This window comes from Ranitomeya variabilis, chromosome 3 (assembly GCF_051348905.1).
Source record: "Ranitomeya variabilis isolate aRanVar5 chromosome 3, aRanVar5.hap1, whole genome shotgun sequence".
NCBI lineage: Eukaryota > Metazoa > Chordata > Amphibia > Anura > Dendrobatidae > Ranitomeya > Ranitomeya variabilis.
In genome coordinates this window covers 27862321-28996434 of record NC_135234.1, presented here as the reverse complement: position 1 = coordinate 28996434, position 1134114 = coordinate 27862321, and the positions used below count along the sequence as shown (strand labels likewise).

Below are 1134114 nucleotides of genomic sequence, written 5' to 3'. Positions count from 1 at the left end.
TGATACATAGGAAATTGTGTTAGATAGCGGGCACCCTGGTCACATTGGTCCTGTGTTGCTGTTTTTTTTTATTTTCTAGATAGGTAGATAAATATTTTTCCCAACAGTGTGGACTTTTTTTGTCTTTATTGATGGAACTACAAGTATTATTCTTTCTTCCTCGGCTTTTTTTTTTCTTTTTTTAGTTTTTCTCTTAACGTCCACGTTCTCCATATGAGCGATCAGTTCTACATGAGCGTCCTTCACGTCCGTAGCCCAGAAGACCATCGACCTGCCCCTGGATACTTGTCTCTTTCTGCCAATATTTTGCATTGACCAAATTTTTCTTTTAACGAGATTGTTTTTTAATGATGCGGACATCTCTGACCTTTCACCGCGGGCTCTTAATCATCATGAGAAGAGGCAGGTCTCTGACATATATTGGGGATGGACTATCAATAATCTAATGTCTTCCTGTATTTCAGTAATGAATATTTCACATATTCAATGTTTCCAGGCATCTTAGCTAGAGATCAGTGGAGCGGTCAAAATTATAATTTGCCTGTTTTCATGGATTTTCCTGGGAAATCCAATTTGCAGAGCAATTATTCTCCATGAACTGAATGTCCCTTTAAACTATAACAACTAAAAATAAAAAAACTAATACTAACCTCACTGCTCACCTTTCCGGGCTGTCCGCTCCTCACCGTCTACCGACAGGGTCTTGTCATATCTTCTTATCACTGGCTCTCATGCTGAATCCTTGAATCTTCTTATTGCTGGGCCTGGACTTCCAGATCTGATGAGCCCAACAACGTTTATGCGCATTTGCACAAGGTCGCGGTGCTTGTTGTGACATCCTGATGTCTTGACCTTACGCTCACAGAACCGTCCTGGACATCATCAAAGCCTGAAGTCCCACTCCAGCACGAAGAGGCTTGGGGATAAGAAGATGAGCTGAGGACAGGAGACAGAGGAGTGAAAAGGCCGGAGAGGTGAGCACTGCAGCAAGGTGAACACCATTTTTCTGACTTTGTGCCCAAGCGAATTAGAGAAGATCTACATGTTGGATCTCTCGTACGTATATATTGCAATCATATTGTACCTGTTAGCAGGTGATGGTCAAATTAGTTTTTTTGTAGATAGATAGTAGTTATACAAAAGAAAAGTCAGCTCACCAACCTAACATTTGTGAAAATTACAGGATCTTATTAGACCATACAGGAGCTATTAACGTCCTTAATTTTGGACACACATTGAATTAGTGTTGCCTCTTTTCAGCATATGTACATGGAGATTTTTGGTAGAAACCTTGAGGAAAGAAAGGATGGAAAAGAAGGAAGCAAGGAAGGGAATGAAGGAAGGATGAAAGTTGGTGCGGCTCTGCCGGTTTAAGGTTGAATGTAGACTTAAATCCATCAAGTTCAACCTATAATCTAATATATTCATCTAGAGAAAGGGAAAAACCCCATGGAGCAAACACTAATAGTTCAATTTCAGGGGAAAAATTCCTTCCTGACTCCACATACGGCAATGAGACAAGTTCCCCCCATCTCAGAATCTAGAGAACTATATACCTGGCCACCAACATGAATGGTCAGCATATTATGTACTACATTGATCTGATCACAGACCAGTGCAGCGCCCCAGAGTCCTGGTCGTTGCAGTACTGTGGCTTCGCCACTAAGGGGAGCCATGGTGCGTTCGATGGCACTGAAGGAGTTCCTCTGATCAGGTATCACAGACACCAATATGTTTCACAGCAGGGCCTCCGGGGGGAGCTAAGGGTGCTATTCATTAGGCCACTCCCCACCATAGTGGGTAAACTGGGGGTCAGGCAGGAAGTTAGAGAGAACGCTGACTGGATTGAACGAAGCAACACCTAGTGAGAGAGGGTGTTGTGGAGGAAGAGACAGTAGGGTCTCTGCCAGGGGTGGGATCCTGGCAGAGGCTTGGCATTGAAAGAACGCAACGGGACCGTGCCTGCTCAGAATAGCGGCGGTGCCCTAAGAAAGGACTAGAAGCGAGATAGATTGTGCTGAGTGAGAAACGAGATCAAGCAGACGGAGAATACCAGCAGGGGTTTTGTTGAAAGAGGCAGCACCTTGCTGAGGCGCATTACCGGTGGCCGGAACGCCGAGGGAGTGGAATAATATACAGCTTTAAGCCATACTCCAAACAGCGGCAGGACAGTCAGTCTCAGGCGGGCTGTCTACCACATATCACCTATGAAGTCTTGGGGGGCAATTGCGGGAGAGGGGCGTCTCTAGGGTCCCGGAAGAACTCCAGGCCTACCTGACAAACGGGTGCCGTTCTTACTGTAACATCAGGAAGGGACGGAAGATTAGCAGAAGATCAGTTAATCGAGTTGTGAGGGAACTTAAGAAACAGACACAACAGTTGTGGGGTACTTTCCGTAAGCACAGCAGGGAAGGACTACAACACAAAGCGCTAAGAAGGAAGGCACTGATTTCCACCTGTGAGGAGAACTCTGGAGGTGCCATTGGACCGGCCGGACTTGCGCAGCCTGGTGGGCCAGATTCCGGACTGAGGACCAAGAGATCTCCAGTAAAGAGGTAAAGAGACTGCAACCTGGTGTCCTCGTTATTTACCGCGACCTGCACCCCACAACTGCACCGCTACACCACCGTTAACAGCACCTACTTCACCGGACGTCCCCCCACTGACGGACGGGGCCACGGACCGGGTCTAGCCACCGTGACAACCCCAGGACTGAGACCTAGAGGCCCGGCTCCGGGTACCCCTCGGCCCTGCGGCGGTGTGGGGGCGCTCCAACTTGGCGTCACGAACAGGATCTACTTAAGCCTGAAGAATCAGGTCATGTGTGCCTAGAGACTGTGATTTGTTGTGCATGAACTGTAGCTTTATTGAGAGACTGTGTGCTACCATTGACCAATAGAAGTTCCCGCCAAAAGCCGCCGCCATTGCTACTTTGGAGAAGAAGGAGGGCGTGCTATGGGAGGAGACTACCAGAATGGCGCGAGAAATGGATACCGCCCTCTGCGCTTCGGGCTGCAAGGAAATGACCTGCCCCAAAGCAGAGGACAACCTCCTGATTTGCAACAGCGGGAAGCGGGTGATGGAGAAGCCCGACCTCGGAGAAATGGCGGAGCCAGGTGCATGCACTGCCACCGACTATCAGGCAGCGATGATGAGCAGCGAATGCCTGAGCAAGGAAGGAGCGATCCCGGCCTGCCCTCCTTCACCAGAGACGGACCAGGAGCCTGCGGACCTGACAGCGGAGCTACGTCCACCAATCCCGACCTCGGAGTTAGAGGAGGAGGAACCACAGCGAGCGGGGCCGCATCCGGGGATCCCATTGGAGGAGCCGCGGTTCGGGCTGCGGCCGACTCCAGCGTCCTTGTTAGCGGACCGGATCGACATCGGTGGAACCACATCAGGCGTAGGTACGGAAGACACCCCTGCCTCCCCGCTCGGTCCAGCTCCCGCGACCGACCCTTCTCACAACAGTAGCCGCCTCTTCTTGGCGGGAATGGTGGCATCATCCTCCGAAGTGAAGAAAGGTCTGGTACCCCTGCCACCGACCGCAATGGGAGAGTTCCTAGATGTGAGTTCGGAGGGAGTGATTCTCCGGTGGGAGGTCCCCCGGATTCAGTCGAATGGGGTTTGGAGAAGAAGTCACGCCGTTGCCGTGCTCACTTGGGAACAATATAAACAGTGCCTGATTTCCCAATGGAAAGACTGGAAAGAGGTGGGACAAACCCCCGCTACATTAGCCGTGAACCAGGGTCTGAAGCCTGCACGGTCAGGAGATACCCGCCATCGGAGTGCCCGGGAAGAGTGTGCCCGCAACGTTCGCCGATGTGGATCTGAGAGAGTGTCATCTACTACCTCAGCTGCGACTGAACTAAATGTAGCGGAGCTTACCAACATTGCCACTGCCCATATTATTGCAGCAACTGAGCTGGCGGCTAGGATCCGTCTTCAGGTTCAGGCGTCAGGTGGTCTGACTGCACTGGGAAGACCCACCACGGGCACTGGCACCACAGTGGCCGGGGGGCAGGAGCCCAAGCCACCTGAGAAAGAGTAAACCTCGGAAACCTGAAAATGTAAATAGTTACTGTTTGTTCTTTTGTTCCTGTTGCTGCTAAACCCGTTCAGGGTAAACTTTAAAAAGGTGACCCCTTTGTTGACCCGGGGTCACTATTGTCGTTTTCCAGAAGTTTTGCACAAAGTGACACGAACTGCAGTAATCATGGACTGTGCATGATTCAAACTTTCCTGTAAATAGTTTGCACCTTCTTAAAGGTGCTTCCTACTGGTTTTAGTTAAAGACACTTTGCGAAGATGCCATTCCGGAGCTCTGGTATGGACTGGTAGGCTAAGAAGAAGAGCTACCTCAGAAAGACTTGATCTCCTCTTAAAGGGGAGGTGGGAATTGAACCTGAAAGTGATACTGTCTTGGAACAGTAATGTCATGATGATGCTTTGCAAGAAATGTAACCGTTTTACATGAAAAGTTATATGTGTTTAATATGTTTGAAATGTGAAGCTTGAATAATGTTCTTCAAAAGGAAAGATGCAGAAAGCCTGTTGAGGTAGACTAGAGTTCTGCATGGATAGAAACGTAAGAAAGTAATAATGAAGGTGAGGATAGAAGGTAAACCCTGCGTCCCCATAGAAAGTTAGTTCGTTACTAAGGACAGAAAGTAGACCCGTAGGGGTTAGTGAGTGAGTCCTTATAGGAGCCAGGCAGAGTGGGCTCCATGTTCTCAAACTGAAAGGAATGTTATGTCTATACTATGTATAGTAGAGAAAGGCAGTAGGCCCTGGCTGAACGGGGCGGTCCTGTAAAAGAAAGGAGAGGCAGTAGGTCTGGTGCCATAGGGACAGGCGGTCCTGCAGGTTCAAAAGTAGGAGAATGAAGAGTTACCTTGCCCTGTAATGTGATTATAGGAAGGCCTTTGGTAAACTAAGAGTGTATGTTTCTTAAAGGCAAAGTTAATTTATTGTTCCAGCATTTGCACTGAGTAGAATACCCGGTTGGGTAGCAGGAGTTATGTGTAGCCTGAAATTTACAATGTTGACTATGTTTGTAACGTTAAAGTGTCCTCACCTCCCATAAAGGGAAGCCTGTTCAAGTATACTTATTGTTTTGCACTCAACAAAATTGTATGTCTTTTTGCTAATCTGTATTGTTGTTTTTCTTCCCAGTCCCGGAGTACTGTGTTTAACCAGGGGGGAGTGCAGCGCCCCAGAGTCCTGGTCGTTGCAGTACTGTGGCTTCGCCACTAAGGGGAGCCATGGTGCGTTCGATGGCACTGAAGGAGTTCCTCTGATCAGGTATCACAGACACCAATATGTTTCACAGCAGGGCCTCCGGGGGGAGCTAAGGGTGCTATTCATTAGGCCACTCCCCACCATAGTGGGTAAACTGGGGGTCAGGCAGGAAGTTAGAGAGAACGCTGACTGGATTGAACGAAGCAACACCTAGTGAGAGAGGGTGTTGTGGAGGAAGAGACAGTAGGGTCTCTGCCAGGGGTGGGATCCTGGCAGAGGCTTGGCATTGAAAGAACGCAACGGGACCGTGCCTGCTCAGAATAGCGGCGGTGCCCTAAGAAAGGACTAGAAGCGAGATAGATTGTGCTGAGTGAGAAACGAGATCAAGCAGACGGAGAATACCAGCAGGGGTTTTGTTGAAAGAGGCAGCACCTTGCTGAGGCGCATTACCGGTGGCCGGAACGCCGAGGGAGTGGAATAATATACAGCTTTAAGCCATACTCCAAACAGCGGCAGGACAGTCAGTCTCAGGCGGGCTGTCTACCACATATCACCTATGAAGTCTTGGGGGGCAATTGCGGGAGAGGGGCGTCTCTAGGGTCCCGGAAGAACTCCAGGCCTACCTGACAAACGGGTGCCGTTCTTACTGTAACATCAGGAAGGGACGGAAGATTAGCAGAAGATCAGTTAATCGAGTTGTGAGGGAACTTAAGAAACAGACACAACAGTTGTGGGGTACTTTCCGTAAGCACAGCAGGGAAGGACTACAACACAAAGCGCTAAGAAGGAAGGCACTGATTTCCACCTGTGAGGAGAACTCTGGAGGTGCCATTGGACCGGCCGGACTTGCGCAGCCTGGTGGGCCAGATTCCGGACTGAGGACCAAGAGATCTCCAGTAAAGAGGTAAAGAGACTGCAACCTGGTGTCCTCGTTATTTACCGCGACCTGCACCCCACAACTGCACCGCTACACCACCGTTAACAGCACCTACTTCACCGGACGTCCCCCCACTGACGGACGGGGCCACGGACCGGGTCTAGCCACCGTGACAACCCCAGGACTGAGACCTAGAGGCCCGGCTCCGGGTACCCCTCGGCCCTGCGGCGGTGTGGGGGCGCTCCACCAGCTTCGGTATTATAAGGCTGTGTGCCCACGTTCTGGATTTTTCAAGTTTTTTTGCTATAAAAACGCAATAAAACCGCAAAAAAAAAACACACATTAAGCATCCTATTAAAAGAATGCAATCCGCATTGTGTATGCACATGCTGCGTTTTTTTACTGAGCGCATTCCCGAAAAAAACGCAGCATGTTCATTAATTTGTGGAATCGCGGGGATTCCGCACACATAGGAATGCATTGATCCGCTTACTTCTCGCATGGGGCTATGCCCACCATGCGGGAAGTAAGCGGATCATGTGCGGATGGTACCCAGGGTGGAGGAGAGGAGACCCTCCTCCACGGACTGGGCACCATATAATTGTTAAAAAAAAAAAAAAGAATTAAAATAAAAAATCGTGATATTCTCACCTTCCGATGGCCCCCGGAGTCTTCCCGCCTCTCAGCGGTTCACGCGGCAGCTGGGATGCTGTGTGCGAAGGACCTGCGATGACGTAGCGGTCATATGACCGTGACGCCATCCCAGGTCCTTTGCACACAGCATCCCAGCCACCGCGTGCACCGCTGAGGAGATCGGGTGACGTCGGAAGGTCAGAATAACTTTAATTATTTTTAACATTAGATCTTTTTACTATTGATGCTGCATAGGCAGCATCAATAGTAAAAAGTTGGTCACACTTGTCAAACACTATGTTTGACAGGAGTGACCAACCTGTCAATCAGTTTTCCAAGCGATGCTACAGATTGCTAGGAAAACGCTAGCATTCCGCAAGCTAATTATGCTTGTAAAACGCTAGTGGTTAGCGGGAATACGCATGCCAATTCCACATGCGATATACCCGCGGCAGAAGTTGCGGAATTGCCGTGGAAATTTCCGCGGCAATTTCGCAACGTGTGCACTTAGCCTAAAGGTTTGAATAAAAAACACGTTATCGGCGGCTTTCCTCACAGACACAGTGCCACCCTTGTCTGTAGGCGACGTTGGGTATTACAGTTTTTTTCTGTATAATTAATGCTGCCATAGCATACATAATGTAAGCTGTACACTGACACTAGAGCTGGGGTAACATCTTAAGAATTTCAGCAAATTAACTTTTAATTTAGTAAAATGGAAATACATCAATATTTAAAAATGTTACCGAAGAGCAAAGAATCTGCATAAAATAGAAGAGAGCGGGTCTTTGAATACATTTTTAATGGGGCATTCAGACCATACATTCATTGCATATCCACATGATACATGACATGTCTGTTAGGGGGGCATAGGCATGGGGGGTCCTGTGGCTTTGTGGTGTTTATGGGGTGAAGAGATGTTTGAGGTAAAGTTCTCCTTTAATTTCTGTTAGAAATGATTGTTTTTGTGGGTTTTGTATTTGGTTTTAGAGAGTGATAGTCATTTTTCAGTATTTCAGAACATACAGACCACAAAGAAATAAAATCACTTGGCTGCCATCTCTCGCCACATTCTCTGTGAGCCAAACAAAATAATACAAAAGGTCATCGTTCCAGGAAGACAGGGCCGCCTCGCTACGAGACGCCCGCTATTATCAATGCCTGACACATCAAATAGAAAAGCTGCTGAATTATCCCAAAAATGTCACCCCAGAACCGTCCCAATAATCGGGGCCGATCATGGCAACCAATCACAGCACAGCTTTCATTTTAGAAAAGCTGTTTAAAAAATGAAAACCGGACTCTGATTGGTTGCTAGGGGCAATAAAGACTTTATTTGCTTGAAGGCCTCAAATTTTATACGATTTAATAATTATGTGGGTTTAGGACACGCCGTCTGGTACGGACCAGAACATTTTGCTAAATCTTCCTCAATGTTTCAATATCAGATCTACAGTACATCTTTGCAATAGCACAAAGTTTTCACCACCAATTAGCCAGAACATTAAAACCTATTGTGTAGGTTCCTCTGCCATGATGGGGGAACGTGGTCTGGGCAATGTTTAGTACATGTCCCATCCCTAGGACACCAGGTTTCCAGCAGAGCATTGCTCATCACTCTGCCTCCACCAGTTTGTCCTCTTCGCATAGTGCACCCTGGTGCCATCTCTTTCCTGGCAATTGATGCACCCGGCCATCCACATGTCCCCCAGACCATGCCACCGTCTTCCATTGCTCCCTGGTGCAGCTCAGAAGCTCACGTGACCATTGTAGGTGGTTTAGGTGGTGGACAAAGGTCAGCATGGGGGCTTTGACTGTCCTGCAGCGACACAGCCCCATACACCGCAATAATTCATAGTAACTCCAGTAATTTGTGCTGCAATCTCTGTTCTGTGGGATTGGTCCAGTTGGGCTAGTGTTCACTCTCCAGATGCATCATCAAACCTTGGACACCCACCACAACCTTTCTTGGAATACTTTCGGTAGGTACTTAGCATTGCATATGGGAACAACAAACAAGAACACCTGTCATACAGAGGGAACACACAAGAACTTCCATACAGCGGAAACATTCTACAAGACCTGCCATATACCGGTGACGCCCCACAAGACCTGCCATATACCGGTGACACCCCACAAGACCTGCTTTATACCTGGTACACACCAGAAGTCCTGCTACAGTTTATATAGGGAACAGACCACCAAACCTGCCGTGTACTGGGAACAGCTGCTGCATACCAGGAGCACCCCACAGGACCGCTGTTTAGCGGTGACACCTGACAAGACATGCCATATACTGGGAACACACTATAAGACCTGCCATATATTGGGAACATCCCACAAGACCTGTTGTATACCAGGAACACCACACAAGACTCACCATATACCGAGAACCCATCACAAGACCTGACACATACAGTGAACACCTCACAAGACCCGCCATGTACAGGAAGCATCTGCACCTGTATACAGAGAAAACCCCCAGAAAATGTAATGTATAGTGGAAACATTCTACAAGACCTCCCATGCACTGGGGACACCTTACAAGACCTGCTGTACACCGTTAACACTCCACAAGACCTGCCATAAACCAGTAAGACCTCATAAAACTTGCCGCACACCGGGAACAGCCCACAAGACCTGCTATCTACCAGGAACACCTTACAAAGATCTGCTGTACAGGGAGCACACTATCACACTATAAGAATTACCATATACTGAGAAGACCACAGAAAGACCTGGTGTATAGCGAGAACACCCCACAAAGACCTGCTGTACACTGGAAACACCCTATCGGACCTGCCATATGGTGAGAACACTCCACAAGACCTTCTTACACCAGGAAACCCCTACAAGACCTGCTGTATAACAGGAACAGCTCACAAGACCTGCCGTATACTGGGAGCAGCGCACAAGACCTGCCGTGTACTGGTAACACCCCACAAGACCTGCCGCATACTGTGAACAGCCCACAAGACCTGCCGTATACCGGGAACAGCACTGTGAACAGCCCACAAGACCTGCCGTATACCGGGAACAGCCCACAAGACCTGTGTGGCACCCCCAGGAGTTCGGGTACCACAGTAGTGCTGCCTTCCTCTCGGGGAGGGTAGTGCTATGCCTGGAAACAAGAGGGATATCTTTGGCAGGTAAATCACACACACACAACACCTTCTGAATCCAGGCCAGGAGGGGGAGCTCAAAACCCTGTTTTAGGGCAGCTTCCCTGGATAAAGATCCTGGTTTGGAGGATTAGCTAGTTTAGTCTGGATCAGACAGTCTGCAGAGCAGACAGGAAAAGAGCAGAGGAGAGATTTCAGGGCTCAAGGAGGCTACAAGTGGGCCTCTGAGGAGCCAAAGCGCAGAAACCGGGTACCGGGAGCCCGAGGCTGTGGGAAGCTGCAAGCACCATAGCAGAACCGGAGGGCACAGAACTACACATGTACTGCCCAAATTAAGCCTGTGCTACAGCAGCACCCTGGAGCCTGGAGTCACCATGCAGAGAGCCCAGAAGGAATGGCTCAAGCTGCCTACCATACAGGTACCTGTCCCAGGACAGGGGAAAGAACCAGGACCTTGTTAGGACATTACAGAAAGCAAGGGACTATAGCAATTTCAGAGTGGAAGGCTCCCAACCTTACTTGCCAAGGGGATTCCACTTGTTTCCAGGCTGTCTGGACTCTTAATGTACCTGTTGCCGGTACCCTGGACTGTGGCCTGCCAACTACAGTAAACCAGGCAAAGACTCTACAACTTGTGTCCTTTACTCATTGACCGGCAAACACCATCATCACCATACTCTCTAGGACCCCTGATCTGCTGTATACCGGGAAAACTCCAAAAGACCTGCTGTACACTGGGAACAGCCCACAATACCTGCAGTACACCAGGAATATCCCTCAAGACCTGCTGTATAACAGGAACACCCAACAATACCCACCTTATAGCGGGAAAACCCCAAAGACCTGCCATATACCAGGAACATCCCACAAGTTCTACTGTATGCCAGGATAATCCCATAAGACTTGCTGTATATCAGGAACACCCCACAAGACTTTCCGTATACCAAGAAAACCCCATATGTCCTGCTGTATACTCGGAACACCCCACAAGCCCTAGTGCATACGAAATCATCCCAGAAGACCTGCCATATACAGGGAACACCACACAAGGCTTAATGTTTTAAATCAAGGTTTGAAGATGAGAGGCATGTAAACCTATGAAGCCCACCTAATCCCCCTCAAGGTAAATTTCATTTGAGTTGTTTGAGCTATTAGAGCCAGCAGAGGGCGCTCCTTCGTCCAGCGCCCATCATTGCTCTGCAGCTTTCCTTATTACTATTCAGTACACTGATCATTGGCGCTGGCATTGGCGTTTTTATTTCAGGACTGGCAATTTGTATAAAAAAAATTATAACAAAATAAAATAACCCGTCATCACGGAGCCATAATAACATATCTCACTGCTAAAGTCTACAAAGGTTCTTAAAAATTCTATTACAGCTCGTCAAAACTACCACCAGCGAGATAATTAGCCTTTGGATTTGATATAGGGCAATATGTGGCTATAATTGTGCCGGGTGACACTTTTGGAAATTTGTACAACAGAACTTTTCTCTTCCCTTTAATATTTCATAAAGTAATAACCTTCCTCGATTATTAGAGTCACCAGCAGCGGGAGAGCTATCAGATCGAGCATATGCCACGGCGCATGGGGGTCTGTATTTTTATAAATGGTCATAATATCTTTTTCTATTGAGCCGGACTATTCATCAGTTAAATGAAGTCCTTCACAATCCTCAGCACTATGCAAAAGAAGGAAAACTATACATTTTTTTCTATATACTATAGCTTGTGCTCATTTTAAAGTGAATGTTGAATACTAGACTGTATTTTGCCACAAAGGTCCATAATTCTGTGTTAATTATTATTTTTTGTATATCTTACATAGATATCAGGGTTCTTTTCCTTCCATAGAGTTAATTTATACATTTTGACTATTTTCTGCCACCAATAGAGGGAGCTGAGGAGCTTGCTGCATACTGTTTTTTACACAGAGCCCCATCATAAAGCAGAAAGCTCTTGAGCTCACTCTAGTGGTGACTATAGGTAGTTAGAATTTTACCATTTCCCTTTGTCTATATGCGGGATAGAGTTCTGCCTCACAAAATTTGGACTCCAACCACTATGACAATATAATAATAAATTAATCAGCACATAAAGACATCAAGGTAATATAAGGTTAGAATTCCGTTTACAGTTGCTCTAATTCCTTCACTTAAAGGGGCACTCCAATTAAAGGGCTGGTCCAAAACACAAATTATTTTAGTCCTAAATCTCTGTCTATCTAAAGTCATAATCTAAACTTTTTTCTATTACATTTTAATTAAAATCTCCTTATCCTTCCCTAACTACACTAACTGCTTTTTTTTTTTTACTTCTTCCTATGTGATGACCCTTCATTTCAGAATCCCAGTGCATGCTGGGATACCCACATAAAGCGTCATCAGGTGGCAGCCTCTGCTCCCTCTCTAAAATGAAGAGTCATCAGTGACTTTCATTTCAGGGGCTTCGCTAGTCTCTGCTCTACTGAGCATTCATTGGATGTCAATTCTGACATATGCTTGATAGATTGTTGTTACTGTGTGATATGCACAGTGACAGTGCACTCTATTTCTGGCTCATATCAGGAGAACAATATCTAGCATAGGCTACGTTCACATTTGCGTTGTGCGCCGCAGCGTCGGCGCCGCAGCGCACAACGCAAACAAAAACGCGGCAAAACGCACGCTAAAACGCTGCGTTTTGCGCCGCATGCGTCGTTTTTGGCCGCAAGTTGGACGCAAAAAAAATGCAACTTGATGCGTTTCTTGCGTCCAACGCTTGCGGCCATGCGGCGCTAAACGCAGCACAACGCATGTCCATGCGCCCCCATGTTAAATATAGGGGCGCATGACGCATGCGGCGCCGCTGCGGCGCCCGACGCTGCGGCGCTGACCGCAAATGTGAACGTAGCCATACAGAGACCAGCGCAATACCCACAAATGACGTCACTTGTAAGGGCGGTGCTGGTCTCCGCACACCAGTTTTTTTTTTTTTTACAAAATGCACTGACAGTGCACTCTATTGCCGCAATGTCACTTATTATCTGAGCCGACTGGAGAGCAAACTGTCACTATGCACTGAGAAGAACAGTGCACGGTGACAAAAAGAGCAGGAACTAACCCAGCCCTTGTGGAGGCGCTGTTGAGAAATTGAACGCTTGCTGATCAATTCCCTCACAAATTACAACTGATCACTAGGGGTCAGTAGACCATTTTTTTCAGCTTATTAATTGTAACAGCTTGTAGAAAAAAATAGATTGTCCAAATGAATAACCCTTCTAAGCCTTAATAATAAGTGTTCTTAAAGGGATAATGTAAGAAGATAAGAGTTACATATCACAGTACATTTCATGAGGCCTGGAATTGATGTCATATAGCCCTGTATCCTTGTTATTCCGAAGTGATGAAGGGACAGAGGAATAGATTCTCCGCTCACATAAACAACACCGTCAGTAAGCACAATCCGGCTCAGCGTGAACTTTCTGTCAGAAATTGCTAGAAGCCCAAAATGTCACTTTTTTCTCCCGGGAGGATCTGCCTCGAGATACAAGTTGCTCTCATCTTCTGACTTGTCAATGTCACAGGAAGGAAGAATCCTCCTTTCTTCTTAGTGCCATTACAGAAATCATTGCGCTGTCAACAATGGATTCCCAGGACCCCAGGACTCAGAGAACAAGAAGGAAAAAAATATCGAAAAATTCTAAATTAATTATAAAATCAGATACAAATGGATCAGAATAAAAAAAAAATAGAAATAAAATTTGCTAAAGTACTGTATATTAACCCCTTCCCTCTGCGAGTGTGTGCTGACGATGACTGAATCGTAACCCTTTAGCTATTTTTCATTTTTCCATCCTTTTCTTCCAAGAGTCATCTTTTTTTTAAATCTCTCCATAAACATAGCCGTGTGAGGGATCGTTCTTTGCGGGATGAGTCGCGGTTTTGAATGACATTATTCATTTTACTATATAACGTACTAAAAAAAAAAGAAAAAAAAATTACAAGCCTGGTGAAGAAAATAAGAATTCTGGTGTTTTTATTTTTCTGTTTATTTATTTATAATGCCTAGTTTATATAGCCCCGGCATATTTCGCAGTGCTTTACAGTCATCATCACTGTCCCCATTGGGGCACACTATTTAATTTCCCGATCAGTTGGAAATTGAAGTGAGGGAGGAAAATGGAGACCACGAATAAAATCCGAACAAACCCGCAGATACAAGGTTAATCTGTAGGATAATGGCATTGTCAAGGTATCTTTTGGCCGTACCCGGTAGAAAATTAACTACATTTCTCCAGAGAGCCGCCAGCTTTCAGTCATACAGGAGCGCCGGCACTGCTCCAGGTGACTGTAAGCACACTCCAAAACTTTGACTGACCGCCGGAACTGCAGACCCTGATGTCAGCCAAAGTGGAGGGGCAAATTTGCAACCACCGCTCACAGTATAGTGAATGTTGACTGTAGCTGCGCCGCCACGCCTGCATGACTGAAAGTCAGCAACTCCCAGAAGAAATAAAGTTCATTTTCTCTCGGGTGCCGCACTTTCAGTACAGCGGTCTGGCACGTTCTTAACACTATTAATCTTTTGATTAACCACATATCTCCAGGTCAATAGCTTTATCCGAGCTGATAGGTTCCAAGGCTTTATTGCAAGATAAATTACAAGTTCTACAACTTTTTAATATAATTTGTGCTTCAATTCCCTACTATTTTCAAAATATGAGTTTGTCGTCGATGAATGAGATCACTCATGAAGACAGCCATCTATCATTAAGATATGACACATATCATCGAAATATCAGGCCTCCTGAGGAGCCTAAGTGGGCGAAACGCGTTGAGGCGTCATTAAGCTATGGCGGGTGGAGAGTTACCGTTAACACGACCAGGGATGAGTATTGTTTTTCACCTATTCCACTGATTATTATCCTTCTATGCAGTGCTTGCTTGGCATTAGTACTGGGGGTACCTGCAGGAGACGTATACTGTCTAATCAATTATCAGGATAAAATAGAAGAGAGGTCTCCTTCTGAATGGTATAGGTTATTGGTTCCCTTTTGGGTCTATAAAGTGGAGTATTCAACAAATGCTTGATCTGTGTAAATCACTCTGGCTGAACTAGACGTGTTCATCAATGGAACGGTACTACATCCTGTATAAACCCGCCATGTGTTCATACCATGTTTTTATACTCACTGGGGACCTAGTATTTCCCTAGCTTAGAATTTCTCTGTATAGTGATAGAGGACCCTTTAGCCTGTGGGTAGGGGTCTCACTAGTGGCTGCAGGTCACATCAGGGCATGCAGGGTCAGCCATCGTTGAGCGGGGGCGCCACAACGATTCAACCCTTAGGGCGTCAACCTCCGCAGCCAGGTAGGGGTCTATACATAGCTTCTCGCTAGGGTCTTCTAGTAATCCCCTATAGGTTAAGGGTATTTGTTGGTTTTTTTGTGTTTGAGCACTTTCTGTGTCTTTTTTTGTTTCACTTTTGAGTTTGCCTTGGTTTTTAACAATAAAGTTTTTTAGTTAGGGCATTTCTACATGATTATTATTTAATTCCCCCGTGCTACAATATATTTATTCTTTTGAGCATTACACTCATGAAGACACAAAAATCCTCTACTGCCCCAGACTATTTAGCTCACAGAACATTGTCCAGACTTGATACTGATGTACTGGATTCCATCCTCTGAATCGAAACAAAAGTGTTCTCATTCACTGACAGATAACAAAAATCTTGAAAATAGTGAGAAACAGAAACACAAAATATGATAGAAAGTTCAGTTACTGAAGCGGCTGAATCCTGCCCCTGGGGCCCGGTGAGCAGAAGCAAAAAGAAAGGGGCCCAAAACTAACATGTGGCAGAATGGCTGGTGGTGCAAAGCTCACTAATACCAGCGTGGTCCTGTAAAAGGAGCCACCGAGGTAACAAGTCCATTCATGAAATTTCTTCGTTCCTGAATCTTCCTCCATCACCTGTGAGTAATATTATTGAGAAGGGGAAGGAACCGAAGCAACTCAGCCACTGAGTGGAGACCCCATAACATTACAGAGCGTGGGGCCGAGTGGTGAGGAGCGGAGGTTAGAAAACTCACCACCGCCCTGCTGAGTCCAGACCTCCTTTGATATTGTAGCATTGGCATCCCTGCATGTGTTGTGAATTTTGATTCTGGGCTCCCCCGGTGGCCGCTTGTGGAATTGGACTTGTCATCCTCTTTCCTGTTTCACCTGGTTCCATCAGTAGTGGGTGTCGCTATTTAAGCTCATTTCTCTGGTGGTTTCTTGCCGGTCAACAATGTTATCTGATGCCTCTCAGTGCTTGTTCCTGCTTCTAGACAACTACTAGATAAGTTGGACTTTTGTCCATGTTTTGTTTTGCCTATTTGTTCCAGTTCACAGCTGAAGTTTTGTTACTGTGTCTGGAAAGCTCTCGTTGATCAGGGATTGCTACTCTGGCGTTATGAGTTAATGCCAGAGTTTAAGGTAATCTCTGGATGGTGTTTTGTTAGTGTTTTTCTGCTGACCATGAAAGTATACTATCTGTCTTCTGCTATCTAGTAAGCGGACCTCAAATTTGCTAAGACTATTTTCCTGCTGCGTTTGTTGTTTCATCTGAACTCACCGTCATTATATGTGGGGGGCTACTGTCTTCTTTGGAATATTTCTCTAGAGGTGAGCCAGGTCTTATATTTCCCTCTGCTAGCTATTTAGGTCTTAGGCCAGAGCTGGGCATCTAGCGATAAATAGGAAATGCTACCTGGCTATTTCTAGTTGCGCGGCAGGCTTAGTTCATGGTCAGTATAGTTCCATCTTCCGAGAGCTTGTCCCTCTATAGGCTTGCTATGATCTCTGCCTGCAGAGATCATGACAGTTTGACCGGCCAATAAAGTGTTAAAGACCCAGGTTGAGAAAGGAGAGTTATAAGAAGTCTGCTGGAATTTTTTTTTTTTTTTTTTTTTTCCTCCAGTCTGCCTTGCTGCAGTCTTTTTTCTCTCTCTCCTCCTAATCTCTGTATGGCTCTGTGTGCACCTGACAATCATGGATCTCCAGAGTGTAACTGCGGGTTTGAATAATCTCATCACGAAAGTACAAAATTTACAAGATTTTGTGGTACATGCTCCGGTATCTGAGCCGAGAATTCCTTTGCCGGAGTTCTTCACAGGGAATAGAGCTAGCTTCCAGAATTTCCGAAATAATTGTAAGCTTTATTTGTCCCTGAAGTCTCGTTCAGCTGGAGACCCTGCTCAGCAGGTTAGGATTGTGATTTCCTTGCTCAGGGGTGACCCTCAAGATTGGGCCTTCTCATTGCCAGCAGGGGATCCTGCGTTACGCGATGTGGATGCGTTTTTTCTGGCCTTGGGCTTGCTTTATGAGGAACCTCATTTGGAACTTCAGGCAGAAAAAACTTTGATGGCACTATCTCAGGGGCAAGACGAAGCTGAAGTTTTCTGCCAAAAATTCCGTAAATGGTCTGTGCTTACTCAGTGGAATGAGTGCGCCTTGGCGGCAACTTTCAGAGAAGGTCTCTCTGATGCCGTTAAGGATGTTATGGTGGGGTTCCCTGTGCCTGCAGGTCTGAATGAGTCCATGACAATGGCTATTCAGATTGATAGGCGTCTGCGGGAGCGCAAACCGGTGCACCATCTGGCGGTGTCTATGGAAAAGACGCCAGAAAGTATGCAGTGTGATAGAATTCTGTCCAGGAGCGAGCGACAGAATTTTAGACGGAAGAATGGATTGTGTTTCTATTGTGGGGATTCTACTCATGTTATATCAGCATGCTCTAGGCGTACAAAGAAGCTTGATAAGTCTGTTTCCATTGGCACCATTCAGTCTAAGTTTATTTTGTCTGTAACCCTGATTTGCTCTTTGTCATCCATTGCCACGGACGCCTATGTTGACTCTGGCGCCGCTCTGAGTCTTATGGATTGGTCCTTTGCCAATCGTTGTGGTTTTGATTTAGAGCCTTTGGAGACTCTTATTCCTCTGAAGGGGATTGACTCCACCCCATTGGCTAATAATAAACCACAATACTGGACACAAGTAACCATGCGTATCAATCCGGATCACCAGGAGATTATTCGTTTCCTGGTGCTGTATAATTTACATGACGATTTGGTACTGGGATTGCCATGGTTGCAGTCTCACAACCCAGTCTTGGACTGGAGAGCAATGTCTGTGTTGAGCTGGGGATGTAAGGGTATTCATGGGGACTTACCTTTGGTTTCTATTTCGTCGTCCATTCCCTCTGAAGTCCCTGAGTTCCTCTCTGATTATCAAGACGTCTTTGACGAACCCAAGCTTGGGTCGTTACCTCCGCACCGTGAGTGCGATTGTGCCATAGATTTGATACCGGGTTGTAAATATCCAAAGGGTCGTTTGTTTAATCTGTCTGTGCCGGAACATGCTGCTATGCGGGAATATATAAAGGAGTCTTTGGAAAAGGGACATATTCGTCCATCTTCTTCTCCCTTGGGAGCTGGGTTTTTCTTTGTCTCAAAAAAAGACGGCTCTTTGAGACCATGTATTGATTATCGGCTTCTGAATAAGATCACTGTTAAGTATCAATACCCATTGCCATTGCTTACTGATTTGTTTGCTCGTATAGAGGGTGCTAAGTGGTTCTCTAAAATTGATCTTCGTGGGGCGTATAATTTGGTGCGGATCAGGCAGGGGGATGAGTGGAAGACCGCATTTAATACGCCCGAGGGCCACTTTGAGTATTTGGTCATGCCTTTTGGTCTTTCTAATGCCCCTTCAGTTTTCCAGTCTTTTATGCATGATATTTTCCGCGATTTTCTGGATAAATTTATGATAATATATCTGGATGATATTCTGATTTTTTCTGATGACTGGGACTCTCATGTCCAGCAGGTCAGGAGAGTTTTTCAGGTTCTGCGGTCTAATTCTTTATGTGTGAAGGGGTCTAAGTGCGTTTTTGGGGTCCAGAAAATTTCCTTTTTGGGGTATATTTTTTCTCCCTCTTCCATTGAGATGGATCCCGTCAAGGTGCAAGCTATTTGTGACTGGACTCAGCCCTCCTCTCTTAAGGGTCTTCAGAGATTTTTGGGCTTTGCCAACTTTTACCGCCGATTTATTGCTGGTTTTTCGGATGTCGTTAAACCACTGACTGATTTGACCAGACAAGGCGCTGATGTTGCTAATTGGTCCCCTCATGCTGTAGAGGCCTTTCAGGAGCTTAAGCGCCGTTTTGTCTCTGCCCCTGTGTTGCGTCAGCCTGATGTGAATCTGCCTTTTCAGGTTGAGGTTGACGCTTCGGAGATCGGAGCTGGGGCAGTGTTGTCGCAGAAAGGTTCCGACTGCTCCGTTATTAGGCCTTGTGCCTTCTTTTCTCGCAAATTTTCGCCCGCAGAGCGGAATTATGATGTTGGGAATCGGGAGCTTTTGGCCATGAAGTGGGCGTTTGAGGAGTGGCGCCATTGGCTCGAGGGGGCTAGGCATCAGGTGGTGGTATTGACTGACCACAAAAATTTGATTTATCTTGAGACTGCCAGACGCCTGAATCCTAGACAGGCGCGCTGGTCTTTATTTTTTTCTCGCTTTAATTTTGTGGTGTCATACCTACCGGGTTCTAAGAATGTTAAGGCAGATGCCCTTTCTAGGAGTTTTGACCCGGACTCTCCTGGTAATTCTGAACCCACAGGTATCCTTAGGGAGGGAGTAATTTTGTCGGCCGTTTCTCCTGATCTGCGGCGGTCCTTGCAAGAGTTTCAGGCGGATAGACCGGATCGTTGTCCGCCTGATAGACTGTTTGTTCCGGATGATTGGACCAGCAGAGTCATCTCTGAGGTACATTCTTCTGCATTGGCAGGTCATCCCGGAATTTTTGGTACCAGGGATTTGGTGGCAAGATCCTTCTGGTGGCCTTCCCTGTCACGAGATGTGCGAGTCTTTGTGCAGTCATGTGACGTTTGTGCTCGGGCCAAGTCTTGTAGTTCTCGGGCTAGCGGACTGCTGTTGCCCTTGCCTATTCCTAAGAGGCCTTGGACACACATCTCGATGGATTTTATTTCAGATCTGCCTGTTTCCCAGAAGATGTCTGTCATCTGGGTGGTCTGTGACCGTTTCTCTAAAATGGTCCATTTGGTTCCTCTGCCCAAGTTGCCTTCTTCTTCTGAGTTGGTTCCTCTGTTTTTTCAGAATGTTGTCCGATTGCACGGTATTCCTGAGAATATTGTTTCTGACAGAGGTACTCAATTTGTGTCTAGATTTTGGCGGGCATTCTGTGCTAGGATGGGCATAGATTTGTCTTTTTCATCTGCTTTTCACCCTCAGACTAATGGCCAGACCGAGCGGACTAATCAGACCCTTGAGACATATCTGAGGTGTTTTGTCTCTGCTGACCAGGATGATTGGGTTGCTTTTTTGCCATTGGCAGAGTTCGCCCTCAATAATCGGGCCAGCTCTTCCACCTTGGTGTCCCCGTTTTTCTGTAATTCGGGGTTTCACCCTCGATTTTCCTCCGGTCAGGTGGAATCCTCGGATTGTCCTGGAGTGGATGCGGTGGTGGAGAGATTGCATCACATCTGGGGGCAGGTTATGGACAATTTGAAGTTGTCCCAGGAGAAGACTCAGCGTTTTGCCAACCGTCATCGTCGTGTTGGTTCTCGGCTTTGTGTTGGAGATTTGGTGTGGTTGTCTTCTCGTTTTGTCCCTATGAGGGTCTCTTCTCCTAAGTTTAAACCTCGGTTCATCGGCCCTTATAGAATATTGGAGATTCTTAATCCTGTTTCTTTCCGTTTGGACCTCCCTGCGTCCTTTTCCATTCATAACGTTTTTCATCGGTCGTTATTGCGCAGGTATGAGGTACCTGTTGTACCTTCAGTTGAGCCTCCTGCTCCGGTGTTGGTTGAGGGTGAGTTGGAGTACGTTGTGGAGAAAATTTTGGACTCTCGTGTTTCCAGACGGAGACTCCAGTATCTGGTCAACTGGAAGGGTTACGGCCAGGAGGATAATTCTTGGGTCAATGCATCTGATGTTCATGCTTCTGATCTTGTTCGTGCCTTCCATAGGGCTCATCCTGGTCGCCCTGGTGGATCTGGTGAGGGTTCGGTGCCCCCTCCTTGAGGGGGGGGTACTGTTGTGAATTTTGATTCTGGGCTCCCCCGGTGGCCGCTTGTGGAATTGGACTTGTCATCCTCTTTCCTGTTTCACCTGGTTCCATCAGTAGTGGGTGTCGCTATTTAAGCTCATTTCTCTGGTGGTTTCTTGCCGGTCAACAATGTTATCTGATGCCTCTCAGTGCTTGTTCCTGCTTCTAGACAACTACTAGATAAGTTGGACTTTTGTCCATGTTTTGTTTTGCCTATTTGTTCCAGTTCACAGCTGAAGTTTTGTTACTGTGTCTGGAAAGCTCTCGTTGATCAGGGATTGCTACTCTGGCGTTATGAGTTAATGCCAGAGTTTAAGGTAATCTCTGGATGGTGTTTTGTTAGTGTTTTTCTGCTGACCATGAAAGTATACTATCTGTCTTCTGCTATCTAGTAAGCGGACCTCAAATTTGCTAAGACTATTTTCCTGCTGCGTTTGTTGTTTCATCTGAACTCACCGTCATTATATGTGGGGGGCTACTGTCTTCTTTTGAATATTTCTCTAGAGGTGAGCCAGGTCTTATATTTCCCTCTGCTAGCTATTTAGGTCTTAGGCCAGAGCTGGGCATCTAGCGATAAATAGGAAATGCTACCTGGCTATTTCTAGTTGCGCGGCAGGCTTAGTTCATGGTCAGTATAGTTCCATCTTCCGAGAGCTTGTCCCTCTATAGGCTTGCTATGATCTCTGCCTGCAGAGATCATGACATGCATGCTTCTGATCCTCCCCTCTGCCAGCAGGGATTCTGGCCCACTCGGTGCCATGACCCCTGTCTCACACTTCCTCCTCCTGCTGCTGCCCGTGGTCTGCGCATGGCTCGCAGAACACCAGGCACTGAGCTTAGGGTGCGCATTCTCCTGTCTCTTAAAGGGACAGCGTGCACCATCCTAAAGTGTCCTCAGCCAATGGCTGGAAGACACTTATTATTTAAGGCACCTCCACCTGTTGGGAGGTGCCTGAGCAACGTGTATGGAGCACCCGCTTGGACCGTGGGGTACTCGGTACCAGGCCGGTTCTGTTCTTAAAGGGGTGGTCACGGTGGCAGTGACCCGGTCCGTGGCCCTGGGCATCCAGTAAAAGCGGGTTAATGTGTAGTGGGAATAAAGTCTGATGTAGTAGTGTTCTTGACGCCACCTGTGGTTCTCATCCAAGGATGGCCGACACTGCTTAAAGGGGTCCTCTGGGGATGATGGTATTGCAGCTTAGATGGTACAGCTCCCCATAGGTAGAGCTTAGTCCCCAGGCTTCCCGGTGTAGTTGGTAAGGATAAGAGATGGTGAGGTGCAGGAAAGAACTAGAGGACACAAGGTTGCAGTCTCTTTACCTTTTACTGGTAGAATGCAGACACAGTCCAGAGTACAGGCAACAGGTGGTGGTGAGGTCTGTGCAGCCTGGAAGCGATTCAGAATCCCCCTAGCCAGGTGGGGTTGGAAGCTTTCCTTACTGCGTGAGCCTTTTTACTGGTGTCCCTTCTTGTGGTGACTACGGGTTCCATCTGCCGCTATGCCTTTGGATGTAATGGTGGCCAGGAGACTTGGAATCTCCTGCCCGCCGGTTTCTGCTGTGGGGCATACAGTTACCCCCACAACCTCGGGATTCCGGCCCCCAGTCTCTTGCGCTGATTCTGGAGTGAGCCCACTCGCAGCTCCACTCCCAGTATCTTTCCTCTCCTTTGCCTCTTCTCCCCTCACAGTCTCCTACAGACTGCTCTGTCTGGAGCTGCAGAACCGCATGTCTGCTCAGCTCTAGCTCTCCTCTTGACTCACTAGCTAACTTCTCCTCCAGCCAGAATATACCCGCTTGTTCTTGCTTGTTTCTGCATGTCCCTGCGTGTCCCTTTCAGCATCTGCCTGCCTGTATAGCTGTCAAACCTGCCTGCACCTGCTATGCCAGTCTGTATACCAGTCGTACCTGCCTGCACATGCCATGCCAGTCTGTATACAAGCCGTAGCTGCCTGCACTTGCCTTGCCTGTCTGCATACAAACCACACCTGCCTGTATACTTGTCGAACCTGCCTACACCTGCCGTGCCAGTCTGTATTCCATATTCCAGCCATCCCTACCAGTACCTGCCGTGCCTGTTACCACCTGCCTAGCCTTCCAGTATTCCTGCCATGCCTGCAAGAGCCAAATCTACCCATTCCTGGTCATTCCAACTACTGCCCCTTCGGTGGGTTATTTGCCATGTGTGTGAGGTCTGTCCTGGAGTAGCACCTGGCATCCATCCAGAGCCAAGTCTAACCCCACCATCAGGGGCTCTATTGAAGAGTCAGCTGTTCACCTAGTCATGCCCCTCCAGGTTCTAGTTGGTCCCATAACAGGTATTAACATCAGCACAAACACTGCGCCCCAGCCGGAAGCTTCGTGGCTGAGTAGTTACGTGCAGCCAAACATCACCAAGCACAATGCTGAGTGTCATGATCTCAATGGCAAGAGAACATAGCATAAGCATATATAGGAACTAGCTCTTGGAAGATGGGAACTGAGCTGACCATGAACTAAACCTAACGCACAACTAGCAGTGGCCGGGTAGCATGCCTACGTTGATTCTAGATGCCCAGCACCAGCCGGAGGACTAAATAAAGCTAGCAGAGGAAAATATTAGTCCTAGCTCACCTCTAGAGAAATACCCCGAAAGGAGACAGAGGTCCCCCACATGTATTGGCGGTGAGTAGAGATGAAATAACAAACGTAGTATGAAAATAGGTTTAGCAAATTTGAGGTCCACTTACTACATAGCAGAAGACAGAAAGGACACTTTCATGGTCAGCTGAAAACCCTATCAAAAACACCATCCAGAAATTACTTTAAAACTCTGGCATTAACTCATAACACCAGAGTGGCAATTCCTGTTCACAAGAGCTTTCCAGACACAGTAACGAAACTACAGCTGTGAACTGGAACAAAAATGCAAAAACAAACATGGACAAGAGTCCAACTTATCTAGTAGTTGTCTAGGAGCAGGAACAAGCACAGAGAGGCTTCTGATAACATTGTTGACCGGCAAGCAACTAACAGAGCAGCAAGGTTATATAGCGACTCCCACATCTTGATGGGAACAGGTGAACAGAGAAGATGAAGACACCAGTTCAATTCCACCAGTAGCCACCGGGGGAGCCCAGAATCCAAATTCACAACAGTACCCCCCCCTCAAGGAGGGGGCACCGAACCCTCACCAGAACCACCAGGGCGATCAGGATGGGCCCTATGAAAGGCACGAACCAGATCGGAGGCATGAACATCAGATGCATTCACCCAAGAATTATCCTCCTGGCCGTATCCCTTCCACTTGACCAGATACTGGAGTCTCCGTCTGGAAACACGAGAGTCCAAGATTTTCTCCACAACGTACTCCAACTCACCCTCAACCAACACCGGAGCAGGAGGCTCAACGGAAGGCACAACCGGTACCTCATACCTGCGCAATAATGACCGATGAAAAACGTTATGAATAGAAAAGGATGCAGGGAGGTCCAAACGGAAGGAAACAGGGTTAAGAATCTCCAATATCTTATACGGGCCGATAAACCGAGGCTTAAACTTAGGAGAAGAGACCCTCATAGGGACAAAACGAGAAGACAACCACACCAAATCCCCAACAGAAAGCCGAGGACCAACACGACGGTGGCGGTTGGCAAAAAGCTGAGTCTTCTCCTGGGACAACCTCAAATTGTCCACCACCTGCCCCCAGATCCGATGCAATCTCTCCACCACAGCATCCACTCCAGGACAATCCGAAGATTCCACCTGACCAGAGGAAAATCGAGGATGAAACCCCGAATTACAGAAAAACGGGGACACCAAAGTGGCAGAGCTGGCCCGATTATTGAGAGCGAACTCCGCCAATGGCAAAAAAGCAACCCAATCATCCTGGTCAGCAGACACAAAACACCTCAGATATGTCTCCAGGGTCTGATTAATCCGCTCGGTCTGGCCATTCGTCTGAGGATGGAAAGCGGACGAAAAAGATAAATCTATGCCCATCCTAGCACAGAATGCCCGCCAAAATCTAGACACGAATTGGGTCCCTCTGTCAGAAACGATATTCTCAGGAATACCATGCAAACGAACAACATTTTGAAAAAACAGAGGAACCAACTCGGAAGAAGAAGGTAACTTGGGCAGAGGAACCAAATGGACCATCTTAGAAAAACGGTCACACACCACCCAGATGACAGACATCTTCTGAGAAACAGGCAGATCTGAAATAAAATCCATCGAGATGTGCGTCCAAGGCCTCTTAGGAATAGGCAAGGGCAACAATAATCCACTAGCCCGAGAACAACAAGGCTTGGCCCGAGCACAAACGTCACAAGACTGCACAAAGCCTCGCACATCTCGTGACAGGGAAGGCCACCAGAAGGACCTTGCCACCAAATCCCTGGTACCAAAAATGCCAGGATGACCTGCCAACGCAGAAGAATGAACCTCAGAGATGACTCTACTGGTCCAATCATCAGGAACAAACAGTTTATCAGGTGGGCAACGATCAGGTCTATCCGCCTGAAACTCCTGCAAGGCCCGCCGCAGGTCTGGAGAAACGGCTGACAATACCACTCCATCCTTAAGGATACCTGTGGGCTCAGAGTTACCAGGCGAGTCAGGCTCAAAACTCCTAGAAAGGGCATCCGCCTTAACATTCTTAGAACCCGGTAGGTATGACACCACAAAATTAAACCGAGAGAAAAATAATGACCAGCGCGCCTGTCTAGGATTCAGGCGCCTGGCGGTCTCAAGATAAATCAAATTTTTGTGGTCAGTCAATACCACCACCTGATGTCTGGCCCCCTCAAGCCAATGGCGCCACTCCTCAAAAGCCCACTTCATGGCCAAAAGCTCCCGATTCCCAACATCATAATTCCGCTCAGCGGGCGAAAATTTACGGGAAAAGAAGGCACAAGGCCTCATCACGGAGCAGTCAGAACTTTTCTGCGACAACACTGCCCCAGCTCCGATCTCAGAAGCGTCGACCTCAACCTGAAAAGGTAGAGCAACATCAGGCTGACGCAACACAGGGGCAGAGGAAAAACGGCGCTTAAGCTCCCGAAAGGCCTCCACAGCATCAGGGGACCAATCAGCAACATCAGCACCCTTCTTAGTCAAATCGGTCAATGGCTTAGCAATATCCGAAAAACCAGCAATAAATCGACGATAAAAGTTAGCAAAGCCCAAAAATTTCTGAAGACTCTTAAGAGAAGAGGGCTGCGTCCAATCACAAATAGCTTGAACCTTGACAGGATCCATTTCAATGGAAGAGAGGGAAAAAATATATCCCAAAAAGGAAATCCTCTGTACCCCAAAAACACACTTAGAACCCTTCACACACAAAGAATTAGACCGCAAAACCTGAAAAACCCTCCTGACTTGCTGGACATGAGAGTCCCAGTCATCCGAAAAAATCAGAATATCATCCAGATACACAATCATAAATTTATCCAAATAATCGCGAAAAATATCATGCATAAAGGACTGGAAAACTGACGGAGCATTAGAAAGACCAAAAGGCATCACTAAATACTCAAAGTGGCCCTCGGGCGTATTAAATGCGGTTTTCCACTCATCCCCCTGCCTGATTCGCACCAAATTATACGCCCCACGAAGGTCAATCTTAGAGAACCACTTGGCCCCCTTTATGCGAGCAAACAAATCAGTCAGCAACGGCAATGGGTATTGATATTTAACAGTGATTTTATTCAAAAGCCGATAATCAATACATGGTCTCAAGGAGCCGTCTTTTTTTGACACAAAGAAAAAACCGGCTCCTAAGGGAGATGACGATGGACGAATATGTCCCTTTTCCAAGGACTCCTTTATATATTCTCGCATAGCAGCATGTTCAGGCACAGACAGATTAAATAAACGACCCTTTGGGTATTTACTACCCGGGATTAAATCTATGGCACAATCGCACTCTCGGTGCAGAGGTAACGAACCAAGCTTGGATTCTTCAAAGACGTCACGATAGTCAGACAGGAACTCAGGAATTTCAGAGGGAATGGATGATGAAATGGAAACCACAGGTACATCCCCATGAGCCCCCTTACATCCCCAGCTCAACACAGACATAGCTCTCCAGTCGAGGACTGGGTTGTGAGATTGCAGCCAAGGCAATCCTAGCACCAAATCATCATGTAGATTATACAGCACCAGAAAGCGAATAATCTCCTGGTGATCCGGATTAATACGCATAGTTACTTGTGTCCAGTATTGTGGTTTATTATTAGCCAATGGGGTGGAGTCAATCCCCTTCAGAGGAATAGGAGTCTCCAAAGGCTCTAAATCATACCCACAGCGTTTGGCAAAGGACCAATCCATAAGACTCAAAGCGGCGCCAGAGTCGACATAGGCGTCCGTGGTAATAGATGACAAAGAGCAAATCAGGGTCACAGATAGAATAAATTTAGACGGTAAGGTGCAAATGGAAACAGATTTACCAAGCTTTTTAGTGCGCTTAGAGCATGCTGATATAACATGAGTAGAATCACCACAATAGAAACACAACCCATTTTTCCGTCTAAAATTCTGCCGCTCGCTTCGGGACAGAATTCTATCACACTGCATACTCTCTGGCGACTTCTCAGTGGACACCGCCAGATGGTGCACTGGTTTGCGCTCCCGCAAACGCCTATCGATCTGAATAGCCATTGTCATGGACTCATTCAGACCCGCAGGCACAGGGAACCCCACCATAACATCCTTAATGGCATCAGAGAGACCCTCTCTGAAAGTCGCCGCCAGGGCGCACTCATTCCACTGAGTAAGCACAGACCATTTACGGAATCTTTGGCAGTAAATTTCCGCTTCATCTTGCCCCTGAGATAGGGACATCAAAGTTTTTTCTGCCTGAAGCTCCAAATGAGGTTCGTCATAAAGCAACCCCAAGGCCAGAAAAAACGCATCCACATTGAGCAACGCAGGATCCCCTGGTGTCAATGAAAAAGCCCAGTCTTGAGGGTCGCCCCGGAGCAAGGAAATCACAATCCTGACCTGCTGTGCAGGGTCTCCGGCAGAGCGAGATTTCAGGGACAAAAATAATTTGCAATTATTTCGAAAATTCTGAAACCCGGATCTATTCCCCGAGAAAAATTCCGGCAAAGGAATTCTCGGCTCAGATACAGGTGCATGACAAACAAAATCTTGCAAATTTTGTACCTTCGTGGCGAGATTATTCAAACCTGCAGTTACACTCTGAAGATCCATTACAAACAGGTGGACACAGAGCCATTCAAGGGTTAAGAGGAGGTAAGAAGCAGCTAGACAGCAATTAAGGGCTAGGCAGCAAAACTCTGAGGGGGAAAAAAAAAAAAAAAAAAAAAATTTCCCTTCAACACTTCTTTTTCTCCTGCTTCAGCCCAAACAATTAACACTTTGCCGGCCGGTCAAACTGTCATGATCTCAATGGCAAGAGAACATAGCATAAGCATATATAGGAACTAGCTCTTGGAAGATGGGAACTGAGCTGACCATGAACTAAACCTAACGCACAACTAGCAGTGGCCGGGTAGCATGCCTACGTTGATTCTAGATGCCCAGCACCAGCCGGAGGACTAAATAAAGCTAGCAGAGGAAAATATTAGTCCTAGCTCACCTCTAGAGAAATACCCCGAAAGGAGACAGAGGTCCCCCACATGTATTGGCGGTGAGTAGAGATGAAATAACAAACGTAGTATGAAAATAGGTTTAGCAAATTTGAGGTCCACTTACTACATAGCAGAAGACAGAAAGGACACTTTCATGGTCAGCTGAAAACCCTATCAAAAACACCATCCAGAAATTACTTTAAAACTCTGGCATTAACTCATAACACCAGAGTGGCAATTCCTGTTCACAAGAGCTTTCCAGACACAGTAACGAAACTACAGCTGTGAACTGGAACAAAAATGCAAAAACAAACATGGACAAGAGTCCAACTTATCTAGTAGTTGTCTAGGAGCAGGAACAAGCACAGAGAGGCTTCTGATAACATTGTTGACCGGCAAGCAACTAACAGAGCAGCAAGGTTATATAGCGACTCCCACATCTTGATGGGAACAGGTGAACAGAGAAGATGAAGACACCAGTTCAATTCCACCAGTAGCCACCGGGGGAGCCCAGAATCCAAATTCACAACAGCTGAGTGTCGGATGGAGTGGTGTAAAGCCACCACCACTAGACTCTGGAGGAGACGTGTTCTGTGCAGTGACGGATCACACTTCTCCATCTGCGCCTGATGGAGGAGTCTGGGTTCTGTGATTCCAGGAGGACATTACCCCCTGACTGCATCGTGCCCACTGTACTGATGGTGGAGGAGGATAATGATATGGGCTGTTATCAGGGGGCGCTGGTGGCCTCTTAGTTCCAGTGAAGGACATTCTTAATCTTCAGTACAAGACATAGCGAACAATTGCAGCTTCAGCTTTGTAGGAACAGTTTGAGGAAAATCCTTTTCTGTTCCCCATGACTGTGCCCAGTGCACAAGGACCAAATAGACATGGAGGGGGAGTTTGCCTTATAAATAGATAGATAGATATTAGAAAACAGATAATATATGATAGATGCTAGATAGATTATAGATAGATAATAGACAGATAGATATATACTGTAGATATATATATATATATATATATATATATATAATAGATAGATAATAGATAGATAGATCGTTAGATATATAGATATATATATATATATATATATGGAGCGGCCCCCAGACGCAGGACGACGGGGTACTCGGATCCGGGTCTCTCGGTTCTGAGGATGTCACGGTGGCCCGACCCGGTCCGTGGTCCTGCTAAGGGGCGCCCAATAAAAGGTGTAGGTGGTGGTGTAGGTCGCAGTAAATAACGAGGACACAGGGTTGCAGTCTCTTTACCTCTTTACTGAAGGCTTCGGCATCCGCAATCCAGAGCACCGCTAACAGGGCTGGCTGAGACTGGCCGGTCCGAAGGCACATCCAGAGTTCCCTTTGCAGGTGGAAATCAGTGCCTACCTACCAGCGCCTGGGTGTTGTAGTACCTCCCTGCTGAGCACCACGGGATAGTCCTCACAACTGTCGGGTATGTTTCTGATGTTCTTTCTCTCTCCGTCCCCCAGATGATATGGATAGGACGCACCCGTATGAAGGGGTAGGCCTGGAGTTATTTTATAGGGACCCTAGAGACGCCCCTCTCCCACAATTGCCTCCGTTGTCTTCCTTAGGTGATTTAGGTGAGGCAGCCAACCTATAATTAACTGTCCTGCCGTTGGTTTGAAGTAATGCTTAGAGCCCAATACTTCCTCGGCGTTCCGGCCACCGGCTACGCGCCTCAGTAGGATGTTGCCGATCTCGGGGCACGACTCCTACTGGTGTTTTCTCCTTTGTGCTGTGATCTTGTTTCTCACTTCTCCACAATATACTTCACTTCGTGTCCTTTCTTAAGATGCCACCGCAATGAAGTGCAGGCGTGGCTCCGTAACGATCTGTCCTTTCGCTAGGCCTCTGTCAGGATCCCACCCCTGACAGGGACCCCCCTGGATCTTCCCAAGTAACCTCTTCTCTCACTAGGTGTTACCTAGGCAAAACCCAGTCAGCTTCTCTCTAACTTCCTATCCAACCCCCAGTTTTACCAGAGTGTGAGGAGTGGCCTAATACATAGAACCCTTTGCTCCCCCTGGTGGCCGGAGTGTGAAGTGTAATGTGTGACTGTGATACCTGAAAACCAACAACCGAAAAAAACCTACCCCTTAAAAACATTAATCTTTATTAATATTCCAGTTTAATACAAACAAGTATCAAAAAATAACAATCCCAAAAAAACATCCCAATTAGGGGACCAAGATTCTGGGATTAGGGACTCCGCTTATCTAAATCTTGTATGTGTGCCAAAAATAACACAGTAGAAAAAATAAACAAAACGTGAAAAATAACACTAAAAAAACAAAAAAACATGAAAAAAACATAAAAAATCAAAATTGAATATAGTATGCCTGTATTGACCCTAGTATGCCCTAAGGTCTGATAACCTTCCTTGCAGCGGAGGTTGGCACCCTAGATGATCGATATGGCGCCCCCGCTCAACAGCGGCTGTCCCTTATTTCCCTAGGTGACCCCTACAATCTAAAAGCCAGACTGCGGAACCCAGTATCTTGATTCCTGCGTGTGGCTCTATGACCTATTATGGTGCAATAATCTAAAGTCCCCTGATGAACCCCCTGAATGAATAAAACGGGGGAGAAACGCGTCGGGACAGCGTGTACATGAGCCGATGGATTTATTTGGCGGCTATGAGGGAACATCTGAGGAACAAGGAGCTAAGTTGATAATTTGCATTGAGCTTTGTGTTATGATGCAATTGATGGCATACTAAACACTTGATTTGGTTAAGTGAGTGATGCACACAATATATGTATACCCCCAGTATGTATAAAGGAGGGAACTGGGAATGTGGATTTGAACTGCCTAAGTAACAAATAATAGATTTTTTTGTGGGGGGGCTATTCCCTATATGATGACTGATTAAGATATGAATATTTTCTCCTCTAATATACATATGAGGTTTTTCTAAAAATCTATGTTTGTACTTTGGATAAACTTGCATATCATAGGGGTGCTGGCTAGACATAGCTATTGCTAATATACATAGAATAACTTAGGTGCAGTTCTATATGGATCATTATACATCCACTACATAACGAATTTTAGGTCCTATATCAGGTTTATCATCTATTGGACCTAATAGTGTGTGGGATATTTGGTGCATCATTTAGCGGACCTAACAGTGTGTGGTACTATGGATCTGTATTGATCCATATTTGTGTGGTGTTCGTGTCTGTGGCTTTTAGATTGTAGGGGTCACCTAGGGAAATAAGGGACAGCCGCTGTTGAGCGGGGGCACCATATCGATCATCTAGGGTGCCAACCTCCGCTGCAAGGAAGGTTATCAGACCTTAGGGCATACTAGGGTCAATACAGGCATACTATATTCAATTTTGATTTTTTTATGTTTTTTTCATGTTTTTTGTTTTTTTAGTGTTATTTTTCACGTTTTGTTTATTTTTTCTACTGTGTTATTTTTGGCACACATACAAGATTTAGATAAGCGGAGTCCCTAATCCCAGAATCTTGGTCCCCTAATTGGGATGTTTTTTATAGGTATTTTTTGATACTTGTTTGTATTAAACTGGAATATTAATAAAGATTAATGTTTTTAAGGGGTAGGTTTTTTTCGGTTGTTGGTTTGCTGTAGACTCCCCTACTTCAATTGTTTAGACAGTTGGACTGTGATACCTGGTCAGGTGAACTCCTTTAGTGCCATCAGACGTACCATCACTCCCCTTAGTGGCGGAGCCACAGTACTGCAACGACCAGGACTCTGGGGCGCTGCACTCCCCCCCGGTTAAATCCAGTACTCCCGGACTGGGAAAGAAGAACAACAATACATGTTAGCAAAAGACATACAAAATTTTGAAATGTAATGAACAAGTAAATTTAACAGTGCTTCCCTTTATGGGAGGTGAGGACACTTGAACGTTACAAACAAAACATATTTACATAGTGCTTAAGATTTTAAATAACACTCATTAAATAACTGACTATAAATAACCTTTATTACCCAGCCGGGTATACTACTCACTATCTACTTAAGTGCAAACTTTTCTCGAACAATAATTTAACTTCTCCTTTAAGGGCGTAAGGCAGGAACCCACTAAAGGCATACTACAAAACTAAAAGTGCAAATCAACATTTTCCCGAGCTCTCTTTCTCCTATGCAGGACTCTCTCGTCTACCCCCACAGGCCTACTTCATCTTTCCTTGGCTCTCTATTATTAGTTCCGACAATCACTTTAGCTTCAATTTTATTCACATATTATTACCAACATTTCGACTCCTTATCACTATCTTACTACTATGTAAAACATTATTACTGCCCAACTTTCTTAAGGCAACATTATATCTCGGCTAATTGCAACAATAAACATTCCCTTTAAGAGGGACATCTCAAGTCTCTTTGAGGTAGTGCAACTCTCAAGCTGCAAGTCCGTTTAAAGCAAGAACTTCTGCGCTGTATTCAGGAACAGTCTCTCCAAAAAGCTCTTCTTTTTGTAAAACCAGTAAGGGGCACCTTTAAGAAGGTGCGAACTATATACAACACAGTTTGTGAACCATTCACCGTCCATGATTCGGCAGTCTTTTAAAACACTGATAAACTTGGTGCAAAACATAAAACAATAGGGATCCCGGGTAAACGAAGGGATCCCTTTAAGGATAACCCTAGTCGGGTTTTAGCAGCAACACAGCAGGAAGACAAACAGTTAACTATGTACAGTTGTTCCGGTTCTGAGGTTTATTCCTATGGCTGCAGCGGTTTCACCCTGCACACCCTCCTCCCTGGCCGGGAAAGGGCAGAGTCCGGGTTCTGCTCAGCTTGATCAGGGGCAGCGGTCGTTTCCGTTGCAGGCCTGGTCTTCTGGGCTTCCGGCGCTGCTAGGAGAGCAACGCACCGCTGAACATTCCGGGCCCACCAGGTGGTCCCCCTCTGATACCGATCATAAGTCACGGCGTCCCCTGGGCGCAGATCGCGGTCAGCATCCTCCTGACCGTAACAGGGTTCCACCTCACCTCTGTCAACGCGGACCCTCACAGGTAGTCCAATCTCCTGCACCAATCCCTCTCCTTCCCGGGGGTTGAAGGCCACAACGACTCCCCACTGCGGCGGGGAATCATCCACATCGTCCTGCAGATTAATCGAGGTCACGGGTCAGGGCTCTTTCCTCCACGCCGCCACCAGGCGCCGCCGGTGTTCCATCCAGGGCAGAATCTTCAGGTCCCACTCCCGCGGCTCACGACCTGGCGGTGGGGTCCATCGGTCCTCCGCGGTCGGAGCGGGTGAAGAGGGGAACGCGGGAGACAGGCGGATCTCAAGAGTGGGCTTCTTGACCGCACGCCAGCTGCCGGGCTTCGGCCGCGGCCACCCAGTCATCTGGCGACTGGCTGCTGGGCCTCCCCATGGGCAACTCTGCGAAGGTCAATCCCCTCAGCGATGGTGGATCCGGGTTCGCTTCTGGGGATGAGGCCTTGCGCCGGGCCGGAGTGTTCCCACGTGGCTGCCTGGAAGTCGCCATATCTGTCCCCTCTTCTGGGTCGTCTTCCCGCGTTCTCTTTCGGGGGCGGCCCCGTCACCATGGTCTCCACCCTCCATAGAGAATTAGGAGGCAGATCTCAGCTGCTGACGGACACGTCCTCAGGACGCAGAAATATTTAGACTGGGCGGCCATTGTCCTTCGCGCTCTTCAGTCTGTCCACGCCCACAAATCCACGCCCTTCTTCTTCTCCTGCGCTCCTCTTGGCGCTGTAATGGCGGCGGTTTTGGTGGGAATTAGCAACACACAGTCTTTGCACCAAATCACGGCTCAAGCACAATTCAATCACAGTTCCAAGGTACACATGACCTGATTCTTCAGGCTTAAGTAGATCCTGTTCGTGACGCCAAGTTGGAGCGGCCCCCAGACGCAGGACGACGGGGTACTCAGATCCGGGTCTCTCGGTTCTGAGGATGTCACGGTGGCCCGACCCGGTCCGTGGTCCTGCTAAGGGGCGCCCAATAAAAGGTGTAGGTGGTGGGGTAGGTCGCAGTAAATAACGAGGACACAGGGTTGCAGTCTCTTTACCTCTTTACTGAAGGCTTCAGCATCCACAGTCCAGAGCACTGTTAACAGGGCTGGCTGAGACCGGCCGGTCCGAAGGCACATCCAGAGTTCCCTTTGCAGGTGGAAATCAGTGCCTACCTACTAGCGCCTGGGTGTTGTAGTACTTCCCTGCTGAGCACCACGGGACAGTCCTCACAACTGTTGTGTATGTTTCTGATGTTCTTTCTCTCTCCGTCCCCCAGATGATATGGATAGGACGCACCCGTATGACGGCGTAGGCCTGGAGTTATTTTATAGGGACCCTAGAGACGCCCCTCTCCCACAATTGCCTCCGTTGTCTTCATTAGGTGATTTAGGTGAGGCAGCCAACCTAAAATTAACTGCCCTGCCGTTGGTTTGAAGTAATGCGTAGAGCCCAATACTTCCTCGGCGTTCCGGCCACCGGCTACGCGCCTCAGTAGGATGTTGCCGATCTCGGGGCACGACTCCTACTGGTTCTATCGCCTTTGTGCTGTGATCTCGTTTCTCACTTCTCCACAATATCCTTTGCTTCGTGTCCTTTCTTAAGATGCCGCCGCAATGAAGTGCAGGCGCGGCTCCGTAACGATCTGTCCTTTCGCTAGGCCTCTGTCAGGATCCCACCCCTGACAGGGACCCCCCTGGATCTTCCCAAGCAACGCTCTTCTCTCCCTAGATGTTACCTGGGCAAAACCCGGTCAGCTTCTCTCTAACTTCCTATCCAACCCCCAGTTTTACCAGAGTGTGAGGAGTGGCCTAATACAAAGAACCCTTTGCTCCCCCTGGTGGCCGGAGTGTGAAGTGTAATATGTGACTGTGATACCTGGTCAGGTGAACTCCTTTAGTGCCATCAGACGTGACATCACTCCCCTTAGTGGCGGAGCGACAGTACTGCAACGACCAGGACTCTGGGGCGCTGCATATATAATAGATAGATAATAGATAGATAGATAATAGATAGATGGATGGATAGATAGATAATAGATAGATTAGATAGATAGATAATAGATAGATGGATGGATAGATAGATAATAGATAGATAGATTAGATAGATAATAGATAGATAGATAGTGACGGATCAATGAGCAGTATATAGCCACCATATAACGTAACTAGCGGCCTCCGGCCGTCCATAGCCCACTGTGGTATCAGCTTGCACTGAGCGCAGCACCTGATACAGCCCCTGTAACCTTCCCCTATGGTGCCATTACAGGTATCACATTGTAGACAGGTTCCCGCCTGTAGTGTGATCCCGTGTGTAGCGTTTCTGTCATCTTAGGGGGATTGTGGCTGTGCTAACTACATTACCATATTCACCTCAGATGTTTAGTCGTCTCTTTCCTGCGGGGGGCTGTTATGACCCCAGTGGACAGGGTCTCAGAGGAACGTGTAAGTCTGCGAGATTCAAAAATCCAGCTCATAGGGCTGTGGTAACTGGGTTGACCAAATAGCTACTCCTAACGCCAACACTAGAAGTAGCCGGGGATCATGCCTACGGTGATCGCTAGATGACTCGCGCCAGCCGGAGAATCTAACTACCCCTAGGAGAAGAAAACAAAGACCTCTCTTGCCTCCAGAGAAAGGGACCCCAAAGCAAGATACAAGCCCCCCACAAATAATAACGGTGAGGTAAGAGGAAATGACAAACACAGAAATGAACCAGGTTCAGCAAAGAGAGGCCAGCTTACTAATAGCAGAATATAGCAAGATAACTTATCTGGTCAACAAAAACCCTATAAAAATCCACGCTGGAGATTCAAGAACCCCCGAACCGTCTAACGGTCCGGGGGGAGAACACCAGCCCCCTAGAGCTTCCAGCAAAGGTCAGGATACAGATTGGAACAAGCTGGACAAAAATACCAAACAAAACAAAAGCAAAAAGCAAGGAAGCAGACTTAGCTTGAGATACAGGAACCAGGATCATAGGACAAGAGCACAACAGATTAGCTCTGATTTCAACGATGCCAGGCATTGAACTGAAGGTCCAGGGAGCTTATATAGCAACGCCCCTGAACTAACGGCCCAGGTGAGGATATAGGAAAAGACAGAAGCTCCAGAGTCAAATCACTAATGACCACTAGAGGGAGCAAAAAGCAAAATCACAACAGTACCCCCCCTTAGTGCGGGGTCACCGAACCCTCACAACGACCACCAGGGCGATCAGGACGAGCGGCGTGAAAGGCACGAACTAAATCGGCCGCATGAACATCAGAGGCGACCACCCAGGAATTATCTTCCTGACCATAGCCCTTCCACTTGACCAGGTACTGAAGCCTCCGCCTGGAGAGACGAGAATCCAAGATCTTCTCCACCACGTACTCCAACTCGCCCTCAACCAACACCGGAGCAGGAGGCTCAGCAGAAGGAACCACAGGCACAACGTACCGCCGCAACAAGGACCTATGAAACACGTTGTGGATAGCAAACGACACAGGAAGATCCAGGCGAAAGGATACAGGATTAAGGATTTCCAATATCTTGTAAGGACCAATAAAACGAGGTTTAAATTTGGGAGAGGAAACCTTCATAGGAACAAAGCGGGAAGAAAGCCACACCAAATCCCCAACACGTAGTCGGGGACCTACACCGCGGCGGCGGTTGGCAAAGCGCTGAGCCCTCTCCTGTGACAACTTCAAGTTGTCCACCACAAGATTCCAGATCCGCTGCAACCTATCCACCACAGAATCCACCCCAGGGCAGTCAGAAGGTTCCACATGACCCGAAGAAAAACGAGGGTGGAAACCAGAGTTGCAGAAAAACGGCGAAACCAAGGTGGCGGAACTAGCCCGATTATTAAGCGCAAACTCAGCCAACGGCAAGAAGGTCACCCAATCGTCCTGATCAGCAGAGACAAAACACCTCAAATAAGCCTCCAAAGTCTGATTAGTTCGCTCCGTCTGTCCATTAGTCTGAGGATGGAAAGCAGACGAAAACGACAAGTCAATGCCCATCCTACTACAAAAGGATCGCCAGAATCTGGAAACGAACTGGGATCCTCTGTCTGACACAATATTCTCAGGGATGCCGTGCAAACGAACCACGTTCTGGAAAAACACAGGAACCAGATCGGAAGAGGAAGGCAGCTTAGGCAAAGGAACCAAATGGACCATCTTGGAGAAGCGATCACATATCACCCAGATAACAGACATGCCTTGAGACACCGGAAGATCAGAAATTAAATCCATGGAGATATGTGTCCAAGGTCTCTTAGGGACAGGCAAGGGCAAGAGCAACCCGCTGGCACGAGAACAGCAAGGCTTAGCTCGAGCACAAGTCCCACAGGACTGTACAAATGACCGCACATCCCTAGACAAGGAAGGCCACCAAAAGGATCTGGCCACCAGATCTCTGGTGCCAAAAATTCCTGGGTGACCTGCCAACACCGAGGAATGAACCTCGGAAATGACTCTGCTGGTCCACTTATCAGGCACAAACAGTCTGTCAGGTGGACAAGAATCAGGCCTATCAGCCTGAAATCTCTGCAACACACGTCGCAGATCTGGAGAAATAGCTGACAAGATAATACCATCCTTAAGAATACCAACAGGTTCAGCGACTCCAGGAGCATCAGGCACAAAGCTCCTGGAAAGAGCATCGGCCTTCACATTTTTTGAACCTGGTAAATACGAGACAACAAAGTCAAAACGGGAGAAAAACAATGACCAGCGGGCCTGTCTAGGATTCAGGCGTTTAGCAGACTCGAGATACATCAGATTTTTGTGATCAGTCAAGACCACCACACGATGCTTAGCACCCTCGAGCCAATGACGCCACTCCTCAAATGCCCATTTCATGGCCAACAACTCCCGATTGCCCACATCATAATTTCGCTCCGCAGGCGAAAACTTCCTAGAGAAAAAGGCGCAAGGTCTCATAACAGAGCAACCAGGGCCTCTCTGCGACAAAACGGCCCCTGCTCCAATCTCTGAAGCATCCACCTCAACCTGAAAGGGAAGCGAGACATCAGGCTGGCACAAAACAGGCGCCGAAGTAAACCGACGTTTCAACTCCTGGAAAGCCTCCACGGCGGCAGGAGCCCAATTAACCACATCGGAGCCCTTCTTGGTCATATCCGTCAAAGGTTTCACAATGCTAGAAAAGTTAGCGATAAAACGACTGTAGAAGTTAGCGAAACCCAAGAACTTCTGAAGACTCTTAACTGACGAGGGCTGAGTCCAATCAAGAATAGCTCGGACCTTGACTGGGTCCTTCTCCACAGCAGAAGGGGAAAAAATGAACCCCAAAAAGGGAACCTTCTGTACACCAAAAAGACACTTTGAGCCCTTGACAAACAAAGAATTTTCACGCAAAATTTTAAAGACCATCCTGACCTGCTCCACATGCGAGTCCCAATTATCAGAAAAAAACAGAATATCATCCAGATAAACGATCAAAAATTTATCCAGATAGTTCCGGAAAATGTCATGCATAAAGGACTGAAAAACTGAAGGGGCATTAGAGAGCCCAAAAGGCATCACCAAGTACTCAAAATGACCTTCGGGCGTATTGAATGCGGTTTTCCATTCATCCCCTTGCTTAATGCGCACAAGGTTGTACGCACCACGAAGGTCTATCTTGGTAAACCACTTGGCACCTTTAATCCGGGCAAACAAGTCAGACAACAGCGGCAAAGGATACTGAAATTTGACAGTGATCTTATTTAAAAGCCGATAGTCAATACAAGGCCTCAAAGATCCGTCCTTTTTAGCCACAAAAAAGAATCCCGCACCAAGAGGGGAAGAAGACGGACGGATGTGTCCTTTCTCCAGAGACTCCTTGATATATGAACGCATAGCGGTATGTTCAGGTATCGACAGATTAAACAGTCTTCCCTTAGGAAATTTACTGCCTGGAATCAAATCTATTGCACAGTCACATTCCCTATGAGGAGGCAATGCACTGGACCTGGACTCGCTAAAGACATCCTGATAATCAGACAAATACTCCGGAACTTCCGAAGGCGTAGAAGAAGCAATAGACACAGGCAGGGAATCCTCATGAATACCACGACAGCCCCAACTAGACACTGACATAGCCTTCCAGTCAAGGACTGGATTATGGGTCTGTAACCATGGCAGCCCCAAAACAACCAAATCATGCATTTTATGTAGAACGAGAAAACGTATCACCTCGCGGTGTTCAGGAGTCATGCACATGGTAACCTGTGTCCAATACTGCGGTTTATTTTCTGCTAATGGCGTAGCATCAATACCCCTAAGAGGGAAAAAAAAAACTCAAAATTTTCTTTCTTATAATCCCACTTCTGCAATGCATTAAACATTTAATACTGGCCTGGCATACTGTTATGACCCCAGTGGACAGGGTCTCAGAGGAACGTGTAAGTCTGCGAGATTCAAAAATCCAGCTCATAGGGCTGTGGTAACTGGGTTGACCAAATAGCTACTCCTAACGCCAACACTAGAAGTAGCCGGGGATCATGCCTACGGTGATCGCTAGATGACTCGCGCCAGCCGGAGAATCTAACTACCCCTAGGAGAAGAAAACAAAGACCTCTCTTGCCTCCAGAGAAAGGGACCCCAAAGCAAGATACAAGCCCCCCACAAATAATAACGGTGAGGTAAGAGGAAATGACAAACACAGAAATGAACCAGGTTCAGCAAAGAGAGGCCAGCTTACTAATAGCAGAATATAGCAAGATAACTTATCTGGTCAACAAAAACCCTATAAAAATCCACGCTGGAGATTCAAGAACCCCCGAACCGTCTAACGGTCCGGGGGAGAACACCAGCCCCCTAGAGCTTCCAGCAAAGGTCAGGATACAGATTGGAACAAGCTGGACAAAAATACCAAACAAAACAAAAGCAAAAAGCAAGGAAGCAGACTTAGCTTGAGATACAGGAACCAGGATCATAGGACAAGAGCACAACAGATTAGCTCTGATTTCAACGATGCCAGGCATTGAACTGAAGGTCCAGGGAGCTTATATAGCAACGCCCCTGAACTAACGGCCCAGGTGAGGATATAGGAAAAGACAGAAGCTCCAGAGTCAAATCACTAATGACCACTAGAGGGAGCAAAAAGCAAAATCACAACAGGGGGCGCTACAATTATCAGTGCTGATCACCTCTTATGATTCAAGAGTTCATATTCTATTTCATTTATTTCAGAACTATTTTCGCCATAGTCCTTAACTTCTGACTCTTCTACCACAACATTGTGGACGTCCTCCACTTCTTGAGGCCAAGGTCAGTCCATTATATGTATCTGTGCACACATTAGCTACACCTCAGTGCCCTTCATGACTTTTACAGGTTGTTCTTGAGAAACTTCTATTTTGGTTGTACTTCTTTATCTGTCAGTCCTCACTTAACAATTGTCCCCGGGGACATCCTGACCTTGCCTTAGGTCTATTAGTCTTAAAGGAAGGAATACTAAAGTCATTACATAGGTCTATACTGATGAGGAGCTTTCTGGAAGAAACAATAATGATCTGGGACTTCTGGTGGAGACGCATAGGTAGATATTATGCTAAAATCTCATACCTCACAACTTTAAAAGGTTTTGAAAATTGGCATTTTTTTAGAGTTAAGGCGCATCCTCAAAACTTCATAGTTAGTTCTCTTTGTGCATCCACAGAAATAGAGCCCCTAGTTAGTGAAAATCACACGGTTTGATACCACATTTATAGTCCATCACACAGCATGATGCCCCGTAGCGGCCCCACACACAGTAGAATGCCCCATAGACTCCCAACAAGCAATATGATGAAGCACAGTGGGGCCCACTGTATGATACCCCAAGGATGCCACCCATAATATGAAGCCTCTGTAGTGCCCAACTCAGCCATTGTTATGACCCTAGTGTCCCGCACACAGTATGATGCCAAACAATGCCTTTTCACGCAGTATGATACCCAAAGACGACCCGTGGAAGGACCCGTGGAAGCGCGGTAGTGCGAAACGGCCGTTGTCCGTCTTTTTTTCACATTCTCCCTGGCTAAAGCTATACATGTCCCAATAAAGGATTGATTTTATCAGGACCGGTGAGTGCATTCCATTTTTTTCTTTTGTGTTTGGACTTCCTATGTGGCTTTTGGATTTTGCACCCGAGTTTCCTGAATTTTGGGGAGATAGAAGCTAAACAGCTGAGGATGGCTTAAGGCAAGTGGGTCTCAGTATTGCAGTGGTGCGGATGTGCTGCTTTTCTTTTTATTGGACATTTCGGTACCACATTGCCAGCCCATTGACTTTTAACGAACATTGTGCAACGTTTATTTTCCCCTGTGGTGGCGCTGCAGGAAAATTGAGCACTTGTTTGCTTGAGGTTACACGTGATTGCGACAATCCCGGAGATAGGACAACCTGTAATCAAGGGGCCTGATTAAAGAGATTGCCCAAAGTGTTAAATCCCTACGTATACGTATAGATCCATCCGGTGAGCAAAGAGTGTCTATAACATATACAGCAGTATCAAATATGATTATGGCACTGCCAGCCTGCTGCATGTGAAGTCTACGGCAGAGGGTTCAGCATTAATCAACGCCATGATATAATGAATTGTGCTGGATTGTTACCTATGATAAAGGCGTATGCTGGGTACGGGGAGGATGGGCTGATGACTCTCTCACACACGGCTTGACATGACCTTGCAGAACTTGTGCTCTCTTTGTTTATCCTGTATCTGCTTGTGGTTTATGATATTAAGAGTAGTCCCCGAGGAGCGGCGTACAGAATACATTACCAGCCGGCATGAGCGGAATATAAATGTATGGTGGCGGTACAAGAAACTATCCGCAGCGGCTTAGACAAGCAGAGTGTAAACTATTATAGATTTTGCTGAAAAAAGGATGCGTCTGATTAACCCCTTATTGTCCGTTTGGAAGCCAGACAAGAGAGCATTAATTCACAATCCTGTAAATGTGGTATCACGTGGGCACTACTGTTGTGCCCATAGCAGTTCCCGAAAACCTTATATTGATGGCTGAACTTCTGTTGTGCCCATAGCAGTTCCCAAAAAGCTTATATTGATGGCTGAAGTTCTGTAACTGTCAGGATCAGAGAACGCCTGAAATACTTATCGATGACCTCATGTTTCTGCTGCTCCATACTGGCAGGTTGTTACCAAATAAGCAGCGCCCCATTGCTTCACATTTCGTCCCTGTGATGTAATCATTTGCCGCGCCATGTTAGGGCGGTCAGGGCAGGAGTCCTTGAGATCACCTGAAGCTGGATTTCCATGTTGCATGTCGTTTGGGCGTTTTATGTGCATGAGCAGCATTTTGTGCGGGTGTAAATGTGCTCCATAAAATGCGCCATTTTCTGTCTTTCATTATTTTTGTCCGAAAAATGTATAAACCTTGCCCACCTGAAGTTTGCATTTTTGGGGGCAGCTGTGGTGGGCACTAAACAATAATTAACTAACACAAAAAATATCAAAAATACATTGACAACTGACACCCCCCCCAAATGTATCAGCTAAGTATCCATGTATGTTATCAATAATCTGTAAAAAACAGTTTTCCGGCCACTTAATTTTGAGAAAAAACACTTCGAATGATGTAAAATAATAAAGGTAGTAGTAAATGATAGTAGTAAGTAAGAAGTAATTCCCTACTGCTCCCACCCCAGTGCTTCCTAGGTTCCTCACTGGTCTCTGTACTTCCCGTTCTGTCTGGATGCACACGTGACCGCTTTAGCCAATCACTGACTGCAGTGGTAATGTGCTGGTCACCTCTGTGCTCAGTGATTGGCTACAGACGTCACATATCTGTAGATGGAGCAGGGGGTACAGAGACCGGTGAGGAGACCGGAGATGTTTCCGAAAGGGAGTAGTTGGGGATCAGTAAGGTCACTGGTGGACACAGACAGCTGTGGACCCCTGAGCAAGAACAATATATGTTCCCATTGCAGACCAATAGTTCCATCTGGCCCCTCTTACCTCTAGGCCCCGTTGTGTGGCTGCACAGTTTGCACCAATTATCCATGGGTAAGCTGATTATTACTACTTCTTTTACTTATTTTAGGCTATACTGAGCCATTTTCTTTTACAAAAATGTGTGACTCCTTTAAAGGGAATCTGTCTACAGGTTTTTGCTGTGTAATATGTGAGCAGCATGATGTAGGGGCTGAGATGCTGATTCCAGCAATGTGTCACTTACTGGATTGTGTTTTGCTGTTTAAATAAAATCATTGTTTTGTCAGCAGGAGATTATCACTACAGGACTAGGTGTCTCGTGCCTTTCGGTCCAACCCCGCCCCCTTCACTGATACAGTACAGAAAGCAGCCAATCAGTGGTGTGGGCGGGGTTATACAGAGCTCAGCATTCTGAGCTCTGCTGGATCTGCAGCAGAGAAAACTGTGATTCTATCGCAACTGCTGCAGCCAGTAAACTAAGTGATGCATCATTGGAATCGTCGTCTCAGCTCCAACATCATTCTGCTGTCAGATCATATAGCAAAACTCTACTGACAGATTCCCTTTAAGATGAAATTCATTAAATTAAATTAAAAATCTGTATTAAAAAATAATATTTCACTTCTGGGAAGTCCCATGGGGAACATCCCCTTAAGTTTTACGTACCTGATGGCCACCATTCCAGAATTTGCTTACTGTCTGTAATTAGAGTACAAGTGAACCTGACATCAATTGTCGAGTATCCCTGCAGCGCCACCACAGGGGAAAAGAAGCATTACAGGTCTTTTTGAACTGGCTCGAGTGTCTGTGCTTCTCCTATGCTCCCTATAGCTGCACTGCAGGAAAGACCCCATAACGTTGGCTCTCCGCACCACTTAGTTACCTCTCAGAATGGTCATCAGTCCGGTCGGGTTTCCTCCCGGAGCAGATTTGTGGAGGGACTCACCATCTGCAGGAGCAGCTATATTATTAATGGCAATTTGCACTAAGAGGCGATGTCGACATGTCCCTCCACCTCCTTGAATAACACTCATCTTGAATATCACGTAATGTCATCTACATGAAATTTTATAACGACATTAACATTTTAGAGGGTGAAACTTTAAATCCGGCTCTCCTTAAATATTTTACGGAACAGGCAATTAAATGCCTCTGACCTTAAAAAACTGGATTTTTTTTTTAGCTTTTTCAGCCATTAGTTCCCCAAAAAGCACAGACCTGAAGAATTTGTGCAGTACCGTTACTAATTACATTACAGAAGACTTGAAAGCATCCGTCTATATATAAAGACATGGAGAAAAGTCGAGTTTGTCATGAAAAACATATCTCATTGCGCCGCGAACAAAAGGATTTGGAGGACACAACATGCCTGGCTATTCATGCTAATGACATCTCTGTAATACCTCCTTTCTCCTGTGGGGGCACTGCAGAGAAATTCTACACATTCTATCAGGTTCTTCTCTGTAAAATGCAAATTCTACACAAGTGTGAAGAGGGCAGGAAAATGTACCTTCACTATGTATGACACCAATCATCTGTGGGGCATTCCTTGAAGTTTCTCTGACTGTTCCTGGGTGGATAGCGATGGGGAACAAGTAGGGGTATGGGTGGATGCAGAGGCTCTGGAGCCTATGGAGGCCCCCAAAGGTCCTGTTGGCGATATGACTTGATGAATGCTATTAAGACCCAAAATAGTTGGAGATTTTGCACTGGGTCCCACCAGATTCATATTTTAACACTGGGTAAAGGGCTTAAAGTGTCCAAAAGTTGGGAGGTATGTAGCTAGCCCCTGACATTCGCCATAAAATCGGAGGTTGGCATTTGGGTTTTTTAAGCATCACCAATCGGCACAAGGATTAGTCCTCTATTGGGGTCCTTCCACATTTGGCTAACCAGTCTTCTCACTCCATGGAAATTCCTCTTAGCATGAAAATAGGGTTCCGTGAGATCAGCGGATCTGATGCGGACTTCAGTGGCAAAATCCATAAATCCAAAATCCTTAAAGGGTGACTCTCAAAATAGTAAGCTATCCCTGTGCTCGGCTTATTCCGATCATCCCATAGACGTTGCATGGAGCGGGATAAGCATTCTCGCTACATCCAAGATGGGGCTGTGCCGAGTCCAATTTCTAAGTTCCTGAGCCCCATTCCTGGGATCGCTGTAGACCCCATTGGGTGCACCCCGTTGATCACTAACTTATATATTAATTTTTCATAAAGCAATTTTGATTATTATGTAACACACTGAGTTTCAGCTTTTTCTCTCTAACGGGATCAATTTGATTCAATTCTGATATTTTTTATTAATTTTTTATATGATTTTTCGTTTGCAAAATACAAAGTGTTCTGGCTGGATACTACGGAGGGCACAATGGGGACCATGGAGCAAAAATGTCATTGGTCCTCAATACCTGCCACACCCTAGTTACATCCCTAGAGGGGACCTCAATCTATTAGAAGCACAAGATTGGACCACGTGGGGTTAACAACACCTTGTGGTCTTTTGAGTTGGGTAGTAAAAATAATAATTAAAAAAAAGTACAATCCTGTGAATGACTTTGCTGGCATCGATGCAGAGGGGGAGACGAGCCAGAAACCGCCGCCGTTTCACATGCATCAAATGTGCTTTCGAGAAAATCCATGGCAGGAAGACTACAGCTCAATTTAGACTCTGCTGTGCAGCAATATTGAGAGTGCTGATCCAGCGGCACGGACAGACACTTACTTATGTGATTAAATGGATGGCGGAGACCTTGATTCCGGGATTTACTTAGCGTATACAGCACATTGCTACAGGGGATTATAAATGGAGATGTAGCAGAGCTGAATGAGCTCACACTATATACACCTCTGATTCCAACCCATGGAATATATATCCAGCGGGTGAAATAAATATTGAACACGCCACCAATTTTCTAAGTAAATATATATCCAAAGGTGCTATTGAAATGAAATTCTCACCGGTTGTTGGTAACAACCCATCCAATCCACACAGGCAAATAAACCTGTGTGGACCATATATGTCCAAAAATCAAGTTACCGGTATATGTAATAATGAGAAGTGACACAGGGAAAAATTATTGAACACATGAAGAAAGAGAAGGTGCAAAAAGCCCTGGAAAGTCATGACAACAGCTGGTTCAACTGATGGTCTATAAAAAGGTGTCTCATTACCAAGGTGCCACACAAGAAACATCTCATGATGGGTAAGGCCATGTGCACATGCTGCGGATTCCATTGCGGAATTTTCCGCAGCGGATTTGATAAATCCGCAGTGAAAAACTGCTGCGCTTTTTACTGCGGATTTATCGCGGTTTCTTTTGCGGTTTCCTCTGCGGGTTTTCACCTGCAGATTTTTATTGGAGCAAGCGTAAACCCGCAGTGGAATCCGCACAAAGAATTGACATGCTGCGGAAAATAAACCGCTGCGTGTCCGCGCGTTTTTTTCCGCAGCATGTGCACTGCGGATTTAGTTTCCCATAGGTTTACATTGTACTGTAAACTCATGGGAAACCGCTGCGGATCCGCAGCTGCGGAAACGCTGCGGATCCGCAGCAAAATCCGCAGCGTGTGCACATACCCTAAAACCAGTGCGCTGTCTCAAGACTTTTGCAACCTTATTGTTGCAAAACATGCTGATTGCGTTGGTTACAGAAGAACTTCAAAATTACCGAAGGTTCCAATGAGCACTGTTGAGGCAATAATCCGGAAGTGGAAAGAATATAATTTCACCACGAACCGGCCACAATCAGGTGCTCCCCACAATATTTCAGATAGTGCAGTGAAAAGAATTATCAGGAGTTGTCCAAGAGCCAAGGACTACCTTGGCTACAGAAAGACCTGGAATCAGCAGGTACAATTGTTTCAAATAAAACTATAAGTAATGCACTCAGTCTGGCCATCACACAATACTCCATTGCTCAACGAAATTTAGGCAAGCCTGTGAAATACTGGGAGAACATAGACTAAAATTGAACTCTTTGGATGCCATATAACACACCATGTTTGGAGGTCAAAAGGCACTGCATATCAACCCAAAAACACCATACCAACAGTGAAGTTTGGAGGTGGGAACATCATGGTGTGGGGCTGTTTTTCAGCATGCAGCACCGGCAAACTTCATATAATTGAAGGAAAAATAAATGTACAAATGTAATGAGACATTCTTGATGGAAAACTGCTGCCATCTACCAGGATGATGAAGATTAAACGAGGGTGGACATTTTAGCAAGACAATGATCCCAAGACACAACCAAGGAAACTCTCAACTGGTTTCAGAGAAAGAAAATCAAGCTGCAAGAATGGTCAAGGCAATCACTGGACCTGAATCCAATAGAAAATGTATGGAAGGAAGTAAAGCTCAGTGTTCATATAAGGAGCCCACGGGACCTTCAGGATGTGCAGTGTTTGTGTGGAAGATGGGCCAAAATCACACCTGAGCAATGCCTGCGACTAGTTTCTCCATACAGTAGGCGTTTTGAGGCTGTCATCACCAACAAAGGGTTTTGTACGAAGTATTAAGCAAATTCAATAATTTTTCCCTGTATCATTTCACATTTTTAAACATAATTTATGGACATCAATGGTTTGATTTCTTTGACTGTGTGGATTGGATAGGTTTTTACCAGCATTTGGTGAGAATTTTATGTCAATAGCGCCTTTAGAAATATATGTACTTAGAAAATTGGTGAAGTGTTCAATACTTATATAACTCGCTCTATATTCTATACTATATTGGTACGATCACCAACTAGCTTCCCAATAAACCACGATAAACTAGCTGCCACCTCCAATAGTTTATACAGGCCGATTGGACACCTGTTACTAGCAGAGTATGGCTTCAGGGGTGCTGTTAACAGAGCAAGAGGAACTGAGCTATTCAACTTCATATATTTAATCCGGAAAAGTAGGCAGTGTTTATAAAAAATATACAAAGCTGTTACAAAATAGGACGAAAACAATACAGTATTTACAATTACATAGAAAAAAAGGATAACAAAAGAAAAGTACTAAACCTGTGTCATGGAAAAGGCTAAGAGCTTAGCGAAGGGAATAAATCCTCAGAACAACTCCTTAGACCAATGGACAGAACCACAGAACACTGTGGCAAATAACAAAAACCCAAATTATGATTTTTATTAGATCAAGGTTACACCCACATACCTCCCTTTGGTGAGTTCATATAGGAGCTGGTCATGGGATATGTTAGGTCTTTAGAAGATTATAAGATCCCCAAATTTCAGGATATCTTCAACTGTGGAGGTCCCAGGCGGAAGATATTGTTGTCATGTTTACTATCATGATTTTGCCTTTCTATAAGGATGAAACATGGCATGGATAGCATAATCTATCTGAACATATTAAGTTGGAGGTGTTCAGCCTTCCTTACAATGATGTGAGTGCATGCTAATGTTCATCCCTTTGCAACATCACTGAAAATATATCTCCCAGAAATATCAGATAGATGCAAACCCCAATATTCATCACTGGCCATTGGCTCCAGAGTGTCTGAGATAATTCCTTTGAACGGAGGAAGCCCCTGTGCTTCTCCGCCTATAATTATACAATTCCTTGACTTGGTTGCTGGTTCTCAGCAGGTCGCCTGTTGTAATTACCTGTTCACGACAGAAGGTTCTACTCTAATGGAGGTTGAAGTGTCAGTTCTTTCTCACTTCCCTAGATATAATTAATCCCATATGTTAAATGTGAGGGTAATATGTCCCCTCTCCAGAGATGTCTTTATGAATTTTACCATTTTTCTTTATGACATAATGTAACAGTACGGTGACAGGCGGCATCTTTTACTGATACTTTTTGCTGTTATGCCTAAGTGACTCTAAAATGAGGGTCATACATCAACAAAACAACTGTAACACCACTGTAATGTGTCAGCAGTGCAGGAAGATGTCGCTGATAATCATCACACGAATGATGGAGCATTCGGCAGCACAATGCCAATAGGCTGCACTAAAGGATCCGTAAGGTGCCCACTTGCCAGGGATTTTTATCATTTATCAGTCTTGAAGTTTAGTCCCGTTTCTGGTCCTGCCATTTTTATGCCGGAGGGCAGAAGTGGTCTGGACTAGTTCCAAGAAGTATGACGTCACCTAACAATCATCACTCTTTCTGCTAAGTACCATCCTACAATAATTTCCCCTCAATATAAAGCCTGTAGGAGGGAAGGCTTTGCATTCATGAAAATGAATTTGAATCTGTCACCAGGTTTTTGCCACCAATTCTGAGAGCAGCAAAACGTAGGGGCAGAGACCCTGATTCCAGTGATGTGTCACTTACTGGGCTGTTTACTGTAGTTTTTGTCAAATCAGCATTTTAACAGCAGAAGATTATCATTAGGGGACTAGTAAACCTGCTTCCAATTAGTCCAACCCCGCCCCCCCCCCCCCACCATTGATGGCAGTTTTCTGCCTATACACAGTGTACACAGAAAGCTGTCAATCATTGATGTGGGCGGGGTTATTCAGAGCTCAGCATTCAGAGAACTGCTACAGCTGCAGTAGAGAAAGTGGAGATTATCAAAACTGCTGCATGCAGCCCAGTAAATGATACATTGCTGGAATCAAAGTCTCTGCCCCTACAGCATGATTCTTGCACACGAGGTAGCAAAAACCTGCTGACAGATTCACTTTAAAGGAGAATTTATAATTTAACTGTACAATTCTCATAGGAAATCCTAATAGATAGTTTGCATAGAAAAACATTTACTGTTCCAAAAAATAACCCTGGCAAAAGCACAACCAGGAGGAGGCCAGCTGACAAATCGGCTCAGTGGCTATTCCATGGAAGAAAAAATACTGTATGATTTGACGTGGTGCCGGGAGAATCTTCCCTCACTACGTAGTCTGTGCCTGAGTGCTGCGCTCTGGAGCTGGGATACTCCACACTATAGAGAATTACCATAAAACAACGTGTAAAGGCACCTGCAGCACACGGCACAGCTCACACCAGCTGTACATATATAAGTATAAACAGGAGATACCCAGGTTATACCAGCTGTACATATATAAGTATAAACAGGAGATACCCAGGTTATACCAGCTGTACAGTACAGACCAAAAGTTTGGACACAGCTTCTCATTTAAAAATTTTTCTGTATTTTCATGACTATGAAAATTGTAAATTCACACTGAAGGCATCAAAACTATGAATTAACACATGTGGAATTATATACTTAACAAAAAAAGTGTGAAACAACTGAAAATATGTCTTATATTCTAGGTTCTTCAAAGTAGCCACCTTTTGCTTTGATGACTGCTTTGCACATTCTTGGCATTCTCTTGATGAGCTTCAAGAGGTAGTCACCGGGAATGGTTTTCACTTCACAGGTGTGCCCTGTCAGGTTTAATAAGTGGGATTTCTGGCCATATAAATGGGGTTGGGACCATCAGTTGTGTTGTGCAGAAGTCTGGTGGATACACAGCTGATAGTCCTACTGAATAGACTGTTAGAATTTGTATTATGGCAAGAAAAAAGCAGCTAAGTAAAGAAAAACGAGTGGCTATCATTACTTTAAGAAATGAAGGTCAGTCAGTCCGAAAAATTGGGAAAACTTTGAAAGTGTCTCCAAGTGCAGTGGCAAAAACCATCAAGCTATACAAAGAAACTGGCTCACATGAGGACCGCCCCAGGAAAGGAAGACCAAGAGTCACCTCTGCTTCTGAGGATAAGTTTATCCGAGTCACCAGCCTCAGAAATCGCAGGTTAACAGCAGCTCAGATCAGAGACCAGGTCAATGCCACACAGAGTTCTAGCAGCAGACACATCTCTACAACAACTGTTAAGAGGAGACTATGTGCAGCAGGCCTTCATGGTAAAATAGCTCCTAGGAAACCACTGCTAAGGACAGGCAACAAGCAGAAGAGACTTGTTTGGGCTAAAGAACACAAGGAATGGACATTAGACCAGTGGAAATCTGTGCTTTGGTCTGATGAGTCCAAATTTGAGATCTTTGGTTCCAACAACCGTGTGTTTGTGCGACGCAGAAAAGGTGAACGGATGGACTCTACATGCCTGGTTCCCACCGTGAAGCATGGAGGAGGAGGTGTGATGGTGTGGGGGTGCTTTGCTGGTGACACTGTCGGGGATTTATTCAAAATTGAAGGCATACTGAACCAGCATGGCTACCACAGCATCTTGCAGAGGCATGCTATTCCATCCGGTTTGTGTTTAGTTGGACCATCGTTTATTTTTCAACAGGACAATGACCCCAAACACACCTCCAGGCTGTGTAAGGGCTATTTGACCAAGAAGGAGAGTGATGGGGTGCTACGCCAGATGACCTTGCCTCCACAGTCACCAGACCTGAACCGAATCGAGATGGTTTGGGGTGAGCTGGACCGCGGAGTGAAGGCAAAAGGGCCAACAAGTGCTAAGCATCTCTGGGAACTCCTTCAAGATTGTTGGAAGACCATTCCCGGTGACTACCTCTTGAAGCTCATCAAGAGAATGCCAAGAGTGTGCAAAGCAGTCATCAAAACAAAAGGTGGCTACTTTGAAGAACCTAGAATATAAGACATATTTTAGGTTGTTTCACACTTTATTGTTAAGTATATAATTCCACATTTGCTAATTCATAATTTTGATGCCTTCAGTGTGAATGTACAATTTTCATAGTCATGAAAATACAGAAAAATCTTTAAATCCCCAACTGTGTCACCAGCAAAGCACCCCCACACCATCACACCTCCTCCTCCATGCTTCACGGTGGGAACCAGGAATGTAGAGTCCATCCATTCACCTTTTCTGCGTCACACAAAGACACGATGGTTGGAACCAAAAATCTCAAATTTGGACTCATCAGACCAAAGCACAGATTTCCACTGGTCTAATGTCCATCTAATGTGGTTTCCTAGCAGCTATTTTACCATGAAGGCCTGCTGCATAAAGTCTCCTCTTAACAGTTGTTGTAGAGATGTGTCTGCTGCTAGAACTCTGTGTGGCATTGACCTGGCCTCTAATCTGGGCTGCTGTTAACCTGCGATTTCTGAGGCTGGTGACTTGGATACACTTATCCTCAGAAGCAGAGGTGACTCTTGGTCTTCCTTTCCTGGGGCGGTCCTCATGTGAGCCAGTTTCTTTGTAGCGCTTGATGGTTTTTGCCACTGCACTTGGGGACACTTTCAAAGTTTTCCCAATTTTTCGGATTGACTGACCTTCATTTCTTAAAGTAATGATGACCACTCGTTTTTCTTTACTTAGCTGCTTTTTCTTGCCATAATACAAATTCTAACAGTCTATTCAGTAGGACTATCAGCTGTGTATCCACCAGACTTCTGCTCAACACAACTGATGGTCTCAACCCCATTCATAAGGCAAGAAATCCCACTTAGTAAACCTGACAGGGCACACCTGTGAAGTGAAAACCATTCCCGATGACTACCTTTTGAAGCTTATCAAGAGAATGCCAAGAGTGTGCAAACCAGTCATCAAAGCAAAAGGTGGCTACTTTGAAGAACCTAGAATATAAGACATGCTTTCAGTTGTTTCACACTTTTTTGTTAAGTATATAATTCCACATGTGTTAATTCATAGTTTTGATGCCTTCAGTGTGAATGTACAATTTTCATAGACATGAAAATACAGAAAAGTATTTAAATGAGAAGGTGTGTCCAAACTTTTGGTCTGTACTGTACATATACAGTTTAATATACAGGAGATGCTATGATCAGTGATTCCTCCTTTCGGGTGGCAGTGCCCGTGGTGCCTACAGTGCCGCTCACACGCCCAGGATTGCAGGTTTCCAGCACAGATGTGACGGATGTGACTGCCGCCGCTCCTGTTTATGAATCATCTTGTTACCGGCGTCCTGTGACCTTCTTATAAAGCTTTGGTATTTTGCTGAAACTTCTCTTTCTTTTCTGGAGCTTACGGTTCACGGTCACATCGTTTTTCCATTATCTCGCCCTTGGAGCGTGTGACTCATAATGCCACTTTTCTCTACGGCTTCGACTCTTACATATCTGAATTACTTACCTGTTTTGTATTATTGCAAGTCTAATAATTGTCTAGCACTGTAATTAGCAGTAGTGGTCGGACCTAGCGGGCGTTTTGCCCCCTTGCCTTTTTCTGAACTGGTCCTGCTGCCCATTGCAGGGTGATGCCTTTAATGTAAAGTGGAGGATAATCTGCTACCAGCCTCAATCGGGGGTCCAGAACTTGTCTCTCATTGGAAGGTGGGTTTTTGGCCAGGTTGTTTGCTTTTTTTTTTTTTTTTTTTCCATAACCACACCATGCCTCCTCCAGGGCGGGCCCATCCATGCCCTGTTTAGACCCCATGAAGGCTTATTTCAATCTTCACAAGGTATCACCTAGTTAAAACTTGCTTATTGCTTGGGGTCACAAACCTAAAGAACGTGGCCCATGCCTCTTTGGAGTGGAGCGGTGGCCGAGCACGTCTATCTATGAGATTCCAACAGGGTGCTCTGGAGGCTCGTTCTCGGAATAAATTGAAAACCCTTGCGATGATGGGAAGAACCCTTTGGGGGAACCTGGCTTTCTGGGAAGTTCTTCGAGTCTTCTACCCATCACAAGAGATTAACCAACGATATCAGGATTCTGAGAAGTCCCTATCTTCTCCTTTTTCTTTGGGCCTTCTGGAGAGTTGGCAAGTGTTCTTGTAGGCCCCACCATCTTCAATGCCGGCCTTACCTTGGATGCTGCCATTTGCGGTACCTTCTGCCTCCTCCCATATGACATCCTCCTGTCGTACAGTATATGATTGTGCATGGACCTGCTCCAGTGACATCTGCTTCTGCCACCACGGTACTGGTCATCAAGGACACATTATGGCCAACAGAAGTACTGGGCAGTACAGGCGCTTTCCAGCCAGAATTTCCGGTGTAGCTAGGACCTGTCGTGGTGCCCAGTCAGGTGTGTGCTGTCCAGCAGCTCTGCAGTAGGTACTGCTGCCTGGCCAGCCTTATTTGATACCTTTACTCACCCTGGACATACTCCATCCTCCTGGTTCTGACCTCAGCTCTCCTCCCGACATCATCCCTGTTTCCTGATTTTTGTTCTGTATCTGCCCTTTCTGGTTTTGACTCAGCTAGTCTGACTATGCCATCTTGGTCCACCAGCCAGCAGCTACTCCGTGGATGCAACCCAAGGGTCCCTGTTGAAAGTCCTTGTCCATGTATAGGAGGGTAAAGCGTGAAACCCAAGGTACCTGATGACATCGCAGGCAGTCGTCGGAGCAGAAGGTGCCAAGCATGACGGTGCATGAAGAGGACGATGATGGTCCTGTAAAGATCGGATCGAAGTGGGGTTGTGCGGCCAGACAGGTGAAGGATGGAAGAGTGGAACATTTTTAACCCTTTCCTGTCCCTTCATCATCTAGCAAAATGATGCCAAAAAATGTGGACTCGGTGAAATCCAAATTAAACGGATGTCAAAAACGGACCACCGTAGAGATCTAAAATCATCAGTTTTTTTGTGATTGTTTTATGTGCTTGCCTGAACCCGGCCTTAGAGGTGATGAAGCTGCACCTAGGGCATCTATTACCGCACTATACGTGCTGACGTCACACTGTATAGGGTCCATCTGTATGGAGCCGTGTATATAGAGATGGCTCAGCCCAGTGCGATGATGCAAATATGTAATTTCTCTGTGCGCCCACCCACTTGCGCTTCCTTTTTTACCCCTGCAGGATACAATTGCAGCTATTTTCACAGCTACTTCTATGCTACAAGCACTTCTTCCCCAGCTCAGCTGAGTCCTGTAATTCCACATTTCACCACTAGGTGTCCCCTTTGACTTTGCAATAAAAAGCCAAGACTAAGTGGCTGTCAGCTGCAGGACTCTTATTGGTCTGCTGGGCTGGTGATGCCACAGGGTAGCCCCTTTAAAGAGAAAAAGCTTTAGTACATTACAACAGCTCGAGCTGCGCGTCCTTCAGTGTAAAAACCAGCTGGAGACGTAAGGACTGTCATCTCAAAGCCACCATGAGCGAGGTAAGTGACCGCCACCAGGCGCAGGACTCTCCTCCGCAGTACTAAATAGCTGCAGCAATGCAACATTTTTCTGCAGGTGACAAAAGCCACCTGTGCTGTTTTTTTTTTTTTACTGTTTTCGACTTTTTGACTTTGGCGGTTTTACCTGCAGTCCTATGTAAACGATCATTTATGCACTAAATGACAAACTCAGCTCTGCTACATCTGACTTGCTGACGATACGGTAATTGTTTTCATGGCTTGCGTGCGCTCTTTTAGACCCGGGGACTTGTTGAAGACCTCATTTGCCTTGGCTGCACAATGATATCGGGATTTGCATGGAACCTCTGGAATTATGTGATGTAGAGAACGGCAGGTGTAAAGCTCGAGATGGCAGCGGAGGCGGCGCGCCTAAATATTTCATCAGTATTGATTTACATTCACAGGTAACAGGTCTCGTATTGATGCACGAAATGCAGAGAGAACGCTCTGAATATTTCATGAGACCCCCGGGGACCACCCCAGAGTAATGACATTATTTCTGAAGCAATTACACTTCTGGGGTTACGATACCATGTACATATATTATATACATCGCCCAATAAGACACCGCGCTGTGATGTCTGCAGGTTTCAGGAAACTTTATGTGTTGGAGGTAAAAAATAGTCATATCTGGAGATAAAGCTGCGGAGCCGAAATCCACAGACGTGTAACGTGTGTACTAATGACATAGGGTGCGAGACACTGACACTCAGGGTGCAGAATAGTGACACTTGTGGTATATGACACTGACAGTCAGGACCCAGAGAAATGACACTGACACTTGGGGTACAGGATACTGACACTTGGGGCATATAACACTGGGGGCACAGAGAAATGACACAGACACTCGGGGTACAGGATGGTTACACTGACACTCGGGGTACAGGATAGTTACACTGACACTCGGGGTACAGGATAATGACACTGACACTGGGGGTACAGGATAATGACACTGACACTCGGGGTACAGGATAATGACACTGACACTGGGGGTACAGGATAATTACACTGACACTCGGGGTACAGGATAATGACACTGACACTGGGGGTACAGGATAGTTACACTGACACTCGGGGTACAGGATAGTTACACTGACACTCGGGGTAAAGGATAGTTACAGTGAGACTCGGGGTACAGGATAATGACACTGACACTGGGGGTACAGGATAATGACACTGACACTGGGGTACAGGATAATGACACTGACACTCAGGGTACAGGATAATGACACTGACACTGGGGTACAGGATAATGACACTGGGGGTACAGGATAATGACACTGACACTGGGGTACAGGATAATGACACTGACACTCGGGGTACAGGATAATGACACTGACACTGGGGTACAGGATAATGACACTGACACTGGGGTACAGGATAATGACACTGACACTCGGGGTACAGGATAATGACACTGACACTGGGGTACAGGATAATGACACTGACACTGGGGGTACAGGATAATGACACTGACACTGGGGGTACAGGATAATGACACTGACACTGGGGGTACAGGATAATGACACTGACACTGGGGGTACAGGATAATGACACTGACACTGGGGGTACAGGATAATGACACTGACACTGGGGGTACAGGATAATGACACTGACACTGGGGGTACAGGATAATGACACTGACACTGGGGGTACAGGATAATGACACTGACACTCGGGGTACAGGATACTGACACTGACACTGGGGGTACAGGATAATGACACTGACACTGGGGGTACAGGATAATGACACTGACACTGGGGGTACAGGATAATGACACTGACACTGGGGGTACAGGATAATGACACTGACACTGGGGGTACAGGATAATGACACTGACACTGGGGGTACAGGATAATGACACTGACACTGGGGGTACAGGATAATGACACTGACACTGGGGGTACAGGATAATGACACTGACACTCGGGGTACAGGATACTGACACTGACACTGGGGGTACAGGATAATGACACTGACACTGGGGGTACAGGATAATGACACTGACACTGGGGTACAGGATAATGACACTGACACTCGGGGCACAGGATAATGACACGGACACTCGGGGTACAGGATAATGACACTGACACTCGGGGTACAGGATAATGACACTGACACTCGGGGTACAGGATAATGACGCTGACACTCGGGGTACAGGATAATGACACTAACACTCGGGGTACATGATAATGACACTGACACTGGGGGTACAGGATAATGACACTGACACTCGGGGTACAGGATAATGACACTGACACTCGGGGTACAGGATAATGACACTGACACTGGGGGTACAGGATAATGACACACACTCGGGGTACAGGATAATGACGCTGACACTGGGGGTACAGGATAATGACACTGACACTGGGGGTACAGGATAATGACACTGACACTGGGGGTACAGGATAATGACACTGACACTCGGGGTACAGGATAATGACACTGACACTGGGGGTACAGGATAATGACACTGACACTGGGGGTACAGGATAATGACACTGACACTCGGGGTACAGGATAATGACACTGACACTGGGGGTACAGGATAATGACACTGACACTCGGGGTACAGGATAATGACACTGACACTCGGGGTACAGGATAATGACACTGACACTGGGGGTACAGGATAATGACACTGACACTCGGGGCACAGGATAATGACACGGACACTCGGGGTACAGGATAGTTACACTGACACTCGGGGTACAGGACACTGACACTCGAGGTACAGGACACTGACACTCGGGGTACAGGACACTGACACTGACACTCGGGGTACAGGATAATGACACTGACACTCGGGGTACAGGATAATGACGCTGACACTCGGGGTACAGGATAGTTACACTGACACTCGGGGTACAGAATAGTTACACTGACACTCGGGGTACAGGACACTGACACTCGGGGTACAGGAAACTGACACTCGGGGTACAGGATAATGACACTGACACTGGGGGTACAGGATAATGACACTGACACTCGGGGTACAGGATAATGACACTGACACTGGGGGTACAGGACACTGACACTCGGGGTACAGGACACTGACACTCGGGGTACAGGACACTGACACGTGTGATATCCCAGGTGGCCTCGCTTATTTCTGCAGACGTCTCCCTCGATCACCGGATCGTTTCTCCCACAGTGATCCCAGGACCTTCTGGGTGGGGCAGTGGATGTGAGAATCCTCCTCCCCGCCGTCCCCCCGACAGTCTCTTTTATCCGCCACCTTTTATCTTTCCAGGATTTCCCATCCAAATTATGTTTTGAATGTAGAAATTTCTCTATTCAAATCAATTCCAGCGATTTCCATAAATTTCAATTAATGTCTGAGTTTTTCACGAGCCTTGAATGTCATTTCCATACTGGAGCGATCAATCAGCCCCCATTCGCTCCCTCCTGGATTTTTTTTCAGCTTTTCTTGACTAAACAACCGATGACAGGATGATGTATGAAGACTTTACCCGTCCAAACAAAAAGTTTATCGGTAGTTAAGGCGTCCTCATTAACACCCGCCTCCGGTTTGTGCTGAGATCAGCGCTCTGTTTTTTTGTCAATTTTTATCACCTGTCTCCTGAATTGATCTGTGAGGAACTCGCTGATCCATCTCCATCCAACACGTCTCATGGAGAATCAATTCTACCGTCCCTAAAAGGCAACCTCCAACTCCAAGTAGCCCCTACTGCCCATAGAAGGCTCAGATCTCAGCCTGGTGCCATAAAGAGGTTAAACAAGACAAAAAAATTTTTTTCCATAAAGGTGTTCCCCCATAAAAAGTCGATCACAATTCAAATTTTTTTGGGGAGAACCATCAGCAAGTGTTAATCTTCCCGTAACGCCCTCAAAGGGAAAATAAGGCATTACATCCTTCTTATTAATATCCTCAAGCTTCCCATGTTATTTATGGATATGCTGAGTCCTCCAAAGAGAAAGACATGTTATACTGTAGCTGTGATATCCAACATATGGCTCATCGGCTGTTGCAAAACTACAACTCCCAGCATACCCTGACAGACAAAAATTGGGACTGCTGCTTTAGAGTGTCTTTCTCACTAGAGGAACCCACATTTCCATGCATGATTTACATGCATAGTCCATTGTAATACTCATTTTCACCAGTGGAGGTGCTCAAGGGAAATTAAGCACTTGCCGCTACTGCAGATGAGGATCCATAAATTGGGACCTTTCTATATTGACTCCAAATACCATAACAGGGTATTTGTAAATGGGTTTTCAGAATCAAATAAATCCCTTTAAGGAAGACCTGTCAAAAGTGTCCAGATTTTACTCTTATTTTATTCGTATTGCTCCACTGAGTATTCCACTTTTTGTATTTTTAAATCCCCTATATGGTTCCAGAGATATGTGCCTTTTTATTTAGCACTAGTTTTTATGATCTTTACACAGGATCCTCTGGGGCGTGTCTTGGGCTTCTCTGAATAATTAACATGTGAGACACGCCCCATCACAATGTTTATGATGTTTTTAGCTCCGTCCACCAACGTGTTGGATTTTAGCAGACTGTTAAGGGTGTTTTATTGATTCATCACTGCTTTGGTGATAGACAACCTCCTGTTAAGAATATTGGAGATATAATTTCATTCAAATCATTTGTATCCTATCTGGCATGGGATTATAAAACCCCCTTCAGCCTGCAGCTATATGAGAACACCTAGCTCAGCAGGGGATCAAGCCTCAAAAGGCTGTGACTGACAGATCTCACACCTTTGAGCCAGCCAGCGCAGAGCAGGACAAAGGTTTGCCAAAGAAAATTCTAGAAACATAATTCCATAAGGGGTTATGGAGATACTATATGTCCTAGCTGTACATAGTGTACATTTTCGACATCTCTGGAATGGACTGACCACCTCCTAGGGTCTCAATCCATTCTAACACCCCAGGGAGGGGAGATACATAAAATGGCTAATAGGAACCAGATAGCAAATGTTTAGTCTCAATGTGTAGCAGGGACTCGGCCAGATCTGATGGCACTAAAACCATCCTAGAACTATCCATTAAAGACTTATGAATCATCTTAGGTTTTGGAGTTTTTAGCTACTAGAGACAATGGGAGGGGATTTAGGTTCAGCACAGAGACCATGAGGGGAGTAACCGAAAGGGGATAAAGGCTAGTGTAAGGCCATGTGGTCACTCTCTCTGTTATGCATGCGGTCCGCTTCTAAAGGGGGGTCACGTTGAATAAGGTACTGTGAAGGACCTAGGAGCACCTGGCAGCCCATGCCCCCCTGCGGCCCAGTGCACACATAGTCGAACATGAACCTGGAAATTGACATGATCCGTCTGCTTATATCTTTTTTCATACCACTATTGTATTTGCATATCTGTTCATTGTCTATGTATAACCATTGAGTATATAGTGTATTGTCTAATGTGCCCTTAAGGCAATTAAGTATATAATTTAACCTCTTTTATTTTGATCCACGAATCCAGACGTCCGTTTCTCGGTTTAACTTTCCATGCTACTGGGGTTGGTTTCTGACCCGATATAATCCCATTAGACAGGGTTTATATCTAACCAGTAACTGGTGCCAGTTCTACCAGACTGGCAGCGCTCTGTTTCAATGGTGCTAGTGAAAGCCTGTCAGGGTTGTGAGCGAGTGTGGTGCCACGACAGTGACTGCATGGGCCACATCCTCTCACTCTCTGTGTCTCCCAGGGCCTGTGTGGACAGTGGGCGTCTGTGTAAAACTGTACAAAGCTGACCTTGCTTGTCCCCAGACAGTGCAGAAAGTCACGTTGGTGAAAGTGGGGAAGCCGCATTACATGATCTGTCTGATGTAATAGTGACATCAGGTGGGGTGGCGAGGTGCGGTTTCATCACAACCCTCTTAAAAGAGGACTTGTTACAAGGTCAAAAATATCCAGGTTTTGCTCTTATTTTATTCTCGCTCCTCCCCTGAGTATTCTGCTTTTGGTTTCTTTTAAATCTAACTTACGGTTCCAGACATATTATCCTTTTTGTTTTGTGCTATTTTTTTATGGTCTCTGTAAGGGGGCGTAGATTACATGATTCTTTGGGGGAGTGCCTTTAGGCTGCTTTGCATAATTGCCTTGTGAGCCACGCCCCCTTGATGACGACCGTATAAATTATCACTGAGTAAAAAGACCATTATCTCTGGAACCGTCTGACAGACTTAAAAACAGCAAAAAGTGAAATATTCAGGGAAACAGCGGGATTAAGATAAGCGCAAAACCTGGTCACTTTTGACCCGGTGATAAGTCGCCTTTAAGACTCCCAAAAATGTTTCCAAATTACAACATCTGTTTACAAATAAGTGTAATAAGACGTTGTGACATGGATAAAAGGCTTATTCCCTTAACGAGCCAGTGTAAGCGGATTGGCGCCTGATCGTGGAGCATATGTCGGATGGGTTTTAACAGGCGTCGTTATAACGACCCGAGTGTCAGAACGATAATAACGAGCTGCGCTGCCTCCTCCTGATTAATGTACCTGCATAATATCAGACATTAATAGTCCACGTCTCCCGCTATGATGAGGACGTGTCACTTGATTAATGTCCTGGCTTCACTTTAAGTCCCCGTCTATGAATACTTTATTAGTGTCACATCGCGTTATTATTTACTATATTAAATCTTAATCAGATATAGCACAGCTGAGTTTGCTACATATACAGCACATAGTTTTGATTTTCATATCTAAATGGACCAAAAATTGACTCAGATTAATTTTCTTAATATATTTTTAGAAGGGCTTGAAGTTAGTTTTGCAGATACAAAATTCCAAATTTCCTGCATTGAAAAACAGAAAACTACAAAAATTCTGGCTACCTTCAGTCACCAATAGGGGGAGCTCAGGAGAGCACAGTATACAGCGGGCTCCCTCTAGTGGTGGCTGCATGCAGACACAATTTTGGCATTTATATCTATGATTTTGTTGGGGATTTGGAGCTCTGTGTCAAACAATGAGCTTTGTCCTTCATAAATATTTGTATATTAAGAAAATAAATTTTAAATTACAAATTAATTTCATAATGTAAATTAACCACGGTGTTTTTTTCCTGACACAGGGCTCCAATTCTTCTGCAAAGTCGTCGGGATAAATGCAAAAATTCGAATCACCTGCAGACACCACTAGGGGGAGCTTACAGTATATTGTGTTATTATGAGTGAGTATATTATATATCAGTTAGTTGCAGTGAGCTCCCCCTAGTGGTGGCTGGAAGCAGCTTCGATTGTATCATTTATCTCTAAGACTTTGCAGGGGATTCTGAGCTCAGTATTAAAAAAAAGCGAGCGCTGCTAATGATAAAATATGATATTGTGAAAGGGATTACCACAAAATTCATAAATATGTGCAGAGTAAATAATAATTATATCTGTATGGATATTTCCAATGCCGCAGCCATGGTGACTAGGGAAGGAAACTGCGTGTTCTCATTATCAGATCTGTATGTTCAGCTCGGGGTTCACATCAGGACGCGATTTTACACGATGCCTGTAAAACCATGAAGCGATTCTTTAACGGCTGCACATTATTAGGAGCAGCACTGGCAATGAGCGGGATTACGATTATTATCTCCATTATTACGGCCTGTGCAGCGTTTCTGCACTAATAATTCTGGAGATTGTCATTTTAGGGCATGCAATTCTGTATATAGCGATGGGGGCTAACTAAAAACGAGGAGATGGGAAGATGTCGGGAGGAATGTGTGAGCGAGCGCTGTAAGATACCGAAGAACTCCTGCTAGCCGACTGGGGAAATCACATCTGTTATACAAAAGCCCCACTCTCAAATCCTCATGTAATGTGTATATATATATATATATATATATATATATATATATATATATATATATATATATATATATATATATATATATATATATAAGCTCCATCCCCAATTACTTCATGGATAGGCTTCACCCTCAGATCTTTCATACATGAGCTCCATCCTCACATCTCTCATACATAAACTACACCCTGAGATGTCTCAAACACAATCTCCACCCTTAGATCTTTCCTATATAAGCTCCGCCCTCAGATCTCTCATACATGAGCTCCTCCCTCTGATCTTTCTTAAATGAGTTCCACCCTCAAATTTTTCATACATGAGCTCCGCCCTCGGCTGTTTCTTACATGAGCTCCTCCCTCTGATCTCTCTGCGCGTCACCCTCAGATTTTTCTTACATGATCTTCGCCCTCAGATCTTTTATATAAGAGCTCCTCCCTCTGATCTCTCATACAAGAGCTCCACCCTCAGATCTTTCATTCATGAGCTCCATCCTCAGACCTTTTATACATGATCTCCGCCCTCAGATTTTTCATACATGAGCTCCACCCTTAGACGTCTCATGCATAAGTTCCACCCTCAGATCTCTCATGCATAAGCTCCACCCTTAGATCTTTCATACATGAGCTCCACCCTTAGATCTCTCATGCATAAGCTCCACCCTTAGATATTTCATACATAAGCTCCACCCTTAGATCTTTCCTACATAAGCTCCACCCTTAGATCTTTCATACATAAGCTCCACCCTTAGATATTTCATACATAAGCTCCACCCTTAGATCTTTCCTACATAAGCTCCACCCTTAGATCTTTCCTACATAAGCTCCACCCTTAGATCTTTCCTACATAAGCTCCACCCTTAGATCTTTCATACATAAGCTCCACCCTTAGATATTTCATACATAAGCTCCACCCTTAGATCTTTCCTACATAAGCTCCACCCTTAGATCTTTCATACATGAGCTCCACCCTTAGATCTTTCATACATAAGCTCCACCCTTAGATCTTTCCTACATAAGCTCCACCCTTAGATCTTTCATACATGAGCTCCACCCTTAGATCTTTCATACATAAGCTCCACCCTTAGATCTTTCATTCATGAGCTCCACCCTTAGATCTTTCATACATGAGCTCCACCCTTAGATCTTTCATACATGAGCTCCACCCTTAGATCTTTCATACATAAGCTCCACCCTTAGATCTTTCCTACATAAGCTCCACCCTTAGATCTTTCATACATAAGCTCCACCCTTAGATCTTTCATACATGAGCTCCACCCTTAGATCTTTCATACATGAGCTCCACCCTTAGATATTTCATACATAAGCTCCACCCTTAGATCTTTCATACATGAGCTCCACCCTTAGATCTTTCATACATGAGCTCCACCCTTAGATCTTTCATACATAAGCTCCACCCTTAGATCTTTCATACATAAGCTCCACCCTTAGATATTTCATACATAAGCTCCACCCTTAGATCTTTCATACATGAGCTCCACCCTTAGATATTTCATACATAAGCTCCACCCTTAGATCTTTCCTACATAAGCTCCACCCTTAGATCTTTCATACATGAGCTCCACCCTTAGATCTTTCATACATGAGCTCCACCCTTAGATCTTTCATACATGAGCTCCACCCTTAAACTGTAAACCCAATTTAATTTTTTGCTTCATGAATCAGTAACACACATGAAGATAAACAACTTCGTCATAGATCTTATCAGAGAAATCTTCTTCTTTCTCCTCCCGGATTGACCTCACAATCTCAATTTATGGGTACAATCTGTATTCAGTGAAGACAGATTTCCCCATTACTGTGACAGGAAATGACAGTTGGTGCTCATAAAATTCTATGGAGGGGCTGGAGGCGGACACAGACCTTCTGCCGCAAGTTCTCCTGATATGACCGTTACTGTTCTCCATAGAACTTTATGAGCACCAACTGCCATCTCCTGTCTCAGTAATGGGAAAATCCGTGTTCACTGAAGACAGATTCTAACCGTGAATTGAGAATTTTGAGAAGGAAAGATCAGACCTGGAGGAGAAAGAAGCAGGTTTCTGTAACGAGGTATATTCCAAAGTTTCTTATTTTAACATGTACTATTCATATATAGAAAAAAAATAGATTGAACATGGAGCGCCAATGTACCCGCACTGCACGCCGTCTGTGCACCATCATATTAGTTCAGGAACATGAGCCCCCAGACATCATAAAGCATTATGGTCATTATGGGGTTAAACCCAACTGACACTTCCAACCCGGATACAGCCCTGGCCATTTCTCGCAGTCACTGCGCAGGTACAGCAGAGTTTAGTGCTGCAGGAGCTGCTCATTAATTACAATGTCATCCATCATAAGGAGGTGTAAATTACCTTACTGCACCGGCTTCTTACAAATTAGATTTCCCTCTGGTGCCGACAGTTTAGGCAGATGCTGTGGATGAAATGGCGCTTTTGCCTTTACTGCCTGGCAATGCTAATGGACGTTTATACCGTCAGGCAATGGCACTGTGGCACTGTCTGTGACTGATAAAGTTAAGGATCTGCAGCCAGGATTAATTATGGCTCTCCTCTCCGTACATGGCATATGTAGATCCCAAATACTGTGTTGCTTAACCTCTTACAATGTCTCAGAAATCAGAACACAAATCCTCAGCTTTTTAATATAGTTAAAAAAAAAATACAATTTTAGCTGCCTGCAGTCACCACTAGAGGGAGCCAAGTGCACACCGGGCATAAAGGAAACTTATTTCCAAGTACTAAATGATTGCCACCCCTCTATTAGTTCTCAGTTTTCTAAATATGTCCTCATATTACCACACGCAGCCTGGCATATAACAGAAACATGACTTCATAAATATCTTGCGGCCTTGTAGAGACATGGTGGCCATCCACCAACTATCCACTACTCCTTCCTTCTGGACCATCCAGGGTTGCATGGTACTCATCAGAAAACTAGACTGTTTTAGCATTAGTCTTCATGTACGTCTGAGCCCGCTGCAACCGTTTCTGCTTGTGACGGATAGTAGGTTTATGCACAACTGCAGCCTCTGGAGGGTCCTACACCATGAGGGTTATGGAACTGCAGAGGCACCAGCAGCTTCAAATACCTGTTTGCTGCTTTGTCATAATGGTATTTTAGCAGCCTGCTTTCTTAATCCGATGAATTTGTCTGGCAGGTAACTTACTCATTATGCCTTTATCTGCACAAACCAGTCTGTATCAGCCACAAATCTATTCACTCTATGATGATCACACTTAAGTTTTGGTGAAATATCTAATGATACCTTGTCCAATGCACTGCACTAATTGACACATTTTGGCAGCATAGTCCTTTTTCTTTCCCATATTGCTGGTACAACGGCATAGCCTAGTTGTTGCCACTTCATTGAACAGGGGAAAGTGAAATGCACCAGCCTTTAGGAAAATGGCAATACTACAAAGTTTACAGCTAGGTGTGGTTAGGGGATATCATCCATATCAGTCATGGATATAGTGGGTAGATAATCAGGCTGGCAGGAGGTGCCATAATATTAGTATGTGAGCCGAAGTGCCTGGTTTGCCAAGCTTCGGTGGGGGTATAAGGACACAATTGGAAAGGTTAGGGCTAATAACAGGTTGGAAGCGATTTAGTACTGGAAAACCTGAGGATATGTTCCATCTTAAAAGAACTTTCCACCAAACCTGGACTGACAGCACTGTGGAATGCAAGCTACAAGAGGTTTCTGTAATGACTCTCTGCTCTGCTCTACTCTACCTCCCCCCACACTGACTGCCATGAGAAGAAAGCTGGAAGTGTTTGTAATGAAACTCAGATCTGCTGTACTCTGCACAGTAGGTGCACAGAGCAGTGAGGAAAGCGGGGCTATGTGTCATTACATGTCTTACAAGACAAAGTCGGCTCTAAGCTTATCTATTGGGATGTTCTTCTTTTGTTTCTCTGCATGACGCTTCTTGCTTATGATTGGTCAATGTCAGGCATGGAAAAAGCACAAATTAGAATCTAAACTTAAGCTAATATCTCTACAATGGAGACAATTAAAACTATATTTTATTCAGCTATGAGTCCACACACAGCCTTGCCTATATACAATATGAGCCCCACATAGCCCCCTATATAGACACATCCTACATACATATATATGCAGTTGAAAGCAGAAGTTTCCATACACTATATAAAAAGACACATCTGCATGTTTTTCTCAACATCTGATATGAAATCAGAATAAACCTTTCCCGTTTTAGGTCAATTAGAATTGCCATAATTATTAATATTTGCCAAATGCCAGAATAATGATAGATAGAATGTTTTAAGTCATTTTTAATACTTACTGCAAGTCAAGTCAAAAGATGACAAACATTTGATTAGCATTTGGTACCATTGTCCTGAACGTGAATGACTTCGGTTAGATGTTAGGGGTTTCCTTCCAAAAGCTTCTCACAATAGTTGGTCGGAAATTGGGCCCATTCCCCCTGACAGAGCTGATGTAACTGATCTAGGTTTGTAGGTCGCCTTGCTCGCATCGGCCTTTTTAGCTTTACCCATGCCTGGACACCATAGTAGCAGACGCTCAGCTGTGAGAAGTAAGTGGGTTGTACAGGGTTTGTCTCTGAATGTTCCTGCTCAGTAAGAGCAAGAGATACTGGAAACTGTGGCAAATAGACATGCGTGACTTGTCACTAAGCTTATCCCTGCTGCTTATTTAGGCCAGAGCCTGGTGGAAGCTTTAAAGGGGTATTCCTAACTTATAAAATGATGGCATATGACTAGGATACACATGTGCTTAAAGGGGTTATCCAGGACATTTTTATTATTTAGCAGGCAGTCTGGCATACAGTGTGGGAAGTACTGTGTTAGGATTACTCTGTTTCTCCCCTTCATATATTACTTGTATACATGCCATCCTTTGCCAACCACTTTGGCTTCCATTGCTTTCAATGGACTTGTTGACTGTTTCCATTTCTGATAGTTTGTATCTTTCATCTGCTTTGTTTCTTCTGAATGAATGATTACTTTGCCACATTTTTTCTATGCAATGACCCACAACATGTTTTGAAAGTAAATGTTAATGGGGCTTAATGGTTGTCAGCTGTAATACCAGACACAACCTATAGATAATGGTGGCGCTCTTTTTGGAAAAATTGCAATTTCTGACCGGGAGATTTAAGTGGTATGGCATCAATTCAGGATTTTCTCAGTTTGTAGGGGGACCAAATAAAAAAAGTAATACAAAAGGTGTTCTACAATATTGAAACACTTATAAAAACAAATGAAAGTTTGAATCACCCAGTATAATAATAAAAAATAAAGAAGTTAAAAAAAAAGACAAAACACATTTGGAATCTACACGCCTGCAAAAGCCTATCAAAAGATAATGTGTTTTGGTTTTTTTTACCTTTAGGGTTAATTCCGGCTGTAAATCTCCCCTCCAACAAAAGTAAAAAATAAATAAACGCAATGAGAAAGTGATCAAAAAGAAAATGTCATAAGCCCCCCAAAATGGTATCAATAAAAATGTTATCTCGCCTCGCGAGAAACAATACGGGGCAAGACTCCACAGGCAGAAAGGTAAAAAGGGTAATGGCAGAAAATGGCGACACAAGTAAAAAAAAATAAAATTTACAAAGTTCTGAATTTTTTTTAAAGTCATTCCAAAAATACAACTCATCGGGTAAAAAAACAAGATTTCCTACGGCTGTATAGGTGGAAAAAATAAGAATGTTATGGGTCTTGGAAATACAGGAGGGAAAAACGAAAAAAAAAAAAAAGTGAAAAATTGGCATCAGCAGGAAGGAGTTAAGCCTCCTCTCTCCATTAACGGTGGGACTAGAAATCACAGAAAGATGTCAGACCAGGTTTTATTTCATAAAGGGCCAAGATCCAGTTTGATGCTCCAGACAGTGGCAAAGTGCATTGTTGGCGCTCCGCCCTGGCCCTTGCTGTCCCTCCCCATCCCCGGCTGCCCCGCCGTAGTGGAGGATACACTGACATATACGGCGTGTTTCCATCGGGATGCATGGGTCCATTATGTGGCTGCGGACTCCTCACAGCCAGACGCTAATGCACCTATGTATATATAAACATGTCAGGAGGATGATTCGTCTTGGGAACCGCACATTATCCTGCCAGTGATTCCTTAAACCTAACAAAGCCTTAAAAGCTTTGTATGAATGGTACATAATGTCTGGCGCCCGGTGTGCCATCCTTCTTAATGAACCGTACAGTCATCAAGAGGATCTTAAGATAAATGTGCCCTTGAAATGACGTTTCCTTCTACTCGGCAATATCCACACTAATTATTACTGTTCTTCATAGAGACAGATGTAGCAGAGCTGAATGCGTTCTTTAAACAAGGTGTACATCAATCCAAAATCTGTGCCCACTCGTGCCAGCTATAGCCGTATATCTCCAGCCTAAACCTTACATTATGTGTGATGGAGCTCTAGATAAGGGCCTACATAGGACCTACTGTCCAGATCTGCGCCTATTGCCCTTGACCTTGACTCTTTATCCCCATGTATTAAGCAGGTTGGGACCTTTAATGGTACCTGTCGTTTCAGGTAACTTTCCAGAAACATCTGTCCTGAGGATTGACACCATTTCTGGTCATTATATGACTTGTATCCAGCATTTTCTCCAGTTTTCCCCTCTCCTATCTCTGATTTCCAGTTGTCTCTGAGCTCCTGGGTGGAGACTACTTGATATAATGACTCCCATATACAGCACACACAAAGATGAGGGATTCCTGCTCTCCTGTCTCTATGTAGAACAAGTTCAGAAGCAGCAGCAGCAGCATGGAGGAAATTAAACAGAAGTACTGAGCAGTGTAGCTGTGAATCTAGCGATGGGAGAAGATAAAAACAGTTCCCGGAAAGCTACATTTCTGTCTCTGCCTGTCTCTCTTTTTCCTTCTACCCTTTCCATAGACTTCTGTCATGTTCTCAATGGCAAGAGAACATAGCATCAGCGTATATAGGAACTAGCTCTTGGAAGATGGGAACTGAGCTGACCATGAACTAAACCTAACACACAACTAGCAGTGGCCGGGTAGCATACCTACGTTGATTCTAGATGCCCAGCACCAGCCGGAGGACTAAATAATGCTAGCAGAGGAAAATATTAGTCCTAGCTCACCTCTAGAGAAATACCCCGAAAGGAGACAGAGGCCCCCCACATGTATTGGCGGTGAATTAAGATGAAATAACAAACGTAGTATGAAAATAGGTTTAGCAAATTTGAGGTCCACTTACTACATAGCAGAAGACAGAAAGGACACTTTCATGGTCAGCTGAAAACCCTATCAAAACACCATCCAGAAATTACTTTAAAACTCTGGCATTAACTCATAACACCAGAGTGGCAATTCCTGTTCACAAGAGCTTTCCAGACACAGTAACGAAACTACAGCTGTGAACTGGAACAAAAATGCAAAAACAAACATGGACAAGAGTCCAACTTATCTAGTAGTTGTCTAGGAGCAGGAACAAGCACAGAGAGGCTTCTGATAACATTGTTGACCGGCAAGCAACTAACAGAGTAGCAAGGTTATATAGCGACTCCCACATCTTGATGGGAACAGGTGAACAGAGAAGATGAAGACACCAGTTCAATTCCACCAGTAGCCACCGGGGGAGCCCAGAATCCAAATTCACAACAGTACCCCCCCCTCAAGGAGGGGGCACCGAACCCTCACCAGAACCACCAGGGCGATCAGGATGGGCCCTATGAAAGGCACGAACCAAATCAGAGGCATGAACATCAGATGCATTCACCCAAGAATTATCCTCCTGGCCGTATCCCTTCCACTTGACCAGATACTGGAGTCTCCGTCTGGAAACACGAGAGTCTAAGATTTTCTCCACAACGTACTCCAACTCACCCTCAACCAACACCGGAGCAGGAGGCTCAACGGAAGGCACAACCGGTACCTCATACCTGCGCAATAATGACCGATGAAAAACGTTATGAATAGAAAAGGATGCAGGGAGGTCCAAACGGAAGGAAACAGGGTTAAGAATCTCCAATATCTTATACGGGCCGATGAACCGAGGCTTAAACTTAGGAGAAGAGACCCTCATAGGGACAAAACGAGAAGACAACCACACCAAATCCCCAACACAAAGCCGAGGACCAACACGACGGTGGCGGTTGGCAAAAAGCTGAGTCTTCTCCTGGGACAACCTCAAATTGTCCACCACCTGCCCCCAGATCTGATGCAATCTCTCCACCACAGCATCCACTCCAGGACAATCCGAAGATTCCACCTGACCAGAGGAAAATCGAGGATGAAACCCCGAATTACAGAAAAACGGGGACACCAAAGTGGCAGAGCTGGCCCGATTATTGAGAGCGAACTCTGCCAATGGCAAAAAAGCAACCCAATCATCCTGGTCAGCAGACACAAAACACCTCAGATATGTCTCCAGGGTCTGATTAGTCCGCTCGGTCTGGCCATTCGTCTGAGGATGGAAAGCGGACGAAAAAGATAAATCTATGCCCATCCTAGCACAGAATGCCCGCCAAAATCTAGACACGAATTGGGTCCCTCTGTCAGAAATGATATTCTCAGGAATACCATGCAAACGAACAACATTCTGAAAAAACAGAGGAACCAACTCGGAAGAAGAAGGCAACTTGGGCAGAGGAACCAAATGGACCATCTTAGAGAAACGGTCACACACCACCCAGATGACAGACATCTTCTGAGAAACAGGCAGATCTGAAATAAAATCCATCGAGATGTGCGTCCAAGGCCTCTTAGGAATAGGCAAGGGCAACAATAATCCACTAGCCCGAGAACAACAAGGCTTGGCCCGAGCACAAACGTCACAAGACTGCACAAAGCCTCGCACATCTCGTGACAGGGAAGGCCACCAGAAGGACCTTGCCACCAAATCCCTGGTACCAAAAATGCCAGGATGACCTGCCAACGCAGAAGAATGAACCTCAGAGATGACTCTACTGGTCCAATCATCAGGAACAAACAGTTTATCAGGTGGGCAACGATCCGGTCTATCCGCCTGAAACTCCTGCAAGGCCCGCCGCAGGTCTGGAGAAACGGCTGACAATACCACTCCATCCTTAAGGATACCTGTGGGCTCAGAGTTACCAGGCGAGTCAGGCTCAAAACTCCTAGAAAGGGCATCCGCCTTAACATTCTTAGAACCCGGTAGGTATGACACCACAAAATTAAACCGAGAGAAAAATAATGACCAGCGCGCCTGTCTAGGATTCAGGCGCCTGGCGGTCTCAAGATAAATCAAATTTTTGTGATCAGTCAATACCACCACCTGATGTCTGGCCCCCTCAAGCCAATGGCGCCACTCCTCAAAAGCCCACTTCATGGCCAAAAGCTCCCGATTCCCAACATCATAATTCCGCTCAGCGGGCGAAAATTTACGGGAAAAGAAGGCACAAGGCCTCATCACGGAGCAGTCAGAACTTTTCTGCGACAACACTACCCCAGCTCCGATCTCAGAAGCGTCGACCTCAACCTGAAAAGGTAGAGCAACATCAGGCTGACGCAACACAGGGGCAGAGGAAAAACGGCGCTTAAGCTCCCGAAAGGCCTCCACAGCGTCAGGGGACCAATCAGCAACATCAGCACCCTTCTTAGTCAAATCGGTCAATGGCTTAGCAATATCCGAAAAACCAGCAATAAATCGACGATAAAAGTTAGCAAAGCCCAAAAATTTCTGAAGACTCTTAAGAGAAGAGGGCTGCGTCCAATCACAAATAGCTTGAACCTTGACAGGATCCATTTCAATGGAAGAGGGAGAAAAAATATATCCCAAAAAGGAAATTCTCTGTACCCCAAAAACACACTTAGAACCCTTCACACACAAAGAATTAGACCGCAAAACCTGGAAAACCCTCCTGACTTGCTGGACATGAGAGTCCCAGTCATCCGAAAAAATCAGAATATCATCCAGATACACAATCATAAATTTATCCAAATAATCGCGAAAAATATCATGCATAAAGGACTGGAAAACTGACGGAGCATTTGAAAGACCAAAAGGCATCACTAAATACTCAAAGTGGCCCTCGGGCGTATTAAATGCGGTCTTCCACTCATCCCCCTGCCTGATTCGCACCAAATTATACGCCCCACGAAGGTCAATCTTAGAGAACCACTTGGCCCCCTTTATGCGAGCAAACAAATCAGTCAGCAACGGCAATGGGTATTGATATTTAACAGTGATTTTGTTCAAAAGCCGATAATCGATACAAGGTCTCAAAGAGCCGTCTTTTTTTGACACAAAGAAAAAACCGGCTCCTAAGGGAGATGACGATGGACGAATATGTCCCTTTACATCCCCAGCTCAACATAAGACATAGCTCTCCAGTCGAGGACTGGGTTGTGAGATTGCAGCCAAGGCAATCCTAGCACCAAATCATCATGTAGATTATACAGCACCAGAAAGCGAATAATCTCCTGGTGATCCGGATTAATATGCATAGTTACTTGTGTCCAGTATTGTGGTTTATTATTAGCCAATGGGGTGGAGTCAATCCCCTTCAGAGGAATAGGAGTCTCCAAAGGCTCTAAATCATACCCACAGCGTTTGGCAAAGGACCAATCCATAAGACTCAAAGCGGCGCCAGAGTCGACATAGGCGTCCGTGGTAATAGATGACAAAGAGCAAATCAGGGTCACAGATAGAATAAACTTAGACGGTAAGGTGCAAATGGAAACAGATTTATCAAGCTTTTTAGTGCGCTTAGAGCATGCTGATATAACATGAGTAGAATCACCACAATAGAAACACAACCCATTTTTCCGTCTAAAATTCTGCCGCTCGCTTCGGGACAGAATTCTATCACACTGCATACTCTCTGGCGACTTCTCAGTGGACACCGCCAGATGGTGCACTGGTTTGCGCTCCCGCAAACGCCTATCGATCTGAATAGCCATTGTCATGGACTCATTCAGACCCGCAGGCACAGGGAACCCCACCATAACATCCTTAATGGCATCAGAGAGACCCTCTCTGAAAGTCGCCGCCAAGGCGCACTCATTCCACTGAGTAAGCACAGACCATTTACGGAATCTTTGGCAGTAAATTTCCGCTTCATCTTGCCCCTGAGATAGGGACATCAAAGTTTTTTCTGCCTGAAGCTCCAAATGAGGTTCGTCATAAAGCAACCCCAAGGCCAGAAAAAACGCATCCACATTGAGCAACGCAGGATCCCCTGGTGTCAATGAGAAAGCCCAGTCTTGAGGGTCGCCCCGGAGCAAGGAAATCACAATCCTGACCTGCTGTGCAGGGTCTCCGGCAGAGCGAAATTTCAGGGACAAAAATAATTTGCAATTATTTCGAAAATTCTGAAACCCAGATCTATTCCCCGAGAAAAATTCCGGCAAAGGAATTCTCGGCTCAGATACAGGTGCATGACAAACAAAGTCTTGCAAATTTTGTACCTTCGTGGCGAGATTATTCAAACCTGCAGTTACACTCTGAAGATCCATTACAAACAGGTGGACACAGAGCCATTCAAAGATTAGAAGGAGAAAAAAAAAAAAAAAAAATCTCAGCAGACTTCTTATTTCTCTCCTTTCTCAGCCAAGGATTTTAACCCTTTAGTGGTCCGGTCAAACTGTCATGTTCTCAATGGCAAGAGAACATAGCATCAGCGTATATAGGAACTAGCTCTTGGAAGATGGGAACTGAGCTGACCATGAACTAAACCTAACACACAACTAGCAGTGGCCGGGTAGCATACCTACGTTGATTCTAGATGCCCAGCACCAGCCGGAGGACTAAATAATGCTAGCAGAGGAAAATATTAGTCCTAGCTCACCTCTAGAGAAATACCCCGAAAGGAGACAGAGGCCCCCCACATGTATTGGCGGTGAATTAAGATGAAATAACAAACGTAGTATGAAAATAGGTTTAGCAAATTTGAGGTCCACTTACTACATAGCAGAAGACAGAAAGGACACTTTCATGGTCAGCTGAAAACCCTATCAAAACACCATCCAGAAATTACTTTAAAACTCTGGCATTAACTCATAACACCAGAGTGGCAATTCCTGTTCACAAGAGCTTTCCAGACACAGTAACGAAACTACAGCTGTGAACTGGAACAAAAATGCAAAAACAAACATGGACAAGAGTCCAACTTATCTAGTAGTTGTCTAGGAGCAGGAACAAGCACAGAGAGGCTTCTGATAACATTGTTGACCGGCAAGCAACTAACAGAGTAGCAAGGTTATATAGCGACTCCCACATCTTGATGGGAACAGGTGAACAGAGAAGATGAAGACACCAGTTCAATTCCACCAGTAGCCACCGGGGGAGCCCAGAATCCAAATTCACAACAGACTTCACTGTGCAGCTGTAATCTAATCTCTCATTGATCTGGCAGTTTGTCTTATTTTGACGCTGATGGATTTTATCAGTGTTTCAGAGTGAATAATGAAATCAGGAGGCAGAGGAGGAAAAGTAGCTCATAAGTGGAGAAAGAAGGATATTACAAAGTTTGTTTTATGTGCTTGTATTACTGATTTATGCAACGTTTGTTGCACCGACAGCAACTATTTCAATCCCGTGTGCTCTGGTTTGCCTGCAGTCCTATGTAACGCCGTTCATAATGCATCATGATATAATTGAGTTTACAATGAGTTATATCAGACGACAGATGAAGCTTTGTTTTTCAAGTTTCATCATTCTCAGATATTGACTTTGAAGATACTGTAACTCCCAGCTCCACTTCAGTAATAGACCTCTGACACTGTGCATGGGGAGGCTGGAAGAAGTCCTGTGGCTGCCATTATCCCGCTACAGTCTATAGAAAAGTTAGGACGCTTCTTGATAAAAAAAAAAGTTCATACTTGTTAATATTAGGAATACGATTTAAAGGATTATTCCCATAACAGAAAGTAATGTTATATTGTAAATGTCTTCTACTGATTGATGGGATCTGACCGTCAAGACCCCAAGGATAAAGGGGACACGGGATCAGCTCAACATTGCAGCCCCTATAAGTCTTTTCCTGTAACCACTCTTCTTATCACCATTAAGGAGGGGAAATGTAACACAATGACACACCCTACTACCACTACCTGTCCTCAACGAGCCCTACTACCACTACCTGCAGTCCATGAGCCCTACTACCACTACCTGTCCTCCATGAGCCCTGCTTCCACTGCCTGTCCTTAATGAGCCCTACTACCATTACCTGTCCTATACGAGCCCTACTACCATTACCTGTCCTCAACGAGTCCTACTACCATTACCTCTCCTCAATGAGCCCTACTACCATTACCTGTCCTACACAAGCCCTACTACCATTACCCATCCTACACGAGCCCTACTACCATTACCTGTCCTCAACAAGCCCTACTACCACTACCTGTCCTCCATGAGCCCTACTACCATTACCTGTCCTACACAAGCCCTACTACCATTACCCATCCTACACGAGCCCTACTACCATTACCTGTCCTCAATAAGCCCTACTACCACTACCTGTCCTCCATGAGCCCTACTACCATTACCTGTCCTACACAAGCCCTACTACCATTACCCATCCTACACGAGCCCTACTATCATTACCTGTCCTCAATGAGCCCTACTACCGTTACCTGTCCTCCATGAGCCCTACTACCATTATCCGTCCTCCATGAGCCCTACTACCATTACCTGTCCTCAATGACCCCTACTACCACTACCTGTACCTAATGAGCCCTACTACCATTACCTGTCCTACACGAGCCCTATTACCATTACCTGTCCTCAATGAAGCCTACTACCGTTACCTGTCCTTCGTGAGCCCTACTACAATTACTTGTCCTCCATGAGCCCTGCTACCATTTCCTGTCCTCCACAAGCCCTACTACCATGACCTGACCTCAATCAGGCCTACAACCATTACCTGTCCTCCATGAGCCCTACTACAATTACCTGTCCTTCATGAGCCTTACTACTATTACCTGTCCTCCATGAGCCCTACTACTATTACCTGTCCTCCATGAGCTCTACTAAAATTACCTGTCCTCAATGAGTCCTATTACCATTACCTGTCCTCTAAGGCACGGTTCACATTGCGTTGGTGCAGTCCGTTCAACGCATGCGTTAAACGGACTGCACCAATTCTAGTGCCTTCTAAAGATCGGGTTGTGCGATCCCGATAGCGCAGATGATCCACCTACGCTATCGGTGACGGACCCGGAAACGCTGCAGCCCGCATCCGAGGGTCCATCACAGAATGACAACACATCGCTAACGCATGACGATTATGACATGCGTTAGTGATGAGCTACATAGTGGCAGTCAATGGGTGCGCTAACACATCCATTACATAGCGTTAGTGCCGCTGTATAATGGATGCCGTCAGCGCATTGCCATTGACACAATGTGAACCTAGCCTAAGAGCCCTACTACCTTTACCTGTCATCCATGAACCCTACTAACATTCCCTGTCCTCCATGAGCCCTACCATCATTACCTATCCTCCATGAGCCCTACTAACATTTCCTGTCCTCCATGAGCTTTACTACCATTACTTGTACTCTATCAGCTCTTCTGTCATTCCCTGTCCTCCATGTGCCCTACTACCATGACACGTCCTCAATGAGCCTTACTACCATTCCCTGTCCTCCATGAGCCCTACTAACATTTCCTGTCCTCCATGAGCTTTACTACCATTACTTGTACTCTATGAGCTCTTCTGCCATTCCCTGTCCTCCATGAGCCCTACTACCATGACCTGTCCTCAATGAGCCTTACTACCATTACTTGTCCTCTATGAGCCCTACTATAATTTCCTGTCCTCCGTGAGCCCTACTACCATTACCTGTCTTCCATAAGCCCTACTACCATTCCCTGTCCTCCATGAGCCCTACTACCATTCCCTGACCTCCATGAGCCCTACTACCATTCCCTGTCCTCCATGAGCTCTACTACCATTACTTGTCCTCTATGAGCCCTATCATTTCCTGTCCTCCGTAAGCCACACTACCATTCCTTGTCCTTCATGAGCCCTTCTACCATTACCTGTCCTCTATGAGCCCTACTACCATAACCTGTCCTCCATGAGCCCTACTACCCTAATCTGTTCTCCATGAGCCCTACTACCGTTACCTATCCTCTATGAGCCCTACTACCATGACCTCTCCTCAATAAGCTCTACTACATTCCCTGTCCTTCATGAGCCCTACCTACCATTCCCTGTCCTCCATGAGCCCTACTATCATTCCCTGTCCTCATGAGCCCTACTACCATTACCTGCCCTCCATGAGCCTGTATTGCTAATCCCTATACTCCAAACCATCTAGACATAGAAATGTTTGCCTGTGGCTGGTGGCCACTTACATGTGGTTCCCATGGAGTAGAGCATGGTGCTGGAGCAGGAGCGAGCAGGTGCAGTGGTGCACTATGTAATCTGGTTCCCTCATATATCAGGAGAATACGGTTCCTTCATTCTTGTGTAAGACCGACAGAGCACTACTCTGATGAAACGCTGCCCCATTGTAGGCTACGAAGGATAGGTAATCAATATCGGATCGGTGGAGGTCAGACACCTGGCACACCGCCCGATCAGCTAACACCGAGGTGGTTGGATGTACACTGTATACCGATCTTGCAACAGCACAATTCCATGCACTGTGTTGTGGCCGTTATCGGGTACTGCATCTCAGCTCCTATTGAAGTGAATGTGATCTGAGCTCCTCTACCCAAGAACAGACACCACACAGTGTCCGGAGGTGTTGCCTTCTGTCTCCATCCACTGTGTGCTCCCGGAAGCTGCAGGACCTACAAACAGCTAATTGTGGGTGTGCTGGATGTCGGACCCCCACCAATCTGATATTAATGGGTTATTAATGTTAAGTCCTAGACGACATCTTCAACTTTTATGATGGACTAGAAAAAAGATGTGCACCCCTTCCCGAAAGGAAGAGTCACCACTTCACAATAGAGCAGGGCTCCAATAGAGGTCATCCTTCCACCACCTCCATATGTCATTTGATGAAAGATGAGATCTCGTTTAACCCCTTCTCAATGTAGGAGGTAATAGTACTTCCTATAGAGTATTCCCATGTATGGAGCAGGAGCAGGAGCTGAGCCGGCACCATACACGGTAGATGTCGGCTGTATTATACAGCCCGCACCTACTTCTAACAGCAGCGACTGGAGCTAGCTCAGATCGCTGGTGTCTAACTAATTAAATACTATTATCGATCACTGGCAGAGGCATTTAAATGGTCCAATTGCACATCCGTAAAAGTCCAATCTATCAAACTATAAGATGAATGAATCCGTATAAATCATGCCGTAAAGAAAGAAGAGACTTTCCGGATGCCGGCCATCTCTAAAAAAAAATGCAATAGAAAGTTATCAAAACGTCTTATGTACCCCAAAGTGGGACCAATGAAAAAAAAAAAACTACGCCGTCATAATGAATTTACGGGAAAATGGTGGTACAATCTATTTTTTAAAGGTTCTGCGTTCTTTTTAGAAATTTTCACATTTATCTTTAACATTTACATAAAAAAAACACAAAAGGTATACAAGTTTGGTACCAAACATTTTTACTACACGATGAATGCCGTGAAAATAAATAATGGTGGAATTGCTTTTTTTCCACCATTTTAATGCACATATATATATATATATATATATATATATATATATATATATATATATATATATATATATATATATATATATATATATATATATATATATATAATTTTTGTGTTTTCCAATAGATCTTACGGTAAAATTAGCGGTGCCATTCACAGCTATGGCTTATACGGCACTGATGATGAAATTCTCTATATAATGGGAGAAATTGAAAAAAAAAATGTTGTGGCTCTTGGAAGAAAGGGAGAAAATAAGACGAGGTGGTAAGGGGTTAAACACGCATTAGCCCCCTGCAGACGGGCACAAATGGACGTTGGCGCACACTTCCATGGGGTGATAATGGGGCAGTTTTGCAGCACTTCCATCACGGTGCTTGCAGAATCAGTGGAGACATGAGTCACTGGCGTACCGGTGCCATTTATCCTCGGCTTTAGGAGTTTTTTCGCATTTTCCTTAGTTATTCAGCGCCTGAATGATGCTAAATTGCCTCACAGCATGGACTCTGGGAGATCTATCGCTGCCGAGGACGCGGACTCTGAAAGGATGGAGGCTTTGTATGGGAATTAGCAGGGAAGGAGTCGTGCTGTCGCTCAGCGGCCGCTCGCACGGGAGGACGCAGAGCGGAGAACAGAATGTGACGGCTATAATGACAGCCAGGTCTCCAGCGTGGGACAGAGCGAGCGCGTCCGATGCCACACACCGTACCCTGATGGATGACGCATCATGACGGGATGTTCATTCACATTCCATGCTGTGATTCAGCCACACTTCTAAGTCACTCTGGCAAAAAAAAAAATGTGTAAAATTGCCTGTGGTGCATATACCAGTCTAGTATGACCCGATTACCTTACTCTGTAACTTGTTTTCCACTCTTTTTGAGCAGGAGGTTTTTCATCAGCATTCAGTCAGCACAATAGGTGCTGACGCTTCCTCTTATTGACTTCCCAACATGCACTGTTTCTGCGTTAGTCCAATGGTTTACCTGCCCTAAACTGAAAATCCTCCTGTTTATTATTCATTTATTTAATTTGATAGACAGGAAACCAAGAGCAGAGAGATCAAGAGTCCCCACACTTGCTGCACAGAGACCCTCTTCTTGTTTTCCGTCTCTGCTGCTAATGACAGATTACGCTTTACAACAGGCAGTGAACAGCGAGCGAGACGGAAGGGAGACACCTAGTGGTTGCATTGTGAATTGCTTCTTTGAGGGTCAGAAGTTGGCTGATAACAGTGAGCATTTAACACTAAAGATTGTATCCTGCTTAACCCTTTAAGTACCCGGATATTTTTTATTTTTAGATTTTGGTTTTTTTTCCCCTCTCCTTGTTCCAAGAGCTGTAACTTTTTTATTTTTCCATCGTCATAGCCGTATGGGAGCTTGTTTTTTTTTTTGCAGAACGAGTTTCAGGACTTGGACCTGCAATTTCTTTATTTTTGAAAGGGGATAACGGGATGATTAAAATTTTTTGATATTTTTTATTAAAACAAATATTTTGTTAGTCCCCTCAGGGGACTTGAAGTTGCTATTATTTGAGCAGTATATAGTGTAATTCATGGCCATAGGGTGAGGATTTAGATGGCAGCCATAGGAGCCTTCACTAAGCCCCCAGCTGCAATGATAACCCACCAGCTCCCTGAGATCAAGTCACGATCAGTGATTGACTGCGGTCAGATCAAAATAGTTAAACTGCAGCGATCAAACCAAGCTGGTGGCTGCAGGCTGGTGGCGGATATGTAAGATGGTCGTCATCTGTCTGGTGTGATGTCCTCTTCATACCGCCACTAGTGACCTATGATGAAAATGCATGTCATAGTTCATTAAGGCGTTAATTCTTGGGCATTTTTTTGTCCATTAAATGATTACAACTGATGGATCTTTGATTTTGCATCTTTTTTTTCCATCACAGATTTTCTGATACAGAGCTCCAAACCCCCTGCACACGCATAATTAAATGATAAAATTTGGCCTGGCTGCAGCCACCACAAGAGGGCGCTCACTGCTGCACGATACAGTCGCTTCAACTGTAGAAAAAATGTAGCAAGTGTCACAGTCTCTGATTGATCACTGATGGCCAGGCATCTTCCTAAGGCTACTTTCACACATCAGTTTTTTGCTGTCAGGCAGGATCCGTTGTTTTTGCAAAAAAACGGATCTGGTGCACAATGTGAAAAACTGATGCAACGGTTCCATTTTTTTGCTGGATTAGTTTTTGTGTTTTTGTTTTTTTCAATTAACCGGGGATACAGTTTGGATGAGAGCGAGAGAGACTTGGAATCTACAATTCCATTTCTGGGCATGTGCAGATTGGAAAAACGGAATCCGTCGCCGGAATCCGTCCATGATGGATTCCGGCGCCATAGGCTTCCATTACAAGAAAAGCCGGATGGCGCCGGATCAGGCGCTGTCCGTTTTTTCGTCGGACACAAAAAATGTTCATCTGTACGTTTTCTCCGGCCGCCGGATCAGGAATTTTTACCGGATCCGGCAAAACAACGGACAAAACGGAAGGCCATCAGGCGCAATCCGACGCTAATACAAGTCTATGGGGAAAAAACGGATTCGGCGGGGTCATTTGCGGGATCCGTTTTTTTTTCTAAATTCGCCTGATTGCGCCTGACGGCGAAAAACGGATGTGTGAAAGTAGCCAAAAGGAAGCTACTCAGTGGCGAGACTCTGAATTGTGGGGTTGTACCAGCTTCTCATCTAAGGATGGCCTGTGTCTGCAATCTCTCTTTCTCTTCCTTCTTCTTTCTTTCTCTTTTTCTCATTATTTTTCTCTCCATCTCTTTCTTTTTTCTCTTCCTTCCTCTTTCCCTCCCTCCATTTCTTTCTATCTCTTTATTCTTCTAGCTCTATTCATTCCTTCCATTTTCTTTCTTTTTTTATTTGTTTTATTTTTCTTCCTTCCTGCCTCCCTTTCTAGCTTTCTCCCTATAGCTTTCTTTCTTCTCTCTCTCTCTCCTCCATTCTTTCCTTTCTTGCTTCCTACCTTTCTCTTTTTCTCTCTCTATATATCTTTTTTCTTCTCTCGCTATTCCTTCCTTCCATTTTTCTTTCTTTTTTTTTCATTTGTTCTCTTTCTTTTTCTTTCTTCCTTCTTTCCTTCCTGCCTCCCTTTCTAGCTTTCTCCCTATATCTTTCTTCTCTCTCTCCTCCTTTCTTTCCTTTCTTCCTCCTACCTTTCTTTTTCTCTCTATATATTTTTTCTTCTCTATTTCTTCCTTCTATTTTTCTTTCTTTTTTATTTGTTTTCTTTCTTTCTTTTTTTCTTCCTTCTTTCCTTCCTGCCTCCCTTTCTAACTTTCTCCCTATAGTTCTTTCTTTCTTCTATCTCTCCTCCTTTCCTTTCTTCTTTCCTAACTTTCTTTTACTCTCTATATATTTTTTTCTTCTCTATTTCTTCCTTCCATTTCTCTCTCATTTTTCATTTGTTTTTTCTTTCTTTCTTTTTCTTCCTTCTCTCCTTCCTGCCTCCCTTTCTAGCCTTCTCCCTATAGCTTTCTTTCTTCTCTCTCTCCTCCTTTCTTTCCTTCCTGCCTCCCTTTCTAGCTTTCTCCCTATATCTTTCTTTCTTCTCTCTCTCCTCTGTTCTTTCCTTTCTTCCTTCCTACCTTTCTTTTTCTCTCTCTCTATATATTTTTTCTTCTCTCTCTATTTCTTCCTTCCATTTTTCTTTCTTTTTTTCATTTGTTCTCTTTCTTTCTTTGTTACTTCCTTCTTTACTTCCTGCCTCCCTTTCTAACTTTCTCCCTATTGCTCTTTCTTTCTTCTCTCTCCTCCTTTCTTTCCTTTCTTCCTTCCTACCTTTCTTTTTCTCTCTATATATAATTTTTTCTTCTCTATTTCTTCCTTCCATTTCTCTCTCATTTTTCATTTGTTCTCTTTCTTTCTTTTTCTTCCTTCTCTCCTTCCTGCCTCCCTTTCTAGCTTTCTCCCTATAGCTCTTTCTTTCTTCTCTCTCTCCTCCTTTCTTTCCTTTCTTCCTTCCTACCTTTTTTTTCTCTCTCCATGCAGAGCTGGGAAGGCGTGGAGACCCCTCTGTGGCCATTATGAAGGAGCCCCTTTGAGCTGTCATCCTGTGGGTTGATCTGCAGCATTGCCCTCATCATTGTCAGCCGTGTGCCCATAAATCTGTATACTGCGCCCCAACCTGCGGTAACTCACCTATTAAACATTAATGTGCCCGGGAGCAGGACACAGATGACGCTTCTTCCTACCAGCTAACAAAGCTGTTTATCCTTTCGTAATGTTACCCCATGGACGTTCCTCACTTCTGCAGCGCCAGTAATTGGGAGAAGTGTCTCTTCCGGCAGTGAGAAAGCATTCTTCAGGGGAATAGGGAGATTTCCACCCCCGTACACCTGTACTGAGGCTCCATCATCCTTTTTTTCCAGATCTCATACATTCGTTCCATCGGGGATACAGGAATAGTTCATGTTTCCTGTTCTATGTAACATGGAGATTGTTTATCATAGGAAACCACCTAAATAGTAATCCCACAATGTCTGGCCGTTAGTCTGCAGAGAACCCATGAAAACCTTCTCAAGATGAGCAAACGGACGACTCGCACAAACATTTGGTGGGTGACGGTCGGTCGCAGCCTGAATCATTTTATAACCAGTAAACATAGAAGCTTTCAAGTGTAATGGATGAGAAGGCTTGTAGTCAAACGCCAACAGTTGGGGCCCAGCGTGCAAGTCTGACTCTGCCAAAGCATGGCCAAGCCTCCTCCTCTCTGACCTAGGCCGTGACAAAAAAAACTAGGAAACAAATGGAAACTGACAAAGGGGAGGGAGTAAGGAAGAAATGAGCACCTACGGGACCCAACACCAGAGAGGCAGAGCCAGGTGTCTCGCTCTGTATCAATAGCCAGCGTAAGGTGGTGCAATAAAACATTATTATTATTATTATACCATTGGCCCAGCGTGGGGAGCCAAACTATCCTTTATAGGATAATCGTTTACAGCTGTATCACCCCTTAAAACTGCCTCCATGGTCAGGGTGTCAGGTAGTTCTCACCTCAATATGGCGCATTGCTGGGAGCTGTGGTGGGATGCAGGAGGGTCTTCCTCTTCTGCCAGGTATCGACTCGGGAAACTCGTGATCACAAGCCGTATACACTCACAAGAGATAAGGCTGGAACAATTAACAGGTTTATTTATAAAGCGGATAAATGGTGAATATGGTAAGGGGAATAGCAAGTAACAATAAAACAAATAGTATTACACAATCTACAAGTACAAATGCAAAATAGGGTTTGGCAGTTAACCTGAATATTAAGGATGACGCTTCCCCTTTAAATCGCAACAACCACACTCCTAACTAATACTGATTAAACTATAAATGGCTGCATCAATGGAAACAACACAGTTCAATGTTGGGGCCCAATTGTCGCCGGTGATGGTGCGCCGGCAGAGTCAATTGGTGCATGTAATGCCATAGGAACAAGATCCCCTCCACAGATGGTTCTACTATAACTCCAAGTGTATTGAACCACAAGTCCCAGCAATTCTCCCTTATAAATAGCTCTTATATAATTGTTCCCAGTTGAACCACAAGTCCCAGGCTGGCCATTGATACAGGCTGGTACATGTGGTGCTGATCCCACAAGATATTTAGGAAGTCGTCCTGACTTGCTATGTTATGTGGAGATGTAGAGTACAACTTTAAGCTTGCTGAGGGCCAGTACGAGACTCTACTGGCCCCCTTCCTCATCTGCCTTTTTTTCGAACTCCTGCTCTTTGGGCACTGGCGAGCCCCATGATTGGCACTGCCACAGACAAAACACTCATCTGATTTTGCATCTTGTACTCAACTATGGTCATCACTCATCAATTTCAAAGGTTGTTGTTGGCTCTTGAAAGTTCACTCAACAATTTGCTTTAGATGCCCTACCTCCATACCCTGGGCACTTAGGAGTTGGGCAATCTGTTCCCCTTGCTTCTCAATGACCTTCAGAATTTCTCCCTCTCGCTGGCTTGGCTTGGGATTCACAGTGACAGCAGCCACTTGCTTGGTCACTTGTTCTCTTGCTGCCTGGATGGCTGACTCTTGACACACTTACTTAAGTAGCTGATGGAAGGATCGGGGAATCTGCTCTTTGTCACAACACCTCAGTCGTTGAGCTGTTGAATCATGAGTCAGAGGTCCTTGTAGCACTTGATCCAGACAACACTGATCAACTTGTCCAGGACTACGGCTAAGTTCACACTTGCGTGTGGCTCGTCTGTGGATGGCTGCGTACGTCCTCCCTTAAGCTCTGCCAATGCTCTGCCTACTTCCGCATGCTTCCTGCGTACCTATCTTTAACATTGGGTACGCAGGGACATGCGTTGTATGCGGATGCGTGCAGATGCGGCGTTTTCAAGTGCCCGCCGACCGCACGGGAACGCAACTTTTTGCATTTTGCATTTTGGGCACGTCAAAACAACACATCCGCACACAATGCATGTCCCTGCATACTCAATGTTAAAGATAGGTATGCAAGACGATGCAGGACGCATGTGGAAATAGGCGGAGTGTAGGCAGAGCTGAAGGGAAGATGTTACGCAGCCATCCGCAGACCAGCCACATGCAAATGTGAACTTAGCCTAAGTCCGTCCTTGGTTAGTATATTCCATGCACCAACTTATCCAGTCAATAGAGGTAATCTGACATCTTCTCACCACAGGCCTGATAAGTGGTTCAGAGTTTATAAAGGAGATCCATGGCATCCTCTGGGGACTGAAAAGCATTTTCTAGAGTAGTCAGTTAACGCTCTGTAGAACCTCTTCATCATATGCATCAGTGAGTTCACCACATACTTCAAAACTTCGTTCTGCTGTGAAGCTCATCTCCCCACACCACATGGACACTTGTGCTGCAGTTGACATTTCCATAATGGCTGTACTTGTCTTGATGTCAGCAGTGCCTCCACTGTAACAACCCTTTAAGCTGCCTCTGTGGGAAGGGTGTTTGTTAGTTCTCACCTTAATATGGCGCAGTGACTCCACCCGAATCTTGCTGGGAGCTGTAGTGGGATGCAGGAGGGTCTTCCTTTTCTGCCAAGGGTCGACTCAGTAAACCCATGTCCACACTCCCTATACACTCACAAGAGATAAGGTTGGAACAATTAACAGGTTTATTTATAACGCGGATAAATGGTTAATACGGTAAGGGGGATAGCAAGTAACAATAAAACACATAGTATTACACAATCTACAAGTACAAATGTAATATAGGGCTTTGCAGTTAACCTAAATGTTAGTAATGACACATCCCCTTTAAATCGCAACAAGCTCACTCCAAACTTGTTACACTATGAATGGCTGCAACAATGGAAACAACACAGTTCAATGTTGGGGCCAGCTTGCCACAGGTGATGGCGCGCTGGCAGAGTCCATTGGTGCACACAAGTCCCAGCAAGCTACTCAGTCCTTGATGTGGCAGTTCTGTAGTCACACAGGGTTCCAATCTGGAACTTCAGGATTCAGTTGCTTAGTGATATAATGCAGAGTTCTTCTCCATGATGGGAAGCCAGAAGGAGTGGGCAACCCCGGGCAACCTGGCTGGTCTGTAGTAGTGCTCCAAGGCCTGTGCTCTAGCATGGAGCATAAGAACTATCAGTCTGCACACTGTGCTCTCCTTCTGGATACCTGCTGTCTCCTCTCAGTAATGGCTGACAACCCTCATGTCCTCTGGTACTGTCTCCTCCTCCCTTCTTCCGTCTCTTCTTGCTCAGCCAATCAGCCCTGCCCACTGCTGCTACTACTCCTCTTCCAGGTTGCCAAGGCAATGCAGCTAAGCAGGGATTACGCTGTCTGCTCCTATCAGACTCAGTTTCTCTGCACCAGTCTCCCCTTGCAGGGGTTACATAGGGGTTATGTCATCAGTGACGAAGCCTGGAAGATCACAAGATACATGGCTGGGTAGCTGATACTGGTGGTCCAGTGCTACTAGTTGGGGATCTGTTTGTTTTAGTGGGAGCGACATAGCAGTTACTGTAGTTTGAACTCTGATTCAGTTACTGGGAGTTTTGTGGTTATTATTGGTTGCCCCATATTTGCTACTGGGAGCTCTGTGGCTGTTATTGGAAGCTCTGTGGCTGTTACTGGGAGCTCTGTGGCTGTTACTGGGAGCTCTGTGGCTGATACTGGGAGCTTTGTGGCTGTTATTGGAAGCTCTGTGGCTGTTATTGGAAGCTCTGTGGCTGTTACTGGGAGCTCCGTGGCTGTTAATAGGAGCTCTGCAGCTGATACTGGGAGCTCCGTGGCTGTTATTGGAAGCTCCATGGCTGTTACTGGGAGCTCCGTGGCTGTTACTGGGAGCTCTGTGGCTGTTATTGGAAGCTCCGTGGCTGTTACTGGGAGCTCTGTCAAAGAGTTATATCACAATTTTGCTTTGTTGGAGGTCATAGAGCTTGGGCCAGTGGCGTAACTAGAGTCCAATGAGCCTCTGTGCAAAATTTGGACCTGTGCCACCCCTGCATGTTGGCCGGATGTATAGGTCCCTGTAGCATTCTAAATCCTATAAAGACATATGTGTTACCCCATTATGTAGTAATGTGCCCCATCCTGGTTCCCTTCCTAGCTTATATGTCCCCCATCCTGATATATATGTCCCCTTTCTTAGTATATATGTCTCCCTCCCTGGGTTCCTTCCTTTTAATATGTCTTCCATCCTGGTTCCCTTCCTGATATATGTTCCCAATCCTGGGCTCCTTCATGGTACATATGTCTCCCATCCTAGTGTATATGTCCCCCATTCTGAGCCCCTTCCTGATATATGTCCCCCATCCTGGGCCCCTTTTTAGTATATATGTTCTTCGTTCTGCCTCGGCATAAAAAAACCCCAGAAGAGCAAAAAAAAACAATTCTTCTCATCTTCCTCAGCTCCCTCAATGTGCCGCATCCTCTTCTGTAGCAGGAGCAGAGGCCGGCAGCTGACTTCAGTGTGCCTGCTTTGGTGTCACTTCCATGCAATGCCAATGTCTGGCACGCCAATGTCAGCTGCCCGTCACTCTCTGATTGGCTGATGTCATGTACGGCAGCCAGGGAGGGTCCCTCCTCTGCCATACTCTTCAGCTGAATGTCCGTCCTCGGACCCACAGTAGGCCCTGGGGTCAGCAGGCACTCCTCCACCTCCCGTCACGGTTGCACCCTCTTTGGCTGCGATCACTACTCCCCTGACTGGCACCCCACCAATCACTGGGACAAAATAACTTTTTAAAATGCAATGTCTTCTGCTTTTAGCTCAGATCGTACTTATCATAGAGGTAAATCACGAGACTGCGGTTGGGACCTTACGAGAGGAGGCCAATACTTGGTCATTTTATCGTTTTCATTAATAAATGGTGAGACGCTGCTGTCCTGGGAGCCAAAACCTAGAAAGTTTGATGTTTGTTATTGGGGCCCCTTCTCTTTTTGTGGACTCCACTGGTTTTAGCTCCAGTAATCTGCATTTTCTATGACTTTGTGGACAGTTCTTTTAACTCCAGCATTTGGGAGTAACAAATAAAGATGCTGAAGGCTCAAAAAGTCTAATAACTCTGCGTCTTTCTTTGCCCCTGGTGCCCAGCTGGCATTATCTCTGAATGACCTCCTGTTACTGGAGGAAGATGAGGCTCCTGAAGCTCAGATCTCCTGTCATCTTGCGCCCACTTCTTTTCCTGATCAGCAGCCCTTTCTCTTTGCTGCCAGCGCTTTGTTATGAAATATACCAGCTGATGCAATCTCCTCAATGGACGGCAGCGAGCCACAATGTGCCCTCGCTCTATCCATCTGACATGTGGATGCATTACTCTAGATAAGTAGATGGGCATCAAGGAGAGTGTGGGTTGGCTACAACCTCAAGCAAATGAAAAACCATACGACGACATCTCCATTATACTGAAAAAGGACTTTATCACCAAAACATCACATCAATATCCAAAGTGTGCACAAGAAAGTATTAAAAGTGGATAAAACCGGCACTGAGACACCTACATCGCAGAAAAGAAATATCACATGAAGGCTCAATAAGTCTATTTTGTTTGCCCCTGGTGCCCAGTATTATCTCTGAATGACCTCCTGTTATTGGAGGAAGATGTGGCCACTTTGCAGTAACTGGGAGCTCTGTAGTGTTACTTGGGACTCTGGAGCCATTACTTGAAGCTCTGGAGCTGTTGGTTAGGACTCTTCACAGTTACAGTGGGGAAAAAAAGTATTTAGTCAGCCACCAATTGTGCAAGTTCTCCCACTTAAAAAGATGAGAGAGGCCTGTAATTGACATCATAGGTAGACCACAACTATGAGAGTCAAAATGAGAAAATAAATCCAGAAAATCACCTTGTCTGATTTGGTAAGATTTATTTGCAAATTATGGTGGAAAGTAAGTATTTGGTCATTAACAAAAGTTCATCTCAATATTTTGTTCTATATCCTTTGTTGGCAATGACAGAGGTCAAACGTTTTCTGTAAGTCTTCACAAGGTTGGCACACACTGCTGGTGGTATGTTGGCCCATTCCTCCATGCAGATCTCCTCTAGAGCAGTGATGTTTTGGGCCTGTCGCTGGGCAACACGGATTTTCAACTCCCTCCAAAGGTTTTCTATGGGGTTGAGATCTGGAGACTGGCTAGGTCACTCCAGGACCTTGATATGCTTCTTATGAAGCCACTCCTTCGTTGCCCTGGCCGTGTGCTTGGAATCATTATCATGCTGAAAGACCCATCCACATTTCATCTTCAATTCCCTTGCTGATGGAAGGAGGTTTGCACTCAAAATCTCACGATACATGGCCCCATTCATTCTTTCATGTACATGGATCAGTCGTCCTGGTCCCTTTGCAGAGAAACAGACCCAAAGCATGATGTTGCCACCCCCATGCTTCACAGTAGGTGTGGTGTTCTTTGGATGCAACTCAGCATTCTGTCTCCTCCAAACACGATGAATTTTGTTTCTACCAAACAGTTCTACTTTGGTTTCATCAGACCATATGACATTCTCCCAATACTCTTCTGGACAATCCAAACACTCTCTAGCAAACTTCAGATGGGCCCGGACATGTACTGGCTTAAGCAGTGGGACATGTCTGGCACTGCAGGATTTGAGTCCCTGGTGACGTAGTGTGCTACTGATGGTAGTCCATGTTACGGTGGTCCCAGCTCCATGCAGAAGAAAAAAATTTGGCACTCTCAAATATCATGCAGAAATCAAGATTTAAAGTTTTATTATTGATCCACTGTTGCCAAAAAATCATTGACGTTTCAGCCAATACCTAGGCCTTCATCAGAACCATTTATCTTCAGTGTACATGGATCGCTTGATCAAGTGTTAAGCAAGTGATGTCGCATACTGGTGTACGTTGGGTAATGGCACTTGACGTGCAGGAGAAGGTAGAGACCTTTCCCAGCTCTATGCAGGTCATTCACTAGTTCCCCCCATGTGGTTCTGGGATTTTTGCTTATCATTCTTGTGATCATTTTGACCCAACAGGGTGAGATCTTGCGTGGAGCCCCAGATCAATGGAGATTATCAGTGGTCTTGTATGTGGAGCACCCCCAGACGCAGGGCCGCGGGGTACTCGGTACCGGGCTTCTCTGTCTCAGTTCTGGGGTTGTCACGGTGGCTAGACCCGGTCCGTGACCCTGCTAAGGGGCGTCCAATGAAAGTTGTAAGTGGTGGTGCAGGTCGCGAATGATAACGAGGACACAGGGTTGCAGTCTTTTTACCTCTTTACTGAAGGCTTCAAGGTCCTCAATCCAGAGCGCTGCTAACAGGGCTGGCTGAGACCGGCCGGTCCGATGGCACCTCCAGAGTTCCCTTTGCAGGTGGAAATCTGTGCCTACCTTGTAGCGCCTGTGTGTTGTAGTACTTCCCTGCTGAGCACCACGGGATAGTCCTCACAACTGTTGTGTCTGTTTCTGATGTTCCTTCCCACAACTTATATCTGTTCTGATGTTCTTCTCCGTCCCCCAGATGATATGGATAGGACACACCCGTATGACGGGTAGGCCTGGAGTTCTTCCGGGACCCTAGTGACGCCCCTCTCCCACAGTTGCCCCCTATGTCTGCTTAGGTGATTTAGGTGAGACAGCCAACCTATAATTAACTGTCCTGCTGTTGGTTTGAAGTAATGCTTGGAGCTTAATACGCTACGCGCCTCAATAGGATGTTGCCTCGATCTTACAGCACGACTCCTACTGGTGTTTTCCCCTTTTTGCTTTGATCTCGTTTCTCACTCTCCACAATAAACCTCGCTTCTTGTCCTTTCTTGAGATACCGCCGCGATGTAGTGCAGGCGCGGTTCCTTAACGTTCTTTCCTGTTCGCTAGGCCTCTGTCAGGATCCCACCCCTGACAGGGACCCCCCTGAATCTTCCCCTGCAACAGGATGTTGCCTGGTTCCAACCCAGTCAGCTTCTGTTCTAACTTTCTATCTAACCCCCAGTTTTACCAGATTGTGAGGAGTGGCCTAATACATAGCGCTCTTAGCTCCCCCTGGAGGCCAGACTATGAAGTGTATTGGTGTCTGTGATACCTGGTCAGGTGAACTCCTTCAGTGCCATCAGACGTACCATCACTCCCCTTAGCGGCGGATCATCAGTACTGCAACGACCAGGACTCTGGGGCGCTGCATATGTCTTCCATTTTCTTATTATTGCTCCCACAGTTGATTTCATCACACCAAGCTGCTTGACTATTGCAGATTCAGTCTTCCCACTGTGGTGCAGGGCTACAATTTTGTTTATGGTGTCCTTCGACAGCTCTTTGGTCTTCACCATAGTGGAGTTTGGAGTGTGACTGTTTGAGGTTGTGGACAGGTGACTTTTATGCTGATAACAAGGTACCATTACTACAGGTAATGAGTGGAGGACAGAGGAGCCTCTTAAAAAAGAGGTTACAGGTCTGTGAGAGCCAGAAATCTTGCATGTTTTTAGGTGACCAAATACTTATTTTCCACCATTATTTGCTAAATAAATCTTGCCAAATCAGACAAGGTGATTTTCTGGATTTGTTTTCTCATTTTGACTCTCATAGTTGTGGTCTACCTATGATGTCAATTACAGGCCTCTCTCATCTTTTAAGTGGGAGAATTTGCGCAATTAGTGGCTTACTAAATACTTTTTTCCCCACTGTACTTGGAGCTCTGGAGCCATTGCTGGGAGCTCTGTTGCTGCTATTAGGACTCTTTGCTGTTATCGGGAGCTCTGTAGATGTTACTTGGGGCTCTTTAGCTGCTACTTTGGACTCTGGAACCATTACTGGGAGTTCTGTGGCTGACACTTGGGGCTCTTTAACTGTTACTGGGTTCTCTGGAGCTATTACAGAGAGCTCTGTAGTTGTTACTTGGGGCACTGTAGCTGTTACTTAGGCCACTTTGTTGTTACTGGGTGCTCTGTAGTTGTTACTTTGGTCTCTTTTGTGGTTACTGGGAGCTCTGTAGCTGTTATTAGGACTCTTTGCTGTTATCAGGAGCTTTGTAGCTGTTACTTGGGACTTTTTAGCTGTCACTTGGGACTCTGGAGCCATTACTAAGAGCTATGTAGTTGCTTCTTAGGGCTCGATAGCTGTTACTGGGAGTTTTGGGGCCATAATTCAGCGCTGTATAGCTATTACTGGGAGCTCTGTAGCTGTTACTTTGAACTCTGGAGCCTTTACTGGAAGCTATGTAGCTGTTACTTGGGGTTCAGTAGCTGTTATTATGACTCTGCTGTTATTGGGAGTTCTGTAGCGGTTGCTTGGGACTCTAGCTGTTACTGGGAGCTCTGGAGCCATTACTGAGAGCTATGTAGTTACATAGTTACATAGTTACATAGTTATTGAGGTTGAAGGAAGACTTTAAGTCCATCTAGTTCAACCCATAGCCTAACCTAACATGCCCTAACATGTTGATCCAGAGGAAGGCAAAAAAAAGGCAAGTTGTTATTGGGAGTTATGTAGCTGTTACTGGGAGCTCTGGAGCAATTACCTTGTGCTATGTTATTTTACATGGACATCTGAATCTGCACACACATGGCCCTGAAAGTCAAGGGGCCACCCACATTGCAGAAAAGCAATATCACCTACTACAGGGGCGAAACGTCAAAATAAAAAAATAAATAAAACATATAATATACTATAATAACAAAATAGCAACAATTGACAATACGGAGTAACAATAAGAAAAAAGAAAATGCACATATCACTCCTGAACATGTATTATTATTATTTATTTCTATAGCACCATTGATTCCATGGTGCTGTACATGAGAAGGGGTTACATACAAATTACAGATATCACTTACAGTAAACAAACTAACAATGACAGACTGATACAGAGGGGAGAAGACCCTGCCCTTGCGGGCTTACATTCTGCAGGATTATGGGGAATGAGACAATAGGTTGAGGGTTGCAGGAGCTCCGGTGTTGGTGAGGCGGTAGCTTCGGTAGTGGTGAGGAGGCAGCGGGGTCAGTGCAGGCTGTAGGCTTTCCTGAAGAGATGGGTTTTCAGGTTCTGTCTGAAGGATCCGAATGTGGTTGATAGTCGGACGTGTTGGTGCAAAGAATTCCAGAGGATGGGGGATATTCAGGAGAAGTCTTGGAGGCGGTTGTTTGAGGAGCGAATAAGTGGGGAGGAGAGGAGGTCTTGGGAGGACCGAAGATTACGTGAGGGAAGATATCGGGAGATTAGTTCAGAGATATATGGAGGAGACAGGTTATGGATGGCTTTGTAGGTCAGTATTAGTAATTTGAACTGGATACGCTGAGGGAATGGGAGCCAGTGAAGAGATTTGCAGAGGGGGGAAGCGGAGAAGTAACGAGGAGAGAGATGAATTAGTCAGGCAGCAGAGTTAATGATGGACTGGAGAGGTGCAAGGGTGTTAGCAGGGAGGCCACAGAAAAGGATGTTGCAGTAGTTGAGGCGGGAGATGATGAGGGCATGCACAAGCATTTTAGTAGATAGACGGTTGAGGAAAGGATGGATTCTGGAGATATTTTTGAGTTGGAGGCGACAGGAGGTGGAAAGAGCTTGGATGTGTGGTTTGAAGGACAGGGCAAAGTCAAGGGTTACTCCAAGGCAGTGGACTTCCGGTACGGGGGAGAGCATGATGTCGTTAATTGCGATAGATAGGTCAGGTAAGGAACATCTATGAGATGGAGGAAAGATGATGAGTTCAGATTTGTCCACATTCAGTTTGAGGAAGCGAGAGGAGAAGAAGAAGGATATGGCTGATAGACACTCCGGGATTCTGGACAGCAGAGAGGTGATGTCTGGGCCAGAAAGGTAGATCTGAGTGTCATCAGCATAAAGGTGGTACTGGAATCCATGGGACTTTATGAGTTGTCCGAGGCCAAGTGTATAGATTGAGAAGAGTAGGGGTCCTATAACAGAGGCTTGGGGGACTCCAACAGAGAGAGGGTGGGATGAGGAGGTAGTCTGGGAGTGGGAGATGCTGAATGTGCGGTTGGAAAGGTATGAGGAGATCCAGGATAGGGCGAGGTCTTTGATGCCAAAGGAGGAGAGGATCGTAGTAGGAGGCTGTGGTCAACTGTGTCGAAAGCAGAGGACAGGTCTAGAAGGAGGAGTACAGAGTATTGTCTGTTAGCTTTGGCTGTAAGTAGGTCCTTAGTAATTTTGGTCAGGGCTGTCTCAGTTGAGTGATGGGGGCGGAAACCAGATTGTAGATTGTCAAAGAGCAAGTTAGATGAGAGGTGGGAGGAAAGTTCAGAGGTATGGAGTCCCAATGCTGGACTCTGAAGGTCTTCTGGACCTCTGTGGTGGGTTTCTAACAGGGTCAGTTGCTGTAACTACTGGAAAAGTGCTGGTGGCACACATGGGTATACAGTACCGCTGCCATATTTCTTCACGAGACAGCCACATGGTCAATAAAAGAATGTTAAAATGGAGCCTAATTAAGTCTCTTAAACTTTTTGAACTATTTTCTTATATTGTGTCACTTTACTGCTTTACATTACACTTTAGTTGCCGTTTGAATAATCAAAATAATTATTCTTGTTCCTTTTTCTTTTTCCGGATCTAGAGACAAAGTTCTGGAGCAACGAGTGTAAAAGACAAGAAATCAGGTGAAAATGGTAAGACTTTATGAATGATAGCTATGCCAACACCTAAAAAAATACCCCAAATGCTCGGGTTATTAAAGGGTAAAACTGAGCTTGTGCTGTCCCCATTCACTTTATGTAAACTTCTCAAAAAATTATCACGTAAATCCAGACATCGGATCCTGATGAAGGACAGATTAAAGTTGAAAATCTTTCCAGATATAAATTGTTCAATTCCTTATCAATGGTGAAAAGGAACCAAGATCAACTTTATCACAAATCACTCCAAATGTCAAAGTAGAAAATCAAAATTATAGAGGCATCCAATATTTTATAAAACCAACCCATAATGTGATCAATAGTGTGTATGGCCACCATGTGCCTGTACGCAACCCCGGCAATATCCAAACATGCTCCTGATGAGACGATGAATGGTTTCCTGGCCTTCTAATCCAAGACATGGATCAGGAAATAAGTGAGAACAGAGACAGTCTGTGGAGATACCTGGTACTGATATACAAGGTCCCAGAGTTTCTCAGGGAAACGTGAAGTCCGGTCAATGGCTTTATCATCCAGGAGCTGCGTACACACTCTGACCACATAAGGATGTCCTGTACCAGGAGGGACCCAGGGCCACTGCACCAGCGTCAGGTCTGATAATGGTTCTGAGCACATATCGGCGATTAGGATACTATTGTCCACAATGTGGACTTCTGCGTGACCTTCCAAGTATATGCTTTCCCAGGCCATCACCGACCTTCTGCCAAACCGATCATGGTGGATGATGTCGCAGGCAGCATTACATTCATCGCTTGTCTCCAGACTCTCTCACATGTGTCTCATGTGCTCAGTGTGACCCTGCTATCATCTGTGAAGAGGTTGGAGAACCAACGGTGGATCTGGTGATTCTGATGTTCTCTGGAAAATGCTGTTTCTGATGGTTTGGTCAGAATCGTGTACCCTTGAAGCCGCTGGAGATCCTATTGCCTCCTTGCACAAAGGAGAAGATACCGTCCCTCCTGCTGGTTTGTTGTTCTATGTCACTGTCCGGCTCTCCTCATGTAACAGTCGTGTCCTGGTATCTTCTCCATGCTCGAGACTGTGCTGGAAGACACAGAAAACCTTCTTGTGAGAGCACTTATGGATGTCCCAACCTGAAGGAACTGGACTACTTGTATAACCTACATGGGCAGCAGGTAACGTCTGATGCTACCAGTAGTGACAAATACAGTAGTAAACCGCAAAACTAGAGAAGACTCAGGAAGAATAAGCAGAAAAGTTGTCTACGGCCAACAGCTTACCTTTTTGGGGTTGCCTTGCTGTTCCTTGGTCAAAAAGATTCGCAGGACCCTAGTTCAAGCGTAGTGCTGATAGTTAGCGTCTGCCGGATCAGAACCTTGCATATGTACTGCTACCTGCCGGCATCCCCGGCACCTCTTTAATTAGTGGATAAGGCTTAACATCATCATTGCGGTGTGATACAGGTGCAATGTCGATGACCAATGAGAACAGGTGCCAAGGATGCCAACGGGTGGGAGGAGATTTGACTACCAAAGTGACCACGGGACCTGGATCCTGCAAATCCTTTTTGCTCAACTTTACTATTGATCAAAATTAAGATTGCCCGTGAAATTAACTGCGCAATCGTCTGCAATATACGGCGCCTCCATGCTCCGCTGACACCGCGCATTGTAAATAACGCCTGGATATAAAGGTCATATAGTAAAGGTGCAGCCCTTTAAGACCTGTATAATTGCTGAATGAGACAAGCTGCCAAGAGCAGGAGCACGCAGAGAAATGACCTGGCGCAGTGCCCGGGTAGCTGTTGCAGGAATCAATGCAAGACAAAGCTGCTGCTTGAGTAAGTAATCTCGCAGAGACGATAGTTAAATAATTATGAATTTGGCAGAGCTGAAGGAGCTACACCGGGAGCTACACCGCCACAGAGGAGGACGTGCGCTGAGAGCAAAGCACCGGCATGCTGCGCAGGATTAATATTCCTCCCATGGTGCTTTTCAATCGGCGCCTTTCCTAGAGATGAAAAGTTTTATTATCCCATTATGTAAACCTGAAAGCTAATATTTATGGCGGTCCGGGCGTCCATGTACGATGCGACAGAATGGAGGCTCATTGTAAGCGTCTCAAGTGAAATATGTTCATTTTCCAAAAAAGATTTATTATCCAGCTGTCACTTGGAAGCAGACTATTATGCTGTGCTGTTTTTTTTGTTTGTTTTTTTGTGGGCAGGTGGGGGTCCTAAATTTGTGATTTCATAAAGTGTGTATGTATATACTGTATATATATTAATGCCATACGGGGCATATATCATCATGTCATAAAGTAATATATAATTAGACCATATTGTGCATTTGTGGTTTTAATCTGACAAGAGCTATCATCTGGTTGGAGTTGTATTCTCTCCCCATGCTTTTGTGGGTTTCGTACGTGTATTGCGGTTTCCTTCCACATTCCTAAAATATACTATTCTTATGAAATTCACCAAGATGTTTGTGTGGCTAATGTAGAAAAATTGGATTGTGAGTTCCATTGGTAGCAGAGGCTAATGTGAATGGTTTGGGGAACAAGGTGAAATATAGCAGTTATATATACACACACATAAAAACTGTTGTCATACTGTGCATATAGAACCAAAACCACCAACAGTATATGAATGTATCACCAGAACCATCATCAGTAGTTGAATGCATCACCAGTACTATCATCAGTATGTACATGAATATAGCATCAAAACAGTAATCAGTACAGGAATACAGCACCAGAACCAGTCAGTACACAAATAAATTATCAGAACAATAATTTGTACATGAATACAGCACCAGAAACATTATCAGTACATGAATGTATCACCAGAAAGACCATCAGTACTTGAATGCATCACAAGTACTATCATCAGCACATGAATATAGCATCAAAACTAATCAGTACATGAATACGGCACCAGAATCAATGTCAGTACATGAGTAAATTATCAGAACAATAATCTGTACATGAATACAGCACTAAAACCATCATCAATACATGAGCACAATATAAGAAACACCATCAGTGTATGAATACATCACCAGAACCACCATCAGTAAATTAATACAGCACCAGAACCATCGGTGGCACATGAATCAGAACCACCATCAGTAATGGAATACAGAAACTATAACTACCATCAATGCAGGAATACAACACCAGAACTGCCATCATTCTAGGAATAAATAATCAGAAACACCATCATGAGTACAGCATCAGAACCAGCATCAATACATGAGTGCAGCACCAGAACTACCATCAGTATATAAATGCAGCACCAGAACCTCCATCAGTACAGGAATACAGCATCAGACCCACCATAACTTCAGGAACGGTATGAGAACCATTATAAGTTCATGAATTCAGGACCTGAACCATCATTGGTACATGAATACATATATACATGCAGTACATACATAGCCATACTGTGCCTTCTTGACACTGAACCTCCTTTTACTACCCCCCCTCTTTATGTTGTCTCTGTTCCCTACAGTCCCTTTGTAAGGTTCAAGCACGAACGCGGGATGAAGTGACGGACAGGAGGCAGAGCAAGGATTAACAGGTTTAATAACGGGAATACTCTTATACGCAGGGAGGTAAAGGGTTAAACAGGGATTAACAGTATAAATAGCAAAAGGATAAGATGAGGCAAAGAGCAACGATTCAGATAACAGCAGTTCGGTAGCACTTGTATCAGGAAGTCCTTTAACTGTAACTCCTGCTGTGAACTCAATAGCGCCGGCAACAGCTGCTGCGGTGTATCTTCCAAGGAGGTCCTGTATGCAACAAAACCCCGTCTTCTGGTGACAGCGGTCGGTCTGCGGCACCTTCCTCTGCTCCTAGTCCACATACTACTGTGGCTGGAGGAGCATAGGTCACGGTACTGTCTGAGCCCAATGTGACTCCACAACTATTCTTCACTGATGAAGTCAGGTCACAAGTGTCAGGGCAACTACTCGCTGCCAACGTCAGGGCGCAAGTGTCAGTTTCATATGCGGTCCCTTTTGGACAGCACGTGTGCGGTACTCACGGTCACGTAGTGTACGGCACACTGGCAGTCACAGGACACACACCGCACGTCCCGCTCTCCCTGGTCCCTGCTGCCTTTGCAGCGTTGAAGCGATGTCATCGACGTGATGAGGTGTCCTCCTGATTAGTGCTCCTCTGCACACCCAATGCCAAGGCTCATGTCTTCAATTACACTTAGCAATATCAAAAAGACCGTCCCACACCTCCAAACAGAACAAGACAAGTGTGAACAGGTGCGAGCTGAGACCACCAAGTCATTAAAGCTAAGAAAAAACAGCTGCACTCTGAAATGTTATAATATGCAAACAATGAATATATGAAACTGGATCTGCATTACTGCTATAGAGAATAAGTTAAAAATGACAATACTTGGTGAACAAATTTATCAATTCGTCAGAGCCCAACAGCCAGTGACAAGGCGTACCCCTAATACTTACATCTTAAAGAAGAGAATACAATGGAACGTAGAAACTGAGAACTGGATCTGCACCCTGTGGGCTACTGGTTCGCTAAACCGACTGTCATTGTAAGTACCGATTAGGGCGAAACGGTGAGAACTGACTGAATCGAAGCTCTGCCCGCACGCCTTCAAGCCTCAGGCATCACTCACTCTTTCTGGCCTCTCTTGGGTTTGACACTTCCACCTCCTAGACTCTTGCCAATTTTCATCTTTCTTTGGGTGTTTCGCGTATCTCGTTCTCAGGTCTCTCGCTTCTCTACAGCAGAGAACACCTTTTTTTCTCCCCTGCATGCGCTCTCTTTTCTGCAGGAATCTCTATTCTACGCCCTGCAGGCTCTCACTCAACAAGGGCGGCAAATCTTTCTCAACTACTGGCCCACCAGGGACCATCACATCTCCTATCCATAGTGTAACCTGGAGTGATGGACAGTCCTTAGGAATGTTCTCATAATTCAAGAGCTATTTCAGGTATTTTAGCTCCTTCCTGCTCCACATAACCTCTGAAACTGACCCCGACTGATGGGAAGCAGAGGCCTTTACCCTCTCTGACAAGTTGGGTGCATTCAGAGCCTGTCCATCGCCCGTCCGGTCACATGAAAAACTCAGGGCCGGTAACTCGTTGCTCACTAGTTTTACGGGCAACTCAAACCTCACCGCTAATGAGGTGTACTGTAGATGTTCCCAGAGCACCCATCTGGGAATACTCTCTGGAGCCACAAGGGGGCGACACCCATGACACCCTTCCAAATATTTTCCCAAAGAGTTTCACGCGCAGCACTAAATGCGGAGATTTGACTTCACATAATTGTAAAAAAAATTTAGTTATTTTGCAGTCTTCTTTATGTTTCCTACTTGTTTGGGTTGGAGTTACTTAAAACAAGTCTGTGCAGAATTGAGAGGCAGTCTGCTGTATTGCAGACATCTTCTTGTGACCATTGCATCACCTGTAATGATATACTGTAGTTCTCATGCTGTGGTCGAGCAGAGACAGAAAGACAAGAGTTTGCTAAGCAGAATACTAAATATATTGGGGGAGAGCTGCGAGCCGAGGAATAAATGAAGCCTCTGCAGTTACTGTAGTGGAGTGTGGACTGGGGGCAAATTAGGATTCGTCTGTCGCCTGTGAATGTTTGCAGTTTCCCGAAGAAATCTAAGCTACACGCTCGCCTAAATATGTAGCAGAACCCAACAGGCGGCGGAGAAGTCCCACAGGCTATTGATTCTTCCTGCTCTCAGACACGCAGCACATTGCGGAGCAGCGCGAGCGTGCAGGTAATGAGGAGCGGCTGAGAAGGTCACACCACTGCTTTTACATCGCGCTCTACAGCTTTCTTCAAGAGTCTTATTGATTGGTTTTATAATTCCTTCTATTTAACTCCAGATTCCACCCTGTAATATTTAGAACACAGGCGGAGAACTGAGTACAAGGTGAAATTTTACGGTTTTTTTCCGTGGGTAGATGAAACACTTGTTCTCACCGAATCTGAAACAACATTATTACTTCAACATTTTCATCCTTAGGGAGAGTTAAAAGTTCACCAGTGTGTACAGGATGGATTCATATAAAAGATAGTCACAGACATTACATTACTGATCCTGAGTTACATCCTATATTATACTCCAGAGCTGCACTCACTATTCTGCTGGTGCAGTCACTGTGTATATACATTACATTACTGATCCTGAGCTACATCCTGTATTATACCCCAGAGCTGCACTCACTATTCTGCTGGTGCAGTCACTGTGTACAGACATTACATTACTGATCCTGAGTTACATCCTATATTATACTCCAGAGCTGCACTCACTATTCTGCTGGTGCAGTCACTGTGTACATACATTACTGATCCTGAGTTACATCCTGTATTATACCCCAGAGGTGCACTCACTATTCTGCTGGTGCAGTCACTGTGTACATACATTACTGATCCTGAGTTACATCCTGTATTATACTCCAGAGCTGCACTCACTATTCTGCTGGTGCAGTCACTGTGTACATACATTACATTACTGATCCTGAGTTACATCCTGTATTATACTCCAGAGCTGCACTCGCTATTCTGCTGGTGCAGTCACTGTGTACATACATTACATTACTGATCCTGAGTTACATCCTGCATTATACCCCAGAGCTGCACTCACTAATCTGCTGGTGCAGTCACTGTGTACAGACATTACATTACTGATCCTGAGTTACATCCTGTATTATACCCCAGAGCTGCACTCACTATTCTGCTGGTGCAGTCACTGTGTACATACATTACGGATCCTGAGTTACATACTGTATTATACCCCAGAGCTGCACTCACTATTCTGCTGGTGCAGTCACTGTGAATATACATTACATTACTGTTCCTGAGCTACATCCTGTATTATACCCCAGAGCTGCACTCACTATTCTGCTGGTGCAGTCACTGTGTACATACATTACATTACTGATCCTGAGTTACATCCTGTATTATACTCCAGAGCTGCGCTCACTATGACTTAAATGAGTCATTAATATTTGCAGGGGCGGACACAGACAGCTTGGGGCCCCTGTGCAGGAAATGTGTCTGGGCCCCCTCCTTTTAAGGCAACAAAGAGGGATATATATATATACACACTCACTGGCCACTTTATTAGGTACACCTGTCCAACTTCTTGTTAACACTTAATTTCTAATCAGCCAATCACATGGCGGCAACTCAGTGCATTTAGGCATGTAGACATGGTCAAGACAATCTCCTGCAGTCAGTGGCGTAGGAAGGGGGGTGCGGGGGGTGCGGGGGGGGCGGGCCGCCCCGGGCCGCCCCGGGCGGCACAGTGCGGGGGGGCGGCACAATGTGGGGGTGAGTCAGTGGCGTATCTAGGGGGGAGCAGCCGGCAGGGGGGCGCAGTCGGGCCGCCTAAAGCGGCGGTCCGCAGTGTCTCCCCCGGCGGCTGCATTCTGCCACCCCCCCCGCACTGGGAGTCAGCTGTTCTCTGTGCCGACTGTCAAGCTGACAGCCGGCACAGAGAAGCTGCAGCGCGCCGGCTCCCAGTGTTCAATTGTACTCGTATCTGAGATGCGAGTACAATTGAAGCTCTGACTGCCGGGTCAGAGCGACACCAGCAGCGTGATCAGGTCATGTGATCACGCTGCTGACGTCACTCACCTGCGCGGCAGAAGCAGAGCAGGAGACACAGAGCGGTGGTAAGTGCTCCAGTGGAGCTGAAGACACCGAAGGTGCAGGGGGGGATTTACTGTAAGTGGGAATGGGGGTGCATACATTGGGGGGGGGGGGGGATTTACTGTGAGTGGATGGGGGGCATATATTGTGGGGGGGGGATTTACTGTGAGTGGATGGGGGGCATATATTGTGGGGGGGGGATTTACTGTGAGTGGGGATGGGGGCATATATTGTGGGGGGGATTTACTGTGAGTGGGGATGGGGGCATATATTGTGGGGGGGATTTACTGTGAGGGGATGGGGGGCATATATTGGGGGGATTTACTGTGAGGGGATGGGGGGCATATATTGTGGGGGGGATTTACTGTGAGTGGGGATGGGGGCATATATTGTGGGGGGGATTTAATGTGAGTGGGGATGGGGGGATATATTGTGGGGGGGATTTACTGTGACTGGGGGGGATTTAATGTGAGTGGGGATAGTGGGATATATTATTGGATTGGGGATTTACTGTGAGTGGAGATGGGGGGGATTTATTGTGGGGGGAGATTTAATGTGAGTGGAGATGGGGGATTGAATGTGTGTGGGGGGAGATTTGTCATGGGAATGGGGGGATTTAATGTGTGGGGGAGATCTGAGGACACAAAATGAAGAGCAAAGGGGGAGATGGGGGGCCATATATGAGGAAACAGTATGGGGGATGGGTGCAGACAGCTTGGGGTCAAACGGGGGAATGTATGCAGACACAGTATGAGTAGCGATGTGAAAAACGTATGTGGACAGAGTACGGGGAGTGAGGGTGTTGGGATGTGTGCATGCGTAGCATGGGAGACAGTGTAAGGGCACAGCCAGGAGGGAACAGTATACCAAGGAGGGGGAGTGTGATGAGAGAGTACAGTATAAATACTGGGCCCTATAGGGGGGACACAGTGTGAGAGGACAGTGTGAAGAGGGGGCCGGTATAGAAAGGAGAGGTCAGTGTGAAGAGCATGTACCATAAGAGGGACAGTGTGGGGGTCATATTTTGTGCAGACAATATAGTGAGGGGAAATTTTTCATTCAGGAGCATTATAATGACACTTGTATCTTTAAGGGCGTCATGTGGAGATTTTCTGCAAAAGAACAGAGAAGATGGAAGTCTGCAGAGATGGTTGTGGATGAGAAAACTCATCATGGGGTCTGGATAAGATGAAGAAAAGGAGAACGACTCCAGAGACGACGCCATCTATCAGGTACCTGGATGTAAATGTTATTTGTGATACTGACTAACTCTCATGTTTTTATTTATGTTAGGAGCATTAAAGGGGATGTCCAGGTTTGTGATGAGTCTGCAGTCATTCTTTGTGACTGCAGACTTCTGAGTTCTCACAGTGCGCCCTGCACACTGTCAGGATTCTCTGGTGCTGGCGATTTACATACATGCGGTCACGTGCTGACTAGACACGTGTGGCCTCACTCTATGAAAATGAACTGAGCGAGGCCAGGCACGTCTAGTCGGAATGTGGTCAGAAGTATACAAATCGCATGCTTGTGCTGACATGACTGTCCACCGGCCAGGGAGAATCCTAAAAGTGTGCAGTGCATTAGTTGTGAGAATTCAGAAGCTGCGATGTCAGGATTCAGCTCTGCAGGTTCCAGTCGTCGACACATGGACACGTCACTCATATGCGATTTTCATACTCATGGTCCTGTAACAACGAGCTTCTCTTCTGCTTCTCTCAGTTTTTCACTGAACATTGGTAGCTTAAGGGCGAGGAGCTCGTCGGTACATGACTAAGTGTGAAAATCGCATACGTTCTGGGGGGGGGGGCGCCAAACTCGGGAACAGCCCCGGGCGGCAAAAGCTCTAGCTACGCCCCTGCCTGCAGTTCAAACCGAGCATCAGTATGGGGAAGAAAGGTGATTTGAGTGCCTTTGAACGTGGCATGGTTGTTGGTGCCAGAAGGGCTGGTCTGAGTATTTCAGAAACTGCTGATCTACTGGGATTTTCACGCACAACCATCTCTAGGGTTTACAGAGAATGGTCCGAAAAAGAAAAAAAATCCAGTGAGCGGCAGTTCTGTGGGCGGAAATGCCTTGTTGATGCCAGAGGTCAGAGGAGAATGGGCAGACTGGTTCGAGCTGATAGAAAGGCAACAGTGACTCAAATCGCCACCCGTTACAACCAAGGTAGGCCTAAGAGCATCTCTGAACGCACAGTGCGTCGAACTTTGAGGCAGATGGGCTACAGCAGCAGAAGACCACACCGGGTACCACTCCTTTCAGCTAAGAACAGGAAACTGAGGCTACAATTTGCACAAGCTCATCGAAATTGGACAGTAGAAGATTGGAAAAACGTTGCTTGGTCTGATGAGTCTCGATTTCTGCTGCGACATTCGGATGGTAGGGTCAGAATTTGGCGTAAACAACATGAAAGCATGGATCCATCCTGCCTTGTATGGAGCATCTTTGGGATGTGCAGCCGACAAATCTGCGGCAACTGTGTGATGCCATCATGTCAATATGGACCAAAATCTCTGAGGAATGCTTCCAGCACCTTGTTGAATCTATGCCACGAAGAATTGAGGCAGTTCTGAAGGCAAAAAGGGGTCCAACCCGTTACTAGCATGGTGTACCTAATAAAGTGGCCGGTGAGTGTATATATATATATATATATATATATATATATATATATCCCTCTTTGTCGCCTTAAAATATATATACACACTAAGGGACTGTGCTATACACAAGTGAGTAAACTATATACTAAGGGACTGTGTTAAACATAATTGATAATAACGTCTTCCTCCACCTCCCTGTTCCTAAATCTATTATAAATCCCCTTTCCTCCCATCCCAATCCCCCACCCCTCATTGTCCTCCTCCCCCGAATCCCATTATTGCCCTCTCCCCCACCCCCATGATTGCCCTCTTCACCACCTCCATTATTGCTTTCTCCCCACCACCCTATTATTGCCCATTCACCACCTCCATCATTTCCTCCTCCCCCACCACCGCTATCATTGCCCTCTCCGTCAACCCAATCATTGCCTTCCGCCCCATCACCCCCATCATTGCCCTCTCCTCCACCTTCACACGCACAGACACACACAGCACCATTCACCTCTCTGCATACATACACACTCACTCACCTCTGTGCACGGTATCCTGAAGCCCCACCATCGCCGGCAGCTTCCGCTCTCGCACAGCCACGGCACTGAATGATGATGTCATTCAGCTGCTGCTGTGTGAGACAGGAAGCAGGACGGATCCATTCCCTGCAGCTCCACTCCCATTTTCTCCTGCAGGCAGCGGAGCTGCAGGGATTGCTCCCTGCCCGTTGCACATGATGGCAATCTGGCTAGGGGCCCCGCAGAGCTGGATAAACTGGCCAGAAAGCCCTCAATATTAGTCGCCCTACAGGCAGAGCCGGTTTTAGGCAAAGTGGGGCTCTAGGCAAAGTTTAACCCCTTCGCGACATGCGCCGTACATGTACTGCGCATGTCGCATCCCCTGCTTTGATGTGCGCTCCGGCGGTGAGCGCACATCAAAGTCGCGACATGTCAGCTGTTTTGAACAGCTGACATGTGCGCGCAATAGCGGCGGGTGAAATCGCTATTCACCCGCCGCTATTAACCTGTTAAATGCCGCTGTCAAACTCAGACAGCGGCATTTAACTACCGCATCCGGCCGGGCGGCCGGATATGACGTCATCGCCGACCCCCGTCACATGATCGGGGGTCGGCGATGAGTCAGGAAGGTAACCATAGAGGTCCTTGAGACCTCTATGGTTACTGATCGCCGGTGGCTGTGAGCGCCCCCCTGTGGTCGGCGCTCACAGCACACCTGCATTTGAGCTACATAACAGCGATCTGATGATCGCTGTTATGTAGCAGAGCCGATCGGGCTGTGCCTGCTTCTAGCCTCCCATGGAGGCTATAGAAGCATGGCAAAAGTGGGAAAAAAAAGTTTTTAAAAATGTGAAAAAAATATTAAAAATATAAAAGTTTAAATCACCCCCCTTTCGCCCCATCCTAAATAAAACAATAAAAAAAAAACAAAACCTACACATATTTGGTATAGCCGCGTTCAGAATCGCCCGATCTATCAATTAAAAAAAAGCATTAACCTGATCGCTAAACAGCGTAGCGAGAAAAAAATCCGAAACGCCAGAATTACGTTTTTTTGGTCGCCGCGACATTGCGTTAAAATGCAATAACGGGCGATCAAAAGAACATATCTGCGCCAAAATGGTATCATTAAAAACGCCAGCTCAGCACGCAAAAAATAAGCCCTCACCCGACCCCAGATCACGAAAAATGGAGACGTTACGGGTATTGGAAAATGGCACTTTTTTTTTTTTTTTTTTTTAAGCAAAGTTTGGAATTTTTTTTCACCACTTGGATAAAAAATAACCTGGTCATGTTAGGTGTCTATGAACTCGTAATGACCTAGAGAATCATAATGGCAGGTCAGTTTTAGCATTTAGTGAACCTAGCAAAATAGCCAAGCAAAAAACCAGTGTGGGATTGCACTTTTTTTGCAATTTCACCGCACTTGGAATTTTTTTCCCGTTTTCTAGTACACGACATGCTAAAACCAATGATGTCGTTCAAAAGTACAACTCGTCCCGCAAAAAATAAGCCCTCACATGGCCATATTGACAGAAAAATAAAAAAGTTATGGCTCTGGGAAGGAGGGGAGCGAAAAACGAAAACACAAAAACGAAAAAGGGCCGCGACTTGAAGGGGTTAAAATGGGGCCCCAAATGCTAACATATTGCACATCACACAGAAGCATTTCTGTTGTATTTACATGCGCTGAGTTCAGGCCGCTAAATGCGTGTAATCGACAATACTGAAGTTGTTCAACGCTTGTTTCCCGGACTCTTTCCACCAGCTGAGGAATAATGATGGGACAGAACAATCACTAATAAATCACTAACAGATCACCATACAGGATCATGTTATCAGCAGCACATCTTCAGTTTACACCGGCGATGTGCTGCTGAGAACAATGATTTCTGTTCTGGCATAAACAATCCAATCACTCGATGAATATGCAGCATTTTGCTTGTTTAGTATAATACACCCCATAGTCCACCATGTGTTATAATGTGCGCTACAGTCCTCCATATTGTAAGATGCACACCCTATAGTCCTCCATATAATATAATGTGCCCCATAGTCCTCCATATAGTATAATACACACCCCATAGTCCTCCATGTAGTATTATACACTTCCCATAGTCCTCCACATAGTATAATGCACTCCTCATAGTGCTCCATATAGTATAATGCACCGCCATAGTCATCCATGTAGTACAATTCACTTCCCATAGTATAATGCACCCTATAGTTCTCCATATAGTATAATGTATTCCCCATAGTCCTCGATACAGTATAATGCAGCCCACATATATTATAATGCAACCACCCCACAGAGTATAATCTAAACCTCCCATAGAATATAATGCAGCCCCACTCATATAGTATAATGTAGCCCCCTCCTAGAGTATGATGCAATCAGCCCACGCAGTATATAACACAGCCCACGCAGTATATAACACAGCCCATGCACTATATAACACAGCCCACGCACTATATAACACATCCACTTAGTATATAACAGCCCACATAGTATATAACAAAGCCCACGTAGTATATAACACAGCCCACTTAGTATATAACACAGCCCACGCACTATATAGCACAGCCCACGTACTATATAACACAGCCCACGTACTATATAACACAGCCACTTAGTATATAACAGCCCACGTAGTATATAACACAGCCCACGCAGTATGTCACGCAGCCCACGCAGTATATAACAGCCCATGCACTATATTACACAGCCCACGTACTATATAACACAGCCCACGTACTATATAACACAGCCCACATACTATATAACACAGCCACTTAGTATATAACAGCCCACGTAGTATATAACACAGCCCCCCACGTAGTATATTACACAGCCCACGTAGTATATAACACAGCCCACTTAGTATATAGCACAGCCACGTAGTATTTAGCACAGTCACTTAGTATATAACACAGCCCACGTAGTATATGGCACAGCCACTTAGTATATAACACAGCCACGTAGTATATAGCCCAGCCCACGTAGTATATAACACAGCCCACGTAGTATATAACACAGCCCACGCAGTATGTCACACAGCCCACGCAGTATATAACAGCCCATGCACTATATTACACAGCCCACGTACTATATAACACAGCCCACGTACTATATAACACAGCCCACATACTATATAACACAGCCACTTAGTATATAACAGCCCACGTAGTATATAACACAGCCCACGTAGTATATTACACAGCCCACGTAGTATATAACACAGCCCACTTAGTATATAACACAGCCCACGTAGTATATAACACAGCCCACTTAGTATATAACACAGCCCACGCACTATATAACACAGCCCACATACTATATAACACAGCCACTTAGTATATAGCCCAGCCCACGTAGTATATAACACAGCCCACGTAGTATATAGCACAGCCACTTAGTATATAACACAGCCCACGCAGTATATAACACAGCCCACATAGTATATAGCACAGCCACTGAGTATATAACACAGCCCACATAGTATAACACAGCCCACGTAGTATAACACAGCCCACGTAATATATAGCACAGCCACTTAGTATATAACACAGCCCACATAGTATTTAACACAGCCACGTAGTAAATAGCACAGCCACTTAGTATATAGCACAGCCCACGTAGTATAACACAGCCCACGTAATATATAGCACAGCCACTTAGTATATAACACAGCCCACATAGTATATAGCACAGCCACGTAGTATATAACACAGCCACGTAGTAAATAGCATAGCCACTTAGTATATAGCACAGCCCACGTACTAGTATACAGCACAGCCGGCATATTCCCCCCGAGAATGGCCCCACAGTCCAGTACTCACAGTTATAGAAAAAAAACACACTCCTCACCTCTCCTCGTGCCCGCACTGCTCCCTGCTCCTGTCTCAGCGGCTGCACTGCCTGGCACACAGTGAGTGCGCGATTACATCATCACGCATCAGCAGTGTCAGAGGCACAGCGGGGAATGATAGGAGAGGGAGCGTCATCTGACGCTCTCTCCTCCATCGTTGCTTTGGACTGTACCGGCAGACGCCGGTATAGTTTAATGCAGCAGCAGGGGGTCGGCGCTGGCGGCAGGCGGGCCCCCCTGCCTCACAGGGGCCCCATAGCAGCTGCGTGATGTGCCACTAGCTGGGGGAGCGGGGGCCCTAGGCAGCTGCCGGCCATGCCTGCAGGGGCCCCCCGGAGCTTCCGGGCCCCAGTGCAGCTGCACCGGTTGAACCGGCGGTATGTCCGCCCATGAACATTTGATCAGGACTGCGTTAATGTGCAGAGTTGGCCATTTACATTGGACTATGTTGGGGCAATGAGTAATATTATTGGGGGCCCAGATCAGCCCCTGATCCCTTCATTGACTGGTTGTCAGGTCCAGTTTCTCGGGTCTCCTTTTCTCCCTCGTTTCGCTCGCCTGTCTCTCTGGTCGCTCTGATCTGCCGCTGACAGGAGGAGACGTATTTCCTGTAATCCATCAGAGATGTTTTTATGTTTCCATGCAAATCTATTCAGATAGCAAAGAAAAGCTGAAATAAGACTGAGCGCTGGGAGCGGAGAATTTGGTTAAAGGAGCAGAACAGTTTCCATAAAATATCAAAGGTGTTCATTATAGCAGGAATGTAGCCATAATATGGCGGTATTATGATATCTGGCCACACATTGGAGGGCAGGTCTATTATTTGGGCAGTAATATCTGGGTGTTTTTGGTGGTATAGCTCTACATAACAATGTTATTTGAGCACTGGATTGGTTAGTGTGGAAACAATTGCAGCAAAACCTCAGCTGTTAGAAGACTAAAAGGAAACCTGTGAGAGCAGTTTAGCAACAGGAAAGTTGAAGAACAGACTGTAAAGGATGTGACCATCTGTGCAACCATTTTTTTCGATTGCTAAAGTCCATTTAAAATAATAATGAAACAAATTTAAAGAATTGTTTATTAAAAATGGCTTGCCGTTTTAGGTATGCAGCTACTATGCAGAGCTATGATTTGGTCCAAATTATAGACTACAAATAAATCAAGTGTTCATCCTGTAGTTACGGTATATGTTATTCCTTCCTCTTTGCTAATCTGCACATAGATGAAGAGGAGGAGGTAAAATCACTGCGGAATCAGACTGCATAGCTCTGCATAGGAGCTGTGTACAGAAAGTAAGAAAATGTAAAGTATAAAAATGCTTGGATCTTAGTTTTTACTTTAGATGCGCTGGGGGCAATAGAAAGCTCATTTTTCAGATTTGTCTGACTTGATAAAGGATAAAATTCTGGCTGCTTGAAGTCACCACTAGGGGGAGCTCACTGCATATGGATTTATACAGCTTGTATTGCACTATATGGGAACTGTATCTGCATGCCCTGAGCTCCCCCTAGTGGCGGGGGGCAGTACTATTATTTAGATTTTATATAGCACCATATAATTATTGCATATATATTGGTATTACTTCGGCACTATATGGTGGTTTATGTACAGGATATTGTTTTTATAATGTATGCTGGTGACGACACTATATGGTATTGTTATTTAGGCTACTATAGCTGCGGGTAGCTGTTGTCAAAGTGTCATGGGAATATGTTCAGTTATGACAGTGGTCCTCTAGTTGCCCCCTAGCAGGTGAGTTCCCTGCCTTTGGATGTATAGTTTCTGACATACCATCAGTGTCTGATTGATAGGAGTCTAACCAGTTACCCCCATCTTATAGGAGCGGCAGTGGCCGGAACAGGCCCCAAAGGCCATACTCGTGATCCCTTTAATGAAGTTGCCTGCCCTCCTTTTAACTTTACCTACTTTTCGAAACCTCATCAACTCTTCTTCTTAATGTTCTATAAGTGGGGGAAGAATAAAAAGTTGGAAATTATGGTAAAAATATGGTGTGTGACAGAATCTGTATCTCTACTGGTGCAAATCAGAATAATAAATTCCCTCGATTATGCTGTCACGCTGGTGGATTGTGGACCCACTGCGCCATGGGCCGGGCTTACCCTGGAATGGTGTGGCTATGCGGCTACTGGTTTTCACTAGAGCCCCTGATGGTGGAGTTTGGCTGGAACTTCAGGTAGCCGCCAGGTACCACTACCCCCGTACTGCAGCAGTTGGCCCCAAGGATCAGGATAGCAGTCATCGACTCGGTATCACAGATAGGACAGGATTCAGATAACTGTTAGAGCAGATATCGGAGCCGGTGCAGACAGAACAGGATCGGGCACAGAGAGAACAGGATGTTCAGCCGGAACGGATTTAGGATTTAGATTAGACAAATTCTGGATCACTGGTAGATAAAACAGGTACAGACAGGGGGGGTTCAGGACTCAGAATCCGGTACAGACAGGACGGGTTCAGGACTCAGAATCCGGTTCAGGCAGGACGGGCTTAAAAACAGGTTCAGACAGAACGGGTTCTAGAATTGGTTCTGGTTCAGACAGCACAGGTTTATTAACAGGGATCTGACCACAGACTAGTCGGTACAAACACAAACTAAGAACTAACATTGCTCAGGCACCTCCCTACAGGGGAGGGTGTCTTAAATACTTAATGCCTCCCAGCTATTGGCTGGGGTCATTTCCAGGAGTGCACATGCTGCCCCTTCATGAAGCAGAGAACGCAAGCCGCAGGAAGACCTGCGTGACGTGAGCAGACCCTGGGAGCAGGAAGCTATGGCAGGAGAAGGAGATGCCACCGACCGGCCGTGGCGGCAAGTATGTAGGCCTCCCTGCCAGGAGGGGTGAGAGGGACCATGCAAGGAGATTTGTGGTAGACAGGCTCACTCGGCTGCACACAGAGGTAGACACTTGTACACTGCAGCTTTAAGAACTTCCTTTAGTTTATTGTAGGCAGCATAAACCAAGGTGTAGTAAAGACCATACAGCCCTCTGGGCAAAACATGAAAACAAAACAAAATGGTGGCAGAACAAACACAGTCCTTCTGTGAGTGGGGTTCCTCAGTCTCGCGGCTGACAAAACACACACTGTTCTGGTTCACAAGTCCAAGCCACACTTTCCTGCAGTGCTCCCTCTCCAGGAATGCCCCTGAACACTGAATGCTCTGGCCTTCAGCCATTTAAGCCCAGACCTTGTGACTCTTCCATCATGTGACTGATCACATGATTTTGACATCACACAGGTCCTGTCAGGACTCTGCACGTGGTGATATGGTGGACCCCCTCCCACCCGCTCTATGGAGGTCCTCTAAAACCAGCCCATAACGTAACGCTCATTTCAACCTCTCAACACATAGTGTGCTGGAGGAAACTACTCTGCCTTTACATCACTAACGCCATCATGCGCAGTGATACGTATCTCCGAGGGGGTGGACTGTGACACAGAGATCTCTCTCCAATGAGAGGATGCTTGTATTATGCTCCACTCCCTCATATGATATTCACATTTGTTTCTTCTGGAGCGCAGTATGTGAAATCTCTGCTTGTAGTGCAACTGAGCTTATCTTTAGAGTCTTCTCTGGGAGCGTACGCTTTCACCCCACCCCTTCCTAGATGGTACCAATCACAGCTCAACTGCTGATCTATCAGTCTCAGACACTGCCATGCTGTGATTGGCAGCGAGTGAAGAGTGAAGACTCACGCCCCCAGAGAAGACTCTGATGAAACGTTCAAGCAAAGATTTCACATACTGCGCTCCAGAAGAAATAAATGTGAATATCTTGGCAAAAGAGCAACACAGCTCAAAACGGAAAAGAGCGTTCAAGGTATTTAATTAAATTATTTTGGGCAAGTGGCAGGTCCTCTTTAAACTGTCTTAAGCGAATCTCCTGAAATCTCCTGAAATTCATTTTAAGCAGAGTTGCTTGAATCAAAGCTGCTCTGAAAAAGCCCCCAAAGCTTAATAAACAGAGGATCGATAAAGGGCTTAAAATAATAAAAGATTATAATAACCTCTTCTTGGCCCACCCCAAACCTGTCCTGCTGCTGAAGGTCCCTGGTCCTTCACTCCCAACGGATGAGACTTACGACCGATCCAAAAACCAAGGGTGAAAAGGGAATCCGAAAACTAATCTGGGGCGAGCAGAGGACGGGGCTAGGAGCTGCGGTGGCAGGACTTCTCCCCATTGAAGGCACATGCATGCTCAGCTGAATGAGCGTGCACATGTAAGGGAAGTTTGTTGAAAAAAGATTCATCTGGGAAAAATTGAGTTCAAAGCTAAAAAGTAATTTCTGTCCCCTGTTAGTCTTTTTTATTCCTACGACCGTCAATATATTACGCTGAAAAGCATAAAATCTGTGTGCCTCGTACATCCGCTATTATACGCTCTTTAATAATCGCCTTACAGGGCCATTTTTCATATGTCAGGAGAAAATAATGCTGTTCTGTTAGATTATTACATGTGGTGAAAATAAATGAAGTAGTGGAGCAGAGATAAGAATATAATATTATTAGAGGCAAGGTCAGCGGGGAGAATGAATATATATATACAGTGCCGCCATTGTCAGGGGATAACCGCCACTCGTCATGATTGCAGGCAGCACAGTGTGCCGCAGCTCAGAGGCTTTTGAGTAGGGCTCAGTGTCAGACGGTGACCCATTTGGGGTAATATTAAATTCCGTGGTACTAGCGTAGTTAAAAAATTGAAGGATTATCGCTTGTGAAATGTTATCGTGTCCATATAAATGATAATCCGTCATGTTTAGCACCACTGAGGTTCAGGATTATTAGTAATTCTGGATTTATACTGTACTTTGGGACAAACCCCCAATGCATCACAGCCGACCCCGCTGAAATGGGCAAGAGTGAAAACCTGGCGCCCGAGCCTTTTGACAAATCCTAATATGTACATAGCAGTATTATTTAGCGGTTGTATGCGGTATTGTAATATATACAGGCAGCTATTTCGTCACTCTGTTGCAGAGACGGACATTGTAATAAGTCACCTTGGAACTGACTCTAATTTCTGAATGTCCTATCTAAAAATGTGGAGCCAAAAACCGGATCCTGTATTCTAGATGTGGCCTCACCAGTGATTTATAAAGGGGTAACAATACGTTGGGCTCATGGGATTTTATCTCTCTTTTTATACACCCTAAAATATTGTTGGCATTTGCGGCTGCTGCTTGACATTGAGTACCTTCTCCTGATCTGTAGTCCCAAGTATTCTCCCATCTAAGGCTGGTTTCACACTTGCGTTTTGATCTGCAGCGTTTTTTAAAAAAACGCATGTGGTGAAAAAACGCATGTAAACGCGGCAAAACGCCGCATTTTTTAGACGCATGCGTTTTTGCATGCAGAAAAAAAATGCGGCGTTTTGCGGCGTTTACATACGTTTTTTCCTGCGTTTGCGTTTTTTAAACGCATGATGAGAAGTGTGTGACAGCTGCCAATCATCAAAATCAACTAGAAAACCCACTAAAAACAGAAATAGCTAGGGTTAGTGTTAGGGTTAGGATCCCTAGTAACCCTAGGGATCCTAAGCCTAACCCTACCCCTAACCCTAACCCTAGGGACCTAACCCTAACCCTAACCCTAGGGATCCTAACCCTAACCCTAAGGGTTAGGATCGTAACCTGTTATGATCCCTAGCGGCTGAGGATCAATAAAAAACCCTTACAAAATATCCATCCTGAGATTTCAAGAACCCACACACCAACTAACGGTGTGTGGGGAGAAACTCAGCCCACTAGAGCAACCAGCAAGCGAGGGAATTACATTTTAGCAAGCTGGAACAGAAAACATGATACACACTGCTGATCAAAAAATGAGCAAACAAAACTTAGCTTATCCTGGATGGACTGGGAGCAAGGTAGTCAGAAGGAATCTGAGTAGCACTGATTACATCGACAGCCCAGCCGGCAACAAGTGGAAGTAAAACAGAGCTATATAGGAACCTCCCAGAGGATAACGAACCAGCTGATAGCCAGAGACCAGCAGGATAACAGGCAAAGCCACCAGGGGGAGCCCAAAGCAAAAGTCACACCATACCACCAGTGACCACAAGAGGGAGCCTGAACACAGAGTTCACAACAGTAACCCTAACCCTAAGGGTTAGGGTTAGGATCCATAGGGTTAGGGTTAGGGTTAGGATCCCTAGGGTTACTAGGGATCCTAACCTTAGGGTTAGGGTTAGGGTTAGGATCCCTAGTAACCCTAGGGTTAGGGTTAGGGTTTTCTTGTTTTTTCTTGTGGTTAGGGTTAGGGTTAGGGTAAGGGTCAGGGTTTTCTTGTTTTTTCTTGTGTTTAGGGTTAGGGTTAGGGTTTTCTTGTTTTTTCTTGTGGTTAGGGTTAGGGTTAGGGTAAGGGTTAGGGTTTTCTTGTTTTTTCTTGTGTTTAGGGTTAGGGTTAGGGTTTTCTTGTTTTTTCTTGTTTTTTCTTGTGTTTTTCTTGTGTTTTTCTATAAAAATGCATGCGTTTTTAACGCAAGCAAACGCATGCGTTTTTAAGCACATGCGTTTGCTTGCGTTAAAAACGCATGCATTTACATAGACAGCAATGCATTTTTTTGCCGCGAATAAACGCATGCGTTTTTTTGCGGCAAAAAAACGCCGCTAGAAATTGCTACAGGTTGCATTTCTGCAAATGAACGCACGCGTCAAAAAACGCATGCGTTGCCGAAAATGCATCAAAACGCAGGCTAAAAACCGCATGCATTTTTTAATGTTAAGTATAGAAAAAAACGCATGCGTTTTTTAGCGCTAAAACGCTGCAGATCAAAACGCAAGTGTGAAACCAGCCTAATGTATATGCAGCTATAGGATTGCTCGGTCTTCGGTGAATTACTCCACATTTATCTACATTAAATCTCATTTGCCAAGTGTTTGCCCATTCAGTCATCTTATCCAGATCGTTTTGCAATATTATAATGTCAAGGTCAGATTTTAATATCCCACATAGTTTGGTGTCATCAGCAAAGACGGACACTTTACTCTCAATCCCATCCATAAGGTCAATAATAAAGAGGTTAAAAAGAATCGGCCCCAGTACAGATCCCTGCGGTTCTCACTGCTCCAGTACAGATCCCTGCAGTCCCCACTACTCCCAGTACAGATCCCCTGCAGTCCCCACTGCTCCCAGTACTGCTCCCAGTACAGATCCCTGCAGTCCCCACTGCTCCCAGTACTGCTCCCAGTACAGATCCCTGCAGTCCCCACTGCTCCCAGTACTGATCCCTGCAGTCCCTACTGCTCCCAGTACAGATCCCTGCATTCCCCACTGCTCCCAGAACAGATCCCTGTAGTTCCGACTGCTCCAGTACAGATCCCTGCATTCCCCAGTTCATGCACCTAGCTCTCCAGCCTGCTCTCCTGCCTTGTCTGTCTATGAAGTGCATATAGTACATCATCCATCTTTTCACACAGACTTACCTCTACTCCTAGCTTCCACTTGGCATGTCTTTCAACTAATCCCAGCTTTACCCATCCCCCCCTCTACCCGTGTTATTTATGACCGTGTTTACTCTGGCTTGATTATATGCATCTGGTCCATTCTTAATTCTCTGACCAAGATGAACTGAGACCACTCCTCTCTGCGTCACACCTGAATGCACTTAGTTGTACATATATTGCATAGCACAAGTCTGCAATGACTTTAGTCCACTGTGTGATTCCTATAAGTGTGTCCTAGAAGTGTGAAGATTAATGTAGAATTAAAACCAGAATTGGAACTGAAGGGAACTGAAGGTAACTGGACACAGTCACTGTAAACAATGTTTCTGTTTGTTTTCACTTTCACCCCTATAATCCTTCACTTTCTGCTAATTCCCCTAATCCCTACACCTAGTAAGAAAATGTTCATCTCTTCCTCAATCCTCCCCATCCATCTCACCTCCTGCTCTGAACTGTTCCTCAACATACAATCCTCTGTCTCCAAGCACAGACAGCCCCCTCATGCCCTCTCCTGCTCCCACCTGCTAACACTTTCTCTGCTCCTTCTCACTGCTGGTGATATCTCTCCAAATCCTGGTCCTCCTCACCACATCCCCACAGTCAGTTCTACCTCCCATACACGCTCTATCACAAACTTCCGTAACCTCTCTAACCTTATACCGTTTTGCCCGGCCCCCACTTCCCAAGTCCCACTAACAGGAGCTCTATGAAACACTTGTTCTGTCTGCAACAAACTTTCCTTCCTCGCCATCACCGAAACCTGGCTCACCTCTTCTGACACAGCCTCTCCTGCTGCACTTTCGTATGGTGGCTTCCACCTTTCTCACACACCCCGCCCCTGCAGCAAGCATGGCGGAGGATTTGTTTTTCTCCTGTCAGATAACTGCTCCTTCACCCCAATCCCACTTCCACCCTCTGTTACCCTCCCTTCTTTTGAGGTGCACTCTGTGCGCATCTACTCCCCCTCCAACCTCCAACTGGCTGTCATTTACTGCCCCCCAGGGCCAGCCACCACCTTCTTTGACCACTTCACCACCTGGCTACTTCATTTCCTTTCTGCGGACATCCCCACTATCATCATGGGCGACTTCAACATCCCCATTGACACTTCCCTCTTAGCTGCCACTAAACTTCTATCTCTCACTTCCTCCTTCAGCCTCAATCAATGGTCTTCTGCAGCCACTCACAAAGATGGTCACAAACTGGACCTCATGTTCACCCGCCTCTGCTCCCTATCTAACCTCTCTAACTCTCCTCTTTCTGACCACAATCTACTCACATTCTCTTCCCTCTCCACTCCTTGTCTACAATCCCCACCCCACAAACTTGCACACCCTCGCAGAAATCTTAAACACCTCAATCTACACTCACTCTCTGAATCCCTCCTCCCTCTCACAGACATAAATTCCCTACACAATGCGGATGCTGCTGCCGCTCTATATAACACAACAATAGCTGTAGCTTTGGAATCTCTTGCCCCTCTCACACATACCAAAGCTTGCAAAATCGACAGACAGCCCTGGCACACCAGCCTGACCAAAGAACTGAGGCAAGCTTTCAGGGCTGCTGAGCGCAGATGGAAAAGATCCCACTCCAACGAGCACTTCATCGCATTCAAACAGTCCCTCACTACTTTCAAGACCACACTCGCCACAGCTAAACAAACCTACTTCTCATCTCTTATTTCCTCCCTGTCTCACATCCCTAAACAGTTATTCAACATCTTCAATTCTCTCCTCCCTCCCCACTCATCTCATCTGAAGACTTTGCCTCATTTTTCAAGCAGAAGATTGAGAACATCAGAGACAGTTTTAGTGGATAACCCCCAGAGCCCTTCTTCCCAACTTCTGTCACTAACAACTGGTGTTTTCCCCTCAAACTTTAAACATGCCTCAATCACACCTATCAAAAAGCCCTCTCTTGACCCATCTTCTGTATCTAGCTATCGCCCTATATCACTTCTCCCCTATGCCTCAAAACTGCTGGAATAGCACGTCCATCTTGAACTGTCCTCCCATCTATCTTCCTGCTCCCTCTTCGACCACTTACAATCAGGCTTCCGGTCACATCACTCCACTGAAACTGCCTTAACTAAGGTCACCAATGACCTATTAACTGCCAAGAGCAAGCCACACTACTCTATCCTCCTCCTCCTGGACCTGTCCTCTGCCTTTGACACAGTAGACCATTCCCTGGTGCTGGGGACCCTCTCATCCCTTGGCATCACAGACTTGGCCCTATCCTGGATCTCGTCATACCTAACTGACTGGACATTCAGCGTCTCCCACTCACACACCACCTCCTCACCTCGCCCCCTATCTGTCGGAGTCCCGCAAGGTTCAGTTCTAGGGCCCCTGCTCTTCTCCATTTACACCTTTGGCCTGGGACAGCTCATAGAATCTCATGGCTTTCAGTATCACCTCTATGCTGACGACACACAGATTTACATCTCTGGACCAGATATCTCCACCCTACTAACCAGAATCCCTCAATGTCTGTCCGCTATTTCATCCTTCTTCTCCGCTAGATTTCTAAAACTTAACATGGACAAAACAGAATTCATCGTCTTTCCCCAATCTCACGCGATCCCCCCAACGAACCTATCCATTACAGTAAACGGCTGCCCACTCTCCCCAGTCCCACAAGCTCGCTGTCTTGGGGTAATCCTTGACACTGATCTCTCCTTCAAACCACATATCCAAGCCCTTTCCACTTACTGCCATCTTCAACTCAAAAATATTTCGCGGATCCATACATTCCTAAACCAAGAATCTGCAAAAACCCTAGTCCATGCCCTCATCATCTCCCGCCTCGACTGCTGTAACCTCCTGCTCTGTGGCCTCCCCTCTAACACTCTCGCACCCCTCCAATCTATTCTAAACTCTGCTGCCCGACTAATCCACCTGTCCCCCTGCTATTCCCCAGCCTCTCCCCTCTGTCAATCCCTTCACTGGTTCCCCATTACCCAGAGACTCCAGTACAAAACCCTAACCATGACGTACAAAGCCATCCACAACCTGTCTCCTCCATACATCTGTGACCTCGTCTCCCGGTACTTACCTACACGCAACCTCCGATCCTCACAAGATCTCCTTCTCTACTCCCCTCTTATCTCCTCTTCCCACAATCGTATACAAGATTTCTCTCGCGTATCACCCCTACTCTGGAACTCTCTACCACAACATATCAGACTCTCGCCTACCATCGAAACCTTCAAAATAAGCCTGAAGACCCACCTCTTCCGACAAGCCTACAACCTGCAGTAACCACCGATCAACCAAACCGCTGCATGACCAGCTCTACCCTCGCCTACTGTATCCTCACCCATCCCTTGTAGATTGTGAGCCTTCGCGGGCAGGGTCCTCTCTCCTCCTGTACCAGTTGTGACTTGTATTGTTCAAGATTATTGTACTTGTTTTTATTATGTTTACCCCTCCTCAAATGTAAAGCACCATGGAATAAATGGCGCTATAATAATAAATAATAATTCCCAACTGCTCCCAGTACAGATCCCTGCAGTCCCTACTGCTGCCAGTACAGATCCCTGCAGTCCCCACTGCTCCCAGTACAGATCCCTGCAGTCCCCACTGCTCCCAGTACAGATCCCTGCAGTCCCTACTGCTCCCAGTAGAGATCCCTGCATTCCCCACTGCTCCCAGTACAGATCCCTGCAGTCCTCACTGCTCCCAGTACAGATCCCTGCAGTCCCCACTGCTCCCAGTACAGATCCCTGCAGTCCCTACTGCTCCCAGTAGAGATCCCTGCATTCCCCACTGCTCCCAGTACAGATCCCTGCAGTCCTCACTGCTCCCAGTACAGATCCCTGCAGTCCCCACTGCTCCCAGTACAGATCCCTGCAGTCCCTATTGTGCCTGTGGCTCACTTTTAGAGTTTCTGCCTTCCATACCACAAATCCTGGGTTTAAGTTCTGGCAATGATGATTAAAAAACAGGTAATTAATTTAAATGAAGGCATATACTGCGCACATTCAAATGTGAAAGGGTCCCCGGAGGACAAACCAGGGTGTCTCTCTGAATGGAAACAAAAAGTAACAGCCACCCTGACACGTTTCTCATCATTTATGCAAAATGAGAGCGTCTGTTTCTCCCACACCCTCCTTGGATGTTCATCAATCTCTCAGATATTTCGTTAAAATTACCTTTTATGTGTTAACATCAATCATTCGCAGATGATGGGGGGGATTGATCCTCCACCGTCTAGAAGAAGAAATTATTTCTCTCCTCTTCAGATAACCTTTTCAGATCTCAATCTACATTTTTAATCTGTGAAGGACAAGTTTATGATCTGACGTGATACATATATTAAGGGGTTTGAAGGTTTGTTTTTTTTGGTGGGTTAGGAGTGCTTCGAAATGCATGAATACTTTTTGAAAAAGGGAACAGTCAATAAGAAATGGCTCTATCTGGATTAGGTATGCTTGGGTATACTTCCATTTTATACTTCTTGACGAATTTTCCGAAAAGAATTGAATTGGTATGAGTTTGTAATATGGATTGGCACTCCCAGAATACCAAAAGATCCTTGTGTAGACCAAGGCTCTGGCTCAATAATAGTCATTAAAAATCCAGAAGAAAACAACCACAAATTGGAGGTGATCTTGGAGACAATCATTTACAACCAGAGTTTACATTTAAACGTAAATGATTCCTAAATAACTTACTGGATCTTATGCATAAGTCGCAATGATAACTAAGAAAGATCATGATGTAAATGCATATTGGGCGTGTTGAGGGTACAGTGGACTCATAAAACCCTAGTAAGACAATAACACGGCCCTACTTTATCTCCATGGACTTATGTAACACCCCAGGTTCCTGGTTGTTACAGTGACATTGCTTTCCTCACAGGGAGAGTGATGTCACTCTTGGAAGCGAGCAAGGATCCCTTTATTAGGTATTCACACTGTTCTGACTCCAGGCCAGAAGGGGGAGCTCTGAACTCAGTTTCAGGGGAGCGTCCCTAAATATAGATATATATTCTGGTCTGGAGGAGGAGTTAGTTCGTGAGAGGAGAGTGAGGAGTGAGGAAGGAGATCTGGGGCTGTGCAGCCACGAGAGGTGCTGCAGCTCCTGGGAAGAGCAAAGAGAAAGCAGAGCAGTCTGTAAAGAGACTGAGAGGGGAAGTGGAGCACAGGAGAGTGAAAAGCTGGAGGAAAGCTGCGACTGGGCTTCCTCCACTCTGAGCGAAGATACCGGTAGCCGGAAGACCGAGGTTGTGCAGTACTGTATGTCTCACAGCAGAAACCGGCGGCATGGCTGGACGTCAAGTCACCTGTCCACCATTGACATCCGAGGACACAGTAGCACATAGAGCCTGGGTCGTGAAAGAGATCCAGTAAAAAGGCTCGAGTTACCTGTCGTACCGGTAGTGTCCTACCAACAATTGGGACAGAGAGAATGTGAGGACCTTGTGAGAGGCCTAAGGCATCAAGGGACTACACCACAGCGCTAGAGGGAAGGCTTCCAACCCCACCTGGTAAAAGGGGTTACAGATTCGCTTCCAAGCCGGCCAGACCAAACCTGTACCTGTGATCCGGTACCCTGGACTGTGGCTGCCTGAACTCATCAATAAACTAGGTAAAGAGACTGCAACCCTGTGTCTTCCGTTTCTTTCTACATTGCCTACCACCTGTCCCAACTACACCGGGAGCCCTGGGGACCCAGCTTCACCTGTGGGAAGCCATACCATCCCTGCTTCCACAACATCACCCCAGAGGACCCCTTTTAGCCGTGTCGGTCGTGTGGGGTATAAAGGACCGGGTCCCGTACTTAAAGGGATGTGTCACAGCGGCCCTGGGTGCCCATCTTAAAGGAAAGGTCTTTAAAGGGGTGATATGAAATAAAGTTTGTTCGTGACGCCACCTGTGGTACTTGGTCAGTGGTGACCGATGCTGCTTAAAGGGGTCCTCTGGGGTGATGTATTGGCAGCAGGGATGGTATGGCTTCCCACAGGTGAAGCTGGGTCCCCAGGGCTCCCGATGTAGTTGGGACAGGTGGTAGGTGGTGTAGAAAGAAACGGAGGACACAGGGTTGCAGTCTCTTTACCTCTTTACTGGGTTTCAGGCAGCCACAGTCCAGGGTACCGGATCACAGGTACTGGTATGGTCCGGCCGGTTGGAAGCGAATCTGGAATCCCCCTTTACCAGGTGGAGTTGGAAGCCTTCCCTCTAGCGCTGTGGTGTAGTCCCTTGCTGCCTTAGGCCTCACACAAGGTCCTCACGTTTTCTCTCTGTCCCCCTTTAGGTAGGACATGACCCATACGACAGGTAGCTCGAACCTTTTTACAGGATCTCTATCACGACCCGGGCTCTACTTGCTACTGTATCCTCTGGCGTAAATGGTGGACAGGTGACTTGCAATCCAGCTGTCCCACGGATTTCAGCTGTGAGACATAGAGTACTTCACAACCTGTCTTCCGGCTACCGGTATCTGCTCAGCGTGGAGGAAGCTCAGTCGCAGCTTCACTCTCCAGCTCTCAACTCTCCTGCGCTCCACTTCCCCTTCACTGTCTCTACAAACTGTTCTGTTCTTGTACTTTCTAGGAGCTGCAGCACCTCTCATGGCTGCATGGCCCCCTCCTTCTGTCTGACTCTCACCGTCTGCTTCCTCTCTGTTCTGTTGCTCTGACAGACTGCCTGACTCCTCCCCAGACCAGAATATATATCTATATACAGGGAAGCTCCCCCCTTCTAGCCTGGAATCAGAACTGTGTTGCATGTATGTGAATACCTGATAAAGAGATCCTTTATCTCTTTCAAGGGTGACATCACTCTCCCTGGGAGGAAAGCAATGTCACTGTAACAACCAGGACCCTGGGGTGTGTGAGGCAGTGACCCCTGTTATAGCTAGGGGGCGTTGTTTGTGCATGCAGACGGATGAAGTCCATAGGTGTGCTTGGCAGTCATAGGTGTAGCAGTGATTGCAATGTGAGGTAGTGACTTGTGTCACAGGTAGGGGTCGCTGTGTGTTCTCCCCAGGTTGTGCATGCGGACGGATGAAGTCCATAGGTGTGCATGAGTCACGGATTTCCGGTCTGGGTTTTCCATGTAGCTGAAGGCCACAGGTTTATGTGTTAAAAGCCCTGCAGTAAGAGGTATGGGTGTGTCAGCCTGGTGTGTGCTGGTGTGCAGAGCAGAGGCCTGCAGAGCGCATAGATGCGGTAAAGTAGATGAAGAGCACAGCCCGAGGGTGTAGGTGTCCAAGAAGTAGGTGCCCAGACCTTGAATTGTAGTATAGGATATATTTGGCACACTCGTAGGGGTCTGATGCAAAAAGGTGTTTATTTTATACATACAGTATTTACACCATTCAAACGTTTCGGTCTACCAAGGACCTTCATCAGTGTGCTCTATAGAGAGCTGGAAAGGGTATTAAGCATAGACCCTTGAAAATACTATTGCATCAAATAAATAAGATAACAGGAAATCCTGAATAGAGGGCTCAAGACCAGCCGATCGAGCCTTGAGGAAGGCGATAGAGAGAAGGACGTGGTATCCACCGCAGGTCACAGGAGCTGGATGGCGGCCTCCATCCAGCTCCTGTGACCTGCGGTGGATACCACGTCCTTCTCTCTATCGCCTTCCTCAAGGCTCGATCGGCTGGTCTTGACTTGAGCCCTCTATTCAGGATTTCCTGTTATCCTATTTATTTGATGCAATAGTATTTTCAAGGGTCTATGCTTTTATACCCTTTCCAGCTCTCTATAGAGCACACTGATGAAGGTCCTTGGTAGACCGAAACGTTTGAATGGTGTAAATACTGTATGTATAAAATAAACACCTTTTTGCATCAGACCCCTACGAGTGTGCCAAGTATATCCTATACTGCAGAGCGCATAGAGGCACAGGCCAGCGGAGCCAGCACCCAGGGCAGCTGAATAGCCTGGCACCCGCAGCGTATACATCGATGCAAGTCTTCCATGGCACTGGTCTTGGATGTGGACAGTCCTGTGCCCGAAGGTGGATGTCCTGTGCCCGAAAGGGGACTAGCATGTGTAACGATTGCAGGTGGATATGGTGCCCGGCTGCTATCCGGAGGATATCCTGAACTGTGTACGGCTGTGTGAGTAAAGAGACTGTGATACAGCGATGCAGGACACCCATGAGAACTAGTCAGAGAGGGCTGGCGTGTGTAGTGTCTGCAACATATGAGGCTGTGTGTATGGAGACTGTAATATGGGCGTGCGGTCGCCCATGGAAACTGGACAAGAGAAGTCTGGCCTGTTTAGGGACTGTAAATCTAAAGCCATATGATATGTATTCTCACCTAGAGAAATTGCTTCTTATGGAAATTTTGACTTCTAGAGTCTGTGTGTGCCACTTTTGGCTTGTGCATGAGCTTCAATAAAAATAAAGGAACTTATTAAAAAATATATGTATCATTTGTAAACCTTGACCATGATTCCAGAAACACCTGTCCAAGTGTTGTGGCTGGTATTGCAGCTCCATTAAAGTGTAAAAAAAAAAGAAGCCATGTTTTTCTAATCTTGGACATTCCCTGTAAATGTAACCAAGAAGTGGAACACATAAACTAGTACAACACAACTATTTTGTAACTATTTTTAGTTTATTTCTTATAGCGACATAAATTAGAAGTAAGATTCTTCCCCATTTTTATTCTTCTGTGTGAAGCAAAATGATCCCCCCCACAGGCCACCGACAGATGACCCCCCCATCGCTTTCATTGCATTGCTTGCCCACAGCACTTCGAGAATGGCTGAGATAATGATTGTGAGGTCACTTTTCTTCATGGTAGTTGACATTATAGCATCATTAATCCTCACTTTTACCTTTGGATTTCAGCACATTAAACACATTTTTTCTTCCTCTGAACAGCACTTAATGTGGAAAAAAAAATAAATTATATTTTTTCACTGTTGGCTCCTTATCTACATTAGTATTTATAGCATCCAAGTTTTTTTATCTATTTTAATTTTAGTTTTTGTTTCTTTTTTTAAAGTTTTTTTTTCCAGGAGAGAGAAAAATTCCCAGGGATATCAAGTGCAACTTCACGCATCAATGTTCCTCTAATGTACCAGTCTGGGGTCTAGGAAAAAATAACAAACTGAAACCTGAAATTGGTTACAAAAAAAAAAAAAGCACCATTTTTGTTCATGGGTCTGAGACTAAACTGCAATCCCAGGCACTGCCTAGAAGCAAGAATGCTGTAGATAAGCCCCCGATGTAACCTGAAAGATAAGAAAAACGAGTTAGATTATACTCACCCAGGGGCGGTCCCGCTTCGGTTCGGGTCCAATGGGCGTCGCGGTCCGGTCCGGTCCGGGGCCTCCTATCTTCTTACGATGTCGTCCTCTTCTTGTCTTCACGCAGCGGCTCTGGCGCAGGCATACTTTATCTGTCCTGTTGAGGGCAGAGCAAAGTACTGCGGTGCGCAGGCGTCGGGAAAGGTCAGAGAAGGCCAGCGCCTGCGCACTGCAGTACTTTGCTCTGCCCCCAACAGGACAAATCAGTACGCCTGCGCCGGAGCCGCAACAGGAAGCAAAGAAGAGGACGTCATCGTAAGAAGATGGGAGACGCTGGAGTGGACAGCGACGCCCATCGGACCCGAACCGAACCAGGACCGCCCCTGGGTGAGTATAATCTAACTTGTTTTTCTTATCTTTCAGGATACATCGGGGGCTTGTCTACACCATTTCAGAATGCTGTAGATAAGCCCCTGGTGGCGGTGGCTTTAGCTTATAGGCGAAAAATGGGGTGACAGATTCCCTCTAACTAGTTTGTCACTTTTTAGTTATTTCTCCTATCACTTTTTAGCCATATTGTATAACCTTTCTGTTTTTCCATCAATGTCTTTTGTGGGCCGAGTCCCTCTTTAATTTCTATGTGCACTTACCTGCACTATGTGCTCCAGCCTGTAGCGCATGGTTTGATGCAACTGCAACTATCAGTGTTTCTGTAGGAAAAATGGCAAACTGAAACCCTAAGGCTATGCGGATTTTGATGCGTTTCTGCAGCGTTTATGGGCGCGCAGAGTTGCATCAAATCCGCAGTGTAGTACAGCAACAATGACAGTCAATGGGAATTTGAGAATTGCTGTGCACATGCTGCGGAAAAATCCGCGCGTATTCGCTGTGTTTTTTTTCCCCGCAGCATGTCAATTCTTTGTGCCGAAACGCAGCGTTTCTGCACCCATTGACTATACATTGAGTAAGGCAAATCCGCACTCAAAAACGCATGACAATCCGCAAGAAATGCGCATCAATTCCGCATTAAATCCACAAGCATTTTTGCCTGCATTTTCTGCCAAGAGATGCAGATTCTGTGCCGAAAATTCCGCAGGCCAATCCACAACGTGTGCACATTCTTTAAAGAAGTTATCCTCGATTGTTTTTCCCCAAAATACCACCATTTTTGTTGTGTGGTGAATGGTGCTAAGCTGCAATACCATGCACAACCTAGAGGGAAGAGTGGCGCTGTCTGAAAAAAATAGCTATCCTGTACATTTTTATATAAAATTTAAAAATAACAGATTTTTCTATACGGTTTCCATTATGATGCTGTTCCATTTTCCTTGTTATTATATATTTAGCATTTTTTATACAGTATTTATCTAATAATATTATCTATTAAGACTATATATTTTTATTTTTGCTGAATTTTTGAAATTTTAATCCTTTTTTAATGGAGATTTTCTAATATAATTTTTTTACATTAAATACTTAGTGCTAAGAAGATGGATCAGCATAATCGTACCCAGTATTGTGATAATGGCCTATTTTAGCCTTCGCGGCTTCTCGGTGTTCTGCCCCCAGAACTTGCGCAATCTTTCTCCGTCAGAAACATAAATCTATGTCCTTTTTATAAACTGAACTGAGGAGCAGGTGAGATTCTCAAGAAATTTAACAAAGCTTCTGCCATCCTCCTCCTCCTCCTCCGTCTATGCTCCATCATCCTGGAGGGAAGAAAGATCGAAGCCTCATATTTTCTGGTGCTGTCATTGTTCATTTTATCTCGGAGTTGGAAAAAAAAAAAGTAAACGGAATAATTTGCTGGAAGCAAAGTTGCAACTAATAACTGTGTGATGAAATTCTTCAGTTGTCACTGGATCTCGAAGTAAAAAAAAGAAGCTCCATAGAATAATTAGGAAGAACACCAAGAAGAAGATGTAGACCCATCGAGATGGTGGTTGTCATGAATCCCAATGGCTAGGGATAGCAAGGGACAAGCAAAGTAATACAAAATATCGGACGAGCTCTAGGGTGATGGAACCTGGGCTGACCACTGCCCTACGCCTGACAAACGCAACTAGAGATAGCCAGGGAGCGTGCCTACGTTGGTTCTAGACGCCACGCACCAGCCTAAGAGCTAACTAGTACTGCAGAGAAAATAAAGACCTCACTTGCCTCCAGAGGAATGAACCCCAAAAGGTATAGTTGCCCCCCACATGTATTGACGGTGAAATGAGAGGAAGGCACACACATAGAGATGATATATATAGGTTCAGCAAATTGAGGCCCGCTGTAAACTAGAAAGCAGAACGATACAAAAGGGGTCTGAGCGGTCAGCAAAAAACCCTAATCAAAAAACCATCCTGAGATTACAAGAACCCATGTGCCAACTCATGGCACATGGGGAGAACCTCAGTCCACTAGAGCTACCAGCTAGCATAGAGACATAATAAGCAAGCTGGACAAAAAAACCAACAACTGAAAATCAGCACTAAGCTTATCCTGAAAGATCTGGGAGCAGGTAGGCAGGAACCAAACAGAGCACATCTGAATACATTGATAGCCGGCAAGGGAATGACAGAAAGGCCAGGTAAAATAGGAAACACCCAGCCTCTGATGGACAGGTGGAAACCAAAGGCCGCAACCCACCAAAGTCACCCAGTACCAGCAGTAACCACCAGAGGGAGCCCACAAACAGAATCCACAACAGTACCCCCCCCTTGAGGAGGGGTCACCGAACCCTCACGAGAACCCCCAGGGCGATCAGGGTGAGCTCTATGGAAGGCGCGGACCAAATCAGTCGCATGAACATCGGAGGCGACCACCCAGGAATTATCCTCCTGACCATAACCCTTCCACTTAACCAAATACTGGAGTTTGCGTCTGGAAACACGAGAATCCAAGATCTTCTCAACAACATACTCCAATTCTCCCTCCACCAGCACCGGAGCAGGAGGCTCAACCGAAGGAACAACGGGCACCTCATACCTCCGCAACAACGACCGATGGAACACATTATGAATAGCAAACGATGCTGGGAGATCCAAACGAAAAGATACAGGGTTAAGAATCTCCGAGATCCTATAAGGACCGATGAACCGAGGCTTGAACTTAGGAGAAGAGACCTTCATAGGGACAAAACGAGAAGACAACCACACCAAATCCCCAACAAGAAGTCGGGGACCCACGCGGCGACGGCGATTAGCAAACTGCTGAGTCTTCTCCTGAGATAACTTCAAATTGTCCACCACCTGGTTCCAAATCTGATGCAGCCTGTCCACCACCACGTCCACTCCAGGACAATCCGAAGACTCCACCTGACCAGAGGAAAAACGAGGATGAAACCCCGAATTACAAAAAAAAGGAGAGACCAACGTGGCAGAACTAGCCCGATTATTAAGAGCAAATTCGGCCAGTGGCAAAAAAGCAACCCAGTCATCTTGATCAGCAGAAACAAAACACCTCAAATAAGTTTCCAAGGTCTGATTAGTTCGCTCCGTCTGGCCATTCGTCTGAGGATGGAATGCAGACGAGAAAGACAAATCAATGCCCATCTTGGCACAAAACGTCCGCCAAAATCTAGACACAAACTGGGATCCCCTGTCAGAAACGATATTCTCCGGAATCCCATGCAAACGAACCACGTTCTGAAAAAATAAAGGGACCAACTCAGAGGAGGAAGGCAACTTAGGCAAGGGCACCAAATGAACCATCTTAGAAAAGCGGTCACACACAACCCAGATAACGGACATTTTCTGTGAAACCGGGAGATCAGAAATAAAATCCATGGAAATGTGCGTCCAAGGCCTCTTCGGGATGGGCAAGGATAACAACAACCCACTGGCCCGAGAACAGCAAGGCTTAGCTCGAGCACACACTTCACAAGACTGCACAAAGGTACGCACATCCCTAGACAAGGAAGGCCACCAAAAAGACCTGGCCACCAAGTCTCTAGTACCAAATATTCCAGGATGACCAGCCAACACAGAAGAATGGACCTCGGAGATGACTCTACTGGTCCAATCATCCGGAACAAACAGTCTTTCTGGTGGACAACGATCCGGTTTATCCACCTGAAACTCCTGCAATGCACGTCGCAAGTCTGGGGATACGGCGGACAATATTACCCCATCCCTAAGGATACCAGTAGGCCCAGAGTCTCCAGGAGAGTCAGGCACAAAACTCCTGGAAAGAGCATCTGCCTTCACATTCTTTGAACCTGGCAGGTATGAAACCACGAAATTGAAATGAGAAAAAAACAACGACCAACGAGCCTGTCTAGGATTCAAACGCCTGGCAGACTCAAGGTAAATGAGATTCTTGTGATCAGTCAAGACCACCACACGATGTTTAGCACCCTCAAGCCAATGACGCCACTCCTCAAATGCCCACTTCATGGCCAAAAGCTCCCGATTACCCACATCATAATTGCGCTCGGTGGGCGAGAATTTTCTAGAGAAGAATGCACATGGCTTCATCACCGAGCCATTAGAACTTCTCTGTGACAAAACCGCCCCCGCTCCAATCTCGGAAGCATCAACCTCAACCTGAAAAGGAAGTGAAACATCTGGTTGACACAACACAGGAGCAGAAGAAAACCGGCGCTTAAGTTCCTGAAAGGCCTCCACGGCCGCAGGAGACCAATCAGCAACATCAGCACCCTTTTTAGTCAAATCAGTCAAAGGTTTAACAATACTGGAAAAATTAGCAATGAACCGACGATAAAAATTAGCAAACCCCAAGAACTTCTGAAGGCTCTTAACAGATGTAGGTTGTGTCCAGTCACAAATCGCCTGAACCTTGACGGGATCCATCTCAATAGTAGAAGGAGAAAAAATGTACCCCAAAAAAGAAATCTTCTGGACTCCGAAGAGACACTTTGAGCCCTTCACAAACAGAGAATTGGCCCGCAGAACCTGAAACACCTTCCTGACCTGTAGAACATGAGACTCCCAGTCATCAGAAAACACCAAAATATCATCCAAATACACAATCATAAACTTATCCAGATATTCACGGAAAATATTGTGCATAAAGGACTGAAAGACTGACGGAGCATTGGAGAGTCCAAAAGGCATTACCAAATACTCAAAATGGCCCTCAGGCGTATTAAATGCGGTTTTCCACTCATCACCCTGTTTTATCCGCACCAGATTATACGCACCGCGAAGATCTATCTTAGTGAACCACCTAGCCCCCTTAATGCGAGCAAACAAATCAGTCAATAATGGCAATGGATACTGATACTTGACTGTAATCTTATTCAGAAGGCGATAATCTATACAAGGCCTCAGGGAACCATCTTTTTTTGCCACGAAAAAAAAACCTGCTCCCAGAGGGGACGAAGATGGACGAATATGTCCCTTTTCCAAGGACTCCTTAATATAATTCCGCATAGCAGTATGCTCTGGCAGTGACAGATTAAATAAACGACCCTTAGGGAACTTACTGCCAGGAATCAATTCTATAGCACAGTCACAATCTCTATGCGGAGGGAGCGAATTGAGCTTAGGCTCCTCAAAAGCATCCCTATAGTCAGACAAAAACGCAGGGATCTCAGAAGGAGTAGATGAAGCGATTGAAATCGGAGGTGCATAATCATGAACCCCCTGACATCCCCAGCTTAACACAGACATTGTTTTCCAGTCCAGGACAGGATTATGAGTTTGTAACCATGGCAGACGAAGCACTAGTACATCATGTAAATTATACAGTACAAGGAAGCGAATCACCTCCTGATGAACGGGAGTCATGCGCATGGTCACTTGTGTCCAATACTGCGGTTTATTCATAGCCAATGGTGTAGAGTCAATTCCCTTCAGAGGAATAGGAACTTCCAGAGGTTCCAGACTAAAACCGCAGCGTTTAGCAAATGACCAATCCATAAGACTCAGGGCAGCGCCCGAATCCACATAGGCATCGACGGAAATGGAAGACAGTGAAAAAATCAGAGTCACAGACAAAATGAACTTAGGCTGCAGAGTACCAATGGCAAAAGATTTATCAACCCTTTTTGTGCGTTTAGAGCATGCTGATATAACATGAGCTGAATCACCACAATAAAAACACAATCCATTTTTCCGCCTATAATTTTGCCGTTCACTTCTGGACTGAATTCTATCACATTGCATAGTCTCAGGTGCCTGTTCAAAAGACACCGCCAACTGGTGCACGGGTTTGCGCTCCCGTAAACGCCGATCAATCTGAATGGCCATAGCCATCGACTCATTCAGACCTGTAGGCATAGGGAACCCCACCATAATATCCTTAATGGCCTCGGAAAGACCATTTCTGAAGTTTGCAGCCAGGGCGCACTCATTCCACTGAGTAAGCACCGACCATTTCCAAAATTTTTGACAATATATTTCCGCTTCATCATACCCCTGAGAGAGGGCTAATAAAGCCTTTTCAGCCTGAATCTCCAGGTTGGGTTCCTCATAGAGCAATCCCAATGCCAGAAAAAACGCATCCACATTGAGCAATGCAGGATCCCCTGGTGCCAATGCAAATGCCCAATTCTGAGGGTCGCCTCGCAGGAAAGATATTACAATCTTGACCTGTTGAGCAGGGTCTCCAGAGGAGCGAGATTTTAAAGAAAGAAACAATTTACAATTGTTCCTGAAATTCAGGAAGGTAGATCTATCTCCAGAAAAGAACTCTGGAATAGGAATTCTAGGTTCAGACATGGGAGTGTGAACAACAAAATCCTGTATGTTTTGAACTTTTGCCGCGAGATTACTCAGGCTGGAAGCCAAACTCTGGACATCCATGTTAAACAGCTAATATCAGAGCCATTCAAGGGTTAAGAGGAGGTAAGAAGCAGCTAGACAGCAATTAAGGGCTAGGCAGCAAAACTCTGAAGGAAAAAAAAAAAAAAAAATTTCCCTTAAACACTTCTTTTTCTCCTGCTTCAGCCCAAACAATTAACACTTTGTGGGCCGGCTATACTGTCATGAATCCCAATGGCTAGGGATAGCAAGGGACAAGCAAAGTAATACAAAATATCGGACGAGCTCTAGGGTGATGGAACCTGGGCTGACCGCTGCCCTACGCCTGACAAACGCAACTAGAGATAGCCAGGGAGCGTGCCTACGTTGGTTCTAGACGCCACGCACCAGCCTAAGAGCTAACTAGTACTGCAGAGAAAATAAAGACCTCACTTGCCTCCAGAGGAATGAACCCCAAAAGGTATAGTTGCCCCCCACATGTATTGACGGTGAAATGAGAGGAAGGCACACACATAGAGATGATATATATAGGTTCAGCAAATTGAGGCCCGCTGTAAACTAGAAAGCAGAACGATACAAAAGGGGTCTGAGCGGTCAGCAAAAAACCCTAATCAAAAAACCATCCTGAGATTACAAGAACCCATGTGCCAACTCATGGCACATGGGGAGAACCTCAGTCCACTAGAGCTACCAGCTAGCATAGAGACATAATAAGCAAGCTGGACAAAAAAACCAACAACTGAAAATCAGCACTAAGCTTATCCTGAAAGATCTGGGAGCAGGTAGGCAGGAACCAAACAGAGCACATCTGAATACATTGATAGCCGGCAAGGGAATGACAGAAAGGCCAGGTAAAATAGGAAACACCCAGCCTCTGATGGACAGGTGGAAACCAAAGGCCGCAACCCACCAAAGTCACCCAGTACCAGCAGTAACCACCAGAGGGAGCCCACAAACAGAATCCACAACAGGTGGTATGGGCATGATGGTGGGAGAGTTCTAGTCCTACTGTCCCTTTATAGGAAAAAGGATCAAAAGTCTTATACGTGATCAGTTGTATAGCTACAGTGGCATGTAAAATTTTGGGCACCCCTGGACCAAATTACTGTTATTGTGAACTGTTGTGCAAGTTGAAGATGAAATGATCTCTATAAAGTCTAAAGTTAAAGATATCACATTCCCTTTATGTTTTAGCTGCAACACAACCCCAAAGCATGATTGTTCCACCACCATGCTTAATGTCCTTTTCCTGAAATTCTATTTACTTTTTTCTCCACACCTACCTTTGATCATTGTGGCCAAAGATTTCTATTTTAACCTCATCGGTCCACAGGACTTGTTTCCAAAATACACCAGGCTTGTTTAGATGTTCTTTTGCATACTTCTGATGCTGAATTTTATGGTGAGAATGCAGGAGAGGTTTTCTTCTGATGACTTTTTTCTAAAGGCCATATTTGTGCAGGTTATCTCTGAATTGTAGAACAATGTATCAAAACTCCAGAATCTGTTAAATCTTTCTCTAAGGGTGCCCAAACCTTTGCATCAGCCCTTTTTCCTTTTTTATAATTTTTTTAAAATTACAAAAATGACAAAGTATATTTTATTTTATTTTGCCTAAAATACAAAATAAATGTGTTACCTTTAACTTTAGGCCTTTTAGAGATCATTTCATCTTCAACTTGATTAACTTCACATTGACAGTAATTTCGACCAGGGGTGCCCAAAGTTTTACATGCCACTGTAAAGGCGGGGGTGCGCATATTGTGGGGCCAATACTTAAGATCCTATGGGAACACGTGGCCCACATACGCAATTAGATGATGTGTCAAGTGCATCACGGCCATAGTGATTTGCATCCAGCCAATGACCTTTAATGGTCAGAAGCCAAAATTGCTCTCAAGACCATTACTCTTGGACAGTAAACGAATCTAGAACTTTTCAATCTTCATCTAGGGCATAGAAGTTGATAGTCTACGCTGAAGATCACCTCAAGTCCTTGGGGAGGAATGACAAGTCGTAGGATTATAGTTTTGTTTTAAGGAACTGTCAACCCCGTCAAACTTGTCTTTCCACCTGTCATCCAGTCATTAGGACTTACCAATCTGCCGATAGGACTTGTCGTTCTTCATCAAGGACCTTACACTGTGCCCCTAAGGCTTGTAACTCCATCTTTAGGATTTGTCTTTCCGCCCTTATTACTTCCCAATCCTACGGCTTGTTACTCTTCCCGAGGGCCTGTCATTCAGTCTTTCGGACTTGCCACTATGCCTCTAGGAATTCTCTTTCTTCTCCCCAGGACTAGTAACTTTGCAGCCAGGACTTGTCTTTCAGCTCTTAGGACTTTCTGCTCCCAGGACCTGGCACTCTGCACTTAGGACTTGTCACTACTCCTCTTGAGACTGTTGTTTTGCCCTCAGGCCATGATATATAATTCCCAGAACCAGCTGTTGTCGTTCTGATAATGTGCCATGTGTTGGTATTATCTCGGTAACATCTTTGTACATGGCTGCCTGCAGAATAACGATAATCGTTCAGCTTTTACTTGTAATTTTCTGCCTGGAAACTGTTGCTTTCTGATCGGATCTTTATCTCCGAGCGTCCCGTCCTGTCACTTCCACTCCACTGACATTTTGCTGCAGATGCGCTTTTCATGTGTTGAGCAGCTTCTCTGCGCTATAATGTGACATTCAAGCTCTGCAAAAGTCGTTCTTAATCCAGTGAATATGTAAAATGCTCTGCTGTAAAGACTCAGACCATGCTGATATAACCTGGGCATTTTCTGTATATAACTTTATCTATATAATATATGTACAGTTCATATAGGTTATGTATCTTCTTGTACATTGTGTATAGCCATGCTAGTATATACGTACAGCTGGTATAACCTGGGTATTGGGAGAGTGGGGGCATTTAGGAGAAATGTCAAACAGTAAATTCTTCTCCAGATGTGACCTACTGTAAGGGCATAGATATCAGCTTAGTACAGCTGGTGTAACCTGGGCATCTCCTCTACAGTGGTCTGTAAAATGTAGGGCACCCCTGGTCAAAATTACTGTTACTGTGAACAGTTAAGCAAGCTCAAGATGAAATGCTCTCTAAAAGGCGTAAAGTCACCGATGACACATTTCCTTTGTATTTTAGGCATATAATATTTATTTATATAAATATGTAAATATTTATTTAAATATTTATATAATTGCCTTGTAATATTTTCATTTCCTGTTCTGTCCAGATGTCACCGTATCCCAGAATTCCAAGCAGAGGAAGTTCACCAACCGCCATATTGGGACACCCAAGTGATGGGTGTCTCAATATGGAAACTGCTGCTGGTACCAACCTATTGCACGGTACCACCAGCGGAGCACCGTCGCACCACACACTCTATACGCCGTACGCCCCCCCACACACACTCTATACGCCGTATGCACCACACACACACACTCTATACGCCGTATGCACCACACACACACACACACACTCTATACGCCGTATGCACCACACACACACACTCTATATGCCGTACGCCCCCCCACACACACTCTATACGCCGTATGCACCACACACACACACAATCTATACGCCGTACGCACCACACACACACACTGTATATGTCGTATGCACCACACACACACACACACACTCTATACGCCGTATGCCCCCCCCCACACACTCTATACGCCGTATGCCCCCCCACACACACTCTATACGCCGTATGCACCACACACACAATCTATACGCCGTAGCACCACACACACACACTGTATACGTCGTATGCACCACACACACACACACACACACTCTATACGCCGTATGCACCACACACACACTCTATACGCCGTACGCCCCCCACACACACACTCTATACGCCGTACACACCACACACACACACACTCTATACGCCGTATGCACCACACACACACAATCTATACGCCGTACGCACCACACACACACACTGTATACGTCGTATGCACCACACACACACACACACACACTCTATACGCCGTACACACCACACACAGACTCTCACAATCTCACACTCACACAGCCTCTTGCGCGGTACCACCAGCGGAAGACCGTCGCAAACGCGCCGCCGCCGGGATCAGCCGAATGATTCACTGACTGCCGCCATGTTTGTACAGGAGGAGTGCATGCGCAGTTTTAATGTGATCGCCACTATCTGTCTGCACAAAGATGGCGGTGGTCTGATTTACTGCGCCTGCACGAATTACGCGCAGGTGCAGTGAATCATTCGGCTGATCCCGGCGGCAGATGCGGACGTGTCTACAGGCAGAGGAAGCCGGTCACATTAAAGGGGTTTTCCCACGAACGAAAGTTCATTTAAAAAATTGACTGTGTCTGACCGTGTACGGAGCATACCACATCTCCAGGGCAGGGGAGGAGGCAAAAGACAATACTGACATTACAGCAGGGGATCACAGTGGATTCATTTTGTGAGGTAAAACTATTTCACTGACTGTTTTTAAAAAATATTTTACCTCACAAAATGTATCCTGTGCGATCTCCTGCTGTAATGTCAGTATTGTCTTTAGCATCCTCCCCTGCCCTGGAGATGTGGTATGCTCCGTACACGGTCAGACACAGACAATTTTTAAAATGAACTTTTGTTCGTGGGAAAACCCCTTTAAAAAGCAAATATCAACGCCAACATGGCTCCTCCTAAAAAGTACGCCAATGACAATGAACGGAAAGCAGCAAAGGCACAACGTCGAAGACAACAAAGGGCAAATGAGACTCTTGAAGAGCAACAGCATCGCTGGGACAAAAACAATGCATATAAGCGTAGGCGTCAAGCCCATGAGTCCCCTGATGCAAAAGTCATTAGATTATCACAGGATGCCATTAGGCAACAACAGCGCTGCATGCCCGCCCCCACTGTGACATTACCACCCTCCTGATGCGATAGCATTGGGCCTCCATCTATTATATATATATATATATATATATATATATATATATATATATATATATATATATTCATATTCATCTTCTAGATTTAAAAATTTTAAAGAGGAAAATGGGGTTGATGCAAAAGGTTGGGCACCCTACATGGTTCGTACCTAGCTGAACCCCCTTTTGCAAGTATCACAGCTTGTAAATGCTTTTTGTAGGCCAACAAGAGTCTTTCATTTCTTGTTTGAGGGATTTTCATCCATTCTTCCTTGAAGAATTCTTCCAGTTCTTTTAGATTTCTGGGTTGTCTTGCATCCTCTGCTATGTTGAGGTCTAGACACAGATTTTCAATGATGCTCAGATCAGGGGACTGTGAGGGACATTGTAAAACCTTCAGTTTGCGCCTTTTGAGGTCGCCTATTGTGGATTGTGGCTTGTGTTTATGATCATTATCCTTTTATAGAAGCCATCCTCTTCCTCTTTCACCTTCAGCTTTTTTACAGATGGTGTTCAAGAATTTGTTGACATTTCATTGAATCCATTCTTCCCCGTACCCGTGAAGTGTTCCCCGTGCCATTGGCTGCAGCACAACCCGAAAGCATGATTGATCCACCCCCATGCTTAATGGTTGGTGAGATGTTCTTTTCCTGAAATTCTGTGCCATTTTTTCTCCACACAAACCTTTGATCATTGTAGCCACAGAGTTCTATTTTAACCTCATCAGTGCATAGAACTTGTTTCCAAAATGCATCATTCTTGTTTAGATGTTCTTTTGCATACTTCTGACTCTGAATTTTATGTTGAGAATGCAGGAGTGGTTTTCATCTGATGACTCTGCCATGAAGGCCATATTTGTGCAGGTGTCTCTGAACAGTAGAACAATGTACACTAATTCTGCTAAATCCTTCTGAAGGACTTTTGCAGTTAAGCAAGGGTTCTGATTTGCCTCTCTAGCAATGCAACGAGCAGCTCTCACTGAAATTTTGCTTGGTCTTCCAGACCTTATCTTGAAGCTCCACTGTTCCTGTTAACTGCCATTTCTTAGCTATATTTCGAATTAAGGAAAGAAAAACTTGAAAACACTTTGCTATCTTCTGATAGCCTTCTCCTGGATTGTGGTCCTCCACCATTTTCATTTTCAGAGTGCTAGACAGCTGCTTAGAAGAACCCATGGCTGCTGTTTTTTAGCACAAGGTTAGATGAGGCTGGATTTTATAAAGCTGGGAAATTTGCATCACCTGGCCTTTCCTAACAATGATAGTGAACAAGCCATAACCCTAACAGGCTAATTATGGTCTAAAACCTTGATAAAAGTAATCTGAGCAAATCTCAGAGGGTGCCCAAACTTTTGCATTGGCCCACTTGTCTTTTTGTAATTTTTTTTTAAAAAGTAAATTTTTCTTGTGTAAAATATAAAGGAAATGATTCATTTGTAACTTTAATTGTGTTTTAATTGTCATTTCATCTTCAACTTGTTTAACTGTTCACAATAACAGTAATTTTGACCAGGGGTATAACTATATACAGTGCCTTGAAAAAGTATTCATATACTGTGAACTTTTCCACATTTTTTTCAAGTAGGTCTAGCTCTGTGAGATTGGATGAAGAGCATCTGTAAATAGCAATTTTCAAGTTTCGCCACATATTCTCAATTATATTTCGGTCTGGACTGTGACTGGACCGTTCACACACAGGAATATGCTTTGATCTAAACCCTCCATTGTAGCTCTGTCAGGAAGTTTAGGGCCGTTTTCCTGCTGTAACGTAAATCTACACCACAGTCTCATGTACTTTACAACCTCCAACAGGTTTTACTCCAGTATTGCCCTGTATTTAGCTCCATCCATCTGCCCATCAACTATGACCATCTACTCTGTACCTGCTGAAGAAAAGCATCCCTACAGCATGATGCTGCCACCACCATATTGGACGGTGGGGATGGTGTTTTCAGGGTGATATTTAGTGTTATTTTTTGGCCACACATGGCGTTTTGTATTTAGCCCAAAAAGTTCTACTTTGGTCTCATCTGACCCGAGCACCTTCTTTCATATGCTCGCTCTGTCCACGGCATGGATTTTACAAACTGTAAGCAGGACTTCTTATGACTTACTTTGAAAACTGGCTTTCTTCTTGTCACTCTTCCATAAAGGCCAGATATGTAAAGTATATGAATAATAGTTGTCTTGTGGGCAGATTCTCCCACTTAAGCTGTGGATCTCTTCAGCTCCTCCAGAGTGACCATGGGCTTCTTGGCTGCTTCTCTAATTAGTGCGCTCCTTGCTTGGAATGTCCGTTTAGGTGGACAGCCGTGTCTTGGTAGGTTTGTAGATGTGTCATACTCCTTCCATTTTTGGATGATGGATTGAACAGTGGCTCCGTGAGTTGTTCAGACCTTGTACTATTTTGTTTATAACCTAACCCTGCTTTACTCTTCTTCACAACTTTATCCCTGACTTGTCTGGTGTGCTCCTTGGTTTTCATGACACTGCTTGAAGCCTAATGTTGTCAGACAAACCTTTGAGGCCTTCACAGAACAGCTGTACATATACTGAGAATAAATTACACAGGTGGACTCAATTTTACTAATTATGTGACTTCTGGAGTGTCACTCAGGATATTATTTAAGGGTATGAGACTACAGGGGGATGAATACAAATGCATGTCACAGTTTCCAGATTTATATTTTTAAAATATTTAGAAAAACGTGTATCATTTCCTTTACACGTCGCAAATAATTGCCACTTTGTGTTGATATGTCACATAAAACCACAATAAAGTATAATTAAGTTTGTGGCTGTAACATGAAAAATGTGGAAACGTTCACAGGGTATGCATACTGTTTCAAGGCACTGTAGGTACAGCTGGTATAACCTGGACATCTTCTGTATATAAAAATATATGTACAGCAGTATAACCTGGGAATCTTCTGTATATAATTATATATGTACAGCTGGTTTAACCTGGGAATCTCCTGTATATAATTATATATGTACAGCTGGTATAACCTGGGCACCTCCTGTATATAATTATATGTGTACAGCTGATATAGCCTGGGCATCTTCTGTATATAATTATATACAGTATGTACAGCTGGTATAACCTGGATATCTTCTGCATATAATTATATATGTACAGCTGGTATAACCTGGGAATCTCCTTGATATAATTCTATATATACAGCTGGTATAACCTTGGCATCTCATGTATATAATTCTATATGTACAGCTGGTGTAACCTGGACATCTTCTATATATATAATTGTCTAAGGGGTACTTCTGTCTTTCTGTCGGCAACTTCTGTCACGGAAATCCCGTGTCGCTGATTGGTCTCGCCAGCTGCCTGTCATGGCTGCCGCGACCAATCAGCGACGGCCACAGTCCGATTAGTCCCTCCCTACTCCCCTGCAGTCAGTGCCCGGCGCCCGCATACTCCCCTCCAGTCACCGCAAACACTGGGTTAATGCCAGTGGTAACGGACCGCGTTATGCTGCAGGTAACGCACTCCGTTATCACTGTTATTAACCCTGTGTGTCCCCAACTTTTTACTATTGATGCTGCCCATGCAGCATCAATAGTAAAAAGATGTAATGTTAAAAATTAATAAATAAAAACAAACAAACCTGCTATTCTCACCCTCCGTAGTCCGCCCAGGCGCGCTTGGCTGCCGCCATCTTCCGTTCCCAGAGATGCATTGCGAAATTACCCAGAAGACTTAGCGGTCTCGCGAGACCGCTAAATCATGTGGGTAATTTCGCAATGCATCCTGGGAACGGAAGATGGCAGCAGCCGCACACACATCGCCAGAGCTTCGCTGGATCCCGGCGGGTGAGTATATAACTATTTTCTATTTTAATTATTTTTTTAAACAGGGATTTGGTGCCCACACTGCTCTACACTACGTGGGCTGCGTTATATACTGCGTGGCTGCTATATACTACATAGCCAGTGTTAGATACTATGTGGGCTGTGTTTTGTACTGCGTGGGCTGTGCTATAAATTACGTGGCCAGTGTTATATACTGCGTGGCCTGTATTAACACATCGGGTATTCTACAATATGTATGTATGTATATAGCAGCCACATAGTATATAGCACAGGCCACGTACTATTTGTCTGCTATATGCTACGTGGCTCCTATATACTACGTGGCCTGTGCTATATACTATGTGGCTGCTATATACTACGTGGCCTGTGCTATATACTATGTGGCTGCTATATACATACATACATATTCTAGAATACCCGATGTGTTAATACAGGCCACCATCTAGTCTGTATATAATTATATATGTACAGCTGGTATAACCTGGGTATCTCCTGTATGTAATTATATATGTATAGCTGGTATAACATGGGTATCTTCTGTATATAATTATATATGTATAGCTGGTATAACCTGGGCATCTCCTGTATATAATTATATATATATGCAGCTGGTATAACCTGGGCATCTCCTGTATATAATGTTATATGTGTAACTAATAATAAAGTTCTGCATTGCCTGCAGCCAGGCTGGTATAACCTGAGTATTCAGCAATGCCTAAAATGGGGGTATTTAGGAGAAATGGCAAAACAGTAAATTCTTCTCCAGATGTGACTTAAGAGCAGAGATTACAGCTTTGTTCTTCTTTTCTCCTACCAGACGACCAGAAGAAAGTTCAGGAGGAGGACTTTGACATTGACATGGACGCCCCAGAAACAGAGAAAGCAGCTGTGGCAATACAGTCTCAGTTCAGAAAATTTCAAAAGAAGAAGCAGGGGGCAGATGACTCGTAGTACCTACCTCTCACCACTAGGGGAATAAGAAAACAAAGAAAATTTTATCTGAAAAAATATAACGGATAGAATGGTCGATCAGGAAATTCTGAATATATCGGGTGCATGTACAAAGGGGCTAACTATTTATAGTCTACTAGACACAATCACTGAGCGCTTCACTGCAGTCTGTTATCTAGGAACCGATTCAACTGTAACCTCCTATTTTATGTGATGTTATAATAAAACATGCTGAGATGAGAAGTGCAAACCCGTCTCAGTTGTGGTTATTTTTTTTTTCAGTATTTTGTGTATATTTCTAGGTAAGGAACCACTTGTATGAGGCTGAGACCACAATCAAGAAAGTATGAATGGTAAAGCTGTAAGGGGTCACGGCAAAAAAAGGGGCGACCCTCGTCTACGGCTGCCGATAACCCGCCATCCACCAAACTAAGACATGGCAGCTGTAATCTCTCATATTAAGCATTAATTTATTTAAAGAGGACCTGTCACTTATCATGAATATATTTTTTTTTAGCTGCCGCTGTTCTCCTGAATCCGGCCTTGTTGTTTTTTATTCCTGCTCCTCTCCGTTCCTGAGATATGGCCCCTACTTCCCATATATAAATCTGATCTTTTTTTTTTAGCCAAGAGGGTGTAGTCCTCAAGAAGATGCCCACAGAAAAAAATTGTACATGCCCACTTGGCTAAAAATAATAAATTAATTTATCGGGAAATACAATTTTCAGGTATGGAGAAGGTCAGGAACAAAAGAAAAACATCATCGGATTCAGCGGCATTTGGAGCAGGAAAAAGACAAATATTTATGGCAAGTGACAAGTCCTCTTTATTAGGTAGTCATGGGCAGTCCTCGCGGCTGTTCGACAGCAGCAACACATGCAGGGATTGCCTGTTTGTTAGACGATCCCTACAAGTGTTAAGGCAGTCGAACATGTGCGACGAAACATGCAGCCACGGGGACTTCAGTATATTTTTCGAGCACGTCGAAGTCGCTCGGTTAGCACCAGAGCATGCTCAGATAACACCTTACCCCAGCACATTCGCTCATGACTAGTGCAGACCCCAATTAGTATTCTGCGACCATTCCCCCACAGACCACATATTTTTGTACATGTCAACTCCCGGAGTCCATAAAGTCACGCTCTACTGCCTGAGCAAGGCACGGCCTTCTGGAGACCTCCCAATCAGTAACGATCCCTGAAGATTTTTTGTTCATGGTACTGAGATACTTAGTCTGGACACTGGGGTTCATTCTGATAACGAGCATTCAGGGTGCTGGAAAAAGGCCATGGTCTGTATAAGGGACATGGACAGTCTTTGTGCACCCCGCTCAGGGCTGTGGAGTCGGTAAGCCAAACCTCCGACTTCTCAATTTCCATGTCACCGACTCTGACTCCGACTCCACCAAAATGGGCTCCAACTCCACGACTCCAAATCCACAACACTGACAGGGCTGTGGAGTCAGTAAGCCAAACCTCCGACTCCAACTCCTCAATTTCCATGACACCGACTCCACCAAAATGGGCTCTGACTCCAACTCCATGACTGACTCCACAGGCCTGACCCCGCTCGGTAATCTCTGAGAAGACCATGTAAAAAAATGTCAAGTAAGCCTTCAATTCCAGATCTGTGATTCTTCAAAAGTACAACCTTTTTCGGGTGCACACCAAACGTACATCATAGGGTACAATATGAACATATAACATGCACCCTGTCCTGTGGCATGTATAGGGTGTAGAATCTAAAGTACATGTTCCCTATTGCAAAATCAGGACTGAGGCCTCACCACCCGGACCACGACCACACCGCGACCACACAATGTCAAATCGTCTCCAAACTTTGTTCTAAATGGGGTTCCACTGAAATCTTGAGGCTCCTTGTGTGAGAACCCGTGGAGCTTCACCTTCTGGGTGAGTTTTATGTCGCTAGACTGAAGTGTCCTAATATAACTTCAAACTTGCCAACGTTCCGAATGTCCAAAAAATGGGGGAGAGGGATCTCTTGAAGTCTTTGGGCGAGCATGACATTCTGCATCTTCCTAAATTCATAACTTGCTCTTATTCCGAATTATATCACATAGTTTTCTCTGTTCACAATCTAATGCCGCTATCACGAGTCCTATTAGCAGAAAGTGCCACACTGTGATACAGCTGAGACTGTCCATCACATAAGTAATATTTCAAGTAGCGACTTGCCCAATTATTATTTTCACATTGGGTGTGAAATGAATAGAAAATATGATAAAGCTGAAAATTAGTACAAAAAGTGCAAAATGAAGACTAAAATTCTGCATGTGCAAAGTTATTTAAATTTCCACCCAGAGGAAGAAGATGCTCAATATGGAACAATTATCTTTGAAAATAGTGTTCCCCTTCAAAGGGCATCGGTCAGTAGGATGAACCCTCCTAAGCGTCTACATGGGCATGTAGGTCAGAGGAAGCTGAATAACATGATAACTTTATCTCTGCAATCCGTTAATAATAATAATAATAATAATTTTATTTCTATAGCGCCAACATATTCCGCAGCACTTTACATTATAGAGGAGACTTGTATAGACAACAGACATTACAGCATAACAATAAACACATAGGTCAAAACAGATACCAAGAGGAATGAGGGCCCTGCTCCCAAGCTACAGTCTATGAGAAAATGGGGGAGACACAAGAGGTTGGTGGTAACAATTGCTTTCATTGTATGGTCCAGCCATCAATGTAATAAATAGGGTGTTCATGTAATGAATCAGAATGAATAAAAGTACATATACAGAGGGCTATTAAATGCATAAAGTGTCTGAGAACAGGAAACTGGGAACCTGGTTATGAAGAAAATTTGGAATGGGCAAGACAGGGATAGTTAGATAAGTGAGGTGGGGCAATAGACCAGTCTGAAGAAATTAGTTTTTAGGCCACGTTTAACACTATGGGTATTTGGGATTAATCGAATTATCCTGGGCAGTGCATTCCAGAGAATTGGCGCAGCAGCACGTGAGAAGTCTTGGAGACGGGAGTGGGAGGTTCAGATAATAAAGGATGTTAATCTTACGTTATTAGCAGAACGAAGGGCACGGGTAGGGTGGTAGACTGAGACGAGGGACGAGATGTAGGGTGGTGCTGAACCATAGAGTGCTTTGTGGGTGAGAGTGATAAGTTTATATTGAATTCCGGAGTGGATGGGTAACCAGTGCAATGACTGGCACAGGGTAGAGGCATCGGTGTAATGGTTGGTGAGGAATATAATCCTGGCTGCAGCATTCAGGATAGATTGGAGAGGGGAGGGTTTAGTAAGAGGGAGACTGATTAGTAGAGAGTTGCAATAGTCCAGACAAGAATAAATAAAAGCAACAGTACAGGTTTTTGCAGTGTCGAAAGTAAGAAAATGTTGAATTCTAGAAATGTTTTAAAGTTGTAGGTAACAAGAGCGAGCCAGTGATCAGATGTGGGGAGTTAAGGAAATATCTGAATCAAGTATTACTCCAAGACAGTGGGCTTGTTGCTGGCAAATAAAGGTGGAGCCACACATGGCAATGGCAATATTGGGCATAGGAAGGTTAGTGGAAGAGAAACACAAGGAGTTCAGATTTTCATAGGTTAAGTTTCAGATAGTGGGGGGACATGATGTTAGAGACAGCGGACAGACAATCACTGGTGTTTTGTATTTATGCAGCCATAATGTCAGGAGGTGCATAATTGGGTGTCATCAGCACTAAATCTACTGATTGTCCAATAGGGGCAGTATATAAGGAGAAGAGCAGGGGGCCTAGGACTAATCCCTGAGGAACCCCAACAGTAAGGGGAAAAGTAGAGGAAGAGGGGCCAGCAAAAGATACAGTGAAGGAGCAGTCAGAGAGGTAGGAGGATAACCAGGAGAGAACAGTGTCCTTGTGGCCGATAGAGCAGAGCATAGTGAGGAGCTGGTGATCCACAGTGTCGAATGCTGTGACACCCCAGGGTCCTGGTTGTCACAGTGGAATTGCTTTCCTAACGGGGAGAGTGATGTCAAGCTTGGAAGCAAGGGAAGATCTCTCCTATCACGTAACCACAAAGCACACAACATGTTCACACTCCAGGCCAGAAGGGGGAGCCCTGACCCAGTTTGTGGGTGGATCCCCTATATATATATTCTGGCAGAGTGTGTGAGAAGAAGGCCAGACAGCAGACTGGAGCAGTCTGAGGCAGAAAGCCAGAGAGCTGGAAAAGGCCAGAGAGGAGCTAGTCATGAAACTTCAGCCAAGGCGGAGCTGGTACACAAGGAGAATAGCTGAGCCAACGTGGGAGTCTGCAGCTCCTGGCAGAGAGAAGAAGGAAGGAAGGAAGAGAGCAGTATGAAGGACTGAAGGGGCCGTGCAGCCAAGAGGATCTGCAGCTCCTGGACAAAGAAACTAAGAAGTACGAACAGTGTGTAGTGAGCGTGCAGGAGAGCGAAGCACAGGAGAGAGACAACAGGGGAGGACAGCTGCGACTGGGCTACCTCCCTGGCAGAGCACAGACACAGTGGCATTGCTTTCCTCACGGGGAGAGTGATGTCAAGCTTAGAAGCAAGGGAAGATCTCTTCTATTGGGTATCCACAAAGCACACAACATGTTCACACTAGAGGCCAGAAGGTGGAGCCCTGACCCAGTTTGTGGGTGGCTCCCCTATATATATATTTTGGCTTGGAGGGAAAACAGTCAGTCTGTCAGAGGGACAGAGCAGAGTGAGTGAGAAGGACTGAAGGGGCCGTGCAGCCAAGAGGGGGCTGCAGCTCCTGGACAAAGAAACTGAGAATGATGAACAGCGTGTAGTGAGCATGCAGGAGAGCGAAGCACAGGAGAGAGACAACAGGGGAGGACAGCTGCGACTGGGCTACCTCCCTGGCAGAGCACAGACACTGGTAGCCAGAAGACTGAGGCTGTGAGGGACTCTAAGGCTTAAAGCAGAAACCGGCAGGACAGCTGGACTATACGTTACCTGTCCGCCCTAATACCCAGGAGACACAGTGGCGCATAGAGCCCGGGTCGTCATAGAGGCCCTCTAAAAAGGCTCTAGCCACATGTTATACGGGTTTGTGTCCCACCTTTATGGAGGACAGAGAGGACTGTGAGGACCTTGATAGAAGCCACAGGCAGCAAGAGACTACACCACAGCGCTGGTAGGAAGGCTTTCATCTCCACCTGATAAAGGGGACTCTGAACTTGCTTCCAAGCCAGCCGGACCCTGCCTGAACCTGTGATCTGGTGCCCTGGACTGTGGCTGCCTGAAGAATTCAGTAAACCAGGGAAATAGACTGCACACCTGTGTCCTCCGTTCTTTACTACACCACTCACCATCCTCATCTATAAACCAGGAGCCCTGGGGACATACTTCACCTGTGGGAAGTTCTACCATCTCGGCTGCCTTAACATCACCCCAGTGGACCCCTTTAAGCAGCGTCGATCCCCACTGACCGAATACCACAGGTGGCGTCACGAACACAAACTTTATTCAAAACGCCTTTAAGGATATTCCCTTTAACATGGGCGCCCAGGGCCACGGACCTGGTCGCTGCCACTGTGACATCCCCCTTTGAGTACCGGACCCGGTACCGAGTACCCCACGGCCCTGGCTGGCAATGCTGCAGAGAGATATGGGAGAATCAGATTTGATGTCTTATTCCAGAGAAATACACATTTTAAAATAGTGTAATACATTACATTACTGATCCTGTACTGATCCCGAGTTACATCCTGAATTATACCCCAGAGCTGCACTCACTATTCTGCTGGTGCAGTCACTGTGTACATATATTACAATACTGATCCTGAGTTACATCCTGTATTATACCCCAGAGCTGCACTCACTATTCTGCTGGTGCAGTTGAGTCACCCCACTGGCTAGGGGTACTCGATACCAGGTCCGGTGTTCACAGGGGGATGTCACGGTGGCTGCGACCCGGTCCGTGGCCCAGGGCGCCCATGTAAAAGGGAAAGTTCTTTAAGGGGAATGTTCGTGACACCACCTGTGGTATTCGTTCAGGGTGACCGACGCTGCTTTAAGGGGTCCGCTGGGGTGATGTTATGGCAGCTAGATGGTATACCTTCCCACAGGTGAAGTGTATCCCCAGGGCTTCCCAGTGTATAGGTGGTGAATGATGAATGGCGCAGTGAAGAACGAGGACAGAAGGTTGCAGCCTCTTTACCTTTAATGAAGACTTCAGCACCCACAGTCCAGGGCACCAGATCACAGGGCAGGCAGAATCCGGCCGGATTGGAGGCAAGTCCAGATTTCCCTTAGCCAGGTAGAAATCAGTAGCCCTTATGGCTTCACATAAGGGTCTCACAGATGTGGTGTTTCGCTCTCTCTGTCCCCCATATAGGATAGGACAATACCCGTATGACTGGTGTCTTGAGCCTGTTTATAGGGTCTCTTAGATAACCCGGCTCTGTAGATGTCACCGTGCCTCCTGGGTGTAAGTGCAGACAGGTAACCTGCAATTAGCTGTCCTTCCAGTCTCTGAAATAAGGCGTAGAGGTCCTTACTCCCTCGGTGTTCTAGCTACTGGTATGTTGCGCCTCAGAAGGTGACAGCTTGAGCGGGGCTGGTCCCCTTCTGGTATCCTCTCCTTTGCTTTGACTTCCTTCACGCTCGCTGCAATACAGTTCTGCCTTTCAATGTCTCTTTCCGGGAGCTGCAGCTCTGAGGGCATGCACAGCTCCTTTAACCTTCCATCCTCCTCAGACTCTGGTCTGGAACTTTCTAACAGAACTCCTGACTGGAGCTCTGTCAGGAAATGACTCCTGTCTGGAGCTAACTAGCTTTCCCTACAGACTACCAGTTATATATACTGTATATATGGGGAGTGTCCTAATTAATAGGAGCAGGAGCTCCCCCTGGTGGTCTGGAGTGTGAAATGTGTTACATGTTTGTGATATCTGGATGCAGTTATCCTTCTTTGCCTCCAAACGTAGCATCACTCTCCCCGAGAGGAAAGCAATGCCACTGCGATGAACAGGACCCTAGGGCGCCGCACTCCCCCCCGTTAAATCCAGTACTCCCAGACTGGGAAAAGAAAACAACAGTTACAGGTTAGCAAACAGACTTACACATTTTTGTAATGCTATAAAACAAATACTATATCTAAGGCTTCCCTTTATGGGAGGTGAGGTCACTTGAATGTTGCGTAACAAAACATATTTACATCGTATGCATACTTAATACTATTAACCACAGAAGGCAATATATTAACTAACTATTAAGTGCAAGTACCCTCTGAGGGTATTCTATCTCAAAGTTTTTCGTCCAACCCCCGTGAGTTACTTTATTCACTCCAGCTTATCAAAAGTACATCAGGATATCAACTCACTATCGCTATATTGAAACATCATTCTAACTGAATTCAAATTTTCGGCTTTCAATACAATTTACTATATTAGCTCTTTAATATATTTTAGCAAAGTGCAACTAGTAAACATTCCCTTTAAGGGTTTCAACAATATTCAAGTCCATTAAAACTTTAGAAACAGCAGCAATTATGCGAGGGACCCGTCATTAACCCTCAACATTGGTCTTGGGCGGGCTACAAGGCTTGTATCCAGTCCTGGAATCCTGGCGCGCCAGACGGGTTTTTCTTCTGGTCTCTGGAAAACAAAACATTTTCTAGCAACGTTAGAAACAGTCTCTCTAGAAGCAGTCTATTTAAAAGCTTCTTTTTGTAAAACCAGTAGGAAGCACTTTTAAGAAGGTGCAAACTATTTACAAGCAAAGTTCTGATCATGCACAGTCCATGATTCTCAGTTCCTTAAGGCAATTTGTGCAAATATGTGCAAAACATTGGATCCTCTTAAAACTGAGGACCCCTTTAAAGAATAACCCTGGTCAGGTTCAATAACCTTGTAACGGCAACAGTCCTTTTTAAACTTGCAGAAAATAACTATTTACAGTCTCTTAAAAAAAAATATATATATTTTTTTTAATTACTTTAGCAGTTCCGGAGGTAGTATTGGTGGAGGCAATCCCTTAGGATACAGGCGGCTACCAGGTACCACATATAGTGCATCTGCACTCCTGATAGGGGTCTGAGTACTCACAGTTCTTCGTGCCACAGCAGTTTGGGTACACTTAGAACACATGGTGACCGATGTAGGGGTCACCTGTTCTGGTGGAGGCGATGCTGGGTAGCACAGTGCCGCTGGTGGTAGTGGTTCTCTGTCGCATGGTGGTGATGTTGTAGCCTTAGATCCGCACTTGGAGACATGAAGAGCAAACCACCCTTTTTCCCCCCAATGGCGCGTGTACGTGACACGGTCACCAGGATAGAGATCCCTGTCCGGGTGTCCCTCCATTAGGTGTGCCTCCACGTCTCGCCTGTTGACAAAGATTTCGGAGTTGAGATCTAGTTCCTTGATAAAACCCAAGCCGGAGTTAAGGCAGAACACAACTACTGTCCCGTACCGCTGCGGGCCCCAGTCCTCGCGACCTATCTGCCGGGCCCGGGCTTTTCCAGCAAGTCTTTTTCACAAGCAGCCTGACGTTGGCGCTCTGCCTCCCTCTCCTTCTGCTCACGTCGGAGGGTCTTTTGGTGTTGGTATGCCTCTAGACTCACCACTTTGATCTTCTCCCCCTCTGGCTGGGCCTCCCCAGGGAACCCGATGAGGTCTGTAGTGGTGTGGGTCCACTTAAAGGTCACCCACTCCCCCTGTATGTCCACGTTCTTTCTGGCAAGTTGCAGTGGGGCATCTGAGGTTTCCAGGGATTTCCAGGGCCTCTCCCATTCCAGGCGGCTACACACCCGACCGGGTGGTGGTGGAGGGGTGTCAACTGCCACGAGTGGGGTCGGGTCGTCGGCTACCAGGGCAGGGTCAGTGGTCTTACCCGCTGCCGCGGCGTCTCCGGTGCCGGTCTCCTCCTCTGCAGGCTGGGGCTCCGGCGGCTAGATGCGTCGCTGTTCCTGGATGCTGGCGGCCGTGCAATACCATGAGCTCCGGAGCTGACAACACAGCTCTTCCACCTCCGCTCCAAGAACCTCCGGGTTCATGCAGCCTGGCAGGGTCTTGCTCTCCTCCCATTGGTCGGGACAGCTGTGGGTTTTCTCCCCCTCCTTCGGGTGACCTCCGCTCGCCATGTTGCTAACCAGGATTGTATCGACGTCTTTCTGTTGGTTTTGCTCCTCCTCTTCTGGAGGGCGGTTCCTTCTTCTCCCTCCACCATCCCAGACCAGGAGGCGGATCTATCTTGTTGATGAGTTATATCTCTCGGACATAGTAGTATCTGTAAGGGGCTGGTTCCACTTTTGCGGCGTTCTTCCAGGCTACGCCCACGATGACACACCCCACTCCTCCTGCACGCCACATGGTGCTGTAATGGCGGCGGTTTTGGCAGCAAATCACGATTCATTAGTCAAACAGTCTTTTAGCACAAATCACGGTTAGGCACAGTTCTGGCACAGTCTCTAGGCGCACATGACCCGATTTTTCAGGCCTTAGTAGATACTGTTCGTGACGCCAAGATGAGTCGCCCCACGGGCTAGGGGTACTCGGTACTGGGTGTTCACAGGGGGATGTCACGGTGGCTGCGACCTGGTCTGTGGCCCAGGGCGCCCATGTAAAAGGGAAAGGTCTTTAAGGGGAATGTTCGTGACGCCACCAGTGGTATTCGGTCAGGGTGACCGACGCTGCTTTAAGTGGTCCGCTGGGGTGATGTTATGGCAGCTAGATGGTATACCTTCCCACAGGTGAAGTGTATCCCCAGGGCTTCCCAGTGTATAGGTGGTGAATGATGAATGGCGCAGTGAAGAATCAGGGCACAAGGTTGCAGTCTCTTTACTTTTACTGAAGACTTCAGCATCCACAGTCCAGGGCACCAGATCACAGGGCAGGCAGAATCCGGACGGATTGGAGGCAAGTCCAGAGTTCCCTTATCCAGGTGGAAATCAGTAGAATTCCTTTGCGCTGCGGTGGTGTAGTCCCTTACTGCCTATGGCTTCACATAAGGGTCTCACAGATGTGGTGTTTCACTCTCTCTGTCCCCCAATATAGGATAGGACAATACCCGTATGACTGGTGACTTGAGCCTCTTTATAGGGTCTCTTAGATAACCCGGCTCTGTAGATGTCACTGTGCCTCCTGGGTGTAAGTGCAGACAGATAGCCTGCAATTAGCTGTCCTTCCGGTCTCTGAAATAAGGCGTAGAGGTCCTTACTCCTTCGGTGTTCCGGCTACCAGTATGTTGCGCCTCAGAAGGAGACAGCTTGAGAGGGGCTGGTCACCTTCTGGTATCCTCTCCTTTGCTTCGACTTCCTTCACACTCGCTGCAATACAGTTCTGCCTTTCAATGTCTCTTTCTGGGAGCTGCAGCTCTGAGGGCATGCACAGCTCCTTTAACCTTCCATCCTCCTCAGACTCTGGTCTGGAACTTTCTAACAGAACTCCTGACTGGAGCTCTGTCAGGAACTGACTCCTGTCTGGAACTAACTTTCCCTACAGACTACCAGTTATATATATGGAATGCCCCCAAGGGCTAGGGGTTACTCGGTACTAGGCCCTTCGGTTCTTGATGGGGATGTCACGGTGGCTGACCCGGTCCGTGGCCCTCGGGAGGTCCGTTCATAAAAGGGGGGAAAGGTCTTTAATGGGATAGTGTTCGTGATGCCACCTGTGGTATTCGGTCAGGGTGACCGACGCTGCTTAGGGGTCCGCTGGGGATGATGTGACGGTAGCTAGATGGTGTACCTTCCCACAGGCGAAGTGTATCCCCAGGGCTTCCTAGAGTGTACATGGTGGATGGTGTGAGGCGCAGTGAAGAACGATGGCACAAGGTTGCAGTCTCTTTACCTTTACTGAAGGCTTCAGCGTCCACTGTCCAGAGCACCAGACCACAGGGTAGGCAGAGTCCGGCCGGTCTGAAGGCAAATCCAGAGTCCCCCTTATCCAGGTGGAAATCAATAGCCCTCTAGCGCCTGAGTGTTGTAGTCCCTTCCTGCTGAGCTTCTCGGTAAGGTCCTCACAACTGATGTTGGTGTTCTAGATGTTATGTCTCTTTTTCTCTGTCCCCCTGATGGTAAGGATAGGACAAACCCATATGACTGATGGCCTGAGGCTTTTTACAGGGACTCTATCACGCCCCGGCCCCCACAAATTGCCACCGTGCCTCCTGGGTATATGTCGGGAAACTAATATGGAACTAGCTGTCCTGCCGGTCTCTGGAGCCAGGCTTAGAGACGATGACTCCCTCGGTGTTCCAGCTACCGGCTTCTGCGCCTCAGAAGGAAGCAGCCAGCTCCTGGCTGGTCTCCCTCTGATATTCCTTTCCTGTGTTATGACTTTGTTTCTCACTCTCAGCAAAGCAAATTCCCTTCAATGTCTCTTTCTTAGGATGCTGCCGCACATGGGGCAGGTGCAGCTCCGTGGCCTTCTGTCTAGGCCTCTGACAGGATCCCACCCCTGTCAGGGACCCACTACCCGAGAGGAGCTCAGATAGCAGCTTACTAGGTCTAGCCCAGCCAGCGTCGCCAGACTGGTGCTGTCTGGGTGAAACCAAGCTCACTTCTGCCTCACTTCCTGTCCAGACCACCAGTTTTACCTAATTGTGAGGAGTGCCCTAATAGATAGGAGCATGGCTCCCCCTGGTGAGCTGGAGTGTGAAGTGTGTTGTGTGGTTTGTGATACCTGGTAAAGAGATCGCCTTTATTGCCTTCAGACGTAATATCACTCCCCCTGGTGGAAGAACGACATTACTGCAACGACCAGGACTCTGGGGCGCTGCACTCCCCCCCTGTTAAATCCAGTACTCTCGGACTGGGAAAAGAAAACAATACATTAGCAAAAGACATGCAAATTTTTAAATGCTATAAAACAAATTAATATAACTGTGCTTCCCTTTATGGGACGTGAGGACACTTGAACGTTGCAAACGGGAACATATTTACATTTGCTTGCTTCATCTGAAAGTTACAGGTATACTATTTACTAAGTGCAAACTTTGGACTAACCAACTAACTTACTAACTCACTAGTTCACTAACCCTATGGGTTCACTTTATTGAATTGCAGAACAGTACATCATTTTAAACTATTTCTTATTCTACATACTATCGACTATGTAAACATTATTACTATCTCTATTTACTATATTACTCTATAATATATTAACTCTTTAGCAAAGTGCAATACTTTAACATTCCGTTTAAGAGGAAACTCAAGTCTTTTTCTGAGGTAGTACAACATATCAATCACATCATTAGTATTCAAGTCTACTTAAACGTGACGTGATGCGAGGGACCCATGATGAACCCCCAACGTTGGTCTTGGGTGGGCTACAAGACGTGTAATCCTGACCCGGAATTCTGCCACACCAACGGGTTTTTCTTCATGTCTGAAAGGCAAAGTTATTTTTACAGTAATATTAAGAGCAGTTTCTGTTAAGAGGCAGTCTCTGTAAAAGCCTTCTTTGTAAAACCAGTAGGAAGCACCTTTAGGAAGGTGCCAACTATTTACAAGGACAGTTTGTGATCATGCAACAGTCCATGATTCTGCAGTTCGTGGAAATAATAAGAAACTTGTGCAAAACATAGGATCCCTTTAAGCAGGGGATCCCTTTAAGAGTTAACCCTAAACGGGTTCAGTACTTGAAAGTAGCAGCAAAGAATAAACAAACTATTTACATTCTTTTCAGTGTTTTCGAGGCTTAGTTGGATGGCTTCCAGGGCTGCACCTGGCACATAATCCATCCTGGCCTGGGAAGGGTAGGGTCCAGGGTTACACCCGGTGCCAGATAAACCCCATTGGTCTGTCTCTCGTGAATTGCCACATCATGGGCAGCGATGGAAGTCTGCGTAGCTTGAGTATGGGCATTTGCTGCAGCAGAGGTAGTGGCTGCTACAGGGCCTATCAGCAGTTCCTCTGTCACCGGGACAGGGTCAGCGTTCTTACCTGCCACAGCAGTGTCTTCGGTGTCGGTTGGTTCTGCTGGCGGCGGCGCCTGCAGCGGTGCTGGCAGCGGCTCTTGTAGCGGTGCAGGGAGCAGTGTCGGTGGCGGTACCGGTGGGTCCTCTACAGGTGTCGTCCGGCATGCGGCCTTGGTGTTCACCCGCAGCTGCAGAAGCTGATCAATTAGCTCGTCCACTCTGGCCAGCAGGAAGTCAGCGCCAACTGTGGAGGCCTGCGGTGCCTCTCCGGGTGGCTGGGGGAGTTCTCGGCTCCGACCCCACGCTTCGGTTCCGGGCGGCTGGCCATGGCATCCTCCACGTGGCTGGCTTCTTCCTCGTCCTTTTCCCGCTCCCTTCTCCTGGGGCGGTTTCGCTTTCTTTGTCTCCGCCCGCCATTGAGGATCAGGAGGCGGATCTCGGCTGCTGACAGACACGTCCTTAAGGTACAGAGATATTTAGACTGGGCGGACATTATTTTTCGCGCTTCTCAGTTCGTTCCAGGCCCATGACGACACGCCCCTCTTCTTCTCCTGCGCTCCTCGTGGCGCTGTAATGGCGGCGGTTTTGGCAGGAATTTTTGTCGGTCATTTGCAAAATGAAGTCTTTTAGTAAATAACAGTTCAAATGCAATTCTGGCACAGTTCTTAGGCGCACAGGACCCGATTTTCAGGTTTAAGTAGATCCTGTTCGTGATGCCAAATTTGGAGCACCCCCAAGGGCTAGGGGTTACTCGGTACCAGGCCCTTCGGTTCTCGATGGGGATGTCACGGTGGCTGACCCGGTCCGTGGCCCTCGGGAGGTCCATTGATAAAAGGGGGGAAAGGTCTTTAAAGGGATAGTGTTTGTGACGCCACCTGTGGTATTCGGTCAGGGTGACCGACGCTGCTTAGGGGTCTGCTGGGGATGATGTGACGGCAGGTAGATGGTGTACCTTCCCACAGGCGAAGTGTATCTCCAAGGATTCCCAGAGTGTACATGGTGGATGGTGTTAGGCGCAGTGAAGAACGAGGACACAAGGTTGCAGTTTCTTTACCTTTACTGAAGGCTTCAGCGTCCACAGTCCAGAGCACCAGACCACAGGGTAGACAGAGTCCAGCCAGTCTGAAGGCAAATCCAGAGTCCCCTTTATCCAGGTGGAAATCAATAGCCTTCCTCTAGCGCCTGAGTGTTGTAGTCCCTTCCTGCTGAGCTTCTCGGTAAGGTCCTCACAACTGATGTTGGTGTTCTAGATGTTATGTCTCTTTTTCTCTGTCCCCCTGATGGTAAGGATAGGACAAACCCGTATGACTAATGGCCTGAGGCTTTTTACAGGGACTCTATCATGCCCCGGCCCCCACAAGTTGCCACCGTGCCTCCTGGGTATATGTCGGGCAACTAATATGGAACTAGCTGTCCTGCCGGTCTCTGGAGCCAGGCTTAGAGACGATGACTCCCTCGGTGTTCCGGCTACCGGCTTCTGCACCTCAGAAGGAAGCAGCCTGCTCCTGGCTGGTCTCTCTCTGATATTCCTCTCCTGTGCTATGACTTTGTTTCTCACTCTCAGCAAAGCAAATTCCCTTCAAAGTCTCTTTCTTAGGATGCTGCCGAACGTGGGGCAGGCGCAGCTCCGTGGCCTTCTGTCTAGGCCTCTGACAGGATCCCACCCCTGTCAGGGACCCACTACCCGAGAGGAGCTCAGGTAGCAGCTTACTAGGTCTAGCCCAGCCAGCGTCCGCCAGACTGGTGCTGCCTGGGTGAAACCCAGCTCGCTTCTGCCTCACTTCCTGTCCAGACCACCAGTTTTACCTAATTGTGAGGAGTGCCCTAATAGATAGGAGCATGGCTCCCCCTGGTGAGCTGGAGTGTGAAGTGTGTTGTGTGGTTTGTGATACCTGGTAAAGAGATCTCCTTTATTGCCTTCAGACGTAATATCACTCCCCCTGGTGGTCCTGCACTGATACTGAGTTACATCCTGTATTATACCCCAGAGTTCCACTCACTATTCTGCTGGTGCGGTCACTGTATACATACATTACATTGCTAATCCTGTACTGATCCTGAGTTACAAGAATGCAGCTCTGGGGTACAATACAGGATGTAATTCAGGATCAGTACAGGATCAGTGATGTAATGTATGTACACAGTGACTGCACCAGCAGAATAGTGAGTGCAGCTTTGGAGTATAATACAGGATATAACTCAGGATCAGTAATGTAATGTATGTACACAGTGACTGCACCAGCAGAATAGTGAGGGCAGCTCTGGGGTATAATACAGGATGTAACTCAGGATCAGTACAGGATCAGTAATGTAATGTATGTACACAGTGACTGCACCAGCAGAATAGTGAGTGCAGCTCTGGGGTATAATACAGGATGTAACTCAGGATCAGTAATGTAATGTATGTACACAGTGACTGCACCAGCAGAATAGTGAGTGCAGCTCTGGGGTATAATACAGGATGTAACTCAGGATCAGTAATGTAATGTATGTACACAGTGACTACACCAGCAGAATAGTGAGTGCAGCTCTGGGGTATAATACAGGATGTAACTCAGGATCAGTAATGTAATGTGTGTACACAGTGACTGCACCAGCAGAATAGTGAGTGCAGCTCTGGGGTATAATACAGGATGTAACTCAGGGTCAGTAATGTAATGTATGTACACAGTGACTGCACCAGCAGAATAGTGAGTGCAGCTCTGGAGTATAATATAGGATGTAACTCAGGATCAGTAATGTAATGTATGTACACAGTGACTGCACCAGCAGAATAGTGAGTGCAGCTCTGGGGTATAATACAGGATGTAACTCAGAATCTCAGATAAGTAACCCAATGTACTTACAAAGTGACTCTGCTTTTAATGCAAGTTATTTCTATATATAACTTGAAAGACGAACGTCCTTTTAATGCCGTCTTTAAGAACAATTCCTTTATTGTCCCGTCGTCTGATGTGAACGTGCAGTGAATCTTATTTGTGCCTGTCACTATGTCTGCCGTAGCCTTGCCCTGGGTCCTGGTAAAATGAATGAAAGATTGACGAGACGTTAGCACACATTGGTCGGCAGGATGCCAGCAGCTATTTCTGTCCTCATACTAACTTGGAGAGGCTGAGCCAGCCGGCAAACTTTAAATGAGTTTTAGTTGTAAAACCAGTGGAATATAATCTCACCTTCAGCTCTGCGGGTCCTAGCTCTGGAGCATTCTTCACCAGCGATAACGCTATGATCTTGTTTTGGGCTTAAATTCGTTTTCCTTGGAGTTTTCCTCTCCATACGCTCCTAAAGTCTTCAATGTATACCCTTATTAAAGGGGACAGATCACACTATTTTTTCTCTATATATTGGAGGAGAGCATGTCGCACAATTCTGATGGTTATTTGCAAAACGATAAAGGAAAATATAAAGGCAGCAATGACGTCAGTGCAGCATCTAATAGAACCATACTTGACAACTCTGATGGAATGTCCAGGAGGTTCCCAAAAATAGGGAAAACTTCCCAGACTCCCAGATAAGTTGTAGAATCTGTTGGTCAAAGACCACTTTCAATATTATTTGCATCCTCAAGAAACTGATCCAGCTGAGCCATCAGAGCCATCAGTTTAGACTACTTTCACACTAGCGTTTTTCTGTAGACGTCGAAATGCGTCGTTTTGTGAAAAAAACGCATCCTGCAAAATGCCCCGCAGGATGCGTTTTTTCCCATAGACTTGTATTGGCGACGCATTGTGACGGATTGTCATACGTCGTGTACGTCTTATGACGGATGCGTAGAAAATTGGCGACACGCCGTCTGCAAAAAACGTTGATTGTAACGTTTTTTGTCTCTGCCTAAAAAACGTGTCGCGACGCATCCTGCGGCATGCGTCGTTGGCTACAATGGAAGCCTACGGGCGCAGGATGCGTCGGGACACGTCGTACGACGCAATGCAGCGCTGCAATACGTTTTTTTACACTGAGCATGCTCAGAAGCAGGATTTTTTTGCCAATTGGCCAGACACCCCCAAATCTATATAAACCTGGCCTGGGCCTTCAACCCCACATATGCCAGCAAGAAGACCAAGAGAGAAGAAGCCTGCCACCAAGACTCCAGCCTGCCACAAGACTCCAGCCAGCCTGCCACAAGACTCCAGCCTGCCACAAGACTCCAGCCACCATAGAGCCAGTGTGAGTATTGCCATTTTTGTGTGCGTGTGCATTTGTGTCTGTATGATGTACTGACTACAGCAAGAGCTTAAAACCTGAATATAACCTGAGGCCTGCCATCGTCCTGCAACAGCCAGTGCCCTGCTAGAATCCAGATCCACCCTGAGGCCTGCCACTGTGAAGACATCCAGAGGACTGACAGCCTTTTTTACATGTGCGTGTGTGTATGCGTCTTGTGTTTGGGTCCGCCTGTGTGTCTTTGTGCATCTGTGTGTGTTTGCATAAAGCCTATGTGCTCTTGTGTGTTTGTGTGTGTGTGTGTGTATCTGTGTATTTTCGTACGGCTGTGTGCTTTTGTATGTATGTCTTCACCTGCCTGCACCTTATGCCTTCGCCAATCTTATGCCTGTTCATGTGCTATGCTTGTGTTATGACTGCGCCTGTGTGCTTTCAGGCATGTTTGTGCGTCTTGTTGATTGCATGTGCATTTGTAGCGCCCCCACTGCCGCAGGGCCGAGGGGTACCCGGTACCGGGCCTCTGAGTCTCTGCTCTGGGGTTGTCATGGTGGCTAGGCCCGGTCCGTGACCCTGCTGAGGGGCGCACAGTAAATAATAGATGTAGATGATGGTAGTGGTGGTGGTGGTGCGGTGCAGTAAATAACGAGGACACCAGGTTGCAGTCTCTTTACCTCTTTACTGGAGATCTCTGGGTCCTCAGTCCGGAATACGGTTCACCAGGCTGCGCAAGTCCGGCCGGTCCAATGGCACCTCCAGAGTTCTCTTTACAGGTGGAAATCTGTGCCTTCCTGCTAGCGCTATGTGTTGTGGTCCTCCCCTGCTGTGCTTACGGGATAGTACCCCACAACTGTTGTGTCTGTTTCTGATGTTCCCTCACAACTCGTTCGGATGATGTTCTTCTCCTCCGTCCCTCCCTGATGTTCTGGTTAGGACGGCACCCGTATGACGAGTAGGCTCGGAGCTCTTCCGGGACCCTAGAGTCGCCCCTCTCCTAGTGCGCCCCCCATGTCTTCATAGGTGATGTATGTGAGACAGCCCGCCTGAGACTGACTGTCCTGCCGTTGGTTTGAAGTATTGCTTGGAGCTAGATATATATATACTTCCTCGGCGTTCCGGCCGCCGGTTGTGCGCCTCAGTAGAATGTTGCCTCGGTCTTACAGCACGACTCCTACTGGTATTTCTCCTCTTGCTTTGATCTCGTTTCTCACTCAGCACAATATATCTCGCTTCTAATCCTTTCTTAGGGCACCGCCGCTATGCTGAGCAGGCACGGTCCCGTGACGTTCTTCCTTGTTGCCAGGCCTCTGTCAGGGTCCCAAACCTGACAGGGACCCTACCGAATCTTCCCCCACAACACCCTCTGCCACAAGGTGTTGCCTGGTTCCAACCCAGTCAGCTTTCTGACTAACTTCCTGCCTGACCCCCAGTTTTACCAGTATGTGAGGAGTGGCCTAGTGAATAGAACCCTTAGCTCCCCCTGGAGGCCCGACTGTGAAATGTATTGGTGTCTGTGATACCTGATCAGATGAACTCCTTCAGTGCCATCAGACATACCATAGCCCCCCTTAGCGGCGGAGCCACAGTACTGCAACGACCAGGACTCTGGGGCGCTGCACATTCGTCCATGCCTTTTGGTTAATTGCCTTTTTGGAGATGTATTTACTAAGTCTAGTGGTCTGTGCATCATGTGGTTTCAATGTGTGAGCGTGTGTCTTGTGTGTGTTTTTTCGATTTAAAATTATTTTTTTTTACTGGTGAAACCATTCTCAGCTGATGTACTTGTATTTAAAATAAAGAGCATTTTAGCTCCAATTGTGATGTTTAAAAAAAATAAAATAAAATAAAAATAATAAAATGTTTTTAAAAAAATGTCCGTAGTATCATTTCACAAAGGTAAATTTAAAACTTGTGTATGGTGTATGTACAAATGGTCACACCTGCAATAGAGAGTTGGTTGAGGGCTTATTTTTTAATAAAGGTGATACTTTAAAGGTATTTTGGGGGAGGTGATTTTTGAAAATAACATGTGGTAAATATATTTTTACATGGTGGGTTCACATTTCAATTTAATTTCTTTTTTTTTGTGTACATGGAAATGGTTAGGTGCACTTGTTTTGGGGTTTTGGTGTTCACCTTCATGAACATTTATCACATCATTTTAGCAGGGTGGTTATTGTTAAACATTACCTAGTTCGAGGGGTGGTCTAACTATAAATCCATTATACTTACAGCTACACCAGGGACCACAGCCACCGGCCATCACACAGGACCACAGGCACTGGCCATCACACAGGACCACAGGCACTGGCCATCACACAGGACCACAGGCACTGACCATCCCACAGGGACCACCTGTGTAATTTTTTCTAATTAAGTTTTGAAGACCCCAAATCTGCTACTTCAATGTGTAGAGCAGATTGCAAGTGTCTTTTAACTTACAGAGCCACCAGGACCACAGCCACCGGCTATCCCACCAGGACCACAGCCACCGGCTATCCCACCAGGACCACAGCCACCGGCTATCCCACCAGGACCACAGCCACCGGCTATCCCACCAGGACCACAGCCACTGGTTATCCCACCAGGACCACAGCCACCGGCTATCCCACCAGGACCACATTTCAAAGTCTTTAAAGGTAAGTTTTGAAGACCCCAAATCTGCTACTTCAATGTATAGAGCAGATTGCAAGTGTCTTTTAACTTACAGAGCCACCAGGACCACAGCCACCGGCTATCCCACCAGGACCACAGCCACCGGTCATCCCACCAGGACCACAGCCACCGGCTATCCCACCAGGACCACAGCCACCGGCTATCCCACCAGGACCACAGCCACCGGTCATCCCACCAGGACTACAGCCACCGGTGATCCTACAGCCACAATGTCCTCTTCTGACAGCCCTCCTCCACAGCAACAGCGTGTATCGGTAAGTTAACCGTTTTTTTTTTTCATGTACATTTTTGTTAATCACTACATGCATTATGTTTAAACAGGCAGCTGAATCAGATGAGGAGCTGTCAGAAGGGGACGAGACGGGTGGAGAGATGCAAGTGGAGGAGGAACCAAGTGTAAGTAGTGGTGAAACAGTTGCTTCGCACATCACACTGCACCAAACACAAAACAGATCTTCATACATAACTAAACACATAAAACATATGCCTACATTAAAGATAATTATTTTCCTTTATTTCAGTCTCCTGCTGCTGCTGCTGCTGGCCATTCAGCAAACCGTGAAGGTTCTCCCAGCCGCTCCCAGAGTCGACGTAATCGTCGCCGCGGTCGGCCATCAGTGAGTTGTTATTTTTTTGGATTCTATTGGTACTTCTGTGTTTCAGTGTACTAATTTTTTTGTTTTTCTTCTTTTTTTCAGTCTTCACAGCGTGCTCCCGCCGAAGACATGGACGACACCATAGATGTGGACCGCCTGATTGAGGAGGTTCGCGAGCGGGAGCCGCTGTGGAACATGGCTGGCCGCAGGCATGCTGACACCCATGTCACCCGTCGGCTCTGGGAGGAAGTATGCCAGAATGTGTTGCCGAGGTGGGAGGACCTTCATCCACAGCAGCAGAGCAGAGAATGTAAGTATTCACTTTTCAGTGATGTTTTGAGCTGAAAGTAATTTATTGAATTTAACAAATTTTTTTTCCTTTTCATTCTTGTCTTCACAGGTGGAAAGGTTAGGAAGCGGTGGTGGTCACTGAGGGATCGCTTCAAGAGGGAGTTTAACCAGGAGATGCAGGCCCCGAGTGGCTCAGCAGGAAGGAGGACGAAATACAAATATGGCATGGCCCTCTCCTTCCTCAGGCAAACCATGCTGAGTAGAGCGTAAGTATTCTACAGCCCACTAATAACCATGTTAACCTGTCTAACTTTGTTTGGTTTCAGTCAGGGCTTTTTCCTATCAATATATTGTTTTTGTTTTTTCTTTCACAGCACCTTTTCCAGCCATCGGGCGCCTGCATCTGCCTCGGCGGCCTCTGGAGCGATCTCTCAAGCGTCCGCCACCGAGGGCCACGTCGGTAGGCCCCACACCTCTGACCCCTCATCTGGCCCCTCTGTCCCCTCCACTTCATCTGCCCCAAGTTCTGGAGCATCATGGCAGCCTTCCTTACTCGAATCTGATGCTCAACAGTTAGCGTTCCCTTTACCCCACCCCTCTGATCCTGCCACCTCTAGACCACCATTAGGTTCGTGGCGGCAGTGACAGAGGGGTCAGGAAAGGAGCTATGCTCCTGAGTTCTTACATCTGAATGCAGCCTTCCAAAGCTGTTTCAAAATTTTGGGAGAGCAAGTGACTGCTGGTTTCAACATGGTGCAATCACGCATCAATGAAACAAGCCATGAAACCAGTAGTCGCTTGGATAGGCTGCATTCAGATGTAAGTCAATCTCCATCCAACCTTTTTTTTCAATCCATGCTCAGGAGCATGGAAAAGCTTTCTTTTGAGCAACAGATGCGGGTAATGAATAGCTGCCATGATGCTCTACTCAAGGTCCTCCACGAACCCCAAACTACCCCCACACCTCCCCACACAGCCATTTCATTTCCACCCCAGGCCCCATCTACACATTATGCCCCACCACAGTCCCCATCTACACATTATGCCCCACCCCAGGCCCCATCTACACATTATGCCCCACCCCAGGCCCCATTTCAACACCAGGCCCCCCATTACCAAAGCCACTCCCAATACCCACGGCAACCCCAATACCCAACCCAGTCCCAATACCCAACCCAGTCCCAATACCCAACCCAGTCCTAATTCCCATCCCGGCCCACAAACCAAATTCCTTCCCCACTCTTTTCTTCCTTGCCAAGCTTTCCTTCCCCATTAAGTATTCCCCCTACCCCAACACCACCCCCCTATGGTCAGCCTCCTGTTTTTACCCCCCCCTTCCACTGCACCCCAACCAAGTAGGCTTTCCCCACCTATCGACGTGGTCCAACCTTCCAGCCCCTCCTCCGCTAGTATCTCCACCCCACACTTTGAAAATTTATAAGTGTATAAGTGTATGTTACTTTTTATTTATAAAAACTTAATTATGTTACTTTTTTACCAACAAAAAAAAAAAAGTTTCCAAAAAAAATTAACAAAAATAAAATCCAGTTTGATTTAAAATCTACTCTTTGTGTATGTGCATTCATTGAGGTAATATGGTAACTTGAAAAAAGGTACAATAAAAATAAACACCACACGTTTGAAAGGTATAACAAATTGGGTTTATTCCCAAGAAAACCACACTTTTTTACTCTTTTTTTTTGAGGGGGGGGGTGATGTAAACACAATTTTTAAATATACAGAAAAACGGGAAACATAAAAACATGTCACACAATGGTGTCTTGCCATGGAACCCGCCCAACAGGTGACACAAAATAATCTGCAAACTGGTCCCTCATCCTGGTAACAGATCCTGTGGCGCGAACAGAGCTGCTGCGGTAATCCCACAAGGTTGTCTCCAATTCTTCGTCATCGACGGAAACAGGCTCTTTGGACAGTACAAAGTTATGGAGCACCACACAGGCCTTAACAACTTTGTCTATTGTTTTGGTGTTCAGTTTTATTGCAGTCAGCAGAACTCTCCACTTTGCCGTCAGTATGCCAAAAGCACACTCGACGACTCTTCTGGCTCTAGTAAGGCGGTAATTAAATAACCGTTTTGTACGGTTTAAGTCACGGCTACCATAAGGTTTGAGTAGGTGCAGCGATAGCTGAAAAGCCTCATCACCTACACATACATATTGCATGGGTGGTCCACTGGTTCCCGGGAGTGGTCTGGCTGGCGGGAAATCGTATGTCTCTCCATACAAGCAACGGCCCATTGGAGAGTTTTTAAAAACTTGAGAATCGTTGGACCGGCCATAGGCTCCTATGTCCACAGCCAGGAATTTGCAGTTGGTGTCTGCTATAGCCATGAGTACAATAGAGAAGTATTTCTTGTAGTTGTAGTATTCAGAGCCTGTTCCTGCCAGTTTAGCAATCCGTATGTGTTTCTGCAGCACCCCCACCGCTGCAGGGCCAAGGGGGTGCCCGGTACCGGGCCTCCGAGTCTCTGCTCTGGGGTTGTCACGGTGGCTAGGCCCGGTCCGTGACCCTGCTGGTGGGGAGGCGACGTGCAGTGAATGATAGACAAGGATGGTGATGCGGTGTAGTGCCAGACGCGGGTAAATAACGAGGACACCAGGTTGCAGTCTCTTTACCTCTTTACTGAACATCTCTGAGTCCTCAATCCGGAATATGGTTAACCAGGCTGCGCAAGTCCGGCCGGTCCAATGGCACCTCCAGAGTTCTCTTTGCAGGTGGAAATCTGTGCCTTCCTGCTAGCGCTATGTGTTGTGGTCCTTCCCTGCTGTGCTTACGGAAAGTCCCCACAACTGTTGTGTCTGTTTCTTAAGTTCCCTCACAACTCGTTCGGATGATGTTCTTTTCCTCCGTCCCTCCCTGATGTTCTGGTTAGGACGGCACCCGTATGACGAGTAGGCTCGGAGCTCTTCCGGGACCCTAGAGTCGCCCCTCTCCTAGTGCGCCCCCCATGTCTTCATAGGTGATGTATGTGAGAGAGCCCAACTGAGACTGACTGTCCTGCCGTTGGTTTGAAGTATTGCTTGGAGCTAGATATATAAATACTTCCTCGGCGTTCCGGCCGCCGGTTGTGCGCCTCAGTAGGATGTTGCCTCGGTCTTACAGCACGACTCCTACTGGTATTTCTCCTTGTTGCTTTGATCTCGTTTCTCACTCAGCACAATCTATCTCGCTTCCAATCCTTCCTTGGGCACCACCGCTATACTGAGCAGGCACGGTCCCGTTACGTTCTCTTTAATTGCCAGGCCTCTGTCAGGATCCCACCCCTGACAGGGACCCTACCGAATCTTCCCCCACAACACCCTCTGCCACAAGGTGTTGCCTGGTTCCAACCCAGTCAGCTTTCTCCCTAACTTCCTGCCTGACCCCCAGTTTTACCAGTATGTGAGGAGTGGCCTAATGAATAGAACCCTTAGCTCCCCCTGGAGGCCCGGCTGTGAAATGTATTGGTGTCTGTGATACCTGGTCAGATGAACTCCTTCAGTGCCATCAGACGTACCATAGCTCCCCTTAGCGGCGGAGCCACAGTACTGCAGCGACCAGGACTCTGGGGCGCTGCACTCCCCCCCGGTTAAATCCAGTACTCCTGGACTGGGAAGAAAACAACAATACAGGTTAGCAAAAAGACATACAATTTTGTTGAGTGTAATAACAATAAGTATACTTGAACAGAGCTTCCCTTTATGGGAGGTGAGGACACTTGAACATTACAAACTTGGTTAACCATTATAAATTACAGGCTATAAACAACTCCTGTTACCCATCCGGGTATTCTACTCCGTGCAAATTCTTTGAACAATAATTTAACATTGTCTTTAAGGACGTACACTCTGCCTCCACAAAAGACCTTCTTATAACACATTATAAGGCAATTAACTTCATTCTCCTTCTTTAAATCTGCAGGACTGCCTGTCCTAACGGCTCCAGACCTACTGCCTCTCCTTTCTGTACAGGACCGCCCCTTTCAGCCCGGGCCTACTGCCTTTTCAACTACTATACACAGTATAGAACATAACATTTACTTTCAGTTTGAAATCACTGAGCCATCCCTACGTGGCTCCTAAGAGAACTCTCTGACCAACCCGTACGGGTTCACTTTCTGTCCTCATTTTTCTATCAACATTACCAACCATTTCTTACAATCAACTAGTTGGATACATATAACTTTTACATGTAAGCATCATCATCATTTTCCTTTTGGTCAAGACATTATTGCTATCTATCTGTCTTAAAGCGATACCATTCTTTAAGTACACAAGTGAACATCCCCTTTAAGAGGGGACCAAGTCTTTATGAGGTAGCACATCTTCTCAAGCTACCAGTCCATACTCAGCAAAGGCTCCGGTGCGGTATCTTCGCAAAGAGTCCTTCTTTAAGTAAAACCAGTAGGAAGCACCTTTAAGAAGGTGCAAACTATTTACAAGCAGTTTGTATCATGCACTGTTCATGATTCCAGCAGTTCTTTTCAACAGGAAACAAAAAGTCGGAAAATAACCAAAAAGCAATAGGGATCCCCGGTCAACAAAGGGATCCCTTTAAGAGTAACCCTAAACGGGTTTTAGCAGCAAAATCAGGAAAGTTAAACAGTTAACTATTTACATTCTCATGGTATCGAGGTTTATCCTCATAGTAGGGTGCACGACATCAGCCGAAAGTGGACACCTCCTGACTGCGCAGGCCCCGGCCCCTGGTCCACGACTGATGCGGTGCCATTATCAGGAGCTGGTCCCTCGGACGTAGTCAGACCACCTGAGGTCTGGATTTGAAGGTGGACTCTAGCCGCCAACTCAGCTGCCGCAATAAGACGTACGGCGGCAATAGTAGTAAGGTCTGCCACGTCTGGTTCAATCCCAGTTGAAGTATCAGATGACGCCCCCTCAGGTTCACATCGGTGAACGTTCCGGGCGTACCATCCATGCGCATTCCGATGACAGGTGTAGGTCACCTGATCCCCCCTCTGCAACGGATCACCATCTCGACTGCAGCAGGGAGTCTTCACATTGTGACTAGTAACGAAGACATCAGTTGGTAGCCCCGGCTCCTGTATGGAGCCCCATCCCCTCTTCGGGTGGAAGGCCAACACAGTTCCCCGCTTTACCACGTCTTTCCTACCACGCGCAAGGGGTGGTTGTTGTACTCTCAGTGGGTCAGTTAATTTTGCCTGTTTTTGTCTTTTCCAATGTAGGATCAAACATTGTTTGTATTGTTCCCAGGTAAGCACAGCAAGGGTGAAACCTTCCTCCCGAGCCCCATCTGGCCCAATCCGGGGGGTGTCCCACTGGAGAATCACCCCGTCCGGGCCCACGTCTATGGGTTCTCCCATCCTGGTCGGCAGCGGTGGTACCAGCTTCCCCATTGCGCCGGGGGGTATCACCACTAGCTCTGCCGAGAGGAGGCAGCTTTTACTGGGGTGAGGGTCGGTCATGGGAGCGGGATCGAGCGGGGGAGCAGGGGCGTCCTCCATACCTGCGCCTGATGTGATTCCACCGATGTCGATCTGGTCCACTAACGAGGACACTGGAGTCGGCTGCAGCCCGGACCGTGGCTCCTCCATTGCGGTCTCCGAGGTCGGGATGGGTAGGCTCAGCTCCGTTGCCGGTCCCAGGGAATTCAGGTCGTCCCGCTGCAGCGGACGTGGGTCCGCCTCTGATGGAGGAGGGCAAGCCGGGATTGCTCCTTCCTCGTTCCGGCACTTGCTGTTCATCATCGCTGTCTGATGGTCGGTGGCAGTGCATGCATCTGACTCCGCCATTTCTCCGTGGCCGAGCTTCTCCGTCACCCGCTTCCCGCCGTTGCAAATCAGGGGGCGGTTCTCCTCTGCTGCTGGGTAGGTCGTCCTCTCGCAGCAGGAGTCGGAGGGGGCTGTCGCTACTTCTGGCGCCGCTTTGGTAGTCTCCTCCCATGGCACGCCCTTCTTCTTCCTCTGCGCTCCCTGTGGCGCTGCAATGGCGGCGACTTTTGGCGGGAAGTTTTGGCGGTAAATGGCGCAGCACAGTCCTTGCAATAAAGTACAATCCAAGCACAGTAAATCACAGTTCCAAGGCACACATGACCTGATTCTTCAGGCTTAAGTAGATCCTGTTCGTGACGCCAAGTTGCAGCACCCCCACCGCCGCAGGGCCAAGGGGGTGCCCGGTACCGGGCCTCCGAGTCTCTGCTCTGGGGTTGTCACGGTGGCTAGGCCTGGTCCGTGACCCTGCTGGTGGGGAGGCGACGTGCAGTGAATGATAGACAAGGATGGTGATGCGGTGTAGTGCCGGACGCGGGTAAATAACGAGGACACCAGGTTGCAGTCTCTTTACCTCTTTACTGAAGATCTCTGAGTCCTCAATCCGGAATACGGTTAACCAGGCTGCGCAAGTCCGGCCGGTCCAATGGCACCTCCAGAGTTCTCTTTGCAGGTGGAAATCTGTGCCTTCCTGCTAGCGCTATGTGTTGTGGTCCTTCCCTGCTGTGCTTACGGAAAGTCCCCACAACTGTTGTGTCTGTTTCTTAAGTTCCCTCACAACTCGTTCGGATGATGTTCTTCTCCTCCGTCCCTCCCTGATGTTCTGGTTAGGACGGCACCCGTATGACGAGTAGGCTCGGAGCTCTTCCGGGACCCTAGAGTCGCCCCTCTCCTAGTGCGCCCCCCATGTCTTCATAGGTGATGTATGTGAGACAGCCCGCCTGAGACTGACTGTCCTGCCGTTGGTTTGAAGTATTGCTTGGAGCTAGATATATAAATACTTCCTCGGCGTTCCGGCCGCCGGTTGTGCGCCTCAGTAGGATGTTGCCTCGGTCTTACAGCACGACTCCTACTGGTATTTCTCCTTGTTGCTTTGATCTCGTTTCTCACTCAGCACAATCTATCTCGCTTCCAATCCTTCCTTGGGCACCGCCGCTATGCTGAGCAGGCACGGTCCCGTTACGTTCTCTTTAATTGCCAGGCCTCTGTCAGGATCCCACCCCTGACAGGGACCCTACCGAATCTTCCCCCACAACACCCTCTGCCACAAGGTGTTGCCTGGTTCCAACCCAGTCAGCTTTCTCCCTAACTTCCTGCCTGACCCCCAGTTTTACCAGTATGTGAGGAGTGGCCTAATGAATAGAACCCTTAGCTCCCCCTGGAGGCCCGACCGTGAAATGTATTGGTGTCTGTGATACCTGATCAGATGAACTCCTTCAGTGCCATCAGACGTATCATAGCTCCCCTTAGCGGCGGAGCCACAGTACTGCAGCGACCAGGACTCTGGGGGCGCTGCACTTCCCATCGATGGCACCAACACAATTAGGGAAATGGCACATTTGCTCAAACTGTTCTGCACTTGTCAGCCAGATGTCCTTTGATGGTTGGGGGATATACTCCAGCTGTAAAGTGTCCCAAATAGCCCAACAGGTCTCCTTCACTATTCCGGAAATAGTGGAAATGCCAAGCCGGAATTGGTAATGGAGTGAAGTCAGAGATTCACCCGTAGCAAGGAAGCTGTAGAAAAAAAAAATATGTTAGAAAAAATTGCACAGACCAACATTTAAAATTTTTGGTTTCATGGTACAGTTTCAATAAATGGCACTGTGGACATTTTGGTTCTGTCAGGACGCACAATACAACCTGCATAAAACAGTGTAATGACCACAAACAAAAAAAAAATAACATGCTGCAGAAAATGCGACGCAATGTTTCAGCGTAGTGTTTTCTGCAGTATGTAATATCACATTACATATGTGCAATGACATAAAAAAAAAGTCTTACCGCAGGGTCACCATCAGCCGCTCCGCCGGTGTGATGGCAAGCCTCATCCGTGTGTCATGCTTTTGGATGACATCCTCTAGTTTTCCCAGCAAAAAATCGAAATGTTCCTTCTTCATCCGCACATAATTAAAAAATTTGTCTGGGTTGTGCCACAACTCCAGGTAGAGAGTGGACTGGACACCCCTGGTCATCCGCATTTCATTTATCGGATATATCCATAGTCGTCTCCGTCGACGTTGCTGCATCCTCCGTTTTTCTGCTGCCGCCTCCTTCTCCCGCACTATGATATCCAGGAGATTCGTCTCAAATATCACGTCAGTCACCACACTCGCAATCCTACCAAGTACACCTTCCATCTCTGCCACAAACTAAAACCCTCAAAGATGGGCTGTAAAAACAGTCACTACTGTATATAGTTTTCCATATTTTCCAGTAGCCAATCAAAATTTGGGAGCCTCCCATTCTAAAAACGAATCCGTCGTAAAAACGGATACAACGGATGGTAAAAACGGATGCAACGCATACAGTATTTCGACGGAACCGTTTAGCGCATTTGCGACGGATCCGTCGAAATGCTGTATGCGTTGCATCCGTTTTTCACTATTTTTAACGCATCCGTTTTTTACACAAAACGACGCATTTGGACGTCTACAGAAAAACACTAGTGTGAAAGTAGCCTTACCTGCTACACCACTGTGAGAAATGGGAAAATGGTATCTAATTAATATTTTGATATCTGATGGAATTCTCTATCAGATGCAGTTTGCCTAGGAATACTTGCTCCAAACTCAGCCCCCACCTTTGACATTCCCCAGACCAATGTTTGTTTTTTTAATTATCTGAAGCAAATAGGCCTTTGAAGTTCTCCCCAGGGGGGATGGGGGCAAAAAGCATAGACCCTGTGTCCCCAGCAATTATCACAGGGGTGTGAACTCTTGTGTAGGTACCAGCCAACTGGTTTCCTTTGTTTGAATCAGGCTGCCATGCAGACATTGTGGCACCACAGGTTCCAGGCTCACCAGCACAAGGCTCTGAGATATTGAACCTAGAAAATGACCTATAATAAAGGAATGCAATATATCTGAACCTAACCAAGCACATAATCTGCATTCCTTCCCCCACAAGCCCATACCATAAAGCCACCTATAGAACTCTGCATTATTGAGCTATAAAGCATAGCTAGCAGGAATTAAACACGGTAGCCATATTTGGTCTCACTGCACAGATAAAATCCAGCAGAACCCATTCGCGCTGCCGCCGTCTTATTTAGAGCTTCAGGTAGAAAGTTATGGGCACCTACGGTTAAGGACAGAAAACCATACTCTCAGATATGGGAGGAGAGAGGCTGCACAAGCCCAGGGGAGGGGGCAGCCTAGGGGATAATAGGCAGCTCCTCATTTTGGACTCAGTTTTTCTACTGGCAGGAGGCCTGTTACTTGACACAGCCAGGGAATCAACAAACAAAGAATTGGACCTGTGATACATCAGTGCCTAGCTGTGGTCACATGCTACATCACATGGTAATTGTAATCTATTTGTACCCTACCCTTGCACTACACTCCTGTCTGTATACTTGCATATTTGTTCATATATACAGTATGTCCCTATATCTTTCTAGTGCGCCTTTCGGCGATTATATATAAAATTAATAACAATAAATAATAATAATAATAATAATCTTGGGCTGCTCCTTTATCTCGAAATCCCCACGTCCGCATGCTTAGTTGGTTATTGTACGCTACCCAGGTTGGTTTCTGACCCGATATAAGCCTGTTGTTGGACAGGGCTTATATTGATCGAGGAAATGGTGGCAGCCTATCGTACCGTGATAGTAAGGAACTCTGACAGTGACGGCCAGGTTTACATATACAGTGGGGCAAAAAAGTATTTAGTCATTCAGCAATAGTGCAAGTTCCACCACTTAAAAAGATGAGAGGCGTCTGTAATTTACATCATAGGTAGACCTCAACTATGGGAGACAAACTGAGAAAAAAAAATCCAGAAAATCACATTGTCTGTTTTTTTATCATTTTATTTGCATATTATGGTGGAAAATAAGTATTTGGTCAGAAACAAACAATCAAGATTTCTGGCTCTCACAGACCTGTAACTTCTTCTTTAAGAGTCTCCTCTTTCCTCCACTCATTACCTGTAGTAATGGCACCTGTTTAAACTTGTTATCAGTATAAAAAGACACCTGTGCACACCCTCAAACAGTCTGACTCCAAACTCCACTATGGTGAAGACCAAAGAGCTGTCAAAGGACACCAGAAACAAAATTGTAGCCCTGCACCAGGCTGGGAAGACTGAATCTGCAATAGCCAACCAGCTTGGAGTGAAGAAATCAACAGTAGGAGCAATAATTAGAAAATGGAAGACATTCAAGACCACTGATAATCTCCCTCGATCTGGGGCTCCACGCAAAATCCCACCCCGTGGGGTCAGAATGATCACAAGAACGGTGAGCAAAAATCCCAGAACCACGCGGGGGGACCTAGTGAATGAACTGCAGAGAGCTGGGACCAATGTAACAAGGCCTACCATAAGTAACACACTACGCCACCATGGACTCAGATCCTGCAGTGCCAGACGTGTCCCACTGCTTAAGCCAGTACATGTCCGGGCCCATCTGAAGTTTGCTAGAGAGCATTTGGATGATCCAGAGGAGTTTTGGGAGAATGTCCTATGGTCTGATGAAACCAAACTGGAACTGTTTGGTAGAAACACAACTTGTCGTGTTTGGAGGAAAAAGAATACTGAGTTGCATCCATCAAACACCATACCTACTGTAAAGCATGGTGGTGGAAACATCATGCTTTGGGGCTGTTTCTCTGCAAAGGGGCCAGGACGACTGATCCGGGTACATGAAAGAATGAATGGGGCCATGTATCGTGAGATTTTGAGTGCAAACCTCCTTCCATCAGCAAGGACATTGAAGATGAAACGTGGCTGGGTCTTTCAACATGACAATGATCCAAAGCACACCGCCAGGGCAACGAAGGAGTGGCTTCGTAAGAAGCATTTCAAGGTCCTGGAGTGGCCTAGCCAGTCTCCAGATCTCAACCCTATAGAAAACCTTTGGAGGGAGTTGAAAGTCCGTGTTGCCAAGCGAAAAGCCAAAAACATCACTGCTCTAGAGGAGATCTGCATGGAGGAATGGGCCAACATACCAACAACAGTGTGTGGAAACCTTGTGAAGACTTACAGAAAACGTTTGACCTCTGTCATTGCCAACAAAGGATATATTACAAAGTATTGAGATGAAATTTTGTTTCTGACCAAATACTTATTTTCCACCATAATATGCAAATAAAATGATAAAAAAACAGACAATGTGATTTTCTGGATTTTTTTTTCTCAGTTTGTCTCCCATAGTTGAGGTCTACCTATGATGTAAATTACAGACGCCTCTCATCTTTTTAAGTGGTGGAACTTGCACTATTGCTGAATGACTAAATACTTTTTTGCCCCACTGTATATCCCCAGCCTGGACTTGTGATATATATCCTCCCTCACTGGGAGCTCCTCAATAACTCATACCTATAGAGGGAATCCTCTCCGACGACTATTTGCCCTCGGTGCAGTTTCCTGACAGACCTGGGGTAAGTGATGGTGCCAGAGAGCTGATCCCTGCTGGGCCATTCTCTTCCCTCCCCAGTGGTTAGTGAAATCAATATGCACCTTCTCCTGTACGATCCGTTACAGATATCTGTAACAAATATACAAGTATACAGTCAGGAGTGTAGAACAAGGGTAGGGTACAGATAGATTACAATTACTGTGTGATGTGACCACAGTGAGGCGCTGATGAATCACAGGTCCGATTCTTTATTATGAGATTCCCTGGCTGGGTCAGCTAACGGGCCTCCTGCCAGTAGAAAAAGTGAGTCTAGAATGAGGAGCTGCCTATTATCCCCTAGGCTGCCCCCTCCCACATGCTGAGCCTACCCCTGGGCTTGTGCAGCCTCTCTTCTCCCATATCTGAGAGTATGTTTTTCTGTCCAGAACCTTGGGTGCCCATAACTTTCCACTCGAAGCTCTAAATAAGACGGCAGCAGCGCCACTGGGATCTATCTGTGCAGGGAGTCCAAATATGGCTACCGTATATACCTGATAGCTATGCTTTATAACTCAAAAAGAGAGTTCTATAGGTGGCTTGATGGTATGGGCTTGTGGGGGAAGGAATGCAGATTCCGATTATGTGCTTGGCTAGATTCAGAGATATTGCATTCCTTTATTATAGCTCATTTTCTAGGTTCAATATCTCAGAGCCTTGTGCTGGTGAGCCTGGAACCTGTGGTGCCACAATGTCTGCTGTTGTGAATTCTGCTCTTGGGTTCCTGTTGTGAACTCCGTTTTCAGGCTCCCTCTTGTGGTCACAGATGGTATTGTGTGACTTTGGTTTTTTGGCTCCCCTTGGTGGTTTGGTTTATTATCCTGCGGGTCTGCTGGATCAGCTGCCTCGTTATTCACCAGGGAGGCTCCTATTTAGCTCTGCTTCACTTCCACTTGTTGCCGGCTGCCAATGTATTCAGTGCTGTTCTGGTTACTCCTGATTATCTCGTTTTCTGCCTCTTCAGGATAGGCTAAGTTCTGTTTGAATATTTTTTGCTCATCTGCCTGCAATATGATTTCTGTGTATGATAAGTCTAGTCCAGCTTGCTAATATGTGATTTCTTTTTGCTGGTAAGCTCTGGGGTGCGGAGTTGCTTCCCCTGCACCGTTGGTTGGTGCGGGGGCTCGAGCAGTCTCTGCGTGGATATTTTGAATAGGATTTTTGGGTAACGTTCCACGGCTGCCTGTGGTTGTTTGCGGATGGGATCGGGTTGCGGTCAGTCTAGTTGCCACTTCCCCGGAGCTAGTAGTCTGTTCGGTTGCTTGGCTGGTCCTACCTGCGGTCCTTGCCACTAGGATCATAACAGTACAGCCGGCCTATAAAGTGTTAATTGCATGGCAGAAGCAGGAGAAAAGAAGCTTGGAGATATATTTATTTATTTTTTTTGCTGCCGTGTGTCTAGCTGCTGTGTGTCTGGCTTCTCTCCTCCTCTTAATCTTGGTGTGGCTCTGAGTTCAGCTGCTGATATGGATATCCAGAGTTTAGCCTCCAGTGTGGATCATCTTGCTGCAAGGGTACAAAGTATTCAGGATTTTGTTGTGCACAGTCCTATGTCAGAGCCTAGAATACCTATTCCGGAGTTGTTTTCTGGAGATAGATCTAGGTTCCTGAATTTTAAGAACAATTGCAAGTTGTTTCTTTCTTTGAAACCTCGTTCCTCTGGGGATTCTGTTCAGCAAGTTAAGATTATTATTTCTTTCTTGCGTGGCGATCCTCAAGATTGGGCTTTCGCATTGGCTCCAGGGGATCCTGCATTGCTCAGTGTGGATGCGTTTTTTTCTGGCCCTTGGATTGCTCTATGAGGAACCTAATCTGGAGAACCAGGCTGAAAAAGCGTTGTTGGCCCTCTCTCAGGGGCAAGATGATGCAGAGGTGTACTGACAGAAATTTCGGAAATGGTCGGTGCTTACTCAATGGAATGAGTGTGCCCTGGCTGCAAATTTCAGAAAAGGTCTTTCTGAAGCCATTAAGAATGTCATGGTGGGGTTCCCTACGCCTGCAGGTCTGAATGAGTCAATGACTCTGGCCATTCAGATTGATCGGCGGTTGCGGGAGCGCAAACCTGTGCACCATTTGGTGGTGTCTTCTGAACAGACACCTGAGTCTATGCAATGTGATAGAATTCTGACCAGAAGTGAACGGCAAAATTATAGACGGCAAAATGGGTTGTGCTTTTACTGTGGTGACTCAGCTCATGTTATCTCAGCATGCTCTAAGCGCACAAAAAAGATTGATAAATCTGTCACCATCGGTACTTTACAGCCTAAGTTTATTTTGTCTGTTACCCTGATTTGTTCCCTGTCATCTTACCCGGTTATGGCTTTTGTGGATTCAGGTGCTGCCCTGAGTCTAATGGATTTGTCATTTGCCAGGCGCTGTGGTTTTGTTTTGGAGCCTTTAAAATTCCCTATTCCACTAAGGGGAATTGATGCTACACCATTGGCTACAAATAAACCTCAGTACTGGACACAAGTGACCATGTGCATGACTCCTGTTCATCAGGAGGTGATTCGCTTTCTTGTATTGCATAATTTGCATGATGTTGTCGTGTTGGGCCTGCCATGGTTGCAGAAGCAATGTCTGTGTCAAGTTGGGGTTGTCAGGGAATTCATGGCGACGCTCCTGTGGTGTCAATTGCTTCATTCACTCCTTCTGAGGTCCCTGCGTTTTTGTCAGATTACCAGGATGTATTTGATGAGCCCAAACTCAGTTCTTTACCTCCTCATAGGGATTGTGATTGTGCTATAAATTTGATTCCTGGTAGTAAGTTTCCTAAGGGACGACTTTTCAATTTGTCAGTGCCGGAGCATGCTGCTATGCGGAGTTATATAAAGGAGTCTTTGGAGAAAGGACTTATTCGCCCCTCCTCCTCCCCTCTTGGTGCGGGGTTCTTTTTTGTGGCTAAGAAGGATGGTTCCTTGAGACTTTGTATTGATTATCGCCTTCTAAACAAAATCACGGTCAAATTTCAGTATCCTTTGCCATTGTTATCTGATCTGTTTGCTCGCATTAGGGGGTCTAGTTGGTTCACCAAGATAGATCTTCGTGGTGCGTATAACCTTGTGCGTATTAAGCAGGGTGATGAATGGAAAACTGCATTTAATACGCCCGAAGGCCATTTTGAGTACTTGGTGATGCCTTTTGGACTTTCTAACGCTCCTTCTGTCTTTCAGTCCTTTATGCACGACATCTTCCGCGAATATATGGATAAATTTATGATTGTGTATCTGGATGATATTCTGGTTTTTTCGGATGATTGGGAGTCCCATGTTAAGCAGGTCAGGATGGTGTTTCAGGTCCTGCGTGCCAATGCTTTATTTGTGAAGGGCTCAAAATGTCTTTTTGGAGTCCAGAAGGTCTCTTTTTTGGGTTTCATTTTTTCTCCTTCTGCTATTGAGATGGACCCAGTCAAGGTTCAGGCTATTCATGACTGGACTCAGCCTACATCTGTTAAGAGTCTTCAGAAGTTCTTGGGTTTTGCTAATTTTTACCGTCGCTTCATCGCTAATTTTTCTGGTGTTGTAAGCCATTGACGGATTTGACCAAGAAGGGTTCTGATGTTACTAATTGGTCTCCTGCGGCTGTGGAGGCCTTTCGGGAGCTGAAGCGCCGGTTTTCTTCGGCTCTGGTCTTATGTCAGCCAGACGTCTCCCTTCCTTTCCAGGTCGAGGTTGATGCTTCTGAGATTGGAGCGGGGGCTGTTTTGTCGCAAAGAAGCTCTGATGGCTCTGTGATGAAGCCATGTGCTTTCTTTTCAAGAAAGTTTTCGCCTGCTGAGCGGATTTATGATGTTGGTAATCGGGAGTTGTTGGCTATGAAGTGGGCATTTGAGGAGTGGCGACATTGGCTCGAGGGAGCTAAGCATCGTGTGGTGGTCTTGACTGATCACAAGAATTTGATTTATCTCGAGTCGGCCAAGCGGCTGAATCCTAGACAGGCTCGTTGGTCGTTGTTTTTCTATCGTTTTGATTTCGTGGTCTCATACCTGCCTGGTTCGAAGAATGTGAAGGCTGATGCTCTTTCTAGGAGTTTTGTGCCTGACTCTCCTGGTGATTCAGAGCCAGCTGGTATCCTCAGAGAAGGGGTGATTTTGTCTGCCATCTCCCCAGATTTGCGACGAGTGCTGCAGGAGTTTCAGGCGGATAGACCTGACCGTTGTCCACCGGAGAGACTGTTTGTCCCGGATAGATGGACCAGCAGAGTTATTTCCGAGGTTCATTCTTCGGTGTTGGCAGGCCATCCTGGGATTTTTGGTACCAGAGATTTGGTGGCTAGGTCCTTCTGGTGGCCTTTCTTGTCGCGGGATGTGCGTTCCTTTGTGCAGTCCTGTGGGATTTGTGCTCGGGCTAAGCCTTGCTGTTCTCGTGCCAGTGGCTTGTTGTTGCCTTTGCCTGTCCCGAAGAGGCCTTGGACGCACATTTCCATGGATTTTATTTCAGATCTCCCGGTCTCTCAGAGAATGTCGGTCATTTGGGTGGTGTGTGATCGTTTTTCTAAAATGGTCCATTTGGTGCCCTTGCCTAAGTTGCCTTCCTCCTCGGAGTTGGTTCCTCTGTTTTTTCAAAATGTGGTTCGTTTGCACGGGATCCCTGAAAATATTGTTTCCGACAGAGGATCCCAGTTTGTGTCTAGATTTTGGCGGACCTTTTGTGCTAAGATGGGCATTAATTTGTCTTTTTCGTCGGCCTTCCATCCTCAGACGAATGGCCAAACCGAGCGCACTAATCAGACTTTGGAAACCTATTTAAGATGTTTTGTTTCTGCTGATCAGGACGACTGGGTGACTTTTTTGCCATTGGCCGAGTTTGCCCTTAATAATCGGGCTAGTTCTGCTACTTTGGTTTCGCCTTTTTTTTGTAATTCAGGGTTTCATCCTCGTTTTTCCTCGGGTCAGGTGGAGTCTTCTGACTGTCCTGGAGTGGATGTTGTGGTGGATAGGTTGCATCAGATTTGGAATCATGTGGTGGACAATTTGAAGCTGTCACAAGAGAAGGCTCAGCGCTTTGCCAACCGCCGTCGCTGTGTGGGTCCCCGACTTCGCGTTGGGGATTTGGTGTGGTTGTCTTCTCGCTTTGTTCCTATGAAGGTCTCCTCTCCTAAGTTTAAGCCTCGGTTTATCGGTCCTTATAAGATTTTGGAAGTCCTTAACCCTGTGTCATTTCGTTTGGACCTCCCGGGCCCCGGCATCGTTTGCTATTCATAATGTGTTCCATCGGTCGTTGTTGCGGAGGTATGTGGTGCCTGTGGTTCCTTCGGTTGAGCCTCCTGCCCCTGTGCTGGTTGAGGGAGAATTGGAATACGTGGTGGAGAAGATCTTGGATTCTCGTATTTCTAGACGGAGGCTTCAGTATTTGGTTAAGTGGTAAGGCTATGGTCAGGAGGATAATTCCTGGGTTGTCGCCTCTGATGTTCATGCGGCCGATTTGGTTCGTGCCTTCCATGTGGCTCACCCTGATCGCCCTGGGGGTTTTGATGAGGGTTCCGTGACCCCTCCTTAAGGGGGGGGGTACTGTTGTGAACTCCGTTTTCAGGCTCCCTCTTGTGGTCACAGATGGTATTGTGTGACTTTGGTTTTTTGGCTCCCCCTGGTGGTTTGGTTTATTATCCTGCGGGTCTGCTGGATCAGCTGCCTCGTTATTCACCAGGGAGGCTCCTATTTAGCTCTGCTTCACTTCCACTTGTTGCCGGCTGCCAATGTATTCAGTGCTGTTCTGGTTACTCCTGATTATCTTGTTTTCTGCCTCTTCAGGATAGGCTAAGTTCTGTTTGAATATTTTTTGCTCATCTGCTTGCAATATGATTTCTGTGTATGATGAGTCTAGTCCAGCTTGCTAATATGTGATTTCTTTTTGCTGGTAAGCTCTGGCGTGTGGAGTTGTTTCCCCCACACCGTTGGTTGGTGCGGGGGCTCGAGCAGTCTCTGCGTGGATATTTTGAATAGGATTTTTGGGTAACGTTCCACGGCTGCCTGTGGTTGTTTGCGGATGGGATCGGGTTGCGGTCAGTCTAGTTGCCACTTCCCCGGAGCTAGTAGTCTGTTCGGTTGCTTGGCTGGTCCTACCTGCGGTCCTTGCCACTAGGATCATAACAGGTTCCCTCCGGTGGTTGTTGGTAGTAATGCAGTTGTCCCTGGGTTGCAATCCTGGGCAGGTGTCCCTGCTGATTGCAGCTCTGACTGGGATATTTAGGTGTGCAGGATTCATTAGCCCTTGCCAGTTGTCCATTGTTCTTGGAGGTTTTGCATCTCTGTCTGGTTCCTCCTGCCTTGCTGCCAAATCAGCAAAGATAAGTGTCTGGTTTTGTTTCTGCAGCACACATGCTGTGTGCTTTACAATTCAGTACTATTCAATGTTTTTTCTTGTCCAGCTTAGACTGTGTTTGGATATTTCAGTCAAGTTGGATTCTCAGGAGATGCAGATATACATTCCATGTCTTTAGTTAGATGGTGGAATTTTTGTATCATCTGCTGTGGATATTTTTAGGGTTTTAATACTGACCGCTTAGTATTCTGTCCTATCCTTTTCTATTTAGCTAGCGTGGCCTCTTTTGCTAAATCCTGATTTCTGCCTGCGTGTGTCTTTCCTCTAATACTCACAGTCAATATTTGTGGGGGGCTGCCTATCCTTTGGGGTTCTGCTCTGAGGCAAGATAGAATTCCCATTTCCATCTATAGGGGTATTTAGTCCTCCGGCTGTGTCGAGGTGTCTAGGATGTGTTAGGTACACCCCACGGCTACTTCTAGTTGCGGTGACAGTTTAGGGTTTGCGGTCAGTACAGGTTCCACCTACTCCTGAGAAAGTCTCATGCGGCTCCAAGGTCACCGGATCATAACAGTACAACTGGCCAACAATGAGTTAAATGCATCTCAGAAGAAGGGAAGAAAGAGCCATTTTTTTTTCTGTAGCCTGCTTTGTCTTTTCTTCCCTCTTTTTCTCTGGGTGGCTGAGGAGTCTTGTGCTAGCATGTATGTTCAGGGATTAGCTTCTCGTGTAGACCAGCTTGCTGCTAGGGTACAGGGTATTTCTGATTATATTGTTCAGATTCCAGTTTCAGAGCCTAAGATTCCTACTCCTGATTTGTTTTTTGGGGACAGGTCCAAATTTTTGAGTTTTAAAAACAACTGTAAACTGTTTTTTCCTCTGAGACCTCGATCCTCTGGTGAATCCATTCAGCAGGTTAAAATTGTCATCTCCCTGCTGCGTGGCGATCCTCAGGATTGGTAGTCTTAGGCAAAATGAAGACCGCGCTCACGGGATATATTTAAAATGGTTTATTTTAGCCTACGCGTTTCAAGAGCGTTCCTGCTCTCTTCCTCAGGGCATGTAATACATAACACAATATGGAGTATATTTATAGAAAAGACAGGAAGGGGAGGGGCGACAATGCCCCTATATTATAGTACTTGAACTAGTTAAAAACATATATATATGGTAATACAAAGGCAATACACATTAATATCAATAACCTAAAACGAAAATTTATTAAAAAGACAAATAGAAACATGAAAAGATGAAAAAAATTATTAAAATAAATAAAAAATAAACTGGGAGCTGAGTATAAAAAGGCAGGGATCTCAGGTAGCACAACAAGTATTTGAACCAGGGACCCTTGTATGGTAATTCTATTATTTAAGCTCCTCAAGTCATTGGGCCACCGGTTCCTGATAGGTTAGAGGATGTCTGCTATTACATTTAGCCCTTCAGGTTCAAGGGAATTCAAGGTGTATATCCAATAAATTTCTTTCCTATTAAGTGACTGTGTACGATTAGAAACATGTGCAGGAACGTGATCAATGGGGTGAACATGAAATAATAAAGGATTACAATTATATTAAAACAGGTTATCTAAAACATTTATTTATTTATTAAAGAAATTTATTGGATATACACCTTGAATTCCCTTGAACCTGAAGGGCTAAATGTAATAGCAGACATCCTCTAACCTATCAGGAACCGGTGGCACAATGACTTGAGGAGCTTAAATAATAGAATTACCATACAAGGGTCCCTGGTTCGAATACTTGTTGTGCTACCTGAGATCCCTGCCTTTTTATACTCAGCTCCCAGTTTATTTTTTATTTATTTTAATAATTTTTTTCATCTGTTCATGTTTCTATTTGTCTTTTTAATAAATTTTCGTTTTAGGTTATTGATATTAATGTGTATTGCCTTTGTATTACCATATATATATGTTTTTAACTAGTTCAAGTACTATAATATAGGGGCATTGTCGCCCCTCCCCTTCCTGTCTTTTCTATAAATATACTCCATATTGTGTTATGTATTACATGCCCTGAGGAAGAGAGCAGGAACGCTCTTGAAACGCGTAGGCTAAAATAAACCATTTTAAATATATCCCGTGAGCGCGGTCTTCATTTTGCCTAAGACTACTACTCCCAACATCCTCCTGGATTTCTGTGGAGACCTGCTGCTACGGTTACACCCGCATGGGAGTTGTGACCCATTTTCACAACTGCAATAGGTGAGCATATTCCCTACCAAGTCTGTGTTTATCTATATACAGTGTGACACATTGGGGGCGCCTTGTGTTTTTTTTCTTTTGATCCTCAGGATTGGGCATTTTCCCTGGAATCTGGGAATCCGGCCTTGCTTAATGTTGACGCCTTTTTTCAGGCTTTAGGATTATTATATGATGAACCCAATTCTGTGGATCAAGCGGAGAAGACCTTGTTGGTCCTGTCTCAGAATCAAGAAGCGGCAGAATTGTATTGTCAGAAATTTAGAAAATGGTCTGTGTTGACTAAATGGAATGATGATGCTTTGGCGGCAATTTTCAGAAAGGGTCTTTCTGAATCCGTTAAAGATGTTATGGTGGGGTTTCCCACGCCTTTCGGTCTGAGTGATTCTATGTCTCTGGCCATTCAGATTGATCGGCGTTTGCGGGAGCGCAGAACTGTGCGCGCTGTGGCGTCGTCCTCAGAGCCAATTCCTGAGCCAATGCAGTGTGATAGGATTCTGTCTAGAACGGAACAACGGGGATTCAGACGTCAGAATAGGCTGTGTTTTTATTGTGGCGATGCTTCTCATGTCATTTCAGTCTGCCCTAAGCGAACAAAGAGGATCGCTAGTTCATTTACCATCAGTACTGTGCAACCTAAATTTTTATTATCTGTGTCCTTGATCTGCTCATTGTCATCATTTTCTCTCATGGCGCTTGTGGATTCAGGCGCCGCCTTGAACTTAATGGAGTTTGAGTTTGCCAGGCGTTGTGGTTTTCCCTTGCAGTTTTTACAGAATCCTAGTCCTTTAAGGGGCATTGATGCTACACCTTTGGCTAAAAATAAGCCCCAGTTCTGGACACAGGTGACCATGTGCATGGCGCCAGCCCATCAGGAAGATTGTCGATTTCTGGTGTTGCATAATTTACATGATGCTATCGTGCTGGGTTTTCCGTGGTTGCAGATACATAATCCTGTGTTGGATTGGAAGTCTATGTCTGTGACTAGTTGGGGATGTCAGGGGGTTCATAATGACGTTCCTTTGATGTCAATCTCCTCTTCTTCCACTTCTGAAATTCCAGAGTTTTTGTTTGATTTTCAGGATGTATTCGATGAGCCCAAGTCCAGTTCCCTTCCACCGCATAGGGACTGTGATTGTGCGATTGACTTGATTCCAGGCTGTAAGTTTCCTAAGGGGCGACTTTTCAACCTGTCTGTGCCTGAACATACCGCCATGCGGAGTTATGTTAAGGAGTCTTTGGAGAAAGGACATATTCGGCCATCTTCTTCACCGTTGGGAGCGGGATTTTTTTTTGTTGCTAAGAAGGATGGCTCCTTGAGACCCTGTATTGATTATCGCCTCTTGAATAAGATCACGGTCAAATTCCAATACCCTTTACCTCTGCTTTCCGATTTGTTTGCTAGGATTAAGGGGGCTAGTTGGTTTACGAAGATTGACCTTCAGGGGGCATATAATCTTGTTCGTATTAAGCAGGGTGATGAATGGAAAACTGCGTTTAATACGCCCGAAGGCCATTTTGAATACCTTGTGATGCCATTCGGGCTCTCTAATGCTCCATCTGTTTTTCAGTCCTTCATGCACGATATCTTCCGGACTTATCTTGATAAATTCATGATTGTATATTTGGATGACATTTTAATTTTTTCCGATGATTGGGAGTCTCATGTGAAACAGGTCAGGATGGTATTTCAGATCCTTCGTGATAATGCTTTGTTTGTGAAGGGGTCTAAGTGTCTCTTTGGAGTGCAGAAGGTTTCTTTTTTGGGCTTCATTTTTTCTCCCTCATCTATAGAGATGGATCCGGTTAAGGTTCAGGCCATTCATGATTGGATTCAACCCACATCTGTGAAGAGCCTTCAGAAGTTTTTGGGCTTTGCTAATTTTTATCGCCGTTTCATTGCTAACTTCTCCAGTGTGGTTAAACCCCTGACCGATTTGACGAAGAAAGGCGCTGATGTGACGAATTGGTCCTCTGCAGCTGTCTCTGCCTTTCAGGAGCTTAAACGCCGATTTACTTCTGCCCCGGTGTTGCGTCAACCGGATGTTTCTCTTCCGTTTCAGGTTGAGGTTGACGCTTCTGAGATTGGGGCAGGGGCCGTTTTGTCTCAGAGGGATCCTGTTGGTTCCTTGATGAAACCGTGTGCCTTCTTTTCCTGTAAGTTTTCGCCCGCTGAACGCAATTATGATGTCGGCAATCGGGAGTTGTTGGCTATGAAGTGGGCGTTTGAGGAGTGGAGACATTGGCTCGAGGGAGCTAAGCACCGTATTGTGGTCTTGACTGATCATAAAAATCTGATTTACCTTGAGTCTGCCAGGCGGCTGAATCCTAGACAGGCTCGATGGTCTTTGTTTTTTTCCCGTTTTGATTTCGTGGTCTCGTATCTTCCGGGTTCTAAGAATATTAAGGCTGATGCCCTCTCTAGGAGTTTTTTGCCTGATTCTCCTGAGGTCCTTGAAACCGTCGGCATTCTGAAAGAAGGGGTGGTCCTTTCTGCCATCTCCCCTGATTTACGACGGGTTCTTCAGGAATTTCAGGCTGACAAACCTGACCGCTGTCCAGTGGGGAAACTGTTTGTTCCTGATAGATGGACTAGTAGAGTGATTTCTGAGGTTCATTGTTCTGTGTTGGCTGGCCATCCTGGTATTTTTGGTACCAGAGATTTGGTTGGTAGGTCCTTTTGGTGGCCTTCTTTGTCACGTGATGTGCGTTCTTTTGTGCAGTCCTGTGGGACTTGTGCGCGGGCCAAGCCTTGTTGTTCCCGTGCTAGTGGGTTGCTTTTGCCTTTGCTGGTCCCTGAGACGCCCTGGATGCATATTTCTATGGATTTTATTTCTGATCTTCCGGTTTCCCAGAAGATGTCTGTCATCTGGGTGGTTTGTGACCGGTTCTCTAAGATGGTCCATTTGGTGCCTTTGCCTAAATTGCCTTCCTCTTCTGATTTGGTTCCGTTGTTTTTTCAGCATGTGGTTCGTTTGCATGGTATTCCGGAGAATATAGTGTCTGACAGAGGTTCCCAGTTTGTTTCTCGGTTTTGGCGGGCCTTTTGTGCTAAGCTGGGCATTGATTTGTCTTTTTCTTCTGCATTTCATCCTCAGACAAATGGCCAGACCGAGCGAACTAATCAGACTTTAGAAGCTTATCTGAGATGCTTTGTGTCTGCTGATCAGGATGATTGGGTGGCTTTCTTGCCATTGGCCGAGTTTGCCCTTAATAATCGGGCTAGTTCGGCTACCTTGGTTTCGCCCTTCTTTTGTAATTTTGGTTTTCATCCTCGTTTTTCTTCGGGGCAGGTTGAGCCTTCTGACTGTCCTGGTGTGGATTCTGTGGTTGACAGGTTGCAGCAGATTTGGGCTCATGTGGTGGACAATTTGGTATTGTCTCAGGAGGAGGCTCAACGTCTTGCTAACCGTCGTCGGTGTGTTGGTTCCCGGCTTCGGGTTGGGGATCTGGTCTGGTTGTCTTCCCGTCATGTTCCTATGAAGGTTTCTTCCCCTAAGTTTCAGCCTCGCTTTATTGGTCCTTATAGGATTTCTGAGATTATTAATCCGGTGTCTTTTCGATTGGCCCTTCCGGCTTCTTTTGCTATCCATAATGTCTTCCATAGATCTTTATTGCGGAAATATGTGGTGTCCGTTGTTCCCTCTGTTGATCCTCCGGCCCCTGTGTTGGTTGATGGGGAGTTGGAGTATGTGGTTGAGAAGATTTTGGATTCTCGCTTTTCGAGGCGGAGGCTTCAGTACCTTGTTAAATGGAAGGGTTATGGCCAGGAGGATAATTCTTGGGTTTTTGCCTCTGATGTCCATGCTGCTGATTTGGTCCGTGCCTTTCATCTGGCTCGTCCTGATCGGCCTGGGGGCTCTGGTGAGGGTTCGGTGACCCCTCCTCAAGGGGGGTACTGTTTTGAATTCTGCTCTTGGGTTCCCTCCGGTGGATGTTGGTAGTAATGCAGTTGTCCCTGGGTTGCAATCCTGGGCAGGTGTCCCTGCTGATTGCAGCTCTGACTGGGATATTTAGGTGTGCAGGATTCATTAGCCCTTGCCAGTTGTCCATTGTTCTTGGAGGTTTTGCATCTCTGTCTGGTTCCTCCTGCCCTGCTGCCAAATCAGCAAAGATAAGTGTCTGGTTTTGTTTCTGCAGCACACATGCTGTGTGCTTTACAATTCAGTACTATTCAATGTTTTTTCTTGTCCAGCTTAGACTGTGTTTGGATATTTCAGTCAAGTTGGATTCTCAGGAGATGCAGATATACATTCCATGTCTTTAGTTAGATGGTGGAATTTTTGTATCATCTGCTGTGGATATTTTTAGGGTTTTAATACTGACCGCTTAGTATTCTGTCCTATCCTTTTCTATTTAGCTAGCGTGGCCTCTTTTGCTAAATCCTGATTTCTGCCTGCGTGTGTCTTTCCTCTAATACTCACAGTCAATATTTGTGGGGGGCTGCCTATCCTTTGGGGTTCTGCTCTGAGGCAAGATAGAATTCCCATTTCCATCTATAGGGGTATTTAGTCCTCCGGCTGTGTCGAGGTGTCTAGGATGTGTTAGGTACACCCCACGGCTACTTCTAGTTGCGGTGACAGTTTAGGGTTTGCGGTCAGTACAGGTTCCACCTACTCCCGAGAAAGTCTCATGCGGCTCCAAGGTCACCGGATCATAACAGTCTGCATGACAGCGTGATTCAAATAAAGGAAGCCAGTTTGCTGGTACCTACGCAAGAGTTCACACCCCTGTGATAATTGCTGAGGACACAGGGTTTATGCTTTTTGGTCTCCCTGGGGAGATCTTCAAAGGCCTAATGGGCCCAGCTAATTAAAAAAAAATATTGGTCTGGGGGAACGCCAAAGGTGGGGGCTGAGTTTGGAGCAACTATTCCTGGGCCAAATTGCATCTGATAGAGAATTCCATCAGATATAAAAATGATATTAATTAGATACCATTTTCCCATTTCTCACAACCACAGACTGTGCTATGCCCAGAGTGTATGAAGAATGTGCATGGGTGTGGTCTGCAACAACGGCTGTGATTTGCAAAAGAGTAAATTTGCTCCCCAAACATTGCATTGCTGGCAGTTTTCAGAAGTTGTCAAATATGTATAAAACTATGTTTTATCACAAATGTATCAAAATGAAGCACTAAACTTAATGAATAGTCCTTGTTCTCAACAAATACAGTGGTAGGATAAGTATTTGACACACTGCTGATTTTGCAAGTTTTCCAACCTACAAAGAATGGAGAGGTCTGTAATTTTTATCGTAGGTACACTTCAACTGTGAGAGACAGAATCTAAAAATAAAGAACAGAAAATCAAATTATGTGATTCTTACATACCGTATACACTCGAGTATTAGCCGACCCGAGTATAAGCCAAGAAAACTGGGTAAGCTTATTGACTCGAGTATAAGCCGGGCATGCATTGTCCCCTCATCCCTGTCCTGCTATGTGTGGCTCCTCCCATCCTGTCCTGCTCTGTGTGTCTCCCCCTGTTGTATGCATGGCTCCCCCGGTCCCCTCATTGTATGCATGGCTCGGCTCCCCCGTCCCATCTTGTATGCATGGGTCAGCTCCCCCGTCCCATCCTTGTATGCATGGCTCGGCTCGGCTCCCCCCGTCATACTCACCCTCCTCGTGTCATCGCTGCACGTCCCTGCTTTTCCATTGTCCCTGTGCGGCAGCGCTTCCTGTGCTGAGCGGTCACTTGGTACAACTTATTAAGGTAATGAATATGTGCTCCACGCCTATGGGAGTGGAGACGCGTGCATAATCATTACCTTAATGAGCGGTACCACGTGACCGCTCAGCAGAGGAAGCGCTGCTTCGGGACAACGGAGATGCAGGGACATTCAGCAATGGCGCGAGGAGGGTGAGTATGATGTCACAGCCACCGGCTCCTGCCGCCGCTCCCCCCCTCCGGCTTTCTGGACCATGACTCGCGTAAAAGCCGAGGAGGGCGTTTTCAGCACAACAAATGTGCTGAAAATCTCGGCTTATACACGAGTATATACGGTAATTAAATTGCATTTTATTGCATGAAATAAGTATTTGATCACTGACCAACCAACCAGAATTCTGACTCTCACAGACTTGTTAGTTTTTCTGTAAGAAGCCTCCTACTCTGCACTCAATATCTGTATTAATTGCACCTGTTTGAACTCGTTACCTGTATTAAAGACAACTGTCCACACACTCAATCACAATCCACCCTGTCCACCATGGCCAAGACCAAAAAGCTGTCTAAAGATACCAGGGACAAATTTCAAAACCTGTACAAGACTTGGATGGGCTAAAGAATAATAGGCAAGCAGCATGGTGAGAAGGCAACAACTGTTGGAACAAGTATTAGAAAATGGTCTGGGGCTCCTTGCAAGATCTCGCCTCGTGGATAAGGATGATTCTGAGAAAAGTGTGGAATCAGTCCACGGGAGGACTTGGTCAATGACCTGAAGAGAGCTGGAACCAGTCTCAAACATTTTCCGGTAGTAACACACTATGCCGTCATGGATTAAAATCCTGCAGGGCACACAAGGTTCTCCTGCTCACACCAGCACATGTCCAGGCCGGTTTGAAGTTCGCCAATGACCATCTGGATGATCCAGAGGAGGCATGGAGGAAGGACATGTGGTCAGATGAGAACAAAATAGAACTTTTTGGTATTAACTCCACTCACCGAGGAAGAAGGATGAGTACAACCCCAAGAACATCATCCCAACCATGAAGCATGGTGGGGAAAACATCAAACTTTGGTGGTGCTTTTCTGCAAGGGGGACAGGTTTACTGCACACAGCTCTTATACAGAGTTATGTGTCATCTGATCCTACCGCTATAATTCTTTATATCTGTATCATATTTTTATGTCAGAGAGATGTAAGTTGCAGGTAGAAGAGAGCATGATGGTAGGATCAGACTACAAATGATTTGTTTGTAGTCTGTTACCATGGAGATACATAGGCCTGCATAGAGCTGGAGTCACAAAAGCGGGAAGAGATACTTTTTTGGGACTTGAAAGTTGCTTTATATTTCATTTTAGATGCATTGAAACAATGAAAATACAATGGCGAGTTTCTCAATCCTGTCTAACACTAAATCTGTTTTATTTTTAGCCATTAAAACCAAAAACAGCACAACTTTCAGGTCTTTGTAGATTCCTGAACATCAGCCACTGGGCTCCCTTCCCTGAGTCCCCAGTGTGAATGGAGTAGTAGTGCACATGCTTGACCTTCATTCACTCTCTGTAAGAAATTGCCACAAGTTTCCATCCATTTTAAAACCAGTGACTTTTCTTGTGCTGCACCAGTTCTCTGGGATGTGCTACCCTAGACAGTCAAATGAATTCCCAACATCCACGTTTTCAGTATATACTAAAAATACAACTTTAGTAAGTCCTTTCACACTTCTTAATCTAAAGTTTCAACTTAACCCCTTTATTTATCAGTCACGCCCATGCCATCCTATGTGCACGCCTATGCAGTGTGAATTGGGGCTAATATAAATAAAGGTGATAAATATTTATCATAGAGCTTCCATATACAGTAAATATATAGTATCATTATATATATATATTATGTAAAAATGTGAACAATCCACATAGTTACAGAAAATTGCTTTTCCAGCCTCTGGAAAATAACTTCTGAACAATTGTGAAGCTGATGCATCGGAGAATTAGATTTTGTTTTTATTGCGGCGTCAGATGAGAGAAAAATTCCCGAAGCTTCCTGCAGTATAAAATATGGACAATGCCATTAGTGAGACATAGAAATACACAATAACTTTTAGAGCGCTCTGTTCGGCACATTCAATTTTTATTTGTAAACCAGGTGCAATAAAAATGATTAGGATGACGCTTCTCGATACATCACCGCGCCGCTGCTCCACACAACATATAAATACAGAGATTTGTTAGTTTATACTACCCTTAAATAGAGAAATAAGTCTTGTTCCATCTCCTGTTGTCCGAAAAAAAAGGCAATTTGTCTCCCAAAACTGCTAATTGTGCTGCCATATGGGGACGAGTAATGTCTATACCAGTCAGCAGAGATAAGCGACAACATCGATAAACTGTGGAGTGGAGACGATTTTCCCAGTTATGAGACTCATCGCCAAGTGGATTTGCTGGAGAACTTAGGGCGCTCATACTGGTGTGCCACGAAGATGAAGGACAACTGGCAAAACCATAAATAAAATGACACCAACAACCCCCAGTTATGTTCTGAGAAAAAAAAGCACAAAAGTTTTCACTACGTTACTGGTGACGTACGCTCGGTCGGAGGGCAGTGAGGGCTACGGTTTTCCAAAATGATCGTAAGGTCCAACCCAGATTTTACTCGTCTTATGTGACGTCTTTTGCACAGGGCTTAATAAAGGAATTCATTTTATATTTCTTTTTAGTACCGGTGGAGGTAAAATTTGTAGTTTTTGCTAAATTTGCATAAACCGCATTGGGTGACACCACATTTGTAATGACCATTTTTTATTATCCATATTTTATTACATTTCGTTCCAAAATTACATGATTTTTTAAATATATTTTCTGTTCCTTTTTGTTTTTTTTTGGTAAAAGAATGCAGTCGTGTGATGTGACTGGGACACAGTACTTTACTATATTTTCCCCACTAATCGTTAAGTGAATGGGTGACCCTAATTAATCAAGATTCGCATGTGTGTAATTACCTTATTGTATCTTTTAAATGTTTTTCTTGCATTCATTGCGAAATATCATTAGCCATGATTAAGGGTACCGTCACACAGTGCCATTTTCATCGTTACGACGGCACGATCCGTGACGTCGCTGCGTCGTATGATTATCGCTCCAGCGTCGTAGACTGCGGTCACACTTTGCAATCACGGTGCTGGAGCGATGCCGAAGTCCCCGGGTAACCAGGGTAAACATCGGGTTACTAAGCACAGGGCTGCGCTTAGTAACCCGATGTTTACCCTGGTTACCAGCGTAAACGTAAAAAAAAACAAACAGTACATACTCACATTCCGGTGTCTGTCCCCGGCGTTCTGCTTCTCTCCACTGTGTAAGCGCCATAACCGGAAAGCAGAGAGGTGACGTCAGACGTCACCGCTGTGCTCGCTTTCCGGCCGGCAGGCGCTCACAGTGCAGAGAAGCTGAGACGCCGGAGGACAGACACCGGAATGTGAGTATGTACTGTTTGGTTTTTTTACGTTTACGCTGGTAACCAGGGTAAACATTGGGTTACTAAGCGCGGCCCTGCGCTTAGTTACCCGATGTTTACCCTGGTTACAAGCGAACACATCGCTGGATCGCTGTCACACACAATGATCCAGCGATGTCAGCGGGTGATCAAGCGACGAATGAAAGTTCCAAACGATCTGCTACGATTCTCAGCAGGGTCCCTTATCGCTGCTGCGTGTCAGACACTGCGATATCGTAACGATATCGCTAGAACGTCACGAATCGTACCGATGAAAATTTCACTGTGTGACGGTACCCTAAGAACCACTTAATAATAAATGTGTCGGCTTATAAGGCTAGTCCTAGTCTTTTTTTTACTTGGATGTTTAAACTTTTTTTTGTCATCTTGAATTCCCAGCTCATCTCCGAAGACGAGTGCTGGATCATCTTTTCTCCTATCCATATTGTCAGGGCCGGACTGGGCCTAAAATTCATCCCTGGCATTTGAAGTTACACAGGCCCACTTGTCACATGGTGACTGTATAATATCTTTGTACACTTGTAGGCAGGGCCGGTTTTAGGCAAAGTGGGGCTCTAGGCAAAGTTTAAAATGGGGCCCCAAATGCTAACATATTGCACATCACACAGAAGCATTTCGGTTTACAAGCGCTGAGTTCAGGCCGCTAAATGAGTTTGATCAACAATACTGAAGTTGTTCAACGCTTGTCTCCCGGCCTCTTTCCACCAGCTGAGGAATAATGATGGGACAGAACGATCACTAACAGATCACTAACCGATCCCCATACAGGATCATGTTATCAGCAGCAAATCTACAGTTTACACCGGCGATGCGCTGCTGAGAACAAGGATTTTTGTTCCAACAAAAACAATCTGAATATGCAGCATTTTACTTGTTTAGTAAAATACACCCCATAGTCCTCCATGTATTATAATGTGCACCACAGTCCTTCATATAGTATAATACACCCCTTATAGTACTCCATATATTAAAATACACTGCTCAGACCTCCATATAGTATAATACACTCCTCATAGTCCTCCATATAGCATAATACACTCCTCATAGTGCTCCATATAGTATAATGCACCGCCATAGTCATCCATGTAGTACAATTCACTTCCCATAGTATAATGCACCCCATAGTTCTTCATATAGTATAACGTATTCCCTATAGTCCTCAATACAATATAATGCAGCCCACATATAGTATAATGCAGCCACCACCCTACAGAATAAAATGCAGCCAACCCAGAGTATAATGCAGCCACCCCATAGAATATAATGCAGCCCCCCATAGAGTATGATGCAATCACCCCTCATAGAATATAAATATAATACTGCCCCCCATAGAATATAATGTAGCCCCAAATAGAATACAGCCCACCTCCACATAGAATATAATGCAGCCCCATCAAAGAGTATGATGCAATCATCCCTCATAAAATCTAATACAGCCCCCAATAGAATATAATACAGCCCACCTCTCCATAATATATAATGTAGCCCCCATAGAATATAATGCAGCCCCCCATAGTATATAAGACAGCCTCCCCCATAGAATATAATATACCCCCCATAGTATATAACACAACCTCCCCCATAGAATATAATATACCCCCGCAATAGTATATAACACAGCCACATAGTATATAACACGGCCTCCCCCATAGAATATAATATACCCCCCATAGTATATATCAAAGCCCGCATTGTATATAGCACAACTTGCATAGTATATAGCACAGCCTGCATAATATAGCACAGCCCGCGTAGTAGTATACAGCACAGCCCACACAGTAGTATATACAGCACAGCCCCCACAGTGGTATATACAGCACAGCCCGCACAGTAGTATATACAGCACAGCCCGCACAGTGGTATATACAGCACAGCCCTCACAGTGGTATATAGAGCACAGCCCCCACAGTGGTATATATAGCACAGCCCGCACAGGGGTATATAGAGCACAGCCCTCACAGTGGTATATAGAGCACAGCCCCCACAGTGGTATATATAGCACAGCCCACACAGTGGTATATAGAGCACAGCCAGCACAGGGATATATAGAGCACAGCCAACACAGTGGTATATAGAGCACAGCCAACACAGTGGTATATACAGCACAGCCCGCACAGTGGTATATAGAGCACAATGAAAAGAATAAATACTCGCACTGCTGCTTTTTGCGATCACCTAACGGCGTGCCACGATGCGCTGTACCAGCTCCTATTCCCACTACTCAATGCATGGGCTTATGGGGTGCTTCAACCAAAAGATATACATATGACCAAAGTAAAAAAGAAAAAATGGACAGCACTCACCATTCCCGATGCTTAAAAAGTCTTTATTAGAACACGGACACGGACAGGGAGAGCATGCTCTCCCTGTCCGTGTCCATGTTCTAATAAAGACTTTTTAAGCATCGGGAATGGTGAGTGCTGACCATTTTTTCTTTTTTACTTTGGTCGTATATAGAGCACAGCCCACACAGTGGTATATAGAGCACAGCCCGCACAGTGGTATATCCAGCACAGCCCGCACAGTGGTATATACAGCACAGCCCGCACAGTGGTATATACAGCACAGCCAACACAGTGGTATATACAGCACAGCCCGCACAGTGGTATATACAGCACAGCCCGCACAGTGGTATATACAGCACAGCCAACACAGTGGTATATAGAGCACAGCCCACATCTCATCTCTCCCCCCACCCCCCCGATAATGGCCCCACAGCCCAGTAAAAAAAAAAAAAACCTCTCCTCACCTTTCCTTTTGCCCGCGCTGCTCCTGGCTCCTGTCTCGGCGGCTGCAGTCTGCCCGGGACACAGCAGGTGCGCAATGATATGACGTCATCGCGCACCTGCAGTGTCCGAGGCAGAGCGGGGAATGATGGGAGAGGAAGCGTCTGTAGACGCTCTCTCCCTCCATCATTGCATTGAACTATACTGGCGTCATAGACGCCGGTATAGTTGAATGCGGCGGCGGCACTTGCGGGGGGAGAGGGGGGGTTTAAGAGTGCAGCGGCCCACTACTGGCACCGGCCCTTCTGGCATTTGCCAGAAGTGCCCGATGGCCAGTCTGGCCCTGCATATTGTGTAACTATGTTATGGCATCCATTAGTCACCTGGGATCCATAGCCATACACCATCTACTAGACCAGAGGTGTCAAACTGCATTCCTCGAGGGCTGCCAACAGGTCATGTTTTCAGGATTTCCTTGTATTGCACAGGTGATAATTTAATCACCTGCACAGAATGATTCCAGCACCTTGTGGAATGCTTAGGAAATCCTGAAAACATGACCTGTTGGCGGCCCTCGAGGAATGCAGTTTGACACCTCTGTACTAGACTATCCAATGGCATGAACTATTTGGGATATTTAAGTGAAGGGAGGTGAAATGGAAAATGTTCACCTTTTTTTTTCAGAAAAATAGTACCTTCTCAAACCACTTAGATGATAAGGTCACCATAGACCACAGTATCTAAAAGATAAGTGCCTAACATTGAAGAGGCTTCTGATAAAAAATGGGATCTTCTCCGATTCCTGGAAGAGATGGCTAAAGATGAGATAAATATTCCATTGTGTATTGAATAAATGTTGATTTTTTTTAGGAATTTGCTAAACAGGGTTTCATTTAAACAGCATGTGATTTGCTTTGCGTGAATCTTATAACATGGTGTCCACTATTTTAGACATTAAAAAAATTGAATCAGCCAGATAAAGTAAGACGTGACTGCAGGTATAGACAGGCAGGCTTCCCCATAATACTTTGTAGCAATTGCATCACATGGTATAGTACAGCCAATCCGAAGGGACTATCATTGCCTCTATAAAAGCTGAGGCATGGAATGCAGCAGCCATTTTATCGTGTTTCTTCATTATGAGAGGATGTCACAACTCAGACAAAGAGAGAAAAAGTCATAAAACACTGAATGTACATTACAGGTAGTGTGTAACAGCACAACAGTGACAAGGATTAGTGTGTAAGGACAAGAGACTAATATAGCTGTAACCAATAGATAAAAAGAGAGAGATAGGAGAGTCACTGTGCCTGTGAGACATGAGAATCACTTTGTCTGTGAGGCAGGAGATTCACTGTCTGTGATGCAGGAGAGTCACTGTGTGAGGCCGGAGAGTCACTGTGTGAGGCCAGAGAGTCACTGTGTGAGGCCAGAGAGTCACTGTGTGTGAGGCAGGAAAGTCACTGTGTCTGTGATGCAGGAGAGTCACTGTGTCTGTGAGGCAGGAGAATCACTGTCTGTGAGGCAGGAGAATCACTGTGTCTGTGATGCAGGAGAGTCACTGTGTGAGGCCGGAGAGTCACTGTGTGAGGCCAGAGAGTCACTGTGTCTGTGATGCAGGAGAGTCACTGTGTCTGTGAGGCAGGAGAATCACTGTCTGTGATGCAGGAGAGTCACTGTGTGAGGCCGGAGAGTCACTGTGTGAGGCCAGAGAGTCACTGTGTGAGGCCAGAGAGTCACTGTGTCTGTGATGCAGGAGAGTCACTGTGTCTGTGAGGCAGGAGAATCACTGTCTGTGATGCAGGAGAGTCACTGTGTGAGGCCGGAGAGTCACTGTGTGAGGCCGGAGAGTCACTGTGTGAGGCCGGAGAGTCACTGTGTGTGAGGCAGGAAAGTCACTGTGTCTGTGATGCAGGAGAGTCACTGTGTCTGTGAGGCAGGAGAATCACTGTCTGTGAGGCAGGAGAATCACTGTGTCTGTGATGCAGGAGAGTCACTGTGTCTGTGAGGCAGGAGAATCACTGTCTGTGAGGCAGGAGAATCACTGTGTCTGTGATGCAGGAGAGTCACTGTGTGAGGCCAGAGAGTCACTGTGTGAGGCCGGAGAGTCACTGTGTGTGAGGCAGGAAAGTCACTGTGTCTGTGAGGCAGGAAAGTCACTGTGTCTGTGAGGCAGGAGAATCACTGTCTGCGAGGCAGGAGAGTCACTGTCTGTGATGCAGGAGAGTCACTGTGTGAGGCCGGAGAGTCACTGTGTGAGGTCAGAGAGTCACTGTGTGTGAGGCAGGAAAGTCATTGTGTCTGTGAGGCAGGAGAGACTGTGTGAGATCAAGAGAGTCACTGTGTCCATAGCTACCAACTGTCCCAAATTCAGAGGGCCTGTCCCTATGTCAGAGCTCAGTCTCGCCACTTCAGGGCTTTATCCTAGCTTCTAATACTCACCCAACTTTCTCATCTCTCCATAGCTCCTCTGTGAGGGGTGGGCTGCATCTCTCTGCTCAGTGCATAAATTAAATTATATAGTTACCCCTTTTCTACTCCTGTGATCAGGTGGCGACTAGAACTCACATGTACATGTATTGAATTTGGTAATCTTGACATGTATTGCAGGCAGCGAACCCAGAGGCAGATTATAAATGCTCATAGAATACATCAGTGTATTTCTTTGTACTTGTAAACTGAAGTGAAGAAAAGTCAGATTTGTTTGTTCTTTTAAAACTACTGAAAAAATAAAAAAGCTATTACAAAAATGTCCTTTTCTCTTTTTGTGAATCTCTCTGGTACTCAAACCTATAACCTTCAACATTACAGGCAGGAGCTTAAGTTACTGAACCACAGGCTCCAGTGATGTATCAGGGAGAATTTTGTATACTTGATCTATAGTGCAGACCCTGACTCCATAGGCATATTGTGCTGATACATTGTACAATCTCCAGTAGCAACAATGATCTCCAATTCAGCACAGTGTCTCCAAGGAGCTAGGAAGCATAGCTTTCACTGGCAAGGAAGAGAAGGTCTGGCCAGGGTTTATAGGGAGAGGTAATGGCCAGATCAGAAGCAGCTGAAATGGAGCTGCAAGCTTCTGACCAGCATAGAAAGGGTCGGTAACCTCTTCAGCACCAAAGGAAACCAAATCCATATAATATGGGACACAAACACACAGGCTAAATATAAGATCTGTGATTCACAATACGTGATCTTCTATCCCCAGATCTCCTAGGAGGATATGACACACTCATGACAGTATTCCTACTTGCCTGGAATCTAGAAAGAGAGTAAAAGAGATTTTTTCTTCCTATAAAATTACTAAACTATGATGATAAACAATTACAATTATGTCAGTTTTAATTTGCTTTATTAAAAAATAATAAACCGCACAAATTAGCAAATAACATGGACATATTTGGTGACCCTGTAATCGTAATGACCCACACAACACAGTGATCAGAATATTTAGGGGGAAAGGTAAATCATGTAAAAATGTAGAAAATTGCATGATTGATATTCTTTTCTTTTTTAAGCCCAGAAAAAATAAGAAAGAAAATGTAACGCTGAGGCCACAGCATTCACATGAATGCAGTTTTTTTTCTACTGCTTTTTTTCTGCAGGTATCCAGACCATGTGATGCAATAACAATCTTCTCTGATTACGTGTTTGCTGCGTTTCATTAATGCGTGCGCCCTCATAATTGATGTGTTTTTGGTGGAGATGTAAATTTGTGTTTTTAATACAGAAAAACTTTCAGTCTGCACTTAAAAATGCAACGACATTTTTTGTTCCTTGCATTTTTCTCAGGCTCCACATGGAAGCCTATAGAGAAAAAAATGCACCAAAACCACAGAGTTCAGCAGCCTGTTTAGAAGCACTAAGGGCGGAGATTTCATGGAATTGTGTCCACTTTGCTTAGACATTTAGACCGTGTTCACATGTAGTGTAAATGCTGTGTATTTTCTGCAGCTTTTTTTCACATAAATTCTGCTGTTTAACTGTCCAAGAAAAGTGGATGTGATTTCGTGAAATCTGCACCCCCATGTGGTCTAAAGACGCTGCTGTACTGTGCGGTTTTGGCGCTTTTTTCCTCTGGAGCATACACATTTTTTTCTGTGGAGCTTAAAAAACCCCATGTAAAAAAAGTGCAGATACTTTTTTAAGTGCAGAATCAAAGCTTTTCTGAACAATAAAAAACACATTAAAACCGCGTCTTCTTATATGTACTAAAAAGGCACCAAATAAGGGGGAAAAGGCAGAAAAAAATGCAGCAATAATCAGATTGTTATTGTGTAGTTTGGTGCAAACATCTACAGAAAAACAAAAACACAGTATTTCTGTAACGTGTGAACACGGCCTTATAGACACCGAAAACCCAGATGTCAGATAGTGAAGCTACATCAAGATGAGAAAGTTCTGGCAGATTCAACTATGAATGGAAGAAAAGATAATAAATCCACAGGTCCCAACTAGAGATGAGCAGGAAGCACAGATGACTCCACGCAGGTCCTGGGTAATCAAAAGCTGCTCTGGGGACACCAGATGGTAAAAGATTCGTGTCCTCCTGTCCAGCCGCCAGGTAATCTCTTTATAATAATAATAATCTCTTTATTTATATAGCACCAACATATTCCGCAGCGCTTTACAGTTTGTACACATTATCATCGCTGTCCCTGATGAGGCTCACAATCTAAATTCCCTATCAGTATATCTTTGGAACCACTGACCTGCACGCTGAACCAATCCACTGATTTCTAGTCCAAACTGACCCAGATACAGCAGACATTCCGAGATTTGGTCTTTGGCGTCTGAATGTCCCTCGCTGCCAGGGGCGTAACTACCGCGGTCGCAGGGGTCGCAATTGCGACGGGGCCCGCAGTGCTTAGGGGCCCACCCAGTCCAGCAGACTGGGCGGGCTCCTAAGAACTCTAAGCTACAAAATGGGCCGCCGGCCCTTTAAATAATTCTTCCTTACAGGCCCTGCTGCGCGTGCACTCGCGATCACGGGTGGGACTGCACTTGACCCGCAGCAGAGCCCCTCCACCGCAGAGAGCCGCACACCACTACTATAGCTGCCACGGTAGATGCTAGAGTGTATGGGCTCCTTCCAGGTGTGACGTCATTTCCGGGGGCGTGTCCTATCGGGAGGGGGCGTGTCCTATCGGGAGGGGGCGTGTTCTCCAAGGCGGCAAAGGAAAGCAGCCTGACAGCTTGTGGACGCCATGGAGGTCAGTGGTTTCAGGGTGAAAAATGCTACTTGCCGATCGCTATTCGCTATTGGGGGGAGGCCCTGTGGTGGTCGACCTATTTGTCTGTGTGGGGAGTGACCAGTGGTGGGATTTTGGGGGGTGTTGCTGGCTATTGTGGGGGATCCCTGCGGTGGGATTTTGAGGGGCTCCGCTGCTGCTGCTGGCTATTGTGGGGGACCGCTGCGGTGTAGTTTTGGGGGGCTCCGCTGCTGCTGGCTATTGTGGGGGACCCCTGTGGTGGGGTTTTGGGGGGGCTCCGCTGCTGCTGACTATTGTGGGGGACCCCTGTGGTAGGATTTTGGGGGGCTCTGCTGCTGCTGGCTATTGTGGGGGATCCCAGCGGTGGGATTTGGGGGGGCTCCGCTGCTGCTGGCTATTGTGGGGGATCCCAGCGGTGGGATTTGGGGGGGCTCCGCTGCTGCTCGCTATTGTGGGGGACCCCTGTGGTGGGGTTTTGGGGGGCTCCGCTGCTGCTGGCTATTGTGGGGGACCCCTGCGGTGTAGTTTTGGGGGGCTCCGCTGCTGCTGGCTATTGTGGGGGACCCCTGTGGTGGGGTTTTGGGGGGCTCCGCTGCTGCCGGCTATTGTGGGGGATCCCTGCGGTGGGATTTTGGGGGGCTCCGCTGCTGCTGGCTATTGTGGGGGACCCCTGCGGTGGGGTTTTGGGGGGCTCCGCTGCTGCCGGCTATTGTGGGGGACCCCTGTGGTGGGGTTTTGGGGGGCTCCGCTGCTGCCGGCTATTGTGGGGGACCCCTGTGGTGGGGTTTTGGGGGGCTCTGCTGCTGTTGGCTATTGTGGGGGATCCCTGCGGTGGGATTTTGGGGGGCTCTGCTGCTGCTGGCTATTGTGGGGGATCCCTGCGGTGGGGTTTTGGTGGGCTCCGCTGCTGCTCGCTATTGTGGGGGACCCCTGTGGTGGGGTTTTGGTGGGCTCCGCTGCTGCTGGCTATTGTGGGGGGCCCCTGCGGTGGGATTTTGGGGGGCTCCGCTGCTGCTGGCTATTGTGGGGGGCCCCTGCGGTGGGATTTTGGGGGGCTCCGCTGCTGCTGGCTATTGTGGGGGACCCCTGCGGTGGGATTTTGGGAGGCTCCGCTGCTGCTGGCTATTGTGGGGGACCCCTGTGGTGGGCTTTTGGGGGGACCTGCTGCTGGCTATTGTGGGGGGCCCCTGCGGTGGGATTTTGGGGGGCTCCGCTGCTGCTGGCTATTGTGGGGGACCCCTGTGGTAGGATTTGGGGGGGCTCTGCTGCTGTTGGCTATTGTGGGGGATCCCTGCGGTGGGGTTTTGGTGGGCTCCGCTGCTGCTGGCTATTGTGGGGGACCCCTGTGGTAGGATTTTGGGGGGCTCTGCTGCTGTTGGCTATTGTGGGGGATCCCTGCGGTGGGGTTTTGGTGGGCTCCGCTGCTGCTCGCTATTGTGGGGGACCCCTGTGGTAGGATTTTGGGGGGCTCTGCTGCTGTTGGCTGTTGTGGGGGATCCCTGCGGTGGGGTTTTGGTGGGCTCCGCTGCTGCTGGCTATTGTGGGGGACCCCTGTGGTGGGGTTTTGGGGGGGCTCCGCTGCTGCTGACTATTGTGGGGGACCCCTGTGGTAGGATTTTGGGGGGCTCTGCTGCTGCTGGCTATTGTGGGGGATCCCAGTGGTGGGATTTGGGGGGCTCCGCTGCTGCTGGCTATTGTGGGGGACCCCTGCGGTGGGATTTTGGGGGGCTCCGCTGCTGCTGGCTATTGTGGGGGACCCCTGTGGTAGGATTTTGGGGGGCTCTGCTGCTGTTGGCTATTGTGGGGGATCCCTGCGGTGGGGTTTTGGTGGGCTCCGCTGCTGCTCGCTATTGTGGGGGACCCCTGTGGTGGGGTTTTGGTGGGCTCCGCTGCTGCTGGCTATTGTGGGGGACCCCTGCGGTGGGATTTTGGGGGGCTCCGCTGCTGCTGGCTATTGTGGGGGACCGCTGCGGTGTAGTTTTGGCGGGCTCCGCTGCTGCTGGCTATTGTGGGGGACCCCTGTGGTGGGGTTTTGGGGGGCTCCGCTGCTGCCGGCTATTGTGGGGGATCCCTGCGGTGGGATTTTGGGGGGCTCCGCTGCTGCTGGCTATTGTGGGGGACCCCTGTGGTAGGATTTTGGGGGGCTCTGCTGCTGTTGGCTATTGTGGGGGATCCCTGCGGTGGGGTTTTGGTGGGCTCCGCTGCTGCTCGCTATTGTGGGGGACCCCTGTGGTGGGGTTTTGGTGGGCTCCGCTGCTGCTGGCTATTGTGGGGGACCCCTGCGGTGGGATATTGTGGGGGACCGCTGCGGTGTAGTTTTGGGGGGCTCCGCTGCTGCTGGCTATTGTGGGAGACCCCTGTGGTGGGGTTTTGGTGGCCTCCGCTGCTGCTGGCTATTGTGGGGGACCCCTGTGGTGGGATTTTGGTGGGCTCCGCTGCTGCTGGCTATTGTGGGGGACCGCTGTGGTAGGATTTTGGGGGGCTCTGCTGCTGCTGGCTATTGTGGGGGATCCCTGCGGTGGGATTTTGGGGGGCTCCGCTGCTGCTGGCTATTGTGGGGGACCGCTGCGGTTTTGGGGGGCTCCGCTGCTGCTGGCTATTGTGGGGGACCCCTGCGGTGGGATTTTGGTGGGCTCCGCTGCTGCTGGCTATTGTGGGGAACCCCTGCGGTGGGATTTTGGGAGGCTCTGCTGCTGCTGGCTATTGTGGGGGACCCCTGCGGTGGGATTTTGGGAGGCTCCGCTGCTGCTGGCTATTGTGGGGGACCCCTGTGGTGGGCTTTTGGGGGGACCTGCTGCTGGCTATTGTGGGATTTTGTGGGGGGGGGGGACTGCTGCCGGCTGTTGTGGTGGACTTCTGTGGTAGGCGACCTGCTTGTGTGAGGGGGGCTGCAGGCTATTGGGGGACCCCTGACCTGCTTGTGGGGGGGTGACCTGCTGCATGCTATTGGGGGTGACCCATTTTAGTGGGGGGTGACCTGCTTGTGGGGGGGGGACCTGCTGCTGGCAATTGGGGGGACCCCTGTGGTGGGATTTAGGGGTGACCTGCTTATGGGGTGACTTGTTTGGGGTGGGAGACCTGCTGCTGGCTATTGGGGTGACCCCTATGGTGGGACCCCTGTGGTGTGATTTGGGGGCGACCTGTGTGCGGGGGACCCCTTTTAGTGAGGGTGGCCTGCTTATGGTTGGGTTTGGGGAGGCGACCTGCTTGTTGCGGGACCCCTTTTAGTGGGGGCGACCTGCTTGTGGAGGGGTGACCTGCTGATGGCTATTGATGGGCCCCTGTGGTGGAGTTTGGGGGTGACCTGCTGGCTATTGAGGGGGACCCCTGTGGTGGGGTTTGGAGGTGACGTGCTGCTTACGGGGTGGACCCCTTTTAGTGGGGGCGACCTGCTGCTGGCTATTGGGGAGACCCTGGTGGTGGGGTTTGAGGGCGACATGCTTGTGGTCGGGTTTTGGGAGGGCGTGACCTGCTGTCTATTGGGGGGGACCCTTGTGGTGGATGTGGGGGGAGACCTGCTGCAAGCTATTGGGGGACCCCTGTGGTGGGATGTGGGGGTGACCTGCTTGTGATGGGATGTGGGGAGGCGACCTGCATGTGAGGGGTGACCTGCTGCAGGCTATTTGGGGGACCCCTGTGGTCAGATTTGAGGGCGACCTGCTTGTGGGGAGGCGACCTGCTTGTCGTTGAATGTGGGGAGGCGACCTGCTTGTCGTTGAATGTGGGGAGGCGACCTGCTTGTCGTTGAATGTGGGGAGGCGACCTGCTTGTCGTTGAATGTGGGGAGGCGACCTGCTTGTCGTTGAATGTGGGGAGGCGACCTGCTGCTGGCTATTGGGGGGATCCCGTGGTGGGATTTGGGGATGACCTGCTGCTTACAGATGGAACCCTTTTATTGGGGGGTGACCTGCTGCTTACTGGGGGATCCCTTTTATTGGGGGGCGACCTACTTATGGGTTGGGTTTGGGGGGGGCTGAAGAGGGTTTAAGCTGGGTGGGGGGTGGACATCGAAGGGGGTGTGTGCTGGGTGGGGGGGGTCCACGTCCGATGGGTGTTGGACGTCCGATGGGGGTTTGTGGGGGTTGGACGTCCGAAGGGGGTGTGTGCTGGGTGGGGGGGTCCACGTCCGATGGGGGTTTGTGCTGGGTGGGGGGGGTCCACGTGTGATGGGGGTTTGTGCGGGGTGGGGGGTCTGCATCTGGGGGTTTCTGCTGGGTGGGGGGTTCCGCGTCCGGTGGGGGTTGTACGTCCGATGGGGGTTTGTGGGGGTTGGACGTCCGATGAGAGTTTAAGCTAGGGTGGCGTTCGATTGGAGGGGTTGTCTGATGGGATTTATGGTTGGGGCAGGGGGCGTCATATTTGGATTTACGCTTGAGGGGAGGGAATGTCTGGTGGGCTTTGGATTTATCCTGTGGGGGTCCGCTGGTTAATGTGAGGTGGATGTTTCTGACTGGGGGAGCGAGGTTATGCTGTGTGGCCCGCTGGTTAATGTGAGGTGGAGGTTTCTGACTGGGGGAGCGAGTTTATGCTGTGTGGCCATCTGGTTGATGTGGGGGGGGCTAATGCTTCATTGGGGTACACAAAAAAAATATGAGTGTATGCTGCTTATGCTATGCAAAAATTTTTTTGAGGTATTTCCCTGTAGAGTAGGCCACACCACCAACTGGCACGAAGCTAATCCTTTTTAGCTTAATGTCAGTAGGAGGCAGACATGGGTCTGGACCACCCAGCCCAGTTCTGACTTAGGTTTTGGGGGTTTTTTTTATTAACGATTTTCCTTTTTCTTTTCTTTTTTTTTTTTCAGATACGGCTTTTGAGGGCGACAGTGGAATTGCCACTCTAATCTCCCACCTAGAATTGTCACTACCGTATCATCTGTGGTCTACGAGGCAAGGCCCTAACACATCAAGAGTGTTTGTGGTTCCCCAGAGGACGGTCCATGCCACGAATCCCCCTACCCTCCGGCCCCCCCAGAGCCAGATAGAGTAGGGAGGGAAGACTAATCCGTTATGTGCCAGCCGCCGAAAGGTCTGCGTCCAGGTTATTCCATGCCCATCTTCATCATCGGTCTGTGAAGAATGATGTGTGATCTTCAGGACACATATATCCTACCAGGCAGTGAGGGGGCTACTTTAAAAAAAAAAATAAAAATGGACAGGACAAGTATGTCCTAGTTTGCCCCTGAGCAATATGGACGTCTCCTGGGGAAACCTTCCTATTCATGCAGCCTCCATGTTTTCCAGAGGCTCCTGTGACCCTGCTCTTAAAATATCCAGGCTTCGGTCTAGGACTTCTCTGGTGGCCGGTCCACACCGCCAGTGCCCTGAACAATCATGCACGCCAACTTTCTAGTGCGTCCTACTCTGCACCTATCAGTTTAAGAGTACTTCGCTTCTGCAACAGAGTACTAAAGTCTGCCTCCCAAGAGATCTGCTGTTCAATTTTGGTTGTCTTGGAAATGTTCTGTCCAAAAAACCGACGGGACAATTCTCCGACCCGCCAGGAAAAGACGAGACCTTCCTTTAAGCCCCCGTCTCACATAGCGAGATCGCTGCTGAGTCACAAGTTTTGTGACGCAACAGCGACCTCAGTAGCGATCTTGCTATGTGTGACACGTACCAGCGATCAGGCCCCTGCTGTGAGATCGCTGGTCGTGTCGGAATGGCCTGAACCATTTTTTGGTCGTTGAGGTCCCGCTGACATCGCTGAATCGGTGTGTGTGACACCGATCCAGCGATGTCTTCACTGGTAACCAGGGTAAACATCGGGTTACTAAGCGCAGGGCCGCGCTTAGTAACCCGATGTTTACCCTGGTTACCAGCGTAAATGTAAAAAAACAAACAGTACATACTCACCATCTGATGTCCGTCAGGTCCCTTGCCGTCTGCTTCCTGCTCTGACTGTGAGCGTCGGCCGTACAGTGAGAGCGCAGCACAGCAGTGACGTCACCGCTGCGCTCTGCTCTCACTGTACGGCGGCTCAGTCAGAGCAGGAAGCAGACGGCAAGGGACCTGACGGACATCAGATGGTGAGTATGTAGTGTTTGTTTTTTTTGGTAACCAGGGTAAACATCGGGTTACTAAGCGCGGCCCTGCGCTTAAGTAACCCGATGTTTACCCTGGTTACCCGGGTGCTGCAGGGGGACTTCGGCATCATTGAAGATAGTTTCAACAATGCCGAAGTCGTTCCCCCTGATCGTTGGTCGCTGGAGAGAGCGGTCTGTGTGACAGCTCCCCAGCGACCACACAACGACTTACCAACGATCACGGCTAGGTCGTATCGCTGGTCGTGATCTTTGGTAAATCGCTATGTGAGACGGGGCCTTTAGGCCAACCCCCTCCTGGCATCCATGAACCCACCAGCACTGGTCTGCTAGGCCTGGATCTAGCAGACTCTCTTCGACATGATGGGGTGTTCCCACCTTGGATGTTTCTCAGGGTCGGCTGCCATGTCCTTCACAATTCAAGGCCGGTATTATGATCTCTGGTCTGGGACACCGAAACCTCAGACATCGGAGGCAGGCCTGGAGGGAACAGAGCCACATACCAAACCGACAGTCCAGCCCGCATGCACCAACAGCATACTACAGTTTTAAAATACTTTAGAAATGCATAAAATGAAACAAGCAAAGGCATAAAGTTATTCAATGCAAAAAATGCAGTTTTATAAAATTGGAAATGTTTCTATATCTAATGGTAAAATGATATTTATCCAGTATTTCTATAAGTAAAAGTCTGAGATTTCTGTGGGAAATGGTAATTTGTTCCTCTTAAACCAGTTCTGAATGTAAATAAAACATTGCTCTGATGAAGTCTCCACATTGTATTTTTGCCTTTCATTTCATGCGCAGGGCAGGACAAGCCCATGATGTATCTGTGTTAAGGTACCTTCACATTAAGCGACGCTGCAGCGATAGCGACAACGATGCCGATCGCTGCAGCGTCGCTGTTTGATCGCTGGAGAGCTGTCACACAGACCGCTCTCCAGCGACCAACGATGCCGAGGTCCCCGGGTAACCAGGGTAAACATCGGGTTGCTAAGCGCAGGGCCGCGCTTAGTAACCCGATGTTTACCCTGGCTACCAGCGTAAAATTTAAAAAAAACAAACAGTACATACTTACATTCGCGTCCCCCGGCGTCCGCTTCCAGTACTGACTGAGCGCCGGCCCTAACAGCAGAGCTGTGCTGTACTTTCACTTTCACTTTACGGCGCTCAGTCAGTGTGGGAAGCGGACGCCGGGGGATGCGAAGGTGAGTATGTACTGTTTGTTTTTTTGCATTTTACACTGGTAACCAGGGTAAACATCGGGTTACTAAGCGCGGCCCTGTGTAAAACATCGCTGGTATCGTTGCTTTTGGTGTCAAACACGACGATACACGCCAGTCTGACGACCAAATAAAGTTCTGAACTTTGTTCAACGACCAGCGATATCACAGCAGGATCCTGATCGCTGCTGCGTGTCAAATATCGCTAGCCAGGACGCTGCAACGTCACATATCGCTAGCGATACCGTTTAGTGTGAAGGTACCTTAACACATGGAAGGTGCTATAATAACAGCCGTAGGCTGGTTTCACACCAGCGTTCGGCAGGGCTGCGGACGGCAGCCTTCTTCCTCCGTTAAGGCTACTTTCACACTAACGTCGCTTGCTGTACGTCTCAATGCGTCGTTTTGGAGAAAAAACGCATCCTGCAAAGTTGCCTGCATGATGCATTTTTTCTCCATAGACTTTCATTAGCAACACATCGGGACGGATTGCCACACGTCGCACACAGAAAAGGTGAACGGCTGGACTCTAAATGCCTGGTTTCCACCGTGAAGCATGGAGGAGGAGGTGTGATGGTGTGGGGGGCTTTGCTGGTGACACTGTTGGGGATTTATTCAAAATTGAAGGCATACTGAACCAGCATGGCTACCACAGCATCTTGCAGCGACATGCTATACCATCCGGTTTGCTTTTAGTTGGACCATCGTTTATTTTTCAACAGGACAATGACCCCAAACACACCTCCAGGCTGTGTAAGGGCTATTTGACCAAGAAGGAGAGTGATGGGGTGCTACGCCAGATGACCTGGCCTCCACAGTCACCAGACCTGAACCCAATCGAGATGGTTTGGGGTGAGCTGGACCGCAGAGTGAAGGCAAAAAGGGCCAACAAGTGCTAAGCACCTCTGGGAACTCCTTTAAGATTGTTGGAAGACCATTCCCAGTGACTACCTCTTGAAGCTCATCAAGAGACTGCCAAGAGTGTGCAAAGCAGTCATCAAAGCAAAAGGTGGCCACTTTGAAAAACCTAGAATATAAGACATATTTTCAGTTGCCTTACACTTTTATTAAGTGTATAATTCCACATAGTTTTGATGCCTTCAGTGTGAATGTACAGTTTTCATAGTCATAAAAATACAGAAAAATCTTTAAATGAGGTGTCTAAACATTTGGTCTGTACTGTCTGTGTGTATGTATGTGTGTGTATATGTATGTGTGTGTGTGTATATGTATTTGTGTGTATATATATATATATATATATATATATATATATATATATATAATATATTACACGGACAGCGGAATAGCTGATAGTTAATTTGTCGGCTTCTGTTAAATCATTGCAGAGGCTGACAGGATAGGAGACATGGTTTACATACGGTAAACCATTGCAGAACAGTTAGACTTATATAGGTCAGTGACTAATACGGTTAGTAGTGTGTGTGTGTGTGTGTAAAATTTGGGGCCTGTATGTATTTAATAATGTTTTCTCTTCGCCACGACAGCACCCACTTGAGAGAGGGGATCCGCCCCTAGGAACAGGAAACCCTACGGAGAGATAAAAGGGGCGGTCCCCCTCGCTCCCACAGTTGGTTTCCTGTTCCTACGGGAGACGCGTGGAGAGAAGAGGATACCCAGCCTGGATGCCGCTTGCGCGGTTTACCTTTATGGGACGGCAAGGGCTCCAGAAGCTGGAAGCAGCGTCGGGGGTCCTATGGTAGCTTCCCCCCTCTGCTGGCAGGTACCGTGAGGCCAGGTCCGGGGAGTCGCCTGGCTCACGAAAATTCACCCAGCCGACCTGCAGGGACCGAAACGCTGGGGTAAGGTGATCCTGCGGCGCCATCTCGGATGGTGCGCAGGCAGCGTGGGTCCGGTGTATTATCCCCCGGAAGCAGTACCGCAAACTTCCGGGGTGACTCAGGAGAGACGGCGCCTGCGCTGATGCTGGTGGCGGCGCAGGCGCATACAGAATGGCCGCAACCCGGATGTAGCAGTCACTTCCGGGTACGGCAGGAAGCAAGATGGCGGCCCCCATTAGAAAAGGACGCCGGCACTGATCCTCCGGCGTCCATCATGGCATCTCCACAGGACCCAGCGATGGCTTCATCCGAAGTCACCGCTATTACACCTGTCAGCCGCACAAGCAGCAGCCGCAGGTCTTCTTCTAAAAGCGCCAGAGAAAAAAAGTCGGGCCGGTCAGTTCCATCTGTGCCTCCGTCTCCTCCTCATCAGCCGGTATTGTAAAAAACAACCTCACTGGGTGAGTGTGTGTCTATGCCCTTTTACGCTGATTACACTTCCCCTCTGTGTCTATATTTCCTAGGCAAAAAGAACGGGGAAAACAAAACATATACAATGTGCGATATGCTCTCAGCCGCTCCCTGATAATTATTTAAAGAAACTGTGCCAACCTTGCATCGAATCCACCTTACGTGAGGAATCTTCAGTAAGGTCGGAAGATATTAGGAGTATGATTAGAGAAGAATTGCGGGCCTTCCAAAGCTCAGAAAAAATTCCCGAGAGTAGGAGAAAATATAATTCCCCTAGGTCTGAACAGTCCTCTGATATTGAAGATTCGGATGGTTCCCAAAAGATCATTTCCTCAGATGATGAGAGAGATACATGCTTTCCCACAGATAGTATCGATAATTTAGTAAGATCAGTTTGTAACACCATGGGTATTGAGGAAACAAAAACCCCTAAAACTCCACAGGACGTGATGTTTGCAGGCCTGTCAGAGAAGAAAAAACCTTCTTTTCCTGTGATTCCAGCAATAAAGAATGTAGTTAAAAAGGAGTGGGAAAGCCAGGGACAAAGAGGATTACCGTCTTCATCAAAAAGACGCTATCCCTTTAACGATGAAGATTTCTCCATATGGTTAAAAGCCCCGAAGGTGGATGCAGCAGTGGCCTCCACTTCTAGAAAATCTTTATTACCCGTGGAAGATTCCGGTTCCTTGCAAGACCCGCTTGACCGGAAGGCCGATACCCTCCTAAAGAGGGCATGGGAATCCTGTACTGGAGCCTTCAGGCCGGCTATATCAGCCACATGCACTGCCAGGTCCATGTTGGTCTGGTTGAACGATTTAGAAGAGGGATTAAAAAGCGGCCTTTCCCGAGATAGATTAATCTCTTCCTTGCCGTTAATTAGAGGAGCTACAGCCTTTTTAGCGGATTCCTCAGCTGATTCCATACGGCTAGCGGCCAAATCGGCAGGTCTGACTAACGCGGCTCGTCGAGCCTTATGGCTAAAGGGGTGGAAAGGAGATCCCCAAACAAAGTCTAAGTTATGCGGTCTTCCCTGCCAGGGGAGTACCTATTTGGTACTAAGTTAGACGAAATATTAACTAAAGCAGGTGAGAGGAAGAAGGGGTTCCCCAATAACACTTATCTTCCATCCTACAGGAGAGCGTTCCGAAAGCCCATGTTTAATAGGAAAAAGGACTATAAAAACCAAGACCGCTGGGCTAATAAAGACTTTAAACAGAAAGGAGCGTTCTTCGGAAAGCGTCCATTTAAGCCTGAGGATAAACCCCGGTAGGACAGATCTACCCGTTGGTGGTAGGTTGTCTTTCTTTTCGTCACAATGGCTGACAATAACTTCTAATCCGTGGGCAACTAGCCTTATTTCTACAGGTCTAAAATTGAAATTTGCCCGAGTCCCTCCGGACTCATTTCTATTGACTTCCTTAAGGTCTCAATCACAACAAGAGGCCTTGGAACAAGAAATAATAAATCTCCTGTCCAAAGGAGTACTAGTGGAAGTCCCTTTTCATCAAAGAGGAAGAGGTTTTTATTCCCCTTTATTTTTGATTCCGAAACCAGACGGATCGTTTAGAACAATAATTAACCTGAAAAGACTAAACGTCTTTCTAGAAAACCAAACCTTTAAAATGGAATCTATACGATCAACTATTAAGCTTCTGTTTCCCCATTGCTTTATGGCAGTGCTTGACCTTAAAGATGCGTATTATCATCTACCAATCTTCATTGAGCATCAGCAATTTCTTCGGGTGGCAGTTATGATGGGAGGTCAAGTAAGGCATTATCAATATACAGCAATGCCCTTTGGACTGTCGATAGCCCCGAGAGTCTTCACAAAATTAATGTCGGAAGTAATGTCATACTTGAGATTAAAAGACACACTTGTAATACCATATTTAGATGACCTTTTGATAGTGGGTAACTCCTTTTCCCAATGCCATCAGCGAGTACTTGATACAATTTCATCCCTGCAGGAATTAGGGTGGTTAGTAAACTGGGAAAAATCCAGATTATCCCCCACAACTCGACAAACATTTCTAGGCCTTATTCTAGACTCTACAAGTCAGAGGTGCTTTCTTCCTGACTCTAAACAAATAGCAATCATAAACAAAGTACAATCGGTGATTAATAACCCCCTAATTTCCCTAAGAGAAGGGATGTCCCTTCTGGGTTCTTTCACATCGTGTATCCCAGCTGTCCCATGGGCTCAATACCATAGTAGAAAATTACAGTACAACATTCTGCAACAAGAAGAGAGGTTACAAGGCCAATTAGATAGCAGATTATCTTTACCAACAGACGTGTTAAATTCCCTTACCTGGTGGTTAGATCACAATCATTTTACCAGTGGGGTTCCCTGGGTGATTAAACCTTCAAAAACAATCTTTACCGATGCCAGTCCTAGTGGTTGGGGAGCACACTTAGGAGATCAAATAGCTCAAGGTCTGTGGTCTCTTGAAGAATCGAACGATTCTTCTAATAAAAAAGAACTGAAGGCTATCTATTATGCCATATGTAAATTTCTTCCACAGCTACACGGAAAGCATACAAGAATCCTTTCAGACAACATGACAGCGGTGGCATACTTAAATCACCAAGGGGGAACGAGATCAGAAGCTCTCATGTTTATAGCTGGCAACATTCTATCCATAGCAGAGGAGCACCTTCTATCCTTGTCAGCACTGCACGTAAGAGGAGTCGACAATCCAAGAGCGGATTTCCTCAGCCGCCACACTCTTCGCCAAGGAGAGTGGGTTCTCAGCCGACGTATCTTTTTAATGATAGTCAAAAAATGGGGCACTCCCGAGATAGACCTTTTTGCGACGAGACGCAACAGACAAATCAAAAGGTTCGCTTCATTGTTCCGATCCGACAATCCAGATATCTTCGATGCTCTGCAAGTCCCATGGACATTCCAGAAAGCATATGCCTTTCCCCCTCTAATACTTCTTCCAACGGTAATCAGGAAGATAAGGGAGGACAGAGCAAACGTGATCTTAATAGCTCCGTTTTGGCCCAAGAGGCCATGGTTTTCCTGGCTGAGAGCCATGTCAATCTCAGACCCATGGATCCTTCCGGAGGATCAGGATCTGCTCTCTCAAGGCCCCTTCAACCACCCTCAGGTGAAGGGTCTGCGGTTGACAGCCTGGCATTTGAGAGGCAGCTGCTAAAAATGAGAGGGTTCTCTAACAAAGTAATTGACACTCTGCTACTGAGTAGGAAGAAATCCACCACATCCATTTATGTGAGAGTGTGGAAAAATTTTTTTAAACCTCTACCCAACAGCACTATCAAACAAAATTCATATCCCTATGATTCTAGAATTTCTTCAAAAAGGACGCGATTTAGGTCTGGCAGTCAGTACCTTAAAAGTACACATTTCTGCGCTTGGTGCTTTATATGGTCACGATATTGCAGGTGACAGGTGGGTAGCTAGATTTATCGCAGCTTGCCAAAGATCAGAAACAGTCCAAATTCCCCATGTACCACCTTGGGATGTTAATTTGGTCCTCGAAGCTCTGACAGACCACCCCTTTGAGCCACTACATTCAGCTCACATAAAACATGTCTCCATCAAGACAGCTCTCCTTGTTGCTTTGGTGTCAGCTAGAAGAGTAAGTGACATACAGGCATTATCGATAGATCCACCATTTATGTCTGTATATCCAGATAGAATTGTCCTGAAAACAGACCCTTCCTACTTGCCCAAAGTATGTACTAAATTTCATAGATCACAGGAAATTTTTCTTCCCTCCTTCTATGATAACCCTACGAATCAGGAAGAACAAAAATACCACACATTAGATGTGAGGAGAGCCATATTAGCCTATTTAGACAGAACTAGCACCTGGAGGAAGAGCAGGGCTCTCTTTATTTCCTTCCAGGGCCATAGGAAAGGAGATGGAATCACGAAGGGTACTTTATCTCGGTGGATTCGGGATGCAATATGTCTGGCCTATTCATCCAAAGGGGAGAACCCGCCTGAGACCGTAAAAGCACATTCCACTCGGGCGATAGCATCATCCTGGGCCGAGCGAGCGGAAGTTCCAATAGAACTGATATGTAAGGCCGCAACCTGGGCTTCTCCTACTACATTCTATAATCACTATAGATTGGATTTGTCTTCCTCATCTGACCTGTCCTTTGGTAGATCAGTTCTTAACACTGTGATCCCTCCCAAATGACTATCTCTGAAAGTCTCTCAAGTGGGTGCTGTCGTGGCGAAGAGAAAACACCGGATTACGTACCGGTAATGCTCTTTTATAGAGCCACGACAGCACCCCTTTACTTCCCACCCTATTAAGTTATTTTTATAAAAGCACGATTAAGGGTGTTTTTGGTTCTTATAGTTAGTCATACTAAATTAACTAATGATAATTGATGAAATCATAGTGCCTACTAAATCTGGTGGGCGGTTCCTCGCAATCTCTGTAACCCAACTGTGGGAGCGAGGGGGACCGCCCCTTTTATCTCTCCATAGGGTTTCCTGTTCCTAGGGGCGGATCCCCTCTCTCAAGTGGGTGCTGTCGTGGCTCTATAAAAGAGCATTACCGGTACGTAATCCGGTGTTTTCACTGAAAAAACTGGCGTGGGCTCCCGCACAATTTTCTGTGCCACAGAGGGAAAGCCAGTGACTGAGGACAGATATTATAGCCTAGAGAGGGACCATGGTTATTGCCACCCCAGAAAAGGTGCATCTGTAAGATGCGCCAATTCTGGCACTCAGCCTCTGTCTTCTCACTGCCCTGTAGCGGTGGCATATGGGGTAATAAGGGGTTAATGTCACCTTTGTATTGTAAGGTGACATTAGGCCAGCTTAGTAATGGAGAGATGTCTGATAGATGCCTCTCCATTACTAACCTGTGCGCTTGATGTTACTTGACAATAAAAAGGTGACATCAACCGCACAATTATGAACCCCTCTGCTACAGGGCAAGTGGGAAGAGCGAGGCTAAGTGCCGGAATTGGCACATCTATAAGATGCACCATTTCTGGGACGGCTGACAGCTGATGGTTTTTAGCCTGTGGGGCTGCCAATATCCATGGCCTCTTCACAGGCTATAAATATCAGCCTACAGCTGTCTGCCTAGCATTTGCTGGTTGGATTTTATGTCAATATTTTGTGTCCCCCTGTAAAATAGCCAGTAAAGGCTAAGCAAACAGCTGTGAGCTGATATTAATAGCCTGGGAACCTTTATGGGTATTGGTTCCTTTCCAGAATAGTAACATCAGCTGTCAGCTTTCCCACTGCTGGTTATGAAAATTATGCGGGAGCCCATGCAGGTTTTATTTTTTGAAAAATAAACATTGCATTTCACGCAGGTTTCTTAGTTGTTTTATTTACAGCATATGTAGGTTAATTATGTTAATGCTCCTACATGGGTGTGTATGTGTCTTTAGTTAATATTAATGAGGGTATCTCGTGAAGAGATTGAATAAGGAAATGCATCAAATTCCTTTATTTATTTTTTAATATATCTTTATTTAGCGCTCACGATTTACAGAAACGCATCAAATCCGCATAAAAAAGTACAGAATTTCCACTGCGTTTTCTTCTAAGAGACGCACTAACCATGCAGACATTTCCTCAAGCAAATCTGCAACGTGCGCACATAGCCTTAACCATTATGCGTCCATATTCATTAATGGAGAAGAAATTGGTGTGCACTAAGGTTGAAATAAGGCGAGGTGCAGGTGTAGAGGACTGGGATGTCCTAACACACTAAGATTAAATTTAATACACCGCACACTCTAAGTGTATCATTTGTGAAAAACTTGAAATTTATTGAAGTGCTATAGACATATCATTCATAAATGCAGAATGCGACCAGAAGTCAAACTGACAACGTTTCGACTCCTCCCGAGTCTTTATCAAATGGTCGCTTAGCAAGGTGAATAGTAGTATAGCATAAATAGTATCCTCGTAGCATAAAGAGTATCTTATAAAATGGTATTAATAATAGGCAGGTAGCCTTACGTTATGGTACCGCAAGTATAGTCTTTCAGAGTTGGTGGGAGTACTAAAAGTATTTTTGTAGCTCAAAGAATGCGATGTTCCTGTTGTGCCGTAAAGCGAATCCTGGCAGGCTCTGTGGGTAGTAAGAGGATTAGCCTCGTGTGGTATATGGACAGCAGATGGGTCTAACGTGACGTAGGTACTGCCTAGGACTACTGGTAGTGTGGGGCTATTTGTGAAGTTCCTCTGGCAATATTAGTAGATAGGTAGCAGCAGCTACCATGAAGCTGAAGACAGGGTACTTCTTTATAAGCAAGGCTCCACACAGGCTGTATGCGGCGGTAGCAAAGAGTGGGTTGCATAAATGGCAAAAGGGGCCATGGGTTGGAGACCTCAGGGTGCTGGGGTGTAGGCGGCGCTCCTGCCGTTACAGCAAGGCGCAGGAGCGCCGCCTACACCCCAGCACCCTAAGAGGTCTCCAACCCATGGCCCCTTTTGCCATTTATGCAACCCACTCTTTGCTACCGCCGCATACAGCCTGTGTGGAGCCTTGCTTATAAAGAAGTACCCTGTCTTCAGCTTCATGGTAGCTGCTGCTACCTATCTACTAATATTGCCAGAGGAACTTCACAAATAGCCCCACACTACCAGTAGTCCTAGGCAGTACCTACGTCACGTTAGACCCATCTGCTGTCCATATACCACACGAGGCTAATCCTCTTACTACCCACAGAGCCTGCCAGGATTCGCTTTACGGCACACCTGGAACATCGCATTCTTTGAGCTACAAAAATACTTTTAGTACTCCCACCAACTCTGAAAGACTATACTTGCGGTACCATAACGTAAGGCTACCTGCCTATTATTAATACCATTTTATAAGATACTCTTTATGCTACGATGATACTATTTATGCTATACTACTATTCACCTTGCTAAGCGACCATTTGATAAAGACTCGGGAGGAGTCGAAACGTTGTCAGTTTGACTTCTGGTCGAATTCTGCATTGTTGAATGATATGTCTATAGCACTTCAATAAATTTCAAGTTTTTCACAAATGATACACTTAGAGTGTGCGGTGTATTAAATTCATATTCATTAATGGCCGTCGCAGCAAGGCGCAGGAGCGCCGCTTACAACACAGCACCTCAAGAGGTCTCCTACCCACGGTTCATTTGCCGTCTATGCAATTGCCGCATACAGCCTGCGTGGAGCCCCATTTATGTCCCTTGTTTCCATTTTCTTATAGCTGCTGTCACTCACCTACTGGTATAACCAGAGGAATCCCAAAACAGCCTTATACCACCAGCAGTTCTAGGCCATATTAACGATACGTTGGACCTACCTGCGGTCCATACACCACACGAGGCTAAGTTTCTCATAGAGCCTACCAGGACTTGCTTCATGGCACAACAGAAATACTGCATTTTTTGAGTTACAAACGTACCACCTGGCAATCTCACCAACTCTGTAAGACCATACCTGCGGTACCATTAGGAAAGGCCACCTGCCTATTATTAATATCATTTTGCAAGATATTCTTTATACCACGAGGATACTATTTTTTGCTATACTACTATTCACCTTGCTAAGCGACCATTTTGATAAAGACTCGGGAGGAGTCGAAACGTTGTCAGATTGACTTCTGGTCGCACTTCGCATTGTTGAATGATATGTCTATAGCACCTCAATAAATTTCAAATTCTTCACAAGTGACATACTTAGAGTGTGCGGTGTATTATATTTAGTCATATTCATTAATGAGCAGAACCACGTGACCGCTGAACACAGGAAGAGCTGCCCGGAGACCATCGGACATGCAGGGACCGTGCCAGGAGCAGGTGAGTATGTGACAGCCGCCGCTTCCCCGCCGACAATGACTCGAGTATAAGCCGAGAGGGTCTCTTTCTGCCCAAAAAAAATTCGGCTTTTATGCGAGTACATACGGTACAGCACTCTAGAAGGGTGTGTATAAGGGCATATAGGTGCTGGTGGTACTATATATGGGGAAAACCTGGTGACAGGTTCCCTTTAAGAAACCTATGGAACTAGGTTAAAATTAGCATTTTTTTGGATGGTGAAAAACTTGTAATTTAAATATTGATGGTGGCTGAACTGCAGGTGGTCTGTGTCGCTTCATAAGTTTAAGGCCGGGGTCACACTAGCGTAGAATACGGATGAGCGCTATGTGAGAAAGCATCGCATGGCACTCGGACCAGTGTTAATCTATGGGGCAGATCACATCTGTGATTATTTTTTCATGCCAAATCAGCATACGAGAACAATTGCAGCATATATACCTGACAGGGGCCCATATAGTCTATATCTACAATAATATATACCTGACAGGGGCCCATACATTCTGATATCATCACTAATATACACTCACTGGCCACTTTATTAGGTACACCTGTCCAACTTCTTGTTAACACTTAATTTCTAATCAGCCAATCACATGGCGGCAACTCAGTGCATTTAGGCATGTAGACATGGTCAAGACAATCTCCTGCAGTTCAAACCGAGCATCAGTATGGGGAAGAAAGGTGATTTGAGTGCCTTTGAACGTGGCATGGTTGTTGGTGCCAGAAGGGCTGGTCTGAGTATTTCAGAAACTGCTGATCTACTGGGATTTTCATGCACAACCATCTCTAGGGTTTACAGAGAATGGTCCGAAAAAGAAAAAAAATCCAGTGAGCGGCAGTTCTGTGGGCGGAAATGCCTTGTTGATGCCAGAGGTCAGAGGAGAATGGGCAGACTGGTTCGAGCTGATAGAATGGCAACAGTGACTCAAATCGCCACCCGTTACAACCAAGGTAGGCCTAAGAGCATCTCTGAACGCACAGTGCGTCGAACTTTGAGGCAGATGGGCTACAGCAGCAGAAGACCACACCGGGTACCACTCCTTTCAGCTAAGAACAGGAAACTGAGGCTACAATTTGTACAAGCTCATCGAAATTGGACAGTAGAAGATTGGAAAAACGTTGCTTGGTCTGATGAGTCTCGATTTCTGCTGCGACATTCGGATGGTAGGGTCAGAATTTGGCGTAAACAACATGAAAGCATGGATCCATCCTGCCTTGTATGGAGCATCTTTGGGATGTGCAGCCGACAAATCTGCGGCAACTGTGTGATGCCATCATGTCAATATGGACCAAAATCTCTGAGGAATGCTTCCAGCACCTTGTTGAATCTATGCCACGAAGAATTGAGGCAGTTCTGAAGGCAAAAGGGGTCCAACCCGTTACTAGCATGGTGTACCTAATAAAGTGGCCGGTGAGTGTATACCTGACAGGGGCCCATACATTCTGATATCATCAGTAATATATACCTGACAGGGGCCCATACATTCTGATATCATCATTAATATATACCTGACAGGAGCCCATACATTCTGATATCATCAGTAATATATACCTGACAGGAGCCCATACATTCTGATACCATCACTAATATATACCTGACAGGAGCCCATACATTCTGATATCATCACTAATATATACCTGACAGGAGCCCATACATTCTGATATCATTACTAATATATACCTGACAGGAGCCCATACATTCTGATATCATCACTAATATATACCTGACAGGGGCCCATACATTCTGATACCATCACTAATATATACCTGACAGGGGCCCATACATTCTGATACCATCACTAATATATACCTGACAGGGGCCCATACATTCTGATACCATCACTAATATATACCTGACAGGGGCCCATACATTCTGATACCATCACTAATACATACCTGACAGAAGCCCATACATTCTGATATTATCACTAATATACACCTGACAGGAGCCCACACATTCTGATACCGTTAATGATATATATACCTGATAGGAGCCCATACATTCTGATATCATCGCTTATATATACCTGACAGGAGCCCGTACAGTCTACAGTATATCTATAGTAATATATACCTGACAGGAGCCCGTACAGTCTATATCTACAATAATATATACCTGACAGGAGCCCGTACAGTCTATATCTACAATAATATATACCTGACAGGAGCCCGTACAGTCTATATCTACAATAATATATGCCTGAAAGGAGGTTGTACAGTCTATATCTACAATAATATATACCAGGAAGGAGCCCATACACTCTAGCATCTTCAGTAGTGAGCCGGCTAGAGTGTATGGACTGCAGTCAGGGAACCAGGAAGGAGCCCATACAGTCTATATCTACAATAATATATACCTGACAGGAGCCCGTACAGTCTGTATCTACAATAATATATACCTGACAGGAGCCCGTACAGTCTATATCTACAATAATATATACCTGACAGGAGCCCGTACAGTCTGTATCTACAATAATATATACCTGACAGGAGCCCGTACAGTCTATATCTACAATAATATATACCTGACAGGAGCCCGTACAGTCTATATCTACAATAATATATGCCTGAAAGGAGGTTGTACAGTCTATATCTACAATAATATATACCAGGAAGGAGCCCATACACTCTAGCATCTTCAGTAGTGAGCCGGCTAGAGTGTATGGACTGCAGTCAGGGAACCAGGAAGGAGCCCATACAGTCTATATCTACAATAATATATACCTGACAGGAGCCCGTACAGTCTGTATCTACAATAATATATACCTGACAGGAGCCCGTACAGTCTGTATCTACAATAATATATATCTGACAGGAGCCCGTACAGTCTGTATCTACAATAATATATACCTGACAGGAGCCCGTACAGTCTGTATCTACAATAATATATATCTGACAGGAGTCCGTACAGTCTATATCTACAATAATATATATCTGACAGGAGCCCGTACAGTCTGTATCTACAATAATATATACCTGACAGGAGCCCGTACAGTCTATATCTACAATAATATATACCTGACAGGAGCCCGTACAGTCTGTATCTACAATAATATATACCTGACAGGAGACCGTACAGTCTATATCTACAATAATATATACCTGACAGGAGCCCGTACAGTCTATATCTACAATACTATATACCTGACAGGAGCCCGTACAGTCTATATCTACAATACTATATACCTGACAGGAGCCCGTACAGTCTATATCTACAATAATATATACCAGGAAGGAGCCCATACACTCTAGCATCTTCAGTAATGAGCCGGCTAGAGTGTATGGGCTGCAGTCAGGCACCTGGAAGGAGCCCATACACTCTAGCATCTTCAGTAGTGAGCCGGCTAGAGTGTATGGGCTGCAGTCAGGGAACCAGGAAGGAGCCCATACACTCTAGCATCTTCACAGTGAGCCGGCTAGAGTGTATGGGCTGCAGTCAGGACCTGGAAGGAGCCCATACACTCTAGGCTCAACCTAGCTGCCACTGCTCTGTGCGCACAGGACCTGTGATGAGGTCACAGGAGGGGAGGAGTTGGAGTCACATGATCAAGGGCTTCCGTGTAGTGCAGGACAGTAGTGCAGTGCTGTTTGTCATCATGCCGGAGGAGGGTAAGCTTTTGTGTGAGGTCAGGAGGGGTTTGGGTGGATGTAGCAGAGCAGTGTGTGCATGAGGTGTACAGAGCAGAGCCGTGTGTGTATGAGGTGTACGGAGCGGAGCCGTGTGTGTATGAGGTGTACGGAGCAGAGCCGGGTGTGTATGAGGTGTACGGAGCAGAGCCGGGTGTGCATGAGGTGTACGGAGCAGAGCCGGGTGTGCATGAGGTGTACGGAGCAGAGCCGGGTGTGCATGAGGTGTACGGAGCAGAGCCGGGTGTGCATGAGGTGTACGGAGCGGAGCCGGGTGTGCATGAGGTGTACGGAGCGGAGCCGGGTGTGCATGAGGTGTACGGAGCGGAGCCGGGTGTGCATGAGGTGTACGGAGCGGAGCCGGGTGTGCATGAGGTGTACGGAGCGGAGCCGTGTGTGTACGAGGTGTACGGAGCGGAGCCGTGTGTGTACGAGGTGTACGGAGCGGAGCCGGGGGTGTACGGAGCGGAGCCGGGTGTGTACGAGGTGTACGGAGCGGAGCCGTGTGTGTACGAGGTGTACGGAGCGGAGCCGGGTGTGTACGAGGTGTACGGAGCGGAGCCGGGTGTGTACGAGGTGTACGGAGCGGAGCCGTGTGTGTACGAGGTGTACGGAGCGGAGCCGTGTGTGTACGAGGTGTACGGAGCGGAGCCGTGTGTGTACGAGGTGTACGGAGCGGAGCCGTGTGTGTACGAGGTGTACGGAGCGGAGCCGGGGGTGTACGGAGCGGAGCCGTGTGTGTACGAGGTGTACGGAGCGGAGCCGTGTGTGTACGAGGTGTACGGAGCGGAGCCGTGTGTGTACGAGGTGTACGGAGCGGAGCCGGGTGTGTACGAGGTGTACGGAGCGGAGCCGGGTGTGTACGAGGTGTACGGAGCGGAGCCGTGTGTGTACGAGGTGTACGGAGCGGAGCCGTGTGTGTACGAGGTGTACGGAGCGGAGCCGTGTGTGTACGAGGTGTACGGAGCGGAGCCGTGTGTGTACGAGGTGTACGGAGCGGAGCCGTGTGTGTACGAGGTGTACGGAGCGGAGCCGTGTGTGTACGGAGCAGAGCCGTGTGTGTACGAGGTGTACGGAGCGGAGCCGTGTGTGTACGAGGTGTACGGAGCGGAGCCGTGTGTGTACGAGGTGTACGGAGCGGAGCCGTGTGTGTACGAGGTGTACGGAGCGGAGCCGGGGGTGTACGGAGCGGAGCCGGGTGTGTACGAGGTGTACGGAGCGGAGCCGTGTGTGTACGAGGTGTACGGAGTGGAGCCGTGTGTGTACGAGGTGTACGGAGCGGAGCCGTGTGTGTACGAGGTGTATGGAGCGGAGCCGTGTGTGTACGAGGTGTACGGAGCGGAGCCGTGTGTGTACGAGGTGTACGGAGCGGAGTCGGGGGTGTACGGAGCGGAGTCGGGTGTGTACGAGGTGTCGCATCTCTGCTTCAGGAAAATGGCCGCCGCGATCTCCATCTAGGCACGCGCGGCATCCTGCGGCCATTTTCCTGAAGCCGCGGCCAGCAGAGCGCCGCTTCTGCGCACGCGCGGCCAAAGGAAGATGGCCGCCCCCACCGATCACCAATGAAATGTCGCACATCACGCTATTTTCACTCCCCTGTGCAGTGGATTCGGGACCTTGGGCATGCGCACACCACTACGCCACCAACGGAAAACTAAGCAAGATCTGGGGGAAGACACCACGCCCATCTGACCAGACCAGCCTGATTGACAGGCGAAAACGACTACTTTGGTAACGTATTTCGGCAGCATAGGTGGGGAATCGGGGTCCACAAACTACACTATTGTAATGCACAGCTCAGGCCCTATTTAACAGTATTTTTATCTCATACGGAAAAAACGGGGTGACAGGTTCCCTTTAAGAGAAAGCCAAAATAACCCCGGGACAGAAGGCGAGAGCAGGGGGGAGGTGCGGGACAGAGCCGCTTTAGGCTAGTTTCACACTAGCGTTAACTGCAATACGCCGCAAATGCGTCATTTTGCCGAAAATACGCATCCAGCAAAAGTTCTTGCTGGATACGTTTTTTCGTCATAGACTAACATTAGCGACGCATTTGCGACGCATTGCCAAACGTCGCGTCCGTTTTGCGACGCTTGGGCGTGTGGTAGTGGACCGTCGGGAGAAAAAAACCTTACATGTAACGTTTTTTGCTCCCGACGGTCCACTTTTTCCGACTGCGCATGCGCGGCCGGAACTCCGCCCCCACCTCCCCGCACCTCACAATGGGGCAGCGGATGCGTGGGAAAAATGCATCCGCTGCCCCCGTTGTGCGGCGGAGACCACACTAGCGTCGGGAACGTCGGCCCGACGCACAGCGACGGGTTGTTCCCGACGCTAGTGTGAAACTAGCCTTAGTCAGGAGAAGCTGAGGAGCTGCAGCCGGTTTACATCAGCCACCCCTGTACCAGAGAGGAGATTGTGAGTTGTGTATATGAGCTGGTATCTCTGGTGTGTGTGTGTGTGTGTGGTATCTGTAGTGTGTGTGTGATAACTGTAGTATGTGTGTGATATCTGTAGTATGATGTGTGTGTGTGTGATATCTGTAGTGTGTGTATGTGTGTGTGTGATATCTGTAGTGTGTGTATGTGTGTGTGTGTGTGTGTGTGTGATATCTGTAGTGTGTGTGTGTGTGTTATCTGTAGTATGATGTGTGTGTGTGTGTGATATCTGTAGTATGTCTGTGTGTGTGTGTGATATCTGTAGTGTGTGTGTGTGATAACTGTAGTATGTGTGTGATATCTGTAATATGATGTGTGTGTGATATCTGTAGTATGATGTGTGTGTGTGTGATATCTGTAGTGTGTGTGTGATATCTGTAGTATGTGTGTGTGTGAGGCAGCGGCGTAACTACTACGGTCGCAGCTGCAAGCGGCTCTGGCAGGTCAGGGGGCCGTGAGTCCCCTTGAGCCTGTCTCCCTTATGCTTGTGTCCCCATGTGCCAGTCTCCCTTGCCCATTAGTCCCTGTGTGTCCCCATGTGCCTGTCTCCCTTGTCCCCGTGTGCCAGTCTCCCTTGCCCATTAGTCCCTGTGTGTCCCCTTGAGCCTGTCTCCCTTATGCTTGTGTCCCCGTGTGCCAGTCTCCCTTGCCCATTAGTCCCTGTGTGTCCCCATGTGCCTGTCTCCTATGTCCCCTTGTGCTTCTGTCAGTCTCCTTTGTCCCCTTGTGCTTGTGTCAGTCTCCTTTGCCCACTAGTCCCTGTGTGTCAGTCTCCCTTTCCCACTTGTCCCTGTGTGTCCCCTTGTGCTTGTATCCCTTGTCCCCTTGTGTCAGTCTCTTGCTCACTAGTCCCTATGTGTCCCCTTGTGCCTGTCTCCCTTGTCCCCTTGTGCTTGTCCCTTGTCCCCGTGTGTCAGTCTCCATTGCCCACTAGTCCCCTTGTATCAGTCTCCCTTGCCCACTATTCCCCGTGTGTCAGTCTCCCTTGCCCACTAGTCCGTGTCCCCGTGTGCCAGTCTCTCTTGTCCACTAGTCCCCGTGTGCCCTTTGTGTCAGTCTCCCTTGCCCACTTGTGTCAGTCTCCCTTGCCCACTAGACCCCTTGTATCCTTCTCCCCTGCCTCCTAGCCCCCATGTGTCCCCTAGTGCCTGTCTTCCTTGCCCCCTTGTTCCCTCTCCTCTGCCCCCTCGTCACCATTTGCTCGTGTCTTTGTCACTGCCCCTGTATGGAGGGGCTGCATTATACTATGAGGGGGGGGCTGCATTGTATTCTATGGGGCTTACATTGAATTTTATGGCGGGGGGGGCCCCATTTGGAAGTTCGCACCGGGGCCCATAACTTTGTAGTTACGCCACTGCTCGCTGCCAACTCCCCTCTGACATCTCCTCCTTCCAGGGCAGAAAAAGATGGTATACGGGTGTGGGTTGAGGTGTGGTCAGGAGCGTGGCTAAAATTTGTCGCAGCGCACTACATGCACAGCATAATCTGTCCCACTTTTCTTCAAAAGTTGGGAGGTATGCTGTGTCTGTGAGGCGGGAGAGTCACTGTGTCTGTGAAGCAGGAGAGTCACTGTGTCTGTGAGACAGGAGAATCACTGTGTCTGTGAGACAGGAGAATCACTGTGTCTATGAGGCAGGAAAGTCACGGTGCATGTGAGGCAGGAGAATCACTGTGTCAGTGAGGCAAGAGAGTAAATGTGTCTGTGAGGCAGGAGAGTCACTATGTCTATGAGGCAGGAAAGTCTCTGTATCTGTGAGGCAGGAGAGTCACTATGTCTGTGAGGCAGGAGAGTCACTGTGTCTGTGAGGTAAGAAAGTCACTGTCTGAGACAGGAGAGTCACTGTGTCTGAGGCAGGAGAGCCACTGTGTCTGTGAGACAGGAGAGTTACTGCGTCTGAGGCAGGAGAGTTACTGCATGTGTGAGCCAGGAGAGTCACTAAATCCGTGAGGAAGGAGAGTCACTGCATCTGGGAGGCAGGAGAGTCACTGTGTCTGAGGCAGGAGTCACTGCGTCTGTGAGACAGGAGAGTTACTGCGTCTGAGGCAGGAGAGTTACTGCATGTGTGAGCCAGGAGAGTCACTAAATCCGTGAGGAAGGAGAGTCACTGCATCTGGGAGGCAGGAGAGTCACTGTGTCTGTGAGGCAGGAAAGTCGGGATGTCTGTGAGGCAGGAGAGTTAACGTTTCTGTGAGGCAGGAGAGTTACTGTGTGTGAGGCAGGAGAGTCACTGTGTCTGTGAGGTAAGAAAGTCACTGTCTGAGACAGGAGAGTCACTGTGTCTGAGGCAGGAGAGCCACTGTGTCTGTGAGACAGGAGAGTTACTGCGTCTGAGGCAGGAGAGTTACTGCATGTGTGAGCCAGGAGAGTCACTAAATCCGTGAGGAAGGAGAGTCACTGCATCTGGGAGGCAGGAGAGTCACTGTGTCTGAGGCAGGAGTCACTGCGTCTGTGAGACAGGAGAGTTACTGCGTCTGAGGCAGGAGAGTTACTGCATGTGTGAGCCAGGAGAGTCACTAAATCCGTGAGGAAGGAGAGTCACTGCATCTGGGAGGCAGGAGAGTCACTGTGTCTGTGAGGCAGGAAAGTCGGGATGTCTGTGAGGCAGGAGAGTTAACGTTTCTGTGAGGCAGGAGAGTTACTGTGTGTGAGGCAGGAGAGTCACTGTGTCTGTGAGGCAGGAAAGTATCTATGAGGCAGGAGAGTCACTGTGTCTGTGAGGCAGGAGAGTCACTGTGTCTGTGAGGCAGGAAAGTCTCTGTGTGAGGCAGGAGAGTCACTGTGTCTGTGAGGCAGATGAGTTACTGTGTCTGTGAGGTAAGAGTCACTGACTGTGAGACAGGAGAATTACTGTGTCTATGAGGCAGGAGAGTCAGTGTGTCTGTGAGGCAGGAGAGTCACTGTGTCTGTGAGGCAGATGAGTTACTGTGTCTGTGAGGTAAGAGTCACTGACTGTGAGACAGGAGAATTACTGTGTCTATGAGGCAGGAGAGTCAGTGTGTCTGTGAGGCAGGAAAGTCACTGTAACTGTGAGGCAGGAGAATCACTGTGTCTGTGATTCATGAAAGTCTCTGTGCCTATGAGGCAGGAGAGTCACTGAGTCGATGAGGCAGGAAAGTCAGTGTGTCTGTGAGGCAGGAGAGTCACTGTGTCTGTGAGGCAGGAGAATCACTGTCGGAGGCAGGAGAGTCACTGTGTCTGTGAGGCAGGAGTCACTGTGTCTGTGAGGCAGATGAGTTACTGTGTCTGTGAGGCATGAAAGTCTCTGTGCCTATGAGGCAGGAGAGTCACTGTGTCTATGAGGCAGGAGAGTCAGTGTGTCTGTGAGGCAGGAGAATCACTGTGTCTGAGGCAGGAGAGTCAGTGTGTCTGTGAGGCAGGAGAGTCACTGTGTCTGTGAGCCATGAAAGTCTCTGTGCCTATGAGGCAGGAGAGTCACTGTGTCTATGAGGCAGGAGAGTCACTGTGTCTATGAGGCAGGAGAGTCAGTGTGTCTGTCAGGCAGGACAATCACTGTGTCTGAGGCAGGAGAGTCAGTATGTCTGTGAGGCAGGAGAGTCACTGTGTCTGTGAGGCAAGAGAGTCACTGCGTCAGGGCATAGGATGGACATGTAGCTGGCAGTTGCTGCTTCCTTGATCAGTATGGTTATAATGATGCTGCAATTCGATCAAACATCCACATATTTTCAGGACAATTGGGGACTTTGGAATACTTTCAATTGATGGCAAATCGATTAGCTACAAATCATAATAGTTGACTGAAAAATAAAAAATAAAAATCCGGATTTGAATTTCAAAAGATTTGCTACAGTTAGTAAATCTCCAGGGCACCACATAACCTCCTGGAAAGCTCCAAGCGCCATAGTCACCAATAGCATAATCAAGGGGCTGGAACCAAGGGATTACGGCAGATGACGGGTCAATATGTGGTTGACACAAGGAGAAGGCACAGGAACATATTTCAGGGTAATTTTTTTCTTATTTTTGGAGGAAGCAACCTTAGTATCATATATATTAATTCTCACATTAAACTATAGACGAACCTATTTAACACCAATTAGTGTTTCATTATAAAATTCATATAATGACTGCACATTATGAGATCAGTCAGGGAGATCGTGTCCCTTATGCCAAAGCAAACATTAGGCGAATCAGCCAAATATTGAACAGATCAGAGAGATTCCATCGCAGAGAAAACCTCCACCCAAACCCTAATTATGTCATTAACTTAATAACCGTAAAATATTCGCACTTCATTTCAAGCTTCCTGCACCCGAACGTCTGAAAATGATCTAACGTCCTGCAGTCTGGTGTGTGATATTAAAGTTTTAAAAGATGTGTTCATACAGAAAGGGGATATTTATTTTCTTTAGAAAACTTTACATAATTGTGTAAACCAAAACTAAAAGAAAACTGATCCTTTTAAGCCAAGCATGGGTCTGGTTCCTCTTGTTACTGGTGGTGGTAGCGTCGGTTGTCAAGAACCCCAATAAGCGGTGGACACAAAGCTGTGTATGTTCAAGGTGACTGACATAGGCGATCCTGTTCCTCTTGTGATGTTCAAGGTGACATCGGCGATGATGTTCCTCTCGTGATGTTCAAGGTGACATCGGCAATCCTGTTCCTCTCGCGATGTTCAAGGTGACATCGGCGATCCTGTTCCTCTCGCGATGTTCAAGGTGACATCGGCGATGATGTTCCTCTCGTGATGTTCAAGGTGACATTGGCGAGGCGATCCTGTTCCTCTCGCGATGTTCAAGGTGACATTGGCGATCCTGTTCCTCTCGCGATGTTCAAGGTGACATCGGCGATGATGTTCCTCTCGTGATGTTCAAGGTGACATTGGTGATCCTGTTCCTCTCGTGATGTTCAAGGTGACATTGGCGACCCTGTTCCTCTCGCGATGTTCAAGGTGACATCAGCGATGATGCTCCTCTCGTGATGTTCAAGGTGACATTGGCGATCCTGGTTCTCTCGTGAGGTTCAAGGTGACATTGGCGATCCTGTTCCTCTTTTGATGTTCAAGGTGACATCGGCGCTACCTTTCGTTTTGTGGTTGAATAGTGAAGCCCATGGTGAACCCCTTGGTGTTACAATAAAGAGAAAAACAGTAGGGCAGTTGTAGATCATGGATCAATCAGAACGCACTTTTCCTGGCTCAGAAACATCCTCTGTAATATACAGAGACACGGACTGAACAGTTACAACAGCAACAGATGTCTATGGATGGTGGTGTGCACTGCAGTATTACTTCACTGGACAGGCCTTACTTCGGGGATTTTGGGCATTTCCTCCCCGTTTCACTTCAATTATGCAGCTTCTTCTAGTAAAGCGTTCATCTCTCCTATCCCTGCAGCTTCATGTTCATCTCTATAGGGCTTCTCCACTGTGGGCTTTCTTATCCTCTGTACTAGCACAACTATATGCAGCTGGAAGTCAGGGGGGAAATTCAGTATCTTCCTCCAGGAGACGTGCTCAGGAAAGTTCAGCTACAAACTTTTCAGGCTTCTCAGTTTTTGTTAGAGTTTGCACCAGTCTACAAACTTCTCAATCTGCTCTCAACTTCCAACTTCTCATGAGCTCTAAAGTAGAGCTCTGGAGTATTTACAATCTTTGCTCCTCCCATCTTCCAGAATGTTCTGCATAAATTAGTTTTATGGCATTAACCCTGTATAACCTGAATTGTGTGCAAGAGTGCTTCATCTTTCTCCTTAAAGTAGCGAAAAACATCAATACAGTAAATTTACATAATAGTTAAGTAAGAACAGCGCAAATCACTCCTCTAAACTGTGCAAATTCTTAGGTACCTAAGTTCATTCAGTACTGGCACATGGTAGATAGAAAACTCAAATGTAGTCTCACATACCTTTCAATCTTCTCGGGTTCAGCGGGACTGTCCTGGATTTTGGGGGGCTGTCCTAGGAGGTCCGGGGTATATTCCAACTTCAACTGTATCTCTTTACTCAGAACACAATTGCAGTTGACTATAACAATGGAGCAAGGAGCCAACAAGTCCCAGCTACACCAATCCGTCTTGGTAGAAATTGGGGACATTATACTGTGTGTAGGGAGGGGAAATTAAGGGAATTATATTTGAGGGGGAATGTAGGGGCATTAGGCTAATTGTGGGGACTTTGAGGATATCAATTTGTGTGTGGGGGTATACACTGTGGGGTCATCTTTCTGTGTTGGGCGACTGAGGGTCTAGTGTAGGGGGCATCATACTGCGTGTGAAAGGCTGTGGGGCTTCATACTGTGTGTGTAAAGGAACTGTGGTGGGCATCATTCTGTGCTGGTTGGCTTGTAGGCCACGGTGGGGAGCATCATACTGTGTGTGGTGGAAAGTAACATAGTGCAACATACTGTGTGTGGGAGCATAGTATCTGAGGAGTGGCATTATAGGGGGGGCTACCATAGTGGCACCATACTGTGAGGTAACACTAATGGGCTTCACTAGAAGCAATATTTTTGTGTAGGTGCATATGAAGGAATTGGCAAGTTTTGGGAAGTGACTTAGACTAAAGTAGAAATTGCCACGCCACACTGTGTACCCCTTTCCTCTCTTTCAAAGTTGGGAGGTCTTCAATATTTTGGTTATTAATAATGTCCATGTCACAGGAAGATACAAATCCATTAAAAAAAAACGACTATACAGTAAATCTTACCAGATATCTCAGCTTCACAGTGTTTTGTGAGTGTAATTTTACACTTTTCAAACAATATGTTCTACATGTTACCGTTATCAATGAGGCTGCTGTGACTCGCTTCCTAGATGCCCCCTATTATACCTGTATCAAGCCCATTAGTGCCCTTAATCACTATAAATAGATCATGAAAAAAAAATGACTGTACCTCTTTCCAATCGTTTTTGGATGTACTGTAAGGTGCTTCGTTATACTTCCTTTATATCTGTAATGTTAAATTGCTACTTTATACATGTGTGGTCATACCTAAGGTTTTGTGTCATGTGCTGATGATGACCACTATGTCTTTATATCATTCACTTCCCTGGCTCACTGGTTTGCTTCCAATTCTGTAGGTTATATAGGATTTTATCCAATAAAATGCCCAAAAGTGCATAGAGATCCCACCCTAACGTTGTCTTATCCACAGACGCCCTATACCAGTTTACAGTTCCATTGAAATTTGTTCCCATCACTGTTTGTCGTATTTTTTTATTATTTTTTCTAATTGTGAGTATTTCCATATCAAAGGAACCTGAGTGTGGGGAGGATTGTCACATCCGACACAGCTGGAGACTGGTGGCTGTGTGAGGGACATTGACATGGTAACTGAGTGAGTGGGCTGCAAGAGAGCACAGATAGCCAGACAAGGGCAACTGCACAACATGGCTGCCAGGATGGGTGACTGTGAGGAGAGCAGTGGAAAGAGCTGTACTGCGTTGTGGGAGACACAGAGACCTGTCTTAGTGAAGGGTGTAATGCTCAGGAGACAGCCGGCAGCCTGTTACAAGCACAAGTACAAGCAGAGTGTCAGCCCATTGCTCTATACCAACTGTCTACCTCTGTTCCAGTGCCTGTAAGACTCGGTAACCAACAAGCCCATTGCCTCTCTTTGAGGAAACTGTTGATCTGTCCTTTGCTTGCAGAACCTCCCCTTCACGATGGACCATTGTATCCGCATCGCAAAAAGCTGCCATGCTTTCTAGCGCACGAAGGAAAATTTAAAGTGGCATCATCCTGCAAGAGGGCATGCCGTTCCCATAAGGCCTGTATAATAAAAATAGACAAGTAGCCATGGTCCCCGATGTGCCAGGTAAGCACCGTCTCACTAATTGTCAGCAAAATTCCCTCCTTACTGCCCGCCACAGTGACTGCAAACCCCCAAACGTCAGTAAGGTATGGGGAAAAAAAACTGCAACACTACTGCAATAAAAAGATGTACTGAGCAAGGTAACATTTCCACTGTAACTATGGAATCTGATTCTTCAGGAAGACTACAATACTCAGCATGCCCTGATAGTGCTGAGAATTAAGCTAGGTTCACACAAAGATTTTTTAGACATTTTAGAAGACTTCTTCAAGAATCGCTTGTTTTCTTGGGAGTTTTTGAAATAATTTTTCTATGGAAAATTGTGGGGAGCATTGTGTCGGAGTATAATGTGTGGGGGCATTGCAGGTGGGCTTTCAAAGTGGCGCTGTACTGTGTGGCAATGCACGGCGGTCGTTATCCTGAGGCGGGCTTCACTGGCGGCTTTCACTGCATACCACCTATAGAGAGAGGGCAGCGTCCAAGCAGAAGCCGCCGAAAGAATGAACGTCACTTCTATTAGCCGATCAAGGTGTCCTGAAATAAGATTAAAAAAAAGTGATATAAGATGAAACTTGTGCAGAGAAATGTCATTTGCACATTGCCGGGCATTACGTACATTTTATGGAGCGCTTTTTTCGGTGGATTCTGGGTAGAATCTGCCTGAAAAAGATGCACTGTGCACATCCCCTTAAATAGTTTTTATATTTTTCTCCTGATGCATTTTTTTGCAGTCTTTTGATTTGACAAAGTTTGCAGCGGATAGAATCAGGATCTTGACGTCCAGTTTCCAGAATCCTAGGAAGAGTCTCTGGAGCAGTTTTTAAGTATTTTTGAGCAGATTCACTCCAAAAAGTTCTTAAAAATAACTCCATGTGACCATTGCCATAGGTATTTCTGAAGTGACCATACATTTTAAAATCTTTCAACCCTTTTTCTTTCTTCTCAAGTCTAAAGAGAAAATGTAAAATGCAGAAAGAGTATTTTATGAAAGAAAGTGAGTGTCTCCGAGCCTCGTCAGCAGTCCTCATCCCTGTCCTTCACTTCTGCACAAAGGACATATCTGGACAGGTCGTGCCGTAGTGTGGTAACGACATCTCAGAGACGAATGGCTCTTCCTTTTCCCAGACATCAATGTCCTCAAAGATTAGATTTGTTTACAAAGAAATCTGCGGCGTCTCCTTAATTAATCCCCGCTGCTCCCTGTGATATAACGGTCAACATACATCAGCATTGTGTCTGCAAGTCTTACATCAGTAAGTCAATTTTTACTGTAGGTTTCATATTGAGGAGCAACTTCAGCCCAGGCACTACGCACTCTTAAAGGGATTGTTCATTATGTATAAAAGTGCTCCATTCAAGTGAATGAGCTCACTTACACATCCATTTTGAGTGACCAAACCTCTATGGCTAAGCCTACTGGCTGTCTTTTTTTGTAGGTGTTGACCCTTATGGTCTGATCTTCCTGAAGGTCTGGACTGGTGTTACTACCAGCTCTTTTGGCCTCCCTCATCTAGGGAAGCCAAACAATGACTTCTGCTACTGGTTGATACTGGGATGCCAGTCAAAGGTTGAAGTACTCTCACCAAAGGCCAGTGATCCCTTGGGGCCTTTGGACTCTGACACTTGGGGAAGTTTGCAGCAGATCTTCATCTTTTGGCCAGAACCTGCACCCTTTGTGTTTCGCACCTGGGGACCTAATTTACTTAGATGATTACTGGGGGCAGGTGACTTTGCCTTGGAAGATATCAAATGACCATGAGGCTTTTTTATACAAATATACAAATAGCAAGTAATTGCCAAGCCGTCAAGTGCCAAAGCAAGGTAGTCGTGGGCGAGCTGCTGCTCCCACGCATTCTGACACTGTACAGACAACACGTGTCCCCGTTACGGTGTGCTGCTGTGTCTTGGGTTCATCACACTTACTTCTGGCCTGCAGCTCTCCACTGGCTCCAGGTTTTTCTCTTCTGTAACCTTAGCAACAGTCAATCAAGGAGACACAGAATTCGTAAAAACAATCAAACTTTTTCTTGTCAACTGGCAGTTTTTGCAAACAGGTATAACGAGTTGTCGTGTTTCCCACAGGTACCGGACACAATTTCAGCCCTCGTTCTAGGTATGGGTAGAGGTCCTTTTTGCTATTTTCTCTAGCATTTGAACTCTTCTTCACGACTAGTAGTGCACCTGGATTAGAGTTTGAATTCATCTTTCCCTGTAGCTTCACATGTTGAGTGCTCGTCCAAGGTCCCTGACGTACATCATGAGGTTCCCAGACCAGCAGACGGATTCATACGGAAGGGTTCTTCGCCAAGAGTATTAGGCCCACATTGTCCCTAATAGCCTAGTGCCTGCAACTGCTGCTGTCACTTTTCACTACTACGCTCTACTGAACACTGCTTCCTGAACTTGGCACTAACTCTTAGTTCCCCCTCCTCAATTGTGTCCAGCCATTAACCCTCACACTGTCTCTATGCCTGCTGTGTTACTGGGCAAACTTCACCTTTCACCTACTTTCTACACGGTGACATTTTGCGACTGTTAGTACTCCCGCCAACAGGGAAATTAACACTTATCACAAAGAAACATATCAGGAACAAAACATTATTCAAGTCCTGCATATTCCTTATCACAGTAGCAGTAATGTCTTCATGGGGGAACACAGCAGCTGGTCCAGCTCCCTACATTTCCCCCTTCTATAATGATGGTCATCCTCAATCATCCAGATATCCTGCAAGACACCAACGTATAAAACCAAACAAAAAAAATTATTATTTTCTTCTCCAGAAGTCAGATGTTTTCTTTCCTGTTTCTGGAGCCAGGTACCACTTGGTTGGGACCCTAGAACCAAGTGTCCATGTCCATATTTGACAGAGGCCCACAGGCCAACACAGCAGCAACCCTTCCTGTCAAAGGACACAGTCCTCAAGGTTCTTGACATGGCTGGAACATCAGGTTGTCTGTTCCCACCTCCCCCAAACTTTGGCCCTTACGACCAGGACACAGTCCATGGGGTACAGTCCATTGTTCCCCATCAGTCCATGGGATGGGGACACAGTCCCTTTAGAACAAAGTCCATAGGAACATTGGGACAAAGGCCCCAACTGGTTGGGCTAGGCACTTTCGAAGGCTGTAAAACACTCTCACAATGTAAAGTTCCTCAACCAGCTGGGGGGCAATAAGCAAAAGGGCAAACCAATCTTCAGCCATCCGGGGTTAATACAGACCCACCTGGCCTTGATGATATGTTGAACAGTCCTTCCGGTTCCTTTTAGAAAAAAAACACAGGCCCTACGGCAACAATGTTACAAACCATCATTAAAAAAAAACAAAGGCAAGGTTCCTTAAACTTAATTTCCTGAGACTCGTCTAGTTTCCAGCCTTAAGATAGGGGTTCCTCGGAACTTGACCCCACAAAATAGCCAGCTGAACCAATCGACTAACTGCCACTGCCCAGAGGACACCTTAGTCACTGCTCAGGTACCTCCTGGAATTTCTCCATCTTTTTCGAGAATCCTCCTAGGCAGAATCAAACCACTTCCAGACAAAGTCATCACTGGAACTACCTTCATATCTGCATCAGGCCACAAGCCTGTAACTCTGCTGAACCCCGCATGGCTTGTGACAGGAACTTGTAACTCTCGGGATTACACCTTCTCTCTCGGTACCTGCGTCCCACCAGATGGGGAAGTGATAATTTCCTCCATGAAGTCATCATTTAGCCCCTGTCTCATGAGGGCCATCAACTTCCACATCCGACCACGGCCTCTTTCCCCTTTGGCACTGTCCAGCTTGGCCCTGACCACCCCTGCAATCAATTTAGCTCGTGTGGCAAGAGGTGCGCACACCAGGTTGGACTGCGGGACTTCTGGGTGTCTTTTTCTATTTCGGGCAACAAAACAGGCCGCTGTCCATGGCTCCGGCGCGGCGTCAATCCTTCCTAGCTATCCACCTGGTCTAACCTTCTTGTCCAGCATCTCCAGCAGCTGGCACACATGTTTTCACTAGGTGGAGTCCACCCTGACTCACCATAGCTCGGTTCATCAGCCTTATCAATCCCCGTTCGTGCCTTCTCTGGCACACTCTGATCTTCTCAGCAGTAGATGCAGTACTCATGGACCACCGGTACCATCTGCGTGGCCTCTCCATGGCCTCGTTCCAACGCTTTTTGGGCCTTCATTGCTGCCACGACAACGGGAGTTTTCTCTCCCTGAGCAGAGGGCATCTCTTCCTCTGCTTCCATTTCTTCTTCGTTAATGTCCGTATGACAGTCGTGGGGTATACTCGTGTCTCAATCACCATGTGACATCGTCGTTCAGGGCTTTCCGCTCAGCTTTTCACCTCTCATGTTCTTGAACAAAACTGTCTCCAATCGCTCTCTGACTATACATCTGGCTCCACCTCTTTCTGGAACGAACATTTTCATGATCTCGGGTGCTATTGGAGCGCCCCCACTGCCGCAGGGCCGAGGGGTACCCGGTACTGGGCCTCTCTGTCTCAGTTCTGGGGTTGTCACGGTGGCTAGACCCAGCCCGTGACCCTGCTGAGGGGCGTCCAGTGAAGGTGGAGAGTGATGATGTTGTGGTGTGGTGCAGGTCGCGGTGAATAAGCGAGGACACCAGGTTGCAGTCTATTTACCTCTTTACTGAAGGCTCAGGATCCTCAGTCCGAAATACGGTTAAATGGGCGGTGAGAGTCCGGCCGGTCCGATGGCACCTCCAGAGTTCCCTTTGCAGGTGGAAATCTGTGCCTACCTTCTAGCGCTTGTGTGTTGTGGTCCTCCCCTGCTGTACTTACGGGATAGTCCTCACAACTGTTGTGTCTGTTTCTGAAGTTCCCTCACAACTCGATTATGATGTTCTGCTTCGTCCCCCAGATGCTATGGCTAGGACGCACCCGTATGACGGGTAGGCTCAGAGGTCTTCCGGGACCCTAGAGTCGCCCCTCTCCAAATGTTGCCCCCTATGTCTTCTTAGGTGATTTGAGTGAGACAGCCCGCCTCTAACTGACTGTCCTGCCGTAGGTTTGAAGTAAGGCCTGGAGCTCTATACTTCCTCGGCGTTCCGGCCACCGGCTGCGCGCCTCAGTAGGATGTTGCCTCGACTTACAGCACGACTCCTACTGGTGTTTCTCCTTGTTGCCTTGATCTCGTTTCTCACTCAGCACAATAAACCTCGCTTCTTGTCCTTTCTTGGGGTACCGCCGCGATCAGGTGCAGGCGCGGTCCCGTAACGTTCTCTCTGTTCGCTAGGCCTCTGCCAGGATCCCACTCCTGACAAGGACCCCCCTGAGTCTCTCCCTGCAACACCCTCTGCCACAGGATGTTGCCTGTTCGATCCCCAGTCAGCTTCTCTCTAACTTCCTATCCAACCCCCAGTTTTACCAGATTGTGAGGAGTGGCCTAATACATAGCACCCTTAGCTCCCCCTGGAGGCCAGACTGTGAAGTGCATTGGTGTCTGTGATACCTGGTCAGGTGAACTCCTTCAGTGCCATCAGACATACCATGGCCCCCCTTAGCGGCAGAGCATCAGTACTGCAACGACCAGGACTCTGGGGCGCTGCACTCCCCCCCGGTTAAATCCAGTACTCCTGGACTGGGAAGAAACAACAATACATGTCAGCAAAAAGACGTACAATTTTTGAAATGCAATAAACAAGTAAACTTTTAACAGAGCTTCCCTTTATGGGAGGTGAGGACACTCGAACGTTACAAACATGGTTAAATACTTTTAAATAACATACTACAACTAACTTCTCTTACCCAACCGGGTATCCTACTAAGTGCAATTTCCGAACAATAATTTAACATTGCCTTTAAGGACGTACACACTGAATCCACTAAAGACCTTCTTATAAAACATTATAAGGCTAATCAACCTTTCTTCATTTTCCATCTTTATATCTGCAGGACCGCCTGTCTATCTGCCCCAGGCCTACTGCCTCTCGTTCTGTTGCAGGACCGCCCCTTTCCACCCGGGCCTTCTGCCTTTCTGCTACTATACACAGTATAGGACGTATCATCCATCTCTCAGTTCAAGATCACTGAGCCATCTCTGTATGGCTCTTAGGAGGACTCACCACTAACCCCTACGGGTTCACTTCCTGTCCTCATTTTCTAGCACATTATTAAACATTTTCTATTAAATAAAACATTAAACTTCCCTCATTACTTTCTTACTGACAGGTATGCAGGACGCTATGTCTACCCCTACGGGTCTGCTGCATCTTTCTTCTAGCTTTCACCTATGCAGGACTTTATGTCTACCCCTACGGGTCTACTGCACCTTTCCAATAATTACTTTATTTCAGAGCACATTATCAACATTTCTTATGATTGTCTAGCTGACTACATATAACTCACTATATCAAAACATTATCACTACTCGTTTAAGGCAACATTATGCGTTAAGTATGACAAGTCAACATTCCCTTTAAGAGGGAACCAAGTCTCTATGAGGTAGTGCAACTTTCTCAAGCTGCAAGTCCGTGTGCAGCAAGGACTCCGGTACTGCTTCCAGGAACAGTTTCTTCGCAAAGAGTCCTTTCTTTTGTAAAACCAGTAGAGGGCACCTTTAAGAAGGTGCAAACTATTTACAAAACAGTTTGTGAATCATTCACCGTCCATGATTCAGTAGTCTTTATAACATGGATGAATAGGGAGCAAAAAGGGAAATAAAAGCAAAAATAAAAGCAATAGGGATCCCGGGTAAACGAAGGGATCCCTTTAAGAATAACCCTAGTCGGGTTTAAGCAGCAAAAAGCAGGGAAACAAGCAGTTAACTATTTACATATCCATGGCATCGAGGTTTACTCTCGCTCTGGCGGCCGTAGCTCCGCATAGACCTCGCTCGGCAAGGCGATTGGCGAGATCGGGGCCTTTAAGAAGTGCTCCATACCCGTGGCCCGATCCCAGGGTGTAAGGCGCCGGAGTCTATAGGTCCCAGGGAGAGGGGGTACCGCGACGGGGCCTATCAGCAAGTCCTCTGCTGGCTGAGCAGGGTCATTCTTCATACCTGCTTCAGATGCGGTCCCTCCAGTGCCGATCTGCTCCGTCTCCGCTGGGGTCTGGAACGCTAGTTGCAGGGCCTCGCGCTGCGGTGTTGTCATCCCCGTTTGCAGCACCTCGCTTTCCGGCAGGGCCTTGCTTTCTGGCTTCGAAGCGCTGGAACTTCTTTCTTGCTCCGGACCAGATGAGGCTGCCAACAGACGTCTGATGAGGCTCCCGATGAAGGTCTTCTTCCACCCGGCCTCAGTGCTCAGCTGCGTCTGCCGGAGTTGGTCGCCGAGCTCATCCACTCCGGCCTGCAGGAAGTCAACATCAGTGGTGGAGGCCTGGTTGCGGTGCCCCTCCGGGTAGCTGGGGGAGTCCTCTGCTCCTACCCCACGCTCCGACTCCGGGTGGCTCGCCATGGCGTCCTCCATGTCGCTGACTCCTTCTTCCTGGTCCTTTTCCCTCTCTCTCCTTCGTGGGCGGTTTCGTTTTCTCTGCTTCCACCCACCATTGAGGATTAGGAGGCGGATCTCAGCTGCTGACGGACACGTCCTCACGGTGCTATAATACTTAGACTGGGCGGCCATTGTCTTTCGCGCTCTTCAGCTTGTCTACGCCCACTCCACGCCCTTCTTCTTCTCCTGCGCTCTCCTTAGCGCTGTAATGGCGGCGGTTTTGGCGGCAAGTGGCAATACACAGTCTTTGCAATAAGTCACAGCCCAAGCACAATAAATCACAGTTCCAAGGCACACATGACCTGATTCTTCAGGCTTAAGTAGATCCTGTTTGTGACGCCAAGTTGGAGCGCCCCCCACTGCCGCAGGGCCGAGGGGTACCCGGTACTCAGTAGGATGTTGCCTCGACTTACAGCACGACTCCTACTGGTGTTTCTCCTTGTTGCCTTGATCTCGTTTCTCACTCAGCAAAATAAACCTCGCTTCTTGTCCTTTCTTGGGGTACCGCCGTGATCAGGTGCAGGCGCGGTCCCGTAACGTTCTCTCTGTTCGCTAGGCCTCTGCCAGGATCCCACTCCTGACAAGGACCCCCCTGAGTCTCTCCCTGCAACACCCTCTGCCACAGGATGTTGCCTGTTCGATCCCCAGTCAGCTTCTCTCTAACTTCCTATCCAACCCCCAGTTTTACCAGATTGTGAGGAGTGGCCTAATACATAGCACCCTTAGCTCCCCCTGGAGGCCAGACTGTGAAGTGCATTGGTGTCTGTGATACCTGGTCAGGTGAACTCCTTCAGTGCCATCAGACGTACCATGGCCCCCCTTAGCGGCAGAGCATCAGTACTGCAACGACCAGGACTCTGGGGCGCTGCACTATTCACACCCATGATAGGCAGTTCTTCTTCTATTCACCGCCAGTGTCATCATCTCGTAATCCATGCTTCAGGCTGCCATCTTGGTCCGCATGCCTTCCAACACTCTTTCATCTGTACCATGGGTCGGCTCTTCCCTACTTTATTCATGCAAAGAACTAGCATCCTGCGGTCTACGCGAAATGTAAAGCGCCAAAGCAAAATAGTCATGGGCGAGCTGCTGCTCCCACTCTGTCTGGCACTTACAGACAACACTTGTCTCCATACCAGTGTACTGCTGTGTGAGAGGTGCATCACTTACTTCTGACCTGCAGGCCACCATTGGCTCCAGGTTTTTCTCTTCTGTAACCTTTGCAGCAATCAATCCAGGGGACATAGGATTTGAAAAAACAATCAAACTTTTACTTGACAACTGGCAGTCTTTACAAAACAGGCATAAAGGATACGGCCCAACGGGTTGTCGTCTTTCCCACAGGTACCGGACACAACTTCAGCCCTGGTTCTTGGAATGGGTAGAGTATCCCTCTTGCTGTTTTCTCTAGCATTAGGAATTCATCTCCACCACTAGCAGTGCACCCAGATTGCATCACCTTCTGCCTCTTAGAGTTTGAGTCCATTTTTCCCTGTAGCTTCACATGCTGAGTGCTTCCAAGGACCCTGAAGTCCATCTCGAGGTTCCCAGGCCCGCAGATAGATTCACATGAATCTTTTCGATCCACTGCTCCGAGTAATAGGCCCACGTTGTCCCTAACAACCTATTGCCTGCGATTGCTGCTGTCACTTTTTGCTACTATTCCTAACTGAACAATACTTCTTGAACTTGGCACTAACTCTCAGTTCCCCCTCCCTAATCTTGCCCGGTCATTAACCCTCACACTGTCTCTATGCCTGCTGTATTACTGGGCAAACTTTACCTTTCAATAGATAGTTAGTGGCGCTGGTATATACTGTAGCGGATTCAGCTGCAAATACGACAATAGCCACAAAATTGTCAAGAATGAATAGTATGTAGATAGTGATAAAAATATTTGCGCTAAGAATGCCTTCCTTAATGGGAGATCAAGAGTGTAAATAGACTTATTGGGATGTAGGACGATGCGGGCTCCTGCATTGTCCTACATCCCAATAGGTCTGTTTAGACTTTTGTTGTCCCATTAAGGAAGGCATACTTAGCGCAAATATTTTTATCACCATCTACAAACTTTACCTTTCACCTAAGTTCTAGACGGTGACATCTTGTGACCGTTAGTTAGTTAGATCTGCCGCCCACAGGGAAATTAACACTTATCACAAGGAAACATATCAGGAACAATACATTATTCACATTCTACATAATCTATACTACAGTAACATTGATGTCTTCAGGGGGGAAAAACGGTAGCTCGTCCATCTCCTTACAGAGCCTGTCTGCCAACCTTACCTATAGATTCCATCAGTGTTGTGGGGGGGCATTGAACTGTGGGAGAGAAAATAAAACTCTGAATTTTTATTATAAAATGAAAAATAAATTCATATGTAAAACCTCCATTAGGTTCCCTACTTCCAGGACCTCACTTTATAACATAGAGCAAGAATTGGGAATGTTCATGTGAATGGTCACCGTGTAATGCTACATTTTGGAAGTAGTGGCACCTGAAGAGATAATGAATCAACTTCCAATGACAATCATAACTGACCGCTGATGATTTCTGCAACCAAACCAGCAGTGACCGCCAGGCTATCCTGATAAGTAGCTTTCTTCTTAATCAGGAAGTTCTGCGACAACTTTAGGCAACCTAACTACAACACAATGTGATTGACATTTTAGCTTCAAGTTCATTTTGTTAAAGCAGTTCTGCAGCAGCTGAGGTTTACATTACACGGAAGGATTAGAATACAGGCTGGATTCTGATGTGTTAGCTTCTACAGTAATCGTTTTTTATTCTGTGTCATTACTTTTTTGAAAGAACTCAATTTTGAGGAAAAAACTAAAGAAAGGGTAAATTAATTGAATCTTCCTTAGGGAGATAGAATCCCAAAATAATCTACAGAGTGAGCCACCCTCCTCCAGGCTGTACAAACTTGCCCGCACAAAGCTCGTGATGGTGGTGACATCAAAGATCAGGTCATCCACTGTGGACACATAGATGGAGCCACTCGTCCTCCCAGCGCCAGGCTTGTCCTCCGCAGATCATTAGATGTTCCGGACGTTCTATTTTCAGATCCTTGAGGTTATAGGCGAAACCACGTATGGTTCCTTTATTGATCTGACACATAAACAAGAGACGAAATGTCACGTTCTTCATCGATTAAACCTTCAGATGTTAAAGGTCCATCCAGTGAGGAGTCTATGATCTTAAAGACACTGAGATACAGTAAATTCCATCTCCCATCTTTCCTAGTGGTAAATCCAAAAATCTTCTAGCATTTGTGGAGAAAGGCATAACACAACTAAGATGACGACATCGGTAATTCTCGCTTTTTAGCCCCCTAGGGTCCTGTACGCAAGATATGAAACTCTATGGCTTCCATCTTTAACCCCTTCACGACTAGAGGTATTTTTGATTTTTGCGTTTTTATTTTTTGGTCCTCTTCTTTCCAGAGCCATAACTTTTATATTTCTTGGTCAATATGGCTAGGTGAGGGCTTGTTTTTTGCGGGACGTGTAGTACTTTTGAACAACACCATTGGCTTTAACATTTTGTGTACTGGAAAATGGGAAAAAAAATTCCAAGTGCGGTGAAATTGCAAAAAAAGGGCAATGCCACAGTTGCCAGTATTTTGTTTTCTTTTTTACCAGGTTCCCTAAATGCAAAAACTGACCTGCCACTATGATTCTCCAGGTCATTACAAGTTCATAGGCACCAAACAGGCATAGTTCTTTTTTATTTAGGTGGTGAAAAAAAAATCCAAAGTTTGTTAAAAAAAAAACAAAAAAACGTCAGTTTCCGAGACCTGTAGCGTCTCCATTTTTCATGCTCTAAAGTTGGGTGAGGGCTTATTTTTTTGTGCATTAAGGTGATGTTTTTATTGATACCATTTTGGGGCAGAAACATTTTTATGATCGCCCGTTATTGCTTTTTATTGCAATATAGCAGCGACCAAACAAATTTAATTCTGACATTTTGATCTTTTTCTCGTTTAGCTATCAGGTTAATTTTTTTGTATTGATAGATCGGGCGATTCTGAAATTGTGTTTATTTGATTTTTTTATTGTTTTATTTTGAATGGGGTGACAGGCGGGTGATTTGAACTTTTATTTTTTTAATATTTTGAAAAACTTTTTTTTTTTTTACTTCTTGCATGCTTCAATAGTTGCCATGGGAGACTAGAAGCTGCATTTGTCCGATCGCCTCTGCAACACACAGGTGATGATCAGATCACCTGTGTGTAGCAGAAATGCTCACTTGCTATGAGCGTCGACCATTGGGCAGCACTCATAGCAATCCAGCTATGACAACCATAGAGGTCTGCTGGAGACCTCTGATTGTCATGCCGACCCATCGGCGATCATGTGTTGGGGTCACCGATGGGCGGGATTAGTGACATGCTTCTGGTAAGCGCGAGATAAATGCTGCTGTCAGAAATTAACAGCGTCATTTAACTAGTTAACAGCCAACGGGTGAATCGTGATTCCACCCGCGGCTGTCAGCTGTATATATCAACAGACAAGTGCCCAGAAAGATGCGGGCTCAGCGCCAGAGCCCGCACCAAACAGGGGGAGTCCGACATTGGCGTATTATTATACCCAATGTCAGAAAGAGGTTAATCTAAAGGGACGCTAAAGACAAAAAAAAAAACACACACTAAACCAATAAATGATTATGTATTTTCTGGCAATCCAAAGAATAAAAAGAGAATAAAATATATGTCATTCTGTTCATGAAAATAGTGAATGTAACATTCTCAAGGATTGCAAAACCATGGCAGTATTGTTTTACAAAAAGAGTCACTTGCCTACTGGTGGATTGCATCTGCTTTGGTGTCTCATGACAATTAAATATGATTGGGGCTGAGCTGTGATACTACACAAAACCTGTGGGCAATTGTGGTGCCATATTTTTCAAATCCTTTACAACTATATTTTGCAGATTGTGAGCCCTCGTGGACAGGGTCCTCTCTCCTCCCGTACCAGTTGTGACTTGTATTGTTCAAGATTATTGTACCTGTTTTTATTATGTATACCCCTCCTCACATGTAAAGCGCCATGGAATAAATGGTGCTATAATAATAAATGATAATAATATTGATAACTATTTAAGGGAAACTGGAATCTTCCTCATCCTACGGCAGCCTTTAGTTAGAATCGTAGCTAAGCCTCAAATGAGGCAGTGTTCCGGCTCTCTGCCATATCCCTCTATCTTAGCCAAGACAGAGGCTTGTTGGCACACCCTGGTAGTGACTGTAGGCAAAACAGTGATTGCCTGCTGGCCCAGTGAAGGAGACTGCTAGTTAAAATGATACAGGATGGTTGGGCCGTGTTACAGCTTTTCTATTGGGGTCTAGGAACTGCAGGATATGCCCCCGACCTCTCTGTACATGTTCAAAAAAAAAACAGTTGAAAAAGCCTCCTAGAGTGAAATGGAAAATAAAAGACTGTAAGGAGGGGACAGGAGGGGGATGCGGCTGCAGTTTTTCTCCCTTTGTGCTTAAGTATAGAGAAGACAGCTGGGCATGCCACGGAAGGAGATATCTGATTGGCTTATGCTCCTACCAGAGGCATAGCTAGGGGTTCAACTCAGGAGGGGGTCAAAACTTCTAAGCAGGTAGCCATGATTACAGCTATAGTAGCTGCCCCTAATAGTGGGTATTGGAGAACTTCAGCAGATAACCTCGCTGTTATTGAAAATAAATCTCTATACTAAGACCAGAACTGATATTACTGTCATATGGTGACTCTATAGGTTCCAGTTGGATGAACACATAGGTGGGCTGAGCTGCTGGAGTAAATTATTTCTTCAGAAAGGATGATAAGAATAAAGATATTTAATCCACAATGAGTTTCAACGCCGTACCAGCATCAGGTGATACAGAAAAGGGAACTATAAATACATAAATCATAAACTACAAATAGATGAAAAAAGGAGAAACTGTTGAAAAGAAAGTAGTAAAAAGATGATTGCAGGAAAAATGTGATTAGAAGAACCCAGGATGAGCGCGTGAATAAGAATCAGAAAGTAATGGCCGGAGCTGGAGCCGCCCCTCCCCCCGCGGCGTAAGGGTAGGCACATCATGACCATGGGATGGAGGGAGGGGTTAATGAGTAAGAGGTGGGGATAGAGGAAACTGTTAGTTTAACTAGGCAGTGGGGGGGGGGGTTGTTAGTTCCCGCTCTCCAGACAACAAGTGTGCACCTACCATGGCCACTCTGGACAGCATTCTGGAGAGCCTGAGATCCGCGGCAGCAGGGCACCCTCCAGGCTGGCTGGAAAGGCAGGTCGCTGGACTCATCGGGAGCGGAGGGTCGGCAGCAGCAGCGACGACGGCGGTGTCTCCGGTGAGGCGCGCGCGTCGGTCAAGGCCTCCGGACCGGCTGTCGCCCGACTCAGCTCCTCGGGCCCCCCGTCGGCGCAGGAGCCCCTCTAGGGACCCTCCAGGCAGGGCGCCTTTACACAGCAGCACCAGTAGGCCCCGGCCTGGGAGGAATCCTACTGCCAGGCGAGGTCCGGCGGCGGCTGCAAGGCCTTCACCTCGCGGCATTGCGGGGGCGGGGCCAGCGCGAGCCGGGCAGCGTCTGAGGCCTAGTACATCGGGGGGCCGCGGCGGGGATGCTCCTTCCACGCGGCCTGCCTTTGGCTCACCTGCAGCACGACGAGGGAGAGGAGCGTTGGCGGGTAGCCCTGCAGTTCCGGGTGTGGGGCTGGCCCCGGCAGCATCAGCAGGGTTTGCCCCTGCGGCTGGATCGATGGACACAGCGGCGGCCTCACACAGTGTGGATGGGGGCTCGGCCGTTTGGATGACAGACCAGCGCCAGCAAGCAGGGACGGTACAGACGGCGCTTTCTTCACCTCAGACTGGATCATCACAGCAAGACGCAACGCAGACTCCCATGCGGCAGTTGCCTCCTGGGGCATCACAGCTCCCCCGCAGCCTGGTGAGTGTTTGTCCATGTCTTTGCTACCTGTACAGTGTTTGCCGCCCTCGGTGCGTGTTGAGGCACAAGGGGGTTTGGCTACGGGTTTTGGGGATAGTGGCGTTGTCGGGGCTGATGTAGGGGGTGTCGGGGCGGTTTTAGAAAATGTGAGGGAGTTGTTGGTGCGGTTGGAAAGGGGAATGTGTGATCAACGGCATTTGGCGGCGTGGATGGGGTCGCAGAGGGTTACAGGTTCGAATCAAGCGGCGTCGGGCTCCTGGGCGCCGGTGTCGGTTTCGGTACAAACGGAGAAATAGAAGGAGTGTCGGGTCCATTTAGATGATAGGGCCCATGGGGAGGTATATGTTTGTTTTGAGGGCCCTTTGGGGGCGCATCTTAAGAAGGAGGTAAAAGAAAAGATCATGAAGGATGAGTATGTCGAAATTTTTTCGCTGCTCCCATTAGAAAAATTCAATTTAGACAAAGGGAAAAAGGAGGATAGTAAAAAGGAGGAGGAAGAAAAACGGAGGTGGCGTTTGATTCCTCAGACTTTCATAAATTGGCTGCAGGCGTTTGCTATTTTGGCGAGTGTGATTGGGGAGAAGGCGCCTGAGAATTGTTCGGGCCTTTTTTGCTACATGGACTCCATTGGAGAGGCGCATAGGGTTTATGGCGGACAGTCTTGGTTGAGGTACGATGAGCAATTCCGGCAGAGGAAGGCTATACGTCCAACGCTTCGATAGGATCAGAAGGATATTGGGCTTTGGCTGCGGGTAATGGCGCAGTACAAATTTTGCCATTCCTTTCAGGGGGGGGCCGGTAGTTCCGGTCAGAGTGGTCAATCCGGTTCGGCAGGTTCGGCTGGACAGTCCAGTCAGGCGGGGGGTCACAAAGCGGGCTTATGTTGGCAGTTTAACGACGGGCAATGTAAGTTCGGGGTTAACTGCAAATTCAAGCACTTGTGTTCACACTGCAGTGGCTCTTCCCATGGGGCCTCAAAATGTTTTAAAAAAGCCAAGTCCAAGCCAGGGTCAGGGAATTCTCAAGGGGGTGACGCCAGTGAGTCTGGAAAAGATGGCCCCCTTTCTAAATAGGTACCCCCTGAAGGAGGCGGCGGGGGTGCTACATCGAGGTTTTCGGGACGGTTTTGTTATTCCTGCCCCTTCGTTTGTGGTCCCTCAGACGCTTAAGAATTTGAGGTCGGCGGTGTTACATGGGGAGGTGGTTTCAGAGAAGTTGAGGAAAGAGGTTGCGTTGGGGAGGATGGCGGGCCCCTTTCTGTCTCCTCCGTTTGAGGATTTGGTTGTGTCACCTCTAGGTGTGGTTCCTAAGAAGGAAGCTGGTAAATTTCGTCTGATTCACCACTTGTCTTACCCGCGGGGGTTGTCCGTTAACGACGGTATTGCACCCGAGCTTTGCTCGGTGGTGTACGCGTCTTTTGATGAAGCTGTTGCGTGGGTTGGCAAGTTTGGTCGTGGGGCCTTGTTGGCCAAGACGGATATTGAAGCTGCGTTCAGGCTGTTGCCAGTTCATCCTGATAGTGTTAAGCTTTTGGGTTGTTTTTGGGAGGGGGGGGTTTTCGTAGATAGGTGTCTACCTATGGGTTGTTCCCTTTCTTGCGCTTTGTTTGAATTGTTTAGTTCGTTTTTGGAGTGGGCGGTTAAGGATGTTTCCGATTGCGATTCGGTGATACATTATCTGGATGATTTCCTATGTGTGGGCCCGGCTGGGTCAGATCGTTGTTCACGCCTCTTACGGGCTGTCGAATGGGTGTGTGAACGTTTCGGGGTTCCATTGGCCCCCAGGAAGACGGAAGGGCCGTGTACGTGCCTGAGTTTTTTGGGGATTGTCATTGATACGGTCGGGTGGGAGTTTAGGCTTCCCGTTGACAAGATTGAAGGATTGAAGGAAGATTTGGCTCGGGCCAGGCGTGTAAAGAAATTGACTTTGCGTGAATTGCAGTCGTTGTTGGGAAAACTCAACTTCGCGTGTCGGGTGATGCCAATGGGGAGAGTTTTTTCTAGAAGGTTGGCGAGGGCTACGGCCGGAGTCCGTGCGCCGCACCATTTTATTCGTTTGTCAGCGGAGTTGAAAGAAGATTTGGCGGTTTGGAGTTCCTTTTTGGGATCTTACAACTGTCGTTCCTTGTTTATGGAGGAAGCGGTGGACAATGATTCGTTGGATTTGTTTACGGACGCGGCAGGGGGCAGTGGTTTTGGGGCTTACTTCAAAGGGCAATGGTGTGCTGCACCCTGGCCGGCGGAGTGGGTTTCATCAGGGCTGGTTCGTAACATAGGGCTATTGGAAATTTTTCCGATCTTGGTGGCGGTTCAGTTGTGGAAGTAGGAATTTCGCGACAGGCGCATTCGCTTTAACTGTGATAACATGGGGGTGGTGTGTGCGGTGAATGGACTGACTGCTTCATCTCCACCTGTGGTTCGGGTTCTCAGGCGATTGGTCCTATCTTGTTTGGAGTTGAATTCACAAGTCACTGCGAAGCATGTGCCTGGGGCGAGGAATGCAATAGCTGATTCCCTTTCTCGTTTTCAGTTCGAGCGTTTCCGGTCTTTGGCTCCGGAAGCAGAAACCATCGGTTTGGATTGTCCAGCGGACCTTTGGCTCGTGGCATCGGGGATGCGGGAGACCTGATAAGATCGTCGTTGGCTCCAAGAACATGGGAGACTTATCAGTCGGTTTGGTCTTTTTGGGAAGGGGTCTTGGCATCGTGCCCTGGTGGTGCCACTGCCGATTATCAGGTAGGGTTTTTGTTGTCCTGGATTAGCCGTGGTTTTGATGAAGGTTGGTCGTGGGCGAAGGTGTCGCGTCTACTGTCTGCTTTGGCTTTTGGTTTCAAGCTGAGGGGGCAGTGTGATTTGACTAAAGCCTTCCTAGTGCGGCAAGCTGTAAAAGGTTTCAGGAGACAGCATGGTAGGTTGGATTCTCTGCGTCCTGTGTCTTTCGCGATGTTGGAGCGATTGGGTGTGATTTTGGGTGGCTGTTGTGGGTCGCTGTTTGAACGTCTTTTCAGCTTGGCTTTTTCGTGGGCATATTTTGGTGCAATGAGAATTAGTGAATTGGTGTCTCCTAATAAGAATACAGCTGGGGGAGTTTTGGCAAGGGATGTGCTCTTGGCCGAAGGACGTGTGGAGTTTTGGTTGCGTCGATCCAAGACGGATAAGGTAGGGCGCGGTAAGAAAATTGAGCTGGGTGAAGTAGCTGGTTCACTGATGTGCCCAGTTAGTTGTTTAAAAGGTTTTTGGGGGCTAGGGCCTCGCAGGGAAGGATCTTTACTTTGTCATGAGGACGGTTCGGCTTTGTCTAGATATCAGTTTCAGACGATTTTTAAGAGAGCGGTTGGTTTGTTGGGGTTGGATGATTCGCGTTTCACTCCTCATTCGTTTCGGATTGGGGCAGCTACGGATGCGGCCGCTGGAGGTTTGGATGCGGAGGCTATCAAGCGTATTGGGAGATGGAAGTCGAATAGATATCGAAGTTATGTTAGGTGTTAGGGGTGGTGTGCGTTTTTCATCCTGAAGGGGTGTGTTTAGGAAGCTGGCGGTTTCTTCATTGGTTGATTGACCTTTGTGTTTGTGTTTTTAGGTTCCTTATCGTTGTTGGTGTGGATTTTCGGCCATTCCTATGTGCATTGGGGAGCCCGACGCGCTGATGTACGGCCGGAGGGTAGACAGCTCGGTTTCGATCGATCGGTAGCGGTGGTCCGGTGGATCGGTTTTAGAGGTTTGGCCTGGAACAGGGTGCTGAAGGAGATCAATGCTGCGGTAGTTTTGGATAAGTCTCCGGATATCTTGGTGCTGCACGTGGGAGGAAATGACTTGGGTTCGCGCCCATTCAGAGAACTAATTAAAGACATCAAGCAGGACTTGTTGCGGTTGTGGCGGTTATATCCGGGGATATCAGTGGTTTGGTCGGAGATTGTACCGCGAAAACGGTGGAGGAACATGCGGTCATTAGATAAGCTTAATAACGCCAGAATTAAGGTTAACAGAGCGGTGTCCGCATTTGTGGCCAGGAATGGTGGAGTTGCCGTAAGGCATTTTGAGTTGGAGAAAGGTGACGGGGCATTCTGGCTTGCAGACGGTGTGCATCTGAATGCCGTTGGAATTGATTTTTGGGCACTTGGACTGCAAGAAGGTGTGGAGAAGGCCATAGCGTTTCGGAGTGGTGTGGTCTCGGGTCTTTAAGGTCTCAAAGTCCCTCGTTGTGGTGGCTGGGGGGAGTCCTTGGAGTTGAAGGAAATTGGGTTGGGGGGAGTCATTGGCTTATGGCTCCCCGGTATTTTGTGTTAAAACTGGTTTTGGATCTGGTGGCTTGGGGGGTTCCGGCGGGGGTAGTCGGTTCCCCAGGAATTTGTAACGTGAACAGGGAACCCTCCGGGGTTTTGGTGCTCCTGAGCCAGGCGGTATCGGCTGGGAGTAATTTGGTTTTGGTAACGTTCACGTTGTGTTGTGTTTTGATCACCAGATCCATGGGAGCTCCAAGGACCCCTCCTAGCTTATAAAGTTATTGGATGTTATTATTTATGATGTTTTGTTTGTATTTAAATAAAAAGGCTGCTGTGGCCGACATTATTCCAAAAGAATACGTAGTTGGAGTCGTTATTTAAGGGTAAGAGGGTATGGGTTACGGGGGAGGTGTTATCAATGGTAAGGGTTGCACCGTTTTATACCCCAACTGCTCGACATTACCAGGGTCAAGTGGTCATCAAACAGAGGAGCCACTAAGGTAGACAAGCTAGAGGCACAAAAAAACAAGCATACAGTTAAGTCCATATATATTTGGACAGAGACAACATTTTTCTAGTTTTGGTTATAGACATTACCACAATGAATTTTAAACAAACAATTCAGATGCAGTTGAAGTTCAGACTTTCAGCTTTCATTTGAGGGGATCCACATTAAATTTGGATGAAGAGTTTAGGAGTTTTATCTCCTTAACATGTGCCACCCTGTTTTTAAAGGGACCAAAAGTAATTGGACAATTGACTCCAAGGCTATTTCTTGGACGGTGTGGACAATCCCTTCGTTATGTCATTCTCAATTAAGCAGATAGAAGGCCTGGAGTCGATTTGAGGTGTGGTGCTTGCATTTAGAAGGTTTTGGTGTGAAGTAAACATTCGGTCAAAGGAGCTCTCCATGCAGGTGAAACAAGCCATCCTTAAGCTGCGAAAATAGAAAAAACCCATCTGTGAAATTGCTACAATATTAGGAGTGGCAAGATCTACAGTTTGGTACATCCTGAGAAAGAAAGAAAGCACTGGTGAACTCATCAATGCAAAAAGACCTGGGCGCCCACGGAAGACAACAGTGGTGGATGATCGCAGAATAATCTCCATGGTGAAGAGAAATCCCTTCACAACAGCCAACCAAGTGACCAACACTCTCCAGGAGGTCGGGGTATCAATATCCAAATCTACCATAAAGAGAAGACTGCATGAAAGTAAATACAGAGGGTTCACTGCACGGTGCAAGCCACTCATAAGCATCAAGAAGAAAAAGGCTAAAAAACATCCAAAAAAGCCAGCACAGTTCTGGAAGAACATTCTGTGGACAGATGAAACCAAGATCAACCTCTACCAGAATGATGGAAAGAGAAAAGTATGGGGAAGGCGTGGTACAGCTCATGATCCAAAGCATACCACATCATCTGTAAAAGACGGCAGAGGCAGTGTGATGGCTTGGGCATGCATGGCTGCCAGTGGCACTGGGTCGCTCGTGTTTATTGATGATGTGAAGGAACAGATGATTGGCCTCGGGGAGACCAAAACATCCAACACCGCGGAGACACCATCACGTGTTTCTCAACGCAGTGATCCAGAACACTGCCCCCATCCCTTATGGGAAATATGCAAATGCATGTAGGATAGCTGCGGAGACACCATCACGTGTTTCTCGACGCAAGCAGTGAATAGCCAGACCTTTCCCCGGGAGGGAACAACCACAGGAAGGGCAGCATCCAATAAAGGAAAACATCCAATACTGGAAAACCACCTATGCCAATCATGGTATCCATCCACAGACAGCTGTTTCGGGGTGTTTGCCCCTCATCAGTGTGGAGTAGGAATCTGGCTATTAGGAGCAGTGCCTAGTAAAAGGCTGTGAAGGAACAGATGATTGGCCTCAGGGAGACCAAAACATCCAACACCGCGGAGACACCATCACGTGTTTCTCAACGCAGTGATCCAGAACACTGCCCCCATATTGATGATGTGACACAGGACAGAAGCAGCCGAATGAATTCTGAGGTATTCAGAGCCGCCATACTGTGTGCTCAGATCCAGCCAAATGCAGCCAAACTGAGTGGTCGTCGTTTCATACTACAGATGGACAATGACCCAAAACATAAAGCCAAAGCAACCCAGGAGTTTATTAAAGCAAAGAAGTGGAATATTCTTGAATGGCCAAGTCAGTCACCTGATCTCAACCCAATTGAGCAGCATTTCACTTGTTAACCCCTTTACCCCCGAGGGTGGTTTGCACGTTAATGACCGGGCCAATTTTTACAATTCTGACCACTGTCTCTTTATGAGGTTATAACTCTAGAACGCTTCAATGGATCCTGCTGATTCTGACATTGTTTTCTTCTGACATATTGTACTTCATGATAGTGGTAAAATTTCTTTGCTATTACCTGCGTTTATTTGTGAAAAAAACGGAAATTTGGCAAAAATTTTGAAAATTTTGCAATTTTCCAACTTTGATTTTTTTATGCCCTTAAATCACACAAAATACTTAACAAGTAACATTTCCAACATGTCTACTTTACATCAGCACAATTTGGAACCAAATTTTTTTTTTTGTTAGGGAGTTAATAAGGGTTAAAATTTGACCAGCAATTTCTCATTTTTACAACACCATTTTTTTTTAGGGACCACATCACATTTGAAGTCATTTTGAGGGGTCTATATGATAGAAAATACCCAAGTTTGACACCATTCTAAAAACTGCACCCCTCAAGGTGCTCCAAACCACATTCAAGAAGACTATTAACCCTTCAGGTGTTTCACAGGAAGTTTTGGAATGTTTAAAAAAAAATTAACATTTAATTTTTTTTCACAAAAAATTTATTTCAGCTCCAATTTGTTTTATTTTACCAAGGGTAACAGGAGAAATTGGCCCCCAAAAGTTGTTGAGCAATTTGTCCTGAGTACGCTGATACCCCATACGTGGGGGTAAACCACTGTTTGGGCGCATGACAGAGCTCGAAAGGGAAGGAGCACCATTTGACTTTTCAATGCAAAATTGACTGGAATTGAGATAGGACGTCCGCGTTTGGAGAGCCCCTGATGTGCCTAAACATTGAAACCCCCACAAGTGACACCATTTTGGAAAGTAGACCCCCTACGGAACTTATCTAGATGTGTCGTGAGCACTTTGACCCACCAAATGCTTCACAGAAGTTCATAATGCAGGGCCGTAAAAATAAAAAAATCATATTTTTTCACAAAAATTATCTTTTTGCCCCCAATTTTTTATTTTCCCAAGGGTAACAGAAGAAATTGGACCCCAAAACTTGTTGTGCAATTTGTCCTGAGTACGCTGATACCCCATATGTGGGGGTAAACCACTGTTTGGGCAAACAGCTTAGCTCAGAAGGGAAGGAGCGCCATTTGACTTTTCAATGCAAAATTGACTGGAATTGAGATAGGATGCCATGTCGCGTTTGGAGAGCCCCTGATGTGCCTAAACATTGAAACTCCTCACAAGTGACACCATTTTGGAAAGTAGACCCCCTAAGGAACTTATCTAGATGTGTGGTAAGCACTTTGACCCACCAAGTGCTTCACAGAAGTTTATAACGCAGAGACTTGAAAATAAAAAATATTTTTTTCCACAAAAATTGTTTTTTTAGCCCCCAGTTTTGTATTTTCTCAAGGGTAACAGGAGAAATTGGACCCCAAAAGTTGTTGTCCAATTTGTCCTGAGTACGCTGATACCCCATATGTGGGGGAGAACCACCGTTTGGGCACATGGCAGAGCTTGGAAGGAAAGGAGCACTGTTTGGAATGCAGACTTAGATGGATTGGTCTGCAGGCGTCACATTGCGTTTGCAGAGCCCATAATGTACCTAAACAGTAGAAACCCCCCACAAGTGACCCTATATTGGAAACTAGACCCCCAAGGAACTTATCTAGATGTGTTGTGAGAACTTTGAACTCCCAAGTGTTTCACTACAGTTAATAACGCAGAGCCATGAAAATAAAAAAAATATTTTTTTTCCACAAAAGTTGTTGTTTAGCCCCCAATTTTGTATTTTCTCAAGGGTAACAGGAGAAATTGGACTCCAAAAGTTGTTGTCCAATGTGTCCTGAGTATGCTGATACCCCATATGTTGGGGTAAACCCCTGTTTGGGCGCATGGGAGAGCTCAGAAGAGAAGGAGCACTGTTTTACTTTTTCAACGCAGAATTGGCTGGAATTGAGATCGAACGTCATGTCTCGTTTGGAGAGCCCCTGATGTGGCTAAACAGTGGAAACCCCCAATTCTAACTGAAGCCCTAATCCAAACACACCCCTAACTCTAATCCCAACGGTAACCCTAACCACACCCCTAACCCTGACACACCCCTAACCCTAATCCCAACCCTAATACCAACCGTAAATGTAATCCAAACCCTAACCCTAACTTTAGCCCCAACCCTAACTTTAGCCCCAACCCTAACTTTAGCCCCAACCCTAAATGTAGCCCTAACCCTAACCCTATCCCTAACCCCAACCCCAACCCTAGCCCCAACCCTAACCCTAGCCCCAACCCTAACTTTAGCCCCCAACCCTAGCCCTAAACCTAACCCTAATGGGAAAATGGAAATATTTTTTTAAATTTTATTATTTTTCCCTAACTAAGGGGGTGATGAACGGGGGTTTGATTTACTTTTATAGCGGGTTTTTTAGTGGATTTTTATGATTGGCAGCTGTCACACACTAAAAGATGTTTTTATTGCAAAAAATAGTTTTTGCGTCTCCACATTTTGGTCCACAGAATGACCAAAAACCAGCTATTCATGAATTTGGGGGAGGCGTTTATACTGTTCCGCGTTTGGTAAAATTGATAAAGCAGTTTTATTCTTCGAGTCAGTACGATTACAGCAATACCTCATTTATATTATTTTTTTATGTCTTGGTGCTTTTATACAATAAAAACTATTTTATATAAAAAATAATTATTTTTACATCGCTTTATTCTAAGGACTATAACTTTTTTAGATTTTTGCTGATAACACTGTATGGCAGCTCATTTTTTGTGGGAGAAGATGACGTTTTCAGTGGTACCATGGATATTTATATCCTTTTTTTATTGCGTGTTATTCCACTTTTTGCTTGGCGGTATGATAATAAAGTGTTGTTTTTTGGCTCGTTTTTTATTTTACAGTGTTCACTGAAGGGGTTAACTAGTGGGTCAGTTTTATAGGCCGGGTCGTTACGGACGAGGCGATACTAAATATGTGTACTTTTATTGTTTTTGTTTTTTTATTTAGATAAAAAAGAAATAAAGAAATTAAAGATAAAGAAATATTGGAACAATATTTTTTTTTCTTTATTTAGGAATATTTTGTAAAAAAATTTTTTACACAAGTAAATATTTTTTTTTTTACGTTTTTACATTGCCCCGGGGGGGATATCACACTATAGTGTCAGATCGCTGATCTGACACTGCACAGCAATATAGTACGTCCAATGATAGATAGGGGTTAAAGTCTAAACTTCAGACAGAAAGGCCCACAAACAAACAGAAACTGAAAACCACCGCAGTGAAGGCCTGGCAGAGCATCAAAAAGGAGGAAACACAGCGTCTGGTGATGTCCAGGAGTTCAAGACTTCAGGCCGTCATTCCCAACGAAGGGTTTTCAGCCAAGTACTAGAAATTAACATTTTATTTAAAATTATTTAATGTGTCCAATTACTTTTGGTCCCTTTAAAAACAGGGTGGCACATATTAAGGAGCTGAAACTCCTAAACCCTTCATCCAATTTTAATGTGGTTACCCTCAAATGAAAGCTGAAACTCTGAACTTCAACTGCATCTGAATTGTTTAAAATTCATTGTGGTAATGTCTATAACCAAAATTAGAAAAATGTTGTCTCTGTCCAAATATATATGGACTTAAATGTATATGATTGGAGTGTGAGGTACAGGAGAAAAAGGATTGGAACTGAGGATGAGCCAGTGAAAAGCAGCCAGAAAGAACAAGGGGATGAGAATTGTGAAACAAGGAATAGGAGGAGAATTACAAGTGAAATAGAATGAGAAAAACTCACACAGGACTCTGTAGGTTTGGATTTCTTTTTCCCTTAATAATAAAGACCTTCATTAAGAACTTCATTTTGTGGTTACTGGTGTTTATCTTTGTCTAATATTTACATTTGATGGTGATCTGAAACATGTAAGTGTGACAAACATGCAAAGGAATAGGAAATCAGGAAGGGGGAAAACACTTTCACACAACTGTATCTGACTGTACCGTCCACATTTTACTGCAGTTCCTGCACAGTCCCCAACCTGCACAAACTCCTAATCTTGCCATCATCCCAATGCTGAATGTGTCCTTATTATTGCACCTGCAGTGTGGCAAAAAAACTGTGCAACTCTTAGTGACCCACATAATAAAACTCACCACTGTGCCCCTTATGTAGTACTAATGTCTCCATTTTGCCCTCTAGATGGTAAAGTTGCCCCCTAGAAAATATTAATGAACGGTGCAAGTTCCTTAGAAAATAGTGCCCACATTTTTCCCCCTAGAAAGTAATAATGCCCCTGTGCAAATTTGACGGTCACAATACCCTGAGCACCCCTATAGCAATAATTCTTAAGTTCGCACTTAAAATTTAATATCACAAGAGTCCCCACTACTTACACTAATAGTGTCCCTTGAGTCCCCATGTACAAGGCCGCTATGCACAGTATGATAACCTCTCATCTCTTTATACACAGTATAGGGCCCACAGTTCCCGTATATTCAGTATGATGCCCTCACAGATCCCCTATACAAAGTGTGATGACCCACAGTTCCCTATACATAGTATGATGGGCCTACAACTCCCCTATACAAGTATAATGCCCCCCACACTGTATAATGCACCCATAGCAGCCACCACACTGTATTAGGACTACACAGTAGCCCCCACACTATACAATGGCCCCCACAGTAGTCCCCACACTGTATGATGGAATATCACCCACAGAACAGAGAGTGGTACTGCAAGGAAATCATTTTTTCCAGCCCTACAACAGAGCTGAACTTTATTGACGATCTATACAACCCAATAAAGTTGAGTGGCAACTTCTCCGTGTGGCCTCCTGTGAGTGAGGAGCCTGGTTGACCACCCACTCTGACCCTTCATTAGCTACGCTACTGGCTCCTATATCTTACCAGGAAGCGCCTGCCCACTCAGCAATCATGATGAGGGTAAAAAGTGGCCATTTTTTAACTTATTAGCACCCAATTTTGTTTTAATCCACCTTATGGCTCCAGAGATATAAGGCTTTTCATTTACTACTGATTTTGGGGAGTTATTACCAAGCAGGCGTGGCTCAAAGTATAATTATGCAAAGCATCCTACAGACACGCCCCTGAGCATCCTAGGAACAATGCATCCTTAGAAAAGATGATAACAATCAACACTAACAGCAGCGGGATAAAATAAGAACAAAATAAGAACAAAAACTGTCCACTTTCGCCCCGGTGACTGGTCCTCTCTAACATCCCTTTAAGAAAAATATGTGTTTTCTGCATCTCATTGATACTTTATAGAATCTGTGCTCTGGGTGAATTATATAAACCTGTAGATTATTTTTCAATTCCTTGTCATCCTGAAGAAATTCCCCCTTCCCCACCAAGAGCCGCGATACAGAAGGTCAATGATTGGTCACAGGCCAGCACTCCCACTTCCGAACGGGATCTACGACTTTCAGCTCGAGAGGATACAGTCCAAACCCAGGCAAATAGAAATGCTAATTCATCGCTTCAGGAATAACTAATGAATGGCGCAGGCTGGCACTAAACGGTGGAGCAGGAGGTGATGCCAGTCAGGTGTTAAATTGTTTACTGGTTGCGAGTGTACGGCCGGTGGTGGCAATGAGGCCGCCTGATCTCGAGCTGCTTCCAAAGAGACTGGAACATTGCTTATAATAATTCCAGAGGGATGGATCACTCCGAAAAAAATAATTTCCATAATATGTTCATTGCAGCTGCTGGTTGATTGCGATTTAAATGCTATGAAATGAATGGAGTACAGGAAATGGATGTGTATTCCAAGGGTCCTACAAAAAAAAGCTGATTATTGGAAGTTTTACTGCTGGAACCTCCAGTGATCGATGGCGATCTGTAAAGACACTTAGCAGTAAGTGTTTAATTTCCCAACACTGCCCCCACAGGAGACGTTTGGCATTACACCGTCCTCTTCATGATTCATTTTTGCACCATTTTTCTGGAGTAAAAGTGGATCTAATAATGACTTTTATATCTTATAGATGTTGGCGAATCCTTCAGCTGCACTAAGAAAGTAGGCGATTATGGAAGTGGAGTACATTTCCATCATAATTTGTGCCGTACATTACCACGTATTTTCCCACCATACCCAGTCACACCCTTTCCGCAATTTTTCAAGAAGATGTTGGAGCTGCCCAATACTGTTTTAAAGACACAAAAAGTTGTACGTTTTTTTCACAATTGCCATTTGTGCAATAAATTTCCGACATTTTGTGAAGTTTTAAAGCCAGAAAACTGTCAGAAACAACTTGATGATTTGAGGATTTCGTATCCTATTCCATTTCCAGGGAGACTCCGATTTAGGGGCATTTTTTTGGTCTGTGCTAAATCCTATAAACAAGGTACAGAAACTGTTCCCGTTCTCCAGCCCTCCCATAGGTCCTCTTGGTCACTGCCTTCACCAGATTAAAGTTTTTTTTGGGGGGGTTACTTTGGGTCAAATAAAACAGTAACAGGTGGCCCGTATCACCCCATTGTGCTAGAGGGTTGGAGTCGGACACGGCTGGATTTTTACGGGACGACCTTTTCTATTTTGAATAACATCATTCAATATATGTATCAGCCCTGATAATGACATCACTCTACCCGGGGCTATGACATCACCAGTCCTGGTCTATGCACCCCTCTTATATGTGCCCAGGAAATGTGCAACATCTGGCTACCAATTAATAAAACCTAAAGAATTAAGACTCTACCGACCCCAGTGCTGAGGATTTCGCGCCCCCATTACCTGCAGATTTCCAGCAGTAGCTCCATTTACAATATATCTCAATCTGATTAAATTTTAAAGAGACCATTTCCATTTCTTGCCGACCTGTCACATTTATCACGGAGGGTCTCAGGCATTGACTCTGCTGGGCTTTTCCATGGCTAAAGGGGGAATCTCATCTATCAGTGGACAGCAGCATATAGCGGCATTACTTATTAAAATGGCCCCTCTGGGTGACGGTGTTTATCGTGGAACAATAAGAAGTTGCGGCTGATGAAAAACTTCTCCAACCATCTGTGTTTCTTTTTGTTACTGGGGAGAATGGTGCATGGCATGAGCCATGAGTGAAAATGTGCAACAGGCTCCCACCTACCATGTGCCATTTATAATACCTAGGTGTCCCACTCTCCATGCCTACTAGACCACATGGCAGCGCCATCACCTTACATATTTGCCATCTTTTTGTAAAGTCTTTCTGGAAAGGGCTAGGACATCCAGAGCAATGCCCCTGTATCCCAGGTTGTGCCCCTTCACAGAAGAAAAACCTTTATAAGATAACATGGTCTCAGAAGTGTTCAGAAAACCAGGAGACCTTTCTTTTTTCCGCGACCCTCCTGGACTCCTAATGTTCCATGATGTCCTTTTGAAATATTTTACAAATATTCTAGATTTTAGGATTTGCTTTTTGCTGGACAATTGGATGATTCCACAACCCTCAAATAAAATACAACATTCCAGTAATCGATCATCTAATGGTCCTAAGAGAGGTAATTTTCTTCCATACTTTGGTTGCATGGAAAACCAGGACTCAGGATCAGTTAAGTAGCTGTTTTGTTGGCCCTTTGTACCATGAGACCCCAAAGCTGAAAGTTGTAGCAAATATTACTAATTCCAAACAATGAAAGACTCCTCTTCTTTCATTTCATGTTTAAGAGGGTTCTTTATCAGGTTGATGGTGAACAATTTTGGCTGTTGTTTTATCGCCGCTCCTCTTCTGAGTAATCTATTTTTTTTTTTTTTAAATCCACCTTACGGTTCCAGAAATATTGGTCTTTTTATTTAGAATCTACTTTGTACAGTCTCTTTTAAGGGACGTTGTTCACACAACACGCCCATGAGGATCAATTGAGACACGCCCTCTTTGTAAAGACCATCAAAAATGAGCACTAGATATAGAAGGTCATGGAGCCATATGGAGGATGTAAAAAATAAAATAAAATGGAATACTCAAACAATATAAAAGCAAAGATTGGACACTTTGGATGTGATTTACCTGCAGCCACCACTAGGAGACCAGTGCACTCACATGTATACAGCTCCCAATATTGTGCTCCCTCTAGTGGTGGCTTCAATCAAACTGAATTTTATCATTTGATTTTTTTCCATCTGTTCTGAGTTTTTTTGTGGGTTCTTTAGGGATTTATTCTTCATAGGCAAACCAGTTATATCACAGAACCCATAGAAGATGAGGGACCACTAAGTTTTGGTCCCAACCCTGTTTACTACTGCATGGATAGGAAAAAAAAGGGTAAGGAATTGTCCGAAAAGGTCATAGAAAGATTGTGGAGTGGCACAAAATACCCTTCTGTCCAGGGTGACGACATAGGGCACCAATTTGATGCACGACCCTATGAATACCCTAGGGGCACTGTCTTTGTAAACATTGGTGAGTGCCACTCAGCATCTGTGAGCCATGTAGTAAACTTTATAATAAACTTTTTAGATATTTATTGATTTTCTAGGGGGGACTAGTCTGGGCTGTCAACGATATTTGGAGTAATTGATCTTGATTGGCTCAGATTCTAAAATAAAGTGAATTGTGAGCGGAAATCAATCCTCTAAATCTGCGCACACCCCGAAGAAGCCATTCTCAGAATTAGGATCAATGAGCTGTAATCAGGGTAATGCGCACACGTGAAGCGCGCAGCCGCCTAATGAAATAACGTCATTGCAGTGAAACATGGCACCAGCTCCGCGATTTGTTTTCCAGAGAATGATGTTCCTGACGTTACCGGTGTTTGACTTCAAGTCACGCACATTGTATAATTGGCAGACAGTATAGATTACATACAACATAAACCCGACAATAATAGGACTCGATTGTCAATATGGCCGCGCCATTCTTGTCAACAAGTCTTGATACATTTTATAAAAATTTCTATACAATTGCTTTTTTTCTTTTTTTATAAATTATAGATATAATCTGGCACCAAACTACTAAGATTTTTGTTTTATTTTTATATTCTTATCCGCCATGCTTTAAACTGCAGCATGACTTGTTTGAAACAAAGGCAAAGAAAAAAAAAAACAGATCAGAAAAATTACGCAGGTTGTAAACAATATTACCAACAAGGTCATTAAAATATTAAATAAAGAACAATAAGTGTTCCCAATGTACCCTGCATTTCTACACCCTTGGCACTACCCAAAACCACAGGAACACTTAAGTGGAAAGGAGGAGTGGGCACTGTGCAAAGCGGAGGATCCCTTAAAGTAAATGTGTATGGTGCCCCCATAACTGGGATGTATAATTACGGTAGTTTGCATTAAAGAATTTATTTGTTTAAAACAAGTCATCACTGATCGATGGGCTCCACAGTATCAGTTATAACGTATTGATTTCTTGGGTCCGACCATTGGAAGCCGCACTGATCGGAAGAATTTGGATATCGGAAATCGGTATCGGAATCCACATTTAAGTGTAAAATAAAGAATTAAAATAAAAAATATTGATATACTCACCTCTCCGGAGGCCCCTGGACATTGCCACTGGTAACCGGCAGCCTTCTTTGCTTAAAATGAGCGCGTTCAGGGCCTTCCATGACGTCACGGCTTCTGATTGGTCGCGGCTGCCCATGTGACCGCCACGCGACCAATCACAAGCCGTGACGTAATTCTCAGGTCCTAAATTCCTAATTCTAGGAACTTAGGACCTGAGAATTACGTCACAGCTTGTGATTGGTCGCGTGGCGGTCACATGGGCGTAAGGTCCAGGCTGCGTCGGAGAGGTGAGTATATCAATATTTTTTATTTTAATTCTTTATTTTACACATTAATATGGATCCCAGGGCCTGAAGGAGAGTTTCCTCTCCTTCAGACCCTGGGAACCATAGTATCCCATTGCACTGCATTGGGTTTCGTGTTTCGGCCGACCCCGACCCCGACTTTTTTATAGGATCGGCCGATTTCACTCGACCCGACTTTTGAGAAAGTCGGGTTTCGTGAAACCCGACCCGATCCTATAAAAATAAAAGTCGCTCAACCCTAGTCATTACAATGGAGCATGCGGGATAGGGCACAATAGGTTACAGTCTTTCCCACAGATACTGGACATAACTTCAGCCAGAGTTCTTGGTCTGAGTAGAGCATCCCTCTTGCTAACTCCTCTACCACTGGGAATTCTTCTTCCTGAAGGCAGAGCACCCAGATTCCATTACCTTCCTCCTCTAAGAGTCTGAGTCCATCTTCCCCTGCAGAATTAGTGCTCTCAAAGGCACAGACGTCCATCTCGAGGTCCCAGGCCTAACAGCCGGACTTGCCCAGAAGGGTTCTATGGCAATCCACTGCCCTGAGTAATAGGCTCATGTTGGCCCTAACAGCTCACTGCATATGACCACTGCTAGCACTTCACTACACTCCCTCTAACTGAACATGATACTTCCAGAAGTTGACAGTAACACTCAGTTACCCCTCCCCAATCTGGGCCATTACAGTTATCCCTGTTTAGGCAATACTACAGCACCAGGGTGATTTGCTTTCAGATAACATACATTATTATAAAATACATTTGTTCACTTGGGATATCAGAGAAAGGAACACCATCTTCACAACTCCCACAAATGTGTCACCAGGAAATTATCTATTGCTTGAATCAGACTTATGATTAATATATGCATTATTTTTTATTGTACTAATGTTTTGTTTTTCAATTTTTCATATCACTGTCGATATAAATTAAAAAAAATAAACTAGCAATTTCAATGCTGGCTACTATACCTAATACTAGACTCAAACTTCCTATTCTTTTCTACAGTGACATTGACAATAGAATTTAGAATGCTCTAATCTGGGCAAAGGTAATCGTACAGGGTGGGGGAGGAGGTGAGCTGTGACATCACCTATTGTGAATGGTGGATCCTGTGTTATCTACTGTATATAGAGGTGTTATCAGTCATTGTACAGGAGGAGGAGGTGAGCTGTGATATCACCTATTGTGAATGGTGGATCCTGTGTTATCTACTGTATATAGAGGTGTTATCAGTCATTGTACAGGAGGAGGAGGTGAGCTGTGACATCACCTATTGTGAATGGTGGATCCTGTGTTATCTACTGTATATAGAGGTGTTATCAGTCATTGTACAGGAGGAGGAGGAGAGCTGTGACATCACCTATTTTGAATGGTGGATCCTGTGTTATCTACTGTATATAGAGGTGTTATCAGTCATTGTACAGGAGGAGGAGGTGAGCTGTGACATCACCTATTGTGAATGGTGGATCCTGTGTTATCTACTGTATATAGAGGTGTTATCAGTCATTGTACAGGAGGAGGAGGTGAGCTGTGACATCCTCTATTGTGAATGGTGGATCCTGTGTTATCTGCTGTATATAGAGGTGATATCAGTCATTGTACAGGAGGAGGAGGTGAGCTGTGACATCTATTGTGAATGGTGGTTCCTGTGTTATCTACTGTATATAGAGGTGTTATCAGCCATTGTACACGAGAAGGAGGTGAGCTGTGACATCACCTATTGTGAATGGTGGATCCTGTGTTATCTACTGTATATAGAGGTGTTATCAGTCATTGTACAGGAGGAGGTGAGCTGTGACATCACCTATTGTGAATGGTGGATCCTGTGTTATCTACTGTATATAGAGTTATCAGTCATTGTACACGAGAAGGAGGTGAGCTGTGACATCACCTATTGTGAATGGTGGATCCTGTGTTATCTACTGTATATAGAGGTGTTATCAGTCATTGTACAGGAAGAGGTGAGCTGTGACATCACCTATTGTGAATGGTGGATCCTGTGTTATCTACTGTATATAGAGGTGTTATCAATCATTGTACAGGAAGAGGTGAGCTGTGACATCACCTATTGTGAATGGTGGATTCTGTTATCTACTGTATATAGAGGTGTTATCAATCATTATACAGGAGGAGGTGAGCTGTGACATCACCTATTGTGAATGGTGGATCCTGTGTTATCTACTATATATATAGAGAGAGGTGTTATCAGTCATTGTACAGGAGAAGAAGGTGAGCTGTGACATCACTTATTGTGAATGGTGGATCCTGTGTTATCTACTGTTTATAGAGGTGCTATCAGTCATTGTACAGGAGGAGGTGAACTGTGACATCACCTATTGTGAATGGTGGATCCTGTGTTATCTACTGTACATAGAGGTGTTAACAGTCATTGTACAGGATGAGGTGAGCTGTGACATCACCTATTGTGTATGGTGGATCCTGTGTTATCTACTGTATATAGAGGTGTTATCAGTCATTGTACAGGAGGAGGTGAGCTGTGACATCAGCTATTGTGAATGGTGGATCCTGTGTTATCTACTGTATATAGAGGTGTTATCAGTCATTGTACAGGAGGAGGAGGTGAGCTGTGACATCACCTATTGTGAATGGTGGATCCTGTGTTATCTACTGTATATAGAGGTGTTATCAGTCATTGTACAGGAGGAGGATGTGAGCTGTGACATCACCTATTGTGAATGGTGGATCCTGTGTTATCTACTATAGAGAGAGAGAGAGAGAGGTGTTATCAGTCATTGTACAGGAGGAGGAGGTGAGCTGTGACATCAACTATTGTGAATGGTGGATACTGTGCTATCTACTGTATATAGAGGTGTTATCAGTCATTGTACAGGAGGAGGAGGTGAGCTGTGACATCACCTATTGTGAATGGTGGATCCTGTGTTATCTACTATAGAGAGAGAGAGGTGTTATCAGTCATTGTACAGGAGGAGGAGGTGAGCTGTGACATCAACTATTGTGAATGGTGGATACTGTGTTATCTACTGTATATAGAGGTGTTATCAGTCATTGCACAGGAGGAGGAGGTGAGCTGTGACATCACCTATTGTGAATGGTGGATCCTGTGTTATCTACTGTATATAGAGGTGTTATCAGTCATTGTACAGGAGGAGGAGGTGAGCTGTGACATCAACTATTGTGAATGGTGGATACTGTGTTATCTACTGTATATAGAGGTGTTATCAGTCATTGTACAGGAGGAGGTGAGCTGTGACATCACCTATTGTGAATGATGGATCCTGTGTTATCCACTGTTTGTTTGTTTGTAGAGGTGTTGTAATTATCATTGTAATCTTGTCTTTGATGATAACGAGACTCTGAAAGTTTTTCTGCACGGAACAGGAAGTGAGACTCATATGAGTCCTACTGGCCAGCGTAAGAATTGCAAAATTTCAGTTTCTTTTTAATACAGTCTTTTGAATCAAAACAAAAAGATATATTCAGTATGAAAACTTGATTTAACAATAGACCATTTTCTGTTGACACATTCTCTTTAAGGACAAAGCTTGGGAGGCAAATACTTTTTCTTTTCTCACATATTTTTGCTATATTACTGTAGCTACCAAGGTGTGTGGATGACAATCCTCTTGTACGTGTGCAGCCTTACATGCCGATCAGTTGTGACTTCATTATCTTATGTTTTTCATGATGGACATCTTACCACAGACATTTCCCTTCTAGATTTGCTGATCTGATAGTTTCCTGTGAATGGAGCCTCTAACTTTACAGGGGGCACTGTGTCCTCTACAATATCAGTAATGGGGTCTGCAGGGAGCATCTGTTATTTCGGTGAAAAACTTGGAGCCAGGAGAAAGTTTTTCCAAGTTGAAAACTTTTCACGGTGCAGAGTATTAGAAGTTTGGGTTGTTGGTGTTTTTTTCCAGCATTTATTGCTCTCCCCTCAGCTTATCTGGATTATCAGTGACTCATGGTAGAATGATTTTCCTTCAGACTGCGCGCACCAGCGATAATTATTATAATTCACTATTTACATTGACTTTCTGCAAATTTCAGGGGGAATTATTCTCCTTACAGAGACCATCCAGGGTTATTGGCAATTCTCCATGGGAAGAATGAATCCATGGGCTAATTTGAATACAGTATCTGATTAAATGTCACGTCATATAGTAAGTATATTATAAAACTTTAACTCCTAAATGATTAGGTCAGCTTTTTTTTTTTTTTTTTTCATTTTTACCTCTTCACTTTTTAGTAGCCATAACTTTATTTATTGTTTCGCTGATGTGAATTTTGTTTTGTTTTATGCATGACAAATTGTATTATTTTTATTGTATTGTTTTTTACTTTTGTTTTGGGGAACATATAAAGTAGTGTAATATATATTTAATTTAAAGGAAAAATATATATATATTTTTTTGCATTTGGGACTTTTCAACTTTCTTTACTTTTTTTCCAAGATGTTTTATACATATAGATATTTTTGACATAATTTGTTCCCGAAGAGAACAATAAAGATCACTGGGGAGCATTTTTTCCCTTTATTGTTCATTTTTTCCACTGTAACCGGGTCATTATTAGGACTCCCAATTACAGGGGAAAACATCACCCTGCTGTGCCATACACAACTGGCAGCATTGATCTTGGTCTGCTACAACTCAGCAGCCCTGACGATGTTTCTGTGTACTACATAGCACTATTTAGCCATCAAAAGAGAAGACAGAAGTGGTAATAAACCACTTCTGTCTTCTCCCCATGGTCTCCAGCTGTGTTTGAGAGCTGGAGACTGGACCTGCTCCTGCTAGATTACCGGAGAAGCTTTAACTCTGCACCATAAATGTATCATAGTGCTGGGTTAAAGCCCAATACGAGTGCCATAAATTTGCAGTGCTTAGTAATTAATGGGTTAAAGTAAGCAGGATATACAGTGGGACCCCCAGTGATCAGCTGTGATCTGTGTAAAGAACCATGTCAGTGTTCATTTTTTTCCCACAGGGGAAATAAAGTATTGCATCGTGTGATCAATGGATCTAGACCTTCATAGAGACACACTGTCGTTCATTGCTCCTGGTGGACCTTAATGTAAAATTACATCTCAGAATTATTACTCATTAGTGGATCCTCCATTCTCCCAGTTAATTTGGCACGTTAGATGGGGAGTTGGAGCGCCCGCTAGGGCTGCTGGGTACTCGGGCAGGGTCGGACAGGTCTTCAGGAGGGTTGTAAAGGCAGCAGTGACCCGGTCCGTGGCCCTGGGTGACTAATAAAAATGATGAGGGAAAGTTTGTAGGGGATTTAACGTGACGCCACCTATGGTGTTCGGCAATGAGTGGCCGACGCTGCTTAAGGAGACCGCTGGGGTCGATGGTGACGCAGCTGGAATGTTTCTGCTCCCCACAGGTGGAGCGGGGCCCCAGGGCTACTGATATAATTTTGTAAGGAATCGTGGACATTGAGGTGCAGGACTGAGGGTGCGGGAAATGACTGGAGGACACAAGGATTGTAGTTTTCTTTACCTTTACTTGGTGGTAAAAGGTGCAGCCCGGGGCACGGATAACAGGTGATGATGGGGTCCGGGCAGCCTGGAAGCAATTTAGGATCCACCTAGCAAGCTGGGCTCGGAGGTCTTTCTTCTGTGCTGTTCTCTAGGTTCTTGCTGCCTGAAGCTCTGCACAAGTCCCTCTCCTGCGTGTTGCTTTTAACCTGTATGGCAGGCAGCGTGAGCCTTCCACGAGCACTGCCTTTTCACTGGCAGCCCCGGGCTCTTGGTCTGCTGTGGTGCCTCCAGATGTTTGGTGTGGCCAGGGAGCTTGCAGTTCCCTGCCTTCCAGATTCGTGTGTCAGGTCATACAACACCCTCACAGCCAAGGACTCTGGTGTCCTCTTTGTCAGTGGTCTGTTCTGGGATGAGCTTGGTCACAGCTCCACTCCCCAGGTTCTCCTCGACTTCTCTCCTCTCCTCTTAGACTCAGACTCAAACTAAACTCACTCCGCCTCCAGGCCAGAACTTATAGGGAAGCTCCCCTGAAATCGAGTGTTAGAGCACCCCATTTCTGGTCTGGAGTACGAAGGGTGTTGTATGCTAATGTTACCTGGTAAGGGAACCCCTCCTTGCTTCCAGGCATGACATCACCCCTGTGAGGGATGCAATGCCACTGTGGCAACCGGACTTCTGGGGTGCCACATTATGGAGTCTAGAGATTTTCCCTGTTCACTTTTAATAACCTCAAAAAGTTTTGGACTTTCCTGGTCGGATTTCCTAGTGGCAATTGGAAGTAATCGGAATAGTCATCGATTGGCATCAGTTAATGTCAAGACCTTGGCCATAGGACGTCACCAAGGAACTGGTCAAGGTGTAAAAAGCTGGAGGATGACATGGAAGCAGAATTAGATAATGAGTCAGGAGTGGACTTCAGGAGCAGAACAGCAAGAACCAAGCTACAAATCCAACAAAACAGACAGAAGCGATATCTAGGAGCCAAGTCAAGGTCAGAATCAGGAGTAAAAAGCCAAATAAAGGCTGTACCTTAAATTACAGATGAAGTGGGCAAGTTGGAGATCTTTTTAAATAGGACCCATGGTATCGGTGAGAACGTGGGGAAAACTGTAAAGGTGGGCAGCGAGGCAGAGGAGAACCACAACCAAGGGCAGCGGAAATCATTGGAGCAACTGGAGGGCACCTGACACGGTATTGGGAGAGTGGACACATATGCAATTTAATTTACATTAATATACATTATTTGAAGGAAGTACATTCAGAAATTGAAATTCCAAGGCCCCAGCGCAAAATTTGCAGCAGATCCCCCTCCTAACATGTGTCATTCATAGTGCTGGTGTGTTCTGATGTATCCAGGGCCCGGATGTGACCACGACCTCTGCTCATTCTTTAAACCTTTCGCTCTGGATGGGACAGGGGCGTCCGTTCGGAATTCCCACTGCTTCAATGCTTGGTACGTGCTGACCCTAGCAGCCCACTGCACTTGAACTTGTCATGGTACTTTCCTATCTAACCCACTATCAGGAAGTGCCCACTCTTCACTTGCACTAGTCCCCAACCACTGGGCTAGTTCTCTCCATTAACTATATCCTATCCTATGAATAAACCTAGTGTCCTTCCTTAACTTATTCTCCTAGTCTAATCCTGCTCTTACCCTACACTATGCACTACTCGCATTATGAATTAACTCTTTAGATTCTTACACGCTGTACATTACCATCATACAATATGATAGACGCGCATCACTATTCACATTACATATAAAGCTGCATAACACTGTACACATAGCGCGATTGTTGTCTTCAGGGGTGGAGCGCAAGCAGAACAGTCCATCACTCTTACAGCTCTATAGCTGCACCCCCGTTCAGCCTCTGTAGTAAGCATCGACTCTTAATATTATCAGGACTTGGCTTATTCTTCTTCGTAAATTTGGATCTCCAAACCAACAGGAAATAAGTTCCTTCATTATGACTAAATCAGCAAAGCAACAATTTTCCCAGTGGAATAATCAGATTTTTTTTGGCTAATTAATCATATCCTGGAGATAATTAGAGTTAATTATTCGGTCCCATTAACTGCTGGAGTGACCCGGGAGCTGGAAACATTGATGGAAGTCGGTGCCTTTCCAGTGTGCTGGGCACACACCATCTATAGCATACCCTTGTACCCTATATAATTCCATCTGCCAGTCACCCGTGGTACATAATGCTTATTTACCACCTCCGTGCTGCCTGTGGAGCTCGGCTTCGCACTCACACTGACTGCCATTGATTTGCTGTGGCTATAAAACTTGTATTTTTGGCAAGGTGCAAGTCAGGCATAAAACTGCTTTCTGTAAGAAATGTGGGAAGATCCGGTAAGAGATCCTGATGATAAATCTAGTAGGGAAAGTGCATTTATTCCTGAATCATTCTACAATACTGTATACTGCAAAGTATCTCCCTCTTGGGGGTCACCAGAGTAATATTTAGCCTCTAAATCCTGGTTCATGAATGCAGCTCCGGAAATGTAGTGAAGACCGACATACAAGCGGAGCAGAAGGAAAAGATGGGCATGGTCGATGTAACTGCATGGCGACAAACGTTGACTGACCACTTAATTAGAGACCCCCCAACCAGTCGCATGTTGAACTGCTTTTGGCCTTCAGAACAATAGGAACTCTTTTCGCAATTAATAGGTTCCACTAGGTGTTGAAGTAGTTCTGCTGGAATATTGGTCCACGTGATATACAAAAAATTGGCCTGCACTCTGTAATAATGCGGGGTGCTGGTGTAACGGACCAAAGGTCCAATATCCGTAGACTAAGATTCACTGCACACTCTTAGTGGAATATCTTTTGTCTTAAGATATTCCACTAAAGGTGTGCAGTGAATCTTAGTCTACGGATATTGGTCCACGTGAACTGAATAGCTTCTCACATTTACTACCAGAGATACTTGTCACGAGAGTGTTTCGTCCCCCTGGAAGACCTAGAGTTAGACGGTCATGTCGAGTAATGATTCGCAGGTCTTTTTTAGAGATGGTGTGATTTGTGTCTCATATTAAATGGATTGAGTTTCTTCTGGTGCTGAAGAGGTAAACGACCCTTTCTATGTTGGTCAGAAACATGCAGCTCTATTTCAGCTGCTTCTGATCTGGTCATTACGTTTTCCTGTTTAAACTGTTCAGACCTTCTTGTCCCTGCCTGTGAAAGATTTGTTTTCCTGTGATGTGTGCTAATGCTAAGTGGTTAGAGTAGAGTTGATGTAGAAGTGTTCAGTGGTTTGCTATAGTACCTGTGTGTGTTTTTCTCCTGGTCCCTGTTGCCATTTAGTTTATTCCTCACTGCCACTGGTTAGTGCTTTTTGAGGTTTTGTCTTTGTGTCTAGTTTACATTACATTTTATGTCCCAATGCCTCATGGGGTGGGGGAGAGGACAGATCAGGGTTTAACAGGAGCATAGTAAGGTAGGGACTCGGGCCTCTCTAACTTCAAGAGTATCCTGGGACAGGGATAGTTAGGGTCCCAGTTTCAGGGACAGTTTAAGGCCCCCCGTTCTTTACCAAAGACTGTCATAGCGTGACGCTACTAGCATGATCCAAGCAGCTGGTTTACCTTGTCCTGGAGAAGCTGCGAACTGTGAAGACCAAAAAAGCAAGAAAATTCACTGTTATGCTCCTGTAACTAATTTATGAGTATACGACCCTTGTGGCAGTGGCATTACTCGTCATCTACCAATAAGGATCATCAACAATGCTTAGATAAACCTTTTGGTCCAAATGTCCATCCACAGGTATCAGAGGAGCCAGGTTGTACCAAGAAATCAATCTCATGGGCACCATTACTCTGCCCAATCCTGTTTGTATGAAACATTAAACTTATGGAAGAATTTTGGCGCCGGCACTGAAAAATCCATTGTGCAAATAAGTAGCGTGCTGATATTGCACAGAAAAGCCATTGAATGACAGTGGGGCTAATGCTTGTGTGGATCTACATCACACCGGCGGCAGAAATGCATGTATTACACCGATCCACACATTACTCCCACATTGCTGCACTTATTTGCCACTTTTTTGCAAAATCACAGAAACAAAAAGCCTTGTTTTTACAACAATTTCCCCAAAATTTTTGCTCTAATGCTGCTGTTTTGATTTGACTTTGTAAAACCGCTGCAAAAATAAGCTGCATAGTGTGAATGTAGCCTTAGACTGCCCGGGCTCTTGCAGGAAAATAAATGTCAGGTTTGCAATCTGTACTGTATGTGTGAGCACAGCCATATCCTAGAAGGGAAAACAAGAAGACATTTTAGCTGGTAGATGGCTTATAAAATAACAGATCTGTATTCCGTATGTTATATATTCACTTATAGATGAAGCTATTTAGGGCAGCGCCGCTGATGACGGCATATTGTACATATTTATAATTAATCACCTCGTTGCTCATTTATTTTTTATTATATACATCATGAATCAATTCATCAATCTAAATCCTAATTACTTCTCTCCCGTAAAGAAAAAAAAACTGCTGACGTTCCATGCATTTCCTGGCAGTGCCTGTATTTTTATGTTTTGCATTGGATGACGGTATTAATGAGGTGGAGGATTAAAGTAGCGCTCTACACATACAGGACTGATTCTCGCCCCATAGCACATACATTATACCTTCTTATCACGTTTTCCCATATATATACTCTGCGTAATACTGCCATATAATACATTTCTTCTGTAATGGCCGCAACAAAGAAAATTCCTATTGCTAGAATTTTGATAAAAGTCAAGGACGTATGCTTATCAATGGGCCATCATCAGTAAAAAACAGAGATTATCTTAGGCTACTTTCACACATCAGCTTTTCAGTGTCAGGCTAAATCCGGCGAATGTTGGAAAAACTGGATCCGGCGCAGATTGTGAAAAACTGATGCGACGGATCCGTTTTTTTGACGGATCCGGCTAGCATATAAAGATTATTGGATAAAAAAAAAAAATTTGGAGCATGCTCAGTTTAAAAAACCGGATCAGGCCGCCGGATCCGCCTTTTTCCGGATCCGGCACCTTCCAGCTCCCATAGGCTTCCATTCTAGCAAACAGCCGGAAGCGCCGGATCCGGCGCTTCAGTCTTTTCCGCCAAAGACAAAAAACGCTGCTATGGATGTTTTTTTCAAGAAACCGGAAGCGGCAGATTTGCCGGATCCGGCGAAAACTGGACGAAACGCAATGTCATCCGATGCAATCCGGCACTAATACACGTCTATGGGAAAAAAACCTGATCCGGCGGGAACATTCGCCTGATCCGGTTTTTTGAAAATCAGCCGGATTTAGCCTGACACTTTCTGAAAACGTGATGTGTGAAAGTAGCCTTACTTAGGCGACCTCTTTAAGAGGAAGACATAAACATGAAATTATTCTGTAAGATTATATAATACTGCTACCAGGTATGTAGTTATTGGAGCTCAGGTAATATTTAATGCTAATGTATTCTCACTTCATCCTGTGGGTTTTACAAGTTTTATTACATGTAAAGAATCAAACTAAACTTTTCAAAATATAAAAAATTAAATATGGTAATATATGCAAATTGTCTCTTTAGAGAGGAATAGGACTGGAACTCTAGTGCCACCTATAGGAAGTAGCAATCCTACAAGTCATTATCGACCCTTTAACGAGCCTTGACATTATGGTGACATTTTTGCACACTCATTCTCACTCAGCGAGATTGGATGGAGATGTTTGTGAACAGCAATTTCCAAGTCTTGTCACAGATTCTCATGATATTTAGGTCTGGACGGTGACTGGGCCATTCACACACATGAATATGCTTTGATCTAAACTCTCCATTGTAGCTCTGACCGCATGTTTTTGGTCGTTTTGCTGCTGGAAGGAGAACCTCCGCCCTATTATCAAGTCTTTTGCAGCCTCTAAAAGGTATTCTTCTAGGAGTATCCTGTATTTAGCTCCATCCATCTTCCCATCAACTCTGTCCAGCTTCCCTGCCCCTGCTGAAGAAAAGCTGCCACCACCATGTTGCACAGTAGGGTGTTGTGATTTTGCTTTTTGCTCCCTCTAGTGGTCATTAGTGATTTGACTCTGGAGCGTCTGTCTTTTTCTATATCCTCACCTGGGCCGTTAGTTCAGGGGCGTTGCTATTTAAGCTCCCTGGACCTTCAGTTCAATGCCTGGCATCGTTGAAATCAGAGCTAATCTGTTGTGCTCTTGTCCTCTGATCCTGGTTCCTGTTTTTCAAGCTAAGTCTGCTTCTTTGCTTTTTGCTTTTGTTTTGTTTGGTATTTTTGTCCAGCTTGTTCCTATCTGTATCCTGACCTTTGCTGGAAGCTCTAGGGGGTTGGTGTTCTCCCCCCGGACCGTTAGACGGTTCGGGGGTTCTTGAATCTCCAGCGTGGATTTTTATAGGGTTTTTGTTGACCAGATAAGTTATCTTGCTATATTCTGCTATTAGTAAGCTGGCCTCTCTTTGCTGAACCTGGTTCATTTCTGTGTTTGTCATTTCCTCTTACCTCACCGTTATTATTTGTGGGGGGCTTGTATCTTGCTTTGGGGTCCCTTTCTCTGGAGGCAAGAGAGGTCTTTGTTTTCTTCTCCTAGGGGTAGTTAGATTCTCCGGCTGGCGCGAGTCATCTAGCGATCACCGTAGGCATGATCCCCGGCTACTTCTAGTGTTGGCGTTAGGAGTAGCTATTTGGTCAACCCAGTTACCACAGCCCTATGAGCTGGATTTTTGTATCTTGCAGACTTACACGTTCCTCTGAGACCCTGTCCACTGGGGTCATAACAGTATGCCAGGCCAGTATTAAATGTTTAATGCATTGCAGAAGTGGGATTATAAGAAAGAAAATTTTGAGGTTTTTTTTCCCTCTCTCATTTTTTTTTTTTTTTTTTTCCCCCTTTACCTCAGAGTGGCTTAAGCTTGCTGCAGACATGAATGTCCAGACCTTGATTACAAGTGTGGACCAGCTTGCCGCTCGTGTGCAGGGTATACAAGATTATGTTACCAGAAATCCTAGGTCTGAACCCAAGATTCCGATTCCTGAACTGTTTTCAGGAGACCGATTTAAGTTTATGAATTTCAGGAATAATTGTAAATTATTTTTGTCCCTGAAACCTTGTTCGTCTGGAGACTCTGCTCAACAAGTAAAAATTGTTATTTCATTCTTACGGGGTGACCCTCAGGATTGGGCTTTTTCGTTGGCGCCAGGAGATCCGGCATTGGCTGATATTGATGCGTTTTTTCTGGCGCTCGGTTTACTTTATGAGGAACCCAATCTTGAGATTCAGGCAGAGAAAGCCTTGCTGGCTATGTCTCAGGGCCAGGACGAGGCTGAGGTGTATTGCCAAAAATTTCGGAAATGGTCCGTGCTGACACATTGGAACGAGTGTGCACTGGCCGCTAATTTTAGAAATGGCCTTTCTGAGGCCATTAAGAATGTTATGGTGGGTTTTCCCATTCCCACAGGTCTGAATGATACCATGTCCCTGGCTATTCAAATTGACCGGCGGTTGCGGGAGCGCAAAACCGCAAATTCCCTCATGTTGTTGTCTGAACAGACACCTGATGTGATGCAATGTGATAGAAAAACCGCAAATTCTCTCATGGTGTTGTCTGAACGGGCACCTGATTTGATGCAATGTGATAGAATCCTGACTAGAAATGAGAGGAAAATTCATAGACGCCGGAATGGCTTGTGCTACTACTGTGGTGATTCTACACATGTTATCTCAGCATGCTCTAAACGTATATCTAAGGTTGTTAGTCCTGTCACCGTTGGTAATTTGCATCCTAAGTTTATTCTGTCTGTAACTTTGATTTGCTCACTGTCATCTTATCCTGTCATGGCGTTTGTAGATTCAGGTGCTGCCCTGAGTCTTATGGATCTCTCATTTGCTAAGCGCTGTGGTTTTATTCTTGAACCATTAGAAAATCCTATCCCTCTTAGGGGTATTGATGCTACGCCATTGGCAGAAAATAAGCCGCAGTATTGGACACAGGTTACCATGTGCATGACTCCTGAACACCGCGAGGTGATACGTTTTCTCGTTCTACATAAAATGCATGATTTGGTTGTTTTGGGGCTGCCATGGTTACAGACCCATAATCCAGTCCTTGACTGGAAGGCTATGTCAGTGTCTAGTTGGGGCTGTCGTGGTATTCATGAGGATTCCCTGCCTGTGTCTATTGCTTCTTCTACGCCTTCGGAAGTTCCGGAGTACTTGTCTGATTATCAGGATGTCTTTAGCGAGTCCAGGTCCAGTGCACTGCCTCCTCATAGGGAATGTGACTGTGCAATAGATTTGATTCCAGGCAGTAAATTTCCTAAGGGAAGACTGTTTAATCTGTCGATACCTGAACATACCGCTATGCGTTCATATATCAAGGAGTCTCTGGAGAAAGGACACATCCGTCCGTCTTCTTCCCCTCTTGGTGCGGGATTCTTTTTTGTGGCTAAAAAGGACGGATCTTTGAGGCCTTGTATTGACTATCGGCTTTTAAATAAGATCACTGTCAAATTTCAGTATCCTTTGCCGCTGTTGTCTGACTTGTTTGCCCGGATTAAAGGTGCCAAGTGGTTTACCAAGATAGACCTTCGTGGTGCGTACAACCTTGTGCGCATTAAGCAAGGGGATGAATGGAAAACCGCATTCAATACGCCCGAAGGTCATTTTGAGTACTTGGTGATGCCTTTTGGGCTCTCTAATGCCCCTTCAGTTTTTCAGTCCTTTATGCATGACATTTTCCGGAACTATCTGGATACATTTCTGATCGTTTATCTGGATGATACTCTGGTTTTTTCTGATAATTGGGACTCGCATGTGGAGCAGGTCAGGATGGTCTTTAAAATTTTGCGTGAAAATTCTTTGTTTGTCAAGGGCTCAAAGTGTCTTTTTGGTGTACAGAAGGTTCCCTTTTTGGGGTTCATTTTTTCCCCTTCTGCTGTGGAGATGGACCCAGTCAAGGTCCGAGCTATTCTTGATTGGACTCAGCCCTCGTCAGTTAAGAGTCTTCAGAAGTTCTTGGGTTTCGCTAACTTCTACCGTCGTTTTATCGCTAACTTTTCTAGCATTGTGAAACCTTTGACGGATATGACCAAGAAGGGCTCCGATGTGGTTAATTGGGCTCCTGCTGCCGTGGAGGCTTTCCAGGAGTTGAAACGTCGGTTTACTTCGGCGCCTGTTTTGTGCCAGCCTGATGTCTCGCTTCCCTTTCAAGTTGAGGTGGATGCTTCAGAGATTGGAGCAGGGGCCGTTTTGTCACAGAGAGGCCCTGGTTGCTCTGTTATGAGACCTTGCGCCTTTTTCTCTAGGAAGTTTTCGCCTGCGGAGCGAAATTATGATGTGGGCAATCGGGAGTTGTTGGCCATGAAATGGGCATTTGAGGAGTGGCGTCATTGGCTCGAGGGTGCTAAGCATCGTGTGGTGGTCTTGACTGATCACAAAAATCTGATGTATCTCGAGTCTGCTAAACGCCTGAATCCTAGACAGGCCCGCTGGTCATTGTTTTTCTCCCGTTTTGACTTTGTTGTCTCGTATTTACCAGGTTCAAAGAATGTGAAGGCCGATGCTCTTTCCAGGAGCTTTGTGCCTGATGCTCCTGGAGTCGCTGAACCTGTTGGTATTCTTAAGGATGGTATTATCTTGTCAGCTATTTCTCCAGATCTGCGACGTGTGTTGCAGAGATTTCAGGCTGATAGGCCTGATTCTTGTCCACCTGACAGACTGTTTGTGCCTGATAAGTGGACCAGCAGAGTCATTTCCGAGGTTCATTCCTCGGTGTTGGCAGGTCACCCAGGAATTTTTGGCACCAGAGATCTGGTGGCCAGATCCTTTTGGTGGCCTTCCTTGTCTAGGGATGTGCGGTCATTTGTACAGTCCTGTGGGACTTGTGCTCGAGCTAAGCCTTGCTGTTCTCGTGCCAGCGGGTTGCTCTTGCCCTTGCCTGTCCCTAAGAGACCTTGGACACATATCTCCATGGATTTCATTTCTGATCTTCCGGTGTCTCAGGGCATGTCTGTTATCTGGGTGATATGTGATCGCTTCTCCAAGATGGTCCATTTGGTTCCTTTGCCTAAGCTGCCTTCCTCTTCCGATCTGGTTCCTGTGTTTTTCCAGAACGTGGTTCGTTTGCACGGCATCCCTGAGAATATTGTGTCAGACAGAGGATCCCAGTTCGTTTCCAGATTCTGGCGATCCTTTTGTAGTAGGATGGGCATTGACTTGTCGTTTTCGTCTGCTTTCCATCCTCAGACTAATGGACAGACGGAGCGAACCAATCAGACTTTGGAGGCTTATTTGAGGTGTTTTGTCTCTGCTGATCAGGACGATTGGGTGACCTTCTTGCCGTTAGCTGAGTTTGCCCTTAATAATCGGGCTAGTTCCGCCACCTTGGTTTCGCCGTTTTTCTGCAACTCTGGTTTCCACCCTCGTTTTTCTTCGGGTCATGTGGAACCTTCTGACTGCCCTGGGGTGGATTCTGTGGTGGATAGGTTGCAGCGGATCTGGAATCTTGTGGTGGACAACTTGAAGTTGTCACAGGAGAGGGCTCAGCGCTTTGCCAACCGCCGCCGCGGTGTGGGTCCCCGACTACGTGTTGGGGATTTGGTGTGGCTTTCTTCCCGCTTTGTTCCTATGAAGGTTTCCTCTCCCAAATTTAAACCTCGTTTTATTAGTCCTTACAAGATATTGGAAATTCTTAATCCTGTATCCTTTCGCCTGGATCTTCCTGTGTCGTTTGCTATCCACAACGTGTTTCATAGGTCCTTGTTGCGGCGGTACGTTGTGCCTGTGGTTCCTTCTGCTGAGCCTCCTGCTCCGGTGTTGGTTGAGGGCGAGTTGGAGTACGTGGTGGAGAAGATCTTGGATTCTCGTCTCTCCAGGCGGAGGCTTCAGTACCTGGTCAAGTGGAAGGGCTATGGTCAGGAAGATAATTCCTGGGTGGTCGCCTCTGATGTTCATGCGGCCGATTTAGTTCGTGCCTTTCACGCCGCTCATCCTGATCGCCCTGGTGGTCGTGGTGAGGGTTCGGTGACCCCTCACTAAGGGGGGGGTACTGTTGTGATTTTGCTTTTTGCTCCCTCTAGTGGTCATTAGTGATTTGACTCTGGAGCGTCTGTCTTTTTCTATATCCTCACCTGGGCCGTTAGTTCAGGGGCGTTGCTATTTAAGCTCCCTGGACCTTCAGTTCAATGCCTGGCATCGTTGAAATCAGAGCTAATCTGTTGTGCTCTTGTCCTCTGATCCTGGTTCCTGTTTTTCAAGCTAAGTCTGCTTCTTTGCTTTTTGCTTTTGTTTTGTTTGGTATTTTTGTCCAGCTTGTTCCTATCTGTATCCTGACCTTTGCTGGAAGCTCTAGGGGGTTGGTGTTCTCCCCCCGGACCGTTAGACGGTTCGGGGGTTCTTGAATCTCCAGCGTGGATTTTTATAGGGTTTTTGTTGACCAGATAAGTTATCTTGCTATATTCTGCTATTAGTAAGCTGGCCTCTCTTTGCTGAACCTGGTTCATTTCTGTGTTTGTCATTTCCTCTTACCTCACCGTTATTATTTGTGGGGGGCTTGTATCTTGCTTTGGGGTCCCTTTCTCTGGAGGCAAGAGAGGTCTTTGTTTTCTTCTCCTAGGGGTAGTTAGATTCTCCGGCTGGCGCGAGTCATCTAGCGATCACCGTAGGCATGATCCCCGGCTACTTCTAGTGTTGGCGTTAGGAGTAGCTATTTGGTCAACCCAGTTACCACAGCCCTATGAGCTGGATTTTTGTATCTTGCAGACTTACACATTCCTCTGAGACCCTGTCCACTGGGGTCATAACAGTAGGGATGGTGTTTCCAGGGCGATGTCTAGTGTAGGTATTCCATCACACAGAGCGCTTTGTATTCAACCCAAAATGTGCTACTTTGGTCTCATCTGACCAGAGCACCATCTTTCACATGCTCGCTGTTTCCCCTACATGGCTTTTTGAAAAGTGCACATAAAACGTCTTATCACTTGCTTTCAAAAATATATCTAGTCATCAAAAAATAAAAATAATTAATCCAATTCGTAAACGACAGAAAAAAAAAATCAAAAACGCCAGAATTACGTTTCCTTTGGGAGCAGAAAAATTGCAATGCAATACAATAACTGGCGATCAAATCATCGTATCTACCAAAAAATGGAATCAATAAAAAAAGTCAGCTCGACACACACACAAAAAAAGCTCTCCCCAGCCCCAGATTCCAAAAAATAGGAAATTTGGAATTTTTTTCACCACTTAAATAAGATAGAACCTATACATGTTTGGTATCTACGTCCTCATACTGACCTGGAGAATCATAATGGCAGGTCAGTTTTAGTATTTAGTGAACATGGGAAAAAAAAAGAAAAAAGAATCCTGGCATTGAACTTTTTTTTTGCAATTTTACCACTTTTCCAGTACACTATATGGTAACATCAATGGTGTCGTTCAAAAGTACAACTCATCCTGCAAAAAATCAAGCCCTTACATGGCCATATTGACAGAAATATAAAAAAAAAAAGTTATGGCTCTGGGAAGAAGGGGAGCAAATCCCAAGGTTGTGGCAGGGTTAGAAAAACAATACACTACCAGGTCTGCCTTACTTAGCCACTTACTGGCTCGGGGTAATAAAGTGACCCTCCCCAAATATTTATTGTCTAGATAAAAGATTCCTACTTTTCAAGAGATTTGATAAACACCTTCTTTCAAGTTAAGGTTTCCATTATTGAACAGCTTGTGTTCTTGACCTTGATTTTTGTCTTCCGCCAGCCCTGACCTTTGCTTTTCTCACCACGTTGAACATAAATTTTTGCCCCTGAATTCAGACAGTTGACTATGCTCTGAACTACAAAGACGGTATCTGGACCATCCATCTGCTTTGCCTAAAATTCACCTGCTTCAAGGTAGCCCTCACTACAAACAGCCACATGTTGCTGCACTGTTGGAATTGTACTGTAATACTGTGTCAGTAATACGAGGAGCAAACAACCTTTATAATGTAATGTGCGGCTAGAGAACATACAATAATTATATCCGCTGTCGACTTTCCGTTTTAAGATTTTCCTTCTCGGTTTCTAATAAAATATCACATTCGATTTCCCTTCCAATGACTCTCACCTATAAGTATTACACTAAGATCACGCTGCCATTTCTCAGCAGACAGGATTACTTGTTACAACCCCGCAAAATTACTCAGAAACGGGTACAAACTCTCAGATCCATTTTATAAATATGAAAGTTATAAATTATCTTAATGGTCTGATAAACTGAGGATTGTCCGACGTGCTTAAAGGTAATTTCCATCTTAGTACATAATCCTGCACTCGTCCTGATCACAGCACGGGGTGGTGGTGGTGACCTCCTTTGCACCGCCAGACTCAATGACTTCAGACATGTGATGTTACAGCCGAAAGCCTTACAGGACGTGTCCAGAATTTCTCCTGCCATGGACAAACCTGAATCAGAGAGCTGAGCAGACGCTGCAAATTTAATGAAGGTGAATCAAGAGCTGCTAGCAAATTTCCAGTTCTTGCTATACAACATGTGGTGATTTCCTTAAATGCATGTATTTGTAGCTGAAAGTCATTTTTGTATCCCAAATTTTGCACCATTTATCTTCTATAGTCTGTGTTGCACTGTCTTTTGCTGGCTGTAGAATGAGTTAACTGAGAATCCATCAGTTTGCTAATTCTGACGATCAAAAAGGAGAGTTTCTAACTAAAATTTGGCTTCTTTAATCTGCTCTCAGCTGATTTATGACCACAAACCACATCAAAGTTGAAACAAAGAGCATGTAAAAGACAAAGTGTAAAATTATAATCAAAACAAATTGCAAAAAAGATTTTTAGTCCAAAATACATACATTTATGTAAACTAAAAAAATGTCTCCAGAAGTGGATAGCCCCGTTAAGGATGTATTAACACTACGAACACAGAAATGGCATTTATTTCAGTAAAAAGAGAAGTTACAGAGAGCAAAAGTAAGGAGAGCAGGAACTGGACATCTTTATGGAGCCGGCATAACTTTGTGATTAAATAATGGTTTCCTTCAAGGAAGAAATAACCAATTCTCACATTATCTGCTGAAAACCAGGAGAGAGATTAGCTGGACCCAGTAATCATCTGATCGCCACTCTGATTTCTTTTCAAAATGGTTTTGTGGTGGCAAAAAGTTGAAAATTATTGCACACGCCTCATTTTAACATTAATTTAACTTATGTCTTCCTTTTTCACTTTTAAAAATGGTTGTAAACCAGAGAGAGAACTTGGTCTCCCAGAGCCACCACAATGTTACTAATACTTCAGCCAGAAATTGGCACAATTTGTAATGCAAATCTGCACATAGCAGGTGTAATTTCTGGTATAACAAACAGAAAGTAAGGGCGGGTCTTTGTCTCTCTTTCAGGAAGTGTGGGCAGATCTTTGTCTCTCTACAGGAAGTGTGGGTTGATCTTTGTCTCTCTACAGTAAGTGTGGGCGGATCTTTGTCTCTCTACAGGAAATGTGGGCAGATCTTTGCCTCTCTGCAGGAAGTGTGGGCAGATGTTTGTCTCTCTACAGGAAGGGTGGGCGGATCTTTGCCTCTACAGGAAGTGTGGGCGTATCTTTGTCTCTCTACAAGAAGTTTTGGAAGATGTTTGTCTCTACAGGAAGGGTGGGAAGATCATTGTTTCTCTACAGGAATTGTGGGAGGATGTTTGTCTCTCTACAGGAAGTGTGGGTGTATCTTTGTCTCTACAGGAAGTGTGGGCAGATCTTTGTCTCTGTAGGAAGGGTGGGCGGATCTTTGTCTCTACAGGAAGTGTGGGCGGATCTTTGTCTCTACAGGAAGTGTGGGCGGATCTTTGTCTCTACAGGAAGTGTGGGCGGATCTTTGTCTCTACAGGAAGTGTGGGCGGATCTTTGTCTCTACAGGAAGTGTGGGCGGATCTTTGTCTCTACAGGAAGTGTGGGCGGATCTTTGTCTCTACAGGAAGGGTGGGCAGATCTTTGTATCTCTACATGAAGGGTGGGCAGATCTTTGTCTCTCCACAGGAAGGGTGGGTGGATCTTTGTCTCTACAGGAAGTTTGGGCTGATCTTTGTCTCTACAGGAAGGGTGGGAGGATTTTTGTCTCTGCAGGAAGTGTGGGCAGATCTTTGTCTCCACAGGAAATGGGGTGGGTCTTTGTCTCTTTACTGAAAGAGTGGGCTGGTTTTTGTCTTTCTACAGGAAGTGTGGGTCTTTTCACCTAGAGACTGTAAGGTTGGGTCTTGTCTTACTACAGGAAGTGGGAGCTGGTCTTTGCCTCTCTTCAGGAAGTGGGGGAGGTCTTTGTTGCTCTCTATAGAAGAGGGAGTCAATCTTTGTTTCTCTAGAAGAAGCAGGGGCAGGTCATTTTATCTCTACAAAAGTGGGGGCATGTCTTTGTCACTCTACAGTGAGTTTGAGTGAGTTTTATGTCTAGAAGTGGGAGATGATTTTTGTCTCTACAGGAAGTGGGGACATGTCTTTGTCTCTACAAATAAATGGGGCTGTTCCTTATCTCTCTACTGGAAGTGGGTGCGGGCATTTATCACTCTTGAGGCAGTGGGAGACAATCTTTGTCTCTACATGAAGTGGTCACAAGTCTTTGTCTGTCTACAGGAAGGATGGGTGGGTTTTTTCTCTATACACGGAGTAGAAGAGACTCTTTGTCTCTGTGCTCCTCCTCTCCTGTCAATCTGCATAAGGGCAACTCAGAACAGGCAAGTCATTGGACAATGCCAAGCATAAAGCATGCTGGGAAGTGAGAGAAAGAAAGTTTCAGCACCTATAGTGATGACAGAATGCTAATAAAGGAAAACCAGTCAGTGAAAAAGAGTGGATGGCAAGTTACAGAGCATGAGACTGTCACATCTCCACTAGGACCTGCCAATGCAACGTATGCTTCTGTCAACATTTACCATTGTATTCATTCTACAGACGGCGCTGGTGATGGAAGAGACGTTAGAATTAGAAGTTCTGGTAGCACACGCTCTGTCCAACCACTAAGATTAGGATGGCTGGGACCTGAAGTATTGTCCAGTCTGGCAGTATGGTTGTGTGTGCTGCCCAGCTAGAGTACTTAACTCCCTGCTTTAGCTTATTGAGAAACACCACACCCTAGTAAGGTTAAAGGGTGAAGGCTTGGTTTCCATCACACTGTGATTGATCGTGATTAAGGAAAGGGGCCCTGAACCATCCCTAGGACTGGGGTCCTAACTATCCCTGCTCCCAAAGGCACCTCTAAAGTTGAGGAAGTTTGGGTCAGCAGCCTTACTGTTCTCCTGTTATTCCTTAAGCTGTCCCCTCCCCCAGGAGGCCAGGGACAGAAATGCTAGTGTCTTATTCTGTTTGTTTTACTTGTTAACAGAAAGCAACAAATATACAAACACTCACCAAAGGTAGAGAGGAATATAAGCAAGGACAGGAATATACCAACCAAATGGGGACAATGAGGAAAGCATACATCCAAAAACAGCATGCAATAATCTTCAGTAGAAACGATCACCAATTCAGCACAGCATCTCCAAGGAGCTAGGAAGAAAAGGTTATACTGGCAAAGAAGAAAAGGTCTGGCCAGGTTTTATAGGAAGAGGTAATGACCAGATCAGAAGCAGCTGAAATGGAGCTGCAAGTTTCGGAGCAGCATAGAGTTGTTAACCTTTTCAGCATGAAAGGAAACCAAGACCATTTAATATGGGACACAAACACACAGGCTAACTGGAAGATCTGTGATTCACAATACGTAGTGATCTTCTAACCCCAGATCTCCCTGGAGGACATGACACGCTCGTGACAGGTTCCTCTGTTATCTGTCAGACGGAGTGGCTTCTGCCAAGTCTGTCCAAGGTGGCCTTTTGTGCCTGTGGCCTCTAACAAACATTACAGAGACTCGGCACAGGACCTGAAGATTTTAGACTGCTATGTACACCAAAAGCAATTTTATCTTGTTGTGGGGGACATGAGGAAGCAAGATAATTGAGAATATTGGCATTTCAGCTGATTGGGAAAGTGCCAATTATCAGTGTACCAGGTAAGTCCACTTTGTGGCCCAGTCTGTCATATATCTTGGACATAACTGCTGATACAGCAAACTACGGAAGCTCAGAAACGGGCATCAGCAGAATCAATGAATTAAGAAGTGTGGCGTATTGATCGGGACATCAATTGTCTGCGCTACTTCACTAAATCATTACAATTGCTACTGCTAAGTGCCAGCCCATGATCCATAGCTCATCCCTCAGCTTCCATCAATACGCTTTGGCTAAAATAAAGATTTTTCTAAATGAAGTTATTAATGAATTCATCTCAGAAATATGCATGTATAATTTCAGAACGGTTCCTCAGGCCAAATGCTCTTATAGGACGCTACCTAACCACATTTATATCAAGGGAGTATCCGATATGGGTTGAGGATAATTTGGACCCACGTACAATATATACATTTTGCTGTTAAATGTGTAGAAAACCATTGATTTTAGCAAGGAGATACAACATATACACTCACTGGCCACTTTATTAGGTACACCTGTCCAACTTCTTGTTAACACTTAATTTCTAATCAGCCAATCACATGGCGGCAACTCAGTGCATTTAGGCATGTAGACATGGTCAAGACAATCTCCTGCAGTTCAAACCGAGCATCAGTATGGGGAAGAAAGGTGATTTGAGTGCCTTTGAACGTGGCATGGTTGTTGGTGCCAGAAGGGCTGGTCTGAGTATTTCAGAAACTGCTGATCTACTGGGATTTTCACGCACAACCATCTCTAGGGTTTACAGAGAATGGTCCGAAAAAGAAAAAAAATCCAGTGAGCGGCAGTTCTGTGGGCGGAAATGCCTTGTTGATGCCAGAGGTCAGAGGAGAATGGGCAGACTGGTTCGAGCTGATAGAAAGGCAACAGTGACTCAAATCGCCACCCGTTACAACCAAGGTAGGCCTAAGAGCATCTCTGAACGCACAGTGCGTCGAACTTTGAGGCAGATGGGCTACAGCAGCAGAAGACCACACCGGGTACCACTCCTTTCAGCTAAGAACATGAAACTGAGGCTACAATTTGTACAAGCTCATCGAAATTGGACAGTAGAAGATTGGAAAAACGTTGCTTGGTCTGATGAGTCTCGATTTCTGCTGCGACATTCGGATGGTAGGGTCAGAATTTGGCGTAAACAACATGAAAGCATGGATCCATCCTGCCTTGTATGGAGCATCTTTGGGATGTGCAGCCGACAAATCTGCGGCAACTGTGTGATGCCATCATGTCAATATGGACCAAAATCTCTGAGGAATGCTTCCAGCACCTTGTTGAATCTATGCCACGAAGAATTGAGGCAGTTCTGAAGGCAAAAGGGGTCCAACCCGTTACTAGCATGGTGTACCTAATAAAGTGGCCGGTGAGTGTAATCTGAACAGGACTGGCAACATATTGGATTTTACCACAAACTGTCCTTCAATATCAAAACCAAACCAAACAGTGCCTCAGAACTACCATATGGTGTGATGACCATATAACACTATTATAACACATTATTCTGTGCACTGTACGGCGAAATTATTTGGATAATATTTGTGCACTTTATGGGATTCTAGGTAAGATGATTCTTTTGATTTTGCTTCTGTAATGTGTCATTTATTGTGGTGTAATCACTTCTGTCTTTGATCTGTAGCCTGAGCTAAGTTTCTGATCTGAGAATATTGTGCCCCTCGCATTCTGGATGTCCAGGGACCTTCAGTAAATGCTTTAATGGTGTAAAAACCTTTTTGATGCTCACTTTGAATCATTTTATAGGTAGTGATTCCATCCTGTAACATTTACTGCTCTGCTGAGACCCCCAATGATCCCTTAAGTAAAGAAGTAGATGCACAGGACTGGTCTAAGTGTCCCTTCAGCTCTGATGACCTTTTCCACTTCTTCAGCCCCTTCACGACTCAGCCATTTTCTTTATTTTCTGTTCCTCCAAGAGCTACAAGCTCTTAATTTTTCCATCCACATAGTCGTATGTGGACAAGCTGTAGTATTTAAATACATTTCACCATTTGTTTTAACATGTACTGAATGCTGGAAAAAATAATAAAGTAGCATGACATGGTAAAAAAATGCAATCCCACCATTTTTTAGGGGGGTTGTTTTTATGGCTTTCATTCTGCTGTAAAAATGACCCCACAACATGATTCTCAAGGTCAGTATAATTACAGCGATACCAAACCTGTATATTTTTTTTCAATTATACAAAAAAGAAGAAATTTGGTCTGTGTCACCATTTTCTGACATCCGTCACTTTTTTCCTTTTTCCTATTGATGGGTTTGTTTTTTTCACTGTACTTTGTGCCACTATGGGATACACGCACCTTTTGATCACTTTATATTGAATTTTTTTGGATTAGGTGCGGCTAGCAAAAAAACAGCAATTTAGGTGTTTCGATTTTATTTATTTACGGCATTTATTGTTCGGGTTAAATTGTTTCACATTTTGTTAGATTGCACTTTTATAAATGCAGAGAAAACAAATATTTTTATTATTTAAATTATGTTTATTTTTTTAAATTACTTTTTTGGATAGGGAAAAGTGAGGGGCGAATAAACATTTTTATTATCAAATTCACCAAATTGTATTTTTCAAAAAAGCTTTTTATACAATTATATAGAATATACGGCCATTATAAGGTTAATCGTGTAGAGCCCTTAGTTGGAAAATGTTAACACCAAAACAAGGACAGCCACTTACTTTTGATCTTATAGTGTTGAATGATGTAGAATAAACTGACTTCAAGGTTTCCTCTGGGTTCGCCGGTTTCTTCTCACACTTCCAAAACAATGAGAAGTTATTCTGGTTCCTATTACAGTTACAATATTCTTCATCTATTCTATCCATCTGATATTTATTATCTATCTCATATCTATTATCTACACACATGGCCACAATTGTTCGTACCTTCTGGTGAAGTAAGAAACATCACAATGAATGTCATTTTCTATGCAAATTTACTGAATTCTAATAAGAAGAATCAACCTTTACTTTTTTGCTTTTGAATTTTGGTTCAACAGAAAAATAAAAATAAAAATGAAAATTATAGTCCTTAAGTTAATATTTTGTTGCACAACCTTTTGAGGCAATCACTGCAAACAAACATCTTTTTCAGATGTGATGCCGCCTTCTCCAGACTAGATGTTTCAGCTTCTTCCTCACATGTTCAATAGGATTAAGATCAGGGCTCATAGAAGTCACTTCAGAGTAGTCCACTGCTTTGCCTTCAGCCATTCTTGGATGTTTTTAGCGGTTTTGGATCATTATCCTGTTTGAGGACCTATGACCTATGACTCAGACCCGAGCTTTCTGAGACTAGGCAGCACATTTTACTCCAGAATGACTTGATAGCCTTGAGGTTTCATTGTACCCTGCACAGATTCAAGACCCCCTGTGCCAGATGCACCAAAGCCACTCCAAAACATACCCGAGCCTCCTACAAGTGACTGTAGGCTTAATTTTTGCATCTGTGAACATGGAGTTGATGTGATGCCAAAAAGCTCCACTTTGTCTCCTCTGTCCACCGGACATTCTCCCAGTAGCTTTGTGGTTGGTCAATATGCATTTTGGCAACTTCCAGACTACGCGTCAAGCACGTGTGGATCGTGGACACACTGTGCTACAATCCAGGCTTACCTAGCAGAGGCGTAGCTAAGTGGCTACCTGTTTTTCGCTAGAGCTCCTGATGGAGTTAGGCTTCAGCTGCAGGTAGGCGCCAGATACCACTCCAAACAATCCCCGATTCTGCTGCTGCTGACCCAAGGGATTAGGATAACAGAATTGGACAAGCTCAGGGTCACTGGCAGGACAGGATTCGGACTCTGTTTAGACAACACAAGTTCTGGGTTATCGGGCAGAATGGACACTGACTCGGAGTCACAGACTGGACTGGATTCGGATACTTGAACAGGCTTCAACAGTACGGACTCTGGACGCTAATTAGAGGAGACACTGGTGCTGGTACTGTCAGAACGGTTTCAGGTTCAGGTACCACAGGTGCAGCTTCAGGGCTTAAAGGGAACCTGTCAGCAGGATTGTGCAACCTACAGTGTCAGGTCGGCACCGTTATACTGATTAAAATGATCCCTTGGTTGATGGAATTCGTCTTGTGGTTGCTCTTTAATCTTTATTTTCAGCTTTTAGTTAATGATATGCTCGTACTCCGGGGCGGCCTGTGGTGGTCTTCTTGTGGTGCTCTGATTAGGTATTCATAATGTAGACTGCTGACAGGTCACCGATCCCTCGGCGATCTCAGAGAGCTGCTACTGCGCATGATCGGGTGGCACCATCTTGAAGATTTTTTTCCTCTCCAGCCAGATGGCGCCACCAGAGCCTGCGCAATTGTAGCTATCGGATCTCTATACACACTGATAGATGCTACTGCGCAGGCGCCATCTTCAAAATATTTTTTTTTACACTTGCTCAATAACATTAAGAATACTTATTAACTGGACACTAAACTTGCGATTATGCTGCAGAGCAGGAGCCACGGCTGCCACCTGCCTGCAAAAGCGTTTTTTGTTTTTTTTTCTTCAGTATATACAGGTATTCATTAAGAAAAATAGGGGTGCAGGTCAGTGAGGGATCAGTGATCTGTCAGCAGTCTGCATTATGAATATATAATCAGGGCACCACATAAAGAGTCCTCCCACAGCCCCAACCCCGGGCACGAGCATATCATTAACTCAAAACTGAAAACAAAGATTAAACAACAACGACAAGATGGATTTCATCAACCAAAGTATCATTGTAATCAGTATAACGGCGCTGACCTGACACTGTAGGTTACTGTGCACTATCCTGCTGACAGGTTCCCTTTAAGTACCACGGGTGCAGCTTCAGGGTTCAGATACCCCGGGTGTGGCATCATGGTTCAGGTACTGCGGGTGAGGCTTTAGGGTTCAGGTACCATGGGGGTGCGGCTTCAGGGTTCAGGTACCGCCGGTGTGGCTTTAGGGTTCAGGTACCGCAGGTGTGGCTTTAGGGTACAGTTACCGTGGGTGTGGCTTTAGGGTTCAGGTACAGTTGGTATGGTTTCAAGATTCAGGTACCGCGGTTGCGGCTTCAGATGCCGCAGGAGCGATGTCTGAGTTCAAGTGCGGCTTTAGACTCAGGTACTGCAGGAGCGGTGACAGGATTTGGGTACCGTGGGTGGGGCTTCTGGCTCATGTACCGCTGGAGTGGTGTCAGGCTTCAAGTACCGCAGATGCAGCTTTAGGCTCAGGTACGGCAGGAGCGGTGTCAAGGTTCATGTACCGCAGGGAGCAGAGTCAGGTTCAGGTACCACAAGGAGCAGAGTCAGGTTCAGGTACCGCATGGAGCGGTAAGAGGCTCAAATACCACAGGGAGAAGAAAGGTACAGCAGGAAACAGAACAGATTCTGGGTTAAACAACAAGGGCAGACACAGGTCACGGACACAGGTTCAGGTACTAACAGAATAAGTACGGGAATAGGTTCAGGAACCTGACAACTAAGCAGGAACAAAGGCAAACGAATCACTAAGAAGGGCGTTGTACAGGCATCTCCTTACAGGGGAGTGTGCCTTAAATACTAGATGCCTCCCAGGTACTGGCTCGGGGAATTTCCCCTTTAATAATCGGAGAGAGTGCCGTTGGGAGACCTGCACAATGCCCACAGGCCCAAGGGAACCAGGAAATCGTGCAGGACACTGAGAGTCCGCTTAGCAGCCGGAACAGTGAGTATGTCGGCGTCCCTGCAAGGAGGAAGGAGAGGGATCATGCAGGGATACCCTCACAGCTTTACATTATGATTTGCTTTCAGCAGTGGTTTCTTTCTCGATCATCTTCAATGAAGTCCACTTTGGCCAAAACAGTTCTGGATGGTGCAATCTAACACTGACAGACCTTGACCTTGGAGTTCACCACTAATCTCTTTGGAAGTTGTTCTGGGCTCTTTGGCTACCATTTGTATTATCCATCTCTTCAATTTGTCATCAATTTTTCTTTTGTGGTGGTTGGCTACTGTCCAGGTAGGGTGGCTATCACCCCATAGACCTTAACCTACTGAATAATATGTGCACCTGTAGTAACAGAAACATCGAGCTGTTTAAAGATGGTCTTATTGCCTTTAACGTTAACATGTTTGTGTACAATTTTCTATCTAATCTCCTGAGACAACTCTCTCCTCAGCTTTCTTTGCTCCATGTTCAGTGTGGTGCACATCATGATAACAAACAGCACAATGACTACTTTTCACCCTGTAAATAGAAAGTCTGACTGATTATAAGTTTGTAGACACCTGTGATGTTAATTACAGGACATGCTTTAGTTTCACATGTCCCTATGGTAAAATTAGTTTTAACCCTTTCAATGTTTTTTTTTCTTACTTTAACAGAAGTGTACTAACAATTTTGCCCACGTGTGTATCTATCTTTCAATCTAATTTTCTATCTCTCTTGCTTTATATATTTCTGATATCTATCAAACTTATATCTAGGGTACATACATTGGTTTGAACTGATTAAATTTACTTTTATGTTTTTATTTCCCAAAGGAAGACATTCACCACACAAATAAAAAGTCATCACACCTTTAGCAAGTGAGAATTTCTCTTTTAATTATTAACTTAATTAGAATTGGAAAACTGAGGCAAAGATGGGCACGAGTTATAGTGAATCAGTGAATTATTGGACTGAGACTTAAATCCGATATTATTAAAAATTCCACAACTGACACATCCTGTCCCCCATCTAATACCTATTTCCCAATCACACAGTGAAAATTAGTAGGAAATCTAAGAATGTAAGAAAATGGCTGATATTTATGTCATATTACATTACTGTCATGTAATAAAATATAAAGGCATAGTGCATAGTGAGGCTTCAACAATGGGGAAACATAGCGGGAAAGATCCGATTGTGTCGCGGCACTCTGTGATGACCTTTACCCTTACTGGGTATAACCTAACCATAATTGGGGATGACAACATTTTACACCAATTTGACCTTGAGGGTTGAACATTTGTACAATCAATCATTGACATTTATTATAATTTTTTGGGGAAAATTTTAATTTTGTAAAAGGAAAAAAAATCACTTCCGACCCTCCTTAAATTTTTCATCGGAATTACAGTTACAAATGAACATACAAATACATTTAAAAGGTAATAATGCGAACCCAAACAGAAGATCACCAAACACTAGAGCTCCCAGGAGGCCCAAAAGGGAAAATGTTGTGCCATGGTGATGCGAATGAGCAAAGAATGATGGAGAGTGGAAGGTTGGGTGCAGTCGTTGACATCAAATTGCGCAACTGCTACCTTTGCCCCTTTAACTAGGACCCCAATTAAAGATGTTTGGCCAAAAAGGAACAAGGTCTCAGATTGAGGCAGAGAATTGACTGCATTTTCATCCAAAACTACAACCTTCACAAACTGGGAAATGGCCTTCTGAACTCTAGTGTATGGTTCACTTTACACATGTTGCTGACAGATCAAGGTGCGAAAGATTTTATCTTGCAAACATAGGACAGCATATTCCTTCCTTAGAGGGAAAAAAGTGAAAAAATATTGGAACCTCTAAGTGATTATAAAAGCAAAAAGTAAAGCAAAAAGCAAAGTAAAAAAAAAGAGTTAATAATAAACTTATATGAATAACATGTCTTTTTAATTAAATAAAATTATATTTGTCTCCGGTATCCGTGTATTTCCTATAAATATTTTAGGTGTCGGCCACAAGTTCCCTTGAGTCCTTTTGGTTCCTACTTTGGACCATGTCCACCCTATACTTAGATCACATTTTTCTTAAATATCCAAATAATTTGATCCTCTGAGTAGAAGCAGTAAGATGTAAAGCAGAGATGAGTGAATGGATTCAAGTTGAATAAAATTGACTGCAAATTTCACAAAAAAATTTAATTTGACAGATCCCAAATTTTGGGGCAATTTGGTTGACTTACCATTTGATTTACTAGCCCCCATTATGTTTGATGTTTTACAGAGATGAAATGCTTAAAAAAAACATTATGCTCATCTCATCCATCACCTGTCTTGGCACCTCAGATCCCCGGTTAGTCCTCTCTTGGCTCACTTCCTCCCACCAGCTCCGATCTTCTCTTCCATCATCATCCTTAGGCTACTTTCACACTAGCGTCGTGCACTGCACGTCGTTGCGGAGCACCGACGCAAGCTGTGAAAGCGCCGCACAACGGTGGCAGTGGATGCAGTTTTACAACGCATCCACTTCCCCATTGTGATGTGCGGGGGAGGGAGTTCCGGCCGCGCATGCGCGGTCGGAAAAGACGGTCACGACGCACAAAAAAAGTTACATGTAATGTTTTTTTGTGCCGACGGTCCGACGCAACCGAGTGAGACCTAGTTTAGCACCAAAAATTGAAGAAGGCTGAAGATGGAAGAGAAGACTCGAGGAGGCAGGAGGAATTGAGCCAGCGGAAAACTGAGGGGGGGGGGGGGGGGGGGGGGGGGATCTGTGTTGCCAGGGCATGTGAGGGACGATGTGAGTATAATATTTTTTAACCTCTCTGTTTATTATTATCTGGGGTCTGGAAATATCTCAGAGCATGATAAACGGATTTACCAGCAGTTTGATAGGTGTTGAGTTTGGTTGGGAAATTTGATTTAGGTCGAATTTATTCAAATGACTGGGGCGAATCCAATTTCTGTAAATTCACTCATCTCTACTGGTGAACACATACAAAATACAGGAAATGCAAAACAGTGTTACATTTAAAGTCCAACGAGACTTTGAAGGAGAAATATTTTGTTTTTAGATGCTTGTCAAAATTTTTGGTTTACAAATATAGGCCAAAATCATCAAGACCGGAGTTGGTCTTGATGAGGAGATGGCCTGGAGTCAGACGCTATTGATTCATGAAGAGGCGCACACCTCATAATGCATCAGGAGCTTCAGACAAGTGGTGAGCGCCTCCATGTGCGCCTCGCCACAAATACTACTCCAGTCCTTGCTGGAGAAAAATTCGTGGCTTAGCAACCACTGCCGTCAAGAAGTTGACCTTAAGTGGTCACCACGTCACCTTCCAACCACTTTGTCAGAGCTGGGCAAAAATGTCGTAAGAATGCCAAAAGACGCCAAATTTTAGTGCAGCTTGGAGTTGCATCAACATTTTGCAACTTTTAGGTCTGAATACTTGTGTAAAAGCTTTGATGAATACGGCCAATAGGTTTTCCTTCTAACATTGTTTACGGTACACAAAGGCTGTAGTGCGGTATTGTTCAGGGAATGTATTTTGATCAGGACTGATTTTGGAAAATAAAAGTTCAATTTAAAAAAAAAAATTGGAAAAAAAAGCTGTTTGTTGAACTAAAATTTTTTGAAGTGATTTAATAGTAAAATTAGGAATTATTACTTTTTAAATGTTACTATTATTTTATACATTTTTTTTTAATGAGGATTTGACAAATATGGTGGTAACTTACTAAGCCAAATGTGATATGCAAAAAAAAGGGGGAAAAAAGGAAAGATTAAATTTCTCCCTTATGAATTTATAAAAAAAAACATAGGCCCTGATTCATCAAGACCAAAAGTGGCAAAATTTGTGACTTTTTGAAGCAATTTCTGCCAAAATTGCTTTGATGAATCGGTCCCATAGCGTATATTATCGGTTTTATTTTCAAAAAAATTAAAAAAAAATGTGTCCCCTAAAAAATAAATAAAAATAATGGACAATTTGTATTTTTTTATGTTTTTGAAATGGAGACAATCCAGAAAGTTTACAGACACTGTACAATCCCACAGATAAACCGCATTTCAACACAAAGTACGTTATCAGACAAAATATAAAAAGAAGACATCTACTCTGTTACAAAAATATATATCCACTCATTGATGCCATAAGATCAAAAATGTTCACAGTCGTTAACTCAGCCGCCATAACTGATGTTTCAGATTGCACCGCAATTTGCAATAGTCAATATCTCCTCTATATATTTTTTTCCCAACAACCTAATTTGTGTTGCACCTTATAAGTATACAGGTATGTAAGGTTTTCTTAAAAAAATATCGAAAAATGTATGTTTATATGCAAAACACGGCCCAGACTGAAATGATCATTAGGACCTATTCAGCTTGAAACATATATACGGTACTTGTAAGAAAATAAAAGAAATAATTACTTTAAAAAATTTTTAATTACTTAAAAAATTAATTACGGTAGATAAACATTTCTGTATAAGATTTTATTGGCCTATTCTTTCACTCTACTCTTAAAGGATTGATGTTTGAAAGCAATGATATTTTTATGAGATAAAGTAAAAAATATATATCTGAAACAAAAAACAATTTTGTTTTTTTAGGTTTATCCAATTATACAAAAAAAAAAAAGTTTGAAAGTCATGTCAGGTACGGACTAGTTTTTTTCAGTATATAAAAAAAAAAAACAGTATAAAGTTAGGAGTTGTGCATTTATAATCAGACCAAAGTTTGTGTTTATTAATAATAAACATTGCCCAAAGAAACAAAAAAAACCTTAAAGGGGTATTCTAATCTCCAAGATCCTATCTCAATATGTAGTGGGTGTAATAATAATAATAATAGCAAATACCTCAAATTAGAAATGTAGTATAGTTCTTCTGATTTGCTACATCTTTCCTCATGTGTAAACATTGCAAGACCTTAGGTATCCATGGTTATGACCAAAAGCAACTAACTGTCATTTTATGAATTGTCGTAACCATGGATACCTAAGCTACTGCACTGTCCTGCACATGGGGTAAGTGACATTGTGAATCAGAAGAACTATGCTTCATGTATAATTGGAGGTATTTGCTAATATTGTTATTATTACACCTATTACATATTGGTTATTTGTTAATATTTTTATTATACCTATTACATACTAGGTATTTGCTAATATTATTATTATTACACCTATTATATACTGGGTATGTGCTAATATTATTATTATTATTATTATTATTAATAATAATAATAAACCTACTACATATTCGGATAGGATCTTGAAGATAGGAATACCCCTTTAACGTCAGGTTTATACGTGGAACGACTAGTCGATAACATGAGGATTCAAGAACCCCAAAAGAATGAGATTTTGAGAGTTCTCCCTTTTTCTGTGATTTCATATTGAAAGAGTTGGGGAAAAAAGAATCATCACAAAAAACACAACTGGGGCATGATCATGATACAAATACAGCAAAACAGTGGCCAAAAATGCAATTTGTAAAAGGGATTTTTTAAAAATAAAAATGGCACATTTGGCCAATGCAGTAAAAAAATAAATCTTCAATGTAAATCCGGCATAAGGCGACCAACTGAAATAGGGCTCCTGAATGGTGAAGTGACACATTGTTTGGTACCCGCTCCTGTTAAAGGGTGTAACAAAAATTTGCTAATTATCCGAACTGACAAGACAATTTTTCTGGTGTGAAAATATATTGGTATGTTACTTTTTTTTTTTTTAAAGGCAATAATTTATGACTCAATTCAATGGAAATTCAGCCGTATAACAGTGGACGGATTAGAATGATAATTTGATGTTTTTGATTTTTTTTTTTAATTATGGTAGGTAATTTCTAACTCTTCCCTTAATAGATTTGGTCCCCAATTGTAAAGTGCTATAGAAATAATAATAATTTGTATTATTTAATGAGCTTTTCTTGCCCATTTGACGTGAAACCTAGACCCATCCAAGAATCCTTTAGTAATCTGAAAGAATAGTTTAACCTACCACCAAAAACAAGTCAGCTAAGACTTGATATGTTTTTAGGATAAAAAAGGGGAACAAAAATAGTAAAATATATATAAAACTAAATATTTGCTACTTTTTAATCAAGTAAATTTAACTAAGAACTACGTAACAAAGATTTTTTTCTATTTCATTTGTTTTTTGTTTACTTATCCAATCAAATTATCTTCTGCAACATTATGAAAAAAAAGGTAAAAAAATAATAATTGTGAATAATTCTAGGTAAGCAAGCTTCAAATCTAAATGAGATGAGAACAGGTTTTTCCATCCAGCAGAGCGAATTAAATGCAAAAATTTCTCTATTGTGACTCTATTAAAATAGAAAAATTACTGACGCGTTTCGAGTTGACAAATTGGATGCTCAATTAGTAGAAACTGGCACTCATTTTAACAAAGTGTTAATTAGTTTATTTATTTATTTTTTATTATATCCTGGCGTAAATTGAACAGCTCGTTTAATGGTAAGAAAAAACAATTCTTACTTTATTATTGGGAATTTTACACCCGTGTGTGTCCGCACAGTGGCTGAATTTCCATTGAACAGTGTAACTCTGCAGTCGTTGGCTACATGTTGGGAGTGCACAGTATGTGGATCAGAGCCCTTATGCTTTGGATGATAGCCCTTCATCACATACCTGACTTTACATAAAGACGATGATGGAAATTTCACCTGATGAATAATAATAATTAAAAAAAAAAGAAAAAAAAAGGAGGTAATATTTCAAAATTGCTTTCTCAAAATCAGCATTCTACAAGGGTTGTGAGTTAGGAAAATGAAACTTATTTTAAAGCCTTGTATAGTGCATATTCTACCTATCGGTATGAAAGAAACTTCTAAAAAGAGTCATCTTGAGCCAGCAAATTATAGCAGGCTTCACAGCAGAAGGCAGAAGACCCTTTAGCTCTCAAAAGACAAGAATTTAACGAGTCAATTTGATAACTGAAATGAAAAAAAAAAATCTGCTTTGATAGAATTCCATGGAACAAAAACAAACAAAAAAAATAAATACCGGTAAATAAAGATTGCATGACGTTAATGATTTTTTCCCCCTTCATAGCTCTGAAATCTGGATTCTCGTTAGTTTGTATAATTAAGGGACGTTCAAGTAAAATGTTCTCATGCACCAGATTGTACAAAAAGATTTGGTACAAATGGAACTTAAAAAAAAAAAAGAACCCAAATTCATTCAAGAGTTTGACATCCGGGAAGAGGAGATGAATGTTTTTTTTTCTAGAGTGACCCAAAAGGAAAATTAAAAAAATAAGGAAAGAAACAAGAGTCTTTGCGCAGTTTTTGTATCATTTCAATGTTTTTGGCAATCTTTTTTTTTCTCTTTTCTTTAAATTATAAATGTTGGAATTCAGTAGAAAAAGGTAGCTTTGATTTGCATTTTGTTGTATCAGTATTTACAAGCTGTTTTCTTGCTGTTATACCAGGGTGTATGATTTTGTGTAAGGGTTATTTCCTTTCAAGTGGCCCCGGGAGTCCAGCAGTGATTCCTGTGAACTGCTTATTTTAGCTGCCTGTCCAAGCTCTGATGCCTCTCGTGGAGGCACCGGTGCAGCCGCCGCTGCCCCCGCACTGGGCTGCCACGACTGTACTTCACGTGCTGAAGGGTTTTCCATGGGTATTGGTTCCAAAACTGTGGGTCGCTTCAAGGTTCGGCTTTTCTGAGGTTCCAAGCAAGCCTGCCCTAAACCCAAGTCTCTGCTAGTTCCTGAAGCACCACGATTTAATAAAAAGTCCATTCTAAGGTACGGCGGCAAGTTCATCACATCACCTTAAGAAAAGGAAAAAAAAAACATAAAAAAATGTGAATGCATAATAAATGTGCAAGTAACAATACATTCAACAATCTAATAAAAACATGTATTTTTTTTAAGCAGTTTCTAAAATATTTTTTCTAGATACAGCTCCACAAGAGTCTGTAGGAGGTGTGTGGTATTGCAGATCAGTAAATCGGATATGTTATATAAAACCCATCTCTGAGGGTGGAGTTTGGGTGTAAAGGAACCACGATCCACCCAAAACTTAAAATAAATTTAGGACCCTCTCATATAAAGTGATCAACTCTTCCCATAAGGAGAGTAAAAAGAGAAACTCCTGCAAATTTACATTTTACACCTGACCAGAAATACTTACCAACAAGGAACTTCAAATTGAAGGCTCTACCTTGATGCAATCTTTTTGGAAAATATACATACACCTAAAAATTCACAAACATTCTGCTTCTAGTTACTACTACATGCGATCTTTTTGTTTTTTTTTAACCCCTTCATGACCCAGCCTATTTTGGCCTTAATGACCTTGCCATTTTTTGCAATTCTGACCAGTGTCCCTTTATGAGGTAATAACTCAGGAACGCTTCAACGGATCCTTGCGGTTCTGAGATTGTTTTTTCGTGACATATTGGGCTTCATGTTAGTGGTAAATTTAGGTCGATAATTTCTGAGTTTATTTGTGAAAAAAACGGAAATTTGGCGAAAAATTTGAAAATTTTGCAATTTTCACATTTTGAATTTTTATTCTGTTAAACCAGAGAGTTATGTGACACAAAATAGTTAATAAATAACGTTTCCCACATGTCTACTTTACATCAGCACAATTTTGGAAACAAATTTTTTTTTTGCTAGGAAGTTATAAGGGTTAAAATTTGACCAGTGATTTCTCATTTTTACAACAAAATTTACAAAACCATTTTTTTTAGGGACCACCTCACATTTGAAGTCAGTTTGAGGGTTCTACATGGCTGAAAATACCCAAAAGTGACACCATTCTAAAAACTGCACCCCTCAAGGTGCTCAAAACCACATTCAAGAAGTTTATTAACCCTTCAGGTGTTTCACAGCAGCAGAAGCAACATGGAAGTAAAAAATGAACATTTAACTTTTTAGTCACAAAAATTATCTTTTCGCAACAATTTTTTTATTTTCCCAAGGGTAAAAGGAGAAACTGGACCACGAATGTTGTTGTCCAATTTGTCCTGAGTACGCTGATACCTCATATGTGGGGGTAAACCACTGTTTGGGCGCACGGCAGGGCTCGGAAGGGAAGGAGCGCCATTTGACTTTTTGAATGAAAAATTGGCTCCAATCTTTAGCGGACACCATGTCGCGTTTGGAGAGCCCCCGTGTGCCTAAACATTGGAGCTCCCCCACAAGTGACCCCATTTTGGAAACTAGACCCCCCAAGGAACTTATCTAGAAGCATAGTGAGCACTTTAAACCCCCAGGTGCTTCACAAATTAATCCGTAAAAATGAAAAAGTACTTTTTTTTCACACAAAATTTCTTTTAGCCTCAATTTTTTCATTTTCACATGGGCAACAGGATAAAATGGATCCTAAAATTGGTTGGGCAATTTCTCCTGAGTACGCCAATACCCCATATGTGGGGGTAAACTACTGTTTGGGCACATGGTAAGGCTCGGAAGGGAAGGAACGCCATTTGACTTTTTGAATGAAAAATTATCTCCATCGTTAGCGGACACCATGTCAGGTTTGGAGAGGCCCTGTGTGCCTAAACATTGGAGCTCCCCCACAAGTGACCCCATTTTGGAAACTAGACCCCCCAAGGAACTTATCTAGATGCACAGTGAGCACTTTAAACCCCCAGGTGCTTCACAAATTAATCCGTAAAAATGAAAAAGTACTTTTTTTTCACACAAAATTTCTTTTAGCCTCAATTTTTTCATTTTCACATGGGCAACAGGATAAAATGGATCCTAAAATTTGTTGGGCAATTTCTCCTGAGTTCGCTGATACCTCATATGTGGGGGTAAACCACTGTTTGGGTGCACGGCAAGGCTCGGAAGGGAAGGCGCGACATTTGACTTTTTGAATGGAAAATTAGCTCCAATCGTTAGTGGACACCATGTCGCATTTGGAGAGCCCCTGTGTGCCTAAACATTGGAGCTCCCCTACAAGTGACCCCATTTTGGAAACTAGACCCCCCAAGAAACTAATCTAGATGCATAGTGAGCACTTTAAACCCCCAGGTGCTTCACAGAAGTTTATAACGCAGAGCCATGAAAATAAAAAATTTTCTTTCCTCAAAAATGATTTTTTAACCCACAATTTTTTATTTTCCCAAGGGTAACAGGAGAAATTGGACCCCAAAGTTGTTGTGCAGTTTCTCCTGAGTACGCTGATACCCCATATGTGGGGGTAAACCACTGTTTGGGCACATGCCGGGGCTCGGAAGGGAAGTAGTGACGATTTGGAATGCAGACTTTGATGGAATGGTCTGCAGGAATCATGTTACGTTTGCAGAGCCCCTGATGTGCCTAAACAGTAGAAACCCCCCACAAGTGACCCCATTTTGGAAACTAGACCCCCCAAGGAACTTATCTAGATGTGTGGTGAGCACGTTCAACCCCCAAGTGCTTCACAGAAGTTTACAACGCAGAGCCGTGAAAATAAAAAATCATTTTTCTTTCCTCAAAAAAGATGTTTTAGCAAGCAATTGTTTATTTTCACAAGGGTAACAGGAGAAATTGGACCCCAATATTTGTTGCCCAGTTTGCTGTGAGTACGCTGATACCTCATATGTGGGGGTAAACCACTGTTTGGGCGCACATCAGGGCTCGGAAGGGAAGTAGTGACATTTGAAATGCAGACTTTGATGGAATGGTCTGCGGGCGTCACGTTGCATTTGCAGAGCCCCTGATGTGCCTAAACAGTAGAAAGCCCCCCTAAGTGACCCCATTTTGGAAACTAGACCCCCAAAAGAACTTATCTAGATGTGTGGTGAGCACGTTCAACCCCCAAGTGCTTCACAGAAGTTTACAACGCAGAGCCGTGAAAATTAAAAATCATTTTTCTGTCCTCAAAAAAGATGTTTTAGCAAGCAATTTTTTTTTCACAAGGGTAGCAGGAGAAATTGGACCCCAACAGTTGTTGCCCAGTTTGTCCTGAGTACGCTGGTATCCCATATGTGGGGGTAAACCACTGATTGGGCGCACGTCGGGGCTTGGAAGGGAGGGCGCACCATTTGACTTTTTGAACGCAAGATTGGCTGGAATCAATGGTGGCGCCATGTTGCGTTTGGAGACCCCTGATGTGCCTAAACAGTGGAAACCCCTCAATTCTAACTTCAACACTAACCCCAACACACCCCTAACCCTAATCCCAACTGTAGCCATAACCCTAATCACAACCCTAACCCCAACACACCCCTAACCACAACCCTAACCCCAACACACCCGTAACCCTAAATCCAACCCTAACCCTAATCCTAATCCCAACCCTACCCACAACTGTAACCCCAACACAACCCTAACCCTATCCTTAACCCTAACCACAAGCCTAATCTTAACCCTATTTCCAACCCTAGCCCTAATTCCAACCCTAAGGGTACCGTCTCACATAACGATTTACCAACGATCACGACCAGCGATACGACCTGGCCGTGATCGTTGGAAAGTCGTTGTGTGGTCGCTGGGGAGCTGTCACACAGACCGCTCTCCAGCGACCAACGATGCCAAGGTCCTGGGTAACCAGGCTAAACATCGGGTTACTAAGCGCAGGGCCGTGCTTAGTAACCCGATGTTTATCGTGGTTACCAGCGTAAAAGTAAAAAAAAAATAAAACGTACATACTCACATTTCGGTGTCCTTCAGGTCCCTTGCCGTCTGCTTCCCGCTCTGACTGAGTGCCGCCGTACAGTGAGAGCAGAGCGCAGCGGTGACGTCACTGCTGTGCTGTGCTCTCACTTTCCGGCCGGCAGACAGTCAGAGCGGTGTTGTGGATTCTGTTTGTGGGCTCCCTCTGGTGGTTACTGCTGGTACTGGGTGACTTTGGTGGGTTGAGGCCTTTGGTTTCCACCTGTCCATCAGAGGCTGGGTGTTTCCTATTTTACCTGGCCTTTCTGTCATTCCCTTGCCGGCTATCAATGTATTCAGATGTGCTCTGTTTGGTTCCTGCCTACCTGCTCCCAGATCTTTCAGGATAAGCTAAGTGCTGATTTTCAGTTGTTTGGTTTTTTGTCCAGCTTGCTTATTATGTCTCTATGCTAGCTGGTAGCTCTAGTGGACTGAGGTTCTCCCCATGTGCCATGAGTTGGCACATGGGTTCTTGTAATCTCAGGATGGTTTTTTGATTAGGGTTTTTTGCTGACCGCTCAGACCCCTTTTGTATCGTTCTGCTTTCTAGTTTACAGCGGGCCTCAATTTGCTGAACCTATATATATCATCTCTATGTGCGTGCCTTCCTCTCATTTCACCGTCAATACATGTGGGGGGCAACTATACCTTTTGGGGTTCATTCCTCTGGAGGCAAGTGAGGTCTTATTTTCTCTGCAGTACTAGTTAGCTCTTAGGCTGGTGCGTGGCATCTAGAACCAACGTAGGCACGCTCCCTGGCTATCTCTAGTTGCGTTTGTCAGGCGTAGGGCAGCGGTCAGCCCAGGTTCCATCACCCTAGAGCTCGTCCGATATTTTGTATTACTTTGCTTGTCCCTTGCTATCCCTAGCCATTGGGATTCATGACAGTATAGCCGGCCCACAAAGTGTTAATTGTTTGGGCTGAAGCAGGAGAAAAAGAAGTGTTTAAGGGAATTTTTTTTTTTTTTCCCTTCAGAGTTTTGCTGCCTAGCCCTTAATTGCTGTCTAGCTGCTTCTTACCTCCTCTTAACCCTTGAATGGCTCTGATATTAGCTGTTTAACATGGATGTCCAGAGTTTGGCTTCCAGCCTGAGTAATCTCGCGGCAAAAGTTCAAAACATACAGGATTTTGTTGTTCACACTCCCATGTCTGAACCTAGAATTCCTATTCCAGAGTTCTTTTCTGGAGATAGATCTACCTTCCTGAATTTCAGGAACAATTGTAAATTGTTTCTTTCTTTAAAATCTCGCTCCTCTGGAGACCCTGCTCAACAGGTCAAGATTGTAATATCTTTCCTGCGGGGCGACCCTCAGAATTGGGCATTTGCATTGGCACCAGGGGATCCTGCATTGCTCAATGTGGATGCGTTTTTTCTGGCATTGGGATTGCTCTATGAGGAACCCAACCTGGAGATTCTGGCTGAAAAGGCTTTATTAGCCCTCTCTCAGGGGCATGATGAAGCGGAAATATATTGTCAAAAATTTCGGAAATGGTCGGTGCTTACTCAGTGGAATGAGTGCGCCCTGGCTGCAAACTTCAGAAATGGTCTTTCCGAGGCCATTAAGGATATTATGGTGGGGTTCCCTACGCCTACAGGTCTGAATGAGTCGATGGCTATGGCCATTCAGATTGATCGGCGTTTACAGGAGCGCAAACCCGTGCACCAGTTGGCGGTGTCTTCTGAACAGGCACCTGAGACTATGCAATGTGATAGAATTCAGTCCAGAAGTGAACGGCAAAATTATAGGCGGAAAAATGGATTGTGTTTTTATTGTGGTGATTCAGCTCATGTTATATCAGCATGCTCTAAACGCACAAAAAGGGTTGATAAATCTTTTGCCATTGGTACTCTGCAGCCTAAGTTCATTTTGTCTGTGACTCTGATTTTTTCACTGTCTTCCATTTCCGTCGATGCCTATGTGGATTCAGGCGCTGCCCTGAGTCTTATGGATTGGTCATTTGCTAAACGCTGCGGTTTTAGTCTGGAGCCTCTGGAAGTTCCTATCCCTCTGAAGGGAATTGACTCTACACCATTGGCTATGAATAAGCCGCAGTATTGGACACAAGTGACCATGCGCATGACTCCCGTTCATCAGGAGGTGATTCGCTTCCTTGTACTGTATAATTTACATGATGTACTAGTGCTTGGTCTGCCATGGTTACAAACTCATAATCCTGTCCTGGACCGGAAAACAATGTCTGTGTTAAGCTGGGGATGTCAGGGGGTTCATGATTATGCACCTCCGATTTCAATCGCTTCATCTACTCCTTCTGAGATCCCTGCGTTTTTGTCTGACTATAGGGATGTTTTTGAGGAGCCTAAGCTCAATTCGCTCCCTCCTCATAGAGATTGTGACTGTGCTATAGAATTGATTCCTGGCAGTAAGTTCCCTAAGGGTCGTTTATTTAATCTGTCACTGCCAGAGCATACTGCTATGCGGAATTATATTAAGGAGTCCTTGGAAAAGGGACATATTCGTCCATCCTTGTCCCCTCTGGGAGCAGGTTTTTTTTTTCGTGGCAAAAAAAGATGGTTCCCTGAGGCCTTGTATAGATTATCGCCTTCTGAATAAGATTACAGTCAAATATCAGTATCCACTGCCATTATTGACTGATTTGTTTTCTCGCATTAAGGGGGCTAGGTGGTTCACTAAGATAGATCTTCGCGGTGCGTATAATCTGGTGCGGATAAAACAGGGTGACGAGTGGAAAACCGCATTTAATACGCCTGAGGGCCATTTTGAGTATTTGGTAATGCCTTTTGGACTCTCCAATGCTCCGTCAGTCTTTCAGTCCTTTATGCACAATATTTTCCGTGAATATCTGGATAAGTTTATGATTGTGTATTTGGATGATATTTTGGTGTTTTCTGATGACTGGGAGTCTCATGTTTTACAGGTCAGGAAGGTGTTTCAGGTTCTGCGGGCCAATTCTCTGTTTGTGAAGGGCTCAAAGTGTCTCTTCGGAGTCCAGAAGATTTCTTTTTTGGGGTACATTTTTTCTCCTTCTACTATTGAGATGGATCCCGTCAAGGTTCAGGCGATTTGTGACTGGACACAACCTACATCTGTTAAGAGCCTTCAGAAGTTCTTGGGGTTTGCTAATTTTTATCGTCGGTTCATTGCTAATTTTTCCAGTATTGTTAAACCTTTGACTGATTTGACTAAAAAGGGTGCTGATGTTGCTGATTGGTCTCCTGCGGCCGTGGAGGCCTTTCAGGAACTTAAGCGCCGGTTTTCTTCTGCTCCTGTGTTGTGTCAACCAGATGTTTCACTTCCTTTTCAGGTTGAGGTTGATGCTTCCGAGATTGGAGCGGGGGCGGTTTTGTCACAGAGAAGTTCTAATGGCTCGGTGATGAAGCCATGTGCATTCTTCTCTAGAAAATTCTCGCCCGCCGAGCGCAATTATGATGTGGGTAATCGGGAGCTTTTGGCCATGAAGTGGGCATTTGAGGAGTGGCGTCATTGGCTTGAGGGTGCTAAACATCGTGTGGTGGTCTTGACTGATCACAAGAATCTCATTTACCTTGAGTCTGCCAGGCGTTTGAATCCTAGACAGGCTCGTTGGTCGTTGTTTTTTTCTCGTTTCAATTTCGTGGTTTCATACCTGCCAGGTTCAAAGAATGTGAAGGCAGATGCTCTTTCCAGGAGTTTTGTGCCTGACTCTCCTGGAGACTCTGGGCCTACTGGTATCCTTAGGGATGGGGTAATATTGTCCGCCGTATCCCCAGACTTGCGACGTGCATTGCAGGAGTTTCAGGTGGATAAACCGGATCGTTGTCCACCAGAAAGACTGTTTGTTCCGGATGATTGGACCAGTAGAGTCATCTCCGAGGTCCATTCTTCTGTGTTGGCTGGTCATCCTGGAATATTTGGTACTAGAGACTTGGTGGCCAGGTCTTTTTGGTGGCCTTCCTTGTCTAGGGATGTGCATACCTTTGTGCAGTCTTGTGAAGTGTGTGCTCGAGCTAAGCCTTGCTGTTCTCGGGCCAGTGGGTTGTTGTTATCCTTGCCCATCCCGAAGAGGCCTTGGACGCACATTTCCATGGATTTTATTTCTGATCTCCCGGTTTCACAGAAAATGTCCGTTATCTGGGTGGTGTGTGACCGCTTTTCTAAGATGGTTCATTTGGTGCCCTTGCCTAAGTTGCCTTCCTCCTCTGAGTTGGTCCCTTTATTTTTTCAGAACGTGGTTCGTTTGCATGGGATTCCGGAGAATATCGTTTCTGACAGGGGATCCCAGTTTGTGTCTAGATTTTGGCGGACGTTTTGTGCCAAGATGGGCATTGATTTGTCTTTCTCGTCTGCATTCCATCCTCAGACGAATGGCCAGACGGAGCGAACTAATCAGACCTTGGAAACTTATTTGAGGTGTTTTGTTTCTGCTGATCAAGATGACTGGGTTGCTTTTTTGCCGCTGGCCGAATTTGCTCTTAATAATCGGGCTAGTTCTGCCACGTTGGTCTCTCCTTTTTTTTGTAATTCGGGGTTTCATCCTCGTTTTTCCTCTGGTCAGGTGGAGTCTTCGGATTGTCCTGGAGTGGACGTGGTGGTGGACAGGCTACATCAGATTTGGAATCAGGTGGTGGACAATTTGAAGTTATCTCAGGAGAAGACTCAGCAGTTTGCTAATCGCCGTCGCCGCGTGGGTCCCCGACTTCTTGTTGGGGATTTGGTGTGGTTGTCTTCTCGTTTTGTCCCTATGAAGGTCTCTTCTCCTAAGTTCAAGCCTCGGTTCATCGGTCCTTATAGGATCTCGGAGATTCTTAACCCTGTATCTTTTCGTTTGGATCTCTCAGCATCGTTTGCTATTCATAATGTGTTCCATCGGTCGTTGTTGCGGAGGTATGAGGTGCCCGTTTTTCCTTCGGTTGAGCCTCCTGCTCCGGTGCTGGTGGAGGGAGAATTGGAGTATGTTGTTGAGAAGATCTTGGATTCTCGTGTTTCCAGACGCAAACTCCAGTATTTGGTTAAGTGGAAGGGTTATGGTCAGGAGGATAATTCCTGGGTGGTCGCCTCCGATGTTCATGCGACTGATTTGGTCCGCACCTTCCATAGAGCTCACCCTGATCGCCCTGGGGGTTCTCGTGAGGGTTCGGTGACCCCTCCTCAAGGGGGGGGTACTGTTGTGGATTCTGTTTGTGGGCTCCCTCTGGTGGTTACTGCTGGTACTGGGTGACTTTGGTGGGTTGAGGCCTTTGGTTTCCACCTGTCCATCAGAGGCTGGGTGTTTCCTATTTTACCTGGCCTTTCTGTCATTCCCTTGCCGGCTATCAATGTATTCAGATGTGCTCTGTTTGGTTCCTGCCTACCTGCTCCCAGATCTTTCAGGATAAGCTAAGTGCTGATTTTCAGTTGTTTGGTTTTTTGTCCAGCTTGCTTATTATGTCTCTATGCTAGCTGGTAGCTCTAGTGGACTGAGGTTCTCCCCATGTGCCATGAGTTGGCACATGGGTTCTTGTAATCTCAGGATGGTTTTTTGATTAGGGTTTTTTGCTGACCGCTCAGACCCCTTTTGTATCGTTCTGCTTTCTAGTTTACAGCGGGCCTCAATTTGCTGAACCTATATATATCATCTCTATGTGCGTGCCTTCCTCTCATTTCACCGTCAATACATGTGGGGGGCAACTATACCTTTTGGGGTTCATTCCTCTGGAGGCAAGTGAGGTCTTATTTTCTCTGCAGTACTAGTTAGCTCTTAGGCTGGTGCGTGGCGTCTAGAACCAACGTAGGCACGCTCCCTGGCTATCTCTAGTTGCGTTTGTCAGGCGTAGGGCAGCGGTCAGCCCAGGTTCCATCACCCTAGAGCTCGTCCGATATTTTGTATTACTTTGCTTGTCCCTTGCTATCCCTAGCCATTGGGATTCATGACAGAGCGGGAAGCAGACGGCAAGGGACCTGAAGGACACCGAAATGTGAGTATGTACGGTTTTTTTTTTTTTTTACTTTTACGCTGGTAACCATGGTAAACATCGGGTTACTAAGCGCGGCCCTGCGCTTAGTAACCCGATGTTTACCCTGGTTACAAGCGAACGCATCGCTGGATCGCTGTCACAACGATCCAGCGATGACAGCGGGAGATCCAGCGACGAAATAAAGTTCCAAACGATCTGCTACGACGTACGATTCTCAGCAGGGTCCCTGATCGCTGCTGCGTGTCAGACACAGCGATATCGTATGGATATCGCTGGAACGTCATGGATCGTACCGTCGTAGCGATCAAAGTGCCACTGTGAGACGGTACCCTAACTCTAATTCCAACCCTAACCCTAAGGGTATGTGCCCACGTTGCGGATTCGTGTGAGATTTTTCTGCACGATTTTTGAAAAATCTGCAGGTAAAAGGCACTGCGTTTTACCTGCAGATTTACAGCAGATTTCCAGTGTTTTTTTGTGCGGATTTCACCTGCGGATTCCTATTGAGGAACAGGTGTAAAACGCTGTGGAATCCGCACAAAGAATTGACATGCTGCAGAAAATACAACGCAGCGTTTCTGCATGGAATTTTTCGCACCATGGACACAGCGGATTTGGTTTTCCATAGGTGTACATGGTACTGTAAACCTGATGGAAAACTGCAACGAATTCGCAGCGGCCAATCCGCTGCGGATCCGCAGCCAAATCCGCTGCGGATCCGCAGCGGATCCGCGGCCAATCCGCTGCGGATCCGCGGCCAATCCGCTGCGGATCCACAGCCAAATCCGCACATGCCATAACCCTAACCCTAACCCTACCCGTAACCCTAACCCTACCCCTAACCCTACCCCTAGTTCTAACCCTAACCCTAGTGGAAAACGAAAAAAAAAAATAAAAATATTTTCTTTATTTTATTATTCTCCCTACCTATGGGGGTGATAAAGGGGGGGGGGGGTATTTATTATTTTTTTTATTTTGATCGCTGTGATAGAACCTACCACAGCAATCAAAATGTACTTGTAAGGAATCTGCCGGCTGGCAGATTCGGCGGGCGCACTGAGCATGCGCCCGCCATTTTCCAAGATGGCGGCGCCCAGCGAGGAGACGTCCGGACACCGGGAGGATCGGTAAGTATGAAGGGGTGGTGGGGGGGTGGATCGGAGCACAGGGGGGGTGATCGGAGCACAGGGGGGGTGATCGGACCACAGGGGGGAGCGGACAGGAGGACGGAGGGGACCGGACCCCATAACGGAGCACTGGGGGGGCGATCGGTGGGGTGGGGGTCACTTCAGGTTTTCCAGCCATGGCCGATGATATTGCAGCATCGGCCATGGCTGGATTGTAATATTTCACCTGTTTTTTAGGTGAAATATTACAAATCGCTCTGATTGGCAGTTTCACTTTCAACAGCCAATCAGAGCGATCGTAGCCACGGGGGGGTGAAGCCACCCCCCCTGGGCTGAAGCACCACTCCCCCTGTCTCTGCAGATCGGGTAAAATGAGAGTTAACCCCTTCACCCGATCTGCAGGGACGCGATCATTCCATGACGCATACGCTGCGTCATAGGTCGCATTGGCACCGACTTTCATGACGCAGCGTATGCGTCAAAAGTCGTGAAGGGGTTAAGACATGTGGCTTTCTTATTTTACACGGATTGCCCACTTTTAGAAAAGGTTCGGCTAAAAAAAACCAACAATCCGCACTGTACTCACCTTCCAGGGGTCTACCGCCGCTGCTCCCAATGTCTGAGATTGGCTGCGTTGATGTCATGGCAGCCAATAAGTGAGGAGGTTCTGTCTCACTGATTGGCTACTGTCGATGTGACATCAGCGCCACAGCCAAGACCAGAACCGGAAATAAGTAGTGGAAACCCTTATTTTATTTTTTTTTACCAAACTAAAGCCAAGGCAGAACATTGTCTGAAAATGGACAACCCCTTTTGAGACCTGTGGAAAGGTAAGACAAAATGTTATCAATCTTTACTTGGGGCAAAAAAGACCCAGACCCACCATGGATTTTAGAGGGTACAAACAAATCATAAAATCCACTGTGGTTCGGGTCACTTTAGGCCAAGAGGGTCTGGGTCTAGCGGCTCTATATTATTAATTGAAACCAGTCTTATAGTTTTGTGAACTCTGGAAACATTGATTTATTTTTATTTTATGAACAATAAACCGTAATGGGCCAACCTATAACATTTTCAGTACAGCAGAGCAAACAGGTCCTGTGGCCACATCGGCAGTTGCTGGCCTCCAAACCAGAGCCCTGAGAACCTCCTCCTCCCTTCCCAAGGCCCCAACGCGTGTTCTGATTAGCAGCCCGATACGATGTCATCACATGGGTGACATCGCACTGTGCGTTTTCATTTGGAGAGACATGCGAGATGCCGGCAGCTAGGAGGAGGTTTACAATGCTCTTGGTCCGGGCGACTACAGATGTGGATGCTGGACCAGAGTCCTTGCAAATCTTTACGCTCAACTCTAGTAAAAACAAGTATTCCCCTTCCTCTACTTTCTGTACTTTTTCCTAATTCTATAGACCTACTCCCGACCATAAAGATAAGCAACACAGGGATGGCTTAAAAACATCAACGTCCCAGTGAGGCCAATTAAGAATTTTATATCTCTACAGAAAATCTTGTCTTGTGGAACATGTAGGGGTTTAAATAATAAAACAAAAATTCGGGCAAAAAAGAAAAAATCAAAACGTTGCCCCCATGTGAAAAGCTAATAGAAACCAGTACGAGAACACTCTGCAAATACAGAGGAATTGTCAGCGAAAGTATCACTGCTAAACACCAACTAGCAGGGTGTGAATACTTCAGCATTATGGAGAATCATTCTCAAACACTCGATAATGAAGCAGTAATTACGGTCAAAGGTAAGTACTAACCTGAAGGGTGTGAATACTTATGCACTTTGCATTTCGTTAACGCTACGGGTTGATTCTCACTTTTACATTATAGAGCAGCATTTTGGATATTCTATCATTGGCCAAAAATGTTTTAACTACTTAGCATTCGTCGGAGATCCATCACAGAAGAACCTGGGGTTATCTGGAACGGCATATTCCCAGTAAACGTCCCGTTCTTAATGCTAATTGGATTTTCATTTAAATACTATCAATCGCACTTTTTTTTTACAGAACTGCTGATACTACGAGGAACATCTTCAGCTGCTGCCGCTGCACGCTCCCATGAATAAAACAGGATTTATCTGTCCCTTTCTGTTTCCAATTTGTTAAGGCACAATGGAGCTGAGCGATCTTGTTATCCAGACAAAGCTTTATTAAGTTTGGAGCAGGGATCATTGCCCCGCAGCTCTAATTACCTTCTTTCAGCATCGCAACATCTTATTACCGAGGAGAGTAAACCATTCCGCTGTATCAGTTCTGCAAACTAGCGTCTTTCAATAATTCATGGGTTAAAAAACTAATTAGCTGCATAGTGGTAGGTGGAAAAAGAGCCTATTTCCTCTAAGGCCCCGTTCACACGTTCAGTATTTGGTCAGTATTTTACCTCAGTATTTGTAAGCCAAAACCAGGAGTGGAACAATCAGAGGAAAAGTATAATAGAAACACGTCACCACTTTTGCATTTATCACCCACTCCTGGTTTTGGCTTACAAATACTGATCAAATACTGAACGTGTGAACGTGGCCTAAAGGGGATCTTCTCCAGGGTAAACCTTATGACTTGGCTTTTATTCCTACTTGTGGTTTTATTTGATCATTTCTTGTTGTCTAGTTTTTCTGTAATTTCTGGTTATTGATCACCAGCCCAATGATGCCACTTGCTTGCCTGTTCATCATGTTCCATACTGTACTGCTGCTGCTGGAAACCCTGCACATTACTTTGTCATGAAAATCAGCTTTCTTTTTACCGACTTTCTGGTGGGTTTGTACCTATACTCAGCATTTTATTTATTTTACTCCTTTATATAGCGCCATTAATTCCACAGCGCTTTACATACATTATCGTCACTGTCCTCGATGGGGCTCACAGTCTAGATTCCCTATCAGTATGTCTTTGGAGTGTAGGAGGAAACCCACACAAACACAGGGAGAAAATACAAACTTCTTGCAGACGTGGTCCTTGGTGGGATTTGAACCCAGGACCCCAGCACTGCAAGGCTGCAGTGCTAACCACTGAGCCACCATGCTCAGCATTCAATCAAAACAGGCAAATCTGCACTTTAATGCAGGGTGAAGGGGAAATCAGCGGGTCCCAGCTACTAAAGAGATAGGAGGTAATGGGCAGCTGTAAATTTTATGGCTTGTTTGTTCACACATTGCGTTTCTTTCTTCCACCCAACCTGTTTCTGCCACTGGAGGAACAAAGTACCAGTAAAGTGAATGAGATTCCTGAAACCTCATTCACATGCTATTTGAACCTTGAAAGCATGTTTTTAAAATCTGCAGCGTGTCAAATCTGAAGCGGTTTTCACCAATTCACCAGGTTTTTTAGGCAAAAAGTCAGAGATAGATAGAGATAGGAGAACCGATTTGCAGAACTCCGCACCATCGGATGGTATTCTGTGACTACTGGACGGAGCCCTGTGAATCTTCTTTCCTCTCGGCATTATCGACTCTTCCTTTAATTAGCTGGGTCATCATTGCTGTGTGACCCACAGACAGCGTCACGCCAGCCCGGCTAATCAAAAAAGAGCCTGGGAATGCCAAAAAGTAAGGAAATACGCAGGTCCCCATCCAGTGGTCACAGGTTACTGATCTGGCCAATGGACCGGAGTCCTGCAAATCGATTCGGCTACCTATATGATTTATCTACATATTGGCCAACATCAGAATCCAAAATCACAGCTTACGGGTCAACAAGTAACGCTCCCGAAACAATTAGAAACTCCCCATTTAATGCACATTTGCATGATCCCTACCATTTTTGCTTTTTGGCTCAGTTGGTACTGTTGCTTGGCAAAAAAGTTTAAGATCATGCACAGCAATCCATCAGATTCTTTTTTTTTCTTTTACGGGCAATGTTGAAAATGAAAAAAGTGATTGTGGAACCCTCGCTGATCATATAGGACCTCCTCAAGACCCAAAATACTCTTGCCCTTACCCCTGACCCACGTGAAGAATAACTGTACCGGTTGTAATGAGTCGTTGTGCCTGATGAATACTTAGTTACATAGCAGGTCTAAGCCGGCCTTGTGTATTTTTGCATGTGGGGGCCTTTGTTTTGCTTCCAGTAATATAGAAAACTGAATAATTGCACACAATCTATACCTGAATTAATGATATGTCTCTTCCCACTCTGCTTCTTTTCTGGAGGATCCTCTATTAATAGTACCACAATTACAGCCCTACTACCCTGTGTTTACTATGGAGCGAGCTATAAATACGCGCCGCCAGCATATCCTGCAGTAATTATTTTTCCATGGTGAAACTTTAAAGTCATTTTCTCTGACGGATTTCTTTGTGAAATGTGAAAATGAGATTTTTTTTTTCTCTCCTTTTTTGATATTGGAAAACAGATTAGTTTAAGCTTTTAGGTTTTTCATCATTATTCACAGATCTTGGAGTGATCAGAGGCTGAGAGCATCTTCTATAAGATTATCCCGAGTGTGTAGGTGCGGGGGCCTCACCTTCATGTGGGACTGTAGGCATAATGAGTGAAGAAACAAGTATTAAAAGGCGTAAGAAATGCTTTATTATTATTTGTGACTAGACGTTTTTATATACATATACAGTTGTGGCCAAAAGTATTGACACCCCTGCAATTCAGTCAGATAATACTCAGTTTCTTCCTGAAAATGATTGCAATCACAAATTCTTTGGTATTATTATCTTCATTTAATTTGTCTTAAATGAAAAAACACAAAAAGAATTGTCCTAAAGCCAAATTGGATATAATTCCACACCAAACATAAAAAAGGGGGTGGACAAAAGTTGGCACTGTTCGAAAAATCATGTGATGCTTTTCTAATTTGTGTAATTAACAGCACCTGTAACTTATCTGTGGCACCTAACAGGTGTTGGCAATAACTAAATCACACTTGCAGCCAGTTGACATGGATTAAAGTTGACTCAACCTCTGTCCTGTGTCCTTGTGTGTACCACATTGAGCATGGAGAAAAGAAAGAAGACCAAAGAGCTGTCTGAGGACTTGAGAAACCAAATTGTGAGGAAGCATGAGCAATCTCAAGGCTACAAGTCCATCTCCAAAGACCTGAATGTTCCTGTGTCTGCCGTGCGCAGTGTCATCAAGAAGTTTAAAGCCCATGGCACTGTGGCTAACCTCCCTAGATGTGGACGGAAAAGAAAAATTGACAAGAGATTTCAACGCAAGATTGTCCGGATAAAGAACCTCGACTAACATCCAAACAAGTTCAAGCTGCCCTGCAGTCCGAGGGTACAACAGTGTCAACCCGTACTATCCGTCGGCGTCTGAATGAAAAGGGACTGTATGTGGGAGACCCAGGAAGACCCCACTTCTTACCCCAAAACTTACCTGAAAAAGCCTAAAACGTTTTGGAAGAATGTTCTCTGGTCAGATGAGACAAAAGTAGAGCTTTTTGGGCAAAGGCATCAACATAGAGTTTACAGGAGAAAAAAAGAGGCATTCAAAGAAAAGAACACGGTCCCTACAGTCAAACATGGCGGAGGTTCCCTGATGTTTTGGGGTTGCTTTGCTGCCTCTGGCACTGGACTGCTTGACTGTGTGCATGGCATTATGAAGTCTGAAGACTGCCAACAAATTTTGCAGCATAATGTAGGGCCCAGTGTGAGAAAGCTGGGTCTCCCTCAGAGGTCATGGGTCTTCCAGCAGGACAATGACCCAAAACACACTTCAAAAAGCACTAGAAAATGGTTTGAGCGAAAGCACTGGAGACTTCTAAGGTGGCCAGCAATGAGTCCAGACCTGAATCCTATAGAACACCTGTGGAGAGATCTAAAAATGGCAGTTTGGAGAAGGCACCCTTCAAATATCAGGGACCTGGAGCAGTTTGCCAAAGAAGAATGGTCTAAAATTCCAGCAGAGCATTGTAAGAAACTCATTGATGGTTACCGGAAGCGGTTGGTCGCAGTTATTTTGGCTAAAGGTTGTGCAACCAAGTATTAGGCTGAGGGTGCCAATACTTTTGTCTGGCCCATTTTTGGAGTTTTGTGTGAAATGATCAATGTTTTGCTTTTTGCTTCATTCTCTTTTGTGGTTTTTCATTTAAGACAAATGAAGATAATAATACCAAAGAATTTGTGTTTGCAATCATTTTCAGGAAGAAACTGAGTATTATCTGACAGAATTGCAGGGGTGTCAATACTTTTGGCCACAACTGTATTTTTCTAAAATTGTATTTAAAAAAAAGATGAAGAACAGGGGTGGCACTTGCAAAGAAAAGGGCGGACATGATTGTGGTGTTATAAGAACGCAGGAGAGAGTCAATTGGTTGTGAAATGATCCGTACATGTAGCCATGTATATACAGCTCCTATCTAAAGAAATGAATCATGGATACATGCTAGAAGAAATTCTTACTGGGGTCCACACGAATAACCATAATAAAGTGAGCCACAATCGTCTATTCAGAACCAAGAACCGAGGCTCCTCCAGCTCCGAGTTAAATAAGTTTTGACTTTTGATAACCCAGTTGAGGCAAGATTCATTGAATTTACGTTTGCAAGGGTATGGCACCCGTATATATGACCATTCAGTTGACAGCTATCTCCCCCGATTCCCCCTTATACCAGAGGGCTCGGCCTTGGTGAACGCTCCTGTGTTTCCTATGAGAGCTGCTACCAAACCCCTCAGGCAGAGCCTATTCTCTGGGATAGAAAAAATAGGCATTGGAAACCCAACCGGAAGTATCCTTTTCTCCCTCAAATTCATGTGTATGAGGAGCGGTGGGAGGCCCCTATACACATCGATCTATCAGTGGATTTGGTCAACTTTAGTCTAATATGTATGAGGTTCTTAACTTGAAGAACCTGGTGTCCTCATATGGTGCAGAGGCTCCTCATAATGTATTGGTAATTTCAGATTATGTAGAAGAACTTTATATTTTACTTGTATTCTCATGTGGTATAAAAGGGAACCTTACATAGTACAGGGTTCCACATATTGAAGAGAAACATCATAAAGTACAGGTCTTCTCATAAGATGTAAAGGAACCTTAGGTAGTACTGGTCTTATATTTCAGAAGGTACAGGTCTCCTCAAACGATGTAAAGGAACCTTAGATAGTGTCTCCTTATATAGTGAAGAGAAACTTCGTAAAGTATTGCTCTCCTCACATGGTATATAGAGGAACCTGATAGAAAAAACTACTCTCATGTGATGTAGAGGAACCCATTTAGTACTGGTCTCCTCATGTGATGTAGAGGATCCTCCTCTAGTACTGGTTTCTTCATGTGATTTTGAGGAATCTCATCTAGTACTGGTCTTCTCATGTACTGGTCTCCTCATAAAGTATTGGTCCTTTCAGATGATGTAGAAGAACCACATATAGTGCTGGTATCCTCATGTAATGTTGAGGAATCTCATATAGTACTGGTCTCCTCATGTGATGAAGAGGAACCTCATATAGCATTGCCCTCATGTGATGCAGAGGAACCTTATCTGGTACTGTTCTCGTGTGATGTAGAGGAATATCATTTAGTAGTGGTCTCCTCATGTAGAGGAACTTTATATAGTATTGGTCTTTTCATTTGCATTAGATGAACCTTAAAGTACTGCTCTCTTCAATTGATGTAGAGGAACATCATCTACTACTGGTCTCCTTGTGTGATGTAGAGGAACCTCATCTAGCACTACTATCTTCATGTGATATAGAGGAACCTCATCTAGCACTGGTCTCCTAAAGTGATGTAGAGGAACCTCATCTAGTACTGGTCTCCTCATGTGATGTAAAGGACCTTCCACATAGTACTTTTTCATGATATGGTGTACAGAGGAACCTCTCATAGGCCATCATTACTGTCCTTCACTGAGACATCTCAGAAGATAAGTACAATCAGAACGTTAAGCACCAAGACCATTTCTAAGCAACCGGTTTTAAAGACACTAAAAGGGTTGTCCAACCCCAAAACACTATTTCACAAAGAGATGCTAATAGGCTAAAACAAAATAAAAAAAGAGTAAACTAGCCTTAAAAGTTCCCGTGCCAACATATCCCTGGGCCTCTACCGGTCTCTGTTAACCAACATGACATGGCATGTAAACACGACTGTTGTTTGTTATGATAACGCCTCATTATTGCTGCAGACAATGATGGGCTGCAGTGGTTACATGTCATGTTGACATGCCATTGCTGCAGCTAGGCATCTGGAAACTGGTCGTGGCCAGAGATTGGCAAGCATCAAGAGGTGATCAGTAGTTTGCATATACTGAATGGACAAACCCTTTAACTATGTTCTTTGCATCAATTCAATACTTCTCATTACAAAAAGTTAGGCCATGAATGAGTAGTAATGTCTGGGTTATAAATGGTCATTCAGAAAAAATAATTGAAAATTCTGTTAAAAACAATAATGATAATTCTAGACTTTCGAGGAGCAGAATATAACTGCTTACTGTGTTTTACAATGAGCTGGAGAGAGTGAGCAATGCGTCACCAGAGCAAGAGAACCAGCGTGCCATAACAAATACTGAGTTATTACATGTGATCATAAACTGCTTCACGAGAGAGGGAGCCAAAAAAAAAAATCCTGTAATTCTAAATCTGAAGATAAACTGACTTGTTATTAAGTCGAAGAAAGCGGCGAGAGACAGAGATCAGCTTGGAATTTTCGAGATATTAAAACCATAATTTTTGCATTTGATATTAACAAGACGAGAAGCGGGAGAACACGTGATGCCTCGATAGATAATTAAGTTTTCTTGGAACGTTCACATAGACACTATATATCTCAATGTTCCCAACCTCGAGCAGAAATTAAGACGTCTGAGGACATGTAGCTCCGTGCAAGTCCCATTAGAATAGACTGATACCGCCTTAAAACCTAAAATAGTTGGGGTTTCCTCGACTTGTTTAGGAGATCCTCCTCCTCCCCCCATGTTCTGCTTGAACCAGATCTGTGCATAATGCTTATTTAATAATTCAGAATAGAGTCTTTCCTCCTAGAGAACATTACCAAAAATGATTACTTAACAGTGAACATAGGACTTTATGAAATGGAGCCTATTATGAACCTACATAAATATTTGGGCAGTCTATATTACACTGCAATAAGCCCATGAGGTTGTGATCAGTGGGGGATCGCTGCAGCCTCTACAATGTCTGTCAAGGTTATAACTGGATGTCCATATTTGCAGCTAACGCATAACCTCTTAATTCTGCTACACAAATTTGGTCAAAAAGGTCAGATCCTCATCGATCACACTTAGGAGAGGCCATCAATGTGTATTCCTGGGAAACAAGAAAACACAACGATGGTCTAATGTGCGTTTGGTGGGGGATTGCTGCAGCCTCTGCGATCTTTATCCAGGTAAACCTGAATGTTTTTGTACTAGCTGCATCTCATAGATAGGCTATGAATATGTATTCCTGGGAAACCTGTCCAAGACGTTAAGGCGATATCGAAGAAAACACAATGACGGCCTACTCTGAAGATAGGTGATCAAGTTGTGATTAATCGGGGAACGCTGCAGCCTCTACAATCTTTATCCAGGTAAATCTGCATGTCTGTAAATGCGACTGTAGCTGTGCCTCCTGTGAGGCAGTGACCGGTGTTATATGCGAGGAAATACTCAAGCAGTTGGCTCTCATGCAGCAGCTGCAGTTCCAGCGGCAACAGCAAGAGCAGCAGCTGCATTTCCAGGGGTAACAGCAAGAATAGCAGCTGCAGTTTCAGCGGCAACAAGAGCAACACCAGCAGCTTCAGGGGCAGCACCAGGAGCAGCTTTAGCAGGAGCAGCAGCAACCGCAGCAGCTGCAGTTTCAGTGGCTACCACAAGAGCAACGGCAGCAGGAGCAGCTCCAATTGCAGCAGCACAATTACCAGCAGCAGCAGAAAAGGAATGAGCTGATCCTGCAACAGATTGCGGCTCTGCAAGAGCTCTGCAAGAGCTATCACGATCCGTTCTGAGGTCTGCTACAAAGTCCGGACAATGCTGAGGAATTTGAGTCCTGAGGACGATATGGAAGCCTTCCTCATCGTGTTCAAGAGCACAGCAGAGCGGGAGAGCGTGCCAATGTCACAGTCAGCTGAAGTGGTGGTCCCCTTCCTGATGGGAGATGCCCAGAAGGCCTACCTGGACCTCAGTCGAGAGGATGCCCTGGACTATGAGAAGCTGAGAGGTGAGATCCTTGCCCAACTGGGGGTTAACACATATGTACGTGCACAACGGGTATTCCAGTGATCTTTTGTGGAGTCTCGTCACGCCAGGTCTCAGGCATATGACTTGCTGCAGCTGGTAAAAAAATTGCTCCAGCCTGAGACTTTAACTCCTTTCCAGATGTTAGGGTGGTGGTCAACCGGCTGGTGAGGGCTCTGCCAGCAGCCATACAGCGTTGGGTGAGGCAATGGGACCTGGGCACTCTGGATGAGGTGGTTGGACTGGATGAGCGGTAAATAGCCAATCAGGACTTTATACGGGACACTGCTCTGCTTTGGCTGTCACGTAAGGCCCCTCTAACCCAGGAGCCGGGGCAAAATCCATGACCCTCCACTGGGGCCAATCAGGACCGAGCCCATACTAAGTATCCCAAAGAGAGAGTGACAACAGACCTGTGTCGCCTAAATCGGCCCCAAGGTCCACTTGTGCCGCAGCTATTAAGTGTTTCGGTGCCAAGGGCCCGGATATGTGGCTGCCAACTGCTCACTAACAGCTGAACCAATGGACTGCGGGGGTATACTCACCGAGTGTCTATGTACGCCCAGACCGTCTGCACCGCAACTACAGTCACCACCGGCAGAAGCCCCAACTGTGCCAGGTACTCGTCAATGGGTAACAAACGGAGGCTCTCTTGGACTCGAGGAGCTTAGTGACTCTGGTCCCATGGGTCCCTTGTTGCCGGGGACAACCTCAATGGACAGAAAGTGGGGGTGGTGTGTATCCATGGGGAACTCCGAGAGTACCCAACCGCAGAGGTTATTTTTTCTACATCGTGTGGAGAAATCAAACATGTGGTGGGAGTGGTGAACACCCTTCCATATGGGGCTGTGTTGGGAAGAGATTTGCCCGTTCTGGTCCCTGTGGGAGACCAGGGTTAACCCTCCCAAGGTAAACGTTATTCCGGGAGTAGAACCCGAAGATCCCGGAGTAAGGTATACCTGCGGAAGGGGTCGTCAACCTAGGGACAGAGTGTAACCCAGATAGGTTTCCCCTAGAGGTATTGGCAGGAGAGGTCGAGGAGACCCCACCGATCCCCGAGCTGGAAGTGTACCCTGGTAAGATCGGGATGGTGCAGCTCCAGGATCACACCAGGGCACAGGCACGAGAAAGGGTGGTGGAAATAAATAGGGTGGCTCAGCACCCGGGGGCAGAAACGTTTTTTCCTCGCATGGCTGTCAACCAAGACTTATTGTATAGGGTTGATAAAATCCGAGATAAAAAAACCCCAAGAACGCATACTGCAGCGGTTCTTTTGGTCCGGAGTGTATGCGGAGGTACAATGGTATTGTGAGTCGTGTCCCGAGTGCCAACTAACCACACCCATTGCGAAGTTCCAGGGTCCACTGGTGCCTCTACCCATCATAGAGGTACCCTTTCAGCAGATAGCAATGGATTTCGTGGGCCCTATAGTGAAATCCGCCCAGGGCCACCAACATATTCTGGTCGTAGTGGATTATGCCTCGTGGTACACAGAGGAAATACCACTTCGCCACACCTCGGCAAAACTAAGCGCCCATGAGCTGTTTGCAATGTATTGTCGCCTTTGGCTACCAAAGGAGATCCTTACCGATTAGGGGATTCCTTTTATGTCCAACGTGACCAGGGAGCTATGTAAGCTGCTCCAGATCAAACAGCTACGCACGTCGGTGTACCACCGACAAACCAACGGGTGGTGGAGAGATTTAATAAGACCCTTAAATCCATGCTTTAAAAGGTGGTCTCCAAGGACGGGACGGATTGGGACATGTTATTGACCTATCTAATGTTCGCTATCTGCGAGGTACCACAGGCATCCACAGGTTTTCCCCGTTTGAGCTATTGTTTAGCAGGAATTCGAGGGGGTTGCTCGATATAGCCAAGAAGACAGGAGAACAGGAGCCAACTCCCCATCGGAGTGTGATTGAGCAAAAGGCAAGCATGCAGGACTGGATTGCGGGCATCAGGCCCATAGTCAAGGAGCATCTGTTGGATGCCCAGGCCACGCAGAGTCACACAAATAATAAGAGCCACGGTCAGGACCTTTAAAGAAGGGGATCGGGTACTAGTGCCCTCCACAGAGAGTAAGCTCATGGCCAAGTCGCAAGGGCTATATTAGATACGCAGGAAGGTGGGAGAAGTGAATATCAGAGTGTACAAATCTGGAAAAAGGAAACCCTAGCAACTGTACCATGTCAACCTACTAAAAGCCTGGAAGGACCGGGAATGTTTGGTCATGGAGGCGACTCCAGTCTTACCCATGGGGAACCTTCTGGCACTGGCCAAGGACACCAGGGGTCAGGTTAAAATTAGTGATGAGAGAGTATACTTGTTGCTCGGGTGTTCTCCGAGTATTTTGGCATGCTCGGAGATTTAGTTTTCGTCGCCTCAGCTGCATTATTTGCAACTGCTAGATAGCTTGAATACATGTGTGGAATGCCAGTTTTTTGGGGAATTCCCACATGTATTCAGCCTGTCTACAAGTTGCAAATCATGCAGCTGAGACGATGAAAACAATCTCCGAGCACGCCAAAGTTCTCGGAGATCACCCGGGCATGATCGGGGAGACCCAAGCAACATAGCTACTCGCCCATCACTAGTTAAAATAAATGACGCTCTCACCAAACAGCAGCGACTGGAGGTTCGGGTTCTGGTGCAACAGAATACGGATGTATTCTCAGAACTGCCAAGGCAGACATCGGTGATCCAGCATGACATTGTCACTGAGCCCTGGGTAATTGTACGGATGAAACTGTACCGGGTGCCAGAAGCCCGGAGGCAAACCATTGTGGCCGAAGTGAAGCAAATGCTTCAGTTGGGAGTCATCGAGGAGTCCCGGAGTGAGTGGGCTAGTCCCATTGTGTTAATTCCAAAGCCACACAGGTCATTAAGCTTTTGTAATGACTTCAGAAAATTAAATGAGGTGTCAAAATGTTACCTCTATCCAATGCCCCGGGTGGATGAGCTAATTGAGAGACTGAGGGAGGCCCAGTACTTCACCACGCTCGATCTCACCAAAGGTTACTGGCAGGTTCCGTTAACCAAATCGTCGAAAGAAAAGACTGCATTTATAATACCAGAGGGTCTCTATCAATATGTCGTCTTGCCTTTTGGGTTATATGGGGCTTCGGCCACATTCCAGAAGCTGATGGACATAGTGTTAGAGCCTCATCAGAAATGCACGTCGGCATATTTAGACGACATAGTCATCTATAGTGCGGATTGGAATATCCACCTGTCCCAGGTACAAGCAGTGCTGGATTCTCTCAGAATCGCGGGGGTTAACAGTGAATCCAAAGAAATGCGCAATAGGGCTCACGGAAGCCCGGAACTTAGGTTACGTGATCAGCCGCGGGGTTATCAAACCCCAAGTAAACAAGATCAAGGCCATTCAAAACTGGCCTAAGCAGTTGAGTACCAAACAGGTGAGGGCGTTCCTCAGCATCATTGGGTACTACCGCCAGTTTATACCCTCTTTTGCTTGAAGATCGGCACCCCTAACTGACCCGTTAAAAGGTAAGAAGTCGGTGATGGTGTGGTGGAATCCTCAAGTGGAGGAAGCATTCCAGTCCCTGATGTCAGTGTTGTGTGGACAGCCGGTCCTCAGCAGCCCCAACTTCAAGAAAACCTTTATCGTGCAAACAGATGCCTCAGAGGTAGGCCTAGGTGCAGTACTGTCGCAAGAGGTGAACGGGGATGAGCATCCAGTCACCTACTTGAGCAGGAAACTGACCCCGGCAGAGAAAAACTATAGCGTAGTGGAGAAGGAGTGATTGGCGTCCTTTAAGTGGGCCTTGGAGTCCTTACGCTACTATTTGCTCTGGCATCAATTTCATTTAGTAACAGACCATTCACCCCTCGTCTGGATGAGAAACGCAAAAGAGAGGAATGCTCGGGTCACCAGATGGTTCCTGGTCCTATAAAACTTCAGTTTCTCAGTAGAACATATCGGGCAGGGTAGTCACAGGGAAATGAGGGATGCCCTGTCACAGGCCCCCTGTATTGTGACAAATGTTCAACCTCACAAGTTTGAACAGGGGGTGTATGTGAGGCAGTGACTGGTGTTATATGCGAGGGTCTCTATGAGTCCCCCCAGGATGCGCACAGATGCGTACTGAGGTGGCGGGAGTGCATTGCAGTGACAGGTATAGCTATGATTGCAATGAAAAATAAAAGTAAGTTGGTCTTGGGCAAGCTATTTGTCCAGGGCAGATTTAAGAAAACCTGTCATGGGCTTTTATTTTTGAAGCAGACTACAGGATGGTAGTGGGGCGGTCCATTTCTTTCCTGGCCAGGTCTTCCATGTGGCTGATGGCCACAGGTTCCTTGTAAAAACCCTGCAGCAGAGAGTTGGGTTTGCAAGCGTGCAGACCAGTAAGCTCTGCAGAGCACCAACCCCACTACACAACACTTCTAATTCTGTTAGTCCCAAAGGTCGGATCCCAACTTATCACTATTGAGATATGCCATCAATTTATATTTCTGGGAAACCAGTCCATAGACCATCAATTTGCAATCAGTAGGGGATCGCTGCAACATCTGCGATCTTTATCCAGGTAAAGCTGCATGTTAATACATATGGCTGCGAGCCTTATTTCTGCTGTAGTTTCATCACACTATGTCACATGCAAATTTAATAAATTCATTGTGGAAGAAAAATGCATGAGCTTGCAATTATCACAACACTTTACGCATGGACACATAATAGACCCGTATTACTTAATACAACCCAATAAGAATTTGTAGTAAGCAGTATTGCTCTGATATCTTATCTAATTGCATTAGCAATTTTAATTGTGCATAATTTATCTATGTCACGCCTAAGCCTTAAAGGAATACTTTCTGTAAATGGAAGAATATTTCTTTAAAGGGACAGGGAACCCAATCGTGTGATTGGATGTTTGTCAGCTCTGTTTATCAGGAAAGAATCACTCAGCACTTGCACAGGTGAACATGGAACAATGGTGAATAAATAATACATGGATGATGAAGCATCGCCTTCCTGCGAGGATTGGATTTCCTCTTCATATATTTTTCAAGGTGGCAGATAATGATCTTCTCGTCATCCAATGGAACAGTAGGAAACCAAGATATCTCACCTCTCTGAATAAGCTTTCTAGGACTTCTCCGGAAATGAAAGATAAAAGTAGTTCAACACAGCGATCCAGCCTTTCTGACATACACTATGGGATATTGTCAGTCAAACAAGGGGCGAACCCATCTCGTATATGAAGTCATAGTATCCTGAATCTGCCTCCTCCCATCTACAGTGCCTTGCGAAAGTATTTGGTCCCCTGGAACTTTTCAACCTTTTCCCACATATCATGCTTCAAACAAAGATACCAAATGTAAATTTTTGGTGAAGAATCAACAACGCAAAAACAGCAATTCTAGATATCTATTTGGAATAATCCAACAAAATCCCACCAGTATTATAGGAACACAGCTATAGTAGGAATTAAAACATAACCTTTATTGTTAAAGGAGATAAAACACCAAAAAAACACAAAAAAACAAAAAATCACCTCAAACAGGTACCACATGATACAGCCTGTATGGTAATGTGTCAATAGATGGCACTGACAGATTGTAATTGGAACATTAGTTCTACATGTAAAATGCACTGTCCCAAAATTTAAGATACCTCTAATCAATGATAAAAGCGCCAAAGTGCAAAATTAAGTCAGGTAATCTTATTGTATAAATATCAGCAAGTATCAAAAGATCAATACTAGGCAGGCGGGATGAAAACAATATAAGATGAAAATCATAAAGATTAAAACAGGAATGATCTCACCAATTGCCATAGACCAGGTAAGTGATGCCCATAATTCGCTGGAGCGGAGAGTTCCATGGATCAGCGAAGTCGGGAGACAATACCCTGTCAGTCCCTGAAGGGCTATCAACAAACCTACGTCCCAAGCTCCCGCCCTTACAAGGGCAGTCCACAGCTACCCCTGAGCAAATTCATGCCCTGCACTCTCCCTATTAAAGTGTCCCGACGCGTTTCCTTGCAGGCCTAATCATCAGGGGACTTGCCTGCCTGGGAGATTAAAGTGCACGAGTGCTATACATAAGGACAAAAGGACCTGCCACCCTCCTTGCTATATTGGAGAGACACTTTAATAGGGAGATTTTCATCTTATATTGTTTTCATCCCGCCTGCCTAGTATTGATCTTTTGATACTTGCTGATATTTATACAATAAGATTACCTGACTTAATTTTGCACTTTGGCGCTTTTATCATTGATTAGAGGTATCTTAAATTTTGGGACAGTGCATTTTACATGTAGAACTAATGTTCCAATTACAATCTATCAGTGCCATCTATTGACACATTACCATACAGGCTGTATCATTTGGTACCTGTTTGAGGTGATTTTTTGTTTTTTTGTGTTTTTTTGGTGTTTTATCTCCTTTAACAATAAAGGTTATGTTTTAATTCCTGAAGAATCAACAACAAGTGGAACACAATTGTGAAGTTGAACAAAATGTATTGGTTATTTTACATTTTTGTGGAAATTCAAAAACTGAACAGTGGGGTGTGCAATATTATTCGGCCCCTTTAACTTAATACTTTGTTGCGCCTCCTTTTGCTGCGATTACAAGTCGCTTGGGGTATGTCTCTATCAGTTTTGTACATCGAGAGACTGAAATTCTTGCCCATTCTTCCTCGGCAAACAGCTCGAGCTCAGTGAGGTTTGATGGAGGTCGTTTGTGAACAGCAGTTTTCAGCTCTTTCCACAGATTCTCGATTGGATTGAGGTCAGGACTTTGACTTGGCCATTCCAACACCTGGATACGTTTATTTGTAAACCATTCCATTGTAGATTTTGCTTTATGTTTGGGATCATTGTCTTATTAGAAGACAAATCTCCGTCCCAGTCACAGGTCTTTTGCAGACTCCAACAGGTTTTCTTCAAGAATGGTCCTGTATTTGGCTCCATCCATCTTCCCATCAATTTTAGCTATCTTCCCTGTCCCGGCTGAAGAAAAGCATGCTCAAACCATGATGCTGCCACCACCATGTTTGACAGTGGGGATGGTGTGTTCAGGGTGATGAGCTGTGTTGCCTTTACGCCAAACATATCGTTTGGCATTATTGCCAAAAAGTTCAATCTTGGTTTCATCTGACCAGAGCACCTTCTTCCACATGTTTGGTGTGTCTCCCAGGTGGCTAGATGCAAACTTTAATCAACACTTTTTATGGATATCTTTGAGAAATGGCTTTCTTCTTGCCACTCTTCCATAAAGGCCAGATTTGTGCAGTGTACGACTGATTGTTGTCCTATGGACAGACTGTCCCACCTCAGCTGTATATCTCTGCAGTTCCTCCAAAGTGATCATGGGCCTCTTGGCTGCATCTCTGATCAGTCTTCTCCTTGTTTGAGATGAAAGTTTAGAGGGACGGCCGGGTCTTGGTAGATTTGCAGTGGTATGATACTCCTTCCATTTCAATATGATCGCTTGCACAGTGCTCCTTTGGATGGTTAAAGTTTTGGAAATCATTTTGTATCCAAATCCGGCTTTAAACTTCTCCACAACAGTATCACGGACCTGCCTGTTGTGTTTCTTGGTCTTCATTATGCTCCCTGTGCTTCACACAGAACCCTGAGACTATCACAGAGCAGGTGCATTTATACGGAGACTTGATGACACACAGGTGGATTATATTTATCATCATTAGGCATTTAGGACAACATTGGATCATTCAGAGATCCACAATGAACTTCTGGAGTGAGTTTGCTGCACAGAAAGTAAAGGGGCTGAATAATATTGCACGCCCCACTTTTCAGTTTTTGAATTTCCACAAAAATGTAAAATAACCAATAAATTTCGTTCAACTTCACAATTGTGTTCCTCTTGTTGTTGATTTACATATGGTATCTTTATGTTTGAAGCATGATATGTGGGAAAAGGTGGAATAGTTCCAGGGGGAGGAATACTTTCGCAAGGCACTGTATCTATCATTACCTATCTAATATCTATCCATCCCATATCTATCTATCTATCTAATATCTGTCTATCTGTTCCATATAGAATCATAGAATGTTAGAGTTGGAAGGGACCTCCAGAGTCATCATGTTCAACACCCTGCTCAATGCAGGATTCACTAAACCATCTCAGACAGATGTCTGTCCAGCCTCTGAAGACTTCCATTGAAGGAGAACTCACCACCTCTCGTGGCCGCCTGTTCCACTCATTGAGCACCCTCACTATCCAGAAGTTTTTTCTAATATCTAATCTGTATCTTCTCCCTTTCAGTTTCATTCCATTGCTTCTCATGTTTCCAGGTGCAAATGAGAATAATGATAATGTATCTACACCAGGGGTCTCAAACTGCATTCCTCGAGAGCCACAAACCATACGCGTTTTAAAGATTTCCTTAGCATTGAACAAGGTGCTGTAATCATTATGTGTGTAGGTGATTAAATTATCACCTGTGCAGTACAAGGAAATCCTGAAAACATGACCTGTTTGCAGCCCTTGAGGAATGCAGTTTGAGACCTCTGCTCTACACTGTGATATCGCTTCAGATATTTGTAGACAGCTATAAGTCCCCTCTTAGTCTTCTTTTTTGTAAGCTAAACATTCCCAGATCCTTTAACCATTCCTCGTAGTACATACTTTGATAACTGTTCACTGTTCTGGTAGCTCTTCTCTGAACTTGTACCAGTTTTTCAATGTCTTTTTTAAAATGTGGTCCCCAGAACTGGACACAGTATTCCAGATGAGACCTGACCAACGAGGAGTAGAGGGGGATAATTACTTCACGTTATCTAGACTCTAGGCTTCTCTTAATACATCCTAGAACTGTGTTTGCCTTTTTTGCTGCTGCATCACACTGTTGACTCATTGTCACACTGGGTGAGGGAGCAGCTAGGTTCACAGCAATGGGAAGAGGGTGGGGAAGCTCGAACACTAGGAAAGGGGGGAGGGGGGAATGGAGACCCCTAGGCAGATCTGACAAGACCCTAACTCCCTTAACGTCCCTAAATAGGTTCTGTACCTATCGCCGAGCAGAAGCCTAATCCCTGACTGCCCCTAGAGATAGGCCCTGGATAGGGGGTGGGCAGGGTGCGCTCTTGTCAGCCCCCACTACAACAAAAGATAAAACGGGTAAACAAACAGGGGTATACACTTTGCTTGAGAAGACACAAGAGAGATCACTCCAACAATCCTCCAAGAGAACTCCAAGAAGTCACTAGTCGACTACTAGCACTTCCAACCTGGACAGAGGAAAATAGAGCTTTCACCAGTGCCTTACTGAAGAGACTAAAGGTATTTAAATATCCAGCAAGGGTGTGTCAATCAGCAACAGAAGGTGGAGGTCTCTGCTAGGTCCTAGAGGGAGGGGGATATCACTGCACAACAGAGATGCAAAGATCAAGAAGTTGCTTGCAGAGCCAAGCGCAATGACCTTCTACAGCTGGATCCAGAATGATTGTCTGTCACACCTGACACACACGTGACACTCATGTGCAGTCTGTGATCTATTCGTATACCCAACTCTTTTTCACATGTGCTGTTTCTTAGTTCTTTTCCTCCCATTCTGTAGATGTAATTTTCATTTTTTCTTGCCCAGGTATAGAATCTAGTCTATCTATCCATAAAATATCTATATCATATATATCTATCATTTATCCATATAGAGTTTAACAGATCCACACTGCCGTGAAAATAATGAATATGAGGATGAGATTGGTGAAGCTAAGAGCATATATTTTTCTAATCCAATGCTGAGAATCAGAATATGACGTACTCAGTGGGTGTGTGTGTGGCATAATAATATATAAATCAGAGAACAAATCAGGGAACACACATACGTTCACACGAATGTGTGAGATTACAAGCGATTACGTTGTGGCGCAGTACAGAGGAGGCACAGACGGTGCGGTGCCCGCAGGCTCAGGCAATTATACTTTTTTTTTTTTCTTTTAAGTCCATACAAGATAAAATTACCCAGGCATGGTGAATGCAGACAAAAGTCCTTATATTGCAAATCCCATGCCTGCTGCCAAAAACCTCCTGTCACCCCGGAGGTCCTGAAACTGAGCCATTTCTATCATCATACTCTATATAGGCATCAGGACGAGAGTAGTGCGAAGACAAGGAGTTATATAAACCTCAGTATAGAGATAGCGATCAGTATATAACCATCACAGGTTATAGATGAAGCACTACAACCCCCAACATGACCATAATGCAATTCTACGTCACTCTATTCATAGAACACTACTACTTCCAACATTCCATTACATGGATGATGAGTGTTTTAGTGCGGGGTATACAGCTGGCTGCCGTCTATATATAGAGGCGTCCTCCTCTGGATCGGGCGATGGGTTACTGACGGTGAAGGCTGGAGATTTTTAGTTAGGAGCAGCTGCCACTTATGGGTCATTTCCTTCAGGAAAGTTCAAAGCCAGGGAAATAGGATTTCCTTCCACTGGCAATAATGAACTGTCCGGTGTGATTTATACAATGATCAGCCAGCAGAAGCCACGGCCGCCCCTGGAGCTCATAGCTGCTTCCTTCACCATCACTGCAAAGAGTGTTCTCCATCCAATACCCATCCCGTGTATCCTTAAAATGCATGTCCATCCCAGAACCTAAAATAAAGCCATGTTGTGCTGATTGATCTCTTAATATATCTAGTATAGAAAACCGACTAGAATATTGAAAGGATATATTAAATTGAAAAACCAGAAAAAGCGTACTATCCTTAAAACGATATTTTATTATTAAATTGTCTAAAATCCCAATAAATAAGACTCAAATGTATGCAATCAACATCAGCCAACTGGGTTGGGTAAGCTAGAAAAATAGGGAGAAAATAGCAGATATGCCTGACACAGTCCCTGTAGGTGGCCCTAAAGTGTCTTAAACCTACCTACCAGCGGAGGTTGGCACCCTAGATTTCGATATGGCGCCCCCGCTCACCGTCGACTGTCCCTTCTCACCCTAGTAGGGTCCTACTTGCTACCCACACCCAGGTACCCACAGACATACACACACAAATTGACCAATAGGTCACACTAACCAAAAAACGTGAAAAAGTGAAAAAAGAAAAAAGTGAACGAAAAATTCTAAAAACACTGCAGACATAGCTGCATAAATGCACTAAATAGCATGTAACCCACAGTTACCTCAAAAAATATTTGAAAAAATATATAAATAGTGCAGAGCTATGGGGTACAGCAGGGCACAGTTGGAGTGTGCTCAGTTAGATATTCGGAGGTCATGAGTAGTGAAGCCTCTAATAGATGTAACAATAGGTCACTGTCTTTGTTAGTGATTGATGACCCAAAAATCATAGACAGACCAATAAAGCTAATGTACAGAGTGGATCCCTAGGCAAGATAGCACCCCTCCGAAAAGGTTAGCAGATATATGAGTACACTCAATGGATGTAAGTATGTTGTTGGGTGATATAGATATTACACCCTAAATTGTCCAAAAATAAACAGAACAAAATATTCAACAAAAACCAAAAAACAAAATAAACCCAAATGAAAAAATTATCTGCCTTATAGGGTATCACATATAGTATTTCTTATTTAGTTTGAGGGCTAATGCACATCAGTATACAGAAACGACTGAGAACCATCCCTCATTACTCTCTCTATATTAGATGATCTGGTAAACTTTTATTGCTATGAGTAGCATATTAGTCTGCACTCTAGATGCCATCCGAGTTCCGCATCTTATACCATAGAAAAAATCAGCAAAAATATTAAACAAAATCAGAAAAAAAAAAAAGAAAGAAACACAAAACAAATTGGTATCACATATAGTGTCTCTCAATTGCGTTAAATTAGTGCATCTACAAGCCCAAAATATCTGAGGCCAATCCCTTATAGGATATCACATATAGTATTTCTCATTTGGTTTAAGGGCTAATGCACATCAGAGTACAGAAACAGCTAAGAGCCATCCCTCATTACCCTCTCTATAATGGATAATCTGATACACTTTTGTTGCTGTCAGTAGCACATTAGTCTGCACTCTAGATGCCATACGAGTTCCGCATCTCATACCAAAGAAAAAATTAGCAAAATATTAAACAAAAATCAGAAGAAAGAAAGAAACACAAAATAAATTGGTATCACATAAAGTGTCTCTCAATAGCATTAGATTAGTGCATCTATAAGCCCAAAATGTCTGAGGCCAATCCCTCATTGCTGTCCTATAAGCAAGTACTAAACTTGGTCTGTCTTGACAGAGAAACATAAAGAAAAAAACTTATCTGAGTAGGTGACATATTCAGTCCCATCTCGCCATCCCTACGCGTTTCACCCCTTCCCAGTTTAGGGGCTCATCAGGGGATAAATTCGGGTACAGCAACAATGGCTTCAGAAGTCTAGCAGCAATGGCTACACACGTCAATTGGTCAATTTGTGTGTGTATGTCTGTGGGTACCTGGGTGTGGGTAGCAAGTAGGACCCTACTAGGGTAAGAAGGGACAGTCGACGGTGAGCGGGGGCGCCATATCGAAATCTAGGGTGCCAACCTCTGCTGGTAGGTAGGTTTAAGACACTTTAGGGCCACCTACAGGGACTGTGTCAGGCATATCTGCTATTTTCTCCCTATTTTTCTAGCTTACCCAACCCAGTTGGCTGATGTTGATTGCATACATTTGAGTCTTATTTATTGGGATTTTAGACAATTTAATAATAAAATATCGTTTTAAGGATAGTACGCTTTTTCTGGTTTTTCTCTTAATATATCCCAAATTCTGGCCAGCGTTTTGATTTTCTGAAACAGAGATCCAAATCCCAGCAAAATGATAAAATTCTCATTCTGTGAAGCCAACACTAGAGGGAGCAGAGGAGCTGACTGCGTACTGATCAGACACTGAACTCTGCGCTCCTGAGCTCCCCCTAGTGGTGACTGCAGAACTTCATGGTAAATTAATAATAATAATTTTATTTATATAGCGCCAACATATTCCGCAGCGCTTTACAACTTATAGAGGGGACTTGGTAAATTTCAAATCTACTTAAAAATTTGAGTAACTATGTCACTTACAGTGTTTTCTTCTACATTCACATCCAAAGCTGCATCTACAAAGTTATTATTTTCTTTTATCTTTGATTTGCTGTGCCATTCTCTGCCTCCTCAGGCCCTGTATTAGTTTAACACAATGAATCATCTTTGGTGATGAAGATCTTTGGTGATGGCACCATCTATAGGCATACAATGAGTTAATCTGTTATCTTTTCCTATCAGTGATAGTACTGTGTTTCTTTTACTTTAGCTTTCCCTGGAGTCCAAACAAACTAAAACAGGAGCAGTCCTCGAGAGCCGCCGAAGCATATTGGAATCCATAAAACCACTCTATATGAATTCTCACACTCACTGGGGAAGGAACGGCGCACCTCCGATACCGTCTACTAGGGAGAATCCATTATCTGCTAAGAAAATGAAGAGCAATCGATGAGCAGCAACACACAGAGAGGAGAAACTATGTGGGAGCAGAAATGAAGGCATTATACATCATCTGACGGACAGATATATAAGCATCTACCGCTACTATAGTATTTATATTCTTGTACATAGGGGCAGTATTATAGTAGTTATATTCTTATACATAGGGGCAGTATTATAGTAATTATATTCTTGTACATAGGGGCAGTATTATAGTAGTTATATTCTTGTACATAGGAGCAGTATTATAGTAGTTATATTCTTGTACATAGTGGCAGTATTATAGTAGTTATATTCTTGTACATAGGGGCAGTATTATAGTAGTTATATTCTTGTACATATGGGGCAGTATTATAGTAGTTATATTCTTGTACATAGGAGCAGTATTATAGTAGTTATATTCTTGTACATAGGAGCAGTATTATAGTAGCTATATTCTTGTACATAGGAGCAGTATTATAGTAGTTATATTCTTGTACATAGCAGCAGTATTATAGTAGTTATATTCTTGTACATAGGGGCAGTATTATAGTAGTTATATTCTTGTACATAGGGGCAGTATTATAGTAGTTATATTCCTGTACATAGGAGCAGTATTATAGTAGTTATATTCTTGTACATAGGAGCAGTATTATAGTAGTTATATTCTTGTACATAGGAGCAGTATTATAGTAGTTATATTCTTGTACATAGGGGGCAGTATTATAGTAGTTATATTCTTGTTCATAGGAGCAGTATTATAGTAGATATATTCTTGTACATAGGGGCAGTATTATAGTAGTTATATTCTTGTACATAGGAGCAGTATTATAGTAGTTATATTCTTGTACATAGGGGGCAGTATTATAGTAGTTATATTCTTGTTCATAGGAGCAGTATTATAGTAGTTATATTCTTGTACATAGGGGCAGTATTATAGTAGTTATATTCATAAACATAGGGGCAGTATTATAGTAGTTATATTCTTGTACATAGGAGCAGTATTATAGTAGTTATATTCATAAACATAGGAGCAGTATTATAGTAGCTATATTCTTGTACATAGGAGCAGTATTATAGTAGTTATATTCTTGTACATAGCAGCAGTATTATAGTAGTTATATTCTTGTACATAGGGGCAGTATTATAGTAGTTATATTCTTGTACATAGGGGCAGTATTATAGTAGTTATATTCCTGTACATAGGAGCAGTATTATAGTAGTTATATTCTTGTACATAGGAGCAGTATTATAGTAGTTATATTCTTGTACATAGGAGCAGTATTATAGTAGTTATATTCTTGTACATAGGGGCAGTATTATAGTAGTTATATTCATAAACATAGGGGCAGTATTATAGTAGTTATATTCTTGTACATAGGAGCAGTATTATAGTAGTTATATTCATAAACATAGGGGCAGTATTATAGTGGTTATATTCTTGTACATAGGGAGCAGTATTATAGTAGTTATATTCTTGTTCATAGGAGCAGTATTATCTATATATATAATTGTCTAAGGGTTTTTCCGTCTGTCTGTCTGTCTGTCTGTCCTGGAAATCCCGCGTCTCTGATTGGTCGAGGCCGCCAGGCCTCGACCAATCACCGACGGGCACAGCATGGCGACGATGATGTCATAATGGAAATCCCGCGTCTCTGATTGGTCGAGGCCGCCAGGCCTCGACCAATCAGCGACGGGCACAGTATCGACGTAGATGTCATAATGGTTGCCATGGCGACGATGATGTCACAAAGGTTGCCTCGACCAATCAGCGATGGGCACAGTCTACCGCGAATTCTGGAATCATCATTGCCAATATACTACAGGGACATGCATATTCTAGAATACCCGATGCATTAGAATCGGGCCACAGTCTAGTAGTAGTTATATTCTTGTACATAGGGGCAGTATTATAGTAGTTATATTCATAAACATAGGGGCAGTATTATAGTAGTTATATTCTTGTACATAAGAGCAGTATTATAGTAGTTATATTCATAAACATAGGGGCAGTATTATAGTAGTTATATTCCTGTACATAGGAGCAGTATTATAGTAGCTATATTCTTGTACATAGGGGGTAGTATTATAGTAGTTATATTCTTGTACATAGGAGCAGTATTATAGTAGCTATATTCTTATATATAGGGGGCAGTATTATAGTAGTTATATTCTTGTACATAGGAGCAGTATTATAGTAGTTATATTCTTGTACATAGGAGCAGTATTATAGTAGTTATATTCTTGTACATAGGGGCAGTATTATAGTAGTTATATTCCTGTACATAGGAGCAGTATTATAGTAGTTATATTCTTGTACATAGGGGGCAGTATTATAGTATTTATATTCTTGTACATAGGGGGCAGTATTATAGTAGTTATATTCTTGTACATAGGAGCAGTATTATAGTAGTTATATTCTTGTTCATAGGAGCAGTATTATAGTAGTTATATTCTTGTACATAGGGGGCAGTATTATAGTAGTTATATTCTTGTACATAGGAGCAGTATTATAGTAGTTATATTCTTGTTCATAGGAGCAGTATTATAGTAGTTATATTCTTGTACATAGGGGCAGTATTATAGTAGTTATATTCCTGTACATAGGAGCAGTATTATAGTAGCTATATTCTTGTACATAGGGGCAGTATTATAGTAGTTATATTCTTGTACATAGGAGCAGTATTATAGTAGTTATATTCTTGTACATAGGGGGCAGTATTATAGTAGTTATATTCTTGTACATAGGGGCAGTATTATAGTAGTTATATTCTTGTACATAGGAGCAGTATTATAGTAGTTATATTCTTGTTCATAGGAGCAGTATTATAGTAGTTATATTCTTGTACATAGGGGGCAGTATTATAGTAGTTATATTCTTGTACATAGGAGCAGTATTATAGTAGTTATATTCTTGTTCATAGGAGCAGTATTATAGTAGTTATATTCTTGTACATAGGGGCAGTATTATAGTAGTTATATTCCTGTACATAGGAGCAGTATTATAGTAGCTATATTCTTGTACATAGGGGCAGTATTATAGTAGTTATATTCTTGTACATAGGAGCAGTATTATAGTAGTTATATTCTTGTACATAGGGGGCAGTATTATAGTAGTTATATTCTTGTACATAGGAGCAGTATTATAGCCCCTTCCTGACATCAGACGTACTATCCCGTCGAGGTGGGGTGGGCCCGTATGACCGCCGACGGGATAGTACGTCATCATCGATCAGCGGCGCTCACGGGGGGAGCGCGGCCGAGTGTCAGCTGCATATCGCAGCTGACATCCGGCACTATGTGCCAGGAGCGGTCACGGACCGCCCCCGGCACATTAACCCCCGGCACACCGCGATCAAACATGATCGCAGTGTACCGGCGGTATAGGGAAGCATCGCGCAGGGAGGGGGCTCCCTGCGGGCTTCCCTGAGACCCCCGGAGCAACGCGATGTGATCGCGTTGCTCTGAGGGTCTCCTACCTCCCTCCTCGCCGCAGGTCCCGGATCCAAGATGGCCGCGGCATCCGGGTCCTGCAGGGAGGGAGGTGGCTTACCGAGTGTCTGCTCAGGGCAGACGCTTGGTAAGCCTGCAGCCCTGCACAGCAGATCGTCGATCTGGCAGAGTGCTGTGCACACTGCCAGATCAATGATCTGTGATGTCCCCCCCTGGGACAAAGTAAAAAAGTGAAAAAAAATTTTTTCCACATGTGTAAAAAAAAAAAATAAAAATTCCTAAATAAATAATAATGAAAAAAAATATATTATTCCCATAAATACATTTCTTTATCTAAATAAAAAAAACAAAACAATAAAAGTACACATATTTAGTATCGCCGCGTCCGTAACGACCCAACCTATAAAACTGCCCCACTAGTTAACCCCTTCAGTAAACACCGTAAGAAAAAAAAAAAAAAAACGAGGCAAAAAACAACGCTTTATTACCATACCGCCGAACAAAAAGTGGAATAACACACGATCAAAAAGACTGATATAAATAACCATGGTACCGCTGAAAACGTCATCTTGTCCCGCAAAAAACAAGCCGCCATACAGCATCATCAGCAAAAAAATAAAAAAGTTATAGTCCTGAGAATAAAGCGATACCAAAATAATTATTTTTTCTATATTTTAGTTTTTATCGTATAAAAGCGCCAAAACATAAAAAAATGATATAAATGAGATATCGCTGTAATCGTACTGACCCGACGAATAAAACTGCTTTATCAATTTTACCAAACGCGGAACGGTATAAACGCCTCTCCCAAAAGAAATTCATGAATAGCAGGTTTTTGGTCATTCTGCCTCACAAAAATCGGAATAAAAAGCGATCAAAAATGGTCACGTGTCCGAAAATGTTACCAATAAAAACGTCAACTCGTCCCGCAAAAAACAAGACCTCACATGACTCTGTGGAGCAAAATGTGGAAAAATTATAGGTCTCAAAATGTGGAGACGCAAAAACTTTTTTGCTATAAAAAGCGTCGCTGGTTTCACACTTGCGTTTTTGTCTGCAGCGTTTTTTGCACAAAAAAACACATGCGTTTTTTCCCTATATTTGACATTGAAAACGCATGCGTTTTTTTTGTACGCGTTTGGTCGCGTTTTCAAACGCATGCGGTTTTTTTCTGCATGCGTTCATTTTCAGAAATACAACCTGCAGTATTTTCTTGCGTTTTTAAGCACATGCGTTTGTTTGCGTTAAAAACGCATGCATTTTTATCGAAAAAAAACAGAAAACACACTGAAAAGCCACCCACCACCATCAAGGTGATAAAGGGATCCAAACCCTAACCCTACCCCTAAACTCATCCCTAACCGTTTAATGAACATTTTCTGACAGTCATAGTGCCACGTATTTCAGTGCCACGTATTTCAGTGCCACGTATCACGTATTTCAGTGCCACGTGTTTCAGTGCCACGTATTTCAGTGCCACGTATCACGTATTTCAGTGCCACATATTTTAGTGCCACGTATTTCAGTGCCACGTATTTCAGTGCCACGTATTTCAGTGCCACGTGTTTCAGTGCCACGTATTTAAGTGCCACGTATCACATATTTCAGTGCCACGTGTTTCAGTGCCACGTATTTCAGTGCCACGTATTTCAGTGCCACGTATTTCAGTGCCACGTATTTCAGTGCCACGTATTTAAGTGCCACGTATTTAGGTGCCACGTATTTCAGTGCCACGTATTTCAGTGCCACGTATTTCAGTGCCACGTATTTCAGTGCCACGTATCACGTATTTCAGTGCCACGTATCACGTATTTCAGTGCCACATATTTTAGTACCACGTATTTCAGTGCCACGTGTTTCAGTGCCACGTATTTAAGTGCCACGTATCACATATTTCAGTGCCACGTATTTAAGTGCCACGTATTTAAGTGCCACGTATTTCAGTGCCACGTATTTCAGTGCCACGTATTTCAGTGCCACGTATTTAAGTGCCACGTATTTCAGTGCCACGTATTTCAGTGCCACGTATTTCAGTGCCACGTATTTCAGTGCCACGTATCACGTAGTGCCACGTGTTTCAGTGCCACGTATTTAAGTGCCACGTATCACGTATTTCAGTGCCACGTATTTCAGTGCCACGTATTTCAGTGCCACGTATTTCAGTGCCACGTATTTTAGTGACACGTATTTCAGTCACGTTTAGGGTTAGGGGTAGGGTTAGGGCTAGGGTTGCAGGTAAAGTTAGGGTTAGGGTTTGGATTACATTTACGTTTGGATTAGGGTTGGGATTAGAATTATGGGTGTGTCAGGGCTAGGGGTGTGGTTAGGGTTACCGTTGGGATTAGGGTTAGGGGTGTGTTTGGGTTAGGGTTTCAGGTAGAATTGGGGAGTTTCCACTGTCCAGGCACATCAGGGGCTCTCCAAGCGCGACATGGCGTCCAATCTCAATTCCAGCCAATTCTGCGTTGAAAAAGTAAAACAGTGCTCCTTCCCTTCCGAGCTCTCCCGTGCGCCCAAAAAGGGGTTTACCCCAACATATGTGTTATCAGCGTACTCGGGACAAATTGAACAACAACTTCTGGGGTCCAAGTTCTCTTGTTATCCTTAGGAAAATAAAAATTTGGGGGGCTAAAAATCATTTTTGTGGGAAAAAAAAGATGTTTTATTTTCACGGCTCTGCGTTATAGACTGTAGTGAAACACTTGGGGGTTCAAAGTTCTCACAACACATCTAGATAAGTTCCTTGGGAGGTCTAGTTTCCAATATGGGGTCACTTGTGGGGGGTTTGTACTGTTTGGGTACATCAGGGGCTCTGCAAATGCAACGTGACGCCTGCAGACCAATCCATTTAAGGCTGCATTCCAAATGGCGCTCCTTCCCTTCCGAGCTCTGTCATGCACCCAAACAGTGGTTCCCCCCCACATATGGGGTATCAGCGTACTCAGGACAAATTGGACAACAACTTTTGGGGTCTAATTTATCCTGTTACCCTTGTAAAAATACAAAACTGGGGGCTAAAAAATCATTTTTGTGAAAAAAAAAAAAGAATTTTTATTTTCACGGCTTTGCGCTATAAACTTTAGTGAAACACTTGGGGGTTCAAAGTTCTCAAAACACATCTAGATAAGTTCCTTGGGAGGTCTAGTTTCCAATATGGGGTCACTTGTGGGGGGTTTGTACTGTTTGGGTACATCAGGGGCTCTGCAAATGCAACGTGACGGCTGCTGACCAATCCATTTAAGTCTGCATTCCAAATGGCGCTCCTTCCCTTCCGAGCTCTGTCATGCGCCCAAACAGTGGTTCCCCCCCACATATGGGGTATCAGCGTACTCAGGACAAATTGGAAAACAAATTTTGGGGTCCAATTTATTCTGTTACCCTTGTAAAAATACAAAGCTGGGTGCTAAAAAATCATTTTTGAGAAAAAAAATAAAAATTATTTTCACGGCTCTGCGTTATAATCTGTAGTGAAACACTTGGGGGTTCAAAGCTCTCAAAACACATCTAGATAAGATCCTTAGGGGGTCTACTTTCCAAAATGGTGTCACTTGTAGGGAGTTTCAATGTTTAGGCACATCAGGGGCTCTCCAAACGCAACATGGCGTCCCATCTCAATTCCAGTCAATTTTGCATTGAAAAGTCAAATGGCGCTCCATCCCTTCCAAGCTCTGCCATGCGCCCAAACAATGGTTTACACCCACATATGGGGTATCATCGTACTCAGGACAAATTGCACAACATTTTTTGGGGTCCAATTTCTTCTCTTACCCTTGGGAAAATAAAAAATTGGGGGCAAAAAGATCATTTTTGTGAAAAAATATGATTTTTTATTTTTACGGCTCTGCATTATAAACTTCTGTGAAGCACTTGGTGGGTCAAAGTGCTCACCACACATCTAGATAAGTTCCTTAGGGGGTCTACTTTCCAAAATGGTGTCACTTGTAGGGAGTTTCAATGTTTAGGCACATCAGGGGCTCTCCAAACGCAACATGGCGTCCCATCTCAATTCCAGTCAATTTTGCATTGAAAAGTCAAATGGCGCTCCTTCCCTTCCAAGCTCTGCCATGCGCCCAAACAATGGTTTACACCCACATATGGGGTATCATCGTACTCAGGACAAATTGCACAACATTTTTTGGGGTCCAATTTCTTCTCTTACCCTTGGGAAAATAAAAAATTGGGGGCGAAAAGATCATTTTTGTGAAAAAATATGATTTTTTATTTTTACGGCTCTGCATTATAAACTTCTGTGAAGCACTTGGTGGGTCAAAGTGCTCACCACACATCAAGATAAGTTCCTTAGGGGGTCTACTTTCCAAAATGGTGTCACTTGTAGGGGGTTTCAGTGTTTAGGCACATCAGGGGCTCTCCAAACGCAACATGGCGTCCCATCTCAATTCCAGTCAATTTTGCATTGAAAAGTCAAATGGCGCTCCTTCCCTTCCAAGCTCTGCCATGCGCCCAAACAATGGTTTACACCCACATATGGGGTATCATCGTACTCAGGACAAATTGCACAACATTTTTTGGGGTCCAATTTCTTCTCTTACCCTTGGGAAAATAAAAAATTGGGGGCGAAAAGATCATTTTTGTGAAAAAATATGATTTTTTATTTTTACGGCTCTGCATTATAAACTTCTGTGAAGCACTTGGTGGGTCAAAGTGCTCACCACACATCAAGATAAGTTCCTTAGGGGGTCTACTTTCCAAAATGGTGTCACTTTTAGGGGGTTTCAGTGTTTAGGCACATCAGGGGCTCTCCAAACGCAACATGGCGTCCCATCTCAATTCCAGTCAATTTTGCATTGAAAAGTCAAATGGCGCTCCTTCCCTTCCAAGCTCTGCCATGCGCCCAAACAATGGTTTACACCCACATATGGGGTATCATCGTACTCAGGACAAATTGCACAACATTTTTTGGGGTCCAATTTCTTCTCTTACCCTTGGGAAAATAAAAAATTGGGGGCGAAAAGATCATTTTTGTGAAAAAATATGATTTTTTATTTTTACGGCTCTGCATTATAAACTTCTGTGAAGCACTTGGTGGGTCAAAGTGCTCACCACACATCAAGATAAGTTCCTTAGGGGGTCTACTTTCCAAAATGGTGTCACTTGTAGGGGGTTTCAGTGTTTAGGCACATCAGGGGCTCTCCAAACGCAACATGGCGTCCCATCTCAATTCCAGTCAATTTTGCATTGAAAAGTCAAATGGCGCTCCTTTCCTTCCGAGCTCTGCCATACGCCCAAACAGTGGTTTACCCCCACATATGGGGTATCAGCGTACTCAGGACAAATTGTACAACAACTTTGGGGGTCCATTTTCTCCTGTTACCCTTGGTAAAATAAAACAAATTGGAGCTGAAATAAATTTTGTGTGAAAAAAAGTTAAATGTTCATTTTTATTTAAACATTCCAAAAATTCCTGTGAAACACCTGAAGGGTTAATAAACTTCTTGAATGTGGTTTTGAGCACCTTGAGGGGTGCAGTTTTTAGAATGGTGTCACACTTGAGTATTTTCTATCATATAGACCCCTCAAAATGACTTCAAATGAGATGTGGTCCCTAAAAAAAAATGGTGTTGTAAAAATGAGAAATTGCTGGTCAACTTTTAACCCTTATAACTCCGTCACAAAAAAAAATTTTGGTTCCAAAATTGTACTGATGTAAAGTAGACATGTGGGAAATGTTACTTATTAAGTATTTTGCGTGACATATGTCTGTGATTTAAGGGCATAAAAATTCAAAGTTGGAAAATTGCAAAATTTTCAAAATTTTCGCCAAATTTCCATTTTTTTCACAAATAAACGCAAGTTATATCGAATAAATTTTACCACTAACATGAAGTACAATATGTCACGAGAAAACAATGTCAGAATCGCCAAGATCCGTCAAAGCGTTCCAGAGTTATAGCCTCATAAAGGGACAGTGGTCAGAATTGTAAAAATTGGCCCGGTCATTAACGTGCAAACCACCCTTGGGGGTGAAGGGGATAGTAGTTATATTCTTGTTCATAGGAGCAGTATTATAGTAGTTATATTCTTGTACATAGGGGCAGTATTATAGTAGTTATATTCCTGTACATAGGAGCAGTATTATAGTAGCTATATTCTTGTACATAGGGGCAGTATTATAGTAGTTATATTCTTGTACATAGGGGCAGTATTATAGTATTTATATTCTTGTACATAGGGGCAGCATTATAGTAGTTATATTCCTGTACATAGGGGCAGTGTTATAGTAGTTATATTCTTGTACATAGGGGCAGTATTATAGTATTTATATTCTTGTACATAGGGGCAGTATTATAGTATTTATATTCTTGTACATAGGGGCAGTATTATAGTAGTTATATTCTTGTACATAGGGGCAGTATTATAGTAGCTATATTCTTGTACATAGGGGCAGTATTATAGTATTTATATTCTTGTACATAGGGGCAGTATTATAGTAGTTATATTCTTGTACATAGGAGCAGTATTATAGTAGCTATATTCTTATATATAGGGGGCAGTATTATAGTAGTTATATTCTTGTACATAGGAGCAGTATTATAGTAGTTATATTCTTGTACATAGGAGCAGTATTATAGTAGTTATATTCATAAACATAGGGGCAGTATTATAGTAGTTATATTCCTGTACATAGGAGCAGTATTATAGTAGCTATATTCTTATATATAGGGGGCAGTATTATAGTAGTTATATTCTTGTACATAGGAGCAGTATTATAGTAGTTATATTCTTGTACATAGGAGCAGTATTATAGTAGTTATATTCTTGTACATAGGGGCAGTATTATAGTAGTTATATTCATAAACATAGGGGCAGTATTATAGTAGTTATATTCTTGTACATAGGAGCAGTATTATAGTAGTTATATTCTTGTACATAGGAGCAGTATTATAGTAGTTATATTCTTGTACATAGGGGCAGTATTATAGTAGTTATATTCATAAACATAGGGGCAGTATTATAGTAGTTATATTCTTGTACATAGGAGCAGTATTATAGTAGTTATATTCTTGTACATAGGCGCAGTGTTCTAGTAGTTATATTCTTGTACATAAGGGCAGTATTATAGTAGTTATATTCTTGTACATAGGAGCAGTATTATAGTAGTTATATTCTTGTACATAGGAGCAGTATTATAGTAGTTATATTCTTGTACATAGGAGCAGTATTATAGTAGTTATATTCTTGTACATAAAGCAGTATTATAGTAGTTATATTCTTGTACATAGGGGGCAGTATTATAGTAGTTATATTCTTGTACATAGGAGCAGTATTATAGTAGTTATATTCTTGTACATAGTACAGTATTATAGTAGTTATATTCTTGTACTTAGGAGCAGTATTATAGTAGTTATATTCTTGTACATAGGAGCAGTATTATAGTAGTTATATTCTTGTACTTAGGAGCAGTATTATAGTAGTTATATTCTTGTATATAGGAGCAGTATTATAGTAGTTATATTCTTGTACATAGGAGCAGTATTATAGTAGTTATATTCTTGTACATAGGAGCAGTATTATAGTAGTTATATTCTTGTACTTAGGAGCAGTATTATAGTAGTTATATTCTTGTACTTAGGAGCAGTATTATAGTAGTTATATTCTTGTACATAGGAGCAGTATTATAGTAGTTATATTCTTGTACATAGTACAGTATTATAGTAGTTATATTCTTGTACTTAGGAGCAGTATTATAGTAGTTATATTCTTGTACTTAGGAGCAGTATTATAGTAGTTATATTCTTGTACATAGGAGCAGTATTGTAGTAGTTACAATCTTGTACATAGGAGCAGTATTATAGTAGTTATAGACATAACAGATTTTGGTGGCTTTTCATAGGTTAGAGCATCTAGTGTATAACTAGCTGTACAAGCTTTGGGTGTTGAGACCTTTCGGATTACTGTCGACACAATTTTTTTCATTTATTTTTTTACATCTTGAAGTACTGTCATACTGGATAGGCATTGGAGTAAACGATACATCCCTGTATGTGTGCCACCACCATTAGGGAGCTCCCTGCATACTGTTTATAGGCTCCTGGGCTCCTCCTAGTGGTGGCTGTAGGAAGTCCGACTTTTACACTATGCAGATATACTAACACAGAATGTTCAACATATTTGGTGAACAATCACTTTTACTTCGATGGCCCGTTAAATAAATCCTTAGCTTAGCCACGATCGACATAAATGAAGCAATGCTCCAGCTTCATTACTATACTGTCAGAAGATATTGTCGATACGAGACGTCTGCCAGGCACAATTAAAATTACAAAAGCATGAAATTAAAATGTAGACTCTTTTTCAGACCAACTTAAAAAAAAATCTAGAATATTAAAAAGAAAAGAAAGTCCCGTCCTGATGGTAAGTCGTTAAATATGCTGCTTGTCAAACCATTTAATGGTCGGTTGGTTTTCTGACAAGTAAAAAGATTTTTTTTTTGTTTCCACAACATTCTTGTTATGAAAATCTTCAGGTTTAAAAATAACCCCGCAGCGGAGCTGACAGGTAGATCGCGTGTGGCGGCACAACGGAACGGACGGATTGTTTCCAGCGAGTCTAGAAAATGTCACCCTTCGGATCTAACCATTGTTTACACGCAGAGGAAAGCGGCCAAATAAAGAATAGCTATGCCTGCTGTGATACGGGCTGCAAACAGCACAGGCACTTCTTAAAGGGACGTCACAGCACAGAACCTGCAGAGGCGCTTCTTAAAGGGATGTCACCTACAACCAAGATCATGCCTTCTGCAAGTTTTCCTATTGGTACTGAACCAGTGGCAGCCATTCCACTCACTAAACGACCCTCCGACAAGCCAAAAAAGACATCAGAATTACCAGTAACTAAAGTTGCAGCCACCGTGTAAATCAGGTCTGTGCATCATGGTAAGGCAGTCTACTGTATAGCAGACACTGAATAGCAGACACGGTATAGCACACTTCTAAGATGGTGATCACCGCTGGAATACCACGGCCTGAAGAAGGATGAGATGCACTTACCTGGCCGATGTGCCTTTGGAGCTGCCATATTTTGCACTTTTCCACCATCCAGAGGTTTGGGGGGTGATGCAGTAAACCTGCATATCCCGGACTCTGATGGGGTGCTCGAGGTCAGACTGTCTGTGTACTCATTAGTCCCTGCGGTCAGCTGCTCTGACGAGGTGTCTGATATGAAGCATTCTGTGATGGTGAATTTGGCGTGTCTCAGCTGCTCCTCCATCTTGGCGTGCTCGTAGGCTCTGGCCAGCTCTTCGTAAGTGGACGAGGCACTTTCTGTAGAGACCATGCTGCTCCGTGCTCGGTCTGTAAGAAGAAACACACACAGGCACTGTCATTGATTTGGTCTGCCCTAGGACCGCAGTGGAAAAACCCAAGTTTGATAAAAGTTACAAAAACCATGAAGACTTTCCAAGATTGTTTCCCAAACTTCGGACCAGTCTAAGATGATTCAGAACTGTTGATGGGCACAAGGCTACAAGGCTGTACTCACCATATTACCAGAGTAGGCATCTAACTGGGGCAATATAGAAACTGGACTAAGCCAGTGGAGAATGGCAGCATTAAAGAGCAGTCTCCTGCATCACCAAGTGACCTGACCCTTTAATGTTTGGAATATATCCCCACCTCTGATGTCCCATTGATGTTGGATGATTACATTTTACTGTACAGATACATAGGGCACTCTGGTTTCCAGTCTGGCAGCACAATACCCTGGCCAACGATGGCATGCATGGTGTAATTGTATAAAATAAGTGCCCAGACCCTTCTGCCCTCATGTCCTGTCAATTTACATAATATATTTGCTGATATTGCTGGCAGGGTCTGAGAGATGAGAAGGAGTGGAAATATTATTGATCCAGGATCCATATGTAAATGATCAGATGCAGCAGCGTTGGGTTTGCACGGTGTAGAGCTGCTGACGCTGTGATTTTCACCTTTAATTTGGCTTCTTTTAGATAGAAGTTTCCTGAATTTCACAGGGCAGAATTTGCTTTCGGCACAGAATGGAAAGATAATCCGTAATCCTGCAAGATCAGAACGTGTGACTAATGCACATGGTCGTATAAGAATATTCTAGGGTAATCAGCTCCACGCACAGGGGTGTAACAAGTAACCATGAGGCCCCATAACAAAGCTGGTAACAGTGGCCTCGGCCCACTGCGGCTATTGTCAGCAGCGAGTTCAAAAGGTAAAATAATGATTGGTATTTTGGCTCTTCATAATGTGGAGGCTATAATTCACAAACATATGTAATTATAGAGGCAAAATGCACAGAAATCCTGCTCACAGCGATGTCACAGTAAATAAAGCACACAGTGATGTAACAATAAAAGGATAATGCACACAGTGATGTCACAGTACAGGGATAATACACACAGTGATGTCACAGTACAGAGATAATGAACACAGTGATGTAAGAATAAAAGGATAATGCACACAGTGATGTCACAGTACAGGGATAATGCACACAGTGATGTTGCAGTACAGAGATAATGAACACAGTGATGTAAGAATAAAAGGATAATGCACACAGTGATGTCACAGTACAGGGATAATGCACACAGTGATGTCGCAGTACAGAGATAATGTACACAGTAATGTCACAGTACAGAGATAAAGCACACAGTGAAATCACAGTTCAGGGATAATGCACATAGTGATGTCACAGTACAGGGATAATACACACAGTGATGTCACAGTACAGAGATAATGTACACAGTGATGTCACAGTACAGAGATAAAGCACACAGTGGTATCACAGTACAGGGATAATGTACACAGTGATGTCACAGTACAGGGATAATACACAGTGATGTCACAGTACAGAGATAATACAAACAGTGATGACACAGGACGGAGAAAGCACACAGTGATGTCACAGTACAGGGATAATGTACACAGTGATGTCACAGTGCAGTTATAAAACACAGTAATGTCACAGTACAGAGATAAAGCACACAGTGATGACACAGGACGGAGAAAGCACACAGTGATGTCATAGTATAAGGATAATGCACAAAGTGATGCCACAGTACAGTGATAAAGCACACAGTGATGTCACAGTACAGGAATAAAGCATACAGTGATGACAGTGCAGTGATATAGCACACAAAGATAAAGCACACAGTGAAGTCTCAGCACTATGCTAATGTACACAGTAATGTCACAATCCAGGGATAATGCACACAGTGATGTGCAGGGATAGTACTCAGCGGTAACTATGTGACTCCATAGTAAAACAGTAAAACCTACAGTGGGATCACATTATTTTTCACAGACATTATGATGTGCATCTTACCATTTTTAATTGCTGAGACCCAAAACAGATGTTATACCTGCGGCCCTGGTAGTTACACCCAAGGATGCCCAGTGACCCAATAGGCCTGTAATACGGACCTTTAGGGACTCCATATGGTGCCATAGAGGGTCTGTGCACGCACCATTGCCCCCTATATGAGCCCTAATAAAAGTCGTTCTGGTTACTCAGAGTAATGACATGTATCACCTGATCGTCTAGAACATCTAGTAATCCAGAATCCTACATATCGACTGCATCCTAATGAAAACACAATGTACTTTCATGCGAGTAAACAGCATAATGCAATCAATACGGGAGCAGCGGGCGGTGGCAGTAAACGTGGCCCCTTAATCTATACCATTTTTAATTGCTTTATCATCCTCGCTAATATTAAGGCAATTTCTCATCTGGTAAGTAGCTTATAAGAAAATCAATGGCTGCTCCTTGTAATCCCTTTATTGGCTTAGGACGTATTTCAATGGGGAAATGACCTCCACATTTACATTCACAAAACGGTCTTCAGCGCCGGGAGGCGTAGTGGCGTTTTCAATGCGATCGGATCTTACAAAATATCAAATCATACGAGGCGGATTGAGTCCGAAGCAATTCAGACACATAGAAATAATCTTGCATTTGCCGGTAATAGACTTTCTAATCGAGTTTTGTCGGAGGGGCTGATAAATGAAGTTACCATAGGAACTGCAATATAACAGATTCACCGGCTGGAGGGATGTGAGGGAGAAGCACTTCATGGGTGGAGAATTCCAGATTTCTGCGTCTGCAGTTTCCAATGGGCTTATACAGAAATGACATCAGTAATGCCAGCACGGGATGGGCATCTGAGGTGAGGATCATGTCAGTAGGCCATTAGATCATGGGTTGTCCACTTTACCTTAGATCTTGACCCCGCAGATCCGGAAAACTTTATTGATGTCATGGCCATGAGAGAGGACTACGTGTCTTACATGTGACTCTCACCTCCATGTAACCCACTATATGACTATTTGACCACGAAAGCTTCCAAAATCTTGTTAATGTTCAATCAGAGGAAGGGAGAAGATGTAGATGATGAGCAGTAGTAGTTGTTGTTTGAGAGAAATGTTCTTTCTTGTGCTTTTTCTCGTTGCCAAGCTTTATACTGCTAGGCAGCCACTTATGTAGTCAGAACCCCTCTGTGTCTGTTAGGTGGTTTGATCCACAATGGTTCAGGTTGATGTCGTGACTTGTGGAACGGACCACTGCAAATAGATTGGGGATTCTGACTACACTGAGAATCAGCGACTTTATAAGAAGGCAAAGCAACCAAAATACAAAGGATACCTACTGTATAATACACACAGGGACTGAACCTATAATTAAAGGAAACCTCCAACCTTCTACAGAGTTTTGGATGAATTCCTAAATGCTGGGACCATTGGAATTTAACAGGGTCTCAATTCACAAGCCCCGTTGAAGGTTACGTTTTACACGTCACAAAGTTTTACGTGATTGTTGTGTCTTTACAACACTGTACTAAAGTGTCCAAACTTAAAAAATGCAAATAGTGACATATTTACTATCCATTATAAAAAAATAAGTTACCTGTGTCCTGTGATGGGCTCACACTGTAGCTATCGCTTTCCTTGTCTACTGATCCGGTTGCCCTTGGTGTTGGCAGCCTCCAGTCTGTTGTTAGCGTGTGTGCAGATATGGTGGGATGGGGTCTATTAAGTGTCCACTGACTTGCGTATCTATTGCGGGCTGCCGGACCGGCTTTAGCATTTTTCCTAGTGGTTGGATCTGTAAGAAAGAAAAAGTGGTAAAATAGGGATGAAAGTAAGGAAGTGGCATTCAAAAGACTGACGCACCCCTGACTCATGTACTAGTGACAGGGCCAACACTTTCTTACAGGTTTCACTCTTACATGCAGGGTTATGGACATTATAGAAATGTGCCTCCTCCACTTGAACCCCTTTTATTAAGGCAAAGAGCAACTAAAACAATTGACTGCCACAACAGGCCAGGCTTAGAAAGGTGCCGTGTAACACAAATATCACCTGTACTGGCCGCCGTCGGGGAAATTTGTAGTTTCCACAATTTTCCTCAGTGATATCACGTTGAAACTTTCCCTTTAAGAAAGTTACTTTACCTGTAAATACCTTGGGTTGCACTATATATTATACATATGAAGAATTCTCACCCTGTGTAAAAAGGTGTTTGGCCCATTGTTTGCAGAATTGTTGTAATTCAGCCACATTGGAGGAATTCCGAGCATGAACCGCCTTTTAAGGTCTATGCCACAGCATCTCAATAGGATTAAGGTCAGGACTTTGACTAGGCCACTCCAAAGTCTTAATTTTGTTTTTCTGTAGCCATTCAGAGGTGGACTTGCTGATGTGTTTTGGATAATTTTCCTAACGCAGAACCCAAGTGCGCTTCAGCTTGAGGTCGTGAACAGATGGCTGGACACTTTCCTTCTCGATTTCTTGGTAGACAGCAGAATTCATGGTTCCTTTTACCACAGCAAGTCTTCCAGGTCCTGAAGCAGTAAAATAGCCCCAGACCATCACAGAACCACCACCATATTTTACTGTTGGCATGATGTTCCTTTTCTGAAATGCTGTGTTACTTCTAAACCAGATGTAATGGGACATACACCTTCCAACAAGTTCAACTATTGTCTCGTCAATCCACATAGTATTCTCCTAAAAGTCTTGGGGATCATCAAGATGTTTTCTGGCAAAACTGAGACAAGTCTTTATGTTCTTATTACTCAGAAGTGGTTTTCGTCTTGGAACTCTGCCATGTAGGCCATTTTTACCCAGTCTTTTTCTTATGATGGGAGTCATGAACACTGACATTAAGTGAGGGAAGTGCTGAGCTCTTGGAAGAATTTTGGTTGGCTGGCCACTCCTGCAAGGTTCACCACTATTCCATGTTTTCACTATTTGGGGATAATGGCTCTCACTGTGGTTCGCTGGAGTCACAAAGCTTGAGAAATGGCTTTATAACCTTTCCAGACTGATAGATCTCAATTATTTGATTCTCATTTGTTTCACAATTTCTTTGGATTGTGGCATGAAGTCTAGCTTTTGAGCATCTTTTGGTCTACTTCACTTTGTCAGGCAGGTCCTATTTAAGTGATTTCTTGATTGAGAACAGGAGTGGCAGTAATCAGGCCTGAGTGTGGCTAGGGAATTTGAACTCAGCTTCCCAAAGATGTGATGAACCACAGTTAATTTGTTTTTTAAAGGGGGGGATCACTTTGTCACACTGGGTTCTGTAGGTTTGGATTTATTTTTCTCTTAATAATAAAGATCTTCATATAAAAACTGCAATTTGTGTGTTACTTATGTTATCCTTGTCTAATATATAAATTTGCTTGGTGATCTGAAACATTTAAGTGTAGAAAACATGCAAAAGAATAAGAAATCAGGAAGGGGGCAGATACTTTTTCACACCACTATATATAAATCATCTTTTACATTTTAAACATTATAAAAAGGAAAATAGGTCGATGCAAAAGTTTGGGCATCCTGCACTGTTAGTACCTAGTCACACCCCCTTTTGCAAGGATCACAGTTTGTAAATGCTTTTTTTAGGCAGACAAGAGTCTTTCAATTCTTGTTTGAGGGGTTTTCTTCCATTCTTCCTTGGAAAATTCCTCCAGTTCTGTGAGATTCCCTGGTCTTGCATGCACTGCTATTTTGAGGTCTAGCCACAGATTTTCAATGATGCTTAGATCAGGGGAATGAGAGGGCCATTGTAAAACCTTCAGCCTGCTCCTTTTGAGGTCATCTATTGTGGATTTAGGATAATTTCCCATTTGTAGAAGCCATCCTCTTTTAACCTTCAGCTTTTTTACAGATGGTGTTATGTTTGCATCAAGTATTTGTTGAAATGTAATTGAATCCATACTTCCCTGTACCCGTGACATGTTTCCCGTGCCATTGGCTGAAACACAACCCCAAAGCATGATTGATCCACCCTAATGTTTAATAGTTGGCGAGATGTTCTTTTCCTCAAATTCTGTGCCCTTTTCTCTCCATACATGCCTTTGATTATTGTGGCCAAAGAGTTGTATTTTAACCTCATCAGCGATCCACAGTACTTATGTTTTTGCATACTTCTGACGCTGAATTTTATGATGAGAATGCAGGAATATATATATTTGTTTTGCCTAAAATACAACGGAAAGGTGCCATCTCTAACGTTAGGCTTTTTAGAGATCATTTCATCTTCATCTTGCTTAACTGTTCCCAATAACAGTAATTTTGACCAGGGGTGCCCAAACTTTTACATGTGACTCTATGTGCTGCTAACCTGAGTGGTCAGGCCGATTCTAACAGCCTACTAAATGCAGCTCTGATTATGAATGGAGTATAATATCTGATGTTATTACAGAAAAAAATAGGTAAAGAATTAGTAAAAATAGTTTACATGTTTTTTTTTGTGTAACTTATCAGGATCTCGGAAAGTTTGGTAACACCGACTATAGTTGCCATTACAGCTCCTTCATAGTCTTTCACCTAGATCTTCGTTACCTGTAGCTACCGGCCACCATATTTGTGGTCACCCAGCTTTACTAGAACCTAGAAACGACTAAATAGAAAACGAATGACTTATATTTTGCATTACATTCCACTTTCCAGGGCCGTCCTCAGAGAGTGTCACGATGCTTTATGATCAGATGCTCAGCTTTGCCTCTGGCTTACGGGTAATGACGCCATTTTTTTTTTTTTTTACGAAAAACGATTTAGAATTTAATAAACTAAACAATAAATAATCTAAAAATCATTCCCCGGAGAGGCCAAGCAGCACAACATCCACATCTGTGCCCGCAAGGCGTAAAGCTCGATATCTGATGTATGTTCCCCTACACCGTGGCCCTCTCCATCAGTCCCCCGCTCCCCGATGTCCTACCCTTGGCTCCGGCTCTCGGAGAATTCCCTCACGTCTGTAAATGTCAGGTCTGCCGCAGAGCCGGCAGTGTATTTTTAGCCTGGCTAGACAGCGCCGTCACACATAATAAGGCTTTTTACCCCAATTGCCCTATTATCCTACTGTGGTTCTCCGCACCCCGCTGTGGCATTCTTATGTCTCCTGAGCACAGCCTTATACATAGTTTATGAAGCGTCTTTTTTTTTCTTCTTTTTTTTTTTAACCGAAGGATTTTCTTCTCTAAAATAAATAACGAGATTCTAAAAATAGGGATTTAGGGCACGGAAGAGTCGAAGAGGTAAAGATATCTTGGCAAAACTGGAAGTGCAGCTCTGATTTTGAACATTTGATTAAGATTGCAATTTTTAAGAGACTGATGTCCTGTTCTCTAGTCACAGCCAAAGCTGCATACAGAATTGTATAGTGTCTGTAATTGCCAAGCTACTTGGAATAACCAGACATATTGTAGATTCAATATTTTGGGGCATTTTTTCCCCCCAAAAATAGAAAAGGTTGTCTCATAATCACCCTTCTATATGCCCCATCTAATCCCCTCTATCTGCATACAGAATTGTATAGTGTCTGTAATTGCCAAGCTACTTGGAATAACCAGACATATTGTAGATTCAATATTTTGGGGGATTTTTTCCCCCCAAAAAATAGAAAAGGTTGTCTCATAATCACCCTTCTATATGCCCCATCTAACCCCCTCTATGAATTAGATAAGAGAGACACTAAGTAAGGGAGGTCTCAGCTGTGGAGGCCACGAGTTACATGGTTGACCATTCATTTGAATAGGAGTCATGTAATACCACATTCCAACTGTAGTGGCCGCTGTGGGGAAATGTGTGGCCAGATAACATAAAGCTAGAGCCGAACGATCGGATCAATGTTTTTACTAAAGGCATTTTCATGACCGTCCCTTTAAAAAACACCCAAAATTTACATATAATAGTGACCAAGAAAAGTTTGCTTTCGTTTATACTAAAAAAAAATAACTAATCATCAAATTTTTGCCACTTTCACTAGAATTGTCACCCATGATTTCGAGACCTGATGGTGAATAAACTGAATTGTTGCAGTTTGTCATAAATGATTGATCCCTTTAGATTTTTTGGGGGGGATACAAATGCATGGCAGTGATAGCCTTGAAAGGGTTAAGCACTCTACATCCTGTGCTCTCCAGTGCGAGTCTGATTATGTGAGATTCAATTTTGCATTTTTTTTTCTTTTTCCTCCCAGGCTTTTTAATCAATTAATTCTACCACTCGGAGACAGAGAAAATAACTTCATATATTATTAACCAAATTCCAGCTGATTACAGAAAGTATAATTATTTACCAAGCCTTAAATTAGCAAATGAATTAATGAAGCTGTAACGGGGGAGGGTAAATGACTCTATCCTCCTCAGCACAATTTTGAAGGATCAGTCCTAATACAATGAACAATAGATAAGATTTTGGTCGCCCGCAGCCACCACTAGGGGGAGCTCAGAGGATTACTGCACACTTTTATGTTGAGATCCAAGTATAAACAGTATGCAGCAAACTCTTACACTCCCCCTACTGGTGGCTGCAGGAAATGCAATAATTAATAATTCTATAAGCAAATTAATTAAAACTGACCGTTGATTTCTGCTAAATATTTGCATTAGCTATGCTGCCAGTATGTAGCACATGAGACCCACAGTCGAAACTAAATAAGTAACATGCTACTTTTTATACAGACTGATACAAAAAAATATTTAATACACAATTTTTCTATTTCATGTGAAGGGGCTTGCATGGTGTTTGAGTGTCATCAGACTCTCAGTGGATTTCGGAATGGAATCTGCAATCAAAGGCTTGGATTCTGCATGCAACTAGAATGTTGTTACCGATCCTTCTATGTTCCAATGTTCGTGAATATTAGGACCAATCCTCCAAAATGTGCCCTCCTATTTATTAAGCTGATGGATGGGGAAAAGGGTGATACCGTATATGTACAGTGGGAAAAATTAGAATTTGATACACTGATGATGTTGCAAGTTTTCCCACCTACAAAGAATGGAGAGGTCTGTTAGACAGAATCTTTTAAAAAAAACAACAGAAAATCCCATTGTATGATTTTTCCCCCCAATCTATTAGATTTGGGTCTGGCGACTGGCTGGGCCACTCCAGGACCTTGGAATGCTTCTTATGTGGCCACTCCTTAGTTGCCCTGTAATGCTGGAAGACACAGCTATGATCCATCTATAATGCTCTTACTGAGGTAAGGAGGTTGTTGGCCAAAACCTCTTGATACACGACCCCATCCATCCTCTCTTCAATACGGTGCAGTCTTCCTGTCCCCTTTGCAGAAAAGCATCCCCAAAGTATGATGTTTCCCCCACCATGCTTCACAGTTGGGACAATGTTCTTGGGGTTGTATTCATCCTTCTTCTTCCTCCAAACATGGCGAGTGGAGTTGATATCAGAAAGTTATATTTTGGTCTCATCTGACCACACGACCTTCTCCCATGCCTCCTCTGGATCATCCACATTGTTATTGGTGAACTTCAAATGTGCCTGGACATGTGCTGGTGTGAGCGGGGGAACCTTGTGTGCCCTGCAGGAGTTTAATCCATGACGGCGTAGTGTGTTACTAACAGTAATGTTTGAGACACTGGTCCAAGCTCTATTCAGGTCATTGACCAGGTCCTCCCATGTAAATCTGGGCTGATTCTGGACCAATCTCAGAACCATCCTTACCTCAAGAGGCGAGATATTGCATGGAGCTCCAGACCGAGGAACATTGACGGTCATCTTGTGTTTCTTCCATTTTCAAATAATTGTGCCAACAGTTGTTGCCTTCTCACCAGGCTGCTTGTCTATTGTCCTGTAGCCCATCGCAGCCTTGTGCAGGTCTACAATTTTGTCCCTGGTGTCCTTATACAACTCTTTGGTCTTGGCCATGGTGGAGAGGTTAGAGTGTGATTGAGTGGACAAGTGTCTTTTATACAGATAACGAGTTCAAACAGGAGCAATTAATACAGGTAATGAGTGCAGAGTAGGAGGCTTCTTACAGAAAAAATACCAGGTCTGTGAGAGCCAGAATTCCTGCTGGTTGGTCGGTGATCAAATACTTATTTTAATTCAATAAAATGCAATTTAATTATTTAAAAAATCCTACAATGTGATTTTCTGGTTTTTTTTTTAGATTCTGTCTCTGACAGGTGAAGTGTACCTACGATAAAAATGACAGACATCTCCTTCCTTGTAGGTGGGAAAACTTGCCAAATCATCAGTGTGTTAAATATTTATTTTCCTCGCTGTATACCATATTTTTTGGACTAAAAAAGGCACTTTTTCCTCAAAAAATGTGGAAGAAAATGGGTGGTGCGTCATAGTCCGGATGTGGGGGAGCGCCAGCGGTGGAGCAGGAGATGGCTGCTGTGGCTAACTCCTGTGCCTGCTGCTAAAAAGAAATTAATATTCACTCCATTCCACGCCCATGGACGTGGAAAGAAGCAAATATTTATTTCTCTTTAATAGCGCACACACTGTTAGGCTGGGATCACACATGCAAGCAATACGGCCGAGTCTCGCATGTTAATACCCGGCATTGCCGCTGTCATTCAGGAGCGGAGCGTGCAGACGCATAGCAATACATGGAGCCGCACGCTCCGCTCCTGAGTGACAGCGGCAATGATGGGTATTAACATGCGAGACTCGGCCGTATTTCTCTCATGTGTGATCCCAGCCTTAGCTGCAGAGGGATTATGCATACCAGGATGCGGATGAGGGGACCATATGTACCAGTTGCGACTTGTATTGTTCAAGATTATTGTACCTGTTTTTATTATGTATACCCCTCCTCACATGTAAAGCGCCATGGAATAAATGGCGCTATAATAATAAATAATAATAATATACTAGAATAGGGGATATTAAGCACAGAATTAACCACATTTTTTGCTTCAATTTTTTTTCTAAGTTCCTCCTCTAAAACCTAGGTGCGTTGTATGGTGCGTTGCGACTTATAGTCCGAAAAATACTATGGTATATATACTTTAAAATAAAACATGAATACAAAAATGTGTGTGTATATAATTATATATATATATATATATATATATATATATATATATATATATATATATATATTTCTTTAAATATGTTTTTATTTTTTAAAAATACTTTATCTTCAATGTATATAAATACTAAAAATAAAATATGGATATAATAAAATTAACATTTAATTTACATTTAGATATAAATTTTGATTTCTATTAGCTTTTACACAAATATATGAATTGCGATACACAAAATGTAATAACACTTACTTGTCCCGGGCCGAGCGTCTGACACATCGACCAGGGGCCCTGTGGCCTGTGAGACGGACTGGTAATGCACCGTGTGAGTGACAGTTAACGACTTCTGTTTCGATGACTCCCCGAAATCAGCGTCAGTCAATAGCACCGTAGATCTGTCATCTGGAAGCGAAAGAAGATTTAATATTAGGAGAAGATTTAAAGGCGATGACTGAAGCTCAAAACCTTTGGTCTGCTCATGCATTGATTTAAAGGAAAAAAAAACTGATTTGACATAGAAATTTTTTTTTTTTACGTATTTCTTTGCATTCGTGTCACATTTTGTGTGTGAGCAGAAATAGAGGAATAAATTGCTCGGCGTCTTGGATAAATCTTAGCTCTGGACAGTGAAGCGGGGAATGATTGCTGGAGAGATGGAACGGGCGTTCTGTCTGCATTGCTTACAAAGCAAGAGAGACCATTAAACTGGGAAGAAGCGAGACTGCAGAAAAGGATGTTCTTATCTCCTGGTCATTAGTGAGGAGACAAGAAGATTCAGATTCTGCAATGTGGAGGGCAAATCGGCAAAAAAGATCAGAATCGTCAGAAGTCTGAAGTGTCCCAATGTTTACGAAATATAGGTCATTAGAAAAAATATCTAGATTCTTTTTTTTTAAGTACATTGTAACTTTTAATAGGGGAGCTGGGATGATTTCCTCTGAATTATGATCTGGTGCAAAATGGGAGATAGTTGAATCTGATGCTGGACCTCTGTCTGGCTCACAGTATAAAAAAAAAAGTTGTAATGAAATGAGAAAAAAAAAGTTGTAAGGTAATTCCCAACTTGGTAGGTCATCACGTAAGTTACTGATCTCAGAGTCTGAGCGCTGGGACGCCCTGTGAGAGCGGTGCGTCTGGTTATCTCCGACAGTCTGATGGGGGATTGTGAAGTCCCAGCAAGTTATCATCCCATCCCATCCCTCGGGATAATCCCACTGTATTCAGATTTGTGGGTGGAGGGGAATAAAAGATATATAAGTAATGTAATCAAATTTTAAAGGGAATCTGCCGGCAGATTTTTGTTATATAATCTGAGAGCAGTATGATGTTCGGGCAGAGATCCTGATTCCAGCGATGTGTCACTTGCTGGGCTGTGTTTCAATACAATCAGTATTTTATTAGCAGGAGATTATCACTAGAGGACTAAGTGTCTTGTGCCTCCTGGTCCAGCCACACCCACCCACCAATCAGTGGTGTGGGCGGGGTTATACAGAGCTCAGCATTCCGAGCTCTGCTACATCTGCAGAAGAGAAAACTGTGATTCTATCGCAACTGTCGCACCCAGGAAACTAAGTGATACATCGCTGGAATCAGGGTCTCTGCCCCTTCATCATACTGCTGTCAGATTACTAAGCAAACACCTACTACAGGTTATCCTATATGGAACCCATTGCTTATGTTACAGATGTAGCAGCTGTTTTATGCTATTTTTCTAGGACAGCGTAGACGCCCGCTACACATTACTATCGTACTATCCCTCAGATAACATGTTCGCGGCTGCTACAGTTCTACATGGCTGAGATCCACCAGATTTACAAGCATCACCCCACTGCCATATCTATAAAACCGGTCGGTAAAAAGAAGGCAGGTATAGAGCCGGCAGGTGCCCTAACACACACAGATTTTGGTAGCTCCCAGATGTTACCTCTCTATTCAGTTCTATGGAGAGTAAAGACTGGAAAGGATTACCAGGGGTGGTCCCAGAGGATTAAAAGGGGTGGCCCCAGAGGATTAAAAGGGGTGGCCCCAGAGGATTAAAAGGGGTGGCCCCAGAGGGTTAACAGGGGTGGTTTAACAGGATTAAAAGGGGTGAGCCCAGAGAAAAAGGGGTGGTCCCAGAGGATTAAAAGAGGTGGTCCCACAGGGTTAACAGGGGTGGTCCAAGAGGATTAAAAGGGGTGGTCCCAGAAGATTAAAAGGGGTGGTCCCAGAGAGTAAACAGGGGTGGTCTCAGAAGGTTAACAAGGGTGGTCCCAGGTTGGACTTACATCTCTTACATGTATAGAAATATCCCTTTAATAACTGCATCTTTTCAGGTGGCACATCATCATCAAGGATGGCACGACATGATCAAAGATGCCATGACATAATCAAGGCTGGCACGACGTCAGCAAGGATGGCACATCATCAAAGATGCGATGACATTATCAAGGATTGCACATCACCAAAGATGCGACGACATCATCAAGGATAGCATGAGGTCACCAAAGATGTGAAGACATCATCAAGGATAGCATGAGGTCACCAAAGATGCGATGACATCATCAAGGATAGCATGAGGTCACCAAAGATGTGATGACATCATCAAGGATAGCATGAGGTCACCAAAGATGTGATGACATCATCAAGGATAGCATGAGGTCACCAAAGATGTGATGACATCATCAAGGATAGCATGAGGTCACCAAAGATGCGATGACATCATCAAGGATGGCACGACATAATGAAGGATAACCAATATTACATTCCCTGCTTGAATCACACCAGTCTCCTGTTATGCATTCATGAAGCAGGCGGCTCAGGATGAACACTACCAAAGTTCCCAAACCCCACAAGGAACAGCAGTGTCTTATTTTGTAACATCTTTTCCGATCTCTTTATGTTGTAAACTCGACGTTACTAAACAAGGAGAATTTGCTCCATTCATGAGCGCGTCTCCCCTCGGGCATTGATCCTCGGGAGATTCGGCTGGTGATATAAAACAGAGGGATGTGGAAGAACAGGTGGAAGGATTTTCGATCTGTAAGCGCAGGGGGCCATAAAGCATCGTCACCATCCCTTCTGAGACGCCCGCAGGCCTTATTTATACAGCGGAGGAGCTTTCGTTGCTCGGAGGGGCTGGAAGTTTTCCACTTCTCCGTTAAGTCTTCCGTGTGACAGCGATGGGGCGGCCGCGGCTCGGCACAATACTGTTGTTTGCATTTTTTGCCCAAACAAGGCAGCGGGCGGACAGTATGTGCTGGAAATACGAGGCTTAAAGCCTCACAGGTTATTAGGAGCTGTGCCTGCGCCAAGGGACAAGGTAACGGCACCGAGATGCTGCCAAGATGAAGTCCCACTGCTGCCCGGCCAGACAACGCTTCCTTGCTGCACTGATGTGTCCGCCGCTAACCTGCGCAACCGGGATGTGGAGCGACAGAGCCGCCGCCGCCAGCCATCCAACATGGTACCCAGCGTTCCCAAATTAAGCCCTCATCTAATGCTGGTACCCACAGAGTGAGAGAATGGTTAGCCGTTCAGGATTCCGGGAAAGCTGGGTCCTGTGTGAGCAGTAATGTATATAGTTGTATAGATCCTATTAGGGGTATAAAAGGCGGTATAGAAAGGAACCATTACAGGGATCGCTAGGTTTAGAGCAATCAAATTCACTTTTAATTTTTCCCAAAATGTTCAAATAAAAATTTTGTTTGCCAGGAATAGGTTAAAAAAATGTTGATTATCATCATCACGATAAATGGCTTTTTTTTTTACCATAAATTCGATTTGCGCCAATTTCCAGCTAATCTGAAGAATTGTAACTTCAGCAGATTTTTTCATTTTTGGAATGAGTGAACTGTGAATCTGTCAGTGAGCTCGTCCAGTTTTATGGGAGAATTAGTAGATCTTGTGCTTGTCTTCTTTCTGCGCTCCTCTTGGCTGATGTATAACCGCACATCATATAAAAGCTGAATGTGCAGAGGAAGAAAAAGCTGATAAGAGTTAAGGGGTGCAACATTTTTAACAAAACCAGATTGCAAAAATGATTTTTAAACCCAAATAGACAGATTTAAAAAAAAAAAAAAATTGCTGCCCAAAATTGGACAACCCCTTTAAGATGTGTCTTTTATTGCACTTCAGTGCCATTGAATTGAATGGAGTTGAGCTGCAATACCAGACATGACCCGTGGTCGGGGGTGGCGCTGTGTCTGAAATTTTCAAACCCCTTTAATACAAGACAACCCCCTTAATAGAGGTATAGTGAAACATGACAGCAACCTCAGACTATACAGGACTTTATGCTCTCATTAGTCTGCATATGAGCTGCATACCACAAACGGCAGATTTTTTAAATCAAGACGATAGTAGGTATGATTCCTTATCAGCTGTGGGACTACAGCTCCCAGCAGGTCCTGACAGTCACAGTGATGTGACAGGAGAGCAGGGGTCCCTGTGATCAGTGGCCCCTGGCATGCTGCAGCCCCGGTGACCCCAGTAACATTTGCTCCCTGTGAGCGGTCTGTAAACTCTGTTTCCAAAACAATTGTTGCTGCGGCGACAGATGAACGGTGTTCCGTATTAGCAGATAATCCGCTTACACAGGAAGCGCAGCGCCGCACGGGGGAGGGCAGCAACACCGGCTCATAGGGGCACAACGTCCCCACATGTGAGCGGCCCGTCCCTCCGAGGCCAAGCCTATCAGGTGTGAGACTGTTACATAGTACAGTAATATACGGTATTATATGATGTACTGTGATGTGTATGTGTAATGTATGGCGCTATATACGGCATTATATGAGGGTGCTGTGATGTATATGTGTAATGTATGGCACTATATACAGTTTTATATGAGGGTACTGTGATGTATATGTGTAATGTATGGCGCTATATACGGCATTATATGAGGGTGCTGTGATGTATATGTGTAATGTATGGCACTATATACAGTATTATATGAGGGTACTGTGATGTGTATGTGTAATGTATGGCACTATATACGGTATTATATGAGGGTGCTGTGATGTATATGTGTAATGTATGGCACTATATACAGTATTATATGAGGGTACTGTGATGTATATGTGTAATGTATGGCGCTATATACGGTATTATATGAGGGTACTGTGATGTGTATGTGTAATGTATGGCACTATATACAGTATTATATGAGGGTACTGTGATGTGTATGTGTAATGTATGGCACTATAGACGGCATTATATGAGGGTGCTGTGATGTATATGTGTAATGTATGGCACTATATACAGTATTATATGAGGGTACTGTGATGTGTATGTGTAATGTATGGCGCTATATACGGTATTATATGAGGGTGCTGTGATGTATATGTGTAATGTATGGCGCTATATACGGTATTATATGAGGGTACTGTGATGTGTATGTGTAATGTATGGCACTATATACAGTATTATATGAGGGTACTGTGATGTGTATGTGTAATGTATGGCACTATAGACGGTATTATATGAGGGTACTGTGATGTGTATGTGTAATCTATGGCACTATAGACGGTATTATATGAGGGTACTGTGATGTGTATGTGTAAAGTATGGCACTCTATACGGTATTATATGAGGGTACTGTGATGTGTATTGTATGGCACTATAGACGGTATTATATGAGGGTACTGTGATGTGTATGTGTAATGTATGGCACTATAGACGGTATTATATGAGGGTACTGTGATGTGTATGTGTAAAGTATGGCACTCTATACGGTATGTTGTACGGTGCTATTATGTATACAGGTCTGGTACATGTTTACTGCGCGGGTGATGGCGGCACAGTTTGAGGCTGGTATTACGGCACTCTATGGTGTACATGGTAAAATACTGTTATGTAGGCACTGTAGTATTATCTGTACTGTATGGAGATAATATGTAGGCACGGTAAGGTACTATTATATGTAATGTACGGTACCTTTATGTAGGTGCTGTACGATAGTATTATTCCATCACTTTATGTTACTATTATGTGTATTTTGTGGTACTATTATATAGGCACTGTATGGTAGTATTATGTAAGCAATGTATAGTAGTATTATATGTACTATATGGTTGTATTGTGTAGGCATACAATGTATTATAGTACAATGTACAATGTAGTACAATGTATTATACTGCATGGGAGTACAATATGTACTGTATTGGTAGTATGTTGTGTACGTATTGTACTGTAGCATTATCTGTACTGTGTGGTACTATTATACAGACAATGCAGTATGCATACAGTATGATACTAATACGTATGTATTCTATGGAAGCATTAAGCAGGCTCTGTGGTACATTTATGTACTGTATGGCACTATTATGTAGGCAATGTACGGTAGCATGTTATACACTCTATGGTAGCATTATGCAGGCACTCTGTGGTAGTATTATGTACTGTATGGCACTGTTATGTAGACAATGTATAGTAGCATGTTATATACTGTATGGCAGCATTATGCAGGCACTCTGTGGTAGTATTATATGTACTGTAAGGAGTTATTTTGTGGATACTGTTTGTAAGTAAAAGGATGTTATTATGACAGACACAATATTTTAACGTTATTACTTTGCACTTGCTTGATGCGACAGAGAAGTTTTGTCCAACACTGGTCCTGTAGTAAAGAGCCAGTGCGGTCCCACTGATAACTCGGCGCTGAGCTCCCTGGGCCAGCAATGAGAAGAAATCGCCGTCCAGGCCCAGAACGCACGTACCGATAGTCTCCATGGTGTCCCGCTCTTCTATAAGGAGCTGCGCTCGGGGAATATCGATGTGCATTCTCAGGGTCTGCTGCTTGTTCAGTGTGTCTGACGTCCGCGTGTTCTTACTGAAGACGTAAAAAAAGGAGGAAAAAAAATAGGATTATAAAAAAGAAAAAAAAGGTTAAGTATCAATCTGAAACCAGCGATAAAAGGACACAGTCTGTAAAAAAGACTCCAGTAAGATGGACACGCCGTAGACTTTAATGGATGGGGATCTGTAACGGCTGACGTCGCCTTTTCTGTAGACCTGTATTTTACCAGCACTTCTGTTTAATGAGCTACTGGCGGCCGTCCTCCCGCAGTCACACGGAGCACAAATAATAATACACAAGAGGGTAATAAAGCATAAAATAACATTTCAGGCCAGTTTAAAAGAGTGTGATGGCGGGAGGATCCTCTGCGCAGCGCTCACACACATCGTCCTGGAACTTTACCATTGACACTTTGCTGTAGAGTTTTTACGCTGACTTTAATCTATTTTTATGCCATTTTTTACATTTATATACCACGTTGCCAGGAAGTCGTCACCACTTTGTTGTCAAATGTGTGATCCAGCATCTTAAAGACTGCCTATATTGCTCTACTATAGGGATGTCTGCCTTTAGAGACTTTTTTTCTTAAGTTAAATGCATGCATTTGGGACTAAAAAATATTTTTGCAATCGGATTTCATTACAAATTTTGCATCCTTTGGCCTTTACAGGTTTTTTGTTTCTCGGGACATTCTACTTTCATGCGATCTGAGAAGAGTTCAGAAAAAAGCAGATAAAAGCGACGGACCGCCATATAGCGCTCACTGATGGATGCTCAGTTAGCTCATTTTGCAGTCAGTAGTGTAAAATTTGTAATGAAACCCAATTGCAAAAATCATTTGTAGCCCAAATGATATTTGTTTAAAGTAAGAAAAAAAGTTTTCCCCAAAGTTGGATATTCTCTTCAACCTACATACACAATTATTATATTCTTTCCATATACATTCTTTTGGTTGACAGCCACCACTAGGTGGCGCTAAATGAAGACTGATGCATACAGGCTCACTGAATCCTTTGCTACAATGTATCCAGTTTAGAAATTCTTGAATCTGTCGTCTGATTTAAATATATACAGTATTTTTTTTTACCTGGTATAAATGCTGCTTTTTTCTGAATCTGGCAATACTTTTCTCTCGTTCTTGCTCCTCTCCGTTCCCAAGATACGGCCCCCTCTTCCCTGGATATAAACCTAGTCTTTTAGTTAATGACAACACCCACTTGGCTAAGAAGACTAGATTATACAGAGTGAATATAGGCTCATATCTCAGGAACAGAGAAGCACAGAAACAAATGAGAAACATCCCCGGATTCAGGGAAACCGCACCATTTACACCAGGTACAAATATTATATATTTTTAATAGTTTTAATTTAGCTCTTGTCCGGTTTTCTTCAATGTATAGGCCCAGGGTGACTAGCTCACAGGAAATAGGATAAAGCCATAATACAGGGTCTGTGAACAATAGTAGTTAGCCTGCTTGTTTATGGTTTCCATGTATAGGTAGAGCTATTCTGACCTCGCTGCAAGGACATTTAGTGGCTACATCTCAGGCACATGCTCTCTATTAACTTAGGGACAAATGAACCAATTTTCTGACTTAAATTAATTAAGTCATTAATAGATTTCCAATAATTGTGTGCTTGCACCTGAAGGAAGAAAACTGTAAAGTAGACATTGGCTTACAGGACCATTACCTATAGGTGGCGCTATAGAGACATCTTTTATTTACAGCCTGAAAAAGGGAAAAATGGCCCAATTATTGCGTTCAGTGGAAAAGATGAAATCTATGAAGATGTGAAGAGTAAAGATAAAGTCCCTAATCAATGTGATTACTCTTATAACCCTCTGTAACTGAATCCCAGGAAATAGAACGGGACTGAATTCGGAACGATCTGGTTTCTTGTTCTCAAAAATTTAGAAAAAAAAAAATTGTCAAATACGGAATTTTGGACGCACATTTTTGTCATTTGCCAGCTTATAAAGACTAAGTCTCTGATCACCTAACCATTATGGTTAGTTTTTAGAGGTGATGACAGTGGCGTGAAGAGAGGCTATAAAGGATCCTGTGGATGGAAGGTCCTTCTCTCCAAAAGAATGGGAATCCAGCACTCTCTCAAGGGTTCGGGTCCCTTTAGGATCTGCTCAAATTTTCTGGTCTCATCAAATAACTCATCTTCAGAAGATGGCACAAATTCATGTGGCCCCCGAGAACGGTGGTCTACTGCTTTCAGTGATCACCAACATTATGGTCGGAGTATGGGCCCTAAATGTCCTAATATCTTCTGATGGCCCCTCTGGACATCTTTATGATCCATTTTCGCATAATGCCCACTACAGTAGTTTTTTCACAAACCTGTACAACGGCCACCTTTAAGTTGCGGTCTTATTTTACCCAATCCCCATTTATAGCCAGCCACACTGCCATCCAGGAGACACCATGTACAGGTGGCACTTGTGAACATCTGAGGGCCACGGAGTTGAAGGAAAAGATCTGCGATGTCCAGTTTGGTCCTCTGCGGTAGCTAGATCGGAGCAGTCATCTTTTCTAAGGTTGGAATCTTTGGCCCGGCATCCTGGGTACCTCTTGGGATGCATCCTGGGCTGTCATGGGAGAATAGATTGGACGCCGAAATAGGGAAACGTGAATGTTTTTGTTGAACCCTACAGTAGAGCCTTAGGTCAAGCAGCTGTCTACTGCCCTGAAGTTAAGTCCAGGCCCAATCTACCCCAAAGGAGGTTGTCCAGGATCGATTGGACGACCTCTTTAGATATGATATTCGGCTGGCTGGAAGAAGGAGGGAATGATCATTTTATCAACTTCCATACCACGATGAAATAAAGAATGAAACAGAAAGGAAGACCTATCAAAACCGGACCGTGATATCTTGAAAACGTCCAAAGAGATCCTCTTACCTCATGAGCATTTCAGCCAAACTTTTTGCATCTGGAATAGAAAAAAAAAAAAAGTTGCATCAGATCAACAAAAAGGTTTATGGTTGTAATCGTGTTCATTCATGGACATGTTATACAAGAGTTGTATTATGGCTTAGATTTTATTGCATTTTTAAAGGACACATTGAAAAACTATAAACGTTAGGGAAACAGCAGATATGTGGAGAGCCGGCCTCATGGCCGATGACTTGTGACTACCTATGATGTTTCGTGGTCCGAGTACAGAACATAATGCAGGGGTCCGCACCTGACAGTCTTATATATGTACCTGTGAGGTTCCTTACATCTGGTCTGTGCACCATGGTCTGCACAAGGACCACGAAACACGGATGTGAGACCGTCCTGACTTGTGTAATTCCCCGGTGTTATCCTCTCACACCTACATACGGCCCCGGCGCTGTACCTTCTCTGTCACCAGCTGTCAGGTGCGGACAATAGAGACATTCTATGCAGCCAATAAGTCCAAAAATCACCGTAATCTCACATTTAGCAAAAACAGTCCCATGCCAACTCCAGGGCAACATAACATCAGTAATAGCAGTGTATCACAAAAGAGAGTACACCCCTCACATTTCTGTAAATATTTTACTATATCTTTTCATGCACAACACTGAAGATCTGACACTGTGATACAATGTGCAGTAGTCAGTGTGCAGCTTGTATAACCCTCTAAGTAGCTCACAAACAGCCATTAATGTCTAAACCGCTGGCAACAAAAGAGAGTACACCCCTAAGTGAAAATGGTCAAATTGTGCCAAATTAGCCATTTTCCCTCCCGGTGTCATGTGACTCATATTGGTGTAAATAGGGAGCAGGTGTGTAACATTTGGTGTTCTCTCTCACACTCGCATATTGGTCACTGGAAGTCCAGCATGGCGCCTCATGGCAAAGAAGCCTCTGAGGATATCCTCTCACAATAGACATGAGTGCTGCCAACATTGCTACAGAGGTTACAGCAGTGGGGGGTCCGCTTGTCAGTGCTCAGACCATACGCAGAGGTTACAAGGGTGGGCTACAGTTCATTGAGGGAACCATGAATGCCAACATGTACTGTGACATACTGAAGCAGAGAACGATCCTTTACTTGAAAGGCTGCACACCAAAGATGACGTTCGACGAGATGAAAGAGGTTTATGGTGATGATTCCCCATTATATGATATAGTCAAGAACTGGAATCATCAATTCACATGTGGTCGGACTTCGGTGCAGACAGCTCCAATTCCAGGGTGACCGGACTCTACTATTGTTGAACACCATCCAGCAAGTGGAGGTCGCCATTTTGGAAAATCGCTGCGTAACTATTCACCACCTAGCCCAAAATGTCAAGATTAGTGTGGGGTCCGTGAAAAAAAATCATCAGAGACCATCTTCACATGCATAAGGTTTACGCTCGCTGGGTTCCCCGGCTGCTCACACCTTTCCAGAAGCAGGAACAGGTCAAATGCTCTCAGGCTCTATTGTGCCATGTAAACCAGGAGGACTTTTCCAACAGATTGATCACACCGGATGAAAGCCGGGTCCATCACTATGATCCTGAGATTAAAGTCCAGTCGATGCAATGGAAGCATCATGACTCACCGCCTCCAGAGAAGGCACATGTCCAACCCTAGGCAGGCAAAGTCATGCTCACAGTATTTTGGGACCAGCACGGAGTAGTATTGATGGATTTCCTAGCAAAGGATTCCATGATTACTGGGGCAGCCTATGCTTCACGGCAGCGGAAATTGCGGGAGGCCATCAAAACCAAGAGACGTGGCATGCACCAGTTGACAACTCACATGTTGCCCAAATGGAAGCATGCTCCTGTGGCTTTGAAAGTCTACCAAATCCCCCTTATTCACCCGACCTCGCACCATCGGACTTCCACCTTTTTCCAACAATTAAGTTATTTTTGAAGGGTAAGCATTTCCCAGATGATGGGACTCTGATTTCTGAAGTCATAAAATGGCTTTTGAAGCAACCTGTCGACTACAAGCGAGGCGTTTACAGTTGCTTAAAGGGATGGGAGAAGTGTGTGTCCCCCTAGATGGCACCTATGTAGAGAAGGACTAATAACTGTGCCAAGTTTCATTGCTCTCAGTCTACAAGAAGTGGGTCAGGGGAAATCTTTAATGAATGCCCCTCATATCTATCTATGTATCTACTGTATCTATCGTTTCCCGTTTTTCAATCCTCGAAAATCCCTATATTTCGCTGACCAGTAATAGAGATTTGAGGCCACATACAGATATTGGAGGCCACATACACAAATCATTTCTGTACCTCGAGCCTTGAAGTGAAAAAGGGGGCGATTGTACTTATTGAGGAGATTTTATGAGACGTTAATCCGGAAAGACAACCTGAGTCACAGTCTATAAATACGGGAGACATATTTAGCTTCTCGGTGAGTTGCCGCAGGGCTGCATTGTTACCCTTCTGCTGTATGCGATTCATGACATATAGATTGTGTCCCATTTACTCTAATGTATCATTCATTATAAGAAATAACTTTAGTAAACTTCCTTCTGTTGGGACATTTTGATTGAACAAGGTATGGGGGGTCCGTTCTTTCCTCCATACTAAGCAAATGGAAGAAAAATTGCAAGGTATATTGACTTTTCAGAAAATTGCAAGGAAGAGGTCACAGAGTATTAGGTGCGCTTTATTCTAAGGAGAAAAAGTCTAGGTAAAATTTTATTTGTGCTCAATGCCAAGGAGCTGCAGAGAAAGTGTGTTGTTTTTTTTTGCAAAAGGAAAAAAATTAAAACATGTTTTCCACTTGAAAAACTTTAGGTTGTGTTGATTGAGATAAATAGTCTAATAATCTGCGCACATCATACGTTCTAGTGAAAACTATTAGTCTCTCTTGTAGAGAAGGATCTGGGTGTATTCTAGGTCACAGACTAAATAGCAGCATCTAATGTCAATCAGCGTTTTAGCATATTATCATGTACTTGTGGGACAAGGATGTAGTAAGTGACAGTACCACCTCATCCGGGATATGCAGATCAGTTCTGGCCCTGGAGCTAGAAAAGGTACAAAGAAGAGCAACAAAACTGATAAGAGCATCTTGGTAAAGGGAAAAGATTAAAGAATTACGTGGTGACATGATTAACTTGTACAAGTGCATAAATGGCCCTTACAAAAAAATATAGTTAAGACCTGATTCATGTAGAAGACAAGACGCTACTTCATTCCGTCTGGTGAAAAAAAAGCTTCAGTCTCCAGAGGAGCAAAGGCTTCTTCACCACAAGAACTATTAATCTTCCTTCCTTCCTTCCTTTGAGGTGCACTCTGTGCGCATCTACTCCCCCTCCAACCTCCAACTGGCTGTCATTTACCGCCCCCCAGGGCCAGCCACCACCTTCTTTGACCACTTCACCACCTGGCTACTTCATTTCCTTTCTGCGGACATCCCCACTATCATCATGGGCGATTTCAACATACCCATTGACACTTCCCTCTCAGCTGCCACTAAACTTCTATCTCTCTCTTCCTCCTTCGGCCTCACTCAATGGTCTTCTGCAGCCACTCACAAAGATGGTCACACACTGGACCTCATCTTCACCCGCCTCTGCTCCCTATCTAACCTCTCTAACTCGCCTCTTCCTCTCTCTGACCACAACCTTCTCACATTCTCATCTCTCTCCACTCCATGTCTAGAGTCCCCACCCCACAAACTTTCACACCCTCGCAGAAATCTTAAACATCTTGACCTACATTCATTCTCTGAATCCCTCCTCCCTCTCACAGACATAATTTCCATACACAATGCGGATGACGCTGCCGCTCTATATAACACCACAATAGCTGTAGCTTTGGAATCTGCTGCCCCACTTACACATACCAAAGCTCGCAAAATCAACAGACAGCCCTGGCACACCAGCCTGACCAAAGAACTGAGGCGAGCTTCCAGGGCTGCTGAGCGCAGATGGAAAAGATCCCACTCCAACGACCACTTAATCGCATTCAAACAGTCCCTCACTACTTTCAAGACCGCACTCGCCACAGCTAAACAAACCTACTTCTCATCTCTCATATCCTCCCTGTCTCACAACCCTAAACAGTTATTCAACACCTTCAATTCTCTCCTCCGTCCCCCAGCACCTCCTCCCTCCTCACTTATCTCTGCTGAAGACTTTGCCTCATTCTTCAAGCAGAAGATTGATAACATCAGAGACAGTTTTGGTCAACAAGCCCCAGAGCCCTTCCTCCCAACTTCCCTACCCTCCACCTCCAAAACCAACTACTCCACCATTACAGAAGATCAACTCGCCACTCTACTCTCAAGATCGCATCTCACCACCTGTGCACTTGACCCGCTCCCAACCCACCTCATCCCAAACCTCACCACAATCTTCATCCCAACCCTAACCCATCTCTTCAACCTATCACTAACAAATGGTGTTTTCCCCTCAAGCTTTAAACATGCCTCCATCACACCTATCCTCAAAAAGCCCTCTCTTGACCCATCCTCTGTATCTAGCTATCGCCCTATATCACTTCTCCCCTATGCCTCAAAACTACTGGAACAACACGTCTACCTTGAACTGTCCTCCCATCTCTCTTCTTGCTCCCTCTTTGACCGCTTACAATCTGGCTTCCGGCCACACCATTCCACTGAAACTGCCCTAACTAAGGTCACCACTGACCTTTTAACCGCCAAGAGCAAGCGACACTACTCTGTTCTCCTCCTCCTCGACCTGTCGGCTGCCTTTGACACAGTGGACCATTCCCTATTATTACAGACCCTCTCATCCCTTGGCATCACAGACTTGGCCCTATCCTGGATCTCATCATACCTAACAGACCGGACATTCAGCGTCTCCCACTCACACACCACCTCCTCACCTCGCCCCCTCTCTGTCGGAGTCCCACAAGGTTCAGTCCTAGGGCCCCTGCTCTTCTCCATTTACACCTTTGGCCTGGGACAGCTCATAGAATCTCATGGCTTTCAGTATCACCTCTATGCTGATGACACACAGATCTACATCTCTGGACCAGATATCACCTCCCTACTAACCAGAATCCCTCAATGTCTGTCCACTATTTCATCCTTCTTCTCCGCTAAATTTCTGAAACTAAACATGGACAAAACAGAATTCATCATCTTTCCCCCATCTCACGTGACCCCCCCAACGAACCTATCCATTACAGTAAATGGCTGCCCACTCTCCCCAGTCCCACAAGCTCGCTGCCTCGGGGTTATCCTTGACGCTGATCTCTCCTTCAAACCACATATCCAAGCCCTTTCCACTTCCTGCCGACTTCAACTCAAAAATATTGCACGAATCCGTTCATTCCTCAACCAAGAATCTGCAAAAACCCTAGTCCATGCCCTCATCATCTCTCGTCTTGACTACTGCAACCTCCTGCTCTGTGGCCTCCCCTCAAACACTCTCGCACCCCTCCAATCTATTCTAAACTCTGCTGCCCGACTAATCCACCTGTCCCCCCGCTATTCTCCGGCCTCTCCCCTCTGTCAATCCCTTCACTGGCTCCCCATTGCCCAGAGACTCCAGTACAAAACCCTAACCATGACGTACAAAGCCATCCACAACCTGTCTCCTCCATACATCTGTGACCTCATCTCCCGGTACTTTCCTACACGCAACCTCCGATCCTCACAAGATCTCATTCTCTACTCCCCTCTTATCTCCTCTTCCCACAATCGTATACAAGATTTCTCTCGCGTATCACCCCTACTCTGGAACCCTCTACCACAACACATCAGACTCTCGCCCACCATCGAAACCTTCAAAAAGAATCTGAAGACCCACCTCTTCCGACAAGCCTACAACCTGCAGTAACCACCGATCAACCAACCGCTGCACGATCAGCTCTATCCTCACCTACTGTATTCTCACCCATCCCTTGTAGATTGTGAGCCCTCGCGGGCAGGGTCCTCACTCCTCCTGTACCAGTTATGACTTGTATTGTTCAAGATTATTGTACTTGTTTTTATTATGTATACCCCTCCTCACTTGTAAAGCGCCATGGAATAAATGGCGCTATAACAATAAATAATAATAATAATAATAATCTGTGGAATAGTCGACCACAGGAGTCGGTCACAGCGTGAGCCGCTGATAGTTTCAGAAAGGATTAGATGAAGGGTTTTATTATTTATTATTTTTTTTTTTTAGAAGAAAAGAACATGAATCCGGTACTTATGTAAATGCATAAACCTCATGTTCTGAATGCGGATCTTGTCGATTTACCCTCAGGAGGGAAACACTGTGTTCTTTTAGGGCAGATTGGTTCACGCCTTTAGCTCTTCCTTATGTCCTTTCCTATTCCTCGGTTGAACATTGTGGCGATTTATCTTTTTTTTTTTACAACTGCACTATGTATAGATTAATGTTAATGTGACTCTCCGATCAGCAAAGGGGTCAGCAGAGCAGCACATATAGTAAAATAATAACCCATCTTGCAGACATTTATTTATTCTCGCCCTAAACCTGCCTCCGGGTTATTTGCTAACTTTTTCCTCCGTTGAGAAGTTGGATCATGGACTGTTTTTCCACTAAAAAGCCAAGGTTACGAACCATGGAAATGATTCAATTTAGAAGAATGATCATGCACAATGAGGCCATTAGCTCTTGGAGGGAGAAAAAGATAAAAGAGAGAGGGCTGCCGACGAGCGCTAGGTTCATTTTACAAGACTGTAAATAATATATGCAAGCTCGATAGAGATAACCTAAAAGTTTCTTTTCTGCCAGCAGTCCCCTTCAGGAAGGTATACGGTGACACTTTTGTACCTTTATACAGTACGCTGCATTATTAAAATCCCTCGCGCTTAGCACAATGCGGCGGGATGTTCGGTAATCTAAGTAACGTTCCGCTGGCGAACGTCCTGCATTATGGTCATCCTCAGCAAAAGATGCAAGCGATCGATAATATTCTGCCTGTATGATGAAAATAAATAAGTCTTTAGGGGGATTGCCCTATTTAACCTTAGAAATAGAAAAAAATGAGTATTTGGGAAAACAAACATAAAATGGGGTTTGGGTGTTTTTTTTTTGTGCGCTTTCCCAGTTGGAAACAAACATTGTGAAAACTTTTTTTTCCAAAAATGCTGTTGAATAGAACCATGAAGGCTCATAATTAGAGTTAGGCAAAAAGAGTGAGGCTGCCCCGGTTTTGTGTCCAGTCTGGTCTTCCGGGCCAGGACAGTCCTCACTTCTGGCCGGCATCCTGAGCATGTCTGGAGTATATCGGCCACATCATTACGTGTCAGGACCTAGTAAATGCTAGAGGCGCCTAGAGGATAGAAGTAACGACTGCCCTGATCTGGATACCATGGCGGACCAGACTGGGCGCCGGATGGGGGCGATGCGAATCTTCCACCCTGTATAATCCTAATACAGTGCCAACATACAGCTCTGTGACACTGGGCACATACATCGGGACTTGTAGGTAGAGTAACACCCTACTAGGCAAATAGGTCTCTTTGGCTTCATTAAGTTGATCATTTTTGGTTTCTATGAAGTTGGAAAAAGACTACAACTTATTATTTTCCACCTCTTGGCTGGGGGGCATTTAGAAGGATGTACCCACCAGCCAAGTGGGTTCAACTCCTTGAATTTGGGCAATACTCCTAGGAGCGGCATACAAAATGGCAAAATTCTCCTTCACGAAGATGTAAAACTGTCTGGCAGTGTGGATAGTAAACCAGGAGGTGCGCTCTGAGCTTCTGGCTCCAGTTACATCTATAATCTTACTTCGGTCACCTCCGTGCCTCTGGTCATTAATTTCTCATCTCTCTATGTGACCGACCACCATGACTCTGCCCTTTCGATAAGGTCCTCATCTCCACAAGTACTCCATCTTTGTAGCTGTACTGATCCGTGCTGAGGAATAACATACAGAAAACGGGATACGCAGCACAGATCATAGGGGTAGTGAAGTACAGCGTTACTTTCTGTACATACATTAACCCCTTGAAAGGAAGCTATTATACAAAAAATATTATTCAAAGAAGTTTCTGTGTTACATGGATAAAAAAGTATAAATAATAAGTGAATTTGCTCATCCATGCCTTCTATGGAGTTTTGCCCATCCACAACTAATGTAGGTGATCGGGTAGCCACTTGATTTTACATGTTAAGTATGTTAGTAATTACTACACTCGGATAGCACCACAATCCCTCTTTTTCCTTTTTTCTCTTCCCCTCTCCCCCTGCTGATAAAATTTGGTTTGTGGCTGCCACTAGAGGGAGCTCCGGAGCTTACCGCATACTGAATACACATTGAACTCGCTAATAACACTGTATGGAAACAGCTCCTCCTAGTGGTGGCTGCAGGGAACTAGAATTTTATCATTTAACCTTTTTTGGAACCTTACAGACTTTTTAAAATACTAAAAAGAAAAAACAATTTTTTAACAAATCCAGCCAAACCTTCCAAGTGAGGCGCATCCAGACTAAGACTTTCTTGTGATCTACAGTTCCCCTCACAGATCCTTCCTCATCTCTGTGTATTCCAGTTCATCTAGGACATTTACTTACAGTAAAGCCCCCCTACTCCAACCCCCTGAACTGCCATAGGATGCCCCAAACTGTACAGGAACAACCCCTTTCAGATCTGGACATGCTAGAATTTGCTGGGTGTGTGAGAAATTAGGAAGGTCCCAGAGAGAAGAGTCCTGCTCAGGCCATCGTCACCTTGCGCCTCTTTTCTCAAAGGGTCCATAGCAGCCACAATGTACCCCCTATACACCTTTAGATATGAGAAGGACCAGTTAACTATGCTTTATGGGAAGAAATGGAGAGGTTACACCAAGGTAGAAGGGTGGCAGAAATCATGAACACTTATTCATGTGGTTGTTTGGAGTCGAACTTGACTCGATGACACTTAATGGCAAATAATGGGCTGGAAGACAAGCTTGGCATTTACAATTCAACATTAACCTTTCTGGGCCTAAAATTAATCTTTAGCTACGGAACAATAAAGCAAAGGTCCTTTCACTCCAACCAGTTTCTTGAGCAAATAACCCTTAAAAGGGTCTTCATATCCCGAGGTGGTGCTCCGGAGGCCCGCCCAGTCTTTATGTCCCATCACATGGTGGTCTCATGTCCTACTACTGCCATCATGGCTTTCTAAATGGTAAAATAAGAAGTCCCAACATTTGCCCCTCATTGGTGTTTACATGCAAAATAAAGAGTGGGAGGGCCATTAGGGAAAGGAAGAGTTAACTACAGCTTCTTTTTTTTAGCATTTGTAGCTGTTTATAACTTTTATAAAGTTGTATGTCCCCTTTAAACTTTCTTGAATTTGCACCCTTTCCCCCCTAGACGATGTCTCATTTTATAAGCTGAAGATGTAAGGATCCGTGATCTAGCCTTGAACGACCGACTTTGCCCAAAGTGAAAGGGACCTAAAACAAGTCTGTGAGCCTAGAAAGCCAGTAGATTGTATAGCAAACATATGTTTTAAATGACGGGAGGAAAACTTAGGTTACCTCTCAGCCTCTTCAGCCTCTGTTCTCGTCTTCTACGCCTGACAATCAGCAGTAAAGCAAACAGGAGAAGGACGCCGATCAGGATACAGGAAATGGTCACCAGCATTTTTATCCCCTTGTTGGTGGATAGTCCTTCTTCACTGGACTCTATGGACTTTATGAGTGGGGGGATCGTACCTGTGAAGAGGGGCAAAATATTAGTAGGAGAAAATAAATGTTAGACAAGTCTTTAGGGCACTTGTGGTCCCCTGGTCAATGGAAGACAAGACTCATAATTGAGTAAACCCCTATGTCTTTCAGAAGCTCTCGTCTGTGGCAATCTAGTAGGATCTAGAACTTCTCTGGGTCCAAACAAGGAAACAAAATATGTTCAAAATGTATTGTTATATCACAGTAGTGTCCTACTACAGGTGATGGCATATCCCAGTAGTGTCCTACTATAGAAGGTGATGGCATATTGCAATGGTTTGCCATCACTTTCTGATCGGTGGAGGTCAGCACGGAGCAGTTAAAATGCCAGTGAGACTTCGGTCCTCTCGTCTTGAGGATTGGTCAACCTTATATTAGTCTGCTTGTGTACCGATTGTATTTGCAGCGGAGCTCCATAATCCAGGTGGTCTACATACCTCCCTGCCATGACAGACGGCCTCGCATCCCTCCTGACTGGGAATGCCATTTAGTTGTGACCAGGGAGGAACTGGACGTAGGGGATGACGGGGCGAAGTAAGGCACCTTCAGTTTGGGACTCTATGCCGATCCTACTGCTGAGTGGCATTTCTGATGGCACTGGTGTACAAGGACTGGTGGGTGTATAGGCACTGGAGAGGGAGAAAACAGCCAAATGCACCAGCACCGGCAACCCCTTCATCGTGACAAAGGGCAGCAATGTCTCCGGACCTGGTGAGCGCCTGGATTGGGGGTTTGTGAGGCTGAAGATATGGAAGTACTCAGAGAAGTCATGTCTGGGTGCTGTAACTTGTGATGTAGTTCAGTAACACCAGGGCATGTTCACACTGAGGGACAAGAATTGCACTATGATGAACGATGGCAATTCGTGGCAAAGCCATGAGCGTGGTTCCTGGCTCTGCAGCACATCCAAGATGCAGGAATGGACAGTAGATTTTTGGATATATGAGAAATGCCATATTTATGTGATAAAACATTGATCTAGCCACAACTTTTTTTTATGGCGCCTAATACTAGGATTACTTGAAGCTCAATCCAAGTAGTCCTCATCGATTCTGCACTGATCATGTGCCATACTTCAGCCAGTGATTGGCTGCAGAGGTCACCACTGGAGGATCAATGGCGGCGCTGGATCGGTGAGGATGACTGGATTGGCGGTGCTGGATTGGTGTGGATGACTGGATTGGCAGTGCTGGATCAGTGGGGATGAATGGATTGGCGGTGATGGGTCGGTGGGGATGACTGGATTGGTGGCACTGCATCAGCGGGGATGACTGGATTGGAAGTGATGAATTGGTGGGGAAGACTGTATTGGCGGTGCTGGATTGGTGTGGATGACTGGAGGCACTGGATCGGTGGGGATGACTGGATTGGAAGTGATGAATTGGTGGGGAAGACTGTATTGGCGGTGCTGGATAGGTGTGGATGATTGGATTGGTGGCACTGGATCGGTGGGGATGACTGGATTGGAAGTGATGGATTGATGGGGATGACAGGATTGGTGGTGCTGGATCAGTGGGGATGATTGGATTTGCAGTGCTGGATAGGTGGAGATGACTGATTACTTTATAATAGTCTTGGCCAAGTTTCTTACCATGCTGAAGAATGAGAATTTGTGTCACTGAATAGAAATATCCAATGATTGTACATACTGTACAATGCAGAGAATCCTGATATATCATTATAAACCCAGTGCTAGGATGGTGTTGGGCATTCAGATGGTGAACTCTGATTCTTAGTTTCTATAAGGATCCTATTTTTTTTTATTATTCACATCTAGAAATATTCAAAGTTACACTGAGAAGAAGAAAACTTTTTTGTTAAGGAATTTTCTTTTCTTGATTGTAAAAATGCAAAATGTTGCCAAGAAGTGAAGTTCAGGCCGACTGGGGTATAATTTGCTGAATGGTCCTACTTAATGGAACGTCTTGTGGCGGTGATGATAAATGAGTCAATAAGGACGTGTCTGATAAGCGGCGAGCACAGACACTGCACCAGGTAGCCGCCGCTACATGCAGCCGACTAGTAAATCAATCTGAAGTTCATTCCAGACCAGACGCCAGTAAATGACTAATCTGTCCTCACACAGATAGAAGCAGAGGGACACCCCCTGCCCAAAAATAGCTTTTATGATATTGATAACGAGAAAAGAACAAATTGCAAAAAGAGTGCTGCAATAAAAGTGCATGTTCACAATCTGGCGGTGGGTTACGATAGTCCACGGATTTTAGAATCACAGTTTGTAGGTCTGCTGGCTGTGGGAACAGAAGATCGAGAAATACCCCTTTAAAAATGAATGCAGCAGTGGGGGATGATTTTGCATGATTTCCTCCTGTGAAGCCTAAGAGATAACGGAGAGCCAAGCCATTATATGACTTGTATCCTGCATTTTTCAACAGTTTTCCCCTCTGCTAGCTCTGATTTTCAGTTGTCTCTCAGCTGGTGGGTGCAGACTAGCTGCTATGATGTCTTCGATACACAGATGAGGGATTCCTGCTCTCCTGTCTCTATGTAGTGAATGTTCAGGAGCAACAGGATGATATAGGACAATATACAGCAGTATTGAGCAATGTACAGTTGTGCTCAAAAGTTTACATACCCCGGCAGAAATTTTGCTTTCTTGGCCTTTGTTTTAGAGAGAATATGAATGATAACACCAAAATGTTTTCTCCACTCATGGATAGTGGTTGGGTGAAGCTATTTACTGTCAAACTACTGTGTTTTCTCTTTTTAAGTCAGAATGACAACCTAAAACATCCAAATGACCGTGATCAAAAGCTCACATACCCCATTTCTTAATACCGTGTATTGCCCCCTCTAAAATCAATGACAGATTGAAGTCTTTTGTGGTAGTTGTGGACGAGGTTCTTTATTTTCTCAGATGGTAAAGCTGTCCACTCTTCTTGGGAAAAAGCCTCCAGTTCCTGTAAATTCCTGGGCTGTCTAGCATGAACTGCGCGCTTGAGGTCTCCCTAGAGCGGCTCAATGATATTGAGGTCAGGAGACTGAGATGGCCACTCCAGAACCTTCACTTTGTTCTGCTGTAGCCAATGACAGGTCGACTTGACCTTGTGTTTTGGATCTTTGTTATGTTAGAATGTCCAAGTACGTCCCATGTGCAGCTTCCGGGCTGATGATTGCAAATTTGCCTCCAGTATTTGCTGATAACGTGCTGCATTCATCTTTCCTTCAACTTTGACCAAGTTTCCTGTGCCTTTGTAGCTCACACATCCCCAAAACATCAGCGATACACCTCAGTGCTTTACGGTAGGTATGGTGTTCCTTTCATCATAGGCCTTGTTGACCTCTCTCTCCAAATGTAATGTTTATAGTTGTTGCCAAAAAGTTCCATTATGGTCTCATCACTCCAAATTACCATGTTCCAGAAGTTTTGAGGCTTGTCTCTGTGCTGTTTTGCGTATTGTAGGTGAGATACTTTGTGGCATTTGCGCAGTAATGGCTTTCTTCTGGTGACTCGACCATGCAGCCCATTTTTCTTCAAGTGCCTCCTTATTGTGCATCTTGAAACAGCCACACCGCTAGTTTTCAGAGAGTCCTGTATTTCAGCTGATGTTATTTGTGGGTTTTTCTTTGCATCCCGAACAATTTTCCTGGCAGTTGTGGACGACATTTCTGTTGGTCTACCTGACCATGGTTTTGTTTTTAATGAGCCCCTAATTTTCCATTTGTTAATCACAGTTTGAACACTGCTGACTGGCGTCATCAATTCCTTGGATATCTTTTTTGTATCCCTTTCCTGTTTTATACAGTTCAACTACCTCTTCCCGTAGATCCGCTGACAATTCTTTTGCTTTCCCCATGAGTCACAATCCAGAAATGTCAGTGGCTGGATGAAAGATGCAAGAGTCTGTCTGGATCCCAGAAACACACTCAGCTTTTATGCACACACTGATTACAAGCAAACAGGTCGCAGGTAAGGATGTTACCTTTAGCAGCCATTCACACCCATTTGTGTCAACTTCTGTGCATGTTATCAGGCCAAAATGTGAACTTTTGGGTTGTCATTATGATTTAAAAACAGAAAACACAGTAGTTTGACAATAAATGGCTTCACCCAACCACTAGCCATGAGTGGAGAAAAAGTTTTGGTGTTATCCTTCATATTCTCCGGAAAAAGGCCAAGAAAGCAAAAATTCTGCCGGGGTATGTAAACTTTAGAGCACAACTGTAGATGTGAATCTTCTCTAGGGTGATATACAACACTTAATAAAAAGAAGAACAATCTGTTTGTTTCAGTCTGCTCTACCCTCACCTCTCCTTAGACAGCCACAGGCAGCTGTAAATTGATCCCTCAGTGAGCTTGCCGTTTTGACAAAGTCAGATTTTTAGAGTGAATAACGAGCTCGGGCAGGGAGGGGGGATTGTTAAAAATGTTTCATAAGAGGAGAAAGAAGAAGGCATTTCTGATAAGATATATGATATACAAATCTTCATATGGACACTTTCGGCTACTGATTTATGCAAAAGTTGATGAAATGGTAAGGACCATTTAAAGGGAACCTGTATCCATGGTTTTCCCATATAATCTATGGCCAACCACCTTTCAGCCCCATGTGACAGCATTTTAAAATGCTGTATATATGACCCCAATTCGCCCTGCAAGGGAAAACAGACCTTTTAATGTACTCACCTACAGGGCTGTCCTGTCCTGTCCGATGGGTGCCTCCTCTATTCTTGTGATGTCATCCTCCTTCTGTACTTCATGTGGATGATGTGTCCTACGTCATTCACACAGTGTCGCCCTTTGCGCTCCTGCGCAGGCGCATTTCTATCCTACCTGTCATCCACATGAAGCAGAGAAGGAGGACGACCTCGCGAGAAAGGGTGTCGGATCAAGACCAGAGGAGCCCATCGGACAGGACTGCCCCGTGGGTGAGTATAATAAAAGGTGTTTTGTTTTACTTACAGGGCGAATCTGTGCAGTATACAAGACATCGCTGTGATAGCTGTGCTATAATGAAGGTTCAAAGTGACAGGAAGAAAAGTTGTGGAAACAAATGAGGAGCGGAGGCGCTTTCCCACCCACACTGGGTGACTTCTCTACTATTACATTCTTATAACAGATTTAGTAGTAACTAATAGCATACAAGTCCACACCTGCTTCCCCATTGGCAATATGAGATAATAAAAGTGTAATAAAATAAATTCCTGAACCAGAAGGTGGTGTCTGAAAATGCAAACCCAGAGCTAAAAACAAACCAGCAGAATGGTGACTGGGTGGTTCCTAAAAATTAGTACATTTCCGTTGAAGCCATGCATAGGGACCTGCTAACTTTATAGGTAGTTTTACTTTTTGCTCTTTTTCACTTCTATTTTCCCTGTGTAGCTTTTTGGCGCTGGCACTGTGTCGCCAGATCAGGGAGAGTCATGGCTCAGCAGCTGGCACCATCTGTGTCTGAATCGCGCCAGCACATAAAGGATGATAAGTAGAAGTTATTTGGCAGAATAAACAATGGGCATCGAGGATTGTAGCCGGCTCTAATTAGTTTATTGGATAAAATCTGCCTTGCAGACAATGATAACGGGGCCAAGCCGCAAAGATGGAAATGAGCAGAGGGAGACGCTTTTCTACCATGTGTAGGACCCTCATAGATGGAGGAAGCAGGGGATATCACACGTAGCTGCCGCCTGTCCTGGTCCACGTATAATACCTATGATGGCAATACCCGTCAGGAGGACATCATTACTGATCAACTAATAGCTGAAAGGACAGATATGGTTTACATTCACTGTCAACAAGCAGAGTTATAAATGCACAACAGAAAGGAAAGGTGCTGAATGGAAAATGGCAATCCTTTCTACAGGATGAGGGATAAATACATGCATGGTGGTGGTCTAACTATGGGATCCCCACCAAACACAAGAGCAGTGGTCCGGGAATGGGGAATGGAGTGGTGGTCGAACATACGCAATACCATGGAGCAGTGGGAATGGAGCGGTGGTCGAACATACGCAATACCAAGGAGCAGTGGGAATGGAGCGGTGGTCGAACATACGCAATACCAAGGAGCAGTGGGAATGGAGCGGTGGTCGAACATACGCAATACCAAGGAGCAGTGGGAATGGAGCGGTGGATACAGATACACATAACCATGGAGCAGAGGGAAGGGAATGTGGGGTCACACGTGCACTTCCATGGAGGAGAGTGAGGAGAGCTGAAGTCACACATATCCACCCCCATGGAGAGTAGGGAATGAAGCGGTGTGGGGTCACACATGCCCACTACCTCTCCTATACACACAGGGGGAAGAGAGCGGAGGACACACATGCGCACTACTACTCCTATAGAAGAGGTGAATGGAGCACTGTTGTTCCATTTGCACAGAACTTTGGCACTTTATTCTGTGGATCAGTGATAAATGTTGCCTGTTGGACCATCCCTTTAAGATGCCCATACACTTTACATAGCTGTTCACTAAATACTTCTCTGACAGCTCACAAAAACTTCAAACACTTACATTGTTGCTCAGCTTGGTGGAGCTTGTATGTGTTTTCAATGGGGAGAAGGTAAAAGGCTGCTGACAGGCACATATGGCAACAACTTATCTACAGCAGGCACAAGGATTGGACATGATGAAATTTGATATGCCCGATCCTAGTGTGGCGCCCCAGGGTCCTGGTCATCACAGTAGCAATGCTTTCCTCACGGAGAGAGTGATGTTACGTTTGGAAGCAATGAAGGATATCTTTTATCAGGTAACCACCATGCATACAACATGTTCACACTCCAGACCAGAGGGGGGAGATCTAAGCCTAGTTTAGGGTGAACTCCCGTATAAATACATTCTGATCTGGAGGGAAAGGAGTTCAGTTCAGTTCAGTTCATAAAGTGAGAGACAGAAGAGAGCAGACCGACAGAGTGTCAGAAGGTCTGAAGGGGCCGTGTAGTCTGAAGCACTACAGCTCCTGGAAAGAGACACACAGAAAGCCGAACACTGTTCAGTGAGCGTGAAGGAGAGCGAAGCACAGGAGAGTGACATCAGAGGAGACCAGCTAAGAGAAGGCTTCCTTCTTCTGAGGCGCAGATAACTGGCAGGACAGCTGAACTGCAAGTTACCTGTCCACCACACACACCTGAGACACAGTAACACATAGAGCCTGGGGCATGCTAGGGTCCCTGTAAAAAGGCTTGAGTTACCGGTCATGTCCTATCCTATATGGGGCACAGAGAGAAGAACTGTGAGGACCTTATCTGAAGCCATAGGCAGTAAGGGACTACAACACCACCACATTAGAGGAAGGCTTTTAACTCCACCTGGTAAAGGGGACTCGCTTCCAAGCCGGCCGGACCCTGCCTGTACCTGTGATCTGGTGCCCTGGACTGTGGCTGCCTGAAGTCTTCAGTAAACCAGGTAAAGAGACTGATAACCTGTGTCCTTGTTCTTTACTGAAACATTCACCATCTTCCATCTACACACTGGGAGCCCTGGGGATACCCTTCACCTGTGGGAAGTTATACCATCTAGCTGCCATAACATCACCCCAGCGGACCCCTTAAAGCAGCGTCGGTCCACACTGACCGAATACCACAGGTGGAGTCACGAACATAAACTCTATTCACCAAATCCCTTTTAAAGACTTTCCCTTTTTACACGGGCGCCCAGGGCCAGGGACTGGGTCGCTGCCACCGTGACATCCCCCTGTGAACACCGGACCCGGGTACCCCACGGCCCTGGCGGGCGACTCACTTCTCTCCACTGACATCTGCAGTTGGCAGATAATCTCAAGGTCCTTAAACATGTTAGTTGGTCTGACTTTCGGTTATTGTCTACAGACGGACACCTCTAGAAGCCGTCGGCACCTAATCCACATATCAGCTGTCTGGGGGTTGGGCTGGTATATATATAAATATATATATATATATATATATATATATATATGTGTCTGTCACATGTTCACTGATGCCCCTTTTAGGCACATCTTACTTGATAAAGACCCCTTGGACTGTCACAGACGCTCATGACAGGGCTCTGGGATGAACGATAGACACGGGCTCCACCATAATTCACCACCCGATCATCGTAAGAACGCTGGGTGCATGCACAATCCAAATCTGCTCCTGATTACAAGGATTTACTACTGTCCAAGTGTCTGGAGAGAAATGTACTGCACTACCACCGCAGGACGTCAGCGCCTAATTATCCCTCTTATGTGATGCAGCACTAATGTCGCATCCAGAATCACAGGCCATTTCCAAGTAACTCCCAGGACTCAAAGGAGGAAGAATCTCCTCCAAATGTCAACTTTGTTTTAATTATTTACATCAATGGGAACGGGAAACTGAACCTCAGAAAAATCAGACATTTATTCTCTAAGTATGCAAATTTTGGCAAATGTCCTCTGGTCACATCCAGAGCTGCATTCAAAATTCTGCTCCGTGACAAATGGAATGGAAGAGACACTCTGAGTACCTGATGTCCTGAGAGTACCTGATGTACAGCACAATACTACCCCCTTCCTTATATCCAGAGAATAGTATAGAGTAATAGTGGCCCCCCTTATCTCCAGAGAATAGTATAGAGTAATAGTGGCCCCCCTTATCTCCAGAGAATAGTATAGAGTAATAGTGGCCCCCCTTATCTCCAGAGAATAGTATAGAGTAATAGTGGCCCCTTATCTCCAGAGAATAGTATAGAGTAATAGTGGCCCCCTTATCTCCAGAGAATAGTATAGAGTAATAGTGGCCCCCTTATCTCCAGAGAATAGTATAGAGTAATAGTGGCCCCCTTATCTCCAGAGAATAGTATAGAGTAATAGTGGCCCCCCTTATCGCCAGAGAATAGTATAGAGTAATAGTGGCCCCCCTTATCTCCAGAGAATAGTATAGAGCAATAGTGACCCCTTATCTCCAGAGAATAGTATAGAGTAATAGTGGCCCCCCTTATCTCCAGAGAATAGTATAGAATAATAGTGGCCCCCCTTATCTCCAGAGAATAGTATAGAGTAATAGTGGCCCCCATTATCTCCAGAGAATAGTATAGAGTAATAGTGGCCCCCCTTATCGCCAGAGAATAGTATAGAGTAATAGTGGCCCCCCTTATCTCCAGAGAATAGTATAGAGTAATAGTGACCCCTTATCTCCAGAGAATAGTATAGAGTAATAGTGACCCCCTTATCTCCAGAGAATAGTATAGAGCAATAGTGACCCCTTATCTCCAGAGAATAGTATAGAGTAATAGTGACCCCCCCCCCTTATCTCCAGAGAATAGTAAAGAGTAACAGTGGCCCCCTTATCTCCAGAAAATAGTATAGAGTAATAGTGGCCCCCTTATCTCCAGAGAATAGTCTAGAGTAATAGTGGCCCCCTTATCTCCAGAGAATAGTATAGAGTAATAGTGCCCCCCTTATCTCCAGAGAATAGTATAGAGTAATAGTGGCCCCCTTATCTCCAGAGAATAGTCTAGAGTAATAGTGGCCCCCTTATCTCCAGAGAATAGTATAGAGTAATAGTGCCCCCCTTATCTCCAGAGAATAGTATAGAGTAATAGTGACCCCCCCCCCCCCTTATCTCCAGAGAATAGTAAAGAGTAACAGTGGCCCCCTTATCTCCAGAGAATAGTATAGAGTAATAGTGGCCCCCCTTATCTCCAGAGAATAGTATAGAGTAATAATGGCCCCCTTATCTCCAGAGAATAGTCTAGAGTAATAGTGGCCCCCTTATCTCCAGAGAATAGTATAGAGTAATAGTGGCCCCCTTATCTCCAGAGAATAGTCTAGAGTAATAGTGGCCCCCTTATCTCCAGAGAATAGTATAGAGTAATAGTGGCCCCCTTATCTCCAGAGAATAGTATAGAGTAATAGTGGCCCCCTTATCTCCAGAGAATAGTATAGAGCAATAGTGGACCCCCTTATATCCAGAGAATAGTATAGAGTAATAGTGGCCCCCCTTATATCCAGAGAATAGTATAGAATAATAGTGGCCCCCTTTATCTCCAGAGAATAGTATAGAGTAACAGTGACCCCTTATCTCCAGAGAATAGTATAGAGTAATAGTGGCCCCCCTTATCTCCAGAGAATAGTATAGAGTAATAGTGACCCCCCCTTATCTCCAGAGAATAGTATAGAGTAATAGTGGCCCCCCTTATCTCCAGAGAATAGTATAGAATAATAGTGGCCCCCCTTATCTCCAGAGAATAGTATACAGTAATAGTGACCCCTTATCTCCAGAGAATAGTATAGAGTAATAGTGGCCCCCTTTATCTCCAGAGAATAGTATAGAGTAATAGTGGCCCCCTTATCTCCAGAGAATAGTATAGAGTAATAGTGGCCCCCCTTATCTCCAGAGAATAGTATAGAGTAATAGTGACCCCCCTTATCTCCAGAGAATAGTATAGAGTAATAGTGGCCCCCTTATCTCCAGAGAATAGTATAGAGTAATAGTGGCCCCTTATCTCCAGAGAATAGTATAGAGTAATAGTGGCCCCCCTTATCTCCAGAGAATAGTATAGAGTAATAGTGGCCCCCTTATCTCCAGAGAATAGTATAGAGTAATAGTGACCCCTTATCTCCAGAGAATAGTATAGAGTAATAGTGACCCCTTATCTCCAGAGAATAGTATAGAGTAATAGTGACCCCTTATCTCCAGAGAATAGTATAGAGTAATAGTGACCCCTTATCTCCAGAGAATAGTATAGAGTAATAGTGACCCCCCTTATATCCAGAGAATAGTATAGAGTAATAGTGACCCCCCCTTATCTCCAGAGAATAGTATAGAGTAATAGTGGTCCCCCTTATCTCCAGAGAATAGTATAGAGTAATAGTGACCCCCCCTTATCTCCAGAGAATAGTATAGAGCAATAGTGACCCCTTATCTCCAGAGAATAGTATAGAGCAATAGTGACCCCTTATCTCCAGAGAATAGTATAGAGTAATAGTGGCCCCCCTTATCTCCAGAGAATAGTATAGAGTAATAGTGGCCCCCTTATCTCCAGAGAATAGTATAGAGTAATAGTGACCCCTTATCTCCAGAGAATAGTATAGAGTAATAGTGACCCCCTTATCTCCAGAGAATAGTATAGAGTAATAGTGACCCCCCCTTATCTCCAGAGAATAGTATAGAGTAATAGTGGCCCCCCTTATATCCAGAGAATAGTATACAGTAATAGTGGCCCCCTTATCTCCAGAGAATAGTATAGAGCAATAGTGGACCCCCTTATATCCAGAGAATAGTATAGAGTAATAGTGGCCCCCCTTATATCCAGAGAATAGTATAGAATAATAGTGGCCCCCTTTATCTCCAGAGAATAGTATAGAGAAATAGTGACCCCCTTATCTCCAGAGAATAGTATAGAGTAATAGTGACCCCCCTTATCTCCAGAGAATAGTATAGAGTAATAGTGGCCCCCCTTATCTCCAGAGAATAGTATAGAGTAATAGTGGCCCCCCTTATATCCAGAGAATAGTATAGAGTAATAGTGGCCCCCCTTATCTCCAGAGAATAGTATAGAGTAATAGTGGCCCCCTTATCTCCAGAGAATAGTATAGAGCAATAGTGGCCCCCTTATCTCCAGAGAATAGTATAGAGTAATAGTGGCCCCCCTTATCTCCAGAGAATAGTATAGAGTAATAGTGGCCCCCCTTATATCCAGAGAATAGTATAGAGTAATAGTGGCCCCCCTTATCTCCAGAGAATAGTATAGAGTAATAGTGGCCCCCTTATCTCCAGAGAATAGTATAGAGCAATAGTGGCCCCCTTATCTCCAGAGAATAGTATAGAGTAATAGTGCCCCCCTTATCTCCAGAGAATAGTATAGAGTAATAGTGGCCCCTTATCTCCAGAGAATAGTATAGAGTAATAGTGGCCCCTTATCTCCAGAGAATAGTATAGAGCAATAGTGACCCCTTATCTCTAGAGAATAGTATAGAGCAATAGTGACCCCTTATCTCCAGAGAATAGTATAGAGTAATAGTGGCCCCTTATCTCCAGAGAATAGTATAGAGCAATAGTGACCCCTTATCTCTAGAGAATAGTATAGAGCAATAGTGACCCCTTATCTCCAGAGAATAGTATAGAGTAATAGTGTCGCCGCTTATCTCCAGAGAATAGTATAGAGTAATAGTGGCCGCTTATCTCCAGAGAATAGTATAGAGTAATAGTGGCCCCTTATCTCCAGAGAATAGTATAGAGTAATAGTGACCCCCCTTATCTCCAGAGAATAGTATAGAGTAATAGTGGCCCCCCTTATCTCCAGAGAATAGTATAGAGTAATAGTGGCCCCCCTTATCTCCAGAGAATAGTATAGAGTAATAGTGGCCCCCCTTATCTCCAGAGAATAGTATAGAGTAATAGTGACCCCCCTTATCTCCAGAGAATAGTATAGAGTAATAGTGCCCCCCCCCTTATCTCCAGAGAATAGTATAGAGTAATAGTGACCCCTTATCTCCAGAGAATAGTATAGAGTAATAGTGGCCCCCTTATCTCCAGGGAATAGTATAGAGTAATAGTGACCCCTTATCTCCAGAGAATAGTATAGAGTAATAGTGGCCCCCCTTATCTCCAGAGAATAGTATAGAGTAATAGTGACCCCCTTATCTCCAGAGAATAGTATAGAGTAATAGTGTACCCCCTATCTCCAGAGAATAGTATAGAGTAATAGTGACCCCCCTTATCTCCAGAGAATAGTATAGAGTAATAGTGGCCCCTTATCTCCAGAGAATAGTATAGAGTAATAGTGACCCCTTATCTCCAGAGAATAGTATAGAGTAATAGTGGCCCCCCTTATCTCCAGAGAATAGTATAGAGTAATAGTGGCCCCCCTTATCTCCAGAGAATAGTATAGAGTAATAGTGACCCCCCTTATCTCCAGAGAATAGTATAGAGTAATAGTGCCCCCCCCCCCTTATCTCCAGAGAATAGTATAGAGTAATAGTGGCCCCCTTATCTCCAGAGAATAGTATAGAGTAATAGTGCCCCCCTTATCTCCAGAGAATAGTATAGAGTAATAGTGACCCCTTATCTCCAGAGAATAGTATAGAGTAATAGTGCCCCCCTTATCTCCAGAGAATAGTATAGAGTAATAGTGACCCCTTATCTCCAGAGAATAGTATAGAGTAATAGTGCCCCCCTTATCTCCAGAGAATAGTATAGAGTAATAGTGACCCCTTATCTCCAGAGAATAGTATAGAGTAATAGTGACCCCTTATCTCCAGAGAATAGTATAGAGTAATAGTGACCCCCCTTATCTCCAGAGAATAGTATAGAGCAATAGTGACCCCTTATCTCCAGAGAATAGTATAGAGTAATAGTGGCCCCCTTATCTCCAGAGAATAGTATAGAGTAATAGTGGCCCCCTTTATCTCCAGAGAATAGTATAGAGTAATAGTGACCCCCTTATCTCCAGAGAATAGTATAGAATAATAGTGGCCCCCTTTATCTCCAGAGAATAGTATAGAGTAATAGTGACCCCCTTATCTCCAGAGAATAGTATAGAATAATAGTGGCCCCCTTTATCTCCAGAGAATAGTATAGAGTAATAGTGGCCCCCCCTTATCTCCAGAGAATAGTATAGAGTAATAGTGGCCCCCCTTATATCCAGAGAATAGTATAGAGTAATAGTGACCCTTTATCTCCAGAGAATAGTATAGAGTAATAGTGGCCCCCCTTATCTCCAGAGAATAGTATAGAGTAATAGTGGCCCCCCTTATATCCAGAGAATAGTATAGAGCAATAGTGGCCCCCTTATCTCCAGAGAATAGTATAGAGTAATAGTGACCCCCCTTATCTCCAGAGAATAGTATAGAGCAATAGTGACCCCTTATCTCCAGAGAATAGTATAGAGTAATAGTGGCCCCCTTATCTCCAGAGAATAGTATAGAGCAATAGTGGCCCCCTTATCTCCAGAGAATAGTATAGAGTAATAGTGACCCCCCTTATCTCCAGAGAATAGTATAGAGCAATAGTGACCCCTTATCTCTAGAGAATAGTATAGAGCAATAGTGGCCCCCCTTATCTCCAGAGAATAGTATAGAGTAATAGTGGCCCCCTTATCTCCAGAGAATAGTATAGAGTAATAGTGGCCCCCCTTATCGCCAGAGAATAGTATAGAGTAATAGTGGCCCCCCTTATCTCCAGAGAATAGTATAGAGCAATAGTGACCCCTTATCTCCAGAGAATAGTATAGAGTAATAGTGGCCCCCCTTATCTCCAGAGAATAGTATAGAATAATAGTGGCCCCCCTTATCTCCAGAGAATAGTATAGAGTAATAGTGGCCCCCATTATCTCCAGAGAATAGTATAGAGTAATAGTGGCCCCCCTTATCGCCAGAGAATAGTATAGAGTAATAGTGGCCCCCCTTATCTCCAGAGAATAGTATAGAGTAATAGTGACCCCTTATCTCCAGAGAATAGTATAGAGTAATAGTGACCCCCTTATCTCCAGAGAATAGTATAGAGCAATAGTGACCCCTTATCTCCAGAGAATAGTATAGAGTAATAGTGACCCCCCCCCCTTATCTCCAGAGAATAGTAAAGAGTAACAGTGGCCCCCTTATCTCCAGAAAATAGTATAGAGTAATAGTGGCCCCCTTATCTCCAGAGAATAGTCTAGAGTAATAGTGGCCCCCTTATCTCCAGAGAATAGTATAGAGTAATAGTGCCCCCCTTATCTCCAGAGAATAGTATAGAGTAATAGTGGCCCCCTTATCTCCAGAGAATAGTCTAGAGTAATAGTGGCCCCCTTATCTCCAGAGAATAGTATAGAGTAATAGTGCCCCCCTTATCTCCAGAGAATAGTATAGAGTAATAGTGACCCCCCCCCCCTTATCTCCAGAGAATAGTAAAGAGTAACAGTGGCCCCCTTATCTCCAGAGAATAGTATAGAGTAATAGTGGCCCCCCTTATCTCCAGAGAATAGTATAGAGTAATAATGGCCCCCTTATCTCCAGAGAATAGTCTAGAGTAATAGTGGCCCCCTTATCTCCAGAGAATAGTATAGAGTAATAGTGGCCCCCTTATCTCCAGAGAATAGTCTAGAGTAATAGTGGCCCCCTTATCTCCAGAGAATAGTATAGAGTAATAGTGGCCCCCTTATCTCCAGAGAATAGTATAGAGTAATAGTGGCCCCCTTATCTCCAGAGAATAGTATAGAGCAATAGTGGACCCCCTTATATCCAGAGAATAGTATAGAGTAATAGTGGCCCCCCTTATATCCAGAGAATAGTATAGAATAATAGTGGCCCCCTTTATCTCCAGAGAATAGTATAGAGTAACAGTGACCCCTTATCTCCAGAGAATAGTATAGAGTAATAGTGGCCCCCCTTATCTCCAGAGAATAGTATAGAGTAATAGTGACCCCCCCTTATCTCCAGAGAATAGTATAGAGTAATAGTGGCCCCCCTTATCTCCAGAGAATAGTATAGAATAATAGTGGCCCCCCTTATCTCCAGAGAATAGTATACAGTAATAGTGACCCCTTATCTCCAGAGAATAGTATAGAGTAATAGTGGCCCCCTTTATCTCCAGAGAATAGTATAGAGTAATAGTGGCCCCCTTATCTCCAGAGAATAGTATAGAGTAATAGTGGCCCCCCTTATCTCCAGAGAATAGTATAGAGTAATAGTGACCCCCCTTATCTCCAGAGAATAGTATAGAGTAATAGTGGCCCCCTTATCTCCAGAGAATAGTATAGAGTAATAGTGGCCCCTTATCTCCAGAGAATAGTATAGAGTAATAGTGGCCCCCCTTATCTCCAGAGAATAGTATAGAGTAATAGTGGCCCCCTTATCTCCAGAGAATAGTATAGAGTAATAGTGACCCCTTATCTCCAGAGAATAGTATAGAGTAATAGTGACCCCTTATCTCCAGAGAATAGTATAGAGTAATAGTGACCCCCCTTATCTCCAGAGAATAGTATAGAGTAATAGTGACCCCTTATCTCCAGAGAATAGTATAGAGTAATAGTGACCCCCCTTATATCCAGAGAATAGTATAGAGTAATAGTGACCCCCCCTTATCTCCAGAGAATAGTATAGAGTAATAGTGGTCCCCCTTATCTCCAGAGAATAGTATAGAGTAATAGTGACCCCCCCTTATCTCCAGAGAATAGTATAGAGCAATAGTGACCCCTTATCTCCAGAGAATAGTATAGAGCAATAGTGACCCCTTATCTCCAGAGAATAGTATAGAGTAATAGTGGCCCCCCTTATCTCCAGAGAATAGTATAGAGTAATAGTGGCCCCCTTATCTCCAGAGAATAGTATAGAGTAATAGTGACCCCTTATCTCCAGAGAATAGTATAGAGTAATAGTGACCCCCTTATCTCCAGAGAATAGTATAGAGTAATAGTGACCCCCCCTTATCTCCAGAGAATAGTATAGAGTAATAGTGGCCCCCCTTATATCCAGAGAATAGTATACAGTAATAGTGGCCCCCTTATCTCCAGAGAATAGTATAGAGCAATAGTGGACCCCCTTATATCCAGAGAATAGTATAGAGTAATAGTGGCCCCCCTTATATCCAGAGAATAGTATAGAATAATAGTGGCCCCCTTTATCTCCAGAGAATAGTATAGAGAAATAGTGACCCCCTTATCTCCAGAGAATAGTATAGAGTAATAGTGACCCCCCTTATCTCCAGAGAATAGTATAGAGTAATAGTGGCCCCCCTTATCTCCAGAGAATAGTATAGAGTAATAGTGGCCCCCCTTATATCCAGAGAATAGTATAGAGTAATAGTGGCCCCCCTTATCTCCAGAGAATAGTATAGAGTAATAGTGGCCCCCTTATCTCCAGAGAATAGTATAGAGCAATAGTGGCCCCCTTATCTCCAGAGAATAGTATAGAGTAATAGTGGCCCCCCTTATCTCCAGAGAATAGTATAGAGTAATAGTGGCCCCCCTTATATCCAGAGAATAGTATAGAGTAATAGTGGCCCCCCTTATCTCCAGAGAATAGTATAGAGTAATAGTGGCCCCCTTATCTCCAGAGAATAGTATAGAGCAATAGTGGCCCCCTTATCTCCAGAGAATAGTATAGAGTAATAGTGCCCCCCTTATCTCCAGAGAATAGTATAGAGTAATAGTGGCCCCTTATCTCCAGAGAATAGTATAGAGTAATAGTGGCCCCTTATCTCCAGAGAATAGTATAGAGCAATAGTGACCCCTTATCTCTAGAGAATAGTATAGAGCAATAGTGACCCCTTATCTCCAGAGAATAGTATAGAGTAATAGTGGCCCCTTATCTCCAGAGAATAGTATAGAGCAATAGTGACCCCTTATCTCTAGAGAATAGTATAGAGCAATAGTGACCCCTTATCTCCAGAGAATAGTATAGAGTAATAGTGTCGCCGCTTATCTCCAGAGAATAGTATAGAGTAATAGTGGCCGCTTATCTCCAGAGAATAGTATAGAGTAATAGTGGCCCCTTATCTCCAGAGAATAGTATAGAGTAATAGTGACCCCCCTTATCTCCAGAGAATAGTATAGAGTAATAGTGGCCCCCCTTATCTCCAGAGAATAGTATAGAGTAATAGTGGCCCCCCTTATCTCCAGAGAATAGTATAGAGTAATAGTGGCCCCCCTTATCTCCAGAGAATAGTATAGAGTAATAGTGACCCCCCTTATCTCCAGAGAATAGTATAGAGTAATAGTGCCCCCCCCCTTATCTCCAGAGAATAGTATAGAGTAATAGTGACCCCTTATCTCCAGAGAATAGTATAGAGTAATAGTGGCCCCCTTATCTCCAGGGAATAGTATAGAGTAATAGTGACCCCTTATCTCCAGAGAATAGTATAGAGTAATAGTGGCCCCCCTTATCTCCAGAGAATAGTATAGAGTAATAGTGACCCCCTTATCTCCAGAGAATAGTATAGAGTAATAGTGTCCCCCCTATCTCCAGAGAATAGTATAGAGTAATAGTGACCCCTTATCTCCAGAGAATAGTATAGAGTAATAGTGACCCCCTTATCTCCAGAGAATAGTATAGAGTAATAGTGACCCCCCTTATCTCCAGAGAATAGTATAGAGTAATAGTGGCCCCTTATCTCCAGAGAATAGTATAGAGTAATAGTGACCCCTTATCTCCAGAGAATAGTATAGAGTAATAGTGGCCCCCCTTATCTCCAGAGAATAGTATAGAGTAATAGTGGCCCCCCTTATCTCCAGAGAATAGTATAGAGTAATAGTGACCCCCCTTATCTCCAGAGAATAGTATAGAGTAATAGTGCCCCCCCCCCCTTATCTCCAGAGAATAGTATAGAGTAATAGTGACCCCTTATCTCCAGAGAATAGTATAGAGTAATAGTGCCCCCCTTATCTCCAGAGAATAGTATAGAGTAATAGTGACCCCTTATCTCCAGAGAATAGTATAGAGTAATAGTGCCCCCCTTATCTCCAGAGAATAGTATAGAGTAATAGTGACCCCTTATCTCCAGAGAATAGTATAGAGTAATAGTGACCCCCCTTATCTCCAGAGAATAGTATAGAGCAATAGTGACCCCTTATCTCCAGAGAATAGTATAGAGTAATAGTGGCCCCCTTATCTCCAGAGAATAGTATAGAGTAATAGTGGCCCCCCTTATATCCAGAGAATAGTATAGAGTAATAGTGGCCCCCTTATCTCCAGAGAATAGTATAGAGCAATAGTGGCCCCCCTTATATCCAGAGAATAGTATAGAGTAATAGTGGCCCCCCTTATATCCAGAGAATAGTATAGAATAATAGTGGCCCCCTTTATCTCCAGAGAATAGTATAGAGTAATAGTGACCCCCTTATCTCCAGAGAATAGTATAGAATAATAGTGGCCCCCTTTATCTCCAGAGAATAGTATAGAGTAATAGTGGCCCCCCCTTATCTCCAGAGAATAGTATAGAGTAATAGTGGCCCCCCTTATATCCAGAGAATAGTATAGAGTAATAGTGACCCTTTATCTCCAGAGAATAGTATAGAGTAATAGTGGCCCCCCTTATCTCCAGAGAATAGTATAGAGTAATAGTGGCCCCCCTTATATCCAGAGAATAGTATAGAGCAATAGTGGCCCCCTTATCTCCAGAGAATAGTATAGAGTAATAGTGACCCCCCTTATCTCCAGAGAATAGTATAGAGCAATAGTGACCCCTTATCTCCAGAGAATAGTATAGAGTAATAGTGGCCCCCTTATCTCCAGAGAATAGTATAGAGCAATAGTGGCCCCCTTATCTCCAGAGAATAGTATAGAGTAATAGTGACCCCCCTTATCTCCAGAGAATAGTATAGAGCAATAGTGACCCCTTATCTCTAGAGAATAGTATAGAGCAATAGTGGCCCCCCTTATCTCCAGAGAATAGTATAGAGTAATAGTGGCCCCCTTATCTCCAGAGAATAGTATAGAGTAATAGTGGCCCCTTATCTCCAGAGAATAGTATAGAGTAATAGTGGCCCCTTATCTCCAGAGAATAGTATAGAGCAATAGTGACCCCTTATCTCCAGAGAATAGTATAGAGCAATAGTGACCCCTTATCTCTAGAGAATAGTATAGAGCAATAGTGACCCCCCCCTTATCTCCAGAGAATAGTATAGAGTAATAGTGACCCCCTTATCTCCAGAGAATAGTATAGAGTAATAGTGGCCGCTTATCTCCAGAGAATAGTATAGAGTAATAGTGACCCCCCTTATCTCCAGAGAATAGTATAGAGTAATAGTGGCCCCCCTTATCTCCAGAGAATAGTATAGAGTAATAGTGCCCCCCCCTTATCTCCAGAGAATAGTATAGAGTAATAGTGCCCCCCCTTATCTCCAGAGAATAGTATAGAGTAATAGTGGCCCCCCTTATCTCCAGAGAATAGTATAGAGTAATAGTGACCCCCCTTATCTCCAGAGAATAGTATAGAGTAATAGTGCCCCCCCCCTTATCTCCAGAGAATAGTATAGAGTAATAGTGACCCCTTATCTCCAGAGAATAGTATAGAGCAATAGTGACCCCTTATCTCTAGAGAATAGTATAGAGCAATAGTGACCCCTTATCTCCAGAGAATAGTATAGAGTAATAGTGGCCGCTTATCTCCAGAGAATAGTATAGAGTAATAGTGGCCGCTTATCTCCAGAGAATAGTATAGAGCAATAGTGACCCCTTATCTCCAGAGAATAGTATAGAGTAATAATTCAGAAAGGGGAGGAGGGGGGAAGAGGAAGGGTTGAAGCTTGACACGCCGAGACATGCATCTAAGAACCGTTGCAAATAAATATAACCGGTGGGTGCCGTACCTTGCTGGTGATTAGCAGCTGATGTAGACGAAAGGAGAAATAGGGATTTCCAGCACATCCATCCAGTTTGAGTAAAATAACCAAAATTTATTAGAACATTTTAAAAAACAATATTAAAAAGAAAGAGAGAAAAACTCTCTTTGCCTGACGCGTTTCTGGCGCACCACGGCGCCCTTAGTCATAGGAACTAATATGACATGAATACACAGGTTTATATATGACAGGGAACCAATCACAGACATAGCAATTAAATTTCATTGGAAAAAGCTGCAGCTAAATTCACATAACAAAACTTTACCTTATTTATCAAATGTCTTAGAAATACACTAATATCTGTTCTAAATTACCAAAAAATTCATTAGTTGTTCAATATATGTAAAAAAGATCATTTTTGTAATTCATACCATGTGGATATTTGGTGTCTAAAGTTAGAATCCAAAAGGCTTCCCGCAGAGCTAATCGCTTCCTCCAATCTCCACCTCTAGGTGACTGACTGACCCTTTCAATGCCAAAAAAGGAAAAATCTGACAGATCTCCCTGGTGCACGGAGATAAAACTTTACCTTATTTATCAAATGTCTTAGAAATACACTAATATCTGTTCTAAATTACCAAAAAATTCATTAGTTGTTCAATATATGTAAAAAAGATCATTTTTGTAATTCATACCATGTGGATATTTGGTGTCTAAAGTTAGAATCCAAAAGGCTTCCCGCAGAGCTAATTGCTTCCTCCAATCTCCACCTCTAGGTGACTGACTAACCCTTTCAATGCCAAAAAAGGAAAAATCTGACAGATCTCCCTGGTGCACGGAGATAAAATGTTTTGTGGCCCCAGAATAACCTGGATTCCTATTCCTTATATTGGTTATATGTTCAGAGATTCTTTTTTTGATTTTCCTAGTGGTATAACCTATATAACAAATATTACAGGCTTTGCATTTTATACAGTATATAACATGATCAGAATCACAGTTGATAAATGATTTTATATTATAAGTAACATTGTGATTTGAAGAAAAAGAAGTTCTCTTATTGTCTGCAAATTGGCAGACATTACATCTATTGCCAGAACATTTAAAGAAACCCTTCACTGATAGCCATGATGTGGGAGTTTTTTTCGGGTGCACCATACTGGGAGATAAAATATTCCCCAGTGTGCAACCTCTTTTGGCCACTACCCTGCAACCATTTTGGAGAATTGTGCACAAAGAACTATCTTGATTGACTACAGGAAGATATTTGAGAATAATCTGTCTGATTTTGTTGTATTGACTGCTGTAAGCAGTAGAAAATGTGATATGCGTTTCAGAAGCAGCATTTACTTTTTTATTTTCAGAATGTAACAAATTGGTACGTGGAATTTTGGAAACCTGTCTGAATGCATGTTTTATATTAGATTGTTTGTACCCTCTATCCAGCAGTCTATCAGAAATAATGCGACTTTCTTTATGAAACTTTTCATCGCTAGAGCAAATTCTTCTCGCTCTAGTAAATTCCCCCCTAGGAATGGCGTGAATAGTGTGGCGAGGGTGTGAGCTCGAGGACATCAGGATCGTGTTACCAGAGTTGTCTTTTCTATAGAGTGAGGTGTTAACCCTTTGTGTTGTATTACTGCCTGTAAGGAGAACATCCAAAAATGAGACTTCATCTGAAGGAATGCCGCTGGTGAAACGCAGATTACACTGATTGTCATTGAGATAGGACATAAAATCAGGAAATTTTGTCACCTCCCCCTGCCAAATTAACAAAATATCATCCACAAATCTCCCATACCAATTAAGGCATGGGAGAAATGGATTATCATCCGTAAATATATAAATTTCTTCCCACCATGCCATAAATAAAATTGCTAAAGATGGAGAGAACTTAGACCCCATAGGAGCACCCATGGTTTGGATGTAATAGTTATTTTGGAACATGAAAAAATTGTGTTTTAGTAGATAATGTAAGGACGCAAGAATAAACCATTTCAATGAATCTGAGTAACTGCTATACTTATTTAGATGATATTCAATTGCTGTCATAGCCAAAGAGTGGGGAATACACGAATATAAGTTTGTGACATCACAAGTCACAAAAGAATAATTGTGACACCACTGGAAGGTATCAAAAACCTTCAAAACTGATGAGGTGTCTTTGAGATACCCTGGAATCCGTATATTTACGGATGATAATCCATTTCTCCCATGCCTTAATTGGTATGGGAGATTTGTGGATGATATTTTGTTAATTTGGCAGGGGGAGGTGACAAAATTTCCTGATTTTATGTCCTATCTCAATGACAATCAGTGTAATCTGCGTTTCACCAGCGGCATTCCTTCAGATGAAGTCTCATTTTTGGATGTTCTCCTTACAGGCAGTAATACAACACAAAGGGTTAACACCTCACTCTATAGAAAAGACAACTCTGGTAACACGATCCTGATGTCCTCGAGCTCACACCCTCGCCACACTATTCACGCCATTCCTAGGGGGGAATTTACTAGAGCGAGAAGAATTTGCTCTAGCGATGAAAAGTTTCATAAAGAAAGTCGCATTATTTCTGATAGACTGCTGGATAGAGGGTACAAACAATCTAATATAAAACATGCATTCAGACAGGTTTCCAAAATTCCACGTACCAATTTGTTACATTCTGAAAATAAAAAAGTAAATGCTGCTTCTGAAACGCATATCACATTTTCTACTGCTTACAGCAGTCAATACAACAAAATCAGACAGATTATTCTCAAATATCTTCCTGTAGTCAATCAAGATAGTTCTTTGTGCACAATTCTCCAAAATGGTTGCAGGGTAGTGGCCAAAAGAGGTTGCACACTGGGGAATATTTTATCTCCCAGTATGGTGCACCCGAAAAAAACTCCCACATCATGGCTATCAGTGAAGGGTTTCTTTAAATGTTCTGGCAATAGATGTAATGTCTGCCAATTTGCAGACAATAAGAGAACTTCTTTTTCTTCAAATCACAATGTTACTTATAATATAAAATCATTTATCAACTGTGATTCTGATCATGTTATATACTGTATAAAATGCAAAGCCTGTAATATTTGTTATATAGGTTATACCACTAGGAAAATCAAAAAAAGAATCTCTGAACATATAACCAATATAAGGAATAGGAATCCAGGTTATTCTGGGGCCACAAAACATTTTATCTCCGTGCACCAGGGAGATCTGTCAGATTTTTCCTTTTTTGGCATTGAAAGGGTTAGTCAGTCACCTAGAGGTGGAGATTGGAGGAAGCAATTAGCTCTGCGGGAAGCCTTTTGGATTCTAACTTTAGACACCAAATATCCACATGGTATGAATTACAAAAATGATCTTTTTTACATATATTGAACAACTAATGAATTTTTTGGTAATTTAGAACAGATATTAGTGTATTTCTAAGACATTTGATAAATAAGGTAAAGTTTTATCTCCGTGCACCAGGGAGATCTGTCAGATTTTTCCTTTTTTGGCATTGAAAGGGTCAGTCAGTCACCTAGAGGTGGAGATTGGAGGAAGCGATTAGCTCTGCGGGAAGCCTTTTGGATTCTAACTTTAGACACCAAATATCCACATGGTATGAATTACAAAAATGATCTTTTTTACATATATTGAACAACTAATGAATTTTTTGGTAATTTAGAACAGATATTAGTGTATTTCTAAGACATTTGATAAATAAGGTAAAGTTTTGTTATGTGAATTTAGCTGCAGCTTTTTCCAATGAAATTTAATTGCTATGTCTGTGATTGGTTCCCTGTCATATATAAACCTGTGTATTCATGTCATATTAGTTCCTATGACTAAGGGCGCCGTGGTGCGCCAGAAACGCGTCAGGCAAAGAGAGTTTTTCTCTCTTTCTTTTTAATATTGTTTTTTAAAATGTTCTAATAAATTTTGGTTATTTTACTCAAACTGGATGGATGTGCTGGAAATCCCTATTTCTCCTTTAGTATAGAGTAATAGTGGCCCCTTATCTCCAGAGAATAGTATAGAGCAATAGTGACCCCTTATCTCCAGAGAATAGTATAGAGTAATAGTGGCCCCTTATCTCCAGAGAATAGTATAGAGCAATAGTGACCCCTTATCTCTAGAGAATAGTATAGAGCAATAGTGACCCCTTATCTCCAGAGAATAGTATAGAGTAATAGTGGCCGCTTATCTCCAGAGAATAGTATAGAGTAATAGTGGCCCCTTATCTCCAGAGAATAGTATAGAGTAATAGTGACCCCCCTTATCTCCAGAGAATAGTATAGAGTAATAGTGGCCCCCCTTATCTCCAGAGAATAGTATAGAGTAATAGTGGCCCCCCTTATCTCCAGAGAATAGTATAGAGTAATAGTGCCCCCTTATCTCCAGAGAATAGTATAGAGTAATAGTGGCCCCCCCTTATCTCCAGAGAATAGTATAGAGTAATAGTGGCCCCCCTTATCTCCAGAGAATAGTATAGAGTAATAGTGGCCCCCCTTATCTCCAGAGAATAGTATAGAGTAATAGTGACCCCCTTATCTCCAGAGAATAGTATAGAGTAATAGTGGCCCCCTTATCTCCAGAGAATAGTATAGAGTAATAGTGACCCCCTTATCTCCAGAGAATAGTATAGAGTAATAGTGCCCCCCCTTATCTCCAGAGAATAGTATAGAGTAATAGTGGCCCCCCTTATCTCCAGAGAATAGTATAGAGTAATAGTGACCCCCCTTATCTCCAGAGAATAGTATAGAGTAATAGTGCCCCCCCCCCTTATCTCCAGAGAATAGTATAGACTAATAGTGACCCCTTATCTCCAGAGAATAGTATAGAGTAATAGTGGCCCCCCTTATCTCCAGAGAATAGTATAGAGTAATAGTGACCCCCTTATCTCCAGAGAATAGTATAGAGCAATAGTGGCCCCCCTTATATCCAGAGAATAGTATAGAGTAATAGTGACCCCCTTATCTCCAGAGAATAGTATAGAGTAATAGTGGCCCCCTTATCTCCAGAGAATAGTATAGAGTAATAGTGACCCCCTTATCTCCAGAGAATAGTATAGAGTAATAGTGGCCCCCTTATCTCCAGAGAATAGTATAGAGTAATAGTGGCCCCCCTTATCTCCAGAGAATAGTATAGAGTAATAGTGACCCCCTTATCTCCAGAGAATAGTATAGAGTAATAGTGCCCCCCCCCTTATCTCCAGAGAATAGTATAGAGTAATAGTGACCCCCTTATCTCCAGAGAATAGTATAGAGTAATAGTGACCCCTTATCTCCAGAGAATAGTATAGAGTAATAGTGCCCCCCCTTATCTCCAGAGAATAGTATAGAGTAATAGTGGCCCCTTATCTCCAGAGAATAGTATAGAGTAATAGTGCCCCCCTTATCTCCAGAGAATAGTATAGAGTAATAGTGGCCCCCCTTATCTCCAGAGAATAGTATAGAGTAATAGTGACCCCCTTATCTCCAGAGAATAGTATAGAGTAATAGTGACCCCCTTATCTCCAGAGAATAGTATAGAGTAATAGTGACCCCCTCCTTATCTCCAGAGAATAGTATAGAGTAATAGTGGCCCCCCTTATCTCCAGAGAATAGTATAGAGTAATAGTGGCCCCCTTATCTCCAGAGAATAGTATAGAGCAATAGTGGCCCCCTTATCTCCAGAGAATAGTATAGAGTAATAGTGACCCCCCTTATCTCCAGAGAATAGTATAGAGCAATAGTGACCCCTTATCTCTAGAGAATAGTATAGAGCAATAGTGGCCCCCCTTATCTCCAGAGAATAGTATAGAGTAATAGTGGCCCCCTTATCTCCAGAGAATAGTATAGAGTAATAGTGGCCCCTTATCTCCAGAGAATAGTATAGAGTAATAGTGGCCCCTTATCTCCAGAGAATAGTATAGAGCAATAGTGACCCCTTATCTCCAGAGAATAGTATAGAGCAATAGTGACCCCTTATCTCTAGAGAATAGTATAGAGCAATAGTGACCCCTTATCTCTAGAGAATAGTATAGAGTAATAGTGCCCCCCCTTATCTCCAGAGAATAGTATAGAGTAATAGTGACCCCCTTATCTCCAGAGAATAGTATAGAGTAATAGTGGCCGCTTATCTCCAGAGAATAGTATAGAGTAATAGTGACCCCCCTTATCTCCAGAGAATAGTATAGAGTAATAGTGGCCCCCCTTATCTCCAGAGAATAGTATAGAGTAATAGTGCCCCCCCCTTATCTCCAGAGAATAGTATAGAGTAATAGTGCCCCCCCTTATCTCCAGAGAATAGTATAGAGTAATAGTGGCCCCCCTTATCTCCAGAGAATAGTATAGAGTAATAGTGACCCCCCTTATCTCCAGAGAATAGTATAGAGTAATAGTGCCCCCCCCCTTATCTCCAGAGAATAGTATAGAGTAATAGTGACCCCTTATCTCCAGAGAATAGTATAGAGCAATAGTGACCCCTTATCTCTAGAGAATAGTATAGAGCAATAGTGACCCCTTATCTCCAGAGAATAGTATAGAGTAATAGTGGCCGCTTATCTCCAGAGAATAGTATAGAGTAATAGTGGCCGCTTATCTCCAGAGAATAGTATAGAGCAATAGTGACCCCTTATCTCCAGAGAATAGTATAGAGTAATAGTGGCCCCTTATCTCCAGAGAATAGTATAGAGCAATAGTGACCCCTTATCTCCAGAGAATAGTATAGAGTAATAGTGGCCCCTTATCTCCAGAGAATAGTATAGAGCAATAGTGACCCCTTATCTCTAGAGAATAGTATAGAGCAATAGTGACCCCTTATCTCCAGAGAATAGTATAGAGTAATAGTGGCCGCTTATCTCCAGAGAATAGTATAGAGTAATAGTGGCCCCTTATCTCCAGAGAATAGTATAGAGTAATAGTGACCCCCCTTATCTCCAGAGAATAGTATAGAGTAATAGTGGCCCCCCTTATCTCCAGAGAATAGTATAGAGTAATAGTGGCCCCCCTTATCTCCAGAGAATAGTATAGAGTAATAGTGCCCCCTTATCTCCAGAGAATAGTATAGAGTAATAGTGGCCCCCCCTTATCTCCAGAGAATAGTATAGAGTAATAGTGGCCCCCCTTATCTCCAGAGAATAGTATAGAGTAATAGTGGCCCCCCTTATCTCCAGAGAATAGTATAGAGTAATAGTGACCCCCTTATCTCCAGAGAATAGTATAGAGTAATAGTGGCCCCCTTATCTCCAGAGAATAGTATAGAGTAATAGTGACCCCCTTATCTCCAGAGAATAGTATAGAGTAATAGTGCCCCCCCTTATCTCCAGAGAATAGTATAGAGTAATAGTGGCCCCCCTTATCTCCAGAGAATAGTATAGAGTAATAGTGACCCCCCTTATCTCCAGAGAATAGTATAGAGTAATAGTGCCCCCCCCCCTTATCTCCAGAGAATAGTATAGACTAATAGTGACCCCTTATCTCCAGAGAATAGTATAGAGTAATAGTGGCCCCCCTTATCTCCAGAGAATAGTATAGAGTAATAGTGACCCCCTTATCTCCAGAGAATAGTATAGAGCAATAGTGGCCCCCCTTATATCCAGAGAATAGTATAGAGTAATAGTGACCCCCTTATCTCCAGAGAATAGTATAGAGTAATAGTGGCCCCCTTATCTCCAGAGAATAGTATAGAGTAATAGTGACCCCCTTATCTCCAGAGAATAGTATAGAGTAATAGTGGCCCCCTTATCTCCAGAGAATAGTATAGAGTAATAGTGCCCCCCCCCCTTATCTCCAGAGAATAGTATAGAGTAATAGTGACCCCCTTATCTCCAGAGAATAGTATAGAGTAATAGTGACCCCTTATCTCCAGAGAATAGTATAGAGTAATAGTGCCCCCCCTTATCTCCAGAGAATAGTATAGAGTAATAGTGGCCCCTTATCTCCAGAGAATAGTATAGAGTAATAGTGCCCCCCTTATCTCCAGAGAATAGTATAGAGTAATAGTGGCCCCCCTTATCTCCAGAGAATAGTATAGAGTAATAGTGACCCCCTCCTTATCTCCAGAGAATAGTATAGAGTAATAGTGGCCCCCCTTATCTCCAGAGAATAGTATAGAGTAATAGTGACCCCCTCCTTATCTCCAGAGAATAGTATAGAGTAATAGTGACCCCCTTATCTCCAGAGAATAGTATAGAGTAATAGTGGCCCCTTATCTCCAGAGAATAGTATAGAGTAATAGTGCCCCCCTTATCTCCAGAGAATAGTATAGAGTAATAGTGACCCCCTTATCTCCAGAGAATAGTATAGAGTAATAGTGACCCCCCTTATCTCCAGAGAATAGTATAGAGTAATAGTGACCCCTTATCTCCAGAGAATAGTATAGAGTAATAGTGGCCCCCCTTATCTCCAGAGAATAGTATAGAGTAATAGTGACCCCCTCCTTATCTCCAGAGAATAGTATAGAGTAATAGTGACCCCCCTTATCTCCAGAGAATAGTATAGAGCAATAGTGACCCCTTATCTCCAGAGAATAGTATAGAGTAATAGTGACCCCCTTATCTCCAGAGAATAGTATAGAGTAATAGTGCCCCCCTTATCTCCAGAGAATAGTATAGAGTAATAGTGACCCCTTATCCCCAGAGAATAGTATAGAGTAATAGTGGCCCCCCTTATCTCCAGAGAATAGTATAGAGTAATAGTGACCCCCTTATCTCCAGAGAATAGTATAGAGTAATAGTGCCCCCCTTATCTCCAGAGAATAGTATAGAGTAATAGTGACCCCTTATCTCCAGAGAATAGTATAGAGTAACAGTGACCCCCTTATCTCCAGAGAATAGTATAGAGTAATAGTGCCCCCCTTATCTCCAGAGAATAGTATAGAGTAATAGTGACCCCTTATCTCCAGAGAATAGTATAGAGTAATAGTGACCCCCTTATCTCCAGAGAATAGTATAGAGCAATAGTGACCCCCTTATCTCCAGAGAATAGTATAGAGTAATAGTGACCCCTTATCTCCAGAGAATAGTATAGAGTAATAGTGGCCCCCCTTATCTCCAGAGAATAGTATAGAGTAATAGTGGCCCCCTTATATCCAGAGAATAGTATAGAGTAATAGTGACCCCCCTTATCTCCAGAGAATAGTATAGAGTAATAGTGGCCCCCCTTATATCCAGAGAATAGTATAGAGTAATAGTGGCCCCCCCTTATATCCAGAGAATAGTATAGAATAATAGTGGCCCCTTATCTCCAGAGAATAGTATAGAGCAATAGTGGTCCCCTTATCTCCAGAGAATAGTATAGAGTAATAGTGGCCCCTTATCTCCAGAGAATAGTATAGAGTAATAGTGGCCCCCCCTTATATCCAGAGAATAGTATAGAGTAATAGTGCCCCCCCTTATCTCCAGAGAATAGTATAGAGTAATAGTGGCCCCCCCTTATATCCAGAGAATAGTATAGAGTAATAGTGACCCCCTTATCTCCAGAGAATAGTATAGAGTAATAGTGCCCCCCTTATCTCCAGAGAATAGTATAGAGTAATAGTGACCCCTTATCTCCAGAGAATAGTATAGAGTAACAGTGACCCCCTTATCTCCAGAGAATAGTATAGAGCAATGGTGACCCCCTTATCTCCAGAGAATAGTATAGAGTAATAGTGACCCCTTATCTCCAGAAAATAGTATAGAGTAATAGTGGCCCCCCTTATCTCCAGAGAATAGTATAGAGTAATAGTGGCCCCCCCTTATATCCAGAGAATAGTATAGAATAATAGTGGCCCCTTATCTCCAGAGAATAGTATAGAGCAATAGTGGTCCCCTTATCTCCAGAGAATAGTATAGAGTAATAGTGGCCCCTTATCTCCAGAGAATAGTATAGAGTAATAGTGGCCCCCCCTTATATCCAGAGAATAGTATAGAGTAATAGTGCCCCCCCTTATCTCCAGAGAATAGTATAGAGTAATAGTGGCCCCCCCTTATATCCAGAGAATAGTATAGAGTAATAGTGCCCCCCCTTATCTCCAGAGAATAGTATAGAGTAATAGTGGCCCCCCCTTATATCCAGAGAATAGTATAGAGTAATAGTGCCCCCCTTATCTCCAGAGAATAGTATAGAGTAATAGTGACCCCTTATCTCCAGAGAATAGTATAGAGTAATAGTGCCCCCCCTTATCTCCAGAGAATAGTATAGAGTAATAGTGGCCCCCCCTTATCTCCAGAGAATAGTATAGAGTAATAGTGGCCCCCCTTATCTCCAGAGAATAGTATAGAGTAATAGTGACCCATTATCTCCAGAGAATAGTATAGAGCAATAGTGGCCCCCTTATCTCCAGAGAATAGTATAGAGTAATAGTGGCCCCCCTATCTCCAGAGAATAGTATAGAGTAATAGTGGCCCCTTATCTCCAGAGAATAGTATAGAGTAATAGTGGCCCCCTTATCTCCAGAGAATAGTATAGAGTAATAGTGACCCCCTTATCTCCAGAGAATAGTATAGAGTAATAGTGGCCCCCTTATCTCCAGAGAATAGTATAGAGTAATAGTGGCCCCCCTTATCTCCAGAGAATAGTATAGAGTAATAGTGGCCCCCCTATCTCCAGAGAATAGTATAGAGTAATAGTGCCCCCCTTATCTCCAGAGAATAGTATAGAGTAATAGTGCCCCCCTTATCTCCAGAGAATAGTATAGAGTAATAGTGGCCCCTTATCTCCAGAGAATAGTATAGAGTAATAGTGGCCCCTTATCTCCAGAGAATAGTATAGAGTAATAGTGCCCCCCCCCCCTTATCTCCAGAGAATAGTATAGAGTAATAGTGACCCCCTTATCTCCAGAGAATAGTATAGAGTAATAGTGACCCCTTATCTCCAGAGAATAGTATAGAGTAATAGTGCCCCCCCTTATCTCCAGAGAATAGTATAGAGTAATAGTGGCCCCTTATCTCCAGAGAATAGTATAGAGTAATAGTGCCCCCCTTATCTCCAGAGAATAGTATAGAGTAATAGTGGCCCCCCTTATCTCCAGAGAATAGTATAGAGTAATAGTGACCCCCCTTATCTCCAGAGAATAGTATAGAGTAATAGTGACCCCCTTATCTCCAGAGAATAGTATAGAGTAATAGTGGCCCCTTATCTCCAGAGAATAGTATAGAGTAATAGTGCCCCCCTTATCTCCAGAGAATAGTATAGAGTAATAGTGGTCCCCCTTATCTCCAGAGAATAGTATAGAGTAATAGTGACCCCCTCCTTATCTCCAGAGAATAGTATAGAGTAATAGTGACCCCCCTTATCTCCAGAGAATAGTATAGAGTAATAGTGACCCCCTTATCTCCAGAGAATAGTATAGAGTAATAGTGGCCCCTTATCTCCAGAGAATAGTATAGAGTAATAGTGGCCCCCCTTATCTCCAGAGAATAGTATAGAGTAATAGTGCCCCCCTTATCTCCAGAGAATAGTATAGAGTAATAGTGCCCCCCTTATCTCCAGAGAATAGTATAGAGTAATAGTGACCCCTTATCTCCAGAGAATAGTATAGAGTAATAGTGACCCCCTTATCTCCAGAGAATAGTATAGAGTAATAGTGCCCCCCTTATCTCCAGAGAATAGTATAGAGTAATAGTGCCCCCCTTATCTCCAGAGAATAGTATAGAGTAATAGTGCCCCCCTTATCTCCAGAGAATAGTATAGAGTAATAGTGACCCCTTATCTCCAGAGAATAGTATAGAGTAATAGTGACCCCCTTATCTCCAGAGAATAGTATAGAGCAATAGTGACCCCCTTATCTCCAGAGAATAGTATAGAGTAATAGTGACCCCTTATCTCCAGAGAATAGTATAGAGTAATAGTGGCCCCCCTTATCTCCAGAGAATAGTATAGAGTAATAGTGGCCCCCCTTATATCCAGAGAATAGTATAGAGCAATAGTGGCCCCCTTATCTCCAGAGAATAGTATAGAGTAATAGTGACCCCCCTTATCTCCAGAGAATAGTATAGAGCAATAGTGACCCCTTATCTCCAGAGAATAGTATAGAGTAATAGTGCCCCCCTTATCTCCAGAGAATAGTATAGAGTAATAGTGGTCCCCCTTATCTCCAGAGAATAGTATAGAGTAATAGTGACCCCCCTTATCTCCAGAGAATAGTATAGAGTAATAGTGACCCCCCTTATCTCCAGAGAATAGTATAGAGTAATAGTGACCCCCTTATCTCCAGAGAATAGTATAGAGTAATAGTGGCCCCTTATCTCCAGAGAATAGTATAGAGTAATAGTGGCCCCCCTTATCTCCAGAGAATAGTATAGAGTAATAGTGCCCCCCTTATCTCCAGAGAATAGTATAGAGTAATAGTGCCCCCCTTATCTCCAGAGAATAGTATAGAGTAATAGTGACCCCTTATCTCCAGAGAATAGTATAGAGTAATAGTGACCCCCTTATCTCCAGAGAATAGTATAGAGTAATAGTGCCCCCCTTATCTCCAGAGAATAGTATAGAGTAATAGTGCCCCCCTTATCTCCAGAGAATAGTATAGAGTAATAGTGCCCCCCTTATCTCCAGAGAATAGTATAGAGTAATAGTGACCCCTTATCTCCAGAGAATAGTATAGAGTAATAGTGACCCCCTTATCTCCAGAGAATAGTATAGAGCAATAGTGACCCCCTTATCTCCAGAGAATAGTATAGAGTAATAGTGACCCCTTATCTCCAGAGAATAGTATAGAGTAATAGTGGCCCCCCTTATCTCCAGAGAATAGTATAGAGTAATAGTGGCCCCCCTTATATCCAGAGAATAGTATAGAGCAATAGTGGCCCCCTTATCTCCAGAGAATAGTATAGAGTAATAGTGACCCCCCTTATCTCCAGAGAATAGTATAGAGCAATAGTGACCCCTTATCTCCAGAGAATAGTATAGAGTAATAGTGGCCCCCTTATCTCCAGAGAATAGTATAGAGCAATAGTGACCCCTTATCTCCAGAGAATAGTATAGAGTAATAGTGGCCCCCTTATCTCCAGAGAATAGTATAGAGCAATAGTGGCCCCCTTATCTCCAGAGAATAGTATAGAGTAATAGTGACCCCCCTTATCTCCAGAGAATAGTATAGAGCAATAGTGACCCCTTATCTCTAGAGAATAGTATAGAGCAATAGTGACCCCTTATCTCCAGAGAATAGTATAGACTAATAGTGACCCCTTATCTCCAGAGAATAGTATAGAGTAATAGTGGCCCCCCTTATCTCCAGAGAATAGTATAGAGCAATAGTGGCCCCCCTTATATCCAGAGAATAGTATAGAGTAATAGTGGCCCCCTTATCTCCAGAGAATAGTATAGAGTAATAGTGGCCCCCTTATCTCCAGAGAATAGTATAGAGTAATAGTGACCCCCTTATCTCCAGAGAATAGTATAGAGCAATAGTGGCCCCCCTTATATCCAGAGAATAGTATAGAGTAATAGTGACCCCCTTATCTCCAGAGAATAGTATAGAGTAATAGTGGCCCCCTTATCTCCAGAGAATAGTATAGAGTAATAGTGACCCCCTTATCTCCAGAGAATAGTATAGAGTAATAGTGGCCCCCTTATCTCCAGAGAATAGTATAGAGTAATAGTGCCCCCCCCCCTTATCTCCAGAGAATAGTATAGAGTAATAGTGACCCCCTTATCTCCAGAGAATAGTATAGAGTAATAGTGACCCCTTATCTCCAGAGAATAGTATAGAGTAATAGTGCCCCCCCTTATCTCCAGAGAATAGTATAGAGTAATAGTGGCCCCTTATCTCCAGAGAATAGTATAGAGTAATAGTGCCCCCCTTATCTCCAGAGAATAGTATAGAGTAATAGTGGCCCCCCTTATCTCCAGAGAATAGTATAGAGTAATAGTGACCCCCTCCTTATCTCCAGAGAATAGTATAGAGTAATAGTGGCCCCCCTTATCTCCAGAGAATAGTATAGAGTAATAGTGACCCCCTCCTTATCTCCAGAGAATAGTATAGAGTAATAGTGACCCCCTTATCTCCAGAGAATAGTATAGAGTAATAGTGGCCCCTTATCTCCAGAGAATAGTATAGAGTAATAGTGCCCCCCTTATCTCCAGAGAATAGTATAGAGTAATAGTGACCCCCTTATCTCCAGAGAATAGTATAGAGTAATAGTGACCCCCCTTATCTCCAGAGAATAGTATAGAGTAATAGTGACCCCTTATCTCCAGAGAATAGTATAGAGTAATAGTGGCCCCCCTTATCTCCAGAGAATAGTATAGAGTAATAGTGACCCCCTCCTTATCTCCAGAGAATAGTATAGAGTAATAGTGACCCCCCTTATCTCCAGAGAATAGTATAGAGCAATAGTGACCCCTTATCTCCAGAGAATAGTATAGAGTAATAGTGACCCCCTTATCTCCAGAGAATAGTATAGAGTAATAGTGCCCCCCTTATCTCCAGAGAATAGTATAGAGTAATAGTGACCCCTTATCCCCAGAGAATAGTATAGAGTAATAGTGGCCCCCCTTATCTCCAGAGAATAGTATAGAGTAATAGTGACCCCCTTATCTCCAGAGAATAGTATAGAGTAATAGTGCCCCCCTTATCTCCAGAGAATAGTATAGAGTAATAGTGACCCCTTATCTCCAGAGAATAGTATAGAGTAACAGTGACCCCCTTATCTCCAGAGAATAGTATAGAGTAATAGTGCCCCCCTTATCTCCAGAGAATAGTATAGAGTAATAGTGACCCCTTATCTCCAGAGAATAGTATAGAGTAATAGTGACCCCCTTATCTCCAGAGAATAGTATAGAGCAATAGTGACCCCCTTATCTCCAGAGAATAGTATAGAGTAATAGTGACCCCTTATCTCCAGAGAATAGTATAGAGTAATAGTGGCCCCCCTTATCTCCAGAGAATAGTATAGAGTAATAGTGGCCCCCTTATATCCAGAGAATAGTATAGAGTAATAGTGACCCCCCTTATCTCCAGAGAATAGTATAGAGTAATAGTGGCCCCCCTTATATCCAGAGAATAGTATAGAGTAATAGTGGCCCCCCCTTATATCCAGAGAATAGTATAGAATAATAGTGGCCCCTTATCTCCAGAGAATAGTATAGAGCAATAGTGGTCCCCTTATCTCCAGAGAATAGTATAGAGTAATAGTGGCCCCTTATCTCCAGAGAATAGTATAGAGTAATAGTGGCCCCCCCTTATATCCAGAGAATAGTATAGAGTAATAGTGCCCCCCCTTATCTCCAGAGAATAGTATAGAGTAATAGTGGCCCCCCCTTATATCCAGAGAATAGTATAGAGTAATAGTGACCCCCTTATCTCCAGAGAATAGTATAGAGTAATAGTGCCCCCCTTATCTCCAGAGAATAGTATAGAGTAATAGTGACCCCTTATCTCCAGAGAATAGTATAGAGTAACAGTGACCCCCTTATCTCCAGAGAATAGTATAGAGCAATGGTGACCCCCTTATCTCCAGAGAATAGTATAGAGTAATAGTGACCCCTTATCTCCAGAAAATAGTATAGAGTAATAGTGGCCCCCCTTATCTCCAGAGAATAGTATAGAGTAATAGTGGCCCCCCCTTATATCCAGAGAATAGTATAGAATAATAGTGGCCCCTTATCTCCAGAGAATAGTATAGAGCAATAGTGGTCCCCTTATCTCCAGAGAATAGTATAGAGTAATAGTGGCCCCTTATCTCCAGAGAATAGTATAGAGTAATAGTGGCCCCCCCTTATATCCAGAGAATAGTATAGAGTAATAGTGCCCCCCCTTATCTCCAGAGAATAGTATAGAGTAATAGTGGCCCCCCCTTATATCCAGAGAATAGTATAGAGTAATAGTGCCCCCCCTTATCTCCAGAGAATAGTATAGAGTAATAGTGGCCCCCCCTTATATCCAGAGAATAGTATAGAGTAATAGTGCCCCCCTTATCTCCAGAGAATAGTATAGAGTAATAGTGACCCCTTATCTCCAGAGAATAGTATAGAGTAATAGTGCCCCCCCTTATCTCCAGAGAATAGTATAGAGTAATAGTGGCCCCCCCTTATCTCCAGAGAATAGTATAGAGTAATAGTGGCCCCCCTTATCTCCAGAGAATAGTATAGAGTAATAGTGACCCATTATCTCCAGAGAATAGTATAGAGCAATAGTGGCCCCCTTATCTCCAGAGAATAGTATAGAGTAATAGTGGCCCCCCTATCTCCAGAGAATAGTATAGAGTAATAGTGGCCCCTTATCTCCAGAGAATAGTATAGAGTAATAGTGGCCCCCTTATCTCCAGAGAATAGTATAGAGTAATAGTGACCCCCTTATCTCCAGAGAATAGTATAGAGTAATAGTGGCCCCCTTATCTCCAGAGAATAGTATAGAGTAATAGTGGCCCCCCTTATCTCCAGAGAATAGTATAGAGTAATAGTGGCCCCCCTATCTCCAGAGAATAGTATAGAGTAATAGTGCCCCCCTTATCTCCAGAGAATAGTATAGAGTAATAGTGCCCCCCTTATCTCCAGAGAATAGTATAGAGTAATAGTGGCCCCTTATCTCCAGAGAATAGTATAGAGTAATAGTGGCCCCTTATCTCCAGAGAATAGTATAGAGTAATAGTGCCCCCCCCCCCTTATCTCCAGAGAATAGTATAGAGTAATAGTGACCCCCTTATCTCCAGAGAATAGTATAGAGTAATAGTGACCCCTTATCTCCAGAGAATAGTATAGAGTAATAGTGCCCCCCCTTATCTCCAGAGAATAGTATAGAGTAATAGTGGCCCCTTATCTCCAGAGAATAGTATAGAGTAATAGTGCCCCCCTTATCTCCAGAGAATAGTATAGAGTAATAGTGGCCCCCCTTATCTCCAGAGAATAGTATAGAGTAATAGTGACCCCCCTTATCTCCAGAGAATAGTATAGAGTAATAGTGACCCCCTTATCTCCAGAGAATAGTATAGAGTAATAGTGGCCCCTTATCTCCAGAGAATAGTATAGAGTAATAGTGCCCCCCTTATCTCCAGAGAATAGTATAGAGTAATAGTGGTCCCCCTTATCTCCAGAGAATAGTATAGAGTAATAGTGACCCCCTCCTTATCTCCAGAGAATAGTATAGAGTAATAGTGACCCCCCTTATCTCCAGAGAATAGTATAGAGTAATAGTGACCCCCTTATCTCCAGAGAATAGTATAGAGTAATAGTGGCCCCTTATCTCCAGAGAATAGTATAGAGTAATAGTGGCCCCCCTTATCTCCAGAGAATAGTATAGAGTAATAGTGCCCCCCTTATCTCCAGAGAATAGTATAGAGTAATAGTGCCCCCCTTATCTCCAGAGAATAGTATAGAGTAATAGTGACCCCTTATCTCCAGAGAATAGTATAGAGTAATAGTGACCCCCTTATCTCCAGAGAATAGTATAGAGTAATAGTGCCCCCCTTATCTCCAGAGAATAGTATAGAGTAATAGTGCCCCCCTTATCTCCAGAGAATAGTATAGAGTAATAGTGCCCCCCTTATCTCCAGAGAATAGTATAGAGTAATAGTGACCCCTTATCTCCAGAGAATAGTATAGAGTAATAGTGACCCCCTTATCTCCAGAGAATAGTATAGAGCAATAGTGACCCCCTTATCTCCAGAGAATAGTATAGAGTAATAGTGACCCCTTATCTCCAGAGAATAGTATAGAGTAATAGTGGCCCCCCTTATCTCCAGAGAATAGTATAGAGTAATAGTGGCCCCCCTTATATCCAGAGAATAGTATAGAGCAATAGTGGCCCCCTTATCTCCAGAGAATAGTATAGAGTAATAGTGACCCCCCTTATCTCCAGAGAATAGTATAGAGCAATAGTGACCCCTTATCTCCAGAGAATAGTATAGAGTAATAGTGCCCCCCTTATCTCCAGAGAATAGTATAGAGTAATAGTGGTCCCCCTTATCTCCAGAGAATAGTATAGAGTAATAGTGACCCCCCTTATCTCCAGAGAATAGTATAGAGTAATAGTGACCCCCCTTATCTCCAGAGAATAGTATAGAGTAATAGTGACCCCCTTATCTCCAGAGAATAGTATAGAGTAATAGTGGCCCCTTATCTCCAGAGAATAGTATAGAGTAATAGTGGCCCCCCTTATCTCCAGAGAATAGTATAGAGTAATAGTGCCCCCCTTATCTCCAGAGAATAGTATAGAGTAATAGTGCCCCCCTTATCTCCAGAGAATAGTATAGAGTAATAGTGACCCCTTATCTCCAGAGAATAGTATAGAGTAATAGTGACCCCCTTATCTCCAGAGAATAGTATAGAGTAATAGTGCCCCCCTTATCTCCAGAGAATAGTATAGAGTAATAGTGCCCCCCTTATCTCCAGAGAATAGTATAGAGTAATAGTGCCCCCCTTATCTCCAGAGAATAGTATAGAGTAATAGTGACCCCTTATCTCCAGAGAATAGTATAGAGTAATAGTGACCCCCTTATCTCCAGAGAATAGTATAGAGCAATAGTGACCCCCTTATCTCCAGAGAATAGTATAGAGTAATAGTGACCCCTTATCTCCAGAGAATAGTATAGAGTAATAGTGGCCCCCCTTATCTCCAGAGAATAGTATAGAGTAATAGTGGCCCCCCTTATATCCAGAGAATAGTATAGAGCAATAGTGGCCCCCTTATCTCCAGAGAATAGTATAGAGTAATAGTGACCCCCCTTATCTCCAGAGAATAGTATAGAGCAATAGTGACCCCTTATCTCCAGAGAATAGTATAGAGTAATAGTGGCCCCCTTATCTCCAGAGAATAGTATAGAGCAATAGTGACCCCTTATCTCCAGAGAATAGTATAGAGTAATAGTGGCCCCCTTATCTCCAGAGAATAGTATAGAGCAATAGTGGCCCCCTTATCTCCAGAGAATAGTATAGAGTAATAGTGACCCCCCTTATCTCCAGAGAATAGTATAGAGCAATAGTGACCCCTTATCTCTAGAGAATAGTATAGAGCAATAGTGACCCCTTATCTCCAGAGAATAGTATAGACTAATAGTGACCCCTTATCTCCAGAGAATAGTATAGAGTAATAGTGGCCCCCCTTATCTCCAGAGAATAGTATAGAGTAATAGTGACCCCCTTATCTCCAGAGAATAGTATAGAGCAATAGTGGCCCCCCTTATATCCAGAGAATAGTATAGAGTAATAGTGACCCCCTTATCTCCAGAGAATAGTATAGAGTAATAGTGGCCCCCTTATCTCCAGAGAATAGTATAGAGTAATAGTGACCCCCTTATCTCCAGAGAATAGTATAGAGTAATAGTGGCCCCCTTATCTCCAGAGAATAGTATAGAGTAATAGTGCCCCCCCCCCTTATCTCCAGAGAATAGTATAGAGTAATAGTGACCCCCTTATCTCCAGAGAATAGTATAGAGTAATAGTGACCCCTTATCTCCAGAGAATAGTATAGAGTAATAGTGCCCCCCCTTATCTCCAGAGAATAGTATAGAGTAATAGTGGCCCCTTATCTCCAGAGAATAGTATAGAGTAATAGTGCCCCCCTTATCTCCAGAGAATAGTATAGAGTAATAGTGGCCCCCCTTATCTCCAGAGAATAGTATAGAGTAATAGTGACCCCCTCCTTATCTCCAGAGAATAGTATAGAGTAATAGTGGCCCCCCTTATCTCCAGAGAATAGTATAGAGTAATAGTGACCCCCTCCTTATCTCCAGAGAATAGTATAGAGTAATAGTGACCCCCTTATCTCCAGAGAATAGTATAGAGTAATAGTGGCCCCTTATCTCCAGAGAATAGTATAGAGTAATAGTGCCCCCCTTATCTCCAGAGAATAGTATAGAGTAATAGTGACCCCCTTATCTCCAGAGAATAGTATAGAGTAATAGTGACCCCCCTTATCTCCAGAGAATAGTATAGAGTAATAGTGACCCCTTATCTCCAGAGAATAGTATAGAGTAATAGTGGCCCCCCTTATCTCCAGAGAATAGTATAGAGTAATAGTGACCCCCTCCTTATCTCCAGAGAATAGTATAGAGTAATAGTGACCCCCCTTATCTCCAGAGAATAGTATAGAGCAATAGTGACCCCTTATCTCCAGAGAATAGTATAGAGTAATAGTGACCCCCTTATCTCCAGAGAATAGTATAGAGTAATAGTGCCCCCCTTATCTCCAGAGAATAGTATAGAGTAATAGTGACCCCTTATCCCCAGAGAATAGTATAGAGTAATAGTGGCCCCCCTTATCTCCAGAGAATAGTATAGAGTAATAGTGACCCCCTTATCTCCAGAGAATAGTATAGAGTAATAGTGCCCCCCTTATCTCCAGAGAATAGTATAGAGTAATAGTGACCCCTTATCTCCAGAGAATAGTATAGAGTAACAGTGACCCCCTTATCTCCAGAGAATAGTATAGAGTAATAGTGCCCCCCTTATCTCCAGAGAATAGTATAGAGTAATAGTGACCCCTTATCTCCAGAGAATAGTATAGAGTAATAGTGACCCCCTTATCTCCAGAGAATAGTATAGAGCAATAGTGACCCCCTTATCTCCAGAGAATAGTATAGAGTAATAGTGACCCCTTATCTCCAGAGAATAGTATAGAGTAATAGTGGCCCCCCTTATCTCCAGAGAATAGTATAGAGTAATAGTGGCCCCCTTATATCCAGAGAATAGTATAGAGTAATAGTGACCCCCCTTATCTCCAGAGAATAGTATAGAGTAATAGTGGCCCCCCTTATATCCAGAGAATAGTATAGAGTAATAGTGGCCCCCCCTTATATCCAGAGAATAGTATAGAATAATAGTGGCCCCTTATCTCCAGAGAATAGTATAGAGCAATAGTGGTCCCCTTATCTCCAGAGAATAGTATAGAGTAATAGTGGCCCCTTATCTCCAGAGAATAGTATAGAGTAATAGTGGCCCCCCCTTATATCCAGAGAATAGTATAGAGTAATAGTGCCCCCCCTTATCTCCAGAGAATAGTATAGAGTAATAGTGGCCCCCCCTTATATCCAGAGAATAGTATAGAGTAATAGTGACCCCCTTATCTCCAGAGAATAGTATAGAGTAATAGTGCCCCCCTTATCTCCAGAGAATAGTATAGAGTAATAGTGACCCCTTATCTCCAGAGAATAGTATAGAGTAACAGTGACCCCCTTATCTCCAGAGAATAGTATAGAGCAATGGTGACCCCCTTATCTCCAGAGAATAGTATAGAGTAATAGTGACCCCTTATCTCCAGAAAATAGTATAGAGTAATAGTGGCCCCCCTTATCTCCAGAGAATAGTATAGAGTAATAGTGGCCCCCCCTTATATCCAGAGAATAGTATAGAATAATAGTGGCCCCTTATCTCCAGAGAATAGTATAGAGCAATAGTGGTCCCCTTATCTCCAGAGAATAGTATAGAGTAATAGTGGCCCCTTATCTCCAGAGAATAGTATAGAGTAATAGTGGCCCCCCCTTATATCCAGAGAATAGTATAGAGTAATAGTGCCCCCCCTTATCTCCAGAGAATAGTATAGAGTAATAGTGGCCCCCCCTTATATCCAGAGAATAGTATAGAGTAATAGTGCCCCCCCTTATCTCCAGAGAATAGTATAGAGTAATAGTGGCCCCCCCTTATATCCAGAGAATAGTATAGAGTAATAGTGCCCCCCTTATCTCCAGAGAATAGTATAGAGTAATAGTGACCCCTTATCTCCAGAGAATAGTATAGAGTAATAGTGCCCCCCCTTATCTCCAGAGAATAGTATAGAGTAATAGTGGCCCCCCCTTATCTCCAGAGAATAGTATAGAGTAATAGTGGCCCCCCTTATCTCCAGAGAATAGTATAGAGTAATAGTGACCCATTATCTCCAGAGAATAGTATAGAGCAATAGTGGCCCCCTTATCTCCAGAGAATAGTATAGAGTAATAGTGGCCCCCCTATCTCCAGAGAATAGTATAGAGTAATAGTGGCCCCTTATCTCCAGAGAATAGTATAGAGTAATAGTGGCCCCCTTATCTCCAGAGAATAGTATAGAGTAATAGTGACCCCCTTATCTCCAGAGAATAGTATAGAGTAATAGTGGCCCCCTTATCTCCAGAGAATAGTATAGAGTAATAGTGGCCCCCCTTATCTCCAGAGAATAGTATAGAGTAATAGTGGCCCCCCTATCTCCAGAGAATAGTATAGAGTAATAGTGCCCCCCTTATCTCCAGAGAATAGTATAGAGTAATAGTGCCCCCCTTATCTCCAGAGAATAGTATAGAGTAATAGTGGCCCCTTATCTCCAGAGAATAGTATAGAGTAATAGTGGCCCCTTATCTCCAGAGAATAGTATAGAGTAATAGTGCCCCCCCCCCCTTATCTCCAGAGAATAGTATAGAGTAATAGTGACCCCCTTATCTCCAGAGAATAGTATAGAGTAATAGTGACCCCTTATCTCCAGAGAATAGTATAGAGTAATAGTGCCCCCCCTTATCTCCAGAGAATAGTATAGAGTAATAGTGGCCCCTTATCTCCAGAGAATAGTATAGAGTAATAGTGCCCCCCTTATCTCCAGAGAATAGTATAGAGTAATAGTGGCCCCCCTTATCTCCAGAGAATAGTATAGAGTAATAGTGACCCCCCTTATCTCCAGAGAATAGTATAGAGTAATAGTGACCCCCTTATCTCCAGAGAATAGTATAGAGTAATAGTGGCCCCTTATCTCCAGAGAATAGTATAGAGTAATAGTGCCCCCCTTATCTCCAGAGAATAGTATAGAGTAATAGTGGTCCCCCTTATCTCCAGAGAATAGTATAGAGTAATAGTGACCCCCTCCTTATCTCCAGAGAATAGTATAGAGTAATAGTGACCCCCCTTATCTCCAGAGAATAGTATAGAGTAATAGTGACCCCCTTATCTCCAGAGAATAGTATAGAGTAATAGTGGCCCCTTATCTCCAGAGAATAGTATAGAGTAATAGTGGCCCCCCTTATCTCCAGAGAATAGTATAGAGTAATAGTGCCCCCCTTATCTCCAGAGAATAGTATAGAGTAATAGTGCCCCCCTTATCTCCAGAGAATAGTATAGAGTAATAGTGACCCCTTATCTCCAGAGAATAGTATAGAGTAATAGTGACCCCCTTATCTCCAGAGAATAGTATAGAGTAATAGTGCCCCCCTTATCTCCAGAGAATAGTATAGAGTAATAGTGCCCCCCTTATCTCCAGAGAATAGTATAGAGTAATAGTGCCCCCCTTATCTCCAGAGAATAGTATAGAGTAATAGTGACCCCTTATCTCCAGAGAATAGTATAGAGTAATAGTGACCCCCTTATCTCCAGAGAATAGTATAGAGCAATAGTGACCCCCTTATCTCCAGAGAATAGTATAGAGTAATAGTGACCCCTTATCTCCAGAGAATAGTATAGAGTAATAGTGGCCCCCCTTATCTCCAGAGAATAGTATAGAGTAATAGTGGCCCCCCTTATATCCAGAGAATAGTATAGAGCAATAGTGGCCCCCTTATCTCCAGAGAATAGTATAGAGTAATAGTGACCCCCCTTATCTCCAGAGAATAGTATAGAGCAATAGTGACCCCTTATCTCCAGAGAATAGTATAGAGTAATAGTGCCCCCCTTATCTCCAGAGAATAGTATAGAGTAATAGTGGTCCCCCTTATCTCCAGAGAATAGTATAGAGTAATAGTGACCCCCCTTATCTCCAGAGAATAGTATAGAGTAATAGTGACCCCCCTTATCTCCAGAGAATAGTATAGAGTAATAGTGACCCCCTTATCTCCAGAGAATAGTATAGAGTAATAGTGGCCCCTTATCTCCAGAGAATAGTATAGAGTAATAGTGGCCCCCCTTATCTCCAGAGAATAGTATAGAGTAATAGTGCCCCCCTTATCTCCAGAGAATAGTATAGAGTAATAGTGCCCCCCTTATCTCCAGAGAATAGTATAGAGTAATAGTGACCCCTTATCTCCAGAGAATAGTATAGAGTAATAGTGACCCCCTTATCTCCAGAGAATAGTATAGAGTAATAGTGCCCCCCTTATCTCCAGAGAATAGTATAGAGTAATAGTGCCCCCCTTATCTCCAGAGAATAGTATAGAGTAATAGTGCCCCCCTTATCTCCAGAGAATAGTATAGAGTAATAGTGACCCCTTATCTCCAGAGAATAGTATAGAGTAATAGTGACCCCCTTATCTCCAGAGAATAGTATAGAGCAATAGTGACCCCCTTATCTCCAGAGAATAGTATAGAGTAATAGTGACCCCTTATCTCCAGAGAATAGTATAGAGTAATAGTGGCCCCCCTTATCTCCAGAGAATAGTATAGAGTAATAGTGGCCCCCCTTATATCCAGAGAATAGTATAGAGCAATAGTGGCCCCCTTATCTCCAGAGAATAGTATAGAGTAATAGTGACCCCCCTTATCTCCAGAGAATAGTATAGAGCAATAGTGACCCCTTATCTCCAGAGAATAGTATAGAGTAATAGTGGCCCCCTTATCTCCAGAGAATAGTATAGAGCAATAGTGACCCCTTATCTCCAGAGAATAGTATAGAGTAATAGTGGCCCCCTTATCTCCAGAGAATAGTATAGAGCAATAGTGGCCCCCTTATCTCCAGAGAATAGTATAGAGTAATAGTGACCCCCCTTATCTCCAGAGAATAGTATAGAGCAATAGTGACCCCTTATCTCTAGAGAATAGTATAGAGCAATAGTGACCCCTTATCTCCAGAGAATAGTATAGAGTAATATTGGCCCCTTATCTCCAGAGAATAGTATAGAGTAATAGTGGCCCCTTATCTCCAGAGAATAGTATAGAGTAATAGTGGCCCCCTTATCTCCAGAGAATAGTATAGAGTAATAGTGGCCCCCTTATCTCCAGAGAATAGTATAGAGTAATAGTGACCCCCTTATCTCCAGAGAATAGTATAGAGTAATAGTGGCCCCCTTATCTCCAGAGAATAGTATAGAGTAATAGTGGCCCCCTTATCTCCAGAGAATAGTATAGAGTAATAGTGGCCCCCCTATCTCCAGAGAATAGTATAGAGTAATAGTGGCCCCTTATCTCCAGAGAATAGTATAGAGTAATAGTGCCCCCCCCCCTTATCTCCAGAGAATAGTATAGAGTAATAGTGACCCCCTTATCTCCAGAGAATAGTATAGAGTAATAGTGACCCCTTATCTCCAGAGAATAGTATAGAGTAATAGTGCCCCCCCTTATCTCCAGAGAATAGTATAGAGTAATAGTGGCCCCTTATCTCCAGAGAATAGTATAGAGTAATAGTGCCCCCCTTATCTCCAGAGAATAGTATAGAGTAATAGTGGCCCCCCTTATCTCCAGAGAATAGTATAGAGTAATAGTGACCCCCTCCTTATCTCCAGAGAATAGTATAGAGTAATAGTGACCCCCCTTATCTCCAGAGAATAGTATAGAGTAATAGTGACCCCCTTATCTCCAGAGAATAGTATAGAGTAATAGTGGCCCCTTATCTCCAGAGAATAGTATAGAGTAATAGTGCCCCCCTTATCTCCAGAGAATAGTATAGAGTAATAGTGGCCCCCCTTATCTCCAGAGAATAGTATAGAGTAATAGTGACCCCCTCCTTATCTCCAGAGAATAGTATAGAGTAATAGTGACCCCCCTTATCTCCAGAGAATAGTATAGAGCAATAGTGACCCCTTATCTCCAGAGAATAGTATAGAGTAATAGTGACCCCCTTATCTCCAGAGAATAGTATAGAGTAATAGTGGCCCCTTATCTCCAGAGAATAGTATAGAGTAATAGTGGCCCCCTTATCTCCAGAGAATAGTATAGAGTAATAGTGCCCCCCTTATCTCCAGAGAATAGTATAGAGTAATAGTGCCCCCCTTATCTCCAGAGAATAGTATAGAGTAATAGTGACCCCCTTATCTCCAGAGAATAGTATAGAGTAATAGTGCCCCCCTTATCTCCAGAGAATAGTATAGAGTAATAGTGCCCCCCTTATCTCCAGAGAATAGTATAGAGTAATAGTGCCCCCCTTATCTCCAGAGAATAGTATAGAGTAATAGTGACCCCTTATCTCCAGAGAATAGTATAGAGTAATAGTGACCCCCTTATCTCCAGAGAATAGTATAGAGCAATAGTGACCCCCTTATCTCCAGAGAATAGTATAGAGTAATAGTGACCCCTTATCTCCAGAGAATAGTATAGAGTAATAGTGGCCCCCCTTATCTCCAGAGAATAGTATAGAGTAATAGTGGCCCCCCCTTATATCCAGAGAATAGTATAGAATAATAGTGGCCCCCCTTATCTCCAGAGAATAGTATAGAGTAATAGTGGTCCCCTTATCTCCAGAGAATAGTATAGAGTAATAGTGGCCCCTTATCTCCAGAGAATAGTATAGAGTAATAGTGACCCCCCTTATCTCCAGAGAATAGTATAGAGTAATAGTGGCCCCCCTTATATCCAGAGAATAGTATAGAGTAATAGTGGCCCCCCTTATCTCCAGAGAATAGTATAGAGTAATAGTGGCCCCCCCTTATATCCAGAGAATAGTATAGAGTAATAGTGCCCCCCTTATCTCCAGAGAATAGTATAGAGTAATAGTGACCCCTTATCTCCAGAGAATAGTATAGAGTAATAGTGCCCCCCCTTATCTCCAGAGAATAGTATAGAGTAATAGTGGCCCCCCCTTATCTCCAGAGAATAGTATAGAGTAATAGTGGCCCCCCCTTATCTCCAGAGAATAGTATAGAGTAATAGTGGCCCCCCTTATCTCCAGAGAATAGTATAGAGTAATAGTGACCCATTATCTCCAGAGAATAGTATAGAGCAATAGTGGCCCCCTTATCTCCAGAGAATAGTATAGAGTAATAGTGGCCCCCCTTATCTCCAGAGAATAGTATAGAGTAATAGTGGCCCCCCCTTATCTCCAGAGAATAGTATAGAGTAATAGTGGCCCCTTATCTCCAGAGAATAGTATAGAGTAATAGTGGCCCCCTTATCTCCAGAGAATAGTATAGAGTAATAGTGGCCCCCTTATCTCCAGAGAATAGTATAGAGTAATAGTGACCCCCTTATCTCCAGAGAATAGTATAGAGTAATAGTGGCCCCCTTATCTCCAGAGAATAGTATAGAGTAATAGTGGCCCCCTTATCTCCAGAGAATAGTATAGAGTAATAGTGGCCCCCCTTATCTCCAGAGAATAGTATAGAGTAATAGTGGTCCCCCTTATCTCCAGAGAATAGTATAGAGTAATAGTGACCCCTTATCTCCAGAGAATAGTATAGAGTAACAGTGACCCCCTTATCTCCAGAGAATAGTATAGAGTAATAGTGCCCCCCCTTATCTCCAGAGAATAGTATAGAGTAATAGTGGCCCCCCCTTATCTCCAGAGAATAGTATAGAGTAATAGTGGCCCCCCCTTATCTCCAGAGAATAGTATAGAGTAATAGTGGCCCCCCTTATCTCCAGAGAATAGTATAGAGTAATAGTGACCCATTATCTCCAGAGAATAGTATAGAGCAATAGTGGCCCCCTTATCTCCAGAGAATAGTATAGAGTAATAGTGGCCCCCCTATCTCCAGAGAATAGTATAGAGTAATAGTGGCCCCTTATCTCCAGAGAATAGTATAGAGTAATAGTGGCCCCCTTATCTCCAGAGAATAGTATAGAGTAATAGTGGCCCCCTTATCTCCAGAGAATAGTATAGAGTAATAGTGACCCCCTTATCTCCAGAGAATAGTATAGAGTAATAGTGGCCCCCTTATCTCCAGAGAATAGTATAGAGTAATAGTGGCCCCCCTTATCTCCAGAGAATAGTATAGAGTAATAGTGACCCCCTTATCTCCAGAGAATAGTATAGAGTAATAGTGACCCCCCTTATCTCCAGAGAATAGTATAGAGTAATAGTGGCCCCCTTATCTCCAGAGAATAGTATAGAGTAATAGTGGCCCCCTTATCTCCAGAGAATAGTATAGAGTAATAGTGGCCCCCCTATCTCCAGAGAATAGTATAGAGTAATAGTGGCCCCTTATCTCCAGAGAATAGTATAGAGTAATAGTGCCCCCCCCCCTTATCTCCAGAGAATAGTATAGAGTAATAGTGACCCCCTTATCTCCAGAGAATAGTATAGAGTAATAGTGACCCCTTATCTCCAGAGAATAGTATAGAGTAATAGTGCCCCCCTTATCTCCAGAGAATAGTATAGAGTAATAGTGGCCCCTTATCTCCAGAGAATAGTATAGAGTAATAGTGGCCCCCCTTATCTCCAGAGAATAGTATAGAGTAATAGTGACCCCCTCCTTATCTCCAGAGAATAGTATAGAGTAATAGTGACCCCCCTTATCTCCAGAGAATAGTATAGAGTAATAGTGACCCCCTCCTTATCTCCAGAGAATAGTATAGAGTAATAGTGACCCCTTATCTCCAGAGAATAGTATAGAGTAATAGTGGCCCCCCTTATCTCCAGAGAATAGTATAGAGTAATAGTGACCCCCTCCTTATCTCCAGAGAATAGTATAGAGTAATAGTGACCCCTTATCTCCAGAGAATAGTATAGAGTAATAGTGGCCCCTTATCTCCAGAGAATAGTATAGAGTAATAGTGCCCCCCCCCTTATCTCCAGAGAATAGTATAGAGTAATAGTGACCCCCTTATCTCCAGAGAATAGTATAGAGTAATAGTGACCCCTTATCTCCAGAGAATAGTATAGAGTAATAGTGCCCCCCCTTATCTCCAGAGAATAGTATAGAGTAATAGTGGCCCCTTATCTCCAGAGAATAGTATAGAGTAATAGTGGCCCCCCTTATCTCCAGAGAATAGTATAGAGTAATAGTGACCCCCTCCTTATCTCCAGAGAATAGTATAGAGTAATAGTGACCCCTTATCTCCAGAGAATAGTATAGAGTAATAGTGGCCCCCCTTATCTCCAGAGAATAGTATAGAGTAATAGTGACCCCCTTATCTCCAGAGAATAGTATAGAGTAATAGTGCCCCCCTTATCTCCAGAGAATAGTATAGAGTAATAGTGCCCCCCTTATCTCCAGAGAATAGTATAGAGTAATAGTGCCCCCCTTATCTCCAGAGAATAGTATAGAGTAATAGTGACCCCTTATCTCCAGAGAATAGTATAGAGTAATAGTGACCCCCTTATCTCCAGAGAATAGTATAGAGCAATAGTGACCCCCTTATCTCCAGAGAATAGTATAGAGTAATAGTGACCCCTTATCTCCAGAGAATAGTATAGAGTAATAGTGGCCCCCCTTATCTCCAGAGAATAGTATAGAGTAATAGTGGCCCCCCCTTATATCCAGAGAATAGTATAGAATAATAGTGGCCCCCCTTATCTCCAGAGAATAGTATAGAGCAATAGTGGCCCCCCTTATCTCCAGAGAATAGTATAGAGTAATAGTGGCCCCCCCTTATATCCAGAGAATAGTATAGAGTAATAGTGCCCCCCTTATCTCCAGAGAATAGTATAGAGTAATAGTGGCCCCTTATCTCCAGAGAATAGTATAGAGTAATAGTGACCCCCCTTATCTCCAGAGAATAGTATAGAGTAATAGTGGCCCCCCCTTATATCCAGAGAATAGTATAGAGTAATAGTGCCCCCCTTATCTCCAGAGAATAGTATAGAGTAATAGTGACCCCTTATCTCCAGAGAATAGTATAGAGTAATAGTGCCCCCCCTTATCTCCAGAGAATAGTATAGAGTAATAGTGGCCCCCCCTTATATCCAGAGAATAGTATAGAGTAATAGTGCCCCCCTTATCTCCAGAGAATAGTATAGAGTAATAGTGACCCCTTATCTCCAGAGAATAGTATAGAGTAATAGTGCCCCCCCTTATCTCCAGAGAATAGTATAGAGTAATAGTGGCCCCCCCTTATCTCCAGAGAATAGTATAGAGTAATAGTGGCCCCCCCTTATCTCCAGAGAATAGTATAGAGTAATAGTGGCCCCCCTTATCTCCAGAGAATAGTATAGAGTAATAGTGGCCCCTTATCTCCAGAGAATAGTATAGAGTAATAGTGGCCCCCCTATCTCCAGAGAATAGTATAGAGTAATAGTGGCCCCTTATCTCCAGAGAATAGTATAGAGTAATAGTGACCCCCTCCTTATCTCCAGAGAATAGTATAGAGTAATAGTGGCCCCCTTATCTCCAGAGAATAGTATAGAGTAATAGTGACCCCCTTATCTCCAGAGAATAGTATAGAGTAATAGTGGCCCCCCTATCTCCAGAGAATAGTATAGAGTAATAGTGGCCCCCTTATCTCCAGAGAATAGTATAGAGTAATAGTGGCCCCCCTATCTCCAGAGAATAGTATAGAGTAATAGTGGCCCCTTATCTCCAGAGAATAGTATAGAGTAATAGTGGCCCCCCTTATCTCCAGAGAATAGTATAGAGTAATAGTGGCCCCCCTTATATCCAGAGAATAGTATAGAGTAATAGTGGCCCCCCTTATCTCCAGAGAATAGTATAGAGTAATAGTGACCCCCTTATCTCCAGAGAATAGTATAGAGTAATAGTGGCCCCCTTATCTCCAGAGAATAGTATAGAGTAATAGTGACCCCCTTATCTCCAGAGAATAGTATAGAGTAATAGTGACCCCCTTATCTCCAGAGAATAGTATAGAGTAATAGTGACCCCCCTTATCTCCAGAGAATAGTATAGAGTAATAGTGGCCCCCCTTATCTCCAGAGAATAGTATAGAGTAATAGTGGCCCCCCTTATCTCCAGAGAATAGTATAGAGTAATAGTGACCCCTTATCTCCAGAGAATAGTATAGAGTAATAGTGACCCCCTTATCTCCAGAGAATAGTATAGAGTAATAGTGACCCCTTATCTCCAGAGAATAGTATAGAGTAATAGTGACCCCTTATCTCCAGAGAATAGTATAGAATAATAGTGGCCCCCTTATCTCCAGAGAATAGTATAGAGTAATAGTGACCCCCCTTATCTCCAGAGAATAGTATAGAGTAATAGTGGCCCCCCCTTATCTCCAGAGAATAGTATAGAGTAATAGTGACCCCCTTATCTCCAGAGAATAGTATAGAGTAATAGTGACCCCCCTTATCTCCAGAGAATAGTATAGAGTAATAGTGACCCCTTATCTCCAGAGAATAGTATAGAGTAATAGTGACCCCTTATCTCCAGAGAATAGTATAGAATAATAGTGGCCCCCTTATCTCCAGAGAATAGTATAGAGTAATAGTGGCCGCTTATCTCCAGAGAATAGTATAGAGTAATAGTGGCCCCCCTTATCTCCAGAGAATAGTATAGAATAATAGTGGCCCCCTTATCTCCAGAGAATAGTATAGAGTAATAGTGACCCCTTATCTCCAGAGAATAGTATAGAGTAATAGTGACCCCCTTATCTCCAGAGAATAGTATAGAGTAATAGTGACCCCCCTTATCTCCAGAGAATAGTATAGAGTAATAGTGGCCCCCCCTTATCTCCAGAGAATAGTATAGAGTAATAGTGGCCCCCTTATCTCCAGAGAATAGTATAGAGTAATAGTGGCCCCCTTATCTCCAGAGAATAGTATAGAGTAATAGTGACCCCCCTTATCTCCAGAGAATAGTATAGAGTAATAGTGGCCCCCCCTTATCTCCAGAGAATAGTATAGAGTAATAGTGACCCCTTATCTCCAGAGAATAGTATAGAGTAATAGTGACCCCCCTTATCTCCAGAGAATAGTATAGAGTAATAGTGACCCCCTTATCTCCAGAGAATAGTATAGCACAATACTGGTCCTCTTTTCTCTCAGGTATGTGATAGTGCAAAAATTGTATCCGATATCTCAGGACTAGAACTTCACATCCAGCAAATATTAGACAGTGCAGATGTAGAAACTTAGAACATAATCTCCTGAATAGTGACAAGGTGGAGACAGTAATCTTCCAGGAAAAGGAAAAGGATAGGTGAGATGTAGCGTCCATCTTCTCCTGGGAATAGGTTGTAACCTCGTAATCAGAGAATAGGTGGCTAACTAATAAGATGGCTAACAATAAAAAACCCTCTAAAAAAGAGCAATAGGGTGCAGAGCTGCTGTCCGTCCTCCTCCAGCCACCATAATAAGACTGGTTCTCTGTGACTGAGCGCTGTGTTACATGGTGGTCCGCTATCGGGGCCTTCCCGGCACACTACGGTCTGTGCACAGTATCAGACACATTGATCTCCATTAGCTCATCCCCGGCATCAAACGCCATAATCACCGTCATAAATCTTACACTTCAGCGCGATCAGAGCCGATCACCAGAAAAGCCAAATGGAATTAAAGCAAAGCAAATTCTCCTGTTTTCGTGACTATGGAAGATACGAGGCTCTGCCGGACTACGGACAATTACGGCTCCCACCGCGGGCCCAGAAATCAGATTCATAAAATGGATTGTCAGGAGAAATGGTGGAAACCAAACGTCTGCGGTTTTGGTGAATTACTTTTGGCCGGGATCTGAAACTATTATGTAAATGAGAATTGAAGCTTTCTGAAAAAACAGACTGTCAGAAGATGAAAAAATATTCTAGAAACATCAGTCGTAACTTTAACTCCATCTTAGAATTGGTTTATCTTCCATGGGGAGAAAGGATTAGGCATGTTTAAATTCAAGATGTCTGATCATTTTATTTCCCCTGACAGAGGAGAGTGAAGTCATGCACAGCGGACTAAATTCTTCTAAACTCGGCACGTATAATGTGTATGTGACCTCCCGACAATCATCCAACAGATGAGGAAAGAAGGCTCTGGCTCACTGGTATAACCAGAAACTTACAGGACGATAAGTAAGTGATGACACCGCTCTATCAGACTGGAACGAATCCCAGGAGCCGCCGCGTCTAGAAGTGCACAAGCGTCATCAAGGAATAGTTTCATTCGCAATAGTGGTGAAAACCGCAATAACCGGGTCATGAAGGTAAATTACAAAGATTATATTTTTTTTAAACAATTCACCACTTACCTTGTGGGTTTCCTGTATTCTGGATGTAAATGTTACTTATGACTGGAACTGCACAATAAAAGTTCATAATTGAACAGTGGCGGAGGCAACAGATTTTAATTTAGGAGAATTTAAGGCTAAAGCTGACATATCGAAAACAGAAATACAGTAAGTGGCACATTATATATTAAAGAAGGCTTGGCACATTATTGGTAATATTGAGAGTTTACAATAATGTGCACAAAAAAAAGTTATTCTGTTTCACTGCCAAATATAGGGACCGGACTGACAGCAACATCATGGAGGAACTGAATCTATATGTCTGCCATAGTACTGCCCCTACAAAAATATAACTACTATAATACTGCCCACTGTGTACAAGAATATAACTACTATAATACTGCTCCTATGTACAAGAATATAACTACTATAATACTGCCCCTATGTACAAGAATATATCTACTATAATACTGCTCCTATGTACAAGAATATATCTACTATAATACTGCTCCTATGTACAGGAATATAACTACTATAATACTGCTCCTATGTACAAGAATATAACTACTATAATACTGTCCCTATGTTCAGGAATATAACTACTATAATACTGCCCCTATGTACAAGAATATAACTACTATAATACTGCTCCTATGTACAAGAATATAACTACTATAATACTGCCCCTGTGTACAAGAATATAAATACTATAATACTGCCCCCTATGTACAAGAATATAACTACTATAATACTGCTCCTATGTACAAGAATATAACTACTATAATACTGCTCCTATGTACAAGAATATAACTACTATAATACTGCCCCTATGTACAAGAATATAACTACTGTAATACTACCCCTATGTACAAGAATATAACTACTATAATACTGCCCCCTATATACAAGAATATAACTACTATAATACTGCCCCTGTGTACAAGAATATAACTACTATAATACTGCTCCTATGTAGAAGAATATAACTACTATAATACTGCCCCCTATGTACAAGAATATAACTACTATAATACAGCCCCTATGTACAAGAATATAACTACTATAATACTGCTCCTATGTACAAGAATATAACTACTATAATACTGCCCACTGTGTACAAGAATATAACTACTATAATACTGCCCCTATGTTCAAGAATATAACTACTATAATACTGCTCCTATGTACAAGAATATAACTACTATAATACTGTCCCTATGTTCAAGAATATAATTACTATAATACTGCTCCTATGTACAAGAATATAACTACTATAATACTGTTCCTATGTACAAGAATATAACTACTATAATACTGCCCCTATGTACAAGAATATAACTACTATAATACTGCTCCTATGTACAAGAATATAACTACTATAATACTGCTCCTATGTACAAGAATATAACAACTATAATACTGCCCCTATGTACAAAAATATAACTACTATAATACTGCTCCTATGTACAAGAATATAACTACTATAATACTGCCCCTATGTACAAGAATATAGCTACTATAATACTGCTCTTATGTACAAGAATATAACTACTATAATACTGCTCCTATGTAGAAGAATATAACTACTATAATACTGCTCTTATGTACAAGAATATAACTACTATAATACTGCTCCTGTATACAAGAATATAACTACTATAATACTGCCCCTGTGTACAAGAATATAACTACTATAATACTGCTCCTATGTAGAAGAATATAACTACTATAATACTGCCCACTGTGTACAAGAATATAACTACTATAATACTGCCCCTATGTTCAAGAATATAACTACTATAATACTGCTCCTATGTACAAGAATATAACTACTATAATACTGTCCCTATGTTCAAGAATATAATTACTATAATACTGCTCCTATGTACAAGAATATAACTACTATAATACTGTTCCTATGTACAAGAATATAACTACTATAATACTGCCCCTATGTACAATAATATAACTACTATAATACTGCTCCTATGTACAAGAATATAACTACTATAATACTGCTCCTATGTACAAGAATATAACAACTATAATACTGCCCCTATGTACAAGAATATAACTACTATAATACTGCTCCTATGTACAAGAATATAACTACTATAATACTGCCCCTATGTACAAGAATATAGCTACTATAATACTGCTCTTATGTACAAGAACATAACTACTATAATACTGCTCCTATGTAGAAGAATATAACTACTATAATACTGCTCCTGTATACAAGAATATAACTACTATAATACTGCCCCTATGTACAAGAATATAACTACTATAATACTGCTCCTATGTACAAGAATATAACTACTATAATACTGCTCCTATGTAGAAGAATATAACTACTATAATACTGCTCCTATGTACAAGAATATAACTACTATAATACTGCCACTATGTACAAGAATATAACTACTATAATACTGCCCCTATGTACAAGAATATACAGTTAGGTCCATATATATTTGGACAGAGACAACATTTTTCTAATTTTGGTTATAGACATTCCCACAATGAATTTTAAACAAAACAATTCAGATGCAGTTGAAGTTCAGACTTTCAGCTTTCATTTGAGGTTATCCACATTAAAATTGGATGAAGGGTTTAGGAGTTTCAGCTCCTTAACATGTGCGACCCTGTTTTTAAAGGGACCAAAAGTAATTGGACAATTGACTCCAAGGCTATTTCATGGACAGGTGTGGGCAATCCCTTCGTTATGTCATTCTCAATTAAGCAGATAAAAGGCCTGGAGTTGATTTGAGATGTGGTGCTTGCATTTGGAAGGTTTTGCTGTGAAGTAAACATGCGGTCAAAGGAGCTCTCCATGCAGGTGAAACAAGCCATCCTTAAGCTGCGAAAACAGAAAAAAACAAGCCGAGAAATTGCTACAATATTAGGAGTGGCAAAATCTACAGTTTGGTACATCCTGAGAAAGAAAGAAAGCACTGGTGAACTCATCAATGCAAAAAGACCTGGGCGTCCACGGAAGACAACAGTGGTGGAGGATAGAAGAATAATCTCCATGGTGAAGAGAAACCCCTTCACAACAGCCAACCAAGTGACCAACTCTCTCCAGGAGGTCGGGGTATCAATATCCAAATCTACCATAAAGAGAAGACTGCATGGAAGTAACTACAGAGGGTTCACTGCACGGTGCAAGCCACTCATAAGCATCAAGAAGAAAAAGGCTAAAAACATCTAAAAAAGCCAGCACAGTTCTGGAAGAACATTCTTTGGACAGATGAAACCAAGATCAACCTCTACCAGAATGAGGGAAAGAGAAAAGTATGGCGAAGGAGTGGTACAGCTCATGATCCAAAGCATACCACATCATCCGTAAAACACGGCGGAGGCGGTGTGATGGCTTGGGCATGCATGGCTGCCAGTGGCACTGGGTCACTAGTGTTTATTGATGATGTGACACAGGAATGAATTCTGAGGTCTTCAGAGCCGCCATACTGTGTGCTCAGATCCAGCCAAATGCAGCAAACTGATTGGTCGTCGTTTCATCGATGGACAATGACCCAAAACATGAAGCCAAAGCAACCCAGGAGTTTATTAAATCAAAGAAGTGGAATATTCTTGAATGGCCAAGTCAGTCACCTGATCTCAACCCAATTGAGCAGCATTTCACTTGTTAAAGACTAAACTTCAGACAGAAAGGCCACAAACAAACAGCAACTGAAAACCACCGCAGTGAAGGCCTGGCAGAGCATCAAAAAGGAGGAAACACAGCGTCTGGTGATGTCCATGAGTTCAAGACTTCAGGCAGTCATTGCCAGCCAAGGGTTTTCAACCAAGTACTAAAAATGAACATTTTATTTAAAATTATTGAATCTGTCCAATTACTTTTGGTCCTTTTAAAAACAGGGTGGCACATGTTAAGGAGCTGAAACTCTTAAACCCTTCATCCGATTTTAATGTGGATACCCTCAAATGAAAGCTGAAAGTCTGAACTTCAACTGCATCTGAATTGTTTTGTTTAAAATTCATTGTGGTATTGTCTATAACCAAAACTAGAAAAATGTTGTCTCTGTCCAAATATATATGGACCTAACTGTAACTACTATAACACTGCTCTTATGTACAAGAATATAACTACTATAATACTGCTCCTATGTACAGGAATATAACTACTATAATACTGCCCCTATGTACAAGAATATAACTACTATAATACTGCCGCTATGTACAAGAATATAACTACTATAATACTGCTCCTATGTACAAGAATATAACTACTATAATACTGCCCCTATGTTCAAGAATATAACTACTATAATACTGCTCCTATGTACAAGAATATAACTACTATAATACTGCCCCTATGTAAAAGAATATAACTACTATAATACTGCTCCTATGTACAAGAATATAACTACTATAATACTGCCCCTATGTACAAGAATATAACTACTATAATACTGCTCCTATGTACAAGAATATAACTACTATAATACCGCCCCCTATGTACAAGAATATCTACTATATAATTGTCTAAGGGGTACTTCCGTCTTTCTGTCTGTCTGTCTTTCTGTCTGTCACGGATATTCATTGGTCGCGGCCTCTATCTGTCATGGAATCCAAGTCGCTGATTGGTCTCGCCAGCTGCCTGTCATGGCTGCCGCGACCAATCACCGACGGTCACAGTCCGATTAGTCCCTCCCTACTCCCCTGCAGTCAGTGCCCGACGCCCGCTCCATACACCCCACAGTCACCGCTCACACAGGGTTAATGCCAGCGGTAACGGACTGCGTTATGCCGCGGGTAACTCACTCCGTTACCGCCGCTATTAACCCTGTGTGACCAAGTTTTTACTACTGATGCGGCCTATGCAGCGTCAATAGTAAAAACATCTAATGTTAAAAATAATGAAAAAAATAAAAAATCATTATATGCTCACCTACTCCGCCTTTCCCGCTCCTCGTGACGCTCCGGTGACCGCTCCATGCAAGCAACAGGTTCCGGTGGCAAGGATCTTCCATGACGAGAAGGACCTGCCATGACGTCACGGTCATGTGACAGCGACGTCATCACACCCTGGGACCGGAACCTGCCGCCTGCACCGCACACAGGCGACAGAACTACAAGGAAGGTGAGTATATGTTTATTTTTTAACCTGTGGCTGGGCAATTTACTACGTGGCTCTGTGCTGTATACTACTTCACTGGGCAATATACTACGTGGCTCTGTGCTGTATACTACTTCACTGGGCAATATACTACGTGGCTCTGTGCTGTATACTACTTCACTGGGCAATATACTACGTGGCTCTGTGCTGTATACTACTTCACTGGGCAATATACTACGTGGCTCTGTGCTGTATACTACTTCACTGGGCAATATACTATGTGGCTCTGTGCTGTATACTACTTCATTGGGCAATATACTACGTGGCTGGGCAATATACTACGTGGTTGGGCAATATACTACGTGGGCTGTGCAATATACTACGTGGGCTGTGCAATATACTACGTGGACATGCATATTCTAGAATACCCGATGCGTTAGAATCGGGCCACCATCTAGTAACTACTATAATACTGCTCCTATGTACAAAAATATAACTACTATAACACTGCTCCTATGTACAAGAATATAACTACAATAATACTGCCCCTATGTACAAGAATATAACTACTATAATACTGCTCCTATGTACAAGTATATAACTACTATAATACTGCTCCTATGTACAAAAAATGACTACTATAATACTGCTCCTATGTACAAGAATATTACTACTATAATACTGCTCCTATGTAAAAAAAAAAATGACTACTATAATACTGCTTCTTTGTACAAGAATATAACTACTACAATACTGCTCCTACAAGAATAAAACTACTATAATACTGCCCACTGTGTACAAAAATACAACTACTATAATACTGCTCCTATGTACAAGAATATGACTACTATAATACTGCCCCCTATGTACAAGAATATAACTACTATAATACTGCTCCTATGTACAAGAATATAACTACTATAATACTGCCCCCTATGTATAAGAATATAACTATTATAATACTGCTCCTATGTACAAAAAGATAACTACTATAATACTGCTCCTATGTACAAGAATATAACTACTATAATGCTGCTCCCTATGTACAAGAATATAACTACTATAATACTGCCCCTATGTACAAGAATATAACTACTATAATACTGCTCCTATGTACAAGAATATAACTACTATAATACTGCCCCCTATGTATAAGAATATAACTATTATAATACTGCTCCTATGTACAAAAAGATAACTACTATAATACTGCTCTATGTACAAGAATATAACTACTATAATACTGCTCCTATGTACAAGAATATAACTACTATAATGCTGCTCCCTATGTACAAGAATATAACTACTATAATACTGCCTCCTATGTACAAGAATATAACTACTATAATACTGCTCCTATGTACAAGAATATAACTACTATAAAACTGCCCCTACGTACAATATAACTACTATAATACTGCCCCTATGTACAAGAATATAACTACTATAATACTGCCCCCTATGTACAAGAATATGACTACTATAATACTGCCCCTATGTACAAGAATATAACTACTATAAAACTGCCCCTACGTACAAGAATATAACTACTATAATACTGCCCCTATGTACAAGAATATAAAAACTATAATACTGCCCCTATGTATAAGAATATAACTACTATAATACTGCCCCTATGTATAAGAATATAACTACTATAATACTGCCCCTATGTATAAGAATATAACTACTATAATACTGCCCCCTATGTACAAGAATATAACTACTATAATACTGCCCCCTATGTAGAAAAATATAACTACTATAATACTGCCCCTATATACAAGAATATAACTACTATAATACTGCTCCTATGTATAAGAATATAACTACTATAATACTGCCCCTATGTGCAATAATATAACTACTATAATACTGCCCGCTATGTCCAAAAATATAACAACTATAATACTGCCCCTATGTACAAGAATGTAACTACTATAATACTGCCCCTATGTACAAGAATATAACTACTATAATACTGCTCCTATGTACAAGAATATAACTACTATAATACTGCCCCTATATACAAGAGCATAACTACTATAATACTGCTCCTATGTACAAGAATATAACTACTATAATACTGCTCCTATGTACAAGAATATAACTACTATAATACTGCTCCTATGTACAAGAATATAACTACTATAATACTGCTCCTATGTACAAGAATATAACTACTATAATACTGCTCCTATGTACAAGAATATAACTACTATAATACTGCTCCCTATGTACAAGTATATAACTACTATAATACTGCTCCTATGTACAAGACTATAACTACTATAATACTGCCCCCTATGTACAAGAATATAACTACTATAATACTGCCCCTATGGACAAGACTATAACTACTATAATACTGCTCCTATGTACAAGAATATAACTACTATAATACTGTACCTTATGTAGTAGAATATAACTACTATAATACTGCCCCTATGTACAAGAATATAACTACTATAATACTGCTCCTATGTACAAGAATATAACTACTATAATACTGCCCCTATATAGGAGTATAACTACTATAATACTGCCACCTAAGTAGAAGGATAGATAAGATAATTTTCATATCACAGTAAAATATATATTTTGAGTTAATTGTTATGCATTATTAATATTGACAAGTATTTACGACAAGTTGTAATTTATCAGAATTGTATATATTTTACTAGAACATACTAGATACTGAGAGTCATATACTACTTACTGCCATCGTAATTCAGTGTTGCAAAATTGGCCTGCTTTTCGGCGCAGCCTGCACTGTTGCACACTCTCATCTGCAGTTCGTACCACATTGCTTCCTGCAGGTCATACAGTATATAGGACTTAGACAAGGAGGTCCTCTGCGCCAGGGTCCACACCGTGGTGCCAAACGGTCGGTATTCCAGGTTAAACGATGTGATCGGACATCCGCCATCATTCCAACCAGTCAGGCTCAGTCTCACTCGCGTGCTGTTAATACTGGCAAACAGGTCTTGTTCTTTTGAAAACTGAGGTTCTAGAGACCAAGACAGAAAGGAAAGAAAAAGTTATCACTACTGAAGATCAAGATGGAAGAAAATGCATTAATAAATATTTAGAGTGTCTGCTGTTTGGTAGAAGGTATGCCCAATGATACGATAATCATAGGGCCCGTCCACTGATCACCTATGTGGGAGTTCAAAAGCAATTGTTCATTTTCGCTGCAGCGCCACCACAGGGAAAATGAAGTATTACATGATGTATATTGAATTCTATTGGCTGTCCATGTGATACACTGACATGCCAGAAACAGAGACCCTTTAGTGTAGGTGATCTCCTGCTAATATATCACAAATTAGAATACAGTCTAAACCAGACAGCTCCATTAATTAACAAATGTAGATATGAGCTGTGATATCCCACTGATGAATATTACACGTAGCTGACGTAGCTGATATCAGGGAACAATTAATTAAATTCAGTTGTCCGGTCAGTATTGATAGGACAGACAAGTCGTACATCCCACTGAAGCTTCACTGCCTACAAGGTCACCAATGTTGCCCAGATAAACGACCCTTGAAGCAGCTCAGAAGGACACGTCCACAATTACTGTAAATCTGAGACCACCCAAAGATGTCTAAAGACACCACGGAGGCAAGTAACCATTATTACATAACATATATCCCTCCCCGATCTCCATACATGGATGTGTATACTAATATTGATACTTGGATGTCTCCACTAATCTCCATACATGGACAATTTATCTCCATCCATGGATTACTGTGCGGATCTCCATATATATATACTGATCTTCATACTTGGATGCCGCCTCTGATCTACATACATGGACGCCTCCACTGATACATCGACATCTCCACTCCTCTTCAGACATGGATTGCTCCAGTGATCTCAATTCACGGCCTCCTTCTTTAATCTCCGCTCATGGATTCCTCTTCTGATCTCAATAAATTGGACACTCCACTGATCTCATTTTAAAGATGCCTCCACTGATCTAAATTCATGGTTTCATTCACTGATCTCCATACATGGATGCCTCCACTGATCTTCACACATGGATGCCTCCACTGATCTTCATACATGCATGCCTCCACTTATGTTCACACATGGATTCCTCCACTGATCTTCACACACGGATTCCTCCACTCATCTCCATACATGGATGCCTCCACTGATCTTCATACATGTATGCCTCCACTCATCTCCATACATGGATGCCTCCACTGATCTTCATACATGTATGCCTCCACTTATCTTCACACATGGATGCCTCCACTGATCTTCATACATGTATGCCTCCACTTATCTTCACACATGGATGCCTCCACTGATCTTCACACATGGATGCCTCCACTGATCTTCATACATGCATGCCTCCACTTATCTTCACACATGGATGCCTCCACTGATCTTCACACATGGATGCCTCCACTGATCTTCATACATGTATGCCTCCACTTATCTTCACACATGGATGCCTCCACTGATCTTCGCACATGGATGCCTCCCACTTATCTTCACACATGGATGCCTCCACTGATCTCCATACATGGATGCCTCCACTGATCTTCACACATGGATGCCTCCACTGATCTTCACACACGGATTCCTCCACTGATCTCCATACATGTATGCCTCCACTGATCTTCACACATGGATGCCTCCACTGATCTTAACACATGGATTTCTCCACTGATCTTCATACATGTATGTCTCCACTGATCTTCACACATGGATTCCTCCACTGATCTTCACACATGGATGCCTCCACTGATCTTAACACATGGATTCCTCCACTGATCTTCATACATGTATGTCTCCACTGATCTTCACACATGGATTCCTCCACTGATCTTCATACATGTATGCCTCCACTGATCTTCACACATGGATTCCTCCACTGATCTCCATACATAGATGCCTCCACTGATCTTCACACATGGATGCCTCCACTGATCTTCATACATGCATGCCTCCACTTATGTTCACACATGGATTCCTCCACTGATCTTCACACACGGATTCCTCCACTCATCTCCATACATGGATGCCTCCACTGATCTTCATACATGTATGCCTCCACTTATCTTCACACATGGATGCCTCCACTGATCTTCATACATGTATGCCTCCACTTATCTTCACACATGGATGCCTCCACTGATCTTCGCACATGGATGCCTCCCACTGATCTTCACACATGCATGCCTCCACTGATCTTCATACATGCATGCCTCCACTTATCTTCACACATGGATGCCTCCACTGATCTTCACACATGGATGCCTCCACTGATCTTCATACATGTATGCCTCCACTTATCTTCACACATGGATGCCTCCACTGATCTTCACACATGGATGCCTCCACTGATCTTCATACATGTATGCCTCCACTTATCTTCACACATGGATGCCTCCACTGATCTTCGCACATGGATGCCTCCACTGATCTTCATACATGGATGCCTCCACTGATCTTCACACATGGATTCCTCCACTGATCTCCATACATGGATGCCTCCACTGATCTTCACACATGGATTCATCCATTGATCTCCATACATGGATGCCTCCACCGATTTCCATACATAGATGCCTCCAATGATCTTCTTGCTTGGATACCCTGACTGATCCTCATATAAGGATTCCTCCACCGATTTCCATACATGATGCTTCCATTGATCTCCACTCATGGATTCCTCCACTGATCTCAATAAATTCGACACTCCACTGATCTTAATTCATGGATTTATTCACTGATCTCCATACATGTATGCCTCCATGATGCTTCCATTGATCTCGACACAAGAATTCCTCCATTAATATTCATACAAGGATAATTCTACTGATCTCCATACATGGATGCCTCCACTAATCTCTAAATAGATTCATCTACTAATCTCCATACATGGATGTCTCATTCAATGTTCATACTTGGATGTCACCACTGATCCCCATACATGAAGGACTTTATTGATCTCAATAAATGGGTTCCTTCACTGATGTCCATACATTAATTTCTTCCTTGATGTCCATACAAAGATTCCTCCTTGGTCTGTATGTATGTCTCCTCTGACCTCCATAGAAAGATTAAGTTAAACTAAGGTAAGAATACCTAGATAGGGTGAAGTGTGACCAAAAAATTACACTGCCACCAAGTTTGATGTCCAATTGGGAAAAAGAAAACCAAAGATATTCTCCAGAAATGTTAAGGCAAATACAGGCAAGTGAAGTTTGTTATAAGAAAGTTTCATTTTACATAAGTAATTATCCTTTCTTATTGACTTAATAATCATGGTTAATGGTCCATAAGACGATATCATGCAGGTGCTTATTATTTATAGCATCAGAAAGTAGTGACTCTCACGCTCCATTACTTAACAGTTGATTTTGAGATGTAGAGTCTGCAGCTGTCGCTGTATTATATATTATCCATTATTATAAAATAATAATTATAAAATTCAATCCCATGCAGGAGTTCTTATGGGGACCAAAGAAACTGGCATGCCAATAAATCCTCTTTATGTTTTATACATAGGATAAATCCAAAGATTATAGTCCAGACCACCAGAAGATGCTCGGAAAAGGACTATCCAGCTTGTTCCTTGCCAGAAATGCCCGTGCAGGTATCCTTTCGAGGCACAGGCTTTATTAAAGAGAGGTTATTGCTGGGTGAAGACTCTACTTGCTGCTGCCCAGCCTACTCTGGAGAGCTAGGGAATGGCACTGGAGCCTACCTTGGCACCTATCTAAGGTGCTGGTATCTAGTCATTCTTTCACATCAACCTTGCCCTGGATAACTGTCTCAGCCTGTATACTTCTAGATCCAGGATGCTTTTGTTTTCCAATAGTATTTCGTTTTTGAATCCTTGTCTCAAGGCCGAAGTGGAGAGCGGCTTGAGAAAAAGCCTCTCAACGTGGAAGATCAGTCAGGTCAAGCATTGCAAAGACAACCCATTGATGTGTATGAACACTGTGTAATACTTAATGTAACCCGCGGAGGTGCTGGAGAGGAACTGAGCACCTAATCCCAGGTTCCCCCCTCAGATAACAGATGATCCTTGAGGGTCTGGATAGAAGAGACACTTTTCGAATTGCTTACTGTCAATAGACTTCTAACAAACTGCTATTGTCCAAAGCAATTTTGGAAGGAACTGGAATAAAATTTCACAAAAAAAAACAATCCTGAATAAGCTAGTCCTTCTCTGATGACTGATTTCTATACATAGTAGTAGCGCATGTTATCAAACCCTACAAATATGCATTTGTTTCCCTCAAAATCTAATTTCTGTGGCCACTTTCCCAATAAAACCAGGTATGAAACTAAGCTTCTGGATGGATAAATGACCAAGCTGAAGGAACTCAACCAATTGGACTTCGAATAACATGATTTTGTGGGAGCCCCTTTAATAAGGGGGATTCTTCTTACTCCTTAAATCTACTGTTTCTTTGTGTTATGCCGGGGTCACTCCAGCATCTATTTGGACTGCTTCTGCTCCTGTATTGACGATCCTTCATTTCAACTTGATATCTCATCTGTCCGATTAAGCTACTAGTCCCCAATTTGGTACATTGTCACGAGTTCCTCCTCTGGCCCTCATTTTCTTCTGCCATTGACATACAAGGATCAATATGCAATAATAATTCATAAGTCGGGTGCCATGTGTCTATAAAACAATATTTGCTAAATCGAAATCCAAGAAAAATTATGCCAATGCTGGAAATCACTTTTGATTTGGTACTTTTTGGGTTGGAACTCGGAATAATAAAAAGTTGCACTACCAGAAATGGTTTCTCGGGGACTAAATATAAGAGTCCTTATAAAACAGATAAGAATATGAACATGAATACTGATGGGATTGTGGAAATCATTTTGGAGCAACTGGTCTTTGTCGACCTTTCGACTTATGGTCTTCACATAGATCAAAAGATCTATCCTGTTAGCATATACTTGTTGACACCTCCCAGACAGGGACTGGTATCGGTGGGATCTGTGGGTAAATTTGTAAAAGTTGTCGATCCAAAGTCTCGTCCAATTATCTTTTAATAATAAATTTGTCCATTCAAAGCAAGTGGGGGCCACGTCATTTCTGGATGTTCAGGATTTCCTTAGGGTCAACTATGTTTTGTAAATCTGAAAGGATCAACACAAAGGAATCAGTTCACTTTCGTAGCATTGAAGTTTTGCTCATCAGAATTTTCCTAAAACGTTGGTAGATAGTGCGGGCAACCATGAGGCCTCAGACACAAGTGAACTTCTACTTTGGAATACTTCAGTGTCAATATGCCTCATATTTTGTAGCTTCACATATTCCAAGTTAACACTTTATATTACCCTTCTCCATCCTGCTGACTCCGAAAAACTGCATTATCTGAAAAAAAAACAGTAGATATTATGTCTTCGCCTCCATTCGCTTCTGAAGTGTGTCTTGTGAATCTGTCGGGAGTTCTGATCTCGGTAACATAGGCTGGAATGGTTAATATTTCTCGAAGAGTACGGATATAAGATAGAAGATAAAGGTCAAGGAAAGAGCAGATTTACTTCTTAATGCGATTCTACCGAACACAAACTAACGGATCTACTTTCCAAGAAGTGCAAACTAGATATATCGATGTTGAAAGCGAGCAAACAGTGCCTGACCCAGGAAAATATATGCGGGTTTACACTGCAAACCTATAAATATTTACAGCCACGCAGTGCGATTCGTATAGAAAATGACATACAGCAGCGACCTCTTAAAGTCACAATGCTGATAACCATGAATCGTGGTTACAGAACAAACTACATCCATCATATGCGCTCCTTAACTTGTTAGAAACTGTATCCCCTGCTTAAATATTAAACTCAGTTGTGAGGGTATAAAAAAAAAATCAATCATGTTGATTGACTTTTATCTCCTGTCCTGGGTATCCCGGGTTCTGCTTCCTTCTCTTGGGTCCGCTGCCCTCTGCTGTGCTCCACGTCGGGTTATGCAACTGGCCCAGCATGCTCCCATGGCATCATCCGCCTAGACCCATTTAAGGCCCAGTAACACACACCCATGTCTTGGGATTGAGACTCCAGTGATCCTTGGTTGGTGTGCTGCATTATCTGTACTACTGTTTCCACTCGCATCCATTCCTGCTGGACTCTACTCCATCTGTCCGTCTGCTCCTGAGTTTCCATACAGTCCTTGTCTCCACAATTGTGTATGTCCTTTGGAGGCTGCACCAACACCTGGAGTCTGTGTGCCCACCAAGATTAGGGGCTTAGTGGATCCACCTCACCTGGTAAGCCCAACCGCACCCCAAGGTCAAGAATCTGCCCACTCCTGCATAGTCCCTATAGAGTACATTAATAAAAGGTGGCACCTTCAATGGTTGGGGCTACACAATCTTTTTGGGTCCAAATGTCTATGATTTGCATAACCCATGTAACCTTGGTCAGGTCAGGATTAGTCCTTCCCTTTTCTAGGACTTTTATCTATATCAGGGGCTAAGCTAACATAGAGGCAGACCATGTGGCTACTATGGGGGCTCAGGAAGAAGAGACCACGCCATGGCCAGACAGATGAGTAAAACCTTACAGGATTCTTCTTTACAGAGGAACCTGATTGTGATAAACGTGTAAGGAGCTGGTCCAAGGGTCACAGGAAGAGGGCAAAACCCAGCACCACTACATACTCGCCACTGGAAAGGGACAGGGTTGATGAAAACCGAACTTGATATCATGCCCACAAGTGGGAATTTTAGTCTAGGGCTTAGATGTCCCAAATTTGGCAATTTAAAGAAAATTAGTCACCAGGTCAAAAGTGACCATTTTTTAATCTTACCTTATTCACTCAGCTGAGTATGCCGCTTTTCATTTTTTTAGAATCCAACATACAGGTCCCGACATATAGACCTTTTTATTTAGTGCTGATTTTTATGGTGTTTTCCAATGGGGCGGTGCTCATCGGATTCCCTGAGGGTGTGTCCAAGTAGGCTCCTCTGTATTATTAATCTGTAAGCCCCGCCCACTTGGAAAAAAACTCATAAATCAGCACTAAATAAAACGGTCCATATCTCTGGGACTGCATGGCAGATATATATAAAAAAATGAATAAAGTAAAAGCAAAAACAGGATACTACTGATCTGGTGACAGGTTCATTTTGCTGTTGGGCTCTGTTCACATGTCCGGTAGTTACTTTCTTTTTTAGATCCATTTTGGGATAATAAATCCAGGAATAAAACACTCCAGTGCAGGACTTAAAGAGATATTCCCATCCCCAAGATCCTATCTCAATATGTAGTAGGTGTAATAATAAAAATATTAGCCAATACCTCCAATTAGAAATGTAGCATAGTTCTTCTGATTCACTATGTCGCTTTGCCCATGTGCAGGGCATTGCAGTAGCTCAGGTATCCATGGTTACGAAAACTCATATAATGACAGTTATTTAGTTGTTAGTGGTCGTAACCATTGGTACCTAAGCTACTGCAATGCCCTGCACAGAAGGTAAGCGACATAGTGAATCAGAAGAACTATACTACATTTCTAATATTTTCTAATATTATTATTATTACACCTGCTACATGTTGGGATAGGATCTTGTAGAAGGGAATATCTCTTTAATTATTTTAACATTTCTTGCTTTCCTTCGTGCTATCCATTTCTAGCTGGATCTAAAAAAACGTACTCTATGCAACTTTTATGTTTAGGAAAAAATAAAACGGATATCAAAATAATGGATGACATTGTTGGTTTGTTTTTTTTTTACTACTGGATTTGTTACAAGGAGATGATAATCGGACATGTGAGCAGAGACTTGGGCCCGAGCTTCACTGTATGGATATACATAACAGAATACATAACAATAAATCACATTCATATTTACTTATAATTGCAAAAGTCATTAATAAAAGGAAAAAGAAAAAAACTGGATGACGTATAATTACTTCCTGCTTTGGATGGGCAGGACAAGACTCCAGTACCTTTCCCAAGGGTTTTTGCCTCTATGATCTCACTGATGCGTCCCGGCCCCACTCCATTCTGGGCTGTCAGAGTAAATTTATACCAAGTGCCGCATTTCAAGTTTTCCAAACGGTAGGAACGTTCGCTGGGACTGATGGGAAAACTGCCCCATTGTTCACTGTTATCCTCCGAATACTGAAGGATGTAACCTGTGACATAGGCAAGAAAAAAGAAAATATCCAACCGATTATACATTAATCATGAAAAAATGTAGAGCAGGACACGATGAGTTAATACAAAGGAGAACAGGTTAATATTCTGTCACTGTTACTAACAAAGTAACCAGAAGAATTTACCTCCTTCCTGGGCCTATCCTGTGCTTCTACACAGCAAAGTAAGGATAACATGGCAGATATTAAGGAACCAGGTTATAATAGGATAATTGAAGCAGTATGATACAGGGGCAGAGACCCTGATTCCTTCGATGCATCACTTAGTTTACTGGCTGCGGCAGTTGTGATACAATCTCAGTTTTCTCTGCTGCAGATCTAGCGGAGCTCGAAATGCTGATTCCTGTATGACCCCGCCCACACCACTGATTGGACGCTATATGTGTACACTGTATCAGTAGTGGGGGCAGGGCTGGACTAGGAGGCATGAGACACCTAGTCTTCTAGTGATAATCTCCTGCTGATAAAATACTGATTTTATTGAAACAGTGTCATGACCCAGTCCGGCTTTTGAGTCCTGTCTGCCCTTTTCCCAGGCTGATCATGTCAAGGGTTAACTTTGCTCTGCCTCATTCTGGCTTCAGGTTTACTATTTAGCTCCCCTGCATCCTGCAGGCGGTGTCAGTTATAGTTTCTGCCTACCGTGTGTAGCTGATTTTGCATACCCTGCTGCTTTGCTGACTGTACCCATGTCTGTTTATTTTCCCCTTCCCGTCCTGACTCTGTGTTCCCCTCTCGTGTTTGGATTCCCTGGTACCTGACCTGACTTGGATGCTGACCTGCTGTTTTGTTTGTTGTCTTTGGGATATCTGCTCCTGACTGGTATTGACCTATTTGGCTTGTTTCTGACCCTGTGCTTGGTTACTCCTTTGGTACTGTGCCACAGACTAATATCGACCCGGCTTGTTTTACTATTCCGCTGCCACCTGGTGGTGGCCTCGCTGCTGAAAATTTTAGTATGCGTACTATATGTACATAGACACCATACCTGGAACCTCTGTACAATCACTGGTGCCCCCCTCCCTTTTTTGCCACAAAATGGCTGCATAAGAAGCAGAGTGTAAAGTCAGTGACCCACTCGCTTTCACTACCGAGCAACAGTCCTGCGCGATGATCTCAGCATCATGTCTTCCCATGGTCCACGTGACATCAGTGGACAGGCGTGTGGGGGTCTCACAAACCACAGCACCAGGGGCAGTGATGAAGGTACTAATTGTCATTGTAGGGTGGAGAGAATGATTCCACATGTCTATTAGCTCTGTTAGGTCACATGACTCTCAAGGCGCCAATCATTTTTTTGGGAATGTGAATGGAGTAAAAGACCTGATGGAACATAAAACGACTAAAACCAAATATTTGTAATAATAGTAAACATGCTTGAAGATGCAAACTACAAATCTAAGAAAAAAGTTTCCCTGTAATTTGCTCTGAAGCAGAATGTCTGAAAAACTCATATTAATTTCAGCAGATGTTCACACTTTGCTGCTGCTCTCCAGTGTTGGACTTTTTCCCAAGCTGTCTTTGTTCTCCTGTAATAAAGAAAAACTGTCCTGGGAAAGCAGGGACGTAAGGGCGCAGGTCCTGCTATGTACTACTATTATTATTGATGATCCAATTTTTTTTTTTAAAGAGACAACCTTACCGATCTGTCTAATTGGAAAACAAGACGGCTGCGGCGGCATGCAAGTGCCCTATGTTATGCTTGTTTTATATCTCCTGATTAATCTTACTTCCTTTGTGTAGACTTTTCAACCATTTTAGATCTTGTATTTGTTTCAAAAACTTAAACCTTAGAAACTCTGAACAGTCCCTTCTTACTAAATGGTTTTCTTCTTTTGCTACCTTTTCTATAACACTGTCACAGAGGCTACCACAAGCCACCACTAGGGGGAGCTCACTGCATTCAGAGTTAAATAGCAGCTGTATACTTCCTTATGCAGAGGGCTCCCTCTAGTGGTGGCCGCATGCAGCCAGAATTTTATCACTAGTGTTTAGTGTTGTCTTCAATGACCCAATTAGGGTAGTGCTACTCCCTCGGTGACCTTTGATCAGGTCATCAAATGAGTTTATGACTAAATATGTTTTCTCCATAAGATTCGTGACCACAAACGTAAGAAATCCCCGCAGGATACGAAAAGGATGAAACGTGTTACGGTATTCAGCTCACGAGGTGTCAGCGAGTTTTCTTTGATGATCTTGCTTCTTGTGAGAAAACAGCAGAAAACAACATCCTGACAGGACTTCTAAAAAAGAAATGATCTAATACCGAGTGAACAAAGCAATCACCAAGACGTACGCAAGGAATCTTGCCACTAGAAAAAGCCGGCAGATCCGACACTCTACACCGCGCCCTCTCCTGTCAAATCTTAAGATATTTCAGACAAATCCCATTTCCATAGTATGGGAAAGCTGGGTGACGATCAATATGGCTCCAATGGGGATTGTCACTCAGCTTTTGCAGGATCCTGAATGACAAATCTGTGCACTGTGTGCAATTAGTCACAGTACTCTTCTCATAACCTGGTCTCTTTATTTGGTTTGGACACCTAGGACCCCATGGATTTAGGGCCTGATAGCGACAACCACCTTGGCCACTTGTACAGTTAGGTGGGGGAGAGGATAGCCTATGTGGGTTGTCAAGGATTAAAAAACACGCCTTTATCTTTTTCCAGACACAGCTCCACAAGTTGTATATAGTTTTGTCGCTCAGCCCTATTCACTTAAATTGGAGCGAAGGTAAAATATTACTCACAAACTATGGACAAATGGGGCGCTGCTTCTGTAAATTAGCCGCCAAGTTTCACCATTTGCCCAAGTGCATCTAAAATTGAAAAAATAAATTTTACTAAGTGTCTTAATTCCAAATATTGTATCATCTGACCTGCTATATTGTGTCTCCATAGTAACAGACTACAAACAAACCCTATGTAGTCTGATCCTACAGTCTACGCTTTACTCTGCACTGATGCTCTAAAACGTCAGTGCAAAGTAATCTGTGTGCATGAGATCATGAGAGTGGGGAGCTGTCAAACACAAATGGACTCCCCCCATAAAGAACGTAGACATGGTTTATTACCATCGCTGCCTTCCTAATCACTGTATGAGAGCTGTGGATATAGGATGGTAAGCGATGTTGGCATCCCATAGAATGTAAGTCCACAAGGACAGGGTCCTCTCCCCTCTGCACCAGTCTGCCATCGTGAATTTGTTTACTGTAAACTATATCTATGACCCTGTATGTAACCCCTTTCTCATGTACAGCACCATGGAATTAATGGTGGAATATAAATAAATCAATAACAATCTGGACCCAGGAGGATGTGATCACTAGGTGTAGTGAGAGAGCAGAAGAAGACACTGATCAGGCAACCAGTTGTATGTATTTCACCTGTAACTGGGGCTAATATCTCAGCCCAAGGTACAGAGGAAACCTGCAATAAAAATAATATATTTATATGTTAGAATACCCCCCTTCCTTTTAAGACCTTATAGGGGACATAGGGTGTGACATAAATGATAAAAGCGAAAAAAAAAAAAAAAACTTAAAAAAAAATTAAAAATTGAGAATACGGCCTGTCTAATTCGCTATTTCAAACAATGTCCTCAACGAAAAAGACATATGCCCATTATATAAAAATGACTTCTATGGAAAGGGGAAAGCAATTAATGTTTTTAGCGTTTTTTGGGGGGATCGTTAAAAAAAAGATTAGAAAAATAGACACATTTCCTATTTTTTACTTCACCTCGCTATCAGAAAAAAGGAATATAAAAAAGACATAAAAATTAAGCTCCATGTATCTTGAGAAAAAGAAAGGGAAAAATTATTTGAATTTCTAAACAAAAACCTGAGCATGTGTTTGGTCAGGAAGGGGGTAAAATGGTCTGGTCCTGAACTGGTTGATGCACAAGACTTTTGTTAAGCTACTTTGTGAAGTCCTCATCATAAATCTGTTCTATGGATGAAGAAGAAGAATGATCAGCCTCCCCCTCCACATCCTGACGTTTTCTTACCACGGATAGAGCTCCCTCCATTGTCTCCCGGTATCCAGGAAAGGGTTATGGACGAAGATGTACTTTTGGACACGGTCAGCCGAGGTTGGTCAGGAGGCACTGGAAGAAAGCAGATAAGAGGGTGATGTATAAGCACGCCTGATCTACACTTGTATACAGAGCAATGGGGGGAGGCTCCTGCTGCAGTCACACAAAGCGGTCCAATCATAGGGGAGGTGGAAGGATGATCTTCTCGGAAAGCTATAGAATAATTGTACAGGTTTTACTGTACAGCATAGGAAATGAAAGGAGGATAGTAAGTACATGCACCACTTGTATGTTTGACAGGGTAAAGGGTACAATTGTGCAGCCACCTATTTTAGCCTACAAGAAGCAGCGTTATTTTATTTTTGGGAGTTTTACTTTATTTGTGCAATAAATGGTGAAGCTTTACAGTTTAGATCAGTGTGATTATGTTTTATACTTTTGCACAATTAAAACTGAAAAAAAAAACAATAGTTTTTGTACCATATTCTGAGAGCCATTACCTTTTTATCTTTTTGCTGACTGAACTGTGTAAAACCCATTTTTTTTTTTTTTGGCTGGATGAGTTAATGCTTTTACTTGTACCAATTTTACTTCTGCCATATAAGACTTTTTAATTGCTTTTTAAACAGTTTCTGGGTTATAAGATGAATCAAAACCAGAAAATCTAACATTAATTTTCTGTGGTTTATTTTTTTATTATTTTTTTTTACAGCATTTACCATGCCAGAAATTAAAATTATAATTCTGCAGAAAAAAAAGAGTACTTTTCATTTATTTTTTTTTTCATAGGGGAAAATGAGTCTTTGTGATTCCACTTTTATAAAAATGCATATGTATCTATAAAAAGCGCCACAGACATACGTCATATAAATAACGGATCGCTTTGACCCCCATTGCTATTCTTCAGGGCATTGTTATTCCAGGACACAACGATCATGAAATGATTGTAAAAAGTCAGAAAGGAACAATACTGGCAGCGGCGATACAGTGACGTGAAGCCGGTGTTCACAACGCCTGCAGTATGTATCCATGATAAACATTGTGTTCTTGGATCAGTACAGACGGCACCTGGCTGACACCTGCCTACAACAACTGGATGGGAGCAGTCTGCAATACCACGGCCTCTGAAATCTGTATATATATCACAGCAGGTGAGGCCTGATCTATTACCATATAAATAGTCTATCTGCTCCACGGCAGGTGTCTTCTCTTCTGCATCACATAAACCAGGAGAACAGCAAAACTGCTAAAAAGTAGATGAACAGCTCCGCAGCTGACTCTGGAGCTCAGAATACTATCACAATAGATATATTCTCCTATTGTAACAGATATATTCTTGATAAAACAGTACTGGTGAAAAGTTTGGACACACCTGTACAGGCAGTGGTTTTCCTTGTTCTTATTGGATTGTGCACATGTAGATTCAGACTGAAAAAAGCAAAATCGCGAAAGAAGCAAGGAGTCATGAAAAACGTGAGAAACAAACCCGGATGTGTTAAGCTTTATTCCCCTTTCCTTTCTGATGACAGCTTTACACCTTAATGGTTTCTTAATCAGATAGTAAATAATAAATAATAATAATAATAATAATAATAGTCAAGTGGAATGGATTAGAATGAGCAGGTCTGTGTCATCAAAAGTTCATTTCAGGAATCTCTGGCCTTTGAAAAGTGTTTGCTACCCTCTGGTGTGTCTTGAAGAGACCATGTTGGTACAGAGCTTCCCTATTCCTCAACTGCTCTAAGCCAGAATATGGCAAGAATCACTAGGCTCGAATAAAGAGAAGTGACAGTCCATCATTACATTATGGCATGAAGTCAATCCAGAAAATTGCTAGAACCTTGAAGGTATCCTAAAGTGCAGTCTCGAAAACCATCAATCGCTTTGATGAAAGAGAATCTCATAAGGAACTACTCCAGGAAAAGAAGACCTCTGCTGCCTCATAAACTGCAAACTGACAGGACCACAGATGACAGCCCCCCAAAAATGATTCACAAATATCAAGTAACTGGCATATCTCAACCTAAACTCTCCAGAGGAGAAAGCGAGAATTAGGCCTTTATGGTTTAAGTGTTGCAACGAAACCAGTACCAAGGACCTCAAACAAGAAGGAGAGATTTGCTTTGGACAATCAACGCAAGGACTGTACAATAGATGAGTGAAAATCTGAACTGCTCCCTGACAAGGCAAAATTTGAGAATTTTGATACCAATCACCATGTCTTTGTGAGATGTAGCAAAATTGAACGGATGGTTTCTACTTGTGTGCTGCCCACCGTTAAGCATGGAGGAGGAGGTGTGATGATGCAGAACAACTTTGCTGGTGACTATGCCACTAATTTATTCCAAACTCAAGGCACACTTGCCCAGCATGGCCACCACAGAATTCGCAGTGACCGCCATCCGAAGTGGTTTGCATTTAGTGGGATAAACATTTGTGCTGCAACAGTAATGAGATGTAAGGGCTACGTGACCAAGTAGGAGAGGAATGGAGGCCGCATCAGATGACATTGCCTCCACAATCTCCGGATCTCGGCCCAATTGAAATGTATTGGGATTAGTTGGACACACAGTAAAGGAAAAGCAGCCAACAAGTGTTCAGCACCTCTGGAAAATCCTACAAGACTGTTGTGTGCCATTCCAGGTGCTGACATGAAGAAACTGCAGAGATACCAAAACGGTGTAAAGCTGTCATCAGAGAAAAAGGACCGGTATCTGAAGGAATGTAAGGTGCAACACATATTCTAGTGTGCGCCACACATATTTCATTACCTCGAGTCTCTGCTTTCAGTCTGAATTTACAATGTGCACATTTCAATAATAACAAACAAAACCATCATATGAACAGGTGTGTCCAAAGTTTTGACCGGTACTATAGAGAACCGTATTTAAGTAATTACATTGTTGTACATAGGAGCAGTATTATAGTAATATTCTTGTACATAGGGGCAGTATTATAGTAGTTATATTCTTGTACATAGGAGCAGTATTATAGTAGTTATATTCTTGTACATAGGAGCAGTATTATAGTAATATTCTTGTACATAGGGGCAGTATTATAGTAGTTATATTCTAGTACATAGGGGCAGTATTATAGTAGTTATATTCTAGTACATAGAAGCAGTATTATTGTAATTATATTCTTGTACATAGGAGAAGTATTATAGTAGTTATATTCTTGTACATAGGAGCAGTATTATAGTAGTTATATTCTTGTACATAGGAGCAGTATTATAGTAGTGATATTCTTGTACATAGGAGCAGTATTATAGTAGTTATATTCTAGTACATAGAAGCAGTATTATAGTAGTGATATTCTTGTACATAGGAGCAGTATTATAGTAGTGATATTCTTGTACATAGGAGCAGTATTATAGTAGTTATATTCTTGTACATAGGGGCAGTATTATAGTAGTTATATTCTTGTACATAGGAGCAGTATTATAGTAGTTATATTCTTGTACATAGGAGCAGTATTATAGTACTTATATTCTTGTACATAGGAGCAGTATTATAGTAGTTATATTCTTGTACATAGGTGGCAGTACTATAGTAGTTATATTCTTGTATATAGGGGCAGTATTATAGTAGTTATATTCTTGTACATAGGAGCAGTATTATAGTAGTTATATTCTTGTACATAGGTGGCAGTACTATAGTAGTTATATTCTTGTATATAGGGGCAGTATTATAGTAGTCATATACTTGTACATAGGGGCAGTATTATAGTAGTTATATTCTTGTATATAAGAGCATTATTATAGTAGTTACCGTATATTTTTGTATATAGGAGCAGTATTATAGTAGTTATAATCTTGTGCATAGGGACAGTATTATAGTAGTTATTTTCTAGTATATTGTAGCAGTATTATAGCAGTTATATTCTTGCACACAGAGAGCAGTATTATAGTAGTTATATTCTTGTACATAGGGGCAGTATTATAGTAGTTATATTCTTGTACATAGGAAGCAGTATTATAGTAGTTATATTCTTGTACATAGGAGCAGTATTACAGTAGTTATATTCTTGTATATAGGAGCAGTATTATAGTAGTTATATTCTTGTACATAGGAGCAGTATTACAGTAGTTATATTCTTGTATATAGGGGCAGTATTATAGTAGTTATATTCTTGTACATAGGGGTAGTATTATAGTAGTTATATTCTTGTACATAGGAAGCAGTATTATAGTAGTTATATTCTTGTACATAGGAGCAGTATTATAGTAGTTATATTCTTGTACATAGGAGCAGTATTATAGTAGTTATATTCTTGTACATAGGTGGCAGTACTATAGTAGTTATATTCTTGTATATAGGGGCAGTATTATAGTAGTTATATTCTTGTACATAGGAGCAGTATTATAGTAGTTATATTCTTGTACATAGGTGGCAGTACTATAGTAGTTATATTCTTGTATATAGGGGCAGTATTATAGTAGTCATATACTTGTACATAGGGGCAGTATTATAGTAGTTATATTCTTGTATATAAGAGCATTATTATAGTAGTTACCGTATATTCTTGTATATAGGAGCAGTATTATAGTAGTTATAATCTTGTGCATAGGGACAGTATTATAGTAGTTATTTTCTAGTATATTGTAGCAGTATTATAGCAGTTATATTCTTGCACATAGGAGCAGTATTATAGTAGTTATATTATTGTACATAAGGGCAGTATTATAGTAGTTATATTCCTGTATATAGAATCAGTATTATAGTAGTTATATTCTTGCACACAGAGAGCAGTATTATAGTAGTTATATTCTTGTACATAGGGGCAGTATTATAGTAGTTATATTCTTGTACATAGGAAGCAGTATTATAGTAGTTATATTCTTGTACATAGGAGCAGTATTACAGTAGTTATATTCTTGTATATAGGAGCAGTATTATAGTAGTTATATTCTTGTACATAGGAGCAGTATTACAGTAGTTATATTCTTGTATATAGGAGCAGTATTATAGTAGTTATATTCTTGTACATAGGGGCAGTATTATAGTAGTTATATTATTGTACACAAGGGCAGTATTATAGTAATTATATTCTTGTATATAGGAGCAGTATTATAGTAGTTATATTCTTGTATATAGGAGCATTAATATAGTACAGTAGTTATATTCTTGTAGATAGGAGCAGTAATATAGCAGTTATATTCTTGTACATAGGAGCAGTATTATAGTAGTTATATTCTTGTACATAGGAGCAGTATTATAGTAGTTATAATCTTGTGCATAGGGACAGTATTATAGTAGTTATATTCTAGTATATTGTAGCAGTATTATAGCAGTTATATTCTTGCACATAGGAGCAGTATTATAGTAGTTATATTATTGTACATAAGGGCAGTATTATAGTAGTTATATTCTTGTATATAGGATCAGTATTATAGTAGTTATATTCTTGTACACAGAGAGCAGTATTATAGTAGTTATATTCTTGTACACAGAGAGCAGTATTATAGTAGTTATATTCTTGTACATAGGGGCAGTATTATAGTAGTTATATTCTTGTACATAGGAGCAGTATTATAGTAGTCATATTCTTGTACATAGGAGATGTACTATAGTAGTTATATTATTGTACACAAGGGCAGTATTATAGTAATTATATTCTTGTATATAGGAGCAGTATTATAGTAGTTATATTCTTGTACATAGGAGCTGTATTATAGCAGTTATATTCTTGTACATAGGGAGTAGTATTATAGTAGTTATATTCTTGTACATAAGGGGCAGAATTATAGTAGTTATATTCTTGTACATAGGAGCAGTATTATAGTAGTTATATTCTTGTACATAGGAGCAGTATTATAGTAGTTATATTCTTGTACATAGGAGCAGTATTATAGTAGTTATATTCTTGTACATAGGAGCAGTATTATTGTAGTTATATTCTTGTACATAGGGAGCAGTATTATAGTAGTCATATTCTTGTACATAGGAGCAGTATTATAGTAGTTATATTCTTGTACATAGGAGCAGTATTATAGCAGTTATATTCTTGTACATAGGAAAAGTACTACAGTAGTTATATTATTGTATATAAGGGCAGTGTTATAGTAGCTATATTCTTGTATATAGGAGCATTATTATAGTAGTTATATTCTTGTATATAGGAGCATTAATATAGTAGTTATATTCTTGTACATAGGGGCAGTATTATAGTAGTTATATTCTTGTACATAGGGGACAGTATTATAGTAGTTATATTCTTGTAGATAGGAGCAGTAATATAGCAGTTATATTCTTGTACATAGGAGCAGTATTATAGTAGTTATATTGTTACACATAGGAGGTAGTATAATAGTAGTTATATTCTTGTACATAGGGGCAGTATTATAGTAGTTATATTTCTATACATATAGGCAGTATTATAGTAGCTATATTGTTGCACATAGGAGGCAGTATTATAGTAGTTATTTTCTTGTACATAGAAGCAGTGTAAGAAATATTTAAGCTTCATCATCTTCTTACCTTGAACCTGCAGATTTAGGACAATCTCCTCCAATCCCCAGGTGTTTGAGGCAGAGCAGCTGTAATACCCAGAATCCTCTGCTTTCACCGTGCGAATGATAAAGCTTCCGTTGCTGTAGACGCTTCTTCGCCCATCATTCGTTACTAGACTGGGTGTCCCGTTACTACCTCACAGGAAACAAAAATCATAAATTAAAGGAATTACAATCAAAATCCTTCAGGACTGAGGGGTCACATTTATACTGTTTGCCTTACATACTCTTTCATGCTAGTGGGTACAGGCATTGGACCCCCATGCAGTAATGGTTGAAGGTCTCTGCAACCGGCGGTTGTGATGGAGTGATATGCTATGTGGGTATCATTTTTTGTGTATATTTTACTTATTTTCATGGTGTTCTCTTGTAGGATGAGTTGTTATTTGCTATCTGATATTCTCCCCACAGTTCTGTATTGTTATCTCTCCACACGGTCAGTGAATAATGTTGTTTGCTAATATGCTATTGACATCTTGACCTAGCTTGTTGAAACAATGAGTCCCTGCGACCCACCCGCCTAACCTGTGAATGAGGAGGGGGACTTGAAAATATCAGGGAGGTGAGAGATCAGATCCTGTGTGGAACCATGACGTGAAGAGCATGTCAGAGAGAAGGGGAAGCATATGGACCATTTTTTATCCTCTGTCTGCTGGATTGTTGGACTTTTATTCTGTTACTGAACTGCATTCATGTTCTGGGATATTTTATCCTTTGTGTGGTGGATCGTATATGGACCTTTCGTACTTTTGCCTAAATAAAGGTCTTGGGATTGTTCACTCTTCGCTGGCTCTGTTGATTGTGTGGTACCGGAGAAGGAACCTGTGACAACTGGTTGTAGCGGTGGGATCAACAGAGCGTAACCTAATGGAGAACCACCCACAGAATGAGTACAGAAATTGGATTGTATCCAGTTTACAGGAGAGAGCCAGAGACCTGGGCCTGAACTACCAGGGACTGACTAAAGAGGCCTTAATTGATCTACTGCTGGATGCTAGCCAGACCACCTACTCCCATATGTCTGAAGGACGAGCACTGGAGACGAGGACCCCCACCCCAAAAAGCCAGTGGGTGGTGTGGTACGAAGAAGAGATGGCGGTTCTGGGCCCAGGCGTCTCAGGAGTACAAGGAGGAGGCTGCCCGCCAGGCACAGTGGAGACAAGAAGCAAAGGAGCTTGAAAGAGGGAGTAACGCAATGTGGAATGCAAACCCAATGATCCGGGAGCCTGTACGGATCACCCGGACAGAGTTCAAGCCATTTGATGAGGCTTCCGGAGATGTGGAGGGGTTCTTCAAGGACTTTGAGCAGCAGTGTGATGGAGGTGCCCCACTCTGGCTGGATGCGTTTGTTAGTGGGACTCCTGAACGGTAGCCTGGAGGAGGCTTACCGAACCATTGACTCACAGCGGAATCGGGATTAAAACATTGTAAAGCAGACTATCCTGGATTACCATGCTATCACCCCAGACTCATATAGGGCCAAGTTCCGAGACATCCCAAGCACCACGGGGGGATCGTTTAGGATGTATGCACATAAGATGTCCCAGGCATGTCGGAGATGGCTGGAAGCAGAGAACGCCTTTACTGTGGAAGATGTTATACAGGCGTTCCTTATAGAACAATTTCTTGCCAAGTGCCCCGCAGAGGTACGGGAATGGGTCCGGGAGCGCACGCCGTGCACCGTGGATAGAGCTGCAGCCCTGGTCGATGAAGCCCTTACTATCCGACCGAAATGGAGGAGGCTTCTGGACAATGAACCACGGCCTTCTCCCGCACCTCGTCCCCCTCCGATTATATCTGCCCCTCCACCCAGCCGCAGGCCGATGACAATAACAGCTCACAATCCTGGGCCCCAACAGTTCCGACCACGACCTGGGGGTATCACAGAGAGGAGATGTTACGGGTGTGGGCAACCTGGACATTTGCAGTCTGGCTGTCCCTCAAGGATTCGGAGGGAGCCCCACCTCGTCCAGTGCATCTTGTGCACTCCATCCCGCCTGAGGAAGAGCTACCACCACCCCCACCAGAGTGGACCACTCACCACACCATAGATACCCCTCCTGGAGTGTACAGACTCCGGCCTTTGTCCATCAGAAATACAGAGCAACTGCATTGCCACCGGCAGGATGTCTTAACTGATGGATACAAAATGTCGGGATTTAGAGACACGGGGGCATTCCTGACTATCACTGACCCCCATGTGGTTCGACCCTAGGCAATTCACCAAGGCCCGGGAATTCCCATTGTCCTAGCGGGGGGTGTCCGCAAATATATACAGCGAGCTTTGGTACGTTGGATTATGGTTTTGGAGAAAAACTGTGTTGGATTGGAGTTATGGGAGGACTTCCTGCAGATATCCTCCTTGGAAATGACATTGGGGAGTTACAAAGTCATTTTGTGGGATCAGAAGGTCCGTGGGCTTCTCACTCTTCTAAAAGAACAATTGGAGGGAGATATCGCAGATACCGGAACACCCATCATTCCCTACATTCTAGAGTTCAGAGACTGTCTCCCCCAGCTAGCTACTTTGGCAAATTAACATCAGCAAATGGCCCAGTCCACTCAAAAAGCCTGGTATGACCATAAAGCCAGGAACCGAGACGTTATGGATAACAAGTGCTCATGATTATTGCAACCGCTGCCACTGTACAAGGAACTATAAACAGTGGAGCAAAGTGGACTAAAGTGAGCAGGCCAGAGGTCTGTGTAGACCTAATGGCGTGCTCACTTACTATGAGGGGGGAGAGGTTGTGATGGTGTGATATGCTATGTGGGTATCATTTTTGCGTATATTTATATTTTACTTATTTTCATGGTGTTCTCTTGTAGGATGAGTTGCTATTTGCCATCTGATATTCTCCCCACAGTTCTGTATTGTTATCTCTCCACAGGGTCAGTGAATAATGTTGTTTGCTAATATGCTAATGACATGTTGACCTAGCTTGTTGAAACAATGAGCCCCGGCGACCCACCCCCCTAACCTGTGAATGAGGAGGGGGACTTGAAAATATCAGGGAGGTGAGACAGAGATCAGATCCTGTGTGGAACCATGATGTGAAGAGCACGTCAGAGAGAAGGGGAAGCATATGGACCATTTTTTATCCTCTGTCTGCTGGATTGTTGGACTTTTATTCTGTTACTGAACTGCATTCGTGTTCTGGGATATTTTATCCTTTGTGTGGTGGATCGTATATGGACCTTGCGTACTTTTGCCTAAACAAAGGTCTTGGGATTGTTCACTCTTCGCTGGCTCTGTTGATTATGTGGTACCGGAGAAGGAACCTGTGACACGGTGGTACCTGTCTTTTGTTAGGTATCTCCTATCCAGGATCCTTGTATATTTTTAGAGTTGGTTAGTTGCATGGATTCCTACTAAGAAAAAGGACAACCTGGGCTACACTCCTCTCTCTTCAGGAGCCACATGTCTATATGGTCTATGATCGGTTGCAGGACGCTCATACTTTGTGCCTGTCATTTATACTTGCACAGTTGCATCATGTGTGAACAAAGCCTAAAAATTAGTTAAAGCTTATCACCAATGGGAGGAACCAAACTGCACTGAGAAGTTTCTAATTCACTTCACTTCTAGCTGAAACCTCTGATGTTGGGGTTTTTCGGCAGCTGACCGTCCTTTGGTAAATGCACGGCTGTCGGTTTATTTTTAAGAGTTAAAAGACGCTGATAAATCAGTTTTTGCTCTCTCTCAGCCAGTGAAATTTTCATCGCTTTATATCGCATCTTAGAAAGCGATAAAGATTCATGACTTTGCATTTCCCTCTTCCGCCTCCTCGAATAAACAGTAAATGATACAGTTAATTTAGCAGTTGGACTGGATATCTGCCATATGCCGCTCATCCATCATATTTGTGAAACCGTTCTTCAGCAGCCGCGCATCGCTCGAACAGATGAATGGCCCCATCTGTCCTAGTGTCGCAGCTGCCTTAAAGGAGACGGACGCAGTAATAACGCGCCGTCACTGCGACCACATCCCTTCACTGGCGTACACCGCGCTCTACAACGTTCCTCATCAGGCAGAATACGAAACAGAGAGTCACTGAGGAGGTTTTTTTTAACCTTGAGGTTGCTCTGTAATACCAGATGCAAAGCCATAAAGAAGAGTCTGTTGGAAAGGAATGACTGTTCAAACCAAGCATAAGCGCTCGCTGCACCATGGCACCATCCATCTCCACCGTTCTCTGGCTCTATAAAGCCAGAGCTGCAAGTCAAAGAAGGCGAGGTAGAGACTGAGGGAAAAACATAAGTGGTGGGAAGGTGCTCTTAAATCTTTAGCCACACCAAGGGCGCATCGAGCTGCAAGTAAAAGAAGGCGAGGTGGAGACTGAGGGAAAACATATAGGTGGGAAGGTGCTCTTAAATCTTTAGCCACACCAAGGGCGCATCGAGCTGCAAGTAAAAGAAGGCGAGGTGGAGACTGAGGGAAAACATATAGGTGGGAAGGTGCCCTTAAATCTTTGACCACAACAAGGGTGCATTGAGCTGTAAGTAAAAGAAGGGGAGGTGGAGACTGAGGGAAAACACATGGGTGGGAAGGTGCCCTTAAATCTTTAACCACAACAAGGGTGCATCGGGCTGCAAGTAAAAGAAGGCAAGGTGGAGACTGAGGGAAAACGTACGGGTGGGAAGGTGCCCTTAAATCTTTAGCCACAACAAGGGCGCATCGGGCTGTAAGTAAAAGAAGGCGAGGTGGAGACTGAGAGAAAACACGCGGGTGGGAAGGTGCCCTTAAATCTTTAGCCACAACAAGGGTGCATCGGGCACCTGTACTTCGGTTGAACAGTCACTCTGTGCTGACAGACTGCAATTCAATAATCAATATCTGAGTGAAAAACATTTCCAGTGCCAACCATCTTACCCCAAGATAGTGAGATCAAGGGTCTTATCACCCATAGAGGCTGACCATACAGCCACTATGGGACCTGTGAGCTGGGGGAACCCGGTGTTGAGGCGCATCGCCCCTCTTACTCCACTAGCCTGACTCGCAATGTCAGTATAGAATAGTGCAGGAGGCAGCCGTCTCTTCCACTCTGCACCATTCCTCCTGTGTGTCTGAGTGACCCAGCATAGCAGACACGATGGCGTCATTACATCGTGCCTTCTGTGCGGACGGAGCCTCGGTCGGCACAGTGCACGGACCGGAGGAGACAATGGGGGAACGGCGGGAGGTGAGTAGTTTGGATTTTTTTTCCATACTTGTGTTGTACATAATGACTTGTGGGGGCATCATAGTGTGCGTCTGTTTGGGGATGGGTGTGGGGCTGGAAGCTCATCACACTGAGCGCGGGGGTCCCCATATGGTGTGGGGCTGATCTTATACTAATTGGTGTGCTGCAAGTGCCATCATATTTTATGTGGGGGCCCTCATACATTGTGTGGTGCCCTCAAATTGCATGTTTGGGTTGTAGGGGGACATCATATTGTGTGTGGGGGTCTTCATACTTTGTGGGGGGCTGTTGGTGACAGTATACAGTGTGTGGGAGCCTTCTGTGGGATCTGTTGGGTACCTCAGTGTGTTGGGGCTTTGGGCCATCATACTGTGTATAGGGGGCTGTGGAGCCCCTCTGCTATATATAGGGTGCTGTGGAGCCATCATACTGTATGGGGGGCATTAATGGCATCATGCTGTGATAGTAACTATACTGTGTAGGAATTCACTGCGGGGGTATTATGCAATATGGGGGGCATATTTTTAGGGCAGTATACTTGATAAAGGCCATAAAAAGGGTATGATAGGGGTGAGAACACTAAGGGGCTTCAGTATGGGCACACTTACCTTGTACTTGGTCCCTCTCCCTGATTTTAAAAGTTGGGATGTGTGACCCCTCCATCGCTGAATTTTTTTTTTTTTGCAGGCGGGGGGCGTATTTAGGAGTTTTGCTAGGGGGCCCATGATTTCTATGTACGCCACTGGAGATCCCATGAGCTATTTGTCCAGAGTTGTCACTTACTATTAAGTACATTTTACGCCACAGACTTGGCCTTTTAGCTGACATGGGACCTGTCAAAACCTAATAAATACTGTTATTGATCCCATCAGAATGACCAGGTTGTCGAAAATGCAGGAGCTCTATGTCACCATAAAACTGGGATTTCTCTCGATATTGATTCAGAGGTGACAGATTACCCATATAATACTTTCTACTAAAACCTTATTGTGCAATACGGTGACACCTGATTGAAGTTGAAGCAGAGGTCACAAGCTCAGTGATATACAATGCCAATAATGGATTTGGTCTGGTCACAGAGATCCCGAGGAGAAGCCCACCCGCTCTGACACTACAATAGTCCAGTGGAAGACAATATGGAGGTGATTTTGGAGCAATCACATTCCACTATTTATTATGGGATGATTCCCTAATAACTTATCAGATCTTGGTTCTACCAAAATGGCGGAGGAAGGGGTGGACTTTGGCTTTTTGCACATTTGGTTGCTGGTTACCTTTCCTTCATCCATTTGATTGTCGGGGAAGGGTCTCCAACTGCTTTACAAGGCAGAACAATATCCCTCATCCACGGTGTGGTCACTGTCCCACTGAAGGTTAGAATTCGAGCGGGGGCTGTGGAGGAAAATAAAATGTTAGAGCTGCTACAGTTCAACAGCGGATCTATGTATTCATATAAGAAGATCAAGAAGATACCTACAATGTGCGCTCTATCTGTATTTACACAGTAAATGGTAGGCAGGGAGAGTGGGGAGAGGAAGGAGATGCAGCTGCAGTTTTTCCTCCCCTTTTCTCATGGATCAGAGAGTAGATTTGTGCAAAAGAAGCATTCAAAAACCCTACATTTCTTGCACTACACTTCAATCGTATGGCTAAGGTAAGTGTTGAGCAAAAAGATTTGCAGGCCCCGGTCCAGTGGCCACATCGGTAGTCCTCCGACCTACTGACATCCCTGACGTCTCTTCTGATTAGTAGACCAGCCGTGATGTTGTGGTGCTCTGGCGATGATGATGTTTTTAGCCTACTAGTTAAAAGATGTGCCAGGGATACTGCCAGGTAGGAGAAGATTTACAGGACTCGGAGGCGTTATCAATGTAGCTGCTGGACCAGGGTATTACAAATCTTTTTTGCTCAACTCTAGCCAAGGCCGTACATTGATGATTATAAATAAGGAAAAATAAAGCCAGGGTGAGTACGTTTTTCCCTTCATTATATGAAACAGAGTGTTTTGCCTGTTGAGACCGAGCAGGAGGTGTGCCGACAGACTCCACCGAAGGGCCAGTTCGCGTTGATGCCGACTCATTCATTCTCAAGTCCATTGATAAAAATCCCACCTATCTGACTTTATTTTAGAAAGATATTTACTGGGGTGTCAGGCATTGAGATTTCCACATTCTTATAATGTTTCATTTACATTTATGAAAGGCTTTTATCTAAAGCGCGATCTTGAGAAGTTTGCAAGGGCAATCAAACTTTATTGGAAGCTTCTCTTTCAGAAACTTTTAGTCACCAGAATTAAGGTCAGACTTTGCATACACGCAAACTTCTAGTATACACAGAAAAAAAGAAACACAAAGAAAAAGTAATGAAAAAAACACTAATGGTCGATAATGGGCGATTAAAGTGACAGTGAAGGTCTAAACTTCTACTCCACACAGCTCAAGCATATTATGAAACCATTCATCTCAGGCTATATTTGCTTTTTATTATCCAGAGGGTGATTCTCTGCACAAGGACGTCCTTGAAGACAGAAAAAAGGAAACCAGATGCCGGTTATCTTTAGGCTTTGTTACACAGTATAAAGAGGTAGGGGGAGATCAGTGCATCTTTGTCGAAATGTCCAAAATTTTAATTTCTTTAGATTAAAACAGGAGCATGAATTATTTAGTGTGCCGCCACCTCTGGCTCCTGTACAAGTCCGTCCTTTCTCCGTCTCATAGGGGACTGGACTTTCTTACCCTTCTTTGCAAATTGCTTACACAATAGGGAACTGGAGCTTGGAAATAAAGCATGAGGACATTAGTGCCCTGCCGGCGGTGCTACTGTATGATCAGTAATTCATCATATTCATAGTAATAACACTGCCCGTAACAAATCTCATTAATTACACCTTATTTGCCCCAGTGATACTTTGATAGGCTTTGTCTGCCCCCAAATGGCTTTAGTATGCCCTGCAAGCTCGGAGAAGCCTTCTATATTTTTGGATACTGTAGGTGAACACTAGTGATGAGCGAGTATACTCGTTGCTCGGGTTTTCCTGAGCACGCTCAGGTGACCTCCGAGTATTTATGACTGCTTGGAGATTTAGTTTTCATCAAGGCAGTTGAATGATTTACAGCTACTAACCAGGCTAAGTACATGTGGGGGTTGCCTGTTTGCTAGGGAATCCCCACATGTAATCAAGCAGGCTAGTAGCTGTAAATCATTCAGCTGCCACGATGAAAACTAAATCTCCGAGCAGTCATAAATACTCAGGATACATGGATGTAATGTCCCTTCTGTAGGACATCTCTGTATGAGCTGCAGCACAGCGGATCTCGCTCTGACCGCCTTGTCATATTAAACTTGCCCTTAAAGTACCACTCCGGTGTTTTTTTTTTGTAAATTTCACCACCGGTTACGTCATCAGAAACATATGCTCCGTGTGTAGTAAAATACTTACTGGTCGCCGTCTTCTGCCGTTTCCAGCACTGCTCCGCTCCACCTCTTGGGCTTGTGACAGCAGTTGTGATGTGCCAGGTCCCTCCAGTGTTTGCATGTGGACTGGAAGTCACTTTTCAATGTAAAGCTGAGAACAAGGTTCTACATTGGCAGTGACTTCTGGCCAGTAAGAGCTGCGGTCCCAAGATAATGGAGGGAGTGTGGCGCAGCACTAGAAACAGTAGAAGACGGCAACCGGCAGGTAATTTACTACAGCACGGAACAATCGATTCCTGATACCAGGTCAGCCTAAGACTGGTCATACACATGAACTAGCTCTTGGTCTGCCATTTGCTTGGTACTCCTCTTCCACATAACCACTGAAATACTCCTGACATGCCCAGGAGCTCTGCTAAATTGTGCTTTACATACCCAGGTCTCTGCTACGTTGCCACAGCGTGCCTCCTGACATACTCAACTCTACTACATCTCAGGACTCATTACTGGACCCTGCTACGTCACTTCAGTGAGCTTCCTAGTCTACTCCCCTCTGCCACTACTGCTTTACTCTTTCAAATGCAATCCTTTCTCTGCAGCGGTGTAATTCCAGCTGGACTGCCCTGCTGCTCCCATGTCAGTTGTCCATGCTGAATTCTAACTGCTCTTCCGAATCAAGAGCTTCGAGAATCCTCATCACTGTCTCATCTCCAGGACCTGCTCCTGTGACATCTGTCTCTGTCACTAGACACCTCCATAGTCATAGTGTGGGCAGCACTGGTGATAGCGGACACTTCAGGACCAGAATCTCTGGGTGGTGCAGGTTCTGTCCAGCCCCTAAGATTAGGATGGCTGGGACCTGAAGTGCTGTCCAGTCTGGTAGTATGGTTGTGTTTGCTATCTAGCTGGAGCACTCAGCTCCCTGCTTCGGACTATTGGAAGGCACCACACTCTATTAATGCTCCCAGCTTACTGCTGGCAGCAACCATATATAGTTTTGTAGACTCAGTTCAGTCCTGTGGTCTCTGCTCATGCCTCTTGTTTTGTTGTACCCTTGTAGACTGCCCATGGCCCATTTCCTGACCATTCTTTTGTTTGCTCATTTTGTTCTGTACTATCCTCCTGATTCTGACCTGGCTATGTGACTACCTGTGTCAGGCCGCACTCGCCCAGGGGCCCCTGTTTGAATCCAGATCTCTGTACAGAGGCTAAAGGGTGAAGGCCAAGGCAACCCCTGTTATCTGATAAACAGAGTAGCCTGTCCATGATAGCCATTTTTAGAGCTGTCAGGCGACTACTGATAGGGCCACGTAACACTCACGAGCTGAGGCCTACCGGAGGCATAGTGTGTGATTATAGCCTTCGAGACCCTTTGGTGGAATTTGCTTGAGGACCTACGTCATTTAGGAAAGAAAATCTACAACTACAGTTTGCAAATAGCAAGACCATTTGCCAAGAAAATAAAATATTAGAGATAGTAAAGTAAGGCAAACGCTTGCCATTATGACATTCTTAAAAGTCAATTACTTTTTAGGACATGAATGCGAATTAATCTATCAACAAGGCTCTTCTAACGATACAGGATTCTGCAAATTAACTGAACTATGTACAGTCATGATCGAAAGTGTTGGTACCCTTGAAATTGTTCCAGAAAATTAAGAATTTCTCCCCCAAAACAATTTCAATTACACTTATTTTGTTATACACATGTTTATTTCCTTTGTGTATATTGGAACAACACAAAAAAAACAGAGAAAATTGTTGGCACCTTTCCTTAACTGTGGATAAACAATTTTGTTTTAAATGTGATGCTCGCTCAAACTCACCTGTGGCAAGTAACAGGTGAGGGCAATTTGAAAATAACCCCTGAAACTAGATAAAAAGGGGACAACTTGACTCAATCTTTGCATTGTGTTTCTGTGTTTGCCACACACAGAAAGAGAAGAGACTTGTCTGAGGATGTGAGAACCAAAATTGTTGAAAAATATCAACAATCTCTAAATCCACCTCCAGAGATCTTGATGTTCCTTTGTCCATGATGCACAACATAATCAAGAAGTTTACAACCCATGGCACTGTAGTTAAACAACCTGGACGTGGATGGCAGAGAAAAATTGATTAAAGTTTGTAATGCATAATAATCTGGATGATGTATAAGCAGCACCAATCAAGTTCCAGAGAAATTCAAACTGTCCTGCAGGCTCAGGATGCATCAGTGTCAGCGCGAACTATCCATCTACCTTTGAATGAAATGAAACGCTATGGTGGACACCCAGGAGGACCCTACTGCTGACACAGAGACATAAAAAAGCTAGACAAAGCTAGACTGCAGTTTGCCAAAATATTCATGAGTAAGCCAAAATCCTTTTGGAAAGCAAATTATGAACAGATGAGACCAAGATAGAGCTTTTTGGTAAAGCACATCATTCTGCTGCTTACCAAAAATGTTGACCTATTCTGCAAGTAAAGATCTGTTTAGTTTTGGCCTAGTACTATACAAGTATGCGTGTTCTAGGGAATTCATAAGTCTGTAGTCACAGAGAGTGACTACAGACTTTATCGGTGTGACCGGACAATCCCATTAAAGAAGTTGTCTACTCCTTTGACAACCCCTTCTTACACCCCTAGCTTGGCCCCCATAAAATAATAAAGCCTAATACTCACCTCCCATGTTGCCGCCGTTCCCGCAGTGTCGGTACTCCATTTCCCGGGGCTCCCGTGCTGTTGTTGCGACACCGATGCCTAATCAGTGCTGGAGTCACAGTCCCCACGTCCTGTCGAACTGAGCAGGAAGAGGAAGTCAGAGATCAGCTGCAGGCCGGACTTCCTCTTCATGTTCGATTTGTAAGAAGGCGGGGACAGTGACCCCCAGCACTGATTGGGTGCCGGCATCACGTGTCACAAGAATCGCACGCGGGCCCCAGGGAGAGCGAGTGGCGACACCATGGGAATGGCGCCGACACGGGAGGAGAGTATAGGCTTTATTATTTTATAGGGCCCAAACATTTTGATCAAGAAAGGGTTGTGCTAGTAGTGGACAACCCCTTTAAGATTTTTTTTGTTTTACTCCCATGAACAAATAGACATTTTTGTTATTTCTGTCTCCTCCTTTAACTTTTTTATTTTTTCATTGACACAGTGATTTGAACTTTTATACTTTTTGACTTGTTAAAAATATTTGTCAATGTTATTTTACATATCGTAAAAGTCCCCTTAGGGGACTTGAACCTACAATCCATCTTTTAATCATCTATGTAGTACATTGCAATACTGTGGTATTGCAGTATATTATAAAACCAACGATCTCCTATGAAGCTCTGTCACAGACACGGCTTGATAGGTATAAAAGTATGGCATGCACGGCCTTCAGTAGGTCTCCATCTGTCATGATGATAACATTCGCGGTTTGGGGGCTGGTGATGGTTGTTAGAAAGGACGCCTTTTCGTTTCCAACTCTTTAAAGCGCAGAACCTTTTCTGACTACATGACAGGCAGCTTTTCCCTTTCCGCACCACATTCCATGACAACTTTTAAAAAATGTGGACCACTAAGCACAATAACAGGACTATCTGGGAATTGCCCCTAAGACACCAACTTTTAGGTAGAGTTTGAATAAGCTCCATCCTTTTTCCGCTATGTTCATGTGGTTCCCATGGCCAAAATGAAGCCCAATTCGTTATTATGGGGAGCTTTACTTATAGCAGGCACCAGGTCCACTTGCCAATCTGTAAACTGTATCTTAATGTATAGCACTGCCAGAACCGACCATTGCATAGGGAATATGATCAGCAAAATATGAAGAGTAAAACAAGTTTGGAGCCATCAACCATATATAGTGAATTGCACCTAGAGCTTGTTGGCAACTTGTATTGCATCATTTAACCCCTTTAAGGCCAGGGGTATGTTCAGCCTTAAAAGGATTGTTTTGCCAAGATAAAACTTTTTTTAACCAATCAGTTGCCTACATTGTTGAATATTGCTATGTGGAAGAATTTTATAATTTCTCTAAAGAAATACAAAAAATTTTGCAAACTTAGGAACCTGCATACAGACATATTTTAGGCTGAGATGATGGGAAACTATAGGAGGTGTTTAGGAGAAGGCTCAAGTGACAGTTGGGCCTGCCAAGGCTGAAAGTCAATAGCAAGGCCCACCGCAGAGGCTGCTTCGGTGGTCAAGCAGAGGCCTTAGTCACCAATTGAGGGCTACTGAAGTGGCAAAGGCCTAAAAGACAGAAATGGGCCAGTGAGAAAAATGTTAAGGTGATGTGTTACCAAGGAACAAAATTGTGCATAAGTAGAAAGGTCCACAAGTGAGTGGCTAGAAGGGCGGAAATGGAAGTAGTCCCACAGTCAAATAAGAGACCACATCGTGGGATGAATCCTGGGTCAAAGAGACATTTTCCATTGTGTGCATCATCCCTGACAGCCTGTCCCTTTTATTGTCAGTTGATCTGGCCATGGATGAGGATTTCCCTGTCTTGATGGCCACTGGTTTGCAGTTACAAACGTGGTTTTGGAGTCCCATTGGGTGTATGAAGACCTCTTTCTTGGTGTCGAACATTGATGTGGATGGTGTTGTCTCTGCTGTAAGGTTGCAAATTCATGCAAGTAGGCGGTTGGATGCTATCTGCCAAGACCTCAGTGGTAAGTAATATTTTGAAGGTCAAAGAACTTTATGATGAGTGTGTTATAATAAAGAGTAAGCGATGACTTTCAGGACAAGTTTCTATTTTTTTTCCTAACACAGGGTTCCTGAAATCCTTCAACAGATTGTGACAACATCTCGACGGCCTCCTTAATTACACATTTCTCATTGAGTTATTAGAAAATAAGTTGACGCTCAGTTTGAAAGCATAACATGTCCCCGTGCACAGGCTCGAAAAGAATGTTCTGCTTTTATTTGGTGCTTGTCACTCTCCTTTAGTTTGCAGTGAAAATAATGAGTGTGATAATGAGCTTTTGATGCTGCTGAGAGCCTCCCTGCAGTGAATCCTGCCACAGACATCCATTACCGCAGCTAAGTCTAAACTGTAGAGGAGCCGCAGGAACGCGGGGAGTCAACGAAACAGACAAATTAACTTATCCGAATGCTCCGAGCCTCCAGGTACGGGTGCTGGATGCAACACAGACAGGAAATTTAAAAAATGTCCTTTCTTTCTTTCAAGGCAGAGAAAACGTAAGGGTTTTTTTTGGCTCAATATTTAAGAGGCAAGTATCCTAATGATGTTTTTAGTTTTACGCATACCGCCTCAGGGAGATCACTAGACCAGGAGAAGTGAGGAAATTCAAAGCTTTGAGGCAATAGAAGGAAGGAGGCGAGGATGGGAGACAACGACCTGGGAAATCCACATTCTGTTTTTTAAGTCGATCAGGCAAAAACTATTTTAATGTAAAAATAAGAATTTAATTTGTGGCACATTACCGGCTCTGCAGATGACGTTCTCTTACAAAAGTCTACAGGGCTCGTACTGAGAGGGAGCATTAAGTGATGTTCTCCACTAGTGAGCAGTCACTGTCTCTTATCATTAAATTCTGGGAAATTAAAGAGAAACTCCAGCAGAGAGATTTCTGCCAGAAGGCACAGCGATAAAGGGGTTGAAATATTTCCAAAAAGGCTGTTTGCTGTGGCACAAAAGTCTTATACTTTACCGCAGCTGCTCAGAAGACTGTCTGCTGCCTGAGCATGGGTTACGTAAACATTATAGATCCTTGGTCTCTACTTTCATAAGGCACAAGAAGGCAGTCACATGATTTAGACGTCGGATTTCCACACTTGGGGTGTCATCACCCGGGCAGCGAGAATGAAATGATGGAGCACACCTCACATTTTTCCCACATGGCAATGAAGGCAAGCTGAGAATCTGTCCACTTCCTCAAGAGGCAGACGAAGATCGCAAAGACAGTGTGAATCGGAGAGTTTCAAAACTAGTTAGGGGTCTTAGCAGGTTCCTTCTGGTTGTCACAATGGCTATTTAGGGGTTAGAGTAAAATTTAAAAGCTCTGATAGGGGTTTAATGACACCATCTAGACCCCCCTAAATATTGGCCTGTGGGACAGCTTGAAAGTCGAGGTTGAACCTGCAACCCCTAATTTATACATGCTGTTGTCCTGAAATTGTGCCAGTAAGGACAACATGGGGAAAATATTAGGACTCCCTCCTTCTCCACACATCTAGCCCGGAATAAGGTTTCTAATGGCAAGGGAGAGTCGGCAGCTTCCACATCCACCCAAAGCTTAGATCTCCTATGAACAGATTGAGTATACAATGAAATATTGTTTCTTTATAAAGTAAAGAGAAAACCAAGACCTCCATTATGGATTGGTTGAATGAGATCCGGGTCACCCAAATGAGGGACCGATCCCTTCCAAGTAAACCTACAGAAGATCCTCCACAGGGTCATCAAAAAACAGCGAGGTGAAGCAATTGGTATAAAGGTTTTTAGCACCTTTGGCAGTAGGAAATCTATTTTGACATTTTCTCTTCCCAACCAGGAAAGCGGGAGAATCCTACCTTTGTAAGACCGACTCCGTGGCTCGCAACAAGAAAGAGAAGATGAAAAATCTCTGTCAAGTTAGCCAGAATCCATATGCCCATTTTATATGTCTGGTTTGCCACCTAAAAGTAAATCTGAAATCATAAATGATCCATTTCCTATGGATAGAGTGATAAATTATATTAGTATTTTTGATTTCTGTAAGTTGACCATGAAGTTGCAGAGATTAATGAACACCTGAAACTCCTTAAGAATGACAGTGAGTCCTACTCTGGGGTTTATTATGGATATAAGTAAATCATCTTTGGAGATAGAGAGCTTATGATGGCTATACCGTGATCTTATTGCCTTGAGAGAATTATTCCTCCTAATCGCATTAGCCAAAGATTTCATTAAATCAGTCACCAAAGGACCCAATCCCAAGACCTCCAGAGTCTCCAACAGGAACCCCCACAGTCCAATCGGTTAAAAACTTTTTTTAGCATCAGCCAAGAGGAAGAAGAGTGGGAATCTCTGCTGGCAAGACAGAGAGAATAAGGAAAGAGTCTTAGTAGTATTATCATGGCCCTCACGAACCAGGATAAATCCCACCTGCTCATTGTTTATATGATAGCCCAGATTTTTTAACAGATATTGATATCTACATTGTGGTGTAGTGACCCCTGTTACATGTAGGGGGCGCTGTATGGGCTTCCCAGAGTGCGAATGGAGGCGTACTGAGGACATAGGAATGCATGGCAATCGCAGATATAACTGTGGTGATGAGTCAAAGTCCGGCATTATTGTGAATGGCTGGTATGTGTGTCGCAGAGGAAGACACTCTGCACTGTCAGCCTGAAGTAAGGATGTTCTGGGACCTGTAGTTCTACAAGTAAATTGTGTTGTTTAACTAGGGAGGCTGGCAGGGCTAGTTCTGAGAGATGGGCTGGTCAAACTAGCCACACACACTCCCATCTAGGGGAGTAGTTACATCCATATAATGTGACTGAGGTCTGGTCACATGGTCTCTGAGTGTGGACCTGAATGGTCTGTGCTGGAAGGTCCTGGAAAGCCTATGTGTTGGGAGTGTCGTCTCCCCGAAGAGCATGTTGTGGGCTTTGGACCTGGCCAGTGTGTTGATCGGTCTGATAACCGTGTTATACCGACCGGGGTCAGTGAGAACGTCTGTGGGATATCTCTGAGGAAGAGAGGTATCCGAGAACCTGTGCGGCACCAACAGGTAACGGAAAGGGATCCGTGTTATACTGACCGGGGTCAGAGAGAAAGAAAGATAGATACATTGTGTTTACTCCATTGTATGAGACACCTCTGAGGATAAGAGGCATCCGGGAACCTGTGAAGGTCGCCAACAGGTAACGGACAGGGGTCCGTGTGTCATGCTGACCGGGGTCAGTGAGGGACTGTGGTAAAGCTGAATATGTACAGACGGTGTTCAGGCTGTTGCTAATTACCAAGTTTCTGAGGATGTGGTTTATAGTGTTGTGAAATAAACCTAAGAGACTGTGTTTTTTTGTTAGAAAACCGTGCCTGAGTGCGTTAATCCCGTGCCAAGCAAGTGTCCCACAAGACACGTAGTAGGCGAGATGCTACAACATTTATAAGAAAATTGGCCTATAACTAGTGTTGCTCTTCCCTGGCTTCAAGATGGAAGAAATATGGGCTGACAAGGCTTGACGAGGGAATAGACAACCCTCTGATGTAGCCTGAGGGTATGTGCACACGCAAGAATTTCTTGCAGAAAATTCCTGAAGAAAACCGGACATTTTCTGCCAGAAAACCACATGCGTTTTTTTTTCGCTTTTTTTCCGGAGCTTTCCCAATTCATTATATAGCGGGAAAAACGCAAAAAACCCACAAAATTAATGAACATGCTGCGTTTTTTACCGCGGAAAAAAAAGCAAAAAAAACGCGGAAAAAAACGCATCATGTGCACAAAAATTGCAGAATGCATTCTAAATGATAGGATGTATAGGCATGCACTTTTTACGCGTTTTTATCGCAAAAAAAAAAAAAACGCGAAAAAAATGCAACATGTGCACACAGCTTGAAAGACTTTTGGAAAGGAAGATATAATGGAGATTCTTTAGGATTTGAAAAAATCCATCAGGACCCGGGTTTGGTTATATCATTCTCGGGAATTTCAATATTCATTTTTCAATGGAGCTGGAGTGAGACGGGATAAGTAGTCTTTAATCTTAATCGCTGTGATGTGAAGAGCTCTGGGGAATCCAGAGGGACTAAAAAAGTGGTCATGTCATAGGGAGATTTAACCTTGCCCCTCCCTGATGGAAAGTGAATGAAGGCATTGTGGGATTGAGGAAGTCTCTGATGAAAAGATCTAGCAAGTCATACTCAAAGAAAACTTTAAAATTTCTCTCTAACCCTTAGAGATCTCTGATCAAGAATACTGGGAATTTAATGTCTAGTAACCAATATCTCCATGAAGGGTTAGAGAAGATCTCTTGATGGTCTGCTCCTTTACTCTCATTTCGTCTGGTAGACCTCTCTTTTTTTTAAGCTGCGTAACCACAAGAGATAATAATGCCTCTGAGAACGCACTTAAGAACTTCACATTTTATGCGCGTAGTTTAGGCAATTGAGAAAACCGCAGACTCAACCTCGGCCACACAGAGAACATCACTAAGTATGTTATCATTTAACCTCCATGTGAAAGCTTTAATAGGTTTATGCACTGGAGAGATAGAACCAAAAACAGCTGCATGGTCGGATCAAAGAAATATGACGTCTTAGCATCTAGGGGAAAAATCTAACAAAACACGAGACAGGAAGATGTAACCAATTCAATTCCTAAGAGATGGCCACCTTTTTCCCCATGTATAAATCTAGTCTTGCCAGCCACGTGAGTGTGGTCCTCATCTCCTCTTTTTGGGTGTCTTCTTGAGAACCACACACTGTTGGCTAAAAGGACTGGAAGAGGAGGCTTTCCCACTAAAGAAACACTGAACAAAAAGCGTAAATATAAAATTATTACCTTTAGCGGTCGGTTCAACAGTAATGATGTCGCTGCTGTTGCCTCTGCCGGCAGCAGTCACGGCCACCACCCACACACTGTATTGTCTGTTCCGGCTCAGGTTTGGTATTCGATAAAAAAAGGAGTCTGGGGCAGCTTCAAATTCACTGATGACCTAGAATTAAAACAAGATTGCTTTTATTAAAAAAAAAAAAAAAAAAAAATAGAGAAATACAAGATTCTAATGTCGAGATCCTCATATACAAGTTAGTCATGGTCATTTCTTGACTAAATGATGAGTTGAGAACTGGGAGAAGGAGATATAAAGACCCCGGTGGGCAAGCAAAGGTTCAGAAGATGTGCCCACATGCAAGTCAACCACGTCTCTGGCATCTTGACTTGCCAAATAGTGGTAATTGAAGCTCCATTTTATCAATAGGTGGGGGGGTCGTCCACCTAATCATCACATGAATCAGATATGTCATAGGTTCACATTGCTGGAAACTTGAGAGTTTGGATGTCACTGAGGTCCCACATGGAAGTAAGCAACCTCAATCTCTAGATCTTCATGACCATCTTCCTCCATAAAGTGGACACCAAAAGACTTTTCAGGCACATCTGTGTGGTTACAGATCTCGAAACCCCTATCCAAATGTGCGCTTCTCAGCAAAATGTTATCAACTACAAACATACAAGGTTAATGATCCGAACACATCAGAAAGCGGAAAGCCCTTTAAACCAACGTGCCGCAGACATAATCTCTGCTTTTCCCTTATTATAATCCTCCTAATTGCTTCGGGCAATGTAGTTTATATGTGAAGTATAAAGCCAAGAAAGTTGTCTCATTAAGGCTTGATGGATTTTCCTTCCCACGTCTAAAGAAACATTGTGGGGTCATCGTGGTGGGGAATGAAAAATTTAATTGCAGTACTCTGGTTATGAGCGGATTATCCTTAGTCTCAAAAAACAATAATTAAGAAGTTATTTATAGGTTTAAGAATGCCAAATACTGTTTAGAAATGGGTCAAGCACATGGATAAAAAAAAAATGGAATCTCCCTCCGCCAGTAGCCCTGCTGGTGCCCCCTTCACACCACTGGTTTGGAGGCCTGGTTAGAAGATTTTTTGGTTCTCCTGATCTTATAAGATAATTCTAGGATTGGCTTGTCTACCTGTCCCCTATTAATATAATGTCCCAGCTTAGCGCACATCTTTCTAGGAAATTCAGAGACGATTTGGCCAACACAAATAATGTATATGGTTACTTCAGAAAACAACAAACCCAACGTTACAGGGGACGATATAAAAACCTCACCTGACCCTACCGCAAGGAGCAGAGAAGGGAAATATAGGAAAATATGGAGTCTACTTCTGTTGTGACTTAACAAAACTGGGTTTTCTGCATAAAAAAAGGTAAAAGGAGAAACAACTTAAGGAGTCGTACAATATAACAAACTTAAATCCTAAAAATATGATTTCAGAGTGAAAAGCAAATACTAAGATTGTCTCTCGTTCTGGAGGACCCGTCTTGTCTTGCATTGTACAGACAATCCATTAATATGAATGAGTACAGTGCAATGCTTTATTTAACCTGTGGAGGAGCTGTAGGAAAATTAAACACTTTGTCAGATTCCTACAGATTACAGCTGATCGCTGAAGGGAACACTTATCGAGGGATCCTTCTAAAGGAATGTTTGCATGTTATGTTTTTGCACATTTTTTTTTCTGCAACGTGAATACAGTACATGTAATTTTTGCAGCGTTTTTACTTGTCCTTTTGAGTGGGGGGGGGGGGGAAGTCTTGCAAAAATGCTGAAAGAAATGACATGTTTCATAATGGCAAAAAGCAGCAGGGCACAAAATACACATGGGGGAAAAAAAGACTGGGTGTGTGCATGAGATTTCAAAAATCTCAATGTGCTGGTACTGTAAAACGTTGCGTAAAAAACCCTGCAAAATTGCCACGTGTGAACATACTCTAAGGCAGCGTATTTGGTGTGTACTGGTGATCAGCGAACGTGCTCAGAAAAGGTGTTATCTGAGCATGCTCGTGTGCTACCGAGTGACTTCGGCGTGCTCGAATAATATGTTCGAGTCCCTGCGGCTGCTGTCTCGCTGCTATTCAACAGCCTCAAGACATGCAGGGATTGCCTAAGAAACAGGAAATTCCTGCATGTGTTGCAGCTGCCGAACAGCCGCATGACGAAGTCACTCGGTAACACAGGAGCATGCTTGTATAACACCTTATCTGGGCACGCTCACTTATCACAAGTGTGTACCCTAACGCTATGTTCACACGTATCATCTTTTTTTTTTACGCAATTGTTTTTTTTCCTAACTGACTTTTAGAACTGCAGCGCTTCTGAAATCTGCAACATGTCAATTCTTCCAGCATTTCAGCAGAATCTTTTCATCCATAGAAAACAAGGAGAAAGTGAAAAAATGTAAAAACACATCAAAGTTATTCGCTGACTTTTTGAAACGTTTTTCGTGAATAAAACAAACTTTATTAAATATGTATTAAAGACAAAGCACACATATAATTTATTTGCACCTTTAAAAAAAATCACTGCAAAAAAAGTAAAAAAAAAGTTCCACAAAAAAACAGCAAAAGCACTGAAAAATGGGAATTCTGAACACAGGGTTTTTACTGCCAAGAGAGCAGGTTTTGTTTGCAGAACAAAAATGAACTGTGTGAGAACACAGCCTTTTAGGGCTCATTCAATCGTCTATTTTTCTCGCATGAATTCTATCCGTGTTTTTCATAAATACAACTCATACATAATCTACTGTGCTGTTCACATGTTCGTGGATTTTTCGGACCAAACAGTCGCCAAAAAATCACGAAGACATGTACAATATTGATGGGAGTCACAGATCAAACCCGCCAGGGCAAGTCTAGGGGTCTGTAAAGAAATCGGACAGCCCTGGATGGCATACATGTGCTGTCCATTTTTTATCACACTGTTTGATAAGAAAAGCTTCAGAAACCTCCTTTTTTCATTTGAAAAAATTGATGAAATTCTGATGGTAAAAACTGACCAAACGCTGATGAGAATCGGATCAAAAACACTGATGAAACTCAGAAGATGTTCTGAGTACAAGAAAACAAAATCACTGATGCCTGAATGGAGCAGGGACTGTCCAATGCACAGGACCCCTTTAATGAGTTTTGCCTACTCAACCCATGGCTTAATATGCAAAAAGATAGCTTACCCCAGGTAGCCATGGGCCCAACGACCCCAGGGCATCTCCACACGTTGGTCTGGCACTAACATGGGGAAAATTCAGACCAGTATAGTTCTACTTTAGCAGAGCCAATCCCACCTCAAGACCAGTCCTTGAAAACAAATGTTACAGCTGCCAGTCATTGGTAGCCATAACCAAATGCCACTGCTACTCTCCAAAAGTAACCCATTATTATTATCATTAAATATTATGATATATTTTATAAGTGTTGACTCCATGATTGTAATCTCAGAGGTACGAACGTCATTGATAAAGTACTTGAAGTTACCCCTTCGGTTGACGATGGACATGACAGGCTGATGGAAGAGTTCAGAACTCGTAAGTTCCTGCAAAAATAATTCATCAACGTCTTGAAAATCTTCTGGGTGTATAGGATTCAATACTTCACTGTCATCTGCCAACAAGGAGCACATTAGTCACGTCTTTTGTCACTTTCATCATCTGAAGTCCATGATAGCTACTGTCCACACTTCAGCAATTTCAATGTCCAAACAGAGGATAGTAAAAATAAAAACCCAATAAATTGAAGGTTGACCCCAGTTTGTGAAAATCTGAGCTAGGAGGTCCACTAGGTTCCTATATGAGGACTAAAGAAAAGAAGCCACATCAAGAGAGACATGTAACATACCCCCACTGAGGGCCCATGTCTGGACCTTTGGCCAACTAATGAGCTAAAGGGCATTTGTATGAAACTACAATGCACAACAGATCTGTAAAAATACCAATATAAAAGAAAAAACAACCGCGCTCTTTGGTGATGGTCGTGACTTGTAACAGCTGAAAAGCAGAATGTGCTTTGCTCTTGATGGGCAATCGTGTATGTGAAGAGCGGCAACTCTGCTGACGACCCAACATTCTTCTGAGATTTGCTCTTTACAAGGAAAAGAAAACCTCCAGCGTTAGCACAATTACCAGAACACATATGCTTGGGCAAATTGTATTTGAATTGGACAGCTGTGCAAAGCCTCTTAATTTGATTCTTTTATTAGATTACTTGTTTTATATTTAAACTTCAACTTGCACAATGACGAGAGGAGGAAGACGAGTCCTGAAGGAGCCATGAAAGAAAACACAAGTGGGACAGAGACGAAAATGCAAGAGCTAAAGAAGTTCTGATATGTACCTGCTGGAAAGTGCAAATGTTAGGCCCATTTCTTGTATTATAGCCGTTATATTCTTATATATAGGAGCAGTATTATAGCAGTTATATTCTTGTACATAGGAGCAGTATTATAGTAGTTATATTCTTGTACATAGGGGCAGTATTATAGTGGTTATATTCTTGTACGTAGAAGCAGTATTATAGTAGTTATATTCTTGTACATAGGAGCAGTATTATAGTAGTTATATTCTTGTACATAGGAGCAGTATTATAGTAGTTATATTCCTGTACATAGGGGCAGTATTATAGTAGTTATATTCTTGTACATAGGGGCAGTATTATAGTGGTTATATTCTTGTACATGGGGCAGTATTATAGTAATTGTAGTCTTGTACATAGGGGCAGTATTATAGTAGTTATATTCCTGTACATAGGGGCAGTATTATAGTAGTCATATTCTTGTACATAGGAGCAGTATTATAGTAGTTATATTCTTGTACATCAGGTGAAGTATTTTTATAGGTATACACAGAGACAATATAATAGTACCCATATTCTTTTTATGTTCCTATAGGGAGTAGTATTGTATTCAGTATGTTCTTTATATAGATCATGTAATATGTATAGTTATGTTTAAATGACTGCACTAAAATTTCTACCACTAACATTTAAAATACATGTCAGCACTAGAGGTTGTGAAGTATTAACCATTTGTCTTTAAGTGTTTGTGTTTGCCTTTAATCAAGCAAAATGTGATATATTTTTCAAATCCTGCACATAACAAGGTAGAAGATGGATGATCCTTCTAGGAGGTGACTAAAGGTAGGAGAACATCATCATTTAGACGTATTAGTGAGTAATAAACTTTCAAAAGACAAGCAAAGAAAAATGTACACGGTAATGGATTATAAAGTAGAAGCAGAGTGTTACTGCAAAGGACACAGACAAAAGAGAAAGGAGGGAGGGAGAACCAAGAGTGACCGAAACTTTCCATTTACCAAATGGCTTTCATGGTGCATCATCTAACAGTCAGCGACATAAAGGGGTTGTATAAAGAATCCAGCGGGTCTCTGGTTTCAATAATCCCCAGAATCCTAAAAAGGGCAAATCTAGAGGGACGTTCCAACTGCAGCACCTATGGCAGGATACATGTACTATTGCTTGGCGGCAATTCAAAGAATTAGCTAATATCGTGGCACATGGACTATCTGATTTTGTGATTTTTAAAGCACCTTGAATGGACACTGTGTAATGCTTCATTTCTACTGTGGTGGCGCTAAAGGGGATTTTACCACTTTTTGCCAGGTTTCCACACATACTAGAGCTGCTTGCTGGGGATCTCAGAAGTATATACTGTATAGTCATTAGATTACAGCCTGCAGTAAAGCATGGTTGTTCTGCCTTCACCACTGACAAGATAAAACTACTTTTAGTGGATATACCAGTCTACAATGTTCAGCTACTATCCGAGTTCTCATGTTCTGTAACGAAGTATCCACTATTCTTCAGTGGCAGGCTCCTCTCCATCAGCATTCTGCCAGAACTATAGATGTTGGAACTCCCTCTCTCTCACTTCCCAGCGTCCATTGCTCCTGTTATTATTCAATGGCTTGCCTACTCTGAACTGAAAGACGCCTCTGTTAGGCTACGTTCACATTTGCGTTGTTGTGTGCTGCGTCGGCGACGCAACACACAACGCACGCAAAACGCATGCAAAACGCAGCGTTTTGTGACGCATGCGTTAATTTTTTTAGCGCAAAAAAAATGCAACATGCAGCGTCCTCTGCGCCCTGACGCTTGCGCCAAAAAAACGCATGCGTCACAAAACGCAACACAACGCATGTCCATGAGCCCCCCCATGTTAAATATAGGGGCGCATGACGCATGCGTCGCCGCGGCTGCGCCCGACGCAACGCAAATGTGAACGTAGCCTTAGGTCTGAATGCAGTTTCATAGTAGCGCAGGGGCGAGATAAAGAACTCTCCAACTTGCTGGAGCGAGACATGGACCCACCAACATGTCCACTTCCTGTAAATAGACCGTCTGCCCCACTCAATGTACAAAGACAAGCCAGCAAATCCTGTAGATAAAGACTTCCCCACTTCATCGTAGATAAAGACTAGACACCCTTACTGCACATGAAAAACACTGATTATGACTTCCTGCACATAAAAAAGACAAGCCTCACTGTCTCTAGAGCCGTCCCAACTCCTTGTAGGCGGATAAAGACCTGCCCCAACTCCCTGTAGGGGGATAAAGGATCAACTACAATTTTGTAGAGAGACAAACCTGCCCTCAATTCCTGTAGACGAAGACCCGTCCCCACTTCCTATAGAGATGAAGACCCGTCCCCACTTCCTATAGAGAGATGAAGACCTGTCCCCACTTCCTATAGAGAGATGAAGACCTGTCCCCACTTCCTATAGAGAGATGAAGACCTGTCCCCACTTCCTATAGAGATGAAGACCCGTCCCCACTTCCTATAGAGAGATGAAGACCTGTTCCCACTTCCTATAGAGACGAAGACCTGTCCCCACTTCCTATAGAGACGAAGACCTGTCCCCACTTTCTATAGAGAGATTAAGACCTGTCCCCACTTCCTATAGAGAGATGAAGACCTGTCCCCACTTCCTAGAGAGATGAAGACCCGTCCCCACTTCCTAGAGTGACGAAGACCTGTCCCCACTTCCTAGAGTGACGAAGACCTGTCCCCACTTCCTATAGAGACGAAGACCTGTCCCCACTTCCTATAGAGATGAAGACCTGTCCCCACTTCCTAGAGTGACGAAGACCTGTCCCCACTTCTTAGAGTGACGAAGACCTGTCCCCACTTCCTATAGAGATGAAGACCTGTCCCCACTTTCTATAGAGAGATGAAGACCTGTCCCCACTTCCTATAGAGACAAAGACTTGTCCCCACTTTTTATAGAGAGACAAAGACCTGTCCCCGCTTCCTATAGAGATGAAGACCCGTCCCCACTTCCTGTAGAAAAACCTAGCCCCACTTCCTACAGAAAGGCAAAGACCAGCCACTGCTTCCTATAGAAGAACCTGGCCCCACGTCCTGTAGAAAAGCAAAGAGCAGCCCCCAATCCCTGTAGACAAAGACCCACCTTAATTTCCTGTAGAGAGACAAAGACCAGTCCCCACTTCCTGTAGAAGGAGCATGCCCCACTTCCTGTAAAGAGACAACGCTCCAACCCAACTTCCTAGTTTCCTAGCAGCAGAGAAGGTGAGTGTAAACTGCCTCAGTTACACAAATTGGAGACATGTAGAGGACGGCATTTTGGAGAGATTTTCCAAGCTGAAAATTTTATTTTGGGTAATTACATTTTGTATCTCATTGGCCATCAGATGACGTTTATTGAAACTGTTGTACTATTTACTTGTATTGATGAGACCCATGTGGTATATAATATGAGATCTAGGAGATCAACTATCGCATGGGAAGAACATAGCATCAAGTGTTCCATTCTTATTGTATTGTTAACATTGCTACTTATGACTTGCGTTTGAAACTGTTAAACTGTAAAGCGCTGCGGAATATGTTGGCGCTATATAAATAAAGATTATTATTATTCTCTACAGCGCCACCATAGGAGCAATACGGCATTACACAATTCCCACTGAAATTCATAAGTTATCTTTTTAATGAATGGCCATGTCGGGACCTCCAGAATTAGCTAAACACTCTTTACAGCAGCTGTCCATGGAGAACCCTCCTTTATTAACTCTAAATGCAATATTTTTGGTGATTTAAATGATTTTCTAAATCAGACAACTCCTATAGGTCTCAGGAATGCAGAGCCTCCTTAGGAGGAGATGCCACAAGCCTCAGGACTAGATGATAAAATATTATCCACCTACAGGAGGAGAATTAAGTCAGCGATGATCCAAGTGCACAAAACAAAGCATCCATAACGTCTTCTGCTAAATATAGGCTCAATTACAGAACTGTGCCCCGAGCTGATGATATAATGTCTCGTATTTACTAATGACACCTACTTGTGCACACAAGGGCACCGCAGCTCGGTCTACTCACAGCCCGCTTACCCTTCAGGCCACTGAAGTAATTGGATCATATGAACCCCTATGCTGCCATATAAAGAGCTGCATAACATAAAAAGTCAGTAATTCATGTTTTCCATTGCAAAATTAAATGGATGGTAAATATAAAATCTCAGGTCCCCACGAACACACATACAGTCATGGTCAAAAGTGTTAGCACTCTTGAAATTGTTCCAGAAGGAAAGAATTGCAATTATATATGTTTTGTTATACACATGTTTACTTCCTTTTGTGTGTATTGAATAACAAAAAAAAAAAACAGAAAAAAAGGCAAATTGGACATAATTTAACACTAAACCCCAAAAATGGGCTGGACAAAATGGTTGGCGCCCTTCTAAGATTGTGGGTAATCAACTTTGTTGCTCGTTCAAACACACCTGTGGCAAGTAACAGGTGTGGGGGGCAATGTGAAACTTGCACCTTAGACCAAGTAAAAAGGGGAGAAGATGACTCAGGCTTTGCATTGTGTGCCTGTGTGTGCCACACCAAACATGGAGAACAGAAAGAGGAGAAGAGAACTGTCTGAGGACTTAATCAAAATTGTTGAAAAATATCAACAATCTCAAAGTTAAAAGTCCATCTTGATGTTCCTTTGTCCACGGTGCACAACATAATGAAAATGTTTAAAATCCATGGCAATACAGCTAATCTCCCTGGATGTGGACGGCAGAGAAAAATTGATGAAAAGTTGCAACGCAGGGTAGTCTGGATGGTGGATAAACAGCCCCAATCAAGTTCAAGCTGTCCTGGAAGCTCAGGATGCCTCAGTGTCAGCGCAAACTATCCGTCGACATTTGACTGAAATGAAACACTATGGCACGAGACCCAGGAAAACCCCGCTGCTGACACAGAGAAATAAAAAAGCTAGACAGCAATTTGCCAAAATGTTCATGAATAAGACAAAATCCGTCAGGAAAGTGTCTTGTGGACAGAGGAGACCAAGATAGAGCTGTTTGGAAAAACACATCATTCTGCTGTTTACCGAAAATGGAATGAGGCCTAAAAAGAAAAGACAGTACTGACAGTCAAATATGGTGGAGGTTCAAAGATGTGTTGGGGTTGTTTTGCTTCCCCTGGCACTGGGTGCCTTGACTGTGTGCAAAACATTATGAAATCTGAAGACTACGAAAAGGATTTTGGGTGGCAATGTAGTGCCCAGTGTCAGAAAACTGGGTTTGTTTCCTTGGTCATAGGTCTTCCAGCAAGACAATGACCCCAAACATTCTTCAAGAAGCCCCCAGAAAGGGATGGAAACAAAGAGCTGGAGAGTTCTGAAGTGGCCAGCAGATTCTGAAGTATGCAATTATGTCCAATTTGCCTTTTTACCTCAGTTTTTTTGTGTTGTTCCAATACACACAAAGAAAATAAAATATGTGTATAACAAAGCATATGTAATTGCAATAATTTTCTGTGAGAAATGCTTCATTTTCTGGAACAATTTCAAGAGTGCCAACACTTTCGGCCGTGACAGTTGTATTGATGGCACCTGTCAAAAGTTAAAAAAAATAAAGGACCAAGTGAACAATTAGATCTTGACATCGATATGTTGGAAGCAGGGAAATGGGCAAGTGTAAGGAACTGAGTGAGTATGACAAAAGCCAATGTGTAATGTCTAGACAACAGGGTCATAGCATCTCCAAAACATCAGGTCTTATTCCCGTTATAAAGCAGGTCTTGAAGACTGCTTCAGGTTTACGGCAGATCTTGTGGGGTGTTCCCGCTATATAGCAGGCCTCCGGTATATGGTGGGACTTATGGGATTTTTTGGGCATGCAGTAGTTATATTACGTGAGAAAAGTTGTCCAAGGAAGGACAGCTGGTGAATTGGTGACAGGTTCCTGGGTGCCCAGTGATTACTTACGATCAAAGTGTATGTGACTATGTAGTTTTAGACTGGTCAGAGTGACCACGATGTCCACACTCACAGCTTCACAACTGGATCATGCATCAATGGAACAAGATGGCCCGATCTGATAATTCACCTTTTCGATCATGTACATGATCAGATGCGTAAGCATCACTTACCCGGAAGACATGGCACAAGCATGCACTATGGGAAAAAAACAATCTAGTGATAGAGTGACGTTCTGCTGGATATGGGACCTGGCATCATGTGGACGTGACACGTTCCAACGACCTTAAAGCAAGCAAGTGCCTCCTTCATGGCAGCGGCATTCTCCAATGGCAGCTCCCTGTTTCAGCAGGATTGTGGAGAGTCAGGAATGGTCTGAAGAACATGACAAAGTGATCAAGGTGATAAGTCGTCTCCATAATTCCCAGATCTCAACTCAATCCATGCGCTGTGGAATGTGCTGAAAAACAAGTCTGATTTATGAGTGACTAACCAAACCTGCTGGCCAATACGATGGGACAGCTTCTGAGGTCTTAAAGAGTCCATGACTCCACAGCTTAGAGATGGGGGATCACAAGGGGGTTAATGTTATGGCTGATCAGTGTATATTCATAAAATATAACAGCATGTCACCGGGTTAAAGACCATCCAATATACCATTATTTGATTTTCCTTAGCAGGATTTCATGAGGTGAGGTTTCCCAGACACAGAATGAAGCAGATCCTCCAGCCTCTAGCACAGCGGGAAGTTACAATCACTAAATATATATATGTATCCCTGTGCCTAGATCATCTCTCAGCTATAGCCATTCAGCAGCAGCTCACAGACAGAAAACATTGCTTGGTAACTGGCTTGCTGTCAGTGAATGTCGAGGGAGAGCTGTGGGTGTTCTTCACGGTGTGGATGCCATCTGTATGTCTGAGGATTGCAGGTCGCCATTTGCATCGTGTCCCTTCCTACCAGCTTCTTGGCGGCAGGGCTATAGGGTGGAAGTGCCAGATCCATTTGTGTTTTTAGCCTCTCAAAGCAGACCCATAGGCCCCAATTAATCAATTGTGTTATCTTCACTTCCTTTTAATTTTTCAGTCTGGTCTTTCTGTTTTTCGCTAGTGGACTTTGCACTAAATTTATCAAAACGGTGCACGATGTTTAAAAATCTGGTGCATATTAAACGTTTTTTTTTTGCTCTTTTGCACCTTTTTAGAGTTAAATGCAAAAGATCTTTCAATAAATTTTAACCCTATTACAGCTGCATTTACGAGGTTAAATTGCTATAAATGGAGCTTGGCCCAAACACATCAGTTACCCTCAGATGTTGGCTAAGCCACACAGCCAACACCTGCACTGCATGAGGTGGCTCTTCTTCTGTTCCCGGGATACGGCAGGTCTTATGGGATGTTCCCAGTATACAACAGGTCTTGTGGGGTGTTCCCAGTGCACGGCAGGTCTCGTGGGGTGTTCCCGGTATAAGGCAGGTCTTGTGGGGTGTTCCCGGTATATGGCAGGTCTTGGGTGTTCCCGGTATACGGCAGGCCTTGTGGGGTGCTCCCGGTATATGGCAGGTCTTGTGTGGTGTTGCCAGTATACAGCAGGTCTTGTGGGGTGTTTCCAGTATGCGGCAGGTCTCATGGGGTGTTCCCAGTATAAGGGAGGTCTTGTGGGGTGTTCCCAGTATACGGCAGGCCTTGTGGGGTGCTCCCAGTACACGGCAGGTCTTGTGGGATGTTCCCAGTATACGGCAAGTCTTGTGGTGTGTTCCCAGTATACAACAGGTCTTGTGGGGTGTTCCCAGTACATGGCAGGTCTTGTGAGGTGTTTCCAGTATACGGTGAGTCTTGTGGTGTGTTCCCGAAATACAGCAAGTCTTGTGGAGCGTTTCCTGTATATGGAAGTTCTTCTGGGGTGTTCCCGGTACATGGCAGGTCTTGTGAGGTGTTCCCGGTCTGCATTGGGTCTTGTGGGGTGTTCCCAGTAAACGGCAGGTCTTGTGGGGGGGGGTTTCCTGTATATAGCAGTTCTTCTGGGGTGTTCCAGGTATTTGGCAGGTCTTGTGGGGTGTTCCTAGTGTACGTCAGGTCTTGTAGGGTTTTCCCGGTATACGGCAAGCCTTGTGAGGTGTTAAAATGTCTCACATGATTCTTCAACTTTTTACCATACGTCTGACACTATAGTACTAAAGTACCGTACTCATCTCCTCTCCAAATCACACCTCACAACTTGTGCACTCGACCCCATCCCATCCCACCTCCTCCCCAACCTCACCACCGCACTCATCCAATCCCTAACCTATCTCTTCAACCTATCACTAATTTCTGGCACCTTCCCTTCTGCTTCCAAACAAGCTACAATCGCTCCTACCCTTAAAAAGCCATCTCTAGACCCAACCGCTATATCCAGCTATTGCCCAATATTGCTGCTCCCATTTGCTTCCAAACTCCTGGAACAGCACGTCCACGCCGAACTTTCCCCCCACCTCTCATCTAACTCGCTCTACGACAATCTGCAATCTGGCTTCCGTCTCCACCATTCCACTGAAACTGCATTGACCAAAATTACTAACGACTTACAGCTAAAGCTAACTCTATAATCCTCCTTCTAGACCTGTCCTCTGCCTTTGACACAGTTGGCCACTACCGTCTACTACAGATCCTCTCTTCCTTTGGAGTCAAAGACTTTGCCCTATCCTGGATCACTTTTCCTACCGCACATTCAGCGTCTCCCACTCCCACACTACCTCCTCATCCCGCCCTCTCTCTGTTGGAGTCCCTCAAGGTTCTGTCCAAGGACCCCTACTCTTATCCATCTATACCTTTGGCCTGTGACAACTCAAAGTCCCATGGATTCCAGTACCACCTATATACTGATGACACTCAGATCTACCTCTCTGGGACAGACATCACCTCTTGCTATCCAGAATCCCGAAGTGTCTATCAGCCATATCCTCCCTTTTCTCCTCTTGCTTCCTCAAGCTCAATGTGGACAAATCTGAACTAATTATCTCTCCTCCATCTCACTCATCTTCCCTACCTGATCTATCTTTCACAATAACTGATACCACGCTGCTGCTTCGGAGTAACCTTTGACTCCGCCCTGTCCTTTAAACCGCACATACAAGCTCTCGCCACCTTCTGTCGCCTCCAGCTCAAAAATATTTCCAGAATCCGTCCTTTCCTCAACCCATAATCTACTAAAATTCATCATCTCCCGCCTAGAATACTGCAACATCCTCCTCTGTGGCCTCCCCGCTAACACTCTCGCAACTCTCCAGTCCATCCTTAACTCTGCTGCCCGACTAATTCATCTCTCTCCTCGATTTTCCTCCACTTCTCCCCTCTGCAAATCCCTTCATTGGCTCCCATTCCCTGAGCGTATCCAGTTCAAATTACTAACACTGACCTACAAAGCCATCCATGACCTGTCTTCCTGTAGATTTTCAAACTAATTTCCCAATAATATCTTCCCTCATGTAATCTCTGGTCCTCCCAAGATCTCATTCTCTCCTCCACACTTATTCCCTCCTCACCCAATCATCTCCAAGACTTCTCTCGAATATCCCCCATCCTCTGGAATTCTGTGCCCCAACACAACCAATTATTAGCCCTTCCCCACATTCAGATCTCTCAGACGGAACTTGAAAACCCATCTCTTCAAGAAAGCTTAGAACCTGCAATGACGACGCTGCCACCTCAACACCATTGGAGCTCCTGCAACCCTCAACCTATTGTCTCCTTCCCCACCATCCTGTAGAATGTAAGCCCGCAAGGGCAGGGTCCTCTCCCCTCTGTACCAGTCTGTCATTGTTAGTTTTGTTTACTGTAAGTGATATCTGTATTTCGTATGTAACCTCTTTCTCATGTACAGCACCATGGAATCAATGGTGCTATATAAATAAATAACAAAAATAATAATAAAGTAACATTGCACAAATATCATGTTCAATTTCAAGAAGTCATAAATGGTGAATTAGCCAAAAACATCCTGATAATAAAAACCCAAATAAATGATGAGGACTGAAAAGACCGGAGTAAAAATGGTGTAAAAGCCGTTATGACTTTACTGCAAAAACTAAAAATGTCTAAAATCCAAAAGTGCAAAAATGAATGATGAATTGAGGGCTAAATGACTCCATACACTGAGAATAAGCAGAGATGGCAGATCCCACGTCTGGCACATAGTAGTTGGTAGTAAACAGAAGGCTAGCGTGGAGGAGCGAGATTTTGCCGTTGTCAGCGCACTTCCACCCACCAGCCTCCATGCAGGCACATGTGAATAAAGCAAACTGAGCTGTGCTGCAGTGCTGGCGCCTGAGGGATGAGAGGCACGCGGGCTTCACATCCTACACAGCCATGCACCAGCCGCTCTGTGATAGCCACGTCTCTCCTCTACACCGTCTACTCTTGTCTTTTTCCAAAACATAGCGAGATAAATGAATTATAACAAGCAGGGGCCATATGTGAGGTCTATAACAACAGTGAACATCACCAGAAACAGCGCCACACCTGTCCAGAGGTTGTTTGTGGTAATGCAAATTAGCTCCATTGTGGTGGAAAGAGCTCAGTGGCAACACCACCCACAACCTAAGAGTGAGGAAGGGATTTAATATTTTGCAGAAAGTAGTCGTCGTTTTCCAGTTCTGTACATCCCATTTATTTAAGGCATTTTGACCCCTACAAGTCGCGTTCTTGTGAGGAGGGGAAGTTACATAGTCCGGGTGTAATACACACTGTACGGAGCAAAGGACTGGGACACGCACTGTAATCATTCACTTCAGGTTTCTCATTCAGTCCCAGAGCCTGGGTGTTTAACATTCGGCCCACCGGCGTATAACATCCGGCCCCCCGCCCCCAGTGTATAACATTCGCCCACCGGTGTATAACATCCGGCCCCCCGCCCCCAGTGTATAACATTCGCCCACCGGCGTATAACATCCGGCCCCCCTCCGCCAGTGTATAACATTCGCCCACCGGCATATAACATCTGGCCCCCAGTGTATAACATTCGCCCACCGCCGTATAACATCCGGCCCCCCGCCCTCAGTGTATAACATTCACCCACTGGCATATAACATCTGGCCCCCCGCCCCCAGTGTATAACATTCACCCACCGGCGTATAACATCTGGCCCCCGGTGTATAACATTCGCCCACCGGCATATAACAATCCGGCCCTCCGCCCCAGTATATAACATTCGCCCACCGGCATATAACATCTGGCCCCCCCACCCCCAGTATATAACATTTGCCCACCGGCATATAACACCCGGCCCCTAGTGTATAACATTCACCCACCGGCATATAACAATCTGGCCCCCCGCCCCCACTATATAACATTCGCCCACCGGCATATAACATCCGGCCCCCAGTGTATAACATTCGCTCACCGGCATATAACATCCGTCCCCGCCGTCCCCAATGTATAACATTCGGCCCACCGGCGTATAACATCCGGCCCCCCGCCCCCAGTGTATAACATTCGCCCACCGGCGTATAACATCCGGCCCCCCTCCGCCAGTGTATAACATTCGCTCACCGGCATATAACATCTGGCCCCCAGTGTATAACATTCGCCCACCGCCGTATAACATCCGGCCCCCCGCCCCCAGTGTATAACATTCACCCACTGGTGTATAACATCCGGCCCCCCGCCCCCAGTGTATAACATTCACCCACCGGCATATAACAATCTGGCCCCCCGCCCCCACTATATAACATTCGCCCACCGGCATATAACATCCGGCCCCCAGTGTATAACATTCGCCCACCAGCATATAACATCCGTCCCCCCCGTCCCCAATGTATAACATTCGGCCCACCGGCATATAACATCCGGCCCCCCGGCCCCCCCGCCCCCAGTGTATATCATTCGCCCCCCGCCCACCGGCATATAACATCCTGCCCCCGATGTATAACATCCGGCCCCATTGCCCCCCAATGTATAACATCCAGACCCTGGTGTATAACCTCCAGTGCCTCGTCCCCCCCGGTGTATTACCTTTGGCCCCACGCCTCTGGTGTATCACTTCTGGCCCCCTGACGTATCACTTCTGGCCCCCTGACGTATAACATCCGGGACCAATGCCCATTCCATAACGTTGAGCTCCATTGACCCCTGGGTGAATAACTTCTGCCCCCCACCCCAGTGTATAACCTCTGGCCCCTCGCCCCCCGGTGTATAACAAAGGGGGGGGGAAAACATACAGCCCTTTACCCCTGGTGTATAACCTCTGGCCCCTCGCCCCCCGGTGTATAACAAAGGGGGGGGGGAAAACATACAGCCCTTTACCCCTGGTGTATAACCTCTGGCCCCTCGCCCCCCAGCTGTGCCGTCTGCCTTTACTACCATGTGACAGAACGGCCGGCGGGTGCAGAGCTCCCGGATACCAGCGCAGTCCTATAATAAGAGCCACCGGGGTAACAAGTCCGTTCATGACATTTCCTACTTAAGAATCTTCCCCCATTACCTGTGAGTGCTATTATTGAGAAGTGGAAGGAACGGCAGCAACTCAGCCACAAAGTGGAGACCCCGTAACGTTACAGAGCGGGGGGGGGCCAAGTGCTGAAGAGAAAAGAACAGAAAAGTCACCACCGCTTTGCTGACCACCGAGAGTCCAGAGCTCCTCTAGTAACATCAGCACAAACTGCGCCCCCTCCGGGAGCTTCATGGCCGAGCAGCTGCATGCAGCCGTACATCACCAAGTACAATGCTAAGAGTCGGATGGAGTGGTGTAAAGCCGCCACCAGTGGACAATGGAGGAAACATGTTCTGTGCAGTGATGGATCACACTTCTCCATCTGCATCTGCAGGATGAGTCTGGGTTTGGTGATTGCAGGAGAATGTTACCCCCTGACTGCATCGTGCCCACTGTACTGATGGTGGAGGAGGATAATGATATGGGCTGTTATCAGGGGTGGCAGCGGCCCTTAGTTCCAGAGAAGGAAAATCCTAATTATTCAGTCTTTTAGACATTAAGGACAATAGTAGCTTCCAGCTTTGTGGGAACAGTTTTGGGAAGACCCTTTTCCGCTTAATTGTAAAGTGCTGCGGAATATGTGGGCACTATATAAATATTATTATTATTATTATTTCTGTTCCCCATGACTGTGCCCAGTGCACAAGCTCCATATATACACGATGGGAAGAACATGAATGGTCGCACAGAGCCCGGACCTCAGCCCCTCCAGTAACTAGACCGCAGATTAGTAGTCTCTATAGGATGACCCCAACGGTGTGATAAATGTAGGCCGATTATGGGGGATGTTAATGTTCTCCTATAGTCTGTTCAGCTTATGGGGGGAATCCACTTCTAACCTGTACCGGCTGCAGGAGGGTGCGAGTCTCTGTGTTTCCTCCGATCTGGTGAATATTTACGCCTACTTTGTTTTGTGTAGAATTTATCTATTTTCCCAACACCGAGGATAATTAATGAAGCCGAGCTCGAGAAACACAGATGTTCAGGAAATGAGGGATCAAAATAAACACATTTTTGGGAGCGGTCCTGCATTTTAAGTATAAGATGCTGAGCAGAAAAGTTCTTAAATTAAAAAAAAAAAAAAAAAAAGAATTGAAATGGTAATTGTATCAAATGGAGAAAAAAGTCTCATGATTTGATTCAATTGCAGTCTTAAAAGGACAGTTCTGAAATTTAAAACCCCACCCCACCTATACAGGAAAACTATAAGACGGTTGTAATATCCTATAGGGGGTCTCTGCCATCCCTTGGTGCTCCATCGTTATCACCACAACATGATGATGTCCATAATGACACCATGTGACCTTGGCAATAAGTAACTGCTGATGGCATTCACTGGAGAGCTACCGAACCATACAGCTGATCACAGAGCTCCTCTCATCTGCCATTAATCTGTATGATCAGGATGGTAAGAAGATTAGGACTGGTCAACAGTGAGAAAATCATGGACCACCAGGTATTATCCACCTCTTGACCATCAGGGAATCCTATATCAACTCTGATTTTACCCTAGGACACCAGAAATCAAATACTCGTCTTGTACCTTTACCTTCAGGAAATAGAATATGAACCTCTTCTTTTACAGTAGACTACCAGGTATTAACCCCCTTTCTTAATGTAGACCACCAAAGACCAAATGATGACCTTTTATTTTTCCCTAGACCCTCAACAAATGGAGTCTCCCCCCTCAGACCACTAGGAGATCAAATATGAACCCATTCTCCTTCTCTAGTTCACCAAGAAATGGGGTATCATCCTAGATCACCAAGAAATGGAGCATTTAAACAAACAAGAAATGAGAGATCACCCTAGGCCACCAAGAAATGGAGCATTACCCTTGACCATCAAGAAATTCGGCATCACACTAGACCATAAAGAAATGGTGGCTTTACCCTAACCTAGTTTAAAATGGGCCATCACCCTAGACCACCAAAAATGGTGCATCACCCTTTACCACCAAGAAGCTGAGCATCACCCTAAACTACCAAGAAATTGGGCATCACACTAGACCATAAAGAAATGGTGGCATCACCCTAGAACACCAAGTAATGGGGCATTAACCTAGACCACTAAAAAATGGGGCATCACACTAGACCACCAAGAAATGGAGCATCACCCTTTATAACCAAGAAACTGGGCTAAACTACCAAGAAATTGGGCATCACACTAGACCATAAAAAATGGTGGCATCACCCTAGAACACCAAGTAATGGGGCATTAACCTAGACCATCAAGAAATGGGGCCTCACCCTAGACCACCAAGAAATGGAGCGTCACCCTTGACCACTAAAAAATGGGGCATCACACTAGACCATCAAGAAATGGGGCATCACCCTAGACCAGCAAGAAATTTGGGCATCACCCTAGACCACCAAGAAATGGTGCCATCACCATAGACCACCAAGAAATGGGTCATCACACTAGACTACCAAGAAATGGGACATTACCCTAGACTACCAAGAAATGGGGCTTCACCCCAGACCACCAAGAAATGGGGCATTACCCTAGATCATCAAGAAATGGGGCACACTACACCATGTTCCAAATTATTATGCAAATGATATTTTCTCGGATTTTCCTAAATGGTCGGTGCAAATGACAGTCAGTCTAATAAAAGTCATCACTAGGGTTGAGTGAAACGGATCGTTCATTTTCATAAGTCGCCGACTTTTGGTAAAGTCGGCGTCTCATGAAACCCGACCCGATCCCTGTGTGGGGTCGGCCATGCGGTACGCGATCTTGGCGCCAAAGTCGCGTTTCGTATGACGCGTTTAGCGCCATTTTTTCAGCCAATGAAGGAGCGTGGGCAGAATGATGACATAGGGGTTAGGGCGTGCACGCCTATCATCATTTTATCGCTTGTGCGCAGTAGCAATTTGGAATGTGTAAAACGAAATTCTCTGTGCTGGGACGGAGGAGAGAGAAAGAGAGAGACGAGAGAGAGAGAGAGAGAGAAAGAGAGAGAGAGAGAGGGAGAAAAAGAGAGAGAGAGAGAGAAAAAATAAATAAATAAAAAATACCCATTGACGTGCATAGGGTTTCGTGTTCCGGCCGATCCTCGACTTTGCGCAGTAATCGGCCGATTTCGCCCGACTCGACTTTTCCAACAGTCGGGTTCCGCGAAACATGACTCGACCCTAAAAAAGTCAAGGTCGCTCAACCCTAGTCATCACCCTTTAGAGTATACATTAAATTTTATTGAAGAAACCTCCCAATGATAACAGTATAGTCTCCAAAATGAATTAAAACGCAAAATGCACTTTTCCAAATTATTAGGCACAGTAGAATTTCTAAACATTTGATATGTTTTAAAGACATGAAAATGCTCATTTGTGGAATTTGCAGTATTAGGAGGTCACATTCACTGAACAAAAAAGCTATTTAACTCCATAACATCCTAACAGGCCAAGTTACATGTTAACATAGGAGCCCTTCTTTGATATCACCTTCCCAATTCTTGCATCCATTGAACTTGAGAGGTTTCGGAGAGTTTCTGCTTGTATTTCTTTGCATGAAGTCAGAATAGCCTCCCAGAGCTGCTGTTTTGATGTGATCTGCCTCCCACCCTCATAGATCTTTTGCTTGATGATTCTCCAAAGGTTCTCTATAGGGTTGAGGACAGGGGAAGATGGTGGCCACACCATAAGTTATCTCCTTTTATGCCCATAGCAGCCAATGACTCAGAGGTATTCTTTGCAGCATGAGATGGGGCATTGTCAGCATGAAGATGATTTTGCTCCTGAAGGCACGTTTCTGCTTTTTAGACCATGGAAGAAAGTTGTCAATCAGAAACTCTATATACTTTGCAGAGGTCATTTTCACACCTTCAGAAACCGTAAAGGGCCCTACCAGCTGGTTCCCCATGATTCTGGCTCAAAACATGACTCCACCACCTCCTTGCTGACATCACACAGCCTTGTTGGGACATGGTGGCCATCCACCAACCATCCATCTGGACCATCCAGGGTTGCTCGACACTCATCAAGACTGTTGATGTAAATTAGTCGTCATGTATGTCTGGGCCCACTGCAACCGTTTCTGCTTGTGAACACTGTTTAAGGGTGGCCGAATAGGAGGTTTATGCACCACAGCAAGGCTTTGAAGGATCCTACACCTTGAGGTTCGAGGGACTCCAGAGGCACCGGCAGCTTCAAATATCTGTTTGCTGCTTTGTAATGGTATTTTGGCAGCTGCTCTCTTAATCCAATGAATTTGGATGGCAGAAATCTTCCTCATTATGCCTTTATCAGCACGAACACGTCTGTGCTCAGATTCAGCCTCAAATCTCTTAACAGTACGATGATCACGCTTAAGTTTTCGGGAAATATCTAATGTTTCCATCCCTTGACCAAGGCATTGCACTATTTGATGCTTTTCGGCAGCAGAGAGATCCTTTTTCTTTCCCATGTTATTTGAAAACTGTGACCTGCTTAATAATATGGAACATCATTTTTAAGTAGTTTTCCTTTAATTAGAATCACCTGGAAAACTAATTATCACATGTGTTTAAGATTGATTTCAGTGATCCATTGAGCCCTGAGACACAATACCATCCACGAGTTTGTTTGAAAAACAAAACAATTAAATCTTTATGACACTTAAATCCAATTTGCATAATAATTTGGAACACGGTGTAGATCACCAAGAAATGGAACATCACCCTAGACCATCAAAAAATGGGACATCACACTAGACCACCAAGAAATGGGACATCACACTAGATCACCAAGAAATGGGACATCACACTAGATCACCAAGAAATGGGACATCACACTAGATCACCAATTAATGGTGCATCACCCTAGACCATCAAGAAATAGAAGATCACACTAGACCACCAAGGAAAGGGGCATTACCCTAGACAACCAAGAAATGGGGCGTCATCCTAGACCACCAAGGAAAGGAGCATTTCCCTAGAACACCAAAACATGGGGCATCACCCCAGACCACCAGGAAATGGGGCATCACCCTAGACAACCAAGAAATGGGGCGTCATCCTAGACAACCAAGGAAAGGAGCATTTCCCTAGAACACCAAAACATGGGGCATCACCCCAGACCACCAGGAAATGGGGCATCACCCTAGACAACCAAGAAATGGGGCGTCATCCTAGACCACCAAGGAAAGGAGCATTTCCCTAGAACACCAAAACATGGGGCATCACCCCAGACCACCAAGAAATGGGGCATCACCCTAGACCACCAAGAGATGGGGCATCACCGCAGACCACCAAGAAATGGGGCATTACCCTAGAACACCAAAACATGGGGCATCACCCCAGACCACCAGGAAATGGGGCATTACCCTAGACTACCAAGAAATGGGGCATTACTCTAGACCACCAAGAAATGGGCCATCAACCTAGACCACCAAGAAAGGTGGCATCACCTTAGATCACCAAGAAATGGGGCATCACCTTAGATCACCAAGAAATTGCGCATTACCCTAGACCACCAAGAAATGGGTTATCATCCCAGACCACCAAGAAATGGGGCATCTCCCTAGACCATAAAGAAATCAAATATGAATCAAGTTTCCTTCCATAGACCATCAAAGAAAGGGTACTATTCAGACACCAAAACTAGTAAAATTAACTGAACCAATATCCTAGACCACCAGAAAATTTTTATGTAGTCTGAAATATATTTCATTTTTCTTATTTTCTGTTAATTGAACCTGTGTGTTTTAGGCTGCTTTCACACATAAAGTTTTTCCGTCAGGCTGAATCCGGCGAAGTTTGAAAAAAACGGATCCGTTGCAATTTGTGAAAAACTGATACAACGGATCCGTATTTTCGCTGGATCCGACTAGCTGATACGGCATTGGATCCTAGGGGTTTGTTTCTGGGGAGGGGGAGACAGATTTGACAGACCCGGCTCTATAGGCTTCCCAAAAAAAACGTTATTATGCCCATTTTCTCCGGCCGCCGGAAAAAACGTTTTTGACGAATTCGGCGAAAAACGGATGAAACGTGAGGCAATCCGTCGCTAATACAAGTCTATGAGAAAAAACTTTTGCCGAATCCGTTTTTTTCCAAATTTGCTGGATTAAGCCTGACGGCAAAAACTTGATGTGTGAAAGGAGCCTTATAGGACAAAAAATAGGATACACCTGCATCAAACTGTAAAGCGCTGCGGAATATGTTAGCGCTATATAAAAATAAAGATTATTATTATTATTATCATCTGGTGATCATTACTACTACTAAGAAAGTAAGAATTACCATAAACCAACAGTAAATTAAATATCAACCCATAATTCTACCCCAGACCAGTCCCGAAGTGGACACTACCCCAGAACTAGTGATATTAGCCCCTGTAGCACCCCTTGACCACCAGGGCAGTTAAGAAAAAAAGTAGAATAATTTAAACAATGTTTCTATTGTCTGCACCTGGGTTTGTATTATAGTCCAAAGAATATGGTGAGTGCATTTGTTCCTGCCCACCTGGCATTATCCTCCAATTTTACTCAAGACCACCAGGGAATAATTTATGACTCACTATTCTACTAAAGACCACCAAAAAAAGAAACAATTACCCTAAACCAACAGGAAATTAAGTATGAACCCATAATGCTATCGAAAACCATTACTAAAGGGTAAACTACCCCTGAACCAGTGTTATTAACCCCGGTCGTACTGTAGACCATTAGAAAGGTCGAGAAAACGAAAATATTCTAATTATTTTCTCATTTTCTTTTATCTGAATCTGTTTGTGTTACAGTTAAAAAATGTATTGCATGTATTATCTGGTAGTCATTTTTTCCTGCCCATCGGGTATTTCTTCTCTTTGACTCTAGACCACCAGGGAATAAATTCAGCTCCCCTCTTTTACCGTAGATCAACAAGAAAGAGATACCCTGGACATCCAGGAATTTTTTTTTTATATCTGAACCTTTTATAGTCCAAAAAATACAGTATATGCATCAGATGATTCCTGTCCCTCGGGTATTAACCACTTCTTTTACTCTAGGACACCAGGGCATAAATTGTAACCCACTCTTATACCCTAAACCACCAAGAAAAAATGCAATATTCTAGAACTCTAGGAAATTAAATATGAACAGATTCTTCCACCCTAGACCACCGATGGTGGTGGCACTACCCCAGAACTACCCATGTAGTACCCTAGACCACCAGGAAACGTTAATCTAGTCTAAAAGATTATTATTATTTTTTTTAACCAGAGTGTGTTTTATAGCTTGAAAAAATAGGGTGCGTGAAGATTTTCCAAATGTACCTAATACCCCCTGATAGCACACTGTGTGCGTCCTCTTGGCATATGACAGCACCAATCTCTGCAGCAATTAACGGCAGCCTAATTAATAATTGTTCCATCGTTTTTGAATTGCCAGATTTGCAAGGTGACTACGTCCCGCTTCCCCTCTAAGAACACACTGATGTGTATAAATAGGCGCTGATGTTCTGTGCAATGTAATTGCATAGAAAGAATTATAGGAGACAAATGCCTGGTTGCGTAGGTGTGAAGTGTTTACAGGAAAGGGGGCAAAAAAAAAAAGAATTAAGAGAACAAAAGAACAAAAAAAAGAACCACAGCGCCATCTGCTGACAGATGAAAGAATGTTAGGGATTTCTACAGAATATTCTACGCATTATTTTGCAGTCCCGGTATTTTTGGTCACTATTAGGACACATGATAACGAGGGTCTCTTACTCCGGACCCTCACTATTAATCAAAAAGAAGAACCGATATGAAGATCACAAGGACATCCATCCCCTTAAATAGGTGATGTGAAATACCAGAAATTCTGGAAACTCCCCCTGACAACCAGCACGTCAAATTTATTTAAACCCCATATTTTATTTTTTTATTTTTTTTTTTGTGCGATTTCATTCTTTTCCTCCTTTTCTTCCAAGAGCGATAACTTTTTAATTTTAACATTGAGATCTTCGTATTGGGGCTTGTTTTTTTTTTGTGGTACAAGTTGAAGTTTTGAAGGACACCATTAATTTCACCATGTGATGTACTGAAAAGCGGGAAAGAAAATATGAAATGTGGTGAAATAGTTAAAAAAAAAATGTTTGTTTTTATGGCGTTCATAGTGAAGTGTTAATGACCTGATCACAAGATTCTCCATGTCACTGCGACTACAGTGATACAGAACTTGTATGGTTGTTTCATTATTTTCGAGACTTTACAAAACTATAATCTCTGTAAAAAAGAAATAATAATTTTTGGCTGGTTTCGCCATTTTCTGAAAATCCGCCCTATTTGTATTTCTCCGTAGATGGAGCTGTTTGAGGTCAATGTGCAACTATGGGTCTGCTGTAAATTTCCAGGACTTCTCTTATGCTGCACCGGTTTTTTTAGAATGCGCTTCCCTAGACAATCAGCCCAATTCTCAGTTTGAGGCATTTACCTTTTTCCTTTGACCCTGATCCGGGTAATTTTCCCAGTGCTCTATGCGGTCAGCAACGCATCATATCTGTACACACACACAGATACGGAATATTGGGCGACAAGCAGTAGGTCGATATCTATAAATCGTAGAGGTGCAGCGGGGTGTATATAAGGAGCAGCGGGGTGTATATAAGGAGCAGCGGGGTGTATATAAGGAGCAGCGGGGTGTATATAAGGAGCAGCGGGGTGTATATAAGGAGCAGCGGGGTGTATATAAGGAGCAGCGGGGTGTATATAAGGAGCAGCAGTCAGTGGGTGGTCTCTTACCGTGGGGTACGGATGTGAGCAGAACACGGTGTACTTGCGGATAATGCCATTCAGCTTCAGAGGAGGGAGCCAGGAGACATAGACGATGGAGGCGGAGGCGGCGGCAGCTTTAACTCCAGCTGTGGGACCTGGAACTGGAATGGAGAAATAAAGGAGTCAGGATGACGTTTAGTGAGGTAGTAACATAAAAAAGGCGCACGTTTTTCTGTGACGGGTGAGAAAAATGTTAATTGTTTTTTTTCTGCAGCGTAACTATCATATAAATGTGGAGGTAGTAAAAAGTTTTGTAGTGGCGCGTCTTCCATGACTGAGGGCAGCAGAAGCCATAGAGCGGAGCCTGATATGCAGGATGTCACACTGGTGCCCTCTGGTGGTCACAGCTTGTATTGTCGCGAGTCCAACAGGATGACATTATTTCCTTTGTTTTGTTTTTACATGCTAAAACTAGATCTTCACACAACCATAAAATTAAAGGGGTTGTTGAAACTCAGCAGGTATTCCCTATACTTTCTTATCACTGCAACCCACACCAATTCCCAGAATGGGGTTTGCAGATGTCAAGTTGGAAAGGACTAGTGGTTGCACACACACTATCATACCTTCATTATCTATGGGACTATGCTCGGCTATCTATGGCAGTCCCATAGACATGAGTGGCCACCGCTCCATTCTAACGAGGCATTTCAGTATTTGTGATGTTGGACCACCAGCACGTTATCACCTACTCTGTGAGTCGCCACCAGGGGGAGCTCACTGCAGACATTCTCATACCGCTCCAAGGCAGGTCATAGAGATTAAGGCTGGAGTCACACCGGCACATAAGAAACCAGCCTGATGTTGATCCAGAAAAGTAGGACGAGTGTCATGTGAGTACAATGCGAATTTTCTCACCAAGCATCTGTATGATATGGGTATGCAATCCATATTTAACATAATCTTTTACATACAGTAATTCTCTATGTCATTTCATAATTTAACGCCTTTCCGACGTTGGGCGTAATAGTACATGGGACTCCCTCCCTCTGATGTGGGCTCCGACGCTGAGCTCAAATCTTTCCAGACACTTGTCAGCTGTTTTGTGTGCCTATAACAGCCACGGGTGGAATCGCGATCCACCCGCGGCTGTTATCCTGTTAAATGCCGCTGTCAGTCTCTGACAGCGGCATTTAACTCGCGCTTACCAGAAGCGCGTCAGAAATCCCGTCCGTCGGCGACCGCGGGTCACCGATGGGTCGGCATGACAACCAGAGGTCTGAAGCAGGCCTCTATGGTTGTCATTGCTATGAGCGCCGCCTGGTGGACGATACTCATAGCAAGGGAGCATTTCTACTACTTACAGGTGATCTGATCATCATGTGTAGCAGAGCCGATCAGACAACTGCAGCTTCTAGTCTCCTATGGAGGCTATTGAAGAATGAAAAAAGTAAAAAAAAAAGGGTGCAAATCACCCCCCTTTCGCCCCGTTCAAAATAAAACAATAAAAAGAAAATCAAATATACACATATTTGGTATCGCCGCGTTCAGAATCGCCGGATCTATCAATATAAAAAAGAATTAACCCGATCACTAAATGGCATAACGGAAAAAAATTCAAAATGCCAGAATTACGTTTTTTTGGTGACCGCTACATTGAAATAAAATGCAATAACAGGCGATCAAAAGATCGTATCTGCACCAAAATGATATAATAAAAATGTTCAGCTCCTCAAGCAAAAAAAAAGCCCTCAGCCAACCCCAGATCACGAAAAATGGAGACAGACAGTACAGGTATTGGAAAATGGTGCCTGTTTTTTTACCACTTAAATACAAAAGAACCTAGACATGTTTGGCGATTATGAACTTTTATTGGCCTGGAGAATCATAGTGGCAGGTAAGTTTTAGCATTTAGCGAACATGCCAAAACATCTTTTAAAAAAAAACAAGTGTGGGATTGCACTTTTTTTTGCAATTTCACCGCACTTGGAATTTTTTCCCATTTTCCAGTACATGATTTGTAAAAATCAATGGTGGCATTCAAAAGTACTACTCATCCCGCAAAAAATAAGCCCTCACATGGCCACTTTGACCAAAAAATTAAAAAGGTTTGGCTCTGGGAAGAAAAAAACAAAAACCAAAAATACATCCGGTCATGAAGGGGTTAAAGCTAGTTTAAAAAACTAATAAAGTAATCTTATATACAGATATAGATAGATAGATAGATAGATAGATAGATAATAAAAAAGAAAAAAGGAGGCAGCACTCCAATAAATGACGAAAAAAGTTGACTTTATTAGCCCATATGGTGTGGCAACGTTTCGGCTGTGACCAGCCTTTCTCAAGCACCCTGAATTCATTTGTATGGTGCTGTTCCATTTTTTTCTTCTAGATAGATAGATAGATAGATAATAGATAGATAATAGACAGATAGATAATAGATAGATACATAATAGATAGATAATAGATAGATAGATAATAGATACATAATAGACAGATACATAATAGATACATAATAGATAGATATATTGATAACAGATAGATAATAGATAGATAATAGATAGATAATAGATAGATAGAGAATAGGTAGATAATAGACAAATAGATAAAAGATAGATGATACATAGATAGATGATAGATAGATAGATAGATAATAGATCGAGAATAGGTAGATAATAGATAAATAAATAGATTAAAGGTAGATAATAGACAGATAGATAATATATACATAGATAATAGATAGATTAGATAGATAGATGTCCGAGAGATACATAATTAGTGCGGTGTGTGTAGCTTACTGTACATGTATTTTGCTATTAAGTAAATAAATAAAAAAAATGATGGGGGTGGTCCGGCCTATTTTTAATAATCAGAAAGCTGCGAGCTGATATTAATAGGCTGGGAAGGTCTGTGGATAATGGCCCCTTCCCAGCCTCATAACACCATCCCTCAGCTGCCCCAGACATGGCACATTCATTAGATGCGCCAATTCTGACACATAGGGCTCATTCTCACTTACAATGAAATTGGACAATTGAAATGCGATTAAAAATCGGTTTGCATTCGGACCAATGTTATTCTATCATTGTGTGTTCATCTGCGTTTTTTTTCCAGATCGGATCGGATCACTATCGGACTGAAAAAAAATTGCAGCATGCTGGGATTGTAGTGATAAATCAGATCGCATTCGACACTAGAAGTCAATGATTGCGAGAAAAAAAAAAAATCGCTCAGCACTCAGACCACGCAACTGCAGTACGATTTTTACACACCAATGTCCTTTGAAAAGCCGGCAATTCAGCAGACGCATAAAGAAAAATCACAGCAGGACCCGACAGGATAGAAGAGATGGATTACATACAGTATATACACATAGAACAGATAGATATTGAGATGTCAGTGACACATACATTTACTACAGTGAATGAGCAGCTTACTGTACATGTATTTAATTATTAAAATATTATTTTTCTGAAAAAAATGTTGTGGCAGCAGAGGGAAAGCTGACGGCTGGGGACAGATGTTTATAGCCTGGGAAGGGGGTAAAACCCATGGAGCTTCCCAGGGTATTAATATCAGCTCACAACTGTATACTTACCCTTTACTGGCTATTAAGATGGGGGGCCACCCAAAAAAATAATAATGTAGGGCCCCCTATAATTAATAATCACCAAAGGCTAGGCAGACAGCTGCAGGCTGATATTAAAAGCCTAGGAAGGGGCAATGGGTATGGTATTGCCCCCAGGGTAAAATCATCATCTCTCAGCTGCCCCAGGACAGGCACATCTATGAGATGTGCCAATTCTGGCACTTAGTCTCGCTCTTCCAACTTGTTCTGATGCAGTGTTAATAGTTGGGGGGGTTTGATGTCACCTTTGTATTGTCAGGTGACATTAAACCCAGTGGTTAGTAATGGAGAGACGTCAATAAGATGCCCTCTATTACTAACCCCATAGTCATATTGTATAAAAACACGAGACACCGAGAATAAAGTCCTTTATTTGAAAGAATGACACAGACTCCTTTAATAAATCTTAATTAAACCATACTTACAGCATCGCCCGTTCCAGTGACGCCATTGTCCCCTGCAAGAAAATTACAAGAACAAACAACAATATTCCTCACATGTCCGCTGAGAAGATAATAATCCATTTGTCCCACGACGGGTCTAGCTCTGCTGCATCTAGATGGCAGGCTGCATAGTTGCATGATGCGACCATACAGTCTGTCATCCAGCAGAGACAATGAGCAGTGTCTGCTCCTATAACCGCGACCGTGAGAAAGTTGTCAGCTATCAAATGAAAGGATATTTGTGGATGGTATAATGAGTGAAAAGGTAGTGGTTTATTCGATGCGTTTCGAAGTACAAAATCACTTCTTCCTCAGGATTGACCACCCACCTGTGAGTTGATATTAACAGCTTGGGAAGCTCCATGGGTATTTACCCTTCAAATAAACATCAGCATCAGTGGAACATCGGATTGCACTCACTTAAAAAACACATGACACTCGTCCGATTTTGCAGGCACAAAATCGGACCGATTTTACAATCGCTAGTGTGTCTTCAGCCTTGGCTCTTCCCGATTGCCCTGGTGCATTATCAGTCATAATTCTGGTTCTTGCGCTGCTCTGTGAGACACGGGGGCTGTGAACTACGGTAAGCTTATTGATGTCACCGCTTGTCACAGCCTCTGGACAAAGATGATGGGGATCATCATGGGACCTCCATTTGTGTAACGGAGGACCGGTGGGGGTTATTTTATTTTAAATAAATGTGTGAAAGAGGGAAATTGTCTGGGAGTGATTATTGCAAATAAAGTATTTTTGTGTTTTACTTCTTTTGACTGTGGGGTTAGTGATGAGGGTGTCTGATAGACGCGTGTCCATTACTAAGCCCTGGGCTTGATGTCAGCAGACATTACACAGCTGACATCAACCTCAAAACCATTATCCCAACTGCCAACACACCATGGCAATTGGAAATGGATGCGCCATTCCTGGGGCGACGAGGGCTGAAATTCTCAATCTGGAAAGGGGCCAATATCCATGGACCATCCCAGCCTATTAATTTCCGCCCAGAGCTGTCTGATTAGCCTTTGCTGATTATTAAATATCAGGGGGACACCATGCCATTTTTTAGGGTCCCTCATTTTTAATAACTAGTAATGGCTAAGCTGACAGCTGTGAGCTAATATTATTAGGCTGGAAGGTCCATGGATATTGGCCCCTTTCCAGCTCACAGCTGCCTGCTTTCCCTTAGCTTGTTATAAAAAAAAGGATGGGGACCCCATGTCATTTTTTTATATAATGTATTAATTTAATAGGCTAAATAAGGCTAATCACCCTTTAGTGCCACATAAAAGGCACTAAACAGTGCTAGTTTATTATATGTAGGGAATAGAGATGAGCGGTGTTCGAGTCGAACTGTTCGCCAATTTCAAATTCGAGCTGTTTTGGGCGGTGTTCGAGTCGATCGTCGAACCCGAACAATTTGCTTAAAATTCGGCTGTTCGAGTTTCCGTTCGATAACTGTTCATTCACCAAAAGCCTAGTTTGATTTGCACATTAAAACTGTTTATCATTGTTAATGGACTGTTTCACTGTATAGTGGGCGGGGGATAGATCTGTGCTGAAATAACGCCGATCTCCTTTTTTTTTTTCTTTCCCGCATTTACAGAGGGGCGGTGCAGTCTCTCAGCCTATCAGCAGTGCGCACACACACAGCAATGTGCATGTGATGCAGACAAGCAAGGCATGTGTCATTGGCTGTGTATGTCACATGTCACTCCTTGCCCAATGAGAACCAGCCATTTGCCCCGTCGTCACCATTTCCTCACTGCTGCAGCTTAGTGTTAGATGGCACCGCTGCTGCTGTGGGCGCTATACAGTCAAAGAGTCTTTTTTTGCCAGCGAATTTTCTGAGAGATAGGTTTAGGGAGTCGGGAGTTGGGACTAGTTGTAATATCAGCCCTTTTCAGGGTAGGTTACAGCAGTTCATAGCACTGTTTGCCAGGCAGGTCTGAGCCAGTGCCGTGCAAGTGTTAGTCACAGCATTTGGTGTAATCTAGCTCAGCCAATCCTTTTGGGCTAGTAGCATTGTCTGGTAGTCATCTGAGCAGCCCGCCTGTGAAGCTAGCTACACCGCCTGTGTATCTCAATTTTTACGGCATCTAACCCAGTAAATCGTTTTGGGGTTTTGGGCTTAGTAGCAGTGTGTGCACGTTAGCAGAGTAGCTCGCCTGTGAAACAAACTATACCGCCTGTGTATCTCTATTTTCACTGCACCTAATCCAGTTGATAGTTTTGGGCCTAGTAGCATTGTCTGCACGTCAGCAGAGTAGCCCGCCTGTGAAGCAAGCTACACCGCCTGTTTACCTAACTACTATTTTGTAACGGCATCTAGCCCAGGAAATCCTTTTGGGCCTAGTAGAATTTGGTGCTACTCAGCAGCGTACTTCACCCATGAAGCGAGCTACACCACCTGTTTACCTAACTACTATTTTGTAACGGCATCTGGCCCAGGAAATCCTTTTGGGCCTAGTAGAATTTGGTGCAACTCAGCAGCGTACCCCACCCATGAAGCGAGCTACACCGCCTGTTTAGCTAACTACTATTTTTTAATGGCATTTGGCCCAGGAAATCCTTTTGGGCCTAGTAGAATTTGGTGCAACTCAGCAGAGTACCCCACCCATGAAGCAAGCTACACCGCCTTCTTCCTTTCTCAATCTAACCCCTCGGCTCTGGGGTGTCCACTCTCCCTTCAGCTCTCTCCTTCTCACAGGTGGACTACCGCGTGTTTTCACACTGTGGCGAATCTTTTGGGCCCAGGCATAAGAAGTCGTCGAGGTAATGGATAATATGTGCCACCTTACAAACGTCCATGACGACCCATTCGAGGAAGCAACTAAACACCTCAAATAGTGAGCAGGATATGGAGGACCCCATGGGAAAACAGCGATCTATGTAGTATGCTCCTTCACAGAAGCAGCCCAATGGGAGGACACTATTCGGAGGCACAGGTAGTAACCGGAACGCCCCCTCAATGTCTGTTTTGGCCATTAGGGTGCCCCTTCCCAACTTCTTGACCCGCCTGATTGCCTCGTCAAAGGAGGTTCCGCGTCGATGTTGTCGTTTACTGACCTGCCCCTTGGATATGACAAACGGTGGATTAGTCTGAATGTATTGGGTTCCTTTTTTGGCACAACTCCCAACGGGGGTACCACTACGTCTTCTAAGGAAAGTGTTCTGAATGGACCCGCCGCCATTCTACCTAAAGATATTTCTTTTTTGTTGTTGTTTTTGTCAAGACGTCTGGGTGTTGGTAGAGTGAGTTTAGATTTTTACTCCAGCCTTTCTTACCTTTAGAAGGGCATGACATGCCTATATCTGTGTCTCCTCCTCCTTTTACTCCTCCACCTCTTTTCTTTTCGCATGACTATGTGTAGTTGTGACTTTTCCATGTGTTTGTTGTGTCTTCTGATCAGTTTGTCAGCTTTTGGACACCTCTTAAGGTGTTTTCTATGTGTTTTCCATGTGTTTGTGTTTGCCTGCAATTGGTTTCAATGGGGTTCGTCGAACAGTTCGACGAACATCTCCCTGTTCGACGAACCGAACCCGAACACTAGGGAGGTGGCTCATCTCTAGTAGGGAGTTTGTGATATTAAATTTCTACATGACATCTGTCTATCTAATCTATATATCTATCTATTCTACATATCTACTGTATCTATAAATCTATTCTATACTGATGGTTCGGACTGAGTTTATTGCACTTCGCTGATGAAATGTCACATTTCCTATGAGATGGGTGTGTAAAAATCGGACTGCACGAATGGTCCATATGCCATGCCATTTTTTTCTCACAGCCATTGACTTGCATTGGTGAGTCTCGGCCGTTTTACAAATTCCAGCTGAGGAAAAACTTGTAGATGAACACTGCCTCACTGAATAACACTTGTGCAAGATCAATGCGATTTATTCTCGCATTGCACTCCCCAGATTTATACGCAGATGTGAGCAAGCCCTACTACAAAGACACATGCAGCTATCTTCCCATAGTGATCGCTGTCGGAATGCCTGGGTGCTATACTGCTGGGAGCTCAGGGAGGCTGATCAGTTTTGACAATAGGTTTCATAGCAGCCACGGCTTAGTGAAGGCAGCCCGGTCTTCCATTTGTGTCATTAGTATGCCAACAGGCAGACTATATTGGAATACAGAAGTACAGAAATCTATTATAGGAGCAAACATTTGTTAGAGGGACCCTCACACCAATTTAGAAGTTTTGGGGATTCAGATTACAGCCAGACAGAATAAAAGAAGTACACGGGCTGGTGATTTCCAACAATCTCCAACAAGTTCTGGAGTGTTCGTATACTTATACCCTTCATAAATGTAATGTTCCTTACATAAAATTACCTGAAAACAAATAGCAGGGAGTGTCTTACAGTTAAAGCAGTTGCATAGCAGTTATATGGAGACCAAAAGAATACACATTTGGCTTCCGTCTAGTGAATGGTCGCCAGACCACCCTGAAGCAAAGTTCACATGACTTTATTTGCAGTACGAGTGCTGTCTGCAACAAAACTGACATCGCACGGACAGCACTAAGACCGCTGTTATTTAATGGGGCTATTCAGATGAGCATTTAAAAAAAAAAAAGTAAAAAAATTGCAACCTGCACTATTCTATTTGGTGTTACGGATGAGACTTGACTTATCTAGGGGTGCGCAAAAAAAATCATATCCCATAAGGATAACTTTCAGATGTCCGTGATCATCGGTCCGATCTCATATCTGACCGTGTGTCTCCTGGCCTGAGCGGGACAGCTTCATAGGTTTCTATGCGGCTGTCGCACTCGTTCGGAGAAGCGCGGTCCGCCCGTGCATTGCGATAGGAGATCAGACCATTGATCACAGACGACTGAAAGAGACTCTATGAAAAGTTTAATGGCTGCAGGCTGGTACACCCTAATTGCTGTGTCCTTCTCAGCGGGCTGAGACCTTATGCACAGACGGCACAATCTTTGGGCAACTCTTACCATCCTCTTTGGTTCTGACAAATATCTGCTCGCTGCGGACGCCATCACCTGCCCGGGTGAACGCCAGCACCTGGATACTGTAGTTTGTGTATTTCTCCAGTCCGTCCAGCTCCAGTAATGGTTGTGATGTGGTTACGTTTTTTATTTCGCCAAGTTCTGAAATAAGAAGATGCAACAATGAGGTGACATGGTTCTGATACTGATGGGCTACCTTGTACAGGGCTGGGGCTATAGGGTTTTTTTTTTTTGCTGTGCGATGTTCTGCAGAGATGTATGGGTCTTCTTCATGCACTAAAAACAATATCTGAAAAAATATGTTCAAAATGTATTTATTTTTGTAACCAAAACAGCGACACTCGTGTCGATGGCAGCGTCTCTTTTAATTTTAATGTTGATAAAAGTGCTAGAAATGCCTGAGCAGGGAACTAGGAGCCCCAGCGATACCTGTTTGGAGTTGAGTAATAAAAACCCTGCAAATGTGCCTTTTTTGTAGGGGGGGGGGGGGGTGAGTGATTGCTTTCTGGCATTTACTGTGTAGTAAGAATGACCTGGTCATTATGCTCTACGGGTTAGTACTGGTTATGGTGACACCAAATGTATATCATTTTTTTTACTACTTAAAAAAAAACCTTGCAAAAAAATCTCAGAGCCATGACTTGTTTATTTTTCAGTTGATAGAGTTGTATCACTATCTGATGTCCCCACAGGAGGGAGCTCATGAGCTTGTTGCATTCACTACCTGCAATCACTGCTGGATGGAGCTCAGGAGCTTGTTACACTCACTACCTGCAGTCACCACTGGATGGAGCTCAGGAGCTTGTTACATTCACCACCTGCAGTCATGGCTGAAGGGAGCTCAGGAGCTTCTTACATTCACCACCTGCAGTCATGGCTGAAGGGAGCTCAGGAGCTTGTTACATTCACCACCTGCAGTCATGGCTGAAGGGAGCTCAGGAGCTTGCTAAATTCACCACCTGCAGTCATGGCTGAAGGGAGCTCAGGAGCTTCTTACATTCACCACCTGCAGTCCTGGCTGAAGGGAGCTCAGGAGCTTGTTACATTCACCACCTGCAGTCATGGCCGAAGGGAGCTCAGGAGCTTGTTACATTCACCACCTGCAGTCATGGCCGAAGGGAGCTCAGGAGCTTGTTACATTCACCACCTGCAGTCATGGCCGAAGGGAGCTCAGGAGCTTGTTACATTCACCACCTGCAGTCATGGCCGAAGGGAGCTCAGGAGCTTGTTACATTCACCACCTGCAGTCATGGCCGAAGGGAGCTCAGGAGCTTGCTACATTCACCACCTGCAGTCATGGCTGAAGGGAGCTCAGGAGCTTCTTACATTCACCACCTGCAGTCCTGGCTGAACAGAGCTCAGGAGCTTGTTACATTCACTACCTGCAGTCATGGCCGAAGGGAGCTCAGGAGCTTGTTACATTCACCACCTGCAGTCATGGCTGAAGGGAGCTCAGGAGCATGTTTCATTCACTACCTGCAGTCACCACTGGATGGAGCTCAGGAGCTTACTACATTCATTACCTGCAATCACCACTGGATGAAGCTCAGGAGCTTGTTTCATTCACTACCTGCAGTCACCACTGGATGGAGCTCAGGAGCTTACTACATTCATTACCTGCAATCACCACTTGATGAAGCTCAGGAGCTTGTTTCATTCACTACCTGCAGTCACCACTGGATGGAGCTCAGGAGCTTGTTTCATTCACTACCTGCAGTCACCATTGGATGGAGCTCAGGAGCTTGTTTCATTTACTACCTGCAATCACCACTGGATGAAGCTCAGGAGCTTGTTTCATTCACTACCTGCAATCACCACTGGATGGAGCTCAGGAGCTTGTTTCATTCACTACCTGCAGTCACCACTGGATGAAGCTCGGGAGCTTGTTTCATTCACTACCTGCAGTCACCACTGGATGGAGCTCAGGAGCTTACTACATTCATTACCTGCAATCACCACTTGATGAAGCTCAGGAGCTTGTTTCATTCACTACCTGCAGTCACCACTGGATGGAGCTCAGGAGCATGTTTCATTCACTACCTGCAGTCATCACTGGATGGAGCTCAGGAGCTTGTTTTATTCACTACCTGAAGCCACCACTGGAGGGAGCTCTGGAGCTGACTGCTTACTGATTTTATCACTTCAATGTACAAACAATATGCAAAAACTCCTGAGCTCCCTCCAGTGGTGACTGCAGATAGTGACAATTTTATCTTTTAACTCTATGTTTTGTGTTCTAAGGTGAATACAAACACTTACCTCCATCTAGAAGATTTGCCCAGAAGATAACCTTGAACCCCTGGAGGATGCCATTGAGGGCTTCTTTGGAAGGGGTCGACCAGGAGATAGTTATTGTCTCTGGTGAAGTTGCAGCTGCCTGGACATTCTCCGGGGGGCGGCTGGGAACTGAAATGACAAGATATCAGATAAATGTCACCTCTCCATCTAGCGATAGATCCGACATATCATGCGAGAACCCACAGTTGTGGTTTAAGTGACAAATAAGAGCTTCTGCTCCATTAAAAGACGGAGACCAGCTAGCTAGCTCGGAAGCATGCTCCAGCACATATAGTGCTGAGAGAGTTATTAGGCCATTCCAGGGCTGGGTTTTACGAGCAGTCATAAGAGATGGGTGGGAATGACTGCTCACATATCTCTACCCCAGGGTCGTGGTTTGGCAGATAAAATGGAGACAGAGTCTCATTCAGTGTCTGTGGCTGGAGGTGTGGACACTGATCTGAGCGGGCGGACCCGCAGCACTATAGAGACTATTTATTTTCTGTTTGTTTTCACTTTGTGCCAGAAAAGGCTAGCATATGTTAACCCCTTAATGACCGCCGATACGTCTTTGTACTGACCTGAGATATAACAGAATAGAATCCCCTTAAAAGTGGCAATCTGGCAGCAGTTGGCTGTACACTGTAGCTGACAACTTTCTGCATTAGCCACGATCAGCATTTGCACCTTCCATATCTGTTTAACCCCTTAGATGCTCATGTCAATAGTGATTACATATAAATGGTATCACTTTGGGGGTTTTCCAATATACAGGACCCCTAAAGTTACTTCAAACATGGATAGGTCTCTAAAAAAATAAGTTTTGTAAATTTCCTTGAAAAAAAAATGAAAAATTACTGCTACATTTTTAAACCTCCTAAAAGGCTAACAAAATAAAATAACATTTTACAAATTGTGCTGATGTAAAGTAGACATGAGTGAAATAATTGTTTAACATTTTTGTCAAAATTCTGATATTTTTTGTAAATAAACACAAAACATATCGACCTACATTTACCATTATCATAAAGTATAATGTGCCACGAAAAAACAATCTCAAAATCACTGGGATTTGTTGAAGCGTTCCAGGGTTATTACCACATAAAGTGACACTGGTCAGATTTCAAAAATTTGGCTCCGTCACTAAGGGGTTAAAGCAGGTTACATACAGTACAGACCAAAAGTTTGGACACACCTTCTCATTTAAAGATTTTTCTGTATTTTCATGACTATGAAAATTGTACATTCACACTGAAGGCATCAAAACTATGAATTAACACATGTGGAATTACCGTATATACTCGAGTATAAGCTGAGAATTTCAGCCCATTTTTTAGGCTGAAATTGCCTCTCTCGGCTTATACTCGAGTCATACCCAGGGGTCGGCAGGGGACGGGGAGCAGAGCTGTGTAATCATACTCACCTGCTCCCGGAGCGGTCCCTGCACGTCTGTTCCCTGGCGCCGGCAGCTTCTTCCTGTATTGAGCGGTCACATGGTACCGCTCATTACAGTAATGAATATGGACCCGACAACACTCCCATAGGGGTGGAGCCACATATTCATTACTGTAATGAGCGGTACCATGTGACCGCTCAATACAGGAAGAAGCTGCCAGCGCCAGGGAACAGACGTGCAGGGACCGCGCCATGAGCAGGTTAGTATGATGGGGGCAGTGCGCTATATTCACCTGTCCCCGTTCCACCATCGGCACCGCTGTGTCTTCTGCATCCTCTGCAGTGACGCTCAGGTCAGAGAGCGCGATGACGCGATTAGTGTGCACGCCGCCCTCTGCCTGAACAGTCAGTGCAGAGGACGCAGAAGACACAGCGGCGCCGACGGTGGAACGGAGGACAGGTGACTATAGCAAGTGCCTAAGTCCTGAGCGACGAAAGGTGAGTGATTTTTATTTTTTTTTTAAATCGCAGCAACAGCATATGGGGCAAATATCTCTATGGAGCATCTTATGGGGCCATGTGCAGCGTTATATGGGGGCAGCAAATATCTCTATGGAGCATCTTATGGGGTCATAATTAACATTTGTGCAGCATTATATGGGGCATATTTTAACATGGAGCATCTTATGGAGCCCATCATGAACTGTATGGAGCATTATATGGGGCTCCTGATTCAATATGGATATTCAAAAACATTTAACCTACTGATTTCTCAATTAATTTTACTTTTATTGGTACATATTTATATTTTTGACATTTACCGGTAGCTGCTGCATTTCCCACCCTAGGCTTATACTTGAGTCATTAAGTTTTCCCAGTTTTTTGTGGCAAAATTAGGGGTTTTGGCTTATACTCAGGTCGGCTTATACTCGAGTATATACGGTATATACTTAGCAAAAAAGTGTGAAACAACTGAAATTATGTCTTACATTCTAGGTTCTTCAAAGTAGCCACCTTTTGCTTTGAGGACTGCTTTGCACACTCTTGGCATTCTCTTGATGAGCTTCAAGAGGTAGTCACCAGGAATAGTTTTCACTTCACAGGTGTGCGCTGTTAGGTTTAATAAGTGGGATTTCTTGCCTTATAAATGGGGTTGGGACCATCAGTTGTGTTGTGCAGAAGTCTGGTGGATACACAGCTGATAGTCCTACTGAATAGACTGTTAGAATTTGTATTATGGCAAGAAAAAAGCAGCTAAGTAAAGAAAAACGAGCGGCCATCATTACTTTAAGAAATGAAGGTCAGTCAGTCCGAAAAATTGGGCAAACTTTGAAAGTGTCCCCAAGTGCAGTGGCAAAAACCATCAAGCACTACAAAGAAACTGGCTCACATGAGGACCGCCCCAGGAAACAATGACCGGCCAAACTCAGTGCCCTACCAACGTGTGAAAATAAACAATGATTATAAATGATAATACACAAATGATAATAAATATAAGCATAAATTATTGGGGTAAATCACATAAAGTTCTCTTTACATTAGGCAGTGTATAATCCTACTAATAGTGCAGATAAGGTAAATGCCGGTATCGGGTCATCACATCATTTTATCCATATGTGTTGGACCATTGCACACGAGGAAAGACAAATTGTGCCAGAAGGAAAAGAAAAACAAGTTAAAAACAATACAGTACAGTATAGAAATACTCTGTAATAGTGGAAAATGCTCTCTAATTAGTATATAATAAAATTAATGTACACTCAGAAGACCATTTCTATCATTTACCACAAGTGGTCCCAATGAAAAATACTAAATGGAAAAGGCTTTAGAGAATCCCTAACACAAACCACCTGGATTCAGGGCACCCGATCTATACGTCCATTTAGCCTCTTCTCTCCATAAAGCCTTTGTTATTCGATATATCATAAATTGCAGCACATCTGGTGAGATTTATACAGCTAAATGATCCTGCCATTGTTTGTATGTGGCCAAACAGGTCAACAACTCGGGAGACGTATGTTGCGTATTCTGATTTTTTTGGGGTTGTTATTTTTAGATTTTGTTCACATTTTTAATAACAATAAAATGGGTGTAAGATTTACTCATGAAATGAACACCAAAACTATTAATTTTCTTGATTTAACAATTTGGATTGATGATACTGGGAATATCCAGACTAACACATATAGGAAGGAGACTTCCACAGATAGCCTCCTTTACTGGGACAGTTTCCATCTGCTGTCAGTCAAAAAGGGCATCCCCACCGGCCAATACCTTCGAGCGAGGCTACATTGTTCCAGGGAGGAGGACTTTGTGGACGAACGATATACTCTGTATTATTTAGGGAAAGCGGATAGGATTGTACGCCTATAAAAAGAGCATGTCATCGTACATACGAAAAGAGGTCACCTCTTAATAACTAAAAATTTGCACAAAAAAAACCAAAGATTAACCTATTAGATGCATTGCTACCTTCGATCAAGGAGCGTCTATAGTTAAGAAGATATTTTCAAAACATTGGCACCTTTTACAAGAGGACAATGACTTGAAAGTCAGAATTTTACAATATCCCAATGTTTCATATAGAAAAGGCCCCAATGTGAGAAATATGATGGTTCCAAGCCATTCCTCACAAGATAAAAAAAAAATCAAGAATGGCCGGGTGACAAAATCAAACTTTTGGATCATATAGATGCGGTCAGGCGTGTAATGTTATCTCGACTAACAAACAATTTAAAAATCCCCCAGAAAATCCAAAACCTTAGTTATTAGAGATTTCAGAAATGGCACCACATCTGGTGAGATTGATGGAGCTAAATGCTCCTGCCCTTTGTATGTGGACAAAACTGGTCAACAACTCAGGAGGCGCGTGCTGCAAAAGGGGGCTGTGGAGTCGGAAAGCAAAACCATTGACTCCAACTCCGACTCCTCCTCAATTTCCCTGAGTTCCGACTCTGACTCCACAGCCCTGCCTCAATACTGAGAATGCTCATAAAGTGCAGCACAGATTTATCTCAAATAAAAGCCGAACAGAACAGACATTTATAGGACATTTCATAACTTTCCCCAACTACTATGAAAACATTTACAGCACATCCTGCACTGGACGACTGAATCCAATTTATTATATCCTTTAGGAGCCGGTCCATTTTATACCGACTCCACCAAAATGGACGCCGACTCCGACTCCACAGCCCTGGTTGCAACACATCGGTTCTATTAGAAACAATTACTCCTGTGTTACTCTGTATGAGATTCCATCACAGTTCGGACCCTCTGGCCAGGCAGTTTTGGGGTATACAGAAATGTACGCTCAAACACAGAAAAGGTAACCTGGACCTACATCTGTTGAGAGAAGAGGCTAAATGGATGTATAGATTGGGTACCCTGAATCCAGATGGTTTCTACGAGGAATTCTTATTTCTAAAGCTTTTTCCTTTTAACATTATTCATTAAGCTCATGATTGGGACCACTTGTGGTATATGATTGGTTGGAAGGGACCTCCTGGGTCATCTGCTCCATCCCCACTGCTTAATGTAAAGAGAACATTATGTGATTTACACCAATAATTTATGCTTATATATATTATCATTTGCTCTTTATTTGGTTGCAGTTTTATGTTGGACATGGTTCCAATATTAACAAATGCCGACACGCTGAGCATTCTGACACAAGATGACGTGTTATATCTGCTCCATGCTGTCATCATTATAACCAAATATTAGCGCAGCGGAGATAACTTTGGTGCGTTCTACTGTTTAATCATGTCGCTAATATTATGATATGCAGCTGATATCAATTAATTTTGATATGCTAAATAGTTTTGGTATCCAAGACGACGTGTCATATGCTCTCCTATCAGGAAAGTAGCAAAACCTTCAGCTATGAGAAATATCAGGAAGCGCCACGTCACTATTATAACCAGCCAATCATTCTGGTATCTATGAAGGGACGTGTCCCGATATCCAATCATGCCGTGCCATGTGCTCTAGGAAACACTGTCGTGTTTGCCCTATAATGTTGACACCCCGGGGTGTCACTAGTTGATATTTGGCCTTTACATTATATTAGAATCGTTTTGGCAATATAGAGGCAGAACGTTTTATGTTTAGTTTTACTCCATTTTTTAATCCGTAATAAAAGTTAAGTTTTAGGACTTATTAGTGAGGGTTCTTGTTGGGTCATCCCAAATTGTAAATAATTGTTATTTGTAACCCTCCCAATCCCTTAAAAGATCTCCACAATTTGCACATTGGAATTAAAATGTAGAATATTAAAAAGTTGCAGAAGTTTGTTGGTTTATTTTTTGCATAAATCTGAACTATTCCTTTAAGAAGATTTAGATCTCAGGGTTCGCCTGGATCCGGCACCCCTGGCACTCACACGTAGACATGATGATCGCCCTAGTGAAAGTCTTACCATCCTCTAGCGTTGTGGTGATGATTTCCTGAGACGATGGCCCTGTCCCGGCCCGGTTACATGCCTGCACGACCACTCCGTACTGGGTGAACTTCTTAAGATTATCCAAGGTGTACAACTCGCTGTCCCCGGTCGTGTCCACAGTGATGATATTAAACTGATAGTTGCCTCCTGTGCTGTATTCCCGGAAGCCGATTTGATAACCACGGATGATCCCGTTCTGCAGGTGCTTTTTGGGAGCCTTGAATAATAAAAAATAAATAAATAAAAACAAAGGAAAACAGATATATACAGTAGTGCGAAAAAGTGTCTGCCCCTTCCTGATATCTTATTATTTTTGCATGTTTATTACACTTGAATGTTTCAGATCACCAAGCAAATTTATACGTTAGACAAAGATATCACAAGTAATCACATAATGCAGTTTGTAATTGAAAGTCTTTATTATTAAGGGAAAAGGAAATCCAAACCTACAGGGTCCTGTGTGAAAAAGTGATTGCCCCCTAAACTTAATAACTGGTTGGGCCGCCCTTAGCAGCAAAACTGCAATGAAGCATTTGTGATAACTGGCAATGAGTCTTTTACAACGCTCTGGAGGAATTTTGACCCACTCATCTTTACAGAATTGTTGTAATTCAGCCACACTGGAGGTTTCCCGGAGCATGAACCGCCTTTTCAAGTTCATGCCACAGCATCTTAATCATATTAAGGTCAGGACTTTGACTAGGCCACTCCAAAGTCTTAATTTTGTTTTTCTTAAGCCATTCAGAGGTGGACTTGCTGATGTGTTTTGGATCATTGTTCTACTGCATAAACCAAATGCGCTTCAGCTTCACAAACAGATGGCCGGACATTCTCCTTCAGGAGTTTTTGGTAGACACAGAATTCATGGTTCCATTTACCACAGCAAGTCTTCCAGATCCTGAAGCAGCAAAACAGCTCCAGACCATCACACTACCACTACATTTTACTGTTGATATGATGTTCCTTTTCTGAAATGCTGCATTACTTCTGTGCCAGATGTAATGGGACATACACCTTCCAAAAAGTTCAACTTTTGTCTCGCCAGTCCACAGAGTATTCTCTCAAAAGTCTTGGGGACCATCCTAGATGTTGTCTGGCAAATCTGAGAAGAGCCTTTACGTTCTGATTGTTCAGCAGTTGCTTTCATCTTGGAACTCTGCAGTGCAGGCCATTTTTGCCCAGTCTCTTTCTTATGGTAAAGTCATGAAGACTGACCATAACTGAGGCAAATGGGGCCTACAGTTCTTTGGATGTTGTTGTGGGTGGGTGTGACCTCTTGGTTGAATCGTCTCTGCGCTCTTTGGGTAATTTTGGTCAGCTGGCCACTGTTCCATGTTTTCGCCATTTGTGGAAAATGACTCTCACTGTGGTTCGCTGGAGTCCAAAAGATTTAGAAATGGTTTTATCACCTTTTCCAGACAGATAGATCTCAGTTACTTTGCTTGTCATTTGTTCCAGAATTTCTTTTGATCGCGGCATGATTTCTAGCTTTTGAGGATCTTTTGGTGAACTTCTATTTGTCAGGCAGGTAATAATTAATGGATTTCTCGATTGAGAACAGGTGTGGCAGTAATCAGGCCTGCATGTGGCTAGATGTGATAAACCACAGTTAATTTATGTTTTATGTTTTCACACAGAGCCCTGTAGGTTTGGATTTCTTTTTCCCTTAATAATACATTTATTTAAAAACTGCATTTTGTGTTTACTTGTGTTATATTTGCCTAATATTTATATCTGTTTGTTGATCTGACACAATTAAGTGTGACAAACATGCAAAATAATAGGAAATCAGGAAGGGGCAAACACTTTTTCACACCACTTTTTAATACCCATCAAAAACAAAAATTCAATGACAACTTATGGCATGTGGATGAGAAGCAAAACCTGAAAAACAGTATAAATTTGGTATCGTTGTAATCATAGTGACCAAAAGAATAAAGCCGCCTAATCACTTATACCACACGATGAATGGCATAAAAAATAAAACTCAATTTTTCACCTGCTGTTGATTTGTTCATTCTGCCTCCCAAAAATCGCAGTAAGGTTCGGCACACATTTAGCCTACGCTGTACGCCAAGTGATTACACTGGGGTTTCCGTGTAAATCTCTGAAATATGTGATTCAGACAGAACCTCCGGAGGAAGATTCCCTATAATGAGATAGATGGAGGCACTGTGGACACCGTTTGACCTGTGATCCGGCGGTGTCTTTCTTTTTAGGATTGCTTAAAAATGCGGTCTGACATAGTTTTGTGCACTTCAGAAAAGAAGGAAACCGTTGAACAGAGGCCAGACGGAGTTCAGAGTAACTCTGCTGCCTCATTATAGTGAATGGATCCCTCAGGGGTTTCATCTGAATCTGGTATTTTGGAGGTTTAGATAGAAACTCAGATTTAAATGCTCAGCGTAGAACACAATATAACAGTGATCCAAAATGTTATGTACCCCAAAATGCCACCAATAAAAGTTTCAACTCAACCCACAAAAAACAAGTCCCCACTCAGGGCCATCATCTATTAACAGAGATATAAGGGGCTTCCACGTTACTGGTAGCACAAAGGCTCTGGAAAAGCACTATAGTCCCTCGCCCCAAAAAGAAATCCTACAAATTCTGGGTTCCCAAATCCAAATGCCCCACTCTGTTCTGAGCCCCACAGTGTGCCTAAACAGAAGTTTTTACCCATTTCCCTGTGTAAAAATGTCAAATCTGGGGCTAAAACAATCATCGCCCAATAGTATAACTTGTTGCTTTCTACCATATTATAGCAATGAAAACATGGGTCACTGCTGTCCCTTCAACTTACTGTATATATATCTGATAAACCTGAATTTATACTTTTGCATGTGACTAGTATTTTACTTTTACTTTATTTCTAAAATGCAGCAGTAATTATTATCTTTGTTTTTAGGACTGTCTGGAACTATTATTGTCTCGTGCTTCATTATGCACCATTCCATATGAACATTTCAGTGGCAGTTTCTGTATTGTACTTGTTCCATTATTACAGTACAAATTACAATTAATCTATGTGACCACTAGGAGTCACTGTTGTACCTGTATTTATATTGCTGTATTTTTCTATAGCACAAACTGTAATTTTGCTTTTTGATCACTAGGAGTCATTATTGATCCATGGAATGTCTCTGAACTCAATGGATGATGATAAGCTGCTTATATTTCCTATCAATTAAATTTACATCTTTAATGCAAGGGATTTCTCTTGCTGTTTTTTTCTCCCTTTTTATTACTAAAAAATGTTTTATTGTTTTTTATCATATTTTTCTAAATATTTACACTTTTACCATTTAGGCTTTTGCCGCTTCCCCTTTTGTCAGTGATGCAATTTCTCCCGAGTACGCTGATGCCCTATATATGGGGGAAAACTACTGTTTGGGCGCACGGCAGGGCTCAGAAGGGAAGGAGCGACGTTTTGAAACGCAGACTTTGATGGAATTGTCTGAGAGCCATGTCGCCTTTGGATAACCCCTGTTGAGCCTGAACAGTGGAAACCCCCCACAAGTGACACCATTTTGAAAACTATACCCCTCAAGGAATTTATCTAGATGTGCGGTGAGCACCTTCAACCCCAAGGTGCTACACAGCATTTTATAACGTTGAGCCATGAAAATTAAAAAAAGTCAAATTTTTCCAAAAAAATGTTGCTTTAGCCCAGATTTTTTTAATTTCACAAGGGTAATAGGAAAGAAAAAATAGACCATAAAATGTGTTTCCAATTTATCCTGAGTGCACCAATACCCCACATGCGGGGGAAAAATACTGTTTGGACGCACAGCAGGGCTTGGAAGGGAAGGAGTGACATTTTGGCAGGAACAGATTGCGGATGCCATGTCACATTTCCAGAGACCCTGACATGCCAAAACAGCAGAAACCTCGGAAAGAAACACCCACAGAAACTACACCTCTTGAGCAATTCATCTAGCGGCGTATTGAGCATTTTTATCCCTCATGCGATTCACAAAATTGTATAACATTGGGCTGAGTCAATGGAAAATTATTATTATTATTATTATATTATTATTATATTATTTCCACTAAAATGTTGCTTTGGCCTCAAGTTTGTAATTTTAAAAAGGGATAATAGGAGAAAATGAAGGGTACAGTTTGTCTGCAATGCATGAGACCTGTCAGCTTTAGAGATCGCCTGCTAGACCCTCCTGATGGCTGGGTCTTACAGGCCACCGTACCTGGCAGACCTAGAGGTCATCATTTGACATTCGGCTGCCATAACAACCCTTGGCTCTCACATGATCACATGTACCGGAGGGGTGAGAAAAGGAGCCCACTCCCTCTCACAAACTTTTTTTAAATTTTTTTTAAAACTCTTTTTATTGAAAGATTCCACAAAATAATATAACGGGCATGTGACATTGCAGAGTAAAATCAGAGTAATTCATCAAATCTTCATCCACAATATCAATAATAAAATCATACTTTCAATGACAAAACAAACAAATAAAATAAGTAAAATAAAACATTAAACATAATGTATTCTCAGCAGCATTGCACCATCAACCAAGAAGTTCTGTATTAAGGTTCTGATTATGTAATATTTCAGGTTATAACAAGCAAATATTCCTGAGTCCACATAGAGCATCACGTTCATGCACTAAAAAGGAGAAACCTCAGGGATTATATCTCGCAGTTGAAGAAATCACAGCACCGGGGGCTAGGTGCGTCAGGGGTGAATCGCACCACCTTTCCCAAATTCTAGGAAATTTCTGGGGACAGCCTCTGTTCCTGTATAATATGTTCTCACATGGAATTATATCGTTGACTAATTTTCTCCACTGATTGATCGAAGGAGACTTACCCCCCATCCTCAGCGCTATCGCTTTCCTAGCCATAAACAGAGCCTCTCTGAGAAATATTCTGTCATAATGAGACCACATTTCTTCATCCACCACACCCAACACACACAGCTCTGGATTACATTCAACAGGTATCCCAAGTATCCTTTTTAGTGTAAAAATCACATCCTTCCAATATCTTATGATGCTACAATCCCGAATGAGATGCCAAAATCCGCTCCCTCCTCCCCACATCTATGACATTCATCATTTATTCTTCTACCGAATTTATGTAGTCTACTTGGGTTTAAATAGGATTGGTGGAATATATAGAACTGAATTAATTTGTTATTTGCAGCTGGAGACACCATCGTATGCGCCTCCAGTGCTTCATTCCACTGGTCATCAGTGATAGATGGGATTAGGAGCCTCCATTTACCCTCCACAGCCAATTGAGTGGAAGCAATCTTGGAATTTAACAAAAAGGTATACAGGGAGGAAATCACACCTGTAGGTCCCTGGGTTGACAATATTCCTATTAGTGGATATCTAGATATTCGCATTCTAGGAAGCGGGAACGGGTAAGTTATAGCATGTCTCAGCTGCAGATATCTATAAAAATCTCTATGAGGGATTCCCCTCTCACAAACGTCTAAATGCTGCGACCGCTATCAATTGCAGAATTTAGAAGATAACACAGGGTTAACATCATTGGGATCTGAAACAATCAGGTCCAGATGATGTCGGCGGTCAGAGCTTTTGAAAAATGAGCAAAATGTGGTCACTTGTGGGGGGTTTCTGCTGCTTTGGCTGCTCAAGGAGGCTCTCCAACTGTGACATGGTGTCCGCAATCTATTCTACTAAAACTTGTGCTCCAAAAGTCAAATGCTGCTCCTGCCCTTCCGAGCTCTGCCGTGCGCCCAAACAAGAGTTACATATGGGGTATCGGCGTACTCAGAGGAAATTACACGACAAATTGTGGGATCCATTTTATCTTTTTCACCTGGTCAAAAATTTAAAATTGGGGCTAAAGAAACATTCTAGTAAAAACCAAAAAAAAATTCTACAGTAATTTTTTTTTCTTCTAGTTTGAATTAAATCTTGTGAAGCACCCGGAGAGTTAACAAACTTTCTGAATGTGGTTACCGTATATATACTTCGAAGAGGTGCAGTTGTTAAAATGGGGTCTTGTATATAGTTTTTCTGGCATATAAGCCCCTCAAAGTCAATCCAAGAGTGATGTGGTCCCTAAAAATATTTAGTAAATTACTTGAAAAAAAATTAGAACTTGCTGAAAAACTTTTAATTGTTTTAAGAGATATCCAAATCATCGCATTCGTGTTCTCTTTAGATTTTACACAATGTCCCAACATTTTGGGTGGAACTGGGGGTGTCAAATAAAAAAGATAAACCAATAAAAACTATAATAAAATGATAGTGTGGAGGTCAGGGAAACCTCCATACCGCCAGATAGTTCACATCATACCATCAAGTCCTCTGATAACCAATTTTACTTTTTGAAGTTTTAGATATGAATATTTTTAATATTTCTCTTCTTATTGGGGCAATGAAAAATGACTTTTTAAAGTACAAAACTGCATATAAAAAATAGGTAAAAAATATTTAAATATTGAAACTCACTTTATAATTAGTCGGGTTCCACTGACTTTTGGGACTACCGCTAAGGGTTCACTCACACTTGCGTATAAATCGGATATTGCACTCGGACTAATGTTATTCAATGAAAAATTCAATAAAAAAAATTGCATGCAATACGGACCATCAATATGGCGTCCAATTTTTACGGACACATTACAATTCTGTAGCATAGGAATCTGTAAATGGTCCTGCACATTATTAATAGCTGCTGAGTAAAAAAAACTAATTGTACACGTACAGTACAGACCAAAAGTTTGGACACACCTTCTCATTTAAGGATTTTTCTGTATTTTCATGACTATGAAAATTGTACATTCACACTGAAGGCATCAAATCTATGAATTAACACATGTGGAATTATATACTTAACAAAAAGTGTGAAACAACTGAAATTATGTCTTATATTCTCGGTTCTTCAAAGTAGCCACCTTTTGCTTTGATGACTGCTTTGCACACTCTTGGCATTCTCTTGATGAGCTTCAAAAGGTAGTCACCGGGAATGGTCTTCCAACAATCTTGAAGGAGTTCCCAGAGATGCTTAGCACTTGTTGTCCCTTTTGCCTTCACTCTGCGGTCCAGCTCACCCCACACCATCTCGATTGGGTTCGGGTCTGGTGACTGTGGAGGCCAGGTCATCTGGCGTAGCACCCCATCACTCTCCTTCTTGGTCAAATAGCCCTTACACAGCCTGGAGGTGTGTTTGGGGTCATTGTCCTGTTGAAAAATAAATGATGGTCCAACTAAACGCAAACCGGATGGAATAGCATGCCGCTGCAAGATGCTGTGGTAGCCATGCTGGTTCAGTATGCCTTCAATTTTGAATAAATCCCCAACAGTGTCACCAGCAAAGCCCCCCCACACCATCACACCTCCTCCTCCATGCTTCACGGTGGGAACCAGGCATGTAGAGTCCGTCCGTTCACCTTTTCTGCATCACACAAAGACACGGTGGTTGGAACCAAAGATCTCAAATTTGGACTCATCAGACCAAAGCACAGATTTCCACTGGTCTAATGTCCATTCCTTGTGTTCTTTAGCCCAAACAAGTCTCTTCTGCTTGTTGCCTGTCCTTAGCAGTGGTTTCCTAGCAGCTATTTTACCATGAAGGCCTGCTGCACAAAGTCTCCTCTTAACAGTTGCTGTAGAGATGTGTCTGCTGCTAGAACTCTGTGTGGCATTGACCTGGTCTCTAATCTGAGCTGCTGTTAACCTGCGATTTCTGAGGCTGGTGACTCGGATAAACTTATCCTCAGAAGCAGAGGTGACTCTTGGTCTTCCTTTCCTGAGGCGGTCCTCATGTGAGACAGTTTCTTTGTAGCGCTTGATGGTTTTTGCAACTGCTCTTGGGGACACTTTCAAAGTTTTCCCAATTTTTCGGACTGACTGACCTTCATTTCTTAAAGTAATGATGGCCACTCGTTTTTCTTTACTTAGCTGCTTTTTTCTTGCCATAATACAAATTCTAACAGTCTATTCAGTAGGACTATCGGCTGTGTATCCACCAGACTTCTGCACAACACAACTGATGGTCCCAACCCCATTTATAAGGCAAGAAATCCCACTTATTAAACCTGACTGGGCACACCTGTGAAGTGAAAACCATTCCCGGTGACTACCTCTTGTAGCTCATCAAGAGAATGCCAAGAGTGTGCAAAGCAGTCATCAAAGCAAAAGGTGGCTACTTTGAAGAACCTAGAATATAAGACATATTTTCAGTTGTTTCACACTTTTTTGTTAAGTATATAATTCCACATGTGTTAATTCATAGTTTTGATGCCTTCAGTGTGAATGTACAATTTTCATAGTCATGAAAATACAGAAAAATCTTTAAATGAGAAGGTGTGTCCAAACTTTTGCTCTGTACTGTATGACAAGTGACAAGAAAATCGTCACACTTATCTGGATGAAAATCTGAAAGTTTTTTTTATATGCTAGAGAGAGCGAACCCGAAGGCCATATTCTCATTTTCAGAATTTGGTCAGTATTTTACATCAGTATTTTTAAGACAAACAAGCCCTTCTCCAACAATATAGACTTATCAAGATGCAAATAACCTTTTAACCCTCAGAATCTCTCATCTATAAGTGAAAATGTAAGTGACTCACCTTCCAGGTAACCCTGATACTCTGTGAGGACACTGGATCGAGCTGGACTTCCTGAGGCGGGCCGTCAGGTGCTGGGAAAGAGAGGAAAAATAAAAACTCCCTTATTCTGCATATTGGTTCCTGGTGTAAATTATCAGTAAAACTGTGCAACACTATGAAAAGCTCATAATTTATTTGAATAAACAAATGATTACTATGTCCATAACGTACAGTCTCCAGTTTTTACCCTGCGCCTTGTGTTTAAGAACTTCCCCATATTACCACTAGGTGGCAGTGCTGACTGATATACGGATCACATGTGTAGTGCGAATGGTATTAATATCTTTGCAACACAGACGGGTATAATAGAAGTATTGAAGTGTATTATCTGGGCCAGCAATGGACACTAAAAACATGTACTGTATATACTGCACTTCAGGTTTCAAGTACATTGTATGCCATAATAATTTATTAATGTAATTTATTTATCCCATCTCCTAAAAACAGAAATAAAAAGTGATCAAAAACTTCATAAAAAAAACCATTGACTCTCAAACAATTTGCCACGTGTCGAAATATACAAATCTCATGGGCCTTAGGCTATGTGCACACGTCAGGATTCTTTGCAGAAATTTCCTGAACAAAACTGGACTTTTTCTGCAGGAATACCGCATGTGGGTTTTTTTGCGTTTTTTGCGCAGGTTTTTCTGTGGATTTTTCGCTTTTTTCCCCGGAGCTTCCCCAATTCAATAATATAGTGGCAAAAACTCTGCAAAATTAATGAACATGCTGCATTTTTTTCCGCAATGTGTTTTTTTCCGCAACATGCGCACAAAAATGGCAGATTGCATTCTAATAATAGGATGCTTAATGTAAGCTTTTTTTTAGCGGTTTTATCGCGTTATTATAGCAGAAAACCACCTAAAAAATGCGAAAAATCCTGAACGTGTGCAGACAGCCTTAGGCTATAGCAACACAAAAATACTTATTTTATAAATAAAAGTGTTTTTATTGTGTAAAAGTTGAAAATACAACAAAAAAGCAAACAGAAAAAATACTGAAAAGGAAATAAAATAATAAAAGACACATATCACATGTACCCCAAAATGAGGCTAACAGTCATCATATGGCTACATATTCTGTACTTTAAGGGGAATCTTTCAAATATTTCCTCCCGTTTGTTGCTGTATGAGAGCTGCATGTTATAGTTGTCTGTGTTGACAATGGGGTTGTCTGTGACGTGATGACCCCTTTATCTGCCCCTTTAATATGGGCCTGAGAGCAGTAACTGGTGACTATCCTACATGCCCTGTATATAATGGTTACGCTGGTGTCGCCGGCGTCCCGTACCGGCTTCCTCAGTGGTGATGGTGAGCTCATTGCTGGCTTCGCTCTTGCCTATATGGTTTTTTGCATACATCCGGATGTTGTAAGTGGAGGATGGGTGGAGGTCGATGATGGTCGCCTGGTTGAGTTGAGGTGAGACGTCTTTGGTTCTCTGGACGGAATCCCACGAGTCTTGTAAAGAGAGAAGAACACAGTGAACATAACAAAAAAAGCCAAGATGGCAGCAATAATGCAAGACAACACAAGGAAGAACAACCTGAAAATGATGTCCGCATTGTGGAAACCCACCCTTATGGTCCTGCTTACTATTTTCTGAGACCTACGGCCTCCGGACCCCATATACACTTAGGATGGAATGGACATATTTGATATTACACCCGTGGATCTTAAGGACGAGGCCTCACGACTAGTGTTGTACTGTACTGCCATTTGTTAAAATCAGAACATATTAATAAAGCTGGTTGAAAAATCTGTATGACTAAAGCAATATGGAAGTAAACTAAGGAAATGTTGATCTTAATCCCTTCAATCCCCGGCCTGATTTCACCTTCATGAACAAATAATACAATTCTGACCACTGTCACTTTATGTAGCAATAACTCTGGAACACTTCACCAGATCCCACCGATTCTGAGACATATGGTACTTCATGATAGGGGTGAAATTTCTTCAATATGACGTGCACTTTTTTATAAAAATATCGGAAATTTTACCAACATTTTTGAAAATTTTGCAATTTTCAAACTTTTAATTCTTATACCCTTAAATCAGAGAGCTACGTAACATAAAATAATTAAGTCACATTTTCCACGTGTCTACTTTACATCAGCACCATTTTTGAAACATAATTTTTGTTAGGACGTAATATTTCTCATTTTTACAACAAAATTTGCAAACCCATTATTTTTAGGGACCACCTCACATTTGAAGGGACTTTGAGGGACCTACTGTATATGACAGAAAATCTCTACAAACTGCACCTCTCAAGGTGCTCAAAACCACATTCAAGAAGTTTATTAACCCTTCAGGTTTTTCACAGGTATTAATGAAATGTGGAAGTAAAAAGCAATCAATTTACTTTTTTTTGCAAAAATGTTTTTAGCCCCAACCTCTTTATTTTCACAAGGGTAACAGGAGAAAATGCACAGTACAATTTGTTGTGCAATTTCTCCTGAGTACGCTAATACCTCACATGTGGGGGTAAACCACTGTTTGGGAGCATGGCAGAACTCAGAAGGGAAGGAGCGCCATTTGACTTTTCAATGCAAAATTTGCTGGAATTATCAGCAGACATCATGTTGCAAATGGAGAGCCCCTCATGTGCCTAAATAGTGGAAATCCGCCACAAGTAACCCCATTTTGGAAACTAGACCCATGAAGGAATATATCTAGATGTGTAGTGAACATCTTGAGACCCCCACCAGATGCTTCACAAAAGTTTATAATGTAGAGCCGTAAAAATAAAAATGTACCACAAAAATGTACTTTTAGCCCCAAATTTTTAACATCAGAGAAAGCTTTGGCCTAAAGCCCCTCCCTTATAACTACTCAGCCCTTCTCCTCCATTACCTGTGCACTTGACCCAATCCCATCGTACCACATCCTAAACCTCACCACAGCCTTCATCCCAACCCTAACCCACCTCTTCAACATGTCACTAACAACTGGTTTCTTCCCAACTTGCTTCAAACATGCCTCCATCTCACCCATCCTCAAAAAGCCCTCCCTAAACCTATCCTTTGTGTCTAGCCATCGCCTCATATCACTTCACCCCTATGCCTCAAAACTACTGGAACAGCACGTCTATCTTGAACTGTCCTCCCATCTCTCCTCCTGCTCCCTCTTTAACCGCTTCCAATCTGGCTTCTGACTGCATCACTCCACTTAAACTGCCCTGACTAAAGTCAACAATGACCTACTAACTGCCAAATCCAAGCGACACTACTGTCCTCCTCATCCTGTCCTCTGCCTTCGATACAGTGGACCATTCCCTCTTACTACAGATTCTCTCATCTCTTAGCATCACAGACTTGGCCCTATCCTGGATCTCCTCATACCTAACAGACAGGACATTCAGTGTCTCCCACTCACTCACACACCACCTCCTCCTCATCATCATCTCACCCCCTATGTGTCTGTGTCACCCAAGGTTCAGTCCTAGGACCCCTGCTATTCTCCATCTCCACCTTTGGCCCAGGACAGCTCATAGAGTCCCACGGCTTTCAGTACCATCTCTATACTGATCACACACAAATCTACCTCTCTAGACCCGATATCACCTCCTTACTAACCAGAATCCCACAGTGTTTGGCAGCTACTTTATCTTTCTTCTCTGCTAGATTTCTAAAACTCAACATGGATAAAACAGAATTCTTCATCTTTTTACCATCTTACTCAACCCACCCGAAATGGCCTATCTAGCCATCAAAGTCGATGGCTGTTAACTCTTCTCTGTCCCACAAGCTCGTTGCCTCGGGGTAACCCTTGACTCTGATCTCTCCTTCAAACTACATATCCAAGCCCTTTCTGATTCCTGCCAATTCCAACTCTAAAATATTTCTCGGATCCGAATATCAAAAATCTGAAAAAACACTAGTGCATGCCCTCATCATCTCCCGCTTCTACTGCTGCAACCTTGCTGCTTTGTGGCCTCCCCTCTAACACTCTCGCACCTCTCCAATGTATCCTAAGCTCTGCTGCCTTACTAATTCACCTGTCCCCCAGCTATTCCCCGGCCTCTTCTCTTTGTCAATCCCTTCACTGGCTCCCCATTGCCCAGAAACTCCAGTTCAAAACCCTAACCATGACCTACAAAGCCATCCACAACCTGTCTCCTCCATACATCTGTAACCTAGTCTCCTGGTACTTACCTACACTTAATTTCTGATCCTCACAAGATCTCCCTCTCTACTTCTCCCTTATCTCCTCTTCCTACTCTCGAACTCTCTATCCCAACATATCAGACTCTCACCTACTGGAGTAACCTTCAACAGGAAACTGAAGACATACCTCTTCCGACAAGCCTACAACCTGCAGTAACCCTCGTTGCACCATACTGCTGCATGACCAGATATGCCCTCACCTACTGTACCCTCACCCATCCCTCGTAGACTGTGAACCCTCACAGGCAGGGTCCGCTCTCCTCCTGTACCAGTCGGTGAGTTTTGTTCAAAATTATTGTACTTGTTTTTTATTATGTATACCGTACTCCTTTTCACATGTAAAGAACCATGGAATAAACGGGTCTATAATAGTGATGAGCGAGTATACTCGTTGCTCTGGTTTTCCAGAGCACGCTCGGGTGGTCTCCGAGTATTTATGACTGCTCGGAGATTTAGTTTTCCTTGCCGCAGCTGCATGATTTGCAGCTACTAGACAGCTTGATTACATGTAGGGATTGCTTAGCAACCAGGCAACCCCCACATGTACTCAGCCTGGCTAGTAGCTGTAAATCATGCAGCTGTGTCAACAAAAACTAAATCTCTGAGCAGTCACAAATATTCAGAGACCACCCGAGCAAAGAGTATGTTCGCTCATCACTAGTCTATAATAATAATAAATCGTAATAATAACAAAAGCTCTATGCATGGTCTAAGGGGCTGGTCTGTAGCCTGAGGACCCAGATATTGTCATGACGACATCGGGTCACCATGGCAACAATCGGGCCCTTGCGATAACGTGAGTGAAATCTGATAATTCAGGGTGAAACCTGTCTTCAGTGAATACACACTTTCCCATTACTGAGAAAGAAGATGACAATTGGTGCTCATAAAGTTCGAATGTCTGTGTCAATTTCTAGCTCCTCCCCTCTATAGAATGTGTGTTCCCCAGCTCCTCCCCTCCATAGACTATCTGTGTCTGCCTCTAGGTCTTCCCTTCCATGGAATGTCTCTGTTCCACTAGCTCCTCCCCTCCATACAATGTGTCTGCCTCTAGCTCCTCCCTTCCATGGAATGTCTCTGTTCCACTAGCTCCTCCCCTCCATACAATGTGTGTCTGCCTCTAGCTCCTCCCCTTCATAGAAAGTCTGTGTCTGCCTCTAGCTCCTCCCTTCCATGGAATGTCTCTGTTCCACTAGCTCCTCCCCTCCATACAATGTGTGTCTGCCTCTGGCTCCTCCCCTTCATAGAAAGTCTGTCTGCCTCTAGCTCCTCTTCCCCATAGAATTTTACAAGCACCAATTCTTCACTTAATTTAGATTTATAATAAAGATCTGACTTGAGAGTGAAAGATTTATCCAGGAGGAGAAAGGATGAGATTTCACTGATACAATATATCATGAAGTTTTTTCATTTTCATGTGTACTATTAACTTATGAAATAAAAATTAAAATGGTGGTCACACTTTAAGAGACAGTATTAGAGTATGGTGGAGGAGCAGAGGATCAATTCTATAATCTGACCACACAGGGTTTCGGCGCACTTGACCTTTCTGGGATCACACCCAGAGGTCCGGCCCGGCTTTCCTAATAAGCTGGATGTGCTCAGATGCTGAGCTAGCATTACTCTATCTGCTTACCATAGTAACGGCGGCCGGTTTCCCCCTTACAGCTAGGTTTCCAATTTTCGGTTTACAAGACACAGCTCCACATACTGACCTCACTTTAAGGTGAGCAAGTCACAAATATAAAGAGGGGTACGATACAAGATATTCCACTTTACTGATTATACAGTGAAAATCCTTTTAGGGGAAATCTGGGACTTTAAAAAAAAGGCATGTAGTTGCTAACAGAGGCAACTACCTATGTGTTATACCTGGCGCCACTGCCTAATGGGGTAAACAGGCTGTCAATCAGCACGACATCAGTAGTCCCGTTGTGTTAACAGGAAGAGAAACTGCTGCTCTGTTGACAGGGAGAAGCTGAATCTCTGGCAGGAGCGGTCAATGATCAGGAACGGGTACAACAGGCAGGTAGTTGCCTCTGTTAGCAACTACATGCCTTTTTTTAAAAAAAAAAAAAGTCCCGAATATCCTCTTTAAACATTGTCTGTCCTAAGGATCGGCTGAGGTTTGACACAGCACAGCTCCTCACGTCACATAGTGGCTATTCTGGGGTACTGCAGTTCAGCTTTTATTAAGTGAATGTGATCTGAGCTGCATTAGTTAAGAATGGCCACTATGCAATGTACGGAACAGCAGTTTTTTACAAGTATATGCCATTAGTTAATCACTGAGCATCTGACCTTTGGGACATCCACAGTTCCTGAGAATGAAGGGGCCAAAGAGCGGATTCAGAGCTCTTTGCCTGCATAGATGTGCAACCAGACACCTGGCTGTGAAGAGACCAGGACATGAATGGTGCAGCGTTTTACCAAGTGGCCAGTGCAGAATAAACACTGTAAATGGGATGGAGCACTATATCAGGGTGTGGGGATCCTGAATTTGGCGCCTCCACACATTGGCCCTTGAAACATAAGGAGTAGGCAGGCAATGACCACAATAAAGGACAGTAATACTGTGCCAAAATGTTGAGGTAACACTATGGGACACACAAGGGGGTAAAACACAAAAATAGCGTACACAGGGAGTAAAGGTTGCTCATCCCCTTGTATATGCATGTCTCCCAACGGTTGGGGATTCAGCGAGACAGTCCCAGATTGGGTAGGCTGTCCAGGGTGGTCGGTGGCATGGCTAGCCTTTAACTGTGTGTTTAGGATGGAAATACAGTTGAATTTAATGGGGAAGCAGAGAGCCGTCAGCTCCCCTCCCCACCATTCACGTTAGGCTCGGCACAGGCAGCAGAGTGGAGCTCTGTGCTTCTCAGGATGGTAATGGGGCAAAGGGAGTTTGTTTCTTATTTGCCATTGGAGTAGAGTGGAGAGGCACCAAGCCGAGGTGGATGGGGGCACAGTGGGGCATCACACTGTATGGGGAGACATCGTACTGTGACAGGAGGGGCACTGTGGTGGCATCATGCTGGGTGGAAAGCGCCATTATGTGGGAAACACTGTGGGGGCATGATATTGTGTAAGGAAGGCACTGTGAGGGTATTGAGAGCCATAAAAGAGACGAGCACTAACGGGCTTTACAAGGGGCACTACTTCTGAGGTCGCGGCGAGGTTGAGGGAGTGTATCTCTCTTCCCTAGCTCTCTAAGTTGGAAGTCATGGTACAAGTTGCGATCGACCGCACATTAAGAAGGCAGAGAAGAACCCAGCCCTGAATATCCTAAGCACAACTACCTTGTGATAGAGCCGTGGCATAGCTCAGGCCTAGGAATGCCCTAGAAGAATACCAACCGTGGTCCAATTCATTAAAGCTGTCGTTTTGTAGCCACTCAATGACAGGGGTATGGACTCAGTCTGGTTATTTTAACTTCGCTGACATAATCAACTATAAAACGCAAATTTTACATTCCTATGATAAGCTGAGAACAACATTCTCCCTCCATTCTCTTTCATTATTCCAGCACTCTGCCTCATCATTATTCCACGGTCTGCAGATCTCCATTCGTACTTCCTTCGAGAGACTATGCAAGAATGCTTCAACAACAAATGGTTTAATATCCAGAATTTACAATATTCTACAGACTCCAGACACAAAGCCCTTATCTAGACACTCTTATATGCTCAAATGGGAGGAATATCTGGGTAAAATAATGACCGTGGTAAAGTGGAGAAATGTTTGGAGCAGAGCAACTAAGACTGCATTGTATTTCATACAAAGAAAATCAGCACAAAATCCATCATCTCTGGTACCATGTGCCTGAATTTTTACATAGAATGGACCCATCTGTTCCTCCCCTGTGCTGGCGGTGCGTCCTGTCTAGAGGTTCTAGTTTTCATATATTTTGGGACTTCCCTTTGATTAAACCGTTTCAGGTGAAAGTCCAGCTCCTCACTAAGGAAATTATTGGAGTAGATGTTCCTCTAGATCCTCAGCTCTTTCTGTTAGTTTTCCCTGGTCCATATCTAAGAGAGCCATTAAATTGCTTTTACATATGCACGCTGTCTGATTTCCTACTATTGGAAGCAAACCTCTCCACCTTCCCACTAGATCTACTGTATGTTCTCGCATCGAGGATATCAGGAACTCTGAATACCGGGCGGCCCTTAACGACAATACTGTACAGAGGTTTAACCTTGTTTGGTCTCCTTGGGATTTATTTTGGGCCATGTTAAATATATGACTTCTATGAGAAGGATATTAATAGGTCACAACATTCTATATCATATCCCCCTTTTACCTTTTGTCTGAGTCTATATGTTTGTTTGTTCCTTCATGAACCTTTACCCTTTATATACCTGAAAATGTTTAACCGGAAGTTAAAGTAATATTATGGAATAATATTGGTTGGCAACCTATGAATTATAGTGAAAAATTTAAAATGGCTACTTTTTGTTTCTTTTCCTATAAAAACTGAAAAATGTATTTAAATAAAAATTACAATTAAAAAAAAAGCCTTGTTTTGTCTTAATGGGGGGCGTGCAGCAGTAAGATGCGCCAAGTTCATTAAGAGTCGTAAGCGACTAATGAGTGCAGCACATTTATCAGTGACGTGCGCCTCATCAGAACTGTGACTCTGAGTGGAGAATATGGCTGGAAGTAACGCCGACACTTTCCTTGAATTTGCGAGGCTAGCCATGTCCCATCTTCTCCCTAACTCTGCCTGTTTTAGTGGAGCTGCTTAAAATTGGGGTGAAAACACCAAGAGCCGTGAAAGTGTTTTATGCCACTTTTCGGGCTTCCTGTCCACATGGCCGCTATGAGGCCCATAACTTGGGGAGGGGCGGCGTCGCTCGGCACCACTCATCATAATTTCAAAGGTATGTCCATCCTCAGGACGCAGATATCATTGAATAGAAGGGCAGAGCTGAAGGATTTGTGATCCACCATTCACCTTGCGCTCGTGACTCAGACTCTGTGATCTGCAGGCACAAAGACGTCACTACACCTCGTCTGTAGTGTGGAGCCTCAGTACTCACACTGCACAGAGCGGAGCAGCGCACCGGGGATGGGACGAGACGAGCAGTGTTTTTTGTTTTTGTGGGGGCCAATCACTTTGAACGTAGGGCTGGTGGGGGCTAATCATTCTGAATGGTGGCCAATCACACTGAATGTACCACTAGTGGGGGACAATCACACTGAATGGTGGCCAATCATACTGAATGTAGGGCTGGTGGGGGCCAATCATACTGAATAGGGAGCTGGTGAGGCTAGTCACACTGAATGGATAGAGGGGACAATTATACTGTGTGGGTGGGGGTGGAGGGGAAATTATACTGAGTGAGGGGCTGGTGGAGGCCATAATACTGAGTGCGGGGGGGATTATACTAAGAGGGTTAATGGTGGAGGTCATAATACTGAGCTGGTGTGGGCATTATACTGTGTGAGGGCCTGGTGGGGGCCATAATATGAGTGAGCTGTAGACTCTGAAGGCCTTCATTCTGTGTAGGGGTCCTCGTACTGAGTAGGAGGCTGTTATAGTCCTCAAACTGAGCAGGGCGATGTGGGGGCATCATACTTTACATTCTAGACCTTATGTGTAGAGTGAAACTGTGGGGGATTCACTCAGGGGATACCATGTTTAGTGACCGTGAAGGTGAGAGCATTTTTGGAATCATCATTCTCTATAAAAGTGATACAAGGGGTATTGCTGGTGCGAGCGCTAAGAGGTTTCAATAGGGACATAATTACTGTGTATGGGGCGCAATACGTGTGCTTTTCCTGGTTTATAAAGGTTGGTAGATATGATATTTATATATAATTTTGTGGTATCATATCTATAAACTTTTATAAGTCAGGAAAAGGACATGTACTGCGCCCCATACACAGAAATTATGCTCCTATTAAAACCTACTGTATATGTCCCTATATACACACATTCACTTTTTTGTTTGGTGGGGGGGGGGAATTAGAACTTTTGCTATAGGGTCCTGTGATTTCTATGTATACCACTGCCTGTGGCTGCTATCATGTCCTCTAAGTAGGGATCATAATCTAGATTTCGGCAGCCAGTGTGAATGTAGTGGAGTGCTAACACGGGTAAAACCATGCGGTGTGAGGCAATACTACGCGTGGCCAGCAGATGGCGTCACAGTACCAGGTTCTGCCGGTATGACTGCCGCTCGGTCACAATATGCTGATACCTGATTTGTTTTTGCATTCGATATCGTATCCTGTGATTGGGCTGTTGCCATCAAATCCCATAGTCCAGCGGAGAGCGATGCTTCGGGCTCGAACTTCTCGGATCTCGATTTCTGGAGGGTCTGGAGGTTCTGGGAAGAAATGACACATGTGTATAAGCGGTTTAGGTGCTTATAAGGTGTAAATCCAACATTATAGGAGATCTCTAATAATCGGTTTGGGATCACCTTTCTAATAATTTGTAGGGACCCCCATCAAACGTGTGGATACTTGTTTTTTGTGATAATCCCTTTACTTTCATATAAAAAAACGATCAAAATTTGAGAGTCCTCAGTGGTTGATACCTTTTAATGGCTTCCTGAAAAGATGGTACAAACTGCAAGCTTTTGAGACTACTCGGGTCTGATCGGGGGGTGCCCATTGTCAGACTCCCACCAAACTGATATTGATGCCCTTATCTATTGCATTATTCCTGTGTCCTGTTGTGTATGAATATGTGACTCTTCAGAGATTTTCAGTTAGCCATTAAAAGGTATCAATCACTGAGGACTCTCAAATTTTAATATCTTTCTATCTACTGGCTAATACGATACAAAAGATATATATTTTTCCTGTTAAAAAAAACAACAAAAAAACCCCTGAAATTCATAATTTAAAAGGTTTGTGTAGGACTTCAAATGGGTCATTAATATCAGTTTGGTGGGGGTCCGACAACTGGCACCCCCTAATCAGCTGTCTGCAGCCGCCGCTATTCAGAACCGACACAGCACACTGCTCCGTATTCTGTGTAGTGGCCGTTCTTAGGTACTACAGTCCAGCTCCTCTTGAAGTGAATGGGAGCTGAGCTGTCGTAACCCAATACAGTTATGCTAATACTAATCAATATCTAAGTTATGGAATACCCCTTCAATATTTTACTTCTAACCCGAGACATAATAGGCTCAAGTCTCAGGCCTGAGGCCTAAGGCTGCACCACTGAGACAACATGCCTCCTTATAACAGTGCTGCCATGGAGAGCTTGTGTGAATTTACCATCTGCATCAATATCTACATCCGGCCTGGATTGAATACATGTGAATATTTATGTGGAGGGCGATTTCTGGAAAGTCTCCTTTCAAGGTGAGTGTTGGAGTCTGATCACATGTGATAATGTGTGCAAACTGTAAAGCGCTGCGGAATATGTTAGCGCTATATAAAAATAAAGAATATTTATTATTAAGTGAAGAAATGTAATGAATAGGATGTGAGTAACGTCAATGTTCGCCATTCCAGCGCACGTCGGGAACTACTACTCCCATGTACCTTGCACTGTGAGCTGGATCATCCCTCGACTTTCTCCAAAAGAATTTATGGCATGACATGAGAAGAATCCAGAATCCTCGCGGACTGTGGGCAGGATCTGCAATAAACAGAATAGAACCAGGTACTTTTCAGATATCCGCCGACATGTGTGGTTCCAGGGCCTGAAATCACTAGATTTAGTTTGACCCATGAAGAACATGAAGAACCTCCACAACTATTGAGGAGTGCAGCATTCATTCCAACCAATAATAGCAGATACTACGGAAAGTGCACCTTGGTTTTGAGGCTGCTTTATACCATAAATTAGGTGACTGCTATAAAGAAACCTCTGATTAGGACACATCCTATTAGATTCAGAAATCTACCCAAAGTGGGTTCACCAGTAACCACGGAAGGCGACTGAGACAGCAGACCATACCTGCAGTATGGAGAGCACTTCATCGCCCACCTCCTTGGTGGACACCTGGTACCGGGACATCTCAGGGACGTTTATCATGCGATCCTCCTTCTCCCAGCGCACTATGATGGGCTTCTCACCGTGGGCCGTGCAGTTCATCTCCTTCTTTTGACCTTGAGTTGCCAGTGTGGTATTAGGGTAGGAAATGATTCTTGCCGGAACTACAAAAAAAAAAGGCAAAAAGATATTAGGTAAGAAAGATACTGTAGATTCCATTACCTGATGCCCCCATGCCATAGAGTTCCATACAAATGTTTATTTTTGTATTAGTTAATGACATATTTCAGGGGTCTAAGGGGCAACATTTCTCCTTATAGAGAGTGACATACCAGCTCTGGCTTGTCAAGGTAAGGAGGCTTATTCGCCATGCAATGCTCCCCTGGGAAATATAATATGCAAATTGCCTCTTCAGAGAAAAAGAGGACTTAACTCTATAGCACCACCTATTGGAAGTAGCGATCCTACAAGTCACAATCAACCCTTTAACGAGTCGTGCAATAGGACTTAGGATAAAAGCCAAATCAGTATCTCAATTCGCAGACACGGTGTTTAGGGCTGTTGGCCCTCGTCCAGAGCCTCCTAGCCAAATTAGTTCTCATGCTTCACACTGACGAGGGCCAACAGCCCGAAACACCGTGTCTGCGAATTGAGATACTGATTTGGCTTTTATCCTAAGTCCTATTGCACGACTCGTTAACCCCTTCATGACCCAGCCTATTTTGGCCTTAATGACCTTGCCGTTTTTTGCAATTCTGACCAGTGTCCCTTTATGAGGTAATAACTCAGGAACGCTTCAACGGATCCTAGCGATTCTGAGATTGTTTTTTCGTGACATATTGGGCTTCATGTTAGTGGTAAATTTAGGTCGATAATTTTTGAGTTTATTTGTGAAAAAAACGGAAATGTGGCAAAAAATTTGAAAATTTCGCAATTTTCACATTTTTAATTTTTATTCTGTTAAACCAGAGAGTTATGTGACACAAAATAGTTAATAAATAACGTTTCCCACATGTCTACTTTACATCAGCACAATTTTGGAAACAATTTTTTTTTTTGCTAGGAAGTTATAAGGGTTAAAATTTGACCAGTGATTTCTCATTTTTACAACAAAATTTACAAAACCATTTTTTTTAGGGACCACCTCACATTTGAAGTCATTTTGAGGGTTCTATATGGCTGAAAATACCCAAAAGTGACACCATTCTAAAAACTGCACCCCTCAAGGTGCTCAAAACCACATTCAAGAAGTTTATTAACCCTTCAGGTGTTTCACAGCAGCAGAAGCAACATGGAAGTAAAAAATGAACATTTAACTTTTTAGTCACAAAAATGATCTTTTAGCAACAATTTTTTTATTTTCCCAAGGGTAAAAGGAGAAACTGGACCAGGGACGTTGTTGTCCAATTTGTCCTGAGTACGCTGATACCTCATATGTGGGGGTAAACCACTGTTTGGGCGCACGGCAGGGCTCGGAAGGGAAGGAGCGCCATTTGACTTTTTTAATGAAAAATTGGCTCCAATCTTTAGCGGACACCATGTCGCGTTTGGAGAGCCCCCGTGTGCCTAAACATTGGAGCTCCCCCACAAGTGACCACATTTTGGAAACTAGACCCCCCAAGGAACTTATCTAGAAGCATAGTGAGCACTTTAAACCCCCAGGTGCTTCACAAATTGATCCGTAAAAATGAAAAAGTACTTTTTTTTCACAAAAAAATTATTTTAGCCTCAATTTTTTCATTTTCACATGGGCAACAGGATAAAATGGATCCTAAATTTTGTTGGGCAATTTCTCCTGAGTACACCAATACCTCACATGTGGGGGTAAACCACTGTTTGGGCACATGGTAAGGCTCGGAAGGGAAGGAGCGCCATTTGACTTTTTGAATGGAAAATTATCTCCATCGTTAGCGGACACCATGTCGCGTTTGGAAAGCTCCTGTGTGCCTAAACATTGGAGCTCCTCCACAAGTGACCCCATTTTGGAAACTAGACCCCCCAAGGAACTCATCCAGAGGCATAGTGAGCACTTTAAACCCCCAGGTGCTTCACAAATTGATCCGCAAAAATGAAAAAGTACTTTTTTTTCACACAAAATTTCTTTTAGCCTCAATTCTTTCATTTTCACATGGGCAACAGGATAAAATGGATCCTAAAATTTGTTGGGCAATTTCTCCTGAGTATGCCGATACCTCATATGTGGGGGTAAACCACTGTTTGGGTGCACGGCAAGGCTCGGAAGGGGAGGCGTGCCATTTGACTTTTTGAATGGAAAATTAGCTCCAATCGTTAGCGGACACCATGTCGCGTTTGGAGAGCCCCTGTGTGCCTAAACATTGGAGCTCCCCTACAAGTGACCCCATTTTGGAAACTAGACCCCCCAAGAAACTTATCTAGATGCATAGTGAGCACTTATAACCCCCAGGTGCTTCACAGAAGTTTATAACGCAGAGCCGTGAAAATAAAAAAATAATTTTTCTTTCCTCAAAAATGATTTTTAGCCCAGAATTTTTTATTTTCCCAAGGGTAATAGGAGAAATTGGACCCCAAATGTTTTTGTCCAGTTTGTTCTGAGTACGATGATACCCCATATGTGGGGGTAAACCACTGTTTGGGCGCACGGCAGGGCTCGGAAGGGAAGGCACGCCATTTGGCTTTTTGAATGGAAAATTAGCTCCAATCATTAGCGGACACCATGTCGCGTTTGGAGAGCCCCTGTGTGCCTAAACATTGGAGCTCCCGCACAAGTGACCCCATTTTGGAAACTAGACCTCCCAAGGAACTAATCTAGATGTGTGGTGAGCACTTTGAACCCCCAAGTGCTTCACAGAAGTTTATAACGCAGAGCCATGAAAATAAAAAATAATTTTTCTTTTCTCAAAAATGATTTTTTAGCCCACAATTTTTTATTTTCCCAAGGGTAACAGGAGAAATTGGACCCCAAAAGTTGTTGTCCAGTTTCTCCTGAGTACGCTGATACCCCATATGTGGGGGTAAACCACTGTTTTGGCACACGTCAGGGTTCGGAAGGGAAGTAGTGACGTTTTGAAATGCAGACTTTGATGGAATGCTCTGCGGGCGTCAGGTTGCGTTTGCAGAGCCCCTGATGTGCCTAAACAGTAGGAACTCCCCACAATTGACTCCATTTTGGAAACTAGACCCCCAAGGGAACTTATCTAGATGTGTAGTGAGCACTTTGAACCCCCAAGTGCTTCACAGAAGTTTATAACGCAGAGCCGTGAAAATAAAAAATGTGTTTCCTTTCCTCAAAAATATTTTTTTAGCCCAGAATTTTTTTATTTTTGCAAGAGTAACAGGAGAAATTGGACCCCAAAAGTTGTTGTCCAGTTTCTCCTGAGTACGCTGATACCCCATATGTGGGGGTAAACCACTGTTTTGGCACACGTCGGGGTTCGGAAGGGAAGTAGTGACGTTTTGAAATGCAGACTTTGATGGAATGCTCTGCGGGCGTCAGGTTGCGTTTGCAGAGCCCCTGATATGCCTAAACAGTAGAAACCCCCCACAAGTGACCCCATTTTGGAAACTAGACCCCCCAAGGAACTTATCTAGATGTGTAGTGAGCACGTTCAACCCCCAAGTGCTTCACAGAAGTTTACAACGCAGAGCCGTGAAAATAAAAAATCATTTTTCTTTCCTCAAAAAAGATGTTTTAGCAAGCAATTTTTTATTTTCACAAGGGTAACAGGAGAATTTGGACCCCAATATTTGTTGCCCAGTTTGTTGTGAGTACGCTGATACCCCATATGTGGGGGTAAACCACTGTTTGGGCACATGTCAGGGCTCGGAAGGGAAGTAGTGACATTTGAAATGCAGACTTTGATGGAATGGTCTGCGGGCGTCACATTGCATTTGCAGAGCCCCTGATGTACCTAAACAGTAGAAACACCCCACAAGTGACCCCATTTTGGAAACTAGACCCCCGAAGGAACTTATCTAGATGTGTGGTGAGCACTTTCAACCCCCAAGTGCTTCACAGAAGTTTATAACGCAGAGCCGTGAAAATAAAAAATAATTGTTCTTTCCTCAAAAATTATGTTTTAGCAAGTAATTTTTTATTTTTGCAAGGGTAACAGGAGAAATTAGACCCCAGCAGTTGTTGCCCAGTTTGTCCTGAGTACGCTGGTACCCCAAATGTGGGGGTAAACCACTGTTTGGGCGCACGTCGGGGCTTGGAAGGGCGGGAGCACCATTTGACTTTTTGAACGCAAGATTGGCTGGAATCAATGGTGGCGCCATGTTGCGTTTGGAGACCCCTGATGTGCCTAAACAGTGGAAACCCCTCAATTCTAACTTCAACACTAACCCCAACACACCCCTAATCCTAATCCCAACTGTAGCCATAACCCTAATCACAACCTTAACCCCAACACACCCCTAACCACAACCCTAACCGCAACACACCCGTAACCCTAATTCCAACCCTAATCCTAACCCTAATCCCAACCGTAACCCTAATCCCAACCCTAACCACAACTGTAACCCCAACACACCCCTAACCCTATCCGTAACCCTAACCACAAGCCTAATCTTAACCCTATTTCAAACCCTAGCCCTAATTCCAACCCTAACTCTAATTCCAACCCTAACCCTAAGGCTATGTGCCCACGTTGTGGATTCGTGTGAGATTTTTCCTCATGATTTTTGAAAAATCTGCAGGTAAAAGGCACTGCGTTTTACCTGCGGATTTACAGCAGATTTCCAGTGTTTTTTTGTGCAGATTTCACCTGCGGATTCCTATTGAGGAACAGGTGTAAAACGCTGCGGAATCCGCACAAAGAATTGACATGCTGCGGAAAATACAACGCAGCGTTTCTGCACGGAATTTTCCGCACCATGGGCACAGCGGATTTGGTTTTCCTTAGGTGTACATGGTACTGTAAACCTGATGGAAAACTGCTTCGAATTCGCAGCGGCCAATCCGCAGCGGCCAATCCGCTGCCAATCCGCTGCGGATCCGCGGCCGATCCGCTGCGGATCCGCTGCGGATCCGCTGCGGATCCGCTGCCAATCCGCTGCCGATCCGCTGCCGATCCGCTGCGGATCCGCTGCGGATCCGCTGCGGATCCGCGGCCGATCCGCTGCGGATCCGCTGCGGATCCGCGGCCGATCCGCTGCGGATCCGCGGCCGATCCGCGGCGGATCCGCTGCCGATCCGCTGCCGATCCGCTGCGGATCCGCGGCCGATCCGCTGCGGATCCGCGGCCGATCCGCTGCGGATCCGCGGCCGATCCGCTCTGTGTGCACATGCCATAACCCTACCCCTAACCCTAACCCTACCCGTAACCCTAACCCTACCCCTAGTTCTAACCCTAGTTCTAACCCTAACCCTAGTGGAAAAAGAAAAAAAAATATTTTCTTTATTTTATTATTGTCCCTACCTATGGGGGTGATAAAGGGGGGGGTTTATTTATTATTTTTTTATTTTGATCGCTGTGATAGAACCTACCACAGCGATCAAAATGTACCTCTAATGAATCTGCCGGCCGGCGGGCGCACTGAGCATGCGCCCGCCATTTTGGAAGATGGCGGCGCCCATGATGGAGGCGGACGGGGACCGGGAGCCTCGGTAAGTATAAGGGGGGGGAGATCGGGGCACGGGGGGGGCGTCGGAGCACGGGGGGGTGACATAGGAGCAGGGGGGGAGCGGGCAGGAGGACGGGGGAGCGGACAGCAGGACGGGGGAGCCGGCAGGCGGACGGAGGGGACCGGAGGACTAACGGAGCACTGGGGGGGCGATCGGTGGGGTGGGGGGGGGTCACATTAGTGTTTCCAGCCATGGCCGATGATATTGCAGCATCGGCCATGGCTGGATTGTAATATTTCACCAGTTTTTTAGGTGAAATATTACAAATCGCTCTGATTGGCAGTTTCACTTTCAACAGCCAATCAGAGCGATCGTAGCCACGGGGGGGGTGAAGCCACCCCCCCTGGGCTGAAGTACCACTCCCCCTCTCCCTGCAGATCGGGTAAAATAGGAGTTAACCCCTTCACCCGATCTGCAGGGACGCGATCATTCCATGACGCCACATAGGCGTCATGGGTCGGATTGGCACGGGTTTTCATGACGCCTATGTGGCGTCATGGGTCGGGAAGGGGTTAAAGGGTTGATTGTGACTTGTAGGATCGCTACTTCCAACAGGTGGTGCTATAGAGTTAAGTCCTCTTTTTCTCTGAAGAGGCAATTTGAATGACATATTTCAAGAACTCACTTGAATTAATGCAAAATGTAATGACATGTAATGCTGCATTCCGGCATTTAGTGGCCGCCATAGAGACAATGAGCAGCAAACTGCTTTACGGATTGTTGCAAATGTAGTTTATGTGCATTTTGCTGCTTCATAAAATCAGACAAAAATTGCTATAAAGTTACAACTGTAGCATTAAATCAGTAGCAAGTAAGAAAGTTAAGCCCAAGCGGCCATATTACTTGTCCCCCAACTTTAACTGGTTGGGTTAAGATAATAAATAATAATTATTTTATTTCTATAGCAGCAACATATTCTGCAGCACTTTATATTTTAGAGGGGACTTGTACGGACAATAAAAGACATTACAGAACAATAATAATCACATAAATCAACATAAACCATGAGGGCCGTGCTCGCAAGCTACAATCTAAGATATGGCTTTAAGAATGTTACAATCTGAGAGAAGTTGATGGGACTGAACTCTCCCCAGGTTCCTCCTGCTCCAGTCTTATGATGATAATTAGCATTAATTAGCAGCATTGTTTGATGTGGGGCATTAATAGGGTCCGACAGCGATTGGATTGCCAGCAACGACCAAACAGCGAGATCTGATTCAATGCGTCAGGGTGAAGGCTGCAAACAATTAGGGATCATATCTCATTCACTTTGAAGCGAGTTTAGGTCACATGATGGGAAAGGGCTTTGATTTAATTGTAACAGTGAATGTGAGTGTTAACGAGAGTGTAACAAACAGAAGCACAACAGAGACTAGCTGTCCATGCTATGTGGCCGTCAGTGCTATGTGTAGTGTGTCTATTAATAATATAGAGGCACTGTCACTATCAGTATTATGGAGTGTAGTGTGTCTATTAATAATATAGAGGCACTGTCACTATCAGTATTATGAGGTGCAGTGTGTCTATTAATAATATAGAGGCACTGTCACTGTCAGTATTATGGGGTGTAGTGTGTCTATTAGTAATATGGAGGCACTGTCACTATCAGTATTATGAGGTGTAGTGTGTCTATTAGTAATATGGAGGCACTGTCACTATCAGTATTATGGAGTGCAGTGTGTCTATTAGTAATGTGAGGGCACTGTCACTGTCAGTATTATGGAGTGCAGTGTGTCTATTAGTAATATGGAGGCACTATCACTGTCAGTATTATGAGGTGTAGTGTGTCTATTAGTAATATGGAGGCACTGTCAGTATTATGATGTGTAGTGTCTTTATTAGTAAAATGTAGGCACTGTAACCATCAGTATTATGAGGTGTAGTGTGTCTATTAGTAATATGGAGGCACTGTCACTGTCAGTATTATGCAGTGTAGTGTGTCTATTAGTAATATGGGGGCACAGTCACTGTCAGTATTATGCAGTGTAGTGTGTCTATTAGTAATATGGAGGCACTGTCACTGTCAGTATTATGGAGTGCAGTGTGTCTATTAGTAATGTCATGCATACAAGGACCTGCATTCTTCTGGTACTCCCCTTTACCTTAAAGGACCTTCCGGTCACATGTCCCCCATCCACCAATGACGGCAGGCTGGGTGGTACGCGCATTGCCGTTGTGTTCCTGGCGCCTCCGCCTGCCGGCTTCACATCCCTCGGGGCCGCGTCATCTGGACGCGGCGTCAGGGATCACGTGGGCTGGCGGCGGATGGTGCCATGGTAACATCCAATGGTTATGCGCGTCGCTCCACACTCGTTCCCGCTGTTCATTGGGTGCTCCTTTTATAAATACTTTCCCTCTTCTGGATGACGCCACCCCCTGACGAAGGCTGACGCCGAAACGCGCGTCGGGGTCGGGCGCATCCAGGAGATGGTTTCTTATTATCCACAGGTAATAGCGTTTGTGGCCATCATTATTCTATTATTTATCATTAGCAGCAATTATTATATAGACTTTAATCTCTGAGTTTACACTGGTCTTTGCCATCTTGGCTCACAGTGACCTTGCACTTGCACCTTATTATTATCGTGTACCTTTATACACATGCTTGCTGTATGACCCATTTAATAGCAATCACTGTATGCACTTTACTCTCAGTGGATTTTTTTAGCTTACGCCATTCCAACTTATAGTTTGTTGCACTCGCATCTTATTTTTAAGGTACACCCTTGTACACACCTTTTTTACATTATTCCTGTGGATATTTATTATCAGTTTTATTATATCATTTTTTTCTCTGGTGCCATGCATGTATTTACTCATCCATTTATTCATATCTGTGATCTCTTCATTATCATGTAGTCACCTTAATATTTTGTCAATAATGCGTCTCCGTCTCCTGGTGTAGTGCCCTGCTTTTTTGGTTCCCCCCCCCCCCCCCCACACACCATTTGGTGTATCTTATTCTTCAATAAACAATATTATTTAATATGACTATTTGGGCATGAGTTCGGTCTTTTCTGTTCTTCTTTTTTGCTTATATATTAACGAGTTCTCCACTATTCTGTCCATATTGGTATACATAGTCGGTATGACTATGAAATTTTGCTTTTTGTAATACACTTCTTGGATTGATTCATTCTTTATGTATACCTTGCCTTGAGATTTTCATTTAGTATTATGGGGTGTAGTGTGTCTATTAGTAATCTGGAGGCACTGTCACTGTCAGTATTATGGAGTGTAGTGTGTCTATTGGTAATATGGAGGCACTGTCAGTATTATGATGTGTAGTGTGTTTATTAGTAATATGGAGGCATTGTCAGTATTATGAGGTGTAGTGTGTCTATTAGTAATATGTAGGCACTGTCATTATCAGTATTATGAGGTGTAGTGTGTCTTATTAGTAATATGGAGTGGAGGCACTGTCAGTATTATGAAGTGCAGTGTGTCTATTAGTAATATGGAGGAATTGTCACTGTCAGTATTATGGAGTGTAGTGTGTCTATTAGTAATATGGAGGCACTGTCAGTATTATGAGGTGTAGTGTGTTTATTAGTAAAATGTAGGCACTGTAACTATCAGTATTATGAGGTGTAGTGTGTCTATTAGTAATATGGAGGCACTGCCACTGTCAGTATTATGATGTGTAGTGTGTTTATTAGTAAAATGTAGGCACTGTAGCTATCAGTATTATGAGGTGTAGCGTGTCTATTAGTAATATGAGGGCACTGTCACTATCAGTATTATGGAGTGTAGTGTGTCTATTGGTAATATGGAGGCACTGTCTGTATTATGATGTGTAGTGCGTCTATTAGTAATATGGAGACACTGTCAGTATTATGGAGTACAGTGTGTCTATTAGTAATATGTAGGCACTGTCACTATCAGTATTATGAGGTGTAGTGTGTCTATTAGTAATATAGAGGCACTGTCAGTATTATGGGGTGTAGTGTCTATTAGTAATATGGAGGCACTGTAACTGTCAGTATTATGGAGTGCAGTGTGTCTACTAGTAATACGGAGGCACTGTCAGTATTATGAGGTGTAGTGTGTCTATTAGTAATATGCAGGCACTGTCATTATCAGTATTATGAGGTGTAGTGTGTCTATTAGTAATATGGAGGAACTGTCACTGTCAGTATTATGAGGTGTAGTGTGTCTACTTGTAATATGGAGGCACTGTCAGTATTATGAGGTGTAGTGTGTCTACTTGTAATATGGAGGCACTGTCGCTGTCAGTATTATGGAGTGCAGTGTGTCTACTAGTAATATGGAGGCACTGTCAGTATTATGAGGTGTAGTGTGTCTATTAGTAATATGGAGGCACTGGCACTGTCACTGTCAGTATTATGGTGTGTAGTGTGTCTATTAGTAATATGGAGGCACTGTCACTATCAGTATTATGAGGTGTAGTGTGTCTACTTGTAATATGGAGGCACTGTCAGTATTATGAGGTGTAGTGTGTCTACTTGTAATATGGAGGCACTGTCGCTGTCAGTATTATGGAGTGCAGTGTGTCTACTAGTAATATGGAGGCACTGTCAGTATTATGAGGTGTAGTGTGTCTATTAGTAATATGGAGGCACTGTCATTATCAGTATTATGAGGTGTAGTGTGTCTATTAGTAATATGGAGGCACTGTCAGTATTATGAGGTGTAGTGTGTCTATTAGTAATATGGAGGCACTGTCAGTATTATGGAGTACAGTGTGTCTATTAGTAATATGTAGGCACTGTCATTATCAGTATTATGAGGTGTAGTGTGTCTATGAGTAATATGGAGGCACTGTCACTGTCAGTATTATGGAGTGCAGTGTGTCTATTAGTAATATGGAGGCTCTGTCAGTACTATGGAGTGCAGTGTGTCTATTAGTAATGAGGGCACTGTCACTATCAGTATTATGGAGTGCAGTGTGTCTATTAGTAATATGGAGGCACTGTCATCAGTGTTATGAGGTGTAGTGTCTCTATTAATAATATGGAGGCACTGTCACTGTCAGTATTATGGAGTGCAGTGTGTCTATTAGTAATATGGAGGCACTGTCAGTACTATGGAGTGAAGTGTGTCTATTAGTAATATAAGGGCACTGTTACTATCAGTATTATGGAGTGCAGTGTGTCTATTAGTAATATGAGGGCACTGTCACTGTCAGTATTATGGAATGCAGTGTGTCTATTAGTAATATGGAGGAACTGTCATTATCAGTATTCTGAGGTGTAGTGTGTCTATTAGTAAGATGGAGGCACTGTCACTATCAGTATTATGAGGTGCAGTGTGTCTATTAGTAATATGGAGGCACTGTCACTGTCAGTGTTATGGAGTGCAGTGTCTATTAGTAATATGGAGGCACTGTCAGTACTATGGAGTGCAGTGTGTCTATTAGTAATATGAGGGCACTGTCACTATCGGTATTATGGAGTGCAGTGTGTCTATTAGTAATATGAGGGCACTGTCACTGTCAGTATTACGGAGTGCAGTGTGTTGTGAATTCCGTTCTGGAGCTCCCTCCTGGAGCTCCCTCCTGTGGTTGCTAATGGTATTTTTGTGAGTTCTGCCCTTGGGCTCCCTCTGGAGGTTTCGAGTGGAACTGCTGCTCCTTTGGGTAGCTGTGGCAGCTGCCTTCACTAATCGCCTTGCCTGGGTTTGTTATTTAAACCTGCTCTGGGCTTTAGTTCATGCCAGCTGTCAATGTCCTTGGCTTGGATTTGGTTCTCTCCTTGGATTTCTCATATGGCCTGTCCTTGTCAGCAAAAGATAAGTTTTTGCTAGTCCTTGTTTGTCCATTTGCTTGGACACTATTGCTCTGCAAATATGTCTCTTTTTGTCCAGCTTGTCACTATGTCATATTCAGGCTAGCTGGAAGCTCTGGGAAAGCAGAATTGCCCCTCCACACCGTGAGACGGTGTGGAGTTCATTTTTGTAAACTCTGCGTGGATTTTGTAGTTTTTAATACTGACCGCACAGTATCCTTTTCTCTCTGTCTATCAAGTTTAGTATTGGCCTCCTTTGCTGAAATCTGATTTCATTTCTGTGTACGTCATTTCCCTCTTCACTCACAGCCAATATTTGTGGGGGGCTATCTTTCCTTTTGGGGTTTTCTCTGAGGCAAGATAGCTTTCTATTTCCTTCTTTAGGGGTAGTTAGTTCTTAGGCTGTGAAGAGGTGTCTAGGGAGAGTTAGGAACATCCCACGGCTATTACTAGTGTTGTTGTTAGGATTAGGGACTGCGGTCAGTAGAGATACCACCTTCTCAGAGCTCGTCCCATGTTGCGTTTTAGCCACCAGGTCATATCAGTGTGGCCTCTTAACCACCAGGTCATAACAGCAGTGTGTCTATTAGTAATATGGAGGCACTGTTATTATCAGTATTATGTGGTGTAGTGTGTCTATTAGTAATATGGAGGCACTGTCACTGTCAGTATTATGGAGTGCAGTGTGTCTATTAGTAATATGGAGGTACTGTCACTGTCAGTATTATGGAGTGCAGTGTGTCTATTAGTAATATGGAGGCACTGTCAGTATTATGAGGTGCAGTGTGTCTATTAGTAATATGGAGGCACTGTCACTGTCAGTATTATGGAGTGCAGTGTGTCTATTAGTAATATGGAGGCACTGTCAGTATTATGGGGTGTAGTGTGTCTATTAGTAATATGGAGGCACTGTCAGTATTATGGGGTGTAGTGTGTCTATTAGTAATATGGGGGCACTGTCAGTATTATGGAATGTAGTGTGTATTAGTAATATGGGAGCACTGTCACTGTCAGTATTATGGGGTGTAGTGTGTCTTTTAGTAATATAGAGGCACTTTCGCTGTCAGTATTATGGGATGTAGTGTGTCTATTAGTAATATGGGAGCACTGTCACTGTCAGTATTATTCTCCCATTGATGCGGAGAAGTAGTCATGTGCATTAGCAGAGAAACACCCCTAAAACATAATGTTTCCACCTCCATGCTTGACAGTGGGGACGGTGTTCTTTGGGTCATAGGCAGCATTTCTCTTCCTCCAAACAAGGCAAGTTGAGTTAATGCCAAAGACCTCGAAACAGCACTCTGAGAAGCCAGCTTCTTTAGCAATGACCTTTTGTGGCTTCCCCTCCTTTTGGAGTGTATCGATGACTGCCTTCTGGACATCTGTCAAGTCAGCAGTCTTCCCCATGATTGTGGAGCTACTGAAACAGACTATGGGAACTTTTGAAATGCTTAGTAAGGCTACGTTCACATTTGCGGTCCTCGCCGCAGCGTCGGGCGCCGCAGCGGCGCCGCATGCGTCATGCGCCCCTATATTTAACATAGGGGCGCATGGACATGCGGCGCACTTGCGTTTTGCGCCGCATGCGTCGCTGCGGCGCCCGCGTCGGTGCGCAGAGGACGCAGCAAGTTGCATTTTTGCTGCGTCCAAATTCAATGAAAAAAACGACGCATGCGGCGCAAAACGCAGCGTTGTGCATGCGTTTTGCTGCGTTTTTATTTGCGTTGTGCGTTGCGGCGCCGACGCTGCGGCGCACAACGCAAATGTGAACGTAGCCTAAGCCTTTGCTGTTGTTAATTATTATAATTTACTGAGATAATGACTTTTGGGTTTTTATTGGCTGTAAGCCATAATCATCAACATTAACAGAAATAAACACTTGAAACAGATCACTCTGTCTGTAATGACTCTATATAATATATGAGTTTAACTTTTTGTATTGAAGATATGAAATAAATTAACTTTTTGATGATATTCTAATTTAGCCAGAAGCACCTGTAGATGTGGGATAGACAGACAGACAAATAGATAGATTGATAGATAATTGAAGTAGCACTCCAAGAGTTTGGGAAAAAACTGCGATTTAATAGCCAGGAGGGGGCTCAGCAACAATTCGGTTCTGTTGCGAACCTTCCTCAAGCCTTGAGAAAGGACCAAAAAACAAAGACCCGTTACATAGGACAAGGGAAACTGCGAAGATGCAAGGACAGGTGATTATAACATATTTTGTTATTTTAATCTTTTACTATTCTTTAAAACATGTAGGCTGGATTTGTACAAACCAGATCGCAACATTTTTGGATTTTCTAAAATCTGAAATTTTGTGGAAATTTGTACAGAATTCGATCTGTTGTGGATGTATTCTCTGATCTTTAGTTATGAATTTTACTGCTTTCAAGAATCCACCCTCACGCCTCAAAGAAAAGCTAAAAATGCTACTTTTCTTCTATTTGGATGGGAGAAATTAGAGAAGAGCGCGGAGCTGCCGGGACTGTGGCATCTCTGAGATAATTGCGCTGATATAACGGACTATAAACTGGCAGAGCGCTTCAGACATTCATTTGGCAGAAAATGTACATTTGTAAAGACAAGGCAGACGCGCGGCTCGTATATTAACCGATACTTAATGGACTGTTCAGTCGGGAAAGCTGGCGCGGGGCACCGCTCTCAGATGGAGAGGCCGCTGTTTAGGATAATATGGAGAGCGGCACAGATGCTGGTGATCATAGCTACAACCTCTCCATGATTATTACAAGATTTATTGCAATTACACGCTGCGTCGATACCCAATGATCCAGTCCAAAATATCCTGGGAGCATAAAAAGCCCCAAAAGTGGAAAATGAATTGTGTAACTAAAAGGTGGTGTAACGCAACCAAACAACTTTAACTCCTAAGTGACTGCTTCCAGGGGTTGCAGCAATCAGACGAGTCTCTGGAGCAGCAGAACTGCTGGGTTGCAGCACACCTAGAACAGCTTCGCCAGCGACTTATGTCATGGCAAGCGGCTCAGTTCCCATTTACCTAAACCCCATTTATCAAAAATATAATTAAAAATTTTTTAATGCCCATTTCTCCCAATAATCAGGAAAACACACAAGAAACCTCTCACTGCTGCGACCAATATTGCTTTTGGTTGTTTTTTCCATCCCTTCTTCCAAGAACCAGAACTTCTAAGTTGTAGTTTTGAATGACACCGCCTATTTTTACCATATAATGGGTTGAAAAATGGGAAAAAATTTCTAGTGGGGTGAAATGATGAAAAAACAATAAAACAGCAATTCAGCAATCCTATGATGATTTATTTTATATACTGTGATACCACAGACAGAATTGCAGTACTTACAGTGGCTTCAAAAGTTTTCACCCCCCTTGGCTTTTTACCTATTTTTTTTAAATTACAACCTGTGTTTAAAAATGTTTATAATTCGATGTGTGTGGTGCATCAGCACTAAATAGTCTAAGTTGGTGAAGTGAGAAAAATACTGGCATAAATTAAATTTATGGGATCAAATAACTAAAAATTGGCATGTGCATATTTATTCACCCCTTTTGCTATGAAGCCCCCTAAAAATTTCTGGTGCAAGCAATTTCCTCCATATGACCCATGCTTAGTGATAGATTGCACACAGGGAGACGTCCTAAGTGTCACATGTCGGTCAGTATATACACTTTACCTTTTCTGAAAGGCCACAGAGGCTGCAACACCATTAACAAGAGACACCACTAACCAAACACCATGAAGACCAAGGAGATCTGCAAACAAGTCAGGGACCAAGTTGTTGAGAAGAACAAGTCAGGGTTGGGTTATAAAACAATATCCCAATCTCTGATGATCCCCCGGAGCACCATCAAATCCATTATCATCGAATGGAAAGAACATGGTAGCACAACAAACCTGCCAAGAGAGCGAGACAACCAAGACTCTCAGTCCGGGGAAGGAGGGCGTTAATCAGAGAGGCAGCACAGGGAACAAAAGTAACTCTGACATTCCCAAACAGAGACTGGAGTATCTGTCCATAAGACCACAATATGCAGTACACTCCATAGAGGTGGTCTTTATGGACGAGTGGGCAGAAAAAGCCTTTACTTACACACAAAAATTGTAAGGCTCGTTTTGAGCTTGCAAAAAGACATTTCGGGGGCCCCCCAAATGTATGAAGAAAGTTGCTGTGGCCAGATGAGACCAAAATTGAACTTTTTGTCCACCAAGGTAAACGCTATAACTGGCACCAAACCAACACAGCTCATCAGCCCAAGAACACCATACCCACAGTGAAACATGGTGGTGGCAGCATCATGCTGTTAGGATGTTTTTCGGCAGCAGGATAGGGAAAATGGTCCAAGTCGAAGAGAAGATATATGGTGCGAAATACAGGGATATTCTTGAGAAAAACGTGCTTCAGTCTGTCAGTGATTTCAGACTGGGACGGAGGTTCACCTTCCAACAAGACAATGACCCAAAGCATACTGCTAAAGCAACACTCGAGTGGTTTAAGGGGAAATGTGTAAATGTTTTGGAGCAGCCTAGTCAAAGCACAGACCTTAATCCAATTGAGACTGTGATCAGACTTGAAGATTGCTGATCACTAGATGAAACCATCTAACTTGAAGGAGCTGGAGCAGTTTTGCCTTGAGGAATGGGCAAGATGTGGAAAGCTCATGGAGACTTATACAAAGCGACTTGCAGAAGTAATTGCTGCAAAAGGAGGCTCAACAAAGTACTGACTTTAGTGGGTTAATAGTTATGCACACTGAAGTTTTTAGTTATTTTGTCCTATTTGTTGTTTGCTTCACAATAAAAAGAAAACCAAATATTCAGTTATATTTAATAAAATAAAGAAAAAGAAATGTAAATAAAACGATAAAAAATATGGAATTATAACAGCACCCTAAAGCCAAGTGTGAAAAAGCCCTAAATGGTGTCTACACTTTTGCAGATATTTTTTTCATTACTTCTATTGAAACTACAGTCAAATTTAAAAAAAATGAAGCAAATTTGGAAATACCAGTACCTGTAATTAAAAAAATAAATTCTGGTTTCTCCTCTGCAGGCTGATGTGTCTCCAAGGTTATAGTCTAATGACCTGCAGTCATGTGGCAGTATATATGATAAAGGAATGGAGATGTAGTGGAGCGGCAGGAGCTGGCGTGTGGTACGGGGATCTGCCGGCCCCTGCATGAAGAACCGCGCATGTGGGTAGAAATTAGGGAGGACAATTTTGAGTTTGCAATATCACTATCCACATCAAGCGCCAATTGATGATATAACAAGTTGACTGACTTGTTCATAGGCCTTTTACACAATCTAATGCAAACTTTATAAGGACGACTGATCCTAAATACTTTTGTTCACAGTTTGCACATTGCTGGTCTCAGCAGCAGCTCCAGGTTTATCCGGGGACTTGGGTGACAGTGTCTCAGCGGGCTCCACTTCACTTTTGGTTTTTCCTCTTTGACTTCCAAGTGCTCTAACTTTTATTATTTTCTTGGTGAAAATTTTCCCACGGCGTTCCCACTGACGTCAGATAGGTGAAGTGACTTCATTGGCTGTGAACTCGCAGGACCTGTCTGATGGCACCGCTAGCTGGAGAACTTTCTCGTACTCGCATTGCCCTCAGATAGGGACTAGAAGTACACAGGGAGACACTGATCAAACGATTCTCAGTGTCTCTGCTAGATGACAGGCTGTATAGTCGCATTATGCAACCATGCAGCCTGCCAGCTAGATGTAGCAGAGCTAGACCCGTCGTGGGACAAATGGAGTAGCAGCATCTCTGCAGAAAAGTGAGGAATACTGTTGTTTTTTACTTTAACTCTTTTGCAGAAGACAATGGCGTCGGTGGAATGGGCAAGGTCGTAAGTATGGTTTAATTAAGATTTATTAAAAGAGTCTGTGTCATTCTTTCAATCAAAGGACTTTATACTGGTATGTGTGTGCTTATATACAATATGACTATGGGGTTAGTAATGGGGGCGTCTTATTGACACCTCTCCATTACTAACCTCAGGGCTTGATGTCACCTGACAATACAAAGGTGACATCAACCCCCCCCAACTTTCACCCCACTTGCCACCACTACAGGGCAAGTGGGAAGTGCGAGGCTAAGTACCAGAAATGGCACATCTTAGAGATGCACCTTTTCTGAGGTGGCTGAGAGCTGATTTTTTTTAGCCTGGGGGAAGGGGGGAGAGTATCCCATGGCCCCTTCCTAGGCTATTAATATCAGCCCGCAGCTGTCTGCATAGCCATTGCTAGTTATTAATTATACGGGGACCCTACGTAATTTTTTTTTTTTGGGGGGGGGGTCCCCCACTTTAATAGCCAGGAAAAATGAAAACAATAATATATTCTTTTTGCTCGGCATGATTGTATGCCCTGTACGGATACGAGCTTAAGGCTCTTTTGCGCAGCGTCGGAGGTTTTTACATAATGTGATTCCGCTAGATAAGGATATTAGCAGCGACTCTGCGAGCTTCCAGAATCTGCATCTTCCCGTCTGTCTTTCAGCGAGGAGATTAAGGTATTTCACAGCCTTCCCACTTCAAAGAGCCTTTGTAGAGATAAGTGGAGGCAGCGCAGCGATGACTACAGTCGGTTTAGTTAAACTTTGTTAAATATTTAATATGAAAGCCGTGTGACCTCGCTCAGATATCAGCCCGCGCCTCTCTGCACCCATGAAGGGATACATCTGCTGCCTTATTATCTCACATAGGGGGATGCAGATTTCCCCTTCATATTTGCACAAGGACGGAAAGAGGAAAAAAATAAGAAAAAATCAACCAAGTATTAAAATGCAGAGAGCGGCTCATCTACTAGCAGAGATAGGCTTTACTTCAGTGGGGAAAATACTGTGCTCTCTTAGTCAGAGTTTATATTTTGGGGTTTGGTCAGGGGTCTATATTAGTTTAAAGGGTCAGGGTTAAAAATGTAGAATGTCTGTATTTATCGGGAATACATAACCAGGTTTTTGCGATCCTATCTGAGAATATCATGATGTAGGGTCAGAGACCCCGATTCCAGCGATGTGCCACTTACTGGGCTTCTTGCTGCAATTGTGATAAAATCACAGTTTTCTCTATGGTAGATCTAGCAGTCCTCAGAATGCTGAGCTCTGTATAACCTCGTGCACACGTCTGATTGGCAGTTTTCTGTGTACACTGTGCATAGGCAGAAAGGTTTGGGGCCGTGGTTATATAGAGCTTATGAATAAGGAGAACTACATGGCAGCAGGTTTACTAGTCCTCTAGTGATATTCTCCTGCTGATAAAAAAAGGATATTATCCAAACTACAGCAAGCAGCCCAGTAAAAGACACATCACTGGAATCAGGGTCTTTGTCTCTACATTGTGCTGCTCTCAGTTTAGGTGGCAAAAACCTGCTGCCAGATTTAAGAGGTGTGATCTAGGAATCTGTATTTAGATGATCTGATTTAATGTTTTTATTTGCTTGTCTGCAGTCTACTTTAGTTTAGGGGGTTTGTTCAGCATCTGTATTAGTTTATGGGCTTTGTTCTTGGGTCTGCAGTTACTTAAAGGGTTTGGGGTCTGTATTAGTTGAGGTGGTTTGTTCTTGGGTCTCTGTTGGTATAGGAGGTCTGGTCTGGGGTCAGCATTAGTTTAGGCGCCTGGTGTAAAGTCTGTATTCATTTAGGGCTTTTGGTCTTGGGTCTGTAGATACTTATAGGGTCTGAAGTCTGTATCAGTTTACAATGTTTGGTCTGTGTATAAATAGGGATCTAGTTGGTTTTTATATTAGTTTAGGGGAGGGGTGGAAACCTCTTGCCCACGTGCCATAAACGTCCTTTTGTCCTGCCCCGGGTCAGATTCCCGGGGACCACAAAGCTCAGATAGACGGCCGGCCCTTTAAATGCTCCGGACACTGCGTGCACAGGCACACAGCATTCACTACTAAACGCTGTGGGTGCAGGTAATGCACTCTTACATCCTGATGTGTGCCAGAGTCAGGATGTTTGATGTGGTCAAAGTCACGGCACCCTGTACAGCAGTCCCATCAACGGTAACAGGAGCAGCAGCCCCTCCTGTAATGTATATATCTCAGAGTCTCATGTAATACGCATGCCCCAGTCCTTCCTATGATGTTTATGCCCCCAGCCCCTCCTGTAATGTATATGCCCCAAGTCTCCTGTGATGTATATGCCCCAGTGTATCCTATGTGATGTATATGCCCCAGTGTCTTCTATGTGATGATTATACAGCAGGCTCAACGTGTCTCCTATATGATGTATATACATCAGTCTTGGTGTCTCCTATGTAATGTATACCCAGTAGTCTCGGTGTCTCCTTTGTGATGCACCTACAGTAGTCTGTGTCTCTGTATGATGTATATACAACAGTCTTGGTGTCTGCTATGTGATGTACAGTATATAGAGCAGTCTCAGTGTCTCCTATGTGATGTATAAAGAGCAGTCTCGATGTCTCCTATGTGATGTATTTACAGCAGTCCCAATGTCTCCTATGTGTTGTACGTACAGCATTCTCAATGTCTCCTATGTGTTGTATGTACAGCATTCTCAATGTCTCCTATGTGTTGTATGTACAGCATTCTCAATGTCTCTTATTTGTTGTATATACAGCATTCTCAATGTCTCTTATTTGTTGTATATACAGCAGTCTCAGTGTCTCCTATGTGATGTACATACAGCATTCTCAATGTCTCCTATGTGTTGTATGTACAGCATTCTCAATGTCTCCTATTTGTTGTATATACAGCAGTCTCAGTGTCTCCTATGTGATGTATATACAGCAGTCTCAATGTCTCCTATGTGTTGTACATACAGCATTCTCAATGTCTCCTATGTGTTGTATGTACAGCATTCTCAATGTCTCCTATTTGTTGTATATACAGCAGTCTCAGTGTCTCCTATGTGATGCATATACAGCAGTCTCAATGTCTCCTATGTGTTGTACATACAGCATTCTCAATGTCTCCTATGTGTTGTATGTACAGCATTCTCAATGTCTCTTATTTGTTGTATATACAGCAGTCTCAGTGTCTCCTATGTGATGCATATACAGCAGTCTCAATGTCTCCTATGTGTTGTACATACAGCATTCTCAATGTCTCCTATGTGTTGTATGTACATTCTCAATGTCTACTATTTGTTGTATATACAGCAGTCTCAGTGTCTCCTATCTGATGTATATACAGCAGTTTCTGTGTCCTATATGATGTATATACAGCAATTTCTGTGTCTACTATGTGATGCATATACAGCAGTCTTGGGGACTCCTATGTGATTATATACAGCAGTCTCAGTGTCTCCTATGTGATGTATACACTGCATGAGCTCTAGAAATATTACGTGAGCAGTGATGAATTTCCCATTGTAAGGAGACATGTAGTAATATACATCTGTGTTCAGGACTTACTGCTGCGAGTTCTTTTCAAAATTCATTGCAAAGAGTCACCTGTGCTCTAGACCGACGCAAATCTGGAAATGCAGTTATCAATAGCATCATCATCCATATAACCTAACATCAGAGCCGCAACGAAGAGAAGCAGCTCCAGCCATGACATTAGGGGGGGGTTTATTAAATGTTTGACCAAATATAGCGGGATAAATTTCAAGTTGACAATTTTGTAAGGCAGCCGAGTGATGGTCTAAACATTCAAATCACGCCTGGCAGGAAAAAGGTTCCCACCCCTGTTTTAGGAGGTCTGTATTAATTTAGGGTTTTTGGTCTTGTGTCTGTATTAGTTTAGAAGATCTGATATGAGGTCTGTGTTAGATTAGGGTTCTGGTCTGTGACCTGTACTAGTTTGGGGTCTGGTGTGGGCCTGTATTGGTTTAGGGGTCTGTTGCTTGTATTACTTAGATTTTTTTGTCTTGGTTCTGTACTTAGTTGGACCGTCTGCGGTCTGTATTAGTTTAGGGGGTTTAATCTCTGGTCTGTAATTAAGGGGTCAGATTTGGGGTCTATTTTCATTTCAAATATTTGTATCTAAAGGGTCAGGTCTGTAATCTAGATTTGTTTCCAGAACTGGGAGCCTGAATTTGTTTAGAGATATGGGGGGTCTACATTTTTGAGGGGGTCTACATTTGTTTATGGGATTTGGTATGGGGATTTGCACGATGCTTGATCTGCAGTGAGTTTTAGTTTAAGCGGTTTGGTCCGAATACTGCAGTTACATGGGGATTTGCATTTAGGGGGTCTACATATGTTTAACGATTTTGGTATTGAATTTGTGTTTAAGGGGTCAGGTTTGTGGGGGTCTGACTTTATTAAAAATGTTTGCATTTAAAGGTCCTGGATCTGTATTTGATTAGCGCTCTGGAATCTCCATTTTGGGGGTCTGTATTTGTCTAGCAGTCAGGGGGAAGGGAGGTAATGTATTTGGGGGGCCTGGATCTTTAAATAGGAGGTGTGATCGGGGTCTATTTACTTAGGGGGTTAGTCTTTTGGTCAGTCTTTAGGTCGATTTTGGCTGGAAAGGAGCGGTACTACACTTAGAGGACTTGGGGGTCTGTATTCAGGTTTCAATATTATGGAGCTCATGTATAAGACTCTCGTGTGATAAGAGGAGTAGTTAGGCATACCAGTCAATCAGAATACAGATATTTGTTTGTTTTTCATTTGTAGGAGTGCTCTCTTTTGTATATGAAGAGAAAGTGGGAGGTCGGGGTTCCCCTTTATGCATCTTATCACACTAGTTTCATCCTCTGCAGCTGCAGTGCATGCTGGGAAAATGCCAATATATATTGTGTGACAATAGGGAAAATGAGCAAAAAAATAATAATTTTTCATTTTTCCTTTATGTCATAGCGCAGCCTGCATTGCGCCCGTCTCTCTGCCTCCTGCTGGCAGCTCGCGGGGAAGAGGAGATGGAAGGGGTGACCTTGCAGCTCGCAGTATGCAGGATCAATTAATGGCTACCAGAGGGAGCTGTCGCCTCCAGGCAAGAGCGAGATAGACCCTGGACATTTATACAGAATGTGCAAATACCGAAGAGGAAATGTAAATCTACCTAAATAAAATACCACAATTGACACTTTGGCCCCGATACATCGAGATGTTTGGGGGTTTTTTCGGCTGAATTTCTAGGGTAAAACTGATTGAAATATCGCTAAAATTAGGTTAAACCTTTGGACGTGCAAAACTTCAACTTGTGGTTGCGCTAAAGTTTTGAGACTTTTGGAAGTTTTCCTACAGTTGCTGAGACTTTTTAAAAAGTGGATGTAACTTACCTAAAGGGGGAGAGGAGATAAATTCTTCATAATTTCCGACAGAAATGTATACGAGCCCGACTGCAGGACTTTTCTTGGGGCACAGCAGCCGAAATTCATTAAGAGGCAGGTGGCTCAAGACTAGCATGCAAAATGACAGTCTTAGAATAGAAACATTTTCTCCAGACCTGATCCTGCTTACATCTGAGGTTTTTTGTAGATTTCTTGCACCAGGAGGTAAGCACATAAATGTACTATGCAGGAACAGGAGCTGCACCTGCCCCATCGAGGGCTTATATACATCCTGTGACCCGACTACCCTCAAATAAATTCCTGGTTAGCAAAAAAAAATATATATATATAGTTCCAGTTCTTACTTTTAACCGTGAGATACATGGACTTGCTGACGTCAGCTCCAACATCATTGCTGACCTTGCAGAGGTAGTATCCGCTATCCTCCTCCAGGATGTGCTTAATCAGTAACGAACCATTACTGAGAAGCTGAATGCGACCGTTCAGGGCGATGGGCTGAAACTGAGGAACTCCAGCGCCTGCGGAGACAGGAGAGACGCACTAATTACTAAAAAAGTATCAATATTTTATTCTATATTAACATTTAAGAGGAATCCGTCACTTGCCATAAACACTAATTATTATTCCCTAGTGCAAATGCCGCTGTTCTCCTGAATCTGGAGATGTTTTTCTTTTGTCCCTATTTCTCGGTGTTCCTAAGATATGGTCTCATCTTCACTATATATAAATCTGCTACCGGCACAGAGCTGATACAGCACCGTACATTGTGCAGCGGTTATTCCGGGGAGCCGCAGTTCAGCTCCTATTAAAGTGAATGTGATCTGCCATGCAGTACCCAAGATCAGCTACAACATGATACTGATGGACTGTTCCAGTTAATATCAGATCAGTGATGGTCCGACACCCACCACTCCTACTGGTCAGCTGTTACCAAGCCCCTTGGGGGCTGGACGTACAGAGGCCGAAAAACCCAGCCCCGTACACTGTGTGCATGCAGTCCCCTGAGGGACTTGGTAAGAGCTGACCAGTGGGAGAGATGGGTGTCGGACCATCACTGATCTGATACAGACTGGGACAGTCCAGCAATATCAAAGTTCTGTACAAATGGCAAATATTTTGCAAATTGAAAGCTGGGATAGACCTTTTCTGATTTTCAAGTACTCCTGAAATTCTGACAAATGTAAGACTTTTATTAAACTTCACTTTCATCAAAGGGAACACAGACATCTGAATGAGGCCTAAACCCCACGGGCACCTCTGAAAGCCTCCTCACAGTCTGGAAGGGCTAAAAGTAAAGGGCTCCGATTCAAGGTACATAGATATACACAATAGAGATAAGATAGCTACATACATAGAAAGATGGCTGCACCACCAGGATAAAACTATGTGCCCCTCCACATTCCCCCTCCAAGAGCTTTATGAACTCCCATTTTACATCCATAGACATTAATACTGACATATCAGTCTTGGCTCTATACAAGTGAATTGAGCGAAATTGGACACATCTAGTTGGAAAGTGGCCAGAAGTATGCAAATCACATACTGTACGTGTGGTGCCATGACGGCCGGATCCCTGCGTCTGGATTCACTGTATGGATTCACAAGTCTGTACTCACAGTGTCTTCAAATGTCAGTCTCAAGCCTGGGTAACCCCTTTACGGTCCTTCTGCACTGGGCACAGGCATGAGGAATACAAAAGGGTCTTCCCCAAACTGTTCCCACAAAGCTGGAAGCTACAATTGTCCACTATATCTTGTGCTGAAGTATTAAGCGGCATCATCCGTCACTGCACAGAAGTCCAGTGGTGGCGGCTTTACACTACTCCATCTGACATTGTGCTTGGTGATGTACGGCTGCATGCAGCTGCTCGGCCATGAAGCTCCCAGCGGGGGGCGCAGTGTTTGTGCTGATACCAGAGAAGGTCTGGACTCTGCAATTTTGGGGTCAGCAGAGTGGTGGTGACTTTTCTGCCCTCTGTTCCTCAATATTCGGCCCCCTGCTCTTTAAAGGTGAGGGTCTCCACTCTGTGGCTGAGTTGCTGCCGTTCTTCCACTCCTCAATAATATCACTCACAGGTGATGAGGGAATATTTAGGAGAGAAGAAATGTCATGAACGGACTTGTTTCCCCGGTGTCTCCTACTACAGGACCGCACTGGAATCAATGAGCTCTGCACCACCGGCCGTTCTGTCACATGTTAGTATAGGCAGACGGCAGGTGGGGGGGCAATGGTGCTAAAGGATGCACTACAATTCAATAATTAGATAGACAGATACAGTGGCTTGCAAAAGTATTCACCCTCCACTTGGCTTTTTCTCATTTTATTACATTGCAACCATACTTAAATATTTTTGTAATCCGATTTGTGTGTGATACATCAGTACTAAATAGTCTAAGATGGTGAAGTGAGAAATATCTATTCATAATTACATTTCTGGGATTAAATAACTAAAAATTGCCATGTACATATGTATTCACCCCTTTTGCTATGAAGCCCCTAAAAATTTCTGGTGCAAACAATTACCTTCAAGCAAGAGACACCACTAACAAAATACCATCAAGAAAAGCAAGGAGATCTCCAAACAAGTCAGGGATACAATTGTAGAAAAGAACAAGTCAGGGTTGGGTTATAATAAAATATTCCAATCTCTGATGATCCCTGGGTCAACAGCAAATCCATTATCATCAAGGGAAAAGAACTTGGTACCACAAGAAACCTGACTAGAGAGCGAGCCCACCAAAACTCTCAGCCTGGGTGAGGAGGGCATTAATCAGAGAGGCAGCACTGGGACCAAAGGTAACCCAAGCAGAGTCCCCAAGCAGAGACTGGAGTATCTGTCCTAAGGGCCACAATAAGCCATAGAGGAGGCCTTTATGGAAGAGTGGAAAGAAAACAAGCCTTTACTTACACAAAAATTATAAGGCTCGTCTTGAGCTTGACTAAAGACATGTGGGAAACTCCCCAAGTGTCCTCAACTTTTTGGCCACCAAGGTAAATGCTATGTCTGGTGACAAACCAACACTGCTCATCAGCCCAAGAACACCATCCCCACAGTGAAACATGGTGGTGACAGCATCATGCTGTGGGGATACTTTTCAGCAGCAGGGACAGGAAAAATGGTCAAAGTCAAGGGGAAGATGGACTGTGCGAAATACAGGGATATGCTTGTGCAAAACCTGTTTCAGTCTGTCAGTGATTTGAGACTGGGCGGAGATTCACCTTCCAACAAGACAATGACCCAAAGCATACTGCTAAAGCAACACTCGAGTGGTTTAAGAGGAAATGTGTAAATGTTTTGGAGTGGCCTAGTCAAAGCCCAGACTTTAATCCATTTGAGACTCTGTGGTCAGACTTGAAGATCGCTGTTCACCAGACGAAACCATCTAACTTAAAAGTAGCTGGAGCAGTTTTGCCTTGAAGAGTGGGCAAAAATCCAAGTGGCCAGATGTAGAAAGCTCTTTGAAAAACCGGTAGACATGTTCTTCACTTGAACTGATGCAAACCCTCAAAAAACAGTGAAATTCCAGGTTGTGACGTAAGAAAACAACAATAATGCAAAGGGGATGAATACTTTTGAAAGTCAGTGTAGGTAGGTAAGTAGATAGATAGATAGAAGTTCAGTTCCAGCCTTAAGTAATAGAATATTTTGTATTTACTGAATATTTTTCCAATTGACCTGAGATTATACAACACCTTTGTTGCGGTCTCCTCGTTGTGAGCGCTGTGCGGAGTAATGAGCGCTCGCGTCCAGTGATTAAGCTTTCCAATCAATTTCCTTAGGAAATAAATAAATTACAGCAGAAACACAGACTCACAGCCACGGCCGTCCACAGAAAGTGACAGCGCTAAACAGATTTTTCATCCACAATGCACCTCCTGTATCACAAGAAACTTCTTCCTTGTAATATCATGTCCTAATTTCTCATTTTAGTGACTCTTCCTTAGTTTTTCTGACACTCAACACCAAATGTTCTTTGTTGGCATAACGCAAAATAATATTCCGCCTCTCGGCAGCCACCACTAGGGTGAGCATACTGTCTACAGATTATACATTGATATTAATTTGTGTATTAATTACAATGCTGTTGTGTTTTTCATAACTCGATCCTTATCACCCTGATTTCCTGTAGTATCAGGAAGAGTTTTCAGCAGTCACATTATCATCAGAGGCAGGATTACAATGACCGGAGCCAGGACAGCTGGTAGGGTCTTACCTTTAGAGTATTTCCACACGATCGTAGGCACAGGGTAACCCTCCGCAGAGCAGTTCAGTATGACGGCTTTTCTAAAAATCCCGTCTTGGTCGGTGGGTTGGACCACAAATCTAGGAGGAACTATAAGTACAGACATTAGTAAACATGTCCCTTTAAATTTGTATTCACCAGGTAATGAGTAATATGGCACAGACTGAGCCAACTCTGAAGAAGCTGAATATCTGGTTGCCAACCCGGGTAGGAGCTGCCACTGGGCGTACATCGGATGTTACCCAGCTTTCCCAGAAATAGATATCACTAAGAAACAAATGAATAACATTTTATTTTCCAATGGAGGACTCAGGGGTCTGTTAGGAAATGCTAGGAGTTGTAGTATCAAGTATTGTCCTCACTTTATTGTAAACAATCAGCACTGTAATAATACAAATTGGCCAGTAGGGGGTGCTCACTTACAAAGTATAACTGACTACTGAGTAAATTATATACTGATAGCGGAGGTGCAGTATTATAGTAAAGGGTTATTTACATCAGAAGTATACCACCCCACAGACAAGAAAAGGCCTCAGTGAGGGTGAGCATTCCTGTCCTCAGAGCCATGAGCTACAAATACTGTCACTTTTCATCTACTTACACCACAACGCAACACTGTACAAAATCAAACTCCATCAGTTATTAGAAGCACTTACTATGCCAGCAACATGTATCCATGGTCACCCGCAGAATCAGGCTGTAAATAGCCAAAAAGTAAAAACTCCAATACTACTCACTTCTGTTGCTCCATTCATTCTAACATACTTTCTTATACATAGGGGTGTAAAACAGTTATATTCTTGTACATAGGGGCAGTATTATAGTAGTTATATTCTTGTACATAGGAGCAGTATTATAGTAGTTATATTCTTGTACATAGGAGCAGTATTATAGTAGTTATATTCTTGTACATAGGAGCAGTATTATAGTAGCTATATTCTTGTACATAGAGGCAGTATTATAGTAGTTATATTCTTGTACATAGAGGCAGTATTATAGTAGTTATATTCTTATACATAGAGGCAGTATTATAGTAGTTATATTCTTGTACATAGGGAGCAGTATTATAGTAGTTATATTCTTGTACATAGGAGCAGTATTATAGTAGTTATATTATTGTACATAGGGGCAGTATTATAGTAGATATATTCTTGTACATAGGAGCAGTATTATAGTAGTTATATTCTTGTACATAGGGGCAGTATTATAGTAGTTATATTCTTGTACATAAGAGCAGTATTATAGTAGTTATATTCTTGTACATAGGGGCAGTATTATAGTAGTTATATTCTTGTACATAGGGGCAGTATTATAGTAGTTATATTCTTGTACATAGGATCAGTATTATAGTAGTTATATTCTTGTACATAGGGGCAGTATTATAGTAGTTATATTCTTGTACATAGGAGCAGTATTATAGTAGTTATATTCTTGTACATAGGGGCAGTATTATAGTAGTTATATTCTTGTACATAAGAGCAGTATTATAGTAGTTATATTCTTGTACATAGGGGCAGTATTATAGTAGTTATATTCTTGTACATAGGAGCAGTATTATAGTAGTTATATTCTTGTACATAGGAGCAGTATTATAGTAGTTATATTCTTGTACATAGGGGCAGTATTATAGTAGTTATATTCTTGTACATAAGAGCAGTATTATAGTAGTTATATTCTTGTACATAGGGGCAGTATTATAGTAGTTATATTCTTGTACATAGGGGCAGTATTATAGTAGTTATATTCTTGTACATAGGATCAGTATTATAGTAGTTATATTCTTGTACATAGGGGCAGTATTATAGTAGTTATATTCTTGTACATAGGGGCAGTATTATAGTAGTTATATTCTTGTACATAGGGGACCTTTGGTACTTCCCATGCATTCCTTAAGTAGGTTTGGCATAAATTACAGAACGTGTTCCGCCTTGCCCATGTCATTCTCTGCAGAACACCCTGCCAGGACTGTGCCAGCCATTTTTCAGCAGTAGATAGCATGCAGCTCCTACAATGAGAAGCCATGTAGACGTGAGGTGAATGCGGCATCTCTAGCCATCTCAGGGTGAGGCGGCTGCAGCAGGAGAGGCAGGCGGCTGAGGTTGGCCGTTCCTTAGCAACTGCTCTCATTTTCATGATGGCTCCTCGTTCCTTTGGGCTTAGCAATGACCTCTGCCTACCCTCAGGAAGAAAATTCAACCGACAGATACGACTGAATGTGAAGGTATCAGATCGACTGCGGAATTGGGTGAAAGAGAGAAAATATAAAATCTTTCTCTTCAGTAATCCTTCCATCAGCCCCCTGACGTATCACCTGCACTGCGGAGATCTCTGCATTCCTATATGCAAAACCACTACGGCCCTCGTCCATTTGTACAGTTCAATATAAATAACTAAGCAGCTTTCCTCTTAAAGGGGATTGACTATGATGAGACAATTCCTTTAAATGGGGTACACCTGGGACTCAGGTACTGATAAAGTGTCTTCCTAGCCCCCCAAAGAATTCAGCATAATAGAGGCAGTCTAAGAAACCAAATTCCAAAATGGTTGAATTTGCCAAAACTTTAAATTTGGGGGAATTTTGTAACAAATCTGATCCCTATTTATTACCTATCCTACAGCTCAATAATAAATTTTGTAAGTCGATCAATTAAAGAAGAGCGGTCCAGAAGTATCTAGTTCTTGCTCTTATTTTATTCCCACTGTCCCCCACTGAGTATTCCTTATTTTGGGGGGATTTTTTTTTTCAAGCCCGCCACATGGTTTCAGAGATATGGGCCTTTTAACTTCTTGCAAATTTTTATGGTCTGTACCAAGGTGGTATAGCCCCAGGGTAATAATGTAGAGCAGCCCAAAGACACGCCCATGAGGATCCTGTTAGCCACGTCTCCATGGTTAAAAAAAAACAGCAATTAGCACGAGGTGCAAAAGCTCATTTCTCGAACTTTATGGCGTATTTAAAAATAACAAAAAAACGGAACACTCAAGGGAGCAGCGAGAATGAAAAAGAGCAGTAATTGGCCACTCTTGACCCGATGACACATCCTCTTTAAAAGATATAATTCTGGATGCATGTAGTTACCACTAGGGGGAGCCAAGTGTATAGGGATTCATAAAGCTAGTATTAAACTGATCTACTATATAATTGTCTAAGGGTCACTTCCGTCTTTCCATCTGTCCTTCTGTCTGTCTTTCTGTCTGTCTGTCACGGAAATCCCAAGTTGCTGATTGGTCGTGGCAAAACGGCCACGACCAATCAGCGACGGGCACAGTCCGGCAGCAAAATGGCCGCTCCTTACTTCCCGCAGTCAGTGCTCACAAAGGGTTAATGGCAGCGTTAACGGACCGCGTTATGCCACGGTGTAACGCCTATGCAGCATCAATAGTAAAAAGATCTAATGTTAAAAATAATAAAATAAATAAAAAAACATTATATACTCACCCTTCGTCGGCCCCCCGCATCCAGCCGAGGCCTTTCCCGCTCCTCGCGACGCTCCGGTGACCGGTCCATGCACTGCGGTCTCGTGAGATGATGACGTAGCGGTCTCGCGAGACCGATACGTCATCATCTCACGAGACCGCAATGCACTCTTGGGACCGGAGCGTCGCGAGGAGCATCGGTAAACGCCTCGGCTGGATCTGGGGCCAACGGAAGGTTAGTATATAACGATTTTTTATTTTAATTCTTTTTTTAACAGGGATATGGTGCCCACATTGCTATATACTACGTGGGCTGTGCAATATACTACGTGGGCTGTGGTATATACTACATCACTGAGCTATATACTATGTGGGCTGTGCTATATACTACGTGGCTGTGGTATATATTACATGGCTGGGCAATATACTACATTGCTGTGCTCTATACTACGTGGCCTGGGTTATATACTGCATGGGCAGTGTTATATACATCTCTGTGCTATATACTACGTGGCTGTGCTATATACTACGTGGCTGTGCAACATATTACGTGGCTGGGCAATATACTACGTGTCTGTGCTATATACTACGTGTCTGTGCTATATACTACGTGTCTGTACTATAAACTACGTGTCTGTGCTATAAACTACGTGGCTGTGCAATATATTACGTGGCTGTGCTATATACTACGGTACATGGCTGCGGTATATATTACGTGGCTGGGCAATATACTATGTGTCTGTGCTATATACTATGTGTCTGTGCTATATACTACGTGTCTGTGCTATATACTACGTGGCTGTTCAATATACTACGTGGCTGTGCAATATATTACGTGGCTGTGCTATAAACTACGTGGCTGTGCAATATACTACGTGGCTGTGCAATATACTACGTGGCTGTGCAATATACTACGTGGCTGTGCAATATATTACGTGGTTGTGCTATATACTACATCGCTGTGCTCTATACTACATGGCCTGTGTTATATACTGCATGGGCAGTGTTATATACTACGTGTCTGTGCTATATACTACGTGGCTGTGCTATATACTACGTGGCTGTGCAATATATTATGTGGCTGGGCAATATACTACGTGTCTGTGCTGTATACTACGTGGCTGGGCAATATGAACCACGCTTCGCTAATTAGTTGCGGCCGGCCGAATCCTGTGTATTCATTGCATTATTCTGAAAACTTCATAAATAAACTACATACAGAATCTAGAATACCAGATGCGTTAGAATCGGGCTACCATCTAGTATTTATATATTAAGCTCCCTCTAGTGGCAACTGCAGGTAAAATCTATGACCTCACAATCAGCCCATATGTTAGGTATACCACTTATTTGGAGTCATCTATTTCTATCATATACCGTATATGTGTGTATGTTTCCAGGAAAGCTGGGCGAGATATTCTGATGCAGCATCCGTCTTGTATACCATAGGGATATGAGAGTGGACACTTCTTACCTCTTACAATCAGCTGACTTTGATGTTCTACCGCGGCTGCGTCATTGCGGGCGATGCAGGTATAATTCCCATTGTGCATTAGTGACAGATTGGAAATCCTTAAGGAGCTTGTAAAGTCAATGTTGTCAATAGTCACTCCGAGATTTGCTGGGATCGACCTTCCGTCCTTCTGCCACGTGATGGTGATGGGCAGATCCCCCGAGACCACCACACAAGGGATGAACACTCTTTGACCGATGGAAAATCTTTGGGACTCGAATGGCTGAATAAAAGGAGGTACTGAGAAAGAAAAACAGAGAGTGGGGTCAACTTACTAACAAATATAGGTTTTGCCAAGATGACCAGGAATACTAATTTGACAAAGAAAGGTCTGGAGTTTACTTAAACAGGGTACCGATATCTGAGGGCTTTTACTGAGAGTCAGTGTAAAGCCCTCATCATTGTAAAGCCCCCATCATTGTAAAGCCCCCGTCAGTGTTAAGCCCCCATCAGTGTAAAGCCCCCATCAGTGTAAAGCCCCCATCAGTGTAAAGCCCCCATCAGTGCAAAACCCCCATCAGTGCAAAACCCCCTTCTATGTATTGAAGTCTCTGTTGTTATCCATCCTCTGTGACATGAATGTTCCCTCTTCTTGTTCTGCCTACCAGTGTGCTGAAGGCGGGTAGCATGGCGGCGGCGGTGGTGGCTGGACAAGGGAGATGGAGCTCCTGAGCCAAATGGATCATTATTTTTGCATGCTGATAATATCAAGGAGGTGCCTTGTGACATAACAGCCCAGAGTGGAGGACGATAGCCGGCAATATATATACAAGGCGGCGATGGGAAGAGTTGCTAATGTGTGGGAAGGGAGGAGAGCAAAAAAGCGAAGGGCAGGATATAGAAAGTAGGGAAGATCGGAGTAGAAGGACAGCAACCCATAAACTTCTGTTGAGTCCACAAAAAATTAGATAAAAAAATGTTGATGCTTATTAGGTGGTCTGCAGTCAGTCTTTGTTTAAGGAGGTCTGTATTTCAGGTGCTGCCACCATAGTTGTAAACTAGTGACTTGCAGCAAATCCCCTTCATTGTAATTTGGAGCCTCCAACCGTCTTCAGCCCACTGTCCATAGATAATAGCGGATGATTCCATGAAACCCCAGTGCTCCTGGTCAGTTCTACTGACTTTATGTCTTAGCGACGGGCCAAGCTCTTACCCATTGGGGCAAGGTGTAGTAATGGGGGCAAAGTGGCATCCACAACTGACAGGTTTCTGACTACCAGTAGTAATAACTCCCCGTGTGGTGAACACATGCGCATTTCTTGAAAGTTCAGATGAGCTACCGACTTTCAGTTTTACCCTTTTTTATGGTTCTCAGTTTAAGGCCCCAAATGCGCTACAGGTAGAGGAATTGCATTCAGCGTTCTTAACTTCATCTGATAGATCATTTCTATTTCTCCCATGACTTTTGATTATGGAAAATAAACTAACACCTGCCCTGGTTGCCCAAAGTGAAGCCCAGGGATCTCCTCCATGCCCCCAGCCCTCTCCTGTAAGGTTACCCCCATCACAGACGGCTCAGATGGCGCTACATGAATTTCATCTTCGGGTGAAATTTCTCTTTAACTACAGACAACATCCCGGCAGGCGGTGATCTCTGGAGAACGAGCTTCATAATTGCATCTTTCAGAACAAATCTGTTAATTGAGGCCTGACTATCAGCGGCGGCTGCAATTGTGATTCATTCCAGACTGAGTCTCATACAACGAATGTATTCCTTATCGCAAAACAAAAAAAGATCACTCTAGTGTCAAGGACATATAAAAGCAAACGTCATGCCCTGAAATAAACCTTTTCTCCCCGATTAAAAAGCAGCAGTAAAACCTACGATACCCCCTATCGTAGGTTTTACTGCTGCTGCACTTTTTTTTTTTTTTGCTGCTGCTTACTGCTGCTGCACTGTGTGACAGTTGTGTTTGGGCCATCGCCAACATTTCACGTGCCCGACCTGATCCCAGTGAATTGAATCATTAACATCAAGATGAATCTAATAACCTGGGTCACAGATGACCCTCTTCAAGACGAAAGAAGAGAACATATTGGCCATAAACTGCTTCTACCAGATTTTTCTCGGTTCTTTAGTTTTGTCCACTGAGCTTGTTTTCAATTCTGGATTGAAAGAGTCTCCTGTTGCAAATTGGAAAGTGTCAACAAGCTGCTGTTGACGGATCAAGTAAAAAAAAACAAAAAAAACCAAACACATTTATGACAAATGGAAGGTCCTCATTAAATGAAATCATTCCTGAACCTGCAGCCACCACTAGGTGCCCACAGAACTCAATACTACCTCTATCCTCCCCACCCCACAGTGGCACTTATTCATTTCTTGAACCGTATGCAGAAAAGATAAAAAGAAAAATAATGATCCCCCAAATTAGTATTACCTTTCACAGTGACATGGACGCTCTGGCTGGTGGAGAGCTGCGGCTGGACGAGAACATTACACGTGTATTCCCCTTCATCCACGTCCTTCTGGACGTCCGAGAGCTTTAAGGTCCCGTTGTTCTCAAAAGCGACCTGGCGGTGGTTGAATGGGAGGAGGTTGGAGTTCTTGTACCACTTTATGGAGTAGTAGGGGTACCCGATCACACGGCAGTGAATGTACGTGTCCCTTCCAGCTATTGCGGTGATGTTTTTCATTGGTCGAATGCTTGCCGGTCCTAAAAAGACCATAGGGGAGCACTATATGATTCTAGAATACAGCAGCACAAACTTAATATTAAGCTTTCGCAACTGAAACTAATGTTAAAAGTGATTCTCATACCAAAATTAATCAAAAATGAAAAAAAAACACGCAACTCTGCAATCTTTTACAGTTTTGTGTATACAGCTACTAAGCCATTAGTCAGTCGCCATGGAGACGCATAGGTCTGCTTTTGAACTGTAAACAAAAAATTATTGCTTTTCTTATTATTAATCTCTCGTAATGACTCGCTGGTTTCCTCTACAGACCTAGATGACTCCATGGTAACAGACTACAGAGAAGCCCTTTGTAGTCAGAACCTGCAAATGCCCTCATTAATTCTCACTCATGCGGCGAATACAAGCAAGTAGGTGGTGTTTGAGGGATAAAAAGGAGTGGGACTGCAGCATGGGGCTTCCAAAGAGACTGTTTGTGGCCTGTTACTATGGAAACACACTAGTCTGTGTAGGAACTGCATGCAAAAAAAGTGCATATTTATTAAAAATGTATTTGAGTGCATAAATTTCTATTCAAATCCATGTGTCTCCATGGTAACAGACTACAAGCAAACCCAGTGTAGTCAGATCCTGCAGACACACTCTCTACTTCTCACTTACTTAAAGGTGACCTGTCAAGTGAAAAACCGCTATTGACCTGAGGGTTAAAAGCGTTGTGAAGCCGTGGGGCCGCCACAGTGAGAGCTTTGGCTTTCAGTCATAGGGGTGCGGCCGGCACAGTTTCAGTCACCACTCAGTGCACAGTGAGCGGCGCTGACTGAGAGCCGGCTCTATAGTGAATTAGTGCAGAGTCGGCTGTCAGTACGTGCTGGGTGTGGGTACAGCCGCTGCTCATTATGTACTGAGAGATAACTAATGTCACACCTATATAACTGAAAGCTCATGGCTGCCAGAAGGAATAAAGTTAATTTCCTCCCAGTGGGGTCTCAGTGTGGTGGCCGCAAGGCTTCAGAACACTTCAGGATATGACTACTCAGTGTTTGTTTGTGGTCTGTTACCATGGAGAAACATAGGCCTGCATAGAACCTGTAGTAGTCCTAACAATTGGACAAGTACACGTCTCACCAATACACGTCATACAGTTCTGTTCTCTCGCAGGTCACACACTGCTACATAAAACCACACAAAAAGTTATGCAAAAAAAATATAAAGAGGTTTGGACTCAAATACCTGAAATAAATGCTACCTGTAACCTGACCACTGGACACAAAACAAAGGAAAAAAGAAAAAAATTGTCTGAACACAAAATTTTATATTGATTCAGAATTTTGCCGGGTTGCAGAGAGCAGTGTATTGTGGGAGCTCAGGTCACATGTCTGACAGCAGAATGGAGCTCAGCTGCTGACTGTGTCCAAAGTGCAACCAGCAGAATTGTGAAGGCAGGTCTGAATATTGCAAGAACATATCACATATTCATTTTATTAATTTTTTTTTTTTGAGGAGCTGATTTGACAAGCACCTCTTACGTTTATTCGAGCCTGGTACAGGACGACTCCGGCAGAATTATTGGCCGTGCAGCGATAGACTCCCCCGTCCCGCACCCCTGTGTTGGTGATGTTTAGGTAGCTGACAACATTGCCGTCAGAAGTGATGATCTGGCTGATTCGGTGGTTTCCATTTTTGTTGATGGGCTCGTCATCCAGCGTCCAGGTGATTGTGGGTAGCGGGGTGCCTTTCACATTACACAATAAAGACACGGGTTCTCCGGCGCTCACCACTTTTTCACTAAAAGCAGAGTTGATTTTAGGGGTTCCATCTAAACGAGAACAAATAGAATAGTAAGAAAGAAAACCGGATTTATTTTCAGTAAACAAATGACAAGATAGATGACAATGACTAAAATCCAGGTGGGTCAGACCTCAGAGACCCCCACTAATCACCACAGCAGGTGAACAATATAGGTCAGACTGCACAGATCCCTGAGACAAAGGACACGGAACCCCTGACAAAGGACTTGATCCGAAACGCGTGTCGGGGCACGTTCCTTAACTCACCTCTGTGACCATACAGGTAACCGTTCTATACTAGCCACCTCTTGCAATTCCTGTCTACCTATGCGCTGGTCAGTAGCTTTCATCTGTATTTCTCTTTCCATTTTTGTGCACTTTCAGCAGCCATTCACTATGTCTATATTTTGTCTCCATCCAGTGTCATTATGTATTTGATACCAGCTGTGAGCACCCTCATACAGCTATTGCCTATAGTAATTAATTTTCTATATTTAATTGATACTTACCACTATCTCTTAGCTGTCTATTCTCAGTGCTCACACCTTTGATACCTTTTACCATCTTACCTATATCAGCACACACTGCACTTTGACTCCCATTGCAATTTCATCTTTATTACAGCACCCATTATACGGTTAGGCTGTGTGCACACGTTGCGTTTTTTTCGCTATAAAAATGCGATAAAAACGCATAAAACACGCATACATATGCATCCTATCATTTAGAATGCATTCTGCAATTTTTGTGCACATGATGCATTTTTTTCTGCGAAAAAAAACACATCGCGGTAAAAAACGCAGCATGTTCATTAATTTTGCGTTTTTTCAGCTACCGTATATAATAACAATAAAACGTATAAATGATGACTGTAAATCACAACTACTATCCCATGGAGGTGTGGCCTCTATGTGCCTGCATGACCTCCCTACAACGCCTGAGCATGCTCTTGATGAGGCGGCCCATGGTCTCCTGAGGGATCTCCTCCCAGACCTGGACTAAAGCATCCGCCAACTCCTAGATAGTCTGTGGTGCAACGTGACGTTGGTGGATGGAGCGAGACATGATGTCCCAGATGTGCTCAATCGGATTCAGGTCTGGGGAACGGGCGGGCCAGTCCATAGCTTCAATGCCTTCATCTTGCAGGAACTGCTGACACACTCCAGCCATGAGGTCTGGCATTGTCCTGCATTAGGAGGAACCCAGGGCCAACCGCACCAGCATATGGTCTCACAAGGGATCTGAGGATCTCATCTCGGTACCTAATGGCAGTCAGGCTACCTCTGGCGAGCACATGGAGGGCTGTGCGGCCCTCCAAAGAAATGCCTCCTCACAACATTACTGACCCACTGCAAAACCGGTCATGCTGAAGGATGTTGCAGGCAGCAGATCGCTCTCCACGGCGTCTCCAGACTCTGTCATGTCTGTCACATGTGCTCAGTGTGAACCTGCTTTCATCTGTGAAGAGCACAGGGCGAATTTGCCAATCCTGGTGTTCTGTGGCAAATGCCAAGTGTCCTGCACGGTGTTGGGCTGTGAGCACAACCCACATCTGTGGACGTCAGGCACTCAGACCATCCTCATGGAGTCTGTTTCTAACCGTTTGTGCAGACACATGCACATTTGTGGCCTGCTGGAGGTCATTTTGCAGGGCTCTGGCAGTGCTCCTCCTGTTCCTCCTTGCACAAAGGCTGAGGTAGCGGTCCTGCTGCTGGGTTGTTGCCCTCCTACGGCCCCCTCCACATCTCCTGGTGTACTGGCCTGTCTCCTGGTAGCGCCTCCAGCCTCTGGACACTATGCTGACAGACACAGGAAACCTTCTTGCCACAGCTCGCATTGATGTGCCATCCTGGATGAGCTGCACTACCTGAGCTACTTGTGTGGGTTGTAATAATCGCCAATAATTTCCATCTGTTGTCTATTCCACTTGCACAACAGCATGTGAAATTGATTGTCAATCAGTGTTGCTTCCTAAGTGGACAGTGTGATTTCACAGAAGTTTGATTTACTTGGATATTCTGTTGTTTAAAGTGTTCCCTTTATTTTTTTGAGCAGTGTATATATCTCTCTCACAGGTGCTGTAGATCCCACATACAATTTAACGAGTATCTTACTATACATTGTCACCTTCCCCCCTGTTTTGGTCCACATGTTTTGATCCAATAATTGTCTATTACATTTTATTGTATATATCCCTTATATGTATTTACCTCTCATGATCACTATCATGTTACACATGTAAGTGCAGGCACTCATTCAACCATTGTCTTTCCATCTTTTTGACCTCCTGTTCAGTAATTCCTCCTTACTCATCTATCTTGTACCTGAATGGTCCGCCATTTATAATCCAGGAGCAAGTATATATGGTCATCTTATTACTCTGCTATCTGCTACCCTATATATGATATTTTTTTCCATTATATACTATTGCTTTGCTCAGTGCGCATACTTGTTACGGATCTAGTAGGCAGCTAACTCACGGGCAGGTGAAGACAGACTTCATACACATGGGGGGTATAGGCGCTATGTTGGGTGACTATGTTTGTGCACCTTGTGCCCTACTGCTCCGTGCCCTCGGGGTCCTCCTGTGCCCACCGTGTACTTACATTATGTGGCAGTAGACGTTTACGTTTTGTGTGCCCCCCACTGTCAGCCTGTGACATCCCCCCACTCTCCCTTTCTCTACATTATTACGGATGATCAATACACTCTTCAGGATTTCGGAGCCACCAGAGATGGTTGCCGCGGTAACTGGGCCCAGGCCGGTAATCGCTCCTCTCCGAACATACAGACTAAATATAGCCTCCATATTGTCAGTGGCTGCAGCCCTCATCAGCAGGTGGACGCTTTTATTAATCCTTTCCCCTTCAATCAATACGACTTCTACTAATTAATCCCAAGAACAAAAACAGAGAAAACATTGTAAATGTAGATGGTGCAGACTCTATACACATAGGAAAAGTTATAATACCACTGACAGCCGCAGCTCCCCCGTATAACAGTGACAGTCACAGTACCCCCATAACAGTGACAGCCGCAGCTCCCCCGTATAACAGTGACAGTGCCCCCATAACAGTGACAGCCGCAGCTCCCCCATATAACAGTGGCAGCGCCTCCCTATAACACTGACAGCCGCAGCTCCCCCGTATAACAGTGACAGTCACAGTGCCCCCATAACAGTGACAGCCGCAGCTCCCCCCGTATAACAGTGGCAGCGCCCCCCTGTGACAGTCACAGTGCCCCCGTATAACAGTGACAGTCACAGCGCCCCCCTATAACAGTGACAGTCACAGTGCCCCCATAACAGTGACAGCCACAGAGCCCCCTACATTAGTGACAGCCACAGAGCCCCCTTACATTAGTGACAGTCACAGTGCCCCCGTATAACAGTGACAGCCACAGAGCCCCCCTATAACACTGACAGCCGCAGCGCCCCCTATAACACTGACAGCCGCAGAGCCCCCCTATAGCACTGACAGCCGCAGTGCCCTTATAACACTGACAGCCACAGCGCCCCCTATAACACTGACAGTCGCAGTGCCCCCCTATAACACTGACAGCCGCAGCGCCCCCCCTATAACACTGACAGCCGCAGCGCCTCCTATAACACTGACAGCCGCAGCCCCCCCTATAACAGTGACAGCCGCAGCATCCCCTGACAGTCACAGCGCCCCCTATAACAGTGACAGCTGCAGCGCCCCCTTACATGGAAAGCTGCAGCGCCCCCCCTATAACAGTGACAGCCGCAGCGCTCCCCTACATTAGTGACAGCCGCAGCGCCCCCCCTATAACACTGACAGTCGCAGCGCACCCTATAACAGTGACAGCCGCAGTGTCCCCCTACATTAGTGACAGCCGCAGCGCACCCTATAACTGACAGCCGCAGTGTCCCCCTACATTAGTGACAGCCGCAGCGCACCCTATAACAGTGACAGCTGCAGCGCTCCCCTACATTAGTGACGGCCGCAGCGCACCCTATAACAGTGACAGCCGCAGCGCCCCCCTATAACAGTGACAGCCGCAGCGCCCCCTACATTAGTGACAGCCGCAGCGCACCCTATAACAGTGACAGCTGCAGCGCCCCCTACATTAGTGACAGCCGCAGCGCACCCTATAACAGTGACAGCTGCAGCGCACCCTATAACTGACAGCCGCAGCGTCCCCCTACATTAGTGACAGCCACAGAATGCCCCTATAACAGTGACAGCCGCAGCGCCCCCTATAACACAGAGCCGCAGCGCTCCCCTACAGTGCCATGGCTGATTAGTCAGTGTCAGGTAGTATTGGGTAACCCATACAGTGATGGCTGCCATTGTGTGATCTGGGCCTTTCTATCAGCACAGGACATAATCGTTCGCAGTTCCATCATTTACAGCTAATGACTCCGGTTTCCATATTATTCCTGGATATCGCATACAGATGAGATGCGGAGAAGGACACGCGGCTGATCAGTAATTACAGAGACAATCATGGCCTCAGCTGGCGCCTCTGTCTGTGGGTTATTATCTATAATTGTCATGTGCCCTACAATGGGGAATTCCAGAAAAAAACACCGTGACAGTGCTGGGCGAGTGTCCCCGTACATAGCAACATCCATGAATAAACACAAATCCCAGCAATAGTGCCACCGCCGCTGCTATCCGCAATCATTGATTTTATTTTTCTCACATCAATGCTGTGTATCAGCCTGAGGCTCCTGGGGGAGTATCTGCAGCGGGGGCCACAGGTGTCATCGGAAGAAAAGCCCATTAAAAACATTAAATCACCAGCAAAAATAAGTCCTTGACTCGTCCTCTTCTGTCAAGTTCTATTAACCTATCTATATATCTAATATATGGACAAAAAATGTGCCCCCTCCACATTCACTCCAGGGGCTTTTCTGACCCTCCCATCCTACATCTGTAAGGAGGTTGCTTTCCCTGCTCCTTACCTGGAACCACTTAGTCAGACAGCTGGGTTGTTGGGGGGAGGACTTTCTGCCCTGGACAGAAGGGACCATGTGACGGCTGGAGGCAGAGAGGAAGAGCGGGGGGTGTGGTCAAAAAAGAGCGGGAGAGCAGAGCGCGCGAGACTGAGGGGACAGCGTGCCAGAGAAAGCAGGCTGCAGCGCCGCGCTCCCCATGACAGAGTGCTCCCCGTGAGGGCACTAAGGCTGGAGTGAGAGTGGGGACTTGGAAGCCTCCATAATCAGAGACGACGTGTCCCCTTACAGTGACCTGAGCGCGCAGCCCCGGTGACCGCACTGACAAACCAGGACCCCTGAGTGTGACTAAGGAAACTGCTCAGTGTGTGTGTGTATTCTTGCTGCAGAGAAAGACTGTCAGCCTGGTGTACTGAGACTCGCAGCAGAGTGGCTGTGTGACTTCCTGCTTGCAGCTTCACTGGGAGAAAAGTCTTAACCCCGGAGTTTCCAGTTCCCAGGAAACAGAGAAGAGACTTCGATCCCCTGGTCCCCGCAGTATCAGTACAGAGACTGTAATTCTTGGTGAGAGACTTAACAGTGCGGAGCCCCTGATTCCTGGCTGTGCTGTAAAAGCTAAAGACTGCATCTTGTGAGTACATGAAAGCGGACTCTGCTGGTGACTGTACCCACGCTGGAATTAGGACCCGCCAGTCAGGACCTCCATGGACTGATAAGTTACAAGAACACTCGTTAACACTTTTGTTTTCGCTTAACTGTTTACTGTTTGATTTACCTCTATTAACCCCCTGTTTACTCCCTGCGAGGAGAATCTTACTCCTGTTAATAAATTCCCCTTAACAGTTGGTCTGTCTGTTCCGTGGTGACATACTCAACCCTGCACTCACTCTATTACACATCTATAGCCATTAATATGGAATCGCTCTTCTGTAGATATAGCGGCTCCCGATCTTCTGGATTTCTACATGATTTTGGAGGCGTTTGTGAGAATTTTTTGCACCTTTATCCAGAAGATCACTTGTAAGGTCAGACGCTGATGTTGGGGGGAGGTCGAGCCCACCATCTCCGGTCCAGTTGTTGGAGGGGCTGAGGTCCGGGCTCATGTCCTCCCTCTATGTCTGTATGGAGCTTGTGCACTGGGCACAGTCATGGGGAACAGAAAAGGGCGAACCCCAAACTGTTCCCACAAAGCTGAAGCTACAACTGTCCACAATGTCTTAAGAAACTAGAACTAAGAGGCCGCGGCCGCCCCCTGATAACAGCCCTTATCATTATCCTCCTCCACCATCTGTACAGGAGCACAATGCCGTCAGGGGGTAACGTTTTCCAGATGTCACCAAACCCAGACTCATCCATCACTGCACAGAACACGTCTCCTCCAGAGTCCAGTGGTGGCGGCTTTACACCACTCCATCCGATGCTCAGTATTGTACTTGGTGATATACGGCTGCATGCAGCTGCTCATGAAGGAGGTCTGGACTCTGCACATGATGCTTTTCTCATGGGCGCTGGCTGTGTGATGTAACCTCGCGGTCTTGGACATAAAACACTTGTGAGCGAGTCTCATTTCACACCTGCGTTCTGATTTACGCTATGAAAACAGAAATTTGGAACTTGTTCAGAAATCGGACCTGTCACTTTATAGACCCTATTGATTATGATGCAATCAGTTGGGTTTGCATCAGGCCGTACATCTTTTTGTGGAAATAGTAAAGTATGCTGCGTTTTTTTCATCCGACAAAAAAGATGCAATGTGAAAAAATGCAAGTGGAAAGGAAGGTTTAGGGTATGTTCACACAGGACTTTTTTGCTGCTTTTTTTTGCTGCTTTTTAATGCTAATTTAGGTGCTTTTTTTGGTGCGTATTTGGTGCGTTTTTTGGGTACGTTCACACAGGACTTTTTTGCTGCAGATTTTTGCTGCAGTTTTTTGCTGCAGATTTTTGCTGCAGTTTTTTTTTTATGCCAATTTTCAGCTGCTAGGACACCTCACAATGGCTCTTCACACCTCACTACCAGGAACTCCCTCACAATAGATCACAATCAGGACACCTCACAATGGCTCTTCACACCTCACAATGGCTCTTCACACCTCACTAACCACACCCCTAAGCTCTTGGCTGTGAGATCCCTTCCTGCTGGCCATGATTTTCTGCACAAAAAACGCAGCAAATAATGCTACATGCGTTTTTGCAGCGTTTTTTTCATCACCCATTCAAGTCAATGGGTGAAAAAACGCTGCAAAAACGCAGCAAAAACGCTGAAAGAAGTGACATGCCCTATGTCCAAAAAAAGCAGCAAAGCAGAAAATACTGATCAAACAAAAAACCAACGTGTGTGCATGAGATTTCTGAAATCTCATAGGCTTTAATGGTACTGTAAAAAGCAGCTGAAAATTTGCATAAAAAAAAGCAGCAAAAAAGTCCTGTGTGAACGTACCCTTACTGGACTCTACAGATGAATCCATCATTCTGCCAGTACCTTTTGGAAACAATCAGCAGGCCTGTTCACAGACGCACCGCTGAAAACTAAGAAGCTGAGTTTTTTTTCTCAAATCAGCTGAACAAGGATTGTGCAGAAAATACTCCTGCCCCTATGTACCTGCAGAATTGTGAATGCAGCTCTAGAGGCTGGAACTCAGGATCAGTAAATGGGAAGAGTTCAGCAAAAGGCAAAACGTAGAAACATGAGAGGAAGCTCTGGACTTGTGATCTGGAGAAACCTATTATCAGTCAGAGAATGAGTAATAAGCTATGTAACCAATGGGTCCCCATACAAAAATAAGTGATCCCCTCCTTGGTAAGACCTGACACCATCCAGCTAGCTTATTGTATTTTAATGAAAATCCAAAAGAACAATAGTTCCAAAAGAGGAGCAAGTGGATCTCCAGACCGGGCCACAGTGATACCGGCTATGACCAATCGGCCATCTCCTTTACCTAATATATATTTTAAAAAAGCAATAACGAACCTTCCAGCACTACCAGCACATAATCCTGGGCAGACATCCGGTTTTTGCGTACAAAGCACTGGTAAGCACCATTGTCACTTTTTGCCATTGCGTCCATGATGAGGGTTTCACGGTTGACACCAGTGATTCTGACGTTACTCCCAGCGTTGATGATGTCGCCGTTCCTGTACCAGGAGATGTCAGGATCATCTGAACCGGACACACTACATGATAGCGTCACTTGGCTTCCAACGCTGGTCTTCACTTTCCGTGGACTGATTGTCACCTTAAGAGGTTCTGCAAAAATGAACGAAGAAAAAAATCAGGAGATTAAAAGATTGCAAAAGGCAAGAGGATAACTAACAAGAAGATAATATAAATGTGCCAATATTTTCTTTTTTTTATGCATAAGAATATAACTACTATAATACTGCTCCTATGTGCAAGAATATAACTACTATAATACTGCCCCTATGTACAAGAATATAACTACTATAATACTGCCCCTATGTACAAGAATATAACTACTATAATACTGCCCCCTATGTACAAGAATATAACTACTATAATACTGCTCCTATGTACAAGAATATAACTACTATAATACTGCTCCTATGTACAAGAATATAACTACTATAATACTGCTCCTATGTACAAGAATATAACTACTATAATACTGCTCCTATGTACAAGAATATAACTACTATAACACTGCTCACTATGTACAAGAATATAACTACTATAATACTGCCCCCTATGTACAAGAATATAACTACTATAATACTGCTCCTATGTACAAGAATATAACTACTATAATACTGCTCCTATGTACAAGAATATAACTACTATAATACTGCTCCCATGTACAAGAGTATAACTACGATTAAAACTGCTCCTATGTACAAGAATATAACTACTATATCACTGCTCCCATGTACAAGAGTATAACTACTATAATACTGCTCCTATGTACAAGAATATAACTACTATAATACTGCCCCATGTAAAAGAATATAACTACTATATTACTGCTCCTATGTACATGAATATAACTACTATAATACTGCTCCTATATACAAGAATATAGCTACTATAATACTGCCCCCTATGTACAAGAATATAACTACTATAATACTGCCCCCTATGTACAAGAATGTAACTACTATAATACTGCTCCTATGTACAAGAATATAACTACTATAATACTGCTCCTATGTACAAGAATATAACTACTATAATACTGCCCCTATGTACAAGAATATAACTACTATAATACTGCCCCTATGTACAAGAATATAACTACTATAATACTGCTCCTATGTACAAGAATATAACTACTATAATACTGCTCCTATGTACAAGAATATAACTACTATAATACTGCTCCTATGTACAAGGATATAACTACTATAATACTGCCCCTATGTAGAAGTGTGTCTGATTCTTTGCTTATGACTGATGCACTGAAGCCTTTGCAGAACCAGTTGGGTTTTATTGCATCTGTTAATGTCACTCAATTTGGATAATTGAAATCACATCTGTACATGATTATCGCTCTTCAGCAGATGGCACTACCCCGCTGGCTGCCTCCTTTTATTTCCCTTTTAAGTACTACTTAGGCCGTCACGCACAACGGTCATGTGCCGAATGCAGAACAATCGCACTTCGGTAATAATACTTTGGGTGGGGGTGTGTTTAGACAGAATTTTTTTTATTTCTCCCATAAGAGATAATAAATCTGCAGAAATCGTTAATGCAGTCTTTTATCTGGCTCTGATATTAAACTACTATAGTAACCGAGAACTATCGGCTCTACAGTCAACAAGTATAATAATCCAAAATTTTTATAATTTATCTTCTTTTTGCTGATTTTCCACTCTTGCTATATATGTACATCACTCAGGCTCCCATTCCCCCCATCTCCACCTAAATCATGAAATGCCATGGCTGCCATCTTTGACTATCATCTTTATATCATGCCATACTGTAGTACTGCAGTACCAAGGACACAAGATGAAATGATTACAGATTCAAAGCCCTTAAAATAAAAAACAAGAAAAAAAATGTAAATATATAAAAGTTTAAATCAACCATTTTACGAGTTTAAAACTAAATAAAAAATAAATATAATCCTTATTGCTGCATCAGTAAGTGTCCGATCTATCAAAATATAAAATTAGTTAATTTGTACAGTAAAAACAAGATCAAAAGGCCAGAAATTTTTTTGTTCAATCATCACGCACCTCTAAATAAAAAAGAAAAAAGGGATCGTAAGTAACCCACAATGATATAATTCAACACTGCAGCTCAGCGTGAAAAAGACTATCAAAGGAAAAATATAAAAGATATTGGGTCTGAGTAAATTTAATTTTTTGCTTATAAATTTCAAAAAAAAATTATACCACTTATATTAAAAAAAAAAATGGGATCGCCAGAATCCTATTGAACTAGACAGAGAATCATGTTGCCAGGTCTTTTATATTGTACAATGAAGGCAGTAAAAAAAACTAAACCCCCCAAAAAACAAAGGGTAATTGCATTATTTTCAACATTTCACCGCAGTAGGCTTTTCCCCCCATTTTTCAGTATATTATATGGTATAGTGAATGGTTTCATGGAAAGCTACAACTCGTCCCGCAACAGGCAGGCCCTCATATCGCTAAAAATAAAGGGCGAAAGGGGTGAAAAATCACACAGCACTGCTGGGACCAAGTCTATGGAGCGGAGCTGATATTCCAGATAAAGCCATGGGCAGACATGATGTGGTTTTCTACTCTTGGACAATCCGGTTTCCATGATATTACATTGATATGTGACCGTTGGGGGTCTCCCCCATAGGAATCTTAAAATGAGCGGAAGAATGGGACTAATGCACGCTGTGTTGGGCGGTGAGTGCTCTTCGCTGGGACCTAAAACCGAGTCTTTGATGCAACCACAGATTGTTGAGACTTTCCCACTAGGAACACATGACTTACGTTTTACATTCAGCGATCCTATCACCTCCGCATTGCCGTAGGCGTTCCACACCTCACAGACGTACGTTCCGGTATCGGACGGCCTGGTGTTCTCAATCAGAAAACCAACCACAGTGTTCCTGAACCTACTGTCCATTTCCAGCTGGACGTTATCCTTCAGCCAGCGGGTACTTGGGATGGGGTAGCCGGATGCTTTGCATGGAAGCTCCACTCTCTGTCCCACCATTACTGTGATCTGCTCAAACTTATCAATAATGGTTGGAGATGAATTCACTTGATCTGCAAGAGAAAAAAAGAAGGTAAAAAGTGAAAAAATCCATGTAGAATCTGGAGAAAAAGGAACATGACAGAGGGGGAAGGGGGGGGGAATATATCATTATTAAAAAAAACTTTGAAGAACATCTGCTTCTTTATCCACTTATGAGCCATTACGGCCACTGCCTCCTGAACTCATTATACAACTTAGCCAAAGTAAGAGGAACTGCCAGATTACTGAGGGAGAGGAGGAGCAAAGTGAAAGAGAGAAGCAGAGACAACCACAGACCAGTAGTGCTGCTTCCCAGTAAGTGCTAGAGCTGGATTCACAGCTACATTGCTTAATACTGCTGTATATTATCCAACATGCTGCTTTCTGGTAAGCATTTTATCTCACCTCAGCTGGCAACACAGCTACACTTCTCAGTACTGCTGTATAATGTACTCCATGCTGCTACATGTTTTATCTCATCCAAAGCTGGAATCACTGCTACAACGCTCAGTACTGCTATATAATGTACACCATGATGATCGTGAGTATTTTATCTCATACAGAGATGGCATCACAGCTTCACTACTCAGTACAGCTGTATAATATTCTCCATGCTGCTGCTTTCTGATATTTTAGCACACCTTAGAGCTGGTATAACAGTTACACTGCTCAGTGATGTATACCAAACAGCTGATCAGAGCTGCACTCACTATTCTGCTGGTGCAGTCACTGTGTACATACATTACATTACTGATCCTGAGTTACATCCTGTATTATACTCCAGAGCTGCACTCACTATTCTGCTGGTGCAGTCACTGTGTACATACATTACATTACTTGTTGCAGCGCTTGCCATCCACTGGAGCAGATGCTCATTCTGGCTTCTGGCCCTCATCTACAAGGCATACCGCTATGCAGCTGCCAAATAAAGGGAGTCGAGTAGCCCGTCCAGTAACAACGTTGTCAGTTGTCTTAGGACAGGACGAGGCAGTAACATTACCACCTACCCCATATACACATTGAACACAAGCCTATCTCCGCTTCCACCACAACTTTGCTTTTTCCCACTCATGTTGGATGTACCCTTCCCCTCTTTTAAACAGCTGTTTCACAACTCTAGGCACAGAACTGTCAGTCACCTGGACTAAATTAACAATCAGCATTTATTTGCGGAGATGTTGTACAGGCAGGAGGCACACTACTGTGGCTCCCAAGGGTCCTGGTCGTCGCAGGGGTATTGTTTTCCTCTCGGGGAGAGTGATGCTCCGTTTGGAGGCAAAGAAGGATAACTGCATCCAGGTATCACAAACATGCAACACATTTCACACTCCAGACCACCAGGGGAAGCTCCTGACCCTACTGTATTTATTAGGTCACTCCCCATATCTAATATATAAAGCTGAATGTGTGTGTGTGTGTGTATGTGTGTGTGTATGTCCGGGATTTGCATCTGCACTGTCGCAGCTACAGCCACAACAGCCACAACAATAATTTCCCCATTATGTAGATAGGGGCAAAATTGTTTGGTGAATTGGAACGCGCGGGGTTAAAATTTCGCCTCACAACATAGCCTATGACGCTCTCGGGGTCCAGACGTGTGACTGTGCAAAATTTTGTGGCTGTAGCTGCGACAGTGCAGAGGCCAATCCCGGACATACACACACACATACACACATTCACACACACAAATCCTGTTGGCTGGGGATTTATCAGGCTGCCAAGTTAGCTTACACATACTGAGGTAAAAATACTGAGCAAATAACGTGTGAACGAGGTCTAACACAGGAGGAGATGACACACAGATATATACTATATACAGGAGAGATGACACACAGGTATATACTATTTACAGGGGAGATGACACACAGGTATATACTATATACAGGAGGAGATGACACACAGATATATACTATATACAGGGGAGATGACACAGGTATATATTATATACAGGGGAGATGACATACAGGTATATACTATATACAGGAGATGACATACAGATATATACTATATACAGGAGGAGATGACTTACAGGTATATACTATATACAGGAAGAGATGACTTACAGGTATATACTATATACAGGAGGAGATGACACACAGATATATACTATACAGGAGATGACATACAGATATATACTATACACAGGAGGAGATGACTTACAGGTATATACTATATACAGGGTGAGATGACTTACAGATATATACTATATACAGGAGGAGATGACACACATATATACTATATATAGGAGGCATTGACACACAGATATATACTATATACAGGAGGAGATGACACACAGGTATATACTATATAGAGGGGAGATGACACACATATATACTATATACAGGGGAGATGACACACAGGTATATACTATATACAGGAGATGACAGACTGGTATATACTATATACAGGGGAGATGACATACAGGTACATACTATATACAGGGGAGATGACACACAGGTATATAGTATATACAGGGGATATGACACACAGGTATATACTATATACAGGGGAGATGACAAACAGGTATATACTATATGCAGGGGGAGATGACACACAGGTATATACTATATACAGGAGATGACACACGTATATACTATATACAAGGGAGATGACACACGTATATACTATATATAGGAGGAGATGACACACAGATATATACTACATACAGGAGCAGATGACACACAGGTATATACTATATATAGGAGATGACACACAGGTATATACTATATACAGGATGAGATGACTTACAGATATATACTATATACAGGAGGAGATGACACAGATATATACTATATACAGGAGGCATTGACACACAGATATATACTATATACAGGAGATGACACACAGGTATATACTATATAGAGGGGAGATGACACACATATATACTATATACAGGGGAGATGACACACAGGTATGTACTATATACAGGAGATGACAGACTGGTATATACTATATACAGGGGAGATGACATACAGGTACATACTATATACAGGGGAGATGACACACAGGTATATAGTATATACAGGGGATATGACACACAGGTATATACTATATACAGCGGGGATGACAAACAGGTATATACTATATACAGGGGAGATGACACACAGGTATATACTATATACAGGAGATGACACACGTATATACTATATACAAGGGAGATGACACACGTATATACTATATATAGGAGGAGATGACACACAGATATATACTACATACAGGAGCAGATGACACACAGGTATATACTATATATAGGAGATGACACACAGGTATATACTATATACAGGAGGAGTTGACATACAGGTACATACTATATACAGGAGGAGATGACACACAGCTATATACTATATACAGGAGCAGATGACATACAGGTATATACTACATACAGGTGGAGATGACTTACAGGTATATAATATATACAGGAGGAGATGACACACGTATATACTATATACAGAAGGAGATGACATACAGGTATATAAAGGAGGAGATGACATACAGCAGGTATATACTATATACAGGGGAGATGACATACAGGTATATACTATATACAGGAGATGACATACAGGTATATACTATATATAGGAGGAGATGACATACAGGTATATAGTATATACAGAAGAGATGACATACAGTTATATACTATATGCAGGAGATGACAGATAGGTATATACAATATACAGGAGATGACATACAGCAGGTATATACTATTTACAGGGGAGATGACATACAGATATATACTATATACAGGAGATGACATACAGGTGTATACTATATATAAGGGAGATGACAAACATGTATATATTGAGGGGAAAATGAGAGGTGTGAGGTGAAAATGAAAAGGTGTGAGTGCAAAATGAGAGGAGTGAGGGAAAATAGTGGAGTGATCGGAAAATGACAGATGTGAGGTCGAAACGACAAGTGTTAGGGGGGAATGAGAGGAGTGAGGGGGGAATGAGAGGAGTGAGGGGGAAAATAAGAGTGAGGGGGAAAATGAGAGGTGTAAGGGAGAAAATGAGAGGCGTGATGGGAAAATAAGAGAAGTGAGGTGCTATAACTAACAGATATTTACTATGCCCAGGCAACGCCGGGCTCTTCAGCTAGTATATATACATAACTGGTAGTCTGTAGGGAGAGTGAGTTCAGTTCCCGGCAGAGCTCCAGACAGGAGTTCTGTGAGTTCCAGACCAGAGTCTGAGGAGGACAGAAGATTAAAGGAGCTGTGCATGCCCTCAGAGCTGCAGCTCCCAGAAAGCGACATTGAAAGGCAGAACTGTATTGCAGCGAGCGTGAAGGAAGTCAAAGCAAAGGAGAGGATACCAGAAGGGGACTAGCCCCGCTTAAGCTGTCTCCTTCTGAGGTGCAAAATCCCGGTAGCCGGAACACCGAGGGAGTAAGGACCTCTACGCCTTATTTCAGAGACCGGCAGGACAGCTAATTGCAGGTTAACTGTCTGCACCTACACCCTGGAGGCACGGTGACACCTACAGAGCCAAGTTATCTAAGAGACCCTATAAACAGGCTCAAGTCGCCAGTCATACGGGTTTTGTCCTATCCTAAATGGGGGACAGAGAGAGCGAAACATCGCATCTGTGAGACCCTTATGTGAAGCCATAGGCAGTAAGGGACTACACCACCGCAGCGCAAAGGAAGGCTACTGATTTCCACCTGGATAAGGGAACTCTGGACTTGCCTCCAAACCGGCTGGACTCTGCCTGCCCTGTAATCTGGTGCCCTGGACTGTGGATGCTGAAGTCTTCAGTAAATGTAAATGCAGCGCCCCAGAGTCCTGGTTGCTGCAGTAATGTTGTTCCTCCACCCGGGGGAGCAATATTACGTCTGGAGGCAATAAAGGAGATCTCCTGTCCAGGTATCACAGACACACCACACACTTCATACTCCAGTCCACCAGGGAGAGCAAAGGTTCTATCTATTAGGCCACTCCTCACAGTTAGGTAAAACTGGTGGGTTGGTTAGGAAGTCAGAGAGTTCCTGGCTGGAGACCGAGAGAGAAAGGTCTCCAGGCCGAGCTGTCTGGAGTGACCTCCAGCAGATCCAGACTTTGGTCTGAGGAGGACGAGGGTACACGGAGCTGCGCCTGCACCCCATGAGGCAGCATCCAAAGGAAGAGACATTGAAAGGAAGCGTGTTCTAGTGAGTGAGAAATGAAGGCATAGCAACAAGTGGATACCAGAGAGGATAGTAGACGTGAGGAGCTGCATCCTTCTGGTGCGCGTTCCGGTAGCCAGGATACCGAGGGAGTAAAGTGCTCTACGCCATTGCTTCAGAGACTGGCAGGACAGTCAATTCCAAGTTGGCTGCCCGACCTAGAATACCTAAGAAGACACGGTGGCAACTTGTGGGGGTCGGGGCGTCTCTAGGGTCCCTATAAACAAGCCTCAGGCCATCAGTCATACGGGTTTTGTTCTATCCGACCACGGGGAACAGAGAGAGAAGAGTAATAACAGTGAGGACTTCATTAGAGCTTAAGCAAGTGAGGACCTACTGTGTTACTGTGCGCATAGGAAGGCTATTGCATTCCACCTGGAAAAGGAGACTCTGGATTTGCCTTCAGACCGGCCGGACTCTGCCTACCCCGTGATCCGGCGCCCAGGACTGTGGACACTGAAGCCTTCAGTAAAAGGTAAAGAGACTGCAACCTTGTGTCCTCGTTATTCACCGCGCCTTACACCATCACCATTTACACTCTGGGAAGCCCTGGGGATACGCTTCACCTGTGGGAAGGTATACCATCTAGCTGCCATAACATCACCCCAGTGGACCCCTAAGCAGCGTCGGTCACCCTGACCGAATACCACAGGTGGCGTCACGAACATCATATAAACTACACCTTTAATTGGACGCCCCTCAAAGGGCCACACACCGGGTCGGGTCACCGTGACATTCCCCGAACCGAAGGACCCGGTACCGAGTACCCCATTGCCCTTAACGTGGGGGCGCTCCAAATCGAGACTGCAACCTTGTGTCCTCGTTCTTCTCTGCGCCAATCATCATTCACCATCTACTCACCGGGAAGCCCTGGGGATACACTTCACCTGTGGGAAGGTATACCATCTAGCTGCCATAACATCACCCCAGCGGACCCCTTAAAGCAGCATCAGTTACCCAGACCGAATACTACAGGTGGCATCACGAACATTCCCCTTAAAGACCTTTCCCTTTTACACGGACGTCCCAGGGCCACGGGCCGGACCCGGTACCGAGTACCCCACTGCCCTTGGGGGGCGATCCACTACTATTAGCCCAAATGATTTTGGTTAGGAAATGTGGACTCCTGACTGCACAACACTCTTAGTACAAACTAGTTAGATGCTGGAAGGTGCGAACTGCGCCCACATTTAGCCGACTTTGAGGAAAAATGTTAGGGAATCCAAACATGAATCCCAATGAGATACGTCTGTGCCGAATTTGATTGGAGAACATTTTCTGAACAAGTTCTCTACTTAGGATCAGTAATGTAATGTATATACATAGTGACTGCACCAGCAAAATAGTGAGTGCAGCTCTGGAGTATAATACAGGATGTAACTCAAGATCAGTAATGTAATGTATGTACACAGTGATTGCACCAGCAGAATAGTGAGTGCAGCTCTGGAGTATAATACAGGATGTAACTCAGGATCAGTAATGTATGTACACAGTGACTGCACCAGCAGAATAGTGAGTGCAGCTCTGGGGTATAATACAGGATGTAACTCAGGATCAGTAATGTAATGTATGTACACAGTGACTGCACCAGCAGAATAGTGAGTGCAGCTCTGGAGTATAATACAGGATGTAACTCAGGATCAGTAATGTAATGTATGTACACAGTGACTGCACCAGCAGAATAGTGAGTGCAGCTCTGGAGGATAATACAGGATGTAACTCAGGATCAGTAATGTAATGTATGTACACAGTGACTGCACCAGCAGAATAGTGAGTGCAGCTCTGGGGTATAATACAGGATGTAACTCAGGATCAGTAATGTAATGTATGTACACAGTGACTGCACCAGCAGAATAGTGAGTGCAGCTCTGGAGTATAATACAGGAGGTAACTCAGGATCAGTAATGTAATGTATGTACACAGTGACTGCACCAGCAGAATAGTGAGTGCAGCTCTGGAGTATAATACAGGAGGTAACTTAGGATCAGTAATGTAATGTATGTACACAGTGACTGCACCAGCAGAATAGTGAGTGCAGCTCTGGGGTATAATACAGGATGTAACTCAGGATCAGTAATGTAATGTATGTACACAGTGACTGCACCAGCAGAATAGTGAGTGCAGCTCTGGAGTATAATACAGGATGTAACTCAGGATCAGTAATGTAATTATGTACACAGTGACTCAGTTTTATGTAGATTACACATCTATAAACTGTATAATAGTGCATAAAATGTATATTATGCTTTAAAAGAGCCTACACAAAGACAATAGATTGTAAATGATGTGGCTAGACCCCGTACATGACGGCATATACAGTAATACACAATTCATTGGTGGCTCTTCTTAGTAAAGTGCATGCTGAAACTCATTGAACTATTGATGAATATTGTGATAAACGACGGGTTATTCCAGGTGACTGTCGCTCTGGGGATCCGGGTTAACCACCTGCACAATTACTTGCAGAACCATTTTAGATTTATGAGTGAGGAAATCAAGCCGCATTCCCTATAAATAACATGAATAATTCAGCTCAGCTTTGCTCATCCTCCTAGTATCCGCATATTTATGAGTTTACTTTGCAATTGCATGTGATGTTATACCGTATTCTCTCTCTATATATACATATACACACACACACAGCCACATATATATATATACACACACACACATAAATCAGCTGCTTTAGCTACACTAGTGAATCAGGAATAAAGATAAAGGGTACCTTCTTTTACCATTGTTATTTTTACAAAACTTTGATGAAACACATGGAAAAAACACTGATAAAACTCAAATCCAAAACAGTGATCACTTTTTTTTTTTGCGTACGTGAATAAACACGGATGTCTGAATGAGGCCTAAGGCTGCAGAGCTCGTTTTCTTTGGTACTGAAAATCTTGACTACCTCTTTCTTCCACTAGAAGGCAATGATCTGTACTCCTGGATATTTGCTACGCTAGTGGCCTTCCTGAGAATATTAGTAATACCGTCATCTCTTCTGCCATAAAATGAGTAAAGCAATCACATTACCTAATACAGTCAGCCTAGCGCTGTTACTCTGGCGCGTTTCTCCGGTGTATTTGTGCCGCGTGGTGCACCGGTAATTGTTTAGTCCATCTTCATTCTGTACATCTGTTATATATAATGCTCCCGATGATGTAATGAGAAATCTAGATCCTAAAAAGAAGGTGAAAAAACACAGGAGATTAGTTCATAAAAAAAAAATAGAAAATTTGAACCCAATGCAATCAGGAAATACAAGGTATATAAAAATGGGGGACGCGGCTCCAAATGAAGGACTTACGGTAATTTTTAGTTTTATCACTCTCTACCATACAGTGAACACATAACAGTGCCATATGGGGAACACAAAATACTGCCACTGAGTGTCAAACAAACACATAGCAATCTCATGTAGTAAACAAGTAATACTGCCTGAGCGTCTACATAATAGTACCGTACAATAAGCAGATAACTGTACCATATAATGAGCATGTAATCGTGCCAGTGTCTAATAGTACCGCACTATTCATTCATATCTAGATCACCATCCTGCCTGCCAATGTATAAGGTGTCATCCGCCATGCTCGGGTGCTGAGCTCGGCGTGCTCGAATACTATGTTCGAGTCCTCGCGGCTGGATGTCTCGCGGCTGTTCACCTAACAAACAATCCCTCCATGTGCTGCAGCTGTTGAACAGCCACGAGACATGCAGCCTGCGGGGACTGGAACGTATTATCTCAGCACCCCGAAGTCACTCGGTTAGCACCCGAGCATGGCAGATAACACTTCATCTGAGCACGTTCGCTTATCACTAATAATAATGCCATATAGGAAACACTTCATACTGCCAAACAGTGATTACATAATAGTAACATACAATAAGTTCATATCAATGTCATGTAGCGCATAATCCTGCCATCCAGTGTATATATATATATATGTATATAATAGTGCCATACCAAGAAGTGAGCACATAAACACATAACAATGCCATGTAGTGAATACATAATACTGTTATAAAGTGCTTAAGTAATAGTACCACAGAACAAATAGCAATGTTGTATAGTGACCATGTAATAGTGCCGTATAGTGCCCACATAATAATAATAATAGTACTATACAGTTAGCATATGACTTTGCCATACATTACATAGTACTACTAACACTGCTATAATAGTTTTACACAATGAAGACGCAACAAGGTCATATACAGTGGCTTGCAAAAGTATTCATCACCCCTTTGGTTTTTTACCTATTCTTTTAACATTACAACCTGTTTTTAAATATTTTTGTAATCCGATTTGTGTGTGATCCATCAGCACTAAATAGTCTAAATTGGTGAAATGAGAAAAATAAATGCAAAAATTAAATTTCTGGGATAAAACAAAAATTGACATGTGCATATGTATTCACACCTTTTGCTACGAAGCCCTTAAATGTGCAAGCAATTCCCTTCCTAAGTCCCATGCTTAGTGAGAGGATGTCCCCGTGTGCCATCTATGTGTCACCTCTGTCAGTATATACACTTTACCTTTCCTGAAAGGCCACAGAGGCTACAACACCATTAACAAGAGACATCACTAAGCAAACACCATGAAGACCAAGGAGATCTGCAAACATGTCAGGGACCAAGTTGTTGAGAAGAACAAGTCAGGGTTGGGTTATAATAAAATATCCCAATCTCTGATGATTCTCTGGAGCACTGTCAAATCCATTATCATCAAATGGAAAGAACTTGGTACCACAAAAAACCTGCCGAGAGAGCGAGCCCACCAAGACTCTCAGCACGGGGAAGAAGGGCATTAATCAGAGAGGCAGTACAAGGAACAAAAGTAACTCTGACGTTCCCAAACAGAGACTGGAGTATCTGTTCATAAGGCCACAATAAACCGTATACTCCATAGAGGTGGTCTTTATGGAAGAGTGGGCAGAAAAAGACTTTACTTACCCCAAAAATTGTAAGGCTTGTTTTGAGCTTGCAAAAAGACTTGCTGGAGACCTCCCCCCCCAATATATGGCGGAAGGTGCTGTGGTCAGAGGAGACCAAAATTAAACTTTTTGGCCACCAAGGTAAACCCTATGTCCGGCGCCAAACCAACACATCTCATCACCCCAAGAACACCATCCTCACAGTGCAACATGGTGGTGGCAACATCATGCCGTGGGAGTGTTTTTCGGCAGCAGGGACAGGGAAAATGGTCTGAGTCAAGGGTAAGATGGATGGTGAGAAATACAGGGATATTCATGAGCAAAACCAGCTTCAGTCTGTCAGTGATTTCAGATTGGGACAGAATTTCACCTTCAAACAAGACAATGACACAGAGCATACTGCTAAAGCAACACTATGTTTACACTAGGGGCAATGTGTAAATATTGTGGAGTGGCCTAGTCAAAGCCCAGACCTTGTTTCAATTGAAAATCTGTGGTCATACTTGAAGATTGTTGTTCACCAGAGGAAATCATCTAACTTGAAGGAGCTGGAGCAATTTTGCCTTGAGGAATGGGCAAAAATCCAAGTGTCAAGATGTGGAAAGCTCATAGAGACTTATCCAAAGCAACTTGCAACTGTAACTGCTGCAAAATGAGGCTCTGCAAAGTACTGACTTTAGGGGGGTGAATAGTTATGAACTCTGAAGTTGTACAGTTATTGTGTCCTATTTGTTGTTTGCTTCAAAAATAAAAAAAAAACAGGTTCTCACAGTTGTAGGCATGTTCTTTACATGAATTGATACAATCCCTCAAAACAATTTTTTAAAAAAATGAAAATCCAGAGTGAGGTAGCAAAATATGAAAAATGCCAAGGTGGGGGAGGGGGAAGACTTTCTTATCAAAACATGAACCACAAATCAGAGAACTTTTTAAGCCCCACATTCAATCCTACTCATCATATGTGTCAGAAATGGCCCAAACTTCACAAACTCCATCTATCTGTTGTTGTAGGTGCCACCATATTGCCAGACATAGCTGTATATTGAGGGAGACATAGCATCAAATTACATCACTCAGATAACATTTGGCATTCGGGGTCCTGGGAACATTGGGTAACAATTCCCATATTAACGGGGCCGCAGCAATCTTTTTCCCAAGGGCAGATTCAACTAAAATTAGGATGATGCCAATTATGGATTTAACTAGCCGCTGGCCCAGTAATAATGTCACTGGGCTACCACAAGTCTTCTGGATGAAAGCCCCAGAAATGACCCTGACAGCCGCTTTAAATAATGAATTTTGATTGGCTGAGTGGAGCGATTGTCGGCCTTTATAGCTCATTATCTCGGATCAGGAGCGGCTCGTCTCCTCCAGGGTGGCGGCGGCGGTGGGGGAGGGGGTGACCTGCTTATTGTATGCCATCCTCTGCACACTCAGATTCCCTTCAGTGGCTGGAAAACCTGCAGGGCACAGCGGCCCGTCGGTAATTACAGGGTCAAGAGGGGGCATGCACCATGCAAAATCATTGTAATTTTACTCCTGCCTGCTTTAGGACACGATCCGCTGCACACACGACTGCGTGCCGCCACCCCCAGACAATGGGAAATTATTATTACCGCGCACAGATACCGGACTGCTCTGACAGTACTATACACAACATGATTGTGAGATGGTAAAATACAACATGATCTGCAGATTTTAGGACCAAGTCAAAGCACTCTGGGCAAAACATATATCTCTATGGCTTAATGCCGCCATATACTATGCAATTAATAGTATAAACCGTGCCTAAATAAAATCACAGTAGTGTCCACATAACATCAATACAGTGCTTACAGAACCATTCAGAGAACACATGGCAGTGCAATCTGATTGTACCATACTGTGCAAGATTGATGCCACGGATCACTTATTCTGGTGACTGATGCCACGGATCACTTATTTCGGTGACTGACGCCACGGATCACTTATTCCAGTGACTGATGCCATGGAATACTTATTCCGGTGACTGATGCCACCCACGGATCACTTATTCCAGTGACTGATGCCACGGATCACTTATTCCGGTGACTGATGCCACGGATCACTTATTCCGGTGACTGATGCCACGGATCACTTATTCCGGTGACTGATGCCACGGATCTCTTATTCCGGTGACTGATGCCACGGATCTCTTATTCCGTTTGTTCTTAAAATAGAACAAACAGGACGTCCGGATGGATGTTGTGAGCAGACCCTTGGATGTGTATTTTTCGTCTGGCCGCCTAGACGTCTATTGAAGGCAGGTTACCTTTATAATAAGAAGAAACCTCCAATGTGCTGAAAGCTTGAAGAGGTGAACGGCGCAGTGCGAGGCTGTGCTCTAAGGTCGCTCTTTGTTGCCTGGCAACCATCACCTTTGAAAACGCTATCGGCTATCGTCCCATTGTGCTGCTAATTAAGGCCACGAGCTCATTGGTTGAAGGACTGGAAGGGACAAAAAGACAGTGCTCCCCCCATAGCAATTATCCATAATGACAGAAGGATTAGTCTGCTGGATCCACTATCTAGAATGTACTATATTGTATCTATATCTCTAAGGTGCTCATTGATCAATGTCACTCCTGCAGAAATGGACCAAGTAAAAGAGAAGTTTATATATACTAACACATGTATATACTGAATGTGTATATAAACAGGGTCGTATAGGCTCTCCCATACAATGCCCATATAACTAGTGCCACACAGTGCCCATATAACTAGTGTAATACAGCGCACATATAACAGGTGCCACACAGTGCACATATAACAGGTGCCACGCAGTGCACATATAACAGGTGCCACACAGTGCTCATATAACTATTTATACACAGTGCCCATATAACTAGTGCAATACAGTGCCCATATAATTGGTGCCACACAGTACCCATATAACTATTTATACACAATGCCCATATAACTAGTGCAATACAGTGCCCATATAATTGGTGTCACACAGTACCCATATAACTAATGCCACAGTGCCCATATATCTAATGCCACACAGTGCCCATATACATATCTATACACTGTGCCCATATAACTAATGCCTCACAGTGCCCATATAACTATTTATACACAGTGCCCATATAACTAGGGCCACACAGTGCCCATATTACTATTTATACACAGTGCCCATATAACTAGGGCCACATAGTGCCCGTATAACTATTTATACACAGTGCCCATGTAACTATACACAGTGCCCATATAACGAGGGCCACACAGTGCCCATATCACTATTTATACACAGTGCCCATATAACTAGGGCCACACTGTGCCCATATAACTATTTATACACACTGCCCATATCACTATTTATACACAGTGCCCATATAGCTAGAGCCACACACTGCCCATATAACTATTTTTTTACACAGTGCCCATATAACTCTTTATACACAGTGCCCATATAACTATTTATACACAGTGCCCATATAACTCTTTATACACAGTGCCCATATAACTATTTATACACAGTGCACATATAACTATTCTTACACAGTGCCCATATAACTAGTGCGAGTGCCCATATAACTATTTATACACAGTGCCCATATAACTAGGGCCACACAGTGCCCATATCACTATTTATACACAGTGCCCATATAACTAGGGCCACACAGTGCCCATATCACTATTTATACACAGTGCCCATATAACTAGGGCCACACAGTGCCCATATCACTATTTATACACAGTGCTCATATAACTAGGGCCACACAGTGCCCATATAACTACCGTATTTATACACAGTGCCCATGTAGCTATTTATACAGTGCCCATATAGCTAGGGCCACACAGTGCCCATATCACTATTTTTACACAGTGCCCATATAACTATTTGTACAGAGTGCCAATATAACTATTTGTACACAGTGCCCATATAACTATTTGTACACAGTGCCCATATAACTATTTACACACAGTGCCCATATAACTATTTGTACACAGTGCCCATATAACTATTTGTACACAGTGCCCATATAACTATTTACACACAGTGCCCATATAACTATTTGTACACAGTGCCCATATAACTATTTGTACACAGTGCCCATATAACTATTTACACACAGTGCCCATATAACTATTTGTACACAGTGCCCATATAACTATTTGTACACAGTGCCCATATAACTATTTGTACAGAGTGCCAATATAACTATTTGTACACAGTGCCCATATAACTATTTGTACACAGTGCCCATATAACTATTTACACACAGTGCCCATATAACTATTTGAACACAGTGCCCATATAACTATTTACACACAGTGCCCATATAACTATTTGTACAGTGCCCATATAACTATTTGTACACAGTGCCCATATAACTATTTACACACAGTGCCCATATAACTATTTGTACACAGTGCCCATATAACTATTTGTACACAGTGCCCATATAACTATTTACACACAGTGCCCATATAACTATTTACACACGGTGCCCATATAACTATTTGTACACAGTGCCCATATAACTATTTGTACACAGTGCCCATATAACTATTTGTACACAGTGCCCATATAACTATTTACACACAGTGCCCATATAACTATTTGTACACAGTGCCCATATAACTATTTACACACAGTGCCCATATAACTATTTGTACACAGTGCCCATATAACTATTTACACACAGTGCCCATATAACTATTTACACACAGTGCCCATATAACTATTTGTACACAGTGCCCATATAACTATTTACACACAGTGCCCATATAAATATTTACACACGGTGCCCATATAACTATTTGTACACAGTGCCCATATAACTATTTGTACACAGTGCCCATATAACTATTTGTACACAGTGCCCATATAACTATTTGTACACAGTGCCCATATAACTATTTACACACAGTGCCCATATAACTATTTGTACACAGTGCCCATATAACTATTTGTACACAGTGCCCATATAACTATTTGTACACAGTGCCCATATAACTATTTGTACACAGTGCCCATATAACTATTTACACACAGTGCCCATATAACTATTTGTACACAGTGCCCATATAACTATTTGTACACAGTGCCCATATAACTATTTGTACACAGTGCCCATATAACTATTTACACACAGTGCCCATATAACTATTTACACACAGTGCCCATATAACTATTTGTACACAGTGCCCATATAACTATTTACACACAGTGCCCATATAACTATTTACACACGGTGCCCATATAACTATTTGTACACAGTGCCCATATAACTATTTGTACACAGTGCCCATATAACTATTTACACACAGTGCCCATATAACTATTTGTACACAGTGCCCATATAACTATTTGTACACAGTGCCCATATAACTATTTACACACAGTGCCCATATAACTATTTACACACGGTGCCCATATAACTATTTGTACACAGTGCCCATATAACTATTTGTACACAGTGCCCATATAACTATTTGTACACAGTGCCCATATAACTATTTGTACACAGTGCCCATATAACTATTTACACAGTGCCCATATAACTATTTACACACAGTGCCCATATAACTATTTACACACAGTGCCCATATAACTATTTACACACAGTGCCCATATAACTATTTACACACAGTGCCCATATAACTATTTGTACACAGTGCCCATATAACTATTTACACACAGTGCCCATATAACTATTTGTACACAGTGCCCATATAACTATTTGTACACAGTGCCCATATAACTATTTGTACACAGTGCCCATATAACTATTTACACACAGTGCCCATATAACTATTTACACACAGTGCCCATATAACTATTTGTACACAGTGCCCATATAACTATTAATACACAGTGCCCATATAACTATTTACACACGGTGCCCATATAACTATTTGTACACAGTGCCCATATAACTATTTGTACACAGTGCCCATATAACTATTTACACACAGTGCCCATATAACTATTTGTACACAGTGCCCATATAACTATTTGTACACAGTGCCCATATAACTATTTGTACACAGTGCCCATATAACTATTTACACACAGTGCCCATATAACTATTTACACACAGTGCCCATATAACTATTTACACACAGTGCCCATATAACTATTTACACACAGTGCCCATATAACTATTTACACACAGTGCCCATATAACTATTTGTACACAGTGCCCATATAACTATTTACACACAGTGCCCATATAACTATTTACACACGGTGCCCATATAACTATTTGTACACAGTGCCCATATAACTATTTGTACACAGTGCCCATATAACTATTTACACAGTGCCCATATAACTATTTGTACACAGTGCCCATATAACTATTTGTACACAGTGCCCATATAACTATTTGTACACAGTGCCCATATAACTATTTGTACACAGTGCCCATATAACTATTTGTACACAGTGCCCATATAACTATTTACACACGGTGCCCATATAACTATTTGTACACAGTGCCCATATAACTATTTGTACACAGTGCCCATATAACTATTTACACACAGTGCCCATATAACTATTTGTACACAGTGCCCATATAACTATTTGTACACAGTGCCCATATAACTATTTGTACACAGTGCCCATATAACTATTTGTACACAGTGCCCATATAACTATTTGTACACAGTGCCCATATAACTATTTACACACAGTGCCCATATAACTATTTACACACAGTGCCCATATAACTATTTACACACAGTGCCCATATAACTATTTGTACACAGTGCCCATATAACTATTTACACACAGTGCCCATATAACTATTTACACACGGTGCCCATATAACTATTTGTACACAGTGCCCATATACAGTTAGGTTCATATATATTTGGACAGAGACAAAATTTTTCTAATTTTGGTTATGGACATTACCACAATGAATTTTAAACAAAACAATTCAGATGCAGTTGAAGTTCAGACTTTCAGCTTTCATTTGAGGGTATCCACATTAAAATTGGATGAAGGGTTAAGGAGTTTCAGCTCCTTAACATGTGCCTCCCTGTTTTTAAAGGGACCAAAAGTAATTGGACAATTGACTCCAAGGCTATTTCATGGACAGGTGTGGGTAATCCCTTTGTTATGTCATTCTCAATTAAGCAGATAAAAGGCCAGGAGTTGATTTGAGGTGTGGTGCTTGCATTTGGAAGGTTTTGCTGTGAAGTAAACATGCGGTAAAGGAGCTCTCCATGCAGGTGAAACAAGCCATCCTTAAGCTGCGAAAACAGAAAAAACCCATCCGAGAAATTGCTACAATATTAGGAGTGGCAAAATCTACAGTTTGGTACATCCTGAGAAAGGAAGAAAGCACTGGTGAACTCATCAATGCAAAAAGACCTGGGCGCCCCCGGAAGACAACAGTGGGGGATGATCGCAGAATAATCTCCATGGTGAAGAGAAACTCCTTCACAACAGCCAACAAAGGGAACAACACTCTCCAGGAGGTCGGCGCATCAATATCCAAATCTACCATAAAGAGAAGACTGCATGAGAGTAACTACAGAGGGTTCACTGCACGGTGCAGCCACTCATAAGTGTCAAGAATAAAAAGGCTAAAAAACATCTAAAAAAGCCAGCACAGTTCTGGAAGAACATTCTGTGGACAGATGAAACCAAGATCAACCTCTACCAGAATGATGGCAAGAGAAAAGTATGGTGAAGGCGTGGTACAGCTCATGCTCCAAAGCATACCACACCATCTGTAAACCACGGCGGAGGCAGAGTGATGGCTTGGGCATGCATGGCTGCCAGTGGCACTGGGTCACTAGTGTTTATTGATGATGTGACACAGGAATGAATTCTGAGGTCTTCAGAGCCGCCATACTGTGTGCTCAGATCCAGCCAAATGCAGCCAAACTGATTGGTCGTCGTTTCATACTACAGATGGACAATGACCCAAAACATAAAGCCAAAGCAACCCAGGAGTTTATTAAAGCAAAGAAGTGGAATATTCTTGAATGGCCAAGTCAGTCACCGGATCTCAACCTAATTGAGCAGCATTTCACTTGTTAAAGACTAAACTTCAGACAGAAAGGCCCACAAACAAACAGCAACTGAAAACCACCGCAGTGAAGGCCTGGCCGAGCATCAAAAAGGAGGAAACACAGCGTCTGGTGATGTCCATGAGTTCAAGACTTCAGGCAGTCATTGCCAACAAAGGGTTTTCAACCAAGTACTAAAAATGAACATTTTATTTAAAATTATTGAATCTGTCCAATTACTTTTGGACCCTTTAAAAACAGGGTGGCACATGTTAAGGAGCTGAAACTCCTAAACCCTTCATCCAATTTTAATGTGGATACCCTCAAATGAAAGCTGAAACTCTGAACTTCAACTGCATCTGAATTGTTTTGTTTAAAATTCATTGTGGTAATGTCTATAACCAAAATTAGAAAAATGTTGTCTCTGTCCAAATATATATGGACCTAACTGTAACTATTTGTACACAGTGCCCATATAACTATTTACACACAGTGCCTATATAACTATTTACACACAGTGTCCATATAACTATTTGTACACAGTGCCCATATAACTATTTGTACACAGTGCCCATATAACTATTTGTACACGGTGCCCACATAACTATTTGCACACAGTGCCCATATAACTATTTACACACAGTGCCCATATAACTATTTGTACACAGTGCCCACATAACTATTTGCACACAGTGCCCATATAACTACTTGCACACAGTGCCCACATAACTATTTGCACACAGTGCCCACATAACTATTTGCACACAGTGCCCATATAACTATTTGTACACAGTGCCCACATAACTATTTGCACACAGTGCCCATATAACTATTTACACACAGTGCCCACATAACTATTTGCACACAGTGCCCACATAACTATTTGCACACAGTGCCCATATAACTACTTGCACACAGTGCCCGCCCATATAGCTATTTGTACACAGTGCCCATATGAATAATATTTTCCATATTTGGATGTAATTGGGCCATTATGCACCAGGACAGATTTTCTTTAAACTGATGACTTCATGTGGAAATAGCAAAAAACAAAAACTCTTACACCATCCGCTAAGCACATTTGAATGGACTTGAAGCATCTAGGGCCCGGCCCCTTATTTCATAGTGTCCTCAAGGTCTTCCTCAATGACACGGACACTTCTTGGGGCCTACATTTGGCTCCTACATCTTTTATATCCGTTCTAATACAGGATGTGTCTGGTATATTTTTGCACTTTACCTGCAAACTGCTAGCTTGAAATTTACAAATCCCACGAGCCGGCGAGGCTGTGACAACATCCTCCGTTCCCTGCGCTCTACAGAACGTGATGAAGGGGACGTGGCCCCGGCTGTGCAAAGCTGAATGGAGGACGGAAAGCTGCACAATAGCGACACAAGGGGCCTTTTACATTTCCGAAACCCATTCACCTCGGCGCCTTTTCCCACCTGTCGGCATTAATTAGAGATCATTACCTAACACGTATCATTTTTTTCTCTTCACATTTAAAGAATAGAAGTAGCAATTTACTACTTACTAAATGAAGCAATGCGCCGTGATTGAGACCTCACCGTCTCAGTGTCCTGGTAAATATTGGAGCTGCAGGGACCTACGGGCTGGTGCAGGCACAATGTAATGTACCGGACCACTACTACTGGATGTTAAAGGACTTATTTACAATGTTTTGGAAAATAAAGGTAGGATTCTCCTTTTCTCTTAGGATTTGGGAACCATTCCAGAATTTAAACTGAAATTCCCCAAATGTGGGTTTCCGCGCTGCGCTGTATAATGCAGGACCTTCCACAATAGATAATAACAACTACTGCTGCATTTTTCTGTGCAGCAGAAGTAGCCAAAACCACACCCACTCTTCTACATCACTTCCTGCTCTGCAGCTATTGGCTGAAGCTGGACTACACTGACTTCCTGCTTTACCCACCCTCTCATGCGAGATCACAGCACCATTGAGTGCTCAGTATTAAAGGGGTGAGTAATAAAGATAGAGTCTCCTCATGACTGGTTATTAATTTCAGATGGTTGACTTCTGGCACCACAACTGATAAGTCAACTAAAGTATTGTTTCCTGAATGAAGCACAGCAGCAAACATGTGGCTAAGTCCTATTCACATTAATGGGAATAAGTTGTAACACCATACACAACCGCTACAAAATGTATGGCGCTGTGTCTGGAGACAACAATGAGCAGGGCAATTTCCTGACCCAGTTATCTCACCATCACAATCCCACCCTTGTCACAGATCCTTACGGGAGCCCATTTTTCTTGCTTCAAGTACTGACTGATCATTTGCTTCCTAATAAACCCCACCCCTGACAGATGCCACGGACACCAGATAACCTATGTTCTACCGGTCCGTGGTATTTATGATTGATGGTAACAAACACAATCCAAAAGTGGTCCTTTTTGGGGAATGTTCCTGAGAGAGAAGCTTAAAAGAGTCGTCCAGTTTTTGGGACGATTTAAAAAAAAAAAAAAAAAAAAAAAAAAAATGAACATTTTTGCAATTGAGTTTCTTTACAAATTTTGTCCTGTTTGTCTCATACTGTAAAGTCTCTGCGCCTATTGCTTGCTGCAGAGGGAGTTAACTGAGAAGCCATCATGGAGCTAGTTCTGACACTCTAATGTGAGTTTGTAACTCCTTTATCTGTCTTTTAATGACTTCTCATCTTATTTCTGACCACAGAACACATTGAAGGGAATTAAATAGCCTGTTAAAAGCAAAACGGTGTGAAATTTTTTTTGAAAGTTGAGCACAAAATTTTTTTTAGCCCAAAATATATTCATTTAAGTACAGAAAAATAAAACTAATAATATATATCACCTTATTGTCCCAAATTTGGCATTCTAAAATTTGGTGAGTAAAGATAAGTAACTTCTGATAAGTCATGGTTTTCTCACATACTGTTACACCACGAATGATATAATTTACAGCAAAAACGCTATCAATCGCCCACATTGTGTAAGATCTCTGCTTGCATTCCTGACATGGTCACACCAATATTCTGCTCACACGTGGGAGTATGTCCATGGTTGGCTCGCCAGCATCGTCCATACATGTTAACATGACCGCCTCGGGCGTTCCTACTAAATGCAGCGAGCAAATAAGCGAGCTGGAAAAGTAGCTCCTCGCTGACAGATGTGCAGCCGTGTAAGGAGGTGATAAAAGGTAGAGTGCTATTACGGAGACTAACGACATACAATAACGTGCTTGTGCGACTGGAAAGATTTAATTATGGCAGCCGCTGTGATGATTTTCTCCGACACGGAAACATCTGTGTATATGTCGCTGCTCGTCATCTGCTAGACCCTTCTACATACACGAGGAAACACCAACTGAGCTCCACCGGAGGAGAAAAGGTGGGCAATCACCAAGGAGGGTGGGATTACATTACAGATCTCAATGTCAAGAAGTTCTTCTACCTCTATAGGCCAGTAATCAAGATAAAAGAAGAAGGAGCTCCAGCCGACTGGAAGACATGTGGTCACCTCCACCAATGGATCCAGGGCCCCCCACCTCCCAGGCTACTGAATGAGGCTGTTAAATCCGGTGGCACGGCTTGTTTAGTAATATCATCACTAGCCATCTTCAATGTCATGTCTTCGGTTCCTACATATATCCTCTACTAAATCCTCGGATCAATCAGACACTGGAACACAAGCGATTCCAGAAACAATGGTCATCAGAATGACTCTGCGTCATCCCGAAAATGACATTACATCTGCGCTAATTTATTTGTTCTCTTAACGTGAGAGTGATCTTTCCTATATACTGAAGTCCACACCGACATTCTAAGAGATATATTAGAAATCTCCTATTACTGACAAATGTATTTATTTTTCTTGTCATATTACAGCACTCACAATTATGGTTGTATGTGAGTCGCCCGCCAGGGCCGTGGGGTACTCGGTACCGGGTCTGGTCTTAAAGGGGATGTCATGGTGGCTGCGACCCAGTCCATGGCCCTGGGCACCCAATTAAAAGGGGAAAGGTCTTTTAAGGGGAATTGTGAATAAAGTCTATTGTTCGTGACGCCACCTGTGGTTCTCGGTCAATAGGGACTCTGGGGTGAGGTTGTTGCAGCAAGATGGTAACGCTTCCCACAGGTGAAGCGGGGTCCCCAGGGCTCCCAAGGTGTGTGGCAAAGATGGTGTATGCCGACGAATAAGTGGAGGACACAGAGTTGTAAAGTCTTTACCTGGTTTACTAGTAGTCCACAGTCCAGGGTACCAGGTACAGGTGTCCTATGGTCCGGCCGGCTCGGAGGCAATGTGAGAACCTCCTTCCCAGTTGAGGTCCGCGAGCGTTTCCTCCTTGCGCTGTTATATGAGGTCCCTGCTGAGTAAAGCTTTCTAACAAGGTCTTCGTTCTTTTCCCCTATCCTGGGAGAGGTACCTACATGACTGGCAGCTTGAGCTGTTTTACAGGGACTCTATCATGCCCCGGGCTCTTCAGGTGCTGTTGTGTCTCAGGTGTGGTGTGGGCCAATTACATACAGTTCTTGGCCCTCTGGTTCTGTTCTGTGTCTTAGAGTCCCAAAGCCTCGGGCTCCCGGTACCCGGCTGCTGCGCTCTGGCTCTGAGGGTGTCCGATCGCAGTTCCCCTCTGAGCACTTTCTCTCTCCTTTGCTCCTTCCCTCTGTAGCTCCACCACATACAACCCCTCGGGTTCTCTCACTCCTTCCAGAGGCTGCAGCTCCCTCGTGGCTGCTCGGTCTCTTTGTCAGCTCTCAGTTCCAGACTTCCTTCTCCTTCAGTGTCTCTCAGACTGTCCTGCTTGGTCTCCCTGGACCAACTGCCTGACTCCTCCTCCAGGTCAGGACACATATAGCTAAGGGAAGCTCCCCTGAATCCGGGTCCTGAGCTTCCCCTCCTAGCCTGGATTTGGAATGTGTTGTGTGCGGGTGCCTTACCTGGTAAAGGGGATCCTCCTTGCCTCCAAGCATGATATTATCCTCCCCGAAGTGAAGGCAACATCACTGTAACAACCGGTTACCTGGAGTGTTACACATGTGCCCCATTTATTCTCACCCTAATCCTATTTTTTGTAAAAATATCGCTCATCGTTATTATTATTATTATTATTCAGCTAAGTCACAAAAGACACAGGTGAGCACGGTTTCTATATCCTTTTCATGCGTACCATCGGATAAAACCCTATTGCGCTCATTTGCTCCTCAGTTTTTCCTCCTGATATCGGCTCTATAAGGTAAGTGAAGTGGGCAGACAAGTAGTGGCCTTCTGATCATGACATGGAGGGGAACAGAGAGGCGATTTGGCGTCATCTAGATTTTATACAACTTGGCACCCTATTGGGTAGAAAGCGAGAAGATAAGAAGCGGTGGTTCCATTTCCTTTTCTTTAAATCACTCTATTAACCCCAATTAGCAGCGATGGCTGCACCGCATTTATACCCCAATTAAATAAGCATGTGTGAACGCAGCACGTAGATTTGTAGATTTGCCCGTTTGGGGGGCCGCTTTGTTGACGCACACGTGCTGGCAAATGTTTAACATCTACAAGTGACTGATTTAGTATAATGATCACAATTTATTTCCACATCAACAAACTGATAAACTGTTTGGAGAAAATAAAACGCTGGCTTGTGTTTGTGTTGTGACAGATGGTAAATTCTTCCCCGGCTCTCCGTCTTCCCGCCTGTTAGGCCTGCACTCTTGACTTCACAAAATGCTACTGAACTGGAAGACGGAATCGGCTCCACCAGAAATCTTCCCTTGTAGCCCAGAGGGGAGCGGAGGAGAGACGTGGCCGTGTTTTTTCATTGCTCTCAATTACTTCCCCAAGTACTGCACATCGTTTAGGCGTTATGCCAAATTGGCATGCGAGCTTTCGAGCAAATGAAGAAATGTAAAAATAATTCAGGGAATAATAAGAATAATATGGAAAAGTGCAAAAAATGTCAAAATCATTTGTGACTTCACTCGTTAATGATCGCGTTAAAGGAAATATATCACTGGGAATTTACATTTTTTTACATTTTTCATCTAAATTAAAAACATAATCCTGAAATCTTGCAGTTTTCACTTTTGATCTGACACTTCCTGATTCTAAAAAATCTAAGTGAAAAACCGAGTGACACATTCCCTTTGGGTACGTTCCCACGGTCAGTAAACACTGCTGGTTCCCTGCCACAGGATCACTATAACAGGGCGAGATATAGTCTTACTATAGTACTGCTGAGACAGTGTGTCCCCATAACAGGGATAATCACAGTATCATCAAATAAGCGGCAACAGTGCCATCACTAAATAAAGTGGCCCCAAAATAGTGTGAGGCACAGCGCTTCATCGCAAAAACTGCCACAGCCATAATAGCGCCCCTCATTTATGTTCCTACACGGCTCTCTCCAGCATTTTGGGTGGTAAGGGTGGGTATGACTTCTCCCTCCCTATACCTTGTAAGTGGCTCTATAACCGACTGTGACCTACTGTGTAATTTCCCTTACAATGGTCCAGAAGAACCAGTGCAGTAACCTTTTTTAACCGCTTAACCCCCGGAGGTATTTTCGTTTTTGTGTTTTCGTTTTTTGCTCCCCTTCTTCCCAGAGCCATATCTTTTTTTTATTTTTCTGTCAATATGGCCATGTGAGGGCTTGTTTTTTGTGGAACGAGTTGTACTTTTGAACGACACCAATGGTTTTAACATATCATTGCAAAAAAAGTGCAATCCCACAGTTGTTGGGTTTTTTTTTACCATGTTAACTAAATGCAAAAACCGACCTGCCATTATGATTCTCCAGGTCATTACACCAAACATATATAAGAAAAAACCTGGCACTCAACTTATATATAGGCGGTTTATTATTCAAGTAACAAAAATGTTTCGGTCACCAATTTGACCTTTATCAGTTACGTATTGTAGATGGTGGTGGGGAAAATGTGCCAGAATAGGCACCGCGTCAGCAGCGCCATACATTCGGCTGAACTGACCATTACCCATACCACACTTCTTCCTATATAAGTTGAGTGCCAGGTTTTTTCTTATATATGGTTAAGGTGTTGGAACCTACCTGGGCACCTCTTATTGAAGCTGTGCACACGTTTATTTGCTATATATTACACCAAACATGTCCAGGTTCTTTTTTATGTAAGTGGTGAAAAAAAATTCCAAAGTTTGTTAGAGATCTGTAGTGTCTGTCTCCATTTTTCATTATCTTGGGTTGGGTGGGGGCTTAATTTTGCGCATCGAGATGGCGTTTTTAATGATGCCATTTTGGTGCAGATACGATCTTTTGATCACCTGTTATTGCATTTTAATGCAACGTTGCGGCAACCAAAAAAACGTAATTCTGATGTTTTGACATTTTTTCTCATTACGCCGTTTAGCTATCGGGTTAATTTTTTTTTATATTGATAGATCGGGCGATTTGGAATGCGGAAATACCAAATGTGTGTACGTTTGATTTTTTTGCTACTGTTCTATTTTGAATGGGACGAAAGGGGGGTGATTAGAACTTTTATATATTTTTTAAACTTTTTTTTTTTTTTACTTTTGGCATGCTTCATTAGTCTCAATTGGAGACTAGAAGCTGCCATAACCCGATCAGCTCTGCTACATACAGGCGATGATCAGATCTCCTGCATGTAGCAGAACTGCTCACTTGCTATGAGCGCTGACCACAGGGCGTCGCTCATAGCAATCTAGCATCGACAACCATAGAGATCTGCTGGAAACCTCTGGTGTCATGCCAACCCATCGGTGACTCGCAGTCATGTGACACGGGTGCCGTTGGGCGGGATTTTCGGTGCACTTGCAGGAACCGGGTTTGACAGAGGCGTTTAACTCTCAATTCCACCAGCGGCTGTTAGAGGCACATGTCAGCTGTTCAACACTGAATAAATTTCACTTCTCTTTGGGGGCCATTTTAATCCTCCAAACAGTATAATGGACCCCAATATAGCCCTCCAAATAGTATAATGACCCCATATAGCCCTCCAAACAGTAAGGCCCCCATATAGCTTTCCAAACAGTATAATGGCCGACATAGCGAGTAAAACAGTACAGTGGCCTCCATATAGCCTTCCAAACAGTAAAATGGTCCCCGCATAGCTTTCCACACTAAACAATCGCTCACGATAAAGCCTTCCAAACAGTATAATGGCCCCTACATAGCCTTTCAAACAGTATAATGGCCCCCATATAGTCCACCAAACACTATAATGGACTATAGTCACATAAGCCTTCCATATAGTATGATGACCTCCACAAAGTACTCATTGATTTAAAAAAAAAATACTCACCTCTCCTTGTTCATAGTAACATAGTTATTAAGGTTGAAGGAAGACTTTAAGTCCATCTAGTTCAACCCATAGCCTAACCTAACATTCCCAAACATGTTGATCCAGAGGAAGGAAAAAAACCATGTGGGAAAGAGTAAGCTCCACATTGGGGAAAAAAATTCCTTCCCGACTGCACATACGGCAATCAGACTAGTTCCCTGGATCAACGCCCTATCAAGGAATCTAGTGTATATACCCTGTAACATTATACTTTTCAAGAAAGGCATCCAGTCCCCTCTTACATTTTAGCAGTGAATCACTCATTACAACATCATACGGCAGAGAGTTCCATAGTCTCACTGCTCTTACAGTAAAGAATCCGCGTCTGTTATTATGCTTAAACCTTCTTTCCTCCAGACGTAGAGGATGCCCCCTTGTCCCTGTCTCAGGTCTATGATTAAAAAGATCATCAGAAAGGTCTTTGTACTGTCCCCTCATATATTTATACATTAACATAAGATCACCCCTTAGTCTTCGTTCTTCCAAACTAAATAGCCCCAAGTGTAATAACCTATCTTGGTATTGCAGACCCCCCAGTCCTCTAATAACCTTGGTCGCTCTTCTCTGCACCCGCTCCAGTTCAGCTATGTCTTTCTTATACACCGGAGACCAGAACTGTGCACAGTATTCTAAGTGTGGTCGCACTAGTGACTTGTATAGAGGTAAAATTATGTTCTCCTCATGAGCATCTATGCCTCTTTTAATGAATCCCATTATTTTATTTGCCTTTGTAGCAGCTGCCTGACACTGGCCACTAAATGTGAGTTTGTCATCCACCCATACACTCAGGTCTTTTTCATTGACGGTTTTGCCCAGAGTTTTAGAATTAAGCACATAGTTATACATCTTATTACTTCTACCCAAGTGCATGACCTTACATTTATCCCCATTAAAGCTCATTTGCCATTTATCAGCCCAAACTTCTAGTTTACATAAATCATCCTGTAATATAAAACTGTCCTCCCCTGTATTGATTACCCTGCAGTTTAGTGTCATCTGCAAATATTGAAATTCTACTCTGTATGCCCCCTACAAGGTCATTAATAAAAATGTTAAAAAGAAGAGGGCCCAATACTGACCCCTGTGGTACCCCACTGCTCACCGCGACCCAGTCCGAGTGTGCTCCATTAATAACCACTCTCTGTTTCCTATCCCTGAGCCAGCTCTCAACCCACTTACACATATTTTCCCCTATCCCCATTATTCTCATTTTATGTATCAACCTTTTGTGTGGCACCGTATCAAAAGCTTTTGAAAAGTCCATATACACTACATCTACTGGGTTCCTTTGGTCCAGTCCGGAACTTACCTCTTCATAGAAACTGATCAGATTAGTCTGACATGAACGGTCTCTAGTAAACCCGTGCTGATACTGGGTCATGAGGTTATTCCTCCTCAGATACTCCAGTATAGCATCCCTTAGAATGCCCTCCAGGATTTTACCCACAGTAGAGGTTAAGCTTACTGGCCTATAATTACCGAGTTCAGTTTTTGTCCCCTTTTTGAATATTGGCACCACATTTGCTATACGCCAGTCCTGTGGTACAGACCCTGTTATTATGGACTCTTTAAAGATTAAAAATAATGGTCTATCAATGACTGTACTTAATTCCTGCAGTACTCAGGGGTGGATCCCATCCGGGCCCGGAGATTTGTCAATTTTAGTGATTTTTAGACACCTACGTACTTCCTGCTGGGTTAAGCAGGTGACATTTAATGGGGAATTTTTGTTATCACTGATCATATTGGCTGCCATGGGATTTTCTTGTGTAAATACTGATGAAAAAAAGTCATTTAGCATATTGGCTTTTTCCTCATCCACCATTTCCCCCAGACTATTTTTAAGGGGGCCAACACTATAATATTTTAGTTTCTTACTATTTATGTAGTTAAAGAATATTTTGGGATTATTTTTACTCTCTCTGGCAATGAGTCTCTCTGTCTCAATCTTTGCTGCCTTGATTTGCTTTTTACAGAATTTATTTAATTTTCTGTATTTATTTAATGCCTCATCACTACCTACTTCCTTTAATTCTCTAAATGCTTTCTTTTTGTTCCTTATTGCGCCCCTAACAGCTCTATTTAGCCATATTGGTTTCCTCCTATTTCTAGTATGTTTATTCCCATACGGTATATACTGTGCACAGGTCCTATCCAGGATGCTAATAAAAGTCTCTCATTTTCTTTGTGTATTTTTATGTCTCAGGATATCGTCCCAGTTAATTGCACCAAGATCCTCTCTCATCCATTGGAAATTTGCCCTCCTGAAGTTTAGTGTCCTTGTAACCCCCCTACTACCCATCTTATTGAAGGATACACGAAAACTTATTATTTTGTGATCACTATTCCCCAAGTGACCCCCAACCCTTATATTTGCTATGTGGTCTGGCCTTCCATATAGTATTATGATCTCCACAAAGTACTCATTGATTAAAAAAAAAATACTCACCTTTCCTCGTTCCCTCACTGTTACGGTCTCGGCAGTGTGTTGTGAAGCTCGGCAAATCTCTGCACAGCAGGCGTGATGTAGTAACAGCTCCTTATTCCATCATTGATTTCTCATGTATTGGCATCTAGCATGCTGATACAGTTGAAAGTGCGATGCCAGGGGAGCGGGCACTGGGACCCCCAACTCATGGGCCCCATAGTAGCCACGTGATCTGTTTGAAGGGGTGTTCTTCTTTCTTTTGAGTATTACTGCCTGCTTATGATTGGTCAGAATCATACAGGGGAAGACGTACACGTCCCCAGTGAAAACAGAGAGGCAATTTTATTATTTTTTTTAAAAGAGATTGTATTCCACTTTGCAGCTGCTATTATATGAGCCTGAAGACCCACCTCTTCCGACAAGCCTACAACCTGCAGTAACCACCGATCGACCAAACCGCTGCATGACCAGCTCTATCCTCGTCTACTGTATTCTCACCCATCCCTTGTAGATTGTGAGCCTTCGCGGGCAGGGTCCTCTCTCCTCCTGTAGCAGTTATGACTTGTATTGTTCAAGATTATTGTACTTGTTTTTATTATGTATACCCCTCCTCACATGTAAAGCGCCATGGAATAAATGGCGCTATAACAATAAATAATAATAATAATATGTGTGTCCAGTTGAACGAATGAATGAAAAAATGTGATGAAAGTGTCCGTTTTAATTCTGCAACTAAGTCTGGAGGCTGCAATAGTGAGTTTGAAAGAGCGGCATATGGATGGCTGCTGAATAGATCCTCTCTTACATCCAGTGACTTCAGATAACTCTACTTTCCATCCAATCTATACATATATGGCCCCAAAACATTCACTATGTCAGTGTCACTTGTGTGTATTCTGAGGGAATTGACAGGGATAACTTTGGGTAAACTATTGCTCCAGTACCGTGAACAACACTCAAGGCGTCAGTAAGTGGCGATCTGAGGATTGTCGATGAGAGTACGGTAAATTTTCCTATATCATCATAATCAAGCATGTTCCTAGAAATGTGAATGTGACGGATTATAAATCGTCCTGTTCAGAGAAACAAATATTAGAGCTGATCAGTATATGCTGTCATTTAAAGGAAAGATTACCAAAATCATCCATAGTGCCAAGTCCGGGGATGACTACAGTGATGCTCCCTGAGCTCTGAGGCCCAATTCTTAAGAGAAGGCATTCTGAGAATCCTCACACTCCTCCAGGAAAAAGATTTCAGAGATTTCCGCCATGATAGTTATGCGGGACTGTGGCTGAAACCTGTTCTGTTTTTAGGGCACTTTGGATGGCTATGTTATGCAGACATTTTACTGGGCACAATTATGGAGGCACTATAACTAGCCCAGTTATAGAGACACTACCTGATACTGCTATGGAGGCACTGTGACTGGCCCTGTAATGGAGATACTACCTGACACTATTATGGAGGCACTGTGACTGGCCCTGTAATGGAGATACTACCTGACACTATTATGGAGGCACTGTGACTGGCCCTGTATTGGAGATACTACCTGACACTATTATGGAGGCACTGTGACTGGCCCTGTAATGGAGACACTACCTGACACTATTATGGAGGCACTGTGACTGGCTCTGTAATGGAGATACTACCTGACACTATTATGGAGGCACTGTGACTGTCCATGTAATGGAGATACTACCTGACACTATTATGGAGGTGCAGTGCCCCAGAGTCCTGGTCGTTGCAGTATTGTCGCTCTGCCACTAAGGGGAGTGATGGTACGTCTGATTGCACTAAAGGAGTTCACCTGACCAGGTATCACACACACACTACACTCCACACTCCGGCCACCAGGGGGAGTGGTTCTATCTATTAGGCCACTCTTCACACTCTGGTAAAACTGGGGGTTGGACAGGAAGTTAGGGAGAAAGTAGCTGGGAAGAGCTAGAGAGAGGACCTGTCAGGGGTGGGATCCTGGCAGAGTCCTAGAAAGGGACAGATCATTAAGGAGTTGTGCCTGTGCCTTACAGCGGCAGACTCCTAAGGAAGGACAAGAAGTGAGGTTTATTGTGGAGAAGTGAGGAACGGAAATACAGCAAAAAGGAGATAATACCAGAAGGAGTCGTGCCTCAAGATCAGCAACATCCTTCTGAGGCGCGTAGCCGGTGGCCGGAACGCCGAGAAAGTAAGAGACTCCACGCATTACTTTAAACTACGGCCTGGCAGTTAACCATAGGTTGGCTGTCTCACCATTACACCTAACGAAGACAACGGAGGCAAACTGTGGGAGAGGGGCGTCCCTAGGGTCCCTATAAAATAGCTCCAGGCCTACCCCGTCATACGGGTGCGTCCTAGCCATATCACCTGGGGGACGGAGAGAGAGAGAAAGAACAGAAACATACACGACAGTTGTGAGGACTATCCCGTGGTGCTCAGCGGGAAGTACTACAACACACAGGCGCTAGTAGGTAGGCACTGATTTCCACCTGCAAAGGGAACTCTGGATGTGCCTTCGGACCGGCCGGTCTCAGCCAGCCCTGTTAGCAGTACTCTGGATTGCGGATCCTGAAGCCTTCAGTAAAGAGGTAAAGAGACTGCAACCCTGTGTCCTCGTTATTCACCGCGACCTACACCACGCACCATTATCTCATCTTTCATTGGACGCCCCTTAGCAGGGTCACGGACCGGGTCTAGCCACCGTGACGACCCCAGAACTGAGACAGAGAGGCCCGGTACCGAGTACCCCGTGGCCCTGCGTCTGGGGGCGCCCCAGAGGCACTGTGACTGGCTCTGTAATGGAGATACTACCTGACACTATTATGGAGGCACTGTGACTGTCCCTGTAATGGAGATACTACCTGAGACTATTATGGAGGCACTGTGACTGGCCCTGTAATGGAGACACTACCTGACGCTATTATGGAGGCACTGTGACTGGCCCTGTTATAGAGACATTTTAGCTGGCACTATTATGGAGGCACTGTCTGGAACTGTTATGGAAACAGCGTGACTGGCATTGTTATGGATACACTAATTGACACTGTTATAAATACGGTAGTTGACAATATTATAAAGTCAATGTGACTGGCTCTGTTATGAAGACACTAGTTAAGTTGTGGAGACACTAACTGGTGCTGTTACTGGCACTGTTATAAAGACACCTTAGGTAGCACTGTTATGCAGACACTAGCAGGTGCTGTTTTGGAGAAATTATAACTGGCCTTATCAAGGAGACATTTTAGCTGGCACTGCTATGAAGACACTAACCGATGCAATTATTGGAGTACTTTATCTGGACTTCTTGTGGAGAATCTGGATGGTGCTGATGGCACTGTGACTGGCACGGTCATAACGACACCCTGAATGGTACTGCTATGGATGCATTAGAGACCCTACAGTTATGGGGGCACTTTGGTTGCTTTGTTACAGAGAGACTTGAGCTGGCACTGGTATGGAGACACCAGATGGTGTTGTTATGGAGTCACTGTGACTGGCACTGTTAGGTAACAACCAATAAATCTTCCATGACAGCTCCTTCAACTCCGATAGGAAGCATTGCAGTCAAGTTGATGCAGCCACCACAGGCCACGACTGACCTATACAGGAGGCAGAGATAAGTCTTGAAGCTTCTGGGCTCCAAAGCAAGAACCTAAGGTTCAGTACCACCTCATCATGCGCCATTTAAAATACAGGTGGTGACTCCTTATGTGGTAAAGAGGTCAATGGGTCCATTCTGGCTCCGGTCTGGAGGGAAGTGGTTTCCATGTCGGACCCCCACACCTTGTCTCCAGGGCGGGGGCTGCAGAGTCATGACCTGTCCACTCTGCTGACCCCAGACTCTCAGTGCCGGGACCCCTTGCTCTATGACATGGCTGCTGAGTGCCAGACCTGGGGACCCCTGAGCACACACAAGGATGAGGGTCACCGGAGCTCGGAGACAGGTAAAGGTGAACCCCAGCTCAGCAATGGGAAGACTGACCCTGAGCCCCCCAAGCACGAGAAGCCCACCAGGAAGGTGAAGAAGAACTACCAGCGCTAGTGCAAGCCGCTGTACTCCTACCTGGCCATGATTGCTCTCGTCATCCAGAACTCCCCCGACAAGATGCTGAAGCTGCCGCAGATTATTCAAAACATCGAAATCTTGTTCCCATTCTTTAAAAGTGACTAGGTGGGATGGAAAGGCTCAGTGCGACACAACCTCTCCTCCAACGACTGCTTCCAAAAGGCCTCATCTGGAATAATGTGTCCAGTTCTGGGCACATTTTAAAAAAGACATTGAAAAACTGGAGCAAGTTCAGAGAAGAGCAACCAGGATGGTGAGCGCACTGCAAAGTGCTGAATGATCCGGGAAAGCCTCAGGCCAAAGGTAATTTTTGGTCGGTGGACGTGAGCCGGATCCCCCTGGACGCCATGAAGTTGCAGAACACGGTGATGTCTCGTGGCGAAGCAGATAGCTTTGCCCTGGATTTATCACCCTACATCCTGCACGACTACAAGTATGATGGCAGCGCAGAGCTCCAGCAGCAGATGCCAGGCAGTAACTACTCGAGTGCCAGCTCCTTGGGGGAAGGCTCTCATAATCTCCACAATGCCGGCACAGCTCATTCACCATTGACTCTTTACTCCATGATCTCCAGGATGTGGAACTTCCAGATGTCTCCAAGACAGAAAAGAACCAAGAACAGGGTGACTCCCCGACCGACCAGCTCTGGATGCCTGCTTCTCACTCTCTGCAGAGTTCCAGCAGTCCTAGGCTCACCACCACCAACTCCATGAACTCCTCCTCCAGCGCCAGTCTGCCCACCATGCCCCTATCAGATGTTATCAGAGTCCGGAGCATTGCAAGAAGGTGCCCAGGACTTCTCCACAAGGGGCTGCAAAACGGCAAAGGGAAGATGAGAGTAATAGTTCAGATTCCAGTACTGATAGTTCTCCATGTGGACCTCCATCTAAAGCTGCATTTGTTCCCTCAGAGCTGCCAACTTCTTACACCAAGTGTGTGGCACCCAACATGGTGGCTCCCCGCAGCGCGCTCCCCTTCTTTCCATTTCCTCAGTATCCCTACTATAACTATGGACCTTCCCCGTACATGACACCTCCATACTGGGGGCTCCTGCCGCAGCCAACCACCCCCAGACCCCAGCCGCCATGCCCAACACCCATACTGGATCTGGACAGCATGCTGTGGGCAGTGCTGCCCAATTGACGTGATGATGAGCCACCCAGGAGACCTGGTTCACCCTGTCTTACTGAGCCAATACCGGGCCCCACAGCCTGGGGCAAAGTGTCCTGTAGTGGCCCCTCCTGTACGAGACTGAGGACCATCGTACACCACAGGGTGGTACAAAGGGGGGAGAAATAGAAATATATGGTGCTTTCTGAAGTTGTGGCTGCCTGTGGTGACCGCCAGCTGTCTGTGGGGACCGCTGGCTGTTTGTGGTGTCTGCCAGCTTTCTGTGGTGACTGCCCGCTGTCAGTGGTGTCCGCTGGCTGTCAGTGGTGTCCGCTGGCTGTCAGTGGTGTCCGCTGGCTGTCAGTGGTGTCCCCTGGTTGTCAGTGGTGTCCACTGGCTGTCAGTGGCGTCCCCTGGCTGTCAGTGGTGTCCACCGACTGTCTGATGACCTCCTGCTGTCTGTGGTGACTGCCTGCTGTCTGTGGTGACTGCCTTCTGTCTGTGGTGACTGCCCGTTGTCTGTGGTTACCGCCTGTTGTCTGTGGTGACTGCCTGCTGTCTGTGGTGACCGCCTGCTGTCCATGGTATCTGATGGCTGCCAGTGGTGTCAACCGGCTGTTTGTGGTGTGTGGTGTCCGCCGGCTGTCATTGGAGACCAGTAGATTGTTTTAGTGTCCGCTGAGTGAGACGTCCCATCAGCGTTGGACTGGAGCACCTTGGGCCCACCAGAGAAAATCATTTTTAGGGCCCACTATGTAGCTACATAGAAATAAATACAAGACCACCAATTGTGCTGTAAAATGCGCTAATATCACCGCATACCTGATCTATCTATTATGGTAAATGGCATCACGCTGTCTCCCACACCTGAAATCCGCTGCCTCGGGGTAACTCTCGACTCTGCCCTGTCCTTCAAACTGCACATCCAAACTCTTGCCACCTCCTGTCGCCTCCAACTCAAAAATATTGCTAGAATCTGTCCCTTCCTCAGCCTACAATCTACCAAAACTCTTGTGCATGCCCTCATCATCTCCCGCCTCGACTACTGCAACACCATCCTCTGTGGCCTCCCCGCTAACTCTCTTGCAGCGCTCCAGTCTGTCCTCAACTCTGCTGCCCGGCTAATCCACCACTCTCCTCGCTACTCCCCTGTTTCTCCCCTCTGCAAATCCCTCCACTGGCTCCCAATTGCCCAACGAATCCAGTTCAAACTACTAGTGCAGCACCCCAGAGTCCTGGCTGCTGCAGTAATATTATTCTTCCATCTGGGGAAGTGATATTACTTCTGATGGCACTAAAGGAGTTCACCTTACCAGGTATCACAAAACACACACTACACTTCACACTCCAGTCCACCAGGGGGAGCCTTGCTCCTATCTATTAGGGCACTCCTCACAGTAGGGTAAAACTGGTGGGTTGGATAGGAAGTTAGTGAGAAGCTGATTGGGCTCGGCCCAGGCAACACCTGTCAGGCAGACAGGGGGAAAGGAGGAACATCTGAGCTGCAGACAGAGGGCCCTTGTCAGGGGTGGGATCCTGACAGAGGCCTAGCACGAGACAGAAAGATACGGAGCTGCGCCTGCCCCACGTGCGGCAGCATCCTAAGAAAGGACAAGAAAGGAATTGTATTGTGGAGAGTGAGAAACGAAGTCACAGCACAAGGAGAAAACACCGGGAGGAGTTCTGCCCTGTAAAGGCTGCCTCCTTCCGTGGCGCGTAGCCGGTGGCCGGAACACCGAGGGAGTAATTGACTCTACGCATTACTTCAGAGACCGGCAGGACAGTCAATTCCAAGTTGGCAAATTGTGAGGGTCGGGGCGTCTCTAGGGTCCCTATAAACAAGCCTCAGGCCATCAGTCATATAGGTATGTCCTATCCATACCTTCTGGGGGACAGAGAGGAAGAAATAACATCTAGAACATCTACAAAGGTTGTGAGGACTATCCCGTGGTGCTCAGCAGGGAGGTACTACAACACACAGGAGCTAGTAGGAAGGCTACTGATTTCCACCTGGATAAGAGAACTCTGGATTGGCCTTCGGACCGGCCGGACTCTGCCTGCCCTGTGAACGGTACTCTGGACTGTGGATGCTGAAGTCTTCAGTAAAAGGTAAAGAGACTGCACCATTTGTGTCCTCGTTATTCACTGCGCCTTACACCATCACCATCTACACCTCTGGGAAGCCCTGGGGATACACCACCTGTGGGAAGGTATACCATCTAGCTGCCATTCCATCACCCCCAGCGGACCCCTAAGCAGCGTCGTCACCCTGACCAAATACCACAGGTGGCGTCACAAACATTCTTCATATAATCTGTCAAACCCTTTTATTGGACGTACCTCATAGGGCCACGGGCCGGGTCGGGCCACCGTGACATCCCCAGAACTGAGAAGGACCCGGTACCGAGTACCCCATTGCCCTAACGTGGGGGAGATCCACTAACACTGATCTACAAAGCCATGCACAACCTGTCCCCTCCCTATATCTCTGAACCAATCTCCCAATATCTTCCCTCACGTAATATTCGATCCTCACAAGACCTCCTACTCTCCTCCACACTTATTCGTTCCTCACACAACCGCCTCCAAGATTTCTCCCGAATATCCCCCATCCTCTGGAATTCCACGCCTCAACACGTCCGATTATCCACCACCCTCGGATCCTTCAGACGGAACCTGAAAACCCATCTCTTCAGGAAAGCCTACAGTAACCATTCCGCCGCCTCACCACCACCCGAGCTGCCGCCTCACCACCACCCTTCTGTCTCTTCCCCATTATCCCATAGAATGTAAGTCCGCAAGGACAGGGTCCTCTCCCCTCTGTACCAGTCTGTCATTGTAAATTTGTTTACTGTAAACGATATCTATAACTCTGCACGTAACCCCTTTCTCATGTACAGCACCATGGAATTAATGGTGCTACATAAATAAAAATAATAATAATAATTGCTTCTACCCCCATGCAGCTACACCCCCTGAGGTTGGGGTCCTCTACATGGTCAGCCACGACTGGTAATGTATTATGGTTCTGCGTTGCATGGAAAATACTGAATAAGGAATATGATGAATCACGGGGTCCTTATAGTAAGGAATCTGAATTCTCCTTCAATGGGCCATAAGTCTTGTTGACTTTGTGGAACACAGCCACATAAGCATACACTAGTGCAAATTTAGTGAGTGGCCCTGCCCCACAGAAGGTTGCCAGCTAAATCCAATAAAACACCCTCTCCCGATATTGTCAGATACACAGTTTACATCGCTCCCAACATCTGTTCACGGCTCCTCCAATTACATGAACAGAACACCTTGGAGGTTGACAGGAGATGTGCGGTGCGGCGGGGTGTACACATTTTACCCTCTGGCGGACACGCTTTACACACAAAGAGATGCTTTTCAGTGTATGAAATTCCCATCCTCTAGAGACGGAGCTGAGAGGTCTTTAAGATGATTCTAACTAACTCATAATTGTCATTTAAGAGGCAAATGGTGAAAAACCATAATATGCGTGAAGCCGCGCTGCTGCCACAAGACGAGTCTCTGCTTCAGGAATCCTGTTACTTGGCCAATTATTCTCATCAGAGAAGCGATTCACAGCTCAGAACAATTAGATAATCTGTAACGAGGAGCGGCAGGATAAAGGCTCTGAAATGCGTCACTCATTTACTCTATTATTTACCCCAGATCAACGATGAAAAGAGATAAAAGAGTCAAGTGCCATCATAAATATGAGGTCTATTCATAAAAGACTAAATATAGGGAGCCGTGCTGAAGATACCTATACTTATCTGCCACTATTGTGTATCTACCACTCACTTCAAGTGCCAGCATACATGTACAACCATATAATTAACATAATACTGCCCCCTATGTACAAGCAAATAACTACTATAACACTGCCCCTATTTACAGGAAAATGACTACTATAATACTGCCCCCTATGTACAAGAATAGAACTATAATACTGCCCCCTATGAACAAGAATATAACTACTATAATACTGCCCCCTATGTACAAGAATATAACTACTATAATACTGCTACTATGCTACTATGTACAAGAATATAACTACTATAATACTGCTCCTATGTACAAGAATATAACTACTATAATACTGCCCCTATGTACAAAAATATAACTACTATAATACTGCCCCCTATGTACAAGAATAGAACTATAATACTGCCCCCTATGTACAAGAATATAACTACTATAATACTGCTACTATGTACAAGAATATAACTACTATAATACTGCTCCTATGTACAAGAATATAACTACTATAATACTGCCCCTATGTACAAGAATATAACTACTATAATACTGCCCCTATGTACAAAAATATAACTACTGTAATACTGCTCCCCTATGTACAAGAACATAACTACTGTAATACTGCCACTATGTACAAGAATATAACTACTATAATACTGCCACTATGTACAAGAATATAACTACTATAATACTTCCCATATGTACAAGAATATAACTACTATAATACTGCCTCTATGTACAAGAATATAACTACTATAATACTGCCTCTATGTACAAGAATATAACTACTATAATACTGCCCATATGTACAAGTGTACAAGAATATAACTACTATAATACTGCCCCTATGTACAAGAATATAACTACTATAATACTGCCCCTATGTATAAGAATATAACTACTATAATACTGCCCCTATGTACAAGAATATAACTACTATAATACTGCTCCTATGTACAAGAATATAACTACTATAATACTGCTCCTATATACAAGAATATAACTACTATAATACTTGCCCTGTGTACAAGAATATAACTACTATAATACTGCCCCTATGTACAAGAATATAACTACTATAATACTGCCCCTATGTACAAGAATATAATTGCTATAATACTGCTCCTATGTACAAGAATATAACTACTATAATAATGCCCGCTATGTACAAGAATATACTACTATAATACTGCCCTCTATGTACAAGAGTATAACTACTATATTACTGCTCCTATGTACAAGAATATAACTACTATAATACTGCTCCTATGTACAAGAATATAACTACTATAATACTGCCCTCTATGTACAAGAATATAACTACTATAATACTGCCCTCTATGTACAAGAGTATAACTGCTATATTACTGCTCCTATGTAGAAGAATATAACTACTATAATACTGCCCTCTATGTACAAGAATATAACTACTATAATACTGTCCCTATGTACAAGAATATAACTGCTATATTACTGCTCCTATGTACAAGAATATAATTACTATAAGGCCGGGATCACACATGCGAGAAACACGTCCGTGTCTCGCATGTGAAACCCAAGCTCTGGCGCCGGCACTGTGGAGCGGAGCGTGCGGCCGCATAGGAACACATGGAGCTGCACGCTCCGCTCCCAAGTGCCGGGGCCAGAGCTTGGTTTTCACATGCGAGGTACGGACGTGTTTCTCGCATGTGTGATCCCGGCCTAATACTGCTCCTATGTACAAGAATATAACTACTATAATACTTCCCCTATGTACAAGAATATAATTACTATAATACTGCTCCTATGTACAAGAATATAACTACTATAATACTTCCCCTATGTACAAGAATATAATTACTATAATACTGCTCCTATGTACAAGAATATAACTACTATAATACTGCCGTCTATGTACAAGAATATAACTACTATAATACTGCCCTCTATGCACAAGAGTATAACTACTATATTACTGCTCCTATGTACAAGAATATAACTACTATAATACTGCCCTCTATGTACAAGAGTATAACTACTATATTACTGCTCCTATGTACAAGAATATAACTACTATAATACTGCCCTTGTGTACAAGAATATAACTACTATAATACTGCCCCTATGTACAAGAATATAACTACTATAATACTGCCCCCTATATACAAGAATATAACTACTATAATACTGCTCCTATGTACAAGAATATAACTACTATAATACTGCCCCCTATGTACAAGAATATAACTACTATAATACTGCCCCCTATGTACAAGAATATAACTACTATAATACTGCCCTCTATGTACAAGAGTATAACTACTATATTACTGCTCCTATGTACAAGAATATAACTACTATAATACTGCCCTTGTGTACAAGAATATAACTACTATAATACTGCTCCTATGTACAAGAATATAACTACTATAATACTGCCCCTATGTACAAGAATATAACTACTATAATACTGCCCCTATGTACAAGAATATAACTACTATAATACTGCCCCCTATATACAAGAATATAACTACTATAATACTGCCCCTATGTACAAGAATATAACTACTATAATACTGCCCCCTATGTACAAGAATATAACTACTATAATACTGCTCCTATGTACAAGAATATAACTACTATAATACTGCTCCTATGTACAAGAATATAACTACTATAATACTGCTCCTATGTACAAGAATATAACTACTATAATACTGCTCCTGCGTACACGAACTATTATAATACTAGTAATTATAGACATGATTACGGCTCACTCTGAAGTATTATTTCCTGCAGTGTAACGAGATACTACCGTATTGCTAATGACCATGGCACATTGTGGGCATGGTCAGCATAATATTCAGGAACAGATGTCTGTCTTGATGGCGAATATGAAGACTGAAGTTGATATATGTATTTACAGATGGTGGTAATACTATATCGCTGAGATTCTCTGGGCATCTAATCAGCTTGGTTACATGGCTGTGATACCTCGCCAACATTGTCATAATTCGGCCTATTAGCATACAATGTGACAGAAGCGGGCTCGTGCAGTGACTGGCATAAAACAGCAGCGGCAGTCTGGAACAAATTCCAAAGTTCAGTTCATCAAGATTGAGCCAAGCAAAGATCTGCTTTTCTTCCTGCTGCTGTCATGTAACTAAATAAACTATAAAACATGAGCAATTCTAACCTCCGAAGATGGATTACAATAAGATGGGATGATGTGACTGATACACTGAATTGATGACGCCATCACATCGTTGTAAGTGTGGGAAAAACAGCAACATTCAATTAATTAATTAATTAATTAATTAATTAATTAATTAAAGAGCAAGAAAATAATATGAACATCAGTAATGTGGCCTTAAAGGGGTTTTGCACACTGGTGGGTAAGGGACTCTTGCCATTACTCCCCACCGCCCCCACCCATTTAACCACAGACTTTATTGTAAAATTACAGCTTCCTAAAGCCACCACTAGAGGGAGCTCAATAACTTGCAGAGTATAGACATTATTGAGCTGTGAGGTCCCCTAGTAGTGTCTGTCAGCTGTCAGAATTTTATATTTTAGCTGTTAGTCATCTTCTCCCGATGGTGAGCTGTCAGAGACAAGAGGTGTCTACACATCTCCAAACTACTCTAGAACACACGTCAAACTCTGTCCAGAGGGCCAAATCAGGGTGTGTATTTGGCCCACGACAACTCCCCCCACCCGGCCGGCATTGCTCTTTCAACTGTATCGGCCAATTGCCTGGATGCCAAGTAAACCTACAAAAAACCTGCTGAGTTGCAAGATCAGGAACCAAGTATAGACAAAAGTTCACAACCAAGCAGAAGAGGTAACCAAAACACGTAATTTTATTAGGATAACCTATACATAATGTAGTACTGCATACGGACAAAATAGGTAAAGGCGAGGACGTGCAACTAGTGCCACCAGCAAGACCAGGTGTTAATAAATGGCTGGAGGCAGACACAACACATTCAGGCAGCCAAGCTCCACACCTACGCTGGGACATGCCCAAAAATGAGACCCATGGCACACAGTGATGTAGCTAAATAACTGGGACCTCCAAGTAGAAAGAATAATAAAAGTTAAAATAACTCATAAGTACATGGAGTGGACCCCTTAACCATGGTGTGAAATCACACATGTAGTATAAGATGAAAAATCACTGCGCCAGGTCAAAGGCAGGGCATAAAGATGTGACTAAAACCGGTACCTCCACGTCTAAGGGAAAATGTATGCATGCTGAAGATGGTAGGAGACATTACCTTGAGACATGGTAGTAACCGGGCACCAGCGTGGTGTGGGCAGGAAGAAACCTCGACGTACGTTTCGCCTTAGCAGGCTTCGTCAGGAGGCGTGGCTCCTGGATGCCAGTACAGTATTTTTTTTTTAGTGGAGAGCCCATTATGTATGGAGACTATGTGGGGTCATTATACTGTATGGAGACAATGTGGGTCAATTATACTGTATGGAGGACTATGTGGGGTCATTATACTGTATGGAGACTATGTGAGTTAATTATACTGTATGGAGGACTATGTGGGGTCATTATACTGTATGGAGACTATGTGGGTCAATTATACTGTATGGAGGACTATGTGGGGCCAATATATTGTATGCAAGGTAATGCAGGGCCCATTACACTGTAAGAAAGAATATGATATGAGGCCCATCATACTATATAGAAGGTTATGTGGAGCCCATTATACTGTACGGAAAATTATGTAGGGCCATTATAATGTATGGAGGATGATGTGGGGCCCATCATACTGTGTGGAGGGCTGTGTGGGGATCACAATTGGGAATTCATACTGTGATGGCGTCACCATACCTTCCCAAGGAGGGGGTACAGGAGGGTTATCATACCGTGCATGTGGAGGGTACTGTGGAGCAATTCACTGTGGGGGTATCTTACTGTGTTTAACGGTCACTTTTATTGGCACTCAGTGTATACATAATGTGACAGTGCAGATCTTGGCCCCCTGAGGAAGTCGACGCAAAACGCGCGTAGGACGCGTATTACAGCGACAGTCGTGAATATGGGCAAGCGACAGCAATGACATGACCCGCTTCACCACCTTTAGGGACAGTACTTTGATAATCACTGACTTTATAAGATGTACAGCGTACAGCACAATTTGTTTTCCCTATGTGGTGATGGAGTCTGTAATTCTCTAACTGCTTTTTGTACAATTATCTGCACTGTCACTTTATGCATACATGGAGTATAATGTGAAGGCTCTCTGATTCCTGTATTCGTGCCTGTGGGGTGACACCACATTTTTCGGTGCACCTTTTTGACCTGATTTGAACAGCTCTGTTATTGACAAAACTATTTTGATCTGTGTATTGCATTGTTGACTATGAACTATTTGTTATTAACGTATACATTTTATAATATTGATATATTCTTTGTTGGATTATGTGCTCCGTGTCTCCTTGTTTCAATGCCAGCTCCACAGGGCTATAGCCTGTATCAGTCCTAGTAGGCAGGTTGAGGACCGCTTCTTTATAATATGTTTTCTGTGTCTGAGATTTTATATCTTCCCATTTCTAATTATGTGTTTATTTTATTCTAAGATCTATTAATTAAAATGTACTTTCTTCGTAGGACAAGGACAATCCCCTTAAGTTTGTTTCCATATGAAAAAGTTGATCATTATATTTGATCATAAGGAAAAACTTCCTCAATTGTAGACATTTTTTTTAATAAATACTAAGGTTGGTCCTGGATAATGTTATGATTGGCGAAACATGTGCCCGGGCTTCTTCCAGCGGTATTTACGGAAATCATAAAAGTCACCCATCCTGCGCGATGCATAATCTGATGGGAAAACCTAATGGTGTGAACATGACGGAGAATACGTGCCAATGGCTTAAGTGGCTCAAACGGTTTTTGCTTTATTACCCATGGAAATAACAGGCATTAAAATCCCATGCCAATGTTTACCCTCCCCCACCTGATGCTCTGTACACACCGCAGGCAATGGAGGGAGACTGACAAGGACAGGATTCATGTAATGTACTATAGAGGCATACACTGCCAGCTATCGTGGGGGGTGTAGATTTATTCACACCTCCATCCGGGTTAGTAGATCAATAGGGATCAGTGGTGGGATCGAGTCGAGAAGTTGCAGAATGTACTGAAGTGTAAGGACATGCAGGAAGCCATATATCCGTACACGCACGTCTCCCCCTGTAGGCGGCTGCAGGCAAAATTCCACTGTAACCAGGACATAACAGGTCATTGTTATTGGGAAAACTTTCTAGGAAAGTTGGGGGACCAGACCACCAATTATTCCACCAAGCACTGTGTCCATCCCCTGCTCCCTTCTCACTTCCATCACTGAACATTATCACTTTCTTGGGGAATCTGGATGTCACAATATATAGTGCTTGTCACCCAGCTTGTGTCTGCTCAGTGATAATGGACAGGCGAGGAGTCGTCATATCTCTAGGCAAATTTGACATTCAGGAGATTGTGAAAGCTGAGGGACTACCTTTACGGGTGCTGAAATTAGGTCTACGTCTAGCTAATCAGTGATACAAGAATGTGTCGCAATATATCTTAGCAGATTGTCCATTCAGGAACCTGGGAAAGCTGGGTGATAGCCTCTATGGTGCAGTGATGATGGTTATATTGGTTGCAACCCATCTTTTCTAGAGTCTACTCAGAGATACAGAACAGGGGATGTGTTGTGATAGGGTCATAGGGAAGATTTGCCATTCAGAAGCTTTGGACAGCCGCGTGACAACCGCGTATTGCTTATGTAATCATAGCTTTTAGTTGTCGACCTAGCTTACAAAGGTATAAACTAGCTATGCAGTAATCTGTGCTGCCATGTACAGTATATAGGCGATTTTACCATCGGGAACCTGGGAAAGCGGAGTAACTTATTTTTGGGTGCAGTGATGATACTTACATTACCTTTCAGAATCTATCAATGCTGGAATATGGGAGACAGGGGATATGTCACTATATGTATAGGCAAATCTGCCAGTCAGGAATATGGGAAAGCGGAGTGATAACCTCTATGGGTGCAGTGATGATGACGATATTGACTGTTATCGAGATGGAATCTAGGAGATGTAATAGGGGCAATGATCGTAGGGGGCATAATTGCCATTCAAGAACGTGACAAAGTTGAGCAGCACGGTGGGTTACTGGTTAGCACTGTACGGTGGGTCAGTGGTTAGCACTGTACGGTGGGTCACTGGTTAGCACTCTAGCCCTGCAGCGCTGGACAGTGGCGTATCCAGGGGGGGCAGCCGGGGCATGTGCCCCGGGCGCAGCTGACAGGGGGGAGCCAGCGGGCCGCCTGATGATGCGGCGGTCCAAGGAGGCTCCTCGTCCTGTACTGAGCGGTCACATGGTACCGCTCATTACAGTAATGAATATGCGGCTCCACCTCCCATAGGGGCGGAGCCGCATATCCATTACTATAATGAGCGGTAACGGTGACCGCTCAGTACAGGAAGAAGCTGCCGGCGCCGGGGAAGCAGGGACTGCACCGTGCTCCTCGTTCTGGCACGGCTCCGTCTTCAGCAGTGACGCAGAGGTCAGAGGGCACGGTGACGTAGTTAGTGCGCGCCCTCTGCCTGAACATCAGTGCTGAAGATGGAGCGGCGGCTGGAACGAAGAGCAGGTGAATATTGAAAGTGCCGGGGGGCCTGAGAGACGGAGAGGTGAGTATGTGATTTTTTTTTATCACAACAACAGCAAATGGGGCAAGTGTCTGTATGGGGCATCTTATGGGGCCATAATGTTTGTGCAGCACTATAATGGGGCAAGTGTCTGTATAGAGCATCTTAAGGGGCCATAACGTTTGTGCAGCACTATAAGGGGCAAGTGTCTGTATAGAGCATCTTATGGGGCCATAACGTTTGTGCAGTACTATATGGGGCCAGTGTCTGTATGGAGCATCTTATGGGGCCATAAAGTTTGTGCAGCACTATAATGGGGCAAGTGTCTGTATAGAGCATCTATTTGGCCATAACGTTTGTGCAGCACTATATGGGGCAAATGTCTCTATGGAGCATCTTATGGGGCCATAATCAATGTTTCTGCTGCACTATATGGGGCAAATATCTTTATGGAGCATCTTATGGGGCCATAATCAACGTTTCTGCAGCACTATATTGGGCAAATGTGTCTATGGAGCATCTTATGGGGCCATTATTAACCTTTATGCAGGATTATATGGGGCTCCTGATTCAATATGAATATTCAAATACACTTAACCTACTGATGTGTCAATTAATTTTACTTTTATTGGTATCTATTTTAACATTATGGGGATTCAGGAATGTACCTTGGCTTGCTCATACATTTTCAATAGAGTTAAGGTTCAAATGGGGGAGGTTTTTTTGGGGGGAGGGGCAAACTGATCCTTTGCCCCGGGTGCAGGAAAGGCTAGATACACCTCTGGCGCTGGAGTCCTGGGTTCAAATCCCACGAAACACAACATCTGCAAAGAGTTTGTATGTTCTCCCTTTGTTTCCTCCGGGTTCTCTAGTTTCCTCCCACACTCCAAAGACATACTGACAGGCAATCTAGATTGTGAGCCCCAATGGGGACAGTGATGATGTCTGTAAAGCTGTGGAATTCATGGCGCTACATAAGTGATTAAGATAAATAAATATGAGAGACAACTAGGGCTGATCAAATAGCTTCGGATAAGGGCTTATCGGAATAGCTCTAGCGCTTAAAGGTAACCCGAATACCTGGAGCGCTCCCGATAATCAGCTTCTTCACAGTCCCAGCACATGCAAGGAGAGCCTGTGTGTTGGGTTTTCCATGCATGTGCTGGGACTGTCACACAGCCGCGACACTGAACAGCTGATTATCAGGAGCGCTCCAGCTATCCGGGTTACAGATCCAGCTATTCGGATAAGCACTTTTCCGAAGCTATTGAATCAACACTAATGACAAGCTCTCATGGAGCTTAAATGATAACTTTCCCAGTCTGAATTTGGCTATACAATGAAGGTGCATGTATAGGACATCATGTGGCGTGTCTATACATCTGCATTGGGGATATCTCTAGGCAGAATTGCCTCCCAGGAAACTAGAAGAGCTGAGCGATTTGGAAAAGCTGTAATTAGGATGATCGTGACTGTCTGTCTTCCCGGAAAGCTGGGTGACATGTCTAAAAATATCCAGATAAGAGTTTAAATTACCTTGTGGCTACATACATATTATATATACATATTATATATATACATACATACATACATATATATACACACATACAGTATATGTCTGAATGTATATATATATATATATATATATATATATATATATATATATATATATATATATATATATATATATATATTCTAGATAAGCATATACTCAATGTGCAAGTCATGTGGCGCCGAAGATCCCACCCACTTCTTTTCAAGCGACGATCTTATTGGATGCTAAAAATATCGCATTGTTCTCAGGCACTTTTATATCCACCAACAACATGGAAGAATATGAATGATTTATCCACCATTAATGTGCTGACAGGACCTCCATCCCTCCCAGCTCTGCTTACAGCGCCCATATAATAGAGGCAAGTGTGCAGCGAGACGCCCCTGACCAAAAATAGCTGCCCGGAAAAGCAGCGACCGCAGGAATACCTGCAGAATGACAATTCATGTTGCCATGGCAACAATAGAACTCTCTCATCTGTCGTACAATATATGGATTCCGCTCCGTCCACGGAGGAAACTGGGAGAGGCCGAAGGCTCCAGAGGAGGCGAACGGAGGCTTTATCATCATACGTAATGACAACTCCACTGTACCATCAGATGTAGCAGAGCTGGCTTTGTCATGTACCTCTTTAAGGCTGTATCGATTTCCAGTTGTGACAAATCTCTGAGATCACTAACATTTGGCATGTCGGCACAGGCCACAGAATTTTTCACCCAATGACTATTATTTCTCCATCCTCCTGCTCCGCCATCAGTATCTATACTGCTATACTGCCATACTCCCCAGTTGGCCACAGGCGGGTGCCCCATGGTGCCCTGTGAAGGAGATATTCAGCCACCTGACAGGATGGGATTAGCTACATATTAGGTTATATCAGTTTTTGGATGCCCATAGGTGGGCACTATTATGGATTCTGCCATTCTTCCTTGCAAGATCCTCTCCAGTTCCGTCAGGTTGGATGGTGAACGTTGGTGGACACCATTTTCAGGTCTCTACAGAGATGTTCAATTGGGTTTAGGTCAGGGCTCTGGCTGGGCCAGTCAAAAATGGTCACAGATTTGTTCTAAAGCCACTCCTGGGAACTCTTCATGTGTTTTTTAGCATACTCTATGCGGCATTCATATGTCTTGCACTGAGAGAGGCTTCTGTCTGGCCACTCTGCCATAAAGGCCCGACTGGTGGAGGGCTGCAGTGATAGTTGACTTTGTGGAACTTTCACCCATCTCGCTACTGCATCTCTGGAGCTCAGCCACAGTGATCTTGGGGTTCTTCTTTACCTCTCACCAAGGCTCTTCTCCCACGATTGCTCAGTTTGGCTGGACAGCCAGGTCTATGGAAGACTTCTGGTGGCCCCAAACTTTTTGCATTTAAGGATTATGGAGGTGACTGTGCACTTAGGAACCTTGAGTACTGCAGAAATTCTGCTGTAACCTTGGCCAGATCTGTGCCTTGCCACAATTCTGTCTCTGAGCTCCTTGGCCAGTTCCTTTGACCTCATGATTCTCATTTGGTCTGACATGCACTGTGAGCTGTGAGGTCTTATATAGTCAGGTGTGTGCCTTCCCAAATCAAGTCCTATCAGTTTAATTAAACACAGCTGGACTCCACTGAAGGAGTAGAACCATCTCAAGGAGGATCACAAGAAAACGGACAGCATGTGACTTAAATACAGTGCCTTGCGAAAGTAATCGGCTCCCTGGAACTTTTCAACCTTTTCCCACATATCATGCTTCAAACATAAAGATACCAAATGTTAATTTTTGGTGAAGAATCAACAAGTGGAACACAATTGTGAAGTTGAAAGAAATGTATTGCTTATTTTAAATTTTTGTGAAAATTAAAAAACTGAAAAGTGGGGCGTGCAATATTATTCGGCCCCTTTACTTTCAGTGCAGCAAACTCACTCCAGAAGTTCATTGTGGATCTCTGAATTATCCAATGTTGTCCTAAATGCCTAATGATGACAAATTTAATCCACCTGTGTGTAATCAAGTCTCCGTATAAATGCACCTGCTCTGTGATAGTCTCAGGATTCTGCTTGAAGCACAGAGAGCATCATGAAGACCAAGGAACACAACAGGCAGGTCCGTGATACTGTTGAGGAGAAGTTTAAAGCCGGATTTGGATACAAAATGATTTCCAAAACTTTAAACATCCCAAGGAGCACTGTGCAAGCGATCATATTGAAATGGAAGGAGTATCATACCACTGCAAATCTACCAAGACCCGGCCGTCCCTCTAAACTTTCATCTCAAAAAAGGAGAAGACTGATCAGTGATGCAGCCCAGAGGACCATGATCACTCTGGATGAACTGCAGAGATCTACAGCTGAGGTGGGACAGTCTGTCCATAGGACAACAATCAGTCGTACACTGCACAAATCCGGCCTTTATGGAAGAGTGGCAAGAAGAAAGCCATTTCTCAAAGATATCCATAAAAAGTGTCGATTAAAGTTTGCAACAAGCCACCTGGGAGACACACCAAACATGAGGAAGAAGGTGCTCTGGTCAGATGAAACCAAAATCGAAATTTTTGGCAACAATGCCATACGATATGTTTGGCGTAAAGGCAAAAGAGCTCATCACCCTGAACACACCATCCCCACTGTCAAACATGGTGGTGGCAGCATCATGGTTTGGGCCTGCTTTTCTCCAGCAGGGACAGGGAAGATGGTTAAAATTGATAGGAAGATGGATGGAGCCAAATACAGGACCATTCTTGAAGAAAACCTGTTGGAGTCTGCAAAAGACCTGAGACTGGGACGGAGATTTGTCTTCCATCAAGACAATGATCCCAAACATAAAGCAAAATCTACAATGGAATGGTTCACAAATAAACGTATCCAGGTGTTAGAATGGCCAAGTCAAAGTCCAGACCTCAATTCAATGGAGAATCTGTGGAAAGAGCTGAAAACTGCTGTTCACAAACAATCTCCATCAAACCTCACTGAGCTCGAGCTGTTTGCCAAGGAAGAATGGGCAAGAATTTCAGTCTCTCGATGTCCAAAACTGATAGAGACATACCCCAAGCGACTGCAGCTGTAATCGCAGCAAAAGGTGGCGCAACAAAGTATTAAGTTAAAGGGGCCGAATAACATCGCTCGCCCCACTTTTCAGTTTTTGAATTTCCACAAAAATTTAAAATAACCAATTAATTTCGTTCAACTTCACAATTGTGTTCCACTTGTTGTTGATTCTTCACCAAAAATTTACATTTGGTATCTTCATGTTTGAAGCATGATATGTGGGAAGAGGTTGAAAAGTTCCAGGGGGCCAAATACTTTCGCAAGGCACTGTATGAGTGTCCGAGCAAAGGATCTGAATACTTATGGAGAGGATCTGCATGGAAGAATGGCAAGGGATCACCAAATCCAGGGGTGAAAAACCTGTTGCATCATTCCCAAGAAGACTCATGGCTGTACTCAAAAGGGGCTTCTACTCAATACTGAGGAAAGGGTCTGAAGACTTATGACCATGTGATATTTCAGTTTTTCTTTTTTAATAAATTTGCAAAAATTTCTACATTTCTGCTTTTTTTTCAGTGAAGATGGGGTGCAGAGTGTAGATTAAAGACGGAAAAAAATGAATTTACCAAATGGCTGCAATGAAACAGAGTGAAAAATTTTAAAGGGGTCTGAATACTTTCCGTACCCACTGTAAGTAAAAGAAAATGTAGCTCGTGATGCCAGGGTGCACTGTAGTAACTTCTGTTTTCCGTTGGTGTGATGATATGTAATGCACCCAATTGTCCAGTGAGGCCAATAGGTTATTGATAATCTTTACTTACATACAAACACAGGTAAATCCAGACAAACTATGATTCAGGAGACATTCAATTCCAATGCAGCGAGAACAGCTACGGTATTTTCCAGTATAGTAATGCAGGTACATAAATGGTGCAGCGAGTCCCCAGTACCATCTCCTGCACACAACTGCCTGCAGCTCAGGCTGTGGTCTCCCATGTACAGGAGATCGGAGTTTTCCTACCTGCTCCTCCAGCTTTCAGACAAAGATACTAGATGTCCTCACACAAGATGTCTCCTTCTCTTTGGGTGCTAAGCTCAGGACCTGGCCATGTGGGCTAATCTCCTGATAGCACAATATAATAAGTCCATCACTTTATGCATATTAACCCCTTAAGCCCCGAGGGTGGTTTGCACGTTAATGACCGGGCCAATTTTTACAATTCTGACCACTGTCCCTTTATGAGGTTATAACTCTGGAACGCTTCAACGGATCTTGGCGATTCTGACATTGTTTTCTCGTGACATATTGTACTTCATGCTAGTGGTAAAATTTCTTCGATATAACTTGCGTTTATTTGTGAAAAAAACGAATATTTGGCGAAAATTTTGAAAATTTCGCAATTTTCCAACTTTGAATTTTTATGCCCTTAAATCACAGACATATGTCACACAAAATACTTAATAAATAACATTTCCCACATGTCTACTTTACATCAGCACAATTTTGGAACCAAAATTTTTTTTTGTGACGGAGTTATAAGGGTTAAAAGTTGACCAGCAATTTCTCATTTTTACAACACCATTTTTTTTTAGGGACCACATCTCATTTGAAGTCATTTTGACGGGTCTATATGATAGAAAATACCCAAGTGTGACACCATTCTAAAAACTGCACCCCTCAAGGTACTCAAAACCACTTTCAAGAAGTTTATTAACCCTTCAGGTGTTTCACAGGAATTTTTGGAATGTTTAAATAAAAATGAACATTTAACTTTTTTTCACACAAAATTTATTTCAGCTCCAATTTGTTTTATTTTACCAAGGGTAACAGGAGAAAATAGACCCCAAAAGTTGTTGTACAATTTGTCCTGAGTACGCTGATACCCCATATGTGGGGGTAAACCACAGTTTGGGCGCATGGCAGAGCTTGGAAGCAAAGGAGCGCCATTTGACTTTTCAATGCAAAATTGACTGGAATTGAGATGGGACGCCATGTTGCATTTGGAGAGCCCCTGATGTGCCTAAACATTGAAACCCCCCACAAGTGACACCATTTTGGAAAGTAGACCCCCTAAGGAACTTATCTAGATGTGTGGTGAGCACTTTGACCCAACAAGTGCTTTACAGAAGTTTATAATGCAGAGCCGTAAAAATAAAAAATCATATTTTTTCACAAAAATGATCTTTTCACCCCCAATTTTTTATTTTCCCAAGGGTAAGAGAAGAAATTGGACCCCAAAAATTGTTGTGCAATTTGTCCTGAGTACACTGATACCCCATATGTGGGTGTAAACCATTGTTTGGGCGCAGGGCAGAGCTCAGAAGGGAAGGAGCGCCATTTGACTTTTCAATGCAAAATTGACTGGAATTGAGATGGGACGCCATGTTGCGTTTGGAGAGCCCCTAATGTGCCTAAACATTGAAACCCCCCACGAGTGACACCATTTTGGAAAGTAGACCCCTTAAGGAACTTATCTAGATGTGTGTTGAGCACTTTGACCCAACAAGTGCTTCACAGAAGTTTATAATGCAGAGCCGTAAAAATAAAAAATCATATTTTTTCACAAAAATGATCTTTTCACCCCCATTTTTTTATTTCCCCAAGGGTAAGAGAAGAAATTAGACCACAAAAGTTGTTGTGCAATTTGTCCTGAGTACGACGATACCCCATATGTGGGTGTAAACCATTGTTTAGGCGCATAGCAGAGCTCAGAAGGGAAGAAGCGCTATTTTACTTTTCAATGCAAAATTGACTGGAATTAAGATGGGATGCCATGTTGCGTTTGGAGAGCCCCTGATGTGCCTAAACATTAAACCCCCCCACAAGTGACACCATTTTGGAAAGTAGACCCCCTAAGGAACTTATCTAGATGTGTTTTGAGAGCTTTGAACCCCCAAGTGTTTCACTACAGTTTATAACGCAGAGCCGTGAAAATAAAAATTATTTTTTTTTTTCACAAAAATGATTTTTTAGCCCCCAGTTTTGTATTTTCACAAGGGTATCAGGATAAATTGGACCCCAAAAGTTGTTGTCCAATTTGTCTGGAGTACGCTGATACCCCATTTGTGGGGAGGGACCACTGTTTGGGCGCATGACAGAGCTCGGAAGGGAAGGAGCGCCATTTGGAATGCAGACTTAAATGGATTGGTCTGCAGGCGTCACGTTGCATTTGCAGAGCCCCTGATGTACCCAAACAGTACAAACCCCCCACAAGTGACCCCATATTGGAAACTAGACCCCCCAAGGAACTTATCTAGATGTGTTGTGAGAACTTTGAACCCCCAAGTGTTTCACTACAGTTTATAACGCAGAGCCGTGAAAATAATTTTTTTTTTTTTTTCACAAAAATGAAATTTAGCCCCCAGTTTTGTATTTTCACAAGGGTATCAGGATAAATTGGACCCTAAAAGTTGTTGTCCAATTTGTCCGGAGTACGCTGATACCCCCTATGTGGGGGGGAACCACTGTTTGGGCGCATGACAGAGCTCGGAAGGGAAGGAGCGCCATTTGGAATGCAGACTTAAATGGATTGGTCTGCAGGCGTCACGTTGCATTTGCAGAGCCCCTGATGTACCCAAATAGTACAAACCCCCCACAAGTGACCCCATATTGGAAACTAGACCTCCCAAGGAACTTATCTAGATGTGTTGTGAGAACTTTGAACCCCCAAGTGTTTCACTACAGTTTACAACGCAGAGCCGTGAAAATAAAACATATTTTTTTTCCCACAAAAATGATTTTTAGCCCCCCAAATTTTTATTTTCCCAAGGATAACAAGAGAACTTGGACCCCAGAAGTTGTTGTTCAATTTGTCCCTAGTACGCTGATACCCCATATGTTGGGGTAAACCCCTTTTTGGACGCACGGGAGAGCTCGGAAGGGAAGGAGCACTGTTTTACTTTTTCAACGCAGAATTGGCTGGAATTGAGATTGGACGCCATGTCGCGTTTGGAGAGCCCCTGATGTGCCTAAACAGTGGAAACTCCCCAATTCTACCTGAAACCCTACCCCTATCCGTTTACTGAACATTTTCTGACAGTCATAAGTGCCACGTATATAAGTGCCACGTATATAAGTGCCACGTATATAAGTGCCACGTATATAAGTGCCACGTATAAGTGCCACGTATAAGTGCCACGTATATAAGTGCCACGTATTTAAGTGCCACGTATTTAAGTGCCACGTATTTAAGTGCCACGTATTTAAGTGCCACGATATTTCAGTGCCACAATATTTCAGTGCCACAATATTTCAGTGCCACGTATTTCAGTGCCACGTATTTCAGTGCCACGTATTTCAGGCACTGAAAAATACGTGGCACGTAAATACTTCAGTGCCACGATATTTCAGTGCCACGATATTTCAGTGCCACGTATTTCAGTGCCACGTATTTCAGGCACTGAAAAATACGTGGCACGTAAATACGTGGCACGTAAATACGTGGCACTTAAATACGTGGCACTTAAATACGTGGCACTGAAGTATTTACGTGCCACGTATTTTTCAGTGCCTGAAATACGTGGCACTGAAATACGTGGCACTGAAATACGTGGCACTGAAATACGTGGCACTGAAATACGTGGCACTGAAATACCGTGGCACTGAAATACCGTGGCACTGAAATACCGTGGCACTGAAATACCGTGGCACTTAAATACGTGGCACTTAAATACGTGGCACTTAAATACGTGGCACTTAAATACGTGGCACTTATATACGTGGCACTTATATACGTGGCACTTATATACGTGGCACTTAAATACGTGGCACTTAAATACGTGGCACTTATATACGTGGCCACTGAAATATCGTGGCACTTATATACGTATATACGTATATAAACGTATATTTCAGTGCCACGTATTTCAGTGCCACGTATTTCAGGTTAGGGGTAGGGTTAGGGTTTTTTGTTTTTTTCTTGTTTTCTTGTGTTTTCTATAAAAACGCATGCGTTTTACCGCGTTTACATGCATTTTGTCACACATGCGGTTCTTTTAAAAAACGCATGCAGATAAAAACGCAAGTGTGAAACCAGACTAAAAGACGCTTTTTATAGCAAAAAAGTTTTTGCGTCTCCACATTTTGAGACCTATAATTTTTCCACATTTTGGTCCACAGAGTCATGTGAGGTCTTGTTTTTTGCGGGACGAGTTGACGTTTTTATTGGTAACATTTTCGGACACGTGACCATTTTTTATCACTTTTTATTCCGATTTTTGTGAGGCAGAATAACCAAAAACCAGCTATTCATGAATTTCTTTTGGGAGAGGCGTTTATACCGTTCTGCGCTTGGTAAAATTGATAAAGCAGTTTTATTCGTCGGGTCAGTACGATTACAGCGATACCTCATTTATATCATTTTTTTATGTTTTGACGCTTTTATACGATAAAAACTATTTTATAGAAAAAATAATTATTTTGGCATCGCTTTATTCTGAGGACTATAACTTTTTTATTTTTTTGCTGATGATGCTGTATGGCGGCTCGTTTTTTGCGGGACAAGATGACGTTTTCAGCGGTAACATGGTTATTTATATCTGTCTTTTTGATCGCGTGTTATTCCACTTTTTGTTCGGCGGTATGGTAATAAAGCGTTGTTTTTTGCCTCGTTTTTTTTTTTTTTTTTCTTACGGTGTTTACTGAAGGGGTTAACTAGTGGGCCAGTTTTATAGGTTGGGTCGTTACGGACGCGGCGATACTAAATATGTGTACTTTTATTGTTTTTGTTTGTTTTTTTTAGATAAAGAAATGTATTTATGGGAATAATATTTTTTTTTTTATTATTATTTATTTAGGAATTTTTTTTTTTTTTTTTTTTACACATGTGGAAATTTTTTTTTTTACTTTTTTACTTTGTCCCAGGGGGGTACATCACAGATCACAGATCTGATAGTGTGCACAGCACTCTATCATATCTGCGATCATACTTTCATCGGAGCAGGCTGCAGCTTTCATCTGCAGCCTGCTCCGACCCGGAAGTGCTCCCTGCAGGACCCGGATACAGCCCCTCGGCCATTTTGGATCCGGGGCCTGCAGGGAGAAGACGTTCGGTACGAGGTGAGTACATCACCTTGTACCGATCGTCTCAGGGAAGCCCGCAGGGAGCCCCCTCCCTGCGCGATGCTTCCCTGTACCGCCGGCACACCGCGATCATGTTTGATCGCGGTGTGCCGGGGGTTAATGTGCCGGGGGCGGTCTGTGACCGCTCCTGGCACATAGTGCCGGATGTCAGCTGCGATATGCAGCCGACACCCGGCCGCGATCGGCCGCGCTCCCCCCGTGAGCGCGGCCGATCGCGTATGACGTACTATACCGTCACCGGGAATTAAGGCCCACCCCACCTCGACGGTATAGTACGTCATATGGGATTAAGGGGTTAAAACCACTTCTATGTACTGGATTCCAAGGTACATTATCTGCAAAGGAAATGTGAACATTGTGCAAACAATGAGGTAGCGGCTAGGTACATACACAACAACTTTGGGGCATTACACTATGACATAGAAGGCATTAATGGGGGCATTATTACTTTTAATTACAATGGTGTCACTTATTTCAGGTTCAACAAAAGAGGTACTATTACTTTTTTGGCAGCATAAAAAAGAATTCTTACTATTGGGGGAACACAGGATTATAATATAATTGGGGGGGAGCCAAAAAAGTATATTATTACTTGGAGGGGGCACTTATTTTGTGGGAGCACAGTAAAAGCAAAGGAAATATGATGAGGGAAACACAAACGGGGGACACAAGAGGCAGCGGTTGGATGGGCAGCTCATGTACAGAGACGCGATGTGGCAGAAAAGTCTGGGCAGTAGCTTTCCTGCAGTCCTATGTAAAAGTACTGATTTCACTGTGAGTGCCACAAGGTGAAGTGTTTAATAACTGATGTAGCAGAGGAGAACTTGTCAACTAACCCTCTGGGGCAAGATCAGTTCCCTATCACAATCATATAGAAGAGTAGCACACGATAATTTCACCATGGTCAATGATTTAGTCACCTCTACATCTGTGCTGATGCTCTGCTACATCTCTACATCCCTGCTGATGCTCTGCTACATCTCTACATCCCTGCTGATGCTCTGCTACATCTCTACATCCCTGCTGATGCTCTGCTACATCTCTACATCCCTGCTGATGCTCTGCTACATCCCTACATCCCTGCTGATGCTCTGCTACATCTCTACATCCCTGCTGATGCTCTGCTACATCTCTACATCCCTGCTGATGCTCTGCTACATCTCTACATCGCTGCTGATGCTCTGCTACATCTCTGCATCCCTGCTGATGCTCTGCTACATCTCTACATCCCTGCTGATGCTCTGCTACATCTCTACATCCCTGCTGATGCTCTGCTACATCTCTGCATCCCTGCTGATGCTCTGCTACATCTCTACATCTGTGCTGATGCTCTGCTACATCTCTACATCTGTGCTGACGCTCTGCTACATCTCTACATCCCTGCTGATGCTCTGCTACATCTCTACATCCCTGCTGATGCTCTGCTACATTTCTACATCCGTGCTGATGCTCTGCTACATCTCTACATCCCTGCTGATGCTCTGCTACATTTCTACATCTGTGCTGATGCTCTGCTACATCTCTACATCCCTGCTGATGCTCTGCTACATCTCTGCATCCCTGCTGATGCTCTGCTACATCTCTACATCCGTGCTGATGCTCTGCTACATCTCTACATCCCTGCTGATGCTCTGCTACATCTCTACATCCCTGCTGATGCTCTGCTACATCTCTACATCTGTGCTGACGCTCTGCTACATCTCTACATCCCTGCTGATGCTCTGCTACATCTCTACATCCCTGCTGATGCTCTGCTACATCTCTACATCCCTGCTGATGCTCTGCTACATGTCTACATCTGTGCTGATGCTCTGCTACATCTCTACATCCCTGATGATGCTCTGCTACATCTCTACATCTGTACTGATGCTCTGCTTCATCTCTAGATTCCTGCTGATGCTCGGCTGCATCTCTACATCAATGCTGATGCTCTGCTACATCTCTACCATCTGTGCTGATGCTCTGCTACATCTCTACATCCCTGATGATGCTCTGCTACATCTCTACATCTGTGCTGATGCTCTGCTACATCTCTACATCTGTGCTGATGCTCTGCTACATCTCTACATCTGTGCTGATGCTCTGCTACATCTCTACCATCTGTGCTGATGCTCTGCTACATCTCTACATCTGTGCTGATGCTCTGCTACATCTCTACATCTGTGCTGATGCTCTGCTACATCTCTACATCTGTGCTGATGCTCTGCTACATCTCTACCATCTGTGCTGATGCTCTGCTACATCTCTACATCTGTGCTGATGCTCTGCTACATCTCTACATCTGTGCTGATGCTCTGCTACATCTCTACATCTGTGCTGATGCTCTGCAACATCTCTACATCCCTGATGATGCTCTGCTACATCTCTACATCTGTGCTGATGCTCTGCTACATCTCTACCATCTGTGCTGATGCTCTGCTACATCTCTACATCTGTGCTGATGCTCTGCTACATCTCTACATCTGTGCTGATGCTCTGCTACATCTCTACATCTGTGCTGATGCTCTGCAACATCTCTACATCCCTGATGATGCTCTGCTACATCTCTACATCTGTGCTGATGCTCTGTTTCATCTCTAGATTCCTGCTGATGCTCGGCTACATCTCTACATCAATGCTGATGCTCTGCTACATCTCTACCATCTGTGCTGATGCTCTGCTACATCTCTACATCCCTGATGATGCTCTGCTACATCTCTACATCTGTGCTGATGCTCTGCTACATCTCTACATCTGTGCTGATGCTCTGCTACATCTCTACATCTGTGCTGATGCTCTGCTACATCTCTACATCTGTGCTGATGCTCTGCTACATCTCTACATCTGTGCTGATGCTCTGCTACATCTCTACATCTGTGCTGATGCTCTGCTACATCTCTACCATCTGTGCTGATGCTCTGCTACATCTCTACATCTGTGCTGATGCTCTGCTACATCTCTACATCTGTGCTGATGCTCTGCTACATCTCTACATCTGTGCTGATGCTCTGCTACATCTCTACATCTGTGCTGATGCTCTGCTACATCTCTACATCTGTGCTGATGCTCTGCTACATCTCTACCATCTGTGCTGATGCTCTGCTACATCTCTACATCTGTGCTGATGCTCTGCTACATCTCTACATCTGTGCTGATGTTCTGCTACATCTCTACATCCCTGCTGATGCTCTGCTACATCTCTACCATCTGTGCTGATGCTCTGCTACATCTCTACATCTGTGCTGATGCTCTGCTACATCTTTACATCTGTGCTGATGCTCTGCTACATCTCTACCATCTGTTCTGATGCTCTGCTACATCTCTACATCCCTGCTGATGCTCTGCTACATCTCTACCATCTGTGTTGATGCTCTGCTACATCTCTACATCCCTGATGATGCTCTGCTACATCTCTACATCTGTGCTGATGCTCTGCTACATCTCTACATCTGTGCTGATGCTCTGCAACATCTCTACATCTGTGCTGATGCTCTGCTACATCTCTACATCTGTGCTGATGCTCTGCTTCATCTCTAGATTCCTGCTGATGCTCGGCTACATCTCTACATCAATGCTGATGCTCTGCTACATCTCTACCATCTGTGCTGATGCTCTGCTACATCTCTACATCCCTGATGATGCTCTGCTACATCTCTACATCAATGCTGATGCTCTGCTACATCTCTACCATCTGTGCTGATGCTCTGCTACATCTCTACATCTGTGCTGATGCTCTGCTACATCTCTACATCTGTGCTGATGCTCTGCTACATCTCTACATCTGTGCTGATGCTCTGCTACATCTCTACCATCTGTGCTGATGCTCTGCTACAAATCTACATCTGTGCTGATGCTCTGCTACATCTCTACATCTGTGCTGATGCTCTGCTACATCTCTACCATCTGTGCTGATGCTCTGCTACAAATCTACATCTGTGCTGATGCTCTGCTACATCTCTACATCTGTGCTGATGCTCTGCTACATCTCTACATCCCTGCTGATGCTCTGCTACATCTCTACCATCTGTGCTGATGCTCTGCTACAAATCTACATCTGTGCTGATGCTCTGCTACATCTCTACATCTGTGCTGATGCTCTGCTACATCTCTACCATCTGTGCTGATGCTCTGCTACAAATCTACATCTGTGCTGATGCTCTGCTACATCTCTACATCTGTGCTGATGCTCTGCTACATCTCTACATCTGTGCTGATGCTCTGCTACATCTGTACCATCTGTGCTGATGCTCTGCTACATCTCTACATCTGTGCTGATGTTCTGCTACATCTCTACATCCCTGCTGATGCTCTGCTACATCTCTACCATCTGTGCTGATGCTCTGCTACATCTCTACATCTGTGCTGATGCTCTGCTACATCTCTACATCTGTGCTGATGTTCTGCTACATCTCTACATCCCTGCTGATGCTCTGCTACATCTCTACCATCTGTGCTGATGCTCTGCTACATCTCTACCATCTGTGCTGATGCTCTGCTACATCTCTACATCTGTACTGATGATGACATAAATTCTGACTTCAGCTCCGACTTCGGCCTGATCTATATTACAAACTGTAAAAAGAGATGAACTCAATCACAGGTGCAGCGTGTATTAGAGACATAATAAAAGCAGAAGAGAAACATTAATAAGAGCTGTGGAGGTGAGATCCTGGGAGATGGAGAGTAGCAGCAGGTTCAGGGCTCTCCTGTGGGGAGCAGTGTGTACCAGGGCATCACAGCAGAGGGCACCCAGACAATGCTCAGCACCAGATCATGGACAGCTCCTCACTGTGCAGCAGCAGAAAGGCAGAAACGTCCAGATAGAGAGGAAGATAAGGAACAAAACCTGAAGAGCACCTCCTCGCAGAATGAAGCAAATGCGAACAGGTGCAAGCTGCTGTGACTGCATTACTTATAGTATATAGATAAGGGATAGATAGATAGATAGATAGATAGATAGATAGATAGATAGATAGATAGATAGATAGATAGATAGAATGACTGTATCACCCTCAGTCTGCTCACACAGCTGCGGATGATGAGTGATGTAGTGTGGGCAGTTCTGCAGGCTGGGGTTGGATGCTCCTTCTTGTGACCGCTCTCTTGGGAAATCACACATATTCTCCAGGCGCTGCAGCTCTGGGATTGTCATGATGTTTGGCAGCAGCGGGGGAAGGGGGCACCGGGCACCTTGTATAAGGAGAGCCTGTGATTGCTCTCTGCTTAATAAATAATGACGGGAGAATTAGAACGCAGAAAGGCTGAATCTATCATGGAAAGCCGCGGCCCAGACAATGGCTGCAGTGCTTCATTACCGTCCAGCCTGTGCTGCACTGCAGAGCCGAGAGCTTTATGGCCCTGCAGCACCGGTGACGGTGTTACTATGGGGCACAGTCACCCAATAATGTGCATGGCATGGGGAGCACGGACTGCAACATAATGATCTATCTATTAGCTATCATATATCTATTATCTATCTGTTACCTATCTATCTGTTATCTATAGATATATCTATTATCTATCATCTTTCTATTATCTATCTATTACCTATCTATCTGTTATCTATAGATATATCTATTATCTACCATTTATCTATCTATTATCTATCTATTATCTATTACCTATCTATCTGTTATCTATAGATATATCTATTATCTACCATCTATCTATTATCTATAGATCTATTATCTATTTATCTATTATCTATAGATCTATCTATCATCTATTAATTATCTATGTTTCTATCTCATATCCATCTCATCTCTATCCACCTTTTCACATCCATTTACCTTTCACACATCTCTCATCCATTTCATATTAATATTACGAATGATCCCTCCAGAACCCGCCTGACATGGGTAGAAAACCTCTCCCTCAAATCAAATCACACGTCCAACACCACACACAAATCGGGACACCACAGAGTTAACAGCGCAGAGTGTGAAGTGACTTACAGAGCCACCATCACTGACAGCAGCCACCATCACTGACAGCAGCCACCATCACTGACAGCAGCCACCATCACTCTCTGCCTCTGCTCACTTTATTTTCCTTCCTTCATACTGACTTAAAGAAACTTCATAAAGTTCTGATGAGACACTTCCCTGAAAAAGCAGAAAACTAAAAAAAACAAAAAACACAAGTGCTTGATAAATAAAAATCCTCCATCAGAGAAGTGTGATCCATCACTGCACAGAACACGTCTCCTCCAGAGTCCAGTGGTGGCAGCTTTACACCACTCCATCCAACGCAAGGCATTGTGCTTGGTGATGTACGGCTGCATGCAGCTGCTCGGCCATGAAGCTCCCAGTGGAGACGCAGTGTTTGTGCTGATGTTATAGCAGATGAGGTCTGGACTCTGCAGTTATGGGGTCAGCAGAACGGTAGTGACCTTTTTGCCCTCCACTTCTCAGTACTTGGAGGAAGGAGAAAGCGTCCTCTTTCCTGATAATTACACCCCATCTACGTGCACTGTGATGATGCCGCTAATGAAGCGTGTAACAGAATAGAAGGGGTGACGGTAATTTATCATTGATTTCATGTGTGGAGCTGTAGGCGGCAGTAAAACATGAAGCCTCTCGGATGGTGTCAGTCTTAATAAAGTATTCACGGTTAGCCAGGAATCCCATCACTGGGCTAAAGGTGGTCTCTACAAGGGGCAAAGAGAATGAAGAAGATATCAGAGATCATGGTGATCTAACCATCCGGGCTTGTAGTGGGGAGACCGAGCCTCAAGTCCCATTAAATATTATGTTTGCCCTTAAACATTTGAGCTGTACAGGAGAAGACATCACACGCTCACTACACAAGTAGATTCTGGAACAAAGTGAAATTCTCCTTTAAGACCGGAGGTACGCTGTAGGCAATTTACAAAAAAAATAATATATATATATATATATATATATATATATATATATATATATATATATATATATATATATATATATATATATATATATATATCTGCAACAACAAAAAAAGTAAGTGAGGTACATATGGTATGTTCTTCTGCATGGATGAGCTCTGCGCTGCAGGTTGGCATAAGGCATCTGGGATACGACTGTGACAAGTGGCATCGACAGGGTACGGAAGGAAAAGATGCCGTCGTGCTAATGACTCGCTGTTGTCTGCACCCTCGGGCACAATTCTACTCTATGCAGATCCGCTCATAACATTTCCATCAATTTGCCTTGTATATGAGAGGCTGCGCCAGATCTTAGAGCTCTGTCAACACAACCCCCCGGGCACCGCGCGGCACGTACACCGCCAGTCTATTACTATTTAAAGATGGTATTTAGCCGAACATCATCACTTGTCTTGTAGGTTTAATTACTTCCCCCACCCCCCACAGGGCCCAACAAGCCGCAACTTCCTCAGGGCTTTATTCATGGCCACCGATCCTTAACTAAGGCACTTTGCTTTCGTTTTATGGTATCGTTTAGGCCACGTTCACACATTCAGTATATTGTGAGTTTCTTTCCACCAGTATTTGAAAGCCAAAACCAGGAGTGGGTGAAAAATGCAGAAGTGGTGACGTGTTTTAATTAGACTTTTGCTGTGACTGTTCCTCTCCTTGTTCTTGGCTTACACATACTGATGTAAAATACTGGCCAAATACTGAACGTGGCCTAAGACAGTTTACAAAGAAGTGTATATATATATATATATATATATATATATATATATATATATATATATATATATATATATATATATATTATTATTATTATTATTCATTTTTATAGCGCCATTTATTCCATGGCGCTTTACATGTGAAATACGGGGGAAATATAGACAAATACATTAAACATGAGCAAAAAACAAGGCACACGGGTACATAAGGAGGGAGGACCCTGCCCGCGAGGGCTCACAATCTGCAGGGGATGGGTGATGATACACTAGGAGAGGGCAGAGCTGGTTGTGTGGCGGTTCAGTAGGTTCAGGATCACTGCAGGCGGTAGGCTTGTCGGAAGAGGTGAGTCTTCAGGTTCTTTTTGAAAGTTTCTATGGTAGGCGAGAGTCTGATGTGCTGGGGTAGAGAGTTCCAGAGTATGGGGGAAGCACGGGAGAAGTCTTGGATGCGGTTGTGGGAAGAAGAGATGAGAGGGGAGTAGAGAAGGAGGTCTTGAGAGGATCGGAGGTTGCGTGTTGGTAGGTACCGGTTGATCATGTCACAGATGTATGGAGGAGATAGGTTGTGGATGGCTTTGTAGGTCGTTGTGAGGGTTTTGAACTGGAGTCTCTGGGCAATAGGAAGCCAGTGAAGGGCTTGGCATAGGGGAGAGGCTGGGGAATAGCGGGGAGACAGGTAGATTAGTCGAGCAGCAGAGTGTAGGATGGATTGGAGTGGTGCCAGAGTGTTAGAGGGGAGTCCAGAGAGTAGGATGTTGCAGTAGTCGAGGCGGGAGATGATAAGGGCATGCACTAGTGTTTTTGTGGTGTCACGGTCAAGGAATGCGCGAATCCGGGAAATGTTTTTGAGTTTGAGGCGGCAGGAGGAGGCAAGGGCTTGGATATGTGGCTTGAAAGAGAGGGCAGAGTCGAGGATCACCCCGAGGCACCGGGCGTGTGGGACTGGGGAAAGTGAGCAGCCATTGACATTGATGGATAGGTCTGGTGGAGGGGTAGAGTGAGATGGGGGAAAGATGATAAATTCTGTTTTGTCCATGTTCAGTTGTAGAAAGCGAGCAGAAAAGAAGGCTGAAATAGCAGACAGACAGTGCGGGATTTTGGTAAGTAAGGAGGTGAGGTCAGGTCCGATATATATATAAAATAGTATTCACAGGTCGGTCTCACTGCTGCACACTGTATGGGGGAATGTGTCAGGACACAGGTCATAATCATTAAATGCAGGGTTTTATTCTGTCCCATTGCCCCAGATGTATGTCTGGCCTCATTGCTCCTCGGTGCATGACTTCCAGCCCCCTCCCCCAGTGTATAACCTCTGGCCCCTCACCTCTGGTGTATAACCTCTGGCCCCTCACCCCCGCCGTACCGTCTGCCTTTACTAACATATGACAGAACGGCCGGTGGTTCGGAGCTCACTGATACCAGCGCAGTCCTGTAATAGGAGCCACCGGGGAAACAAGTCCGTCCATCACATTTATTCTCTCCTAAATCTTCCCTCATCACCTGTGAGTGATATTATTGAGACGTGGAAGGAACCGCAGCAACTCAGCCACAGAGTGGAGACCCCGTAACATTACACAGTGGGGCCGATTGCTGAGGAGCAAAGAGCAGAAAAGTCGCCACCGTTCTGCTGACTCCATAACTGAGAGTCCAGACGTCCTCTGGTATAACATCAGCATAAACACTGCGCCCCCGCCGGGAGCTTCATGGTAGAGCAGCTGCATGCAGCCGTACATCACCAAGTGCAATGCCGAGCGTCGGATGGAGTGGTGTAAATCCGCCACCGCTGGACTCTGGAGGAGACGTGTTCTGTGCAGTGACGGTCACACTTCTCAGATGGAGGAGTCTAGGTTTGGTGACACCAGGAGGACGTTACCCCCTGACTGCATTGTGCCCGAGGATAATGATACGGCCTGTTATCAGGGGGCAGCCTCTTAGTTCCAGTGAAGGTTGAACTTGATGCACCTAGTTCTTGTTTCAACCTACAGGTGCTTCTCGCAAAGTTAGAATATCATCAAAAAGTTAATTTAAGTTCTTCAATATAAAAAGTGAAACTCATATATTCTATAGAGTCATTACACACAGAGTGATCTATTTCAAGAGTTTATTTCTGTTAATGTTGATGATTATGACATTATCTCAGTAAATTAGAATACTTTATAACACTAGCTTGAAAAATGATTTTAAAATCCGAAATGTTGGCCTACTGAAATGTATATTCAGTAAATGTGCCCAATACTTGGTCGGGCTCCTTTTGCAGCAATTACTGCATCAATGCAGCGTGGCATGGAGGCCATCAGCCTGTGGCACTGCTGAGGGGTTATGGAAGCCCAGGTTGCTTTGATAGAAGCCTTTAGCCCGTCTGCATTGTTGGGTCTGGTGTCTCATCTTCCTCTTGACAATACTCCATAGATTCTCTATCATAGATTCTCTATGGGGTTAAGGTCAGGCGAGTTTGCTGCCAATCAAGCCCAGTGATACTGTTGTTTGTAAACCAGGTATTGGTACTTTTGGCAGTGTGAAGCATGAAGTGCTCTAAAATGTCCTGGTAGACGGCTGCGCTGACTTTGGTCTTAATAAAACACAGTGGACCTACACCAGCAGATGGCAGGGCTCCCCAAACCATCACTGATTGTGGAGACTTCACACTAGACCTCCAGCAGCTTGGATTGTGGCCTCTCCACTCTTCCTCCAGACTCTGGGACTTTGATTTCCAAATGAAATGCTAAATTTACTTTCATCTGAAAACAACACCTTGGACCACTGACAACAGTCCAGTTCTTTTTCTCCTTGGCCCAGGTAAGACGCTTCTGGCGTTATCGGTGATGAGTGGCTGACACAAGGAATGTGACACTTGTAGCCCATGTCCTGGACACGTCTGTGTGGCAGCTCTTCAAGCAATGACTCCAGCAACAGTCCACTCCTTGTGAATCTCCCGCAAATTTTTTGAATGGCCTTTTCTTAATTGTATATGCAAGGGAAAAAGGAAGAGAACATATTCAGCTCACCAGTTTGAAGCAAAAGTCCTTGTGTGCAAGCTTGCACAGGAATAAAAGTCTTGATTGACTCAGAATGAAATTCACGCACGGAGGTGCCTGGATCAGAGGCGTTGTCCACAACAGAAGGAAAAAAAAAAAGGAAGTAAATCTTTTTTTTTGTCTTTTCTTAAAGGGCCACTGTCACCCCCCCCCCCCAGCCGTTATAAACTAAAAGAGCCACCTTGTGCAGCAGTAATGCTGCAGTCTAACAAGGTGGCTCTTTTAGTTTTTGATTCATTTATTACCTCAATAAAGCGTTTTAAAAATTGGCCACACATACCAGATATTGTACCAGGAGGCGGTCCGAATCGTCCTCTATCAATCTTCCAACTGCCGTCACTCTTCTCTTCAGGGCCGATGGTACCCGCCCCCTTCGCGTTGTTGCTTCTTAAATCTGGCGCCTGCGCTGTGCGTGCCTGCCTGGGGCCTGCGCAGTGTTCTTTGTCAGTGACATCTCAGATGCCGGGTGCCTGACTGCGCCCTGTTACTGAATCCCCGCCCCGCACTGTGTTATTCATTATGCACAGTGCGGGGCTGGGGTTCCTGGGAAGGCGGGGGAGCGTCAGAGATGGGAGAGCGTCCGAGATGGGGGAGCGCCTGAACAGCGCAGTGCGCATGCCCAGGAATGCCAGCCCCGCACTGTGCATAATGAATAACACAGTGCGGGGCGGGGATTCAGTAACAGGGCGGCCGCACTGCCCGCACAGGCGCAGTCAGGCACCCGGCATCTGAGATGTGACTGACAAAGAACACTGCGCAGGCCCCAGGCAGGCACGCACAGCGCAGGCGCCGGATTTAAGAAGCAACAACGCGAAGGGGGCGGGTACCATCGGCACTGAAGAGAAGAGTGACGGCAGTTGGGAGATTGATAGAGGACACTTCGGACCGCCTCCTGGTACAATATCTGGTATGTGTGGCCAATTTTTAAAACGCTTTATTGAGGTAATAAATGAATCAAAAACTAAAAGAGCCACCTTGTTAGACTGCAGCATTACTGCTGCACAAGGTGGCTCTTTTAGTTTATAACGGCTGGGGGGGGTGACAGTGGCCCTTTAACAATCCTTTCCAGGCTGCTGTTATCCCGGTTGCTTGTGCACCTTTTTCTACCACACTTTTTCCTTCCACTCCACTTTACATTAATATGCTTGGATACAGCACTGTGTGAACAGCCGGCTTCTTTAGCAATGACCTTTTGTGGCTCCCCCTCCTTGTGGAGTGTATCAATGACGCCTTCTGGACATCTGTCAGGTCAGCAGTCTTCCCCATGATTGTGGAGCTACTGAAACAGACTAAGGGACCTTTTTAAACACTTAGGAAGCCTTTGCAGGTGTTTTTTGTTAATTATTCTAATTTGCTGAGATAATGACTTTTAGGTTTTCATCGCCTGTAAGCCATAATCATCGACATTAACAGAAATAAACACTTGAAATAGATCACTCTGTTTGCATTGGCTCTATAATATATGAGTTTCACTTATTCTAGTGAAGAACTGAAATAAATGAACTTTTTGATGATATTCTAATTTTGTAAGAAGCACCCGTATGTAACTCCTTAGTGACAGAGCCAATTTTGACCCTTAATGACCAGGCCAAATCTGACCAGTGTCACTTTATGTGATAATAACTCTGGAACGCTTCAATGTATCCCACTGATTCTGAAACTGCTTTTAATTCATGACACATTGTACTTTATGTTAGTGGTAAATTTGGGTCAATATATTTTGTGTTTATTTGTAAAAATATTACAATTTTGGTGAAATTTTCACAATTTTCAAACTTTAACCCCTTAATCCCATATGACGTACTATCCCGTCGAGGTGACCTGGGACTTAATTCCCAGTGACGGGATAGTACGTCATATGCGATCGGCCGCGCTCAACGGGGGGAGCGCGGCCGATCGCGGCCGGGTGTCAGCTATCGCAGCTGACATCCGGCACTATGTGCCAGGAGCGGTCACAGACCGCCCCCGGCACATTAACCCCCGGCACACTGCGATCAAACATGATTGCAGTGTACCGGCGGTACAGGGAAGCATCGCGCAGGGAGGGGGCTCCCTGCATGCTTCCCTGAGACGATCGGTATAAGGCGATGTACTCACCTTGTACCGAGCGTCTCCTCCCTGCAGTCCCCAGATCCAAAATGGCCGCGGGGCTGCATCCGGGTCCTGCAGGGAGTACTTCCGGGTCCACAGCAGGCGCTGGTAAGCCAGCACGGCTGTATGTCAGATCGCTGATCTGACAGAGTGCTGTGCAAACTGTCAGATCAGAGATCTGTGATGTCCCCCCCTGGGACAAAATTCAAAAAAAAAATTCCACATGTAAAAAAAAAAAAAATTCCTAAATAAAGAAAAAAAAATATTATTCCCATAAATACATTTCTTTATCTTAAAAAAAAAAAAAAAATAATAATAAAAGTACACATATTTAGTATCGCCGCGTCCGTAACGTCCCCACCTATAAAACTATATCACTAGTTAACCCCTTCAGTGAACACCGTAGGGGGGAAAAAAAAAACAAAAGGGGCAAAAAACAACGCTTTATTATCATACCGCCAAACAAAAAGTGGAATAACACGCGATCAAAAAGACGGATATAAATAACCATGGTACCGCTGAAAACGTCATCTTGTCCCGCAAAAAACGAGCCGCAATACAGCATCATAAGCAAAAAAATAAAAAAGTTATAGTCCTCACAATAAAGCGATGCCAAAATAATTATTTTTTCTATCAAATAGCTTTTATCGTATAAAATCGCCAAAACATAAAAAAATGATATAAATGAGATATAGCTGTAATCGTACTGACCCGAAGAATAAAACTGCTTTATCAATTTTACCAAACGTGGAACGGTATAAACGCCTCCCCCAAAAGAAATTCATGAATAGCTGGTTTTTGGTCATTCTGCCTCACAAAAATCGGAATAAAAAGTAATCAAAAACTGTCACTTGTCCGAAAATGTTACCAATAAAAACGTCAACTCGTCCCGCAAAAAACAAGACCTCACATGACTCTGTAGACCAAAATATGGAAAAATTATAGGTCTCAAAATGTGAAGACGCAAAAACTTTTTTGCTATAAAAAGCGTCTTTTAGTGTGTGACAGCTGCCAATCATAAAAATCTGATATAAAAAACGCTATAAAAGTAAGGCCATGTTCACACTTCGCGGTTTTTACAGCGGATCCGCGGCGATTTTGATGCTGCGAGTCCGCAGCACTTTCCATAGCGTTTACATTAACATGTAAACCCTATGGAAACCGCAGTGCACATGCTGCGGGAAAAACCGCGCAGAAACGCAGCGGTTTACAACCCGCAGCATGTCACTTCTTTGTGCAGAATCGCAGCGATTCTGCACCCATAGGAATGCATTGAACCGCTAACTTCCCGCATGGGGCTGTGCCCACGATGCGGGAAGTAAGCGGATAATGTGCGGTTGCTACCCGGGGTGGAGGAGAGGAGACTCTCCTCCAGGCCCTGGGAAGCATAAATAGTGTAAAAAAAAAAAAAGAATTAAAATAAAAAATGATGCTATACTCGCCTCTCAGCGCTGCACGCGGCCGTCTGGTCTGGTTGCTGTGCGAGCAGGACCTGCGGTGACGTCGCGGTCACATGACCGTGATGACGCCGCGGTCACATGACCGTGACGTCACGAAGGTCCTTCTCGGCACAGCATCTTTGGAACCGGAGCGCCGCGTGCAGCGCCGAGGAGATCCGGACATCAGAGGGGGAGTATAACCAATTTTTATTATTTTTACCATTACTATTGATGCTGCATATTGCTGCATATGCAGCATCAATAGTATAGGAGTAATCCCGCAGCGGAAATCGCAAAACAAACCGCGATAAATCTGCAGGGATAACCGCAGTGGTTTTGCCCTGCAGATTTATCAATTCCGCTGCGGGAGAACCTGCAGAGCACGCCGCAGAGTGTGCACATAGCCTTAATCAAACCCCCCTTCATCACCTCCTTAGTTAGGGAAAAATAATAAAATAAAAAAATGTATTTATTTCCATTTTCCCATTAGGGCTAGGGTTAGGGTTAGGGTTAGGACTAGGGTTAGGGCTAGGGCTAGGATTGGGGCTAAAGTTAGGGTTGGGGCTAAAATTAGGGTTAGGGTTTGGATTACATTTACGGTTGGGATTAGAGTTAGGGGTGTGTCAGGGTTAGGGGTGTGGTTAGGGTTACCGTTGGGATTAGGATTAGGGGTGTGTTTGGATTAGGGTTTCAGGTAGAATTGGGGAATTTCCACTGTTCAGGCACATCAGGGGCTCTCCAAACGCGACATGGCGTCCGATCTCAATTCCAGCCAATTCTGTGTTGAAAAAGTAAAACAGTGCTCCTTCCCTTCCGAGCTCTCCCGTGCGCACAAACAGGGGTTTACCCCAACATATGGGGTATCAGCGTACTCGGGACAAATTGGACAACAACTTTTGGTGTCAAAGTTCTCTTGTTATCCTTAAGAAAATAAAAATTTGGGGGGCTAAAAATCATTTTTGTGGGAAAAAAAGGATTTTTTATTTTCACGGCTCTGCGTTGTAAAGTGTAGTGAAACACTTGGGGGTTCAAAGTTCTCACAACACATCTAGATAAGTTCCTTGGGAGGTCTAGTTTCCAATATGGGGTCCCTTTTGGGGGTTTCTACTGTTTGGGTACATCAGGGGCTCTGCAAATGCAACGTGACGCCTGCAGACCAATCCATCTAAGTCTGCATTCCAAATGGCGCTCCTTCCCTTCCGAGCTCTGCCATGCGCCCAAACAGTGATTCCCCCCCACATATGGGGTATCAGCGTACTCAGGACAAATTACACAACAACTTTTAGGGTCCAATTTATCCTGTTACCCTTGTGAAAATACAAAACTGGGGGCTAAAAAAATCATTTTTTATTTTCACGGCTCTGCGTTATAAACTGTAGTGAAACACTTGGGGGTCCAAAGCTCTCAAAACACATCTAGATAAGTTCCTTAGGGGGTCTACTTTCCAAAATGGTGTCACTTGTGGGGGTTTTTAATGTTTAGGCACATCAGGGGCTCTCCAAACGCGACATGGTGTCCCATCTCAATTCCAGTCAAATTTGCATTGAAAAGTCAAATGGCGCTCCTTCCCTTCCGAGCTCTGCCATGCGCCCAAACAATGGTTTACACCCACATATGGGGTATCAGCGTACTCAGGACAAATTGCACAACAATTTTTGGGGTCCAATTTCTTCTCTTACCCTTGGGAAAATAAAAAATTGGGGGCGAAAAGATCATTTTTGTGAAAAAATATGATTTTTTATTTTTACGGCTCTGCATTATAAACTTCTGTGAAGCACTTGTTGGGTCAAAGTGCTCACCACAAATCTAGATAAGTTCCTTAACGGGTCTACTTTCCAAAATGGTGTCACTTTTGGGGGGTTTCAATGTTTAGGCACATCAGGGGCTCTCCAAACGCAACATGGCGTCCCATCTTAATTCCAGTCAATTTTGCATTGAAAAGTAAAATGGCGCTCCTTCCCTTCCGAGCTCTGCTATGCACCCAAACAGTGGTTTACCCCCACATATGGGGTATCAGCGTACTCAGGACAAGTTGTACAACAACTTTTGGGGTCCATTTTCTCCTGTTACCCTTGGTAAAAGAAAACAAATTGGAGCTGAAATAAATTTTGTGTGAAAAAAAGTTAAAATGTTCATTTTTATTTAAACATTCCAAAAATTCCTGTAAAATACCTGAAGGGTTAATAAACTTCTTGAATGTGGTTTTGAGCACCTTGAGGGGTGCAGTTTTTAGAATGGTGTCACACTTGGGTATTTTCTATCATATAGACCCCTCAAAATGACTTCAAATGAGATGTGGTCCCTAAAAAAAATGGTGTTGTAAAAATGAGAAATTGCTGGTCAACTTTTAACCCTTATAACTCCCTAACAAAAAAAAATTTTGGTTCCAAAATTGTGCTGATGTAAAGCAGACATCTGGGAAATGTTACTTATTAAGTATTTTGCGTGACATATCTCTGTGATTTAAGGCCATAAAAATTCAAAGTTGGAAAATTGCGAAATTTTCTAAATTTTCGCCAAATTTCCATTTTTTTTACAAATAAACGCAAGTTATATCGAATAAATTTTACCACTATCATGAAGTACAATATGTCACGAGAAAACAGTGTCAGAATCGCCAAGATCCGTTGAAGCGTTCCAGAGTTATAACCTCATAAAGAGATAGTGGTCAGAATTGTAAAAATTGGCCTGGTCATTAACGTGCAAATCACCCTCGGGGCTTAAGGGGTTAAAATGTTATATCCTTAGACCAATTAGTCATGCTGTACATATTAATTAATTAAAAAAAAAAAACATTTCCCATATGTCTACTTCACATCTGCATCATTTCTCGAACGTAATTTTATTTTGTTACGATTTTAGTAAGGTTAAAGGTTTAGCACAAATTTCAAATTTTTTCAATAAATTTACAAAAAATGTTTCTTTAGGGACTTATTCAGATTTAAATGGACTTTGTGAGGTCTATATATTGGAAACTCCCCAAAAGTGATACCATTTTAAATCCCGCACCCCTCAAATACTTAAACATTGCTGTCAGGAAGTTTTTTTTAACCTAAATTTGAAGTTTGCTTCTAAAATGTTGCCTTAGCCCCAATTTTTTCACTTTTCCAAAGGATAGCATGACAAAATGGACCCACAGCTTGTTATCCATTTTCTTCTGAGTACGCTGATACCTCACAATGGTCAGAAACCTCTGTTTGGACACACGGCAGGGTTCGGAAGGGAAGAATCGCCATTTGAATTTTGGAACATAAATTTGGCTGAAAGAGATTGCATGTGCCATGTTGCATTTGCACAGCCCCTAATGCCCAAATAGCAGAAAACCCCCACAATTGAGCCCATTTTGGAAACTACACCCCTCAAGGATTTTATTCAGGGGTAGAGTGCATTATGAACCTGCAGGTACTACACAGAATTTAAGGACATTAAGTCGTCATATTTAACATTTTCATTTTTTTCACAAAAATGTTGCATTAGCCCCATTTTTTCCACTTTTGCAAGAGGTAACACCAAAACGTGGACCCCTCAGTTTGTTACTCAATTCCTTATGAGCGATGAGCGTGGTTATACCCTGCATGTAGTCAAAACGTTCTGTTTAGACAAACAGATAAGCTCAGAAGGGAAGGGGCACTATCTGAATTTTGGAACACAAATTTGGCACAATTTTAAAAAGATTGAACCATGCGGGCTCTGCAAATATGACAATAACAGAAAAAAAAACATAAATGACTTTTTGGGTAAATTGTACCTTCTAATATACTTATCTAGGGAGGTAGCGAGTAGCTTGAAACCACCATTTTTTTTGCATTTGATGCAACACAAGTTTGAAAAATTATTAATCTGCATTTTTTTCATGATCTCTTTCATGAATCTTTTTTGTACGTTCGGAGAAACAAGCTTCATATTTTATTCCTCTAGTTTCAGTGTTCAGATATAGATCCAATATGGCACCAATGTGAGTACTGGACACACGGCGGTGCCTATAATAGATGGTGCACCATTTGGTCTTTAGGGTAAAATTGATGAAATTCTGGGACCCATGCAACGCTTACACTTAGGTATGCCAGGGACAGCGCAAATAAAATGGCGCTCTGCAAGTCTCCGGGCATCCTCCGACTCGAAGACTGCCTCCTGTGCCATTGAGTCAAATAGGAGACACTCTACAATTGTCTCCTGGAACTGGAGGAAAGCGAGCGCTCCTCGAGACTTTTTGTGTAGAACAAAACTGTTATAGGAAGCAATCTGGATCTGGATTTCTACCTTTTTATACCAGGCCCTGGTCTTCTGCCAGATATGACTGAAGCACCTGGTCTGACAAGTCAACGCCTCCCATAAATTTATTACAATCTGTGATGCAGACGGGTTTTTCCTTGTCGCTGGTAGTGCCCCTGTCTCGGACCCTCACAATGGTGTCCGCATGCAGTGTGGTCAGCTTGTAGACATCTTTCCTGTCATTCAGCTTCACTGCAAGAAGCTGGTCACTTGCCAGAGTGCATGATGCCCCCTTCTCCAAACGTCTGGACACCAACTGTGACGGAAACCCTACTCGCGTTTTTCTGACTGTCCTGCAGGGTATTTGCAGTGTGCATGGATTTATATAGGGGGATACTGTTGCAATAATTGTCAGTATACAGGTGGTACCCTTGATGTAAAAATGATGTCATTAGTTCCCAGACAATTTTAACCAGGATGCCAATTTTCTGGGGGCAGTTTGGTGGGTTTATTTGGCAGTTCCTGCCTTCGTACATTAGAAAGGTGCACGTGTACCCTGTTGTGCTCCCTGTTGTCTAGATCACGTGAAGTAATTATCCCCCTCTACTCCTCCTTGGTCAGGCCTCATCTGGAATACTGTGTCCAGTTCTGGGCACCAAACACATTGAAAAACTGGTACAAGTTCAGAGAAGAGCAACCAGGATGGTGAGCGGACTGCAAACTATGTCCTACGAGGAACGGTTAAAGGGTCTGGGAATGTTTAGCTTGCAAAAAAGAAGACTGAGAGGAGACTTATAGCTGTCTACAAATATCTGAAGGGCTGTCACAGTGTAGAGGGATCATCATTATTCTCATTTACACATGGAAACATGAGAAGCAATGGGATGAAACTGAAAGGGAGGAGACACAGATTAGATATTAGAAAACACTTTTTTTTTTAATTAATTAATGCTTCAGCACAAGACATTGTTGACAATTGTAGCATCCAGATTTGTTTGATGTGGAACAATATTAGTGGCCATACAGAACCTCAACCTCAATCTCATCCAACATCTCAGGGATGATTAAGACCGGAGATTGTGAGCCCGGCCTTTCCTCCAACATAAGGGTCTGACCTCACAAATATTCTTCTGAATAAAGGGGCAAAAATTCCCAAAGACTCCTCCAAAACCTTATAGAATTTTTTCCTAGAAGAGCAGGAACTGACTCTGCAGAGGGACTGATGCCATATTTGTGTTTATTAATGTAGACTGGAAGGAATGAAAAGGTCCTGCAGGAGGATGTGGAGGGGGCACTTACTTCTGTCCTTATTATATATAATAAACTGCGGCACTTGTTTTTTTAAAGAAGAGTCGAAATAAAAGTATGCAAGACTAATGGGGGAGGGAAGGTATAAAATTGTCAGGTGGGTGTAGAACAGGGCATAAGGGGGTCCTGCAGCCACACGGATCCTGTAACTGTTGCTTCGACTTTTTCCGCTGTGGCTGTCGCTGCGACTCCTACGACTCTGCTTTGTGGATCCTGTGGCTGCGGGGTTGGCTGCTGTCACTGAGGAGTCTGGGGCTGGCTGCCCATCTTACTAATACTGTGGCTGTCACTTACTGGGGGTCTGCACCTGCTCCACCTTTTAAGTATCTTGTGCCTGTCACTCTTATTGGGGGTCCAGCAGCTGTCAGGGCTTTTTAAGGTTCCAGTTGCGGTCACACTTACCAGCTGTCTTATGACTGTCACTTTCTCTGGGGATCCTGTGGCTGTCACTCTTATTGAGGGTCCTGCAGTGTTACCTTTGCAGGGATTTATGTGGCTGTGTCCCTTACTAAGGATCTTATGGCTGTAAATCTTCCTGGGATCCTGCCTGGTCCGCTGTGACCAACCCCTTATTAAGGATCTTGTGGCTGTCACTCTTATTGGGGATCTTGCAGATGTCGCTCATACTTTGTCCTCTGTGGCCACCTCTGTTAGTGGGGGTCCTGCAACTGCACCTCTTATCAAGGTCTTTTGCTGCAGTCAGTCTTATTGGGGTCCCGCTGCAGGTATGCTTATTGTGGGGCCTGCAGCTGTTATTCTTAATGGTAATCCTGTAGCTGCACCCCTTAAAAAAGGTCTCTTGCAGCAGTCACTCTTAGTGGAGGTCTTTGGCTGTACTGGGGGCCCTGCAGCTGAAACCCTTACCAAGGTCTCATGTGGCAGTCACCCTTTGTGGGGGTCTTGAAGCTATTCATTTTACTGATTGTCCTGCACATGTAACTCTTTCTGGGGGTCTTGCAACTGTCGCTCTTACTTGGTCCACTGTGGACCGTTTGTTACCGGGGATCCTGCAGCCATCAATCTTTAGGGGTCCATTGTGGGTGTCACTTATAGTGGGTTCACTGTGGTCGCCTCAGTTACTGGGGGCCCGAAGCTCTTACTGGGAGTCTACGACTATTACCCACAGTTATCAGCACCCTGAGCTATAAGAACCATCATTATTAGTGGAGTCAGTGCTGGCCCTTTAATACTATAAGTCCAAGAACCTTCCCTGTGTCCCCCCTGATGACAGACAGTGTCCGCTTATAATACCCTGACCTGTAATATTATAATAAGTATTATTTCATGCACCGGCAGATTGTAAACATATTGAAGTGATTACCGCAGGGTAGATTGGACATGCTTTGGGCTTGGATTACATGAAAGAAGGGGAAAAAAAATCCAACCCGGAAATTGCAGCGCGCCTGTTTATCGGCATTACACGTCCCGACCATCTGCGCCTAATTGTAAGACAACCAATTGTGTAACAATCAGTGGGGATTAAGGGTAAATCTTCTTAGGAACGGCTTATATCGGGGGAATATTGATGCAGGCGCATGACACTGAGCACCCGCGGTCCCTGCTGCGTCTCCTCTGCCAGACATGGCAGCTCCTAAATTATAGCCCAACGTTTAATGTGCAGAGTTCTATACTGACCTCATTATACATTTTGTTATTTTTTGCAACTTTATTATAAAATAAAGTTTTCTTTTTTTCCAAGCTCTCTGGTTTCTCTCAACAAATAGAAATATTTAGCAGAAAGAATCTGAAATGCTGAACAGATATAATATCTCTGCCGGAGGACCCAGTCTAGGATGATGCCATGCCAGCCGCCATAGTATCTCATGCATGGTATAACAATCTAGTGCCCAAATAATACAAAGGTACAGTGTATAAATAAAGATGCCATGCTGTGCCTGACAACCACCGCCATCCGGTGCCCAAATAACACTGACCACACAATGCACCAGAAAGTGAAGCCCCGTCCTGCAGCTCACGGCATAACGTTTCACCACAAAGCTCAATAATAGATCTGTATACAGGGAGCTCCTGGAGCGCCCGCTATGACCGTGGGGTACTCGGAATCAGGCCGATCCTTAAAGGGGAAGTCGCAGTGGCAGTGACCCAGTCCGTGGCACTGGGCGCCCAGTTAAAGGGAGGAATGGAAATAGAAATAAAGTCTAATGTAGTAGTGTTCGTGACACCACCTATGGTACTCGGCCAGGGATGGGTTTGGGTACATACGTTTATGGCCAGAAAATGAAAGGCTATGCTGTGCATGTTGAGTTCACAATTGAATGTCATAAGTTTAATATTAAATTGTGTGTTTATCTATATTAAGTAAGAAGAAGATGTGGAAGTGGAAGATGAAAAATAAAGAATAAGAAATGGCACCTAAACTGTGCCTATTTCCTGTACCAAGTACAACACTGATTATCTGGGTGGTGACCTCACTGCTGCGGAGTTAAATATAACTCCGTAACTCAAGGGACCTGATTGAAGTCTCTATCATATTATGACCGGTTGTATCAGCCCCGGGAATATAGAAGGAACGCATGCGCAGTGGCTGTAGTACGTGTGGGGAGTGCAGCCATGCTCCTGTGCGGGTATAAGGATGAATAACACCTGAATATGGACTGCGCCTGCGCACTAATAGAATAAGCGTCTCTGGAGGTGAATGATGATTGGAGTGGCGCAGGTGCAATAGGTGAAATGCACACCTGAAGCGCAATAACGTCAGCGCATGCGCAGGTGTTTGCGCCTGCGCACATGTACTACAGGAAGTGTGGGCACTTAAGTTTGATCACGTGCTCCTGTGCGGGTATAAGGATGTACAACACCTGAATATTGACGGCGCCTGCGCACTAGCAAAATTAGCGCCTTCAGTGGTGAATGGTGATTGGAGTGGCGCAGGCGCAGTAGGTGAAATACACACCTTAAGCGCAATAACGTCAGCGCCTGCGCGGGTATTAATGCCTGCGCACAGGTACTGCAGGAAATGTGGTCACATAATCTGGATCACGTGAGGCGTCTGGAACACTGGATGGGAACCGGATGTGCGATGTGTGTAACCAGGTGATGCAAATGAATGGACAATGGGCAGGCTATAAAACGTATGTACTTTAGCACTCGTCCTGAGGCACTATATCAAGAGGGGACCTGCCCTGAGGTGCTAAGGACTATATCGGTTGAAACCTATCATCTATGAGAAGCTAAGTAGCCCTTTGGCAATCTTTTTACTCCTGATGAACCTCATATATTTATAGAGGGGAAACGCGTCGAGTTTGCAAGGGATATACTTATGAGCGTGTAGGTGACAGACCTGTTGATGTGCTTCTAAGGGACTTATTTGGGATTTCATATGTTGGTGTATAGATTGGATTTGGTATCCGGACCTATGAATCATCAAATCATTAACTGATACCTTGTCTTGTGTATATGAATTGTGAATGAGTGCCACATCAAGGGGACCCATACATGTATAAGAAACCCTGAGAAACATTTTTTGACACTTTAAAGCACTTTAACTAATTTTGCCCTCATCTGTTTAACAAGGGACAGGGTAGAGGATAGCCGCCGAGGAGCTTGGGCGCTACTTGCGTACCAAAATAGGGTGCCAACCTCCGCTGACAGGTAGGGGCAGGATAGATGTAATCAGAGATCTGCCATTCTGCCAATGTGGACTAAAAAATATGATAATCGGGGCACCGTGTGTATGATAAACACTGTCTTATCCCATCCTATAAGGGCCCATTAGGGGTAGAAGGGATAGTCGATGGTGAGCGGGGGTGCCATTTCCGCAGGTGATAGGGTGCCAACCTCCGCTGACAGGTAGGGCGCATATAGTGAAGTGTAGGGTCAGGCACCACCCTGGTCTTTTCTATTGTATGTTGTTGTTATGGTGATGGTTTATGTAGTGCACCAATTGAGATTTTTTACAAAATTTAATAAAAGGTAATTTTCATCCATTAAGCACTGGGGATTTTTCTGTGAGTTTTTAAAAAATATATCCACAAAGACATTTTTTCTTCTCTGTGAATGCCAATTCGGCCAGGGATGGCCGACGCTGCTTAATGGGTTCCACTGGGGATGATGGTATTGCAGCAGAGGTAGTACAGCTCCCCACAGGTACAGCCTAGTCCCCAGGGCTCCCGATGCAGTTGGTAAGGATGATAGATGGTGAAGTGCAGGAAATAATTGGAGGACACAAGGTTGCAGTCTCTTTGCCTTTTACTGGTGCAGTTCAGGTACAGGTTACAGGTGGTCTTTGGAATCCGGGCAGCCTGGATGCAATTCGGAATCCCCCTAGCCAGGTGGGGTTGGAAGCCTTCCTTACTGCGCTGTGTTCAGTCCCTTGCTGCCTGAGGCTTCATACAAGTCCCTCTCTCACTCTGTCCTTTTAGGTAGACACTACCCGCATGGCAGGCAACTCGAGCCTTTCTACAGGTGTCCCTTCTCGTGGTGACTCCGGGCTCTATCTGCTGCTGTGCCTTCGGGTGTAATGGTGGCCAGGAGACTTGGAATCTCCTGCCCGCCGCTTTCTGCTGTGGGGCATACAGTTACATCCACAAACTCGGAATTCCAAGTCTCCGGTTTCTGCGCTTGATCCTGGTGTGAGCCCAATAGCAGCTCCACTCAGTTCCTTTCTCCTTTGCTCCTTCTCCCCTCACTGTCTCCTAGAATCTGCCAGACTCTCCTGTCAGTAGCTGCAGAGCCGCATGTCTGCTTAGCTCCAGCTCTCCTCACAGACTCCCTTCTAACTCCTCCAGCCAGAATATATAGGGAAGCCACCCTCAAACCGGGTCCAGAGCTCCCCCTTCTGGCCTGGAGTCAGAACAGTGTTGTATGTACGTGTTACCTGTTAAAGGGATCCTTGTCGCTTCCAGGCATGGCATCACCCTCCCAGTGAGGAAGGCAATACCACTGTGACAACCGGCTTGCTGGGGTGTCACACTCCCCCTAGTGGTGGCTGCAGACAGAATGTTATCATGTATCTCTGCATACTGGGAGCTCCCTCTAGTGGTGGCTGCAGACAGAATCTTATGTATCTCTGTATATAGGGAGCTCCCCCTAGTGGTGGCTGCAGACAGAATCTTATTTATCTCTGTATGCAGGGAGCTTCCAATAGTGGTGGCTGCAGACAGAATCTTATTTATCTCTGTATGCAGGGAGCTTCCAATAGTGGTGGCTGTAGATAGGATCTTATGTATCTCTGTATACAGGGAGTGCCCCCCTAGTGGTGGCTGCAGATAGGAACTTATGTATCTCTGTATACAGGGAGCTCCCCCTAGTGGGGCTGCAGACCGGATCTTATCATGTATCTCTGTATACAGGGAGCTCCCCCTAGTGGTGACTGCAGACAGGTTCTTATCATGTATCTCTGTATACAGGGAGCTCCCCCTAGTGGTGACTGCAGAGAGGCCCTTATCATGCATCTCTGTATACAGGGAGTTCCCCCTAGTGGTGGCTGCAGACAAAAACTTATCGAGTATCTCTGTATATAGGGAGCTCCCCCTAGTGGTGGCTGCAGACAAAATCTTATCGAGTATCTCTGTATACAGGGAGCTCCCCCTAGTGGTGGCTGCAGACAAAATCTTATCGAGTATCTCTGTATATAGGGAGCTCCCCCTAGTGGTGACTGCAGACAGAATATTATCATGTATCTCTGTATACAGGGAGCTCCCCCTAGTGGTGGCTGCAGACAAAATCTTATCGAGTATCTCTGTATATAGGGAGCTCCCCCTAGTGGTGACTGCAGACAGAATATTATCATGTATCTCTGTATACAGGGAGCTCCCCCTAGTGGTGGCTGAAGACAAAATCTTATCGAGTATCTCTGTGTATAAGGAGCTCCCCCTAGTGGTGGCTGCAGAAAGGCCCTTATCATGCATCTCTGTATACAGGGAGCTCCCCCTAGTGGTGGCTGCAGACAGAATCTTATTGAGTATCTCTGTATATAAGGAGCTCCCCCTAGTGGTGGCTGCAGACAGAATCTTATCGAGTATCTCTGTATATAGGGAGCTCCCCCTGGTGGTGACTGCAGACAGAATATTATCATGTATCTCTGTATACAGGGAGCTCCCCCTAGTGGTGGCTGCAGACAGAATCTTATCGAGTATCTCTGTATATAGGGAGCTCCCCCTAGTGGTGACTGCAGACAGAATATTATCATGTATCTCTGTATACAGGGAGCTCCCCCTAGTGGTGGCTGCAGACAGAATCTTATCGAGTATCTCTGTATATAGGGAGCTCCCCCTAGTGGTGACTGCAGACAGAATATTATCATGTATCTCTGTATACAGGGAGCTCCCCCTAGTGGTGGCTGCAGACAGAATCTTATCGAGTATCTCTGTATATAGGGAGCTCCCCCTAGTGGTGACTGCAGACAGAATATTATCATGTATCTCTGTATACAGGGAGCTCCCCCTAGTGGTGGCTGCAGACAGAATCTTATCGAGTATCTCTGTATACAGGGAGCTCCCCTAGTGGTGGCTGCAGACAGGATCTTATCATGTATCTCTGTATACAGGCAGCTCCCCCTAGTGGTGGCTGCAGACAGAATCTTATCGAGTATCTCTGTATACAGGGAGCTCCCCTAGTGGTGGCTGGAGGTATCCAAAATTGTCACTAATTTATGCAGAGGATTTTTAACTCTGTATAAGAAAAACAGAGCTCTGATCGTCCTAAAGAATTCTTAATGTTATGCCAGACCTAAAAGTGCCACATGGGGGAAAATTATCATGTAATTCGGCAAAAAAAAACCAACGTGTTTTATTTGTTGTTTTTGTGTAACCCCCCATTATTTATAAAAAAAAGTGAGGACTTGGCAAAAATGATGTTCGTGGGAGCGCACGGATTACACGGACCCAATAGAGTCAATGGGTCCGTGTAAAACACGGACCTCACACGGACATTCTCCGTCCGGGGTCCGTGTGCGTGCAGGAGACAGCGCTACAGTAAGCGCTGTCCCCCCCACATGGTGCTGAAGCCGCGATTCATATGTTCCCTGCAGCAGCGTTTGCTGCAGAGAAAATATGAATAATAGTGTTTAAAATAAAGATCTATGTGTCCGCCGCCCCCCCCCACCCCCTGTGCGCCCCCCCGCTGGTCAGAAAATACTTACCCGGGTCCCCCGTCGGCTGTCGCTCCTTCCTGGTCTGGCCGCGGCTTACTGTATGCGGTCACGTGGGGCCGATCATTTACAATCATGAATAGTCGGCTCTGCCCCTATGGGAGGTGGAGCCACATATTCATGACTGTAAATGATCGGGCCCACGTGACCGCATACACTAGAAGCCGCGGCCAGACCAGGAAGGAGCGACAGCCGACGGGGGACCCGGGTAAGTATTTTCTGACCAGCGGGGGGGCGCACAGGGGGTGGGAGGGCGGCGGACACATAGATCTTTATTTTAAACACTATTATTCATATTTTCTCTGCAGCAAACGCTGCTGCAGGGAACATATGAATCGCGGCTTCAGCATGATGCAGAGTGGGTACCACACGCTCCGTGTGGTACCCACTCGCCATACGGGCGGCACACGTGTGTCGCACGTATGGCCTCCGTGAGTTCCCAGGCACACGGACACGGATAACTCCGGTACCGATTTATTCCGGTACCGGAATTATCTGGACGTGTGGGACAGCCCTAATTATGACAGCTCATAATTATTTTCTGACGCACAAAGTCTAAGGCCGGTTTCACACGTCAGTGGCTCCGGTACGTGAGGTGACAGTTTCCTCACGTACCGGAGACACTGACACACGTAGACCCATAAAAATCAATGCATCTGTTCAGATGTCATTGATTTTTTGCGGACCGTGTCTCCGTGTGCCAAACACGGAGACATGTCAGTGTTCGTGGGAGCGCACGGATTACACGGACCCAATAGAGTCAATGGGTCCGTGTAAAACACGGACCTCACACGGACATTCTCCGTCTGGGGTCCGTGTGGCGTGCCGGAGACAGCGCTACAGTAAGCGCTGTCCCCCCACATGGTGCTGAAGCCGCGATTCATATGTTCCCTGCAGCAGCGTTTGCTGCAGAGAAAATATGAAGAATAGTGTTTAAAATAAAGATCTATGTGTCCGCTGCCCCCCCACCCCCTGTGCGCCCCCCCGCTGTCCTGAAAATACTTACCCGCATCCCTCGTTGGCTGTTGCTCCTTCCTGGTCTGGCCGCGGCTTCCACTGTATGCGATCACGTGGGGCCGATCATTTACAATCATGAATAGTCGGCTCTGCCCCTATGGGAGGTGGAGCCACATATTCATGACTGTAAATGATCGGCCCCACGTGACCGCATACACTAGAAGCCGCGGCCAGACCAGGAAGCAGCGAGGGAGGCGGGTAAGTATTTTCTGAACAGCGGGGGGGCGCACAGGGGGTGGGAGGGCGGCGGACACATAGATCTTTATTTTAAACACTATTCTTCATATTTTCTCTGCAGCAAACGCTGCTGCAGGGAACATATGAATCGCGGCTTCAGCACCAGATGCAGGGGACCACACGCGTGGGTACCACACGCTCCGTGTGGTACCCACTCGCCATACGGGCGGCACACGTGTGCCGCACGTATGGCCTACGTGAGTTCCCAGGCACACGGACACGGATAACTCCGGTACCGATTTATTCCGGTACCGGAATTATCTGGACGTGTGGGACAGCCCTAAAAGAGGCTCCTGTCTCCACCATTTCGGCTCCCATGGGAGTCCAAACGTCAACTGGCCGCGCAAAAAAAGCAATTCCTCACATAGATCCATCGAAGGAAAGGAAAAAAAATGGGTCTTGTAAAATGGCGACACAAACAACATTTTTCCTTTTTTTTTCTTCTTAAAAAAAAAAATCACTAAAATATAAAAAAAGTTTTCATATCACCATAATGGTACTGACCAAGAGAATTCATGTATTTTTACTGCACAATGCTGCGAAAAAGAAACGAAACCCAAAAGTACAATGAAGTGATTGTGTATTTTTCCCCTATTTTTCAGTGAATTATATGGTAAAACGAATGGTGTCATTCAAAACTACAACTTGTCCCACCGAAAACAAGCCCTCATATGTACCCTCAAAAGTTGTCTAGAGGTAACAGGGGAGGAAAAAACGTACGCACAAAAAGGGTCAGGGATGAGATGGCATGAACCGATTCACCAGGTTAGTACACCTTTCACAATGGGCCAGAGGTTGAAGACTGGCTTCTGTATAAATTATTAGTCTTGGTAAATTTCTACCCCCATCCCCCTACCGAGATGAAACTAGTAACATGGAGTAGTGCCCGCGGAGCCCTAACCTGAAGGGCTTTGGTTCAGGCCATTTACTCAGGAAGCCACTTAACTCATCCCATTGCCCGTCTGTAATGATTATGGGCCCAGATGCGCAGATCCAGGAGGCTGGATGTATCAGTAGTGAGTATTTGCCAGTCCTGGCTAGTAAACTGTGACTAATTGCCCATCTAGTCTACATATCCAGGCAATGGGGCCCGAAGTCCTCATGTTTCAGGCTCTATTAACTCAAAATTAGCCTTGTGAATAGGCAATAATGAGTGAGCGCAGAGAGCGGAGTTTAGCCGGGAGCAAATAAATTATCAGCACGGACTGGGAAATATCATCTGCAGCAAACCAATGTAGCACCCATAGGGGTTGTGAAGTGCTCCCATACATAGCTCCTTTAGTGACTGTGTCTCAGTCTTCACTGCAGTTCTGGTATTCTATTGATGAACCAGGTTGTTCAGGATGAGCAGTGGCTCGTGGATAATAGAATACATAAGGAAAGGCGAATGGATGAAATAAAACATGATTTGTATCTGTGATAATGATTGACGCTTGAGTTTTCTTACCCCTTCACGAGCTTTCCTTAATTTGATCTCATGTTTGTCTGAGTTAGGTAATTACTCTAGTCACACACAGATCTGCTTTAAATGTTTTTGCTGGAAACAAAAAGCACTTTAGTTATTTTTATAGCTCTGTCTTCCTGCAGCCACCACTAGGGGGAGCTCAGGAGCGTACTGCAAACTGATTTATTTCTACAGTGCTGCCTCTTGTGGTGACTGCAGGTACTCAGGATCGTAAGTTTAATTTAGCAGAATACTGAGAATATATATCAGGAAAGCTGAAGCAATATACAAATACATCAGCACAGAATGCTTAGCATGGTGGTAGAGGTTTTATTTAAAGGTGGAGTCTTTCTTTAATAAATGCCAAGTCTCAGTTATTGTGCTGCAATAACTTACTTATTCAGGCAGTGACTGGTAAAGCCAAATCCAGACTGCGCCCCCCCACCAGCAGGACGAGGACTGAACCGACGCCTCTTGGACCATCACCAAGACCAATGGATTGACCTGATCGGAGTCCATATGGTAAAAGCTGCTTTACATATAATACCGACTGGAGGAATTAGACTAAGACGCGGCATCGGCCATGAGAATGAGCTGAATCTTTAGTCTGTAGGATGTGGAAACATCTGGAATCCTGTCTGGAGGGCCCCGTCCGATTGTCACTTACTGAACACTTAGGGACACATCATTGTGTAAGGTCTCACAGTTATCATACGGAAGGAATCTGCTTACAATGTGAATTATACTCCAGTCATATCCAGAGCTGTATTCACAATTCTGCCAGTTGCAACAGGAATCTTTCAATGTCCTGAGCTCAGTCCTGCTACAAGATCCAGCTGTGGTAGGAAAGAGGCATCAATCACAATCGGGCGCAGCGGTACAATGTGGTGGGCTCTCATGGAACCTATGGCTCTAACACACTGTACTGTATGGGGGCCCTGTGAGGAGCGTCATAATGTATGCTGGGGCACTGAGTGTTCATCGTACAAAGGGGCCATAATATTGTGTGTGGGGATATCATACAAAGGGGCCATTATACTGTATGGGGGTCCTGTGAGGAGCGTCATACTGTATGCGGGGGCACTGAGTGTTCATCGTACAAAGGGGCCATAATATTGTGTGTGGGGATATCATACAAAGGGGCCATTATACTGTATGGGGGTCCTGTGAGGAGCTTCATACTGTATGCGGGGGCACTGAGTGTTCATCGTACAAAGGGGCTATAATATTGTGTGTGGGGATATCATACAAAGGGGCCATTATACTGTATGGGGGTCCTGTGAGGAGCTTCATACTGTATGCGGGGGCACTGAGTGTTCATCGTACAAAGGGGCCATAATATTGTGTGTGGGGATATCATACAAAGGGGCCATTATACTGTATGGGGGTCCTGTGAGGAGCGTCATACTGTATGCGCTGGCACTGAGTGTTCATAATACAAAGGGGCCATAATATTGTGTGTGGGGATATCATACAAAGGGACATTATACTGATTGGGGGGCCCTGTGAGGAGCGTCATACTGTATGCGGGGGCACTGAGTGTTCATAATACAAAGGGGCCATAATATTGTGTGTGGGGATATCATACAAAGGGGCCATTATACTGTATGGGGGCCCTGTGAGGAGCGTCATACTATATGCGGGGGCACTGAGTGTTCATAATACAAAGGGGCCATAATATTACGTGTGAGGTCATCATACAAAGGGGACATTGTACTGATTGGGGGTCCTGTGAGGAGCGTCATACTACATGCGGGGGCACTGAGTGGGCATCATACAAAGGGGCCATAATATTGTGTGTGGGGATATCATACAAAGGGGCCATTATACTGATTGGGGGGCCCTGTGAGGAGCGTCATACTATATGCGGGGGCACTGAGTGGGCATCATACAAAGGGGCCATAATATTGTGTGTGGGGATATCATACAAAGGGGACATTATACTGATTGGGGGCCCTGTGAGGAGCATCATACTATATGCGGGGGCACTGAGTGTTCATCGTACAAAGGGGCCATAATATTATGTGTGAGGTCATCATACAAAGGGGACATTATACTGATTGGGGGTCCTGTGAGGAGCTTCATACTATATGCGGGGGCACTGAGTGGGCATCACACAAAGGGGCCATAATATTGTGTGTGGAGATATCATACAAAGGGGACATTATACTGATTGGGGGCCTGTGAGGAGCTTCATACTGTATGCGGGGGCACTGAGTGGGCATCATACAAAGGGGCCATAATATTGTGTGTGAGGTCATCATACAAAGGGGACATTGTACTGATTGGGGGTCCTGTGAGGAGCTTCATACTGTATGCGGGGGCACTGAGTGGGCATCACACAAAGGGGCCATAATATTGTGTGTGGACATATCATACAAAGGGGACATTATACTGATTGGGGGCCTGTGAGGAGCTTCATACTGTATGCGGGGGCACTGAGAGGGCATCATACAAAGGGGCCATAATATTGTGTGTGGGGATATCATACAAAGGGGACATTGTACTGATTGGGGGTCCTGTGAGGAGCTTCATACTGTATGCGGGGGCACTGAGAGGGCATCACACAAAGGGGCCATAATATTGTGTGTGGAGATATCATACAAAGGGGCCATTATACTGATTGGGGGGCCCTGTGAGGAGCACCATACTGTATGCGGGGGCACTGAGTGGGCATAATACAAAGGGGCCATAATATTGTGTATGGGGAAGCTCTATGAGGAGCATCATACTGTGTGGGGGCTCTATGGGGAGCATCATAAAAGGGGCATCATAAAAAAGTGCCATTATACTATTTGGGGGGCTTTGTGAGGAGCATCATACTTCGTTGAGGCACTGATGGGGCATCACACAAAAGGGCCATTATTTTGTGGGTGGGAGCATCATACAAATGGACATCATACTGTGTGGGGGACTCTGTGAGGAGCATCATACTGTATGTGATGGCATCATACAGATGGGACATCATACTGTGTGGGGAGGCTTTGTGAGGAGCATTATACGGTGTGGTGGCACTGAGAGGCAATTAAACTGAGAGTGGGCACCATAGTATGTGTGGGAGCATCATATAAAAAGGGAAACATACTGGAGGTTCATTGTTGGGGCATCATACTGTGTTGGGGCATCATACAAAGGAGCCATCATACCATATGGGGGCTTTGTGACAAACATCATACTGGTTTGGGGCACTGAGAGGCAATCAAACGGTGTGAGAACATTACACTATGTGGGGGGGCATCATACTAAGGAGCCCTCATACTGAGTGTAGGGGCAAGGAGGCACCATCATACGCTAAGTGGGGGCCTCTGTGAGGAGCGTTGTACTATATGGAGGCTCACTGAGGGGGCATCATGCATTGCTGGGATCTGTGAGGAGCATCATATTTTTTGGCAGTGTGAGGGCATCTTAGTATATGTGAGAATTCTGCGTGCTATGGGGCTGTTATTAGGGGCTTATGGCTAAGACTGCCATGGAAGGCTATGGTTGTCACTTACTAGGGGATCTATGGCTGTCACTGTTACTGTGAACCTTGGTTGTCATAGTTATGTAGACATTAGTCCAGATTCATTGCTGCATGTCCGCCAGTTTTTTTTGTGTGAATACCCCTCAATTGGTGACTTTTTTTTTTATTTGCGGCAAATTCATCAATTTGCACTTTTTTTTTTGTTTTTTAGTGTTTTTTGTGGTTTAGTTCGTTTTCTGATTTGTACATCATTGTGCCTTTTCCAGATGTTTTAGACAAATCCAGATTTTTTTTAAGTCATAAAATTTGGTTCACCTCTTCCCCAGTTTCCCCCTGTAGTGATTTTACGTACACCCGTTTAAAAGTCGCAGTGAAAAAAAAAGGCAATTTTGGGCCTTGTGCAAAGTTCATGAACCAGGTATGCCATTTTTCCGATTTTGGAGCAAAAAAAGTAAACTCCCAATGCAGCTTTAGATGTGAATAGAGTATAAGACATTTCCAGTACATGATAAGGAAAGCAACGCTGCAGTAGGAAGCTGTGTGACATCCAATCCGCTAGGATGGTCTCGGATAGACATATAGCAGGGCCACGCTTGGCTCTGCTACACCTGTACGTTAGATTTTCTGATTTATTTGCAAGGTTTTAATGAAACCCTTCTGAGCGTTGAGCTGTCCCGGGACCCAGACTCCAATATGCTGCCGACTCATCTGACAGTGACGGCTCCTGCATGCGTCTCTCAGACAAGAATCCCTGTCGTTGTGCTTAATTCCCCCGTCCCATATGCTGCGTAGATTAGTGCCGAGCCAGTTACATTTATGCGGGCGAGGTGCAGAGGTAATTACTTTTGATGCCTGTCATTCTGTGGTTTTGGATTAAATCCCAGAGTATTGATCTCTGACAACTACGTGAAGGAGACGGGAGTTTTCCTGTATGATATAGGGATGAGGAGTCCGGGCAGCGGGAAATGTGTGTCATCCGACCCGTCAGCAACATCCAGAAATCGATAGATGCTAATGTACAGCCATGAACGAGCCTCTGATTAATTAGCGGATTTCATGTTACGCCGTCAAGAGTCTGCACCTACTATGACACTGGGCAGCGATCGTCCACGTGTTGTAAAAACTCAGAATATGAAATATCACAGTCAGCTCTGCTACATTTAAATATTCTTTAGCAATCTATGACTGGGATATAACTGACTGTACGCAGTTTACCCGGACCCTGTATAATGTGCATACGTTACATTAAAGTTCCATTAATCTGGACTATGCCGGTGTTTCAGAAGCCCATATACACCATTATTCTGAGGCATCACTCCATATTACAGTATTACGACTCTGCTATATCTTGGTTACTCTACTTTATAATTTTACCAACTCTGCTACATTGTGGTACCAACCTGATACATTGTGGTAACAACTCTGTTGCATCATTGAACTAACTCTGCTACATCCTATTATCAACGATGATGCAACATAGTAACAACTCTGCTTCATCATTGTACCAACTCTGCAAAATTGTGTTATCAGCCTTGCTACACTGTGGTAACAACTCTGCTACATCATATGATCACCTCTACTTCATCATTGTATCAAGTCTGCTACAGTGTTATCAACTCCGTTACATTATTGTACCAACCCTGCTACATTATATTAACAACTCTACTTCATCAACAATTCTGCTACATTGTGTTACCTACCTTGGTACATTGTGGGAACAACTCTACTACATTATATTCTCAACTCTGCTGCATGACGGGAACAGCTCTGCTACATCGTGGTTATAACGCTACTTCTTTGTATTAGCAGCTCTGCTTCACCAGTCATTATTGTTCCCGCTCTATTACATTGGCTTAAATTCTCACTTATATTTAAGTCACATGCTGTCCATTTCCTTGTGATCCTCCTTGAGATGGTTCTACTCCTCCATTGGAGTCCAGCAGTGTATAATTAAACTGATAGGACTTGATTTGGGAAGGCGCACACCTGTCTATATAAGACCTCACAGCTCACAGTGCATGTCAGACCAAATGAGAATCATGAGGTCAAAGGAACTGGCCAAGGAGCTCAGAGACAGAATTGTGGCAAGGCACAGATCTAGCCAAGGTGACAACAGAATTTCTGCAGCACTCAAGGTTCCTAAGAGCACAGTGACCTCCATAATCCTTAAATGGAAGAAGTTTGGGGCCACCACAAGTCTTCCTAGACCTGGCCATCCAGCCAAACTGAGCAATCGTGGGAGAAGAGCCTTGGTGAGAGAGGTAAAGAAGAGCCCCAAGATCACTGTGGCTGAGCTCCAGAGATGCAGTAGGGAGATGGGAGCAAGTTCCACGAAGTCAACTATCACTGCAGCCTCCACCAGTCGGGGCCTTTATGGCAGAGTGGTCCAACGGAAGCCTCTCCTCAGTGCAAGACATATGAAAGCCCACATAGAGTTTTCTAAAAAACACATGAAGGACTCCCAGACTATGAGAAATAAGATTCTCTGGTCTGATGAGATGAAGATAGACCTTTTTGGTGATAATTCTAAGCGGTATGTGTGGAGAAAACCAGGCACTGCTCATCACCTGCCCAATACAATCCCAACAGTGAAACATGGTGGTGGCAGCATCATGCTATGGGGGTGTTTTTCAGTTGCAGGGACAGGAGGACTGGTTGCCATTGAGACTATGGGCACACACTGCGAATTACTCTGCAGATTTTTCCAGACTGATTTTGGTAAATCCGCAGGTAATCCGACTGTGGATTTCCTGCAAAATTACCACTTTGTTTTGCGTTTTTTGTGCAGATTTCACCTGCGGTTTTACACCTGCGGATTCCTATTATGGAGCAGGTGTAAACTGCTGCAGAATCCACACAAAGAATTGACATGCTGCTGATATCCTGGATGAAAACCTCTTCCAGAGTGCTCTGGACCTCAGACTTGGCCGAAGGTTCACCTTCCAACAAGACAATGACCCTAAGCACACAACTAAAATAACAAAGGAGCGGCTTCAGAACAACTCTGTGACCATTCTTGACTGGCCCAGCCAGAACCCTGACCTAAGCCCAACTGACCTGAAAATGGCGTCCACCAACGTTCACCATCCAACCTGACGGAACTGGAGAGGATCTGCAAGGAAGAATGGCCGAGGATCCCCAAATCCAGGGGTGAAAAACTTGTTGCATCATTCCCAAGAAGACTCATGGCTGTACTAGCTCAAAAGGGGCTTCTACTCAATACTGAGGAAAGGGTCTGAAGACTTATGACCATGTGAGATTTCAGTTTTTCTTTTTTAATACATTTTCAAAAATTTCTACATTTCTGTTTTGTCAGAATGGGTGCAGAGTGTAGATTAATGAGAAAAAAATGAACTTTTTTGAATTTACCAAATGGCTGCAATGAAACAAAGAGTGAAAAATCTAAAGGGGTCTGAATACTTTCTGTACCCACTGTAAGTCGCCGTATTTTAGCAACCAAGCCTATAATCCAGCACAATTGGGAGATTAAAGGCCTTTATCAGCAAATGTGCAGGACCGTGGTGCTTCCATGGTTCTTTGCCAGTTCAGCCATTGGACAGCAAGATTAACGCAGGGAGGATGAACAGGAACCAGGGGTGTTGGTAGACGCTGGAAATACAATGGGGCGCTGGCAGATACGGATACAAGGAGATTGATGATCACCGGACACCAGTGCAAAGAGATCTCAAAAAGAACCAGGGAGAGTACAAACTTTCTGAAATATGACCGCTGCAGGTAGCTGACAGGCTGCAGCGGTTACTTGAACTACCTTCCAGAAGAGGAAGCCAAGAGACCAGCGGTGGACACCAGGAGCAGTGTGGAAGAGCAGACTGGCGGAGATCTGGTGGGTGAATATGTATTTTTTATTTATAGAATTATCACCGGCCCATTTTTTAAATTAAAAAAAATGTAGTGGACAACCCTTTTACAACAATAAAACTGTATATTAAATTTTAAAAAAAGGTAAATAATTTTAAATTACCATGATTTTTATTTTTCGAATGTTGAGATGATTTTCTAGAATTTTCATTGCTTTTTTTTCCCAGAAATGCATTTATTGATTTATTTTTTTTATTACCATAACAATAAATAAATATTATAATATATTGTAACATAAGAGAGAGGAACCAGAGGGAGAATGACCAAGTAGAGAAACTCAAAGGGTCATTTCAGTAATTTTATTTTTGTATTTATTTTCTATTTGGATTTTTTAAATCTTTTTTTTTCCCCATTTTCTAGTTTATTTTTTTCCTTTTTCTCTGTGTGTGTTCTTTGTGATTGGTTAATGGTGTTTTTTGTGCTTGATTTGAAATTGAAGCCTGGACTGGAAATATGTTTTTAGGTTGTTGCTGGCTGTGATTATAATGAGGGGTGACAGAGCGTTAATCCGCCTTTCCACACCTCCCAGACGCACACAATTTTGAGGATTGACTAATTTTGTTGCTATTTAGCTCGGCTCATGGAGGCAGCACTGTGAGGCGGTCGCAGGGCGACGTGTCAGCGCAGCGCACTGTGCGACGTGAGAGCTCCCGGAAACTGGACAAAATGGTGTTTCCTTACAGAACGACAGAGCATGGAATTGGAGGAACAGGTGAATCTGAGTCTCGGCGTCTCCTGTCACTTTACAGCAACAGAATTAAATGGTCACGGCGGGTGGACCGGTTCTAAAAATTAGCATCATTGACAACCAGAGTTATTATGGACATCATGGTAACTCTGTTAAATTGATGGCATTTCTTTTCTTGCTTTTTTTCTTTTTTTTTTTTTTTTTTTTTTAAGATGGAGGCATCACCATTTGCATCTTCATATAACTAGTAGAATAGAGTCAATATGAGGCGCTTACAGTAATATCAGCCATCATGCCCCCAAGACAGGGACCTTTATAAGAATGAGTAGCCTTTTTATATCAGTAAAAGCATAAGTGGCACCCAATACAGTGACACCCAATACAGTGACACCCAATACGGAGGCACCCAAAACAGTGGCACCCAATACAGTGGCACCCAATACAGTGACACCCAATATGGAGGCACCTAATACAGTGGCACCCAATACAGTGGCACCCAATATAGTGGCACCCAATACAGTGGCACCCAATACAGTGGCACCCAATACAGTGGCACCCAATACAGTGACAGCCAATATGGAGGCACCCAATACAGTGACACCCAATACAGTGGCACCCAATACAGTGACACCCAATACAGTGGCACCCAAAACAGTGGCACCCAATACAGTGACACCCAATACAGTGACACCCAATACAGTGGCACCCAATACAGTGGCACCCAATACAGTGGCACCCAATACAGTGGCACCTAATACAGTGGCACCCAATACAGTGGCACCCAATACAGTGGCACCCTATACAGTGGCACCCAATACAGTGGCACCCAATACAGTGGCACTCAATACAGTGGCACCTAATACAGTGGCACCTAATACAGTGGCACCCTATACAGTGGCACCCTATACGGTGGCACCTAATATGGTGGAACCTAATACAGTGGCATCCAATACAGTGGCACCCAATACAGTGACACCCAATACAGTGGCACCCAATACAGTGGCACCCAATACAGTGACACCCAATACAGTGACACCCAATACAGTGGCACCCAATACAGTGGCACCCAATACAGTGGCACCCAATACAGTGACACCCAATACAGTGGCACCTAATACAGTGGCACCTAATACAGTGGCACCCAATACAGTGGCACCCAATACAGTGGCACCCTATACAGTGGCACCCAATACAGTGGCACCCAATGCAGTGGCACCCTATACAGTGGCACCCAATACAGTGGCACCCAATACAGTGGCACCTAATACAGTGGCACCCTATACAGTGGCACCCTATACAGTGGCACCCTATACAGTGGCACCCTATACAGTGGCACCTAATATGGTGGAACCTAATACAGTGGCATCCAATACAGTGGCAGCCTCAGTGCTCCCATTCCAGTAACTGGTTTAAACTCCTCACAAGAGTAACAGCCTCAGAGCCGTGAAAGCCTCAGAGCCCACAAAACGATGACAGCCTCAGAGCCCCCAACACAGTGATAGCCTCCAAGCCCCCATCACAATGACAGCCTCCAAGCCCCCAAAACAATGAGGGCCTCAGAAAACTGCAAAACAGTAACAGCTTCAAAGCTCCCATAACAATGAAAGCCTCAGAGCCCCCATAACCGAGAGCATCCGTGCTCCCATTCAATAGCATTAGAGCCCCCACAACAGTGAATTGACAGTGCCCTGATCAGCACATTAATAGCATCAAAGCTCCCAAAACAATGACTTCAGAGACCCCATAATGCCGACAGCCTCACAGCCCTCATAGCAGTGTCAGCCTCAGAACCCCCATAACAGATACATCTTCAAAGCCCCCATAGTGATGACAGCTTCACAGCCCTCATAGTAGCGTCAGCCACAGAACCCATATAACAGTGACAGCCATAGGACCCTAATAACAGCGACAGCCTCATAGCATTGACAGCCTCAAAGCCCCCATAACTGCGATTGCCTCAGAGCCCCTATAACAGCAGCAGTCTCAGAGCCCCCCATAATGACGACAACCTTAGAGCCCCCATAACAGCAACAGCCTCAGAGCCCCTATAACCATGACATCCTCAGAGCCCCATAACATCGACAGCTTAAAAGTCCCCATAACAGCGATTGCCTCAGAGCCCCCATAACAGCAACAGCCTCACAGCCACCCATAAACATGACAGCCTCAGAGCCACCCATAAACATGACACCCTTAGAGCCCCCATAACAGCATCAGCCTCAGAGCCCCTATAACCGTAACATCCTCAGAGCCCCCATAACAGCAACAGCCTCAGAGCCCCATAACCATGACAACCTTAGAACCCCTATAACAGCCTCAGAGCCCCCATAACCATGACAACCTTAGAGCCCCCATAACAGACAGCCTCAGAGCCCCTATAACCGTGACATCCTCAAAACCCCATAGCAGCAACAGCCTAAAAGCCCTCATTACAGCGACATCCTCAGAGCCTCCATAACAGTGATAATCATAGTGCCCCAATACACAGGCAGTCACTGTAATGGGGACTCTGAGGCTGTCAGAGAGCCCCTATACTGTAAATCTCAGTGACCACCTTAGAACCCCCATAAGAATATTAACCTGAGTGTCTGTATAATAAATAATGCCAGTGTCACCAAAATGTTCTTATAATAGTGGTGCCAGACACACAGCTCTAGCTACAGTACCGCTGGTCACTGGAACACAGCTCCACTGGAATTCTTGTTACATATATATATATATATATATATATATATATATATATATATATATATATATATATATATATATATATACGGTATATATATATATATATATACACACACACATATACACACACACACAGGTTACATAGGTTGAAAAAGACCACTTTCCATTAAGTTCAACCTTTCGCCGCCAATTGTACATTTTGTCACTAAATTATCTATAACCCGCAATGTTATGTGTACTGAGGAAATCATCATGCCCTTGTATAAAAGCTGTTATACTGTCGGCCATTACCACCTCTTGTGGTCGGCACTCAACATTCTGACTGCTCTAACTGTAAAGAACCCTTTCCTACTTAGCGGCCGGAATCACCTTTCTTCCACACGTAATGAGTGCCCCCAGGTCCTTACCGCGGTCTTAGGAAGGAATAAGTCCTGTGCCGTCCTTTGTACTGACCAAACATATATTTATACATGTAAATGGGATCTCCTCTGATCTAAACAAGACCATCTTTTCATATGAGCAGCCTCCATCCCTTGTAACAATCTAGCTGTCACCTTTGGACTGACTATAACTTCTGAATATCCTTTTTAAAATGTGGAGCCCAAAACTGGATCCCGTATTCTACATGTGGCCTCACCACAGGAGTAACAATAGGTTGGGATCACCTTGTTGTGAACACTGAATGATTGTGTGCTGTTCGATTCTCTGTTGTGTCACATGACCACGGCAGCCAATCACAGGGATTTTCTTTTATTTTTAGGGGTTGAAATATCTAATAACGGAACCATAGTTCTCCAACTTTCTACCATACTTCACATAAAATGTGTACAATAGAAACATCCTCATCTACCTCTGCAGGATGAAAATCCCATGGAGACCTACTGGGTGACACATTGTGGGGTTCCCTCTTTGCACGGCGAGGAGCGCGTCCATCTGTTACAGGGATACCATGAATAGTCAGGACGTCGGCAGCGAGCGCTCATTACAATATGGATTCTCTCAAGTGTTCACCACTGAATAATTTATGTCATTAATATAACAGGAACCAGGTCTTCAGAGGGTGAGGGACCAATATTAGAGCAATGTTTCTTATTTAGAACTTTCCTGGGATGTAAAAGGGCAATAAACCTAAAAAAGAATAGAAGAAAGAGGACCAGAGCGAGAATGGTCTGCAAAAGTCTGAGATAACCAGTCCGTAAGTAATGAGACGGAGTATAGGTAATGTATATTCTACACTTCTCAATACTGAAATTCCAACACCAAGAGGGAAAAATCAAGAAGTAATAGAAAAGGATGGAAAGACATGTCACTGATCGCCAAATGTTGGAAAAATTGAAACTAAATTCTTAAAACATCTCAATTTCTTCAGTCTGGAGTATGAGCGTCATGTGCAGAAATCCCAGCACCTTCGGCCTCGGCAGCCATCACTGAGGCTATTAATGGTCGTCTGTGGAAGGTTCTGCTGCTGAACTCACTCGACCAAATCATCAAGATCCTCTGCTGGCAGCTGCTGTGTAATCACCGACCAATGACATCCATGATGTGCTCGATGGGAGACAAGTCCAGAGACGCTGCAGCCATAGGGACAGGTTTAGGCCACGCAGGCTGCGCACAGTATTATCGGTGCATAGAATGACGCATCCCCATGCCAGCGAGCTGTGCTGATGTCAGTAACTGGCAGCAGAATTTAACATGGCTTTGCGCCACCTACGGTTGTTAGAGGCAGGTCCAGCCTGTAACAAACAGCCATTACCACGTAGATTGCTGGGTTCAACATGGTGGGCTGTCGCTGGGCTCAAGTTGGTGGTATGTTCCTGGGCTCAAGGTGGTGGGCCATCGCTGGGCTGTAGCTGGGGTCAAGGTGGTGGGCTGTCGCTGGGGTCAAGGTGGTGGGCCGTCGCTGGCCTGTAGCAGGGGTCAAGATGGTGGGCTGTCGCTGGGGTCAAGGTGGTGGGCCGTCGCTGGGCTGTAGCTGGGGTCAAGGTGGTGGGCCGTCGCTGGCCTATAGCAGGGGTCAAGATGGTGGGCTGTCGCTGGGGTCAAGGTGGTGGGCCGTCGCTGGGCTGTAGCTGGGGTCAAGGTGGTGGGCTGTCGCTGGGGTCAAGGTAGTGGGCTGTTGTTATTGGCACCAGGTATTATTTGATTAGGGATGCCATGCCACTAGGTATTCACATCAGTAGCCTTAGGTCAGGGGCCACGAGGAGGAGATGTCACTCCAGTTTCACCGCTATTTACACAAACAATGGGATCAGCAGCGACTACGTAACAAACCAAGGATCAGCGCTCATTACAACCAGTTACCTAATTGGAAAATCCTCGTCAGCGACTTAACAAGACACTTAATCTGCTCTGGTCGTTTTACATGGCAGGTAAAATAAACGTACAAATCACAAACTTAAAAATGAACCAGTGAAAAAGGGGAGATATGAAGGTGTATGCTAAAAATTAGATGTCTGAACAGTGGGGTTTTGATTGTTGGGAACCACATAATGTACATGGCCCTGGAAGGTAAACAGAACACGGCACTATGGGGTGTGGGCGGGGCTTAGCTCTTATAGTGGGTGGAGCTTAACTGTCTTTTGGTGCTTTGAAGCATCTGAATTGAGCCTGTTGTTGATGGAAGTGGTAATTTTTATTAAAGGTGCATTTTGCTGCATGATTACAATGAACAAGTTTTCCTAGGATCACTAGCTTCACGATGATAGTGCAGTCTAAACAGGCTGACGATCACCTGGCAAACGAGCAAAACGCTTGTTTGTCTGGTGAAATTATCTTTTTGTTTACTCCCAAAAACAATGGTCTCGGAAGCGCATTGTCGTGCGTGAACAGGACGTGTGCTGCGAAAAGAAACAGCACTTCCTGATCGTTTTGTGCACATCTGAAGCACGGTCAGCTTGTGTAAGAGGCTATTAAACAACCTCTTGTTTATGAAGTGGTTTGTGCAGTTATACTTGTACACATGATGTGTGTGGTAATGCTTTTCTGTTTCATATGTTCAGTGTATGGCCTGCACTTCTATGATGTGTGCGCTGTGCTTGTGTGATGACTAGTGATGAGCGAATATACTCGTTCCTTGAGATTTCTTGAGCACGCTCGGGTGTCCTCCGAGTATTTTTTAGTGCTCGGAGATTTAGTTTTTAGCGCCGCAGCTGAATGATTTACATCTGATAGCCAGCATAAGTACATGTGGGGGTTGCCTGGTTGCTATGGAATCCCCACATGTACTTATGCTGGCTATCAGATGTAAATCATTCAGCTGCGGCGCTAAAAACTAAAACTCCAAGCACTAAAAAATACTCGGAGGACACCCAAGCATGCTCGAGAAATCTCGAGTTACGAGTATATTCGCTTGTGTGACGAGTCTGATGTGTGCGCTGTGCTTGTGTGACGAGTCTGATGTGTGACACGCCTGATGTGTGCGCTGTGCTTGTGTGACGAGTCTGATGTGTGCACTGTGCTTGTGTGACATGTCTGATGTGTGCGCTGTGCTTGTGTGACATGTCTGATGTGTGCGCTGTGCTTGTGAGATGAGTCTGATGTGTGACATGTCTGATGTGTGCACTGTGCTTGTGCAGCGCCCCAGAGTCCTGGTCGTTGCAGTACTGTGGATCCGCCACTATGGGGAGCCATGGTGCGTTCGATGGCACTGAAGGAGTTCCTCTGAGCAGGTATCACAGACACCAATATGTTTCACAGCTGGGCCTCCGGGGGGAGCTAAGGGTTCTATTCATTAGGCCACTCCCCACCATAGTGGGTAAACTGGGGGTCAGGCAGGAAGTTAGAGGAGAAAGCTGACTGGATTGAACGAAGCAACACCTTGTGGCAGAGGGTGTTGTGGAGGAAGAGACAGTAGGGCCTCTGTCAGGGGTGGGATCCTGACAGAGGCTTGGCATTGGAAAGAACGTAACGGGACCGTGCCTGCTCAGCATAGCGGCGGTGCCCTAAGAAAGGACTAGAAGCGAGATAGATTGTGCTGAGTGAGAAACGAGATCAAGCGAAAGGAGAATACCAGTAGGAGTCGTGCTGTAAGACCGGAGCAACATCCTACTGAGGCGCACTACCGGTGGCCGGAACGCCGAGGGAGTGGAATAGCATACAGCTTCAAGCCATACTCCAAACAGCGGCAGGGCAGTCAGTTTAAGGCGGGCTGTCTAACACATATCACCTATGAAGTCTTGGGGGGCAATTGCGGGAGAGGGGCGTCTCTAGGGTCCCGGAAGAACTCCAGGCCTACCTGACAAACGGGTGCCGTTCCAACCTGAATAACAGGGCGGGATGGAATACGAGAAGAACATCAAGTAATCGAGTTGTGAGGGAACTTAAGAAACAGACACAACAGTTGTGGGGTACTTTCCGTAAGCACAGCAGGGAAGGACTACAACACACAGCGCTAGAAGGAGGGCACTGATTTCCACCTGTGAGGAGAACTCGGGAGGTGCCATTGGACCGGTCGGACTTGCGCAGCCTGGTGAACCGTATTCTGGACTGAGGACTCAGAGATCTCCAGTAAAGAGGTAAAGAGACTGCAACCTGGTGTCCTCGTTATTTGCCGCGACCTGCACCGCTACACCACCATTAACCCCACTTATTGCATCGGACGTCCCCCACTGACAGACAGGGCCACGGACCGGGCCTAGCCACCGTGATAACCCCAGGACTGAGACTCAGAGGCCCGGCTCCGGGTACCCCTCGGCCCTGCGGCGGTGTGGGGGCGCTCCACAACTTGGCGTCACGAACAGGATCTACTTAAGCCTGAGGAATCAGGTCATGTGTGCCTTGGAACTGTGATTTATTGTGCTTGGACTGTACTTTATTGCAAAGACTGTGCTGTGTCACTTGCCGCCAAAAGTTTGCGCCAAAACCGCTGCCATTACAGCGCTAAGGAGAGCGCAGGAGAAGAAGAAGGGCGTGGAAGTGGGCGTGAACAAGCTGAAGAGCGCGAAAGACAATGGCCGCCCAGTCTAAATATCTCGGCCCCTTGAGGACGTGTCCGTCAGCAGCCGAGATCCGCCTCCTGATCCTCAATGGTGGGCAGAGACAGAGAAAACGAAACCGCCCACGAAGGAGAGAGCGGGAAAAGGACCAGGAAGAAGAAGTGAGCAACATGGAGGACGCCATGGCCAGCCGCCCGGAGCCGGAGCGTGGGGTCGGAGCCGAGGACTCCCCCAGCTACCCGGAGAGGCACAGCAGCCAGACCTCCACAGTTGACGCTGACCTCCTGCAGACCGGAGCGGACGAGCTGATCCACCAACCCCGGCGGATGCAGCTGAGCACTGAGGCCGGGTGGAAGAAGACCATCATCGGGAGCCTCGCCAGACGTCTGTCGGCAGCCTCGTCTGGTCCGGAGCAAGAAAGAAGTTCCAGCGCTCCGAAGCCAGAAAGCAAGGCCCTGCCGGAAAGCGAGGTGCTGCAAGCAGAGATGACAGCGTCGCAGCACAAGGCCCCGCAGCCAGCGTTCCAGACCCCAGCGGAGACGGAGCAGACCGGCACCGGAGGAACCGCATCTGAAGCAGGTAGGAAGAGCCACCCTGCCCTGACGACCGACACCACTCCAGTGACTGCTAGTGCCACAGCTGCTGACTCCGTTCCAGTGACTGATCTTGCAGCAGCCGCTACCTCTGCTGCAGCAGATGCCCATACTCAAGCTGCGCAGACCTCCATCACTGCGCATGATTTAATCGTACATGAAAGACGGATTAACGGCGTTTGTCCAGCACTGGGTGTAACCCTGGACCTCACTTTGCCCAGGCCAAGAGGGGTTAAGTGCCAGGTGCAGCACTGGAAGCCGTTCAACTAAGCCTCGGAAACCTGAAACTGTAAATAGTTAACTGTTTATTTCCTTGCTATTTTGCTGCTAAAACCCGTCCTGGGTTAACTCTTAAAGGGATCCCTTTGTTTACCCGGGATCCCTATTGCTTTTTATTTTTGCTTTCACTTTCATTTTTGCTTTTTGTTCCACAATGTTATAAAAACTGCTGAATCATGAACAGTGCATGATACAAACTGCTTGTAAATAGTTTGCACCTTCTTAAAGGAGCTCCCTGCTGGTAATACTTAAAGAAGGACTCTTTGCGAAGATACCGCACTGGAACCTTTGCTGAGCATGGACTGGTAGTCTGAAAAGACGAACTACCTCAGAAAGACTTGATCCCCTCTTAAAGGGGATGTTCATTTGTCGCATTTTGATAGTAATATTGCTTAAGACAAGTAGCAATAATGTTGATGAGAGAAGAGTGATAATGTTTGCACGAGGAAGTTATATGTGTTCAATTGGTTAATTGTGAAGAAATGTTAATGATGTTATTTGAGAAGAAAAAGGTGAAAGATAGAAGAAGGATGCAGTGGACCCGTAGGAATAGACGTGGTGTCCAGCATGCATAGTAGAGAGCAAGTTTAACGTTATGAAAAGAAGATAGTTAATAATGTTGGTAAGAAAAAGAAGGGGGGGATAGAAGGTAGACCCTGCGTTCCCCATCGAAAGTTAATAATGTGTTACTAAGGACAGAAAGTGAACCCGTAGGGGTTAGTGAATGAGTCCTTCTAGGAGCCAAGTAGAGCCGGCTCAGTGTTCTCAAACTGAAAGAAAAGTTATGTTCTATACTGTGTATAGTAGTTGAAAAGGCAGAAGGCCCTGGCTGAACGGGGCGGTCCTGTAACAGAAAGGAGAGGCAGTAGGTCTGGTGCCGATAGGACAGGCGGTCCTGCAGATTCCAAAGAAGGCGAATGAAAAGTTAGAATACCTTATAATGTGATTATAGGAAGGTCTTTAGTGGATTTAGAGTGTGAATCCTTAAAGGCAATGTTAAAGTATTGTTCAGCAATTTTTGCACTTAGTAGAATACCCGGTTGGGTAACAGAAGTTAATTATAGCCTGTTGCTATGATATTTAACCATGTTTTGTAACGTTCAAGTGTCCTCACCTCCCATAAAGGGAAGCCTGTTCAAGTATACTTATTGTTTTGCACTCAACAAAATTGTATGTCTTTTTGCTAACCTGTATTGTTGTTTTCTTCCCAGTCCCGGAGTACTGTGTTTAACCAGGGGGGAGTGCAGCGCCCCAGAGTCCTGGTCGTTGCAGTACTGTGGATCCGCCACTATGGGGAGCCATGGTGCGTTCGATGGCACTGAAGGAGTTCCTCTGAGCAGGTATCACAGACACCAATATGTTTCACAGCTGGGCCTCCGGGGGGAGCTAAGGGTTCTATTCATTAGGCCACTCCCCACCATAGTGGGTAAACTGGGGGTCAGGCAGGAAGTTAGAGGAGAAAGCTGACTGGATTGAACGAAGCAACACCTTGTGGCAGAGGGTGTTGTGGAGGAAGAGACAGTAGGGCCTCTGTCAGGGGTGGGATCCTGACAGAGGCTTGGCATTGGAAAGAACGTAACGGGACCGTGCCTGCTCAGCATAGCGGCGGTGCCCTAAGAAAGGACTAGAAGCGAGATAGATTGTGCTGAGTGAGAAACGAGATCAAGCGAAAGGAGAATACCAGTAGGGGTCATGCTGTAAGACCGGAGCAACATCCTACTGAGGCGCACTACCGGTGGCCGGAACGCCGAGGGAGTGGAATAGCATACAGCTTCAAGCCATACTCCAAACAGCGGCAGGGCAGTCAGTTTAAGGCGGGCTGTCTAACACATATCACCTATGAAGTCTTGGGGGGCAATTGCGGGAGAGGGGCGTCTCTAGGGTCCCGGAAGAACTCCAGGCCTACCTGACAAACGGGTGCCGTTCCAACCTGAATAACAGGGCGGGATGGAATACGAGAAGAACATCAAGTAATCGAGTTGTGAGGGAACTTAAGAAACAGACACAACCGTTGTGGGGTACTTTCCGTGAGCACAGCAGGGAAGGACTACAACACACAGCGCTAGAAGGAGGGCACTGATTTCCACCTGTGAGGAGAACTCGGGAGGTGCCATTGGACCGGTCGGACTTGCGCAGCCTGGTGAACCGTATTCTGGACTGAGGACTCAGAGATCTCCAGTAAAGAGGTAAAGAGACTGCAACCTGGTGTCCTCGTTATTTGCCGCGACCTGCACCGCTACACCACCATTAGCCCCACTTATTGCATCGGACGTCCCCCACTGACAGACAGGGCCACGGACCAGGCCTAGCCACCGTGATAACCCCAGGACTGAGACTCAGAGGCCCGGCTCCGGGTACCCCTCGGCCCTGCGGCGGTGTGGGGGCGCTCCACACTTGTGTGACGAGTCTGATGTGTGCGCTGTGCTTGTGTGACATGTCTGATGTGTTCGCTGTGCTTGTGAGATGAGTCTGATGTGTGCGCTGTGCTTGTGAGTAGGGTTGAGCGAAACGGGTCGTTCATTTTCATAAGTCGCCGACTTTTGGCAAAGTCGGCGTCTCATGAAACCCGATCCGATCCCAGTGTGGGTCGGCCACGTGGAACGCGAACTTGGCGCCAAAGTCGCGTTTCGAATGACGCCTTCCCCGCCATTTTTTTGAGCCAATTAATTGTGGGCAGCGTGATGACATAGGTTCCGGCTCCTGCGGCATCATAGTGCTATGTTACGTTTTCGGACGTAGTAATTTCCGGAGTCAAAAAATAACACATGCCTTGCACGGAGGGGAGAGGGAGAGAGGGAGAGAGGGAGAGAGGGAGAGAGGGAGAGAGGGAGAGAGAGAGAGAGAGAGAGAGAGAGAGAGAGAGAGAGAGAGAGAGAGAGAGAGAGAGAGAATAAAAAAAATAATTTCATTGACATACATTGGGTTTCGCGTTCCGGGTCCGGAACCCGACTTTACAGTACAATCGGCCGATTCCATACGATCCGACATCCGAGAAGGTCGGGTTTCACAAAACCCACCTCGATCCTAAAAAAGCTAAGGTCGCTCAACCCTACTTGTGAGATGAGTCTGATGTGTGACATGTCTGATGTGTGCGCTGTGCTTGTGAGATGAGTCTGATATGTGACATGTCTGATGTGTGCGCTGTGCTTGTGTGACGAGTCTGATGTGTGACATGTCTGATGTGTGCGCTGTGCATGTGTGACGAGTCTGATGTGTGACATGTCTGATGTGTGCGCTGTGCTCGTGTGACGAGTCTGATGTGTGCGCTGTGCTTGTGTGAGGAGTCTGATGTGTGCGCTGTGCTTGTGAGATGAGTCTGATGTGTGACATGTCTCATGGCTGCGCTGTGACGCTTTACACTTGTGCGTCGTGCCTTCGTGTGACATGTCTGATGTGTGCTTGTGCAGATAAATAAATTGATGACAGATACATAGATAATAAGCACTGTTGTGTTGTATACTGTCACATACTGTGTGTTTGTATCCGTCACCACAGTTTACCTCTCTGAAACTAAAACTTGAGTGGTTCTCATGTGGTTCTCATGAGTCGCAAGCCTCCAGCCACAGCCCCCTTTGATCACATCAGCCTTTTTCCTCATCACTTTGATTGCTTCTGATGCCCCCTGCACTTTTGATCACAGCGGTTCTGCCGTACTACAAAGCACAGAACAGACACTATTCTTCTGGCACAGAATCATTAGGGTACTGTCACACAGTCACACTTTGGACGCTACGACGGCACGATCCGTGACGTCGCAGCGATCGTATGAGTATCGCTCCAGCGTCGTAGACTGCGGTCACACGTTGCAATCACGGCGCTGGAGCGATGCCGAAGTCCCCGGGTAACCAGGGTAAACATCGGGTTACTAAGCGCAGGGCCGCGCTTAGTAACCCGATGTTTACCCTGGTTGCCAGCGTAAACGTAAAAAAAAACAAACAGTACATACTTACATTCCGGTGTCTGTCCCCCGGCGTTCTGCTTCTCTCCACTGTGTAAGCAGCAGAGCCGGAAAGCACAGCGGTGACGTCACCGCGTCACCGCTGTGCTCGCTTTCCGGCTGGCAGGCGCTCACAGTGCAGAGAAGCTGAGACGCCGGAGGACAGACACCGGAATGTAAGTATGTACTGTTTGTTTTTTTTTTACTTTTACGCTGGTAACCAGGGTAAACATCGGGTTACTAAGCGCGGCCCTGCGCTTAGTTACCCGATGTTTACCCTGGTTACAAGCGAACACATCGCTGGATCGCTGTCACACACAACGATCCAGCGATGTCAGAGGGTGATCAAGCGACGAAAGAAAGTTCCAAACGATCTGCTACGACGTACGATTCTCAGCAGGGTCCCTGATCGCTGCTGCGTGTCAGACACAGCGATATCGTATGGATATCGCTGGAACGTCACGAATCGTACCGTCGTAGCGATCAAAGTGTGACTGTGTGACAGTACCCTTAGTAGCACGGACAGGTAACGGACAAAGAATAGACTTTTCTACACAGGCCAGTGACACATTCTATTTAAACTATGGTTGTATTTCGTGCAGGAAAAACAAACAGGCCTCATTAGTCTATGTTTACACTAGTGTTCTTTTTTTAATTATCCTGGGCCACCATTTTAAGAAAAGATTGTTGCTAGTGCCCTCATTCATTTCACTAGGATTTTCCCATAATCTGCTATGATCAGTTGGGTAACCCGGCAGTAGGTGTTCATCTTCCCTGCAGCACCTCCACAGGGGAAATTAAGTATTACATGATTCCTACTGAAACTGTGCAATGCTGGGACACATCAGGACCTCCAGAGACATACATCCAGAGACATACACTTTCATAGTACTTAGCACAGTATTTCCAAATGTAAGGTTTTGAGTGTGTGTGTGTGTGTGTGTGTGTGTGGGGGGGGTTACTTTTTTTCTGGGTAGAATAAAACAAGAACTATTTTTGAAAAGCGCTCCTGAAACTAGATGAAAGGGAAAAATAAGAGATAATTTCATATTGGTATTTCCACACTCAGCAGGCGATAGTGTCAGCGCCGTACATCACGGATGCTCTGAACTCTCCGTTACCCCATTTCAGCTCCAAAACTTCAGCGGCGTGCGGCACATTAACAAGTCAGACTGTGGGAAATCATATTAATGATGAGCTGCAAACTAAATGAATGTGCTGGAGAGAAAAAAAAAAAAGAAGAGAAGGAATATATAAGGTCAAATACGAAAGAACATTTGTTCTCTTCATGTTATGCTAAGCAGATTTAAAGGAATTGGGTAAATCTGGCGAGATTATGCAAAGAATGATTGGATTTTAGTAGGTCTCTGGTGAAGTGTCTTCATGCCGTGAGACGCCCCAGAATCCCACTATCTCGAATGTGCAGCCGGCGAGAGACAGGAATGGATTACTTATATGGATGTAGCCCCTGAAAGTTATAATAGGGGGTAAGGGCCATATATTAAAGGGTGTGTATATCATTAAATATCTTACGATATGTCAGACGCCCAGTGCAAGTCAGAAATGAGGATAAAACATTCCCCAGTCCCCTTCTTTCTTGTAAGGTGAGCGTAAGAGTCCAAAAAATATATGTTAAAGTTGATGGAGGAGCTGATGCTGCAGCTTTCTGGGAGTGGGATTCACAGCTCAGTACTGCTGTATCGTGTCCTACATGTGGTTACTGTCCTTTGTGAGCAGGGGCTACATAGACAGGGGGCAGTAATACCTTGTATTTGTGCAAACATCACAGCATCTAGTCTCCATCCACCAGCTCAGAGACAACAGAAAACTAGAGATAGCAGAGGGGGAAACTGATGAAACATGTAGCGTGCAAGTGATAAAATAGCCACAGCTTATACTAAAAATTCACCTGACATGACAGGGAGGCTTTTAGGCACAATTATGCTGTATTATTGATGGCTGCTTTAAGATTGTAAATCCCTTTAAGCTGTTACTCAGCATTGGAAACATCACCCATCTAAGAGCGGTAACAATGCACCACTCCCTTTCTTCTTTTTGACTGATGTATTTAGGTCTTTGTCAAAGGAAAGAGAAGAATACAATCATATGACATCCTGACACATGCTCACATCAGTCTATGAGCGGGATCTGTCGCTTTAACGGTTTCCAAGACACAAAGAAAAGTAACAAAAAAAGGGACAGAGCGATTCCAGCCGAAGAACAAAACAACATCAGTGAGAATGGAAACTGCACATCTATAAAACTGGCAATTATCTGTGTATCCAGAATACGGATCATCCGTTTATTTCCATACAATGAGATTATTTCCTGGACTGTTTATTATATAAATTGTATCGGCACGTCAGTCATCTCACAGCAGGGGGGGGATACCGACGAGGAGCAAAGATATGAGGAAATATACTGCATGGACAGACAGGGACGACGACAGAGGAAGACCGCCATGGCAAAGTACTGGGGTCTTCCCTCAAAATACATAATAATCTACAGAAAGTGAGTGCAGCTCTGGAGAATACAGTAATACAGGATGCAACTCAGGATCAGTAATGTAATGTATGTACACAGTGACTGCACCAGCAGAATAGTGAGTGCAGCTCTGGGGTATAATACAGGATGTAACTCAGGATCAGTAATGTAATGTATGTACACAGTGACTGCACCAGCAGAATAGTGAGTGCAGCTCTGGGGTATAATACAGGATGTAACTCAGGATCAGTAATGTAATGTATGTACATAGAGACTGCACCAGCAGAATAGTGAGTGCAGCTCTGGAGTATAATACAGGATGTAACTCAGGATCAGTCATGTAATGTATGTACATAGAGACTGCACCAGCAGAATAGTGAGTGCAGCTCTGGAGTATAATACAGGATGTAACTCAGGATCAGTAATGAATTGTATGTACACAGTGACTGCACCAGCAGAATAGTGAGCGCAGCTCTGGGGTATAATACAGGATGCAACTCAGGATCAGTAATGTAATGTATGTACACAGTGACTGCACCAGCAGAATAGTGAGCGCAGCTCTGGGGTATAATACAGGATGTAACTCAGGATCAGTAATGTAATGTATGTACACAGTGACTGCATCAGCAGAATAGTGAGTGCAGCTCTGGGGTATAATACAGGAGGTAACTCAGGATCAGTAATGTAATGTATGTACACAGTGACTGCACCAGCAGTAAAAGTGAGTGCAGCTCTGGGGTATAATACAGGATGTAACTCAGGATCAGTAATGTAATGTATGTATACAGTGACTGCACCAGCAGAATAGTGAGTGCAGCTCTGGGGTATAATGCAGGATGTAACTCAGGATCACTACAGGATAAGTAATGCAATGTATGTACACAGTGACTGCACCAGCAGAATAGTGAGTGCAGCTCTGGAGTATAATACAGGATGTAACTCAGGATCAGTAATGAATTGTATGTACACAGTGACTGCACCAGCAGAATAGTGAGCGCAGCTCTGGGGTATAATACAGGATGCAACTCAGGATCAGTAATGTAATGTATGTACACAGTGACTGCATCAGCAGAATAGTGAGTGCAGCTCTGGGGTATAATACAGGAGGTAACTCAGGATCAGTAATGTAATGTATGTACACAGTGACTGCACCAGCAGTAAAAGTGAGTGCAGCTCTGGGGTATAATACAGGATGTAACTCAGGATCAGTAATGTAATGTATGTATACAGTGACTGCACCAGCAGAATAGTGAGTGCAGCTCTGGGGTATAATGCAGGATGTAACTCAGGATCAGTAATGTAATGTATGTACACAATGACTGCACCAGCAGTAAAAGTGAGTGCAGCTCTGGGGTATAATACAGGATGTAACTCAGGATCAGTCATGTAATGTATGTATACAGTGACTGCACCAGCAGAATAGTGAGTGCAGCTCTGGAGTATAATACAGGATGTAACTCAGGATCAGTAATGTATGTACACAGTGACTGCACCAGCAGAATAGTGAGTGCAGCTCTGGGGTATAATACAGGATGTAACTCAGGATCAGTAATGTAATGTATGTACACAGTGACTGCACCAGCAGAATAGTGAGTGCAGCTCTGGAGCATAACGCAGGATAAGTAATATGATATGTACAGTGTTAATTTTCTTGTACATTTTTTTCATTTTTAATTAAGTTGCATTTTATTTGTTCAGTTTGCGAATCATTAAGACTTTTATTTTCTTGTATGTAATTTCTAGTTTTCCCACTTTAAATTAAACGTGATGGATGCAGACGCCAGAAACAGTGTTAGTGCTGAGTGAAAGTGACACCCTAATAGATTGCAATGAATTTAGACAGAGTCTTATTGCTAAACCTAACCAGGGATATCATGGGAATACGATACAAATCTTCATATTCATGAGGCTTAATTAGAACAAAACTGCCAGTCAGTAAAATGCAGCCAGCTCAAGAGCTGCTTTCAGGACTGCAAAGTGATTGCGCCCCCCAAGAGAGGCATCTGCCGGGATAGTCACAAATATCAAGCGATGAGAAAATATCAGGAGGGAACAAGGAGCTCACGTTCGGTGCGACGGTTGTGAGCTGGCGATATAAATATTTCACGCTCAGCAAATAGTATTAGAAGATATGTCAGTAAAAATCAGGACAGAAGACGGATCTCAAAAAAATGGAAAAAAAAAAAAAGAACATTTTAAACTGCAAAGTGCTAATATTTTCAGATGAAGGGTAAGAACCAAATCAGTCACTGTCCTTCTGCCGATATCCCCAGCCACCAGTAAGTGTTCAATTTGCCTACAGCGCCACCACAGGTGGAATGGAGCATTACAGCAGCGCTTATTCACAGCAACGGGTTGTCTGTGCTGATGCTCTTTGTAATCGATCTCTAGTCTGACCATGATGTGAGGATCCTAATCCTGATATTAACTCACGATATATGATTTCTAAACTAGACAATGGAATTTCCCAGGCTAGACTATGAAGAGGGGTACGCTACCAAGATTGGAGATACCAAAATAGTCCTACATACAGGATATGATCACCATTCAACAGATAAGCGTCCAGATGGTAAAACCCAAATCTATCAAATATTTCTAAACAAACCTTTAAAGTGACTCTCCACCATTTAGCACCATATGACTTCTAAGTCTAATATTTAGCATTATTATTATTATTATTATTATATTGAGATATTTCCTAATCTTTATTTTTAGGGTTGAAGCTACTTTTCTTTCTGGGGGCAGAGCTCCAAAACTCCTGTAAAGACAGAGTATTACATGGTGAAATTCTGTCTGCCTGCAGTCTCCACTAGAGGGAGCTCACTGCATACTGCTTTATTATGGATTTCAATGTCGGTATGTAGTCGGCTCATTAGCTCCTTCTAGTGGTGACTGCAGGTAGCCAGAATTTTATCATTTATCTCTATGCAGATTTGAAGATCTTCATCAGCAAAACTGAGCCTTTATCATACAAAGAGTCTGTGTACATGCGGAGTACTTGCAGCAAAAAAACACAAAGTGTTTGCAGGAAAAATGTTGCGTAAAATACTTGCGTTTTTCCACACGTTTTTAGTTTTGAATGGGAGAAAAAAATACTGAAAAAACACTGAAAGAACTGACACACTGCAATTTTAAAAACACTTTAATAGTTTCAAATCCGCAAGGAAAAAATGAGCAGCTTGTACATGAGATTTCAGAAATCTCATTCACTTTGCTGCTATTGTAAAATGCTGCGTGTGAACAAGCCCAAAGGATATATCAGAGGGGTTTTCTTATGGATCATTTTCATACTAAAACTCCAGTTAATAGCTGTTTTAATTTAATGTACAGTGTTTCAAGAGTATTATTATTTTAATTTATTTTTTTTTTGTTTTACGCGTCCCCTTTTTGTAGCTGGGTCAGTCTCGGAGCAGAATAGGTCTCCTTTCCTCCTAGAAGCTCAGAGTTTAGTACCTTCTCACTTCATACTAAAAATCCTGAAGAATTGTTAATACATGTTCAAATGTAATTTACAAGGTTTCTAGAATAATATTATTCCTTTTTAATAATTTTTGCTTCAACGTGTCTCCTTTTTGCAGCTGGGTCAAGAGCCTGGACACAATCAGTCTCCTTCCTCTGGGAGCTGAGAGTTTAGTCCCTTCTTACTTCATACTGAAAATCTTGAAATGTTTAGACGTTCTAATGTAATTTACAGTGTTCCTAGAATATTGTTATTCCATTTTCATAGTTTTTTGCTTTCACATGTCCCCTTTTTTGTAGCGGGGCTAAGAATCTAGACAGAATCAGTCTCCTTCCTCCCCAGAAGCTGAGAGTTTAATTCCTTCTTACTTCACACTAAAAATCCTGAAAGGTTGCTATTAGACGTTCTAATGTGATTTGCTGGGTTTCTAGATTATTATTCCATTTTCATATTTTTTTGCTTTCATGTGTTTCATGTCGGCTAAACTCTGTACAGAATCAATCTCCTTCCCCCTCTGGAAGCTGAGAATACTGTCCCTTTCTTACTATGTTTTGAACTTTTTTAGATTAGAAAAAAGAAAAGCAAATTGTGTTTAAAGGAGAACATCATACATTTTTAAAGGCTTTTTTTTTTTCAGAAACAGCGCCATTCTTTTCCATAGGTTGTGTCTGGTGCTGCAGTTAAGCTTTATTTTATTCTTATCTACCCCAGTGAATGTAGGGATAAGAAACAAAACAGCTCAAACAGAGAGAACAGGCAGATAAAACAAAGTTTGTCATTACCATAGGAGAATTTAAGAAAAAAATATTAAAAAAAAGTCCCATAAAACTAAAACTGGGTCATCACTTTGATGCAGGGCGGGCTGATCTAAGTATCTGCAAAAAGAATGAAAAGCCAGAAAAAGATAAAGAGAGAACTGAATAAGTAGATCAATCCCTGATGTAAAGAGTACATTAAACAAGTTTTTGCTGTGGAGATACTTCAGATTTGCTCAATAACAACAGCCATATATCAACCCACCCTTCCAGAATGTTACATGTCACATTAGTCTAATTTTCCACCTATGGTACCTCCTGTAATTAAGTCCAGCATTTTAGTACATGCAGCCATATTAACTGGAACAGTCAAAAGGAAAACTTCCTACCTGCTATACCATATGTGACAAAACTGCATTTAATCTTAATTATCCAGACCTCTATTTTCAGTTGATTAAGAACCATATACTGCTGTCATATGAGTCTTAAACGTTGATTTATGATGTTTGAATGTCCTCTTATATCAGCTCCTACAAATTATTGTCTGCTATCTTTGCAAGACAGGGATGCAGGATCATTGAACAATGGATGTTTGATAATAATGTTGATTGACCATTGTGTGGGACCCTATGGCTTGTTGACTTGCAAAACAAAGGAGTAAAAAGTATGCAAATTAATTAAATATATTTCATCACATCTTCCTCTTGACCTCTGGATGATGGCTTGAAGGACAACAGTTGTGATCTATATAATGGTGAAATTCCTCTGTAACAAGAGATCCAAAGAACCAGGGACTCTTTACAAAACCACAGCCAGGAAATCATGGCTCCATCACAAAGGACACAGATTGACATTCTACTGGATGCCAGCTTAGGGGACCACAGCCCCGGCTGACAGAATACAGATCTGCTCCAGTGACCATCACTGAACCCATGGATATGTTTGGGGAGGTCAGGATTTGGACCCACCGGTCACCTGAGTCCCATGAATGTTTGGGAAAGCCAAGATTGGGATCCACCGGTCACCTGGCACCATGGAGATGTTCGGAGAAGCCAGGTTGTGACCCAACGGTCACCTGCCTTATTACCTCAATAGACTGTCCGCTTCTAAGCTTGTCGCTACCTCCTCTCTGTGCGTGCTACAGGTGGGTTAGTCGGCCCTGGAAGTCGAAGCTGGTTTTAATCCCGGCGAGTTAGCGGAAGGGTGAGACTCTGTCATTTTGCACCATCTTGGGTATTTTGCTGGGACTGCTATATGTGTTATTTGCCTTTTTTGTAGTTTAATAAAGTATTGCCACACTGTTTTACCCGCGCCTTGGGTTGTTTTGAGTAGTATTATGCCCACGGTAAAAGGAGAGCGGGCGTTCAGAGGGATGATCCCTGGTCCATGCTGTCTCAAGCCAGAGGACTAGAAAATCCACTGACCCCCGTGTCTCCACACCATAGACTGCCTTTATATGCTGCAGACTTGTTTTAGATCCCACCCACTTCAGCACCAAGAAGAAAAAAAAGCTGACTTCAAAAATTCCTGATAAAATACAATTAAGGCAGGAAAGAAATGGTGAAGAAAAAGGTAAAATATGAAAAGTACGAGTGATGGAATTGCCATGCTGCAAAATTTGTTTGACTTACCTCCTCCGCCATCATGTGACGGGACTATAAAATACAAGAGTATAGTTCTCCTACAATAATGACATCTTAATTTCGCAGTCTGGACTTGGGTCTACAGTATATACAGTTAAATATGATAAGCTAAGCCTTAAAACTTAGATCCCCGATACATCACAGATTTGTAGAAACAAAAACATTTAACGGGATGTCAAGATTTTATTCCATTTTTGACATATCTAGGACATAGCGGGATTATGTCTCGCCATGCCTTCCGCCAACTCAGGAAAAAAAACTTAATTTAGACAATGTTCCTGAAGAACAAAGGTTTGAAAGACTGCAATGTAATAGGGCCAGCCATATTGATAGTCAGATGGCCCCAATATTCCGTAAATTCCATAAATTTAAATGATTCTCTTAACAGCAGCTGATTCTACCCACAAGTATTGGTGTTGCCTCTCATATTTTTTTATGAATACTGTAAGGCCAAATTTATGCATCTGCACATCTGAATGGTAACATATATATGTCTGCTACACTGCATACTCCAGGAACAGGTTTCTGTGAATCTTTTCACTAGTTCTGCACCGCCTCTGGACAGCCCCCTCCGTGTCCCCACCACACCCTGTCCATGCCTCCTCCATGCATCTTCTGCAGAGGAAACCTTCCAGAAGCACTGGTGCCATGAAATTTTGTAAGGACTCTGGTAGATTTTTTCGGGAGGGACATAAAGATTTAAAACCAGGTAACATATATGTTCTTCAAACTAAGAAAAATTGGCAAAAAGTTGAAAATTCCTTTATGTCTTTTAAAGGAATTTTCAGAGAATATTCTACACTTTCAAAGCAAGTTATAGACTATAAAATAATTGGATAACTCATTTAGTCTGAAACAGGCCTCAAACTTTATCACTAAATTCCAAAATTAACACAGATACCAAAATTTAGACCCAAAACAGATCCTAAAATGTCTCCTCTTTATTACAAGTACCAATAAGAAGCCATCCTGATAAAAGAGTATCTAAAGCTGAGCTTACCCCCTCTGCTCCAGAGCGGCCGCTCCTGACCGGAAGTGATCACTGCCTACTCACTGTCATCTGACCCTGAAAGTGGCGATCAGGTCGCTGACGGCTGTGAGGCCATCACTTCCGGTCTGAAAATTCCTTTTAATAAAACCCCTTTAAAGAGCACGTGCAGCCTGGAGCTCCTATAGACACCACACCATTACGGCATTTCCCCCAAAGAACAATAATAGAACTAAGTCGGAGGCAAAAAAAACAGTCAGTAGTCTCCTTAAAAAAAAAAAATAACGAGTCCTGGCAAATTCAGGAGGCCTACAGCCCTTCTTAAAGGCTCCTCTGCTTATTCCAAATATCAATCGTATGTAAAGTATTTTGGCCGAAAGATGGCCGCCCCTCTCCTTGGTGAAGAAAGAAGTGAAGCAGTTGCTATGGACACGCTCTGAGAAGCTTCAATTCAAGCCCCCCATAATACTCCTTGGCAGCAGCATGATTAATTCAAAGATTTATTGATTTTCCTCCTTGCTCCATCTTGCTGACCTGCTTACACTGACAGGTTTGTGCAGCTCGTGCCGCCCGGTGTGTGGAAGCGCACCCCCATCTACATCGAGGCTTACGAGACGCAGTCGTGTTTACGCTGCGGCAGGATCCGTCGGCAGAGACGATGCTCACGTGGGCCTCATCACTCTGGTTTCCATCTTTAGGAAGCCGTATACACCATCGAGCCTCTCCAGGCCCCGGCCGTCAGAAATATTTAAGGACAAAAACAGCGAGCAACTATAGCTGCGAAACTCCATCGTAAGAGAACATGAAAATAAATTACCTCCAAATATATATAAATGTTCTAGATAAAAGTACCCCCAACATGGAAATATCCCAACTATGTATTTTCTGGGATATTTTAAGATGGTGCCTGTTTTTCCAAGAGGAAAGGCCGACTACCTCTAGTGATGTATAACATGGCCGACTACCTCTAGTGATCTAAAACATGGCTGCTTATCTCTAGTGATGTATAACATGGCCGCCTGTGTCTAGTGATGTATAACATGGCCGTCTGTCTCTAGTGATGTATAACATGGCCGCCTGTCTCTAGTGATGTATAACATGGCCGCCTGTCTCCAGTGATGTATAACATGGCCGCCTGTCTCTAGTGATGTATAACATGGCTGCCTGTCTCCAGTGATGTATAACATGGCCGTCTGTCTCTAGTGATGTATAACATGGCCGCCTGTCTCTAGTGATGTATAACATGGCCGCCTGTCTCTAGTGATGTATAACATGGCCGCCTGTCTCTAGTGATGTATAACACGGCCGCCTGTCTCTAGTGATGTATAACATGGCCGTCTGTCTCTAGTGATGTATAACATGGCCGACTACCTCTAGTGATCTAAAACATGGCTGCTTATCTCTAGTGATGTATAACATGGCCGCCTGTGTCTAGTGATGTATAACATGGCCGTCTGTCTCTAGTGATGTATAACATGGCCGCCTGTCTCTAGTGATGTATAACATGGCCGCCTGTCTCCAGTGATGTATAACATGGCCGCCTGTCTCTAGTGATGTATAACATGGCTGCCTGTCTCCAGTGATGTATAACATGGCCGTCTGTCTCTAGTGATGTATAACATGGCCGCCTGTCTCTAGTGATGTATAACATGGCCGCCTGTCTCTAGTGATGTATAACATGGCCGCCTGTCTCTAGTGATGTATAACACGGCCGCCTGTCTCTACTGATGTATAACATGGCCGCCTGTCTCTAGTGATGTATAACATGGCCGCCTGTCTCTAGTGATGTATAACATGGCCGCCTGTCTCTAGTGATGTATAACACGGCCGCCTGTCTCTAGTGATGTATAACATGGCCGCCTGTCTCTAGTGATGTATAACATGGCCGCCTGTCTCTAGTGATGTATAACATGGCCGCCTGTCTCTAGTGATGTATAACATGGCCGCCTGTCTCTAGTGATGTATAACATGGCCGCCTGTCTCTAGTGATGTATAACATGGCCGCCTGTCTCTAGTGATGTATAACATGGCCGTCTGTCTCTAGTGATGTATAACATGACCGCCTGTCTCTAGTGATGTATAACATGGCCGCCTGTCTCTAGTGATGTATAACATGAAAACACACCAAAAACAGGCAGAGATGCTTACCTGTCTGAATAGGCCTCAATTCAAATGCACAAGCAGGATGCAGCGGACCCAAATAAAATAGCAAATGCACAGGTGCAATACCTAATGAAACAGGTACTGGCAAAAAGTAAGGACCCTTGACGTGGGTTGCCAGCTTCCATATTATGGCCAGAATATCAACCAATACCTTACATATATTTATATGTTTTGTTTTGCACGTATATATTTTTTTGCAGGGTGCAGTTGGGCCCAAATGGTTCTGTACACTGTGGCCTCTGTTCACACAGGATGCATTTTAGCACTGGGCAGCCCGCCATAGGGCGTCATTAATAGGCTGGAGCCAGATGCTTGCATTCCCTGTGTGAACACGCCACATACAGTTTTTATCTTAGTGCATTGGTGTACCACACGGCCAATCCCAGATTGAAGGCTGGCTGTTTCATTAGGTATTGCACCTGTGCATTTGCTATTTTATTTGGGTCCGCTGCACCCTGCTTGTGCATTTGTATTGAGGCCTATTCAGACAGGTAAGCATCTCTGCCTGTTTTTGGTGTGTTTTCTTGAATTTTTCCTTTTTTGGTGTTTTTCATGATGTATAACATGACCGTCTGTCTCTAGTGATGTATAACATGGCCGCCTGTCTCTAGTGATGTATAACATCATGGCCGCCTGTCTCTAGTGATGTATAACATGGCCGTCTGTCTCTAGTGATGTATAACATGGCCGTCTGTCTCTAGTGATGTATAACATGGCCGCCTGTCTCTAGTGATGTATAACATGGCCGTCTGTCTCTAGTGATGTATAACATGGCCGCCTGTCTCTAGTGATGTATAACATGGCCGCCTGTCTCTAGTGATGTATAACATGGCCGTCTGTCTCTAGTGATGTATATCATGGCCGCCTGTCTCTAGTGATGTATAACATGGCCGTCTGTCTCTAGTGATGTATAACATGGCCGTCTGTCTCTAGTGATGTATAACATGGCCACCTGTCTCTAGTGATGTATATCATGGCCGTCTGTCTCTAGTGATGTATAACATGGCCGCCTGTCTCTAGTGATGTATAACATGGCCGCCTGTCTCTAGTGATGTATAACATGGCCGCCTGTCTCTAGTGATGTATAACATGGCTGCCTGTCTCTAGTGATGTATAACATGGCCGCCTGTCTCTAGTGATGTATAACATGGCCGCCTGTGTCTAGTGATGTATAACATGGCCGCCTGTGTCTAGTGATGTATAACATGGCCGTCTGTCTCTAGTGATGTATAACATGGCCGTCTGTCTCTAGTGATGTATAACATGGCTGCCTGTCTCTAGTGATGTATAACATGGCCGCCTGTGTCTAGTGATGTATAACACGGCCGCCTGTGTCTAGTGATGTATAACATGGCCGCCTGTGTCTAGTGATGTATAACATGGCCGCCTGTCTCTAGTGATGTATAACATGGCCGCCTGTCTCTAGTGATGTATAACATGGCCGCTTATCTCTAGTGATGTATAACATGACCGCCTGTCTCTAGTGATGTATAACATGGCCGCCTGTCTCTACTGATGTATAACATGGCCGCCTGTCTCTAGTGATGTATAACATGGCCGCCTGTCTCTAGTGATGTATAACATGGCCGCCTGTATCTAGTGATGTATAACATGGCCGCCTGTCTCTAGTGATGTATAACATGGCCGTCTGTCTCTAGTGATGTATAACATGGCCGCCTGTCTCTAGTGATGTATAACATGGCCGCCTGTCTCTAGTGATGTATAACATGGCCGTCTGTCTCTAGTGATGTATAACATGGCCGCCTGTCTCTAGTGATGTATAACATGGCCGCCTGTCTCTAGTGATGTATAACATGGCCGCCTGTCTCTAGTGATGTATAACATGGCCGCCTGTCTCTAGTGATGTATAACATGGCCGTCTGTCTCTAGTGATGTATAACATGGCCGCCTGTCTCTAGTGATGTATAACATGGCCGCCTGTCTCTAGTGATGTATAACATGGCCGTCTGTCTCTAGTGATGTATAACATGGCCGCCTGTCTCTAGTGATGTATAACATGGCCGCCTGTCTCTACTGATGTATAACATGGCCGCCTGTCTCTAGTGATGTATAACATGGCCGCCTGTCTCTAGTGATGTATAACATGGCCGTCTGTCTCTAGTGATGTATAACATGGCCGCCTGTCTCTAGTGATGTATAACATGGCCGCCTGTCTCTAGTGATGTATAACATGGCCGCCTGTCTCTAGTGATGTATAACATGGCCGCCTGTCTCTACTGATGTATAACATGGCCGCCTGTGTCTATTGATGTATAAAATGGCCGCCTGTCTCTAGTGATATATAACTTGGCCGTCTATATCTAGTGATAAATAACATGGCCGCCTGTCTCTAGAATATATATAACATGGCCATCTTGTCTCTAGTGATGTATAACATGGTTGCCTGTCTATAGGTGATGTATAACATGGCCGCCTGTCTCTAGTGATGTATAACATGGTCGCCTGTCTCCAGTGATGTAAACATGGCCGCCTGTATCTAGTGATATATAACTTGGCCATCTGTGTCTAGATGATGTATAACATGGCCGCCTGTCGATAGTCATGGATAACATGGCCGCCTGTCGCTAGTGATGTATAACATGGCCGCCTGTCTCTAGTGATGTATAACATGGCCGCCTGTCTCTAGTGATGTATAACATGGCCGTCTGTCTCTAGTGATGTACAACATGGCCGCCTGTCTCTAGTGATGTATAACATGACCGCCTGTCTCTAGTGATGTACAACATGGCTGCCTGTCTCTAGTGATGTACAACATGGCTGCCTGTCTCTAGTGATGTATAACATGGCCGTCTGTCTCTAGTGATGTATAACACGGCCGCCTGTCTCTAGTGATGTATACCATGGCCGCCTGTCTCTAGTGATGTATAACATGGCCGCCTGTCTCTAGTGATGTATAACATGGCCGCCTGTCTCTAGTGATGTATAACATGGCCGCCTGTCTCTAGTGATGTATAACATGGCCGCCTGTCTCTAGTGATGTATAACATGGCCGTCTGTCTCTAGTGATGTATAACATGGCCGTCTGTCTCTAGTGATGTATAACATGGCCGTCTGTCTCTAGTGATGTATAACACGGCCGCCTGTCTCTAGTGATGTATAACACGGCCTCCTGTCTCTAGTGATGTATAACATGGCCGTCTGTCTCTAGTGATGTATAACACGGCCGCCTGTCTCTAGTGATGTATAACACGGCCTCCTGTCTCTAGTGATGTATAACATGGCCGCCTGTCTCTAGTGATGTATAACACGGCCGCCTGTCTCTAGTGATGTATAACATGGCCGCCTGTCTCTAGTGATGTATAACACGGCCGTCTGTCTCAAGGTGATACTTTACATAACATGACTGGGTCAGAGATGCGATACTTGACTCCAGCTATATAAAGGAATGGGGCCGTTTAGGAAAACAAGGAAGACCCTTAATCTGTATAGTATTACGGCTTTGATTACAGTACATTTTATTTTATTGTGGTTTTCGTAAAGAATTTAGCATCATGCTGCTTTTATAAGTTTTTTCCTGTTATTTACATCTGTGTCTCATATGTTTTCACACTGAACATGAATGATTTATTGCTGCTCTTTTCACACTTTCTGACTTAATTAGGGACTTAAAACAAGTCTGTTTAGCACAGAGATGAAGTCTATTGTACAGCAGACAGAAATTCCTGGGATTGCTTTAGCATGTGTATTCAAAAACTGTCCACTTAGGTCTCTTTCACACTTCAGTCTTTTGGCGTCAGTTTGAATCCGCCGTTTTCGTCAAATAGCGGATCCGTCATTTTTTTTTTTGCGGATACGCTATTTTCCCATAGACTTGCATTAGCGACGGATTGTGGTGGAAGGTCGTCCGTTCCATCCGCCATGTCACGGATCCGTCGAGATTTGGCGGACGTCATCTAGACATAGACGGACATTATAACGTTATTTGTCTGCGCCGGAATGGCGGTTCGCGACGGATCCATCGCGTCCACCATTCCATAGAATGGCCGCCTATGGGCGACGGATGCGTCGCGACTGTCATTTGGCGGATCCGTCGCCCCAATCCGCTTTTTCAATTGAGCATGCTCCAAAAAGTAGATACTTTTCCCAGATAACCCCCAAGTAACGGATCCGTCAAAAAAACGGATCCGTTAGAACCGTTTTCTCAACAATTGTGAAGGATCCGTCGATCCGTCACTATGTCGGAGCAGACTGACGCCAAACAACTGAAGTGTGAAAGAAGCCTTAGACAGAAAGTTTAGCTGTTGGCTCACACCACCACCATATTACGGTATATACTGTATTATGTACAACTTCTATGTAAAGGATTACATGTTCAGCAGCCATTGTGATCGTCGTGAACACTGCATTGTACCGGCAGTGGTTATTTTTAAAAGCCAGTCTGGTGAGGACACACACATCGATGATCAGCGCGTCTGAAGTAACAGAAGACATAAATAATGTAAGCCACTTAATTATACACAAGTTATTCCGCACTGCCGGCCCGGCCATCCCCACCATCCCTGGTATTGTGCAGTCTATTCTGGCAGAAGGGATTTTCTGCAATCACAATATGTAAGCAACCACACAAAATTACAAAAATGGTAAAATTTACATTATTTTGGGCAACTTGGGCCTATTATGCCTTAGATCTTATTATTTGATTCAAAAGGTGGAATGTTGAATATTCTGTCAAACTGTGATATGTATAATCTATTTTGCCTCGATCAACATAGTGTTACTTTGCTTAAATTGAATCTGTCAGGATGTTTGCGGTTTTCAATAAAATCAAAGTTTTATCACGAGGAGATAATCACAGGACTAGGTGTCTCGTGCCTCCTAGTCAGCTGCTCTGTGTAACCCCGCCCCCAGCACTAATTGGCAGTTTTTTGTGGACACTGTTCAAAAGCAGCCAATCCGTAGTGGGGCAGCATTCAGAGCACTGCTAGATCTGCAGCAGAGAAAATTGTGACTGTATTAAAATTCCAGCAAGCAGTCCAGTAAGTGACACATTGCTGGAATCAGGGTTTCAGCGCCTTTATCATGGTGCTTTCAGATTACAAAAAATAACAAAAACCTGGAGAGAGATTCCCTTTAAAGTGGTTATTTAGTATTAAAGAAACATGGCAGCCTCCTTCCATTTTGTGAAGTACTGCAGCTTAGTCCACTTGTCTCAAAGGTGCTAAATTGGAATACTAGACACAACTCATTAAAGGTGCGGTGCTGTTTTTTGTTTTTTGTTTGTTTTTTTAAAGAAATCAATCATGTTTTCCTAATCCGGAACGACCTCTAGAAAATATTGGTAAAATCATAATATAGTGTTTTTGATTCATTCTGCGCCCTTACCCACATACAGTATGTGCTTAGTGTTGTGAATTTTTCTGTTGTCGCTGCATTTTGCACACTGCATGTGACATGTATGTTGCTGTGCATTGCACAGCCTGTCGCCTCTCCTGTGCCCTAAGAATACGTCTCAATTGTTCTACTCACAAATAAGCTATGGTATAGAACTATATCTCCTGATGTAATGTGATCAGGCCTCACCTATACTTTTTTGACACCTGGGCAAGGCACTATGGGACGTTATGAGAAGACATTGATCTCAGCAATCAAGGTGACATCCGGGAGCTGCTTTTCTTTAAAAAAATAAAGTCAGAAGTGTTATGGGAGAAATACAGATACAGCAGCGTGATGGCTTCAGGGTAGATTTAAAGTCAATAATATCCGTGCTATGCAGATAATATAAAGAGCTACGTTATTGATATGGCGCTTCAGCATCAAGATTACAAGATGGTGGCGGATACATTTGTAGAAGGGTACTGTAATAATACATAGGGGGCTAGGGTAGGAGGGTTTGGATATAACACTCCAAACAAATGTTGCACAATGTGTTAGATAATATGTTGCTACTACTGCAGGATCTGAGGGGGCGGATCCATGCGCCATGTTAAGTACCGCCCCCGCAGACCCAAAATGAGTATTCATCTTATGCTATAATGAACTTGAAGACAATAAAAACACATTTACAACTCAATATCTTAAGTATTTTCCCCATGATTTGTAGCACTGCACAAATGTCACCTGTGCCCTAAAAAAGAAAAACAAAACAAAGAAAACAATTCCCTTTATTTTTTTCCATGTAGAGCATTTCATGTTTTATCTGCAGGAATCACCAGTTATAAAAGAATATACTAGAAGTCACCTTGTTGCTTAGCAACCTGACATTATCAGTATCCACTATCATCCATCTCACTAATCCACATTGCTGACAACAACAAAAAAAAAAAATCAGACTTCTGCATTGTGGCTTGTTGTGCTTCCGATTTGTGATGCCACTTCCATGTTGGTAAGAATGCTGTCTGATTTCTTGATGATACATTTATCGTCTGCATTACACATTTGTCACAGACTAGAACTACAACATTATATCAGTAAAACAGTGATATTAATAAGAATGCAGCCAATTAGTGACGTCATGGCTACTACAATTAGATGACATAACTGAGCATAGAGCCTACAATTATATGTAACGGTAGGACGCGATATCACCTAGCGTGCAGCTGCCAGGACCCAACAACATGGCTGGGATTGTAGCCTAGTATGGCATTAGATCCCAATAGTCCACGTGCAGTAATAGGACCTGATGACATCACTCAGAATGCTGAGGACTTGGTGATGACATCACTGAGCATGCAGCTTCATCCTGTATTACTGAGCTTATTATAAATGAAGCCTATGCTTTAGCTACTAGCTTCTCTTTACATCCGTGCAGTGGTATAACCTGATGACATCACAAGCAGCCTACCATTACATTACAACTTGTGACATAATTTCAACTTATGACATACAAGTTTATATCCCTGTTCTACAGGTACGTGATATAAATTACATCAGTGACAAAGCAGACAATAATTGCATTACAACTAGTGACATGAAAAAAGGGGCCTATCCCAGCACACTAAGGCCCTGATGACATCACTGAGAATGCAGCCTATCGTTTACTACTAGCACCAGATGACATCACTGAGAATGCAGCCTATCGTTTACTACTAGCACCAGATGACATCACTGAGAATGCAGCCTATCATTTACTACTGGCACCAGATGACATCACTGAGAATGCAGCCTATCGTTTACTACTGGCACCAGATGACATCACTGAGAATGCAGCCTATCGTTTTCTACTAGCAGGCTGCATTCTCAGTGATGTCATCAGATGCTAGTAGAAAACGATAGGCTGCATTCTCAGTGATGTCATCTGGTGCCAGTAGTAAATGATAGGCTGCATTCTCAGTGATGTCATCTGGTGCTAGTAGTAAACGATAGGCTGCATTCTCAGTGATGTCATCTGGTGCTAGTAGTAAACGATATCTGATGACATCACTGAGAATGCAGCCTATCGTTTACTACTAGCACCAGATGACATCACTGAGAATGCAGCCTATCGTTTACTACTGGCACCAGATGACATCACTGAGAATGCAGCCTATAGTTTACTACTAGCACCAGATGACATCACTGAGAATGCAGCCTATTGCTTACTACTAGCACCAGATGACATCACGGAGAATGCAGCCTATCGTTTACTACTAGCACCAGATGACATCACGGAGAATGCAGCCTATCGTTTACTACTAGCACCAGATAATATCACGGAGAATGCAGCCTATCATTTACTACTAGCACCAGATAACATCACTCAGAATGCAGCCTATTGCTTACTACTAGCACCAGATGACATCACGGAGAATGCAGCCTATCGTTTACTACTAGCACCAGATGACATCACTGAGAATGCAGCCTATCGTTTACTACTAGCACCAGATAATATCACGGAGAATGCAGCCTATCATTTACTACTAGCACCAGATGACATCACTGAGAATGCAGCCTATTGCTTACTACTAGCACCAGATGACATCACGGAGAATGCAGCCTATCGTTTACTACTAGCACCAGATGACATCACTGAGAATGCAGCCTATTGCTTACTACTAGCACCAGATGACATCACGGAGAATGCAGCCTATCGTTTACTACTAGCACCAGATGACATCACGGAGAATGCAGCCTATCGTTTACTACTAGCACCAGATAATATCACGGAGAATGCAGCCTATAGTTTACTACTAGCACCAGATGACATCACTGACAATGCAGCCTATTGCTTACTACTAGCACCAGATGACATCACGGAGAATGCAGCCTATCGTTTACTACTAGCACCAGATGACATCACGGAGAATGCAGCCTATCGTTTACTACTAGCACCAGATGACATCACTGAGAATGCAGCCTATCGTTTACTACTAGCACCAGATAATATCACGGAGAATGCAGCCTATCGTTTACTACTAGCACCAGATGACATCTCTGAGAATGCAGCCTATCCTTTTATTACTAGCACCTGATGACATCACTGAGAATGCAGCCTATCGTTTACTACTAGCATCTGATGACATCACTGAGAATGCAGCCTCTTTTACTACTAGTACCTCACCGAGGAAAATCTGCTAGTACCTGATGACATCACTGAGAATGCAGCCTATCTTTTATTACTACCACCTGATGACATCACTGAGAATGCAGTCTATCCTTTTATTACTAGTACCTGATGAAATCACTGAGAATGCAGCCTATCCTTTTACTAGTAAGCAATGATAACATCATTAAGAAGGGAGTGCATTCTTCACGATTATGACCTGATGACATCATGACAGCATTGAGAAACATCTTATCGATTACTACTCGTACCGCCTATCCCTGCACTAGAGCATTATGGCATCAAATATCATAACTTATCCACCCAACAGAAAAGAAAGAATACAAAGCACCAGTTCACTTATTATACTCAGGGTACCAATATTTAGATAATATTAAGTTTGGGTCATGTTCTTGCAAGGTCTCTTCTTTTACATAGTAAGAAATGAAGGAGCTCAGCACAAACAGCACAACAAAGACATAAACAGAAAGTAACCCTGAGAGACAAAAACTAATTACAGGGATGCAGAAGGTATTTATCACAGACTCGACATCTCTGCGGCACGTCCTCCACATCACCAGACGTGACCAAAGACTTTACAATCTGCATAAACAGGAAATAAATCTCAAACTAGTAAAAGATATTAAGGATGGCCTACCTGAGACAAGTGAGACTGTGTCCTTCTCCCACGAGACGTAGGCCTCCACCGGGGAGGAAATAATGCACTTGAAAACTGCTGCACCGCCTCTCATGGCTTTCTGGTCCTCCACTCGGACCGTATAGGCTTCCCGTAAAACTAGACACAAATCACAAAATTAGAAATATTAATTTTCTTTTTTTTTTTTTTTTTTTAAACTAATAGGTTGTTAAAGATGAAAATAACCATCAAAAATTACAATTTTGTGCACACAGCTTCTATGCAGACCAATGTGTCTCCGTGGTTACAGACTACGGAACTACGACTGTGTAGTCTGCAGTGATTTGTTACTCTGCTCCATGGACACATCCTTTATATTAAACCTTTATATTGACTGCAAGATCATATTGCACAAAATTTTTACACAATTTGAAGTAGCGGAAAAAAATGTTGCAACTTTTGGCATGAACAGCTCCACCTACTTTTACAAACGTATGCGGAGCAAGGGCAGAATGGGGCGTGGCTAAATGAACCCAACAGAATCATCAAGGTGGCGTAAATTACAACAGAAATGTTTCTTATGGTGGTGCATGGCCAGTCATAGGGCCACGCCCGGAGCGACTACAGTAATTGCTCACTATACTGTGACTGACAGCTATACAAATGCCCCGACACTTTGATTGGCAGCCTGTTCTGCAGCGCATCGGTGCAGAGCGAGCTGTCCAGCAAAGAGTCGAGATGTATGAATAAAGCAAACGGTGTCATGAGCGGTGACTTTAGCCGTTCCAGGCACGCTTACATGACTGAAAGCCGGCTGCTCCAGAGAGCAAACAAGTTCATTTCTTCCTGCTATCTGCACTTTTAGTGCAGCAGGGCAGCATTGTAACTCTATTCACCTGCAGATTAACCCTATAACTGCAGGTAACTAGTGTTTTTCGAGGTGACAGGTTCCCTTTAATTAATTGTGACTTCAGACTCTTTTTCTTCCTCCTTAAAGCACAGTCCATGAGACAAATTTTTAGGGGCAAGATACCTCCATAATTAAATATCTTAACACACCCCTTAATATGTAAATCTGAAGAAGAAAGAAGGATACTGTAACGATCCATTTTTGGATCTGTGGCAGATCTGGCTTTTCATATACTATACCTATACTCCATTTTTTCCTGGAGAAAGTTATAAGGTATGACATTATTTCTGTCAACTGACTCCCATTCATTTCTGCTGCTTTAAAGAATCACGACCAATAAAGAAAATAGAGGCAGAAAGCTCATGTCTCCAATATAGCTTCTCCAGGAAAGATTTTAAAAATAAAAAAATAAAAATAAAAAAAATACATATTTGTAAAAAATATAACTAATTATTTCTACATATTTAGATCTAATTACTGATACTATAATTACTTTTAAAAAAACATATGGTAAATAAATTTAAGAAAATTTGTACCCACTTACCGGCCTTAATGTGGACATCCTGACTCCTGATTTTCCCTGAAGGGTTTTCAGCTGTGCAATAATAAGTATTATCATGGATTAAGTTATTAAAGCTTGAAGGAGGGAAAGGGAAAATTTGGAGAGTGCCATTAGGGTGGACGTGGCGGATCCCAGGGACATCGTAGATCTCCTCGCCCGTTGCTAGGTACCATCTGAGCGTCACACGGGGGACTCCTTCTGCAGGGCAAGGTACCAAGGCCCCCGTGGTGCTAGCAAATACTACCTCTTGCAGAGATGCATTGATAAAATATAAGCTGGCGTGTAGATCTTCACAAGAAACTGAAAGAGAAGAAGAAAAAATGGCAATGTAATTGTAATGTAAAGATGATTATTAAAGGTTACCACCACCTAAAATCAAAAAGTATCCCTAGTAGATATTAATGCTTAAGCAGGAGGACCAATATGACTGGTAAAGCAGTACAAAACCCCCTTTAGAGGAATGTCAAAGGAACACTCCAGGCAAAAATGATACGGTCTGAAGAAGTGGAGTGTGACACAGAGTGAATCCAAACCACTTTCGTCCATTTACTAGTAATAACACACAACATCAATTTTTAATTGACCAATATTGGAAAAAAGAAACCCTGTAAACCTGATTTTTTTTTTCCCCCCCGTTATGCTGTGAATTAAAAAGTGTAAAGAATAGCACCATGATTTCAGGACTGACATGAGTTCCTTAAGTGTTACTTTTCATTATCACTATTTTTGGACCTTTCATGCGGATTTAAAGTGCCTGATTTAAATGCCTTCGAGCATTTAAAGTGTAACGCCGCTTTGGTGTCAATTAGATTAAATGTGTACAGAGATGCTTAAAATACAAATTACTAAAATACATTAATTAGCAAAAATGCTTGGTTTGCCCATAGGGACTAGTTGAAAATTGGTCATGTGACAGAATGTTAAATGAAAAATCTATGTCGTGTCCCGTCCCCTTCAACTAAAAGTACAGAAGCCGGGCTAACAACATTTGTAGGAGGCTACTCTGACATGAACTGAACAAGTCTGGATCAGCGAGGCTGTAATACACTAAAGTATCACGGTTTTGCAGCAATTTCAGCAAAGTCACTGTTTCTAGTGCACTTCTTCCCATCTGCTATACTTAAATGGACAGTACAGGATTAGAAAAACGTGGCTGCTTACTTCTACACCAGTCTGCGCGCAGGTTGCATATGGTATTAAAGCCAAGCCCTACCTACATTTAGGCTATGTGCACAGGATGCGGATTTTGCTGCGGATCCGCAGCGTTTCCGCAGCAGTTTCCCATGAGTTTACATTTCAATGTAAACCTATGGGAAACAGAAAACGCTGTGCCCATGCTGCGGAAAAAAAAGCGCGGAAACGCAGCGGTTTACATTCCGCAGCATGTCACTTCTTTCTGCGGATTCCGCAGCGGTTTTACACCTGCTCCAATAGAAAACCGCAGGTGTAAAACCGCAGTGAAATCCGCCAAAAAAAATGCGGTAAATCCGCTATAAATCTGCAGCAAAAACGCAGCATTTTTGCCCTGCAGATTTATCAAATCTGCTGCGGAAAATTCCACAGTGGACCATTCTACGTGTGCACATACCCTAATGGAGCCAAGCTAGACTACCAGACCTGACCAGTAGAAAGCCGGGACACTGAGGGGACGCAGCGATTTTTATAAATTCTGGAAATACCCATTAAAATGATAAGCCATATATACAGATCTATTATTACATTCATACATGCAGTTATGGCAGAGATGAGTTTGTTTCTTGGCATGATTTCTGCAGACCTGTCATTTGCCATATATCTGTAATTTTTTTTCCGCTGTTCTCCTGAATCTGGCGTAGTTTTTCTTTTTTTTCTTGCGCCTCTCCATTCCTGAGACACGTCTCCCTCTTCACTGTATATACAGTGGGGCAAAAAAGTATTTAGTCAGTCAGCAATAGTGCAAGTTCCACCACTTAAAAAGATGAGAGGCGTCTGTAATTTACATCATAGGTAGACCTCAACTATGGGAGACAAACTGAGACAAAAAAATCCAGAGAATCACATTGTCTGTTTTTTTATCATTTTATTTGCATATTATGGTGGAAAATAAGTATTTGGTCAGAAACAAACAATCAAGATTTCTGGCTCTCACAGACCGGTAACTTCTTCTTTAAGAGTCTCCTCTTTCCTCCACTCATTACCTGTAGTAATGGCACCTGTTTAAACTTCTTATCAGTATAAAAAGACACCTGTGCACACCCTCAAACAGTCTGACTCCAAACTCCACTATGGTGAAGACCAAAGAGCTGTCAAAGGACACCAGAAACAAAATTGTAGCCCTGCACCAGGCTGGGAAGACATTCAAGGCGGTATCTCAGGAACAAAGAGGCGCAAGAACAAAAGAAAAACAATGCCAGCGGCTTTTACATCGGGTAAAAATATTACATATTTATGGCAAGTGACAGGTCTTCTTTATTGGCGTCATCTGTTTTACATAGGATTACAGGTACCGTATTTTGAGGACTATAAGACGCACTTTTTTCCTCCCAAAATGTGGAGGAAAATGGGGGGTGCCTCTTATAGTCCAGATGTATTGGGTCTGGCTGTGGTGGGGACATGGGGGAGCGGTATCAGAGGAGCAGAGGGTCACAGAGGCAGGAGCCAGCGGCTCCGGCTAACTCCTGTGCCCCCTGCTAAAGAGAAATGAATATGCACTGCATTCCACACCCATGGGCGTGGAGGCAATGAATATTCATTTCTTCCTGGTATGATTGACTGGCCCCATGCCATTGCTGGTATGATTGGCCCCATCCCAGTCCTGATATGCATGGTCCCATCAGAAAAGATTAAAAAACCCAAACCATTACACTTACCTTCCTCCGCTCCCTCGCAGTCGCAGCGTCCTGCTCCGGTTCCAGCAGCTGATTAATGCTTGTAAGCAGCGAATGGCAGGAACATCATGCGCTGCTCACAAGCAGAGCACAGCTGCCGGAATACTCACCGGGTGTTCATCGGAGATCGCGGTGAGTATCCATTCCTCTTCAGTAGCGCACAGTGTCAGCCTCCAGCTTACTGCTGGGGCCAGTGGTCACATGTGCCGATACTTAAAGGGAACCTGTCACCCCCAAAATCGTAGATGAGCTAAGCCCACCGGCATCAGGGGCTTATCTACAGCATTCTGTAATGTTGTGGATAAGCCCCCAATGTATCCTGAAAGATGAGAAAAAGAGGTTAGATTATACTCACCCAGGGGCGGTCCCGCTGCGGTGAGAGTCTTGGTCCGGTCCGGGGCCTCCCATCTTCTTACGATGATGTCCTCTTCTTGTCTTCACGCTGCGGCTCTGGCGCAGGCGTACTTCGTCTGGCCTGTTGAGGGCAGAGCAAAGTACTGCAGTGCGCAGGGCCTCTCTGACCTTTCCCGGTGCCTGCGCACTGCAGTACTTTGCTCTGCCCTCAACAGGACAGACAAAGTATGCTGGAGCCGGAGCCGCAGCGTGAAGACAAGAGGAGGACGTCATCGTAGGAAGATGAGAGGCCCCGGACCACGACGCCCATTGGACCGACCGCAGCGGGACCGCCCCTGGGTGAGTATAATCTAACCTCTTTTTCTCATCTTTCAGGATACATCAGGGGCTTATCTACAGCATTACAGAATGCTGTAGATAAGCCCCTGATGCCGGTGGGCTTAGCTCATCTACGATTTTGGGGGCAACAGGTTCCCTTTAAGAGAAATTAATGTTCTGAACGTGATGGGAACAATCAATCATACCAGAAACTGGATGGGGCCAATTAAAATCATACCAGGAACTGGATGGGGCCAATTAAAATCATACCAGGAACTGGATGGGGCCAATCAAAATCATACCAGGAACTGGATGGGGCCAATCAAATCATACCAGAATAAAAATGGGACCATGCATACCAGGACTGGGATGGGGCCAATCATGCCAGAATAAGGATGGGGCCAATCATGCCAGAATAAGGATGAAGGGACCATATTTACCAGGATAGGTGAGCTTAATTACAGAATTGACCAAATTTTTTGCTTCAGTTTTTTTGTTGTTTTTTTTTTAAATTTCCTCCTCTAAAACCTAGGTGCGTCTTATGGTCCAAAAAATACGGTAAGGGTATGTTTCCACGTTCAGGAAACGCTGCTTGTTTGACGCTGCGCAGCGCTGCAGCGTCAAACAAGCAGCATCCAGATGTTCCTGCATAGTGGAGGGGATTTGATGAAATCCTGTCTCCACTATGCGTGGAAACCCGCACGCGGCGGCCCTGCGACTACGGACATGCTGCGCGTCTTTTCAGATCGCAGCATGCCCGTACACCTTGCGGGGACGCAGCGTCCCCGCAAGGCATATCACAGGGCCCTATGGGAGAGAGCGATCATCCCGGATGTGAAGAGTTAACACATCCGGCATGATCGCGTCCCATTAAGGGGGCGGGGCTTAGCGCCGAGCGGCTTCGCCACTGCGGCGATACCGCCGCCCATCCGTACCGTGGAGACATACCCTAATTCTACTGCATTGTTTTACTTATCTAGAACAACGTGCCCTACCAGCAGCTACCTATTTGAAGACGGCAGGAGTGGACTTGCCAGATTAATTTACTTTATGAAAACTTGTCATCAACAGAAATTTACATCAATTGGACTTTAAAAAAAAAAAGGGACTGATTTACAGCCGTGCACCTGCCCCGTGAGTTTCCGCCATGCTTTCCCTACATAAATACACCTCTCACGGCACTCATACACCTTCCTGTCTTGATCATCTCAAATTTAGATTTTGGTGGCTGCTGTGGTAGGAGACATGATGTAGCGCTGTTATTTGGGCTCTGAAAGAACCTGTTATGTAAGCATTTTAGGATTATTATATTGCACTGTATTGTAGCATTATTCAGTATTACTCTTGATTAACAATTTGTAACATCACTCTTCATTTCCTTCCTCTTGGAAGATAACCAACAATTTGTAGACAAGGAAGATTTAGACCTAAGATCTATCTGGTATATGGGTGGGTCTATTAACACCACTCTTGACCAGAGGTTATGACAAGCCCCTTTAGAGTGTCACTCCATCATTCTAGGCATATGAGTATTTACACCTCCATTATTCAAACACAGGGTCTATATCAGGGGTGGGGAACCTCCGGCTCATGGGCAGAGACCGGTCAATCCAGGCCAGCGGGTGAGGAGAAGCTGCCGGAGACCTGCCTCTATGTCTAGTCTATAGAAAGATCTTAATCTCTGGCAGCTATTAAAGTAAGTTTTTCTATGAAGAGCCACAGGGTTTCAGAGTCAAACACACATGGCGAATATCATATAGTCAGTGCGTGATACATGCTCCCCACAGATTGGGCAGCATAAATCAGGTTCTCTTTAACTACCCAGGGCCCTTTACCTAAAATTACTTTAAAGAGGTTCTCCACTACTAGGACAACCCCGATAAAATAATAAAGCTTATACTCCCCTCCCGTTGCGGCACTTGCTCTCCCCGGGGCTGTGATGTGGGGTTGTGACACATGACGCCGGCATCCAATCAGCAAACAGAACATGAACAGGAAGCCAGGGCTGATCTCGGACTTCCTCTTCATGTTCAGTTTGTCCGAAGGCGGAGACAGTAACGCCAGCGCTGATTGGGCGCTGTCCACCATGTCTATCTAATCTAATACTGGAGATGCCAGGGGTGCTGAGGTAAGAAGAGGCTGCTCACACCGCTGTACATCATGTCTATCTGATCTAATACTGGAGATGCCAGGGGTGCTGGGGTAAGAAGAGGCTGCTCACACCGCTGTCCACCATGTCTATCTGATCTAATACTGGAGATGCCAGGGGTGCTGAGGTAAGAAGAGGCTGCTCTCACCGCTGTCCACCATGTCTATCTGATCTAATACTGGAGATGCCAGGGGTGCTGAGGTAAGAAGAGGCTGCTCTCACCGCTGTCCACCATGTCTATCTGATCTATTACTGGAGATGCCAGGGGTGCTGGGGTAAGAAGAGGCTGCTCACACCGCTGTCCACCATGTCTATCTGATCTAATACTGGAGATGCCAGGGGTGCTGAGGTAAGAAGAGGCTGCTCACACCGCTGTCCACCATGTCTATCTGATCTAATACTGGAGATGACAGGGGTGCTGAGGTAAGAAGAAGCTGCTCACACCGCTGTACACCATGTCTATCTGATCTAATAGTGGAGATGCCAGGGGTGCTGAGGTAAGAAGAGGCTGCTCACACTGCTGTCCACCATGTCTATCTGATCTAATACTGGAGATGCCAGGGGTGCTGAGGTAAGAAGAGGCTGCTCACACCGCTGTACACCATGTCTATCTGATCTAATACTGGAGATGCCAGGGGTGCTGAGGTAAGAAGAGGCTGCTCACACTGCTGTCCACCATGTCTATCTGATCTAATACTGGAGATGCCAGGGGTGCTGAGGTAAGAAGAGGCTGCTCACACCGCTGTACACCATGTCTATCTGATCTAATACTGGAGATGCCAGGGGTGCTGAGGTAAGAAGAGGCTGTTGACACCGCTGTCCATCCTGTATGTCTGATCTAATACTGGAGATACCAGGGGTGATGAGGTAAGGAGAGGCCGCTTACACTGCTATTCACGACGTCTGTCTGATCTAATAGTCAAGATACCAGGGGTACTAAGGTAAGAGGCTGCTCACACTGCTGTCCACCTTGTCTATCTAATCTAATACTGGAGATAACAGGGGTGCTGAGGAAAGGAGAGGCCACTCACACTGCTGTCCACTGTGTCTGCATTATCTAAAGCTTGAGATATCGGGGTGCTGAGGTAAGGAGAGGCTGCTCACACTGCTGTCCATCTTGTCTATGTGCTTTAATACTGAAGATAACAGGTGTGTTTAGATAGGAAAAGGCTGCTCGCACTGTTGTCCACCTTATCTATCTGATCTAATACTGAATATACCTGGGGTGCTAAGAAGAAGCTACTCACACTGCTGTCCACCCTGATCCAATACTGGGGATACTAGAAGTGCTAAGAAGAGGCTGCTCATACTGCTGTCCTCCTTGTCTATCTGATGTAAAGCGACTACTGTGATCTGGAAATAGTTTGAAAGTACATTACTTTAGTCATCTCCAGGTCAGAGCAGAGGAGCTTACTACTGCAGATGCTCACAAATATCTGTCCTATTAATTCTAGGACGGTAGGCCTATAGCTGTTCCATAATAATCCCAGGAGTGATGTGCCAAATAAAGATGTTTAAGAATTTATTAATAATACCTTCTTTAATTTTTTCCCAACATCTAAAGAACACTTAAGTCCTACCTCTAAAAGTATTAGACTGACTGTTGAATTGCGAATAGGGATGGATATTTTAACCTGTGTACAGCGCTGCAGAATGTGTTGGTACAATATAAACAAAGTCAATTGATAAATCACATAGTAAACACTCTCTGGTTCCTGTAGTCTGGTGTTAATGCAATCAAGCGAAAAACACTTAACAGGTTCTTCACAAAATACAATGGCTGCACTATAAATACTCAGAGATCTGGCCAAGGGCACTAAACAAGGTGAAGAAGTCAGGGTCACACTGTTCATCTCTGTGAACGCAGCTTTTAGCATCTAGAGAAATGCATTTCACATATATGTGCTGTGACCTATAGCCCAGTGGAGGGATCTGTAGGGAATACGTCATAGGCTTGATTCAATATCTTGTGACAAGTACCCCGAAGAAGAGCACCAGCAAATCACGCGAACCTCATGAAAAACAGACATCTCACATGTTTCAGCAATTTATAGGAACTTTATGAGAATAGAATAAGTAAAAATGAAGACAGCGAGCACATGTATGCAGCGCCTCCTACCCAAAAACTGCAAGATACAAGCTCCAAATTACTGCTGTAAGCAGGGAGTCCACACAACATATAGGAGACGTATGCCTACAATCCTCAGATCCTAAATTACAGCTTTCCAACTGTCACACATTTCCCACAACCTCCTATGGGAAAAGGGGTGGGATAAGTGTAAAACCTGCCCAAAACTGGGTGTTCTGGAGATGGGACGAAGGAATTTGCAGGAGTGATACCTGCATTCTAAGGAAGGAATGGGCAAGGTTTAGGCTATGCGCACACGTTGCAGATTTGACAGTGGAATTTTCTGTGCAGATTCTGCATTTCTTGGCAGAAGACGCAGGTCAGAATCTGCGCCTTTTTTAGGCATAACCTTGGAAAATACTCCAGAAACATTGGCAATTATGTAGTTCAAAGCTGCCTTCATAATTCTGCAAACTGAGACTACTCCCAGTATTCCCTCCTTGTCTATTCCATGCACAGAGTTTCTTCTAAGGAAATGTATTGTGGAAAGTATTATATTTATATCAGGTACTGTGTGATAAAGCAAACAGTCTGCCTGCACTATAGCGGCATTGCTAAATTGTTAGGGGTAAGACCACAAGCTTTATAATGTTTCCCAATTACAACTTAGAGAAAACGGAGTGCAGCTCTGCACTAATACAGGAGGTAACTCAGAATCAGTACAGGATCAGTAATGTAACGTATGTACACAGTGACTGCACCAGCAGAATAGTGAGTGCAGCTCTGGGGTATAATACAGGATGTAACTCAGGATCAGTAATGTAATGTATGTACACAGTGACTGCACCAGCAGAATAGTGAGTGCAGCTCTGGGGTATAATACAGGATGTAACTCAGGATCAGTAATGTAATGTATGTACACAGTGACTGCACCAGCAGAATAGTGAGTACAGCTCTGGAGTATAATACAGGAGGTAACTCAGAATCAGTAATGTAATGTATGTACACAGTGACTGCACCAGCAGAATAGTGAGTGCAGCTCTGGGGTATAATACAGGATGTAACTCAGGATCAGTAATGTAATGTATGTACACAGTGACTGCCCCAGCAGAATAGTGAGTACAGCGCTGGGGTATAATACAGGATGTAACTCAGGATCAGTAATGTAATGTATGTACACAGTGACTGCACCAGCAGAATAGTGAGTGCAGCTCTGGGGTATAATACAGGATGTAACTCAGGATCAGTAATGTAATGTATGTACACAGTGACTGCCCCAGCAGAATAGTGAGTACAGCGCTGGGGTATAATACAGGATGTAACTCAGGATCAGTAATGTAATGTATGTACACAGTGACTGCACCAGCAGAATAGTGAGTGCAGCTCTGGGGTATAATACAGGATGTAACTCAGGATCAGTAATGTAATGTATGTATACAGTGACTGCACCAGCAGAATAGTGAGTGCAGCTCTGGGGTATAATACAGGATGTAACTCAGGATCAGTAATGTAATGTATGTACACAGTGACTGCACCAGCAGAATAGTGAGTGCAGCTCTGGGGTATAATACAGGATGTAACTCAGGATCAGTAATGTAATGTATGTATACAGTGACTGCACCAGCAGAATAGTGAGTGCAGCTCTGGGGTATAATACAGGATGTAACTCAGGATCAGTAATGTAATGTATGTACACAGTGACTGCACCAGCAGAATAGTGAGTACAGCTCTGGAGTATAATACAGGAGGTAACTCAGAATCAGTAATGTAATGTATGTACACAGTGACTGCACCAGCAGAATAGAGAGTGCAGCTCTGGAGGATAATACAGGATGTAACTCAGGATCAGTAATGTAATGTATGTACACAGTGACTGCACCAGCAGAATAGCGAGTGCAGCTCTGGAGTATAATACAGGATGTAAATCAGGATCAGTAATGTAATGTATGTACACAGTGACTGCACCAGCAGAATAGTGAGTGCAGCGCTGGGGTATAATACAGGATGTAACTCAGGATCAGTAATGTAATGTATGTACACAGTGACTGCACCAGCAGAATAGTGAGTGCAGCTCTGGGGTATAATACAGGAGGAAACTCAGGATCAGTACAGGATAAGTAATATATTTATGTAGTAAATTTCATCTATATGTGAACTGTGAAATAATGCTCAGATGTGAATACGCCCAATAAGTCCCTTTTATGATCATTTACATCTGATGTACTTTACCTATATTGTGACAGTAATCATACTGCTAGAGAGCTTTATATTTTTATTTTAGGATGCGAAATGCTTATGGAAATAAAGGACACCTGTAACATAAAGTATAGATGATCAGATTAGCTGCAAATTCGGCATAATTGCATATCTCTGGCCAGATACCTGTTACGTGCAGCACTAGCAAACAGTAAATCACTCCCAGCAGGCTATTCACTAAATAACATTTCCCCATAGACCTTATTATATTGGTACGGTCAGCCACTTGTCCTGTCAGAAAATAATATCAGATTAGTTTGACAACGCAATTTCCCTCCAGCGAAATGAGGCTTCCGAACATCCTAAAAGCCTCCGATTTCCCTGAACTTAATTAACTTACCCTTCACAATGTAGGGTTCATATTAACCTTCATCTTGTAAGTTTGTTGATACACAAGCAGATAAATGTGGCTAATACTAATGGTTTAATCTCTCTGTATAAGCATTCATTAGTATTACACCACATGCTCTTAATACCAACAGAAGAACGCTCCTAGTGGACGGTTATTGCAAAGCAGTCAAGGGCAATGTTGGCAAAGTTCATAATATTTATTGACCTTTTATACCCTTAGTGCACAATTTATGTCACAAGTTATGGTGCCTGTGAATAGAGCAGGCTCAGGAACGGTCTTACAATGTTGGCTTGGCCTCTAAAGGCTCTACTGATGCTTAACCATTAAGATGACGCCGTCAGAGACACAATGATGAGGTTACGATGGCAGTCGGGAGCCGGCTTAAGGCCCCTGTCGCTGCCATGTTTGTTCTCTTATGAAGCCCAGTCTGTGCCTCGGAGCTTGGGCTGCATAGGAGAATACCATTTTAACCATATACCAATATCAACGGAACAGAACACATTATATAATAGTATATAAAGTGTAGAATGGTGAATTGCCAATAAATGGCCTGGAAAAAAATAATAATAATGGACACTCCCTTGAATCTGTAATCTATGAGCGACAAGGAGTCAGAGAATATCAATGGAACAGAACACATTATATAATAGTATATAAAGTGTAGAATGGTGAATTGCCAATAAATGGCCTGGAAAAAAATAATAATAATGGACACTCCCTTGAATCTGTAATCTATGAGCGACAAGGAGTCAGAGTCTAACAAGTTGAATAATTATAACAATATGTTTACTACAAAAACACTGGAAAAAATAAATAATGTAAAAAAGTCAATAACTATGACACAAAATGTTAAGATGCTACAGATTCACTAAAATGTAACAGGTACAGGTAGTAAAGACCAATACATGTGGTATATGTCCAATATTGTATATAATACAGACAATAATAGTAAATTATATATATAAATTTATATATATATATATATATATATATATATATATATATATATATATATATAGATATATATATATATATATATATATATATATATATATATATATATATATATATATATATATATATAATTTCCATATATATTTGGACAGAGACAACATTTTTCTAATTTTGGTTATTAACATTACCACAATGAATTTTAAACAAAACAATTCATATGCAGTTGAAGTTCAGACTTTCAGCTTTCATTTGAGGGTATCCACATTAAAATTGGATGAAGGGTTTAGGAGTTTCAGCTCCTTAACATGCGCCACCCTGTTTTTAAAGGGACCAAAAGTAATTGGGCAATTGACTCCAAGGCTATTTCATGGACAGGTGTGGGCAATCCCTTCTTTATGTCATTCTCAATTAAGCAGATAAAAGGCCTGGAGTTGATTTGAGGTGTGGTGCTTGCATTTGGAAGGGTTTGCTGTGAAGTAAACATGTGGTCAAAGGAGCTCTCCATGCAGGTGAAACAAGCCCTCCTTAAGCTGCGAAAACAGAAAAAACCATCTGAAAAATTGCTACCATATTAGGAGTGGCAAAATCTACAGTTTGGTACATCCTGAGAAAGAAAGAAAGCACTGGTGAACTCATCAATGCAAAAAGACCTGGGCGCCCACGGAAGACAACAGTGGTGGAGGATAGAAGAATAATCTCCATGGTGAAGAGAAATCCATTCACAACAGCCAACCAAGTGACCAACACTCTCCAGGAGGTCGGGGTATCAATATCCAAATCTACCATAAAGAGAAGACTGCATGAAAGTAAATACAGAGGGTTCACTGCACGGTGCAAGCCACTCATAAGCATCAAGAAGAAAAAGGCTAAAAAACATGTAAAAAAGCCAGCACAGTTCTGGAAGAACATTCTTTGGACAGACGAAACCATGATCAACCTCTACCAGAATGATGGAAAGAGAAAAGTATGGCGAAGGCGTGGTACAGCTCATGATCCAAAGCATACCACATCATCCGTAAAACACGGCGGAGGCAGTGTGATGGCTTGGGCATGCATGGCTGCCAGTGGCACTGGGTCATTAGTGTTTATTGATGATGTGACACAGGAATGAATTCTGAGGTATTCAGAGCCGCCATACTTTGTGCTCAGATACAGCCAAATGCAGCCAAACTGATTGCTCGTCGTTTCATCGATGGACAATGACCCAAAACATAAAGCCAAAGCAACCCAGGAGTTTATTAAAGCAAAGAAGTGGAATATTCTTGAATGGCCAAGTCAGTCACCTGATCTCAACCCAATTGAGCAGCATTTCACTTGTTAAAGACTAAACTTCAGACAGAAAGGCCACAAACAAACAGCAACCGAAAACCACCGCAGTGAAGGCCTGGCCGAGCATCAAAAAGGAGGAAACACAGCGTCTGGTGATATCCATGAGTTCAAGACTTCAGGCAGTCATTGCCAACAAAGGGTTTTCAACCAAGTTCTAGAAATGAACATTTTATTTAAAATTATTTAATCTGTCCAATTACTTTTGGTCCCTTTAAAAACAGGGTGGCACATGTTAAGGAGCTGAAACTCCTAAACCCTTCATCCAATTTTAACCCCTTCATCCCATATGACGTACTATCCCGTCAAGGTGACCTGGGACTTAATCCCCAGTGACGGGATAGTACGTCATACTGTTTAATGCGACATCGCGACTTAACTCGCGGTGATCGCATTAAATTTCCGGCGCCATCTTACCTGCAGGAAAATGGCGTCGGCATCCCAGGGCCTGGCTCCGCCCCCCAGGCCTCACGATTGCTGTGATTGGCTGTTCAATTCTGAACAACCAATCACAGCGTTTCTCATTGTTTCAGCCAATCGGAGCGGCTGAAACAATGAGGTCCCAGGCTAGGATCGAGTAGCGATGTACTCGATCCTAGGGCTGGTGCCTGGCAACGCCAGGCACCGGCAAAAGACCCCCAGATTGGCGCGATCACCGATCGAATCGATCGCGCCAATCGCAGGGCACAGCGGCGGTATTACCGCGCTGTGCCCTGCTGCAGCGACCTGGATCGGTGCTTCAACCGCACCGATCGCAGGCCAGAGACTAGTGCAGGCCCAGCAGGGCCTGCAGGAGGTGATTGGCGCGATCGATGCTATCGACGATTGCGCCAATCACAGGGCACAGCGGCGGTCACGTTGTGACCGCTGTGTGCCCTACTGGTGACCTGGCTGTGACCTGCCTAGGATCGGAGGGATCCTAGGCAGTTGCCATGGTCACCAGGGCCTGCAGGGATTGGTGGGATCGATGTTATCATTCGATCCCACCAATGACAGCTCACAGCAGCGGTGTGACCGCTCTGTGACCTGTCTGTCACCTGCAGGTGACCTGTCTGACCGCTCTGCAGGGGTCCCCACTCTAGCTGAGGACTCCTGCAGAGCGGTCACACAGTCAGATTTTGTCTTGCTGGGCCTTGTGGTGCTACAGAAGCCTGTAACACCACAATCCCCTGCGTTCGAAAACAGCGAAAGAAAGAAGAAAACCGAAGAAAGAAAACCGAAGAAAGAAGAGAGACTACAAACATAACTGTTATCAGCCCCTACCCGATCTCTCTTCACCCCCTAATCCCCCCATCCCCCCTTCCCCCTTTTTTAACCCCCTCCGTCCCTCTTTGCGCCGCCTCCGTGCGCACGTTTAGCAGCCGCCGAGCGTTGATTGGTGACGTAGTTCACCGATCAACACTAGTGCTCGCTTTTTTTTCATCAGCCCCCTTTGCCCAATTTCGTACACCCATCCCGCAGCCGCCAAACTTTGATAAGTGACGCAGTTCACTTATCAGAGCTTGTGCCTGCCGTTTTCCTTTTTTTTTTTCACAACACCTGTGCGCACACCCAGCAGCCGCCGAACTTTGATAAGTGACGCGGTTCACTTATCAAAGCTCTCGTGCCTGCCGTTTTCTTTTTTTTTTCCCCATCTCCGTGCGCTCATCCAGCCGCCGCATCTAACCCGTGCCTTTCTTCTGTTTTTCCCATCTCTGTGCGCTCACCCAACCGCCGCGTCTAACCCGTGCCTTCCTTTTCTTTTTCTTTTTCCCATCTCCGTGCACTCACCCAGCCGCCGCGTCTAACCCGTGTCTTTCTTTTTTTGTTTTCCCATCTCCGTGCGCTCACCCAGCCGCCGCGTCTAACCCGTGCCTTCCTTTTCTTTTTTTTCCATCTCCGTGCGCTCACCCAGCGGCCGCGTCTAACCCGTGCCTTTCTTTTTTTCTTTTTCCCATCTCCGTGCGCTCACCCAGCCACCGCGTCTAACCCGTGCCGCCTTCCTTTTTTTTTTCCCATCTCCGTGCGCTCACCCAGCCGCCACGTCTAACCCGCGCCTTCCTTTTTTTTTTTGCCCATCTCCGTGCGCTCACCCAGCCGCCGCGTCTAACCCGTGCCTTCTTTTTCTTTTCACATCTCCGTTCGCACACCCAGCAGCGGCCGAACTTTGATAAGTGACGCGGTTCACTTATCAGAGCTCTCGTGCCTGCCGTTTTTTTTTCACATCCCCGTTCGCACACCCAGCAGCCGCTGAACTTTGATAAGTGACGCGGTTCACTTATCAGAGCTCTCGTGCCTGCCGTTTGTTTTTCACATCCTTGTTTGCACACCCAGCAGCGGCCGAACTTTGATAAGTGACGCGGTTCACTTATCAGAGCTAGGGCCTGCTGTTTTATAGTTTTCTTTCACAGGTATTTTTTTTCCCTATTTGCTTTTTTTTCCTTTAGCTTTTTCTTTTCAGAGTAGTTTGCACCAAGCACTATCCCCCCCACCCTTACACATAGTTACCAATAAAGTACACCCAAGCACCACACTTACAAAAAAAATGTCCCGCTCGTCCCAACAGCGCTATTCAGCGGAGAAGGCATATTCTTTCCTTGCCTCTGACACTGATAGCAAGGGAGAGGATCCCACTTTTCTTTATTTTTCTGATTCTTCCTCATCCTCTTCCCACTCATCTTCCTCCTCCGGCCCTGCGGAACCGCCACGCAGACACCGCAGGACAGAAGATGAGGCAAGGCCCATCGTTGATGAAGATGAAGCGCCCACCATTGCTGAAGACGAACCAGCGCACCCCACTGAGGACCCCATATGGACCTCGCCACCCGAAAATTACGAGCCACTGATTCCTGATTTTGTGGCAGAATCAGGAATTAAGTTTGACACCACCGGCCTCACAGAACTAGACTTTTTCAAAGTCTTTTTCTCTGAGGCTTTCGTTAACCTAATTTTGGAGCAAACTAACTTGTATGCTCGGCAATTTTTGGACCAAAACTCTGGTTCATCATATTCTAAAGGTCTCCTGTAGACGCAGTTGAAATGATGCAGTTTTGGGGCCTGGTCCTCCACATGGGGGTCCTGAAGAAGCCTCAACTTCGGCAATACTGGAGTAAAGATATTTTATATAACACTCCAGTATTCCGAATGGTCATGACCCAGACGCGTTTTGAGGCCATCCATAAGTTCCTGCATTACAACGATAATGCACGGTGTCCCGCACGAGATGACCCCAACTTTGACAGTCTGTTCAAAGTTCGGCCGGTCATCGAACACTTCAACAAAAAGTTTGCTGAAGTGTACGTGCCTCAAAAGGACATCTGCGTGGATGAGTCCTTAATTCATTTTAAGGGGCGGCTAAAATTCCGTCAATACCTGCCCAGCAAAAGGGCCAGGTACGGAATCAAACTACAAGCTGTGTGAGAGTACCTCAGGGTACACCCACAGCTTTAGAGTTTACGAAGGGAAGGACACCAGGATTGAACCCCCTGAGTGTCCTTCTATCCTGGGAGTGAGTGGGAACTATGTGTGGGATTTGGTGCACCCACTGCTGGATAAAGGTTATCACCTCTATACCGATAACTTTTACACCAGCATCCCACTCTACAAATCTCTCTCTGCGCGAGGTACCGCAGCCTGCGGTACTGTCCGCAAAAATCAGAGAGGCCTCCCGAAGAAGCTACTTGGGCAGACTCTCAGAAAAGGTGAGAGCAAAGCCCTATGTAGCGACCACCTGCTGGTGGTCAAGTACAAGGACAAAAGGGATGTCCTTCTATTGACCACCATACACGGTGATGGCAGCGCCCTCAGCACTGTAAGGGGTACCTCTACAGAGGTCAGCAAACCGACCTGTGTACTGGGGTACAACAAAAACATGGGGGGCGTTGATCTCTCTGATCAACTCCTGCAACCGTACAGTGCTTTGAGAAAGGCCAGGGTGTGGTACAAAAAGCTGTCCATGCACATTGCACAAATGGCAATGCTCAACGCTTTCCTGCTGTCACGATGTGCACACAACACCGATACGTCGTACCTTCATTTCCAGGAGGTAGTGGTTAAGGCCCTGATGTTTGGCACGAGGGAAGGAGCGGGCCCCAGTACTTCTGGAACTGAAGGTACACGTATCGTACCAGGTCAGCATTTTCCGGGGGTGGTTCCGCCAACTGGAAGAAAAGGTAAGCCGCAAAAAAGGTGCCGAGTGTGCTAAAAGGAGGAATACGCAAGGACACCATCTATCAATGCGACACCTGCCCCGACAAACCTGGCCTGTGTATGAAGGATTGCTTTAAATTGTACCACACCTCCATGCACTACTAATTTACAGGAAACAGATTTATTCCAAAGGAGGCACATCTACATAAGTTCTTTGGGGACCTACTTTCCAAAATGTTGTCACTTGTGGGTTTTTTTCCTGTTTAGGCACATCAGGGGCTCTGCAAACGGAACATGACGCCCGCAGACGATTCCATCAAAGTCTGCATTCTAAAACTTCAGTACTTCCCTTTTGAGCCCCAACGTGTGCCCAAACAGTTTTTTCCCACATGTGGGGTACCAGCGTACTCAGGACAAATTGGACAACAACTTTTGTGGTCCAATTTCTCCTGTTACCCTTGGGAAGTTAAAAAATTGGGGACTAAAAGATCATTTTTGTGGGCAAAAAATAGTATTTTTTATTTTCACGCCCGGGCGTTATAAACTTTAGTGAAACACTTGGGGGTTCAAAGTTTTCACCACATATCTAGACAAGTTCCTTAGGGGGTATAGTTTCCAAATTGGAGTCACTTGTGGGGGGTTTCCACTGTTTAGACACATCAGGGGCTCGTCAAACGGAACATGACGGCCGCAGACGATTCCATCAAAGCCTGCATTCCAAAACGTCAGTACATCCCTTCCGAGCCCTGATGTGTGCCCAAACAGTAGTTTTCTCCCACATATGGGGTACCAGCCTACTCAGGACAAATTTGACAACAACTTTTGTGGTCCAATTTCTCCTGTTACCCTTGGGAAATTAAAAAATTGGGGACTAAAAGATCATTTTTGTGGGCAAAAAATAGGATTTTTTATTTTCACACACGGGCGGTATAAACTTCTGTGAAGCACTTGGGGGATAAAAGTGCTCACCACATATCTAGATAAGTTCCTTAGGGCGTTTAGTTTCCAAAATGGGGTCACTTGTGGGGGGTTACCACTGTTTAGGCACATCAGGGGCTCACCAAACGCGACATGGCATCCGATCTCAATTCCAGCTAATTTTAGCTTGAAAAAGTCAAATGGCGCTCCTTCCCTTCTGAGCCCTGCCATGCACCCAAACAGTGGTTCCCCCCCACATATGGGGTATTGGCGTACTCAGGACAAATTGAACTACAACTTTTGTGGTCCAATTTCTTCAGTTACCCTTGTGAAAATAAAAAATTGGGGACTAAACGATCATGTTTGTGGAAAAAATGTTTTTTTATTTTCACGCACGGGCGGTATAAACTTCTGTGAAGCACTTGGGGGATAAAAGTGCTCACCACACATCTAGATAAGTTCCTTAGGGGGTCTAGTTTCCAAATTGGGGTCACTTGTGGGGAGTTTCCACTGTTTAGGCACATCAGGGGCTCACCAAACGTGACATGGCGTCCGATCTCAATTCCAGCTAATTTTAGCTTGAAAAAGTCAAATGGCGCTCCTTCCCTTCTGAGCCCTGCCATGCGCCCAAACAGTGGTTCCCCCCACATATGGGGTATCAGCGTACTCAGGACAAATTGGACAACTTTTGCAGTCCAATTTCTCCTGTTACCTTTGGGAAAATAAAAAAAATTGTTGCTAAAAGATCGTTTTCATGACTAAAAAGTTAAATTTTCATTTTTTCCTTCAACATTGCTTTAGCTCTCATGAAGCACCAGAAGGGTTAATAAACTTCTTGAATGTGGTTTTGATCAGCTTGAGGGGTGCAGTTTTTAGAATGGTGTCACTTTTGGGTATTTTTTGCTATATAGACCCAATATAGATATATTTATATATCTTTTATGAACCTGCTATTTTAAGACATTACTCTTTAATGTATTACACACTGAAAGCATCACGCTTTGGTGTGAGCGTTAGATGTGTTGGGATATTTTCCCTAGGTTTGCGACCGTCTGTTATCTTGAAATAACCTATGCTCTTGGCTCTGTATTTTGCGCCGAGGGTATACATTATTTATATATATATATATATATATATATATATATATATATATATATATATATATATATATATATATATATATATATATATTTTATTTTTTTATTTTTTTTTTTTTTTGTAGCTATTTTTCGAGTGTACCTCTGGCCATTTATAGGTGTAATTGTCAAAAAACCTTGCTTTTTGCCTTTGGGATTTGTTTGCATGCCAAAGTTAAAAGTTTAAAACTACCTTTGTGATTGTCAATATAACAACTTAATACCAGAAGCCGGTCCCTTTAATCGGCACACAAGTTGCGCGGCGTACTAGAATATACTTGTTTACACTTTCGGTCTAGAAATAGTTATGCTTCATACATTTTAACATCATTAGTGAATGGTATGGACTGCGCATGCGCTACGTATTATGCGTCCAGATTAGATCAGTAGAAGCACCTACGCCTGCGCAGTAGACTTTGCAATACGCCAGATCGTTGCTTCTATGTCGTCATTTACCACATATACGTAGTGGACGCTACTTGCGCATGCGCTCTGTAACAGCGCTTTGAGTTCCGGTAACTTGGGACTGCCGCACTTGCGCAGTACATTCTGTAATATGCCGGACTGATGTATCCATGCCGCCATTGCTTTCCACACCTGGTAGGTGTATTGTTAATATATTTGTCTATTTAAACTATGGAACACACCTACAGAGTACTATTGACCTTGAGGAAGACGCTTCGAGCGTCGATACGCGTGGGTCTGTACACGCACACAGCCAGTAAACTAACTGGTGTCATTATGCCTGTTTAGGCCAGGACTTGAGGGTTTTACCTCCCTATTAGGTTAGGTAAGACTATGGGTTTTTGATAGTGTAAACCCTGTGGAACACCTAGGGCCTGCTGATAGCTCTTTGACCATTACTTAGGTTGGGGTTCCCCCTCCTGTCCATATATTGGTCTTTTTTTCTGGGCATCTGCACTAAGGCAACTTATTATGGGGAATGCAACGTCTATAATATATATTTTTTTGAAATAACAGCATGTGTATAATAATTCTTATATTTCTATTACCGGTTATTGTGATCTGACTTGTTTGATAACACATAAATGTAAGAATAATGGTGTGCACTCGAGTCAGGGACACGGAGGTGCTGGTGAAACGGACCGTGTGGTCTAGTCAATCATGTAGAGAAATTCACCGCACACTCAATTCTGGTATGATGCAAAAAAAGGGTATATGCCAAATTTATTTAAACACGATAGACAGAAGTTTGCCACAATAATAATTGTAGAGAGAACCCAACGTTTCGACCCTCCCGGGTCTTATTCATGGGGTTGCTCTGATCCTTGGTATATGCACATACACAACAGTGGCAGTGGTAAAGGGTAAGTAAACGATCCCGTCCAGGCAAAACCTTGTTTGGAGGGCCAGATAAAGTTTCTGTTTCCCAGATGGATGGAGCCTGATTATGAGGGCCGTTACAACATGGAGTGGCCTGTGTAGGCTCGTGTCCTGCTTGCTGTCAGCTGTCAGCGACGCTCCCGCGCCCTGCTGTGGGAGTCTCACAGCAGGGCGCGGGAGCGCCGCTGACAGCAAGCAGGACACGAGCCTACACAGGCCACTCCATGTTGTAACGGCCCTCATAATCAGGCTCCATCCATCTGGGACACAGAAACTTTATCTGGCCCTCCAAACAAGGTTTTGCCTGGACGGGATCGTTTACTTACCCTTTACCACTGCCACTGTTGTGTATGTGTATATACCAAGGATCAGAGCAACCCCATGAATAAGACCCGGGAGGGTCGAAACATTGGGTTCTCTCTACAAGTATTATTGTGGCAAACTTCTGTCTATCGTGTTTAAATAAATTTGGCATATACCCTTTTTTGCATCATACCAGAATTGAGTGTGCGGTGAATTTCTCTACATGCTTGTTTGATAACACAACTTATTGAAATTTGGCTGTGGAGTGTTCTTTTTGGTATTTAACTTGTTATTGATTTTGACCCGTTACCTGTACCTATGTGGACAGGCTTTTTAAGTGTTTTTAATGTTTGTTGTGTGGTGTTCCTAATAAAGACTTTACATTTTTGTACATGATGATTTATGAAGTGATCTTAATTTCTAAGCATACACTTTTTCTATATGGTTGCCTGTGTTATATACTGCGTGGCCTGTGCTATACATTATGTGGGCTGTGTTATATACTGCGTGGCTGCTATATACTACGTGGCTCCTATATACTACGTGGCCTGTGCTACATATTATGTGGCTGCTATATACATACATACATACATACATATTCTAGAATACCCGATGCGTTAGAATCGGGCCACCATCTAATATTATATATATATATATATCTATATATATAATTGTCTAAGGGTTTTTCCGTCTGTCTGTCTGTCTGTCTGTCTTTCTGTCTGTCTGTCTGTCTGTCTGTCTGTCTGTCTTTCTGTCTGTCTGTCTGTCTGTCTGTCTGTCCTGGAAATCCCGCGTCTCTGATTGGTCGAGGCCGCCAGGCCTCGACCAATCAGCGACGGGCACAGCATGGCGACGATGATGTCACAATGGAAATCCCAAGTCTCTGATTGGTCGAGGCCGCCAGGCCTCGACCAATCAGCGACGGGCACAGTATCGACGTAGATGTCATAATGGTTGCCATGGCGACGATGATGTCATAAAGGTTGCCTCGACCAATCAGCGACGGGCACAGTCTGCCGCGAATTCTGGAATCATCATTGTCCATATACTACGGGGACATGCATATTCTAGAATACCCGATGCGTTAGAATCGGGCCACAGTCTAGTATATATATATATATATATATATATATATATATATATATATATATATATATATACATACATACACACACATACACACACACACACACACGGTATATATGTATATATATATATAAATCTGGGACAACAGATAATGAAGGTATAACTCAATGTTACACCCGGTCCGGTTCCTGAACCTTAGCGGGGTCCCCGTCGGGACTCCCGCTCTGTGCAGGCTCCACACTGTCAGGATACAGCCTCTGCCTTCCCTTCCTCCTCAGCTTTCTGGCGCGCTGCCAGCCGGTTCTCAGGCAGAGTGCTTAGGTTGCGCTTGCTCGCTTCCGGTCTCTTAAAGAGACAACGCGCATTTTTCAAAAAGGACTTCTGGCCAATGGCTTGTTGATGGTTACCATTTCTAGCTCCTCCACCATAGGGAGGGCTCCGAAGCAAGTAGTATTATTCACTGTTGCTTCTTCCGATTCCTGCTAGCAGATGCTTTTGTTTCTGAAGTTCTCTGCCAGTGCCCCGCTTATACTGCTACTCACTATCATCTGAATCATCTGAATGGACTTTGTATTTTACTCTCAATAAATATGGAACATTTTTTGGAAGCTGGAATTTTTCCCCTTTATTTTTGTTCTCCGCTTATACTGTCTGGCTCCACAGATCATCTGCTACCTGTTACCTGGCTATCCTGGACGACGTCCGCTCTGTCTACGCCAGTTCCATCTCGTCCCGCCAATCCGACATCCTCATCTCCGGACAATGCCAGTACCGCCGGTTCCAGCTCCTACCCGTACACAAGGTATCATCTGGTTAGCTCCACGTCTCCTGCTAACCCTGCTTGTCCCTTTGTCCAGCTGCCACGAGTCCGGGGTCTAACTGGAGGTAGCACCCGTGTCCCCAGGCATTCCATTCTGACCCTGTTCGAGGGGATTTACCACGGGTTTCTGGGGATCACGTAGTCACACCCCCTTCGGAGCCCCCTGGACCATGGTCCCGAGGTTCCACGCTAAATCATAATAAAAACGAATGTGAACTTCAACTTCTGTGCCTCCGTTTCCATTCGTTACACTCAAAAACTGACAATTATATTAGTTATCGGTCAAATGTGAAATAGCCAGTACATTAATTAATATGTCTCTAGAAATATATTTAGGCAAATAGAGTAGGGTGAAAACGTCTATTGGCCAAGAAAAATGAAACGGCATGTATGTCCTTTGCCACTTGTACACAAAATAGAGTCATGAAAATGCAAGGTGAAAAGAGAGTATGCTTAAAAGGCCATCTTACACATAGTACCCCATGAGGATAAGAGCAGAAAAGCAGCCCCAACAGCCGTTTCACGTGGGCTTCCTCAGTGGGCTGTCACAAGTCAGAATGCCGGTGTATAGAGCAATGTGTTTTTCTGCATTTTTTTTTTTTTTTTTTAGATTCTGTCTCTCACAGTTGAAGTATGCCTACGATAAAAATTACATACCTCTCCATTCTTTGTAGGTGGGAAAACTTGCAAAATCTGCATTGTATCAAGTACTTATTTTCCCTAGAGTATATACAGTGCCTTGTGAAAGTACTCAGCCCCCTGGAACTTTTCCACCCTTTCCCACATATCCTGCTACAAACAAAGATACCAAATGTACATTTTTGGTGAAGAATCAACAACAAGTGGAACACAATTGTTAAGTTGAACGAAATTTATTGGATATTTTAAATTTTTGTGGAAATTCAAAAACTGAAAAGTGGGGCGTGCAATATTATTTGGCTCCTTTAACTTAATACTTTGCTGCGCCACCTTTTGCTGTGATTACAAGTCGCTTGGGGTATGTCTCTATCAGTTTTGTACATCGAGAGACTGAAATTCTTGCCCGTTCTTCCTTGGCAAACAGCTCGAGCTCAGTGAGGTTTGATGGAGATCGTTTGTGAACAGCAGTTTTCAGCTCTTTCCACAGATTCTCGATTGGATTGAGGTCTGGACTTTGACTTGGCCATTCTAACACCTGGATACGTTTATTTGTGAACCATTCCATTGTAGATTTTGCTTTATGTTTGGGATCATTGTCTTATTAGAAGACAAATCTCCGTCCCAGTCTCAGGTTTTTTGCAGACTCCAACAGGTTTTCTTCAAGAATGGTCCTGTATTTGGCTCCATCCATCTTCCCATCAATTTTAACCATCTTCCCTGTCCCTGCTGAAGAAAAGCAGGCCCAAACCATGATGCTGCCACCATGTTTGACAGTGGGGATGGAGTGTTCAGGGTGATGAGCTGTGTTGCCTTTACGCCAAGCATATCGTTTGGCATTATTGCCAAAAAGTTCGAATTTGGTTTCATCTGACCAGAGCACCTTCTTTCACATGTTTGGTGTGTCTCCCAGGTGGCTTGTTTCAAACTTTAATCGACACTTTTTATGGATATCTTTGAGAAATGGCTTTCTTCTTGCCACTCTTCCATAAAGGCCAGATTTTGTGCAGTGTACGACTGATTGTTGTCCTATGGACAGACTGTCCCACCTCAGCTGTAGATCTCTGCAGTTCATCCAGAGTGATCATGGGCCTCTGGGCTGCATCTCTGATCAGTCTTCTCCTTGTTTGAGATGAAAGTTTAGAGGGACGGCCAAGTCTTGGTAGATTTGCAGTGGTATGATGCTCCTTCCATTTCAATATGATCGCTTGCACAATGCTCCTTGGGATGTTTAAAGTTTTGGAAATCATTTTGTAACCAAATCCAGCTTTAAACTTCTCCACAACAGTATCACGGACCTGCCTGTTGTGTTCCTTGGTCTTCATGATGCTCTCTGTGCTTCAAACAGAACCCTGAGACTATCACAGAGCAGGTGCATTTATACGGAGACTTGATTACACACAGGTGGATTATATTTATCATCAGTAGGCATTTAGGACAACATTGGATCATTCAGAGATCCACAATGAACTTCTGGAGTGAGTATGCTGCACTGAAAGTAAAGGGGCCAAATAATATTGCACGCTCCACTTTTCAGTTTTTGAATTTCCACAAAAATTTTAAATAACCAATAAATTTCGTTCAACTTCACAATTGTGTTCCACTTGTTGTTGGTTCTTCACCAAAAATTTACATTTGGTATCTTTATGTTTGAAGCATGATATGTAGGAAAAGGTTGAAAAGTTCCAGGGGGCCGAATACTTTCGCAAGGCACTGTATATATGGGATCAATAAAAAACATCAGTTCAGGGCACATTAAACATGTCCTAATACAGCTTCATTGACTGAAAAATTAAAAATAAAAAGCTACGGGTCTCAGGAAATGGTGAGAAACCCCCCCAAAAAAAATTTTTTTAACCACTACATTAAAAAAAAAAAAAAAAAAAAAAAGTGTACTGACCTAGACAATCATGTTTCCAGGTAATTTTTACCACAAAATGAACAAGGTAAAAACAAAAATGAAAAACAATGGCGGAATGGTCTTCCTTTCCCTATTTCACCACGCTTGGGAGTTTTTTCTAATTGTTTAGTACATTATAGAGAAAAATGAATAGTGTCACTGAAAAATACAACTGAGCCAGCAAAAAAACAAATGGAAAACTGTAAAATCGTCCAGTCATGAGGGGGGTTAAAGGAGTTAAACAAAATAAAAAAAACAAAACAAGACTGGTTTCTGTTTTGGAAGAAAAGCGTAAACAGAGTCAGGTATTTTCCATCAGCGTTAACAGTACAGTCTACTGTATGGAGGGATGGAGCTGGATGTGAATTCCTTTGTATTACTTAGGTTTCGGACCACTGGTAGATTGATAAACAAAATGCTTAATAATCCTGAGTGCTCATGGGCGGACCCAGCAGCAAGCCGGCTAATGAGAGAGCAGTTTGTGTACAGCGGAACAAGCCAATGATTAAATCATCAAATGGAAGGAATAACCGAGCCACCAACTACGGTATAGTGTGGACCCTATGAGAGATTAAAATTGGCAAATGAATTCTTTAATACCAGGTATGGCTCGACTACTAATGATCAACCAATAAAAAAAATGCCTCATCATAGATGTGAAGACCCAATGGTGACCCCAACAGCAAGTCGCCTACAGGTGGAAAGGATCATTTTGTGCTGGTTAATAAAGTCCAAGAGTTGAGACCAGTCATGGTTAACCATGAAATTAAATGGCTGGAACTTTGGTAGCATTGTTACTAAGTTTATGGGCAATTTTGTGGAGACTGATGTCACTAAAATCAATCAGGATTGGCACCTCTGTTGTAATAATTAACCAGAAGACACAAGTGCCTCGTGGTAAATTCACCTGCTAGCTGGCTAAGGATGGCCGACATCAATTTGCGCAGGTTCAGAGCAACAAACCTTTGACCTATTGATGGTATTATACCTGTAAACTAGGTCAAATATTTGACGGCAAGGAGTTAATGTACTTTGGCCTTCGAGTTGGTGAAGCTGAACGTCCAATCTCCAGTATCAGTCAGACTGGGTACCTGTGGTAGAATGATCGTCTAGAAGACCCAAGTGCATCATTGTATACCATAGTATTAACATGAAAACCCAAGATCCTCAAAGTTGACCTGAGAGTGCAATGGTAAACCCTGCAGCAGGATTTCGATTCACAAAGAAGATCCCCTGTGTACTTCAGGCAGGTATTCAAGAACATGACAAAATTGGAGAGCTCCAAGTTGGGCGCTCCTACAATCAGCTAATCACCCTAGGAAACCGCATTGTCAACGCTCATTAAAATCAAAGCCCTTTTACTTTACGAGTACCCTACAATTCTCAAATGGCAAGCAAAGGTATGGTGATGTGTTACCCTCCTTGCAATCCAGGACAACATCGTGGTCACATAATTTCTACAGTTCACAATTCAGCAGGTGCCTTGGTGGAAAATTCTGTATATTTTTTGGTTGCGGGCTTGAATGAAACACGTGCATCTACTGGAACAATTTCACATCTTAAAAACAAGAAAAGAGTCCTTGTAGCTAATCAGAAACAAATTAGCACTTATTTAACAAAGTCAGAAAAATAAGTATAAAGCGAGACAGTAAGATCGCTGTGTAGCGGGGAGCTAATCAGTTCGTCAGCTCTAATGAAGCACTTATGTCTTATCTGTTGTAATGTAGATTCCTTGAAGAGAGGCTTCCTCCATAAATAAAAATGAGATGAAAGCCTCATTTATGTGGGGAGGGGGAGAGAGTAGAAGAAGAAGGAACATTTTGGGTCTTATATTCTTCAGACATCATCACGGGCTTGAAATGTGAAAGCTGGCGCTACAACCAGGCATCGTACAATGCATCATATTATTGAGCTTTCTTCTGCACAGCTGCAGGGAGCGATTTCGCCCTCCCACCCGACTGGCACACTGTCCGTCAAAACTCTCTAAAGGAATGCCTTCTACATTGAGCAGTGAAACACAGAACATTTCTAGAAGAGCATGAATATGCGCGGAGCCAGCTGGCCATGGGTTTCCTGGCATCTCTTCGCTCCATAGAGTCCCTCTGTTCCAGTAGACACAGCAGTGATGTTGGTTTAGACATTTCGGACCAATATGAAAGTGAAGAACTTGGGTGATTAAAGATTTTCACACAAGGTGGTCACAGGGCTAGGAAAAGATAGACCGTGACCTTTAACACCATTTAAACATTCTATTACTTGCTTCTTTCTTCCTAGCCAACCATGTAGACCCTTTTAAAATCCCTTTATGTTTGAAGAGTCTCCTGAGAGTAAGTTGATCACGGGGAGGCTTAGTGATTTGTGACCAGCGATCAGATATAGTGAGGAACTCAGCAGATGTTCAGCTTCTCTGCAGCAGCTCCACAGGTGAAATGAAGTATTACAACAAGCCAATGGGCTGTCCATCTAATAAACTGGCATGGCGAGTCTTCCCAGGCACAAACTACTCTTTATGAATACTCTGATTATAGGCAAGATCCAAAGTATCTACTTCCTAGATCAAAGAACTTTCCCCAGATTAACACTATTCCTGCCATTGATTTATTTGTTCGACTTGTGATGCAAGAAATTCAGGACATTTCGGAAACTATTAAGAGAGATAATCTCATTGTGATGAGAGACGTGCCCTAAAGGAACTAAGGAATCTCCAGGAGGTAATTATTAAGCCATCCGATAAGGGTGGCAATGTGGTGGTTTGGCCAACAGCAGCCTATGAAAAAGAGATGATGAGGCAACTTAGAAATCCCCTGTGTTCTAAGAAATTAACGTTCAATCCCTTGTCTAAATTTAGGAGTGAACTCTATGATGTTCTCCAGGAGCCTGTAGCAAGTGGTGTTTTGACATCAAAACAGACGGAAGGTCTGTGGATTGAGGATCCCATGATAGCAAGTATTTGCCTGCTACCAAAGATACATAAGGATCCCGTCACACCCCCAGGTAGGCCCATAGTGTCAGGGGTCAATAGTATATCTGACCCAATTTCAAAATTAATTGACTTACCTAAAACCACTGGTAGAGATTCTGCCTTATCTTAAGGATACAATTGATTCCTTGAAAAAATTAGATGGCACTCAGTTGTAAGACAATATGGCTCTGGTTACCTGCGATGTCGAGTCGTTATACACCTCGATTCGTCACCATGATGGCGTTGAAGCCACCACTTTTTTTCTAGGTAATAGTGGATTGGATGATGATTTGTGCTCTTTTCTCATTAAGGCATTAAATTTTGTCCTCACACACAATTTTTTTTAATTTTTCGTCATTCATTTTACCTTCAATTGCAGGGAACCGCAATGGGGGTGTCTTGTGCACCCTCATACGCAAACCTATTTTTGGGTCTATGGGAACATGAGATTTTTCAAACTATGCCACATATGTTGAGTCATAAAGTCGTCTCTTAGTGGAGATATATTGACGTGTTTATGATCTGGCAGGGGTCACATGAGGAGCTGGGCGTGTTTATCAACGGTTTGAATTCCAACACTAGAAATATCAAGTTGACATACAAGTATGAGACTAAGAAAATTGACTTTTTGGATATTTCTATTTCTGTGGATTTATTCCGTAAAAGCACATCTGTTAAACCCCTTTTACATGCTTCTTCGCAGCATCCACAACATCTGATTAGAAATATTCCTATGGGACAATTCTTACGCGCCAGGAGGATATGCTCAAATGACGATTTTTTTTTTTTTTTTTTAAAAACAGGCTCGGGACGTATGCAAACGTTTTAGAGATCGTCGTTATGGTAAGAAAACAATCTGTCGCTCCTATCAGAGAGCATATCGAAGTGAAAGGAATACACTTTTAAAGAAATGGAAAATTGAAAAAGGAATGGATCAGGTCCGATGTATCCTGGATTTCAATTCCAGGAGTGATGAGATTAGGAGTGCAATTACAAAATATTGGCCAATCCCAATGACGGACAACACAATTTCTAAACACATTAGTAAAACCCCTACAATTACGTTTCGAAGATCATATAACTTGAAGGACCAGTTAGTCCATAGTTATCATAAGGGACCGGGTCCCAGATTCATTTTTGGGTCCAAGGGTCCCAAATGGGGTTGTACTAAGTGTGGTAAATGTGTGGCTTGCCAGAATATCTGTAATACAACTGAGTTTATCAATTCAAGGAAAAACAGGGTATATCAAATTACACATACCATTACCTGTACCACGAAAGCTGTCGTATACCATGCAACTTGCCTGTGTGGTCTTATTTACATCGGTATGACCACACGGAAACTTCGTAGGAGAGTGCGTGAACACGTATTGGACATTGAGGGTGCGTTGACTGAAGAGGATCCTCATAGGCTCAAACCAATCCCACGACACTCTAAGGCTTTTCATGGATGTGACCCAAGTGGATTGCTTGCCAAAGGGATAGATAGAGTCTTTATTGGGTTCAGAGGTGGCAATTGGAAAAGGATGTTGGCACAGAAGGAGGCGAGGTGGATTTTTAAATTTGATACTATCACACCACTTGGCCTAAATGATCATAATAGCTTTGTCCCCTTTTTGCCAACTTAAATTATGAGGATTTATGATATATCCATATTGGACACTTATTTGTCCATGCTGGTATATACAAACCTTTATGTGCATATGTTCACTCTGTGGCAATTTTCCCCACCCCCCTTTTTTTTCTTTGTTTTTGTTTATGTTAAGGTGCGGTTTTGAAGCGGTGTTTTGCTGTTTTTAATCTGGCTTTTTTCATTATTTTTAATTTCCTTTTATTAGGGTTACATCTTTGTTCTTGGATATTTGGATATCTGGCATTGGAACTCAGAGGACTATACCATCATTTGATGTCAAAACATCCTAACTACAACTATTCTCCCCAACACGATTCTTGTCATCTATTGCTTGGGTCACTTATTGTGGCCATACTAATAATAATTGTTGGTTCTATGTCACTATGCACTGTTTTTTGCACTATATTCTATCTGTTGCACAGTATTATACTGTTCATGGGTAGTAATGCTTATTTGTTGAGTTTTATTCGTATTTTCAATAGTACTTATTTCAGTGATATATATACATATATATTCTTGATTTTAGTTATATTTATTAAATAGTACACATGTATACAGTACAGACCAAAAGTTTGGACACACCTTCTCATTTAAAGATTTTTCTGTATTTTCATGACTATGAAAATTGTAAATTCACACTGAAGGCATCAAAAACTATGAATTAACAACATGTGGAATTACATACTTAACAAAAAAGTGTGAAACATCTGAAAATATGTCTTATATTCTAGGTTCTTCAAAGTAGCCACCTTTTGCTTTGATGACTGCTTTGCATTCTCTTGATGAGCTTCAAGAGGTAGTCACCGGGAATGGTCTTCCAACAATCTTGAAGGAGTTCCCAGAGATGCTTAGCACTTGTTGGCCCTTTTGCCTTCACTCTGCGGTCCAGCTCACCCCAAACCATCTCGATTGGGTTCAGGTCTGGTGACTGTGGAGGCCAGGTCATCTGGCGTAGCACCCCATCACTCTCCTTCTTGGTCAAATATCCCTTACACAGCCTGGAGTGTGTTTGGGGTCACTGTTCTGTTGAAAAATAAATGATGCTCCAACTAAACGCAAACCGGATGGAATAGCATGCCGCTGCAAGATGCTGTGGTAGCCATGCTGGTTCAGTATGCCTTCAATTTTGAATAAATCCCCAACAATGTCACCAGCAAAGCACCCCCACACCATCACACCTCCTCCTCCATGCTTCACGGTGGGAACCAGGCATGTAGAGTCCATCCGTTCACCTTTTCTGCGTCGCACAAAGACACGGTGGTTGGAACCAAAGATCTCAAATTTGGACTTGGAGCGCCCCCACACCGCCGCAGGGCCTAGGGGTACCCGGAGCCGGGCCTCTGGGTCTCAGTCCTGGGGTTGTCACGGTGGCTAGACCCGGTCCGTGGCCCTGTCTGTCAGTGGGGGACGTCCGGTAGAATAAGTGATGATGATGGTGCAGTAACGGTGGTGTAGCGGTGCAGTTGTGGGGTGCAGGTCGCGGTAAATAACGAGGACACCAGGTTGCAGTCTCTTTACCTCCTTACTGGAGATCTCTCAGTCCGCAGTCCAGAATACGGTTCACCAGGCTGCGCAAGTCCGGTCGGTCCGATGGCACTTCCAGAGTTCTCCTCACAGGTGGAAATCAGTGCCCTCCTTCTTAGCGCTATGTGTTGTAGTCCTTCCCTGCTGTGCTCACGGAAAGTACCCCACAACTGTTGTGTCTGTTTCTTAAGTTCCCTCACAACTCGATTCACTGATGTTCTTCTCGTATTCCATCCCTCCCTGTTATTCAGGTTGGAACGGCACCCGTTTGTCAGGTAGGCCTCGAGTTCTTCCGGGACCCTAGAGACGCCCCTCTCCCGCAATTGCCCCCCAAGACTTCATAGGTGATATGTGGTAGACAGCCCGCCTTAAACTGACTGCCCTGCCGCTGTTTGGAGTATGGCTTGAAGCTGTATGCTATTCCACTCCCTCGGCGTTCCGGCCACCGGTAATGCGCCTCAGTAGGATGTTGCTCCGGTCCTACAGCATGACCCCTACTGGTATTCTCCTTTTTGCTTGATCTCGTTTCTCACTCAGCACAATCTATCTCGCTTCTAGTCCTTTCTTGGGCACCGCCGCTATGCTGAGCAGGCACGGTCCCGTTACGTTCTTTCTAATGCCAAGCCTCTGTCAGGATCCCACCCCTGACAGAGACCCTACTGTCTCTTCCTCCACAACACCCTCTGCCACAAGGTGTTGCTTGGGGAGTGGCCTAATGAATAGAACCCTTAGCTCCCCCCGGAGGCCCTGCTGTGAAACATATTGGTGTCTGTGATACCTGGTCAGATGAACTCCTTCAGTGCCATCGAACGCACCATGGCTCCCCATAGTGGCGGATCCACAGTACTTCAACGACCAGGACTCTGGGGCGCTGCAGACTCATCAGACCAAAGCACAGATTTCCACTGGTCTAATGTCCATTCCTTGTGTACTTTAGCCCAAACAAGTCTCTTCTGATTGTTGCCTGTCTTTAGCAGTGGTTTCCTAGCAGCTATTTTACCATGAAGGCCTGCTGCACAAAGTCTCCTATTAACAGTTGTTGTAGAGATGTGTCTGCTGCTAGAACTCTGTGTGGCATTGACCTGGTCTCTAATCTGAGCTGCTGTTAACCTGCGATTTCTGAGGCTGGTGGCTTGGATAAACTTATCCTCAGAAGCAGAGGTGACTCTTGGTCTTCCTTTCCTGGGGCGGTCCCCATGTGAGCCAGTTTCTTTGTATCGCTTGATGGTTTTTGCCACTGCACTTGGGGACACTTTCAAAGTTTTCCCAATTTTTCGGACTGAATGACCTTCATTTCTTAAAGTAATGATGGCCACTCCTTTTTCTTTACTTAGTCTGCTTTTTTCTTGCCATAATACAAATTCTAACAGTCTATTCAGTATCACTATCAGCTGTATATCCACCAGACTTCTGCTCAACACAACTGATGGTCCCAACCCCATTTATAATGCAAGAAATCCCACTTATTAAACCTGATAGGGCACACCTGTGAAGTGAAAACCATTCCCGGTGACTACCTCTTTAAGCTCATCAAGAGAATGCCAAGAGTGTGCAAAGCAATCATCAAAGCAAAAGGTGGCTACTTTGAAGAACCTAGAATATAAGACATAATTTCAGTTGTTTCACACTTTTTTGTTAAGTATATAATTCCACATGTGTTAATTCATAGTTTTGATGCCTTCAGTGTGAATTTACAATTTTCATAGTCATGAAAATACAGAAAAATCTTTAAATGAGGCGTGTCCAAACTTTTGTATTGTATATACTATTAAAAATATATTAGTCACCCTTCTGTTTACTTAGTTATATTTATATACATGGGGATATATATGGGCTTATCACTATTGTTACTTTATATCGTTGCTCAGTTCGTGATTTTCACAATATTATTTGTATATCTTTGAAATGTTTTTTTTTGTATTATTTATTTATTTATTCTTACAGTTGGTTTCTTCCCTACAGATCAATTTTTTCATGGCGCACTTATTTCTTTTGCTCTTGCAGTGACGCATTCTTTAGGGGTTTGCGTTCTTGGTTGCAGCCATAGCAACGCACATTTGTGTTCACCGGACGATGTATTGCTGTCATAGCAACATGTACGTCCTTTCCCGGATCTTACGTTGATGATTTATGGGAGTTGCGAGTCCGGCGCGCTATCGTTGGTATGGCGCAACACTGGGTCCCACGTGGGATATGACATACAGGCATGATTGTAGTGCGCTTGCGCCTTATCCCGGCGGTAATTTGGGGGAACAAAAGTGCGTCTTATAATCCGAAAAATACGGTGAGTGGTGCGTGTTGAGTGAGTGTGACGTCACCTGTTTGTCCATGGCTCCAATCCAGATATCCTTACACAGAAGTATCAGATAAAGACAATTAGGGAATTTTCTTTCCATTGGTCCTTGTTTGTATTTATACCTTCCTTGGCCAGTACCCAACCACCCCTGGAGGAAGCATTTCATTGCAAAACGCGCGTCGGGTGTGGTGGGTTCCCAGGAGTACTCCATAGGTAACTATGCACATTATCGCTTACGTATACACATGTATTATGATTTAATTATTATATATTGTTCAGCATCTATATGTGTCCTCAGTGCATGGTTACATAGTACCATCTTTTGTACCTAAAGATTTTTTTACAATGTTAATTATTTGTTCATTTGGTTGTACACATTGCCTATTTGGGTAATTTCCTGGGTTGCCCACTGTATTTACCTGTGCTTGTGGTGTTTTAGCCCACTTTTTAATAGTTGTATTTTAATGCTTCTAATAAAGATTATGATTAGTTTTACTGGCCTTGTGTGGAGTTTGGTTCTTTTGGATTATTTATGAATACTCTGACTAATAAAAGGAAAGCGTGCACAAGTTTGATGCCAAACAACTTAACTGGATGACCAATATGTCAGTACATGTACACAAGAAAAATAAAAGATAGATAGGACAATTTTAGTTTTCATAAAAGGCACTTTATGGATTGATCATATATTATCCGTAGGGAATATGGTGCTGTCCTTTCAAACTCTGCATAAACATTTAACACTATGCAATTTCAGGCAGAGGTGAGGAGATGGGTAGAGAATTATCTCCGCTTCCTTTCATGGGTCCTATAGCAGTTACATGGGCTGCTCAAGCCAAAGGCAAGGAGTCGATTTTTCCTCTGATCTCAAATCAAAGTCACTATACAAAGAGATTGCACAGTTGAAACTTTAGATCTGAAAAACGGTAATTAGTCTTACCGATAATTGTATTTCCAGGAATCCATCCTGACAGCACCATGGAGGACGTCCTTCTCATCCGCAGCGGGACAGGAAACCACGAGAGTTCAAAAGGACCCTCCCACCTCCACCCTTCAGTGATTTTTTAAAGTAACACGTCTGGATGGATGCAAACAAAACAAATTTATTTTGAACATAACAAGATTAGTACAAATGTTACTTCACATAAGTATAACAGATATTAGGGAGGGAACTATCCGTGCTGTCAGGATGGATTCCTGGAAATACAATTATCGGTAAGACTAATTACCGTTTTCCAGGTCACCACCTGACAGCACCATGGAGAAGTACCAAAGGAAACTTCCTGTTCTAGGGTGGGACTACCGCTTGAAGCACCTTCCTGCCAAACGCTAATTGAGAAGAAACTACATCTAATTTGTAGTGTTTTGAAAAGGTGCTAATGTTAGCCCAAGATGCTGCTCTGCAAATCTGATCAATTGAAGCCCCACCTTTTTCTGCCCAGGAAGCGGCCATAGCCCTAGAAGAGTGAGCTTTCAGGACCTCTGGGGGGTTCTTTCCCTGCGCCTGATAGGCAACGCTAATGGCGGATCTAATCCATCTGGCTATGGTGGATTTTGAGGCCTTCTTCCCTTTATTAGGACCCCCGTAAAGGACGAATAGATTATTATCCTGCCTCCAGGCCCTAGTCATATCTAGATATTTTAGTACTGTTTCCCTGACATCTAGGTTATGAAAAAAGGACTCTTTCTGGTTCCTAGGAAACTGGCAGAAAGATGGAAGTACTACCTCCTGGTTTATATTGGAAACTGAGGCAACCTTGGGAAGGAACCCTGGGTCAAGTCTTAAAACTAGCCTATCCTCGAATACCTGAAGATAAGGGTTCTGGATGGACAGGGCTTGGAGTTCCCCTAATCTTTTGGCCGAAGTAACGGCTACCAAGAAAACAGTTTTAAGGGAGAGATTAGCAATATTAATGTCTTTCTTAATATCAAAAGGCTCCCTACATAACTCATTAAGGACTAGGTTAAGGTCCCAAGGAGGGACGGTGTTTCTGATTGGGGGCCTTAACCTTGTAACCGCCTTGGAAAACCGCGTGATCCAAGGATGAGCGGCCAGGGAAGTATCATAGAATACACTGAGGGCTGATATCTGGACTCTTAAGGTACTTGGTTTAAGACCTTTCCTGAATCCCTGCTGTAAAAAGTCCAGAATTTTAGGAATGTTAGGGCAATCAACATCGATTGTTGCATCTCCACAAAAGCTGCAGAATTTCTTCCAAATCTTAAGGTAAATTTTTGAGGTCACTGGTTTCCTACTTGCTAGTAGAATGGAAATTACTTCCTCAGATAGGCCTCTTGTTCTTAGGATCTGCCGCTCAGGATCCAAGCCGCTAACTGAAGATTTCCCGGGTTTTGGTGAAGAACCGGACCCTGAGAAAGTAAGTTCTTTAATTCTGGGAGATGGTACGGATCGTCTATTGCAAGTTTCCTTAGGAGAGGGAACCAGCTTCTCCCGGGCCAGAAGGGAACCACCACGATCACCAGAGCTTTGTCTTCGAATATCTTTCTGAGGACCCTCGGTACCAGAGCTAGAGGGGGAAAGGCATAAAGCAGACTCCTGCTCCATGACTGGGAGAGAGCATCCACTCCTGTCGGGTTTTCCTGAGGGTTCAGGGAATAGAAAGCATTTACCTTCGCATTCCTTCTGGTCGCAAAGAGATCCACTGTCGGAGTCCCCCAGCGTCGACATAGGGTATCGAAGACTCTGTTGTTCAATTCCCACTCTGTGGGTGACAGCTCTTCTCTGCTCAGGTAATCCGCAACCTGGTTTCTTGAGCCTTCTAAGTGAACCGCTGAGACCGAAAGTACTGACTTTTCTGCCCAGGTAAAAATTTGATCGGCCAGATGTTGTAGCTTCGGATGCCTTGGCCCCCCTTGGTGACGAAGAAAGGACACCGTCGTCATGTTGTCCGAAAAGATCTTCAGGTGCTTGTTTTTTAGCAACGATCGGGCTGAACTCAACACCTTCCAAACCGCATGTAGCTCTCTGTGGTTTGAGGAATTGCTGCCGTCTTCCAGATTCCATTGGCCCTGGAAGAATCTTCCGAGAACCTGGCCGCCCCAGCCTTGCTGACTTGCATCCGTTGTTACCGTGACTGCCGGGGCCTGGATCCAAGGGACACCCTTCCGGAGATTTTCTGACACCGTCCACCAGCGAAGGGACTGTTTGACCCGATAAGACAGGAGAAACTTCCTGTCCAAAGAAGACTGTCTTCTGTCCCATGATGACAGAACCGCCTTTTGCAACTGGCGAGAGTGGAATTGACTCCAGCTGACACAAGGGATACAGGATGTCATGATGCCCAAGATCTTTATAGCATCTCTTATTGTCCCTCGATTTTTTGCAAACTGTCGAACCTTTTTTATCAGGTCGGACCGTTTTATGTCCGGAAGGAATGATTTTCTCAACTTCGAGTCCAGCACTATTCCTAGGAACTGTCTTCTTGATCTTGGCGTTAGGTGCGACTTTTCCCAGTTCAGGACCCATCCTAACTTCTGCAGTGTGGAGATCACCAACTGAGAATCGATCTTGAGTTGCTCTACCGAGTCTGCTACCAACAGGAAATCGTCGAGATATGGTACTATCGTGATATCTCGTTTCCTGAGGTAAGACACGATCTCTACGATGAGTTTTGTGAAAACTCTTGGAGCCGACGCTAGTCCAAATGGAAGGCAACGAAACTGATAATGGAATGTTTCTCCTTCCCTCTCTATTGCGAATCTCAGGTATCTCTGATGATGCGAATATATTGGTACGTGGTAATATGCACTTTTTAAGTCTAAAGTGCACATTACCACGTCTTTCCCTAGAAGGGGAATTGTGGAGCGGATGGATTCCATCTTGAACCTCTTGTATTTTAGCCATCTGTTTAGAGGCCTGAGATTTATGATGGTGCGAGATTCTCCTGAGGGTTTTTTTATAGAAAAAAGACCCGAGTAATGACCCGTTCCTATCTGGTGAGGAGGGACAGGAGATATCGCCCCCATCCGGAGGAGGTCCTGTACGTCCGACCACACTGGAGAGACTGAAGAGAGACGGGTGTTGGAAACAAAATATCTTTCTCGGGGAAGGGAGTTGAACTCTATCCTGTACCCCTGAGATATAACCTGAAGGACCCATGGGCTTGATGTAATTTTCTCCCACTCCTCTAGGTAGTTTAGCAACCGTCCCCCTATCCTGGTGGCGTCATTTTCTCCTGAACTCTGATCTAGGGTTTGAGGGACCCGGATCTCTGTTTCGGTTCCTATTCTCTCCTCCTTTCTGGTAGCTCCACCTACCTTGCTTCCCCTTACCCCTATAGTCTGATCTCTGACTGTAAAAGGGCCTACGAAAGGGCTGGTATTTTTTCTTTTTCTCCTCTGGAAACCCTTTCTTATCATCAGAAGCTTTTTCCAGTATGTCATCTAATATGGGACCAAAGACTCTGCCCCCTGAAAAGGGAATAGAACATAATTTGTTCTTCGAATGAACATCCCCCGACCAATTTTTTAACCAAATAGCCCTACGGGCAGCATTTGATAGGGACTGGCCTCTGGCAGTGAATCTCACAGATTCTGCCGTGGCGTCCGCGAGAAAACCTGTTGCAAGTTTTAACAAAGGGATAGCTTTAATAATAGATTCCCTCGAGGTCTTTGCCGACAACTGGTCCTTCAAGTCGTCGACCCATAAATGCAATGATCTCGCCACAGATGTCGCCGCGATATTTGTGCGGATCACTGCGGCAGAACTCTCCCACGCTCTTTTGAGGAGACCATCTGCCTTTCTGTCCATAGGCTCCTTCAAGTTTGAGGAGTCCTCAAATGGTATGGCAGTCCGCTTTGATACTTTTGCCAGTGGGATGTCAATCTTTGGTACATCCTCCCAATCTTTGACCTCTTCCTGATCAAACGGGAGACGCAGTCTAAAGTCTTTTGGAATGGAGATTCTTTTTTCCGCCTCTTCCCATTCTTCCAAAATCATTGAACTGTGGGAATAGGTGATGAAGAGGTTAATGGCTGTTTACCGAGACAAGATTAGAGATTAGCCGGCTCGGACTCACCGAATATGGGCATTAACCGGGAAGACCATTGATGTTTGTGAACGTAAGCCCCCGAACATCTCGTCCTGGACGGATTTAGAGGTTGAGGGTTCCTCAACCTGCATGGTCTGTCTCACAGCTCCTAGTAGTTCTTCTATGTCATTAGAAGAGAACAAATATTTCTTTCCCCTCTGAGGAGGGTCTCTGCATACTTCCTCTTCCTCCATCTCAGAGTTTGAGGGACTGTCTTCAGATGACAGGTCAGACTCCCTCTGCCTTTTCCTGGACCTAGGAAGATCCTGGTAATCAGACTGGGACATCAGGGGAGTGGAAAGGCTAGATATAGAGGCCTGCACCTCTTCTCTAACCATAGTTCTCATGTTCGTTATTAAGGAGGCCTGCTCCTCCCCCACAATACGGGCAGTGCAGGGCTCACAGAGGGGTTTCAGCCAGGAGGCGCCAAGCTTTGAGGCACATAAGGGACATTTCTTATTTCTTCTTTTTTCTCCTGAAGAAGACTGTCCCTAAAATAAACAAGAATCTCGCTAATGGATATTCTAACTGATGTAGAAACAACCCTCACCACTGGGTGCACTCACATGAGCCTGGGAAGCCGGCGCTTCAGCGCTCGCCGCAGCTATAGGATCTGGATTCTCCATAACCGACGCCGCGCCGCCGCTGCGCTATCTTACCTTATATACTTCTAGTCCCCTCCTCAACAGGAGCAACGAGGATGCCGCCATTGCTCCCGGCCGTGACCCGGAAGTGATGCACGGCGCGGTGAACCGGAAGTTACTCCGCCACGTTTCCAGCGCTCTCAGCGTCCTAAGCACAGCGTACCGCCCGGCTTCGGATCGCATGCAGAGGGTGCGCCTCGCAGGAGCGATCAGGTACATCTGTGGTGGCATCCTCCGAGGTCGAGAGCCCCCGCCAGGGGGAAGCGACCTCTTACCAGGAGCAGCGCTGCACTGGTACAAGCTGAGGGACCCGATCACTTGGGTGTCAGCTAACAGAGTTCCCAGCGGGAAGGAAGAGGCCGAGCCCCCCCGATCCACACTCTCTGTAGGGACTAGGCGATCTCTCGTCGTTCCCATCCACAGTGGGACAGGAAAAAACACTGAAGGGTGGAGGTGGGAGGGTCCTTTTGAACTCTCGTGGTTTCCTGTCCCGCTGCGGATGAGAAGGACGTCCTCCATGGTGCTGTCAGGTGGTGACCTGGAAACATTATTTTCACCTACAGGCACGAAAATGTGAAAGAAAAAAAATGCAAGAATATGAAAGGGATACAAAACTTGGTGCCGGATCGATTTCAAATAAAAAAAGTTATCATTAGAATGCACAACTCTGTCACTAATATAATATGGGCAATTATGTATAACTAGATGGTAGCCCGATTCTGACGCATCGGGTATTCTAGAATATGTATGTAGTTTATTTATGAAGATTTAGAATAATACATTGAATACACAGGATTCGGCCGGCTGCGACCAAGCGTGGTTCAAATCCCGCGCCAATTCGCAGCCGGACTGCGCCTGTCGCTGATTGTTCGCGGCTGGCCATGTAGTATATAACAGCCCACGTAGTAAATAGCACAGCCACGTAGTATACTGCACAGCCACGTAGTATATAGCACAGCCACGTAGTTTATAGCACAGCCACGTAGTTTATAGCACAGCACACGGAGTATATAGCACAGCCACGCAGTATATAACACAGCCCACGGAGTATATAGCACAGCTCACGTAGTATATAACACAGCCCATGTAGTGTATAACACAGCCCACGTAGTATACTGCACAGCCCACGTAGTATACTGCACAGCCCAAGCAGTATATTGCCCAGCCCACGTAGTACATTGCACAGCCCATGTAGTATATTGCACAGCCCACGTAGTATATTGCACAGCCCACGTAGTATATTGCACAGCCCACATAGTATATTGCACAGCCCACACAGTATATAGCACAGTTCACGTAGTATATTGCACAGCCCATGTAATATATTGCACAGCCCACGCAGTATATTGCACAGCCCACGTAATATATTGCACAGCCCATATAGTATATTGCACAGCAGCATCAATAGTAAAAAGTTGGTCACACAGGGTTAATAGCAGCGGTAACGGAGTGCATTACACCGCGGCATAACGAGGTCCGTTACTGCTGCCATTAACCCTGTGTGAGTGCTTACTGCGGGGAGTATGGAGCGGGCACTGACTGCGGGGAGTAAGGAGCGTCCATTTTGCCGCCGGACTGTGCCCGTCACTGATTGGTCGTGGCCGTTTTGCCGCGACCAATCAGCGACTTGGATTTCCATGACAGACAGAGGCAGCGACCAATGAATATCCGTGACAGACAGACAGAAAGACAGACAGGCAGACAGACGGAAGTGACCCTTAGACAATTATACAGTAGATACTTCCCTTAAGTACAAGAATATAAATGCTATAATACTTCCTTCTATGTACAGGAATATAACTACTATAAAACTGCCCCCTATGTACAAGAATATAACTACTATAATACTGCCCCTATGTACAAGAATATAACTACTATAATACTGCCCCCTATGTACAACAATATAACTACTATAATACTGCTCCTATGTACAAGAATATAACTACTATAATACTGCTCCTATATACAAGAATATAACTACTATAATACTGCTACTATGTACAACAATATAACTACTATAATACTGCCCCCTATGTACAAGAATATAACTACTATAATATTGTCCCCTATGAACAAGAATATAACTACTATAATACTGCTCCTTATGTACAAGAATATAACTACTATAATACTGTCCCCTATGTACAAGAACATAACTACTATAATACTGCCTGTATGTACAAGAATATAACTACTATAATACTGTCTCCTATGTACAAGAATATAACTACTACAATACTGCTCCTATGTACAAGAATATAACTACTATAATACTGCCCCTATGTACAAGAATATAACTGCTATAATACTGCTCCTATGTACAAGAATATAACTACTATAATACTGTCCCCTATGTACAAGAATATAACTACTATAATACTGTCCCCTATGTACAAGAATATAACTACTATAACACTGCTCCTTATGTACAAGAATATAACTACTATAATACTGCCCCTATGTACAAGAATATAACTACTGTAATACTGCTCCTTATGTACAAGAATATAACTACTATAATACTGTCCCCTATGTACAAGAACATAACTACTATAATACTGCCTCTATGTACAAGAATATAACTACTATAATACTGTCCCCTATGTACAAGAATATAACTACTATAATACTGTCCCCTATGTACAAGAATATAACTACTATAATACTGCTCCTTATGTACAAGAATATAACTACTATAATACTGTCCCCTATGTACAAGAATATAACTACTATAATACTGCTCCTATGTACAAGAATATAACTACTATAATACTGCCCCTATGTACAAGAATATAACTACTATAATACTGCTCCTATATACAAGAATATAACTACTATAATACTGTCCCCTATGTACAAGAATATAACTACTATAATACTGCCCCTATGTACAAGAATATAACTACTATAATACTGCCCCTATGTACAAGAATATAACTACTATAATACTGCCCCCTATGTACAAGAATATGACTACTATAATATCGCTTCTACGCACACACAGGAATATCTATAATACTGCCACCCCTAATAATAACAATATAATGTATTTCATTTCCATCTATGATTTGCATTCTGAACCCATCCTGGTAATTAATTTAACATAATCTTGATTTTCTACTCCTTTTATCCTGCACTGTCAATTATCATGTTATTAGTCAGTTGATGAGCCGGCTCCTGACTTTAGTGATACGATGCTGCATGGCGTTAAATCACTCACTCACTGCTTCTGCTCACAACACAACCCTAACCTGGCACTATTCCTGGATCGGGTTGCGCCAAATTTCAATTCTAAATTCGACTCCCGCACTCTGATCTAAATCTCATTTTGCAAATTGAAACAGACAAAATAATCACCTTCAGCTAAATATTTACAAGCGTGACATTTTTTGGCAAGTGATTTGTACAGAAACGCCTCCAGCGGAAACACTGCGGTACACCTTAATATAAATGAGTCTCCGTCTAACGAACTAGTGTCTACCCTTTACATCATCTGTCTCCAAAATATATGCCTTCATCTCACAGATGCTTGACACAATGAAATCCATGTTGTCACCCAGGCTTTAATGCAATAACCACGGTCTTAAAGGGCAAGTGCCACATAAGAAAATAAACTTTAAATATTGAAAACAAAAAGAATATACAGAATTTTCTTAACACATCTCTCTTAACAGTAGGCATTCTTTAAGAAGTGAGCGTGATTGGATAATAGGACATGGTAGTTGTGAAAAAAATCATTTAGTAAAATGCAGGTGTTGTTTGTGGCTTGTCTAAAGTTTGGAGCAGCCGTGCCACGCTACATTATCAGATTATCACTACAGGGCGACATTTCAGGATTTGCATCTATTTCTCGAAATCCACAGTAGCTAGAAAAGACATAATGTAACTAATTTACTCTTAATTCATTACAACATGTAATGCTCCAGTTCTCCTGTGGGGGCACTGCAGGAGAAATTAATACCAACTATCTGGTTCTTTTAATGATTACAATGCATTGCTATGGGTGCTAACAATAGGATACCCATCTTCTAACTAAAGGGATTGGCCAAACAGGACAGTCTCTTTAAAGGGAGTATATTAGGGAGCTTTTACATTTTGGTGTAAGACAGCATTATTGTAACAGTGTCCAACTACTATATAAAGCACTACAGAACATTTTCACCTCTACTGTCAGGTATGTGACGAGTCTTCTCCCTAAATACAGTGCAGAGGATAAATTTGACATTTCAGGGCCTCAAAACAAAATTTGGAACAAGGCCCCCCATGGACATGTGGCATTTATAATAGTCTTTTATGCAGTCTGTTGTCCAGTAGCAGACACAGAAGGAAAAGGACACCAGTGCAAGAACCGTATATGTTCAGTATCAATCTTTGTGTATGTGACAGGATCTGCTTGCTAATTTGAAGGTGAAAGTGGGCCCCCTTACCTTTTGGGCCCCAGTGCCGCTGGGAAAAAGGGGAGACTTCCTGGACTCCTGGAAAAAGTGACCAATCTCTCATGCCGAGAGCTCCTGGGAACCTGCAATTCTGGAAGGTATCTTCACTCTTGGAGATGAAGAACTGGGCATGGAGGGCAAGTAACGGAGATATCAGGTATGAAATGGGGTGAGGAGGACCTGGTCTCAAAAAGGGAATGTGGTTAAAGCTAAAAACAATTTGCATCCTGGAAACTATTCGCCTCCCAGATGGAGTTTTTTAAAAACTGGCATGTATGGCTACACCACTGGTGCATAATTTTGAAGGATTTTGGATGCAGCTTTGGCTGTGACTAGAAATAAAAACAGGACATGATGACTCTAAATCAGTCCTTACATTCCAAAATTCCAGTTTGGTGTGTTAGCAGAGTTGTAATTGCACCATGCACCGTTTACAATATTGTTGTCTCCTTATTTAGCAGTGTGGCTGATTTAGATACCAGGGTTCTGGTTCAACTGCTACCTATGCACCCCTCAAAGTTACCAGTTTTTTTCCAGGGCCTCTTGGTTATGATTTATCAACAGGGAACAATGAAGAATTAATCAGTTTTCCCTCAATAAGAAGAACGTCTGAACAAAAGAGACTTGAGCATTATGACCAATTTCAATGCACGGTCTGCAGTACATTGAGGATGATTAGTTGATCATGGGGTGCACCATCGTATTGGGGTGTCTTGGTCACACCACAGAACAAATCAGTAGGGATGAGTGAACATGAACGGTGATACTCTGTTATCATTCGAGTATTACGGGGCTTGGATGTACTCGCTACTCGGTGAGTAATGGGCGGTGCTCTAAGTAAAACTCGAATCCTCGCCCTGCATTTTTGGTGCCTGTTACTCAGCCAATAAGCATGCAGGGATTTGGATAATTTTCAAACTTTTAATTTTGTTCCCTTAAATCAGAGAGTGGTGTCACATAAAATAGTTAACAAATAACATTTCCCAAATGCTAGATTAACATCAGCATAATTTTAGAAACATAATTTTTTATTAGTTATAAGGGTTAAAAGTTGACCAGCGATTTCTCATTTTTCCAACAAATTTTACAAAACCTTTTTCCAACAAATTTTACAAAACCATTTTTTTTTTTTAAGGACCACCTCACATATTAAGTGACTTTGAGGGGCCTATATGACAGAAAACACCCAAAAGTGTCACCATTCTAAAAACTGCACCCCTGAAGGTGCTCAAAACCACATTCAAGAAGTTTATTAATCCTTCAGGTGCTTCACGAGAACTAAAGAAATGTAGAAGAAAACAAATTAACATTTCACAAAAAATTTACTTGAGACCCAAACTTTTTCATTTTTACAAGGGTATCAGGAGAAAATGAACGACAAAATTTGTTGAGCAATTTCTCCTGAGTACATAGATACTCCATATGTGGAGGAAATTCACTGTTTGGGCACATGGTAGGGTGTCATGATTCCCAATGGCAGGGACTTAGGCAAAAAACGGACAAGCTCTAGGAAGGATGGTATCTTAGGTAACCGCGATACTGAACCTAACACGCAACTAAAAATAGCCAGGGGGTGTGCCTACGTTGTCTCTAGACACCTCGCGCCAGCCGGAGAACTAACTACCCCTAATAGAGGAATACACAGACCTGACTTGCCTCCAGGGAAACCCCAAAGGTTATAGTAGCCCCCCACATATAACGGTTAGGTAAGAGGAAAAGACAAACGCAGTATGAATATAGATTCAGCAAAGCGAGGCCCTCTGACTAGATAGCGGAATATACCAAAGAGGACTTCGCGGTCACCTCAAAACCCTGAACAGCCATCCTGGAATTACCTTAACTCCGTTGTCAACTCATGACACCGGAGTAGCAATTCCAGATCACTAGAGCTTCCAGCCGCACGAGATATGAAAATGCATGCTGGACAAAACAAACACAAAAGCCAAAGATTCAACTTAGCTGACTTGCAGACTTGGAGCAGGAAGCAAGCAACAAGGTGCTCTGATAACATTGATTGCCGGCACTGCAATGACTGGGAAGCCAGACTAAATAGGAGACTCCCAATTTCCTAATGGAAACAGGTGCACTGGAAAAAACAAGACACCAGTCAACCAGTACCACCAGTAACCACCAGAGGGAGCCCAAAAACAGAATTCACAACAGTACCCCCCCCTTAAGGAGGGGGCACCGAACCCTCATGAGAACCACCAGGGCGATCTGGATGCGCCCTATGAAAGGCGCGAACCAAATCCGAAGCATGAACATCAGAGGCAGTCACCCAAGAATTATCCTCCTGACCGTATCCCTTCCATTTAACCAAATACTGAAGTCTCCGTCTGGAAATGCGAGAGTCCAAAATCTTCTCCACAACATACTCCAATTCACCCTCCACCAGCACAGGAGCAGGAGGCTCAACAGAAGGAACAACCGGTACCTCGTACCTCCGCAACAACGACTGATGGAAGACATTATGAATGGTGAAAGATGCTGGTAGATCCAAACGAAAAGATACAGGATTAAGAATCTCCAAAATCTTATAAGGACCTATAAACCGAGGCTTAAACTTAGGAGAGGAGACCTTCATAGGGACAAAATGAGAAGACAACCACACCAAGTCCCCAACACGGAGATGATGACCCACACGACGATGACGATTAGCAAACTGCTGAGTCTTCTCCTGAGACAGCTTCAAATTGTCCACCACATGACTCCAAATCTGGTGCAGTCTATTCACCAGTGTCCACTCCAGGACAATCCGAAGATTCCACCTGGCCAGATGAAAAACGAGGGTGAAACCCTGAATTGCAAAAGAAAGGAGAAACCAGAGTGGCAGAACTGGCCCGATTATTGAGGGCAAACTCTGCCAACGGCAAAAAGGCGACCCAATCATCCTGATCAGCAGACACAAAACACCTCAAATAAGTCTCCAAGGTCTGATTAGTTCGCTCCGTCTGGCCATTAGTCTGGGGATGGAACGCAGACGAAAAAGACAAATCAATGCCCATCCTGGCACAGAACGCTCGCCAGAACCTGGACACAAATTGAGATCCCCTGTCAGAAACGATGTTTTCCGGGATACCATGTAAACGAACCACATTCTGAAAAAACAAAGGAACCAACTCCGATGAAGAAGGCAATTTGGGCAAGGGTACCAAATGAACCATCTTAGAAAAACGGTCACACACCACCCAAATGACAGACATTTTCTGAGAAACCGGGAGATCCGAGACAAAGTCCATAGAGATGTGCGTCCACGGCCTCTTCGGAATAGGCAAGGACAACAACAATCCACTAGCCCGAGAACAGCAAGGCTTGGCCCGAGCACAAACATCACAAGACTGCACAAAGGTACGCACATCCCGAGACAAGGAAGGCCACCAGAAGGATCTGGCCACCAAATCTCTGGTACCAAAAATTCCAGGGTGGCCTGCCAACACAGAAGAATGAACCTCTGAGATGACTCTACTGGTCCACTCATCTGGAACGAACAATCTCCCAGGCGGACAACGATCAGGCCTATCAGTCTGAAACTCCTGCAAAGCACGCCGCAAGTCTGGGGAGACAGCAGACAAAATCACTCCATCCTTAAGGATACCCGTAGGCTCAGAATCACCAGAGGAGTCAGGCTCAAAACTCCTAGAAAGAGCATCTGCCTTCACATTTTTCGAGCCCGGCAAGTATGAAACCACAAAATTAAACCGGGAGAAAAACAAAGACCAGCGCGCCTGTCTAGGATTCAGACGCCTGGCAGACTCAAGGTAAATCAGATTCTTGTGATCAGTCAAGACCACCACCTGATATCTAGCACCCTCAAGCCAATGACGCCACTCCTCAAATGCCCACTTCATAGCCAAGAGCTCCCGATTACCGACATCATAATTTCGCTCGGCGGGCGAAAATTTTCGAGAGAAGAATGCACATGGTCTCATCACTGAGCAATCGGGACCTTTCTGCGACAAAACCGCCCCTGCTCCAATCTCGGAAGCATCAACCTCAACCTGAAAAGGAAGCGAAACATCAGGCTGACGCAACACAGGGGCAGAAGAAAAGCGGCGCTTAAGCTCCCGAAAGGCCTCCACAGCCGCAGAGGACCAATTGGCAACATCAGCACCCTTCTTAGTCAAATCAGTCAGAGGTCTAACCACACTTGAAAACCCAGTTATAAATCGACGATAGAAATTAGCAAAGCCCAAGAACTTCTGAAGACTCTTCAGGGAAGTAGGCTGCGTCCAATCACAAATAGCCCGAACCTTGACAGGATCCATCTCAACAGAAGAAGGGGAAAAAATATACCCCAAAAAGGAGATCTTCTGAACCCCAAAAATGCACTTTGAACCCTTTACAAACAAAGAATTGGACCGCAAAACCTGAAAAACCTTCCTAACCTGTTGAACATGCGACTCCCAGTCATCCGAAAAAAATCAAAATATCATCCAAATACACAATCATAAATTTATCCAGGTATTTACGGAAAATATCGTGCATAAAGGACTGAAAGACTGAAGGAGCATTAGAAAGACCAAAAGGCATTACCAAATACTCAAAATGGCCCTCGGGCGTATTAAATGCAGTTTTCCACTCATCTCCCTGCTTAATCCGCACCAAATTATACGCACCCCGAAGATCAACCTTAGAGAACCACTTTGCCCCTTTAATACGAGCAAATAAATCAGTCAATAGTGGCAAAGGATACTGATATTTGACTGTAATCTTATTCAACAAGCGATAATCAATACAGGGCCTCAGGGAGCCATCTTTTTTACCCACGAAAAAAAAAACTGCTCCTAAAGGGGATGAGGATGGACGGATATGTCCCTTTTCCAAGGACTCCTTAATATACTCTCGCATAGCAGCATGCTCAGGCACAGACAGATTGAACAAACGACCCTTGGGAAACTTGCTGCCAGGAATCAATTCTATAGCGCAATCACAATCACGGTGAGGGGGAAGAGAACCAAGTTTAGGCTCCTCAAAAACATCACAAAAATCAGACAAAAATGCCGGAATTTCAGAGGGAGTAGATGAAGCAATGGAAACCAAAGGTACTTCCCCATGAGCCCCCCAACATCCCCAGCTTAACACAGACATTGTTTTCCAGTCGAGGACTGGATTATGAGTTTGCCACCATGGCAATCCAAGCACTAAGACATCATGCAAGTTATGCAACACAAGGAAGCGAATCACCTCCCGATGGTCAGGAGTCATACACATAGTCACTTGTGTCCAGAATTGCGGTTTATTCCTAGCCAAAGGTGTGGAGTCGATACCCTTCAGAGGGATAGGAACTTCCAAAGGCTCTAGGCTAAACCCACAACGTCTGGCAAAGGACCAATCCATAAGACTCAAGGAAGCGCCAGAATCCACATAGGCATCCACAGTGATAGATGACAATGAACAAATCAAAGTTACAGACAAAATAAACTTAGATTGTAAGGTGCCAATTGAAAAAGACTTATCAACCTTTTTTGTGCGTTTAGAGCATGCTGATATAACATGAGCAGAATCACCACAGTAGAAGCACAACCCATTTTTGCGCCTATAATTCTGCCGTTCACCTCTGGACAGAATTCTATCACATTGCATAATCTCTGGTGCCTGCTCAGAAGACACCGCCAAATGGTGCACAGGTTTGCGCTCCCGTAAACGCCGATCAATCTGAATAGCCATAGTCATGGATTCATTCAGACCTGTGGGCGTAGGAAACCCCACCATGACATCTTTAACGGCGTCAGAGAGACCTTCTCTGAAATTCGCCGCCAGGGCGCACTCATTCCACTGAGTAAGCACAGACCATTTTCGAAATTTTTGACAATATACCTCAGCTTCATCATGCCCCTGAGAGAGGGCTATTAAGGCCTTTTCAGCCTGAATCTCCAAATTAGGTTCCTCATAGAGCAACCCCAGTGCCAGAAAAAACGCATCCACACTGAGCAGCGCAGGATCCCCTGGTGCCAATGCAAATGCCCAATTCTGGGGGTCACCCCGCAACAAGGAAATAACAATTTTAACCTGCTGAGCGGAATCTCCAGCGGAGCGAGATCTCAGAGAAAGATACAATTTACAATTGTGCTTAAAATTCAAAAAACGAGATCTATCTCCAGAAAAGAACTCGGGTATAGGGATCTTGGGTTCAGACACAGGAGCATGCATAACATAGTCTTGGATATTTTGAACCTTAGAAGCGAGAGCATTTAGGTTTGAAGCTAAACTCTGGATATCCATTTTTCAACAGCAGAGATCTGAGCCATTCAGGGGTTAAGAGGAGAGAAAAAAAACCAAAAAAAAAAAAAACAGCAGACTGCAATTATGGCTAGGAGACCTTCTGAGCAAAAAAAAAAAAAAAAAGTGTCAGAAACTTCTTTTTATTCTCTTTCTTCAGCCAATACTCTTAATACATTAGGCCGGCAATACTGTCATGATTCCCAATGGCAGGGACTTAGGCAAAAAACGGACAAGCTCTAGGAAGGATGGTATCTTAGGTAACCGCGATACTGAACCTAACACGCAACTAAAAATAGCCAGGGGGTGTGCCTACGTTGTCTCTAGACACCTCGCGCCAGCCGGAGAACTAACTACCCCTAATAGAGGAATACACAGACCTGACTTGCCTCCAGGGAAACCCCGAAGGTTATAGTAGCCCCCACATATAATAACGGTTAGGTAAGAGGAAAAGACAAACGCAGTATGAATATAGATTCAGCAAAGCGAGGCCCTCTGACTAGATAGCGGAATATACCAAAGAGGACTTCGCGGTCACCTCAAAACCCTGAACAGCCATCCTGGAATTACCTTAACTCCGTTGTCAACTCATGACACCGGAGTAGCAATTCCAGATCACTAGAGCTTCCAGCCGCACGAGATATGAAAATGCATGCTGGACAAAACAAACACAAAAGCCAAAGATTCAACTTAGCTGACTTGCAGACTTGGAGCAGGAAGCAAGCAACAAGGTGCTCTGATAACATTGATTGCCGGCACTGCAATGACTGGGAAGCCAGACTAAATAGGAGACTCCCAATTTCCTAATGGAAACAGGTGCACTGGAAAAAACAAGACACCAGTCAACCAGTACCACCAGTAACCACCAGAGGGAGCCCAAAAACAGAATTCACAACAGTAGGGCTCAGAAGGGAGGGAGCACTGTTTGACTTTTTTAATGCAAAATTGACTGGAATCAATGGCGGGCACCATGTCGCATTGGGAGACCCCCTGATGGGCCTAAACAGTGGAAACCCTCCACAAGTGACCCCATTTTGGAATCCACACCCCTCAAGGAGTTTATCTAGGGGTATAGTGAGCATTTTTAATTGTACATCACAGAATTTTATAACATTAGGTCGTTATATTGAATATACAATTAGTGTTGAGCGAAAGGGCTCGCAACTCCAGTTTGCACCGGGTGCTCGGGTAAGGCACCGAATATCACGGGTGCTCGAGCGAGATGCTTGAGTCCCTGCCCCGCATGTTTTGTGGCTGCTAGGCACCCCCAAAAAAAGATTCGGGGGATCTGCGATACTCGGTGCATATCTGCGCTCCCGATGCAAACTCGAGTAGAGAGCACTTGCGCTTAACACTAGCCGTCATGTGTATGTTTGTTTTACTTTTAAAAACCCCCAAATTCTAACTCCAACCCTAACACAGCTCTAACCCAACCCACGCTTAACCCCAACCCTAACACCAACACAACCATAACCACAACCCTAGCCCCAACACAACCCTAACGCCAACCCTAACCTTAACACAACCCCAAACACAGCCCTAACCCCAACACCATCCCTAGCCCCATTCCTACCACAACCCTAACCACAGCACTAACCCCAACCCAATCCCTAACACAACCCTAACTCCAGTCCTAACCCAACCCTAACTGCAAATAATGGAAAAAATTACATTTGCTTTATTTTATTATTTTTTTGCTATTTTGATCACTGTGACACGGTCTATCACAGTAATCAAAATGAACCAATAGGAAAAAATGTCCTATTGTTGCCGGGTACCGGGCAGCAGATCTTGGTGGGTGCACTGCGCGTGCGCCCGCCATTTACGTCCAGGAAGATGATGTAGGGCTGGGCGATGGAGCAGGAGGGCTCGGGGATGGCAGAGGTACCGGGGGGCTTGGGGGACCCAATTCTCTTTCCTCTGATATGCTAGATCATATCAAAGGAGAGAGAAATTAATTGACTTTTTTTTTGTAATTGCAGTTATTCATGTGATAGGGTACCATAAAAACCGGGCTTGATCATGCTCTCCAGGGTCTCAGCTATCCCCGGTAGCCGTGACCCCGGAGACTTTTCAACGCTGTGTGGCACTATACCCCTATTTCTCAGCGCCGTTAAGGGGTTAATATTGAGCAGAATTAATTTTAGCCAATTAGTTCGGCCTCCACAATAGTCACGGTCTGTCATATGACCCCTTGGGAAAATTAATCTCCCACCCCTGCTCTATTTTATATAGCGCTGTTATGTATAGTGCGGTACATAAAGGAAAATTTGGCTTCTATCTGTGTCATTTTCAGCGCACGGATGTGCACTAGAGATGTGTGTTACTCACATGACCTTTCACTTGATCAATCGGGAGAGGGGGGTGAAGGGTGGGTCATGTGACATGTCACATTGTTGGTATGCAGTGGGTGTGATCCCAGAAGGAAGGGAGCACGATTAACCATTCTTGAGGAATGATTGGGCCTGGGAGAGACTCCTTGAGACAGCTTGAGACAGGGTTACTACCACCCCAGAGAGATCGTACTTTCCTTGGGGGTTCCCCACCTCCTATGCGTGAGCAGCCAATGGTGAGGGTGATACAGGGGGCTGTTGCCCATTTCTGTATGTTGGGGACTCTGTTATGATCCTTAGTGGTTGAGGATCACGAATTACTCCAGCTAAGTAACAAACATAGGACAAGCTCTAGGGAGGTGGCAAACTGGACTGACCGCAAATCTGAACCTATCCAAACACACTAGAAGTAGCCGGTGAACGTGCCTAAAAATCCTAGACGTCTCGAGCCAGCCTGAGGAACTAACTACCCCTAGAGAGAAAGAAAGACCTCTCTTGCCTCCAGAGAAATAATCCCCAAAGATATAGAAGCCCCCAACAAATAATAACGGTGAGGTAAGAGGAAGGCACATACACAGGGGTGAAAACAGATTCAGCAAATGAGGCCCACTAATACTAGATAGCAGAAAATAGTAAAGGGGTCTGTGCGGTCAGTAAAAAACCCTTACAAAATATCCACACTGAGATTTCAAGAACCCCCGCACCAACTAACGGTGTGGGGGGAGAAACTCAGTCCCCTAGAGCAACCAGCAAGCGAGGTGATCACATCTTAGCAAGCTGGACAAGAAACATGATGAATGCTGATAATCAAAAAATGAACGGACAGAAACTTAGCTTGTCTTGGAGAGGCTGGGAGCAAGGTAATCACAAGGAATCTGAAGAGCACTGAATACATTGATAGCAGGCAAGGAACTGAGTATCCAGGTGAGTTAAATAGGAAACCAACCAAGGATAACGAACCAGCTGATGCAGCCAACCTGCAGAAAGACAACACTACACAGTACCGCTTGTGACCACTAGAGGGAGCCTAAAAACAGAGTTCACAACAGGACTCCAGCACTACCTGAAGCCAGGTCACTTACAGCCTAGGCACCTGGGGATTGGGCTGTAGGAAACAGGTGGAGGCAGTCACCGCAGCCTCAAGAGGAAGGAGAAGAAACGGACACCTGAAGAGGATTACTGTATTACCCTGCTTATCATTTTTTACTGGTTTGGACTTTGTGCAAAGTGTTTATGAGGGTAGGAGTACAGCAGTACAGCAACTACACTTTAAAAATATTTCAATGAGGCCCAACAGTTGTTGCATTTCAGGGGTCTATGGATGACCTTCCTTATAATTTTTACTCGCTGTGCACTTTCTGCAAATCCTTCATGAGTGTATAAGTACATAAAGTACACTTTCAAAACATTTACACTCAAAAACTTTTTATGGATTCATACGTTGGTATGTAAAACTTACAAAACGCGTTGAAAAATTCTTCGGAATTACTCATCCCTACAGTATTACGTGCTTTTGATCACATTTTGGTGGTATATAACACTACACAAAGACGTTTAAAATGTTGCTTGTTTGCTTACATTTCTTACCCATACACTATTCTGTGTTCTGGGGTACATTTTAGTGATAAGCATCACTAAAAAAATAAGTTTAAAAATGTTGCTGGGTTACATTTCTCAGCCATACAGTATAACGTGTTCTTGGTTACATTTCGTTGGTATATAACTCTCAAAAAAATTGTTCAAAATTGTATCGGTATTATATTGCTCTCACGTAGAATATTCTGTAGTGTGAAGTACAGTTCATAGAATCATAGAATGTTAGAATTGGAAGGGCCTTCCAGGGTCATCGTGTCAAACCCCGTGCTCAATGCAGGGTTCACTAAACCATCTCAGACAGATGGCTGTCCAGCCTCTGTTTGAAGACTTCCATTGAAGGAGAACTCACCACCTCTTGTGGCCGCCTGTTCCACTCATTGATCACCCTCACTGTCAAAAAGTATTTTCTAATATCTAATCTATATCTTCTCATTTTCAGTTTAATTCCATTGCTTCTCATGGTTAAATGTGCAAATGAGAATAAGGATGTAAGGCTCATTGGCCGGTAATTTCCTGGCTCCATCTTCTTTCCTTTTTTGAAGATAGGGACAACATTTGCTCTTCTCAAATCTTCTGGGACTTCTCCTGTTCTCCAGGATTTTTCAAAGATTCTGGCTAGTGGTTCTGGAATTTATTCTGCTAACTCTTTCAGTACCCTAGGATGTAATTCATCTGGACCAAAATATTTAAATTCACCTAAATTAGCTAAGTGTTCCCTCACCACCTCTCTGTTTATAGATAGTGTGAAGATCAGATGATGTTACAATTGCTTTATTAAAGAACACAGATGCAAAATAGGAATTTAAAAGTTTGGTCTTCTCAACATCATTTTTGACCACTTCACCCTTTTCATCCTGTAACCCTCAAAAAAAAGTATCGGTATTATAATGCTCACCCAGACTTTTACATATTCTTGGGTAGATTTCAGTGATATAGAAGCCTCAAATACTTGTTCAAAATGTTATCGGTATTATATTGCTTACCCATAGACTATACCTTGGTCTGGAGTACACTTCGTTGGTATATAGCCCTCAAAAGCTTGTTTAAAAATGTATCGGTATTATATTGCTCATCCATAGGGTATTACATCTTCTTTGGTACATTTTGCTGCTATATAAGCCTCAAAAATCTTTTTCTAAAATTTATCAGTTTTATATTGCCCTTCCATAGACTATGCAATGGCCTAGAGGACATTTCGTTGGTATATAACCCTTAAAAGTGCATAGCCTTTATGAGTCTAGAAGTACCAATCCATGACAATTTGAACAGAATGTGTATGAGGCCTCCTTTATGTCTCATACAGGGTGTATCGGAGTCCCTAAATGTTTGGCAGTTCTTGCTTCCTTCACAAACTAAACTAAAATGTCCTAAAAAAAAAAAAAAAAAAAAAACAGTTTTGGTTTAACTTAAATTATATATTTTTTTGTAATCCTTTTTAAATTTGGCCTTATATACAAGTTATTATATAGGAAAAAATGTTTCTTTCTTCTGGTCGGTTTGGAATGCTTTATTGTCAGTCCTGAACGTGGAGTAACAGTGTGACCCCATTGTTCTCAGCAGTGATCTGGGAGTCAGAGATGCTTCCAGGGGTCTTCCCCATGCTGTTCTCCTTCCAATCACACTAGTCCTATCCATTTGAACATTTTCACTGTAGGGGTCTGCTAGAAAAAAGCTCTGATTTCCCATTGACTCATTATTCTCGTTACTCGAAACGAGTATTCAAGTATTAGGAATTGCTCAGTTCAAGCAGCGAGAACCCAAGCATTTTATTGCTCGCTCATCTCTACAAATCAGTAATCAGATCTAGCAGTTTATCAGTGATCATCAAGTAGGAAACAGGCTCCAGTGGCCTGTGTTTGCTCCATTCCCACATGGGGTTGTCTTCTGCTTTACCTAACAAGCCCATTGTTAGTCAGAGCATGGGCCTACACGAGGATCATGGGCCAACACGAGAATCTCTTCGTAGGCTCGAGTCCAAACACATCTTGTAATTTACCTTAGGTCCAATGCTAACAAAAATTGCCCAAATTGGCCCTAAAATTGTTGACTCCAAGACCAAAAACATTCAATAACATTTTACATTTATTGATACATTTGCATTATTACATGAATATACTTATTATGTGACATCTTTCTGGCAGGTAGAATTAAGAACGTTCCCACGATCGGCTAATTAAAAGATGAACCATATGCCAAGTGACGTGTGTTTTCCTAATGACGGCGGCCTGCCTCCTACTCGTGCCAGAATTAAAGGCAGCCTGAGAGCTGTTTACATGGAGCAGCTGATAATCCAGCCGCTGTGAATAAAACATTTTAGCACTTCATAAATTTCTAAGTAGGTTTTGGATTGCTGGTGTTCTCTTCCCTCTCTGACGGGGTTCCCTCAGCCAAAGAATAAGAGTGTTAGTCAACAATATTCCAGATAGAAAGGGACAATATTGTGAAAAAATGCATGAAGAGCAATTCCATAACATGTTTTTATACCAGAAGAAGAGCCTTTTGGACTTTAAGTCCCATAGCTGAATGTGGGTTACCACTAATGATTGCCAAACTTGCTTTATATTGTGGTCACACCTTTTGGGTATAACTTTGTTGAAGGGAAGACCTCTGGAAGGGATTCTGAAATCTGGATGTCACCAAAGCCTTCTGAAACTTCTTGAAGAGCCATTAGATGAGCACAAATGCAAATTAAAGTCGCTAAGAGGGCGAGGCATAAAAATTTGCTTGGCTCCATAAAAAAAACCCCAAAAAAAACACTTTTTGCAATGCGGTTTGTATGCGGCATACAGAAGGCAGCCCTAGAGCGTGGGCATGTGTGCATTAATACGGGGGTGTCCAACCTTTGGGTATCTCTTGGCTCCATTGGAAGAATTGTGCTGGGCTACACATAAAATGCACAAACACTAACTAAAGCGGATGAACAAAAAAAAGATCCGTGCATAATTTCCACCACCACCACAGATAAACTCCTCACATGATACTCCTAGTTATACAGCAGCCAGTTTGGAGAGTATTTTAAAACAGTTGAGGAGGTTCCAAAATAGTGATTTCTGATATATAAAATGTACAAATCCCAGTAATAGGTAGTTATCCTAGTAGTAAAATGTCATTGATATTTTTTACATTTTTTTTTTTACTATAAAACTAAAAGAAAACAGTATAGTAGAGGGGTTTGTAAAGAAATTAATGCATCAAGTTCTGGTTGGGTATAAGTCGCATGTTGTCCAGAATTAATTATTTGTACAAAAGATACATCGACATAGAAAATAATAAACACACCACAACTGAGATATTGGTAAGATACACGGACACTGCTGTATATGCATCACAAAGTATACACAGACTGCTGATTACACCACATAGGAGACACTGAGATTGCTGCATATACATCACATAAGAGACACAGACTCTTCCATATACATATCACACAGGATACTCTGAGACAGCGGTGTATAAATCCAATAGGAGACACTGAGATTCTGCTGTATACATCATATAGAAGACATTACAACTGCTGTATCTACATCACAAAGAATCCACTGAGACCCTGCTGTATACATCACATCGGATACACTGTGGCTAGTGTATATATCTCATAAGATACACTGAGACTCTGCTGTATACATCACATAGGATACACTGAGATCCTGCTGTTTATACATCACATAAGATACACTGAGGCTGCTGTATACATCATATAGAAGACATTGCAACTGCTGTATCTACATCACAAAGGATCCACTGAGACCCTGCTGTATACATCACATAAGGATACACTGTGGCTAGTTACCCTGAGATCGCTGTATATACATCCCAAAAGATATACTGAGACTGTTATACATTGCATAGAAAACAGCGAATAACCCATAGAGGAAAATTATATGTTTCAGCCTACCCGATACCTGCAGGAGTCAATTCAGCTCAGACTGACTTTGGTTGCAGACCTACAATGGCAAGACAGGAGAACAAAGTGTGATAACCAGTGATACTGGCCAGCATCAAACCTAATTCAGCTTTATGTGCAGGTACACAGTGCTTCTGTACAGAAACATGAATGAGTCGGTGTCTGGAAAGTGGCCCACTATTCAGTTGAACACTGCGGTCTGCAGTTAATCTACCCAGTTGGGCAGATGGCTAGCCCGGGTCTGTTTGGGCCCTTCCACAGCCCTCTTGGCTACTGTTGCAGGGACCAGTTAGTTGGCTGATTGTAGAGCGTGTAGGTCTATGTATGAGGTGTCGCCAAAATATGGAAGCATTTTTAATAAATCAAATAAGAATGCTTACCTGACTTCTAAATAACATTAAACATTTAACGTTTCAATGGTTGGCTGAAAAAATTATCAGTAATTGCAGCTTCACCAAATCATTATGAGCACATGTAACGTCTGATGGTGTCAATGCTACTGTCTACACTTCACATTGGTGTAGCCATTTTTTATGTCATCCCTTTAACTTTAATCATTGAAGCAAAGTAGGGAATTTCGGTAAGCACCATTCTTTTACATTTTTTGATAATTTAAAGGGGCGTTATATATTAAATTGCTTTAGAGTTGTGGCAGCAGGATACGGGTTGTTTGTGAGCCACAACAAAACTCCATTTTCTCTTATTCTGACAGGACCAGAAGTTCTCACTACTTGGGATGAGTGAACTAATAAAAAGTAAATTGAATTTGTGTAATATTTTTTGGAATTCGGTAGTCTTGCAAATTTTAATAATTTGCGCTCGATTTGCACAAATCGCATAAAATAGTCACTGACATTTTTACACATTGTAGAAGACTGCATCAACCAGACTAGAAGGCTCACATCACCTCAGGTATGGCCTGGTTGGCTTCTCCATAATGCTTTGAGGCTATCACATTAAATTGTACAGCCAATCAGAAGAAACTATCATAGCCTGTATAAAAGCTAAAGCAGGAATGCAGCAGCCGTTTGTCAGTGAATTTGAGAGGGTGTCACTTCTTATCCACAGAGATAGGGAGAGCCATAAAATACTGAAGAAACTTTACAGACACTTTGTGACCTTGATAGCGTAAATTTAAAAAGACTTGCTCATCTCTAGTATCTGCTATATATTTGCTAGCATAATCTAATGATACTGTTTAATAGGTGACTAAATATAGCGACCTGGATGATAGATAAGCCACATAGTAAAGAAAAAAAAACTAAATATTATTAGAATTTCTTTAGAAAATCTCCAGTTATTTTGGCAATTGTATGTATAAAGTATAATACAGTTGTATGTTAGTCATGCTCAGTGTTCGGTCCTGCTGGGGGTTGTAGTGTTCTTTGCATAGAGTATATTAGAATTGTATTTTTGTCGAGTCATATTGAGGTTTGTAGTTTGACGCCTGTTGCTTCAGTATTATAATATATTCCTAATATTTGCCGATTGTCTCTTCATCCCAGTTTCCCCGGAATCACTGGCAGCCTCGTTGGCACTTTTCAATGACAGGTTTTTTACATTCTCGTCACTCTTCTTGTTATTATTTTTACATATCTTACATTCCCGCTCTAGTTTTAGCTCCTGTAACACAATATGGAGATGGTAAAAAGCTGGGGAGCTTTGATCTGCTGTCTCCGCTGCCGGGTTTACAAGTTGCTCATTTGCACAAAGGCAGCGGCGTGTCCTGTGGAGGTGCGCTGTGTTAACATTTGTTTTCCAATTCAGTCATTTACACATCTGGTTTATAAGAGATCTCAGCAGTCGCAGGCAGAACACGCAGCCACATAATACCTGGGCGCCAGACTCTGTAAACGCTGTTGTGATCTGAGCTTTCTTACTATATTAGAAGCGATTTTGACAAGACTAACATCTTACATCTCAGAAGTGAACAAAGAAATCAGTTCCAAACGGTGGATTTTATACATGATCTAAATGCCATAAAATTCCAATAATCCTGCACTCACCAATCAAAAAATCCAGGCATTTCGGCATTTAACAAAATGGGCTTAGCGAAGCCCCCCAATGTTTTCACTCAGTACCATAAGCTTTCCATGATCCTAGACAGCATAATGCCTCCCCATGACTATGATGTCTCTAGGATGCCCCTCCACATAGTAAAATACTCCAAAGATGCCCCCCACACAGTATAATGTCCACAGGTTACCTCTCCTCAAAGTATGGGGCCCCAAAGATGCCACACACACAGTATGATGACCCCATGTTACCTCTCCTCAAAGTATGGGGCCCCAAAGATGCCACACACACACAGTATGATGACCCCATGTTACCTCTCCTCGAAGTATGGGGCCCCAAAGATGCCCCACACACAGTATGATGACCCCATGTTACCTCTCCTCAAAGTATGGGGCCCCAAAGATGCCACACACAGTATGATGTCCCCATGTTACCTCTCCTCAAAGAATGGGGCCCCAAAGATGCCCCACACACAGTATGATGTCCCCATGTTACCTCTCCTCAAAGTATGGGGCCCCAAAGATGCCACATACACAGTATGATGACCCCATGTTACCTCTCCTCAAAGTATGGGGCCCCAAACATGTCCCACACACAGTATGATGTCCCCATGTTACCTCTCCTCAAAGTATGGGGCCCCAAAGATGCCACATACACAGTATGATGACCCCATGTTACCTCTCCTCAAAGTATGGGGCCCCAAACATGTCCCACACACAGTACGATGACCCCATGTTACCTCTCCTCAAAGTATGGGGCCCCAAAGATGCCACATACACAGTATGATGTCCCAATGTTACCTCTCCTCAAAGTATGGGGCCCCAAACATGTCCCACACATAGTATGATGGCCCAAAGATGACCCCACAGTATGATTTAACCATGATATCTCTCCACTGTATGATGCCTCAAAGATGCCTACCAAACACAGTATGATGCCCCCAAAGTTTCTCCCACACACAGTATGATTCCCCCACTCTGAATTCAACCCACGCAGCATAATGCCCCCACACATTAGATGCCCCCTCAGCGCAATACCCCACACATAAAATGACCCCACACAGTGCACCCCCACTCACAAGATGTCCCCACAGTTCCTCATGCACATTATAAAACCCACACAGTGCCCCCCACATATTGTATGGTGCCCCTCACTCACTTGATGCCCCCAAAATGCCCCCCAATCACGATGCCTTCAAAGAACCCTCACATACATTTTAATTCCCCCATAGTGCCCTCCCACATATAGTATGATGCCATCACAGTTTGCTCTCTAATACAATATGATGCCTCAAGAAGCATATTCCCCCATCTCGCAGTATAGTGACCCTCAACGTCATTCTAAATGTTTGCACTCTAAAGTGCAAAAAGAAAAAAATACTTGCCTAGTGTCATTTCACTGATGTTTCGAGCAGATCTACAGGTCTGCTCCAGTCCGTGCTGCATTTGGGTCAGCACGTAGGCATGATTTAGTGACACCATTGCATCTTGCAAACATTACTGCAAGTTCAGTGACTGACTGCAGTGGTCATGTACAAGATGTTAGGCACGTGATTGCTCCACGATTATCGAGGAGCACTGAAGCAGTAGGAGATTCAAAGGGTTAATAATGAGTATTTATTTATTTTATTACATTAAAGGGGTATTCCACGTTCCTATCCCAATATGTAGTAGGTGGAATAATAAGATTAGCAAATACCTCCAATTATAAATGTAGTATAGTTCTTCTGATTCGCTATGTTGCTTACCCCATGTAGGGCATTGCAGTAGAATAAGTATCCATAGTTACGACGTCTAACAACTAATTGTCACTATATGAGTGGTCATCGTAACTATGGATATGTACGCTGCTGCAATGCCCCACATGGGGTAGGTGACGTAGGAATCAGAAGAACTGCAATATATTTCTAATTGAAGATATTTGCTAATATTTTTATTACACCTACTAAATATCGGGATAGGATCTTAAAGATGGGGAATCCTCCAGATTAGGAGACACTCTTTTTTTAACCGCTCCCCATTCTGGCCAAGAGGTGAGGATTGTGAACAGTGGACTCCACTTTAATAAGTCAGAATTTAGTAAAAGGTGGTATGAAACTGCACAACCTCTTCAACTGCTTAAAAGAAAAAAAATTACAGAAACCCAGTTACTTATTTTACATGAATTACCTATTTTTATAGGACCAGTTTGGTATACATTCACTGAATCCTCTGTGATCATATGTATCCTGCTCCCGGGCAGTAACAACAGAGATCCGTACTCTATTACCCGCGGTATTAGCTACAATTAAAATCCCGCCCGTGATAATCAGATATAGATAAACACATTTTACGCTCCAATTCCCATCGTAGGATTTATCCTCCAGAGTCTAGAACCTGTGTGCGTATGGACGGGCTCAGTCCCAGGGCAGGGAAAATCTATGTCATGATCTCTTTCCAGATCTACACTATGTAAAAATAAGAATACACTGAATCAAAGGAAACAAGTGCCCCTATATCCTACAGTACTTGTTGAAAATATTAAATCATGTAAGATCATGCTGCATAAAAATGTCAAAAATTGCAGAAAAAAAAAGAAAAAAAAATCTTTCAAATTGTAAAAAAATAATACTTTTTTACAATCTGTAAGATTGCACAAAAAAACATTTACATTAAAAAAGTGAAACTGTAAAAAAAAAATCTGCAAAATTGTTAAAAAAGAAAAAAAATCAAACAAATGTGTACTATTCATCTATATTTGATCTGTATGTTTCTATGCAGGTGTGACTGAGCCCTGACAACTACTGACTATGACTAAATACAATAATAATGTAATTTGTCGCCTGATACCACAAGAGAAATCCCACAACCTGTGAATTTGCATCTGATTTACTAATAGAGTTTGTTTCCTTAATCGCGTGTTTTACCGCTTAATTCCACAACATTTCCTTAAAACCTTGAAGGCTAAACCGAGCTGAAACGTCTAATTGGTCTAATTTCTCAGGCTTTGAAGCATTCAAGTGCAAATAAGTGATACCTTTAAATTATTTATTTGTCCCATTTATAATTAAGGAGGCTCTTGGCACGTTGCTTAGCAAGGCAATTCTAATGTGTCGGGAGAGTGTGCGAGCCAGGTATATGCATGGATGAGCAAATTGCGCACGTTCCAGTGTCCTGTCCTCAGGAGGTACACGGGTGGCTAATGGCGTTTATCCGCTACACAGCTTATTGGACTAACAGATTCAGGCGATTCCGGCACACCGAGTCCAGAGAGGATATGAGAAACGAGTCAACATGAGAACAAAAAACATTAAATTGCATAGAGGTATAAGAAAAATGGTGCAACTACGATGCGGGATGGAACGTCATTGACTGGTGGTGGTGAGAACAGGGGCATTGAAACAAAGTTAAAGGGTTATTCCCAATTTGGGAAGTTATCACCTATCCACAAAGTAGCGTCTGAATGTTAGAAACGCACCTTTCTTGAGGACTCCAAATGCCCTTTTAGAATGGAGCATTGACAGCTCATGAGGACCACCACTGCTTTCATTGTCTATGGGACTGACGGAGATAGCTGAGCACTATAGTTCGCTGTCTCTGGCAGTCCAGTAGACAATAAATGAAGCGGTGCTGAGCATGTGCAGTCACGGCTCCATTCTAATAGGGACTTTCTATGGGGAATCAGTAGGAGCTTGGCATCAATCAGCAAGTTATCACCCATCCTGTGAATAGTTGTTAACTAGCCAAGTTAGGTATTACCCTGTATTACTGACTCACACTTGCCAACTCTCCCGCAACATCCAGTGAGCTCCCCAGAAAAAGGACAGACCTGAACTCGTGGAAGAATTGTCAAAACTCTGAAAGCGGCCAGAAATCAGTTTTGGGTTGTTTTTGGAGATGATTTTATTTCTGACCCAGTATCTTGAGAGGCAAAGAACAGAGGACATAGGTAGGAATTTGGTATAATGAGGGTGTGACCTACTCAAAAGGACAGTTTAAAGTTTCGATCGGTTACAGAAATGCGCTATAATGCTACCCACCCCTTCGAAACTTGAAGAATCTCACTCTGCAACATGGAAAAAAAATGAAGGAATACAAAGTCGCACTGAGACCTCCAAGGCTTAGGACCATTGTTTGATTTGGCCCTACATTTTGGCTGACAGAAGGGGGTCTCAATGTGTGAACAAACCACTATCTAAAGAGCCATAGGGTGCATGAAAAGAGACTGTCCCATTGAAGGTTCTGTTTTACACAAATTGACCTATCCAATGGATAGGTTAGAACGCTTAGATCTGTGTGGGTCTGATCACTGGAAATTCCACCGATTGTCAGAATAAGGGACTATTTCCTCCCTGCTACGAAGAGGATGTCCAGAAGGAGCTCAATGGGGTCAGGTTGCTAGATTCAAAGACAAAGATATGCGAGGCTGGAGAAGAACACGGGACACAAGTCCCCCAAGGCCCCCATACACATTAGATTAATGTCATGATGAATTTCCAATAACAATGAGTTCGGCCAACTTTCTAATGTGTGTGGAAAAGATGTTGATCAGACATGTCAGATTTCAGACTGTTCTTTGAAAGGTCAACATGTCAGTGGGCGGCTCTCTCATAGAGAACACATGTGTGTTCGGTTGAATGAGAAGAGAGTCGGACGAGATCGACCTATGTCTAATGTGCATGGACAACTTTAGTCTGGCGATCAGTAAGGGTTGCCAAGATCCAACACCTAAACACTTAACAGATATCTTGAGTATACGTGGTAATTTGCATGGACGGGGAATACCCTTCAAGGTTGATTATGCATAAGGACCTTTTTTCTATGTGTGAACCCAACCATAGAAATCCACCAATTAGAAACCACAGACATCAGCGATATTTTTGCTTTTGTAATATTTAGCTAGCTATAGAGCGGCCACTACAGGACAAATGTAGTATTACATGGCAGACACACATTTAAGTCTACGTTCACATTTGCGTTGCGTCGGGTGCAGGTTCGGTGACGCATAGCGGTGCATGCGTCATGCGCCCCTATATTTAACATGGGGGCGCATGGACATGCGTTGTCTTGCGTTTTGTGATGCATGCGTCATTTTTGGCGCAAGCGTCAGGGCGCACAGGACGCTGCATGATGCATTTTTTTTGTGCCGAAAATCATGCCAAAATTGGATGCATGCCTCACAAAAAGCTGCGTTTTGCATGCGTTTTGCGATGCGTCGCCGACGCTGCACCGCACAACGCAAATGTGAACGTAGCCTAATACATTGACGACCTAAGTCCCGCCATAGCCTGCATGCCTTTAAGGAGTGGGCAATAATATCACAAGATAATAAAACCGTTCATGACAATGAGCCATCGGGATACTTAATACCCTTTGAACAGTGCAAGCTGATAAAACAGTCAGCTAAAGCAACACGGATTTACTTTACACTGCTATGCAAATACAGGGGCTATCTGGTTACAGAGGGGCCGGGATGCACTCGTCAGACAGCTACAGAATTGGGACAGGTGGCTGGGACGTCGCTTTTAAAGCTCCCAGCGCAGAGTATTATGTTATTATTGTCTCGCGCACGATACATTTGGCCAGCTGCCCGCGCACACTGTTTGCATTCGATAAGACGTATTTCATGGACACGGATAGATAAACACATTATCTCTGACTGATGGGAAAATATGCATTTTAATGGTCTTAACTAAAGGCTGGTGAATGAGAAGGGTTTAACGTGTAGCATATGGGGGGCAGATACTTAAGTCATTCACAACCGCACGGCGCACTCCTAATCATTCATTCTACATTCATCTATTAAATAATGACTAAAATTTAAAGGGTTATTCCCATCTACATAGCGATGGGGCTAATTGGATAGTGCTTGCAAAAGCAAGCACATTTACAATTTACTGCATGTCAAAATTTGTAGTCCTTATTGAGATATTTCTTTTCCTTACAGCTTATTACCTAGGAGACCGACCACCGCTGCCGTCTAGCTTGAAAGCACTGCGCTGAAGCTGGCTGGGAACCTGGCAAGCTTCAAGACAGTGTTTGCAAACTCAATGGGAAAATGCTTGTAAGCACGGCGCCTATTCAAATATCTAGCAGCAGTGGTCGGTCTCCAAGGCAACGAGCTGCAAACAAAAGAAATGTGTAATTAATATCTCAAGATTTGAATAAGCAGTAAATTGTGTTTACAAGCACTTTATGACAGTACCTATCTGTGAAGATGGGAACAATGCTTTAAAGGGGGAGGGACGTTCCTTTCCCAAAAATGGGTAAAGCAGTCTATTGGCCAGAAGTGTGGGATTAGTATAAAGTTCATAAAAACAAAAATAGGTGCAAAAGAAATGAAAATCAAAGCAAAATATTACCACAATAACACAGTGAAGTGTGATGCTTATGTCGTGCCGCACCCCTCCTCCAGAAAACTCCTGAAAAACAGAAATCTGGCTGCTGATGAGTCGCTTTACTCATTAGACGGGAACAAATGGCTGAACATATGGGCTATATGAAAGCTATAAGACAATTCTGAAAAACACCTTTTAATTAGTATACAGAAATACTCCTAATGAATGCACTGCTTCTATTATGTTTAATGACATTGGTAACTCTTAAAGGGAATGTCTCCTGGATGTTGTTAGCCTCGGGAAAAACATGTAGGACTGTAAAAGTGAAAATATTATGTGTCTCTGCTGTTTCCTAAATATAGTTGTAGATATTTATTATTCCTTGGGAACGGCCAGTTTGGAGGCACATCCTTCCCGTATTGACTGTGTTCGTTTTATGGCTGCTGCAGTTGGAGCGCCTGCCAGGGTCCTGGGGTACTCTGTACCGGGCCGGTTCTTAAAGGGGTGGTCACGGTGGCGGTGACCCGGTCCGTGGCCCTGGGCATCCAAGTAAAAGGTCTTTAAAAGGGGTTGTTGAATGAAGAATAAAGTTTGTTCGTGACGCCACCTGTGGTATTCGGTCAGGGATTACCAACGCTGCTTAAAGGGGTCCTCTGGGGAGTGATGGTACTGCAGTAGGAATGATATGGCTTCCCACAGGTGAAGCTGGATCCCCAGGGCTCCTGATGTAGTAGTGACAGGTGGTAGGTGGTGTAGAAAGCACCAGAGGACACAAGGTTGCAGTCTCTTTATCTTTTTACTGGTGTAAGGCAGCCACAGTCCAGGGTATGGATCACAGGTGCTGGTGAGGTCCGGCCGGCATGGAAGCGATTCAGGAATCCCCCTAGCCAGGTGGGGTTGGAAGCCTTCCTCTCTGTGCTATATTGTAATCCCTTGCTGCCTTAGGCCTCACACAAGGTCCTCTCAGTTCTCTGTCCCCCCTTTATGTAGGACACTACCCGCATGGCAGGTAACTCGAGCCTTTTTACAGGGTCTCTCGGATGACTCCGGGCTCTATTCTGTTGCTGTGCCTTCGAGTGTTAATGGTGGACAGGAGACTTGCAATCTGCTGTCCGCCAGTTTCTGCTGTGGAGCATAAAGTTACCCCCACAACCTCGGTCTTCCGGCCACAGGTTTCATGCGCTGGGGGAAGCTCAGTCGCAGCTTGTCTCCAGCTCTTCATTTCTCCTTTGCTTCTTCCTCCTTCACGCTCTCTACAAACTGTTCTGTTCCTTTCTTTCCTTTCCAGGAGCTGCAGAACCTCAAGTCTGCATGGTCCCTACTGTCTTCCTGACTGCTCTCAGTCCCTGTCTCTGGCAGACTCTACTACTTTCCCTCCAGCCAGAATATATATAGGCGAACCACCCACTGGATCAGAGCTCGCCCTTCTGGTCTGGAGTAAGAACACATTGCATGTTTGTGATACTTTTTAATGGAATCCTTCCTCGCTTCCAAGCATGGCATCACTCTCCCCGTGAGGAAGGCAATACCACTGTAACAACCAGGAACCTGGAGTGTTAAACAATAATTAGGAATCAATAGAATACTTTGGCCTTCAGGTAGCGTGGTACAGTCCCTCCCGCAGACCGAGAAGTGATGTATACCTGTTTGTGTGTTTAATGTTATTATCCGGTACTCTATCAGTGCAATAGAGTTGTCAACCACCCACCATCTAATGACAATAAAATGACTTTGCCTCAGTCTACACAGCAAAGCTGAAAAGTGAGCTATATACGGTATCACGATTTTAATAATGCAAAAAAAAAAAAGAATAAAAAAAGAAAATATAAAATTTGGATTTTTATTCTATCCAATTGAAAATGCGATATCCATAGTGCAGAATTTAATGGAAATTTCTGACGTATTTCTGGCCCTTAGTCGTAGAATTTTAAATATGTAATTTTCTAATGATACGTATCACAGAAATTTGGAGGTGCAGCTGTTCTCACTTCCCCCAGAAGTATGTGATTTGTCTCAAGGCGGGGAGAGTGAAACCAGCACGGATTGGCAAAAGGGAACACCGGAGAGCCAGCGCCAACACAAGTGGAACGGCGGCGGTACCGGAGAGGAGTATCAGTATTATTATTTTACAAGGGGGAAACATAGGAATTGAGAAGGGGTTGTCCAAGAAGTGGACAACACCTTTATAGCTAAGAAATCTAAATTACATCACATTAAACATGACATGAGGTAATAGATAGGGTCCATGAAATGTGACTCCCTAATCTATCAAAAAATCACTAGACCACAGAATTGTTGTGCCAATTATTAAAGGGAACCTATCACCCCGTTTTTTAAAGATTAGATAAAAATAGTGTGAAATAGGGGCAGAGCTGGGCTTTACATTACTGCCTTTTTGGTGCCTTTACACCCCCGTTAGGCTGCCGAAATACCTTTGTGAAGTGTCCGTTTTGTCCTGTCACTCAAGTTGGTCAGGTCGGATGGGCGTGGTCACAGCGCTGTTTCTCCCCCAGATCAGGCTCATCATTACGTTGGTGGCGTAGTGGTGTGCGCATGTCCAAGGTCCCGAATCCTGCACAGGGGTGTGAAAATAGCAGCGATGTCCTTAATTTCATTGGTGGTCGGTGGGCGCGGCCATCTTGCTTTGGCCGCGCGTGCGCAGAAGCGGCGCTCTGCTGGCCGCGGCTTCAGGAAAATGGCCGCGGGCATCCGCGCGTGCGCAGATGGCTATCGCGGCGGCCATTTTCGTGAAGCAGAGTTCGCATCTCGGCTTCAGGAAAATGGCCGCCGCAATAGCCATCTGCGCACGCGCGGATGCCCGCGGCCATTTTCCTGAAGCCGCGGCCAGCAGAGCGCCGCTTCTGCGCACGCGCGGCCAAAGCAAGATGGCCGCGCCCACCGACCACCAATGAAATAACGGACATCGCTGCTATTTTCACACCCCTGTGCAGGATTCGGGACCTTGGACATGCGCACACCCCTACGCCACCAACGTAATGATGAGCCTGATCTGGGGGAGAAACAGCGCTGTGACCACGCCCATCCGACCTGACCAACTTAAGTGACAGGACAAAACGGACACTTCACAAAGGTATTTCGGCAGCCTAACGGGGGTGTAAAGGCACCGAAAAGGCAGTAATATAAAGCCCAGCTCTGCCCCTATTTCACACTATTTTTATCTAATCTTTAAAAAACGGGGTGATAGGTTCCCTTTAAAGGCATTCTCTGCTTTCCACAATTCCTCACTGATAGACGGGTGGCTTGACAATATCCTTATCACAGAGCATCCCCTGCTAGAATCCATTAATCATCTGCAATCTATGGCAAAAACTAGTAACAAGTATTTAACTATCTACAGCACCCCCATATGGGAAATTAAGTATTACACAGTTCCTATTCATGGAATAAATTCGGAGTCCTCCAAGGTTAAAGGCTCGGTCTGTGTCATATATATAGTAATTCTAGTGTATAACAGTATATAAGGTGTGTGACGATATATTAATATACACTGCTCAAAATAATAAAGGGAACACTAAAATCCCACATCCTAGATATCACTGAATGAAATATTCCAGTTGTAAATCTTTATTCATTACATAGTGGAATGTGTTGAGAACAATAAAACCTAAAAATGATCAACGTAAATCACAACTAATATCCCACGGAGGTCTGGAGTTGGAATGATGGAATCAAAGTGGAAAATTAAGTTACAGGCTAATACATCTTCAGTAGAAATGCCTCAAGACAAGGAAATGATGCTCAGCAGTGTGTGTGGCCTCCACGTGCCTGTATGACCTCCCTACAACGCCTGGGCATGCTCCTGATGAGGCGGTGGATGGTTTCCTGAGGGATCTCCTCCCAGACCTTGACGAAAGCATCCGCCAACTCCTGGACAGTCTGTGCTGCAGCATGATGTTGGTGGATGATGCGAGACATGATGTCCCAGATGTGTTCAATCGGATTCAGGTCTGGGGAATGGGCGGGCCAGTCCATGGCATCAATGCCTTCATCTTGCAGGAACTGCTGACACACTCCAGCCACATGAGGTCTGGCATTGTCCTGCATTAGGAGGAACCCAGGGCCAACCGCACCAGCATATGGTCTCACAAGGGATCTGAGGATCTCATCTCGGTACCTAATGGCAGTCAGGCTACCTCTGGCGAGCACATGGAGGGCTGTGCGGCCCAAGGAAATGCCACCCCGCACCATTACTGACCCACTGCCAAACCGGTCATGCTGAAGTATGTTGCAGGCAGCAGATCGCTCTCCACGACATCTCCAGACTCTGTCACATCTGTCACATGTGCTCAGTGTGAACCTGCTTTCATCTGTGAAGAGCACAGGGCGCCAGTGGCGAAGTTGCCAATCCTGGTGTTCTGTGGCAAATGCCAAGCGTCCTGCACGGTGTTGAGCTGTGAGCACAACCCCCATCTGTGGACATTGGGCACTCAGACCATCCTCATGGAGTCAGTTTCTAACCGTTTGTGCAGACACATGCACATTTGTGGCCTGCTGGAGGTCATTTTGCAGGGCTCTGGCAGTGCTCCTCCTGTTCCTCCTTGCACAAAGGCTGAGGTAGCGGTCCTACTGCTGGGTTGTTGCCCTCCTACGGCCCCCTCCACATCTCCTGGTGTACTGGCCTGTCTCCTGGTAGCGCCTCCAGCCTCTGGACACTATGCTGACAGATACAGCAAACCTTTTTGCCACAGCTCGCATTGATGTGCCATCCTGGATGAGCTGCACTACCTGAGCCACTTGTGTGGGTTGTAGAGTCCGTCTCATGCTACCACTAGTGTGAAAGCACAACCAACATTCAAAAGTGACCAAAACATCAGCCAGAAAGCATTGGTACTGAGATGTAGTCTGTGGTCCCCACCTGCAGAACCACTCCTTTATAGAGGGCGTCTTGATAATTGCCAATAATTTCCATCTGTTGTCTATACCATTTGCACAAACAGCATGTGAAATTGATTGTCGATCAGTGTTGCTTCCTAAGTGGACAGTGTGATTTCACAGAAGTTTGATTTACTTGGAGTTATATTCTGTTGTTTAAGTGCTCCCTTTATGTTTTTGAGCAGTGTATTTTCTAGCTGGGTCTATCTTGGCTTATCACCATTTTTTTTTATCCTTTAATCTAAACAATACAAGGATAATGTCAGTGTAATCCAGAGTCAATGACAGGGATAATGTTATTAGCCAGCCATCTGTTGCTAATACGACAAGGGGAAACGATTTAGTGATTGGTAACTGCCCATGTAAGCACGTAACGAGAATTCCCATCCAGACACCGCACTACCCTCACCAAACGCCGAAACCTGCAATCCTGGTATAACACTACAACCCCCAAAATGACCCGAGGACTGGATATAACAAACAGCCCAATCATTGCCGTATGCACTATACTAAATTGACGACATTTCTCTTTAAATGGAATCTACGACATTTCTCTTTAAAGGGAATCTATCACCATAAAATGACAGATTGTTTACAAGTTTTTGTGCTTAATTTTTTTTAAAGGGAACCTGTCAGCAGGATCGTGAACAGTAACATACAGTGTCAGGTCAGTGCCGTTATACTGATTACAACGACACCTGGTGATGAAATCCGTCTTGTGGCTGTTGTTTAATCTCTATTTTCAGTTTTGAGTTAATGATATGCTCGTGCTCTGGGGCGTCCTGTGGGCGGGGCTTCATGCGGTGCTCTACTTCGGTATTCATAATGCAGCCTGCTGCCAGGTCACTGCTCCCTCACTGACCTGCCCTAGTTTACATGATGATTATATGTACATACTTAAAAAAAAAACTTCTGCAGTCAGGCGCCAGCCGTGGCACCTGCACTGCAGTATAATCGCATGTTTACTGTGGTAATAATAACAGTGCTTGAGGTTATCCTGATAGCATAAAAATTAAATAAATCAATTTTAAAATGGCGCCGTCTGTGCCTGTGCAGTAGCAGATATCGTTGTATATGGTGGTGATCCGATAGCTGGTATTGCGCAGGCGCCGCCATCTTGGAGGAGGATTTTTTTTTTCTTTGCCAGCAAGACGGCGTGCCTGCGCAAAAGCAGCTATCGGATTACCTCTATATACACCGATAGCTGCTACTGTGCAGGTACGGCGGGCACAGTAGCAAAATGTATTTTTTTTATAGACTATCAGGATAACCTCAAGCACAGTTATTATTACCACAGTAAACATTCGATTATGCTGCAGTGCAGGTGCCGCGGCTGGCGCCTGCACGCACTGTGATTATGAACAGTTAAGCAAGTTGAAGATTAAATTAACACTAACAGGAATAAAGTTACAGATGACACATTTCCTTTGTATTTTAGCCAAATATATATTGTAATTTTTAACATTTTAAGAATTAAAAAAAGGAAAAAGGGCCAAAGCTAAATTTTGGGCACCCTTGGAGATTTTTGTTCTCAGATAACTTTGTCCAAGGTTTCAGACCTCAATTAGTCTGTTAGGGTTAGGACTTATGCACCATCATCGTTAGGAAAGGCTAGGTGATGCAAATTTCCCAGCTTTATAAAAATTCAGCCTCCTCTAGCCTTGGGCCAAAAAACAGCAGCCACGGGTTCTTCTAAGCAGCTGCCTAGCACTCTGGCAATGAAAATGGTGGTGGCCTAAACAGCAGAAGGCTATAAGAAAATAGCAAAGTGTTTTCAAATTTCCCTTTCCTCAGTTCGAAATGTAATTAAGAAATGGCCGTTAATAGGAACAGTGGAGGTCAACATAAGGTCTGGAAGACCAAGCAAAATTTCAGTGAGAGCTGCTCGTAAATTTGCTAGAGAGGCAAATAAGAACATTTGCTTGACTCTGGAGTTCTACTGTTCAGAGATATTTGCAGAAATATGGCCTTCATGACAGAGTCATCAGAAGAAAGCCTTTCCTGCATCCTCACCATAAAACTCAGCGTCAGAAGTATGCAAAAGAACATCTAAACGAGACTGATGCATTTTGGAAGCAAGTACTATGGACCAATGAGGTTAAAATAGAACTCTCTGGCCACAATGATCAAAAGGTAGGTTTGGAGAAAAAAGGGCACAAAATTTCCAGAAAAGAAAATCTCACCAACCATTAGGCATGAGGGTGGATCAATCATGCTTTGGGGTTGTTTTTCAGCCAATGGGAAGGGGAACCTTTCACGGGTATAAGGAAGAACAGATTCAATGTAATTTCAACAAATTCTTGATGCAAACATAACACCATCTGTAAAAAGCTGAAAAGCGGATGGCTTCTACAAATGGATAATGGATAAAATAGGAAGGAAATGTGTCATCTGTAACTTTAGGCCTTTTAGCGATCATTTCATCTTCAATTTGCTTAACTGTTCACACTAACAGCAATTTTGACCAAGGGTGCACAAACTTTTACATGCCACTGTATCTCACAACTGTGCAGCCCTAAAGAAGTAATTGTGCCCCTATTAAAGCTCCTTGGTGTACCCACACACTAAGATACCCTTTTTCATAGTCCCCATAAAGTATGATGCCAACAAAAGCACCCTCAAGCACAGTATGATACCCAAACAGTGAATTCCTCCACAGTACCCTCCATATATGCAGTACGAAGACGATACAGCCCCCCTTGCAATAAATGATACCGCCACAGTGACACCAACACAGTATGATGACCCTATAGTCCACCACACACAGTATAATGGCCCCCACACAGACAGCCCTCTATACAGTTTGGTGGCACTCCATACAGTATAGTGGCCACCACACAATTCACCACACTGTATAATGGCCTGCACACTCAATAATGGCCCATACTAAACCTGCAAACAGTACAATCCCCCCCACACACACACACACACACACACACAGCCCTCCAGAAACAATAATGGCGGATGCACATCCCTGTATACAATATAATGGATCCCACACAACCCTGCATACAACATGATGGGCGCCACACAACCGTCCACACAGTATAATGGACGATACAAAACAATGCACATAGTTCAATGGACTACACAAAGCCCTCCAAGCAGTATACTTGGCCCCACACAGCCCTCCAAATACTATGATGGCCCTCCAAATAGCATGATCCCCACCAAGTAGCATGATGGTCCCCACATAGCACTCCAAATATGATGGCTTCTGCATAGCCTTCCATATAGTATGATGGCACCTAATTAGCCCACCACATAGAAGGATTGCCCCGATGGCCCCACAAATAGCACACCAAATAGTATAATGGCCCTCACAAAGTACTCATAGATTAAAAAAAAAAATACTCACTTCTTATCGGTTTTCCCCGCTGCTCTGATCTCTACAGAGTGTGATCTGTACTGCTTGGCACAGCAGTCACAATGTGATGAAGTCATCATGGCCCCTTCCATCACCACTTTGAACTGTATCTGCATCCAGGATGCGAATACAGTTGAATATCAGGCAGGGAGCTCTGTGCCGGCGCTGGCACTTAGTAGCCGCGTGGTCTGCCACTATTAACGGTACGCTACTGGCTGTGACATCACCTATTATGATGGATAGATCCTGTATTATCAGCTGTTATCGGTCATCATAATCCTGCCCCTCATGGTAATGGACCTGCTGTAAATTCTAAGTGAAAGGGCAGGAAGTTATGGGTCTAAATATGCCATAAAGGCAGGTGTGAAAATTCCGATATTACCAAGTTTGTTTTTATTAAAGATCATGATATGGGGGAAAAAAAATGATATATTTTTTTTTTTTTACAATACATGAAACACCTGATTTAAACAATAGGCCATTTTCTGACGATGGCTTCCCTTTAAGAATAGTGGAGGTTATGAATACAAGGAAAGGAGCAAGGATAACAGAAATATTTGCCGGGGGCCTTTACTGCAAAAGCACAATGTAGAGCAGTCATGGCCGACTAACCTACTTCCCATCTTATTAATTATCTCCTCTCAGACAAAAGATACAAGGGCGGTCATAATAGAAATTACAGTGTGAAATCGGAGATAAGTAGGATGTTTAGACCCACCAGGTAGGTCCTACATAGGATCTGCAAGACGCTGACCTCGACACTTTTCTCTGTGTAACAAAACTTTACAATTAATGTCAATCTTAGGACAATCGTGAATCGGGACATGTTTTTCTGTGCCAGAAGATCATTTCACGAGAGTCCCGATCAGGCTTACAGTAGTGTACGGACACCAGGCAGTGGGTGAGGCCGTTTCAAGCTCCTCAACTCACAGGCCCCACAGCAGCTGCTTCGTCTGCATCCACTGTAGGTACATCATTGATCTAATATTACGCTTTAGATCAGGCAGTTGGGCTCATCCCTTGCATGGTGTGAACCTGTGCCATACTTTCCCACTTGATATTTTTTAATATTTTTATATTCCATTGGAAAATTCTATCCTTTTAGAGGCCACGACCCCTCCACATATTTCCATCTTGGTCCCTTCCTCCATCAGAAACCTTCCAGAATCATTGTTTTCTGGGATGTTTTGTTATAGGCTGTGAGATTTGCCAACTCTTCCACTAGTCTTTCTTTTTTCGAAGCTTCCCAGAAGTTCATAGAAAGTTGGAAAGTGTGACCTATCCCTGCCAAAGACCTTCCCACGTTACCAAACCCAAAGATCGTGAAAAGAGATGTAGGTTAAAAAAGCACCAAGCACCTCCTAATGGCAAAGATACTCGAGAAGTAAATAAAAACTGCAGTACGGCAAACGGCCATTTATGTTCACAGAAGCTTCTGTATCCTGGTGAGACAATAGCGACTACATACAGCTTTCCATTCCTATCTGTTATAACCAATCTAGCGCCCAGCTTGTAATAGACCCTCCCCAGGCAGAAAGTCCTCTTTACCAATATTGAAACTTTTCCCGTTGTGCTCAAAACAATGGCCTCAACCGATGTAACCTGAAGTGTGGAGGCCAAATAGGGCCATGGAGGGGAATAAAGGGATTTGGGATAGTAAGGAAGATAACTGTTCACATCAGTGTCAACAGCATGTCTACTAAGACCTACAAAAAAACGGTAACCATGATTGGTGCAAACGAAAAATGTAAATCTTATAATAATTTTCATATTCTAAGATAAAAAAACAAACAAAAAACCTTGTGTGTCTTATCGTCTGCAGCCGCCAGCACCTGATACCCCCTGACCGCTTCTATAATGATCATGCAGGAAGGGAGGATAGACATGATGGGCACATCACATACAGGACACATCGCTGGAGCCTGAGGAGGTGAGTAAACCACGAGACCACTGTGTGTGTGAAATTATTATACACCAGGCCACCAGAGGACGAGATATATACCCCTAATATTCCTAACTCCATCAGTGCATTGTATAATAAGAATAAATACAATATTAACCTCCCCTGCTACCTTTGACCTCCAGGTTAACCCCCTCTGCTATTCTAGACAATCACGTATAAATCTCCTCTTCTACCCTAGACCACCAGGTATTTAATTCCCTCAGCTACCCAATACCAAAATATATTAACTTCCTCTACCAAAGTTCTCCATAGAATACAATGGATGCTATATGACAGTGTGGCTTTATGTGGCACTATATAATGGCTTTATCAAAGCACTGTATGGCAGTATTGTGTGAACACTGTATGACAGTATTGTTTTATATGGCACCGTATGCAGATGTTAATGAGGAATGCTATGGCAGAATCGTGTCAGCACTGTATTGCATTATTGTTTTATCTGTTGATATATGATTGTATCATTAACTGGCATTAATATGTAGACTTATGGTATCATTGTTTTATTTGGCAGCATAAGATGATATTATCAAGATGCTTTATGGCATAATTGTATGGGCACTACACAGCACTATTGTTTTGTCACTATATGATGTTATCATCGTGTATTATCCACGGTGTATAGTATTACTGTTTTATTTGGCAATATATGATTATCCTGTACATTGTAAGCTTGCGAGCAACAGGGCCCTCACTCCTAATGTAACTGTTTAAACCGTCTCAGCTTATATTGAATTTATTGTCTGTACATGTCGCTGCTTAATTGTAAAGTGCTGCAGAATATGTTGGCGCTATATAAAATAACAATATTATTATATTATCCTGATATTGTATAGCAGTATAGTGTGGGTCCTATATGGCAGTTTTGTTTTATCTGGCAATATATGATAGCATTAACATGGTAAAGTATGGCAGTATTCTGGTTAGTCTTTCTATGTTCCACAAATAAGCACTGATAAGGTCTCCGCAGCGGAGATAGAAAAAAAGATGGACGTCACCTACTGCTCTACAGCATCATAATCAAAACCAGGCAAACTAAGGTCGATCCCTGAACCAGAGAAAATGGCGATTTGGGTAAAAGTGCTCTATGTTTGTCTCCCCTAGGGTGTAGCAGACAAAACGTCGTGCTTCATACTGTCACCCAAGGTCCCACATACCCCTTGGGCCAGTCCTGCTGCTTACATTTGATGATTTTATATCAATTTTGTACACAGTATATATACAAGTATAATATTAATATAATGTCATTACAACCAGTTACAAAATAGCAGACCATGTATGAGGCGGATTTATCCAGCGTTGATGCCTGACAGGGGACTCTTTACGTCCTGTATCACCCCCCTTCCAGGACTGCCATCTTAAGGATATAATTATCAGTTGTCTGCTCCCTTTACATCCCACATGGTAATTTGGAGAAAGAACTGAAAAGAAAGAGCTAAGCTCAGCGCATCGCATAGAGTTCTAGGCTTCGGGTAGAGACAATGGAGCGCGCGCCCTGCGGAGCCTCCTGAGGTCTTACAGCAGAGAGCACGCATCCGTACTGACTGCAGGCGGCATCACTGCTGGCCTACATCTATCATAGGCTCATACACGGCAGTAGCTGTGGATCCCACTCCAGCCACTTCTGCAGGATTACCCCAATTAACACATAATTAGTCATTAAAGGCAATCTGGACAGGGACCCACAGTCATTCCGCGTGAGCTTAGTCACGCGCGTGTGTAAAAATAAACTGTGGAACAACGTCATGTAAAGAGTTCTTAGGAGAATGTGCTTGAGGGTGAAGATGTACGAGTGCGAGCGGTAGTATGAGTGACTCAGATGCAGCAAAAAATACAAGGGCCTAGATTCATTATGGCTCAAGCGCCTATTTGTTGGAGTTTTTAATTTGCGTCTTATTATTCTTATTTTAATTTGCACCTTTTTAAAAATAATTTTAAAAAAAATGTATACAGATTTGCCTGTTTGTTTTTTTCTTATGTTTGTCATTGTGGACGGGGTTTAGGGTTTAAGGTTTCTAGATGATTTTCGGGCCGATTCATCAATTCAGACTTTTTTTTTTTTTTAAAGACACTATATTTTTTGCACAAATCTTCTCCAGTGTCATTATTTGCCCCGAGAGTGATTTTATGTACGGCTGAAAATATTGTAGCAAATTTTACAACATGGGACTTTTTGCTCTAAATAGTTGTGAAATAAAGTTACTGGCAAAAATAATGAAATTTTTTTATTTTTGCTCAAAATTCGTGAACAGCGTGCATCACTTTGAAGAATTTGTCGCAAAAAAATATAAGAAAAACGACTTTAAAAAAAACCTTTGCAAATAATGAATTGGGCAAACAAGTAGAAAAGGGTTACAAATATAGATACACAGATTAAATAATAATAATATTGAAATTACTGTAAATGAAGTCTAGTTGAACTGTTCCTGAACCATCGGTTTCTTGTCGGAGAACCAGTATGCTGTATAATCAGTATACACTACCTGCCTCTTTTTGCAATTGTATGATATTACGGTAGATCCAAGAAATCATGCTTATAAAAATACATTACATTTGGTTTCTATAGATAAATCACAAAAGATATATATATATACACACCAAAGCATAGATTCCCACCCCCCTTTTGGATGTTTATGTCCTGAGCTATACATCAGATGGTAGGCTTGAAAACATATGACTCACATGACTTGTAATGCGAAAAATGCAAAAAAAATAGTCTCCAAAAAGGACATGAAGTAAAACACATTAGGTTTAAAAAATGGCAGAAACAAAATACACATGTACTGTTAGGCTGCCGTCACACTATCAGTATTTGGTCAGTATTTTACATCAGTATTTGTAAGCCAAAACCAGGAATGGGTGATAAATGCACAAGTGGTGCATAGGTTACTATTATACTTTTCCTCTAATTGTTCCACTCCTGGTTTTGGCTTACAAATACTGATGTAAAATACTGACCAAATACTGATAGTGTGACGGCAGCCTTATACTGCAATATTTTGACATAGAGCCAACGTATTTTTACATACAGACTGGTACTTTAAAAATATGCAAGATTTACAGCGTTTTTCAACATGTAGGGATATTATTATAGGTCCCTAATACAATCCCGTGCGCCTCCTTACAAGGTCCATGGCATGTTGATAAGCCTTCAGTCAGTCAGAAAAAAAAATGAAAAACTAAAATACTTTTTTCTTTTTTTTTTTTTAATTTGCTGTCAAATTCATATAAATAAACCACACTGGAAAATTCACAGAGAATCCCATCTGTCAACCTTCCCGAATTTGCTGAAACTTCCCCCATTTTATGGAAACAGGTTAAAAAGAAAAATTGTGGTGTCCCGTGCTGAAAAAGAGTGGGATTTACAAAAAAAACCCTTCCCACAAACGAGCGATTCCTCACGAGATTAGGGCAGACCTAGGGTGCGCCATTAGAAGGTGCCACTGATGGAGGAGCTTGTGCCCATCAGCCTCCTCCAATTGTAAAACACCTCACATGGTAAAGCTGCTTTTCTACTGGAGGAGGTTGATGGACAGGTCTGATCACATGCTCCTCCATCAGCAGGCAATTTACGGACAGAAATGTTGGTCAGTATGCAGCATGGTGCAGCTGTAGGGAGGTGTACCAGGTCAACGGTCCCTCTTGCGTGTGTGGGCCGGAACTGTCGGGACTGTCACCATTATTCCAAGGGGGAAGAGGTTCCTGACTCTGACAGTTCTGAACACCTGACTGATGGGGCGGGTCCAACTTAAATAGCGGTGTGAGCGGGAAGACGGGACACTTGGCGGGGAATGAGCTTGTGAGGAGATAGATGGTTGACTCCCTCTCGACGGACCCACGCCAGCTAGCTGTGCCTGTACTCCCCGCTAGCAAGACTGCTAACACTTGCTACCCTCAGCCCAGAGAGACTTCCGCCCGTGTAGTGACCAGGATATAGCGCCTACCTGGGTTCCGCTCACCAACCGCGGAGGCACCGCTTAGTCCCATTCTTGTGGTGCCCATTGAGGACCGGACCGTGCCTGTGACTGTGTCCGCTGTACTGTGTGCTTCCACTGCGGCCTTGTCTACTGAATTTTCTCCTTCATCTGCTGTTCCGCTGTACCACCGACCTTCATCTCTACTCTACAGCATGCCTGGATGAGGAGATCACGTGCCGAAGGACCCGGAGGATTCAACACCGCAAGGAGACAGTGCATCGCCCTTCTGCAGGACCGGATCAGAGACATCTTGCGCCGCCTGGGGCGCCACCGAGGGGTCTTCCAGCTACCTTCCTCCAGCGCACAGAGACTGATAAGTTAACCCGTTGTTATCTTCTGTATTTGCATTTCCCCCATCTGCAAATTCATATCCTTTATTCCCCTGCTTATACCATCACTGTTTTATATAAAGAACATGTTAACCCTTGCTCCATCTCCTGTGTGTCACTGAATCCTACGCACCTACTAGCATCTTACACAGCCTGGAAAAAAAAAAAATCTGATCCTGAAAAAATGGCGGCAATTGCATGCAAATAAATAAGGTCCATCCTGAAAAAAATGGCGGCAATTGCATGCAAATAAATAAGGTCCTATGATGGTTCCCTTTCTTTTTTACTTTTCTTTGATATATCCCTGTCCTCCAAGTGACCCACGTCGGGGACAGCAGTCTCCGTATGATCAGACGAACATTCACATAGTGTAACAGAATGAGACAGAGAGGAAGTCATTACCAAGGATGATGTAGGAGACTCCCCTAATAATAAACCTTCCATGTTCATCCGGATTATTCTCTGTGTGAGTAGGGGGAGATGTTTTGTGCAGCCCGTAGCGTAATGTGACAAGCCGGGGAGCGCTAGTGTGTACAGCTTGGTACAAGACATATACCAGTATAAAGCTCAAACAAGCCACATATCTCCGGGGCACGGCTCCGCTGCCGCACAGAAATTGCTTCAGACATCCAATTTAGAAAAAAAAAAATGTATGCAAAACTGGGAAAAAAAAATATCATACATACAGTCTCTATGCTTAAAATGTAAAAAGTAAAGCAAGGTTCACAATGGGTTCACTCTATTATTTTTGTATTTTTCACCACTGACGCTGGCAACATGGATCCCATATTAAAGGGTTATTCCCAATATTAGGCTATGTTCACACGTTGAGTTTTTTCAGCTTTTTTTTTATGCGTTTTTTACAGCAAATTTTCAGCTCTGTTTTACAGTACCAGTAAAGTCTATAATATTTCAGAAATCTCATACACAGCTTGTTTTTTGTCCTCAGTATTTTGTGCAATACCTTGGTTTTTGCAAAATGCAACACTTCACATGTTACTTCTTTTCAGAATTTTTCAGCATTTTTCACCCATTGCAAGCAATGGGTGGTACCAAAAAATGCTAAAAAAACGCAGGCAAACAGCAACAAAAACTAAGCAAAACCTGTTTTTGCATCTCCGCAACAGAAATTGACATGCTGAGGCTCGTAAAACCGCGTTGCGGGTTAGTTTACGCAGCGTCAAATAGAATGTGATTTCTATTAATCCCATCCATTGTGCTTGTACTGTGCAATGCAGCGCTTTGAATGCAGCACATGTGCGCTTTGTTCAAAACGCTGCTAATCCTGATTGAGGGCACGTACCCGTAATTATATTAGGTTACTTGCATTTTTTACATACGTTTTAAGCTGCTTTTTTTGTTCCTTGTTGGTGTGTCATGTTTTAAACAAAGCTGCTTAACTGGTATTTCACTTTGAAAAAACTTTATTGAAATATTCATGAGCAGATTACATGCGTTTTTTTACCTGCAAAATTTACTCATCTAATGCAAGTTTATAGGAAAAATCTATGGCAAGTGACCTGCTATGATTAAGGGTATGTTTCCATGGTCCAGATTGGCAGCGCTTTGGACGCAGCTCTGTCCAAAGCACTGCCGGCTTTTGTACGAGCGGTGATTCCACATGTGTTCTTTGAATCATGCGGAATCACTGCATCCTGTACATTGGATGGTGATATTTATCTTGCAGAGACTAAGCGTCTCCGCAAGATAAATAGACATGCTGCGGTCTAGAAAGACGAGCCGCATGTCCGATTACGCAGGAAAGCCGGAGGTGTCCCTGCACGCATAGTGGAGATGAGATTTCATAACATCCCCTCCACTATGCTGTAACATCTGTATGCTGCGGATGTACCTAGCGCCCAATCCGCAGTGAATACTGAACGTGGAAACATACCCTTAGGGCAGAGGTCCCCAACCTTTCTGACCTTGAGAGCCACATCCAGCTATGGGAGAGGGTCGCGAGCCACACTCAGCTCTGAGAGAGGGTTGCGAGCCACAACCAGCTCCTTCCCAAATCACAGTAGTGACACCAAGAGCCTCCACAGGCCGCCCCGGAGCACGAGCATATCATTAACCCAAAACTGAAAATAAGAATTAAACAACAACCACAAGACGGATTTTATCAACCAAGGTATCATTGTAATCATTATAATGGCGCCGACCTGACACTGTCTGTAGGTTACTGTGCACAATACAGCTGACAGGTTCCCTTTTAAGTTGTAAGGGTTGGAGGACGAAATGAAGGAATTTTGGTAAGACAAGCGTTGAGAGCTCTTTTTTGTAGAGGGTGTTTATTGGACAAGCTACTGCAATGTTACTGTTCTCAGCCGCTTTTGCACGAGCTTTTTATGGGGCTTTTCGGATTGTTGAACTGTTAGCTCCTCTAGGCAGGCCCAAAGTGGGGCTTCAGGTTGGTGAGTCAACTTTGATGGGGGTTAGAGTGGAATGTTTTGAGGTATCAAAACAAAAAAGATCAAGTTGGCTGGGGTATGCTGATGGTCCTGTATCAGGTTCCAGGGCACGGGCACTGGCTGGTTAAAGTGGTTAAGGGTTTCTTGGGCATTAAAGATGGTTATCCGGGTTCCTTACTGAGACATGTGGATGGTTCGTCATTATTTAAATATCAGCTTACTGCAGTATTTCGAGAATGTTTGACACGTTGGGTGAGTAGCTCGATGAATATGGGTCGCATTCTTTTCACATTGGGGCAGCAACTGAGGCGTCATATTGGGGTTTGGGTGATGAGGTGGTTTGGCACATTGGGCATTGGGAATCTTCAAGGTTTCATTTTTATGTTCGCCTCATTGGTTACGTGTTGAGGGACTGTGCTGGTTTTATATTTCTTTGGTATATGATGTGTATTAACCTAGTTGGTTGTCTTTCACCGTAGGACCATGCTGGGTTTGGATCCTGGGGGCACTTTTATGTTTTCTGTGGGAAGGAGGCGTTGCGAGCGAATGTGAACCCTGGTGGTTGACATCTTGGACAAAATATGCGTTGGTCACATGGCTGAGTATCCGTGGTATGAAGTGACAGAGGGTGCTGCTGTTTTTTTCATATTACTGTCGAGTGGACTGTTCACCAGCTGTATTAATGTTGCTCGTTGGAAGGAACGATATTGGTGTCAAATACTTCAGGAAATTAATACGGGACATAAAAGTTTAATTTGTTGTGGTTATGGTCATCCTATCAGGGAATCATAATAGTGTACACTGACATTGTGGTGTGGACTACTTGGAGGTATGTGAGCAGGGCCGGGCTCCAGTGGGTCCCTTTGACACATACCACAATTCATGATGCACAGATACAGCAGAAAAATATAGGTATGGTACAATATCAAAGATTTCACTTTCTTCTTACATTACATGAGTGATATCAATAGCTCAGAAACTGGACAGTATAGTCCTACATACAGTATTATGGCCATCACATAGCGCTCCATACAGAATAATGAGCCCCATATATTGCCTCCATACAGAATAATGAGCCCCATATTTTGCTCCATACAGAATAATGAGCCCCATATAAGCCCCATATATTGCTCCATACAGAATAATGAGACCCATATAATGCTCCATACAGTATAATGAGCCCCATATATTGCTCCATACAGAATGAGCCCCATATATTGCTCTACACAGTATTATGGGCACCACATAGTCCTCCATACAGAATAATGAGCCCCATATATTGCTCCATACAGAATAATTAACCCCATATAATGCTCCATACAGTATATGATGGACCTCATATAATGATGGTGAGCATCATAGAAAGCTCCAGTATATGAAGGGCCCCATATAATGCTCCAAACAGAGTGGACCCATAAGATGCTCTATATATAATGGGCCCCATATACTGCTCCATATGTAATTGGCCCCAAAAGATGCTCCAATGAACTTAGCCTTAATGCGATTGGCATGGACCTATTGTTACTGAGATACTGGGACGGCATCAAACAAGTTTCGGATGTGTAAAGTGTCACACGGTCAGGTCTGTGGTGGGGGATAGGTCTTCTTAAGTGTCATGTCTTTTTGTGTGAAGGGAACTATTGGGGGAATAGTGACTTTGGTTATATCCCAATATAACTGAGGAGAGTAAATTCTGCATGGTTAAGGGTATTGACCGTGTAGTGCTAATACCTTACTTCCTGGGCTGATGTGGTGCGGCCATGGAAAGTTTTCTAGGACGTGGGGCTTGTCTCTGGCCTGTGCCTATGAGCCTTTAGATAGTTAGGAAAATGTTTATTGTTGTAGGGTCGCCAATGTTGTGGCAGCTTCAAGTTTTTGTGATGTTATAATTTAATAAGACTGCTGTGATCATTTTACCCAAGTCGCAAGCAGTCATGTGTTTTATTTACATACAAGGAGGTGTTATTGGCTAAGGAATAAGTAAACGACCAAACTCCTCTTAGCTTGTCATGTACTAAGGAAATAAGAGCTAAGAAGGGTTGTGCCCAGTACTGTGTTACAATCTGATGAACTTGGGTAAACCTTTGCTTGTTGAAACGAACTGCGTGTTCCCTGAGTTATGTGCGCTGGCTGCGGAAGATAGATGCCAGGAGAAAGCGGAGGCCTGCGGCCTACACGTGGGTGTGATGCACCCCACACTTGATAGCACACTGGGACCGGGACATGGTTTTCCTATAAAGTGTCAGGGCGTTATGGCGCAGCAGCTCGTTCAAGGCTACAGCCCTCACTCACTTTAAAAAAATATTTAAGTTAAAAAAAAATTTTTACCAGAATTTTTACAATCAGAGGAAACTACAGAAGCTGCAACCCCCTTCAGAACATCAATATAGCTCAATCTGGAAGACAATATGCTTAACCACATCTCAGCCAGGCAACACAAAACAGATTCACAGCATTTAGTGCAATATATTATTCAAATGATAATTTAATCGTTTGATCAAACACTCAACAGGATAAACACTGGAAGGGAAAGCTGCTGGAGGAACAGACAACGAGGTCCAGGTCCCAGGGGGCCTTAAGTAAGAGCAAAATAATACAGGAATAACGAAAGAAAGGCAAGCAAAACCAGAAGATGCCCACATGCCAGCTCCATAGGATTCAGAATGATAACAACCATCTGAAAATTATTACAGAAAGATTAGCATTTTCTTCAAATTATGGCAGAGATCTTGGAAAAATGTGAAAACAGGGTGCTCTACCATATTTGTGATCACTTTTGATTATCTTGTCCTTTTTTCTCAGCTGCAAAGTGAAAATCTGCACGTAACAAGAAATAAAGCTGAACATGTTGTCGATCTCTGAAATTGACGCCAAAACAAAATATATTGTCATACCTGAAATGGCCAGAATTGTCCACTGAGCCAGGCTCCGCTTTTCAGATTCTTTACTGATGTCCCTTTTTAAAAAATTGTCATGTATGCCAATCCCTGGGGGGGGTTAAGCCCCCACCTCCTGGGTATTTTGGAAGACTTTTCTTTGCTTATATAGGAAACATATTGCAAGTTTCTAGATCTAAAATACATAATGGCAACTGATCTGAAAGCAGCGACAGTTTTACATAAGCTCAACCAAACATCATGACGGTAAAAAGCAACAAAAAAAAAAAAAAACAGATCGGCCCCTGTGAGTTGAGGGGTCCGTGAAGGCTTCTAAATTGGCCCTAAATTCGCTTGACAGCTGTTGACGCCACAAACACTTCCACTAAGTGTTATGAAAATTGTTTTGCATATATTCTAAATATAGTTTTTAGGAATGAATTGAGAGCGGCGAAGAGATGCACTTACTGCTTAGTGAACCTATAAAACACCCTCCATTAAGACCTAAATAGCTGTAAGGAGGCAGTAAATGAGCGTCATAAGCCTGCAAATGCTTTATATGAAATACTTTATGTTCAGTCGCTGTTGGACTGACGCACGCATAAAAAAAAATAAAAATAATAAAACCTCCCAAAAGACGACCGTTGTTTAGTGAACGAGGCCAACAGCTGGCATATTCACTGGCACGTGAAGAGGTCACACGGGACGTTCACCACTAAATCTGCTTTTCCTATTGACATAGCAATGAACATCAATCTGTAGCTGATTGAAGCTTCGCGCGGGGACGGTCCCCCAGGTACGCAGGGCCGGAAGCTATATGAACTGTGTTTTTATCGCCTGTTCAAATGTGGAGATGATGCCAACGCTAGTGAAGACAATACATAGGATAGAATCTTGCAGAGGGGAAAACAAAACTTTAGTTAAAATTAGCAGGAACATGAGGATCGCAAAGCAATGTTTGGACTGGCTGTCGTTTTACACGACCCAAGCGTGACAACTGCATAGAAGTACATGCTGTCACACTCAAGTCAGGGGAGCCAACGGCCAGTCCGAGCGTTACGCAACGATCCTCGTCTGAGTTATATTAGGCTACTTTCACAAGACGTCACAATGCGTCATTCTGTGTAAAAAACGCATCCTGTAAAGTTCCCCGCAGGATGCGTTTTTTGCACATAGACTTGTATTACTGACACATCACGACGTATGGACACACGTTCCATATGTCGTGCACTGATGCGTCGGTATTTGGCGGGCCGCCGTATCGAAAAAAACGTCCAAGGGAACGTTTTTTTGCACGTCGGGTCCTACATTTTAAACTGTGCATGCGCGGCCGGAACTCCACCCCCTCCTCCCTGGGACTTCACAATGGGCAGCGGATGCGTTGAAACACTGTGTCCGCTGCCAACTTTGTGCTAAAAAACTTCAACGTTCGTCGGTGCGTTGCTTAGTATGTTTTCGCCATTATGGCTTACTCCAACTTATGGTCCCCTGATGAGCCCCTATACTAGGAGGGGGTGAAACGCGTTGGGACAAGGATACTGGGACAAAGAATGCCGCTTTTTACCCAGATAAGTCTACCTATTATGGTGTTCCTAGCATGCTGCTGCTAAAAATGTTGGCACATTTATGACAAAAAGCACCTGGCTATAGTATGTTCCATTGTGAAAGCAATAAGGTGTTAACTAACCTTTTTCTAGCATGCTAGGTCAAGTTACTGGTCGCTGAGATATATTACTCTGTGTCAATCCATCACATGTGTAGACCTGATTTATAAGGAACAGATCAGTGTTGAATAACCTGTTGGTTTTTATATCATTATAAACAGACACTATTAATCTATAGAATATCCATCCCCCTTGAGCATAATCAGGTGTAGATTGTGTCTACATGTGGCTGACACATTTTCAAAAGTTTTACTAGAGCCGTACTCAATTGGCAAAACTTTTGTTTTCTGGCCCTTTGTTTAGGCAGAACAACCTATTAAGGTTTAGATTACTCAGCTAGACCCGTTTTTTTCTGTGTGTATGGTGTGGAGGGTTTTGGGTAGTGGATAGGGCGGTATAGGGACATAAGGGACAGTCGACGCGGAGTGGGGGCGCCACATCGTGTGTTAGGGTGTCAACCTCCACTGTTAGGTAGGGCACAGGTTATTTAGGATCTCAACAGGGTCCTCTAGGTATTTGCCATTTTCCCCCCTCGGTCCTTGTGGTCCCTATTATCGGCCCGGATACAGGACAATAGGCAAGCAGCTTGGTTAGAAGGCAACTGTTGGCGCAATTATTAGAAAATGGAAGTAACACAAGATGACCGAATCTTCCTTGGTCTGGGGCTCCATGCAAGATCTCGCCTTGTGGGTTACGGATGATTCTGAGAAAGGTCAGAAATCAGCTCAGAACTACACGGGAGGACCTGGTCAATGACCTGAAGAGAGCTGGGACCATAGTCACAAACATTAACGTTAGTAACACACTACGCCGTCATGGACTAAACTCCTGCAGGGCACACAAGGTTCCCCTGCTCACACCAGCTCATGTCCAGGCCAGTTTGAAGTTCGCCAATGACCATCTGGATGATCCAGAGGAGGCATGGGAGAAAGTCATGTGGTCAGATGAGACCAAAATAGAACTTTTTGGTATCAACTCCACTCACCGTGTTTGGAGGAAGAAAGAGGATGAGTACAACCCCAATAACACAGTCCCAACCGTGAAGCATAGTGGGGGAAACATCATACTTTGGGGGTGTTTTTTGCAAAGGGGACAGGACGACTGCAGCATATTGAAGGGAGTATAGATGGGGATATGTATCATGAGATTTTGGCCAACAACCTCCTTCCCTCAGTAAAAGCATTAAAGATGGGTCGTTGCTGGGTTTCCAGCATGACAATGACCCAAAACACACAGTCTGGGCAAGTAAGGAGTGTCTCCGTAAGAAGCATTTCAAGGTCCTGGAGTGGCCTTGCAAGTCTCCAGACCTGAACCCAATAGAAAATCTTTGGAGGGAGAGGAAACTCAATGTGGCCCAGTGACAGCCCCGAAACCTGAAAGATCTGGAGAAGATCAGTATGGAGGAGGGGGCCAAAGTCCCTGCTGCAGTGTGTACAAACCTGGTCAAGATCTACAGGAAACGTCTGACCTCTGTAATTGCAAACAAAGGTTTCTGAACCAAATATTAAGTTGTTTTTCTATTGTTTCAAATAATTTTTACTTATTATTGCAATAAAATGCAAATTAATGTCAAAATCATACAATGCAATTTTATGGATTTCATTTTTAGACTCTCTCTCACAGGTGAAGTGTACCTGGGATAAAAATTACAGACCTTTCAATTCTTTGTAGGTGGGAAAACTTGCAAAATCGGCAGTGCAAATACTTATTTTCCCCACTGTACTTGGCATACTGGATCTTCAAGACATTTTTAGGGTCATGAGGATTTATAAGTGTTTTTTTCTTTATCAGGGGCTGTTCTCTTGGCTTGAGGTTGAGATCATGCCCCTAAATCATGCTGCTCTCAGATTACATGGCAATAAACCTGCTGACAGATTCCCTTTAAAATATTTCTACCTACACATATTGTGACATAGGTATGGATAATGTAGCACTAAAAATATGTTTCCTTGGAAATAGCCCTTTTTCAGACACAATCCGTTTCCACGCCCTGTTTTCTGCCCCTGAAACATGCATTTAGACGCCTGAGCAGCTAATTGCAATGCACATCACAAGCACAAGACACCTTACAGATGTACTACCACTCAGCGGCACTGAGAGATTTGCACTCTCTTCCTGGAGGTCTCCCTTTTATTTCCAGGAGTGTTGACACATATAGGGTCAAGATTCGTCTTGTTGTGGCAAGTTGGTGACTGTGGCCATACAATTTAGCTCGACTCACAATATTTCTACTGTCTCCTCTACCTCTACCATGCACGGTTTGGCTAAGTGTGCATGTGTTGTCAATGGAGAGAGGGAAATTTGCAGCCCACAGACATCTTTGGTTGACAGTGTTCAAAATCTAAGGGTATGTGCACACGTTGCAGGTTCGTTTGCAGACTTTTCTGAGCGGATTCTGCAAAATCCGCAGGTAAAATGACCTGCGTTTTACCTGCGGATTCCCTGCAGGTTTTCTATGGATTTTGCCTGTGTTTTTACACCTGCGGATTCCTATAAAGAAATGGGTGTAAAACGCTGCGGAATCCGCATAAAGAATTGACATGCTGCAGAAAATAATCCACAACGTTTCCGTACGGAATTTTCCGCAGCATGTGCAGTGTGGATTTGGGTTTCCATAGGTTAACATGCTACTGTACAACGCATGGAAAACTGCTGCAAAATCCGCAATGTGTGCACATAGCCTAAGCGCCCGATTCTTTCTTCCATCTACAGGTCCTTCTCAAAAAATTAGCATATAGTGTTAAATTTCATTATTTACCATAATGTAATGATTACAATTAAACTTTCATATATTATAGATTCATTATCCACCAACTGAAATTTGTCAGGTCTTTTATTGTTTTAATACTGATGATTTTGGCCTACAACTCCTGATAACCCAAAAAACCTGTCTCAATAAATTAGCATATCAAGAAAAGGTTCTCTAAACGACCTATTACCCTAATCTTCTGAATCAACTAATTAACTCTAAACACATGCAAAAGATACCTGAGGCTTTTAAAAACTCCCTGCCTGGTTCATTACTCAAAACCCCCATCATGGGTAAGACTAGCGACCTGACAGATGTCAAGAAGGCCATCATTGACACCCTCAAGCAAGAGGGTAAGACCCAGAAAGAAATTTCTCAACAAATAGGCTGTTCCCAGAGTGCTGTATCAAGGCACCTCAATGGTAAGTCTGTTGGAAGAAAACAATGTGGCAGAAAACGCTGTACAACGAGAAGAGGTGACCGGACCCTGAGGAAGACTGTGGAGAAGGACCGATTCCAGGCCTTGGGGAACCTGAGGAAGCAGTGGACTGAGTCTGGTGTGGAAACATCCAGAGCCACCGTGCACAGGCGTGTGCAGGAAATGGGCTACAGGTGCCGCATTCCCCAGGTAAAGCCACTTTTGAACCATAAACAGCGGCAGAAGCGCCTGACCTGGGCTACAGAGAAGCAGCACTGGACTGTTGCTAAGTGGTCCCAAGTACTTTTTTCTGATGAAAGCAAATTTTGCATGTCATTCGGAAATCAAGGTGCCAGAGTCTGGAGGAAGACTGGGGAGAAGGAAATGCCAAAATGCCTGAAGTCCAGTGTCAAGTACCCACAGTCAGTGATGGTGTGGGGTGCCATGTCAGCTGCTGGTGTTGGTCCACTGTGTTTCATCAAGGGCAGGGTCAATGCAGCTAGCTATCAGGAGATTTTGGAGCACTTCATGCTTCCTGGCACCTGCTCACAGTGCCAAAACCACTGGTAAATGGTTTACTGACCATGGTATTACTGTGCTCAATTGGCCTGTCAACTCTCCTGACCTGAACCCCATAGAGAATCTGTGGGATATTGTGAAGAGAAAGTTGAGAGACGCAAGACCCAACACTCTGGATGAGCTTAAGGCCGCTATTGAAGCATCCTGGGCCTCCATAACATCTCAGCAGTGTCACAGGCTGATTGCCTCCATGCCACGCCGCATTGAAGCAGTCATTTCTGCCAAAGGATTCCCGACCAAGAATTGAGTGCATAACTGAACATTATTATTTGATGGTTTTTTTGTTTGTTATTAAAAAACACTTTTATTTGATTGGACGGGTGAAATATGCTAATTTATTGAGACAGGTTTTTTGGGTTATCAGGAGTTGTAGGCCAAAATCATCAGTATTAAAACAATAAAAGACCTGACAAATTTCAGTTGGTGGATAATGAATCTATAACATATGAAAGTTTAATTGTAATCATTACATTATGGTAAATAATGAAATTTAACACTATATGCTAATTTTTTGAGAAGGACCTGTAATTGTAAGGACATCTTTAGCCACTTTACATCCTACCTAAGCATGAGATGAGAACATTTAGCAGGCTACCTAGAGGCCTAAAGAGTGTCAGGTCAGAGATGAAGCAACATTTGAGACTTTTTAAAAGATATGTGCCATGTTTAGCTTAAATTTATTGATATACATGTACGCCAGGTATCAGGAAAGACGCCTCCATCATGCCCATCAGGTTGCATTAAATATACAGCGTGTGCCATATTGTTAAATCTCGATTAGGCCAGATTCACATGGCCTGTGCCCAGGTCAGAATACCCGGCAGGGTGTTTTGACTTCAGCTAAATGATTCACATATGCCAATGGGCCGGGTATTACAATCCAGGCATAGACCATGTGTAACCAGCCTTATTGTGTTCCACAAGGGCAAGTGAGGCTCCAAGATGAGGACAACCTTGCCACCAGAAAGAAAGAACAGTCGTCGCATTGCGGGTTATGGTGGCTTTCTCTGAGTATCTGAGAAAAGATTAATGGCTGCTTTTTGGAGTTTTGCCCAATTCATTACTGGCAGCACATGTGTCAAGAGTTACAGTAACTAAAGTGGGAAATCTATATTATCCCAGCAGATATATGGACTATACGATTCCTGTCATGAATTTATGGCCATGTAGAAGGGTAAAGGCAGCCAATATGCATATGTAAATGGGACAAATTATCTGCTTTTAGTAATTCTGCTTCTACAGGGGCAGACAGATGGCCGTATTACTTGTGTGAGGATCCTCGGACTGGCCAGCGGCTCTCCTGACCTGAGCCGACAGCTGCCTACCAATACATGGTGTCATGCTCACGTCAGGATAGCCGATGGCCAGTCCGAGGATTGCAATTCGATCATCACACAAGTAATAAGGACATCCGACTGCACTCTAAAGATAGAATACAATGCCACGCATTCTATGCGGCTGTTCACATGTCCATGTTTTGATTTTTTTGTGGACCGTGTGTCTGTGCAAAAATAAGGGACAAATGTCTTTTTTTTACCAGCATCATGGATGAATAGTGCCTATACAAGTACCGTATATGGGTCTGCAAAGATTACACCAGTCCTTGTAATTTCTTTAATCATATGTGATGATAAAAACTAACACTGAGCAAACACTGATGAAACTCGGATCCAAAACACCGATGACACTTGTACTATTTTTTTGTGTACAGGACCAAACACAGATGTCTGAATGAAGTATTTCAGTATGCTTACTAACAATACAGGAGTCCTGGCTGGATGGACCAGACATTCATTTCACACACTGAAAGGCAATAAAGGGATTCATCACGCTGGGCTGTTTTCACGTCTGACATCACGTTTTCTGCATGGAAATGGCCGAGGGTCATCTGTATCGAACGCAACAGCCTCATATATGCCATACATGCCTATGAGGCTTTTGAGTTCAGGGCAGAAGACCCACGACATTGTGCCTCGTAAGGGTTGGCTGTGTAATAGCGCCCTTAAACATCTCACACAACCATAATATGGGCTAATTCCTGGACCCATGTTATCGCCATAAAACCTGGACTAACTACTGGTCTAATTTTATGCCAATAACATTGGTGGAGATTTGACAAAAACAATGAAAGGCCATAGCAACCAGATTCCACCTATTCAATCTCCTACCGGATTAAGCATTTTCGCGAACAGCTCTTTTGCACTTGCAAAGAAGATCTGTAGCAGATCCACAATGGCAAATACACAATAAAAAACATGAGAGTGTAAACAACAAAAAAACACAACAACAACTGTTCATCTCTTGCAATGAGGTCTCTTCACATGACCAATGCAGCCTGCTATTTTTAGGCTGTGTTTACACAGGGGATATCGAAGCAGATACACATAAAATAATGCTTCAATTACACTATGAATACTCTTCCTATTGATTTCAATGAAAAATCCACTTCGCTGTTCATAGTTTGGTTATTTGCACGTCTTTTTCAACCGGATTCCGCAAGGAACCCACCTGAAAAAGAGCTGCAAAACCACAACAAAATGAACATAATACAAAGCAACGTCAAAATGACATTTCTCTGCACATGGTCTGTCTTACCAGGGCTGTGGAGTCGGAGTCATGGAGTCGATTTTGGTGGAGTAGGAGTCGGTGTCATGAAAATTGAGGAGTCGAAGTAGGAGGCTTGCCTTACCGACTCTACAGCCCTGGCAGGGCTGTGGAGTCGGAGTTGTGGAGTCAGAGTCGGAGCCCATTTTGGTGGAGTCGGAGTTGGTGTCATGGAAATTGAGGAGTCAGAGACGGAGGTTTGGCCGAATCCACAGCTCTGTGTCTTATTACGTCACTTCTTTTAGCTGCTTCAGGGTTCAGAAACCTTGAAGTGGTTTTCATTTTTTGGCTGGATTACATAGGAAGCCGCATGATCGATACATATGAAAGTACAACAAAGACGAGCAGCGGTTGCTGCAAAAATAACTACGGTAATAAGAGGCCGTCGAAGATGCTTCAGGAAAAAGTCCACCGACGTTTCACTGAAGAAATTTTACCCTGGAAAAGCTTAAGGAACTTCTTAAAAACGTCATGTGCATATAACCTAAGATTTTCTATGTTTTTTGTTGTTGTTTTTTTTTTTTTTTTTTACAGCTTTTTTTTAAGAAATATCTAAGAAAAACAACACATGCAATTTTTGAAGACTAAAAAAAGGGATTCCAAGAAACGTTTGTTTTGGCTTACAGCAAACATTTTGCAAAAACACAGCAGTTTTTTTCGTCGTTTTTTGAGCCATAGCAGCAGACCCTTGTGCAGTGCTAGCTTTCATGGCTAGCACTCGAAAACTTGCATACTCGGCAATTCTCGGGATTACTAGGCTGCCTGTGACGTCATGATCTCACATCGCGATGCATGTCATAACTTCGTGTGAGGCCTAGTAACCATAAGATGAGCTCCGCATGCAGGCATTCGTTGTACTGCCATGATCCGCCTGAATTAAATGGCTGGCCTGGCATTATTTTGTTGTGGATTATTCTTGTGTGCTTCAGCAACAGAAATCTCTCATAAAAATACATGAAAAGGTATGGATTTCAGTTTAAAAATGCTGGTGTAAGATTTGCAATAAATACACAACGTGAGAACCAAGGCCTAGCCTAGTCTAACCTACAAATTATGTTAACTTGGAGGCATTTTAAGGTTTTGTTCTTCTTTGTGTTTTTAATAGAAAAAAAAAAAATTGGGTTAATATATTTTTTTAAATTACAAAAAAAGTCTGGTGAAACTGTCAAGCGTGAACATATGCACGGACTTCTACCATTAATTCTCATTGGATAGCTATATCTTTTTTGGAAGACTAGCTTTGGCGGCTTACTGGTTAAATATCCAGCTTAATGCAAGAGAAATTCATGTGTCGGCTTTCATTAAATGACAAAAGGAAACGTACCAAGGCGAATATACAGCAGCTATTCCACAATGTCACATGTACAGAGGTAACCTTTGGAACAATAAAAATCTGCATGAGGAGATGCCATGATAGATGGCTGCTGCTCGTACTTCATTGGAGTGACGGAAAACAAAGGGTTACAGAATACATTAAAAAACAAAAAAAAACAAAAAAAAAAAAAAAGAGGAATAAATCTAAAACTCCAAGCTTTCAGTAAGATCTATCTCTAATAGGTTTTTCTCGTGATCTGGGGACAGACATCTCTTCACAGAATGTGTCAAACCCCTGCAGGCTCTCTGACAGATTTAAATGGTTATTAGCCTCTATCTACTTGGTGCATGCTAAAAATATCAGAAAAATCCAAAAACAGCAGCGACGTCGAGTCATGGTGCAAGGATCAAATACAAAAAAAAAAAATAGTAATACAAATGGAAATTTGACGCTCCTTAGTAGCTTATTGCAAAGCTAACCCATAATTAAGCCACATTTTGTATCCAAGGCGAGGCCCTGGCCAGAAGAGACTACACAGGAATCGTGACATTATCAAATGCAAGCATAGAAAATGCGGGACACGTTCTCGTGGCTGGAGCGGCGTTTCATCAAAATGTCTAATCTTAGCTGCCTGCATTGAATTTAACTCATGACGTTCTGGGTTATTTAATCAGAGATATAACTATAAAATTTGTAATTAGTACGTGATGTGGAAAAAATCCTTTGCAAATTTCCAAGGGAAGCATCATTCAGAGGGCCTTTTTTAAAAATTTTAACGCACAACAATAATCTAAGGGTAAGCTTATACCAAAAATTGGCCAAAAATGAACATTTCTATGCTTTTTTTTTCAGGTCAACAGGTGTCCAAGAAAAAAAAAATAATGGAGAAATGAGCAGCCTTATAGACCAGAATGGGCTTGTGTTCTGTCCATGAAAAACATGGAGAGAACGCATACGTGAACCTGGACGCCTAAATCCGATACTGACCCTTAGATTTCTCAATATTAGCACAATCCAAATGTAGGATCCAACTCGTAGGATTGTGATGGTGGGAGCGGTGCAGTTTTTTGTTTATCTGGGTTGAAGCTCAATGTGTGACTCTTGGACCCCAATGCCAGATATGTAACAAGTCCCTCCCAACTACCATGTGCCATCTGTAATAATGGCGACTGTATTCCAGGGCTCAGGTGCAACTACTGCCTCTGTATCCTCAATTGCTAAGCTCATCTATCTGGGAACTGCATGTATGCTTGAAAAAAAAAAAAAATAATAAAAAGTCACATGGCTGTATCTTCGCTGGTCTCTTTGTGTTCCCTGTCGTGCATCCTCCAGACATTTCACAATGGATGTGACTCGCTCTGTCAATCTTAACTTACAATCTATGGCAGGAAGGGAAAAAAAAGTCTCTCTATAAATAGAGCTGCGGCTCCTTGCTGTTGGCATAGTGAAAATAAGTTAAATAGTCAGTGGTGGTCATTAATCATTGCTCCTCGTTTTCATAATTGTGGTCGGAGGGGGGGGATTAACGATGTACACATATAGTATTTGCACAAGAACATTAAGCAAATGTGAAATCGAGCAAATCAGTAAGTAGCTAGGGGAGTCCGATGTGTACGGCTGTGAGAACAATGGAAAAGAAAAAAAAGAAATGGATTAAAAATATTGGAATTTTATATTATTGGTTTGCCATTTGATGTAGGACTGTATTGTAGTAAATAAACATAAAAGCAGCACCCACAGATCTCTATGAGGCCATGGTGGATCTATACAGGTGTCCGATTTCCCGGAGTGTTCCCTTCCTTTATCCTACAGGCATAGCTTGCCATTGGTAGCACAGCTAAGGGCTGTCATACACATTAGACTAAATTTGTCCAAACTAGCTGCTATTGATTGTATCGGCGGACAGTCTAATGTGTATGGGGCCTACAGAGTATTCTACTAATAGACTACATCGAGGAGAGAGCCTGTTGAATTTCAGCTGTCCGAATCCACTGATGAGCAGGACCGTATGGCCATCCAATGTGATCGAGGGTCTTCAGACTCTCCCCCGACAAAATATCTGCCTACGGCACCACAGTACTGCGCAGAAGGCCACTCTCTGGTGTGCATGACATTTGAAGGCTCACATACACACAGAGAAAAGTTGGCTGAATCCCCTGATTTCAGAAAAGACAATCAACCATCTAATGTGTATGGGGGTCTCCTCACTCGCCCCAGACAAAATGTCAGGAGAAGGATTTGTCCTTTCGATCCTCTTGTTCGACCATGAGATATTCAGATATTCAGCCACCAGAGGGGTCTGGAGGGTAGTAGCATAATTTTATGAAAATCTGCATCAGGTCACCCAAGTATAGTCTTGGTCTTCTCCTATGTGCCAAATGGACCATTTAGGCTGCAGGGACTGGGTGCAACTGAAACCTATGCATCCACTATAGTTACACCCCTGCTGGAGGGACAGAGGTGTCTGGCAGCGGCTTATTCCTCTCTTTTCATTGAAACACGTGAACGCCAAATATTCTTCTGCTATGGGGAGTCAGCTAACGTCTATGCAAGGCCTCATTCAGAAGGACGTGCTTCTTCAAGTATCCAAAAAAAGTGTCCTAGTTTTATCAGTGATTTTCATGTATGAAAAAAATAAATTGCGAAATTTCTCTTATTCATTCCTGTGTTAATCACAGACAGCGCACAGATTGTCTGCGATCCCAGGGCTGTCCTTGATTTTCACAGACCCATAGACTTCTATGAATGATTTTGATCAACGACACAAGGTCCGCCAAACCGCATGAACATGTCAACAGTTCCATAGAATACATTGGTTACATAGTCTATCAAAAATCAAAAATAGAACACGATAGAAACACATCATAGAAATATGAAAAACAAAAATAGAACACATATGTGAAAAATGGATGTCTGAATGAGGCTAAGGTACATGGGCACCTTTATTCTCGGGTTACACACAACATGCAGACTATTGTCATATACGGTAATGCCCAACTTTTATTTTTCACAGTTTTTAATAAGATTTGACTGTTTCTTACGTGGCACGGATCTGATATGGAAGCACATGGAGGACCTGTGCATGCTGACTGTATGGCCCCTCCAGTTTGGTGGTATGACATGGTGGTTGCCCCTTGTCATGTTATCTGTCCTAAATCCATAAATGAGGATTAGATTTACACCAGTAGACACTTAAGATAGATTTACGTTTTATTCCATGCGTTTTTTGGTCCGCACAGTAATTTCTTAATGTAATATAACGCTATAAACTTGTATCTCTTTGTTTCCAAGTTGATTTATGTGCACATATGTTGCACATTAATATAATGAGCTATCAGGGTGACTTACAACATGTGCTTAATATGCAAGACCCTCAAGTAGCGCAAAACTCAATCTGCAGACGAGAAATCCAAAGTGCCATATGAATGCATAAATTACCCTTGACGAGGGCAATCTGCGGCGTGCACGTGTTTACATGTCATAACACTGGTGAGCTGTATATACAAGGATAAATCCTGGAATCAGCTTTACCTTGCAACTTACTTTAAACTCTATTCGGCCATTTTTGGTGATATTTGATTATGGACGAGAACCAATATTTCCAACACTATAGGAATTGTAGGCATCACCAAGCAACAATCATGCAGCACTGTAGGCATCACCGAGCTACCACCATGCTGCACTTTAAGTATTAACGAGCCACCACCATGCTTCACTGTATGCATCATCAAGCCACCACCATGCATCACTGAGCCACCACCATGCTTCACTGTATGCATCATCAAGCCACCACCATGCTTCACTGCATCACTGAGCCACCACCATACTTCACCGAGCTTTCCTATTATCCTCTCTATGCTAAAGAAGATGGATGACATTCCCCTGTGAAAAAGGTCACTGCAGTCATACTGGATTTGCAGCTCAGACATAGTCACTAAAAAAGGGACTGAGTTGCAGTACCAGGTATAGCCACTACAGAAGGGGCGGCGATGTACATGGCAAGCAATGAAGGTATCGAAGTACCACGAGTCACTCTCCCATGGCCTACTCAAGGGGAAATTCATTAATATCAGAATCCTGGAAAACCTCCTTTTAAAGCTATGAATGCTCGTTCATGTTTCTCGTTTTAGGCCCATTTTCCATTATCCCCACAAAGCCTTAAATCCTATTTATTTGTCATGTATTCCTATAAACAGTTAATGGTCTAAGCAGCCCTGATTAGATATTATACTGCCCTGGTTTTGAGGACACCACCTGCCACTCCCCGGTCTGTCATTAGATGACCCATGAGAATTTGAGTATCCAATATATTCCCTTGTACAAAAGCAATGAACATGGCAGGATCAATACCCCTAAATCTGCAATTTACAGCAATTAATTTTTGGAGCAATGTCAACCATTCAGAGTCGGACCCCCCCCCCCCCTTATAAAGTCCATGTGCCCTATAGTCAGGATAGTTATCAGCTGACTGCTTTGGGTCCATTAATCAGTAGCGATCACATTTTATTAGCTATGACTGGCTATACGTTTTCACTGCAGTGGCCTCTGCAGGATAAATGAGGAATTAGGCTACGTTCACACGATCCTTTTTTTCATCCTTTTTTTTTTCAGGTCCTGTTTTGAAAAACCGCAGCTAAATTCAGCGCTGATTTTAGCTGCGGTTTTTGATCCTTTTTCTTCTGTGGATTCCACTGCGGGTTTCCAAATGCAGTTTCCTATTGGTGCTGCTGGAAACCCGCAGCGGAATCTGCAGAAAGAATTGACATGGTACTTCTTTTTTCTGCAGGCAAAACCGCTGCGGATTTGCCTGTGGAAAAAAGGATCGTCGGCACAGGGGGTCCTTTTTTCCATTGGGTTACATTGTACTGTAACCTACATGGAAAACTGCTGCGGATCCGCAGTGCAATTCCGCTGCGGATCCGCAGCAAAAACCGCACCGTGTGAACATAGCCTTACATGCCGGACGTTCAACTTAATGGCCAACCAGGATGGGCCAGGTCTGCCATGGCGTCTCACACTTTAGAGAATCCCTTTAACTGTGTGAATACAGTCTTATAGAAAAACTGCCCATGAGTCCCCCATAAAAAAAGAAGAGGGCAAAATGAGAGCTCAATGCCAGGAGGGAACTAACAGTAGAGCGATCCCCCTTCTAGTGATTGTCGACATTACCACCAAGCCCTAGTATTTGTCCCCTGCTCCTCAATATCTATGATCCCCTCCCTTGCTTACATTATAAATCCGGTAGCTCTGCATTAAAAGAGGGCAGGAAGCTAACCTGGGGCCCGGCCTGCTCTCCGTGGACCCTGTTACAGCCTCAATGCCCTGGCAGTTCTCTGTCTCTGTGACAGAAGGAGGAAATACAACAAAATGTACAAATACATATAATATTATCATCCAACTCATTTTAAGAATGATTTGCTAATACCACCCCCCCAAAAAAAATAATTATACGTTTCTATACTTTTGGTTAAATTATGTGTCAAAAATTCTCAGAAGCCCCTGAACGGACTGCGGCTACCCATCAGCCATCACCATCCGCTCTCCAAGGCCTATCTCCTGCAATGCGTTATGGCGGCTTCAGCTGCAGGTGACAGAGATGTAAAAAAAGCCAGACCTCAAGATTTAAATGGGGGAGGAGGGTGGGCAGAATCTTGAAAATTCTGAACCCTTCCTCTTGTCTGATCCATGGAGGGGTGATGGTTGAGATTAATTTTACAACCCCCACTTAAGTCTTCGGTGCAGTACAGGCAGATGATTATTTAAGGGCTACAATTATATATGTGTCAGGGGAACGAAGGCTCAAAATTAAAAAAATTCACACATCCACCCTACAATATATGGTGCATAGTTTTTTTTTATTTTTCCTTCCTTTCGGATACTCTAGTGTAAATGCAATACATTGAGGGCTCACGTATAACAAGCATTTTTTTTTTTGTTAGAATAGTTTCATGATTTTTCTTATTATATATATATATATATATATATATATATATATATATATATATATATATATATATATATATATATATATATACACAAACACACATATAAGCTTTCCTATATCATCCATGCCTATTATTTATATTTTAGATATTCTTTGTATATACAACAGATGTTTTAGTCGGCTTCTATACTTGCTACATCTATTATTTTATATTATATATTTATTTATTACATACGTACGTACAAGCACTTTTTTTTTTTTACTTTGTCTAAATGCAGCGTGAATTTATTTCCCTTGGCCATTTCAACTTTAAACCTTTAATGCAGTGTGACAATGATAAATCAAGCGAGAAAATATTTTTTGTAAATTTCACAGACTACTTCAGGTTTATACAGATGTGGGGAAAAAGAATACACAGATGCATGCATATCAATGTATATATACTCACGCAGGTATGTAAGTATACATATGCATTCGTGTGTATATAATTATATAATATACACACACATATATATATTATACACACACATACGATCTCCTATATAGGGATATCTCCCACTCTCCCTCCCATACACATGATAGATGACATATATGTACCCGCCCCTCCCTCCCCTATATCCAGTACTGTAGATATATGTATACAGGTATGTGTCGGTCACATGTACAGCAGCACAATATCCCGGCTGCCGTCTGGCTGCAGCCACTGAGCCGGATCCTATGTTGCGCCCTGAACGACGACCAATGACAGCGACGGCTGCAATCCAATCCAATCCAATCTACACTCCGATCCATATCGAACCTCTGCAAATCGGATACAGATCGAGCAGTGCTGACTTTGTCACCTGACTGTTTTTTGTTGTTGTTTTTTTAACATAGGACTGCAGATAAACCAGACCAACTCAGCTCTGCAACATCTGTGCCGCTAGTCTAAATGATTACCGAGCATTTTTCTCTTCGGCAGTAATAACCGTATGACGGAGGGGATGGATGGGGAGAAGGGGAGGGGGATTTTTGCCTTTCTGTAATTAGCTGCCATCCTGTACCGATCGGCTGGAAGGAATAAGGGGGTTATAGCGTAAGGTTGCTCACCATTTACGATGCTTTGGAACAAGAAGACGGCCAGTATCCACATGCTCCTGTCAAATCCTCACCGCTCCAGGCTCAGCCTCTTTCAGCTCTTGATTTCCCCTTTTATGTGTGAACGGCAAGGTTAATTCTCCCAGCAGAAATGTTCCAAGCTCCTGCAGATCAGGGGGGCTGATCGTCCTCTAAACCTGGTGATAGAGGCTCCGTGGACGGATATTTTTAGGTCCAGAGATAGATGGATGGATGGTCTGGCCGGCTGTAGGATACAGGGAGGACAACGGCTGCTACAGGAGAAGGGAGGCGGGTGCTTTAAACCCAGGTGTGTTCTTCACATGCAAAAGAAACAGCACCAGGCTCAGGTCCACAGGTGAAAAATCCTTAAATGCAAGCACAAGACCATCCCTGCGTGCAATAATATCTGTATGTAAAAATGGAAAACAATTAAAAAAAAAAAATAAAAAGGAGAAAAAAAAATGTAAATCAACCCTCAGACATAACCTTCAACCACCAGATCCAGGCAGCAGGCAGACAAGCAAGCGCATCTTTCCTCTTCTTCAGCTATAATCAGATTGATCCCTCTGCCTCTGTGCAGAAGAGGAGAGCGTTAACCCTTTCATGGGTCTCCCTCTCTGTCAACGTGCAGCTTCTAAGCAACCGAGCGCATCCATAGCGAGGACCAAATAAAAACCCCAGAAAGACCAGCGCGCTTCGTGAACTTTCTGCAAAAGCGGCGGTGCTGGTGCGACAGCAGCAGTCCTGCGAGTGCAGGTTGTTTTTTTTTTCTTACCCAACCCCTGCTCCATTTTTATTGGTGCGACAAGCTGCAGGGTTGTTTTTTTCCTGATTCCTTATATCTGAATGGATGTCACTTCATAAACCTGGTCCGCTAATCATTTCCAATATTTAAATATTTTTTTTTTATTATTTAGTTGAATTTTATGTATTTTATATAAGTGAAATGCAGAACAGATGTATTTCTAACAATAATAAAATATATATATATATATATATATATATATATATATATATATATATATATATATATATATATATATATATATATATATATATTTTATATTTTTTTTCCCTTCATTTTTCAAATTTTAGCCAGGAATTTGCCAATTAAAAAAATAAATAGTCGTTGTATATGACGTTGACTACTTAAAACTGACTTTTCTTCCATTTAGCAATTATCATCACAGATCTTTTTAATATGGCGATTTTATTTATTCATTTTTAGATTTAGGTTTTAAAGTTCCATATTTAAATTTTAATTGTTGCCCTGTTAGTATTTTTTTTTCATCATGATTTCTTTCGAAATGTTTCCAAAAACATGGGGAAGGACATCGTAATTTTGTAAAATGTACATGTTAATAAGCCTCTTTGAGCACAGTGTCACAGCACGGGTTAGAACATACAGAAGAAGCACCAGACTTTTTATTAAGCATTGATTTTTTTTATTTTTTTTTTTTATTTACAATGATATTCCCCAGGAGGCATGTGATTGGCTGAGCTCAGAGGCAATATTTTTTTTTTTCGGCTGTTAATTTTTCAGTCTGGTAATGTGTTTTGTCATGTGTCTCAGAGCATCAGTGTTTCTATTTTGTGACTGATTTATTTACCATCCTAAGATTTCAGAATAAGAGAGTATCAACCCGCTTTAAAGGAAAAGTATCACCACAAAAAAAATACTACATCCAACACCTCAAGACATTAGTTTCAAGAATCCCTTGACAATAAGGCAATCACAAAGCGTCAGCCCCTTGCTTGGATTCCTGTGATCAATGGTAATCTATACGGAAACCTGACAGTAAAGCCGGACACACACATTAGATGGCTGTCAGACGATTGTTAGACTGACAGCCATCTCAGCCGACTCTCCCATACACCGTTGAACTCGTTCGGCCATGCACTCTCTTTTGTTAAACCCTGCCCACTCTCAGACCACTCTCTGTTGTTAAACCCGGCCCAGTCTCATACTGCCTGTTGTTAGACCCTGCCCACTCTCAGACCACTCCCTGTTGTTAAACCCTGCCCACTCTCAGTTGTTAAACCTTGCCCACTCACAGTTGTTAAACTCCTGCCCACTCTCAGACCACTCTCTGTTGTTAAACCCGGCCCAGTCTCAGTTGTTAAACCTGCCCAATCTCATACTGCCTGTTGTTAGACCCTGCCCACTCTCAGACCACTCCCTGTTGTTAACCCCTTCACCCCCAAGGGTGGTTTGCACGTTAATGACCGGGCCAATTTTTACAATTCTGACCACTGTCCCTTTATGAGGTTATAACTCTGGAACGCTTCAACGGATCTTGGCGATTCTGACATTGTTTTCTCGTGACATATTGTACTTCATGATAGTGGTAAAATTTCTTCGATATAAGTTGCGTTTATTTGTGAAAAAAACGAATATTTGGCGAAAATTTTGAAAATTTCGCAATTTTCCAACTTTTAATTTTTATGCCCTTAAATCACAGACATATGTCACGCAAAATACTTAATAAGTAACATTTCCCACATGTCTACTTTACATCAGCACAATTTTGGAACCAAAATTTTTTTTTGTGACGGAGTTATAAGGGTTAAAAGTTGACCAGCAATTTCTCATTTTTACAACACCATTTTTTTTTAGGGACCACATCTCATTTGAAGTCATTTTGAGGGGTCTATATGATAGAAAATACCCAAGTGTGACACCATTCTAAAAACTGCACCCCTCAAGGTACTCAAAACCACTTTCAAGAAGTTTATTAACCCTTCAGGTGTTTCACAGGAATTTTTGGAATGTTTAAATAAAAATGAACATTTAACTTTTTTTCACACAAAATTTATTTCAGATCCAATTCATTTTATTTTACCAAGGGTAACAGGAGAAAACAGACCCCAAAATTTGTTGTACAATTTGTCCTGAGTATGCTGATACCCCATATGTGGGGGTAATCCACTGTTTGGGCGCATGGCAGAGCTCGGAAGGAAAGGAGCGCCATTTGACTTTTCAATGCAAAATTGACTGGAATTGAGATGGGACGCCATGTTGCATTTGGAGAGCCCCTGATGTGCCTAAACATTGAAACCCCCCACAAGTGACACCATTTTGGAAAGTAGACCCCCTAAGGAACTTATCTAGATGTGTGGTGAGCACTTTGACCCAACAAGTGCTTCACAGAAGTTTATAATGCAGAGCGGTAAAAATAAAAAATCATATTTTTTCACAAAAATGATCTTTTCACCCCCAATTTTTTATTTTCCCAAGGGTAAGAGAAGAAATTGGACCCCAAAAATTGTTGTGCAATTTGTCCTGAGTACGCTGATACCCCATATGTGGGTGTAAACCATTGTTTGGGCGCAGCGCAGAGCTCGGAAGGGAAGGAGCGCCATTTGACTTTTCAATGCAAAATTGACTGGAATTGAGATGGGACGCCATGTTGCATTTGGAGAGCCCCTGATGTGCCTAAACATTGAAACCCCCCACAAGTGACACCATTTTGGAAAGTAGACCCCCTAAGGAACTTATCTAGATGTGTGGTGAGCACTTTGACCCAACAAGTGCTTCACAGAAGTTTATAATGCAGAGCCGTAAAAATAAAAAATCATATTTTTTCACAAAAATGATCTTTTCGCCCCCAATTTTTTATTTTCCCAAGGGTAAGAGAAGAAATTGGACCCCAAAAATTGTTTTGCAATTTGTCCTGAGTACGCTGATACCCCATATGTGGGTGTAAACCATTGTTTGGGCGCAGGGCAGAGCTCGGAAGGGAAGGAGCGCCATTTGACTTTTCAATGCAAAATTGACTGGAATTGAGATGGGACGTCATGTTGCGTTTGGAGAGCTCCTGATGTGCCTAAACATTGAAACCCCCCACAAGTGACACCATTTTGGAAAGTAGACCCCCTAAGGAACTTATCTAGATGTGTGGTGAGCACTTTGACCCAACAAGTGCTTCACAGAAGTTTATAATGCAGAGCCGTAAAAATAAAAAATCATATTTTTTCACAAAAATGATCTTTTCGCCCCCATTTTTTTATTTCCCCAAGGGTAAGAGAAGAAATTAGAGCACAAAAGTTGTTGTGCAATTTGTCCTGAGTACGACGATACCCCATATGTGGGGGTAAACCACTGTTTGGGCGCATAGCAGAGCTCGGAAGGGAAGGAGCGCTATTTTACTTTTCAATGCAAAATTGACTGGAATTAAGATGGGATGCCATGTTGCGTTTGCAGAGCCCCTGATGTGCCTAAACATTAAAACCCCCCACAAGTGACACCATTTTGGAAAGTAGACCCCCTAAGGAACTTATCTAGATGTGTTTTGAGAGCTTTGAACCCCCAAGTGTTTCACTACAGTTTATAACGCAGAGCTGTGAAAATAAATTCTTTTTTTTTTTCACAAAAATGATTTTTTAGCCCCCAGTTTTGTATTTTCACAAGGGTAACAGGATAAATTGGACCCCAAAATTTGTTGTCCAATTTGTCCTGAGTATGCTGATACCCGATATGTGGGGGGAACCACTGTTTGGGCGCATGACAGAGCTCGGAAGGGAAGGAGCGCCATTTGGAATGCAGACTTAAATGGATTGGTCTGCAGGCGTCACGTTGCATTTGCAAAGCCCCTGATGTACCCAAACAGTACAAACCCCCCACAAGTGACCCCATATTGGAAACTAGACCCCCCAAGGAACTTATCTAGATGTGTTGTGAGAACTTTGAACCCCCAAGTGTTTCACTACAGTTTATAACGCAGAGCCATGAAAATAAATTCTTTTTTTTTTCACAAAAATGATTTTTTAGCCCCCAGTTTTGTATTTTCACAAGGGTAACAGGAGAAATTGGACCCCAAAAGTTGTTGTCCAATTTGTCTTGAGTATGCTGATACCCGATATGTGGGGGGGAACCACTGTTTGGGCGCATGACAGAGCTCGGAAGGGAAGGAGCGCCATTTGGAATGCAGACTTAAATGGATTGGTCTGCAGGCGTCACGTTGCATTTGCAGAGCCCCTGATGTACCCAAACAGTACAAACCCCCCACAAGTGACCCCATATTGGAAACTAGACCCCCCAAGGAACTTATCTAGATGTGTTGTGAGAACTTTGAACCCCCAAGTGTTTCACTACAGTTTATAACGCAGAGCCGTGAAAATAAATTCTTTTTTTTTTCACAAAAATGATTTTTTAGCCCCCAGTTTTGTATTGTCACAAGGGTAACAGGATAAATTGGACCCCAAAATTTGTTGTCCAATTTGTCCTGAGTATGCTGATACCCGATATGTGGGGGGGAACCACTGTTTGGGCGCATGACAGAGCTCGGAAGGGAAGGAGCGCCATTTGGAATGCAGACTTAAATGGATTGGTCTGCAGGCGTCACGTTGCATTTGCAGAGCCCCTGATGTACCCAAACAGTACAAACCCCCCACAAGTGACCCCATATTGGAAACTAGACCCCCCAAGGAACTTATCTAGATGTGTTGTGAGAACTTTGAACCCCCAAGTGTTTCACTACAGTTTACAACGCAGAGCCGTGAAAATAAAAAATCCTTTTTTTCCCACAAAACTTATTTTTTGGCCCCCAGTTTTGTATTTTCCCAAGGGTAGCAGGAGAAATTGGACCCCAAAAGATGATGTCCAATTTGTCCTGAGTACGCTGATACCCCATATGTTGGGGTAAACCCCTGTTTGGGCACACGGGAGAGCTCGGAAGGGAAGGAGCACTGTTTTCCTTTTTCAACGCAGAATTGGCTGGAATTCAAATCGGATGCCATATCCCGTTTGGAAAGCCCCTGATGTGCCTGAACAGTGGAAACCCCCCAATTATAACTGAAACCCTAATCCAAACACACCCCTTACCCTAATCCCAACAGTAACCCTAACCACTCCTCTAACCCAGACACACCCAACCCTATTCCCAACCGTAAATGTAATCCAAACCCTAACCCTATCTTTAGCCCCAACCCTAACTGTAGCCCCAACCCTAGCCCCAACCCTAGCCCTAACCCTAGCAATAACCCTAGCCCTAACTCTAGTCCTAACTCTAGCCCTAACCCTAACCCTAATGGGAAAATGGAAATAAATACATTTTTTAATTTTTTTATTTTTCCCTAACTAAGGGGGTGATGAAGGGGGGTTTGATTTACTTTTATAGCGGGTTTTTTAGCGGATTTTTATGATTGGCAGCCGTCACACACTGAAAGACGCTTTTCATTGCAAAAAATATTTTTTGCGTTACCACATTTTGAGAGCTGTAATTTTTCCATATTTGAGTCCACAGAGTCATGTGAGATCTTGTTTTTTGCGGGATGCGTTGACGTTTTTATTGGTAACATTTTCGGACACGTGACATTTTTTGATCGCTTTATATTCCGATTTTTGTGAGGCAGAGTGATCAAAAACCAGCTATTCATGAATTTCTTTTTGGGGAGGCGTTTATACCGTTCCGCGTTTGGTAAAATTGATAAAGCAGTTTTATTCGTCGGGTCAGTACGATTACAGCGATATCTCATTTATATCATTTTTTTTATGTTTTGGCGCTTTTATACGATAAAAACTATTTTATAGAAAAAATAATTATTTTGGTATCGCTTTATTCTCAGGACTATAACTTTTTAATTTTTTTGCTGATGATGCTGTATGGCGGCTCGTTTTTTGCGGGACAAGATGACGTTTTCAGCGGTACCATGGTTATTTATATCAGTCTTTTTGATCGCGTGTTATTCCACTTTTTGTTCGGCGGTATGATAATAAAGCGTTGTTTTTTGCCTCGTTTTTTTTTTTTTTTTCTTACGGTGTTTACTGAAGGGGTTAACTAGTGGGCCAGTTTTATAGGTCGGGTCATTACGGACGCGGCGATACTAAATATGTGTACTTTTATTGTTTTTTTTATTTTATTTAGATAAAGAAATGTATTTATGGGAATAATATTTTTTTTTTTTCATTATTTTGGAATATTTTTTTTTTTTTTTTTTTACACATTTGGAAATTTTTTTTTTTACTTTTTTACTTTGCCCCAGGGGGGGACAATACAGATCGGTGATCTGTCAGTTTGCATAGCACTCTGACAGATCACCGATCTGCGAGAAGTGCAGGCTGCTTCACAGTGCCTGCTCTGAGCAGGCTTCTGTGAAGCCACCTCCCTCCCTGCAGGACCCGGATCCGCGGCCATCTTGGATCCGGGTCTGGAGCAGGCAGGGAGGGAGGTAAGACCCTCGCAGCAACGCGATCACATCGCATTGCTGCGGGGGGCTCAGGGAAGCCCGCAGGGAGCCCCCTCCCTGCGCGATGCTTCCCTGCACCGCCGGCACATCGCGATCATGTTTGATCGCGGTGTGCCGGGGGTTAATGTGCCGGGGGCGGTCCGTGACCGCTCCTGGCACATAGTGCCGGATGTCAGCTGCGATATGCAGCTGACACCCGGCCGCGATCGGCCGCGCTCCCCCCGTGAGCGCGGCCGATCGCGTATGACGTACTATTCCGTCCTTGGGAAGTAGGGCCCACCCCACATGGACGGAATAGTACGTCTAATGACAGAAAGGGGTTAAACCCTGCCCACTCTGTTGTTAAACCCTACCCACTCTCAGACCACTCTCTGTTGTTAAACCCTGCCCACCCTCAGTTGTTAAACCCTGCCCACTCTCAGTTGTTAAACCCTGCCCACTCTCAGACCACTCTCTGTTGTTAAACCCTGCCCACTCTCAGTTGTTAAACTCCTGCCCACTCTCAGACCACTCTCTGTTGTTAAACCCTGCCCACTCTCAGTTGTTAGACCCTGCCCAATCTCATACTGCCTGTTGTTAGACCCTGCCCACTCTCAGACAACTCTGTTGTTAAACCCTACCCACTCTCAGTTGTTAAACCCTACCCACTCTCAGTTGTTAAACCCTACACACTCTCAGTTGTTAAACCCTGCTCACTCTCAGTTGTTAAACCCTGCCCACTCTCAGTTGTTAGACCCTGCCCACTCTCAGACAACTCTGTTGTTAAACCCTACCCACTCTCAGTTGTTAAACCCTACCCACTCTCAGTTGTTAAACCCTACCCACTCTCAGTTGTTAAACCCTACCCACTCAGTTGTTAAACCCTGCTCACTCTCAGTTGTTAAACCCTACCCACTCTCAGTTGTTAAACCCTGCACATTCTCAGACCATTCCCTGTTGTTAAACCCTGCCCACTGTCAGACTGCTCCATGTTGTTAGACATGCCCTCTCTCACCTCATACCTTATATAAGACTCTACCCACTATTGGACAAGACTCTACTAGTAAATCCTTGCCCACATTGAGACCACACTCGTCCTGCTAGACCATGCACACCCTTAGACCACATCCATCCTGTCAAACTCTGCCCACTCTTAGACTAAACCCCTCTTGCTAAACTCTGCCTGCTCTCAGACCAAGCCCCTCCCATTAAAAAAGTAACTTTTTTTTAGTTATGCCAGAGTCACACTAGCGTATGGCATCTGATGCAAGAGCATTGAATGCGATATGCTAATGACCCTCGGCTCTTGCCCTGCTGCGAACGGGAGCTGAGTGTCATGCGTCTGTGCTCCGAACCTCTCGCACAGGGAGGATCAGAGCACAGCTGCAGAGGAGGTGGAAAAAGTAATTTCTCCATCTCCTCCGCTGCCGGCGTCTGCGTATATCGCACTGCACTCGGATGATATCTGAGTGATGTGCGTTGTCACTCACACCCAATCGCAGATGTGATCTGCCCCATAGATTAACACTGGGCTGAGTGCTATGTGATGTTTTATCGCATAGCACTCGGCCTTATTATACGGTAGTGTGACTCCGGCCTTACGATATAAATTCCTCCTCTCTCCCCCCATAATGTTTTAGAACTTATTTTCATAAAATACAATATGCAAAATTATACTTAAACCCCACTCACAAGTACAGACAACCCCTATATCCAAATTGCCTTTCATAACAGTTCTTTAAGAGTATACCCCTAATAAAAAATGTCAGCACAGTGCCTTTTCACAATCACAACCTACTACTTTTTCTACACATAACCAAAAATGCAAAAATTATAAATTCAGGCTGTCGGACGCTGCCACAAGGGGGAGCTCACTGCATACATATTTCTACAGTTCTCATTGGATTTCTGCATCTCCCAATGAATTTCATACATTACATTAGAATATAAAAATATACGCAGCTAGCTCCCCCTTCTGGTGATCACCTTGTGGCTTTACCTGCTCCATTGAGTGTATGGTTTCATCTCACAAAATAGATGTAGGTGGCACAAAAATTCAGGGTAAGGTTACATAGCAGCAAACATCATAGCACCAGACCCCAGGAAAATAGATGATGACTTAAGCTTTCTTTGTTTTGAGAAGATGCCTATTAAAGTAAGATGCGACGCAGAGATATTCAAGAAGTCAGTTTAAGTCATTTCAAATATAACTAGTTGCAATTTGCTGTAAATTTGGAGGCATGTTAATCCATAATGGAGATGTATTTAGCCTAGTCACCATGCGAGCAAAATTTCTCAGAATTTTTAATAAATTAATTGAATGCAGGACCCAAAGATAGCCACCAGATGTCACTGTTTCGATTGCCATTTACACAGGTGGACAGCAACGAAGGCTAGTTTCACACTAGCGTTAACTGCAATACGTCGCAAATGCGTCGTTTTGCCGAAAATACGCATCCAGCAAAAGTTCTTGCTGGATACGTTTTTTCGTCATAGACTAACATTAGCGACGCATTTGCGACGCATTGCCAAACGTCGCGTCCGTTTTGCGACGCTTGGGCGTGTGGTAGCGGACCGTCGGGAGAAAAAAACGTTTTTTGCTCCCGACGGTCCACTTCTTCCGACCGCGCATGCGCGGCCGGAACTCCGCCCCCACCTCCCCGCACTTCCCCGCACCTCACAATGGGGCAGCGGATGCGTGGGAAAAATGCATCCGCTGCCCCCGTTGTGCGGCGGAGACCACCCTAGCGTCGGGAACATCGGCCCGACGCACAGCGACGGGTTGTTCCCGACGCTAGTGTGAAACTAGCCTAAAGGTACCTTCACACGAAACGACTTTGTAACGATATCGCTAGCGATCCGTGACGTTGCAGCGTCCTCGCTAGCGATATCGTTTAGTTTGACACGCAGCAGCGATCAGGATCCTGCTGTGATGTCGCTGGTCGCTGAATAAAGTCCAGAACTTTATTTGGTCGTCCGATCGCCGTGTATCGTTGTGTTTGAAAGCAAAAGCAACGATACCAGCAATGTTTTACACTGGTAACCAGGGTAAACATCGGGTTACCAAGCGCAGGGCCGCGCTTAGTAACCTGATGTTTACCCTGGTTACCAGCGTAAAAGTAAAAGAAACAAACAGTACATACTCACCTGCGCGTCCCCCAGCGTCTACTTCCCACACTGACTGAGCGCCAGCCCTAAAGTGAAAGTGAAAGCACAGCGGTGACGTCACCGCTGTGCTGTTAGGGCCGGAGCTCAGTCAGTGTCAGGAAGCAGACGCTGGGGGACGCGCAGGTGAGTATGTACTGTTTGTTTTTTTTACTTTTACGCTGGTAACCAGGGTAAACATCGGGTTACTAAGCGCGGCCCTGCGCTTAGCAACCCGATGTTTACCCTGGTTACCCGGGGACCTCGGCATCGTTGGTCGCTGGAGAGCGGTCTGTGTGACAGCTCCCCAGCGATCAAACAGCGACGCTGCAGCGATCGGCATCGTTGTCGCTATCGCTGCAGCGTCGCTTCGTGTGAAGGTACCTTAAGGTTATGTGCACATGTTGCGGATTTCCTGCGGATCCGCAGCGTTTTTTACTGTGCAGAAACGCTGCAGATCCGCAAGTGATTTACAGTACAAGGTAAATCAATGAAAAAAAAATGCTGTGCTAATGGTGCGGATCTGCAGCGTTTTTGTACCCATTCCATTATAGAAATCAGCAGGGGTAAAAACGCAAGAAATCCGCACCAAATCCGCACCTGCGTTTTCTGCCAAGAGATGCAGAATCCGCACAAAAAATTCCAGAGGCAAATCCGCAGAATGTGCACATAGCCTAAGAATCTGCAGGAGGGGAAGTCTGAGGGGACCAGAGAAATAAGTTTAAAATAAAAAATTAAAATTACAAAAATATTAAAAATAAAATTTCAAAACACCCTATTTTAATCCCAAATAAAAATAATTTTAAAAAATAAACATTGTTAAAAAAGTTCAAACTATCAAAATGTAAAAATTTTTAAACTATGTTAAAAGTCAAAAATAAATATAAACTTGAGACACAATGGTAGGGCTGGCGGAACGCACCAAATAATATAATGAGTGATAAGAGGTGCGTTCGCAGCCCGGGGTCCACCGTGCAGAGATGGAACCTGCTACTAAGTAATGGCGGACACAATACGGCGGTATAACGTGTTCACGCACGGGTTAGCGTCACCCGGTATGAAAAGGGAAACGAACACCTGTTGCTTCACAGAGCCGCCGAACCGGAGAGTGAGCACTAGGGCGAGGTCACAGAACTGTGCCCCAAGGACTGGGGAAAGAGTCCCTCTAGACCATTAGTGCTCAGCGCCGCTAAAGGAGTGCCAGGGAAAAACAAACATTTGCCGCTCTGGCGGACGCCACTAACCACCCTGTCTAGGGCCAGGAAAGAACACTAATTATGCACGGCGCCGCACTGGCGGTCGCTGCTGGATAGACACTGTAAGGATCGTGCTCTTGTGTTTGGATAGCACTGTCTGGCACTAGATTACATCATCATTCGTGAGCAGTCAACAACTCTAGGGATGGGAATGATTCGGAGCTTTCATCCATCAACAGGCATACATTCACACACACCTTAGTAAGTCTATACTAGCGCATGGCCGTGCGAACCTTTTATAGCGGAAGCTCTCCGGGACCTTCCTAGTGGTCCAATAGGAGCTGCTACAGGACCTGAGCATGTGACCCCCGACCTCCAATGACAGGTCGTCCCTTGGGCATGCTCAGAAGAAGAAAAGCAGGTCTTAGTCCCAGGGATGCCTGCTTGCCACTGATCAGTACTGGTTACAATGGCTGAGCCTGGAAGGACAACAGTAATCAGCTTGAGCCAAACACTGGGACCCACGTCTCTGCTGAGCAGGCTCCACTGCGGCTGGAGGAGAATGGGAGACCACAGCAGAGATAGTTCGAGATTCCCCCCATACAGCGGCGGGAACTTGGCACCTAACACACCATAACTTGTTTTCCAATCACAGCACTTCCCCCCAAAAAATGTACACCAAAAACCAATCAAAATGTCAAACTACCCCAAAATGATATCAATAAAATCAGCTTAGTGCGCGCATAAAAAGGCCTAAGGCCCCTTTCACACATCAGTTTTTTGCTATCCATCGAATTTTGAAAAAAACGTATCCGACAACTGATACCGCCGGATGTTTTTTTCTTATAGACTTGTATTAGCGACGGATGGCCTCACGTTTCATCCGTTGTTCGCCGGATCAGTCGAAAATTGTTTGTCCATAGGCCGGAGGCAACGGACAAAGTATCGTTTTTTGTGTCCAGCGAAAAAACGGACAGCGACGGATCTGTCGACATCTGTCGTTTGCTCGCATGGAAGCCTATGGGCGCCGGATCCGTCAAATGATGGAATCTGGCGACGGATTCCGTTTTTTTAACTGAGCATGTTCCGATCCAATTGGCCAGATCCGCTAGTCGGATCTGTTGAAAAAACAAATCCGTCGCATAAGTTTTTCACAATCTGCAACGGATCCGTCGAGCCAATGTATTGTGACTGATGGCAAAAAACTGATGTGTGAAAGGGGCTTAACATAGCTCCATCAATGCAAAAAAAAAAGGTATGGGACTTAGAAAACAAACATACAATTTTTTATTTTTTTTTTTTACAAATTTCACAATTTTTTTATTCACCACTAAAATTACAAAAAAAATCTAGACAAGTTAAATATCGTCATAATTGAACTGAAGAATCATGTTGTTGGGTCAATTTTACGGCACAATGAAAGCCGTAAAACAAAAGCCCAAAAAACAACTATGGAATTGAGTTGTTTTTTTCCCGCTTTTCAGAACAGTATAAGGCCGGTTTCCCACGTCCTGATATTTCCGGCACCGGTAAACACGGTACCAGAGATATCCGTGTGACACATCCGTGTGGCACACGTGCGGCAGCTGTGTGCCACATCAGGACCACAAGGACGGCTGTCGGGAAGCAGCTCTACAGTAAGCGCTATCCCCCTGCATGTGGTGCTGAAGCCGGCTGTCATCCGTTCTCCCCTGAATAAAAGAAAAACCGAAGTGGGGTCCCCCCTATATTTTACAACCAAACCGGCAAAACTCACTACTATTCTCAGGCATGGATATGGGCCCCCAGCCTAAAAACAGTAGCCAGCAGCTGCTCAGAAAAGGCACATCTATTAAATGCGACAATTCTGGAGCTTTGCCCGGTTCTTCCCACTGCCCTGTAGCGGGGGCATATGGGGTAATTAGGGGTTAATGTCACCTTCCTATTGGAAGGTGACATTAAGGGTATATACAGTTTACAACTCAAATTAACTCTTCAGTGTGGGGAATTTACAGTTTACAACGACGAGCGCTGCTAATGCGACTGCTCCCGGCTATAAACAACTGGGGAATGAATGAAATGATGGAAGCGGATCCGTGATATAAATGGATACCACACGTTCTGTCAGGGAGGACGGTCCTGGTTCTGTCAGGGTGGACGGTCCCGGTTCTGTCAGGAAGGACGGTACTGGTGCTGTCAGGGAGGACGGTTCTGGTTCTGTCAGGGCGGACGGTCCCGGTTCTGTCAGGGAGGACGATACTGGTTCTGTCAGGGAGGAAGGATCTGGTTCTGTCAGGGAGGACGGTCCTGGTTCTCTCAGGGCGGACGGTCGTGGTTCAGTCAGGGCGGACGGTCCTGGTTCTGTCAGGGAGGACGGTCCTGGTTCTGTCAGGGAGGACGGTCCTGGTTCTGTCAGGGAGGACGGTCCTGGTTCTGTCAGGGAGGACGGTCCTGGTTCTGTCAGGGAGGACGGTCCTGGTTCTGTCAGGGAGGACGGTCCTGGTTCTGTCAGGGAGGACGGTCCAGGTTCTGTCAGGGAGGACGGTCCTGGTTCTGTCAGGGAGGACTGTCCTGGTTCTGTCAGGGAGGACTGTCCTGGTTCTGTCAGGGAGGACGGTCCTGGTTCTGTCAGGAAGGACGGTCCTGGTTCTGTCAGGGAGGACGGTCCTGGTCCTGTCAGGGAGGACGGTCCTGGTTCTGTCAGGGCGGACGGTTGTGGTTCTGTCAGGGCGGATGGTCCCGGTTCTGTCAGGGAGGACGGTCCTGGTTCTGTCAGGGAGGACGGTACTGGTTCTGTCAGAGAGGATGGTCCTGTTCTGTCAGGGAGGACGGTTGTGGTTCTGTCAGGGCGGACGGTCCTGGTTCTGTCAGGGAGGACGGTCCTGGTTCTGTCAGGGAGGACGGTTGTGGTTCTGTCAGGGCGGACTGTACTGGTTCTGTTTGGGAGTACGGTCCCAATTATGTCAGGGTGGACCGTTCTGTCAGGGCCGATGGACCCAGTTCTGTCAGAGCCGAGGGTCCCAATTCTGTCAGTGCGAGCGGTACCGTTTCTGTGAGGGCGGACGTTCCCGTTTTTGTCAGGGATGACGGTTTTGTTTCTGTCAGGGCGGATGGTCCCAGTTGTGTCAGGGATGAAGGTCCCGTTTCTGTGAGGGCGGACGTTCCCGTTTTTGTCAGGGATGACGGTTTTGTTTCTCTCAGGGATGAAGGTCCCGTTTCTGTCAGCGCCGACGGTCTCGTTTCTGCCAGGGAAGACGGTTCCGGTTCTGTCAGGGGGGAAGGTCCCGGTTCTGTCAGGGAGGGCGGTCATGATTTACTGCATTACTGAGGTCAGACAAACAACATACATTAACGTTGTTTGGTTTTTTTATACAGAACTTGCTGGGCTAAGAGCAAACCACCTAAAACTGGATTAATAGTTGCCCGGGTGAGAGATGGCGGCAACAACCTGCTGCAGCGCTGCTCACCTGCTCCCTCTGTCTGCGCTGAGCTGACTGGCTGGCTGCGCGCCGCGCACTGCTCATGCTCCTCCCCCATATTCCCTGTAACTCCGCCCTCTTCTTGTTTCCCGCACTTTTCTTCTCCGGAGTCCCGACTCTGTTTTTCTCCTGCCACTGCAGGCACCGCCCCCTCTTTCTCCTGATTGGCTAATGTATCCTTTTGCCATTGGTCCTCTGTTCTGCCCAGCAGGGGAGGGCGAAGCAATGATTGGACACTGGACAGGTCTCCCAGACTCCCTGGAGACAGACGCTGCCTGTGGTGAGGTGACGTATTCTAGGAATCAGCCCTACCTGTGCCCCTTGTGGAGGAAGAAGGGCTCACTCCGGGCTCAGGGGCCCACTTTTGGCTCAGGGGCCCATTGGAGGATTCATTGTCTCCGTGGGGACAGTACAAGCCTGCTGGGGACAGTACAAGCCTGCTTATTTGTGTCTAATACTATTGCACATGCGCAGAAAGGTGTCTGCAGTCCTATAATGAGCTCTACACTGCCACCTAGTGGTGGGTGCAGGTACTTACATGAGCAGTGGTCCTGCTCCTGTGCTGCTTCCTGTAAAACTGTAGCACTGTTTCTGTGGAATAACGATGGCCCTCACACTGTTATTATTATTATTTAACTTCATGTATTTGCAGCAAACAAACATTTTTGCAATTGGGTTTAATTAATAATATTGCACTTGTTTGTGTTTACTGGCTCCTCGTTTATCTGCACAACTAATTTTTATGTCTGTGCTCATAAGGCTGGGGTCACACTTGGCGTAAGACAATACGCCACGTATTATACGGCCGTAATACGGAGAAATGTTCCCAAAATATTGATCCGTAGTCAGGGTGTGTCAGCGTATTTTGCGCATGGCATCCTCCGTATGTAATCCGTATGGCATCCGTACTGCGAGATTTTCTCGCAGGCTTGCAAAACCGACATCTAATGGATTTATGTGCTCAAATGTTCGGGAAAACATATATACAGTATATATATATATATATATATATATATATATATAATGTCATTGAGACACATATATATATATTCTGTATTTAGATTTCATTCAGCGCGATATCTGTGAAAAGTCGGTAATTCAATTGCCGGCTTCTCATTTCTCCTGCACAAACCCGACATGATATGAGACATGATTACATACAGTAAACCATCTCATATCCCCATTTTTTTTGCATATTATTCCACACTACTAATGTTAGTAGTGTGTATGTGCAAAATGTGGGCGCTGTAGCTGCTAAAATAAAGGGTTAAATGGCGGAAAAAATTGGCGTGGGCTCCCGCGCAATTTTCTCCGCCAGAGTGGTAAAGCCAGTGACTGAGGGCAGCTATTAATAGCCAGGAGAGGGTCCATGGTTATTGGCCCCCCCGTGGCTAAAAACATCTGCCCCCAGAAGATGGAAGATGCGCCTATTCTGGCACTTGGCCACTCTCTTCCCACTCCAGAGTAGTGGTGGGATATGGGGTAATGAAGGGTTAATGCCACCTTACTATTGTAAGGTGACATTAAGCCAGATTAATAATGGAGAGGCGTCAATTATGACACCTATCCATTATTAATCCAATTGTATGAAAGGGTTAAAAAACACACACACACATGATTTAAAAGTATTTTAATGAAATAAACACAGCGGTTGTTTTAATAATTTATTGCTCTCTCAATCCATCAGGAACACCCTCGCTTGGCAAAATAATAAACGCACAAGATACATACCTTCAGATGACCTATCACGTCCAACGAGGTAATCCATCTGAAGGGGTTAACTAATATTACAGGCACGAGCTGCAATAAACCACTCGCTCGTGCCTGTAATCCCCGGGTGCTGAAAGGAAAGCTGGATCTGTACTTACATTGAGTCGCGGTGATGCGCCCCTGCTGGATGTTCTCATGAACTGCAGCCTGGGAACTTTTTCCCACGCTCCAGGTCATATGAGGACATCCACCAGGGGGCGCATCACCGCGACTGAAGGAAATGTAGGTCAATGACCTACATTTCATTCATTCGCCGGGGATTACAGGCACGGAGCACAGCTGCATTTGCAGGGCTCCTGCCTGTAAAATATTTTAACCCCTTAAGATGGATTACCTCGTGGGACGTGACGGTTCAGCTGAGGGTATGTATCTTGTGCGTTTATTATTTTGCCAAGTGAGGGCCTGCAAATGGATTGAGAGAGCAATAAATTATTAAAACAACCGCTGTGTTTATTTCATTAAAATACTTTAAAATCATGTGTGTGTGTGTTTTTTAACCCTTTCATACAATTGGATTAATAATGGATAGGTGTCATAATTGACGCCTCTCCATTATTAATCTGGCTTAATGTCACCTTACAATAGCAAGGTGGCATTAACCCTTCATTACCCCATATCCCACCGCTACAGGGAGTGGGAAGAGAGTGGCCAAGTGCCAGAATAGGCGCATCTTCCAGATGTGCCTTTTCTGGGGTGGCTGGGGGCAGATGTTTTTAGCCACGGGGGGGCCAATAACCATGGACCCTCTCCTGGCTATTAATATCTGCCCTCAGTCACTGGCTTTCCCACTCTGGCGGAGAAAATTGCGCGGGAGCCCACGCCAATTTTTTCCGCCATTTAACCCTTTATTTCAGCAGCTACAGCGCTGAAATTTTGCACATACACACTACTAACATTAGTAGTGTGGAATATGCAAAAAAAAAGGGGATATGAGATGGTTTACTGTATGTAATCATGTCTCATATCCTGTCGGGTTTGTGCAGGAGAAATGAAAAGCCGGCAATTGAATTACCGACTTTTCACTAACACCGCTGCGTATTTCTCGCAAGTCACACTGCAGGTCCGTGTGGAATCCGTATTTTTCTCGCCCCCATAGACTTTCATTGGCGATTTTTTTTTGCGCAATACGCTGACAAACGCAGCATGCTGCGATTTTGTACGGCCATAGAAAGCCGTATATTACGGATCCGTAATATACGGCTGATAGGAGCAGCCCCATTGAGAATAATTGTGCCGTATGTAATGCGAGTTTTACGGACGTAGTTTCTGCGCTCTTACGTCCGTAAAACACGCATGTGTGACCCCGGCCTAAGTCTGATAACAGAGCTAAAAAAAAGACATAATTATAAACTTGCTAGTCAAACTTGAGCTCACTGACCGATCCTCAGTTTACTCATTCTACAGCCACCAATACACAGCACAACACAGAGGCAATAGGACAATAGGAAGTAAACAGTGTAAAAAATATATGTAATAAAACCTAAATGCAAAAATAGATTTTTAGGCACAAAAAAAAATGCAGTTAAGTAAAGAAAGATGGTGGAAACCCCTGAAAAAGAAGTTTAATCACCACCTAAGTGGATCAGCAATACAGTACTTCTGTCAGTGTGAAAATCAGAGGGCGCCCCACAGTGTAACTATAACGGGGTGTGCTGGGGTCACAGTAAGGCTATGTTCACACTGCACCTTTTTTTCCGGTGATCAAAAATGTCCATTTTTAATGCAAAAGACGCTTCAGGAATCGCTGGAGTTTTTTCAGCATTTTTTTTCAGGGTTTTTTTTCAGCTTTTTTTAGCTATCTTTTTACTGAAGTTTTCCAAACTTTTTTCTAACTATATTTTACAATGAAAACGCTCAAAAACACAACCAAACTTCTGTTTAGCCTTCCCATTGACTTCTGTTGTAAAATGTCTCCAAAAATGCTGCTATTTCACTGGCGTACATTATGGGGGGGACTGAAGTAGAGTTGCGCCAAATTTTATGTTTTGTTTTGTTTTTTTTAAAGTCGAATTTCATGAATCTGTCTAAAATCTGGAAAAGCCACATTGATATAAAAATCACAAAATAATTAAACAGTAAAAAAAACCTTGAAAAAAAAAATAATGAAACAGTAAAAAAAAAACTTGAAAAAAAAAGCAAAAATCCGTTGATGATTTTTTTTACCAATCAAAATGTGACTAAGGCCGGGATCACACATGCGAGAAACACGTCCGTGTCTCGCATGTGAAACCCAAGCTCTGGCGCCGGCACTGTGGAGCGGAGCGTGCGGCTGCATAGGAACACATGGAGCTGCACGCTCCGCTCCCAAGTGCCGGCGCCAGAGCTTGGGTTTCACATGCGAGACACGGACGTGTTTCTCGCATGTGTGATCCCGGCCTAACAGAGAGGTTTTCACTCCAAATGACTGGTGGAAATGCGGTGATGAATCGGACCCTTGGAGTCTTTGAAATCCTGAACATACAGATTAATATAACCATTCTTCGGAGTGTTTTGTCAGCGCTTTTTCCACCATTTGTTTTAGTGGACACTCTAAAAAAAAGTCAAATAATGAAGGGGAAGTCGGCATCAATGTCAAGTAGCCGGCATATGACATACCAGTACGTCATATGTCCGTATTAAAGAATACAGACACCTTTGGGAGTGATAGTGATAGATAGAGAATTTTTTTTAAAACAAATTTTGTAACCATAAAATATTTTTGCATAGGGTTTAATGAAAAATGTGGAGCCATTTGTTTTTACATCCTCTATGTATCACAGTACACAGAAGAATGCGTTACAAGTGAAAGCCTTAGGCTACTTTCACACTAGCGTCGGGAAAGACCCGTCGCTGTGCGTCGGGCCGACGTTCCCGACGCTAGCGTGGTCTCCGCCGCACAACGGGGGCAGCGGATGTATTTTTCCAACGCATCCGCTGCCCCATTGTGAGGTGCGGGGAGGTGGGGGCGGAGTTCCGGCCGCGCATGCGCGGTCGGAAAAAGCGGACCGTCGGGAGCAAAAAACGTTACATGTAAGGTTTTTTTCTCCCGACGGTCTGCTAACACACGCCCAAGCGTCGCAAAACGGACGCGACGTTTGGCAATGCGTCGCAAATGCGTCGCTAATGCGTCGCTAATGTTAGTCTATGACGAAAAAACGTATCCAGCAAGAACGTTTGCTGGATGCGTATTTTCGGCAAAACGACGCATTTGCGACGTATTGCAGTTAACGCTAGTGTGAAAGTAGCCTTAGCTCTGCTAACCGACACCATCTACTAAGCTGTTTTTTTGCCCACGTCTAGATTGAGCTGACTCTTGCTATGGTCATACTAGAGCTTAGAGGACCTCTGGACAGGAAAGATAAGTGTCCCAGACCCTACTGTCAGAATGAATTACTGACTGATCCACTGGTAATTCATCCTACAGTCTGCTATGTACCGTGACGCATAAAGGCTGCAGAAATCAATTGGTCTGAAATGTTTCATGAATCCCAAGTGCAAAAATATATATATTTTTTTTTTTTGTTAAAAACGCATGTGTTTAAGAAAAAAAATGCCCCGACTATGTCTATATCCTTTAAACACGCAGAAGATTTTCTTACGTTAATGTATTTTCTATGTATGCAAAAACATAAATAGCTAAAAATGACTGAACTTCAAAATGTCAAAGCTTTATTCTGATCAGAAAAGAAACCTCACAAAGTAGTGAAAATCCCAAAGCGGTCTCATTTGTTTATACTGTCATATTGACACACCAAAAATTGCAGAAACGTGTTTTGGTGAAATAAATTTATGAAAGGGAGTCGGTCACCCCAAAATGCATGTTAACCGACCTATATTGTGATACAGGGGACTTAGACCTTATAAAATCATACTAGCACTGTGGGTGGTGTGGCCAAGAGCTCGGTGAACCGTTACACCCCACTCATTTTGCATATTGGAGTCTTCCCCTGCCTCTGAGTTACAGCTCTCGCTTCCCAGAGCATGCACTGTCTAAAGTCAGCCGGCATGTGTGCACGTGCCCGATGACACTGCCTGTGCACGTGCGCACAGTGGCCAGGCGCATTTTCCCCCATTGCTTCTCATTGCTGACGCTGCTCGCTACACAGATACATATGAAAGTCAGGATATGGCAGAGCTACAGACGATGCTGCAGGGTCCTAGAAGCTATGCAACCTTTTGGGAGTAGAACCAACCAGCAGCACTCCTGGAAAAGGACACTTCATTGTGCGAGTTCTTACTAAAGTACTTAGATACCAAAATCGTGGGATTTGTTAAACTCTAGACATTTGGACTAAGAACGGCCTGTAAATCTTCTAGCAATGTCCCTTTTAATAATGCACACTTCAAAGTTCCACCCCTGCTTGTAAGTGTCACGAGTGGGTCACATCCTCCTGGGAGATCTGGGGTTAGGAGATCACTACACATTGTGAATCGCAGATCTTCCATTTAGCCTGTGTGTTTGTGTTTCATATTAAAAGGATTTTGTTTCCTTTGGTGCTGAAGAAGTTAACTACCCTTGATATGGTGGTTAGAAACTTGCAGCTCTATCTGACATCTGTTCCTGACCTGGTCATTTCCTCTCACTATAAAATAAGGCCAGACCTTCTCTTTCTGGCCAGTGAAAGTTTTACTTCCTTGCTTCTTGGAGTCGCTGTTTAGAATTGGAGATCGTTGTTGCTGCTGGAGATTGTTGCATGCTTTTTCTGTGTGTATGCTTTCCTCATAGTCCTATTCCCATATGGTTTTTACATTCTTACCTCTCCTTATATACCGTACTTCTCTGCCTTTGGTGATTATTTTGTATGTTAGTTGCTTTTTGTTATCCCTGTTTGTCTTTCCTGTTTATACACTAGCAAATCTATCTCAGGCCCCCTGGGACAGGGGGAGGGGACGGCTTAGGGAATAACAGGAAAACAGTATGGCTGCCGGCCCAAACCTCCTCTAGACGTATCTTTGGAAGCAGGAATAGTTGGGGCCCCTCTCCCAAATCACGTACAGTCACATCATGACAATCAGACTGTGAGTGATGATAGAAGATGCCCGGATAGCCACAGACCCTGGCAAACTGAGTGACCAAATGACCAAAGAAGTGTGTGCCACCTCTGCCCATTTTACTCTGTGCTACCCAAATAGTCAACTCCACCCCTGACTACAGGAAAGTAAACTCTGCAGTAAGAGACACTGTGTTGCACACCTGGGTCTGGTGTCTGCTCCCTACACCACGGTCTGTTGAACATTGTTGTGCCCCATGTCAGGCTTTGCAAATAGTCTGACGTGCTCCCATGTGTTGATCCTCCTAAGCTTAAATAAGGCCTCCCAATACACACACCTGTGTCTTGGTATTAAGATTTTTTGGTAAGACTTTTACTTTGTGCACAGTTCCTAACCACAGTCTAAAAGGTCTCTCCTGGCTGTCTGTGGTTTCCAGTCCATGAGTTTCCTGTCTGCTGCTTTCAGTACCATTGCTAACTGCGGTCTTTGGGAAGTCTCCTGTCTGTCTGCAGCTTCCAGTATCTCAGTTCCCTGTCTCCAGCTTTCGGTACCACTGCTAACTGCTGTCTCCAGGACGTCTCCTGGCTGCCTGTGGTTTCCAGTATCACAGTTCCATGTCTGTGGCTTTCAGTATCACTGTTGTCTGAGGTCTACAGGATGTCTCCTGTCTGCCTGTGGCTACCAAGGTATTCAGACTTTCTAGTTACTCCAGAGTTCTGTCTGCTACCGTTCTTCTAGGACCTCTGCTACTTGTTCGCCTGCGGTTTCCAGGACATCTCCTGTCCACCTGTTGCTTCCATGGTATTCAGACTTTCTAGTTACTCCAGAGTTCTGTCTGCTACCGGTCTTCTAGGACCTCTGCTACTTGTTCTCCTGCTTTTTCCAGAATATCTCCTGTCCACCTGCTGCCTCCATGGTATTCAGACTTTCTAGTTACTCTGGAGTTTTGTCTGCAACCTGTTCTATCTGTGTCCTGAGTGCCCCACCCTTTTGCTGCACTGACCCCAGTGGCCTTTGTGCCTACCCGGACCTTGGGCTTAGAGGATGCACCTCACCTAGTGAGCCCCTTTTGTGATACGCAGCCATAGACTATAATGGGAAGTGTCTTAGTACTAGCTTTTTTTTTTTTTTTTTTAACACCCTCTACACCATAGCAGTGTTCTGCGCCCCAACAACTTGTGCTTTCCTATTATATGGAATCCTAGCTATTCATTCAATACAACATTATGCTATACAAGAAAGAGAGAAAACAGATCTGATAATTGGATTCTTACCTGACTTGTCTTGGCCCTTGGCCAGCCCTGCCGAGATGCCACATGTGTTCTACATATCATAGCGGAGAATTTACTAGGATATCATACTTGCCAAATAAAGGTGTTGGCTATTCCTATAAAAATGGGACAATATACTAAGTTATGGTTACCCAAAATACATTCTTTTTTACTAACTGAATTATTTCAGGACATGAAAGAAATCCCACAAAAGAATTTTGGTGACAACTTAATTTCCGAATATTATTCTCAGGTTTCTGTATAGCACAGCATATTAAAGTCTTATCTATTCCACAACTCCCCATCCCCCACCACTACCTTGTCTTCATTGGTCATATGACTGCTCAGACCTCCAGAGATCCTTAGAAAGGAGCTCTACACTTTGAATGGAGCAGAGGTGTGCTAGCTCGACCTACACACTATTCGCTGTTTATGGTATTTTCTTTTTGAGATTATAGTGATTGTATTCCCAGCGATTGTATGTATTGTATGATTGTATCCCCAGCCAATAGTATGGATACGAGAAAGCTTTAAATTCTGGCGTTGAAAGGTGTTTAAAGAGCACCTGTCACCATTCCAAATGTGTCCACTTTTCGCTTCTTCCTGCTGCTCCCCTGTGAATTCCACTTTTTTTTTTAAGTCCACTGAACGGTTCCAGAGATATGGGCCTTTATATTAAGAGCTAATTTTTATGATCCTTAGGGGGTGTGGCTCAGAGGGTACTTATGCAGAGCAGCCGAAATACATGCCCCCGAGCATCCCGTGAGGCACGCCTACTTGGTAAAGACCTTTAGGACTAGAACTAAAGACAAAGGCAGATATCTCTGGACCTGTTTGGAGGAGGATTTAATAAAAAAAATGTTTAAAAAATTCGGGGGGGGGGGTAATAAAAGCAAAAATTGATCATTTTTGATCTGGTGACAAATCCTTTTTAAAGATGGGTTCCGTTATAGTATACGTTCTGTGGAAAAGAAAAATAAAGGATTATTCACAGCCGGGCAAATTATCACCTATCATAGGGGATGACTTACTGATCTCTGGGGGTCAAGCTACAAACAGGCTCTGAGATGCCCCATGAGAATAGGCCAGAGGCAAGACTGTCTGTGGCAGTCCCATACACAGGGAATGGAGTGGTGGTACGCTTTTGCGGCCTCCGATTAGGCATGTCAGAGCCCCATTATCTGGATCAGTAAGATAAACAGTGGTCAGATCCCCAACGATCTTCAAGTTAGATCCTATTCTGTAGATAAATACTACTTTCCACAGTTGGGAACAAGTCTGTGTAGCATAGAGATGCAGTCTTCTGTATAGCAGACAGAACTTCCTTTGAACGCCTCTGCTACAACTTTTGCTAAAATTGGGGTCACCAAAAGAGTAAGTCAGACTACTAGGTAACCCAAAATACAGCATCCTACAAAGACGGGGATAGAAATTCAGAAAAAAATGCACAGATTTCCTAAAAGTATCATCAAAAACTGAATTGTGGGTTATTGAGCTCACCAGGGAATCTGGGGAGCCCGGTATTCATGCTTTAGCATCCTGTAGAGGTGTGAATCTTCTTGGAGGTTTCTCCAGAGGTTATGGTCCTGAGAATAGTCTTCTGACAAAGCACAAACTGGTCTTGGAGTTTGGGGAGATTTTCTAATGCAAGGAAGCAACCAGGATCAGGGAGAACATGATCATCGCACGACCAGGACACATAAGAACGTGATTGTCCCAGGACTGCGGGAGTAAATAGCACTAATTAGCCATACTTGCAAAATTAGCTTTGTGGCCCCTTTAAGTTGTTTTTTTTTTTTTATTTGGCAGCCAGACCGGGTGGACATTGTAGGTTTTGGTGCTTGCATCTGACGCCTTCATGTGGAGCAAAGAGAAATTTCCATTGCTGTGATTTTGAGTGGTTCTGATACATTGATCTGCAGCTCCTTCACCTTATTACGGATTCATGAATGTAAAATATTCTGCGCAGAGCTTCTCTAGACCCCATTCTATCATTAATCATTCTGAAATACCTGCATATGGGTACCGCTACAAAAAGATCTGCTGCTGCTGCGAACAGAGGAACTGGAAACTACTGGGGATTTGCATTGCTTCCCATCTATATCACGTACCCAAGTGCTTGTTAACCTGTTCAGGCCCACCCTTCATGGAATTTCTTTTGTCAGTTGAAGGGCGGCCAGAGCATTTATGTACCAAAGGAACACAATCACTGAACTGATTATAACCTTGGCCCTGGTGCCGAACCACCAAATCCAGTGAACTGTGAGGCGTTAAACACCCGCTAGACCTCCAAAAAGCCTGGACTGACCACCACCATGCTGCGATGCCCCAAGCAGCTGGAAAAGGGGTTCTTTGATTCCATTTTCCAGGCTCAATAAAAAGATGTCTAGGCCCATCACATATATGAACATATTTTTATTTATATGGCACCATTGATTCCATGATGCTGTACATAAGGGATTACATGCAAAATACAGATATCACTTACAGTAAACAAGCTAACAATGACAGACTGGTGCAGAGGGGCGAGGACCCTGCCCTTGCGGGCTTACATTCTACAGGATTATGGGGAAGGAGACAGTAGGTCGGGGGTTGCAGTAGCTCCGATGGTGTTGAGGTGGCCATGTGGTCATTACAGGCTGTAAGCTTCTTTGAAGAGATGGGTTTTCAGGTTCCGTGTGAAGGTTCCAAATGTAGTGGATAATCGGACGTGTTGGGGCAAAGAATTCCAGAGGATGGGGGATATTCGGGAGAAGTCTTGGAGGCGATTGGGTGAAAAATGAATAAGTGTGGAGAAGAGAAGAAGGTCTTGGGAGGACCGGAAATTACGTGAGGGGAGATATCGGGAGATTAGTTTGGAGATATATGGAGGAGACAGATTATGGATGGCTTTGTAGGTCAGTGTTAGTAGTTTGAACTGGATACACTGAGAAAATTGGGAGCCAGTGAAGGGATTTGCAAAGTGGAGGAGAATCGAGGAGAGAGATGAATTAGTCGGGCAGCAGAGTTAAGGACGGACTGGAGGGGTGCGAGAGTGTTAGAAGGTAGCCCACAAAGGAGGATGTTACAGTAATCAATGATAGATAAGAAACTTGGCACTCAACTTAGTAAATTATGATGATGATTTTTAATCAGATGGCAGTCCAAAATTAAACGTTTCGGTCAGACAATAGACCTTCTTCAGTAAACTGCGTTACAAATATATCAATAATTATACAAACATAATCAAAACGTGGTCCAAAACCACGATAAGCCAACATAACATATAAGGTTAAACCTCATAATTAATGTGACAAATAGTGATGGATAGGAGGGTAGGAGAGGTGAGGAATAGGTAAGTAGCATCTTATTACATACCCGACTGCTTTGGATATTGAGGATGGAGGATATCTCTATTTAGGGAGTAGGTCCTAGGTTCTGGTTACTAGTGGACCTGTCTGGGAATAGTAATCGCCCTGTAGTGATGAGAGACTGTATGGTACGGTGTACAGTACAAAATAAAAATGTGAGTGAAAGCGTAATGGAAAATGGTATACTGACCAAGTATGTCACCAGGAAGAGGTATCGTGTATGGGCCTGGTGTTCCAAGATTGGTAAAAGTCTGTAATTAAATATAGTGTATAAATGGCTGTAAAGGAATGTAAAATCACCTAAAAATGGGGTATGTCAGGGTAGTGTAGAAAGTCTTACCCAATGTAGAAAGCTTGCTGAAAACTCAGAATAAGAGCATGTGTCCATAAGGGTGTGTAGATACCAGAAGCTGAAAGAGAAGTATGATTCATAAAAATATGAAATGTGGTGTGTGTCTCTTTAAATATAGTAAATGGATCTTACCATATAGTGGAACTATGCAATATATGTTACAGCCGCAAGAGCAAATTGGTTCAATGGAGAGGTATTGTGATCTGTAAAAAGACCTGGTGGCCATTATATGGTAGAATAGAGACAAGATGGAAAACCATATAGAAGTTAAAAAGCAGAGGCTCACTTACTATTGAGGGTATATAGAAGCCTCTAACAGAAACGGGCGTATTGGATTGACCACGTTGCCTGCAATGTAATAGTGTGGGTATAGGTAACATGACCTCATTAGCATATGATGTGAGGTGAGCACTAAAGGTGGGGGAAGGACTTACCCATGTGCGGTGTGTAGCTGGAATGCCTCAACGCGGTATCCGCCGCTAGTTGAATGGCATGTGTGTGATCCGGCACGTTTAAGTAGCCGGGGGGCGGGACGGACTGCAAGTCCGATAGAGGAAGTGCGTCATGGATAGTGACGCGTACTTCCGGTAATCCCGAGCGCTGATTGTTGTCATGGACACTGACAACAAGCGCAGTGAAAGCCATGTGTATCTCACCCAGAGCCGGAAGTGTGTGTCCGTAGCGGCGCCGACTTCCGGTGTATGATTGTGCTGAGTGTAGTCATGGTTACTGGCTACACTGCGGTGTTAGGATAGCTCAGTGCGCCTAGTATGGGAACATTTAGTGGGCATGGCTAGTGACACTGTCATGGATAAAGGTGTCCAGCCCAATGTAGTGCTGGCTACCTGTTATTGTGCAAAGCATATAGTTAGCTATGTATGCATAGGATGTCCGATGTTGTGGCCTCAGACTAAAAAGGAGCGATGCTGGTCTATATTGCTATGTCTACAGTAACGACGGACTAGGAACCTATTAGGTAATGTTGTAGACAGGAAAATAGCACTATACATAGATAATACAGGAAAGGACATCTTTAATGCCATTATGAATGGAAAAAATACATTATATTAGACCATCATTAATGAACTGTATACCTAGGGGGGATGGATGTAGAGCAGTCGGGTAGGGGGCAATGGGATAGGACAGTCCAAGGGAGGGGAGGGGTCAGGAGGTGACTTGCGTGAAGTTGTCAGTAAAGGCGACTCTGTAGAAAGAGATAAATAAATTAGAATCGCATACATCACAGAAATAATAATCTTAACCTGGAGAGAGAACCATGTTATACGTATCAAACCACCAACCAATACTGGCATGAAGTATATTAGATAAAAGCTAGGGGGTCATAATCTCTATTCAAGCCTTTCGGTGCTAAGGTCTGTAATTCATGAATCCAGTATGCCTCCCTCTTTTTTAGGAGATCAATTCTGTTTCCTCCCCGTCTAGGGGCCGGGATATGCTCAAGGACCTGAAACTTGAGTTGTGATATATGGTGTCTCTTGGAGATGAAATGATGGGGGAGTGGTAATAGCATATTTTGGCAACGTATAGTTGACTTGTGTTTGGAGATGCGAGATTTGATAGGTTGGGTAGTTTCCCCAATATACAAAAGGCCGCAAGGGCATTTTATAGCATAGACTACAAAAGTAGTGTCGCAGGTGGAATAACATTTTATCTTGTATCTCCTGCCCGAATGAGGGTGGTAGAAATGGTCTCCCCTGATGACATTGTTGCACTGGTTGCAGTGCAGGCACGGGAAAGTGCCATTTTTGGGTTTGTTCAGAAATCGTTGTGAGGTGTCCTGTCTATTACCCCCAAAATCTGCTCTGACCAGGGAGTCACGGACATTGGTAGGGCGTTTGTAGCATGGTAAGAAATGTTCCTGAAATTCAGGAATGCCCGGGTGTGCTGTGCGTAGTATGTTCCAGTGGCGTCTGATCGTATGGTGGAGAATATGTACATACGGGTGATAGATGTGAACAAATGGAACTCTTTTATTGGCTGGTGGGCGCACATTAGTTATAGGATTGATTGCCTCAGATAGTAGGGCAGGGGGATATCCACGTTCCCTAAATTTGGAATACATCTCATCTGTTCTGACTTTCAGTTGTTCGGGTTCGGTAACGATTCTCTGTATCCTCTTGAACTGGGACCGAGGAATTGATTTTTTGGTGGCGATGGGGTGTTGGCTTTGAAAATGTAGGAGACTATTTCTATCAGTGGGTTTGGTATACAAGTCGGTTTTTAGAACTCCCAGCTCATCCTTCATAACCAGGGTGTCTAGAAAGTTAACCTGTTGTGTGCTGCTCGTAATGGTGAAAGTCAGACCCGGCCAAGCCGTATTAAGTGTATGGAAGAAAAGATCTAGGGTTTGAGGTGTACCAGTCCATAGACAAAAAACGTCATCGATGTAACGTTTCCAGAAGGGGCAATGGGCCTGAAATAATGGGTCAGGGTACACGATTTCTTCTTCAAACAGGGCCATGTAGCTATTTGCATAGGGCGGGGCTACATTTGAGCCCATGGCGGTCAGGTTAACTTTCTAGACACCCTGGTTATGAAGGATGAGCTGGGAGTTCTAAAAACCGTTTTTTGTCTATGGACTGGTACACCTCAAACCCTAGATCTTTTCTTCCATACACTTAATACGGCTTGGCCGAGCAGATTTTGGGGGTAATAGACAGGACACCTCACAACGATTTCTGAACAAACCCAAAAATGGCACTTTCCCGTGCCTGCACTGCAACCAGTGCAACAATGTCATCAGGGGAGACCATTTCTACCACCCTCATTCGGGCAGGAGATACAAGATAAAATGTTATTCCACCTGCGACACTACTTTTGTAGTCTATGCTATAAAATGCCCTTGCGGCCTTTTGTATATTGGGGAAACTACCCAACCTATCAAATCTCGCATCTCCAAACACAAGTCAACTATACGTTGCCAAAATATGCTATTACCACTCCCCCATCATTTCATCTCCAAGAGACACCATATATCACAACTCAAGTTTCAGGTCCTTGAGCATATCCCGGCCCCTAGACGGGGAGGAAACAGAATTGATCTCCTAAAAAAGAGGGAGGCATACTGGATTCATGAATTACAGACCTTAGCACCGAAAGGCTTGAATAGAGATTATGACCCCCTAGCTTTTATCTAATATACTTCATGCCAGTATTGGTTGGTGGTTTGATACGTATAACATGGTTCTCTCTCCAGGTTAAGATTATTATTTCTGTGATGTATGCGATTCTAATTTATTTATCTCTTTCTACAGAGTCGCCTTTACTGACAACTTCACGCAAGTCACCTCCTGACCCCTCCCCTCCCTTGGACTGTCCTATCCCATTGCCCCCTACCCGACTGCTCTACATCCATCCCCCCTAGGTATACAGTTCATTAATGATGGTCTAATATAATGTATTTTTTCCATTCATAATGGCATTAAAGATGTCCTTTCCTGTATTATCTATGTATAGTGCTATTTTCCTGTCTACAACATTACCTAATAGGTTCCTAGTCCGTCGTTACTGTAGACATAGCAATATAGACCAGCATCGCTCCTTTTTAGTCTGAGGCCACAACATCGGACATCCTATGCATACATAGCTAACTATATGCTTTGCACAATAACAGGTAGCCAGCACTACATTGGGCTGGACACCTTTATCCATGACAGTGTCACTAGCCATGCCCACTAAATGTTCCCATACTAGGCGCACTGAGCTATCCTAACACCGCAGTGTAGCCAGTAACCATGACTACACTCAGCACAATCATACACCGGAAGTCGGCGCCGCTACGGACACACACTTCCGGCTCTGGGTGAGATACACATGGCTTTCACTGCGCTTGTTGTCAGTGTCCATGACAACAATCAGCGCTCGGGATTACCGGAAGTACGCGTCACTATCCATGACGCACTTCCTCTATCGGACTTGCAGTCCGTCCCGCCCCCCGGCTACTTAAACGTGCCGGATCACACACATGCCATTCAACTAGCGGCGGATACCGCGTTGAGGCATTCCAGCTACACACCGCACATGGGTAAGTCCTTCCCCCACCTTTAGTGCTCACCTCACATCATATGCTAATGAGGTCATGTTACCTATACCCACACTATTACATTGCAGGCAACGTGGTCAATCCAATACGCCCGTTTCTGTTAGAGGCTTCTATATACCCTCAATAGTAAGTGAGCCTCTGCTTTTTAACTTCTATATGGTTTTCCATCTTGTCTCTATTCTACCATATAATGGCCACCAGGTCTTTTTACAGATCACAATACCTCTCCATTGAACCAATTTGCTCTTGCGGCTGTAACATATATTGCATAGTTCCACTATATGGTAAGATCCATTTACTATATTTAAAGAGACACACACCACATTTCATATTTTTATGAATCATACTTCTCTTTCAGCTTCTGGTATCTACACACCCTTATGGACACATGCTCTTATTCTGAGTTTTCAGCAAGCTTTCTACATTGGGTAAGACTTTCTACACTACCCTGACATACCCCATTTTTAGGTGATTTTACATTCCTTTACAGCCATTTATACACTATATTTAATTACAGACTTTTACCAATCTTGGAACACCAGGCCCATACACGATACCTCTTCCTGGTGACATACTTGGTCAGTATACCATTTTCCATTACGCTTTCACTCACATTTTTATTTTGTACTGTACACCGTACCATACAGTCTCTCATCACTACAGGGCGATTACTATTCCCAGACAGGTCCACTAGTAACCAGAACCTAGGACCTACTCCCTAAATAGAGATATCCTCCATCCTCAATATCCAAAGCAGTCGGGTATGTAATAAGATGCTACTTACCTATTCCTCACCTCTCCTACCCTCCTATCCATCACTATTTGTCACATTAATTATGAGGTTTAACCTTATATGTTATGTTGGCTTATCGTGGTTTTGGACCACGTTTTGATTATGTTTGTATAATTATTGATATATTTGTAACGCAGTTTACTGAAGAAGGTCTATTGTCTGACCGAAACGTTTAATTTTGGACTGCCATCTGATTAAAAATCATCATCATAATTTACTAAGTTGAGTGCCAAGTTTCTTATCTATCATTTATCTACTGGTGTGGGAAACCTATCTTGTGCACCAATACAGTTGTGCCACGGTATACTTCACTAGTTACAGTAATCAAGGCAGGAGATGATGAGGGCATGCACAAGTATTTTGGTAGATTGACGGTTGAGGAAAGGACAGATTCTGGAAATATTTCTGAGCTGTGTCACATATGTCGCTCCCTCTAATTGCCTGTGGTGCCCATACATTTTAGCACTAACCAATCTTCTTACCCACTTCACTGTCCCTAAATCTCTAGCCCCTTGCAATTACCAAGGGGATTATTTCCAACCATACTAGTTTAACTTCTAGAAAGAAACTTCTCAATGTTCTAAATCTGTCTTTATTAGTGATAGTAACTCTCCTATATGAACCAAAAAGAGATCTATACCCCCGATATGAAGCACAAGCATGGGTGGAACTTGCATCCCCCTTTTGAAGGACACTATTGCAGCGAGTATTTGAAACCACTTGAAGGGAACCTGACAGCAGGATCTACCCCTATTAACAGCTCGGCATTTGTCATTAAACGCTGATTTCGATAAACCTCCGTTGTTAAGGAAAGCTCCCAGCATAATGGTAAGATCAGCACGTTAGACTTCTGTTTGCTGCATATTCTAATTAGTATGACTAGTCAGACAGGCGACCACTTAGTATTGAGCAGCCCACCCAGCCAATATCACACCCACAGAGGTAAGGGTAAAGCTTCCGTAGTGCCTGCTTACTAAATCACACAAATGCCCCATGCCTTCGGGCATGCACAATGATCTGCCTATGTGTCAGCTGCCCTGGAGTGACACTGGCCGGGCATTTCCTCCTGCGATCTGACTGCAGACATGCTGCGCTGCTCTGTTATAGTGCTGAGTTGGGAGGTAATGACATATACAGTGAACGCCTTTGTGCCACTACTTGCCAGCTCAGCACTATACATAGCAGCACGTCTGCTGTGAGATCGCACAGGGAAGTGCTTGGCTGGTCAGACTTTGGGTTTGCACAATGTCAGGCCAGTGCAGTGGCACATAGGAAGATCACTGTGCCAACCCAAACCCAGCACTTCTCTGTGCAATCTCGCAGCAGACGTGCTGTGGCACATGGGCAGATCACTGTGCATGTCCGAAGCCACTGGGGCCGCCAGGCATTTATGTGATTTATGAAGCGGGAAGGTGGTTGAGGGGCACCAGAAATACTATAACCTGGCCTATGTGGGCCTGATATCGGCTGGCTAGACTGCTTAGCACTGAGTGCCCTCTCTGACCAGTTAAACCATTGTTTCCCAAACTCCAGTCCTCAGGGCCCACAATAAGTAATGTTTTCAGTATTTCATTAGTATTGCAGAGGTGATGGAATTATTATCAAGACATCAGAATCTGCCACAGGTTGTCTCACCTGTGCAATACTAAGGAAATTCTGAAAACATTATGTGTTGTGGCCCTGAGGACTGGAGTTTGGGAAACGCACCAACAAAAGATGTTTGCCTAAGGTTGGGAGCAAATTACATGTGCAAAATTCTAAAAACCGATAAGTCGCATAAAATGGACAACAGTGTCCAATGAGGCCCCAAATGTATGATCCATCATTTTTAAATGATTTATTTATTTTACTGGATTATATAGTTCTATTAATTTACAGACATCTTCATGAGCCGTTGTGATAAATTTGGTGCATTTTCAGACTCTTACGTTGACTAAATATTTACACAGGATTAGCAAATCTGCCATAATGATTTCTACTGAAGGAAGGTTTTTGTTAGGTTACATTGAATTATATTATATTTTACTATATTTTTTTATTGTAGTATCTTACATAGCATTTGCTCTGTTTTTTTCCCCACATTGCTGGTGCTGCCATTTCTCACTGATGTACAGTCATATGAAAAAGTTTGGGCACCCCTAATAATCTTAAGCTTAATGTTTTATAAAAATGTTTTTTTTGTACCAGCTATTTCAGTTTCCTATGTCTAATAACTGTTGGACACAGTAATGTTTCTGCCTTGAAATGAGGTTTATTGTACTAACAGAAAATGCAATCTGCATTCAAACAAAATTTGACAGGTGCATAAGTATGGGCACCCTTATCATTTTCTTGTTTTAAATACTCCTACCTACTTTTTACTGACTTACTAAAGCACTTTTTTTGGTTTTGTATCCTCATTGAGCTTTGAACTTCTTAGCTAGGTGTATGCAATCATGAGAAAAGCTACTTAAAGTGGCCACTTGCAAGTTGTTCTCCTGTATGAATCTCCTCTGAAGAGTGGCATCATGGGCTCCTCAAAACTGTCAAATGATCTGAAAACAAAGATTATTCAACATAGTTGTTCAGGGGAAGGATACAAAAAGCTGTCTCAGAGATTTAACCTGTCAATTTCCACTGTGAGGAACATAGTAAGGAAATGGAAGAACACAGGTACAGTTTTTGTTAAGGCCAGAAGTGGCAGGCCAAGAAAAACATCAGAAAGGGAGAGAAGAAGAATGGTGAGATCAGTCAAGGACAATCCTCAGACCACCTCCAGAGATCTGCAGCATCAACTTGCTGCAGATGGTGTCACTGTGCATCGGTCAACTATACAACGCACTTTGCACAAGGAGAAGCTGTATGGGAGAGTGATGCGAAAGAAGCCGTTTCTGCAAGCACGCCACAAACAGAGTCGGCTGAGGTATGCAAAAGCACATTTGGAGAAGCCAATTTCTTTTTGGAAGAAGGTCCTGTGGACTCATGAAACCAAGATTGAGTTGTTCGGTAATACAAAAAGGCGTTATGCATGGCGGCAAAAAAACACAGTGCGTTGTATAGTTGACCGATGCACAGTGACACCATCTGCAGCAAGTTGATGCTGCAGCTCTCTGGAGGTGGTCTGAGGATTGTCCTTGACTGATCTCACCATTCTTCTTCTCTGCCTTTCTGATGTTTTTCTTGGCCTGCCACTTCTGGCCTTAACAAGAACTGTACCTGTGTTCTTCCATTTCCTTACTATGTTCCTCACAGTGGAAATTGACAGGTTAAATCTCTGAGACAGCTTTTTGTATCCTTCCCCTGAACAACTATGTTGAATAATCTTTGTTTTCAGATCATTTGACAGTTGTTTTGAGGAGCCCATGATGCCACTCTTCAGAGGAGATTCAAACAGGAGAACAACTTGCAAGTGGCCACTTTAAGTAGCTTTTCTCATGATTGCATACACCTAGCTATGAAGTTCAAAACTCAATGAGGTTTCAAAACCAAAAAAAGTGCTTTAGTAAGTCAGTGAAAAGTAGGTGGGAGTATTTAAAACAAGAAAATGATAAGGGTGCCCATACTTATGCACCTGTCAAATTTTGTTTGAATGCAGATTGCACATTTTCTAATAGTACAATAAACCTCATTTCAAGGCAGAAACATTACTGTGTCCAACAGTTATTAGATATATGAAACTGAAATAGCTGTTGCAAAATAAACCATTTTTCTAAAACAATAAGCTTAAGATTAATAGGGGTGCCCAAACTTTTTCATATGACTGTAGATGTAAATGAGGTTGATTGATCACTCTGCTTGTTGACAAGTATATTACAGTTTTATTCTAATACTAGTGTTTCCAATTTCAAGGTCTGTATCATCGATTTATATCACCCGCCCAATATATAATTCAACTTAGTTATAAATCTTTTCGCTGTCAGTTATTTTGAGACTAGGAAGGACACCCCAGCTGCAGAGAATCTATGAATCATAAATGAATGTTCCCCCATGAACTCTATTCTCTTATTTTATCCAAATAAATCCAATTTCTGTTCTTTTTTTTTTAAACATATGTTTATAGGAGTCAGTTTTGTGCTGATATAAAAGTCCAAATACAAATCCTCTGCGTAGACATAATGTCACATGATAACATTCTGAATATCTGCCATCACCACTAGATGGAGCTCAGGAGCTGACTGCATACATAGTTTGAACTCAGTAATAACACTGTATGCAGTAAGTTCCCTCTAGTGGTGACTGCAGGAAGCATATCTATTACTCCAGACCCACTCTGTTATGGTCGGCATTTTTCCCTCATCCATGGCACACTGGTACACTCTTCTCTCCCACCTCAGCCCCTCATTTTTGTTATGACCAACTCTTCACTCACAATACGTTAATTCATAGGACACAACTCTGCTCTCTTCACCCTTTCTCCAAATGGTGGGCTCTCACCACTGTACTGATGACTAAACCCCCTGTCTACTCGTTTCTGTTTCTTATTTATTTTTTACATCTGATTTGGCTTGTTTTTTCACTATGTCTACATGTTGGCTGTCGGTCTTGACCTGCCACCTCTCTACTGTTGTGCCTCAACTCCAGCTAACCCGACTCCCACTTTGCTTTTCCTTGTGAATAAACTCCACCAGCTCTGACCTCTGCCTGTCTGATTTCGACTTCTGACTGCGACTTGGTATCTCCTGGATCGACAGATCAGGGAATTTTTATTCCTGATGAGGAACTTTTATCCTTCGTCCTTTCTCTATGGGGCTCCCGGAAAAAAAGCCATGTGCAGCTGAGTGGGTGGAATCCCACTGATCCACAAGTTCTCATCTATTCTGTGGATAGGTAATAAGTTCTTTTAACCAGACAACCCTTTTAAGCAGTGTACTATCTAATTTGAAGTACCCATTTTGGCGCTGTTCGTTGGACTTCTCACTACTAACTCCCTTTTCTTTGAATGCGATGAGCAAGTGATGTTTTTTCTACGTCAGCTCCTTGTTATGGTTACAAGGATGCATTACACACCAGACCATCCCTAGTCTTGAACAAGGAACCTCTACTATGAAGCAGTACATCATTCAGCACTGGACCTTAGCTTCCGGTTTTAACTGGAATATTGAAGCACTGGTTGCTATATTCTGGGAAGGCTTGGCTAGTTAACTCAAAGAAAAACTGGCTAGCCATAAACTCTCTACCATCCTGGATGAAAAGATTTTTCACTCAGTTCAGGTTGACTTCCAGCAAAGGAGTCTGAACGAGTCAGTGGAGTGCCTAGACTTGTTCCTACTTTTGAAAGGCCTCTGCATAACTTTATACAATTTTCACAAGATGAACCTAGAAAGCACAAGCTTTCCATTGAGCAGCTCCAAAGTAGGCTACGAACAATCTTGGGGGACAAGGATTATTACATAAACCATTATCTGATGAAGACTGGAAACTCCATCAATTCAGAAATTAAAGGCAGAAGTTATGTGGTTTTAAAAAGATATTCTCAAGTTTGAAAGTTATCCCCTTTCCTCATCTATCCCGAGAACCGGGGCTCTAAAAATGTATCCCATGGATAGTGGATAACTTTCAAACTTGAGAATATTCTTTTAGGAGCAACTATCCTCTGCCTTTATTTACTGAATTTTATACAAGACACCAAGATTTTTGCTAAGCTACAGTACAGACCAAAAGTTTGGACACACCTTCTCATTTAACCCCTTTCTGACATCGGACGTACTATCCCGTCGAGGTGGGGTGGGCCCGTATGACCACCGACGGGATAGTACGTCCAGCGCGATCGGCGGCGCTCACGGGGGGAGCGCAGCCGATCGCGGCCGGGTGTCAGCTGCCTATCGCAGCTGACATCCGGCACTATGTGCCAGGAGCGGTCACGGACCGCTCCCGGCACATTAACCCCCGGCACACCGCGATCAAACATGATCGCGATGTGCCGGCAGTGCAGGGAAGCATCGCGCAGGGAGGGGGCTCCCTGCGGGCTTCCCTGAGCCCCCCGCAGCAACGTGATGTGATCGCGTTGCTGCGAGGGTCTTACCTCCCTCCCTGCCTGCTCCAGACCCGGATCCAAGATGGCCACGGATCCGGGTCCTGCAGGGAGGGAGGTGGCTTCACAGAAGCCTGCTCAGAGCAGGCACTGTGAAGCAGCCTGCACTTCTCTCAGATCGGTGATCTGTCAGAGTGCTATGCAAACTGGCAGATCACCGATCTGTATTGTCCCCCCCTGGGGCAAAGTAAAAAAGTAAACAAAAAATTTTCCAAATGTGTAAAAAAAAAATTAAAAAAATATTCCAAAATAATGAAAAAAAATATATATATATATTATTCCCATAAATACATTTCTTTATCTAAATAAAAAAAAAAACAATAAAAGTACACATATTTAGTATCGCCGCGTCCGTAACGACCCGACCTATAAAACTGGCCCACTAGTTAACCCCTTCAGTAAACACCGTAAGAAAAAAAAAAAAAACGAGGCAAAAAACAACGCTTTATTATCATACCGCCGAACAAAAAGTGGAATAACACGCGATCAAAAAGACAGATATAAATAACCATGGTACCGCTGAAAGCGTCATCTTGTCCCGCAAATAACGAGCTGCCATACAGCATGATCAGCAAAAAAATAAAAAAGTTATAGTCCTGAGAATAAAGCGATGCAAAAATAATTATTTTTTCCATAAAATAGTTTTTATCGTATAAAAGCGCCAAAACATAAAAAAATAATATAAATGAGGTATCGCTGTAATCGTACTGACCCGAAGAATAAAACTGATTTATCAATTTTACCAAACGCGGAACAGTATAAACGCCTCTCCCAAAAGAAATTCATGAATAGCTGGTTTTTGGTCATTCTGCCTCACAAAAATCGGAATAAAAAGCGATCAAAAAATGTGACGTGCCCAAAAAGTTACCAATAAAAACGACAACTCGTCCCGCAAAAAACAAGACCTCACATGACTCTGTGGACCAAAATATGGAAAATTTATAGCTCTCAAAATGTGGTAACGCAAAAAATATTTTTTGCAATAAAAAGCGTCTTTCAGTGTGTGACGGCTGCCAATCATAAAAATCCGCTAAAAAACTCGCTATAAAAGTAAATCAAACCCCCCTTCATCACCCCCTTAGTTAGGGAAAAATAAAAAAAATGTATTTATTTCCATTTTCCCATTAGGGTTAGGGTTAGGGCTAGGGTTGGGGCTAGGGTTAAGGCTACAGTTAGGGTTGGGGCTAAAGTTAGGGTTGGGGCTAAAGTTACGGTTAGGGTTTAGATTACATTTACGGTTGGGAATAGGGTTGGGATTAGGGTTAGGGGTGTGTCAGGGTTAGGGGTGTGTTTGGATTAGGGTTTCAGTTATAATTGGGGGGTTTCCACTGTTTCGGCACATCAGGGGCTCTCCAAACGCGACATGGCGTCCGATCTCAATTCCAGCCAATTCTGCGTTGAAAAAGTAAAACAGTGCTCCTTCCCTTCCGAGCTCTCCCGTGTGCCCAAACAGGGGTTTACCCCAACATATGGGGTATCAGCGTACTCAGGACAAATAGGACAACAACCTTTGGGGTCCAATTTCTCCTGTTACCCCTGGGAAAATACAAAACTGGGGGCTAAAAAATAATTTTTGTGGGAAAAAAAAAGATTTTTTATTTTCACGGCTCTGCGTTATAAACTGTAGTGAAACACTTGGGGGTTCAAAGTTCTTACAACACATCTAGATAAGTTCCTTGGGGGGGTCTGGTTTCCAAAATGGGGTCACTTGTGCGGGGCTTCTACTGTTTAGGTACATTAGGGGCTCTGCAAACGCAATGTGACGCCTGCAGACCATTCCATCTAAGTCTGCATTCCAAATGGCGCTCCTTCCCTTCCGAGCCCTTCCATGCATCCAAACGGTGGTTCCCCCCACATATGGGGTATCAGCGCACTCAGGACAAATTGGACAACAACTTTTGGGGTCCAATTTCTCCTGTTACCCTCGGGAAAATACAAAACTGGGGGCTGAAAAATAATTTTTGTGGGAAAAAATTTTTGTTTTATTTTTACGGCTCTGCATTATAAACTTCTGTGAAGCCCTTGGTGGGTCAAAGCACTCACCACACATCTAGATAAGTTCCTTAGGGGGTCTACTTTCCAACATGGTGTCACTTGTGGGGGGTTTCTACTGTTTAGGTACATTAGGGGCTCTGCAAACGCAATGTGACGCCTGCAGACCATTCCATCTAAGTCTGCATTCCAAATGGCGCTCCTTCCCTTCCGAGCCCTCCCATGCATCCAAACGGTGGTTCCCCCCACATATGGGGTATCAGCGCACTCAGGACAAATTGGACAACAACTTTTGGGGTCCAATTTCTCCTGTTACCCTCGGGAAAATACAAAACTGGGGGCTGAAAAATAATTTTTGTGGGAAAAAAATTTTGTTTTATTTTTACGGCTCTGCATTATAAACTTCTGTGAAGCCCTTGGTGGGTCAAAGCACTCACCACACATCTAGATAAGTTCCTTAGGGGGTCTACTTTCCAAAATTGTGTCACTTGTGGGGGGTTTCAATGTTTAGGCACATCAGTGGCTCTCCAAACGCAACATGGCGTCCCATCTCAATTCCTGTAAATTTTGCATTGAAAAGTCAAACGGTGCTACTTCCCTTCCGAGCTCTCCCATGCGCCCAAACAGTGGTTTACCCCCACATATGGGGTATCAGCGTACTCAGGACAAATTGTACAACAACTTTTGGGGTCCAATTTCTTCTCTTACCCTTGGGAAAATATAAAATTGGGGGTGAAAAGATAATTTTTGTGAAAAAATATGATTTTTTATTTTTACGGTTCTGCATTATAAACTTCTGTGAAGCACTTGGTGGGTCAAAGTGCTCACCACACCTCTAGATAAGTTCCTTAGGGGGTCTACTTTCCAAAATGGTGTCACTTGTGGGGGGTTTCAATGTTTACGCACATCAGGGGCTCTCCAAACGCAACATGACGTCCCATCTCAATTCCTGTCAATTTTGCATTGAAAAGTCAAATGGCGCTCCTTCGCTTCCGAGCTCTGTCATGCACCCAAACAGTGGTTTACCCCCACATATGGGGTATCGGCGTACTCAGGACAAATTGTACAACAACTTTTTGGGTCCATTTTCTCCTGTTACCCTTGGTAAAATAAAACAAATTGGAGCTGAAGTAAATTTTTTGTGAAAAAAAGTTAAATGTTCATTTTTATTTAAACATTCCAAAAATTCCTGTGAAGCACCAGAAGGGTTAATAAACTTCTTGAATATGGTTTTGAGCACCTTGAGGGGTGCAGTTTTTAGAATGGTGTCACACTTGGGTATTTTCTATCATATAGACCCCTCAAAATGACTTCAAATGAGATGTGGTCCCTAAAAAAAAATGGTGTTGTAAAAATGAGAAATTGCTGGTCAACTTTTAACCCTTATAACTCCCTAACAAAAAAAAAATTTGGTTCCAAAATTGTGCTGATGTAAAGTAGACATGTGGGAAATGTTACTTATTAAGTATTTTGTGTGACATATCTCTGTGATTTAAGGGCATAAAAATTCAAAGTTGGAAAATTGCAAAATTTTCAAAATTTTCGCCAAATTTCCATTTTTTTCACAAATAAACGCAGGTAATATCAAAGAAATTTTACCACTATCATGAAGTACAATATGTCACGAGAAAACAATGTCAGAATCGCCAAGATCCGTTGAAGCGTTCCAGAGTTATAACCTCATAAAGGGACAGTGGTCAGAATTGTAAAAATTGGCCCGGTCATTAACGTGCAAACCACCCTTGGGGGTGAAGGGGTTAAAGATTTGTCTGTATTTTCATGACTATGACGAATTGTGACGATTATATTCAAGATCGTGTATACAGATGGAAAGATTCCACCAATACGGGCTCCTGGCGACGAAACTACAACTACAACCCAAGATTCACCGGCTCACACAGTACAGACAGCGACAGCTCAACAGGCACTTTTTCTCAGAATCGTTTTTTTCAGAAAAGACCACCAACCAGAGCTCGTGGCCGCTATACAGGAGGAGACGCACAAGGAGGGCCTCCCGTAAACACCGTAGACCGGATGACGACCAGATCACAGGTAAACCCTCCAACTCCGTCCTCAACATATCTACATACACACTCAGCCCATCTGAACTAGCTATCCTCCAACGGGGGCTTTCCTTTTGCCCAACTCCTCCTTGGGATAAATTTCAATTATCCCAGGACCTCGAACATTTCTACAGAAACATCCGTCTAAAGACGTACTTTGGACAAGAGGATGAGACCAGGGGGAACAGAGTCCTTCCACCCGGAGGGAACCCTGCTCCCGAGCTATCCATTACTGACTTGGGTCTACGGAACCCAAGCAACTTCCATCCCCCACGTTCATTCAATGCCACCGAAGCCTTTATTGATCTAGTACATAGGGACATTGGCATTATTCTAGACCAACACCAAAAAGGCCTTCTGCCCACAAGCAATAACATTTCGCCCATTGAGAAACAAGCCATCAAGTCCCTCAAAGAAAACAAACATATTGTCATAAAACCCGCAGACAAGGGGGGCGCTATTGTGATCCAGAACCACACTGATTACGTTCAAGAAATCCGTCGCCAACTGTCTGACACCACTACATATTTACCTATCCCCCATGATCCGGTCTATATGATTAAGGCCAAAATACAACAGGTCCTGACTAAATATTTAGCTTTGAATACCATCGACTCCAAAACTGCCACCTTTCTAATTAATCAGAATCCAGTCACCCCAGTCTTTTACACCTTGCCCAAAGTCCACAAGTCATCAACTAATCCCCCTGGCCGCCCTATAGTGGCCTCGACCGAGTCTATTCTAGCCCCAATCTCAGTCTTTCTGGAAAAACTACTAACACCACTAACCAAGAAAACACAATCATTCATTTTGGACACCGGCCATTTCCTCCGTTCCATTAGTCAGATCACCAACATACCTTCTGATTGCGTACTGGCTACATTCGATGTCAAGAGCCTATATACCTCCATTGATCATAACTTAGGCATCACTGCCGTGGCAGAGCTGCTCCAAACATCCAACCTCAGCAATAACTCCACTCATCTATGTCTAGACCTCCTATCCATTGTTTTAAGGGAGAACTATTTCCTATTTGGGGATCAATTTTACCTCCAGACACGCGGGACCGCCATGGGCGCTAACGTAGCGCCCGCGTACGCCAATATCTACATGGATAACTTTGAGCAATCATATGTCTACACCAACACCTTGTTCCAACAGAACAGCAAATGTTGGCTACGCTTCATAGACGACATTTTTTGCCTATGGGCGGGGTCCCCCGAGGACCTTTTTTCTTTCACTGAGGTTCTTAATTCCATCAGACCGGAGCTACAATTCACCCTTAATTGGCATAGGACACAGATCTCATTTTTGGACACCCTGGTAACTAAGAACGACACGGGTACTCTTTCCACTGACATCTTTACAAAACCCACTGACTCAAATAACCTACTTCACTACACCAGTTGCCACCCTTCCTCAACTAAGAACAGCTTGCCCCGCTCCCAATTTGCACGAATCAAGAGGATAGTATCTGACACCAACCTCATCCCCACCCGCCTGGAGGAGATGGCCCTTAAATTTAAAAACAGACAATATCCTCAGGAACTCCTTACTAAAGAGAAAACTAGAGCAGTTGAATCTCCCTCGATTTCACCTACTGCCCCCACCAATGAAAGGGTCACGTTCGTCCATACACATCATCCGGTTATGCCCAAAATCTACACCATCATCCAGAAACATTGGTCCATTCTGACCAAATCCTACCCTAACGTTGAAGCCTTCCAGACTCCTGCACTCATGTGTAAACGACGTCCACAAAACATCAGGGACAGCTTAGTCAGGGCTGACATAGGGAGTTTTTCCAGGGTCCCTAAACAGACCTTCCTGGGCACAGAACGCAGAGGCACATTCCCGTGCCTCAACTGTGCATGTTGCTCTAATATCATAAAAGGGGATAGAATTACCCACCCCCACACTGGTAGATACTACAACGCCAAAGGATTCTATACATGTGATACCAACTACGTGGTCTATCTTATAAAATGCCCGTGTGGTCTTCTTTATGTGGGTGAGACCACCCAGCATCTACGTGACAGAATCGCCAGTCACAAGTCCACCATACGCTGTAAGAAGACCTGGCTTCCAGTCCCCAACCATTTCATCAGTGCGAACCACAGTGTTTCGCAACTGAGAGTGCAAATAATTGAACAAGTCGAGAGGCCTCGAAGAGGTGGTGACCACATCAAACGATTGAAGGAGAGGGAGGCCTTCTGGATCTACACCCTTCAAACACTTGCCCCAAGAGGCCTAAACAGAGAATTGGACCTCACATTCAAGTAACCATATTTCAATTATTGTAACTGATCTTTGACTTGTATAACCCTTTTTACCCATACAGGTGGTGGATCTAAAATGTCTTTTTTTCTCTCAACTAACCTATACTTTACTTTTTCAGACACACTAGTCCCCTGCCTTCCCCACAGGGTGAGTATGGTACATTATGTAACAATAATTCTTTCAACAATCAATTTTATTTTTTATTTTTTATTTTTTAATTTTTATTTATTATTTATTTTTTATTTATTTTTTATTTTTATTTTTATTTTTTATTTAATTTTTTTCATATTTTTTATGTCATTTTTTCTATATTTCATTTCTACCTCCTTATTATTATCCTTATTTTCAGCCCTACTCAATTTTTTATTCCATTACTTTCATTGTATCTATTCACTCCATTCTTCTGATTCTCCTCCTGCCAGCCTCTCAGGACACAACACACCATCTACCATCGATCATTCTTTCATTCAGACTTCAGCAATATCCCATATTTCCATTTTATTTTTAGTTTTACTTTTAATTTTTATTTTTCAGTATCATTTATTTTCATCATTTTTTCAATTTTATTTTTTCAATTTTTATTTTCTTCAATTCGAATTTTTATTTCAACAATTTTTATTTCAACATTTTTATTTTTCTTTTTCACACCGTATATTCCTTCACCACCTGCTCACCACATGCACAACATTAATTTTGACTACCAATCTCCCCCAACATACAGTACCAGTCCTAAGTTGTTCTAGGTGTCACACAACCGCCTACACACCAGGGTTGACACAGATTTCCCATTAGGCACTACTTGTGCTTCTGTTCACCTCAGGCCACCCTAAAGCCATGATTCCTGCGTCCTGGGGCTATTTCTAGTGTCATATTCAATTACTACTATTCTGCGCTTCCACGCAGAACGCTTCCACATTTATCCCCCGCCCCTCGCCCTCAGCGCAGCTTTATCCACACTGCGCACGCGCAGCTTGGTTTTCCTTCTCCAAGCGTTCCAGACCTCGCTCTGCGCTCTGCGCAGGGCGCCTGCGCACCCCTCGCTCTCCACTTCCTGCAGCCGAACATAAAAGGCGCTCATTTCCCTGCTCCCACACACACCACCACCGCAGACACCGGATTTCCTCACACTACAGGTAACACGACCGCTCCCTTTCCCCTTTCCCTGCTCCAAACATAGAGCCTTCATTAGTGTATTCACTGTTTTTTTGGCTTCCTTTCCATAGCCCCTAACGGGACTTCTGCATTTCTACAGGGATCTATGCCCTCTTCTCGGTATCTACCTCTGAAAGGTCAGTCTCTTACCTCTACTAGCATCCACCACCTGGGTTGTTCAGATTCCCACATATGTTTATATATATATATATATATTTCGCATCAGGGCTTTGTGCCTATTTGATTTTGTTTAACTGATATTGCTATTATTTATCTGAAGTACTGGCTAATTTTATGGGACTCCACATCTCTCCATGCTATTGCTTCCATGGCGAACCCCATGTCTGTGGCTAGTTTGCCACGCTGATGTCCTTAGGGCACTGCACCGCCAAGACTACGTCCTACGACAACCTCGATACCTCCAATCAATGTATCCCACTTATTGTATCCTGTAACCCTGCCGCCCCGTCTGTTGCCATGACGACGTAACATAAAAATCTACAACATAGGGACTTTGTATTTGTAAATATTGTTTTGTAATGCATGTCTTGTAATATAAGTTATGTCCAGATTTTGTGATACCATGTACCTTTTTGTTTTGTTTTGTTTCAGTAAGGTTTGAGAAAGACCCTGTGGGTCGAAACGTTACCTACCTTGAAACACTGCGGTGATACCCTGATTTTGGTGTTTGTTCACAATAAAGAAATCACGTTTTTTTGATTAACGAGAAATTCTAAAAATTCCTTTATTGAGTGCGACTGTTGTTGTACAGTATGAAAATTGTACATTCACACTGAAGGCATCAAAACTATGAATTAACACATGTGGAATTATATACTTAACAAAAAGGGAGAAAACTGAAAATATGTCTTATAGTCTAGGTTCTTCAAAGTAGCCACCTTTTGCTTTGGCATTCTCTTGATGAGCTTCAAGAGGTCGTCACCGGGAATAGTTTTCACTTCACAGGTGTGCCCTGTCAGGTTTAATAAGTGGGATTTCTTGCCTTATAAATGGGGTTGGGACCATCAGTTGTGTTGTGCAAAAGTCTGGTGGATACACAGCTGATCGTCCTACTGAATAGACTGTTAGAATTTGTATTATGGAAAGAAAAAAGCAGCTAAGTAAAGAAAAACGAGTGGCCATCATTACTTTAAGAAATGAAGGTCAGTCAGTCCGAAAAATTGGGCAAACTTTGAAAGTGTCCCCAAGTGCAGTGGCAAAAACCATCAAGCGCTACAAAGAAACTGACTCACATGAGGACCGCCCCAGGAAAGGAAGACCAAGAGTCACCTCTGCTTCTGAGGATAAGTTTATCCGAGTCACCAGCCTCAGAAATAACAGGTTAACAGCAGCTCAAATTAGAGACCAGGTCAATGCCACACAGAATTCTAGCAGCAGACACATCTCTACAACAACTGTTAAGAGGAGACTTTGTGCAGCAGGCCTTCATGGTAAAATAGCTGCTAGGAAACCACTGCTAAGGACAGGCAACAAGCAGAAGAGACTTGTTTGGGCTAAAGAACACAAGGAATGGACATTGGACCAGTGGAAATCTTTGCTTTGGTCTGCTGAGTCCAAATTTGAGATCTTTTGTTCCAACCACTGTGTCTTTGTGTGACGCAGAAAAGGTGAACGGATGGACTCTACATGCCTGGTTCCCACCGTGAAGCATGGAGGAGGAGGTGTGATGTGTGGGGGTGCTTTGCTGGTGACACTGTTGGGGATTTATTCAAAATTGAAGGCATACTGAACCAGCATGGCTCCCACAGCATCTTGCAGTGGCATGCTGTTCCATCCGGTTTGCGTTTAGTTGGACTATCATTTATTTTTCAACAGGACAATGACCCCAAACACACCTCCAGGCTGTGTAAAGGCTATTTGACCAAGAAGGAGAGTGATGGGGTGCTACGCTAGATGACCTGGCCTCCACAGTCACCAGACCTGAACCCAATCGAGATGGTGTGGGGTGAGCTGGACCACAGAGTGAAGGCAAAAGGGCCAACAAGTGCTAAGCATCTCTGAGAACTCCTTCAAGATTGTTGGAAGACCATTCCCGGTGACTACCTCTTGAAGCTCATCAAGAGAATGCCAAGAGTGTGCAAAGCAGTCATCAAAGCAAAAGGTGGCTACTTTGAAGAACCTAGAATATAAGACATATTTTCAGTAGTTTCACACTTTTTTTGTTAAATATATAATTCCACATGTTTTGATGCCTTCAGTGTGAATGTACAATTTTCATAGTAATGAAAATACAGAAAAATCTTTAAATGAGAAGGTGTGTCCACACTTGTGGTCTGTACTGTAGATCTAAGAGGGGTCTATAATTTAAAGGGAACCTGTCAGGTCCCTTATGCTTCCCAACCCAGCAATATTCACCTATGGCCGGGGTCACACATGCGTGTGTAATGCGAGAAACTCGCATCAATACCCGGCACTGCTGCCGGCACTCTGGACCAGAGTGTGCAGCTGCACGAGCGAGTTTCTTGCATTACACACGCAAGTGTGACCCCGGCCTATGTCTGAGTAAATTCCCTGTCTAACCAACCCTGTATAACGTTATTCAGTGAAAACGAGGTATAAAAAAAGCTTTTATAATCTCCCCTTTTCCTATGCTTATAAGGACTTTGACTAGTCGATGGGGCGTTAGTTTCTCCAGGCTACTCAGTCTTCTTTCCATATTATTCCGCACCTGTGGGCGTGATAATATAATTTCACGATTCGGCATCATCAACAGCTGATGCAAATCTTGCACATTTTGGGACAGTGACTGCGTCTCTGAAGCTGGGTGTACCCTTCCCGGCATCAGAGGCGCAATGCGCATGACCGGAAATTCAGAAGATGGCTTTTAAGAAGTTGTCAATTATATTTTTAAAGGATCTTCTTGATGTCTGAATGAATGACTTGGATCAGATACGCAAATCCCTTTGACCTATACCACTGAGCATAAGAAGGGTAACTGTTATATACCTGTCCCACATCCAGGCTTTGCTCCCCTCACCCCATTCGGCTGGACTCTGTTGTTCTTTGCAGATGGCTCAGTGTTATTCCATGTGCCTTGGCCTACAGTATATAAAGCTCTCCGAGACACCTGTGTCTTGGTATTAAGAGATTTAGGCTATGGGCGCACGTTGAGTATTTGCTTGCAGAAATTTTTGCAAAGTTTTTGCATCTCTTGGCAGGAAGAACTCTGCAACAAAAACGTGCATTTTTGCCACGTTTTTGTATGTGTTTTTTTGTATGCATTTTTGTACAGCAATAAAGGCTTTTTTGAGCTAAATAAAAATATTTTTTTAAAACGTTTTGTGATGTAATTTCTTGGTTCAACACCAGCTTTTTCATGCTGATGCAGTGTGGCATCAGGGTAATGGGATTAGGGCTTGGTGTTAGCAGCTGTCATTGACACCTAGCCCTAGGCTTAATAATGAAAAGGTGTCAGCCCGACACCCTCATTACTAAGTCAATAAGTAAACACACCCCAGAAAAAAATTGACATAGGGTCCTCCTATAAAATCTAACCACCAATGGCTAGGCAGACAGCTGTGAGCTGATATTAATAGCATAGGAATGGGCCATGGTTATTGGCCACTCCCAGACTAAAAACTTCAGCTCTCAGCTGCCCCAGAAAATCTGCCGCTTAGCCTCGCTCTTCCCATTTCCCCTGTAGCGGTGGCAAGTGGGGTTCATATTTATGTGGTTGAAGTCACCTTTGTATTGTCAGGTGACATCAAGCCCACGGGTTAGTAATGGAGAGGCGTCCATAAGACACCTATCCATTAGTAACCCCATAGTGATATTGTGTAAAAACACAGACACCCAGAATAAAGTAATTTATTTGAAATAATGGCACAGACTCCTTTAATGAATCTTAATTAAACCATAGTCACCGAACGCCTAATCCACTGACGCCAACGTCTCATGCAACAAAAATAAAATAATAAACCACAATATTCTCACCAGTCTGCAGAGAAGATAATCCACAATGCCCTACGACGATCACTTTGAGAGCAGTCACTGATGTGACTGCTCTCAAAGACAGCCGGCGATACACTGTCATGAGCTCTAGTGATCTCCCTTACGGCACCACTGCTGCATGGTCCTACCAGCGGTACCATTACCGCATATGAGAACCACCACGCCGGTGTCTCCCACGCTGTCACACAGATGACAGCGTGGGAAACACTATGGGAAGCCTGAAAAACGCATACAAAAATGCAACAAATCAAACATTTTTATGCCTGCATTTTTGCTGCGGATTTGACGGACTCAATTGAAGTCAATGGGTGAAAAACGCTGCAGAAGCGCACAAAGAATTGACATGCTGCAGAAAAAAACGCACTGTAAATACTCAAGGAGAATTACCGATCATGTGCACAACACTTCAGGATTGTCATTAAATTAGCTTGCAAAAGGATTCCATAGCGTTTTTGTCCCTGTTCCACGTGGAAAAAAGTTGCAAAAACACATTAAAGGTGCATTGTGTGCACACAGCCTAAGTGTCCCTGAGACCTGTCTTCCTGTGGCTTCCAGTACCTCAGTTACCTGTCTCTGCTCTCCAGGACATCTCCTGTCTGCCTGCTGCTTCCAGGACCTCTGCTACCAGTTTGACATCTCCATGACCTCTGCTATCTGTCTGTGGTCTCCAGGTCGTCTCCAGTGGTTTCCAGTACCTCTGCTACCTGTCTACGATCGATCACCAGGATGTCTCCTGCCTGCCTATGTCTTCCATTACCTCTATTATCTGTATGCGGCTTCCAGTACCTCTGCTACCTGTTTTCAGCATGCATCACCTGCTGCTGCATCGGTGGCCCGTGTGCCCACCTAGACCTTGGGCTTGGAGAATTTACCTCACCAGGTGAGTCTAACAGTAAGATTCTGGATTTATAATGTTGAGAAGACTTAAGAAACAATATGAGAAGAGCATGAAGAAGAAGGGAGTTGCAAGCTGCGAACAAACAAACAAGCTGTTAACATGACAGGAGGGGATCTTCAATGAGAGGCTTCCTCGGCAGAAAATAACATTTACTTCCAACCTCTTATCATGTAAATGTGACACAATAGATTTTAGAATTGTTCTGAAAAGAAAAAAACAAAGATCTCAAATTATACCTTTCCCCCTCTCCCTGGCAGAAATGCCTTCAGCTAACTTGTTACGCGTGACACTTAGAAGACATGAAACGCGCAGAAACAAAGAGGCAAAAATATATCGGCGAAAAACTCAGTGATTAAACTTCAACAGAAAGTCATGGAAATCACACCCCTGCTTCCTTCCCTGTCATTTTTGGCAAAAACAAGGCAAAAACTTGGCAGTGGGAGAACATACCCACAGGGATAAGTTTAGGTCCTCATCGGAGTCGGCCGCCATAATGTTTGTGTGACCTATGTGTTTGTACAAAGCGCATTAGCGTCAATTCTTTAGCGTTCATAAATTATCATCACTGGATTTTCATTATCCATTGGATAGGTAATAATTGGGTCCCACCACTGGGATCTCCACAGATTACCAGAAATGGGTGAGCAGAACTGTGGCCAGGAGGATTTGGAACAAAGCTGCTCACCGCTCAAGCACCCTGCTGCACCATGCAGAATCTATGACTGATAAAGACAGCACATTGTTGTGTTCAGATTGGCTATCTTCGTATTTTCAGTGCCTAACTTAATACAGAGTGGCAGGGCACCTATTCTTTCTAAGGGCGTCCGTGCACCCCTTATATCACTCTCTAAAGCAGGGGTGGGGAACCTCAGGCAAAAGGGCCATTTACAGCACATGATAACCTTTTCTCTGACTCTAAAGGTTACTCCAAATGGCTCCTTGGCTGAAAGAAGGGTCCTTACCCCTACTCTAAAGATGTATAGGCCAGCTCAGGCTGCAGAACGCTGCCTCACTGTTACTACCGTAATGGCTGCTTCAACCGCCTATAAAGTGCTGCCAAACCCAGCTATGCTACAACTGTGGGGGACTGCTACGTTCACTTAGTGAGTGTCCTGACAATCCCAGCTCTACTGCAACTGCTGAATTCTGCTACATTCACTAAGTTGGACGTTCCGAGCTCTGCAATGCTTCTGGACTCTATTCTTCTGCATCTCTACTGTGAGTCACCCGACCTTCTCAGCTGTGCTTCATCTACGAGGTTAATCTATTGTGCTGTTAAGCCGACTCTGCTTTATTGGTCTCCTTAGGCTAAGTCTCCAGTCTCTACAGCCTCCATTGCTTTGGCCACTTCCCCTCACTGCATCGTCGTCATCAGTCCGTGCTGCATTCTGTCTCATCTGTCATGAATCCCAATGGCTAGGGATAGCACAGGACAAGCAAAGTACAAATATATTACGGACGAGCTCTAGGGTGATGGAACCTGGGCTGACCGCTGCCCTACGCCTGACAAACGCAACTAGAGATAGCCAGGGAGCGTGCCTACGTTGGTTCTAGATGCCACGCACCAGCCTAAGAGCTAACTAGCACTGCAGAGAAAATAAAGACCTCACTTGCCTCCAGCGGAATGAACCCCAGAAGATATAGTTGCCCCCCACATGTATTGACGGTGAAATGAGAGGAAGGCACACACATAGAGATGATATATATAGTTTTAGCAAATTGAGGCCCGCTGTAAACTAGAAAGCAGAACGATACAAAAGGGGACTGAGCGGTCAGCAAAAAACCCTAATCAAAAAAAACCATCCTGAGATTACATGAACCCATGTGCCAACTCATGGCACATGGGGAGAACCTCAGTCCACTAGAGCTACCAGCTAGCATAGAGACATAATAAGCAAGCTGGACAAAAAACCAAACAACTGAAAATCAGCACTTAGCTTATCCTGAAAGATCTGGGAGCAGGTAGGCAGGAACCAAACAGAGCACATCTGAATACATTGATAGCCGGCAAGGGAAATGACAGAAAGGCCAGGTAAAATAGGAAACACCCAGCCACTGATGGACAGGTGGAAACCAAAGGCCGCAACCCACCAAAGTCACCCAGTACCAGCAGTAACCACCAGAGGGAGTCCACAAACAGAATCCACAACAGTACCTTCCCCCTTGAGGAGGGGTCACAGAACCCCCAGGGCGATCAGGGTGAGCTCTATGGAAGGCGCGGACCAAATCAGTCGCATGAACATCGGAGGCGACCACCCAAGAATTATCCTCCTGACCATAACCCTTCCACTTAACCAAATACTGGAGTTTGCGTCTGGAAACACGAGAATCCAAGATCTTCTCAACAACATACTCCAATTCTCCCTCCACCAGCACCGGAGCAGGAGGCTCAACCGAAGGAACAACGGGCACCTCATACCTCCGCAACAACGACCGATGGAACACATTATGAATAGCAAACGATGCTGGGAGATCCAAACGAAAAGATACAGGGTTAAGAATCTCCGAGATCCTATAAGGACCGATGAACCGAGGCTTGAACTTAGGAGAAGAGACCTTCATAGGGACAAAACGAGAAGACAACCACACCAAATCCCCAACAAGAAGTCGGGGACCCACGCGGCGACGGCGATTAGCAAACTGCTGAGTCTTCTCCTGAGATAACTTCAAATTGTCCACCACCTGATTCCAAATCTGATGTAGCCTGTCCACCACCACGTCCACTCCAGGACAATCCGAAGGCTCCACCTGACCAGAGGAAAAACGAGGATGAAACCCCGAATTACAAAAAAAAGGAGAGACCAACGTGGCCGAACTAGCCCGATTATTAAGAGCAAATTCGGCCAGTGGCAAAAAAGCAACCCAGTCATCTTGATCAGCAGAAACAAAACACCTCAAATAAGTTTCCAAGGTCTGATTGTTCGCTCCGTCTGGCCATTCGTCTGAGGATGGAATGCAGACGAGAAAGACAAATCAATGCCCATCTTGGCACAAAACGTCCGCCAAAATCTAGACACAAACTGGGATCCCCTGTCAGAAACAATATTCTCCGGAATCCCATGCAAACGAACCACGTTCTGAAAAAATAAAGGGACCAACTCAGAGGAGGAAGGCAACTTAGGCAAGGGCACCAAATGAACCATCTTAGAAAAGCGGTCACACACAACCCAGATAACGGACATTTTCTGTGAAACCGGGAGATCAGAAATAAAATCCATGGAAATGTGCGTCCAAGGCCTCTTCGGGATGGGCAAGGATAACAACAACCCACTGGCCCGAGAACAGCAAGGCTTAGCTCGAGCACACACTTCACAAGACTGCACAAAGGTACGCACATCCCTAGACAAGGAAGGCCACCAAAAAGACCTGGCCACCAAGTCTCTAGTACCAAATATTCCAGGATGACCAGCCAACACAGAAGAATGGACCTCGGAGATGACTCTACTGGTCCAATCATCCGGAACAAACAGTCTTTCTGGTGGACAACGATCCGGTTTATCCACCTGAAACTCTTGCAATGCACGTCGCAAGTCTGGGGATACGGCGGACAATATTACCCCATCCCTAAGGATACCAGTAGGCCCAGAGTCTCCAGGAGAGTCAGGCACAAAACTCCTGGAAAGAGCATCTGCCTTCACATTCTTTGAACCTGGCAGGTATGAAACCACGAAATTGAAACGAGAAAAAAACAACGACCAACGAGCCTGTCTAGGATTCAAACGCCTGGCAGACTCAAGGTAAATGAGATTCTTGTGATCAGTCAAGACCACCACACGATGTTTAGCACCCTCAAGCCAGTGACGCCACTCCTCAAATGCCCACTTCATGGCCAAAAGCTCCCGATTACCCACATCATAATTGCGCTCGGCGGGCGAGAATTTTCTAGAGAAGAATGCACATGGCTTCATCACCGAGCCATTAGAACTTCTCTGTGACAAAACCGCCCCCGCTCCAATCTCGGAAGCATCAACCTCAACCTGAAAAGGAAGTGAAACATCTGGTTGACACAACACAGGAGCAGAAGAAAACCGGCGCTTAAGTTCCTGAAAGGCCTCCACGGCCGCAGGAGACCAATCAGCAACATCAGCACCCTTTTTAGTCAAATCAGTCAAAGGTTTAGCAATACTGGAAAAATTAGCAATGAACCGACGATAAAAATTAGCAAACCCCAAGAACTTCTGAAGGCTCTTAACAGATGTAGGTTGTGTCCAGTCACAAATCGCCTGAACCTTGACGGGATCCATCTCAATAGTAGAAGGAGAAAAAATGTACCCCAAAAAAGAAATCTTCTGGACTCCGAAGAGACACTTTGAGCCCTTCACAAACAGAGAATTGGCCCGCAGAACCTGAAACACCTTCCTGACCTGTAGAACATGAGACTCCCAGTCATCAGAAAACACCAAAATATCATCCAAATACACAATCATAAACTTATCCAGATATTCACGGAAAATATTGTGCATAAAGGACTGAAAGACTGACGGAGCATTGGAGAGTCCAAAAGGCATTACCAAATACTCAAAATGGCCCTCAGGCGTATTAAATGCGGTTTTCCACTCATCACCCTGTTTTATCCGCACCAGATTATACGCACCGCGAAGATCTATCTTAGTGAACCACCTAGCCCCCTTAATGCGAGCAAACAAATCAGTCAATAATGGCAATGGATACTGATACTTGACTGTAATCTTATTCAGAAGGCGATAATCTATACAAGGCCTCAGGGAACCATCTTTTTTTGCCACAAAAAAAAAAACCTGCTCCCAGAGGGGACGAAGATGGACGAATATGTCCCTTTTCCAAGGACTCCTTAATATAATTCCGCATAGCAGTATGCTCTGGCAGTGACAGATTAAATAAACGACCCTTAGGGAACTTACTGCCAGGAATCAATTCTATAGCACAGTCACAATCTCTATGCGGAGGGAGCGAATTGAGCTTAGGCTCCTCAAAAACATCCCTATAGTCAGACAAAAACGCAGGGATCTCAGAAGGAGTAGATGAAGCGATTGAAATCGGAGGTGCATCATCATGAACCCCCTGACATCCCCAGCTTAACACAGACATTGTTTTCCAGTCCAGGACAGGATTATGAGTTTGTAACCATGGCAGACCAAGCACTAGTACATCATGTAAATTATAAAGTACAAGGAAGCGAATCACCTCCTGATGAACGGGAGTCATGCGCATGGTCACTTGTGTCCAATACTGCGGTTTATTCATAGCCAATGGTGTAGAGTCAATTCCCTTCAGAGGAATAGAAACTTCCAGAGGTTCCAGACTAAAACCGCAGCGTTTAGCAAATGACCAATCCATAAGACTCAGGGCAGCGCCCGAATCCACATAGGCATCGACGGAAATGGAAGACAGTGAAAAAATCAGAGTCACAGACAAAATGAACTTAGGCTGCAGAGTACCAATGGCAAAAGATTTATCAACCCTTTTTGTGCGTTTAGAGCATGCTGATATAACATGAGCTGAATCACCACAATAGAAACACAATCCATTTTTCCGCCTATAATTTTGCCGTTCACTTCTGGACTGAATTCTATCACATTGCATAGTCTCAGGTGCCTGTTCAGAAGACACCGCCAACTGGTGCACGGGTTTGCGCTCCCGTAAACGCCGATCAATCTGAATGGCCATAGCCATAGAGTCATTCAGACCTGTAGGCGTAGGGAACCCCACCATAATATCCTTAATGGCCTCAGAAAGACCATTTCTGAAGTTTGCAGCCAGGGCGCACTCATTCCACTGAGTAAGCACCGACCATTTCCGAAACTTCTGACAATATATCTCCGCTTCATCATGCCCCTGAGAGAGGGCTAATAAAGCCTTTTCAGCCTGAATCTCCAGGTTAGGTTCCTCATAGAGCAATCCCAATGCCAGAAAAAACGCATCCACACTGAGCAATGCAGGATCCCCTGGTGCCAATGCAAATGCCCAATTCTGAGGGTCGCCCCGCAGGAAAGATATTACAATCTTGACCTGTTGAGCAGGGTCTCCAGAGGAGCGAGATTTTAAAGAAAGAAACAATTTACAATTGTTCCTGAAATTCAGGAAGGTAGATCTATCTCCAGAAAAGAACTCTGGAATAGGAATTCTAGGTTCAGACATGGGAGTGTGAACAACAAAATCCTGTATGTTTTGAACTTTTGCCGCGAGATTACTCAGGCTGGAAGCCAAACTCTGGACATCCATGTTAAACAGCTAAGATCAGAGCCATTCAAGGGTTAAGAGGAGGTAAGAAGCAGCTAGACAGCAATTAAGGGCTAGGCAGCAAAACTCTGAAGGGAAAAAAAAAAAAAAATTTCCCTTAAACACTTCTCTTTCTCCTGCTTCAGCCCAAACAATTAACACTTTGTGGGCCGGCTATACTGTCATGAATCCCAATGGCTAGGGATAGCACAGGACAAGCAAAGTACAAATATATTACGGACGAGCTCTAGGGTGATGAAACCTGGGCTGACCGCTGCCCTACGCCTGACAAACGCAACTAGAGATAGCCAGGGAGCGTGCCTACGTTGGTTCTAGACGCCACGCACCAGCCTAAGAGCTAACTAGCACTGCAGAGAAAATAAAGACCTCACTTGCCTCCAGCGGAATGAACCCCAGAAGATATAGTTGCCCCCCACATGTATTGACGGTGAAATGAGAGGAAGGCACACACATAGAGATGATATATATAGTTTTAGCAAATTGAGGCCCGCTGTAAACTAGAAAGCAGAACGATACAAAAGGGGACTGAGCGGTCAGCAAAAAACCCTAATAAAAAAAAACCATCCTGAGATTACAAGAACCCATGTGCCAACTCATGGCACATGGGGAGAACCTCAGTCCACTAGAGCTACCAGCTAGCATAGAGACATAATAAGCAAGCTGGACAAAAAAACAAACAACTGAAAATCAGCACTTAGCTTATCCTGAAAGATCTGGGAGCAGGTAGGCAGGAACCAAACAGAGCACATCTGAATACATTGATAGCCGGCAAGGGAAATGACAGAAAGGCCAGGTAAAATAGGAAACACCCAGCCACTGATGGACAGGTGGAAACCAAAGGCCGCAACCCACCAAAGTCACCCAGTACCAGCAGTAACCACCAGAGGGAGCCCACAAACAGAATCCACAACACTCATCTGAGTGAAAGGCCTTCAAGGATCCACCTTACCAGGTGAGATATGACTCAGAATTCTCCATTAGAACTTTCACTGTTCACTGCTTACCATTACTTACCAATTCTCATAATAAGGCTGAGTACTACCATGAGTCCTGTGTCCTGCCAACAGAAAACCATCCGGAAACCATTCATTGCTTTTTCAACCATCCAGGGTGCTCACCCATTATTTTGCCGATATACACAGTTTTTCACGTTGATAACTCGCATGCCTTCTAAGTGCCATTCTACGCATTGCGCTCATCGATCTGCTTCTCCCAGTGTCAGACCATAGAGCCGAACTGCCTCTTGCAGCTCTCCTAGCACTGTTGCATCCTCTTGTGGCTGGAGAGTCTCCAACTGGTTATAGGGAGGTGAGGCCAGACTCTGCAAGAATTTAACCCACTATGTCCTGCAGAGTTTTTATTCCCTGGCCTATCCTCTGCCAGCAGAAAATATATTGGGCAGCACCCCCATACTCCTTACCTGAACTCAGTTTTCTATTTGTCTCTCCTATTACCAACCTGGTTTGTTTCATCGTTTTGTCTGACCTCCCCAGTCTTGATCCCGGTTTCGCATTTTGAACCTGTGCTGCCTGCCCTGACCTCGAACTTTCTGACCAAGTCTCAGTCTTCACCCTATTTGCATCGTTTTTTTGTCTCTGACCCTTCAGTCAGCTGTTGCAGGACTGTGGACTACCCTGGAGTGGCATCTGGTGGTTTACCCTAACAGTCCAACCATCAGATGCTTTAGTGAAGACCAGGTTGCCACTTAGTCACGTCCCTACAGGGTAAGCCCGGCCAGTGGCGCACTGGGTCCACACCCACCGCTATCACACTACCACAAATAAAGAAGGGGATGTAAAACCTCCTCCAAGAGCACATTGGTGATGAATATTGGTTTTTCCAACATGATAGAGAACATGTCAAAAGGCAAAAGTGATAACTAAGTGGCTTGGTGAACAAAACATTGACATTTTGGGTCCATGACCAGGAAACTAAACCATAGAGTCCAACACTGTGCACAGACAGCCAGAGTGACCACCCTGTACAAATTCGAAGCGAAAAAGAGTAAGTACAGGTAGGCCACATGCATGTAACAGCGTGTCTGTGCACTCTGATTGCTGCAATCGATGTCATGGTCGATCTCACCAATTGGAGCTGGTCCTGGTGATTCCAGTGTTGCCAGGCACCAGGCTATGATTGGTGCTCTTACAGCACCGATCCTAGGCTGGACATCAGTTTTTCAGGCAATCTGATTGCTTGAAACACTGAGAAATGCTGCAATTGGCTGTTCAGAATTGAACAGCCAATCACAACGATGGTAGTTGCTGGGTGGTTGTCGCCCCCCACCCCCACCCCCGGGACGACGACTACATGTGCTCGGTCGCGGTGCCGCATTAAAGATGAGACGTATCCATATGTCCCTGATCAATAAGATCCAGGTCACACGGACGTATGGATACGTCCAAGGTGGCAAGGGGTTAACGAGTCTATGACTCAGGAGAAAAGCCATACCAGAATCTCAAATTGCAGTCACGGTGTTTCGGGGTATTGCCCCTCTTCAGTGCAAAGTATGAGATCTGAACGACATAGAAATGTTAATAAACCCTGAGCACAGATGATACAAGAATGAGCGGTCATTAGTCAGGACAGGATCTTGCCCAGAAGCAGATATCCAGCTGCCAGGACGAAGGGAAGAAGTTTGGAGAAATAAGGGACAACACTGTCAATATTAAGTCTTTATGTAAACTTGATGAATATATCAATAAAAGTGTAAACACTTATGAAATGCTGATAATTGTGTTTCAGTAACCAGTGAAACAGCTAAAAGATGAAAAAAAACAAAACACTGAGCCGAACCGAGCATTTATTTGTATGGGAAGTTCTGGAGAGCTAGCTTGTGTCTGAACGTGAACACATGGATAAGGCTATGCCTGCAGCTCCTCTGTCCTGCCCTGGTCTCTGGGGATGACTAATGACGTGGGATGGACATTTCTCCTTCAATAGACTCCTATTTACATTAATGCTGCACAGCCTTTCTATATAATACAGGAAGCGGATCTCCAATATGGCCGCCCCCAGGGAAAGTTTAGGAAACAATAAAAAAACAATAACATACAAAAAATAAGCAATCAAACACATAACCTATCATCTACAGACTTATGTCTAATCACTGGCTGTAGCATTACATACATTACTTTTTGCCCTTTAAATATGATAGAATAAACCGAGATGACGATAGAACATCCACCTTGACGCCTGCAGAACATGCCGGAGATGGGCTTCCACGAAACGTACAAATACGATGTTGTCAGCAGGATCTGAGTGATTCCGTCCTCGTTTGGCATCATCATACAATGCTGAGTAAGATCACAACTTAGCACGGTGCGAGGACTGACAATAAACGCTGCACATCACACATCCACAATGTCTTTCTAGCAATTACCATATGGTGGAGACACAGGATGAATGTTTAATATGTCTTCAGACATCTGTTGAAGCAGCTGTGTGCTAAATGTAGAACAAGCCAGGCATCGCCATGAAAATATGGAGATATTTTATGAAGTGATAGGATCATTTTGCATAAGAAAATTCTTTCTTGGGTCAAGGAAAAAAGGGCAACCTGACGTACTGCAGAACTACAACTCCTACCATGACCTGCTAATCAATGCAGCATGAAACCTATATCCCTTTGTTTACAAAAAGTTGGGGTTCAAGCTAGTTGTAGAGCTTCCCAAACCTATACGCCGAACGCCTACTTATCAGTCACCCAAGTAGTGGCCATTGCTATGCCAATCAATGTACATTATTCATACCGGAAAAATGGAAATTATCAACAAGCTGGGATTCTACAGGCCCACCCTTGATTAAATTTACTCCAAAGTCACCTCCTCTGCGGGTCTTAAAACAGACTTATACTTTTAAAATTAAGTTCACAAGTCGCAGATTTTTGTGGGCATTTGCTGGTCATATTCCACACATCGAGTAAGTGGGGTTTCCAATATAACATTTTCACTTTGCGAAAATAAGTCCACGCAAAAACGAAATAATGGTGCAGATTTAAAATCATTCTCAGTCGGATTTTCATTGCAGATTTCACCCTTTTTAATTGTAGTAATGGAATAGGGTGAAATACGCAGCAAAGTCCGCAAATAACACTTGGGGATTCTGACAAAATTTGCAGCAAAAAAATGTCCATAATGAACATGGCCTAAAGCTTTATTTCATCATCTGTGCAGTATAGACCCGGACAGGACAAGCAGGGCCATCTCATTATCATTAGATGGTTGGGTAAGTTATTCAGTGCTTAATAATGGAGTGGGGTGAAATACTCAGCAAAATCCGCAAGTAACACATGTGGATTCTATCTGTGGATTCCTTACAAATTTTTCACGGATTTGTAAAATTTGCAGTGGAAATGGTCAACAATGAATATGGCCTAAAGCTCTTTTCATCATCTTTGCTATATAGACTACGACTGGACAAGCAGGGTCATCTGACTGTCATTAGAGGGTTGGGTGAGATAATGACAGCGTTAATAGACTACCGGAGACCTTAATACAGTAAATAGTAACACTACATAATATATATGCAGAAAAGGTTCTGTATTTACCTCCTCTATTTCTTCCTGGTCTCTGGAGGAGGGGTTGTATTTCTCAAAGTTTTATACGCCCCAAAAGTTTGTTCTTGACATATAGAACTTTTAATTGGGGCTTCAGGCTGTCACAACTCTGTTGTTGGGTGTTCCGGGAATAGGGGCTCCTTCCTTATCCCTTACAGTACACTATGGGCACCCTTGCTCACCCTGTTCCCGTATTACTTCTGATGGTGAAGACGCTGGGGCCACGTACCTTGCCTTAGCTACTGAATCTGCCCTCAATCTGTACCCTTCCCCCACACAGGGAAGAGGGGAGTAGTACTGTACCATAATGCACCAACCAAACTAAGAAGGGAATATAAACAGGGATAACGAAAAATACCAGTCCTACGAATATACTCACCCATATAACATAGGAATGCACTGGGGAGTGGAGGATGTGGTGCCCAGATTATATAGGAGCTGGGAATGGCTAACAGTGAACAGCTGAGAGCCTTAATGCAGGAAAGCTTCCAGGATCTCTCAACTGAGCAGATTAACCCCTGTGTTGTGAATTTGCTTTTTGCTCCCTCTAGTGGTTACTAGTTTTTTGACTCTGGTTTTTCTGTCATTCCTTTTATCCGCACCTGGGTCGTTAGTTAGGGGTGTTGCTATATAAGCTCCCTGGACCTTCAGTTCAATGCCTGGCAACGTAGTTATCAGAGCTAGTCTGCTGTGCTCTTGTCTACTGATCCTGGTTCCAGTTATATCAGCTAAGTCTGCCTTTTGCTTTTTGCTATTTGTTTTGGTTTTGTATTTTTGTCCAGCTTGTTCCAAATCTATATCCTGACCTTTGCTGGAAGCTCTAGGGGGCTGGTGTTCTCCCCCCGGACCGTTAGACGGTTCGGGGGTTCTTGAATTTCCAGTGTGGATTTTGATAGGGTTTTTGTTGACCATATAAGTTACCTTTCTTTATTCTGCTATCAGTAAGCGGGCCTCTCTGTGCTAAACCTGGTTCATTTCTGTGTTTGTCATTTCCTCTTACCTCACCGTCATTATTTGTGGGGGGCTTCTATCCAGCTTTGGGGTCCCCTTCTCTGGAGGCAAGAAAGGTCTTTGTTTTCCTCTACTAGGGGTAGCTAGATTCTCCGGCTGGCGCGTGTCATCTAGAATCAACGTAGGAATGATCCCCGGCTACTTCTAGTGTTGGCGTTAGGAGTAGATATATGGTCAACCCAGTTACCACTGCCCTATGAGCTGGATTTTTGTATTCTGCAGACTTCCACGTTCCTCTGAGACCCTCGCCATTGGGGTCATAACAGTTTGCCAGGACAGTATTAAATGTTTAATGCATTGCAGAAGAGGGATTATAAGAAAGAAGATTCTGAGTTTTTTTTTTTTTTTCTTCTTCCCCTTTACCTCAGAGTGGCTATGCTTGCTGCAGACATGAATGTCCAGACCTTGATTACAAGTGTGGACCAGCTGGCTACTCGTGTGCAGGGCATACAAGACTATGTTATCAGAAATCCTAGGTCAGAACCTAAAATACCGATTCCTGAACTGTTTTCCGGAGACAGGTTTAAGTTTAGGAATTTCGTGAATAATTGTAAATTGTTTTTGTCCCTGAGACCCTGTTCATCTGGAGACTCTGCTCAGCAAGTAAAAATTGTTATTTCGTTCTTACGGGGCGACCCTCAGGATTGGGCTTTTTCGCTGGCGCCAGGAGATCCGGCATTGGCTGATCTTGATGCGTTTTTTCTGGCGCTCGGTTTACTTTATGAGGAACCCAATCTTGAGATTCAGGCAGAAAAGGCCTTGCTGGCTATGTCTCAGGGGCAGGACGAGGCTGAAGTGTATTGCCAAAAATTTCGGAAATGGTCCGTGCTGACACATTGGAACGAGTGTGCACTGGCCGCTAATTTTAGAAATGGCCTTTCTGAAGCCATTAAGAATGTTATGGTGGGTTTTCCCATTCCCACAGGTCTGAATGATACTATGGCACTGGCTATTCAAATTGACCGGCGGTTGCGGGAGCGCAAAACCGCAAATTCCCTCATGGTGTTGTCTGAACAGACACCTAATTCGGTGCAATGTGATAGAAAAACCGCTAATTCCCTCATGGTGTTGTCTGAACAGACACCTGATTTAATGCAATGTGATAGAATCCTGACTAGAAATGAGCGGAAAATTCATAGACGCCGGAATGGCTTGTGCTACTACTGTGGTGATTCTACACATATTATCTCAGCATGCTCTAAACGTATAGCTAAGGTTGTTAGTCCTGTCACCGTTGGTAATTTGCAACCTAAATTTATTCTGTCTGTAACTTTGATTTGCTCACTGTCATCTTATCCTGTCATGGCGTTTGTAGATTCAGGTGCTGCCCTGAGTCTCATGGATCTCTCATTTGCTAAGCGCTGTGGTTTTACTCTTGAACCATTAGAAAATCCTATTCCTCTTAGGGGTATTGATGCTACACCATTGGCAGCAAATAAACCGCAGTATTGGACACAGGTTACCATGTGCATGACTCCTGAACACCGCGAGGTGATACGTTTCCTGGTTTTACATAAAATGCATGATTTGGTTGTTTTAGGGCTGCCATGGTTACAGACCCATAATCCAGTCCTGGACTGGAAGGCTATGTCAGTCTCAAGTTGGGGCTGTCGTGGTATTCATGGGGATTCCCTGCCTGTGTCTATTGCTTCTTCTACGCCTTCGGAAGTTCCGGAGTATTTGTCTGATTATCAGGATGTCTTCAGTGAGTCTGAGTCCAGTGCACTGCCTCCTCATAGGGACTGTGACTGTGCTATAGATTTGATCCCAGGCAGTAAGTTTCCTAAGGGAAGACTGTTTAATCTGTCGGTACCTGAACATACCGCTATGCGTTCATATATCAAGGAGTCTCTGGAGAAAGGACATATTCGTCCGTCTTCTTCCCCTCTTGGTGCGGGATTCTTTTTTGTGGCAAAAAAGGACGGATCTTTGAGACCTTGTATTGATTATCGGCTTTTAAATAAGATCACTGTCAAATTTCAGTATCCTTTACCGCTGTTGTCTGACTTGTTTGCCCGGATTAAGGGTGCCAAGTGGTTCACCAAGATAGACCTTCGTGGTGCGTACAACCTTGTGCGCATTAAGCAAGGTGATGAATGGAAAACCGCATTCAATACGCCCGAAGGTCATTTTGAGTACTTGGTGATGCCTTTTGGGCTCTCCAATGCGCCTTCAGTTTTTCAGTCCTTTATGCATGACATTTTCCGGAAGTATCTGGATAAATTTTTGATTGTTTATCTGGATGATATTTTGTTTTTTTCTGATAATTGGGATTCGCATGTGGAGCAGGTCAGGTTGGTCTTTAAAATTTTGCGTGAAAATTCTTTGTTTGTCAAGGGCTCAAAGTGTCTCTTTGGTGTACAGAAGGTTCCCTTTTTGGGGTTCATTTTTTCCCCTTCTGCTGTGGAGATGGACCCAGTCAAGGTCCGAGCTATTCTTGATTGGACTCAGCCCTCGTCAGTTAAGAGTCTTCAGAAGTTCTTGGGCTTCGCTAACTTCTACCGTCGTTTTATTGCTAATTTTTCTAGCATTGTGAAACCTTTGACGGATATGACCAAGAAGGGCTCCGATGTAGCTAACTGGGCTCCTGCTGCCGTGGAGGCTTTCCAGGAGTTGAAACGCCGGTTTACTTCGGCGCCTGTTTTGTGCCAGCCTGACGTCTCACTTCCCTTTCAGGTTGAGGTGGATGCTTCGGAGATTGGGGCAGGGGCCGTTTTGTCGCAGAGAGGCCCTGGTTGCTCTGTTATGAAACCTTGTGCCTTTTTCTCTAGGAAGTTTTCGCCTGCCGAGCGAAATTATGATGTGGGCAATCGGGAGTTGTTGGCCATGAAATGGGCATTTGAGGAGTGGCGTCATTGGCTCGAGGGTGCTAAGCATCGTGTGGTGGTCTTGACTGATCACAAAAATCTGATGTATCTCGAGTCTGCTAAACGCCTTAATCCGAGACAGGCCCGCTGGTCATTGTTTTTCTCCCGCTTTGATTTTGTTGTCTCGTATTTACCAGGTTCAAAGAATGTGAAGGCCGATGCTCTTTCTAGGAGCTTTGTGCCTGATGCTCCTGGAGTCGCTGAGCCTGTTGGTATTCTTAAAGATGGAGTTATCTTGTCAGCTATTTCTCCGGATCTGCGACGTGTGTTGCAGAGATTTCAGGCTGATAGGCCTGAGTCTTGTCCACCTGACAGACTGTTTGTTCCGGATAAGTGGACCAGCAGAGTCATTTCCGAGGTTCATTCCTCGGTGTTGGCAGGTCACCCGGGAATTTTTGGCACCAGAGATCTGGTGGCCAGGTCCTTTTGGTGGCCTTCCTTGTCAAGGGATGTGCGGTCATTTGTGCAGTCCTGTGGGACTTGTGCTCGAGCTAGGCCTTGCTGTTCTCGTGCAAGCGGTTTGCTCTTGCCCTTGCCTGTCCCGAAGAGACCTTGGACACATATCTCCATGGATTTCATTTCTGATCTTCCGCTATCTCAGGGCATGTCCGTTATCTGGGTGATATGTGATCGCTTCTCCAAGATGGTCCATTTGGTTCCTTTGCCTAAGCTGCCTTCCTCTTCCGATCTGGTTCCTGTGTTTTTCCAGAACGTGGTTCGTTTGCACGGCATCCCTGAGAATATTGTGTCAGACAGAGGATCCCAGTTCGTTTCCAGGTTCTGGCGATCCTTTTGTAGTAGGATGGGCATTGATTTGTCGTTTTCGTCTGCTTTCCATCCTCAGACTAATGGACAGACGGAGCGAACCAATCAGACTTTGGAGGCTTATTTGAGGTGTTTTGTCTCTGCTGATCAGGACGATTGGGTGACATTCTTGCCGTTGGCTGAGTTTGCCCTTAATAATCGGGCTAGTTCCGCCACCTTGGTTTCGCCTTTTTTCTGCAACTCTGGTTTCCATCCTCGCTTTTCTTCGGGTCATGTGGAGCCTTCTGACTGTCCTGGGGTGGATTCTGTGGTGGATAGGTTGCAGCAGATCTGGAATCATGTGGTGGACAACTTGAAGTTGTCACAGGAGAAGGCTCAGCGCTTTGCCAACCGCCGCCGCGGTGTGGGTCCCCGACTACGCGTTGGGGATTTAGTATGGCTTTCTTCCCGCTTTGTTCCTATGAAGGTCTCCTCTCCCAAATTTAAACCTCGTTTTATTGGGCCTTACAAGATATTGGAAATCCTTAATCCTGTATCTTTTCGTCTGGATCTTCCTGTGTCGTTTGCTATTCACAATGTATTTCATAGGTCCTTGTTGCGGCGGTACATTCTGCCTGTAGTTCCTTCTGCTGAGCCTCCTGCTCCGGTGTTGGTTGAGGGCGAGTTGGAGTACGTGGTGGAGAAGATCTTGGATTCTCGCCTCTCCAGGCGGAGGCTTCAGTACCTGGTCAAGTGGAAGGGCTATGGTCAGGAGGATAATTCCTGGGTGGTCGCCTCTGATGTTCATGCGGCCGATTTAGTTCGTGCCTTTCATGCCGCTCATCCTGATCGCCCTGGTGGTCGTGGTGAGGGTTCGGTGACCCCTCACTAAGGGGGGGGGTACTGTTGTGAATTTGCTTTTTGCTCCCTCTAGTGGTTACTAGTTTTATGACTCTGGTTTTTCTGTCATTCCTTTTATCCGCACCTGGGTCGTTAGTTAGGGGTGTTGCTATATAAGCTCCCTGGACCTTCAGTTCAATGCCTGGCAACGTAGTTATCAGAGCTAGTCTGCTGTGCTCTTGTCTACTGATCCTGGTTCCAGTTATATCAGCTAAGTCTGCCTTTTGCTTTTTGCTATTTGTTTTGGTTTTGTATTTTTGTCCAGCTTGTTCCAAATCTATATCCTGACCTTTGCTGGAAGCTCTAGGGGGCTGGTGTTCTCCCCCCGGACCGTTAGACGGTTCGGGGGTTCTTGAATTTCCAGTGTGGATTTTGATAGGGTTTTTGTTGACCATATAAGTTACCTTTCTTTATTCTGCTATCAGTAAGCGGGCCTCTCTGTGCTAAACCTGGTTCATTTCTGTGTTTGTCATTTCCTCTTACCTCACCGTCATTATTTGGGGGGGGCTTCTATCCAGCTTTGGGGTCCCCTTCTCTGGAGGCAAGAAAGGTCTTTGTTTTCCTCTACTAGGGGTAGCTAGATTCTCCGGCTGGCGCGTGTCATCTAGAATCAACGTAGGAATGATGCCCGGCTACTTCTAGTGTTGGCGTTAGGAGTAGATATATGGTCAACCCAGTTACCACTGCCCTATGAGCTGGATTTTTGTATTCTGCAGACTTCCACGTTCCTCTGAGACCCTCGCCATTGGGGTCATAACACCCCTGCACTGTTAACAGAAACCTGCATCGGTTAATATGAAGGTGAAGTGCTTCTAATCAGTGCAGGAGTAAGAGAAATCAAATGCTGCTGTCTTCTGGCTCCTCTCTGTTGCGGTAAACCCGTGACACATGCATTTCCTATTTTTGGGGGGGTTTTGCATGTCTCATATACCTTGTGCAAATACTATAACTGGTTATTAGGGTCTTAGGTCCTCAATACACCATGCTAATTCCTTAATGTTCAGTTTGCTCCAGGAAATATGTCTCTTCTCTTTCTTATATTACTGGAGTATAAACAATTGTATGTATTTACGTCCTGACACCAATGTTTGTAAAAATTCTATTCCTTTTTTAAAAATTATCTATTAGTTGTTTTCTGCCTCCACATAATTAATACATAAGTCGGGTGTTCCTCTGCGGAGGGAAGTAGTCTTGTTTGTATGTGTGTGTCCAACATGGCTGGGCAATGTCCAGGCCTTCCCTATGCAGCACTTAGTAGTATACATGGTTTGGTGCAGAAGTTGTGTAACACAGGATTTTTGGATGATGCAAAAAAAAATAAAAAATTAACAGCCATATGTCCAGATACCTGATGCTATCTCAAGACTTTCAGGAAAAGATTATGAGACAATAGAGGAAATTGCCATGAAAATGATCCCACCGGGCACACGTCAGCAGAATGACTTGTCGGCATGTACTGCAATCACTTCACCTGAAGCCACCAAGTGTCAGCAGTACAAGGGTTAAATGAGGGGAAAATTGTCATTCTTCCATTATTCTATGCAGACCACAAAGGAAACAGGAGTCTGATTTTTTTATGGCCAACATTTTGGTCAAAAATGAGTCTCACAAAATGTATTTTCAGAAGATGTGGTAGCTAAGGCTTAGGGGCATTTGTAAGGGATGGCGAGAGGAACGACATCGTATCACCCTGTGGCCATAGAAGATCACAACCATTATGTTAAACATCAAATTATTGCCTCCCCCCAAGCAGATTTTGAAAAGTTGTCAGACTTTTCAGTTCAGGAAGGATCTAACGTCACCATCTTGCCAACCATATGTCGTAGCTTATCAGCGCGCAGTACGGGACGTCTCCAGTCATTCCAAACTAATTCACCAGGATTAAAAGATCCAGACAAGGGAATTACTCGGGACTTAGAGATTACAGTCTTGCTCTTGATAAGGATTCAGACAAATTCAGCTTGTGTTCCATGGAAATGAGAGATTTGCCCATGTCCTAGTGCAGATATTATTTCTAAGGCCGGAGTCACACTACCGTACAACACAGCCGAGTACTATGTGATAAAACACGGCATAGCACTCGGATCAGTGCTATTCTATGGGGCAGCTCAGATCTGCGATTATTTTCTCATGTCGGTACAGAATACAAGTCTATGGGTGTGAGTGAAACAACGTACTGAACTCAGATGTCCTCCCAGTTCAGTGTGATATATTCACTGAGACAGGCAATGGAGGAGATGGAGAAATTACTTTCTCCGTCTCCTCCGCACCTTTGCTGCGATTCAGACACTCGGCTCACACAGCAGAGCTAGAGCCGAGGGTCTTAAGCATATCGCATCCGATGTTCTCGCATCTGATCCCATACCCTAGCCTATTTCCAGCCTAAAACTAGATCTTTAGGACAATGTGATTTTAGCCCTCAATATTCCGATGCAAGATTAGTTTTCAAATTTATTGATCTTTCCAGTTAAGGTCTCTTTCTCTCCATTTTACAGGTAATCCTCAGGACAGCACGTAAGAACCTTTTAGTTTCACGACTCTGCGGAATCCCGTTATCTTTATTTAATCATGGAATGGTGTACCATTGAGTATTGACTATCACCCATTTTTACGATGCAGCCAATACATGTGGCAACTTCTCTGTCCTTTGCATTCAACCTCTACTGGAAGGAAAACAGAAGCCCGAGTGCCTTCTTCTAGGCTAAAGGTGCAAGCTAGCACTGACCCCATGCTTTTTAACAGTGACCAATGTGACGCAAATATGCAAACAGATGTTATTCAAAATACAAAAAAGATAATATTTCATGTAAGTGAGCAGTGGACTATGTTAAATGTCCTCTACATTTTCCCCAGTTTAGTGAATTTTGTCCTTTACATTCCTGCTTGGAGCAACCAGGGACAATTCCATGTGATAACTTCTTGATTGACCTCCAAGAGAGTAGTCCAACAGAGCAAGGTAATATCTCCGGCACAGTCATTTGTAAAATTAAGCCTGGATAAATGTCCTGTACCTGGATCACATTGGACCAGATGACATCTCTAATTGGTCCATCTCGGCAGCTGTCTCTATTAATGAATTAGTTGGCTCCTTAAGGACCTCCTTCTCTACAGATTACTATGGCATAGGGTCTGGCAGGTGCCACCTAGAGCAGGCAAGCATCATGCTAGACTGGACTGGATTGTAGAAACTGTTATCCTCCTGTCCTGGATCTGGGCTTTGCTTCTCTCACTCCGGTCCGGTCTCACATGTGATCATCTCCTTTGGCCTATATAAGGCTCACCAAGACACATACCTGTGTCTTGGTATTAAGACTTTAGTGTTCCTGACTGCCTGTGGTTTTCAGTTATTCAGCTACCTTTCTGCGGTCTCCAATACATCTGTCTGGCTGCAGCTTCCAAAACCATCTGCAACCTGTCTGCATTCTTCGGGACGTCTTGTGGATGCCTGTTGCTTCCAGTTCATCGTCTACCCACTAGAGGTCTCCAAGACAGCTCCTGACTTCTTGCGGCTTCAAGGACCCTCTGCAACCTGTCTGCAGTCTACAGGACGTCTCTTGGCTGTCTATGGATTCCAGTTCCCCAGCGATCTATCTGCCCTCTGCTTTCAGTACCTCTTCATCCCGTCTGTGGTCTTCAGGACGTCTCCTGTATGCCTGCGGCTTCCAGTACCTCTGCTATCTATGTCCTGTGTGCCTCACCAGTCTGGTGCACTGACACTCGTGGCCCATGTGCCCACCTGGACCTTGGACTTGAAGGATCTACCTCACCAGATGAGCCTAACAGGAATACTTGTGGTCAATTACTGAAGTGCCAGAAGCCTCTTGGCGTTTGCAGCCAGGTGTATTTCAATGAAGTCACTACCCCGATGTCCATGAAACTACAATACCACTCATGTTTCTCGCTCCGCCTCCAACAAAAACCCTTAAGGGCAGTGCACTGCTCTCTGGGTGCCTCTTTCCATCATGGTGTAAGGGGTTAGTCATGGGTGGTGTGGTGCCCCCCTTAACGTAACCGGGATGAATTGCCAAGCTGGGGCTCCTCACTCATGAACAGTGCAGAGAGACCATTCACAAATTCAGTGTAAAATATGGTCCTTTACTCACAGGTAGGCATGGATCTATAAATCTTGCAGAATTACTGTATATACAGTCTATTACAATAAAATGGTCGATATGCCCAACATAGCAGTTGCCATGTTTTAACATTCTTGCAAATATCACTGATTGTGAGAGACTGATGTGTGTTAACTGTGCGAGTGGGCTGCAGAAACGTGCAAGATTGCTAAAGAGGTAAAGAGTGAAACAGAGACTGCCAGAATAAATAAGGGGCTGCAGAAGAGACGGCCGGCAGACTGAGTAAGGTGTCGCGAGTGTAAACCCACTGTTGTATATGGCTTCCTACCATATATCAAGGTGTTGCCTCTTGTAAGAGTGTTGCAACCTTCAAGCTTATTGCTTCTTTGTGACTACTGCTGTTCTTTGTCTCCTGTGTACGGCCGGCATTGTTTTTCTTTTATTCTTGCACCTTTTCATTCCTGAGATGTTGGCCTTTTTTCTCTGTGCATAAAGCAATTATTTTTTTTAGCCAAGTTGGCATGGTCCTCCACTCTTCTCTATGGGTGTGTTCTTGGGGACCACACCCTCCTTGGATAAAAAGTTTTATATAATGGTTCCCCCTACTCACAAATTGCCTTGTAATTGAGAGAAATGACCTCACATATGAGTAAAACTTTCCATTTACTTCTATAGATGTGGTGGAATCAGCCAAGCATTAAATTTAATTGGCCATTTGATTTCTAATGCCGCCATCTTGTTACATTCTTTTGGTAATACGTTCTTTAAAAATATGTCTCTTTGTAACCATTTTAATATAGATCCAATGCATCTAAAATAAAATCTGTATTTAAAAAAGAAACCGATTTACATATACAGCTACTATGCAGACCTTTACGTCTCCATGGTTACAGACTACAAATAAACCCTGTGTAGTCAGATTCTACGTCATGTATTTTTTCACTCAATCTGCCCCTTCTTCTTGATAATCTACAAACATTACAAGAATTGTAACCCCTGCTACAGGATCAGACTGCACACCAGGATTATTGTCCGTACCTATGGAGACACATAGGCCAGCATGGTGGCTGCATACCCAATAGGAATTTTTTTTAATTATTATTTAGGATTAGGATAGTTTTCAAAGTCACATTTTTTTTTATAATTTAAGCTATACATGTTATTTAACCAATGTTACGCTTTCCCATTTTTTAAAAATTTCTAAGGGTTTTTAGAATGGGACTGTGTTATTTCCATTGACCCCATCAATGACATCTTCTAATGTGTCTCCATGACGCATCACAAACTATGCACTTAGTGAGTTTACTAGCAGCTCCTTGGAAGATAATACTAGGATGACCACCAATATGGCTGCACTTCCTGCTGTCACCGTTTCCAACAACCTCCGGAGCTGCACATAATAAGTAAAATAATCATAATTAAGCAAATGATTGCCAAACATTGATATACTAATACATAGCAAAATTTAATTTTAGGCCAAAAATCTCTCTTAAAGGGGCATCTAGGATTTGAAAAACATGGCTACCTTATTTGAAAAATATCACCACCGCCTCCTATAGGTTGTGTCTGGTATTGCAGCTCTGCTCAATTGAAGTGAACGGTGCGGAGTTTTAATATGACGTAGACATGTGTTGCTGATTTTGGAAGAAGCCATGTTTTTCTAATCTTGACCACACCCTTTGAGTTTTATATGGTTGGCCCTGAAAGATATATTGGAGTCAGAACAAAAAATGTGAAATGAAAAGGCAGAATCCAAAAGAAATTTGCAATCACGTTTGGCATTTTCAAACTATTGTTAAAGTGTCGCCGACGGTTTAATTTTTATTTATTAAAAATAAATAGTACATATGAAAATAAGAAGCTTTGTAATATATTTTAAAACAGAAATCTGCTTCTTACTCCTTCCAGAATCATCTTTCAATCTTGGTTCATGGGTAAAATCCGTATTCAGTGAAGACAGACTTTCCCATTATGATATGAACAGTTTTAAACTCTATGGAGAAGGGAGGCGCTAGAGGCGGACACAGACATTCTGCTGAAGAGACAGTTACCGTTCTCCATAGAAATTTATGAGCACCAACAGCCATCTCCTTTCTCAATAATGGGAAAAATCTGTTGTCACGGGGGTAATGGGTAGACTACAGCTGATTACCCGGGCCCCTGCGATATCCCTCAGACTAGGGAAAACCCTGTCTGTCCCTCTCCCAGAATTTACACTGATGGTGTGCTTGTCTGGGCCGCCAGGCCTGACCCTGACACCTGTTTCATCCCTATGCTGAAATCTCCACCCGCCACCCAGTGATTAGACCACACACCAACCTCCACAGAAAACTAAAAAACGCACCACGCCGCAGACACACAGGAAAACACTATAATGTGCACAGGGCAAAACAAACACAAATATAGGAAGGAGAAATATGACAAAGAATAATACACCACCAGATACGATATTTCTTCTCCTAGACCACCGCTCCAGACCGAGATCACCAGGCACAAGACACAAGCTATAATCGGCGACGCCCAAAGTCCAGAATGACTATTTAAAGGCCACGGGTGTGACCCAGCCTCCAACCAGATTACCAGCTAGATTAACCTCAGACAACAACCTGGATAAAATCTAGCCGGTGCCACTGAGCGTATAGTGGACGAATGTGGAATTACCGCTGTCTGTCGGACGCCCTAGTGTGAATAGCGTCCGACATGACAGTACCCCGCCTTCTACGAGGGACCCCAGGGCCCTCACGACTTATAGGACCCGGCTTGTCTGCATGGCGGCGGTGAAACATACTGACCAGCCGGTCCGCATGTATGTCCGAAGCTGGTACCCAAGACCTCTCCTCCGGCCCATAACCACGCCAGTGTACCAGGTACTGTAATGTGCGGCGCACTATACGAGAGTCAACCATCTTGGAGACTTCAAACTCCAAATTGCCATTCACCAAGACTGGAGGTGGCATCGGCGCCGCGTCCACGGAATCCACCACCTTCTTTAAAAGAGATCTGTGAAACACGTGTATTTTATATACCGTTTGAAGCTCCAATCGGTAGGCTACCGGGTTAATGATGGCGGCGACCCTAAATGGACCAATAAACCTTGGACCCAATTTCAGGGATGGTACTTTGAGTTTTATGTTTTTTGTGGACAACCACACCCAATCACCCACACTCAGGTCCGGACCTGGCACACGTCTACTATCAGCCACTCGTTTGTACCTTGCACCCACGCTCCGTAAGCACTGTTTCACTCTCCTCCAAACGGATGACAGTTGTGCTCCTAGCTGGTCCTCTTCCGGAACGCCAGCAGAGCCACCCTGACGCAGAGTACAAAATTGAGGATGGTGCCCGTCAGGGCCGGCTCCAGGTTTTCATGGGCCCTTGGGCGACAGAACCTCAGTGGGCCCCCTTGTGGAGCAAATCATGTGGCGACAGTAAAACAGCAGGGACCACAGAGACCCAAATATTTTATTTAGAAAAAAACTATGTAAACTTTATAAAAACACTAGTGCAAAATAGAGAAAGTGCAATATATCAGGGAAACTTTTGATAAATTTGCTTCTCTGTAAGTTGTAAACTTCTAAACAAATTTAAACAATTTATGCCTTTTGCTAGATCTTTAACAGTAGTTACTTTTCTTAGGTGCTCCTTTAAACCTTTCTTCCCCATCTATTCCCTACCTACAAAAACTCCCCACTCTGTGTGCACCTGCAGTGTGGACCACTGACCCCAATATTTAATCAATTGTGTCATTGCTAGGATTACTCCCACCCCCCAAAATCCCACAGAAAGTAGTAATGCCCCTACTGTGCAACGACATGTATGGGCCTTTGAAGGATATAAATATATAAATACAATTGTAAATGCATTAATTTAAAAAAAACCACAATACTAAGTGCTATTTACATGAACTCTGTATTTACTGTCAGTGTACATGTAACACAGTGATCACTGGTGACATTATACACAGGAGCTCTGTATATAGTGTCAGTGTACAGGTAATACAGGGATCACCAGTGACATTATACACAGGAGCTCTGTAAAAAGTGCCAGTGTACAGGTAATACAGTGATCACCACTGCCAGTGACATTATATACAGGAGCTCTGTATATAGTATACAGTGTATAGTGTCAGTGCACAGGTAATACACTGACTCACCAGTGACGTCTCTAGCTGAAGTCCTTCATCTTTGCTTTTCTCATTCATGCAGCACAGACCGCCATCGCTTCTTCCAGCCAGGACTCGCCTCTGCATAAAAAAAACACAGTTATCTAGAGCACATTCCCCACTTTTTCCCTTTCTTCTACACTACACATCTGAATACAGAGGTCCACCCACAATCAATATATAATTGGTTATTATGCAACCTCATAGATTGCAAGCTTACGAGTCCCCCATCATGTGCAGTCCCCCTTACCTTCCACTTCATGTGCAGTCCTCCTTACCCCCACTTCATCATGTTCAGCCCAACTCCCCCACTTCATCATGTGCAGCCCAACTCCCCCACTTCATCATGTGCAGCCCAACTCCTCCTTCATCATGTGCAGTCCTCCTTAACCCCCAAATTCCATCATGTGCAGCCTCCTTTAACCCCCCCAAATTCCATCATGTGCAGCCTCCTTTAACCCCCCCAAATTCCATCATGTGAAGCCTCCTTTAACCCCCCAAAATTCCGTCATGTACAGCCTCCTTTAACCCCCCAAATTCCATCATGTGCAGCCTCCTTTAATCCCCCCAAATTCCACCATGTGCATCCTCCTTTAACCCCCAAAATTCCATCATGTGCAGCCTCCTTTAACCCCCCAAATTCCGTCATGTGCAGCCTCCTTTAACCCCCCAAATTCCAACATGTGCAGCCTCCTTTAACCCCCCAAATTCCGTCATGTGAAGCCTCCTTTAACCCCCCAAAATTCCGTCATGTGCAGCCTCCTTTAACCCCCCCAAGTTCCATCATGTGCTGCCTCCTTTAATCCCCCCAAACTCCATCATGTGCAGCCTCCTTTAACACCCCCAAATTCCATCATGTGCAGCCTCCTTTAACCCCCCAAATTCCGTCATGTGCAGCCTCCTTTAACCCCCCCAAGTTCCATCGTGTGCAGCCTCCTTTAATCCCCCCAAACTCCATCATGTGCAGCCTCCTTTAACCCCCCAAATTCCATCATGTGCAGCCTTCTTTATCCCCCCAAATTCCATCATGTGCAGCCACCTTTAACCCCCCAAATTCCATCATGTGCAGCCTCCTTTAACCCCCAAAACTCCATCATGTGCAGCCTCCTTTCACCCCTCCCCACTTCTTCATTTGCAGTTACCCACCATTTAATTTAAAAAAAAAAAAAAAAAAAAGGTTTTTTTATACTTACATCACCACTCGCTCCCTTGCAGCGCCTCTCCGCTAGCGTCCTGGCCGGGACATGTCGGCACGTGCGCGATGACGTCATCGCGCACGCCCGACACCTGACCCGGAAGCATAGAGAGATATCATGGAGCCTGGAGGGAGCAGGAGCTGTGCAGCCGTCAAGCTGACAGCCGCGCACAAAGCTCCCGGACCCGGCGCGGACGTGTGCGCCGACTGTGACTGCTGCCGGCCGCTTCACAGTGCAGCGCACACGGCCGCGCACAATTTGATGCAGCTTTGCACACAATTTGCAGCTTTACAGCCACCACCAGGCGGCCGGCCCTGATCAGCTGCAGGGGGAGCGGCCCGGGGGGCATTTGCATCTTTGCAACCCGGCCCAGTCCGCCCCTGCTAGGGGGGCCCCCAGAAGTCAGGGGGCCCCGGCATCTGCCCGACCCTGCCGTCCGCTGACGCCGGCCCTGGTGCCCGTAAACACAAAAGAACGGGGACTCTCCAGACGATTCCTGGCGGTGATTATTAATGGCAAACTCAGCCAAAGGAAGGAACGTCGACCACTCCTCCTGGTTGTCAGAAACAAAGCAGCGTAAGTACTGCTCCAAATTCTGGTTCATACGCTCGGTCTGACCATTTGACTGAGGATGAAACGCCGAAGAATGCGACAACTTGATCCCCAGCCATGAGCAAAATGCTTTCCAAAACTTTGCCGCAAATTGAGTACCCCTATCAGACACTATGTCAGACGGGACCCCGTGAAGTCTGACCACCTCCTGCACAAAAACCTGAGCCAGAGTCTTCGCGTTAGGCAACGAAGGCAAGGACACAAAGTGCAACATCTTTGAGAACCAATCAACAACCACCAAGATGACCGTGTTCCCAGCTGAGGAGGGTAGGTCTTAGCCCTAGCACACGTGGTACATGCTGATACGTACGAGACCACGTCCTGTCGGATTTTGGGCCACCAAAACCGACGCGACACCAACTCCAAGGTACCCCTAACCCCTGGATGGCCAGCCAGAACAGTATCATGATGCTCACCCAACACCTTTAGGCGAAGATGGAGCGGTACAAATGATTTGGTAATGGGAAGCTCTGGTGGTACCTCCACCTGAGCCTCGGCAATCTCATCCTCAACCTCTGTCGTGAGAGCCGAAACCACTACACCCTTTTGGAGGATGGGTACCGGATCTTCCCAAGGTTCTCCCGGAAAACACCTGGATAAAGCATCTGCCTTAGTGTTCTTAGACCCCGGACGGTACGTGACACAAAAGTTGAATCGTGTGATAAACAATGCCCAGCGAGCCAGCCTGGGGGACAGATGCTTGGCTGACTCTAAATAAAGCAGATTTTTATGGTCGGTGATAACTGTAACCTGGTGGACCGACCCCTCCAAGAAGTGTCGCCATTCTTCAAAAGCCAACTTGATAGCCAACAACTCCCTGTTGCCGATATCGTAGTTATGTTCGGCGGGCGACAGCTTCTTGGAAAAGTAGGCGCATGGACGCAACTCGCCCAAGGATGAGCCTTGTGACAGCACCGCCCCCACTCCAACCTCAGACGCATCGACTTCCACGGTAAATGGTTTTGATACGTCCGGTTGCACCAGAATGGGGGCCAAAGCAAAACTGTTCTTCAGAAATTCGAATGCACGCACAGCAGCCTCAGGCCAGGAGGAGAAATTGGTACCCTTTTTCGTCATGTCAGTAAGCGGTTTAGCAATGGTAGAAAAATCTTTGATAAATTTTCTATAATAATTAGAACCGCTGGAGTGCTTTTAGGTTATCAGGCCTTTCCCAATGCAGCACCGCTTGCACCTTAGCGGCGTCCATTTTAAACCCTGAAGCAGACACAATATAACCCAAGAAAGGCAACTCCTGAACCGAAAATACACATTTCTCAAGTTTTGCATACAGCTTATTCTCTCTGAGAAGCTGTAGCACCTGCCTCACATGCTCTAAATGAGTATCACGGTCGCATGAATAAATGAGAATGTCATCTAGGTACACAATAACGAATTTCCCCAGTACATGCGAGAACACATCATTTATGAAATGTTGAAATACAGCAGGCGCGTTTGTCAACCCAAATGGCATCACCAAATTTTCAAAATGACCCTCAGGAGTATTAAAAGCCGTCTTCCACTCATCACCTTGACGGACTCTTATGAGGTTGTACGCCCCCCCTGAGGTCAAGCTTGGAAAACCACTTAGCACCAGCCACCTGGTTGAACAAATCAGGTATCAGTGGCATAGGGTATGGATCACGAACCGTAATCTGGTTTAACTCCCTAAAATCCAGACACGGGCGTAGTCCGCCATCATTCTTCTTAACGAAGAAGAACCCCGCTGCCACCGGCGAGGACGAAGGCCTGATGTGCCCTTTGCTCAAACTCTCAGCAATGTAGTCTTTTAAAGCTTGCCTCTCAGGACCAGAGATGTTAAACAACCTAGCTTTCGGCAATTTGGCCCCTGGTTTAAACCTAGTAGAACAGTCATAGGGTCGATGTGGTGGCAATTCTGAGCAACCCTTCTCTGAGAACACATCCGTGAAATCCAGCAGTGACTCAGGAATGCTTGGAGTCACAGCGGCCAGGCAATTCTCCTGGCAAAATCCGCTCCACTGAATTATGTCCTGAGTTTTCCAGTCAATCACCGGGTTGTGCATAGACAACCATGGAAAACCCAGAACCATTTGTGCAGGAAGATTACTGAGCACCCTACATGTAACTTGCTCAGAATGTAGGACCCCAATGTAGAGTTTAACCTCAGCCACAAACTCAGTAATCTCCCCCTGTGGGAGTGGAGTAGCATTGATGGTGACCACTGGGATAGGATGAGGCAGTTTTTCGACCGTGAACCCGGCCAATGCGCGCAAACTCCTCATCAATGAGATTAGTGGCCGACCCACTATCCACAAAAACAGTGATTGGCAGCTCTCTGCCAGCGACCATAACTCTGGCAGGGAGCATACATTCAGAGACCACCATGGAGGATATGCATAAGCTCAGATTGGCCTCCTCCACACCCTCTGAGCTTAGTAGTTTTCCGCCGTTGTGCTTTTCTTAGAAAACAGAGGACAAGCATTTACATAATGCCCTATTTTACCACAGCAAAAACAGGCTCCCTGCTTCCTGAGTGTGGGGGCTCGATGATGTGACACCACTACGATTTGCATAGGCTCTGTGGGCTCACCTGCAGCAACCTCACGTGCACCTACGCCCTCCCCCATAAGCGGCGTCTCTTGCACCCCCTGATGCAAACGGCGATCAATGCGGACAACAAGACTCATGGCAGACTCTAGAGAAGCAGGAGTCTCATACATCAGGAGGGCTTGTTTCATCCTTCTCGAAACCCCATGTACAAACTGACTCTGCAGCGCAGGGTCATTCCATTGTGTGTCCACCGCCCAGCGGCGAAATTCAGAACAGTAATCCTCTGCCATTCGCTCCCCCTGGCGGAGAGCGCGTATTTTAGATTCTGCTAGAGCCAATCTGTCAGGATTATCATATATGAGTCCAAGAGCAGAAAAAAAACTCCACTGAGTTAAATGCAGCTGAATCAGATGGTAATGAAATTGCCCATGCTTGGGGGTCTCCGTTCAGTAATGACAATTCCAGGCCCACACGCTGAGCCTCATTACCTGAGGAAACCGGGCGCATACGAAAATATAATTTGCAAGCTTCACGAAAAACAACAAATTTACTGCGTTCCCCAGCAAACCTCTCAGGTAAAGGGATCTTTGGCTCTGCAACTCTACCTGCAGTTTCAGCTTGCACATTAGATACTACAAGACCCTGTTGCTGAACTGCCCCCTTCAACTCAGTGACCTGTAAGGACAGCGCCTCCAACTGGCGGGTTATGGAAGTCATGGGTTCCATGGCATCCAAAATTTATTTAGGCCGATTATAATGTCATGGGGGTACTGGGTAGACTACAGCTGATTCCCCGGGCCCCTGCGATATCCCTCAGACTAGGGAATACCCTGTCTGTCCCTCTCCCAGAATTTACACTGATGGTGTGCTTGTCTGGGCCGCCAGGCCTGACCCTGACTCCTGTTTCAGCCCTATGCTGAATCCTCCACCCGCCACCCAGTGATTAGACCACACACCAACCTCCACAGAAAGCACAGACAGGGAAAACTAAAAAACGCACCACACCGCAGACACACAGGAAAACACTATAATGTGCACAGGGCAAAACAAACACAAACATAGGAAGGAGAAATATGACAAAGGATAATACACCACCAGATACGATATTTCTTCTCCTAGACCACCGCTCCAGACCGAGATCACCAGGCACAAGACACAAGCTATAATCGGCGACGCCCAAAATTCAGAATGACTATTTAAAGGCCACGGGCGTGACCCAGCCTCCAACCAGATTACCAGCTAGATTAACACCGGACAACCTGGATAAAATCTAGCCGGCGCCACTGAGCGTATAGTGGACGAATGTGGAATTACCGCTGTCTGTCGGACGCTATTCACACTAGGGCGTCCGACAGACAGCGGTAATTCCACATTGACATCTGTATTCACTGAAGACAGATTTTAGCTGAGATTTGAAAATTTTGAAAGTGAAAGATCAGTCCAGGAGGAGAAAGAAGTAGATTTTTCTGATAAGATATATTACTAAATTACTACGATGGACATTCTTTAAATTGTCAATTAAGGTTGTGCATCTTCTAATGGTGAAGTTGCCCATTTTCGATGGGGTTGTTCATTGTGTCAGAAACCAACACCTGGAAATAGAGTAATTATACAAGTTCTATACTGTAATGGGTTAAATAGCTGTACACACAGCCACAGGGCATCGTGGGAAGTATATTTTAACGAGATAAAAAAGAATTCAGAAATTGACAAGACACGGACACTGATCAATGCAGAAATAATCCGCCATTGTTGATGCAGCAGCTTCTTTATTGTGGTGTTCACCATTAGGTGAAGCTGTTTATTATTGTCGCAGTGTACTAATGTGTCAGAGCAGAAAAGACCAGCGGGGAACCCACGAGCGGCATCCTAACGTTATACCGAAGCGTAAAAAAATTATTTGGAAATAAAAATTGTCTGTAACTTCTAATTAACAGCATCAGGTGCAGAATTAAGCACAGCGGGGATGTTTTATTATTATATTCTTACTCATATCTAACTATTAGTTGCCTAATCGCTCATTTATAAATACCCTATTAGAGATTTATCAGAGGAGCCAATATTCAGCATCATATTCTGCTAGCCATAGCTGAGAACAGCTATAAATGGTGTCTCTGATGCTGGAGGACCCTGTATGCACAAACATACAAAAGTGGTGTAATGCTTAATTTCACCTGCGGAGGAGCTGTTGGGAAATGAAACACTTTTTTCTCATTCCCCCACAGGTTACAGCTGATGGCTGAGAGGTGAGGGTGGATGGTTGGATGCTGTGTGATTTTTTTATTTTTTTTATTGAGGGACCCTTTTGGAAAAATGAATTTTTCAAAGTAGAAAACCCCATTAATGAAAATTTGTTTTACACTAAAAGGGTCTCCTCACAACAGTCTGATCATAATGTTTGGCTTCGCTGGGGCTCCAAAGATCAGATGGAATCTAGATGGAATCTGACAGCAATAGATCTATTCTCTGCAGCACCACCTGGAAAACAGAATCCTATTAAGGTGACAGTGTCAGGATCGATCAGTATCTTTACCCAGTGGACCTTGTAGCATTCAAAGTATCACCATAGTAGTACCATAAGGCAGAAATGAGGCAGATGCTGCTTTTTCTATAAAAAGGTGAAGGATAAGTTAGATAAATAACTAGACACACAGAGATAGATAGAGGACAGTAGACAAGGAGGTAGAAACAAAGCACTGGCTTTTTTGAAAGACAAAGGATTATATGCCTGAAAATAAGACTAACGGTTCTTGTAAAGGTAATAGCAATAATAGTTACAAAGAGAGATTGCTGGAGCATGTTCAATACAAACAAATATTTTCTACAAACGATTCTCTTTTAACTTCCTACCTGGCTTACGATAATCGGGCCAAGCTGCTACAGCGTACTAACTAAAGAACCCTGCTCTACACCCTAACGCAGTTGAACACCGGTGTCTCACTCACAGTTCTGTAGCGCTTACGAGAAAGTCTCGTAACTGCTACTTGGTCCTGATGTAGTGAAGCCGAGTTTGTTGTGTTGAGCTCTTCCTTCAGGTTACTGGATCTGTCTTATTCCGGGTCTGGTCAAGTCTCGTTCCCACTTTCATTGTTGATGGATTACTGGTGCCACAGTGTTGTTTCCTTTCTCAGGTTACAGGTGCTCTGGGAGAACTGTCATGATCTCTGCAGGCAGAGATCATAGCAAGCCTATAGAGGGACAAGCTCTCGGAAGATGGAACTATACTGACCATGAACTAAGCCTGCCGCGCAACTAGAAATAGCCAGGTAGCATTTCCTATTTATCGCTAGATGCCCAGCTCTGGCCTAAGACCTAAATAGCTAGCAGAGGGAAATATAAGACCTGGCTCACCTCTAGAGAAATATTCCAAAGAAGACAGTAGCCCCCCACATATAATGACGGTGAGTTCAGATGAAACAACAAACGCAGCAGGAAAATAGTCTTAGCAAATTTGAGGTCCGCTTACTAGATAGCAGAAGACAGATAGTATACTTTCATGGTCAGCAGAAAAAACACTAACAAAACACCATCCAGAGATTACCTTAAACTCTGGCATTAACTCATAACGCCAGAGTAGCAATCCCTGATCAACGAGAGCTTTCCAGACACAGTAACAAAACTTCAACTGTGAACTGGAACAAATAGGCAAAACAAAACATGGACAAAAGTCCAACTTAACTAGTAGTTGTCTAGAAGCAGGAACAAGCACTGAGAGGCATCAGATAACATTGTTGACCGGCAAGAAACCACCAGAGAAATGAGCTTAAATAGCGACACCCACTACTGATGGAACCAGGTGAAACAGGAAAGAGGATGACAAGTCCAATTCCACAAGCGGCCACCGGGGGAGCCCAGAATCCAAATTCACAACAGTACCCCCCCCTCAAGGAGGGGGCACCGAACCCTCACCAGATCCACCAGGGCGACCAGGATGAGCCCTATGGAAGGCACGAACAAGATCAGAAGCATGAACATCAGATGCATTGACCCAAGAATTATCCTCCTGGCCGTAACCCTTCCAGTTGACCAGATACTGGAGTTTCCGTCTGGAAACACGAGAGTCCAAAATTTTCTCCACAACGTACTCCAACTCACCCTCAACCAACACCGGAGCAGGAGGCTCAACTGAAGGTACAACAGGTACCTCATACCTGCGCAATAACGACCGATGAAAAACGTTATGAATGGAAAAGGACGCAGGGAGGTCCAAACGGAAAGAAACAGGATTAAGGATCTCCAATATTCTATAAGGGCCGATGAACCGAGGTTTAAACTTAGGAGAAGAGACCCTCATAGGGACAAAACGAGAAGACAACCACACTAAATCTCCAACACAAAGCCGAGAACCAACACGACGATGACGGTTGGCAAAACGCTGAGTCTTCTCCTGGGACAACTTCAAATTGTCCATAACCTGCCCCCAGATGTGATGCAATCTCTCCACCACCGCATCCACTCCAGGACAATCCGAGGACTCCACCTGACCGGAGGAAAATCGAGGGTGAAACCCCGAATTACAGAAAAACGGGGACACCAAGGTGGAAGAACTGGCCCGATTATTGAGGGCGAACTCTGCCAATGGCAAAAAAGCAACCCAATCATCCTGGTCAGCAGAGACAAAACACCTCAGATATGTCTCAAGAGTCTGATTAGTCCGCTCGGTCTGGCCATTAGTCTGAGGGTGAAAAGCAGACGAAAAAGACAAATCTATGCCCATCCTGGCACAGAATGCCCGCCAAAATCTAGACACAAATTGGGTACCTCTGTCAGAAACAATATTCTCAGGAATACCGTGCAATCGGACAACATTCTGAAAAAACAGAGGAACCAACTCAGAAGAAGAAGGCAACTTGGGCAGAGGAACCAAATGGACCATTTTAGAGAAACGGTCACAGACCACCCAGATGACAGACATCTTCTGGGAAACAGGCAGATCTGAAATAAAATCCATCGAGATGTGTGTCCAAGGCCTCTTAGGAATAGGCAAGGGCAACAGCAGTCCGCTAGCCCGAGAACTACAAGACTTGGCCCGAGCACAAACGTCACATGACTGCACAAAGACTCGCACATCTCGTGACAGGGAAGGCCACCAGAAGGATCTTGCCACCAAATCCCTGGTACCAAAAATTCCGGGATGACCTGCCAATGCAGAAGAATGTACCTCAGAGATGACTCTGCTGGTCCAATCATCCGGAACAAACAGTCTATCAGGCGGACAACGATCCGGTCTATCCGCCTGAAACTCCTGCAAGGACCGCCGCAGATCAGGAGAAACGGCCGACAAAATTACTCCCTCCCTAAGGATACCTGTGGGTTCAGAATTACCAGGAGAGTCCGGGTCAAAACTCCTAGAAAGGGCATCTGCCTTAACATTCTTAGAACCCGGTAGGTATGACACCACAAAATTAAAGCGAGAAAAAAATAAAGACCAGCGCGCCTGTCTAGGATTCAGGCGTCTGGCAGTCTCAAGATAAATCAAATTTTTGTGGTCAGTCAATACCACCACCTGATGCCTAGCCCCCTCGAGCCAATGGCGCCACTCCTCAAACGCCCACTTCATGGCCAAAAGCTCCCGATTCCCAACATCATAATTCCGCTCTGCGGGCGAAAATTTGCGAGAAAAGAAGGCACAAGGCCTAATGACGGAGCAGTCGGAACCTTTCTGCGACAACACTGCCCCAGCTCCGATCTCCGAAGCGTCAACCTCAACCTGAAAAGGCAGATTCACATCAGGCTGACGCAACACAGGGGCAGAGGCAAAACGGCGCTTAAGCTCCTGAAAGGCCTCTACAGCATGAGGGGACCAATTAGCAACATCAGCGCCTTGTCTGGTCAAATCAGTCAGTGGTTTAACGACATCCGAAAAACCAGCAATAAATCGGCGGTAAAAGTTGGCAAAGCCCAAAAATCTCTGAAGACCCTTAAGAGAGGAGGGCTGAGTCCAGTCACAAATAGCTTGCACCTTGACGGGATCCATCTCAATGGAAGAGGGAGAAAAAATATACCCCAAAAAGGAAATTTTCTGGACCCCAAAAACGCACTTAGACCCCTTCACACATAAAGAATTAGACCGCAGAACCTGAAAAACTCTCCTGACCTGCTGGACATGAGAGTCCCAGTCATCAGAAAAAATCAGAATATCATCCAGATATATTATCATAAATTTATCCAGAAAATCGCGGAAAATATCATGCATAAAAGACTGGAAAACTGAAGGGGCATTAGAAAGACCAAAAGGCATGACCAAATACTCAAAGTGGCCCTCGGGCGTATTAAATGCGGTCTTCCACTCATCCCCCTGCCTGATCCGCACCAAATTATACGCCCCACGAAGATCAATTTTAGAGAACCACTTAGCACCCTCTATACGAGCAAACAAATCAGTAAGCAATGGCAATGGGTATTGATACTTAACAGTGATCTTATTCAGAAGCCGATAATCAATACATGGTCTCAAAGAGCCGTCTTTTTTTGAGACAAAAAAAAACCCAGCTCCCAAGGGAGAAGAAGATGGACGAATATGTCCCTTTTCCAAAGACTCCTTTATATATTCCCGCATAGCAGCATGTTCCGGCACAGACAAATTAAACAAACGACCCTTTGGATATTTACAACCCGGTATCAAATCTATGGCACAATCGCACTCACGGTGCGGAGGTAACGACCCAAGCTTGGGTTCGTCAAAGACGTCTTGATAATCAGAGAGGAACTCAGGGACTTCAGAGGGAATGGACGACGAAATAGAAACCAAAGGTACGTCCCCATGAATACCCTTACATCCCCAGCTCAACACAGACATTGCTCTCCAGTCCAAGACTGGGTTGTGAGACTGCAACCATGGCAATCCCAGTACCAAATCGTCATGTAAATTATACAGCACCAGGAAACGAATAATCTCCTGGTGATCCGGATTGATACGCATGGTTACTTGTGTCCAGTATTGTGGTTTATTATTAGCCAATGGGGTGGAGTCAATCCCCTTCAGAGGAATAAGAGTCTCCAAAGGCTCTAAATCAAAACCACAACGATTGGCAAAGGACCAATCCATAAGACTCAGAGCGGCGCCAGAGTCAACATAGGCGTCCGTGGCAATGGATGACAAAGAGCAAATCAGGGTTACAGACAAAATAAACTTAGACTGAATGGTGCCAATGGAAACAGACTTATCAAGCTTCTTTGTACGCCTAGAGCATGCTGATATAACATGAGTAGAATCCCCACAATAGAAACACAATCCATTCTTCCGTCTAAAATTCTGTCGCTCGCTCCTGGACAGAATTCTATCACACTGCATACTTTCTGGCGTCTTTTCCATAGACACCGCCAGATGGTGCACCGGTTTGCGCTCCCGCAGACGCCTATCAATCTGAATAGCCATTGTCATGGACTCATTCAGACCTGCAGGCAAAGGGAACCCCACCATAACATCCTTAACGGCATCAGAGAGACCTTCTCTGAAAGTTGCCGCCAAGGCGCACTCATTCCACTGAGTAAGCACAGACCATTTACGGAATTTTTGGCAGAAAACTTCAGCTTCGTCTTGCCCCTGAGATAGTGCCATCAAAGTTTTTTCTGCCTGAAGTTCCAAATGAGGTTCCTCATAAAGCAAGCCCAAGGCCAGAAAAAACGCATCCACATCGCGTAACGCAGGATCCCCTGCTGGCAATGAGAAGGCCCAATCTTGAGGGTCACCCCTGAGCAAGGAAATCACAATCCTAACCTGCTGAGCAGGGTCTCCAGCTGAACGAGACTTCAGGGACAAATAAAGCTTACAATTATTTCGGAAATTCTGGAAGCTAGCTCTATTCCCTGTGAAGAACTCCGGCAAAGGAATTCTCGGCTCAGATACCGGAGCATGTACCACAAAATCTTGTAAATTTTGTACTTTCGTGATGAGATTATTCAAACCCGCAGTTACACTCTGGAGATCCATTATTGTCAGGTGCACACAGAGCATACAGAGATTAGGAGGAGAGAGAGAAAAAAGACTGCAGCAAGGCAGACTGGAGGAAGAAAAAAAAAAAAAAAATTCCAGCAGACTTCTTATAACTCTCCTTTCTAAACCTGGGTCTTTAACACTTTATTGGCCGGTCAAACTGTCATGATCTCTGCAGGCAGAGATCATAGCAAGCCTATAGAGGGACAAGCTCTCGGAAGATGGAACTATACTGACCATGAACTAAGCCTGCCGCGCAACTAGAAATAGCCAGGTAGCATTTCCTATTTATCGCTAGATGCCCAGCTCTGGCCTAAGACCTAAATAGCTAGCAGAGGGAAATATAAGACCTGGCTCACCTCTAGAGAAATATTCCAAAGAAGACAGTAGCCCCCCACATATAATGACGGTGAGTTCAGATGAAACAACAAACGCAGCAGGAAAATAGTCTTAGCAAATTTGAGGTCCGCTTACTAGATAGCAGAAGACAGATAGTATACTTTCATGGTCAGCAGAAAAAACACTAACAAAACACCATCCAGAGATTACCTTAAACTCTGGCATTAACTCATAACGCCAGAGTAGCAATCCCTGATCAACGAGAGCTTTCCAGACACAGTAACAAAACTTCAACTGTGAACTGGAACAAATAGGCAAAACAAAACATGGACAAAAGTCCAACTTAACTAGTAGTTGTCTAGAAGCAGGAACAAGCACTGAGAGGCATCAGATAACATTGTTGACCGGCAAGAAACCACCAGAGAAATGAGCTTAAATAGCGACACCCACTACTGATGGAACCAGGTGAAACAGGAAAGAGGATGACAAGTCCAATTCCACAAGCGGCCACCGGGGGAGCCCAGAATCCAAATTCACAACAGAGAACTAACTTGGCTGTGTGATGCGACTCTTTCCTTCTGACATGGTCCTGGTGATCAAACCTGTGGTGATTGGGCACTATCTTCTCCCTTGAAGCTGACAGTTCATTTTCCAGTCTCTTGCTGTTAGGACACACTTATCCTGCCTGTCTCTCACAGGCACGAGGCTCCTTTTCCACTTCCTGAACAGACACTACCTGCTTCTTGTTGAAACCAACACAAAGAAAGCTGAACAATACATACAGGTGGACCAAATGAACTGATCAGTATCATCCCTATTTGTTGGAACAACTGCATTAGGTCTACTGGATCTTAGAAGGTCTTGACTATCTTCAACCCATTCCAGCTTTGTGCAGGTCAATGATCTTGTCCCTGACATTCTTATAAAGCTCTTTGGTCTTGCCCATGTTGTAAAACAGTGTTCCCCAACTCCGGTCCTCAAGAGCCACCAACAGGTCATGTTTTCAGGATTTCCTTAGGGTTAGGGTTAGGATCCCTAGGGTTAGGGTTAGGGTTATGGTTAGGATCCCTAGTAACCCTAGGGATCCTAACCCTAACCCTAACCCTAGGGATCCTAACCCTAACCCTAACCCTAGGGATCCTAACCCTAACCCTAAGGGTTAGGATCCTAACCCTAACCCTAAGGGTTAGGGTTAGGATCCCTGGTAACCCTAGGGATCCTAACCCTAACCCTTAGGGTTAGGATCCTAACCCTTAGGGTTAGGGTTAGGATCCCTAGGGTTAGGGTTAGGATCCCTAGTAACCCTAGGGTTAGCGTTAGGGTTTTCTTGTTTTCTCTTGTGGTTAGGGTTAGGGTTAGGGTTTTCTTGTTTTTTCTTGTGTTTAGGGTTAGGGTTAGGGTTTTCTTGTTTTTTCTTGTGTTTTTCTATAAAAACACGTTTTTAACGCAAGCAAACGCATGTGCTTAAAAACGCGTTTACATAGACAGCAATACATTTTTTTGCCGCGAAAAAACGCATGCGTTTTTTTGCGGCAAAGAAACGCCGCTAGAAATTACTACAGGTTGCATTTCTGCAACTAAACGCACGCGTCAAAAAACGCATGCGTTGCCGAAAACGCGTCAAAACGCATGCTAAAAAACGCATGCGTTTTTAAATGTTAAGTATAGAAAAAAAAACGCATGCGTTTTTTAGCGCTAAAACGCTGCAGATCAAAACGCAAGTGTGAAACCAGCCTAAAATGTCCTGGTAGATGGCTGCGCTGACTTTGGTCTTGATAAAACACAGTGGACCTACACCAGCAGATGACACGGCTCCCCAAACCATCACTGATTGTGCAAACTTCACACTAGACCTCCAGCAGCTTGGATTGTGGCCTCTCCACTCTTCCTCCAGACTCTGGGACCTTGATTTCCAAGGTCTAAAAATGTGTCAGGAAAAAACGTTCTTAGAATCACTGGGATACGTTGAAGCGTTCCAGAGTTCTTATCACATAAAGTGACACTGGACAGAATTATAAATTTTGGCTTGGCCATTAAGGGCGAAATTAGCTTGGGCACTAAGGGGTTAATGGGCCTCAGTGGCCTGGAAATTGCTAATCTGGTTTAGGACAAAAGTATCATCATTATTATTTACTTTATTGTCTAATTTCCAATAATCCGGCTTCTCGTTATTTCAGACTTTGCTGGATTATTACAAACATAATAATAATGGATGCTGGTACTGTTATTCTCCCGGCCTCCTCCTCCGTCGTCGTTCTACAGGCTGCAGACCTTGCGTTAGGTTTTAATGCTTGCTGGGGGGAAGGGATAACCTGTAATGACAGATCTACTTGCTGCTTTCAGTTGCATAGTAACAGACAGACCCATTCATATTTCCAAAGACCACGCAAATGGCAAAAAAAAAACAAAAAACAGATTTCACCAACCTGGGAGCAAGGGAATGAAAAACAGGTGTGGGGGCTGCAGGCGGCGAGATGTGAATGATAATTGAGTGGCTTTTATGTTCCCTCTACCTGCAGAATGTACGCTGCAGCGTTGCCCCCAGTAATCATGACCGAGCAAAAATAAGAAAATACATGCCCCCCCCCCCTCTAATATACAGTATAACACCACAGATAGTTGGTGACAAACACAAAGACAGCCCCTTCTTCATAATTGTATACAGCAGCCTTATCCCATATAAACCATGAACCAGGGAGCTCTTGATGAAAAGTGCATTATATTCCCTTTAAATCTTTACTGCCAGCAGCGCAAGAAGGGAATGGAATTAAATTTACTCTAATTGGCACCATAAAAAAAACAATAAAAGTATGTAATTTTGCAGCTTGTACTGAGAAATGTAAAATTTCTGCTGCAGCAGTGAGGAAGACTACTGATGAGCTGTCAATCAAGCTAGGTAAGTGGAGATTCAGTTGAAGCAGGGAGGGGGGACTCCGAGGAGTTGCCAATCAGAATAGCAGTGAGGAGGGACACTTAGGAGCTGTTAATCAGGCTAGGTAGGTGGAGATTCAGCTGCAGGAGGGAGGAGGCACACTGAGGAGCTGTCAGGCTTTATGGACAAAGATTTAGCAGCACATAGAAAGGACACTGCAGAGTGTTGCAGCGCCCCAGAGTCCTGGTCGTTGCAGTAATGTCGCTCTTCCACCAGGGGGAGTGATGTTACGTCTGATTGTACTAAAGGAGTTCACCTGACCAGGTATCACAGTCACACACTACACTTCATACTCTAGTCCACCAGGGGGAGCAAAGGTTCTATGTATTAGGCCACTCCTCACAGATGGGTAAAACTGGTGGGTTGGATAGGAAGTTAGACAGAAGCTGCCTGTCTGTCAGGCAGACAGGGGGAGAAGGAGGAACATCTGAGCTGCAGACAGAGGGTCTCTGTCAGGGGTGGGATCCTGACAGAGGCCAAGCACGAGATAGAACGTTACGGAGCTGCACCTGCACTTCATTGCGGCAGCATCCTAAGAAAGGACAAGAAGCGAAGTATATTGCGGAGAGTGAGAAACGAGATCACAGCACAAGGAGATAACACCGGGAGGAGTCCTGCCTTAAGACCGGCAACATCCTTCCGAGGCGCGTAGCCGGTGGCCGGAACACCGAGGAAGTAATAGGCTCTACTGTACGCATTACTTCAAACTATGGCAGGACAGTTAATTCCAAGTTGGCTGCCCGACCTTAATACCTATGAAGACAACGGAGGCAAATTGTGGGAGAGGGGCGTCTCTAGGGTCCCTATAAAATAGCTCCAGGCCTACCCCGTCATACGGGTCGTCCTATCCATACCATCTGGGGGACAGAGAGAGAGAGAACATCAGAAACATCCATGAAGGTTGTGAGGACTATCCCGTGGTGCTCAGCAGGGAGGTACTACAACACCCAGGCGCTAGTAGGAAGGCTACTGATTTCCACCTGCAAAGGGAACTCTGGATGTGCCTTCAGACCGGCCGGACTCAGCCAGCCCTGTGAACGGTACTCTGGACTGTGGATGCTGAAGTCTTCAGTAAAAGGTAAAGAGACTGCAACCTTTGTGTCCTCGTTATTCATCGCGCCTCACAACGCTCACCATCATCATCCACACACTTTGGGAAGCCCTGGGGACATACTTCACCTGTGGGAAGGTATACCATCTGGCTGCCATTCCATCACCCCAGCGGACCCCTAGCAGCGTCGGTCGTCCTGACCGAATACCACAGGTGGCGTCACGAACACCAGACAAACTTACACCTTTAATTGGGCGCCCCTCAGCAGGGCCACGGACCGGGTCGGGCCACCGTGACATCCCCAGAACCGAGACCGAAGGACCCGGTGCCGAGTACCCCACTGCCCTGCGCCTGGGGGCGATCCACTGTCAATCAGAATAGCAGGGAGGAGGGACACTGAAGAGCTGTTAATCAAGCTAGGTAGGTGGGGAGATTCAGCTGAAGCAGGGAGGGGGGACACTGAGTAGCTGCCAATCAGAATAGCAGTGAGGAGGGACACTTAGGAGCTGTTAATCAGGCTAGGTAGGTGGAGATTCAGCAGCAGAAAGGAGGAGGAACACTGAGGAGCTGTCAGTCAGGCAAGATGAGTGGAGATTTAGCTGTAGGAGGGAGGAGGGACACTGGGGTAGATGTCAATAAGTCTTTATGGACAAAGATTTAGCAGCAGATAGGAAAGACACTGATGAGCTGCCAATCAGAATAGCAGGGAGGAGGGACACTGAGGAGCTATTAATCAGGCAGACATGTCTGTTTTTACCCAGACACACGGGCCGCAAAACGTGCCACACGTGCACACAGAGAACAGTGCACACTGTCCATCTTGTGCACGGATGGCCACCGGGGAAGTAGCGCTACTGTAAGCACTGTCCTCCTGCGTGTGGTGCTGAATGAGGCTTTCATCCATTGTCCCTGGTCTGCCGGCGAGCACGGGAGAATGAATGAATGAAAAACTCACCATGCAATCCCCCTAGTTTATTAACCAACCAGACAAAACTCACAGGTGCGAGCTGCTATTCTCAGGCTGGTAAGGGGCCATGGATATGGGCCCCCCAGCCTAAACAGCCTGCAGCTGCCCAGAAAAGGCGCATCTATTAGATGCGCCAATTCTGGATCTTTGCCTGGTTCTTCCCACTTGCCCTGTAGCAGTGGCAAGTGGGGTAATGGGGGTTAATGTCACCTTCCTATTGTAAGGTGACATTAAGCCTGGCTTAGTAATGGAGAGGTTTCAATAATTACTAATCCTATAGTTGGTAAAGGGTTAATCAAACACACACATGCAGAATAAAGTATTTTAATGAAATAATACACCACGCAGTTTTTCCATCTTTATTGTACTGGTAATCCAAGTGACGCCCTCCATCTCCTGTAAAAAAATAAAAATAACAAACCAGCAATATAGCATACCTGTCCTGCGTTCAGTCAGTCCCACGCTGTAATCTATATTTATGGGAATGTACAATTTACAACCGGGAGCGGTGCTAATGCAACCGGCCCGGCTGTAAACTACTGGGGAATGAATGATACGCAGCGGGCCCAGGCTCAGTAAGTAGCAGTGACGTCACTGAGTCTGTGCTCGCTGCAGCATGAACTCCTGTGACCTCAGGACCATTGGAGAATGCAAGTGATGAGATCACGGCAGTTCAAGCTCTGTCACAGTGACCTCATCACTTGCATTATCCCATAGTCGTGAGGTCACAGGAGTTCATGCCGGCGAGCGAGCACAGACTCAATGATGTCACCGCTAGTTACTGAGCCTGTGCCCGCTGCGTATCATTCATTAATTCTCCCTTGCTCGTGCTGCTTGCCAGCAGAGCAGGGGAGAAGGGATGACAACCGGCTTCAGCACCACACACAGGGGAACAGCGCTTACTGTAGCGCTGCTTCCCCGGCGGCCATCCGTGTGGTACTGAGGCGGCTCACGGTTGCCACAGGTGTGCCGCACATAGCACACAGGCGGACACACGGACACTGATATCTCCGATACCGTTTTTTCCGGTACCAGAAATATCAGGACGTGTGAAACCGGCCTTAATGGCAGGTAATATTTAGGCACTATTTATATGAGCACTCTTCCTGCATTATCCATAGATGCAGTCAGTTGACTCCATTTCTTGGGGTACTCTGCTTGCACAGTGTTTTAGGACACTATACTGGTATAGTGTATTGGGGCACTCTGCTTGTAATGTTTATTAAGGCTCTCTGCATACACAATACATTTGGGCTCTCTGCTTGCACTGTATATTGGGGCTCTCTGCTTGCACCGTATTTTGGGGCTCTCTGCTTGCACCGCATATTGGGGCTCTCTGCTTGCACCGTATATTGAGGCTCTCTGCTTGCATCGTATATCGGGGCTCTCTGTTTGCACTGTATATCGGGGCTCTCTGCTTGCACTGTTTATTGGGGCTCTCTGCTTGCACCGTATATCAGGGCTCTCTGCTTGCACCGTATATCGGGGCTCTCTGCTTGCACTGTATATTGGGGCTCTCTGCTTGCACCGTATTTTGGGGCTCTCTGCTTGCACTGTATATTGGGGCTCTCTGCTTGCACCGTATATTGAGGCTCTCTGCTTGCACTGTATATTGGGGCTCTCTGCTTGCACCGTATATTGGGGTTCTCTGCTTGCACCGTATATTGGGGCTCTCTGCTTTCACCGTATATTGGGGCTCTCTGCTTGCACTGTATATTGGGGCTCTCTACTTGCACCGTATTTCGGGGCTCTCTGCTTGCACTGTATATTGGGGCTCTCTGCTTGCACCGTATTTTGGGGCTCTCTGCTTGCACTGTATGTTGGGGCTCTCTGCTTGCACCGTATATTGAGGCTCTCTGCTTGCACTGTATATTGGGGCTCTCTGCTTGCACCGTATATTGGGGCTCTCTGCTTGCACCGTATATTGGGGCTCTCTGCTTGCACCGTATATTGGGGCTCTCTGCTTGCACTGTATATTGGGGCTCTCTGCTTGCACCATATTTTGGGGCTCTCTGCTTGCACTGTATATTGGGTCTCTCTGCTTGCACCGTATTTTGGGGCTCTCTGCTTGCACTGTATATCGGGGCTCTCTGCTTGCACCGTATATTGGGGCTCTCTGCTTGCACTGTACATTGGGGCTCTCTGCTTGCACCGTATATTGGGGCTCTCTGCTTGCACTGTATATTGGGGCTCTCTGCTTGCACCGTATTTTGGGGCTCTCTGCTTGCACTGTATATTGGGGCTCTCTGCTTGCACCGTATTTTGGGGCTCTCTGCTTGCACTGTATACGGCTCTCTGCTTGCACCGTATATTGGGGCTCTCTGCTTGCACTGTACATTGGGGCTCTCTGCTTGCACCGTATATTGGGGCTCTCTGCTTGCACCGTATTTTGGGGCTCTCTGCTTGCACTGTATATTGGGGCTCTCTGCTTGCACCGTATATTGGGGCTCTCTGCTTGCATCGTATATTGGGGCTCTCTGCTTGCACTGTATATTGGAGCTCTCTGCTTGCACTGTACATTGGGGCTCTCTGCTTGCACTGTTTATTGGGGCTCTCTGCTTGCACTGTATATTGGGGCTCTCTGCTTGCACTGTATATTGGGGCTCTCTGCTTGCACCGTATTTTGGGGCTCTCTGCTTGCACTGTATATTGGGGCTCTCTGCTTGCACTGTACATTGGGGCTCTCTGCTTGCACTGTATGTTGGGGCTCTCTGCTTGCACCATATATTGGGGATCTCTGCTTGCCTTTTTATAAAAATATTTTTTATATATTTTCCGACTCTACATGTTGAACAGTCCCTTTATGTAAATTGTAGACGTCTGATGATCCAGAATTCCCGCATTCATGTCTACGATCCCACATGTAATTTGGAGGACTGCGGAGGGTCTGCAGCATCTCCCACCTCCGCCCTCAGCACTCTGACTGTACGCCGCCCGCAGTCTCACTGTTGCCAGGGCAACGCTGGCCGGTCCAGCAGCTGATAGGAATACCAAGTCCTCCTGTGTGGGTCATTATACGCCAGTGACCGCCCTCCGGTAAACCTTACCCTGCACAGGGCACATTCCCAAAAATGGATTTAAAGGAGCATTACGCTATAGCAGAAGTGTTATAAAGTGGAAAAACACTACAATACAGCCTGGTTTGGCTGATAACAGAGAGCAACAGCGAACAGAGGTTATAAACACGTATTATAATTTTTGCACTTTAGTTTTTCCCTCTCCTTCTTTTAAGAGCGGCAAACATTTCATTTCTCCGTCCACACTGCCATACGACGGCTCGTTGAATTGTACTTTTAAATAATTTTACCATATAATGTGCTGGAAAAATGGGGGAAAAAATAATCAAAGTGCAGTGAAATGATGAAAAAAAAAATTCCGGCATTAATTTTTTTTGTTTCGTTTTTACAGCGTTCACCGGTCAGTGCGATTATGGCGATAACAAAGTCGTGAAGTTTGTTTCAAAGTAATAACAAAAAATGAGAACCTTGCACCAAAAAAAAAAAAAATTGGTTTATGCCCCTATTGTATTTTCTGAGATTTGCATTTTTATTTTCTTTTTGCAATTGTGTGAGCGATTGTTTTTTTTCCTATGGCGAGCTGATGTTTTATTGGTGCCATTTTGGGGTTTATGCAAAATATTGATGTCTGTTTATTCCATTTTCAGAGGATACCAGATAATCAAAAAATTCTGATCCGGACATCATTTTTTTTTTTTTTTTTTATTCCTTTATTTACGTATTGGGAAAAAATGGATGATTCACACTTTTTTATTTTTTTTTACATTTTTATTTATTTTATATAAAGTTGGTTTTTTTGTCCTCTATTGGAACCTGAGGTCATTTCATCGCTTGTACTTTATTCTGCCATTTTACATATCGCAAAAATGAAGACTGAGCTGTCGATAACCAAAATGGCGGCGGCGTGGATCTTTATAAGGCTCCAGGCTGCCATGGTGGCAACCCATCAGCCGAATCACAACCATTCAGGTGCCATTGGGCAATCACCGCCTCTTAGGCAACTGTTTAGATGCAACTTTTAGAGTTTGACAGCAGCCTGTAAACTGTTCATCAGCCGTGATCTGAGCTAGCTCTGATCACTGCTGTTATGGGCAGGTGCCGGCTGTATAACGCAGCTATCACCGTTCCTGAGCCCGCTCCATACACCTATGTGGCTCATAGCAATGGTGACTCGGGGCCACTCTGCTAATAACTGATCTGATAATACCCCATCCCTTTAATATTACCAGGAGATCTGTTTTACCCCCTACCATTAGTATATAGTGTTCAGGAGCCGCTGCGGACGGTAATTGTGATCGTATAGCGCCCTCTGCTGTCACAACCTTGTATTATTTTCCAAACCAGAACTGTAGAAATACTGTAAGCCCTTCATCCATCTCTTAAAGGGATAGTCTGTAATATGACAGTGATGGGGTCACATGACTTTATCTGCCCTCGGCTAGGTTGGCCTTTCTGTGGAGACCATATGATCCGTCCATTAAATATATGATAATATGAAAAATATTGCTGAAATTTCAAGATAACTCATCTTTCCCCGACTCCCCAACCTGTCTTAACAGAGACTATTATCGCATAACTAGTCAAATCTGCCATTCAGAAGTGTCAGAAAGTTGTGTTAGATGTCATCCAGCTTTCCCAGACTCCTGAATCAGTTCAGTGATGCAAGACGGATTGTAATGCTACATACATACAAATCTGGGAAAGCTGGATGAAAATTCCCTGTGAAAATAGACAATTTTATAAAGTCTTGTAAAGCTTGGTGACAGCTAGTGATGAGCGAATATACTCGTTACTCGAGATTTCTCTAGCACGCTCGGGTGTCCTGAGATTTAGTTTTTCTTGCCGCAGCTGAATGATTTACATCTGTTAGCCAGCATAAGTACATGTGGGGATTCCCTAGCAACCAGGCAACCCCCACATGTACTTATGCTGGCTAACAGATGAAAATCATTCAGCTGCGGTGAGGAAAACTAAATCTCCGAGCACTAAAAAATACTCAGAGGACCCCCGAGCGTGCTCGAGAAATCCCGAGTAACGAGTATATTAGCTCATCACTAGTGACAGCCCGTATGCAGCGGCCACACCTAGTGGGGGTCCTAGTGCCTGTGTGGATAGGAAAAAAATAAATAAAGGTTGCAATTTTTTTTGCCACCACTGGTTGGAGCTAGCTTCATATGAATTTATTATTGAGTTCAATGCAAGCTGTATAAACTATCTAGCAGGGGGTCCCCCTAGTGGCACTTACAGGAATATAGAATTGTGTCATGCTACACTATGGCTTTGTGTAGGTAACCCTGGATATCAACAAGAAAGTAAAAAGGAAAGACATTGTAGAAACACTTTGCTATTAAAACTACTACTAGGCCATTTATTATCATAAGACAATCTAGAATGATATATATACCATAAACAATTAAAGGGATTGTCTTGTAAAAGAAGGTTATCACCTACCCACAGTCTCTACCATTTACAATAAATGATGTCACAGCTCACCTCCTCCTCCTCTTGTACAATGACTGATAACACCTCTATATACAGTAGATAACACAGGATCCACCATTCACAATAGGTGATGTCACAGCTCACCTCCTCCTCCTGTACAATTGTAATAATTATAGGGAATAACTCAGGAGACTCTTTGCGTGGAACAAGACAACTATAGGACACAGTTTTATAAGTGGTAAAGTCTATATTATCACACGGTGATTCAAACAGGTGCAGAGAGAAACTCAAGTCCACAACCCTTGGTGTAAATATTAAACGCAGCTTAAACAGTCTATAGGGAACTTCAGAGGAAAATGCAATCACGCAGAAAGTCTATGAAGCACGGTTATTCTTGAGGATACTTGACACGAATAAGTCCTTGTTTTAGTCCAAACATAGATAGATATGCTTATAAGGCAGTTCAAGCAATGTCTTATCTCAACCAGGGAGGCCTGGGTGATAATCTCAAGTTTAAGCAGAGCAGCAACAGCTTACATGTCCAGCAAATGCAGATGGGAGTAAACACGAGCAGCAGATGAAGGAGGCTTACTGGAAACTGGTGTATGCAGCAGGAACTCAGAGCAGAGTAGCAGGATAACCACACAGGTTCACAGGAGCAGGTATATAGCCAGGGAGTCACCAGAGTCAGGAGCTGGATGCAAGGCAGAATACTCTAGCACAGACTGAAGGCTGGGGTGGAGTTTTATAGCAGGAAGACACAGTGCACATGAGACCAAAGATGCCATCTTGGAAAAGGGCAGTAATGCACAAAAGGTAATAAAAATGTTCAGAGTCCTGACAACAATGACTGATAACACCTCTATATACAGTAGATAACACAGGATCCAGCATTCACAATAGGTGATGTCACAGCTCACCTCCTCCTCCTGTACAATGACTGATAACACCTCTATATACAGTAGATAACACAGGATCCAACATTCACAATAGGTGATGTCACAGCTCACCTCCTCCTGTACAATGATTGATAACACCTCTATATACAGTAGATAACACAGGATCCACCATTCACAATAGGTGATGTCACAGCTCACCTCCTCCTGTACAATGACTGATAACACCTCTATATACAGTAGATAACACAGGATCCAAAATTCACAATAGGTGATGTCACAGCTCACCTCCTCCTCCCCCTATACAATGACTGATAAAACCTCTATATACAGTAGATAACACAGGATCCACCATTTACAATAGGTGATATCACAGCTCACCTCCTCCTCCTGTACAATTACTGATAACACCTATATATTCAGTAGATAACACAGAATCCGCCATTCACAATAGGTGATGTCACAGCTCACCTCCTCCTCCTGTACAATGACTGATAACTCCCTCTATATACAGTAGATAACACAGGATCTACCATTCACAATAGGTGATGTCACAGCTCACCTCCTCCTGTACAATGATTGATAACACCTCTATATACAGTAGATAACACAGGATCCGCCATTCACAATAGGTGATGTCACAGCTCACCTCCTCCTCCTCCTGTACAATGGCTGATAACATCTCTATATACAGTAGATAACACAGGATCCACCATTCACAATAGTTGATGTCACAGCTCACCTCCTCCTCCTGTACAATGACTGACAACACCTCTATATACAGTAGATAACACAGGATCCACCATTCACAATAGTTGATGTCACAGCTCACCTCCTCCTCCTGTACAATGACGGATAACACCTCTATATACAGTAGATAACACAGGATCCACCATTCACAATAGTTGATGTCACAGCTCACCTCCTCCTCCTGTACAATGACTGATAACACCTCTATATACAGTAGATAACACAGGATCCACCATTCACAATAGGTGATGTCACAGCTCACCTCCTCCTCCTGTACAATGACTGATAATACCTCTATATACAGTAGATAACACAGGATCCACCATTCACAATAGGTGACAACTTAAGCACAACAGACCTTCAGGGAAATTCCATCTTAACCAATATTTATAACACACTTCAGTACTCCTACTTCTTCTCAGCCCACCAGAAGTATTAGATATCCACGTCTAAACCCCTCTAGACAACCAGGAATATGAGAGGAATACCATCCCTAACCCGGAACCATCTCAGGTTCAAGTGGATGATGTCATGTATGTACAAAGTTGGAAAGGTCCAGGGTCATGGTGCTGCCTCCATTGTGGACACTTCTTGAAAACCTCCTAGATCAGGAGGACGTTACGGTTGTCACCCACTTGGCCAGATAGGATGATGCAGAGACATCTGTGTTCAGGACATGACTGACAGGTCGTAGGTATCATCCTGGCGTCATCCTGGCAAGAGATGTGTTTTTCTTTGAAGGTGGACAATAGACGCTTAATACAAGTGCTGTGCTGATTCTCTGAGGTCACCACCAGCTAGGAGCTGGAGATAAACCACGACTATGCAAAAGTAAAGTCAGAATCTGCACAAACCATCGTCTGCCAGGAAATGGTCATGACCCATCTACAGATCACAATCTATGGCTGCAGGAGCGAAACTGAAATATATGGACCCCCACCCAGTAAAGGGGGTTTCTAAACTTTTTGAACTTACTTTCATGGGGTATTCCCTAACATCCCCTTCCCAGTAAGTTCCCCACCCATTACTAGATTTGAAGACCCCAGTCACACTTCCCTCTCCACCCTCTCATCTACATACAGTGGGTACGGAAAGTATTCAGACACCTTTAAATTTTTCACTGTTTGTTTCATTGCAGCCATTTGGTAAATTCAAAAAAGTTCATTTTTTTCTCATTAATGTTCACTCTGCACCCCATCTTCACTGAAAAAAAGACAGAAATGTAGAAATTTTTGCAATTTTATTAAAAAAAAAAGAAAAACAGCCATGAGTCTTCTTGGGAATGATGCAACAAGTTTTTGATATCTGGATTTGGTGATCCTCTGCCATTCTTCCTTGCAGAACCTCTCCAGTTCCATCAGGTTGGATGGTGAACGTTGGTGGACGCCATTTTCAGGTCTCTCCAGATATGGTCAGTTGGGTTTAGGTCAGGGCTCTCTCTGGCTGGGCCGGTCAAGAATGGTCACAGAGTTGTTCTGAAGCCACTCCTCTGTTATTTTAGCTGTGTGCTTAGGGTCATTGTCTTGTTGGAAGGTGAACCTTCTGCCAAGTCTGAGGTCCAGAACACTCTGGAAGAGGTTTTCATCCAGGATATCTCTGTACTTGGCCACATTCATGTTTCTTTCAATAGCAACAAGTTGTCCTGTCCCTGCAGCTGAAAAACACCGCCATAGCATGATGTTGCCACCACCATGTTTCACTGTTGGGATTGTATTGGGCAGGTGATGAGCAGTGCCTGGTTTTCTCCACACATCCCGCTTAGAATTATCACCAAAAAGGTCTATCTTTGTCTCATCAGACCAGAGAATCTTATTTGTCATTGTCTGGGAGTCCTTCATGTGTTTTTTAGCAAACTCTATGCAGGTTTTCATATGTCTTGCACTGAGGAGAGGCTTCCATTGGGCCACTCTGCCATAAAGGCCCGACTGGTGGAGGCTGCAGTGATAGTTGAGTTTGTGGAACTTTCTCCCTTCTCCATACTGCATCTCTGGAGCTCAGCCACAGTGATCCTGGGTATCTTCTTTACCTCTCTCATGAAGGCTCTTCTCCGATGATTGCTCAGTTTGGCTGGACGGCCAGGTCTAGGAAGACTTCTGGTGGTCCCAAACTTCTACCATGTAAGGATTATGGAGACCACTGTGCTCTTAGGAACCTTGAGTACTGCAAAAATTCTGTTGTAAACTTAGCCAGATCTGTGCCTTGCCACAATTCTGTCTCTGAGCTTCTTGGCCAGTTCCTTTGACCTCATGATTCTCATTTGGTCTGACATGCACTGTGAGCTGTGAGGTCTTAAATAGACAGGTGTGCGCCTTTCCAAATCAAGTCCTATCAGTTTAATTAAACACAGCTGGACTCCAATGAAGGAGTAGAACCATCCTATGGGTATCAATCTAAGATGCCGATAAAGAGACGATCCATGTGTACATGTGCTGCTGTGTTCTTTTTTTATCCATATGATGCAGTTTGCAGCTTTGCACGTGTTCACATTAGGGGTGCTGGTTGGCTTTTTTTCTCTATTTAGTTATTGGATGTGGCTGCATCCAGACTGATCTTGCACTCCTCCCATTGACCTTGCAGGTGGCGGTAATCAACTCTACCTGCCCATAAATTGTAGGTTTAGCCCAGAGTGACATGTTTTGTCCATAGTTGTAGGCTGGTGGCCCAAAAGTGGCATGTACGGTAGAGTAGGACCCATCAGAGGGAGATCACCTTGCCGTGGTTGATGGGCACGCATGAATTGGCCAATTTATGCGCTAAGAATCTTCATTTCATCTATTACTGTAAGTTTTATGAAAAAAAAAAATTTTGAAAAAATTTGTGAAAAATATTTTTGAGAAGTATAATTCATATTGAATATTTGTCTGTGTTTTCACATGGCCTAGATTCATGTACATGTGCTGCTGTGTTTTTTTTTTTATCCATATGATGCAGTTTGCAGCTTTGCACGTGTTCACATTAGGAGTGCTGGTTGGCTTTTCTCTCTCTCTCTCTCTCTCTCTCTCTATATACAAATAAAAAAGTTAAAAACACAAAAGAAAGACATCCAAAAACAAGACGGGTAACTCGGACCATCAATGGTTTATAAGACGGGGGGGCAAAGCTCAGGGATTCGTTGAGGCCCTTAGGCACCATTGTATCTAAAGCAATAATCCACTTAGTCTCCATCTGGGCAAGTAGTTTTTTGTTATTGCCACCTCTAATGCCCAGATGGAGAATATCCATTACCCAGATTTTAAATGTCCTAGCATCACATCCGTGGTGAGACTTAAAATTCCAGGGAATCGTTTTCAACTCTGAAAGTTCAGACACTGTCGCGGCCCGCCAATGTCCCGCACATGCTCACGCACCCATACCCGAAGTTCCCTAGTGGTGAGGCAAACGTATATCCTGGGGCAGCCACAGGTGGCATAATAAACAACATTGGTGCTGCCGTAGGATATACGCTGGCGTATATCAAAAGTTCTCAAACCATCAGAAGATGCGAAACTAGAGCAACGCAGGACATTGGCACAGGCGAGACAGTGTCCACACGGGCCATAGCCCGACATAGGCCCACGTGTACCCAAGAGGTGTTGATGAGTCTAATTGGACCATCGCCACAAGGAGTCTTTCTTGCTCGATCATATCCACGCCTGATGCATCTACGGCTGTACCCCCGGGTCTCAAAACGGTCCCTCAAATTGGAGGCCTGAGTCTCAAACCTAGTGTCAGAAGAACAAATCCGTCTCACCCTGAGAAACTGTACGACCGGGACAGCCCTAATGGTAGCTGGATGGTGTGCTGACTTAGCATGAATCAAAAAATTTACTGATGAGGACTTCCTGAAGACATCCGTCTGGACACGACGATGAGGATCAACCTCCAGAGAGACATCCAGAAAGTCCACTTTAGTGTCACTATACATGTAAGTCAGCTGAATATTAAATGAGTTGCTATTTAGTTGTGTCCTAAAATCCTCGAGTTGATGCACCGTCCCATCCCACAACATAAGAATGTCATCAATATATCTGAGCCAGCACAGCACATGGGAGGCTGCCGGCACACCCCCATTGCCAAAGAGGGATCTCTGCCAGGAACGCAGGAAGAGATTGGCGAACGCAGGCGCACAGGCCGCGCCCATGGCTGTGCCACATTTCTGTAAATAAAAGATGACCTTGAAGTCAAAGAAGTTGTGGGTAAGGACACAGTGCAGCAACTCGAGGATCAGCTCACAAAAAGGGCTGTCCAGGTCAGAGGCACCCAGGAAGATGCAGACTGCATCCAGACCGTGGGAGTGATCGATACAAGTATAAGGTGACTCCACGTCAGCTGTGACCAGAAGAACATGTTTGTCCACAAGGATACCATCAACCCGTGCCAGGACGTCCGCTGTGTCACACAGAGGTTCTTTTTGCATGATGAAAAATAACTCTTTCGTTTATTAGTGCAACCAGTTCAATGATAAATTATTTAAACGTTTTCGGTCACAAGACCTTCATCAGAAACATCTCATATGAAACTGAAATACATAATATATAGAAAAACCACATGTTATACAATTTAAATTACATATAAAGGACCAGTATATGCACACAGATAAAACAAAACAAAATACAATGGACTCACGGAGCACGTCTGGATTCATCCTGACCGTCACGGTTGTCACTTATCGTTTTTCATATGATATATTTAAACAGCATCCATTGTATTTTGTTTCGTTTTATCTGTGTGCATATACTGGTCCTTTATATGTAATTTAAATTGTATAACATGTGGTTGTTCTATATATTATGTATTTCAGTTTCATATGAGATGTTTCTGATGAAGGTCTTGTGACCGAAAACGTTTAAATCATTTATCATTGAACTGGTTGCACTAATAAACGAAAGAGTTATTTTTCATCATGCAAAAAGAACCTCTGAGTGCCAAATTATTATTTATCTATTGACGGGTTGGAATCCTTACTTGAGCACCACCCAGGATCCTCGAGTGCCGTGTATATCTTATATGTCCGCTGTGTCACAGACATAGGAGGATAAGGTTTCGACTATAGGTTTCAACTAAAAATCGATCAATTTGCATATGGCATCACACAATCCTCCAATCCCCGACACTATAGGATGCCCCGGGGGATTAAGGCAATCAAAGACACCCTTAGTAATAATATTTGCCTCGTAGGCCCTGAACAGAATAGATAAGAGCTCCGTCAAGGAGGACATGGGATTCTACGACAATTTGACATAGGTAGTAGTGTCTCTAAGCTGACGAAAAGCTTCACGTCCGTATTTCTCCTTTGGCCAGATGAAGATGTTCCCCCCCTTGTCCGCTGGTTTGAAGACAATGTCAGTAAAAGTTTATAATTGCGTAATTACCAGACGTTGGCTAAAGGTTATATTATCATATTTACGTTTAGGTGACTATTTCTTAAGATCCTCAGAAACCAATCTGGTAAAGATCTCTACCTCTTTTTGCAATAGATGTTGTTATCCATTACTCCCAAACTGTAATAACCCTGTGAAGCCAGTCACTACTCTTGGACAAGCCGTGATGCAGGATAGTCAAACGTTCTGAGGTCGGATACCAAGAGAACATGTCGTAAACTAAGGGGAAAGACAAAGGTGTAGTCAGGTCGTGGTTCGAGGTCAGAATACCAAAAAGGCAATGGATGAAAGCAAAGGGGCTAGGCAAATGGCTGGTCAAAGCAAGGTCCAAGGTCAGTCAGCAATGGATCAACAAACAGAGCACTGAGACACAAGGCAAACATGCACCACCGAGCAAATGCTACGACTGGCAGCGATCTGGGACTGACAGCTTAGTTAAGTAGCTGGGCAATTAATCAGAACAGGGAACACCTGAAGGAAGCTCAGCACCTCCCAATCTCAGATTGTATGGCTGAGCTGTCTATCAAAATACTGACAGCTCAGCACGCCCTGTCACTAGATTGGACGATTGAGCTGTCACTCACCAAACAGCTGAGCACTACCATGATTCCATAGGGCAGCAAAAGTGTCACTCATTGCGTCCCAGACACACTGAGTAGAGGAATTGTGACACCCCTCTCCATGATATTCCATTTCCAGGCCGTGTATTCTGATAAGGAGATTTCCTAAAAACATTTCAGATGACCAACCATCATCTCCATGAGGTCTTGTCAACGGATAAGATGCAACGGATAAGATGCTCCTGGTTCCAGGGCCCAAGAATGAACAATCACACAGCACGACCTGTATGCAATGCAGTCTATACATTTCATTTAATATACATATATACATATGCTGGATGGACGATTTGCCCAATATTTCATTGAGAGAAGCGGAACAGAGCATCTGATCAGCATGTGACTGCACGTATGCAAATCGCCCACTCCCACAGGAAACGTAGCAAAAATATTCTCTCTCTCCGGCAGAACGTCCAGACGGAAAATGTTAAAATAATCCTTTATTTCACATAGTTAAAAACAGGATAAATAGGAAAAAATCTCAGAAGGCTGATCCGCGTGTTTCAAATTGTGACTTTCTTACTCATAGCAACTAATTGTAACAGTATGGGCATTGCACACACAGTTGTGTTTCGGCACAGAGACTGCAGACTTTTTAGCCCCATAAAAGCCCTTTTTAAAGCTGTTTAAAGCTCCAATTTTGGAACAAATCAAGCCATACATGTCGCACGAAGCAAGGATCACCAAGCCATGCCTACTTTGGACACATCATACGAACAGAGCGATCACTGGAGAAGGACATCACGGTCGGAAGAATAGAAGGAACAAGGCAAAGAGGAAGACCAACAACCTGATGGATTGATACTATCAAGATAATGGTGGAGAAGACCCTGGTGGACCTCTCTAGGCTTCACAAGATCGAGCTTCCTACAGAGCATTCATCCATCAAGTTGCCATGGCTCGAGATCAAGACAAAGGCTGTTAAATAATAGTGCACACGTAGGAAATGTGGTGCAGAATTTTCTGCACTAAATCTGCATCTCCTGGCAGATTTGATGCAGTTTCTGTGCAGTTTCTGTGCAGATTTTACCAGTGCAGATTTTTATCATGGAGGGGTGCAGAAATGCTGCAGAACTGCACAAAAGAAGCGACATGCACTGCTTTGAAATCTGCAGCGTTTCTGCGCAGATTTTTCTGCACCATGTGCACAGCTTTTTTTTTCACATTGATTTACATTGTACTGTAAATCACAGTGCAGTTCTGCACCAATTCTGCACTAAATCTGCATCGTGTGCACATACCCTTAATCTCCCTGACCTGTGGACAAAAAAAAATACATAAACCTGTTGCTTTCCATCAGTCTTGTTGCGTTGATGCCCGCTTTCCAAAATAGGTAATCAGACCCATTGATGGAGGCTTCCTGTGGCCTCTGTTGTTTGGGCAGATTCATCTGTCACTCTATGGGTGGCTTTGTGGTCATCTTCCACTTTCTTGCTTTCAGGACTTGATTTGGGTTGGTTTTTGCTGAGATGTTTCTTTTTTTTGACTCCCTGGGTCTGTGACACCACCATCCTTGCCACCCCTCTTTCCTTCTACTTTACATTCCACTTCTTCTGTTCCTTGCTGGAGGCTATGGAGATAACTGACCGTACTACCTTGATTCAGCCTAAAGACCCAGACGAAGAACTCTTAATGTTGGATCATGATGAAGAACGCAGCCATCGGATAGAATTAGTGTAAGGAGACAACTCTTCGGTAGCAGGCGTTCTGTGTTCCTCAAACCTTCTCACCATCCCCTCCATTCTTTGATCTAATCCCAGACTCTTGTGACATTTGCTCTTTAAAGCCTCCATCAGAAGGCCTTTCCATCCGATTCACACCCATTGATGGCAGATTTGCTCCTTAGGACTGTGAGGAAAATTAGTTGATGACTTCCATATATTGATGACGTATCCTTGGGTAGGTGATCGATATCAGATTGGTGGGGTCATACTAGTGTTGAGCGAACGTTCTCGGATAAAGTGTTAACTGAGTATGCTCAGGTGCTAACCAAGTGTCTTCGACATGCTCGAATAATATGTTTGAGTCCCCGCGGCTGCATGTCCCGCGGCTGTTCACCTAACAGGCTATCCATGCATGAGTTGCGGCTGTCAAACAGCCGTGAAACATGCAGCTGCTGCAACTCAAACATAGTATTCGAGCACCCTGAAAACACACCGGTAGATTCCAAGCATGGCGGATAATGCCTTATCCAACCACGTTCAATCATTGGCCGGTATCACACTTGCGAGTGTGATGTGAGAAACTCGCGCGAGCCTCTCGCATCAATACCCGGTGCTGCCGCCGGCACTTGGGACTGGAGTATGCTGCTGCATAGAAATACATGTAGCCGCACGCTCCGGTCCTGAGTGCCGGCGGCAGCGCTGGGTATTGATGCGAGAGACTCGCGCAAGTTTTTCGCATCACACTCGCAAGTGTGACTTCCGCCATCAATAGATCCTACTGTGGCCAGACGCAGATCTCCATAAACTGTGTAGTGGCCGTTCTTGGCACTGTTGCTCAGCTCCCAATCACTTCAATTCGACTTGAGCTGCAGTACCGAAAATGGCCACAACACAATACACGGTGCTATACTTTTGCCACCTCTGTACACGGTTTACATGCCGCAGCAGCGGGAGCTTCATACAGTCGATCGGTGGTGGTGCCAGAGGTCAGATCCCCACCGGTGTGATATCGATGGCCTATCCCATCATGTTAGAAGGAATGGACAGCCCCCTTTAATAGTCACCCATCTTTCATAGCAGATCAGTTTTGGATGCAGTGTAACCCTGGGGCATGTCTCCTCACTATTTTACACAGTGGGGGATTCCGAGCAAAATACGGAAGGGTATTTTTCCATTTGTTCTTGGAATCGACAGGGGTCTCCGAAGTTGGACGCAACTGACCATTGTCTGATGGCTCATCCTGATATAACATTATATATTCGGGATACCCTTACAAAGTGAAACATGTTAGATTTCCGTTCCTAAGCCAAGACTAATAGTAATGCAGTGTGTCTATGTTGCAATCCCTGGTGGTCTAGGGTCAATAATGGTTTACAAGCTCCAGTCTAAGACTGTAGAGTCGCTTTTAGCAGGTGGAAGATTCTGCAAGTTCCCGGTGTCATGGGGGACCCTCAACCCCCTATTAATTTACCACTCACAGCCCTGGAATCTGAAATGCCAAGAAGTAATTCCAAATAAGTCACTTCTTGACTGATGCAAACGACTACAGAATTTCCATTTACTGGTATTTTTACTTTTGCTGGTGGAAGGGCTTCTTATTCATTCCTTAATCATTCTGCATTTTATCCCCCCATTTTCTCCCCAGAGCTGCGCTCCGGCTTTCTCATCCGTCCCGTGTAATGAGCCGTCAGTTCTTTACAGTTTACACAGCGCTGACATCCTTCCAGCCGTAGCCCAAGGCTTTGTCACAGCTCTCCTATCATGTAATGCCTGCCAACTGGAGGTCGGCCAACCGAGCCTGGCCAGCGGTGATGACGAGGAGTATTAAATCATATCAAATGGCGAAATCTGTTGCATTCGACATGGGGACGGCGTGAACATATTTGCAGTTTTTGGAGCTGTGATCTCTTCTTATTGAGAACACATCAGTGATTCCAGAAAAGATGGCGCACTGCTTCCCCCTCAACTCCTCCTGTAGCACCGTCGCTGGGCAGAGTACGATGGACTATGGAAGGTGCAAAAAAATGCTCCAGTGATGTTTATTATAGGACCTATGACCATAAATCAGGGTCGCCGCTGCTCAAAGGGTCTGTTATTGTCTACATCGAAAGAGCTGCAGCCAATCAGTGAGTTCAGCGACTGTGCCCGAGTTGACGGCACAGATCTCTCAGAGCCGCTGAGCTCACTGATTGGCTGCAGCTCTGTGAACCATAAAAGACACCAGGAGCAATGGTGGACACTCAGCGCTGGACCAGGGGAGGGTAGTATTGAACAGGTTTTTTTTTAACCTCCACTAGAGTTTGTAGGAAAAAGTTTTCTGAAAGGGAACAACCCCTCCAACATCCTAGTACTGGGCAACCCCTTTAATGACTTATATCTTCAGGCCTCATGATTTTTTTTTTTTACTCAAAAAACGGACCGATCTTCATCAGTGATTGATCAGTGACATTCTCATATGTCCAAAATGTAATAAAAAATGACAAATCTTCTCCTATCCACTATGATATTAACCATAGACAGCACACACATTACTCCATGATGCCGGCCATATTTCTGTAGACTCGGATGGGTGATTTTGATCCATGACTTGAAACAAAAACTGGTATGTTGCTGGGATTAGGGTCTGCAAAACACACGGATATGTGCACAGCCCTATAGACTATAATGGGTACGTGTTCTATCCCTGAAAAAAACACAGAACACGTATGTGAGAATGGGACGTCTGAATGGGGCCTTAGAATAGGTCACCAGATTGGTGGGGGTCTCGCACTCCACGCCCGCTCTGGTCAGCAGTTTGCTGGTTTGTAGCAGGACAGCGCCATACACTGTGTAGTGGCCGCTATCAGGTACTGCGGCCAGCGGCATAACTAGAGCACATGATGTCACTGCCATGCGCCCCCAGTCACGTGCACGGCGACGTCAGCTGCTGGCCTCTGGTTAGCCGGCAGCAGGGCCGCCCCGAACGTATAGGCGAACTAGGCCGCCGCCAAGGGCGCCGACCCTAAGGGGGCGCCAGAGAAAAAATAGAAAAAATTATAAAAAATCTTTTCAAAAGGCAAAAAGTTTTAGGGATGGAAAGAAAAGTGTACATAAATTTTTTTACCATAAATTTAAAAGAAAAACCATTGAGCTTCAATTTACGCACGGAAAGGAGGCGCTAAACTACGGATGTGAGTCGTTTGCATCGTCTGCTGACAGGTGTTTGATCCCGCGTGTTAATTTTGCTCCTAAGTTTTCAAATGTTGGCAAAGCAAAGCTAACAACCAAAAATGCACAGTTAGCACACACTACACTAAGGGGGCGCCTGAGAGAAAAAAATACGTATACTTAAAAGCATACCTCCCAACCGTCCCGGATACAGCGGGACTGTCCCGATTTTGGCAGTCAGCCCCGCGATCCCGGGCGGGACATTAATTGTCCCACAGTGGTTGAGAGGTGTGCTGCAATATCAGGCGGTCAGCCTCATCCCTGCACCCGCAGAGCTGCCTGAGCACAGCACACCACATATTGGCTGCTTTGTGGCCACAGGACCTGTGATGAGGTCACAAGGGGGAGGAGTCAGAGGTGTGGCCTAAAATTTGCTGCGGCGCGCTTAGCGCGCTGCAAACTTTGTCCCTCTTTCCCATCTTCAAAAGTTGGGAGGTATGTTAAAAGTAGTAGGGGCACAACAAAATAGTTTCGCCTAGGGCACCGTAATCTCTCAGGCCAGCCCTGGCCGGCAGCGTGTATAGCCACGGACGGACCCAGCAGGTCTCTGCACTGCAATACACTACAGTTGAATGAACGTCCAAGGACGCACATCCAGTTGAAGTTTACGTTGGCGTGGTGCAGAAGTCTCACATTCTGGCAATCGGTGGGGGTCTCAGTGCTCAGTGTTTGGGCCCCCATCAATCTTGCAGCTATCACTTTTCCGGTGGATAAGTGATAATGTTGTATTTCTGGAAAACCCCTTTAAGAAAGCGCTGTGGTTTGCACTTATAGGGTTACTATGTCTGACACTTATTGTTGATGGCACTTAAAGTGGTACAGTGGCTGGCACTTATGGGGTCACCGTGGTGGGTGCTGCTCCGGGCACTTATATGGGTGTAATACCTGGCACTTATGGGGTCACCGTGGTGGGTGCTGCTCCAGGCACTTATATGGGTGTAATACCTGGCACTTATGGGGTCACCGTGGTGGGTGCTGCTCTGGGCACTTATATGGGTGTAATACCTGGCACTTATGGGGTCACCGTGGTGGGTGCTGCTCCGGGCACTTATATGGGTGTAATACCTGGCACTTATGGGGTCACCGTGGTGGGTGCTGCTCCGGGCACTTATATGGGTGTAATACCTGGCACTTATGGGGTCACCGTGGTGGGTGCTGCTCCGGGCACTTATATGGGTGTAATACCTGGCACTTATGGGGTCACCGTGGTGGGTGCTGCTCCTGGCACATATATGGGTGTAATACCTGGCACTTATGGGGTCACCGTGGTGGGTGCTGCTCCGGGCACTTATATGGGTGTAATACCTGGCACTTATGGAGTCACCGTGGTGGGTGCTGCTCCGGGCACTTATATGGGTGTAATACCTGGCACTTATGGAGTCACCGTGGTGGGTGCTGCCCCGGGCACTTATATGGGTGTAATACCTGGCACTTATGGGGTCACCGTGGTGGGTGCTGCTCCGGGCACTTATATGGGTGTAATACCTGGCACTTATGGGGTCACCGTGGTGGGTGCTGCTCCTGGCACTTATATGGGTGTAATGTTGTGAATTTGCTTTTTGCTCCCTCTAGTGGTTACTAGTTTTTTGACTCTGGTTTTTCTGTCATTCCTTTTATCCGCACCTGGGTCGTTAGTTAGGGGTGTTGCTATATAAGCTCCCTAGACCTTCAGTTCAATGCCTGGCAACGTAGTTATCAGAGCTAGTCTGCTGTGCTCTTGTCTACTGATCCTGGTTCCAGTTATATCAGCTAAGTCTGCCTTTTTGCTTTTTGCTATTTGTTTTGGTTTTGTATTTTTGTCCAGCTTGTTCCAAATCTATATCCTGACCTTTGCTGGAAGCTCTAGGGGGCTGGTGTTCTCCCCCCGGACCGTTAGACGGTTCGGGGGTTCTTGAATTTCCAGTGTGGATTTTGATAGGGTTTTTGTTGACCATATAAGTTACCTTTCTTTATTCTGCTATCAGTAAGCGGGCCTCTCTGTGCTAAACCTGGTTCATTTCTGTGTTTGTCATTTCCTCTTACCTCACCGTTATTATTTGTGGGGGGCTTCTATCCAGCTTTGGGGTCCCCTTCTCTGGAGGCAAGAAAGGTCTTTGTTTTCCTCTACTAGGGGTAGCTAGATTCTCCGGCTGGAGCGTGTCATCTAGAATCAACGTAGGAATGATCCCCGGCTACTGCTAGTGTTGGCGTTAGGAGTAGATATATGGTCAACCCAGTTACCACTGCCCTATGAGCTGGATTTTTGTATTCTGCAGACTTCCACGTACCTCTGAGACCCTCGCCATTGGGGTCATAACAGTTTGCCAGGCCAGTATTAAATGTTTAATGCGTTGCAGAAGAGGGATTATAAGAAAGAAGATTCTGAGTTTTTTTTTTTTTTTCTTTCTTCTTCCCCTTTACCTCAGAGTGGCTATGCTTGCTGCAGACATGAATGTCCAGACCTTGATTACAAGTGTGGACCAGCTGGCTACTCGTGTGCAGGGCATACAAGACTATGTTATCAGAAATCCTAGGTCAGAACCTAAAATACCGATTCCTGAACTGTTTTCCGGAGACAGGTTTAAGTTTAGGAATTTTGTGAATAATTGTAAATTGTTTTTGTCCCTGAGACCCTGTTCATCTGGAGACTCTGCTCAGCAAGTAAAAATAGTTATTTCGTTCTTACGGGGCGACCCTCAGGATTGGGCTTTTTCGCTGGCGCCAGGAGATCCGGCATTGGCTGATATTGATGCGTTTTTTCTGGCGCTCGGTTTACTTTATGAGGAACCCAATCTTGAGATTCAGGCAGAAAAGGCCTTGCTGGCTATGTCTCAGGGGCAGGACGAGGCTGAAGTGTATTGCCAAAAATTTCGGAAATGGTCCGTGCTGACACATTGGAACGAGTGTGCACTGGCCGCTAATTTTAGAAATGGCCTATCTGAAGCCATTAAGAATGTTATGGTGGGTTTTCCCATTCCCACAGGTCTCAATGATACTATGGCACTGGCTATTCAAATTGACCGGCGGTTGCGGGAGCGCAAAACCGCAAATTCCCTCATGGTGTTGTCTGAACAGACACCTAATTCGGTGCAATGTGATAGAAAAACCGCAAATTCCCTCATGGTGTTGTCTGAACAGACACCTGATTTAATGCAATGTGATAGAATCCTGACTAGAAATGAGCGGAAAATTCATAGACGCCGGAATGGCTTGTGCTACTACTGTGGTGATTCTACACATGTTATCTCAGCATGCTCTAAACGTATAGCTAAGGTTGTTAGTCCTGTCACCGTTGGTAATTTGCAACCTAAATTTATTCTGTCTGTAACTTTGATTTGCTCACTGTCGTCTTATCCTGTCATGGCGTTTGTAGATTCAGGTGCTGCCCTGAGTCTTATGGATCTGTCATTTGCTAAGCACTGTGGTTTTACTCTTGAACCATTAGAAAATCCTATTCCTCTTAGGGGTATTGATGCTACGCCATTGGCAGCAAATAAACCGCAGTATTGGACACAGGTTATCATGTGCATGACTCCTGAACACCGCGAGGTGATACGTTTCCTGGTTTTACATAAAATGCATGATTTGGTTGTTTTAGGGCTGCCATGGTTACAGACCCATAATCCAGTCCTGGACTGGAAGGCTATGTCAGTCTCAAGTTGGGGCTGTCGTGGTATTCATGGGGATTCCCTGCCTGTGTCTATTGCTTCTTCTACGCCTTCGGAAGTTCCGGAGTATTTGTCTGATTATCAGGATGTCTTTAGCGAGTCCAGGTCCAGTGCATTGCCTCCTCATAGGGACTGTGACTGTGCTATAGATTTGATCCCGGGCAGTAAATTTCCTAAGGGAAGACTGTTTAATCTGTCGGTACCTGAACATACCGCTATGCGTTCATATATCAAGGAGTCTCTGGAGAAGGGGCATATCCGTCCTTCTTCTTCCCCTCTTGGTGCGGGATTCTTTTTTGTGGCAAAAAAGGACGGATCTTTGAGACCTTGTATTGATTATCGGCTTTTAAATAAGATCACTGTCAAATTTCAGTATCCTTTACCGCTGTTGTCTGACTTGTTTGCCCGGATTAAAGGTGCCAAGTGGTTCACCAAGATAGACCTTCGTGGTGCGTACAACCTTGTGCGCATTAAGCAAGGTGATGAATGGAAAACCGCATTCAATACGCCCGAAGGTCATTTTGAGTACTTGGTGATGCCTTTTGGGCTCTCCAATGCGCCTTCAGTTTTTCAGTCCTTTATGCATGACATTTTCCGGAAGTATCTGGATAAATTTTTGATTGTTTATCTGGATGATATTTTGGTTTTTTTCTGATGATTGGGATTCGCATGTGGAGCAGGTCAGGTTGGTCTTTAAAATTTTGCGTGAAAATTCTTTGTTTGTCAAGGGCTCAAAGTGTCTCTTTGGTGTACAGAAGGTTCCCTTTTTGGGGTTCATTTTTTCCCCTTCTGCTGTGGAGATGGACCCAGTCAAGGTCCGAGCTATTCTTGATTGGACTCAGCCCTCGTCGGTTAAGAGTCTTCAGAAGTTCTTGGGTTTCGCTAACTTCTACCGTCGTTTTATCGCTAATTTTTCTAGCATTGTGAAACCGTTGACGGATATGACCAAGAAGGGCTCCGATGTGGCTAACTGGGCTCCTGCTGCCGTGGAGGCTTTCCAGGAGTTGAAGCGCCGGTTTACTTCGGCGCCTGTTTTGTGCCAGCCCGATGTCTCACTTCCCTTTCAGGTTGAGGTGGATGCTTCAGAGATTGGAGCAGGGGCCGTTTTGTCGCAGAGAGGCCCTGGTTGCTCTGTTATGAAACCTTGTGCCTTTTTCTCCAGGAAGTTTTCGCCTGCCGAGCGAAATTATGATGTGGGCAATCGGGAGTTGTTGGCCATGAAATGGGCATTTGAGGAGTGGCGTCATTGGCTCGAGGGTGCTAAGCATCGTGTGGTGGTCTTGACTGATCACAAAAATCTGATGTATCTCGAGTCTGCTAAACGCCTTAATCCGAGACAGGCCCGCTGGTCATTGTTTTTCTCCCGCTTTGATTTTGTTGTCTCGTATTTACCAGGTTCAAAGAATGTGAAGGCCGATGCTCTTTCTAGGAGCTTTGTGCCTGATGCTCCTGGAGTCGCTGATCCTGTTGGTATTCTTAAAGATGGAGTTATCTTGTCAGCTATTTCTCCGGATCTGCGACGTGTGTTGCAGAGATTTCAGGCTGATAGGCCTGAGTCTTGTCCACCTGACAGACTGTTTGTCCCGGATAAATGGACCAGCAGAGTCATTTCCGAGGTTCATTCCTCGGTGTTGGCAGGTCACCCGGGAATTTTTGGCACCAGAGATCTGGTGGCCAGGTCCTTTTGGTGGCCTTCCTTGTCAAGGGATGTGCGGTCATTTGTGCAGTCCTGTGGGACTTGTGCTCGAGCTAAGCCTTGCTGTTCTCGTGCCAGCGGTTTGCTCTTGCCCTTGCCTGTCCCGAAGAGACCTTGGACACATATCTCCATGGATTTCATTTCTGATCTTCCGCTATCTCAGGGCATGTCCGTTATCTGGGTGATATGTGATCGCTTCTCCAAGATGGTCCATTTGGTTCCTTTGCCTAAGCTGCCTTCCTCTTCCGATCTGGTTCCTGTGTTTTTCCAGAACGTGGTTCGTTTGCACGGCATCCCTGAGAATATTGTGTCAGACAGAGGATCCCAGTTCGTTTCTAGGTTCTGGCGATCCTTTTGTAGTAGGATGGGCATTGATTTGTCGTTTTCGTCTGCTTTCCATCCTCAGACTAATGGACAGACGGAGCGAACCAATCAGACTTTGGAGGCTTATTTGAGGTGTTTTGTCTCTGCTGATCAGGACGATTGGGTGACATTCTTGCCGTTGGCTGAGTTTGCCCTTAATAATCGGGCTAGTTCCGCCACCTTGGTTTCGCCTTTTTTCTGCAACTCTGGTTTCCATCCTCGCTTTTCTTCGGGTCATGTGGAGCCTTCTGACTGTCCTGGGGTGGATTCTGTGGTAGATAGGTTGCAGCGGATCTGGAATCATGTGGTGGACAACTTGAAGTTGTCACAGGAGAGGGCTCAGCGCTTTGCCAACCGCCGCCGCGGTGTGGGTCCCCGACTACGCGTTGGGGATTTGGTATGGCTTTCTTCCCGCTTTGTTCCTATGAAGGTCTCCTCTCCCAAATTTAAACCTCGTTTTATTGGGCCTTACAAGATATTGGAAATCCTTAATCCTGTATCTTTTCGTCTGGATCTTCCTGTGTCGTTTGCTATTCACAATGTATTTCATAGGTCCTTGTTGCGGCGGTACATTGTGCCTGTAGTTCCTTCTGCTGAGCCTCCTGCTCCGGTGTTGGTTGAGGGCGAGTTGGAGTACGTGGTGGAGAAGATCTTGGATTCTCGCCTCTCCAGGCGGAGGCTTCAGTACCTGGTCAAGTGGAAGGGCTATGGTCAGGAGGATAATTCCTGGGTGGTCGCCTCTGATGTTCATGCGGCCGATTTAGTTCGTGCCTTTCATGCCGCTCATCCTGATCGCCCTGGTGGTCGTGGTGAGGGTTCGGTGACCCCTCACTAAGGGGGGGGTACTGTTGTGAATTTGCTTTTTGCTCCCTCTAGTGGTTACTAGTTTTTTGACTCTGGTTTTTCTGTCATTCCTTTTATCCGCACCTGGGTCGTTAGTTAGGGGTGTTGCTATATAAGCTCCCTAGACCTTCAGTTCAATGCCTGGCAACGTAGTTATCAGAGCTAGTCTGCTGTGCTCTTGTCTACTGATCCTGGTTCCAGTTATATCAGCTAAGTCTGCCTTTTTGCTTTTTGCTATTTGTTTTGGTTTTGTATTTTTGTCCAGCTTGTTCCAAATCTATATCCTGACCTTTGCTGGAAGCTCTAGGGGGCTGGTGTTCTCCCCCCGGACCGTTAGACGGTTCGGGGGTTCTTGAATTTCCAGTGTGGATTTTGATAGGGTTTTTGTTGACCATATAAGTTACCTTTCTTTATTCTGCTATCAGTAAGCGGGCCTCTCTGTGCTAAACCTGGTTCATTTCTGTGTTTGTCATTTCCTCTTACCTCACCGTTATTATTTGTGGGGGGCTTCTATCCAGCTTTGGGGTCCCCTTCTCTGGAGGCAAGAAAGGTCTTTGTTTTCCTCTACTAGGGGTAGCTAGATTCTCCGGCTGGAGCGTGTCATCTAGAATCAACGTAGGAATGATCCCCGGCTACTGCTAGTGTTGGCGTTAGGAGTAGATATATGGTCAACCCAGTTACCACTGCCCTATGAGCTGGATTTTTGTATTCTGCAGACTTCCACGTACCTCTGAGACCCTCGCCATTGGGGTCATAACAGTGTAATACCTGGCACTTATGGGGTCACCGTGCTGGGTGCTGCTCCGGGCACTTATATGGGTGTAATACCTGGCACTTATGGGGTCACCGTGGTGGGTGCTGCTCCTGGCACATATATGGGTGTAATACCTGGCACTTATGGGGTCACCGTGGTGGGTGCAGCTCCAGGCACTTATATGGGTGTAATACCTGGCACTTATGGAGTCACCCTGGTGGGTGCTGCTCCGGGCACTTATATGGGTGTAATACCTGGCACTTATGGAGTTACCGTGGTGGGTGCTGCTCTGGGCACTTATATGGGTGTAATACCTGGCACTTATGGGGTCACCGTGCTGGGTGCTGCTCCGGGCACTTATATGGGTGTAATACCTGGCACTTATGGGGTCACCGTGGTGGGTGCTGCTCCGGGCACTTATGTGGGTGTAATACCTGGCACTTATGGGGTCACCGTGGTGGGTGCTGCTCCGGGCACTTATATGTGTGTAATACCTGGCACTTATGGGGTCACCGTGGTGGGTGCTGCTGCGGGCACTTATATGGGTGTAATACCTGGCACTTATGGGGTCACCGTGGTGGGTGCTGCTCCGGGCACTTATGTGGGTGTAATACCTGGCACTTATGGGGTCACCGTGGTGGGTGCTGCTTTGGGCACTTATATGTGTGTAATACCTGGCACTTATGGGGTCACCGTGGTGGGTGCTGCTCCGGGTACTTATGTGGGTGTAATACCTGGCACTTATGGTGAAACGCTTGAACTCTTTTGCAGGTAAATCCATGGCAAGGGCAGGTGACCTCTCTTATGCCTGTTAATATGGGGGTACATGTGTAATATTGAGGTATTTTTCTGGTGGGGGGTAACCTATACCTATTTCTCATTTCTAGAGTTTTGGAGGGTGTGTGCCCCTCTACCAGCCCATGCCTCACCAGCACAACATATACAGATGGGGGAACATTTACTATTAGTAACTCCAAAATAAAGATTGGAAAGAAACAAAGGGAAAGTTCCCCCTCCCCCACTGGCCTGTGACTCCCTGGTGTGTTGTCCTGTGATGTGACCTCCAAGTGTGAAGACACTGTGCAGTACCCGTGTGTGTCCACCAGAGGGCAGCCAGGCTCCTCCCTCACCCTCTCCAAACACTTTGTAACTTCAAGAGAAGTTTGCAAAACTTTCCAGCTCGCTCCTCCCTGCTATATCCGTTCGTGTAGCCCCAGGGCAGAGCTGCAGCTGAGCTGGGACTGCAGGAGGGGAGCTGGCACCATGTGGGCAGTGGAGGGTCAGCTCTTGTGACCACACATCATGGCTGTGAGGAGGGGGCTCCTGGCAGGGCAGAGCCTGGCCCTTCTCCTGCTGCTGGGGGAGGTGTGTGCCTCTGCCAGGTTCTCCTTTCCTCTGAAGATCTCCCCAGCACTGGTCAGCCAGCCCATGCCAGTGTCTCCTGCCACTCCTAAGGACATCGTGGGCCTCTCCCTGGCATCAGACCCCAGCGGCAAAATCAACTTCATGGCCATGGTGGACAATCTGGAGGGGGACTCTGGCAGGGGGTACTACCTGGAGATGATGATAGGAACCCCACCTCAGAAGGTGAGTGCCCACCTAGATGGCTGCCCTGTAATATCAGTGTATGACATTGCTAATGATCAGGTTGTGTGATCCTCCCCTGGGTGAGCCATGCAGGCTGCCATGTGTGAGGGGCTCAGAAAGTGCCTGTCACTGCATGCTGGGAGTTGTAGTTTTACAACTATTAGTAGGTGATCATAGGTCCAATACTATGCTCAATCCAAACCCTTAAATATATATTTTTTACCCCTTAAAACTAGCTGATCACATGGGGTCTATCTATGTATTTGGAGATCTCTCCCCTCCCCCCATGGATACTTTTTGTTTCTCTTCCTATTGTTGTTGTTTCCAATGTGAGATCCATCAGTCCTTTGCTGCCATTTCTGATTTTTAGTGGGGGGATTTATCTGTGGACCCTTTTTCTAGATTGGCTAAACAGGTTATATGGCCGCATTTTAGGGTCTGTGTTGTGGTTCTGGACCCTTAAATGCAGCTACGTTTTACCAGTCCATAAGGCCAGATCACCCCCCATAAAGGGCTGTAAATCTATACTCCATATATACCAGTGTAATACAATGGGATCCTCTGTGTCTGGCCCTTTAAATACCCCCCAGATGTGGTGTTCTCCTTGTGATACATTTTCTGTTTACAGTAACAGTGATGGAAACATTTATCATTGTTACAATGTTTCTTTCTGTCATTATTATGGGTTTATGGGGAATTCTGCTGCTGGGAAGCGGCCACTGGGGCTTATATGGCTGGAACTGGACCAGGGCTGGACAAAACCCAGGAGAAAGGTCCCCAAAGGACTTAAAATAACCCAAAACCTGCCGCCGGCCCATTATTGCTGGGTTTATATATATTACATATAGGACAGTAAAAAGTGCGAGTGCTGCGTACACAATACGGCGAAGCACACGGCTATGACCGGTCTGGCCTGTCAGTCATCTGTTAGTTCCTGGTTGGAAGGAATACCGTAAGGTGCGTGACTGGGTGACACATTTAAAGGGATATTTTCTGTGTTTTTTTGTAATTGTTTTGCAACGTTCTAAAAAAAATAATAAAAAAAAAAAAAATAACAAACTCATTGGAAGAAAGTGAAGGACTGGGAGGAATGTAATGTTGGCAAACTCATCTGTAAGGGCTATTGGACGGGACTGGATGTGAGCGGCTTTTATTAACCGGAGATCTTGAAAATGGTGAAAAATTGAAACTCCAAGTTTGATAACTTTTTGTTTATAGTGCGCTTAATAGGAAAACGTTCTGGTATAATCGGCCGGTCGTTGCCTCTCTGACCACATTCACACAGTCAGTATTTGGCTGCTGTCAGCAACCGATAATCTTCACCGGTTTCTGGTTTCCCGCCACTTAGGTGGCCACACCGAAGATAGAGGTCAGCCATTAGCAATCACACCTGGTTTACCCAATTTAAAAACAAAAAAAGAAAGAAGATTGGGCATGGTAATTCAACATGCCCCATCATTCTGCCCAATGAAAGGCGAGTCAGCAGATCCCTCTGGGGAAAAAAATAAATAAATTGGCGGATTTGGCAAACTAATGTGTATGGAGACATTCTGTAGTTATAAAGGTTGAAAAAAACACTCAGATCCATGGAGTGCCACCTTTTCCCACCAATTGCACATTCTCCATCACTAGATTATTTATAACCCATCGTGCCATTTGTTCTGAGGGAATCATCCAGCCCTTGTATAAAAGCTGTGTCGGCCATTACTGCCTCTTGTGGTCGGCATTCTGCAGCCTGACTGCTCTAACTGTAGAGAACCCTTTCCAGTTTAGCTGCCGGAATCGCCTTTCCTCCACCTATAATGAATACCCCGGGTCCTTTGGCAGGAATAAGCCCTGTGCCCGTTCTTTATATTGACCACACATGTATTTAAACATATAAATGCGATCTCCTCTAGGCTAAACGAGCCCGACTTCTCTCCACAGGAGGGGCCTCCATCCCTTGTAATAATCTGTGGAACCGAAATCTTGGTCCCAAAAAACTGTCAGGTAGTGATTGTAATTTTTATCTTATGTTTTTGGGTGAGTTGACCCTGCGGAGCCCTCTAAGCTCGTGGCCCATTATCGATTGTGTGTAGGATCAGATTTTGGGGGTTAGATTTTGTCCAGTTTTCCCTCCATGTAAGACGCAGGATGGCTGAGCTAAATGACGACTTCATGGAACATCTCCCTATATCTCCGCTTCCTGGTTCCCTGTGAATATTGGGGCAGAATTGGACACACCGTAGGGAATGGTCAGTAATTATTATTTTTTTCATCCGTCAATGTGAAAGACCCCTTAGTGACGAGTGATGTGGTTTTCTTCTGCTTGGCCATATTGGGTCAATGCCAGGGTTCCTCTTCTACTTTGATGGTCTCTCCGAGCTCACATGTATTGGGATCCATATTGGGAGGAGAAGGGTCACATCTGGCATGTTGTGTAATGTCGGGTATCGTAACGCCCAGCAGGTATTGTGCTCCTGTCCTGTGAAGTAAGAGTTGTGTTTCTGAATATAACCCATGAACTCCGCAAAGCCGTCTCTGGGAGCCCAATATTTGGGATTCCTCTCTGCTCACAATTCAGCGGAGGAAATGAGCACCAGCGCTGGTCTTGACGTGTCCTTTTTATGGCAGACAAGGGGAGATATTCAAAATGGCTTTACCACGAAGGAGTCCAGGAAAGATGGGTGACAATTGTTACCCCTGTCGCCCGGCTGACCCACACCCAGATTATAACTAGCAGTATTCCTCTTAAAGAGGAATTTTTCTATTTGTCCTCCTTTTCGCAATTCTAGCGAGTCCCTGACGGACCTTTTAGAACTGATCCTGTTTTTGACAAAACTTGTTCTCTGCCTGGGACTAATTATCTGCGGCAGAAAGGAAGCACAAATATGTCGACTAGCCGGGCCTGAGGTCCTGAGCGACAGGTTCTGCGTGTCACATGAGTGATAGTCATAGGAAAGTCTTCATTTCTTATCCGGCTTGATTTAAAAGGGTTTTCCATATTTATTCTTCAAGGAATGCAGTTTGTAGTGCAGGTGGTCTCCGGGTTCCTCTTCCAACCACAGAAGGCATGGGACGTCCCCGCTGGCCGCAGCGGTGATGGTCTGCACTGGTCACAAGTCTGTAAGACATTCGGGACAGGCAAGGTCTATATGACAGTGTATGGAGACCTTACAGCTGTGTAGTGTGGAGCCACATGGCCACAAGCCCCAGAATTCCCATAGGAGACAATCAATAACACAAGTTTGGACACATCGTGGTTTTCTGTGAAAATACTAGATCTTGGCTACATCTAGTGGTCCTGGTTTTGCTGAAGTTTCTGGCAGCGACTTATTCTCTCCAGTGAAATAAACATGGACTCTTGACTCGGCCGGTTTGTTTATGGGTGAAGACGTTGTCAGCCAATCCTCCTGTAAATGTGGCGCGGACACGGCAGGGAATCGGTATCAAACTCGAGGGACGGATTTCTAAACTTAAGTAAAGGCGACTGCTGCACCCAATAATGGCGGATCATTGTTTTGTGTAAGTGATCCAATGATCGGCCACAGATTGGTTTTATAGCCTTAGCGCGCCGGGGCCCTGCAGATCGGTTTTACATCCTTAGTGCGCAGGGGCCCTGCAGATCGGTTTTACATCCTTAGCACGTGGGGGCCCTGCAGATCGGTTTTACATCCTTAGTGCGCGGGGGCCCTGCAGATCGGTTTTACATCCTTAGCACGTGGGGGGCCCTGCAGATCGGTTTTACATCCTTAGTGCGCGGGGGCCCTGCAGATCGGTTTTATAGCCTTAGTACGCGGGGGCCCTGCAGATCGGTTTTACACCAAACCAACCAAGGAAAAACAGAAGTCCAAATATATATAAATATGTACAGAAAAACTTTATTATTAATAATGACAGATAAAAACATAACAGAAGGAAGCAATCCCCGTGCTACCCATGGCATGCACCTGGGTTTTCTCAAGGGGTATCTTGCCTTGAGAAAGGCAGCAGTTGAAACGCGCGTCGGGGTGGACAGGGGTGAGGTGCCCGTTCGTATTAGGTATACTCCTACATTAACCGGTATGTATTTTGTGCATTGTGTGTGGGCGTTGCTGCTAAATTGTAGACTTCACTGTTCTTTACATGCAGTTACTGTTTACTAGTCCTACACGACTATTGTTTTTTTCTTATGGTTAATGGGTGGACCTGCTTATGCTAGAGGCACCTATCCCCTGCCCTTTTCAGGTGCATGCCATGGGTAGCATGGGGATTGCTTCCTTCTGTTATGTTTTTATCTGTCATTATTAATAATAAAGTTTTTCTGTACATATTTATATATATTTGGACTTCTGACTGTTTTTCCTTGGTTGGTTTGGTGTTTATTGTTAGTCTGTCCATTATGGTCCTATTCTTGGTCCCATTTTATTCTATTATGAGTATACCCCATTTGAGGTGAATAATAATGTTGGTGACCTCTTTGTCTTCCACAATATATTTTTGCTTAGATCGGTTTTACAGCCTTAGCGCACGGGGGCCCTGCCGATCGGTTTTACAGCCTTAGCGCACGGGGGCCCTGCCGATCGGTTTTACAGCCTTAGCGCACGGGGGCCCTGCAGATCGGTTTTACATCCTTAGCGCGCGGGGGCCCTGCCGATCGGTTTTACATCCTTAGCGCACGGGGGCCCTGCAGATCGGTTTTACATCCTTAGCGCACGGGGGCCCTGCAGATCGGTTTTACAGCCTTAGCGCACGGGGGCCCTGCAGATCGGTTTTACAGCCTTAGCGCGCGGGGGCCCTGCCGATCGGTTTTACATCCTTAGCGCGCGGGGGCTCTGCAGATCGGTTTTACAGCCTTAGCGCACGGGGGCCCTGCAGATCGGTTTTACATCCTTAGCGCGCGGGGGCCCTGCCGATCGGTTTTACAGCCTTAGCGCACGGGGGCCCTGCCGATCGGTTTTACAGCCTTAGCGCACGGGGGCCCTGCCGATCGGTTTTACAGCCTTAGCGCACGGGGGCCCTGCAGATCGGTTTTACAGCCTTAGCGCGCGGGGGCCCTGCCGATCGGTTTTACATCCTTAGCGCGCGGGGGCTCTGCAGATCGGTTTTACAGCCTTAGCGCACGGGGGCCCTGCAGATCGGTTTTACATCCTTAGCGCGCGGGGGCCCTGCCGATCGGTTTTACAGCCTTAGCGCACGGGGGCCCTGCCGATCGGTTTTACAGCCTTAGCGCACGGGGGCCCTGCCGACGGGTTTTACAGCCTTAGCGCACGGGGGCCCTGCAGATCGGTTTTACAGCCTTAGCGCACGGGGGCCCTGCCGACGGGTTTTACAGCCTTAGCGCACGGGGGCCCTGCAGATCGGTTTTACAGCCTTAGCGCGCGGGGGCCCTGCAGATCGGTTTTACAGCCTTAGCGCGCGGGGGCCCTGCAGATCGGTTTTACAGCCTTAGCGCGCACGGGCCCTGCAGATCGGTTTTATAGCCTGCGCGGGGGCCCTGCAGATCGGTTTTACAGCCTTAGTGCGCACGGGCCCTGCAGATCGGTTTTATAGCCTGCGCGGGGGCCCTGCCGATCGGTTTTACATCCTTAGTGCGGGGACATTTGGTCTACGCAGGCTGAGCTGCTGAGTTCACTTATTGGCTGCTGACATTTCGTCTGCACCGCAGCCAGTTCCAGACATGGGGAGCAGCAGTGAGTTTTGCCGGGGGATCTGGAGACATGGAGTACGGTGCGGTTTGTATATAACAACTTGCAGCCGTGGATGGAGATTTGATGAAGGGAAACAAGCCCTAAATTCACTCCAGATGGAAATTGGTCACCTGCAGCTGGGACACTGGGTGGAAAAATGTCCCCTTTATTGTACAGATTTGCAGGGGTTCAGGGGAGCGCTCCAATAACAAGTGTCCTCGCTTGAGCTCCAGATTTGGTCGGGTACAATGGATATTGTGTTTTTTCTTACTCGTCAGGCTGTCTGTGTCACATGTGTGGTGTTAGTTGGCAGATTGCTTGTATCCAGTGAGGCGTCATGTGAAGCCATGTGATGGAGCGGAGGAGAAGGCTCGGAATCTCTCAGCTGATGAGGACGATTGGGGGTCTCGGCACTAATCCTATGACACATGCCCGGCAGCCGTCTCTCTGAGGTCCTGTAAATCCCTTATTAATCGATTTCCCCCTCCCCCACTGCCCTAGTGAGGTATCATGTGATATCCCGCGACTAGGATGGCCGTCACGTCATTTCTCTGGAGCATGTAGGGCTGATTTGCTAAGCTACAGACATCAGAAGTTTTGCTTGATTTGTGACTATCGTGTGTTAGACAATTTTTTTTTTTTTCACCCAAGGAGCCTAAATCCGTATCCCATGTCTCCGTCTGCAAAATTTGTTGTCATTTTGTGGACCAACTAACAAATGGATTAAACCCAGACTAGACCTTTTAAAGGCGCGAGAAAAAAATGTAGCACGTTATGATTTATGACCCCTTCTCATCATGTTGGATGCCGTACAGTCAGCAACCGACAGCAGCGACCTAAATGCTGCAGTCAATCACTAAGTGGTGCAATCCGCCTAGAGCGCTGAATTACTGCCCATCGTCCCCTCCTCTGACATCATCATTGGCCTCGTACAGTGTGTGGGGGGGCCTCGTACAGTGTGTGGGGGGGCCTCGTACAGTGTGTGGGGGAGCCTCGTACAGTGTGTGGGGGGGCCTCGTACAGTGTGTGGGGGGGCCTCGTACAGTGTGTGGGGGGGCCTCGTACAGTGTGTGGGGGGGCCTCGTACAGTGTGTGGGGGGGCCTCGTACAGTGTGTGGGGGGGCCTCGTACAGTGTGTGGGGGGGCCTCGTACAGTGTGTGGGGGGGCCTCGTACAGTGTGTGGGGGGGCCTCGTACAGTGTGTGGGGGGGCCTCGTACAGTGTGTGGGGGGGCCTCGTACAGTGTGTGGGGGGGCCTCGTACAGTGTGTGGGGGGGCCTCGTACAGTGTGTGGGGGGGCCTCGTACAGTGTGTGGGGGGGCCTCGTACAGTGTGTGGGGGGGCCTCGTACAGTGTGTGGGGGGGCCTCGTACAGTGTGTGGGGGGGCCTCGTACAGTGTGTGGGGGGGCCTCGTACAGTGTGTGGGGGGGCCTCGTACAGTGTGTGGGGGGGCCTCGTACAGTGTGTGGGGGGGCCTCGTACAGTGGGGCACTGTGGGGGGGCCTCGTACAGTGTGTGGGGGGGCCTCTTACAGTGGGGCACTGTGGGGGGGGCCTCGTACTGTGTGTGGGGCACTGTGGGGGGCCTCGTACTGTGTGTGGGGCACTGTGGGGGGCCTCGTACTGTGTGTGGGGCACTGTGGGGGGCCTCGTACTGTGTGTGGGGCACTGTGGGGGGCCTCGTACTGTGTGTGGGGCACTGTGGGGGGCCTCGTACTGTGTGTGGGGCACTGTGGGGGGCCTCGTACTGTGTGTGGGGCACTGTGGGGGGCCTCGTACTGTGTGTGGGGCACTGTGGGGGGCCTCGTACTGTGTGTGGGGCACTGTGGGGGGCCTCGTACTGTGTGTGGGGCACTGTGGGGGGCCTCGTACTGTGTGTGGGGCACTGTGGGGGCCTCGTACTGTGTGTGGGGCACTGTGGGGGGCCTCGTACTGTGTGTGGGGCACTGTGGGGGGCCTCGCACTGTGTGGAGGGCCTCGCACTGTGTGGAGGGCCTCGCACTGTGTGGAGGGCCTCGCACTGTGTGGAGGGCCTCGCACTGTGTGGAGGGCCTCGCACTGTGGGCAGGGCCTCGCACTGTGGGCAGGGCCTCGCACTGTGGGCAGGGCCTCGCACTGTGGGCAGGGCCTCGCACTGTGGGCAGGGCCTCGCACTGTGGGCAGGGCCTCGCACTGTGGGCAGGGCCTCGCACTGTGGGCAGGGCCTCGCACTGTGGGCAGGGCCTCGCACTGTGGGCAGGGCCTCGCACTGTGGGCAGGGCCTCGCACTGTGGGCAGGGCCTCGCACTGTGGGCAGGGCCTCGCACTGTGGGCAGGGCCTCGCACTGTGGGCAGGGCCTCGCACTGTGGGCAGGGCCTCGCACTGTGGGCAGGGCCTCGCACTGTGGGCAGGGCCTCGCACTGTGGGCAGGGCCTCGCACTGTGCGCGGGGCACTGTGGGGGGCCTCGCACTGTGCGCGGGGCACTGTGGGGGGCCTCGTACTGTGCGCGGGGCACTGTGGGGGGCCTCGTACTGTGCGCGGGGCACTGTGGGGGGCCTCGTACTGTGCGCGGGGCACTGTGGGGGGCCTCGTACTGTGCGCGGGGCACTGTGGGGGGCCTCGTACTGTGCGCGGGGCACTGTGGGGGGCCTCGTACTGTGCGCGGGGCACTGTGGGGGGCCTCGTACTGTGCGCGGGGCACTGTGGGGGGCCTCGTACTGTGCGCGGGGCACTGTGGGGGGCCTCGTACTGTGCGCGGGGCACTGTGGGGGGCCTCGTACTGTGCGCGGGGCACTGTGGGGGGCCTCGTACTGTGCGCGGGGCACTGTGGGGGGCCTCGTACTGTGCGCGGGGCACTGAGAGGGGGCCTCTTACTGTGCGTGGGGCACTGTGGGGGGCCTTGTACAGTGTGCGGGGCCTTGTATTGTGTGGGGCACTGTGGGGGGCCTCGTACTGTGCTGGGCACTGTAGGGGGGCCTCGTACTGTGTGCTGGGCCTCGTACTGTGTGTGTGGGGCACTGTGGGGGGCCTCGTACTGTGTGTGGGGCACTGTGAGGGGTCCTCGTACTGTGTGTGGGGCACTGTGAGGGGGCTTCGTACTGTGTGCGGGGCACTGTGAGGGGGCCTCGCACTGTGAGGGGGCCTCGTATTGTGTGTGGGGCACTGTGAGGGGGCCTCGTACTGTGTGTGGGGTACTGTGGGGGGCCTCGTACTGTGTGTGGGGTACTGTGGGGGGCCTCGTACTGTGTGTGGGGCACTGTGGGGGGCCTCGTACTGTGTGTGTGGGGCACTGTGGGGGGCCTCGTACTGTGTGTGGGGCACTGTGGGGGGCCTCGTACTGTGTGTGGGGTACTGTGTGTGGGGCCTCGTACTGTGTGTGGGGCCTCGTACTGTGTGTGGGGCCTCGCACTGTGTGTGGGGCCTCGCACTGTGTGTGGGGCCTCGCACTGTGTGTGGGGCCTCGCACTGTGTGTGGGGCCTCGCACTGTGTGTGGGGCCTCGCACTGTGCGCGGGGGGCCTCGTAGTGTGTGGGGCGCTGTGGGGGCCTCGTACTGTGTGGGGGGCCTCGTACTGTGTGTGGGGCACTGTGAGGGGGCCTCGTACTGTGTGGGCCAGTGTGAGGGGGCCTCGTACCGTGTGTGTGGGGCACTGTGGGGGGGCCTCGTACCGTGTGTGGGGCACTGTGATGGGCCTCGTACTGTGTGTGTGGGGCGCCTTGTACTGTGTGTGGGGCCTCGTACTGTGGGGCACTGTGGGGGGCCTCGTACTGTGGGGGGCCTCGTACTGTGTGTGGGGCACTGTGGGGGGCCTCGTACTGTGTGTGGGGCACTGTAGGGGGGCCTCGTTCTGTGTGTTGGATAATGAAAAGGGTACCAAGTGTAAACACTAACTGGCTTTGCTAGAAAAATATTTTTATGGGGGTGTATTTAAAAAAAAAAAAAAAACACTGGGAAAGGAAAGTGACGGTAGCTTAAAATAAAAACTGCTGCAGTGAGCCACCGTACGTCCCTCTTTCTGTCTTTCAATGTTGATAATTGTACATGATATAGTAAAGTGAATAGCATTATTCAGAACTGTAGCTCGGAAAGAAAAAATATGAAAACTAAAATAATGTGGTTGCATAAGTGTGAACTCCCTCTTAGAACTGGGGATGTGGCTGTGCTTAGAATCAGTCAATCACATTTATCTTGTTACATAGTAGTCAATACATGGCCGCCATCATCTACCCTGATTCTGATTAGCCCATATAAAGTTTTGCTGTTCTAGGAGGATTTTCCTTTCATTTTTTTTTAGTTGCCTTTTTTCAAAAGTTATGATCCGTAAACAGCTGACAACTCAGCAAAGGAATCTCATTGTTGAATGTTATTAGGAGAAAGTGCAAAAAAAAATCTCAAAAGCATTAAATATACCATGAACACTGTGAAGACGTCATCAAGTAGTGACGAAAATATGGCAGAACAGTGACATTAGAACTGGACGTCTCTCGAATATTGATGAAAAGACAAAAGGCAATTGGTCTGGGAGGCTGCAAGTGGCCTACAGCAACCTTAAAGGAGCTGCAAGAATTTCTGGCAAGTCCTGCATGTGACAAGAATCTCCTGTAGTCTTCATATGTCCAGCCTGTGGGGTAGTGTGGCAAGACTGAAGCCTTTTCTTAGCAAAGAAAAATATCAAATCCTGGTGCCAAAACCTAAATCAAGTCAGTCAAAAGCACCTGGAAAAATGTTCTATGGTCTTGTGAGACCAAGGTGGAAGTTTTTGGCCAGAATTCCAAAAGGTATGTTAGACCCAAATCCAACACTGCACAGCATCAAAAGAACACCATACCCACAGTGAGGCATGGTGGAGGCAGCATTATTCTTTAGAACTGTTTTTTGGCGGATGTAGCTGACACTCAAGGTGGAGGGAATTATGAACATTTCCAACTATCCGTCAATTTTTCAATGAAACCTTCAGGCCTCTGTCTAAAAAACTGTAGATGATGAGGAATTTCACCTTTTTATAGCACAATGACCCTAAGTGACCTACAAATCGCCAAAAGAATGGCTTAACCAGAAGGAGATCAAAGTTTTGGAACACTCAGGACCTAAATCCAATTGAAGATCTGTGAGTGACCTGAAGACGGCGCTGTACACAGGAAATGCCCTCGCGATCTGACAGATATGGCGCCACTTCAAGGAAGAGAGGGCAAAGATTGCCAATTCTAGATCTGCCTGCTGTTAGATTCCTTCCCAAAAAGACTGAATGCTGTTAGATACTCAAAGGGGACTTCAGCAAAGTATTAGTTCTATGGTGTGCAAATTTATGACCGTTTCGGCCTATGTCGTTCTTGAGTGTATGGAGGCCTTAATGCGGTTTCTGTGGTTGTCATGGTGACTAGGCCGCTTCGTCCCTGCTTCCAGTTTGCTTTTCCTCCATACACTATGCTCATGTTGGCAATCTAGTGAATGGAGGCGGCAGGCGGAGGAATGTGCTGCCAGTCACCATTATCTCCCAGTCCGCTCCAGTCTACAGCACTGGGAAGGGGGAGAAGAGAGAGGAACACATGGCTTAGGGCTTTATTAAAGTTCTTTAAGAGCTAGATGAAAAGCCAGTCCACTGGAATTGTGATCCTGTTTAAAGGAGCTATCCTCCACCCTTTCCCAACATTTAAAGGGATTATGTACCGCATGACCACTGGCTTGCAAACCGATCTCGAGAACTGGGCACCGTGGCCACTGTGTCTGATTGTGTACAGAAGCCGATATATACCGATAGGAAAAGAATAACTGTTCATAGGCCCCTTGTCAACTTCTCCTTGATGTACCTTTAATTTGTGTGTGTGTAATTCACGCTGTGAATAGGGGGCTATGTCCGCATACTTTTGCTCAATATTGAGTTATATAAATTATTTGTATTCTAATTAACGTTAAGTTCCGTCCTTTACACCAGTCATGGTCTCCCATATGGCCCCTCTGGAAAATTAACCACCCACCCTTGGCAGTAGTCAATTTGGTCACTGATCCGATGTTTCAATAGTTTTGTTTTGGAGTTTTTGTTTTGCAGTGAGACATAGCGATAAGCTTATTAGAAAACTTGACAACTTCTCCTTTTTTGAGGAGAGAGTATAGATCTAATGCCTCTGTCACTCCAGCTCTATTCCTTGCCCAGCGCTGCCTAGTCCTGCTTGACTTCCATCAAAGGAACTGGCATTAAAGCAGTTGGAGGTGGCGCTGGATGGGGAATAGAGCTGGAGTGACAGAGCATCATTATTTGCATATGAATTATAATGCTTATTTCTCAGTAAAGGATTAAAATATTACTGGACTTGTCTTTGAAAGAGCAACATTCACATATAAATAGTTTGGAGTGTGAAATCATGCTTGCAGATTCCTTTTAAAAAGGTTGTCCAGGACTTCTACCCAGGTGGGGGTGTTGGGTGTCGCCATCAGTCAGCTGTTCCCGGTGGCGGTCGGATATGCTCAGGTGCTGCGCTGCACAGTTTCGTCAATAGTATAGTGACCACTGTCAGATACTACGTATCCATCCGCTATTTAGAATATGGCAGATGTGCTGTACCATTGAGGAAGCTGTGGTGTGCAGCTGGCAACTGAACACATCCAGGAACAACTGATCGGTGGGGTGCCGGGTGTCGCATCCCCCCCCTCCTATCAGATATTGATGGCCTATCCTAAATAAAAGTTCCAAAGAAACACTTTAATTTGTGTGTCTTGGGAGATCTGCCACGTCTTCCTCCTCCATCTCCATATAATTGTCTGCAGCAGGAGCCTCTCCCCTTTGTCCTTTCTAGATGAACCCTTTAGAAAGTCACGGGTTGAAAGAAAATAAATAAATGTAAGTTTCCCTTCTGTAAACTTTCAACCCACAACCTTTTCGCCTCATTCATTCCTAAGTTTAAGGTTTCTATAACCCTTTACCGACCCCTGTATAGTGATTTTAGAGCAGATTCCTACTGACGTGCCGCCGAGAAGATTGATGTGCTGTTAACCACACAGTCGCAGTGCTCAGACTAGTATTGGCTGCCTTGGGCATCCGGGACAGATCGGAAACTAATAAATTAGGTTTTTCATTGTATAACCCCTTGGCTGCAATAGTCAAAAGAAAACCGCAGCATCTAAGGGGTTTAATGGTATTAGGAGGTTACGTGATATATAAAAAAAAATGTTACATTTTTTTTCTTCCACATTTGATATTACCGTAGATAAAATAATAAAAAAAAAAGAATGCACGCGTTTATTAAAATGGAAACCCCCTTTGTGTGGCGGACTCCTCCGGCAGACGGCGGTGTCTTCGGCAGACACATGATGCATGACTCCGCTCCTCGCCAGCTCCTTTTCACGAAACATATGTTTAAACAGATGAGCTGCTTTGTTAGTTATAAAGAGCCAAACGAACATGATTAACAAAATGAGCGCCAATAATAACATGTAATAATCGCATGCAAACCCAGCAGAGCCCGGCCAGGAAGCCATTTACTATGCCGCGCTCGCGAGGCGCTGCAGCAGATGGGCTTGTAATGTAATTAGGAATCTTTGTGGTAAATGAGGCATTATTTAAATTGGCTGCTAATTTTCACATCTATTAACCCGCTGAAGAATCGAAGGAGCCGCAAATTCTAATTTTTAAATGTGTTTTTTTTTTTTTTTCTTCTTTCTGGCTATTGAGCAATAAAGAAATGTTTAATTTTGACGTCCAGCCTGATGGGAACAGGTGCCAGTGACTGCGGCGGTCTCGGCAGTATAGGAGGACACATATTATATACACATTATATATCTGTGGGCTCTACATGGAGTGAAACTACAGCCCTCAATATTCCCTGGAGTGGAGGTGGATCCACATGTAACTAGGGAATGTGTCTTTCTGCACTATGGGACCCATAATGGCAGCAGTATTGGGAATCCCTCTGGTATTCCTGGGCCAGAAATCCCCCCAAAAAGTGTGGGGTTTTTTTGTTTGTTTTTTTTCTCATTTTTATTAAATACATTTTTTTTTTGCAATTTTAATTTTTTCTTTAAATTCTACACCATTCCCTGACTGCAAACAAATATTGAAAATATATTAGAACGTTTAATTATACAATAAAGAAGCTTAGTTAACTTTTATGTACAGTGTAAATATGGTTCGTTCAGGGAAGGCGAGGATCTGCTGCACTGTGTGTCTGACTTGGCCTCATGTTACATAATTCTACTAATTGGAATATTCAGTAAATTGGTATGGAGTGCTACAGCAGGGTACTGCCCGCGCCAACATGGCACAAAGAGCGGACGGGCTCCAGCACAACAATTTGTAATATTATAGACGCACAAGGTGCTTAGTGATTCAGGGTTAACTTCTAGCTAATTGACTCTTGACTTCCTGTGACTATTGTTCTCTATATACAAGACTATAACTACTACAATACTGCCCCCTATGTACAAGAATATAACTACTATAATACTGCCCCTATGTACAAGAATATAACTACTATAATACTGCTCCTATGTACTAGAATATAACTACTATAATACTGATCCCTGAATATAAGTACTATAATACTGCCCCTATGTACAAGAATATAACTACTATAGTACTGCCCCTATGTACAAGAATATAACTACTATAATACTGCCCCTATGTACAAGAATATAACTACTGTAATACTGCTCCTATGTACAAGAATATAACTACTATAATACTGCTCCTATGTACAAGAATATAACTACTATAATACTGCCCCTATGTACAAGAATATAACTACTATAATACTGCTCCTATGTACAAGAATATAACTACTATAATACTGCTCCTATGTACAAGAATATAACTACTATAATACTGCCCCTATGTACAAGAATATAAATACTACTAGATGGTGGCCCTATTCTAACGCATCGGGTATTCTAGAATATGCATGTCCACGTAGTATATTGCCCAGCCACGTATGTCACAGGTTAAAAAATAAACATATACTCACCTCAGTGGCGGACACTGACAGCTTTGGGCCCCTGTGCAAGAAATGTGTCTGGGCCCCCCTTCCTGCCCAGCATCATACCTCCCAACTTTTGAAGATGGGAAAGAGGGACAAAGCTTGCGGCGCGTTGCGCGCCGCGGCAAATTTTAGGCCACGCCTCTGGCCACACCCATTCATAACTAGTCACACCCATATCCACGTCCCAACCACACCCATTTAGCACTGCTGATCACACTTTCATAAAGAATAATTATAAATAAAAAAATATGGCCACACAGTGCTCCATACTGTATAATGGCCACACATGATGGTCAATACTGTATAATGACCGCAGATAATGCTCCATACTGTATAATGACTGCACATGATGCTCCATACTGTATAATGACTGCACATGATGCTCCATACTGTATAATGGCCACACATGATGCTCCATACTGTATAATGGCCACACATGATGCTCCATACTGTATAATGGCCACACATGATGCTCCATACTGTATAATGGCCACACATGATGCTCCATACTGTATAATGACCGCACATGATGCTCCATACTGTATAATGACCGCACATGATGCTCCATACTGTATAATGACCGCACATGAGGCTCCATACTGTATAATGGCCACACATGATGCTCCATACTGTATATACTGTGCACTGTACTATGTGCACATATATAGTGTTATATACACTGAGCACTGACCAGGCTGCAGGAACTCACATTATAATATACTATATTATAATGTGAGTTCCTGCAGCCTGGTCAGTGCTCAGTGCACATAACACTATATATGTGCACATAGTACAAATATATATCTGATATATAATGTGGGATGTCCTGGAGCCGGGCTCAGGGTCACACAGTGCAGGGTGAGGATCACTGTGACTTATTGCTGCAGCTTCAGCTTACATGCAGATCGGGTGACGCTGGAGCCGAGACCTTATCTGTATGTAAACTAAGGGTACCGTCACACATTGAAATTTTCATCGCTGCGACGGGACGATTCGTGACGTCGCAGCGTCGTATAATCATCGCTCCAGCGTCGTAGACTGCGGTCACACGTTGCAATCACGGCGCTGGAGCGATGCCGAAGTCCCCGGGTAACCAGGGTAAACATCGGGTAACTGAGCGCAGGGCCGCGCTTAGTAACCCGATGTTTACCCTGGTTACCAGCGTAAACGTAAAAAAACAAACCGTACATACTCACCCGTCGGTGTCCTTCAGGTCCCTTGCCGTCTGCTTCCTGCTCTGAGTGCAGCCGTACAGTGAGAGCAGAGCGCAGCACCGCTGTGATCTGCTCTCACTTTCCGGCCGGCACTCAGAGCAGGAAGCAGACGGCAAGGGACCTGAAGGACACCGGATTCAAGTTAGTCTGCAGTTAGCTATTAGATATTAGTTAGTTATTCGATTTTCATGTATGGCAGTTAGCTATTAGATATTAGTTAGCTATTCGATTTTCCATGCATGGGGAATTATACATAGAGTGGATATTGTTTGGGTAAAATTTTGATCAGGACTTTGAGATGTTTATTTTGCCTACTTGTGGTCCTGGGTTATTCACATAAATCTCTTTTGTCGCACATAATCAAACGCACTCAATCGTACGTAAGTTCAATTTGAAAAGAGGTACCCTTGACCACTAGCACTCAAAATGAACATATCAATGTCCTGAACAATATTTACCCCAAAAAATACCAAGTCTATGTGTAGTTCAGAAGTTATTCACGTAAATCGCTTATGTCGCGAATAAACAAACGCACTCAATCATACGTAAGTTCAATTTGAAAAGAGGTACCCTGGACCACTAGCACTCAAAATGACCAGCTCAATGTCCTGAACAATATTTGCCCAAAAAAATACCAAGTCTATGTGTAGTTCAGAAGTTATTCACGTAAATCGCTTATGTCGCGAATAAACAAACGCACTCAATCGTCCGTAAGTTCAATTTGAAAATAGGTACCCTTGACCACTAGTACTCAAAATGAACATATCAATGTCCTGAACAATATTTACCAAAAAAAATATCAACTCTATGTGTAGTTCAGAAGTTATTCACGTAAATCGCTTATGTCGCGAATAAACAAACGCACTCAATCGTACGTAAGTTCAATTTGAAAATAGGTACCCTGGACTACTAGCACTCAAAATGACCAGCTCAATGTCCTGAACAATATTTGCCAAAAAAAATATCAAGTCTATGTGTAGTTCAGAAGTTATTCACGTAAATCGCTTATGTCGCGAATAAACAAACGCACTCAAATCGTACGTAAGTTCAATTTGAAAAGAGGTACCCTTGACCACTAGTACTCAAAATGAACATATCAATGTCCTGAACAATATTTACCCAAAAAAATATCAAGTCTATGTGTAGTTCAGAAGTTATTCACGTAAATCGCTTATGTCGCGAATAAACAAACGCACTCAATCGTCCGTAAGTTCAATTTGAAAAGAGGTACCCTTGACCACTAGTACTCAAAATGAACATATCAATGTCCTGAACAATATTTACCAAAAAAAATATCAACTCTATGTGTAGTTCAGAAGTTATTCACGTAAATCGCTTATGTCGCGAATAAACAAACGCACTCAATCGTCCGTAAGTTCAATTTGAAAATAGGTACCCTGGACTACTAGCACTCAAAATGACCAGCTCAATGTCCTGAACAATATTTGCCAAAAAAAATATCAAGTCTATGTGTAGTTCAGAAGTTATTCACGTAAATCGCTTATGTCGCGAATAAACAAACGCACTCAATCGTCCGTAAGTTCAATTTGAAAAGAGGTACCCTGGACCACTAGCACTCAAAATGACCAGCTCAATGTCCTGAACAATATTTGCCAAAAAAAATATCAAGTCTATGTGTAGTTCAGAAGTTATTCACGTAAATCGCTTATGTCTCGAATAAACAAACGCACTCAATCGTACGTAAGTTCAATTTGAAAAGAGGTACCCTTGACCACTAGTACTCAAAATGAACATATCAATGTCCTGAACAATATTTACCCCAAAAAATATCAAGTCTATGTGTAGTTCAGAAGTTATTCACGTAAATCGCTTATGTCGCGAATAAACAAACGCACTCAATCGTACGTAAGTTCAATTTGAAAAGAGGTACCCTGGACCACTAGCATTCAAAATGACCAGCTCAATGTCCTGAACAATATTTGCCAAAAAAATATCAAGTCTATGTGTAGTTCAGAAGTTATTCACGTAAATCGCTTATGTCGCGAATAAACAAACGCACTCAATCGTCCGTAAGTTCAATTTGAAAAGAGGTACCCTGGACCACTAGCACTCAAAATGACCAGCTCAATGTCCTGAACAATATTTGCAAAAAAAATATCAAGTCTATGTGTAGTTCAGAAGTTATTCACGTAAATCGCTTATGTCGCGAATAAACAAACGCACTCAATCGTCCGTAAGTTCAATTTGAAAATAGGTACCCTTGACCACTAGTGCTCAAAATGAACATATCAATGTCCTGAACAATATTTACCCAAAAAAATATCAAGTCTATGTGTAGTTCAGAAGTTATTCACGTAAATAGCTTATGTCGCGAATAAACAAACGCACTCAATCATACGTAAGTTCAATTTGAAAATAGGTACCCTGGACTACTAGCACTCAAAATGACCAGCTCAATGTCCTGAACAATATTTGCCAAAAAAAATACCAAGTCTATGTGTAGTTCAGAAGTTATTCACGTAAATCGCTTATGTCGCGAATAAACAAACGCACTCAATCGTCCGTAAGTTCAATTTGAAAAGAGGTACCCTGGACCACTAGCACTCAAAATGAACATATCAATGTCCTGAACAATATTTACCAAAAAAAATATCAACTCTATGTGTAGTTCAGAAGTTATTCACGTAAATCGCTTATGTCGCGAATAAACAAACGCACTCAATCGTACGTAAGTTCAATTTGAAAATAGGTACCCTGGACTACTAGCACTCAAAATGACCAGCTCAATGTCCTGAACAATATTTGCCAAAAAAAATATCAAGTCTATGTGTAGTTCAGAAGTTATTCACGTAAATCGCTTATGTCGCGAATAAACAAACGCACTCAATCGTCCGTAAGTTCAATTTGAAAAGAGGTACCCTTGACCACTAGTACTCAAAATGAACATATCAATGTCCTGAACAATATTTACCAAAAAAAATATCAACTCTATGTGTAGTTCAGAAGTTATTCACGTAAATCGCTTATGTCGCGAATAAACAAACGCACTCAATCGTACGTAAGTTCAATTTGAAAAGAGGTACCCTTGACCACTAGTACTCAAAATGAACATATCAATGTCCTGAACAATATTTACCCAAAAAAATATCAAGTCTATGTGTAGTTCAGAAGTTATTCACGTAAATCGCTTATGTCGCGAATAAACAAACGCACTCAATCGTCCGTAAGTTCAATTTGAAAAGAGGTACCCTTGACCACTAGTACTCAAAATGAACATATCAATGTCCTGAACAATATTTACCAAAAAAAATATCAACTCTATGTGTAGTTCAGAAGTTATTCACGTAAATCGCTTATGTCGCGAATAAACAAACGCACTCAATCGTCCGTAAGTTCAATTTGAAAATAGGTACCCTGGACTACTAGCACTCAAAATGACCAGCTCAATGTCCTGAACAATATTTGCCAAAAAAAATATCAAGTCTATGTGTAGTTCAGAAGTTATTCACGTAAATCGCTTATGTCGCGAATAAACAAACGCACTCAATCGTCCGTAAGTTCAATTTGAAAAGAGGTACCCTGGACCACTAGCACTCAAAATGACCAGCTCAATGTCCTGAACAATATTTGCCAAAAAAAATATCAAGTCTATGTGTAGTTCAGAAGTTATTCACGTAAATCGCTTATGTCTCGAATAAACAAACGCACTCAATCGTACGTAAGTTCAATTTGAAAAGAGGTACCCTTGACCACTAGTACTCAAAATGAACATATCAATGTCCTGAACAATATTTACCCAAAAAAATATCAAGTCTATGTGTAGTTCAGAAGTTATTCACGTAAATCGCTTATGTCGCGAATAAACAAACGCACTCAATCGTACGTAAGTTCAATTTGAAAATAGGTACCCTGGACTACTAGCACTCAAAATGACCAGCTCAATGTCCTGAACAATATTTGCCCAAAAAAATACCAAGTCTATGTGTAGTTCAGAAGTTATTCACGTAAATCGCTTATGTCGCGAATAAACAAACGCACTCAATCGTCCGTAAGTTCAATTTGAAAATAGGTACCCTTGACCACTAGTACTCAAAATGAACATATCAATGTCCTGAACAATATTTACCAAAAAAAATATCAACTCTATGTGTAGTTCAGAAGTTATTCACGTAAATCGCTTATGTCGCGAATAAACAAACGCACTCAATCGTACGTAAGTTCAATTTGAAAATAGGTACCCTGGACTACTAGCACTCAAAATGACCAGCTCAATGTCCTGAACAATATTTGCCAAAAAAAATATCAAGTCTATGTGTAGTTCAGAAGTTATTCACGTAAATCGCTTATGTCGCGAATAAACAAACGCACTCAATCGTCCGTAAGTTCAATTTGAAAAGAGGTACCCTTGACCACTAGTACTCAAAATGAACATATCAATGTCCTGAACAATATTTACCCAAAAAAATATCAAGTCTATGTGTAGTTCAGAAGTTATTCACGTAAATCGCTTATGTCGCGAATAAACAAACGCACTCAATCGTCCGTAAGTTCAATTTGAAAAGAGGTACCCTTGACCACTAGTACTCAAAATGAACATATCAATGTCCTGAACAATATTTACCAAAAAAAATATCAACTCTATGTGTAGTTCAGAAGTTATTCACGTAAATCGCTTATGTCGCGAATAAACAAACGCACTCAATCGTACGTAAGTTCAATTTGAAAATAGGTACCCTGGACTACTAGCACTCAAAATGACCAGCTCAATGTCCTGAACAATATTTGCCAAAAAAAATATCAAGTCTATGTGTAGTTCAGAAGTTATTCACGTAAATCGCTTATGTCGCGAATAAACAAACGCACTCAAATCGTACGTAAGTTCAATTTGAAAAGAGGTACCCTTGACCACTAGTACTCAAAATGAACATATCAATGTCCTGAACAATATTTACCAAAAAAAATATCAACTCTATGTGTAGTTCAGAAGTTATTCACGTAAATCGCTTATGTCGCGAATAAACAAACGCACTCAATCGTCCGTAAGTTCAATTTGAAAATAGGTACCCTGGACCACTAGCACTCAAAATGACCAGCTCAATGTCCTGAACAATATTTGCCAAAAAAAATATCAAGTCTATGTGTAGTTAAGAAGTTATTCACGTAAATCGCTTATGTCTCGAATAAACAAACGCACTCAATCGTACGTAAGTTCAATTTGAAAAGAGGTACCCTTGACCACTAGTACTCAAAATGAACATATCAATGTCCTGAACAATATTTACCCAAAAAAATATCAAGTCTATGTGTAGTTCAGAAGTTATTCACGTAAATCGCTTATGTCGCGAATAAACAAACGCACTCAATCGTCCGTAAGTTCAATTTGAAAAGAGGTACCCTTGACCACTAGTACTCAAAATGAACATATCAATGTCCTGAACAATATTTACCAAAAAAAATATCAACTCTATGTGTAGTTCAGAAGTTATTCACGTAAATCGCTTATGTCGCGAATAAACAAACGCACTCAATCGTACGTAAGTTCAATTTGAAAATAGGTACCCTGGACTACTAGCACTCAAAATGACCAGCTCAATGTCCTGAACAATATTTGCCAAAAAAAATATCAAGTCTATGTGTAGTTCAGAAGTTATTCACGTAAATCGCTTATGTCGCGAATAAACAAACGCACTCAATCGTACGTAAGTTCAATTTGAAAATAGGTACCCTGGACTACTAGCACTCAAAATGACCAGCTCAATGTCCTGAACAATATTTGCCAAAAAAAATATCAAGTCTATGTGTAGTTCAGAAGTTATTCACGTAAATCGCTTATGTCACGAATAAACAAACGCACTCAATCGTACGTAAGTTCAATTTGAAAAGAGGTACCCTGGACCACTAGTACTCAAAATGAACATATCAATGTCCTGAACAATATTTACCCAAAAAAATATCAAGTCTATGTGTAGTTCAGAAGTTATTCACGTAAATCGCTTATGTCGCGAATAAACAAACGCACTCAATCGTACGTAAGTTCAATTTGAAAAGAGGTACCCTGGACCACTAGCACTCAAAATGAACATATCAATGTCCTGAACAATATTTACCCAAAAAAATATCAAGTCTATGTGTAGTTCAGAAGTTATTCACGTAAATCGCTTATGTCGCGAATAAACAAACGCACTCAATCGTACGTAAGTTCAATTTGAAAATAGGTACCCTGGACTACTAGCACTCAAAATGACCAGCTCAATGTCCTGAACAATATTTGCCAAAAAAAATATCAAGTCTATGTGTAGTTCAGAAGTTATTCACGTAAATCGCTTATGTCGCGAATAAACAAACGCACTCAAATCGTACGTAAGTTCAATTTGAAAAGAGGTACCCTTGACCACTAGTACTCAAAATGAACATATCAATGTCCTGAACAATATTTACCAAAAAAAATATCAACTCTATGTGTAGTTCAGAAGTTATTCACGTAAATCGCTTATGTCGCGAATAAACAAACGCACTCAATCGTCCGTAAGTTCAATTTGAAAAGAGGTACCCTGGACCACTAGCACTCAAAATGACCAGCTCAATGTCCTGAACAATATTTGCCAAAAAAAATATCAAGTCTATGTGTAGTTCAGAAGTTATTCACGTAAATCGCTTATGTCACGAATAAACAAACGCACTCAATCGTCCGTAAGTTCAATTTGAAAAGAGGTACCCTGGACCACTAGCACTCAAAATGACCAGCTCAATGTCCTGAACTATATTTGCCAAAAAAAATATCAAGTCTATGTGTAGTTCAGAAGTTATTCACGTAAATCGCTTATGTCGCGAATAAACAAACGCACTCAATCGTACGTAAGTTCAATTTGAAAAGAGGTACCCTTGACCACTAGTACTCAAAATGAACATATCAATGTCCTGAACAATATTTACCCCAAAAAATATCAAGTCTATGTGTAGTTCAGAAGTTATTCACGTAAATCGCTTATGTCGCGAATAAACAAACGCACTCAATCGTCCGTAAGTTCAATTTGAAAAGAGGTACCCTGGACCACTAGCACTCAAAATGACCAGCTCAATGTCCTGAACAATATTTGCCAAAAAAAATATCAAGTCTATGTGTAGTTCAGAAGTTATTCACGTAAATCGCTTATGTCGCGAATAAACAAACGCACTCAATCGTACGTAAGTTCAATTTGAAAATAGGTACCCTGGACTACTAGCACTCAAAATGACCAGCTCAATGTCCTGAACAATATTTGCCAAAAAAAATATCAAGTCTATGTGTAGTTCAGAAGTTATTCACGTAAATCGCTTATGTCACGAATAAACAAACGCACTCAATCGTACGTAAGTTCAATTTGAAAAGAGGTACCCTGGACCACTAGTACTCAAAATGAACATATCAATGTCCTGAACAATATTTACCCAAAAAAATATCAAGTCTATGTGTAGTTCAGAAGTTATTCACGTAAATCGCTTATGTCGCGAATAAACAAACGCACTCAATCGTACGTAAGTTCAATTTGAAAAGAGGTACCCTGGACCACTAGCACTCAAAATGAACATATCAATGTCCTGAACAATATTTACCAAAAAAAATATCAACTCTATGTGTAGTTCAGAAGTTATTCACGTAAATCGCTTATGTCGCGAATAAACAAACGCACTCAATCGTCCGTAAGTTCAATTTGAAAATAGGTACCCTGGACTACTAGCACTCAAAATGACCAGCTCAATGTCCTGAACAATATTTGCCCAAAAAAATATCAAGTCTATGTGTAGTTCAGAAGTTATTCACGTAAATCGCTTATGTCGCGAATAAACAAACGCACTCAATCGTCCGTAAGTTCAATTTGAAAAGAGGTACCCTGGACCACTAGCACTCAAAATGACCAGCTCAATGTCCTGAACAATATTTGCAAAAAAAATATCAAGTCTATGTGTAGTTCAGAAGTTATTCACGTAAATCGCTTATGTCGCGAATAAACAAACGCACTCAAATCGTACGTAAGTTCAATTTGAAAAGAGGTACCCTTGACCACTAGTACTCAAAATGAACATATCAATGTCCTGAACAATATTTACCCAAAAAAATATCAAGTCTATGTGTAGTTCAGAAGTTATTCACGTAAATCGCTTATGTCGCGAATAAACAAACGCACTCAAATCGTACGTAAGTTCAATTTGAAAAGAGGTACCCTTGACCACTAGTACTCAAAATGAACATATCAATGTCCTGAACAATATTTACCAAAAAAAATATCAACTCTATGTGTAGTTCAGAAGTTATTCACGTAAATCGCTTATGTCGCGAATAAACAAACGCACTCAATCTAACAAATTTTGCCCCCAAAATTCAGAACTCTATGTATTTTTGAAGAATTATACAAAATATGCTAACTCCACATGTGAAACATTTTATCGGTACCTCACTGTTTGCTATCACAACTTACTTGAAGTTTCCATAAGGGCTTAACCCACTAATCTATGTTTAATTCAAGGGTTGTTGAACAGATGCTAAGTTTGTGTGTGAAGTTACACTTAATAAAGTTTTATGTCATCAAATTATTTATATGTAATTGTATCGTCATTCTTAACCTTTTTTTTAACTTTACATAGTGGTTCTTGTGTAGACATGGGGGTCAGTGGGTGCTGTCGTCCGCTGTCCCGACCACCTTTACAAAGACAGCATGGACCATGGCTCATCCCAACTGAACGCCCGACCTCCTCAACAGTGGGTGGAACACTACTCATACAGCACAGGGTGACAGAATCACAATATTAAGACTTTCTGGGATCTCCAAACAATTAATGGCATATATCACACAACCAGCAAAACACAAAATGTAACAGGCAACAGTTTCTCACCCTTCCACTGGCTCACCAGGGATTATAATATCCGTTCAACAGAGCTTCCAGGGCTACTTACTCCAAGCCAGCAGCACCCCGCTTTCGGCGGGCACCCACCGAGAACGGAATAATGCCAGATTTAGGAAGCTGACTGAGTACCGCAAATTCTGTAGTCAGGTGACTGGATTGTCCCAAGCTGGATACCATCCTTATGTAGTCTTTGATCTCTCATCCGAATCCTTGCATTCGATGCTAAAGTCCATTTAGTCTTATAATCCATGTTCGGTTATGGCCTGCCAATCGGATCTGCAGATCAAAAATTGGTACCATGCAGCAAGAGAGACTTGGTCACTGGACAGTCCTTCTATACCCCTGAGCTCTCAATTCAGACTTGGGTCTTCATGATTGGTGGAATAAGAGTGTGCTAGATTGGCTAGATTCCAAGCCGCAAACATAATATCCTTAGTACTAATGGTGTCTAACAGAGATGAGATAGAGTCAGCTAATTTACATAGAATCGAGCAATACAATGAAAGGTTAGCATAATTGATTTATACGAGTCTGTGACCTTCCCTGGCAAAGGTAATTACATGAGTCAACAGGAACTGTAAACCTAGACTCCTAAAGGTACCTTCACATTAAGCGACTCTGCAGCGATATCGACAACGATGCCGATCGCTGCAGCGTCGCTGTTTGGTCGCTGGAGAGCTGTCACACAGACCGCTCTCCAGCGACCAACGATGCCGAGGTCCCCGGGTAACCAGGGTAAACATCGGGTTGCTAAGCGCAGGGCCGCGCTTAGTAACCCGATGTTTACCCTGGTTACCAGCGTAAAATGTAAAAAAAAAAAACAGTACATACTTACATTCGCGTCCCCCGGTGTCCGCTTCCTGCACTGACTGAGCGCCGGCCCTAACAGCAGAGCGGTGACGTCACCGCTGTGCTGTACTTTCACTTTCACTTTACGGCTCTCAGTCAGTGTGGGAAGCGGACGGCGGGGGATGCGAAGGTGAGTATGTAGTGTTTGTTTTTTTTACATTTTACACTGGTAACCAGGGTAAACATTGGGTTACTAAGCGCGGCCCTGTGCTTAGTAACCCGATGTTTACCCTGGTTACCAGTGTAAAACATCGCTGGTATCGTTGCTTTTGGTGTCAAACACGATGATACACGCCGGTCTGACGACCAAATAAAGTTCTGAACTTTGTTCAACGACCAGCGATATCACAGCAGGATCCTGATCGCTGCTGCGTGTCAAACTAAACGATATCGCTAGCCAGGACGCTGCAACGTCACGGATCGCTAGCGATATCGTTTAGTGTGAAGGTACCTTTAAGGTACCGTCACATTAAGGCTAAGTTCACACGTTGCAGAATTGCCGCGGAAATTTCCGCGGCAATTCTGCGCCTCCTGCCGCGGGAATATCGCATGCAGAATTAGCATGCATATACCCGCAAAAAACTAGCGTTTTGCAAGCATTATTAGCTTGCAGAATGCTAGAGTTTTCCAAGCGATCTGTAGCATCGCTTGGAAAACTGACTGACAGGTTGGTCACACTTGTCAAACAGAGTGTTTGACAAGTGTGACCAACTTTTTACTATAGATGCAGCCTATGCTGCATCTATAGTAAAAGATAGAATGTTTAAAAATAATAAAAAAAAAAAAAAAAATGGTTATACTCACCTGCAGACCTCAGCGCCGTCCGTTCCTATAGCTGTTGTGCGGTGAAGGGCCTGAGATGACGTCATTGGTCGCGTGAGCGGTCACATGCGGTCTCGCGACCAATCACAAGACACTGACGTCATCGCAGGTCCTTCACCGCCCAGCAGCTATAGGAACCGAAGCGGCAGCGTGCAGCGGAGAGGCTGGAAGACTGCGGGGGACATCGAGGGTGAGTATATCGATATTTTTTATTTTTATTCTTTTATTTTTTACCAATTATATGGTGCCCAGTCCATGGAGGAGAGTCTCCTCTCCTCCACCCTGGGTACCAACCGCACTTGATCTGCTTACTTCCCGCATGGTGTGCACAGCCCCGTGCGGGAAGTAAGCAGATAAATGCACTCCTATGGGTGCAGAATTGCCGCAATTCCGCAATTTTAATGAACATGCTGCGTTTTTTTCTGGAATGCGATTCCGCTCAGGAAAAAAATGCAGCATGTGCACAAAAAATGCGGAATGCATTCTATTACATAGGATGCTTAATGTTAGCGTTTTTTTAGCGGTTTTATAGCATTTTTATAGCGAAAAACCGCAAAAAAAACGCCAAAAATATGCTACGTGTGCACACAGCCTTAGCGACGCTGCAGCGATACAGACAACGATCCCGATCGCTGCAGCGTCGCTGTTTGGTAGCTGGAGAGCTGTCACACAGACCGCTCTCCAGCGACCAACGATGCCGAGGTCCCCGGGTAACCAGGGTAAACATCGGGTTACTAAGCGCGGCCCTGCGCTTAGCAACCCGATGTTTACCCTGTTTACCCGGGGACTTCGCATAGTTGGTCGCTGGAGAGCTGTCTGTGTGACAGCTCTCCAGCGACCACACAGCGACGCTGCAGCGATCGGGATCGTTGTCTAGATCGCTGCAGCGTCGCTAAATGTGACGGTACCTTTAGGCCGGGGTCACACTTGCAAGAAACTCGCATGAGTCTCGCACCTCGATACCCGACACTGGCGCCAGCACTCGGGACCGGAGTGTGCGGCTGCATGTATTTCTATGTAGCTGAACGCTCCAGGCCCGAGTGCCGGCGGTAGTGAAGGGTATTGAGGCGAGAGACTCGTGTGAGTTTCTCGCAAGTGGGACCCCGGCCTTGAAAGAAATATGTTTAATTTAAAAAAAATGAAAAAAAAAAATTGGTGCCAGTGAGGGAAAGCCAGCGACTGGGGGACCAATGTTTGTAGCCTGGGAAGGGGTTAATACCCATAGATCTTTCCAGGCTATTAATATCAGCTCGCAGCTGTATATTTAGCCTTTACTGTCTATAAAAATAGGGGGACCCCCCCAAAAAATGACGTTGGGGTCCCCTTATAATTTATAGCCAGAAAGGCTACGCAGACAGCTGCGGGCTGATATTCATAGCCTAGAGAGGGACCATGGATATTGGCCCCTCCTGGCTGCAAATACCAGCCCGCAGCCGCCCCATAAATGGCGCATCTGTGAGATGCACAAATTTCGGTGCTTAGCCTCTCTCTTCCCACTACCGAGTAGCGGTTGGATATGGGGTAATAAGGGGTTAATGTCACCTTGCTATTGTAAGGTGGCATTAAGTCGGATTAATAATGGAGAGGCGTCAATAAGACGCCTATCCATTATTAATCCTAGAGTAGTGAAAGAGTTAAAAACAAAATAAAGACACAGCGAGAAAAATGTTAGTATTTTAGTATTATTAATTTAACCATACTTACCATACTTCAGAGCCTGCAAAAAACGTAAAATAATAAACTGTATACTCCCTGTTTGACGCAGTCCAATTAATAACGAGTGTCCCACGATGATCTCCCCCATAGAACAGTGACATCGGGTGATGTCACTGCTCTATAGGACCTTCAGTGACACACTGACAGGAGACAATGGCTCCTGCAGTGCATCACTGAGAGGTTACTGTAGTTCACTGGTCTCACTTTATGGCAAAAGCTGCATGGGAACTTTCTCACAGCAATGCCAAAAGTGAGACTAGGGACTAGATTTTACAGTGGCGGAGGAATACAGTGCGGAAGGATACCTTCCTCCCGTCATTGTATTCCTGGAGCCCCTAGAGAGCGGTCTCATCAGCTGATGCTGCTGCTCTCCACAGGAAATCGTCGTGGGACACTCGTGGATTTCAGCGGACAGGGAGTATATTGTTAGTTTGTTATTTTAATATTTTTTTTTACAGATGACACTGGCTTCGGGGAACAAAGTGACAAGTTATGGTGAGTATGTACTCTATGTTATATGTACTGTATGTCTATATGTATGTATGTATGAATGTATTATATGTATGTAGTATGTATCTAGTATGTATGTTGTATGTATGTGGTATGTTGTATGTATGTAGTATGTTGTATGTATGTTGTATGTAGCATGTATGTATGCATGTAGTATGTTGTATGTATGTATGTAATATGTTTGTAGTATATAGTATGTTGGATGTAGTATGTATGTTGTATGAATGTGGTATGTTGTATTTATGTTGTATGTATGTTCTATTTATGTAGTATGTTGTATGTATGTAGTATGTATGTATGTAGTATGTTGTATGTATGTATGTAGTATGTATGTTTGTGTTGTTTTTTTTACAATCCACACATTAGCAGGATGATGGGACTACTACTGTCCCATCATTGGCTAATGTGTCAATCACTGTCATTGTAGCAGGCATAGCCGATGGGACTTGTCGTACCATCGGACGATGGCTGAACAAAGACACAAAGACCCCCGGCAGGCCCGCACAGACCCCGGAGAGGCCCGCACAGACCCCGGAGAGGCCCGTACAGACCCCCAAGAGGCCCGTACAGACCCCTGGCAGGCACACAAAGTCCCCCGAGAGGCCCGTACAGACCCTCAGCAGGCCCGCACAGACCCCCGACGGTCACACACAGACCCCGCCCGCACACACAGACATGCAGTCTCCGCCCACGCACCGCCCACACTCCATTATAGTGCATCTTGACATCATTTGAGCAGCCAATCTCAGCCATGCCATTAGTTAACATGGCTAACATGCCTAACAGGATGTGCCCACACTTCTTAGGATTCTCATTGGCTGAATAGAATAAAACTAGCTCATTGCATTATGGGAACTTCTGATTCCGGTATTCGATATTGTAAAAGTATTGGAACTCAGTATCGGAACTCCGATACAGCGAATATCGGCCGATACACGATATTGCAGTATCGGAATGCTGGAAACAAACATCACTGTCAGAAGTGCAATGGATAGTGAGCTTCTATGTCTATAAGAAGACATTAGATGTCATGGCGTGGTGTGGTTATTTTTACATTTAACATTGATAGAAAACAAAAACAAGTATGTTTCCAAATGAATAACACTCTCCTCTTTGTGCAAATTTATAACCTGTGATATAAGGTATATCCTTTAACATATTCAACAAACTATGTAATAAACATAGAAAGCAGATTGTACTATCTTCCCCTATGAAATAAGTCAAATGAATTAATTTCACAAATGACCAATTGAGACCCAAAGATTATTATTCTGTGCCATTTATCATTTTCATGGAAACATACTAGGGTTACTTAGGAAAAAAACATTCTAATGGACAATGACAGACACAACACTTAATTTGTATTCATGAAATCTCAATGTTGTATTACCAAGCTAACCATGTGATTTATATTTTTATTACGTGTTCAGAGTGGCATAGGTATTTAATATTTTAATGTAAGTGTATGTAATGTTTTTTTTAAGTGCTCAGTGTGCCACATTAGGGTTATAATTTAAATGTAACTGCATGTAATGTTATTACGTCACCTTTACAATGGACAACATTCCCTATCACAAAGACTATAAACATGACAACAGACCACACATATTTTCATGCCTAAGCCAACTAGAACGCCAATCATACAACCCTGATGCAAGATAGCCACACAAATTTACGCCCTGCAATAGCTAACATGCACGTTGTAACGTTTCGTAAACTCAAACCTGTTAGTCCAACGATGGGTATAGACTCAACCACTGAGACATAACTAAAGTCTCTTATCTGCCTTTTAAAAATCTTAATGTGACTATGGCTGCTCTTCGTACATCAAAACATTCCTAAGCCAACAACCCAAAAATTTTATGCGCATTAAAATTATCTACTGTATTTAAAATGCATGAATGGTCCACTTTTCACAATGACGCAACTCACTTTAGTTGCATTTCATAGATATTACAAGGATTGGTAACAAATAAAATTTATGTCTAATAATCAGTGTACTAAAACCATACTACTAAATCAACAACCTTGATCAGGTACATAAAACTTAATAATCCACATATTTTGAAATTATTGTCAGTGACATGAATATAATAAGCATTTATAATAGGTATACTTTATAATATTATTATCAATTAATTTAATTTCACATACTTTGTGCCTATAATACATAGAGTATGAATATCTAGTTGAAGCACTACTTCCTTGCACACTAGTTGACAAGATGATACTTGTCAACAATATTTATACATACACTGTAGCAGTTTCGTATTAAGACAAAAATTTTAAAGCAAGACCTCCAATGTCTAACCTTTTTGAGATATCAAAACAAAAATGATTCAAAAAATTTACATTAAGCAAGTACATTTGTAAGTAAAATGTTGAGACTGATGTCATCATTTCCTTTTATTCTTAAAAATATTCAAAATTTTATATACCCAAATATAAATTTAACTTTCAAACAGGACAAACACAACACTGAAATTCAGACTTGAGGTTACAGTGTAAGTTAACTTCAGTATGCCAATTCAACACAAATCCTTACCATGTACAGATGAAGTTCACAGACAATCCTCCATGTAGGGCCACTCTATAGCATACTTCGATGGCTTCCAAGTGAGTGTATCACATCAGAACAGCTCAGTGATGACATGGACTCTTTCAATGCCTACTATTGGTTGAGTTTCTTAAAATTTGGTCACACATGATGGTATTCTGTTTATTACCATGTGATAAGCCCCTCATTGTTTCTACAAGACTCTAAAGGCCCCGTCTCACTTAGCGACGCTAAAGCAATCCCGACAACGATACGACCTGTCAGGGATCGTTGCTGCGTCGCTATGTGGTCGCTGGTGAGATGTCAAACAGTGAGATCTTCCCAACGATCGCTGCTGCGATCTCACTGTTTGACATCTCACCAGCGACCTGTAGCGACCTGTACAACGATGTCACATGGGAGCTATTATGACGATTCAGTGTCTGAGTCGTCAACGAGGTCGTTGGTAAGGTGTCAAACACAGCGATGTGTGCTACCCAGCGGGACCTCAACAATCAAAAAAAGGTCCAGGCCATTCCGACACGACCAGCGATCTCACAGCAGGGGCCTGGTCGCTGCTACGTGTCACACATAGCGAGATCGCTACTGAGGTCGCTGTGGCATCACAAAACTTGTGACTCAGCAGCGATCTCGCTAGCGATCTCGCTTAGTGAGACGGGGGCTTAAGGAGTCTAGGTTTACAGTTCCTGTTGACTCATGTAATTACCTTTGCCAGGGAAGGTCACAGACTCGTATAAATCAATTATGCTAACCTTTCATTGTATTGCTCGATTCTATGTAAATTAGCTGACTCTATCTCATCTCTGTTAGACACCATTAGTACTAAGGATATTATGTTTGCGGCTTGGAATCTAGCCAATCTAGCACACTCTTATTCCACCAATCATGAAGACCCAAGTCTGAATTGAGAGCTCAGGGGTATAGAAGGACTGTCCAGTGACCAAGTCTCTCTTGCTGCATGGTACCAATTTTTGATCTGCAGATCCGATTGGCAGGCCATAGCCGAACATGGATTATAAGACTAAATGGACTTTAGCATCGAATGCAAGGATTCGGATGAGAGATCAAAGACTACATAAGGATGGTATCCAGCTTGGGACAATCCAGTCACCTGACTACAGAATTTGCGGTACTCAGTCAGCTTCCTAAATCTGGCATTATTCCGTTCTCGGTGGGTGCCCGCCGAAAGCGGGGTGCTGCTGGCTTGGAGTAAGTAGCCCTGGAAGCTCTGTTGAACGGATATTATAATCCCTGGTGAGCCAGTGGAAGGGTGAGAAACTGTTGCCTGTTACATTTTGTGTTTTGCTGGTTGTGTGATATATGCCATTAATTGTTTGGAGATCCCAGAAAGTCTTAATATTGTGATTCTGTCACCCTGTGTTGTATGAGTAGTGTTCCACCCACTGTTGAGGAGGTCGGGCGTTCAGTTGGGATGAGCCATGGTCCATGCTGTCTTTGTAAAGGTGGTCGGGACAGCGGACGACAGCACCCACTGACCCCCATGTCTACACAAGAACCACTATGTAAAGTTAAAAAAAAGGTTAAGAATGACGATACAATTACATATAAATAATTTGATGACATAAAACTTTATTAAGTGTAACTTCACACACAAACTTAGCATCTGTTCAACAACCCTTGAATTAAACATAGATTAGTGGGCTAAGCCCTTATGGAAACTTCAAGTAAGTTGTGATAGCAAACAGTGAGGTACCGATAAAATGTTTCACATGTGGAGTTAGCATATTTTGTATAATTCTTCAAAAATACATACAGTTCTGAATTTTGGGGGCAAAATTTGTTAGATTGAGTGCGTTTGTTTATTCGCGACATAAGCAATTTACGTGAATAACTTCTGAACTACACATAGAGTTGATATTTTTTTTGGTAAATATTGTTCAGGACATTGATATGTTCATTTTGAGTACTAGTGGTCAAGGGTACCTCTTTTCAAATTGAACTTACGTACGATTTGAGTGCGTTTGTTTATTCGCGACATAAGCGATTTACGTGAATAACTTCTGAACTACACATAGACTTGATATTTTTTTGGGTAAATATTGTTCAGGACATTGATATGTTCATTTTGAGTGCTAGTGGTCCAGGGTACCTCTTTTCAAATTGAACTTACGTACGATTGAGTGCGTTTGTTTATTCGCGACATAAGCGATTTACGTGAATAACTTCTGAACTACACATAGACTTGATATTTTTTGGGGTAAATATTGTTCAGGACATTGATATGTTCATTTTGAGTACTAGTGGTCAAGGGTACCTCTTTTCAAATTGAACTTACGTACGATTGAGTGCGTTTGTTTATTCGCGACATAAGCGATTTACGTGAATAACTTCTGAACTACACATAGACTTGATAATTTTTTTGGCAAATATAGTTCAGGACATTGAGCTGGTCATTTTGAGTGCTAGTGGTCCAGGGTACCTCTTTTCAAATTGAACTTACGGACGATTCAGTGCGTTTGTTTATTCGCGACATAAGCGATTTACGTGAATAACTTCTGAACTACACATAGACTTGATATTTTTTTGGCAAATATAGTTCAGGACATTGAGCTGGTCATTTTGAGTGCTAGTGGTCCAGGGTACCTCTTTTCAAATTGAACTTACGGACGATTGAGTGCGTTTGTTTATTCGTGACATAAGCGATTTACGTGAATAACTTCTGAACTACACATAGACTTGATATTTTTTTGGGCAAATATTGTTCAGGACATTGAGCTGGTCATTTTGAGTGCTAGTGGTCCAGGGTACCTCTTTTCAAATTGAACTTACGGACGATTGAGTGCGTTTGTTTATTCGTGACATAAGCGATTTACGTGAATAACTTCTGAACTACACATAGACTTGATATTTTTTTGGGCAAATATTGTTCAGGACATTGAGCTGGTCATTTTGAGTGCTAGTGGTCCAGGGTACCTCTTTTCAAATTGAACTTACGGACGATTGAGTGCGTTTGTTTATTCGCGACATAAGCGATTTACGTGAATAACTTCTGAACTACACATAGACTTGATATTTTTTGAGGTAAATATTGTTCAGGACATTGATATGTTCATTTTGAGTACTAGTGGTCAAGGGTACCTATTTTCAAATTGAACTTACGGACGATTGAGTGCGTTTGTTTATTCGCGACATAAGCGATTTACGTGAATAACTTCTGAACTACACATAGACTTGATATTTTTTTTGGCAAATATTGTTCAGGACATTGAGCTGGTCATTTTGAGTGCTAGTAGTCCAGGGTACCTATTTTCAAATTGAACTTACGTATGATTGAGTGCGTTTGTTTATTCGCGACATAAGCGATTTACGTGAATAACTTCTGAACTACACATAGACTTGATATTTTTTTGGGTAAATATTGTTCAGGACATTGATATGTTCATTTTGAGTACTAGTGGTCAAGGGTACCTCTTTTCAAATTGAACTTACCTACGATTGAGTGCGTTTGTTTATTCGCGACATAAGCGATTTACGTGAATAACTTCTGAACTACACATAGACTTGATATTTTTTTTGGCAAATATAGTTCAGGACATTGAGCTGGTCATTTTGAGTGCTAGTAGTCCAGGGTACCTATTTTCAAATTGAACTTACGTATGATTGAGTGCGTTTGTTTATTCGCGACATAAGCGATTTACGTGAATAACTTCTGAACTACACATAGACTTGATATTTTTTTTGGCAAATATTGTTCAGGACATTGAGCTGGTCATTTTGAGTGCTAGTAGTCCAGGGTACCTATTTTCAAATTGAACTTACGTATGATTGAGTGCGTTTGTTTATTCGCGACATAAGCGATTTACGTGAATAACTTCTGAACTACACATAGACTTGATATTTTTTTGGGTAAATATTGTTCAGGACATTGATATGTTCATTTTGAGTACTAGTGGTCAAGGGTACCTCTTTTCAAATTGAACTTACCTACGATTGAGTGCGTTTGTTTATTCGCGACATAAGCGATTTACGTGAATAACTTCTGAACTACACATAGACTTGATATTTTTTGGGGTAAATATTGTTCAGGACATTGATATGTTCATTTTGAGTACTAGTGGTCAAGGGTACCTCTTTTCAAATTGAACTTACGGACGATTGAGTGCGTTTGTTTATTCGCGACATAAGCGATTTACGTGAATAACTTCTGAACTACACATAGACTTGGTATTTTTTTTGGCAAATATTGTTCAGGACATTGAGCTGGTCATTTTGAGTGCTAGTAGTCCAGGGTACCTCTTTTCAAATTGAACTTACGTACGATTGAGTGCGTTTGTTTATTCGCGACATAAGCGATTTACGTGAATAACTTCTGAACTACACATAGACTTGATATTTTTTGGGGTAAATATTGTTCAGGACATTGATATGTTCATTTTGAGTACTAGTGGTCAAGGGTACCTATTTTCAAATTGAACTTACGGACGATTGAGTGCGTTTGTTTATTCGCGACATAAGCGATTTACGTGAATAACTTCTGAACTACACATAGACTTGGTATTTTTTTTGGCAAATATTGTTCAGGACATTGAGCTGGTCATTTTGAGTGCTAGTAGTCCAGGGTACCTCTTTTCAAATTGAACTTACGTACGATTGAGTGCGTTTGTTTATTCGCGACATAAGCGATTTACGTGAATAACTTCTGAACTACACATAGACTTGATATTTTTTGGTGTAAATATTGTTCAGGACATTGATATGTTCATTTTGAGTACTAGTGGTCAAGGGTACCTCTTTTCAAATTGAACTTACGGACGATTGAGTGCGTTTGTTTATTCGTGACATAAGCGATTTACGTGAATAACTTCTGAACTACACATAGACTTGATATTTTTTTGGGCAAGTATTGTTCAGGACATTGAGCTGGTCATTTTGAGTGCTAGTGGTCCAGGGTACCTCTTTTCAAATTGAACTTACGGACGATTGAGTGCGTTTGTTTATTCGCGACATAAGCGATTTACGTGAATAACTTCTGAACTACACATAGACTTGATATTTTTTTTGGCAAATATTGTTCAGGACATTGAGCTGGTCATTTTGAGTGCTAGTAGTCCAGGGTACCTATTTTCAAATTGAACTTACGGACGATTGAGTGCGTTTGTTTATTCGCGACATAAGCGATTTACGTGAATAACTTCTGAAGTTCACATAGAGTTGATATTTTTTTTGGTAAATATTGTTCAGGACATTGATATGTTCATTTTGAGTACTAGTGGTCAAGGGTACCTCTTTTCAAATTGAACTTACCTACGATTGAGTGCGTTTGTTTATTCGCGACATAAGCGATTTACGTGAATAACTTCTGAACTACACATAGACTTGATATTTTTTGGGGTAAATATTGTTCAGGACATTGATATGTTCATTTTGAGTACTAGTGGTCAAGGGTACCTATTTTCAAATTGAACTTACGGACGATTGAGTGCGTTTGTTTATTCGCGACATAAGCGATTTACGTGAATAACTTCTGAACTACACATAGACTTGGTATTTTTTTTGGCAAATATTGTTCAGGACATTGAGCTGGTCATTTTGAGTGCTAGTAGTCCAGGGTACCTCTTTTCAAATTGAACTTACGTACGATTGAGTGCGTTTGTTTATTCGCGACATAAGCGATTTACGTGAATAACTTCTGAACTACACATAGACTTGATATTTTTTGGGGTAAATATTGTTCAGGACATTGATATGTTCATTTTGAGTGCTAGTGGTCAAGGGTACCTCTTTTCAAATTGAACTTACGTACGATTGAGTGCGTTTGTTTATTCGCGACATAAGCGATTTACGTGAATAACTTCTGAACTACACATAGACTTGATATTTTTTGGGGTAAATATTGTTCAGGACATTGATATGTTCATTTTGAGTACTAGTGGTCAAGGGTACCTATTTTCAAATTGAACTTACGGACAATTGAGTGCGTTTGTTTATTCGCGACATAAGCGATTTACGTGAATAACTTCTGAACTACACATAGACTTGATATTTTTTTTGGTAAATATTGTTCAGGACATTGATATGTTCATTTTGAGTACTAGTGGTCAAGGGTACCTCTTTTCAAATTGAACTTACGTACGATTGAGTGCGTTTGTTTATTCGCGACATAAGCGATTTACGTGAATAACTTCTGAACTACACATAGACTTGATATTTTTTTTGGCAAATATTGTTCAGGACATTGAGCTGGTCATTTTGAGTGCTAGTAGTCCAGGGTACCTATTTTCAAATTGAACTTACGTATGATTGAGTGCGTTTGTTTATTCGCGACATAAGCGATTTACGTGAATAACTTCTGAACTACACATAGACTTGATATTTTTTTGGGTAAATATTGTTCAGGACATTGATATGTTCATTTTGAGTACTAGTGGTCAAGGGTACCTCTTTTCAAATTGAACTTACCTACGATTGAGTGCGTTTGTTTATTCGCGACATAAGCGATTTACGTGAATAACTTCTGAACTACACATAGACTTGATATTTTTTGGGGTAAATATTGTTCAGGACATTGATATGTTCATTTTGAGTACTAGTGGTCAAGGGTACCTCTTTTCAAATTGAACTTACGGACGATTGAGTGCGTTTGTTTATTCGCGACATAAGCGATTTACGTGAATAACTTCTGAACTACACATAGACTTGATATTTTTTTTGGCAAATATTGTTCAGGACATTGAGCTGGTCATTTTGAGTGCTAGTAGTCCAGGGTACCTATTTTCAAATTGAACTTACGTATGATTGAGTGCGTTTGTTTATTCGCGACATAAGCGATTTACGTGAATAACTTCTGAACTACACATAGACTTGATATTTTTTTTGGTAAATATTGTTCAGGACATTGAGCTGGTCATTTTGAGTACTAGTGGTCAAGGGTACCTCTTTTCAAATTGAACTTACCTACGATTGAGTGCGTTTGTTTATTCGCGACATAAGCGATTTACGTGAATAACTTCTGAACTACACATAGACTTGATATTTTTTGGGGTAAATATTGTTCAGGACATTGATATGTTCATTTTGAGTACTAGTGGTCAAGGGTACCTCTTTTCAAATTGAACTTACGGACGATTGAGTGCGTTTGTTTATTCGCGACATAAGCGATTTACGTGAATAACTTCTGAACTACACATAGACTTGGTATTTTTTTTGGCAAATATTGTTCAGGACATTGAGCTGGTCATTTTGAGTGCTAGTAGTCCAGGGTACCTCTTTTCAAATTGAACTTACGTACGATTGAGTGCGTTTGTTTATTCGCGACATAAGCGATTTACGTGAATAACTTCTGAACTACACATAGACTTGGTATTTTTTTTGGCAAATATTGTTCAGGACATTGAGCTGGTCATTTTGAGTGCTAGTAGTCCAGGGTACCTCTTTTCAAATTGAACTTACGTACGATTGAGTGCGTTTGTTTATTCGCGACATAAGCGATTTACGTGAATAACTTCTGAACTACACATAGACTTGATATTTTTTTTGGCAAATATAGTTCAGGACATTGAGCTGGTCATTTTGAGTGCTAGTGGTCCAGGGTACCTCTTTTCAAATTGAACTTACGTACGATTGAGTGCGTTTGTTTATTCGCGACATAAGCGATTTACGTGAATAACTTCTGAACTACACATAGACTTGATATTTTTTTTGGCAAATATAGTTCAGGACATTGAGCTGGTCATTTTGAGTGCTAGTAGTCCAGGGTACCTATTTTCAAATTGAACTTACGGACGATTGAGTGCGTTTGTTTATTCGCGACATAAGCGATTTACGTGAATAACTTCTGAACTACACATAGACTTGATATTTTTGGGGGTAAATATTGTTCAGGACATTGATATGTTCATTTTGAGTACTAGTGGTCAAGGGTACCTATTTTCAAATTGAACTTACGGACGATTGAGTGCGTTTGTTTATTCGCGACATAAGCGATTTACGTGAATAACTTCTGAACTACACATAGACTTGGTATTTTTTTGGGCAAATATTGTTCAGGACATTGAGTTGGTCATTTTGAGTGCTAGTAGTCCAGGGTACCTATTTTCAAATTGAACTTACGTACGATTGAGTATGTTTGATTATGTGCGACAAAAGAGATTTATGTGAATAACCCAGGACCACAAGTAGGCAAAATAAACATCTCAAAGTCCTGATCAAAATTTTACCCAAACAATATCCACTCTATGTATAATTCCCCATGCATGGAAAATCGAATAGCTAACTAATAACTAATAGCTAACTGCCATACATGAAAATCGAATAACTAACTAATATCTAATAGCTAACTGCAGACTAACTTGAATCCGGTCTGAAGGACACCGACGGGTGAGTATGCACGGTTTGTTTTTTTACGTTTACGCTTGTAACCAGGGTAAACATCGGGTTACTAAGCGCGGCCCTGCGCTTAGTTACCCGATGTTTACCCTGGTTACAAGCGAAGACATCGCTGGATCGCTGTCACACACAACGATCCAGCGATGTCAGCGGGTGATCAAGCGACGAAAGAAAGTTCCAAACGATCTGCTACGACGTACGATTCTCAGCAGGGTGTCTGATCGCAGTAGCGTGTCAGACACTGCGATATCGTAACGATATCGCTAGAACGTCACGAATCGTAACGTCGTAGCGATGGAAATTTCAATGTGTGACGGTACCCTTATATAAGGTGGTGCAATAAATCTCACAGTACAGAGAGATCCTCTACAGAAAGCAGATAAGAAAGCAGGAGTGAGATGAAGCCCGTCACATACCTCCTGCCCGGGACCCCATGGCTTTCTACTAACTTCATCTCTCCCCTCCGGCGCGCAGGTGACGTCAGATCAGCAGACACACAGGCTCCTGCTGTGTCTGCAATAGGAGGATGCCGGCCGGCACTTGTACACTGCTAATACAGTGCGGGGCCTGCACCCGTGCACCGATCTACTGCAGCAGCACAAAGCCGGGCCCCTGTATGTCCCTGCCTGCAAGGGCCCCCCTCCACCTCCGGGCCCCGGTGCGGCTGCACCGGTTGAACCGGTGGTAGGTCCGCCCCTGACTCACCTTCCGAAGGGCGCCTTGTAGTTCTGTCGCCTGTGTTCGGTTCAGGCGGCAGCTTCCGGTCCGAGGGTGTGATGACGTCGCGGTCACATGACCGTGACATCATGGCAGGTCCTTGTCGCACACCATCCTTAGCACCGGAACCTGCCGCTTGCATGGACCGGTCACCGGAGCGTCGGAAAGGCGGCGGCAGGTGAGTATATAATTTATTTTTTTTCATTATTTTTAACATTAGATGTTTTTACTATTGAGGCTGCATAGGCAGCCTCAATAGTAAAAACTTGGTCACACAGGGTTAATAGCGGCGGTAACGGAGTGAGTTACCCGTGGCATAATGCGGTCCGTTACTGCTGGCATTAACCCTTTGTGAGCCGTGACTGCGGGGCGTATGGAGCGGGCACCGGGCACTGACTGCAGGGGAGTAGGGAGGGACTATTCGGACTGTGCCCGTCGCTGATTGGTCGCGGCAACCATGACAGGCAGCTGGCGAGACCAATCAGCAAATGAATATCCGTGACAGAAGTTGCCGACAGAAAGACGGAAGTACCTCTTAGACAATTATATATATAAGATAATACTGCCCCTATGTACAAGAATATAACTACTATAATACTGGTCCTATGTACAAGAATATAACTGCTATAATACTGCCCCTATGTACAAGAATATAACTACTATAATACTGCTCCTATGTACAAGAATATAACTACTATAATACTGCCCCTATGTACAGGAATATAACTACTATAATACTGCCCCTATGTACAAGAATATAACTACTATAATACTGCCCCTATGTACAAGAATATAACTACTATAATACTGCCCCTATGTACAGGAATATAACTACTATAATACTGCCCCTATGTACAAGAATATAACTACTATAATACTGCTCCTATGTACAAGAATATAACTACTATAATACTGCCCCTATGTACAAGAATATAACTACTATAATACTGCCCCTATGTACAGGAATATAACTACTATAATACTGCCCCTATGTACAAGAATATAACTACTATAATACTGCTCCTATGTACAAGAATATAACTACTATAATACTGCCCCCTATGTACAAGAATATAACTACTATAATAATAATAATTTTATTTATATAGCGCCAACATATTCCGCAGCGCTTTACAACTTATAGAGAGAACTTGTACAGACAATAGACATTACAGCATAACAGAAATCACAGTTCAAAATAGATACCAGGAGGAATGAGGGCCCTGCTGCTCGCAAGCTTACAACCTATGAAGAAAAAGGGAGACACGAGAGGTGGATGGTAACAATTGCTTTAGTTATTTGGACCAGCCATAGTGTAAGGCTCGGGTGTTCATGTAAAGCTGCATGAACCAGTTATCAGCCTAAGTGTGTAGCAGTACAGACACAGAGGCTATTAACTGCATAAAGTGTATGAGAACATGATGCGAGGAACCGGATTATGTCTTTTTTTTTTTTTTTTTTGAATGGGCCACACAGGGATAGTTAGGTTAATGCGTTGAGGCGGTAGGCAAGTCTGAACAAATGCGTTTTTGGGGCACGCTTAAAACTGTGGGGATTGGGGATTAATCGTATTAACCTGGGTAGTGCATTCCAAAGAATCGGCGCAGCACGTGTAAAGTCTTGGAGACGGGAGTGGGAGGTTCTGATTATTGAGGATGCTAACCTGAGGTCATTAGCGGAGCAGAGGGCACGGGTAGGGTGGTAGACTGAGACCAGAGAGGAGATGTAGGGTGGTGCTGAGCCATGGAGTGCTTTGTGGATGAGGGTAGTAGTTTTGTACTGGATTCTGGGGTGGATGGGTAGCCAGTGTAATGACTGGCACAAGGTAGAGGCATCGGTGTAATGGTTGGTGAGGAATATGATCCTGGCAGCAGCATTCAGGACAGATTGGAGCGGGGAGAGTTTGGTAAGAGGGAGGCCAATTAGTAGAGAGTTACAATAGTCCAGACGGGAATGAATAAGTGAGACAGTAAGAGTTTTTGCAGAGTCAAAAGTAAGAAAAGGGCGAATTCTAGAAATGTTTTTGAGATGCAGATAAGAAGAGCGAGCCAGTGATCGGATGTGGGGGGTAAATGAAAGCTCGGAATCAAGGATGACCCCAAGGCAGCGGGCATGTTGCTTTGGAGTAATGGTGGAACCACACACGGAGATGGCAATGTCAGGCAAAGGTAGGTTAGTAGAGGGAGAGAACACGAGGAGTTCAGTTTTTGACAGGTTCAGTTTCAGATAGAGGGAGGACATGATGTTAGAGACAGCGGTAAGACAATCACTGGTGTTTTCTAAGAAGGTCGGCGTGAAAGCAGAGGAAGAGGTGTATAATTGGGTGTCGTCAGCATAGAGATGGTACTGGAAACCAAATCTACTGATTGTTTGTCCAATAGGGGCAGTATACAAAGAGAAGAGGGGGCATTAAGAGGCAGAGATGCTCATGGCTAGAACATAGTTTTCTTCTGTACAAATCACTACTGAGATTACACTTATAAACTGGAGACCAAAACTGTACACCGTATTCTACGGACATAGATGAACTTGAGCGAGTACAGAGAAGAGTGACCGAGGTTTGATGGACGGCAGGACAAGGACAGGTTACCAGACCTGGGAATCCTCAGCTTGGAAAAACCTAAAACTTTGGGACGATGCTATGAAAAAGTACAAATATATGAGGGGATAGTACAGAACTATTTCAAATTATCTATTTACACCTGGGTCTGTGACAGGCTCGTACTGTGTAGGAAGGACTTTGTGATGGCCCATACTACATAGGGAGGCTGTGTAGGGGCTCACACTGTATATAGGGAGGCTTTGTGGGGGCTCACACTGTATATAGGGAGGCTGTGTGGGGGCTCATATGCTGTATATAGGGAGGCTGTGTGGGGGCTCACACTGTATATAGGGAGGCTGTGTGGGAGCTCACACTAATATAGGGAGGCTGTGTGGGGGCTCATATTGTATATAGGGAGGCTGTGTGAGGGCTCACTGTATATAGGGAGGCTGTGTGAGGGCTCACTGTATATAGGGAGGCTGTGTGAGGGCTCACACTGTATATAGGGAGGCTGTGTGGGGGCTCACACTGTATATAGGGAGGCTGTGTGGGGGCTCACACTGTATATAGGGAGGCTGTGTGGGGGCTCACACTGTATATAGGGAGGCTGTGTGGGGCTCATACTGTATATAGGGAGGCTGTGTGGGGCTCATACTGTATATAGGGAGGCTGTGTGGGGGCTCACACTGTATATAGGGAGGCTGTGTGGGGGCTCACACTGTATATAAGGAGGCTGTGTGGGGGCTCACACTGTATATAGGGAGGCTGTGTGGGGGCTCACACTGTATATAGGGAGGCTGTGTGGGGGCTCACACTGTATATAGGGAGGCTGTGTGAGGGCCCATACTACATAGGGAGGCTGTGTGGGGGCTCATATGCTGTATATAGGGAGGCTGTGTGGGGGCTCACACTGTATATAGGGAGGTTGTGTGGGGGCTCACACTGTATATAGGGAGGCTGTGTGGGGGCTCACACTGTATATAGGGAGGCTGTGTGGGGGCTCACACTGTATATAGGGAGACTGTGAGGGCTCATATGCTGTATATAGGGAGGCTGTGGGGGCTCACACTGTATATAGGGAGGCTGTGTGGGGGCTCACACTGTATATAGGGAGGCTGTGTGGGGCTCATACTGTATATAGGGAGACTGTGTGAGGGCTCACACTGTATATAGGGAGGCTGTGTGAGGGCTCACACTGTATATAGGAAGGCTGTGTGGGGGCTCACACTCTATATAGGGAGGCTGTTGGGGGCTCACACTGTATATAGGGAGGCTGTGTGGGGGCTCACACTCTATATAGGGAGGCTGTTGGGGGCTCACACTGTATATAGGGAGGCTGTGTGGGGGTCACACTGTATATAGGGAGGCTGTTGGGGGCTCACACTGTATATATAAAAGACATACTGATAGGGAATTTAGATTGTGAGCCCCATCAGGGACAGCGATGATAATGTGTGCAAACTGTAAAGCGCTGCGGAATATGTTAGCGCTATATAAAAATAAAGATTATTATTAAGATTATTATATAGGGAGGCTGTGTGGGGGCTCACACTGTATATAGGGAGGCTGTGTGGGGCTCACACTGTATATAGGGAGGCTGTGTGAGGGCTCATATGCTGTATAGAGGGAGGCTGTGTGGGGGTTCACTGTATATAGGGAGGCTGTGTGAGGGCTCATATGCTGTACATAGGGAGGCTGTGTGGGGGTTCACACTGTACATAGGGAGGCTGTGTGGGGGCTCACACTGTATAGGGAGGCTGTGTGGGGCTCATACTGTATATAGGGAGACTGTGTGAGGGCTCATATGCTGTATATAGGGAGGCTGTGGGGGCTCACACTGTATATAGTTAGGCTGTGTGGGGGCTCACACTGTATATAGGGAGGCTGTGTGGGGCTCATACTGTATATAGGGAGACTGTGTGAGGGCTCACACTGTATATAGGGAGGCTGTGTGAGGGCTCACACTGTATATAGGGAGGCTGTGTGGGGGCTCACACTCTATATAGGGAGGCTGTTGGGGGCTCACACTGTATATAGGGAGGCTGTGTGGGGGCTCACACTATATAGGGAGGCTGTTGGGGGCTCACACTGTATATAGGGAGGCTGTGTGGGGGTCACACTGTATATAGGGAGGCTGTTGGGGGCTCACACTGTATATATAAAAGACATACTGATAGGGAATTTAGATTGTGAGCCCCATCAGGGACAGCGATGATAATGTGTGCAAACTGTAAAGCGCTGCGGAATATGTTAGCGCTATATAAAAATAAAGATTATTATTAAGATTATTATATAGGGAGGCTGTGTGGGGGCTCACACTGTATATAGGGAGGCTATGTGGGGGCTCACACTCTTTATAGGAAAGCTGTGTGGGGGCTCATGCTGTATATAGGGAGGCTGTGTGGGGGCTCACACTGTATATAGGGAGGCTGTGTGGGAGCTCACACTAATATAGGGAGGCTGTGTGGGGGCTCATACTGTATATAGGGAGGCTGTGTGAGGGCTCACTGTATATAGGGAGGCTGTGTGAGGGCCCATACTACATAGGGAGGCTGTGTGTTGGCTCATATGCTGTATATAGGGAGGCTGTGTGAGGGCTCACACTGTATATAGGGAGGCTGTGTGGGGGCTCATACTGTATATAGGGAGGCTGTGTGAGGGCTCACTGTATATAGGGAGGCTGTGTGAGGGCCCATACTACATAGGGAGGCTGTGTGTTGGCTCATATGCTGTATATAGGGAGGCTGTGTGAGGGCTCACACTGTATATAGGGAGGCTGTGTGGGGGCTCACACTGTATATAGGGAGGCTGTGTGGGGGCTCACACTGTATATAGGGAGGCTGTGTGGGGGCTCACACTGTATATAGGGAGGCTGTGTTGGGGCTCATGCTGTATATAGGGAGGCTGTGTGGGGGCTCACGCTGTATATAGGGAGGCTGTGTGGGGGCTCACACTGTATATAGGGAGGCTGTGTGGGGGCTCACACTGTATATAGGGAGGCTGTGTGGGGGCTCACACTGTATATAGGGAGGCTGTGTGGGGGCTCACACTGTATATAGGGAGGCTGTGTGAGGGCTCATATGCTGTATATAGGGAGGCTGTGTGGGGGTTCACACTGTATATAGGGAGGCTGTGTGAGGGCTCATATGCTGTATATAGGGAGGCTGTGTGGGGGTTCACACTGTACATAGGGAGGCTGTGTGGGGGCTCACACTGTATATAGGGAGGCTGTGTGGGGCTCATACTGTATATAGGGAGACTGTGTGAGGGCTCATATGCTGTATATAGGGAGGCTGTGGGGGCTCACACTGTATATAGGGAGGCTGTGTGGGGGCTCACACTGTATATAGGGAGGCTGTGTGGGGCTCATACTGTATATAGGGAGACTGTGTGAGGGCTCACTGTATATAGGGAGGCTGTGTGGGGGCTCACACTCTATATAGGGAGGCTGTTGGGGGCTCACACTGTATATAGGGAGGCTGTGTGGGGGCTCACACTGTATATAGGGAGGCTGTTGGGGGCTCACACTGTATATAGGGAGGCTGTGTGGGGGTCACACTGTATATAGGGAGGCTGTTGGGGGCTCACACTGTATATATAAAAGACATACTGATAGGGAATTTAGATTGTGAGCGCCATCAGGGACAGCGATGATAATGTGTGCAAACTGTAAAGCGCTGCGGAATATGTTAGCGCTATATAAAAATAAAGATTATTATTATTAAGATTATTATATAGGGAGGCTGTGTGGGGGCTCACACTGTATATAGGGAGGCTATGTGGGGGCTCACACTGTATATAGGGAGGCTGTGTGGGGGCTCACACTCTTTATAGGAAAGCTGTGTGGGGGCTCATATGCTGTATATAGGGAGGCTGTGTGGGGGCTCACACTGTATATAGGGAGGCTGTGTGGGGGCTCACACTGTATATAGGGAGGCTGTGTGGGGGCTCACACTGTATATAGGGAGGCTGTGTGGGGGCTCACACTGTATATAGGGAGGCTGTGTTGGGGCTCATGCTGTATATAGGGAGGCTGTGTGGGGGCTCATGCTGTATATTGGGAGACTGTGGGGCTCACTGTATATAGGGAGGCTGTGTGAGGGCTCACACTGTATATAGGGAGGCTGTGTGGGGGCTCATACTGTATATAGGGAGGCTGTGTGGGGGCTCACACTGTATATAGGGAGGCTGTGTGGGGGCTCACACTGTATATAGGGAGGCTGTGTGGGGGCTCATGCTGTATATAGGGAGGCTGTGTGGGGGCTCCTACTGTATATAGGGAGGCTGTGTGGGCTCATTGTATAGGGGGGCTGTGTGGAGGCTCATACAGTATATAGGGGGTGTCAGCGTACTTGATTCTGTTCAGTATTACATAATTATAATGGCTATTAATATTGAGAATAATTAATTTCAGCCTATTGATTGAGCCCTCCACAACGGTCCTGGTCTCTCATATGGCCCCTCTTGAATGTTAATTGCCCACCCCTCGTCTAGAAGAAACGAGGTATAACCATAATCAGACGCACATTCTTTACCGTGCGAGCGAACTCTGGACTCTGGAACTCTCTCCCACGTGACGTTGCAATGGTTGATTCACTACAAAAGTACAAGGACGTTTTGATGCCTTTTATGAATCCATATTACAGGTGTCGAGTCCCCGATTCTGTGATGAGACGTTAATCCAGAGAACTAGTCTTATTGCCGTCTGTGGAGTCGGGAAGGATTTTTTCCCCTAATATGGAGCATTTAGCATCTGCCCCATGGGGATTTTGCCTTCCTCTGGATCCGTAGGTCGAACTCGATGGATTTCTATCTACCGTCGATATGGCCGTTCTATGGGGTAACTGTGGGGCTGCGGATATATTCTCCGCATTGCAGATATGTGAGATAAAGCGGTGATAATGGGGGCAGGGATTCCTCTGGACTTCTGCCAGTGATCTTATGGAAGACGACCCACAGTCAGCAGAAATTGGCTGATAACAGGGAATCCTATATTTCTTTCCTCTGCACAGCTGATAGGATACCCCTGCTATACTTGTCTGCTGACCTTCGGTGTAGTGTCCCTTTAATTCCTATGATTTACAATTGATGCAGTGTATCATGCATGTAATGGATTGGTCTGTACAATATGTTGCATTGTTGGGCTGCACTGAATCTGTGGTGGGCTGATCCATGAATGTCCAGAGCCGTAGTGCCGAGGAGGAGGAGGAGGGCGCCGCTGATCGTCACATTCCTCAGCTGGAGACGAGACCTTGGCACATTTCTCAGTGGCATGGTGAGACATGCCTCCTCCTGCCACGGAGGGCACCCCATCTGTTTCTGTATTAATGTATTGCGCTCTTACTCAGCATGGCATTAATCTCCCCTCTGGCATCTATTAAACTCCTGGCTCCCGGACAACTTCCCCATTACTACACTTTGCCTTTTACAATTATTAACCCTTGAACCCTTGATTTTCCTCTCTGGACCCGCTCCTAATCCGTAATCCTGACATATCCCGTGTATATGCTATTAAAGGCCAACATGACCGTATCCCTTTAAGTAGTAAGAAGTGGGTTTTTTACCTGGTGTTAATGCCACTGTTCTCCTGAATCCGATGTTGTTTTTCTTTTGTTTCTGAGCCTCTCCGTTCCGGAGATATGGCCAAATCTTTCCCATATATAAATCAAGTCTTTTTTGACAAGTGGGCGTCTTCACACGCAGTTGGCTAATAAGACTAGATTTATTTACAGGGAAGAAAGAGCCATATCTCTGGAACAGAGAGGCGTAGGACTAAAAGAAAAACAACGCTGGATTCAAGAGAACAGCGGCATTTACAAGGGTTGGGTCCTCTTAAAGAAATGTATATTTGTCCTGCACAAATACATGAAAGCAAACCAGTACAGGAATTTGTCTTGCTGGTGCAGGTATCTCACAGATGATTGAATTGCCTTTATTGTAGCCAGACTCTGATATGAAAAAAAAAATATTAGGTCTTTATAGATAATAGCATTCAGTTTCCTCCTTTCCTGATAAAATCAGTCTATCACTTATATTGCTTCCATTACAGATCCCATAAGGTTTGTTGCATACATTTTAACACTTCATTCTTGCTTGATTTTGGGATTTTGGGGATATCAGTGGTCGGGTTCCCAGAAGTAATTTGGATAGGAGATGTTTATGGGGGAAGACCCCTTTAAGGCGGATCAGCTGATCAATGAAGGTCTTGAGGTCCAATCGGTTGATTTTGCTGGTGCTGCCTGTTTTATCTGCTGGCGGCCACTGCTGGTGAAATATAGTACTGCATGTAGCCTTTCAAGTGAATGGAGATCCTGGTAATAGACGGATGGACCACCAGAAATGAAACTGCTGCTAATTAACCTGTAAGTGAATTGTGGGTGTGTCGGTGCATTTGGTGTATGTACACGCCCCCATTGCACATCCTGCATGATTTGCATGTGGCGTCAAAGTTTAATTTCTCAACAAACAAAGTATCATTTATATTGTTGTACTAAGACCTTTATCGGGGTGGACTCCCCATTGATGCAAATTATCTCTAGTAGTTTGTCAGATTATTTTGGGTTTGGGTGGATTCTTGGCAATAGGAGTTCACTGGCTGCAATGTTTGCCCGAGGTGTGTGAGTTTCAGCCACTCTAGAGTTAAGAACCTGAATCCTCGGTCACCTGGGTCGTGAATAGAATGCCAAGATTTCAGTGAAGGGTATTTAAAGGGATAGGTGAAAGAGGATTTATTATATAGTTACTAAAATCTTATGGTATATTGTAATACTGCAGATATAATATGTTTTTTAAAGTGGAAATATATGTTTAGCCAATTTCTAAAGTGTGCTTTCTTTCCTTATCTATTTTACAGCTAAATATATTGGTGGACACTGGTAGCAGTAATTTTGCAGTGGCCGGAGCCCCAAATCCTGATATTTCTGCATATTACCATTTGGACTGGTGAGTGTGACTGCATCTTAAATTATATATATATATATATATATGTGTATGTGGTGTATATGTGTGTGTGTGTGTATATATATATATATATATATACATACATATACAGCGCCCCAGAGTCCTGGTCGTTGCAGTACTGATGCTCCGCCACTAAGGGGGCTATGGTACGTCTGATGGCACTGAAGGAGTTCACCTGACCAGGTATCACAGACACCAATACACTTCACATTCTGGCCACCAGGGGGAGCTAAGGGCGCTATGTATTAGGCCACTCCTCACAATCTGGTAAAACTGGGGGTTAGATAGGAAGTTAGACAGAAGCTGACTGGGTTGGAACCAGGCAACATCCTGTGGCAGAGGGTGTTGCAGGGGAAGATTCAGGGGGGTCCCTGTCAGGGGTGGGATCCTGACAGAGGCCTAGCGAACAGAAGGAACGTTACGGGACCGAGCCTGCACTTCATTGCGGCGGTACCCCAAGAAAGGACAAGAAGCGAGGTTTATTGTGGAGAATGAGAAACGAGATCAAAGCAAAAAGGAGAAACACCAGTAGGAGTCGTGCTGTAAGATCGAGGCAACATCCTACTGAGGCGCGTAGCCGGTGGCCGGAACGCCGAGGAAGTATTGGGCTCCAAGCATTACTTCAAACCAACGGCAGGACAGTCAGTTATAGGCGGGCTGTCTCACCTAAATCACCTAAGCAGACATAGGGGGCGACACTAGGGTCCCGGAAGAACTCCAGGCCTACCCGTCATACCAGTGCGTCCTATCCATATCATCTGGGGGACAGAGAGGAACATCAGAATAGACATAAGTTGTGGGAAAGAACATCAGAAACAGACACAACAGTTGTGAGGACTATCCCGTGGTGCTCAGCAGGGAGGTACTACAACACACAGGCGCTACAAGGTAGGCACAGATTTCCACCTGCAAAGGGAACTCTGGAGGTGCCATCCGACCGGCCGGTCTCAGACAGCCCTGTTAATCGTACTCTGGATTGCGGATCCTGAAGCCTTCAGTAAAGAGGTAAAGAGACTGCAACCCTGTGTCCTCGTTATTCACCGTGAATTGCACCACGCACCACCACCTACACCTTTCACTGGACGCCCCTTAGCAGGGTCACGGACCGGGTCTAGCCACCGTGACAACCCCAGAACTGAGACCGAGAGGCCCGGTACCGAGTACCCCACGGCCCAGCGTCTGGGGGCGCTCCATATATATGGGCTGCTGCTCTCAAGGGGCCTTTAAAGGGAACCTGTCACCACGTTTTTGGAAGATGGGATAAAAATAGCGTTAAATAGGGGCAGAGGTGGGCATTACATTAGTGTGTTTGTTATGCGTTTATTACCCACCTAAGTTGCCGAAATACCTTTGCAAAGTCTCCGTTTTCGCCTGTCAATCAGGCTGGTCTGGTCAAAAGGGCGTCTTGTCTTCCCCCAGATTTTGCGTAGTTTTCCGTTGGTGGCGTAGTGGTGTGCGCATGCCCAAAGTCCTGAATCCTCTGCCAGGGGATTTAAAAGAGCGCGCTGTTCGTTTTCATTGGTGATCGGTGGGCGCGGCCATCTTCCTTTGGCCGCGCGTGCGCAGAAGCGGCGCTCTGCTGGCCGCGGCTTCAGGAAAATGGCCGCGGGATGCCGCGCGTGCGCAGATGGATATTGCGGCGGCCATTTTCCTGAAGCCGCGGCCAGCAGAGCGCCGCTTCTGCGCACGCGCGGCCAAAGGAAGATGGTCGCGCCCACCGATCACCAATGAAAACGAACAGCGCGCTCTTTTAAATCCCCTGGCAGAGGATTCGGGACCTTGGGCATGCGCACACCACTACGCCACCAACGGAAAACTACGCAAAATCTGGGGGAAGACAACGCCCTTTTGACCAGACCAGCCTGATTGACAGGCGAAAACGGAGACTTTGCAAAGGTATTTCGGCAACTTAGGTGGGTAATAAACGCATAACAAACACACTAATGTAACGCCCACCTCTGCCCCTATTTAACGCTATTTTTATCCCATCTTCCAAAAACGTGGTGACAGGTTCCCTTTAATCATAAACGTTACTGGGATTGCACCTCCGGGCAGAAGACTTCTACTAAAATCTTGTTCATCTGTCTCCGGTCTATGGTGTCTCATGTAGCATGGCCCTGTCCTGACCAGGTGATGTAGCAACATCCGATGACCCTCTTAAATTCATCCGTGAAGAGAAACTGCAGAACATCACTGGAACCTCCTCCCTTCTTATTCCTACCAAAGATAGAGTTGTAGAATAACAATGTCTCTGGATACAACAGTGGTCCCTCAGGGGCTGGATGTGCTGGAAGCCCCCTGAGGTGCCAGAAGTCGTATATTCTAATGGGCCGCATGTAGTGAATAGAGGGAGTCGCAGATTCGCAGCCACCTCGACATTCAAAGATGGATCCACGTTCTTGAGATGTCGTGTCCCCCACGTATAGCAGAAAGGAGATATACCATACATGTCAGAGAAATGCCCCTTGTAACTACCGCCTTGTCCGTTGTCACCTGCAGCCTTTTTCTGGCATTTTTTGTTTGCTAATATGTCTTCCCGCATAATTCGATGAGCTGGAATGTCGCCACACGGGTCGCACCACTTGCTGCCCTCACATGGTTGTATTGGTCTGATGGATCAGCCACGAGTTGCGTGTTGTGTAGCACTGCGCAGAGGGCGTCTAAGGGTTAAAATTGCTTTTAATTCTCAGGTGCTCACGTTGGATAGAAGCAGACTTTATGTATGACCCACCCATGAGCATTTATTTATTTATTTTTTTCTTTTTTTTTTCTTTGTAGGTCCAGTACATACCAGCCTCTGGGAATTGATGTCACGGTCCGTTACACTCAGGGAAGTTGGACCGGAGTTCTGGGGAAAGATGTAATTACAATTCCCAAGGGATTAAATGCCACCTTTGTAGTGAACATCGCCTCAATCCTGGAGTCGGAGAGTTTCTTTATGCCTCAAATCAAATGGCATGGAATTCTAGGACTGGCATACAGGACCTTGGCCAAGGTGAGGTGTCGCGTATCCCCCGTCATAGAAGCACTGGACCACCTTTACTTTTATACTAGAGGAGTCTACTTGGCTTTTTCAGGCTTCTCTTCGGCACATGCGCCAGATTTGCCATCACAGAAATTGGGAAAAATTTTCCATGGCTCCTGAATAGCGATGAGTTGGCTCATGGATGCTTGGGTTCAACCGAACTTTAGTCCACAGTTCGGATACCAGAACTGTACCCGGACCTCATAGAAGTCAATGAGGACCCATACTTTGGAGCTGGAAAATCTTTTGCTCTGTGCGCGTGCTCTCTTTTGCTCTGCGCGTGCTCTCTTTTGCTCTGCGCAGCTCTCTGCCCTCTCTTTCGTGCTCGTCCTTCCAGGAGCAGTCAGTGTTTGGAGTTCAGCACTGGACATTGTGTCCGGTCCGAACCCCAAACTTTACAGCTAGATCTACATACAGTATAGACCAAAAGTTTGGACACACCTTCTCATTTAAAGACTTTTCTGTATTTTCATGACTATGAAAATTGTACATTTACACTGAAGGCATCAAAACTATGAATTAACACATGTGGAATTATATACTTCACAAAAAAGTGTGAAACAACTGAAATTATGTCTTATATTCTAGGTTCTTCAAAGTAGCCACCTTTTGCTTTGATGACCGCTTTGCACACTCTTGGCATTCTCTTGATGAGCTTCAAGAGGTAGTCGCCGGGAATGGTTTTCACTTCACAGGTGTGCCCTGTCAGGTTTAATAAGTGGGATTTCTTGCCTTATAAATGGGGTTGGGACCATCAGTTGTGTTGTGATGCCTTCAGGGAGAATGTACAAATTTTCATAGTCATGAAAATACAGAAAAATCTTTAAATGAGAAGGTGTGTCCAAACTTTTGGTCTGTACTGTAGATACATCCCCTCATGTTTGGAACAAGTTAGATTTTGTGGTCAGGGCAGATCAGTTCATTACACATGACTGTGACGGAGTTGCAGTACCAGGCACAGCCACACCCATACATATGGCGCTTTTCCTAGAAAATCCATCTCTTTGACTCAGCAGATCTGAGACGATGGAAAATCCTAGAAAACCTTCTTAAGTCTACGTTCACATTTGCGGTCGGCGCCGCAGCATCGCCGCATGCGTCATGCGCCCCTATATTTAACATGGGGGCGCATGGACATGCGTCGCACTTGCGTTTTGCACCGCATGCGTCCCTGCGGGCCCGCGTCCGGGCGCAGAGGACGCAGCAAGTTGCATTTTTGCTGCGTCCAAAATCAATGAAAAAAAGGACGCATGCGGCGCAAAACGCAGCGTTGTGCATGCGTTTTGCTGCGTTTTTGTGTGCGTTGCGGCGCCGACGCTGCGGCGCACAACGCAAATGTGAACGTAGCCTATTTCCTGCTAACACTTTTGTTTCATTTTTGTACTTTTTTTTTTTTCTTTTTTCTCATATTCCAGCCTTCCAGCTCTATAGAAACTTTCTTTGACTCCCTGGTAGAAGAGCAGAAGATTCCCAATATCTTCTCCATGCAGATGTGTGGAGCCGGTCTGCCTACCACCGGCGAGGGCAGTAATGGAGGCAGTCTGGTAAGTAGTTGTGATACATTCTCCTAAGTTCTACAATGTATCGGCTGCAACTAGGGGTGTAAGTGCAATAAGTGGAGAGGTTGCTATCGCACCTGGGCCCTGGAGCCAATGGGGCCCCCAAAGCTCCCTGTGACCCACACGAAAAGACTATTATTAAATACCTGCAACAGTTGGAGGCTTCCTTGGAGATTTTTAATTAGGGCCCATGAATGTCAAGTTGTAATTGTACTCACTGCTCCAGACTAGCAGCTATCGGGAGAGCATAGCTCTGACTTCCATGTGAGGATTTAGCCCATTTTCTTTTTTTTTATTGCGCTTTCTTCCTCTATCGAAAAGACATTTGGAAGGAACTTTACATATTTGTCATGTTTAACTGAGCATACAAGACACACAATGCAATAATGGCTGCAGAGTGGAATAAAACATGTTTTATTTTAAGTCCAAGTCGGTGTTGCCAGACAGTTTTCACTGAGGGGTGTGTCCTTCTTCTCCCTGTATGATGCTGACCAATCATTAGCAGGCAGCAACAGACTGGTGGAAGAAGAACACACCCCCAACATAGTTTAGAGCCGATTTCTCGATGTGTGAGATTTTATGAGACAACTCTGATCACCTGGTCTAACCTCCTGCGTGAGTCAGTGGAGGAGGGGCATTGAAGTTTAGCTGTGTCACATTACAAAGCCTTTTATCAGCTCTCCACCTTTCATAGCACTTTCAGCCCTTCCCCCAGCCTGCCTAGATGTCTGTAATCACACTTGTCTCTTTAGATCTCACACAGCAGTAGCCCAGTACAGGCTGCTTCTATAGGAGATGTAAGGACAGCTCTTATCTCACTGCAGAGCAATTACAAGTTGCTTGAGCACAACAGACATAAGTGTGATAACTGACACACTCAGTAATCAGGAAAGCTAATAGAAGGGCTTGTAATGTGACACAACCAAATTAAGCTGTGCTCTTCTCCCTCCCTGATTCATGCAGGAGGTTAGCCCAGTACGTCAGAGCAGTTTCCTAAGGGTATGTGTCCACGTTCAGGATTTGGTCAGGATTTTATGCAGGTAAAATCCTGACCAAATCTGCACCTGAGGTCACTGGCAGGTCACCTGCGTTGTCCTTGAGTTTTTTCTGCAATGTAAGGACATGCTGCGTTCTTAAAAGACGCGCCGCATGTGAGTTTTCTTGGGTGTGCCGCATGCATCTTTTACTGCATAGTGGAGACAGGATTTCATGAAATCCCCTCCACTATGCTGTAACATCTGGACTCTGTGTTTTTTATGCATGCTGCTCAACGCTGCATCAAAAACTCAGCGTTTCCTGAACGTGGACACATACCCTTACATCTCACGCACTGAAAAACCTGCTCTAAGCTGTGGTGAAGGGGCGTGTTCTTTTGATTTGCTTATGATTGGTCAACAGCATACAGGGAGAAGAAGTACACACCCCTAATGAAAACTCTGATAACACCCACTTTTACTTAACCTCTCCTTCTTGGTCATAGTCCTGTAACTGGCTTCTTATCATATGCTTCTATCCTGCAGGTCATGGGTGGTATTGAGCCGAGTCTGTACACCGGTGAGATCTGGTACACGCCGATCACTGAGGAGTGGTATTACCAAGTAGAGGTTCTCAAGTTTGAAGTTGGAGGCTTAAACTTAAATCTGGATTGTACGGAGGTAAATTGGGGAAACTGTTTTGTATATGATGTAAAGTCGCTAGAAAGAGGCCGGAGGCTGAGGTCTGATAAGTCGAATTTATGTTTTTGATTTTATAATTTTCTAACTTACATTTTGGAATATTTTTAGACAGTCGGGGTCTGGGATGCTCTGGATTTTATTCTATATTGGTAATGGTGCCACTCCACACTGTATACAATGCCCGGGCTGACCTTGGGACTCTCGACCCTAACTTACATCTTCATATGTACCTATGATGCTGTAAGTTCTGGTCAGAAGACCTGTGGTCAGTGAAAAATAATCAGAACTTAGTGACTTTGATAGATACAGCTCATAGGCAAGAGTGGCATTCACTCAGCAAGCAGGACCTAATTGTATACAATGCCTTTACATGGATTTTCCACTTAAAAAAAAAAAATTAAATTGTAAAAAAAATCCACTTAGAATAATAAGTTATGTAATTTTAGTAATACAGTTCTTTTGGCTCAGGTTAGTGAGGTTTTCAGGAAGGAAGAAGGAATCAAAAATGCCAGACGAGTCATCAACAATCTTAAATACACAGACAATAAAACATTGATGGTAACAAGTGTAGATGGAATGAAGGACTTATTACGGAGTGTCAAGATTGAAAGTTTGAACATGGGACTCCTACTTTATACAAGGAGGACAAAGTTTTTGACCACTGCCAGGTACGACCGTGACACATTTGAGATGGATGGAGATGAACTGGTAGATGTAAAGGACTTCAACCTACTGGGATCGATGATCACTGAAGATGCAGCGATGACATCGGAAGTCTATAGGAGAATGGCTATGGGCAAAGAGACAACGAAGTCACTGGACAAGGTCTTCAAATCTGGGAACATTTATCTGGCGATGAAGACACGGCTCATACGTAGTCTGGTCTTTTCTGTAGTAACATACGGTTGTGAAACCTGGACGATAAAGAAACAAGACAGAAGAAGAATCAACGACTTCGAAATGTGGTAATGGAGAAGGACGTTATCGATACCATGGATGGCAAGAAGAAAGAAGAAATCAAGCCAGGCATGTCACTCGACGCATAAATCGCAAAACTACGACTTGTCTACTTTGGACCCCTCAAACGAAAAGAGCAATCACTGGAGAAGGTCATCATGGTTGGAAGAATACAAGGAACATGGCCAGAAGACCCTGGTGAACCTATCAAGGATTGCACAAGATAGATCATCCTATAGAGCATTCATCCATCAAGACGCCATGGCTCGAGGTCGATCCAAAGACCGCTAAATAATAATAATTAGTTCAGGGTCTTGATCCTATGAAATCTGCTCCAGTCCTAGTTCTTGACAGATTCACATCCGGTGCTGTGCACTACACAGGGCAGTGCATCTTTTCTTGGCTTGTGACCAGATTTGTGTGTGTGTGTTTTATTTTTTTAAATACTCCATACTGTTCCAGAGGAATCAGAGATACAGGCTTTTTTTTTTTTTTTTTTTTATTTCCCGCTATTTTTGTTGTCTGTACTAAGGCGGCGTGACTCAAAGGATCCTCAGGGGCGTGTCTTTAGGCTGCTCTCCATAATTACCCTGTGAGCCACACCCTCTTCTAAAGACCATAAAAATTACTAAATAAAGAGGCCTATATCTCTGGAGCCATATGGCGCATTATAAAAAAAAAATAAATAAAAAATGGTATACTTGATAGAGCAGCGGAAATAAAAGGGAAAACACATGTTTTAATCACGTTTCTTTAAAAATGAAGGACTGTAGATGAATTCTTCAGGATGCAATCATTCGGGTGGGTTTTCTGTCTGAATAATTTATTTATTTTTTTCCTTTTGTCTTTAGTACAATTCAGATAAAGCCATTGTGGACAGCGGCACGACCCTCCTGCGACTGCCTGACAAAGTGTTCAATGCAGTGGTCGAAGGGATTATTCAGACGTCTTTGGTGAGTTTTGATAAGGAAATATTCACTACAAGTCCTGAGCGTGGGAGGAGGTGGCTTACACCATTTACTTAAAAACAAACAAAAAAAAAAACAGAAGATGAAAGATAAGTAAGAAGAAAAAAAATTGTTCAAAAAGTTCTTTAATCTAAAAATTAAAATCTATAGGGTAATGATTGGTCCGTTTGATCCATCTCGCGCAGTCGTACCTTTAGCACCATGTAGAATTATGGTGTTTGCTTTTCTGTCCTGAGATCGTGCCACATTCTCTCCTTTACCAAACACAACACGTCACTGGAAAATACTGTCACCGAAGGAGACGGCGGCTCCACCTTGTATTGTAAGCAGGGCCAGCAGAGCAGGGGTTTCAAGTTGTGCAAGTCTGATGAGTCACCGAACCGTATTGATCATGCAAAAAAACCAAATCTTAAATATATTGTATAGAATTTTTTTTTTTTTTTTTTACGTTACCATTCATCGAACTGGTTAGTGGGGATGAAAGAAAAAAGAAGAAAAATAATAGTTAAATATATATTTTATTTCATATTATTACATTTATCATATTTGATATATTTATTTTTTTCTTCATTCTTTTATCGCCACTGATCACTTAGTGTGAATGGTAAAGTTAAAATATTTTTTTTCCTTTTTGTTTCTTTACCATTCACATAAGTGATCAGTGGGGATAATAGAAAAATGAATAACGTATATTGTGTAACTATATACAAAATGTAACTTATATATAATTTCCGTCCTTTCGTTGGTTCTGTAGATTGAGAATTTCAATAACGAGTTCTGGACGGGCCTGCAGCTCGCGTGCTGGGAGAAGACGGAGGAGCCGTGGACGTACTTTCCGGACATATCGATCTATCTGCGGGATATGAACGCCAGCAGGTCCTTCCGTCTCGACATAAAACCTCAGGTTCATTGTTTTTTTAAATTCTATTTGTACAGTCGTATCATTAACAGACTTTAGGCCTCATACACACAAATTACTACTTAATGTGGTGAATGTGAAATAAGTCTGCACAGAAATAAGTAAGATGTCGCCAATGGCCACAGAAAAACGGATTAGCTGTATTAAACAACAGGCAAATCCACAGCAGATATCAAAAGGTGCAGTTATGGATTACTCTGAAAAACTATACAGAGCAGAGTATTGGGCCAGTTTGGCCGGTGGTGCGGAGCTCACTGATACCAGCGCAGTCCTGTAATAGGAGCCACCGGGAAACAAGTCCGTCTATCACATTTATTCTCTCCTAAATCTTCCCTCATCACCTGTGAGTGATATTATTGAGACGTGGAAGGAACCGCAGCAACTCAGCCACAGAGTGGAGACCCCGTAACATTACACAGTGGGGGCAGATTGCTGAGGAGCAAAGAGCACAAAAGTCACCACCGTTCTGCTGACCCCATAACTGAGAGTCCAGACGTCCTCTGGTATAACATCAGCATAAACACTGCGCCCCCGCCAGGAGCTTCATGGCCGAGCAGCTGCATGCAGCCGTACATCACCAAGCACAATGCCGAGCGTCGGATGGAGTGGTGTAAATCCGCCACCACTGGACTCTGGAGAAGACGTGTTCTGTGCAGTGACGGATCACACTTCTCTGATGGGTTCGGTGACAGGAGGACGTTTCCCCCTGACTGCATTGTGCCCCTGTACAGATAGAGGAGGATAATACTATGGGCTGTTATCAGGGGGCAGCCGCGGCCTCTTAGTTCTAGTTTCTTAAGATCTTGTGGACAGTTGTAGCTTCAGCCTTGTGGGAACAGTTTGGGGTTCGCCCTTTTCTGTTCCCCATGACTGTGCCCAGTGCACAAGGTTCATACAGAAATGGAGGGAGGATATGAGCGGCCGCACAGAACCCGGACCTCAGCCCCTCCAACAACTGGACCGGAGATGGTGGGCCCGACCTCCCCCCAACATCAGCGTCTGACCTTACAAGTGATCTTCTGGATGAAGGGACAACAATTCCTACAAACGCCTCCAAAATCAGCAGCCATTATATCTGAAGAGGGGCTGCTCCATATTAATGTCTATGAAGGATGGGGGGTGGGGGTCAGTAAAGCTCCTGGAGGGGAATGTGGAGGGGGCACACACTTCTGTCCATAGTCCGGGGCTATGAGGAAACCAGAGTCTGGCATTGCTTAAACCAGAGAACCCTTCCTGGTGACAATACAAGGTAAACAGGGTGCAGTGCGCTCTGCGGCACGCTGTTTGTCCCTATGAAATGTCCGGTAAAGGCAAAAAAGAATAAATATTAACCTCCATGTTGTGTAATGTAGAAGGCGTTTTATATTATACATGTGGGATGTTGTGTATTATATATGTGATGTGTGTATTATATATGTGTGGTGTGTATTATACATGTGATGTGTGTATTATTATTATTATTAGCATTATACATGTGTGATGTGGTGTGTGTAATTATTATTATATATATATATATGTGTGTGATGTGTATTATACATGTGACATTGTGTAGTATTATTATTATTATTATACCTGTGATGTGTATTATTATACGTGTGGGATGTGTATTATACCTGTGTGACATTGTGTATTATTATATGTGTGATGTGTATTATTATTATTATTATACATGTGTGATGTGGTGTGTATTATTATATACGTGTGATGTTGTGTATTATACATTTGACAATGTGTAGTATTATTATTATACCTGTGATGTGTATTGTTATACGTGGGGGATGTGGTGTGTATTATTTATTATTATTATTATTATTATTATTATTATTATTATTATTATTATTATTATTATACCAGTGTGATGTGGTGTGTATTATTATTATACATGTGTGGTGTGTATTATTATTACTATACATGTGTGATGTGGTGTGTATTATTATTATTATACATGTGTGGTGTGTATTATTATTATTATTATTATTATTATTATTATTATTATTATTATACATGTGTGATGTGTGTAGTATTATTATTCTATATGTGTGATGTTGTGTATTTGTTTTCCAGTTATACATCCAGTCGGTGCTGACGTTACGGGAGGATCTGAACTGTTTCCGCTTCGGCGTCTCGTCGTCGTCCAGCGCTCTGGTGATTGGCGCCACCGTCATGGAGGGCTTCTACGTCATCTTTGACAGGGAGGAGCAGAGGGTTGGATTTGCCGTCAGTCAGTGCGCAGGTGAGAGCGGAATAAATGTGGCTGCTGAGGAGATTGGACAATGGGGGGAAATAAATCTACAAATCGCGTCCGTCCATTTCCAGAATCTTTGCTGTATAACAATGTCTCCTGCGCTTCTAATACTGAGCCAGTCTGCTGTGCAGAGATCTAGAAGTCGCACAATCGGGAGCACTAATCCTGCAATAACCCGGGACTCCTGGGAATAATCTGACGACTTATTCTGGCCGCCCCTGTGTGTCTGTGGCTGAGGCGCAGTGGCCGCTCCGTGAGCCGTCATGTCCCTAACACTCCGCTTATTTGGCCATATTTATGGCCATTGTCGGGGTCCCATATAGACATAGACATTTGGGGATGTTCCCCATAACAGGTGCCCTTTACATTGCCCCGGTGTGAATATTTTTGCCCCCTTAGTGGTTTTGTCGGTGGTGTTACAGGGCGACGCTTTAATCCACGGCCCCATTACTTGCACATTTGGTGTTTGCTTTGGCTTTCACTCCGGGAAACGACACAATGAGAAGATTTCCCGGTGATTTCTCTGTGTGATGGCCTCCTTATTAACTGTTTACCTCCCTGAAGACCGCTTGATATGTAAACCCCAAAAATGGCGACCGCCTGATAGAGCCAATGCCCCTGCCCTATTGTTGGCCTTCCTATATGTTGTCGGTGACGTCGCCGTTTGTCACATTGTTGTTTTTTGGGTTTTTTTTTGCAGTAAATAAAAATTCAAAAATTCCTTTAATCAGGAATCCAATAATCCAAAAATGTTGATAATCCATCGGTACTTTTGATATCAGGTTTGTTTTAGAAGCGGATTTTTTATCCCGCACAGTGACGGTGCGGTCCGAATCATCTGTCCGTGTAGCACTGATGGATATAATCCAGTGATTATCGGAGAAGAGGTGATGAAACGACGATATTTTCAAAACTAAAAAAAAAATAAAAATCTAAAAAAATCTCAAACTTTTTTTTATAAAATTTTTTTGTATTGTCATCAAATACAGTGAAGCCTTTTTTTTTTTTTTTTTTAAAGTTAGCTGCTTTCTTTTGTGGCGATGGAATATAACATACGGGGTAACTAAAATCTGGTGAGGGGGGTAAAAAGGTGGTCTTAAAAAGTAGTTTTGATGTGGTTTTACTATGAGTATTTTATTTTATTTTTTTTTTCCCATAATGATGATATAGAAGGGGAAAAACGGTTGTTGTTTTTTTTTTTTTTACATTTTTATTTTAATTGTGACGACCCATAGAATGAAATAAAAAGGAAAGTCCTAAAAAGAAAATTCTCCACCCCGACTTAAAAGCATAACAATGGAATACATTATATTTGCCCTAAAACTACAACTCGTCCTGTAAAACAAACAAACGCAAAAACATCGGAATGTGGTGATGCAAAAACAATGTAAGGAATAAAAAAAAGTGACTTTATGGCACAAAAGCGATAAAACGTACAATATTACTGTAATCGTACTGACCAGCAGGATAGAGCTCATTGGTCATTTATACTGTATTGTGAGGGTACAAAAGTAGAAAAAAAATAATAATTTGACAAATTATTTTTTTTTTTGTACTCCCCACCTAAAATAAAATAAATAATATGCACCCTTAGATTCTGTTATTACAATTTTTAACTTGTCCAAACAAAAACAATCCCCTATGTTGATGTTGCTAAACAAAAAATGGTTAAAAAAATAAAAATCAAACTAAAAATCATTAGAGAGGTGGTTTTTTAAAGGGTCATCTTCTTGTTTTCCTCTCCTACCCTTATAATCTGGTGTGATTTTTATTTTTCTATGATTAATTGATCTTGGATTACACAGTAGATTTAATAAACTGGCGCATTCCTGTCCATGTGATTGGAGGATATTGGTTGCCATCCAGTGGCCAAATGCAGAACTACGCGTGTAAATGTGTGCATAATATAATATATATATATATATATATATATATATATATATATATATATATATATATATATATATATATATATATATATATATATATATATATATACACACACATATACATACAATATATATGTGTATATATAATATATATATATATATATATATATATATATATATATATATATATTATATATACACATATATATTGTATGTATATGTGTATATATATATATATATATATATATATATATATATATATATATATATATATATATATATATATATATATAATATCCCATCTCCCTGTAATTTTATATCTTTTTCCTGCAGAAGTGAAAGGCGCGGTGGTGTCTGAGATCTCCGGCCCGTTCAGTACTGTGGATGTAGCCAGTAACTGCATTGCCAGGAATCCCCTCCGGGAGCCGATCATGTGGATTATCTCTTACGCGCTCATGACCTTCTGCGGCATAGTTCTTCTGATTCTCGTGATCTTGCTGCTCCTTCCCAACAGACGTCACAGCAATGACCCCGAGGTGGTGAACGATGAATCCTCTTTGGTGCGTCACCGTTGGAAATAATTTTGGGATGTTGTTTTATCCCCCTGGTCTTAGTCTCCAGGATGGCGGGATGGACCTGTCGATGATTCCTCATGATTCGTTTCTTGCTGCTGGGAACTTCTTGGTTTACGCACCCGTCACTACCAAAGCTCTTTGTGAGACGTGACCTTCTCTACATAACTTATTGCTATCCTTTCCTTTCATAGTCCAAAGTATTCCAGAATTGGCAACGTCGTAACACTACTACTAACTGGAGCCACCGTTTCATTTCATCTTTTTATTTTTTTTCCTCCCCTAAAAGCCCTAGTCCCTGACCACTCACCTGCAGTACTGAATATTGAAAGAGAAACTGTGACAGTGGACTTAGTGTCTCATCTGACGGCATCATGTGATGGAGCAGGATCTACTGAGTCGCTTGATATATAGTTTTATGGGAAAATTTTCTGTAGAACTTGTAATACATTCAAATATCTGTTCTAGGCCTAGGAGTCCAGTGGGTGGTCGTACTCAGAGTTCCGCCCACTGGACTCCGATGTATAAATCATGTGTTTAATTGGATAAATGAAATGTTTTACTGAATATTTTCCCATAAAATTATATATCAATGTGATCGGCTCCTTCTACTCTATTACATGCTGCCAATGGATCGGCAATTTTTGAGGTTCCCTTTTAAAATGTTTTTTTCAATTTTTTTTTGCTTCCCTCCAGAAAGGAGCAATTCCTCTTTTGACCGTGTGCACTTGTGTGTTTGGCTCTCTACATTCCACATGGACTTGTCACTTCTGATTTTCTTAGTTTCTAATCAGGGATATTTGTTCTCGGACTGTACATGTCGATCCTCCACGATGAAATCCGTTCCTTCAAATGAGAACTGGCGTTAATGTGACCGTAGGATCTGAAGGCGCAGACTTACCGTCCCACCTACTTGTCTTCCCTCTATCTCGGCCCCACCTCTGTTTTGTTTTTTTATGGACAGCTCCGCCCTTTTGGAGCCAGAAAAGGGAGGGGATAGGTGGAAATCAAGCAGGTGGGAGGGGTCACTGAACTGATCGACCACCATGGTCGCACCAAGCGCCAGTGCTTGGTCTGAACAGTCATTCTGTGCTGACAGCCCCTTTAATTGATTATGGAGGAAGCCATCTTGTTGGACTGCAGTCAGCATGTCTACTAGCCTTAAAGGGGCAGTTCTAACATGAATTTTATTGCAAAGAAATCCATCTTATCTGGGATAAATATGGGAACGCTGAGACAGTCACTTGGCGGCTAACACATTTACAAAGTTTGCATCTTATATATTACTTTTTTTCTTACTTACCCTTTAATTTAGATTTTTTTTTTTTGTTAATTATTGATTAGGACATTTATACAACACAATTATGACCATGTTCCTCCCCGAAGAGTCAGTCGGGGGCTAGAAATTGGCTTGTTACATTTGCTTTCTCATGACTCTTCCTTCAATACCTATGTTACAAGTCAGGTAGGCGGGGCTTTCCATGTAATTTAAGGCGTCAGTTGATATTCTAATTTGCACAAGAGGTTCCTAGTTCGTGCCATTGTACCAATAGTTCAAATGCCTTAATTTAAAGGGAACCTGCTTCTCAAAGAAAGATCGGAGTTGCCCCCGTAACTCTAACCCCCCTGATGCCTGTACTGACTCCAGACCCGTCCGGACTGAGCTTTACTTCTATGATGAGAGTTGTAGCAGAAACTAATGTAGTTGGTACGAATGAATAGTGCACCTGATGAGCGATAATCTGTGCTCTGTTTTCTGGCTGCTCTCGTGCTCCGTTCTTGTTTCAGTGTTGTCGTTTTTTTGTTTGTTTTTTTTTTTTGGTTACCTCCCGGTAGCCATAAACCGATATATAAATATTTTTTAAAAACATTTCTGATTAATTGTGCTCTGATTTTTAAGTGTTATCACTGCGATCTGACACCTGGATGTCTACTTTTTGTTGTATTTATAAAACTGTAAATGAGACTGAACACACGAATAAACCAAAATTTATATCTATTGACTGAATCTCTCATTATTTATTAATAATAACTACTTTTTGGGCACATAACAGTTTAATATGCCCCAAAACTTTCCCCAGTATTCTGCTCTGTAATTTGCCATCCATTACTATTCACTTCGCATTTCCTCTTTATTAGCATTCTGACAGCACTATAGGTGCGGGGATATACTTTCCCCACACTTCCCTCCATTGTTGCTTCTGTCAATGGCTTTCTTACCCTGAATTTAAAAAAAACACCTTTCTTGTATTCCTATGTACAGTTTGAGCAGAGCAGGAGACAAAAGTAAATTTTCACTGATCGTATTACATAGAAGAGGTGCGTGACACCTGCCGATCACGCGTGCAACTTGGCCGGTATGAGTAGATGTGAAGTCATCGGATCCGCACTCCTTCTGATGTGGAAGTGAGCAAAGTCATTAGCACCACTATCTTCCCAATACGGAAGTAACCGGCGATGCACAACCCCTTTAAGACAAGCACGGCAAAGCAACGTCTTCCTGCCTTGATTCTAGGAGAGCTTTAACTGGACACTGATACATTGCAACAGACTGCAGCAGCGTGAAAACAAATGGAGTTTATAAAAACAGAGAAATTAATGTATAGGACAGATGTTTCTAAACGGTTTAATAAGCAGCAAGAAATGATTTAATTCTGCAGAAAGTATTCTTACATTTATCCACTAGGTGGCAGCAAAAGTCATACAAAATCCATCATTCACTCTGCTTGCTACCTGCAAGAGCAATTCTTTTTTTTTTTTTATTTGCAACTTTTTATTTATTTATTTTTCTCACTTTTACATAGCGCCATTAATTCCGCAGAAATTAACTTGTGGTTGTTGTAAAATTTTGCAATTTTTGCCAGCTACCCCGGTCAGCAAAAAGTAATTATCGGCAGAACATTGCCCGGTGTAATAGGAGAAGAGCCGCTGGTAAAATGATATGTATGGGGACAGAATAATCTATTAGTGATTTGTTTTGTATCCATGGTTTTCCGTCAGCCGCTGTAACGAGGCCGGGAGGATAAAGTGCCGAACGACTTGAATATTGTCCGTCGGCGCTCGCTTATTGGTGTGAAAGCCGCTCGTGTAAATGCATCATAAATGTTGATTGGGTACGTCTGATTTTGGACTGCCTACTGCAATGTTCTCCTGGAGATAAACCGCCTGGCCCATGTGTCCTTCGATAGGTTTCACATAAAGAACACTGGACAGTTTGACCGGACAAGTTCTCCTGCGTATGGGAGAGTTGGCTGGGATGGCTGTCGGCCAAATGATTGGCCAACAATCGTCTGATATACATGGCGGCCTCAAGCCAATGCCGACAAGTTAAACAGTCGGCCTTTGTGCTCCGATGACAAGGGGCAGAGGATCCCACACTGAAAAGCTGTTGGCCAAGTTAGGGATGATGATGATGATGACGACGACCAGGAGGAGGTGAATCACAGCAGAAGAAGATTTTTTATTTATTTTTTTTTTACATCAGTGATAGAGCGAAATGGACGTCTATCCAAACGACCCTACTGTGTGGATCTTCTGCACTCAGCTCTGGAGCTGGAGCTGCTACAACTGCAGATGGTGGAGGAGGAACGACTATACCTAAAAGCTCTGGTCATGGTGGTAACAAATCCTACTTGCAGGCATCTCCAGTGTGGACATTCCTTTCCATTTTGCTGGCCAATAAATCCCCTTGCAGTGTGCAGGAGGAAAAAAGGCCGTGGATCTATCTCCAGGTTTGCGTGGATTAGGAACTATAGGTCTCCACCAGCACATCTCGTCCACAAACATGAGCCAGGTTCTGTCCTCCTACCCCTTCTGAAACTTGTCTGTCTGGTAGTCAGGCGGCATCCTCAAGTGTTACCCAGTCAGTGTCATAATCGTCCACAACTATTGCTTGTCGAACTCTCTCTATTTCTCCTTCACACCATCAGATATCTATACCCGATTGTGTGGCCAGGAAATAAACGTATGCACTTAATGACTTGTGTATCGACGTACTTCCTACCTGGTTAAGTTGCGGGTTGTGCAGTTGTTGCCGTACCACTTAGTGGATTCTACTGTCTTTCGAGAAATAATAGCGTGTAGTCTGCCTGGCTGGACGATGCCAAGCCACCATTAGTTCTTAACCCCTTAGTGACAGAGCCAATTTGGTACTTAATGACCGAGCCAATTTTTACAATTCTGACCAGTGTCACTTTAAGAGGTTATAACTCTGGAACGCTTTATCGGATCCCACTGATTCTGAGATTGTTTTTTCGTGACATATTGTACTTCAAGTTAGTGGTAACATTTCTTCGATATTACTTGCGATTATTTATGAAAAAAATGGAAATATGGCGAAAATTTTTAAAATTTTGCAATTTTCAAACTTTGTATTTTTATGCCCTTAAATCAGAGAGATATGTCACAAAAAATAGTTCATAAATAACATTTCCCACATGTCTACTTTACATTAGCACAATTTTGGAAACAATTTTTTTTTTGTTAGGGAGTTATAAGGGTTAAAAGTTGACCAGCAATTTCTCATTTTTACAACACCATTTTTTTTTTAGGGACCACATCTCATTTGAAGTCATTTTGAGGGGTCTATATGATAGAAAATAACCAAGTGTGACACCATTCTAAAAACTGCACCCCTCAAGCTGCTCAAAACCACATTCAAGAAGTTTATTAACCCTTTACGTACTTCACAGGAACTGAAACAATGTGGAAGAAAAAAATGAACATTTAACTTTTTTTTGCAAACATTTTACTTCAGAACCATTTTTTTTTAATTTTCACAAGTGTAAAAACAGAAATTTAACTACAAATTTTGTTGTGCAATTTTTCCTGAGTACGCCGATACCCCATATGTGGAGGTAAACCACTGTTTGGGCGCACCGCAGAGCTTGGAAGTGAAGGAGCACCGTTTGACTGTTTCAATGCAGAATTGGCTGGAATTGAGATCGGACGCCATGTCGCGTTTCGGGAGCCCCTAATGTGCCTAAACAGTGGAAACCCCCCACAAGTGATACCATTTTGGAAACTAGACCCCTTAAGGAACTTATCTAGATGTGTGGTGAGCACTTTGAACCCCCAAGTGCTTCACAGAAGTTTATAACGTAGAGCCGTGAAAATAAAAAATCGCATTTGTTTTCACAAAAATGATGTTTTCGCCCACAAATTCTTATTTTCACAAGGGTAACAGGAGAAATTAGACCACAAAAGTTGTTGTGCAATTTCTCCTGAGTACATCAATACCCCATATGTGGGGGTAAACCACTGTTTGGGCGCACCGCAGAGCTTGGAAGTGAAGGAGCACCGTTTGACTTTTTCAATGCAGAATTGGCTGGAATTGAGATCGGATGCCATGTCGCGTTTGGAGAGCCCCTGATGTGCCTAAACAGTGGAAACCCCCCACAAATGACACCATTTTGGAAACTAGACCCCTTAAGGAACTTATCTAGATATTCGGTGAGCACTTTGAACCCCCAAGTGCTTCACAGAAGTTTATAACGTAAAGCCGTGAAAATAAAAAATCGCATTTTTTCTACAAAAATGATCTTTTTGCCCCCAAATTTTTATTTTCACAAGGGTAACAGGAGAAATTAGACCACAAAAGTTGTTGTGCAATTTCTCCTGAGTACGTCAATACCCCATATGTGGGGGTAAACCACTGTTTGGGCGCACCGCAGAGCTTGGAAGAGAAGGAGTGTCGTTTTACTTTTTCAATGTAGAATTGGCTGGAATTGAGATCGGACGCCATGTCACGTTTGGAGAGCCGCTGATGTGCCTAAACAGTGGAGACCCCCCACAAATGACACCATTTTGGAAACTAGACCCCTTAAGGAACTTATCTAGATGTGTGGTGAGCACTTTAAACCCCCAGGTGCTTCACAGAAGTTTATAACGTAGAGCCGTGAAAATAAAAAAATCGCATTTTTTCTACAAAAATGATCTTTTTGCCTCCAAATTTTTATTTTACCAAGGGTAACAGGAGAAAATGGACACCAGAAGTTGTTGTACAATTTGTCTTGAGTACGCCGACACCCCGTATGTGGGGGTAAACCACTGTTTGGGTGCATGGCTGAGCTCGGAAGCAAAGGAGCGCCATTTAACTTTTCAATGCAAAATTGACTGGAATTGAGATCGGACGCCATGTCGCGTTTGGAGAGCCCCTGATGTGCCTAAACAGTAGAAACCCCCCAAAAGTGACCCCATTTTGGAAACTAGACCCCCCATGGAACTTATCTAGATGTGTAGTGAGAACTTTGAATGCCCAAGTGCATCACAGAAGTTTATAATGCAGAATCGTGAAAATAAAAAATATATTTTTTTTAACAATAAAGATTTTTTAGCCCCCAAGTTTTTATTTTCACAAGGGTAACAAGAGAAATTGGACCCCAAAAGTTGTTGTCCAATTTGTCCTGAGTATGCTGGTACCCCATATGTGGGGGTAAACCACTGCTTGGGCGCACGGCAGAGCTCGGAAGGGAAGGAGCGCCATTTTGGAATGCAGACTTTGATAGAATTGTCTGCGGGCGTTATGTTGCGTTTGCAGAGCCCCTGATGTACCTAAACAGTAGAAACCCCCCACAAGTGACCAAATTTTGGAAACTAGACCCCCTAAGGAACTTATCTAGATATGTGGTGAGAACTTTGAATGCCCAAGTGCTTCACAGAAGTTTATAATGCATAGTAGTGAAAATTAAAAAATATTTTTTTTTCCCACAAAAAAGATTTTTAGCCCCCAAGTTTTTATTTTCACAAGGGTAACAGGAGAAATTGGACCCCAAACGTTGTTGTCCAATTTGTCCTGAGTATGCTGGTACCCACTATGTGGGGGTAAACCACTGTTTGGGCGCACGGCAGAGCTCGGAAGAGGAGCGCCATTTTGGAATTCAGACTTTGATAGAATTGTCTGTGGGTGTTATGTTGCGTTTGCAGAGCCCCTGATGTGCCTAAACAGTAGAAACCCCCCACAAGTGACCAAATTTTGGAAACTAGACCCCCTAAGGAACTTATCTAGATATGTGGTGAGAACTTTGAATGCTCAAGTGCTTCACAGAAGTTTATAATGCAGAGTAGTGAAAATAAAAAATATTTTTTTTTCCCACAAAAGATTTTTTTAGCCCCCAAGTTTTTATTTTCACAAGGGTAACAGGAGAAATTGGACCCCAAAAGTTGTTGTCCAATTTATCCCGAGTACGCTGATGCCCCATATGTGGGGGTAAACCACTGTTTGGGCGCACGGCAGAGCTCAGAAGGGAGGGAGCACCATTTGACTTTTTTAGCGCAAAATTGGCTGTTGTGTTTGGAGACCCCCCTGATGTACCTAAACAGTGGAAACCCCCAAATTATAACTCCAACCCTAACTCCAACACACCCCTAACCCTAATCTTAACCCGATCCATAATCCTAATCACAACCCTAACGATAATCACAACCCTAACCCCAAAACAGCCCTAATCTCAACCCTAACCATAGCCCTAATCTCAACCCTAACCATAACCCTAATCAAAACCCTAAATCCAACACACCCCTAACCCTAATCCCAAACGTAACCCTAATCCCAATCCAAACCCTAATCCCAACTCTAACCCTAACTTTAGCCCCAACCCTAACCCTAACTTTAGCCCCAACCCTAACCATAACTTTAGCCCCGTCGTCACAAAAAAAGTTCAATGTAACCTTTTTTTTGTACGTCGCGTCCGCCATTTCCGCGCATGCGTGGCCGTAACTCTGCCCCCTCCTCCCCAGGACATAGACTGGGCAGCGGATGCGTTGAAAAACTGCATCCGCTGCCCACGTTGTGCACAATTTTCACAACGTGCGTCGGTACGTCGGGCCGACGCATTGCGACCGCCCCGTACCGATGCAAGTGTGATAGAAGCCTAAGGCTACTTTCACACTAGCGTCGTACTCGGCCCATCGCAGTGTGCCGGGCTGACGTACCGACGCTAGCGTTGTAAGCGCCACACAACGGGTGCAGCGGATGCTGTTTTTTCAACGCATCCGCTGCCCCATTGTGAGGGGAGGCGGGGGCGGAGTTCCGGCCGCGCATGCGCGGTCGGAAATGGCGGACACGTCGCACAAAAAAGTTACATGTAGCTTTTTTTGTGCCGACGGTCCGCCAAAGCACGACGCATCCGTCGCACGACGGATGCGACGTGGCAATCCGTCGCAATGCGTCGCTAATGCAAGCCAATGGAGAAAAAACGCATCCTGCAAGCACTTTTGCAGGATGCGTTTTTTCTCCGACGCATTGCGACGGAGGCCAAAAAACGCTAGTGTGAAAGTAGCCTAACCCTAGCCCTAACCCTAACCCTAAATTTAGCCCCAACCCTAGCCCTAACCCTAACTCTAGCCCTAACCCTAACTCTAGCCCTAACCCTAGCCCTAACCCTAACTCTAGCCCTAACCCTAACTCTAGCCCTAACCCTAACTCTAGCCCTAACCCTAACTCTAGCCCTAACCCTAACTCTAGCCCTAACCCTAACTCTAGCCCTAACTCTAGCCCTAACTCTAGCCCTAACTCTAGCCCTAACTCTAGCCCTAACTCTAGCCCTAACTCTAGCCCTAACTCTAGCCCTAACTCTAGCCCTAACTCTAGCCCTAACTCTAGCCCTAACTCTAGCCCTAACTCTAGCCCTAACTCTAGCCCTAACTCTAGCCCTAACTCTAGCCCTAACTCTAGCCCTAACTCTAGCCCTAACTCTAGCCCTAACTCTAGCCCTAACTCTAGCCCTAACTCTAGCCCTAACTCTAGCCCTAACTCTAGCCCTAACTCTAGCCCTAACTCTAGCCCTAACTCTAGCCCTAACTCTAGCCCTAACTCTAGCCCTAACTCTAGCCCTAACTCTAGCCCTAACTCTAGCCCTAACTCTAGCCCTAACTCTAGCCCTAACTCTAGCCCTAACTCTAGCCCTAACTCTAGCCCTAACTCTAGCCCTAACTCTAGCCCTAACTCTAGCCCTAACTCTAGCCCTAACTCTAGCCCTAACTCTAGCCCTAACTCTAGCCCTAACTCTAGCCCTAACTCTAGCCCTAACTCTAGCCCTAACTCTAGCCCTAACTCTAGCCCTAACTCTAGCCCTAACTCGTCTTCTCCTGCCGGCCGGCAGATGGCAGCAGATGGCGGGCGCACTGCGCATGCGCCCGCCATAAGGAAAAAGCCGGCTGGCAGGAGAAGACAGAAGAGGACCCAGGGACACCGGGTGAGTATGTTAGGGTCCCCGAATCCCCCTATTTCACATCAGAGGACAGAGAAATACAGATCGTTTTTTTTTTTTTGCGGTCGCCGGTAACCTGTTAATTACCGGCGATCGCAAAACAGGGGTCGGTGCAAACCGACCCCGATCATGTTCTTTGGGGTCTCGGCTACCCCCGGCAGCCGAGACCCCAAAGAACATCCGGGTGCCGGGCGGCGGGCGCACTGCGCGTGCGCCCGCCATTTTTTCCCGGAAAAAAGATGGCGGCGCCCATGGGGACCCACGAGGAGCACCGGGGGAGGTAGGTAAGTATCGGGGGGCTATTGGGGGCCATCGGGGACCCTATTTCTCTGTCCTCCGATGTGCGATCACATCGGAGGACAGAGAAATTAAACGGCACATCGCGTTTTTTTTTTTTGTTGCGACCGCCGGTAAACGGTTAATTACCGGCGATCGCAACTCGGGGGTCGGTAAAAAACCCCCGAATCATGTTCTCTGGGGTCTCGGCTACCCTCGGCAACCGAGACCCCAGAGAAAATCCGACTCTGGGGGGCGCTATTCACTTTTTCCACAGCGCCGTTAATTAACGGCGCTGTGGTTTAAGTACCCTTAGCGGCCGCCGTTAAAAGGCGTATCGGCGGTCGTTAAGGGGTTAAAGAAAAGGGTTCCAGCTCTGTGCCATCACGTGCAGGAGACATGGCATTGAGCTCCAAGGGACACATAGAGCAGCAATTATGGACAGGGACCGTTCCCGTCTTTCATGGTACATTGGGACAATATTTTGAGTGGCAGTGACGCACATGGAAACCAAGACAGTTGGTGAAGCTGCCATGGTTGGGAGCTAGGGCTGGTCCCACTGCAAGATAGTGCTTTTATGCACTGTTCAAAAAAATAAAGGGAGCACTTAGACAACACAATGTAACTCCAAGTTAATCACACTTCTGTGAAATCAACTTGTCCAGTTATGAATCAACACTGATTGTGAATTTCTCCTGCTGTTGTGCAAATGGAACAGACAACAAGTAGAAACAATAGGCAATTAGCAAGATCACCCCTATTAAGGAGAGATTCTGCAGGGGGTGACCACAGACCATTTCTCTGTTCTCATCCTTTTTAACTGTCATTTTGGTCATTTTTGCATTGTCATTGCTCTCACCCCTAGAGGTACAGTTACATGAGGCGGTGTCTACTGTACAACCCACAGAAGTTGCTCAGGTAGTACAGTTCATCCAGGATGGTATATCAGTGCAGGCTGTGGCAGGAAGGGTAGCTGTGTCTGTCAGCACAGAGTCCAGAGCATGGATCAGATATCAGGAGACAGGCCAGGATACCAGGAGATGTGGAGGGGGCAGTATGAGGGCAACAACACAGCAGCAGCACCTCTACCTCCTTCTTTGTGCAAGGAGGAATAGGAGGAGCAGTGCCATAACCCTGCAAAATGACCTCCAGCAGACCACTAACATCCATGTATGTGCTCAAACTGTCAAAACCAGACTCTGTGAGGGTGGCATGAGGGCCCGATGTGTACAAGTGGGTGTTGTGCTTACAGCCCAACACCGTGCAGGGCAATTGGCATTTTCCAGAGAACAGCAAGATTGGCAGATTAGACAATGACGCCCTGTGCTCTTCATGGATGAAAGCAGATTGACACTCAGCACATGTGACAGAGTGTGGAGAGCGATCTGCTGCTAACAACATCTTCCATCATGACCAGTTTGGCAGTGGGTCAGTAATGGTGTGGGGTGGCATTTCTTTGGAGGGCTGCACAGCCCTCCATGTGCTCGCCAGAGGTAGCCTGACCGCCATTAGGTACCGAGATGAGACCATCAGACCCATTGTGAGACCATATGCTGGTGCGGTTGGCCCTGGGTTCTTTCCAATGCATGACAATGCCAGACCTCATGTGGCTGAAGTGTATGAGCAGTTCCTGTATGATGAAGGCAATGATGCTATGAATTCAGTCGAGCACATCTGGGACATCACATCTTGTTCCATCCACCAATGCCATATTGCACCACAGACTATCCAGGAGTTGACTGATGCTTTAATCCAAGTTTAGGAGGAGATCTCTCAGGAGAACATCTGTCGTCTCATCAGGAGCATGTCAAGGCATTGTAGGGAGGTCATACAGGAACGCGGAGGCCACACACACTACTGAGCATCATTTACTTGTCTTGAGGCATTTCTACTGTAATTTCATTTTCCACTTTGGTTTTGAGTATCATTCCAAATCCAGACCTTCATGGTTTCAGAAGAGCCACACTAATACATTGAGCATCAAAACAGATCTCTCTTTATTACATCATGACATCATCTTATATAGGTTATTAATGGTTTTGTATTCTCACAATGTAATTGGCTCCGCTTATCGGTAAAAATGTGCTGGCATTAGCCAAGGAGTTGTATGTATGCTAAAGTTAATTCCAGCTGAAAAGTCTACGAGTGGTTCTACTGTTAGACAAAACGGAGAAACGAAACGAAGTCTTTAGACAAAGAAATTCCTAAAACTCCTTATCTCGCACACACAGACTCTCATTTCGGAAAGCAGGAGATATGTGTAGAATATCCAAAGTGGAGTCAGGATAGATAAATATAAATCCTGCTCTCACAATGGGATATTAGTTGTGACTTACAATGATAATTTTTATGTTTTATTGTTCTCAACACATTCCACTATGTAATGAATAAAGATTTGCAACTGGAATATTTCCTTCAGTGATATCTAGTATGTGGGATTTTAGTGTTCCCATTATTTTTTTGGAGCAGTGTACGGTACTTCCTCCACATCCTCCTCAGCAGATATGACCCCTGTTGGCAGATATGCAACAGATACAGACTTATCTGTGTGCAGGAGGAGTTTACACTTTTCTGACAGTAGATGGCGATGTTGTTACTGATATATGCTTAGTTGAATGTAATGCATATACTTGTTGTACTTTGGTTTCCCTTTCTCTCTGGTAAAAGGTCCTTCAGACTTCCTGTTATGCTGTATTAAGAAGCTGATGCATGTACCTCATGTTCTGTGATGATAAAAGTTGAATTACCCCATATAATCTACTCTCAAAAGTTTCTTCTGTGACCAAACTGTGCAACAACCCCATCCTCAACTGCAACCGAGCATCCACTCCTCGGCCTCAGTCTTTTTGTTCTTGTAAGCTTAAGAGTTACAAAGCCGCTTTCCACCTTGTGCACAAAGGAGACAATGGTGATACAACGGGCGCCGTGCTCCTCTGCATCAGCAACAGTGAATCTCATGCTGGGTGGCTCAAGTGTTTATAGGCGACGATGCCCAGAACAGTGAGATCGCATTAGGGCACAATAACACCGGCTCTCTGCATGGCGCACATCCTGAATTTAACCATGCACAAAATTTCTTAAGGAAATATGTAATATTTTGGCAAAACAAATTTTGGGGAAAAATTTGGCAAAATCGAATGTCTTATTATTTACTCATATGTATAATCAGCTGAAAAATTATCTGGCCAATGTGTATCTCCACCAAAAGCTGCCACAGTCACTGCTGTTAGGCGGGTGCCGGCTGTATAACACAGCTGGCACCTGCTGTGTATGGAGCAAGTTCAGCTCTATGCAGCACTCCGGGTGGTGGGAAGGGTTAAATACCTTGCCCTTTCAGCACCCATGTTGTGCCATGCTGACAGCCATCATTGCTGCTGCTGCTGCTGCTGTCTAAAGAAATCCTGGCAGGAAACCGGAGGTGTTGGGGCTAAAACTTCAGGAGATAGAACAGGTGAATATGAGGTGGGGTTGGGCGGGACATTCTACTAACAGATTATTTTTCTTTCTTCCTCATTTCTGTTAAATTCACTTGCATAACTCGCACCTTGCATGTCTTCGGGTTCCTACATTCTTTGCACCAGATTCCTTAATGTTCACGTGTTTCGCCCTTCTCAGGAGCCACAAAACCCTTAAAGGCAAAAGTTATAGAAGAAGCGGACATGTTTTGTGGACTTTACATTTTTCTACTTGTATGATTTAAGGAAAAATTGCATGTATCATACACAATTGTTTGCTTTATGTAGGTGCCCTGAAGGGGTACAAAAGTTTTAGGCAGGTGTAGACAAAAATGGAAGTAAGATAAGAAATGTTTCCAAACTCGAAGTAGTTTTAATCAATTCAAAAATGCAAAGTGAATGAACAAAAGAGAAATCTAAATCTCAGCAATATTTGGTGACCACCCTATGGCACCATCAGTTCCTCTAGGTACCTGTCACTTACACACAGTTTTTGAAATAACTCGGTAGGAGGTTATTCCAAACATCTTGGAGACCTGACCCCAGATCTTCTGTGTATGAGGCTTGTGCAGATCCTTCATGTGATCCCAGATAGACTGGATGATGAGATCAGGGCTCTGTGGGGGCCGGACCATCACCTCCAGGAGTCCTCATTCTTATTTACATTGGCTGGATTTTTGGGGTGGTTGTTCTGCTTTCAAACTTTTAATTTTTCAAACTTTTCAAACTTTTAATTCTGACACCCTTAAACCAGAGAGTTATGTCACACAGAGTAGTAAAGGGAATCTGTCATCCCCCGGGACCGTATATGACCGTATTCTGCTCTAGTGATCTCCGATGTGCGCACTGATAAAGTGCTCTCCCCACTTCCTCCCTTCATAGTCATCACTTATGTGCACATGGTTCCTAGCGATGACTATGCAGGGAGGAAGTGGGGAGAGCACCTTATCAGCGCACACGCTGGAGGTCGCAGAAACTCGCCTGCGCAAGAGATTCCTGAATGCAGCCCCCATGGAAGGGAGAATCCGGTATGAACTGTGGAGGGAGTGCAGGACTTCTCCTGGACCTGTCCTCTGGTTTTGACATAGAGGACCATTCCCTCTTACTACAGATTCTCTCGTCTTTTCTGGCATCACAGACTCGGCCCTATCCTGGATCTCACCATACCTAACAGACCGGACATTCAGCGTCTCCCACTCACACACCACCTCCTCACCTCGCCCCCTATCTGTCGGAGTCCCACAATGTTCAGTGTTGTGAACTCTGTTCTCGAGCTCCCTCCTGTGGTCAGGAATGGTATTTCTGTGAGTTCTGTCCGTGGGTTCCCTCTGGTGGCTGAAAGTGGAGCTGCTGGTCTGGAGGTGGCTTCCTCAGCTGCATCGTTTAAGACTGGGCTGGTTCCTCTATTTAACTCTGCTCAGATCGTTACCTGATGCCAGTTGTCAATGTATCTGTACTGGTTCAGATCTCACTTGGATCTCCTGATGACCTGTCTACTTCAGCAGAAGCTAAGTCCCTGTTAAGCTCATTTGTTGTTCATTTGTGTGCTGAATATATTTCTGAGTACCTGCTAAGTTTTGTCCAGCTGGCTATCATGATATTGTCTCGCTAGCTGGAAGCTCTGGGTTGCAGAGTGGCACCTACCGTGCCGTGAGTCGGCGCGGGGGGTGTCTTGCTCACTCTGCGTGGCTGTTTGTAGTTTTTTGTGCTGACCGCAAAGATCCCTTTATCTATCTTCTGTCTATTTAGTAAGTCGGGCCTCCTTTGCTGAAACCTGTCTCATTCCTGTGTTTGTGCCTTCCTTTTAAGTCACAGTCAATATATGTGGGGGGCTGCTCTTTTCCTTTGGGGAATTTCTCTGAGGCAAGGTGAGGCTTTATTTCTCTTTAGGGGTAGTTACCTCTCTGGCTGTGAAGAGTCGTCTAGGCAGAGTCAGGTACGATCCACGGCTAATTCTAGTGTGTGTGATAATAGATTAGGGCTGCGGTCAGCAGAGCTCCCACTTCCCAGAGCTCGCTCTATTTTGCAGTTTTGACTATCAGGTCATTCCCGGTGCTCCTAACCACCAGGTCCAGCCATAACAGTTCAATCCTTGGGCCCCTGCTCTTCTCCATTTACACCTTTGGCCTGGGACAGCTCATAGAATCTCATGGCTTCCAGTATCACCTCTATGCTGATGACACACAGATCTACATCTCTGGACCAGATATCACCTCCCTACTAACCAGAATCCCTCCATGTCTGTCCGCTATTTCATCCTTCTCCGCTAGATTTCTAAAACAACATGGACAAAACAAAATTCATCATCTTTCCCCCATCTCACGCGACCCCCCCAACGAACCTATCCATTACAGTAAACGGCTGCCCACTCTCCCCAGTCCCACAAGCTCGCTGCCTTGGGCTAACACTTGACTCGGATCTCTCCTTCAAACCACATATCGAAGCACTTCCCACTTCTTGCTGACTCTGACTCAAAAATATCTCCAGGATTTGCACATTCCTCCAGCAAGAATCTGCAGTAACACTAGTGCATGCCCTCATCATCTCCCACCTCGACTACTGCAACCTCCTGCTCTGTGGCCTCCCCTCTAACACTCTTGCACCCCTCCAATCTATTCTAAACTCTGCTGCCCGACTAATCCACCTGTCCCCGCGCTAATTTTAATTTAATTAAAAATCATACAATGTAATTTTCTTTTTATTTTTAGATTCTGTCTCTCACAGGTGAAGTGTACCTACGATAAAATTTACAGACCTCTCCATTCTTTGTAGGTGGGAAAAATTACAAAATCGGCAGTGTATCAAATACTTATTTTCTCTACTGTAGCACTCGGCTGTGTTATACATTAGTGTGAGAGAACCAGGTACGGACTGTGGCTGAAATTCAGTCCTGGCATGTGAAATCACACAGGCCCATGTTGTCCCCGTCCCCATGAACCAGATGGGATATATCACTAATATTACCCTGGAGGGAGGAAAGGAAGATTTTCTACCAGCCCAATATTTCTAATGATACCCGTGGCCTGCTGGGGTAAGTGATGGAGTCAGCAACTCGGTGCTCCATCACAACTCTTAACAGTATGGATGTCTTGACAACACGGATTCTGTTAACAACGTGACAGACAAGGCGGCCCATAACCAGACAGGCCCTTCTGGCATTTGCCAGAATTGCCAGATGGCCAGTCCGTCGCTGGAGAGAACCCTTAGTTGTATACTACACAAATCTAGCCTTTATATCGAAGAGTGGCAAGTAGAAAGCCATTTTTGAAAGCAAAGCCATAAGAAGTACCGTTTGTAGTTTGCAAAAAGCCATGTTGGTGACACAGACAGAATGTGGAAGAAGGAGCTCTGGTCAGATAAGACTAAAGTAGAACTTTTTGGGCTAAATGCAATACGCTATGTGTGGCGGGAAACTAACACAGGACTTCACCCTGAAAACACCATCCCCATTGGCACACATGGTGGTGGCAGCATCATGCTGTGGGGAGACTTTTCTTCTGCAGGGGCGGGGAAGGTGGCTAGAATTGATGGAAGATAGATTTAATACTGTGTTGTAGTAGCCACCATAGGCCAATGGCGCAGTGTTTGTGCTGATACCAGAGGAGGTCTGGATTCTGCGGTTATGGGGTCAGCAAAGTGTTGGTGACTATAATGTCCTCTGCTCCTCAGCACTTGGTACCCCCACTCTGTAACGTTACGTGGTCTCAACCTCTTAATAATCTCACTAATGGGGGAAGATGCAGGAGGAGAAAAGTAATGACTGGACTTATTACCCCGATGTCTCCTATAACAGGACCGCATTACTATCAGTGAGCTCAGCACCACCAGCCGTTCTGTCACATACTGGTAAATGCAGATGGCATGGTGGGGGGCCGGAGGTTATACACCAGGGCAATGTGGTTGATGTTCTACACCGGGGCCAGGGGCAATGGGGTTGGACGTTATACACCGGGGTTGGGGGAACGGAGGTTATACACCGGGGTCAATGGGGCTGGATATTATACGCTGGGGTTGGGGGAACAGAGGTTATACACCAGGGGGCAATAGGGTTGGATGTTATACACCTGGGTTGGGGGAACGGATGTTAGACACCAGGGTCAATGTGGCTGGATATTATACACTGGGTTTGGGGGGACGGATGTTATACACTGCGGGCAAATGGACTAAAAAATAAACCTGAAGACAATGATTAAAACCTGTGTCCGCTTTCCTTTTCCCATATACTGTACATGACCCGGTGAAGAATGAGGAAGTCTTGGTGTTAAATAAGTTACCAAGTGAACTATGAAGTCTGATAACACGAAGTCCTCCAGATACAGCCACCTGCCGTATAATGAACTCCTCCAGCCCGGTATAAGGCCCATAGAGGGGTGGGGGGCTCCGCGCTCTCTTGTGAATGGACGGTAGTTCGTTGTGTCGCTTCCTCCTGTGTAAACAGTTAGTATTTCTGACACGATGTGCACACACGTCCTTCTCTGCTGTGAGTGTTATTATTATTATTATACATTTTTATAGCGCCATTTTTTCCATGGCGCTTTATATGTGATTACGGGGCAAATATAGACAAATACAATTAAACATGAGCAAAAACCAGGCACACAGGTACATAAGGAGGGAGGACGCTGCCCGCGAGGGCTCACAGTCTGCAGGGGATGGGTGAGGATACACTAGGAGAGGGTAGAGCTGGTTATGTGGCGGTTCAGTAGGTTGAAGATCACTGCAGGCTGTAGGCTTGTCGGAAGAGGTGAGTCTTCAGGTTCTTTTTGAAGGTTTCTATGTATCAGGGTGAGAGCCAGGTGTGTGCTCAGACACAGATGTAGCAGAGTGGAGTGTGCACAGGTGGCCGCATACAGTTAGTGACACATTCAGCACATTCAGTATGTCTACAGCCGGGGTACGATCACCTCCTCCTCCTCTGCCCCAGCAGGTCACACAGGATCTTGTATCCATGCAGGGAGAGGTGACTCCTCCAGTACAAGTGGTCAGACCTGTCACTCCAGGGTGTGGGGTGAACACCTGCCTGTACTGAGCATGCTCAGCAGCCAGCTCTGCACTCACTGACTGCACAGTGCACACCTGCTGCCACCACCATGGTGAACTACAGGTTCCTGTCCACAAGTAAGTGAGACCCTCACACATAACGCTGATGTGTGGTGCCAAAACTGCACAGTGATGTATGGATGGTATATAATGTATGATGTGTGATCTGTGCGCTGTATATACTATACATGTATGATGTGTGATCTGTGCGCTGTATATACTATACATGTATGATGTGTGATCTGTGCACTGTATATACTATACATATATGATGTGTGATCTGTGCCCTGTATATACTATACATGTATGATGTGTGATCTGTGCCCTGTATATACTATACATGTATGATGTGTGATCTGTGCGCTGTATATACTATACATGTATGATGTGTGATCTGTGCCCTGTATATACTATACATGTATGATGTGTGATCTGTGAACTGTATATACTATACATGTATGATTTGTGATCTGTGCGCTGTATATACTATACATGTATGATTTGTGATCTGTGCGCTGTATATACTATACATGTATGATGTGTGATCTGTGCGCTGTATATACTATACATGTATGATGTGTGATCTGTGCCCTGTATATACTATACATGTATGATGTGTGATCTGTGCCCTGTATATACTATACATGTATGATGTGTGATCTGTGAACTGTATATACTATACATGTATGATTTGTGATCTGTGCGCTGTATATACTATACATGTATGATGTGTGATCTGTGCGCTGTATATACTATACATGTATGATGTGTGATCTGTGCCCTGTATATACTATACATGTATGATGTGTGATCTGTGCCCTGTATATACTATACATGTATGATTTGTGATCTGTGCACTGTATATACTATACATGTATGATTTGTGATCTGTGCACTGTATATACTATACATGTATGATGTGTGATCTGTGCGCTGTATATACTATACATGTATGATGTGTGATCTGTGCGCTGTATATACTATACATGTATGATGTGTGATATGTGCGCTGTATATACTATACATGTATGATGTGTGATCTGTGCCCTGTATATACTATACATGTATGATGTGTGATCTGTGCCCTGTATATACTATACATGTATGATGTGTGATCTGTGAACTGTATATACTATACATGTATGATTTGTGATCTGTGCACTGTATATACTATACATGTATGATGTGTGATCTGTGCCCTGTATATACTATACATGTATGATGTGTGATCTGTGAACTGTATATACTATACATGTATGATTTGTGATCTGTGCGCTGTATATACTATACATGTATGATGTGTGATCTGTGCGCTGTATATACTATACATGTATGATGTGTGATCTGTGCCCTGTATATACTATACATGTATGATGTGTGATCTGTGCCCTGTATATACTATACATGTATGATTTGTGATCTGTGCACTGTATATACTATACATGTATGATTTGTGATCTGTGCACTGTATATACTATACATGTATGATGTGTGATCTGTGCGCTGTATATACTATACATGTATGATGTGTTATCTGTGCGCTGTATATACTATACATGTATGATGTGTGATCTGTGCGCTGTATATACTATACATGTATGATGTGTTATCTGTGCGCTGTATATACTATACATGTATGATGTGTTATCTGTGCGCTGTATATACTATACATGTATGATGTGTGATATGTGCGCTGTATATACTATACATGTATGATGTGTGATCTGTGCTCTGTATATACTGTACATGTATGATGTGTGATCTGTGCGCTGTATATACTATACATGTATGATGTGTGATCTGTGCACTGTATATACTATACATGTATGATGTGTGATCTGTGCACTGTGAATAGTGTACATGTATGATGTGTGATCTGTGCGCTGTATATACTATACATGTATGATGTGTTATCTGTGCGCTGTATATACTATACATGTATGATGTGTGATCTGTGCGCTGTATATACTATACATGTATGATGTGTTATCTGTGCACTGTATATACTATACATGTATGATGTGTGATCTGTGCGCTGTATATACTATACATGTATGATGTGTTATCTGTGCGCTGTATATACTATACATGTATGATGTGTGATCTGTGCGCTGTATATACTATACATGTATGATGTGTTATCTGTGCGCTGTATATACTATACATGTATGATGTGTTATCTGTGCGCTGTATATACTATACATGTATGATGTGTGATATGTGCGCTGTATATACTATACATGTATGATGTGTGATCTGTGCTCTGTATATACTGTACATGTATGATGTGTGATCTGTGCGCTGTATATACTATACATGTATGATGTGTGATCTGTGCACTGTGAATAGTGTACATGTATGATGTGGGATCTGTGCGCTGTATATACTATACATGTGTGATGTGTGATATGTGCACTGTATATACTATACATGTATGATGTGTGATATGTGCGCTGTATATACTATACATGTATGATGTGTGATCTGTGCTCTGTATATACTATACATGTATGTTGTGTGATCTGTGCACTGTATATACTGTACATGTATGATGTGTGATCTGTGCGCTGTATATACTATACATGTATGATGTGTGATCTGTGCGCTGTATATACTATACATGTATGATGTGTGATCTGTATATACTATGCATGTATGATGTGTGATCTGTATATACTATACATGTATGATGTGTGATCTGTGATCTGTATATACTGTACATGTATGATGTGTGATCTGTGCGCTGTATATACTATACATGTATGATGTGTGATCTGTGCTCTGTATATACTATACATGTATGATGTGTGATCTGTATATACTATGCATGTATGATGTGTGATCTGTATATACTATACATGTATGATGTGTGATCTGTGCTCTGTATATACTGTACATGTATGATGTGTGATCTGTGCGCTGTATATACTATACATGTATGATGTGTGATCTGTGCGCTGTATATACTATACATGTATGATGTGTGATCTGTGCTCTGTATATACTATACATGTATGATGTGTGATCTGTATATACTATGCATGTATGATGTGTGATCTGTATATACTCTACATGTATGATGTGTGATCTGTGCTCTGTATATACTGTACATGTATGATGTGTGATCTGTGCGCTGTATATACTATACATGTATGATGTGTGATCTGTGCTCTGTATATACTATACATGTATGATGTATGATCTGTGCACTGTGTATACTGTACATGTATGATGTGTGAGCTGTGCCCTGTATATACTATACATGTATGATGTGTGATCTGTGCACTGTGTATACTGTACATGTATGATGTGTGATCTGTGCGCTGTATATACTATACATGTATGATGTGTGATCTGTGTACTGTATATACTATACATGTATGATGTGTGATCTGTGCGCTGTATATACTATACATGTATGATGTGTGATTTGTGCTCTGTATATACTATACATGTATGATGTATGATCTGTGCACTGTGTATACTGTACATGTATGATGTGTGAGCTGTGCCCTGTATATACTATACATGTATGATGTGTGATCTGTGCACTGTGTATACTGTACATGTATGATGTGTGATCTGTGCGCTGTATATACTATACATGTATGATGTGTGATCTGTGTGCTGTATATACTATACATGTATGATGTGTGATCTGTGCTCTGTATATACAGTTATATGAAAAAGTTTGGGCACCCCTATTAATCTTAAGCTTAATGTTTTATAAAAATTGTTTTTTTTGCAACAGCTATTTCAGTTTCATATATCTAATAACTGATGGACACAGTAATGTTTCTGCCTTGAAATGAGGTTTATTGTACTAACAGAAAATGTGCAATCTGCATTCAAACAAAATTTTACAGGTGCATAAGTATGGGCACCTCACCAGAAAAGTGACATTAATATTTAGTAGATCCTCCTTTTGCAAAAATAACAGCCTCTAGTCGCTTCCTGTAGCTTTTAATGAGTTCCTGGATCCTGGATGAAGGTATTTTTGACCATTCCTCTTTACAAATCAATTCCAGTTCAGTTAAGTTTGATGGTCGCCGAGCATGGACAGCCCTCTTCAAATGATCCCACAGATGTTCAATGATATTCAGGTCTGGGGACTGGGATGGCCATTCCAGAACAGTGTAATTGTTCCTCTGCATGAATTCCTGAGTATGTATAATGTGTGATCTGTGCGCTGTATATACTATACATGTATGATGTGTGATCTGTGCGCTGTATATACTATACATGTATGATGTGTGATCTGTGCGCTGTATATACTATACATGTATGATGTGTGATCTGTGCGCTGTATATAGTATACATGTATGATGTGTGATCTGTGCGCTGTATATACTATACATGTATGATGTGTGATCTGTGCGCTGTATATACTATACATGTATGATATGTGATCTGTGCTCTGTATATACTATACATGTATGATGTGTGATCGGTGCTCTGTATATACTATACATGTATGATGTGTGATCGGTGCTCTGTATATACTATACATGTATGATGTGTGATCTGTGCTCTGTATATACTATACATGTATGATGTGTGATCTGTGAACTGTATATACTATACATGTATGATGTGTGATCTGTGCGCTGTATATACCAAACATGTATGATGTGTGATCTGTATATACTATACATGTATGATGTGTGATCTGTGAACTGTATATACTATACATGTATGATTTGTGATCTGTGCGCTGTATATACTATACATGTATGATGTGTGATCTGTGAACTGTATATACTATACATGTATGATGTGTGATCTGTGCGCTGTATATACTGTACATGTATGATGTGTGATCTGTGCGCTGTATATACTATACATGTATGATGTGTGATCTGTGCTCTGTATATACTATACGTGTATGATGTGTGATCTGTGCTCTGTATATACTATACATGTATGATGTGTGATTTGTGCGCTGTATATACTATACATGTATGATGTGTGATCTGTGCTCTGTATATACTATACATGTATGATGTGTGATCTGTGCTCTGTATATACTATACATGTATGATGTGTGATCTGTGCTCTGTATATACTATACATGTATGATGTGTGATCTGTGCACTGTATATACTATACATGTATGATGTGTGCTCTGTGCTCTGTGTATACTATACATGTATGATGTGTGATCTGTGCTCTGTATATACTATACATGTATGATGTGTGATCTGTGCGCTGTATATACTATACATGTATGATGTGTGATCTGTGCAGTGTATATACTATACATATATGATGTGTGATCTGTGCACTGTATATACTATACATGTATGATGTGTGATCTGTGCGCTGTATATTCTATACATGTATGATGTGTGATCTGTATATACTGTACATGTATGATGTGTGATATGTGCGCTGTATATACTATACATGTATGATGTGTGATCTGTGCACTGTATATACTATACATGTATGATGTGTGATATGTGCTCTGTGTATACTATACATGTATGATGTGTGATCTGTGCACTGTATATACTATACATGTATGATGTGTGATCTGTGCTCTGTATATACTGTACATGTATGATGTGTGATCTGTGCACTGTATATACTATACATGTATGATGTGTGATCTGTGCGCTGTATATTATATACATGTATGATGTGTGATTTGTGCACTTTATGTAGCTGGTCACCTTTTATATACATGTAATGTTTGCAGTCATAGCTATTAAGGTGCTGGTTTCCCCAGGGGGAGTTTTGTGGGCCCTGTGTGTTATGAGGCAGAAGAAAGTATGTGACCCCCTGATGGACTGTTGGACTGCTGGATTGTGCCCAGTTTGTTCCTTAAGTGCACGCTTGCTAGCCGAGCAGAGCTGTAGTGTAAAGCATAGGGGTAAAGCAGTTTTGGGTGGACTCAGTGAGTCCTCTGCTGCTGTATTCCCAACTCTGACTACATTTTATTAAGGTGCAGTGGCGGCACGGTCATTGCGGTGAAGACCACGGGGGAATTAAAATGTTAAAAAAAGAAGTAAACTGTTGTGGCCCGTCCCGTTGGCCATGCTCCATTTGTAGTTTGTAATTTTTGATCTGTGCAAGTTTGGAAACAAAAATAGGAAATCGGGCTGGGCTGGCTCATTAATCCTAACAGCAGGTGCTAATCTTCCTGATAATTCTAAGTATGGATGACATGCCAAGGTGTTGTACGTACAAATTGACAACTTCTGATATGGTGCCAAGCTCAATTTGTACTCAAAATTCAAGGCTGACTTTTGGTATTACAATTTTTTTTTTACTTGTATCAGAAGTAATCTAAATTGCCTACATTACACAGAGACATACAGTGAAAAGATAACGTTTTCCCTGCTCACACCCACCACTAGAGGGAGCTCAGGAGCAGTAGTGTAACAGTCCGCCTGTGTGTAATTTATTCTCTGTTTATTCTCAGTATGTCTACAGCTGTTCTGTAAAGGCCTCAGAGGTTTGTGTAAGAGGATTAGGGATCAAACGGCATCATGAAACCAAGGAGCCCACCAGACAGGTCAGGGATAAAGTTGTGGAGAAGAGTAAAGCAAAGTTAGGTTATAAGAAAAAAAATATCCAAAGCCCTGAACATCTCAGAGCAATGCAATGTTCATCCAAAAAGGGAAGGAGTATGGCACACCTGCAAGCCTACCAAGACATTGCCGACCACCTAAACAGAGATCCCAAGCAAGGAGATCACTAATTAGAGAAGCAGCGAAGAAGCCCCTGGTCACTATGGAGGAGCTGCAGAGATCCACAGCTCAGGTGGGAGAATCTGTCCACCGGACAACTATTAGTTGTATATTTCACATATCTAACCTTTATGTTGGAGTGGCAAGGAAAAAAAATATTTTGAAAGCAAATCATAAGAATTCCGGTTTGCAGTTTGCAAAAAGCCATGTAGCGGACACAGCGAGCATGTGGAAGAAGGTGCTCTGGTCAGATGTGTGGCGGGAACTGAAACTGCACATCACCCTGAAAACACCATACCCGCCTTCACACATAGTGGTAACATCATCATGCTGTGGGGAGGCTTTTCTTCAGCAGGGGCAGGTAAGCTGGTCAGAATTGATAGGAAGATGAATGGAGCTAAAAATAGGGCAATCCTGGAAGGAAACCTGTTAGAGGCTGCAGAAGACTTGAGACTGGACTGTAGGTTCAACTTTCAGCAAGACAACGACCCTAAACATCTGGCCAGAGCTATAATGGAAGGTTTAGATCAAAGCATATTCTTGTGTTTGAACGGCTCAGTCACAGTCCGGACCGAAATATCATGAGAATCTGTGACAAGACTTTAACAGTGCAGTTCACAGACGTCTCAATCCAATCTCGAGTGTGCAAAGATGAAGGGGCAAAAATGTCACCTCTAGATGTACTAAGCTGATACAGACAGACCCCAAAAGACGTCAGTAGTAATTTCAGTGAAAAGTGGTCCTAAATTTATGGGATGAAATAGCGAAAAATTGTCATGCGCATATGTATTCACCCATTTTGCTATGAAGTATGTTCCCCTGTGTGCAATCTAAGTGTCACGTGTCTGTCAGAATGTACACTTTACCTTTTCTGAAAGGCCACAGAGGCTGCAACACCATTAACAAGAGGCACCACTAACCAAACACCATGAAGACCAAGGAGATCTCCAAACAACCATGAATACCAAGGAGATCTTCAAACGCCATGAAGACCAAGGAGATCTTCAAACACCATGAAGACCAAGGAGATCTCCAAACACCATGAAGACCAAGGAGATCTTAAAACACCATAAAGACCAAGGAGATCTCCAAACAACCATGAATACCAAGGAGATCTTCAAACGCCATGAAGACCAAGGAGATCTTCAAACACCATGAAGACCAAGGAGATCTCCAAACCCCATGAAGACCAAGGAGATCTCCAAACACCATGGAGACCAAGGAGATCTCCAAACACCATGAAGACCAAGGAGATCTCCAAACATAATGAAGACCAAGGAGATCTCCAAACACCATGAAGACCAAGGAGATCTTAAAACACCATGAAGACCAAGGAGATCTCCAAACATCATGAAGACCAAGGAGATCTCCAAACACCATGAAGACCAAGGAGATGCAAACAGGGGTTGATGGATGTTGCGAAATAGAGGGATAATTTTTAGCAAAACCTGTATTAGTCTGTCAGGGATTTGAGACTGGGACTTAAGTTCACTTTACAACAAGACAATGATCCAAAGCATACTGCCAAAGTTACACTTGAGCTGTTTAACCACTTAGTGACAGAGTTAATTTTGATCTTAATGACCAGGCAAAATTTTTGAAATCTGATTAGTGTCACTTTATGTGATAATTGCTCTGGAACCCTTCAATAGATCCCAGTTATTCTGAAATAGTTTTTTCATGACATATTGTACTCATGTTAGCGGTAAATTTTGGTCAATATGATTTGCGTATATTTATGAAAATCTGACAAAAAAATTGAAAATTTAGCAATTTTCAAACTTTAAATTTTTATGCCTTAAATCAGATAGATATACCACACAAAATATTTAATAGCATTTCCCATACAGTATGTGTACTTTACATCTGCATCATTTTTGAAACATTATTTTTTTTATTAGGAAGTTATAAGGGTTTAAAGTTGATCAGCAATTTCTAATTTTTGCAACAAAATGTACAAAACCATTTTTTTTAGGGACCACCTCACATTTGAAGTGACTCTAGGGGGACTATATGACAGAAAATACCCAAAAGTAACACCATTCTAAAAACTTCACGCCTCAAAGTCCTGAAAACCACATTCAAGAAGTTTATTTGTATGTTCGCTCCATGTTTTCGTGGGTTTCCTCCGGGCACTCCGGTTTCCTCTCACATTCCAAAGACATACTGATAGGGAATTTAGATTGTGAGCCCCATCGGGGACAGCGATGATAATGTGTACAAACTGTAAAGCGCTGCGTAATATGTTAGCGCTATATAAAAATAAAGATTATTATTATTATTTATTAACAGGATTAACAGGTGCTCACAGGAATTACCGGACTGTTTAAGGAAAAAATTTACATTTTACTTTTTTTTCACAAAAATTTTGATTTAGCCCCAAATGTTTTACTTTCACAAGGGTAGCAGGAGAATATGACCACAAGATATGTTGTGCAATTTCTCCTGAGTACGCTGATACTCCATAAGTGGGGGAAAACTACTATTTGGGTACACGGCAGGGCTCGGAAGGGAAGCAGCACTGTTTGACTTTTTGAATGCAAAAATAACTGGAATTAAGAGTGGACAGCATGTCGCGTTTTGAGACCCCCCCCCACAAGTTACCCTATTTTGGAATCTATTCAAGAAACTTATCTAGATGTGTGATGAGCACATTGAATCCCAAAGTGCTTCACTGAAGTTTATAACGTAGCTGTGAAAATAAAAAATCATATTTTTTATTTTTACAAATGTAACAGGAGAAAGTGGGCCTCAAAATTTGTTGTGCAATTGCTCCCGAGTATGATGATACCCCATATGTGGGATAAAACTACTGTTTGGGCGCACGGCAGAGCTCAGAAGGGAAGGAGCGCTATTTGACTTTTTTAACTCAAAATTTGTTGGAATCATTAGCTGACACCATGTCGTGTTTGCAGAGCCCCAGATGTGCCTAAACAGTGGAAACTCCCCACAAGTGACACCATTTTGGAAACTACACACCTCAAGGATTTTATCCAGTGGTTTAGAGAGATTTTTGAACCCAAAGGTACAACACAGAATTTGATAACATTATGTAATTTCAGTTTGCTTCAGGTGCTCAGACATTCATCTAGTATCGCGGGTGCTCAAGTCTCCGCCTCGTATGTTTTGTGGCTGTTAGCCAAAAAAAATGTGGGGATTTCCTGTCTATAACGGGCAATACTCGGTGCATATACTAGTCCTCATATTGTCATCTTTTTTTTTCTTTTATCTTTGAAAAAAACCCAGCCCTTAGCCCAACCCTAACCCAGCCCTTAGCCCAACCCTAACCCTAACCTAATGGCAAAGAATGAAAAAAATAAAAATGATAGAATAAAAAAAAATTAATCTGACTAAGGGGATGACACAGGGGGGATAGTTTACTAATTATTGGATTTTGATCACTAGGAGAGGGTCGGTCACAGTAATCAAAAGGAACCAATAGGAAAAATTCCTACTGTTGATGGGTGACGGCAGGCATATCTCGGTGGAAGCACTGCACACATATCCGCCATTTTTTTTTCAGGAATAGGAGGCAGAGGGCCTGGGGTAGGAGCAGAATGGACTGGAGGGATGACGGGGATATAATTTTTCTCTCCTCTGACATGTATATCATGACAGAAGTGAGAGACATTTGTTTGATAGCGGATAGACTTTTTTTTTACTTAATTGACTTTATTTATTGAATAACGTCGATCACATGATTGGGGACCTGAAAATTCGTCCCTGATAGTGTTCTCCAGTGTGTCAGCTACCCCCAGTAGCTGAGCCCCCTGGAGATTTTCAGACTCTGGGGACACTATAACCTTATTCCCGATCGTTATTGTAAAACAATGATGATGGAATAAGGCCCCTTAGCGGCCGTCGTTTCAATGCGTATCGGTGGTCGTTAAAGGGAAACGTGTAAATGTTTTGGAGTGACCTAGTCAAAGCCCAGACCTTAATCCAGATGGGAATCTGTGATCAGACCAGAAGATTGCTGATCACCAGAGGAAACCAGCTAACTTGTAGGAGCTGGAGCAGTTTTGCCTCGAGGAATGGGCATAAATCCTAGTGGAAAGCTCAAAGGGACTTATCCTAAGTGACTTGCAGCTTTAATTGTCACAAAAGGAGGATCTACAAAGTACTGACTTAAGGGAAGTGACTACTTATGCACATTGAAGTTTTCAGCTCTATTGACCTACCGTATTTTTTGCTTGCTTCACAATAAAAAGAAAACCAAATGTTCACAGCAGCCATGTTGTTTACATGAACTGATGCAAACCCTCAAAAACCCCTGAAGTAAAAATTTTTGAAATAGCAAAATACGAAAAATGCCAAGGGAGATGAATACTTTCGTAAGCCACTGTATAAATATATATTTTTGTCACTATTTTCTGAGTTGACTTTTTTTTTTTTCTGTCAATGGATCTGTGCGAGTGCTTGTGTTTTTTTGCATGGCGAGCTATAGTTTTTATTGGTACCATTTAGGGGTTCATACAATGTTTATTAATTGCATTTTTGGTGGAGACATTGCGTAAAAAAAATTGACAATTCTGGCATTTGTTTTTCTTTCCATACACACACATATACACCCCCCCATATACACTTATATACATACACATACACTTATATACATACATACATACACACACATATGTGCACACACATATATACACCTATACACACATACACACACATATTGTACATACACACATGCATGCACACACTCATACATACATTTATATATCCTCATGCATACATGCAAACACATATACACACACATACATACACAGATAAATATAAATATACATTCATACACACATACAAGTCTTACAAACTACCACTACGCTGTATACAAACATAAACACACACGGATGCACAATAATCCACAATATAGAGGCAGCGCTCCAAAGGAACAAGTTAAGAAACAGTGAAGTTTAATCCACTCGTGCAACATGTCGCTTCACAAAGGCCTCAGTGCAGAAGCAGAAATGTTGCAGGAGAGGATCTACCTTGGCGCTGCTTCTATTTTTTGGATTCTGTACACCATGACTACACATTTGCTGCACCCTATGAGGATTTGTTTGCACCTGATCTCGTTATTTATGGTGCTGCTGTGTTTTGCATTTTCATAAATACACATAGATAATTACACCTACATCCATATATTTATTTAGTTGTACGTTCAGACACTCATGATACATATCCATAGATATATGTAGTTTTGCATACATACACACATGGATACATACACATCAACTGATGAAAATGCGGAAACATCCACATAAACCCCCAGAGATACGTCCTGCGGATACTCAGCCCTCCGCACACTCATACATTACTGAATACTCTGTAGGGAAGATTTAAAGCCTTAATAAGTCCATTAGAGAAATGTGAATACTGTATACGCTGCTGAATCTCTAAAATATTTTCTACTATGGGGAAAAAAGAGCAGCTGCGGGCGACTCTTCCTCTGGAGGGTCCAGCATGTCTCTCCTGCACAGGCCGCTCATTGGGCATTGTAATGCTTTCTTTCTACTGTGGTGGCGCTGCAGGGAAATTGAGCACTTTTCAGGTTCCCCCATATACAGCGATCACTGGGGTTTCCTCCGGGATCATAGTATTGTCAAGGTTCTTGGAGAATGCTGCAGTGTTCTGTATTGCAGTGATTAGAATTCTCCGGGATGTTATTTTGACTTCACCTTTCAGATTATTCATATTATCCATTTCTGCCCAAACTTTTTTTCTAGAATCCGGCGTTGTTTCTGACCTGCTTCACAGCTCGCGCCTCGTGAAATTAACGTAGTTAAATAGAGTACAACTTTCTGCCCCGGACCACCATCATTATCTTCTCCTTCACAATAAACCATCTAATAATCAACTATATCATAATGTTATCGTGATATATTATTAGGCATAAACCATCGTAGACCACCATGGACACTAGATATCAATCCATAACCATCCTAGAAGACCGTGTATAATAAATATCACCCTAGACCACCAGGAGTATCTAATATATCATTGCCAATCGGCTCTGTCACAGCTTCCGGCGATTGTGTCGCTTTCCAACAATCCACTGCGGCCGGAAGGCGACGAACTGCGCCTCCACAAGTGCCAAAAACGGCACCGCTATTCCGTGGGGAGAATCCCCCCCCAAAGCCGCGCATCACCGCTCATTGACTGAGCCGCCCGTCAGCTAAGCCAATGAGCGGCGCGGGATTCAAATCCCCCTGCCTCACCGGCTGAGCCAAAGAGTGGTGCCCCGCAAGATTTGAATCCCCCGCCAAAGCCGCACAGCCAGTGGCAGATCAGCCAATGAGTGGCGCGGGATTCAAATCCCTCATCCCTCCCGCCAGTTGAGCCAATGAGTGGTGCCGCGCGAAATTTGAATCCCCCGACAAAGCCGCGCTGCCAGGGGTGGCTCAGCCAATGAGCGGTGCCGTGTGGCTTTGCTGGGGGATTTGAATCCTCGGTCAAAGACCCTGCCGCCATTCTTCTGCACCCCCAGTTCCTATGTCTTCGTGCATAGTTGAGTTATTTGCCCATTTTTTAGAAGGTATGGACTATGGTATGTAGAAGGTATGGACCTTTTGGTTGCAATTCTTCCTTGGAGACCACTTCTGGCCAGAATTCTCTGATGGATGGGTGTAGCTTGTTGCAGTTAGTTCTGTGCTGATGGCACTGCTGGACATCAGCCAATTTCAAAACGGAAGTAAGCGTGATGTGTCTTTCATCTTCTGCACTATGCTTATTTGGCTGACCGCTGAATCTATGGTTCTTAATGATGCAAATTTCTCATTGCTTCTTTAAAAGAGCGCATTTTGAAATTCCCATCTGCTTTGAAACCTTTGCTTGGGAGAGACCTCGCTGATGCAGTATAACTACCTTGTGCCTACTTGCTGTACTCAGTCTTGTCATGCTGTATGACCTGTGACATAAAATGTCTTCCACAACCTCACCTTTGTAGCAGTTGGGCTATTTCCCAGCTTTAAGCCTCTCACACCGCTGTTTCTGTTTTAGTTAATGATTGTGTTTCAATCTAAACATGAAAGTGATGATGATTATCTCCGGTATGATATAATTGGTTACCTGACTATAGTCTCACATAATTCTTGACTTCTTGAAAGTGAACCTAGAAGAATTGATGCTTTGATGTAGTGAAAGCAAAGGGCGGTCACCAAATATTGATTTGATTTAGATTTCTCTTTTGTTCTTTTTTTCTCATTCATTCATTTCTTCTCTTAACACTTCTATTTGTAAAAGAATTCTTTGCTGCATTTTTTACACATCTGTCTAACATTTTTGTAAAGTACTGAATATTACACAACACAATCAGAAATATTAGATGTCAATCATAAACATCCTAGACCACCAGGCATGCATAATATATCCCCCTAAAACCACCAGGTATAATATATCCCCCTAGACCACCAGGTATAATATATCCCCCTAGACCACCAGGTATAATATATCCCCCTAGACCACCAGGTATAATATATCCCCCTAGACCACCAGGTATAATATATCCCCCTAGACCACCAGGTATAATATATCCCCCTAGACCACCAGGTAGACTATATCCCCCTAGACCACCAGGAATAATATATCCCCCTAGACCACCAGGTAGAATATATCCCCCTAGACCAGCAGGTAGAATATATCCCCCTAGACCAGCAGGTATAATATAACCCCTTAGACCACCAGGTAAAATATATATATCCCCATAGACCACCAGTTATAATATATCCACCTAGGACCACCAGGAATATAAAATGTTGACACAACCATTTTTGTCCACCATGCATAATAGATATTATAGACCACCAGGAATATTAGCAGTTAACCCATACCTATCCTAGACCACTGTATATAGTATATATCACCATTGACCACTAGGAATGTTAGCTGTAGACCCATAACCATCTTAGACCACCAGCTATGTTAGATATCACTCTAGTCCACTAGGAAAATTGAATATTAATCATGAACACACTAGACCACCAGGTATGATATATATATATTGCTCTAGACAACCAGGCATATTAAACGTTAACCAAAAACCATCCTAGACAACCAGGAATGTAAAATGTTAATACTTACAGTTGTGCTTTCTTGGCCTTTTTTCAGAGAATATGAATGATAACACCAAAACTTTTTCTCCACTCATGGTTAGTGTTTGGGTGAAGCCATTTATTGTCAAACTACTGTGTTTTCTCTTTTTAAACCATAATGACAACCCAAAACATCCAAATGACCCTGATCAAAAGTTCACATACCCTGGTGATTTTGACCTGATAACATGCACAGAAGTTGACACAAATGGGCGTGAATGGCTACTAAAGGTAACATCCTCACCTGTGACCTGTTTGCTTGTGATCACTGTGTGTATAAAAGCTGAGTGAGTTTCTGAGATTCTGACAGACTCTTGCATCTTTCATCCAGCCACTGATGTTTCTGGATTGAGTCATGGGGTAAGCAAAAGGATTGTCAACGGATCTACTGGAAAAGGTAGTTGAATTGTATAAAACAGGAAAGGGAGGCAAAAAGATATCCAAGGAATTGATAATGCCAGTCACCAGTGTTCAAACTGTGATTAACAAATGGAAAATCAGGGGCTCTGTAAAAACAAAACCACGGTCAGGTAGACCAACAAAAATGTCGTCCACAACGGCCAGGAAAATGGTTCGGGATGCAAAGAAAAACCCACAAATAACATCAGCTGAAATACAGGACTCTCTGAAAACTAGCGGTGTGGCTGTTTTAAGATGCACAATAAGGAGGCATTTGAAGAAAAATGGGCTGCATGGTCTAGTCACCACAAGAAAGCCATTACTGCGCAAATGCCACAAAGTATCTCACCTACAATACGCAAAACAGCACAGAGACAAGCCTGAAAACTTCTGGAACAAGGTAATTTGGAGTGATGAGACCAAAATTGAACTTTTTGGCCACAAGCATAATCGTTACATTTAGAGAGAGGTCAACAAGGCCTATGATGAAAGGAACACCATTCCTACTGTAAAGCACGGAGGTGGATCGCTGATGTTTTGGGGATGTGTGAGATACAGGAAACTTGGTCAAAGTTGAAAAAAAGATGAATGCAGCACATTATCAGCAAATACTGGAGGCAAATTTGCACTCATCAGCCCGGAAACTGCGCATGGGACATACTTGCACGTTCCAACATGACAACGATCCAAAACACAAGGCCAAGTCAACCTGTCATTGTCTGCAGAAAAACAAAGTGAAGGTTCTGGAGTGGCCATCTCAGTCTCCTGACCTCAATATCATTGAGCCACTCTGGGGAGATCTCAAGAGCGCAGTTCATGCTAGACAGCCCAGGAATTTACTGGAACTGGAGGCTTTTTGCCAAGAAGAGTGGGCATCTTTACCATCTGAGAAAATAAAGAACCTCATCCACAACTACCACAAAAGACTTCAAGATGTCATTGATGTTAGAGGGGGAAATACACGGTATTAAGAAATGGGGTATGTGAACTTTTGATCAGGGTCATTTGGATGTTTTGGGTTATCATTATGATTTAAAAAGAGAAAACGCAGTAGTTTGACAATAAATGGCTTCACCCAACCACCAACCATGAGTGGAGAAAAGGTTTTGGTGTTATCATTCATATTCTCTGAAAAAAGGCCAAGAAAGCCAAAATTCTGCCGGGGTATGTAAACTTTTGAGCACAACTGTATCCATTTTAGACCACCATGTATAATGGATATTATTGTAGACCACCAGGAATATTAGATGTTAATGGATAACCATCCTAGACCACTAGGACTATTATATATTAAAGGGGTTGGCCACTCCATTTTTATTAATGGCCCATCCTCAGAAAAGGTCTTTAATATCTGACTGATGGTGGGTGCAACACCCAGCACCTCCACTGTTCAGTTGTTACTGGCACCAATAGAATTCTCGGATGCTGCGGGAACATAGCAGCTCCATCATTTATATAGTGACCGTGGCCGGTTCCTGCAGATCTACACCCTATTCAAAGGACTGTGTATAATAGATATCACCCTAGACCACCAGGAATATTAGATGTCAACACTTATCCATCGTAGATCACCATATATAATGGCTATCACGGTAGAGCAACAGGAATAATAATTGATAACCCATAGCCATCCAGGATCATCTTGTATAATAGATATCACTCTAGACCACCAGGAATATTACTTGTTGAACCATAACCGCCTGAGACACCATGTAAAATAAATATCACCTTAGACCACAAAGAATATTGAATTTTAAGCCATGGCCATATTAGACCATCATGTATCGTACATATCACCCTAGACCACCAGGAATATTATTTGTTAACCAACCTAGATCGCCATGTACAATAGATATCAGTCCCAACCACCAGGCACTTTAGATGTTAACCCATAATTATCATAGACACTGTGTATAATAAATGTCACTCTAGACCACCAGGGATTATTATACTTGAAGATATGACCATTCTAGACCATCATGTATAATAGATATCACTTTAGACTACCTGGAATATTCAATATTAATCCATAACCACCCTATACCATCATGTAAAATAGTTTTTACCCTAGACCACCAGGGATATAAAATGTCAACTCATAATAACTCAAGACAACCATGTGTAATAGTTATCACCCTAGACCACCAGGAATATTAAATGATAACCATTTTACACAGCTTTGTATACTAGGTATTAGCATACAAAAATATGTCTCACCAGCTGGCTTCAGTTGCTATATAATATGACATAATCCGGGGCACGCGTCATTATCTACTTGTAGTGACATTTATACATCTTGCTCCAGATTTTCACATTGGGCACGCCTAATCCACCACTATAGCTAAGAAGGAAAGACTACACAATGGAGGCGGGATGTCTCTCTATAGAGCAAATTATGCAGCTGAACCTGAAAACCCAGTTTTATTGATAGTTACATACCATGGCGACATGTGCCATGTATCCGGTCTATGGGCTGCTCCGCGGATCGTTCCTTCCCTCTATCTTACATCCTGCAGATCTGTTTACTTGTAAATAGTGAAGGGCGACAGGCTGGGCTAGTGATGATTTTCTTCTTTTTTTTAATTATAGATATTTTTTCTTTTTATATTTTTCACTTTGTGATTTCTTGCAGTCCCATTCAAAAGCTGTTCTTGGAAGTTCAATCCTACGCATGGATTTTTCAGGGGATTACCAGGACTAATAAAATACTCAGCATTGCTGCCAGCTAGATTGCATTCATGGCTTTTGAGTGTTTATGAGCTTCTATGTTCTACTGAAATAACCAGTCCTCATCCTACCAATAACACCGGTGTCCAGGGTCATAACTGCAGGGGGTACAGAAATGGCCGTAACCCCCAGGACATGCAGCTTTAAATGATACACTCTTCCAGGAAACTCTGCTCTCAATTCACGGGTAAAATCTGTACTCAGCAAAGACAAATTTCCCATTACTGACATAAGAGATGGCAGTTGGTGCCTATAAGATTCTATGGAGAGGGGAAGGGGAGGAGCTAGTGGAACACACAGACATCCTGCTGCAAGTTCTTTTGAAAATGACAGTTACACTTTAACTTGAGTTAAACTATCGCTGTTGTTTCAGGAGAACTTGCAGCAGAATGTCTGTGTGTTCCACTAGCTCCTCCCCTTCCCTTCTCCATACAGTATTATAGGCACCAACTGTCGTGTACTATCTAAGTAAGATAAAAATCTGTATTTACTGACTATAGATTTTACAGATTTTACCCATGAATTATTAATGTATTAAATAAAGATTAAAACGATTGTAACTCTTCAGTGCTCCTTTTGCACCGATCTGCCACAGAAGGGCACTGAAGAGGCAATGGATGGCAATTGGGCACAAAATGTTTACTTAATAGAAGGCCCCTAAAAAGCAATAAATAGCAAATAGGTACACATGTAAGTGCCAACTTAGTTCCCATTTGGTATTCATCACCAAAGAACTCCAGGAAAATCTGTCCCCATTTGGAGTAACTATGTACCCTGTACAATCTGATCCTATAGTCATACTGCCATTTTTACCTTCGGGCTGAGTTATCGAATGCATTTTAGTAAGAAGAAGGGAACAGATGGAATAAAGCATAATTGCATGATCAGACTACAGGGTATGTTTGTAGTCTGTTACTATGGCGATTGTTCTGTGTAATAGCTGAAGATGAAGAACGGTTTTAGCTCCAAGACTAGTTGCAGTCTGAGGACCCCGTTAAGTTCAGCACTGCCCAGGCTCAACGAAAATTAATGTAAACTTTGGATTTTTTCTGTACTCAGAATGTCATGAGCTCGGCAGCCGACATGAGGTAATACAGTTGTGCTCAAAAGTTTACATACCCCGGCAGAATTTTTGCTTTCTTGGCCTTTTTTCAGAGAATATGAATGATAACACCAAAATCTTTTCTCCCCTCATGGTTAGTCGTTGGGTGAAGCCATTTATTGTCAAACTACTATGGGGTATGTAAACTTTTGAGCACAGCTGTATGTCCAACTACATCTATTGTGTACCTACCTTCATGGAATGAGAAGAATAAAATAATTCACGTGAAAGAATTCCATGGGAATTAACCAGGAACTGCCTCATTTCATCATCCTGCATCATGGTGAGGACATCTGTAGGGAACTGTAAATCCTCCATATTGGAAAAAGCAAATCGAAATGATTACATACGATATATATTTACACTTCCATCCACTGGAAATCCAAAAGTCATGGTATACCTTAAAGGGGTTGTCCAGTACTTACAAATGTTTTTAGAATACGGGTATAAAATAAAAATAAGAAAAGAAGCCATATTCATGCTCACCGATGCTCCTCAGATTTGGTTTTGCCGCTTTCCCCATCTGTTTCCCATCTACTCCCAGTTCTGCCTCTATCTCAACATGCCGGAAAGCACAGGAAATGGCGCTCATCCAATCACTGGCCACATCAGTGATCTGCCCCAACCAGTTATTGGTTGAGTGGACATTTCTTGCCACTTCCGGTGTTCCACGATGGGACCATGATGCAAAGACCAGCAGGGAAGTTACAGAACGAGAGCTTTGGGGGAACGGGTGATGGTGAATATCATTTATTGGAGAGTTTTTAAGGTTAAAACAAAATAGTTGCTGCCCAAATATAAGGGATTTCCTTCCCTGTAGCCACCTAATTCGAAAGTCAGAAGGGACGGTTCTGGTGGCTGGACCCTCACTGATCAGAGCGTGTTGGGATACCCAAGTGATATGCCACCATGTTTTGTAATGGGCAGCATGTTATATCTATATGGAGTAGCTTTTAGGGGCTGCCACTCCTTTCTTTCTAGAACCATCAGCGGGATACTTTGGACCCCATGGAAAAGATCAAAATGGACTTCCCATTATTTTTGGTGTCTTACACTTCCACCTATCCACTGAAAATCGCTTCGACATCCAGGGGTGGAGAACATCATCCCCATTTAATGTATGAGGCTGCTATGTCCAGCCTTGTACATCGTTTGCATCCGGCTGCCACTGGTGTGAATTTCAACTGATCAATGGGTATACCAAGTGTAGGACCCCCACCAATCTCATTGGTGAAGTATCCATAGGATAGGTCATCAATATATCTCAGACTCCGACAAACCCTCCAAGCACTTTTCATGATCCTCGGTCAAATTATCCATCCCTTGTAACTCCTCTAACACCCAGTAACAATGGAGATGCTGGGTCCCAACCCTCCTTGATTTTTTTTGTGACTGTTTGTCACAGGGTGTGTGTTATAAGCGTTGGGTGTAAAACCGATTACAGATAATTTTCACACTCGAAAAACCAGTTGAACGATAGTAACATGAAGGGTTGGACTTTGGAATCTGCGGACTTTATCATGATATGAAAATCCATCATAAAAACTTAATCTGTGGTTGAAGTACTAAAATATATAAAAATATTATTTATATTCCTGACTGCATCTTTTCCCATGCACCAGTTTTGATCAATTCCTTTTCTCATTTGTTGTTTTTGTTACTTTTTTGCAGTTTATATATTTTTATTTAGATTAGTGGGCTTCTTGCGGGGTCAGTCTCTATATTTGGGGTCATCCAAGTATAATATTTTTTTTTATGATTGTTTTTTCGAGGCTTCCATTGTTGTAATCTCAATCATCCGCCCCTGCCTAAGTATGCAAATTTAAAATTTAGTTTAAAAAGAATATAAAAATTGATATAAGGGGAGAGATAACAGGCACAGCCTCTGCCTCAGCCTTGATGTGAGTCTAGGAAGCTAAAACACAGGGAGCTTTTTAGTGGGGTTCACATATAGTCCATGTGATCATGTGACAAAAAGGGAACACTATGGTCATTGCTTATTTTTGTTTTATTATTTAAAGGGGTACTCCGGGAAGATTAAAAAATGTAGTACTGTCCCTGCCCATCCAGCCTAGAGGATACTATTAAAAATTAACTTTTAATTAAATCATAGTTTAAAAATCCAACAGAGCAGCAAGAACCCAAATCCAAACCTAGCGCCTACTATCAAGATACTACAAACCACAAAAAAGCATTCCCATCCTTTAGTAAGAATGCTAGCTAACGTATCTGACTAGTGATGCTAGGACTAAGTAAGTAAACTGTCACAAGTGCAATAAAGTGAATGAAAAAGGAAAAAGGTTCCCTCCTTTTTGGGATAATAGCTCTGCTTGGGTACTGCCCTTGTTAGGGCAGGAGCAACAGCAGAGGGCACGACAGAGTAGAGTGAGGGATGCGTCTACCCGAATGGACGTGACCCGGAGAACTGTTATGATCTGGTGGTTTAGGAGCAACATGGGACGAGCTCTGGAAAGGCTGCAAGGAAAAACCACAGCGCCTGGCGAATTCCAAGTCCATTAAGTTCAGGGCAGCGCCTGAATCCACAAATGCCATGACAGAAAAGGACAATAATGAGCAAATCAGGGTCACAGATAAGAGAAATTTAGGCTGTACAGTACTGATGGTAACAGACCTAGCGACCCTCTTAGTACGCTTAGGGCAATCAGAAATAACATGAGCAGAATCACCACAGTAAAAACACAGCCTATTCTGACGTCTGAATCCCTGCCGTTCTGCTCTAGTCAAAATCCTATCACATTGCATAGGCTCAGGACTCTGCTCAGAGGATACCGCCATATGGTGCACAACTTTGCGCTCGCGCAGACGCCGATCAATCTGAATGGCTAGAGACATAGATTCGCTCAAACCAGCCGGCGTGGGGAACCCCACCATAGCAGTACAACTGACCAAAAATGAATTAAATGCATCTCAAAAGAAGGAAAAAAGAAAAATGTTGAGCCATTTTAATTCATTTCTGGCCAGTTGTACAAATAGTCAAAGGTGTGATAATATGTTCCTGCTACATGCTATACACAAAGAAAAATATAACACTAGGGACAAAGTTACTTATTTCAGGTATAATGATTGTGGTCAGTTTATTGTGAATCCGGTAGTCAGTCATTTGATAGTTTACTGTATATATTATGTTCAGTCATTCTACAGTATTCTATAAATGTTATAGTCAGAATACAGTCTACTGGAAATGTGTTCAGAAATTCCACACCTAGCATAAATGCTGTGGTCAGTCAGTCCTTAGACTAGTGTAAATATTATAGTCAGACAGTAAAAACACAGCCTATTCTGACGTCTGAATCCCTGCCGTTCTGCTCTAGTCAAAATCCTATCACATTGCATAGGCTCAGGACTCTGCTCAGAGGATACCGCCATATGGTGCACAACTTTGCGCTCGCACAGACGCCGATCAATCTGAATGGCTAGAGACATAGATTCGCTCAAACCAGCCGGCGTGGGGAACCCCACCATAACAGTACAACTGGCCAAAAATGAATTAAATGCATCTCAAAAGTAGGAAAAAAGAAAAATTTTGAGCCATTTTTTTTCTGCAGTCTGTTTTGTCTCTTTTTTCCTCTTGATCTCTGGGTGGTTCAGGATTTTGGCGCTGGCATGGATGTTCAGGGTTTGTTTTCTCGTGTGGATCAACTTGCTACAAGAGTACAGAGTATCCAAGATTATGTTGTCCAGACTCCGGCTTTAGAGCCTAAAATTCCTACTCCGGATTTGTTTTTTGGGGATAGATCCAAGTTTTTGAACTTTAAAAATAACTGCAAATTGTTTTTTGCTTTGAAACCCCGTTCCTCTGGTGATCCCATTCAGCAGGTTAAAATTGTCATCTCTCTGCTGCGTGGTGACCCTCAGGATTGGGCATTCTCCCTTGAATCAGGGGATCCGGCATTGCTGAATGTAGACGCATTTTTTCAAGCGCTCGGATTATTGTATGACGAACCTAATTCTGTGGATCATGCAGAAAAAACCCTGTTGGCCTTGTGTCAGGGTCAGGAAGCGGCAGAATTATACTGCCAGAAATTTAGAAAATAGGTCTGTTACCATCAGTACTGTACAGCCTAAATTTCTCTGAGACAAAACGGCCCCTGCCCCAATCTCAGAAGCGTCAACCTCAACCTGAAAAGGAAGAGAAACATCCGGCTGCCGCAACACAGGGGCAGAAGTAAATCGGCGTTTAAGCTCCTGAAAGGCCTCAACAGCCGCAGAGGACCAATTCGTCACATCAGCGCCTTTCTTCGTCAAATCGGTCAGGGGCTTAACCACACTGGAAAAGTTGGCAATGAAACGGCGATAAAAATGAGCAAAGCCCAAAAATTTCTGAAGGCTCTTCACCGATGTGGGTTGAATCCAGTCATGAATGGCTTGGACCTTAACAGGATCCATTTCTATAGACGAGGGAGAAAAAATAAAACCCAAAAAAGAGACCTTCTGAACTCCAAATAGGCACTTAGACCCCTTCACAAATAAAGCATTATCACGAAGGATCTGGAATACCATCCTGACCTGCTTCACATGAGACTCCCAATCATCGGAAAAAAATCAAAATATCATCCAAATACACAATCATGAATTTATCCAGATAATTGCGGAAAATATCATGCATGAAGGACTGAAATACAGAAGGAGCATTAGAAAGCCCGAAAGGCATCACAAGGTATTCAAAATGGCCTTCGGGCGTATTAAATGCAGTTTTCCATTCGTCACCCTGTTTAATACGAACAAGATTATATGCCCCTCGAAGGTCAATCTTAGTAAACCAACTAGCCCCCTTAATCCGAGCAAACAAATCAGAAAGCAAAGGTAAAGGGTATTGGAATTTGACCGTGATCTTATTAAGAAGGCGATAATCAATACAGGGTCTCAAGGAGCCATCCTTCTTGGCAACAAAAAAGAATCCTGCTCCCAATGGTGACGAGGACGGCCGAATATGCCCCTTCTCCAAAGACTCCTTGACATAACTCCGCATGGCGGCATGCTCTGGCACAGACAGATTGAAAAGTCGGCCCTTAGGGAACTTACAGCCAGGAATCAAGTTAATAGCACAATCACCTTCCCTATGTGGAGTTAGGGAACTGGACTTGGGCTCATCAAATACATCCTGGAAATCCGACAAAAACTCAGGGACTTCAGAAGAGGGGGAAGAGGAAATTGACATCAAAGGAACGTCACAATGTACCCCTTGACAACCCCAACTAGTCACAGACATAGATTTCCAATCCAGCACCGGATTATGTTCCTGTAACCATGGAAAACCCAGTACAACAACATCATGCAAGTTATGCAACACCAGAAAACGGCAATTTTCCTGATGTGCTGGAGCCATGCACATAGTCAGCTGAGTCCAATACTGAGGTTTATTCTTGGCCAATGGTGTAGCATCAATCCCCCTCAAAGGAATAGGGCTCTGCAGAGATTAAAGGGTCTTTCTGAAGCCCTTAAAGATGTTATGGTGGGGTTCCCCACGCCGGCTGGTTTGAGCGAATCTATGTCTCTAGCCATTCAGATTGATCGGCGTCTGCGCGAGCGCAAAGTTGTGCACCATATGGCGGTATCCTCTGAGCAGAGTCCTGAGGATTTTGACTAGAGCAGAACGGCAGGGATTCAGATGTCAGAATAGGTTGTGTTATTATTGTGGCGATTCTGCTCATGTTATTTCTGATTGCCCTAAGCGTACTAAGAGGGTCGCTAGGTCTGTTACCATCAGCACTGTACAGCCTAAATTTCTCTTATCTGTGACCCTGATCTGCTCATTATCATCCTTTTCTGTCATGGCATTTGTGGATTCAGGCGCTGCCCTGAACTTAATGGACTTGGAATTCGCCAGGCACTGTGGTTTTTCCTTGCAGCCTTACCAGAGCTCATCCCATGTTGCTCCTAAACCACCAGATCATAACAGAGAACAGTCTGCACTTCAATTGGGCGAGATCCACAATGTTTCTTCCTTTTTCATTCACCTTACTGCACTGTGACACTTCACTGATTTAGTTGTAGCATCACTAGTCCGATACGTTAGCTAGCATTCTTACTAAAGGATGGGAATGCTTTTTTGTGGTTTGTAGTATCTTGTGTTATGACCCCAATGGCGAGGGTCTCAGAGGTACGTGGAAGTCTGCAGAATACAAAAATCCAGCTCATAGGGCAGTGGTAACTGGGTTGACCATATATCTACTCCTAACGCCAACACTAGAAGTAGCCGGGGATCATTCCTACGTTGATTCTAGATGACACGCTCCAGCCGGAGAATCTAGCTACCCCTAGTAGAGGAAAACAAAAGACCTTTCTTGCCTCCAGAGAAGGGGACCCCAAAGCTGGATAGAAGCCCCCCACAAATAATAACGGTGAGGTAAGAGGAAATGACAAACACAGAAATGAACCAGGTTTAGCACAGAGAGGCCCGCTTACTGATAGCAGAATAAAGAAAGGTAACTTATATGGTCAACAAAAACCCTATCAAAATCCACACTGGAAATTCAAGAACCCCCGAACCGTCTAACGGTCCGGGGGGAGAACACCAGCCCCCTAGAGCTTCCAGCAAAGGTCAGGATATAGATTTGGAACAAGCTGGACAAAAATACAAAACCAAATAAATAGCAAAAAGCAAAAGGCAGACTTAGCTGATATAACTGGAACCAGGATCAGTAGACAAGAGCACAGCAGACTAGCTCTGATAACTACGTTGCCAGGCATTGAACTGAAGGTCTAGGGAGCTTATATAGCAACACCCCTAACTAACGACCCAGGTGCGGATAAAAGGAATGACAGAAAAACCAGAGTCAAAAAACTAGTAACCACTAGAGGGAGCAAAAAGCAAATTCACAACAGTACCCCCCCCTTAGTGAGGGGTCACCGAACCCTCACCACGACCACCAGGGCGATCAGGATGAGCGGCATGAAAGGCACGAACTAAATCGGCCGCATGAACATCAGAGGCGACCACCCAGGAATTATCCTCCTGACCATAGCCCTTCCACTTGACCAGGTACTGAAGCCTCCGCCTGGAGAGGCGAGAATCCAAGATCTTCTCCACCACGTACTCCAACTCGCCCTCAACCAACACCGGAGCAGGAGGCTCAACAGAAGGAACTACAGGCACAATGTACCGCCGCAACAAGGACCTATGAAATACATTGTGAATAGCAAACGACACAGGAAGATCCAGACGAAAAGATACAGGATTAAGGATTTCCAATATCTTGTAAGGCCCAATAAAACGAGGTTTAAATTTGGGAGAGGAGACCTTCATAGGAACAAAGCGGGAAGAAAGCCATACCAAATCCCCAACGCGTAGTCGGGGACCCACACCGCGGCGGCGGTTGGCAAAGCGCTGAGCCCTCTCCTGTGACAACTTCAAGTTGTCCACCACATGATTCCAGATCCGCTGCAACCTATCTACCACAGAATCCACCCCAGGACAGTCAGAAGGCTCCACATGACCCGAAGAAAAGCGAGGATGGAAACCAGAGTTGCAGAAAAAAGGCGAAACCAAGGTGGCGGAACTAGCCCGATTATTAAGGGCAAACTCAGCCAACGGCAAGAATGTCACCCAATCGTCCTGATCAGCAGAGACAAAACACCTCAAATAAGCCTCCAAAGTCTGATTGGTTCGCTCCGTCTGTCCATTAGTCTGAGGATGGAAAGCAGACGAAAACGACAAATCAATGCCCATCCTACTACAAAAGGATCGCCAGAACCTAGAAACGAACTGGGATCCTCTGTCTGACACAATATTCTCAGGGATGCCGTGCAAACGAACCACGTTCTGGAAAAACACAGGAACCAGATCGGAAGAGGAAGGCAGCTTAGGCAAAGGAACCAAATGGACCATCTTGGAGAAGCGATCACATATCACCCAGATAACGGACATGCCCTGAGATAGCGGAAGATCAGAAATGAAATCCATGGAGATATGTGTCCAAGGTCTCTTCGGGACAGGCAAGGGCAAGAGCAAACCGCTGGCACGAGAACAGCAAGGCTTAGCTCGAGCACAAGTCCCACAGGACTGCACAAATGACCGCACATCCCTTGACAAGGAAGGCCACCAAAAGGACCTGGCCACCAGATCTCTGGTGCCAAAAATTCCCGGGTGACCTGCCAACACCGAGGAATGAACCTCGGAAATGACTCTGCTGGTCCATTTATCCGGGACAAACAGTCTGTCAGGTGGACAAGACTCAGGCCTATCAGCCTGAAATCTCTGCAACACACGTCGCAGATCCGGAGAAATAGCTGACAAGATAACTCCATCTTTAAGAATACCAACAGGATCAGCGACTCCAGGAGCATCAGGCACAAAGCTCCTAGAAAGAGCATCGGCCTTCACATTCTTTGAACCTGGTAAATACGAGACAACAAAATCAAAGCGGGAGAAAAACAATGACCAGCGGGCCTGTCTCGGATTAAGGCGTTTAGCAGACTCGAGATACATCAGATTTTTGTGATCAGTCAAGACCACCACACGATGCTTAGCACCCTCGAGCCAATGACGCCACTCCTCAAATGCCCATTTCATGGCCAACAACTCCCGATTGAACACATCATAATTTCGCTCGGCAGGCGAAAACTTCCTGGAGAAAAAGGCACAAGGTTTCATAACAGAGCAACCAGGGCCTCTCTGCGACAAAACGGCCCCTGCTCCAATCTCTGAAGCATCCACCTCAACCTGAAAGGGAAGTGAGACATCGGGCTGGCACAAAACAGGCGCCGAAGTAAACCGGCGCTTCAACTCCTGGAAAGCCTCCACGGCAGCAGGAGCCCAGTTAGCTACATCGGAGCCCTTCTTGGTCATATCCGTCAACGGTTTCACAATGCTAGAAAAATTAGCGATAAAACGACGGTAGAAGTTAGCGAAACCCAAGAACTTCTGAAGACTCTTAACCGACGAGGGCTGAGTCCAATCAAGAATAGCTCGGACCTTGACTGGGTCCATCTCCACAGCAGAAGGGGAAAAAATGAACCCCAAAAAGGGAACCTTCTGTACACCAAAGAGACACTTTGAGCCCTTGACAAACAAAGAATTTTCACGCAAAATTTTAAAGACCAACCTGACCTGCTCCACATGCGAATCCCAATCATCAGAAAAAAACAAAATATAATCCAGATAAACAATCAAAAATTTATCCAGATACTTCCAGAAAATGTCATGCATAAAGGACTGAAAAACTGAAGGCGCATTGGAGAGCCCAAAAGGCATCACCAAGTACTCAAAATGACCTTCGGGCGTATTGAATGCGGTTTTCCATTCATCACCTTGCTTAATGCGCACAAGGTTGTACGCACCACGAAGGTCTATCTTGGTGAACCACTTGGCACCTTTAATCCGGGCAAACAAGTCAGACAACAGCGGTAAAGGATACTGAAATTTGACAGTGATCTTATTTAAAAGCCGATAATCAATACAAGGTCTCAAAGATCCGTCCTTTTTTGCCACAAAAAAGAATCCCGCACCAAGGGGGGAAGAAGACGGACGAATATGTCCTTTCTCCAGAGACTCCCTGATATATGAACGCATAGCGGTATGTTCAGGTACCGACAGATTAAACAGTCTTCCCTTAGGAAACTTACTGCCTGGGATCAAATCTATAGCACAGTCACAGTCCCTATGAGGAGGCAGTGCACTGGACTCAGACTCACTGAAGACATCCTGATAATCAGACAAATACTCCGGAACTTCCGAAGGCGTAGAAGAAGCAATAGACACAGGCAGGGAATCCCCATGAATACCACGACAGCCCCAACTTGAGACTGACATAGCCTTCCAGTCCAGGACTGGATTATGGGTCTGTAACCATGGCAGCCCTAAAACAACCAAATCATGCATTTTATGTAAAACCAGGAAACGTATCACCTCGCGGTGTTCAGGAGTCATGCACATGATAACCTGTGTCCAATACTGCGGTTTATTTGCTGCCAATGGCGTAGCATCAATACCCCTAAGAGGAATAGGATTTTCTAATGGTTCAAGAGTAAAACCACAGTGCTTAGCAAATGACAGATCCATAAGACTCAGGGCAGCACCTGAATCTACAAACGCCATGACAGGATAAGACGACAGTGAGCAAATCAAAGTTACAGACAGAATAAATTTAGGTTGCAAATTACCAACGGTGACAGGACTAACAACCTTAGCTATACGTTTAGAGCATGCTGAGATAACATGTGTAGAATCACCACAGTAGTAGCACAAGCCATTCCGGCGTCTATGAATTTTCCGCTCATTTCTAGTCAGGATTCTATCACATTGCATTAAATCAGGTGTCTGTTCAGACAACACCATGAGGGAATTTGCGGTTTTTCTATCACATTGCACCGAATTAGGTGTCTGTTCAGACAACACCATGAGGGAATTTGCGGTTTTGCGCTCCCGCAACCGCCGGTCAATTTGAATAGCCAGTGCCATAGTATCATTGAGACCTGTGGGAATGGGAAAACCCACCATAACATTCTTAATGGCTTCAGATAGGCCATTTCTAAAATTAGCGGCCAGTGCACACTCGTTCCAATGTGTCAGCACGGACCATTTCCGAAATTTTTGGCAATACACTTCAGCCTCGTCCTGCCCCTGAGACATAGCCAGCAAGGCCTTTTCTGCCTGAATCTCAAGATTGGGTTCCTCATAAAGTAAACCGAGCGCCAGAAAAAACGCATCAATATCAGCCAATGCCGGATCTCCTGGCGCCAGCGAAAAAGCCCAATCCTGAGGGTCGCCCCGTAAGAACGAAATAACTATTTTTACTTGCTGAGCAGAGTCTCCAGATGAACAGGGTCTCAGGGACAAAAACAATTTACAATTATTCACAAAATTCCTAAACTTAAACCTGTCTCCGGAAAACAGTTCAGGAATCGGTATTTTAGGTTCTGACCTAGGATTTCTGATAACATAGTCTTGTATGCCCTGCACACGAGTAGCCAGCTGGTCCACACTTGTAATCAAGGTCTGGACATTCATGTCTGCAGCAAGCATAGCCACTCTGAGGTAAAGGGGAAGAAGAAAGAAAAAAAAAAAAAACTCAGAATCTTCTTTCTTATAATCCCTCTTCTGCAATGCATTAAACATTTAATACGGGCCTGGCAAACTGTTATGACCCCAATGGCGAGGGTCTCAGAGGAACGTGGAAGTCTGCAGAATACAAAAATCCAGCTCATAGGGCAGTGGTAACTGGGTTGACCATATATCTACTCCTAACGCCAACACTAGAAGTAGCCGGGGATCATTCCTACGTTGATTCTAGATGACACGCTCCAGCCGGAGAATCTAGCTACCCCTAGTAGAGGAAAACAAAAGACCTTTCTTGCCTCCAGAGAAGGGGACCCCAAAGCTGGATAGAAGCCCCCCACAAATAATAACGGTGAGGTAAGAGGAAATGACAAACACAGAAATGAACCAGGTTTAGCACAGAGAGGCCCGCTTACTGATAGCAGAATAAAGAAAGGTAACTTATATGGTCAACAAAAACCCTATCAAAATCCACACTGGAAATTCAAGAACCCCCGAACCGTCTAACGGTCCGGGGGGAGAACACCAGCCCCCTAGAGCTTCCAGCAAAGGTCAGGATATAGATTTGGAACAAGCTGGACAAAAATACAAAACCAAAACAAATAGCAAAAAGCAAAAGGCAGACTTAGCTGATATAACTGGAACCAGGATCAGTAGACAAGAGCACAGCAGACTAGCTCTGATAACTACGTTGCCAGGCATTGAACTGAAGGTCTAGGGAGCTTATATAGCAACACCCCTAACTAACGACCCAGGTGCGGATAAAAGGAATGACAGAAAAACCAGAGTCAAAAAACTAGTAACCACTAGAGGGAGCAAAAAGCAAATTCACAACAATCTTGATAGTAGCGTTAGGTTTGGATTTGGGCTCTTGCTGCTCTGCTGGATTTTTAATGATTTAATTAAAAGTTAATTTTTAATAGTATCCTGGATGTGGAAGTAATACTGAGGAGGTGGCCTGATAAAGACAGAAACAAGAGCCTTTATTGCTTAATACTGTCCCTGCCCTCATAAACTATAAAGATGAGATACCCAGTGTGCTTTAATCATTTTTATAACACTTGTAATTCTGTGTGACAGGATCTGCTCCTCACTGTCCCCCTCCTCCAACGCCCCTTGTTCTCTGCAGAGAAATAGCGATTATCAGGAGACTAACTGATAGTGACAGCATGGAGCTGCACACTACAGAGGGCTGGCTGCTACTAGAAGAGAGGGTTAGGGGGGCAAGCCATGCCCCACCAAGCCCCCACACACCAGACTGCAGACAGTAAACATTATCAGGGGGCTAAGGACTGACAGCAGCTGCTCCTCACTGCTCACCCCTCCGCCTGGGACATTACATTGCATAAGTGTGCAGCTCCCCCTATGATTAACAGCCAGTCTCCTGATAATAGCTGTTTCTCTGCAGAAAACAGGGGGCATGGCCACATACCCTCTTCTCAGGAGGACTACTACTCACAGAGGAAGCTGGGGTCAGTGAATAAAGTGTGTGATGTAATGCATCAGATGGGAGGGTGGAGCAGTGAGGAGCAAATCCTGTCACATGGAATTACTACTGTCATACAGATAATTAAAAGTGCAGTGGGCATCTCTTTTTTTATAGTTTATTAGGGCAGGGACAGTACAATTTTCTCCCCGAAGTACACTTTTAAATGGGTTTGTGTTGTGAATTATGCTTTTGGGCTCCCTCCGGTGGTTGTAGGTGGTAATGCAGTTGCCCCTGAGTTGCAGTCCTGGTCAGGTGTATCTGCTGATTGCAGTTCTGACTGGGGTATTTAGGCGTGCAGGATTCATTAGTCCTTGCCAGTTGTCAATTGTTGTTGGGAGGTGTTGTACCTCTGCTTGGTTCCTCCTGCCTTTCTGCCAAATCAGCAAAGATAAGTGTCTGGTTTTTTTTTCCTGTGGCACACATGCTATGTGCTTCACAATTCAGTGCTATTCTTTGTGTTTTCTTGTCCAGCTTAGATTGTGTCAGTATTTTCTCAGTCTTGTTGGATTCTCTGGAGTGGCAGATATACATTCCATGTCTTTAGTTAGATTGTGGAACTTTTTGTATTATCTGCTGTGGATATTTTTGGAAGGGTTTTAATACTGACCGCCTAGTAATCTGTCCTATCCTTTCCTATTTAGCTAAAGTGGCCTCTTTTGCTAAATCCTGTTTTCTACCTGCGTGTGTCTATTCTTCTCCTACTCACAGTCATTATTCGTGGGGGGCTGCCTATCCTTTGGGGGTCTGCTCTGAGGCAAGGTAGCATTCCTATTTCCATCTATAGGGGTATTTAGTCCTCCGGCTGTGTCGAGGTATCTAGGGTATGTTAGGCACGCCCCACGGCTACTTCTAGTTGCGGTGTTAGTTCAGGATTTGCGGTCAGTACAGGTTCCACCGACTCCAGAGAAAGTTTCATGCGGCTCCAAGGTCACCAGATCATAACAGTACAACTGGCCCATAATGAGTTAAATGCATCTCAGAAGAAGGGAAGAAAGGTGTTGAGCCATTTTTTTTTCTGTAGTCTGTTTTGTCTTTTCTTCCCTCTTTATTTATGGGTGGCTGAGGAGTCTTGTGCCTGCATGGATGTTCAGGAATTAGCTTCTCGTGTAGACCAGCTTGCTGCTAGGGTACAGCGTATTTTTGATTATATTGTTCAGACTCCTGCTTTAGAGCCGAAGATTCCTACTCCTGATTTGTTTTTTGGTGATAGGTCCAAATTTTTGGGTTTTAAAAACAATTGTAAACTGTTTTTTGCTCTGAGACCGCGATCCTCCGGTGATTCCATTCAGCAGGTTAAAATTGTCATCTCCCTGCTGTGTGGCGACCCTCAAGATTGGGCATTTTCCCTGGAATCTGGGAATCCGGCCTTGCTTAATGTAGATTCCTTTTTTCAGGCTTTAGGATTATTATATGATGAACCGAATTCTGTGGATCAAGCGGAGAAAACCTTGTTGGCCCTGTCTCAGGGTCAAGAGGCGGCAAAATTGTATTGTCAGAAATTTAGAAAATGGTCTGTGTTGACTAAATGGAATGATGATGCTTTGGCGGCAATTTTCAGAAAGGGTCTTTCTGAATCCGTTAAAGATGTTATGGTGGGGTTTCCCACGCCTTCCGGTCTGAGTGATTCTATGTCTCTGGCCATTCAGATTGATCGGCGCTTGCGGGAGCGTCAAACTGTGCGCGCTGTGGCCTCATCCTTAGAGCAAAGTAATTGTGGCGACGCTTCTCATGTCATTTCAGTCTGCCCTAAGTGGACAAAAAGGATCGTTAGTTCATTTACTATCAGTACTGTACAACCTAAATTTCTGTTATCGGTGTCCTTGATCTGCTCATTGTCATCATTTTCTGTCATGGCATTTGTGGATTCAGGCGCCGCCTTGAACTTAATGGATTTTGAGTTTGCCAGGCGTTGTGGTTTTCCCTTGCAGCCTTTGCAGAACCCTATTCCTTTAAGGGGGATTGATGCTACACCTTTGGCTAAAAATAAGCCCCAGTTTTGGACACAGGTGACCATGCACATGGCGCCAGCCCATCAGGAAGATTGTCGATTTTTGGTGTTGCATAATTTGCATGATGTTATCGTGCTGGGTTTCCCGTGGTTGCAGTTACATAATCCTGTGTTGGATTGGAAATCTATGTCTGTGACTAGTTGGGGTTGTCAGGGGGTTCATAATGATGTTCCTTTGATGTCAATCTCCTCTTCTTCCTCTTCTGAAATTCCAAAGTTTTTGTCTGATTTTCAGGATGTATTCGATGAGCCCAAGTCCAGTTCCCTTCCACCGCACAGGGACTGTGATTGTGCGATTGACTTGATTCCAGGCAGTAAGTTTCCTAAGGGCCGACTTTTCAACCTGTCTGTGCCTGAACATACCGCCATGCGGAGTTATGTTAAGGAGTCTTTGGAGAAAGGGCATATTCGGCCATCTTCTTCACCGTTGGGAGCAGGTTTTTTTTTGTTGCTAAGAAGGATGGCTCCTTGAGACCTTGTATTGATTATCGCCTCTTGAATAAGATCACGGTCAAGTTTCAATACCCTTTACCTTTGCTTTCCGATTTGTTTGCTAGGATTAAGGGGGCTAGTTGGTTTACGAAGATTGACCTTCGGGGGGCATATAATCTTGTTCGTATTAAGCAGGGTGATGAATGGAAAACTGCGTTTAATACGCCCGAAGGCCATTTTGAATACCTTGTGATGCCATTCGGGCTCATTAACGCTCCATCTGTTTTTCAATCCTTCATGCATGATATCTTCCGGACTTATATTGATAAATTCTTGATTGTATATTTGGACGATATTTTGATTTTTTCCGATGATTGGGAGTCTCATGTGGAACAGGTCAGGATGGTTTTTCAGATCCTTCGTGACAATGCCTTGTTTGTGAAGGTGTCTAAGTGTCTCTTTGGGGTGCAGAAGGTTTCTTTTTTGGGCTTTATTTTTTCTCCCTCATCTATAAAGATGGATCCGGTTAAGGTTCAGGCCATTCATGATTGGATTCAACCCACATCCGTGAAGAGCCTTCAGAAATTTTGGGGTTTTGCAAATTTTTATCGCCGTTTCATTGCTAACTTCTCCAGCGTGGTTAAACCCTTGACTGATTTGACGAAAAAAGGCGCTGATGTGGCGAATTGGTCCTCTGCGGCTGTCTCTGCCTTTCAGGAGCTTAAACGCCGATTTACTTCTGCTCCGGTGTTGCGCCAACCAGATGTTTCTCTTCCGTTTCAGGTTGAGATTGATGCTTCCGAGATTGGGGCAGGGGCCGTTTTGTCTCAGAGGGATTCTGTTGGTTCTTTGATGAAACTGTGTGCCTTCTTCTCCCACAAGTTTTCGCCTGCTGAACGCAATTATGATGTCGGCAATCGGGAGTTGTTGGCTATGAAGTGGGCGTTTGAGGAGTGGCGACATTGGCTTGAGGGAGCTAAGCACCATATTGTGGTCCTGACCGATCATAAGAATTTGATTTACCTCGAGTCTGCCAAACGGCTGAGTCCTAGACAGGCTCGATGGTCCTTGTTTTTTTCCCGTTTTGATTTCGTGGTTTCGTATCTTCCGGGTTCTAAGAATATTAAGGCTGATGCCCTTTCTAGGAGTTTTTTGCCTGATTCTCCTGAGGTCCTTGAACCGGTCGGCATTCTGAAAGAAGGGGTGGTCCTTTCTGCCATTTCCCCTGCTTTACGGCGTGTTCTTCAGGAATTTCAGGCTGATAGACCTGACCGCTGTCCTGTGGGGAAATTGTTTGTTCCTGACAGATGGACTAGTAGAGTGATTTCTGAGGTTCACTGTTCTGTGTTGGCTGGTCATCCTGGTATTTTTGGTACCAAAGATTTGGTTGGTAGGTCCTTTTGGTGGCCTTCATTGTCACGTGATGTGCGTTCTTTTGTGCAGTCCTGTGGGACTTGTGCGCGGGCCAAGCCTTGTTGTTCCCGTGCTAGTGGGTTACTTTTGCCATTGCCGGTCCCTGAGAGGCCCTGGACGCATATTTCTATGGATTTTATTTCTGATCTTCCGGTTTCCCAGAGGATGTCGGTTATCTGGGTTGTTTGTGACCGGTTTTCTAAGATGGTTCATTTGGTGCCTTTGCCTAAATTGCCTTCCTCTTCAGAGTTGGTTCTGTTGTTTTTTCAGCATGTGGTTCGTTTGCATGGTATTCCGGAGAGTATTGTGTCCGACAAAGGTTCCCAGTTTGTTTCTAGGTTTTGGCGGGCCTTTTGTGCTAGGCTGGGCATTGATTTGTCTTTTTCTTCTGCATTTCATCCTCAGACAAATGGCCAGACCAAGCGAACTAATCAGACTTTGGAGACTTATTTGAGATGCTTTGTGTCTGCCGATCAGGATGATAGGGTGGCCTTTTTGCCATTGGCCGAGTTTGCCCTTAATTATCGGGCTAGTTCGGCTACTTTGGTTTCGCCTTTTTTTTGTAATTTTGGTTTTCATCCTCGTTTTTCTTCTGGGCAGGTTGAGCCTTCTGACTGTCCTGGTGTGGATTCTGTGGTTGACAGGTTGCAGCAGATTTGGGCTCATGTGGTGGACAATTTGGTGTTGTCTCAGGAGGAGGCTCAATGTTTTGCTAACCGTCGTCGGTGTGTTGGTTCCCGGCTTCGGGTTGGGGATTTGGTTTGGTTGTCTTCCCGTCATGTTCCTATGAAGGTCTCTTCCCCTAAGTTTAAGCCTCGGTTTATTGGTCCTTATAGGATTTCTGAGATTATTAATCCGGTGTCTTTTCAATTGGCGCTTCCGGCCTCTTTTGCTATCCATAATGTCTTCCATAGATCTTTATTGCGGAAATATGTGGTGCCCGTTGTTCCCTCTGTTGATCCTCCGGCCCCTGTTTTGGTTGATGGGGAGTTGGAGTATGTGGTTGAGAAGATTTTGGATTCTCGTTTTTCGAGGCAGAGGCTTCAGTACCTTGTCAAATGGAAGGGTTATGGCCAGGAGGATAATTCTTGGGTTTTTGCTTCTGATGTCCATGCTGCTGATTTGGTTCATGCTTTTCATCTGGCTTGTCCTGATCGGCCTGGGGGCTCTGGTGAGGGTTCGGTGACCCCTCCTCAAGGGGGGGATACTGTTGTGAATTCTGCTTTTGGGCTCCCTCCGGTGGTTGTAGGTGGTAATGCAGTTGCCCCTGAGTTGCAGTCCTGGTCAGGTGTATCTGCTGATTGCAGTTCTAACTGGGGTATTTAGGCGTGCAGGATTCATTAGTCCTTGCCAGTTGTCAATTGTTGTTGGGAGGTGTTGGACCTCTGCTTGGTTCCTCCTGCCTTTCTGCCAAATCAGCAAAGATAAGTGCCTGGGTTTTTTTTCCTGTGGCACACATGCTATGTGCTTCACAATTCAGTGCTATTCTTTGTGTTTTCTTGTCCAGCTTAGATTGTGTCAGTATTTTCTCAGTCTTGTTGGATTCTCTGGAGTGGCAGATATACATTCCATGTCTTTAGTTAGATTGTGGAACTTTTTGTATTATCTGCTGTGGATATTTTTGGAAGGGTTTTAATACTGACCGCCTAGTAATCTGTCCTATCCTTTCCTATTCAGCTAGAGTGGCCTCTTTTGCTAAATCCTGTTTTCTACCTGCGTGAGTCTATTCTTCTCCTACTCATAGTCATTATTCGTGGGGGGCTGCCTATCCTTTGGGGGTCTGCTCTGAGGCAAGGTAGCATTCCTATTTCCATCTATAGGGGTATTTAGTCCTCTGGCTGTGTCGAGGTGTCTAGGGTATGTTAGGTACACCCCACGGCTACTTCTAGTTGCGGTGTTAGTTCAGGATTTGCGGTCACTACAGGTTCCACCGACTCCAGAGAAAGTTTTATGCGGCTCCAAGGTCACCAGATCATAACAGGTTTGTCTACTTTTAGAAAATCCAAGCACAGTTTGTTATAAAATAAACTAAGCTTTACTCACCATCCCAGGTCCACTGCTGAGTAGAGATGGGCAGACACCTGGATGTTCGGGTCCGGCCAGTTCGGCTGAACAGTTACAAAAAGTTCAGATTCGGGTATCAGAACAGTACCTGGACCCGAATCCAGAACCCATTCACTTGAATGGGGGGCCTGAACATCCAGTGTTTGCTATGCTGTCATGTGCATGATAGTGCAGCAAACACCGCTTCTGATCGGCTGTAAAATCATCATCGCCGGTCACACAGCTGTGGTTCCCATGCCACCAGTCTGAGAGTACCAGCTGCCTGTCTGCTTTAGCAAGGCTGGTTGTCAAAAATGGGGTGACCCTATGCCATTTTAAAAAATTATTTATTTAAATAATTAAAAAATATGGCGTGGGGACCCCTCTATTCTTCATAACCAGCCTTACAGAAACTGACAGTTGAAGGATGCAGCCCCCAGCTGTGAGTTTTGTCTGGCTGGTTACCCAAATACAGGGGATCCCATGCCATTTTTTTTAAATTATTTATTTACAGTGCAGGAGCCGGCTGATGAATACTCCCAACTGCTCTCACTGTTATTAACGACAGCAGATGTTGGCCGATGGGAACAGTAGTCCCATCAGCCGCTACCAGTCATAACTGGTACAGGAGGAGAGAGGACCCTGCCCGCGAGGGCTCACAATCTACAGGGGATGGGTGAGGATACAAAAGGTGAGGGTAGTGCAGTGGTTTGGTGGTTATTGCAGGTTGTAGGCTTGTCTGAAGAGGTGAGTCTTCAGGTTCCTTTTGAAGGTTTCCATGGTAGGTGAGGGTCTGATATGCTGTAGTAGAGAGTTCCAGAGTATGGGGGATGCACGGGAGAAATCTTGTATGCGATTGTGGGAAGAAGAAATGAGAGGGAAGTAGAGAAGATCTTGTGAGGATCGAAGGTTGCATGCAAGTAAGTACCCGAAGATTAGGTCACACATGTATGGAGGAGATGGGTTGTGGATGGCTTTGTATGCCAAGGTTGGGTTTTAAACTGGAGTCTCTGGGTAATGGGCAGCCAATGAAAAAATTGACTGGAGAGGTGTGAGAGTGTTAGAAGGGAGGCCACAAAACAGGAGGTTGCAGTAGTCAATGCGGGAGATGATGATGGCATATACTAGGATTCTTTGTTGAGGAATGTACGGATCTGGGAAATATTTTTGAGTTGAAGTCGGAAGGAAGTGAAAAAGGCTTGGATATGTGGTTTGAAGGAGAGATCAGCGCCAAGGATTACCCCAATGCAGCGACCTTGTGGGACTGGAGAGAGTGAGTAGCCATTTACTTAAATGGATAGTTCCGTTGGGAGGATCGAGTGAGAGGAGGGAAAGATGATGAATTCTGTTTTGTCCTTGTTAAGTTTTAGAAATCTAGCAGGGAAGAAGGATGAAATAGCAGATAGACATAATGGGATTGTGGTTAGTAGGAAGGTGATATCTGGCCCAGAGATGTAGATTTGTGTGTCATCAGCATAGAGGTGATATTGAAAGCTGTGAGATTCTATTAGCTGTCCCAGGCCGAAGGTGTAAATGGAGAAGAGCAGGGGCCCTGGGACTGAACCTTGCAGGACTCTTAACATATAGGGGGCGAGGTTAGGAGGTGGCGTGAGAGTGGGAAATGCTGAATGTCCGGTCTGTTAGGTATGACGAAATCCAAGATAGGGCCAAGTCTGTGATCCCAAGAAATGAGAGGGTCTGTAGTAATAGGGAATGGCCCAGTATGTTAAAGGCAGAGGACAGGTCCAGGAGGAGGAGGACAGAGTAGTGTCGCTTGACTTTGGCAGATAGTAGGCCATTGGTGACTTAAGTCAGGGCAATTTCAGTGGAGTGATGCGGTTGGAAGCCAAATTGTAAATGGTCAAAGAGGGAGCAGGAGGAGAGGTGGGAGGGCAGTTCAGAATGGACATGTTGTTCCAGTAGTTTTGAGGCATAGAGGAGAAGTGATATGGAGCGATAGCTAGATACATAGGATGGGTCAAGAGAGGGCTTTTTGAGGATGGGTATGATTGAGGCATGTTTGAAGCATGAGGGAAAGAACACCAGTTGTTAGTGATAAGTTGAAAAGATGAGTCAGGGGTGGGATGAAGACTGTGGTGAGGTTTGGGATGAGGTGGGATGGGATTGGGTCAAGTGCACAGGTGGTGAGATGCGATCTTGAGAGTAAAGTGGAAAGTTAATCCTCTGTAATGGTAGAGAATTTGGTTATGGAGGAGGGTGGCTGAGTATTTAGGAGAAGGGGCTGTAGGTCAAAGCTTTCTCTGATGTTATCAATCTTCTGCTGGAAGAATAAGGCAAAGTCTTCACCCTAGACAAGTGGAGACAGAGGAGGCTCTGGGGGACAGAGGAGAGAATTGAAAGTGTTGAATAGCTTTTTCGGGTTATGAGACAGGGAGGATATGAGAGCTGAGAGGTATGTTTGTTTTGCTGTAGTGAGGGACTGTTTGAATGTAATGAAGTGGGGATTGTGGACAAGGAGAGGAGATGGAAGAAAATGTAAATAGGTTGTGGTCAGAAATAGGGATAGGTGAGTTAGAGAGGTTAGATAGGGAGCAGAGGCGAGTGAAAATGAGGTCCAGTTTGTGGACATCTTTGTGAGTGGCTGCAGAAGACCATTGAGCGAGGCTTAACGAGGAAGTGAGAGAAGTTTTGTGATAGCTGAAAGGGAAGTGTCAATAGGACTGTTGAAATCACCCAGGATGATAGTGGGGATGTCAGCAGAGAGGAAATGAAGTAGCCAGGTGAAGAAGTAGTTAAGGTGGTGCCTGGCACTGGGGGGCGGTAAATGACAGCCAGTTGGAGGTTGGAGGGGGAGTAGATGTGCACAGAGTGCACCTCAAAGGAAGGGAAGGTAACAGAGGGTGGCAGTGGGATTTGAGTGAAGGACCAGTTAACTGACAGGAGAAAACCAACTCCTCTTCCATGCTTGCTGCTGGGGTGTGTCGGGGGGGGGGGTGAGCAAGGATTCGGTGATGGCGAAGAAGGAAAGTTTGTTAGTAATAAAAACATCATGGATGTAGGAAAGTTTGTTGCAGACAGAGCGAGCATTCCACAGAGCTCTTGTTAGTGGGACTGAGGAAGCGGGGGCTGGGTGAATGGGTATAAGGTTAGAGAGGTTACATGAATTTGTGATAGATCGTGGATGAGACGTAGAAGTGACTGTGGGGATGTGGTGAGGAGGACCAGGATTTAGAGAAATATCACCGGCAGTGAGGAGGAGCAGAAAAAGTGTTAGCTGAGAGCAAGAGAGGGCATGAAGGGGCTGTCTGTGTTTTGAGACAGAAGATTGTATGTTGAGGAACAGTTCTGAGGCGGAGGTGAGATGGATGGGAAGGATGGAGCGAGAGATGACCAATTCATTACTAGGTGTAAGGATTAGGGGGGTTAGTAAAAAAGTGGAGGATTATAGGGATGAGAGTGGCTCAGTGGTTAGCACTACAGCCTTGCAGCACTGGAATCCTGGGTTCAGATCCCACCAAGGACAATATCTGCAAGTAGTTTGTATGTTCTCCCCATGTTTCGTAGGTTTTCTCTGGGTTCTCCGTTTCCTCCCACATTCCAAAGACATACTGATAGGGAATTTAGATTGTGATCCCCATTGGGGACAGCGATGATAATGTGTTGCGGAATATGGTGGCGCTATATAAATAAAAGATTATTATTATTATTATTATTAAATACAAGATTATTATTATCGTTTACAGTGACCAAGTATCCAGTTATCTTCAGTTCCTTTTTGGTTCAATTCTGGATTAATTCATAGCTCCACACTTCTATGGTGCACGCTGCAGACTGACGTCTTTGCAGACGTATTGTTTGCAATATATTTGCTAGAAACTGCATTCAGGTGTGAAACAGAGTGGTGTGTTCTGTGCTCATCTTGGTCAGATAAGATGATCAAGACAGAGTAAACAAGTGAATGCAATGAGCAGAAGTGAGAAAGATTAGTGTGGAGAGCTGGATGACATACCAAGAGAAAGAAATGACCAGAGGTTGGAAAGATCAGTGTGGAAAGCTGGATGACGTACCTGTACGAAGAATAGAAAAATAGATATGCTGATTAGAGTGCGATGGTGGCAGATGGCAGGGTGCAGTCTGTATACATCATATTAAATTCTGGACTGTGCACTTGTATGTGCAGACTGACGTCTTTGCAAACGTATTGTTTGCAATATATATACATGTATGAACTGCAGAAACATGACAAGTGTAAAAAGGTACAACGGGTGTTAAAAGTGTACAGATGTAGGCATAAAAACGATTATAATGGATAACCATGGAATGTTGACATAAACTATATATAAATACATGTGTAAAAGCGTAAACTAATGAATATATATATATATAGGTGACTGTTGAAAGATAATAAGTGGGGAAGTGAGAAAAATGCCTGTGACAATGTTGATGAAAAAAAGATGTATATGATATTGAAGAAGAGAGTAAAAATGTGAAATGGCAAATATGTATAACTGTGTAAAGTGAATGAAATGTGTGAAGTGTAGGATGATGTACATAACAGATGTACAGTATATTGTGTGATCCAAAAGATACCTTTTATACAGCCCCAGGAAAAGATTGGCATCCGATGGCGTGCAAGCCGTCCCCATAGCCGTACCCTGGAGCTGTAGGTAGAAGGACCCATTGAAAGTAAAAAAAAAAAAGTCAGTCAATATATATTCAAGAAGATGTGCAATGAATTTGAAAGTTGGTCATTGACAAGTAATAAGATATAGCATGCAGACCATCTTCATGTCGGATGCTCGTGTTTGTTAATTCATTGTCGATCTGAGTTCCCATTTGCATTTAGTATACATTCCAAAGCAGGTGGTAAAAAGATAATGTGATGTATCCAAATGTTCGCCTGATGATGGCTGGGATGAAATAGAAGAAGACCCTTGATTGCGGGCATGGAAGGGCTGACGTCTCTATAGATAAGCTCGTTTCTGTTGCTAATCACTAGTATTGCATTATAATTTTTTTTGATTTTGATTGAATATCCCGTATCTGTGCTTCCCATTCATGAAAATATTTTTCCATTTGTAAATTTGAAAGAAGTAGTACTTTTTAAGTGTGAATATGCATCATCGAGTTCCTTCTCAATGAGGACTGGATTATTCTAATTTAAGCCAATAAGTAGTTCCATAAATCTGGTTGAGCTCCTAGAACAAATTTCTTCTCATCGAGAAATTCATTTTTCATCTTCAACTGGGAGTAAGGGGAACATCTGGATTTTTAGTTAGTTTTTTTTATCATTACCAAGAAATGCCTTATTCTTCTAATTTTGATGCCTTTTTTGCAAAAGATGTTTGATATTAGTATGTAGTTCTCACAAGTTCCTCTGATCATCTGATCCTACCAGAGGTGGACCAAGGAGAATACTGATAGCTCAGCATTATGCGTATGAATTCTAAAGAGAAAAATTGTGCATAAAGAACCAATGATGTAAAACTATATAACTTTATTAGGTAGAAGAGAATATAAAAAAAGAGATAAAAAATGTGAATCATCCCATGCATGGCACCACAAGACAAAGAGAGGCAAGAGATTTCTGTAATACACCTGATAGTATATAGAACGAACATACAGCATTACCTAAATGTATCTTAGCACATGTCCGGTAAAAATACAAAAGTATTTATGTCGACAAATTTGGTAGCAGCAGTGGGATACTACTCAGCCCGGCGGATCCGGGGGAGCTGCAAGGGACTGATGTCGCAGACACTGTCCAAGAGCTCCACAGCCAGGGAGGCATGCAGACAGACCAAGCAAACCATAGGTGAGACATACACAGCAGTTTTCAGATGCCACTATGTCCAACCCCACTAGCTCGGCTTTGAGACGAGGACCTGAGTAGATTTGCAGCTTCAATAGGAAACGGCAACTACAGTAGTTGTTCCAGCTTTGACGGATCAAATACAGGGCCACCGACACTCGGTCAGATTTGATACAGGAATTGATCCTTTGGGATACCCGGAATGTTGTGGAGAACGATGGGTTTGACCAAGAGGAATTGAACTGTCTGCAAAATCAAGGATCCAGTGGCAGTACGGAACCAAGTACCCAGTCCCAAGCAGTCCGAATCCAGGATTTATTGGTTGCATTGAGAACTAGACCTTTGAGCTGGAGAAGGAGCTTGAGGAGTTGTTCTACTGGTATGGGTGGAACTGTACCATCGAGCTGAGGAATCGCGAGGGAGGCTGTCCCACACTGTTCGCCTTTATCAGCTTCCATCTAATTAAGATGGAGGAGGAATGTTGTTACAAAGCACTTATTTTTAATTAGTCGAGACATATTTTTCTTCGATTAATCAAAAGACACAGGCTACTGTTCATATGAGCTTTAACGTTGACTCTTAAATTGATTATTGTAATGCTATCAGTGGGGGACAGGGGTGCAGGGTCATTGAACAATTGATGTTTGCTAAAAGGTTGATTGACTCATTATATAAGTCCATGTAGCTTGTTGACCTGCAAAGTGTGAAGGACAAACTATGTAGATTGATTAAATATTCAAACAATGATAGTTAATCTCACCCCACCTCACCCCCTGACCTATGGATGATGGCCTTAAGGACAGGGTATAAAAAGGGATTTTTATCGTTCTGCAGGGAGACTATACAGAACAGCAGCCAGAGGACACCATGGCTCCAACCAGATTTGAGATTCTACAGGATGACAGCTTAAGGGACCACGGCCCTAGCTGGATGAATATGGATCTGCTCCATTGACCATCCCTGAACTCATGTAGACAGTCGGAGAAGCCAGGTTGGGGCCATTCAGTCACCTAGCCCCATGGAGACATTCAGAGAGGCAAGGTTGGGATCATCTGGTCACTTGGCCCCATGGAGACATTCCGGGAAGCCATGTTGAGATAATCATGTAATAATGCCATGTAATAAAGCCATGTTGAGATAATCATGATAATCGGAGAAGCAAGGTTGGGATCATCTGGTCACCTGGCTCCATGGAGATGTTCAGAGAAGCAAGGTTGGGATCATCTGGTCACTTGGCCCCATGGCAACGTTCCGGGAAGCCATGTTGAGATAAGGTCACCTGGTGAGCTAGCGGAATGATAACACTGTAATTTGCACCATCTCGTGTATTTGCTGGGGCTGTTCAATATGTTATTGTCTGTTTGGTGGTTCAATAAAGTATTGCCACACTGTTTTACCCTCGCCCTGTGTTATTTGAGTAGTATTCTGCCCACGAGAAAGGAGTGCGGGCAGTAAGCCCTGGTCTATGCGGTCTTCCTAAAGATAGCCGGGACAGTGGAGGAGAGCACCCACTGACCCTCGTATCTCCTCAGTAGTAAATAATATAAAATAATGCATCAAGAAGACTGGTGTGTATTCACCTCCCAGTGGTGCGGTACCAAGCTCAAAAACGCGTTTCGGCGGTATGCCATCATCTGGGAGAGTGGCATCACACCATGAGAAAATCCATTTTATTACACTGGATGGCTAATGTTTTCTTGTGGCACTTTTCAATAGAATGTAAGGATGATCTTCAGTGTCGCATGCGTCACTGACATGAACAGAATGCAGGTGCATCACTGATCGTGTCATGTGTGACGACGGGATCACTGCCCACATGCAGAAGTGAAGTCACTCAGAGATGGACACGGTCAGTGGTGCATAATCTGATGCACAATCCTGTGCACAGCCATAAAGGGTGTCCTTTGTTTTGATTATCCCCATTACTGGGATAGAAAAAGAAAGTTAGTGCTCATAAGGCTCAATGGTGAAGAGGGAGGAGGAACTAGATGCAAGTTCTCATAGAACTTTATGAGCACCAACTGAAATCTCCTATTTCAGCCATTTTACCAGTCAACTAAGAATTTTGAGAATAAATGATTGTTCAAGGAGGAGAAGGAAGCGGATTTCTCTGATAAGATATATTACAATTTTTTTTAGTTTCATGTTTACTATTTATTTATGAGATAAAATTTAAAGTGACGGTAACGCTTTAGGCTTAAAGTGGTCACACCTGAATTTATAGGGTTTGAGTGCATTCTGTAGATGGTATTGGAGCTGATGGATTACCCTTTGTAGTCTGTTTGCGTTGTAACATAGTTAATAAGTCATTAAACCTGTTTAACAAATGTATATGTGAATACCAGGTCGATGTTCTGTCATTGTGATGGACCTTTGTGGTCATACTCACCTGTTCACAGCCTCATTCAGCCATGGAGACCTGTCTTTAAGAAAATTCATGCATCTCATCTGCTGGTGATAGATATGCGCTTCTTTGCAATGCTAGACTAGGAATCGCACTACTAGTTATTGTGTAGCCCAGATATGCAACTTCAGTGAGTCCTCGGTAGCAGTCATTCCCGGGCACTGGAGCCTAGTGGGAGCCAAAAAGTCCATTTGGCCCATTTAAAAAGGCGGCGAAATAACAAAAAAAGCACAATTTCACAATTTTTTTTGTTTTCTTTATTGAAAATGTTCATTATATGGCAAACATGATCTGGCAGTGTGATTATTCAGGTCAGTATGATGATATGGCAGTGTGATTATTCAGGTCAGTATGATTACGCAGATATCAAACATGTATAGGTTTTTTTATTGAAGTGGTGAAAAAAATATTTGCAAATTTGTGTGTCGTTGTTATACATGAGACATAAGGTTTTCAATTTTCAGATGACGGAGCTGTGTGATGGCTTTTTTTTTTCTGCGCCCAAGTTAGCGTTTTTTATTGATACCATTTGGGGGCAGATACAATATTTTGATCACCTCTATTTGCATTTTTTTGCGTGGTCAGAAAAATTGCAATTCTGCAATTTTGATTTTTGTTTCTCATTATACCATTTCGATTTTGATCGGGTTTATTAATTTATTATCTTGATTGTACTTTTACGGACGTAGTGATACCACATATATGTGTATTTTTTTATTATTATTATTTTGTAATGGGGGAAAAGGAAATTTGAACTTTTACGGTATATATTTTTGGAATACTTTTCTAAATGTTTCTTATTTTTCGCCTGTATTTTGTTGTTCCCGTAGGGGACTTGAATCTTCGGTCGTCTGATCGCTTGTACTATACACAGCAATACCACAGTATTGCCGAGTATAGGAAAATCACGGATTCCTATGACTAGCATCAGGCTGACTTTCACAGGAGTAGTGCCTTGACAGGAGTATTGTTTTGACAGGCATCTGGGTCTTCAACAGACTACTGGCTGTTATTTCAATCCATTGGCACCCCGCGATCGGGTTGAGGGTGCCCCAATGGACGATTAGAACAAGACGCCTACTCTGGGATGTAAATGCTGCTGTCGTGGCTCAGTCCCTCAGCCCGCATCAAAGTCAGGAAGACAACATATGATGTACCAGTAAGTCATATGTTGGTAAGGGGTTAGAGACCCCTGATAGTTGGGGTCGCTGTAAAAGATTTTGCATTGGGGCTCACTAGGTTCAAGATATTCCACTGATTCTAGCCTTAGAACCCTGTATATGTCGAAGAGAGAAGCACCCTATATCAATTGCTGGGATGGACCTCCATTATGGTACCCTGTTTTACCACACAATACAGAAAAGTTTGATTTTTACTTCACCCTCCAGACCCTTTTATTGACCCTTTTGCCAACTCTTCATACTTTTTTTTTTTTGGCTAACAATAAAGTTTCTCCAGGGATACCAAAGTCCCGCTATCCAGAAACAAAAGAGATGACACCAACCATGAGATGGACCTCTCCTTCTCTCTCCAAGAGCCCCATGTATAGCTACATAGTCTTACTGGCCAACTCTCCCGGAAAAGGAGAGACCTCCTGTGCTGTTGGACAAGTTGACCAGTTTCCCAGGTGCCATTTAATTTTCCAGTAAACCAACTTTTCTGGAAGGTTTCTTGTGCGTTATGCCAGGGTGGTCCATTGGAAGACAAAATCCTGGCATCCAATCTCACATTCAAGGACGGGAAATGGGGCGTGAAGTCGGCATAATTTTTCAAAAAGAAGCATTGTTAAAAGCAAAAATTTGGGACAACATAGAGGCTTTCCGAAAGCCTCTATGGTGCCTACACCTTTGATGGGCTCCTATGTGGACGTATGAATCTAATTATGTTATTCGATTTGTTTGGCAGATACGGTGAAGGTGGTGGGCCTGATTTGCGCATCGTTGTGCGCCTGGTATATGGGGTATCTCTTTGCGGAGTTATTACCGGAAGATTCCTTAGAAACAGCCATTGGAAGTATGCAGAAAATAGGCATAAAACCTGTCATAAAAGGTGAGTCTCTAAAAATTTGATCTCTAGTAGGGGTCAAAGTAAAACCGGATCTGTGGCTTACTAATAGGCCAAAGCCTTAAGGAACACTCATCTCCAGGCTGACGACTGCGGTGAGTAAGAGTACGATAGTCGGTGATATTATGCACGTGGATCACAAAATATATCCATCTGTATCAGGAGTGAATTCTGTGTCAGAAACGTAAATTATTTGCCACAAGAAAATAATAAAAAACAAATATAGAAAATTTGATTTTTGTGGCGCAGATAAAGATTTGAGGGCACAAAGTAATATTTTATGTATTTTTTTTAACACCAAAGTTAATTTTGTAAAGGTTTGACTGAATTGTCCTAAAAAAAGTAAATTCTATATCCCAAAAGGAAATTCGGTTTGATGTCATTTTATGACATGGAATTAAGTTTTGTAAAAATTTGGTTTAGTTGTCACAAAAATAAAATGTACAATATTTCCTTCCTCTGAGATGTCAGGAACATTTTATTGGGAAATGTGTCATAGTTTCCCAAGAGACTAAACGTTTCCTCATAGTGACTGCCTGTGAGAAAGTTAGTTGCAGCATCATCCTCCATCCAGTGCTCTTTCTACAGTAAAGGACAAAGAATGTTAAACAAGTTTTTCACCTTCCTGAGTTGCGCCCCGGGCTTGCATGACACTGTTATGTCATGTGAACACTGTTGCCAATCAGTGGCTGCTATTTGGCCTTTGCGCTCTCACTCGTTCCACTTGTCCAAGGTTTGTCTGAAGGTTTGGCCGCAGTGCTTATAAGACTTTGACGTGAGGCCTGTTAGAAGGGCTGCCACCAGGAATTTCAGAGCCCCATACTGGCAAAATTTTTTGGCCCCCTTGAGACTCTGCCCAGGCTCCACCCCATCTTTGTCTCTACCCTTCGAACCTTCTACAGTCCCACTCTTTGTATAAACTCCACTTCTGCACCACATACTCACCAATCACACCGTAACAGTTCACATTGAACACCAGAGCATATACATAGCCATCAGCTTTTGTTTTGGCCAAAAGATTTTTTAAGCCGTCGCCACGACAAGGGGACTCTTTTGGCCAAGCCCTACTCTACTCTAACCTATTAAACATTTCTTAAAGTACCCAATACCCTTTTTAGGTATAGTTTTATTTATTTTTCTTCAAGGGAATGTGTCACATACATTTTTTTAAACTAACTGAAAGCAGATTGTGATAATTTTTTTAGAATCTGTATTTCCCTGAATCTGTATGCCCTGAAATGAGCAGAGCAGCTGATTGGGCATGCGTGCAGCCGCTTGATTGTAAGGGCAAGCTCACATGGCAGATTTTAAAGCAGAATTTTGGTGTGGACAGGTCCTTTCTTGGCTGCGACTAAAACCCGCCGTTCTGTAATACTCATCGCTGTCTCCCATAGAGATGAATGGGAGGCATGAAGGAAGCGTCCACCGTGGATATTCAGTGGAATGTCGACGTGAACTTCTGCTTGAAGATCTTTCCTGTGATCTGCCCTAAAAATTATCCCATATATTGTGTATAAGGGATAAGTATTAGGTTACTAGAATATCCCCTGTAGGACAGGCAGCTGTACCTTATTGCAGGCAGGCAGCAGTCAGTACTTAGTAGTGCTTAGTAGTTTGCAGGCAGCAGACAGAGACGGCCTCCAACTTCACACTGCACGAGCAGAGAGGCGAGCACAAGAAGAGTAGCGGGTGGGTGGACCAGCGGGTGGGTGGACCAGCGGGTAGGTGAATGGGAAGTCAGATGGGGGAGTGGACAGGGGAGTGGGTGGGCACATGCACCTCAGCACTTTTGGTCCCTCAACTCCTGCATTTAATGTGCCCCAAGGGCTCGGGGCGTGCCTGCAGCTTAGGAACAGAGGGCGGGCCGGCAGTGTCTAACGTCACTGATATTGAGGTCGGCCCCGTCTGCTGCGGCCATACAATTTAATTAGCTGTGGCAGTGAGTGACTGGGGCCCCGGGGCTTAATATAGTAAAATAATTAGCCTGGACCCCAGGCGTCCCACGCAGTCTGCCAGGCCATTTATACAGTGGCTCGGCTAAGCTGCGCAGTGTGTCTCACCCAGTCCATGCCCCCTCTCTTTGCTTCTGCTCACCGGGCCCCATACACCAGTAATTCCCTAATGGCGGCCCTGCTTGCACCCACATCTTTATTATATCGGTGCTACTTTATTTTCTTCCATTTCTCTCTCTCTACCTAAGAAATTAAACTACGCAGAATCTTGGATGTGACTCTTTCGTACAAGTTACTTACTCATAAGGATGTCTACCAGGAGGTCATTGTGATCTTCTCTGACCTCAAACAATCAATGGTCCATTGTTTTTCATTCTCATTGCTCTCTAAGGAGCCTTTGGTAGAGGATTTAAAGAAATCAAAATGAAGTTAAAGTTAATCTGTTGTCAACCTTATATCCCTCAACAGCATACATGGCCATTTCGGTCTAGAAAACACAAGGTGATGGATGCCTGTATGGCCTTAGGGTGCAGATCCAGTGCTGAGAAATCCCGTTCTGACTATATATATATATATATGCTAATGAGATTGGGAGTGTATTTGGGGAGTGATTATAAATGGCGAAATTTGGTCTCTTGTTCACTTTGGAGCTCTGTACTACAAGAGCAACAATATTATGGAGCTTGTGTAGGTGGAGGTAGCCACCTATCTCCCCCACTGCTCATGAGAAAGGTGTAATTTCCTTCTTTCTCACTCTGCAGAGCTCGTCTTGGGTAATCTTTTTCTTCTCTATACAGTAATAAGCTGTCTACTTATGTGATCTTTCCTTTTCCCCCTTGCAGACTGCTTTGTCAGTGCTTTCCTCCCTATGTACAATCCGTGTGATCTGCCTACCATAAAGGCTTGGATTCTTTACATCGTTTGCATAATCACCAAAGTACAATCTATTTTGATCCATCATTCCTACTTTTAAACTATGAGAAACGTAGAGCAAAGAGCCAACACCGCCATTAACAGTGTTCTGCTTGATCTACGACAAAAGCAGCCAGACAGCCAGCTATTTTCAAGAGTTACACAGTCTCTACAACATAAACTAGTAGTATATTTAATATTTTCAATAATGGCTATTTAGAAATGTTTTCCATTGTCCATCTAGGAAGCAAATCAATAATAAAAAAAATATTTATTTGGAAAGCTGTTCATAGGCCTTGAAAGTCCAACATTTTGTGCTGATTTGTTTCTCAAATGGTCATCATCATCATTTCAATAAAGTTTGCATAAATCAATAGAACAGGAAGATTCTTTGCAATGTATCTTACCAGAGAAATATTCTTCTTCCTCTACATTTCTTTTTTCACCTTCTTTCTGGACTCCATATTCAATCAAAAAAACACTAAAACAGCTAGAATACATCATACTTAAAACAAGACAGACTTCCAACTCTCCTAAATAACATATTACAGCTGCCCGTTAAAGTCTATGGAGAATGCTAGGGTGAGGGCGGAGCAAAGTGACAAAAAAGTCAGAGGGTGCTGTGGCTTTTTGTTAAAGCACCACTCCAGCATTTTATTTTTTTCATTGCAGTGCTAGAGTGGTGCTACTAATCTAAACTTCCTGCTTCTAGTAATATACTTACCAGCCGCTGTCTTCTTCTGTTCTCGGCGCCGATTCGGTCGTCTACTGCAGTTTATGACCATAGAGATCGCTACAGTGTTTGTTGGGCCATCCGGAAGTCGCTATTCAATGTAAGTCTATGACAGCCAGAATGAGGCAAGAACGAGGCTCTCATAGACTCACATTGAGAGCTTGTGACCGTTACCTGTGACTTACGGTCAGTCAGAAGTTGCGGTAATAAGGTGGTGGTGCGGGACCAGAGCGGAACCAGGATCAGCTGAAGACGGCAGCTGGTGAGCATAATATCATAATCAGTGAACTTAGATTAGTTGCACCACTCCAGTCCTGAAATAAAAAAAAACACAAGAGTGGTGTTTTTAAAAATGACTCCAGAACTGGATTCACAGCTACCTTGCTCAGTGCTGCTGAATAAAGTTTCCCACACTGCTTCTATTTCTGACAGACAGGGGGAGCAGGAATCCCTCATGTCTTGATATACCACTAGCTCAGAGACAACTGAAATATAAAGATAATAGAGGGTAAAACTGGTAAAAAAAAAATGTAGGATACAAATCACATACTGGCCTGAAATAGTGTTTTTCTCAAGTACAAGTAATTAAATCTTTATAGCATTCAGAGCTATAATATTCTGATGAAAAGCTCCAAGTGTAGGGTCTACTGTATACTTTCAGTTCAGTTCTTTTTACTGGTCGCTGCATGTGGAGAGCATTTTACTGTATATTACGTTATAAGACTGGTTTATTTCTATGCTGGGGACCTAGAGCTCTGTACCAGCAAAGTAGGGCTCCATAACTATATGCCTCTGTTCACGTGTCTATTTTGGACTTCTGTGTTTTTCAAGAAAACACAAAATTAATGTAAAAAATGGTGAAATTATCCAATGACTCGTTCATGCTAGATAGAACAAAAGCATTTCCTCGTATTATTTTCAAGTAGGAGGTCATCGTGATCCGCTTTAACCTGAATGATTTATTGTTTTTGATTGTTACATGCCTCGATCTCTTTGGCCTTGTGAGATATACTGTCAGATACACTGTGCCTTTATTGACATAAAATACAAACACTACCGTTCAAAAGTTTAGGGTCACTTAGAATTGTCCTTATTTTTGAAAGAAAAGCAGTTTTTTCCAATGAAGCTAACATTAAATGATTCAGAAATACACTCTATACATTGTTAATGAGGTAAATGACTATTCTAGCTGCAAACGTCTGGTTTGTAATGCAATATCTTCATAGGTGTATAGAGGCCCATTTCCAACAAGCATCACTCCAGTGTTCTTATGGTACTTTGTGTTTGCTAACAGTGTAAGAAGGCTAATGGATGGTTAGAATACCCTCGAAAACCCTTGTGCAAGTATGTTAGCACAGCTGAAAACAGTTTGGCTGATTAGAGAACCTATAAACCTGACCTTCCTTTGAGCTAGTTGAGAATCTGGAGCATTACATTTGTTGGTTCCATTAAACTCTCAAAATGGCCAGAAAAAAAAAGAACTTTCATGTGAAACTCGACAGTCTATTCTTGTTCTTAGAATCCTTTACCCTCCCTCCCTTTCCTTGTCTACCCTTCCCGGTTTAAAAAGTTAAAATCAAATAAAGTTTGTTGGAAAAAGAATTGAAGTCTATTCCATGCGAGAAATTGCAAGAAACTGAAGATTTCCTACAACGGTGTGTACTACTCCCTTCAGAGGAGAGCACAAATCGGCTCTAACCAGAGTAGAAAGAGAAGTGGGCGGCCCCGCTGCACAACTGAGCAACAAGACAAGTACATTAGAGTCTGTAGTTTGAGAAATCGACGCCTCACAGGTCGTCAACTGGCAGCTTCATTAAATAGTACACGCAGAATGCCAGTGTCAACATCTACATGTTGTGAATTGGATTTTTTGGCTCCCTCTTGTGGTCACTAGCGACATGACACTTTGAGTTTCTTTCCTCAGCTTGGTACCCACCTGGCTCGTTAGTCCAGGGGTGTTGCTATTTAAGCTTCCTGGATTTTCAGTCTGGTGCCTGGCATCGTTGTAATCAGTTCCTTTCTGTTTGCTCCTGTCTGCTGGTCCTGGTTCTTGCAAAATAAGCTAAGTCCTGCTTCCTTATTTTTTGGTTATTTGCATTGCTCTTATTTTTGTCCAGCTTGTACTAAATGTGATTCCTGATTTTGCTGGAAGCTCTAGGGGGCTGATATTCTCCCCCCCGGGCCGTTAGACGGTTCGGGGGTTCTTGAATATTCAGCATGGAAATTTTGATAGGGTTTTTGCTGACCGTATAAGTCATCTTCCTATATTCTGCTATTAGTCAGTGGGCCTCTCTTTGCTAAAAAACCTAGTTCATTCCTACGTTTGTCTTTTCTTCTTACCTCACCGTTATTATTTGTTGGGGGCTTGTATCCAACTTTTGGGGTCTTTTCTCTGGAGGCAAGAAAGGTCTATCTTTTCCCTTCTAGGGTTAATTAGTTCTCCGGCTGGCGCGAGACGTCTAGAACCAACGTAGGTACGTTCCCCGGCTGCTGCTATTTGTGGTGCTAGGATCAGGTATACGGTCAGCCTAGTTACCACTGCCCTATGAGCTGGTTTTTGTGTTTGCAGACTTGCTAATAACTTCTGAGACCCTCTGCCATTGGGGTCATAACAGTATGCCAGGCCGAAAGGTGAATGTTTAATGCATTGCAGAAGTGGGATAATAAGAAAGGAAATTCTGAGTTTTTTTTTTTTTTTCTCTTTCTTCCTCCCCTTTACCTCTGAGTGGCTTGAGCTGCTGCAGACATGAATGTCCAGACTTTGATTACTAGTGTGGATCAGCTTGCTGCTCGTGTGCAGGGCATTCAAGATTTTGTTACCAGTAGTCCTATGTCTGAACCTAAAATACCTATTCCTGAACTGTTCTCTGGAGACCGATTTAAGTTTAGGAATTTCAGGAATAATTGTAAATTGTTTCTATCTCTGAGACCCCGTTCGTCTGGAGACTCAGCTCAGCAAGTTAAAATTGTTATCTCTTTCTTGCGGGGCGACCCTCAGGATTGGGCCTTCTCGTTAGCGCCAGGAGATCCGGCTTTGGCAAATATTGATGCGTTTTTTCTGGCGCTCGGGTTGCTGTACGAGGAACCCAATCTTGAAATTCAGGCAGAAAAAGCCTTGCTGGCTATCTCTCAGGGCCAGGATGAAGCTGAAGTGTATTGCCAAAAATTTCGGAAATGGTCCGTGCTTACTCAGTGGAATGAGTGTGCTCTGGCCGCAAATTTCAGAAATGGCCTTTCTGAAGCCATTAAGAATGTGATGGTGGGTTTCTCCATTCCTACAAGTCTGAATGATTCCATGGCGCTGGCTATTCAAATTGACCGGCGTTTGCGGGAGCGCAAAGCCGCTAATCCTCTGGTGGTGTTGTCTGAACAAACACCTGATTTAATGCAATGTGGTAGAATTCAGACTAGAAATGAACGGAAAAATCATAGACGTCAGAATGGGTTGTGTTTTTACTGTGGTGATTCTACACATGTTATATCAGCATGCTCTAAACGCCTAACAAGGGTTGTTAAGGAACAGATGATTGGCCTCGGGGAGACCAAAACATCCAACACCGCGGAGACACCATCACGTGTTTCTCAACGCAGTGATCCAGAACACTGCCCCCATCCCTTATGGGAAATATGCAAATGCATGTACGATAGCTGCGGAGACACCATCACGTGTTTCTCGACGCAAGCAGTGAATAGCCAGACCTTTCCCCGGGAAGGAACAACCACGGGAAGGGCAGCATCCAATAAAGGAAAACATCCAATACAGGAAAACCACCTATGCCAAGCATGGTATCCATCCACAGACAGCTGTTTCGGGGTGTTTGCCCCTCATCAGTGTGGAGTAGGAATCTGGCTATTAGGAGCAGTGCCTAGTAAAAGGCTGTGAAGGAACAGATGATTGGCCTCGGGGAGACCAAAACATCCAACACCGCGGAGACACCATCACGTGTTTCTCAACGCAGTGATCCAGAACACTGCCCCCATCCCTTATGGGAAATATGCAAATGCATGTACGATAGCTGCGGAGACACCATCACGTGTTTCTCGACGCAAGCAGTGAATAGCCAGACCTTTCCCCGGGAAGGAACAACCACGGGAAGGGCAGCATCCAATAAAGGAAAACATCCAATACAGGAAAACCACCTATGCCAAGCATGGTATCCATCCACAGACAGCTGTTTCGGGGTGTTTGCCCCTCATCAGTGTGGAGTAGGAATCTGGCTATTAGGAGCAGTGCCTAGTAAAAGGCTGTGAAGGAACAGATGATTGGCCTCGGGGAGACCAAAACATCCAACACCGCGGAGACACCATCACGTGTTTCTCAACGCAGTGATCCAGAACACTGCCCCCATCCCTTATAGGAAATATGCAAATGCATGTACGATAGCTGCGGAGACACCATCACGTGTTTCTCGACGCAAGCAGTGAATAGCCAGACCTTTCCCCGGGAAGGAACAACCACGGGAAGGGCAGCATCCAATAAAGGAAAACATCCAATACAGGAAAACCACCTATGCCAAGCATGGTATCCATCCACAGACAGCTGTTTCGGGGTGTTTGCCCCTCATCAGTGTGGAGTAGGAATCTGGCTATTAGGAGCAGTGCCTAGTAAAAGGCTGTGAAGGAACAGATGATTGGCCTCGGGGAGACCAAAACATCCAACACCGCGGAGACACCATCACGTGTTTCTCAACGCAGTGATCCAGAACACTGCCCCCATCCCTTATGGGAAATATGCAAATGCATGTACGATAGCTGCGGAGACACCATCACGTGTTTCTCGACGCAAGCAGTGAATAGCCAGACCTTTCCCCGGGAAGGAACAACCACGGGAAGGGCAGCATCCAATAAAGGAAAACATCCAATACAGGAAAACCACCTATGCCAAGCATGGTATCCATCCACAGACAGCTGTTTCGGGGTGTTTGCCCCTCATCAGTGTGGAGTAGGAATCTGGCTATTAGGAGCAGTGCCTAGTAAAAGGCTGTGAAGGAACAGATGATTGGCCTCGGGGAGACCAAAACATCCAACACCGCGGAGACACCATCACGTGTTTCTCAACGCAGTGATCCAGAACACTGCCCCCATCCCTTATGGGAAATATGCAAATGCATGTACGATAGCTGCGGAGACACCATCACGTGTTTCTCGACGCAAGCAGTGAATAGCCAGACCTTTCCCCGGGAAGGAACAACCACGGGAAGGGCAGCATCCAATAAAGGAAAACATCCAATACAGGAAAACCACCTATGCCAAGCATGGTATCCATCCACAGACAGCTGTTTCGGGGTGTTTGCCCCTCATCAGTGTGGAGTAGGAATCTGGCTATTAGGAGCAGTGCCTAGTAAAAGGCTGTGAAGGAACAGATGATTGGCCTCGGGGAGACCAAAACATCCAACACCGCGGAGACACCATCACGTGTTTCTCAACGCAGTGATCCAGAACACTGCCCCCATCCCTTATGGGAAATATGCAAATGCATGTACGATAGCTGCGGAGACACCATCACGTGTTTCTCGACGCAAGCAGTGAATAGCCAGACCTTTCCCCGGGAAGGAACAACCACGGGAAGGGCAGCATCCAATAAAGGAAAACATCCAATACAGGAAAACCACCTATGCCAAGCATGGTATCCATCCACAGACAGCTGTTTCGGGGTGTTTGCCCCTCATCAGTGTGGAGTAGGAATCTGGCTATTAGGAGCAGTGCCTAGTAAAAGGCTGTGAAGGAACAGATGATTGGCCTCGGGGAGACCAAAACATCCAACACCGCGGAGACACCATCACGTGTTTCTCAACGCAGTGATCCAGAACACTGCCCCCATCCCTTGTGGGAAATATGCAAATGCATGTACGATAGCTGCGGAGACACCATCACGTGTTTCTCGACGCAAGCAGTGAATAGCCAGACCTTTCCCCGGGAAGGAACAACCACGGGAAGGGCAGCATCCAATAAAGGAAAACATCCAATACAGGAAAACCACCTATGCCAAGCATGGTATCCATCCACAGACAGCTGTTTCGGGGTGTTTGCCCCTCATCAGTGTGGAGTAGGAATCTGGCTATTAGGAGCAGTGCCTAGTAAAAGGCTGTGGTGATTCTACACATGTTATATCAGCATGCTCTAAACGCCTAACAAGGGTTGTTAGTCCTGTCGCCATTGGTAATTTGCAACCTAAATTTATTTTGTCTGTGACTTTAATTTGCTCATTGTCTTCCTACCCTGTTATGGCGTTTGTGGATTCAGGTGCTGCCCTGAGTCTTATGGATCTGTCATTTGCCAAGCGCTGTGGTTTTGTTCTTGAGCCGTTGGTAAATCCTATCCCTCTTAGAGGTATTGATGCTACGCCATTGGCGGAAAATAAGCCGCAGTTTTGGACACAGGTAACCATGTGCATGACTCCTGAACATCGGGAGGTGATTCGTTTTCTTGTTCTGCATAAAATGCATGATTTGGTCGTTTTGGGTCTGCCATGGTTACAGACCCATAATCCAGTCTTGGATTGGAAGGCAATGTCTGTGTCAAGTTGGGGCTGTCAGGGAATTCATGGTGATTCCCCGCCGGTGTCTATTGCTTCCTCTACTCCTTCTGAAGTTCCTGAGTATTTGTCTGATTATCAGGATGTATTCAGCGAGTCCAGATCCAGTGCTCTTCCTCCTCATAGGGACTGTGACTGCGCTATAGATTTGATTCCAGGTAGTAAATTTCCTAAGGGAAGATTATTTAATCTGTCTGTACCTGAGCATGCCGCAATGCGTTCGTATATCAAGGAGTCTCTGGAGAAGGGGCATATCCATCCATCCTCTTCCCCTCTTGGTGCGGGTTTCTTTTTTGTGGCCAAGAAGGACGGATCTTTGAGACCTTGTATAGACTATCGGCTTCTGAATAAAATCACTGTTAAATTTCAGTATCCTTTGCCTCTGTTGTCGGACTTATTTGCCCGGATTAAGGGTGCCAAGTGGTTCACCAAGATAGATCTTCGTGGTGCTTACAACCTTGTGCGCATTAAGCAAGGAGATGAATGGAAAACTGCATTTAATACGCCCGAAGGTCATTTTGAGTACTTGGTGATGCCTTTTGGGCTCTCTAATGCTCCTTCAGTGTTTCAGTCCTTTATGCATGATGTCTTCCGGAAGTATCTGGATAAATTTATGATTGTTTATCTGGATGATATTCTGGTTTTTTCTGATGATTGGGACTCCCATGTAAAGCAGGTCAGGATGGTGTTTCAGGTTTTGCGTGAGAATGCTTTGTTTGTTAAGGGCTCAAAGTGTCTCTTTGGAATACAGAAGGTTCCCTTTTTGGGTTTTATTTTTTCCCCTTCTGCGGTGGAGATGGACCCAGTCAAGGTCCGAGCTATTCATGATTGGACTCAACCCACGTCAGTTAAGAGTCTTCAGAAGTTCTTGGGTTTTGCTAACTTCTACCGTCGTTTTATCGCTAACTTTTCTAGCGTTGTTAAACCTTTGACGGATATGTTATGACCCCAGTGGACAGGGTCTCAGAGGAACGTGTAAGTCTGCAAGATACAAAAATCCAGCTCATAGGGCTGTGGTAACTGGGTTGACCAAATAGCTACTCCTAACGCAAACACTAGAAGTAGCCGGGGATCATGCCTACGGTGATCGCTAGATGACACGCGCCAGCCGGAGAATCTAACTACCCCTAGGAGAAGAAAACAAAGACCTCTCTTGCCTCCAGAGAAAGGGACCCCAAAGCAAGATACAAGCCCCCCACAAATAATAACGGTGAGGTAAGAGGAAATGACATACACAGAAATGAACTAGGTTCAGCAAAGAGAGGCCAGCTTACTAATAGCAGAATATAGCAAGATAACTTATCTGGTCAACAAAAACCCTATAAAAATCCACGCTGGAGATTCAAGAACCCCCGAACCGTCTAACGGTCCGGGGGGAGAACACCAGCCCCCTAGAGCTTCCAGCAAAGGTCAGGATACAGATAGGAACAAGCTGGACAAAAATACCAAACAAAACAAAAGCAAAAGAAAAGAGCAGACTTAGCTTGGAAAACAGGAACCAGGATCAGAGGACAAGAGCACAACAGATTAGCTCTGATTTCAACGATGCCAGGCATTGAACTGAAGGTCCAGGGAGCTTATATAGCAACGCCCCTGAACTAACGGCCCAGGTGAGGATATAGAAAAAGACAGACGGTCCAGAGTCAAATCACTAATGACCACTAGAGGGAGCAAAAAGCAAAATCACAACAGTACCCCCCCCTTAGTGAGGGGTCACCGAACCCTCACCACGACCACCAGGGCGATCAGGATGAGCGGCGTGAAAGGCACGAACTAAATCGGCCGCATGAACATCAGAGGCGACCACCCAGGAATTATCTTCCTGACCATAGCCCTTCCACTTGACCAGGTACTGAAGCCTCCGCCTGGAGAGACGAGAATCCAAGATCTTCTCCACCACGTACTCCAACTCGCCCTCAACCAACACCGGAGCAGGAGGCTCAGCAGAAGGAACCACAGGCACAACGTACCGCCGCAAAAAGGACCTATGAAACACGTTGTGGATAGCAAACGACACAGGAAGATCCAGGCGAAAGGATACAGGATTAAGAATTTCCAATATCTTGTAAGGACCAATAAAACGAGGTTTAAATTTGGGAGAGGAAACCTTCATAGGAACAAAGCGGGAAGAAAGCCACACCAAATCCCCAACACGTAGTCGGGGACCCACACCGCGGCGGCGGTTGGCAAAGCGCTGAGCCCTCTCCTGTGACAACTTCAAGTTGTCCACCACAAGATTCCAGATCCGCTGCAACCTATCCACCACAGAATCCACCCCAGGGCAGTCAGAAGGTTCCACATGACCCGAAGAAAAACGAGGGTGGAAACCAGAGTTGCAGAAAAACGGCGAAACCAAGGTGGCGGAACTAGCCCGATTATTAAGGGCAAACTCAGCTAACGGCAAGAAGGTCACCCAATCGTCCTGATCAGCAGAGACAAAACACCTCAAATAAGCCTCCAAAGTCTGATTAGTTCGCTCCGTCTGTCCATTAGTCTGAGGATGGAAAGCAGACGAAAATGACAAGTCAATGCCCATCCTACTACAAAAGGATCGCCAGAATCTGGAAACGAACTGGGATCCTCTGTCTGACACAATATTCTCAGGGATGCCGTGCAAACGAACCACGTTCTGGAAAAACACAGGAACCAGATCGGAAGAGGAAGGCAGCTTAGGCAAAGGAACCAAATGGACCATCTTGGAGAAGCGATCACATATCACCCAGATAACAGACATGCCCTGAGACACCGGAAGATCAGAAATGAAATCCATGGAGATATGTGTCCAAGGTCTCTTAGGGACAGGCAAGGGCAAGAGCAACCCGCTGGCACGAGAACAGCAAGGCTTAGCTCGAGCACAAGTCCCACAGGACTGTACAAATGACCGCACATCCCTAGACAAGGAAGGCCACCAAAAGGATCTGGCCACCAGATCTCTGGTGCCAAAAATTCCTGGGTGACCTGCCAACACCGAGGAATGAACCTCGGAAATGACTCTGCTGGTCCACTTATCAGGCACAAACAGTCTGTCAGGTGGACAAGAATCAGGCCTATCAGCCTGAAATCTCTGCAACACACGTCGCAGATCTGGAGAAATAGCTGACAAGATAATACCATCCTTAAGAATACCAACAGGTTCAGCGACTCCAGGAGCATCAGGCACAAAGCTCCTGGAAAGAGCATCGGCCTTCACATTCTTTGAACCTGGTAAATACGAGACAACAAAGTCAAAACGGGAGAAAAACAATGACCAGCGGGCCTGTCTAGGATTCAGGTGTTTAGCAGACTCGAGATACATCAGATTTTTGTGATCAGTCAAGACCACCACACGATGCTTAGCACCCTCGAGCCAATGACGCCACTCCTCAAATGCCCATTTCATGGCCAACAACTCCCGATTGCCCACATCATAATTTCGCTCCGCAGGCGAAAACTTCCTAGAGAAAAAGGCGCAAGGTCTCATAACAGAGCAACCAGGGCCTCTCTGCGACAAAACGGCCCCTGCTCCAATCTCTGAAGCATCCACCTCAACTTGAAAGGGAAGCGAGACATCAGGCTGGCACAAAACAGGCGCCGAAGTAAACCGACGTTTCAACTCCTGGAAAGCCTCCACGGCAGCAGGAGCCCAATTAACCACATCGGAGCCCTTCTTGGTCATATCCGTCAAAGGTTTCACAATGCTAGAAAAGTTAGCGATAAAACGACGGTAGAAGTTAGCGAAACCCAAGAACTTCTGAAGACTCTTAACTGACGAGGGCTGAGTCCAATCAAGAATAGCTCGGACCTTGACTGGGTCCATCTCCACAGCAGAAGGGGAAAAAATGAACCCCAAAAAGGGAACCTTCTGTACACCAAAAAGACACTTTGAGCCCTTGACAAACAAAGAATTTTCACGCAAAATTTTAAAGACCATCCTGACCTGCTCCACATGCGAGTCCCAATTATCAGAAAAAACCAGAATATCATCCAGATAAACGATCAGAAATTTATCCAGATAGTTCCGGAAAATGTCATGCATAAAGGACTGAAAAACTGAAGGGGCATTAGAGAGCCCAAAAGGCATCACCAAGTACTCAAAATGACCTTCGGGCGTATTGAATGCGGTTTTCCATTCATCCCCTTGCTTAATGCGCACAAGGTTGTACGCACCACGAAGGTCTATCTTGGTAAACCACTTGGCACCTTTAATCCGGGCAAACAAGTCAGACAACAGCGGCAAAGGATACTGAAATTTGACAGTGATCTTATTTAAAAGCCGATAGTCAATACAAGGCCTCAAAGATCCGTCCTTTTTAGCCACAAAAAAGAATCCCGCACCAAGAGGGGAAGAAGACGGACGGATGTGTCCTTTCTCCAGAGACTCCTTGATATATGAACGCATAGTGGTATGTTCAGGTATCGACAGATTAAACAGTCTTCCCTTAGGAAACTTACTGCCTGGAATCAAATCTATTGCACAGTCACAGTCCCTATGAGGAGGCAATGCACTGGACCTGGACTCGCTAAAGACATCCTGATAATCAGACAAGTACTCCGGAACTTCCGAAGGCGTAGAAGAAGCAATAGACACAGACAGGGAATCCTCATGAATACCACGACAGCCCCAACTAGACACTGACATAGCCTTCCAGTCAAGGACTGGATTATGGGTCTGTAACCATGGCAGCCCCAAAACAACCAAATCATGCATTTTATGTAGAACGAGAAAACGTATCACCTCGCGGTGTTCAGGAGTCATGCACATGGTAACCTGTGTCCAATACTGCGGCTTATTTTCTGCCAATGGCGTAGCATCAATACCCCTAAGAGGGATAGGATTTTCTAATGGTTCAAGAATAAAACCACAGCGCTTAGCAAATGAGAGATCCATAAGACTCAGGGCAGCACCTGAATCTACAAACGCCATGACAGGATAAGATGACAGTGAGCAAATCAAAGTTACAGACAGAATAAACTTAGGATGCAAATTACCAACGGTGACAGGACTAACAACCTTAGATATACGTTTAGAGCATGCTGAGATAACATGTGTAGAATCACCACAGTAGTAGCACAAGCCATTCCGGCGTCTATGAATTTTCCTCTCATTTCTAGTCAGGATTCTATCACATTGCATCAAATCAGGTGTCCGTTCAGACAACAACATGAGGGAATTTGCGGTTTTTCTATCACATTGCATCACATCAGGTGTCTGTTCAGACAACAACATGAGGGAATTTGCGGTTTTGCGCTCCCGCAACCGCCGGTCAATTTGAATAGCCAGGGACATGGTATCATTCAGACCTGTGGGAATGGGAAAATCCACCATAACATTCTTAATGGCCTCAGAAAGGCCATTTCTAAAATTAGCGGCCAGTGCACACTCGTTCCAATATGTCAGTACGGACCATTTCCGAAATTTTTGGCAATACACCTCAGCCTCGTCCTGGCCCTGAGACATAGCCAGCAAGGCTTTCTCTGCCTGAATCTCAAGATTGGGTTCCTCATAAAGTAAACCGAGCGCCAGAAAAAACGCATCAATATCAGCCAATGCCGGATCTCCTGGCGCCAACGAAAAAGCCCAATCCTGAGGGTCACCCCGTAAGAATGAAATAACAATTTTTACTTGTTGAGCAGAGTCTCCAGACGAACAAGGTTTCAGGGACAAAAATAATTTACAATTATTCCTGAAATTCCTAAACTTAAATCGGTCTCCTGAAAACAGTTCAGGAATCGGAATCTTGGGTTCAGACCTAGGATTTCTGGTAACATAATCTTGTATACCCTGCACACGAGCGGCAAGCTGGTCCACACTTGTAATCAAGGTCTGGACATTCATGTCTGCAGCAAGCTTAAGCCACTCTGAGGTAAAGGGGAAAAGAAAAAAAAAAATGAGAGAGGGAAAAAAAAAACTCAAAATTTTCTTTCTTATAATCCCACTTCTGCAATGCATTAAACATTTAATACTGTCCTGGCATACTGTTATGACCCCAGTGGACAGGGTCTCAGAGGAACGTGTAAGTCTGCAAGATACAAAAATCCAGCTCATAGGGCTGTGGTAACTGGGTTGACCAAATAGCTACTCCTAACGCAAACACTAGAAGTAGCCGGGGATCATGCCTACGGTGATCGCTAGATGACACGCGCCAGCCGGAGAATCTAACTACCCCTAGGAGAAGAAAACAAAGACCTCTCTTGCCTCCAGAGAAAGGGACCCCAAAGCAAGATACAAGCCCCCCACAAATAATAACGGTGAGATAAGAGGAAATGACATACACAGAAATGAACTAGGTTCAGCAAAGAGAGGCCAGCTTACTAATAGCAGAATATAGCAAGATAACTTATCTGGTCAACAAAAACCCTATAAAAATCCACGCTGGAGATTCAAGAACCCCCGAACCGTCTAACGGTCCGGGGGGAGAACACCAGCTCCCTAGAGCTTCCAGCAAAGGTCAGGATACAGATAGGAATAAGCTGGACAAAAATACCAAACAAAACAAAAGCAAAAGAAAAGAGCAGACTTAGCTTGGAAAACAGGAACCAGGATCAGAGGACAAGAGCACAACAGATTAGCTCTGATTTCAACGATGCCAGGCATTGAACTGAAGGTCCAGGGAGCTTATATAGCAACGCCCCTGAACTAACGGCCCAGGTGAGGATATAGAAAAAGACAGACGCTCCAGAGTCAAATCTGTTGTGAAATTGGATTTTGGGCTCCCCCGGTGGCCACTGGTGGAATTGAACTGGTGTGCATCATCCCCTCTGTTCACCTGTTTCCATCAGGATGTGGGAGTCGCTATTTAACCTTGCTCCTCTGTCACTTCCATGCCGGTCAACATTGTAATCAGAAGCCTTTCTGTGCATGTTCCTGCTGCTAGACAACTCCCAGCTAAGTTGGACTTTAGTCCTCGTTTGTTTTTGCATTTTGTTCCAGTTCACAGCTGTAGTTTCGTTTCTGTGTCTGGAAAGCTCTTGTGATCTGAAATTGCCACTCTGATGTTATGAGTTAATACTAGAGTCTTAAAGTAATTTCAGGATGGTATTTTGATAGGGTTTTCAGCTGACCATGAAAGTGCCCTTTCTGTCTTCCTGCTATCTAGTAAGCGGACCTCAATTTTGCTAAACCTATTTTCATACTACGTTTGTCATTTCATCTAAAATCACCGCCAATATATGTGGGGGCCTCTGTCTGCCTATCGGGGAAATTTCTCTAGAGGTGAGCCAGGACTATATTTTCCTCTGCCAGGATTAGTTAGTCCTCCGGCCGGCGCTGGGCGTCTAGGGATAAAAAACGTAGGCTACGCTACCCGGCTACTGTTAGTTGTGCGGCAGGTTTAGTTCATGGTCAGTTTAGTTTCCATCCTTCCAAGAGCTAGTACTTATGTTTGCTGGGCTATGTTCTCTTGCCATTGAGAACCATAACAGTTTGACCGGCCAAAAAGGGTTAAATTAATTGACAGAGAAAGGAGAGAAAAGAGAAGTCTGCTGAAGATTTTTTTTTTTTTTTTTTTTCCCCTTCCCTTCAGTTCTGAGTGTGCTTGTAATTGAATCTCTTGCAAGTCTGCCTATATTGCAGCCTTTCTCTCTCTCTCTCTCCTTCTAATCCTGGAATGGCTCTGTGTTCACCTGTTTAAAATGGATATTCAGAGTTTAGCTGCAGGTTTGAATAATCTCACCACGAAAGTTCAAAATTTACAAGATTTTGTTGTTCATGTTCCTATATCTGAACCTAGAATTCCTTTGCCTGAATTTTTCTCGGGGAATAGATCTTGCTTTCAAAATTTTAAAAATAATTGCAAGTTGTTTTTGTCCCTGAAATCTCGCTCTGCTGGAGATCCTGCTCAGCAGGTCAGGATTGTGATTTCCTTGCTCCGGGGCGACCCTCAGGATTGGGCTTTTGCATTGGCTCCAGGGGATCCTGCGTTGCTCAATGTGGATGCGTTTTTTCTGGCCTTGGGGTTGCTTTATGAGGAACCTCAGTTAGAGCTTCAGGCGGAAAAGGCCTTGATGTCCCTATCTCAGGGGCAAGACGAAGCTGAAATATACTGCCAGAAATTCCGTAAATGGGCTGTGCTTACTCAGTGGAATGAGTGCGCCCTGGCGGCGAATTTCAGAGAGGGTCTCTCTGATGCCATTAAGGATGTTATGGTGGGGTTCCCTGTGCCTGCGGGTCTGAATGAGTCCATGACAATGGCTATCCAGATCGATAGGTGTCTGCGGGAGCGCAAACCTGTGCACCATTTGGCGGTGTCTACTGAGAAGACGCCAGAGAATATGCAATGTGATAGAATTCTGTCCAGAAGTGAACGGCAGAATTTAAGACGAAAAAATGGGTTGTGCTTCTATTGCGGTGATTCAACTCATGTTATATCAGCATGCTCTAAGCGTACTAAGAAGCTTGATAAGTCTGTTTCAATTGGCACTTTACAGTCTAAGTTTATTCTATCTGTGACCCTGATTTGTTCTTTATCATCTATTACCGCGGATACCTATGTCGACTCTGGCGCCGCTTTGAGTCTTATGGATTGGTCCTTTGCCAAACGCTGTGGGTATGATTTGGAGCCTCTTGAAACTCCTATACCCCTGAAGGGGATTGACTCCACCCCATTGGCTAGTAATAAACCACAATACTGGACACAAGTAACTATGCGGATTAATCCGGATCATCAGGAGATTATTCGCTTTCTTGTGCTGTATAACCTACATGATGTGTTGGTGCTTGGATTGCCATGGCTGCAATCTCATAACCCAGTCCTTGACTGGAAAGCTATGTCTGTGTTAAGCTGGGGATGTAAGGGGACGCATGGGGACGTACCTGTGGTTTCCATTTCATCATCTATTCCCTCTGAGATTCCTGAATTCTTGACTGAATTTCGTGACGTTTTTGAAGAACCTAAGCTTGGTTCATTACCTCCGCACCGGGAGTGCGATTGTGCCATAGATTTGATTCCGGGTAGTAAATACCCTAAGGGTCGTTTATTTAATCTGTCTGTGCCTGAACATGCTGCTATGCGAGAATATATAAAGGAGTCCTTGGAAAAGGGACATATTCGTCCTTCGTCATCTCCCTTGGGAGCCGGTTTTTTCTTTGTGGCTAAGAAAGATGGCTCTTTGAGACCGTGTATTGATTATCGGCTTTTGAATAAAATCACGGTTAAATATCAATATCCGTTGCCACTGCTGACTGATTTGTTTGCTCGCATAAAGGGGGCCAAGTGGTTCTCTAAGATAGATCTCCGTGGGGCGTATAATTTGGTGCGAATTAAGCAGGGGGATGAGTGGAAAACCGCATTTAATACGCCCGAGGGCCACTTTGAGTATTTGGTGATGCCTTTTGGTCTTTCAAATGCCCCTTCAGTCTTTCAGTCCTTTATGCATGACATTTTCCGTGATTATTTGGATAAATTTATGATTGTGTATCTGGATGATATTTTGATTTTTTCGGATGACTGGGACTCTCATGTCCAGCAGGTCAGGAGGGTTTTTCAGGTTTTGCGGTCTAATTCCTTGTGTGTGAAGGGTTCTAAGTGCGTTTTTGGGGTTCAAAAGATTTCCTTTTTGGGATATATTTTTTCCCCCTCTTCCATCGAGATGGATCCTGTCAAGGTTCAGGCTATTTGTGATTGGACGCAACCCTCTTCTCTTAAGAGTCTTCAGACATTTTTGGGCTTTGCTAACTTTTATCGTCGATTTATTGCTGATTTTTCTGATGTTGTTAAACCATTGACTGATTTGACTAAGAAGGGTGCTGATGTTGCTGATTGGTCCCCTGCTGCTGTGGAGGCCTTTCGGGAGCTTAAGCGCCGCTTTTCTTCCGCCCCTGTGTTGCGTCAGCCTGATGTTGCTCTTCCTTTTCAGGTTGAGGTCGACGCTTCTGAAATCGGAGCTGGGGCAGTTTTGTCGCAGAGAAGTTCCGATTGTTCCGTGATGAGACCTTGTGCCTTTTTCTCGCGTAAATTTTCGCCCGCCGAGCGGAATTATGATGTTGGGAATCGGGAGCTTTTGGCCATGAAGTGGGCTTTTGAGGAGTGGCGTCATTGGCTTGAGGGGGCTAGACATCAGGTGGTGGTATTGACTGACCACAAAAATCTAATTTATCTTGAGTCCGCCAGACGCCTGAATCCTAGACAGGCGCGCTGGTCGTTGTTTTTCTCTCGGTTTAATTTTGTGGTGTCCTACCTGCCGGGTTCTAAGAATGTTAAGGCGGATGCCCTTTCTAGGAGTTTTGAGCCTGACTCCCCTGGTAACTCTGAACCTACAGGTATCCTTAAGGATGGAGTGATATTGTCTGCCGTTTCTCCAGACCTGCGGCGGGCCTTGCAGGAGTTTCAGGCGGATAGACCTGATCGTTGCCCACCTGGTAGACTGTTTGTTCCTGATGATTGGACCAGTAAAGTCATTTCTGAGGTTCATTCTTCTGCGTTGACAGGTCATCCTGGAATCTTTGGTACCAGGGATTTGGTGGCAAGGTCCTTCTGGTGGCCTTCCCTGTCTCGAGATGTGCGAGGCTTTGTGCAGTCTTGTGACGTTTGTGCTCGGGCCAAGCCTTGTTGTTCTCGGGCTAGTGGATTGTTGTTGCCCTTGCCTATCCCGAAGAGGCCCTGGACGCACATCTCGATGGATTTTATTTCGGATCTTCCTGTTTCTCAGAAGATGTCTGTCATCTGGGTGGTGTGTGACCGTTTCTCTAAGATGGTCCATTTGGTTCCCCTGCCTAAGTTGCCTTCTTCTTCCGAGTTGGTTCCTCTGTTTTTTCAAAATGTGGTCCGTTTGCATGGTATTCCGGAGAATATCGTTTCTGACAGAGGAACCCAGTTCGTGTCTAGATTTTGGCGAGCATTCTGTGCTAGGATGGGCATAGATTTGTCTTTCTCGTCTGCTTTCCATCCTCAGACTAATGGCCAGACCGAGCGGACGAATCAGACCTTGGAGACATATTTGAGGTGTTTTGTGTCTGCAGATCAGGATGATTGGGTTGCTTTTTTGCCTTTAGCGGAGTTTGCCCTCAATAATCGGGCCAGCTCTGCCACCTTGGTGTCTCCTTTTTTCTGTAATTCGGGGTTTCATCCTCGATTTTCTTCTGGTCAGGTGGAATCTTCGGATTGTCCTGGAGTGGATGCTGTGGTGGAGAGGTTGCATCAGATTTGGGGGCAGGTAGTGGACAATTTGAAGTTGTCCCAGGAGAAGACTCAGCTTTTTGCCAACCGCCGGCGTCGGGTTGGTCCTCGGCTTTGTGTTGGGGACTTGGTGTGGTTGTCTTCTCGTTTTGTCCCTATGAGGGTTTCTTCTCCTAAGTTTAAGCCTCGGTTCATCGGCCCGTACAAGATATTGGAGATTCTTAACCCTGTGTCCTTCCGTTTGGACCTCCCTGCATCTTTTTCTATTCATAATGTTTTTCATCGGTCATTGTTGCGCAGGTATGAGGTACCGGTTGTGCCTTCCGTTGAGCCTCCTGCTCCGGTGTTGGTTGAGGGCGAGTTGGAGTACGTTGTGGAAAAAATCTTGGACTCCCGTGTTTCCAGACGGAAACTCCAGTATCTGGTCAAATGGAAGGGATACGGTCAGGAGGATAATTCTTGGGTGACTGCCTCTGATGTTCATGCCTCCGATCTGGTCCGTGCCTTTCATAGGGCTCATCCTGATCGCCCTGGTGGTTCTGGTGAGGGTTCGGTGCCCCCTCCTTGAGGGGGGGGGTACTGTTGTGAAATTGGATTTTGGGCTCCCCCGGTGGCCACTGGTGGAATTGAACTGGTGTGCATCATCCCCTCTGTTCACCTGTTTCCATCAGGATGTGGGAGTCGCTATTTAACCTTGCTCCTCTGTCACTTCCATGCCGGTCAACATTGTAATCAGAAGCCTTTCTGTGCATGTTCCTGCTGCTAGACAACTCCCAGCTAAGTTGGACTTTAGTCCTCGTTTGTTTTTGCATTTTGTTCCAGTTCACAGCTGTAGTTTCGTTTCTGTGTCTGGAAAGCTCTTGTGATCTGAAATTGCCACTCTGATGTTATGAGTTAATACTAGAGTCTTAAAGTAATTTCAGGATGGTATTTTGATAGGGTTTTCAGCTGACCATGAAAGTGCCCTTTCTGTCTTCCTGCTATCTAGTAAGCGGACCTCAATTTTGCTAAACCTATTTTCATACTACGTTTGTCATTTCATCTAAAATCACCGCCAATATATGTGGGGGCCTCTGTCTGCCTATCGGGGAAATTTCTCTAGAGGTGAGCCAGGACTATATTTTCCTCTGCCAGGATTAGTTAGTCCTCCGGCCGGCGCTGGGCGTCTAGGGATAAAAAACGTAGGCTACGCTACCCGGCTACTGTTAGTTGTGCGGCAGGTTTAGTTCATGGTCAGTTTAGTTTCCATCCTTCCAAGAGCTAGTACTTATGTTTGCTGGGCTATGTTCTCTTGCCATTGAGAACCATAACACAAATCACTAATGACCACTAGAGGGAGCAAAAAGCAAAATCACAACAGGATATGACCAAGAAAGGTTCTGATGTTGCTAACTGGGCTCCTGCAGCCGTGGAAGCTTTCCAAGAGCTGAAGCGCCGGTTTACTTCGGCGCCTGTTTTGTGCCAGCCTGATGTCTCACTTCCCTTTCAGGTTGAAGTGGATGCTTCTGAGATCGGGGCAGGGGCCGTTTTGTCGCAGAGAGGCCCTGGTTGCTCTGTAATGAGACCATGTGCTTTTTTTTCTAGGAAGTTTTCGCCTGCTGAGCGGAATTATGATGTTGGCAATCGGGAGTTGTTGGCCATGAAGTGGGCATTTGAGGAGTGGCGTCATTGGCTCGAGGGTGCTAAGCATCGTGTGGTGGTCTTGACAGATCACAAAAATCTGATGTATCTCGAGTCTGCTAAATGCCTGGATCCTAGACAGGCCCGTTGGTCATTGTTTTTCTCCCGTTTTGACTTTGTGGTCTCGTATTTACCAGGTTCAAAGAATGTGAAGGCTGATGCTCTTTCAAGGAGCTTTGTGCCTGACTCTCCTGGAGTCTCAGAGCCAGCTGGTATTCTTAAAGAGGGAGTAATCTTGTCAGCCATTTCTCCGGATTTGCGACGTGTGTTGCAGAGATTTCAGGCTGGTAGACCTGACTCTTGTCCACCTGACAGACTGTTTGTTCCTGATAAATGGACCAGCAGAGTCATTTCCGAGGTTCATTCCTCGGTGTTGGCAGGGCATCCGGGGATTTTTGGCACCAGAGATTTGGTGGCTAGGTCCTTTTGGTGGCCTTCCTTGTCACGGGATGTGCGGTCATTTGTGCAGTCCTGTGGGACTTGTGCTCGAGCTAAGCCTTGCTGTTCTCGTGCCAGCGGGTTGCTCTTGCCCTTGCCTGTCCCAAAGAGGCCTTGGGCACACATTTCCATGGATTTAATTTCGGATCTTCCAGGGCCTCAGGGCATGTCTGTCATCTGGGTGGTATGTGATCGCTTTTCCAAGATGGTCCATTTGGTGTCTTTGCCTAAGCTGCCTTCCTCTTCCGATCTGGTTCCTTTATTCTTTCAGAATGTGGTTCGTTAGCACGGCATTCCTGAGAATATCGTGTCTGACAGAGGATCCCAGTTTGTTTCCAGGTTCTGGCGATCCTTTTGTGCTAAGATGGGCATTGATTTGTCGTTTTCGTCTGCCTTTCATCCTCAGACTAATGGCCAAACGGAGCGAACAAATCAGACACTGGAGGCTTATTTGAGGTGTTTTGTTTCTGCAGATCAGGATGATTGGGTGACCTTCTTGCCATTGGCTGAGTTTGCCCTTAATAATCGGGCTAGTTCCGCTACTTTGGTTTCGCCATTTTTCTGCAACTCTGGTTTTCATCCTCGTTTTTCCTCGGGACATGTTGAGCCCTCTGACTGTCCTGGGGTAGATTCTGTGGTGGATAGGTTGCAGCGGATCTGGAATCATGTGGTGGACAACTTAAAGTTGTCACAGGAGAAGGCTCAGCGTTTTGCCAACCGCCGCCGCGGTGTGGGTCCCCGACTTCGTGTTGGGGATTTGGTGTGGCTGTCTTCTCGGTTTGTTCCTATGAAGGTATCCTCTCCTAAATTTAAGCCTCGCTTCATCGGTCCTTATAAGATTTTGGAAATCCTTAATCCAGTGTCCTTTCGCTTGGATCTTCCGGTGTCGTTTGCCATTCACAACGTGTTCCATAGGTCTTTGTTGCGGCGCTACGTTGTGCCTGTGGTTCCTTCTGTTGAGCCTCCTGCCCCGGTGTTGGTTGAGGGCGAGTTGGAGTACGTGGTGGAGAAGATCTTGGATTCTCGTCTCTCCAGACGGAGGCTTCAGTATCTGGTCAAGTGGAAGGGCTATGGTCAGGAGGATAATTCCTGGGTGGTCGCCTCTGATCGTCCTGGTGGTCTTGGTGAGGGTTCGGTGACCCCTCCTTAAGGGGGGGATACTGTTGTGAATTGGATTTTTTGGCTCCCTCTTGTGGTCACTAGCGACATGACACTTTGAGTTTCTTTCCTCAGCTTGGTACCCACCTGGCTCGTTAGTCCAGGGGTGTTGCTATTTAAGCTTCCTGGATTTTCAGTCTGGTGCCTGGCATCGTTGTAATCAGTTCCTTTCTGTTTGCTCCTGTCTGCTGGTCCTGGTTCTTGCAAAATAAGCTAAGTCCTGCTTCCTTATTTTTTGGTTATTTGCATTGCTCTTATTTTTGTCCAGCTTGTACTAAATGTGATTCCTGATTTTGCTGGAAGCTCTAGGGGGCTGATATTCTCCCCCCGGGCCGTTAGACGGTTCTGGGGTTCTTTAATATTCAGCATGGAAATTTTTATAGGGTTTTTGCTGACCGTATAAGTCATCTTCCTATATTCTGCTATTAGTCAGTGGGCCTCTCTTTGCTAAAAAAAACCTAGTTCATTCTTACGTTTGTCTTTTCTTCTTACCTCACCGTTATTATTTGTTGGGGGCTTGTATCCAACTTTTGGGGTCTTTTCTCTGGAGACAAGAAAGGTCTATCTTTTCCCTTCTAGGGTTAGTTAGTTCTCCGGCTGGCGCGAGACGTCTAGAACCAACGTAGGTACGTTCCCCGGCTGCTGCTATTTGTGGTGCTAGGATCAGGTATACGGTCAGCCTAGTTACCACTGCCCTATGAGCTGGTTTTTGTGTTTGCAGACTTGCTAATAACTTCTGAAACCCTCTGCCATTGGGGTCATAACACTACAGTGACGAGGCGACTCTGGGATGCTGGCCTTCAGGGCAGAGTGGCAAAGAAAAAGCCATATCTGAGACTGGCTAATAAAAGGAAAAGATTAATATGGGCAAAAGAACACAGACATTGGACAGAGGAAGACTGGAAAAAAGTGTTATGGACGGACGAATCCAAGTTTGAGGTGTTTGGATCACACAGAAGAACATTTGTGAGACGCAGAACAACTGAAAAGATGCTAAAAGGGTGCCTGACGCCATCTGTCAAGCATGGTGGAGGTAATGTGATGTCTGGGGTTGCTTTGGTGTCGGTAAAGTAGGAGATTTGTACAAGGTAAAAGGGATTTTGAATAAGGAAGTCTATCACTCCATTTTGCAACGCCATGCCATACCCTGTGGACAGCACTTGATTGGAGCCAATTTCATCCTACAACAGGACAATGACCCAAAGCACACCTCCAAATTATGCAAGAACTATTTAGGGAAGAAGCAGCGGCTGGTATTCTATCTGTAATGGAGTGGCCATCGCAGTCACCATATCTCAAACTCATTGAGCTGTTGTGGGAGCAGCTTGACCGTATGGTTCGCAAAAAGTGCCCATCAAGCCAAACCAACTTGTGGGAGCGGCTTCTGGAAGCATGGGGTGAAATTTCTCCAGATTACCTCAGCAAATTAACTGCTAAAATACCAAATGTCTGCAATGCAGTAATTGCTGCAAAGGGAGCATTCATTGACGCAAGCAAAGTTTTAAGGAGAAAATTATTATTTCAAATAAAAATCTTTTTTTTCGAACCATGTCAATGTCTGGACTAGATTTTCAATTCATTTGGCAACTCACTGGATTAATAAAAGTATGAGTTTTCATGGAAAACAGAAAATTGTCTGGGTGACCCTAAACTTTTGAACTGTAGTGTAGGTCCCACAGTTTCATAATATGGGTGTCTCAGCTCTATTTGTCAGGGGCTCCTACACTGCCCCTACCTCTAGGGGTGCCCTAGCTATCCCTACTCCCCAGATTACTTGTGGAGGTGAAAATGCTGGGCCACGTACCTTGCTGAACTACTGAATCCAGCCTATAGCCGACCGCCTCCCTCAGCAAGGGAAGTGGGGAGTTATAGTATATGTATTTACACCAACTAGACAAACAAGGGAAGACGTACAGGGTTTAATGAAAATATCAGTCATACAAATATGCACTCACAGATAACAGAGAGGAACATCGGGGAAATTGGTAGGTAAACAAAATAGGAGAAGATAAGGGATTGCACACAGCAGAAACTCCAAAGTCACAGATTAACTTCTCCAAACGCCTCTACAAGCATCAGACAGCTCCACTCCACTCCAGGCAGCTAAGACTAACACTGGCAATCTAGATTGTGAGTATATATAGTAGAGGGGAGTGGCCAATACTGAACAGCTGAGACAATCCAAGCAGGAAAGCTTCAGAGACTCTGAGCTGAACAGTTTAATCCTTGCACTGCTAAAAGAAACCTGCACCATTTAATATGAAGAAGTGCTTCAAATCAGTGCAGGAGTATGTGAAATCGGACGCTGCAGTCTTCTGACCCCTCTCTGTCATGGTAAACTCGTGACAATGGGGATCTTTTTATTGTATGTATTTTCATGTATTTCTGTCCACATGTTTTTTTTTCAATACCACTCTGGAGTTCTGAGGCTTGGGGGGCATTTGGGGAGCCATAAAAAAGAATTTCCTCAATGTCTCATCCAATAGGTATCATGCTGTAAAAAGAAGAATTTGTGTCCTTAAAAGGCACTTCTCTATGTATATGAAAACAACTTATGGGAAATATTATGTTGATCACATAGTATAGTTCATATACACTCACTGGCCACTTTATTAGGTACACCTGTCCAACTTCTTGTTAACACTTAATTTCTAATCAGCCAATCACATGGCGGCAACTCAGTGCATTTAGGCATGTAGACATGGTCAAGACAATCTCCTGCAGTTCAAACCGAGCATCAGTATGGGGAAGAAAGGTGATTTGAGTGCCTTTGAACGTGGCATGGTTGTTGGTGCCAGAAGGGCTGGTCTGAGTATTTCAGAAACTGCTGATCTACTGGGATTTTCACGCACAACCATCTCTAGGGTTTACAGAGAATGGTCCGAAAAAGAAAAAAAATCCAGTGAGCGGCAGTTCTGTGGGCGGAAATGCCTTGTTGATGCCAGAGGTCAGAGGAGAATGGGCAGACTGGTTCGAGCTGATAGAAAGGCAACAGTGACTCAAATCGCCACCCGTTACAACCAAGGTAGGCCTAAGAGCATCTCTGAACGCACAGTGCGTCGAACTTTGAGGCAGATGGGCTACAGCAGCAGAAGACCACACCGGGTACCACTCCTTTCAGCTAAGAACAGGAAACTGAGGCTACAATTTGTACAAGCTCATCGAAATTGGACAGTAGAAGATTGGAAAAACGTTGCTTGGTCTGATGAGTCTCGATTTCTGCTGCGACATTCGGATGGTAGGGTCAGAATTTGGCGTAAACAACATGAAAGCATGGATCCATCCTGCCTTGTATGGAGCATCTTTGGGATGTGCAGCCGACAAATCTGCGGCAACTGTGTGATGCCATCATGTCAATATGGACCAAAATCTCTGAGGAATGCTTCCAGCACCTTGTTGAATCTATGCCACGAAGAATTGAGGCAGTTCTGAAGGCAAAAGGGGGTCCAACCCGTTACTAGCATGGTGTACCTAATAAAGTGGCCGGTGAGTGTATATCCTTTTAGTATCTAATGAGTTGTATTATTCTGTAATGTCTTTATTGTCTGTAAAAGTCACCTCTAAAATGTAAAGTGCTGCGGAATATGTTGGCACTATAGATATAAAAATTATTATTAGTGACAGTATTTTTATTGCAGCTCCACCACCTGTGAGACAGAAGTGTGCTGCCTGGAGAAGTTGCTCACCCTCTGAGGTTGTGTATAAGATAAGGAGTGGTGGTGGAAAGAGCATCCAACCTAGCATATGTCTGGAAGATGAAATGTAAGTAAATGTTACCTTATTCTTTTGTTATTTTTAGTAAACTCAGCTGCGTGTGGGAATATGGCATCATAGGAATGTTCTTTACTTTGTAGGCATAGTTGTTGTACCCATGGCGGTGCCACAAATATGTTTCCCTCTATTGTCACTTAAAAAAAGTGTGCCAGAGTATATTGTACCCTTTCACTGGTACCCTACAATATGTTGCACTATCAATCTCTAATTACATATGGTGAATTGCACTCTTACTACAGAATCAATTAGTACATATTTAGTAAAGTGCAACTTTGTCCTCCCATGACAGCATCTCTTATGTACTGACCTGTGTCATATCTCCCTGTATCTTAATGGGGAAGGATCACTAGTCTACTCACATGAAACATTGCTCCCAACGTGTTTGTCCTTATCTTTGGCACGGTCCAGGTGATCAACGATAAGAGTAATTAATAATTCAAAGGCTGACATTTTCTTGACTTTTAGATTATTAGGTGGAGGTAAGAAGAACGGGGACAGAGGAATAAACATTGCGGTTGTCAATCGTAAGTTATTATCCCTTAGACTTACATAATGAATATGTGACAATATGCTACAATGTGAAAATGGGAAAAACACTCAACAATTACCAAATATGAGGTCCCTGCGGTGCACTGTCATAGGTTTTTAAGAAACTCATTATGCAATGCACCTACTACCTACTGTAGGTGCTCTCTTTACAAGTTCTGCCACATAAACCCCATTTAGTAATTTTGCTGTAAATGCTAAACCCAAGGTACCCTTTTTAAATGTTTGCCTCAGGTGACACCTTTAGCACCATTACCTCAGACACTCTCTTTATTTGCATGTTGTAAGAACAGTGCCTTGAAAAAGTATTTATTCCCTGTGAACTTTTCCACATTTTTGACATTACAACCACAAACTTGAATGTATTTTGCTGGGATTCTATGTGATGTACCAACACAAAGTAACAAGTACTTGTGACGTGTAATGGAAATGATTCATGGTTTTCTAAATATTTCTAAAATATAAATGTGAAAATTTTGATGTGCATTTGTATTCAACCCCTTGATTCAGTGATCCCTAATGTTCTCACACAAACCTCTGAGGCTTTCAAAGAACGGCTGTAGTTGTAATGAGAATAAATTACACACAGGTGGACTCAATTTACTAATTATGAGACTTCTGGAGGTGATTGGTCACTCAGGGTTTTATTTAGGGCATCAGACTACAGGGGGCTGAATACAAATGCAACACAAAATATTCAGATTTATATTTTTAAAATAATTAGAAAAACATGTATCATTTAATTTACGCTTCACAAACACTCGCTACTTTGTGTTGGTATACCACATAAAATCCCAATAAAATACATTTATGTTTGCAGGTGTAATGTGAAAAATGTTGAAACGTACACGGAGTATGAATTTTACCCCAATAGATCCATACCATGTCATGGTTTCTTGCCTCTGACCCAGGTGTCCCTTTTAGTGGCACTGCATCTTTGAACCCTGTAGTGCCTTATCTTGCTGCTCTTTTAGTGCCTTTTCCCCCAGTTTCCACTAAAGTGGCTGCTCTGTAGTTCATGCACTAGGTGCCCCTTTTAGTGTGTCAGCCACAGAAGTGGTTATACTTCTATTGATTAAAATAAACTTTTATTAGTGGGAAAGCCCCTTTAATGTCTTTCAATGTTGCTCCTTTTATTTCCCAGGTGCTCTCTGTAATGTCTGTTCTGCAGATGCACTCTATTCTGCAATTACCCAATGTGCTCACTTTAATGTCTGTTCCCCAGGTGCCCTCTTTATAACCTGCACTCTAGATACCTTCTTAAGTCCCGCTTCCTCAGGTGGCCCCCTGCCCCATACTCTTTACTGTCTGTTCCACTGTTTACGCTTTACAACCTGTGCCCAAGTGTTTTTTTAACGTTTTGGGCTCCAGGTACCCTCTTTACTGTCTGGTTATAAGAGCCCTCTTTGTTGTACTCCAGGAGCCTTCTTAAGTCCCCTTCCTCAGATGTCACCCCGCTCCATATTGTTTACTGTCTATTCCTCAGGTGTTACTGTCTGTACCCAGGTGTCAGCTTTACTTTGTCTACCCCAGGTGTCCTCTTTACTGTCTGTACTCTGTTGTGAATTAGACTTTTTGGCTCCCTCTTGTGGTCACTAGTGGTATGACTCTGGGATTGTCTTTTTTCTGTTTGGCACTCACCTGGGTCGTTAGTCCAGGGGTGTCGCTATATTAACTTCCTGGATCCTTAGTCCAGTGCCTGGCATCGTTGTAATCAGATCCTTCTGTTGCTCCTGTCTGCTGGTCCTGGCTCTTGCAAAATTAAGCTAAGTCTTGCTTCTTTGTTTTTTGAGTTACTTGCTTGCTACTATTTTTGTCCAGCTTGTACTAAATGTGATTTCTGACCTTGCTGGAAGCTCTAGGGGGCTGGTGTTCTCCCCCCGGCCGTTAGACGGTTCGGGGGTTCTTGAATATCCAGCGTGGATATTTTAATAGGGTTTTTGCTGACCATATAAGTCATCTTACTATATTCTGCTATTAGCTAGTGGGCCTCTCTTTGCTAAATACCTAGCTCATTCTTATGTTTGTCTTTTCCTCTTACCTCACCGTTATTATTTGTTGGGGGCTTGTATCCAACTTTTGGGGTCTTTTCTCTGGAGGCAAGAAAGGTCTATCTTTTCCCTTCTAGGGTTAGTTAGTTCTCCGGCTGGCGCGAGACGTCTAGAACCAACGTAGGCACGTTCCCCGGCTACTTCTATTTGTGGTGCTAGGATTAGATATATGGTCAGCCCAGTTACCACTGCCCTATGAGCTGGTTTTTTGTGTTTGCAGACTTGGTATTTATTCCTGAGACCCTCTGCCATTGGGGTCATAACAGTATGCCAGGCCTACATTGAATGTTTAATGCATTGCAGAAGTGGGATATAAGAAAGGAAATTCTGAAGTTATTTTTTTTTTCCTCTCTTCCTCCCCTTTACCTCTGAGTGGCTTGAGCTTGCTGCAGACATGAATGTCCAGACCTTGATTACAAGTGTGGACCAGCTTGCTGCTCGTGTGCAAAGCATACAAGATTTTGTTACCAGTAGTCCTATGTCTGAACCTAAAATACCTATTCCTGAACTGTTTTCTGGAGACCGATTTAAGTTTAGGAATTTCAGGGATAATTGTAAATTGTTTCTATCGCTGAGACCCCGTTCATCTGGAGACTCAGTTCAGCAAGTTAAAATTGTTATCTCTTTTTTACGGGGCGACCCTCAGGATTGGGCCTTCTCGCTAGCGCCAGGAGATCCGGCATTGGCAAATATTGATGCGTTTTTTCTGGCGCTCGGATTACTTTACGAGGAACCCAATCTAGAGGTTCAAGCAGAAAAAGCCTTGCTGGCTATTTCTCAGGGCCAGGATGAAGCTGAAGTGTATTGCCAAAAATTTCGGAAATGGTCCGTGCTTACTCAGTGGAATGAGTATGCTCTGGCCGCAAATTTCAGAAATGGCCTTTCTGAAGCCATTAAGAATGTGATGGTGGGTTTCTCCATTCCTACAAGTCTGAATGATTCCATGGCGCTGGCTATTCAAATTGACCGGCGTTTGCGGGAGCGCAAAACCGCTAATCCTCTGGTGGTGTTGTCTAAACAAACACCTGATTTGATGCAATGTGATAGAATTCAGACCAGAAATGAGCGGAAAAATCATAGACGTCAGAATGGGTTGTGTTTTTACTGTGGTGATTCTACACATGTTATATCAGCATGCTCTAAACGCCTAACTAGGGTTGTTAGTCCTGTCGCCATTGGTAATTTGCAACCTAAATTTATTTTGTCTGTGACTTTAATTTGCTCATTGTCCTCTTACCCTGTTATGGCGTTTGTGGATTCAGGTGCTGCCCTGAGTCTTATGGATCTGTCATTTGCCAAGCGCTGTGGTTTTGTTCTTGAGCCGTTGGTTAATCCTATCCCTCTGAGGGGTATTGATGCTACGCCATTGGCGGAAAATAAACCGCAGTTTTGGACGCAGGTGACCATGTGCATGACTCCTGAACATCGGGAGGTGATTCGTTTTCTTGTTCTGCATAAAATGCATGATTTGGTCGTTTTGGGGTTGCCATGGTTACAGACTCATAATCCAGTCTTGGATTGGAAGGCAATGTCTGTGTCAAGTTGGGGCTGTCAGGGTATTCATGGTGATTCCCCGCCGGTGTCTATTGCTTCCTCTACTCCTTCGGAAGTTCCTGAGTATTTGTCTGATTATCAGGATGTGTTCAGCGAGTCCAGGTCCAGTGTTCTGCCTCCTCATAGGGACTGTGACTGTGCCATAGATTTGATTCCAGGTAGCAAATTTCCTAAGGGAAGACTATTTAATCTGTCTGTACCTGAGCATACCGCAATGCGTTCGTATATCAAGGAATCTCTGGAGAAGGGGCATATCCGTCCTTCCTCTTCCCCTCTTGGTGCGGGATTCTTATTTGTGGCCAAAAAGGACGGATCTTTGAGACCTTGTATTGACTATCGGCTTTTGAATAAAATCACTGTTAAATTTCAGTATCCTTTGCCTCTGTTGTCAGACTTGTTTGCCCGAATTAAAGGTGCCAAGTGGTTCACCAAGATAGATCTTCGTGGTGCGTACAACCTTGTGCGCATTAAGCGAGGAGATGAATGGAAAACCGCGTTTAATACGCCCGAAGGTCATTTTGAGTACTTGGTGATGCCTTTTGGGCCCTCTAATGCTCCTTCAGTGTTTCAGTCCTTTATGCATGATATTTTCCGGAAGTATCTGGATAAATTTATGATCGTTTATCTGGATAATATTCTGTTTTTTTCTGATGACTGGGACTCGCATGTAGAGCAGGTCAGGATGGTGTTTCAGGTTTTGCGTGAGAATGCTTTATTTGTTAAGGGCTCAAAGTGTCTCTTTGGAGTACAGAAGGTTCCCTTTTTGGGGTTTATTTTTTCCCCTTCTGCGGTGGAGATGGACCCAGTCAAGGTCCGTGCTATTCATGATTGGACTCAACCCACGTCAGTTAAGAGTCTTCAGAAGTTCTTGGGTTTTGCTAACTTCTACCGTCGTTTTATTGCTAATTTTTCTAGCATTGCTAAACCTTTGACGGATATGACCAAGAAAGGTTCTGATGTTGCTAACTGGGCTCCTGCAGCCATGGAGGCTTTCCAGGAGTTGAAGCGCCGGTTTACTTCGGCGCCTGTTTTGTGCCAGCCTGATGTCTCACTTCCCTTTCAGGTTGAAGTGGATGCTTCTGAGATTGGGGCAGGGGCCGTTTTGTCGCAGAGAGGCCCTGGTTGCTCTGTGATGAGACCTTGTGCCTTTTTCTCGAGGAAGTTTTCGCCTGCTGAGCGGAATTATGATGTTGGCAATCGGGAGTTGTTGGCCATGAAGTGGGCATTTGAGGAGTGGCGTCATTGGCTCGAGGGTGCTAAGCATCGTGTGGTGGTCTTGACTGATCACAAAAATTTGATGTATCTCGAGTCTGCTAAACGCCTGAATCCTAGACAGGCCCGCTGGTCATTGTTTTTCTCCCGTTTTGACTTTGTGGTCTCGTATTTACCAGGTTCAAAGAATGTGAAGGCTGATGCGCTTTCAAGGAGCTTTGTGCCTGACTCTCCGGGAGTCGCAGAACCAGTTTGTATTCTTAAAGAGGGAGTTATCTTGTCAGCCATTTCTCCGGATTTGCGACGTGTGTTGCAGAGATTTCAGGCTGGTAGACCTGACTCTTGTCCACCTGACAGACTGTTTGTTCCTGATAAGTGGACCAGCAGAGTCATTTCCGAGGTTCATTCCTCGGTGTTGGCAGGGCATCCGGGAATTTTTGGCACCAGAGATCTGGTGGCTAGGTCCTTTTGGTGGCCTTCCTTGTCACGGGATGTGCGGTCGTTTGTGCAGTCCTGTGGGACTTGTGCTCGAGCTAAGCCTTGCTGTTCGCGTGCCAGCGGGTTGCTCTTGCCCTTGCCTGTCCCGAAGAGGCCTTGGACACACATTTCCATGGATTTCATTTCAGATCTCCCGGTGTCTCAGGGCATGTCTGTCATCTGGGTGGTATGTGATCGGTTTTCTAAGATGGTCCATTTGGTACCTTTGCCTAAGCTGCCTTCCTCTTCCGATCTGGTTCCTGTGTTCTTTCAGAATGTGGTTCGTTTACACGGCATTCCTGAGAATATTGTGTCTGGCGCAGGATCCCAGTTTGTTTCCAGGTTCTGGCGATCCTTTTGTGCTAGGATGGGCATTGAGTTGTCGTTTTCGTCTGCCTTTCATCCTCAGACTAATGGACAAACGGAGCGAACTAATCAGACTCTGGAGGCTTATTTGAGGTGTTTTGTTTCTGCGGATCAGGATGATTGGGTGACCTTCTTGCCGTTGGCTGAGTTTGCCCTTAATAATCGGGCTAGTTCCGCTACATTGGTTTCGCCATTTTTCTGCAACTCTGGTTTCCATCCTCGTTTTTCCTCGGGACATGTGGAGCCTTCTGACTGTCCTGGGGTGGATTCTGTGGTGGATAGGTTGCAGCAGATCTGGAATCATGTGGTGGACAACTTAAAGTTGTCACAAGAGAAGGCTCAGCGTTTTGCCAACCGCCGCCGCGGTGTGGGTCCCCGACTTCGTGTTGGGGATTTGGTATGGCTGTCTTCTCGATTTGTTCCTATGAAGGTCTCCTCTCCTAAATTTAAGCCTCGCTTCATCGGTCCTTACAAGATATTGGAAATCCTTAATCCTGTGTCCTTTCGCTTGGATCTTCCTGTGTCGTTTGCCATTCACAACGTGTTCCATAGGTCTTTGTTGCGGCGGTACGTTGTACCTGTGGTTCCTTCTGTTGAGCCTCCTGCTCCGGTGTTGGTTGAGGGCGAGTTGTAGTACGTGGTGGAGAAGATCTTGGATTCTCGTCTCTCCAGGCGGAGGCTTCAGTATCTGGTCAAGTGGAAGGGCTATGGTCAGGAGGATAATTCCTGGGTGGTTGCCTCTGATGTGCATGCGGCCGATTTAGTTCGTGCCTTTCACGCTGCTCATCCTGATCGCCCTGGTGGTCTTGGTGAGGGTTCGGTAACCCCTCCTTAAGGGGGGGGTACTGTTGTGAATTAGACTTTTTGGCTCCCTCTTGTGGTCACTAGTGGTATGACTCTGGGATTGTCTTTTTTCTGTTTGGCACTCACCTGGGTCGTTAGTCCAGGGGTGTCGCTATATTAACTTCCTGGATCCTTAGTCCAGTGCCTGGCATCGTTGTAATCAGATCCTTCTGTTGCTCCTGTCTGCTGGTCCTGGCTCTTGCAAAATTAAGCTAAGTCTTGCTTCTTTGTTTTTTGAGTTACTTGCTTGCTACTATTTTTGTCCAGCTTGTACTAAATGTGATTTCTGACCTTGCTGGAAGCTCTAGGGGGCTGGTGTTCTCCCCCCGGCCGTTAGACGGTTCGGGGGTTCTTGAATATCCAGCGTGGATATTTTAATAGGGTTTTTGCTGACCATATAAGTCATCTTACTATATTCTGCTATTAGCTAGTGGGCCTCTCTTTGCTAAATACCTAGCTCATTCTTATGTTTGTCTTTTCCTCTTACCTCACCGTTATTATTTGTTGGGGGCTTGTATCCAACTTTTGGGGTCTTTTCTCTGGAGGCAAGAAAGGTCTTTCTTTTCCCTTCTAGGGTTAGTTAGTTCTCCGGCTGGCGCGAGACGTCTAGAACCAACGTAGGCACGTTCCCCGGCTACTTCTATTTGTGGTGCTAGGATTAGATATATGGTCAGCCCAGTTACCACTGCCCTATGAGCTGTTTTTTTGTGTTTGCAGACTTGGTATTTATTCCTGAGACCCTCTGCCATTGGGGTCATAACAGTACTCCAGGTGTCCTCTCTACTGTATATACCCCAGGTGTCCTCTTTACTGTCTGTGCCCCAGGTGTCCTCTTTACTGTCTGTGCCCCAGGTGTCCTCTTTACTGTATATACTCCAGGTGCCCTCTTTTCTGTCTGTTACTTAGGTGTCCTCTTTACTGTCTGTACCCCAGGTGCCCTCTTTACTGTCTGTTCTCCAGGTGTCCTCTTTACTGTCTGTACCCCAGGTGTCCTCTTTACTCTCTGTATCCCAGGTGTCCTCTTTACTGTCTGTACTCCAGGTGCCCTCTTTACTGTCTGTTACTTAGGTGTCCTCTTTACTGTCTGTACTCCAGGTGCCCTCTTTACTGTCTGTTACTTAGGCATCCTCTTTACTGTATGTACCCCAGGTGTCCTCTTTACTGTCTGTTACTTAGGTATCCTCTTTACTGTCTGTACCCCAGGTGTCCTCTTTACTGTCTGTACCCCAGGTGTCCTCTTTACTGTCTGTACTCCAGGTGTCCTCTTTACTGTCTGTACTCGAGGTGTCCTCTTTGCTGTCTGTTACTTAGGTGTCCTCTTTACTGTCTGTAGCCCGGGTGTCCTCTTTACTGTCTGTATCCCAGGTGCCCTCTTTGCTGTCTGTATCCCAGGTGTCCTCTTTACTGTCTGTACTCCAGGTGTCCTCTTTACTGTCTGTACTCGAGGTGTCCTCTTTACTGTCTGTTGCTTAGGTGTCCTCTTTACTGTCTGTAGCCCGGGTGTCCTCTTTACTGTCTGTATCCCAGGTGCCCTCTTTACTATCTGTACCCTAGGTGTCCTCTTTACTGTCTGTTCCCTTGGTGCCCGCTTTACTGTCTGTTCCTCTTGTACCCTTTTTACTGTCTGTTCCTCAGGTGCCCTCTTTACTGCCCTCACCCCAGGTGTTCTCTTTACTGTGTGCACCCCAGGTGTCCTTTTTAAGGTCTGTACCCCAGGTGCCCTCTTTACCATCTGTACCCCACGTGTCCTCTTTACTGTCTGTACCCCAGGTGCCCTCTTTACTGTCTGCACCTGAGGTGTCCTCTTTACTGTCTGTTACTTAGGTGTTCTCTTTACTGTCTGTACTCCAGGTGTCCTCTTTATTGTCTGTACCCCAGGTGTCCTCTTCATTGTCTGTACTCCAGGTGTCCTCTTTACTGTCTGTACCCCAGGTGCCCTCTTTACTGTCTGTACTCCAGGTGTCCTCTTTACTGTCTGTACCGCAGGTGTCCTCTTCATTGTCTGTACCCCAGGTGTCCTCTTTACTGTCTGTACTCCAGGTGCCCTCTTTACTGTCTGTACCCCAGGTGCCCTCTTTACTGTCTGTACCCCAGGTGTCCTCTTTACTGTCTGTACCCCAGGTGTCCTCTTTACTCTCTGTACCCCAGGTGCCCTCTTTACTGTCTGTACCCCAGGTGTCCTCTTTACTGTCTGTACCCCAGGTTTCCTCTTTACTGTCTGTATCCCAGGTGTCCTCTTTACTGTCTGTACTCCAGGTGTCCTCTTTACTGTCTGTACTCCAGGTTTCCTCTTTACTGTCTGTACTCCAGTTGTCCTCTTTACTGTCTGTACCCCAGGTGCCCTCTTTACTGTCTGTTCCCCAGGTGCCCTCTTTACTGTCTGTACCCCAGGTGTCCTCTTTACTGTATATACTCCAGGTGCTCTCTTTACTGTCTGTATCCCAGGTGCCCTCTTTACTATCTGTACCCCAGGTGTCCTCTTTACTGTCTGTTCCCCAGGTGCCCTCTTTACTGTCTGTATCCCAGGTGTCCTCTTTACTCTCTGTTCTCCAGGTGCCCTCTTTGCTGTCTGTTCCCCAGGTGCCCTCTTTGCTGTCTGTTCCCCAGGTGCCCTCTTTGCTGTCTGTATCCCAGGTGCCCTTCTTGTTGTCTATTCCTCAGGTACCATATCTACTGTTTGTACCCCAGGTTTTCTCTTTACCGCCTGTTTCTTATGTATCCTCTGTATTATCTGTTCCCCTTGTGTTCTTTTTACTCTCTGCCCCCCAGGTGACCTCTTAAGTCCCCCTTCCTCTGTGTCCTCCTACCCCGTATTCCCTCTTTATTGACATCTCCATCTGCGCAGCCCTCTGTAAGTGCATTTAGCACAGGTATGTGTTTATATAGTAAATGTCGTCTGTGTCGCCTTCTTCTTATTGTTCTTTTGTTTTCTTTTAGGTCAGACCATGAAGCTGACTGACAGCAAGACATTTGACATGTTCGAAGGAGGTATGACCTTCAGCTGCTCTATGTGAGCTGGTGTACGTTACTACTGCACCCAGCATTGTGCTGACATTTATACTTGTTTTGTAAAAACTGTTAAAAAATCAATGACAGTGTATGTGCATACAACATCTTTTAGATGGCGATGCAGAGTTTTTCCTGAAGTGTCCTTTCTTTACTGGAAAGTGGCTTTTTTAACATATACAGTACCTTCAAAAAGTATTCATACCCTGTGAGCATTTCCTTATTTTTTCATGTTACTCTTAAATGTATTTTATTGGGATTGTATGTGATATACTAACAAAAGTAGTGAGTCTTTGTGAAGGTTAAGGCAAATGACACCTGATTTTCTAAATATTTTAAAAATGTATATCTGAAAATTGTGACATGCATTTGTAGTCAGCCCCCTGTAGTCTGATACTCCTAAATAAAATCCTGAGTGACCAATCGTCTCCAGAATTCACATAATTATTACATTATGTCCACCTGTGTATGATTTATTCTCATTATATCTGTGAAGGCCTCAGAGGTTTGTAGGAAAAAATTAGGGCTCAAACAACATCATGAAAACCAAGGAGCCCACCAGACAGGTCAGGGATAAAGTTGTGAAGAAGAGTAAAGCAGAGTTAGGTTATATAAAAAAAAAACCCCGAGCTCTGATCATCTCATTGAGCCACTGTTCAATCCATCATCCAAAAATAAAAAGAGTGTGGCACAATTTCAAACCTGCCAAGATATGGCCGTCCACCTAAACTGACATCCCAAGTAAGAAGAGCACTAGTTAGAGAAGCAGCCAAGAGGCACATGGTCACTATGGGTGTGTTATAGGAGTTTAAAGAAGGCACTGGGGGCTGACATCTTGCTTTCACACTAGCAGCACAACACTATCAGTGTCATAATACGGCACAGCATGGTCATAGGAGATAACAGACGGAGGCCGACCCTATCTATTGTAATAAAAATGTCACTGCGGTGAACTGGGCATGCCTCTGTGGGCTGCACAATTCACAGTAGTGGGAGTGTTCTGCTGCCATATTCATGGAGCCCTAGGATCTGCTAGCAAAAGCAGTATGCTTCCAGCAGAACAGATCCTAGATTGACAGGAGTAAAATGGGGGAGAAGAGCTCGGGCAGAGTATCTGCACGTCACCCTGAAAACACCATTCCACAGTCACACATGGTGGTGGCAGCATCATGCTGTGGGGATGCTTTTCTTCAGCAGGGGCAGGGAAGCTGGTCAGAGATGATGGAAGATCTAAATACAGGACAATCCTGGAGGAAAACCTGTTAGAGGCTGCACAAGACTTGAGGCTGAGCCGTAGGTTCACCTTCCAGCAGGAAAACGACCCCAAACATCCTGCCAGAGCTATAATGGACGGTTTATATCAAAGCATATTCATGTATGTGTACGGCCCAGTCACCGTCAAGACCCAAATCTCATGATAATCTGTCACAAGACTTGTAAATCGCTTATCACTGATGTCTCCATCCAATCTCTCTCTATTTTTTTCAGATTTATATTTTTTAAAATAATTAGAAAACAAAGTGTCATTTACTTAGAAAATACTTGGTCCTTGTGTTGGTGTCACATGAAAGCCCAATAAAATATATTTAAAAGGGAACCTGTCAGCAGGATTGTGCTCAATAACCTACAGTGTCAGGTCGGCGCCGTTATACTGGTTACAATGATCCCTGGGTGATGAAATCTGTCTTGTGGTTATTGTTTAATCTGTATTTGTAGTTTTCAGTTAATGAGATGCTCGTGCTCTGGGGCGGGGCTGTGGGAGGGGCTTTGTGATGCTTTGCTTACATATGCATCTGTATGGGCTTATGACAGGTCACTGATCCCTCAGTGACCGGCCCCCTATTTTACACCCACAGACCGCCCCACAGCACGAGCATATCATTAACTGAAAACTACAAATAAGGATTACACAACAACCACAAGACGGATTTCATCAACCAAGGTATCATTGTAATCAGTATAACGGCGCCGACCTGACACTGTCTCTAGGTTACTGTGCACAATCCTGCTGACAGGTTCCCTTTAAGTTTGTGGATGAAACATGAAGAAATGTAGGAAAAAATCATGGGGTCGTCAGGGTATGAATACTTTTTCAAGGCACTGTGTATAAAATAGTGGCGACTTTCAAGCAGAAGCCGCCAGAGGAATGGACCAGTCACATCTTTTAGCTGCTTCACGTTGTTTTGACCTTGCTTTACATTTTTTCCTTTTTTTTTTGTTTTAGCGCTTTATCAGTAAGCTCCTGAAAAAGACGTGTGCACATGCCCTTAAGGTTTATTCAGACGTAACACATTTTGTCCATGACTACCATGAAATCCTAAAAGGAATTATACGAATGTCACATTTTGATCTGACTTTGCGGTAGTTGTCTAAAAATTGACTGTAGCGTCTGACCATGCAGCGCTCTCATTGCAGGTGTGTGTACAGTGACATCTGGTGGACATAAGGCGGTACTACAATTTGTCAAAAACAAGTTTTTGTTGACTTTGTCCTACTGCTGTACATTATAACGATAATTATTCATCCGTCTAGCTGGTTTACCTCATTTTCTGCTCCATTTCAGACTTCTCTGGACCAATGGTAGAGTTTGTCAACAAGATCCCCAGCAACTCCATCATCTTTGTTGCCAGTCATGATGATGCAGTTCATAAGTAAGAATAATTATAATGATACTGGGCAGTATCAAACGTAAAGAACGTAGAAAGAGAATGAGATGTACACTTGCTAATAATCTTTGGCCTAATTCATTGTTTGAGTTTTTTTTACAAAAACTTTTTATTTATTTATTTTTTCCTGAATTTTGCAAATATATATATATATATATATATATATATATATATATATATATATATATATATATATTGTCTTCCTTTTTGTTTATAATCTTTTTGAGGGTGATTTATTATGCCAAAATGTTGCAAAAATTGTGCAAAAGAAACTAAAAAAAATGGTATCCATAAAATAAGATTTGCGCAAAAAAATTGCGACTTTTCGAAAAGTCACAAATGATAAATCAGGCAAAAATATATGAAAAGCACAAACTCCGTCCACAATAGTAAACTAAAAAAAAAACTAAAAACTGACTTTAAAAAAGGTGCAAATGAAAAGATGAATATGGTGCAAAAATACATGCCCAAAACTAGACAAAAAAGGTGCAAAAACAATGATGAATCTGGACCTTTAGGTTTTGGTTTCTTACCATTTTCGAGATCTCTACTTTCTCTCAGTGAATGGAACATTCGTGCTTATATCCAGAGACTAAAAAAAACTTTTAAAGGCCTTTCACGCCTGAGGGTTTGTTACAATTTTTATGTTAAATGTATCTTTTGTCGATTTTTTTCTGTTATTATTTAATTCTTCATATTACAATTTATATGTAAAAATAAACACTGGTCCATATTGTTCAACTCCTTCTTCTTGTTGCGTACATGGTCATTAGTAAAAATAGCCGGACTCAGACAGGAGTAACTTGTAATGAGGTAGTTAATCAGCATTGTACAGGAGGAGGAGGTGAGCTGTGACATCACCTATTGTGAATGGTGGATCCTGTGTTATCTACTGTATATAGAGGTGTTATCAGTCATTGTACAGGAGGAGGAGGTGAGCTGTGACATCACCTATTGTGAATGGTGGATCCTGTGTTATCTCCTGTATACAGAGGTGTTATCAGTCATTGTACAGGAGGAGGAGGAGGTGAGCTGTGACATCACTTCTTCTTTACAGAAAAGATAGGTGCCCCTGCTGGTGAGGAAGAAGGACATATGAAGCCTTTGGCCAGATTTTCACCAATATACTCTTTTAAGGCTTGAAGCTCAGGTGCCGCCAAAGGGTATACGTTACCAAAAGGAATAGCTGCCCCAGGAAGCAGCTCAATGGGACAGTCATAATGCCTGTGTGGAGGAAGCTGATCTGCATTCTTCTTGTCACAGATGTCAGGGAACTCTTTATATGCTGGAGGTAAAGAAAATACCTGTACATGTGGTTCCGTAGCTGTGGACTCAGGGACAGCTTCTGTTAATGCTGAGTTGCTCCTTGTTGGGAAGATAATCTCCTTGGTCTCCCAGTTGATAATTGGGTTCTGAGAATGCAACCAAGGAATGCCTAAAATCACAGGAAAATGAGGAGAAGAAATTAGCAAGAAAGAAAGTTGCTCTCCTGATCCACAGGCCCAGAGATTAAAGGTGACCCATCCACTGTTTCCATGGTAATTGGAGAGGCTCTTTGCTGAATTTCAATACCATGTTCCTTGGCAAATGCGATATCCATGAAATTGCCACCTGCACCAGAGTCAATCATAGCTGCACTGGAAATCCACTGTCTTGAATACAGGATCTTAATAGGGAGAGAACAGTGAGAGTTCTTTTCATTTAGCTCCTTGGCTGGTGAAGTCATAGAAAGTGAATGGAATACAGGGTTTAAAGGCAGGCTACATTCAGAGATGTCAGATTCATCATCACAGTTGTCATATTCTCCTACCGCTGCTAGCACCTTGTTTGGCCGCTTGGGACACTTGGGACAGTTGATTAAAAAGTGGTCAGACTGACCGCAGTAGAAACATAGACTTTCACGCAGGCGATGCTCCTGGCGCTCATTAATCTCGCGCCTCTGAACGGAATCAATTTGCATGGGCACCTCCTCCACCTCCCGAGAGGTTTTACCTGCAGGCTCTTTGGAAGGAAGGGAAAAGTTAGAAATACGGTTATATGCAGCAAATTTCTCCTGCCTACGCTCAGTAAGGCGAATGTCAATGCGCACACAATGCTGTATAAATGCCTCTAGCTCTTGTGGTGACTCAGAGCGGGCTAGTTCATCTTTTACAATACTAGACAGACCCCTTTTAAAAATAGGCAATTGTGCATAACTGTCCCAATTAGTATCTACCGCTAATCTCCTGAATTCAGTGGCATACTCTATAACAGAACGTTTAGCCTGGCGTAAAGACAATAAAGCAGATTCAGCGGTTGCACGGCGATTAGGGTCATCAAACATTAATGCCATAGCGGCCAAGAAATCATCCAAGTCATTTAACCGTGGGTCACGAGACTCAATCATCGGATTCGCCCAGGCGAGCGCTCATGAGGTCAGTAGCATTAATACACACAATACTTTGGATCTATCAGTAGGAAAACGGTCAGCATGCAGATCAAAATATAGCATACATTGATTCACAAAGCCACGAAATTTGTCGTGATCACCATTAAATCTGAATGGGGGCAACTTAGGTGGGCTAGCTGGTGGCGGTTGCCCAGAGGGTAAATTCACTTATGCAGCTATTTGCGTGCTTATGTCCTGAAAAGCCCGTCCATACTGGGACTCTATGCCAGCAAGTTTGTTTTCCGGGGCTGCCATGCGGGTGCTTAATCCAGGAATAATCCAGGAGGCTCCTACATCACCCACCAGGCGGACGCGCTTCCACACAACTGCACCAGAGCTGCCCTATGGGAACTCGGCTCTTTCTCCTCTCCTCTACCTCTTTGGCACAAGTGAGGTTTTGATAAAGACCCGCTGGGGTCGAAACGTTACCCGAATTGAATAGTCCGCCACCCATTTACCTCCTAAAAAAGCACCTGGTGATGTTTATTGTATATGTTAATAAAGAAACTACACAGTTTGCTGAACTTTCAACCAATTGAGTGCGGCTGATTTTTCCTATGCGGGTGCTTAAGTCCTGCAAAGTCTGTCCAAACACTTGTTGATTGTGTTCAAAGCTTCCAAACTTCTTTTGCAGACCTTCCACATCTTTCTGCAGTGATCTAATTATGGAAAACACCTGCTCTAATCTGCTTTCTGCAGTCATTGTTCCAGCAGTCTCCTTTTTTTTAGGCTAGATTATCCTGTAATAATTATAGGGGATAACTCAGGAGACTCTTTGCGTGGAACAAGACAACTACAGGACACAGTTTTATAAGTGGTAAAGTCTATATTATCACATGGTGATTCAAACAGGTGCAGAGAGAAACTCAAGTCCACAACACTTGGTGCAAATATCAAATGCAGCTCAGCAGTCTATAGGGAACTTCAGAGGAAAATGCAATCAAGCAGAAAGTCTATGAAGCACAGTTATTCTTGAGGATACTTTACACGACTAAATCCTTGTCTTAGTCCAAACACACATAGATATGCTATAACGCAGTTCAAATCATATCTTAGCTCAACCAGGGAGGCCTGATTAATAGTCTCAGGTTATTGCAGAGCAGCAACAGCCAGGGGCGTAACGACCGCGGTCGCAGCGGTCGCCATTGCGACCGGGCCCCGCAGGTCAGGGGCCCCGGGCCGGCAGGTCAGGGCAGGGCCGGGCTGGACATCGGGCACTTCTGGCAAATGCCAGAAGAGCCGATGCCAGTAGTGGGCCGCTGCACTGTTCCTCCCCCCCCCGCCGCCGCCGCCGCATTTAACTATACCGGCGTCTATGACACCGGTATAGTTCAATGCAATGATGGAGGAGAGCGTCACCTGACGCTCCCTCTCCCATCATTCCCCGCTCTGCCTCTGACAGTACACTGCGGGTGCGCGATGACGTCATATCATCGCGCACCTGCAGTGTCCTGGGCAGACTGCAGCCACCAGGAGCAGCGCGGGCAAAAGGAAAGGTGAGGAGAGTTTTTTTTTTTTCTTTTTCACCGGACTGTGGGGCCATTATCGGGGGGGGGGGGGAGATGAGATGCGGGCTGTGCTCTATATACCCCTGTGCTGGCTGTGCTCTATATACCCCTGTGCTGGCTGTGCTGCATATACCCCTGTGCGGGCTCTGCTGTATATATCCCTGTGCGGGCTGTGCTGTATATATCCCTGTGCGGGCTGTGCTGTATATATCCCTGTGCTGGCTGTGCTCTATATACCCCTGTGCTGGCTGTGCTCTATATACCCCTGTGCTGGCTGTGCTCTATATACCCCTGTGCGGGCTGTGCTGTATATACCACTGTGTTGGCTGTGCTGTATATACCCCTGTGCTGGCTGTGCTCTATATACCCCTGTGCTGGCTGTGCTGCATATACCCCTGTGCGGGCTCTGCTGTATATACCCCTGTGTGGGCTCTGCTGTATATATCCCTGTGCGGGCTGTGCTCTATATACCCCTGTGCTGGCTGTGCTGTATATACCCCTGTGCGGGCTCTGCTGTATATACCTCTGTGCGGGCTGTGCTCTATATACCCCTGTGCGGGCTGTGCTCTATATACCCCTGTGCGGGCTCTGCTGTATATACCCCTGTGCGGGCTCTGCTGTATATACCCCTGTGCGGGCTCTGCTGTATATACCCCTGTGCGGGCTGTGCTGTATATACCCCTGTGCGGGCTGTGCTCTATATACCCCTGTGCGGGCTGTGCTCTATATACCCCTGTGCTGGCTGTGCTCTATATACCCCTGTGCCGGCTGTGCTGTATATACCCCTGTGCTGGCTGTGCTGTATATACCCCTGTGCGGGCTTTGCTGTATATACCCCTGTGCGGGCTCTGCTGTATATACCCCTGTGCGGGCTTTGCTGTATATACCCCTGTGCGGGCTGTGCTGTATATACCCCTGTGCGGGCTGTGCTGTATATACCCCTGTGCGGGCTGTGCTCTATATACCCCTGTGCTGGCTGTGCTGCATATACCCCTGTGCGGGCTCTGCTGTATATACCCCTGTGCGGGCTTTGCTGTATATACCCCTGTGCGGGCTGTGCTGTATATACCCCTGTGCGGGCTGTGCTGTATATACCCCTGTGCGGGCTGTGCTCTATATACCCCTGTGCTGGCTGTGCTGCATATACCCCTGTGCGGGCTCTGCTGTATATACCCCTGTGCGGGCTGTGCTGTATATACCCCTGTGCGGGCTGTGCTGTATATACCCCTGTGCGGGCTGTGCTCTATATACCCCTGTGCGGGCTGTGCTGTATATACCCCTGTGCGGGCTGTGCTCTATATACCCCTGTGCGGGCTGTGCTCTATATACCCCTGTGCTGGCTCTGCTGTATATACCACTGTGCGGGCTGTGCTGTATATACCCCTGTGCCGGCTGTGCTGTATATACCCCTGTGCTGGCTGTGCTGTATATACCCCTGTGCGGGCTCTGCTGTATATACCCCTGTGCGGGCTGTGCTCTATATACCCCTGTGCGGGCTGTGCTCTATATACCCCTGTGCGGGCTGTGCTGTATATATCCCTGTGCGGGCTGTGCTGTATATATCCCTGTGCTGGCTGTGCTCTATATACCCCTGTGCTGGCTGTGCTCTATATACCCCTGTGCTGGCTGTGCTGCATATACCCCTGTGCGGGCTCTGCTGTATATACCCCTGTGTGGGCTCTGCTGTATATACCCCTGTGTGGGCTCTGCTGTATATACCCCTGTGCGGGCTGTGCTCTATATACCCCTGTGCGGGCTGTGCTCTATATACCCCTGTGCCGGCTGTGCTGTATTTACCCCTGTGCGGGCTGTGCTGTATATACCACTGTGCGGGCTGTGCTGTACATACCACTGTGCGGGCTGTGCTGTATATACCACTGTGCGGGCTGTGCTGGATATACCACTGTGCGGGCTGTGCTGGATATACCACTGTGCGGGCTGTGCTGGATATACCACTGTGCGGGCTGTGCTGGATATACCACTGTGCGGGCTGTGCTGGATATACCACTGTGCGGGCTGTGCTGTATATACCCCTGTGCGGGCTGTGCTGTATATACCCCTGTGCGGGCTGTGCTGGATATACCACTGTGCGGGCTGTGCTGGATATACCACTGTGCGGGCTGTGCTGGATATACCACTGTGCGGGCTGTGCTGGATATACCACTGTGCGGGCTGTGCTGGCACCCAACACCATGTTGCAGTGCAGGAGATTCCTGCAACAGTCCGAGGCGTATCTAGGGGAAGGGGGTGGGGGGGCGTCACGGAGGTAGGGGGGGGGGCCCCATTTGGAAGTTCGCACCGGGGCCCATAACTTTGTAGTTACGCCACTGGCAACAGCTTACATGTCCAGCAAATGCAGATGGAAGTAAACATGAGCAGCAGATGAAGGAGGATTACTGGAAACTGGTGTATGCAGCAGAAACTCAGAGCTGAGTAGCAGGATCACCACACAGGTTCACAGGAGCAGGTATATAGCCAGGGAGTCATCAGAGTCAGGAGCTGGATGCAAGGCAGATTACTCTAGCACAGACTGAAGGCTGGGGTGGAGTTTTATAGCAGGAAGACACCGTGCACATGAGACCAAAGACACCATCTTGGAAAAGGGCAGTAATGCACAAAAGGTAATAAAAAATGTTCAGAGTCCTGACAGACATCACATATTGTGAATGGTGGATCATGTGTTATCTACTGTATATAGAGGTAATATCAGTCATTGTACAGAAGGAGGTGAGCTGTGACATCAACTATTGTGAATGGATCCTGTGTTATCTACTGTATATAGAGGTGATATCAGTCATTGTACAGAAGGAGGTGAGCTGTGACATCACCTATTGTGAATGGTGGATCCTGTGTTATCTACTGTATATAGAGGTGTTATCAGTCACTGTACAGGAGAAGGAGGTGAGCTGTGACATCATCTATTGTGAATGGTGGATCCTGTGTTATCTACTGTATATAGAGGTGTTATCAGTCATTGTACAGGAGGAGGTGAGCTGTGACATCACCTATTGTGAATGGAGGATCCTGTGTTATCTACTGTATATAGTGGTGTTATCAGCCATTGTACAGGAGGAGGTGAGCTGTGACATCACCAATTGTGAATGGTGGATCCTGTGTTATCTACTGTATATAGAGGTGTTATCAGTCATTGTACAGGAAGAGGAGGTGAGCTGTGACATCACCTATTGTGAATGGAGGATCCTGTGTTATCTACTGTATATAGTGGTGTTATCAGTCATTGTACAGGAGGAGGTGAGCTGTGACATCACCAATTGTGAATGGTGGATCCTGTGTTATCTACTGTATATAGAGATGTTATCAGTCATTGTACAGGAGGAGGAGGTGAGCTGTGACATCACCTATTGTCAATGATGGATCCTGTGTTATCTACTGTATATAGAGGTGTTATCAGTCATTGTACAGGAGGGGGAGGTGAGCTGTGACATCATCTATAGTGAATGGTGGATCCTGTGTTATCTACTGTATATAGAGATGTTATCAGTCATTGTACAGGAGGAGGAGGAGGTGAGCTGTGACATCACCTATTGTGAATGATGGATCCTGTTATCTACTGTATATAGAGGTGTTATCAGTCATTGTACAGGAGGAGGTGAGCTGTGACATCACCTATTGTGAATGGTGGATCCTGTGTTATCTACTGTATATAGAGGTGTTATAAGTCATTGTACAGGAGGAGGTGAGCTGTGACATCCACTATTGTGAATGGTGAATCATGTGTTATCTACTATATATAGAGGTGTTATCAGTCAATGTAATCCTGTCTATGATGATAATGAGATTACTGAAAAATCATCTTTACGGACCAGGAAGTGTGTCTACTATAAGTACAGTATAACAGCAATGAGTTTAATCTTTTTTTGTATTTTCAGATTAACTGAACCTGGCAAAAAGGTTTTTGAAGATCTTGGCAGTAAAGAAATTCGAAATCTAAAATTCCGCTCACAGTGGGTGTTCTTGACTGGGAAAGGAGTCACAATCCCTGATAATATTGAGAGAGAAAAGGTAAAAATAAATAAATAACATAAAACTCTTATGACGCTATAGTCATTTGACTGATAACAGGGACCGATAGCATCAGCAAAGAATTTTCCTGTGCAGTAATTCCTGACTGTAGCTTCTCACTCGCCCAATACACAATAGCAACTGGATGTATTATACATCCATCCCCTGATTTTAACCGCAGCGACTTGAGCTAGTTCCATCTCTGATGTTTAACCATTCAGATGCCGCTGTCCATCTCTAACAGCGGCATTTAAAGTGTTGCTAAGTGGTGGTGCACAATTGCTGGTGCCAATGTGCTAATTTTGCAGCTGGTGGCTGTTTAAGACATCCGTCGCCGCCATCTTGGTACACATGTTTGGCTTCATAGGAGATCACTATTTTGACTATATGCTGCAATAATGTAATCACAGGTTCAACTTCCCTAGGGGACTAAAAAGTAGAACAAATATAATAAAAATATCTCGTAAGGAAAATTGCAACACAAACCACATTTTTTTTCCAAAATTTTGAGATCTTTTTAACCATTAAAATATTTAAAAAGGATATAAAAGTTTGGTATGACTGTAACCATACTGACCTGAAATATTCTGATGCCATGACTTTTTTTTATAGCACAATAAACACTGTAAAAACAAAACCCAAAAGAAAATGATGGAATTTAATTATTTTTCACCATTTCACCCACTTGGAATGATATTTTCTGTACATTATTGATAAAAAGAACGACATTGATCAGAACAGTAACTCGTTCCGCAAAAAAGCTACGAGTATGAAAACAATGAAAAAGTCATGGCTCTTGAAGGAAGAGGAAGAAATAATCAAAGACCAAACATGAAAAATGAAAATGGTTAATAAAACAGGGATAAAGGATAAGAAAAGGACACTACATTCTACCTTGGGCACTAAGAGAACTTGTTCTTTCACTAACTGAAGTTTAGAAAGTTTGTAAAGTTGCAGTTTTTTTTGTAGATTCTGCAGGATTTTATCTGGGAAGTTTCTAAAGTTGCAGTTTTTTGTAGATGCAGCAGGATTTTATCTGGGAAGTTTCTAAAGTTGCAGTTTTCTTTTAGACTGCAGCATGTAAATTATTTCCTTGTCTAGAAACCTACAGCTGAAATACTCTTGTTTTTTTAATTTTTATTTTTTGCATCAGTCTTTTTCTCTTTTCCTGTCTCCCATAGACAGATAGTCCTTGTTCTTTTGTCTCTTGCAGGCAATCCACTCCAACGGTAACAACCGATATAGCGGTTGGCCGGCAGAAATCCAGATTGATGGATGCCTCCCGAAATAAATAAATGAGGAAAAAAAAGAACATTTTTTTAAGAGAAAAATTTGGAGACCTTGAAGACAAAGACATCTAAAGACTTGACAATGTCGACTTGCTGCATGGACTGGCACGGGAAAGGCTGGCATCAAACCGAAAAACTGCAGGAATGTTTTTTAATAAAATGTCTAAATTATGAACACTGACTTTTTTTTTATAATACACAGACCATTCGAGTGAAGGCGGAATATCTGTGTGCTCATGCTTGTTTAGTATCAGGTTCTGTTTTGTTTTTTTTCCCCCTAATGCCTTTGAAACTTGGGCCAACGTCCAATAGAGTTAAGATTCACACAAAACAATTGTATCATTATCTTTATTATTATTGTTATTTTCTCACATCATATTTACATGTAACCCTAGAAATTTTTTTTTTTGAAGAATGACACAAAAATCCATTCAGTCCGTACATCCCGCCTATGTAAAGAGATTATTTAGTCTCATACCCAGACAACTTTGCATTAATATACTGTATATTTATATTTTCCACTAACTATAGGTTTATGAAAAAGATGTGTCGAAATAGCTTAAAACTGTCCTTGTTGCCTATTTCTACCAATGAAGGCTCATCTTTCAATTCTATAACTGCTCTGGTGAATAGAGAATACTTTTTTTTCCTTTTTTAGACAGTCTTAATAAATTTATCCGATGTGTTTATTATTTTTTTTAGTTTGCTTTTTTATTTTCAATTCAAAATAATTAAAATAGATATCCAGAACCTTATTTGTGTCTATAGTGTTACTCTCCTGGTTTATCCAGGCCTCTTGAAACATAACCCGAGCTATTATCAATTGTTTCACATTGTAATGATGAGATGGCTCTGTCGACTGTGTCTCAGTTTACACAGTAAAGTTAAAAATAAAAAATGTCAGACTTGTGTCTATTGTGAAAATGGCAATAAGTTAGGTCAGTCACATGTAAAATTATAAAAGAAAGGCCTGATTTTAAACTTTATTTTTTAAAGTCACAGCTCGAAAAGTGTTTAGATAAAATTCTCCAGTACCATGTTTCTACTCTCCATACATTGTCACTGTAACACCTCTCCCTTAGATAGCGGATACCAGTCAGACTTTCTTGTTTTTTGTTCTATTTGTCATCTCAGTTGCTATGTGATATGATCTTCTCTTGCTATTCTTTGCAAACATCTGAAGCAAGTCTGTGAAGTAAGAAAAAGTAGTCTGAAGTAATCCAGATACCATTACTCTGAGCTCATTTACATACACCTCTGGCAAAAATTAAGAGACCACCACATCAAAACCCTGTCATGGGCAGCCCAATCTCCAGACCTGAACCCCACAGAAAACCTTTGGAATGTAATCAAGAAGAGGATGATGGATAGTCACAAGCCATCAAACAAAGAAGAGCTGCTAAAATTTTTTCGTGTTCGTGTTCTAGAATAATAGTTTTCAACCTGGAGGGTGCCAAGATGCGACCGTCCACGCTGAGAACCACTGGGGAATGAGCTCCTGCCAGCGCAGCATCAGTGAGCGGCGGTGACATCATCAAGGTTACTGCCAGTCACTGAGCCCGTGTTCCCAGTCTGGCCAATGAACTGCGTTGATCTCCCTACGGTGAGCTCACTGCTAGCACAGTGAGAAAAAGTCTCACGATGCAGAGGCAAGTTCACTGCAGTTTACTGGGAGAATTTCACTGCTGTGAATTTGAACTGCGGTGAACTCGCCTTTGCACCTTTTTGTTTTATTACAGGAGACGAGGGATTCAATGGGATTAGGTGTTAGGTGAGTATGTTTGTTATTTTTAAATTAAGAAAAGGAAAAGTTTGTTTTGATTTATTTAAAATAAAAGACTTTAATCTGGCTGTGTCTTTACCATGTAACTATAGGAATAACAATTTTTAAGTGAAAATAAGGCCTTCTAATTTGCCACTGAAACACATGATTTAGAGTAGCTAATGAGGCTTCTGAAGACTACCACAGTTTTTGCACAATCTACTTTATTGCTGGAATATCGAAAGTTCACTTTCAGCAGCACCAGCACTAGGGTGGGAGAGACCTCTCTGTACTGTGACACTGAGCAAATGGCGCCAGCAAAACAAGATGTCCACTTTTTATATGGTCCAGGGCATGTTACTTCAGCAGCCAATCACAGAAGACCTTGTGTCATGACATTGTGGATGAACACACATAAAGTTAAGGGGAAAAAAAAAGGTCAAGCCGCTCTTGTAATCTCGTCAGATGCTCCTCTTACCCTTCCACACCCCTTCCCCTTATCAAACACGTCCCCTGTCCGCCACGCTCATCATACAGCACCACTATCCCAGTCAGTCATAACAAAAGCATTTGTGGAAACGCAATGATTTACCAAACTTTGAGTGAAAATGCTCGTGAAAGCGAACACGAATCTGAATATGCTACGTTATTGACAAATTTGAGATTGGTGTACATTTTCCGGACACACTCGCTCCTCTCTACTTGTCACATCTCCTCTAGGATCTATACCTGCGACGTCAGCACCTGTCACCATGCGCCGTCGCATTCATTCTGCTAGTGGCACTGGTAATGGGGGAAATGTCGGTACCAGAAGCTATGGGCAATTTAACCTCTGTCAAGTCACTGACTAGACTGGCTGGGACCTGTAGTGCTGTCCACTCTGGCAGTATGGTTGTGTGTGCCGTTCGCTGTAATAATCAGCTTCCTACTTTGGTCAATGGAATAGCACCACATCCTACAAAAGCTACTAGATTCCTGCTGGAAGCTGCCAGTTATAGCTCTGCATGCCTGGTTCACACACCCTGATTTTCAGCTCCTGGTTTCTGGTAAATTTTCCTTTTTCTGACCTCAACTTGTTTTCTGACCATTCTCTTGTCTGATGGTTTTGTACCCTGCCTGCCCTCCTAGTTCTGACCTTGATGATCAGCCATTAATTCTCATCCTCCTTCCATCACATTGTGATACACTATAAAACATGAGCACAGTTTTATTCCCAGGCCCAAGATTTTTATGATAATGAATTGGCTTGTGATTTGTCCACCTATAGGACAGTATTCTCCTTGGATTGAGGGATCCAATGGTCGGAGATTGGAGTAAATAAGGCAAAAATATTTAATTTTTAGAAGGCACAATAAGAAAAATAAATGTGTTTTACAATTTTTTAAGCAATTTTTCCAGTAAACTGTTCTGCTGAGTGACGGTGTAATGACTGCTAACCAGCAAGAGCGGTGTGTGGGTTACACTTGGTGCTAGCCGTTGCACTGCCGCACATCCAGAGGGCCGGGCATACTCTTCGCCTGCCTCCCGATTCTGGCACAGGAGGACTTTAGCAGAGCCCTTCCCAGGCGGCGAGCAGCACGGCAGCTGGTGACCGGGACACACAAACAGCAGACAGGGCAAACACCAGAACCAAAATCCACAGTGCAGCTGCAGGAACTAAGGTGAACAATGATAAACCAAGCACAGGCGCCAAAACATGAACCTCAGAAACCGAGAATACTGACCGCAACCACCCACCAGACCTGAGAATAATCAGCAAGAAAAGGAGGAAATGGCAGATTTCAATCTGCCTCCCAGCAGTCACCTGATGACACTGGGGCAACACCCAATCTCCTCCCCTGGACCACAGACACCGGAGGAGGGGAGAGAAGACTGAAGGGAACGTCCCACCATCTGACTGACCTAGCAGGTACGGCATCCTGCTGGCAGCAGCTAACCCCAGGGGTCCCAGTGTTCTGGAGTCTCCGCACAGCATAATCGCTGGGAGCAGTGGCGTCCCGCCTCTCAGTGATCCTAGGAGTTCATCTCCTAGAATGTGACATCTGGACTGAGAGAGCACCCTCACAAGCTCCGCCTCCCAAAGGTGACACCCCACCTATCATGGCCAGTGAAAGGTGACCTGCCAGAGAGCGCGAGGGGTCCGCCCACGTATGAAGCTACCATTCCTAACATAAACTACTGTTTGGTACATGGCAGGGTTTAGAAGGTCAGGGTTCAGCAGTGCTATTTTATGTTTCTTGTTGTGTATCTGCTTTTTGGGCTCCCCTGGTGATTGCTGGTGGTACTGGTGATTTGTTTGCACTTTGCTGCTTCTGTTCACCTGCTTCCATCAGTGTTTGGGAGTTTCCTATTTAGCCTTGCTCTCCAGTCATTTCCTTGCCGGTCATCATTGTAACCAGAGTCTTTCGGTTTCATGTTCCTGCTACTAGTCTGCTGATCAGCTAAGTGGACTTATTGTCCTTATCGTTTTTGTATTTTTGTCCAGTGTACAGTTTTGTCATTTTCTGTTGCTGGAAGCTCTTGTGGTCTGATATTGCCACTCCTGTGTGATGAGTTGACACAGGAGTCTTAAAGTAATTTCAGGATGGTTTTTTTGAAAGGGTTTTCAGTTGACCGTGAAGTCCTCTTTTGTATCCTTCTGCTATCTAGTAAGTGGACCTCTCTTTGCTAAATCTACTTTCATACTGTGTATGTCTTTTCCCCTGAAATCACCGTTAATATATGTGGGGGCTGCTATCATCTTTGGGGAATTTCACTAGAGGTAAGCCAGGTCTGTTTCTTCCTCTACCAGGCGTAGTTAGTCCTCCGGCTGGCGCGTGGCATTTAGGAAGCCGTAGGTATGCTCCCTGGCTACTATTAGTTGTGTGGTAGATTTAGCTCACGGTCAACTCGAGTTTCCATCACCCGAGAGCTCGTTCGTTATTTATATGTTTCTTACGTTCCCTTGCCATTGGGAACCATGACAGTATGACCGGCCCGTGTTAAACTTATTGGCAGAAGAAAGGAGAGAAAAAAGAAGTCTGTAAATTTTTTTTTTTTTTTCCTTTTTCCCTATGCTTGCTTCATAGTTGGATCAGTTGTATTTCAGCTCTAATTACAGCCTTTGCCTTTCTCTCCTTATAATCCTTGAATGGCTCTGAGCTCACCTGTTTAAAGATGGATCCCCAGAGTTTGGCTGCAGGTTTAAATAATCTTGCTACGAAGGTTCAAAATTTACAAGATTTTGTTATGCATACTCCTATTTCTGAACCTAAAATCCCTACACCAGAGGTGTTTTCCGGAGATAGATCTCGGTTTCTGAATTTCAAATATAATTGTAAATTATTCCTTTCTCTCAGACCTCACTCCTCAGGAGATCCTGTTCAGCAGGTTAAGATTGTAATTTCTTTGCTGCGAGGTGACCCTCAAAATTGGGCATTTTCATTGGCACCAGGGGATCCTGCGTTGCTCAATGTGGATGCGTTTTTCCTGGCTTTAGGGTTGCTTTATGAGGAACCTAATTTAGAGATTCAAGCTGAAAAAGCTTTGATAGCCCTATCTCAAGGGCAAGATGAAGCTGAGATATACTGCCAAAAATTTCGTAAATGGTCTGTGCTTACTCAGTGGAATGAGTGCGCCTTAGCGGCAAATTTCAGAGAGGGCCTTTCTGATGCCGTTAAAGATGTTATGGTCGGGTTCCCTGCGCCTACGGGTCTGAATGAGTCCATGACAATGGCAATTCAGATTGATCGGCGTTTGCGGGAGCGCAAACCCGTGCACCATTTGGCGGTATCTTCTGAAGAGACGCCAGAGAAAATGCAATGTGACAGAATTATGTCCAGAAGCGAGCGGCAGAATTATAGGCGTAAAAATGGGTTATGCTTCTATTGTGGTGATTCTGCTCATGTTATATCGGCATGCTCTAAACGTACTAGGAAGGTTGACAAGTCTATTTCAATTGGCACTTTACAGTCCAAATTTATTTTGTCTGTAACCTTGATTTGTTCATTATCAGTTATTACCGTGGATGCCTATGTGGACTCTGGCGCCGCTCTGAGTCTTATGGACTGGTCCTTTGCCAGGCGCTGTGGGTTTGATTTAGAGCCTCTGGAAGTCCCTATACCTCTGAAGGGTATTGATTCTACACCTTTGGCTTGTAATAAACCACAGTTCTGGACGCAAGTGACTATGCGTATGACTCCAGACCATCAGGAGGTGATTCGCTTCCTTGTGTTGTACAATTTACATGATGTTTTGGTGCTTGGATTACCATGGTTACAGTCTCATAACCCAGTCCTTGACTGGAAAGCTATGTCTGTGTTAAGCTGGGGATGTCGGGGGGCTCATGGGGACACTCCTTTGGTGTCCATTTCGTCATCTATTCCATCTGAGATTCCGGCATTTTTGTCTGATTATCATTATATTTTTGAAGAGCCTAAAATTGGTTCACTCCCTCCTCACAGGGATTGTGATTGCGCCATAGATCTGATTCCTGGTAGTAAATTTCCAAAGGGTCGTTTGTTTAACCTATCTGTACCTGAACATGCTGCTATGCGCGAGTATATTAAGGAGTCCCTGGAAAAGGGACATATTCGTCCTTCTTCATCACCTTTAGGAGCCGGTTTTTTCTTTTTCTCTAAAAAGGATGGCTCTCTGAGGCCTTGTATTGATTATCGACTCCTGAATAAAATTACAGTCAAATATCAGTATCCGTTGCCTTTGCTGACTGATTTGTTTGCTCGCATAAGGGGGGCTAAATGGTTCTCTAAGATTGATCTTCGTGGGGCGTATAATTTGGTGCGAATTAAGCAGGGGGATGAGTGGAAAACCGCATTTAATACGCCTGAGGGCCATTTTGAGTATTTGGTAATGCCTTTTGGCCTTTCTAATGCACCTTCGGTCTTTCAGTCCTTAATGCATGATATTTTCCGTGAATATTTGGATAAATTTATGATTGTGTACTTGGATGATATTTTGATTTTTTCTGATGACTGGGAGTCTCATGTTCAGCAGGTCAGGAGGGTTTTTCAGGTTTTGCGGGAGAATTCTTTGTGTGTAAAGGGTTCAAAGTGTGTTTTTGGGGTTCAAAAAATTTCCTTTTTGGGGTACATTTTTTCCCCTTCTTCTATTGAGATGGACCCTGTCAAGGTTCGGGCTATTTACGACTGGACGCAGCCTACTTCTCTGAAGAGTCTTCAGAAATTCTTGGGCTTTGCTAATTTTTATCGTCGATTTATAGCTGGTTTTTCTGGCGTTGCTAAACCTCTGACGGATTTGACTAAAAAGGGTGCTGATGTTGCCAATTGGTCCCCTGCTGCTGTGGAGGTCTTTCGGGAGCTTAAGCGCCGCTTTTTGTCTGCCCCTGTGTTGCGCCAGCCTGATGTTTCTCTTCCCTTTCAGGTTGAGGTCGATGCTTCAGAGATCGGAGCGGGGGCGGTTTTGTCGCAGAAAAGTTCCGACTGCTCAGTGATGAGACCTTGTGCGTTCTTTTCGCGAAAATTTTCGGCCGCCGAGCGAAACTATGATGTGGGTAATCGGGAGCTTTTGGCCATGAAGTGGGCATTTGAGGAGTGGCGTCATTGGCTTGAGGGTGCCAGACATCAGGTGGTAGTTTTGACTGATCACAAGAATTTAATTTATTTGGAGTCTGCCAGGCGCCTGAATCCTAGACAGGCACGTTGGTCGTTGTTCTTTTCCCGGTTTGATTTTGTGGTCTCGTACTTACCGGGTTCTAGGAATGTGAAGGCAGATGCTCTTTCTAGGAGTTTTGAGCCTGACTCTCCTGGGAATTCTGAACCTGCTGGTGTCCTTAAGGATGGGGTGGTTTTGTCTGCTGTCTCTCCAGATCTGCGACGTGCTTTGCAAGAATTTCAGGCGGATAGACCTGATCGTTGTCCGTCTGATAGACTGTTTGTTCCTGACGATTGGACCACTAGAGTCATCTCGGAAGTTAATTCTTCTACTCTGGCAGGTCATCCGGGAATTTTTGGCACCAGAGATTTGGTGGCTAGATCCTTCTGGTGGCCTTCCCTGTCTCGAGATGTGCGTGTTTTTGTGCAGTCTTGCGATGTGTGTGCTCGGGCCAAGCCTTGTTGTTCTAGGGCTAGTGGGTTGTTGTTGCCCTTGCCTATTCCTAAGAGGCCTTGGACGCACATCTCTATGGACTTTATCTCGGATCTCCCTGTTTCTCAGAAGATGTCTGTCATCTGGGTGGTGTGTGACCGTTTTTCTAAAATGGTTCATTTGGTGCCATTGCCTAAGTTGCCTTCCTCATCTGAGTTGGTCCCTCTGTTTTTTCAAAATGTGGTTCGCTTGCATGGTATTCCGGAAAACATCGTTTCTGACAGGGGTACCCAGTTCGTGTCTAGATTTTGGCGGGCAGTCTGTGCCAGGTTGGGCATTGATTTGTCCTTTTCGTCTGCATTCCATCCTCAGACCAATGGCCAGACGGAGCGAACTAATCAAACTTTGGAGACTTATTTGAGGTGTTTTGTGTCTGCGGATCAGGATGATTGGGTTGCCTTTCTGCCGTTGGCGGAGTTTGCTCTTAATAATCGGGCTAGTTCTGCCACTTTGGTTTCTCCTTTCTTTTGCAATTCAGGGTTTCATCCGCGTTTTTCATCTGGTCAGGTTGAATCTTCGGATTGTCCTGGAGTGGATGCGGTAGTGGATCGGTTGCATCGGATTTGGGGACAAGTGGTGGATAATTTGGAATTGTCCCAGGAGAGGACTCAGCAGTTTGCTAACCGTCGTCGTCGTGTTGGTCCCCACCTTCGCGTTGGGGACTTGGTGTGGTTGTCTTCCCGTTTTGTCCCTATGAGGGTTTCTTCTCCCAAATTTAAGCCTCGGTTCATCGGTCCTTATAGGATTTTGGAGATTCTTAACCCTGTTTCCTTTCGTTTGGACCTCCCGGCATCTTTCGCTATCCATAATGTGTTCCATCGGTCATTGTTGCGGAGATATGAGGTACCGGTGGTTCCTTCTGCTGAACCTCCTGCTCCTGTGCTGGTGGAGGGTGAATTGGAGTACGTCGTAGAGAAGATCTTGGACTCCCGTATTTCCAGACGGAGACTTCAATATCTGGTTAAATGGAAAGGCTATGGTCAGGAAGATAATTCTTGGGTAACTGCCTCTGATGTTCATGCCTCGGATTTGGTTCGTGCCTTTCATAGGGCTCATCCAGATCGCCCTGGCGGTTCTTGTGAGGGTTCGGTGCCCCCTCCTTAAGGGGAGGGTACTGTTGTGTATCCGCTTTTTGGGCTCCCCTGGTGGTTGCTGGTGGTACTGGTGATTTGTTTGCACTTTGCTGCTTCTGGTCACCTGCTTCCATCAGTGTTTGGGAGTTTCCTATTTAGCCTTGCTCTCCAGTCATTTCCTTGCCGGTCATCATTGTAACCAGAGTCTTTCGGTTTCATGTTCCTGCTACTAGTCTGCTGATCAGCTAAGTGGACTTATTGTCCTTATCGTTTTTGTATTTTTGTCCAGTGTACAGTTTTGTCATTTTCTGTTGCTGGAAGCTCTTGTGGTCTGATATTGCCACTCCTGTGTGATGAGTTGACACAGGAGTCTTAAAGTAATTTCAGGATGGTTTTTTTGAAAGGGTTTTCAGTTGACCGTGAAGTCCTCTTTTGTATCCTTCTGCTATCTAGTAAGTGGACCTCTCTTTGCTAAATCTACTTTCATACTGTGTATGTCTTTTCCCCTGAAATCACCGTTAATATATGTGGGGGCTGCTATCATCTTTGGGGAATTTCACTAGAGGTAAGCCAGGTCTGTTTCTTCCTCTACCAGGCGTAGTTAGTCCTCCGGCTGGCGCGTGGCATTTAGGAAGCCGTAGGTATGCTCCCTGGCTACTATTAGTTGTGTGGTAGATTTAGCTCACGGTCAACTCGAGTTTCCATCACCCGAGAGCTCGTTCGTTATTTATATGTTTCTTACGTTCCCTTGCCATTGGGAACCATGACAGTTTCTAGTGTAAATTTTGTTAAATTAAGCAGAGTGCTGGTGAAGCGATGGCCGGAGGTCCACCATGGTGCAGGAAGATTACTGTACACAAGATGAGGTGCAAACAACAAAGGGTAGATTTATTGGAAGGCAAGGAATGAAGTGGATGAGGAAGATGCAAACAGGGGTATGCAATGGCAAAAGATAATTTACAAGCGGTATATTCTTTAGCTTGTCCGTAAAATAGCACAGTGCTCCAACTGTTACAGACTCAACATATGTTACACAAGTAAATGCAAGCAATAAACAAATAATGATGCTACTCTACGTATAACCTCCCTGACCTTTACTAAGCAGGCCACACGGCTGCCGTGTTCTGACTATTGAAGCCTACACTAAGCCCTGACATGTGCACAAAACAGGAACAAACTCACGGTGATGTTGGAGACTCAGATCCAGTCCCGGGGGCCCCCAACAGTCTAGTACGGTGGTGCTTTCTGCCAGCTCCGTGAAACGTGGTCTTCTCCTTGCTTCTGGATCCTGGAGGTGCTCCTCGACCTAACACAGGACAGCCACCCTTGCTGCACCCAGAAAAGTCTGTCCAATCTCAAAAATCCACTCCGTTACAGGCTGTGGGTCCTCTCTTAGATCTATATCAGAACACAGTTCTCGCTTGTAGCTATTAGCACAAAGTTCTCTCTGCAGCAGCCTCAGCTCACACACACACAGTTCAGGCTCCTCCCCTGCCATCTGCACAATCCAGTTCATTATACTGTCTATTGCAGGGGAGGAGAAGAACATTCCATCATGCCAGACAAGGGGGTGCAGTCTCTTAAAGTAACAGCATGTTACTTACTGTTCATAACAGCACCACCACCCTCCTACACTGGCGCCAGGAACTGGCAGTCATGTGACCGCAAGTATGTGATATGTACACTTCCGGTCACATAGTGACTAGACATGTCCAGCCTTGCTCAATATACTTGCATCAAGTGAGACTGCGCAAATCTAGTCGGTATGAGACCGCATGCATGTAAATCACATACTTGCGGTCACATGCCTGACGCTCCCTGTGCCGGAGAATGTGAGGATTCTGCAAAGCTGTGGTCCAGTAGAGGTGGATACATGTTCATCATCCCCTCTTGCTGTCAGCTGTCTCCTGGTCCTAAGACAGAATTGCCAAATAGTTTGGGGATTTTGTGCAACTCAAAAAGAAAAATGGACCTAGCCCTCCACTCTTTACCAACAAGATGATACCATTTCTGGAGAAAAGGAGAAGTTCCAGGAGACTGGAGAAGGGCAAATGTTGTCCCTACCTTCAAAAAAGGAAAGAAGATGGAGCCGGGAAATTACAGGCCAGTGAGCCTTACTTCTCTACCAGGAAAGATATTTTAACAAATTATTAAACAGCATGTATGCAGCGCCCCAGAGTCCTGGTCGTTGCAGTACTGTGGCTCCGCCACTATGGGGAGCTATGGTGCGTCTGATGGCACTGAAGGAGTTCATCTGATCAGGTATCACAGACACCAATACATTTCACAGCTGGGCCTCCGGGGGGAAGCTAAGGGTGCTATTCATTAGGCCACTCCCCACCATAGTGGGTAAACTGGGGGTCAGGCAGGAAGTTAGATCAGAAAGCTGACTGGGTTGGAACCAGGCAACACCTTGTGGCAGCGGGTGTTGTGGGGGAAGATACAGTAGGGTCTCTGTCAGGGGTGGGATCCTGACAGAGGCTTGGCAACAAGAAAGAACGTAACGGGACCGTGCCTGCTCCGGGTAGCGGCAGTCCCCAAGAAAGGATTAGAAGCGAGATAGATTGTGCTGAGTGAGAAACGAGATCACGCAAAGGAGAAACACCAGTAGGAGTCGTGCTGTAAGACCGAAGCAACTTCCTACTGAGGCGCACTACCGGTGGCCGGAACGCCGAGGGAGTAGAATAATATTCAGCTTCAAGCAATACTCCAAACCGCGGAAGGACAGTCAGTCTAAGGCGGGCTGTCTAACACATTTCACCTACGCAGTCTTGGGGGGCAACTTGTGGAGAGGGGCGACTCTAGGGTCCCGGAAGAGCTCCGAGCCTACCCGTCAAACGGGTGCCGTCCCAACCAGAACATCAGGGAGGGACGGAGGATTAGCAGAACATCATCTAATCGAGTTGTGAGGGAACATCAGAAACAGACACAACAGTTGTGGGGTACTTTCCGTAAGCACAGCAGGGAAGGACCACAACACATAGCGCTAGTAGGAAGGCACCGATTTCCACCTGTGAAGAGAACTCTGGAGGTGCCATTGGACCGGCCGGACTTGCGCAGCCTGGTGAACCGTGTTCCGGACTGAGGACCCAGAGATCTTCAGTAAAGAGGTAAAGAGACTGCAACCTGGTGTCCTCGTTATTTACTGCACCGCACCACCACAGCATCCCCACCATCTACATCCGTTATATCATTCACTGTGCGCCCCTCGGCAGGGTCACGGATCGGGCCTAGCCACTGTGACAACCCCAGAGCAGCGACTCAGAGGCCCGGTACCGGGTACCCCTCGGCCCTGCGGCAGTGGGGGCGCTACAACTTGGCATCATGAACAGGATCTACTTAAGCCTGAAGAATCGGGTCATGTGTGCCTTGGAACTGTGATTTATGGTGCTTGGACTGTACTTTATTGCAAGGACTGTGCTGCGCCATTTGCCGCCAAAATTCGCCGCCATTGCAGTGCTGAGGAGAGCGCAGGAAGAGAAGAGGGGCGTGAAGTGGCCGTAGGCAAGCTGGAGAGCGCGAACAGCAATGGCCGCCCAGTCCAAATATTTCTGTGTCCTGAGGACGTGCCCGTCAACAGCTGAGGTCCGCCTCCTGATCCTGTTTAGAGGGTGGAGACCATGGAGACCGGGCCGCCCACGAAAGAGACCGCGGGAAGAAGACATTGGAGAGGAGACAAAGATGGCGACGCCGGAAGCACCGCGCGGGAATGGTCGAACCCGGAGAGAGGCTGGACAGCCCGAGGTGGCTCAGGATACGCCGTCACTGCGGGAGCTGACCCTGACGGAGCCAGCGATGGGCCGACCCCCCCGGCCGCCGTCGGAAGAGTGTATGGCCGCAGCCGAGGCCCGGCGGATCGCTGCCCGCCTGGAGGCCGATGCCCGTGTGACTGCTCGGCTGGGCCAGCCCACGGAGGTCTGCTTGTCTCCGATGTCCCCTGCTCCTCTCAACCCGGTCGCGGCTGAAAGTGCGCTGCAGACACCGGGCCTGAAGCTCATGCCTGAGGCCGAGCACCTGCGGCGCTTGATGGCTGCATGGCGAGCCCGACCACAACCGGTAACCCAGGTTGACTTAACCACTGTCGAGGAGCCCCCCTTGTCCCACTGGGGTGTAGTGGTCTCCTTCAACCCCCGACATGGGCGCGGGGTTATCCAGGAGATCGGGGAGCCGCTACAAGTTCACGTGGACCGAGAGGAGGTGGAACCTTGCAGTGGAAGGTTTGATCGCAACCTGGAGCCGGGTGATGCCGTCACTTACACCAGGTGGAGGAGAGCAACCGGCGAAGCAGGCTGGATGGCGCGGGGCGTCCAGCGGTGCGTTGCGCTCCAGGCCGCCGCTGTAGCTCCCGAAGATAAGTTTCCCGCCAAAAAGACAACGGAACCTGATCCTGTGGAGCAGCGAGGGACCCGGGCCTACCGTGCACCGTGGGGGCGTGCTGGATCCTCGGTAAAAAGAACCTCCCGGCGAGGGATCCTGTCATTGTTGGGGCGGGACCCGATCCTTGAACCAGCAGGACGACCCGTTGGTCTGGTGATGCCCGGGAGGAAACCATCTTCCTCCCCGAAAAACGAGTAAGCATAATGCTTTAAAGATGTACATAGTTTTTAATTGTTTGTCTCCTGATTTTTGCTGTTGAACCTGTCCAGGGTTAACTCTTAAGGGGATCCTTCTGTGGACCTGGGATCCCTATTGTTTTGCTTTTGTTTGTTTTTCTAAAGTTTTGCACAAAGTTTACAGAACTGCTGAAATCATGAACAGTGCATGATCCGAACTTCTTGTATATAGTTTGCACCTTTGTTATGGTTCTCAATGGCAAGAGAACATAGCCCAGCAAACATAAGTACTAGCTCTTGGAAGGATGGAAACTAAACTGACCATGAAGTAAACCTGCCGCACAACTAACAGTAGCCGGGTAGCGTTGCCTACGTTTTTTATCCCTAGACGCCCAGCGCCGGCCGGAGGACTAACTAATCCTGGCAGAGGAAAATATAGTCCTGGCTCACCTCTAGAGAAATTTCCCCGATAGGCAGACAGAGGCCCCCACATATATTGGCGGTGATTTTAGATGAAATGACAAACGTAGTATGAAAATAGGTTTAGCAAAATTGAGGTCCGCTTACTAGATAGCAGGAAGACAGAAAGGGCACTTTCATGGTCAGCTGAAAACCCTATCAAAACGCCATCCTGAAATTACTTTAAGACTCTAGTATTAACTCATAACATCAGAGTGGCAATTTCAGATCACAAGAGCTTTCCAGACACAGAAACGAAACTACAGCTGTGAACTGGAACAAAATGCAAAAACAAACGAGGACTAAAGTCCAACTTAGCTGGGAGTTGTCTAGCAGCAGGAACATGCACAGAAAGGCTTCTGATTACAATGTTGACCGGCATGGAAGTGACAGAGGAGCAAGGTTAAATAGCGACTCCCACATCCTGATGGAAACAGGTGAACAGAGGGGATGATGCACACCAGTTCAATTCCACCAGTGGCCACCGGGGGAGCCCAAAATCCAATTTCACAACACACCTTATTAAAGGCGCTCCCTACTGGTTTTACTTAAAGAAGGACTCTTTGTGAAGATACCACATTGGAACCTTTGCTGAGTAAGGACTGGTAGCTTGAGAAGGCGTGCTACCTCGTAGAGACTTGGTCCCCTCTTAAAGGGGATGTTCATTTGCTGCGCTTAAACTGTGATATTGCTTAAGAGAGGAAGCAATAATGTCTTGACCAAAGAAAGAGATGATAATGTCGACATGAGAAAGTTATATGTATTTAATTAGTTAATTGTGAAGAAATACTGATGATGTTCTCTGAGAAGAAAAAGGTGAAAGATAGAAGAAGGATGCAGTGGGCCCGTAGGGATAGATGTGGTGTCCAGCATGCATGATAGAAAGATAATGAGAAGGCTTAATGTTCAATAGAAAATGTTTTGATAATGTTGATAGATAGTTAGGATAGAAGGTAAACCCTGAGTCCTCATAGGAGTCATGTAGAGATGGCTCAGTGCTCTTAAACTGAAAGTAATGTTATGTTCTATACTGTGTATAGTAGTTGAAAAGGCAGTAGGCCCTGGCTGAACGGGGCGGTCCTGTAACAGAAAGGAGAGCCAGTAGGTCTGGTGCCGATAGGACAGGCGGTCTTGCAGATCTAAAGAAGGAGAATGAAAAAGTTAAATTACCTTATAATGTGATTATAGGAAGGTCTTTAGTGGATACAGAGTGTATGTCCTTAAAGGCAATGTTAAATTATTGTTCAACAATTTTGCACTTAGTAGAATACCCGGTTGGGTAACAGGAGTTATTTATAGCCTGTAATTTATAATGTTAACCATGTTTGTAACGTTCAAGTGTCCTTACCTCCCATAAAGGGAAGCCTGTTCAAGTATACTTATTGTTATTGCACTCAACAAAACTGTATGTCTTTTTGCTAACTTGTATTGTTGTTTTCTTCCCAGTCCCGGAGTACTGTGTTTAACCAGGGGGGAGTGCAGCGCCCCAGAGTCCTGGTCGTTGCAGTACTGTGGCTCCGCCACTATGGGGAGCTACGGTGCGTCCGATGGCACTGAAGGAGTTCATCTGATCAGGTATCACAGACACCAATACATTTCACAGCTGGGCCTCCGGGGGGAGCTAAGGGTGCTATTCATTAGGCCACTCCCCACCATAGTCGGTAAACTGGGGGTCAGGCAGGAAGTTAGATCAGAAAGCTGACTGGGTTGGAACTAGGCAACACCTTGTGGCAGAGGGTGTTGTGGGGGAAGATACAGTAGGGTCTCTGTCAGGGGTGGGATCCTGACAGAGACTTGGCAACAAGAAAGAATGTAACGGGACCGTGCCTGCTCCGGGTAGCGGCAGTCCCCAAGAATGGATTAGAAGCGAGATAGATTGTGCTGAGTGAGAAACGAGATCACGCAAAGGAGAAATACCAGTAGGAGTCGTGCTGTAAGACCGAAGCAACATCCTACTGAGGCGCACTACCGGTGGCCGGAACGCCGAGGGAGTAGAATAATATTCAGCTTCAAGCAATACTCCAAACAGCGGCAGGACAGTCAGTTTAAGGCGGGCTGTCTAACACATATCACCTATGCAGTCTTGGGGGGCAACTTGTGGAGAGGGGCGACTCTAGGGTCCCGGAAGAGCTCCGAGCCTACCCGTCAAACGGGTGCCGTCCCAACCAGAACATCAGGGAGGGACGGAGGATTAGCAGAACATCATCTAATCGAGTTGTGAGGGAACATCAGAAACAGACACAACAGTTGTGGGGTACTTTCCGTAAGCACAGCAGGGAAGGACCACAACACATAGCGCTAGTAGGAAGGCACCGATTTCCACCTGTGAAGAGAACTCTGGAGGTGCCATTGGACCGGCCGGACTTGCGCAGCCTGGTGAACCGTGTTCCGGACTGAGGACCCAGAGATCTTCAGTAAAGAGGTAAAGAGACTGCAACCTGGTGTCCTCGTTATTTACTGCACCGCACCACCACAGCATCCCCACCATCTACATCCGTCACATCATTCACTGTGCGCCCCTCGGCAGGGTCACGGATCGGGCCTAGCCACCGTGACAACCCCAGAGCAGCGACTCAGAGGCCCGGTACCGGGTACCCCTCGGCCCTGCGGCAGTGGGGGCGCTACATGTACAGTATGTAAGTACTTGAACAACAATACAGTAATTAACCAGAGCCAGCATGGATTTGTAGCAAACAGGTCATGCCAGACTAATCTAATTATTAAGCTTGAACAATGGACAGCAACTAGTAAATGGTATTTAACAAGATTTTAGATCTGGGCAAGAAAAACGAAAATGATATATGTAGAATGGGTGGAATAGAACTAAGCAACAGCACATGTGTGCAAAAGACAAAAGGCTCAGAGGAGACTTAATAGCTGTCTACAAATATCTGAAGGGATGTCATAGCATAGAGGGATCATCATTATTCTCATTTCCACATGAAAACATGAGAATCAATGAAATTAAGCTGAAAAGGAGAAGATACATATTAAATATTAGAAAAAACTTTTTGACAGTGTTGGGTGATCAATGAGTGGAACAGGCTGCCACGAGAGGTGGTGAGTTCTCCTTCAATAGAAGTCTTCAAACAGAGGTTGGACAGACATTTGTTTGAGATGGTTTAGTGATTCCTGCATTGATCACAGGGTTGGACACGATGACCCTGGAAGGCCCTTCTAACATTCTATGATTCTAGAACACCCCTTTTACTATCTTCTCTAGATCTAGGGGATCTTCTCCTTTTCTAGCAGTATATCTGGATTCCATCTCACTCTGCCTCACTCTGCCTCTTAAAGTTTGAGTCCAATTTCTCCAGCAGTTTCGCAGGCATAATGTGCCTCCAGACTCCAAAGTCTAGCTCAAGGTTCCCAGGCTGGCAAAACGGGGACTCGTGAGAAGGGGTTCTCTGTCAATCTACTGCCTCAAGATTTTAGGCTCCTGTTATCCCTAGCAGCCCCTGACCTGAGCCTGCTGCTTGTCACTGCTAACAACTCAACTAACTTGTCACTTCTTGAACTTGGCAATAACCCTAAGTACCCCCTCCCCAATCTGGGCTTGCTGTTAACCCTCACACTGCCTCTATGCCTTCTGTGTTACTGGGCAACTTTCACCTTTCACCTACATTCTAGACAGTGACATCTTGTGACCGATAGTTATTACTGCAGCCCACAGGGGAATTACAATTGTTATAACAAAGAAACATATCAGGAGCAAAACATTATTCACATTCTACATCACAGTAGCTTTGATGTCTTCAGGGGGAAAACAGCAGCTGGTCCATCTCCCTACATCCTCACACACAGCATAATGCCCCCTAAGTATCACCTAAACAGTATGATGCCTCCCCACACTGTATAATGGCCCCACACCAAACCCCTCACAGTATGATTCCACCACAAACAGTATGATTCCCCCACCCACAATATGATGCCCCTAACGTGCCCCCACAGCCACCCGTACACAGTTTGATTCCCCCACATACAGTGTTATGCCCATATATCCGACCATACAGTATCCACCCACAATATGATGTCTCCTGTTAGATTCACATAGTATGATTCCCCCACACATTATGATGCTCCCACAGTTCCAAAGAAGCCCCCCACACAAACAAAATATAATTCCTCATACAGCACCCCCAAACAGTATGATGCTCCTCCCCACACATTATGATGCTTGTACAGTTCCCCCAGACTTTATTAAAGTGAACCTGTCACCAAGTTTGGCCGATACAAGTTACGGCCACCCCCTTTTAGGGCTTATATACTGCATTCTATAATACTGTAGATCTGCCCCCAATCCGACCTGTAAGAGAAGAAAAATAACTTTTATTATACTCACCTGCGGGGCGGTTCGGTCCGATGGGCATCACTGGTCTTGATCCGGCACCACCCATCTTCTTTTGATGCCGTCCTCCCGCTTGCTTCACGTGGATGATGCATCCCTGCGTCATCCACACAGGCTCCCCGGAATCACACTCCTGTGCAGGCCGTAACTCGTATCGGCCAAACCTGGTGACAGGTTCCCTTTAAGCCCCAACAATGCCCTCATACATTATGATGCCCCCCAGTACTCTCAAAGTATTGTTCATCCACAATTCCCTCACAGCCCTTACACAGCATGATGCTCTCACAGTGCCCCACACAGTATGATCCCATTAAATCAGCCCACACACAGTATGATGACCCTATAGCACCCGATACTTATTGTAGTTTTAGTGAAGACAAAATAAATTGGATGGTTTTTCTTTCAGGAGTGCTGTCGGAGTGCTCCTTTTTTCACTTATAGCCTAATTTATAAAATGTTTTCAATATTTTAAACCTTTTAAGAACTTTTGTATGAGCTCTTTGAAAATAATAGGAAGAGTTTTTATGCTCTTTTTCTTTGGCCTCTAACTTCATATAAGGTTGCGCACACAAGGATAACACAGTGGCACAGAACTGGAGGTACAAAACAGATGTACAGCGCTATGACAGTATTCTTTACTCTATAATCACATATCATGCATTTCGGGGATAAACCCTGACTTCAGATGTTATAGACAGATCCAACTGGGTTAACTTGAAATAGGTTTTCCTTAAATAGAGGAAGAAAAGTTTAGTGGTTACACTCTTTCAACAAGGATACAAACAGCGTTGGTCTTAAGCTTGTTGGTTACAATACTGTGTTGGTACAGGGCTTGGTAGTTACACAACAGCATTGACAGAGCTTGGTGTAGAATAAACAGTGGTAGAGAGCTTGGTGGTTACACTACAGTGTTGGTACTAAGCTTGTTGGTTACACTAAAGGGTTGGTACTAAGCTTGGTGGTTACACTACAGTATTGGTACAGTGCTTGGTGGTTAGACTACAGTGTTGGTACTGAGCTTGGTGGTTACACTAAAGGGTTGGTACTAAGCTTGGTGGTTAGACTACAGTGTTGGTACTGAGCTTGTTGGTTACAATACTGTGTTGGTACAGGGCTTGGTAGTGTGGCGCCCCTAGGGGTATTTGCCACCAAAATTGTTATTGACACCAAATACAAATACTAAAATAGCAAGACTGCACTACCATCTCCGGCCAGAAGGGGGAGCTCCAGAGACTCCCCTTGATCTATTCCGGTCTGAGAAAAGGACTGGCAGTTGGGTTGAGGAGCTGAAAGTGAGAGGTCGTATAACTGAACTCCTAACAGCCATAGTAGGAAAAGAGGAATAGAGAAAAAGGACATTGTGAGAACCGGGTAGCAATAACCTCTACACAGAATAGGCGCAGAGACGGATACCGGATCCGTGGCTATATTCATTATATATAATACAGCAACCGGAAGGACGTGAGGTGATATCAGCTTCACTAGGGTAAGACGCAGCAACAGAGACAGAGTTCAGCGGTACTCCCAGAGGGGGTAAGCCGACAAAAAGGACTCGGGTTGTCCGTCGAACCAGAGCACAGAAGGGACAGATTGGGTCGGAAGCCAGTTCACATACAGCAGCAGGGCCATACAGAAACTGTGCATAATAAGAGGTGGAAATCCTGACAGGGTCAAAGTAATTCAGAGTTCTTATACAGACTCCGGTGACAGTATTGGTGGCAAATCCCTTTGTGTTGAAGTAAACTGGTTAAACGTTTCAGCGCCTCAGTCTTTCATTTGGACAATAGCCGTCGATCCAGGATCGGGATCATTACAGCTGGGAGGACCTGCTGCTGATCAAGTAAGTGTCTGTTCCTTCATGATATCCCTTACACTGTGCATCGCCTGAGGCCACAGCACCGGGTCAAGCTGTCGGGGTCGTAATACGACAATTAATCCTCATTCACCAGTCATTCCAAATTAATATGTGTGCAGGGCATCTGGTACCGGATAAGAATAAATCAGACAGGTAGCTGGTTCAAACTTAGTTAATGCCCCGTGCATCCACACATGTCTGCAGCGGTCACACCAACTGGCTTTATTCTAAAATACACAATACTATATTGAGTGTTAGGGGAAGGCGTGCATTAGGCGGGGTTTAAGCTAGCATCCAGTCTTTCTGATTTGTTCTGACGTCTTCTGGTGAATCCTCCCTTTCTCCACATTCCTGAGTTTCGATTCTGAAGAAATGAATCATCCCTCCAGACACAAACCAGAAACGAAACTGAACTCTGGCGACCATCTTTAAATACAATTACATATGCATTAGCTAGCAGATAGGAAAAACTTATTGTTTCACAGTATAAAAGTATAGCAGTACAAAGAGAGTATAAAGATTTATATAAAAGTACAAAGGTATGTAAGAAAATACATTTTCACCTTGACAATCCCCCCTAAACACTAAGTTTTTCCCTTAAAGAAGGATCCTTCGAGACTGTCCATGTGATGGGAAAAGGGGAGGTGGATTTCTTCATCCAGACACCTCAGAAACTCTCCCCTAGCGAGAGGCCTCCAGGCAGCTGAACCCTTCACTAACCTCACATGGAGTTCTCCCACTGTCCCTAAACTAGATCTCTTGGCATCATCTGAGAATGGGGGGGGTTTTGTCTATTCTCTTGAGAGGAATATACTTCGGGATCTCCCCTGGATCAGTACCATCGTACTCTGGTGGATCTACTTCTTGATTGAGGAAGGTGCCAGTCGGAGTTGCTTTGGCAATAA

The 1134114-nt window shown here is 44.2% G+C and overlaps 4 protein-coding genes across 5 annotated transcripts; 3 read left to right on the top strand and 1 right to left on the bottom strand.

Annotated features, from left to right (window-relative positions):
- The first annotated feature begins 55285 nt into the window (after positions 1-55285).
- Positions 55286-143824, top strand: PCP4 (Purkinje cell protein 4). Its single transcript, XM_077299385.1, has 3 exons — positions 55286-55424; positions 95808-95859; positions 143441-143824. Exons 1-3 carry the CDS (start codon positions 55416-55418, stop codon positions 143572-143574), a joined length of 195 nt encoding a protein of 64 aa, XP_077155500.1. The 5' UTR covers positions 55286-55415; the 3' UTR covers positions 143575-143824.
- A 152975-nt stretch (positions 143825-296799) lies between these two features.
- On the bottom strand, positions 296800-815565 carry DSCAM (DS cell adhesion molecule). Of its 2 annotated transcripts, none has more exons than XM_077293859.1 (33): positions 814840-815565; positions 712802-713119; positions 711369-711506; positions 592948-593094; positions 584508-584786; positions 581554-581829; positions 573397-573693; positions 571622-571897; positions 569202-569480; positions 564281-564400; positions 560411-560584; positions 537459-537658; positions 537041-537137; positions 535741-535869; positions 526656-526823; positions 525327-525397; positions 516731-516971; positions 510898-511044; positions 508624-508779; positions 499613-499746; positions 474208-474361; positions 462580-462697; positions 456091-456254; positions 449585-449683; positions 445328-445552; positions 437133-437423; positions 376173-376349; positions 366691-366721; positions 363700-363812; positions 357257-357406; positions 349615-349812; positions 345735-346037; positions 296800-298866 (listed from the first exon to the last, which is right to left on the bottom strand). In XM_077293859.1, exons 1-33 carry the CDS (start codon positions 814880-814882, stop codon positions 298514-298516), a joined length of 6066 nt encoding a protein of 2021 aa, XP_077149974.1. In that variant the 5' UTR covers positions 814883-815565; the 3' UTR covers positions 296800-298513. The 2 variants fall into 2 exon arrangements, with proteins under 2 accessions (XP_077149974.1, XP_077149975.1); XM_077293860.1 differs by having other exon boundaries at positions 445364-445552.
- A 117726-nt stretch (positions 815566-933291) lies between these two features.
- On the top strand, positions 933292-999173 carry BACE2 (beta-secretase 2). The gene is made up of 9 exons (XM_077293858.1): positions 933292-933689; positions 983258-983346; positions 986143-986359; positions 987805-987933; positions 989469-989603; positions 991433-991534; positions 992304-992453; positions 994533-994701; positions 996936-999173. Exons 1-9 carry the CDS (start codon positions 933405-933407, stop codon positions 997181-997183), a joined length of 1524 nt encoding a protein of 507 aa, XP_077149973.1. The 5' UTR covers positions 933292-933404; the 3' UTR covers positions 997184-999173.
- A 15728-nt stretch (positions 999174-1014901) lies between these two features.
- On the top strand, positions 1014902-1113807 carry FAM3B (FAM3 metabolism regulating signaling molecule B). The gene is made up of 8 exons (XM_077293855.1): positions 1014902-1015232; positions 1062655-1062798; positions 1090953-1091076; positions 1091554-1091612; positions 1101075-1101125; positions 1103707-1103794; positions 1111636-1111768; positions 1112982-1113807. The coding sequence occupies exons 1-8, from the start codon at positions 1015205-1015207 to the stop codon at positions 1113057-1113059; spliced, it is 705 nt and encodes a 234-aa protein (XP_077149970.1). The 5' UTR covers positions 1014902-1015204; the 3' UTR covers positions 1113060-1113807.
- Positions 1113808-1134114: the final 20307 nt, after the last annotated feature.

Coding starts and splice junctions, on each gene's coding strand:
- PCP4 (XM_077299385.1), top strand. Junction 95,860..143,440: donor CAAGAAATCAGGTGAAAATG/GTAAGACTTTAT, acceptor TTCTCCTACCAG/ACGACCAGAAGAAAGTTCAG.
- DSCAM (XM_077293859.1), bottom strand. CDS start 814,882: ATGTGGATACTGGCCGTCTTCTTGTTCCAAAGCATCGTAAATG. Junction 713,120..814,839: donor GTTCCAAAGCATCGTAAATG/GTGAGCAACCTT, acceptor CTTCTCTTTCAG/TTTCTTGTGAAGATCTACAC. Junction 537,138..537,458: donor AAGTGCTCTCCATACTGCAG/GTATGGTCTGCT, acceptor TGTTTATTGCAG/ATCCTGCCCACAGTCCGCGA.
- FAM3B (XM_077293855.1), top strand. CDS start 1,015,205: ATGGTGAACTACAGGTTCCTGTCCACAA. Junction 1,091,077..1,091,553: donor ATATGTCTGGAAGATGAAAT/GTAAGTAAATGT, acceptor CTTGACTTTTAG/ATTATTAGGTGGAGGTAAGA. Junction 1,111,769..1,112,981: donor ATAATATTGAGAGAGAAAAG/GTAAAAATAAAT, acceptor TGTCTCTTGCAG/GCAATCCACTCCAACGGTAA.
- BACE2 (XM_077293858.1), top strand. CDS start 933,405: ATGGCTGTGAGGAGGGGGCTCCTGGCAGGGCAGAGCCTGGCCCTTCTC. Junction 983,347..986,142: donor GCATATTACCATTTGGACTG/GTGAGTGTGACT, acceptor TTTTCTTTGTAG/GTCCAGTACATACCAGCCTC. Junction 991,535..992,303: donor GGATTATTCAGACGTCTTTG/GTGAGTTTTGAT, acceptor TTGGTTCTGTAG/ATTGAGAATTTCAATAACGA.